We start from the raw sequence: 1,153,433 nt of genomic DNA, 5'->3' as shown, positions 1-1,153,433 counted from the left end.
CAGCGCGTAGCGTTGCGCAGTTGGAGGTGAGCCGCCAGCAGTGGTGGATGTGGGGAGAGAGATGGCGGAGTTTTGAGAGCGGATGATCTGGACGTGTGTCCATCAGAGACAGTAAATTTTTTTATATATATATATATATATATATATATATGTGTGTGTGTGTGTGTGTGTGTGTATATATCAGTTCATGACATCTCTGATGGACACACGTCCAGATCATCCGCTTTCTTTTGTAGAGATTATTGAAAGTCAGATTGCGTTGCGCTAAAAATATTATGTGTCAGTTTAGCGTTGATCAGAATAAGTAAAGAGAGAAATGTCTGAGTACGTTCAGTTCTGCTCAGCTGTTTGAAAAACAAGTAACGTAAGAGGTTTTCCAGCACTGTCATTTTTAAATTTTTCTAAGGGGACGTTTCATATGGCGACCCTTAGCCGAGGATACCCCACTGGAATCTTCCAATTTTTTCTTGTAGTTTGTGTAATTAGTGTAGCTATTGTTTATTGCTAGGCGTAATTGTATAAAGAATTTCCTTTGTAGTTGTAGTTTTTCATTGTTGTACAGTAAAACAGTTGTGGCATGCATATAGATTTGCACCAAGTATTTCGCAGCTGCGCTTGCAATTAAGTAGATACTATTTTCAGTGCTATGTTAATGTGTTTTCTTATTTTTGCTCTTCAAATTGTGCTTTTCTTGTTATCGTGTAAAATACGTGATAATTATGGCGTGAGAAAAACGTAACACTAGGCTCCAAAGTAAATTGAGAAATGATAGTGACAACGAGCGTAGTTTATCACAGCACCACCGTGTAATGAACTAACAGACATTCAAAGTAGTAATTTGGTAATTGTGCATAGGGAAATGGAGTGGGCAGCAAATAATGGTGTGGACAGTGAAACAATTAGTGAACAGGGAAGCATTATCGATCGATCGGTCGGCAATAGCTCGCCTCAGGAATCCGAAATGACAGGATACAATCTTGCAAATACTGTAGATTCAGGTTTTGCGACCTCACCGTTTTCTTAAATAAGTCAAGATACATTTTCTGCTTTTCAAAATGCGAATATTGCCGGTTCAAATACACTGTCGAATAGCACTGAGGAACATGTTTCAGACACCAGTGAATTGTTATTACAGTTAATGCAACAAATGGGACAGAGGCTACAAAAGTTAGACACAACGCTTGAACAAAATCAGAAATAAATGGGACAAAAGCTTCAAAAGTTAGACACAATGGAACAACACCAGAGACAAACACAGCAACAGTTAGACGCAATGGAACAAAATCAAAAGCAGTCACAGCAACAAATGGAACAAAATCAGAAACAAATTAAAGAAACACTTCAACAAACACGTGAAGATTTAACTACTGAGTTACATAACATCGAATCGAAATGTCAAAAAGTCTGTAATGACGTAAAAACACAAATTTGTGAGCATTTTCAACCTATTTTTTCGAGGCATGAAAATGTGTTACAGAATCACGAAGCAGCCTTAAAAGAACTGCAAACTATTGTTCATGAAAATCACGAGACCTTGCGGGCTAAAATTGACTCAGTTGCATCTACCGATTCGGTTACGCAACTTGCAAAAATTCAGGAAAAGTTAAAGGACACAGTAATACTCTGAAAATTGATTCAGAAAGACGCATGGAGAAAGTAGTCGAACTTTCGGATCAGCTAAATCTACAAAGGTAGATGATAATCTGAATCACACAAGACCGGTAGTCTTTAATGGCACAGAAGAGTACGAACAAATTAGGAAATTCAAACAAAATCAGAATCAAATTAATACGCAACACCAAAGAGAAATCCGGGATGTACCAGATCAGTTGGCACAAGTAATACAAAAATTACATATTTCAGAGGAGACTCGCGCTGCAACACGGGAAGAGGGTCTTAGAAATACGGAAAAGCCACAAAATAATAACAGGACATTCCGGAAATTATCAAAGAAATTGGCAAGGTGCACCGAATTTTGAGATGGAACCGCGACACGACGTAACAATGACGGATATGTGACTCGCCGACACGATGACTGACTATAAGGTGTTCATTACTACACTTATATTGAAAACATGTAAGAATTCTGGCAACGACATTCATCCACAAGCGTAGCTTCATCAATTCTCTCATTGTTTTCCTCCCAACTGGTCATTAAAGCACAAATTAGAATTTATGTGTGGCTACTTAGAGAATGAACCAGCTGTAAGAATGCGATCGGTCATTCACGAATGTCACAGTGAAGGAGAAATTTATCATGCCTTCCTCTCAGCATATTGGTCTCAAGCTACACAAGACCGAGTAAAACATAGCATCATAATGATGAAACATTTCGAACAATCTGAATTTTCCAGTCTTGTAAAATATTTTGAAGACATGTTGCATAAGAATCAGTATGTGTCAAACCCATACAGCCCCTCAGAACTCATCCGCATTTGCTTAATCAAATTTCCTGAACATTTACGACATTATTTTGGCAGGACGTTGCAAAGACGACATTGAAGCTTTTCAGGGACTCTTACAAGAATTAGAAATTGACGCTGACAATCACGGGATGCGAAAACTGGAACACAACAATTACAGGTCACATGCGTCACAATTCCGTGACGACAGAAATAATAACTGGACATGACAAGGCTATTCTTACAATGCAAATCGTGACCAAAACAGACACCACACGTATGACAACCGTTGGCAGAGTAAAAATAATTACAGAGAAAGATCGCATTTACATAGTAATGAATATGACAGAGACAATCAGAGAAACAGACAATATGGGAACCAAAATAATTATTATCAAGGGAGACAGAAAAACTTCAGACGCAACGGTCCACCGTGCAGTTACGACTCATGGAGAAATTCTCCACCACGTAACCTACAGGAAACTACCGACATGACGACAGACGATATAATCGTAGCGACAGACCTGAATTTCATCAGAACTGGCGGGATTCAAACAGGGCAGGGCCCTCTCGACAAGGTGTACTTGTAGAAGTTAGGTCTGCTAATCCTAATAACGACGCGTGCCAACAAAGAGACAGACAATAACTCGCACAGCAGGCAGCTACGTGCGCCAGCTGGCTCAGAGAAAAATAGCATAGGCGCTAACCTTGAGAAAAATTTTAGCAGCTCTTACCGACGTATACAACATTATAATTGCTTTGAAGTTGAAACTCTGCGCACTAGAAAGCGTAAAAGATTGCACCACATTTCACATGTAAAACCGTTTATTGAGAGATAACTGCTTTTTAACTTAGTCTTTGCCATAAAGTTTTTCACTTCACATTACTTGTATGCTTTGTCACACTTAGAAACTGTTAACATGCAACAATCTTTTGAAATTAACTATCCAGTCTAGAACCTAGGGAACATATTTAGACAGTAATTACGAATGCATTGTTATAGTGAACAGATGACACAGTGTTATTGTATGTGTACATTCTTGCTTGTTAGTTGCACGATTAAGTAACGACTATACAGCTCACATACTTAGAACATATACTGGTACTGCTAATGAGATTTTAATGGAACATTGTGGTTTACATGAAAATACATTCTGGATATAAAGTACTTTCTGAGAGATACCAGATGACACAGTGGTTAGTTTATTTGACAGCTACATGATTATATCATGTCGCTACTAATGTGTGACACAATTTACATTGTTGCTTTTGCGGTGTATCTGTTTTATATCTGCACAGTTTTTCTGAATTCTTCTGGAAAGGAAAACATGTTTTAGTAGTAACTTTTGTAGTATAGCTACAATGAGACAGCCGTTTTCGTAGCACAACAATACATTACAGTATAGTACTTTCTTGATCACGGTAATGTACATAACAACTACGATATCTATACGCATAGCATTTCACTTTGTTTATTATGAGGTAAGTACATTGACTTCTACGGAACTTTGCTTACGGACGACGATAATTACGACACTTGGCACATATGTTACCCTTAAGTAATGACAGAGATTATCTTAGAACAAGACGCACAGTTTATCACTGCAGTACACGTATTTGAGTGATTAATTTTGTACTTAAAACATTTATTTTTAAAGATTTTTGAATTACAAAGCTACAAAGGTTTTCCGTGATACATTTCATTCCATTGCTGTAATCTGTAACATCTGAGGGTATAATTACATTAATCCTCAGGGGGGTACACACTTTGTGTACTAAGCATAGCGAACGCTAGGAGCCCTAGCTAATATGGTATTTGCTTATACAACTGTACACATCGGTTCCATACTTCTGTAACACAGAATTACACAGCTATCTGACTATTTAACAGAGAAAGAACCTTTTTCTACTACATCAGTGACAGATGTTTACGTAATTACACAGTTGGATAACTTCACACTTACGAAATTGTATTTTGTCTGTACTTTGTGAACTGTTCATATTTTTTCAGAACCATTGTGATACTATGAGAGCTTTGAATGATGTATTTGGTATGGGATCATGATTTTTAAAGTACGTTTGAGGTAGATGTCTTTATTGAAGGTTTTGAAATTACTGAAAGAAGCTGCGACGATTTTGAGATGTGATTGATCTGTTATGATGTTATTACTACGATGATGATGTGTATTATGCTGTTGAGGTATGTTTATAATCAGTAAGCTGATGCTGTATGAGGAATTTGATTATGCTACATATTTATTATGATGAAATATTGAAGAAGAGTCGACGAATATGTATATGTGTAATAAGGTAAGGAATAATGAGTAGTGGTTAGGGACTCTGATTTGTGAAAAAGGATGTTGGAAACCAAGAATCGTACTTTAAGAGTTATGAAATGTGTGTACATGTGTGAATGTATTAGAATGCCGGCAAAAATTTTTTGGACACTCTTAAATTTATTGGATTTTGTTTCTACACATTTGTAATGCAAATTCTCGACCTGTGAAATTTTTTTATATGAGATTGTCACTGTAGCGAAAACTGTTGTTGTAAATATTTCGTTAAGAAAGCTAAGTGACCTTGACGTAATGCATTGTGGGCGCCCAGCTGGGCAAGTCGGCTGGAGAAAAAGCCATTAGGTGGGAAAAAAGAGGCCATTAACCTCGCTATTGACATTTCTTTGTAGAAAGCATTTCAAATAAGACACGCTCATACTTGAAACATATGATTACAGTTTTGAGCTCATACTTTCTGATATTTACTGTAATGCCTAATGAAATGATGAGAAATATTTTATGTCTGTACACCTGATTATGACTACTGTCTTTCTAGTTGAGAGATTTTTTTATTGTCTTAGGAGATGCCATATGGCAAGTGAATGATGTTTCATGCCTTGCTTTATGTATATATTTGCCTATTTTGTTTAATATCTAGTTTCTAGTTGCACTGCGGCATTGGTTAAAATAAAATGTAATAGATCTACTAATATTAGTATTTTATGCCTAAATATCCATTAAACAATAATTATATGATCTACATTCTTTAAAAAAAGGGAGGAGCACAAATAGACATTTCCCTTCACAGGAATTGCATACATAATTTTTCAACGATTTGGTAACATTTTCGTCAGAGTACGTTTTGTGATGCATCACTCTAGTGTTAAGATGTGACATAGGTATTAGACATTTCCTATCTTTACTGTAATAATTTTTCTGCTTGAGCTTTGTCATGTTTAGGTATAAATTATTGCATTTGCTGCTGCTGTTTGTCAGGCATTGTCGTACTGAATTTTACCTTGTGTTAAGCCAGTTTTACTACTGGTTTATTTTTCTTGTTGTGGGTTGGCAGGAGAGCCAGCACCGGGTACTAGAGGAAGCGGAAAGGCATGCGTTTTAGCTCACACAGGCTGGCGTGAGGTCTGGAACAAGGCAAGGAAATTAGACTTTAGAAAAACGGACGTAGCTGGTGGAATACTTAACTTTAATCCATTAATGATGAGCGTCGCTCTTGATGGTACATGATTACAGTATCAATAATAACTGGTAATGGCGCCTTGCTAGGTCATAGCAAATGACGTAGCTGAAGGCTATGCTAACAATCGTCTCGGCAAATGAGAGCGTATTTTGTCAGTGAACCATCGCTAGCAAAGTCGGTTGTACAACTGAGGCGAGTGCTGGGAAGTCTCTCGAGACCTGCTGTGTGGCGGCGCTCGGTCTGCAATCACTGATAGTGGCGACACGTGGGTCCGACGTATACTAATGGACTGCGGCCGATTTAAAGGCTACCACCTAGCAAGTGTGGTGTCTGGTGATGACACCACATCTTGTTGCTGCACATTGGCTCACATTAATTGTAACGTTGCATTTGCTTTGCTGATTTATATTTATTGCTGCTAGCTTTTCCAGTTAGCATTTTTTTGTCATTGATGTTTGTGTTAATTGTTTTGTGCTGCTGCATTCCCTCGTCCCTTAGTTTATGAATCTGAGCTCAGTAGATTTAAGTTAGCTTAAAATGGGGTAGACTATATAAGAGAATGAGTTGTGATGAATTGTAAGAAATCCATTGAGAAGCTATAAGAAAATCGTTTGGCCAAAAAAGTAGTGTACAGTGGAGAACAATTATTTTGAAAGAGGATATGAACAAAAAAGTAGGATTTAGGGACAACAGGCTTAGGTAGAATTTTCTTGGAAATAAATGATGGGGTAAGATAATGGAAAGTAAATAATGAGGTAAGAAATGTGTAAAAATATAAATACAGAAAACATGCTTGGATAGGACTTTTTGTGGGAACAAATGTTGAAATAAGAGGTAAGATCTATGGAATGGACTTTTGGGTTGGACTGCAGTACCAAATATTACACTGAAAACAAACCCAGTCCTTTTCTTTTGTGTTATTCCACTGTGTTTGTGTACCCTTGTGTATTTGTGTTCTTCCTGTCTTTAGTGTTTATCTGATAAGAGTTATGTTGTTGAATTTTTCTAATAATGTTATTTTCTTTGTAAAGATGTTTAGACATTATTTATTCTGTTCTGTTTTAATGCTCATGTGTGAAATTAATGTTTCAAAAACTATTCTCATTATTTTATTTATTTACTTATGTCATAATTCCTGTAACACTGATGTATATGTTTATTTCCATTCTTTTGTAATGCCTGCGTTACTACAAATGTTATCTGTATTATTATCTTCTTTAATGATGTATTTTGTAATTTTGTAATTTTGTAATTGTATACTTATGTCATAAATTTATAATTGTATAGACACCAGTTCTTCAGATTAAGTTTCATTTCACTGCACACGTTTCTGTTGGTCATAGTATATGCACAATATGTGAAGAAAATGGACTGTTAGTGCTCTCACGTGTGTTGATAATTCAGCAAGGGACTGGTTAATTGCTGGTTCTGAGGAGATACCAAAAAATTTGTGAGTGCACAAGTGGTGGTTTATAGCCTTGCTATATTGTCTGCAACTCTTTAATGGTGATTGTGCACCTGCACGGTCGCAACAGATGGCTGCTGGCCGTCTCTACAAGTACTAGAGTGGGTCTACACCTTTAATGGCCCACTAATACCATTATTTCTACAAGGACTGCAGTGGGTCTACACCTTTGATGGCCCACCAATACCATTATTTCTACAAGGACTGCAGTGGGTCTGCAGCTCTGGTGGCACACCAATACCATAATCTCTACCATGGCTACAGTGGGTCTGCTCTGTGATGACCTACCTACCAATATTCTTCAAAACTTCGACTGACTGCTGTGGGTTTGCTCTGTTGTAGCCCATTGCCTGTCTGCATGTCAAGAGTCGACATTGTCTTTCCATTGGAAGGACAACACTACTTCTTCAAGACAGCATGGAAATCCACTACTTCCATGTGCATTTTCTTTTTCTGATCAGGCTTTGTACAATGCAATTACTACTACGATGAATGTTCAGGACTGTCTTTATGAGAACAATTTTTGCTTTTGACCAACAGTGTATCAATAAGTGTGTGCATTTGATATCTTTCTTATTTTAATTATGAAAAATTTTATCAAATCCTTATTGGCCACTGCCCAAACCAATTTGTAAATTTTTTTTGGGGAGCATGGGGGCTATGTAAGTAAGCTGTTTAGGTTTTTATGTTTGTAACGTCACGTAGCGCTCTGTATGAAAATCACTGGCTGTGCTGTGTGCAGTCGGTGGCTGGTTGGCATTGTTGGAATATTCGCTATTGTAGTGTTGGGCAGTTGGATGTGAACAGCGTGTAGTGTTGCGCAGTTGGAGGTAGTTGGACGCGAAAAGCGCGTAGCATTGCGCAGTTGGAGGTGAGCCGCCAGCAGTGGTGGATGTAGGGAGAGGGATGGTGGAGTCTTGAGAGTGGGTGATCTGGATGTGTGTGCATCAGAGACAGTAAATTTGTAAGACTGGATGTCATGAAATATATATATATATATATATATATATATATATATATATATATATATATATATATATATAAATGACTTTTGAACACTATTAAGGTAAATACATTGTTTGTTCTCTATCAAAATCTTTCATTTTTCCGTTCAGTAGTTAAAATCTTTTATTTAGCTGGCAGTATTGGCGCTCGCTGTATTGCAGTAGTTCGAGTAACGAAGATTTTTGTGAGGTAAGTGAGTCATGAAAGGTATAGGTTATTGTTATTCAGGGCCATTCTTTTGTAGAGATTATTGAAAGTCAGACTGCGTTGCGCTAAAAATATTGTGCGTCAGTTTAGTGTTGGTGAGAATAAGTAAAGAGAGAAATGTCTGAGTACGTTCAGTTCTGCTCAGCTGTTTGAAAAACAAATAACGTAAGAGGATTCCCAGCACTGCCATTTTTTAATTTTTCTAAGGGGACGTTTCAACGTCACCTGCCACCTTGTGTAGCGCCAAAAGCAAAATTCGGAGGCGGTGGTGTTATGGTATGGCGGTGTTTTTCATGTAGAGCTCTTGCATCTCTTGTTGGGTTTGCCTGGCACTATCACAGCACAGGCCTATATCGCTGTTTAAAGCACCTTCTTGCTTCCGACTCTTGAAGAGCAATTTGGGGATGGCGACTGCATTTTTCAACACGATCGAGCACCTGTTCATAATGCACGGCGTGTGGCGGAGTGGTTACATGACAATAACGTCTCTGTAATGGACTGGCCTGCACAGAATCCTATAGAACGCCTTTGGGGTGTTTTGGAACGCCGACTTCATGCCAGGCCTCACAGACCGACATCGATACCCTGTTCTCAGTGTAGTACTCCGTGAAGAATAGGCTGCCATTCCCCAAGAAACCTTCCAGCACCTGACTGAACGTATGCCTGCGAGAGTGGAAGCTGTCATCAAGGCTAAGGGTGGGCCAACACCATATTTAATTCCAACATTACCGATGGAGGGCGCCATGAAGTTGTAAGTAATTTTCAGCCAACTGTCCTGATACTTTTGATCACATAGTGTATACGTAGTACACACAAAGACGAAAACGCAAGAAATAAAAAGGTGGTGTATGTGTAAGTGATTTTAGAAATTGTACAGATGAATATAATGAAAGTTTTTATACATCGTCCAGTCACATTAATGCGAACACCTGCAAAAAATGATAAATAACAACCATTTGCTGCGCGGACCGACTTCAGACGTGCAGGAAGAGAGAGTGAGGTTGTGAAAGGTACCGACAAGGACGTGGAGCCATCTAGATACCAATTCCGCCGTCAGCTGCGTTAGGTTTGTCGTCTGAGGAGCCATGGCGCGAACAGTCCGATCGTTGTGGTCCCGAAGATTCTCGACTGGATTTTAATCCGTCGAGTCTGGTGGGCCGGGGAGTACGATAAACTCATCCCGGTGCACACTAAAAAACCAAGCACGTGGTCTACAAACTGTGTGACACGTTGCACTGTCCGGTAGATGCCATCGCACACAGGGAAAACAAATTGCATGTAAGGACGAACTTGATTTCCAGGGATAGATGCATTCTTGCGGTGATTCATTGTGCCTTCCAGAATGACGAGATACCCAGGTAATATCACAAAAACATTTCCTGTACCATATCGCTTCCTCCTTGTTTGATTTCAGAACTGCAGATGTTTCACGCCACACGCGCCAACGGGCATAAAATGTGATTCGCCTGAAAAGGCCACCAGTCGCCAGTCAATGGACATCCTGTTGCGGCACTGGCGTACAACTTCCAGCCTTCGTCGCCGATTAACAGCAGTCAGCGTTGGTGCACGACCCAAGCTCATGCTGCCCTTGCACATACGCAGCAACATTCGCTGTAAGATCGTTAAGGAGACGCCATTGGTACCCCTTCTTTCATCTGGGCGGTAATTTACTCTACAGTTGCACATCTGTTCCCTGGGGACATCTCCCCACCCGTCGTTTACCCCTGTCATCTACGTCCCATGGTGCATCACAGTTGCCTCAGCACCAGTTTTTGATAGCGCCATTTTCACATACGCGGATACTTTAACCTCAGCGACAAGCGTGTTTACAGACTTAACCGTTTCCGCAATGCTTCCACTCTTGGGCAGAAAACCAATGATCGTGCCCTTTTGGACGTCAGATAAATCGCTCCGTTCATGCATTGCCACAACGGCTGCACTGTTCTCCGCGCCCTTCCCCCTCCACCCGACGTGCTTTGCCGTGTGTGAGTGGTTATTGCACGTTGACGTCGAACATACACGATAATCATGTTAATCTGACTGGACCGTGTATAAAAGATACCTCACTTTCATCCTCGCTAAGTATGAAACAGGAAATGAAAGGCGAAACAAACGCAGTGCAAATACATTTAAAATGTTTAAAATACAATCTACAAATGTTGACCCTAAAAAGGAAGCGCTACGCTGTCACAGAACTTGAAGGACCTGCCACAGGAAAAATTATTTGTTGCTGGAGAGAAAAAAGCTGAGGTTTCAGTACGACAGAAGTGTGTGAGTATAAGTACGGAGGACTGGTGAGTAGTATTGGAGAAATAATGGATGTACTGACTGCACGTGGCAAACGCCAGTAAACATCGGTATACACCTGTAACCGACGCTAGCGGTTCACGGAGAGCAGTAGGGCATTCGCAAACATCGTTTCCGTAACTATTACAAGTGATCTAAGCGCAGTTGATAGAGAGACAACTCGCTATGGCATGAATTTCTTTACCTACGTGACAGATATCACAGATTTCAACTTCTTCGAAAATGTTTCATTACCTCACCATTTTTAGCCACGTGCAATTATTGTGAAAAGCTACATGTAGATTCAAACGAATGCGTCGCCACCGTATAGTCATTATTCTCTTTATTTCTCATATGCTCTTAAATCAAAACGAGATGAAGAAAAAAACTAATCGCATTGCGGATTCAGCAGTGACAATGACTTTCTGCCTTCTATGGTTATAGGAATGTGCAACAGGAAAATGAATACCAATCAGAGTCTTATTAATAGAGAAATTACATTCATTAAAGAAGAGAGGGGGAAAACAAATAGAGATTTGTGTCCTTACCGTAACTAGGTAGTATATGCAGTAGAACTGCACTAGTATTTTAAGTGTATTGAGACAGGAACTTGCTTTCGAACCGAAAATAATTGGCAAGGCATTACGAGGTATAAAAGTGCGAAAAGTGAACCACATAGTAAATCAAGAGTGTATAGAGTTAACTGCAAGACGTTTAATGAGGTAAATAGGCCTGGAGCATGAAAGAAGACATCAAGAAGTGCGAGGAAGGTAACAGTCTTGAAAATAAATATAGTTTAAAGATGGTTACGCGGAAGTTTATGGCTGGATAGAATCAGCTAACTGTGTTAGACACAGACTGAGGCCGAAATAGGTATAAGAGAGGAATACTCGAATATATTGAGAATTTTTATAGTAACCTGCATAGTAAAGCCATATCTGATATCTTAAACGAATTGGATACCCCTGTTTTCCGAATCCAAGAAATACTCATCTCAGTAGTCAAATATACTGTAGTCAAGTTAAAAAAAGGAACTCCTCCTGGTGGTGAAGACCTGTCAGTCGATATTTTACAGCCGATCGACGTGGAATCTATAAACAATTTATCTAAAATATGTTCAAGTTATTTGCACTGTGGAAAACTACCAAGAGATTAAAATAAAGTCCAAATTACCCTGATAGATAAGAAAGCTAGCACTAAATATATAAAAAGAACTATCGCCCTACCAGCCTCCTGTCCATACCATACAAAGTTTTACTCTAATTTTGACTGCTAGATTGAGCACTATACTTGACCTGGCTCGACCCATTGAGCAAGTTGGGTCCCGCACACGGTTTAATACAATTCATCATATCCTCAGTATACCCGGAGCAGTTAGTAGATCAAATGAGTTCCATCCATCGCTTTGCCTTTCCTTTATAGATTTTGAAAAGGCTTGGATTCGATCTGTCACCAGCTGTGTCTGACGTCCTAACAGAACTAGGAATAGAATAGGCCCATATTGAAGTCTCATGCAATCATACACAAAATATTCACATCGTTTTTGAATGTTGTTTAAGAGAACAGTGAATTTCACATTGAAAAGGGTGTAAAGTGATTCTATATCCACAAAATTATTTTCAGCCGTCCTATAAAAAGCAATGCATGTATTGGATTGGAAGACATATAGAAAAGTCTGGGAAAGAGATTAAATAACCTGAGGTTTGCTCATGATATTGTTCTATTTGGAAATAGTACAGAAGAACTTCAAATACTGGTTAGTGAACTTGCATTAGTCTTCTCTGAAATTGGTCTAAAAATGAACTATGATGAAACCAAGATCATGATGAATGAATGAAGACTGGAGGGAAATACTCGTCCATCTGTTGGAAGTAAGCAACTGCAAAGCCTCACAGAATATGTCTGTCTGGATCAACTTGTAAATATGAGACCTAAAGCCAGAAATGATTCGACGTATTAAATTAGGCTTGCAGGCTTATGGAAGATAGTCTTCAGTTTTTATGTCTAAGATGTGGACAGAGCTGAAAAAAGTTTTTGACCAATGTATACTAACCATAATAACTTACGACTGTGAGGCATGGACATTATTTCTAGAAAATTAATATTAGCCCAAAAAGGAATGAAAAGATCAATGTCGGGCTACAGAGAGAAAGCAGTTGATACGAAGCAGACAACAAGAGTCAGTGACATAATGGAAAGAGTGAATGCCTTGAAATGGTAGTGGGCTGGTTTTGTGCCGCGCAGGATTAGCCGAGCGGTCTCCGGCGCTGCAGTCATGGACTGTGCGGCTGGTCCCGGCGGAGGTTCGAGTCCTCCCTCGGGCATGGGTGTGTGTGTGTTTGTCCTTAGGATAATTTAGGTTAAGTAGCGCGTAAGCTTAGGGACTGACCTTAGCAGTTAAGTCCCATAGGATTTCACACACATTTGAACATTTTTTGCTGGTTTTGTTGCCAGAAAAAAAGACGGCAGGTGGTCAAAACAAGTATAAGATTGGAGACCAATTTTCCAGGAAAGACCAAGGGGAAGGCCATTGGACAGATGGGACAGAGACTTAAAGAAGACAGCAGGACTGAACTGTCAATGGGAGTTCAAGATCGGCAGAAAAGGAAGAATCTGGAGGGATCCTGTGTTGCACGCCGACTCAAAGAGGCCGAATCACGAAGTGATCGAATTGTTAATCTTGTTGTTGTTGTTGTTGATGATGATGATGATGATGATGATGATGATGATGATGATGATGACATAGGACAGACAGGACACGCGTTCACTATTAGGTGTAAAGAGCCTGCTGGAAATACGGAAATAGTGACTCTATGGTGATGTCACATTTGCATCAGTCTGGACAAGTTTCAGTAAATCCAGCTTCTTCATAACAAATACAGGACGAAGTGAAGAAAGGTAATGTAATGAATATTTTGGAGGAGCTCGCGAAGATATTGTAAATGATGAAACTGATCTATACCACAGGAGGTTCGTGGAAATCTTCACACACATCTTACGTGAAGCAATACTTTGCATGCTAAGCTATCACGCCGACACGAAAATAATGTCAATAATTATTTTTAAATAAGACTTTATTCACTTAATTTTAGCTTTAGTCTTAATTTTTTTCAATTTATTGGCTTTTTGGCTGTGACTATTCAGCTATCTCAATAGTAATGTCGGTTATGACGATATGACATAAGACTACATCCAACCCCCGAGAGGAGAAAATTGCGATCCGACCAGGAATCGAACCTGGGCCTTCTCGTTTAGTTACCGAGGCGGACCTTAACGGTTGATACGTTATTCACAGTGTACTATGTAAATTAGTACTGAATATCACAGCGTAGCAATCTCTTTGTAGCCTCTCTGCATAGATCACACGTGATCTCGATGGATGTGATCTCTGCCAACGCCCTTCTGCTCTTCTTTGTGATCCGTTAGTCGTCGGTCAGCTGTGAAAAAGACGTGTATATATCGGTGTTTGCGAGCGTTTACCGTGTGCAGTAAGTGCCTGACGTTAATCATTCCTTTAAGCTCTTCCTATGATCTACCAAATTGCTTCAAAGTTTCTCTCTGCATAAGTAGTTCTGCATGCGGTGTACGAGTCACTAGTATTACAAAATGACGCAGACATGGGCAGCAACGGAGAAGACACGTTTTTTCACATATTCTATTAAGTCTTATGTGTTGGATTGTGTTTCCTATGACTACAGAGAGGTTCTTCTCTTGTCTTTCCCGCTTTTATACGTGTTTACTCTTTGATGTACACTACATATACGTATTTTTCTTTGTATTGAATTGCAGTTGCCACTTCATACCAGAAGGACTGCAACTGCCTTACAAACGGCTTGTTTGCGAACGTGTTTTTCTTTCTATTAGGGCTACAGCATACATTCACCCGTGTCAGTTTTCACCATATATATATATATATTACCTGAAAAGAAAATGAAGCACCCACAAGGACAGTAGGAAACGAAGTGGAAGTTCATGGTTGAGAGGGAACGTGATATTATTTCACCGATTACAAAATTAAGTCAAATTTGCAGAGAACGTAGCAATATGAGCCAACATGTCAGTAGACGTTGCACCCCATGTGGCCGGGATGCTTGCACTGATTGGATAGGGAAGGTGTCGCAAAGCCGCTTTATCCTCTCCTGAGGCACGCTGGCCCACAACCGTTGTAACAGAACCTTGACATCCTGGATACTGACAATGGGACGGAGTTGACGTCCGACCTGGTCCCGCAGAGATTCTCTTGTGGCAGATTTGGGAACCTAGCTGAACACGAGAGTACTAGAGGCACAGTATCTAGAGGCATGTGTGGAGGAGCTTTGTCCTGTTGAAAAATGGCACAAAATGTCGCCTGAGGAGGGACACATGAGGACACATGATGTCGATAATGGATCGTTGTACCGTCAGAATTCCCTCCATCAATACCAGCCGTGATCTGAAGTCATAACCGATGGTTCCTCACACTGTGCCAGTAGTAGCTCTACTGCACCACTCAAAACATTGGAAGAATGGAATCCTCTCCTCAAGCATCCACCGTACTTGCTGAAAATGGTCATCCGTGTTAGTGAAGAGCATGATTCGTGGCTGAACGCAGTGTGACCCCAGTCGTCAGTAGTCCATGCTTCCTGGTCTCTACACCACACCAAACGCAGCCGTTTGTGTACGCATGGGATGGTAGTTCCCTCGTCCTGCTGCTGCTGCTAGTCTTCGACCACAGCCGTGGGATGACACAATTTGTTGCAGGGAGTCCATCGATTGTTTTTGGATTGCAGCGCAGGTGTGAAGGAATTATGATGTGCTTGGATCACAATACGGTTATCTTCCATTGCGGTGATCGGACGTAAACGACCCAACATTGATGAAGAATGTACCTGCTCTCGCTTTCCCTTGTAGTCCAATTTCGGGCCACTACCACGTCTGAATGTCCCCCAGATCCGGGTATTGCGCGATGCGATCAGGCGGTCAAACGCAAACGTACAAGGAAGTCCCGTCCAAATTCAGTCAGGTGCTGATAATGCTGTCTTACATGAGTTCGCGACATCTCTGTGTCCTTAATAGTGATCACTCAGCAACCGGCGCTATTCACGCTCTTCATAAATCATACCAACTCTGGTAACAACACTTAACACAAACAACACTAATGCACCACGGTGGCCGTTCTACCTGTCACAGAGAATTGTGACGTACCCTCTTATGTTGAACACGTATATGAAGTTTCATTGACATATCTTCTGGGTATTTCATCATTCTTGTCAGGCAATATACGTTTCTTATATGTACTAGTAATATGTTAGAATTCTTGCAGGTAGGACAGTAAGCTGGATCGTTATTTGATCAGTCATGAGAAAGCACACGATGTTACAGGACCTCACCGACTAATATTTTTAAGGAACATAAACCTTTTTGTCAGCTGTTTACGACTTACGCAAGTGGTGATGATGCGTACCACTACCGAGTGGCCTGCTGTGCAGATTCCAGTGAGGTTATTGCTCTGTGGAGTCGTACCAGTCCTGTCATTCAGCTTATGTGGCTGTAAGACTGTGAAGGTTCTCCGTAAAAATGTGGGCGGGATTTGTGGATAATCATCTTCTAGAACTTGGCAACTATGTTAAATGAAACACATTACTTAACAATTCCTGCAGACCACACTTCAGGAACAACTGGACGGTGTACCGGTTACTGTTCGAAGAGGCCTCTGCTCCCAGCACACATCAGTGCTGAAGCGCCGAACACGGCTAACTGATGATTTGCGAGGACAATGGATAGGATGAGGAGGACCTTTAGCGTGGCGTACGCTTTCTTCTAACTAGATGCCCCTTTAGGGACATGTCAACGGTATGGTTTACGTTACTCCAATCGCCACTAGAGCTGAGCTGATAGTCCGAATCACTGATGCTTTGCACCAATTCCGCCACAATCCCGGCGTGCACTGCAAAGTTATACGGGCAATGATACGAAGGAGTGCAGCACGTATTAACGTACAGGTCAAATTGTTTGAACCATGCATGTACGAGTAAACTGTCAGAATACGCCTAATGATGATAAACGACAAATTTTGTGCAATTGTCGTTATACATCATCAGAACCGTAAGGGTGCGTTTATGTTCCTTAATTTTAAAAATTAAATAAAAATAAAAAATAAAATATTAGCCAAGTGTGAGTAGGACCCGCTCACGGAGGGTTCCGTTCAAACTTGATTATGTGCACAGACATTTCATCCATTCCGGGAATCGAGGACCTCGAAGATTTTTTCCTGTTATTGGCATTGGTACCGGTAAGATATCGGTTCCAGGAATTCCAAGACTTCCGAGAATGTTTTAATTTCAAGTTTGAAGTCGTATAACAAATCAAAAAACAAATATTTTTCTTATGATATAATTAAACATTAACAGTTTTCTGATTTTTTCCTTTACTTGTAACGTGAAGCCCTTATTCTTACCGAATTTCATAGTTCTACGTCAATGGGAAGTACCCTATAAGTTTTAATGACTGAGTTTGCGAGTGTCAAAGTATGTGACATAAACGGCCCACTCTTCTGGTTGCACTGACTTAGAAGCTTAACATTTTTACTGCACCAAAGGACTGTAGACCTCACTGTGTAACATAAATTACAATTCGTACATCTGCCCGTTCCTGAGAGAAAGGGACTTAGCAAACGGACAGATAGACAAACCGTCTGATAACAAACGACAGAAATTTTTTTCGTATGATAAAATGACAAAGTAACAATTTTCGGATTTTTTTCCTTTGGATCTACTGTGAAACCTTGCTTCTTGCCAAATTTCATGACACTAGACTAAAGCGAAGTTCCCTTTAGGTTTTGATGAATGAATTTGCGGTACTCAAAATATGTTACATAGATGGCCGTATCTTTTGATTGCACTGACTTAGAAGCTTCAGTTGTTCACGGTGTCTGACTGAGGTACATAACCGTAAAAATTATAATCTTCATGTGCCCATTCGTCAAATATTGTCGGTGAGTTCATGAAACACCGTCTTTTTTATCGAGGCCTTTACAGTTTCATCTGGCACAGAGAGAGAGAGAGTGGTTCAATAAATTTTATGAATAGAACTCTGTCAACAGTTTATATTCCAGTTATATATGTACCTACCCATATTTCGGAGCCAAAGATCATTTTTAGAATTTATTAGTTTGAATCGCACCTTGTTATTAGGGCTGGGTGAAGCAGCTACACTTGAATTTTTTGAAATTCTCCTTCGCTAATAGACCACTTTGAAATTGCTCTACGTTGTGTGAACTTTATTACACCCGTATCTCCACAATAAATTGTTATGGAAAGCATTATGTGGTCATTATTTTCGCACATCATTGTTGTGTGGTCTTGTGAGTGTAACAACGTTCACACAATGTACCGGTAGAACTGATTGCCCTGTAATCAGGAAATGGGCGCTGGGGTTAGATGGAGAAATCTGGCACTGCCGTTCAAGGCAAAGTCATTGTGGAGATCGTCTGCCGTTGGCTTTCTCTAACATGTTATGGTGGGGTATTGTGATGGGCGAGGAGACGGGAGACAGCAAAACGTGATGTTGACACGCAGTCTACTTCCCTTGAATAACACCAAGAAGCAATTGAGCTTAACGTTCTACGGGTGAATAATAAATTACCCTCAATTCACGAGACACTCCGGAGAGATTTGGAATTTAATGCTGTACATCGGTGCAAAATCTGATGATCAAGAATTGGCGCCATCACCTATAATCCATTGGTGGCGAAAATTTCTCGCATGACCAACATTCGAAGCGGCTAATTGTGAGTCGAGTGCAACTATAGCCTAACAGCACTCATATGCGACCTCGGCAACGGATGCCACAAACAAGTTTAGGTCTCTCTGGAAATTGAAATGTATCGCCAGAATAGCACTGTAGTCTCCAGGCGTGCACCCAAGGGAGAGAAAGGGGAGAGCGGTTATGTGTGTTCTTGACATCCTCCCCTCCCCCTCCCCCCGCCTCCAAAGTAATTATACAAGTTTATATACTTTTACGTAATTTAATTGCTAAATTTCGCAACTTACTTTTGGAGAATAAAGTAGCATTGAAAAAAAAAAAAAAACCGTCTCGAAAATTGCTAGCTGCGTTTAACACAACGTACTTCTCAGTCTGTTGCTTGCGGGCGCGCCCACATGTATGGGTTTGCGGCTCGACCACTAGCTTTCCATTGAGGGACAGCTGCGTATGATCAGCCTGACCTAGCTGCTGTCAACAACAAACCTGACAACGTTTGTAAATGTATAGCGCAGGTTTTAGCTGGAGTCAGGTTCGGGATGAGGGTTTTGACGACGTGGAAATCAATTTAACAGTTATTTTATTTGACATCAGCAGAACAGAAATACATTTTAACCAAAAAACTGTTTCTGTAACACATGACTGTCCTTAAGTAGCGATTCACACAGTCAGTACAAAAATTAAATGAAAAAAGAAAACCCACCCTTTGCCCTAATATTCTGGGCAACAACATTAACAATTTACGATGCATGGTCCTCGGTCATAACAATTCATCATATCTGACAAGGGGACCATACAAGCAAGGGGATTTTTGTAATTTTTATATTTATGGTATCGGGATGCCTTCCATTAGGAACGTTGTTGCACTCAGAAACTGTGATATGACTATCAAATAATAGAGCACAGCAAACAGTCGTCCTTTTCTTGGCTGTTTTATTCGCAAATCTAGATTTCGGCTAGTGCCTAGCCATTCTCAATGTACCATTTTATTGTATCAATATATGTTCTAATACCTCAGTCCCCTGATTTTCGGGCTTCTGTCACATTTCTTTCAAGACTACTTGAAAGAAATGTGACAGAAGCACGAACGACAGGAGACTGACGTATTAGAACATGTATTGATACTATAAAATGGTGAATTGATAATGGCTACGCACTAACCGAAATCTAGATTTGTCGAATAAAACCGACAAGAAAAGGACGACTGACTGCTGTGCTCTACATTAGAAAGAAAATGTTTATGGTACGTTAGGTGCAGAAACCAAATATCAGTCCGCCAAAGGAGATCAATGCAACTCTGAAAAATTTTGGAGGTAATCGACTTCGAACTTTTCCGACTATGTTTAATATGCTAAAATAAGGTAGATCTCGAAAAACGTGAAGCTGAGGTAGAGAGCATGCTGGGGGCCTTGGTTTGACTCCTAGCGCAATCAAATTTTTAAGCACAGGTGCGTATTCTACGAGCTCTGCTTGAAGCATAGAGTACACAAAAATGGAAAAAAATGGGTAACGCTCGAGACTGGTAGTCGCTGGACCGAGTCTCGTTTGATCATTAGTTTGTTTGTTTTTTGCTGTTCAGTTCGAATATCAACGTTATTTAAATATAAAGTTCATGAAATATATGATAATTAAGACACCAAGTTGACATTTTTATGAGAAATGCTCATCTTATTATTTCTAATTACATAAGCACACAAAAATCCAATTTCCACTGCGAACTGTTCTTAAATACTGTCTTTTATAAAAGGTTATTTATTGTTAGTGTTTGAATTCAAAAATAATATTAGAAATCGAAGTTTTTCCATCGTATGTATTTTAAAATTCACGGAAATGCTCAAATAACATGCACCTTTGTTTAAAAATTTTATTCCACAGTAAATCAAAACCCAGGTCTCACATGGGTCAGGCAGACACTCTCCCTCAAAACCACGCTGCTTGTTGTAAAGAAATAGAACTTACTTTATCATTATAAGCATCGTCGGGAGACATCAAAGTAGATTTTCTCGAGAATTTTTGAGAATTGTGTCGAACTGCTTTGGTGGATTGGTATTTTGAGTTCTGAAATTCGCCTACCGTAAATGTAAAAGATTACAACGATCCGTGTGGTTCCCCGTCAGACTAATCGAGCAGTAAAATATCAGATGGCAAAACAACTTTTAAACTAGGATCATAACATACAACTACACGTTGGTGTACTCCTATTACTAGCGACTACCGCCACCAGATAACTACCATAACAGGCCACATACAACTCTTTACCTTACTCCCTGTGCGTGTATCACAGTGTTCCCTTTCAGCAACGCAGTCATGTGATTATTCACGTAGGACAAGGAACACGATGAATTCTCAGCAGCCAGGCTCACAGCAAAGTTTAAACAAAACACTTCGTTATTAAGACAAGTAAACAAACTCAAATCGTGTACTTAACAAGAAGGACTGTTCTCGCTCACAGTACACACACACCCGCACTTCCGTGTACCGTCAATAAACATTGAAAATTTGTCACTCGATAACCACATACTTCAGTGTAGAAGCCTCCACGCGGCACTCAGATAAAATGAATCTCTGGAGAAAGGAAAAACGCGCCGTTCGGCCAGTCACAAATCCACCGACAGAATCAGCAAATGACAAGGAGATGAGTAAGTGAAGACAGAAAGGGAAAGTTCCTGCTCTAAGAAGAAACAAATACAGAAAAGCTGACCTCCATAGCGCAGCTTAAAACGACTGAAAAAGAGAGCATTCTACATCTACATATATACTCCCTCAGCGCTATTTACCACTACTAATCGTTTGCCGGCCGGAGTGGGAGTGCGGTTCTAGGCGCTACAGTCTGGAACCGAGCGACCGTTACGGTCGCAGGTTCGAATCCTACCTCGGGCATGGATGTGTGTGATGTCCTTAGGCTAGTTAGGTTTAATTAGTTCTAAGTTCTAGGCGACTGATGACCTCAGAAGTTAAGTCGCATAGTGCTCAGAGCCATTTGAACCATTTGAACTAATCGTTTCCTTTCCACTCACAAAGTGAACGAGGGAAAAAAACGATTGCCTTCAGGTCTCATAACGAGTCCTAATTTCTCTCATCTTACCTTTGTGTTCCTTACGGGAAACACATATTGGCGGCGGCAGAATCGTTCTGCACTCCGCCTCAAACTTCGGTTCTCAAAAAACGGTGTCTCGCGAAAAGAGCTTCGTCTTCCCTCCAGGGATTCCATTTGAATTCAAGAAGAATCTCCGTGATACTTACATGCTGGTAGAACTTATCGGTAACAAATCTAGCAGCTCGCCTCTGGATTGCTTCGATTTCTTCCTTTCGTCTGATGTGGTGGCTATCCCAAATACTCGAGCAATATTCAAGACAGGGTGGCACTAGCGTTTATACGCCTTCTCCTTTACAGATGCGCTTCACTTTCTTCCCTCACTTACACGCCGTAGTTTGCAGTCCTTTATTCACAATAGTTGTGCATGGTGAAATATGGATAATAGTGAGAGCCCATTTCGATTTTATATTACGCAAATTATGATGCTGTCAAAGCTGTGAGAGCTTTTCATTATTACCGTTATTAAATTAACTGAGTTGTAAGCTTACCACTACGTGTTTCTGTGTGAAATTTAGCCCAAATTTACCTCTCACAAGTCTACGTATTTCCAAAGCTGTGTACCAACAAACTGTTATCCAACTTACGCTGGTATGCTAACCTTTTACTAACAGAACCTAATTTGCATTGAGCTGTAACTGGTCTGAATACAAGTTGTTTTTTTATTAAATGCACATCTGAAATAAAACAATTATCTCGCCCTAATCAAAATTTCCGCTTACCTCACGTCTTGACAACATTGTTACAGATTTCTTGAAAGCACATCAGCTAGCAGACAGCGGCTAAGCTATATTTTTATTTCTAAATGAAATTTCCAAACAGTTCAAATGGTTCTAAGCACTACGCGACTTAACATCTGAGGTCATCTGTCCCATAGACTTAGAACTACTTAAATCTAAGGACATCACACACATCCATGCCCGGGGCAGGATTCGAACCTGCGACCTTATCAGGCGCGCGGCTCCGGACTGACGCGCCTAGAACCGCTCGGCCACATCAGCCGGCTTCAAATGGTTCAAATGGCTCTGAGCACTATGGGACTTAACAGCTGTGGTCATCAGTCCCCTAGAACTTAGAACTACTTAAACCTAACTAACCTAAGGACACCACACACATCCATGCCCGAGGCAGGATTCGAACCTGCGACCGTAGCAGTCGCGCGGTTCCGGACTGCGCGCCTAGAACCGCGAGCGGCCGGCTTCCAAACAGTATCCATACTGTTGCATACCCCATGGTGCAATGTGGCAATGCATAATGATAAACCTTCTTTTAACAGTGGGATGGGGACAGTAAATATTTCTGTGAAATGATACACCAAGACAACGATTTTAGAATGAAGTGCGTGTTCAAAAAGACAAACTTCGGATGACCTTAACACAGTTAACATTGGTCTGAACAATATTAAGCTTAACAAAGTCACAATGATTTAAAAAGGATACAATGTTAACTGAGAATTTCTACAAAAAAACAGAGTTTAATCAGTTGATGTGTTAATGCGTGATTCAGGGAAGTGGGGTTGTCTTTTTCTGAGCACTCAACAAATACACAAAGTTGACGATCTGACAAACTGGTTGCGCAGTGCTGCAGTCCTATTACAGACTTCTTCTCTTCAAGAAAATAACATTAATCAAAATTTATACTCTTTTCACCTTTCAATGTCCGCCCCCGGTAGCTCAGTGGTCAGCGCGACAGACTGTCAATCGTAAGGGCCCGGGTTCGATTCCCGGCAAGGTCGGAGGTTTTCTCCGCTCAGGGACTGGATGTTGTCTTAAGCATCATCATTTCCTCCCCATTGACGCGCAAGTCACCGAAGTGGCGTCAAATCGAAAGACTTGCACCAGGCGAGCGGTCTACCCAACGGAAGGCCCTCGTCACACGCCTTTATTATTACTATTACCTTTCAATATATACATCATATTCATTCTTCCTGTACTCTACGATAAATTTTTCTTCATCTAATAGATGGAATCACAAGTCAACACAGCACTGCTGAATACGACCATCACCTACCGCACTTCAACTAAGAACGTATCAGACTGCGCGGAGGGGTAGGCCACAAGAAACGATTTTTTAACAGTAACGTAACTTGTTCTCTCTCTCGTGTGTACATCGGTAACTTACAAAAATCGAAGTGACACGCACACGTGACAGACTGACACATTTTTAGATGTATAGTTTTCTATAGGTATCTGTATCTTTCTGAATTGTCATTTTTGGACATTATGAAAAAACAATGCATTATTCACTATTATTAACAAATTATTATTATTACTACATTACAATATTTTAGGTTAATTAAACATTTTATTATTACTATATAAAAACATTTTCATTTATTTTATTGTTATAATTCTTGAAATCGTACACAATTGCCACGCTGGGGGCCTTGGTTTGATTCCTAGCGCAGCCACATTTTTAACCAAAGGTGGGTGTTCTACGAGCTTTACTTGAAGTGTAGATTACACAAAACTGGAAAAAAAATCTGTAGCACTCGAGACTGGTAATCACTCGATGGAATCTCGTTTTGTGCATTATTTTGTCTGTTTTTTCTGTTAAGTTCGAATATCTACGTCATTTAAAAATAATTTTATAGTTCGTTAAACGTGTCCTTAACAGCAAGCTATATCTGGGCACCTGGCGACCTCCTTGTATCCTGATTAAATCAGGTTTGTATTACATGCCTCTGAGCGTGTTTCTTGCGTGATTGATACATACTACTGGGCGGTTAGGTTTCTTGCCTAACACTGAACAGATGTGCTATGGTGAGCGTGCTTCTTGCATGACTGATACACACTGTGGGCCGGTTAGGTTTAATGCCTAACACTGAACAGATGTGCTATGGGGAGCGTGCTTCTTGCATGACTGATACACACTGTGGGCCGGTTAGGTTTAATGCCTAACACTGAACAGATGTGCTAAGGCGAGCATTTGTGCTTCTGCTTTATTTAGCACCCCTGAGGCAACTTATTTGTGGGATTGAAGAATCTTGGCGGGTTTCTAGGTTTATAACTTCTACTACGGTCCCGGTTGTTTGCTTGGACCGACTTTGTGTGCTACTGGTAGAGAACTCTCACTTGCCAGTTGTATTGGGCACGGTGGGATCGCCTTTTCGCCCACTCCGAGCTCAGGACTTGGGGCATCCGTATCTTCTCTCTCTACGTTGGTTCAGCTGCTTTACCATCTTGTCCTTCCCGTCCTGACGTACTCGCCTATGAGGGCCCTTGTAGGTCCCACCGCGTTGTTGCCTACTCTTCAATGTGTTGCGGTTGTGAAGCGTCGGTGGCAGTGAGATGAAAGCATTAAAGTTCCTGCAGCACTCCCTGTGCAGAATGTGTGTCCAAAGCATTTTACTAGCGATTTTTAAGTGCGAGAATTAATAACAAGTAACATTTTTCATAAGTCTACTCATGATACAGTGGTTGCCATGATTTATTGCGACTATTCTTATTAGTTACTTACAGCTCGTGGTCTTGCGGTAGCGTTCTCGCTTCCCGCGCACGGGGTCCCGGGTTCGATTCCCGTCGGGGTCAGGGATTTTTCCTGCCTCGTGATGACTGGCTCTTGTTGTGTCGTCTTCATCATCATCATTCATCCCCATTACGGTCGGAGGAAGGCAATGGCAAACCACCTCTACTAGGACCTTGCCTAGTACAACGGTGCGGGTCTCCCGCATCGTCCCCTACGCTCCTCCGGGTATGGTACCCCATCATCATCGTTATACAGAGTCGTCAGAAACAGTCTGATAAACTTTTTAAGGGTGTTGCATTGCAGACTGTGCTGAGAAATTGAAATTTTTCCTCGTTTCCGAGTTAATTTGCATTGAAGTTAGCCAATGAGGCCACTGCACGCGCAAATTCAAGCGGCCCGCCAGAGACGGTGTCGCCAAACCTGTTCTCCATTCGGTTTGCCAAAACCAATTAAGAGAGCGATAAAAAAAATTGCACACAGATCCGTAGCAAGGGTCTAAACCAAGCCCATGGCTGAGCAGTCTCGTGGGCTATTATCTACGCTACGAGAACAACTGACACCAAATATGTCTGGGGGGCACTTGAATTTGCGCGCCCAACGGTCTGATTAGCTAACTTCAATGCTAATTAACGTAGAAACGACTCAATGTATAGAATTTTTTTTCTTAGCAATTATATCTCAGCACAGATTACCCTGCTACAATCTTAAAAACTTTTCAGACTGTTTCTGACCACCGGGTACATGCGCTGACGTCTGCGTATTTTTCCTTTGGTGTAGAATTCCCATCCTCCACTTGCCCGCCGTGGACACTGTGTTCAGAAATACTTCGTGCATCTTGCAAGAACAACTTCTCCATTAAACTATGGCTTAGTACGTAGGTAGACGTGATCACTTTTCACTTTAATGAGACAGCGTCAATAAGAATATCATACTCTAAAGCGCCTACATTGTTATCACGCGAATCTATCTTCTCGAATAACCACTCATCAGCATCATTAATTCTCTGAATTTCGTGACCATGAGGAAGACGAAAGCTCATCATATTACTTCTTGTGGCTGTTTCCATTTACTGAGCAACAGTTGAACATAATAGCACACTGCTGGGCATTAAAAATGCAACACTATGAATGCAGCATGCAGAAGACGTTAAGTTGGTATGAAGTGTGCTACATGCTTGAACAGACATTTTAGTACAGTCACAGTTTTGGAGTAATGCTATCTACATTCTGTACATAAGGAAATATTATGCAAAGAATTTATCGGTCAGAAACTGCATTTCAGTGTTGGTTGATCGTGAGAAGATCGTGTTACGGCTCATGTAAAAACGGTAACCGGGTAGTAACATGACTGTCGGAATTCGACAATGGCGAGATCGTGGCCCATTGTGATTTAGGTTGGTCTGGTTCCCATGCTTGTCTTGCGAATATTGCATCAATGGTTTTAGAACTACCATATTCGACGTTCTAACACCTCCATTCCCTCTGTCCAATAATCAAAAAGATGATTAACTCAACACAAAATTAATTTCTGGACGTTTCTGTCGGCATTAAGAGACATACAAATGTGCAGCACTGCAATTCAGGAATCAGACTTGTAGATGGGCGACACCAGTGTTATTTGTTGCAATAAAGGAAAAAGCAAAAAAATATACTCTTGATTCTTCTGAGCCCCTGGTCTTGACTTCAGAGTAGAACAGTAGCCTGGTAACGATGATTCGTGGTAATGAATTCCTGAAATCAACACGTCGGTAATGAGAGGTTGTTCAGTTACATAAAATGTGACCGGATAAAATTGTAGGCTTTTGAAATAAACACTTTTCAAGATCGACTTTTGTATATTTGACCACAACCAGTTGTGGAACAATTCTTGAATAAAAACATATTTCCTCATAGACGAATATCATCTAACACAAATGACTGATAGAATTCACGGAAGTTAGTTGGACGCCAGATGAAATATTATTGTTGGTTGTCTAAGCAATGAAAAGATTAAACAAAGTCATACATAGGTCAAACAACACGCACCGTTCACGAGAGATCTGTTGAGCATCGAAGATACACACGCTTATCGCAGCCTGACAAGTCAGCTGTCGCCGAGCATTGTATTGATACAGGGCATGCCATGAATTATAGTGATGTGAAGATTTTAACATCCATCTCTTCCTTTTCGGAATCTGTCGTCAGGGAAGCTGTAGAGATTAGATTAGCTAATAATTTAATAAATAGAGATAATGGTTTAATTTGGACAAATCATGGAATTCGGCTCTTGGTGTAATTAAATTGCAGAGAAATCGTCGTGGTATCACCGCCGACGAACATACATCGATAAGCAACTCGAATGTCTGTACGCCATCGCCACAGGCGGCGTATGTGTAAGCGTATTTCTTTGCCGCCGACCAGCATCTGTGACCCGCATGCGCAGTACCGCCGCAGTGGAGCACATAAGGCCGCGCTTGGCATCTTGTCGTCAGTCTTGTGACCCTCTCTGAGGATGGCCGGACGATACAAGGTCGAAATATCAGTAGAGGAAATTTTACTTCCGCGGCTGCATGCCCGAAATTTAATGGACTATTCTTAAAGCCGCGAGCAGCTGAAAATGCACAAGAAATACTTTTTCCTTTCGCCAACATTTGTCACGAAAACATGGCGGGATTGCATCGCTACTGCATCGAAGTACCCTACCACTGTAGTTTGTTGGCTCCGCTGTGCGAAGCCGCGGCTGCGACGTGTTATCCAGCAACGTAGTCGCGAAGTCGCACACCGGAAACGAAGCACATTAGACTTCTATCAACAATGTCTAAACGATGCACTAACCCTTCCTGCTGACAGGTATGACCAGCTACGCATGCGCCTCAACAAAATTAAAGCGACAATCCTTCGCTTCTCTCGGGAGAAGGCCGAGGGGATGGTGGTGAGATGCCGCTCCACATCCCTGATTGAGGGCGAGAGGCCATCCATCTATCACCTTGCCTCTGAAAGGAATCATACAAAGAAGAACACCATTCTACGTCTTAAAACAGACGATGGTACGCGCCTCACAGACCATCGTGAAGTCCTTAAACACCTAACAGACCATTATACCCACCTCTTCCAGGATTTTGCGGTAGACGTCGTCGCCCAACGAGCACTTATCGGTGGGGTCCCAACTTCATTGGATCGTCAAGATCGCGACTGTTTAACCGAGCCACTCACACTCGCTGACCTCACATCTGTCCTCCGTGCCTGTCCGGGACAAAAATCACCTGGCCCCGACGGTCTCCCTTATGAATTCTACCAACAATTTTGGGACCTGTTAGGAGAACGCTTCTGCAAAATGTGCGAGGAGATTTTTGCTGGTTGCGAACTACCCGCCGAATTTCTAGCTGGAAGTATTGCCCTTATTCCAAAGGTCACAGGTCACTGTCGAGCTAAAGACCTACTTCCTATCACCGTTCTTAACACTGATTATAAGTTGGTAGCACGAAGCGTGGCTTCTCGTCTTAAACAGGTAATGAATAAGGTACTTTGCCCCACTCAATCATGTGGCGTTTCGAATCGAACCATCTTCACCGCCGCTTCTATATACCGAGATGCTGTCTTACTCACCGCCGACACTCGAACCCCGGCTGCAATTCTCTCCCTAGATTTCGCCGGTGCCTTTGACAGGGTCTCCCACCCTTACCTGCTGGCCGTTATGTCGCGGATTGGTTTTGGGGAGCGTTTCATAAGAATCATCCGGCACTTCTTGGATGGAGCAAATTCCACAATCGTTGTGAACGGCTGCCGATCACGACCTATTCCCATCAGACGATCAGTTCAACAAGGGTGTCCCCTGTCAATGTATTTGTTCGGTTTAGCGCTGGACCCCATGCTGCGTGACATCGGACGGATGGTCGATGGTGTCGCTCTCCTAGGCGTCACCTTCCGCAGTGCGGCACATGCGGATGATGTCGGTGTGTTCGTCGCAAACGCCAGGGACATCGATTCCGTTCGCCGAGATCTCAACGTTTATGAACGAGCATCCGGTGCCATGTTAAATTCCAACAAAACGGTGCTTATCCCGCTAGGACCACGATCGTTGACCATCGAACGCCCATGGTACCGAGTTGTGGGGGAACAACGTATCTTGGGCCTTGAGGTGACTGTCTGTTCGCAGCGCATGTTAACACTCACGTGGAGGAGGCTTCTCACGCGCATCAGAGGACTTTGCGTGAGTCACGCTGATGGACGACTCGACCTCCATCAACGAATCCAACTGATTAATACTTACATCCTATCACGGGCATGGTATGTAGCACAACTCCTTACGCTACCGAAACAAACCGGCAGAGCCATCTCACAAACAGTATATTGGCTCTTGTGGCGGCATGCACTGTTCAAAGTTGATGTGCAGACTTGTACACTGCCAAAGGTCGATGGTGGCCTTGGACTCATTGACTTTCCCCGCAAATGTGCGGCCCTCCTGATTCACCGTATCGCCACCTTGCGTGAAACTGACCCAGGTGGGACAACAGCGGTTCTTTTCGACCGTTATCGCCCACGATCGGCGCGTGCACCAGTATGTTTGACACATATTCCGTTCCGGATGATGACAGTCAAGGACTATTACCTCAATCAAAGTTACGTTCTAACAGTGGCCACTGACAAGGCACGCACGTCGAAGCGCCTTTACCAGGCCCTTCGAGGCCAGCCCGCACCCCATAAATTAGAGGACAGACGACCGTCGGTCATCTGGCACCAAGCTTGGGCTAATATCAACAACCCAGCCCTTCCCACGGAAGTTTCAGCGCTATGGTATCGTGTCGTACACAATTTAATACCCACTAATCATCGCCTGGCGGCCATCCGCCTACGGCCCTCGGCTGCTTGCGGCCGGTGTGGTGACGTAGACACCAGAGAGCATCGTCTCTTATGCCCTCACGTCTAAGAAGTGTGGGACCTTGCACGTGTGCTATTAGCGCTGATCGGTGGTACGACCCCAGACAATGTGTCAATCGACTGGTTCCTTACCCCTGCTATTCAGACCAACCCCCGAACACGACGTAACGCAATGGTGTGGCTATTCGGCCACACCATTTTCACGATCTATGACCTTTCCCTCACCGATGCTGTCTCTTTCATGGACTACCTGTGGAGCCAGCATCGCCTGGCGGAATCTGACCGGAAATATACCATTACTTTTGCAAGATTTCTGAAAGTTGCAATGGTTCATGGTTATCAAAAGGTGTTCCGGGTTGAGTAAGACAACCGGTCCAGGAATTGCCTGAGTTTACCCATGGATCCTTGTCACTCTGACTTTAAAACTACCCTTGACTTGCCTATACCCAAGATTTGACATTGGCCTTCTGGGCATCACTAGAGTAGACGTTTCTCTGCTACTGATAATATGGCAATTGGTAACATGGGAATTGTGTGAACCTTGTATGAAAAAATTATTGGAAAATTAGAAAACACGTAATCTATCTTAGAGGATTATTACTTCGTTAATTCTATGGGCGATGGGATTATCTCGCAAAAAAAGAAAAAAAAACCTAATTCAGAGCCACTGCCATTACCAAACACCACAGCGCCAAACCATCAAAAATTTTAGCCAAGGACATACTCATACCCACAACTATCCATAAGGCATTCAGTAGCCAAGGACACACTCATGCCCACAACTATCCATTAAGGCACTCAGCATCCTTCGTGGTGATACTCAGGTCAGTTCAATCAACTGCTAAGCTCTATTAGAGTCACTGCCGCCACCAGACACGACAGCTCCGTCAGCCACCAGCCACACCCCTCATACCGCCAAATTACCCCAAAATTCTACCATGGATCGGCCCCACCCCATGGATTACCCACAATAATCAATCGAGTCACTTGCTATCCTTCCTGGTGAGGCCACAGTAATAGTCAGCAGCGCAACAGCACTTCATGCTCACCAGCACTATTGGATTGCTGACCGCGCTGCCCCCCTCCCCCTCCCGGCCACAACAACAGCGCACGCCCCCACTCCATGGTCGCCATAGCCAGACTACTTCCTACAGTGATCAGTGATGGGTAATTGACTGAGTGCATTATGTAATAAATAACTAATATGACTGGGTTTGAGTACCTTAAATTCATTACCTCAGTGAATAACACAATCTATAGGTGAGTTACAGGAATTGTTACGCCTATAAGTTCTCCATTAAAAGGTATGTGGTCTTTCCCTAGATCGAAATATTCTGTGAATGTTCGACGCTGTATTAGGGCTCCTGCACTCCCAGTCTTCGCTGTACTGGACAATATGCATTAATACAGTTTCTTGCTGTTTAAAATGCATACTCTGGCATTCCCAGTACTTCATGACTACAAATACAGGAGACCTTTCAACACGATACCGGAAATATTATGCACACCTATATGTTATCGCCCCCGCGCGGAACCTCCTGTTTCTCGCAGTGAAGATGCCGAGCACACTTAAGGGTGAGGTGTGTAGTCAGCATGCAGCCTTACCGGTGGTAAGCGGGAATCTCCACCATGACTTTTAATTACTGTTGCCATTTAATCAGAAGCGCGGGCGCAGAATTAAAAGTTAACTGGTCGTTCCAAAGCGGCGGCTGGCGAGCAAACTGCTGACCAGCTCCGCTTTGATTGGCGCGACACGCAACAGAAGCGCCGTAAACCGGCGACAGAACTAATTGGAAACCGGAGCGGCTACAGTTGGAACGGTGTTGACTAATTGGGTGAAGTGTCAGTATTACGTTGTCCCGCTGTAAGGTACAGTGACGTTTCATGCGACAGGGAAGGGGAAAAGTTCAGTTCTTTTTCACTCCCATCAAGCTGTGTCATAACTTCAAGCCATCTCTGGTTGATGCATTGGGTCTCTGGTTGATGCGTTGACATTTATCCTAGTCAAAGAAGAATGTCTGTTTCTAACTGATGTAAAAACTTTTCCCGCACTAGTGCGAGGATAAAGTATGGTGTGATGTACATTTATATTCACATGACTGCATTTTATAATTAAATGCCTGGCAGAATCACTCTCACAGTACTTGTCTACAGTTCCACTCACAAATGGCTCACCAGAAATGCTAACACTTAAATATTTCCGTGCGAGCTTTGATTTTTCTTAATTTATTATAATAATCTTTTCTCCCCCTTTAGGCGGGCGTCTACAAAATATTTTCGATTCGGAGGAGAAACTCGCAGGGCGAAATTACGTGAAAAGATCTCGCCACAACGAAAAATGGCTTTGTTTTAATGAAGAAATCCTCTTTGAAATGTTGAACAAAATCTATTTTTTTTTGCTTAAAATGGTCTCTGGAACGTCTAATTTACTCTAGTGTTTATCTACAGTTCGCCGGAAATACAGTTACCAGGTGATTTGTGAAGCACTGTCTCCGAAAGCCATTCACAGAGAGAAAAAATAGTTTACATCGCGGCCAATATGGCAACATGTAATTTCAACGACAGCCTAACTGGCTTTGTGGAAATTATGAAAATGCTTTAACTCGAGACCAGACCAGACTGGTACAACTTCTGCACAAGAGCGAACGAAGAGCGTATCGAGCGAGCGGGGCAGCGGATGACATAAGCGCCAAACAGACCCACAGGACCAGCACGATCACAAAGAATATGAAGAAAGACCTCCTTTCGGATCTGAAGGATTTCTGTACGGTACACGGCTCGCTGACTGGACGTATGTTTAGCTCCACAACAAAAAATGTGACCCAAAACTTTAAATGCGTTTTTCTCGAAACAGTATTTTTCAAATTGGCGGGAAACATAACATTAAAACGGTATATATGATTTTGATCAGAATTTGATGCTGGATTTATAAAAGCAATTCTCTATCAGCATACGTAGCCATTTCACTATATCTTCAAATGTCTTTTTCGGTGCACGCTTTTGTCCCAGTTTTTTTGGGGAAAATGTCACCATTTTGTCAGAACTTAATCTTTCTCAGTTATCCTATATATGGTCACAGAAAAATATTGAAAATAACTTACATAAAATCATTTTGTTTAGGATCGAATAGGATGACCAACATCCTGGCTGCAAGGAATCCTTCCACCTGGTGTAGCGGTTACAGGGAACGTACGATATGGTCACAAAAATGATGTTTTTTTGCAGACAAAGATGTAACGAGCAAAAGTACGTCATCAAATTGTAAGTAGGCTGTTTATGTTTTCTTATTGGCAACGTTACGTAGCGCTCTGTATAAAAATCACTGGCTGTGCTGTGTGCGGTTATTTCATTTGATTTCTGGTTTCCAGCTGTCTTGCAGCATTGGTTTCATAAAATAAAATTAAATGCATTTGCTAATGTGAAAACTTTCTGTCAACAGATCTATTAAATAATTATTTTATGATCCACGTTCTTCGAAAAAGGAGCTCTTGGAATGGAAAGAACAATAAGAAGGGACTAATAACAGTAACTGCATACATAATTTTCTTTTCAAGCACTTGGTAATTTTTTGTAGAATTAGTTTTTGTGGTGCACCAATTTAATTACATAGACATTACGATGTGAATATACATTTCCCTTGTCTGCATTGTTGTCTTTAATGTAATATTTTTTCTGCTTGAGCTATGTCATGTTTGGATATAGGTTATTTCATTTGCTGCTGCTGTTTGCCAGGCATAGTGCTACTGAATTTCACGTTGTATTACTCTGTTAAGCCAGTTTTACTACTGATTTATTTTTCTTACTTGCTGCACACTGCCTTATATTAGTTGTAGTGTTGCATTTGCTCTGCTAATTTAGATTTGCTGTTGCTAGCTTTGCCAATTTGCATTTTTTGTCATTGCTGTTTGCGTTAATCGTTTTGTGCTGCTGCATTGCCTCGTCCCTTAGTTTAGCCTGAGCTCAGTAGATTTAAGTTAGCTTAAGAGGGGGTAGACTATATAAGACAATGAGTTGCGATGAATTGGAAGAAATGCATTGAGAAGTTATACGAAAAAAGTACAGAAAGCAGGTATAGATAGGACTTTTTGGAAATAATGAAGAACGAAGGGAGATCTCCGAAAAGTAAAGAAAGTTTTGTTTGCAAAATACTGCAGTAAAACAAACCCTGTCCTTTCCTTGTGTTAACACACTATGTGTTTGTGTACCCTTGGGTATTTGTGTTCTTCCTGTCTTTATGTGTTTATCTGATGAGAGTTACATTGTAGAATTTTTCTGATAATGTTATTTACTTTGTAAAGATGTTTAGACATTATTTATTCTGTTTTGTTGCTCATATGTGAAGTCGATGTTTCAAAAGTTATTCTGATCTTTATGCATGTACTTATGTCATAATTCTTGTAACACTGATGTATATGTTTATTTCTATTCTTTTGTAAAGCCTGTTTTACTAGAAATGTTATCTGTGTTATGTTCTTTAATGATGTATTTTGTACCTTTGTTATTTTATTCTTATGTTATAAAATTGTAATTGACGCCAGTTCATCAAATTAAGTAACTTGTAAGTTACATTTCACTGCACACGTTTCTGTTGGTCATAGTATATGGACAATATGTGAGAAGTAGGGACTGATAGTGTTTGCACGTGTATTAATAATTCAGCAAGGGACTGGTTAACAGCATTGCAGGTTCTAAGGACAATTAAAGAAAAACTTCGTGAGTGCACAAGTGGTGGTTTATGGACTTGCTATATTGTCCGCAAGACTCTTCGATGGAGATTGTGCACCTGCACAGTTGCAACAGATGGCTGCTGGCCGTCTCTACAAAGACTGCAGTGGGTCTGCATCTTTGATGGCTCACCATTACCATTATTTCTACAAGGACTGCAGTGGGTCTGCACCTCTGGTGGCCCACCAATACCGTAATCTCTACCAGGACTACAGTGGGTCTACTCTGTGATGACCTACGTACCAATATTCTTCAAAACTTCGACTGACTCTGCGGTGGGTTTGCTCTGTTGTGGCCCATTACCTGTCTGCATGTCAAGAGTCAGCACTGTCTTTTCGTTGGAAGGACAACACTACTTCTTCAAGACTGCATGGAAATCCACTACTTCCGTGTGCATTTTCTTCTACTGCTCAGTCTTTGAGAAAAACACTGCTATTTTACTGTGATGAACGATCAGGACTGTCTGTATGGACTGTGAGAAAATTTTAGGTTTTGACCAACATTGTATCAATAAGTGTGTGCATTTGATTTCTTTGTTATTGTAATTATGAAAAATTTTATCAAATCATTATTGGCCACTGCCCAAAACAATTTGTAAAATTTTTTGTGGGGATCATGGGGGCTTTTTAAGTAGGCTGTTTATGTTTTCTTATTGGCAACGTTACGTAGCGCTCTGTATGAAAATCACTGACTGTGCTGTGTGCGGTCTGTGGCTGGTTTGCATTGTTGTCCGCTATTGTAGTGTTGGGCAGTTGGATATGAACAGCGCGTAGCGTTGCGCAGTTGGAGGTGAGCCGCCAGCAGTGGTGGATGTGGGGAGAGAAATGGCGGAGTTTTGATATTTGTAAGAATGGATGTTATGAACTCCTATATATATTATGACTTTTGATGACTATTAAGGTAAATACATTGTTTGTTCTCTATCAAAATCTTTCATTTGCTAACTATGCCTATCAGTAGTTAGTGCCTTCCGTAGTTTGAATCTTTTATTTAGCTGGCAGCAGTGGCGCTCGCTGTATTGCAGTAGTTCGAGTAACCAAGATTTTTGTGAGGTAAGCGATTTGTGAAACGCGTAGGTTAATGTTAGTCAGGGCCATTTTTTTTGTAAGGATTTTTGAAAGTCAGATTACGTTGCGCTAAAAATATTGTGTCAGTTTAAGCACAGTCGTATATAAATTTGTAAAAATGGGACGTTTCAAGATTTAGCATTACCTTTCATTTAAATTAAAAAATCACGAAAAACACGTATTCCCCTATTTCTCATGCCTTCAAAGAGGACTGCCCTTTTAATGACTGGCACCCTAACTCGCTTATCATATTCATGAAACTCTCTCCCCTATTCCACGATAATACAAACAACCTGCCCTTCTTTGAACTTTCACGACTATCTGGTAAGGATCCCATACAGCACAGCAATACTCGGTAGGCAGTCCCTTTGGTAGATATGCTGCACGTTCTAGGCATTCTGCCAATGGAACACAACCGTCGGTTCACCTTCCCTACAAAATTATTATCTATCATCGTTACAGTTTAAGTTGTTCGTAATTGTAATCTCTAGGTGTTTAGTAGCATTGACAGCCTTTAGATTTGTGAAGTTTATCGTGTAACCGGAATTTAACGGATTCCTTCTACTGCTCGCGTGAATGTGCGTCTGGAACCCGCGACCTGAGAAAACCAAAGGCCCGATAACAGCTTTATGCTACAGAAACAGAAGCAATACCCTCGTGCACCTTCACATCTGTGCCTTGTCGCATATCGGATACATGTACAAACACTGTGTACGGCGTGTAAAACAACATCAGGAGGGACTAGAAGAGCACCAAGGTTGCAACCGTATTCCCAACCCAAAGTAAACAATGCCAAGTCAACAAATCACTGTTTTTATTAATGCCTCTTTGTTAACCAAAAATTACATTTCCGTATCTAACTTTACTTGAGCTACTGCGCGATAGAATTTAAGAGTTAATTTTTCGAAACACACATCGTCTCGCATTGTGACGTAGAAGTTCGAAATTTGGTTCATAGGTGCCTACAAGATTCCTCTGTAAAAGTGCAAAAGCGTGGCGCCCTGCCATGTCACCCTAAGTCGTGGCGACGCTTCAAACAGCAAGTTGTCGACTCATGCGAAAAAAGAGAAGAGATCAGATGTTCATGTGACGTGTAAGGCGGATTAATAATGTCACATTGCCACCAAACGCCACAACGATTCTGCCCAACGCATTCCTGGGCGAGTCACACTATGGGAAGGTCGTAAATCCCCTCCTATCCGTATTTCACGCCTCTGCGATGGAAGTAAGAACCTCGACGTACAGCACTGAAATCACGCTGTTTTGTTATGAGTGGCAGAGGAAAACACACAGGTGCTCAGAATCGGCACAAAAGGGCCTCAGGGGGTTGCATATGAATCATCCACTTTTCCTTGGAACATTGTTTCCCACACAATTCGCGGTCGAAAACGACAGTTCGCTGTGTGGTGAGCAACAAGACGACTTTCTTCACAACCTTCGACATGGCTGACACCTCTTGGACGATTCAACCTTTCTCTAAGACACCATGTGCCAGCAACCCCATCAAACGTGATCGCTTCACTTTCAAGAGCAGTACGACCGCAATTCTTGTTCTGATGTACGGGGTGGAAGCACTAGGGACTGATCAAAACCACTAGATAAGATTTGAACTGCCTCGAAGCAGAAAAGTGTGTCTATGCTTTTACAGTCATCCTGTTCCACGGCCTCCTGTGGCGTGACCATGGACAGTTGGCCAGGGAGGTGCGTCATTGGCACATGTAAGAATAGAATGGTAAAGTGTCCCAAGACGATCCAGTTTGACAACATTCTCGGTGCCGCCTGTCCACCTTTGTCGAGCACTCTAAAAATGTACTTGTACAGAGGCAACCAGTGACAGAGACCTAGGCGCCTGCTGGCAGGCTACACTGTTCATCTAGCCCCTGCGAGGAGGCGTGTGGGATCAGGGGGATATCATGGGGCTAGCTGCTGGCAAGCACCTGAGACTCCATCAGAGATTGTCTGTGTAGATGTATGGTTTTGATGTGGTGACCTAAGATGCGTGGGTGACACTGAGGGTGTTGCTGAACTGGGGGATGTTAGAGGACTCCATTGCCATTTTATTCATGCATGTGTCGCTGTTCTGTCCTTCTGTGATCACGCCACAGGAGAATGCGCAACAGGAAGGCTGAAAAAGGATAAGCACCCTTTGCTGCTTCGGATCGGTTTCAGATTTCGTCGAGTAGTTTTGAACGGTCACTAGAGATTCCACCCCTGTACACCAGAACAAAAATCGCAGTCACACTACACTCGAATGTGGTGCAATCAAACGCAGTGTGATTGCTGGCCCAAAATGCCCTTACATAAGGGTGGAATCGTACAGAGGATGTCAGCAGTGTCATATGTTGTCAAGAACGTCGTACTGTTGCTCGCCGGCCGCTGGTGGCCGGGCGGTTCTAGGCGCTTCAGTCTGGGACCGCGCGACCGCTACGGTCGCAGGTTCGAATCCTGCCATGGGCATGGATGTGTGTGATGTCCTTAGGTTAGTTAGGTTTAAGTAGTTCTAGGGGACTGATGACCTGAGATGTTAAGTCCCATAGTGCTCAGAACCATTTTTTGTACTGTTGCTCATGCCAATTGTCATCTTCGATTGCAAATAGTGTGGGAATCAATACCCCAAGGAAAGGACTGGTTTCATTGACGTCCTATATGCCAATCCCTAAGACCTTTCCATGTCGATTTGGTGCGGCGGTGTGTCTGAAGTGTTTCTCATGGCCACTCATATGAAAACCATGTGATTTCAACGCTGGGCGTCCAGTTTCTGACATCCATGGCAGAGGTGTCAAAACAAGGGGTGAAATGTGGACAAGAGAAAGTGTGACGACTTTCTGATCATGTAACACGTCCACGATGGCTTTGAGTTGAATTTTGGTGAAATTTGGTGCTAATGTGGCATCATTAACACACCTGACACCTCACATGAGTTTCTGTGCTCTTTTTTTGGCATGTGTCGACACCTTGCTGTTTGAAGCGATTCGGTGCCCGCAGGTGATGTCGCGGGTGCCACGCTTTTGCATAATTAGAGAGGAAGGAAGTAGGAATCCTTGAGTTAAATTTCAAACTTAAGCGTTCCAATGACACTCAGTTACAGAGTTTCAAAAAAGTGACCCTTCAATTGTGAGGCTTAAAAATGGCCCAAATGACTCTGAGCACTATGGCACTTAACATCTGAGGTCATCAGACCTCTAGAACTTAGAACTACTTAAACCTAACTAACCTAAGGACATCACACACATCCATGCCCGAGGCAGGATTCGCACCTGCGGCCGTAGCTGACGCGCGGTTCCAGACTGAAGCGCCTAGAAGCGATCGGTCACTCCGGTCGGCTGTGAGGCTTAATGTATGTTCCTGTCTTAATGTAATATGTTATACACTTAAACTGTCAGACTACAAATGTGTATCAGGCGGGAAGACTAAAGCAGCAAGACCTCGAAAAACGAAATATCTCACCAATTGTTATAAACTATCAGGGTCCGCCGCCGCAAGTCTTAGTGAACACAGGGCCGCGTTGAGGTGTAGACCACTTAGGCTGCAGTCTAAGCCAAAATTTAAGATCAGAAAATATCCTTTCAGTCATATTGTGGTGTGGACCCTCTTATAATTGCAAAATACGCAGACTCGCGGTCTGTAATCGCCGAGCCAGAGAATGTGATGGGAGCTTAATTCTCGTTGTTGGCGAAGAAGGAAGAACGAAGGAAGATTGGGGTTTAACATCAGGTCGACATCGAGGTCTTTACATCCGGAGCACAAGCTCGGACTGTCTCAAGAATTGGGAAGGAAATAGGTCGTAGGGACCATCCCGGCACTTTCCTGGAGCAATTGAAGGAAATCACGAAAAACTTAATCCTGTAGGGCCGGATGCGGATTTGAACCTTCGTCCTTCCGAATGCGAGAGCAGTGTGCTGACCAATGTACCACCTACACGAGACCTGTTTAACAGTAGAAACACTAGGCTTCGGGATCTCTGTGTGACTTTCGAGTAGACTGAGAAGAACCTACTTGTTTAGTGTCTTGAACATCTCGGGTACCAACAAATCAGTATTTGTGGGAAGTGTTATTCTTCTGCTTTCCTCCTAAGAAATCTGCTGCAGCAAGTCGTCGTTAGCCAGCAGAAGCCTACGGAGCACATGCTCTGTTGGAAACAACGTGCGAAGATTGGTTTAGACAAGTCAAAGACAACGATTTTCAGGTGAGTGACTCAATACGGTGTAGTGTACCATGAGCTGCTGCAACCTCGTCAGATGGTGAATGCTGAACGCGACAAAGCACAGCTTCTCAATCTGCTGAGTCTGCATTTCAAGACACATGTCCGCAATATGCTCAGAGACATGAGAAAGCCAATCTGCTGCATGACAATGCCGAGCCATACGTTGCAAACCAACTGCAGGAGATCTTGAAAGGACTTCGATGCGATGTCTTATCCCACCTGCCATATTCACCAAACATCGTTCCTTCCTACAATCATTTTTTCCGGCCCATACAGCATGGTCTTTCTGAGCAACACTTCACATCCTTAAACGATCACGAAAACAATCTCTTGAGTGGATCACCTCAAAAGAACCTAAATTTTTTTTCATCGTGTAATCCTTTTGCTATCCGAAGAGTGGGAAAATGTTGCATCGATTGAAGGACACTATCTTCAGTAAATTATCTTATACTATTCTGTTAAAATAAACATGTGTTTTCTGTCCAACGAACAGCAAGATTTAAGTACCCAACACAAGCCGTTTTACCAGTCGTTTAACATGTTAAAATATATATTTTTTATGTGACTACGTAGAGAATTTTTCTGTTTTTGTGCGACGGCTGATCACGGGGAAAATGTATGGCGCCTTTGAAGACGTGCCGTGCTGGCGAATATATGGTTGCAAGCTGTAACGCGTCGAAGGCTATCGTCACTCAAAGCAACGATCTCATATTCTCCCTGTGTGTTACGTGGGAGCGTGAGAGTTTTATTGGCATTTGTAGCTTCATGTTCATGGATCTGGTATAAATGGAGTTCATTTTATCAGACGGGCGTGTTCATTCTAATGTACAAAGCGTATAACACCAAAAAATGTTTATTCAACACTTAAAAGAAATATTGTTGTTTCTCTGGATTTTGATATATTTAATTTTGTGAAAGTGACAGAAATTCGTTTCATCAGAAAAACATATAGTATTTTTTATTATACGCTGGAGCCTGGAGAGATGTTTTTTGGTCGTAAAATAGAAGTTTAATGAAATATTACACCTACTGACGTAATTTTGTGAGAGAATAAAATGGTTTATTATTTTTGATCCATCCGTAGGGGTTCTGTGCCAATCAGGACGATTTCGTGAATTCTATTGACGACAAATAGTTTCCAAATTTTTCTAGCCGTTATGCCTGCTCTACGTATTCTGTTATCTTTTCCATCTCACACTGTACAGAGCAGAATCTACCAAGCTAAAAATAGAAATTAATATTATCAGTCAACGAGAAATTTTCGTACTGTGCAGAGAACACAGACCTTTGATGGATATCTTTGCTAACTGAATTGATGTGTTCAACAGACACGGAGAAAAAAAATTTAGTAAGCAAAGACTAAGACATGACGATGTCACCACAAGAAGTAATTACTTTGTACAGGCTTATTCGGCTACATTTTTCAGTGGTGAGTAAAATTAGCACGTCGCCCAACGACAAATGGCTGGTGGCGCTCAACCAAGGAGTGACACTTTAGTTCACAAAATCGCTGTGACTTTTAAAGGACCAGTTAATGGAATGTTGGCAGTACGAAGTGGATCTGCTGTAGCTAAACGTCAATTTATTGCTCAGATAATTTTATCCAAACAGGGACCAGATTTTTACCCACTAAACGCCTGGGGAAAGCATTTTCACATAACTTTACTCTTTAAGGAGATATTTGCGGTAACGTACAAGATGTCGTAAGATCCATGGGGTCTGGCAGTTCGTTTGCTGACTTGTGACGTCATAGCATAGTAAAGCGATCTCCGTTGGCGTTTTAGCGGAGAAAATTCTGATTTCGCTCAGTACTGAATGAGTTATTTTAAGATCTGAAGATATTATAAGTACCCTCAGTAGTAAAAATAGTAGCCACAAACCAATTAGGTAGTAAGATAGTTTGAAACTTTCATTGTAAGACTAATTGTTTCGGGAATTACTGCATTTGGATGAAATAAGTAAAATTAGTTTGTTTGTTACATTAAGCTTGTGTCGTGTATTTGCCAAACTAACATGTTTGCTTATGGTTACACTACGTTATTTTTAGAAATGAAATCTTGATTTTGAATGGACATGAATCTCGGCCTTAGGTTTTTATTTTTTTTTAATACAACTGTTCACAGCATTGTTAATAACTCGAGCTGAATACCTTAATGAGTTCAGTTCTTTCCCTTTTTATGATTATGTACCTCCGTCAGTAGAAACGGAACCATTATACGAGCGTCGTCCTTCCGCATGTTTGGCTTTGTCCGACTGTTAAGACCACTTTTTCTTAGGTATGCTTCATGGTATCACGCTGAAACTTATGTCACATTTTAAGGTCTACTGTCTCTTAGTAGTGTGAAAAATGTAAGCTTCTATATCAATGCAGTCAAAAGACACCACTATTTACGTCACATATTTCGATACTCGCAAGCTGACTCATCAAAACCTATAGGGTACTTCCTATTGACGTAGAAATATGAAAATTGACAAGGAACAAGGTTTCACATTACAAGTAAAGGAAAAATATTAATTTGTAATTACGTCTGTACTGGTAGATAGGACAGCTTGGCTGTGGAAGTGGAAGGGTAGCCCACAGCATAGACAACAGTATTCACAATTACAAGCACCCAAGCTTTAATGATCTTCCAGCAATAAAGGCTCTTAACAAATCTCAATTAAGCAAGGACATAAACTTGGTTACAAACATATGTTAACCTTCAACCAGTGAATAACCCCAATAAAGAATTACCAATCAATAAAATGTAGATAAAGGACTGCTTTGCAAGAATGCTTAAATGAAGTAAAACCATTAAAGCTAAGTTACAAATTTTATGTTAAGCTTCAACAGGTGAATAACCTCAATAGAGTATTGTCATTTAAATAAAACGTAGATAGGAAAATGCCTTACCAAAATGCTTGAATTGTGTAAAGTCATGAAAAGCTGAGTTACAACTTTTCTCACAAACTACTTAGGAATTTACAGCAAATAAACAAGTCTGATCTGTTTAACCAGAAAGTAACTGCCAAGTCCAAGCGACCGAAGCCACTCAGAGCGGACGACCGCCCCAACGCTGGTCATCAACCGACATCGTCACGGCCCAGTGGCCACCGTGCTAAAACAGACTAACGTTTCGGTAAGCGACCGACAGCAACACAGGAGGAACAGTGACAAAGTCGGCGTACGCCTTACGAATCACGGCACACCCTGAAGCGGGAGCAGGCACAGCTGACTAGCGGTCATACAACCGCGAGCAAACAAATCTCACGCCGCCAGTGCTAACGCGGGAAATGATAGCGAGCGACAAGACGCCACGCGCAGAGCAGCAACCGTGCCTACCTCTCGACCACAGAATGTGCCCTGCCTCCTTGTTTTTTTTTTTTTCTTTATTGTTATTTTAAAGCCTGTACAGCAGGCAGGCTGTCAGCAGCATACTACGCTGCTCTTCAGCCATAGAAGATACAATCAGCAAAAACAGGAGAAAAACATAAAAGTTACAAAATGGTGGGCAATAAAACAGGAGACACAGAGAAACAAACACGGAGCCGTCCACACTCGACGATAAGCCACACTGCAAACTGTTGAGACGACGCACAAACACTGAAGGAGACGATGGCACTGGTGAACGATGGAGTGTGACGGTGAACACTGAACACTAAACACGACGGCACACACAAGACACTGATGGCGGTGATCTCCGGAGTGCGAAAGTCCACGTAGCGTGTGCGAGTCCGGGGACCTGCCAAGAGGGGAACAGGGGTGAGGTGGGGGAGAGGGGAGAAAAGGATGCCAATGGCGGAGGAGACGGGGGCAGGAAGGAGAGGGACAGGGGAGGGGAGGCCTGGGGGAGGAGGGGAGAGAAAAGGAGGAGGGAGGGAAAAAGGGAGAGGGGGGAGGGAGGGTGCCCTGAGGAGCAAGCACAGGAGGAGGGCGGGAGGATCATAGTTGGTAGGAGGGGTAGATGGAGGGGAGGAGGGCATCATCAGGGAGGGGGAGCTGGCGGAAGCCACCTTGGGAGAGGGTAAGGAGGGTGGAGAGATGGAGACCGGGTGGGACATGGGAGTACAGGCGCGGCAGCGGGCGGGGGTGGGAGAGGATCGGGGAGACGAGCGGGTGAGGTGGATCGAGTTTACGGGAGGTGTATAGGATTCGTATCCTTTCGAGGAAGAGGAGGAGGTGGGGGAAGGGGATAAGGTCATACAGGATCCGCGTGGGGGAAGGGAGACGCATGCGATAGGCAAGGCGGAGAGCATGACGTTCAAGGATTTGGAGGGATTTATAAAAGGAAGGGGGGGCGGAGATCCAGGCTGGATGGGCGTAACAGAGGATAGGGCGGATAAGGGACTTATAGGTGTGGAGGATGGTGGAGGGGTCCAGACCCCACGTTCGGCCGGAAAGGAGCTTGAGGAGACGGAGTCGGGAGCGTGCCTTGGCTTGGATTGTCTGGAGATGGGGAGTCCAGGAGAGGCGACGGTCGAGGGTGACGCCAAGGTACTTAAGGGTGGGGGTGAGAGCGATGGGACGGCCATAAACGGTGAGATAGAAATCAAGGAGGCGGAAGGAGGGAGTGGTTTTGCCTACAATGATCGCCTGGGTTTTGGAAGGATTGGCCTTGAGCAACCACTGGTTGCACCAAGCGGTGAACCGGTCAAGATGGGATTGGAGAAGGTGTTGGGAGCGTTGCAGGGTGGGGGCAAGGGCAAGGAAGGCGGTGTCATCGGCAAACTGGAGAAGGTGGACGGGGGGGTGACGGCGGCGGCATGTCCGCCGTGTACAACAAGTACAGAAGGGAGGAGAGGACGGAGCCTTGGGGCACACCGGCGGAGGGGAAAAAGGTGTAGGAATAGGTGTTATGGATGGTGACATGGGAAGGACGGCGGGAGAGAAAGGAACCGATCAGACGAACGTAGTTAATGGGAAGGGCGAAGGTTTGGAGCTTGAAGAGGAGACCGGAATGCCATACGCGGTCATATGCGCGTTCGAGGTCAAGAGAGAGGAAGATTGCGGAGCGACGGGAATTGAGCTGTTCGGAAAGGAGATGAGTGAGGTGAAGGAGAAGATCGTCGGAAGAGAAGGACGGCCGAAAGCCACACTGGGTAACGGGGAGGAGGCGGTGCTGGCGGAGGTGCTGGTGGATGCGGCGGGTGAGGATAGATTCCAGGACCTTGCTGAAGACCGAGGTAAGGCTGATGGGACGGTAGGAGGAGACGGCGGACGGCGGTTTGCCAGGTTTGAGGAACATGAGGATACGGGAGGTTTTCCACAGGTCGGGGTAGTAACCGGTGGACAGGACTACATTGTAGAGCCTGGCCAGGGTGGAGAGAAAAGAGACAGGAGCTTCACGAAGGTGACGGTAGGTGACACGACCGTGACCAGGAGCGGTGTTGCGTTTGGTGCGGAGTGTATTGATGAGATCCTGTGTGGTGATGGGGGCATTAAGGTCCGTGTGTGGAATGTTGTCCAAGTACTGGAAACCAGGAGCGAGGGGAGGGACAGAGGTGTCAGTTCGATCGCGGATATCTGGGAAGAGGGAGTAATCGAACTGGGGATCATCAGGGATGGAAAACACATCGGACAGGTAGGAGGCAAAGTGATTGGCCTTACTAAGGGCGTCAGGGAAGGGGTGATCATCGTGGAGAAGAGGATAGTAGGGGGAGGGTTTAGTTCCGGTAAGGCGACGGAAGGCGGTCCAGAACTTGGACGAGTTTATAGGGAGGGTAGCATTTAAACGGGTGCATGTCTGTCGCCAGTCCCGGCGTTTCTTGGCCGCGAGCAAATTTCGAATGTGTCGCTGTAGTTGCCGGTGGCGTCGTAGGGTGTCCGGGTCACGCGTGCGGAGGAACTGCCTCCTTGTCTATGGTAATACAATTTATAGCACACAAGAAACGATTTAATAATGGCATTAGTTCAACGCAAGATCAGTTAACAGTTAGGTCCAATAAAGATTTACCAACGGATTTACCTTCAAACCAACTTCCGGACCACAGGCGGAAATTAGTAAACTTGGCATAAGTTTTCACCAGACCGATAAACAAGAAATCAAATTAAACAGTTGCCAAAAATGCAGTCACGATACGCAAGCCCTTCAAGACCTTGCTATCTTACTCACAGTTATCATTAACGGCGAAACATACACAAATGAATGACAAGAAATTCACCATTGAAAGCAAAAAACAACACACCACAAAGGTTAAATTAATTAATTCCAGAAGATTAGGACTAACCTCACTCGGCAGCAATACATTTGTGTGCGTGATGACTAGGTTGCCCAAACAAGACTCCAAAACCCAAAACAACAGGTCACACGTTAGCTGTCTTGTTCTCCGATACTAGGCACCACAGAGCTAAGAGAATCGCGACAAAAAAAAAAAAAAAAAAAAAAAAAAAAAAAAAAAAAAAAAAAAAAAAAAAAAAAAAAAAAATCCTCTGAAATTACAGCTGCCTGCAACAAAACAAATGAGTCAGGGTGCATGAACGTAAATCCCAAGCCACTGTTCCAGTCGGAGCGTAATCTTTTCAATGCACATACGGACAGAACAACACACGTCCACAAACCGGAGCACTGCTCCCGGAGCTGGTGTCTGCTCGCTGGACTGCCGCAACTCTCTGTTCCCCGGAAAGCGATGCTGACTGCCGCCTTGCTCAACGCTCCCTTCTCGGCCGTGCACAATAACTCTTCTCTTGTCGCCTCAGAGTGCGGCCGCAATGTCCGTTCTCCCCTGCTGTCCGCCCCAGACTCCCGTACTCGCACTCACTCCCTCGTTAGGACCCGCTCCGACAGGAGGCGCTCGCGATCGCACATAGTGCCAGCCTCAACCAGAGGAGTCATCGATAGCGTCTTGCGCCCGAGAGCCGCGCCACGGCTCAACGTCACATAAAAAACACAGTTTCTGCAATTTGTTGTTCGTCTGTCCGCCTATACATCTATTAAAGTTCCCTTTCTCTCCGGAACGGTTAAAGGTAACAAGTTCAATTTGGCGGTTTAAATTGTTATCGCTCTGAGTCAATGCGGTCACCACAAAAAAAAGGCTCTGAGCACTATGGGAATTAACTTCTGAGGTCATCAGTCCCCTAGAACTTAGAACTACTTAAACCTAACTAACCTAAGGACATCACACAGCCGGCCGCGGTGACCGTGCGGTTCTAGGCGCTCCAGTCCGGAGCCGCGCTGCTGCTACGGTCGCAGGTTCGAATCCTGCCTCGGGCATGGGTGTGTGTGTAATGTCCTTAGGTTAGTTAGGTCTAATTAGTTCTAAGTTCTAGGGGACTGATGACCACAGCAGTTGAGTCCCCTAGTGATCAGAACCATTTGACATCACACACACCCATGCCCGAGGCAGGATTCGAACCTGCGAACGTAGCGTTCGCGCAGTCAACACATGTCCCCTATTTTGCTACTTGGAAACTTAGTAGTCAGAACCTATTGATGAGCAATCTGTGCACAAGTCGGGCTTGGGGGATTAACAGTGGAGTGCTGGCCTGGAAATCAAGAAGTCGCGCAATGAATCTCGGTCAGACCACTGATTTTTCAGTCTTCGTGTTAACCTAGCCTTCACCTCTTAACAATGTGGGGCGCCTTCAGAAACAACACGTGATTCGGATTCCGCGTTAAAGCGTAGGTCTGCTTTCACTGGTTGGATCACTGGGGTAGGTTAGCGACACGCGACTAGCAGAAGTGGCGTCCAATAGAAACACTTGCACCAGGCCATTTGCCGTGCTCACCCTAACACTCCGATTCTTTCTCACTCGCGATAAATTTGCTTAATGGGTACGGACTCGTAATGATACCTTAACTGCATAATTTATGACCGTGTTGCTAACAACTGCAAGTGGACCTAAAACACCGGAATACGTGCTTTCGCTGCAAATAGGCAATCCTCCTTCGCTTCGTACTCATATCTTCCTCAAATTAGTGGGCTACAGCTCCTTTTTGAGAACCAAAAGCAATAAGAAAAAGTCCTGGACGTAAAATGCGTGTTAAAACCCGTGGATTGCAGTTGCAAATATTTTGAAAAACATCAGGATTTATTGTTATCGGTTGTAGCCTCTCTGTTAATATCCCTGGTTCCTTCAACACGTAAATTAACTTCCATTTAAGGTCATCGTCCCAGTTCAATCAGTTAATTACTCACCAGCGCACCCCTTTAGACCTAAAGTGAAGCAAACGCCTGCCTTAACAATCCTCAAAGTCACTTCAAAATGTATTCATAGAGCACAGCTAGCCAACGATTATGTTGTGAGTCACAAATACACTGACGACTTTCTCCACAAATAGTTACTAATACTCTTCAAAGTTCTTCGTATTATTTAGCTGCGAATAGTTACTAGGATTTAGGAAATCGGGAGGCTATTAGCAGTATCTTTTACTGAATTCTCATCAAAGTAGTAACATTATAACTACGATTACCGATTTCGTAACTTTGTATGTTATTACTTGACAACACATATGAAATCCTCTGATACAGTCACTGGCGGTGAATCATTATTCCCCTGACACATCACCGAAACCTATCATGATCATACAAATCTCCAGTACCAAGTAACTAGTTACATAGGTTACACAACAGCATAATTCGCTCAAGTTAGAGATATACGCTCGTAATAGTTCGCGTCTAAAAATGTTCGTATTTCATGTAAATGGTCAATATGAGAAACTAAACTTAAAACTTCAGACTGTCCGTGGATCTTGTGAAAATTAGCTCGTGAAATCTTTTGAAAGTACAATGATTTTTCTAGGCGCTTCAGTCTGGAACCACGAGACCGCAACGGTCGCAGGTTCGAATCGTGCCTCGGGTATGGAAGTGTGTGATGTCCTTAGGTTAGTTAGGTTTAAGTAGTTCTAAGTTATAGGGGACTGATGACCTTTGATGTTAAGTCCCATAGTGGTCAGAGCCAATTGAACCATTTGAATAATTTTTCTCACTATATCTGCTCAGTGGTTCGAATCTCCACAGTATGTCTCTTCATAACCATCTCCAATCACTCCTAGTCATGCGACGAAGATATTTTTTCTAGAGAGAACAGCTTTTAAATGATCTTTTCACTAGCTCAGATATAACACTATTGACAAAATTTTTATGTTTCATTTTATTTTAGTTTTAATCAAAGGAATAGCACGACAAAGTCGTCAAACTTGGTAGGAGCCCGATGGCCGTAGGACGGATAGCAATATCGCCCCACAACCTCCGACAAGCGACGCCCATAGCCGGCTGGAACACCTTGCTGACTCTCATGATGGACATGAAACAGATAAATCGTATATACAGAATCAATACAACAATTGCAGTAACATTAACAACGTAATCACACAAACATGCAGGTTATTCGGAAATTCCGTTTGCAAACTTCTAGAACATGTAGAGGGGAGTGAGTATACAATATTTTGAACAGGAATCCATGTCTGGAAACGTTATCTAACGACGCTACAGAGTGTCGAAGCTATAGGTACTGCCGATTGTAAATGTCTGTAAATACAGAGTGAGTCCGTGATGATGCTACAAAGTTTCTAGTATAGAAGTATCAAGTATGTAGTATATAAGTATCAATTTGAGGTAACGAAATGAACGAGTCGAACGGTTTCTTTTGTCCTTTTTGCCAACACCTGCCTGAGAACTCGTCGCAGCATATCGCCTGTAGGAAAGCCGAGCAGAAAAAAAATTATTCTGTGCCCTCTGACAGTGGAATACGTATACTGCTACTATTGTTGCTAATACTGTACGGTATGGAAGTTTCAGAGATAGTGGTGTGGACCAAAACAAGAAAAAATATCTAGTAAATTTGGGCTGTAAAATGCACATCTGAGGAGCTATGAGTGCTTGTTCATCTTCGATAATGTGAAACACATCTCCTCTATTGGACAGCTGCATTTTAGAGCCCAAGTTTGCCAGACATTTCTTCTTGCTTTGGTCCACACTATCACCTCAGAAAATTGCCCATCCTACAATCTCAGCAACAACACTGCCGGTAAGTATATTCCACTGTCAGAGCTATCAAAACGGTTTTCACTTACAACTTTCGACTCGTTCGTTTCCGGTACAGAGATCCTTACCTCAAATTGATACATTTATCCTCCTGCATCATCCTTGAAAGTTTGTAACATCATTACGGAATCACAGTTTATATAGGGTGTTTCCGTAAGAGCGTGCAAAAATCTAACAGGACATTGAGGATGCTCCACTGTCCACTGAACAATTTGAGGTAGTAAACCTGGGGTCGAAGAAGCCAGCTTAAGGAGATAATAGGAATAAAAACACATTACTGTGTACTTTTTTATTTACATTAGTTACAGTTAACTGAAATACCCTCACTGACACAATGGTCATACCATTTGTACTGTCTCTTACAAAATGTGCTGAAACTGACCTCAGCGCAAGCATTACTTCGGCGAAGAAGATTCAGACGCACCCTGACAAATATCCCTGATGTGTTTCGAATCACACCACAGGCAGCTACAATTCTGGCAACTGATTCCATTTCCGTATCAACTGTGGTCTCATACACAGGTGACTTCAGATACTCCCTTAGGAAATAATAAAGGGGGTTCAGGTCAGATGACCTTGCAGGCCATGGAGTAGCATCTCCCCTCCGAATTCAGCGACTAGGAAATACAGCATTGAGATGGTTGCGGAAATCCACTGTGAAGAGAGGCGGTGCACCGTTATGTTATACCCACATCCTCTCTCGACGAGCCAGGGGCACGTTCTCCGTCAACTCAGGCGGAACTCTTTGCACGAAGCTCAAGTACAGATGGCCAGGTAGACTTCCTAGTAATTACGCTCGTCCTCCTTGCTTCCTTGCAGGAAATAAACAAGGTACATGTAAATAAACAGCACAGTACGTGTAAACACGTGCGCATGATAGTTGTGAAATAGCTGGTAAACAGTAATGCTAGACAAAGTGGTAGACAAGTTTACTTCCATATCTCATCAAGCTAGCTTCTCTGAGCTCAGGTTCCCTACCTCAATTTGTTCAGTAGAGCATTCTCTATGTCCTGTTACATTTTTTCACGCTCTTACGGAAACACTTTGCATATATACATTTACAGGCGCCAGCACATATAACTTCGACTCACTGTAGCGTTGCTCGATGACTTTTCTGGACATGGGTTCCTACTCAAAATATTATGTACTTACTCCCGTCAACAAATTCCTTGAAGTTTGTAACGGGGATTTCCGAACACCCTATATATCAGAAATTAACTGGCATCGCTCAGCGGAAATTTTATGCTTAATGTCCTATGAATGTTTCATTTGTAAATATTACAATCTGAGCCACATGAAATTGTTATTTTTACCTACATACATAATTACGTTCCTACGGAACACTCAGAGCACCAGTCCTACTCCAACTTGCCCGTTTTTTCATAAGAAAGCCATAACATAACATGTTTTGATTAGTTACTGAGCCATGCACAGCTTGTGTTCATGTCATTTATTCATTGTCATCTTCTATTACGGTAATGTCACCTCGTTTTCTTATTCCATTTACTGGGGTCACTAACTTCCTGCCTCACTTGCCCGTGAGCGGCAGCAGCAGCGCGTATCGATAAGTGCACTGTCGTACCATCGCTAGAGCGACTGATAATATTTCCGGGTCGTCGTGTGTCTGGCAAACAGTTCGGGATGGACCAACAGTGCAGTCAGGACGCAGCAGCGGTGAAGTCGGGTTACGGAGCGGAGCTTCGAGTCCTCCCTCTGGCATAGGTTCGGTGTGTTTGTCCTTACGATCATTTAGGTTAAGTAGTGTGTAAGCTTAGGGACTCATAACCTTAGCAGTTAAGTCCTATAAGATTTCACACACATTTGAACATTTGGACGGAGCGCCGGTGAAGCGCTGACAGCCAGTGCTCGCCGATCACTGGCGACACACATCAACTGTCTGACGGAGGGAGATTGGAGCAGGACAACCGTTGGTTGGTCGTTCGGTTGGTCCTCTCATTGGCCGACGTATACTTGGCCCTTTCACCGTTTCCGGGCCTGGGGAGTTGGTCGGCTGGTGTGGAGCAGCGAGGAAATCTCCACGGCCCATGGTTTGGCCGGGCCTTCTGGCGGCCTCTATGCAGTGTCGGAGTGTGTGATGCTGTTCCCATTGCTACGAGGTTCGTGGCTCACCGATTCTGTGCATGAAAGTTGAGTTTTGACTGAATCTACCAGCGGGTCACGACTGTTCACATTGTGTCGTTTGGAGTTCGTTGTCGGCTGTTGGAATATTCCCGCGAGCAACAATGTGTGTTTTCAAGTTGGCAAATTTTAGCCGCCCTCCAGTGGAGTGTAACTGTACCTGGTTATTTGAACTGAAGTGCACCAGCGGAATATTCTGCGTTGTGGCCATTAACGTTGCGGTTACCTGCCTTGGCCGTTGACGTAAATTCAGGCAGTGTATTTTCCTCATCGTGTTGTCGCTGTCCAGCACGGTGTGTAGTTTGACAGCTCAATGGATCATTGGTTGTGGGCGCCAATACCTTCCACATTGTTCCATTGACCCCCTGTTATGTGCTGGTCGGGTCAGGCGGAGGTTATCTTCTTTATGGGTCCGTTGACTGTCTGTCGGTTGTGTTGTCGTCGGATCGACAATGGTTGGGCCGACTGCCTGTCTCACCTAAGCGAGCGTTAGTGTTTGAATTCCAGGCCGACCCTCGGAACTTCTGAGCGCCCTTGGGTGTTCTGCCTTTTCTTGTTTGTTCTTGTTGTTAGTACTTGTGTGGTTTCTAGCCGATTTTTAGATTAAGGTTGTTTTGCCCTTAAGGCGTCAGATGGTTTGGGCCTTCAGCCTAATTTAAGAACTGTTTTACCCAAAGCCTTTGGCATTTTTTTAAATTAATGCTATTGAGTCTTAAGTGTTGGGCCTTCAGATGATTTTGAATTTAAGTTGTTTGCTCTTAAAGTGTCAGATTCTTTGGGCCTTCAGCCTAATTAAGGAACTGTTTTAATATAAGGCTTTGCTTTTTAATTTTCTGATTTTGTTTGAGCTTTAAGTTATTGGCTTTCAGCTGTTTTTAAATTAAAGTGGTCTTGCCCTTAGGGCACGAGATTGTACTGCGCACTCATCCGCTAATTAAGTTCCAAAACTAAAGCTGTGTGTTTTTTTAAATTTTTTCTTGGTTCTTGTAATGTTTGATCAAATAAAAGGTTGTATGTTCGAGTGTAACAGACAGCCGCTTGTTTTGGTCACTTTCCACAACTTAAACTACCTGTCCTGTCCTGCTGGTTCAGCAGGACGTCTCGGATACAATATTTCAATTATCACCGTATTAAATTACGATTAAAATAATACAAGAAAGCGAAATGTCAAGTATAAATTACTATAAAAATGCAAAACAAAGGAAAAAAATTAAAATATTCACTCACTTAAAAGTTTTGTATTTTCTTTTACTTTTTGCCTTTGTCGCTGATAATTTATCTTAACACCTCTCAATCCGTAATTAAAATTAATTATGGAACTGATAACGGCACCTGCCGAAACGTCGTAATAAATGAAAACATATTAAGCGATCTCTACGCATTTATTCTCAGAAATCGACTATGATAACAGATCTATTCACGGGATCTACTGTTTTTCAAAAATTACTTGCAGCAAATAAGCAAATCACTACTTTTCTTTAGCCATCCCCATTAAGAGAATTCAAGTATCAAATCCAGCACCCTGTAGACCTAAAAACTGATATGATATTTGTGCCAACACATTTTATAATTCGTTCAGCTTTTAGACAAGCTGTACAGTTTAACCAGTTGTTCACATGCCTTCTGCGTGAGCAATGACTGTTAGTTGAGAGTGTTGCCTATTCAAACCGGTGTTCTAGGATTTTTAGTGAGTGGGTCACTGTTTACGCGTATGGAAAGCTTTTATCAGCAGAGAAAAATACGGCGAGTAATTGCTGGTCTGAAATGCGTAAATGAATCAGAAGCGTATGACAGCTATCCGACAGATGGAGGTTAAACCCGGATTACGTGGGTGCGGAGCTCTGGCGTCAGTGTACACTGATTACCGGTATCTGTACTTGTCAAGTGGCGAACCTGCCGCCCGTGATGTATCAGACAGGATTGCCATGCCACAGCAGCCAATATTTCCAAGAGTTTTCTTTCGCTGGCTCACCTAAATTGCTTAATAAACAAGCAATTGATGTTAAACAAGAAGTTTTGTTGTTGTAGCTGTTCAACGTAAACGTTGTCGCAGTTACATTAGTTATCCCGTGTCTGATAGCTTTACAAATGAGTTAATGTGTTCGATATTTGACATCAAGCAAGTAAAACTTTTATAGCTTAATACGGGAAATCCTAATTATGCTGACCTTATTAGTTTCGGATTTTTCACCGATAGGCTAATGAAAAAGTTAAAACCAACAGCGAAACAGTAGTAAGCGATAAACTTCTTTCGCTTTATCATTTTGTTGGATGTTTCAGTGAGAAAAATATTTGGAAAGGTTTGAAATTATATCTAGTTTGTTGAAAGTCACTAGATGTTCTTCTCCTCAAATACTGGGTGAATATAGTCTGGTTAATTTGCACGCTGTGAGTTTTCTGTGTCAAGACATATACAGGATAATTATAAAGTCCATGAAATCTTTAGGAAAAATCTGTACCGATAAATGGGGAAGAACAATGTAACAAATGATGCACTATTTGAGAGACAGATTCTAAAATATTTTTCACAATGTTAATGAAAGCTCTACATGTCCAATGTTCGTCACACGTCACACATCTAATTGGTAGTCTAATTCTATTCATACCACACCTTGCAGATTAGGAGACATGGTGAGAACACGTGATGCGATGCGTTGTCACATGTCTTGAAGGTTTTGTGATATGTATGGAACGCTATTCTTGATGTAACGCAACAAGGAAAATTCGCAAGCCACCATTTTCAGAAACAACGATTAGTGGCGCCACTGCCGGCCGTTTTACGAATTACCTTTTTGACATTACCTTAAAAAGTTTGTATTTCAGATACTGCATGATTTTTTACGATACCGTTAGTCCTTTACCTCCACCAAGCATTTAAAATGTTTTGTGCACTTTGTAATTAATCCATATACAGTTTCTAACTTTAATACTGACTTGCTATGTTAAAACATTAACTTCAGGTTATGCCTCTAAATGGGCAGATTGTGACAACATTTTAAATTTTTAAATTTGGTAAGTAATTACACGAAATATATAAAATCAAATTCTTGTCGCCGCTAGGAGACGTTGCAGATGTAGCGTTGAACTGGAATCAGGCGACTGTAGTAGGGCCTATCCGTTTAATAATTTAGATTTATTAAATTTCTTCTGAAGTACATGGCTCCAGCTTTGTATAAAACAACGTATTTTGTAATTTTCTGACGCCATTATTTGGGTAAAACGGACATTCCGGGATGACAGTGGCTAGATTATCTTTTGACAGCGTCTTGTACGTGTTACAAGTCATCGTACAACAGGAATCAAAACGGATTTCACAAACAATGATCGTGTTAATCCCAATTCTGTTTGTCCACGAGAGACAGAAGGCAGTAGCTACTGGTGCTTAGGTTGATTTCCGGAGAGCGTTCGATGGAGTTCCACAGTGTCGCCTAATGAACAACATACGAGGATGGACGCTTGGTGCAGGGATGAGCACTTTTACTACATCTCCATCTATATTCCCAAACAGTTTGCACAAGTCCCTGTATGGTGCGTGGCGCAGGGTAGTTTGTACCACTACTCGTCATTCTCTTTCCTGTTCCACTCGCAAATATAGCTAGGGAAAAACGACTGTCTGTATACCTCCGTACGAGCCCTGATTTATCTTAGGTTATGTTCGTTATCCTTACGCGGAACGTTACGTTGGCGGCAGTAGGATAGCTCTGCAGTCAGCTTCAAATGCTGGTTCTCTAAATTTTCCTCGAAAGGAAAGTTTCCTTTCCTCCTCGGACCCTTTTCTAGTTCCTGAAGCATCTCCATAATACGTGCGTGTTCCCTTCTTTGGTATACATGCAGTAGAATATTTTTGCATTTTCTTTGGAAACTTTGAGATAAAAGCCTTTTTAGCCTGTTTCTGTGCTCTTGTTGATACTAATATTTCCTGTGGAGCTAGTTGTGGTTTCAGTAACGATTTGAATATAGCAATCTCTGATGGTGCTGCTCCCTTCTACGGGGTAATCTCTTATCCTTTTCACTGCGTCCGCGCCATCTTTCTCGTTCTCTTTGTCGTATTGATCGCACCCTCTTACTCGAAATTCTCCGTCCGTTCAGTTTGAAACAAGGATGGTCTCCGAAATGTCTGTTCCATGGGAAACGTTATCACCTCTTCCAGTATGCCTGATAATTCTCTATCTTGATGTCGCTCCATATTCGAAATTTCTATTAACTTAAGTGACTCCTAGTCCTCATTCAAACACTTGTTCAAAACACCTCACGTACAGGTAGATAAAGATGTGATTCTTCAATTTCTCCAGGCGTATTTTATGATGAAATAAATCTCGGGTGAACAGCCTGGTATGCGTGTGCATAGGACACAATATTTCGGCAATCGACCACGTTGCCATCATCAGGTGCGCTGATGTACTGAGCGGCGGTGGTTTTTTTTTTTTTTTTTTTTTTTTTTTTTTTTTTTTTTTTTTTTTTTTTTTTTTACAAGAGGTGGAGCCCCTCCACGCCCACACCGGCATTATGGCCAACACAATAGGTCTACTGCCATCTCTGAATAAGGGTTAGTTTTCATTAAATTGAGGTGTCGCAGGATGTGGGTACTGCGATGTTTGCGTACGTCTGGTTAGGGTTAACCATTAATACGCGCTCATCTGGAGATAGATTGGGTCGAAAGTCGTACGAAGGGTAGCGGTTTGAAGGGCAGAGCAAAAAAAGTGCCAAGGCAAGAGCCGAGGGAAAAAAAAACCTCTGCGATAGTTAGGTCGGGTGGTAAGAGCAGTAGCGGTTGTCTTGCTGGCTGCGATAGGTCGTGCAAGGATAGGCTTTGTTAGTAGTGGGTATCATGCATGTCGATACCTTGACGTTGTGCGGTTGTACTGCTCGGCGGCTGGCGCTGGGTGCTATAGACCGGCGGTGAAATAGAGATGGGGCCCCTCCACGCCCGCACCAACGTGGTGACCAAGCCAAAAGTTCTACTGTCACCTCCGTAAACATGTTAGTTATCTAGTAAGTGGATCACAGGATGCTGGGCTGTGATGTTGTCCGTGCGTCTGGGTAAGACTACGCATTAACACGGTCCATCAGGTGATAGATAGTGGACGAAACGTGAGTGAGGGTAGCGATTTGAAGAGCAGAGGGAAAAAAGTGCCATGGCTCGTGCCGTGGCAAAAAGAACCTCTGCGACAGTGGGATGGGTAGTAAGAGCAGTAGTGACTTACTAGCTGCGATAGTTCATGCAAGGTTGGATTTGTTAGTATAGGTATCATGCATCATTACCGTGGCAAGCGATGGCGATGTGTCCCAGTTGCTGCAGCTGCTACATTCCTGGAACAATCAAGATTGTTATACAGTAGTGGGAGATCGGCCATAGATCATCTCACTGTGTGGGGGATGTGTGGAGCTTGTCTGCATGCAGTGTACGGTACGGCTTCCCTGTGTGGTGCCAGTTATTCGGCAGTGTATTCCAGCTGGATATCCAGTAATGGCATCTGATTAACAGGGGCCCGCCTGTACCGTTATGTTTGCGTATGCTTGGCCATAGATGTTAGGTCCTTACAAGTATGTCTTTTGGTCTTTTATGTTTCCATCTATGGTTGTGGTCGTAGTTCCCCAGATTCAGAATAAACGGGTTCTGCGAGTGTCTGGAGTTTCTGTATAGTGAGTTTGTGGATTACCTCCGTGAGAGTCTCAAGTCGGTATTCCCGGTGAAGGTCCGCGATGCGTGTGTATCGTAGAGCATTGCTTATGATTTTGAGTACTTTGTTTTGTATGAGCTGCAGACGGCGCAGGCGTGTAGGCGCAGCGTATCCCCAGACAGGAGCTGCGTACGTCATCAGGGGTCGGATAAGTGTCATGTACATGGACCTCGACACCCTTCTGTTCAGTGTGCTACGCCTGTTGAGCATAGGATAGAGCTGTTTGAGCCTCGCGCTAGCTCGGTTGGTCATGTGTTGTATGTGGTCCCCCAGAGTAATTTCCAGTCCAGCCAGACACCGAGGTATTTGACTTTCTCGCGGAAACGTATTGGACGTGCATGTAGAGTTATTGGTCTGCAGTGGCGGTGTTTGCGCAGTTGCTTCGGTCTTCTAGTGAACAGAACGGCTTCTCACTTGTCGACGTTTACTCTAACACGCCATTTCTCCAACCAAGGCTCAGCCACTCTGAGTGCAGTGTGTAGGCGTGACGTAATGTTTGATGGTTTCCAATCTTGCGCAAGGATGGCTGTGTCATCCGCGTAGACTGCCATCGTTGTGTTGTGTGTGGTTGGGAGATCGTTTATGTAGAGGTTAAACAGTAGGGGCCCTAGGATGCTTCCCTGGGGTACTCCCGCGTGTATACCGTGTCGTGTTGATTGTTTTCCCTGCACGTCAGTGTTGAAACTCCTGTCTGTGAGGTATGAGTGTATTAGACGCAGCCCGTCGGGGAATCCCGCGTCGCTGAGTTTGCGGATGAGGCCGTTGTGCTATAGACGGTCGAAAGCCTTTTCAATGTCCAGGAACACCGCCCCTGTAGCTTTGTTTATGTTGAAGCCATAGGTTATATGTTCAACGACCCGTGGGAGTTGTTGTGTTGTGGAGTGGTGATTCCTGAAGCCGAATTGCTCCGGTCTCAGGATGTCATTTGTTATGCAGTGCCTAGTGATGCGCCGGCGCCATGTATATGTAGGACACCCCCCTCCCGCTCCTCCCTCAGGCGCTTCCTATGAGTCGGTGCGGTCCGCGCCCCGCGCGCGGTCCAGGTGCAGCGTCCGTTCTCCCGCCGTCTGGGCGCTGCGTCCTAGGTCTTCTCGTTCAGGAGGATCTGCCAGCACCGCTCTCGTTATTCTTCCCTCCTCCCACGAAGTCGGTACACTCTGGGAAATATCCGTTTGGCCTGATGGCAACGTGGTCGAGTGCCGAAATATTGTGTCCTATGCACACTAATACCAGGCTGTTCAGCCGAGATTTATTTCGTCAGGTAGATAAAGTATTATTAAACCCATCCAAAATATTTTCGACGCTGTACCAATGCTGATAGATCGGTAGGACGTGGAGCAAATTCCACAAAACCACAGAATGCTGAAATATCACATACATGAATTATTTAATTCGCACTGGTTTAAAAACTGTGGCTAACGCGTATCTATGTCTCTAGATATGTGATTTTAAACCAATCTAATTTTAATAGTCAGAAATTTACTTCTTTGTTTGCTCTATGAGCATTACGTTAGGCAAAATGTTTTAAAAATATTCCTGAAAATTTATATATGCAATTTTTTGTTCCTGGCTACATCAAAAGGTCTCCAATCACTGTCATGATCCTGGCACGGGTGCACTGAAAAGGAACTACGCGGCTCCCTTAACCTGTGTCAGTGTGTAGATCTCCAAACAAGATGTAAACTATCATTTGTTATGCAAGGATGTTTTTATTAACGCTTAATTATTGTCCTACAAACTTCAAAAGGATGGTGGAATAGTGACACTGTAATTTATATAGGTAATGAAAGTCAAAGTTACCATAAATTCCGATGTTCACTATAAATGCTCATACGAAACGAGTGCAGTAGTTGCACTGAAGTATAGCAGGAACGTGTTTAATAACATCCTATTCACTGACAAATTGTCACAAGAACATGAAGCTGTTACGAGTAACTAACTTTGGCGGAGATTCAAGACAAGGAACTCATAGGTACGTTACTGCACACTGATCCGTTTCCACGATCTGATGACAGTCATCGCCAGAATTTGATTTCGTAAAAATATGCATGCCAAAGGGGGCCTTCCTCCTACTCATTAACACTCGCTTACAGAGTACATTGCGACCTATACACGTTCAAGCCGGTTGCAGACCTTACCCTTTTTTTTAGCAGCGTCGTTGTGTTGTGCGCCAGTGCTGCTGTTAGTGACCGCTGTGTCGGACGATGCCTGTGAATCCCAAAAAAGCTACCACACGTAAACTTTACATCCTACGCCAATTGGCGCTGCAAAGCGAAATGACTATGAAGTGATTGTGTCACTAGCAGCGGATAAATTGTCACTTTAGCTGCTCCTGTCTTCTCTCGTAGCATTCACCCCTTATTCAACAGCCGATCCTAGCCTCTCATGAGCAGTCATCCAACGACAAGAATCAATTCTCCTGTTCTCCCAAAATTCAATAAGTTTTCAGAAGTTCTACGTAAGACCAGGATGACCAATGAAATTACCGCGTTTTCGTGCCCAGTGTCCTACAGCTAAAGAAAGGAATTTGTTTTGCCTTGTAACCTCCCCACAAAATTTAAAATTGAAATTAAAAATAATTATTATGGATAGCGACTCTTATTTTTGCGTGACCTCAGAACAAAATTGGTTCCCATTTATAATCTCCGTGCACAAATGCATTCACATTTAATGTACCCACAAAATTCTTTTCTCATTTAATATAAGCTCGAAACAGAAAAATTCTTAAACCTCATAATAAAAAAAATAAATTCAGTAACCTGGTAAAATTTGGACGACAGCAGTGCTGCGTCGTGGCCCTGTAAGATCATTCTGAATAAAAAAGCAAAAATTCTTACCTCAATATAAACGGCGAATATATCTGCTCTTACTTAACATTTTTCCGGCAGAGCTCCTTGCAATGCTGGCCTATACATTTGTGATTTGTGAAAGGAAGCAACAGATTTTTTTTTGAAATGAATGCTTTTTTTTAAAAAAAATTACTTTATATTACCAAAATTATTATTAGGACATTTTTAAAACATTTGGATGACAGTTCAGATACATTACTAGATATGCGCGACGCTGCTTCTTTACCTTATACAAAAATACTCCATCTCCAGATTCCCGACCAGAGCAGACTGCAGACAAGAGCAGACAACCTCAGACAAGCGACTAGCAACAACTAACTGCCACAGTTACACAGTTCGTACTGCAGTCAACACTGCTCTCTGGTCAGCGATTCTCATATTGCAGACAGCGCATACCTCTTACGTAACCCTCCACTGGGGGGGGGGGGGGGGGGCAAAAATTTGGCAGCGATGGTGAGTCAACTGGACTTGCCATGAGCAACAAATTTTTCTTCATTAACTAAGTTTACAGTCACAGAATATATACATATATATAAGTGCAGAACATGAAATAAAATATAGTGCATATACACTGGGTACAGAACATATCAAGCAATGACAAAATGTATACGCAATGAGTACAAAACATATTAACAAATGATATAAAGTGCACACGCACTGTAGTACAGAACATATTAAGAAATCACAAAATGTATACGCAATGAGTACAAAACATATTAGCAAATGACATAAAGTGCATACGCACTGTAGTATTTTTTTTTACCATTTCCAAGAACTAGGATAGGAAAAGGAAGGATTGCATCATGGTTGTAGCACAGTAGGTTGCACGTAGCTGCACTGAAAGTCCATATCTTTCTACAGAAGCACAACACCAAGTGAGACAATCTGAAGTTCTCTTCCCTGAAGTATTAATCAGTGTAGCTAAGACACTGAAATGTCGTATTAATATTCAATGTTATCATTTTGGTAGTACATTAGGTACACCAAACAGTGGGACCATAATAACATCTCCATCGCTCAAGGTGGTGGACAGCATGTCGTGTCAACACCACGTTCTTGTAAGGTACACCAACGTAGAATTAGTGCAAAACCCAAATATAGTGCTCCATGATCATGAGGATAAACAGGACAAACGGATATTGCAGCAATTCCTAGTAATTAGGTCAGAAGGTGAAGGACATTAAGTCTTATGCCAGTCATTATTGAGAATTACACTAGTCTATCAACTGATTTGAGTAATTGGTGCCACTCATCGCCTAGTTACTGAACATTTCTGTACTGTGTATGAAGTATTACAGAATAATGTTCATAAGTCATCTGATTATAGTGAACATTGGCACTCATTGCCCAGTTACAAACCATTTTATGCATTATTCAAAAGTGATCATTCAACAAGAGTTAATTAATGGCATACTATTTACATAATTCAGCTAGTTATTGTAATCATTGGCACTCATTGGCCAGTTACAAACCATCAGAAGTCATCCTTCAAAACAGGAGCTAATGAGTTTAGCATCAAGCTACTAGTATTCATATACATAACATGCAAGTGACATAATACAAATATAAGAAACAGTGGCATTCATTGGCCAGTTACTAAACATATAGCAAGTATTGAATATTACAAAACATTTTTCATCATTCAAGTGATATACGACATATTTAAAATAATTATTGGCACTCATTGGCCAGTTACAAAACATCAGAAGTCATCCTTCAAAACAGGAGTTAAAGAGTGTAGAGCATATATGCATTATTACAAAATATCATTCACTATTACTCAGAACTCATCATTCAAGTGACACATGACATATTTAAAATGTAACACACTGTAACTATTACTCAAGGTCTGTGATTAGAAAAACATCATTCAGTATTACTCAGAACTCTCTTAAACTGGTAGCATTATTTGGGACTGTTAATACATTTTTTTTATATTAGCAAGGCATTGCCTTGGGATCGATAATTAATTGCTGGGGCATAACAATATTTACTCTTGACTTATTGCTGCAAATGAGGATAGGTAACGTCATTCGTCATGAGTCAGCTGTAGCAAGGTTATGAAACAAATAAAGTATATGTGATCACATTCATGAATGACACACACAAATGGGTAAAAAAATGGAAGTACTAGAACAAGGTTTAATGACCAACCGCTTATAGCACATTAATTTCATGAATAGCTTCTCCTGGAAAAGAAATACAAAATGGACTATTAAGCTGAAAGAAGAAACGCATATTATGCTGAAAAGTAGTGAACTTGGAATTAACAGGTAATGAAATGTGTATTAAATATATATGTTCTCTAGCTCTCCTTTCCAAAACCTTCAGTCATCATGCCATGCGACATAAGACATACTGTCAAAACGAACTGCAACAAATACTTAAATAACTACATAGCATAAATACATAAACTTCATCATTATCCTCATCTGCAAAGAAAAACTTAAAAGCGGTGCGTTTAGTGGCCACATAGAGTTTATCACTATCAACACCTGTCATTATTCATATCACCATAACTCCATTATTATCATCGCCTGTAAAGAAAAACTTCATTATTCATATTACTATATTCTTCACTATTCATCACCATTCATTATCATCTGCAAAAAGACACTTCATCATACAACTATTCATAGTATGGAGTTCCTTATTTCTAGCATATTTCATCACTAAAACTAAGATGTGTAGTTCTGTCTGACAGCCTGCATCAATCGCCACGTATTCTGAAAGAAAAAATTACACTGCTGGCCACCGTAAATGCAACATCAAGAAAGACAAGAGGTAGCACAACAAAATTTATTTTGTAGATAACATGTTGACCAAGTATCAAATGATTACGTTTACAGACGGCTGTGAAATGTGGTTCCTGCCAGAATCAGTAGCCAGAGTAGCCGCCATTGTTGGAGATCACCGCTGCCACACGTCTCGGCATTGAGTCAAAGAGACATTGGATGTGGCCCTGGGGTACAGCAGCCCAAGCAGCTTCCACACGTTGCCAAAGATCATCTGGTGTGGCAGCTGGGGATGTAATCTGGGTCACTCGTTGAGCAACCATGGACCACATGTTTTCTATCGGCGAAAGATCCGGAGAGCGAGCCGGCCAGGGAAGCAATTCAATCTGGTTATTGACGAAGAACCTTTGGACAATGCGTGCCACGTGTGGTCGCGCATTATCCTGTTGAAATATGGCTGTGGCCGATCCCTGAAGGTAAGGAAGGACAACTGGCTCCAGCACCTCGGATATGTAGCGCCGGCTATTTAAAGTACCGGCAATGCGTACTAGAGGCGTGCGATAGTAATATCCAATACCGCCCCATACCATAATACCCGGTGCAAGACCAGTGTGGCGGTGCATAATGCAGCTGTCCAGCATCCTCTCTCCACGGTGTCGCCACACTCGAATCTGACCATCGTGGTGCTGCAGACAGAAGCGTGCCTCGTCAGTAAAGACAACGTCATTCCATTCTGCCGTCCACACCCGTCTGTCATCACACCATTGGCGATGGAGACGTCTGTGGTTCTGTGTCAATGGTAGACGAAGCAATGGATGTCTTGCGGACAGACCACTCTGCTGTAAACGGCGTCGAATGGTACGCGCAGAGACTGGATGATGCGTTACAGACGCAATGTGCTGTGCTATGGTTCGGGATGTCACTGAGCGATCCGTCACTGCCATGCGCACAATTTGCCTATCAGCACGTGCAGTGGTGCACCGAGGTGAATGCGATCGACCACGTCGGTCCGTCGTACCCTCCTGCATCCAACGGTCACATATCCGCATTACAGTTGTTTGGTTTCGTCCAACACGACTAGCGATTTCTCTGTATGATAATCCAAAATCTCGGTAAGCCACTATCCTTCCTCTGTCGAACTCGGATACTTGATCAAACGGTGTTCGCTGTTGTCTACGAGGCATAACTGATTGTCTTGTGAAACAACCACAAGGTAAACACACGTGCCGAACGTACACTCGTCGAAATCGCCAAGCCTTAAATGGCGCTATGAGGTGGCGCCACAGGCGCGTGTGATGTGCGTCTGCGCTGAAATTCTAATCAGTTACATATCTCATCGCTGCAAACCGATGGTGTAAATTTCACTTGATTTGGATGCTTCCTTCAGGGTGTTGCATTTACGGTGGCCAGCAGTGTAGTTAAGACCGCTATCATACGATGTGTATAGTATATTCTTGTTAATGCTTGTTAATTCTGATCCATTTACTCTTCGTGACGAGGTATTGCATCTTCTTTCGTTCATTCCGAAGGAGAAATTCCCATTTCATAGTAATCCACTGAGGTTTGTTGAATTTATTTCTTTGACACGTTATTGCTTTCTGAAAATGATGAATAATGATTAATGTCTTGCATTTAAATCATATACCCATTAAATAAATACTGGTTTCTAGTGATATAATTGAGCATACAGCATAGCATGACAGAAAACGTAATATGTCACAAACATAGACAGTGTGCAGGTGCAAAAAATGTACCCAGAGTATCACAATGTAGCAGCAAAAAAAAAAAAAAAAAAAAAAAAAAAAAAAAAAAAAAAAAAAAATTGTAAAATAGACACGATGTTGAGATATCATAAGGCAAAATGTCAAAGTCAACTGGTGTTTGTTATATCTTAAAGATTTCATAGTGCATACAAGCAAAACAGGAAAACAATCATACATACATGAAGAATGGAAAATGTGCACGGTCTGATGTGTAACGATAAGAAAAGCGACCTGCTAACATTACCTTGCCGGGCACTTGCCAAGAAAAAAATTCGATAATCATCAGTAAGTAGTCACATAAATATAATTGCATCATTGGTCATATAAAAATCAGGAAATGGCATTACAGTGTGATAAATCATAAGGTATATTCATTTAATAAAGGGTTTAATATTGGAGACACGGTGATTGCCTTTACTTTTTCTGGTTCTCAAAGTTTCGATGTGTACTACATTGGGGTGAGGAATGCTACGAATTCGATATGGACCTGTGTATAGAAGCTCAAATTTACTACACCTATTCTTACCTCTGTTGGAAAAATAATGTGTGCGTACTAATATCTTCTGTCCAATGTGAAAGTCACGGCATGTACAAACCTTTTTTTGCTGTCTTCTCCGGCGCTCTGCGGCACGTTTGATGTTGTTCAGCGCAATGTTAATTATTTTATGGTGTCGTAGTCGACGAGATGTAAGAAAGGTTACTAATTCTTTAATTTTGTTAGGTGGTTCAACATTTTTCAGTATAACAGTCGGAGATAGCATAGTATATTCATTTGGTATGGAATTAATTACATCTTGGAATGAGAGTATGTGTGTGTCCCAATCAATATGTTTTTTATGGCAGTATATTCTACACAGTTTACCAATTTCTTTCATTAATCGTTCACAAGGGTTCGAAGAAGCATGGTACCTGGATATATAGATCGGAGAAATGTTTCTACCTCGTAACATACGTGTCCATATAGCAGATCGAAACTGTGATCCATTTTCGGAAATTACTTTCAATACATGCCCTACATGGAATAGAAAATGTTTTACAAATGCTTTCGAAACAGTTTTAGCAGTAGCTTTGCGTAACGGAGTGAAGGTAACAAATTTTGAAGTGAGTTCAACAGTGACAAAGATGTAGCAAAAACTCTATTAGTTCTGGGAATCGGACCAAAAATATCTACAGCAGCCATGTGTCTCAATTTAACAGGTACAGTGGGATGTAACGGAGGAATATGTGAAGTCGTATCTGACTTAGCTTTCTGGCAGATTTTACATGACGCTAAAACTCGTCGAATACGTTTCTCCATGTTGGTAAAATAACAGTTCTGTCTCAGTATAGGAAAACATTTTCTGGCTCCGTAATGTGCGTAACTTAAATGAGTATACCAAATTAATTTGTTAACAAGCTCGTCATCGTCAGGAATACATAATAACCAACTGTTGCTGTCAGGGTGAGACCGGCGAAACAGAATATTATTCCGTACAATGTAATGGTTTCTAATGGTAACATTATTCCTATCTTGCCAAAGGTGTTTAATTTCTTTCCATACGTTGTCTTTACTCTGCTCTTGTGCTATGTCTTGTAATGACGACGAAATGAAATTTTCAAATGCGACTTGTTGAATGTACATGACGCTGAAATTTGCTTTGCAGAAGTTGGTTGCGATATCTTGCTGATTGTTGCCGAGAGAACGGGACATTGCGTCTGCTACAATATTTTGTGTGCCGGGAATGTGAATAATTGTAAAATTAAATTCCTGTAAATAAAGTTTCCATCTGCTTAATCTGTCGTGTGTAAATTTAGCGGAAAGTAAAAACTGTAGAGCTGTATGATATGTGTAAACGGTAGTGTGTCTTCCATAAAGAAAATGCCGAAATCTCGTAAATGCCCAAACAACACATAATGTTTCAAGTTCTGTAAAAGAATAATTGCGTTCAGCAGGTGACAGAATGCGACTTGCAAAGGCGATGTTTTTAATTACTGAAGTGCCATCTTCTTCAATTTCCTGAAAAATGTGTACGCCTAAAGCGGTGTTAGAACTGTCGGTGGCAATGGAAAAATTTCTAGTAAGATCTGGATGTGATAAAAGTGGTGCATTCAACAAAGCTTCTTTCAGGTTCATAAATTCAGAATGTGCTTGCCCATCCCAGGACCAAATAGTGTTTTTACCCGTCAATTGACATAATCTAGGGGTGTTTAAAGCAGAGTAATGAATAAATTTACGAAAAAAGTTAATTAAACCCAAAAAGCTGCGTAGTTGTTTCTTCGTCGTAGGAACAGTAATGTCACGTAAAGCTTGAAGTTTTTCCAGGTCAGGCGCAATGCCTCCTGCTGAAATTACATGTCCAAGAAATTTTATAGAAGTTTTGCCAAAATGCGATTTACTGAGATTAACTGTGACTTCTTGTGCACGAAATGTTTGTAACAGTTGTTGAAGATTCAGATTGTGTTCAGACCAGTTAGCTTCTGCAATAAGAATGTCGTCTACGTACGTTGTGATTCTGTCTTTAAGTTCTGTCGGAAGTATAGTGTTCAAACCGCGAATAAATGCTGCTGAAGAAATAGTTAAACCGAACGGTAATTTACAAAATTGATAACAAGTCACCAAAACAGAGAAAACCCGTGTACTTTCTGCAGTTCGAATGGAGTTGAATCCCGATTTCAAATCTAATGTGGAATAAATAGCAGTACCATGAAATTTCTGTAGAAGGTCATCTAGTGTCTGTGGGCGATCTGTTTCATTAATAATAATGTCGTTGATGTGACGCGAATCAAGTACGAGGCGAAGTGAACCATCCTTTTTCTTAACAATATGGAGCGGGTTTATGTACGGACTAACTGCCAGTTCAATAATTCCTTGGTCAAGCATAGCTTGCAATTCCTTCTTAACTTGTTCTCTGTGAATATACGGAATGGGATAATGTTTGGCTTTAAATGTGTCATGCTGTTTAACTTGAAATTCATACATAAAACCGGACATAGTACCAGGAACGTTGTCAAAAACTGGAGCTTGCTGTAAAAGAATTTTGCTTAGTTGTGTGCGTTCGTCGTCTGTATTTGCACTGCTCTGTTTAACTTTATCAGAAATCATTTGCATAACGTCATAGTCAGCTTCGTCTGGAGTATTATAGTTGTGTACGTACGTATCTGTGAACAATGTGGAATGACAGTCTATGTCACGTGATCCGGAAATGACCTCTGTACGATTAATTGTTTGTTCTTCTGCAGATAAAGAGTGCTGAAATTCTAAAGCCAGTTGTACATTTTCATCCTTTAACATGAAATAGGAGTTTTGAAAGTCAATAATTGCATCGTGTTGTACCAGAAAATTCGTACCTAAAATAACGTCTGTCGTCAATAACGGAACAATTCAAAAATTTGAGTGAAATGTTTGACCTGCAATACAAAATGATAAATGTGTCTTTAATTTTACATCTACTCCTTTACCAGATACTGCTCCTTTTACTTTAGTTTTGCCTAATGGTAACGTAGGATAGGTATTCTCTTTATTACATTCGTTGAAAGTTTCCTCATTTATAACTGACATAGGTGATCCAGAATCGATTACTGCTGAAAATTTGGATGATCCAATCTTTACTTCAATGACAGGGTGTGAAATGGTTTTTTGAATAACCGGTCTTTCCTGCAAAAGAGTGTCTCGGATGTCGCCAAAAGTAATAACATTTTCATGAACAAGATTCTGCGTGTCAAAAGCATTGCTTGCATTGCTGGAAGATGCAACCTGTACTGTATCTAGTCAAATTCTATCTGACGTGCTATTATTTTCGGGAGGATGCTGTGGCATTTCCACTATTTGTACTGTTCTGTTATTTCTTCCTGACGTATTACGTTCGGGATGATATCTACTGTCTGGTTCATTCATGATAATTTGTTGTTGCGGATGATTTTGCTGCTGGTAAGACCGACTATTATTAAACATACGCTGAAAATTGTGCTCATTACTTTTACGTCTGTCATGATAGTCATTTCTATACGGTGCATTGCGATAGGGATTGAAATGGTGTGTTTTCTGTACGTACTGATTTCCTTGTTGCTGTGCGTTACTATTTGTTGGAGCTGACTCTATACATGTAGGCGGCGAAACATTAAAGCTTGGTTGACCTTGTACATTACATTGTTGGTTAGGTATGCTAACCGGCTGGCTTTGATGCTGTTGCAGTGAAAAGCGTCTATTGTTACCAAAATGTGGTTGCGACTGCTGAAAATTTTGTACATACTGATGATTAAAATTTTGTTTGTTATTAAAATTACGGCGGTTATTTCTTTTCATTCCAGGAGTGTCTAATGAAAATTGTCACTTTTGGTAAAATTTGTCATATCAGGTTTTCTTTACTCATTCCTAATTCTAGGTAGATCGATTGTTGTAGAGCTGTTCTAATAGATATAAAGGATAGTAAAAGAGAAGACAGCAGTGCAGAAAACTAAAGATGAAATAGCACTACTACTGCTCGGGGCCCTGTGCACGCTACAGCACATATTCATCGAAGCGTGATGAATCACCTTAGGTCTATTACGCGCTGCAAATAAATTTTAGTTTCTGCGTTACAGGCAATGCTGGTGAAAATTTAAATGCAAATTGTCGTATCCAGATCAATTATAGTTTCTGCATTACAGGCAGTGCTTATGAAAATAGAAAAGCAAGTTGTCGTATCCAGTCCAAAGCGTGTATCTGTGCTCTGTCATTTTTAAATACCTTAAATTTTCTCACGGATAGAAAGTGTTTGTAATAAAAATTATCGTCTCTGTATGTTTTAGCAGGTTCAGGATTGCGTGATAATCTATTTGTCTGTGTCTCTTCGCATTCTAAGTCGCGTGGTCTCTGTAAATTACCTAAGTTACACTGGCTGTGTGAGTGTGACAAATGTTCGGAATGTGGCGTTTGCTGTGCCGTGTTAGAGGCTAAAACATTTTTCATTTCTGTGGTGGTGGTGGTGGTGGTTAGTGCTTAACGTCCCGTCGACAACGAGGTCGTTAGAGACGGAGCGCAAGCTCGGGTTATGGAAGGACTGGGAAGGAAATCGGCCGTGTCCTTTCAAAGGAACCATCCCGGCATTTGCCTGAAACGATTTAGGGAAATCACGGAAAACCTAAATCAGGATGGCTGGAGACGGGATTGAACCGTCGTCCTCGCGAATGCGAGTCCAGTGTGCTTTTCATTTCTGTTACTTTAATACGTTCGTCAATTTGGCTGATCTGTTGTTCAAATTTCTTATCGACTTCCGTATCCAGAGTGCGTGAAAGTTCTGGTGACTAAATTAAACTCGTCGCGTATCTGTGTTGCGTTTTCTGAACATTGTTCAGTGACTGCACTACTTTCATCTCTAAGTGATTCTGTTGTGACTGCATGTGTATTACTTAATTCTTGTGCAACAGATCTAATTTCTTCACTACTGTTACTAGCACAAGCCTTAATTTCCTCACGTAATTGTTCTTTAGTATCGTGACATTGCACGGCAACGGCTGTAATCTGTTCACTAAGTTGTTTGTGCTGTTCATTAAGGTTGTCGTGTTTTCGTTCGACTGTTTGAAACTTTCATTAAATTGTTTGCACGATTCATTAAGTTGTTTATAATTATTGTCTAGTTTTTCATTAAGTTGTTTGCAATGGTTGTCGATATTTTCATTACGTTGTTTGTACGATTCATTAAATTTGTCGTATTTTTCATTGAGTTGTTTGCACGATTCATTAAGTTGTTTAAAATGGTTGTCGTGTTTTTCATTCAACTGTTTGGAATTGTTGTCTTGTTTTTCATTAAGTTGTTTGAAATTGTTGTTTAGTTTTTCATTCCACTGTTTGAGATTTTCATTACGTTGTTTGTACGATTCATTAATCCGTTTGAGATTTTCATTAAGTTGTTTGTGCTCATTGTCTAGTTTTTCATTCATTTGTCGTAATAATGCCATAACTTGATCCCAACCAAAATTATCAGCTCTATTCTCTGTACTGTGTGATGTCGTATCTGCATGTGTCACGTTTTGTGTAACCATTTGGTTATTCTGTGATTCACAAAAAGATTTGCCCATCGGATGTGCGCCGTTGGTCACTACACCGGAATCAAATAAATCTGACGTATTCTGACTACACTGTTCATTTTCGTTAGAAAAATTTGTCTGTTCGTTACGTAAATTTTGCAAACCGGGTGTGTCAAACTGGGCAGCGTTAATTGTAATGGAACGTGCCGCGTCATCAATTGTTAAATTAACAGAGGACACAATTGAAATTGTTTGTTCATCATTCGGATCAAAATCAATATTAGTGGTCGGTACGCACTGATTATTATTATTATTACACAGAGTGACGCAAGTATTATCGGTCAAATTGTTCGAGTCGGCTATTTCACTCATTGCACAACGCGATGTACTGTTAACAGTTTTTCGCGGCATTTTTCACAGATCAAAATTAAGCATAAATGAAACAAAGACGCCGGCCGAAGTGGCCGTGCGGTTAAAGGCGCTGCAGCCTGGAACCGCAAGACCGCTACGGTCGCAGGTTCGAATCCTGCCTCGGGCATGGATGTTTGTGATGTCCTTAGGTTAGTTAGGTTTAACTAGTTCTAAGTTCTAGGGGACTAATGACCTCAGCAGTTGAGTCCCGTAGTGCTCAGAGCCTTTTGAACCATTTTTTGAAACAAAGACAAAGCAAAAATGGAACAAACACATTTACAACAAAGAGCAATATATTGCCGATGATCTGTGATAGGAAGAGTGACAAATTAGTAAATGCGTTGCGCCAGATGCAAACTGCATTTAAGTAAATAAGAGCAGATATATCACTACTTCTCAGAGATTCACAAAGAAATACGATCCTGGCCGGATGTCGCCAAGTGTAACCTCCCCACAAAATTTAAAATTGAAATTAAAATAATTATTATGGATAGCGACTCTTATTTTTGCGTGACCTCAGAACAAAATTGGTTCCCATTTATAATCTCCGTGCACAAATGCATTCACATTTAATGTACCCACAAAATTCTTTTCTCATTTAATATAAGCTCGAAACAGAAAAATTCTTAAACCTCACAATAAAAAAAATAAATTCAGTAACCTGGTAAAATTTGGACGACAGCAGTGCTGCGTCGTGGCCCTGTAAGATCATTCTGAATAAAAAAGCAAAAATTCTTACCTCAATATAAACGGCGAATATATCTGCTCTTACTTAACATTTTTCCGGCAGAGCTCCGTGCAATGCTGGCCTATACATTTGTGATTTGTGAAAGGAAGCAAATGATTTTTTTAAATGAAAGCTTTTTTTAAAAAAAAATTACTTTACATTACCAAAATTATTATTAGGACATTTTTAAAACATTTGGATGACAGTTCAGATACATTACTAGATATGCGCGACGCTGCTTCTTTACCTAATACAAAAATACTCCATCTCCAGATTCCCGACCAGAGCAGACTGCAGACAAGCGCAGACACAGACAACCTCAGACAAGCGACTAGCAACAACTAACTGCTACAGTGACACAGTTCGTACTGCAGTCAACACTGCTCTCTGGTCAGCGATTCTCATATCGCAGACAGCGCATACCTCTTACAGTCTCTGTCCTATCTGTGTCTTAAAGGAGCACGTTATTGTGTTACAGCATGTTGTTTCCTATGATCCTCGTGTGTGCTATTTGTATGTGAGGGGCTAGCTACAGGTCTATTTGAGAAGAAAAAGATGCAGTCTAGTTATTGTTGTTGTTGTGGTCTTCAGTCCAAAGACTGGTTCGATGCAGCTCTGCATGCTACTGTATTCATGCCTTGGTCCCCTCTACGATATTTGCCCCCCACGCTTCCATCCAATACTAAACTGGTGATCCCTAGATGCCTCAGAACATGTCCTACCAACTGATCCCTTCTTTTAGTCAGGTTGAACCACAAATTTCTCTTCTCCCCAATGCTATTCAGTACCTTCATAAAAAAATAAAAAAACGTACCTTCATGTAATCTAATCATTTAATCTTCAGCATTCTTCTGTAGCACCACATTTCAAAAGTTTCTATTCTTTTCTGGTCTAAACTGTTTATCGGCCATGTTTCACTTCCATACAAATACTTTCAGGAAGGACTTCCTGACACTTAAATCTATACTCCATGTTAACACATTTCTCTTCTTCAGAAAAGATTTTCTTGCCATTGCCAGTCTACATTTTATATCTTTCCTACTTCGACCATCATCAACTATTTTGTTGTACAAATAGTAAAACTCATTTACTACTTTAAGTGTCTCAATTCCTATTCTAATCCCCTCAGCATCAACTTATTTAATTCGACTACATTCCATTATCCCCGTTTTGCTTTTGTTGATGTTCATCTTATATCCTCCTTTCAAGATACTGTCCATTCCGTTGAACTGTTCTTCCAAGTCCTTTGCTGTCTCTGACAGAATTACAACGTCATCGGTGTTACGGCGTAAAGTCAAGCGGCGGCACGCCAGTCGGGAAAGAGACAGAAGAGATGGCTGTGAGAAGACGTCAGCCAAGCGCACGGTGACCGACCCCTCTCCAGGACGACAACGCGACAGCAGCGGCCCCTATGGGAAGAGGAAGTAAGCGCCCCGTCCGACTGGTCGCGGCCCAGTTGTATAATAGCTTCAAAATTAGGCACTTGTATAGCAACGACTTGGGACCGTCTGTAATGAAGAAAATTGCTTATTTTGCCTGTCACCCTTTTCCTGCAACACTTCTATGTAACTATAAAAGTTAAGGATTGTCTCTTTTCATTTTGTAATAAAACTCATTAATACGGTTTGTTTGAATTGTTTTGTGTAGCGAACCGATATGACAGGCTTCTTAGACCCCACATTTGAGCCGGCAGGGGTGGCCGAGCGGTTCTAGGCGCTACAGTCTGGAACCGCGCGACCGCTACGGTCGCAGGTTCGAATCCTGCCTCGGGCATGGATGTGTGTGATGTCCTTAAGTTAGTTAGGTTTAAGTAGTTCTAAGTCTAGGGGACTGATGACCTCAGACGTTAAGTCCCATAGTGCTCAGAGCCATTTGAACCATTTTGAACCCATATTTGACGGCGAGCATCGAGACATAATTATCGACAAACCTCAGAGTTTTTATTTCTTCTCCCTAGACTTCAATTCCTACTCCAAATTTTTCTTTTGTTTCCTTTACTGCTTGCTCAATATACATATTGAATAACATCGGGAATAGGCTACAACGTTCTCTCACTCCTTTCTCAACCACTGCTTCCCTTTCGTGCCCCTCGTCTTATAACTGCCATCTAGTTTCTGTACAAACTGTAAATATCCTTCCGCTCCCTGTATTTCAGTTCTGCCACCTTTAGAATTTGAAAGAGAGTATTGGCAAAAGCTTTCTCTAAGTCTGCAGATTCTGTAAACGTAGGTTTACTTCTCCTTAACCCGTCTTCTATGAGAATTCGTAGCTTTAGTATTGCCTCGCGCGTTCCTACCTTTCTCCGGAATCCATACTGATCTTCCCCAATGTTGTCTTCTACCAGCTTCTCCATTCTACTGTAAAAGATTCGTGTTAGTAGTTTCCATTCGTGACTTATTAACCTGATAGTTCGGTAATTTTCACACCTGTCAGCACCTGATTCCTTTGGAAGTGAGATGATCGTGTTCTTCTTGAAGTCTGAGGTATTTCGCCTGTCTTCTACATCTAACTCACCAGATGGAAGAATTTTGTCATGACTGGCTCTCCCAAGGCTATCAGTAGCTCCAACGGAATGTTGTCTACTTCCAGGGCCTTGTTTTGACTTAAGTATTTCAGTGCTTTATCAAATTCTTCACGCAGTATCATATCTCCCTTCTCATCTTCATCTACGTCCTCTTCCATTTCCACAACATTGCCTGGAAGTACATTACCTTTGCATAGCCCATCTATATACTCATTTAACCTGTAATATTATTGGATTTCAGATACTTTCCATATGAGGTATTGGTCATAAAAGAAAAGGACAGCCAAAGAAATGTAGTTAGTAAAAATGCTAAGCATCACAGCGCGAGAGTAAAGAGAAGAAATATTTTTTTTAATGTGCGCCTATACCAAGACGCGCGTCCAGCGTTTAAATACTTTAAATAAACACTATGACCCGCTGGGTGTAGAAATTTAAAATCATTGCCACAGCTTTTGATAGCAAGAAGCTGCGAAACAGAAGAAAGAACAATCTATGTTTTGTTAAGAAATATTCTAGAGTCTTAATTATAGTTTGTACTTTTTGTCGCCGACATGTTAAGACGTACTACATAACACTGCTACAAGTTGCATTTTTATTTTGTGTAAAAATTATGTGAAACGACGAACAAACGTTTCGGTAACTCGGGTGAAGATATAATGTACTTACGCTCACGCAAGTACATTTCATTTTAAGAAGGAACGGACTGACAAAGCAGCGATTATTGGACTGCGCCATGTACAGAAGAAAATGTAAGTCATGTATTCATTGTATATTTATCAATGTCTAGAAGTTTAAAGCCATTTTGTTCAAAATATATTAATATTTTACGATGCAGTAATTTTCTTCTTATTCTTTTCTTTTAGTAACCAAAAATGATGTTCAAATGCATATGAGCTTTGTTATAAGTTCGCTTTTTATCGCGGTTTCTCGATTGTATTTGGGAGATCACTAATGTGTTCAACTTCCGATCTGTTAATCTTTTTCTTACGAAATTCCAGTAATTTGCTTTCATTTCCATTTTCATATTCAAATAGGTCCCTTAGGTATATTCATCGAAGATTCTGATTGCGTGAAGGCAACCTGGGTCAAAAGGTCAATTAAGAAAACCCCTTCTCGTAATCAGTCCGTACGTCTCCTGAACACAATCGAGAACCGACGCATCGGTGATCAGTTAATAATCTCTCTCTCTTTTCAAGTTGTACAGAAAAACGGCCACACAGGATAGCCGTAAGTACACAATGTGGTGTTAGGTTGCATTTTGCCAGTAAATATTACCAACCAACAGTGACAGCATCACTATTATTATTTGCTACTATTTCTTATACAGAATAAGTAAGTTCCTACGCCAGAAACCTTTCTGCTTTCGCTTCATTACTTAGGACTTGTTTTCCATCTGAATCATCACAGCTCGCCTGCCCTGTTCTACCAAAAGCATAAACCCACAAATAGCTATAGCTTTCACAGAGCCCGCATAGTGTCCACCGGTACATTGCTCTCGTATTGACAGACTGGCATCGTCTTCTACGCATTCTACACCCAAGAGCCATTATTGCCCACCTTCTGAGAACTCTATTGTACTTTACAACACCCTCAGAACAGAAAAAACGCTTTGGGAACGTGGGACCAGCGGTCATCTCACGCAGGATTACGACTCCTCTGTGGCTGTCCAGACGTCGACGGCATTAAATGCCGTTTGCATTGTGTCGGCTTGCAACGGGCATCCTCTCATCCTGTCCTCTACACTCAACAGCAATTAGTGAACTCTGACCTATTTGGCATCAGCTTCACCTTTTACAACGTGCGTTAAATTAATAGATCCCTTCGTCCTATTTTGATCTGCTGTCTGTTTGTGAAACTGCCAGCCCAGGCAAACATAATTCTCAAGAAGTAAAACACCTACAAGTATATTACGTATTTGCAGTCACTGTTGAATAATAGTTAACAAAAATAAAGGCATACGTTATTTTCAAATCAAATTAATTCAATCTACCTATCACTCTATATAATTTGTTTCTGAAACCATTAAGTGACTCTTACGTAGGCTCTTGATAGAACAACTTCATAACTATGAATATTGTGTAAGTTCTACAGCATTAATTTAGTTTGTCAACCATTTTTCGTCTCACAAGGCTGTTATTATACTGTGTGCCGAGCACCTTCATTGCATTCACACACTGCTCCACATTTTGACAGAGTGCATTCAATTGACGCCCCAAAGCAATCAACTGGTGATTGTGAAATATAATACCAATAAAACTATTGAATGAGAGGGTCAGCACTTGTCTTCATCACCTAGAAACAAATGAAAGGAACTTCAGAAATTTTCAAGTCAAAGTCGGAACAGTTAATCTACACAACTGCATGTTATGTAGGTGGTCGTCCCGTGTGAGATAAAAAAACATTTGTTACCAGCGAAAAAATTGCTTTTTTAATACTTTAAGAGCTCAAAATATCAAAGAAAGTTTTCTGATACAATTATCCTAACACATTTACACTTGCCCATATGCCCTCCGATAACCAAACATTTACACTGGCAAAAATGTCCTATAAATAATTTACATGCTAACAGACCTAAAATATTATGGAATACATCAAGAGCAGCAGAATCAAATATTGAATAAAACATCAAACAACTAAGCCTCGTTACTTGCTATTGCACAGACGTATGTAACTTTTCTGTTCTTAAAGTTTTCTTAGAATTTATACCAATGCTAGTAAGTGTAGCTTTTATGCTCTAATTTTTCTGTTGAAACAGTATAACTTTTATGCTCGAAACTTTTCTACCTGTGTGACCGTCTATACAGTGTAACAATATGCTCATTAGTAACTGTCTGTAACCATTAATTGTACTGCATATGAAGCATCTGTGTTCAGAATAAGTGCATGCATGATTACGTACATCACATGCAATCCTTATGAGCACGGTTCATTAGACGTACTGCATTTCAATATTATGTTACTGTAAATTTTTTTATAAATAATCTCCTACGCACAACACCTACACAACCCCAGATACGAAGTAGTGTGTACTTATACAACCACTGAACTAAATAGTATTAGAATGCATGTGAGACCAATTATGATTTCACTGAACGTAATTTCATAGATACTCACTGTTCCCTAACTGAACACAATAATGTTTAATGCTGGCCCTAATAACTACTTGGCTTACCTGTGTGACAATGGCTACTGCAATGTGAAGGCATTTCTCTGAAACAACCTGAAAGAAATCAAGCTGCTTTTGCTATTACTAAAATACACTGAACACAAATTTCGTTATATTAAAATTTTAAATAAAATTTCGGTTACAATAGTTACTTTGAAAGAAAAGGGAATAAGAGTGATATGGTTCTTTCCTGAGATCATGCGTATTGCACATTACTTGAAACATCAATACAAAATAGTGAGACAATGGGAGTTACGAAAATTTACAAACCAAGAGTGAAGAGTTCCGTTAACATAACATCGCACTTTCTGCAATGCTAGCACTCATTGATAATCGGATCTCACATGTGAGTCTGAATTGCTACGTTTTAAAATTTTTTAAGTAACAAGTGGGATGTGGAGACTTTATATCGAATAATTTAAAGAGTAATTGAACTTCAATTTTCTATTCATTAGCAGATTAGAGAATATGAACAACAATATATTATTCATCTTTGTTGTGAATATTTGCAATAACTTCGAACACTGAACATAAATTTCGTTGTATAAAAATTAAAGAAAATTTTTTCACAGTGATTACTTTGAAACAAAAAGAGTTCAGAGTGATGTGGTTGTCTCCTGAGCTCATGCATCTTCAGCATTATGCGAAATAACAGTACCAAAATTTCAAACAATGTGAGTAACGAGAAGTTACAAACCAAACGGAAAATGTTCCCTAAATATGAGATTCCACTTTCTGCAACGCCACGTATTATCTTATGTAATATACACCAAGCTGCAACAACAGCATTCTGAAATCAGCACTCCACGTCAATACAAACACCTACTTCAACAAAAGCGAGTTACCAAAGGTTTGCCCAGACGAACTGATTACCCGCCAACAATGTAAATTTCACAATCCAGAGAGTCTCCTTTGTAGATGTACCAAATACCACAAACAAAACTGCCATTTCTCATTATATAACAACCTTTCATCACTCCCACCATACCAAACAAAAAAAATCAAGAGATTGTTTCTTGCTAAAAAATATTGAAAGGAATATTCAAGAAATTTTTCACAGTAACATAAAGAAGAAAAAAGGAGTACTGATGTATGAATATGTAAGAAAAGAGCCAAAAGTACATGAAGCAATGCAAAGAACGATTACAAAACAGAATATAAAAATCATTGTGTATTAAAGCAGTAAGTGTGTGAAATGTAGTTAATAAGTGTGAGTAGCGCTAATGTAATGTAGACAATCAAATATCAATAATGTCTCTAGAAATTGAAAAGAGAACTAAGAATGCTATGAGCTGGCTGGCAGATTAAAACTGGTGATGGAATCAGACTAGAACTTGGGACCTTTGCCTTAAAACTGTGTGGTGGACAGAGATTCGAAATCTAGACCTTTGCCTTTCGAGTCTCTGTCCATTACACAGTTTTAATCTGCCAAGAAGTTTCATATCAACACACAATCTGCTGCAGAATGAAAGTTTCATTCAAGGATGTTGTGTTTATGAGCAGTTTAAGAAGGCATCCTCCAAAAGAGAATAACCTATATAAACTTGTGAAGTACATACATTATCGTAAGTGCAAAATAATGACATAATAAATGAAAAAATAATAAAAAATTGTACATCTTGAGCAGAGAAATAAGCTGAATAACATACAGATGTTGACAATATGTTCACAGAAAAAAATTAAATGTCTTAAAAATTTGTAAACTCTCTTGCTAAAATGAAGGAGAAAATACAATAACACAAACCACACTTCATTTTATGAAGGACACATTATCAGTTCATTTACGTAATCACATCTGAACGGAAAGATACATGTTTGTGGACTGAGGACAGACTCAGTAAATTTTGATCAGTTTCTCCACTTACAACAGAATTATCATATTTATTTATTTATTTAAACGTCGAGTTCCGTAGGACTAAATTGAGGAGCAAATCTCCAAGGTCATGGAACGTGTCAGCACATGAAATTAGAACATAAAAGTAATAACAGATAAAAATAAAATGTTTATGAACTTGGAAAAAGTCAAGCCAAAAGTTTAAGTAAATGCAATCAACAATAAAACAAGAATCAGCTCAATTTTTCAAGGAACTCCTCGACTGAAGAGAAGGCGTGACTCATAAGGAAACTCTTCAGTTTCAATCGGAAAGCACATGGATTACTGCTAAGATTTTAGAATTCTTGTGGTAGCTTATTGAAAATGGATGTAGCAGTATACTGCACACCTTTCTGCACAAGAGTTAAGAAAGTCCGATCCAAATGCAGGTTTTGTTTCTGTTGAGTATTAACTGAGTGAAAGCTGCTTATTCTTCGGAATAATTTAATATTGTTAACAGGAAACGACAGAAAGGAGTATATTAATTGAGAGGCCATTGTCAAAATACCCAGAATCGTGAACAGGGGTCGACAAGAAGTTCGTGAACTTACACCACTTATTGCCCGAACCGTCCTTTTCTAAGCAAAAAATATCGTTTTAGCATGGGAAGAGTTACCCCAAAATATAATACCATATGACATAAGCGAATGAAAATAAGCAAAACAAACTAATTTTCGTGTCGAATGATCACATACTTCAGATACCGTTCGTATAGTAAAAATGGCAGCATTAAGTCTTTGAACAAGATCCTGTACTTGGGCTTTCCATGACAGTTTACTATCTATCTGAACAACCAGAAGTTTGGACTGTTCAGTTTCACTAATCAGATGCCAATTCTGTGAAACTGAAACGTCAGGTTTTGTTGAATTGTGTGCCAGAAACTGTAAAAACTGAGTCTTACTGTGATTTAGCGTCAGTTTATTTTCTACAAGCCATGTACTTATGTCATGAACTGCACTATTTGAAACCAAGTCAATGTTCCACACAACATTCTTTGCTACCAAGCTAGTGTCATGAACAAAAAAAAAAGTTTTAGGGTTACCCATAATACTTGAGTGCATATCATTTATACAGTGTGGTCCATTGATAGTGACCCGGCCAAATATCTCACGAAATAAGCATCAAACGAAAAAAACTACAAAACGAAACTCGTCTACCTTGAAGGGGGAAATGAGATGGCGCTATCGTTGGCCCGCTAGATGGCGCTGCCATAGATCAAACTGATATCAACTGCGTTTTTTTAAATAGGAACCCCCATGTATTATTATATATTCGTGTAGTATGTAAAGAAATATGCATGTTTTAGATGGACCACCTTTTTCAATTTGTAATAGATGGCGCTGTAATACTCACAAACGTATAAGTACGTGGAATCACGTAACTTTCCGCCAGTACGGACGGTATTTGCTTCGTGATACATTACCCGTGTTAAAATGGAGCGTTTACCAATTGCGGGAAAGGTCGATATCGTGTTGATGTATGGATATTGTGATCCAAATGCCCAACGGGCGTGTGCTATGTATGCTGCTCGGTATCCTGGACGACATCATCCACGTGTCCCGACCGTTCGCCGGATAGTTACGTTATTTAAGGAAACAAGAAGTGTTCAGCCACATGTGAAACTTCACCGCGACCTGCAACAAATGATGCCCAAGTAGGTGTTTTAGCTGCTGTGGCAGCTAATCCGCACATCAGTAGCAGACAAATTGCCGAGAATCGGGAATCTCAAAAACGTCGGTGTTGACAATGCTACACCAACATCGATTGCATTCGTACCATATTTCTATGCACCAGGAATTGCATGGCGATGACTTTGAACATCGTGTACAGCTCTGCCACTGGGCACAAGAGAAATTACTGGACGATGACAGATTTTTGCACGCGTTCTATTTAGTGACGAAGCGTCATTCACCAACAGCGGTAACGTAAACAGGTATAATATGCACCATTGGCCAACGGAAAATCCACAATGGCTGCGACAAGTGGAACATCAGTGACCTTGGCTGGTTAATGTATGTTGTGGCATTATGGGAGGAAGGATAATTGGCCCCCATTTTATCGATGGCAATCTAAATTGTGCAATGTATGCTGATTTCCTACGTAATGTCCTACCGATGTTACTACAAGATTTTTCACTGCATGACAGAACGGCGATGAACTTCCAACATGATGGATGTCCGGCACATAGCTCGCGTGCGGTTCAAGCGGTATTGAATAGCATATTTCATGACAGGTGAATTGGTCGTCGAAGTACCATACCATGGCCCGCACGTTCACCGGATCTGACGTCCCCGGATTTCTTTCTGTGGGGAAAGTTGAAGGATATTTGCTATCGTGATGCACCGACAACGCCTGACAACATGCGTCGGTGCATTGTCAATGCATGTGCGAACATTCCGGAAGGCGAACTACTCGCTGTTGAGAGATATGTCGTTACACGTATTGCCAAATGCATTGAGGTTGACGGACATCATTTTGAGCATTTATTGCATCAATGTGGTATTTACAGGTAATCTCGCCTTAACAGCATGAGTTCTCAGAAATGGTAAGTTTACAAAGTTACATGTATCACATTGGAACAACCGAAATAAAATGTTCAAACGTATCTACGTTCTGTATTTTAATTTAAAAAACCTACCTGTTACCAAGTTTTCGTCTAAAATTGTGAGCCATATGTTTGTGACTATCACAGCGCCATCTATCACAAAGCGAAAAAAGTGGTCCAACTAAAACATTCATATTTCTTTACGTACTGTGGGGCGGCGAGTAAGTTACTTCACTGATTTAAAGTTTTGATGCCGTCTTTAATCACGTGAGCCTGGCAACTAATTTGGTGGTCAGCCAGAAAGCGAAAGGAAACGCACTGACCTTAGTTTCCAGTCTGCACGGCCACATTCCGGTCCAGTCCACTGAAAGAAAAGTGTCTACTTACCATTTCTTTGCGGGATCAGGACTATGACTTCAGTAAAAGTTTAAAGCTCCAACCAAGATTTAATTTAATTATAGTTTCTCACAAACAACACTTAAAATTGCGTTATGTTCAATTGAAAACAAGTCTTTCTAATCTAACAGCACCTTTAGCAGTTCAGAGGCGATCTCTACGGTAACTTCCTACCTGATTGTTTTTGCCCTGACTAACATCACTCAATTGAAAGTTCGCAATAAATGTTCAAAAATTAATGCTCGCTATAAAACTGGAAATAAATTCACCACTTGCCACGCGGAATTGAATTTCACACGGATGGCACACTAACAGTTATTTTACCGAATTCTAAACGATCCAGGACGGTGTACAGTCCTCGCGAGTTCACTATCCGTTTTCACTGCCAAATACGCGCTTGTCACAGCTCGGCTCTGGCGTCATCCGAGGCAGGGCGCGACCGGACGTTTAACTGGCGTGGACCTCACAGTGTCTGAGAGCGAAGTGAACCTTCCTACTGCTTCAGGGGCTGTATTTATAAGGTGCCGGTGCGGACTGCCGAGAAAACATCCGTTGTCTCTATTTTCATACGGCGGCAGTCTACAAACGACCGCTATCTCGGGCACATAGTCTTTAATAATATAGTTACCAATTACTTCAGAAACTTATTAATTTTTGCTGGTATGCAGATAAGATTTTGAAAGCACGTAGAAAATTTCAGCTCGCTAAAATGAAAACTTTGCTTAATAGAATTTATTTACTGGAACTAACAGTAGATTGTTACCTCTGAACCATACCTTTGCTAAGACTTATATCATTTGCTATTTATGTTACAAGTCTTAAACTTGGTGTAGCTCTATTATTTGATATATTTGATCATCTGGTTTAACCAAATTCCTTCCAACATTCTGCGTGGTGACTGTTTGTTCTAAATCGTGTCTCCCTACCACTTTCACGCAACGACGCTCTGAGCGTGTTTTTTAGGGAATTGACTAGTTTGAACCTGGGACCTGTTGCTGGTAAGGAGACGCCAGACCACACATGACATGTAGAGTTCAGAAGAGTTCAGTGAGACTAGCGATAATATAACCAAATACTTAATGATTTCAGCATCACCTCCACTGCACTCCCTGTAAAAGAATCTTATACTAACTAAATTTAGTGGAAGGGGTTCAAGGCTTTCCTATTTTTAGTTAGCTGGTAAAATAACGTCGAAAAGCAGCTAAGTTTACCATTGGAAATTTTATTCTACTCACAAAACATTCTTTATAAATTGCACTATTGATAAAAGGAAATATTTTAATACAGGATGATAAAAACCAACTGCGTTCAACAAAAATGTGAATGAATATTCCCTGAATGGGTTTCCAAGTTTTACAATGGATCTAAGGATGACCTATGCCATATCACATCTATAATCTAGGTTTAAATTAAGTTTCACAAAAGAGAAAACTATCAAAATATTCTACAGTGACCCTCAATTATCTTTAATTACTTATCTAACTTGTCGTAAATTACAGTGGCTGATGTGGCTTCTCAATAATTATATAACAGAAAAATCATCGTGTTTCAGATTTTTACTTCAAGTAGCAAATGTGAACACCATGAGATTTAATTGACGATCCGCACTAGTATTACGTAAAAAGGGGGTGTAACAGATGACACTTCTGCAGTTCTGAGTGAAGCTTTATGCGCTGTTATGTGGCATCGCGTGCGTTCATTACCTTGTCGTTGGTTAGGCAGTGTCAGGGGGTGGTGGGCGGCGCAGCTCCATACAGCTCGCCATCTCGAAAGCAACTCTCTCCTAACTTCTCTTTACTACAATTTACTGAAGTTGGTTTAAAAAAAGCTATCTCACTGTGTTTTCAACTGACCAATCAGGTTCTCAATGTCAGCCTTAAGCTCCGCCTACAAAATTCTGTCTATCCAATGAGAAACGTTATACTTTTCGTGGTGGGGCAATGTTTTTAACGTTTGCAATGTAACAGAGACCAGAAAAAGTGTCACGCTAAAACTTACAGCTGGTGTGGCCCTTTTAGTGTTATTGTAAGATCTATACTGTTCCTCTGGAGGGCTCTATCTTTTAACATGGGCTGGGGGGTGATCCTGGCGGTTGGCTGGCGACGTGGGTGTCCGTCCCTTATCGTAGGGCCTTCTAGCTTAACACGGTTCTGCTCTCGGCTTCTGTTCTCAGTTCTCCCCTCAGAACTGCATCTGTTTCACAGTGGGAAGGTAAGACATGCATTTAGGCATTCTTGTGTTTGTCTGTGGTTTTCCACATGCTCACTCGTTCATCGTATAGCTTTGGTTAATTCAATGTCACGATTTATTCGGAGCTATGTGACATACTGCTGGATTTGCTTATCATGTCAGGGTTTTCATGGAAGGTGTTGGATTTGCCTGACACCTTACAAATCACCACCCTTCGAATTTAATTTTTGCACTGAAGTGAGGCAATGATTGAATCGTTGTTTTCATGCACAGAAGTTAGGCAATGATTGAATCGTTGTCTAAGTCAGTCAAAAATTATTCCCTTATCTAAATTTTGTTGCCTTCTGTTCAGCCACGTTATTCTAGTTCTATGCTAGTTTATATTACTAATTTATATTTTTATATTCTTCTACATTATTCCCAAAAATATGTTTATATTGACAAGAGAAGAATATTTTTATGCTATTATCATTATTAGTTTTTAATTTTTTCTTTCTTTATTTAAGTGTGAAGTTTGTTTTTTAAGAAGTTTGTCATCGAAAGTGAGGAGTCTTTCGCATCGATTTTCTTAGAAATATTTTTTTTTATAAATGTAGTAATTAAGTAAAATGTATTCCTAACACATTTTCTAAATATCATGTACAAGTAAAATGTTTTTGTTTCTAGACACTCATTTCAACATTGTTACACTAACAAATAAGAATTATTTCCAAGAATTGCTTTAACAAAGAAATATACATACGCATGTATTGACATATTATCCTAACAAATGGTACAAATGTTAAATAAAGGGAAAACTTCCAACAAGATAATTTTTTATTCTTGGTTTTTATAGGGAGAAAATAAGTAAAACACGAAGGTGATGAACTTGAGCGAGATGGATGTGGACAAGTATTTGATGTACAGCTTCGTTCGTCGTTCCTTGTTGGCTTTGCAACTGTGTGTTGCTGTTGTGGAGGTCCCATAATGGAACGGAGCTGTGAGTGCAGAATTTCGTGGTTTACTGGCTTTGTATGTGTGCAAGTCATCGTTATGTGTCGCTGAAAGCGCTCGTTTTTCATTTAAATACTTTGCAGACGACTAGTTTACAATAGGATAGGGATTTGGGAAGGTATGTCGTCTGTTCTTCACCCATCTTCTTTCTTGGTCTCAATCTTGCGAATCTTCAACTTCTGTTCTTCCTGCTTTTTCTCTGCTTCTTACTTGATTCTTGGTTCTTCTCTGTGCAGGATATGGGAATATTTATTGATTACTAGTCTCTTTGAAGTTCTCCTCTTAGTAACAGTTTGATAAATTGTTTGGACGTGTCATTTTTACTTTGTGGAAGTTTTCTTCAGTTTCATGCATCAGCGTGCTGTTTAATAGCAGTAGTGTGACTTTTACACATATTTTTTTGCCAGTGGTGGCTTGCCCAAGTGGTCTTCTCGTCGGGTCGTTTTTTGCTCACTCCGCTGAGTCGCGCATCCCGAGGTTTACGAGCGGTGAAAGTCTGGTGTTTGCTTGTCTGTCCCTGCACTGGTCCCTTCAGCAGTAGATTTACAAGTGCCCTTTGTTGGTCTCACTGTCGTTTCCCTTCTCTCGATGCTTCTGCCTCGTAGGAATCATGTCTTGCTAATTACGTCCTTTCCTTTCTTGATACTTCTCTGGTTGCATCTTGTGGGTCGTTGCATCTGGTTTTTTGCTGGAGTTTTTTACAATGATTCTTACAAAAAGTTTTACTTATATTCATCTAACATATGTCTAGTACCTACATAGTTTTACGCCATCTTAAAAAGCTTTACAAATTTCGGTGCCCTTTCCATGTTACAATTCTAAGATATTTTGAGACTTAAGTTCTACAAGAATCCTCAAATACGTTTTTTATTTTTATGTAGTGTCGTGGTGTATAGCATTTTAGTTTTTCATGCTGTTAGACTATCTACGCTTTATCCCTTCACCTTAATCTATGCTACTGTTGGTATTATTTTTGTCTTTGTTTTTATTGAAACTACTTTCTTTTTCCCACCCTCCTCTCTCTTCATTCATATTTCTGCTGACGATCTTATCTGCAACATAAAAGTTAAATATTGTGCTGATTATTTACCTGAACTTCTTGCAATTTTTCATCACTTTCTTTATCGACTACTAACATGAGTTGAGGCGATTCCCCCTTTTGTGCATACCATTCTAATTCTTCATCCTCTTTATCTCGCATCATCCTTAATTGTTTGCTTATAACTGGTATTTCTTCTGATTTTAGCTTTTGCTCAAAGAGAAGTGTGACATTCCCGAATGTTACGCTACCTTTCCCCATATCTATTATCGCTCGTCTCTCATTTAAAAAATGTGCACCTATAATCAAATCTAAAGTTAGTTTAGGTATAATCACGAAGTTGGCTTCGATATTTTGACCTTGGCACGAAAGAGGTAACCTTGTTTGTCTCGTAACTTCCGCAGCATTGTTTCTAATAGGACCTCTTACTTTAATCTTACATGTTTTCAGAACTGGCAATTCCTCATTGGCATTACACTGCATGAATGAATTTTCTGAGATCGCTGTCAGTTCACTTCCACTATCAATTACAACATTGACTGGGATATGCTTTACCATGACTTTTACAATTGGTTGAATTTGAAAGGGTTGGTTCTGTTCTTCTTCTTTTTGCATCAACAAATCCTCCACTGAATCATACGTGAGTCTTTTCAGGAATTTCCCTTGTGAATTCGAACTTTCTATAGGATAAGCTTCGACTGCTACTTCTCTCTCTTTTATTTCCTCTTTTCTATTTCTTCCTTCATTTATGCTTTCTTCAACATCCCTTACTTTTTCCTCATCCTCGTCTATCTTCTCCTTCTTCGTCGCTACTTCCACATAATCGCATCTAAATGCTTTAATTATTGCTTCATAACATGCTTCATTATATACGTTGGGTTGTGTGCCCACTCGTAAGTTTTTTCAACTTCTGTCCACTGCGCATTATCCTCATTGAATTCGCTTTCTCTGGTTTCCATCTCAAATAGCTCTGCAATACCCATTACTTCGTCCTTTCCTCTTATATTCGTTGTGCATGCCTCTGGTAATTCATCTTCCTCGTCAGTATTCTCCCAATTAATTTCGTCCCAACACGATATTGTTATTTTCCTGTCTTCGTTTTCATCTGGTCCCTACGGATTTGTTTCTCCCTTCTTCTCTTCTCGTGATAAGGTATTTACTTCTCAGTTCAAGGTGCTGCAATTGTCCTGGGTCGGTGCGTCATTCTCTTTGGCTTGGGTGCTTAGCTGTCAATTCGACCGTTTTTCGGGGTTTGATGTTCTTACCTCCACCTCTTCTATCTGTATTCTCTTTTCTTGCTCCGCTTGTTGATATTGGTTTCTTTGTTGATAATTTGTCGGTCTATTGGTTCTCCAATACCCATTCCAGTTGTCATTGTTCTCTCTGTAATAGTTGTTGCCGTTCCTGGGTGAATTATAGTTATTGACGTATTCTCTTCTAAATCTATAACCGTTTCTTTGTTGAAATCTGTTGTCGTTTCTTGGTGCGAAGTTATGACGTGGTTCGTAATTATTGTTTCTTCGTACTGTGTCTTGTGGATTCCACTGCTTTTTGCTTTCGTTTTCACGTGCGCTTCGTCTTTTTCTTGCGTCATCTTCCGAAAATATAAACTCTAGTTCCCTTAGAATACCTTTAAATGCTTCGACGTCATTGCCTCCGCGACCTACTAATGATTGCTGGTATTTCAGTGGTAACTTCATCGCGCATAACTTAATCAACTCTTCGTCACTGTATGGTACATCTAAGCATTGACTTTTCTTTGCCATTACTTCGAAAAACTTCACGGGACTCTTCTCTCCTGAATTTTCAAAATATGGGTTCTGTAATAATTCGTACTTCACTCTGTTCTGTGCTTTGCTGGACCAATATCGTGAGAGAAACTTCTCTCTGAAATCTTCGTACGATCGGCACGTCGCTGCAACATTCTGCATGGTTTCTGCGACTGTTCCTGACATGTGTGCACATATAAAGTCTAATTTGTGTGCTAGCGTCCAGTGTTCTGGTAATCCTACTCGTAATTGATCAATAAAAGTTCGTGGATGTAATGAGTTTCCTTCTCGAAAGTGTTGAAATTTTCTGACTGTGAGGAAATGATCGTTGTCGTACTTCGTCATAGTTCCATATGAAATTCGCGATTCTTCTCCTGTCGTTCTTTCCAGTTGTGGTAGATCCATTGGATATTATCCACTGCAACTTTCGCGTACCCTTGCGTAGTATCGTTGGAGTGGTACGCAATAATATTCTTCCATCGGTTGTGAACGTGTAGCTGAATGCATTGCACTGTACTCTTCGCGACCTGGCTTTCCATTGCCAGGTATTGGTTCGGTATCTTGTCTCGCTAAACTTGCCGCTTCACTGCACGATCCAGACTGTCTTGAAACATACATTTGTGGTTCCGCATGTGTTTGTGGTGCCGTTTGTTCATCAAGAATTTCGAAACGTGTTTGTTGCTGTGCAGGCTGTCTGATTTCGTGTATGTTACTTTCCGCCTGTGATTGGAATCGCAAATGCGTAATATCTTCGTTAATTGCTTGTTTTTCCGGTGCTGTTACAGATACGGATGTGGTTACAGACTCAGCGCTTGTTCGATCCTGTTCACTACGCTCTTCAATAGTTTGCAACAACTCTGTTCGCAATTTCTGAAATTGTCGCTTCGTTTGCGCTTCTATTTTGACTATGCGGTTATCATATCTTTTCAGCGCTGCTTTTGTGATATGTTTGTGTAACACACTGTTTTCAACAATTTCACGCGCTGTACCTGCTGCTTGTCTAGTAATTACGTTTACCTGTTTCTCTAGTTTCTTGACTTCTCTCTGGGTGTTGTTACGTAATGTTTTGATCTCGTTCTGAGTGCCATTACGCAATATTTGTACGTCCGCTTGTACTTTGTCAGTGTCTGTTCTCAATTGATTGTGATCTGTTATTAAGTTTCCTATCACTTCTCTAGATTCTTTTGCCTCGTTTTCAATATGACTTAGGTGTAACTGAATTTTTTTGTTTTGTTCTTCAATCTCACGCATTTGTCTCGTGGTTTCTGCATTCTGAATTTGAATTTGGTTCGATATTTCTTTATTTTGCCTTGTCATGTTTTCCGTAATTTGTTCTAATATTTCTGCCAGATTGGTGGGTCCTATTGCGTTTTCTTCCGACGACCTACGCTCTGTGTTTTCGCCCAAGTATTGGTTCGCAACCTATTGCATTGAACTGTGTGGTGACACGTTTCTGGTCGAATTCCTTGTACTCTGTGGTAAGGGTGCTCTGATTACTTGTACTATGGGTTCTACGTATTGAAGATGCAAGTTATACTCCTCATCGACTGTCTCTCTACTTTCCTGCTCCTCTGTCGTATGCTGACTTACGTTTTCTATGCCTTGACGTACATTATTCTCGTTATGGTGCGTTATCTGTCCTATTTCTCGCGATACTGCATCGTCTGTTGTACTGTCCTCTATTCTCTGTCCATGTTCATGCTGGGTCTCTACCTCAATTCGGTCAAGGTCTCGATCTGCCATTGCTAATCTTTCTGAATCCCTTATTTTCTGTTTTAAAAGCAATTCACGCGCCCTACTTCGAGTCAACATGCGCTCAGACGATCTCACGCGTTTCATAAACTTTTTGTTCACACGACTTGACACATATTATACCCAAGACTGACAATCCGTTCACTTACTTGTTGGGTCAGAACCAGACACTAGTATTACGCAAAAAGGGGGTGTAACAGATGAGACTTCTGCAGTTCTGAGTGAAGCTTTATGCGCTGTTATGCGGCATCGTGTGCGTTCATTACCTTGTCGTTGGTTAGGCAGTGTCAGGGGGTGGCGGGCGGCGCAGCTCCATACAGCTCGCCGTCTCGAAAGCAACTCTCTCCTAACTTCTCCTTACCACAATTTACTGAAGTTGGTTTAAAAAAAGCTATCTGGCTGTGTTTTCAACTGACCAATCAGGGTCTCAATGTTAACCGTAAGCTCCGCCTACAAAATTCTGTCTATCCAATGAGAAACGTTATACCTTTTGTGGTGGGGCAATGTTTTTAACGTTTGCAACGTAACAGAATCACGAAAAAGTCTCGCGCTAAAGCTTGCAGCTGGTGTGGTCCTTTCAGTGTTATCGTAAGATCTATACTGCTCCTCTGGAGGGCTCTATCTTTTAATATGGGCTGGGGGGTGATCCTGGCGTTTGGCTGGCGACATGCGTGTGTCCGTACCTTATCGTAGGGCCTTCTAGCTTAACACGTTTCTGCTCTCGGCTTCTGTTCTCGTTTCTCCCCTTGGAACTGCGTCTGTTTCACGGTGGGAAGGTATGACATGCATTTAGGCATTCTTGTGTTTGTCTGTGGTATTCCATTTGCTCACTCGTTGACCGTATTACTTTGGTTAATTTAATGTTATGATTTATTCGGAGCTATGTGACATACTGCTGGATTTGCTTATCATGTCAGGGTTTTCATGGAAGGTGTTGGATTTGCCTGAGACCTAACATCGTCTATCATTAAAATTTCAAGTACTTAATCTACAACACTTAGGTACATTTTAGTTACAAAATCAGTTTTTATTTAATTACTCAAAAACTATAAGAGGTAGATTAACGTGGACTCTCTGTTATTATTTTTGGGGTGTACTGAAGCATAAAACAAATTTTCAAGTTTCTAAGTCCATTATTTAGCGCCTCTGATTTTTCTGGAAAATGTGGATTCTGGCATTAATTTTTGTATTATGGTTTCCGAAACCAGCATCACTTATTTGTAACTTCTAACTGCACCTTCTGACCAAATTCTGACTTCTTAGCGTCATTATTTAGCGCCTCTGATTTTTCTCTTAAAACGGCGTTTTTCGGTAAACTATTGAGTTTAGAACATCAAGACTTGGTATTTAAAACATTATTACACTAAACTATAATTTAACAAAGTTTTAAACAGAAATTTTGATTTTTAATTTCATACTAAATTGTGGTGCAATACTTGTGCGCTACATGCAGACGCATTAAGGTGACGTGGCGCTACTACCAATGAACTGCGTTAAGTCCCGGCGCACTCGCTCGCCTCTGTATCTCACACATGATACAGCGCTTGGTTTGCTTCAGTAGTACACGAATATGAAATAACAATGGGGGTTCCTGTTTCTAAAAAAACGCAGTTGATATCCGTTTGACCTATGGCAGCGCCATCTAGCAGGCCAACCAAAGCGCCATCTGGTTTCCCCCTTCAAGCTAGACAAGTTTCATTCTTTGTAGTTTTTTCGTTTGACGCTTATTTCGTGAGATATTTGGCCTGGTCACGATCAATGGACCACCCTGTACAAATAAGGAAGACGAATGGACCCACCACTGATCCCTGGGGCACCCTCCATTTGACTGTACCCCACTCAGACCCCACATCACAGCCATTCTAAACAATGTGAATAATGACCTTCTGCTGTCTGTTTAGAGGTGAACCAATTGTGAGCTACTCTCTGTATTCTGTAATGGTCCAACTTCTGGAGCAATATTTTGCGATCAACACAATCAAACACCTTAGTTAAATAAAAAAATATGCCTAGCGTTCGAAACCTTTCGTTTAACCTATCCAGTACCTTACAGAGAAAAGAGAATATAGCATTTGCAGACTTAAGGAGGACGAACGAGTTAAGTCAGTTCCTCCACTGACAATGGTGTCACAGCAGTGTTAGATCTTTCATCATTTATTGTCACTTGTAGTTGATGTCGTTCATTTTCTCTGAAAAGACAGGCACTGAGGCAGAGTGATGGGCCAGAAATGTGAGAATGGCCACCTAGAGGTCTCTGATTTTCGATGAAATGATGCAGAAATGAAATTTAGACTTCAATGATTATAATGTCCATACAAGAACTCCTGTCAAGGTAGTGTATGCATGTGCATCCCTACAGTGGTGAGTACCCACCATGCATGTCCAAAATAAATGAAACATAACCTACTGGAAAGTAGACACTATGTTAAATACGTATATAATCCACACTGGAACAGAATATTTGTTGAAGAAATATGTTTTGATTTATATACAGAGAGTCGTTTTTGAAACAAAAATACGTAATCTTATAATACTCTAAGTATCTTGTACAGTGAAATCATGAGTGCTGTACATATATTGCTCAATGAAGGTGTGTAATGACATGAACATTAAATGTGTATAATAAAATACATGTTATTGTACTTTCTGTATCCATCTCAACATAATTTGTTGGATTTCCAATTATTATCATGAACAGCCACAACGAAAATTATTGTATTATAATTACGTTATAAATACTTTGAGGGTAACCTTCTACCCACTATATCTAACTACACAGTTGTAACAGACTGCAACAGATATGCAGCTCAAGCTTGGGGAAAATGGAATAGGGATCACTATGGTGTTGGTAGCTATAAAATGTGCACACCATTAGTACAAATATCATCATTGCAGAGAAAAGTCAGACATATGTTAGTCACATGCATGTTACTTATCCTAATGTATTACTATCTCAATGCTTTGGCAATGTCCAGTTGCCATAGCAAAGAAAGTAGTCTGCATATTACCAAATATTTCAAAATAGTCTTCATTATAAATGCCAGGACATCCATTTTGCTTGCTACAGTCACCATATCTGAAATAACCACTCAACATTAATTTCTCATCAAAATTCACAAAGTGGTTTATATAATTAGAAATAAAGAATACTGTACTCCAAGCTTCATTCTTATCAATGGTTCAAATGGCTCTGAGCACTATGGGACTTAACATCTGTGGTCATCAGTCCCCTAGAGCTTAGAACTACTTAAACCTAACTAACCTAAGGACATCACACACATCCATGCCCGAGGCAGGATTCGAACCTGCGACCGTAGCGGTCACGCGGTTCCAGACTGAAGCGCCTATAACCGCACGGCCACACTGGCCGGCTCTTATTAATGTTTTCCATACAAAATAACAACAATAATATGTAACTCTACAAGTCTTTAACGTATAATTTTATTTCTTTTCCCCAATTCACAACATATACCTGATAAACTCTCATATTCATGCCAAATATGTCATTGCATGACCACAGATCTCTAGATTAAAACTTGTTACTACAGTATATGTAGTATATTTCCAGTTCCTTCTTCTCAAACAGTATACAGTAATTTAGCAAAAATGCCTAAACTCAAATCTCATCCAAAACAGGTTAGAAAATTACATTATCTACTGTCATGCAGAATTATGATTAATATGGGACTTAGAAATTACAGAAATTCTACACAGATAGCAAATATTGTTATAAGAAGTACCGCAGCAAGAATGTGCTATACAAACACTACAAAATAATGAACAAAGATCACAAATATCCTAACACTATCAGAGAATAACTGCAGTTTCACCACTGCAGACGCATTCTCAAATGAGTTCAGAAGGGTCAACTCCCAGTAGAAGAGATTACCAAACTAACTCACAACTTTCTTTATTGCGATTTTTGCAAAAAATGGAACAGAGGAATGACGGATTGACAAAGAAAAAGACGTAACTAGGGAGGAGAGAAAGGAAAAATGGGACATTTTGAGCGAAAATTTGAAAACTGTTAAAGGATTAGTGACAGCAGCAAAGAATGAGGTTAAGGAAGCCAAAACACAGCGCTATCAGGTAAACAGTTGGCAGAAGACGTAGAGGAAGTACGGGAAGGAATAAATACGCAATTACAACCTGGAAAAGTAGTTGGACAAAGTAAGCAGGAGGCAGAAAGAACAAGAGCACCGAATGGTATAAATCAGAAGACGAGTGGGCAATATTGATGCTGATATTGTCACGAAATCAGATGAAGCCACGGTAATGTTATGATTGCGCAGAGAGAAATTAATGCCGGCCATGGTGGCCAAGTGCTCAGTCCGGAATCACGTGATGCTACGGTCGCAGATTCGAATCCTGCCTAGGGCACAGATGTGTGTGATGTCCCTAGGTTAGTTAGGTTTAAGTATTTGTCAGTTCTATGGGACTGATGACCACAGATATTATGTCCCATAGTGCTCAGAGCCAATTGAACCATTTGAGAAATTGAAACTTCCTGGCAGATTAAAACTGTGTGCCCGACCGAGACTCGAACTCGGGACCTTTGCCTTTCGCGGGCGAGTGCTCTACCATCTGAGCTACCGAAGCACGACTCACGCCCGGTACTCACAGCTTTACTTCTGCCAGTATCTCGTCTCCTACCTTCCAAACTTTACAGAAGCTCTCCTGCGAACCTTGCAGGAATGTAGGAGACGAGATACTGGCAGAAGTAAAGCTGTGAGTACCGGGCGTGAGTCGTGCTTCGGTAGCTCAGATGGTAGAGCACTCGCCCGCGAAGGCAAAGGTCCCGAGTTCGAGTATCGGTCGGGCACACAGTTTTAATCTGCCAGGAAGTTTCATATCAGCGCACACTCCGCTGCAGAGTGAAAATCTAATTCTGGAAACATCCCCCAGGCTGTGGCTAAGCCATGTCTCCGCAGTATCCTTTCTTTCAGGAGTGCTAGTTCTGCAAGGTTCGCAGGAGAGCTTCTGTAAAGTTTGGAATGTAGGAGACGAGATACTGGCAGAAGTAAAACTGTGAGTACCGGGAAATTCGAATATAGCTTCAGCCAGGGAAAAAGAGAAAAATCGATCATTGGTGCAGTCGAGTACAACACAGGAAAGAAGAATTCGTAACGAGAATGGTTTTCGGGAGCCAACAGCTTGATGTTCATGAGGGAATTCAACCCACAAAATAATTGTACTTGGGGATCCATGCAGCGGACGTGAACGAGTTTGTCGCAAGGGAATGTAGAAGTAGTGATTCAACAATGTACAGGGGACCTGCAGTATACAGAGACACACAAACAGTCGACAGGACATGTACTCGTTATGAAGAAGCATTTGATTTTAAGCACTTTTTTGCCACATAGAAGTTCCAAACATACATGGACAACAGCAAATTATTCATGCCAAGGTGCGGATACCTGAGTTCAGTTTATCACTGTCACCATCATGACCACTGCAATACAAGTTAGACTTCTTGTGTGGGCATTAAGAAGGAGACCCAGTTGTCCAAAAGAGTGATCTTGCACAAACACATGTACGCACATATGTTTCCAATTACTCCTAAGAAATTAAAGTAGCTCATGGTCTGTGGTCTTCTAGGGCCCCTGTCCAGATCCAAACAAGGTTTTTTGTTATGTTTTTGTTGTTGCAGAATTAACTTCAAAGTACGTTACATTCACATCATTGTGCAAAGCAACAGCAGTGACGGATCTGAAAGCATTTGAGAAGAATTTCTTGACACAGGTAGGTCGCATGGAAAGGGTTATTTTCGACTACAGTCCACAGCATCGATCCCAGCGATGAGTGGAAATGTGAAAAAGGCATAAGATTAGACCTATTTTCATTTCATACTACTGACCTGCATGAAACCCTGCTGCACACATTATTTGTGATTTTATTTGTAGAATTTAAATGCAAACAGGTGTTAATTTGATTTCATAATGGAGCAAATGTCGATGTTCCATTTTCTTTTTCAAGTATTATTTAGCTCATGTGGAAATTATTTGGTAAGATAAATAGATAAATTATTCCAGTGTTAAAGGACACATTATAACTCAGAGGATTAGTGATTGTTAAATTATACTTTTGTGATGTTTTTTTCTGTCATGGTTGCTATTTATGCAGTGGTTAAAATAGTCACTGCCGCTAAATAATGCTAGAGTTATAATATCTGTCGTGACATTGTAAAAGAGGTGAACCGTTACTGCATAAGGCCAGTAATATGGTTTTATTTAAGGAACAATAACAGAGTTTACACGACGAATGTGAAGATCGGAGAGGTAAGTAGATGACAATAGAAAGGGGAAAGAGTGGCTTCTGTTTAGTGAAAACTGGGTATAACTTGGGCAAGGTTTAGGCTACTGAAAGTATTGAGAGCGACTATGTGGCTGATGTTTCATAGGGCTGTTCTTAGAATGGAGGGAAGTAGTATTGATGTGTGTGGTATTAAGATCCACGACGACGATGCGTTTGGACACAGATTAATAGAGTGGAAAGACTAGGAGGGGGACGCAAAGGATCTTTTGCATCCGAATATAGGGTAGGGAAGGAGCGAAGAGTTACGTAGGACGCGCCAAATTGCGTTTATGCTGAATATTGAAGGAATTCGGGAGTAAACAAGTTTTTTTTCTTTGTTTAAGAGAACGTGGATGCTGGAAGAAGTGGATGTTAAGAACAGCTAGAAACAGAGGCTCTATGATGTGGATCGACAGAAGCTGGACCATGCACCAGCCAAGAATTTTGCAATAAACATGTGTATATCAATTTAAACAAACGATGACTTATGTTTTAATGAATTTATTTTCTTAGATAGTTGACTACAGCGCCACTGACGTAAGAGCGAAAAGGAGGAATAAGATGGGAAGGAAATACCCGTTGACTGTATATCAAAAGGCATAAGAGGAACGTGTCACGGGAGATGGAGGTTTACCAAAGGAAACATAAAGAGGCACAGAGAAATTGTCTCTATATTTTAAATTTATAATTACAATTATTTGCCTATCGTTTGTTCCATGCGACATTTGAATAAGTCAGAGACAAGAATTTTTTTGTGTTTCTATTTTCCTTGTTGTAAGTTTGTTTAAGGCAAAATATACACTCAGTCCGAGAAAAGGACGAGGTGAGGAGTTATAGGGGGAAGGTACCATAGAAAAAGTCGATCGACAGGTAGTTAGATGGAGTAGATAAATGCATAAAGAAAGGAAGTAGTTTCATCCAGTGTCTTGCTGACAGCTGTAGAATTCCAGGTCTTGAATAGAAGCAAATTTAAAGATTCGATGCATCCATGATATCTTCTCCTTCCCCATCACCTAGATGATGGTATCCGTGTGATCGAATAATTTAAGTGCAGTCACCATATCTTTACAGGGTATGGCAGGATCATCCCAGCGAATTCCATGGTAGAAATGTGTTGACCACTTTGCACTCTTCCGTGTCTTAGCACACCTCACGTGCTTGAAAGACATTGGTGATGCAATATTTGCTGAGAATGTCTCTATTATTCCAGTATCCTGTGTGTACGCTACAAGTGCAACATCTTTAAATACGAACTGTCTACGCTCGCTCTCATAGAAACCCTGAGCGCCTGCAATGATGCTCGCACCTTGAGACGTCATTGTGAAATGCTCTAGGTATGGTGCAGCACCTATTCATTTGTACAGCTCGCTGCAGAACATCTGTGAGTGGGCAGTAGTTGATCACACGATCATGTAGAACTAGAGCATACACGGCAGTGTGTTGCGGGAAATTTGTCGATGATTCAAATTCAATTTGCACATCTATAGGTCCAGACTTAATTATCTCATTCTGTTTCGAGCAGTCTATTCCGATGATCAGTGAATGCTCTTTGAACTTAACATGGACTGAGTAGACACCCTCCTCCCTCTCCTTTTGCAATTTCATAGTAAGAAGCACGAAACCTTCCATACATGTCACATGCTAAACTGTATACATGTTGATTCCACTGCAGATGTAGGTGGTCATATGGGTAGAATTCTGAATTAAAAGGTAGACTTTGGCATTAGTTAACTTGCAGTTGTCGAAAACGGTGGAATCATTTGTTATATTAGCTCATCTATCAGTCTGAAACGCAAGTATGATGAATCTAGGTGTCTCTAGATGAGAGGACGTTTTAATTGCCCATGTTTGTCTGCTCACAGTCGGTAACACTAAGTACTCGAAAATCTCCCACGAGCGAAATGTCAGTGACAGAAATACACCTGAATTGAGGACTTTTAAAAGTTTCAAACGCTTCTCATCTGATACACTGATGTGAAGCATTTTCCATATTATCTTGCTGATTGTGATCATATTCTTCTCTTGAGCTGCTTCAATGTATGAGTTATTGTCCGTCGCACTCTGTACCAGAATGAGTTCCTGTTTAGCATTCATAATAATCGGTCGAATGTCCTCAAAGTACCCCATAAGCATTTTTAGAGGTATGCAGGCAGTAAATCGCTTGTACTCTGCAACTACTCTGGCCTCTGGATCGTCTATGAAACATTCTGCATTTTCTAAAGTATGCAAATCTGCTAGTGATGCCGAGACGTATGTTTTAAGGGTTGATGTTACGCCGACATTGCGTGTACGGTCCATCTCAAACCCCCTGAGTTCATAGCTATCCCTTGGAACAGGAATGCTAAAGCGTTATGTGTCAGCTTGGATCCCACTGTATCACTGCCGTCGGTTTTCTCGAACAACACCTCTAGATATATGAAACTCTTGCATGGAAGCGTGAGTGCATCTTGGTGCTGGATGACAATCTTGATTTCATCGTTCTTGTTAAACGTGGTTGAAGCGTAAGATTTATGAGAGAAGTATTCCTGTTGCATAATTCTCTCATACTATGCTGGATTGGTTATATTGAGTGAGGACGTCATTCCGCGGCTTTAGGTCAACTGATTTAAAAAACTAATAGTTCGCACCTGTTATCACTTTGCTGTTCGGTAGCGAAGTGGCATGCTGTGGATTGCGTGAACTTGTTTTATACCCTACGCCCGTCCTGCCTTAGATGTAATTATACAGTGATTTCCTCACCACGAAAGTCAGCCGGCAAGTTGATTATTCTGGTCCACAATACGCAGCACAAAATAGTCCAACGTCTGAGCTGTCACTAGAAGGTATACTGCATTAGTAGGGGTCTGAACAGTCTTATATCCCGTTGCAACTGAGGGAAAGAATCCATAATAATGTGAATCAGACTATCGTTGAGACAGGAGTTCGTTGCAATGTTACACTCGACACGGATTGTGCTGACGGGGAGTATGTCCACAGTCTCATCTGATTTGTAAAATTTACTTTGATCCTTCTTCAAAACCTGCCCTATTGAACCTTTCTGGTTAAAGTCAGTCATTGCATTTACAGTCCTTATTTCCGATTTAAGTGTATTGATGTTTGCACGTAGTTCAATATCTTTTACCAGAATGTTTTAAGACTTTGTTTAAATCGTTGATATCGCATGCACCCGTTTCTATTTCCACAATATCTTTTTCACCATTAACATTCAGATGCAGTTTATTGTTAGTCTCAATGATGTTTGGGATGCTGTTGTACGCCTCCAGTTCAATCAATGCAATACTCCATGCACCAGTGCTCAAATCAATTGGCGGGAAGTAATTTGCACGCAATACAAATGATCGTCCTTTCAACGTCAAAGTGTACGACATTGCATCCGAACCTCAACTGATGAAAGTATGTTTACAGCCCTTCCTTATATATAATGCTTCTTCTTCTGTGCAAACGTCAAGAGAAACATGGTGCATAGATGTCCACAGAGGTATGTATAAAGCCTTGATGCGCTGATTGTAGAACACACCTCTTCCGTGAGTGAAGTATCGTTGTAATTCTTCTGGTGGTTGCAGGTCACCAAATGAGTCGAAATAGTAGACTGTATCCGCATTTTTCATAACATATTATACCCAATGGGTGCCGGGGGATCCAGCAACATCTAAATTCACAATACCGCATTCACTAGTTTTCCACATAGTCTTCGGTAATGTATTCCACGTTAACACACCACGGGATATAGGTATCTTGATTTGGTTCTAACAAACTTAAGAAGATCTGTATTTGTGAGTGGTCGATTTGGTAGGACCGCTAATGGGCTTTTTTATTTATTTATGAATAGACCAAGCCCTTTCCTGTACGGTTTCAAGTACAGTCCTTTTCCAATGGCTGCGGCTTCCATCATGCGGTTATGTCTTCTTATCTCTTCTAACTGCGCTTGGGAGTTTTGCGCGTTCTTGGCCGTTCGAGCAATAGCTGCAGCACCACCAGCGAGGGAACCTACCGCCAAGAGCGCGGAGAGGGCCGGAATGAGAAATGGAATGAAACCGCCAGATGTCTTGGGTATTGGTAGAACTTGAGGTGCTTTAACCGATCTTCTTCTTCTTCTTCTGCCCGCATCTTTCTGCTTCAGTGCGTTTTTAGCTGCATACATCGCTGTCAGGATACAGTTCTTCAAACAGCTCTACTTCCCACCCTTGTCCTTCTTCTTGTTTAGTGCACAACGTGCAGCATTGAGAACTCGCTTGAAATTCATCACTGCTAAACCCAACTTAATTTTTCCACGCATGGTTTTATCAACTGCAAATGCTGCGATGCGTTGACCTATAACAATATCCTTTCTTCTTCGTATCGCCTTATCCTTATCAGCTAAAATCATATCTGCAATGTGACGACTTGATAAATCTTTATTTGCAGCGTATGCAATGTCGTGTTCCATACACGCTTCGTCGAGCAGATTAACCCCTTTATCACCTCGCGCCAAACATTTCTGAAGCTTTGTCCCAGGTCCACGTAGTTATACCCAGGGATGTGTCTAGAGTACCACCACCTCCTGTAATGGGTCTCCTAGCATGCATATTATGCTACTGTGGTGGTTGTGGACTATGCACACCCATTATGTAGCAAATCGTCGGCACCAATCCAGCTGTTTTGTGTAGCAGGAAAACCAAGCCATTTGACTAGTGATTTATTTCCCCGACGTCTTACGACTCTCTCCAAGAGAAAAATATCCGGTTCTGAGCTTTTCTGCAACTCCTCGGTGTAGAAGCAGCCTGCAATTTCTTCACCTTGACTATCCTTCAATATATAAGTTCTAGGATTCGTTCGTTGCACAATTGAAACTCTAAATATCTCAGTTGACCAGTTTGGTAGGTATGATGTCTCAAACGCCGTCTTGTGTTTTGAGATACGCACCAAATCACCTACATTAAATTTCTGTTTGCGTGGATCCAGCATCTTAATGCGATAGTACACTGTATCCATGAGTCCATTATCACGAACATCGATTGGTCTAATTTTTATTGTGCTATGTTTTGTTCGTTTATACTGAGCAATTATTTCTGGGAGGATATCTGTCCATTTATAAGAGCCGCGAAGGTTAAAACGCATCCACATTCGACCTTTTACTGTTCTGTTCAGACGCTCCACGATACTTGCCTTCACGTGAGTGAATGTTGACTAATGATGTATTCCGTACCGCTGAATCACGGTCTTGAAATACTTATTGTAGAACTCCACACCGTGATCGGTTTGGAGGTTGTCTGGGCATCGATTCGTCCCTGTCTGTAGCAAACGCTCAAAAATATCGGCGACATTTCTATCCGTTTTTATTTTGACAGCTAATGATCACGCAAATTTGGAGTATGTATCAATAACTATTAAAATAAATTTGAATCCAATATTCTCATGTGAATATTCCCTCATATCTACAAGATCAGCTTGCCACAAGTCATCCAACCCTTTAATCATAACAGGCCTACGAGGGTATGTTTTGCGTGCTGGTTTGTGCAGTTCTCGAACTTCTGTCTCCATACTTATTCGATGATATCTCTTTCTCTAAGCTCCGAGATTATTGAAACAACCTCATTCGAATGAGCTGTATTACCTGCAGCAGCTGATGCCATGGGCAGCCGTAGTCGATCCATTAGCTCGCTGGGGTGGTCATAATATATATACTGCGGGATTCGAACGTTCACTGCTTTATGCACAATGTCAACACCATCACCGCTGCTGCTGCTGCTGTTGGTGTTGTTTTCGCCTTAAAGTACTGGTTTTATAATGGTTTTATATTTCTTGTTGCTCAGGCTTTTCGTTATCTTGTGTACACCAGTCACGTGCAGTATTTCTCGGTATGTTTCCCTATCAGTAACTGAATAATTCATAGGTTTTTTGGTAGGTCTTAGGGTAATAAGATTCATTAAGCCGGGTGTTCTCTCAAACCGTCTTTCACCAATCTGTATTGTGTCATCAGTTACAGTTATTGGATGCGTACCCAACATGTACGGTCTTCCCCTGCTAACGCCGAATGTTCTATCTGACGGGGGGTGTGACGGATAATGAATTTCTCAATGGCAACACCCTCGTTATCCTGTGTTTTTGTTTTCGTTGAGCGCTGTCGGAGAGATTCAGTAACCGGCTTAAAGGTCTCTCTTAGTGTTTGCTGTCGATCCATATGGCCTAACCTCAGCAACCGCAATTTCTCACGAACTGCTTTCCGCGCTTGAATCACTTTCTGCTTCGTCGACATCTCGGTGTATATTAATCAGTCATCTCCGCAGCGCGAGGCTTTATACATCTGGTCATTTTCTTCTTCCTTTCACCATGTACCTGCTCCCCCTTCTCAACAACAAGGAACTCTACATCTATTTCCACTCAATAGCCTCGACCTTTTCAGTTAAGTCGGCTACTTTGTTACTGATTTCATTAACTAACTCATTTAACGCATTCACGAATCTCAAAAGAGTCTGGTAATATGTCTTTAGCTCCCTGCGCATACCTCCAAATTTGTGCACAATAGCTTGAATTTCCGCATCCATGTACAAACAAATGATCTGCCCGTGTACACCCATTCTCTCGGGTTGAGAGCTAGAAATTCGGGCGAATTCGTGCATGGTGCAGCGTATACTGATGTACTTACCTCTCTTACCGTGCTATACATGCAAAAACTCTTGAAAGTTTTGCCTGTACCTACCATAATTCAGTTTTCTTGTTTTGTCAATAACGAGAAACCCATACTGTGAATAATTCCAGCAATCTGCACATATCTTCACAAAATCACTGAAAGACATGTCAGTTCCGTCATGTGCCTGGTAAATGTGTTTTAAATTCAGGTTGTCTTGTTTGAAGGCTATAATGAGGTTTGAGTTATCCCTAACCAACTGTTTGGGAATTCTGGAATATGTTTGGCTTAGATAAAATACATCAGCATCCACATGACGCCCGAGAAAGAAATATTTTGGTATTTGGTCTTGGTTTTCCACAGAAACATCGTCAAATATGAAGACGGTGTTTGGCTTTGCTTTTTCAGGTGGAGGGATATCACCGCTTTCACTGAATGTCGTGTATGTAACACCATCTACACCTCGCAATATCTCCTGTGGTAGCTGATATTTCGGTTGAAACAATGTTTTTGAGAATACACAAACATGTTCCAATCGGACTCCATCTACATGTGGTATCAGAGTCATGAGGACGTTAGTTTTCCCACAATTGGATGGACCTAAAATAACTGATCGAATATTATCAGGAAGGAGAATTCCGTTTTTCTTCTTCTTCTTCTTCTGCTTCTACAGGTCTTCTTTTGCTTCTTCACAGAACCAGTCACCGACGACAAAGTCCTTGTGATGAGGTTGTTTCGCCCACCCTATGATACTAACTACGCCAGGCACAGACAAGTAGTTGACATATATAGTAAAATACACTGGAACAGATAATAATAGTATGTGTAGCCACTATAGTTCCATCACTTAATCGACTGAGCTATATCGACTACACAAAGAAAACAGCTATATATTTTACCCATGAAGAATAACTTGATCAATCATCATCTCAATAACTCGTATAGCGTTGAAAAAAATTAATAATCGTAATACTTTGATTATAATGGGAGAGGTATGAAACAAAACGCAAACACAGTTTGAGATTATATATACATAAATTATTTATTTAAATATCATACATGTGGTCTAATATTTCAGGAATATCATTACAATCTGTATGTATCTTCTTCTTCTTCGCACCTGAACAGTATTTACCAAATAAAGCTTTCTGACATGCAATAAATTCAGTGCGTATCTCCCTCAAGCCAATAGATGCCTCACAGTACTCAGGTTTTTCACACAAGCATTTAATCTGTTTCTCTTTAGTTTCAGCGTTCATGTGCGAACAAAGGTGCTGCTTAAGATCGTCAACATGTACAATATGCACACGTAGGGAGTTTACATCATTGTATGCAGCGTCTATGCTAGGCAACCATTGGATCAGTCTGTGCAATGCAAGACGTATGGCAGTTTCCAGATCGTATAACTTCATAACTGAGGCATGTCTTATATAAACACAGTTGTCAGCCAATTTCACACATAATGCACATACACCGTTGTAATAGAAACTGTAACACCAGTAAGGCGAATGTCTGGGGGGGGGGGGAGGACTTGGATAATACTCTGTAGTCATCTGCTGATTGATGCAGCACTCTGCACGACATACTTCATCCCATTCGAACTCGGAAATTGGCACTTTATCACACTTTGATACATTTTCTATCTCCATTCTCGCATGAAACCCATAGACATGATGCGCTTCTATAGCAATGTTCACACGCTTCGATCCACTCGCAGTTAAATTGTTATGTGGACGTGAAAAGCATAGGTGCACTCGACATCTTCTTATCCATAGTATCTTCACTCTGTGGTTGCAGTATCACAGGGATGTTCTGCTGGGATGGGTCATATATTGGTGACCAGTACTGACCTCCATCTTGTTGTTTAACACCACCAGCGACAGCATTCGATGTGTTGGAGGCAGATCGTGTGTCCTCATCACATAAATCGATGAGTGGGACAGACAACAGCAACTCCTTGTCCTGCTCCGTTAAGTGGGCTATGTGTGCTACCATATCCCACGTGGCCGCTACTGGTTCAGACGCACTGGAGGCTGTTGCTGCAGGTCTGGACAAGATGATAGCCAAGGTTGCTACAGGTCCGGACGTGGCAGCAGAGCTTGGCATGTTGGCCCTCGACCCTGTTGAACAAACACGAGGAAGCATTAGACGTAGATCAAGACACGAAAACTTTGAGTAATAATAGTAATAATAATACCAAGGCTAACAAGAGACAAAGATGTGATATGGGATACTTACTTTTCTTTTTAATCCTGTTCTGCATGACTGTGCTGGAGTGCAACTGCTGTTGGTGCTTCATGGTGCTTCTTAATCTGCTGCTGCTGACTGACTGACTGGACAAGACTGAGGTCCCTAAGCTGCTGAGCCTCACCTATATCTCCTACTAGATGAAGTCAAGCATCTGACTGGATTAAGGGCTCCTATTGGTTCCTGGCATTTCCCCCACTCCAGAACGCCATCTTGGATTACATCATGGATACAATAGCGCCCTCTGGTGGTGGTACGGTGTACTAGACCACTTGGGCCTCGTGGTGAACACACTGTTTCCCACCATCTTGGATAACGGTACTTGCATCATTAGCTTACATCATGTCCATCATCTTGGATGACAACACCTTCTGCTGGTGGTAGTGTGTACCAGGTTAGTTGGAGACCGGACCTCGTGGTGAACACATTGGATGGCTTTACTACATGAAATTGTTTAAATAAAGACTGGTGCATGCAAAATAAAGACTTAAGTCCAGCTCTGGTGAAGTCCTTTTCCCACGAATTCTTAGGAGGAGGTGGCAGTCAGGTGACTTACGTTAGTGGAGGTAGTCCAAGTGTCCTTTCTTTCGCGCCATTTTCTTAGCTTAGTAGAGATACACCCTCAACACTTAGGCGTCAGTGGGTGTGCATATGGAAGGGTATGTGATCAGCACACCGCTCTCCCGGCCATTGTCAGTTTTCGTGACCAGTGTCGCTACGTCTCAGTCAAATAACTCTTCAATTGGCCTCACAAGGGTTGAGTTCAAGCCCGCTTGCCAACGGCACTTAGCAGATCCGAAAGATGACCATCCAAGTGCTAGCCAAACCCAACATCACTTAACTTCGGTGGTCTGACGGGAACTGGTGTTACTAATGCGTCAAGGCCGTTGGCGCTATATAACTTACAATCTATAAAAACATACGTTTAGTGTGTTTGTGTTTGTTTGTGTGTGTGTGTGTGTGTGTGTGTGTGTGTGTGTTTGTGTAGAGGGAGTGATGAGCAAAATTGATTGTAAACATACTGTATTAGTGTCGACTACATAGTTTTTTTGGTGTTGCTACAAAGACTGCCGACAGTCCCGGTATTGGGGGAAGTAGCGGAGTTGTATGACGGGGTGAAACGTAAAACATTTCTCGAACGCTTGGAGCAGTTTTATCCAAACGTGATACACACATCACTTACTATTTAGAAAAAAACCTCTTGAATATTGAAACTGTTTACCGGACCTGGAATCGTCCTGGGACTATGCTTTTCGCGAAAAAGTGCGCTTGGGCATGAAATCTTTCTTTAATATGTCTGAAACCTAAGCTATTCTTGGTTAATCGAAAAAAAATCATAGAGTCACCTACTATGATGATGAAAGAAATGTATATATGAAATACAGGGTGCTTATAAACTAGTTAGTATACAAAAGTAACCTTTAATTGTAAGAATGGTAGATAATGTACAGAAATGGTTGATACAGCACTGAATGCAGTATATCTTCAAGGTTTAATTACAAATGTTCAGTGTGGCTACCTTTTGTAATATGACGAATGTCCAATCTGCAATCTGTTTCTTGCCATGTGCTATGAAGCAAGTCTTAATGTATGGTGGCAGCTGTTTGTGTTATCTGTTGTCACGGCTCGTCGACGTTACCCGGAAATGAAGGAAGAAACACTGTGTCTTTAATATGGCCCCATACACAGAAGTCCATTCGGGTTAGACGGGTGATCGTGGTGGTATTGACATTATTCCACTACTGCCAACGGAAGTCAGCACATTCCTACTGAGATATGCGACAAGTTTACGATGGTAACATGCTGGAGCGCCATCCTGTTGTAATTGAGGCATGAGATAATGTTCAAGCATGTCCAGCTACGTTATACCAGTTACTCTTGTTCAATTACTGCGCCAGAGGCTGCAGGAGGACCCGACCCGGCGTCCCGTATGACACAAAGCCAGTTTCGGTAAAACGATTGTACCAATTAATAATAGTTTGTCTACGAGGTGGTGGCGATATTTAGTCTTGGATTGTCTTTGAAATGTACTAACGGATTTTGGTTTATGAAGCCATAAACAACACTCCTATATGACTCCATAATGACTGTAGGAATAACTCATTCGCGCATCCCACCTACCGGGAACGTCGGGAACTAAGGCTGTTAGGCGGGAATAAAACTTGAAGATTGCATTTAACGCTGTATGGAACATTTGTTTAAGTTCACAATTAAAGGTTAGTTTTTACGGTGGCGGTTCGTAATTATACATTCTGCATGTTCACAGATTTTTAAATTCACATAAATGCGAGAGTGTCAAATTAATAGTATCTACTGTATAGCAGTTATGCTTATCAACATACTTATACGAGTTCAGCCGCTGTCAATACTAATAATAATTATTATTATAACAGTAATAATTATTATTATAACAGTAATAATAATGATTATTATTATAACAGTAACAATAGTAATAATAATAAGAGAAATATTAATAATAATAGTATGGATCAATAGTTTGACAAAAAAAAGAATACTTTTTGCCGAATTTGTTGTTACGCACATAATTAACTGCAGTTTATAGCAAGAACGAAATAATATTTAAGCTTTTACTACTTTCCGTTTGGCACTTTTGAATATCAGTAGTTCTCGCGCCTTTTATTTTGTCGGACAAATGTACAGTATCCCGAAATACATGTATTAGTTAAGAATTAGCATCCAGGTTGAAAATCAGACAGTCTTACAGTGCACCCACACAACTTACGCTTATTTATACACTTCCTTGTTAAGTGTTCGTTTCTATCATGCTTATTTAATTTCGTCACACTCTCAGACAACGGATCTGGTCTGGGAGGTCTTAGTTCCTTAGCCGCTAATTTTTCCAGATATTTTTCTTTGCTGTTAGCTCAAAACAGATTCAACAATGTTCATGTTGACACTGCACAGCAAAGATGATTCCTGCACAGTAAACGAGCAACTACCAAAACAAACTGCAGCTTGCGGAAATGATTAAGTAGTACTGTCTATCAACAAGGTCACTTGACTAGAATACAAATGTGGCGCTGAGAACCATAAAGGCCAAAAGCATACCGTCTTCGGCCCCACATTTAAGCGAATATCAGAAAAATTTACGAGACAGCTCTTCGTGAATGTTGATATAAACGTACAATGTGGGCCTACAGTACAGATAAACCTGACCCACCATAAGATCGACACATGTCAGAAGCAAGGGTAAATGCAACAGTCTCACAATCGACGGTGATGTACTTTATGATCCTCAGCGCCTCAAATGGATTACTGTATTATAAAATCTAAAACTTAATATACTATGTCTCATTCAGAATCCCACAAAATAGATTTTTCTGTCAGTATAATTATATCATGTACTGATGTCCGATTCAATTTTACTGCATAATGAATGAACCGGCATAGCTGAGGAATGTGTTACCGTCTAGTGGGATTTATGCCAAGCGAAGTCTGCTGCAGTGTGCTACCACCTAGTGGCCAAGACTTAAACACGTAGTTGACTAGTAGGGGATAACAGTGCACTTCATGAACAGTGCACATTGTTTATCAAATCCGTATGTATTTGGTCCGTAAGGCAATTAAGTTACGCAAGTTGCGCATGCGCAAAAGTTCCTTAAAACGAACATAATTGATGGTCTGCTCGTGACCCTGTCACCAAGTTTCACCGAGGCTAGAGGAGCAATGTGGCATAGTGCGGTAGATTTAGTGCCGTATATTTCAGATTACCACATCTAAGTTACGTTTAGGAGCATTCAAAGAAAAATTATCAATAAATTTGCGAGATGTCAGAATTTTGGGTGTTCACGTGCTCTTTAGCTCTTACACCACAGCCGCCACTGATTTTGTATAGCTAATTTATAAACACCCTGTACTTTATTGACGATGCAAATTACAGAAAAAGTAACATAAACAACAGACTTCAACTTGCCTTTGTTACATTGACTAGTATCGTATTTCGCTTAGTCGTCAGAGTGCCTTCCACGATGTTGTCAACTTGCGTCCTTCTAGTATAAGCAATATGATCCTTCTTCTTCTAACGTCTTTGTCCCGCATCGGCGTGGAATCGGCGTTTTCACTAATATAGTTACTTCTTTGTGTTTTAAAATTCTTTTATTGTCTTTAAGTGGTTGTGACACAAGGACTGCCCAACTCCCTCCTCCTGGTTCTAGAACAATGCCCTCTCAAGAAATACAATAAAGTTCTTTGTAGTTTCAGATTTTAAACATGGCTGAAACAGCAACTGTTGAAATTCCTCACGGTAAATGATGACAGCCAAAACATTTGCGGGATAAAGATTTATTAAAATTCTTGACCACGGTTTTCGTATATATAAATATACCTTCATCAGAAGTAAAATACCTAAAATTACATCCTGTAATGGAAATTAATAAAACAATTGTGCCAAATTTGTCGTCAGTAGTTAAAACATCATCTCCATTTATACAACACGATATGGTAGTTGTCTCCGGTGTGTCTCCTGAGGTTCCAGTGCTTGCTGAAGCCGCACGATTTCCCGATATTCCTCTCCTACATTCCAAACTTGAAGCCGTATTCAAAGACGTTCGGGGTCAGCGACTTATTGGTGCCAGTCTCGTTGACGTTTCACCCCTTACTGGCTAGTTTGGGGTGGATATGGAATGACGTGAAAGTAAGTAACAAGGCAACACCGGGTAATCACCTGGTAAATAAGAAATCATTCCGCTAAAAGTTTTGTCTATTACGAATGGGGATCACTAAGACTTTGATGCATAAATGTTTCCCCAAATCACTGCAACCAGTCACCTTTTGTTTTATTCTTATGTTTTTACTTTCCATTACTTGTGACTCATCGTCAGATGGTGGATATTTATTGCATGTTTGCAGCATTGTAGGGGTCGTGTAGCTGAGGCAAAATGTATAGATGAAACATGTCAGCACTGAATGTGGCGAGAATTTTTAACATTATGAGATTGATTGATTGTATTACTTATAGTTGTCAGTACCTGCTGATTTGTTCTTGGTGCACACATTGTTTTGAAAAACATAACGTATGTATTTTCAGCGACATTAATTTTACACCACTTCACAATTCTATCCACAGGTAATAACTTCTACGCGCTTTACAAAATGTAAACAAACGAAAGAGCAGGATTAAAGTTATGTTCTAAGAGTTTGTGGTGGAGAAGAGAGTTTCTTTTTTCGGCACTTCCATTGCACATCGACGACAGTAAATGTGAATCTGTAGTATATTCATTAGTGCAAAAATAACATTTATTTATATTACAAACTTGACACGTGCTATTTACGAAATATATTAAGCAATGAATCTGGATTTTATTTCGTCTACAATTTTAATGCTGAATTTAAGTTTCATATTTATCTTTATGTGTAATGAACATTGATCATTACTAATGAAATAAACATTAGATCTTTGTGTTTTGTGTGTGTGTGTGTGTGTGTGTGTGTGTGTGTGTGTGTGTGTGTGTGTGTGTGTGTGAGAGAGAGAGAGAGAGAGAGAGAGAGAGAGAGAGAGAGAGAGGGAGGGAGAGCGAGAGAGAGAGAGAGAGAGAGAGAGAGGGAGGGAGAGCGAGAGAGAGAGAGAGAGAGAGAGAGAGAGAGATAAAGGTTTCTTTTTTCTTCCTGGGTTGGTTAGTTTTTCAAGTTTAAAGATTTTTTGACAGTTTCAAAACGTGTTTTCTGCTAAGTCAGTTTGTGCGTTTAAGATAGTGTGGGGTGGTTTATTGTTATGGGTGAAAATCTTGAACTGTTCTAGGAGATCCATCTTTATTCCATTGTTTAAAATGTGCAGAATATGTAGGTTCGTTTTGATGTCTGTAATTGAATGACATTTTTGTGCTAGGTGGGTCGCAAAACTTAACTCATTTAAATTTTTTGAACAGTGCGTCTGTGTGCTCTTTGGTTTGAATTGCGTAGTTTCTTCCTGTTTACCCCAGGTAGTTGCAGGAGCAGCTGTTACACGTTAATTTACATAGACCAGATTTACGAAAAGGTACGTTGGCTGTTCCATTGTTATGAACTATTTTGTTTTGTATTTTGTTGTTTGTGTGGAAACTTATTTTGACTCTGTGGTGTTTAAAGAGCTTTGTAAGTTGATACGAGATGTTACAGAGGAAATGCATGGAGATATATTTAGCTTCTTCTGGTAATGAGAACTGTGTTGTGAATGCTGTTCGGTTGGTTTTTATAATGAAATCCCATGTGGTGGATTTCCTACAGATTTGGAATATTTGTTTGTTACGGTTAGGTATAATGTTCAACTGTAAAAAGCTTCGCGACCTCCACAATACTGCAAACATGCAGCCGGCCGGAGTGGCCGAGCGGTTCTAGGCGCTACAGTCTGGAACTGCGCGACCGCTTCGGTCGCAGGTTCGAATCCTGCCTCGGGCATGGATGTGTGTGATGTCCTTAGGTTAGTTAGGTTTAAGTAGTTCTAAGTTCTAGGGGACTGATGACCTAAGATGTTAAGTCCCATAGTGCTCAGAGCTATTTTTTTGCAAACACGCAAAAAACATGTACCATCTGATGATGAATTCTTAGGTGATTTTAAACCGGTAATCGAAAATAAACATGGAAGAATAAAACAAAAGGCGAATGGTTGCTGTAATTTTCGGAAACATGCCACTGTTCTGAGAGTGCATCGTAACCCGCTCCACGAGGCACCCGTTTGGTTTCAGCGTCGCTGGGTAGCCCCTCTCTTTTTAAGAGAGGCAGCGACTAGGAAGCGTGAGAGAGAGAGAGAGAGAGAGGGAGAGAGAGAGAGACGCTCGCGTTTGTTTCGCCAGACAGCTTAAGCCACGGCAGTAAGCAGTTACGGCTGCTTTAACGAGGCCAGGCCAGCGCGCTGCCTTCTTCCAGGTAACGCGGCTGTAATTGTATAGCGCAATTTTCCGCTTTGTCGTGGGCAAGATCTCATAATGCGGCGTGGGAAGGTAGCATGTGGAGCAGGAGGCAGCTCTGCCCCTGTTGCGTCACGCTCACGGCGGCGAGTGAACCGCTCTTATGACTCCTAAGCGAGCCAGATTAATTTCTCCCCCGTAGTGGTGAAAAATTTGTGACTTCGTGGCTGTCATCACAGCCGCCAACAAAGGAAATGAGTGCCATGAAAGATGTGGGTTAACAGCTGACAAATTTCACTTCGTGACTTAAGTTATAATAAAGCTTCAATTTAGCTACGAAAGAAATTGCTTACAGAAACTTAGGGCATTTTTTAGGTAAATACCGTTTTTCTATTACGTACATAAGAAGGTCGGTTCTGGTTTCAAGGAAATGCAGGACCTATGAAGGAACTGTAGAAATATCCTGTCGTATCATTGCTGGTCTCTACAGCAGCAACGATATATATTTTTTTGAGTCGATTTAATTTTTAATGTAACTGAGACACTGAAAACCATAAAGGTCCAAAACACACAAAGAAAGTTATAAGAAAAGTAGCAGTTTCTGAAAACCAAATTTATAGACAGGCCTCCACTCTCATAACTTTCAATTATTTTTAACCAAGTCTCTATGTCATACACTTCCTACGAAAAAATAATGTTCCCACTTCATGTTACGAAATATTAATTACCACTTAAGATTATACACTAATGTGACATATGTTTTCTGAAAATCAAATTTATAGACAGACCACCACTCTCATAACTTTGAATTATTTTTAACCAAGTCTCTATGTCATACACTTCCTACGAAAAAATAATGTACCCACTTCATGTTACGAAATATTAATTACCACTTAAGATTATACACTAATGTGACGTATGAGTCATGGGATATCTATATGCACATATACAGATGCCAATAGTATTGCGTGACCGCGCGTGATTGGCCGTCATGGACTGTGCGGCTGGTCCCGGCGGAGATTCGAGTCCTCCTTCGGCATGGGTGTGTGTGTTTGCCCTTAGGATAATTTAGGTTAAGTACTGTGTAAGCTTTGGGACTGATGACCTTAGCAGTTAAGTCCCATAAGATTTATCTCTCTCTCTCTCTCTCTCTCTCTCTCACACACACACACACACACATAGATCCACAGTGTCAAGAGCATGCCGAGAATACCAAATTTCAGGCATCACCTTTCACCACGGGCAACTCAATGGCATACGAACTTCAGTGACCGAGAGCAGTGGCGTTTGCGTAGGGGTGTCAGTGCTAAAGAAAAGTAACACTACGTGAAATAACCGCAAAAACTAATGCGGCACTTAAGACGAACGTATCCGTATGACGGCGGGCGAAATTTGGCGTTAACGGGCTATGACAGCAGACGATCGACGCGAGTGCCTTTGCTGACCGCACGACTTCGCCTGCAGCGCCTCTCCTGGGTTCGTGACCATATCGGGTGGACCCCAGACGACTGGGAAGCCGTGTATGGTCAGATGAGTCCCTATTTCAGTTGATAAGAGCTGATAATAGGGTTCGAGTGTGGCGCAGACCCCACGAAGCCATTGGCCCAAGTTGTCAACAAGCCACTGTGCAAGCTGGTAGTGGCTCCATAATGGTGCAGGCTGTGTCTACAAGGAATAGACTTGGTCCTTTCGTCTAGCTGAACCGATCACTAACTGGAAATGGTTATGTTCGACTACTTGGAGACCATCTGCAGCCATTCATGGACTCCATGTTCCCAAACAACGATGGATTTTTTTTATGGATGAAAATGCGCCATGTCACTGGGCCACATTTGTTCGTCACTGATTTGAAGAATATTCTGGACAATTAGAGGAAATGATTTGGCAACCCCGATCGTCCGACAGGAATCCCATCGAGCATTTGTGGGACGTAATCGAGGGCTCAGTTCATGCACAAAATCCTACACCGCCGAAATTTTCGTAATTATGGATGGGTGTAGAGGCAGCGTGGCTCAATATTTCTGCAAGGAACTTCCAACGAATTGTTGATCCGATGCCATATCGAGTTCCTGCACTACGCAGGACAAACAGGGGGCCCATACGATATTATGAGGTATCCCATGACTTTTGTCACCTCAGCGTATCTAGTATTAACGTTAATCCATTAAATTCCCGTATAGGGGCTAGTGACAATAGTGTCTTGACAGTCGTAACGTTTGTAATTAATGTGAAACTAGAATCAGAACATAAAGAACAATTACTAAGTGCACCGAACACACAGTTATGACCTAATGCTTCATGATCGCCATTAGCATCATTTTCATTAAGCACGTTTCGTGGCTCGAGGTTCAGATAAAACTGCCAATTCACCGCCAGTTATGAAGAATTACTACTCTGTACATGATGTAAGTCATTAAATTATGTTCTCAACCATCGAAAACAATTGAGAGCGCAGAGTAAAAAAACTATGCTTTGTACCTTGGGCCCATATGGAGATGAATATCAGAGAAATGGGTGAGTCAACTTTTCGTGAATGTTCATATATACAGAGTGGGGCTACAGATACACCCACATCTATCTACATCTACATGGATACTCTGCAAATCACATTTAAGTGCCTCACAATTCTCTATTGTTCTAATCTCGTATAGCGCGCGGAAAGAACGAACATCTATATCTTTCCGTACGAGCTCTGATTTCCCTTATTTTATCTTGGTGATCGTTTCTCCCTATGTAGGTCGGTGCCAACAAAATATTTTCCCATTCGGAGGAGAACGTTGGTGATTGGAATTTCGTGAGAAGATTCCGTCGGAACGAAAAACGCCTTTCTTTTAATGATTTCCATCCTATATCCTGTATCATTTCTGTGACACTCTCTCCCCTATTTCGCGATAATACAAAACGTGCTGCCTTTCTCTGAACTTTTTCGATGTACTCCGTCAGTCCTACCTGGTAAGGATCCCACACCGCGCAGCAGTATTCTAAAAGAGGACGGACAAGCGTAGTGTAGGCAGTCTCCTTAGTAGGTCTGTTACACTTTCTAAGTATCCTGCCAAGAAAACGCAGTCTTAGGTTAGCCTTCCCCACAACATTTTCTATGTGTTCCTTCGAATTTAAGTTGTTCGTAATTGTAATATCTAGGTATTTAGTCGGATTTACGGCTTTTTGATTAGACTGATTTATCGTGTAACCGAAGTTTAACGAATTCCTTTTACCACTCATGTGGATGACCTCATATTTTTTGTTATTTAGGGTCAACTGCCAATTTTTGCACCGTTCAGATATCTTTTTCTAAATCGTTTTACAGTTTGTTTTTATTTTCTGATGACTTTATTAGCCGATGAACGACAGCATCATCTGCAAACAACCTAAGACGGCAGCTCAGATTGTCTCCCCAATCGTGTACATAGATAAGGAACAGCAAAGGGCCTATAACTCTACCTTGGGGAACGCCAGGAATCACTTCTGTTTCACTCGATGACTTTCCGTCAGTTACTACGAACTGTGACCTCTCTGACAGAAATCACAAATCCTGTCACATAACTGAGACGATATTCCATAAGCACGCAATTTCACTACAAGCCGCTTGTGTGGTACAGTGTCAAAAGCCTTCCGGAAATCCAGAAATACGGAATAGATCTGAAATCCCTTGTCAATAGCACTCAACACTTAATGTGAATAAGGAGCTAGTGGTGTTTCACAGGAACGATGTTTTCTAAACCCATGTTGACTGTTTTCTTCGAAGTAATTCATAATGTTTGAATACAATATATGTTCCAAAATCCTGCTGCATATCGACGTTAACGATATGGGCCTGTAATTTAGTGGATTACTCCTACTACCTTTCTTGAATACTGGTGTGACCTGAGCAACTTTCCAGTCTTTGGGTACGGATCTTTCGTCGAGCGAACAGTTGTATATGATTGTTAAGTACGGAGCTAATGTATCAGCATACTCCGAAAGGAACCTAATTGGTATACAGTCTGGACCAGAAGACTTGCTTTTATTAAGTGATTTAAGTTGGTTCACTACTCCAAGGCTATTTACTTCTACGTTACTCATGTTGACAGCCGTTCTCGATTCGAATTCTGGAATATTTACTTCGTGTTTTTGTGAAAGCATTTCGGAAGGCTGTGTTTAGTAACTCTGCTTTGGCAGCACTGTCTTCGATGTTATCTCCATTTCTATCGCGCAGAGAAGGCATTGATTGTCTCTTGCCGCTAACATACTTCACATACGACCAGAATCTCTTTGGATTTTCTGCCAGGTTTCGAGAGAAAGTTTCGTTGTGCAAACTGTTATTAGCATCTCACATTGAACTCCGCGCTAAATTTCGAGCTTCTGTAAAAGATCACCAACCTTGGGGATATGCGTGTGTTTAAATTTGGCATGTTTGTTTCGTTGTTTCTACAACAGTGTGCTAACCCGCTTTGTGTACCCAGGACGATCAGCTCTGTCGTTTGTTAATTTATTTGGTATAAATCTCTCAATTGCTGCCGATACTATTTCTTTGAATTCAAGCCACATCTGGTCTACACTTACATTATTAATTTGTATATAGACAAAGCTGGTTCACCATAGGATCAACAGATGTCAGGAGCATGCATAATACTACAATCTCAAAATCTATGATTGTGTGCTTTAGACGCGTATTGTTCTCAGTGCCTCAATTATAACCTACGATTTCACGTTGATGCATTTTGTATTGTTTGCGTGTAACAGCAATAGGTGTTCATATACTACATTTCACGAGTGGCACAACATGAAATTTGCGGGACGGTAATCTTTGTAGCCGCTCGCGCGGGATTAGCCGAGCGGTCTTAGGCGCTGCAATCATGGACTGTGCGGCTGGTCCCGGCGGAGGTTCGAGTCCTCCCTCGGGCATGGGTGTATGTGTTTGTCTCTAGGATAGCTAAGGTTAAGTAGTGTGTAAGCTTAGGGACTGGTGACCTTAGCAGTTAAGTCCCATAAGATTTCACACACATTTGAACATTTGGTAGTCTCTATATCCGAGAGAACTGTTAACGCCACCGAACATCCTCGCCATCAAGTTGGCGACCAGAGGAATGACGAAAATACCGAGAGCCTCAAGTTCTTGCTATGTCCTTTCCTGTTAACAATGGGTAAAGAAAAAAGACATAATTTCTTTTGAGAAACTTTCAGTGTCTTGATATCTTCCGAAAGGTCAAGAGCAATGATCCGAACACGTTCTTAAATTATTACGTTGCACGACGCTGTATGCATATTTTTCCAATATACGTTTTGTGAAGCTGTTTGAATTAATTTAAGATTTATTTTATTTGAAGAGTATCTTTGAAGAAGTGCCATTTTAGGAAAATACATCCTTAAAGACGAGATTGAAACTGACGCTGGAGAAAAAGTAAAATTTCTCTTTGGTTTATATAATCTTAGAAAAGTGATCAAATGGACTTTATTAATATGACTGATGGCAGGAAATCAGTTCCAAATGTTAACTGATACTGAAATATTCTTTAGTTAGAACTCTCTAAAGAGCGCAGTGAAGTGAGTGCAGAAATTTAAAAGCCGATTTGCATTTAATACGTTTGTTTCCTTGGCCTCCTTCCGTAGCAGCCGTTAAGATCAGTCATTATCAGTTTTTCCGTAGTGAGCTTAAGGCAATTTGATTAAAGATAATTTTACGCCAGACGCATTTTGCCATTATTTGTAAGGCATCTTCCGTGGTTATTCTGCAAACTAGTTATGTATGTTTGTGCATTTTTGGTTGTTTTAGATTAAATAGCGTTTTACTTACAGTGTTTCTTTACATATTTTCCAAATCACTGTTGCTTCCCTCCTATCTAGCGGCGATTGACGTAGGAAGACTTCGTTTCACATACACACTTAGCAGTTTTTGCCATTCTGCATTATTACTTGTGCTGTATTTAGATTACTTAAACTTCGCTTCCGTAAATCGAACAGAAGTAATGTGAAAAATGGTTCAAATGGCTCTGAGCACTATGGGACTTAACTACTGAGGTCATCAGTCCCCTAGAACTTAGAACTACTTAAACCTAACTAACCTAAGGACATCACACACATCCATGCCCGAGGTAGGATTCGAACCTGCGACTGTAGTGGTCACGCGGTTCCAAACTGACGCGCTTAGAACCGCACGGCCACACCGGCCGGCTAAGTTATGTGAGTTTCTCACTCTGCACTGTAGTGTTTCCGTCTGCTGGTTTGTTTTCGTGCAGGCTGTGAGCATTTCCAACCTGTGAAACTACACTTTTGTCCGCGCGCGGGTCTGTGTGTGTGTGAGAGAGAGAGACAGAGAGAGAGAGAGAGAGAGAGAGAGAGAGAGAGGGGGGGGGGGATGGGTTGGGTGATTTTCCATTGTTTCTCGTTTTTGAGGGGGGAAGGCCTGGATGGTGATATGGAGGCTATGGTTATATATGTATACTTGAAGTTATATTTAGCGGTCAATCAGTTTAAAGAGAGTGTGGATTGCCAGGTTGGTCTGATCATTTGTGAGCTGTTTCTTTTCTGTTACGGTTTTTTGAATGTGAGAAGGTGGTTTTTGTTGTTGTTTATCCCTATGATTTCCATGTCTGTGTATCTGATGGTAATTTTGTGTTGGTGTTGGTGTAAGTGTTCTGCAAAAGTTGAATCATTGGTCGTATACTTACATGCTCTTACCTGTTTCTTTAATCTGGTGTCAAATGGCCTCCCGATTTGACTTTCGTATCTTCCACCACATGTATTGCATATCAGTTGGTATATTCCTTATTTCTGATATAGATCAATTTTACTATTGTTTTTGGGAAGTATTTTTGGGGAGAAAAGAAATTCATGGCACAACTTGAATAAAAGAAAGCTAATGGCGGTGGTTTGGTGTCAGTGGAATGAACGCAACATGGCGTCTGGCTCGGAGCTCTCCTCGAAGCAACCGATTTGTAGCAGTTCGTTGTGTCACTGTGGTGCCGGTTGCTGCTCATATTGCTGCCGCAGATGCATTACGATGCGCCAGAGCCAACGCCGAACGAGATGACGTAATGCCATGTGGCCATCTGAGACCAGTGTTCTTCTGAGCATGCATTTTCGTGACCACCGTTTCCAGCAATCATGTACAGTGGCTAAATTGCTACCAAGTCTTTCAGCAATGTCGCAGAAGGAGCACCTAAATTCTCGTAGCCCTATTACACTACCACGTTCACTCAGTGAGACGTTGATAATGGCCTCCTTGTCGCCTCAAAGGCATTCTTGACTATCAACTCACCATGTCCTATCTCAAAGGTAATTAAAGCTCACGACTGTTCAGCGTGTATTTAAAGCAAACCTGATCTGCATCCTTATAGTGGCGCTGCTAGCGCCACCCATATGTGGCTGGTGCGAAATTTGAATAGATGTAGAAACACGCGCACCAAGTGTCGCTTATGTTGTGCAACTCCTTCTTGGTGTTGCGATATTTTTTTTTTGTTTGCCTTCAGTGAAGATACAGGTTGCCATAGTTACTCAGAGACGAACAGGCCTGCACAGGATAGGGTAGCATGAAGAGCTGCATGAAACCAGTCTTTAGACTGTAGATCACACCAACAGAAAGGGAATTTGGCTTCCGTTTCTCATCACTGTTGTCTCCTGATGACTAAAGGATACTTTCCTTACGCAGTAACGATCGCTGTTACTCTTCCCTGCTGTCAACAAAGAAAGATAAACTCAGAGTGAAAGAGGTACACAATACGTTCGTTTTTCGGTATCAGATGATGCAGTTAATTCTCTGTAACAATCTGAACCTGTAAGCTACAGTTCCGAACATCGGTGGACTACCTCTTGAGGTATGGGACAATGTGTGATCTACGTTTCCTTAATGTTATTTTCTTTTGGAGATTCTCGCAGCAGTTTCAAATTCACTGGCCATTAAGTAAAAATATGTACTGCTACCTTTCCATGGGTTTCACAACAATGTAGTATATCGTAGCAATACGTTGGAAACAAGCGGGTTATATAATTGAACAGCTGCATGTAAAATCACATTGTCAGTATGAGGTTAATGCTAGGAGTACTTTGCAAGGCTAGGGTTGTGGTGGATACATTATAAAAATGACTCTGTGCATTCAATATCTATTTTAAGCACGGTTTAGTTTATCTTGATGAAAGGAAAATGAGACTAGAATTGGAGACTGTAGGCAATATTGTGCGTGTTTCTGATTGGTAATAAACAGATACCGTTCCTGTTATTATTTATCGATGACGTATAGCATTTCTGGGAGTAATAAGGCTATATTTATGTGACTTAGTCATATTGACTGCATTTGACATAAGTCGTTAATTAGGAACTTTTTATGACTAAGTATGCAAATCTTCGATTTATTTAGTATTTTCTCTTGGCATTTTCAAAAGAATCCCCCTTTCCCTCCATGTTCATCTCCACACTCCGCAACACATGTATCTTCAACGTCTCGAATAATCACGGTGTTTTCAGTGCAGGAGAAAGACGACGATACATCTAAATCCATCCATAATAATATTATAAATGCAGAAGTGTGTTCGTCTGTTACCGTTCCAGGGCAAAACCACTGAACGCATTTTGATACAATTTGGTATGGAGATAGCATGAACGCTGAAGAAGAACAAAAGCTGCTTTAAAAATTGTGCAGTAGTACATATTTGTTGATTTGAAGAATATAACGCAAGCTAGGGGAAAATATTTACAATTTGAAAAGCTATTTACGCTTTGATTTTTTAACTTTATCATATTTCTGAAAATTCTATTATTGGTATATATTTTCTGTGTAACATGATTCAACGTGATAAATACAATGATTATACAATCACACTTCCATACTAATATTATTAAATGCGGAAATACGTTTATACAACCTAACCGCTGAACCGATTTCAGTGGCATTTGTTAACGAAATAGCCAGAAGTCTGAGGAAGAACATAGACTACTTTAGAAAGTATAATAATAATGATAATAACAATAAAATATCGACCCATAACAGGGTGAGGTCGGAATGGAACATATTTTTTTACACCAATAAATACAAACCAAATTAAAAAATTATAAAATTTGTTGCATAGTGTATAGCTACCTGAGTAGCACGGTAAACAGATGTGCCCTCCTCTGCCCACACCCCTCCGTACGCACATCTCCGCATGGGGCACTTGATGAGGGGGAAAGGGGGGGGGGAGCTGCACACGACAGTGCTATGCTTACCCAAACAGGCAGACATGTGTGGGTAGCTGACATTATTACACATATAATAGCTTACATATACACTACTATCCTTCGTAAGAAAACTACCAATATGCGAACGCAGCTGGGGATAACAGCTAGTATTCCTTAAGTCACGTTATGGTGTATGGCGGAGGAAACTCTAGTATCGCTATCATTTCTCAGTTTCCTGTTAAATACGCAAATGGTGAGTGGGAAGATCGACTGGCAGTAAGCCACTCCGTGAGCTCCAGTTCCTCTGCCGGCCGAAGTGGCCGAGCGGTTCTAGGCGCTACAGTCTGTAGCCGCGCTAACACTACGGTCGCAGGTTCGAATCCTGCCTCGGGCATGGATGTGTGTGATGTCCTTAAGTTAGTTAGGTTTAAGTAGTTCTAAGTTCTAGGGGACTGATGACCTCAGAAATTAAGGCCCATAGTGCTCAGAGCCATTTGAACCAATTCCTCTGACTATCTACATGTGGCAATTATACGAGATACATAAAAAGTAGGGATATCTATGGAGCCAGCATAGTGTACTGCTCATGTCAGCAACATCAAACCTCCATTCTCATGTGTCACTGGTATCACGCTGTTGCTTACATTTTGCACAAACATTGAAATTTTTTAAAGTAGTCACAATAGGAAGCTATGCTACTACTATGTATGATGTGGAGAACGATTACATGTCAGTAATGTTTTAGTTTCATTAAGACTGAAAACATGGAACCATAGATTAAAAAGGTAAGAATTAGGTCTCTAAAAATATATCCAGGTGCAATAAATAACTAATTTGCTGCATGTCATGGTTCCACATTTGTTGTTTTTCAGGGCATTTTCATTTTGACGTACTAGAAGCAGTTTTGCGCTGCTATCGTGGTTAAATTTCTTAAAATAGAATTTCGGCAATAAGGTCGAGTGAATTACTAAATCTAGAAATACTGGTGGCTACCGGTATCTCTTCCAATGCATGGTCTGCTACTAGGAATGGTCAATAATTAGAACTATGATAGGAACGATCATTCGAAGCAAAAATGTCTAGTGAACATGGACATGCATGCCTTAACAGCTATGACGGCCTCTTCATCTTCGATACCGTGAAACAAATTTTTTCTACTGTAAGCTCTTTGATTTCCATACTTTGAGATGCGGTAGTGTGGACCAAAACAAGAAAAAAGTCTCCAGTAAACATGAGCTTTAAAGTGCATACCTTATTAACAGCTATGAGCACTTGCTCAGTAGAAGAAATGTGTTTCACAATAGCGAAAATGAACAATCGCTCATACCTTTTGAGGCATGCATTTTAAAACCCATGTTTGTAGCCGCTATGTAGCGACATTGAAAATCTGCAGAGGGCTTAAGAGTACAGGTATAGCTTACGCCACAGTACAGTCGTGTGACTTTTGTGACAAAAATTTCATGCTGCGTATATGACTGCTCATTATATAGATACTGTCACTCTGTGGATGACATAGGAGGAAATAATGCGTTGCTCGATTTTTCTCGGAATGTGTGCTAAAAGAATTATGTCTGTTAATTTCTCCGCGATGAACAACGCCTCCCTTTCGGTGAAGTTTGACGATAATTACCGCGGCGCATCGGTCTGCACTTCTTTGGATCGTCTTCATACCCTGTAATAATCCTCCCTAATAACGGACTCAGTGTGAAGGGCAATACTCAAGAGTCATTAGAGCTATAATTTTATAAGCTGCTTCTTTCATGGATGAATTACATTTTTACGGGTCTCTTAATGAATTGGAAGTGCACTATGATTTTTAATCTTGGCAGTGTTTTATCGTGAATAGTGTAATCGAATAGCAGTGGAACTCTCCGCCTATGTATGCGCAATGCTTTGAATCTATTTTATATTTGACACATTATTACGTTCCCCCATGAACCATACACCTTGCCGTTGGTGGGGAGGCTTGCGTGCCTCAGCGATACAGATAGCCGTACCGTAGGTGCAACCACAACAGAGAGGTATCTGTTGAGAGGCCAGACAAACCTATTGTTCCTGAAGAGAGGCAGCAGCCTTTTCAGTAGTTGCAGGGGCAACAGTCTGGATGATTGACTAATCTGGCCTTGTAACACTAACCAAAACGGCCTTGCTGTGATGGTACTGCGAACGGCTGAAAGCAAGGGGAAACTACGGCCATAATTTTTCCCGAGGGCATGCAGCTTTACTGTATGGCATGGAGAGCTGCATCAAATCAGTCTCAGGACTGAAGACAACAACAACAACAACAACATTATTACGATATTTAGGTTAGTCACGACCACTTACCGCTTTATCTGTCTAGTGCCACACACGCGTTATATACACAGGAATAAGCGAAAGTTACGCACAATTCTATGCTAATGGTGTGGCCGAGCGATTCTAGGCGCTTCTGTCTGGCACCGCTCGACCGCTACGGTCGCAGGTTCGAATCCTGCCTCGGGCATGGATGTGTGTGCTGTCCTTAGGTTAGTTGGGTTTAAGTAGTTCTAGGGGACTGTTGACCTCAGATGTTAAGTCCCATAGTGCTCAGAGCCATTTGAATCATCTATGCTAATAAGAAAGTGATTTTTTTTTTGCTTTTATGTAGCCTTTATTTTAGACGCGCTGTTGTCGGTTGTGCAGAGAGCGTTCATTTTGACGCAAAATATTCCGACGATTGAACTAATTGGTTCCTCGGATCCTGGGAGGGATGGTCGTAAATACAGAAAGGTGCTGGGAACTGAATCTATATCTACATGATTACTCTGCATTTCACAGTTAAGTGATACATAGAAGTTCCATAGATGTACACTTTCTTTTTATCGGAATTCAAAAAAATGTGGCACTCGCATTACACAAAAGTTTCTTAGAGGAACTTCTTCTCATAAAGTATGGAATATTATTATTATCATTCTCATTATTTTGAGATCGTTCAGCACCATATTGCGTATTTTCTCAGTGCCTTAACCTACATTTAAGGTTTTGGAGTTTCCTGCTTCTGGATCTGTCTGTCGGACATTCAGGAACCCTTTTTCCTAGGAACTGGAAGACGTATCAAGTTCAAATTTGTGACACATATTAAAGTCTATAGTCCCTTGGCGGTCTAAAAACTGGTAAGCTTCTAAGTCCCTTCAACCAGAAAATACGTCCATTTATATTACATATTTTGATACTCGAAATCTCACTCATCCAAACGTGCAGGGTACTTCCCGTAGACCTAGAACCATGAAATTCGGGAACAAGCAAGGTTTCACATACAAGTGAAGTACAAAATCTGAAACTTGTTAAATTGTTGTTATATCACATAAAAATATCTTTTGCCATTTGAACATACATTGCATTCAACATCCTTCAAAAGCATATAGAAGAATATTACTGCACGTAAAAAAAATGTAAGTTTTAGTTATGTCTTAGTAAGTAAATAAAAAATGAGTAACTCTTCCATATCTACATACACTATGTGTTCAAAAGTATCCGGACACCCCCAAAATCATACGTTTTTCATATTAGGTGTGTTGTGCTCCCACATACTGTAGGTACTCCGTATCAACGACCTCAGTAGTCATTAGATATGAATGGGGCGCTCTGCGAAACTAACAGACTTCGAACGTGGTCAGGTGATTGGGTGTCACTTGTGTCATTCGTCTGTACGCGAAATTTCCACGCTCCTAAACGTCCTTAGGTCCACTGCTTCCAGTGTGATAGTGAAGTGGAAATGTCAAGGGACACGAACAGCACAAAAGCGTACGGGCCGACCTCGTCTGTTGGCTGACAGAGACCGCCGTCAGAAGAGGGTTGTAGTGTGTAATAGGCAGACATCTATCCAGACCATCACACGGGAATTCCTAACTGCATCAGGATCCACTGCAAGTAGTATGACAGTTAGGGGGGGAAGTGAGAAAACTTGGATATCATGGTCGAGCGGCTGCTTATAAGCCACACATCACGCCGGAAAATGCCTAATGACGCCTCGCTTGGTGTAAGGAGCGTAGACATTGGACGGTTCAACAATGGAAAAACGTTGAATGGAGTGACGAATCACGGTACACAATGTGGCGATCCGATGGCAGGGTGTGGGTATGGCGAATGCCCCGTGAACGTCATCTGCCAGCGTGTGTAGGCCAACAGTAAAATTCGGAGGCGTTGGTGTTGTGGTGTGGTCGTGTTTTTCATGAAGGGGCCTTGTATCCCTTGTTGTTTTGCGCGACACTATCACAGCACAGGCCTACATTGATGTTTTAAGCACCTTGTTGTTTCCCATTGTTGAAGAGCAATTCGAGGATGGCGATTTCATTTTTCAACACGATTGAGCACCTGTTCATAATGCACGGCCTGTGGCGGAGTGGTTACACGACAATAACATCCCTGTAATGGACTGGCCTACACAGACTCCAGACCTGAATCCTATAAAACACTTCTGGGATGACTTTGTGCCATGCCTCATCGACCGACATCGATACCTCTCCTCACTGCAGCACTCCGTGAAGAATGGGCTGCCATTCCCCAAGAAACCTTCCAGCACATGATTGAACGTATGCCTGCAAGAGCAGAAGCTATCATCAAGGCTGAGGATGGGCGAACACCATATTGATTTCCATCATTATCGATAGAGGGCGCTACGAACTTGGAAGTCATTTTCAGCCAAGTGTCCGGATACTTTTGATCACATAGTGTAGATGAAATGAAGACCCTTCCTCGCTTATTTTTGTATGTCCGGGCTAATTTGAGGAACTACTGTAGAGATTTTAATACGATCCTCCAATTCCCGGGACCAATATCCTGCCAGTACCAATATCGATCCCCGATTCCCAGAATGGAGTAACTATATAAACACATAATTGTATATACATTGTACTGAATCTTCAGCGCGCGCCTCCTACTCGCACTTGGTCAATTTATGTAATTCATTTATTAACTCTTGAAATGGCTTTTTGATGGATATTCCATATGTACGAATTTTATGTTTAGTCGACATTTCAGACTATCCATTCCAACGATACACGACATCTACTTTCGGAAATGGTATAAGCAGAGCTACTTCGCAGCTCAAATGCGCACACTTCCTTTGCGTAGACGATAAGGTGAATAAAGGCAGGTAAGTTAGTTCTTGGTTATAACTGATTTATTGGTGCCATTGAGCCGTGCGCTGCTCCCGGTGATGCCGTTTAGTGCTCGTCATCTTGTTTTTGTGGTTCTGTTGCCTCATTTTTTTTTTTTTAATTCGATTTACTGGCGTCACTAGGTTGCTGGTTTGCTTGCCCGTGAGTGGCACTAGTTGCGCTTATCGATAAGAGCACTGTCGTACCATCTCTGGAGCAACTGCTAGTATTTCTAGGTCATCGTCAGTCGAGAATTGAGTCCGGAAGCAGCAGCAGTGAAGATAGGGACGGAGTGCCAGTGAAGTGCGGGCAGCCAGTGCTCGCCGATCGCTGGCGATGGAAGGAAATTGGAGCGGGAACGACCGGCAGTTGGTCGTTCGGTTGGTCGTCTCATTGGGCGACGTGTATTTGGTCTTTTGCCCGTTTCTGGGCCTCGTCAGTTGGTCATCTTGCCGGGCGTGGTTCGGTTCCTTCCTTGTGCAGAGATGTCGTGGCCAATAGGCAAGAGCTACCTCTGCATGGTTGGGTCCGAGCCAGCGTGCCCGGGTCACCGTGTCTCCGAGATCCGAACGGACATCGAGTTGAGTCGCGTTGGATCTGCAGTGAGCTTCGGACAGCCAAGACTCGCCCGGCCGTTGCCGACACACGTAACTAGAGCGGAAACGACCTGGGTTGGCGTTCGGTCGGTCGTCTCATCGGACGACGTGTATTCGGTCGCCGACCGCTTGTGGAAACTCTCTGTGTGTCGAATTGATTCGTCGTTGTTGTTCCACAGTGAGTGCTTTTACGATTGTTCGAGTTCTCGTACAAGTGATTTTCTTGAGCAGATAAATGATAAATGCTGTCTGTGTACTGGAGCAGGCAGTTGGTCGGTTGCGACGGAAGGAATTGATTAGGTTGTGGGTTGGTTCTTCAGCCGTCCCTAGGTCGTGTTGCAACCCGATTGTTGAGTGTTACGCTTGGCTGCCTGTCTCACATAAACTGTTGTTACAATTTCCTCCCCAGGCCGACCATTGGAACACTTCTGAGTACCACTGTTTGTTGTTTGCGATTGTCATTTTATTTGGTCGCAGGTACTGTGCCAGGCCTTCAGCCGTGTATTAATATTGTCTGTTTCATGTTTAGTCCGTTTTGTTTTGAAAAAATCCCAAGAAGAAAGGAACTGATTATCATGGGAGATCTGAATGGAAGGGTAGGAATTAGAGAATCGTGTAGAATAGTAGGAAAACATGGAGAGGACGAATATAATGACAATGGGGAACGATTGATTGTAATTTGTGAACAATTTGATCTAAAAATTACCAACACATTTTTCAAACATAAGGACATTCATAAATATACTTGGCAACAGAACACCAAAGAACTTCGTTCTATAATAGATTATATTATCATTAGGCAAACAAGTAGTTTCAAAGCAGTAGACGTCAGATCTTATAGAGGAGTCCAGTGTGGATCAGACCACTATCTAGTTAAAATGAAGTCTTTCTGGCCATGGAAGAATGCAAGGAGTGATACAAGTAACATCAATAAAACGAACCAGACTGAGAAAGATGAAAATTTACCTTTTAATTGCCGGCCGAAGTGGCCGTGCGGTTAAAGGCGCTGCAGTCTGGAACTGCAAGACCGCTACGGTCGCAGATTCGAATCCTGCTTCGGGCATGGATGTTTGTGATGTCCTTAGGTTAGTTAGGTTTAACTAGTTCTAAGTTCTAGGGGACTAATGACCTCAGCAGTTGAGTCCCATAGTGCTCAGAGCCATTTGAACCATTTTTGAACCTTTTAATATTGACAGCCTACAAGAAGAAAGTATCAGAACACTCTTTGCGGCCAGGATGGAAAGGAAATTGGTTGAATCATTTGAAGGAAGTACAGAGGAGGTATATGACTATATAAAAGCTAATGTGAAAATCATAGCAACGGAGGTGTTGGGTAAAAAAGATAGCAACCACAACCGTGCAGCAGAGTGGTGGTCAGAGGAACTAGAGGTCCTCGTTAGAGAAAAACGAAATGCGTTCCTTCAGTGGTTGAATGATAAATCAGAAGAAACAAGATCAATATACAAGGAAAAGAAGAATGAAGTGATGAAAAAAATAAGGATGGCAAAAAATGAAGCATGGGAAAGAACATGTGCCAAGGTGAATAGCAAATTAGGATTTGGGAGAGCAAAAGAAGCATGGTCAATATTGAAAGGGCTTCGACAGGATACAAAAAGCAAAACAATTCTCCAACTGGTAACACAAAAGGAATGGGAAGAGTATTTCCAAAAATTATTAAATGAGGACAGAGAAGAACATCTAGAAGAAGGAACAGGGGAAGATAAAGGACATGAAGATGATGAGATCCAGATTTTAGAAAGTGAAGTACTTCAGGCGTTGAGAACAGGAAAGAATGGTAAATCACCAGGACCAGGCAATATCAATCTGGAGTGTCTGAAATATGGTGGTGACAAAATTGTGAAACTGATAACACAGCTCTTCAACAAAATGATACATGGAGATTCAATACCCAACGAGATGAAGCTAGGTTACATTAATACAATGTTTAAGAAAGGGGATCGCAAAATTTGTTCAAACTATCGCGGAATTTGTGTTACAAACACATTAATGAGAATTTTTGCGAAAGTAATTAAAAACAAGCTGGAAAAAAATTTTAGAACCCAAGAATAACAATGTGGATTCACGGCTGGGAGATCATGTGTAGACCATATTTTCACATTACGACAGATTTTGGAGAAACATAGGGAAAAAAATCCAAAAATATAGGATTAATTTTCATAGATATAGAAGATGATACTGTTCCAAGAAAATTACTTTGGAGAGCACTACATATGGCAAACATAAACCCTTTCTTGATTAAAATAATACAACAGATGTATAAAGATAACATTTGCCAAGTGAAAGTTTGTAATAAACTTTCACAGAAATTTAGAACAAGCAAAGGCCTTTTACAAGGCTGTCCCATGTCACCATCATTATTTAAAATCTATATAGATATTAGCCTTAGAACATGGTCTCGTAAATGTAATAGTATGGGATTAGAAATAAGAGATGGAGTTTACCCACATCATTTATTATTTGCTGATGATCAAGTAGTCGTAGCACAAGATGGGGAGGATGTAACTATATGTGCAATCAACTAGCAGTAGCATACAAAACTTGGGGTTTGAAGATTAATTACCAAAAAACAGAATACTTGACTAATGATTCAGATGAGCTATACATTGAAGGAAAGAAAATCAAAAAGATAAACACTTTCTGTTATTTGGGATCCATTTTAGAAATCGAGGGATAATCAGAGTCAGAAATCAATAAAAGAATTAGTAGCGGACGGAGGGTCATTGGGATGCTTAACTCAGTCTTATGGAGCAGGAATGTAATGAGCAGAACTAAAAAATTAATATACAAATCCATATTAGAGAGTGTGGTTTTGTATGGAACGGAGACCTGGACAATTAACATGAAGCACATTAAAAAATTACAAGCTCTAGAGATGGACTTTTGGAGAAGATCGGCAAGAATCTCCAGGAAAGAAAAGATAAGGAACACCGAAGTAATAAGGAGAATGGAAATAAAAGAAAGAATATATGACGTAATGGATAGGAAGAAATTACAGTGGTACGGGCATGTACGACGAATGGAGAAAACCAGAATACCAAAATTGATACTGGAGTGGGAACCGGAGGGGAGAAGAAGAAGAGGACGACCTATGACAACCTGGCTCCAAAATGTACAGCACATAATGAGGAGAATGGGCGCAGAGGAAGAGGACACACAAGATCGAAACACCTGGAGAAATATTTTGAGATTATAGTTTAAGAACGTTTATTGTTTGTATTGTAATTTCCAAGTAAATTATTATGTTGGAGATAAGCCTCTGTAACGAGGAAAAGCTCAAAATAATAATAATTCATGTTTAGTATATGGCCTCCTGCCGAACTTCATGTCAACTATTTTAAGATTAGGCCTTCAGCCGTGTTTCATTTAAAATTCTTGTTGCTCTGTATTTAGGCATTCAGCCGCGTTTGTTAATGAATCTGGGGCTTTAATATGTAAATCCTTGTCTGAAGGTTTCTCTTCAATTATCTTGGATTCTTGAAACGGCCTTCAGCCATGATCTGTAAATGTTTATCTTAAGGTTGTCATAATTATTCTTGAGTAATTGTTTGAGCCTTCAGCCGACTAGATACTTCAAGTTTTCTTAAGATGATTTTCTGTGGTACTGTGTTAAAGCTTATGTTTAAAGCCTCTCTTTTATTATGCCAAGAAAATTTTTTTATTGGGCTTTCAGCAGAAAAATTAGCTTGAATTTTCCTTAATATGGAATTTAGCTGGAATTTGTAAATGCTTGGCTTTAAAGAAATCTGATTTGAAATATTATTTCGGCCTTTAGCCGGGAAGATATTGTAATTTCACTTAAGTAAGACCTTCAGCCGTTACTCTAAATCCTGGTGTTTTAAAAGCAACCATTTAAACTGATTCTGGAGAAGTTACTTGGGTCACGAGCCGTGAATTGATCTTTGTTGCTTTAAAGAGAAAACAGTGCATTGGTTTGAGGAATAAAGTTGTGTGTGTTCTTGTATAACTTCCCACAACCTGATCTGCTCTGTCCTACGAAAGCAGATTTCAGCCACTATATGTGCAATGACTTTTGCTGATAGCTCGAAGAGAGAAAATAATTACTAGTAGATGGGTTAGGAGCTATAAGTGCTGAAAGTTCTGCTTTACTGCAAAGAAATTGGGAGAGACAACTGGATCGTTATAAGGAGCTGCTAAGCGAGCCAGTCTGAGACGGAAACCAGTCGTGGTGCTTGTGATGTGTCATTTTTTTGCTGTTGTACGGCTGTGCTGTCAAATTTATCCCAACCGTTGTCTTGTCACAAGCTCCTTGGTTTTGCTCTCCAAAACAAACCTGTCGCGAGTATTTTTTTTTATGTCGACGAATTGTGAAGGGCTGCAAAGACTACATTTCATGAATGAAGATAGGATGTAAGAGGTCCATGACTAAGGAATTTATTGCTAGCGCACTCGAGCAGATGTAATTTCGATGGATTGCTCACGCGCTGCCTGCGATATGTAAGCTATAAGACAATCTCAGACCAGAGAACAGTGTTGGCTGCAGTAGGAGTAAGTAGTAGCGAGGAGTCTGGTGTATCGAGTTGGCTGGGCCAGTCGTGGGGAGCGATGGCGGAGCCTGAGCGATATAATATAAGGTAAAAGCAGCCATGGGTATATGTACTATTGTTATATCAAGTCCCATGTAAATGTTTTTAAAAAAATCTCTTGATAATAATCTTTCTTACAAAAATTTACTTTTGACAGTCATTCATCTCAATTTAAAGAATTTACTAATTTCTCCAATCCATGGTCATCCTGATTATTGTAAAGAAAAGTCAGTTGTTTCTTTTTATAGATGACAAATCTATCGGCCAGCATTACCCTGGGCTGTGCCAGAAAAATTTCTTATGGGAGCAGATATATATATATATATATATATATATATATATATATATATATATATATATATATATATATGCGTTATCCGGCGACCTTATTGAGGTAAGAATTTTCAATTTATTCAGTATGGTCTTCAGGGCTGTGACGCAGCACTTCTGACGTCCAAATTTATCAGTTTAGATTCACAGTCAGTTAATTATTGAAAGGTAATATATCAGGCACATTTTTTATTAGGAGGTTAGTCACATTGTGTTATTGGTAGGTTACGGAATAATAAACTATTGCGAGGTTACAGAATGTTATATAAATTTTTTCTGTGGGGAAGTTACACTGAATGTGAATGATATACATAAATATTTTTTTACTGTTGGGAGGTTACAAGGAACTTGACCGAATTTTAATCGAGACTTCGGTTTACCAAGTTTTCATTTTCAAAAGACCTCTCCAATTGTATAAAAGTATAACATTTACATGTTAACATGTACAACCTTGGAGAACTAAGGTCAACTGACAAAAAATTCGTCACCACTAGAGAAATCATTACAAGAATCGCGTAATACCGTATATTTCCGACCCTGTCCTTGAACCGCTTGGATTCGGTTAGGAGTGAGTCGACTAGGTTCTGAAGGCTCGTCGCATCCAGGTTAAATCACTTGCTAAGGATATGATCGCGCAATTCCACCAAATTGCGGGGAACCTGGTGTCGGCGTTTCACCCGCTGTTCTAATATATTCCACAGGCTTACTGTGGCGTTCAAATCACGTGATTTTGCAAGTCTATCGAGAGGTAATAGGGTGGGTGAATGTTCAGAAAAGGAATGAGGTATCGCTCCAGCTAGATGAACTTCGCTATTTTCGTCTTTATGTGTTTATGTGAGCAGTGGTCTCTTGCGAGCTGAACGACTCAAAACGCTAATTGCATACAGTTCTCGTCGCAATATTCTCTCGCTGACAGATTGATCCGGACCTTCATTCACTGCCTGCAGCAATTACTGTCAGGTTTGGAAGCGATTTTGATTCATAAGACGTGAAGCGCTTCTCCGGTTCCTCTAAGCCACGATCTTTTTCCGACCACAATTCTGACGTCGTGTTTTGTGGACACGTTTGTTATACTACTGCTTGTAGACACGTTCAACAGTTTGCCGCGAAACACCAACAAATCCAGCAACTTCACACACTGTATGGCCATGGGCACGGCCAAACACGATTGTTCTCTTTTCCACTGTGCCACATTCTTACATTTATCCATGTTTATGTTCAATGCCCACTTGCCTTTGCTCACGTAGAAGCAGCGCGCACGCTGTTGGGCACATGACTCGATTTCTGAGCCATCTGTAAAGGCTTAAACGATTAGTCTGTGTGTGCGCGCTGGAGTGACAAATTTTTTGCCCAGTTAGCTCATTTCGAATTACATACAAGATAAATGCTTTCAATTATTTTTCACGAAGGTCCAATGTATCCTCCACTGGACACCACAAACATTCGGACGATAGTAAACTCGTCTCATACTTTTGTGGGCATATTTAGCGTCCCTGAATTCATTCTATTTGCCATGCTGCGTCCCAGTTTATCCAAAGTTTTTTCAAGGACAATCAGATAACTGGAGTCTTTCGCAGACGCCATAAAAAGCATATCTGGAGATCTAAGGCCAATGGTGCCTCCCTTACGGTTGAAACATCGCTGAGACCACTATTAAAGAAATGATCTGACGTGCAGGTGGCAGTGCGGTGGTACTCCGTCCAGTAGGCAAATGAAATTTGTGGAATATTAATGTACGATATAAGAATATATATGTTCTGGAAACATTCTCCAGGCTGTGGCTAAGCCATGTCTCCGCAATATCCTTCCTTCCGGGAGTTTGGAAAGTAGGAGACGAGTTACTGGCGGAAGTAAAGCTGTGAGGAGTGGGCCTGAGTCGTGCTTAGGTAGCTCAGGTGGTAGAGCGCTTGCCCGCGAAAGGCAAAGGTCCCGAGTTCGAGTCTCGGCCCGGCACACAGTTTTAATCTGCCAGGAAGTTTCATGTACGTTATGTTTGCAACCGTCATTTTCGCAAAAAAAGAAGAGGTCCTAAATCTTTTCTAGGGAAATAGCATAAAACACATGTTCTTTGGAGAGTCTCTCTCGTGCTTGACTATGATATGCTGCTACTACTTTCCCCAAATGGTTCAAATGGCTCTGAGCACTATGGGACTTAACTGCTGCGGTCATCAGTCCCCTAGAACTTAGAACTACTTAAACCTAAGTAACTTAAGGATGTCACACACATCCATGCCCTAGGCAGGATTCGAACCTGCGACCGTAGCGGTCGCGCGGTTCCAGACTGTAGCGCCTAGAACTTCTCGGTACTTCTCGGTATAGCTTCATCATTGAGCACTAAACGTGGAAGGAAATTTTTATCTTTCATCACCATGCTCAGGATGAATTCATAAAATTTTTCTCGTTATCACCATGGCGAACAGCTTCATTCAGCTGAACCCTGAGTGGTCTGAAAAACACGCCAGACAGACAGACGAGAAATGGCTAAAGCAGTTGACACATGGACATTGCTTTCGAACACCGACAGTACGGATGCCGAGTTCAACGTGCAGCTGAACACTCAGAAAATATGCGACTTGTGTTTACGGTACGTGTGCCTCAACTTGGTACACACGATCGCAGCGCTTTACAGCGGAAGTTGTCGGCTGTATCTGGCTCTCAATCACACAGCTCACAAAATAGATTGAAATTCCTACGTTACCTCTATTCAAACGCACGTTCATCCCATATCGTTCTCTCGCTAGCTTACAGAAGTAAAAACTTCAATATTCATGAGCATCTTATAAGGCAAACCGGAAAGTATCATGTCCAGTCAATATGGAATCGGATTATAAAAGTTCCATTAGAAATAGTGAGATAAAAATTTCGTGTAAGATAAAAATTATTTCATTGTTCTCATTTTATAGTAAAACTCCAAGATGTTTCTTACTTCCTCACAGTTCTTTTCCAGCAGTAAAATCTTTACAATATGTGAAATACAAAACTTGAAACAAAGTGCAAAAAATCTTTCTGCAATTAGTGCAAGCTGTCTTGTGGATAAAGCCAGTCGAACAAATTCACTCGTCAGAAAGGGCGAACTGATACTTGCACAACAGTGAATATTATAGGATATCCTGCTATCAAACTAATAAAAAGTATCAGAACTTATTAGAAAACGCTAAGGTTAGTAAAATAAATACCTCGATCTAGTGAGATGCGAAGCAGCAACACCTCAATTTCTTACCTTACAATTAAACATACATCAAAAAAAGTTTTATGTCACCTTGGTTCAGAGAGTTCCAGAATCTTTACAGAATATTGGAATAGAGATCAACATAAACATCATTTCCGGCCTTTTTATTGCTCATGAAAAACACACATTTCATGTTGTACCATCATACAGCGAGACCTTCAGAGGTGGTGGTCCAGACTGCTGTACACACCGGTACCTCGAATACCCAGTAGCACTTCCTCCTGCATTGATGCATGCCAATTTTCGTCGTGGCATACTATCCACAAGTTCATCAAGGCACTGTTGGTCCAGATTGCCCTATTCCTCAACGGCGATTCGGCATAGATCTCTCAGAGTGGTTGGTAGGCCACGTCTTCCAGAAACACCCTTTTCAATATATCCCAGGCATGTTCGATAAGGTTGATGTCTGGAGAACATGGTGGCCACTCTAGTCGAGCGATGTCGTTATCCTGAAGGAAGTCATTCACAAGATGTGCACGATTGGAGCGCGAATTGTCGTCCATAAAGACAAATGCCTCGCCAATACGCTGTCGATATGGTTGCACTATCCATCGGAGGATAGCATTCACGTATCGTACAGCCGTTACGGCGCCTTCCATGACCATCAGCGGCGTACGTCGGCCCCACATAATCCCACCCCAAAACAGCAGCTAACCTCCACCTTGCTGCACTCGCTGGACAGTGTCTCTAAGGCGTTTAACCTGACCAGGTTGCCTCCAAACACGTCTTCGACGATTGTCTGGTTGAAATCATATGCGACACTCATCGGTGGAGAGAACGTGATGCCAATCCTCAGCGGTCCATTCGGCATGTTGTTGGGCCTATCTATACCGTGCTGCATGGTGTCGTGGCTGGACCTCGCCATGGACGTCGGGAGTGAAGTTCCGCACCATACATCCTATTGCGCACAGTTTGAGTCGTAACACGACGTCCTGAGGCTGCACATTGTGACGTTGCTGTCAGGGTTCCTCCTAGCCATAATCCGTAAGTAGCTGTCATCCAATGCAATAGTAGCCCTTGGGCTTGCCTGAGCGAGCATCTCATCGACAGTTCCTGCCTCTCTGTATCGCCTCCACGTCTGAACAACATCGTTTTGGTTCACTCCGAGATGCCTGGACACTTCCCTTGTTGAGAGCCCCTCCTGGCACAAAGTAACAATGCGGACGCGATCGAAACCGCGGTATTGACAGTCTAAGCATGGTTGAACCGCAGACAACACGAGCCGTGTACCTCCTTCCTGGTGGAATGATGGAACTGATCGGCTATCGGACCCCCTCCGTCTAATAGGTGCTGCTCATGCATGGTTGTTTACATCTTTGGACGGGTTTGGTGACATCTCTGAACAGTCAAAGGGACTGTGTCTGTGATACAATATCCATAGTCAATGAAAGTCCCTTCGGGTTTGCTGCCGGATCCTAAACTCAGCTAGACTCGAGTTGACTCAACTTGAATCAACTTAAGTCAAGTTGATTTTAGGATCCGGCAGCAAACCCGAAGAGATTTTCAAGACTTATTACGCCAGGAAAGCCTACGTAGTCACATTCATAGTCAACGTCTGCCGTCAGGAGTTCTAGGAACTGTGATGATGCAAAACTTTTTTCGATGTGTGTACATCTCCATTCACTACGTTAGACTGACATGAATGATACACCACCCTACTCTGCATCTTACCATCTCCTAAAAGCTTTAATCGTAGATATCTTCGTAACACTTAATTATAATAAAATGCAGCAAGAACAATGCATTTGTGATGAATCTTCAAGTGCTTTTGTCCTGAAACGGCACTGAGTCGTGCAGGGCTCGCGTTTATCCCATTTATTGTTTGTCATCTTCTATTACGGTACTGCCGCCTTGTTTTCTTATTTCATTTACTGGCGTCACTAACTTCCTGCCTTACTTGCCCATGAGCGGCAGCTGCAGCGCGTATCGATAAGTGCACTGTCGTATCATCCCTGAAGCGAGCGATAGTATTTCTGGGTCGTCGTGTGTCTGGCAGTCAGTTCGGGACGGACCAGCAGTGCAGTCGGGACGCAGCGCCGGTAAGGCGCCGACAACCAGCGCTCGCCGACCGCTGGCGACACACATGAACTGTCCGTTGGAGGGAGATTGGAGCGGGACGACCATTGGTTTGTCGTTCGTTGGTCGTCTCATCGGCCGGCGTATATTTGGCCCTTTCGCCGTTTCCGGGCCTGGGAGCTGGTCGGTTTGCGTAGAGCAGCGAGGAAATCTCCGCGGTGTGTCGTTTGGCCAGGCCAGCTGGCGGCCTCTATGTGGTGTCAGAGTGTGTGGAGCTGTTCCCATTGCTACGAGGTTCGTGGCTCACCGATCCTGGATATGAAAGTTGAGTTTTGACTTAATATACCAGAAGTCACGACTGTTCACATTGTGTCGTTTGAAGTTCTTTGTCAGCTGTTGGGATAATCCCGCGAGCAACAATGTATGTTTTCAAGTTGGTAAATTTTAGCCACCCTCCGATGGAGTTAAATGTACTTGGTTGTTTTGATTTGAAGTGCACCAGCGGAATTTTCTGCCTCGTGGCCGTTAACGTTCTAGTTACCTGCCCTCGCCGTTGAAGTAAATTCAGGCAGTGTATTTTCCTCATCGTGTTGTCGCTTTCCAGCACGGTGTGTAGTTTGACACCCCAATGGATAATTGGTTGTGGGCGCCAATACCATCTACGTTGTTCCATTGAACTCCCTGTTGTGCCCTGGTCGGGTGAAGTGGAGGTTATCTTGTCAGTGGGTCCGTTGACTGCCTGTCGGGTGGGTTGTCGTCGGATCAGGAATGGTTGGGCCGACTGCTTGTCTCACCTAAGCGAGCGTTAGTGTTTGAATTCCAGGCCGACCCTCGGAACTTCTGAGCGCCCTTGGAAGTACTGCCTTTTCTGGTTTGTTCTTGTTTGTATTTGTGTGACTTCTAGTCGATTCTTAGATTAAGGTTGTTTTGCCCGTAAGGCGTCAGATGGTTTGGGCCTTCAGCCTAATTTAAGGACTGTTTTACGTAAAGCCTTTGGCATTTTTTTAAAAATTTATCGAGTCTTATGTGTTGGGCTTTCAGATGATTTTGAATTTAAGTTGTTTGCTCTTAAAGTGTCAGATTATTTGGGCCTTCAGCCTAATTAAGGAACTGTTTTAAGATAAGGCTTTGCTTTTTAAAATTTCTGATTTTGGTTGAGCTTTAAGTTATTGGTTTTCAGCCGTTTTTAAATTAAAGTGGTCTTGCCCTTAAGGCATGAGATTGTACGGCGCATTCAGCCGCTAATTGAGTTCCAAAACTGAAGCTGTTTTTTTTATAAATAGTTTTTTCTTGGTTCTTGTAATGTTTGATCAGATAAAAGGTATGTTCGGGTGTTACTGACAGCCGCTTATTTTGGCCCCTTTCCACAACTTGAACTACCTGTCCTGTCCTGCTGGTTTAGCGGGGCGTCTTAGGCACATTTTCATAATAATCTTTAACCACCACTATAACGTTTCCATTCGTTTCATTTCAACAAATCGTGCTATTAACGGCTGGTTTTCGAGAGATTATCAATTCGTTGGTGCTTAGAAAAGACGAGTAACAGAACTGTTGCCATGAAAGGTGCTAACACTGCAACCATAAACACAAATGGATATGAAAAATGCACTCACTATTGTCCTTTCATGTTGTGCTGGCGGTACTAAACTTAATGCAATGATCATTTTGAAGCGCAAAGCAATGGCAAAACCTTCTGAAATGCCGCCAGGTTTTGTTCACGTAGGCTGCATGATGGTCGGATGGTCGAGAGTGGTATGAAATTATGGATTAACAGAGTGTGGGAGAGAGGGAAAGGTGTTTCTTATACTTGATCAATTAGCAACCATTTGAAAAATTGTGTGAAAGGAAAACTGAGACGGGGGAATACAGAGGTTTCTGTTATTCCGAGAAAACTTATTTCACAATGCTACCTCTTGATGTCTCGATAAACAAACCGTTTAAAGTGTATGTGAGAGAATAATGGAACAAAAGGATGATGGATGAAACTCAACATGAATTGACGCCGAAAGGAGCTTTAAAACGACCAACAGTCAAACAAGTGTGTCAGTGGGTGGAACAGCCGTGGTCTACAATGAGAGAAGACGTTATTGTCAAATCTTCAAATGGTTCAAATGGCTCTGAGCACTATGGGACTTAACATCTGTGGTCATCAGTCCCCTAGAACTTAGAACTACTTAAACCTAACTAACCTAAGGACATCACACACATCCATGCCCGAGGCAGGATTCGAACCTGCAACCGTAGCAGTCGCGCGGTTCCGGACTGCGCGCCTAGAGTCAAATCTTCCAAGTAGCGCGACGTAAGTAACGCTCTCGATGACAGTGAAGACCAGCTTATATATGAAGAGGACAAAGATGACGTCTAAGAGGAAGAAGAAAAAGAAGGAAGATCAGATAACGATTTTCAGGGATTTTAAAGGTGACATCGGTTTTATAAAATAAGATTTTTTTGTCTGGTTTTGCAGTCTAATAATAAAAATGGTAAAAATTTTATTTCTTTAAAAAATGCTTAAAAATTAAGGTGTTTCTTTTAGTCCGTAGCGTCTCACAGTCCGTAAAACACTGTAAAACTCTGCTGCATGCTCTGTACGCCCTGAACAAGCACACGAGGACGTGTAGATTTCCTCTTAAATAAACAACCAGTGCGTTGAAAACGCTGGTGCCATCATCGAACGCTTTGAGTGGCATGAGGTGTACTGCCGTATCCGCTACGAAAATCATGCCGCACAGCTGTAGCTCAACTGTACCTTTTGAAACGGAGAACGATAAATGCGTTTGGTTGTCGTTTTATCGTCATCTCCACCTGACGCACGTTGCGTGACGCACGAACAAGAGAGAGAGAGACAGCTAAGGGAAATTACTATTGCCAAAGACATAAACCGTCAAGATATAACTAGCGTCAAGGTAAACGTTCAGTTTCAATGTGTAACTTCAAATTCGCTCCAAGTCTCCATCTTTACTCAGTAGAAGGTATAGCCATGTGAAACCAGATGTTTCTTTTTGAAACAGCCTGTATTTCGACCTATTAACTGGCCTTCCTAAAATTCGAGTTTCTACTTGAAGGAAAAAATGAGTATGAAGAATTTTTGAGGCCGAACGAAGCGACTTTTGACCGCAGCTGGCCGAAAAACTAGAGAAAGTTAAGTACACTGTTCACGATTACGGTATTTTCTAGTTACTAGCATCTGCTAGAAAGCATGTTTTGTTGATGTATTCTGCTGGTGTTTGTAGGTGTCTTACCCAGTTTTTTGAAAGGTTTTTCTGCTTCAGTTGCTGAGAATCAAAAAGCTGCCCATTATGTCTGATCATATCAAGTAAGACTAAAATAATATTAAAAATGCGAAAGTAACTCTGTCGGATACGTTTTCACGACTAAACCGCTGATCTAATTTTGATGAAAATTGGTATGGAAATACGAGGCTTGAGCGCTGAGGAAGAACATAGGCCACATTAGAAAGTGTGTACTATAACATGTTTATTGATTAGAAGAATATAACAGGAAATATAGAGCATTGATTACTCTTTGAAAAGCTATTTACTCTTTGACGTATGAACTTTATCATATTTGTGAAAATGCTTTTATTGTTTCATATAATTTACGTAATATTATTCAATGTAATCCATACAATACTTACAAAATTCTCAGCTTGTTTAATCCATGTACCCCTACTAATACCAAAATTTTTAAATTTGAAATTAGCTCTGTGTGTTACGTTTTCATGACCCTACCGCTGAACCGTTTACGATCAAATTTAGTATAGATATAATTTGAAACCTAAAGAAGATCACAGGCTACTTTAGAAAGTTGTATTATGTTTCTGAGTATTATTAACATTCTTAAATATGGTGTACGCGAGCGGGATGCAAACGACGCTGGCGCGATTGCCGACAACTCCTTGTGTTTATAGCTTATTCCGTGACGTTTAGTATCTAACGTTATTGTGAGCGCAGTTTATGGTACTGATGTACTGCACCCCCTGCATACCAGAAGAGTTTTTTTGGAGATACAACCATTTCATTGTGATCCATTAACTAGGTTAATCATCGATTAATGATCTTAGGGGGAATGTATCAAAAATATAGTCATTGTCATATCTACATCTACATCTACATGATTACTCTGCAATTCACATTTAAGTGCTTGGCAGAGGGTTCATCGAACCACAATCATACTATCTCCCCACCATTCCACTACCGAACAGCGCGCGGGAAAAACAAACACCTAAACCTTTCTGTTCGAGCTCTGATTTCTCTTATTTTATTTTGATGATCATTCCTACCTATGTAGGTTGGGTTCAACAAAATATTTTCGCATTCGGAAGAGAAAGTTGGTGGCTGAAATTTCGTAAATAGATCTCGCCGCGACGAAAAACGTCTTTGCTTTAATGACTTCCATCCCAACTTGCGTATCATATCTGCCACACCCTCTCCCCTATTACGCGATAATACAAAACGAGCTGCCCTTTTTTGCACTCTTTCGATGTCCTCGGTCAATCCCACTTGGCAAGGATCCCACACCGCGCAGCAATATTCTAACAGAGGACGAACGAGTGTAGTGTAAGCCGTCTCTTTAGTGGACTTGTTGCATCTTCTAAGTGTCCTGCCAATGAAACGCAACCTTTGGCTCGCCTTCCCCACAATATTATCTATGTGGTCTTTCCAACTGAAGTTGTTCGTAATTTTTACACCCAGGTACTTAGTTGAATTGACAGCTTTGAGAATTGTACTATTTATCGAGTAATCGAATTCCAACGGATTTATTTTGGAACTCATGTGGATCACCTCACACTTTTCGTTATTTAGCGTCAACTGCCACCTGCCACACCATACAGCAATCTTTTCTAAATCGCTCTGCAACTGATACTGGTCTTCGGATGACCTTACTAGACGGTAAATTACAGCATCATCTGCGAACAACCTAAGAGAACTGCTCAGATTGTCACCCAGGTCACTTATACAGATCAGGAACAGCAGAGGTCCCAGGACGCTTCCCTGGAGAACACCTGATATCACTTCAGTTTTACTCGATGACTTGCCGTCTATTACTACGAACTGCGACCTTCCTGACAGGAAATCACGAATCCAGTCGCACAACGGAGACGATACCCCATAGGCCCGCAGCTTGATTAGAAGTCGCTTATGAGAAACGGTGTCAAAAGCTTTCCGGAAATCTAGAAATACGGAATCAACTTGAGATCCCCTGTCGATAGCGGCCATTACTTCGTGCGAATAAAGAGCTAGCTGCGTTGCACAAGACCGATGTTTCCTGAAACCATGCTGATTACGTATCAATAGATCGTTCCCCTCGAGATGATTCATTATGTTTGAATATAGTATATGCTACAAAACCCTACTGCAAACCGACGTCAATGATATAGGTCTGTAGTTCGATGGATTACTCCTACTACCCTTCTTAAACACTGGTGCGACCTGCGCAATTTTCCAATCTGTAGGTATCTATCGGTGAGCGAGCGGTTGTATATGATTGCTACATAGGGAGCTATTGTGTCAGCGTAATCTGAAAGAAACCTAATCGGTATACAATCTGTACCCGAAGACTTGCCCGTATCAAGCGATTTGAGTTGCTTCGCAACCCCTAAGGTATCTACTTCTAAGAAACTCATGCTAGCAGCTGTTCGTGTTTCAAATTCTGGAATATTCCATTCGTCTTCCCTGGTGAAGGAATTTCGGAAAACTGCGTTCAATAACTCCGCTTTAACGGCACTGCCATCGGCACTGCGCAGCGAAGGTATTGACTGCGTCTTGCCGCTTGTGTACTTTACATGCGACCAGAATTTCTTCGGATTTTCTACCAAATTTCGAGACAATGTTTCGTTGTGGAACCTATTAAAGGCATCTCGCATTGAAGTCCGTGCCAAATTCCGCGCGTCTGTAAATTTTAGCCAATCTTCGGGATTTCGCGTTCTTCTGAACTTCGCATGCTTTTTCCGTTGCCTCTGCAACAGCGTTCGGACCTGTTTTGTGTACCATGGGGGATCAGTTCCATCTCTTACCAATTTATGAGGTATGAATCTCTCAATTGCTGTTGCTACTATATCTTTGAATTTGAGCCACATCTCGTCTACATTTGCACAGTCAGTTCGGAAGGAATGGAGATTCTCTCTTAGGGAAGCTTCTAGTGACACTTTATCCGCTTTTTTAAATAAAATTATTTTGCGTTTGTTTCTGGTGGATTTGGAAGAAACGGTATTGAGCCTAGCTACAACGACCTTGTGATCACTAATCCCTGTATCAGTCATGATGCTCTCTATTAGCTCTGGATTGTTTGTGGCTAAGAGATCAAGTGTGTTTTCGCAACCATTTACAATTCGCGTGGGTTCGTGGACTAACTGCTCGAAATAATTTTCGGAAAAAGCATTTAGGACAATCTCGGAAGATGTTTTCTGCCTACCACCTGTTTTGAACAAGTATTTTTGCCAACATATCGAGGGAAGGTTGAAGTCCCCATCAACTATAACCGTATGAGTGGGGTATTTATTTGTTACGAGACTCAAATTTTCTCTGAACTGTACAGCAACTATATCATCGGAGTCTGGGGGTCGGTAGAAGGATCCAATTATTAACTTAGTTCGGCTGTTAAGTATAACCTCCACCCACACCAATTCGCACGGAGTATCTACTTCGACTTCACTACAAGATAAACCACTACTGACAGACAGAAACACTCCACCACCAATTCTGCCTAATCTATCTTTCCTGAACACCGTCTGACACTTCGTAAAAATTTCTGCAGAACTTATTTCAGGCTTTAGCCAGCTTTCTATTGAAAGGAAGAAACGGTTGCTATCCAATGCTCTGGTGGAAAAATCTCACTTTCAGTACTAGATAGTCTAGTAGAACCCCTATAAACTCTACGTCTGTACGAACGTAATGAATTGAGGCGTTTTTTAACATAATTAGAAAATATAATGCATGTTCTCAGATGACCTCAACTGGTATGGATGCAGAGCTCAAATTGCTAGATTTTTCGACAGCTTTTACGATATAAGTTCAGATTTACAATAGACTTGGTTCTTTACTTCAACCATACACGGGGTGTAAATTTTAAGTTGACAAACAAGAATAACGCTTCTTCTCTCCCCGTAGGATGGGGTTTGAGAGAGAGGAATTAGAGTTTTAGTTTTAGCGAATCAAAATTTACGAAATAAAAATTTTTATTTATCCGTAACCATTTTCCACGCATAAATGAGAACATGGATTTTCTTGAATTATGGCGCCAACCACCAAGAATAAAAACAAATGTTTAAGACAAAATGTACGTAGTTTTCTATGCAGAATCTGATTCTGCAATAAATATGGGGGTTCCCATTTGAAATTTTAAAGTGGCCTCCCACCCCACCCCCAGGGGGCAGGGGTGGCAGGCTAATTTTAGCACCAGCAGATATCCCCCTTTGGATTCTACACATTTTTTCGTGTGGAGCTAATTTTTCGAATTATCTGGTTTGTCAACTTAAAATTTACAGCCTGTATAGTCATCACAAACGAAGTAGACTGTGTGATAACAGCCAAGGCGTATAAAAAGAGATGGTTTCGGATATTCAGCTAATCATTTATTATGTACCTATATACAAGCACCAGAAATGTATATTCTTACTCACGTACTTATCTATAGTATTAGATAAACGGATATTTATAAATTACTAGCATATTTTCTCACCATCACTCATCATTACAATGCTATTGACATGCGAGAGCAGCCGCGGGTAACAGCTAATACTAATATTAAAAAATGCGAAAATAGCTCTTACGTTTTTACGAATAACCGTTTTGGTTAAAATTTGGTATGGATACGGCTTGAACATCGAAGAAAAACATAGACTACTTTAGAAAGTGTGTAGTACAACATGTCTTTTGGTTTGAGGAATATAACGTTAAATACGGAACAATAATTACTCTTTGAAAAAGCTTTTTACCCTTTTTGCCTTTTTAACTTTCATTGTTTCATATACTCCACATATGGCGATTCAGTGTAATGAACACTGATTTGCAATCCTTCAATTCACATTTCCATCATAATATCAGTAACAAGCCCGTCGCATTTTAGCCGCTGAGCGTCATTTGCCTCTTATAATTTCTGTGTTGCTCTCCATTCTGCGAGAACAGCTCGTGGTCATGTGTGTAGCTTTGCTGAGTCTCGATCACGAATTCTGTAGTTATTTCCCGCAGTGTTGCTCGTCTGTTAGCATTGACAACTCTACGCAAGCCGGCCGCGGTGGTCTCGCGGTTCTAGGCGCACCGTCCGGAACCGCGCGACTGCTACGGTCGCAGGTTCGAATCCTGCCTCGGGCATGGATGTGTGTGATGTCCTTAGGTTAGTTAGGTTTAAGTAGTTCTAAGTTCTAGGGGACTGATGACCACAGCTGTTAAGTCCCATAGTGTTCAGAGCCATTTGAACCATTTGAACCTCTACGCAAGCACCGCTGCTTTTGGTCGTTAAGTGAAATACGGATGTCCATAGTGAGAGGTAATCCCTGATATTTGATATTAATCTATATTAGCATCATATTCCGATAGCCACTTAATGGTGTGTGGTGAAGGGTACTTTCGGTACCACAATCTGATCCCTCCAGCCCTGTTCCACTCACGAATAGTGCTTAGGAAGAATGATAGTCGGTAAGCCTCTGTATTGGTTCTAATTTCTCGAATTTTCTCCTCGTGGTCAATACACGAGATGTATGTGAGGGGAAGTAATATTTTGTCCGACTCCTGAAAAACGCTGTCCCGAAATTTCAGTTGTAAATCTCTCCGTGGTGTACAACGCCTCTCTTGTAACGTGTGCCAGTGGAGTCTGTTTAGCATCTCCGTATCGCTCTCTCTCCAGCTAAACGAATCCGTGACGAAGCGCCTCGCTCTTCATTGGATTTTCTCTCTCTCATCTATCAGTTCTACGTGATAGGGATCACAGATGGATGAACAATACTCAAGAATCGGGGGTACAAGCGTCTTATAAGCCACTTCTTTCGTGGATGAGTTACATTTCCTTAAGATTCTTCCCATTAATATGAGTCTGGCTGTCTTCTTCCCACTATGTTTTATTTAGTCATTTCACTTAAGGTCACTCTGGATACACTACTGGCCATTAAAGTTACTACACCACGAAGATGACGTGCTACAGACGGGAAATTTAACCGACAGGGAGAAGATGCTGTAATATGCACATGATTAGCTTTTCAGAGCATTCAAACAAGGTTGGCGCCGGTGGCGACACCTACAACGTGCTAAATGAGGAAAGTTTCCAACCGATTTCTCATACACAAACAGCAATTGACCGGCATTTCCTGGTGAAACGTTGTTGTGATGCCTCGTGTAAGGAGGAGAAATGCGTACCATCACGTTTCCGACTTTGATAAAGGTCGGATTGTAGCGTATCGCGATTGTGGTTTATCATATCGCGACAATGCTGCTCGCGTTGGTCGAGATACAATGACTGTTAGCAGAATATGGAATCAGTGGGTTCATGAGGGTATTACGGATCGCCGTGCTGGATCCCAACGGCCTCGTATCGCTAGCAGTCGAGATGACAGGCATCTTATCCGTATGGCTGTAACGGATCGTGCAGCCACGTCTCGATCCCTGAGTCAACAGATGGGGACGTTTGCAAGACAACAACCATCGGCACGAACTGTTGGACGACGTTTGCAGCGGCATGGACTATCAGCTCGGATACCACGGCTGCGGTTACCCTTCACGCTGCATCACAGACAGGAGCGCCTGCGATGGTGCACTCAACGACGAACCAGGGTGCACGAATGGCAAAACATCATTTTTTCGGATGAATCCAGGTTCTGTTTACAGCATCATGATGGTCGCATCCGTGTTTGGCGACATCGCGGTGAACGCACATCGGAAGCGTGTATTCGTCATCGCCATACTGGCGTATCACCCGGCGTGATGGTATGGGGTGCCATTGGTTACACGTCTCGGTCACCTCTTGTTCGCATTGACGGCACTTTGAACAGTGGACGTTACATTTCAGATGTGTTACGACCCGTGGCTCTACCCTTGATTCGATCACTGCGAGACCCTACATTTCAGCAGGATAATGCACGACCGCATGTTGCAGGTCCTGTACGGGCCTTTCTGGATACAGAACATGTTCGACTGTTGCCCTGGCCAGCACGTTCTCCAGATCTCTCACCAATTGAAAACGTCTGGTCAATGGTGGCCGAGCAACTGGCTCGTCACAATACGCCAGCCATTACTCTTGATGAACTGTGGTATCGTGTTGAAGCTGCTTGCGCAGCTGTACCTGTACACGCCATCCAAGCTCTGTTTGACTCATTGCCCAGGCGTATCAAGACCGTTATTACGGCCGGAGGTGGTTGTTCTGGGCACTGATTTCTCAGGATCAATGCACCCAAATTGCGTGAAAATGTAATCTCATGTCAGTTCTAGTATAATATATTTGTCGAATGAATGCCCGTTTATCACCTGCATCTCTTCTTGGTGTAGCTATTTTAATGGCCAGTAGTGTAGTTAGACCTAGATATTTTACGGCAGACGCTGTCTCCAGCTGTTCGTGATCAATAGTGTAGCTGTACAGCGGTGGATTTCTTTTCCTATATATGCGCAATGTGTGTCAATGTGCCACATTTATTCTCGTTACACTCTTGACGCTGTGAATCTCGGAATACTCAATCCGCTAACGATTTCCGAAATGCAGTGTCCCACGCGTCTAGTCCAATTATCACTCCTCGTTCAAAGTCTATTAATTCCTGTCGTGCGGCCGTAATCACGTCGGTAGCCTTTTCACGTGATTCAACTTAGTACGAATGACAGCTCCGCCAAGGCACTGCTCTTTTATACCTTGCGTACGCGGTACTACTGCCGTCTGTATATAAGCATATCGCTATCCCACGAGTTCTGTCACCTCAGTTTAATGGCTGCGTATCGGCCCTCTGGTCGCCTGGGCAGAGCACGCCTGGTGCGCGGCGGTGCGGGAAGTTCGCGGCAGTGGCTGCGCGGACACCTGAGCGCCCGCTATCGGCAGCCGTAATCTGGCGGCGGCGAGATAAGCGGCGCCTGGGACCCGCCGCCCCGTGTCGCCTCGCCACGGCACGCTCCTGCCCGGACCAGTCGCTAACCTTTGCAGAGGTGCGACCGGCGCCGTTTCTGCCGCTGTTTATCTGGCGCGCCTCTAATGTCAAGGCCGCGAGAGCTTAGTGAAACCTGTTTCCTGCGCCAGGTAGCCGCTGCAGCTTCCACTTCTAGGTTCTGCTGCAGTTTAGCGCAATTAAAGCCGCCACTTTAGCAGCGATTTGCTGCTGGGTCTGGTGAACCTCGAGATTGCTTTATGCTTCTCTCTGTCTGGTGTCTTAAAGGCTCTTACATTAGCTGATTCAGATGAATCTGTAACGAAAATACCGAAAGAAAGATCCCTTATCATTTAGCTACAATGTAGCAGGTCAGCAACTGGAAGCAGTTAATTCCATGAATTATCTGGGAGTAGGCATTAGGAGTGATTTAAAATGGAATGACCATATAAAATTAATCGTCGGTACAGCAGATGCCAGTCTGAGATTCATTGGAAGAACCCTAAGGAAATGCTGTCCGAAAACTAAGGAAGTAGGTTACAGTACGCTTGTTCGCCCACTGCTTCAATACTGCTCACCGGTGTGGGATCCGTACCAGATAGGGTTGATAGAAGAGTTAGAGAAGATCCAACGGATCATTTAGTAAACGCGAAAACGTTACGGAGATGATAGATAAACTCCAGTGGAAGACTCTGTAAGAGAGACGCTCAGTAGCTCAGTATGGGCTTTTGTTGAAGTTTCGAGAACATACCTTCACCGAGGAGTCAAGCAGTATATTGCTCCCTCCTACATTTATCTCGCGAAGAGACCATTAGGATAAAATCAGAGAGTTTAGAGTCCACACAGAGGCATACGGTAAACCTTTCTTTCCACGAACAATAAGAGACTGGAATAGAAAGGAGAACCGATAGAGGTACTCGAGGTACCCTCCGCCACACACCGTCAGGTGTCTTGCGGAGTATGGATGCAGACGTAGATGTAGAAAACTGCATAAGTCAAGAGATATGTCACAATGCAACTGACACATAAAGAATAAACTCACACATTCCGATAATGATTCCGCATCAGCCTGTTTCAGAAAAAAATGAAATTTTGTTCCGGAGACGCAAACCCCGATTTCTCGCTTGTCGTGAGCGTCCGCCTTGAACACTGGAACTATCCAGCACGCTTCCAGGAGGGGTCCAAATCTCAATTTGTCTCCCTTGTAGACACCAGGTCAAATGGACATTTGGGCCGCTGCTGGAAGTATGCTCACATAGCCAAATGTCAAGGCGACGTTCGCGACAACCGGGAAATACTGGTTCGAATCGCGGTCTGGCATAAATTTTCATCCTTTCTGAAGTGCGAAGTCATCCACACGGCTACTAAAGTAAATCCGATAAACTTTAGATATACGATAAATCGCACAAATCTAAGGGCTGTCAGTTCGACTAAATACCTTGGAATTACAATTACGAGCAACTTAAATTAGAGAGACCACATAGATAATATTGTGGGGAAGGCGAAACAAAGACTGCGCTTTGTTGGCAGAACACTTAGAAGATGCGCAAACCCACTGAAGAGACTGCCTACATTACACTTGCCCGTCCTCTGCTGGAATATTATGCGCGGTGTGGGATCCTTACCAGGTAGGATTGACGGAGGACATCCAAAAAGTGCAAAGAAGGGCAGCTCGTTTCCTGTTATCGCGCAATAGGGCTGAGAGTGTCACTGATACGATACGCGAGTTGGGGTGTCAGTCACTGAAACAAAGGCTGTCTTCTTTGCGGCGAAATCAATTTACGAAATTTCAATCACCAACATTGCCTTCCGAATGCGAAAATATTTTGTTGACACCCACCTACGTAGGGAGAAATGATCATCATAATAAAATAAGAGAAATCAGAGCTCGGACGGAAAGATTTAGGTGTTCCTTTTTCCCACGCGCCATTAGAGAGTGGAATGGTAGAGAAGTAGTATGAAAATGGGTCGATGAACCCTCTGCCAGGCACTTAAGTGTGAATTGCAGAGTAACCATGCAGATGCAGATGTAGATGAAGTGTTCTACAGCTGAAGTGTAACCATAATCGCAGTTTACTGGTTCGTTACTGATCGAATGAGCCTGTTGATCGTCAACGCAATGTCTCAGACACTACCCTGCAGTATGAAGTAAAGACTGTGGTGCAGACCCGTGATCGGGCTGTTAGCTTACCGTACCACTAGGGAGAGAGGGCGGTGAGCCCATAGCCCCAGCCACTTTCTACCCGCAAGAAAGAATCCCAGCACTCATTTGTCAGCAGACTGAGAGGGGTTGCGGCCGTCCTGGAGGCACCGGATGAGCAAAAGTCCCCGTTCCCGCTCGGGATTGAACCCAGTTTCTTCTACCCTCTAATCCAATGTTTCACAAACTTTTTCCTCTGAGATCGCCTTCACGAGGAAAAATAGTATCAGCCCCCCTGACTACTTTACTAATCAAAATAGCAACTTTTGTAAATATTATCTTTGCGTTATTATCTGTTTTACCAAATTCAATTTAGAAAGAATTTACACAACAGGTACCAAAGGATATGAATTATTACAATGAAAGCTTGGAAGAAATTGTTTGCCTTTATCACATTTTCATTCATTCAAAAACTATGAAATTAACAATATTTGAAAATTCAGCAAACGAGGATTACAAGAGAATTAGATATTTAAATTATCAAGGTTAAAGTGATGGATGCGCTTGCTTTTGAGAAGAAAATTTATCAAGACTTTGTGTAACAGCAGAGACAGGCACTCAAAGTTCTTTGCTTACATTTAGCTTTGAACGGTAGTTCAACGTCATAGCAGTCTAAGCTGGAAAATCAGACTTCTAGTGTTGAAAGATGATGAAAAAGGCAAGCTTTTATCTCCATTGGAACAACTGGATTACCTATGTCCTCTAACAGTGAAATGGTTCAAATGGCTCTAAGCACTCTGGGACTTAACGTCTGAGGTCATCAGTCCCCTAGACTTGGAACTACTTAAACCTGACTAACCTAAAGACATCACACACATACATGCCCGAGGCAGGATTCGAACCTGCGACCGTAACAGCAGCGCGGTTCCGTATTGAGGCGCCTAGAACCGCTCTGCCACAGCGGCCGGCCTCTAACAGTGACACTAGAGTAATGAACATATCTACCATGCCACTTTCTATTCGGTTTTGCTTCACTTCTAATTTCCTTATGAATGCCTTCAATTATCTTCATGTAAAGTGTTAAAGATAAAGTGTTAAAGACTATATAGTTTCTCAGAAATGTCAGTGAGGTGATCCATTTTGAATAGAAAATCTCCGTTACTGACTGTCCCACCATTTTCGATAAAAAATCTCCGTTACTGAGTCTCCCAGAGAGTAACGTTTCTGCTTTATGAAACAAAATACCCCATTCCTCATGTAATTCTTTTTAGTACCTTACCCCTGAAAGGAATCCAGGGCGAGCTCCATTTGAGCATACTCCACTATACCTGTTACATGATATTCAGTTTTGATTTAAAAAATATTGATCGTGTCAAAAAGGCTTTAGGGCCGTACCTGTTTTCAGTATCGGCGCACAGAAAAGGAATTCCTTTCCAATGTTAAACTCATCAAATAAACGATAGTAAACACTCGAACGAGCATCTTAATGAATGTCAGTCGCTTCGTCCGCATGAAGTGCGAACAAATGTGACGCAATTTATCGATTAACGGTTTGAGGGAATTGTCAGAAATGACTTAAATTCTTCCAAACACTGTGCCACTAGAAATGGGAATACTTTTCAGCTGTTGAACAAATGATTCACCACACATTGCCGATACTATATCAAAACTAGAGTTTTTTCGGAAACCGTGTGTGTTTCTCGCACCTAGCAATTCTATGCGAAATCTGGCAAGGGGCTAAAAGGCTCTTAGAAGTCACATTCGTCGTTTTAGAAAAGTTCTTCAGGGTAGAGAATAACACCTTCAGTTTCCTGCCAAACATTATTTTGTTTTTCCCGTTAATTCAGGCTGTTTGGTTTCAAGATGACTTTTCCAATTGGTGGGCTTTATGCTGTAAGTAGCTAAAATGGTTAAGAGAATTACATACTGTAAACGTTATTCGACAATTGTTGCAGTTTTCGCGAGGCCTAACAATAAATAGTTCCCATCATCCTTCTCGTTCTCGCATTTGGAGTATCTCCCTCTTTTCTGCCAATTGATGGGTCACTGATGTCTTCATGTCCCTTATTTACCAGGAATTGCTTCATGCTGAAGTCAGGTTATAACACTATCGTCTGCTACTGCTGTACCATAACCATAAAGTTGGAGGCAGGTTGTGAAATAAAGCATTTATGGTATAACGCAACAGAGCAGTGTTACCCTCTGAGAGGAATTTTGTTATGTTGACCATGTTGTACCTAACGGAGGTGGCTTATCGGAAATAAAAGTCAGACTTACGTAAATATTCGAACAGTAACAACCAATATTTCTGCCTATCTCCACTGTGTAAAGAATAAAGAAAACGGTCGCCAGCCTAATTAGGCAAGAGAATGATTAACATTCTTGTTTAAGAAAATAGGTATGAGTAACTTCAACAGACAAACACAACTATATTTTTCCACACGCGACTGCAATGAACTCTGACACCTGCATATGTTCACGGTTAAGATTAGAAGCTGACAGAGCAGAACAGACTATTTGCATAAATATGACAGATAACATTACACACTATTACATTTCACACATTTTCCTAGCTGACATAAAATCGTAAATGAAGTTCACTGAAAAATTATGAACTGATTACAGGTTAAGTCTCTCTTAGCTAAATACTATTTTATTTAGAATGAAAGTTCATTGGAATTCACTAACAGGTTACTTCTCACTGTCTTTTGAATAAGGACATTATTGTTTTAATAAATAGTGGTCTTTCTATTTAATTGTTATTTATCAGGAGCATAAAGGATAATCTGTGGATTCTATTACACTATTAATATGCACTTTCATTACCCAAAGGAAACAAGTACTTAGGAAACATGAGTATATAACTTTCCACTATTGCAGTTTTCCACTTTTACTACAGTGAGACACAATGTTGACAAAATTTGCAAGAAACTGACTCACCTTCTAAAATTTACTACAGGCAGCACTATGATCATTAACTAAGCAAAACTTTATAAGCCTCAGTTTTAAGAACTTTTAATCTTTAAAAGAAACAGCAAATTGCCTTTGTTACCACAGTCTTCTACTTTCAAGTAAATGGTTAAATAGGTGACTTTGAAACACCACAAAACTTTAAATTGGACTGTTTCCATCACTGGGAGGCTTTCACAAAGCTACATTTACTACCTCCCACAATTTCACTAAATCCACAGTAAATCTGAATACTCCCTTCTTACCAAAGATCAAACGACATTATTTAATTAACTATTTGGCTTTGTGGCTTTCATTTTTTCCACAAACTAGGACACTCGGTAATCATAGTTCAAATGGAGAGGAACCTGAGAGGTGTTGTGATAGGGAAAAAATCAAGGTAGGTACATGAATTCAGTTATAAGTTACCTTGTATTTGTGCACACTAAAACATCCAATGATCTGGTCCTTCATTACTATAGTGCTCCGTTATAGTGACTGCGCAATGTGGTAGCGATTGCATGTTGGTAGGTGGAATTGCAGGTAGAATTGCTGGACTCTGTCATTTCTTGGTGGCGATAATAGATACCAATTCCAGAATAGTTCCAGCTATTTATCCATCGGAGGCATTGGAAAGCGGCAGGAAAAGCCTCTCTCGGAACCAGCACAATATACAACTCTTACATGGGCCAGTGCACAGATTGGTAGCTCGTCCCCGACTGACTCCTGTTTTCACCTTTTCTACCTAGGCCAACCACAATTTGCGCGCGATACACAGTTCCGTTCCCGAGGGGAACCACAACACCTTTTACATAAATTTTAGCTACGAACCCTAAGTGAAGGTCAGCAGTTTACATAACAGAGAACAAACACTTTAAATAAAACAGAACCTTTGCACATATTCACATTTCTAAAAAAAATTATTTAAGCAAATTCCAAATATATACAGTAAGTTTTGTCTCCCTCCAATTGGGACAAAGAATTTAAATGACAGATACACTACATTGCATAGAATCAAATCGTGACATCATAGTTTTTACAAAGAAAATCAAACACATTTACAGAAGCTCAACGATGTAACATTAAATAAAACAAAAGGCAAAATGAATCCGTACAGCATTAGAGCTATCGTGTTACAAGGTCTTCCTCAAGAACTCTGAGAGACTGTAAGGAGGCGTCGAGGTAGACAAGCCAAAGCTTACAATGCGCGCGATAGTTACGGATACAACCACAGTGCAGCCGACAACGGGCAATTCTGCCGACGGCAGGCCGACGTCATCCAGCTCGCCCAAACGTTTCATACGATGCAACAAATAAAAGGTATTCATTGTCGTCGATCACGTCTGGAGTAACAACGAAGTCCGGCGAAATTCAGTCCAGGTCAACGCCATCTTCTTCTTTCGACGGAAATGATAAACGTAATTGTTTATTACTAAGAACTTATTTTTTAGTATGCCGCATCTCTCTTGCACGCCATTCGCAACCTCCCCTCTCCTCCTTCCTCGTGGGGGTCACTCCCCCCCCCCCCCCCCCCCCCACCAGTATGAGAACCACACCACTGCTTTAGACCACCACAGCCACTCACATTGCAACTAAGAAACATAATCTTACCTAAATTATAGTAGCTAAAAAAAACATATATTTTTTTATTTAAACACCCAGGCACATTTCACCTTTATAGCATGGTGTCCTCAATGAGACGCCTGGAATTTTTATTTATAATGCGAACTATTTAAAATCCAAAAATAAATATGTCAAACCAAAAAGTTATTTAATATTCCAGGCGTCTCATTGAGGACACCATGCTATAAAGGTGAAATGTGCCTGGGTGTTTAAATAAAAAAAATTGTTTCTTTTAGCTACTATAATTTAGGTAAGATTATGTTTCTTAGTTGCAATGTGAGTGGCTAGGGGACTGATGACCTCAGATGTTAAGTCCCATAGTGCTCAGAGCCATTTGTGTAGTGGGTGTTATTGCAGCCATGGACGATTTGCATTTGAAAAATATAAAGGAAAAAACTCGCGCTCTTACGGTTCCGCACTAACGTAATTATGTAGAAAGATAATTAATGTAGAGCTTTCGATGAACGAGTTTGCGAGTGTGAAATTAAGTGACATAAACGGCCGTACCATTTGATTTCACTGACTTAGAAGCTAAAAGGTTTTACAACACCAAGAGCTCGTAGGCCACAGTATTTAACACAAATTTCAACTTGATACGTGTATCCGTTCTTGAGAAAAACGGATCTTAACAGATGGAAAGACAAACGGACGATGAAGTGATCCTACAGTGGTACAATTTTCACCGCCATTTTTTAGGATTAAGTACCTCAGCCGTTAAAAACAGAAACCTTACAGGATCAGTCTCTTGTCCGTCTGTCTGCTCGACTGTTAAGACCCATTTCTCAGGCACGGATACAGATATCAACGTTTATGTCACATAGTACGGTCTACGGTCTCTTGGTGATTTAATAATTTAAGCATCTAAGACAAATCGGTCAAAAGATATGGCCATATGTGTCACATATTTTCATACTCCCAATCCAAACCTGTAGATTAACCGTTGACACATACACTGTTCAGCCGGAACATTATGACCACCTACCTAATAGTCGGTACGTCGACGTTTTGCACGGATAACAGCGGCAATACGTCGTGGCGTAGAAGGAATGAGGCCTTGGTAGGTCGCTGGAGAGAGTTGGCACCAAATCTGCACCCACAAGCCATCTACTTTCCGTAAATTCCGAGGAGGGGGCGATGAACTCTGACGCCACATTCAATCTGATCCCAGACGTGTTCGATCGGGTTCACATCTGGCGAGTTGCGGAGCCAGCACATCAACTGGAACTCGCCAAAGCGTTCCTCGAACGACTCCATCACACTCCTGGCCTCGTGACATGGCCGCACTATCTTGTTGAAAAATGTCACTGCCGTTGGCGGACATGATAGTCTGAAGAGGTGTAGGTGGTCTGCAACGGTGTCCGGACAGTTGCCACGCCGGACATTTGCCACGCCGGACATTTGCCACGATTTTACCTGCTCCGAAGTCCTCACCCACCCGCCCAGTTTGCTTTCGAAGTTCGTAAAGTGAACATCAGTATGGAAGTAATTACAACGAACAAGGGCGGGCCTACTGCTCATTACAAAGGTTGGTATCTTAAACAGAGGGAATCTAAAGATGGTGTTGTTACATGGATGTGCTTACGCCGAAAAGCGGATCATTGCAAAGGAAAGCTGCTTTCGAGGAACGGAGAAGTGTTGAACGTACTAGAACATCGCTGTGGACCACCTGACGATGCGGCTCTGAAAGTGAGAAAGCAAGTGGAAATGGCGAAAAGAAGGTCTCGAGAAGAAACTACACAGTTATCGGAGATATACGCTGATGAAATGGGAAATCTACATAATAAAGTTTATGACTTTGTTACAGTGATGCCTAATTCAGAATCTATGAAGAGAACCATGCGTCGTCGATGGAGTCAAGAGCGGGTGAACCAACAAGAGCCTAAGAACTCTTACGAAATTGATCTTCATGAAGATCTAATAAAAATGGGAGATGGCAGTAGTTTTCTTCTGAAAGACGATAGATTAGAGGTGGGAATAATGATTTTTAGTGGAAGCAAAGGAAAATAAAGTTTAAAAACATGTTTCCTTTTTTTTATGGATGGAACATTTACGAGATGCAGCAAGCAGTTTGCACAGATCTACACTATACACGTAAACTTCGGAGGCCCGAGTAAAGAAACAAATATTCTCCCTACTGTACTTGCACTGCTCCCTGATAAGAAGAAAAACACATATGTTTGTCTGTTTCGTCTGATAAAGCAGGCAGTCTCTGAGTGGTGTCCTAAACAAGTAAAGGTAGACTTAGAGGCAGCTGCGATATCGGCCATTCGTCAAGTTTTTCCCACAATTGAAATAAATGGAGTCTGTTTCCATATGAAGAAGAGTTTATGGAAAAGAATTCGAGTTCTCGGTACCGAGGAGTACCGCTAGAACGAGGATTTAAGACTTCACGTCAGCATGTGTGCAGCGCTGGCAGTTGTAAAACCGGAGGACGTAAGCAGTGGATGGATTGAGATTCATGCAGAAGCTCCTGATAACCGGAGGTTCTCTCAATCTTTTGACTACTTTCGATAACTGGCTAGAGAATGGGGATATCGCAATAGAAATGTGGGACTGTTACGGAAGAGGTACCGAACGACGAATGCTGTTGAAGGGTGGCACAACAAAATAAATAGTATTATTGGAAACCCTCACCCTAGAATCAACTATTTGGTGGAGTGCTTGAAAAAGGAAGCAGAGCTCACAAACTGCATGTACATGAAATTGGAAATGAATCTTGAAGGTAAGAAGAGGAAGAAGAAGTACTTGAAGCTGGACGACAGGATAGAGAGAATCATAAAGAATTATGAAGAGACTGGCAACATTAGGCCTTGCTTGAAAGCCATTGCCCATATTCAGAAACTGGACTAAAATACGTTAAAAATAATCTATTAAAAATCTATGAAGACCACTGAGTCCTCGCAGATTACTGAGATAAAATTATTAAAACATTGAAGCAGCATCATTATTGGAGCTAATATTAAGTTGTAATTGTAAATAGAGTGTACATTAGTTCAGCGTGTTTAGGCTGATTTTTCACACGCCAGAATGGTAAATGGTCATTTATCATTTTGACGGTCCAAAGCCTGTGCAAAGTGTGATGCGAATCAGCCTTTAATGTAAAAATTAAAAAGTGTTTCAAGCCTCAAAAAAGTATCCCTATTGTTGTCACGTTATTATAACTTTTTTCTACCTTCCAATATTATGGCCATACTATTAAATAATTGTGAGTTCTAAAATTATTTTCTGAAGCTTCAGAATCGCAACTATCACCTACAATATCATGGTTTGTTAAACTGATAGTATACCCTTTTGTAAAAGAAAATGGGAACTGAACCTTTGAATTGCACCTAAATTGACATCCCAAAACTGATCTGGTTCTAAGGTTGACAATTTTGGCACCTCAAATATTTTTTATTTAAGTTTAGCTGCAAACATTTATAGCAGATGTAAATCTACTTAAGTACATTTAGATACAGTCCTTTAAAAATTAAAATTTCTTTCTAAATTGTTGATTATCTTTAAACAGGTCAGTAAAAGCAAGGAGCTTACTACTGAAAATTAATTGTTACTAAAGAACATCAGAAACAAATGTATTAGACCTACTTTTCGTATACATTAGAGACTTTTTGAAAAGATATTTGGTCATTTCCTCTGTCACTGACAGTGTAATTTCAGTTGCTTTGCAACACCAGGGATATCTACTTCAAAATTATGTTTGCAGCTGTTCTCATTTCGAATTCTGGAATATTTACTTCGTATTCTTTGGTGAAGGAATTTCGGAAAATGCGGTTACTAACTCCACTTTAGTGGCACTGTCATAAGTAACATTATCGTCGCTGCCGCGCAGTAAAGGTACTTTCTGAGCCTTTCCGCTGGTTTACTTAACATGGAACCAGTATCTCTTTGAATTTTCCGCCACATTTCTAGAGCGAGTTTCGTTGTGGAAACTATTAAATGCATCTCGCATTGGAATCCGCACCAAATTTCGAGCCTCAGTAAAACTTCACCAATCTTGGAGATTTTGCGTTCGTTTAAATTATAAGTGCATTTTGCGGTGCTCCTGCAACAGCTTCCTGTCGTGTTTTGTGTACCATGGGGGATCAGTTCCGTCTGTTATTAATTTATTTGGTATGAATTTCTCGAGCGCTGTTGATACTATTTCTTTGAACTTAAGCCACATATGGTCTTCAGTTACATAGTTTGGAAGGATTGGAGACTGTCTCTTAGAAAGACGTCACCTGAATTTTTAGCTGCTTTTATAAATGTATATATTTCGCGTTTAGTTTTAGTGAATTTCTTTGTTACGGAAGTGAGCCTCGCTACGACTGCTTGCTCACTAATCGCTCTATCCGTCGTGATACTCAGGATTATTTGTGGCTAAGAGGTCAAGTGTGTTTTCGTAACCATTTACAATTTGAATGGCTTCGTCAACTAATTGTTGCAAATAATTTTAAAAAAAAGCATTTAGAACAATTACGGAAGTTGTTTTCCATTTACAATAGGGTATGAAAATGCATTTTTGTCAACATGCGGAAGGTAGATTGAAGTCACTGCCAACTATAATTGTATGCGTAGGGTACCTATTTGTGATGAGACTCAAGTTTTCTTTGAACTGTTCAGCAACTGTTTCATCTGAGACAGGGGGTCGGTAAAAGGAGCCAGTTATTAATTTATTCCGGTTGTCGAATATAACCTCTGTTCATACTAAGTCACAGGAACTATCTGCTTCAAAGTCGGTTGTGAGCTTACATTATTTTTCCTGAAGTTGTCCTTCTTGTTTCTGTTTTAGTGCAGATAATTACAATTACGGCTTTTCCCTCCAGAACCTAAGATGCTTTCTCCGTGACCCTGTAAATACCAGAGCTAAACAATGTAGAACAACAACATACGTTACAAGCGTAGCATTCTGTATTACCTCATTTCCTTATTTCTAACATTTTAAAATTGTAAGTCGACTTTAGATGACATGTCAATCATAAATGTTCTTATCTCTATTTAGTGAACGTATTTCAGTTATGTTTTGAACATAGTTCCGCTACACTTTATTAACTAATGTTTTAAGAGAGTAAATTAATATGGAGTATGCCGTTCTTCTTTTCAAACATTCACATACCCATTTATTCTTTCCCTATTGTCTTTTGGGTATGCAGTTGAGTTGTAGTAATTAAAGTAGGCACAATTGCGGTGGTCAAAAAGAAATGATTAGCGTACATTCGCATTCTCGTTACATCGTTCTTTTCTTGTTGCTCCCATGTCGATGGACTGTTTCTGTCGCAATCAGTAAGCGTGGAAGGAAGCTACCGTACAGACAGAGGAATCTATATTTATACTTGGCAGAACTAATTACATACTGACATAATCGTCGCTATTGTTTTCGTTTCCCAAAAGTTATAATTATTTCGATTTCGGAAAAGAAGATCTGTATTTGGCCAAGATGTCGAAGAAGAAGGTCCCTTACGTACTGGTTGTATCGAGTAAGATGTGGAGACGGCGGTTTGAAAGCGGGGAGAGGTAGTACGAGGAAGGGCGTCCTTTACCCGAGGGATTGCTACTTAAGCTACCTGGCGAAGGGGCAAGTGTGGCAAATGTCCGGCGTGGCAAATGTCCGGCACTCGTCTGCAACCAGTCATGGTACATTGTACGAACTCCACTGGACCCATGGATTCCCGCGTGAATGTTCCCCAGAGTGTAATGGAACCGCCGCCAGCCCGTCTCCGACCGCAGTACAAGTCTCAAGGAGCTGTTCCCCTGGAAGACGATGGATTCGCGCCCTCCCATCGGCATGATGAAAATGATGTCGGCAAGGTCTTGCCACTACGCCAACGTCCAGTACCGATGGCCACGTGCCCATTTCATTCGTAGTTGTCGATGTCGTGGTATGGGTCATCGCCTGCGGAGGCCCATTATTTGGAGATTTCTGTGCACTGTGTGTTTAGAGACTCTTATACTCTGCTCAGCATTAAAGTCTGATGTTAGTTCCAGCTCAGTCCGCACCTGTCCTACTGTACCAGTCTGGCCAGTCTACGACGTCGGCCATCTGTGATGAGGGGTGGCAGCTCACCTCCACAAAGTCTGGACGTGGTTTCACCTCGGTTTCGCCACGTGTTGAAGACCACAGCACTCCTCGAACACCCGACAAGTCGTGCAGTTTCCGAAATGCTCGTGCCGATCCTCCACCACAGTGTGCCGTCGGTCAAACTCCGATACATCGCGTACCTTCCCCACTACACACGGACAGTACGCTCAGTGATACTACAGCACCGGCCGTGCGTCTGGCTAGCAGTAATTCCTTTCCAGATGACGCTGCTATCGCCTGCACGGGTTTATATCGATAGTAGTTCGCAGGTCATAATTTTCTGGCTGATTGGTGTACGTAGGGCCTGGTGGTATAGCGACGAAGAGCGCCCCTGGAAACCGCTGGATCGCGGCATCGAAACTCGGTCGGACCACGGATTTATCAGGTTTCGTTTTAATCTGGTCTTCACCTCTCGATGATTTGAGGAATCGCTGGAAACGACACGCTATTCGGATTCCACGTTACACTGCAAATCCTCCTTTCCCATATGATAACTAGGGTAGATTAGGGACACACAAGTCGCCGAAGTTGGCGTCCGATATAAATACTAGCGTCAGGTCACTGAGCCCACGAAAGTATGATTATTATCTATATACATAATTAAGTGTGTACGGAATCCTCAAAGGACAAGTTTTACTCGGACTGGTCTGATTTTACTTAAAGCACGATGCATTTCGATTCCTGAATTCTTACCGTCAGATTCTTAAGAGAGGAATTCGAGACTCTTTGGCTATGGTAATTCCCACTGGACCCATCAAAGAAATAAATGTTAGTCAATTCATGAAGCAAATGCAGCCGGCCGCTGTGGCCGAACGCTTCTAGGCGCTTCAGTCCGGAACCGCGCTGTTGCTACGGTCGTAGGTTCGAATCCCGCCTCGGGTATGGATGTGCGTGATATCCCTAGGTTAGTTAGGTTTAAGTAGTTCTAAGTCTAGGGGACTGATGACCTCAGATGTTAAGTCCCATAGTGCTTAGACCCATTCGATCCATTCGAAGCAGAAGCATGTGAACTGTAAACAGTTGTTAACAAATTACTTACTGTCTACTTAATCACATTTGTAAATTGCAAAAATAGAGATTTTTCAAAATAAAATGGTTTTTCTTTTAATGCAACTTTTTTAACACCTGTGAACATTACAAAATTATAAACATATCAAAGGATGACTATACAGAGCAATTTTGCCCAATGAGAATAATCTGCACGAAGGAGTAAGAAAGTTCATGTGAGCGTAAGGTAGGAAATGCGTTCCAAGGGAGGTTATAACCCACTTGAAAGTGGAGATAAGAGATATTTGACAGTGTAGATTTAAGTGATTGAAAGCACACATAATCACCGACCAAGCATGTGGGAATGTTCTGTCTGTGCTACTGTTCTCACTCCACAAACAAGACGGTAGTAACGTTATCCATGACGGCGGTGAACTCACACATCGGAACCTGTGGGCATTATCTTCACTGCTGTTGCCGACTCAAGTCACGTGTCGATGTGTATCGTGTAGGGCAGCGCTGAGAGACGTGGGTCTATAGTTGTAGAACTACCGTAGGCTACCGAAGACTATCAGAAGTAAACACAGACTACGTCAGTTTTCGTAGTAGCCTTGGTCAATTAGGACCGTAACCGCGTTAACTGTATAGCTGTGTTGCGTGTGTATCTGGCGTGACCTCAATTCGATCACTTTGTTTGTGTATGCGATCAGAGCCTTATTATGCGGCCAGTATGTCGTAACAGTTTGAGGTGGGCAGTGTTTTGAACTATGGTTGGAAGATGCCGGCAGAAGTTGGGCCTGAACTATCACTGCCAACCGCAGCAAACAGCTGCGGTGCAGCCTCTACCAAATGCTTTGTGTACATCAATTTGCTTAGTGTTGTTGATCGTTTGTTTTCTTATTTTGAAATGAGTCTAGAGACCAATCCTAGTACGTAAAAGGATTCGAATGCGACTCTCACCACAACAAAAGGAATCAGCGGTCTCTGTGACTGTTAGGTCAGTTCTGGTTTCGTGGAAGCACAGAATGTGGACGTAGGGTGGTGGCCCTTCGAGGTAGAGACGGTGCTTACGCCCCCGCACCGCTCCCCTCCCCTAGGACAGTCCAAGTTTCCGTTTGTTTACAGTCCTGGTCGACTGCCACGATACACTGTCCGCATAATACTAGACTCCCCTAGAAAATGGAGGCGGCGAACCATCTAGAAAAAATGGTTCAAATGGCTCTGAGCACTATGGGACTTAACGTCTGAGGTCATCAGTCCCCTAGACTTAGAACTACTTAAACCTAACTAACCTAAGGACATCACACACATCCATGCCCGAGGCAGGATTCGAACCTGCGACAGTAGCGGTCGCGCGGTTCCAGACTGCAGCGCTTAGAACCGCTCGGCCACCCCGGCCGGCTAACCATCTAGAAACTAAGTGAGTATATGTAAAAGGTCACGTAACATACAGAACATTTTTGTTCCACATAGTTAGCCTCCTGTTTGTTACTTAGAAATAAACAGTATTTATTCTGGTTTTATTCGAAAATTTTTGATTTATTTTGTGAAACAGAGGGATGTTCTGTTAAAATAAAAAACAATACAGATTTACCATACGCTGCTAGAAAACAACAATTTCCGAAAAAAGTAAAATTAGAAAACAAAAAAATGTAAAACAAAAACATACCAGTTTGGCTTCAACAATGTTGTTCGTCAATATAGCTAGGTCATCTGCAAAGCCCAGGTTATTTCAAGGTGACTTTTTTCCATTTTGCTTTCTCTTTACCAACTTTGGATACCTTTGACGAGGTTTCCACATTCTCTTATTATTTTTTGCATTACGACGTTCAACAGGAGAGGCGATAAACCGTCTACTTCTCGGACTCCTCTTTGAATTTCGAATGAATTTGACGTTTCAACCTCGGATTTCACTTTTTAGGTGGTTTCTCACGAAGTTTCCTGGGTGGTGGATCTGTCTTTCTATCGATTCCCAGTTCTCTTAGGCTGTTAAACAGCATTTGTCTGTCAAGTGAATCGTAAGCTTTTTTGAAATTCACAGAAGCGAACACTGTGTTCCGGCACCGTCTGACGTGCAGTATGGTTTTGAGGCTTCCCTGAAACTCGCCTGACACTCACCAATCTGTTGCTCTGCTTGCGGCTCAAGTCGGATCAACCAAGCTTTAGAGAGAATTTTATAAGTTTCTGGAAGAAGTGAAACTCCTCTGTAATTGTTCGGATCTGTTTTGTCTTTTCTTTGTTTAATGGGTACATGAAGGCGCTCTTCCATTCTTTTAGGATTTTCTCTGTTTTCCAGACTTCTTGTTCTATTCTGTGAATTTTTGGTGCTATGTTTTTGTGACCCAGTTTTCATAATTCCGCGATAAATCCATCTTCGCCGTGTGATCTAGTTGTTTTTCACTATATCATCGTGTCAGGGTGAAAATCAATCGGTATTGGTTTTGCACATCGGAGTTCTTTATACGGATCTTCGCAGTCGAGAAGTGTACTGAAATATTTGGTTAGAATTTCACAATTATTCTTTGTATTGTAATGTCCCCTTAGAAAAATTAATGAATTACTGTGCTGATAAACCTCTTACATTATTTGATTTTCAAACAGCTGAGCAAAACTGAACGTACTCAGACATTTCTCTCTTTACTTATTCTGATCAACACTAAACTGACACACAATATTTTTAGCGCAACGCAGTCTGACTTTCAATAATCCCTACAAAAGAATGGCCCTGACTAACAATAACCTATACCTTTCACAAATCACTTACCTCACAAAAATCTTTGTTACTCAAATTACTGCAATACAGCGAGCGCCAATACTGCCAGCTAAATAAAAGATTCTAACTACTGAAGGCACTAACTACTGATAGGCATAGTTAGCAAATGAAAGATTTTGATAGAGAACAAACAATGTATTTACCTTAATAATGTTCAAAAGTCATAATATATACAGCAGTTCATGACATCCAGTCTTACAAATTTACTGTCTCTGATGGACACACGTCCAGATCATCCGCTCTCAAAACTCCGCCATTTCTCTCCCCACATGCACCTCTACTGGCTGATCACCTCCGAGCGAAATGTCTGAGTACGTTCAGTTCTGCTCAGCTGTTTGAAAATCAAATAATGTAAGAGGTTTATCAGAACAGTAATTCATTAATTTTTCTAAGGGGACGTTACAGTATTAATTTTTAGGGATGCATCAGATCATTGGAAGCGTCAGTTAGTAGGTTGGCAACCAGATAAATTTTCTCTGACAGTCTTGTAAAAATTGCGGGAGTTGCGCTTGGTATGATCTTCTTGTGTTTCCTTCAACCTCATATTATCGTATTTGCGATTTTCTCATGGAATAATTTTAGAGATGTTTCCCCCGTACCTCTATTTTCGGTTGTTTTATGAATATTGAAATTACTCCACTCTTTAATTCAGTATTCAACAGCTTGGTCGCATGTGATGTTCCATCACTTATGTTTTCTCCTTCTCGGGGGTTGAGCTAATTCTATTGTTTGCTCCTCTTTCCCGCGAGGCTAGACCAGTTTTTGGTATCAACCCTACAGATTTCTTCAATGATTTTCTTCTTGTTGAGTTATAGGTATTCAGTATCAGTCCGGAAACTACGGGTTACTCTTGTCCATTTTCTGTTGGGCTGAAACTGAAGTAAGTGGTGGTCAGACTCGAAGAGTACCCTTCTGGTTTTCAGACTGAGGAATTCTCTGGTTTTTCCCTGGAGATATCAATGTGGTCAATCTGGAACTATCCAAGAGTATTACTGGGGGATTTCCATCCCTTTAGTTTTTGTGAGGGTTTGTTGAATTTCACTGATATAATTTTGAGATTGGAATTTTGGCAGAAGCTTATGAAGTGTTCACCATTTGTTGTGGACGGTGCACAGTCTTGTGGTTCTGCTGTGTTCCTTTTCATTTCTAACGGCTCACTGAAGTCACATAGTAGAATCTCAATGCGATGTTTAGGAATTTTTCCGTGTTTTCCTCCAGAAGTTCCTCAAAGTCTTAATCGGTGTGTATGTCTCGTTTCCTGATTTTATTGACTGCGTTGAGTCTTTAGAAGAGGTCGTAAAGTCAGTGACTGATGGACTACGGAACAGAAAAACCCGTGTCAAATTGTTTTGGTGCTGCGTTGATGTGCACTACAGGTGTTCCTTATCAGAACCTATAATACTCAAAATCGAACTGGATTTTTATCTGGAAAAGGGGTTTCTTTAAATGACGTAATTCATAAGCTGAGTCTGTCCTGCGTATTCCTAAGTGTTTCAGTTTCCCTGGTATCAGTAAAGTGTTTACATTCAGTGAATCTATGCAAAACGGTTTTGGTTTGTTCGAGGAGTTTTTGAGAAGCTCCAATCCTTTTCTACATGGCATGTCTGGCCCCCCGGAACCCTATGACCTGCAAGGGAATTCAATCTATTGACTGGAGCCTAGGACAGTGAAATTATTTCGTGTTGTTCTACCATGGTTATTTAAATGGAAGATCGTTCTTTTTTTTTAAATTTCCGATGGAGATCACGAAATTGTAACACTTTATTGCTGAGATCAAACCATACGTCTAACGGCCACACCATCTAGGTGTCCTAACGATGAAAAACAGCCGCTGGATACAAGATCAGATGCTGATGGGTTTGGTGATTGTATTTGGTCCATCGTGGTTATTTCATTTCTCAGTACCAACCATATGTGGGAGGTATGTGGCCTGTAGGTGGCAGCATAGTGCAGATGCACACATACCGTCGCAGTATCAGTATAAAGGTGGCCGCCTCACTTGCGACTTGCACCAGGGAAAACAACGTTCTGTTACTCGGTTTTTGCGTAGTGAAGGTGTGAAACCTATTGAAATTCATCGACGAATGAAGGTTCAGTACGGTATTGCATGTTTGTCACAGCAGCAAGTCTACGAATGGAGTAGGAAGGCCGGCCGGTGTGGCCGTGCGGTTCTAGGTACTTCAGTCTGGAACCGCGTGACCGCTACGGTCGCAGGTTCGAATCCTGCCTCGGGCATGGATGTGTGTGATGTCCTTAGGTTAGTTAGGTTTAAGTAGTTCTAAGTTCTAGGGGACTGATGACCATAGATGTTAAGTCCCATAGTGCTCAGAGCCATTTGAACATTTTTGGAGTAGGAAGATCGCAAATGGTGTGACTTCAGTGGAAGATGCTCCTCGCCCAGGTCAGACACAACGAGTTGTGACTCCACAGGACATCGCAGCAGTTGAAGCCATAGTGAAGGAAAACCGCCGAGTGACACCGAATGACATTGCAGCATGTTTACAGATTCGTCATGGGTCAGCACACCACATTGTGCATGATATGCTCCAGTTTGGCCCGTCGTTGTGGCCGAGCGGTTCTAGGCGCTTCAGTATGGAACCGCGCTACCACTATGGTCGCAGGTTCCAATCCTGCCTCCAGCATGGATGTGTGTGATGTCCTTAGGTTTCTTAGGTTTAAGTAGTGCTAAGTTCTAGAGGACTGATGACCTCAGATATTAAGTCCCATAGTGCTCAGAGCCATTTGAACCATTTTTTTGCTCCAGTTTCAGAAAGTGTCTGCAGGTTGGGTGCCACAGCAGCTGACTCTTGAAATGAGAGAACGACGTTTTGATGCCTGTGAAGAACATCTTCGGCGCTTTGAGCGAGAAGGGTGATGTCTCCTTGCAAGAATCGTTACTGGGGACGAAATCTGGGTTAACCTCCACCAACCGGAAACGAAGAGAGAGAGCAAGGAATGGCGCCATTCCTCGTCACCAAAACCAAAGAATTTTCTAACAGAACCATTGATTGGGAAGGTTATGCTGACTCTCTTTTGGGACGAAAAAGGCGTCATTTTGGAACATTATATGCCTAGAGGGACCACTGTCACCAGTGCTTCATACACAGACCTCCTAAAAAATCATTTGCGGCCTGCAATCAAATCAAAGCGACGTGAATTGCTATCAGCAGGTGTCCTTTTGCAACACTGGTAGCAGTTACTTCAGTAAAATATCTGGGAGTATGCGTACGGAACGATTTGAAGTGGAATGATCATATAAAACTAATTGTTGGTAAGGCGGGTACCAGGTTGAGATTCATTGGGAGAGTGCTTAGAAAATGTAGTCCATCAACAAAGGAGGTGGCTTACAAAACACTCGTTCGACCTATACTTGAGTATTGCTCATCAGTGTGGGATCCGTACCAGGTCGGGTTGACGGAGGAGATAGAGAAGATCCAAAGAAGAGCGGCGCGTTTCGTCACTGGGTTATTTGGTAACCGTGATAACGTTACGGAGATGTTTAATAAACTCAAGTGGCAGACTCTGCAAGAGAGGCGCTCTGCATCGCGGTGTAGCTTGCTCGCCAGGTTTCGAGAGGATGCGTTTCTGGATGAGGTATCGAATATATTGCTTCCCCCTACTTATACTTCCCGAGGAGATCACGAATGTAAAATTAGAGAGATTAGAGCGCGCACGGAGGCTTTCAGACAGTCGTTCTTCCCGCGAACCATACGCGACTGGAACAGGAAAGGGAGGTAATGACAGTGGCACGTAAGGTGCCCTCCGCCACACACCGTTGGGTGGCTTGCGGAGTATCAATGTAGATGTAGATGTAGATGACAATGCAAGGCCCCACACTGCCAGTAAAACAGTTGCAACAATCACAGACCTGAATTTAGAGTGTCTTCCTCATCCACCGTACTCACCAGACCTTGCCCCAAGTGATTTCCATATGTTTGGACCAATCAAAGACGCAATGGGAGGAAAGAAGTTCCGCTCTGATGAAGAGGTACGCCACGCGGTGCACTAGTGTTTGCGCGGACTACCAAAATAATTTTTTTTCTAAAGGAATTAATGTACTTTGTAAGCGCTGGAGGACTTGCATTGAGCATGGGGGAGATTATGTACCACTTCTGCACAATAAAAAGTATTTAGAAAAATATTTAAGGTTTTCATTTGACTCATCCTATTATGAATGTTACTGTTGTTTTCGACATGGGATTGACTGTTGACAATGGTCTTGGTAAGAAAAATGTATACGAAGGCGTGCTGAAAAGTAACGCCTCTGAATTATATTATGTGAAAAATATTAATCCTTTTTAAATAATATAAACTTGGTAACGTTTTACATCTTTATTCTTCATGATTACTTATTTATTTCGCAACATAGTCATAATGGCGACGAACACATTTCTTCCAATGAGAGGCCAGTTTGTTTACTCTGTCACTGCTGAATTTTTAGCTTTGTTGACGGAACCACAACCTCACCTCAACTTACATCGTGTTGTCAGTGTCAAAGTGAAGTCCTGAAAGGCGTTCTTTAAGTTTTGGAAACAGATGAAATTCGGATGGGGTCAAGTTGAGACTGTATGTATATGATAGATGACAGTGAATCCAAGGGGTCGAACTGTTGCAGATATCGCAGTGCTCTTGTGTGAACTGGTTTAGTAATGCTGAAGGAGAGGGTTTTCCAAATGTGGATGAACTCTTCGAATTCGTGCTTTCAGTTTTCTGTAGGTCTCTCTGTAGCTTGCAGATTTTATGATGATGCCTTTAGACTTGGATTCCAAATGCACCACATCTTGAATATCCCAGAACATTGTGAGCATAGCTTCGCCTGCTGATGGCATGGTCTTGAACCATTTTGGCGTCGGTGATCCTTTGTGGCGGATCTCCATTGATGGTCTGTTTTCAAGTCACAATGGTTAACCCATCTTTCATCACCTGTCACAATGTTGTTAATGAGACCACCATCCTCAAGTTCCAAAAGAAAAAGAAATACTTGACAGATGTCCAGTTTCTTCTGTTTCATATCAGGAATGATCATTCCACGCACCAGCATTCAGCCTTCTGTATCGCAGTTCTGCTATGATGGCCTGCGCACGCTCTCGTGAGCAACTTGCCTAAGAAGTGTGTCGGCGTTATCCGAGGATTTTCTGTGATTTCATCAACCCGATTCCGATGGGTCTCGACTGTTGCCGTACGCCGTTGTCCACTCGCTCGTTGAGGATAGTGTCACCTTTTCCTTCATCACGGTCACCGTATCCTTCATCACAAGCACCGGACAACTCGATGTTGCATATTACTAATGTCTATACAATCATTACTGTACACAGTTTTAATAGTCCTATGTATTTGGAGGCACGTTTTCTGTGGTGAGGAACTCGATTACAGCACTTTGTTTCTCACGCAACGTCTTTGTTACGTTAGACACCGCCACGTTGCACATGACAACTCTGAGCCCTCTGGCGGCAGAAGGTTGCACTTGCGTCAGCGAGGCGGAAAGACGACAGAGTAATATGCATGACATGTAAAACCTCAAGCGATATTGAAAACAGAACAAAAGGGTTGGAGGCATTACTTTTCAGCACACTCTCGTATTGTAAGACCGTTTTCTTTGTACTAAACTGTTTAAAGAACTTGACTACATGAGGTTGCAGAGGCCGTCACGTACACTGTGTGATCAAAAGTATCCGGACCCCCCCCCCCCCCCCAAAACCTACATTTTTCATATTAGGTGCATTGTGCTGTCACTAACTGCCAGGTACTCCATATCAGTGACCTCAGTAATCATTAGACATTGTGAGAAAGCGCAATGTGGTGCCCCCCAGAACTCACGGACTTCAAAGGAGGTCAGATGACTGGGAGTCACTTGTGTCACACGTCTGTACGCGAGATTTCCACACTCCTTAACATCCCTAGGTCTTCTGTTTCCGATGTAATAGTGAAGTGTGAACGTGAAGTGACACGTACACCACAAGAGACTACAGGCCGACCTCGTCCGTATCCAGACCATGACACAGGAATTCCAATCTGCATCAGGATCCACAGCAGCCGGCCGAAGTGGCCGTGCGGTTCTAGTCGCTGCAGTCTGGAACCGCAAGACCGCTACTGTCGCAGGTTCGAATCCCGCCTCGGACGGCGGCCGCGGTGGTCTAGCAGTTCTAGGCGCTCAGTCCGGAACCGCGCGACTGCTACGGTCGCAGGTTCGAATCCTGCCTCGGGCATGGATGTGTGTGGTGTCCTTAGGTTAGTTAGGTTTAAGTAGTTCTAAGTTCTAGGGGACTGATGACCTCAGATGTTAAGTCCCATAGTGCTCAGAGCCATTTTTGAACCTGCCTCGGGCATGGACGCGTGTGATGTCCTAATGTTAGTTACGTTTAACTAGTTCTAAGTTCTAGGGGACTAATGACCTCAGACATTGAGTCCCATAGTGCTCAGAGCCATTTGAACCATTTTTTGATCCACAGCAAATACTATGACAGTTAGGCGGCAGGTGAGAAAACTTGGATTTCATGGTCGAACGGCAGTTCATAAGTCACACATCATGCTGGTAAATGCCAAACGACTCCTCGCTTGGTGTAAGGAGCTTAAACATTGGACGATTGAACAGTGGAAAAACGAGTGAAGAATCAAGGTACACAATGTAGCGATCCGATGGCAGGGTGTAGGTATGGTGAATGCCCGATGAACGTCATCTGCCAGCGTGTGTAGTGCCAACAGTAAAATTCGGAGGCGGTGTTGTGGTGTGGTCGTGTTTTTCATGGAGAGGGGCTTGCACTCCTGATTGTTTTGCGTGCACTATGACAGCACAGGCCTAAATTGATGTTTTAAGAACCTTGTTGCTTCCCTCTGTTGAAGAGCAATTCGGGGATGGCGATTGCATCTTTCAGTACGATCTAGCACCTGTTCATAATGCACGGCCTGTGGTGGAGTGGTTAAACGACAATAACATCCCTGTAATGGGCTGGCCTGCACAGAGTCCTGACTGAATCCTATAGAACACCTTTGGGATGTTTTGGAACGCCGACTTCGTACCAGGTCTCACCGACTGACTTCGATACCTCTCCTCAGTACAGCACTCCGTGAAGAATGGGCTGCCATTCCCTAAGAAACCTGCTAGCACCTGTTTGAACGTATGCCTGCGAGAGTGGAAGCTGTCATCAAGGCTAAGGATGGGCCAACACCATATTGAATTCCAGTATTACCGATGGAGGGCACCATGAACTTGTAAGTAATTTTCAGCCAGGTGTCCGGATACTTTTGATCATATAGTGTAGTTGCAGTCTAAATGTTTGTCTCTTCTATCCGATAACTGATGAAAACGGAATATAATTTTTTTAGTAAGTTATAATAATCTTTGGAAAACTGTAGCGATGATGCAGATTTGTTAATATAATTAAAAGAATAATTAATGGATGATTACTATTAAAAACAGTCTTGACCACAATTTATTTTAACAAGGTGACCGGTTTCGACCACTACTGTGGTCATCTTCAGACCATTGAGTAGGAACCTCTTTGTTGGAGAATCACACAGTAGTGATTCTTCAACAAAGATGTTCCTACTCAATGGTCTGAAGATGACCACAGTAGTGGTCGAAACCGGTCACCTTGTTAAAATAAATTGTGGTCAAGACTGTTTTTAATAGTAATTATTTATAAGACATTGATCACTGCTGTTCCCATAATGCATTCAAAAGTAATTAATGGATGAGCTTTGATAATCTCGGTTAGTTTTATCGCCATGTAAAAATAACTGTTACACTTACTGATACCTGTAATGCCTACTATGAAACATAGAAAATTATGTCCTCATTATTAGGATGAATCAGGTTAATGAAATAATAAAATCATAATTCGTTTACCCAGCTGAGCAACAAGATGAATATATTTTGGGGTCCTGTACGTTACAATATAGTGTATATTGGAGTCAGTTGCGTATAAGCTCCACTATTTTTCTCTGTAACGCAAATATTCCTGTTCCTCTTTGCAACTTCGTCTACTTCATTTGCCCACGCTAGAAACACTCTTACCACAAATTCAACGTTCGTTCTTCTGAGGTTTACTATTCAAACCGACTGTGAGGAAGAAAGCAAAACAGTACAGAGATGTGTATACAGTTTTTGTTTATAATAGTAAACGGAGAAACAATATGCCATATGGGAAAATCAATTTGTCTCATGGTTTAAATGACCTGCTATCATAGTTGAAACAGAAAGAAAAAAACGACACAGCATTCTTTTCTTGCAGTCAATTTTCACAGGAAACATGTACATTATTGTTCAAAAAATAAATAGCCCACGTCAGTCCAAGTGTTTATTAGAGTATCGTGTAAAAGTCTGAAGTAAATCGGTCAAAAACTTCTCAAGAGTTCATATTTTAAGTGTGGATAATGGATCGCGGGAAAAAAGAAGGCCGGCAGAGATTGAAAATTCGTGCATGAAACTTCTTTTTCAAAGATTATCGCTATCGCAGGCTTCCAAAACATGGAGGTAAAAAAGGCAGGGAGGCGTCATTACGTCACAAACTTTAAGCCGATGTCCGCAATTTTAATTAGCCTAAAATATTTTGCTCACTGCATTCGTACCTTCACGGTTCACCGCGGTGATACTACCCCATGACGTCATCCTGAAGTGTCCGTGCCCAGTTTCGACAGTGCTGAGTGCTTTGGTTGTGTGGAGATGTAATTGTTTCAACCAAAACGTCAGCTTGTGTTGTTTACGGATGTACTAGTGGATTCGATCATAATCTAAAGTTTAAGGGAATCGAATTTCATTCATAAGTGGAGACGTTCAATCAATATTTCCTTTAGCGTACACGAATTATTGTTGCACTGTTTACTTATATCGTAGTGGTTTTGACTTTTAAATTTACCATCCTTCACTCAGTGTCCGTTCTTTCTCCTCTTGCATGTGTTTTTCATTGGCTTCCAAGTCGCAGACGCTCCGACATCCGAGTCACACAGTGTCAGTGGTGGATACAGAAAATCCTCAAGAAGGGGGCGCTAAAGATATCTTGAGCCACCTTTGCTTTTACCCTAATAAAAAATAGTCGCCACATTAAAGGTTTAAGGAAGTTGAAATAAAACTGATTATACACATATATAAGGCAGTGCCAACTAATGATATAAGTAATGTTACAGTTGTGGTTCTCTTCCTTAAATGATGAATTCTATGCGCCCATTTTTCCTGGAAAATTGGTTAACTACATCGTCAATAGGACAATCAATGTCAGGGTGAGTGTTCAACAGAGCTACGCCATTAAGTCGATCGTCCTTCACTGTCGACCTCAGCCATGTCTTTGTACGCCGCAATGTTGAAAAACTTCTTTCTATTGTAGCAATAGATGCAAGTGGACAAGTAAATATTATGTACAACGTGTACAAAGTAAGATAGTCAGATCCAGGACAAACAGACAACGCTTGCATAGCAGAATCACGATCATTAAAGGCTTTTATGCTCGTTTGCTTGTATTGAAGAATCTGTCCCATTAGTCTCTTTTTAATCACAAAGAGTGATTCTTCTTCAAAGAACGGTAGTTCAGTTAAGCACTGATTCAATTTATGTGTCAAATCATTTCCGTCATGTTTCAGTAGTTGTGAGGGCAAAAGTATGTTGAATTTTAAATGATAAATATTTTCTTCAGCAAAAGGTTCTCTTGTGTCAGTCGTAACATGGTCCAGTGATGGAATAAAAACAGTTCTTTCCAATATGTCATAGCATCATCATTATGATCGCAGTTTTCCCTGTGTCTTTGTCTGCGTGTAAGACGAGGAACACTCATCTCCACGTCTCACTTTTCCATAACTTACGAGTCTCGTAACAATATTTTTACTGAGAAATTACTATGAGTTACTATTATTAATATTTCACAATCAACTGATCACTCTGACTCTTGACTAATTCTTCACATTACAACTAGGACTTTTTATTTATTCATTCTTCAGTCTTAATATTTCTTCTTCTGAAAGCAAACTAGCTCCCTATTCGGCGAATAGTCCGTATTTTCTCTGTACAACAAAACAAAAAAATATTCGTGACTTTTCTCGAACAAATGGGAGACAGAATAACGTATCGAGATCAGTAGAATGGCCGCGACTTTTCTCGTAGGTATGTGTTAGCTATCTATGTGCCAGACAGAAACGTATAAAATACGATGACGCGGACGCGCGTGCTACGTAGGAAAGTATAACTACTCGATAACTCATTTCAGTCGGCATCGACTGGCGAAAGAAACGAACGAATAGCGTGCGGGCTGACAGGCGGGGGCAGCGCGGGTGGCCGTATGTATCCGCCACTGCACCGTATCAACCCTCTCGACCTCTCTACACACGGCTACGTAACCGCACTGATTGTTGGGACAGCATCTCATGCTCTAAATCTTTCTGGGGGATAATGGTTATATATTGTTCACGTTTCGTCCCTCTTTAAAGATTTCTGGCTAGAACAGCCGTAGACAGCGGCCATGTGTCATGCAGTTCTGTGTGTGTGACCGTATGAACGCGTATGTGTGCTTTGCTTCCTTTCCTTTGTCTGAAAATTTATGTGAACACCTTTTTCGTCGTGCCTGTCTTGTGCTCGACGCGTATCAATCTATCAGTTTCACAGTATAGTTATTCCCTCTTAATTTTGCTGTAAATAATGCACTGCAATGATGTACATAATTACACTACAAAAAGAAAAATGGCATTCATTGCGCCACATTAATGTTGTCTGTAGCACAAGCAGTGGTTCACAATGCAGCAATCAAAAGTTTTGATCACTTACCCATTGATATAAAATGCCTGACACACAGCAAAGTAAAATTTCGGACTAAACTGAAAACGTTTTTCTTTGACAACCTCTCCTTTTCCCCGAAAGATTATGTGTTACTGTAATGTGTAAGTGGTGATAGTTGACTAACATGTGTCTGTCTTTAATTTAAAAACGTACAAACCAATAAATGATCAGCATGGAACAACTGATGTCAATATATAACGATTCGTTTCGTATCATTACAATTTATCGTGCAAATCGCACATGGAACATGGAACTTACTAACAAGGGAACCTCCCCATCGCACCCCCTTCAGATTTAGTTTTAAGTTGGCACAGTGGATAGGCCTGGAAAAACTGAACACAGATCAATCGAGAAAACAGGAAGAAGTTTTGTGGAACTATGAAAAAAATGAGCAAAATGTACAAACTGAGTAGTCCATGCACAAGATAGGGAACATCAAGGAGAACGTCAGCTCAGGAGCGCCGTGGTCCCGTGGTTAGCGTGAGTAGCTGCAGAACAAGAGACATTTATTTTTGTTGTGGTATAAAGTAAAACCACATTAAGAAGTATTAAAAACAGAAAATAAAAATAAATAATAATTCCCACAAAAGATTTCCCCTTCCCATCCCTGATTCCTTCACGGACGAGGGGGACACTGCGACCAGGCCTCGGGTTACGACCCCTGATCGCTCTGCCTTCCCTGCCCTCCCCCACCTACTTAAAAAAAAAAACAAAAAAAAAGTCTTACCTCGACTGAAAATTTTACTTTCTTTATTTTCGCAAAGTTATGATCTGTCCGTTCGTTCAATGACGTCCCTGTTCACTGTAATAAGTTTTGTGTCTGTGTTTTGCGACCGCACCGCAAAACCGTGCGATTAGTAGACGAAAGGACGTGCCTCTCCAATGGGAACCGAAAACATTTGATCGCAAGGTCATAGGTCAACTGATTCCTCCACAGGAAAACACGTCTGATATATTCTATACGACACTGGTGACAGCATGTGCGTCACATGACAGGTATATGTAGTCGACCCACCTAACTTGTACACTTAGCGAATGGGTAAAAAGATTCTTCTACCTTGCCCGATTTAGGTCTCCTTGTGGATGTGATAATCACTCCCAAAAAAGTGATGAAAACATAAGAGTTTGTCACATAAACTGAAAATAAAAAATTAAACTTTTTACTCGAGGGAAGACTTGAACTTTTTTTTTATAAAAACTTTATTAAAAAAATAATGTTACACATTGCAAATACATACTAAGTTATACATACACGAAGTTATTTAAACAAAGCGGTTTGATCATTTCAATTGCGCTGACATTAAGGAAAGACAACAGAAGATTGTGTTACTGACTAAATCACCAGAAAGAATTAAATTAAACATAAATACTTGAGAATGGCGGAAAGGAGATAAATAATAAAGTTGACTAGCCTTCCAACTACACTTTCTGGACATTAATTGAATCGAAGTATTTGAAGTGATCAGATCTATATAATCAGTCTTTCACTGCAAAAATGAACAGGGCAATGTGCCAGCCATTGAATATTACATTTATCGGATAGTATCTTATGGTTTTAACCAATCGATAAGGAGATTTCTATAAAAACTGTCTATTTCCAAATTTCTAGTATAAGCCAATAATGCACCTTTCATGATTTGTGTTTGGCACTATTAGACACACAATCTCAATGTCACATAAGTTCTGTACATTAGATTACAAATTTCAAAAAACTACTCTCTGAAGTAGAGAAAGCACACATCATAAATATACTGTAAAACCTTAAATAGTATCCTTAAGGTAACTACAATACATCACTGTCAACACAGTCTTCTTTTTTATATTAACCAATGCCCATTCTTTCAAATACAATTTTTAGCATATTACCGAACTTTTTCTTGTGATTCGAATAGCTTCTAATTTTGTGGAACTCACACAGCATGTGTACCTTGAACTCTATGATGCTATCGGATCCTAATTTGTTAAGGACGTAGTTAACAAAATTTCCCAGCAACCAGTACACAGCGTTATTTTTTGCTTCTGGGAAATAGCGTGCTTCAGGCCTGTGTATCAATGACAGCGATATATACTCAGGGGATGTTCTTGTAATCAGAGCTATTTGCTCCCGGATCCACTTCCAACTATTCATGTGACCACTGCAAGTATATCGATGAATTACTGTGTCAACTAGATGACATTGTTGACATAAATTTGTTTCACAGAGTCCGATTGCGTGCAGTCTTTCATTGGTGCTAACTATGTTGTTAACTGTCTTGTACCATGACGTTTTTATATTAGACGTGAGCACATTAGAACTAATGTTTTTCCAAATCTCAGTCCACTCAATGTTTGGAAACTGACGTTCTATTTTGTTTCTTCCTTCGCTTTTCTTTCGTTCCCGCATTATGGCTCTCGATGTTAAGTGTCGGGACTGCCTGAGTTCGACACTGACATAACTAAACTCAACATAGAAAATCCTCACGTGCTGTATGCGACTGTTGATATTCTGCACGTCAATCGGGGGAAGCAGGCTTGGAGGTTTAATGATGTCGAAAAGTTGGCTGGTTACGCTTTCTCGCGAGTCTCTTATTAAATTAACTTGCCTTTTGATAAAAAGAGCAGAGGCTTTATCCGTTATATCAGTTAATCCTAGTCCACCATTTTTAGGATCTAAAGTGGCTACTTTAGCAGGTACTCTGAACACTTCACCTCTCCACAAAAATTTTGTGATTTTGGACATTACTCTCCTCGCTATCATTCTCGGTATTGGAAACAGCTGGGCAGTATAATAAGCCTTAGCAAGGATGCATGAGTTGATATACTGTGTTCTTTGAACTTGGTTCATATATCGAGTTAAAGTCTCTACAATGGCTCCTTGCACTTTATCTGCTGCAACTTTCCAATTTAAAGCCGTCATTTTCATAGGGCATGCTGTCAGAGTGATCCCAAGTGTTTTATGTTGTCGGACTAAGTTTGCCCACTCGACGTTGATATTATCAAAACCTCTGAGATTTAACATCTTACTTTTTTTTCCGTTTGCATTGGCTCCAGATGCTCTACAGTACGAATCAATCACTGTTGCTAGCGTGGTTACCTCGTCATTATTCCTTATAATGACCCCTATATCGTCAGCATAGGCTCTTATAACTGTTTTGTTTCCTGATAATGTTAAGCCTTTTAATGTAGCATGGACATGTCGGAGGAAAGGTTCCAGCGAAATTGCGAAGAGCGACATGGACAGAGGACTTCCTTGAGGAACACCTCGTTGTATTTGCATCGGCCTGGATTGTTGACAATTCACCGCTATTTTAGCATTTATTCCAGTTGCTATGTTCTTAATCAACTGTATAACCCTATCGTTGAAACCTATTTTCTTCAATGTCTGTAGAAGATATTCATGGTTTACTACATCGAACGCCTTATAAAAATCTAAAAACAATAAAGCACACTTTATGTTTGTTACAGAAGTTATTGCAATGATATCCCTGAATTCCGCTAGATTTTGAAAAATGGTTCTGCCTTGTGCACAGTTCTGATGTTGACTAATAATTTTATCTGTAAGGCATGAAATTCTCTTGTTTATTATTCTAGCTATTAATTTATAATCAGAATTCAGCAGTGAAATTGGACGAAAATTATTTAAATCTTTGTTTCCATTATTTTTTGGCACCAGAACAATTTTACTCTCCTTAAACTCAGCCGGAATCATTTTACCCTGAATAACCTCATTTACAATGTCCGTGATTTTCGCACCCACTATTGGCCAGTAACGGATGTAAAATTCTGCTGGCAGACCATCCGGTCCTGGGGATTTTTTTGGTGGCGAGGCGCACAGAGTCTCATACACGTCTTCTTCACTGACAACCTCGAGAAAATTTTCGTTGTCATCTTCTGTCAGCTGTGGGGCTAGGATGTCAAGGAATTCTTCCAAGGAAGCATCACTACTTTGATGTACAGAATATAGCTCGCAATAATAGCGATAAATCTCGTCCATGATATCCTGCTGGGTTCTGAGAATCGTGCCGTGTTTTGTTCGAATTTCTTCAATAAAAGTCCTTCTCCCGTTTTTCGTATGCTTCACTAAATGATATAGGGAATTAGTTTCATCTGCTGACACCGAATTTGCCTTCGATTTTATTTTCAACCCTTCCATTTGACTTCTCTTGATATTAAGTAACTTGGCTTTGACTTTTTTGATGTCTGCTATCCGAAGTGAGGAACCTGCTGAGACTTGATCATATAGATCTCTCAAAACGGAATAGTAATACTCTATAGTGCATTTCATTCCCTTGCGCTCTGGGCACTGTATTGAATAAGAACTTTCCTCAACTTTGGCTTTGCCATTTTAACCCACCAGTCAATAGCAGTGGCATATCTACTACGGGCTCGCAGGCATATTGTCCATGTTTCTTTAATCAGATCTTCTAAATCATGATTAACTAACAAGGAAGTGTTCAAATTCCACTGATTCTTGAATCGGCGAACCGGCTGTCTTGTTAGATTTATGCAAGCTAAGACACTTGAATGGTCTGAAAAGTACATAGGAATGGTTTCTACTTTTGTCACGGAAGTTACAAGATTTTTAGAAATATATAGTCTACCAATCCTGCTACGTGATGTTGCCGTGACATAAGTGAACTCAACAATGGAGGGGTATTTGACTTCCCATATATCCTTTAATTCTAAACCAGTAACTAATTGTTTTAGTTCACTTGAGAAATTAAAATTAGGTAACTGATCTTTTCGATTTAAAACACAATTAAAATCACCTCCAAGTAATAACTGTCTTGGTGATTTCCTTAACAAGTATATCAAGTCGTCTTTGAAGAAACGTGCCCTGTCAGCTCGATGAGAACTTCCTGAAGGGGCGTACAAGTTAATGATAGTCACATCATAGATATTTAGTCCTATTCCCCTTCCGGATTCCAGTCGTTCCACCTCGCTTACTGTAATCCCTTCCCTTACCAAAATAGCTGTTCCAACACTTGTTTCGGGAGACACATTTATGTAACTGACAAAACCGGGAATTACCAAATCCGAAATTAGAACTTCTTGTAACAGGGCAATATCAGTCGCGGATTCGTACAAAAATTCCTTAAGGGCCAATAATTTCAAACCGGTCGTGATTTTATTTATGTTTATAGTGGTGACAGAATAAGATTGCGTCATTGTGCTGTCACTATGTAGTTGTTTTGTTGAACTAATTTAGTTTACTGTGGTTCAGGGTTCAGTTAAGTTGTAACAGTGTTCTCGGAAGGCTGAACATGGAACAACACTTCAATCAGTTTGTTAGTTACTGTCCCGTTTTTTTTCTACTTCTGATGTTTTCTCTTGTACTGCAAGCAGACTGATTTCCTGGTAAACTTCCTGATTTTTCCTCCAGTGATTCGTGTACGACCGTTTCGGACTGAACATTCTTTGGGCTTGGGTCGCCCCTACTGGATTTTCCCTTCCCTTGGTTACGAGCTACATTCTCATTTGGTTGCGTCGGTATTTTACTTCGCGGCTTATCTGGAGCAGCAGCAGACGCTTTAGCAATTTCGGTTGCCGGCGCCTGCCCTGAGGTGTTGACCGTGATTTCAGTTTGGCCACCACTTCCTCGTACTTTATTAATTTCACTCACTTTCTGATCGAGGGAAACAAATGGAGACTGCAGTTTTGCATCCTCTCCCTGAATTTGTTTATTAACAGATAGATTCTGATCTTTGCAATCGGCTACTGCACCTGTTGTTTCTTGCAAATTAATGCTGCTTACACTCCTTTCATTTTCTGGTACCGTATGTGTATTATCTTTCTGTTCATTAGTTTCCATTCGCATTTTGCCTTCAGCTTCCTCTGCCTTCTCATCGCACTGTTTTTGCTTGCGAAGTGAGGGAGTGGGACAAGACAGCTCGTCCTCTGAACAACTATCAGTTATCTCCAGAGGTCGTTTTTTCGGTTGCATTTCAGTTTCACGAGTAGTGGCAACGGGGTTTCCTTTTGTTGTTAACGGGGGAAATTGACTGTTATCGTGAAGGGAGACATCAGCTTGTCCCGCTGCGTTAACATCCTCAACCAGTTGTTCCGGGCTATTCTTTGGTAACAGATCATTTAAGGTAAGCTTCTGACGCTGTATCAAATTACTTTTAAGCACAACAGTTCGCCGCGGACATTCCTGTCTGAAGTGGCCGGTTTCGTTACATATATGACATGTAGCTTCCTGACTTGTATAAACAATTTGTGCCTTATACCCACAAACAGTTATGTGAGACGGAATATTCGTCTTAACGTCCATCTCTACACAGCGGATCCCGTTAAAACACTGCAGTTTAAAGCGAGACGACCATCTTTCATTTGCAATTGATTTAACGTCTCCGTAGTTTAAAAGAGCTTCCTTAATCTTATCATTTTCAATTTCAATGGGGAGATTCAAGACACGAACGGTTTTGTAATGAATGTCCGCTCTATAGATGGAAACCTTACTTTTATAACCATTTCTATGCACAAAATCTACTTCATAGCCCCACTTTCGTAACACTTTATCAACAGTCGAAGCACTGATTAACTTGACAAAAACACAGTATTTTTCCTGATCCAGTTGCCAGGTATGAACGGTTTCAGAATTTAGACCAATTACCTGTGTAATCCAGTTATCTATTTCCAGGGATGTCGGCTGAACAGGACGGGATTCTTTGTCAAAAGCAAATACCAGAGTATTCTTCCTGAGTTTTGTAGCCATGGTTAATCCAGCGAAGCAATTTCGGTTAAACAACCGAAATTCCAAGTAGCAGCAGCAAGACCAGAAAGAGCGATCAGATCACAAGGAACAGGAACGAACACGGAGATTAACGGACGGACGGCACTCGGCGAAGCACAAGTACAGCGATGTAAACACTGAAGTGCAGCGCAACAGTTAACAGCGGCCACTCGCGAGCGCGGCTGAAACGGAACTGAACATACGAGGTGTGGCTAGAAAAAAACCGGACTAGTACTGGTGAAACAATAAAACGAATGCAATAAGGCTGAAAGTCGCGTGGCCTGTCACGTGACTCTCGCTCCGCCTACTGCTCGAGTTTCATCTGCCTCCTGCACTCAGTCTGCCCGTGGCGTCTGTTTTAAGTAGTTGACGTTTTGTCTGTGCGTCGGAAAATGTTGAGTGTACAGAAAGAACAGCGTGTTAACATCAAATTTTGTTTCAAACTAGGAAAATCTGCAAGTGAAACGTTTGTAATGTTACAACAAGTCTACGGCGATGATTGTTTATCGCGAACGGAAGTGTTTGAGTTGTTTAAACGATTTAAAGATGGCCGCGAAGACACCAGTGATGACACTCGCACTGGCAGACCATTGTCAGCAAAAACTGATGCAAACATTGAAAAAATCGGTAAACTTGTTCGACAAGATCGCCGTTTAACAATCAGAGCAGTGTCTGAGTTAACAGGAGTTGACAAGGAAAGTGTTAGGCAGATTCTTCATGAAAGTTTCAACATGAACAAAGTGTGTTCAAAAATGGTTCCAAAGTGTCTCACAATTGAACAGAAGGAACGCCGAAGAATGATTTGTTCTGACATCCTGGAAAACATTGAAAGTGATCCCACCTTCTTACAAAATGTTATTACTTGCGATAAATCGTGGTTTTTTGCTTACGATCCCGAAACCAAACACCAATCGATGCATTGGAAAACTCCTGGTTCTCCACGACAAAGAAAAGCACGAATGTCAAAATCGAAATTCAAGGCAATGATGATTGCTTTTTTGACATCAAAGGGATTGTGCACATTGATTGGGTACCAGAGGGACAAACAGTGAATCAGCATTACTACATTAGCGTCCTGGCTACCCTACGTGATCGAGTACGGAGAAAACGGAACGATTTGTGGAGAAAAAAGTCATGGATCCTTCACCAAGACAATGCCCCAGCTCACAGTGCGCTGTCAGTGAAGACGTTTTTGGCAAAACACAACATTCCCATCTTAGATCATCCACCCTACTCACCTGATTTGGCCCCCTGTGACTTTTTTCTTTTCCCTAAAGTCAAGTCAGCTTTGAAAGGAACTAGATTTGAGACTGATGAAGTAGTAAAAGAAAAAGCGACGGAAGTAATGTATGGACTTACCGAAAATGATCTGCAGCATTGCTATGAACAGTGGAAAATTCGTATGGAGCGGTGTAGAGACCGAGGAGGAGAGTACATTGAAGGAGATAACATGAAATTGTAAATAATTGTAAATAAATGTTTTTTCCAGCATCAGTCCGATTTTTTTCTAGCCGCACCTCGTAGGACCTCGTGTTCCGTAGCTGCTCACGCTAACCACGGGACCACGGCGCTCCTAAACTGCCAGTGTCCTTGATGTTGCCTATATTCGCATGGATTACTAAGTTTGTATATTTTACTTATTTTTTTCATAGTTGCATACAACTTCTTCCTGTTTTCGCGATCTATCTGTGTTCAGTTTTTCAAGGCCTATCCACTGTGCCAACTTATAACTAAATCTGAGGGGGGTGCGATGGGGAGGTTCCCTTGTAAGTAACTATTAGTATGTCACAAAGCTTATATAGGCTTACATACTTTGAAAATATTAAAATGAAATTAAAAAGTAAAATGAAGCAGATGATCAAAGTAGACGTACGTTCTAATTGTGATCATTTTGGTTATGCACGAAAAACTAACAGAGTTACTCGCGAAGAATATTCCGGGAAAGGAAGTAAATAGCCAACTGTTGGAGAGGTAGGCCTACATCTTATACAGGTTACGCTGTCATTACTAAAAAGTTACTTACATGCATGTTAAAGCACACTATCCATTTTATGGGGATTATGCGTATGAGACTATTCCCTTAATCACATTTGTTGCATTCCACAGTGCTGGAAGGAATTTAAAAAATTATATCGTTTTTTTACGCTGTAAATTGTTGTTACTAGCCACACACTGAACGACGCATCCTAGGTAAGATTTCAGAATGAGAAGATGGGTAAACTACAGTGAGACTAATGGACTAACTATCCTGTGAAACAAGAACTCTATTCTGCATGGAGGCATACCCCTACGCAGTTGTGTTTCTTCGACATTCGATAATCATTCAGCTTTTTGACATGCACAAGATACGATAGCATGCCTTGCTGCTTTAATCATTGCACACATTTATGGACCAGCAAAGAACACGTAGGTAATTTTTTTGCAAACGCGAATACTACAAATGTTGTGGATGTGAACTGAAAGTTGAATATGTAACGAACAAGAAGCAAGACCGATACCAGTGAACAAACAAGCACTGATTTCAGAGTTCCAGTTTCATTTGCTGTCGATACAAATACAGTAAAAGTAGAATTAAATGGATTATGAAAGCATGCTTTCCACGTCACTTCCTTCTCTTTCTGGTTGTCCAAAATGCAGCAGCAAAAATCACTTTACGTTAACGAGGTCAAATGTGCCATATTACTAGAGCAAATACGCATTCAAGAACAGGAAAACATTCGAAACTGCCTCGCAGACACTAAGTTATTCATGTAAGCAATATAATTTATGGTATTTAAAACATATGTTGAGTGCCCACGATACAAATAAAGAACAAGGTGCAATCATAAACAGTAGTCTGCTAATGTTTTGGGCTAGTTAAGATGGCGGCAGACCTAATACATTGTGGCTACAAACAGTCATAGTGTTCTGGCTGATCAGTGTACTTACAAATGCTGACTATTCCGACATGTTGTTTGTGTGCGGGTTTTGTTATGGACACGCTAGTGCTTCTCTTAGACAATACTGCAGACAATTTCCTGACCACGGAATTTTCTGACCACAGAAAAGTGAGAGCCTGGTACAGTGCTTAGCACACATATCTTATCTGAACGTGCAAATCAACAGACTGTATAAGAAGTACGAGACGTTATTCAGTTGATTGAATGTAGTTCTTCAACGAGGACATGCAGAATTTCGCAAAATGCTTCAAATGGCTCTGAGCACTATGGGACTTAACATCTGAGGTCATCAGTTCATATGGCTCTGAGCACTATGAGACTCAACTTCTGAGGTCATTAGTCCCCTAGAACTTAGAACTACTTAAACCTAACTAACCTAAGGACATCACACACATCCATGCCCGAGGCAGGATTCGAACCTGCGACCGTAGCGGTCACGCGGTTCCAGACTGTAGTGCCTAGAACCGCTCGGCCACATCGGCCGGCGCAGAATTTCTATGCTTATTTGTATTTCACATAGAAGAATATGGAGACATCATGTATGAAAACCTCTTTCCTTACTATTTGCTGCGGATACAAGAACCCCAAGGAAGAGATGAAGATAGACAATTCGAATTTGGTCGTTGGCCAATTCCAAATGGCCGAGTAATCAGAATAATACTGTTTGCTGATGAAATCAATTTCACTCGTGACGGCGTTAATAATACTCGTGGCTCACAATGGTAGTCCGACGAATGCTCACACGCGTTTATGGACCAAGGGCATAGAAAGAAGGGGGAGTGGAAACCCCCACCCTCAAGCCATGAAGGTTTTTCTTTTTTTGGGGGCTTGAAGTCGCTCTAGTTCAGCTATGGCAGTTATCAGTTGTAACGATATGAAATTAACTTTAAAATGACTGCAGTTTAGGAGCAGTGAGATGTGGCACAGATCTATAAGTTCTCGATGCTAAATTGATCTTCTTCTCCGCACTTGTAATGCGTGCAAGTCGGTACACTTCGTGTCGACTGTCTTATGTTTACGACTGCAGCCAACTTCAGTGATCTAACAGCTGCAGCACAAGAGCAACGCAGCGAACTCGTGTTGCGTGTGTCAACTGAAAAATAAGTAGCGCAACGAGTTCGTTTGAACACGAATAACCGTATGATGTGCTGTCACATAGCCTCGTTACTTCCCTGTTTAATTTACACCATAGCTGTTGATGTCTCCCCTTACGCACGCCTACAGCATCATCATTGTGTAGTCGGCAGATAAGTTAACATTCTTTCTCTCACGCCTCCTCGACAAAGTTCCCCATTCCTGCTCTCTGCGCACCTCACGATCCAGTAATGTGGGAGTTTAACCTAGCACTGACAACTTCCAGATTACATTATCAGTTGGGGTGGATCACTTAGTGCAAAAATTCTGAACAAACTCCGTACAACTCGGTGGATTGCAAGATTTGATGCTGTCACCGTTTTTTTGTAGCTGCTGGAGCCTTTGACTGAAGCGTTGAGTGCTATATCGGGTTGGCCAAATGATTCCTTAGACACAGCTATAGAGGCAAACTCTTTAATTTGTTCTATTCTGTAGTGTGAACTTGTCACCCTTCTCGAAGTGATAGGCAAGATGCCTGAATTTGGTTGTACATTTAGCAAAATTATTCAGAAAGAAGCCAGGAAAGTAGCTGAATACACTAGGTAAGAGTTAGAAACTCTGATGTTACAAAGGCTTTCAGGCCTGATCTTGAGAGACCAACTGATATTTGTCAAAACAGCTGGATGTCTCAATTTTGATCTCCCACGTGGTTAAGATTAAAAAAAAAAAACAGGCCCAGCTATTCGATGCATGATGCTGATTAATGGCATGCGAGAATATCGTTATCTGTCCATAAAAACTGTTATTACATTCCTAGAGTTTACATTTTCTTGTCATTTACCTTATTTCTGTTGTCCATTATGTGCACTATTCCCTCAATAAATTGTTTTCCTACCATTAAAATTTTTTTAAAACATCAAATTTTACTTTTATTTATTTATTTATTTTGCAAAATGTGGCTATGATGTTATGTGCTCAAGCAGTGAATGTACTTAAATTAACAGTTCAGGAAAGAAACATGACACAAGACTCAACTCATAAACGGTCAAAAGTGCTTTCATTGCAGTGAAAGTTTTGTCGAACGTACCTAACAACAACGTTCTTCAGTTACAAGGGCTTCAATAAGTAATGCAGCACATTTTTTTTTCTGGGACAATTTCGGTTGAAAAAAGGTGAAATTTGTTGTTGGACACTGTGGTGGAACATTCCCCCTTCAACCCCTATAGTTTCATTAGTTTCATGTAATTCCGATAGGTGGCAGCGCTACACGTTTCCTTCAAAATGGTGACTGTAAAGGAGGTGCCTTCTAACCAAATAGCTGTCATTTAGTTTCCTTTAGCGGAAAACCAGAGCATCGCTTATATTCATAGGCGATTGCAGAATATCTACGGAGATAAGGAGACCTGGTAGTGAACAAAAGCACGGTGAGTCACTGGGTGCGGGGTCTGTCATCATCACAACGAGGTCGCACAAACCTGTGCGATCTCCCAAGTGCTTGCCGGCCGCACACGACTGCGATTCCTGCAATGTTGGAACGTGCGGACACTCACACTGCAGGTGATCGAAGGATCGCAATCAAACACCTCGTTGCTCGACTGGGCGTCTCTGTTGGCAGTGCTGACACACTCGTCCACCAGATGGTGTGCCAGCTCGGCTCGTCGCCCCCTAACACAAGACCATAAAGAGCAACGATGGACCATCTGTGCGGAATTTTTAGGTGTTACAAAGCTGATCGTGAGAGCTTTTTGCCGAACATCGTCACACGCGATGAAAAATGGTTCATCACTTCGAACTGTAAACAAAGCAGTAGTTTATGGAGTGGCACCAAACTACGTCTCCTTCGAAGAAAAAGTTCAAACCTTATCCTCAGCTGGAAAGTCGTGGCGATGGTGTTTTGCAATTCTGTAGGGGTTATTGTGTTTGATGTGTATTGTGATACCCTCATGAATTTGGAAGAACGACTTCACTGAATTCGTCGCCACAAAAATGCAAACGAGCATCTCCTTGGTGATTAAAATTCTTCTCGGTATTATGCCACGTCATTGCTAAAAACTAACTACAATAATAAACTAAAACCGACGTTTCGGCCGAATTGTAACGGCCTTCTTCAGGATACGACTGGTTTTACATGGGGATAGGTGCTTCTATTTATTACACTATCGATGTTTGACGTCACTGTTGTAAACTTTTAATTGGCTCTCTGATATGATTCGCTAGTCATGACGTAAGGGAAGATGGATGGAAAGAGGCTATTCGTGGATGTCCATGTCTCAACGATTGGTAGCTCTCCGCCAATCAGTGTTCGGCTTCTGGTGGGCAAGTTTTCCTCCTGGTGTGCGCGGAAGTGGACTGACAGTCGCTCTACAGCTGTTTGTGTAGATACGTCCCTGTCCCGTGAAGCTTTTGCCCCACGACCGCTCGCCGCCCGTTGGACTGGAATGGCCGGCAGCCAGGACGCCGGGAGTTTGTAGCCATCTTCTCTGTTGACGTTGTCAAGCTGCTTAATAATTTCGATCGCCTCCCGTATTTTGCGTTCTAGCATCCACGATTCCTTCGCCAGTACTCGGGCTTCCTGGAACCTGATAGGCTGTCGACAGTCACGGTGGTGTACCGCTATCGCCATTATGTTGTTGTAATCGTACATAGCGCTCGTGTTCTGCTACTCGTAAGCCGACAGGTCTCCCTGTTTCTCCTATGTAGGTAGCTCCGCACTCACACCGTTGTTCGTAAACACCTGCAGCGTTAAGATTGTTGACCACACCCTTGGTGGAACGTATCATTTCGTGGATGCTGTGACTGCTTCGAAAAATCGGTTTGAAACCTCGTCGGCGGAGGACGTTGCCTAGCCATTCACTGACGCCTTTTACATATGGTAAGTGTACCAGTGGAAGCTTCTCTTCTTTGCCATCTTCTCGTGTTCTGCTCCCTTTGGTTTTAGCTACCTTTCTTATGACGTTGTCATCATAGCCGTTGGCACGAAACGTGTGTTGTAGCTCCTTTAATTCTACTTTGATGTTATTTTCAGCCGCGCGGGATTAGCCGAGCGGTCTGAGGCGCTGCAGTCATGGACTGTGCGGCTGATCCCGGCGGAGGTTCGAGTCCTCCCTCTGGCATGGGTGTGTGTGTTTGTCCTTAGGATAATTTAGGTTAAGTAGTGTGTAAGCTTAGGGACTGATGACCTTAGCGGTTAAGTCCCATAAGATTTCACACACATTTGAACATTTTATTATTTTCATCGCTTAACCGGTAGGCCTGGGCAGTTAACGTATGTAGAACAGAATACTTTTGAGCTGGGTGGTGGTGGTTCTCCGAGTGCAGGTACCGATTAGTGTGCGTCGGTTTCCGGTATACTTTGTGTCCCAGTTTACCTTCGGCAGCTCTGTATACTTCCACATCCAGAAATAGCAAGGTACCATTGTTTTCAGTCTCATGTGTGAATTTTATATTTTTGTGCAGGCTATTTAAGTGCTGGAGGAAGTTTCCCAATTCCGCTTCACCATGAGGCCAGATAACGAATGTGTCATCCAGATATCGTAGCCAGCAACTGGAACGTAACGGAGCAGAAGCTAGGGCCGTTTTTTTTTTAAAAAAAAGATTCTTTATTATTAAACCATTGTAATTTACACAAATCAACCCACTTCCTTAATTCATTAGTGGGTCCTAACAGTTATACATTTATATAAATTTTGCAGCTAGTTTAGTGTTAGTATGTGAGCTACACTTATTAACATAACAATGGGCATCTACTATCTACATATACTGTTTATACCTAAATCGTACAACTAATTTAATTTATGTATGTAATCTGCAGCGTGACATGTGTGCCAGTGAGGATATAAACCTACTTCCATATGCCTTGCTCTTCGAGCTAACCCCGAAGAGCATGCCCCTGGCACTGGGCAGGCCTCGACGTTAAAATTCGCTGCAGTCCCTATCTTAATTTCCTATATCTAAGTCCTACGAACTAACTTAACCTACGTCATGTTTGGTGTGTCGCAATCGGTGGTTGTTCCCTACTCCCCCTAGTCCTGCTCGTGGCGAATTCCAACTTAGATGTAGTCGGCCAGTCCACGCACAGGCGGCATGGGAATAGGGCTTTTAGACGCAATCGGTGGTTATTGTCATTATTTAGTGTATCTCGCCTAAGTAGTCAAATAGAACTTTTCGACATACCTCGTTTGCCAAGGTGTTTAAAGTCTGAAAGGTTTCCTCTCGTCTGAGTAGTTGGTATGTGTCTCGGTTGGGTAGTCTGTCTCGTAGTGTGTTTGCGATATCATTGAAGAGGGGCATTCGTAAACAACATGCTCGGGTGTACCCTCCGGATCGCCACAGTCGCACGCTGGTGTTGCCCTCTTCCCAAATCGATATAGATAAGTCGGGTAGGGTCCATGGCCAGTGAGAAAGTGAATCAGACCTCTTGTGGGCTCAAAGTACTTCAGTACAAGTCGTTCCCTCACATCAGGTAGAAACTGGAAGGTTCTTCGTCCAGCCTCTTCTACTTCCCAAGTCTCCTGCCAGAGCTCCTCCCCTCTTTTCCTTATCTCTCTTTTGTCCCCCACCCTAATACCCATAATATCCACAATCTTCTCATAATTTCCCTTCTTGACCCAATACCAAGCCGCCTGTTCTCTTATTTTTATGTCCAGAGGGCAGAGCCCCATTATGACTAATAGGGCCCCCCCAGGAGATGTTCTATAGGCTCCCACAGCTCTTAATACCATGCTTCTCTGGACCCTTCTCACTGCCATGGCGGGCACAACCCTCGTGAGCCTGTGCGCCCAGACCCCCGAGCCATAGCCCACAACTGAGGTTAGGATACTGTTGTGATATAGTCTAATTAGGTGTGGGGGAAGATGGAATCTTTTGTGGCCTATTGAAATGAGGTTATTTAATATCTGAAGGGCTCTCTGGGTGACAGTATCAAATGTTTTCCGAAACTCCACCACTCATCAATGAAAACTCCCAAGTAGCGTGTCTCACGTCATCGGAGAACTGGTGAACTGTCTATTCTGACAGTCGGATTTCTAATGAGATGTCCTTTTAGTAATAGGTAGGTGGATTTACTGGGCGATATCGTCATTTTAGTCGTGTGGCACCACTGTTGGAGTTTGTCTAATGCTGTCTCTATTTTCGGTTCAATATCTTCGCGGCTACGGCCACCAACCAACAGGAGGAGGTCATCCGCGTAGGCTATCACCTCTAGCACCTCATCACTTTGTTGTAATCTATCTAATAAAGGCTCCATATGGATGTCCCAGAAGAGGAGTCCTAAGACGGAACCTTGGGGACATCCTTTGGTAATGATCTTTCCAACTCTTTCGCTAGATGATGATAACCAGACCTCCCGATCCTTGCAATAGCTCCTCAAGCAACCGAATAGCGGCCCTGGACACTCTTTCTCCCGCAAGCAGGAGAAGACCGAAGGCCACCACAGGTTGTCGAAGGCGCCACTGATATCAACCATGATGCCAAGTACGTATTTGTGCGGGGTCGAGCCACAGACCTCGGCCGCCAGGGCGATTGCATCAGATGCCGACCGCCCCGGCCTGAACCCGTACTGCCTGTCGCTCGCCCCGCACAACACTCGGTGTGCTGTCAATCTGTCAGCCAGCAGTTTCTCCAGTATTTTGCCAAATACATCCAGCAGGCAAATCGGCCTGTAAGATTTCACTTCTGCTGGGTCCTTGTCTGGTCCTTTCTTTATAATTATTACATTTGCCATTTTCCATCTCTTAGAGAATTTTCCCTGTCTGAGGCATTCGTTGTATAGATGTGTTAGTGGCGCAGTCAGCTGAGGCGCCAGAAACTGCACCACCTCCGCCACAATGCCGTCTGGCCCAGGTGCTTTCCCTTTTTTCAATGATCTTATGTGGGTTGCCACCTCCTCCTCTGAGAAGGGGTAGACAGCCGTCTCATTAACGTATACTTCTTGACCTTCATCTCTGAGTTGCTTCTGCCCCTCTGTCTCCCCATCCGCATTGTCGTCAGGCAACAGGGACCGGAGGAGGACCCCTGCAGTCTCCTGCCAGGACTCCGTCATCCTGTCCCCGCACCTGACTGTTGATAGCTCCAGAGGAGAGCGGATTTTTTCTCTCACTAACTTATACGGAAGCCCCCATGGATCCGTGACTAGCTGGTTGAGCACGAAGTTTTCCCAGCTTCTCATCCTAACTTCGCGCAGTTCCTTTTGGAACTTCCGCTTTTCCTCTCTATATAGCATCTGCCACCTTTGTCTTTCCTGCCAGACGACACTGTGCTGGTAGTGCCTCCTCAGCCTTCTGACAGATTGACGCAGTTCTCCTAGTTCAGCAGACCATGGTGACGGAGAAGCCGCCATGGCCTTCCTCCTTGTAGGTACGGCTGCCAACCTCTCGCCGGCAGGGATATAAGAGGCGCAGTGAGAGCTTTCTCATTACAGTTGATGCTAGTAGTGTTGGTGGAAAACAGCACTTTGTTGAAACTATTCTTGCTATTTGGAGTATTGTTGATTATTGTGTTTCTGAGGAACCGTTTGCTAAAGGTAATGCTACCCATTTGAATGAAATTCGTACTGGGCTTGAGTTTATGTTCGGTAGTATAAACGGTGTTTTTGACATTCAGAATTGTCGTAGTCGAAAATAGGCTCTTATTTACATTACCAAGTATGATTCAGTTCCTATCTCTAATTGTAACGATTCAGCTTTGTCGTTTAATGTGCGTCTACGTAGGTGGGCCTCCATCTGGACCACTCAAATTCCTCAAAAACAATTACATTATGTACGCGAGAATCGTATCCACCAAAACCGAATTCGGAACAAAATGGCAGGTATACATGCTGCTTGCGTGACAATATTTTCTCAATTAATGAGGACTTGCCTATATTTGTATCTCTGTACAGATATAACTGCTTTTCCGTACCTCCGTGGACCGAAAGGCCTTATTGTACCACCGTACAACGCGGCCCGCCCAGCCATTGTAATTCAGATGACACTCGGTGAGGCACCTAACAACCAAACGATTCGCCTGGAATGAATCAAAATATTTCTGAATAAATCGAATACGCGACCAATTATTTACTAAAAATGCCTATTCCATTAGGCATAAACACAAACTCTCTATATGCTTGAAACGTCCCCTTTTTGAAGAATTATACATGACTGTGCTTAAACTGACACACAATATTTTTAGCGCAACGCAATCTGACTTACAAAAATCCCTACAAAAGAATGGCCCTAACTAACATTAACCTATACGTTTCACAAATCACTTACCTCACGAAAATCTTGGTTACTCGAGCTACTGCAATAAAGCGAGCGCCACTACTGCCAGCTAAATAAAAGATTCAAACTACAGAAGGCACTAACTACTGATAGGCATAGTTAGCAAATGAAAGAATTTAATACAGAACAAACACTGTATTTACCTTAATAGTCATAATATGCGTAGCAGTTCATGACAAATTTCAAAACTCCGCCATCTCTCTCCCCACATCCACCACTGCTGGCGGCTCACCTCCAACTGCGCAACGCTACGCGCTGTTAACAGCCAGCTGCCGCTGCCCAACACTACAATGGCAGACAACAATGCAAACTAGCCACAGACTGCACACAGCACAGCCACTGATTTTCATACAGAGAGCGCTATGTGGCGGCGGCGTTACCAATATAAGAACCTAAACAGCCTACTTACATGCTTCCCTGAATTGTCGTATTAAACAATCAAGATTTGGCTTATAATACCACACTTCTTCAAGTACAATTACAGCAGCTGAATAATTTATTTTGTTGCCCTAGAATGTTATGGCTAATTCATCAATCCTTTCTTGATTGGTAGGAACAAGGAAGGCGAGGCGTAGGTTGTCTGGATAATTTCTGATATGGTCCCAGTTGCCATAAAAAAAAACGCCAACGCAGACATTAGCTGTAAATAACAATCTTTATTCAGAACGTTACTGTAACCTTGCGTTTACAAAAAGTCATGTACACTATATTTCTAACAACAAACGTTACATATTTAACTTCACTTTGCACTACATCGTTCTTAGCAGGTTCATCACCAGCAATTTGCAACCCAATATAAAAAGGATTAACACCTTGAAATAGCTTATTTTTGGCTCGACATTGTGTCTCCAAATCTGTCCATGATTTTACTTTTGATATGTCAGCACTTGTCTCGGGCTTGGAATAAGTTACAAACTTGAATCGATTCTTTCTCGTGTACTTACGCCAAGGAACCCCAGATGAACGCTCAGGTCTAAGACTAAATGGACCTATTTTATTGCTACGGGCTATACGAACTTTTTCCAAAGCACCTTGGTCTTTAAATATTTTCTTATTTGCTCTATCATCCAATGTTAAACGTTCCACTCTTACATTAATTCTATATACATACGTAACAACTTTATTAATTATTACTGATGCATACTTGTTTTCGAAAAACTTAAACTCATCTGTTACGTCATAATGTTTTAATGTAGTGAAATTAATAGCATTCTCAATAAATCGAATACGCGACCAATTATTTACTAAAAATGCCTAGCTAGGGCCGTTTGCTCAAAGGCTTCCATGCAGATATCTACAGCTACAGGGGAGGGCGGGGAACCCATTGCCACTCCATCTAACTGTTCGTGCCGGCCGCGGTGGTCTAGCGGTTCTAGGGAGCTCAGTCCGGAACCGCGCGACTGCTATGGTCGCAGGTTTGAATCCTGCTTCGGGCATTGATGTGTGTGATGTCCTTAGGTTAGTTAGGTTTAAGTAGTTCTAGGGGACTGATGACCACATAGTGCTCAGAGCCATTTTTTTCTAACTGTTCGTAATATTCTCCCCGCCAGGTGATGTGCGTAGATGACAGGCATAAGCGTACCAGATCGGAGATATCTGGTGGGATCTGATCCTGTAGAACGCGGTTTTAGTTTATTATTGTTGTTAGTTTTTAGCAGTGACGCGGCAAAATACCCAGAAGAATTTGAATCACTATGACACTGGCCGCGGAAGCCTACGTTCTTAGAACTTCTCCTTCTCCATGAGAATGTAAAGCCTCAGACAAACATGGGCATCCGATAGGAGCTCATAAAACTGTATTGGACTGGTATTTTTTATCCGCCTTACGCTCCGGATCTCGCACGTTCCTACTTCCATCCGTCTGGCCCAATGAACGACGCACTCCGCGAGAAGCAGTACGTGGATGATGTGAAGATTATTTATGCAGCAAGATGTTAGCTCTGGCGTGGATCAATAGTGTGTTACCATGCGGGCATACAGGCGCTCTCAATAAGGCAGCGTAAGGCGATCGCATTGAAAGGAGATTATGTTTAAAAGTGATGTCGCCCCTTTTGGAGCATGCTTGTTACAAGTGGTTCTAGGGTGCTTAGGACAAGACAGAGAAGCTGCAAGTGCTAGACAACATTGCCTTGCAGCGAGCGTTACGCGGCTGTTACAACATTAGAGTTGTTGAATCACCCACGATGCAGGTGTGCCGACTTGGTTCCACAGACAGAAGATGCTGGCAACCAATTTTTATCTTCTTTGTGGTACGTCTCGAAGCCGGCATAAGCGAAACCTCGGAAAGTGTGACAGCAACAAACCCGGAAACTCAAGCGGGCCTTCGTTTGCTACGGGGTTGAGATCACTCGTTTGCAAGTCATTATCATTTTAAAATTGCAACTCACCTGTGTTGAATATTATAGAATTTCTATTGGGAGGCTATGAAGAGGTTGCTTATTTTTGCTAGCAGGAATTTCTTTTATTCTTTTTGTTCCGGCCTGCTGTGACAGAACATCTTGGGCACGTTCTTATTTTTGGCGACGTAACCTTCTCTGATTATTTTGCCCGTTATTTGATTAAGGTTTAGGCCCACATAAGTTTTCACAACAATCTTTATACTGTTCTCATTAGAAAATGAGAGTGTTTTAGATATATAATCGTCTTCTTTAATAATAACAAGGGTATTTCCTTTATCGGCCTTCACTACAATTGCTTTTTCTGCTAGTAATTTACTATTGATATTTTTAAGTGTTTTATCTTCAGTTTTTCTATGCGGTTTATTTTTCTCTTTTAGAATTAAATCTTTGGTTTTTAGGGCTATCTTACATGTTTCGGGTTTATTTATTTTCGATATTTTGCTTGTAGCTATAACATCAGCAATTATGTGTTTAACATTCGTATTATTTAGTGGGGGAGTTAGGTTATATTTTAAGCCTTTGTCAAGTAGCGACATTTCGGACTTCATACTGATTGAATTTATTATTTCCGGGTGTTCCTGTTCACCTACGGATATTATAAGGTAGCAACGGATAACGCAAAAATATTTTTGGGGACAGTCAGAGAAAACTATGTGCTGTGAACTAATCTTGTGCCAAGAACTTTAGATATGGGGAGCGTATTCATCAAATGCTACTAATATGACACTCTTTTTCCGGCATGTTGAGAAATAAATTAGCGATAACAGAAATTGGCTTCAAATGACAAAATGTTTATTTTCGACTAATCTTTTCCATTTTTAACAGTAATCTTTTTGCATTTAACAGGTGGACAAACATTCATGATATTTCTATAAGGGACCCTATATCTTTCTCACTTGAGAATTACGAGCCGCGTTTGCTTTAATCTGCATAGCCCTGTGGGGATCGGAAGATCTGGGCAGCACGTGGTCACTGCTCTATTTTAAAACACCGACATTCACATGCAACAAATCCACACGGGCTAGCGAGTGTCGACAGCATTTTTACTCAGAAGAATTGTATACATCTCGTGGCTGGCATCGAGCAGGCATATTTTCAGCGTGAAGCTCCTGGACACCAGTCGACTCTGAACACTCGATACAGTTTCTCTTGATAATTTAATAATGTTCACCACAAATAAAAATAAGAAGACAAGCTATAACTTTTAAGGTCTGGGTCGAGATCTGAATTTACAGACAACGTGGTCGCGCCTAACGGAAACCACATTATTCTGCACCCGATTAATTGAACTAAAAATTATAACCGATACCTAAATGATCATTGCAAAAATAGCTACGAGAAAAATTGTTGAGTTTCACAAGTAACATATTCAAATACCTTTTCTCCCGTGTTCGACGCAGCCGTTCTGAGGGAACGTCTGGTCGCTTACCTGTCTTCAAACACATTCTTGACTAACAGTCGCGCGGAGCTCTCTCCGAGCAGCCCGGGATGGTGGGGGAGACCCATGACCAACCTCTGCTAGGAAAACGTTTAGCTTTACACGTCTTTGGCCAAACCCTCCTGTTCATGCTCTCTGCCTTCCACCGTCACCGTTTAGGTTGGTAGAAGATTACGAAACCCACCACTTCTCTTGTTCGTGTGCTACTACATTCAAATTAATCACACATGACCATACACTTTAAGGAAGGGCGAAAAATAACGGAAATAAGGACACAGGACGTGCATATAAAAATGAAAAAGAAAATACGTCGACCCACATTGTTTCTACAGGCATGCGGTTGTTGGGGCTGAGATTTTTTCACAGTTAATTAGTTACATAAAAGATAGATTTAATTCTTACTTTTGAATGCATTGTGGGAACAGCAGTGATCAATGTCTTATAAATAATTACTATTAAAACAGTCTTGACCACAATTTATTTAATAAGGTGACCGGTTTCGACCACTACTGTGGTTATCTTCAGACCATTGAGTAGGAACCTCTTTGTTGGAGAATCACTAGTGATTCTCCAACAAAGAGGTTCCTACTCAATGGTCTGAAGATAACCACAGTAGTGGTCGAAACCGGTCACCTTATTAAATAAATTGTGGTCAAGACTGTTTTTAATAGTAATTAAAGATTTAATTCTGATTTTGTACAGCAGATAGTATGAGGATTTGTTTTCGCACTAATTTTGATCATGTAACGACGCCTATTGTGACGTTACATCAGATTTGTTTTAGCACTAATTTTAATCATATTATGACGTTACAAACAATCACATCCAAGCCATTATTATCTCGATAATCATCATCCAATAACTATCATCATGCCAAATAGATCAGTGTGTGATTAGTTAACGCCATAGCTTGGAGTGCAATTTTGAAGTAAGTGCCAACTGACAGTAGCCATTTGAGATTTATGAAGATGTGCGAACCTAGTGACGTGGGAACTAGAAGGGTGACTTTTGTTTCCTAGGAAGGAAACATATTCGAAACGCAGCTGTCACATGAATACGCCTCTTCTTAGGTGGGGAGGGTTAGGACTATGTACGCATGTAGTAGTATTGTCATTCAGTCGACTGGCATCTGCATCAATCTTTCTTCCTTTATGAGCTACGCGTAGATTAAAAGTAATAAAATCACAAATATTCTTGTTATAGGAATGCAAATTTAATTTTTATGTTTTCGTAATATAGGCACCGTATTGTATTTAATTTTTCAAAGATGATGTCTTTTTAAGGTTTCACTTCAATTTTTTCTTGTTGTAGTTTAACGTCCACTTATGACGTAATCCATTCTTTTATTGTTGGCAAGAACAAAACATGCACGTGCCTCTGGGAAAAACTCAACAATGTTGGTCAAGGCTATGTTTGCTTATATGTCGAAGATACGCCAGTGTGCCAAACTTAAGAATGAAAGTAACTTTCGCATGATGTGTCACTGCTAATTAACATAGCTCGATGAAACTTGGACCATAAATAGAAATAGTACAGTACAGAAGGTAACTGCAAGAAATACACAATGAATCCGCAGCTCGTGGTATCGCGGTCGCGTACTTGCTTCCCGAGCACGGGGTTCCGGGTTCGATTTCCTGCGGGGTCAGGGATTTTCACCTGCCTCGAGATGACTGGGTGTTTGTATTGTCCTCATCATTTCATCATCATTCATGAAAGTGGCGACATTGGACTGAGCAAAGGTTGAGAATTTGTACAGGAGCTGATAACCGCGCAGTTGAGCGCCCCACAAACCAAACATCATCATCATCATCAATACTCTATGAGATGAACAGAAATGACACTATTATTTAAAGACAATAATTACACTGAAGTCACCGCGGTTCATGATGGTCCCTTGGACATTGGAAAAGGCGGGACATGGTTCTTAGTGGGATTTGTGATCAACACGGATGGTACTGGATGGTCTGAGATGTGGTCCATTCTGGCCACAAAGTATGTAATGAGTCCTTGTGGTAGGGAGTTCCGTTCCTGCACCAGAGAGGTTTACTACTGCTGCATAGTCGTTGGTGTCTGTGGTAAGTCTTCCCGATCCATCCCACGCGTGCTCAACGCTAATTGAATGGGGTAGCCAGCAGGCCAGTCCATTCCCTGAATACACTCTCACGTTATTCGGTGTGGTCGCACATTGCCATCCACAAAAATGGAGTCAGGGCCAAATGCAACCTTGGAAAGACGAATGTGGGGAAGAAGTACAGTTGTTTCAGAAATTTTACAAGATTTTGTAACTACTAGCATGTGTTGGCAGACAACAGACATTTCCTCACTTTCGAGAATGTCTAGATGTTGACTGTCATACAATGCAATGGCTCTACGATGGCTATACAATAATTTTCGTACGAAAATTATTGCGATGTTAAATTAATTATACTTTTGCAGTTTGAGTTATAGCCTCTTATACGATTTTTCATTACTCTAGTTCATTATATAACTCACTTTAAATATATTTTACATCGTTGTTACGTCACTTAATCGGTATTTTACGGGCATTTTAGTGATAATTTTCAAGATATTTTAGGTTATTGAAATCTGGGCCCTGCAGTTACAGGTTTTTTTATAGTCGTAATCTGAGCGGATTCTGCCCAGCCCTTTCTCTCTGGGCGCCCCTGTGCTGAAGAGTAATACTGAGTGGCGGGCTTTATCCTGTTTTTAGACAGTCTTGTAACAGAATTAAAGTTTACAGAACGTAAGAAGTGCTGTCTGGATTTTCTTCAGTGTTCCCAGTTTCAGTCAGTAAAGTACTCTTAAATAGTGAGGAATGACAAGATCTCAAGACCTTAGTTGAATTCTGCATTCAATATATGAAATTTGGAGTTGAAGGTGTTGTTGCTGAATTACATTTATAGAGAAGATAATCTGTTAAAGAGCGTTCCTGGCCTTCATTTGCCATGGAAGCATTGCAAGTATGGAACAAAGACTGAAGATAATGACCACACTCCTTACAACTACAGCTACGGCACATTCTCCACTTGAAAGAGAATCAAGACCAGCAAAATCCAACAGTGCAGGAAAGGTTGGAGGTTTATTGTATCACGTTAAGTCGTTTAACGGTGGTTTGAGAAGTTCTCGGAATCACTACGAGAGGTCAGCGCTAGGGCAACGAGTTGTTCACGTGATATTCATTGGACTGTTGCCTGTAAACACGTGCCACGTCAGTGCTCGTGGAAGAGAGCTGTGGCTGTGACGTGGCTCTTTTGTTGTTCCCACGTAGTGATTTGCGAAGATGGAACAAATCGATATTCGAGAAGTGATTAAGTACTTCGTAAAGAAAGCTATGAAAGCAAAGGACATTCATGCCGATTTCCAGAATGCACTGGGAAACTCTGCTCCTTCATATTCAACTCCTGCCAAGTGGACAAATGGATTTAAAGTTGGTCGGGAGAGCTTAGATGATGATCCGCGCAGTGGTCGGACAACATGTGTCACTACTCCAGAAATCACTGCAAAAGTGCACAAAACAGTCATGGAGGATCACCGATTGAAAATGCGTGAAATTGCTCACACTTGAGAGACGTCATCTGAAAGGGTATATCACACTTTAACTGAAGAGTTATGAATGAAAAAGTTGTCTGCAAGATGGGTGCCGCGACTTGTCGCTGGATCAAAAACGCGCGAGAATGGACATATCGGAACAATGTTTGGCCCGTTTTAGGAGAAACGAACAAGTTTTTTTGTGCCGCTTTGTGACCACAGATGAAACTTGTGTGCACTACTATACCCCAGAGACAAAACAACAGTAAAAGCAGTGGAAACTTGCTGATTCTCCGCCATCAAAGAAGTCAAAGACAATTCCTTCGGCGTTAGAAGTCATGGCATCAGTGTTCTGGGATGCAAAGGGGATTCTGTTTGTAGATTATCTTCCTTTTGGGCAAACAGTTACTGGAGAATATTGTGCTAATCTCCTGGACAAATTGTAACAAAAGATACGCGAAAAAAGGCCAGGTTTAGCAAGGAAGAAAGTCATCTTCCATGTGCCGTCGCTAGGGCAAAATTAGACGAATTAATGTATGAATTGTTGCCACACCCGCCTTATTCACCTGAAAAGGCTCCATCAGACTCCCATCTCTTCCCAAAACAGAAACTTTTTCTTGGTGGACGAAGATTCACTTTAAATGAAGAATTGATAGCCAGGGTTGACAACTATTTTGAAGGCCTGGAGAAAACTCATTTTCAAGATGGGATCAAGGCACTGGAACAACGCTGGACCGAGTGCATTGATCTACAAGGAGACTACATTGAAAATAAAAGGAGTTTCGGTGTTGTAAGTACTTTTTTTCTATTCCGTTCTTAGAACTTTTCAAACCACCCTAGTAGAGTATCAATTATTAATATTTACAAGTTCTAAAATTAACTAAAGTATGCTGTTGTACCAGTTCAGTAAGGTTGATAATTGTGTTTTATCCTCTCAGAGGATATTAAATATGTTAGCCGTAATGTCCATTCACCGTTCAGTATCTATTACACCACTGGAGATGATAAACTGCATCTGGAAGAGAAAAAAGAAACTGGAAATGTCATTATAGGGAAGGTGCTGATTGTTTGCTGGTACCTTTGTTTTACTTTCTATTACTTTAAGACATCCTTATTGTTTTATACATCTATAGAGCAATATAGTTGGCGTGGATGTCATTAATACTTCTTATAATGCCTCTTTATACTACTATGATAAATACTTTCCGGAAACGCTGATCTTCAGGCGACTTGCCCCTTTAATCAAGTGCGTGCCTTGTTTTATAAAGTGCTTTCTTTCCAGATCAACTTCGCTGAGAAGGAAATCATTTGAAGTGGACTGTCGCAAGGTACGCAGTTTTTTAGACACCAAATACTCCCAGATTACGGAGCCATTTACATCAATATCAATACGCTTCGCAATTTTTCTACTAAACCGCTTTCATGTCAATTTTTTTGTATCAGAACTTTCTTTCTTCGTGTTGCTGCTTTTACTATGTGGCAGTTCTCTACTATTCCAAATTTATAGTACACATTATTGCTTTCTCTGAGGATCTTCAGAAGAGTTTCGATATTACATGCAATCTTAGTTCCAATTCTAAACACTGAAGCAGTTTATGAGAGTTCAGCTGCGGATATTTTGAAATACTGATCTGAATTAACATCTTGTACTTGAACGGAATTGAAACACTGACAGAAGGAAAAAAAAACCATATCTACGCCTCTGTTAGGCAGACGCATTTTGGAGAACGCTTCTCTGTAAATGTATAGTGTGATATGATAGACAGTCAGTTGATTTGGACTGTTGTGTTAACGCATCGTCTTACGGGGCACAGTTATAAACAATTTCTTGAAAACGATCTTTCATTATAACCCGTGCATAATTTAGTCAAGTGGCACATCAACTACAAGGGGCGTTCAATAAACAATCAAGACTATTTTTTCTTGGTCTGTTTGGATTTAGAAAAATGAAGAATTTGTTGTTGGACATCCTGGAACATTCCCGCTTCAGCCCCTATAGTTTCATGAAGTGCCGATAGCTGGCGGCGCTCTACGTAGTCTTCAAAATGGCGTCTGTAATGGAGGTGCGTACCATGCAGACAATTGTCATCGACTTTCTTCTGGAAGAAAACCAGAGCATCGCAGATATTCATAGGGACTTGCAAAATGTCTACGGATACCCGGCAGCGAACAAAAGCACGGTGAGTCGTTGAGCTAGGCGTCTGTCATCGTCGCAACAACGTCGCACAGACCTGTCCGGTCTCCCTCATGCTGACCGGCAGTACACAGCTGTGTTCCCTGCAGTGTGTTTGTCGCCTCAAAAATGCAAACGAACTTCTCCTTCTCCATGACAACGCAATGCCTCACACAAGTCTGCGTACTTGAGAGCTCGCAAAATTTAAATGGTCTGTTCAGCCTCATCCGCCCTACAGCCCGGATCTCGCACTCTTCGGCTTCCATGTGTTTGGTCCAATGAAGATGCACTCCGCGGGAAGCAGTACATGAATGATGCGGAGGTTACTGATACAGCGAGGCACTGGCTTCGAGTCGCTGAGTAGCGTGGTACCATGGGGACACACAAGCCTTCCCAGAAATGTGGCGTAAGGCTTTCACGTTGAACGGAGATTATGTTGGCAAACAGGGTTTTGTAAGCAAAAGAGTGAGGAATAACATGGTGGTTTGCAGTCCTGAATAAATGTTGCATTGCTTATTGAACGCTCCTCGTAAATCTAACGTTCCACGGAAGATGGATAGGCAGAAATGATATGGTTTATTGGATACCAAGGTCTTTGGACATTACGCCTTTACATTCTTACATATGGATGGATCTAAAAAGGAAGTGTACAAATGAAAAGTGAACACGAGAGACGAGTAGAATGTTCGGATTATGAATAGGACTGCCCTCACGAAAGAATGCTAAGACGACCTCAGAAGAGCTACACATGGTGTTGTCAAGAGAATTCCGAATGTGTACTGAAGTCTGAGATGGAATTTACGAAAATCAACTCTGAACTTAGTCGTTTGCCTTTGCTTATCGTATACTACAAGGTGTACAACGTTGCTTCCGCCGTTTTTCCCCAACATTTGAGCCTTTAATGAAACAAACTGGTTACACATGTATCATTCAGAGTATTTTCATCGTTGGCCACTACTTTCTGCCATCTTTCTGGCAGTGTACCAATCCCACGTCGAAAAAACTGTTCATCTTTTGAAGCGATCCACGAATCAGTCCAATTTGTGACTTCTTCATGAGATCGGAAGTGTTGGTCAGCCAGGTCATGCGCCATTGATCCAAACAGGTGATGCAATGTCTGCAGAATACGGCGGGTGGGGTAGGACTTCCCATTTTAACGGTTACAAGTACGTTTTGACCTCTTTTGCAACGTGAGGTCGAGAGCTGTCATGCTGCAAAATCAATTTATAGTGCCTCTCGCTATATTGCGGTCGTTTGTCTTTTAATGCTCTGCTCAAACACATTAATTGCGTTCTATAACGAGCACCTGTGATTGTTTCACTTGGTTTTAACACCTCATAATACACAACGCCGAGCTGGTCCCACCAAATGATCTTAGAGCCGTGAATATTCGGTTTGGCCGTCGACGTGGAAGCATGGCCGGGACATCCCCATGATTTTTTGCTTTTATGGTTATCGTAATGAACCCATTTTTCGTCTCCGGTCACAATGCGATGCAGAAATCCCTTCCGTTTTTGCCTCTGAAGCAACTGTTCACACACAGACAATCGCTGTTCAATGTCTCTTGGTTTCAGCTCACACGGGACCCAATTTCCTGCTTTCTGAATCATGCCCATAGCGTTGAGACGTTTTGAAATGGCTTGCTGTGTCACTCCCACTAATCGTGCCAATTATTCTTGAGTCTTCACTCAGCAATGTCTCCAATTCTGCATCTTCGAAAACATTCTCTCTTCCACCACTATGCCGAGCTACGACGTTAACATCACCGTTCTTGAAGCGTTGAAACCACTCACGATATGTTCATTCACTAATAGCGTCCTTACCATATGTACCTGAGAGCATTCGATGAGACTCAGCCGCTGTTTTCTTCATATTGAAACGAAACAGTAACACATCCCGCAAATGACGAGAACTAGGCTCGTAAACTGACAGTTTCAATCAAGAACAACTTTATGATGTAGACACAAATCGACTAATGTTTGAATGAGGTTATGTCGACCAAGGTCCAAGCTAACAGCATGACGTCTGTGATCTGTGTCTTTCGAGGGCTACTTACCGTTGTCTCCACCTATCGGCAAAAGGCGGAAGCAAAGTTGTACACCATGTATAAATACTTGTCAGAGTTACATACCGAAAGATGTACCTCTGTGGCCAATACAAATTGGACACATGTTATATGAATGTTTTATTCGAATCAGTACGTACTACCGTCTCCTAAAATGTTAATCCTCAGCCTCCGAAACCCTGTGTAACAACAACAAGCGCAGACTGCGAGACTGTGTGTAATAGAATATTATGAACTGCACAATAAAACGCTTTTCACAAGTCATATTAAAATACCGGTTTGGAACATTTCGTGATTTAGTTTTATGATTTCATCTCGACTGGATACGCACATGAGCAAATAAATTACAGCTAACTAGAGAACTGAACAGACATACCCCCTCTAGAATTAGAAAAGAGGATGGTTCTGCTTGTAATTGTATGTGTCCAAAGCGTTTTATGATTCTGGACTGTTGTCCTGCCTTCTACAGAACAGAGAAATCGGTGGTCTTGCAGAGTGTTATCGATAGCTGTTTTACCACGCATCATCCGCTAGTGAAAAAGTGGAGGGGATAAGGGATAGTGGTGCTCATAGTACCCTCCGCCAATACCATCCAGTAACTTACGGATTATATTTATGGAGGGGCAGGGTCCAAAGATACCCTATTCGAGTTAAACGCTGAAATATCACACCATCTTGACGTCGCTATCCGCCGGAATACCCGACAACAATGGAATTGTAAGTAGTATGTTCTTAGCGTCATGGTCGTTTTGCGAGATGCACTTCCTGTGTAAGGCAATACACTTCACTCGCAGTTTCTGTCGCTGGAGTTGGGTGAGCATGTCATTACCGCTAACAAGCGACGTGGTGTTGCAGTTAGCGCACTGGACTCGTATTCGGCAGGACAACGGTTCAAACCCGCGTCCGGCCGTCCTGACTTAGGCTTTCCGTGATTTTCGTAAAATCGCTTCAGGCTAATGCCAGGATTGTTCCCTTGAAAGGGCACGGCCGACTTCCTTCCCGGTCCTTACCTAATCCGATGGGACTTCGCTGTTTTGTCCCACTTCCGCAGATCAACCAACCAATCATTTCCTCTATCGCCCTCACTATACCAGCCCCTGATGTAATATGCTGTCTTTCTTTGGCTTTTCTCGGGCTTTTCTGTAGTCATAGCAGGTAAGGATCGAACACTTACGAGAAATTATCGGTAATAGGGCGAACGAATATCATGTGCGGTATTTCATTCATGAGAGAACTGAATTCCCTTAGAGTCCCAATGAATTTGAGTTAAATCGGTAAGGAAACGCACACTGTCTGGTGATAAATATCCGTACAGCTATTAATAGACAGTAATAGGGGTGAGTTCCTGCTTCACCTTTATGAATTCTGATGGAGACACTTCCAGCGAGTGACTAAACGTCTGTGGGGCAATGGCAGCCCACGCTTCCTCAGGAACCAAAAACAGAGAAGGTAGTGATGTTGGATGCAGGCGTCTGGAGTGAAGTCAACGTTCTGACTCATTCTAAAGGTTTTCAACTATGTCCTGGACGAGACTCTGGGTATGCCAACAGGTATTAGGAATGTTATTGTCTACAAACTGTTGCCTCACAGACGCTGCTTTATGACAGAGTGCAATGTATGCTGATACCGACAGGCGTCGTCTCCGCAGTGATCCGCAGTGATCGTTTAGTGTACGCAGTACAACATATTCTAAAATTTGTTCATATCTTTCTGCATTTAGCGTTTTCTTGAGCCCAGTAAGGAGACCACACCCTAACCGTAAAAACACCACCAAACCATAACACCAGGTCCTCGGTGCTTCGCTGTTGGCACTACACATTATAGCAGGTAACGTACTCTAGGGATTCGGCAAACTTAAACCCTTCCACAGCGATGTCACAGGATGTTGCTTGATTCGTCGCTCCAGCTCACTCGTTTCCAGTGATACATTTGCTAGTGGTGTCGCTCTTTACACCATCTCAAGCAACGCTTTCTGTTGACTTCATAAATGTGTGGTTTATGAGGAAATGTTCTACCATCGCACCCCATTACATTGAACTCTCTCCTTGTGGTGTAAAATAACTTGGGGCAAATACTCGGGATAAATGCCTGGGAAGCTAAGCAAAATTCGTAAATACCAAGATATTTATGCATGTTGAAGATTAATTTATAAGCGGCGTTTATAAAAATGTTTAAGCTAAGATTTGTATTGGAAAACGTGTTTTACAACATTGCTTTTTTAGTGGTCGGGTACTCAAGTTGATAAAGTTGCTTGAGAGTTACGGAAGAGCTATTACGGAAAATAAATTGGACCGTAAACATAACTTTTTACATCTTTAACGAGGTCAATTCTTGGGATAGTGCATTAAAAATAAAGAAAACAACCCTTAAGTTTAAAAGTAATTTTTGAAATAAAAGTTTAGTTTATATTAGGTAGCTAGCCTATAGGTGGTAATTTTACATTATTATATTACTGCAAAAACTTTGAAAAAATGTCAGTCAGTTTCTCGATCTTCATAACTTGAAGAAGAAGCATGGAGTTCCGACACTGAATCGGATTCACCTGAATCTGATTCCTCGCTGACCACTGTGTTCCTTTCCATATTGTTTTTGACTGGACTGTTCAATATGGGGTTTTCCTTGGGATCAACAGACTTATCTCGTGTTCCTGCTCCATTCATCAACTTCCAGTTGTACGAGAGGTAGGTTAGTTTCGCAGCTCTCCGATGTGAGTCTAACATTTTTTTTTTTTTTTTTCGATCCATCCAAACGTGCTCCCTTCTTTTATTTATTTTATTTATTTATTTATTTATTTTTACAGTGGTTCCATCCAAACGCGCTCGAGGAGCGCTCTTTAGCAGCAGATGTAATTGATGTGCCCAGAATTTTTATGGCACTTCCGTCATTGCACAAGTTTCTCTTCAACCTCGCCAACACAATAAAGGATTTACGCGAATATTTTTTATCATCCTGAGGGTGAGGACTCACTCCTGCAGACGTAAATTGTCTGGATCAAATTCCTCGTTTGTCCCTATAATCAGTCAAGTTCTCTCTAACTTGAATGACGTTTAGTTCAATTTTCTTTGATGTGCCACAAACAAAGCTTATTGCATCAAGCATCTTGATAGGCTTCGGGTTACTACCTTGCACTGCTGGATCAAGAAAATTAGCTGCAAGTTTGGCATCGATTCTTTGTTATTAAATATGTGTTGGCGTTCTCATTTTTTCTTCATAGGAGTGCAGTCATACGACAGTAAAGAAAGGAAGGAGTAGAATAGAAAACTACAATGTTTCTTAAATGTCGATACAATTGATAATAAAGAATTATTTTGTTTTTGCAATGAAAGCTGTTTAACATTTAAGAATAAATTTCCCATCGAGAAACACATGTCAGTTGTTTAATACATTCAGTAATAATTTTGTTATCAGTAATCATTCTTCAATATTATTCAGAGATTTAGCGTGGATTATAAAGTGCGTTACATTACAAAGCGATGACTTAAGGACGATGTATTTTTCCACCAGTTTGTCACTACGCTGCTGTTCAATGCGGGGTGTGTGTCTGATTGTGTGTGTGTGTGTGTGTGTGTGTGTGTGTGCGACATAGACAAGCCGAGAGACCAAGAGCAAAGAGAAGAACTGGTAACATTATAAATGAATAGCAGTCATTAGCAACACGCGCACTTCCTTGGTACAGCAAGTTGGAATGCCAGGAAAAAAAGCTTGCCTCTCCTTTCCTTTTGTTCTTAGTGATAAAGCCAATGAATGTGTAGTCAGGTTTAAGTGAAAACATTTAATAAGTTTCAATATCAGGGATATCATCCCATTCCTTACTTTCATTGGTAAATTATACATTCTGGCAGTAAAAACTTTAAAAAGTACTTTTTCTTATAAATGCCCAGATTTTGTGTATTTAAAACTGCTTTGAGCGATTTCCCCATACACAGATGTCCTGCCCACCGGGCATTTTCGCGACCCACATCACTTCTTCCTACGCACAGTCATTGTGGTCGCTCAACTGCTCGTAGCCCTTTGGAACTCACGAATGATTCCTTTCGGTGATTTCATAGGATTTCCACGGTCTCTGTGTACCAGTACATCAGGCCTGTCTGGTCTTGGTTTAGCTATGATTGTTCCTTCGCGTTTCCATTTTACAGTAACATCACCCTCAGTGGACTTGTGCGGCTTCATAAGGATTGAATTGTCCCTAAAGGATTTGCTACTCAAGTAACATCCAATGAATGGTACAAGTTCGTAACCACTGAGTTCTCATCACCGACCCATTCCGCTGATAATGTTTCTCTACTGACGATAACGTCCACGCCCCTCTCCTCCCATTTTATTCTAGCGGGTCCGCCCCGCGTGACATCTAGTGTTCAATTCCCCATTACGTGGCAGTGTCGAGATGCTTTTGATCAGATAGTGTACTTACAGATGTTTTACTGCCGTTAGCGCTTGCGGTGGTTAATTGCGAATCGTTGAATTGAACTAAATGGCTCTGAGCACTGTGGGACTTAACTGCTGTGGTCATCAGTCCCCTAGACCTTAGAACTACTTAAACCTAACTAACCTAAGGACATCACACACATCCATGCCCGAGGCAGGATTCGAACCTGCGACCGTAGCAGTCCCGCGGTTCCGTACTGCGCGCCTAGAACCACTAGACCACCGCGGCCGGCTGAATTGAACTGCAATGGATCTTCCCGCGTGGTTATACGTAAAATTCTAGAACTGCTAATGTTGGGCATCAACGGCCAGTCCCTAAATCATGCGTTGATTCTCTAGTCTTCCTACATTTCGCAACAATTTTCTGGAGTTACGACTGTCCTGTAGGCTCATGGTGGTCACAACATTTTTCAACTCGACTTTCACATCTGGTGTGTCCTCTCCAAACATCAGCGAGTAGGCAAAACCATGCTCACCGATATAAATGCAATATGCTTTCCTACATTTCGTTAGTTTAAGGCAATTCCAGCATTATTTTAGACTTAGAATGTTTCATTTAACGTACGTAATGTGCATGTTGAGCCACTTGGATTTTATATGTTTATATTTTGAATAGTACTACCATTCTAGTGACGTCTTAAATTAACTATAGCCATGAAAATTTTTACGGTATTTTTACTTCTTTCTACATGTCGTAATGTGAAGAAATTGGAACATATCGGATAAAAGTTTAAGAAATTTTCTCTCAGGGTGGAAAGGGTAATAGAAAGACACTTTGTCAAAGAAAACACAGTATACCCCACATCCTCGATGAACCAAAGACACATACTTCGCAACCCTTTGGCCTCCTCCCGCCTCTCCCTCCCCCCCTCCCCGCCCTCTCTCTCTCTCTCTCTCTCTCTCTCTCTCTCTCACACACACACACACACACACAGCCTCTCGGTGGCTACAAAACAAATAGGTTTCTGTACCAACAAACAACCCTTCAAAAACCCGCAACAAATATTCAACATTTACACCACATTGAACAAAACCAAAACGAGGAACAAGTGAGAGGCGACAAAACCATAGCGTCTGTCGAAGAGTATGGCGACGTAAATTTATTCTCAAATCTGGAACGTAAAAAGCGTGAAGAACGGTGTATACAATTATAAACAAAAAGAAAACACACCAAAGATACCCAACACAATGAAAAATTAAGTACAGGACATACACCACTACTGCTCTCGGGAAAAATATTTCAACATTAATAACTCTGTACCCAAATTCTGTCATCTTCGCAGATAATAAATACTGTCAAATCACAAAGAGGCATAACTGCAGACCTACCTGTGCAGTTCCTCTTTCAAATTAATAGAATTTCAGATGAGCAATCGAAACAAGGTAAATATACCACACATGTTATAATTTTTATGCTTAAAACAGAAAAACATCTCTCAGCTTTGTATAATATTTTTACAGGATTAAGTCGAGAGCCACAGAAGATGAAGCATATGCGTCGAATAGAGACGAATCCTGGTGAGGAGGCACTAAGAATGGTCATGGGGTCCAAGAATTATTCACTTGCTAAAATAAGAAAAAATGAAGAAGAAGAAGACTCTTTGTAATATAGCTTTTAGACTTCACAGTCTCTCGCCATCGTAACTGACACTATAATATTAGATTGGTGCATAAGTTCGTAGCGTTTCTCCATAAGTTGTAATGAACACAACACACACATATAACAAATTTTAGTCATTAATAGTAAAATGTTCAAATGTGTGTGAATTCTCAAGGGACCAAACTGCTGAGGTCATTGGTCCCTAAGCCTACACACTACTTAACCTAACTTAAAGTACCGTTCGCTAAGGACAACACACACACCCATGCCTGAGGGAGGACTCGAACCTCCGACGGGGGGAACCACCCCGACCGTGACAAGACTCCCAAGACAGCGCGGCTACCCCGCACGGCGATTAATAGCACAATCTGCTTCACTGTTTACAACTGTCTGCCAACGTAGGGATAATTTTTCGATCCCGCGACTGTAGAAATCACTGTGAAGAATTCGTCCAGCCATGTTAGGAGTGCATTTTCATTCGAAAAGTAAGTTCCTTGAACGTTGTTTGATAGAGAGCCTAAAAAGGTGAAAATCGGAGGGCACAAAGTCAGGTGAATGACGTGTGTGTGGAATGACTTCCCAATACAACTCATGCATAATGTTTTTTTGCAGTGTATCGTGGAGAAGGGCCTCTTCACGCATTCTTCGTCGTTGTTCTTGAACTGCGTTTGCAAGACGTCTCAGTTGTTGACAGTAAATGTCAGCGGTGACGGTTGCACCTCGGGGAAACAATTCGTAGTACATCACACTGTCGCTGTTCCACCAGTTGCATAATGTTACCTTTTGTGGAAGCACGCAGGTCATTGTGCGTGCAGCTGCTGCTTTGTTAGAGCTCAACCATTCCTTTCTTGTACTTAAGTTAGCATAAAGATATCACTTCTCGTCACCAGTAACGATACAGGATACGTATGGTCGGTGTTGTTCACTAGCCAATTGATAACGAGGAAACCAGCTTCAGATTTTTGTAATTTTGGCTTATAGTATGCGATACCCAACCTTCCCCACAGCATGCATATCTCGCACGATGGCGGAATCATCACAGTTCATCGCATTTGTCAGTTCTCGAGTGCTCTGACTTGTATCATTGTGGATTATTGCCTTTTAACGATCTTCATCAAACGCTGAAGGTCTTCCCAAACGTGCAGAGTCACTAATGTCAAAACGATCTTCCTTAAAACGAGAAAACCATTTTCTCGGCTTGCTCTGTACAGTGGCATTATCCGTCACTATCCTGACACAAGGCGCAAATGTTTCTAGCTGCCTCCGTTGCTGGTTCCCCTCTACCGAACTCAATCAGAAGAATATGTGGTTAATGTTCCGATTTCTTCACGTGGAACTCCATTTTATAGCGTCCACAGCTCCACTCACTATCTCCAAATAACGAAATCACCATATGTAAACTGAAACAGCAACAGTGAACCACAATTTAAAAAATAGCTATCGATAAATAAACCCACAGTAACGGAAATGTAAACACGGAAAACTAAAACGGTGCGAACTTATGTGCCAGCCTAATAAATTAAGAAAACGCTTTTGTTTACTCTAGAGAATTTGGAGACGGCAGGTTGATACGAACTAAATTTGCATGAGTGAAGCCACACCGTCGGCCCGACACACATACCATAATCCTGGATTCAATTGCGGTCTTGAAACATATCTGGATAGATATAAGAAAGAAAGAAACTGTGTTCTGCAGAAGGCGAAGTGTAAAAAATGGAAGTTGGAAGGACTTGGACGAATCTCTGCAAGCAGGTGTAACAGGAAAATCCTGGTAGTACAGTAGATGACGTAGATGGTGGTTAAGTAAATGGGCGAAGCATCTTGGTTCAAATGGCTCCAAGCACTATGGAACTTATCGTCTGAGATCATCAGTCCCCCAGACTTAGAAATACTTAAACCTAACTAACCTAAGGACGTCACACACATCAATGCCCAAGGCAGGATTCGAACTTGCGACCGTAGCAGCAGCGCGGTTCCGGACTAAAGCGCCTAGAACCGCTTGGCCACAGCGGCCGGCTGAGAAGCAACTTGACGCATTTCAAGTTTCTTTAGGTGGGATCTGGAAATGACAACAGGTCAGTTGGAAAGATGGTGTCAAGAACGGCGACAAGGATCAGAGAGGGTGCGGAAGTGTTGGCACCCCGGAGGATACGGACGTTGCGTGCCTGCGGCAGACAGCTGCTCCGGCAGCAGCCGTCCTTGCAGGCGCCCACCGGCTGTCCACAAGGATAGCTGGCGCTGCGCTGCACGGGGCGACCCAGTGGCGGCGGCGGCTACAGCCGTCTGGCTGGTCACATGACCGCGCCGAGCGCTCTCTCCAGCAGGCGGTAGCGGCGGCGGCAACCGCAGCCACAGCAGTCGCCAGTTACTGGGTGGCCGCCTCGCTGCGACCAAGCCTCCGAGCCGCCTGCGCCGGCACTGCTCGCCACCAGGTTCGCTGACCCCGTCTCCGCGGGTGCTCTCCTCTGGAAACTGCTCTGGCGTCTCTCTCGAGAGAAGTGAACAGTCTCCACCAGCAGCAGCAGCTCATTTGTGATCGTGTGCTCACACCTGTTCTCGCTGAAAACGCGCAGCGGCCGGTGTGAAAGTGCTCGAGTTTCAAAGTCAGTGAAACTGTGGTAATCGGAAAAGGCCAGTGTCGTTTGGGCCAGACAGTCTCTCGTTTGTGGAATGTCTGTAGGCAAAGTGTGCTCCTGACATTGAGCAGTTTCCTCCTCTCAACAGTGCGCAGAAACGCAAAAGATCTTTACAATGGAAGAAGTAGTGGCTAGATCCAGCAGCATCCCTCCACCACTGCCTCCCAAGACACGCAACAGGACGCAGCAGCTGTCCAATTCGTCCAACAGCAGCAGCAGCAGCGGCGAGATCCTCACCACGTTCACTTTCCCCGAAATGCGCAGCGTGAACCTGGTCTCCACCGCCCAACAGCAGCAACAGCAACAGATACAAGAGCAACAGCAACCGCAGGGGCACGTCGTGAAAATACGCATCAATCCGGAGCAGGAGTCTGTGGACTACACGCCTACGGACGGCTGCATAAGGATCAGTGTCAACGGGACCAGCTCGCACCACCACCACGAGACAGTCATAGACACATCGGTCGGCGGCGGCGACGACGCGATACTGCGCCGCAGCACCGGCGAGAAATCGTCCGCGACAGTGGTGACTACGTCGACGCCCGACCGCGGGCCCGGGGCGCCGTACTACTTTTACAACTCGTTCCCGTCGGCCAGCATGGTGATATCGAGCGGCCAGTCTTCTCCCAGCGACACGCTGGACAGCGGCACCTGCAGCGACCTGGACGGCAGCACGCCGCCACCGCTCCCCAAGAAGACGTCCGGATCGTCGCCGCCACCCCCGAGACCGGTCGCCGCCGTCGTCAATACTTCCTCAGCTCCGGGGGGCTCCACCGTGGTCGGGAACACAGTTACCGTCACGGTGAACGGAGGTGTCAGCGCCAGCACTTCTGCGCTCACCGCCTTCCACCAGCGCAACGGCAGCCTCACCAGCAGCGGCGCCGAGGTGGACTCCGAGGACGAAGAAGTGGACGACGACCGCATCAGCTGCGACTCACTCAACAGCCGCGAGCTGTCGTCACTCTCCGTCATCTCCACGACCGCCACCAACGATAGCGGCATTGTGCTCTCGCTGGGGGCTTCCGTCGATAAGATAACAGTGAACGCGCAGGATTGCAGCCCGTCTCTGACAGATAGCGGCATCGAACGCGACGCGCCTCCGCCGCCAGTCGCCAGCATGCCCGTGACCACGTCGCCGCCGCCTCCACCGCCGCCTCCAGTGGCAGAGGTCTCTCCGGCCACTCCGACGCCCCCTGCCAAGAGGCAGCGTCCGGAAGGCGGCTGCATCTTGCCACAGAGCTTGCTCAACGATATCCGCGAGCGCTCTGCCAAGCTCAACAGCGTGACCAACGGCAGCGGCATCGCCAACCATGGCAGTGGCTCTCTCAAGAAAAAGGTCACCAGGACCTGGAAGGACGCGACGCCAGCCTCTTCGCCCTCCACTGGGGAGGAAAAGGCGACGGTACAGCCGAAGCTCAAGCCGCTGAGCATCGTCCCGATCTACGACGACTCGACGCCAGTGAAGAAGCCGGCACTGGGAGCCACGCCAGAGACTGAGGAATCCGAGACCGACGGGACACCCCAACAAGTGGTACAACCTCAGCAGCAACCGCCTCCGCCAGTGCCGAAGAAGCCGACGCCGAGTCACGCCCAACAGAACGGCGTCGACCAGAAGGCAGCACCCCTTACGAAGAATGTGGTGATAGTGGAACGTAATTCGCCAACATCGGATAAGAAGATAAACTGCGTGGTCCAGGAACGCACGTACGAAGACCGCAAGAAAGAGTGGGAAGAGAAGCAGCAGCAACTGGCGCGTCAACAACAGCTCGCGGCAATTCGAGGGTCCTTCAAATACGAGGCTGACCGGTTCTACAATTTCCACCTGAACGAGCACGCGCCCGACGACAGTGTCATCGTCCCCACGTCGCCCACCACACCAACGGGCAGACGCGACTCCATCAGCTCCAACTGCTCCTCCGTTTTGTTGCAAGACGATGGCCTGCCCGACGCCGAAGAGACGTTCGCCGGCCTGAAGAACATCAGCGCCTCGTCGACCATTCGCAGCGCAAAGGGCACGGTGCGTGGAGTGAAGAACCGGGTGCGCGCCGGCATCGCCACCTTCCTCCAGATACAAGACACCAAGGTGAGTCGATGCGCCCTGCTGTGCTGCCTAACGCCCTCAGGGTAACACCTACCACACCGCTGCCTGCCGTGTCTGCAGTCCCTTTCTCAAAAGTGTGCCATTGCTTACAAGTGCGCGACTTGTTTTACTCGTGACAATCTGCGTAAGTGTTGTGTCGTTGTCGACTCGTGTTGCACAAATCAAAAAGTACAGTGTTCGATCTTTGTCGTGAGGGTATTTTTTTTTCCAGACCTTACAGGGTGGCTGGAAATGGTTTGTGTGAATGTGAGAAGTGCGAAGTTGAGTCATGGTTTAGATAGCGCACACGTATATCGATTCCAAAGTGACGTCATATTCTCCTTATTTGACTTCAATAATTGACAAAAGTCCATACGACCAACACAATCACGTGATTTCGATCTCAATGGCCAATGAAGTGATAAATACCTACACATTTCTCAAAACAACGCAAGCCGTAAAGTCCAAATTACATCTGTCTCCACAAACAAATTTACTAGCAACCTGCACATATTTTACAACTGATTCATAAGTCACCGTCGTTATCATGTTAGCAGGCCATTTGCGTCTCCATTTCAGGCGGTCCTTCGCTTCTTTCTCAATGCTCCCGTGGGTGCTGCCGTCCAGCCCACCATCCAGGATTTGAAATATCTTCCTATGTCGCCTCCTCTCCGCTTCCCCGTACCCTTCTAACATTGTTTTTTTATAAATCCGCCCGCCTTACTTAATACACGTCCTATCCAATTCTTTTCCTTCTTTTTATTACATTTAGTAATTGTCTCTTCTCTCCCTGTCTCCTGAGCATCTCTTCAATTTCACCCTTCCCATCCAACTTATTTTCTCCACTCTTCATCACGTCCACATCTTGAAAACCTCCGGTCTATCTGTGTCTTCTTTCCTCACTGTTTGCGTTTCAGCTCCTTAGAGGAGGGCACTTCATGCAAAACATTTTGCGGCCTTTCCGTCAAATCTTTGTCCATACTGCTGCATGAAACTATCTTTTTCTACAAAGTATTTCTTTTATCACTGCTATCCCGATTTTAATTTCTGTGCTACAAGTCAAGTCGCTTTCTCTTCTACTCCTGGGTATTTGAAGCTCTGCACAGGTTCTAATATTTTTCGTACACGAATATCTTTACCTTTTAATTTCGTCATACTACCGTTACTTTTGTTTTCTTTGCATACATTAATTCCATTCTTTAGGTGTAATCACCTCCAACATTCCCTGGCACAGTTGTTCATCCGTTGCTGGAAAATAAACGTGTCTAAAAAACACCACGTTATTCTTCCTATTCATGTCTGTCTCCCCCCCCCCCCCCCCCCCGAAAATGTTAGGGGACAGGCAAGTCTTGTCTTACTCTTTTTCCTAATTCAGTCCAATTGGATTAAGCAGTAAACAGTATATTTCCATAGACAATCTCTTTCACGCCCAGATTTTTTATTTATTTATAAATAAGTAAATGTACACACGTGCAAAAAAATTTCTATTTTACGTGAATTTTTCTGTGTTATGTGTGCCTAGTGATCACATGATAATGACCACGGTGGCCGAAATTAGATAACTGCGTTGGATGTATAGACTTTTACTTGATTAATACGGCCACATAAAAAGAAAAGTGGCTTTACTTGATAATTTTGTACAGGTCGTTTAGCCCAGTTTAAAGAAATTATTAAAAATAATTCCTCCTTAACTAAAGGGGTTGGGCTGTTTATAGTTCTTAGCAAGGCGAAGGTGTATGCCTCCCCGCACAAGCAAATATATGAATTGGTGATTGCTTCACTTCCGTGTGCAGTGTCTATTAAAAGCTTTTTACTTCTGTTTATAAATGGTTCAGAATTAGTACAGTTCATTTCACCGTGGATATTGCAGTTTTAAATAGTACTGCAGTAAACAAAGTTCTATCTGTGTTGCAAGTTCCTCTTAAGACGTAGTTTCAGAAGTTTAAACTTCCATCATCAGGCGTTCCACGTTGACAATGAAAGCCAAAACGGCTATGCTAGTGGTATATTCTTTGCCGTGTGGCTGTAGTTGTCCACGTTAATATAGCTGAAAATCGAGAGTTAATCCCCGAAACTGGTTTCATTATTAATAAAAGACTTTGTGGCAAAGATGGAATTGAATTTAATGTAGTTAACAACTGCCAAAGACAAGTGACACCTTCGATAAGCTTGAACAGTGTTATTACAATCTCTTTGTTACTCGGGAGGACGGCGATTCAAACCAGCGTACGGGCATCCGGATTTAGATTTTCCCTGATTTCCCTAAATAGTTCCAGGAAAATGCCGGAACCCTTTGAAAGGGCAAGACCGATTTCCTTCACCATCCTTGACACCATCCGAGCTTACGCTCCGTCTCTAATGACCTCGATGTCGACGGAACGTTAAACCCAGTCTTCCTTCCGTTCTTCCTGTGTTACGTGAACGTTGCCTTCTGTTACAATAAACAATAAAGAGGATTATAAAATCCTATGGGACTGTTGGCTGGGAGATGAAGAAGTTAGCCACGTAACTTTTCTTCCTTCCACACACTGACAACAACCCACCGTGTTTGTGTGTGTTATGTGAGTTCCGTGAAGATGTGTGGATCGTGGCTCTGTGTTGGTAAAGACAGCGATAGACCTTGAAACCCAGTGTTGGCATGTACCCCGCTTCTCTCGAATTGCAACAACGGGAGCGCCTAGCTAATCCTCCCAAATCCGACTGACGGAAGGAAGGAATATTAGGATTTAACGTACGTCGTCGACGATTTAATTAGAGACGAAGCACAATCTCGAATTGGAAGAACAGTGGAAACAGAAATCAGCAATTTTCATTTGAAAGGAGTTATACTGACATTTCCATTAATCGAGGTCGGGAATCCGGAGAATCTAAATACGCGCAGCTGGACAAGAAATTCGAACCGTTCTCCTTCTGAATGCGAGTCCAGTCACCTCGCGCGAGAGTCGAGGGAGAAAGTTGTCGTTAAACAGAAATAATGGTTTACAACGTCGAAAAAAATCGTAGGTTTCTCTTCCTTGTGGTCATTCTGCACATACTTGAAGTTTATTGTGCTGTTACCGTAGATAAATTATACCACGTTGCATCTCACGCTATGCGGCACTCACTGTAAGCAATGTTGTTTGCCCGAACATGGAAGGAATAAGTTTAGTTCAAATGAAATGTGTATCCGCGAATGTTATCTCTCATTGTAAACAGCGCAGGTGGGGTGATAATGAAGCTCCATCGCAACATTATTCCAGTAGAGTATAAACGATATTCCGTAAACCGTAGTCTGTTTGGTCAGTACTTCTGTGTAACTATGCTCGGACGTAGTGAAAACGATTTCTAATCTTGAAGGATTGTCATTCGTTACTATTCACACGCGTTAAACATGAGTAAATGAGTCAGTAAGCGATTTAAGAGCCCGTATTGTTTTACCGTGTATGATGAGAAGAACGTACACGGTTAGTGCAGGATCTCAACCACTGTGCGGTTAACAATTTGCACGTTCAGTATAAGTGCTAGAAGTGAAGTACAAGTTCATTACGGGAAGAAATTTTAAAACTGCCGAGAATCGATTTTGTTTCCTTCGAATTAAGAGCGTGTCCCCGAAATCCAATTAGCGAACCACTGAAACACGATGGATAATAGTGAGGAAAATGAATTACATTCGTGGTATTTCACTGACATTGACCCAGTATTTCGAGTTCAGAGAAGTCTTACGAAGTAAGAGTGATTTCAGGTGTGCCGCAGGGGAGTGTCGTAGGACCAATGCTATTCACAATATACATAAATGACCTTGTGGATGATATGGGAAGTTCACTGAGGTTTTTTGTGGATGATGCTGTGGTATATCGAGAGGTTGTGACAGTGGAAAATTGTACTGAACTGCAGGAGGATCTGCAGCGAATTGACGCATGGTGCAGGGAATGGCAATTGACTCTCAATGTAGACAAGTGTAATGCGCTGCGAGTACATAGAAAGAAAGATCCCTTATCATTTAGCTACAATATACCAGGTCAGCAACTGGAAGCAGTTAATTCCATAAATTATCTGGGAGTACGCATTAGGAGTGATTTAAAATGGAATGATCATATAAAGTTGATCGTCGGTAAAGCAGATGCCAGACTGAGATTCATTGGAAGAATCCTAAGGAAACGCAGTCCGGAAACAAAGGAAGTAGGTTACAGGACGCTTGTTCGCCCACTGGTTGAATACTGCTCAGCAGTGTGGGATCCATACCAGATAGGGTTGATAGAAGAGATAGAGAAGATCCAACGGAGAGCAGCCCGCTTCGTTACAGGATCATTTAGTAATCGCGAAAGCGTTACGAAGATGATAGATAAACTCCAGTGGAAGACTCTGCAGGAGAGACGCTCAGTAGCTCGGTACGGGCTTTTGTTGAAGTTTCGAGAGCATACATTCACCGAGGAGTCAAGCAGTATATTGCTCCCTCCTTTGTATATCTCGTGAAGAGACCATGAGGATAAAATAAGAGAGATTAGAGCCCACACAGAGGCATAGCAACAATCCTTGTTTCCACGAACAATACGAGACTGGAATAGAAGGAGAACCGATGGAGGTACTCAAGGTACCCTCCGCCACACAACGTCAGGTGGTTTGAGGAGTATAGATGTAGATGTAGAACTGTACACATACGAACTCGAACATCTTTGACGCGATCTGAAATCTGTTCGAATACTTTGGCTGCAACATACATTGCTTCAGGATCCAATTAGCAGGCGATTTAAGGGGAGGAAAGACTACTTTTAATCTTTTACTCTAGCAACAATGGGCGAGTTTGTGGCCGGATGCTTAAATGTTATCCTGACTTGTTGGCAGCGGTGCCGTGCGCAGTGACAGTGTCGAATTCGCTCGCTGTGTTGCCACCACCTGCTGCTGCCACGTAGGAACTTCCGAAACCGGAGACTTTCCACTGGCCTCGATTAGCGAGCCGAGCGTGACTGCGCGACACTCTCCGATGTAAGCTGGACCGCTGTACTTCTGTGGTTGCTTTTGAATGACCGTGGCGCTTGTTATCGTAAGGGATTTCTGCTTATTCTATGTCTTCTTCGGTTTCGACAGGCAGACATACTAAACCCGTATTGCAGCACTGCGAATCTGGAGCTAGCAGAATTGGAGGGAAATATTAAAATATTCCCATGAAACAACGTAGGTGATCGATAAGAACTTATCTAACACGTTTTTTCATTTGCCGCTTGACAGTTATTCAAGTTCTGCAAAGGTTTTGGAAATCTTGCCAGTCTCAATGTAACGAAACAGAGAGTGACTTAATTTATACCCCGACATCTTCTTTCTCTTTGTGATTACAAATGATACTGAATCGGAATCAGAGATATAAATGCTCAGGTCAGCGCAAAATCAGCAGCAAAATACGCCAGAACGTAAAAAAATAAAAATCTTACTGTAAATCAGGACACTAAACTGGCCAGTTTACGTTACAGCTAGGAGAGATGTCATATGGGACCGCGCCACCGATTTTTCATGTATTCTCACCAGTAAATATCAGTACCGTATGACATTCTTGGCTGGGATATCCCACTTGGTGGGTGCAGCCACCTAGCGGAAAGTGTGTTTTTCCTCCGTGCACACAGAGTCCTTTCCTTACGGATATGTGTGAGTTGTGTCGTATGTGTACTTGTTAGAGTGCAGGTGAGTGTAGTGGATGCGTCTACAGTGCAGTGTTACGTTCGTGCTGTAGTATGATGCTGAGAGAAACGAGAGGGTGAAACAGCTGCCAGCACATAGCCTGCTCCTCTCGAATAGCACCAAGGGATGCCGAGCTTAAAGTTTCCATCCGACGGGCGGATCACCATCAACAGTGTCGCATGCCCTCATTTCTTGAGGCACTGTGAAGGCGTCCGGAATTTTATCCAGTACATTGGCGCAAAGACTGGTGGTAAGGAACTTTACGCCACCTACCAGCCAAGTACTGACACTGAATATTTCATCCACCACTGGGAATCGAACCGGCTTACCTGCGAGTCCAGAGCCACAGTACATGTGTGCGTTAGCGACTTTAGCTCCGAAACGAGTCCATCTAAACTGTTCGTGTCACAGAACTTATCAATAACTTAATATAATATAACTCAATCGCCACAGTTCCGACAGAAGCCGGATTTCCAATTTCCATTCTTTCCGCACCTAATTGCTCACTGTTTGACTCACATACCGCTAACAGATATCTGCATGGCTGACAGACACGAGTCGTTGTGAAAGCTATTGAGCTGTATTCGTGAGTTAAGTTTTGAAGCCTCGACTCTTAAAGACAGTTTTCATCAGACGTGGTAACGATGTCACATGCATTCAGACTGTTTGTCCACGTGTTTCTAACGAAATTTCCTATATATTAATTAAAGTACAAGATGCAGAAAGAACATATCTAACAAAAATTAAAATGTTCAGCAGACGCGATAAACGTCATAGTTTGAAACACAAAGTTTGCACATGAAAAATTTCCGCAGCTTTGCAATAATGTTTAATCACAATATTGAAAGGAAAACTACTCTGACATGTGTCATATCAGACTATTATTGTGCATTTTTATTGTACATGTGCCCTTTTAAATCCGAATGAATTTTAAAAATTGTAATGAAGTAACCAATAAACTACGACAAAAAGATTTTCTAGTATTATTTCACATGATGGAATTAGGAATTGAGTGAAACTAAAAAGAGCCTTCAGAAAAACTTATGAATATAGTAATTACGTGAAGTTTTTCATCTCATTCATTGTCCTCTCCTTTTGTGTATGTTGTGGGACATTTGAAAAGTGTCTCATAAAATTCTTAGCACCCAGCAGGAATATGGTGTACACGTTTTTACAGATCCTTCATTTTTATCAGCTACCAGTGATGTATGCTTTCTAGTGAGGAGGCTCGGAGGTTGTTGTAGTATATAAGAGAAAATGTGTGCTTTTCTAATAATAATAATAATAAAAAAAAGCTTCGCTCCTGCTGTCTCATCTGATCGCCTCTGTTTTATAATGCGTGGACCAACGTGCCTTGAAATCTAATATACCCTCTGAATTCACCTCTTTTATGAAGAAACTGTAGCCCTGTGGCACCTCCACAACAAACTCTTCTCAGCATTGTGACATAAGCGGCAAATGTGCTACGTAGTTGAACTGCCAGATGCAGAAAGAATATCTTACTTTGCAGAAAGGAAACAATCGTGCTAGATATGTCGGTTCTGCATCTTCTGTTATAATCAACAGCCAGCGGAATGATGTTCCAGTAGGTATATGTGTGATCTTTCTGCACAACGCATGGCGTTAAACACCAGCTAACGGTTGATTTTAAAAAAAATGAAAATTTAATATTTTGTTGGATAACCCGTTTCTGCATCTTGTAGTTTAATTGGTTTGGCAACTCCTCTCATATTATCGTGTTTACTCGTGTTCAGTACCAAAAGAAGCACTTCTTCCGTTAAGATTAGGCCGTTTATTCTCTAGTCACATGTCACCCTCCATCAGTTCATGTGCTATGAAGACATGATTTCGACCTTCGATTACAATCAAAATTTCACTGCTGAATTACTTGTCGAATCAGTTCATGTTTGTTCATGTGTTCTAAGACACAAATACTTTTGGTCGTTCACAAAGTTTTCCTAGTTTGAATGCACTCCGCCTGCGATACACATTGTAATTTGTGTAAAGCGGTTATAAGAAAACACGAGAAATAATTTATCCACAATAACATCCATTCCGTCTCTCTGTCCGAACAGGACTCAAAAGGCCCAACGGTACCGACAACCACCGTCTCACTCTCAGCCGATAGACGTCACTAGGATAACATCCATTAGCGTCCACTTAATCATAAACGCTGCACAAATCTCGATCGGCGAAGGGAAAGAGCAAGCATTGATGTGAAACATTGTTCCATTGTCACTGAACCTTGCACTGCGCTTTTGTAAGGTAAGCTGTAGTCAGTCCATTACACTACTTCTTGACAATATCAGCATGCATTCGTCACAAATATGTGACTCTGTCCTCTAAAGACGGGATGTTATTAGTGAAAAGGAAATTTCCTCATAGAAAGTAGGACAGCTGCAGCCTTACTTTTTCAACTGCTTCACATTCGGAGGTAAGGGAGATACGTAAATTAATTCAGCTATTACATCTAAATCCCATAAACTAGAAAATGGTGATTTGGTGCAAGAATTGCGTCAGACTGGCTTTCTTGGAATGAATACAAAGTAGCTATGTTGTATTCTGAAATATCTTTCTGTTTATCACTACAGAACATTTGCAACTAATGAACTAACGAATTTTCGACAGAACTCTGAGGAATATGTTTTTCGCCCGATGTGTTTAAATAAGTATAAATCCTTGTCGGCATTTAGGAAATTTGTCAGTTGGTTTGAAATTCTAACAATCGGTTTCCCATAGCCGACTGCCCAATTTCTATCTTTAAGTGTGCATGTGTCAAGCGCATCATGTTTGTGATCCATGATAAGCGCATCTCTGTCCAAAGCTGACAGCTGCCACGTTTCTGGTGTTAGGGCCATGAAACCTCCGAGGAGATTAAGCCAAATAACGCAATCAATCAATATCTTGTCTTACTTTACTTGCAACTAACATCTGAAACATGTTCCTTGTATTTTAGTAGTGGTAACTGTGATCACTTCGATTACTTTCTCTCCGATGTTTGGCGTCCCAATTCCCTCCGCTCGATTTCACAGACGTCTGCTTCACAAATCTGCAGTTCTTTCGGCATACTACACAGCACCTTTTCTTGCTCGGTTTTCCTTGATCTTAGGACAGAAAATTGGCAAGTCTTACGTGATATAGTGCTGTGATTTTTTTTCTCACGTGTTTGTTTACTGACGTCAAGGAATGTCGGTTCTAACGCAAGGAAAGACGTTGTAATCTATTGTGCAGCGGCAAGCCTTTTGTGACGAGGATATCCATACATTTAAACCACTCAACACTCCAACTCAGGGCACAATACAAATGGCTATTTTCAGAGTCAACCATAGCATATGCGAAGAAGTACACCGCCTTGCCGCATCCAGAGTAATACGTGGAACAGCTAACGTAAAAGGTACTGACATGGAACTCAAAACTCTCTCACGCTCGATCGTTGTACACTACAGCAGCTTAGACCACACACTCGTCTTTTTGTCAAATTATGCGTTATTCCGCTCTTCTCTCCCGATAATGTTTTCGGTCATTAACCGTTTTCTGCGGGACAAGTTCTTGTCTTGAAACCAAAATCGTCTCTGGAAGCCTGGTCTTCTTCAAACGGGTTATGGGAGAGATTGCTGGCGGAGATAGACTAGCATGGAGAGTTGCAGCAAACCAGTCTTAGGGCTGATGACCGCAACAACAGCAGTTTTATGATGCATAAAAGAAAGTGTGAATCGTAATGAAGAATATATAGAGGACACCTTACTAAATAAAATACTTGTTCTTGCCAGCGACTGCCCTCCCGGCGCAAACTTGATGGGTTTAAACGAAAAACTTTCTGGGAGGACTGTGGGTTTAATAGTTGATGGTAAAAGAAGGATAACTGAAACTCTGGAAGACAAAAAAAAAAAAATATGAAATTACCTGAAAACCATCACACTTTTACGTCACATGAAATGATACGCAAGTAGTACCCCAAGGAGTCCCGATACTTGCATTGGAGTCAGTTCATGATTCGGCGGAACATATAGACGAATCTCAGATATCTTGTTGGCAATGGTTAGCGAATGATCTACGTATCAGGCCGACCACAGGCAGCTGTTATGCCTGATCTTAAGGAAACGTCGCAAATTCGGCTTTAAAACATCTGTTTTTTTCAGTTTTATGTGGTACTGTTCGGTTTGTTACCCTCAGTTTTTCCCTCGTTTCATACCATACCTATGTGCTATCGACTCATTAACTTAAAAGTGGCCGCAAAGTTGACTCGAATGTTCTGTCTTTCCTTCTTCTTGAAAACTTTCTGTACTTACATCACATCAGATAGAGTGCACGAATGTTCGAGACTTCTCGTTGTGCACTGTCGCAATCCATGGATCAGTAGTGGAACGGAACGTTTTTGACTAGCAGGTGGGACGGATAATACAGAGGGCATTATGAACATGTATCGTCGATTATTCATGAATGTCCTTGCCAAATGAGGTAATGCGAAGCCCTCTGATAGCGCATCATCTTTTCATATTCTTCGTGGGCACTTCTTGTTTTAATAAACGTATTACTTACATCTTACATGTGTCGCCGTTATACGTGTTCGTTCTGGCCCTGGTATTGACTTCTGAGTAGCACAAGCGATTTCTGCAACGTAGCACATAAGACCATATCGCTTTATTATCTCGATCTGTAAAGAGGTATTCAGGCGTGTTATATTTCTGTAAATAGTGGGTTGCGAGAAGCACCCTGACAAGGTCGTATGGTCTACACCGTTCATGTTTGATGTACCGAAGTGTTATTCATGTTGATTGAGACAAATTACTGTTTGGGATGATCTTGCGTCAACGAGGATCATATCATCCGTCATTTCCTTAAACTGCCCATACTACTTGCTATCTCGGGCGGTTCGTGCTGGTGCGAGATTCGCTGTGGTTAAGACGCTGGATTCACATCTTGGAGAAAGTGGATTGAAACACCAGGCTACTATCGTGATTTCGCTACACCGCTTCAGGTGGAGTTCTAGCTCACGCTTTCAACAAAGCGATAACTTCCTTCCCCTCTCTATGCCAGGCTAGAGCTGCTGCTCTGCTCCGTCTCCATTATCAGCGTTGACAGGGCGCTGATATTTAAACTTCATTCGTTCGGCTAATTTTCCTCTCGGCAATCGTTACATACGTTGGAGACGAGGACATTAGAAACGGAGCATTGGTGAGGTAGGGAGACGGAAATTGGACGTGCCCTTTCAAAGTGTTTGACTTAAAAAATTTTCGGGACTCAGGGAACGTAAATATATGTGGCCTAGGGCGGTTTTAACCGTCGTCCTCCCAAATGCGCATCTTGCGCCTACCACTGCGTCGCCTCACAAATCCACTCAAGAATCAAGTGCTGCTTTCGCCGTGCGCTAAGCCCTGATGTTACTGACATAAGTATCGACGCTTTTGTTTCGGTAGCTATGGTATCGTCATGATTACCAATAATTAGATAATTTCATACTTCACTAAAAATATCAGTGTGTGGGTACCGGTAGCACCTAAGAAAACATAGTGTAATTTTCATGTTTCACCTTTTAGCCCATGTAAGTCATGTTGTGTTAAAGAAAAGCTTCAAAATGCGTCAGTAATCAATACCTTGCGATACTTCGATATCGATACTCTTTTCCCATTATCATCGAAGAATCGAAACAATGTTAGGTATATTTCGGTCATGCATTACTAAGGTAGCCGTGCAATTTTACGTTATGGTATCAATACTTTCTGTACTGTATTACCGATGTATCGATACAATTATTGACAGTTATATCGATACCAAATTTCGTATAGAAGTTTGTATTGGAACTTTGTTGTTGTTAGTACCTGCAACCTGCCAGTGAAAGTCATTTCACTCGGGTCGAGCGGCAGCAGCGTCACAGCCGCGGTGTAGGCACGGATCGAAAGTGAGCGAGTCGATTCGCCGCCGCGAAAAAGCGCGACCAGCCAGCGGCGCGGCTCCGCTCAGTTCTGTCCTGTTCTGTCTCACGGGCCAGGCGGCTCTCTCCGAATCCGCTTAGTGGACCGAATCGGCTTCCACGCGGCATTCAGTGTGGGCTGCAGGCTGCCTTTCCAGCGGCAATTATGCAGTTAATCCAGGAGAAAGCTTCCGCGCTGCCCCTTACCTGGGCACCCGTGAAATGCAATTACGGAACCGTTAATCCGACGTGCGCGCCTTTTACGATGCCATATTGCGAGAGACGCGCCCCTTGTCGTTCGTTACGGCTAAAGGCGACGAAAGGTTTAATTTTTCGGAGGAGCATGCCTGCGGTTTTTCGTCAACTCTGTTAAGCCCGATAGTTTTTAATTAAATCGCTCGTATTCATCGTCACCCTTTGATGCTTGCGCTAGTGTCTCTGCCTCGGCACGCCGTTTCTTGAAGTGAATTTCTTCTGGACCTCACCATGTTTGCTTCAACAACAGCTGTTATTTTGAGGGTTAGAGTTTCTTGTTCTTCCGTATTTTTCATTCACGTCTCAGCAATGTTATGCCACCATCAGCCAATTTCCCTTTACTTTATTGTAAAACATATTTAAAATTGGATAAAAATACTTATAGCTTGAGGTCGCGGACAAAATTCACAAAATTGTTTGTGTACAAAACATGCATTATCAGGACATTTGGTTCCTCGTGTTGCTGTTTGACACCTGCAACTGATAACGATTTTTTTTATTTAGCTTGTAATCTGTTATTGTGATTTGGTAAAAATATTAGCAAGGAAATAACTGCGTCTAGTAAATAACCATAATAAAGCTAGAAAATAGTTTAGACAATAGGTCCCACTTTGAATTTAAACTTTCTTTTCGTAGGAAGTGTACCAAGTTAAAAGTATCCTTAATAGTTGCACACGACGAACTGTGTAACATTACCACCTGTGTTAGGCAACACATACAGCGTCATAAACATCCAAATATACTGATGATGCGTCTATGTTAATGCAAAGATAGTTTAATCAGTTTTATAAGCATAAGTTCACTCTTTATGTATTTCTGTATAATATTTCTTATGATTCACTGCAAAATAAAGAAAAAACCCATCACCAAAACATCTGCGGGAAATAGTGAATAACAAGAAACTGTACTTTTCTTGAGAGGGAATTCTCAAAATATATTTACTCGATTTTTCTTAGCTACAATCCCATTTCAAGTAAAAAAACCGATACAACATCTCTTTGTGAGATGTTTAGTGCCAATTGACGTGGAGCATGAGGTTAGGCTTGCAGAAGAATGTGGTGCTGTTCCATTTATTTTTCCATCACTCCGTCAGCCGAGAGTCTTGTAACGGAATTATAATCACAATGTGGACGTCGATTATGAATATACTTTATTTTGAGAGCTTGACAGAGTTTGATTTTCAGGTATAATAATAGTTTTGGTGTAAATATAAAATCTCACCGTATGAGGTTACAAACTGTATTTACTTTAACTCCTCGTCTTGAGGAGAATATCTGTATTTTTGTGCTGACATTAGCTTCTTAATAATACTGGTGGCATGCTGGTGTAGACTGAGCTACTAGTTACCTCCTAACGACTCCTGTTAGTCACTATTTTTTCTTACTGTTTCACTGTTCCTTCCCTAGTGTGAAGTCGCGCGTGGTAACTTTCGTGACCTTGCCGCAACCTTGAGTTGCTACAGATGCGTAAGCTATACGCATGAACAGCCTAGCAAAGTGACGCTACTGAATGTTACTTTTGATGAAACTATTACTTATTTAACAATTAATTTAATTACTTCACTGTTAAAAAGGTTAACCGTATTCTGAGTTCTGACCAAGCTATCGCAATGGCTATCGCGATTTACCGAAGCGTCCAGTGAGGCCCTTGTCAAAACAAGTTTCACAAACACTTCACCACTTACCCGAGTTATCTCTCAGATAACTGTGGGCTATCCGCTAAACAACAAAACCAGTATTCACAACTGGGGCGAGAACCAGTGAAACCTTACCTTACAAAGCTCCTTTTGTGAAAATATGAATTAATGAAGAAATAGTCGCTCGTCCTGAAGGAACAAATGGAAAATATTTTTGGATCTCGACTGAAAACTCATTGGCTGTACCTGGAAAGAGAGTTGACACGTTTGCTTTGGTGCACGTTTGTTTCGGCGCATGTTTATGTTGATGAGAACCAAGATGATTCAAGCAAATACAATTTCAACACTTTTTTCTGTCCCATAACGAGCAAATGTAAACCTTAATCGTTTCAAGCTACTTTTCCAAGACAATAAGAGCCAATGACCATGAAAATGTAACACAGTGGCCATCCTTTGTAAGGAGAGCAGTTGTAGCTTTTTCAGTTATTTTACTGTGTTAATAGAATAGTAATATGCACTAGAAGATCAACAAGACTTATTTACTTAGTACATAGCTCAATCAATTAATATTTATGATGTACAACAATTACTTTACTCTTCAGATATTACGCAACAAGTAAAGTACTTTTAAAGAAACACTTGATTATTGAAAATGAAGATTAAAGAAAATGATCAGTACACAAAAATTTACACTGAGAATGGCACACATTTTACAAAACAAAGATGTTGCACAAAACTGATTATAAGCTATAACTGATGTTCCTGTCGCATTTCTACAGAAATGAAAAAGTTATTAATTGTTAATGATGCTCAGACTTATGAACAGTAATTAGTAAACACATTACAGTATCTACACGTCTCTTACCACAAAGATAGCTCCATCTCGCCATACTGATTTTCCATTAACTATCATGTTTATTGAAAGTGTAGCGAGCAACACAGCTTTTTAGAGCCTCAGAATCATGGATCCGATGCAACAATACAAAAGAGACGATCTCTATAGCAATTAACCACATGTGAATCCTTCTTTGAACTCTGTTCGCTCCACAACACCTCCGCTCGCTACGGGTATCTACGTACAAATTTCTTCACAAACGTCTGGCCACGATTGACGCACATTTGTCCAGTGACACTGCTGGCCAAGGCCAGAAAAGGCGCTAAAGTAAAATGCGTTGTACTTTCCGTAATTGGGTGATGTAAGATCACATTCAGAAATAGTAGGCCTAGTCGTATTATGATCCCTCATTACAGTTTGAAATTCTGAAAAAGTTACATATTTTCTTTATAATAACGGAAACATAGCTTGACAAAACCAATATCATACACACTTGACACGTACTCGTACAACACCAGTTAAACAGGTGTGGTACAGAAAGGGTTTACATAAGACGTAATCGATGAGCCAATACAACGACACAAATATGAAGCAACATATAAATCACTCTTTTGCTACTTTGCTGTCTTCACACCCGTGAATAATTTCCAAATGTACGTCGTCTGTAAGGTAATCTCACTTTACAAACACCGCTGTAGTCCACTGATATCGTGCAGTTCAGTAACGATTAAGAGCCTCTATGAAACTGACGTTGGACACAAATACAACCTCTATCAAAGTGTCCAAGCCTCATTTGTTTCGTGTCAGTAAATTAAAGAAATAGGACCCTAGTGCAAGAAACGCCTCGTAAATACCTACAAATTTTTTAGCGTTTACGGAGTGTCTTGCCTCTCATAAATTTACTTGATGAGTTGCTCCTGTAGATCTGTCGCTACCAATAGATGTCAGGTTTGCCGTATAATGTTGTATTGATATAAACTTGCTTAGAATTCCTTTTCTCTGAACTTGTTACAGAACGCATGGGTAATATGTATACATTTCTGAACTGCATTCAAAGCTCAGTGTTGTATTATCTGAGTCTTCCTCAATCTCAAAGTGCTCAGAAATTCAGAAGTTTCTTGAGCCTAGCGCCGGACGTTGTAAGTATGCGACATTGTAGTCGAGAACCCTAAAATAACAGATTTGTGTTCAAGCTATGTACGAACACTCTATCAAAACAAATTCCGTTTGCCCCTTAGTGGTACTTAGTTAACCGGATGTAGTTTAATCTATCTACAATGATGAGTATAGACTGATAGCAAGAGAGAAGGAGCTGCGGCGTTGGGGGTGATGGATGGGGGAAAGCGGGGCGAGGGACACTAAACTGAAGGTGAGGAGAATTCATTTTTGTTTTAGTTTGTGCACGTACGTCGCCGTGGGTTTTCGTGCTCGCGTCGCATGTATATTTGTATGCGCAGCTGACGTGATTTTCTTTGTCTGTGATACCGCCTTGCGTCACTTCCCTATACTGTAAAACGGTGTTGACACTGCCGCCGTCCTCATTCGATAATAGGCTATAGGTAAGTAATGTCTGCGAAAACGACAGCGACTCTTCTCCCTGCAACGTGCTTTCAACGACCAGCGCTCTTATGTGAACTTTTTTCTGCTCTTACTTCGCCAGTTAATCCCATTCTGAGTTATTTCCTTCACCACAGAACTGGCGGCACTTGGATGTAGGCTGGTCATACGAACTTGAACTCTTCCCACACTTAAAGCTATTGATTCAGTAACACATGGGCGCCAGTGAAAGAAAGTACGTTCGTACTGGGTATATGAACAGTTTTAACCATTGATTACTAAGTCTACTTAAAATATACGTTTGCAGTTGGCAGTAATTCGCGGTTCCCGCCCATCTGGTATTGTCAGTATAGCGTGTAAAACAGGACATTTTGTACTTACTTTGCATGTGACATATCGTTGGAGACCTTATTAACCAGTCCATCAAATATAATTTATGATCTCCTTTGAATAAAATATGGAGTAGTAAGATTTACTGTGGTTTAGTAACCATGTAACGTCCCTCCTCCTTTAGCGTTCTAGGGTTAATTAAACAGTTTCCGACAAGGAAGACTCAGCACGATGTTGTGGAAGATTCTGGAGTATTTCGTTAGAAATGTTTGTTCTTTTCGATTTTGCCATTTTGTTTTAGTTACGAGCGTTTTATCTGAAAGAACATGTAATCTTCAGTACTAAACCACTAAAGCAGTCGCCCAATACCAATTTCAGGTTGCTTAACTACTGGCTTCCAGGAGCAACAAAAATGGCACTTCCAGTACTTCACCTAATTATTGATCGAATTTAATAATTTAAAATGCTGTCATAATCTACTCATTAAGCAGTATAACCTTAGGTCAGAGGTTTAACACAATAAGTCAAGCATTAAATTTAGAAACTGTTTATATCTGTTGCGGCAGAGGAACTCACCGCACGCAAATTACACAGACTACATTCATTCAGTATTTGAGAATGGGAGGACGTGGTGACTTCTAACAAGCCTTACACACAATTTCAAACCGTTTTGAAACTTTTCCTCGCTGACACTTCTCCAAAATAATATGAAGGGAAAGAAGGTGATCACTTACTATTTTTTTGTAGTAAAACTTCGCTGTCAGCCATGACGTTTAATCTATTACTTACCAGCTGTGTTCCTGGCGTTGTCCGGTACGTATTCCAGTCCTGTTAGTCCATTTCCTCCTTCCTGCTCTGTCAGTCTTTTCACCGCCCCCCTCCCCTTTCACTGTCCATATCCTTCTCCCCACTATCTCTGTCTCCATCGCCCCGTTCCTCCTCTCTCCGTACATCTCATCCTCCTTCCTTTCTCTGTCAGTTTCCTCCTCCCACTATCTGTGTATCTCCTCCTCTCTCTATTTGAGACTACGTCTTTTGGATACTGTCTGCGAAATTTGTTGCTAATAGTGTTAGTACTAAAGACGTAATAACTTAAAATTCACATACTATGCGGAATTTTTCCATGCATCTCAGTGTTTATGACTTCATATCTCCGGAAGTACGCGTGATAGCATGATATAATTTTGTAGGTGCATTTAGCGGATGTGTGGATATTGCCGGCGGAATTTATTGCGAATACTCTAAGTCACACAAAAGCAATAAATTTAAACGTGAGGCATGATGCAGCCGTTTCCCTCGCATCTCATTGGTTATGACGTCATACCTCGTGAACTATGACAGTTAGGTGTTTCTTACCCTCCACAGCAATTGTTGACTGACAGGGATATGTTCTCCGTGTTTGGCTGAAATCAGTATAGTATTTTAGGGGGAGATGAGGAACATACATACATACATATGGACATTTTTATAATATGTAGGGATGGATTTACTACCAACATTTTACGGACAATATTCATATATATCATTCAGAATACCTGCAAAATGTATCATTGTACGAGACATCACTCAAGAAATATGATGTCATAAACACTGAGTTCCGTGAAATCCATTTTTTCTTAAAACGATTAGCGAGTTACCCAGAGTATACTCATCCAGTGTTTGATAATGTTTCATACATGGGAGTTAGATTATTTAAATAATTGTAGGTGGTGGGGTGTTAATGGTACATTCTCAACAACTAGGTGGGTTGCACGACCGTTGGTAACGATGACGAGAAGTTTTGGTCCTTGACTTATGTACCTTCCTAATTAGGAAAAAAAATGGTTAGCGTGTTTGTATTCACCAGCATGTGCGTCAGTCTTCCTAAACGTTAGCGGATTCAGTTGCAACCAGCGGTGTCATATCCTTCTCTTCAGTTACTATTAATATTTAAAATTAAGAAAGGGCACGAGGTCGACGGACAACGTTAGTAAATTACATACCGGACCCTCTCTTAGAACTACCAATGATGACGCAACAAAAAAAATTAAGGTAAGTCAGCGGTACGAATAACTTATGCCTCTGCTCAACTATTGTTCGAATGCCGGCCGCGGTGGTCTAGCGGTTCTAGGCGCGCAGTCCGGAACCGCGTGACTGCTACGGTCGCAGGTTCGAATCCTGCCTCGGGCATGGATGTGTGTGATGTCCTTAGGTAGGTTAGGTTTAAGTAGTTCTAAGTTCTAGGGGACTGATGACCTCAGATGTTAAGTCCCATAGTGCTCAGAGCCATTTGAACTATTGTTCGAATAACCGTTTCTTCTTTCGTTGGTGAGGAACCGAATCTCACGTCCATCAGATAATATAGCCGTGTCCAAAATACAGTTAATTCATTCCTGGGGTACTTAAAATTATCAGCAGTGATTCGGTACGACTGCAGAAACGTTTTTGGTGTTTCACAACTTTATCAGTGTCATGTAAAACGCGCTTACCACTTTTAGTTGCTTCTCGTTTATTTTTCTCAAATATCTTTTACGTAATCAGTAATCATTTTATATTCGTGCTCGTACGTACTCTGCCTTAAAATCTTTTGATGTTTAACACACTCGTTCTGGAATGTACCTGTTTACAGAGATTCTTATTTTTAGCGTTCCGTGCGTCAGTCGGATCTCTTCTAGGGTCCCTTTGTTGTCCGTCTGGCTGTCTGTCTGTCTGTACGACTGTTAAAAACCCTGTTTCTCACGAACGGCTACACATATCGAGTTGAAATTTGCCACATACTAACGCCTACGGTCCCCTTTCGGTGTATAAAACTGAAGCATCTGAGTCAGTGCAATCAAAAGATAACGGCCATTTATATTATGTTAGGTATTTTGATACTAACAACTCATCCATCAAAACCTATAGGGTACTTCCCGCTGAAATTTGGCATGACGCAAATAAAAGCAAGTCAAAGCACAGGGAAAAACAGCAAAATTGTTGATTTATAGTTATATCACACGAAAATAATATTTACTTTTGACTCTCGCAAGTTTTGGAATACGCCGGACCGATACAAACGGGGTACCACTATCTCGAGTCGATGCCATTTGTGAAGACGGAGCAGTATCTTAGATTACACAAAAATAAAAAATGAGATACAAAGACCAACGGAAACCTCAGTTGTGAGTTATTCGATCAGTGACCGAGTGGTTCTAGGCGCTTCAGTCTGGAACCGCCCGACCACTACGGTAGAAGGTTCGAATCCTGCCTCGGGATAAATGTGTGTGATGTCCTTAGGTTAGTTAGGTTTAAGTAGTTCTAAGTTCTAGGGGACTTACGACCTCACATGTTAAGTCCCATAGTGCTCAGAGCCATTTGAACCATTTTATTCGGTTAGTGCTTAGAGATAACTCCATTGGAGGTATCTCGATTGTTGAGCGATTTCCAGCATTGATGAACTACCTATGCATAATTAAGTTAGTACGGAACACTCGGTTCGCTAGTCCTCTTCGCACTTATAAGGATTGTTTTGGTGTTCCTATTAGTTGTCACTGCCAGACTTTCGAGACTGTTCAAAAATGGCTCTGAGCACTATGGGGCTCAACTTCTGAGGTCATTAGTCCCCTAGAACTTAGAACTAGTTAAACCTAACTAACCTAAAGACATCACAAACATCCAAGCCCGAGGCAGGATTCGAACCTGCGACCGTAGCGGTCTTGCGGTTCCAGACTGCAGCGCCATTAACCGCACGGCCACTTCGGCCGGCTCGAGACTGTTGGTGGGCTTAATTTTTCCTAATAATTCTAGGGTTATAATTCATAATTCTATGCTTAGCACTTGGGAAAACACAGATATTCCATTTTATAATGTATTACGTTTTTACTACCCTACTATTTGTTGTGATTACCGGTCCGAAAGTTGTTTTGACGGTACAGTTCCCCACGCTAGTCTATTCTGTGCAAGCCTCTTCCTGTCTGAGTAATCGCTGCATCCCACATCTATTTGAACCTGCTTATTGTAGTCAATATCTGGTCTACCACTCCCAGATTTTAGTACCCCTAAGGTAGAGAGAGCTAATTATTTTACCTTATCTGCGATACTTTCCTTTCCTGCTCTTTTGTTAACTCCAGTCTTCTGTTTATCTTCTGCAAGTCATAACTGAGGATTGCGTTGTTCTTTAAGCTGCTAATTTTTAATTTTTATGTAATCTGAGATACCGCACCTTCATCACAAACGGCGACGACCAGAGATAGTGGTTCCCCGTTTGCGCCTCTCTAGCACCGACTATATTAGATTAGTGACTGGAGATAACTGCACAGGAGATATCTTGGTTGTTGTTATCTACTGTGCTTTCTTTTCCTGTTTTCTGTTAACTCTCGTCCTAAACTTATTTTCTGGAAGTCGTAGAGCGCGGATGCCGTTGTTCTTTGTGCTGCTCGTTTTTAATTTTTGTCTAATCTGAGATACCGCACCTTCTTCACAATTCGAGATAACGGTTCCCCGTTTACGCCTCTCTAGCATGGACTATATTCGATTAGTGACTGGAGATAACTTCATTGGAGGTATCTCGATTGTTGAGAGATTTAGATCGCATTAAAAATGGGTTGTGTCATTCCCACACCAGATTCCTTACAATACTCAACACTGTAGAGGTAGAAACTGTTGAATCAGTGTCGTGCCTCGACCTTGAACGAAATTAGTGTTCTGGTTACATAGTGCGCAGTTTGTTACCGTATTTCTCTTCCAGTTAAAGAGTTACTAAATACCTTAAATTTGATGAAGACATGCCTTTGTCCGCTGTATCAGTATTTCTATCTATTTATAAATTCGGTGTTAAGTGCATTCACATGTACCACTTCGGTTAATCCTCCAACAGTACCGACGTAATGTGTTTTCGTCGAATAAAGTTATCATGGAGGTGATACGCTTGAGATGTCAGCATCTCAAACTACACTCGCGTTTATGCTTTGTCTGATAACACTGTTAACTACTATCCAGTTCTTTCGCAAAAAAATAAAATGAAATAAAAAAATTATTTTAAGAGGGACATTAAAGGGCCGGGGAGACGTCAGTACTGATAACATCGAGTTACAACACAGCTCGCACATTTTAGGGAGAGGAAGATGTCAGTACTGACAATGTCGAATTACAACGCAACTCGCTGTCTGCACATACAGGCGCACTGCTCGGATCCGCCTCTTTACGTTTCTGTAAGGTATTTTTGTGCCATGTTACACATAAAACGCATAACGAAGATACGACAACAGAAAGTATTTTCTTAAGTATGTGACTGGCTTTGTAATGGTTTGTGTGCCATGTTACACATTCAACCCATAACGAAGACACGGCAACAGAAAATATTTTCTTAAGTATGTGACTGGCTCAAAGATATCTTAACTAGCAATTGTGCTTTCGGTCATCAGCTCTACCGTTGGTTTCAGGCAGTTTTCCATAATTGTCGGGTACCTGCGTCTACGTCTATACCCTGCAAGCCATCTTGCGGTGTGTAGCGGAGGGTACTTTGTGTCATTTCCCCCCTTCCCCATCCCAGTCGCGTATGGTTCGCGGGAAGAACAATTGCCGGTACGACACCGTGCTACTCGAATCTCTCTAATTACATCTTGATACCCTTTACGCAAGATATACGTAGGTGGAAGAAAAATATTTGTTGAATCTTGACACTCTCGGATCCTTTAACAGTAAAGCACACAGTGATGCAGAATGCCTCTCTTGCACCATGTGCTACTGGAGCTGGTTGATCACCCCTACGAGGCTTTAGTATTTCCTAAATGAACCTGTAATGAAACGCACTGCTCTTCTTTGGATCTTCTCTGTTTCCTCTATCAGTTCTATATGGTACGGATTCCTTACTGACGACCAATATTCAGCTATTGGTCAAACGAGCGTTTTGTAAGATACCTGCTTTGTTGGCGGATTACATTTCCTCAGGATTTTCCCATTGGACCTCAATCTAACGTATACCTTTCCCACGATTAATTATATGTAGTGATTTCACTTTAAATCGCTCCGTACACATACTCCTAGATATTTTATAGAAATAGCTGCTTCCAGTGGTTGTTCTGCAGTCGCGTAATCACACAGTAGTGCATCTTTATGCCTGCGTGGTTGCAATATGTTACATTTGTTTGTGTTCTAGTCAACTGACACTCCTTGCTCCAAATGTCAGTCCCCTGCAGGCCTTGCTGCAGGTATACTCCTTATTTCAGCGTAATTAGTGCGTTCCACAACATCAACGATCTGCGATAGGTGCTTACTCCTACGCCTGTCCTCGAAGTTGTTTTCTTCCACTATCGACCCGTCTACATGTTTCAGCAATGAATCGTGTCGTAAAACGTACCCAAACGTTGTATCTCTTCGATACACAATTAAACGAGGGTTGCCCAGAAAATAATGCACTGCATTTTTTTTCAACAATTCTTTATTTGATATAATGAAAGAATGGTGTTTTTTCTACACATCCTATTTTTTCACATAATCTCCATCCCGTTCTATGGCCTTCCTCCAGCGCGAAACAAAGGCGTGTTTGCTCGGTCGGTACCAATTTTTGTCCTGGTGGTGGAGCCCATGCTTTACTGTGCGAATTTGCTTTGCTGTTTGACAGATGCAGCGCCAACTGCCGTGTCGTAATGCGTCTGTCCTCGTGAATGACAAAATCAGCTCGCTGCAACATGTCACGTGTGACAGCTGTGGATTGTCACCCTCCGTGTCCAGCGACTAACTATACTTCTGTCGACAGCAGATGCTCCATAGGTTTCTTTCTCTTCAGTGAGAAATTCAATGACGGCACGTTGCTTGTGAAGTACATCACTTACAGGTGCCATTTTGAAACTGGCCTGCAGCTACGCTATCTGTCGGAAGCGACAAAACTTGGCGCGTTCTCTCTGGAGACTTCAGATAATACAAACGTACCGTTTCGCATTCGTAGCATCGTTTTCGGCTGAGGAAAAAAAAAATTATATACGGTGCATTACTTTCTGGGCAACCGTTGTAGTTCTGAGTCGCTGGCCGTGTTGTATGATTATAGAACATTTTTGTCCTCGCGGATTATAACAGATCACAAATCAAGATGGATGCCGCAAGCAGAGATCTTGCGAACTCAGCTCACACTGTTCATTCAAGAAGTCCAGGGCACCTTAGGCGTGTTCCTCGACTGCCAGAAGGTATTCCGTAGAAAATGGTTCAAATGGCTCTGAGCACTATGCGACTTAACGTCTGAGGTCATCAGTCGCCTAGAACTTAGAACTAATTAAACCTAACTAACCTAAGGACATCACACACATCCATGCCCAAGGCAGGATTCGAACCTGCGACTGTAGCGGTCGCTTGTAGCGCCTAGAACCGCACGGCCACTCCGGCCGGCTATTCTGTAGACTTCCGCACTGTCACTTAAGCGTCTGCTTAGAATCGGACCAGCTTTATGACCGGACACAAGACTTCCCTGCAGATGGACTAAACACGCCGTTAAGGAACAAAACTGACAAGAAGAGGGGATGTGGTTTTGTAAAGTTCCCGATCACCAGACTGTGTGCCAGTGCGATGAACTAAATTCCAAACCAGCCCAAGGCGTCTCATGTACTGAGGTTATGTGGCACTGTCGATGGTTACCCTTTCGTCGTTTTCGGATCCGCAGACCAACGGTCTCCTTCATGCTACTGTGGATGAGTAGACAACGTGAAGGCACCGGCTCTCGCCCTCTTCCTCCCGTCATCACTATACAACACAAATATGACACCACACTAAACACATACCCATTACAATCGCCTACGCTCATCAGATGGACTTAAGACCCAACTATCGTTTACTGCGTGGAAAACGGACATTGTGTACAGAGGAAGAAAACCGATCCGAGTTAGGAAACTGAGCTACTCCTGGGGGTCTCCCAACGAACAATGGTATTCGACTCTTTTTTTATCATGCCACAGCATGGGCACAGATAATTTTTTCAGAAACAAGCAAAATCGTCCATTTGCTTCTTGTCAAAAGCGCTAGATAACTTGGTGTAGGGGAGAGTTGCATATATTTTACCACTATTGAAATTTTATTCATTATAGCCTAAATCGAGTTATAAACTATTTAAACAATGCTATCGTCAAAAGCAGGATGTTGTTATCATGGAATTCTGAAGAAAATAAACACACTATACTGATTTTCTAAACATCTGCAAGTGGTACATGTTACGTACGACTTCTCACACAACAGTTAAGAGAGGTGGACTGCAGAGTGGTGCGGCTTCTGTCGTCGTAGGAAAGCTGAACAGGACCAGAAATGATTAGTGAACAAGTTAGCTCGTTAGACAGAAGATTTACGTGACTTGTATTTCTCCAAGCGAATTAAGACTCATTACAATCAATGAAGGAAGAAGCAGAGTCCATCTTTCGATATAACGTGGAAGAAGCACGAATGGAGGTGTCATAGCGTACCACCTTTGTAAACTATGTCCCTCAGCTTAAAGATACGTACAAGTCCAAGTTTGAGGAGGTGTTTAATATATTAGTTTCTACATCGCCTTTTGCAGGCATCCCAGTGTTAAATATTTTACTCCTTTCCCAAACCTATACATTTTTCCTGAATCCGCATTTTGCATTTCATGCGCCTGATCATTTTTTTTCTCATTCTATCTTCCGCGTACAGGTCGCAATACCATTCTTTTGTTTTAAGTATGAGTTTCTGTGTTGGCCTCCCCCACATAGTCTCCAAAACAATCCTTTCTAAGAGGTGAAGCTGTGGTTTCAGATTTGTCCTCATTTGCTTCGGCTAACTTTTTTTCCACATAGAATGCTCATCAGTTCACATTTTCTTGGGCTAGGCCTTGAAGTTTTACTTCTAACTTCCATCATTTCCCTCAGTTTCCGTGATATTTCTTGTATGGACAAATTTAGCCCACTTTTTGCCTGCCATGGTTTCTTCCGCATTGAAATTATAGGGCAATCGGTTTCTGTCACCTTTGTCGAAAGCAAGATTTCTTAAGTCCTACATGCATAAACCGAACATCATCTGTTCAGATTTAGGAATATGCTCTTCCAATCCATTTTTAACTTCTTTGGAAAATACTTTTTCTGCAACCAAACATTTTCATATCTCCGTTTGCATTTTTATTTTCAGTGTGCCTCAGTGTGTTAGAGTTCATCGGTGCTCCACTTTTCAAAACGTCCTTGTTGTGCCATGTTGTAATACAAAAAGCCATTTAATTAATAACATAGGATAAATAACGCATTAAAAATTCATCACATCCTTTCTAAACATTGTCGCACTGATAACGCCAACTGTATTTGTTATAAAGCCCACTACACGAGCAAGTTTTTTCAATTGCATACAATATTGGAAACTTACAGCGGTACTTTACATGCAAAACCGCCATTTTCTGTGTGCCAATTTGCTACAAACGATTTCCAACGAAAACAGTGTCCTCGCTATCTGAAAAGTAACGTTATTTCGTTTATATTCACTCACAAGTGTAACATTACGTTGCCACTTACTTTAGAACATTAATTCTCTTCGCTATGAACACAAAATGTTAGATGAAAACTACGACTAAATCAACGCTGTCTTCAGACGATCTGTTAATCACCATGCAGAAATCATAGCTGATAATATGTCTCCAAGAAGTACGAAGTTCACGCTGAGTCCTCCAAATGTCGGAGACTACAAGAGGTACGAATTTTATAGTAGTAGTACAAACTGAGCCGGTACAATACAGTCACCTCTTCACTGAGTATCGTTTCCTATCACAATGTTTTCTAAAATATCATTACATCTCCAGTTTTATAGTTTAGTCGAACTTTACGCGTCATTAGAGAGTTCGCTACATCTCCTGTTCTTTATCGTATTTTGTGTAAATGAATGTGCCGAATAGAAGAGAAATTTGAGTTTTTTTATGTAACTCGCCGTAGTTACTAATTATCAAGCAGTATTTATATATTTTTTTGTAAATTTGAGCGTTTCGTATATTGAAGCCCTGCCTTGAAGGTAATCATACAGTGTTGTAAAAGTGAGATGTGATCTATCAACAATAATTAAAGATATTTTTCCTTTATTGTTCTCACTAGCGAAAGTAGCTTTCATCGGTAATCCTTATTCAAGGAATTCGTTGATGTATGTCCAGATGCTTAACACCACATCCACTGCTAAAGGCTTTCGATCGTTGCTGCCGAAAAGGTTATAACCCGCGTTGAGATTGTAATCACCATAAGTTACTACGCCTGTCTTGAGAATCCACTAACGACGCCGGTAGAAGCTGGGTATCACTTCATTACGATGCCATCGTCATCATCATCGATTACACGGCGCGGTCCGCGCAGCAGCTGTATTGCTGCTCATTAAAAATCTTCTTTGCGCGGTGCCACCTGCGTCCTTTCACTTTCAGCCGCCTTTGTGAATCATGCTCTGCTGTCGGTTCCGCGGAATTTTTTGCTAATACTCACTTTGTACCTTTGTACGTTGCTGTCCTATTGTTGTATTACTTGTTGACGCTAAGAACATTACATTCCTCACGCATTCTATCATTACCACGGTGAAAGGACAATTCTGTGACTTCCTTAAAGGACAATCATAGCCTAGCTTGTGCTTAAGCTTGGCACTATCTATCAATTACATCGCGGACATGATGCAGGTAGTTTGCTATATCTGTAACTACGCAAGAGTTTTCAAGGTTACGTAACGCCTTCTGTCTAGCTGGTCCTCAGTAACATTTGAACTGTATTTTCCATTATACTGGCCATTTGTCATGACAACTAAATTTCATGCAAATGACAGAGGGCTGCTTCCTTCGGCTACATACTGAATTCGTAGTGGTTGCCTTAACTCATCAGTTCGACATGGTTTTAACTGCGAACATGGAAATAATACAAGCGCTGAAAATCCAAAAGGTGAAAATATTTTGCATTATTCTTGATTACAAACGGAACTATATTTCATCCGTACTCTTCACACTTCTTGCAGACTGTTGTGTAAATCCATAAATATTCTAAAGTGTTACGTTTGGTTCTTAAACGTCTTACCTCATCAGTATTCTCCTGCGTATCCTACACTCAAACCATCTTCCGCTTCACGTTTCCTGCTATTACGAAACCTACCGAAAAGTATGATCAGCTCACTGGTCATTTGTGATGACAGCTAAATTTAATGCAAATGGCTGAGGGTTGCTTCCTTCAGCGGCATACTGAATTCGTAGTGAAACTTATATGAACGGGGTACGCTGTATGCATTGTGAGAAAACAGCTTGACTTGACTCATCTGTTCGACAGGAGTGAATAATGGGATTCATTGTTGTAGTATCACAATTGCCTGTAGAACGTGTACATTGGTTTCTGTGAGGCTTCACGTATTGTGGGAAAGAGTTTACAACATTTTAAAAAATGATTCCCTGACACTGGATATTCTTTACAGATAAGTCGTCCTCTCACAGCTACCAAAATGTGAATTGGCCGAGTGAAATTATCAAGACAAATAGGCGTTTTGTTGTTGGTAAAATTTGCCAAAGATCCGCTGCGCAATAAGGTATAATGGTACATGAAGAAATTCGACTGTTTCTCAGTGTGTTTATGCTCGTCTCCATGTACCTCATTCTGACTACTACGTTTACCTTCAACAAATATGGCAGCGTAACAGCAAGGTATTAATCAAAAGGTGGAATATGAATTTTGCAGAAGAGATATTTTCAAATACTCGTTCATGAATGAAAATTTTGTTCAGTAATTAGGACACGTACTTTTAGTGGTGTGTATGTTTCTTATTCTCCTCCCATTTAACGGAAAAAATATGGAACAGGACATTTCGTACAACTTGAGGCTTTACTTTTCCATACTGTGATCTCGTTATTAAGTTTTCAGTGCTTCTCGCACTGGCATACTAATTAGACATAGTTTGCCATATCTTAGAGCGCTTCTGCGATCACTAATAAGTTACTTCAGCCGTTTACTTTCCTGTCCGTGATCCAGTTGGCTGACAGAAGTGTCAACTTTCATTAAAATTCAGCATCTCTTGCGCAGTTTCATATCATAAGCGCCTTGTTTGTTACGGACCAGTTGAACAAAGAGGCTTCCGCAGAGATATGTGTAATGCTTACTTTTCTCTAGTGGAAAAAAATTCCTTTTCTTGTCCTTCAATAATAACAGTTTCACCAGCATGTTAGAAGTGACCGATAACTAAAATCAAATAGTTCCTTAGTTGAACGAAAGCTCTGCCAGTCACAATTAACAATTATCGTGACTACTTGTTTTTGTTAAATTAAGTCATAATCTACTTTGAATTTTAGTAATTAATTTCAAGACGGAATTATAACTTTTACTTATATGTAATGGGGTGGAAGATTAGTTCAAGTTACTTACTCTCTATGCCACTTCCACCAGGAGATGTACTCAAAACTTTGTAGAGTGGCTGTTACCTGTAGCAAATAATAATGTTAAGAAATTGGGCCTACTGCAAGCAGCCTTGAAGTACTGTATAGGCAAGTAAATGCCAATTTGATGAGTACACAATTATCAGCCAGTAGATCATGTGTTGGCGTAACTGAGGAAAATTTATAGCATTCGACATTAATGTGTTTGTAGACAACTTATGTAGGGTTTGTCGTGTTAAAGTGTGTTAAACGCAGTTAGTATTAACTTGAATATATTCGTATTTTTGAATACATATTCTTCTTTCTGTGATTGTGACTTTGCACTCTGAAAATATTTGTTATTAGTCTATTTTATACTTGACATTGGACTACTGAATTTTTGTTGTAATCGATATTACTTGACTGGCTAGCTGCGTTTGTTTAATTTCCTCGTTATTTTTTGTTTTTATTACTGATATGGAGTACCTTTCACTGGCTGTAAGTTCGAAGGAGAGCACGTTGGCTTGGGTTGATCTCGAATCCCATGCCTGCTTGGTCTGTGTAACAAAAGTTTTCGCTTGTGCTTTAAGCACCTAACTTCTTGTAGAAGGACCTATAAATTTTCTGATTATAATTGGGTGCTTTCTGTAGTTGATCCTAATAGCTTCTCATTGATATTTTTTCTATTATCGCTGTTCTATATTCGCAGGACGATATTTTTCTTAGTATTTTTTGTAGTATTTCCTCATTTTTCTTCGAATTTTTTTTGTAATTTGTTAGTTTTCTCCACAGCAGTTTACCTGTACTTTGCTGTGTAATATATTTACATCTGTTCCTGAAGTTGTAAGTTATTGTTATTTTATTTTATTCCGTTTTTAGTGATGTTTCATTTAACGTAACGTTATTTGCTGTTTCCAAAAGTCCCATTGTCTTACAGAAGACAACATTGTATTATGTACCAATATGAGGAAACCTTATTACAACGAATAGATAACATTTATCATACTTCGATAAGATAAATTAACATCTTGGAATGAAAAGAAGGAATTGTGGGAGTTCTACAATAACTTATTTTGATTTATTCATTGTTTCACGATGGTGTAGCTGTAGTGAAACATACTCTAAACTAAAACAGATTATAGTAGATCTGTCGAAGGTGCTTGTCATAGCTAAATATTTTGTAATTACGATTTTTTAGTCTGTGAAGCGTTGACTGTAAATACCAGTTCGTCATTGTGTTTAGTATCCAGTTTCGTTCTAATCGCTGAGTTTCTAACTTACTATTTTCAGTTGCCCAACGTGTTTACTACTGGTTATGTCAAAATTTACTTCTTTCATTATTAAAAAAAAATATTTTGTGGGTAGATATGTTTAAAATCAGACATTATTATCATGGCTAGTAGTTCCTCATTTACGTTCTTAATGTGTTTGCCGTTTTATGACATGCTACGGCGTACAGGATTTCTGATGGCGTTGCAAAATGGCCAACTGTATCTCAGTCGTCATATGGACAGGAGGATGATAATCATTTCTAGAATTCCAAGAATCTAAATACCACTCCTTGTCTATAAAAATTGTTCCCAATTACTACCAATCATACAGTACTAGCTCCTTTGTCACATTAACTGCAGCTACATAGGTAGTAACAAACGCTGAATATAAGATTTGTATTACAATGTGTTTTCCCAGGAATCGATTTACCGGAAAACAGGTTACCTTTAACTAAGCAATTGGTGTTTCACTGTCTGCTTTGAAATCTGGTTTATTGAATAATTAGTCCTATCATATTTCATGTTAAATGAGGCTTATTAATTATGATCGACATACAGTGTTGTGAATTCACCATACATAAAGTGGAAAGCCAAGTAATTTTAGGAGTAGCAAGAAAGAGGCAACAACTGAAGCATGTCAGAAGATAGGAGATGAAGAAAACAAGCTGTTATAACGGTAAAGGAATGGCAAGAAAGGAAATAATGGGCTGTTTCGGAGGTTGTTCTTTGAGACGCCATTTTACTGTTGCATCAGCTGTCGCGAGCTGGACTTTCATTCTCAGATAACTCAAACACCGTGATCACACGGCAATTCAGTTTCTTACGAGCAGGCGGAAGAAAGTTTCTTTGGAGTGCTCTAGCTGAACGCGACAAAGACTTGAGTCACGGTTCTGTGCAATCCAGACTCAGAAAATTGGTTTGGCTTTTTGTGTATGGTACAGTAAACGCATGACTTGCAATGTAATATAAATGTAAACCAACTAAACGACGAAGCGCTTCATCGTCATTGTCATTCAGTATTTTAGCCTTCTGGCTTGTCTGCTTCTGTAGCAAATACCCTCCAAAAATAACTGCTATCAGAACTCATGTCTCGAAGTTCTCTTCAGCGGGCTATATATGTCTGCCGAGAGCCCCCTTTATATTTTCCCTTTCATCCTGTCTTCCACAGCTCCACGCAGAAAACCCGCTCCCCTTCCAGCACTCTCGTTCTCCTGCTGCATGCCACAGTGTATGCCAAATTCAGGAAAGATTTCCTCCATGCAGTTCTCTCCGAAGTATTATTTTCTTTCCAACTCTATGGAGACCTTCCGTATTTCTTGTTCATTTCTTGTTCTGTTCGTCGTTAATGCCTTCAGTGATCGCCTTAACGTCATACACTGAAGCGCCAAAGAAACTGGTACAGGCTTGCGTATTCAAATGCAGAGATATGTAAACAGGCAGAATACGGTACTGCTGTCGGCAGCGCCTCTATAAGACAACAAGTGTCTGGCTCAGATCGGTTACTGCTACCATAATGGTATGTCATCAAGATGCAAATGAGTTTGAACGTGGTGTTACAGCCGGCGCGCGAGCGATGCGACACAGCATCTCCAAGGTGGCGATTAAATGGGTATTTTCCCGTTGACCCTTTCTCGAGTGTACCGTGTATATCAGGAATCCGGTGAATCATCATATCTCCGCCGTCGCTGCGGCCGGAAAAAGATCCTGCAAGAAAGGGACCAACGACGACTAAAGAGAATCGTTAAACGGACGGAAATGCAACCCTTCCGTAGATTGTTGCAGATTTCAGTGCTGAGTCATCCACAAGTGTCAGTGCGCGAACCATTCAACGAATGCCCCATTCGTGTACCCTTGATGACTGCACTACACAAAGCTCTACGTCTCACCTTAGCCCGTCAACACCGACAATGGACTGTTGATGACTGGAAACATGGTGTCTGGTCGGAAGAGTCTCGCTTCAAATTCTATCGAGCGGATGGACGTGTACGGATATGGAGACAACCTCATGAATCCATGGACCCTGCATGTCAGCAGGGGACTGTTCAAACTGGTGGAGGCTTTTTAATGGTCTGGGGCGTGTGCAGTTGGAGTGATACGAGACAACTGATACGTCTACAGACTAGTCTGACAGGTGACACCCATGTAAGCATCCTGTCTGATCACCTTCATCCATTCATATCCATTGTGCCTTCTGAGTTTAAACAGTTCCGCTGACCACAAAACTCCCCAGACCTGAACACTGTTGAGCATGTGTGGGATCCCTTGCAACGTGCTGTTCAAAAGAGATCTCCACGCCGTCGTACTCTTACGGATTTATGACAAGCGTGCCGAATTCATGGTGTCATTTCCCTCCAGCATTACTTCAGACATTAGTCGAGTCCATGCCACGTCGTGTTGAGCGACTTCTGTGTGCTGACGGGGCTCCTACACGATATTAGGCAGGTGTACCAGTTTCTTTGGCTCGTCAGTGTATTTTAGACTGTCACATGTTGTGTTTGAAGCTCAAAATCGATGTCCATATTTCATTATATCGCAAATTGTTTATCGAAAAACTTTCGTAAAAAAGGTCGTAACAGTCCCAGTTACATATACCTAGGAGGGGCTTGACACATTCGGCATTTTCCTTACAAGAGAGGGAAATTTACTGAAAATCTTGCTCAGAAGCAGGGACCGGGAACTATTTTTAATATAATTCTGGGACAATTCACTGCAGAAAAACAGCAGCAAAGCCTTGGATATGTATAAGCGTGTATCTGATCGAAGGTACCGGTACAACTATATGTACTGTGGAATCGAGCACTAGATGCCGCAAGAGACGCACATTCCAGCATAAAAGGAGGCGGGGAGAACTGTGTTGTCAGTAGAGAAACAGCACAAGCAGAATGGGCCGGGCAGGAGAGCTCATTGATTTCGAACGTGGACTAGTCATTGGAAGTCACTTGAGTACCAGATTCAACAGCGATATTTCAGCCCTTCTACAGCCATACAAGTCGACTGCTGGTGATGTGACTGTGAAGTGGGAACACGAAGGAATAACCGCAGCTAAATCTAGACAAAGTACTGATGGTCAGAGATTGTCGTCGAGCGTTGCGGAGGACTGTAAAAAAATCGCATAAAATCGGAAGAAGGAATCGTCCGTGAGTTCTAAAGAGCTACCAGCAGTCCAACTAGCATAGCAATTGTCCGTACAGAATTAAAAAAAAGGGGTACAATGGTCGAGCAGGTCCTCATAAACCACTCGTTTCTCTAGTCAGTACTAAGCGACAGGTGATGTGGTGCTGAACGTGACGTCAGTGGACAGTGCATAATTGGAAACGAGTAATTCTGAATGATAATCACGCTATATCCTTTGTCAATACGACTGAAGGGTTTGGGTTTGGCAAATGCCTGGAGAAAGTTACCTGCAGGTATGTGTAGTGCCAGCAGTTATGTACGGAGAAGGTGGTCAGGATGTTTTATCATTATTGTACTTAAAAGCCGCTATATGTGGAAGTATATGGACACATTTTAGGCCATTGTGCACTTCGTACAGTTGAGGAACATTCAGACGATGCTGACTGCTTCTATCAGCATGACTGTGCACCCCTTCTAAAGCCAGGATCTTTGGTTCAAATTGGTTCAAGTGGCTCTGAGCACTATGGGACTTGACATCTGAGGTCATCAGTCGCCTAGAACTTAGAACTACTCAAACCTATCTAACCTAAGGACATCACACACATCCTTGCCCGAGGTAGGATTCGAACCTGCGATTGTAGCGGTCGTGCGGTTCCAGATTGAAGCGCCTAGAACCGCTCGGCCACCACGGCCGTCAGGATCTGTGAATCATTGGTTTGTGGACAGTAACTTTCTTGTGATTGCAAGCTTCGTCGGCGTATTCCAGTGATGAACTCTTCTCGGGTGACCAGCCGAGTGGTGGCGTCTTCTCGTCGCAACGTTTCGATGGGTTTCGTACCCATCATCCTCAAGCGAGCTTCAACTACCATTCCACGATCAAAGTCTGTAAATTTCCGTCTTGGGGCCATAAATACGTCGGGAACCATTTCACATGAATCGCCTGAATACGAATGAGAGCGTCACCAAAGCACCGTCCTTTTATATCCTGTGTATGCTATCTCCCGCCATTTGTATATGTGCCTGTCGCTATCTTATAACTTCTGTCACCCCAGCGCATTTCCATACTTGTTCCATTACAAGAAATTTTAAAGCGAAAGAAAGATCAAATTTAATTTACACATAATACAGACTGTTTTTATGGGGTGAAATTTCCTTTGTGCAATGAGCGTGTCCACCTTTTATGTAATATTTTCTCATTTTTTTTAAGGTGAATGACTTTAGGTCCTCAACATTAATGACATTTACAGGCAGGAACACAGTACTTTGTGTCGCCACAATTCAGCAGGTATACGTGCTATTGTTACTGATAACAGCAGCAGCTGTAGGACAAGTGCTGAGGGGTCCATGTTGTGCATTGCTGAACAGATATTAATGACAGTTTTAAAAACTGTTCCAAAAGACAAATTTAGCTGACATCGAAAATCGGTATTCCAGCACGTTCCTAAAGTGACGCAGAGTATCACTTAACGAATCTCATCATGTAATTCCTGTATCACTGATATATGGAAATTATCAGTACAAGTCACTCAATCGCGACCAAAACCCTCCAACAGTTACATGATTTTCTTCTCCAAACTACAGGTGACTCTAAAAGGACTTTACTACTTTACTTATATACCGAATTTTATTGAGAAGCCTTATAAATGTAGTAGAGCTGTCATCTCTTAGGAAAACACCGCAAGTTTCATGCCATACATTGACCTTCACTTTAAATTACACTTTTACTTTGCCTGGATGGTCATACAGCAAACGTCCATCACCCTCAAGCGAGGATGTTGGGTACGAAGCTATAGTGGTCTGCCAAGTGTCCCGACCGGAATCCATTGGAACACCTATGGGATAAGTTATCACATCTACTTCGCTCCATGATCCAGCGTCCATCACTACACTCTCTGGTTTCGTATTTGGTGGAAGAACGGGCTGCCATTCGTCCAGAAACGTTCCGGTACCTCAGTGAAAGTGTCCCAGCACTGTCAAATGTGTCGTAAAGGCGAATGGTGGTCACATTCCATATTAATGCCCTCTAGCAGGTGTCCAGATACGTTTGCCATATACAAGGGTAGGACAAAAATATCGAAATACTCCGAGAAATTTCCAGAATGAGATTTTCATTCTGCAGCGGAATGTTCGCTGATACGAAACTTCCTGGCAGATTAAAACTGTGTGCTGGACCGAGACTCGAACTCGGGACCTTTGCCTTTCACGAGCAAGTGCTCTAACAACTGAGCTACCCAAGCACGACTCACGCCCCGTCCTCACAGCTTTACTTGGCCGCGAAAGGCAAAGGTCCCGATTTCGAGTCTCGGTCCAGCACACAGTTTTAATCTGCCAAGAAATACTCAGAGAAATGCCTGCTCGAGCATAAATTCAGATGCTAGCGAAAACTTCATACTGCGCTGTTATATTTGACCACGAACTGCACTTGTGCACTGTCCTCAATCGTTGCAGTGTCAGTCGCTGCCAGAACGGTGTTATGTGAAGTTGTCAGTGCATTATGTTGGAACTAAGTGAATTCGAAAGTGGGCAGGTTGTCGATGCTCCTATCATAGATGCTTTCGTAACCAAAGTAGCCGAAGTGTTCGGTCTTTCAAGAGGCACCATATCTAAGACAAATGTAGGAAAGCGCAAAAACATCATCCGTTAAGTCACAATGTCGACGAAAGTGTATGTTGAGTGATCGGGACAGAGGATCATTGAAAAGGACTGTGACGAAAAACAGCTGCAAAAATCACCGTAGAACTGAACTTCGCACTCGCGATATCTGTCAGCACCAACATATCACAAATGGAGCTCAATAAACTGGGAACTGCGCGGTGAGCTGGCGTTCAAAAACCACACATCACTGATGCAGGTGTCCGTAACAGGAAATCTTGGGGCCGAAGCCGTAAAACCAGGACTATGGAGAAATGTAAGAAAGCCATTTGCTCTGATGAGTCTTCTTTCACACTATTTCCAGCTTCTGTTCGAGTTTACGTCCCGAGAGTGAAACATGGCGGGGCTCGGTTATGGTTTATCAGTCATATCGTGCTATTCTAGGGGCCGCATGGTTACTCTGCAAGGTACCATTACTATAAAGGATTATGTGACCTTAATGGCTGCCGGCCGGCGTGGCCAAGCGGTTGTAGGCGCTTCAGTCTGGAACCGAGCGACCGCTACGGTCGCAGGTTCGAATCCTGCCTCGGGCATGGATGTGTGTGATGTCCTTAAGTTAGTTAGGTTTAAGTAGTTCTAAGTTCTAGGGGACTGATGACATCAGATGTTAAGTCCAATAGCGCTCAGAGCCATTTTTGAACCTTAATGGCTGATCACGTCCATCCCATGGTACAATGTATGTTTTTTCCTCGGTGCTGACGCTGTGTCCCTCGTCCAGGACGGGATTTGTTACCACGAGAATGAATTGTCGCGTCTCTTCTGGCCATCGCAGTCACCAGATCTCCATGTTATCGAGCCTTTGTGGTCTACTTTGGAGAGAAGGCTGCGTAACTGCTATACTCCTCCTCCACTGTTGTCTGATGTTGCCACTATTTTGCAGGTATCCCCTTAAAAACCATACGTAGCCTGTATTTATCCATTCCGAAACAACTAGAAGCTGCTTAGAATACTAATGGGTTTTCCAAATCGTATTAAGCTTGGTAATGCGTTGTGTTTTTGGTGATTGCACTTTTGTCCAATCCCTGTAATGTATGTGTATACACAGTGAATTTGATCATTTGGCCGATATGTGTGGTATACCTATTCCGATGCCCGCTTCCAGCCTTCCTGATTCAGGTTTTCCGTGATTTCCCTAAATCGCTCCAGGCAAATGCCGGGATGGCTCCTTTGAAAGGGCACGGCCAACTTCCCTCCCCATCCTTCCCTAAACCGATGAGACCGATGACCCAACCAACCTATTCCGCTGCCAATATAAGACACAGTATCACGGTCTGATTGGGTGGTGTCCTAATTCCGTGCTTTTTGACTCTGAGAGGGAGTTTAAAACAATGCTATTTTCGCAGACATATTGAAACTAGAAAGGATTTACTTTCGTACTTTTCAGAAGGCGCTAAGAGCTGAGAAAGACGTGTGTTGCTGAAAATTATGCGTTAGAATTTTAGTGGACACGTAGTTGCCGTCCTCTACCGACAGGTGCAAAAAAAATTGTAAGATAACATTACTGTTTTTTCTCTTTCTGCCTTTCCGGATCCTTTCTGTTAGCGGCCTTGCTGCCGGTCGTCACCTCCCGGTGACAGAGCGTCTTTCCGCAGCGGTCGCGCTTCGCCAGATGACGCTTCTGAACCGAAACGCTGCACCAGTGAAGGTCGATCTCTCACGGAGTTAGCTGCTAAGTGAGAAGCACGCGTATCCCGACACGTCAGCTTTCACAGCGCCTCACTCCAACTTGTTCACGTGGAGGGCAATTTGCATCTAAAGTTTCCACCATCGCGCTTGTATATTGAGTCGCTGTTGCTCTCTCATATATACATACACTACTGGCCATTAAAATTGCTACACCAAGAAGAAATGCAGATGATAAACGGGTATTCATAGGACAAATATATTATACTAGAACTGACATGTGATTACATTTTTTGCCCGCATCTCGTGGTCGTGCGGTAGCGTTCTCGCTTCCCACGCCCGGGTTCCCGGGTTCGATTCCCGGCGGGGTCAGGGATTTTCTCTGCCTCGTGATGGCTGGGTGTTGTGTGCTGTCCTTAGGTTAGTTAGGTTTAAGTAGTTCTAAGTTCTAGGGGACTGATGACCATAGATGTTAAGTCCCATCGTGCTCAGAGCCATTACATTTTCACGCAATTTGGGTGCATAGATCCTGAGAAATCAGTACCCAGAACAACCACCTCTGGCCGTAATAACGGCCTTGATACGCCTGGGCATTGATTCAAACAAAGTTTGGATGGCGTGTACAGGTACAACTGCCCACGCATCTTAAACACGATACCACAATTCATCAAGAGTAGTGACTGGCGTATTGTGACGAGCCAGTTGCTCGGCCACCATTGACCAGACGTTTTCAATTGGTGAGAGATCTGTAGAATGTGCTGGTCAGGGCAGCAGTCGAATATTTTCTGTACCCAGAAAGGCCCGTACAGGACCTGTAGCATGCGGTCGTGCATTATCCTACTGAAATGTAGGGTTTCGCAGGGATCGAATGAAGGGTAGAGACACGGTTCGTAACACATCTGAAATGTAACGTCCACTGTTCAAAGTGCCGCCAATGCGAGCAAGAGGTGACCGAGACGTGTAACCAGTGGTACTACATACCATAACGTCGGTTGATACTCCAGTATGGCGACGACGAATACATGCTTCCAATGTGCGTTTACCGCGATGTCGCCAAACACGGATGCGACCATCATGATACTGTAAACAGAACGTGGATTCATCCGAAAAAATGACGTTTTGCCATTCGTGCACCCAGGTTCGTCGTTGAGTACACCATCGCAGGCGCTCCTGTCTGTGATGCAGTGTCAAGGGTAACCGCAGCCATGGTCTCGGAGCTGATAGTCCATGCTGCATCGCGTAGATGGTTGTTGTCTTGCAAACGTCCCCATCTGTTGACTCAGGGATCGAGACGTGGCTGCACGATCCGTTACAGCCATGCGGATAAGATGCCTGTCATCTCGACTGCTAGTGATACGAGACCGTTGGGATCCAGCACGGCATTACGTATTACCCTCCTGAATCCATCGATTCCATATTCTGCTAACAGTCATTGGATCTCGACCAACGCGAGCAGCAATGTTGCGATACGATAAACCGCAATCGCGATAGGCTACAATCCGATCTTTATCAAAGTCGGAACCGTCATGGTACCCATTTATCCTCCTAACACAAGGCATTACAACAACGTTTCACCAGGCAACGCCGGTCAACTGCTGTTTGTGTATGAGAAATCGGTTGGTAACTTTCCTCATGCCAGAATGTTATAGGTGTCGCCACCGGCGTCAACCTTGTGTGAATGCTCTGAAAAGCTAGTCATTTGCATATCTCAGCATCTTGTTCCTGTCGGTTAAATTTCGCGTCTGTAGCACGTCATCTTCGTGGTGTAGCAATTTTATAGAGAGAAAGAGAGAGAGAGAGAGAGAGAGAGAGAGAGAGAGAGAGAGAGAGAGAGCAGCGACTCAAAATACAAGCGTGATGCAAATTAAAAAATTAGATGCAAATTGCGTCCACGCGAACAAGTGGAGGGCAATAAGACTTTTGAATCTCTCTCTCTTTGTCTCTCTCTCTCTCTCTCTTTCTCTCTCTCTCTTTCTTTCTCGTGATTCAGAAGTCATATCCGATAGAACTAGCCGTGGCTCGGAGGCCTAAGGCGTATTCAGGGATATGAAAGCAACGATCATTCGAAACAAAAAAGTCAATTTAACATGGGCTCGAAAATGCATATCTTAGGAGCTAAGACCACTTACTTATCTTCGATACTGTAAAACGAATTTCTTGTACTGCAAGCTCTGCTTTCCATGTTTTGCGAGGAGGTAGTGTGGACCAAAACAAGAAAAAACTGTCTTGTAACATGGGCTTCAAAACGCACGCCTTAAGCGCTATGAGCATTTGTTCAATATAACGGATATGTGTGTCATTAGCGAAGGTGGCCAAGTGCTCCTAGCTCTTAACGTAAGCACTTTAGAGCCGATGTGTGCTACACATTGCTACGAATCGTATTAGTCTAGCATTAGCTCCCATAACATTTGTCGGGAAATATTTTACTTTTTCTTTGCGGAGTTTTATAGTTAGAACACTTGGTGTGTACCCATGTCTATGAAATCTTAAGAAATTGTTCTACTGTATTCTTCGGCTTCGGATCAAACATGGTGTGTGAGAAGGTGTATCTCATAATTTATTTTCCATTTGAATGTTTTTAATCTTATACTTGCGATTTAAAAAGTTCCCAATTTTATACTCTTACGTAGTTACCTGTAGCGTTCAGTTACACAAATAAAAGCACAGATATGCTTAAACTCTGAGTGCTTCTCCTGGCCTTTTCAGTTGTATTTTTACGAGTTGCTCTGAACGTATTCAGCGTGTAGTCGTGTGTAGACGATAGTTTGATTTTGTAGCTAAGTTCCCCAGAACTTTAGTTTCTCAGTTTTAAACGGTTTGTTTCACTATTACATTTTCAAGCAGACTATCTCGTGCTGGCTTTCTAAGAAGTCGAAACAGGTAATGAAACATATGTGTGACTTCAGGCTGAAATTTGTGACAGACTGTCGCTGCGAGACGATCACTGTGTTACCCTGAGACAGTCTAGTCTCTGTCCACAGGAAGAATCTGAGTTGGTAATTTTGTTGCCAGAGATTGTTAATATAGAGTTCTTTCCAGTGATCGTAGGGATGATAAATTAATTGTTTTGTCCGCGACTGATCTGTGACGTTTTAACATTAAGCAACTGTCACGACTGGCGTCGATTAATGTATGACTAGACTTAGGTGTTTAACTTCGGATAGTGCACCTACGTTGCAAATTCCGCATATACTTTGCACACGCATTTTGTAGCGAAACAAAAGGCAAAACTGCGTCTCCCTAAACGCTAGATACAAAAAATAAAAAAATAAAAAATTGCTGGAAACAAAAAACTGATTATAATAGGGTAGTTGGTAAGTTAGACCATAAAGGAACCTATGTAGACTAGCTTCTCTGCAGAATGAACGGAAATTAACTAATAGCTCTTAACGGATCTAACGGTTTCCTAAGTAGGCGCCCGTGATCTTGAGTACTTTCCGTGGGCATTAGCAGCCAATTAACACTGCGCTGTCAGAAAGGAAAGCGGAACCCGTGATGCCCCAGCCGTCATCACATCAAGTCTTAACCTAATGCTGTGTGTATTAATGTCCAGTGGAGATCATGAGCTTGCCTTGTATTTTTCTTGATCTTTAACGACTTCATTCGGTTGAAGCACGGAAGAGGACACCGTAGGCACACGCGGCCTGGAGTACATCTAATTTAATGTCAGAGTAGGGCGATAGTGAAACACCTAATGCAATCAAAATCAGATCTCAGCAGTGCAAATAAAATCAATGTAACGTGGCTTCTTAATTGCAAAGTCTCATTCATGTGCCAACAAAGAGTGTTTCCGAAAGGGAAGAAGTTTACACGAAGTCATCTGCTGTTTCTTGTCTAAGTTAATAATTTATTTGATGCACATGAAGCAGCTTTAGCTCCTTTCGCAGATAATAACACAAATATTATAATCAATACCAACAGACACGCTGTAACAATAGAAATTATAAATAAAGTGTTTAGAAGAATTGTTGAGTGGTTGTCTGCAAATTCTCTCTCTCTTAATATTAAGAGAACGCAGCATATTAAATTCTGCACATTAAACGATACGTTGATACAATATCAGTCATAAATTTAAAACGTAGGCAGAAGTTGAAAAACAGACCACACTGTTCAGAATTTTGGGCATACATATTGATGAGAATTTAAATTGAAAAAAGAGGAAAAAAGAAAACACATTTGACAGTTTTTTAAATAACTCAGTTAAGCACTTCGAGACCTTATGTTATTGCAAAACTTGGAGATAGACAAATCAGCAAGTTAAAGTACTCTGATTATTTTTATTCAATAATATATATTCTGGGGTAACTTATCCTGAAGCAATAAAATTTGAATTTCACAGAAGCTTAGTATAATAATAATACAAGGGTTGCCCAAAAATTAAAGCACTACATTTTTTTCGTCAACAATTCTTTATTGAAAATAATGAGACTTACACAAACAAAAGAATGGTGTTTTATCTGCACACATAATCTCCATCCTGTCCTATGGCCTTCCTCCAGTGCAAAACAAGGGGATGTATGCCATTCGGTACCAATCGTTGTCCTGATGGCGCAGCCAGTGCTCCAGTGTGTGGATCATCTCTTCATCATCCTCAAAATATCCTCCACGAATGGCATCCTTTAACAGCCCAAACAAGTAGAAGTCCGAGGGGGCTAGGTCAGGGCTGTAGGGTGGATTGGGTAACACAGTCCTGTCCTGTTTTGTGATGTGTTCAGCAGTCCTCAGACTTGTGTGGGGCCGAACGTTATCGTGTTGCAGCAAAACATCTCCTGGGTTGCTGTGGCACCGAAGTCGCCGGAATCGCGTAGTGAGTTTTGTTGATGTGTTACGACATGCTTCTGAGTTAATGGTACCGCCTCTTGACATCACATCAATGAGAATCACACCTTCTCAGTCCCAGAAAGTGGTGATCACGACCTTACTGGCGGAAGCAGTTGCTTTGAATTTTTTCTTCTGTGAGGACTGGGAATGGCGCCATTCCATCGACTGTCATTTTGTTTCGGGCTCAAAGCAGTGAATCAAGGTTTCGTCACCTGTCACATCCCGACACAAAAAGGACTCCACTTTAGCTTGAAAACTGTGCAACAAATCATTGCAAACGTTTTCTCTGTGTGATTTGTGATATACCTTTAGAACGCCGCAGAACCCATCTTGCACATACTTTTGAAGATCCAAGAGTGCGGATAATTGCATCCAAACTTCCTTTGCTGATTTACAGATGCAGCGCCAACTGCCGACCCGTAATGCGTCTGTCCTCGCGAATGACATCATCAGCCCACTGCAGCATGTAGGGTGTGACAGCTGTGGTTGGTCTCCCCGACCGCTGCAAATCGCGGAACTCCGCCTAACTGCCTTCTGATGATCTCATCCGTCGTGTCCAGCGACTAACTGTACTCTGTCGACAGCATACGCTCCATAGACTTTGTACAATCGTTTATGAATATTCCCCAGTTTCTTTCTCTGCAGTGAGAAATTCAATGACGACATGTTTCTTGTAACGTACGTCACCTACAGACGCCATTTTGAAACAGTCCTGCAGCTACGCTATTGTCGTAAGTGACGGAAGCTTGCCGCGCCCACTCCGGAGACTTCAAATAATACATCCGTAACATGCAATTTGAAGGTGGAGGGGGGAGAGAATGAAAGGAAATTGAGGGGATTACTGACGTCAGCTGCATCGGGACATTACGCGGAATAAGGGCGACGAGTGAAAATGAATGTGTACCTTACCGTAATTCGAACCCTGAATCTTTTGATTACTAGGCGGGTGTGTTAACCACTCCGGTATCCGGGGCACAATGTCATCTCAACCGCGCGGACTATCTCGGCACGACCCACATTCCCACCGAGCATCACTTATCCGCCATTCCTGCCCATTTCCTCTGTGTAATCCTCATTCAGACGTAGTTTAGTTCATAAAGGGATCAAGCTGTTTTTTCGTTAATATTTCCTGCACGATCTTTACATGCACGTAGATGTCAGAAGAACATTAACGGATTCTGCCGTGGAAGAGGGTCTTAGAAATTTCGAAAGCAATTTACTGTGTGATGTCTGACTTTTTCCATCTAGCTTCTGCCAGATAAGATTTTTTAGAGCTTCCGTCACTCTTTCTTACCTAGGCCAGTCACCGTTCCCATTGCCGTTCTTTATACAACGTCTTTCAAAGTCTTTTCATCAAACGTCTAGGGGTGGTTTATCACGTCATGGGGAACAACTAAAACTTTTGTTGGGGACAATATGTTCGCTAGCGTTTCCCACCGACGCTGGTGGTCCTGCAGTATTCGCCCGTCCTGGGACGCCAAGATTTCACCGAACTGGCAATTAGGTGTGCATCATACTACATCATTTTCAACAAGGAAACCTCAGGGATGATTGTCTCTAACGGAAGAAAGATGTTTTGCTACTAGAAGCGAATCATAACTTTAATTTTGTGACCTTTCAGGCTTTCTCGGCGTGACTGATTAATAATGTGCAAATTCTTCCGGGTTGTTTCCTTTTCCAATTTCATCCATAAGATAGAAAGAACAACTCGGCAGACACCCAAAAGCACACTGTTAATTTTAATTTTGCTAGGCCTACTCCCTTCCACACGGAACTGATGACTGGATAATAGACAACACATAAGGCATATTCATGCCGCAGTGTACCTATGCCCTGCCGCCTCTAAGGAGCACGACCAATACAAAAGGACGCGTAATGTCCCGGGGGCGTTTAAACGAACATTTCGTCTCTAACAAAAGTTGTTCCCAGCGGCTTGATCTATCGTCCCTAGACATTTGATGCAAAGACTTTGAAACACATTGTACGCAGTCGATGCCCCCTGTTAGACCGATGTGATATTGGTCTCACACAATGTAGGTGTGTTCATGTTTGGGCTCTGTCACTTTCGCTAGACAAACTGCAGTTTCCTAGTATTCGAGCAACATCTTAACCTACCATTGGCTTTACTTACACCTGAGTGTACGTAGCCATTTCACTTCATATCTCAACGCATTGTTAATCAAAAATATTTTTGTTTGCATCGGTAGTCGTGGAATCAACATGGTTGAATGCCAACTGAAGGAGCTCGGGTCCGATTCCCGGCTGGATCGGAGGTTTCCTCCGCTCGAGGACTGGGTGTCGTGTTGTCATCATCATCATTACACCATCACCGACGCGCAAATCGAATAAACGGCGTCGTATAAAGAAGACATGCACTCGACGGCGAGCCGCCACGGGACAGAAAGAAAGAGAATGAATTAGAGTGCGTTCTGAAAAATAGTATCTCCGAATTTTTGCGTGACAAGACTTAAAGGTTTTGAAACAAAACAAACGTTATTAACATTCGACTCCTTATTCGTCATTCGATCAGTTCGTCCACACATGTAGCTCCCTTAACTATAGCACGCCAATGCGAGGCAACACACAAGCGCTACAACTGCCACAACCCGACGCCTTGTTCACTGTCATCGATCATCCTCCACACAGTCCCGATTTGGTCACATCCGATTTTTGTATGTTTCCAAAACTTAAAGAATATCTTGGATGACTTAACTCTGATAGTGACGAAACAGTGCAAGCAGAGCGGTGGTAGTGGATCCGTCAACAAGGTCAAGCATTCCACAGTGACGGTATCAAAAAACTGGTCTTTGGTTGGGAGAAACGAGTTCGTCGCCAGAGTGACTATGTTTAGAAATAAATTTGTAAACACGAATAATAAAGATTTAGAATAGTAATAACGTTTGTTTTATTTAAAAATCTTAAAGAGTATTCATACAAAAAATTCGGAGTCATTACTTTTCATGTTTGTGACTAATAATTAAGTAGCAGAAGATACTCCACTCTCCTCTTTTACGGATTGCTAACGGCAGTTCTTTAAATTTTCGCCGGCCGGAGTGGCCGAGCGGTTCTAGGCGCTACAGTCTGGAACCGCGCGACCGCTACGGGCGCAGGTTCGAATCCTGCCTCGGGCATGGATGTGTGTGATGTCCTTATGTTAGTTAGGTTTAAGTAGTTCTAAGTTCTAGGGGACTGATGACCTCAGCAGTTAAGTCCCATAGTGCTCAGAGCCATTTGAACCATTTTTTAAATATCTCTTCGAGAGGACGTTGGTGTCAGTCTGATGTCTTGTCAAGATGTAGCTAGATATAACTGCAAATGCGCCGGCCGCAGTGGCCGTGCGGTTCTAGGCACTTCAGTCCGGAACCGCGTGACTGCTACGGTTGCAGGTTCGAATCCTGCCTCGGGCATGGATGTGTGTGATGTTCTTAGGTTAGTTAGGTTCAATTAGTTCTAAGTTCTAGGGGACTGATGAGCTTAGATGTTGAGTCCCATAGTGCTCACAGCCATTTGAACCATTTTTTATAACTGCAAATATAGGCAGGGAATATTTCTTCATGGGTGACTGCAGCACTTAGGAAGAGCCTGAGACTGCAGGTAGTATCATCCACCAAGTTGTTAATATATAAGATGAGCAGCAACACTCCACTGCGGTGCACCAGATATTACTCGCACTTCAGTGTCTTCAGACGCCTCCATCCAGGATGAAGTGCTGCGTCCTGCGTGTCAGCAAGATTGGCGACTTACATCAGATATTCATAAAAAAATCAATTGTTTGCACTCCACAAAACGAAAAATCAATGAATGCTTTGACTACAGATGGAATCAGATAATTTCGTGAACACCTGCGTGTAGCAATTTGTGGGGATATGAAATGAAACTGTCACATAGGCACAATCGTGTGCAAAACCATTTGCAGGTTACACTTGAATTGTAGGCTACTGGTAGAATCCAGTCTTTCTGTAAATGAGATTGCTTACGAAACACCGATGCTACCCACCTTGGAATATGCGAGGGGATTTTATAAACTAAGTTACACCTTATCATGGCAGGCCAAATATCTTTTGTTGAATGCTACACTACTGTTCAACATTGCCTGCAAGACTCTGTAAACAACGGTCGGAGCGCCGTACTAATCGTTCAGTTCCCCGAGGATAGAAATCCGCTCTTTCGTCACGAAGGTCTACGAGAACCGCTGTGTGTACGTCCGCATCGTCGGAAAATCTGCGATTACTGCGAATGAATTCCTCGACTGCCTGGACATTATCGTCTCTGGTCGATGTCGTTAACCTACCTTCCTAATCAGTATACTCCTTTCTGTACGGCCTCGGTCAGATAGTTGACACCATTTCATTATGGCTAGGTGCAACATTGCATTTGGTTCATACACTGTGAATCTGTGTCCAGTTTAGACGTTTTGCCCACGTGAGTCGTATCGTTCCGCGCACTTCAACTAAATCTACATCTACATCAATGTTCCGCAAGAGGTGGAGGGAACATCTGGAGCTATTAACTGATCTCCGTTTCCCTGTTCTTCTCGATAATGGCACATGGGAAGAATGATTGTCGTTAAGCATCTGTATCAGCTGTAATCTCTCGAATTTATCATCGTTAGCATTTCGTGAAATGTATGTGGAAGTAATATGTTGCCCAGAATCAGATTTTCACTCTGAAGCGTAGTGTGCGCTGATATGAAACTTCCTGGCAGATTAAAACTGTGTGCCTGACCGAGACTCGAACTCGGGACCTTTCCCAGTTCGCGGGCAAGTGCTCCGCCGTCTGAGTTACCCAAGCACGACTCGCGCTCCTTCCTCACAGCTTAACTTCTGCCAGTGCCTCGTCTCCTACCTTCCGAACTTCACAGAAGCTCTACTGCGGACCTTGGAGAACTAGCACTCATGGAAAGAAGGATATAGCGGAGACGTGGCTTAGCCACAGCCTGTGGAATGTTTCCAGAATGAGATTTTCACTCTACAGCGGAGTGTGCACTGATATGAAAAGTTTTAATTTGCCAGGAAGTTTCAATATGTTGTCCAGCTCTTCCCGTACAGTACTCTCCTGAAATTTCAATGATAAACCTCTCCGTGATGCACAACGCCTCTCTTTTAGCGTCTGCCAGTGGTGTTTGTTGAGCCCCCTCTAACATTCTCACGCCGCATGAAAGATCCCATCACGAAATGCGCTGCTCTCGGTGTTTACGGGCGCTCTACAGTTCTCTATCTCTTCTACGTGGTAAGGATCCCAGACTGATGAACAGTACTCAAAAATCGGTCTAAGAAGCGCGTTGTAAGCCACTTGTTTCGCCGATGAGGTACATTTCCTTAAGATTCTTCTTACGATTGTCAGTCTCTCATCTGCTTTTCGTATTAGTTGTTATATGTGGTCATTCCACATAAGGTCTCTCTTGATAGTTACTCCTAGATATTTTGGGTATATACTGTTTCCAGCAATTCCTCATCGGGCAGGCCGTTGCGGCTGAGCCGTTCTAGGCGCTTCAATCTGGAACCGAGCGACCGCTACGGTCGCATGTTCGAATCCTGTCTCGGGCATGGATGTGTGTGATGTCCTCAGGTTGGTTAGGTTCAAGTAGTTCTAAGTTCTAGGGGACTGATGACCTCAGATGTTAAGTCCCATAGTGCACAGAGTTATTTGAACCATTTTGAAATTCCTCATCGCCAGCATAGTTTTACAGTAGTGGATTTCTTTTCCTATGTCTGCGCAATAAACTACATTTACTTACGTTCATGGTCAACTGCCAGAGATTGCACCATTCGTCTCGTTTCTGTAGGTCATTTTGTAAATCGATAAATTTTCTGGCATTGCTACTTTCTTGTAGACAGCCACATCATCTGCGAACAGTCATAAATGGGTAATGACTCTTTCTGCTAGTCCATTTATACACATTATAAACAATAACTGTCCTATCACACTTCCTTTGGGTACTCCGGCAATTACCTTTACATTTGTAGATTTTGTTCTGTTAAGACGACATATTGAGTTCTGTCTGTAAGAAGTAATGAATCTAGTCGCAGTCTGGCGGTAGTACGTTTGTAGTTATCCTGTACTGTATTTCAATCCCTCACTATCATGCGCCTGTAATCCGTACCGTAGAGGAACATTATACTCGCTTCTGGCAATGCGCCACTCTTGATTCGCAATCGTCTTAGCATGGGACGACATGCATTACTTACTTCTTGAAGTCCCCTCCTAGTTCAAGAGTGTTGGCCTCATAATAAATGGGACTAACAGGTGTTACTGAACGTATTCAAAGAAGGACAGTACATGTAGCCATAAGTGTGTTTCAGTCATGAGGGTGCGTCACGTAAATGCTGTAATACTTGAAATACTAGACACTTCAATGTAGACATATAGTTATCCCGTGAAAGAGCACTTATAAACGTTCAAGTACCAGAATTAAATGAGAACAGTAATAGTTTAGTGCAGACTCCTACGTATCGCTCCCATAAACAAGATTCGACTAATTAGAGTGCACGCAGAGGTCTTTAAACACGTATTCTTTTTGAGCTCACTACGTTAACCGGTGGTACAATAGGAAGTATCTCCGCTACACACTTTATGGTGGATTCCAGCATATGGGTGTACATAATTGTTAGGTGTCCATATTGATGAGAATTTAAACTGGAAAAAGTACATTTTGGAACTCCTAAAACAGCTTAGAGCAGCCACATTTGCACTTAGAATCACTGCAAATCTTGGAGAGACACGAATCGGTAAGTTGATATACGGTCGCAGGTTCGAAACATGCCTCGGGCATCGATGTGTGTGATGACCTTAGGTTAGTTAGATTTAAGTAGTTCTAAGTCTAGGGGACTGATGACCTCAGATGTTAAGTCTCGTAGTGCTTAGAGCCATTTGAACCATTTTGTAGACATCTTTTTAAGTAGTTGGGCATTCTCACTACTGCTTGAAAGTGTATTTATTTCCTGAAGAAGTTTCTTGTAAGTAATACACTACAGTTCAAACGGTACAATGATAAACGTAATTACAACACTAGAAGACAAAATGTGTGTGTGTTAAATCTTGTGGGACGTAACTGCTAAGGTCATCAGTCCTTAAGCTTACACACTACTTAACCCAAATTATCGTAAGGACGAACACACACACCCATGCCCGAGGGAGGACTCGAACCTCCGCCGGGACCAGCCGCATAGTCCGTAACTGCAGTGCCTCAGACCGCTCGGCTAATCCCGCACGGCAGAAGACAAAATGGTATTCATTATTCGACTTTCAGGCTGTCTTTAACATAAAAAGGGATGCCCAATGGTGCAAAAAAATTTTTGATAACTTATCCAGTGATATAAAATGTCTGAAAGACAGCGAAGTAAAATCTGAAAGCAAATTGAGAAAGTTTCTCCTTGACAGCTCCTTCTACTCCGTAGAAGAATTTCTATTATTGTAACGTATGATAGTTGCTGGGTTGGATTTACTAACTCACATCTATTGTATCTTTTGGTGTATAATAAAATCGACAAACTGCAGGGTCGGTTTCCTGGCTGAAAATGCACGAAAAATGTTCTATGAACATATGTACAGAAGCGCGTCGCTGCCACGATATATGGCGCTGACGAATGATAGCTCCTCTGACCGCGTCCCTTGCGTGCTGCAGTCTGCGTGGTTGACGCAGCGTACTATAAGCACCAGAATGGTCAGATATTCATGTCGGGAACAAATCGAGTGGTGTTTGTGTACGGCTAAGCAGATAGAAAAGGTCGAGAGGCAGCACGGCTACACCAAAACAAGTACCCTCGCAGAGACCAATCACATCTCACAAGATTTCAAGCCCGTTTTGGGCGTTTGTGTGATCATGGGTCCTTTCAGTCAGACGGAGGCGGTGGACTGTGTGTTCGCCAGATATGGAGGACCGGGCTCTACATGATATTAGGACGGACCCTAGTACAAGCACCCGTCAGGTGGTCCGCCAACATATGTAAGCCAGACTACGCTTGCGTGTATCCTGCTTGACAGCCGCTACTATCACCTGCAGTCCCATGGAGGTCACTTTCAATACATGTTATGACGTGGATGCGTTCAGCTCTCTCCTGTGTTCCCGAATGATTTACTGTCGTTGCACGCACACCGTCCTTTTCCAGAGTTTTTCCTCCATTACCAGTCAGGAATCAGTCCCTGCAGTTTGCCGGTTTCAGTAAAGTTCGCTTTCATATATGTGTATAAACTGAGAAACGTTCTACATCTACATCTACATTTATGCTCCGCAAGCCACCCAACGGTGTGTGGTAGAGTGCACTTTACGTGCCGCTGTCATTACCTCCCTTTCCTGTTCCAGTCGCGTATGGTTCGCGGGAAGAACGACTGCCGGAAAGCCTCCGTGCGCGCTCTAATCTCTCTAATTTTACATTCGTGATCTTCTCTGGAGGTATAAATAGGGAGAAGGAATATATTCGATACCTCATCCAGAAACGCACCCTCTCGAAACCTGGACAGCACGCTACACCACGATGCAGAGCGCCTCTCTTGCAGAGTCTGCTACTTGAGTATGCTAAATATCTCCGTAACGCTATCACGCTTACCAAATAACCGTGTGACGAAACGCGCCGCTCTTCTTTGGATCTTCTCTATTTCCTCCGTCAACCCGATCTGGTACGGATCCCACACTGATGAGCAACAGTCAAGTATACGTGGAACGAGTGTTTTGTAAGCTACCTCCGTTGTTGATGGACTTACATTTTCTAAGGACTCTCCCAATGAATCTCAACCTGGTACCCGACTTACCAACAATTAATTTTATGTGATCATTCCACTTCAAATCGTTCCGCACGCATACTCCCAGATATTTTACAGAAGTAACTGCTACCATTGTTTGTTGTGCTATCATATAATCATAGAATAAAGAATCCTTCTTTCTATGCATTCGCAATACATTACATTTGTCTATGTTAAGGGTCAGTTGCCACTCCCTCCACCAAGTGCCTGTCCGCTGCAGATCTTCCTGCATTTCGCTGTAATTTTCTAATGCTGCAACTTCTCTGTATAGTACAGCATCATCCGCGAAAAGCCGCATGGAACTTCCGACACTATCTACTAGGTCATTTATATATATTGTGAAAAGCAATGGTCCCATAACACTTCCCTGTGCCACGCCAGAGGTTACTTTAACGTCTGTGGACGTCTCTCCATTGAGAAAAATATGCTGTGTTCTGTTTGCTAAAAACTTTTTAATCCAGCCACACAGCTGGTCTGATATTCCATAGGCTCTTACTTTGTTTATCAGGCGACAGTGCAGTACGTTCAGAATGTAATGTACAAATGACTTTGCACCACATCATTACCTATATCGTGGAAAATGATCCGTGGAACAAGCAGCTAACCAACTAATTGACACACAGACCACTCACATATATTTGCTAGCCAATACATGCTGACGTCATCAGGCATTCACACCGCATTCGTTGATGGCTAACCGAGTCTCTCTGTCTTCCCGTGCCGCGTGCCTTAGTCTGACTCAGGGGAAGACGCTACTGCTGCAGGATGATGGCGAAGCTTCTGCGAAGCGCGTGACGCGCCAGAGAGCGGACTCTGGGCACCGTTAGCGCCGTGGGCGCCCGCAAGGTTCCGAGGAGGTCGGGCCGGCAACGGCTTTCACTGCCTGGCTGGCTGCTGCGCGCGGGCCCCACAAATGCCACACCGACAGCGCCGCAGCACCTGCTGGCCGGGCCGGCTGTGCGCACCCAGACTGTGTGGAGCAGCGGAGGTGACAAGGGACGGCAACGGGCAGTCAGCGCGGGGACTTTGTTCTCTTCCTCTCATTGGCTTCTAGATTTGGACCACACAGCCAACTAACAATAGCGGCGTTAGTTTATCCAATGCTTGATTTATAGCAGTATACATCGGTGCACTGTAATGAAAAAAAAAATCAGAACCATAGATTCTGAGATAGGTACGATACCAACACATTTAAAATGCCCAGAAAAGTGTTAAACTGCACGGTTGGCCGCAGCACAAGATGGGAATTAGTATGCGCATGCGTGGTTTGGTTTAGCGATGAAGGCCACTTTCGTTTGAATGGGTTCGTCAATAAGCAAAATTGGTCCATTTAAGGGACTGAGAATCCGCATTTCGCGATCGAGAAGTCTCTTCACCTTCAAAGGGCGACTGTGTGGTGTGCAATGTCCAGTCACGGAATAATCGGTGCGATACTCCTTGATAGCACTGTTATTACCGAACGATACGTGAAGGTTTTGGAAGATGATTTCATACCCATTATCCAAAGTGACCCTGATTTTGACAAGATGTGGTTCGTGCAAGACGAAGCTCGATCCCACCGAAGCAGGAGAGTGTTTGATGTCTTGGAGGAGCACTTTGGTGGCCACATTCTGGCTCTGCGATACTCAGAGACCACTGGCATGAGCCTCGATTGGCTGCCATATTCTCCGAACCTGAACATATCGGTATCCTTTTTGTGGCGCTCTATGAAATACAAGGTCTGCATCAATAACCCCAAAACCATTACTGAGCTGAAAGCAGACATTCAGGCGGTTATCGACAGCAATGATGTTCCGACACTTCAGCGGATCATGCAGAATTTCGCTATTCGTCTGCGCCACATCATCATCAATGATGGCAGGCATATCGATCATATCATAACCTAAATCCGAGAGACTGTAGTGACATTTACATGTTGAATATAGTGTGTGTACGCCGTAGTTTGTAACTAATTTACGCTCTTTTTCATATACACTCCTGGAAATTGAAATAAGAACACCGTGAATTCATTGTCCCAGGAAGGGGAAACTTTATTGACACATTCCTGGGGTCAGATACATCACATGATCACACTGACAGAACCACAGGCACGTAGACACAGGCAACAGAGCATGCACAATGTCGGCACTAGTACAGTTTATATTCACCTTTCGCAGCAATGCAGGCTGCTATTCTCCCATGGAGACGATCGTAGAGACGCTGGATGCAGTCCTGTGGAACGGCTTGCCATGCCATTTCCACCTGGCGCCTCAGTTGGACCAGCGTTCGTGCTGGACGTGCAGACCGCGTGAGACGACGCTTCATCCAGTCCCAAACATGCTCAATGGGGGACAGATCCGGAGATCTTGCTGGCCAGGGTAGTTGACTTACACCTTCTAGAGCACGTTGGGTGGCACGGGATACATGCGGACGTGCATTGTCCTGCTGGAACAGCAAGTTCCCTTGCCGGTCTAGGAATGGTAGAACGATGGGTTCGATGACGGTTTGGATGTACCGTGCACTATTCAGTGTCCCCTCGACGATCACCAGTGGTGTACGGCCAGTGTAGGAGATCGCTCCCCACACCATGATGCCGGGTGTTGGCCCTGTGTGCCTCGGTCGTATGCAGTCCTGATTGTGGCGCTCACCTGCACGGCGCCAAACACGCATACGACCATCATTGGCACCAAGGCAGAAGCGACTCTCATCGCTGAAGACGACACGTCTCCATTCGTCCCTCCATTCACGTCTGTCGCGACACCACTGGAGGCGGGCTGCACGATGTTGGGGCGTGAGCGGAAGACGGCCTAACGGTGTGCGGGACCGTAGCCCAGCTTCATGGAGACGGTTGCGAATGGTCCTCGCCGATACCCCAGGAGCAACAGTGTCCCTAATTTGCTGGGAAGTGGCGGTGCGGTCCCCTACGGCACTGCGTAGGATCCTACGGTCTTGGCGTGCATCCGTGCGTCGCTGCGGTCCGGTCCCAGGTCGACGGACACGTGCACCTTCCGCCGACCACTAGCGACAACATCGATGTACTGTGGAGACCTCACGCCCCACGTGTTGAGCAATTCGGCGGTACGTCCACCCGGCCTCCCGCATGCCCACTATACGCCCTCGCTCAAAGTCCGTCAACTGCACATACGGTTCACGTCCACGCTGTCGCGGCATGCTACCAGTGTTAAAGACTGCGATGGAGCTCCGTATGCCACGGCAAACTGGCTGACACTGACGGCGGCGGTGCACAATTGCTGCGCAGCTAGCGCCATTCGACGGCCAACACCGCGGTTCCTGGTGTGACCGCTGTGCCGTGCGTGTGATCATTGCTTGTACAGCCCTCTCGCAGTGTCCGGAGCAAGTATGGTGGGTCTGACACACCGGTGTCAATGTGTTCTTTTTTCCATTTCCAGGAGTGTAGTTCAGTAATTGTCACCCTGTATGTTTCCGTAATTCGTCAACTTATCTCAAAAACTAGGTACTAAGACTTAAGATATATGATGTTTGTAAGGATTTTAGTGTGCATCAGTTAGTGTAGAATAAGAGCGAATTAATGTGGCGAAGCTGCTCAGTCGACGTCATTAAAAATAGAAACGATATGAAGTCTACGCATAATTGAGCAGTAGTAAACTACACTACTTGCCATTAAAATTGCTACACCAAGAAGAAATGCAGATGATAATTGGGTATTCATTGGACAAATATATTATACTAGAAGTGACACGTGATTACATTTTCACGCAATTTAGGTGCATAGATTCTGAGAAATCTGTACCCAGAACAACCACCTCTGGCCGTAATAACGGCCTTAATACGCCTGGGCATTGAGTGAAACAGAGCTTGGATGGCGTGTACAGGTACAGCTGTCCATGCAGCTTCAACACGATACCACAGTTCATTGAGATTATGACTGGCGTATTGTGACGAGCCAGTTGCTCGGCCACCATTGACCGGACGTTTTAAATTGGTGAGAGATCTGGAGAATGTGCTGGCCAGGGCAGCAGTCGAATATTTTCTGTATCCAGAAAGGCACGTACAGGGCTCTCAACATGCGGTCGTGCATTATCGTGCTGAAATGTGGGGTTTCGCAGGGATCGAATGAAGGGTAGAGCTACGGGTCGTAACACATCTTAAATGTAACGTCCACTGTTCAAAGTGCCGTCAATGCGAACAAGAGGTGACCGAGACGTGTAACCAATGGCACCCCATACCATCACACCGGGGCATACCCCAGTACGGCGATGACGAATACACGCTTCCAATGTGCGTTCACCGCGATGTCGCCAAACACGGATGCGACCATCATGATAATGTAAACAGAACCTGGATTCATCCGAAAAAATGACGATTTGCCATTCGTGCACCCAGGTTCGTCGTTGAGTACACCATCGCAGGCGCTCCTGTCTGTGATGCAGCGTCAAGGGTAACCGCAGCCATGGTCTCCGAGCTGATAATCCATGCTGCTGCAAACGTCGTCGAACTGTTGGTGCACATGGCTGTTGTCTTGTAAACGTCTCCATCTGTTGACTCAGGGATCGAGACGTGGCTGCAGGAGCCGTTACAGCCATGCGGATAAGATGCCTGTCATCTCAGCTGCTAGTGATACGAGGCCGTTGGGATCCTACACGGCGTTCCGTATTACCCTCCTGAACCCACCGATTCCATATTCTGCTAACAGTTATTGGATCTCGAGCAATGCGAGCAGCAATGTCGCGGTCCGATAAACCGCAATCGCGATAGGCTACAATCCGACCTTTATCAAAGTTGGAAACGTGATGGTACGCATTTCCCCTCCTTACACGAGGCATCACAACAACGTTTCACCAGGCAACGCCGGTCAAGTGCAGTTTGTGTATGAGAAATCGGTTGGAAACTTTCCTTATGTCAGTACGTTGTAGGTGTCGCCACCGGCGCCAACGTTTTGTGAATGCTCTGAAAAGCTAATCATCTGCATATCACAGCATATTCATCCTGTCGGTTAAATTTCGCGTCGGTAGCACGTCATCTTCTTGGTGTAGCAATTTTAATGGCCAGTAGTGTCGTAGATGAAATAGTAGGGCAACTTGTTGCACGTAGCAGCAGACTGAAAACAAGCACCGAGATGGTAATCATCTGGATACGGATAGTGAGCGACGTCATTAGTGTTACGATGCACTGGGCATGACGTCAGGGCGAGCTCCTAGGCGTAGCGCGGTGCGTCCAGTTACGGAACCCGTGTAACTGTAAGCGCTCACCCACGGCGCTACAGCAAGGGGGCTGACGCCTGACACACAAAGCTCGGCTCTCGCTTTCTACTTCGGAATTTGAATATAATGACTCGGCGACTGGGCGGTGCATACTTGTAAGGAAAACTGGCCGCTATTGTGGACGGTACGAAAAACACGCCGGCCGCCACTCCCTTTCCTTGTCCACTTGTGAGAGCAAGCGCGAGCGAACCTTTATGACTCCTTTGTATCTGCGGCAAGCCAATGCTGTGTGCGTCACAGTGCAAACGTGAAAGTCTGCAAAAGAAAAATAATGTTTTAATAAATAGACACGAGAATTGATTAGGATTTCAGAAGCAAGTGTCCATGAGAGAAGGAGATATGATACTTGATAAGTTCAAAACCGACGAGACTTAAGCTGAGAAGCAAAAATCTGAGAAGCTAGCAGACTTAAACAAACAGGAGGTAATTCAGAAAAGTGATACCGATCTCAGATTTAGAATACACCAATGGGACAAAGGAATTACATACAAAATGGCTTGTATGCCCTGAGACACATGATAAAAACGTAGAGTCCAAAGTCTGGAGAGAACGAGTCAGCTCTGGAGAAGAAAGAGATAGGATGAACGTGGAAGTCCGCGACATTCAGTTTGTGACTGATTCTCAGTCAAATTGTCCCAGTAGAGTATATGCAAATTCTTTAAGTGGATTTAAACTTTTATCTGCAGCCAGGGGATCAAGCGCCTAAAATTGGAGAAAAATTATGAAATGCTAGAGGAAAGGGAATGGCTAATGTGCTATCTAATCAAGCAGTAATAAATTGTTAATCGGTGGAGCTGAAATTCCTCTGGCGGAATTCTGTACAGCAAAGTATGTAATACCAACATCAAAATGAATACACGAACAGGAGTCAGTAAACAGGGTCAACTCTTTAAATGTTGAAGTATACATATTGTTGAAAATATGAATTGGGAGAAACGTGTGACTGCGCTTCACGTAACTGCTAGTTAGGAAAATAAACAAATCAACATAATTACATGTTTTGCGCATTTCCACTCACTACTGTCTGAGGTAACTTATCACTAACGGAGAAAATAATGATTGCACAGAGCGAGCAGTAAGAATGATGCTTGCTGTTTGCAATTAGTCTTCTTGTAGGCGTCTCTTCAAGCAACTAGATAGTGTAACGGCGCTTTCACATTATACATGTTCAACAATGAAACTTTTCGTAAATAATCTATTGCACATTGAAAAGAATGGTAATCTCTAAAATTAATACAAAAGAGGGATAATTTACAGGAATTTCATAATGGTTAATCAGTTGCATTGCAGGATTCATTTCAAATTCATTATGTTGGACGGGCGTTGGACTTCATGCCCGTCTTCAGCGGCACAGTGGTTAAAAATAAGGATTTTAATACATTCAGTGCGTAATGGAACACATTTTTCAGCACTACGTTAGGCATGTATATAGTATCGACCACGTCACTTTTGCAGAGGACGAGGGTGAAATGAACTACATGGCTGGAAAGTTGCACAGACAATATCAGAAATGGGGTTTACCCATTAATTTAGAGAAAATGGAGTATTTGGCTACCGATGGAGTGGATGAAGACTTGGCATTAGATTTTGGGGATAGTGAAGTTTGTGGATTCTTATAAACATTTGGGAATTATTATTAACAAAGATGGATGCAATAAAAGTAAAAATAAGAATCCCATAGGCTAAGGTAGACAATCAACCAAATCATGGAAAGGAGTTTTATGGAACACACACATGAGATCAGATTAGGATGTTTAAATCTATTGTAGAAAGTATAGCAACGTGTGAAGCAGAAATGTGGGATATAATTTAAAGAATGAAGAGGAACTTATTGGTAGCAGAGATGTTGGAGATATTGCTGTATGATTTACATTATGTGTTAAAATTGAAAATGAAGACATACGTAAGAGAACGAAAAAATGACTCTGAGCACTATGGGACTTAACATCTGAGGTAATCAGTCCCCTACAACTTAGAACTACTTAAACCTAACTAACTTAAGGACAAAGGACATCACACACATCCATGTCCCACGCAGGATTCGAACCTGCGGCCGTAGCGGTCGCGCGGTTCCAGACTGTAGCGCCTAGAACCGCAGGGCCACTCCGGCCGGCTAAGAGAATGAACCTGGACACCGCTGCAATGGATAAACAGAAGCAAAACGACTGACATGATATGGGTATGTGTTCCGATTGGGTGAGGACGGGTGGCTTAAGAAAATACTGGAACGGATTCTAATTAATAGAAGATGAAGGCGACGCGCAAAAAACAACATTGTCAAAGACGAATTTTCAAGTGGAAGATTGGGAAGATAGGAGACTGGATGCTGGAATATGAGAAACAACTATAATGCTGTGTTATTTATGCTACTGTAGTCACCTCTGCCAGTTTCCGCCCGCAGGTGGACGAGGTTATTTGTTCACCTAAAGTTGATGGGGCGGGCTCTACTATCGTCTTACGTGGTGGTAGTCAGAACAGGAAATGGCCATTGAGAATGCCTACTTTCTGCTGCTGCTCCTGTTCGGCTGGAAGCTCAATACGTTAATCAATTCGTTGACAGGTTTGGAGCTCGCGAAGCCGAGGAATCGAATGGAAATTCTCGTGGAGCTGAAGTGTCAAATCATGAGCTCTCTGGGGATTAATTGATACTTTAATGCGGTTATCATTTCGCAGCTCGGTAATCAGTGATCCTCCGTGATCAACGTGATTACTTTTCCGATACGGAAAGCTTACAGAGCATTTGAAAGTGCGTCCCGGGGCTTTGGCACTTGTCTGTTTTTCTCAGCGAGTGTTCATAAATTAGTGAGCGTGGACTTGTTTGGTCAAACGAGGCGTCAGAGCAGAACATGGAGCAGTCATCTAGCTGGAGGAGTGGTGGTTGGTTGCAATAAAAGTAAAAAATAATAATCGCATTTTCTAAGGTATACAAGCAACCAAAAAATTGAATGGAGTTTTAAGGAGCATACACGTAAAATCTGATTGTTGTCATTGTTGTGGTCTTCAGTCCTGAGACTAGTTTGATGCAGCTCTTCATGCTACTCTATCCTGTGCAAGATTCTTCATCTCCCAGTACTTACTGCAACCTACATCCTTCTGAATCTGCTTAGTGTATTCATCTCTTGGTCTCCCTCTACGATTTTTACCCTCCACGCTGCCCTCCAATGCTAAATTTGTGATCCCTTGATGCCTCAGAACATGTCCTACCAACCGGTCCCTTCTTCTTGTCAAGTTGTGCCACAAACTCCTCTTCTCCCCAATTCTATTCAATACCACCTCATTAGTTATGTGATCTACCCATCTAATCTTCAGCATTCTTCTGTAGCACCACATTTCGAAAGCTTCTATTCTCTTCTTGTCCAAACTATGTATTGTCCATGTTTCACTTCCATACATGGCTACACTCCAGAAACGACTTCCTGACACTTAAATCTTTACACGATGTTGACAAATTTCTCTTCCTCAAAAACGCTTTCCTTGCCATTGCCAGTCTACATTTTATATCCTCTCTACGTCGACCATCATCAGTTATTTTGCTCCCCAAATAGCAAAACTCCTTTATTACTTTAAGTGTCTCATTTCCTAATCTAATTCCCTCAGTCTCCCCCTACTTAATTCGACTACATTCCATTATCCTCGTTCTGCTTTTGTTGATGTTCATCTTATATCCTCCTTTCAAGACACTATCCATTCCGTTCAACTGCTCTTCCAAGTCCTTTGCTGTCTCTGACAGAATTACAATGTCAACGGGGAACCTCAATGTTTTTATTTCTTCTCCATGGATTTTAATACCTACTCCAAATTTTTCTTTTGTTTCATTTACTGCTTGCTCAATATACAGATTGAATAACATCGGGGAGAGGCTACAACCCTGTCTCACTCCCTTCCCAACCACTGCTTCCCTTTCACGCCCCTCGACTCTTTTAACTGCCATCTGGTTTCTATACAAACTGTAAATAGCCTTTCGCTCCCTGCCACCTTTAGAATTTGAAAAGAGAGTATTCCAGTCAACATTGTCAAAAGCTTTCTCTAAGTCTACAAATGCTAGGAACGTAGGTTTGCCTTTCCTTAATCTTTCTTCTAAGATAAGTCGTAAGGTCAGTATTGCCTCACGTGTTCCAGTGTTTCTACGGAATTCAAACTGATCTTCCCCGAGGTCGGCTTCTACCAGTCTTTCCATTTGTCTATAAAATGAAATTAGGATGTTGAAAACTACTGTAGAAAGTATAGGAATGTATGAAGCAGAATGTCAGGCTTTGCTATGGTTCAGTGTTAGCAATAAATTCAATTTGTTTCGGTGCAAATTTAATCGTGGTGTTTTTGATTGACCTGCTCCATGTTGTTCATGTTTTGTTGTTGTGATTATCGGCGGGATTTGGCAGAAACAAGTTGGAGGTGCTGTAAAGAACTGTTAGCTGTTAACATGTTCCAGTCTGGCTGTCGGATCTCGGAATCTTAACTGAAGCTACATTCCACAACAAAATTAAAGGACCAGTTAATCGAAACCCTTTAATTGTCGTCCGCAGCTCGTGGTCGTGCGGTAGCGTTCTCGCTTCCCGCGCCCGAGTTCCCGGGTTCGATTCCCGGCGGGGTCGGGGATTTTGCCTGCCCCGTGATGACTGGGTGTTGTGTGATGTCCTTAGGTTAGTTAGGTTTAAGTGGTTCTAAGTTCTAGGGGACTGATGACCATAGATGTTAAGTCCCATAGTGCTCAGAGGCATTTTGAACCTTAATTGTCACCCAATGGAACGCAGAAGTTTACAATTTGGCCCTAAGGTCCCTACAACCTTAGACTGTAGTGGTGCAAAAACATGTCGTCATGCGACGTCCCCTTCCTTCTCAGCGACGCTTCAAATAGCAAGGTGTCGACATGTGCGAAAATACGGCCAGATCTCAGAAGTGACGTGGGTTAATGTAGTCACATTGACACCAAATTTCACAACAAATTTGCTCAACGCCACTGTGGACAACCGCGACGGTCGCAGGTTCGAATCCTGCCTCGGGCATGGATGTGTGTGATGACCTTAGGTTTGTTAGGTTTAAGTAGTTCTAAGTTTTAGGGAACTGATGACCTCAGAAGTTAAGTGTCATAGTACTCAGAGCCATTTGAACCATTTTTTGCTCAGAGCAGTTTGAACCATTTGTACTGTGGACGTGCCACACGATGAGAAAATCGACACTCCCATTTATACCGACATTCACCCTTTCTTGAGACACTTCTGCGGTGGAGATGAGAATCGCGAGGTCCAGCTTTGAAATCACGATGTTTTCTTATGCGTGGCCGAGGAAAACATTTCAGGCACACCTCCGTTTAGAGTCGACACTAGAAGACCTAAGAAGGTGGCGTCAAAGGGTGTGAAAGAAACTACCCTTTTCCTTTGGGTGGTGTTCCCCACAAATCTCGCAGCCGAAAACGGAAGTTCGTAGAAGGACGTTTTTGACTCTGAACCATTTACCAGGATCAAACCGCTTTGGAGTGCAGTACGACCGAAATTTGGCTCTCGTGTTGTGGTGTTTTTTTAAAAATTATATTTTGATCAAATTATTATTCTCTTGTGAAGATTCAGAAATCTGTTGTGAGTTTTCACCACTTCTTGGCGGAAAGAGCAAAGACTTTTCAAAAAACTTAAGTACTGTAAGTTATAGTTTATCTATATTTCAACTGAAATCGTTTGCAGAATGCGTAGCGTTCTCAAGATTAAGAACAGAGTTCGCACTGACACTTAATTTACTTGTGTCGTGATCATGTTCGATCACGGCCGGATATGAGACATAGCAACTACGAACAGAGAAACCTAAGGGACCGGACAGAGCTGGAAATTTTCTTTGCTATACTACACCACACATTAAAAGAAGTTGGATTTAAATCACAAACCAGGTAAATACCAATGCGCCTTCTGCCTTAACTATGACGTTTGCCGACATGCAGTCGGTCCCTGGTAGGTGTATGAAAACTATAGAAACACTGTGATTTCTGTTGCCAATAATAGGAGATGGATAGTATAGAAATACTTTAAGTAATAAGCAGGCACTACAGCATTTGAGAGCACAGTTACCAGTTTAATTAGCTTAATCAGTATTTCTAACAATAGGCTCCGTACAGTTCAATTTTATTCCTTGCTGGCTGTTTCTTTAAATAAAGTCCTTTAACAGTTTCGACATTTCATCTTAGCTGCACACACAAATTCTTACACAGCACTGCACAATAGTAATATTTTATAGTAACTAATTAGTGATTGCGGACCACACAATATAGGCGTTCGCCGTCTTTAAAAAATATCACGACTGTGTTAACAGAAGAGGATTACAATTCTTCAGCTGTCAAAAAATAATAAACACAAAATATCTCTATCGGTACAAATTATGAACAATTCGTGTTCCGCGCCGTGGCGAGTAAGGTATTCTTTGAAATATCAGGTTGTCACTGCTCAGCGCCGATTTAAGAAATTTTTTTCACAGTTGCGTTTTTTGAACCTACATTGCTAGATTATCGTATGTAAGTTTATTTAAGCTATCGAAACAGATACTAATATTGCAGTGTACAGGGTGAACCCACTACGGACAGTTCAAAACCATTAGATGAAATTTAAACGTGATCCGTAGGAGGTAAATGCCCTTATGTTTTGTCACCCTCCTGCTTCGCTCCCTCCAGTGTCGTGATCACATTGGTACAAGGTCGCTCTAAGACCACTCAGTTTGACTACGCCCTCTGTGCCACCTGCCCACCTTCGTTGAGCGCTTTTGAAATGTACCTGTGCAAAGAACGCCAGCGACGTAGACCCAGGCGCAGGCGGGCTACGCTGCTGCTGTAGCGCCTGCTAGCAGGCGTGTGGAATTGATGACGTGTCTGGGATTTGCCTGCCTGCAGGCGCCTAGGAACCCCCATGCCCCCCCCCCCCTTCCCCTCCGTCATGGGTTGTTTCTATGCAGGTACATTTTTAAATCTCTCAATAAGTGTGCTGGATGACACTGAGAGTGTTGCCATCACATAGGCGACAAAAGAAGGGGTGAAATGCGGGTAAGAGCGGGTGTGATGACCACATTGTGTGAAACGTCCATAATGGCTTTGTCCACTATTGTGGTGGTTTCGTATGTGACGACACCTCGTTGTTTGAAGTGTTGCCAAGCTTGAGTGTGACCTAACAGCGCGCCACGCTTTTGCACCATTACAGAGATACGTTGTAAACACTTTTGAGCCAAATTTAAAACAGCTGCGTCACAACGGGAGACAATTACGGGGTTTCGAAAAAAAGACTCTTTAATTGTGTTGCGCATTGTAGTTAGGTAGCAACGGGACTTTTATTGGCTCTGAGCACAATGGGACTTAACTTCTGAGCTCATCAGTCCCCCAGAACGTAGAACTACTTAAACCTAACTAACCTAATGACATCACACGCATCCATGCCCGAGGCGGGATTCGAACCTGAGACCGTAGCGGTCGCACGGTTCCAGACTGTAGCGCCTAGAACCGCTCGGCCACTCCAGCCGGCGGACTGTTATTATTGACTTTCTAATTGTTTGAAGTTTAACGCCATCTCGCGGGCCAAATCAAAGTTGGCGACCCTAATTTAGACTGACTTACACGTGTAGCAGTGCGGGTAACTAATCCGGGTTTGCCAACAAACCTTTCCAATAAAATCTACTGGGCAATATGTCGCCTAATTCGTCTCGCTCGCACCAGACTGCCACAGTCACGAATGTGATATCGCGCGACGCCACACAGCGGACGAAAGTATCGTTTCAGTTCCACTGAAATCGGCATTTTCACCAAGGCACCTGGCGACTTACGTTGCGCTGTATCCGTACTGTCACGCCGTATCATACAGAAGCAGGAGCGCCGGTGGAGGAGCTACGCCGAGCGACACAAGTCCGTAATTAGGGTGCACGCTGCTGGCAGAGGGGCCGCCCCGTCCTTGGCGAGGTGCTGAGGTGTGGGCGGCGCCGGCCCAGCGTGGGGCGACGAGCCGAGGACGCTGCCGCAGCGTGGGCGGCGGGCGTGGCGCAGCTACCCGGCAGCCTTAGCGGGAACGCCTCGCTCGTTGTGTGCAGACGCCGTAAATCGCAACCTCAGGCGTCGGGACACACCTCTCACGGTGTTAGCACCACTTGGTTAGCACACTGGGACCCCATTCGGAAGGATACCGGTAATGATTTAGCTTTTACTTGGTTTCTACATCTACATCTACATCCATACTCCGCTAGCCACCTGACGGTGTGTGGCGGAGGGTACTTTGAGTACCTCTATCGGTTCTCCCTTCTATTCCAGTGACGTATTGTACGTGGAAAGACAGATTGTCGGTATGCCTCTGTGTCGGCCCTAATCTCTCTGATTTTATCCTCATGGTCTCTTCGCGAGATTTACGAGGTTTGTCCGGAAAATACGTATAAAAGTTCAATAATTACTTTATTTTACAATTATTCGGGTATTACAATATGGTCTCCTTCAAAGTACTCGCCCTGAGACGCGATACACTTCTGCCAACGCCGTTTCCACTGTTGTTAACATTGCTGAAAGTCTTCAGATGTGATGTTGTTCAGTTGCCGTGTCGTTTCCGCCTTGATGGCTTCCACATCTCCCAAGTGCCGCCCCCGAAGCACCATTTTGCATTTCGGGAACATGAAGAAGTCACACAGGGCTAAATCGGGTGAATAAGGCGGGTGGTCTGTCACGGTGATTGAGCTTCGGGCCAAAAACTCGCGCACAACGAGCGACGTGTGAGCGGGCGCATTGTCGTGATGAAGGATCCACCTGCCCCCTTTTGCCAACTCCGGTCGAACTCGGGCCACACGAGCTCTGAGACGTGTCAGAACTTCAGCGTAAAAATTTCCGTTCACTCTCTGGCCGGGAGGGACAAATTTCTTGTGAACAATGCCCTTAGAATCAAAGAAAACAATCAACATTGTCTTCACATTGGACCTTGATTTTCGCGACTTTTTTGTTCTCGGTTCTCCTGCTAGTTTCCATTCCTTGCTTTGAGATTTGAGCTCCACATTAAATTCGTAAAACCAGGACTCGACCCCAGTGATGACTCGGTTGAGAAAGTCCCCTCGTTCCTCTGCTTCCAACCAATCCTCACAGCACTCAACCCTCTTTGCTCTCTGTTCTGGCGTCAAGAGCTTCGGTACGATTTTCGCACACAATTTCTTCATTTCAAGTTTTTGTGTCAGGATTTCGTGAACGATTGTTTTGGGGATTAACAGCTCGTCAGCAATCATTCTGACTGTCAATCTACGATCTTTAAGAACACAAGCCCGAATTCGTTCAGCATTTGCATCGGAACTCGATGTCGACGGGCGTCCCGGGCGAGGGCCATCGTTCACTTCTTCTCGGCCATCCCGGAACCTTTTTAGCCACTTGTTCACGGTTGGTTCCTTCAGAGAATTCTCTCCGTAAACCTGTTTCAAACACTCAAAAATCTCACGGCCATTCTTGCCTAGCTTTGCAAGAAACTTGATGTTGACGCGCTGTTCCTCAATCAAAGAGAGCTCCATGCCGGCGGCTGGTGAAAAAGGGTAACTGTCAACAAGCTGCCTCACACTCCCACCTTCACGCAGAGTCTCTGACTCGAACTGACCGTTGATGGGATTGATTACAGCAGTAATCCCACCTGGCGGTGACTGCAACTTGTAACATAATGACATTATTCAACTTTTATACATATTTTCCAGCAAACCTCGTACGTAGGAGGGAGCAATATACTGCTTGACTCCTCGGTGAAGGTATGTCCTCGAAACTTCAACAAAAGCCCGTACCGAGCTACTGAGCATCTCTCCTGCAGAGTCTTCCACTGGAGTTTATCTATCATCTCCGTAACGCTTTCGCGATTACTAAATGATCCTGTAACGAAGCGCGCTGCTCTCCGTTGGATGTTCTCTATCTCTTCTATCAACCCTATCTGGTACGGATCCCACACCGGTGAGCAATATTGAAAAAGTGGGCGAACAAGTGTACTGTAACCTACTTCCTTTGTTTTCGAATTGCATTTCCTTACGATTCTTCCAATGAATCTCAGTCTGGCATACGCTTTACCGACAATCAACTTTATATGATCATTCCATTTTAAATCACTCCTAATGCCTACTTCCAGATATTTCATGGAATTACTTGCTTCCAGTTACTGACCTGCTATATTGTAGCTAAATGATAAAGGATCTTTCTTTCTATGTATTGGCAACACATTACACTTGTCTACATTGAGATTCAGTTGCCATTCCCTGCACCATGCTTCAATTCGTTGCAGATCCTCCTGCATTTCAGTACAATTTTCCATTGTTACAGCCTCTCGATATACCACAGCATCATCTGCAAAAAGCCTTAGTGGACTTCCGATGTCATCCAAAAGGTCATTTATGTATATTGTGAATAGCAACGGTCCTACGACACTCCCCTGCAGCACACCTGAAATCACTCTTACTTCGGAAGACTGCTCTCCATTGAGAATGGCATGCTGCGTTCTGTTATCTAGGAACTCTTCAATCCAATGACGCAATTGGTCTGATAGTCCATATGTTCTTACTTTGTTCATTAAACGACTGTGGGGAACTGTATCGAACGCCTTGCGGAAGTCAAGAAATACAGCATCTACCTGGGAAGTTTCCCTCCACTGCTTACCACTGAGAGATGCCAGGCTGAACAGAAGTTGGAAATACGCGAGAAATACATGCTTCAACATAAATGAGGATACTAGCCACACCTCCAGGTTGTGCTGTTGTATTTGACGACGAACGGCTCTTGTACAATGTCTTCTATACGATGGAAGAGTCAGTCGTGGTGAGAACAGTGTTCTGCGAAGCTGTGTGTGTATTACATCGGAGCAAAGTGAATTCGAACGCGGGAAAATTGTTGGTTTTCATAACACAGAGGCTTCCGTAACCAAGATAGCCGAAGTGTTCGGTCTTTCAAGAGCCACCATTTCGAGACACATACAGAAAAAGCGGGAAAAAGTCTTCTGCTAAGTGGCAACGCGGACGAAAGTATTTGTCGAGCGATTCTGACAGATGGTCCTTAAACAGGATTGTGACGAAAGATAAGATGACGACAACTGCTAGAGTCACTGCAGAACTGAAGGTCGCACTCGCGAACCCTGCGTGCACCTAAATAACACGAAGGAAGTTCCAGAAGCAGCGGACTCATCGTGACCTGCAATCCAAAACCAATCACAGTGATACAAATGTCCGTAACATCAGAACGTGGTGTCGAATCAGTTAGGCTATGGAGCAAGATAAGAAAATCATTTGGCCGGATGGGTATTGTTTGACACCGTTTCCGACTTCTGGCCGAGTTTACGCAGTATGAATCAAACATGGCGGAGGTTTGGTGATCGTTTGGACAGACTTATCATCTACATCTGCATCTACATGGATACCTTGCAAATCACACCTAAGTGCCTGGCAGACGGTTCATCGAATCACCTTCACAATAGTTCTCTATTATTCCAATCTTGAACAGCACTCGGGAGAAACGAACACCTATATCTTTCCGTAAGAGATCTGATTTACCTTATTTTATGATGATGATTGTTTCTACCTATGTAGGGGGAAAGTTGGTGACTGAAATTTCGTGAGAAGATTCCGCCGCAACGAAAAACGCCTTTGTTTTAATGACATCCACCCCAAATCCTGTATCATTTCAGTGACACTCTCTTCCCTATTTCGCGATAATACAAAACGTGCTGCCCTTCTTTGAACTTTCTCGATGTACTCCGTGAGTCCTATCTGATAAGGAACCCGCACCGTGGAGCAGTAGTCTGAAAGAGGACATACAAGCATAGTGTAGGCAGTCTCCTTAGTAGATCTGTTGAATTTATAAAGTGTCCTGTCAATAAAATACAGTCTTTGGCTTGCCTTTCCCACAATATTTTCTACGTGTTCAGTTGTTCGTAATTGTAATTCCTAGGTATTTAGCTGAATTTACGGCCTTTAGATTTAACTACTTTATCGTGTAACCGAAGTATAAGGGATTCCGTTTTTGCCAGTTTTTGCATCGTACAGATATCTTTCCTAAATCGTTGTACAATTTCTTTTGATCTTCTGATGACTTTACTAGACGATAAACGACAGCATCATCTGCAAACAACCTAACACGGCTGTCAGATTGTCTCCTAAATGTTTTGTACTGATAAGGGACAGCAAAGGGCCTATAAAACTACCTTGGGGAACGCCAGAAATCACTTCTGCATTATTCGATGTCTTTACGTCAGTTACTACGAACTGTGATCTCTCTGACAGGGGCCGGCCGCGGTGGCCGAGCGGTTCTAGGCGCTACAGTCTGGAACCGCGCGACCGCTACGATCGCAGGTTCGAATCCTGCCTCGGGCATGAATGTGTGTGATGTCCTTATGTTAGTTAGGTTTAAGTAGTTCTAAGTTCTAGCGGACTGATGACCTCAGCAGTTCAGTCCCATAGTGCTCAGAGCCTCTCTGACAGGAAATCACGAATCCAGTCGCTCCACTGAGATAACATTCTATAAACACGCAGTTTCACTACAAGCCGCTTGTGTGGTACAGCATCAAAAGCCTTCTGGAAATCTAGAAATACAGAATCAACTCGATGTACCTTGTCGATAGCACTCAACACTTCGTGTGAATAAAGAGCTGGTTGTGTTTCACAAGAACGATGTTTTTCTAAATTCCTGTTGACTATGCGTCAAGACAGTTCTCTTCGAGGTAATTCATAATGTTCGAACACAATACATGTTCCCGAATCCTGTTGTATAACGACATTAGTGATATGGGCCTGTAATTTAGCGGATTACTCCTACTACCGTTCTTGAATACTGGTGTGACCTGTGCAACCTTCCAGTCTTTGTGTACGGATCTTCCGTCGAGAGAACGGTTGTATATTCTTAACATCGGTTTGTTGCAGGATTCTCGAACATATTCTAAGTTCGAATATAATGAATTTCCTTGAGACAGAGAAGTTGCTGTCCATGCATCAGCACGGCTTTAGAAAGCATCGCTCCTGCGAAACTCAACACGCCCTTTTTTCATATGATGTCTTGCGAACCATGGATGCGGGGTATCAGACGGATGCCATATTCCTTGACTTCCGGAAAGCGTTTGACTCGGTGCCCCACTGCAGACTCCTAACTAAGGTACGAGCATATGGGATTGGTTCCCAAATATGTGAGTGGCTCGAAGACTTCTTAAGTAATATAACGCAGTACGATGTAATCGATGGTGAGTGTTCATCGGAGGTGAGGGTATCATCTGGAGTGCCCCAGAGAAGTGTGGTAGGTCCCGTGTTGTTTTCTATCTACATAAATGATCTTTTGGAAGGGGTGGATAGCAATGTGGTGAGTGTTCATCGGGGTAAGGGTATCATCTGGAGTGCCCCAGGGAAGTGTGGTAGGTCCGCTGTTGTTTTCTATCTACATAAATGATCTTTTGGATGGGGTGGATAGCAATGTGCGGCTGTTTGCTGATGATGCTCTGGTGTACGGGAAGGTGTCGTCGTTGAGTGACTGTAGGAGTATACAAGATGACTTGGACACGATTTGTGATTGGTGTAAAGAATGGCAGCTAACTCTAAATATAGATAAATGTAAATTAATGCAGATGAATAGGAAAAAGAATTCCGTAATGTTTGAATATTCCATTAGTAGTGTAGCGTTTGACACAGTCACGTCGATTAAATATTTGGGCGTAACACTGCAGAGCGATATGAAGTGGGACAAGCATGTAATGCCAGTTGTGGGGAAGGCGTATAGTCGTCTCCGGTTCATTGGTAGAATTTTGGGAAGATGTGGTTCATCTGTAAAGGAGACCGCTTATAAAACACTAATGCGACCTATTCTTGAGTACTGCTCGAGCGTTTGGGATCCCTATCAGGTCGGATTGAGGGAGGACATAGAAGCAATTCAGAGGCGGGCTGCTAGATTTGTTACTGGTAGGTTTGACCGTCACGCGAGTGTTACGGAAATGCTTTAGGAACTCGGGTGGGAGTCTCTAGAGGAAAGGAGGCGTTCTTTTCGTGAATCGCTACTGAGGAAATTTAGAGAACCAGCATTTGAGGCTGACTGCAGTACAGTTTTACTGCTGCCAACTTACATTTCGCGGAAAGACCACAAAGATAAGATAAGAGGGATTAGGGCTCGTACAGAGGCATATAGGCGGTCATTTTTCCCTCGTTCTGTTTTGGAGTGGAACAGGGAGAGAAGATGCTAGTTGTGGTACGAGGTACCATCCGCCACACACCGTATGGTGGATTGCGGAGTATGTATGTAGATGTAGATGTATATGATTGTTAAGTATGGAGCTATCGTATCAGCATACTCTGAAAAGAACCCAACTGGTATACAGTCTGGGCCGGAAGACTTAATTTTGGGAAGTGATTTAAGTTGCTTCACTACCCCGAGGATATCTACTTCTACGTTACTCATGTTGGCACTGCCGTAGTATTGCATGGGTCCAGTGGTTACTCTGCAAGCTCCCATTACTGGCAAGAATTATGTGACCATTTTCGCTGATCAGGGCCATCCCATGGTACAATGTTTGTTCCTCAGTGGTTCAAAATGGTTCAAATGGCTCTGAGCACTATAGGACTTCGGAGGTCATCAGTCCCCTAGAACTTAGAACTACTTAAACCTAACTAAGCTAAGGAAATCACACACATCCATGCCCGAGGCAGGATTCGAACCTGCAACCGTAGCGGTCGCGCGGTTCCAGACTGTTAGGCCTAGAACCGCTCGGCCACCCGGGCCGGCGTCCTCAGTGGTAATAGTGCGGTCTGTGACGTAAGGGGCCCTAGTCACAGAGCTCGCATCGTCCAGGACTGGTTTTGTGCGCACGAAGATGAACTGTTGCATCTCCCCTGGTCACCACAGTCAAAAGAACTCACTATCCACGTCCCTCATCGTGACCTGAACTTGCTACTGTCTTGCAGGAGTAATGGTACGAGTATAACATTCTCTAGAAAACCACACATGACCTGTATTTTATCCATTCCGACAAGATTAGAAGCTGTTTTGAATGCCAACGGTTTTCTAACACCGTGTCAGACATGGCAGAGCGTTGTGTTTTTCTTGTTTACATATTTTATCCTCCCTCTGTATGTATGCCACGAAAGCTTATCAGAAAACCGGTCGGAATTCGCTGCATGTTATTACCACACATTCATGGTCTGCTGGTAAAGAGAATCCCGCTACTGGTTTGCACAATTATTATAATTACAGTTTGCACATGTAGACAAGCAACTCAGTCAACACAGTTGCAAAGCAGGCGGTTGTAGCGACTTCCACGGAAAATTCGTGTGAATGAACTGCCCACACGTATTGACGTCCGCCGCGTCCAAAGGGTGCCCATATTGAGCACCTGCAGAGTGAGATATAAACGTGGAGATGAGCTTTGTCCGCTGATGTATGTATGTTTTCTGTGTGTCATGTACTGTTTTGGCAGTCATTTTCCGAAACCGCGGTGGTATTTCTGAATAACTCTTTCTGAGCTTTCTCCTACGCCTGATAGGAGGATATTCTTTTCATATAGTAACATTTGACAATGATATTAAGTTAAATAACCGGTCATTATTGTCTTTCGCTTCGAAAAATTTGGTAGTGAAAGTGTTATGGGAAATGTTTTCATATGGAAATGACGCGTACCAATTCCTTAGCCATCCTTCCTCATTCCGATATTCGGTTTTCACTTGAGATCCCGTCGTCGACGAGACCTCAAAACATAATCATTCATTTTTTTAATGAACACACCGCCATTTGACTATGTAGTTGTTTGTTTAATTATGATCCATGTTTCGGTCTTTAATGCCATTTTCAAGTGATTGAGTTTATATCAGGTTTCGGCCTTTTATGTCATGCCTCGACAAACCCTGGGCAGTAATTAAATAAACAGCTATACAGTCAAATGGCGGTGTGTTCAGTTAAAAATTACTGTATGACTGTTGCTCAACAACATCAAAACATGATCTTTCTTTTCTCAAAAAAATCACATACAGAGGCGCAACTAGGGTATGGTTGCTGGAGCGCGAACGCTGGGCCCCGTTTCCGTCGACCTGCAAAAAATTGTTAAAATGGCTCTGAGCACTATGGGACTTAACACCTCAGGTCATCAGTCCCCTAGAACTTAGAACTACTTAAACCAAACTAACCTAAGGACATCACACACACCCATGCCCGAGGCAGTATTCGAACCTGCGACCGTAGCAGTCGTGCGGTTCCAGACTGAAGTGCCTAGAACCTCTCGGCCAGAGCGGCCGACGTCGACCTGGAGGGCGCTGAGCAAAGTTCCGTAACACCTCTCCTCTCCCTGGTATGGAGACGCTTGTTTTATATTTTCGGCTACTGGATGAACCCAGTTTCAGTATGCTAAATGAAATGACGGGACTGAACAGGTTAATTCTTACAATGAAATAGAAACAGCAACCAGTTATTGCTATTAGCGCTACTTATTCGAACAAACGTCGACATTACCGATTTCCCAGAGATGGGATCATGATTTTTAACATTTAAAAATGCATGCAGCTTATGCTGTATGTGCGATTTTGTCCGATTTTCGTTGCGGTGAATGTTCCTTAAAGTGGTGGTAACACATAGGAAATCAGCCAACGTCACACGTACAGTATAAACCACATGCTATTTCCAACGTGAAATGCTTTCTAATAATGAACCTAATACTGAGGGCACTATCTTTCTGGATTTATATTTTAAAAAAAATCACTGTACATTCGTAGTTTATGTGTGTCTTTACTTACCCACGTTCCACACCTCCTCACAAACCATTGGATCGATTTCTGTCAAACTTGGTACACATAACGCGTATTGTTGGGGTAAGAACCACCTACCTCCCATAGGAGTGGGTGTGAGAAGCGCGTGACATATAAGCACAACTCAGGAAAGTCTAGACCAACTTCAACCAAATTTTCAGCAGCCGGCCGAAGTGGCCGAGCGGCTCTAGGCGCTACAGTCTGGAACCGCGCGACCGCTACGGTCGCAGGTTCGAATCCTGCCTCGGGCATGGATGTGTGTGATGTCCTTAGGTTAGTTAGGTTCAAGTAGTTATACGTTCTAGGGAACTGATGACCTCAGATGTTAAGTCCCATAGTGCACAGAGCCATTTGAGCCATCTGTGAATGCACGACTCATTTTTGTTTTATATGTATAAAAATACTACTGTGGGGGCAAAATATCCCTACCACTTATAGCGTGCTGATAATCAGTCGTGACATGTAGAAATATTTCATAACAACCAGTCATGAATGACGTGTTATCGCCGGCCGAAGTGGCCGTGCGGTTCAAGGCGCTGCAGTCTGGAACCGCAAGACCGCTACGGTCGCAGGTTCGAATCCTGCCTCGGGCATGGATGTTTGTGGTGTCCTTAGGTTAGTTAGGTTTAACTAGTTCAAAGTTCTAGGGGACTAATGACCTCAGCAGTTGAGTCCCATAGTGCTCAGAGCCATTTTTGACGTGTTATCTGGAAAAAGTTAATGTGACAGAATGGAATCAATATGGCTGACGATGGGAATGAAAAGGAGTGACACAGAAACATAACTCAAGAACTTCTGGAACTATTTCAACTAAATTTGATATATACGTGAACCAATACTTATATTAAAATACTGTGGGAGTAAGATAACCCTGGGTGGCGGGGGGGAAGGGAAACCCTGTTGGTAGTTTTTTACTGTACGTATGCTGGGTTCTAAGTGCAGATATTTTGATCATTGGTACCTTAATATGTACCCACTTCAGTGTGTTAGTTGTTTTTTGTGTGCGTCCAACAGTCTTCCCGCAAACACGTCACACAGTTTATTGTTTGATGTTTTCTGTACGGTCGTAACTGCACCACTAAGTGGGCCATGCCAGTCAGTACAGACTACCAGTTTTGCGTCAACATGTACATACTTCAACACCTGACTGTGTGTCAATTTCAACCAAATTTTGTTAATGTACGGACTCGCTTTTGGATTCTTTGTATAAAAATATTATGTGGACAGTATAGCGCTACCACTCATAGGGAAGGGAAGAGCAGTCATGACATAAAAATATTTGATAACAGCCAAACATGCATCATATGCTACGTGGAAAAAATATTTGTGTGTGTGTATGTGTGTGTTTCTGTGCGAGGGGTAGGGAGTGGGGGAAGGGCACAACCACAAAGACGAAATATGCCCGGGCACCTGATCATATAATTTATATTTTTAATCTTTTGCACAAAATCACCTTAAAGTATAATAGCTTCTACCGAAACCGCGCCGACCTGAGTGGCCAAGCGGTTAAAGGCGCTACAGTCTGGAACCACGCGACCGCTACGGTCGCAGGTTCGAATCCTGCCTCGGGCATGGATGTGTGTGATGTCTTTAGGTTAGTTAGGTTTAACTAGTTCAAAGTTCTAGGGGACTAATGACCTCAGCAGTTGAGTCCCATAGTGCTCAGAGCCATTTTTGGCGTATTATCTGGAAAAAGTTAATGTGACAGAATGGAATCAATATGGCTGACGATGGGAATGAAAAGGAGTGACACAGAAACATAACTCAAGAATTTCTGGAACTATTTCAACTACATTTGATATATACGTGAACCAATACTTACACTCCTGGAAATTGAAATAAGAACACCGTGAATTCATTGTCCCAGGAAGGGGAAACTTTATTGACACATTCCTGGGGTCAGATACATCACATGATCACACTGACAGAACCACAGGCACATAGACACAGGCAACAGAGCATGCACAATGTCGGCACTAGTACAGTGTATATCCACCTTTCGCAGCAATGCAGGCTGCTATTCTCCCATGGAGACGATCGTAGAGATGCTGGATGTAGTCCTGTGGAACGGCTTGCCATGGCATTTCCACCTGGCGCCTCAGTTGGACCAGCGTTCGTGCTGGACGTGCAGACCGCGTGAGACGACGCTTCATCCAGTCCCAAACATGCTCAGTGGGGGGACAGATCCGGAGATCTTGCTGGCCAGGGTAGTTGACTTACACCTTCTAGAGCACGTTGGGTGGCACGGGATACATGCGGACGTGCATTGTCCTTTTGGAACAGCAAGTTCCCTTGCCGGTCTAGGAATGGTAGAACGATGGGTTCGATGACGGTTTGGATGTACCGTGCACTATTCAGTGTCCCCTCGACGATCACCAGTGGTGTACGGCCAGTGTAGGAGATCGCTCCCCACACCATGATGCCGGATGTTGGCCCTGTGTGCCTCGGTCGTATGCAGTCCTGATTGTGGCGCTCACCTGCACGGCGCCAAACACGCATACGACCATCGTTGGCACCAAGGTAGAAGCGACTCTCATCGCTGAAGACGACACGTCTCCATTCGTCCCTCCATTCACGCCTGTCGCGACACCACTGGAGGCGGGCTGCACGATGTTGGGGCGTGAGCGGAAGACGGCCTAACGGTGTGCGGGACCGTAGCCCAGCTTCATGGAGACGGTTGCGAATGGTCCTCGCCGATACCCCAGGAGCAACAGTGTCCCTAATTTGCTGGGAAGTGGCGGTGCGGTCCCCTACGGCACTGCGTAGGATCCTACGGTCTTGGCGTGCATCCGTGCGTCGCTGCGGTCCGGTCCCAGGTCGACGGGCACGTGCACCTTCCGCCGACCACGGGCGACAACATCGATGTACTGTGGAGACCTCACGCCCCACGTGTTGATCAATTCGGCGGTACGTCCACCCGGCCTCCCGCATGCCCACTATACGCCCTCGCTCAAAGTCCGTCAACTGCACATACGGTTCACGTCCACGCTGTCGCGGCATGCTACCAGTGTTAAAGACTGCGATGGAGCTCCGTATGCCACGGCAAACTGGCTGACACTGACGGCGGCGGTGCACAAATGCTGCGCAGCTAGCACCATTCGACGGCCAACACCGCGGTTCCTGGTGTGTCCGCTGTGCCGATCGTGTGATCATTGCTTGTACAGCCCTCTCGCAGTGTCCGGAGCAAGTATGGTGGGTCTGACACACCGGTGTCAATGTGTTCTTTTTTCCATTTCCAGGAGTGTATATTAAAATACTGTGGGAGTAAGATAACCCTGGGTTGTGGGGGGGAAGGGAAACGCTGTTGGTAGTTTTTTACTGTACGTATGCTGGGTTCTAAGTGCAGATATTTTGATCATTGGTACCTTAATATGTACCCACTTCAGTGTGTTAGTTGTTTTTTGTGTGCGTCCAACAGTCTTCCCGCAAACACGTCACACAGTTTATTGTTTGATGTTTTCTGTACGGTCGTAACTGCACCACTAAGTGGGCCGTGCCAGTCAGTACAGACTACCCGTTTTGCGTAAACATATACATACTTCAACACCTGACTGTGTGTCAATTTCAACCAAATTTTGTTAATGTACGGACTCGCTTTTGCATTCTTTGTATAAAAATATTATGTGGACAGTATAGCGCTACCACTCATAGGGAAGGGAAGAGCAGTCATGACATAAAAATATTTGATAACAACCAAACATGCATCATATGCTACCTGGAAAAAATATTTGTGTGTGTGTATGTGTGTGTTTCTGTGCGAGAGGTAGGGAGTGGGGGAAGTGCACAACCACAAAGACGAAATATGCCCGGGCACCTGATCATATAATTTATATTTTTAATCTTTTGCACAAAATCACCTTAAAGTATAATAGCTTCTACCGAAACCGCGCCGGCCGGAGTGGCCAAGCGGTTAAAGGCGCTACAGTCTGGAACCGCGCGACCGCTACGGTCGCAGGTTCGAATCCTGCCTCGGGCATGGATGTGTGTGATGTCCTTAGGTTAGTTAGGTTTAAGTAGTTCTAAGTTCTAGGGGACTGATGACCTTAGAAGTTAAGTCCCATAGTGCTCAGAGCCATTTGAACCGAAACCGCTTTTAAGGGAGAAGTGCAGTATGGAAAACGATATTGATACTGAAGAATGAAAACAATTGTAATCTTTATTATGATTTGGTCCACAACTCCATTAAAACATCTTGAGACAGATTACTTTTTCTGCGCAAAGCTATTTTTTTTCTGAAATAGACTCTTCATTTCGTTTCATTGGCGATTCGTTTGGTTTCGTCCCCCTCGCCATCACTCACTTCAAGTGATATGCTGACCTCATTAGGTGCTTAGTGTATGCTGGTACTGTAACTAAACCCGCATGTCGATTGTACTTTCTTTTTTTCTACGTTCGGGACCTCATATCTGTGACTGTTGGCCCGTATCTACTATCGTTGGCTTGCATACTTATTGAGGACTCCATTATGTGTTTTTCTCTCCACGCTGTTGTGTCTGTTACGGTTTGCTGTAAGGATGTAACACGTTTTTTGCTTGATGATGTTCGAGGGGGCAAAATTAGTTAACAGCAAACGATATGGAATAAAGTGTTTATAAGAAACAAGTGAGAAAATGACTTCGATGAACAAAGCCATGCCTTGCAACATTTTAAGTCATTAGTTTATTCAATCGCTGCAGTCAGTTTTTCAGGTCACAAATAACGTTCATGCTAATCGATGTTATGTAAGTCCTTTAAGGGTCGTTCACACGGTAAAACGAATGATTTCACTGTGTCGTTTGGTCCTTTAATTTTCCCTTTGCTTCACGAGTTGAGAGCGAAGCAGTGGACATATGAAAGAGAGAAACAGAGAGGAAAGAGAGAGAGACAGTGTGTGTGTGTGTGTGTGTGTGTGTGTGTGTGTGTGTGTGTGTGTGTGTGTGAGAGAGAGAGAGAGAGAGAGAGAGAGGAGAGAGAGAGAGGGGGGGGGGTGACATGGGTGAGATGGCGTGTAGGAACACAGAAACCGGCTTTCGGTACTTAAAGGACAACTTCTCCTGACGGTCTAGACTTTACGTTCTAGACCGACAGCAACGTAAGCGTGTGGTACTTCCCTCACGAATGCACGGTGATAAAATTTGATATTTAACATAGGACCTTGACGCACAAATACCTTCTGGGCAAACACGAGGCAATGTGACGCTATCGATTGAAGGGGAATCGTAACGAAGCAGAATAATCGGGAGTTTCTCTCGAGCATTTACGCTGAAACATTTCAGAAGTACTTTTGATATGGAAACACATCGGCTCCCAGCAGTTTCAATGGCGGCAGTAGCAATTCTATATGAAATATTTTTATACCTACCAATAAATTTATATGAAGCTTACATAACAGCATGTTTACTGAAATCATTTATTGTGGGGGGTATTTGTTTATATACAGTGTCGGATGATTTCATTATTTGCTGTGGACATATTTGTTCTGGACGTCAAACAAGGTGTTGTCCTACAGGGGTTCTAAGAACATTTTATAATTTTTACGTAAAGCACTAGAAATTAAGCACAGGAAACTTAAGGAAACTCGATGAATTCTCTGACAGGCCCTTAAATGTGAATTACAGAATAATCATGTAGATCATGTAACTCGTCTATCGATTATGGTTCAAATGGCTCTGAGCACTATGGGACTCAACTGCTGAGGTCATTAGTCCCCTAGAACTTAGAACTAGTTAAACCTAACTAACCTAAGGACATCAAAAACATCCATGCCCAAGGCAGGATTCGAATCTGCGACCGTAGCGGTCTTGCGGTTCCAGACTGCAGCGCCTTTAACCGCACGGCCACTTCGGCCGGCTATCGATTATGTTCTTACAGTATATTCGAGACTATAACACACAGAAACAGTAAACGAAGCATTCAGTCGGATAGCTGTAGCTATGGATAGAACACGTTTGAACGAAGGAATAATAAGGGCGTGTTCTATCACTGTAAGAGTACATTAATTAACACAATGAGGATTATGGTAAGCTGACAATAATAAAATGTATTTTAATATTTAATTATTTTCTTTCTCTCTGGGTGGAGTTTAGCGCCTAGTTGAGTCCAGGTTATTAAAGACTAAATGTACCCTCTGACAGCATCTGCAACTGAGCTGTCAGTGTGTATGACTGCCATGCAGATGACCCAGGTCAATAACCTGTTTGGTGGCCCCATGCCTCTCCTCCCCCCCCCCCCCCCTCCAACTGCATTCAAGGACGCATTAGGCACAGGACGACATGGTGGCCGGTCAACATCGCGCTTTCCTCAGGGTCTGATGGCCCAGTAAATAACCTCTGATAGGATAAAGTTGGGGACGTTCGTTGGTCATGGCCTTGTTTAAAGAATCATCCCAGTTTTCATATAAAGTCATTTAGGGAAACCACACACAACCTAAATGAGGATGGCCCTACGGGAATTTCGACCTTCTCCTTCCCGACAAGAGCCCACTCCCTTAATTTGCACGCCATCTCACTGGGTGTAAATGCTTCAAGATATTAAAACTACATATTCTTCAGCAACTGATAGAATGCTCATGGAGACGGTTTTTTACGATACAGATGACTATCGTTACTTTCCTATACAATAAAATGTAACTAATAATAACGGAAGTACGACAACAGTATGACACAACACAACGATGACAACGTTTGCCTAATATTTTTTCCACAAAAGAGACGAGATTGTGCTAATTAACAAGATCTAGGATACCTGCTCAGCGGAACTTTTGCCCTGTTGTGATGTTTAACAATCTTAAACCAGCGTCCTGTCGACAAATATTAACAATATAAAATAGTTGAAAGGTTCGTTGAGATCCAAAGCACAGGAAAAAGATGGAAGTTCACTGAATCGAGAACCATGATTTACATTTAAAATACCGTCAGTCGGAATCAGACGGCCAAGTTATGAAGCTGTTTTGTCAGGAATTGACATTTTGAGGCTCCCGTGGTTGTGTTATAAACTACAGTATAAAAACAGCTACCAACCACTAATTAAAAAAAAATTTTTTTTTAAACACATTTTATTTTTCAATGCCATTACCGGATTCGAACTTTGGTTCTTCGTCAGGTGGCTGAATTATAAGATGAGCTGTTAATCGGACTTTGTTTTGTTTGCGATGGCGCCTTGTCGTGAAATTATGGTAAAGAGGAAATGTAAATAAATGAAATTTAGAAATTACATAATGCCTGTTTAGCACCAGTACTTATCGTGAACGTCTCTTGGTAGCCTTGAAGGCTTGTGTCGCTGTTTAACGATGCGGGACAGTAGTGAGTGTGTGCGACTTCATCTTGCGTTGTAAATGGGGAGAGACGATTCTTCAGTACGTGGGAAGAGGTGAGACTTTGATGGTGGCAATTACAAATAAAGCAAGAACAGAGGAAAAGCGGTTAAAGTCTTCATTGTTGTCGTTTCCGAAGCTACCATATAGACTACACAAGCTTGCGGTCCACAGCTCTTCAAACTTGTGACGCGTCTGGAAAGAACGCTGCCTCACGTCGTCAGCCGCGCATGAGGAAGTGACCTCAGGGCAAGATAGCAAACACTTTTCCAGGGTCTTGCACACTTAACTCTCCAACGGATTTCTCAAGGTACTGTCGGCACGTACTCGCCTGACTTATTTCTTTGAGCGTTACTATCTCATCCTGTATTGCTTCAGTCATTGCTATCCTGTTGTGGCTTACTTCTCTTAATTATTGCTATCCGTCACTGTACTAGTTACTTTCTACTCAAAGAGTTTTCTCGACTAATGGTTTACCTCTCCCCCTCTCTCTCTCTTTTCCGCCCCCCTCTCTCTCATTGTGTGTGTGTGTGTGTGTGCGTATGTGTGTGTGTGTGTGTGTGTGTGTGTGTGGGGCCGGCCGGAGTGGTCGAGCGGTTCTAGGCGCTACAGTCTGGAACCGCGCGACCGCTACGGTCGCAGGTTCGAATCCTGCCTCGGGCATGGATGTGTGTGATGTCCTTAGGTTAGTTAGGTTTAATTAGTTCTAAGTTCTAGGGGACTGATGACCTCAGCAGTTAAGTCCCATAGTGCTCAAAGCCATTTGAACCATTTGTGTGTGTGTGTGTGTGTGTGTGTGTTTTGCTTGGCCTGCATCTCCTTCACACTTACATTTATTTAGTATATTTAGAAATCTGGAGTCCGCTTACTATCGAGAGCTGTTCTGATATATGATTCGGAAAATGCAAATGTTTGGTCACTAAATAAATTACTTTTGACAGGTTAGTAACGAACCAGAAATAAGTGCAAGGAAAAGCTATAGCAACATGACACACACACACACACACACACACACACACACATACACACACACGTACATACATACATACACACACTCGCTCACACTAACGACCTATTTGTCGTTAAGTATTGGAGTGTGACGGTATCTCGACAGTGAATTGTGTCCCACTGCTGTGATAAGTCTCGTCAAAATCAATCACCTTAGTGAAGTGGTTCCAGACTTGGGGTAATTATTTCGTGAGGGATAAAATGTAATTTTATGAGGGGTTAAAACAAAGGCTTCGGCTGTGTCTCACCCACTAAACTGAATTGTTTTTAAAAGATGTTTACTATTTTACTATTTTGTAAGACTGTAAAACTGATTACATAAGTTACCAAAAAGAAGATTTTTTTGTTTCAAATAATAGCAGTAAAGTGTGACACAACGTGGTGGAGGTTACAGCTTGGAGACGAATGTATGAACGTCTTCGTAATCCAACAGCCCACCCACTACACACATAATTTGTATCACGTATTTATGAATGTAAACTTGGTAAACTTGTGACATGTACTTCTCGTATATCACATACTAAAATGCCTTCTCCGAGTTGTAGGTAGCTCCCGCAGTAAACCAGGAACTGATTCGTTATTTAATGATCTCCCCTTTACTATGGACCACAGTCATATACAAAATTTTGAAAGAAATTTCCACCATCAGACTGTTAATTGTTCATTTATTGTACAAAATCCTGATTTCGGCTTCGTAGCCATTATCAACTGCATGTTGAAATATTAAAATATGTCTGACGTGTCGACAATGACATATCACACATACTTTAAAATTTCAACATGCAGTTGAGAATGGCTACGAAGCCGAAATAAATTAAATGCTTCATTATTCACTTCGCAATGCATAAACGCAATAATTGAGAGCAAATTACAACAGAAACTATGCAATGGCAGTTAAATTGCAGAAGGGTATCCAAACTGAAAGAGACTGGAGAAGAAGAAGAAGAAGCAGAGATCTGTGTATGAAGCCGAATTGCGGAGCTGACAAAAATTTACGTGTACTGAGGTACTGTACTGAGATGTGTTATCACTGTGCTTATCATTCATATAAACATTAGAAAAGTAATTGTAATTGAAACAGACCTTACGTTTTGTGAAAATGTTTCGTAAACATATCAGGGCGACACAGAATCTATTGGAAATTGTTGTTATTGTTGTGGCCTTCAGTCCGAAGACTGGTTTGATGCAGCTCTCCGTGCTACTCTATTCTGTGCAAACCTCTTCGTCTCCTAATAACCACTGCAACCTACATCCTTCTGAATGTGCTTAGTGTATTCTTCTCTTGGTTTCCCTCTACGATTTTTGCGCCCCACAGTTCACTCCAGTAATAAGTTGGTGATCCCTTGACGTCTCAGAACGTGTCCTATCAACCGAGCGTTCTTGTAGTCACGTTGTGCCACAAACTTCTTTTCTCCCCAGTTCTGCTGAGTGCCTCCTCGTTAGTTCCGTAACCTACCTATCTAATCTTCAGCATTCTTCTGTATTACCGCATTCAGGAGCTTCTATTCTCTTCTTGTGTGGACTTTTTAGCATCCACTTTTCACATCTATAAATAGCTACACTCCAAACAAATAATTTCAGAAACGACTTCCTGAGACTCAGCTCTACAGGCTGTTAAAAAAAAAGTGTCGAATATATTGCGAGATAGTAATACTCTAACGAAACAAGAAAAATAAATTAAATAAACGTCGGTCCGTAAATGCATACTTTCTAAGTCCTATAAACGTGGGTCCAGGAACGAAAACTTTCTGCGATAAACACGTCTTTGCAGGAGGTGTTCAACATGGCGTCCATTCAAGACAGTGCACCCCCCTGACCTCCGGCGTAAGGAATTACGCACTTTTTGAAGTACACCCGGCTGTTGTTCTAACAGTTAGCACGCGTCGAAGATCCCACACTGTAGTGTAGTTGATTAGCATGGCGTAGATCAGTTCCTCCAAGTGTCCCCATAACCAAAAGTCTAGGGGTATGAAGATGGTATCTGTTCCCGAAAGAACAAATACCATTGATGACTGTGCAGTTTCTCTAGAATAAAATGATAATTAAATCGAAACCTTTAGCTGCCGACAGGTGTTGTTGATATACATCAATGAGGACAGTTGCAAATGTGTGCCCCGACCAGGACTCGAACCCGGGATCTCCTGCTTACATGGCAGACGCTCTATCCATCTGAGCGACCGACGGGACAGAGGATAGTGCGACTGCAGGGACTTACCCTTGCACGCCTCCCGCGAGGGCCACATTCCCAACTGTCCACAACCTACATATCTATTAGTAGTACTACGAATGTAGGTTGTGGGTAGGTGGGAATGTGGGTCTTGCGTGAGGCGTGCAAGGGATAAGTCCCTGCAGTCGCACTATCTTCGGTGCCCTCGGTGGCTCACATAGATAAAGCGTCCGCCATGTAAGCAGGAGATCCTGGGTTCGAGTCCTGGTCGGGGCACACATTTTCAGCTGTCCCCGTTGATGTATATCAACAACTCCTGTCGGCAGCTAAGGGTTTCGATTTAATTATCATAGAGTCTAGGGGATTGAGGTCGGGGGAACACAGGCCAAGATGTGCCCCTCCCCCCCCCCCCCTCCTCCTCCTCCGACCAATCCAGCAGTTCTGAAACGTCGGCGTTAGATGTTCATGCACATTGTGACGAAAGTGTGCTGGTGCGCCATAATGCAAGAACCACAGTTGTATCCGTAGTTACAATGGCACAGCCTCCATCAAGGTAAGCAATAAATTAATGAGAAAGTCCAGGTAATGCGCTCCAGTTAATGCTGGTTGCGGAAACAGCTAATACCATCTCTTGTGAAACCTGCATCATCGGTAAATAAAATCTTCAATGGGAACAGTGGATCTGCGGCACACTTCTGCAATAGTCATTGATAGAATCGCAGAACGGCCGTCTGCCATGATGATCCTGTGGCCTTAGGGCCTGAACGCGCTTTAGATGATATGGGTACAGCAATTGTTCATGAAGACCCTCCCCCTCCTAGATAAGATAGTGAGTCAGGCCTTCTGTTGCTGTTAATCGTCGCGCACTGATTCCAGGGGTTTCTTCCACTGAGCATGGAATACGCTCCTCCATGTCAGGCTTGCGGACTGTGGGGGGCCTTCCACCATCAGTCTTCCGAGATGAAAGGATATCTGTGTCGCTCAGATGGAAAAATCTGCCGAACAGCTTACCAGAGGGCATTCTGTGCTGTGTATATTTTACAGCTTTGAGGGCTCGCAGGCTACATCCACTGCTAAACTATAGCAGAGTATTATATCCGCCATTTCACTTGTCAAATGTATACTTTCATTGTGAACAAGTGGTGCAGCAGAGAAAATATAAATGTCCTACACCATTTGTACTTACAAATAGCGCAATAACAGTGAACAAAATAAGTGATTCCGCGTTTGGAGGAAGGTAAAACACCACGATGTTTACCCAGAACTGACGGCACTATACAATCAGGCACACAAACACGACGAAAACTAACGTAGCCTATAGCACGACTCGAACCACACAACTGACTGCAGACCACCTAATGGTTCGTAGAGTACTGTGAGTAAGACATCGTAACACCCTGCCGACACATTTGACGGAGCGCCAATGCAATGCCTGTGCTAATATCTGCAACCAAGCGTCGCGCAACCCTCCCTATAGACTCGTGTTTATCTCGGAAAGTATGCGTTCCCGGAACCATCTTTATTGGACTTATTTTTCTTGTTTTCATGAGTACTACCACCTCTCAAAGTATTCGACACTTTTTGGACACCCTGTATATTCGATGTCAACAAATATCTCTTCTTCAGAAACGCGTTGTTGTCATTGCCAGTGCACATTTTATATCATCTCTACTTCGGCCATCAGTTATTTTGCTGCCCAAATAGGAAAATGCATCTACTATTTTAAGTGTCTCGTTTCCCAGTTTAATTCCTCAGCATCACTTGATTTAAATCAACTACATTCCGTTATCATTGTTTTGATTTTGTTGATATTCATCTTATATATTCCTTTCAAGGTACTATCCAATCGGTTCAGCTACTCACCCAAGCCCTTTTCTGTCACTGACAGAATAACAACGTCATCGACAAACCTCAAAACTTTGATTTCATCTCCCTGAACTTTAATTCCTACTCAGAATTTTTCTTTGGTTTCCCTTACCGCTTGCTCAATGTACAGATTGAACAACATCAGGGATAGGCTACAACCATGTCTCACTCCCATCCCACCCACTGTTCCCCTTCCATGCTTCTCGGTTCTTCTAACTGCTGCCTGGTTCCTATGCAAGTTGTAAAAGCCTTTCCCTCCTTTTATTTCTACCTCTGCTACCTTCAGAATTTCAAAGAGAGCATTCCAGTCAACAATTTCAAAAGCTTTCTCTAAGTGTACAAACTCTATAAACTTGAGTTTTCCTGTAATGAGGTACAGGGCGAGAATTATTGAACTGTATGAAATTAAATCGTCATAACATCTGAACAGTTGGCTGCGGCACACGATGGGAATTAGTATGCGCATGCATGGTTTCGTTGAGCGACGAAGTCCACTTTGATTTGGATGGGTTCGCCAATAAGCAAAACTGGAACATTTGGAGGACTGAGAATCCGCATTTCGCGATCGAGAAGTCTCTTCACCCTCACCGGGTGACTGTGAGGTGTGCAATGTCCAGTCACGGAATAATCGGTGTGATATTCCTTGATGGCACGGTAACTACCGAACGGCACGTGAAGGTTTTGGAAGATGATTTCATCCTCATTATCCAAAGTGACCCTGATTTCAAAAAGATTTGCTTCATGCAAGACGAAGCTCGACCCCATCGAAGCAGGAGAGTGTTCGATGTCCTGGAGGAGCACTTTGGGGACCACATTCTGGCACTGCAGTACTCAGAGGCCACTAGCATGGGCCTCGATTGGCCGCCCTATTCTCTGGATCTGAACACTTGCGACTCCTTTTTGTGGGACTATACTAAAGACAAGGTGTTTAGTAATAACACCAAAACCACAGCTGAGCTGAAAACATTCAGGGGGTCATCGAAAACATGCGTGTTCCGACACTTCAGCAGGTCATGCAGAATTTCTCTATTCACCTCCGCCACCTCATCGCTAATGATGGCAGGCATATCGAATATGTCATAACCTGAATCTGCAAATCTGTAGTGACGTTTACATGTTGAATAAAGTGTGTGCACGCCGTAGTTTTTAACTAATTTACTCTTTTTTCATATAGTTCAGTAACTGTCACGCTATGAAAATCCAGCCGTAGCTTCGTCAAGCGGTGGAATCAGGTAATCTGCAGGTGGGGGTGATCACGCTAGGACTCGAGCACAAGTCGGCAGCCATTAATTTGCGTTAGGTGACCAGCAGTCGGTGTGACGCAGCGGCGGTCGTTGCTCCGCTAGCGGCCGCGGTCATGCCGTCTAACTGTACGCGAAGGGCGCCCACTGCTCGAATGGAATCCGTCGCCAGTGGCAGGTCCCCGGTGTTACTTCCGTTCGGTGACGATACTCGTCTCTGTTAGGGACTTCCGACCACATCTCAACGGCTTGAGAAATGCAGCGAGTGCAGAAATAAAACTGCGTGGTATACAGAGTGTCTTATTTATTTACATTATGGCCTTCATTGGACCACTCTAGCCAACTTTATACAAAGAATTTTCCAGTTTTCTGTCAGCCCAGTACTTCTTCATTCTCTCGGATCTTACCCTTCTTTCTTCATCGGAAATCACTGTTCCTATTGTCTGTTTGTTGATTCTCGTTTGCAGTCTGGTTTGTTTGTCTGTGAGTTTCCTGGTGTTGTCAGTTTAGTTTCTTAGGTCCTCCAATGTAATCTGTAGCTCATTCATATCTTCTTTGATTTCTGTAATCCACTTAATGTTGTACTTACTATTCCATAATTTTTCAATTATTCTCCTGATGATCCTCTTCTCTGGTGTTCTGATTAGATGTCCGAAAAATGAAATGCGTTTCTTCCTGATTGTACTCACTATCGGTTCTATTTCCCTGTAGACTGTTTCAGTTTTAGCTCCTCTCCAGTGTCCATCTTTCTGGCACGATTTGTTGATGCACGTTCTGATGTTTCTTCTCTCTATTCTGAGCATTTTGTCTACTGGTGCAATGTTCGTTCTTTTGAAGGTATTTTCACTTGCGTATGTTATTTCTGGTCGAGTGATTGTTTTGTAGTGTTTTAATTTTGATGCTATTGCCAGGCTGTTTTTGTTGTAGGTGTTCTTGGTGATATATTATGCTCTAGTCAATTTGTTTGTTCTGTTATGCCATGTTGGCTTTTCATTGAGGTTATATGTTATGATTTCTCCCAGACATTTAAATTTATCTACAATTTTGATTTCATGGTTTCCTATGGCTATTTTGTTTATGAGTGGTGGGTCAGTTAACGTGATGACTGTTTTTTCAAAGGATATTAAAAGGCCGGCCGGTGTGGCCGGCGGTTCTTAGGCGCTTCAGTCTGGAAACGCGCGACTGCTACGGTCGCAGGATCGAATCCTGCCTCGGGCATGGATGTCTGTGATGTCCTCAGGTTAGTTAGGATTAAGTAGTTCTAAGTTCTAGGGGACTGATGACTTCAGATGTTAAGTCCCATACTGCTCAGAGCCATTTGATCCATTTGGATATTCCAAGACGAATTTTCTGTGCTATTTCCTGCAGTGATATAACTTGTTGTTTGGTTTCCTGAATACTGTTGGACAAGAGAGCAAGGTCATCAGCAAGTCCTAGACAATTTAAACTTATTTTGTCAATGGGTATTCCGATTTGGATGTTCTTTTGGTTAATCTTGTACCATTCCCTCATGACGTATTCTAAAGCACAGTTGAACAGCAGGGGTGCCACACAATCTCCTTGTCTTAAACCTGTTTTTATGATGAATGGCTCAGAGATTTCCCCCCTGAACTTGACTTTTGACACAGTGTTGGTTAAGGCGAGTTCTATCAATTTGATTAATTTTGCATGGAACCCGAAATTTCTTAAGATTATTAACATTGAAGGTGTATGGATATAGTTAAATGCTTTTTTTAGGTCCACGAAGGTTATTACAAGAGGTTTATTTAGTTTCTTGTAATAATCTACGGCTAATTTTAAAGTGATGGTCTGTTCCTCACAGCTTCTCCAAGGTCTGAAGCCCCCTTGGTATTCACCTCATTCTATAGAGTGGCTGCATTAACGTCCCAGTTTCAAAATGGTATAAAAATAGAACTACAGCTCAGAATGATGTGGGAAACCTCATGGGAAAAAAAGGTCTCCGTAATCGTCGTAACGGATGTACATCACCCGTACTGTTCAATGAGCATGGCAGCCCAAGTTCGGCAGTCAACAGTTGTGGCACTGTTAGTTACGTAAACCGATACACCACGACAAGGTCGTGCTACATCGGATGGGAAAAATCGGTTTCTAATTGTTCTGAAGCCAAACAACACATAAAAAGCAAAATGACATCGGTATTAAATGTTCTGGGGTCACAAACCGCATAATAGCAGAACGACGTCTGTTACAATTGTCCTGCGGACAAAGACCGCATAAAAGCCTTAATGACACCGGTTTCTAACTGTCGTGAGACTGGCGCAAGTAACCGATTTGCAACAGTTTGTGCACAGTGGTGTCGATTGCTGCTCAAATTGCTGCTGCAGATGCAGTGCGATACGCCAGAGCCATACGCAGAACACGATGATCTTCTCTCACGATAGGGACGGGTGGCCGTCCAGAGTCCGGTCATCTTGCAAGCAAACATTTTCGTGACCACCGCCGCCAGCAGTCAGCACAGAGGCTACATTCCTGCCACGTATTTCCTGCACTACAGCAGAGAGACCATCCAACTTCTCGTCTCCCTATTACACGACCTCATTAATACTCAGTGAGGTGTTGATAACAGCACCCTTGTCGCCTTAAAGCCATCCTTGACTAACGACAGCTCACTACGTCAAATCTCAAAGGTAACTAACGGTCACGACCGTTACGGCGTGTATTTAAAGCAAACGTGATCTGCATCCTCATAGAGGCGCTGTTAGCGCCACTCTTACGCTACTGGTGGTAATCTGAATAGACGTCGTCTACCAAGTTCCGTTTATGTCGCACAACTCCTTCTCGGTGTTGCGGTTTCTTTCTCTCAGTTTGCATAAAATGAGAATTTAAATAAATCAGTGTCTCAGAACCGTACAAAACATGATTGTGCGGCAACGTAATATCTTGGCTACTTGAGATGATTGTGCGTCACTGAATGGATTTCGAGGGGCGCCTTTCTGCAGTTCCCGCAGCATTTTACAGACATACGAATTCAAATGGCCGTTATGCCAGCAATGGGCGTTATGCCCGTCCTTCCCGTATACTTCCTCCAACGTATATCTTACGAAATGACTATGTTGTTAAAATTAAATGAATTCGGTATCATACAGAAGAAGACCCATATATTTTCTTGCAGTGTACCATCCGCGAATCAGTGGCGTAGGGAGACAGGCACTGGAACACAATATGACCTGTGCCATACAGCATCCGGTGCATTGCGAAATACGCATGTATGTCTAGAAAAGTAAATTAGAAAGCGTAATCCAAAAAGAAGTTTTTTCCCCTCACGGTCAACGTGCCCCACAGGAATTACGTGATCCGCACTGTACTCAGCCACTGAGGTCTGATCACGTGTCTATAAAAGTTAGGAATGGGTGAGAAGAAACTGCAGTCTGAAAAGTAGTTTGATTTTAAGTGCACGGTTAATTACTTTAGCTCTAAAAGTTTTCAGTTTCTTATACGGAACGGTCTGTATTAAGCAAGCAAAACACTTACAGTTTCAAGTGGAAGATAACAAAGACTGACTGTGCTTTAGATACGGGTACTTTATTAGCGTTGACGGAAGCACTCGTTGCGTTATTGGCTGATCGATACGTACTTTATATTATTGATTTGTTCATCTTTGTTCAAAGTACATCACGACTGTGGCGAATTTTTCCTCTCTAGTTAACAACTTTAGAGCTGTCGTTTGCGACAGGTAGTTCTTTTTAGGAATTATCACATCGAATGTATGCGATGAAGACAAAGCGAAGCAGCTTGTTCATATAACATTTTTTGTCCCGACGACAATTTTTTGCAAACTGAGGTAAACAGTAGTTTTGTATTTAAACACTACAGTATCAGAAATGAGGCCATTGTTGCTTCAATAGCTGTATGGAGAACGCATTAGAATTCCGTAGAGACGTAGTATGTTACCTGCCCAGAAATGTCATCTAACGACGCTAGAGGGCGTCTAAGAGGCTCCGCGCCAGTTACTGGGCTATCCTTTCGGCAGCAAGCATCGTACGCTGACGGACGAAGGCAGAACCTTTCGCAGTGCTGTTTGTTATTCACCGACAGCGACAGACTGCCACGATCTCCATTGGACAAGACAGAGAAAGCTGCTGCTTAGAAAGGCCTTGTCTCCTACGACTGCGATGCTCTTTTGCCTAGGTGGATGATAGTTTCTGACACGGATTTCCATCTGCAGTTTTTTCTCGTGTAAATTGAAAAAAAAAATGGAAATTTTAGACGGGTCCAGAAGAAAAATGAACTATGATTGGAAATCCTTGTCCGAAATCGTCATCCACTGAAGCAACAGAGCATCGCTTTCATACGAGACAAGACCTTTTAAAGCCGCAGTTAGCTCCTCGACACACCCTTCAAGCCCCTCGAAGTTTATCGGTATCTTTTTGTCACTTGTCTGGGACAATGGATGACACTGTTCCAGAAATAAATTAAACATAAGTCCTGTCCCCCAGTTGAGATCAAGGTTTTCGGAAGTTCCCCCTTCATCATCAGGCGAATGTTGGAACTGTAAATCCGGTCCCACACATTCCAATTTGGGAATGACTGCCAAGGAGGAGAAGGAAGCCATTGTGCATTCCGTGTGCATACCGGGGGGAAGTCATTCCGGATGTGGAAAGGGTGCTTCCGGATGCCATGAAAAGTACAGGATGCAGCCAACGGCAGGTGGTGACTCATGTCTGTACCAATGACGTGTGTCGCTTTGGATCGGAGGATATTCTCTCTGCTTTCGGGCGGTTAGCGGAAGTGGTAAAGACTGTCAGTCTTACTTGCGAGATTAAGGTGGAGCTCACCATCTGCAGCATCGTCGGTAGAACCTACTGAGGTCCTTTGGTGCAGAGCCGAGTGGAGGGTCTGAGCCGGTCACGGTGGCCGTGCGGTTCTAGGCGCTGCAGTCCAGAACCGCGGGACTGCTACGGTAGCACGTTCGAATCCTGCCTCGGGCATGGATGTATGTGATGTTCTTAGGTTGATTAGGTTTAAGTAGTTCTAGGGGACTGATGACCTATGATGTTAAGTCCCTGAATCAGAGGCTCAGGCGGTTCTGTGACCCTGTAGGCTGCAGATTCCTTGAATTGCGCCGTTCGTTGGATTTCCGGGTTCCGCTTAATAGGTCAGGAGTCCACTACTCACAGGAGGCGGCTACACGGGTAGCGGGGGCTGGGTGGAAGGGACTGGGCGGTTTTTTAGGTTAGAAGGTCTCAGGTATCCATAGAAAGGACGTCCGTCTAAAAGTGGGCAGGTAAAACACAGTAAGGTAGTTGTAGAAACGATCGGTATTGTAGTTGCAAACTGTCGTGACTGTGTTAGGAAAGAACCAGAGCTCCAAGCCCTAATAGAAAGCACTGAAGCTCAATTGGTTATAGGTACAGAAAGCTGGCTAAAGCCGGAAATAAGTTCAGCCGAATTTTTTTCAAACGATCTAACAGTATTTAGAAAGGAATGATTAAATGTAGTTGGGGCTGGTTTATTTATTGCTGTCATAAGTAGTTTGCCTTGTAGTGAAATTGAAGTAGATAGTTCCTGCGAAATAGTATGGGTAGTTATACCTGACAATTGGACTAAACTATTAATTGGATCGTTTTACCGGCTCCCCGACTCATAAGATATAGTTGTTGAAAAGTTCAAAGAAAACTTGTGTCTCATTTCAAATAGGTACCCCACCCATACAATTACAGTTGGTGGTGACTTTTACCCTCGATATGCTGGAACAATTATACGTTTAAAGCCGGTGGCAGACATAAACCGTCATCCGAAATTGTACTGAATGCTTTCTGAGAAAATTATTTTCAACAATTAGTTCATAAGCCCACTCGAGGCGTAAATGGTTGCGAGAGCATACTTGACCTCTTAGCAACAAATAATCCTGGTCAAATAGGGAGTATCATGACGAGTACAGGGATTAGCGACCACAAGGCAGTTGCAGCTAGGTTGAATACAGTAACACGTACAAGCATCAAAAAGAAACGCAAAGTACATCTATTTAAAAAAGCTGAAAGAAATGCTCTTAACGCCCTTTTAAGAGACAGTCTTCACTCCTTCCGATCTGATCACGTAAGCGTAGAAAAGACGTGGAATGATTTCAGAGATAGTATCAACGGCAATTCAGAGATAAATACCACATAAATTAATAAATGATGGCGTTGATCCTCCGTAGTACACAAAACGGGCCAGATTTTCACCTTCTCCGTTCCCTATCGAACAACCTTCAGCGAAATTCCTTTCCGGATGAAAATGCGTTCCGAACATGGCACGACGAGTTCTTCGCCGCAAAACCAGGTGATTTCTGCTGTCGCGCAATCGATAGGTTACAATAGCGTTAGCAGACTATTGTAAATAGTGAAGGAGAGCATATTACTGGTGACTAAAGTCTCTGTGGTGTGTATCTGTTGTGTATATTAAACTTACGGAAAAATGGTGCGAACTTATGCGCCAACCCAGTGCACCATCTACAGCGCTGCAGTGGGACCAGTCTGCTCTTCTGAAGGAGTGACCAATGTGTCCAGTGAGATTACTAGCATAGATTGTCTCGAGCGCCGCTCATCATCACCAGGAGCGGATGGATTCCGTTTCTTTCTTTTTTCCCCAACCCCAGATGGAGGAAGGCAGGCACGTAAATAACTTAGGGTTCTTTGGTGGCTTATATTATTAACTTAATTTATGCTGTTGGGATACCTTTCGCCGGCCGGTGTGGCTGAGTGGTTCTAGGAGCTTCAGCCTGGAACCCCGCGACCGCTACGGTCGCAGGTTCGAATCCTGCCTCGGGCATGGATGTGTGTGATGTCCTTATCGTTAGTTAGGTTTAAGTAGTTCTAAGTTGTAGGGGACTGATGACCTCAGCTGTTAAGTCCCATAGTGCTCAGAGCCATTTGAACCATTTTTGATACCTTTCATTTATTCTGTGGGTATAGTTCTTTCTCTTATTTTCTATTTTATTGCTAATTTTTCTGGATTGCACTATATCTGAGTTCCTGACTCGCTCACGCGAATTGTAAGTTGTTCGTGGAAGAATGATATGAACCTGAGATTCACCTGAGTGCTAGAGGGAAACCGCTTTAAACCTCAACAAGGGTCTGCAGATTTACGTTTCTTTGTGTGTTGGTTTGATTTTTCTGAAAAAAAAAAAATCAAATGGCTCTGAGCACTATGGGACTTAACTTCTTAGGTCATCAGTCCCCTAGAACTTAGAACTACCTAAACCTAACTAACCTTAGGACACAACACACACATCCATGCCCAAGGCAGGATTCGAACCTGCGACCGTAGCGGTCGTGCGGTTCCAGACTGTAGCGGCTAGAACCGCTCGGCCACTCCGCCCGGCTTGATTTTTCTAGTCGTCGTCTTCTTGTGCTGTTGCTCTTCTGTTTTCGTCAACTGTGAATGTTCTTGTTTTACGTATTGTTAAGTTTTCATCTACGTCCGCTTCATTTGTATTTGCTGTACTTGGTCTTGCTGCGGATACGCGCCAAACTCTATGTGACTCAGCGAACGGCGAAGAAACGAACGTTTATAGTTCCGCGCGTCTTTATGAGATGTTGCATGGACTTCGCGCAGCTGCCTTGCATTCTTGTGTCAAAACATTAGTGCTCTGGTGTAACAAAAGGCCTGGCGAAGCGCGGCGTCTGCAGTGGTAAGTACCTGTGCTTACACAGGCTATAGCGTGCCATTTTTACTACGTGTGCAATAAAGTTTTCTCGTGGGACGTCTTGGTAACTTGCAATTCTCAGTCGCCCGCGTGCAGGAGATATGGGCCACTCTATGTGGTGTAGCAAGGACATCGTTCTGTAAGCAAGTCAGCTGGCTGTCTCCGTCGGAGAGGAAAGGTCAGTGGTTTGGCAGGCGCGCGGCAGACAAAGCAGTCGCCACCGCCACCCACGCGCGCGCTGAGATGGCGGCCGATAGCTGCTGCACTCGGGCCGCTTACGGCAACTCCGGCCGTTACGACAGCACCGGGCTATTCTCTCTGGAGCACACTGCGCCACAGCGGGCGAGCAGCAGACGTGCCGCTCTGGCCGCTATCCACGGGACGTGGCGTTCAACGCGCACGGCGCCGAACGCTCGGCTACGACACGGCTTGCCCCTACGGCACGCGCACCGCTACGTCATCATATGCGACCGCAGCGCGCTCCAACAATTTGTGTCGTAATCAAGCTCCAAACGAACCACAAAGCCCCTGGCGCTGATCAAATCCGCACCCCACTCTTAAACCATCTTCCGCTTCCTACAATAACAACCTAGCAAGTGTTTATAATACTACCCTCAAATTAACATACTTTCCCTCAATGTGAAAATCTGCGTCATCACACGTCATAAGAGTAATAAAGACCTGCTTCTTCCTGATAGCTACAGACCCATTTCCTTGCTAACGGGCCTCAGCAAAATCGTCGAACTAATAATCCTAGAGCCCCCTCGGCAGTTGCTAACCGACGACAATTGCCCCCCCCCCCCTCCATGTCTGAGCAGTTTGGCTTCTGCGCTGATCACTCCACCATCCATTGTTCCTCACGCTTGGTTGAGCACAGACGTCTGGTCAGGGCGAAGAGGTAGTCAACGGGAACAGTTTTCATGGGTGTTGAAAAAGCGTTTGACCGCGTCTGGCACGATGGCCTTATCTACAAATTTTATCAGTTCGATTTTGACCGTAACACTAAATCTGGATCATTGATTCGTTTCTTGCGAGACGTCAGTTTCTCATAAGAAACGGAACGCGATCCAGTTGCCGCCGGAGTTCCGCAAGGTTCAGTCTTAGGTCCCGTCCTATACACCATTTACACCAACGATACACCCAAAGAAGTCGGCGGTGAAGTAGCCTTATACTCTGATGACATTGCCATCTGCATGAGCAGCCGCGTCTCACACACCGCAGACTACGGGAACATCTCCACAAAATCACATAATGGTGTAATGTTTTGAAGGAAAAAATTAGTCCTACCAAATGCCGGGCTTTTTATTTTACGACAAAAATTAAGCTTCCCGACCGTCATCTCTCGACTGACGGACGAGGCCTCGCCCTGGCGTGACTCGATCTCGTACCTGGACCTCGACATCTGCAGGCGCCATAGATGGCGCAAGCACATAATCCAAACAACGAATAAAGATTTGGCTCTCCTGTACCGTTTGCATCCTCTCTTGAAGGGTGCTGGTCGTGCAGTGCGGACTACTCCTCTCGCATCAGCTCATACTTCTGTTCATACTGCACGGCTCGGAAGTGTCGTTTCTTCACCACGATACCTGTTGGGAGAACATTTTTTTAATGTTTCGTGAATGGCAATTTTTCTGACGAAGTTGATTTTTATGACATTCATAGAAACGTCGTGATACCTCTGCACTGCAACCCAGCTGGAAACTCGAGAGCTTTTCATCAAATTCTGTGAGAGTTCCTTTGAAAACGGAGGTGGCTGATCTCCTGAATCACTCTTGTCTAAAGAGAGCTTGAGGTTCGGCTCTTATCTCGTCTGCAGAACGTTAAACCCTGATTTTCTTTTCTTTCCCACGGACATGGTAATATCCGGAACGGGCGGCATGTATCGTCGCGTCAACAGACTTCTACGTTTTTGCGTATGAAAGCTTAAATGTGTAAATCTATAAATCTGCATCTTCGATATTTATTTGCATCAATATGCTGCGACAGTGGGATGATTTTGTCCAAGACTCAAGACCACGTAGTTGTTTTATCTTAAAGAAAATGATGATTCTATCTGCAACAGCAAAAAAATTTAGCGTGTTAGCTCTCAGTTCGACCGCCTTATGTGATTCCGAAGGAGCACGTTTGAGGTGCATTCTGCTTACTAGTTGGCATTCCTACCTAGTTAGAACCTTGTTCCAGTGTAGTGATCTTTACAAAGGAAGCGCTATGGACCTTCTACGGAACCCGTACAGACCACTAGTAACAGACTTTCATATCGAAATTGTAATATAATCATTTTGTACAGTACATATAGTTTGTAATTTCGAACATAAGTAGTTTGTTGGGAATTCTCGTATCACGTTTTAAATAATGTTTCACTAATGTTCACTAAAAACATGTTTCACTAATGACTAAATTTTATAACATATTGCCTGCATCTTTTGCCGACGCTACTATAATGATTTTTCTGACGTTTCACCAGCATGAGTGGCTGAGATTGTCAATGATTCACTCTCCATTGTCGGTGAATGGTTTGCATAAATTAATAGGCTCTCATAATATATATGACTTTTCCCTTTTTTGTGGAAACCAGTTTAGTATGCTTGCGAATTAAGGACCACGAGAGGTCGTCTTTCTGAACAGACGGTGATTTCTCGCTTCCTGTTATAGCAGTGTGTGTCATCGTAAAAGTCCAACAAAATTCATATATGTATTGTCCGTCAAATGTTGCAGTTAAGGAACTAACGTTTTTGCGTCGGTAAAACATAGTTTCCTAAACTGGTCTGTACCAAATCATGTGCCATTAGTTTGATTTAATTTGATTGCTCTGCTTTGGTATTCTTCATTTATTTTGGTTTAAAACCAAAATACTGAATTCCAGTTGAAGACAGACAAAATGGCAAGTTTGAAGTTCCGCCTGTAGTATGAAGACAGTTTCGTTACTAACAAGAATCCAGAAATCTCTGAAAGTTCTTTGAGATACTCGACAAAAAACCCCGGAAATACTGAGTTCTTTCGACTCAGAAACGCTGATGGCGGTGGTCAGTCAGTAAAACTGTTTTGCATGTATGTATGTATATCGTATTGTCTGATATTAAACGACTGAACGAAACGTAGCAGCGTTGGAGAAGTAGAGCGTGAGGGATGTCATCCAAAACAAGGAAAAAACTAATGGTAACGGCCAAGAGGTTCATAGTCCGAAACAGATTTGAATCTCTGTTAAAGATAAAGACGGACAATTGCAATGATGGGAAATTAGCGCCTAATCTTTCGGCGAGATCTGGAGGCCTTTCCTTGACTAGTGTTTATCAGTTTACATACGGAGGAGGAAAATCGCATTGCTCTTGTTAGCTATTTTTTCCGGCCAAAAAACTGATGACTGATGAGATAGCATTATAATTTATTGGACACTCCAATACATATCGAGATGTTGTTTGATCTGAGCCGTGGCTAGGTAGCTAATTAGACTGCGATTAGTTTTCAACTATTCTTACGGAAGATCTTCGCTCAGTTTGCTCTGTAACGCCTGGTATAGAAATACCCCAGGAACACGAGTCTTCTCCTGTTGCACAGCTGCTGACGTTCTGCAAAGGAACTGAAACTGTAGGGCGTTCCACAGCGTGACTTAACTATTATTGACCTATTAGTGTCTCAGGGCAGCGAAGTGTCGCAACAGATGCCGGAGTACACTTCCAGTAAGCGAACTATCCGACTAGTAATATCATCTCTGCGTGTAAACACATCACATGTTAGATATGATAACTTCCGTCGGCACCAATAGGCCGAAACGTGAACGTTATGTGAAACTCCTGCTGCATACAATGTATCAAACTTTTAGGCTACGGGATTTTAGATACAAATGACGAGACAGCTACGATTTTATTTTAATTGGTCAAGTTATTGGTAATTTGAGCTTAGAAGGCGCGATACTAGGGCAGTTGTCATCTGTGGGCAAAGAAACATACCTAAATTACTTAAAACATATGCTGTTTGAGTCTTTTCCGACTAATGACTCTTTTTAAGGTTCACGGACGTTGCTTCGAATGGTATTGTGGAAACAGAACAGAATTTGTGCGACGCAGCTGCTTCCGTCGACCAGCATGAAGCAAACGATTCTGTGTTCCGTATAAGACGACCTAGCTCTAAGGAGATCATGAATATACAAGATACCGTACCTGTGTGGGAAACCATAAATTGTCCACAAATGTCGCACTGTTAAAGATAGATGAGTGTTGTCATACCAGACTAGGTCAGTCAGAATGATCTGCTATTTCTGACCATTGTATTGATACGGCAAATTATATAAACTGCGGAGAGACCAGATAAAAAGTGGAAATGTCAAACGTTCTATGTGCCTTCCGTTTTTTACAAAAAGCGCTTTCAGTGCTATTGTGTTGTCGGTACTCTGTTGCATATCCATACCATTGCTCCAACAGTCAAATCACGGAGAAAATGTTTCCAGAGTTCATTACTAGGTGACGCAAGCTGTAGCCCCGCCCCCTGGCACCTGTACTTTTGTAGCGAACCAACTTTTGAATTGGAGGGACACAACAGCCAGGGACAAAAACGCCTGAAGATGAAGAGCAGCTGCTTCGATGAAATATTGTGCAGTTCCCATGGCAGTATTCGACCCATCGTGCGAGAACCTTTCAAGCACTTAAAAACAACCTTGAAATGTTAACTATGAGAGCAACCCATTAAGTATTTGCGGAGATACTTCAGCGACTCGTAATATTGTCGTCCCGTATTGTGTAGACTGAACGAATACTGGAGAAATGTTCAAGGAAGACAATACGCCACCCTAACAATACATGAAAACTTCTGTGATCTAAAACAATACCAGATTCACAGTGCACGAAAAACCTTTGATTTCCCATTCGGTTGCTGCTCATCTGATATATATGTAGAGTGAGTCACGTAATACGTAACATCCCTCTCCTTTTGCGAACGGTTACGCATATCGAAATGCGGTTTTCGGCAAATGTTAGAACGTGAAGGGGAACGTATTTTCTTGTTTGGGTAATCAACGGAGACAGTGAACCAAGTACGTTTTTTTTTTAAATGGAACAATATCTTTTTATAACTGCAATCGATAGCTCTTGAGAAAATAATTACAGTGATATAGCGTTTCTTAACGTTGACTTTCAAACCTGCCGTAAAAAATTGCAGAAATGTCGTAGAATTTGAAAGCACCACATTCATTGCGTGTAGACATGTACACAATGAGGAGAAGTTGGATACACTACTTTTATATGGTGAATGTAAAAGAAATGCCATGAACACAGTACACCGGTATAAGGCTATATATCCGGATCACCAGTGTCCAACGCGCCAGGCAACTGCACGAATAATTAGGCCGCTAGAGCGGACAGGCTGTTTGAAGTCAAAACGAGGACAAGAAAGAAGACTGCAACTGACAAAGAGCCGAAGAAACTCTTCTGGCTACGACTCTAATGAATCCGCACAGTGGGACAAGACATACTGCCAATGAATGTGGAATCACTCAGACGAGTGTCATTCGTATCGCGCATCGAGGGAATTTTCACGTGCACTACATCAGGCACTCGACGACCTGAATTCTAACCGTCGTACAGAATTTTGTCGGTTTGCTTTTCAGCAAATGACAAACGACCTACTTTCTTCCAACGTGTGCTCTCTACCGATGAAGCAACATTTACTAACCACGCTAATGTAAATTCATATAATATGCGGTACTGGGCAGCCGAAAATCTACACTGGTTTCTTCAGGTGCAACATCAACGGGCGTGGAGCGTAAATCTATAGTGCGGTATCATAGGGAATTGCATTGTGGGATCTTACTTCATCTGAGACGTTCTAAGTGAATATTCTTATTCACACTTTCTGACGAACATTTTGCCAGTTCTTCTAGAAAAGATGCCACTAGATATTCGACAGTGTGTGTGGCTGCAACACGACGTTTGTCCAGATCACTCGTCCCGTGTTGAAACGCAAATATTGAATGAGAAATGTTCTGGACAGATGGGAAGAAAGTCTTTTTTCAAATGGCCTGTGAGGTCCCCCGATTTGACACTCTGTTTTCTTTCTTTGGGGAACACTCAAAGATGCAGTGTATGAAGAAGCCACAACTACGCCAGACCATATGTGTCATCGAATCGCCAGAGGATGTTCTGCCATATCACACACTGTAGTTACACATACTCATCGTTCTTTCAAACGGCAATTGCAAATGTACCTTTCATTCGATGGTCAACAGTCTGAACACATACTTAAATAAAGGATAAAGTAATTTTTTTGGAAGACAAAATTTATGGTATGTGGTTTGGGTGGCTACCGAATCATTGTTAGTAAATTGTTTATATCTTTTATACGTGTACGAAATTACACTGCAGTGTCAAATAACTCGACATCGTGTATTGCATTTAGCTTGTAACACAGTCATAACACGCTTACGCTCAGCATGATACGAAGTTTCGTTCAAAAGAATATTTATTTTGCGGTTTACAGGTGGTCACCAAAATTCTTTTAAAACAAAATGTTTACTTCAAAGAATGTACCCCATATGATATAATTTAGAGCAGGGTCGGTAGAGACAGTTGTCAGACAGCACGTATTTTACTTCTAAGAAGCAAACAGCCTCGCACAAAAAAAGTAAGTCAAGTCTTCTTTCTAACATTTAGATATTGAATACAGTAGTTGTTTTTTGCGAGCGCATAAGATCTGTTTAAGTCTTTAATAGTTAAGAATGAACAGTTCATTTCCGTGTTTCAGCTAATGAAAATATGGGAGGATACACAAAATATGTGAAATAAATTTCATAAATCATTTATGATGCGCTAGATTCTAGCCTATGTCGTTATTTCCATATACAACATTTATAGGTGAACTTGCATCTAGGTCGTAAATTGGTTCAAGGGGAAATAAAGCTTTATTCTCGTAGCGCAGGCCTATCTTACGGTATAGAAATACACAGCGTTGTGCGAGACGCCTGCCTGGCAATGTTTGCACCGCAAATGACGTTCCCGGCCACCGTGCTTTCACTTTCTAGGGCGTTTCACGAATATTTTTACGACAGGTTTCAACGTCATTACCAAACGGTGTGTCACAGTAATTGTCTTCTCAAGATCTATGGAATGCAGCTATAAAAAGTATACGGTTCCGCTTAAGAAAACTTACTTGCAAACATACTTGCTTCTGTATCTCCGTTGATACCAACGCCGAAATCATTAACGAAACAAAAACATACGTGCCCCTCAACGCCCTAACATTTGCCGAAAACCGCGTTTTGATTTGTGTGACCGTTCCGGAAATAAAAGGGTTGTTCCGTATTACGTGACTCACCTTGCATATGCCTGAACGTCAAAAGGAATAAAACTAACAGCCAGAACTATTATGGAATGGAGTTAATGGTTTCCAATTTACAATTTAATCATGCCAGTCACGTTGAAGAACAGCGCAACTCCTGCAAGCTATTTCACTTTAACAGTTGTTGCTTTCCAACATTAAGAAAATAGCGCACAATAACCATAATAACCATATTAATAATTACACCGAAGAGCCAAAAAAACTGGTGCCTCACCCTAATATCGTGTAGGGCCCCCGTGAGCTCGCAGAAGTGTCGCAACACGACGTGGCATGGACTCGACTAAGTTCAATAATGTTCATGTCTGGGGAGTTTGGTGGCCAGCGGAAGCGTTAAAACTCCGAAGAACGTTCTTGGAGAAAGTCTGGACGTGTCGCATTGTCCTGCTCGAATTGTCCCAGTCCGTCGAAATGCACAATAGGCAAGGAATGGATGCAGGTGATCAGACAGGATACTTACGTTCGTGTCACCTGTCAGAATCGTATCTAGACATATCAGGGGTCTCATATCACTCCAACTGCATATCCCCCACACCATTAAAGAGCCTCCAACAGCTTGAACAGACCCCTGCAGATATGAAGGGTTCATGGATTCACGATGTTGTCTCCACACCCGTATACGCCTATCCGTTCGTTACAATTTGAAACGAGGCTCATCCGACCAGACAACATGTCTCCAGTCATCAACAGTCCAGTGTCGGTGTTGACGGGCCGAGGCGAGTCGTAAAGCTATATGTCGTGCAGTCATCAATGGTACACGGGTGGTCCTTCGGCTCCGAAAGCCCATATCGATCATGTTGCGTTGAATGGTTCGCACGCTGGCACTTGTTGGTGGCCCAGCATTGAAATCTGCAGTCATTTGCGGAAGGGTTCCAATTCTGCCCCGTTGAACGATTCTCTTCAGTCGTCGTAGGTCCTGTTCTTGCAGCATCTTTTTCCGGCCGCAGCGATGTAGAAGATCTGATGTTTTGCCGGATGCCTGATATTCACGGTACACTCGTGGAATAGTCATACAGGAAAATCCTCACTTCATCGCTCCCTCGGAGATGATGTGTCCTATCGCTAGTGCGTCGACTATAGCACTGCGTTAAATCTTGACAACATGCCATTGTAGCGGCAGTAACCTATCTAACAACTGTGCCACACACTTGTTGTCTTATTTAGGCATTGATGACAGCAGTTTGTTAACATATCGCTATGTTTGAATACGCAGGCCTATACCAGTTTCTTTGGCTATACAACGTAAATAGCGCTACACTAATTTACACTGTATTTGTGAATCGCAACATAAAGTGTTCAAAGCGAACAGATCTGTAACACTTACTACAGTTCAGAAACCGCGCACTTTTACACCCACGAACAAAGCACTATGGCTTGTTTGTTCACCAACTTTGTACTCACCGCGCCGTACAGGCTCAAATGGTTCTCAGCACTATGTGACTAAACTTCTGAGGTCATCAGCGCCCTAGAACTTAGAACTACTTAAACCTAACTAACCTAAGGACATCACACACATCCATGCCCGAGGCAGGATTCGAACCTGCGACCGTAGCAGTCGCGCGGTTCCGGACTGAGCGCCTAGAACCGCTAGACCACCGCGGCCGGCCTACAACGACACATCCGCAACCTGCTTACTGCGAATAAACGCTGTACCTGGCGCTAGACATGTACACAACTCAACACCACGCTCCCCATAAACTCTTCCAAGTATTGGTCTGCTTTCCACCGCCTTACTGGGAACAGCCCCACCCCCCAGTATCCTCTCCTCCTTAATGACCGTCCCTTTCCTGACAACCTCAGTAAGGCCAACCACTTTGCCTCTCACCTCTCCGATGTTTTTTCCATCCCAGATGATCCCCACTTTGATTATTCCCTCTTCCCTGATGTCATGAACCATATGAATAACTCTGTTCCCCCCTTGCTCCTAGCTTCCAGTACTTGGGCCACATACCACCATCTGAACTTAACACTCCCATCACTACACAGGTCATCAGCCTCACACTCCACACTAAACGCAACACTGCCCCCGGCCACTACTGCATTACCTACCGCCACCTCAAACACTGCCCTCCCTCCTTCCTTTCAGTCCTTGCCACCCTCTACAACATCATCCTTGCCACTGGCTTCTATCCCAACCTGTGGAAAACCTCCCGTATCCTGATGTTCTCCAAACCCAACAAGCCTCCATCTGATGCCTCTTCCTATCGTCCTATCTGTCTCACATCGGTGTTCAGCAAACACTTGGAATCCATCCTTTCCCGGCGCATCCATCACCACCTGCGCCAAAACCACCTCCTCCCCAACACCCAATGTGGCTTTCGACCTTCCTTCTCTGCCGATGGCCAACTCCTCCGCCTTACTCATCTCCTCTCCCTCCAGCTTAACTCCCGTCGCTCTGCCATTTTTGTCTCCCTTGACCTCGAAAAGGCCTACGACCCTGTCTGGCATCCCGGTCTCCTGTTTAAACTCCAAACCTACGCCCTTCCTATCAACTACATCCGTCTGCAGGCCTCCTTCCTCTCCCACCGCCCCTCCTATGTTACCATCCATAATGGCAATTCCCACACCTTCTACCCCTCTGCAGGCGTGCCCCAGGGCTCTGTCCTCTTCTCTCTCCTCTACCTCCTGTACACTGCAGATATGCCCCAACCCCCCCCCCCCTCCTCCAGTACACCTCTTGCAATATGCTGATGACACTGCATTCCTCACCCTCGCTCCTACCTTCCAATGGTCCCAACCCCTTCTCCAGAATCATCTTGACCTTTTTGCTGCATGGTGTAACCAGTGGCTCCTGAAACTCAACCCTTCCAAGACCCAGGCAATCATCGTAGGTTGTACCACTCGCTCCTTCCGGCTCCTGGATTTCTCCCTTACTGTCTGCGCCTGTCCTGTCCGCCCTACCTGCACCCTCACCTACCTTGGCCTCACCATTAACCGTCACCTCACCTGGATCCCTCATCTCTGCTCCATCCAATCCAAAGCCCACAACCGCCTCCAACTCCTCAAACTCCTCTCTGGCCGGACATGGGGGTTACACCCCTCTACCGTCCTCCACACTTACAAATCATTAATCCGTACCATCCTCTGTTATGCCACTCCTGCCTGGATATCTGCCCCCCCCCCAAATTCTATAAGTCCCTCCAGATCCTTGAGCGTCATGCACTCTGCCTCGCCTTCTGTATACACCTCCCGTCCCCCATGCAGATCCTCTATGATCTCATTCCTTTCCCCCATCTGCTCCTATTCCTCGAACATATCCGCATCCACTACACCTCCCGCCGTCTTGAACCCCCTCACCCCCTGGTTGCTCCTCTCCTCTCCCATCCCCGCCACCTGCCACGTCTTCACCGTTGTGTCCCCCCTACCCTCCATCTCTACACCTTACATCTCCTTTCCCAAGGTGGCTTCCATCAACTCCCCCTCCTGGATGATGACCTCTCTCCCTCCATTTATCCCTCCTATCAACTCTGATCCTCACTCCCCCTCCTTTCCTCTGTCCTTTTCCCGGGCTCCCTCTCCCCCCTTCCATCCTCTTTCCTCCCCACCTCCCCTCTCTTTGCCCCCTTCTCTCCCCCGAGTCCTTTCACATTTCCCTCCTATGCCTCCTCTCGCTTCTGCCCTTCTCCCCCTTTATTAGTCCTCTCCCTCCTTGGTTCCCCCCCCCCTTTTCGTTTTTTCCTCTCCTCCCTCCTTGTTTTTTCCCCCTCCTCCAGGTCCCCCCCCCCCTATCTGCCTTTGGCTCGGGAGTGCCATATTTGTGCCGCCATTTTCGTGCAATGTTTTACAGTGTGTGCTTTTCCAGTGAGTGTTCCGTGTTGTGTCTTTTGGGAAGTGTAGCGAACAGCCATCATACTGTCGATGGGTGTGATTTTTTATCGCTTGCAAACAGAAACCAGACTGTCGCCCTGTTTTTAAATTGTGTGTCTACTATGTTACTGTCTGATTCCTGTGTATTTTATCAACATTGCCAACCCCCTTTTGCTTTCTGTTTTAACTTTCCGAATTTTTACGCCGCTTTACACTTTAAGTCACCATTTTATCGCCTGTTTTTCCTTGTTTCTTTCGTCTTCCTTTATTTTAAAAAAAGTCTGTAGGTTGCAGAGCAGCGTACTAAGCTGCTGCCAGCCCGCCCCCTTCGGGGGGAATTGAAAATCAATAAAGGAAAAAAAAAATCTTGCAAAGAAGGAACAGGAAAGAATGATATAACTCATCTGAATGAACTGAGTATGGTCCTGTCTAGAAATGACGCCAGCCTGGAGCAAGTGGCACGGCTGGGTTGTAAACACGACAAAATACGACGACGACCGCAAAAAAACGCTGACGTAAAAACAGGCTCGGCCACGACAGACTGCAACACTGATCCTGTGGTTTAGCAGCTAACAGAACTAAAACTAAGTGGTAGGGGGTTTCCATACTCGGTTAATACCGATTTATGAAAGCGAACTGCTGTTGCAGACCGCATGAGAAAACTAGAAGCACCTTCGGTGATAAGTGAAATTCACAGCAACGGACCCTTCCACTTGCAGTAAACATGCATAAATTTCTCTTGTTACCAATACTTTTTTTCTCGCGGAGAAACATCATCAGTTCGATTTCATATTTTAAGGAGAAAAAAGCGCACTTGCAGGATATCAGCTCTAGCGAGCGATCCCGCTTGAAACTTGGGCCATAATTCTGAATGTGCTGGTCTCAAACTTCGCTTGCACTGGCTCTTCTTCATTACAGGCTCCACCCCACTAACGTCCGAGCCTGAAGAACTGTACGGCGCAGCCGGCCGGTGTGGCCGTGCGCTTTAGACGCTTCAGTCTGGAACCGCGTGACCGCTACGGTCGCAGGTTCGAATCCTGCCTCGGGCATGGATGTGTGTGATGTCCTTAGGTTAGTTAGGTTTAATTAGTTCTAAGTTCTAGGGCGCTGATGACCTCAGAAGTTTAGTCGCGTAGTGCTGAGAACCATTTGAGCCTGTACGGCGCGGTGAGTACAAAGTTGGTGAACAAACAAGCCATAGTGCTTTGTTCGTTGGTGTAAAAGTGCGCGGTTTCTGAACTGTAGTAAGTGTTACAGATCTGTTCGCTTTGAACACTTTATGTTGCGATTCACAAATACAGTGTAAATTAGTGTAGCGCTATTTACGTTGTATAGCCAAAGAAACTGGTATAGGCCTGCGTATTCAAACATAGCGATATGTTAACAAACTGCTGTCATCAATGCCTAAATAAGGTTCAGGAGGGTAATACGGAACGCCGTGCTGGATTCCAACGGCCTCGTTTCACTAGCAGCCGAGATGACAGGCATCTTGTCCTCATGGCTGTAAGGGATCGTGCAGCCACGTCTCGATCCCTGAGTCAACAGGCGGGGACGTTTGCAAGACAACAACCATCTCCACGAACAGTTCGACGACGTTTGCAGCAGCATGGAGTATCAGCTCGGAGACCATGCCTGCGGTTACCCTTGACGCTGCATCACAGACAGGAGCGCCTACGATGATGTACCCAACGACGGACCTGGGTGCACGAATGGCAAAACGTCATTTTTTCCGATGAATCCAAGTTCTGTTTACAGCATCATGATGGTCGCATCCGTGTTTGGCGACATCGTGGTGAACACACATTGGAAGCGTGTACTCGTCATCGCCATACTGGCGTATCACCCGGCGTGATGGTATGGGGTGCCATTGGTTACACGTCTCGGTCACCTCTTGTTCGCATTGCCGGCACTTTGAACAGTGGACGTTACATTTCAGATGTGTTACGACCCGTCGCTCTACCCTTCATTCGATGCCTGCGAAACCCTACGTTTCAGAAGGATAATGCACGACCGCATGTTGCAGGTCCTGTACGGGTCTTTCTGGGTACAGAAAATGTTCGACTGCTGCCCTGGCCAGCACATTCTTCAGATCTCTCACGAATTGAAAACGTCTGGTCAATGTTGGCCGAGCAACTGGCTCGTCACAATACGCCAGTCACTACTCCTGATGAACTGTGGTATCGTGTTGAAGCTGCATGGGCAGCTGTACCTGTACACGACATCCGAGCTCTGTTTGACTCAATGCCCAGGCGTATCAAGGCCGTTATTACGGCCAGAGGTGGTTGTTGTGGGTACTGATTTCTCAGGATCTATACACCCAAATTGCGTGAAAATGTAATCACATGTCAGTAGTATAATAGATTTGTAGTAGTATAATATATTTGTCCAACGAATACCCGTTTATCATCTGCATTTCTTCTTGGAGTAGCAATTTTAATGGCCAGTAGTGTACTTAGGGATTTCAACTACGAATGACGTCAGTTGGAACGATCACATAGATAATGTTGTGGGTAAAGAAAACCAAAGAAAGCGATTTATTGGCGCCACACTTAGAAAATTGTGTTATCTCATTTTTGGTTTATTCCGGGCGTCCACTGTCGGCTAGCATGAGGGCAGCCTATGGAGACGTCCCATTTTTCCACTGTTTTGGAGGGGCACAGCGGTGTTACTCCTAGCGTTGTGGTGTGGGGAGCCGTCGGATATGATTTAGTCACAGCTGCTAGTAACTGAGGAATGCTGATGTCTTAACACTATGTCACGCACATCCTGCGTTGTTGTGTGTTACTTCTGTAACACATTATCGCGGTGCCATTTTACAGCAAGGGAACTGTCGCCCGCACATGACATTTGTCTCAATAAACTACCAACGTGATGTTGAGATACTCCCCTGGCAAGCAAGATATTCAGGTCTATCCCCGATGCAACATGTGTGGAGTCAGCTCAGACGCCAACTCTATCCCAGTGCCAGTATACTGAATATCAGAATGCTACAGGAAAGAACACAGTGACTTTATGATACTCTCGAGATGTGGTGCTACAGACGAATGTTGAAAATTAGGTCGACTGGTAGGGTAAGGAACTAGGAGGTTCTGTGCAGTATCGGAGAGGAAAATGATATGTGAAAATGCTGACAAGCAGAAGGGACAGGATGATGGGACATCTGTTAAGACGTAAGGGAATGAATTCTATGGTACTAGAGGGAGCTGTAGAGGGCAAAAACCTAGAAGAAGACAGATGTTGGAATACATCCAGCGAATAATGGATGACGTAGGTTGCAAGTGCTACTCCGGGATGAAGAGGTTAGCAGAGGAGGGGAATTCGTGGCGGGCCGCATCAAACCAGTCAGAAGACGGATGACTTAAAAAAGAAAAAAGACTTATCAATAGAAGTAGTGCGCGTATGTGTGCATCTAGGCCGCAGAGAGTGTAACGTCATACTGATAAGTCGAGTGATACTAGCAAGTTCTTTATAAATTTGACGCGATGTTGGAAACATCGAAATAACGTCACATGCCCTCTCATTCCATAAAGTTTCATTTCGTTTCCTCTTACTCTTTTGGGTGCTTCGTCACCTTTGTCATATTTTGTAGTTACTCTATCTCATTTTTAAAACTGAAATACAGTTTTTTTGTAAGATCATTGATCTCAACTTGTTTTAGTCCTTTCTTTTTAATAAAATATTGTCGTTCACAGTAATGTTAATAATTCGTGTTAAACACCTTAATGAATGAATTTACTTTTTTTGTCTCATGACTACATAAATCATATAACTGTGTACAAAAATTTTATAGAGCTAAATAATAAACCTTAATGCTACGCTATTGGCACTGAACTCGAAACCTGATCTGAATTGCTATATTTGCGGGTTGCGTACCACAACATTTCCCCAGGCGGGGCTCGTTCCACAAACACAGCCCAGGGTGAATACATTATTAATACAGCCCCGACAGAACATTTAAGTTCTCGTATATCGGCTTCTCGACGTAATACATATTCCTCTTCATCGAGGTTGTAGAAAAGTAGGGCAGGCCTTTACCTGTGAACCAGTCACCAGTTAGTGGAAGGAAAGCTGTCGTACCTTGCCAGGTCATTTCTCCGCCGCGTCGCTTCGATGCTTCTTGGCAAGAGGTGAGCAGGATCTCCTGCCGATGAAGGACACAGATACGTCCATTCTTCTTTTTGCGTCTGCGGAATGCTAATATTAAGAGTGCCTTTCAAGTTGTACAAAGACTAAATATGGAAAACTGTTTTATTTCAACCACTCAGTATTTCAACCACTCAGTATTTCAACCACTCAGTAGTAAATCAAATAAATATTTTTTTTATATAATGATCTCAAGAACGATAGTTATTTGTTTTCGAACTTACCAATGTAGTATTTCAGTTTTGTAGCGTTGTAATTTTTCACGAGTCAGCAGAAGACGCCAGTACTTGACAATGTCTTATTCATTACAAAGTACGAACTTGAGGGACCTACCCACCAGTTTGATGCAGGTGCTAAGCGAAGCAGTTATGCCGTTTAATTATTCGTTGAGTTCTCACTGTTTCCTTTTGCAGATATTTTCTGTAATGTAGCATGTCATAACACGTCTTTTTTTCTATGTAAATTTTATTAATTCTGCACGATATTTGTGAAAATTTTAACGTAGTAGCTTTCCGTGCCGAGCAGTATACGAACTAAGCGGAATTGTGGATGTGGGTGATTTGTGTGCCTAGACGATACAGATTGCCTTACCGCAAGTGCAGCCCCGTGGGAGGGATATCTGTGGAGAGGGGCACTCCTGGAGAGGAGTAGCAGACTTTTCAGTTGTTGCAACAATGTGGATAATTGCCTGAACTTGCCTTGCAACATCAATTAACGTGGTCTTGCTGGGCTGGTACTGCGAACAGCAAGGGGAATCTGCAGCGCTTATTTTTCCCGAGGGCATGCAACTTTGCTGTAGAGCTTATTGATGATGGCGTCCTCTTGGGATAAATATTGCGGAGGTAAAATTGTCCCTTATGCGGATCTCTGGGCGGGGACTATTCAGGAGGATGTTGTCGTCAGGAAAAACAAAACTAGCGTTCTGTGGGTCGTGGAATATTAGATCACTTAATCGGGTCGGGAGGTGAGAGACTATGAACGTGGTAATGGATAGTTTGAAGTCAGATGTAGTGGCAACTGGTGAATTTCGGTACCAGGAAGAATAGGAAATCCGGCTAGGTAAATATAATGCAACCGTTACAAAATTTAATTGGTGGAAATAGTTACTTTTAATGACGGGTATCTTACTGTCAGTCTAAGCAGTTCTGAGATGAATATCAAAAACCGTTTAATACATTTCTCAGTACTGCCGTTAGTGTGCGCCGGTTCCGTTCAGTTCACTGGAAGAAAGGAGACTGTAGCCGCGGTTCACCGCATTGAGAGAAAGCGTGCGGTGCTTACTTCGGGTTTTCCCGTTGTGTCACACATTACGGACAAATCTGTTACAAAGGATTTCTTTCAAACAGCGTTTTAAAGGTTAGGGTCGTGTTGCATCAGAAATACAGTGTGACAGATCGGTATGGTCCTACTCCAAAGCTAGTAAACCACAAAGATATGACATGCCGCCTCTCGTTGTCGGCGTAGTACCCTGCACTCAACTTGACAGGCTACGTATGTAGACACAGTCCCCGACAATACACAGCCTTCATCGTGTAAAGGCTGCGTCATAGCTCTACGGCCTGTATAAAGACGGAGTTTTGTCGCTGTGTAACCCTGACCTTCCGCTTGACGGGAAGCGCAGAATCCGTTGTCAGTGCATCATATCCCGATTGCCGGATTATTCACAGTTCCCATACTCCAAACAGCGCGAAGAGCACGGCGCATATGATACCGAGAGCAAAAAGAAAAGTTGCAGTATTGAATGAGTGTCGCAGATGAACAAATACTGTTTCAGTTATTGCAGAGTACTGGCAAAAATATATTTGGCAACGTCGTCTCCTAAAATACTTAACCGAAACGATTCGTAATATGTGTTTCAGCACTGGTTGTGATACAAATACTATCATTATCCGTTTCGACTTCTTAACAAGTCCTCATTAAACGATCTTTTTAAAATGATAGAAAATGGGGGATAGTAAAGTACACTGAATGGCCAAGGAACTGGTATAGGCATGTGTATTCAAACACAGAGATATGTAAACAGGCAGAATACGGTCGGCAACGTCTATATAAGACAACAAGTGTGTGGCGCAGATCTTAGATCGGTTACTGCTGCTACGATGGCAGGTTTTCAAGATTTAAGTGAGTCTGAACGTGGTGTTATAGTCGGTGCACGAGCGACGGGTCACGATGAAGTGGGGATCTTTCCGTATTACCATTTCACTAGTGTACCGTGAATATCAGGAATTCGGCAAAACATCAAATCTCCGACATCGCTGCGGCCGGTGAAATACCCGGTAAAACATAAATCTCTGACATCACTGCGCTGGAAAAAGATCCTCCAAGAATGGGACCAAAGTCGACTGAAGAGAATCGTTCAACGTGACAGAAGTGCAACCTTTCCGCAAATTGCTGCAGATTTCAGTGCTGGGCCATCAACAAGTGTCAGCGTGACTCTGCAGGCATAGAATTTGATTATAATCTGGATGTTTGTAGAAGTCCGGCGGAGGACATATTATGGGACTTTCATGTAGCTTTGTGGTATTTCTGAGACTGATGTTTTTCAAGAAACGTATGTTACCTGCAAGGCATGGTGCCCGGGAACATTTCATTACGGAAAAAGCACAAGGTGGTGAGAAAATCGTTATAATCCGGGGAAACATATTTTCTCGGATCGTAAAAAAACTTGAATTTTTGACTTCTCATTATTTTTGTGACACTACAAGTCTGCATTTTAAAAAATTTTGTCAGATATTTTCTCAGAAATAAGTGTCCTAGAATCATTACTTTCATTTTGTTCCGTCACATCAAGATTTTTCACAAGATATCGTATTTAAAGCGTATAAGTAGTCGACGCACAAATATTAAAATAAAATTTCAGACAATGTCTATATTTCTATAATTATTGTTTTCTTGTTACTCGTATACTAAAATTGCTGAAAACAGTTGTCTTAACGACTTTATGCCTACTATGCTGTTTTAATGTTAACATTTTCCCATTTTTATTTCTTCGGAGAATCTGTAACTTTAGTGTCGTTCTTCAACCTCCAATAACACTCGCCGTCAAACTTTCACTCCTTCATGCCTGAGACCTCGATTTTCTTAGCGTGTAGATGCAAGCGTTGTCCTTGCTCGTCTCTATAACGCCCCAGATTTTATGTTAAGTTGTCAACATGTAGCTGTAGGAAGTGAACTTTTACACTCATGTTACAACTGAATTTCTTGTAATTTTCCAACGTGTTTTTGATGATGTTCTTGTAATTTTGGGTTTTTATTCTCTGAGCAGTTCTTTTTTGTGATCTGTAAACTGTTATTGTAAGATTTTTTTAGTCCCAGGCACAAAATGACTACAAATTAGACAAATATTTACACTCCAGTGCTTGTGCTTTGCGTGGATACCCCAATTACACAAAAAGCAGGGCATTTCCTTGTACTAAGTTTGTTTTCCTAATAAAATTCCTAATATTAAAAATAAAATTTACATGTTTTGAAAAGAGACACTAGATGACCAATTAAAGTCACCTAAAATTTTAAAAAACGACGTATTTCAACATCAAGGAAACAGAAAACTTTTAATATGTGAAGTATAAAAAGTACAAAAGTATAAAAAGTGAAAAAGAGGCAGTTGAAATCAGAACTGAAAAAAATGGAAAAAGCATACATGAAACTGAGAAATCAGTACATTAAAAACGTTTTTCTAAAGGTATTACAATAAGGAGTTACAATTAAAAGGTAAAACCAGAAGTCATCTATGCGTTGGAAACACTACTTTTACCTAGTTGCAAAATGGCATTAGAAGATTTAGGAAATAAACAGAGAAGAATATCACAAAAATAGTAGGTCCAATCAAGAACAAAGATAGCAATTCAGTTTTGAGACCAAATATGGAAATACGAGTTTCTCACTCTGCCATAAAAAAACAGGTGGGATCGGAAGAGACCTGTTGTGCTCTTTGGACGTCTACAGAGAACAAAGGAAGACAGACTAACGAAGAAGATTCACACATTCCTCCAAAACAGAAAGACAGGCAAAGAAAATGGGTGTGTAGGGAAGACAAAAAAGGGCTAAGAAGAAATGCAGATTGAACAAGAAATCCTACTCAACAGAAAAAAATCCCGACTGGAAGCCAAGAAATTCGAAGATTGTCAGGAAGATAAAAGAAACAGAAAAACAACTGGAGTCAAATGATCAGATGAGACGAAAATTGTTACCTTAATGTAGTCCGTAGCTGGCCTGGAACAAAATTTCATCATCGCTATTTATTGCACGTAAACAGGCTGTTCATGTCAATGGAAGAAGAGAAAATATCATACATAAACATAAAACATAACGAAATAATCAACACATCCAGTCCACGAATCATGACTAAACAGAACTGTAATATCTCAAAAATTGACTACATATGTGCTGGCTGCTAGATCTGCTTCTTACAGGGTCACTAAGCTTCGTCTTTCCACCTCGTTTGCGGACGACCTCTTGGACGTCCAGCAGTTGGTTGATATGCTAATATACCTCTGTTCGGAAAACATGTCCTTCCCACTGCAGTCGTCTTCTTGCAATAACTGTCCCAATATCAGCTTACTTCAGTCGTCGATACAGATCTTCATTGTGCCTTGTTTCCCATTTTCTAGTTTCTGTAATGAATACCGCACCATAAATGCATGGATGCGCTCTTCCATTGTCTCTGTACTTGGACATGTCTCACAACCATACAATATAACCAGTCGCGCTACTGACATGCACAGTCGTATCTTGCTTTCATGGAATACTGTGCATGATGTGTACAGGTGGTTTAAGCTGTAGTACACCTGGCTCGCATTTATTATTCTTCGTGGAGTTCCCTCCTCTATCTCACTTTCATTCTGCAATATTGATCCCCAGCTACCTGAATGTATCGAGTCTTTCAAATTGTGACAGTCAGTAGTGATGGTGTCTATATCATTTTCAAAACAAAACGAAATTTAAAAATAAATGAATGAAACTGAAGCTAGTATAAGAATAAACAAAATGGACAGAGCATATGTCTTGACAAAGAATATTTACAACAAAAAATGCATGTACAGAAAAACAAAATTAAAACACTACAGCATGGTGGATGACCAGAACTTTTACATGTATGTGAATGTCTTATAATGAACTATAATCTAGACACAACAGAGGTACTTGAACGACGGATTGTTACAAAAATAATGGGTGCCCTACAAATTATAAATTCTTATAATATGAGGAGTAATAAGACCTAAAAAAATAATAAGTAAATATCAGAAGTAATAGTTAAAAGGAGATTCTTCTCTTTTGGACATCTCTGCCGAATGAATGAATAAAACAAATATTCATGTGTTCCTGGAAGAAGAAATCGTCAATAGCATGGATTACAGAAATAAGTGAAGAACTAGACACAAACAACATCAAAGAACCGGAAATAACGAAAAGAATCCTTTCTTAAGAATAAAATATTAAATTTAGAAGGCTTTCAAAGCAGAAGACATAAGAAATCTGGCACAACATGGACAGAAGAAAGGAGAAGAAAACGTGAGGATAGGATGAAGGTGTACTGGAAAAATAGGAAAGAACAAGGGAAGACAATTTGGAGATCTTATGTGATCTTGGCTGGTCAATACGGAGATAGAATAAATAAATAAGCAAAATAAAAAGTAACTATTAAAATCAGGTGGCCTTAACACTATAAAAGAGTTCACTCAACTAATAGGACATATCTGGCAAACGGAGAAAATACCTGAGTATTGGAAACCTGCCCTAGTTCATCCATTTCATAAAAAAGGGATAGAACAGATGTTAATAATTACCGAGAAATCTCTCTTCTCCCGGTCACAAACAAAATTCTATCGCAACGTTTTCTCGATCGAGCCTAAGAACAGTTAGAACCTAAAATTGGTGAATACCAAGCAGGCTTTCGACCAAGCAGGTCCTGTCAGGAACAAATTCTTATTTTAAAACTAATCCTTAGGCACCAAAGGATGTCTAGTAACAAAATTGTATGTACATTTGTGGATTTTAAAAAGGCCCGCGACTCAGTTGACCGAGCATCTATTTCCCAAATTTTAAAGGAACAAGGGTTAGATAATAAAACTCTAAACACTGATTACGGAAACGAAATGGTTCAAATGGATCTGAGCACTATGGGACTCAACTGCTGAGGTCATTAGTCCCCTAGAACTTAGAACTAGTTAAACCTAACTAACCTAAGTACATCACAAACATCCATGCCCGAGGCAGGATTCGAACCTGCGACCGTAGCGGTCTTGCGGTTCCAGCCTGCAGCGCCTTTAACCGCACGGCCACTTCGGCCGGCGATTACGGAAACGCTAACCGACACTGGCTCTAAAGTTAAATTCAAAGGAGAAATTTCTGAACCATTTGATATAAAGACTGATGTTAGACAGGGATATGGACTCTTTCCGTCAATTTTTAAGCGTGTTTTCGAAAAGGTAATTACAGAATGGCAAGAGCAAAAGTCGAGTCAAAATATAGATCAACCAGTCAAGTTAGTTAGAAGTAATATTAGAGCAGACTGCCTCGCCTTTTCAGATGGTGTGACAATTTTAACTAGGGATATTGCCACAGCTCAAAGACAAATAGAAATTGTTAATAATCACTTTCTAAATCCAGTAATCTTAGGCATTACAGCACTGTAATCAAACCTGAATCTCTTTATGCAGCAGAATCTTTAATTTTAAATAGAAAGAGGGAAATTAAAGAAATTCAAAAGAAAGAAAGAAAGATTATTAGGAAAATTTTAGGCCCCAAAATTACTGAAGGCGAAAGTTACGGGCTGAGAAATAATAAGGAAACAGAAGAATACACAGACATACTTAGTGATATGAGAAATCGAAGACTTAAATTTTATGGGCACATTAAAGGAGTGGCAGTCACTAGGTTGACAATAGTAGAATTCAACGATAACAGAAGTAAGGTCAAAACCGCCGGCCGAGGTGGCCGAGCGGTTCTAAGCGCTACAGTCTGGAACCGCGCGACCGCTACGGTCGCAGGTTTGAATCCTGCCTCGGGCATGGATGTGTGTGATGTCCTTAAGTTAGTTAGGTTTAAGTAGTTCTAAGTTCTAGGGGACTGATGACCTCAGTAGCTAAATCCCATGGTGCTCAGAGCTATTTGAACCATTTGAAGGTCAAAACCGAGCCAATAAATGAATTTCTGGGATTAAGGAAGATCTGAAAAAAGTAACCCGTACACCTCAGACAGACGTTACAGATAGAGGAACATCCAGATAAAAGATATTTGATTGGAAAGTTGTCATAGGGAAATTAGAAAACGAACTGGAACACCGTAGCCTGAGGAAAAAAAAAAAAAAAAAGAAAAAAAAAGAGACTTCATTCTGAAAGAATGAAACAAATTTGGATATAAAGGAAGGCCAGCCATCAAAAGCGACACTGCTTGATGGTACCTCGCATGGACCTATTGGGTCCATACGTGAATAATAATAAAATAAAAAATAAAATGCCTTTATCCCCTTAAGAATAAACTATACGCGATAGAAGGAAACAGTTTTGGAATAAGCATGAAAAACTTATTTAAATACAAATTTATTTTCGAACAACTGCTGTAATCTTTAATTTAACCAGGTGAATGTAGTTCCGCGTGCCTGAGTCGGGTGACGTTTCGTGAACTAACCCCGCCTCAAAGAGGAGTAAGCCAGCATGCGGTTCAGACCGGGCGCCTCCGCAGTGGCGGAGACACACTGGCGCCAAAACGCTGGCGTTTGCAGCGGCCCGGCGCGCAAGCCAGCCGCGTATTGACTGGCCGCAACAAAGCGTGGCGGTGCTCTGTAGAGGCAGCGAGTAATCAGCGCGGCGCGCCCACAATGTGAGAGGAGCGGGCGAGCGAGCGCTCCTTCTGCACTGCCGCTGTTGTGCCCCTCCCAAACGCTCCGCCACCCATCTCGCGGGCAATGGCTCAGCTCGGCAGCACGGGAACGCAGGACGAGTCGGCAGCCGTGTTCGACTCTGTCCGAGTCCGACTCTGTGACTGAGTTTGTACTAGAAATGTGCCCTTGTCACTACCGCTCCTTGTGTGGCTTATCTGGGAAACGAATTCCGAGCAGTTTTTAGATAATCGTTCTGAACTCTATAAAGCAGGCCTGGCCAATAACCGCTCCGGCCGCCCTCTAGGAATGCCGGTTTTCGTTTATATCGGTTCTTTCCCACGCCATTCTACGCTCGATTTAAAAAAAAAAAGTTCAAATGTGTGTCAAATCTTATGGTATTTAACTGCTAAGGGCATCAGTCCCTAAGCTTACACACTACCTAACCTAAATTATCCTTAGGACAAACACACACACACCCATGCCCGAGGGACGACTCGAACCTCAGCCGGGATCAGCCGCACAGTCCATCACTGCAGCGCCTTAGACCGCTAGACTATGGGACTCAACTTCTGAGGTCATCAGTCCCCTAGAACTTAGAACTACTTAAACGTAACTAACCTAAGGACATCACACACATCCATGCCCAAGGCAGGATTCGAACCTGCGACCGTAGCGGTCGCGCGGTTCCAGGCTGTAGCCCCTAGAACCACTCGGCCACCCCAGCCGGCAACCTGTTTATGAAATAACCGATTTTCGGTATTTTATTCCTATTATTTTCTGTAATAATAGTAGAAATTAAACAGAGACTGATAAACTTTTACTGATTTCAAGGTACATAGAATAAGGATATTAAATCAATCGGCCTAATAAAAGACAACTTAGTACCCCCGCAGTTCGCTGCTGTTCTCGAAAAGTGATAAGTGGCTGAATACTACGGAAAGTTTCCAATATTCTCGTGCTGATTTTAATTTTTTGAAACCCTGTCAAAAATCACGTTGTAATCGTGAATGATATCACTGTTGTGGGTTTTACGAATAGTCAGTGCTAAAGGGCGAAAACCGAGGTTGAACGACTCTGTTTATCGTGTTAATTTGTCTGCTACCGAGGGCTATAAGCACATAAAAGCATATTATGTGGACACAGGTAGCAAATCAGCTACTTTTTATTTTTATTCCATACTGCGAAAGAATCGTTGTTAAGTTTTTAATTTACTATTGTTAACGTAACTTTCTTGCTCTTTTATTATTTCAAAGAGATCTTTTAAAGCATATGAAGCATTTTACTTCACTGCTACGATACTTCGTGAAAATATTTGCAGACTAAGGCTGGTGCCCTGCAGTATAACGGGCGTCCTACGACGACAGCGAAACACTGCTGTATAGAGTAGATGGTTGGATGTTGGTTGGTTGATTTTCGGGGGGGGGACCAAACAGCGAGGTCATCGGTGCCATTGGATTAAGAAAGGATGGGGAAGGAAGTCAGCCGTGCCTTTCCAAAGGAACCATTCCAGCATTTGCCTGAAGCGATTTAGGGAAATCACGGAAAACCTATCGGGATAGCCGGACGTCGGATTGAACCGTCGTCTTCCCGAATGGGAGTCAAGTGTGCTAACCATTGCGCCACCTCGCTAGGTAGACCAGCTGGGGGCAAGTACACGCATACCTCAAGCCACAACACATGGCAACAAATACTCTCAGCAGTGCTGTACCAGTTCTTATGTCATCTATTTGTTGCTCGTTTCTGTCGGCATTGTTATTAAAGTAGCACTGATTTCTTTTCCCAATTTCTATAATGACGCTGAAACACCTATTACAACCGAGAACAAACAAATACCGAAAAATACCGGTTATTCAGAACTAAAATATCAGTATCGGTTTTAAACGGTCGGTTTTTCCCTTCCCTACCTCGCTCGTGCCTGGCGCTCCGGGCCCATTGGTGGAGGAGTGAGGAGCAGGAGGAAAATGATGGGTGCAGACGGACGCAAAGCAGTCGCCTTGTCACACGCCAAGCAGTTTGATGACATTACTACTTATTTTAAATTAGGTTCACGGAGTCTATGCAGTTGTCCAAAAAGGAAAAAGTGAAAAAAACCACGCCGTTAAATTTCGGATGGGAAATGACTTAGTTTACGTATCGTTTAAAAGCCATGCAAAGTGCTTGATATGCCATTGCACTATTATTAGCTGAGAAATGTTTTCGAACGTCATTACAGCACCACAAAGAGAGTATGATGCACTCATTTTCTGAAGAACCACAGTGAATGCTGGCTGATCTGAAGGCGATCTTTAAGGAGAAAACTGAGTTATGAGTATGTAGAGTGGTGTCAAAATCTTTTATGCTTGATGTCACCAATGATTTGAATTCATTGATTACCTTTATGGAAGGGGTAATCATTTGGTAACAGATATGGCGGACGAGATTGATGCTATCAAACAAAAAGTAATCCTACGGAAAAATCAGCTACAAGCTCATGGCTTGGAATATTTCTCGTAACTCCAGGCTGTCATTTGAGGACTAGACATGACTGACTACGTCTCACTGACTGAAATATTTCATAATGAACTTTCAAAGAGGTTCTAAGACATTGCACGACTGGAGACGGATTTAGATTTCTCAGATCTTTCTCGCTTTTGGCTGCTAATGTATATACCCCATTACTTCCAACTTGAGCTGATAGACATAGCATCATCCAGTTCAACGACCTGTTAGTCCAATCCAGAAATTTACAAAACTTTTATAAAATGTTATCTCAAGATCAATAGCCGCGGCTGCTCTGACAAGCCGCTGAAGTTTCTTCAACGTTTGGTTAAACACATGTGTGCGAACGCTGTTTTTTTCTTGTTGTGGAACTGACAACGTCCCGTCAACGTTCATGTTTAACAGATTTTAATCTGCGTAAATCCATGTGTTTGCCTGTATCACGAAGCCATAGGACCATATAATCATATATTCTAAAATCGAAATGTGAATAAATTTAAAAACATCCCAATTTAATGTTAAATGACTGTATGTAAATCTTCCTTCGTTCCTGTCACCGTGCTGGCACTAATCAGGCAAGAAAAGTTATTGCTTTGGCACAAAAATAAAAAGTTGTAGACCAACACACGTGATAAACATCTCCTCGTAGAAGTTTATTCGCCTCTTAGGAGCAGCTGCGCTCTGTCGAAACCAGATCTTCCGTAAGTTTCCGGCGTGTGCAGCCTGCGGCATATAGCCGTCTCACTCACAAACCTGCTCGAAATAGTGCAGTGATGGGGACGCAGACTCTACTGCGCTCTCGTATCTTGCGCAGCACTGCTGTAAAGTTTCGTGCCTTGTGTGAGGAAAAAACCTTCTTGCATCTGAATATATTTAGGTTGGCTCCTATACGGCCGACTCGCCACGAGAGGAAAAAAATGGCTCTGAGCACTATGGGACTTAACAGCTGTGGTTATCAGTCCCCTAGAACTTAGAACTACTTAAAACTAACTAACCTAAGGACATCACACACATCCATGCCCGAGGCAGGAATCGAACCTGCGACCGTAGCAGTCAAAAAAATGGTTCAAATGGCTCTGAGCACTATGGGACTTAACTTCTAAGGTCATCAGTCCCCTGGAACTTAGAACTACTTAAACCTAACTAACCTAAGGACATCACAAACATCCATGCCCGAAGCAGGATTCGAACCTGCGACCGTAGCGGTCGCGCGGTTCCAGACTGTAGCGCCTTTAACCGCTTGGCCACCACGGCCAGCCCCGTAGCAGTCACCCGGTTCCGGACTGCGCGCCTAGAACCGCGAGACCACCGCGGCCGGCACCACGAGAGGAAGTTGGCCGAAAATACAATTACATCAAAATCTGTATTACGACCGGGACGCCTGGAATACGAGCACATTAGTACAGAAGCGTATGACTTACAGTGCGAAGTCTGATATACTTTCGTAATACGATCAGACATACAAGCAAAACACGTGTATTCAACGCGTCAGATCGGGGAGGTACGATTATATGAATAAAAAATGGAACCTCTCGTAACTACAGTGGAACACACAGGACTTACAACTACAGTAATGGTTTGTCATTAATCTGTAATGACCAGCAGTAAATCAACATATATACAACTGTGTAATACGTAACTGAATACTTTGAATGAAACACTTTCAAAATACAGGCAAACGTGTGTGTAATTTACGGAACGTTATTTAGCACGCTCTCAACCTTTGCAGTAGCAGCAAATTGTAAACCACCTGTCTTCATGAATCCTTTCTTTCACGGCTTTGACCAAATCTTCTGAGATGTTTGGTGGACGAGCTGACTGCGGTTCATCGTGGACATTGTTTCGCCCATCCTTGAAAGCTAGCACCCACCTGCGCACTTTGCTGTCACTCATTCCACTGGTGCAGTACGCCATACAACTCACCTAACTGTCGATTCACCGACCGTATTTCACAGTCACCGCGATGATCAGTTGTTTTAAACATTTTGAACTGGCGCTGTAAACAGCACACTGCGACAAAACCGATGCAAATGGCGTCGTTTGACGAGCAGGTTAGCCGAGCGGTCTGAGGCGCTGCAGTCATGGACTGTGGTCCCGGCGGAGGTTCGAGTCCTCCCTCGGGTATGTATGTGTGTGTGTGTGTCCTTAGGATAATTTAGGTTAAGTAGTGTGTAAGCTTAGGGACTGATGACAGCAGTTAAGCCCCATAAGATTTCACACACGTTTGATATCTTTTTTTACGAGCAGGACTTTCCGGGAGTCGGTGCGTATGCGCGTTTCAATGTTCGCGCGACATTCGATTAGCTATGGCGATTCAGACCTCACTTTCCGAATAACCCTTGTACTCGATCATTTTAGAAGTGACTAGGCGTTATACGACGATTCAGACATTTGGCGTCCCGCGCAAGGCTTATGCGGGACGAATCATAATAATAATGATCTTGTTCTTCTTCTTCTTCATCTTCTCCTTGCTTGCCTTTTCCCGTGTCTCTACGTGGTCTCCATTGTTATACGGGTTTTGGCAGTTCTACTGACACTTAGTGGGTGGGAACCACCACTCCCCAGAAGACGGAACATGTGTACCCCACCTATCTGCCTCTAGAGTAAATTTCATACGCTGGAGCGACGACTTTTTCTAAATGTTTGCCCAATGTGTGTCTGAAATGGGAAGAGAGTACAAAACTGGTATTCACCTAGTTGGATATGGGAAACTCCACATCCACTGTGGCTGGCTCACCTGCCCCTGTCGAATTCCATCCGACGTCGGCTCGCCTCCCCGAATCCCGGAAGCTGCGCGTTAAGGCGATCGACCGTCCGGGCGGGTTTATGCGAGATGTTCATGAAACCTCTAAAAACCGGGACATCCCGCGAGAATTGGGACATCGGGTGATACTATTCCTCAACGATGAAGACAACGACGACAGTTTTGTAGGATCGACTACCTACAGACGTCCGTTCACGGGTGTCGGATCGCGTCTGCGCGGGCATTCCATCGGCGAGAGATGAGTCGCGCCTGCGACCTTGGGCGGCGATGCGTGGCCCGGATAGCAGGCGTTCACCCTGGCTGCCGGCTGGGAGGCTGCGGCGCGATGTGCCGCAGGTGCGCCGGAGAGAGAAAGCGGGTCACTCACTCCTCGCGGGAAGCTCCGCCGTCTTCCCGCGTCCGCTTTCGCTTCTTCTCGCCGGGCAGGGCCGACCGCCCTCTCGCCGTGCCTCATTTCGCCCACAGTCTGGAGTGAGTGTACTTGTAGGAGCAGGGAGGATCGCACCTCGCAGACACCCTTGGCGCCCGTAAGCGCAGCGACAGCTTTGCTTTTCCCACCTTAAATCATGGCTTCAGACTACATTGAGGTATCTCCTAACATCGTGCCGGACCTCTTTTTCCTCGGCCTAGGGGAACAACTCGATGTGGGACGGACTCGACAAGTGATTGGAAACACCCGTAGAAAAATTAAGCCTTGCTGCTTCTATAGCTTCATAAATGCGAAAGTGTTGCCGGTACAGGATTTTGTGCACGAACTGCCCTGTCGAGTATGTCCCAAAAATGTTCTATGGGACTGTTGCCGGGCTATCTGGGTGTCCAAATCATTGGCTCGAATTCTCCAGAATGTTCTGGACAATTATGTCCCCGTGAAATGGCACACTGTCATCCATAAAAGGGAAGTCCATGAATGTCTGCAAATGGTCTCAAGTAGCCGAACGTAACTATTTTGAGTCAAGATTGGTTCAGTTGGATCTGAGGACCCAGTTCATTCCATGTCAACATAGCAGTTATGAAGCCACCATCAGCTTACACAATGCCTTGTTGACAACTTGATTCCATGACTTTGTGGGGTCTGCTCCACGCTCCAAACCTACCATCAGCTCTTAACAACTGAAACTGGGACTCATATGACCAAACCACGGTTTTCCAGTCGTCTAGGGTCCATCTGATATGGTCATGAGCCTAGGAGAGACGCTTCTTCTGCTGCCATAGACCATTAACACCACTGTCGTAATTGATACTTTCGTCGTACGTCCCACATTGATTTCTGCGGTTATTTCCAGCAGTGTTGCTTGTCTCTTAGCACTGACAATTCAACACAGTCGGCCACTGCGTTGTCAGTGGTGAGAACTAAAGCCTGAAACTTGGTGTTCTTGGCACCCTCTTGATCTCGGAATATTGAATTACCTAACGCTTTTCGAAATGGGACGTCCCATGGGCCTAACTCCAACTACCATTCGGCATTCAAAGTCTGTCAGCTCCCATCGTGGGGTCATATTCACGTCGGAAACCTTTTTAAATGATTCACCCGAGTCAAAATGACACCTCCACCAATGCATTACTCGTTTATACCTTATGTACGTGATGCTATCGCTATTTGTGTATGTACACATCACTGTCCCATGACTTTGTTACCTCAACGTAACAGGGATTATGCTTAATAGTTACGAATCCATCACCTTAATTACGGCGTTCCGGGAATGAGACTATAAATGAACGAAAATAGACATTTTTCAACCAGGTTTTTGTAAAAAATTCGGAAAAGGTACTGTTTATATTTCGCTGATCATGTGCTACTAAAATTTTTTTATAGAGTGTAATAATTTCCTTTCACCACGAATTCCTAAAGGCACGTTTACACTGAGTTCGAAACATATTCTGCAACATTGTCCGTGGCTAGTACTGGACTACCGATGTAGGCGACATATTGTCATCATCTTGACTACACAACACCAGTGTTCCACCGCTATGTCGTTAAAAATGGTTCAAATGGCTCTGAGCACTATGCGACTTAACGTCTGAGGTCATCAGTCGCCTAGAACTTAGACCTAATTAAACCTATCTAACCTAAGGACATCGCACACATCCATGCCCGAGACAGGATTCGAACCTGCGACCGTAGCGGTCGCTCGGTTCCAGACTGTAGCGCCTAGAACCGCACGGCCACTATGTCGTTAAAGATCAGAGGAGCATTGTTCCTAGCCTGCTACCATTAAGTGCCGCTACGCAGCGCTAGTGTTGGTTTCAGCTCTGTAGTAAGAGAATAGAAGCTTTCGAAATGTGATACTACAGAAGAATGCTGAAGATTAGATGGGTAGATCACATAACTAATAAGGAGGTATTGAATAGAATTGGGGAGAAGAGGAATCTGTGGTACAACTTGACAAGAAAAAGGGACCGGTTGGTAGGACATGTTCTGAGGCATCAAGGGATCACAAATTTAGCATTGGAGGGCAGCGTGGAGGGTAAAAATCGTAGAGGGAGACGAAGAGATGAATACACTAAGCAGATTCAGAAGGATGTAGGTTGCAGTATGTACTGGGAGATGAAGAAGCTTGCACAGGATAGAGTAGCATGGAGAGCTGCATCAAACCAGTCTCAGGACTGAAGACCACAACACAACAACAGTGTTGGGTGTTGCGTTTACATATGTTGCTTTACGAATTGGAGCGGACAAGCAAAATTTACGAATTTGTCAACCATAACTACAAGAGGATTCATTAGCTGACTTAACAAAAATTGGTCATCAGCAAGTTTGTCACCATACGAAACAGCGGTGGAACAAAAAATAAAATAAAACAAAATAAAATAAGAAGCAGAAATGAATGTATGTACCGTACGAGGTACACCGTCACATTCATTAGAGATGTGAGTGACACTGAGGCTGAAGAAGTTTTCTTTGTTGAAAAACATATTTTGGATTAATTTTAATATGAAAATAAATATATGATCAATTAAACATATCTTATTCATTTAGGGCAAGAAAATGTCTGAAAGATAGCGTTTGATGTGCCCTAAATCAGGCTTCTGCTTTTTAAAAGTTTCTGTTGTGCGTCGGGTGGGAGGGGTGGGGGAATTGGACGGGCCCCCCTCCAAATTTGGCATGCCATTACTCACAGCCTTTTCTCAAGGTTCCCAGCAATGTTAAAGCTTGCCGGACTAAATATTAGCCACCCTTGTGAAAATCATCAGAAATTTGGGCACGAACTCCGCACCTGGACTGGACTACATGACCAATGTACGCTCCTGACGAGTGAAAACAATGTGACCATCGCACACCGCGTGACCGAACGCCACCTGGTGGCGTTAGCATATGTGACACTGTAAGCAATGTGAACAAGCAACCACTGGAGCAAAGACGAGCAGAGATCCATACTCACTGTAAATAGGGGAATCCACTGACATAATCGACTTTCACAAAGGGAATTATTGTTATGGTTCGTCGCCTGGGCACGACTATTTCAAACACAGCGAAGTCGGTCGACTGTTGGCGTGCTACTGTCGTGAGAATTCGTGGAAAGTATTTCAAGGACGCTGGAACCACGAGTAGGCGATAACATTTGGGATATCCATGCGTTATCACAAGACGTGTAGGCATGCCCGCCCTTTAAAGCAGGATAGTCGAATATGACGACAGAATAGGGGGCTGGTGCAGACACAAGTATTTCACATTGAACTGTTCAACGCACCTAGTAGAATATGGAGCTCTGGAGTAAGCGACCACTACGTGTTCCCATATTGACCAAATGATGTGGTACGATATAACTGCAGTGGCCACAGGATCATCGGGGGACTGAACTGTGTATCAATGGAAAGTACGGTCGAATGAATCACGTTTACTGTTACACCAATCCGATGATCGTGTCCGGATACTCCGCCGTCCAGGCGAATGGCTGCTTGAAACGTGCACCATGCCATGGACACAGAGAAACGGATATAGTGTTACGTCATTTTCTTTATTTTACACGTCTGATTCCATAGGACCAAATTTAGGAACATGAAATTACAGCAGAAAAGTAATAATAGATAAAACAGAATGTTTACGAATCCTAAAAAGACGACAAGCTATAAATTTACATAAACTCTATCAAAAATGTAACAAATGAATTAGCTTCATTTTTCGAGGAACTTTCTATCAGCATTGTAGGAGTGACATGTGAGCAAACTCTTAAGATTAGATTTGAAAGCGCGTGGATTACGGCTACGATTTTTGAATTCTTGTGTTAGCTTATCGAAAATGGATGCAGCAGAATACCGCACGCCTCTCTGCACAAGAGTCAAGGAGGTGCGATCCAAATGCAGACTGGATTTCTGTTTGGTATTTACTGAGTGAAAGATGCTAATTCCTGGGAATAAGCTGATATTGTTAACAAGAAACGACATTAATATACTGAGAGGCCACTCTCAGGATACCAAGACTAATGAACATTGGTCGACAAGAGGTTCCCGAACTTTTACCGCCCGTTTATGAGCCAAAAATACCCTTTGAGAATGGGAAGAACGACCATAAAATATAATATCATACGTCATAAGCGAATGAAAATAAGCAAATTAGAGTATTTTTCGTGTCGAATTATCACTTACTTCAGATAGTGTTCTCATAGTAAAAATGGCAGCATTAAGTCTTTCAACAAGATTCTGAACATGGAGTTTTCACGACAATTTACTATCGATCTGAACACCTAGAAATTTCAACTCCTCGGTCTTAATAATCATATGCCCAATCTGTGTAATAGAAATGTCCGTTTTTGTTGAATTGTGAGTTCGAAACTGTGAAAACTGAGTAGGAGGTGATTTAACGCTAGTTTATTTTCTACGAGCCTTGAAATTATGTCTTGGACTGCACTATTTGAAACAGTGCCAGCGCTGCACATCCTTTACTACCAATCTAGTGTCGTCAGCAAACAGAAAAATTTTAGAATTACCTGTAGTACTAGAAGGCACATATCATTTATATAAATAACGAACAGGAGTGCTCCGAGCACTGAACCCTACGACACCTCCATTTAACCGTGCTCCAACTCGGACCCCACGTCATAGCCATTCACAATACTGTATAAAATGACCTTTTGCTGTCTGTTCTTAAAGTAAGAGGTGCAGTAATTATAAGTTACTCCCCGTATTTCACAATGGTCCAACTTCTGGAGCAATATTTTGTGATCAACACAATCAAATGCTTTTGTTAAATCAAAAAGTATGCCTAGGGTTCGAAACCATTTGTTTAAAATTAGCTCACAGAGAAAAGAAACTATAGCATTTTCAGTTGTTGAACCACTTCTGAAACCAAACTATGCATCTGACAGCGAATTATGTGAAACAAAAAGATCAATTATCATTACAAATGCAGCCTTTTCAATAACTTTATCAAACACTGATGGCATAGAAATAGGTCTAAAATTGTATACATTATCCCTTTCTCCCTTTTTACAAAGCTGCTTTAGTACCGAGTTCTTTAATCGTTCAGGAAACTGACGATTACTAAAGGAAAAGTTGCAAATGTGTCTAAGTACAGGGCTAACACGTGCAGCACAGTACTTTAGTGTTCTGACAGCTACGCCATACTATCCACGAGAGCCCTTTGTCTTGAGTGATTTAATTATTAACTCAATGTCCCTCTTGTCAGTATCACGGAGGGGCATTTCAGATATCTGCTCGGAAAGCCATTTTCCAAAATAGTTGTATGATTCCCTGTAGAGACTAAGTTTTTATTTAATTCACCAGCTATGTTCAGAAAGTGATTAAAAATACTTTATATGTATCTGACGTATCAGTAACAGAAACATTTTTACTACGTACTGACTTCATAAACTCGACCTTCTGCTGCTGACATGAAATCCTTATCCCACTAGTCAGCGACCAAGACTGCCTTTTACTGCTATTACCCTGTTTTGAACTTTCTAATGGAAAGCAACTTTAAAAGATCATCAGAAATGTTTTAGACAAGTATTATATTTGTCATCTATGTTCTCAGCACTACGAACATCCTGCTACTCTTGTACCTATATGAGGTTTAAGAAACTATCTATTGCCGTTGGATTAGCTTTCTGCATAGTTTGTAATTATACATAACACGCGTTTCAGTACAAAAACCTTTTAGTATCAAAATTTATGCGTCATGGTCTGAAAGGTCATTCACCCTTTTACTAATAGAATGGCCAACAAACAATAAAGAATGAATAAAAATATTGTCTATTGTAGTCGTACAGTTGTAGCGCGAGTAGTTGAAAAAAATACAGACTGCATCAGATCATATTACTTTAGGAGATCTTTCAACATACTTTTTATTGCACAGTCACACACAAAATTAATAATGAATTCACCATATAGAACTAATTTTAGGTACTTCCTATAAAGTGAACCAAGAAACCTTTCTAGCTTGACCAGAAATGCTCTAAAGTCACAATTAGGGGATCTATAAGAAACTATAATTAACAGTTTAGTTTCACTAAATTCAACTGCCCCTGCACAACTTTCAAATACCCGTTCAGAGCAGTGCTTTGACACAACTACGGACGCAAATGGAATACTGTTTCTCGTACATGGCCACTCCTCCAGTCCGCAAAGAACTCCTTGAAAAACAGCCAAATAATCTGTATACTGATAAAGGAAGCCTCTGCATTGTCATATTATTTAAGTGGTGCTCTGATATACGAATAATGTCAGAGTCCACATCTATAAGCAGTTCACTAACTTTATCTCTAATACCTCTTACATTTGTATTAAATATGCTAATTCCTTCACTAATTTGATTCTTGATTTGCTTTGAAGGTGGTTCCTTTGTTAGAGAGACTTCGTTTAACACCAACTATTATAGGAATTTTCTCATGAGTGATCCCACCACCGCCCACTACAGTCACCTACAAGATTTGCCAATGTCCCTTTCTGACATCTATTGAGGTGCAGCCCATACTAATGAAACCCGACCTATTGACAGATTCACCTGGCACCACTGCAATGTGAATCATGCCCTCTGCCATCAGTGCCTTCTCAAGCTCCATGTTAACATGCTTAACAGCAGCATTAATATGAAGTGTATCATGATGCTGGAACTGTTGCACGAAGTGCACATATGTGCCACCAGTTTGAGTAGCTACCTTTTCCATGTCACCACCTTCATCATACTCTCCATTCCTATCGAGGCTGTTCCCAGTTCCACCCACAATCACTACCCGATCCTCGTCCGTAAAATTCCTACATAACTCCCCTAAGTCAACAGTTACCTTAGCCAACCCTGCACTAGATTTCACAATGCTGGTGACCTGGTACTCAATCCACTGCTGGACTACACTTCTGCCATGTGAACAACCTAACAACAGAACCTTCTTCTTTCTATTTGAAACTGTAACTGTCGTAGGGTCTTTAACTACTGAGGTCTGGCTCATGTTCTCCACACCTACACCTACAACAGGCTCCTCTCCACTAAACTCTGACAGCTGATTATAGGCAATGTATAATTGTCTGAATATCTCCTCCTCCTAGAAGCCTTACCAACTGCCAGTTCCCATTCCCCAGCGCCTTTATTCCTCCTCATCCTATCTAGCTCCTCCTTCGCGCTTTATAACTGCACCTGAAGGGCAAAGATCTTACGCTCTTGCTACTCTGTTAACTTATTTCTGTTACAAATTCTGCATTTCCAGGAGGGAATCTCGCTAGAATGCCCACTGACTTCTCCACTGCATCCCTCCCCCCCCCCCAATTAAAATAATTTCAACAAATCTCATACAGTAACCCACGACTCAAAACATTCGAGAAAGCCCACACTTCTCGCTCATGGTAAAATGTTAACAATTACTGAAAGAAACTAAATATGTACTTTACCTAAGTTCAGTCACTACAGTAGAACGATTTAAAACACTAACAACAGTGATCTCGAATTTTGCTCTTTACTAAAAGCACCTAGTTCTATGAATACTACTAAATCACAACTAATACCAGTACTGAGGAAACTTCACACAATATCTTGTCTAAAATCAAAAAGTCAAGCGACCACTGGAACAATCAACGAAACTAAACACAGCGGGCGAAAGGGTTTACTGAAATGCTCCACTAGAGACAGCAAGAATCACCGGTTGACAATCAACGTGCTAAATTTAATTGATGACTACGACGCACAAACAACTTCATAAAACACAGTGAAATAAAGTTTTCGAAAGTTTATTCAACAGTTATTTCGCCGGAAACAGCACGAGACATCGTTGAAAACTACTAAATTTCATAACCAAATACAGTGCACAGACAACTTTGCCAGTACTTTAGAACCGCGACAGCTGCAACTGCTCGCCGCAAAATGTAAACACACTGCTGAGACTTTGAACGACGTAAGCACACTCACGAATAACAGGCCACTCGAAACAATAACACAACAAGAAAGATTGACATGAATGAAAATCCACTAATACATTACTTTTACATTAAATATTGTCACAAATAATCGTTAAAATAGGTATCTGAAACCTAAAACTTTAGAAAATATTGGTGAGCGATTTTAACAGCAGTCCAACAATTGTGACGTCACGCCAAAGAATGAGAGGCATTCAGTAGGGTTTCTGCGGGACTGGCAGGAGTAATCGAAGACACCAGGACAGCTGTTGCCTATGTGAACATCATTGTGTACCACCTGCTTCCATCTGTGTTTATTGCCTGCTGGGCCTGCTGCAGTCTTCCAGCAGAATAACATACGTGTCACAAGGCCAGAATAGTGCTACAGTAGACTGATAAGTACGATAGTGAAATCATGGAGATGTACTGGGCAACAAATCCGTCTGTACTGAACTCTATACAACACATCTGGGGCACTATTGGGTGCCAAATCCGCGCCCACAAACCATCTTACGGTAAGCTAATTCTCTACATTGTCGCCAGTCAGACTTAGACGCTTGTCGTACATTGCTACCAACTTTTGAATACCCTCGTCATAGAACCCAACTGCTCTCCGCCAGTTTCCTATGCTGGTCTGCAGCTCGCTGTCTGTGCGAAAATACTGTCGTTGCAGACGGCGGTTCATGTGAACAAAGAGATAAAAGTTAGAGGAAATCAAATCCGGGCTGTATAGTAGGTGAATAAACACTTTCCACCAAAAACGCTGCAGGAGTGTCATTGTTGTACCTGCAGTGTGGGGCCGAGTACTGTCATAAAGCAGGAAATGGATGACTGTTACGTTACGAGGGTTGCATCAAATCAGGCGCAATCCCTCACCAGGCAATTCACGTTTGGCACAAGACACTATTGTTCTAGCACATTTACGTCATGACGGTGCACTTAGATCTGAAATGTGCGATGGACAGGCGTATTAAAAACCCTGGGTAACACGACTCCGCAGAACTACATCGAATTTTCACCATTTTTTAGTATCGTCACCGACCGGAGGCTGAAAAAACAATATCCTAGTATTTGCTTCATCAAGTTTCCTCGTCGCTCTGACACATTGAACATTATGGGACTGTGTCTCAGTTCCTGCATCTGAGTCAAAACAACCATGTGATCGACACCGAAGAGTAGTTGAACATGAAAGAGGGTTAGGTTGTCGGTTTGCCGTTAGGCGCTGTGCAGTTGCGTGCTTGGGCAACAGATATTTCCTTCTGCAGTGACTACAACTAACACAGTCCCTGTTAATGTGCAGCACAGTTCGCTTTACAGGGTCCTTAGAGCTTTATTACTCTTTTGCGCAATTTCGCTGACAGCCTCCCACGATCTTCAACATAAAATAAACGGCCGGCACAGGGAAACAAAGCACACGTAAAATAATAAATGGACAGTTATATTATCGCCACCTGAGTCAGCAGAGTGGCATGGCAAAGGTGAACAGAACAGATACTGCGACCGAACACATTCGGTGATCGTCTGTTGCCTAACCAACTAACTAACATTACTTCGTTATTCTGGTGCAGGTACAATAACTTGCCTGTGTGCACGTCACAAATAATACAGTTATGGCTTGAGTGAGTCGCCCATCAAAAAGGGGCGTAACATATAAAATCCCCAATAATACCCAAAGGATAATTATTTTAAGTCTTCTTGAGGCCCTAAATATTGCGTGATCGTTACAATGGTTATAGGTCAATTTACGAGAGTAATAGCACTTGAAAGCACTTAAAAGTTCTGGCCCATAGTTAATGAAGCCAACTTGTAGTAATACAAGACGAATGATTGCAATTCTCGTTGTCGTCATAAGATAACATGCAAAACCAAATAGTATTGATGCAAGAGGAGCAAGTGAACGCCCGTTGCTTTCACAAAATAATACACAAATTATCCTTGATATTGCCCACTACACACAATGACAACCCTGACCCAGTGAAGTGAACCAGTTGAGAATACATCGGTTTTTTTATTTTTTTTAATAGATCTGACCAGGGCTAGTTGTAGGACAAGTAAAAGGAGCTTGCAGTCTAAGTCAAGATTAAGGTTGAAATTTAGTTACTTGCTCTAATGATTAACGTAAGTCACAATGACGTGAACAGAGATCAAAGTTCTATACAATTCGAATCAAATTACAAAATGACGTTAACAGAGTAGAGTGATTCCAAAAAGTGTGGAAGACTGTATGCAGTACGCGCAACAAGATCTGCTTATCGGGCAGCTCGTGAAATCTAAGTTATCCTTACAACAGGATCCACAAATTATAATCAAACTAAGCAATTCAAGTTGCGTGGAAAAGTAAGCAAGCAACGAGCTGCACAGAATATGTATCACACTACCACAGTTGCGACACATACATTCCCCAAGACAGTTAACGTGCCGGTTAACACTAGACGGCGGCCAGATAGACTCCCCTCTCTTCGGCAGCATGGTGTAGGATGCCCAAAACCATAATTCACAGCCCTGGAATTTCTAGTTTCAAAATACTCTACATGGAAGGGCGACTATATGCTGTTGCCAGTCTGACAGGTGAAATTTGTCGCTAAATTCATGAAAAATCAGGGGAAGGCACCTTCCCTCCCTCTGCATAAAAGTTGCACATCTTCGAGCGCGAAGTTGGTACTAGTACTATGCCGAAGCAGTGTCGTCACCATTGAGCAACCTTGTACGCAAAGAAGACTGTGTAGAGTGATTCAATACTATAGGCTAAACCAAATTTTTAGAGAAAATACGACTGACTGTCCCATGCTGGATGGATGGAGAAGTGGCGTCTGGGCCTTTGAAGTACGCACAGAAAGATAAAAATGTCTTGCTCAATTATTTTATGGGGGTAGCGGCGTGGCCGCGGTATTCACTGACACAGGAGGTGCAGGGTATCTGTCCTTTATTCAACAGCTGGGGAGGCGCCACTTATGGATTTTCGCGAAACTGACTTATCCATAGAGGAGACCCTCCTGAACTAATGAAATTCACAGACTGCTTTCTGCCGACAAAAGAAGCCGTGGAGACGTTTCTAGTATCACACCAGTCTGGTGTGGCGAGTGCATGGGTGCCTTTCCAAACACATCGCTTTAGTATACTCACTAAAATAACCACGAAAAAGCAGCAGAAAATGAATTAATATCACTTAGTGACATGTGACAGTAACGTCACATTGTGGCAGTAATGTCACAAACTGCTTCTCACTAATTCACGTAATACTCATCAGATCAAAAGCTAACGTGTGCTATACCCTAGTGGAATCAAAAATCGATACACTCGCACCTTCTCAAAATATCAAGAATTTATGAATGTCCATTTTAGAACTACTGCACCTAGGAAAGACTGAGTAATTTTCATTTTAAAAAAAACAGGATTAAGTTCGTTTTTCCTCTGTTCAATCGTCCGATGTTTACGCTCCTTACACCATGCGAGGCGTCGTTTGGCATTGACCGGCGTGATGTGTGGCTTACGAGCAGCTGCTCAATCGTGAAATCCAAGTTTTATCATCTCCCGCCTAACTGTCATAGTACTTGCAGCGGATCCTGATGCAATTTGGAATTACTGTGTGATGGTCTGAATAGATGTCTGCCTATTACACATTACGATCCTCTTCAACTGTCGACGGTCTCTGTTAGTCAACAGACGAGGTTGGCCTGTACGATTTTGTGCTGTACGTGTCCCTTCACTTTTCCTCTTCACTATAACATCGGAAACTGTGGACCTAGGGATGTTTAGGAGTGTGCGCCCCATTCTGATCTCTCACAATGTATAATGACTGCTGAGGTCGCTGATATGGAGTACATGGCAGTAGGTGCCAGAAAAATGCACCTAATATGAAAAATGTATGTTTTTGCGGGTGTCCAGATACTTTTGATTACATAGTGTATTCCCATATTGACCTAACAGCATCGTCAGTTACAACTGAATTGGATACGAGATCATCGAGGATGGACTGTGTATCAATAAAAACGTGTCTTGTCGTCGGATGAATCACATTGCTTATTCGATCATGATGATGGTCGTATCCGGAAATGTCATCATCCAAGCTAATGTCTGCTCGAAATATGCTCCGGGCCGTAACACAGGCTGGTGTAGACAAAATTATGTTATGGTGCACACGGAGTTGGGCATCCATGGGACCTGTCGCAGATAGTTATCTAAGGCACCATGTGAGCTGTGGACGTGAACATCATTGCGCCTATCTTGCTTGATTTCTTCCCCGACTAGGATTTCTTCTAGCAAAATTTCTAAAGCTACCACAAGGCCAGTATCTCGTAACAGTTGTTTTAGGCGCATGAGAGTGAACTTTATGACTTGGCCAAAAATTTTCGTCTGCTCTGAAGCTGATGAAATACATTAGGGACGCTATCGCGTGCCAGATTTTCCCACAAACGACAGAGGCATAAAATTACAGGTCACAAAACGCATGTTCATTTTGTAGGTAAGCTAGAGAGAAGTAATAATGAGGTCACTTTCTTTTTCTCACACTCATTTCTCTTTCTCTTCTTTTATATTTTTTTATTGAAGACAGATGGTGATAGTGGTTTCCCACGCACCTAGACAAAACGGGTTCACTTTATTGAAAAAAAAAATGCCAATACAGTTCTTGTTGTATGAATGCATTGTGTCACGGCGTTATGAAGTAACAATATCACCTCGGGCTTCCAGCCGTATTAGGTTGTTAAAAGTAAACACATGCATTGGTATCTGCACGCTCTCAGTCACCACCATCCGGCACAAAACTTGGAGTTCTGAACACCCTCGTCCATCGTGCTAAAGTCGTCTCAGACGCTGAAAATCAGTCACTAGAACTAAGCCACCGTCGAAAAGTATTCTAGGAAAATGACTACAATCATCGCTAGGTATCACGGGCTATTTCTGATGAGTCGCGCAGGAGAAAATCCACTGAAGAAGAGAGGAAAAAACTTGCGTTTTTGCCCTTCTGTGGCACAGTGTTGGGAAAGATTAGCAGGCTCCTGAAGAGCAAATACTCCCTCAGTGTTCAGGCTCCCAGAAAAAATACTACTGCTCATGAGGCCTGTGAAGGACAATCTAGGGCTTGTAACGCCTGGAGTGTAGAAAATACCATAAGTGCGGCTGCTACTACAGTACTCACTGTGGAGCAACGCTAGACGTAACATGAAAGGTGCTTACGCTTACGCTATCCTGAAAAATCAGCCATGGCAAGACGTGCTTTAGAAAATCGATACCTAATTCTATTCCATCAAAAATCTGTTATTATGTGCGCCTGCTTAGCTGGGTAGTAACGTGCTCGCCTCCCATGCAAGCGGGCCCGGGTTCGTTCCCGGCAGGGTTGAAGATTCTCTCCGCTCGGGAACCGAGTGTTGTAATGTCCTCATCATCAATTCATCCTCATCAACGGCTCGCAAGTCGCCAAATGTAGCATCGAATGAAATAAGACTTGCATTTGGGGGCCGAACTTCCCCGAACAGGGGCCTACCGGCCAACGATGCCATACTTTCGTTTCCATTTCTGTCATTATGAGAACGAAGGGATTTTAGGACAGCGTTATAAAAGAAGAAATAGAAATAAAAATATGTGAAAACACTATCAATAAGGCTGGCGGGTAGCAGCTGAGCACAGTCCGGGGACGGTTTGAAGTGGGCGAGACGGACGTGGTAAGAGATTTTGGCACTTTTGGCTACAAGCTATTTTTACACTGTTTTCAGTATTACTATAGTACCTGTGTAGCAGCATATTTTTCGTAGATTACTTTCTCGGCTCTAATTCACAGCTACTTTGATCGTCTCTACTGTGAGTTAGAAGCTACCTGAGGCAAAGGTGACGTTGCTCAACGCACCTGTTTGACGGAAAACTTACTCCTTTACCTGAAGGGGTAATAGTGGACCGTTCCTCGATCTTTTCTGAATTCTGGAATGGGTGTCTACCCGGACAAGGACACCTTCCGCTGGCCGCTGTGGCCGAGCGGTTCTAGGCGCTTTAAAAATGGTTCAAATGGCTCTAAGCACTATGGGACTTAACGTCTGAGGTCATCAGTCCCCTATACTTAGAACTACTTAAACCTAACTAACCTAAGGACATAACACACATCCATGCCCGAGGCAGGATTCGAACCTGCGACCGTAGCAGCAGCGGGGTTCCGGACTGAAGCGGGGTCGCAGGTTCGAATCCTGCCTCGGCCATGGATGTGTGATGTCCTTAGGTTGGTTAGGTTTAAGTAGTTCTAAGTCTAGGGGACTGATGACCTCAGATGTTAAGTCTCATAGTGCTTAGAGCCATTTGAACCATTTTTGACACCTTCCACTCTGAATCTGGGGCCTACAAGAGCCGACGAAATGAGCCTAGGAGCGCAACCAGGAATGAGATCTATGTATTTGAGTGGTGTTTTTTCTGATGGGTAGCAGACAGAACAGACACCACTCAAATGTCTCATTTCTATAAAAGCGCGACAGCTCCTTGACGTTTGTTTCAGTGTGGATGCACTGGTATCCACCCAACTCCTACGGGAATCAATAATTTGCAAGTATGGGTATTACTGGGTGAGAGACGCTGCTTGCAGCGTGGGATAACCTGCAAATTTGAGTCGTGCAGTGACCGTATCTGGATGGCAGGACCGGTTAAGGCAACCGTTCATCAGTAGCGGTAAAACATGTTTCGAGTCCCAGTCCAGCAGAAATTTTCAGCTTTCGCCTTTGCATTGTAAGAGGTCCATGATTAAGGAATTTGTTGCTAGCGCACTCGAGCAGATGTAATTTCGATGGATTGTTCACGCGCTGCCTGCGATATGTAAGCTATAAGAGAATCTCAGACCAAAGAGCAGTGTTGTATGCAGTAAGAGCAGTGTCTGTAGCAGCAGCAACAGCAGCAGCAGTAGTAATAGTAGTAGTAGTAGTAGCTAGCAGTCGCGTGTATGAAGTTGGCTGGGCCGGTCGTGGGGAGAGATGGCTGAGCCTGAGCGATATAATATAAGGTAAAAGGAGCCTCGCGCATATGTAGAGTTGTTATATCAAGTCCCATGTAAATGTTTAAAAAAACTCTTAATAATAATCTTTTTTATAAAAATTATCTTTTGACAATCATTCATCTCAATTTAAAGAATTTACTAATTTCTCCAATCCATGGTCATCCCGATTCTTGTAAAGAAAAATCAGTTGTTACCTTTTATACATGACAAATCTATCGGCCAGCGTTGCATTGGACTATGCCAGAAAAATTTATTATAGGAGCAGATATATACGTGTTATCCGGCGACTTAATTGAGGGAAGAAATTTCAATTTATTAAGTATGATCTTTCAGGGCCATGACGCAGCACTGCTCACGTCCAAAATTTACCAGTTTAAATTCACAGTCAATTATTGAAAGGTTATCTATGAGTCACATTTTTTTTATTAGGAGATTAGTCACATTTTATTGTTCGAAGGTTACGGAATTTATCTGTGCGAGGTTACGCTGAATGTGAATTATATATACTTATATTTTTACTGTTGGGAGGTTTCGGAATTTTTTTGTTGGGAGGTTACAGCATTACCACAAAGTTCTGTGTGACGTAGTCACAAACTACCACCCATCCTTTCCCTTTCTTTCCCTATTCTCTATTTCACATACACGAGTTACATATTACACCTCGAAGCTCATACTGTCGACATTACGGCAAATAATCCAGCTGTTATTACAGACGTTTCTGAGGCTAGCATGAAGGATGGGCCATGCTTCATTCTGCGAATCCTACAATGGCCGCAGCACTCGGTCCAGCTCGTGGAGCAGCGCGGGTGCGCTCTTGGGACAGAGCGGGATGATGGCGTGCTAAGTGGCCGCCAGCGATCGCCATTTTCCTTCCCTTCCCGCTCCCTGGTACGCAGCGAAACGTGCACACCGAGCGGGCCGCCTCGCCAGCCGGACGGGTTGTTGCGTAGTCGCCAGATTAAGCCCGCTACTCCTGCTCTCGCCCGCCCGACTTTCTCGCTGCCGGGCCGACGGATCGCGGGGCGGAAGCGACGCCACTGCACTTCCGAACAAGTTGTCATTACCACTTCGGCAACAATAAGGATACGCAGTACAATTTTGTTTGTTTGTTTGTTTGTTTGTTTGCAGATACGCGTTTTCAGTTTTGGTTCACATTGAAATCCCTACACCATAACACCCTAGCACGACGATAGAGAAAGCAAAACTAAAGCACGTACCCCGACTCCCCTTTAATTTTGGCTGCTCTACCGGCTACGGTACTATTGCTTAGAGCAAAAATTAAGTATGGGAGAGTATTATTTCGGGATCATCTACATCTACAAGCATCTGCGCATGATTACCCTGCAATTCGCAAATAAGTTCCAGGCAGAGGGTTCATCGAACCACCTTCAAGCTATTTCTCTACCGTTCCACTCTCGAACGGCGCACAGGAGAAACGTGCTCATAATTAAACCTGAAAAGTACATCTACATCTAGATCTACATATATACTCCGCTAGCCACCAAGCGGTGTGTGACACAGGGCACAATTCGTGCCCAAGTCATATTCCCCCCCAACCAACCCCCACCCACCCATCCACCCACTGTTCCACTCGAGGATCGCGCGAGGGAAAAACGACTGTTTGAACGCCTCAGTATGAGCTCTTATTTCCCTTATCTTTGAATGGTGATCATTGCGCGATTTGAAAGTTGGTGGTAATAATATATGCTCTACATCCTCGGTGAAGATCGGATTTAGAAATTTAGTGAGCAACCCCTTCTGTTTAGCGCGCCGTGTATCTGCAAGTGTGTCCCACTCCGAACTTTCTATGAGATCTGTAACCCTCTCGCGATGGCTAAATGTACCAGTCACGAATCTTGCCGCTCTTCTTTGGACCGCCGGGCGCTTCTATGTGCTTCAGTTCGAAACCGCGTGACCGCTACGGTCGCAGGTTCGAATCCTGCCTTGGGCATGGATGTGTATGATGTCCTTAGGTTAGTTAGGTTTACGTAGTTCTAAGTTCGAGGGGACTGATGACTTCAGACGTTAAGTCCCATAGTGCTCAGAGCCATTTGAAGCATTCTTTTTCTTTGGACCTTCTCAAGCTCTTGAATCAGACCCAACTGGTAAGGGTCCCATACAGACGAACGATACTCCAAGATTGGACGAACTAACGTATTGTAAGCCATTTCCTTTGTTGAAGGACTGCATCGCTTCAGGATTCTACCAATAAACCGAAATCTAGAGTTCGCCTTACCCGTTACTTGTGTAATCTGATCGTTCCATTTGAGCTCACTTCGAATAGTCACATCCAGGTACTTGACGGATGTTACCGCTTCCAAAGACTGGGCACTTATTTTGTACTCGTACATTAATGGGAATTTTCTCATTTTTATACGCAATAGGTTACTCTTACTAATATTGAGAGATAACTGCCTGTAATTACACCATGCATTTATTTTCTGCATATCCTCATTGATTTGTTCACAACTTTCGTGTGATACTACTTTCTTGCAGACTACAGCATCATCGGCAAACAGTCTAATGCCGCTGTCAATACCATCAACCAGATCGTTTATGTTAATCTTAAAAAGCAGCGGACCTATTACGCTAACCTGGGGCACACCTGAAGTTAACGCTTGTATCTGTTGAAGCCACTCCATTCAAGACGATATACTGCTCCCTGTCTGTTAGAAAACTTTCTGTCAACCCGCATATGTCATCGGATAGACCGTAAGCTCGCATTTTTGGAGCAAGCCACAGTGCGGAACTGAGTCGAACGCCTTTCGAAAGTCGAGAAATATGGCATCAACCGGGGAGCCAGTATCTAGAGCCTGTTGTGTATCATGCACAAAGAGGGCCAGCTGTGTCTCGCATGACCGCTGTTTCCTAAAACCGTGCTGGTTTCTTCAGATGAGCTTCTCAGAGTCTAGAAGGGTCATTATGTCTGAACATAAAATATGTTACATGATTCTACAACAAATCGATGTCAGTGAAATTGGCCGGTAATTATGTGTATCCGATTGCTATGACCTGGGTCTTCTTCCAGTTCCGTGGAACTTTCCGCTGTTCCAATGATCTCTTACAGATGATGGATAAGAATGGTGCTATATTTGTAGCATAGTCAACATAAAATCTTACGAGGATACCGACTGGGCCAGATGTCTTCCTGGCGTCTGAGGATCTTAACTGTTTTACAATCGCAGATACACTAAACACTATGTCAGCCATCCTTTCGTTTGTTCGATAATTGAAAGGGGGAATGGTGCTGCAGTCCTCTACCGTAAACGAGTTTTTGGAGTATGTACCAGGACTGCAGACATGTGCCCGCAGCCAAATAAAACACTCAATAAAATCTTCTCAGTTTACAAGCCGTGTCATTTAGAATAAAACACTCGAGCTTTTTGAAATCACTGTGCTGGGGCTGGCACGGTTTCTCTTCATATAGATGCAATGGCGGCAGTGTCTGGAACCTCCCAGAGAGGGCCGGAGTGATCCATGCGCGGAAGGGAAGCCGGGCAGCTCCTAGCGGCTGCGTCCCGCCACAGGAGCGAGTGACGTAACACGGCGCGAGCCGTTACCGCCATATTTCAAATTGGCGTTCCAGCGTCCCAACAAGCGTCAAACCTTTCGCTCAATGTTGTGCCAGCTCCGGCAACAGTGATTTCCACTCCTGAAGACGATGGCGAAGGCAGCTATAGAAAGCTCCGGTGTTTTATTCGAATTGACGCGGCTTGTAAACTGGGACGTTTTATTGTAGCATGCCACTGCAAAAGATTCCAAGGACAAACAAAACATTAATTATGCGACTTCAGTTTTTCGATGTGACAGTTAAAACCTTATTACAGCCCGGCGTAGTGTGCATCCTGGCATGCCATGGCTATGTAATATTCTTGTAAGTGTCCTACCACCTTTCCTAAAATAAAACTTGACAGTCCAGCACTTACATATTTTAGTAGACGGTTGTTGACAGCTGTAAAATAGCATTTGAATATTATGACTGTGTCACTCAGCTGTTCAGAAGAAATAATCTAAATTATGTAACTGGTTTCAGTTTTTAATATCGTGTGTCATTAAGTTACTTGTATCAAAATATCCGTACAAATTAAAAGAAGCAACAGCGCAAATGGATAATATGAAATACCAAAAGCTATTCAACAATGGTTCCAAGCTAAGTGCGACTGCACTGCAACTAAATAAAAAATATTACCTTCATTCCTCTTGATATGCTTTTCTAGTCTCATTACATCTCATTTCATTCTAAATCACTAATTGAATCTTTCTCCTCTGTTTCACAATATTCAAACACAAATTATTTTATGAGATGGACTCATCATAAATTTACATAAATATCTGTCGTACTTAACTGATCTCTACGGATTTAATGGCGTTTTTAGTAAGAGTTGGAATGTCAGAAGAATTTATCTATAAAAATATCTAATATGAACTAAACATTCCAAGCATTAACGTAAACAAAAATATTAAAGAGATAGGTCTAGATGACCAGTCTATAATTATTTTAAACTTCATCGTGAAAGTTTCCTTTAAAAATTATTTTCGTTTGATTTTAAACTCGTTCTAGCTTGCTCGGTTGTAACCTTGCTGTTGTTTAACTCTGGGTGATTTTGTGCATTTTCAACTGTGAGGGAAACCAAATATATCTGCCTGCGAGAATACAACGTGAGAACGTGAGTTTGGCCCTGTTTTATAATCTTTTTAAAAAGGTGGAAACTGATTAAATCCTGAACTTTGTTATTAATCTCTCTAATTAAACAAAGTGGTTCCTGTCTGTTAATGATCTGCTGTTCATGAAATGGTCCCTGTGCGTTGATAATTTTCGTAGCAAAGTGATCCTGAAATGGAAATATCTTACCTCGTAATGTAGTTGCTTGGAAACGTCGTGCTTGCTGTTCCCAGTACGCCAGCTGCAAATTTCTAACTACAACTGCTGAGAGCTTAGTGCAGTCTCCAGACAACAAGTAAACTTTTCTGTACACATAATTGAGACACTCTTTAAATAAAAATAACTTGAATCAGGGATGTGAACAATGTTCTTACCTGAAATATTTCCTTAACAAACTGTTTTTAAATGACCTCCTATATTATTTCTTGTATGAAATTCATGATACAACACTCATTAACATTGAGAAATATCAACTTGTTGTCAAACTATTACTGTCACAAAGTCAGACAAATAATTAATAAAAATGAAAAATACCTTACAGTGAAAACTACTCAGTCTTTAATGAAAAATCTGAAGTTCTCTGACATCTACGTCTCATTCAGCAATGGTTCCAAGCTACGCGCGACTGCAATGCAACTAAATAAAAAATATTTCCTTCATTCCTCTTAATATGCTTTTCTGGTCATATTACATCTCATTTCATTCTTAATCACTAACTGAATCTTTCTCCTCTGTTTCACAATATTGAAACACCAATCATTTTACTTAAACACAGATGCACTCAACTTTACGTCTACGTTGTCACGATTCCCCGAAGGATAGAACTCCCGCGCTCCTCGCTGCCAAGCAGCGGTGACAAACAAGCACATTTTCCTGCGACACAGCTACGACGACCAAAGGCTGCGAGCGAATAATAAGCAATTCAAAGTTTTCTTAGAGTGTCTGAAACTTCTAAAGTATGTAGAGATCACAGAAATACAGATAACAGACTCCCAACAGAGCTGTTTCAATAGCTCTTACCAAGTGTATGAGTGGCAATAACAACTTAATTAACAGTGATTGATGTAGAAGACGCTGTAAACTGCACAGAGGGCTATTGAACAAAAAACTTCAAATCAGTTTCATAACAACTCAGAGATACACATGTATTAAAGATTACAAATATAACAAAGGATTTAAGTGAAAATAATAGACATTAAATAGGAATAAAACAATCATACTATAAGACTTCCACCGAAAATCTAAAAATAGCACAACCTTTCTTAAGAAGAACAGTGGAAAAATGAGATCATAAAAATAAACCCAGTCCATGTGGATTGACAGGAAATATAGTGAACATCTACCATACTGTATAGTGTACGTATGGTCTCCATACTTTTTGCTACATGACAACATATATTCCATATAATTTCGCTTATGCAGTTTTTTTACTTCTTATTATCCATGTACTCTTTTCCATATTTTAAGTTTGATAATACGAGTAGTAATTTTGTGATGGTCGGTTTAATTGTGGTGCAGATGTATATTAAAAATAGGTTCACCTGATAAAATCATTTTATTAAAAAGAAAGTAAAATAGTTCTTGTAACTGATCCACCATATAAACAAACTACTCTGTCACTTTTATCTGTCTGCTGGACATATCATATATTATGTAGTATTTTTACGTATACTACTTTCGTGGAAGTATGGTTTTGCGATTATTACGCAATGGAGAACCGTCAACACTGGAAACCATAAACAGATTTTTTCTGAAAGTGAATAACTGGTTCCCTACAACTATAACGTCACTGAACTTAGTTAAACCACAATCCAAGCAATGCTGTACCGCGAAAGTACTGACTGCACAATTACAAATAATGCATGAGGAAAAACTAATGAATGGAACAGAGTATCCTAAATTTTTAGGAATTTGCAACGACAAGAACGTGAACCGGAAGTCATGTGTTACAGATATTATTTAACGACTAAGCTATAAAATTTCTGCGTTACGGATTATTGTGCGTTTTCGAGATGAAAATGCCAGATAGTTTACTTACTTTTCCTGTTATGTCTTATGGCATCATATTCTGGGACAAGTCTTCGGTAAGTGCTAGTGGTACAGAAGCACGTAATTAGGATAATATGTCCACTCAAGAACATTTTGTTAATAGCTCCATAAACAGTTACACATACTGACAATAGCCTCACAGTGCATTTTTTTCATGTGAAGGTTCACCAGAATCTTTATACAAGATAGAGGAACTTAAGTTTTTTCAGTAAAAAGTAGTTAATTCCAGTCTTTCATTTTCTTGATTGTAACGACCATGACGCAAGTGTCTAGCAAATCCATACTAACTCCTTGAGTGCTGTTAAATGTGGCCGTGGTCTAACACAGTGTGTGGCCGTTGTATTTCTCCATCGCACTCGCTATAACCGGTTCTTGAAAGCAGCCTTACTATGACAATAGCCCGTCATCCATCATTTTACTCTGAAACTCGCGTAACAGGGCCTGACAGCTGTGTATTGCAGTGTCGAAATAACAAAGAAAGATTTTTTTCTGCTACGTTTCTCATTTACGAAGAGAGAGACATACTTTTGCTTATTGTTGCTTCTGTGTATTTATTACGTGAAATAACACTGCTTTCTTTTTTGTTACAGGTAAGCAGCTGTTATAAGGCTTCGAACTGCGGTGAGAGGTAACGTACTAATATTCTAGGGGAGAAATAAGCTTTCCCCCGCAATGATGATTTGTTCGCTTTTACAAATCTTCTTTTCTGTTAGAGCCCCACTATATGTTTTCAGCAGACCAGAAGCTGGTACACGAGAAGTACCATTTGATATTACGTATTTCCTCGTTCCGAAACACGACAATACTTATTTAATGCAAAGCAATACTAAGAAATTTTACTGGTTCACAAAGAGATGCCAATATATATTTCATATAAGGATGTTTTCATCCCACGATAAATTTGTGATATAAAACATATCCAAGCCTAATTTTCGATATTGCACATTCTTGGCATGTCTCAATTCTTCTTTTAATTTATGTTGATATAATACTATTGTTGCTTCTTTTGTGTTATTGTGCAACTTCTGAATCAGTATTGTTCAGTATACTCTTTGATTTCTGCATCTCAAAATTATAATGGTCTCCGAGTCAAAAATATCTTTCTCTCCTGCAAGTAATTTACCACTGTTCGATTTCAAATTTGTATTGCGATATAACACGAACTACAAATAGCTTGCTCTTAACCGTGTTTGCTTCAGGCGCTTTGGAGTCAGTCGTTAAACGTTAGCGAGGATTGCACTACAGTTATTAAGAGTTCACAAGTTAATGCTCCGACAAAATTTTCAGTTTTTACACAAAATGTGTACGATAACAAACGACTACCCTACACTTTTGCTTTTCGTAACTACCTAATGACGCCACCCAACATCGTTAAACTGCATTCTGTAGTTAGTTTTGCCTCCTGTCATCTACAGACTAATGTTGAATACTAGTATTGAGTTGCAAAAAACTTCAACCTGTATTGCCCTTATCATTCGCATATTAACTCCACCTATCCTTTTTTTTACATGAACTTGCCCAGTATTATCTTGCAATGTTCACATTTCGACAGATTGTTGCCCATAATTAAGTGAATCATGAAGGAAGCAAAGTAAGACATGTGACACCAAACAATTATATTTGACAACCAATAAAAATCTGAGAAATATGACGTCGAGGATTTTATGACATAATTAGAAATGCAATACCCTGAAGCTCACCATCGTAAGAAAGGGCGCATTAATACGGACGAAACGACGGCTATTTTAGTGTTTTACCATTTTACGTATTTTATAAGGCGACTTTGCAGTACGCAAAGATGGATTTTGATGAATTTGAAAATAATATCGCAGGGACAGTTGATGCATACCTATACTTGTACAGTAGAAAAAAGTTTATAGTGCAGTAAAAGTAGACCAACGTGATCTTCGTAAATTAAATAGGAGTTTCCATATTCAAGCTTCTGACATGTCTGAAAGCGTAACTTTAGAGTCGGCCCCAGTTACTACTTCGGCTTTATAGCAGTGACACATGAATTTTTAATGTGAAAACCATTCAAAAAAATGAGCTGCTTGTTGTTCATTCGAGCTATGCATGGGAGTTATGAGGAGAAAGAGGAAAGTAAATAAATGGCTCTGAGCACTATGGGACTTAACATCTATGGTCATCAGTCCCCTAGAACTTAGAACTACTTAAACCTAACTAACCTAAGGACATCACACAACACCCAGCCATCACGAGGCAGAGAAAATCCCTGACCCCCCCGGGAATCGAACCCGGGAACCGGGGCATGGGAAGCGAGAACGCTACCGCACGACCACGAGATGCGGGCAGTAAATAAATATATTAGATAATAAACAGGAGTGAAATGAATCATTATGACGGTAATGATATGGGAAGCGGGCGAAATATATAGCGAATATGTCACACAATGTAGAAATACCTGCGGAGATCGACACTTGATGCAAGTATTAGATGTTGACCCCCAATATAAAAAAAAAAGAAAAAATGTAACGCATTGATCTTAAAGAGGTACAAAGATTATGATACGATTACACAACTGCAGAACAGTCAAGGGAAGCAGTCGACAGTCGAGGGGAGAAGTCACATATATAAGGGAAAACTACATAAAACTAATATAAGGAAAGGCAGAACCCAGACAGATCTTCAGAAAGTGTGTTTCACCCTGAATGGAGATACGGTAAAAAACCGTCCATCGACTAATATTTGAATGTTGCTCTTTAGTCTAGGATGAGTGCCAGGTAAGATTTAAAGAAGAAATAGAGAAGATCCGAATAAGAGCAGCGCGTTTTGTTACAGATTCGTTTAGTAAGCGAGAAAGTGTCACGGAGATGCCCATCCAACTCAGTGGGCAGGTGCTACAAGAGAGGCGTTCTGAATCACGGTTTAATTTACTGTTCAGATTTCAAGAGCGTACGTTCATAGAAGAGTTAATCAGTATATTGCTTCCTCCTACGCATATCTCGCAAAAAGACCATTAAGGTAGAATTAGAAATATTCGACCTCACACAGAGGCTTGCCAGCAATCCTCCTTACCGCGGACCATTCGCTGGAACAGGAAAGGGGCGGGGGTGATAGTGATGCACAAAGTACTCTCTGTCACACACTATAAGGCTTACGGAGCTACGTGCGAGGACTATTCGGAAAGTCAGGCCCGGGTGAAAAACTGATGAAATTTTGCATAGATGTGTTTAGCAGTATCTCTAGTATGCCCGTCAATCGCGTCACTCGCTCTTCTAAGTTCTGAGCCCACAGTGAGCACATAAAGATGTCAAGAACAATAGCGTCTCCCGCCAAGTATGAGGACCTGTAAGAGATTTCCCCTGACTTCATGCAGCCCACACAACGCTGTCATAGATTTCCTTCTTCATGACAATTCTCGGCTGCACGCTGCAGAGCCAATGAGGAGGCTCTTGCAACTTTTTCGATGTCACGTGTTTGATCACCCGCCGTACAGCCAGGACTTGGCTCCCTCTGATGTAGAAAGCACAGGTTGCTGCCTTCTGTGACGAGAAGCCGGCCGGAGTGGCCGAGCGGTTAAAGGCGCTACTGTCTGGAACCGCACGACCGCTACGGTCGCAGGTTCGAATCCTGCCTCGGGCATGGATGTGTGTGATGTCCTTAGGTTAGTTAGGTTTAAGTAGTTCTAAGTTCTAGGGGACTTACGGCCACAGCAGTTGAGTCCCATAGTGCTCAGAGCCATTTGAACCATTTGTGATGAGAAATTTGGTACAAAGCTACGACAAATGTCTCTGTCGGATAGGTAACTATGTAGAGAAGTAGCTAACTGTTGCAACTACACCGTTTCTGGTTTTCACTGTTGTTTGCATTTCGCGACCGATCAGACCTTACTTTCCGAATAGCCCTCGTGTATGTAGACGCAGTATGAATTCAACACAATGGTCTCGAGCAAGTAAGTCGCTCGTGATTTGAACAGTGGAGCGAGAGGAATATCCTGTTCCTCGACCACCACATTTGCTTACATTTGATATCTTTTTCTGCTAGAACTCCGTAAAAAGTATTATTCTTTCAGAGAGAGAAGAAAATCTCTTACTTTAGCCAGTGGTTCTGCTCAGACGGTGGTGTGGTCAGTGGAACGGTAGCAGCGAAAATTTTAAGACTAGTTGTTGGCTATTGTAAAGAATTTTATCACTTGACTTTCGACTGGGGGTCCTAATGTCATTTTGGTAATGCCACATATCCGTCGTTCGTCGGTCCTTAAATCCGGAAAAGTTGTTAAATCGAAAAGGAAACATCACGTATTTACGAGGATACTTGCTGAATTATGTGACCATACCTTATTTTATTGCGTCGATCCGCATCATTCATTTAACGATGACGGGTCAGTATCTTTCCCCGGGAAAATAACATCGAATTCTTTGAGAACTGTTCGCATCTGCGACTACAATTATAATGAGGTGTTGTGCTTTAACACACGAACATTTACAGGAAAATGTAATACTTCCTTCAGCACTTCTCTGCTACATCACCTTCAGTCATAAAACAGATAAACAGCTCAGTGTGCTTTATTTTTTAATAAAAATATCCTACAATTTATGCACAAGGGCATGTATCTTTAGTTGTAACTGGTGTGGGCTAGACAGATGGGCGTCTGCTCTAGGACCGAGGGTGTTGACTGTTTGTAGCAGGTAAGAACGAACAGTTTACCTTGTTCTTACTATTACCAGAGCTTAGCGTCTGGCAGAAGTTGTGGCAAAGAGATTAGTGTCTGCTAGCAGTATTGCAAGCTCAGGTGCCAAAGCTTCCTTTTTGTGACGTGGGCGTTCGTTCTGTAATCCTAAGACTATCTGGTATCACAGGAACATAAGATCCTGTTACTTGGTGATTAACTGTTAAGTTCGTAAGCTGTGCCCACATTAGTAATAACCTAGTTGCTTACAATAAATCAGAATATTAAAACAGTTCATTCGTCTCATATTGGCAGAAAATGAAGTTCATCTGTAAGAAAGAAGATACAGGAATAAGCATTATGTTCACACTCCGACCGTGACCATACCTGAGAGAAATTGTACTACTCTTACAATGTGAAAAGTGTAACCTGATACAACAGAGATTCGGAGAATCAAGATGGACATACAGGTGTATAGCGAAGAGGATTATTTGTATCTCAAGGAGTGGTAGTATAATTAAGGGAACGGTATTTAAATTTGCTAAACCTCTGTATCTTCGTTACTTACTTATTTTCAGTGTGGCCCATTCCTTAACACAATCCTCTTCATTGGATCATTTCAGTGGCCAGCGTGTCCGCCATATTACATGGGTAACTGTATAATGTAGGCGATTGGCATGAGGGCTAAGTGATGTGCGATGTTGCCTTGTGCTGAAGATAGGAGCAAAGAAGTCGATAAAACCCAGTGAAAAATCCACTTGAATGTCATCGAGGGAGCCGCTCACTTTAAAGTCCACATACAACAACAAGACCGCCAACAAATGCCATATATCCTCCCTCCGTGACACAATGCGGAAAGGAGTGGGATTTAATATACGATCTATATGATATCGGTAACCAGGAACTACGAATATATACCACAACATTATCTTCTCTTGCCCGGCAGAACACAGGCAATGAGGATTACTTTTTCGTCACTCATTCACCATTTAATACAATGTTACATATGTAAATTTCGCCTTGTATTTTAGCAAACTCTTCCTGGCATTAGCTTAATAGTGTTTCTCCAGGACACAAATGAACATCCTTCGAAAATGATTTTTTCCACTTGAAACTACAATTGCACAGTTACGTTAATAAAAAATTTCTGTTGTGAAAGTAAAAATTTTTTGCTCTTGCCGGAAAATACATTTTCACAGACACAACGAATCTGTTCTCACCAGTACTTGTATTCCTTACTATCGAAAGTGCAAATCTCCTATCCTGGAAATTAAATTAAAAATTCCTAGCCGCACGGGGTAGCAGTGCGGTCCAGGGCGTCTTCTCAGGGTCCGTGCGGCTCCTCCCGTCGTAGGTTCGAGTCCTCCCTCGGGCATGGGTGTGTGTGTTTTGTCCTTAGGATAATTTAAGTTAAGTAGTGTGTAAGCTTAGGGACTGATGACCTTAGCAATTAAGTCCCATAAGATTTCAGACACATTTCAACATTTTTGTATGGATGTTATCATGCAATTTTTACCTGTTATTTGGTAGAAAATGAAGCCACAGCGGTGAAATTTCGCCAGAATATGTACAGCTGAATGTGAAGAATACTGTATTTGTTCAAGGCAGAATCCTTTTCGAGACGTACGTACTTGAAAGGAAGCGCGGAATAATAGGAGCTTGAACCTCAAGATGAATAGACACATGGTGCCGCAGTCTCTACCTACTCTATCACCAAAGACGTAAACACTGGGCGCGAAAGTCCCCATTTCACGAAGTTCCGCAGAGACTGGTTCAAATGGTTCAATTGGCTCTGAGCACTATGGGACTTAACTTCTGAGGTCATCAGTCCCCTAGAACTTAGAACTACTTAAACCTAACTAACCTAAGGACACAACACACATCCATGCCCGAGGCTGGATTCGAACCTGCGACCGTAGCGGTCGCGCGGTTCCAGACTGTAGCGCCTTGAACCGTTCGGCCACACCGGCCGGCTCCGCAGAGACTGTGTTAGATATTTGGTGCAGCTGCACGGAATACATCTGCGCTGCCCCGCGGCCGCCGGTAATTCAGGTACCTCACAGCAGCGGTTGGCGGCCAGTGCCGAGGGGGTTCGTGTGTGTGAGGCGGCGAGTCCGCCTGCCGCCTGAATTATTCATGCCGGCTGGCGGCTGGCATTCTGCGCGTTGCGCCGCCTCCTCGCGCCGATCACAAGTGTCGCGAAGCTGGCCCATGTGTCGCACGCACAGCCGTACCACACGAGCCCTCTCCAGCCCCCAGCCGCCGTGTTAGGTTCCTCTCGCCAGCTCTCACTCGGCGGGCCCAGGGCGCTCCGCACCTCTCTACAAACTGACGGCGCCCTCCATGACGTCACTCGCTTTTATTTACCTTTTTACAAGGAGGTGACAAAAAAAGTCATGGAATAGCGATACGCACATATACAGATGACGGCAGTATTCTTCTTCTTTCGCTTAGCCATAGTCCCGCAGCGATCGCAGGGTCGGCGTGGTTAGAACGGATTTGGCAGGTTAGTGTTAGGGGTGGCCGGATGCCCTTCCTGCCGCCACCCCGTACCCCCAGGGATGGAATCAGTGTACCCCAGCTGTCTGCATCTAGTGTAAATCGTGAAATAGTGTGAATGTGTTTCAAATGTCTGCGACGCGTGTAACTGAGGCGGAACGTGGGGACGAGCCCGGTATTCACCTAGCAGGATGTGAAAAACCGCCTAAAACCACATCCAGGCTGGCCGGCACACCGGCTCTCGTCGTTAATCCGCCGGGCGGATTCGATCCGGGGCCGGCACGCCTACCCGAGTCCAGGAAGCAGCGCGTTAGCGCTCTAGGCTACCCTGGTGGTTCACAGATGACGGCAGCATATCATACACAAGGTGTAAATGGGCAGTGCACTGGGGAAGCTATCTTTTGTACTCAGAAGCTTCACGTGATAGGTTTCCAAGATGTTTTATGACCACACGACGGAAATTAACAGACTTTGAACGCGGAATGGTAGTTGGAGCTAGACGCATGGGACATTCCATTTAGGAAACTGTTAAGGAATTCAGTATTCCGAAATCCACAATGTCAACATTGAGCCGAGAGCACCGAATTTTGGGCGTTACCTCTCACCACGGGCAACGCAGTGGTCGACGGCCTTCACTTAACGACAGAGAGCGACGGCGTTTGGAGAGATATGTCAGTGTTGACAGACAAGCAGCTCTGCGTGAAGTGACCTCAGGAATCAATGTAGGACGTACGACGAACGTATCCGTTATACCAGCACGGCGAAATCTGGCGTTAGTGGGCTGTGGCAGCAAGCGACTGACGCGCGCACCTTTGCTGACAGTGCGACGTAGCGTGCAACTCCTCTCGTGGGCTCGTGACCACATCAGTTGGATCCTGACTGAAAAACCGTGGCCTGATCAGATGAGTCCCGATTTCAGTTGCTATGAGCTGGTGGTAGGGCTCATATGCGGTGCAGACCCCACGAAGGTCTTTGCAAGCTGCTTGTGGCTCCATAATGGTGTGGACCGTGTTTACATGGAATGGACTGGGTCCTGGTAATATTCTGATACTTGGAGACCATTAGCAACTATTCAAGGACTTCATGTTTCCAAATAACAATGGAATTTTTATGGATGAAAATGCGCCACTTCACCGTGTCACAGTTGTTCGCAGTTCGGCGCGTCACAGTTTCTGTAAAGTGTTTTCATAGCGCAGTGCACTGATTGTGGTTCAACGTTCGAGGAACCCGACGAGCAAAGGGCCCCTATAATCGGAGGAGAAGGTCATCATGACCTTACTGGAACTTGTGTAAACAGCTCTGGATTTCTTTGGCGGAGAGAGATTCATCCTGTTGCATGATAACACTCGCCCCCACAGTTCCAATCAGACAAATGCTACGATTCAGCGATTTGGTTAGGAAATACTGCAACATACTCTGCACAGCCCGGATAATTCACTGGGTGATTTTCATATCTTTGGCGACCTGAAGAAAAACATGAGTTGACGTCGGTTTCTGTCGGACGAGGACATGCAAGTGTGGGTGTGGTTGTGGATTGGTCAGCGACCGACTCCGTCCTACGAAACAGGATTTGATTGCCTCGTCTCTCAGTGGGATAAATGTCTTAACGCACGTCGTGATTACTTTTGAAGGAACTAGTCCATTGTCCCGTTGTGGTGGGTGTTTGGTTTTCATTTGACTGCGCCTCATACCTAAAGATCTTCAAGTTCAGCTTGAAAGGTGTCTGGTTTAATTAGCCACGCTTCGTATGTTCCATTTATTTATATGTGGGTTACTGGCACGCACTTACGCTTTCGTGTCGATAACACATTGATTGATTTTCGCATTTTCTCTGCTACATCACTTAGGTCTTCGCCTGTGGCGTCTGGAGTGAGTTTTGGCTCTGCCTCCGTTGGGCAGACTAGGCATCCAAATAAGGAAGTGGCAGTTGGAGAGGACCAGGTAAGAGGAGTGTGTTGCTGTCGTTGCGAGCAGGCAGATATAGTACTGGTCAGGAAGTGCCGTCTAGAAGCTGTATATGATGCTCAGAGAGTTGTCTCATTATTCTGTTTTGGCACTGCTGTGGATAGAAGGCCTGGCTTTGGTATCTAGTGGTAATGAGCGTCGTTACAATAAGATCAACTTAAAGCGAATGCAATAATGACTTCATATTAAAGATCTGAGGACAACAACCAATTCTCGAGTGCCGTAAGATTTTTTTGCGTGTTTAGCGGGTGAAAACAGCGTAGTTTACCCGACGGGTAGCGATAAAATACGCTGTCAGTCGGACAGATATCGCTTCCAAATAAAATGGTGATGAATGATCTGCGTTGTTAAATTATAGCTTATTGCTTAAATGAAAGTATGACAAAACCGCGGGGGAATAGAACACGAAGATGGTTATGTTCAGTTGGTTGCCGTGCTGTCATATTCCAGACGCTAAAGACATTTTCTCGATGCAGCCTGACAATACGAATGGTTTTTCTCTATGTTGTTGCTGTGCATGCTTTTCCATCTTGGATGGTTCTTGTTGAATTCTGCAGCTGTTAAGGATTGTTGGTGAAGAGCGCAACCAGCCACGAATAATTTCACTTTGTATTTTATCCAATACAGGCACTTTAAAACGTTCTTGTTACCCACACGACACACGCTAATCGATCAAAAGCATCAGGGCTGCTATTACGCGACATTAATACGGGTTGTGTCAACCCTTCGCCTTTCTGACGGCTTGAACTGCTGCAGACACTTTCAGTGAGGTATGTGAGTGTCTGTGAAGGGACGGCAGCCCATTATTCCTCAAGAGCCGAAATCAGAGAACGTTGTGCTGCTGGACCGTAAGGTCTGAAGCGAATTAGACTTCTTAAATAATCCTAAAGGTGTTCCAATGGGTTCAGGTCGAGACCTGGAGAAGCCAGTCGATTTTAGGAATGTCGTTGTCCACAAACCATTGCCCTAAAGGTACTGCTTTGTGATAGGGTACATTGTTATGCTGATACAGTCACCGCCTCCGCAGCATTATTCTATTGTACACGTTACAAAATGCTGTAAAATTTGTTAATATCCTTCCACATTTAGCGTTTACTTAAACGCGATAGGTGGACCACACCCCGCCTCCTCTTCCCCGTAATACCATTTACTCCTTACTAAACACGTTGACAGGTGATCCTCTCCAGCCATTCACCAAACCCGAACCGTTCCATTGGTTTGCGACTCCACACTTCTCATTTCCAATCATCCACTACCCAGTGGCGTCGCTATTCACACAACCTCAAGCGTCACTTATTATTGACTACAGGAATTTGTGGCTTATGAGAAGCTGGTAGCCCACTGAACACCGTTTTGTAAACTTCCGACACATTAATTGTGCTAGCCGGACCGCTGGGTAGGATTCTGAAACTCACGATCAATTTCTTCCTCTGCTTTCATACAATCATTTACAACCGCCCTCGGTTATATTCGACGGTCCCTAGTCCGTCAGTACTCGAGGTCTTGCTGGTACTGGTTCAGCTATGCTTGTTCCTTCGCGTTTCCACATCTCAATCACATTTCCAACAGTCGATATGGGCAGCTTTGGAAAGGTATGCCCCCGATGGATATGTTCCTCATGTGACATCCAATGACTAATCCACGTTCGAAGCCACTGACATCTCCTGACTGATCCACATTCCTCTAATTGCTTCTCTACCGACAACATAATACTTCCCGCCTCCTTTTGCATTGCTATCACATTTCCAACAGTCGATATGGGCAGCTTTGGAAAGGTATGCCCCCGATGGATATGTTCCTCATGTGACATCCAATGACTAATCCACGTTCGAAGCCACTGACATCTCCTGACTGATCCACATTCCTCTAATTGCTTCTCTACCGACAACATAATACTTCCCGCCTCCTTTTGCATTGCTGGGTCTGCATCTCGTGACATCTAGTGGTCAATTCTGCATCACATAGGGATGTCAGTATAGTTTTGACCAAACAGTATATAAATGAATGCTAAAAACTCAAATATTCTTAGGCAGTGCATGCTGCTGATGCGTAGACTGCTTTAATTACACTGAAGAGCCAAAGAAACTGGTACACCTGCCTAATATCGTGTAGGGGCCCCGCGAGCACGCAGAAGTGCCGCAGCACGGCGTGTCATGGACTCGAGTAATTTCTGAAGTAGTGCTGGAGAGAATTGACACCATGAATCCTGCACGGCTGTCATAAATCCGCAATAGTACGAGGGGGTGGAGATCTCTTCTGAACAGCACGTTGCAAGGCATCCCAGATATGTTCAATAATGTTCATGTCTGGGGACTTGTGTGGCCAGCAGAAGTGTTTAAACTCCGAAGAGTGTTCCTGGAGCAATTCTGGAGATGTCACATTGTCCTGCTGGAATTACCCAAGTCCCTCGGAATCCATAATGAACAGAATGGATGCAGGTGATCAGACAGGATGCTTACGTAGGTGTCACCTGTCAGAATCGTATCTAGACGTATCAGGGGTCCCATATCACTCCGCCCCACACCATTACAGTGCCTCCACCAGCTTTAAGGTTTCCTGCTGTCATGCAGAGTCCATGGATTCATGAGGTTGTCTCCATACCTGTACACACCCATCCGTTAGATACAATTTGAAACGAGACTCATCCGACCAGGCAACATGTTTCCAGCCATCAACAGTCCAATATCGTTGTTGACAGGCCCAGGCGAGACGTAAAGCTTTGTGTCGTGGGCTTTAGACTCCGACAGCCCATATCGATAATGTTGCGTTGAATAGTTCGTACGCTGACACTTGTCGATGGTCCAGCACTGAAATCTACAGCAATTTGGGGAAGGGTTACATTTCTGTCACGTTGAACGATGATGTTCAGTCATCGTTGGTCCCGTTCTTGCAGGATCTTTTTCCGGCTTCAGCGATGTCGGAGATTTCGGAGATTTGATGTTTCACCGGATTTCTGATATTCTCGGTGCACTCTTGTAATGGTCGTACGGGAAAATCCGCACTTCATCGCTACCTCGGAGATAGTGTGTCCCATCGCTCGTGCGCCGACTGTAACACTACGTTCAACCTCACTTAAACCTCGATAGCCTTCCATTGTAGCAGAAATAATCGATCTAACAACTGCGTCAGACCCTTGTTGTCTTATAGAGGCGTTGCTGACCGCAGCGCCGTATTCTGCCTATTTACGTATCTCTGTATTTGAATACGCATGCCTATACCAGTTTCTTTGGCGCTTCAGTACATGATCGTACTTAACCATCTGAATGTAGACGAGATAGCTCGGTCCGAAGCCTAATGCCATTAAAATTAAGCTTTTTAGAAGTATTTATGTCTGACTGCGTTTTCCACCAACAGTGAATGCTTTTGGCTACACGGTGCGAGGTGAGGCAGTCGTTAGCAGTACCCCACTGGAATTGCATTCTGGAGGACGACGGTTCATAGCCGCGTCCGGCCTTCCAGATTTACGTTTTCCGTGATTTCCTCATATCGCTCTAGGCAAATGCCTGGATGGTTCTTTCGAAAGGACACGGTCGATCTCCTTCCGCAACCTAGACTCGAGCTGAACCTGTACTCCGTCTCTAAATGACCTTGATGTCGACGGGACGTTAAACCTAATCTTCCTTCCCTTTCCTTCCTTTTGGTTACCCTGAATAATAGATAGTTTAATGAATATGTTTATTTTGCTGTTGTTAATGCTACGATTTCGTATAGACTAGCATTTGCATGCTATCGTGCTAAAAATGGCATAAGCTGTTGCATCGATAAGTGAATAAATAGGTGACCGTTATACCGCTGCTCTTTCATTCGGCGAACGTACCAATAACCGTCAGTTTTGCCTTCATCCTATGCAGCTGAGTTGCCCTGTTGTTCACACAGCAAGTCTGTTGGGAGAAGGATGCATCACCAACGTCAGTGCTAAAGTTAATTCATCTATATATTTCCCATTTTGCTGTCTCAAAAATGAAAAAAAAAGAAACAGTGCTCCGTCATTAAGGGAGCAGGAGGTAGGCTATTGTTCGGAACAAAATTCGATCCGCGTGTCGCTATGAGCGACATTGGTGGCGGCACGCCACAGGTTGAACTGCTACGTACGTCTATCGCGTGCCTCTTGCTTCAGACTTCTCGTGTCACGCGAGCTGTCGTAACAGACTTCCACGGAAATATGCTTAACGATCGCGTGACATCCTCACTGGGGCGACGCGCTAACTTCTATGGTATGTCCAATAGAGGTGCGAGGCGGAAACAGGGAATGCCACACCTCGGCTGGAGATTATCGACACCTAATAGCTCCTGCCCGATGTAAATTCAAGTACAGAGAAAAACGATTATAGTGGAACAGAGAGGCCCGAAACACCTTTCATGTTAAAAAGAACATAGTGTTAAACAATACATGCAAAAAACTGTATATTTTTAATCGTGTCGAATTTTATTACAGTACAGTAATGCAATCCCCTCCTAAAATTTACTCATGTAGGTACGTACTCTATGTTGAAAGGCTATGTACTGTTTATTATGGTCTTTAGGAGAAAAAAATCTCTTACTATATTGTATAGGGCATTTTTCAGCCTCAGATGCACGGCAAATTTATCGTTCTGCACCGATCACCATTTTGTTCATTTTGCCATTCGAATGCGCATCGAAATACTTGTGCAGATTTTCATGATGTTCCGATTTTCTATAGTAGTGGGCATAAGAATTACAGTGTTGATTTCATTGTCAAATTATGTTGTAACCTGCTATTCGTCAAACATCATCATGTCGCATTTATGATTTGTTGAATCTGGAATTTGATGGTACTTCAGCAGCAGCTTTCGCTGTATTTGGCAAAACATGGATATTTACAAAGAGCCTGACGTCATGTATGAAACTGCACAAACGCTCTAAAATTATGGAAATATTTGAGTCTGAGGATTATGGTTGCAAATAATGTACTCGAATTTGCAGCATTGGTTAAATAAATATTCGCCCCAACTTTGCACGGGTAGCACTACTAATCTAAGGTGGACCACTTCTCTATCATATGTAGTGATACGCGCAAACGAGACAACCATATTAAAAGTCCTACGGTAGAAAAACGTGGCGAGGGACTTCACTTTATAATATGTGCACAAAAATGGTTCAAATGGCTGTGAGCGCTATGGGACTTAACATTTGAGGTCATCAATCCCCTAAACTTAGCACTACTTGAACCTAACTAACCAAAGGACGTCACACACATCCATGCCCAAGGCAGGATTCAAATGTGCGACCGCAGCGGACGCTCGGTTCCAGACTGTAGCGCCTAGAACCGCTCTGCCACACCGGTCGGCAATATGTGTACAGGATGTCACGAAAAACAACGATAAATTTTAGGGATAAGTTCCTTATACAGAAATAAGTGAAAAATGGGTAGTAAACATGGGCTGCAAAATGCCTAAATGAAGATCTGTGAGCACTTGTTCATCTTCGCTACTGTAAACTACAACTGCTCATGGCTCAAGGTACGTATTTGGGAACCCATGTTTACTAGGTATATTTTTCTTGGTTTAATCCGTACCACGTCTTCCCAAAATGTGAAAAGCGAAGAGCTTGCAGTACAAGAGATGTGTTCCGTAGTGTGGAAGAAGAACAAGTGCTCATATTTATTTACTAGGCATTTTTTTCGTTTTGGTGTAAGGGACCTCTCCTGTTTGTCGGCATTGTTTTGGGACACCCAGTACATTTCGGTCAAGCTACGCTCTCTCTGCTGCTGCAGCTGTTTCCTGCTTTCCCGATAGACAGCGCCTCCGCCGAAGCAGACCAGCCCGAGATGTCACTCCAAACGCCAACTGAATATGCAACAGATAACAATACATATATTACAGCCGAACGGGGTAGCCGCGCGGTCTGTGGCGTGTTGGCACGGTCCGCGCAGCTCCCTCCGTCGGAGGTACGAGTCCTTCCTCGGACATGGGTGTGTGTGTCGTCATTAGTGTTAAGTTAGTTTAAGTTAGATTAAATAGTGTGTAAGCTTAGGGACCGATTACCTCAGCAGTTTGGTCCCATGAGACCCTACCACAATTTTACAATTTCCATGTATTACAAATTCATCGTTATTATAAACAATGTTTTATATTTACCTTCCTTCAACGTGAGTGACGTGAGTGCAAGAATGTGGCTGCAGGAGAACGTCCGAGTCAACAGTTGACTGTAATTAGCAAAACATTGCCCCACCTATAGCGAGTAGGCGATGCCTGAGAGGTATGTGAGGCGATTATGTGACGCCTACCTAAGCGTCTTTTCTTATGCTGATTGCATTCAAATTTTATGTGGCTCGCCTTTGCATTCTCCTGCGCCAGCGCCTTTGCAAACTCTGAAAGTTCCTACAGTACGGGCCGCATGCAACCCTCTGCTTCGTTTGACTACGAAGGCGCCCTGAAAGGTAATGTCTCTGATTTTTTTGTGTGAAAACTCTTAATACTTTTTAAATAAAACAAACGTTATTACACTGAAGCGCCAAAGAAACTGATGTAGGCGTGCGTATTCAAATACAGAGATATGTAAACAGGCAGAATACGGCTATGCAACGCCTATATAAGACAACAAGTGTCTGGCGCATTTGATAGATCGGTTACTATTGCTACAATGGCAGGTTATCAAGATTTAAGTGAGTCTGAATGTGGTGCTATAGTCGGCGGACGAGCAATGGACCACAACATCTCCGAGGTATCGATGAAGTGGGGATTTTCCCGTACGACCACTTCAAGAGTGTACCGAGAATATCAGGAATGCGGTAAAACATCAGATCTCCGACATCGCAGCGGCTGGAAAAAGACCCTGCATGAACGGGACCAACGACGACTGAAGAGCATCGTTCAACGTGACAGAGGTGTAACCCTTCCGCAGATTGCTGCAGATTTCAATACTGGGCCATCAATAAATGTTAGCGTGCGAACCATTTAACGAAACATCATCGATATGGGCTTTCGGAGCCGAAGACTCACTCGTATACCCTTGGTGACTGCACTACACAAATTTTTACCCCTCCCCTGGGTCCGTGAACACCGATATTGGGCTGTTGATAAGTAGAATCATGTTGCCAGGTTGGACGAGTATCGTTTCAAATTGTATCGATCGGATGGGCGTGTACGGGTATGGAGACAACCTGAGACAACCTCGTGAATCCGTGGACCCTGCATGTCAGCAGGGGATTCTTCAAGCTGGTGGAGGCTCTGTAATGGCGTGGGGCCTGTTGCAATTGGAGTGATATGGGACGCCTGATACGATTCTGACCGGTGACACGTACGTAAACATCCTGTCTGATCACCTGCATCCATTCATGTTCATTATGCATTCCGACGGACTTGAGCAATTCCAGCAGGACATTCCGACACCACACACGTCTAGAATTACTACAGAGTGGCTCCAGGAACTCTCTTCTAAGTTTCAACACTTCCGCTGGCCACCAAACTCCTCAGACATAAATATTATTGAGCTTACCTGGGATGCCTTGCAACGTGCTGTTCAGAAGAGGCCTCCATACCATAGTACTCTTACGGATTTATGGTCAGCCCAGCAGGATTCATGGTGTCAATTCCCTCAAGCACTGCTTCAGACATTAGTCGGGTCCATGCCACGTCGTGTTGCGGCACTTCTACGTGCTCGCGGGCCCCTACACGATATTAGGCAGGTGTACCAGTTTCTTTGGCACTTGAGTGTAAGATTCTACATCTTTATTTTTATTTATGCATAGTTTCAGCTCTCTGCCGCTAGAGGACTCCGAATTGCACTACATACCATGGCGGTGTGTAGCATGAGTACATCGGTGCGTGAGAAACAGCGTGCTGTAATAGAGTTTCGAATTCGTATAGTTCGTCCACACACTGAGCTCCGTTTCCTTCAGCATGAATGTGCCAGAAAACACCTGAGTTCTGCGACATCTATCCTACAACAGTCCAAAGCCTTGGGTTTACTGTTATCGACCATCTTTTACATTCCAGGCTTGGCACCATCCGATTTTCGTCTGTTTCAGAAGCTTAAAGAACACCTTCATGAATTTCGCTTTGATAGTGATGAAGCGTGCAAGCAGCGGTGAGGCTGTGACTCCGCGAACAACGTCAAACATTGTAAGTGACGGTATCAGGAAACTCGTCTCTCGTAGGGAGAAATGTGTTCGTTTGCTGGGAGGCTATGTTGAGAAATAAAAATGTAGATAGGGAGAATAAAGATGTAGAATATTAATAATGTTCGTTTTATTTAAAAAGCATTAAGAGTTATCACACAAAAAATTCGGAGGCATTGTTTTACAGCAAGTCCTTCTATCTTGCTGCTGCTTTGAGAACCTCTTAGTCTTACCCTTCAGAAGATATGAATTCCAAATGATATGTATTCTCATGTAACATTTAGTTGCTGTTTACTGAGTATGGTGAACCGTCACTGAAACGTATGTGGATTTCATCCAGCAGTAGTTTTTCTTGCTTGTGTAAAATCAGGCGGATTCCTTCTAGAGCCACGGTCGTCAAACGTCAAATTGTTTTGCTCAAAACCCAAAACCGACGTTATGGGGTGGCATCTCTGGTCGTATATGTGCCAATCTTTTTATTAATAGATATCCTACATAAATCAGTATGTTATGCGCCCCCCACCTCAGTATACTTCGTACAATAAGGGCGCGATAAGCTGGTCGCTGCCCCCTAAGTACTGGTGGTTAAAAGTTGTCATCATTCGCAACACTTCGTGTCGACTGTTCTATAGTGATCATCCCAAAGTTGTGACATTATTGTTGCCGGATGCAGTGTTGTCGTGTTGTTTGTGTGAATGGATGACTGATTAATAACAGTAACTATACTTAACTGCATTATGGAGTATGAAACACGATCATAAATGTGTACGAAATGTTTTAAAAGTCTTTTTTCTACTCATCCCTTAATTTCATTTCATATTCGTTGCTGCAAATATGTACCGCAGGTGGCCTACTCTGTAATTGATATTCACGAATCCCTTACTTCCGTGGAAAATTTTTTACATTAGCAACTGATCGGTACGAGCCAACCAAGACTGTGAGCTGTCGGCACTGAAAGACAAGCAATAAAACATTTCGCCTCTCACATCCTCTAACACAGCAATGGCCACGATACTTACTCCTCTGCACCTGACGTGAGGTCACGGCCGAATTAACCAACGTCAATTAAAATTAAGCACGTCTTAGGATATTACTGTCTCAGTAAGTATTTTTGGTTATTATTGAGCAGGAAAATTACACTCTTAAGAAGCTCTTAATATCACACTAAGCCGACAGAAGTCGTGAAGTAACTCCTAATATCATTACGTATGTTTTTGGATAGGATCCGCCTTTAGCAAAACACTATTTTGTTTTTTAGGCCAAACATGTTTCACTGCAGTTGCAGCATCTTTAGTGGGCTTTTATGTTTCATCTTTTTACTACATGGTGTGGTTTTTCTGATGTGTCGGGCCTTGTTTTGCCTGGCGTAGTGCAGTAACTCGACGTAGCACGGACTCAAGAAGTCGTTGGAAGTCCTCTGGAGAAATATGAGCCATGCTCCCTCTTTATCCGCCCATAAACGCGGAAGTGCCGCCGGTGCAGGATTTTATGCATGGACTGAGCTCTCGATTATGTCCCATAAATGTTCGATGGGATTCATATTGGGCGATACGGTTGGCCAAATCGTTCACTCGAATTGTCCAGAATGTTCTGCAAACCAAACGCGAACAATTGAGGCCTGGTAACATGTTTGGAATCATGAAGTCTATGAATGGCTGCAAATGGTGTCCAAGTAGCCGTAAATAATCATTTCCTGTCAATGATTGGTTCATTTGGAGCAGAGGATCCAGTTGATTCCATGTAAACACAGCCCACACCATTGTGGAGCCACCGCCAGCTTGCACAGTGCCTTTTTGATAACTTGGGCCCATGGTTTCGGGAGGTCTGCGCCACACTCGAACACTATCATCAGCTCTTACAACTGAAATCTAGACTTATACGAGCAGGCCACGGTTTCCAGTCTTCTAGGGTCCAACCGATATGGTGACGAGTCTCGCAGAGGCGCTGTAAGCGATGTCGTGCTATCAGCAAGGTACTCACTATGGTCGTTTGCTGCCATAGCCCATTAACGCCAAACTTCACCGCACTGCCCTAACGGATACGTTCGTCGTACGTCCCACACTGATTTCTGTGGTTATTTCACGCAGTGTTGCTTGTCTGTTAGCGCTGACAGCTCTACGCAAACAGCCGGCCGCTGTGGCCGAGCGGTTCTAGGCGCTTCAGTCCGGAACCGCGCTGCTGCTGCTGTAGCAGGTTCGAATCCTGCCTCGGTGTGATGCCCTTAGGTTAGTTAGGTTTATATAGTTCTAAGTCTAGGGGACTGACGACCTCGGATGTTAAATTCCCATAGTCTTTAGAGCCATTTGAACCATTTCTACGCAAACGCTGCTGCTCCCGGTCGTTAATCAGAAGGCCATCGTGCACCGTGTTGTCCGTGGTGAGATATAACGACTGAAATTTGGTATTCCCGGCAGGCTGTTGACACTACGGATCTCGCAATACTGTATTCCGGAACGATTTCCGAAATGGAGTGTCCCGTGCGTCTAGCTCCAACTTCAGTTCCTCACTGGAAGTCTGTTGATTCCCATCGTGCCGTCATAATAACGTCGCATACTTTTTCACTCGAATCATTAACTCAGGTGACAGCTCTGGCAATTTACTGCCTTTGTACACTCCTGGAAATTGAAATAAGAACACCGTGAATTCATTGTCCCAGGAAGGGGAAACTTTATTGACACATTCCTGGGGTCAGATACATCACATGATCACGCTGACAGAACCACAGGCACATAGACACAGGCAACAGAGCATGCATAATGTCGGCACTAGTACAGTGTATATCCACCTTTCGCAGCAATGCAGGCTGCTATTCTCCCATGGAGACGATCGTAGAGATGCTGGATGTAGTCCTGTGGAACGGCTTGCCATGCCATTTCCACCTGGCGCCTCAGTTGGACCAGCGTTCGTGCTGGTCGTGCAGACCGCGTGAGACGACGCTTCATCCAGTCTCAAACATGCTCAATGGGGGACAGATCCGGAGATCTTGCTGGCCAGGGTAGTTGACTTACACCTTCTAGAGCACGTTGGGTGGCACGGGATACATGCGGACGTGCATTGTCCTGTTGGAACAGCAAGTTCCCTTGCCGGTCTAGGAATGGTAGAACGATGGGTTCGATGACGGTTTGGATGTACCGTGCACTATTCAGTGCCCCCTCGACGATCACCAGTGGTGTACGGCCAGTGTAGGAGATCGCTCCCCACACCATGATGCCGGGTGTTGGCCCTGTGTGCCTCGGTCGTATGCAGCCCTGATTGTGGCGCTCACCTGCACGGCGCCAAACACGCATACGACCATCACTGGCACCAAGGCAGAAGCGACTCTCATCGCTGTAGACGACACGTCTCCATTCGTCCCTCCATTCACGCCTGTCGCGACACCACTGGAGGCGGGCTGCACGATGTTGGGGCGTGAGCGGAAGACGGCCTAACGGTGTGCGGGACCGTAGCCCAGCTTCATGGAGACGGTTGGGAATGGTCCTCGCCGATACCCCAGGAGCAACAGTGTCCCTAATTTGCTGGGAAGTGGCGGTGCGGTCCCCTACGGCACTGCGTAGGATCGTACGGTCTTGGCGTGCATCCGTGCGTCGCTGCGGTCCGGTCCCAGGTCGACGGGCACGTGCACCTTCCGCCGACCACTGGCGACAACATCGATGTACTGTGGAGACCTCACGCCCCACGTGTTGAGCAATTCGGCGGTACGTCCACCCGGCCTCCCGCATGCCCACTATACGCCCTCGCTCAAAGTCCGTCAACTGCACATACGGTTCACGTCCACGCTGTCGCGGCATGCTACCAGTGTTAAAGACTGCGATGGAGCTCCGTATGCCACGGCAAACTGGCTGACACTGACGGCGACGGTGCACAAATGCTGCGCAGCTAGCGCCATTCGACGGCGTGTGATCATTGCCTGTACAGCCCTCTCGCAGTGTCCGGAGCAAGTATGGTGGGTCTGACACACCGGTGTCAATGTGTTCTTTTTTCCATTTCCAGGAGTGTATATACTGCTTACGCAGTACTATCGCCATCTGTATATGCACATACATAGTATATCGCTACCCCATATACAGAACTGGCCATTAAAATTGCTACACCACGAAGATGAAGTGCTACAGACGCGAAATGTAACCGACAGGAAGAAGACGCTGTGATATGCAAATGATTAGCTTTACAGAGGATTCACACAAGGTTGGCGCCGGTGGCGACGCCTAGAAGTGCTGACATGAGGAAAGTTTCCAACCGATTTCTCATACACAAACAGCAGTTGACCGGCGTTTCCTGGTGAAACGTTGTTGTGATGCCTCGTGTAAGGCGGAGAAATGAGTACCATCACGTTTCCGAATTTGATAACGGTCGGATTGTAGCCTATCGCGATTGCGGTTTACCGTATCGCGACGTTGCTCTTTGCGTTGGTCGAGATCCAATGACTTTTAGCAGAATATGGAATCGGTGAGTTCAGGAGGGTGATACGGAACGCTGTGCTGGATCCCAACGGCCTCGTATCACTAGCAGTCGAGATGACAGGCATCTTATCCGCATGGCTGTAACGGATCGGGCAGCCACATCTCGATCCCTGAGTCAACAGATGGGGACGTTTGCAAGACAACCACCATCTGCACCAACAGTTCGACCACGTTTGTAGCAGCATGGACTATCAGCTCGGAGACCACGGCTGCGGTTACCATTGACGATGTATCACTGATAGGAGCGCCTGCGATGATGTACTCGACGACGAACCTGGGTGCACGAATGACAAAACGTCATTTTTTCGGATGAATCCAGGTTCTGTTTACAGCATCATGATGGTCGCATCCGTGTTTGGCGAGATCGCGGTGAATGCACATTGGAAGCGTGTATTCGTCATCGTCATGCTGGCGTATCACCCGGCGTGATGGTATGGGGTACCATTGGTTACACGTCTCGCTCACCTCTTGTTCGCATTGGCGGCACTTTGAACAGTGGACGTTACATTTCAGATGTGTTACGACCCGTGGCTCTACCCTTCATTCGATCCCTGCGAAACCCTACAGTTCAGCAGGATAATGCACGACTGCATGATGCATGTCCTGTACGGCCCTTTCTGGATACAGAAAACGCTCGACTGCTGCCCTGACCAACACATTCTCCAGATCTCTCACCAACTGAAAACGTCTGGTCATTGGTGGTCGAGCAACTGGCTTGTCACAATACGCCAGTCACTTGATGAACTGTGGTATCGTGTTGAAGCTGCAGGGGCAACTGTACCTGTACACGTCATCCAAGCTCTGTTTGACTCAATGCCCAGGCGTATCAAGGCCGTTATTACTGCCAGAGGTTGTTGTTTTGGGTACTGATTTGTCAGGAACTATGCACCCAAATTACGTGAAAATGTAATTACATGGCCGGCAGCTGGTGGCCGAGTGGTTTTAGGCCCTTGAGTCTGGAACCGCGCGACTGCTACGGTTGTAGGTTCGAATACTGCCTCGGGCGTGGATGTGTCTGATGTTCTTAGGTGAGTTAAGTTTAAGTAGCTCTAAGCTCTAGGGGACTGATGATCCCAGATGTTAAGTCCCATAGTGCACAGAGCCATTTCAACTATTTTGTAATTACATGTCAGTTCTAGTATAATATATTTGTCCAATGAATACCCGTTTATCACCTGCATTTCTTCTTGGTGTAGCAATTTTAATGGCCAGTAGTGTATTTCTTTACCTGAGTGCAGTTGACTTTTTGGGTGCGTCTATCAGTTGCTTGATTGCTTATTATAACATGCGGCTGAGAACCGCGGGGTGCATCGCGGCCTGAGGGTACGGATGGACGACCGGTATCCTAGAGGGAGAGTCAGGTACAGCATTTATTGACAATTGTTGCGGCAGCACAGTGGAAGGCGAGCGCTACCCACCAGCCGTAAGGCAGAGAAGACCGGATGCACTGCACGCCTCCGGTGTGCGGAGAATACTCAACTGCAGCAGCCGCCGAGGCCTTACCGGAAGCTGCGGCCGGCTGCTGTCTGGAAGGGAGCGGCGCATAATCCCACAGCGCCCACTTCCCGCAACACCCACTGACCGGTCTCTACGTTTATACTGGGCTCCCAAATACTGTTCTTGTGAAGGGATGTTCCAATACAATTTCTGGCTGGTGATGGGAGCTACCAAAGAGCGAGTTTCGAAACGCTGATTTGACTTTCAAGTTTCAGCTTCCAGAAACCGGTTCCGTTCCATGTAAACGCGCCACGACTACCGCGTTAACGCGGGAATGAGGTTCGACAAAGTGATTTCTTGTGCAATCAAGGAAAAGAAGTTTTCAACGGAAAAGTTACTCGTTTCATTCCTTTGTTCAAATGATGAAAAGAAGCTCATTTTTAGGTTTTTGTACCTGAGTCGGTAAAACGGAACCCTTGTAGGATCACTTTATTGCCCGTGTGTCTGTCCCACTGTTAAAAACCCTTTTTCTCATAAACGCATTGATGTATCGTACTCAGATCCACAGTAGTTTGGCGGTTAAAAAACTCAAGCGTCCGGTTCAGTGCAATCAAAAGATACGGCCGTTTATGTCACGTATTTTGATACTCGAAAACTCACTCATCAGAACCGTTGACCCAGATTAATGAAATTTGGCAAGAAGCAAGGTTTCACAGTACAACCAAAGGAAAAAACCTGAAAATTGTAATCACATAAAAACATTTTTTGGTCTCATGGTAATTAATTGAAACCCTCAGCTGACGACAGGTGTTGTTGACATACCTCGATGGGGACAGCCGAAAATGTGTGCCCCGACTGGAACTCAAACTCGGGAAACTCGGGATCTCCTGCTTACATGACAGACGCTCTATCCATCTTTTTTTTTTTTTTTTTTTTTTTTTTTTTTACTCTCATTTTGATCGCTTTCTTTCGTTGCATCTGCTCGGGGCGAACGTCGTATGACACCCGTTTAAGTTCGTTGTTGATCGATTAACTCAGTTTGTTTATTACAGAGGGCAGCTAAGCCTCTGATCTAACACGCTGAGCAACCGTGCCGGCAAATCCATCTGAGCCACTGAGAACACAGATGAATAGCTCGACTGCAGGGACTTATGCCTTGCACGTTTCCCGTGAGACCCACATTCCCAACTGTCCACAATTCTACATATGTAATGTACCTAATAGATATTTGCCCATCCACTCATTACTCGAGCACACTTTGGCGATTACCGTAAGAGTTCGGGCAACCTGTGCACATACGCACAGACGAAGGTCAATGGCTGGGTAGCCTTTAACTATATATATGAAGACAGTAACTGTTCTCGAATGAACAGATACTATTGATGACCGTGCAGCTTTCTCTAGAATAAATGATAATTAATTGAAACCCTCAGCTGCCGACAGGTGTTGTTGACATACCTCGATGGCGATCATTTATTCCATAGAAAGCTGCACGGGTCCGCAGCTTGCGGTCGTGCGGTAGCGTTCTCGCTTCCCGCGCCCGGGTTCCCGGGTTCGATTCCCGGCGCGGTCAGGGATTTTCTCTGCCTCGTGATGACTGGGTGTTGTGTGCTCTCCTTAGGTTAGTTAGGTTTAAGTAGTTCTAAGTTCTAGGGGACTGATGACCATAGATGTTAAGTCCCAGAGTGCTCAGAGCCATTTGAATCATTTTGAAAGCTGCACGGTCATCAATAGTATCTGTTCTTTCGAGAACAGTTAATGTCTTCAAATATTTTTTTGTGTCACTTGTTATCAGACTGACTGTCCGTACGTTCGTCTGTTAGGACCCCTTTTTCTCAGGAACTGTTGGATGTATCAAATTGAAATTCACGTCTTGTACTAAGGTCTACACTCATTTGAGGGTGTAACAAATGTAAGCTTGTAAGTCAGTGCAACCAAAAGACACATGCTTGGTGACCCGCCAACTCACAGATCAAACCCTGTAGGGTACTTCCCGTTGGACTAGAATCAGGAAATTTGTCAAGAAACAAGGTTTCACTGTATAAGTGAGGAAAAAAAAATCCGAAAATTGTGAACTTGTAATTATATCTCACGAAAAAAATTGTCATTAATTATCTGTCTGTCCGTCAGTCTGTTAGCGCCCCCCCTCCCCCCCTCCCTTTTTACTCAGGAACCGTAGACATATCAAGTTGAAATTTATGTCGCATACTGAGGGTGTGTAAAATGGTAACCTTCTAAATCAATGCGATCACAAGATACGGCTGTGTATGTCACATATTTTGATACTCGCAAACTCACTCATCAAATCCTATCGGGTACTTATGGTTGATGTAGAATCATGAAATTTGGGAAGAAGCAAGATTTCAAAATATAAGTAAAAGGAAAGATCAGAAAATTGTTAATTTGCAATTATATCACACGATAAAATAATCTTTTGTCATTTGTTATCAGTCGTCAAACTTGAAGTCAAAACATTCTCAAAAGCGTTGAAACTCCTGGGACCGATATCTTGCCAGTATCAATATGGATTACAGGAAAAAATAGTTGACACTCTCGATTCTCGGAATGTATAAACTGTCTATATACGTAATTAACGTTATTACGGAATTCATTCTCCGAATCGCAATCGCATCTGGCCATGTTTTTATTTACGATACAGAAAAGGATACAAAAATGCTGATATATTTACTGATGTAGCCGATGTTATGCAATCTGTTCATTGAACAAACAATAAAGGAAAGAAATGATGGATCGGCAAAGGGAATTAAAATTTATGGAGAAGAAATGAAAGATTTGAGGTTTCACGATGACGTTGCAATATTCGTAAGTAACAAAGGACTTTCAAGAGCAGTTAAACGGAATGGAGAGTGTGTTAATAAGAGGTTATAGAGTGAACTTCAGCAAAAGTAGAACAAGTGTAATGGATTGTAGTCAAATTGAAATAAGCAACGCTGAAGGAATTACCTTAGGAAATGAGACACTAAAAGATGAGTTTTGCTATTTAGGCAGCAAAATAACTGGTGTGGACTGAAGTAGGGAGACTGTAAAATACAAACTGACAATTGCAAGAAGAGCGTTTCTCAAGAAGAGAAATGTGTTAACATGTAACGTCATTTTAAGAGTTGGGAAGTCTTTCCTAAAGGTGTTTATCTGCAGTTTAGTCTTGTGCGGAAGTGGAACGTGGACAAGAAAACTATTCAGACAAGAAGAGCTTAAAAGCTTTTGAATGGAGCAACCATGCACGCAGGAAATGGCCGCTGAGCTTGTAGAGTACGTGTGCAGTGAACATGTGGACTTTTCAGGACGGAGAAATCCCTCCAAGGGCCCGATAAGATACGTTTTGATTACTGACAGACAAGAATATTATCCCCATTAACTAAAACCAAAGGACGAAAGTGGGTTTCTTGTGTGTTTGTGTGTGTGTTGGGGGGGGGGGGGGTGCTTATGGTAATTGATCCTCCTTCCCAGTCCCACTCGCAAATGACGGGATGGAAGAATGACTGTCGGTAGTGCTCTGTATTAGCTCTAATTTCTCGAATTGCCAGTAAACCTCTCTGTAATGCAGAACGCCTCTAATTTAAAAACTGTCACTGGAGATTGTGGAGCATCTCTGTAACGCCCTCGCACCGCCTAAACGAGCCAGTGACGAAACGCGCTGCTCTTCGTTGTCTCTGTCTCTTTTATTAGTCCTACTTGGTAATGATCTCAGGTTGATGAAAAATACTAAATAATCAGTCGAACAAACATCTTGAGAACCACTTCTTTCGCTGATGATATATATTTCCTTAAGGTTCTTCTTATTATTCTCAATCTTGCATCTGATATTACTACTATTTGTTTTATGTGGTCATTCCACTTAAGGACGTACTGGATAGTCAGGCCCATCCAAAAATATTTTACTGTAGATACTTCTTCCAATAGTTTATCAATAGTGTAGTCGTACAGTAGTGAATTTTTGCCTATGTATGCGTAATATGTTACACTTGCTTACGTTCAGGGTTAACAGCCACAGGCTGTACCTTTCAACAGTCCTCTGTAGGTCATTATACAAATCGATACTGTCTTCTCGCATTGCTACTTTCTTATAGACAACCGTATCATCTGCGAACATTCTTAGTAGCTTACTTTCTACTAGATCATTATGCTGAGATGATAAGAGTCATGGGTTACCGTTATGTCCGTGTGCAGATGGTGGTAGTATCGAGTACACGAAGCACACAAGGGCAGTGAATTGGTGGAGCTGTCATTTGTACTCAGATGATTCATGAGAAATGGTTTCCGACATCATTATGGCCAGACAACGGGAATCAACAGGCTAAAAAAGCGGAATAATAGTTTGAGCTAAGAGCATGGGACAATCCATTTCGTAAATCGTTAAGGGTTTCACTATTCCGAGAGCCACGGTGTCAGGAGTGAGCCGAGAATATCGAAGTTCGGGCATTACGTCACACCAAGGACAACGCAATCGTCAACGGCCTTCACTTAACAACCGAGATCAGCGACGTTTGCGTAGAGTTGTCAGTGCTAACAGACAAGCAACACTGCATGAAATAACTGCAGAAATCAATGTGGGAAGTGAGACGAACGTATACATTAGGACAGTGCGACGAAATGTGGAGTTAATGAACTATGGCAGCAAACGACCGTGCTAAGAGTACGACAACGCCTGCAGCGCCTATCCTGGAGTAGTGACAATATTGGTTGGACCATAGACGACTGTAAAACCGTGACCTGGTCAAATGAGTTCCGATTTCAAAAATGGCTCTGAGCACTATGGGACTTTACTTCTGAGGTCATCAGTCCCTTAGAAGTTAGAACTACTTAAACCTAACTAACCTAAGAACATCACACACATCCATGCCCGAGATAGGATTCGTACCTGCGACCGTAGCGGTCGCTCGGCTCCAGACTGTAGCGCCTAGAACCGCACGGCAGTTCCGATTTCAGTTGGTAAGAGCTGATACTACGGTTTGAGTGTGGAACAGACTCCACGGAGCTTGGACCCTAATTGTCAATAAGATTCTGTGCAAGCTCGTAGTGGCTCCATAATGTTGTGGGCTTTGTTTACATGGAGTAGAATGGGTCCTCTGCTCCAACTAAACCGATCATTGACTGGAAATAGTTATGTTCGGCTACTTGGAAACCACATGCAACCATTGGAAGACTTCATGTTCCCAAACAACAATGGAATTTTTATGAAGACAATACTCCATGTTACTGGGCCGCAGTTGTTCGTGATTGGTCTGAAGAACATTCTGGGCAATTTGAGAGAATGATTTGGCTACCCAGATCGCCCGAGAGGAACGCTATCGAAATTTACGGGACATAAGCGGCAGATCTGCTCGTGCATAAAATCCTGCACCAGCAATACTTTCGTATTTATGTACGGCTATAGAAACAGCATGACTCAGTATTTTTGCAGGGACTTCCAACAACTTGTTGAGCCCACGCCACGTCGAGTTGCTACACGGCGATGCGAAAAGGAGGTCCTACACGATACTGGAAGGTATCCCATGACTTTTGTCACCAAAGTGTATGTCTTGCGGAATGATAAGCTGCAGTTTCGATAGATCACTATCCGGCCACTATCGATTTTCTTCGGTGCTGCTGCACGTTTCTTCTTCTTCCACGAGACGTAAGATGATCTCCACACAGAAAAATAAGATTCAAGTGCGACATTTTAATGCCGGAACCGCTGCGTAATGTTGCAATATATACAGAATCTTGATGTTTTTACTCTCACCTGATATGCTAATCATTTGTATATCAGAGCACGTAGTAAATTTCATGCCAATTTAACGTATGTTGCTTACCGTCTCCAAGAAGTTATAGTTATAATGATGGATGGATGAAGAAAGATACTATTTAATTTTAGGTTATGGTTTAATCACAGGAGACACTAAATTGAACAATGTACGAAAATGCATCTGTGGTTAACAACATTGTGGTTATGAGATGTTGTACAAGTGTGTACTTTAAACATTAAAATTAATCTATTTATTGTAATTAGAGAAATATAACTACTGATATCAGTAAAAATCACTTATGCTGTCTGTAAGACTTCCGATAGCAAGTTTGTTGCTTGCATCTGTTTTACTAGTTCGTATCCCACATTTCCTTTGAAACTATTTTAAGGTTTTTCCCAAATATGTACATTCGAACGTTCACACTAAGAACAATAATAAAACAGCCATTTCAGTTGTTATGTCTAGAAATGTCTTGCTACAGCTACTTAAGAAACATGTAATGTTTTGCTGTTTTTACTTAGCAAATTTTCTCCATTTCTTTTACTTCATTGATAATGCAAATATTATGATTTTAATGCAAGCATGGAGAACAATAAACGTTATTTCCCAAGATTTTTTCTAAAACTGGAAGAATAATCTATTAATAATCGACTGTTATTTTGTTGTTAATTAATCTCTTTTCTTATATTCAAGGATGCAGAAGAAAAATTTAGATTTTTTTAGATAGGTTGATGATCTCCTTTACCTTTTGTCAGCGAACTTAAAAGGACGGATAAGGAAGTGAACTGCCGGCCGAAGTGGCCGTGCGGTTAAAGGCGCTGCAGTCTGGAACCGCAAGACCGCTACGGTCGCAGGTTCGAATCCTGCCTCGGGCATGGTTGTTTGTAATGTCCTTAGGTTAGTTAGGTTTAACTAGTTCTAAGTTCTAGGGGACTAATGACCTCAGCAGTTGAGTCCCATAGTGCTCAGAGCCAAGGAAGTGAACTACTGTGACAAACTCGAAGAAAGACAAAGAAAAAAATTACCACATTTTCATGGATAAACAACAAATGGCAGACGTGCATCGCTTATTAACGGCATCGATGCGGAACATCTGGCTCATATAAATTACCAATATTAACCCTAGAGACAAAAGCTTCTTTACATGAATGATTACCACATCCGAATCCGACTATGTCACACTGCGATAATTCATTCTGTTTGACAGAGGTACGTTTCAAAAGCTTGTCTCTGGAAATCCATATTAATAATACAGTAGTCGCAATGTCGCTTATTGCTGTGAAGCACATATTTAATTCCGGGACAGACAATACAACGTTTCAGTTTCGCCATTGAACCAGCAATAATTTTCGAAATATATTGTTAATAATATGTCTTTCGTAGAGAATGTGCTTTGGGGAAGGGGACAGGGATGGGATTGGCACCTCACTATTCACTTTCGCTTGTGAATTTATATGATCGCTTTACCTTTTAACGTCGGGGTTACAGCAGATCATATGTATGCCATACTGCAGTAGCAAGAGAAGATAACTATGCTTTATATGAGAAACAACAATTGCTAATAGCTTTAAAGTAAAGAAATTTGATACTGAGAATGAAGAGAGCTTTTCAGGAGCAATGCTGAAGACAGAAATGTGGGAACGACTATTCACAGGACTAAGAGAAAAGACTTGTTACTGGCCACTTAGGCTCGTATTCAGAATAAATTTGTTTTCGCATTCAGAACAAATTGGTTTCTGTTCGAGATTTGTTCTTGTGTATCATTTTGCTCCTCAGAATTCTTGGAGCTGGGGTTCGAAGTGGAAAACAAACAAGGAATCGGGGTTTACCAATAACTTTAGTTTGCGACAAGTGAAATCGATGACAATATTGTCACTTAAACAAGGCACCATAGCGCTCAAGTTACACATATTTATGTTTTTATTTAACGACAGACATGATCTGCTTCGCTTTATTAGGAGCTCTCGAGCTACCTCTGACATTAACAAATTGTGTGTTGTATGTTCACACATACCTTGGAGAGTTCAGGAACAGTACTGTATTAAATGTAGACGAGCGAGAAGCAACCTGCCTTTACCACTCAGAGCGAGGACTGGGAATGGCAGTTGTTAACGGGCAATCATGAAGTCTCCGTCCGAAGACAGTGCAGTCCAGAATCGGTATGCCAAATAGGCAAAATCGCCCTGAATATTGTAGCAAGCATCCTACGGACGCAGTAAGCCTGAAGATACCCGTTTGGTAAAATGCGGTGTCGCGCTGCGTGGAGGAGGCCGTGTCTGATGTGTATCCTCGTCCGATAGGAAACTGCAAAATGGTTCTGAGCCCTATGCGACTTAACTTCTGAGGTCATCAGTCGCCTAGAACTTAGAACTAATTAAACCTAACTAACCTAAGAACATCACACACATCCATGTCCGAGGCAGGGTTCGAACCTGCGACCGTAGCGGTCGCTCGGCTCCAGACTGCAGCGCCTAGAACCGCACGGCCACTCCGGCCGGCTAGGAAACTGCATCTCCTTCTGTCGTCTGTAACTGGCAGATATTTCAGTATTTAACATTATTTAAATACGAAAAGGACATTAGACAATTATTTCCGAAACTATTTAATTGAATTACGTATTACTATAAAATTTGTTTATATCGTGGCTATTAATTTTCGGTAAAAGTAAAATGGAATTTTCTGTAAATATTCAACACTGTTTCATTGTACCATCGTTTCGTGCTGTATTTGTTTTCTACGAGTTATGAGGAGTATTTTATGTGTGCTGAGAGAGGACAGATGTGGTGTGGCATAGCTGGAACTGCGTTCTATTTAAGGTGGAGCATAATTATTATCTTGTATACTGAATTCTGTCAAGTTTGTGTGAAATCAAAACGTTAATTTTTGTAAATCTGTAATTTTGAGACAGAACACAATTTTTTCAAGTTGGAAGCCAGAGCTTATTTTGAAATTAATCAATTTCATTCAGATTGTTATATCATAATAATACGAGTAACTACGACTTTTATTTACTGACAACTAAGTGTCTTCACGGAAACGCATCAGACCTGAGCCTCTCGTGATTCGTCCCCTAGCAGATTACTGGACGGCGAGTGAGCCAGCGATTCTCTAGAAAGTCACGACAAGTATTTACAATGGTTGAAACTTTACATAACGACATTTTAAATTAAGTCTACAGTGCCGTTTCCCATCAAATGCTATCACACATTTCTGCGTCGGACTGGACCTATAGGAAAATATGTGAGAACTAGAACTTTATGAATTTCATTATCTGACTGTTTATTAGTTGAAGGGGACTGGCAATTTAGAAGCTCAGCATACTGATCTAGTAGAAAGTAAGCTACTAAGAATGTTCGCAGATGATACGGTTGTCTATAAGAAAGTAGCAATGCGAGAAGACAGTATCGATTTGTATAATGACCTACAGAGGACTGTTGAAAGGTACAGCCTGTGGCTGTTAACCCTGAACGTAAGCAAGTGTAACATATTACGCATACATAGGCAAAAATTCACTACTGTACGACTACACTATTGATAAACTATTGGAAGAAGTATCTACAGTAAAATATTTTTGGATGGGCCTGACTATCCAGTACGTCCTTAAGTGGAATGACCACATAAAACAAATAGTAGTAATATCAGATGCAAGATTGAGATTAATAAGAAGAATCTTAAGTAAATATATATCATCAGCGAAAGAAGTGGTTCTCAAGATGTTTGTTCGACTGATTATTTAGTATTTTTCATCAACCTGAGATCATTACCAAGTAGGACTAATAAAAGAGACAGAGACAACGAAGAGCAGCGCGTTTCGCCACTGGCTCGTTTAGGCGGTGCGAGGGCGTTACAGAGATGCTCCACAATCTCCAGTGACAGATTTTAAATTAGAGGCGTTCTGCATTACAGAGAGGTTTACTGGCAATTCGAGAAATTAGAGCTAATACAGAGCACTACCGACAGTCATTCTTCTCTCCCGTCATTTGCGAGCGGGACTGGGAAGGAGGATCAGTTACCATAAGCACCCCCCCTCCCCAACAAACACACAAACACACAAGAAACCCACTTTCGTCCTTTGGTTTTAGTTAATTGGGATAATATTCTTGTCTGTCAGTAATCAAAACGTATCTTATCGGGCCCTTGGAGGAATTTCTCCGTCCTGAAAAGTCCACATGTTCACTGCACACGTACTCTACAACCTCAGCGGCCATTTCTTGCGTGCATGGTTGCTCCATTTAGTGGTTCCTACAATTCTCCATGTGATATCGGAGGTCGAGAAAGCCGCGTCCAAGATACAGAATAGTCTGTGCGTCTGGTTAAGCCTTCCACTTGGCTCTGAAACAGTCTTGCGATCGGTTCTGGGTACGATGCTGCAGAACGCCAGTTCCAATTTCACGCCGCGAGCGAGGTCAGCTGTCTTCACCAAAGCAGCCGGACGTCCGTAGGAACCGAGTACGGCTTCTGAACCCATGCAGCAGGCGTGGCATCATTCTTGGAAACATGAGCCACAATTTGCAGCCAGTTCGCACAGTCGCTGCCGGCAATTCTTTCTCCACATTTTGGACATGACTGGTGGCCCCTGTCAAGCAAACAGGTTGGCTTTCCTTCCCAGCCTGCCCTCTATTTCGCTAAGGGAACTTCATCACGTGCCTAACGCTGGGGCTCGCAGTGACAAGCAATCCCACCATCTGCGCTTGTACGAACATTTAAAGAAAATCGGCCACGATCCCAACAGACGAGACTGCTGACTCAGATGTAATTTAGATAATGGCCAGTACCTCAAACCTGGTTTCAAAGCTTAAAGAAGCAACCGTGGGGCAGTATCCACTTTCGTCTTCCGCCCAGAAATTCGCGAATCCCCCATTGTTCGCTATTTGGCGTCAAGTATGTGAGACCAGCCAGAACGTGCGAATCGGAAGGAGCTGCGACATTAAACATCGCTGGCAGAGTGTCAAAGCATTTGTCTCATGTGCCCCAGCGCCACCACAGCTAAGGGCATAGGCCTACAGACGGCGACAGAGGTCAGATCAGCTCCCTACTGTTTACGGACCTTGGTCAGTTCCCTATGTATTTGTACACAATAGACGCAGTCCCTATACAGCTTTAATCAGTGTATATACCACAAATAATATAACACTAAACCAAATAATGGTTATACGCGAAGACCGCTGATTCGCTACTTATGGTTTTTACTGTCCCCTAAAGTCAGTTCACACAATGCAGACTCACTAACATCTACACAAACGCTTAGGATAAGTTAGTATACATTAGTCAACGTAGTAAAATACACAGATTCAATTCAGTTCTTCGCAGAAGCCCTTGAGAAGAAAAAATAAACCAAATACTGAGTACAAACAGAAACTGCTACTGCTGGTGCAGTAGACCGGCCGCGGTGGCCCAGCGGTTCTAGGCGCTTCAGTCCGGAACCGCGCGACTGCTACGGTCGCAGGTTCGAATCCTGCTTCGGGCATGGATGTGCGTGATGTCCTTAGGTTAGTTAGGTTTAAGTAGTTCAAAGTTCTAGGGGACTTATGACCTAAGATGTTAAGTCCCATAGTGCTCAGAGCCATTTGAAAAAATTTTGCTGGTGCAGCGTGTCCGCTGGACTTCGCGGCTGTAGCTAGAAATTTATCCAGATTGCTGGATGTTACCCGACAGCCAGACGTGTTCAACATTGAAAAAATTGATCCCCAGAAAATCATAGTTCGGTATACAAGACAAAAGTGGCAGGCGAGCACTACTTTCATACACCAATAAAAGCTCAATAAATTGAGTGCTGGGGTTTCCAGATGCTGTCGCAATAAGGTTAAGTAGGGTTACTCTGAAGACGACACCTGTGAATCCAGACTTTGAAAAATTTTCTGCTCTGCCCACTCTAGGCGAAGCTGCGAATGAACAAGATCAAATTTTGTCAAAAGACAATCCCAAAAAAATCTGCAGAGTATCGTTGACTGTAGAGTTGGAAAGCGTAGTAGCTACCATAATGTTTTATTTGACAAATTCTCGAGCCATGTTCCAGGCAGTTTAGTAGACCGTCTATGTTGTAGCAGGCTTTCACGTGCCTTTACATCCAACGGCGAAGTCTTTGCTTATACATTTTTGTACTCTTTGGGTAATAACGCGGTGACCTGGATGGCGGAAGTGGGTATCAGTTGTTCTGAGTGGATGGCCAGAGACTGACGCAGTGTAATCTTATCTTACGTACTGTGCCGTATGTCACTTCCTATCACACGCACAGTGTATCAAGTAACGTATTCAACGCCGATGTCGCAGTTTTACACCACCAAAATCATCCCATCGCCACATCGCCAGAAATGCTTCGTACGTCATCTTCAGAACCTGCTTCCGTTGCTTGTAATACCAGATAGCAAACCAGCTCTGGATATTTCAATTCAGTGCAGTCACTTTCTGTGCTACATCTACACGCTGGTTTGATAAACAATAAATTTACCATGGTCATATAGCCTAACAGTGTCACATCTGCTTCCGAGAGTCATGGAGAATATAATATTGAAACACGTTTTGCCTTTGCAGAACATATGTTAGCTTTTTGCAAAATAAACCGCAGTAAACTATATAAATACGAGAGCATGGTCAAATGCCACAACAAATCACATCGAATATTTACAATATGTACATGAAACCCTAATCGCAGTTCGAAACGAGAACAAATTATGAGATTCGAACATATTTTTTACAGGAATCAGACTACGACGTAGACTATCTTCCCTTATCTTCAACATGCATATGAGTACTACATATAATAAGAGGTTTCTTCGCTATAAAACCGGGTTGTATCCCTATCAACAGAAAGATACACCTAGGCGCACTGATTTTTGTAGACGATTTAATCTTAGTAGCAATTATAGAAAACCATGTGCAAAAAGTTATGCAGAACCTAAAAAATCTTTCAGCTTTCCAAAATGAGATTTTCACTCTGCAGCGGAGTGTGCGCTGATATGAAACTTCCTGGCAGATTAAAACTGTGTGCCCGACCGAGACTCGAACTCGGGACCTTTGCCTTTCGCGGGCAAGTGCTCTACCATCTTTTTTTTTTTTTTTTTTTTTTTTTTAATTCACTGAGCTACCGAAGCACGACTCACGCCCGGTACTCACAGCTTTACTTCTGTCAGTATCTTGTCTCCTACCTTCCAAACTTTACAGAAGCTCTCCTGCGAACCTATCCTTTCTTTCAGGAGTGCTAGTTCTGCATGGTGTTATGTGGCTTCCTTGGTGCACGCTGAATGAAGGACTATTAAGATAAAGCAGTAAAATACGTTGCGTGTAGTTGTTAGACGACAGCAGTAACAGAAAATCAGAATAGAGCAGGTGCTACTTAACTAAAGAGGCAATATATCCTTTCACTTACCAAGCACGAAAAGATGAAAACAAGTACAGGAAGTGTCATGTTCGTGGCTTTGAGCAAAAACTGACATAGCGTGCTAATTGAACAGGTTGGAGTTTATATACGATGTCATGTTTCGGTGCTTAATTTTTTTTCCCTAACAGGAGCAGCAGAACTTTGTCAGGGTGACATGGCATCTCACAACATCGACCGACCGCGGAGCTATGTTCCTGGACGTATTATAACGGGTCTTGGAGCACAGAAATTTAATATTACGTAGCGTGGAAAATTCGCAAGTAATAACTTGCCACGAACGGGACGTCGCTACCTTGCCGATAGTTCAGGTAAACCTAACAAGGGTGACGCTCGCTCGGTTATTGATTTCCGTCGGAAGCTGCTTACCAAAGTTTTCTTTCTGACAAGAAATGCACTGGTCCATCTGGATGATACCACTTGCTGCTGCGATGAAAAGTTGTTAACTTACAAGTTTTAACAAGAACCGATCATAATGACGAACTCTCTGACGAGACATTTTCATTTCCAGTCATGCACGAAGGAGGCTATTGATACAAATGATTTCGCCGGCATCGACGTTTTTCTAATTCCATTAGCAAATTCTTCGCGGTTTAGTTTTCGGCATACTGTATCTACTACTCCATGTAACTTATTCGAGTTTACGAAGTTCACACGCAGTCAACAGAAAAAAAAAGTTGACGTGTTATTTAGCTGGCATCATTCCACCTTACAGTGCCCTTTTGTTAACCGCACTTTGAGCAAGTTGCTGTCCAGCTTAGGGAGCAATTTTAAGTTAATTACATTTACTAATTAGAAACAGACCACCTGACTGTGACGAATAACAATTTTTTCTGGTGGTATTTCATTTTATGTTGCCGCACCGTCAGCAAATGATTCAGAGAATACTGTTGTCTTCCAGGTTATCAGTACCCAGTATCTACAGTAAGTGTCTTAACACAGTTCACCGGGCCACGTTTGAAGTTATTTCTACTTCTGTCAATGAACACCTCTGAGAAAACATGCTGCGTCCTGTCTACCAAGGAATCCTAAACCCCATCTCAAATACGTTTGATAGCCAGTATGATGTTATAATGGAGCAATCAAAACGTTTTCGCTTGAGGACTTTGTTGTTGCGTATATGCCACCCAGCCCGACTCCGATGAGGGTATATAAGCATCGACATGTGGGCATAGTATGGCTTTCGAAGGAAAACTTTTTCATCGCCCCAATGCTTTTGTTATTAAGTGTTAGTCTGGTACCGGGTCAAATGCTACTGTGGGTAGACGTTAAAAGTTCCCTTTTCACTGATAAACGTATTTCATCTAGTACCCATATGTCTATCGCCCTGTATTTTCTTTTGGGTGTATCGAACAGTTGTCGCTGTCCCTTGAGACGTTTCTTTATTGCGTCGCTATACTCAGAGAGTCCTATCACGAACTGTCTAGTGTTCTTCTTTCAAGAAAGTCGTTTAAAAGCTGGAATGGCGCAGGTTTTTAACAGGGTAGGAACCGCAACATTTTACGGCTACTTACAAGTTGTTATTCGTCTTCCGAAATGTTAAAAATGCTCCATATCCCCAGCTTTAGCTCCCCTCCCCAACCCAAAAACTACCGTAGGGACGGCCTTGTATATCCATCCACTGATTGGTCAACTATTGTTCTAAACTTGAGCCATAGTTTCTCTACAATCTCTTGTCAGGAGCTGAATGTTTGAAGTTCCCTCTCGAGGCACGACGCTTCTGATTCTTAACCTGGTTTACTAAACAGGTTCAGCTTTCTAGGTGTTTTAGCTGGTGATTATCACTCCTACAACAGCCACGTGGACACTGGTCCCGTGTCAGTAAAATACGACGCATGCAAGTCCAAAGTAACAGCCACTGCAGCCATCAAGAAGTATTGGAAATGTTTTCGGAATTAATTGCAAATATGAACTACCATCGTCTGTGTGGTGGCGTTGTGGCACGACGACGCACCGGGACTCGAACCGGAATTTCCCGCATCCTGCAAGCGGTCACCTCAACCGCTTTTTTTGTTGATCTCATTATGTTCGTTAATGGGCGTTGTATTTGATCGGGGCGGTCGTCCCATGACGCTTGTTCAAGTTCATCGTTGATCCACTAACTCAGTTTTTTTTTTTTTTTTTTTTTTTTTTTTTTTTTTTCGCTGAGCTACCTTGCCGGCATCGCTTCGGCTATCCATTCATGATTCACAACCAGATCCAAACTTCATACGTCGTCGCCTCTGTCACAATCCGTAATATTTCTGTCCAGGAAGGATATAAGGGGTGACAATTATTGAATTATATGACATAATATCGGCATAACTTCTGAACGGTTTGCTTTAAGAAGTTCAAACTGGACGGTTGGCGCGGAGGATATTGGCAATTGTTGATGTGAATGTGGTTTGGTTCAGCGACGACGCACACTTTCATTTGGATGGGTTCGTCAATAAGAAAGATTGGCGCATTTGGGGGACTGTGTGGGTGACTGCGTGGTGTGCAATGTCCAATCACGGAATAATTGGTGCGATATTCCTTGACGGCACGGTAACTACAGAGCGGTACGTAAAGGTTTTGACAAGATGTGGTTCATGCAAGACGAAGCTCGATCCCACCGAAGCAGGAGTGTTTGATGTCTTGCAGGAGCACTTTGGGGAACGCATCCTGTATCCGGGATACCCAGAGGTCACTGGCATGAGCCTCGATTGGGCGCCATATTCTCCGGATGTGAACACATGCGACTACTTTTTGTGGGGCAAGGTGCACAGCAAAAACAGAAAAACCACAGCTGAGCTGAAAACAGCCATACAGCATCAATGCTTCGGCACTTCAGCGGGTTATGCAGAATTCTGCTATTCGTCTGCGCCACATCATCGCCAATGATGGCAGGCATATCGAACATGTCATAACCTAAAACCGAATATATGAGGTGACGTTTACATGTTGAGTGAAATGTGTGCACGCCGTAGTTTGTAACTAATTTAAGTTTTTTTTATACAGTTCATTAATTGTCACCCTGCATTTTATTGAGTGTCGGGGTCTGGTCATTGGCGAATGAAGCCGGAACAGCAGTGCCTATGTTACTGCGAAGAACGCTGTAAAGTTCTTTCGGACATGCATGCCTGCGCGAGTGCAGCCTGTGACACATGGACGACGACATGTGTGAGAGAGGGAGAGAGAGAGAGGGACAGACAGACAGAAACAGAGAGAGAAAGTTTTAATTAATTACTTAGCGTGGTTATGTTTTACATTTATCTTTTTCCTTGTTTTAGTGGCTCTCTCTCAGCTCTCAAACTACTTTTGACAGGTGAGTGACGAACCAGAAATAAGTGTAAGGGAAAGCTATAGCTACATGAAGATACACACACACACACACACACACACACACACAAAAGACGAAAGAACACAATGGTTCAAATGGCTCTGAGCACTATGGGACTTAACTACTGAGGTCATCAGTCCCCTAGAACTTAGAACTACTTAAACCTAACTAACCTAAGGACATCACACACATCCATGCCCGAGGCAGGATTCAAACCTGCGACCGTAGCGGTCACGCGGTTCCAAAACTGACGCGCTTAGAACCGCACGGCCACACCGGCCGGCTAAACACACAATGACAGTTGGCAATACTACTCATTGTAAACACAGACACGTTCAACACACAGTGAAAAGTTGAAGTGTTGTAACAAATGTGCTCGAAAAAACGTCGAAAATTGGTCATCTGGAATACGGAGACCGAGTAAACACACCTACACGATTACACTCATGAACTAACAACATTTGAAATCGTAACACCAAGCGATAATTTAACCTTACGGGACATGTGCTACAATAATTGTTCCTAGCCTGAGATAAAAAGAGAATGACAAGAGAAAACATAGCAAATTAACTAACTTGCAACTACAACATGATGCATTTATCATATGTGTAGAAACAAACATGTATTACACAACTGAAGATTATTCGTAAATAAAAGAAGCGAAATGCGTATGGCAAAAACCAAACTGCCTTTCATTTAATTGCAATGCTTTGATAGAAGATGATTAGTCTGTCTACCTGAAATGACTGGCTTGGAACAGAAACGCGCTCCCAATATATTAACTTTCGAGGACGGGGGGTAGGGGTATAAATCTAGGTATCATTTCCGAAGCAGCCAGCAGGAAATGCAATGAAAGTGCAATCATTCCGGAGGGAACGAGATTGCTAGCGGAGAGGCTGAGGCGGTGCCCGTGCATTCGAGAGTGCCCTGGGGCGACACGTGCGGACGCGAAGAGCGCCGAGGTGAAGGCCAGACACGTGGCCTCCTCCCCCCCTCCCTCAGTCACGCCCTCGCACAGGATCGCTCTGATGGGCTTAAGAGGACGTCGTCGGTCCCGGGGGTGGTCCTATGGGGCGCCGGAACAGCGCGTGCAAACACCGGACCGGGCGGCTTAGTACTCCCGATAACGGACAGTGAATACGCGCGGCCGCCTGCACGCTGCTCGCCGCCTTTGCTCGGTGCATTCAGGGAATGCTGATCCGCTCTGTGCGCACTTGACGGGCTCTGGTCTCTTCCGCGGCCCAAACAGCAGCGCGCATTTGTTCTCCAGTACTTAGGGTGCGCGTGAGCTGGTGGCTGAAGTGCAGTTCCTCACTTCCTCCCGTAATCTCGGAAAGTTTCTGACACAGTTCCGCACTGGCGCATAATGAACAAAATACGAGCATGTGGAATATCAGACAAATTCTGTGACTACACTGAAGAGTTGGAAAAAAAAATCGTTCTCAACAGAGAGAAATCTTCAGACGTAAAAGCAACTTGGGGCGTACTGCAAGAGAGTGTTATACCGTTATTCTTTCCATAATATACAGGGTGTCTCTCATCAGAGTCGTTCGTTAGGCACATTTTCTTTGGTGTTTCGGAAGAAATTTCCAATTTGGTTTTTGCAACGTCTAGCTGGACTGAGCCCAAAGAAATGCTCCTCATCGCGTCTTACATGATACCCCTGCATCGATGGAAAGCGCCGGTTTGTTTCCCGTTACAAACAAAATGATTTTTAAAGTGGAATTTTACGTGCCCATTCGACAGTGCGGTCCCAAATTAGTCTGCGCGAGGTCCCGGGTTCGATTCCCGGCGGGGTCGGAGATTTTCACCTGCCTCGAGATGACTGGGTGTTTCTGTTGTCCTCATTATTTCATTATCATTCATGAAAGTGGCGAGTTTGGCCTGAGCAAGGTTGGGAATTTGTACGGGCGCTGATAACCGCGCAGTTGTGCGCCCCACAAACCAAACATCATTATCATCGTCATCAACAAATTAGTCTATCGCGATATTAGTTTTATTCATATGTATTAACAGGGACAGTAAAACACGTGGATAACGAGTACTGCAACGGCGACGGTATCACCTTGGCCCTCTCTGACTGCTACCACCATGCAGAAGCGCGCTGCTCAATCGCTGCTGGAGTACTCATTATTCTGAGTGTTTTACTGTTCCTGTTAAAACATATCGGCAAAACGAATATGGCACTAGACTAATCTGGCAGCGCTCTCTCGAATAAATTTTGTTTGAAATGGGAAATAAACCGAAACATTCAGCCGTCGTTGGGCGTCATATGAAAGAGTGATGAGGAGAACTTGTCTGGCTTGCTACAAGCTGTGAAAACGAAACTGCAGATATCTGCTGCAACACCAGAGCAAATGGGCCTGACGACTAGAACTATTGATATTTAAAAAAAAAAATATATCGATATTTAAAATGCCGTTGTCGGCCCTCGATACGTCGAGAAAGCTTATCGATATATCGACGGCAGAATATCGATATACAGGACAAAAAAAATAGCGGCTGAACATTGTAATAAACTGCTAGTTTTAGAGCTGTATATTTAAGTACTGATATATTATCAGATATTCTGTACATCAACTAGCTAGCACCCTACTTATCCCTCTTGGAGCAATGAAGACGATGCACGATCACACTTGGCGATATCCACTTTGCTGACAATGGTAATAGCAGGTAAGCGGCACAATAAAATGTGCCCGATGGTTCCGTTGTTCGGTTACATCACATATCCGATTCATCCGGAACACTTCATATTGACTTCTGCCTGATGGACATACACGTAGCATTTCCAGCCTGGAACCACGTGACCGCTACGGTCGCAGGTTCGAATCCTGCCTCGGACATGGATGTGTGTGATGTCCTTAGGTTGGTTAGGTTTAATTAGTTCTAAGTTCTAGGCGACTGATGACCTCCGAAGTTAAGTCCCATAGTGCTCAGAGCCATTTGAACCATATTTGAAGTTCGCCGATGGCATAGTAATTCTGTCAGAGACAGAAAAGGACTTGGAAGAGCAGTTGAACGAAATGGACAGTGTCTTGAAAGGAGGATATAAGATGAACATCAACAAAAGCAAAACGGGGATAATGGAATGTAGTCGAATTAAGTCTGGTGATGCTGAGGGAATTAGATTAGGAAATGATACACTTAAAGTAGTAACGGAGTTTTGCTATTTGGGGAGCAAAATAACTGATGATGGTCGAAGTAGAGGGGATATAAAATGTAGACTGGCAATGGCAAGGAAAGCGTTTCTAAAGAAGAGGAATTTGTTAACATCGAGTATAGATTTAAGTGTCAGGAAGTCGTTTCTGAAAGTATTGATATGGAGTGTAGCCTTGTATGGAAGTGAAACGTGGACGCTAGTTTGGACAAGAAGAGAATAGAAGCATTCAAAATGTGGTGCTACAGAAGAATGCTGAAGATTAGATGGGTAGATCACATAACTAATAAGGAGGTATTGAATAGGACTGGGGAGAAGAGGAGTTTGTGGCACAACTCGACGAGAAGAAGGGATCAGGTGGTAGGACATGTTCTAAGGCATCAAGGGATCACCAATTTAGTATTGGAGGGCAGCGTGGAGAGTAAAAATCGTAGAGGGAGACCAAGAGATGAATGCATTAAGCAAATTCAGAAGGATGTAGGTTGCAGTAGGTACTGAGAGGTGAAGAAGCTTGCACAGGATAGCGTAGCATGGAGAGCTGCATCAAACCAGTCTCAGGACTGAAGACCACAATAACATCGATGTATAGATATTTTATAAACAGCCCTACTGACTACACATAGGGGAGACACCTGGTATAAGGGATATTCAAATGAAAATGAGACACATGAGAAAAAAGGAAGCAAACTGTTTATTATTTCAAAAGTAATCGCCATAACCTTTAATAAATTTGTCCCGTGGTGAGACAAGACTGTCAATGCCTTTGCGTAAAAATGTTTGCGGTTGCTTACCAAACCATTATTGTATCTACATACGTGTACCTCTTCGTAAATCGGCGGCCACGAATGTCGTCTTTCAGGGCTCCGAAAATATGGAAGTCGCATGGTCAAAAGGTCGGAACAGTACAGAGATTGCGTAAAGGGTTCCCAGCGAAACTTTTGCAGCATAATCGAAACTACCTTCGCAACATGTGGGCGGGCGTCATCTTGCAGCATAGTAATGCCGTCCAGCTTCGTCTGTGGATTTCACTCGTTTGTCACTTTTGTTTCTTTCAGATTTTATAGGTTTCGAGTCATGTCTATACGAGTGAATTCTGGTATTGTGTAATTGTTGAAATGGTAATGAAAACCAGCTTTCCTTTGTGTGATTAGTTCGGAACCGTGTGCCCTAGTACATTGAGATATGTAGTTGTGATAAGTAGCTAGACTACTGATAACTTCGTGTTGGACTTCAGACAAATTGTAGTTGCTCGCATGAAGTTGTCCATCCTGTAATTAATCCTTCTGAGTCCGCCTACTAAGTTGGATGCCGGCGTGGTAGTTCAGCGTGTACGGTCAGAGGGCTAGCTGGTCTCTGTAACAAAAAACTGAGTGGCTGAATCAAAAATGAACTTGAAAACTAAAAAGAAGTGGTAACGTGTTTGCCTACCATGCAGCGGGCCCGGCGTCGATTCCCGACCGGGTTGGAGATTTTCTCCGCTCGCGGAGTGAGTGTTGTGTTGTCATCATCACTATTTCATCATCACCAGCACGCAATTGACCCACTGTGTCGGCATCTGCAGTTAGACTTACACCCGGCTGCCGAACTTCTCCGGCTGGATCATTTCATTTCAATCCTTCTGAATATTAGAATATCTTCTTACCAAAATTTGCGTTCGTCTTTTCATTGTACCACACTCCCACGTGACTTACTTCTTACTAACGTTTAAAAACCTCGGAGGTGACGAAGATGATACTAAGACAAGTAATTTAACGTAAGACACACGGGTTCGCAAATGTCGGGAAATAACAAAATGGTTCAAATGGCTCTGAGCACAATGGGACTTAACTACTGTGGTCATCAGTCCCCTAGAACTTAGAACTACTTAAACCTAACTAACCTAAGGACATCACACACATCCATGCCCGAGGCAGGATTCGAACCTGCGACCGTAGCACGGGAAATAACACAAAAGTGATTTGACAAATACTGGACATGTGACGTCACCACATGGCGTACCTCGCCGCACTTGTAGCAGTTGAGCCTATCGATCTGTGGCAACTGATCATACCACCCAAGTGTTCACCTAAGTGCGGCCCCGGGCCTACGTACGCTACTTCAGCGCATGGAGCTGAGGGTTCGAGTCTTGCGTTTGGCAGGCAGTAATTTTTACATTGCGTGATACAGTTATGTGTTTACATTGAAGTAAGATATATTATTCTATTTGCCGGTCTGGCGGTATCGGGTGGTTTATTGTAAAGTACATTACAACAAAAATCATACAGTATTGTGTCACAAGTAAATGAGTATAAGACTAAAACAGTAAACGACCTACATTTTCTTAACTAAATACTGTCTGTAAATAGAAAAAAGGGACAAATAGGAAGAAATACACAAGAAGAATAGTTTTATCTTGGTTACAGCAAGAACGATAATTTTGTAATTTCTATATTTCCAACAGATTACATTTATAAAAGATGTTTGAAATTTGCCCTGTTGGTCGAATACAAGCATTGCATCGCTCAATCATTCCTTCACACCCAAGCCCAACCACTGCGCGAGGTGCATCTTCTGGTGACGCGACATGTCCAGCATTTCTCATCTATGTTTGGGACATTTCCCGACATTTACGACCCCGTATGTCTTACATTAAATTACTTGTCTCAGAGTCATCTACGTCGCTTCGAGGTTTTTTGAACGTTAATAAGAATTTAAAAAAAACACCGTCCGAACAGGCCTTTAAAGGCCCAACGGCACCGACCGGCCGCCGTGTCCTCCCCAGCGTCACCGAAGGCGGATAGGGAGGGGTATGAGGTCAGCACGCTGCTCTCCCGGCCGTTGTCAGTTTTCGTGACCGGTGCCGCTACTCCTCAATCAAGTAACTCCTCACAAGGGCTGAGTGCAGCCCGCTTGCCAACAGCACTCGGCAACCCCGGATGGTGGCCCATCCAAGTGCAAGCCAAGCCCGGCAATGGTTAACTTCGCTGATCTGACAGGAACCGGTGTTACTAATGCGGCAAGGCCGCCGACTATTAAGAATAATCACCCAGTACAAATATTCACAATCACTGAGTTTTCTTCTCAAATGGTTCAAATGGCTCTGAGCACTATGGGACTCAACTGCTGAGGTCATTAGTCCCCTAGAACTTAGAACTAGTTAAACCTAACTAACCTAAGGACATCACACCTAAGGACATCCTGCCCGAGGCAGGATTCGAACCTGCGACCGTAGCAGTCTCGCGGTTCCAGACTGCAGCACCAGAACCGCGCGGCCACTTCGGCCGGCGTTTTCTCCTCGTATGGGTTCCCATTTACAGGTTCTATTTCAATAAGAAATGCACTTTCCTTGCTTCGTCTTCTCCATTCTGTAATACAGCAATCAGTCAAGTCACAGCGTTACTGATGCACGCAGTTCGGAGCAATGACATCTTCAGCTCAGTCTCGTAACATAAATTTTGTCACTGTTTGTTTGTATTTAAAAATTCTTGCCACGGGTTCTTAGTTTCGGATTGAACAGGTGGCAAATAAATTTGTCTTGCACAAGTAACATCTACAAAAATGGTTCAAATGGCTCTAAGCACTATGTGACTTAACATCTTAGGTCATCAGTCCCCTAGAACTTAGAACTACTTAAACCTGACTAACCTAAGGACATCACACACAACCATGCCCGAGGCAGGATTCGAACCTGCGACCGTAGCAGTTCCGCGGTTCCGGACTGCAGCGCCTAGAACCGCACGGCCACCGCGGCCGGCTGAGGTCATCAGTCCCCTAGACTTAGAACTACTTAAACCTAACTAACCTAAGGACATCACACACGAGACAGGATTCGAAACTACGAGCGTAGCAGTCGCGTGGTTCCGGACTGAAGCGCCTAGAACGGCTCGGCCACAGCGGCCGGTTAACATCTACAAGATGCCTCGTTACTCATCTTTTCATTAGTGGAACAGTACTATTGGCTAAGATTTATCAGTATGTTTTCTTCGAAACCTTTTCAATGCAACTCCCACTGCGCTTACGAAATCGCTACCACTGCCATTAAAATTTCGGAGTCAGGTGGTGTTACGAGAAAATCATTCCTGAAAATTGACTTAAGATCAGAGTAAAGTCTGTTTCAGACTTTTAATGGAATATTAACCTAATTTTTCTAGACGACTAGGATTTCTCCGCAAATAATTAATACTGTCTTAGCAGCTTGCATCCGTATTTTGGTTCTGCATCAAGATGTTGGTAGTAGTACAACGTCATGATGCGAATTTCAACTTTGGCTTTAGTATATCCTGTGAAAAACATGAGCTCCCAATGTGGACGCAGTTCTTTTACTGCGCAAGCCACACCTTCCTCCTAAATGCCGATCTCTGCGGTGTGCCACTGGTCTCCGTTTTCCCAGAAAACGACTTCACGTTTCGTGCGCGTCGAAACGGCGGCAATGGCGTAAGTGTATGAACGGGCACTCGCAGCGCGTTTCCGGCCAACTCTTTGGCACTGGTAGACAAAGCGGTTACTGCGAGCAGGCAGAATGCAGGGCCCTTCGCAGGCGCCGTGACTGCGGCCGGTGCAAGAAACCGCCCGCGCGCCCGGTGGGTTTCTTGCACCGTGCGCAGTGGTCGCTCCTTTGTCAGTCGCCGGCTCCGCCCGGAACGTTCTCCAGCCCCGCGATCCAGCGCGCTGACGTGGTTCTAGTTCTGTGCTTCCAGAAAAAGCACAGATCTTTAGAGATCCGCCTCATCCCTGCAGTTCCTAAGAAATCGCCAGTAACTACCTGCTTCTTCTATTCCTAACCGACCGGTGCCACGAAACCACTTGCGTAACACGGTCCACGACCAAGCATGGATCCATGGAGTAGACTGCCGATAACACTTTAGAACTCACGAACGATTCCTTCGGCTGACTTCATACGATTTTTTATAACCACTCTCCGAAGTGCTGGTCTCCGTTCAGCTATGTCTGTTTGTAACCTCCCCCTTACTAATCGGCCTATCCTGCTTGCGGTATAAAATATGACCGTGGATCGCGTGTATACCTAATGGAATTTTTCTAATTGGATAAGGCTATCTTTCCCGAAGAAGTAATACCGATAAGTAGGGGGAAAGTGTACAAGCGATCTTGCTGATACAAAGTATACTAAAAATAAAAAAGGTAATTAACCCGAACAGGGCTACAATTTGGAAAAATGAAAGTTATTTTGTGCATTCACTCACGAACAACACTGGACGGAAAAGTGGTACCACTGATCATGAATCCAAATGTTACACTAATGAACGAAAAGGAAATAATTACGGTCGACGGCCCACTAGGACGATTTACATCCAAAATCCTGTACAAGATGATGGGAAAGAAAAACATTTATTATTAAACACAGGCGTGGAAACTGAAGGTTGTCACGTTTTTCGACACTAATTTTAAGTGAGTATGTAACGATAAAGAAAGCTGAGAAGTCGCTTTTACGTTAAGTTTGTCGTTAAGTTTTGAAAAAAAGACAATAGAGTAATGATTTGAAAATATCCGCTTAAACTGTATGTTAGTATTGAACTTCGTTACGTGAACAATGACTTTCAGAGACCTCAACATAACGTCATCAAAGAAATTTAGGGAAAGGCAAGCACTTTTTACTATGCAGTTACTTAATTTTCAAATTGGATTTCATATTATTGTCTGAACAACTGAGCCATTTTTACTAGCTTGAACAGAATTAAATACTAGAATATGCACCAAACCAAACAGCCACGTGCCCCAAGCTATATGAAAAATAAATAAAATTTCCGCACTCTTAATTTGTGCATTTTCTTTAGATTTGGATTTTTTCCAGTGATAGATTCTCAAACTTTGGTTGCATATAAGGAAAAAAGGGAACAAGGACCCTGCTTGTTAACAATGTCTGGGGGCAATGAGGACATAATCGCCCTGAATTTAAGTGATTCTTATTTAAATAAAGTTCATTAATCAAATCACATTCAGTTGTGCTGCTGGGTTAGCCGTTAATATTTTCTACCAATGAACGGTCTTACTTCAGTGCTGTGCGTACAACGAAACTCGGAGCCGATGACAAATCTGTGTTGCTGGAACTGCTGCTGTTGTTGAAGACGGTAGCATCTTGTGGGGCCACAGCTAATTACAGGAACGGGAATTCGTAATTAATACAGCCTCTTCCGCCCGTCCACTGTCCTTCCTCCTGCTTCTAGTCATCTGGCCGGCGCGCGTACATGATGCCGCCGAAATGGTACTCTCTACTGCGAGAGCGTGAACACCACACTTCCGCGCACTACAAGCGCTGTAACCCGTCTCCCGCTCTCTCCGCGCGCTCTGCGCAACAACCCCTACCCAAAGATTTTACAACGCAAAAGCATTGCTATTATCTTTGATAGTCGATGCAGATAACACTTCCTTTGGCTTTTTCCCAGAGCTTATAAGTTTCACAGTAAAACACATATAAATACAATGAAACATCAACAGACCTCTACCTAAATGTATGCATACAGTGAAGCGATGTCCTTACTTATTAAAATAAAGCATTTAAATTACAAATATTTACATACAATTATAAAAATTATGTATCGGTAGCAGGTGCCATGCATCCTGCATTTTCGGTGTTACATGTTCCTTCGCGTTTCCGCTTCACAATCACGTCAACAGCAATCGATTTCGGCAGCTTTACAAGGTTTCAAATATCCCTTACGGACCTGTTACGCAGTTTAATCCAGTGTTTAATTCACGTTCTAAGTCGCTGAGGACTCCCAACTGATCCATTCTGTTCTCTACTGACAGCGCAATAATCCATGCCCCTTTTAGGCTGGGGGATACTCCTCTTGTGGCACTTAGTGGGCAACTCCGCATTACAGAGGTGTGCCCGGATACCTTTAATCAAGTTTTCGATCATACTGACACAACAGAGCCATCTTATGGACAAGCAAAGTAAACAAAACCTGTTTCATGACTTCCTCATAATCAGGCTCGTCACAGTACTTGTACTCATGTTAGTTGTAAATAAGCTGGAAAACAGTAACGTTAGACAAAGCGATAGGCTAGTTTATTTTCATATTTCCTTAAGATGGCATCTCCGACCCGAGGTTTCCTACCTCAAATTGTTCTGTGGAGCATCCTCTATGGCCTTGCGGAAACACCCTGTATACATAAGGAGCGACCAAAACTTTCCGTTCGAAGGCCGCACTAATGCTTTGCCTACATATCGGTGTTTATATACCCGCATCGGAATCGCGCTGGGTTGCATATACCCTACACCAAGTCGCTTGTCCAGTATCGGCAGATAAATACGATATTGCAGAGGCTGTGTTATACTGATTACGATGCAAATTTCCTTTGGGCATGCATCGATGCTCGTGAGTTGTGCACGGATAGCCAAATGGTAAGGCGATCGATCGCGATTAGCGGGAAATCCGGGTTCGAGTCCCGGTCAGACACAAATTTTCGTTGTCGTCATTCCATTCGACAGCTGATGGTAGTCCTTATTGGCAACTGCGAATTCATTTGATGTGTTCTGTAACGGCTGTAGTCGCCACAGTGTGTCGTAATCAGATTAACACAAGCGCTGCAATATCATATTTATTTAGAGTCGAGGGCTTGGTGTTGGCGAATAAATGCGAAATAGCATTGTCTGCGTTATTGAAAAGTACTATACAATGTCAATAACGCACTTCCTAATAACACAGATACTGCTATTTCGTATTTATTCGCAAAACCAGACCCTCGACTCACAATAAACATGTCGTTCCTGGACAAGAATATACGTAATGTACGAGTGCAGCTTGTGACACATAGAAGACGACATATGGAAGTTTGGGTCGGGCGGTGATCCTTGCATGGGTAACTGAAGCAGTTAAGGCGACCGTTTGCGCAAAGCGAGAAGTGCGGATTCGAGTCTCGGTCCGACATAAATTTTCATCGTCGTCATTCCAATTCACAACCGATAATGATTCATATTCCCAACTGCGAATACATTTGGTGTTTGTCGCCCTGGTCCCGATAGACTTGTATTCACCCTTCGCGAGGCTCCACAACGCGAACCTCAGAGCAACTCTCGAAATTTGTTGAAGGTGAGAGTCCATTCAGCTAGTCGGGACGGGATCTGTAGAATGATTGGCTGGTTTCTCACTTGTGGGCATTGTCACTAGATGAGCTTTCTCTGTAGATAATAATCTTCTAATCAATGTCGCCGTTTCCAGGTTGAGGAGTAACTTCTGTATCACTGTCTTGCACAAGTATGCAGAAGGAAGGAACGAAAGAAGATAGTGGTTTAACTTGCGCCAGCGGCGATGTCATTAGAGAGGGGCACAAGCTCGAATTAAGAAAGGTTGGGAAATGAATCTACAGCGTGCTTGTCGGCCGGAGTGGCCGAGTGGTTCTAGGCGCTACAGTCTGGAACCGCACGACCTCTACGGTCGCAGGTTCGAATCCTACCTCAGGCATGGATGTGTGTGATGCCTTTAGATTAGTTAGGTTTAAGTCATTTTAAGTTCTAGGGGACTGATGACCTCAGAAGTTAGGTCCCATAGTGCTCAGAACCATACAGTGTGCTTTTGCCAGGAACAATCCCTGTATTTGCCTCTGGCGATTTTGAAAACCACGTGAAATCGAACTCCCGGCCGTAGGAGGATATGAATCGTTCTCCCTGTTGAGAGTCCATTGTCCTAAACAGCACCTAGATTGTTAATAATATTGCGCAGTATTATGAACCGTCTATAGGTAAGTTTGGAAGTTGTTCAATATATTGACGGATATACTGTAATTAGATGATACTGAGCAAACTGCTTACAAATTGTCCCTGTCTAACATCATATATCTTTGTCAGCTCACATTCGTCTGCTAAACTGTTCATTTTGCGCGATTTGTTATGTTGTGAAGTGGAAATGGGTTAGAAATCAGCTGAACAGACGTTCATTTGAGAATTATTGGAAGTATTTAGGAGTTTTCCAGGATTATGGTGAGTTAAATGAAATGAATATAGTAATTGGATCTAAATAAATATTATTACGCAGATATAAATACAATTTTAGCTGTAACCATTTGCAAAAGTACATCTAAAGAGTGAGTGTCCGTCCTCATAAAGGTCCGATAATCAATAAGCTCGCTTATACTCAAGTCACTTAGTAAATTTTCATGTGTCAGTCTTCCTCTCTTCTTATACCCCTTGTTCATCCACTTTAGCTTCCTCTTTTCCTCTTACGTGAGCGCAAAGCCAGCCCAAGAGCCAAATAACACGTGGCGTCCCATCCACTTAACATCATCAGTCCCCTAGAACTTAGAACTACTTAAACCTAACTAACCTAAGGACATCACACACATCCATGCCCGAGGCAGGATTCGAACCTGCGACCGTAGCGGTCACGCGGTTCCAGACTGTGGCGCCTAGAACCGCTCGGGCACCCCGGCCGGCAATATATTCTCGCACTTTGATTTATTTCCAATGAGTGGTTAATATGTGATGTTACGTCATCTGTCTCGTCCTTCAGTTTTGCAGACCAATGCATAATGGGCACGACGGACAGCAAAATGGTTCAAATGGCTCGAAGAACTATGGGACTTAACATCTGAGGTCATCAGTCCCCTAGACTGAAGCACCTAGAACTACTCGCTCACAGCGGCCTGCACGGACAGCAAATACCATATTTTAAGGAAATCATTGTCGCCTTAAATTTTAAAATTATTTTATTTGGAGAATAAACGGTTGCTCTTTCTTTCATAAACCCTAGTCGCCAGTTTTGTAAAGGTCTCGTCGGTACTGCTGTGGAGGCCGAGTTGCTACTGTTGTTACCACAGGCCGAGTGTGTGAGTTCGTGAAACGGTGCAGTACACCGCTAAGACAATTTCTCACTGCCACTACTACACAGCTATGTCCAGGGTCGCATAACAGGTTCTACAACACTCCAATAAATTAGTAACAAAGTCACACAAATGAGTTAAAAAGGTTTGCTTATCTTTGTGAGTTGTTGAATAATGAAGTCTGCAACACTGCTCGTAATATAACACAAAAAGACCCTCAATGGCTAAGTGCAAATAATAGTAGGTGAACTTCACAGTACAAAGCAAATGAAATTTACAAAAACTGTCTGTTCACTTGTAAGAGATCACTAAACGACGTTCCCTGTCCAAGCCAGCCCTGGTCGATGATCTGTAACCAAGTGGGCGAGAGCTGCTCTTCTGTCTTCCGAGTAGGCTTCAGTCAGTGGTCGTCCAGTCATTGGCGGATTGTACTCGGCCGGCGATTGGCCGAGGCGAAGTATCTGTCTTCATCCTCAGTGACGCCCGTGGCGGTGGTGGAACTCATGCAAGTGGTGGTGGTTGTTGGGATGTTTAAGGGGGACTAAACAGCTCATGCAAGTGGCGAGTCTCTATGTCACTGGCACCAGCTCGCATCTTTGCGCCTGTGGTGCTTTTGCCCTGGCTGCGTCTTGTTCGGACGACACAGCAGTTTGAACCTTTATGCCATTTATAAACGCATCGTTTTCGTAAGTTATGAGCTTTTAAAATTTTAAAAAAGCTATCATCCAAATTATTATAAGAGGATGACGATTTTCGCAGCGTTATCAGTCTCGGGTTTCCTGCAGCGTCAGTTCGTCACTTCTGAGAAGACGGAAGGATAGATTATTGCTTGCGATAGGCTGCGTACGCACTGCAAAACGCCGCTCCAAGAAACCTAAGAAGGTTTTACTTGGAATGTGTTGTATGTCATTGTCACATAGATCATCTCCAGTAACTATCTGTACTATAATATTTCGAACTCCTTCGTATAAAAAACAGTAAACCACTGCACGTATTCTTCGCTTGACTGGCATCAGTTGCTTTCAGAGTAAATGGAAGTGGACTATGTGACGATGAAATTTACTACATTGTCTTATTGTTTCTGAATTTTGACGTGCGCTAAAGCTCGAAACTGTTTTGGTCGAAAATGGACCGATGCGAGATGGCGCAGAGGTCAGCATACTGGACTTACATTCAGGAGGGCGGTTCAGTCCCTGTGCGGTCATCCACATTTAGATCTCCCGTGACTGTTCTAAATCGCTCCAGGCAAATGCCGGGATGATTCATTTGGAAAGGGCACGGCCGATTTCTCACCCTTCCGACATCCGCTTGTGCTCCGTCTCTAATGACAGCACTGTCGACGGGACGTTAAACTCTGGTCTCCCTTCTCCTACTTCTTGAGCATGGCCCAAAGACTGAAACTGCAAGCCGGCCGCGGTGGTCTCGCGGTTCTAGGCGCTCAGTCCGGAGCTGCGCGACTGCTACGGTCGCAGGTTCGAATCCTGCCTCGGGCATGGATGTGTGTGATGTCTTTAGGTTAGTTAGGTTTAAGTATTTCTAAGTTCTAGGGGGCTGATGTCCACTGATGTTAAGTCCCATAGTGCTCAGAACCATTTGGAACTGCAATCGTCATATTCGTCGATAAAGTACTTTTAAGATTCAAAGGCAACAATGGCGTCGTTCAAGAAATTTTGTGTGGCTGTGAACCGCACTCAGCGAAAGTGAATGTTTTATTATTGTGGTAGTGGTAGTTCTAGTCGTCATGTAGCATTATGTAAATAGAGAATGTTAGGATTAATAATCATTGTCTTTCTACCCGACAACTCACACAAAAAATTATAGGTATTTCACTGAACGTATTTTGACGGATTGCAGCTTTTGCCAGAGAGTTCTTCAACCTCCACCAAATCTGCTCCCCCTGTGGAGGAACTGCAGGAGGTAGTTAAAGAGTGAATAGCTGTGTTGCGTATCCATGGCAAATGGCACTAGACCATCCGGAGAGAAATAGGTGGTGTGCCCAGGATTAGCTGTGAAGTTACAAACAATGAGCGTTAAAGAAAGTCACGTTGATAACGCTGTTCAAATGGTTCAAATGGCTCTGAGAACTATGGGACTTAACATCTGAGGTCATCAGTCACTTAGAACGACTTAAACCTAACTAACCTAAGGACATCACACAACACCCAGTCATCACGAGGCAGATAAAATCCCTGACCCCGCCGGGAATCGAACCCGGGAACCCGGGCGTCGGATAACGCTGTTATCTGCAGAGATGAACCACTTCATTTTGCTGACAGTTATTATATTCAGGCGTCTGAGTGGTATAGTCAAAACAGACTTAACTAACGCTAGCTTCTTACAGCAGGAAATAACGTTATTGAAGAATGAATCAAACGGGATTTACTAGAAATAAACGTAACGAGATTTCGTCCTTGTACTCTGCATGCGTGTTTTCCAAGACTTATCTAAATGACTTCAGGCAAATGCTGGGATAATGCCACAGCCAACTAGCTGTCTCACCTTTAACAAACTACATCTGTATCAAATGCCTGTACATATTAATCATGAGCGACCACTACGGTCGCTGGCTCGAATCCTGCCTCGGGCATGGATGTGTGTGATGTCCTTAGGTTAGTTAGGTTAGTCGCATGGTGCTCAGAGCCATTTGAACCAATATTAATCATTTCTTGGTCTGTAATACCGTCATGTGTACAATAATCTCGTAAAATTGACCCCACAGATGGATGAAACTACAACTGTTGTAACATATCATACGTGACATCGCCATGGGCTGTTTTCTTGGTAGGTGGTACAACCCCAGAGCCGTCGGTCTTACCATAGTCCATCTATAGTAGTGGTCGTGAAACTGCGCAAGTGTGTGTGCGGTCTGCGGTTCTCAGCCATATTTTATAATAATATGCTTCTAGCAACAGCAGAATCCAGACGCGTCGGCTAACGTCAGGAGATTCTTAAGAGCGTACTTTTCTTGCTCCGAAACAAACAAAAATACTAACAGGGACAGCAGTATTATAAGATGCGCTTAGTATTAATTGGCAATGGTGAATTCGGTCGTGTGCTAAGTAAAGTTGGCTGCTTATGTCAGGAGCGGAGTTAATAGGAGTGAGTAGAGGAATATTTTATTGTTTGCCTTCCAACACTCACAGCTCACGAGCGTTTGCAATGGGAACCGTCAGCTGCTATGATATAAATGTCAAAGGGAAGTAACATGGATCTGTGAGTGCGCATTATAGAGACGATCATCTTCTGATGTGGTACACGTTTGTAGCAAGTCATATGAAATCAGATTAAGGCTGTTTGTGGTACACCGCACTGAGTAAAGGAAAATTAACATTCAAAAGTTTAGTGAACATTTGTGATCGTGTCTCACATTTATGATAGTATTATTAATTAACATAACGTACTAAGTACATAACGTACTATAACGTAAGTAACATAACGTAAGGTGGCTGGGGTAAAATACAGGGAGCGAAAGGCTATTTACAATTTGTACAGAAACCAGATGGCATTTATATGAGTCGACGGACACGAAAGGGAAGCATTGGTTGGGAAGGGAGTGAGATAGGGTTGTAGCCGCTCCCCGATGTTATTCAATCTGTATATTGAGCAAGCAGTGAAGGAAACAAAAGAAAAATTCGGAGTAGGAATTGAAATCCATGGAGAAGAAATACAAACTTTGAGGTTCGCCGATGACATTGTAATTCTGTCAGAGACAGCAACGGACTTGGAAGAGCAGTTGAACGGAATGGATAGTATCTTGAAAGGAGGATATAAGATGAACATCAACAAAAGCAAAACGAGGATAATGGAATGTAGTCTAATTAAGTCGGGTGATGCTCAGTGAATTAGATTAGGAAATGAGACACTTAAAGGAGTGAAGGAGTTTTGCTATTTGGGGAGCAAAATAACTGATGATGGTCGAAGTAGAGAGGATATAAAATGTAGACTGGCAATGGCAAGGAAGGCATTTCTGAAGAAGAGAAATTTGTTAACATCATGTATAGATTTCAGTGTCAGGAAGTCGTTTCTGAAAGTATTTGTATGGAGTGTATGGAGTGTATGGAAGTGAAACATGGACGACAAATAATTTGGACAAGAAGAGAATAGAAGCTTTTGAGATGTGGTGCTACAGAAGAATGCCGAAGATTAAATGGGTAGATCACGTAACTAATGAGGAGGTACTGATTAGGATTGGGGAGGAGTTTGTGGCACAACTTGACTAGAAGAAGGGAGATCGGTTGTTAGGACATGTTCTGAGGCATCAAGGGATCACTAATTTGGTACTGGAGGGCAGCGTGGAGGGTAAAAATCGTAGAGGGAGACCAAGAGATGAATACACTAAGCAGATTCAGAAGGATGTAGGTTGCAGTAGTTACTGGGAGATGAAGAAGCTTGCACAGGATAGAGTAGCATGGAGAGCTGCATCAAACCAGTCTCAGGACTGAAGACCACAACAACAACAACGTACTAATTTATCTAAGGTACCAGTTAATAGTAAGATCGGTAGGGGAAGGTGTGACAAAGTGGCCAGGACAGCAAAAGTGGCCACTACATAATTTTTGCAGCCCTATGCGAATCGTGCGGAACGGGCTTGGTTTTGACTCTAACGTTTTGGGACAGCCTGCTGGAAGGTTGTGGTACCGCACGTGACTGCTGCAGGCTGCACTCGGATCACGCCGAGACTTGAGTCAGAGCGGACACGCCAGCAGACGGAGGTCAGCGTTCTGCAGACTGCGGCGTGGCGGTGTACTGCCGCGTTTCGCAAGGGCCGCGCCGCGCCAAAGGTTGGCCCCCAGCGACCGGCGACCGCGCCCACGGCGGCCAGCCGCTGCCAGGCGGTCGCCCGTGACGTCACGCACCCGACTCGCGCGCTTCGCCCGCCGATAGAGCTACTAAGATGAGGAAGCCACAACCGCGTCCCTGTGGCATTCAGACACGTGACGCTCCTCGCTCGCTGTCTGGTGCGACCCTTGTCTAGACGGCCAAATTTACGAAAGCTTTGTTAACGATTTGATAGCAGCTAAATATTTGTGACAACTAAGACTATAAATGTGATTGCTCCTCGTTTTCACTCACAACAAATGGAGGCCTAAGAGAAAGACAGGCTACGGCGCGTACGTCTCAGCACCTAACACTGCAGATCTAGAGTGCCAGCAACCCTCTCCTGCGGCGAGCGAGTAATTATTTAAGACGAATTTAAAAATGTTTGACTGTGCGTGTAACTGAATGGGAGCTGTCGACAGCACACGTCAAAGTTAAGACCTTTAGTGGGTACCTAGTGGTTGATTTCCTGTGGGCCCTGCACGGAGCCGAGCATCCGCGAAGTGTGGCCTAAAAGCCGTCTTGTGTTACGTAACAAGTTCGTTGCGTGGCCCACATTTTTCGCTGGCTCCACAACAGTTTTGAGCTGTGCTCTAGATTCCTGCCAATCCACACTCGGAACGCGCCATATTCGTAATAAACAGCCTAATATTTGTGACAGACAGGAATATAAATGTCATTGCTGGTTGTTTCACTCGCCGAAATTTCGTCTTTGGTCACGAAATCGAAGGAACTATTCCTGAGCCGGCCGAAGTGGCAGAGCGGTTCTAGGCGCTACAAAAAAAATGGTTCAAATGGCTCTGAGCACTATGGGACTTAACATCTATGGTCATCAGTCCCCTAGAACTTAGAACTACTTAAACCTAACTAACCTAAGGACATCACACAACACCCAGTCATCACGAGGCAGTTAAAATCCCTGACCTCGCCGGGAATCGAACCCGGGAACCCGAGCGCGGGAAGCGAGAACGCTATCGCACGACCACGAGCTGCGGACTGTGGGCGCTACAGTCTGGAACCGCGTGACCGCTACGGTCGCAGGTTCGAATCCTGCCTCGGGCATGGATGTGTGTAATGTCCTTAGGTTAGTTGGGTTTAAGTAGTTCTAAGTTCTAGGGGACTGATGATCTCAGATGTTAAGTCCCATAGTGCTCAGAGCCATTTGAACCATTTGAACTATTCCTGAGAGATTACGCTCTGACATGTAAATAACATCGAATAATGCAGATCATATTTCTGTTACATCAATTTAAAAAGTCCCAGGATGTGTTACAAATACGACGATGATAAAAAAACAGTGTGTGCCAGCAAACGCAAATAATTTCTAATATTACTATCGTTGATCTCAAAATTTACTAAGCACTTTTCGAGCTGACGGGCTAGCAACTGACTATTATAACCTAGAGCAGGGTTTCCCCAACTGAGTTCGTGGAACACTGATGTTCTGCGGGAAGTGAATAAGTGTTGCGTGAAAACTATTAACTGCATGGTGTTTCTTTCTGACATTTTTGTTATTTTTCTTCAATTTTATTTTGATTTCTATGTCGTTAGTTATGATTTAAAATTGAAATAACCACTGAATAAAACCAGTGTTTTTTCTGTTTAAAAATTTAACCTTTCAAAATAAGAAAGGTATTCCATCAAAGTTTATTTATTTATTTATTCAGTAAAGACCTGCTGCCTGTTATTATATAGCAGGTCGTACATTGTGTGATTTTCCGTGTTATACAAGTTCAGTTTTACTACTAGCACATTTTTTATGTTGAACATTTTACAAAAGGACAAATAAAAAAAAAATAACAGAAAAAACGTGTGTATAATAAGTACAAATGCATATAAACAATTCTGCTTAAACTTGTTGCTAATTTAGATAATGATAATAACATACATAATAGATTGTGCATGTATTTTAAATTTATTGAAAGTGTATTTAATGCAAGAAACAAGAGATGGCTGTTTGAGTTAGATATGATGCGACAGTTTTCCCTTTACACCTCCTGCGTGTATGGTTACGTATGTTGTCTTGACAGTGGTAACACTTAATGTAATGAATAGTACCAACATTCTGAGAGTGTTCCATCAGAGGAGAAGTTTGGGAACCACTGACCTAGAGTGACGTGTGTGTGTGATAAATCTTCTATGCGCCGTTGCCCTGAAACGACATACAGTCGTGACACGCAAGTTCTAATATGGAAAGAACAAAATATGACGAACACAATATGGCGTCTCAAAAGTAGCGAGCAATGGACTTCACGTGATTGATTTCTGATTTGAGCTGAACGCGATTGTGGATTCCTCATTATGTTAATTGAAGGTGGAAGGAGGGAACAGAAAAATAAGGAAAGGAACTAATGATATCAGCTGCATCAGGACTTTATGTGGAATCAGCTGCGATGAATGAAAATGTGTGCTGGATCGGGACTCGAACCCAGTATCTCCCGTTTACTAGGCCGGTGTCTTAACCACTGCACCACCTGGACACAGTGTTAGCTGAAAATGCGCGGACTATCTCGGCACGCTGCTGAGCCGACCCTCACTTGGACATAGTGCCACTGCTTATCCGCAGTCTCCGTCCATCCCCTCCGTGCTCGCTGATTTTGATTCCTCCTGGAGGTCGAACGTAAACGTGCATCATACTTAAAAAAGTAGACACCACTGGTTTAACGGCCTCTATTAGTAAAGTATTTCTGGTGTCTGGAAGGGCGTGTCAGAGTCTGAATACTGCAAAGCCAGTAACGCCTTCAGTTCTGTAAAAGTTTCCACTGATACATGTGCCACTACCAGGTCCATACATCCTCCGGCACTGAAGATGCCTCCACGAGTCGGTGAGTACGAATGCTACAACAACGGCAAGTGTCCGCAGTATAACTGTGTAGTTTGGTTGTTGTGCAGCAAAACGCCGTGGGAAGTGCCTGCAGACAGCCTGTCCTTACTAGTAGTTCAAAATTGTTCAAATGGCTCTGAGCGCTATGGGACTTAACATCTGAGGTCATCAGTCCCCTAGAACTTAGAACTACTTAAACCTAACTAACCTCCCGAGGCAGGATTGGAGCCTGCGGCCGTAGCAGCAGCCCGGTTCCAGACTGAAGCGCCTAGAACCGTCCGGCCACACCGGCCGGCGTTACCAGTAGTATACAAGGAGTAAACGATTACTGTTTTACTGTTAAAGATGCAGAGTAACACTAATCGAACAATTTGAGATAGGACGCTTGCGGTCTGTCAAGTCGGCAAACTACCCCAAGTTGGGCTAGAAAATCCGTCTAAGCTACATAGCAAGCGTGTCGCGCGAGATTTTCAATATTCTTTCGCTCTCTTCGCGCTAAATATTAGTACTAGATAAAAATGAACATGAGATTTTTTGTAGGATATTTAATGCACCGTTAATTCAATTTTGTACTGTGATATGTTTGCGCTGGAGACAGCGATTTTAGAGTAATTCAAGAAAAACGTACAGAAGTGACTTTTAAACGAATTCCCTCCCCCTCCCTCCCCCGTCCGTACACACTTCCACTTCTCCTCCCCCTGGCTCTGAGCACTATGGGACTTAACCGCTGAGGTCTTCAGTCCCCTAGAACTTAGAACTACTTAAACCTAACCAACCTAAGGACATCACACACATCCATGCCCGAGGCAGGATTCGAACCTACGACCGTAGCGGTCGCGCGGCTCCAGACTGTAGCGCCTAGAACCGCTCGGCCACTGCGGCCGGCCCTCCTCCCCCTTCCCTTGCCACCGACAGGTTAGGATTTTTAGTACTCATATGTTGTCCTTGGCATTCCTGCATCCCACTGTACAAGTAATCGGGACCGCACGAATTATTTCCCATATTCGGTCTCTTTTGGTCTTCACTATTATGTTACTGGCGTACACGGCTATTTCGTTAATATTATTTATTTAAACTTTCCCATGAGGATAATGAAATAAAAAAGACTTTCGGAAATGTTATGCAATAATTAACTATGTTTACAATTCGATTTAAAATTAACCCTTTACAAGTACAGCAGTTTCGTAGTAAGAAAGCTAACCAAACAGATTTGTTGTTAATTTTATGCTGCTAGAATTCCACAAAATTTTGAGGTAAAGTATACTCAAACATCAGTTTTACATCTTGATGCAGAAGCTCTGTCAGTGTTTGCTTATAAATAGAATGGTTTTGGAGAGGGCCTACTTTGAGCAAAACGCTAGTAAAAATTGCGTTTTTCTGAATGTGTACCCTCTGCAAAACCAAATCTATCAGTTTTACAACTGCAAGAGTGCGACTAAGCCGGTGGCGTAACAGCCCAATCAATGAATGCTACAAAAGGTCGAATATGGGAAATAATTCGATTAGTAGCAGATTTGTGTACAGTGACAGGAGAGAATGCCGTGAACAATATCCTACAAATCGTGACCGATCGGGGATGAGTGTGGTGATGAGTTCGTTTGAATGGCAAATGGTTCAAATGGCTCTGAGCACTATGGGACTTAACACCTAAGGTCATCAGTCCCCTATAACGTAGACCTACTTAAACCTAACTAACCTAAGAACATCACACACATCCACGCCCGAGGCACGATTAGAACCTGCGACCGTAGCGGTCGCGAGGCTCCAGACTAGCGCCTAGAGCCACTCGTCCACTCCGGCCGGCCGTTTGAAGGTCAGTTTTGTATCTTTTTTTAATAGCTCGAAATCACGGCCTGTAGGGAAAACGTATTCCAGTATAAAATTAAACTACGTTAAATAAGCTGCAAAAAAATGCCCTATTTCATTTTTTCTCTGGGACCTGTACTTGTTGTACACCACTGAAGTACTTTGCGAACAATTATCGTTCACTGCTGGTACAGCGGGGCTGTCATCCACAGACGCAGACACAGACGGAGACTGCGCCACAAGGCCACTGTGCCCCCTGCTGCCGACCGCCCACATAACGGTGTCCGGAACAGCCTTCAGCCTTCAGTCCGCCCGACACCTCTGGCACCAGGCCGGTAGACCGGTCCGCCAGCCGTCGCTTTCCAACATAACAGTATGCCAGGTCCGTGACGTGCGCCAGAGTGGACCAAGGCCGCGTGCGTGACCAGTGAAAACCAAACTCACTCCACTACATTACAGCCATTACCGTTCCTCGGGGACCGCCGAAGCACCACCCTCTCGTTGGCCATAGTTACCTCTCGCGTTATAAAATCAAATATTCCGTATACGATTCTTTCAAGAAGTTCTTCGTTTATCGTACGAACAATTTAGCAGTTGGCTCCAAAATCCCGGCAAAGAATTACTAGTGCACCGGTTTTTTTTTTTTTTTTTTTTTTGTAATTCGCCGAGTTGCTGTTTTTGAGATCTTAGGCCGACGGTTGATTTGCGATTTTCCGACGTTTCGCCAAAACGGTTGACTACCATCGTCAAAGATTCACCATCCAGTGCTGGAGACAGTCTGGAGTCGAGATCGTAGTAATATGTTGTAAGCTCACCCGCCAAAACGTTATTCATCCCCTTAAAAGGGCTCAGAGCTCGTTTTGGAGCCCTCCAGCGCTGACGTAATTTACGGCACTGAGGTCGAGTGTACGTGCCAGTCGAGTGTATGGAATTATCGCAGCGGTATGGGTTAGCATGGACACTTAGCACAATTGCGACAAGGAGCATCGTATGTGGACGTGTGCGTGCCCACACACTGGAGTGAGTTTTCTCATTTCCCGATCAGCGCGGACAGTGCAACCTGTCTGCAAGGAATAATGCACCACCCCGGCCGGCCGGGGTGGCCGAGCGGCTCTAGGTGCTACAGTCTGGAACCGCGCGACCGCTACGGTCGCAGGTTCGAATCCTGCCTCGGGCATGGATGTGTGTGATGTCCTTAGGTTAGTTAGGTTTAAGTAGTTCTAAGTTCTAGGGGACTGATGACCTCAGAAGTTAAGTCCCATAGTGCTCAGAGCCATTTTTTTTAACCACCCGGGACATGTTACTCGATTTAAGAACAATGGACGTAAAAATATCCCGACCGACAAGGTGTAAGGTACCCCCCTGTTCAAGCTACATTTTATTTCCTCATTTTCAGTTTTTTATTATTAGATTTCCTACTTTCTCTAGAAAATAGAAAGTAAGACGCGACGAAATAATAAACAGAATGGAAGTAAGAGAAAGAATACATCACCTGATGGATAGAAGGAAGTTACAGTGGTACGGGCATTTAAGAAGAATAGAGGAAGCCAGTATTCCGGAAATGATTCTGGAATGGGAACCAGAGGGAGAGAAGAGAAGAGAAGAGAAGAGAAGAGAAGAGAAGAGAAGAGAAGAGAAGAGAAGAGAAGAGAAGAGGACGCCCTATGACCACCTGGCTTCAAAATGTACGGTTAACAATGAGAAGACTTGGCTCAGAGGAAGAAGATATACAAGATCGAAACACGTGGAGGGATATCCTGAAGAGATAAATTATGATCTTACGTAAAAGATGTAATAATTTCCGGGTATTTGTTATGTTGGAGAAAAACCTTTGTATAGATGAAAATCTCAGTAAATAAAATAAAAAAATAATTTTCAGTTTTACAATTTTGTGTCGTGTCTGCATATATTACGTAGAATTCAGTGAGTAAAGCGGTACCGCACAACGCACACACTCGGGAGTACGATTTCAGTTCCCACGCTGACAGCAGGAGCCGGTGGATAATATGGCGTTGCCAGAAGACGGTGGTGCGAGGCGCTGTGGCTAGACATGAGAGAACGCCCGTTACGTTAGCACCGAGATACGTAGGGAAAGCACAGTTACTCTGGCGCGGAGCAAGTAATCATGCCTAAGAAATATTTGCTAATAAGAGTAGCCTTTTCCAGCGCAGATTTTGGAGAAGCCCACAGGTCATAAGAACTTTTCTCACAACAACATTATTACGCCAGAAATCGATCATCTTAATAAATAAATGAATAATCTTTAAGCTAACGAAAATGTACGAACGGTTACGAAATATCACGATTGTAAATACGAGGTACAGGCTGTCGTCAGTCGCCGACACAATGCCTACCGAACTAGTTCTGTCGTCAGACCAGTTCTCAGAATATGGTTACTTTTCAGTTAATCATTATTAACTGTGCCGATATTATCAGTTTATGCAGGTTAGTGCACATATACGTCATAACAGCATCCGTTTTGAACATTATTCCGGATTATATAGCTTTCCATTTTATCACTTAGAATCACAGGAAGTAGAACTGCATTTTGCAGAAAAACCGACGGCGCTGATACAGTTTCTGCGAGGGACAAAAACATCGAGAGCTTCTTGCAAAGAGATAGAAAGGATCCTACACGACGACTCACTAAGGTAGTCCAAGAACGTATTATTATAATCCCTGAAAAACTCGGATGGAAAAGCACGGCTAGTGATACTGTATGCCTCTTACACCATCTGCTACGGACTTACTGGCTAATCTGAGACATTTCTGGAGGTTTAGTACAAGTGGTGGGGGGAGTGGTTCTTGCAACGGACATCAGACAACTGTCGCGCCTTGCCACTGACAGTTTCAAATCTGACAGAAACTGCTTTTATCGCTGGAATCTGGTCGATCTTAATAAGTTCCCGAGTGAACATTGCCATGTGAACTGAATTCAATGGACATTTGGAGTCGTGTACCCCGAAAACGTCGTGTTATACAGCTGCACGTGGTACAGTATTCCTTCTAGACACACTGTGTAGCCCCTTTGACACACCAACAAATCACCCAAATTCTTTTGCGCTGTTGTCATGGGTTGTCATTTGCGGCATTCTGTCACGTCTCCACGTCGACATATTTTTACAGCACTGTTTCCGTAAGTCGTCGATGAGGTTGGATTCAAAGATGTAAAGACTTTTAAAGCCAATGGATGATGATTATGTGACCACTCGAAAGCGTAAACAATTATAAATAAAATTTACTGATGTAGTACATCAATTCTACATTTTAAATATGATCTTACAAACTCGCAGCACTTCACAAAAAGTCCTATGTGGGCAGACTATTTGATTAACGACATATTGTTGTAAACCATGAGCTCCACTTCAAAAGTATTTATTTGCCAGGGCGGTATTTGGGAATGTAGCTTATCGTCAGTGGCATCTGATACAGAGGAGAAAGGAACAGGTGTATGCATATCGATGTCGATAACACAGCAACATTTCGTAGACACTAAAATTGAAAGATAAACATTCTTGCAAAAGTGCTTCAAATGGCTCTGAGCACTATGGGACTTAACTTCTGAGGTCATCAGTCCCCTACAACTTAGAACTACTTAAACCTAACTAACCTAAGGACATCACACACATCCATGCCCGAGGCAGGATTCGAACCTGCGACCGTAGCGGTCGCGCGGTTCCAGACTGTAGCGCCTAGTACCTCTCGGCCACTCCGGCCGGCAAACATTCTTGCATACCGTGCATATCTACATCAAACGGCATATTTGTTAAGTATAATATCTTTAGGACGGTAAAAAAATACTGAGTGTCTAGATGGGTTCCATTATGTCTCTTGCCTCTGCGGTAAACAGCTGGACGTCTGTACATATTATAAATGCAAAACGGTAAATGGCCACACTTCCAGGACTTATCGGGCACTACTGCCACAGCAAGTAAACATGGAACTAGCGGCCAGGACAGACGATCGTATAGCACAGGTCTCTTTTTACCTCTGAGACCATACCTCGGTTGACACGTGGCATAGACTGCCTGTTTCCACCGAATACAGCTTTTGGACAAATAGCACACCGTATGTCCCTCCCAAGAATGTTCATGTACATATTCTCTGGTGTTTCAGCAGGTATTTACCATTTCATTTTTGCAATATCTAACTGGAGTCAACCCAAAGAAAAAAATACTGCTCCTCACGTCTCTCATGTGACGCACCAGTGTCGATGGAAAGCGTCCGCTTGTTTCCCGTCGCAAACAAAATGATCTTTAAAGCAGTATTTTACGTGCAGTTCGATAGGGTGGTCTCACATTAGTCTACCACGCTAACCATTTTGTCGACATGTGTTAACAGGGACAGTGAGAAACGAAGAATCCCAGTTGTGACCGAACAGCGTTGCAAATACCTGCTGAAACACCAGAGAAAATGCTCCTGACAGCTCTTAGGAGGGACACCCGGCGTACTATCGTATTTGTCCAAAAGCGGTATTCAGTACAAACAGCTCTCTTGGCACAGCTCTTATCTACGTATGTTCGCAGAGGTAACAAGCGATCTGTATTATAAAACTCTTTGTCTTTAACACCAGTTCCGAGTTTTATTACTGTGACGATAATGTGAGATACGATATGGAAGCTTGGCCGTTTACCTTTTTACAGATATAACATGAACACAACACGATCTGTATACTGCAGAGGTAAGATACATACTGAGTCCCATCTAGATACTCTTCATTTTTTTTACCTCATGAAGATTTTATACAGATACGCCGATTGCAGTAGCCACGCCCAGTATGTAAATCGTCGTATGCTTCTTGTTTAGCGTCTACTGAATGTTCTTGTGTTATCGGTATCGACATGATTCTCCTCTGTATCAGGTGCCACTGATGATGGGCTATATGCCCGAATACCAGTCTGGCAAATACTTATGAAGTGCAACGCATGGTGTGCAACAAGACGTCCTTTGTCAATTACATTTAAACTGTGGAACACCAAATATACAAGAAGGAGTGTTTCTTTGCAAGTAATACCTACACTTTCTTCTTGGACTATGCGCCCTTTTAATCTAACAAGAAAACCATTAGACAATCAGAGTTATGTAATTTTTATGCCTATGGTACACAAAATTCAGAACTCAACTATCTATCAACCAAAGCAGTTCGGTGCAACACTCAAAAATTCTCGACAAAATTGGTCGAATTCTTGCCAAGAACTGTGGCTCTGTGTTAGAGTACTTGCTTACGACGTAGGTGGCGTGGCTTTGATTCCTGGTCTATGCAAATTTTGAAACAGAGGTACATGCCTGCGAGAATTTCCGTGAAGCGTAAAATGCATGAAGATGGAAAAATATTCTGTAGCTCTTGAGACTGGTAATCGATGAATAGCTGGTTCGAGTTTCGTTTTGGTCATAACTTTTTCGTTTTGTTCCGTTCAGTTCGAATATCTGCAGCATTTAAATATGAAATTCATCAAATATGGGGTGTATTAAAAAGGTCTTTACAACTTGAAAACTCATACTGATTTATTCATTTAAGCTACAGACGTGGTTTTGGCGTCATTTTATAGCAAAATACATAACTTTTCTTACCCCATATACCTAAATAGTTTTCCACTTTGCAGCGGAGCGTGCGCTGATATGGAATTTTCCGGCAGTGTAAAACTGTGCCGAACCGAGGGCAAGTGCTCTTGCACTAGTCCGCGAAAGGCAAAGGCCCCGAGTTCGAGTCTCGGTCCGGCGAGCTCTGGTAGAGATGCTCGTTACGGAGGAAGAAACAAGGTACTATTGATAACTCCGCAAAAGGAAAATTCAAGAGGTGTCATGTCCAGTGAAGGTGGAGGCTACGCAGTTGGTGCACCTCGGCCCATTCACGTACGTAGAAAGCGAAAAATTTAGCAAATCCTGGGCGTCTTACCAAACAGTCAAAACTTGATTTATTTTCCTTCAAGATGACATCTAGACTAAGTGAGTGGTATTAACAAGTTTTTACCAATTCTCAAAGTTGTAGTCCTGTACATTAACAAATACCTGTCATATTTATGAAAAATGCAACTTTTCTTATTTCTGATTACATATCGTACACAAAAAACACGTTTTCATTGAAAATATAAGGTGTTAATCGCCAGTCTCTTAGGAAAGATTGTTAATGCATACCATGTAAATTTTAAAAAAGATTCGAAAATAGTTTTTTTACACCTTTATTTATTTTACTCTTCATAGAAATGCTCGTAGAACATGCACCGTTATTAAAAACATTGCCACAGTCGGGTCAGGAACCGGGCCGTCCACATGGAAAACAAGTAATCTAAGAATGAGCCTCATGGCAGATGAAAACAAAAATTACGACATTCCAATACCTATGTTGTTAAGAAGAACGGTGCAGTATTCCTTTTGAGAGAAATGCGTTTCCAAAGATACACTGCATAAGCCTTTTAAACAACTCAGGCACTGCAATGTCATATTTATCTGCCGATACCGCGTAGCGATTTTCAGTTAAAATGTCCTCCCCTGTACGGCAATTACACAGTGCGTCTACGAATACAGATTCTTTCCGCAGGAGCGCCGACATACGGAAGTATGGCTGTGACCCTGAGTCGTTATGGACAGCCAAAAAGGTTAAGGAGACCTCTTGCGTAAAGAATGAAATCACGGTTCGAGCCCTGGTCCGGTACAAATTTCCACTGTCCTCACTCCATTACACAGATGACGATTGCTCTTATTCACAACTGCGAATATATTTTTAAAAAATAACGTTGTTACAGGGCATTAAAGATGTTTGGAAATCTTCAAAGTCGATTTCTTCGAGAACTTTTGAGAGTTGTGTCGAAGCGCTCTTGCGATTGATACTTGAGTCCTGAACTTCACGTACCACAAATGTAAAAAAAAAACACTAAATTCGTCTAAAAGTGACATGGTGAGACCGTGGCTGTGTACAATTAATGTAGGTTAATTCTTACAAAGAATAAAACAGCAACCAGCCACTATTAATGCTGCTATTTATTTAGGTAAATAGCGCCGTTACCGGTTTCGAACTGGCAAGTTTATCATCAGACGGCTGTTCACATGATTTTCAAGATACACTTCACATTATCGCCGGCCGGTGTGGCCGAGCGGTTCTAGGCGCTTCAGTCTGGAACCGCGCGACCGCTGCGGTCGCAGGTTCGAATCCTGCCTCGGGCATGGATGTGTGTGATGTCCTTAGGTTAGTTAGGTTTAAGTAGTTCTAAGTTCTAGGGGACTGATGAACTCAGATGTTAAGTCCCATAGTGCTCAGAGCCATTTGAACCATTTTATGGCCGGCCGAAGTGGCCGTGCAGTTATAGGCGCTGCAGTCTGGAACCGCGAGACCACTACGGTCGCAGGTTCGAATCCTGCCTCGGGCATGGATGTGTGTGACGTCCTTAGGTTACTTAGGTTTAACTAGTTCTAAGTTCTAGGGGACGAATGACCTCAGAAGTTGAGTCCCATAGTGCTCCGAGCCATTTTTTTCACATTATCGTCCGTTTCCGATTTTTATTATTCCACTGTGGCGAAGTATTTTTGCGGCAACAACACACCGAAAATACTTCGCCACAGTGGAATAATAAAAATCGGAAACGGACGATAACGTGAAGTGTATCTTGAAAATCATGTGAACAGCCGTCTGATGATGAACTTGCCAGTTCGAAACCGGTAACTGCGCTATTTACCTAAATAAATAGCAGTATTAATAGTGGCTGGTTGCTGTTTTCTTCTTTGTAAGAATTAACGTACATTCACTAAATTCGACTGCAGTGTAGTGTCCTCGTGAATCGCTTACTTCTCGCTGCAGTGTCGCTACAGCACGCCCGGCTGCAGCTACCCACAGCTCTGCTAGGCACGCCGTGGCTGCAGATTCCACCGCGCAGCCACGAGTGGTTACCGAGCAGAGCCCTCGCCGCTGCCGCCGCCACCTCTGCTTTAGAATTCCCCCACCGCGCCTCTCGCTCACGCCACTGTGTCGCGACTCGTTAGCGCCTGCTGTCCCGCGTCCCGGCCTGAATATAAAGGCAATCGAAACACCCTTACGTTCGCACGTGCCTTTCGCGTAAGGCGCGCCCGGCGGCATCTGTGCAGCGGTATATGCACCGCGGCTGCAGAAAGGAGCCCGGCGAAGCTTTTGCAGAACTGTGGAGCTCTAGTTACAGGTGTCTGGACACCTGCAGGAGAACCCAACTTGTTAAGGCAGAATGAATAAAATTTCTTTTGATGATGATCAAGCGTGACCGATCTGGAAACGACGTGTAGAAAGCGATGGTAATCAAATGAAACCATTCGTGAGGTGTCTGCTGTCAGATGGCTATCATTGTACACAATGGCCCAAATTCCATTAAGCCAGCAGATACATACAGTGGATAGCCAAAATAATGTGAACACCTGTACTTATTTCCGAATGGTTTACACTATTGACCACTAAAATTGCTACACCACGATGATGACGTGCTGCAGACGTGAAATTTAACCGACAGGAAGATGCTGTGATATGCAAATGATTAGCTTTTCAGAACATTCACACACGGCTGGCGCCGGTGGCGACACCTACAACGTGCTGACATGAGGAAAGTTTCCAACCGATTTCTCATACACAAACAGCAGTTGATCGGCGTTGCCTGATGAAACGTTGTTGTGGTGCCTCGAGTAAGGAGGAGAAATGCGTACCATCATGTTTCCGACTTTGATAAAGGTCGGATTGTAGCCTATCGCGATTGCGGTTTATCGTATCGCGACATCGCTCCTCTCGTTGGTCGAGAACCAATGACTGTTAGCAGAATATGGAATCGGTGGATTCAGGGTGGTAATACGGAACGCCGTGCTGGATCCCAACGGATTCGTATCACTAGCAGTCGAGATGAGAGGCATCTCATCCGTATGGATGTAACGGATCGTGGAGCCACGTCTCGATCCCTAATTTAGATTAAGTAGTGTTTAAGCTTAGGGACTGATGACCTTCGTAGTTAAGTCCCATAAGATAGCACAAATATTTTTTTGAAGATCTCGATCCCAGAGTCAACAGATGGGGACGTTTGCAAGACAACAACCATCTGCACGAACAGTTCGACGACGTTTGCAGCAGCATGGACTATCAGCTCGGAGACCATGGCTGCGGTTACCCTTGACGCTGCATCACAGACAGGAGCGCCTGCGATGGTGTACTCAACGACGAACCTGGGTACACGAATGGCAAAACGTCATTTTTTCGGATGAATCCAGGTTCTGTTTACAGCATCCGTGTTTGGCGACATCGCGGCGAACGCAAATTGGAAGCGTGTATTCGTCATCGCCATACTGGCGTATCACCCGGCGTGATGGTATGGGGTGCCATTGGTTACACGTCTCGGTCACCTCTTGTTCGCATTGACGGCACTTGGACGTTACATTTCAGATGTGTTACGTCCCATGGCTCTACGCTTCATTCTATCCTTACGGAACCATACATTTCAACAGGATAATGCACGACCGCATGTTCAGGTCCTGTACGGGCCTTTCTGGATACAGAAAATGTTCGATTGCTGCCCTGGCCAGCACATTCTCCAGATCTCTCACCAATTGAAAACGTCTGGTCAATGGTGGCCGAGCAACTGGCTCGTCACAATACGCCAGTCACTACTCTTGATGAACTATGGTATCGTGTTGAAGCTGTATGGGCAGCTGTATCTGTACACGCCATCCAAGCTCTGTTTGACTTAACGCCCAGGCGTATCAAGGCCGTTATTACGGCCAGAGGTGGTTGTTCTGGGTACTGATTTCTCAGGATCTATGCACCCAAGTTGCGTGAAAATGTAATCACATATCAGTTCTAGTATGATATAATTGTCCAATGAATACCCGTTTATAATCTGCATTTCTTCTTGGTGTAGCAATTTTAATGGCCAGTAGTGCATTAATAAGAGTTTGGACCCCCATTTGCCCACAATACAGCTGTGATTCTTCTTGGAATACTAGCATATAACGATTGTATAGTCTCCAGTTTAATGTTATGCCGCTCTTCGATCAGAACCTCTTCTAACTCCTGTAATGACGAGGGAGGCGGAAATCTGCTCCGGAGTCTGCGTTCCAATACAGCCCACAAGGGTTTTATAGTCTTCAAGTCCGGAGGCTGTGCTGGCCAGGGAAGGTGCTGCAGTTCAGTTGCATGCTCCTCATACCACGATTGTACTGTCCTAGATGTGTAAATAAGTACATTATCATCCTGAAATATGGCATCATTATTGGGGATCAATATTTGAATCCTGGAGTGCACCTGATCACCTAAAAATGTTCATATAATCATCGGCTATAACACGGCCTTTGAGAATAATGATGAGATCTGCAGAATACCATAATATGTCTGCCCACACCATCGCACTTCCACCTCTATGCTTAACCGCTGGAATCAAGCAATCAGGATTGTAGGCTTCTTTTGGCGTACTCCAGACGTAAACCTGGCCCGATGTTGGAAATAACGAAAACGTTGACTCGTCAAACCATATGACGTGTTCCCACTGATCAACCGTCCAGGATGTATGTTCTTGACACCATGTCTTATGCTTCTTTGCGTTGGCTGTCGTCACTAATGGTTTCGGTATAGCAGCTCGTCCATGAATATTCGTTTTATGGAGTTGTCGGCGGACAGTGTCGATAGATACGGGGCTGGAAGATGGCTATTGAACTGTGCAGTCACTTTATCCGCCGTAGCTTTGTGTTGTTGTGACACAGTTCGTGTTAGCTTACGACGATCTCTGTCATTTAGTTTTCATATGTGGCCACTATTACGTTTACACGATGTTGTTTTTCCATATTTTGTGTAGGCTTTTATGACTGTTGAAACAGTTGCGTTTGAAACATTCAATAAGCTGGCTGTCTTGACTACTGGTATTCCAACTAATCGGGCCCCCACAATCTGTTCTCTCTGGAACTCTGTTAAGTCTTTCATTGCACGTCGACCTCTGCCTCTGAATGCAAATACAAAGTATGCACTACTCGTAAACAACCTGCACTGATGCCTAGTCCGTACTGAAAACACACAGCCCAGCACGACACGTGCCTTACCTGTGTTGTTGACCGTCAAACACAGCCATCCCATTTCTACCACTGTTCACATTATTTTTTCTGTCCCCTGTAGTTGTTGTTGTTGTGGTCTACAGACTGATTTGATGCAGTTCTCCGCGCTAATCTATCCTGTACGAGCCTCGTCATCACTGCATGACTGCTCAAACTTACATCTATTTGGATCTGCTATATGTAATCAAGCCCAAATCTCATTCTTCTCTCACCCCTCCTCCCCACCCCCTCTCACATCCATTCCTTCCATTGCAAAACTCACGATTCTATGATATCTTCGGATGCGTCCTATCAACCTATCCCTACTTTTAGTCAAGTTGTGCCGTCAATTTATTTTTTCGCCATTTCGACTTCCGTTAACACTGATAAGATTATTTTCCTGTGAGGGTAATGAAAAGAACAGACTTATTCTTTACAATCACATTTATCTAGTAGTAAGAAGACCAGAGAAACACTACAATTTAATCTATAATTTTACGCCGTTACAGTTTACAAAATTGTGGGGTAAAATTTATACAAATTTATTTTTACACTTCGTAAGTGCAAGAAATTTTTCACAGAGGATTTCAACTGAAATATCGTGCTCCGCGCACGTGCTGTAGCTTAACTGGCTTACACAGGGCAATTTGAGGTTGTTTCTCTGATTGATAGACCACAAATGTGTTGCATCAAATCGCTCATCTCGATTTCACTTATACCACTGTGGAATGTTATAAACTGCTACCGTTTACACCCTGTATATGAGGTGCGATAATAAAGTAATGAGACTGATTTTCTTTGCAAGATGTGGCAACCCTGCAGCCTTGCGTAAGCACAATATCTTTGACCTTGGTCTATTAGCTGCTTCTATTCCAAGCAGCACATCGATGCAACTGCTCAGTCGTGAGTTATGCTTTAATAAGTTAACACGTGTTTGTGTCTCTCGTTACGGAAATGGAACCACATAATATTACGCAAAGGTATGCCATTTCTTTTTGCGTTAAATTGGGTGAAAACGCGACGACAACTTACGGGTAAGCTTCAGAAGGCTTTTGGGGAGGAAGTTATGTCAAGAGCTCAACTTTTTCGTTGGCATAAAATGTTTAGTAAAGGCAGAACGAATGTTGAAGATGAGGACCGCAGTGGACGACCATCAGCCTCACGGACGGAAGTCAACTTGGCCAGGGTGCGTGGATTCGTACGATCTGATCGAAGATTATCTGTGAAAATGAGTCCAGAAGAACTGAACATCAGTCGAGAAAGAGTTTGTCTAATAATAACTGGAGAGCTTGGTATGAGAAAGATTTGTGCAGGTAATGCGCCAACCCGTGCTGCTCTGCCATTACAGCAATTTTTAACCTCAAAACAAACTTCAGTACTACCACAGCCACCTTATTCACCAGATATCGCTCCGTGCGACTTTCTTCTAATTCCAAGAGTCAAAACCGCGGTCAAGTGACACCATTTTCAAAAAACACAAGATGTCCAAAAAGCTGTGACGAGGATCTTGGAGGATATTACAGATGATGAGTTCCAGAAACGTTACCATCAATGGCAGAAGCGCTGGAAAATGTGTGTGCAATCAGAAGGGAACTACTTTGAAGGAGACAACACTAAACTTGACAAAAACGGTAAGCAACATTTTTTTCACATCAGTCTCATTATTTTATTTTCGCACCTCGTAATATGAAATGAAAACAAATATCGTGTCAGTCATTTACAGATCTTTTCTGTAAAAATTACTAACTATATCAATTAAAGAATTCTTCTATGATATGGAAGGAGTTGTTAAGGAGCTGCACCTATAATCTACACTCGAAAACAATTCTCTGTCTTTCAAGCCTTTTACTTCTATGGATAATTGTCAATGAATTTTATACAGGGGTTAGACAAAAAATGATAGCCAACCGTGCTGGTTATGCTGTTGTATCTGACAAGAACGCCACCCGTGCAATATCCTCAGTAGGCTGCAAATGTCAGTCGTAAAAACATGATTCTGTGTAGTCGCGAGTGCATTATGTCGGAGCCGAGTCAATTCAAAAGTTGGCAAATTGTTGGTGCTCGTATTGTGGGTGCTTCAGTAACCAAGGTAGTGGCAGTGTTTGGTGCCTGAAGAGGCACAGTATCGAAGATTTATACCGCATAAAGGGAAAACGGAGGAAACATCGTCCTATAACTCGAAACGGGGACGAAAGTGTGGGTTGAGTAATTCTCACGCGCTATAATTAAAGGGGATTTTGACGAAAAATAAGGACGGCAGCTGCAAAAGTCACTTCAGAACTGCCTGCCGCACTCGCGAATCATGCCAACACCAAATCCATGAGAAGGGAGCTCCATAAACTGGGAATGGTAGCCGTTGATCAGTAAGGCAAATACCTGTAGGAGGAAGACGTTTTGCCGAAGCCATAAATCCTAGACTATGGAACAATGAAAAAAAAGGCTTTTCGTCGGATGAGTCTTGTTTCACAATGTTTCCAACTTCTGGCTGATTTTACGCCCCAAGAGTGATACATAGCAGGAGATTCGATGACGTTTTGGGCAGCCATATTGTGTTATTTCATAGGCCCCTCTGCAAGGATGCATTAGTCCCAAGTATTATGGGACCATTTTCATTAATCAGGTCCATCCTATCATACAATGTTTGTTCTCCCAAGGTTATGCTGTGTTCTAAGACAACAGGGCCCCTTTCACACAGCTCGCATCGACCACGGCTGGTTTTGTAAGCACGGGGGTGAATTATAGCGTCCCCCAGGCTACCATAGCCATCATATTTCGATGTTATTGAGCTTTGTGTTCTACTTTGGAGAGAAGAGTGCGCTATCCACCTCCATCATCGTTACTTGAACTTGCTGTTATTTTGCAGGAAGAATGACATACGATTATCTTGAAAACCATACAGGAACTGTATTTATCCATTTAGAGGCGACTGGAGGCTGTTTTGAAAGCCAACGGTTTTCCTGCACCCTATTAGACTTTGTAATTTGTTGCGTTTGTGGTGTTTCCGTATTTTCATCCATCCTCCGTACCTGCAATGCACCCTTCTTCTCTGCCAAAGTTACACTCATTAATGGGTAATGCAGATAATTTTTTCTTCTACAGTTGTACTTATGAATGTCTCTGTCACTCTAAAACATGAATTATTTATAATAAATTTCATAAGCTAATAAGTGTGTTTTGAGGCTGTGGTTAGTATTTGGAGTTGCTTAAAGAGATGCCTGCAAGATGTACGCGTGTGGCCTCCACTCCTGATTGCAATTACTCTGTTTTGTGCAATGAATACATTTTGTCCAAAGTAGGAATTCCTCGGGATGCTATACTGTACAACATCAGTGAAAGAAATTATGCAAAATATTTAACTTACTAACTTATGTATGATCAAAACAGGCAGTTATTTTTATGTGAAAAGTAACCGAATCTAAAAGTTTTAGTCAGTGTACCATATGATTCGTAAGTTTTCACCGATATGCTCACCTAAGAACCAAAAATTGCTATCCTGTTTAAAATTTCATGTTCCTGTACTAGTTTTTTTTTTAAATTCTGGGGGCAAAAGGGGTAAAATATAGGGAATGAATGTTTATATACAAAGAGTGCAACCTTTCTTCTCCACGGGACTAGGATGTGGAGGGAAGCGCGCCCCTCGTCTCATTCGCTTTTACCCCTAGCAGACATCCCCTGCACTCATTTGATAGCAGAATCAAGGGAACTGTGGCCGTCCTGGGGGAACTGAAATGAGGAAATACCCCCACCTCTATCCAGAAGTGAACTCGGGTCCTCCGGAGCCGGAGTCTAGTACTCTACCTGCTAGGCCACTACAGCCACTTTAGCAAAGTATGTTGTTGTTGTTGTTGTTGTCGTTGTCGTAGTCTTCAGTGTGAAGACTCGTTTGATGCACCGTGCAACTCTAGCTTATGCAAGCATATTCATCTTTGAATAGTCACTGCCACACACACCCATTCGAACCTGCTTACGGCACTCGTCTCTTTGCCACCATCTGCAATTTTTAATCCCAGCACCTACCTCCAGTGCTAAATTGGCGATCCCTTGATGTCCTAGAATGTGTCCTATCAACCGGTCCTTTCTTTTAGCCGAGTTGTTCCACAAATTTCTTGCCCCCCCCCCCCCCACCCCACTCCTCAACATACGAGGGGCATTCGGAAACTTAAGTTCCGATCGGTCGCGAAATGAAAACCACTGTGAAAATCAAAACTATTTTATTTGCAGCAGTTAGCTACACCTTCCAGCTACTTCTCTGCGTAATCACCACTCCGGCTTAGACATCTGTCTTAATGTCATATCAAATTTACAACATCCTGGTCATAGAAGATAGCTGTCTGTGCTTTCCGCCAGTTCTCTACGCTGGTCTACAGGTCGTTGTCTGCGCCAAAACGTTGTCTTCATAGTCAGCGGTTCATGTGAGCAGAGATGAAGCTCTGGGGAAGCCAACTATGGGCTGTATTGTGGGTGATCAAACGCTTCCCATCGAAAACACTGCAGCAGTATCTTCCTCGCCCCTGCAGAGTGTAGCCGAAAACTGCCACGAAGAAGGGAACGTATGACAATTACGTCATGTGGGTTGCATAAAATCAGGCAAAACACATCCCCAGGACTTTGCACTTGGTGGGAGACATTTTCAGTACAGCTTTACGTGTTCACTGTGCGCTTAGTGCTGAAACGAGCGACGTGACGCAATCGACAGGCATACTAGAGACACTTCCCAACACATCTGTGCAAAGCGTCAGCGGATTTTCACTGTCGCTTCCATTCCGCGCCCGATCGCACCTTACTTTCCGAATAGACCTGTACAGAAACCAGACGGTAGTTGTAAGAGTCGAATGGCATGAAAGGGAAACGGTGATTGAGGAGTGAGTGAGACAGGATTGAAGTGTATTCCCGATGTTATTCAATATATACATTGAGCAAGTAGTAAAGGAAGCCAGAGAAAAAATTGGGGAAGGAATTGAAGTCCAAGAAGAAGAAATATAAACTTCGGGTTTGCCAATGACATTGTAATTCTGTCAGAGACAGCAAAGGATCTTGAAGAGCAGCTGAAAAGGGGAAGTAAGATGAACATCAGTAAAACCAAGACAACGGTAACGGAACACAGTCAAATTAAATCAGATGACGTTGAGGGAACTAGGAAATGAGGCACTAAAAGTAGTAGATGAGTTTTGCTTTTGGGCAGTAAAATAAGTCATGATCGCCGAAATACAGAAGATATAAAATGTAGACTGGGAATGGCCAGGAAAGCGTTTCTGAAGAAGAGATATTTATTAACATCGAATGTAAATGTTTTAGGAAATCTTATCCAAAGTATCTGTCTCGAGTGTAGCCTTATACGGAAGTGGAATATGGACGATAAGCAATTCGGATAAGAAAAGAATATAAGCTGTTGAAGTATGGTACTACAGAAGAATGCTGAAGATTAGATGGGTAGATTGTGTAGCAAATGAGGAGGTACTGAATACAAATGAGGAGGCCAGGAATTTGTAGCACACCTTGTTTGAAAGAAAGGACCGGCTGATACGACACTCTAAGACATCAAGGGATCACTAATTTAGCAGTGTAAGGAAGTGCTGGGGATGAAAATTGCAGAGGGAGGCGCGTACAGTAAGCAGGTTCAAATGGGTGCGTGTGGCAGTAGCTATTCGGAGATGAAAAGGCTTGCATAGGATAGAGTTGCGCGGCGAGTTGGATCAAACGAGTCTTCGCGCTGAAGACCGCGACGACGACGACAACAACAATAACAACAACAACACACTGTGCTAATGTGGCTGTGGTGGCCTAGCGGGTGGAGTATTAGATTTCGGCTGTGGAGGACCCGAGTTCACTTCTGGATAGGGGTAGGGGTATTTCCTCGTTCCAATCCCTCCTGGACGTCTGCAGCTGCCTTTATTCTGCTATCAAATGAATATAGGGGATATTTCATGGGGGTAAGAGAGGATGAGGTGAAGAGCGCGCTTCCCTCCTAATCCTAGTCCCACGGCGAAGAAACGTTGCACTCTTCGTATATACAGTCATGTCAGTAGCGTGGCCACAGGGTGTGCGCCGCAGACGCTAACGTTATCTTTTCTGTATTATGAGCGGCTGTCAAATGAAAACCGAACACCCGCGATAACTGGACCATGGAATGGTTCCATTCCAAAAGTAACGACTACGGGCGTGACGATCACTCGGCGGAAGATCTGGGCTGTACGGAGGAGGTTGCACCGTTTCTCGCCCAAATCGCGGAAGCGGTAACTTCGTCCGAATATCAGTAAGGGGGCGGGTGTTATCGTGCTGCAGGATGAGTCCGTCCGACAGCGTTCCTGGTCGTTTTGACTTAATGGCGCGTCGCAGTTTCGGCAAAGTGTCTTCTTAACACTGACAGCTTTGGACTTCTTTTCTTGGCGAGATGTTGATGTGGGGTGTTTCCACTATTGGCAATGCTTTTTACCTTTGGGCTGTCCGGAATCTGTCGGACAGAATCATCCTGTTGCGCGACAACCCCTGTCCGCTCACCACCAATCGTATGAAGCCTACGCCTCAGAGATTTGGTTGGAAACTGCGCTGAACCGCCGATCCTGTCACAGCAACTCAGCAACAATGACTGCAGCAGGGGAAAGAAAGGCAATCTGCAAACCAACAGGCTTCACAACAGCCTAACCGTGTACCCAATATCGACGGTCCGCCGCAGATCAAATTATAAGTTCTTTTCCCAGTTACTTGAAAAATCTATAAAGAAAAACATTAAGCTGTAGCAGATTCAACCTAGAAGATAAGGATAGACGAAGCAAAATTCACCAGTCCCTGTAGTAGAAAAGTTTCATAGTAAAGCAATTTTTGACAGCCCAACCAAGTGACAGAGTTTCTATATATTCGTTGTGCGGTCTGACTCTCCTTGATATCTTTGCCAGAATAAATTGAAATTCTCCTGATTTTCCGTAAATAGTTAATTAATGTCACTAAAGAATGAATACTGTTCTCATTCAACGAAATAGTCCACTTTAAAACCGATCCTCCCGATCACAATCGCCGATAAAGTTTCAAAACAGAATCATGACATACTTCACAGTATCGATTATTTTCAAAATATCAATACGTGTCGACCTCTCACCAATAAAACTTCAAACCTGTCAACCATTGAAGATCGTCCACACTCTCGACAAAACCCTGCCAGACCCTCTTCAAGAAGTCTGAATTTTAATAAAACTTGCAAATCTCACACATACGTAATATTTACGACGCATGTCGTAACAACACAGTCAACTGACTGTTCCAACTTCCAACTCGAAGTTTATTTAACAGTTGATAACCAAATGACATCCAATTACAAACTTTATCCTTCCACCTTCAACATTGAACACCCTTTCCTTTTATAAAAAAAACAACATAAAACATATTTTAATAATTGTGGTGTGCGTACTGTAATACCTTCGGTACACACACCATCAGATTATTTGACTTGTCGCTCTAACGAAGTAGGCGAGTGTCAGCAATATGTCTCGTGGTCTTATCGAGGCGTGTTTATCTTCTGCCCTTAGGTCAGACGATAGAAATGCCACTTGCACACTTAGAGTAGCAGATTGACGGTGACCAACTTTAAACAGAACTTGATTAATTTTCACACACATTTATTAAAATAATAAAAAGCATAAAATTACTTAACTTGATTCTGGATGCTATTTACAATTGACTATCTGAAGTTCCTTTGGTCTTGTTACGTTAATTTTATTCTCACATATCTCTGATACTTGACAAAGTTTCTATACATTTATCTTCATGGCTATGTACAGGAATATGGTAATCTTATTAGGCGCAGACTGAAACTTGACTATAGACTGGTGCAGACTAATGCAGAGTAATGCAGACTGACTAATCGGAGGTCTGTACACACGTTATAATACCTGGAGCGTTCAGGTATCACTGCGCGAGTGTGATCCGCGAGGAGAAAAGGTTCTACGTTAGCAGCAATCTCATTGGCTGCGTTACATATTAATACGCGGATCGGCGGAAGCAGAATTTGGTCCGTCTCTAAGATAGCGGCATCTCGTAGTGCGGAGACGGACGAGCGCTGTGCCTGCGCTGTTGTGCTTAGCGGTGGGCGCTCTAGTGGGAAAGTTGTGTACGCGCTGACTACGCGGAACTATGTACACAACAATAATGGTCGGCATGATGTTCAAACGGTTCTTCCAGCGCCGGCCGTCGACTACGATGCATTAGTGGTTAGCTCTCGTCGTCCGCCGTGTCTGGAGTCCCTACTGGATCATCTTGGCCGGCCGAAGTGGCCGTGCGGTTAAAGGCGCTGCAGTCTGGAACCGCAAGACCGCTACGGTCGCAGGTTCGAATCCTGCCTCGGGCATGGATGTTTGTGATGTCCTTAGGTTAGTTAGGTTTAACTAGTTCTAAGTTCTAGGGGACTAATGACCTCAGCAGTTGAGTCCCATAGTGCTCAGAGCCATTTTTTTGATTATCTTGCTGCCACGCTCGACATGAAAGAAAAGAAACAAAATATTTTTAAATAACAAGTCTCCACTTAACATACTACAAATGAATAAATATATATATATATATATATATATATATATATATATATTTTATCATTTGTTACCTGGCGTCGCTCGAGCGGCGAAGAGACGCGATGTTTCCTGGTTAGACTTTTCAAACACCACAAAACACCGCAACATCCTCGCATAGTTGGGACCTTTCACTGTGTGATATTGGAATCTTTGGCGACCTGAAGTAAGACATTCGTGGGCGTCGGTTGCAGTCGGACGAGGAACTCCACGAGTGGATGGAGTTGTGGAGCGGTCAGCGACCGACTGTGTTCTACGAAACAGGAACTTAGTGCCTCCCCGTGAAATAAACATCTTAACACGTGTGGTGATTATTTTTGAATGTAAGTATTCCATGGACCTGATGCGGTTGCAGTTCGGCTTTCATATGACTGCCTCTTGAAGGTTAATAGGAGGCGGAATATTTTTGACGGAACGAAACTGAATGAGTTGAAATTAGTCTGATAGTGTTATATAGTGCAGCGATTAGCAAAATAAACAACGGGTAAAATGAATCTTGATGAGATTTGGCGTGACAGCTTTTATTTGTAGCTGACGAATGTGGCACAGCGGCTGGAGCGGAGACAGTGGCGCAGCAGCTGGTCAGGCGTCCAGGGCGGAGCAGCAGGGCAGGTGATGGCGGCTGTCGGTCGCTGGCCGCGGATCCCGCGACCTTGGCAGGCGCCGCGCCGCGCCGAACCAAACCGGATCCTGGAGACTTTTCCCGAGAAAGCGAGCGCCGGCTCGGCCGACGCCGGCCCCTGCGCAGGCTCTGCTGCTGCTCGCGGCCGCGCCGGGACGGGCCCCACTTGGAACGACGGCAAAAGTGCGGAGAAATCCCGCGGAACCACAACCGCGCCGCTCGCACGCCGCCGGAATCCGGACGCCCGATTCTGTCCCTCTGTGGCGGCCGAGGAGCCGCCTCTGCTTACCACGTGTGGCGAGCTGCTGCTAGGGCCTGTTTAACTAGGAGAGCCTTAGACCCAAACAGGCAGAACACCACAGAGAGGCAACACCGCAATGACGGTTATGCAAGTTGAAACAATCCTCTGTCGAGTTTTATGCCGTAGTGTAAGATAATGGTACGTGTTACGTCAAGTAGCTCTGAGTTAACTCCAAACTATTGATGCTCATAATGTACAGCCAAATGTCCCCTGATTATGACGGCCGAACACTTGGCACACGTCTATTAGCAGTTACCGTAACATGTTGTAAGTAGGATGTTTAGGTTTTTATGTTGGTAACGTCACGTAGCGCTCTGTATGAAAATCTCTGGCTGTGCTGTGTGCAGTCTGTGGCTGGTTGGCATTGTTTAAATATTCGCTATTATAATGTTGGGCAGTTGGATGTGAACAGCGCATAGCATTGCGCAGTTGGAGGTGAGCCGCCAGCAGTGGTGGATGTGGGGAGTGAGACGGCGGAGTTTTGAGAGCGGATGATCTGGACGTATGTCCATCAGAGAGAGTAAATTTGTAGGACTGGATAACTGGATGTCATGAACATATATATATATATATATATATATATATATATATATATATATATATATATATATATATATAATGACTTTTGAACACTGTTAAGGTAAATACATTGTTTGTTGTCTATCAAAATCTTTCATTTGCTAACTATGCCTGTCAGTAGTTAGTGCCTTCACTAGTTACAATCTTTTATTTAGCTGGCAGTGTTGGCGCTCGCTGTATTGCAGTAGTTCGAGCAACGAAGGTTTTTGTGAGGTAAGTGATTCATGAAAGGTCTATGTTATTGTTAGTCAGGGCCATTCTTTTGTAGAGATTATTGAAAGTCAGATTGCGTTGCGCTAAAAATATTGTGTGTCAGTTTAGTGTTGATCAGAATAAGTAACGAGCGACATGTCTGAGTACGTTCGGTTCTGCTCAGCTGTTTGAAAATCAAATAACTTAAGGGGTTTATCAGCACAGTAATTCACTGATTTTTCTAAGGGGACGTTTCAATGCACATATAAATATTCTAGAATCAGACGAAATAGTGCGTGACATCCGAAATAAGAAGACGCGAACAGGAAAATTCAGTTCAGACTCAGTCTTCCTCTGGTTTAATACACCACTGACTCAACGTAAGATACCTCCAATACAGAAAAACTCCGAAATCAGTTGGAGACATCTGCAACTCATAAGTCTCGGAGAATAGAGTAAAGAGCGAAACTTCCTAGAAGAAGGTCATGTAAATGGATACTATAAAGCGTCAGTACACCCGTGTACTGTTCAGTCAACAAATACGGAGGGAGAAACGGAAGAACCCAAAAAAAAGACGTGTTTCATGGTTTTTGGAAATTCAGTCCCTGTGGGATGGGGATGAAGTAGGGCATGAAGTATTTCGTTATGCAAACGTTTTTGAAGGTAAATCAACGAAAAATTGTATTTCGCTTCTACATCTATATCTACATTTATACTCAGCAAGCCACGCAACGGTGTGTGGCGGAGGGCACTTTACGTGCCACTGTCATTACCTCTCTTTCCTGATCCAGTCGCGTATGGTTCGCAGGAAGAACGACTGCCGAAAAGCCTCCGTGCGCGCTCGAATCTACCTAATTTTACATTCGTGATCTCCTCTGGAGGTATAAGTAGGGGGAAGCAATATATTCGATACCTCTCGAAACCTGGACAGCAAGCTACACCGCGATGCAGAGCGCCTCTCTTGCAGAGTCTGCCACTTGAGTTTGCTAAACATCTCCGTAACGCTATCACGTTTACCAAATAACCCTGTGACGAAACGCACCGCTCTTCTTTGGATCTTCTCTATCTCCTCTGTCAACCCGGCCTGTTACGGATCCCACACTGATGAGCAATACTCAAGTATAGGTGTTTTGTAAGCCACCTCCTTTGTTGGTGGACTACATTTTCTGAGGGCTCTCCCAATGAATCTCAACCTGGCACCCGCCTTACCAAAAATTAATTTTATATGATCATTCCACTTCAAATCGTTCCGCACGCTTACTCCCAGATATTTTACAGAAATAACTGCTACCAGTGGTTGCTCCGCTATCATATAATCATACAATAAAGGATCCTTCTTTCTATGTATTCGCAATACATTACATTTGTCTCTGTTAAGGGTCAGTTGCCACTCCCCGCACCAAGTGCCTATCCGCTGCAGATCTTCCTGCATTTCGCTGCAATTTTCTAATGCTGCAATTTCTCTGTATACCACAGCGTCAGCGAAAAGCCGCATGGAACTTCCGACACTATCTACTAGCTGTGAGTTAACTCCCAACTATTGATGCTCATAATGCACAGCCAAATGCGAAATTTCGCCTGATTGTGACGGCCTAACACTTGACTCACTCATTTCAGAAGTTACCGTGACATGTACGTATACATATTCTAGAATCACACGAAGTACTGCGTGACATACGAAATAAAAAGACCCGAACTGGAAAATTCAGTTCAGACTCAATCTTTCTCTGGTTTAATATACCAGTGACTGAACGTAAGATACCTCCAATACTGAAAAACTCCGAAATCAGTCGGAGACATCTGCAACCCACAAGTCTCGGAGAGTAGAGTGAAGACAGAAACTTCCTAGAAGATGGTCATGTAGATGGACGCTATAAACCGGCAGTACACCCGTGGACTGTTCAATCAACAAATACGCCGGGAGAAACGCAAGAACCACAAAAAAGTGTTTCATGGTTTTTGGAAATCCAGCACCTGTGGGGGTGAAGTAGGGCACGAAATATTTCGCTATGCAAACATTTTTAAGGTAAATCTACGAAAAATTGTATTTCGCTTCCCTGTTAGAAATAAAAAATACGCGTTTCACTGGTTTTGGATTCAGCCCTTAATGGGTCGAAATAGGAGCTGAAATGTTTTATGAAAATATTTCGTTGTGAAAGGACTACTAAGGCTAAATATATGAAAATTGGTATCTGCCTTCTCGCTTAGAAAGGAAAAAGAAAACGTGTTTGACTGTTTTTGGAGATTCAACTCCTATGATGATGAAAACTTTTAAGAAAATATTTCGTTGTATTAAAAAAAATTGAAGATAAATCTATGGAAATTGGTATTTCTCTTCTCGGTAAGATATAACAAAATATGTGTTATGGGATGTGAGTTTCTATGGGAATTTCACGACAAGAACGCAAAAGCCATGACTAACAAAAACCTTGGACACGAGCTATCAGCATCGTTTGTTGCTCAGAAGTACATTCGGAGAAGACCGAGCGTCGACGGTCTTAATTATCGTGAAAAGCTTAGAAGCTGTTGCAATTTGTGATCAACAGAAAAATTCGATTAAAAAAATCTGTGCAGACCATACAGTGCACGCCAGCGAAGCAGCGGGCGCTAGGCTAGTTTGTGAATAAATTGTTTTTCTAACTCAGCCACAGAAGTATTTTCGGAAGTTTACGTCAGTGAAACAATGAAGTGCCGCAATATTATCTTTACGAATTCGAACTAACATTGAATTTACTTGGCTGGGATCTACGGATTTAGTAATTTCCCTTTGCGTATTAAAAACTTACCGCCACTGTTTTGCTTCTTTTGATAGATTTCTTTTATCTGTTTTCCGTCTTTCCTTTAGTTGCTCTGAATTCGTGGAGGTATGTAGCGCATATGCAACCGAATGAAGGCACTTTGTTGATTGTCATACGAGTTTCGCTTCTTTTATTGGGGATCAACATATGTTGATCACCAAATGGAAAGTGAAACATGCGATGTGACAAATGTGGATGAAAGTACGCCTGAAATCGGAGAGCTGCATTATGAAAACTAACAAATACATCTCCAGGACCACACACATGCAGCGCTGGAAATCACCACTGATGATGCGTCCCAAATAAAAGAAGCGAAGCACATGTGGCAGTAAACAAACTGCCTTCATTCAGTTGCGTAGACGGTTCAGACCTCCACGGTTTCATATATATTTGACTTCTTGGCTAGGAAAACTAATTTATTGACGAAGTGTTCCTTGAGGGTACCGGTTACACAGGCTGAGATAGGGAACCTTTAAAAGCAAAGTTATACAAAGACCCATCTCCACCTTCCGTTGAGAAACTCGGGCTTATAGGTGCTCTAGTATGTTATAAGGTGAACATCGACGAAATTACAACAAGGATAATGAAATACATTCGAAGTACGTCAGTCAATGCTGAGGGAAGTAGACACTAAAAGCAGTGAATGCGTTTTGCTATTTGGGCAGCAAAGTAACTGATGGTCGAAGTAGAGAACATATGGAGACTGATATTAGTCAAAAACCGATTGTGTGTGAGAGAAATTTGCTAACATCGAGTATCAGGTCGAGTGCTGGGAATTCTTTTGTGAAGGTATTTGTGTGAAGTGAAGTGAAATGAAACGCGGACGACAAGCAATTCAGATAAGAAGACAATAGCAACTTTAGAATGCTACAAAAGAATGCTGAAGATCAGATGGTAGATCGAATAACAAATGAGCAGGTACTGAATGGAAATCGGGAGAAAAGAAATTTGTGCACAGCTCGACTCAAGGATTCTTTAACAAGTCACATCCTTAGGCATCAACCAATGATATAACGGAAGGAAGTATGGGGTGAAAAATTGTAGGCAGACCAGGGGTTGACTGCAGTAAGTAGTCTTAAGCGGATGCACGAACTTGCAGTACTTAAGCAGAGATAAAGAGTCTTGTTCGTGACAAGACTAGCTTGGAGAGCTGAAACAAAACGGGAAAAACCGGCCGATTAAAACCTGTACCGGTATTTTAGTTCTGATTGACCGTGTTTTTCGGTATTTGTTTGGTCTAGGTTATAGTAGATGTTTTTTTTATTTTTTGCTGATAGCCGACTAAAAAAATATCAATTCGCCACATCAGCAGTGTCAAATTTTTCATTTTTAAATAAACATTTTTTCAAATGGAGTAATTTTTGTTTGTAAGGAGTAATGTTTGTTGTTTGTTGTTTGGCTTCAAATGTGGCCTTATTATAGAGAATGGGAAAAGCGATCGGTTCTGTTTTAATAACAATGCCGACAGAAACCAGGAACAAACACGTTCAGCATTGCCGATACAATAACGTCCCTCTTTCTGTGTGTCGTGGCTGAAGGTACGCCTATACGTGCAGTGTGCAGGACTTGCCTCCAACTGGTCTACATGGTAGTTTCTCGCTGTCGTCGCCGGACATCCATTGTGTTGCAGAATGGCACCAACCCTAGTCTGGACATATTTTTACGAAGTGATGTAGCAGTGAAGCGCAATGCTTCCTTTACTTTAAAAGATTTGCCTGCCATGTCTGCGACAAGGTAAAAGTGGAAGGAAACTATGGCAACAATAATAAATTAAAAACTTAGGAATGCATTTAAAGTATACAATAAAAATAGAAAGCAGCTGATTTGCTGCCCATGTCTACATAATATGCCTTCATCTGCGTTTAGTCGTTGAAAACGGGACAAATTAACACTAAAAGAGTTCTTCAACGTTGATTTTCACGTTTTAGCACTGCCTAACAGTAATGTCCAATTAGTGGTATGATCCTCGATTACAACATGATTTATGAGGAGAGTTTCAAAACATTAGAACTGGTAGAGGAATACTAGGGAATTTTTTTTCTTTTTTTGTTTTTGCGTTCACCCTCTTATGCCTTTTCGAGAAAAGCAGTGAACTGTGGGCGGACTAAGTTTTCTTTCGTTTGCCTATTTAATTTGATTTTTTGATTCTACGTACCTTGAAACTGAGAGTCAAAATTATTCAGTGTTTGTTTGATTTCTAAGTTTATTACAGGAAATAATAGGAATAAAAAACCTAAAATCGGTTATACTGGGCGGTTCTAATAGTCAGGTAAAAAGACCTGTAAAAAAAAAAAAACGATGTAACTGAAAACCGAAAAGTTCAGTGATAACCTCCATCCCTACAAACAAACCATTCTTCGGACTAAAGACCACAACAACAACATATAACTGTACTATTCAACAACTTTCGAAGCCATTAAGGAACTGTTTCATTCCATTAGAAAAATAACAATACTTGCTTCAGTTTGTCGCTTGTTAAAAGACTTCAGAGGATTAACAGTGCAACAGAATTATGTAGCTCTTTGCGTACCGTCACTTGCCGAAACTTGTCTCGGTGGTTTGAAGCGTTCACGAAAGGAAACGGGTATTACCTTTCACGCTACTCACCATGTGTACTGTGCTCAGTAACTACCCTACAATACTCCTTGCCACACCTCAGAAGCTACTTTTTCATCCAGTGATTTGTTCCCTTTGAGAATGACATACTGAATTATATCTGTTAAGAAGTCCTGAGCACAAAGTGTATACATAAAATAACTGAACCGGTGCTGTCACACTCTATGTACGCACGCGCCAAAGATGAACGACCAATAGTTGTGAAGCGTGAACCCTTCTCAGTCGAATGCGGCATCTCTGGTGTCTGTAGACAAATCAGGGCGGCCATGTCCTTCGTTTCTGTAAAAGATTTTGTCTTGTTTTGCCGGAAAAATGACAAATGTAAAAACAGAGCAACGAACTGTCGTGAAGTTTCACGTGTTATTGTTGTTGTTGTTGCGGTCTTCAGTCCTGAGACTGGTTTGATGCAGCTCTCCATGCTACTCTATCCTGTGCAAGCTTCTTCATCTCCCAGTACCTACTGCAGCCTACATCCTTCTGAATCTGCTCAGTGTATTCATCTCTTGGTCTCCCTCTTCGATTTTTACCCTCCATGCCGCCCTCCAATACTAAATTGGTGATCCCTCGATGTCTCAGAACACGTCCTACCAACTGATCCCTTCTTCTAGTCAAGTTGTGCCACAAGCTCCTCTTCTCCCCAATTCTATTCAATACCTCCTCATTAGTTATGTGATCTACCCATCTAATCTTCAGCATTCTTCTGTAGCACCACATTTCGAAAGCTTCTATTCTCTTCTTGTCTAAACTATTTATCGTCCACGTTTCACTCCCATACATGGCTACACTCCATACAAATACTTTCAGAAACGACTTCCTGACATTTAAATCTATACTCGATGTTAACAAATTTTTCTTCTTCAGAAACGCTTACCTTGCCATTGACAGTCTACATTTTATATCCTCTCTACTTCGACGATCATCAGTTATTTTGCTCCCCAAATAGCAAAACTCCTTTACTACTTTAAGTGTCTCATTTCCGAATCTAATTCCCCTCAGCATCACCCGAGGTAACACGACTACATTCCATTATCCTCGTTTTGCTTTTGTTGATGTACATCTTATACCCTCCTTTCAAGACACTGTCCATTCCGTTCAACTGCTCTTCTAACTTTGCTGTCTCTGACAGAATTACGTGTACCTTGAATAAACTACTATGGAATACTACCAGTCACCAAAAGAAATGTGCGGGGAAGGCTGTTTATCACGACTCGAGTTTCTGAGCGGTTCAAGCATTTAGAAGGTGGCCGAGAATACGTTGAAGATGACTCGCGCCCGGGACGCCATTCAGCATCAGAAACGGATAAAAATATAGAAAAAGTGGGTAACCTGATTCGATCTCACCGTCGGTTGAGTATTAGATCGATTGCTGAAACTGCAGGAATTGACAAAGAACGCGTAATGCAAATTTTACATAACAAACATAACATGAAAGAAGTGTGTGCGAAACTGGTGCCGACAATTCTCACGATAGAACAAACAGAAACTCGTGAAAATGTTTGTTCTGACAATTGGAATACCAATGCAAATGATTCTGTCCTCCTGGAAAGAGTTATAACGTGTGACGAAAGTTGGTTTTTCACTAATGATCCAGAAACTAAGCGCCACTCCATTCGCTGGGAGGAACCAACTTCGGCGAGTGGAAAAAAGCTCGAACGACCACATCAAGATCCGAAGCGATGATGACAGCTGCTTCGATATTGTTGGAATTGCGTGTCTTCGCTGGATTCCTGAAGGTCAAACTATTAGTCAGCATTACTACCTTGAGGTTTATACTGAACTCTTCTAGAAAATAAGAAAGAAGCCACCCAAATTGTGGAACAGCAAGTCATAGATTCTCACAGCACTATTTCCATCAAGGGAAAATTCGCAGGGAGAGTTGTAGGGATATACTAGGGGAGTAGGGGAGTATACTGAGCGTGACATTAACTAAATGTACGAGGCGTGTTTTTTTAAGTAAGTACCGTTTTGAAATTTAAAAAAGACGTGCTAAGCTACATCAATAATTTTAATTTTACATGAAAGCCTGTACCTTAATCTACTTTTCTACATATTTTTCGTCAATACTGAGGCACTTGTCATAACGTTGTACCAGTTTTTGAATACTCTCCTCATAGAAATCTGCCGCCTGATACTGCATCACCACTGTTTTGACTTCGTCATCGAAGCGAAGACGCTGACCGCCCAGGTGTTTCTTCAAGTGCAGGAACGGATGGTAGTTACTGGGCCCAAGATCGGGGCTGTACGGAGGATGATCTAGAGTTTCCCATCGAAAAGATGTGATAAGATCTTTGGTCTGATTCGCCAATGCGGACGGGCATTGTCTTGCAGCAAAACGATGCCCTTGCTCAACTTCCATGGACTGTTGCTTTGATTCTGGTGTGACGTAAGCCACCCATGTTTCATCGCCCGTAACAATTTGGCTTAAGAAATCATCACCGTCGTTGTGGTACCGCTCAAGGGAAGTCAATGCACTGTCTAAACGTTTGGTTTTGTGCACATCCGTCAACATTTTCGGTACCCGACGTGCGCACAATTTTCGGTAATTCAAGTGCTCGGTTACAATGCCACACAAAACACTACGAGAAACATTAGGAAAGTCATCTCGCAAGCAGGAAATCGAAAAGTGTCTGTTTTCTCTCACCTTATTGTCCACTTCCTGCACCAAACGTTCATCAACGACCGAAGGACGCCCACTCCGTTGTTCATCATGTACATTTGTGCGGCCATCTTTAAATGCTCTCACCCACTTTCTTACCATTCCATCACTCATAATGTTTTCTCCGTAAAATGCACAGATCTCACGATGAATATTGTTCGCTTTTAGGCCTTTAGCACTAAGAAATGTTATAACAGCCCGTACTTCACAGTCGGCGGGACTCACGATTATCGGAGGCATCTTAAACGCTCAGTACATAACGTAAACAAGGAAGAATCAGACTATAATGGCGTCAGTGCGTAGATTAAGGTACAGGCTTTCATGTAAAAATAAAATTATTGAGATACCTTAGCACGTCTTTTTTTAATTTCAAAACGGTAGTTACTTAAAAAACACGCATCATATATGTTTTTGAAATGGGTCACTGTCCGGGTCTGCCGAGTGCTGTTGGCAAGTGAGCTGCACTCAGCCCTTGTGGGGACATTTGAGCAGCTACTTGAGTGAGAAGTAGCGGCTCCGGTCAAGAAAACTGGCAACGGCCGGGAGCACGGTGTGCTCACCATGTGCCCCTTCGTATCCGCATCCCGTAACGCTGAGGATGACACTGCGGCCAGTCAGTACGGTTAGACCTTCAAGGCCTGTTCCGGAGGGTGCTTTTTTATATGTTTTTGAAATAAAATGTTTTACGGCAATACTTCCGTCATTTTATAGGCACACCTCCTACAGTCACAACGCCATTCTAATGTGAGCTATGGTACTCAGTTTCTTCCTGACAGCCTTCAATAAATCTTTGTGTCCTAGGTGACAGTAATGATGAGTTTCATCTACATTTACATCTACATGATTACTCTGCAATTCACATTTATGTGCTTGGCAGAGGATTCATCGAATCACAATCATACTATCTCCCTACCATTTCACTCCCGAACAGCGCGCGGGAAAAACGAACACCTAAACCTTTCTGTTCCAGCTCTGATTTCTCTTATTTTATTTTGATGATCATTCCTACCTATGTAGGTTGGGCTCAACAAAATATTTTCGCATTAGGAAGAGAAAGTTGGTGACTGAAATTTCGGAAATAGATCTCGCAGCGACGAAAAACGTCTTTGCTTTCATGACTTCCATCCCAACTCGCTTATCATATCTGCCACACTCTCTCCCCTATTACGTAATAATACAAAACGAGCTGCCCTTTTATGCACCCTTTCCATGTCCTCCGTCAATCCCACCTGGTAGGGATCCCACACCGCGCAGCAATATTCTAACAGAGGACGAACGAGTGTAGTGTAAGCTGTCTCTTTAGTGGACTTGTTGCATCTTCTAAGTGTCCTGCCAATGAAACGCAACCTTTGGCTCGCCTTCCCCACAATATTATCCATGTGGTCTTTCCAACTAAAGTTGTTAGTAATTTTAACACCCAGGTACTTAGTTGAATTGACGGCCTAGAGAATTGTACTATTTATCGAGTAATCGAATTCCAACGGATTTCTTTTGGAACTCATGTGGATAACCTCACACTTTTCGTTATTTAGCGTCAACTGCCACCTGCCACACCATACAGCAATCTTTTCTAAATCGCTTTGCAACTGATACTGGTCTTCCGATGACCTTACTAGACGGTAAAATACAGCATCATCTGCCGACAACCTAAGAGAACTGCTCAGATTGTCACTCAGGTCATTTATATAGATCAGGAACAGCAGAGGTCCCAGGACGCTTCCCTGGGGAACACCTGATATCACTTCAGTAAGTAACCGTTACTATATCACTGTGTGAAGGCTGTTAAGCCGTAACCTAGACTGTGATTCGCGCGGTGCCACCAAAAGTAAAAGTCTCGCAGTGCATCTGCGAAGCTCGAGAAGCGCCGTCATGACGTACGGTGCAGTGGAAGAGCGCCGTCGTGATGTGGCGCGATGAATCGCTGGCTGCACGCGGCACACGATCCAGTGGACGTGTAGGTCAGAGGTAAAACACAGAGCCGTGCCACCCTGCGGCCAGCTGGCGGGAACAAAAAGCCGCTGCCATGTACAGCCGAAAGTCGGACACAGTGTCACGCGAGTTAATTACATAGAGCCACCACAACATATCGCTGCAATTTGCATATATTCGCTGACATGTGATTTTCAAAAGAGGTATTTGATACTGAGGCGAAAAATAAATGCGCGCTACGTTTTTCACAGTTCTACATGTTTCGTCATATTCAGCGCTTAAGAGTTACTCCTCGCTGATCGTACACGAGGACTAACTGCCAGAGCGTTAGGTGGCGTCTCTCGTTGCCACTGTCAGATGTCACTCTAAGATTTCGGGCATTTACATTCTGTGTGTGTGTGTGTGTGTGTGTGTGTGTGTGTGAGAGAGAGAGAGAGAGAGAGAGAGAGAGAGAGAGAGAGAGGTGGTCCCCGTTGGTGGTCTACGTAAGTGTACAGCTCAAGAGACGAATCAAAATCACAGAGAATTAAAAGAGAGAATACTAATACCATAGAAGTAATACCAAATGAGGAAAGTAAGCCCATTCAAATTATGTAATAAGGAGAGGCACCAGATGACAGTTTTTAATGTAAAGTGGATAAAACTTGGGGCAAAGTTGCACATTAAACACTAGCAAGACTTGTAGAAGTATTAACAGAATAGGATGACATTACCTCATAATCTGGACAAAGCTGTAGTTATTCTGCTTCACTGAACAAGAGGTAGACACGTTATAAAAATTAATCTTCTTAGTAATATACAAGATTTGTGCTAGTTTTATCGCCAACCATATAGCAACAAAAAATTGAAATAAAAAAGGGAAGGATATAGTGAAAGGTGGCTAATCTGAGTCACAGCGCCAGAGATTGCGCCAAAGATTATTATTCCGCCACCTCCATTGGTGCTGTAGTAGTTCAGAGGATGTCGAGGGCAGTTGTTGTTTTGTTGGGCGAGAGAGCAGATGCTGTTCGGTTGGTGTGATGTATAGATGGAAGAAGTTGCAACTGTCAGAATATATTTGAGAAAGGAGATGGACACTTGATTTATGATGCTGGTGTAATGGAAAATTTTCGTCAATATATAATGAGGAAAAAAGGTATTACTGTTTTTTTAATGACAATGCCTCTTGCTTACAGGTATAGTCAACAAGGCATCTGGCTCGTGTTCATTTATTAGACTTGTAATTCTGGTTTCTATGTGCAATTACAGTATTTCTGGTTTTTCAATTAGTTCATTGTAAATGGTGTTTAAAATACTTTGTCGTATTGAGAAAGAACCGATCCAGATACATGTACATTGAGTCACACTACCACACACAGAACAGTTACACTTGTGCTTTGTTGTTTCGTAGCTTTTGTAGTTGCAGGGGACTTAATTAATCAATTTTGTTAATGGATATTCCTTGTCATTCTTTATTTTTATTTTATGCAGTCAGATTGCGTGCTAATAATAGTCAGGGCCAACCGGTTACGAGACTTCGTAACCGGTCACACAGCTACTAAAATTATTGCATTTATTCATTAATATTAGTCTTTTCTTTTTAATTAAGCCCCCATGTAATAGCTTTAGTGCCGAATACAACACTATTGACCACTAGTAAATAGCGAATAAAAGTATGGAATGGATAACTGAATATGAACTATCATAGTCTACAGGTTACTGAGGATCCTGTGCAGGTAAAACGAAGCGGAACGCATATGATATACTGAAGAGCCAGAGAAACAGCTTTACTTGCCTAATACCATGTAGGACCCCCGCGAGCATGTAGAAGTGCCGCAACACAACGAGGCATGGACTCGATTAACGTCTGAAGTAGTGCTGGAGGGAATTGACGCCATGAACCCTACAGGGCTGTCATAAATCCGTAAGAGTGTAAGAGGATGGAGATCTCTTCTGAACAGCACGTTGCAAGGCATCCCAGATATGCTCAATAATGTTCCCGTTTGGGCAGTTAGTGGCCAGCGGAAGTGTTGAAACTCAGAAGAGTGTCCCTGGAGCCACTCTGTAGCAATTATGTACGTGTGGGGTGTCGCTTTGTCCTGCTGGAATTGCCCAAGTCCGTCGGAATGCACAATGGACATGAAACGATGCAGGTGGTCAGACAGGATGCTTTCGTACGTCTCACCTCTCGGAGTCTTATCTAGAAGTATCAGGGGTCCCATATCACTGCACACGCCCCACACCATTATAGAACCTCCTCCCGTTTGAACAGTCCTCTGCTGTCATGCAGGGTCCTTGGATTCATTAGATTGCCTCCATACCCGTACACGTCAGTCCTCTCGATATAATTTGAAACGAGACTAGAGAAACCAGATAACATGTTTCTAGTGACGGACCCAGACGAGGCGTAAAGCTTTGTGTCGTGCAGTCATCAAGGGTACACGACTGCGCCTTCGGCTCCGAAAGACCATATCGATGATGTTTCGTTGAATGGTTCGCACGCTGACACTTTCTGATGGCTCAACATTGAATGATTCTCTTCAGTCGTCCTTGGTACCGTTCTTGCAGGATCTTTTTCCAGTCGCGCCGACGTCTGAGATTTTCACGGTACACTCGTGAAATGGTCGTACGGGAAATTCTCCACTTCATCGCTCGTGCTCCGACTATAGCAGCCCGTATAAACTCATTTAAATCCTGATAACCTGCCATTGTGGCAGCAGTAACAGATCTAACAGCTGCACAGACACTTGTTGTCATATTTAGGTGTTGACGACCGCAGCGCCGTATTCAGCCCGTTTACGTATCTCTGTATTTGAATACACATGGCTATACCAGTTTCTTTCGCGTTTCAGTGTATAAAAATAAACAGCCATTTGTTTAGTTCCATAGACGTACCACATCATAATAGTAATAGTAATAACAGTACAGAAGCAACCAAGGAACAACGAAAAAAATTATATAAGGAAATCACTGCTGATTGACAATGAAGTAAAAGAAACCATTTGCTCAATTTTTTTGTTTAACACGCTTGAAAACAACAACTGGATCGGTAGGAAAAGAAATAATCAGATAACTAACGACGTGCCGGTGTGCTTTGGAAACAACATAGAGCTTTAAAAACTAAACTTTCGACGTGTTTCAAAAGGAAAGTTTATATTATCAGTTTTGATGTATGCCAGTTAGACTCGGGGTTTTACTGCGAAAGCAACTGAAAACTTGAGAGATGCTCGTCCAGCAATGGAGAGATGCATACTGAAAATTAACGGAAAGGCCGGAAAATAATCAAGTTCATCAGGGGCCTGGCTGGAATCGATTACATAGCTGTAACTGTAACTGAAATGGAGATGGGCGGAACTTGTAGCCCACTATATGGATGGGAGGCGGGCCGAGGAAGTTGTTTGTCGGAATCCAACTGATAAGAAGACCGAGAAGACGACTTAATGGACGGAGGAAAGACGACATTAGAAAACATTCAGGGGCAAGATGAATGTGTCCAGCAGCACACAAGTCTGCCGGAGGGCTTTATACGGCAGGGAATCTAATGACAGATGACTTAGTCGTGTGTATTATCTGCTCGAAATTACTGGACACCTATTAGTGGACATTAATATGTGGTGTGTCCACCATGAGGCTTTATGTCGGCTTGAGCTCTGCTGGGGTTACTTTCAACGGTGTGTCTGGATGTTTGTGGAGGAACGGCAGCCCACTCTTCGTCAAGAGCCGAAACCATTACAGTTGTAAGGCGCCACTGGGCTATGGCTAAAAATAAACAGCGGCTTTGACCTGAATCGAATGAAACCTCTCGATATGCAGATCACTCCCTTCCGAGTCAGATGTATTTGATAAATAGCGTACAATGGAATCGGATTGAAAGGTAGCGGCTCTCAGAAGTGAGTCGTGTGTATGGTCCTTGTAAAATTAATATCACGGTCTAACATATACAATCGCGACACTCATTAGTGTGGAAACTGTTACCGTCTGACAGTTGGTGCGACACCCGCGCCAAGCGGCGAGAAAGAAGCCATTCAATTAAAGTTTTTTAAAATTATTTTTCTAGTTAGTTAGCGAAATACATTTTTGCTTTCAAAGCATTGTAAATTACCAACAGACCTCCCTGATTCAGTAACATAAAATATAACTTAGTGATATAGAAATACTTTCGAATATATGTATAACTGCACCTTGCTACTCTATAAACAAGAGAATATAAACACATACTTCATGTGTGAGAAGAATATATTACTCTTGTTGTCTGTTCTTATTACGACAGGCACTTCTCTTAACACGCTACAACTTTCTAGGAAGCTAATGTTTCGCAGTCGTACACTTCACTCGACTTTGTAATACATAAATGTTTTTGTGAATGTAATTACTTTTGCTTCAAAAGCGAATGTGTTGACGATTCGTGCCATTCGTGTTTCAAATTCAGCAAGAATTGTGAAATTGGTTGCTTTTGTAATGAGAAACAGTTTTACTGCTTCGTTCTTTTATTCATCTATAGTTGTGGTAACTTATCTGCTGCGTTAAATAATGTACGTATTGCATTCTATACACGTTTCCCATGTTCTACATTCACTGGTTCGACTGGAAGTGTAGCGAATAAATTTCATTTGTTTTGGTACACATACGACGCATCTCTGCAGAAGGTCAGGTCTTCTGCTGTTTACCAGCATTTTTTTTTTTTTTGTGTTCTTAGAGAACACGATATTCTCCAGTAAATATCTGTAGGTTACGCCAAAATCATAAATAAACTGTTCTGTAATAGGAACCTAAAAGAAGACAAATGTGGTGTCTTCTTCTTATTGTTGCTGCAATTTATAGCACTACAGACGTTCCCAGTTGTAAAAACCACTCTAAGGACCAATATAAACAACTGCGATTCGCTTTCGCTTCTTAGAGAACACGACATTCTCCAGTAAATATCTGTAGGTTACGCCAAAATCATAAATAAGCTGTTCTGTAATAGGAACCTAAAAGAAGACAAATGTGGTGTCTTCTTCTTATTGTTGCTGCAATTTATAGCACTACAGACGTTCCCAGTTGTAAAAACCACTCTAAGGACCAATATAAACAACTACGATTCGCTTTCGCTTCCACAAGATCTCGCCGCACTCAACAGTGTAAGTTCCTGGCCGCTCGGCTCGCTGCTGTCGCAGTGGGTAGCAAAAGTGGGACGGATTGTCGCGACTGTTACGTTAGACTAGTGATAACTGGGACACAGGGGTTCATCTCTAAATACTGAATGGAGAGATCGATTACGTTGTAAGGCTTCCAGCTTATTTTTGGCATTCAAGTAAAGTGATGTAGGCTCTATTTTCATTCGATGTGTCACATTCCATTTCTGTATATCTGATATTTTTCAAACATAAGTTTTCAATAATTGATACGTTATGCCACAGATGTTATGAGTACAAGCAATGTGATCTGTGGTTGCTAGTAGCGTTGTCGTTGCTGTGGTATTTTAAGAGAAGGTAATGACCAGGCCCCCACAACCGCACTAGTGATCGACTGTGAAGAGCGGACAAATTGAATAGCTGGCCGGCGGCCATTAGAGTGGTAAACTGACGCGCGGATTTCGAATGTTTATACATCGCTTTTGGTTATAAAACGCCTTCCCTAGAGTTAGGTCACCAATATAATGCCTCATTTAAATACGTTACTACAATATAGTTTTTAATTTATGAACAAACAGCAACTAGCCACTGTTTATGAATTTATATTACGTAGTACATGGAATCAGCCGTAGCTAAAAGTTATGCACTGGACCCCTAGCATTTTTCGTAGTTCATTTACGATAGATGTACGCAAAATGCATCAAAATACTCGAAGATTTGCCCACTATGTCAATAGATATTTTCTGACTCTACCTTGCTTTAGATTTTATGACGAAAAGTGCGTTATATATGGCGTAGTGCTTTGGCAACTCACGACCAAATTATCAAGTTTCAACCTAACCTAGACCATGAAAACACTACCGATCAGACAGCTACAACAAACAAGACTTCAGGCAGGCATCCAGTATCGCATTAGTCACAGTATTTACTTTCGAAGATGTACACTTCAGTTTATATTTGTGGTTTTTCATATAATAAATAAAACTCAAACAACTGTTCCATCAAGAGAAGTTGTGAAATCAGATTACAATTACACACATTCAGTTGCATTTTATAACGATAAAAAACCTCCTAACTCAAATTTCGTGTTGCTTGCAACTCAACTTTTATAGTTAAAATAAAATGTGGTTCACAAAGAAAAATTTATCTTCTGCTGTATATGGTCTGGAAAACGAAAGATGGATGGAACAGCATCATCTTTCAGCTTTCTGCGATTTACGTAATTTTCAAGGAAACAACTTTCTTCAAAATGATCGGAACATATAAAATGGTATTCTGTCGGTCGGAAATCTTGCCTCCTGACAGCGTGTAACCATTTTTGTAACAGCTGTGGTTTTGAGAAAGGAAACCTGCAAATATATGCACAGACATTATGCTAATACCGTGTTACAAAAACATTTACTAAACAAGTGCACTGACATACAAAACAACTTAAAATACCCACATACCTGTGAAATGTAATATTCGTTCCTTTCTCGAATTTATTTGTACAATTAATCGCTGCACAACTCTTCACCACTGTACTTCTTTTGATTGGAACGTACAGACAGTAGAATTACGAGTAACAAATACTGTACGTACGCCCCAACAAATATACAACGTTGAATCAGGGTCTTCATAAACAACAGTACTACACAACACATCAGACTACCACCACTATAATGGCGTCCAGCCGAAGGTTCAAATTATCCCGCGACTGCAGCGCCATCAGTGAGTCTAGTTATTTTTTACAAGGTCTTTGGTAATGACTGAGTCGGTTGTTGGTCTTGTTACTGAGCAGTCTGGTAATAGCTTGCAGAGCATAGAGATAAAATACAGAAGATGATGAATTTTGGAAAATATTATTTGGTAAAGATTAATCTGAGAAGTGAAGGTTTCCAGGTGATGTTGCTGCAGCATTGCTTGCTTGGGCATAATTTATGTGTTTGGAAAATAGAAAGTTAGTGGATTTTTTCTTTATGGGTTCAGATTAGTTAGTTTTGTTCTTCAAACTAATTAAGTAGTTATCTATTCACATGGCTTGCACTCAGATGTTATTGATTTACTACTCATTTACCATTTCAACAATTAATTTCACGGCAGACAAGTTTTAAATAATAGGTAATTTTTGTAAATCTGATTGTAATAGTCAGATAATGAGTTTTATTTTTCACAATTTAGTTTCCTAAAGATTAGTATCTTTTCAGTGATTTAGAAAGTTTGAATTCCTCCACCGTCTCCTCAAGAAAATTTGGATTTTTATTTACGTTTCATCACACTGCACTGAGCGGAACACAGTTTCTTAAAAGTGAAGCATGATCTACTTAGAGTAGTTGCATGTCCTTGCGTTGCACTTAGCTTATTTTCTGCTGCGTTGCATTTTTATGTCCATCACTTCGCACGGTACCGTGTTTTCGTTACCACAGTTAAGCCATGAAAATTTTTAAGGGCCAGTCTTAAACTGCTATGACAGTAAGATCATTCGCAATTAGATTTGATTTTTAAAACTGATATCAGGTTCAGTTTAGGTAAAATAGTTTATGCAGACAGTTTTATTTCCGCGGTACAGTGTTACATTTGTGTGTATACAAGGAGTGGCTGGGATTTTATTTAGTCAGTTTTGCGAACGTAGAATCACAGAGCATTTTTATAGAAACGTTTTGGTTATTTATTTGTTCAAATTTCGGTTTCTAATTTTATGTAGAATTTCTGTTGTTAATTTTGTGTGTTAGAATTACAAATCACCTACTGTGATGTCTTCTATTGTAGCACTGTTAACTGTACTGCATAGTACACAGTTTCACAGGACAATTTCTTTAGCATACAGCGTTAGGTTTTATGATTATTTTGGTAAAAGTTAAATAAAATACAGTTATACAGTTTCAGACAGTATTGGCGACTCATATTTTACCATACAGCGTTTTCGTAATACACCACTTGCATTGTTCAGGATTATAATACAGACACACGAAGCTTAAGATAGGAAACCAGTCCACGTTTAGTTTACAACAAATAAACATTTATATTCACAAAAGTTACAACGTAGATCGCTTTCCAAAAACCTTGTACCTATTTTTTTGAACATTCATGAGATATTAGTTGTGCTATCGTTAAGTGGAACACCTTGTGAGCGGTAGTGCCTGATTAGGATAAAGCATTCTTTATTTAGTTTCTCTGAGGCCTTCCTAAATAACACATTGAGTATGCTGCAATTTTCACCAGCATTGCTGTCAGATTGAGCTAGATAACTGCCTCTAACAACCTAGAAATAACAAGTATGAAATAAATATATCACCATCTGCGCAAACCGGCGAAACGATTCCATATTGCCTTACTATGCAGTCGGCCTTCAGATCTGGAAGACGGCACAGTCTAAAATTGACAAGGATTTCTTTCCGGAGAGATTTCAAGTGGAACGAACACACACAGGTTGAATCAGAACTCCACAGGTAAATTTGCTGAGGTGGTAGTAAGGAACAAAACAAGAAAAAGAGGTATAGTAAACATGTCTCGAAAAATGCATATTTTAAGAGCTATGAGCACTTGTTCAGTAGAAGATACGTGTTTCACAGTGGAGAAGACGAATAAGTGCTCGTAGCTGTTAAGACATGCTTTTTAGAGCCTCATTTTTTTCATGTTTTGGTCAATACTACCGCCTCTGAAAGTCTGTCAGAGGAGTTCTGGTTCACTCTGTAGAACTGTCCGCGGGGAAATCAGATCCAGACTCTGATTTACCCATAGTATCCTAAAGAAATGTAATTCACCACGGAAGAGCCGACTAACAAAACCCTGGATCGATCAATTTTCGTATACTGATCCTCACCAAATTGGACTAGTTGAAGGAACAGAAAATACTCAAGGAAGAGTTGCACGCTGCGTCACCGCTCTGTTTAGTCGGAGTGTGAGAGTCACAAAAATTCTGACAAACTTGACTGACAATCGATACCAAAAATGGGAGTATTGCGCAGTGCCTTACTCAAAATTTCCTAGAGCCCACTTTCCTAAATGATTCAGTAAACACACTACTTCCTCCTGCGTATATCTTTCGTAATACCACAGCGCTCAAACGAGAAAAAAATCGTCCTCATATTGTCGGAGGAGAAAAAGAGCCAGATGATATTGTGGAGTCGAGCCAAAGTTTACAAATAACCAAACGTAGGAAACGCACTATTGTGTTGCTGTGACCTTGAAACGGCAGCCAATCACCGAGAACGCGCAAAGGTTGGTCAGGTAAGCGAACTTGTTTGGGTGTATTTGGCTGTTTCAATCGTACGTTTTCGATAGAGTACGCGAAACGGTTCATGAACGATATTAACTTTCTTAGAAATGTTGGAAGCAGGAATTTCGAGTATTCGCTGTAAAAATGTGATCTGAGAAAGGGAAGGATGTTTAAAATTTAATTTCTTTTTTTCGTTTTCATCATTGCCTTAGTTCACACTTATTGATCTGTTGTACTTGCTAGGATGAAAACTCATTCATGCTCCCTGGACTTTATCAAAAATTGAAACGTGTGCCCTTTAGATTCCATTATTAATAATGTGGTGCCACCGCCAGACACCACACTTGCTAGGTGGTAGCCTTTAAATCGGCCGCGGTCCGGTAGTATACGTCGGACCCGCGTGTCGCCACTGTCAGTGACTGCAGACCGAGCGCCGCCACACGGCAGGTCTAGAGAGACGTCCTAGCACTCGCCCCAGTTGTACAGCAGACTTTGCTAGCGATGCTACACTGACAAATACGCTCTCATTAGCCGAGACGATAGTTAGCATAGCCTTCAGCTACGTCATTTGCTACGACCTAGCAATGCGCCATTACCAGTTAATATTGAGATTATAAAACATGTACCGTCAAGAGAGATGTACACCAATTATGGATTGAAGTTAAGTATTCCGAGAACTACGTTCTTTTCTTATTAGACTCACTCCTTTAATTGTTCCAGACCTCACGCCAGTCTGCGCGAGCTTAAACGCGTGCCTTTCGGCATCCTCGCATAGTGACTTGGCTGTCTTGCCAGGTCACAACAAATAACATTACCCTTATGTACCACACGCTGGTTATGATACTGCAGTGCTATTTCTCCAAAACAGATTATTATTAATGGTGTAAGGGTAGTTTGAGAGTAGATAATTAAATAGTCGAACTTTATTAAGTAAATATCGTAGAAATTTCCCGTCTAACGTTACCATCCATGGAGAGGAATATAAGGTTTGATTAACTTTGGCTGCTTAACTGAGACAATTATCTTCAGCTACTTTAATTAGGAACAGCGGTCTTTGGCATAACAGGTATTAGCTGTCGCTAAGGCACGTTAATTTCTCGCGGCACGCTTTTTTAAACGAACTCAATGAGGATAGTAACTCGAGCTGTAGAGTTGAAGGCTTTATAATTTGCCTCGGATGAGCCGCCTTTGTTAGGGGCCCATAACAAAAATCCTCTCGAAATACTGATTTGCCTGCATAGAAAGCCCTATGGGTCTGACTTACGTTTACAATTTTCCGCCATTCCTGAGGAGCTAAACTGCAAAGAGTATTAAACGCCAAGGCTAAGAATAACCAAGTTTTTAAATTCCATATAGTTATTAATAAAAGCCGTACACTCTGCAAGTTGCTTGAAAATAAAATAATCTTCCATTAACTCGGGTTAATTTTGTAAGGGGAATGACTGACTAGTCAATTAACAACAAATAATATGTTTTTTTAAATAAAATTACAGAGATTTGCAACTCGTCGGAGTAACTTCTTGCAGTCTATAAAACAGTTACAGTAACAACTATAGTAGCTCTATCCCGGCGCAGATAAAAATACGTCAGTATGGAATGGATACAAATCAAAGACTGAGTCGTACATCTAAAGTTTCTTGTTTCCACACAGCAACATCGGGCTGTGTACTCCGTCCTGCTCGTTCCATTGCCCTGCGCCTACATCGCATGCCTACGTTCTCCCGTCTTCTGTGTACTGCATTCCCTGGAACTGGAAGCTAGGTGGCGGTTTCGAAGTTCTTAGCATGAAACAGATTTCATTCCAGAAATATTAACAAAAGGGCTTTTCCTCACTTGTTGCCCTTCTCCTTACGATTTGAAATTAATATCTCCTAACTTATGTTTGAAATTAATATTTCACTGGGGAATGAAAAAACGTATATAACTGTGCATTTACAAGCTTAACTGCAAGCACTTCCGCGCGCTAATTTTTGATTTTCTGTCGTTTTATTATCCTAGCTGCACAGCGATAGATTTTCTGCCTGTGGTTATTTGGAAACTGTTCTTACATTCGAATTTCACATACTCTGCTCTGACGTTATCATTATCAGTTTCCTTTTCTCAATAATGCGTAGGACTACCGAAAGGCTATGCCATCCGCAAATGCAGTAAGAAGCGGCGAAAATACTTTTGTGCCCATTGTACCCTCAGCCACAAACCGTACACAATCCAGATATAAACCTTCATGTCAACGGGACATTAAACTAAAATCAGCCCTTCCCCTAAATTCGACCACCGCCCCCTTCCTTCATTCTCTGTTCTACATTAGCTACTAAGTCAAACTGTTAAAAGAAATGTCAGAAAACACATTAATGTCAGCGAAGTAGATCGTGAATTCTGATGAGTTTGTGCCCAAGGTGACCGACCCGTCCGGTAAAAACAGGACGCAGCATAACAACTAAAATAACGGACCTAGGGAAGCGTTACACAGAAGGAAGTCGTGTTTACTCGTCAAAGTGCTTCATAGATGGCATTTCGTAACAGAAAGAGACGGGTGTTTATTGCCAGCCGAGGTGACCTCAAATCCCGGGATGAGTGGCAGATGCTTCCTTGTTTACGACCGGGAAAGAGAAGGGGGTAAGACATGGCTCACGGTCTGGTGCTCTCCGAAGCAGAACGATATTTCGAGCTGAGCACCTCGTAACACAGGATACAGGTTGAACTCAAACTCAGGAGTTAAATTTCGAGCGTTGTTCAGGGATATTTTATGAGTAATTTGGTATTCAGGTACCTGTGGTCTCTGCTGCCTCGTTAAAGAATAAATGCACCTAATTTGATTTCTTTTCATGAGAAGGTGTCCCACAGTTCCTAAATATATGAAGAACGACATGATGACCACCAAGAGCTGTTTACAAAACTTGTTTATTTCACAACCAGACTCGGTTCGCGGACCATCATCAGTTTCGTGAAAGCATTTACATCATATTAGGCGATATAACATCATTGACGTCAGATTATAAAATCCATGATTCGTCGCTGTTTTAACATTGTAACGTAAATTATATCGTCAACCATAAACTGTGTACAATGACGCCTTGCTGATCTGTTCGCGCAGCGGTGGCAACCACATCGCAGGGCTTTCCTATTGCCGGAGTACTATTGCATTGCTCTATGTTTGTGTTGTACGGTTTGGCCGCGTCACTGTTGTGAAGGCAGTACGCAGATAGTTCCATTTTTTTACAGAGTTTGACGTGTTCAGTAGGAAAGTCATCCAGGTATTGTATACGTCCTTAGTGAATACCTATTACTCGCCTCAGGAATCTGTCAGAAGTGACTGTACTTTAACATTAAATTACGCAAGCATAATATCAGCTTGAGATCAGTAAAGGAGGGTAGCAACTGGAAAACACCACCAGTGGGAACAAAGGATCGTGTGAAGTATTCCACGGTTAACTGACGCGGAACGAAGAGTTAGTATCTGGCTACTACTGGCCATTAAAATTGCTACACCAAGAAGAAATGCAGATTATAAACGGGTATTCATTGGACAAATATATCATACTAGAACTGAAATGTGATTACTTTTTCACGCAATTTGAGTGCAATAGATCGTGAGACATCAGTACCCAGAACAACACCCTCTGGCCGTAATAACGGCCTTGATACGCCTGGGCATTGAGTCAAACAGAGCTTGGATGGCGTGTACAGGTACAGCTGCCCATGCAGCTTCAACACGATACCACAGTTCATCAAGAGTAGTGACTGGCGTATTGTGAAGAGCCAGTTGATCGGCCACCGTTGACTAGACATTTTCAATTGGTGAGAGATCTAGGGAACGTGCTGGCCAGGGCAGCAGTCGAACATTTTCTGTATCCAGAAAGGCCCGTACAGGACCTGCAACACGCGGTCGTGCATTATCCTGCTGAAATGTAGGGTTTGGCAGGGATCGAATGGGGGGGGGGGGGGGGTAGAGCCACGGGTCGTAACACATCTGAAATGTAGCGTCCACTGTTCAAAGTGCCGTCAATGCGAACTAGCGGTGACCGAGACGTGTAACCAATGGCACCGCATACCATCACGCCGGGTGATACGCCAGTATGGCGATGATGAATACACGCTTCCAACGTGCGTTCACCGCGATTTCGCCAAACACGGAAGCGACCATCATGATGCTGTAAACAGAACCTGGATTCATCCGAAGAAATGACGTTTTGCCATTCGTGTACCCAGGTTCGTCGTTGAGTACACCATCGCAGACGCTCCTGCCTGTGATGCAGCGTCAAGGGTAACCGCAGCCATGGTCTCCGAGCTGATAGTCCATGCTGCTGCAAACGTCGTCGAACTGTTCGTGCAGATGGTTATTGTCTTGCAAACGTCGCCATCTGTTGACTCAGGGATCGAGACGTGGCTGCACCATCCGTTACAGCCATGCGGATAAGATGCCTGTCATCTCGACTGCTAGTGACACGAGGCCGTTGGGATCCAGCACGGCGTTCCGTATTACCCTCCTGAACCCACCGATTCCATATTCTGCTAACAGTCATTGGATCTCGACCAACGCGAGCAGCAATGTCGCGATACGACAAACCGCAATCGCGATAGGCTACAGTCCGACCTTCATCAAAGTCGGAAACATGATGGTACGCATTTCTCGTCCTTACACGAGGCCTCATAACAACGTTTCACCAGGCAATGCCGGTCAACTGCTGTTTGTGTATGAGAAATCGGTTGGAAACTTTCCTCATGTCAGGACGTTGTAGGTGTCGCCACCGGCGCCAACCTTGTGCGAATGCTCTGAAAAGCTAATCATTTGCATATCACAGCATCTTCATTCTGTCGGTTAAATTTCGCGTCTGTAGCACGTCATCTTCGTGGTGTAGCAATTTTAATGGCCAATAATGTTTGTGTGTGTGTGTGTATGAATTAAAACTGGCCTTAACCCGAAGGTTTGAACACCACAGCTGCTTACTTGGAATGGAGCTGCTGGGATAGTTATGTCATTGTGCCTTCTTCCTATCGTTGAGGTGATTTACCCATCGGGGAACCCACAGTTTAATGTGGACACCAAACAACGGCAACCTGAAATTTGTCACATTAACAAATGATTGCTCGACTTAAAATGAGCAAGGAGTAAATCCTTGTGTTTATTACAGGTAGAAACTTGCGTATTTGGATTTGTAGTCAGATTAATACGCACTGAGCCAACGCGTCACTTCCCCAACAAAATCTTCTTCTTCCTCCTCCTGAAACGTTTCTGCTTATGCAGGTCGTTCACAGAACCTCTTTCAGACTTCTATTTCCTTCCGTCCTCTATCACTCAACATGTCCTCACATTGCAGTCCTCTTTGGTTCACGTCATCCTTTACCTGGTATTTCCATCTTGGTCTTGGTATTTGCATTGGTCTCGTCCAGATACTGTCCATTCTAGGACTCTTCTGGGAAGTCATTCTGGTCCCATTAGGGTCTTGATCCGCAGGGTGTTCCGTATGTTTCTTTCCTTATCCTGTCCCTTATTGTCTTACCCAGAATCTATAGCAGAAAGCGCATCTCTGTCGCTTGTATTCTGCTCAGATCTTTCTTTGTCTAGGTCTAACATCCTATCCGTAGGTCAAAAGTGGTAGATAATAAGGGAGGTCTTTCTTTGTCCAAAAAGTGGTTCAAATGGCTCTGAGCACTATGGGACTTAACTACTGAGGTCATCAGTCCCCTAGAACTTAGAACTACTTAAACCTAACTAACCTAAGGACATCAGTTCTTGGCGACTGATGCCCGAGGCAGGATTTGAACCTGCGACCGTAGCGGTCACGCGGTTCCAAACTGACGCGCTTAGAACCGCACGGCCACACCGGCCGGCTTTCTTTGTCCACGCCCAGCATTCTGATTCCTAGGTCGAAATTGGCAGATGACATGACTTGTATATCATGATCTTTGGTTTGGCAGATGTTTTCCAATTTCTATTGTATCTGATACATAGTAATAAAATTTCGAACAATTTTTTACTCTGTTTGAAATTTCGTCCTTGATGTATCCCTTCTTTGTTAATTTACTTCCCAAGTACTTGAAGGTACCTACTTCTTTACTAATTTTTCGGTTGCAACTTACATCCTTGTTTTTTTTTCATTTTTCGCTTTGATTTTCATTATTTCACTTCCTGTTAAGCTTTTTTCCATGTCTGCGTCTTCAATTAATCGCTGCCAGGTGTTTAGCTGGTCTTCTAATTTCTGCTCGAAATCCTAATTACAAGTTCTGTAGCAAGTAAGAGGACGAAAATTTACTGGGGCCGGTTAAAAGGCAATGGAGCTGGCATTTAGGTGGGGTTGTCATAGAATATTAATTGTCATCTAGAAAAAATTTAGCTGTGGGTCTAAAATCTGGTGGTGGTGTTAGTCCTTCTCTATGTTTTCACCATTCAGTGCGATACGGTTTTCCCAGCGATGGATGACCTGGCGAAGTATACGGTCGTAGAAGTCTGCATTTAGGCTGTTCAGTCTGTCGAGTGTAGTTCTAGGAAGATCTGCTAATGATATTTTCATGGATATTAATAAATGGATTAAAGCCAACTCACTGACATTAAACTTCGAAAAGACTCACTATATGCAATTCAGAACCTGTAAGAGGTTTCCACCCAGCATATGGATAAAGTATGAAGAAGAGCAGATAGAAGAGGTTGACAGTCTTAAATTCCTGGGATTACAACTTGATAATAAATTCAGTTGGGAGGAGCACACCACAGAACTGCAGAAACGTCTTAACAAATCTGTATTTGCAATTCGAGTGTTAGCAGACATAGGCGACATAAAAATGAAAAAGCTTGCATACTTTGCCTACTTTCATTCCATAATGTCATATGGTATAATATTTTGGGGTAACGCTTCAAGTCAAACAAAAGTTTTCAGAGTCCGAAAGCGTGTAATACGTATTATTTGTGGAGTAAATTCACGGACGTCCTGTAGAAACCTCTTCAAAGAACTGGATATACTAACAACTGCCTCTCAGTATATTTACTCCTTAATGAAATTAGTCCTAAATAATATATCTCTTTTTCCAACAAACAGCTCAGTTCACACATACAATACCAGGAACAAAAATGATCTGCACAAGGACTTAAAAGCACTTACTTTAGTTCAAAAAGGGGTCCACCACTCAGGAACACTCATCTTCATTAATTTTCCAGCAAAGATAAAAAGTTAGTTACAAATAAAGATCAGTTAAAAACAAGCCTGAAAGACTTACTAGTGGCCAACTCCTTCCACTCCATTGACGAATTTTTTAATAGAAACAAATGATGTATTGTTTATACTCATACTATTAGTATTGTTATGTCAGCTTAAAAAAAAGGTGACATGTTCCACATCCACGAGGATATCCTCAGTACGGATCTATGGAACGAAAAACTAATCTAATCTAATCAGTAAACGCCCCACGTCGAAAATCAGCTCCTCGTGTTTCTAGAAACGCCTGCCACGGAATATTTCTTCATCCGCGAGAGGAGGAAGTCACTGGGTGCTGTGACTCGGGAATACACCTGGTGGGGCAGCCAAAATTCGATTGCCCAAAGGAGCATTGGGTGCAGAATGAGTTGTATCGAGGAATTCACCCGACGACCGGATGCCGGATGCGGCCTCCTACGTGAGGTTAGGATAGACGAGCGGAGGTAACGTGGTGGAGTGCTGCGGAGCGCCGGCTCGCTAATGACACATCATTCAATTAACAGACATTTATTTCCCAGAGTTCTACAATGTAACTTCAAATTTTCGAGGTGATAATTTAAGCTTTGAGTATCTCTGGAGAATGATGCGGTGGGAAGTACCCTCTGTCGTGAAGTTTGCAGAGTGTGTAAGCAGACGTGGGTGCAGACACGCGCGCTGGCACGAAGCAGCGATTACGCCCCCACCCGTCCCTGTGAAGCACGTGGACAGGCTGGAGGCCGCGCCATGCGGAACTTACGGGTTGACCCGCCTGTGCGCTGTGCGCATGCGTGGGTCAGACGAGCGGAGCCGCTCCGGGGTCGCCGAGCCGACAGAGGGGAAAGTGTTGCCGGCCTCAATGGGGCCTCCTGCCGCTGCCGGGCCATTCATGCCGCAAAATCACGCCGCCTGCCTCTTCACCCACGCCTTGCAGACCGGCGCCTTCTCTCAATCTGGACGAAAGGGATTTGCGACGCACAGTCGATGTCGTGAGCTGAAAGAGGGCGACCTAAATTTGAAAGGCGGGAAGGAAATAAGGAAAGGATTCTGCACGGAGGTGCTACCCGTCAGTAGAGCTGGCCGGGGTGGCCGAGCGGTTCTAGGCGCTACAGTCTTGAACCGCGCGACCGCTACGCTCGCAGGTTCCAATCCTGCCTCGGTCATGGATGTGTGTCATGTCCTTAGGTTAGTTAGGTTTAAGTAGTCCTAAGTTCTAGGGGACTGATGACCTCAGAAGTTAAGTCCCGTAGAGCTCAGAGCCATTTTTCAACCCTCAGTAGAATTCGCACGTGAATCGAACTTTGTAGGCTGAAATTGAAGCTAGACGGTTGGAGACTTCGATGTTTGCCAGAGTAGCTTTCTATAATTACAGGGTTTGGGCAAAAATATGGATTCACCAAAGCTACAACACATTACCGTGTCTAATATGGCGTAGGGAATCGGTTGGTACCGGCCGCAGTGGCCGTACGGTTCTACGCGCTACAGTCTGGAGCCGAGCGACCGCTACAGTCGAAGGTTCGAATCCTGCTTCGGGCATGGACGTGTGTGATGTCCTTAGGTTAGTTAGGTTTAATTAGTTCTAAGTTCTTGGCGACTGATGACCTCAGAAGTTTAGTCGCATAGTGCTCAGAGCCATTTGAACCATTTTTGAATCGGTTGGTATTCAAAATAGCTTCCAAACGTCTCTAAATGAATAAATACTGGCCCTGCACGATTTTGATCGGAATGTTATATCATTCTTCCTGCAAAATAGTGGGAAGTTAAGGTAACAATGATGGAGATATCTCCAAAGAGATGGGATAATACTGAGATCTGGCAACTGTGGTGTCCAGGAGAGATACGACATTTCATATTCGTGCTCACAAAACAGGTCCTGGTGGATGCGATCTGCATCAGCAGTGTACCTGTAGTTTTAGAACACAACAACAGCATCTGGGAACGAACACTGTACCTTGGAATGGACCTGATCAGACAAAACAGTCGCGTTACCCTTGGCAGGAATTCCAACCTTGAAGAGTAGCCACCGGTCTGTGGAATTCCACCACGATATGACTGTCCAGATCATCATCAAATACCGCTATGTTTCACTTTTGGTACCTAAACACTGTCAGAAGTTGGAAATAGTGTGAAACAAGACTCGTCCAACGAAATGATATTCTTCCATTACTCCACTCTCCAGGTTTCGTGACTTCGGCACCACGTTTCCCGGTTGCATCTATCTGCATCACTGATGAATGGTTTTGGGATTCCACCTAGCCCTGAAATTCGCTGCTTGTAGAGCTCCCTTCGTATCACTTCGGTGCCACATTCACCTCTTGTCCTATTATATTTTGTCAGAATCCCCTTCAGTGACCATCTTTCACGAGCAGTCAACAAACGATTTCGTCCACGTTGTCACTTATGAGATGATGTTTCTCTGTCTGTCCTATACGCGATGTAAATCCCGGATATTGTGCCTCCTGAAAGATCAAATACATCGGCTCCCTTGGTTACAGAATTACCCACGATATGAGCAGCAAGGTAGGAGGGGTAAAATACAGGGAGCGAAAGGCTATTTACAGTTTGTATTCGATTCCCGGCGGGGTCAGGGATTTTCTCTGCCTCGTGATGACTGGGTGTTGTGTGATGTCCTTAGGTTAGTTAGATTTAAGTAGTTCTACGTTCTAGGGGACTGATGACCATAGATGTTTTGTCCCATAGTGCTCAGAGCCATTTGAACCATACAATTTGTACAGAAAGCAGATGGCAGTTATACGAGTCGAGGGACTTGAAAGGGAAGCAGTGGTTGCGAAGGGAGTGAGACAGGGTTGTAGCCTATCCCAGATCTTATTCAATCTGTAGATTGAGCAAGCAGTAAAGGGAAAAAAAAGAAAAATTCGGGGTAGGAATTAAAATCCATGGAGAAGAAATAAAAACTTTGAGGTTCGCCGATGACATTGTAATTGTCTCAGAGACAGCAAAGGACTTGGAAGAGCAGTTGAAAGGAATGGACAGTGCCTTGAAAGGAGGATATTAGATGAACATCAACAAAAGCAAAACAAGGATAATGAAATGTAGTCGAATTAAGTCGGGTGATGCTCAGGGAATTAGATTAGGAAATGAGACACTTAAAGTTGTAAAGGAGTTTTGCTATTTGGGGAGCAAAATAACTGATGATGGCCGAAGTAGAGAGGATATAAAATGTAGTCTGGCAATGGCAAGGAAAGCATTTCTGAAGAAGAGAAATTTGTTAACTTCGAGTATAGATTTCAGTGTCAGGAAATCGTTTCTGAAAGTATTTGTATGCAGTGTAGCCATGTATGGAAGTGAAACTTGGACGATAAATAGTTTGGACAGGAAGAGAATAGAAGCTTTCGAAATGTGGTGCTACAGAAGAATGCTGAAGATTAGATGGTTAGATCACATAACTAATGAGGAGGTACTCAATAGAATTGGGGAGAAGAGGAGTTTGTGGTACAATTTGACTAGAAGAAGGGATCAGTAGGTAAGACATGTTCTGAGGCATCAAGGGATGACCAATCTAATACTGGAGGGCAGCGTGGAGGGTAAAGACCAATAGATGAATACACTAAGCAGATTCAAAAGGATGTAGATTGCAGTAGGCAGATGAAGAAGCTTGCAGAGGATAGAGTAGCATGGAAAGCTGAATCAAACCAGTCTCAGGACTGAAAACCACAACAACAACATGAGCGGCAACAGTTTCACCACGTTCGCATTCCGTTAGATCCGACATATTACACTCACAACTACTCAGAACACTGCTCTGACTTTGTGTTGAGGACATTGCACAGTTACTGTTCTAGATCAAATACACAGTCCAACCACACTAGTGTGACCACTCCCTATGTTCGACGACAACGTGAAATAATCAAACACAGACGACAGGTGGCAGAACTAGCACTGGGCAGCATATAAAGCGTATATGGGGGGGGGGGGGGGGGCGGAGGACGAAGCAAACGGGGCCATCGTTGTCGTAATGTGGAAACGGAGCGATTTATCAGTCGTCGAAAAGGGCGTGATCACTGGCTTCCGAGCCAAGGGCGGAAGCATTTCCGAAATGGCGAAGTTCTTAAATTACTTGCTTCCCCCTATGGTTAAGGTACACCGGACGTGGCACAGCGGCGCTATCCAAAACAGATTCCGAGGCAGCTCTGAAGTTTCACCGACCACAGATGACAGGCGTGAACGACGGCAGCGGAGGTGTTTACGGGAGAATACACTACTGGCCATTAAAATTGCTACACCACGAAGATGACGTGCTACAGTCGTGAAATTTAACCGACAGGTAGAAGATGCTGTGATATGCAAAGGTTGACGCCGGTGGCGATACCTAAAACATGCTGACATGAGGAAAGTTTCCAACCGATTTCTCATACACAAACAGCAGTTGACCGGCGTTGCCTGGTGAAACGTTGTTGTGAAGCCTCGTGTAAGGAGGAGAAATGTGTACCATCACGTTTCCGAGTTTGATAAAGGTCGGATTGTAGCCAATCGCGATTGCGGTTTATCGTATCGCGACATTGCTGCTCGCGTTGGTCGAGATCCAATGACTGTTAGCAGGATATGGAATCGGTGGGTTCAGGAGGGTATTACGGAACGCCGTGCTGGATCCCAACAGCCTCGTATCACTAGTAGTCGAGATGACAGGCATCTTAACGGCAAGGCTGTAACGGATCGTGCAACCACGTCTCGATCCCTGAGTCAACAGATGGGGACGTTTGCAAGACAATAACCATCTGCACGAACAGTTCGACGACGTTTTGCAGCAGCATGGACTATTAGGTCGGAGACCATGGCTGCGGTTACCCTTGACGCTGCATCGCAGACAGGAGCGCCTGTGATGGTGTACTCAACGACGAACCTGGGTACACGAATGACAAAACGTCATTTTTTCGAATGAATCCAGTTTCTGTTTACAGCATCGCATTCGTGTTCGGCGAAATCGCGGTGAAAGCACATTGGAAGCGTGTATTCGTCATCGTCATACTGGCGTATCACCCGGCGTGATGGTATGGGGTGCCATAAGTTACACTTCTCGGTCACCTGTAGTTTGTATTGACGGCACTTTGAACAGTGGACGTTACATTTCAGATGTGTTACGACCCGTGGCTCTACCTTTCGCCGGCCGCGGTGGTCTAGCGGTTCTAGGCGCTCAGTCCGGAACCGCGCGACTGCTACGGTCGCAGGTTCGAATCCTGCCTCGGGCATGGATGTGTGTGATGTCTTTAGGTTAGTTAGGTTTAAGTAGTTCTAAGTTCTAGGGGACTGATGACTACAGATGTTAAGTCCCGTAGTGCTCAGAGCCATTTGAACAAGCTCAACCCTTCATTCGATCCTTGCGAAACCCTACATTTCAGCAGGATAATGCACGACCGCATTTTGCAGGTCGTGTACGGGCCTTTCTGGATACAGAAAATGTTCGACTGCTGCCCTGGCCAGCACATTCTCCAGATCTCTCACCAATTGAAAACGTCTGGTCAATGGTGGTCGAGCAACTGGCTCGTCACAATATGCCAGCCACTACTCTTAATGGATTGTGGTTTCGTGTTTAAGCTGCATGGGCAGCTGTACCTGTACACGCCATCCAAGCTCCGTTTGACTCATTGCCTAGGCGTATCAAGGCTATTATTACGGGCAGAGGTGGTTGTTCTGGGTACTGATTTCTCAGGATCTATGCGCCCAAATTGCGTGAAAATGTAATCACATTTCAGTTCTAGTATAATATATTTGCCCAATGAATACCCGTTTATCATCTGCATTTCTTCTTGGTGTAGCAATTTTAATGGCCAGTAGTGTAGATGCACAGCTGTTGAGCAACTGCTGGCCAGTGTGGCCGAGCGGTTCTTGGTGCTTGAATCTGGAACAGCACCACGGCTACAGTCGCAGGTTTAAATCCTACCTCGGGCATGAATGTGTGTGATGTCCTGAGGTTAGTTAGTTCTAATTTCTTGGGCACTGATGACCTCAGATGTTAAGTCTCATAAGGCTCAGAGCTACTTGAACCCATTTGTTGAGCAACTGACCGTCCAGATGAACAAAGGGGTCACCAACAGTGCCTCCTCAACGACCATTCAGCGAACGTTGCTGCGTATAGCCCCAGCAGCAGGCACCTGTTTCATGAACCCACCCTGGCTGCTGTTCAAAGGCGAAGAACGGAGCTGGTCGTCCCCTGAGTGGCGACAGGTGGCCTTCTCAGGTTAATCAAGTTTTATGCTTCATCGGACAGATGGCTGTTGTCGTGTAATGCACTGAAAACAACCGTTGGAAGCACCCAGGCCAGAAGAGGGAGCGTTATGGTTTGGGGAATGTTTTCGTGGCATTCTGGAAGGTACGGTGGATCAACACAAGTATGCATCTATTCTTAGAGACCCTATCCACCCCTACATGCAGTTTGTTTTCTCAGCATAATGGCGTGTACCAGCAGGACAACGTAACGTGTCACAAAGCTAGCAGTGTACGTGTGTCGTTCGAAGAGAACCTCCCAGGATATAAACCTAACCGAGAATCTATGGGACCACCTCAACCGGCCACGGCACTGGAGTCTACATGGCTCCACATCCATGTAAGTCCTTCCAGAACCCCGCTGTCTCTATTCCAATATGTCCGACCTGTAAAACAGGCTTCACACAGGTGGTCACATTAATGTGACTGGATTGTGTATGCTAGACCCTATTCTTGAATGCACCTAAGAGAATATTATTCGTAAGTAACCCCTGCGGTTTTAGAAAACGACTACAAATGGCTCTGTTGTGAAGGCATTACACAGAAATATAAGTAACTGGGGTAACAAGTCTAATAAATCATGATTAAGCTGTACCGAGCTACATGGGACCACGGGCCTCTAATACAGAAATACTCAGAAAATATCCCTAAATGGTCTGAGATATTTTGTCGGTTGAGTCGGGGTTCGACCTGGAGATTTGCGGGCTCTCCTTGTCTGCTGTAGCAAAACTAATTTCGGCGATAATTTCGCCAACATGAGGGGCCTATTATGCTACATAAAAATGGCTCTGAGCACTATGGGACTTAACATCTGAGGTCATCAGTCCCCTAGAACTTAGAACTATTTAAACCTAACTAACCTAAGGACATCACACACATCAATGCCCGAGGCGGGATTCGAGCCTGCGAGCGTAGCCGTCGAGTGGTTCCAGACTGGGCGCGTAGAACCGCTCGGCCACACCGCCCGGCAAAACGACCACATGAAAACAGTAAGATACACAAAAAAAATGACACACATCAGTGGATAAAGCATCTTTCGAAAGTTCTTAACTCACGTTACAGGTGTTCAGTTTCGACACCATTTGTGACGCAGTTAACGCCAGTACGGGGCGGAGGAGAACACGTATGCAGTTAATTGAAGTCAATGCTGCTGCTACGACAGCAGACCGCTTTGGAAATTTGTTAATTGGGTTTCCTCTATGCTGGCTTGAAGTAATTCGATGCGACAATACACGGCGTATCACGTGTCTACACGTTGTAATACCCCTGCCTCCTTGTGGTGTGCCGTGCAACTATGCCACCTTGCGTATTGCGAATCGAAACTTAGAGAGCTGTTCATCGACTAATGTGTGTCATTATTCTGTGTGTCTTGCAGTTTTCACACAGTTGTGTTCTGAAACAGCGGAAGTGCTTTCGAATAACCCTGTATTATCAACCACCTGTCACTATTGGTAATGTTTGTTGTTGTCGTTTTAATGACACCGAGTGATACATTGGACGTGGATTCGGGAGCGACAGTGGTATTGCGTTTTGCCTTTCATGACGTTCTTGTCTTTGGTAGGTAAAATAGTAACCGTTCTTCCTTTTTGTCTCACTGATGTTGTGTTCATCAAATAAGTTTGGCGCGCAACACAGGAGGTAGCAGGAAGCGAGTCCCCTACAACAGAAAAATAGCTGCTGCACGCTTGCAGCTAATCTCGTCACGGCTCTATTGTAACTAAGTCACACATGACGTTGGCAACATCATAAGTAACAATTGCCAATCAACATTTTGAAAAACATAGCCCTCAGTCGCGAACACAATTAATTTGTGACTTAGGTTTCGGTGTCACAAGGGACACCTTCGGACAAAATTAAAACTAAATGTTACAGTGTAACGTACCAAAAAATACGAAAGCTGCTGTCATGCCTGACAGCGTCAGATAGTCAGAATTAAAATAAAATGCAACAGAGGTGCAAGCCACTAAGGGCTGCCATGTGTCCTCTACTACAGTCAACACAAAACTGAAGCATCATGTGACTTGTGCGCCACGGCAACTTCAAGACAATACCGTCATCTGATGGCTAATTGGTAAAACAGTCTATTTTGTAAACGTCTCTCGTAACTGCAGAGAGGGAAATAAACGAACACCTGAACGGTGTACATGAAGTAATTTCAATAGCGGGATACTGCATGATATAAAATACAGTTAATTAATGACTGGCTGTAGTACAAAAATTCCAAATAAATGCATAAAGAAGACATATACGAAATAATCCATTAAATTAAATTACTGCTTGCTATAATAGATACGTTATAAAAACCAAAAATTACCAATTATTTATTAAAATTATGTACGAGATACTCACATCTAGTTCGATGTGAACGCTCGTGGCACAGTAGTAAAAGATATGAATACTGATCTAAAGCTAACTCAGTGATAATTGATAACTAACTGAAGTAACGGTTATTCAGTCTGGGTCCCAGTAATCAGTTTGTAGGGCAGGCTTGAATAACTGATAAACACTTCGACAGTCGGCGTTAACAGTCCTATGATCATTCGTTGATGGCCGCTGGGCTGTTACTGCAGGGGCTGGTCGGTAACTGGTTGATAACTGGCTGGCAGCTACTTGGTAACTGTGTAGAAATTGATTGATAACTGGCCAGTAACTACTCGGTAACTGGTAGGTAACTTGTATGTAACTGGCAGAGTTAAGGTGTGCGGTCGCCTTCATCAGACGTAGGAGAGAGAATCGTAATCTGCGCTCTATTTGGCAGATTTAGGATGTAGTCCCTGGTTTCAGCGCGTTCTATGGTGTCAGCCGTAATTATCAGCGGGTAGATAGAATAATTTTAGTGTCCTGTGCGAAAGCATAATAAGGTTCCTGCTATGTGCGCCTTGCGTGTGGGGAATGATCCTTGCTTGTGGCACAGCGTTTGGGAATGCCTGGTGTGTAGCGCACTGTGTGATTATAGCTTTGTGCCGTGTGTGGTGGTGGACACGGCAAATAATAATAACTGCTGACAACTCAGTAGCAGCGATGAAGGAAAGAGTGCAGTACGTGGGGAACTGCAGGGCGTAACAACACAGTTGTCGTAACGCGAGTTCGGAACTTTATAAATCATATGCAAAAGTATAATATTCAAAGATATTTGCTGGTCTTGGTTTGTTGCTTGATTTGGGGGAAGAAGATCAAACACCGAGGTCATCGGTCCCATCGGATTAGGTGAGGATGGGGAAAGAAGTCGGCCATGCCCTTTCAAAGGAACCATCCCGGCATTTGCGTGAAGCGATTTAGCGAAATCAAGGAAAAACTAAATCAGGATGGCTGGACGCGGGATTGAACCGTCGTCCTCCAGAATGCCAGTCCGGTGTGTTAAGCACTGCGCACCCTCACTCGGTTTGTTGCCCTTGTACTCCATGTTCTGTGTTCAGCATAAAGTAATCGCGATGTTGAACAGAGCGAAGTCGTATAGTATACACTTATGATAACATCTATTTGTAAAAATTAATAGACAGCTCCAAATCCACTTTGGTAACAGATTATTTCACCACAATAAGCAGCCAAAATATCTAGAGGCTACATTGGACCCTACAGTAAGATGAAGAAGCTTGAACAGGATAGAATAGAATGGAGAGCTGCATCAAACCAGTCTATGGACTGAAGACCACAACAACAACAACACATTGGACCGGACACTGTCCTACAAGAAGCACTTGGAAAACACCGCAGTAAAGAAACGACCTACGGACATCTTACTTAAGCTGTGCGGAAAAACCTGTGTCTCCGCTGCTGAAACTCTGTGGAGTTCAGCACTTGAACTACTACGTTACTCTAATAAGGCATACGGTACTCCTGTATGGTTCCATAGCGCACATACACAACTGCTCGACACACAGCTGAACAAGACAATGAGAAATGTCAGTGGTACAATAAGATTAACCGCCGTCGAATGGCTGCACGTACTGAATCACATTCTGCTCTCTGGCTTCCGAAGATAAGAAGCTGTTCTTCGTGAGTTAAGCGCATACAAGCAACCCCCAACTGCCTACCCTTCAAGATGCGGTTGTCCTAGACAGAAACCGGATCCAGTCTAGGAAACCATCAATCATCGATGGGATGAAGCTCCATATTTAAAATTCGGCTGTGTAGTAGCCAAGCAAACCGTTCGGCACATTGCTGCCGAATGCCTCAATAGGGTGTATACTGGAAATTTCGATGATTTCCTGATGGAAAAGCCGCGCGGGGTAGCCGTGCGGTCCATCCGCCTTGCCACGGTTCGCGCGGTTCCCCCGTCGGAGGTTCGAGTCCTCTCTTGGGTATGAGTGTGTGTGTTGTCCTTAGTGTAAGTTAGTTTAAGTTAGTTTAAGAATGTGTAAGCCTAGGGACCGATGACCTCAGCAGTTTGGTCCCATAGAACTTACCACAAATTCCCAAATTTCCTGATGGAAATAAACGACGCAATTGACTACATTACAATTTTAAATATATCTCTGTAAATTACTTATGTTGTTGTTAGTGTTTTATTTATTATTGTTGTTAACAAACCATAAAATACAAGTAGATAAATAAATAAATAAAATCCAATAGATGTGTGCAGTACTTAATTATAAAAAGCCTAGAGGAATTTGAATGATAAACTTCTCGAAAGGATATTAGATGCCAATGAATTTCCTTATGCACTTACCATATTTCTGGTTCCATGTAAATTACACATAATAAACTTATCTGCCTAGAAATGGTGAAACGACGACGACTGTGGGAGCCTGAGAATAAGTAATGATAAAAGGAAAATTCAACCTCCGCCACTGTGAGTTTATTTATTCACCACACTGCATATTTAAAAAGGCTAGCTGCCATCACATAAATAATTAAACCATTCCCGTAAATCTATAAGCAAGTCAGATCAACTCTGACAACATTTTGTTCTAAACTGGTGAATAATTTAACTATCCCCATGAATCCATAACCAATATGGTTCGCTGATGATCTTCCTCAGTTACAGATTTATGGGAATAGTTTAATTATTCACTTTACACAATGTGTTGGTCGAAGCTAGCCTTCTGAAATTTAGCATATGAATAAGTTCATTCACAGTGGCAGACGCTAACGATATCTTTTGTCACTGCTTAAAATACCTCTACCGCTCTTACAGAAAATGCGTGAAATAAATTGCAATTGTCTCACGTTTTTAGCGTTGCAGGAGCAGTAGTGACGTGGTAGATGACATCTTGTTAATGTTTTGTGAGAAAGCAGTCGAGAGTCTGTGAAGGTGTTTATCTTGACGTTTCGGGCGAAGCTATCTCGGAACATGAGCTGTGCATTACCTACGAGTGGAGCAGTGACCAGCTACGAGCCGTATCTTTAGAATAACATTTCTGTGGACCGTCCTTTCATTGTTGTGAGGGTCTCACAGGCTGTGACGCAAAGCCCGTACTTTCCGAGGAATTCCGCAGAGGCATTAAGGCATTCGACCGGGCTTCTGCAGACAAAGGGCGAGCTGCTGCCGATATGATTTCTCAGGGGAACACTTGTTCTCTCTCTCGCGTTGTTGCGACGGAAGTACAGTCGCAGCAAGAAGGCAGCGCTCAGCACGAACGCGGCGCTGGACCGCAACATTGCAGAACTGTGAAACAATGTTTACGCAGCGGCGTGCTTTCCTCTGCAGTACCATTGACACTGCCCTTTTCCTATTTAACAGTGGACTTTTCGGTCTCTAGCATTTATTAGCTGGAATGTTTATTAAGTAAGGGAGGTACCTTGTCTTAACGTAAAGTTTATGCCCTTCAAGATACAACTTGCTTCATATTTAACTGAGAGCATTAAGGATCGTGTCAGATAACTCACCCACAATTCTTGATGAATCTTCTTTCGAATGGATAAAATGACGTTCCATAGGGTTCAATTCTGTTGCCACTCTCGTTGGCGATAAATATTAAAGACATTTTGTCTTACACTGATAAAGCAAAAATATTCCTTTTGAATTATAATACAAGTATCATTACCAAGACCAAAGGAGCTACAATAACAGGAGGACAAACTGGTAACTTCTGGTGCTTAGGATCCACAGTCAAAGAGATTTTTTTGAAGAACATTACCAATCTGCCATTGACTGCATTTCAGAATTACGAAGTAATTCCTCAAAGCATAAAACGCACAATTATAATTTCGGCACTTAGGCCATTGGCTAGTGCTTAAAACAGTGCCTTAGTAAGATCAAAAATATCTGCCGTTATAGAAACATAGTGACATTTTTGACAATGGTCTTTAGTATATTGATGTTTGTCTGGACACTTTTGACTTCCGCCGAAGCACTGTTTTAAGCACCTGGTGATACTATAAGTACCAAAATTTCCACAAATATCAAAACAGCGTGTTGAAAAATAAAGCATTACAGTCAATGCAGGTAAGATGACGTAGTTCAAAAAGTGAATGAAATAATGAAAAGTCACCGTACACGGTCGATCACATCAACTGCGATGGCAGCGACTTTTGTATAATGCAAATATCGAATAAATAATCAGTTTTACTCTGTAAACGCATAAGCAAATTTCATACACATATAAAATGAAGAGCCAAAGAAACTGGTACACCTGCCTAATATCGTGTAGGGCCCCCGCGAGCACGCAGAAGTGCCGCAACACGACGTGGCAGGGACTCGACTTATGTCTGAAGTTGTGCTGGAGGGAACTGATACCATGAATCATCCAGGGCTGTCCACAAATCTGTAAAAGTACGAGGGGGTAGAGATTTCTTCTGAACAGCACGTTGCAAGGCATCCCATATATGCTCAATAATGTTCATGTCTGGGGATTTTGGTAGCCAGCGGAAGTGTTTAAACTCGGAAGCGTGTTTCTGTGGCCACTCTGTAACAATTTTCGACGTGTGGGGTGTCGCATCGTCCTGCTGGAATTTCCCAAGGCCGTCGGAATGCACAATGGACATGATTGGATATAGGTGATCAGACAGGATACTTACGAACGTGTCACCTGTCACTTCTGGACGTATCAGGGGTCCCTTATCACTCCAACTGCACACGCCCCACGCCATTACAGAGCCTCCACCCGTTGACATGCAGTGTCCATGGATTCACGAGGTTGTTTCCATACTCGTGGACGTCCATCCACTCGATACGATTTGAAACTCGTCCGACCAGGCAACATGTTTTCAGTCATCAACAGTCCAATGTCGGTGTAGACGAGCCCAAGCGACGCATAAAGCTTTGTGTCGTACAGTCATCAAGGGGACACGAGTAGGCCTTCGACCCCGAAAGCCCATATTGATGGTGTTTCGTTGAATGGTTCGCACGCTGACCCTTGTTAATGGCTCAGCACTGAAATCTGCAGAAATTTTCGGAAGGGTTCCACTTCTGTCACGTTGAACATTCTCTACAGTCGTCGTTGGTCCCGTTCTCGCAGGATCTTTCTCTGGCCGCATCAAAGGCGGTTCAAATGGTTCAAATGGCTCTGAGCACTATGCGACTTAACTTCTGAGGTCATCAGTCGCCTAGAAATTAGAACTAATTAAACCTAACTAACCTAAGGACATCACACACATCCATGCCCGAGGCAGGATTCGAACCTGCGACCGTAGCGGTCACGCGGTTCCAGACTGAAGCGCCTTTAACCGCACGGCCACACCGGCCGGCTATCAAAGGCGGAAATTTGATGTTTTACCGAATTCCTTATATTCAACGTACACTCGTGAAATGGTCGTACGGCAAAAAACCCACTTCATCGCTACCTCGGAAATGCTGTGTCCCATCGCTCGTGGCTGACTGTAACAACACGTTCAAACTCACTTAAATCTCGATAACCTACCATTGTAGCAGCAGTTACCGACCTAACAACTGCACCAGATACTTGTTGCCTTATGTAGGCGTTGCCGACCGCAGGGCTGTATTCTGTCTGTTTATGTATCTACATATTTAAATACGCATGTCTATACCAGTTTCTTTGGCGCTTCAATGTGCAATAGCATTCCATATGTTTGATCTGGGCGTATTGTTCTAGAATTGAACTGAAAGAGCTTCCGTCCTCAATTCTGCTCAAGGTATCCATGAAACATTGCATGAACTATTCCTGCATCCATCAGTGAAAGAAGGTCATAGAGTGGGGAGTGACGACAGAATGAATTCTAGGCAGGACTGAGCACGAAGCCGTATTCAAAATGCAAGAGTACTCATTCAGGTTGTTGATAAAGTGGAAGATGCCACAGAGTACCTCTGAAAGTCAAATTTGTGATATCTCACAGCTCTGGAAGGGCTTCTGGAGGAGACCGCTATACAGGAAAACTGGGGGAGAGGAAGTCATTGCGTCTCAACTGCTACACCCTATGACTCCAGCCTGTTGAGTTCTGGGTGGAAGTGTTCATGTTGGAGGAAAACTAACCTGCTAGTTCACATACATACTTCACAAAGCCGCCCCGCGCCTCCCCTCCCATCCCCCCCCCCCCCCATATGTATCCGCCACTGAAAGTATATCAGTATTTGTTTAAAGAATGATTTGGCTTCAGTTAACCATAGACCCCACTTACTTCAATGGAACTCTAGTCTGCTTTTATATTACAATTGCAAACGCTAAAACACACACTGTGGTGTCAAATGTCATGGGGTATCTCCTAATATCGTGCAGGAAGTCGTTGGAATTTCCCCGCAAAAACATTGAACCATGCTGCCTCTATAGCTGTCCAGAACTGCAGAAAGTGTTGCCAGTGCAGGATTTGATGCAGGAGCTGACCTCTAGGCTATGTCTTACGTATGTTTGACGGGATTGATGTCGGGCCATCTAGGTGGCGAAATCATGCCATCGGATTGTCCAGAATGTTCTTCAGACCAGTTGCGAAAAATTCTGACCTGGTGACATGGCGCAGTGTCATTCATAAAAATTCGCATTGTCATTCATTAAAATTCCATCTTTGTTTGGGAACAGAAATCGATGAATGACAATAAATGGCCTCTAAGAAGCGGAACATAACCATTTCCCGTCAATGATCGGTTCAGTTGGACCAGAGGGCGCAGTCCATTCCACGTAAACACAGACCACAGAATTACAGAGTCACCACCCGCTTGCACGGTGCCTTTCTGACAACTTAGATCCATGGCTTCGTGGGGTCTGCGCCACACTCGAGCCCTATCATCAGCTCCTACCAACTGAAATCGGGACTCATTTGACAACGCCAAAGCTTTCCAGTCGTCTAGCGTCCAACCGGCATGGTCACGAACCCAGGAGAGGCGCTGCATGCGATGTCGTACTGTTAGCAAATGCACTCGCGTCGTTCGTCTTCTGCCACAGCCCATTAACGCCAAATTTCACCGCCTGTCCTAGCGGATACGTTCATCGTTCGTCCTACATTGGTTTCTACTGGAGTTCCACGCAGTGTTCCTTCTCTGTTAGGGCTGGAAACTCTAGGCAAACGCCGCTCTGTTAGCTCTCGCAACTCTACGCAAACGCCGCTGCTCACGGTCGTTAAGTGAAGGCCGTTGCACTGCGTTGTCCATGGTAAGAGGTAATGCCTGTAATTTGGTATTCTCAGCTCGCTCTTGACACTGTGGAGCCCGGAATATTGAATTTCCTAACGATTTCCGAAATTGAGTGTCCCATGCGTCTAGCTCCAGCTACCAGTCCGCGTTCAAAGTCTGTTAATTCTCGTCGTGCGGGCATAATCATGTCGGAAACGTTTTCTCATGAAGCACCTGAGTACAAATGACAGTTCCACCAACGCATTGCCTTTTTATACCTGGTGTGTGCGATACTACCGCCATCTGTACATGTGCGTATCGCTGTCCCATGACTTTCGTCACCTCTGTGTACTGGCTAATACATGTACAGTTAAAGGAAGATGGAAATTGAGCTTTAAGAAAATGGTTCAAATGGCTCTGAGCACTATGGGACTTAACGTCTGACGTCATCAGTCCCCTAGAACTTAGAACTACTTAAACCCAACTAACCTAGGGACATCACACACATCCAAGCCCGAGGCAGGATTCGAACCTGCGACAGTAGCGGTCGCGCGGTTCCAGACTGAAGCGCCTAGAACCGCTCAGCCACACCGGCCGGCAATTGAACTTTAATTTCAGTGATTATACTCATAAATTAACTAAGTATACCTTATAATTTACTTGGATAAGCGAAGCATGAATGAAATTACTCGGAATTTCTCGGACTAACTTGTAATGGTAGGACATTCCGTGGAAAATATTCGCGTAACTAAGTGGTAAAGCATCAGTCCTAAATGAAAGGCTTGGTAAAAAGATTCTTCCACTGTTTATATCTTGACGCCAACGTTACACTCTACCATCAAGTCACGAAAGAAAGTTTGGAGGTAAATAATCACCACCTCTTATTTTCATTAAGCAGTTCCGCGAAAGTGGTCCATGGAAACTTCCGACCAGTCGACTGCTGCTGTCCAAAAAAACTTAATAACTACGTGTGGTTACCAAGAATATGAAAAAAAGAAGAGACGAGAAACTAAGGACGCTCGGGAACTGAGTCGACTGGTCGACTTTCTTCGCGAACTGGCGGTTTGCGATACTTAAAAAAACCGTGAGGCCAATACTCAGTTCCCTTATCATCCTGCAGCTATTTTGGAGATGTACTGATGAGTAATCGCGTTCATCCAACCTTCTCAACAGTCTGAAGGATTGTTTGGAAATTGCAACAACATGCTTGTGATTTACATACGAATTATGACAGGTAAAGAAGAGCAGGTGCGAACTGAACGTCTGGCACGAACTGCCCTTAGTGCAGTCGGCACGCACAACATCTACATTCATACTGCCTAGTGAACCACCCTTTAAAACTCAGAAGATAATTCGATCTTTCATTACTTCTCCCACTTCGTGTTCCATTTTCAAATTGCGAACTCGTTTATAGATTCCCTCCTAACTCGGTTCTGTGAGCCGTATGCGGAAAGCGCCGTGGTGACAGTAGAAGAATTATGGCGCACGTGAGATACTGATAGTCTGTAGGACCCAAGCCTCTTTTCACCAGATGTCGAATTATTGCGTTTCCCGGTTTTAAGTTTTTTTCACCCATGGAAGTTGTTTGTTAATAGGCAAAATACCAAGTCTCGCCACGCTTCGGAAGCCACGTTAAGCTGTAGCGTCCCTCGTAAGTGGCTGAGTAAGTCTTTTCAAAGATCCGAGGTGTACCACCTCCAATAAGACAAAAGCTAGGTTTTTACCAAACTTCAACACCAGTTTATGGCTGTTGGTTCATGATAGAATATTTTATGTACAATGAATGAAAGACGCACGTCACTTGTGTAATGTTTATTACTTGCTGTACCCAGTAAGGCTTGCTGACACTGAGTCTGCATAAATGGAAAACGAAAGAAAAGAGAAAGCACAAGTTTCTAATACGTATGGGAATGGGATATACGTCCTAATCTCCTTCTCTCCCCTATCTCCGTCCATCTATCCCTCCACTTTGCATTGTCCATCTCCTCCTCCTTCCCCGTCTCTCTGCCCATCAGTTTCTTCCCCTCTCTCTGTCCACCTTTTCCTCTCCCCCTCTCTCTCTCCATCTCCGCCTGCACCATCTCCCTCCCACTCTCTGTCCTTCACCTCCCCCCCTTTATCTGTCCATCTTCTCCTCCCCCTCGCTCCATCTCCTCCTGTCCTCTCACGCTAACCACCTCCTCCTTCACGTTTTCTATATCCATTTCCTCCCACCTCTCTGCCCATCTCCTCTTCGACGCCCTCCCCCTTCTGACTTTGAATCTTGTGTACTATTATTTGCATGGGGGCTTAATTAAATATAATGCAAATATTTTTAATTTTAGTCGCTGTCTGTCCGGTTACGCAGTCTCGTAACCGGTTGGCCCTGACTAGTATTACTCCGCAATCTGACTGCATAGAATAACAACAAAGAATGAAAGAAAACTTCCGTTAACACAATTAATTAATTAAGTCCACAGCAACTATAGAACCTACGAAACAACAAAACACAAATGTAACTGTTCTGTGTGTGGAAGTGTGATTCAACGTACACATCTGGCAAGGTTCTTCCTCAATAAGACAAGATATTTTAAATACCATTTACACTGAATTAATTAAATAGAACTGAAATACTATAATTGCACATAGAAATCCGAATTACAGTCTAATACATGAACACAAGCCAGATGCTTTGTTGACTGAACCTGTGACCAAGAGGCATTGTTGGTTAGGAAATAAAAAAAATAAAAAAAATGTTTTTTTACCTTCATATATATTGACCTAAAACCCACTCTGATCATTACAACATCTCCATTCGAACAACATCTGCTGTCTAGCCCATCAAAACAACTGCACACGACTTGGCCTCAAAAAGTACAGCTATCAACATCCTCTCAGCAAAGCACTAACCACCACCACTTCTGAACAAGCACTGCCCACTACGACTTCTTGACAAGAACTGCCAGTGGAGGCGGCTGAATAATACTCTTTGGCGCAATCTCTGGCGCTGTGACTCAGTGTAGCCACCTTTCATATGCCCCTCCTCCACGGGCTAGGATTTGATGGTATTTTTGCCAGCATTGGTTGTGAAAATACCACCAAATTCGTCCAAAAAATACAGACAAACATTAAAAAGTAATATTAATAAGTAAAATCACATAACTAAATAAATTTTGGCTTTGCACTGACCCTTTAATAACCTAATATATAAAATACAGTAAGGAATACAAATGCTTGCATACATATGATTTTACATAATAGTTTACACAAGTATCATTCAATCAGTGGCACCAGAAATGACGAACAGGAGCAGGTAAGAGTCTCATAACATTTCATAAACAGTAAACACACAAAAAATCCTTTCAATAGTTCAATAAACAAGTAGAACTCCTCAGAGTAGTTGACAGTTCCAACATTAGCACCCAGCAATGATCAACAGGTGCAAATAGCAGTCTCATAACATTTCATCAGCAGTATTTAAACAACTTCAACAGTGGCACCCAAAAATGGCGAGCAGGCGCAGACACCAACAAGTGACATTATCTCAGTAGAAGTAGTCCATTAGTGGCACCCAGTAATGTTGAACAGGTGCAGACACCAACAAGTGACATCGTTTCAGCAGAAGCAGTCCATCAGTGGCAGCTAGCAATGTTGAACAGGTGCAGACACCAACAAGTGACATCATTTCAGTAGAAGCAGTCCATCAGTGGCACCCAGCAATGTTGAACAGGTGCAGACACCAGCAAGTGACATCATTTCAGTAGAAGTAGTTCCACCAGTGGCACCCAGCAATGTTGAGCAGGTGCAGACACCAACAAGTGACATCATTTCAGTAGAAGCAGTTCCATTAGTGGCACCCAGCAATGTTGAACAGGTGCAGACACCAACAAGTGACATCATTTCAGTAGAAGCAGTCCATCAGTGGCACCCAGTAATGTTGAGCAGGTGCAGACACCAACAAGTGACATTATTTCAGTAGAAGCAATTCCATCAGTGGCACCCAGCAATGTTAAACAGGTGCAGACACCAAAAAGTGACGTCATTTCAGTAGAAGCAGTCCATCAGTGGCACCTAGCAATGTTGAACAGGTGTAGACAGCAACAAGTGACCTCATCAGTAGTAGCAGTTCCATCAGTGGCACCCAGCAACGTTGAGCAGGTGCAGACACCAACAAGTGACATCATTTCAGTAGAAGCAGTTCCATCAGTGGCACCCAGCAATGTTGAGCAGGTGCAGACAGCAACAAGTGACATTATTTCAGTAGAAACAGTTCCATCAGTGGCACCCAGCAATGTTGAACAGGTGTATGTAACAGTCCATAATATTCACTATCACTAATCAGACAGTTCATCAGAGTTTATCAGCAGAAATTAAACATTTCCAAGTGGCACCCATCATGTTGAACAAGTGCAGGTAACAGTCCATAATATTCACTATCACTAATCAGACAGTTCATCAGAGTTCATCAGCAGAAATTAAACATTTCTAAGTGGCACCTATTAATGTTGAACAGGTGCAGGCATGAACAACAGTTTGAATGCGCACACAATTGCTTTTACAAAATTATTCTCAATGCTCTTACACTAAACATACAAATTATAATAAACACACAAATGATATCAGATAATTGTCATATTAAATATTACAAATACACAAATATCAATAAGCCCACAATACCTATGGGCGTCAGTGCAAGCCACAACAAACAAGCAAAATAATATTTAGGAGATAGGTCGGTACCAATTACTTGGGATTAGGAAGGGGAAACACACAAAACACACTCACTCATCTTTCATCCACATTAAGTACTACTGTGTAATTGAATAGTGTTAACTGTGTAAATGCAATTCTGTCCAAAATTATATGTTCAACTTGTGTATCAAGTAGTAGTGGCAGCAATGTATAACAGTCAATAATAGTTAGTCAATGTCGCAGCCATCATGTCAAGACCAATGTTTGCCAAGCCAAATCAAATGTACGGTTGCTGAACAACTGTCAGTGTGCCAAGATATGCAAATACTTCCTCTCTCCAAAAAAAAAGTATATACTGCTTATTGATTTAACAAAGTGTGTGTGTAGACAATCTTCTTTCCACTTGAGTGTTCTAGTCTGCCATCTTCATCCTCCTTGTTCTATATAAACAAAAAAAAAAAAAAAATATGCTGCTCACTTACTTTACCTCTTATCCACCAAAACTCCAATAATCATCAGCATCACATAATCTTAATACTTCAATAATACCTCTTACGTGGATACATATAAACCTTATCACCAATATCATTTCACTTCCATAACAACTCTTTCCTCTAGTCAGTCTCCTCGAACAAGTACAGATAAAATCCCATGCAATCCGAAGACACAATGTCCACACACAACCTCTGTGTAGTCCACCTGAGCCAAATCTTCTACTCATTATGAATTATAAAATACATTTTGGTTACCTTGTCCATCATAAAATAAAAGAAATGCATACATGACCTCTAACAGCCTTTAGTTCGAATAACTTTCAGTAAGTAAGTACGAAAATGGCTCTGAGCACTATGGGACTCAACATCTTAGGTCATAAGTCCCCTAGAACTTAGAACTACTTAAACCTAACTAACCTAAGGACATCACACACACCCATGCCCGAGGCAGGATTCGAACCTGCGACCGTAGCAGTCCCGCGGTTCCGGACTGCAGCGCCAGAACCGCACGGCCACCGCGGCCGGCAAGTAAGTACGAGTACGGAGTTTTAATGATCGTAATATTTCACAGTATGTACACCACTTCAAGAATCATGGCAAAACAGAAGCAAACATGAAGTATTTCTTGCGTCAGTGTCACTTGCTATTTCAATTGCTCACGAAGAATGCAGTGTAATAATTGTTAATGGTCTAAACCTAGTATTGGTATGTCATGTCGTTAGCTTCCTTCCTATTAGCATAAATTTATACAGCTCCCATAAAACCTCCAGCTCATATGACTTTTATGAAGTTTCTTGTACTAATGTCGTTCGTAGAATTATAGCAGTTCAGTCTCTTATCTTAAAATATAAAGCACTGAGCGTAAGCAAAACATGCAATAGCGAGTAAATATACCAGTAGAGAACAGAATGTCAACAAGTGGATGCAGCACAAGTCCTACAACGAGGCTCTGCCAAGCGAACAATCTATAATTAATACCATAGTGTGACCTAAACTCTATGTTTGTACACAGTATATCAGCATTTCTATATACCAAATTAAAGAGTAGTTATGACAACAAACAGAAATGCGTAAATATGCAATCGATACGCAAAGCAGCAAATATGTATCTTACATAATGAACAGGTCATTAGCATCATATCAGTATAAGCAAATAAGTGTTCATATGTAATCTTAATAAGTAAACACGAAGGCGCAAGCAGATTAATCACAAAGTACAGGGCTACTACAAATGATTGAAGCGATTTCATAAATTCACTGTAGCTCCATTCGTTGACATATGGTCACGACACACTACAGATACGTAGAAAAACTCATAAAGTTTTGTTCGGCTGAAGCCGCACTTCAGGTTTCTGCCGCCAGAGCGCTCGAGAGCGTAGTGAGACAAAATGGCGACAGGAGCCAAGAAAGCGTATGTCGCGCTTGAAATGCACTCACATCAGTCAGTCATAACAGTGCAACGACACTTCAGGACGATGTTCAACAAAGATCCACCAACTGCTAACTCGATTCGGCGATGGTATGCGCAGTTTAAAGCTTCTGGATGCCTCACGGTTTAAAGTTTACGGCCCCTTTTTCTTCTGCGAAAAAAACGTTACAGGACACGTGTATCTGGACATGCTGGAAAATTGGCGCATGCCACAACTGGAGACCGACAGCGCCGACTTCATCTTTCAACAGGATGATGCTCCACCGCACTTCCGTCATGATGTTCGGCATTTCTTAAACAGGAGATTGGAAAACCGATGGATCGGTCGTGGTGGAGATCATGATCAGCAATTCATGTCATGGCCTCCACGCTCTCCCGTCTTAACCCCATGCGATTCTTTTTGTGGGGTTATGTGAAAGATTCAGTGTTTAAACCTCCTCTACCAAGAAACGTACCAGAACTGCGAGCTCGCATCAACGATGCTTTCGAACTCATTGATGGGGACATGCTGCGCCGAGTGTGGGAGGAACTTGATTATCGGCTTCATGTCTGCCGAATCACTAAAGGGGCACATATCGAACATTTGTGAATGCCTAAAAAAACTTTTTGAGTTTTTGTATGTGTGTGCAAAGCATTGTGAAAATATCTCAAATAATAAAGTTATTGTAGAGCTGTGAAACCGCTTCAATCATTTGTAATAACCCTGTATAACCTACATACATAACCATATCAGCACAATTAATCATGTGACAATTATAATTTAAATAGATAAGCACAGCAGGCACATAAAAAAATAATGTGACATCAGTGAAAAAGCATAGCAGCCAAGCGATGCAAATATACACAAGTAATAACCCTGTTCATTAATAAAACATTGTCAAAATCAGCAAATGTACGCAAGCACGTCGCTTCACAAGTAAATTCATAGAACATAAAATTTAGCACAAAGTATAAATCACGTAATCGCGAGCAGCAAATTACGTCTAAAGTACGTACCTAAGCGGAAATATGTTTCCTGAAAAATAAACTCAATTAATAGTTACCTTTTTAGTTTATAGTTTCTTCTTCGAAATTACATTCTTCCTGAAATTTTCTCGATAGCAAGTCCTCTTAACGTGGGACACACACAGAATTAACCTGAAGTTCTTAAATATTTTATACAACTGTATCCTGAAAAATACTGAACGTTAATAACGTAATTTATCAAGACACTATAGCTTTATACTGAATTTATTCGGAGAAATTACACTGTGTATTTGTTTACGGCTCTCAGTGCATTCGCACTGAGCGCTCGATCAGCTGTAGGTACGCGTGACGTAGGAAGTAATTGTTTGCGGTCAACGACTGCCTTGTGCGGCGCGCAGACTTGACTGTTGCTTTGAGTGTGTGCCGCCGCCGAAACACGGCGCGGTATCCTTGTACTTTCCGTGTGTTTACGTGTAACTGTCAGTTTCTCAAAAGTATGTCATTCCACAAAAATTTTAACGTTCGATATATGATGTATTCCCTTAGAGCGCCGAGATTTAAGAGTTTCTACTTCGACAGTGTTATCATGAATAATTTTGCGAATCCTATATGGACCGATATAAAGCAGAAAAAAATTTGCGACACAAGCCTTTTCCTTTGTGAGACAAACGATAAGACTTAATTAATACCTTTTGACCAACTGACAAGATTTTTAAACGACCAGGACGTTTAGCTGATTTCTCTCTTCTAGCAGCCGCAGATGCAATATTTTGTAGAGCCAGATTGACAACTTCAGAATGCCGCAGTTTCCGTGTAGGCGGAAAAGGAACGATTTCAGAAATGCGATTTGTCGGTGCTTCATTTTTTAATATCAATATAGGCGGTAAGGAAGTTGAATCATTAGGTAGTTCATTCAGAATGTTTTGAAAAATATGAAGATACGGATCCCACGTTCTGTGATTTTTATGACAGTAAAGACGACACAATTTATTGATTTCCTTCATCCATCTCTCTGAAGCGTTAGACTGACGGTGAAAAAGTGAAATGAAAATTGGTTTAATCTTACAACGCCGTAGAGTACGAAGCCAAATTTTAGAGCAAAACTGTAATCCATTATCTGATATAACCTTATCAACATGACCCACTTCTTTAAGAAAATGTTTGATGAAAGCATTAGATACTGAACGAGCTGTTGCTTTGCGTAAAGGTGTAAAACACACATATTTTGATATCAATTCCACTGCTACCAAAATGTATGCAAAACCATTAGTAGAACGAACCACTGGACCGAACAAATCGACTGCAGCCATGTCCTTTAATTTCGCTGGAATGATGGGAAACAACGGTGCTCTGTGAGAAATAGTTGGCAGCTTAGCCTTTTGACATAATTTGCATTTGGCAAGAACAGATCGGCAATAGTTTTCTGCACTACAACGCCGTTATCTTCTATCTCTTGAAATAAGTGTGCACCTAGGCCTTTGTATAATGAGTCCGTCTCCAAAAAAAATCTTTAGATAAATCCAGATGTGAAAGAAGTGGAGCAGCAACTAAAGCATCACGAAGTTGTTCAAATTCTGATTGAGCTTCCTCATCCCAACACCAATTAGAATTCTTTCCAGATAGTTCACATAAACGAGGTGTGGCCAAATCGTCCAATTTAACAAAGCGTCTAAGAAAATTACAGACACCAAGGAAACTACGAACATCACGTTTTGTGGTAGGAACAGCATAATTACGAATAGCGTCTAGTTTTTCTGGATCAGGAAGAATACCTTCTGTAGAAATAATATGACCAAGAAATTTCACCTGAGAACGACCAAATTCAGATTTTTTCAAGTTCACTGTAATGCCAACTCTTGCAAAAATACGTAATAATGAATCCAAAATTTTGTTATGCTCACTCCAAGAACGTTTAGCAATAAGAATATCGTCAACATATGAAGTAATATTGTCACGAAATAAACAGGTAAAATTTCATTTAAACTACGAATGAATGCTGCTGAAGATACAGTAAGTCCAAACGGTAATTTCCGAAATCACTTTTGTGGAAAATAGTCATATCTGGTTATTCTTTACCGACTCTCTAGATAGATTGATAGTTGAAGAGCTGTTTTGATAGATACAGAGAATAGTAAAAGAGTAGGCAGCGGTGCAGAAAACTAAAAGGGAAATAGCACCACTACAACTCGGGGCCCTGTGCACGCTACGGCACATATTCACTTAGTGTAGCGAATCCCCTGAGGACTTAAATAGCCGCACATAAATTCCAGTTTGTGACTTAGTGGCCAAGGTGGAATTGCGTACATAAATTGATCTAACCACGAACATGGACGTTTGTCATTCTTAGAATTGCGAAAGATCTTAAATTTCCGCACAGTTAAAAAGTGTTTATAGTCAAAGTTTTCGCCTCGTGGCGACAAAGACCTACCGCGTCTGTCCCAGTCCGAATGTCGATTACTGTCAAGTTAGCGTGCCTGGCGCTCTCTTGTTGCATCTCGTAAATGAAACAAATTATTTTCTTCAAAACCCGCTGCTATCGGTGATTCCCAATTTCTTCTACCGTCTTTTCCTACGATGTCGCTTTCAATTTGTTTGACTTGCTTTCGTAACGCCTCAAATTCCCTTTTAACGCGTTCATTAAATTTTCCCTGATTTTCAACATGTTTATTTATGTTCTGGTACTCTTCTGTTTCTGCAAATGGCGATGGAGCTGTATCATCTGAATCTCTGTCCCCATTTAAACTAAGACTTGTCAATATATCTGCAATCTCTTCAACTCTTTCCGATAAGTCACCTATTTGTTCTTTCTGTTTATTTACGTCTTCCGTAAGTGTCGCGACTCGGGTTTCAGTATTGACACATTTAGTAGTTAATTGTTCATACTGTTGTGTTAGGTTATTTATTCTGTCATTTGGTATGGATTCCTCAATTCTTTCAAATATTTCTTCCTTATCGTGTGCACGTTGTAAATTTAACTCTGAAAATTTTTGTACTATCGCGCGATCTCTTTCTTCCTGTTCTCTATCCTGTTCCTTTTGTCTGATTTCTATTGAAATTAATCTGTTATTGTGAGCATTCAAAATCGGTTGTACTTCTTCTCTAATTTCTTTTTTTAATTCATCTTTCATGTTTTTGAAACATGTCCCTATCCGTGAGTCTAACTGTGTTTCCATTGTCTCCCTCTCGGTTTTAATTGTTCCTATTTGTGAGCCTAACTGTGTTGCCATTGCTTTCATCTTGGTTTTAATTGTTCCTATTTCTGTTTTAATTGTTCCTATTTGTGATCCCACTGTTTTTAATTCAGATCCCAAATTTAATATTGCACTCATTAACTGCTCCATATTAACTGGTTCGAAATTCTTTTCGCCCCTAACATTTCCCGCAAAACCAGATTCCTTCGTCATCGCTATAAAGCTATCTGTGTTCGATACAATTCCAGAATCTTCTGTCGTTAATCTCGTATTCTGAAAATTTTTTGATTGTGAAAAGTTTTGAAATGGTTCCAGACTATTTTCCCGACTTATTAAATTGTTTTCCACTTCATTATTCATCATTCTGTTCCCCTGTGTTGGCGAGTTCGCCATGTCAACAATTTCGTCATTCTGACTATCCATCATTGTTGCCTTTTTCATCGATCGCGTAATCATTTACAAAACATACAAAACTCGTCACTGTTCGAAAATTACACACAATATGACACTTTATCACCAACAATACCATTCACACGAAATGCTTCCCTCAAACACGATTAACGAACAATTGAAATCTTCATAATTGCACAAAATTGTCAAACGCGTATACAAGACATCAAAAAATAAATTCTGCAAAAATACCATTAGAAGAAAGACAAGACAACTACAAATGTTCATTACCAAATCTACACATGCAATATAGGCTGCAATTACTAAACTACAAATTACTACAACAATACTACTGTCTGCTATTTCTACTATCAAAAGAATTCCAAGGGACGATCCGAAGCAGCGGTCGCTACGTGCATGGGGGCTTAATTAAATATAATGCAAATATTTTTAATTTTAGTCGCTGTCTGTCCAGTTACGCAGTCTCGTAACCGGTTGGCCCTGACTAGTATTACTCCGCAATCTAACTGCATAGAATAACAACAAAGAATGAAAGAAAACTTCCGTTAACACAATTAATTAATTAAGCCCACAGCAACTATAAAACCAACGAAACAACAAAACACAAATGTAACTGTTCTGTGTGTGGAAGTGTGATTCAACGTACACATCTGGCACGGTTCTTCCTCAATAAGACAAGATATTTTAAATACCATTTACACTGAATTAATTAAATAAAACTGAAATACTATAATTGCACATAGAAACCCAAATTACAGTCTAATACATGAACACAAGCCAGATGCTTTGTTGACTGATCCTGTGACCAAGAGGCATTGTTAGTTAGGAAATAAAAAAAAATAAAAAAAATGTTTTTTGTACCTTCATATACATTGACTAAAAATCCACTCTGATCATTACAACATCTCCATTCGAACAACATCTGCTGTCTAGCCCATCAAAATAACTGCACACGACATGGCCTCAAAAAGTAGAGCTATCAACATCCTCTCAGCAAAGCACTAACCACCACCACTTCTGAACAAGCACTGCCCACTACGACTTCTCGACAAGAACTGCCAGTGGAGGCGGCCGAATAACACTCTTTGGCGCAATCTCTGGTGCTATGACTCAGTGGAGCCGCCTTTCATATTGAAATTTTGTAGTAGTGTTCTAATCGTAAACCAATAAGCCATAAATTCAAATTCCTTGTTTGCTAAAAACATTTCACTGTTGTATATTTCATATACAGTGTGATGCATTTTAACCCTTAATGTCGAATAACTCGGTTTAGAGATGAGATACAGCAAAATGTTTTAGATAAAATTTGTAAGTTCCAAAGAGAGTCACGCATTGCTACTAGTGGTAGTGATCTTAAACATGATGTTTCAAGATGATTTGGAGGTGAAAGTGATTTTTTTCAAGGGAACTCTACTGTTTGATTTAAAATTTGAAAAGAATCGTAAATTTTACATTGTTCAAGATCATGAAAAGGTTCAGTGAAGGACAAGTAAGCAAATATGTTATTAGTTATAGAGATTAACTTGGAATAGAGGAGAGATGCAACAAAATACAATGTTAGATACAAATTGGAAGGAGCATAAGAGATCACGTATCTTTACCAATAACCAAGATCTTAAAGATAATTATCAAAGATCATTCGAAGGTTAAGTTTAGTTTCATGGCAACCCATTTATGTGACGTCGAATTTGTAAAGGCCGAAAACAGATTTGAACTTTAAATATAAATTAACTTGTTTATTGCCAAAAATAAATACATCACAACGTATAAATGTTACTTTGACATTTGCAGGGCTCAAAAACATTACAAAATGTAGATCACTAATTTATAAGTCGTTGAATGAGTCCCCTCTCCTCTTATTCCTCGGAATGCCGCTTCCAATTTGTAACTAACTTTGTATTTTCCTGTATCCCTCCTGCATTTCCAGTTAATCTCTTTTACAACTATACAGATATTTGCTTATTTGACCTTCATTGAATCTGGCCTTGACCTTGAATAGTTTATCATTTTGCTGCTCTTTTCTAACCTTAAATCAAATATTACGGTCTCATTCTTTTTTAAGTGACTTTAACCTCCAAATCACCTTGAAAATCACGTTTGAGGGGAAGGCTGTTTGCAGCAGTTCTAGATCCTTATTTTCACCTACAACTTTTATCTACAACACTTTGCTGTGTCTCATTTCTATCCTGTATTATTCGCCATTATGGGCTAAAATGATCCACACTACATATATTTATATATTAAAAAGTATCTAATCTATACATGTCTAAAAGTTTATTGCAATAACATGTAAAAAACTGAAGTAAATCGGAAGGAACATTTTGGGATTTTTGGTAACAAAGCTTTCCCATTATATATGACATACTAATTTATATATTATATGCATTAAAAACATTAATGTATTTAAGAATTGGGTACCTGGAAACAAGCCAATTTTAGAATGCAGGGTTGTGTCAAAATTTCAAAGCAAACAAACATTCACATTTTTATTTATGTAGATTTAACTAACAGGTGTTTGGCTTTTAGGCCATCACCATGTACAAAGGTATGTACTGCTGTGAATTTTATGATAACAGAGACTTTAAACTATATGCATCCAAAGAGCCTCCCTGTTGTCAGTAAAAGACGACAATTATAGACGTTCGATAAAAAACTAAAGGGAGAAGAATAATTTAGAGAAGCATGTGAAGTAAAGGTTTTTAGCTTTGATGAAATATATGACACACTGAGTTAATGAACTGTATGGCAAATTTGAAAAGTATTTCAGAAAAGAAAAATAAACTGAGTAAAGTGTCGTAAACTTTGATGACATTTTTAAAGAGTATAACTGAACAAAGTAATATCGTCTTAAACAAGTGTAATATTACAAGCAGGGCACATGATGAGATTAAACCGGTAATTGAAAATCCTGTAATAACATAAAATAAAATATAGGACAAATGAAATAAAGTATAATATGGCAATTTATACTTTACTACGTATAGCTGATGAGGAATAACAGGCGAAAACTGGTTAGTTATGCAATAAATATTGCAGAAATGCGGTGTGCTTTACGTTTTCATATTGACTCGATTGGTCAACTGCAACCTTAGCAAGAAGTACTCGATTTTCTTAAATTGCATTCTTCAGGATGAGATCTAGAGCATTTCGGACGTTCAAGTAGTACTGAACAGCAGGTCCATGAGAGCATTATATGCCTTTTCTTTCCGAGATACGGTACAGTGACACGTAAAGGAATGATAATAGTATAAAATTGTTAAGGCTTTCGTGGCCACTTGTTGACAAACTGCCTATTGGCTTCTGTCTCGGGTTCTTCGGCCGACGTTCATCTAATGATTTCTCTGATGTTTCGGCAGCACGAGTGGCTGGCATTGTCAAAGCTTCAACTGGAGCCGAGCTCGCGGCCTGTGTTGCTGCCAGAGATGGTTACACCCCACACTGAGTGCATTAACCACTTGTCGGAATGCCTGGGTAAATCAATTAAGTTGCAAAAAACGAAGAACATTTTTGTATGCCGTTATGCGTGTTGCAGTTATTTACGTTCTGTATTCTTCGCTTCCCGCGCCCGGGTTCCCGGGTTCGATTCCCGGCGGGGTCAGGAATTTTCTCTGCCTCGTGATGACTGGGTGTTGTGTGCTGTCCTTAGGTTAGTTACGTTTCAGTAGTTCTAATTTCTGGGGATTGATGTTTAAGTCCCATAGTGCTCAGAGCCATTTGAACTATTTGAAGGCAATGGCAAACCACCTCCGCTAGGACCTTGCCTAGTAAGGCGGTGCGGTTCCCCCGCATCGTCCCCCTCGCTCCTCGGAGTATGGGACCCCATCATCATCATCATTCTTTATATCGTTTCTACTTTACTATCACGTGGCCGAGCGGTTCTAGTAAACAATTATGATTGTGTCTCATACTCCATAATGCATTTAAGTCTAAGTATAGTTGCCGGCCGCGGTGGCCGTGCGGTTCTAGCGCTGCAGTCCGGAACCGCGGGGCTGCTGCGGTCGCAGGTTCGAATCCTGCCTCGGGCATGGATGTGTGTGATGTCCTTAGGTTAGTTAGGTTTAAGTAGTTCTAAGTTCTAGGGGACTGATGACCTAAGATGTTAAGTCCCATAGTGCTCAGAGCCATCTAAGTATAGTTACTGCTATTAATCAGTCATCCATTCACACAACACTTCATCCCGCAACAATACTGTCACAACTCTGGGATGGTCGCTGTGGAACAGTCGACATGGCCGGCCGCTGTGGCCGAGCGGTTCTAGGCGCTTCAGTCCGGAACCGCGCTGCTGCTACGGTCGCAGGTTCGAATCCTGCCTCGGGCATGGATGTGCGTGATGTCCTTAAGTTAGTTACGTTTAAGTAGTTCTAAGTCTAGGGGACCTTAGATGTTAAGTCCCATAGGGCTTAGAGCCATTTGAACCACATTTACTGTCACCCGATTATACTATTTTGACGCAAAATAAACGCAACTTGGCAAAATTTCGGTTTGTTACTTTAATTTTAGACACCAGTGTGGTTGTCTCGACTCGTAGTTAACTTGTAGGACAGGCGGAGAGCAAAATGTACGGCCTGAGCGTCAAGAGCAGCTCACGCAGTAGGCTCTAGAAACGAGATGTTGGTACCAGGATGGCAGTATTATCTTGCCCCGGCCGTATAAGTGATGAAGCGCCCGGCGCGCCGCTTTCACAGTGAACAGGCAGTGGAACGGGGCACTCGCGGAAGTGTCATTGTCGCTGGAGCGGCGGCGGAGACGAGACGAGCTCCCGATCCGCGCTCTCCAGAGTCGCCAGCGGCCGCGAAAGCCGGCGCGGCCAGCGGCTCCTCAAAGGCGACCCACATCCCACATCCCACATGCGGACACCGCGGAGAAACTCGCCGCTCCTGCGGCCGACGCGCTGGGAGCGGCCCGCACCGCCAGCCGGGCCGCGAGCTCTTTGGGGAGCCACTCGAAAGGGCTTTGCAGTACCCTGGTGCTCTCCTGGACGCTGTTGACCATCCCGACCGGGGAAACGACCAGTAGCCGACCCATCTTGACGGCTCTTTGCAACAGGCACCGGAGCGCACTCTTACACATACGCACACAAGCAAACACACTACACACACACACACACACACACACACACACACACGTAACTGAAGAGCCAGAACATTATGACCACCTGCTTACTAGGGTGTTGGTCCACATCAGGAGTGGAATACATCAGCAGTCGCACGTGGCATGGATTGATCAAGTCCTAGACAGCTTTCCGGAGGAATATGACTGCAGATGTTTAACCACAGGTCACGCTTTTCCTTTAAATTACAGTTCAGGGGTTTGTGGCTGTTGAGCTGGCGCCCGATATGGTCCCAGCTGCGTTCCATCGGGTTCGTTGTTGAAACTTCCTGGCAGATTAAATCTGTGTGCCGGACCGAGACTCGAACTCGGGACCTTTGCCTTTCGCGGGCAAGTACTCTACTAACTGAGCTACCCAAACACGACTCACGTCCAGTCCTCACAGCTTTACTTCTGCCAGTACCTCGTCTCAGCACTTGCCCGCGAAAGGCGAAGGTCCCGAGTTCGAGTCTCGGTCCGGCACACAGTTTTAATCTGCCAGGAAGTTTCATATCAGCGTACACTCCGCTGCAGAGTGAAAATCTCATTCTGGGTTCATTGTTATTTGTTGTTGTTGTCTTCAGTCCTGAGACTGGTTTGATGCAGCTCCCCATGCTACTCTATCCCGTGCAAGCTTCTTCATCTCCCAGTACCTAGTGCAACCTACATCCTTCTGAATCTGCTTACTGTATTCATCTCTTGCTCTCCCTCTACGATTTTTACCCTCCATGCTGCCCTCCAATACTAAATTGGTGATCCCTTGATCCCTCAGAACATGTCCTACCAACCGATCCCTTCTTCTGGTCAAGTGGTGCCACAAGCGCCTCTTCTCCCCAATTCTGTTCAATACCTCATCATTAGTTATGTGACCCACCTATCTAATCTACAGCATTCTTCTGTAGCACCACATTTCGAAAGCTTCTACTCTCTTCTTGCCCAAACTATTCATCGTCCATGTTTCACTTCCATACATGGCTACACTCTATACAAATACTTTCAGAACCGACTTGCTGACACTTAAATCTATACCCGATGTTAACAAATTTCTCTTCTTCAGAAACGCTTTCCTTGCCATTGCCAGTCTACGTTTTATATCCTCCATACTTCGACCATTGTAAGTTATTTTTCTCGCAAAATAGCAAAACTCCTTACAAGTCTCCTCCTCAGGAATAGGAGCGCCCTGGAACTGGGGGAAGTACAGAGCTGAGTATGCAAGAGCTCTGCCCAGTCTAAGAATTCTGCTACTGCAGTCAGCATCCATTGTATATGACCAACATGATAGTTTAAAGTTTCTGATCTACTTGTTCGTTTAAATGTGAAACATTGTACTGCAAGATAACAATTTGTTAATCTGTGCGTCAAGTGCTGGTTTAACAATCAATATCACTTCTAACTCATCAAGCAGTCCTGTGGCAAAGATCTGTATCGAAGTTAAGTACATAGTTTTTATTCATTTATGCTATAAAGTGAACTAATATTTCATGTGTTCTAGTTTATTGTGCCACTTAAGCAGACAATCAAAGCACCCACAGCTGTAGCCGGACGATTGTATTTCGACTGATCACCATACTCCTCAAACCACTGTAGCGTGATTATGACCAATTGCTGCAAGATACTATCGCTTTCGGGGAAGACATCTGGCATAAAGAATTGAAGTGGTCTGCAGTAATGTTCAAATAGTGCACAGCTGTTGTTGTAGCTTTGGTTGTTAGCATCGGTTCCATGTAAACCGAGGGCAGCTGCCCCCGCAACATAATGCTGTTCCAAGTGGCGTACGTCTGTGAGCAATGCATCTTTCGGTCAGCCGTTCACCTGGAGGGTGGTGTGTCTGGACACGATCGTCGACCACCTGTAACAAGAAACGTGATTCACTCGACCACACCACACGTTTCCAATTATCCATGGTCTAATGTAGCTCATCACGTGCTCCATGCAACCGTAGTTGAATATATTGTTCCGTACACTCGAAAATACGTAGGCGTCGACTGCAACAGAGCTTCATATTAAACAATTTGCTCTGAACATTGCTCCGAAACACGTATATCTGCATCAGCATTGTACGCGGACGTCAAATCTGCCACAAATCGCTCCGCAGCGTGCTTTACAGAGCAGGGTAGCCTCCGACCTCCATGTCCTATTATGAGGCTTATATATCCAGCACCTAATCCCCTACCCGTGGTTTCACCGCCATTCAGCCATTTCGTAGATGCTGATGACAGTATCATGTGAACAGTCGAACAGCTTCCCGGTTTCCGACATGCTTCCGCCATCCATAACAATGCATCCTTTCACAAGCTGCGACATTGTCGCGAATAAAACAGTGACCCGTATATGCAGTAAGTTTCCTTTACTTTACGTCTATGGTCACAAACTTTTTGTTAACAGATTACCGGTTTCGGTCTATAATGACGGTAGCAAAAATGGGAAAGACATAAATACACTCGCAGATTGTCTACAGCTTAAAAACAATACATAGACCATAATGAAAAGTACTACTGACAACATATGCATGTGTGCGCTTTAAGTATGAAGAGGCATACCTGTTTCATAAAAACAAAGTCCTAATGTACTGCAGCCATAGTGGCATCGTCAAATGTTAAATGCAGAATCGACACAAGCATCGTCAGATATATATAAATAACATCATATGCACGAGTCATGTCAGTAGCACTCTGTTGAAAACAAGCTGCCGTACAGTAGCCACAAGATGTTTGTGTTGTAAGTTCACCAGATGTCGCTAATGTCGGCATACACTAGTTTTCAATAATTAATTGAACAGCGAAAACAAAGGGGATATACAATAGTTGAAGTGTGTAATGAGCTTATAAGGTAAAAAAGCCATTACAGTAATAAAAAGCAATAAAAAAACAAGATAAAAGTAAGATTGTTAAAAAGAGGAAGAATTAAGAACTAGCAGTTGACATATGCTCTAGTACCAATATTCTAGATAATGACATAAATATTAAACATCTTTGATAGTGCACCGGATAATATTAAACAACCATAAAACAAATCGCTAAAGAAGCCACAAATGAAACAAACCATAGGGCTGCTCAAATCAGCGCCCTCTGTTAGCGCTAACGCCAGAATTCCGCATAGGCGGGAAGTGGTTGGAGGAACGTGACCGGCAGAGGGCCCTTCGTATCGTACGGCACTCCGTTGCAATAAAAAATGATAAAATTCCGTAACAGTGGATGACCCACATTATCTGGTTAATGCAGTTTATGAAATGATCGGAGAAGGAACAAGAACGTACTACAGTATTGTTTTTAAGCTGTAGACAATCTGCGAATGTATTTATGTTTTTCCCATTTTTGATGCAAATCTGGTGATGGTCATTATAGACCGAAACCGGTAATCTGTTAACAAAACGTTTGTGACCATAGACATAAAGTAAAGGAAACTTAATGTATCCTTTGTCAAAGTCGCTTATGTCAGTGGATTTCTGTATCTCCTCTTGAATGTCTCCCCATACGTCTCCGATCCGCGTGTATTCTTTCCTTGCGGCGCCTAGTGCCCGCAACGCCACCACGCAGCAAGCACTTTCCCTGTGGGTAGTGTGCATATTGTTTTGGCCCGTCATTATTTATAGGGTGAACATTAATGAAACCAAAAGAGTGCACGGACGGATTCCTGACTGGAAATGGAGGAAAAAAGGTCCTATGAACATGTGTCTAGCAATGGACGAAGTGCGTTCAACGAGAACAAATCGTCCCGGAACACAGTACAGAGCTGCATCGCATCCACATCATAGCAGATGCTTAAAGTGGCCTGCATGAGATGCAATCCATGCGTTCACATGTCGCATCGTGGATTGCCGTCATCTTTCACACGTTCCGGCCTCTCTCTGAATAGTGTCTGCACATGAGGAACTGGTTTAGCATATACAACGCTTTTCAGATGCTCCCAGAGGTAAAAATCTAGGAACGTCCTGCGAAGATATTGTTGAGGTTCGCCAGAACTGTGATTCCGAAGTAGTGTGGTGCTCCGTCGTGCAGAAGTCACATAATCTGTCATATTGCCAAATACGCATTCTCAGGCAGCCCAGGCAGAGTATTCCGCAGGAAGTGTAGGTACGTTCTTCCATCTAGGCGTTGTGAAATAATAACCGGTCCAAGTAACTGGTCGCCAAGAATCCCTGCCCACACATGGATGCTGAACCAATGCTGATGAGATGCCTCAACCATCCGCCGAGTATTGTCTTCAGCCCACAGATGATGATTGTGCAGACTGATGATACCAGGTCTGGTAAAGATTAATTCGTCGGTAAAGAGGACTGATGACAGACATCCCGCAATTGTGATGGTCTGGTGCAAAAACTATCTACTGAATACTTCCCGTAAAAGGAAATCCGCTGCTGATAATCCTTGTACTCGTTGAAACTGACAGGAATAATAGCGGTTGTCATTCAGGATACACAAGATAGTACTTTGGCTTACAATATGTTGGCGTGCCTCTTGCCTGGTGCTTGTACTAGGATTCATTTCAGTATCCTGTATAACCGGGTCCTCCAGATTTGGTGTACGCACAGTCCGCCACCTCCCTGCACGTTCGTCTGTCTGAAAGGACCCATGAATACACAAAAGTCCAAAAGGGGCTTGAAATGTCGCGTGATGTGGTCGCTGTCTGTGAGGGTACCTTGTTTTGGTATATCCGTGCGTCGCCACTGGACGCTATATGGCTGAAAACGAGTGATTTGGGCTGATGAAACATGCCTTACTCTGTTGGAATCTGATGGAAGGGCTTGGGTTTGGAAAATGTGTTTTTAGTTATTAGCTCCTAAAATAACGCTAAATGCTGAAGGATATGAACACCTGTTACAATACTGTGTACTGCGTACAGCAGAGGAACAGTTCAGAAACGATGAATGTGGCACCATGACAACGCACCATGTCATAAAGAAGCATCTGTGAGGCAATTGTTTGGGGACAATACTGTTCCTGCAATGGACTGGCGTACCCGAAGTCCTGACCTGAACCCAATGGAAAATCTCTGGGATGACTTAGAAAGTTGACTTCACTTGAGATCCTAGCGTCCAATACCACCGTCTTCTCTGGTTTCGATTCTTGAGAACGAATGGGCTCCCATTCCTCCATACACACACACACACACACACACACACACACACACACATGCAGACACGTCACCCAAAGTGTCCCCAGCAGAATTCAAGCTGTCATTAAGGCACTTAATAAACACTCGCCATATTAATGTTCCCTAATAGATGTCCGGATAATTTTGATCAGATAATGTATACACAGTGCATGCAGCAAATTTCCGCGATGAAAGTATGAATTACCATAGATGATGGGAAACGGCAAATGTACTAATCTGATATCAGGAACCGATGTCATAAAGCATCCAAACCGAAAATTAATGAGCGAAACGCATTGTGCGAAAACTTTCTCCTAGAAATGTAGGAAGCTACACATTATTGTTTGTACAGTATATTGATTTTTTATGTAACAGTCGCTATCACTATCACTGTATGATAGGGGCAATACAGCGAGGAAAACATACGGAAATAATAGCTACTAAGTCTTCCTTTATTTCGCGTTTGCTTTCGACCAGCATCTATTATATGTGGCACCTCACTGGCATAAGGCTTTATCGCAGCTCATTCTTTACGAAAAACGCACCCTTTTCTACCTTTTGGTATGCCCATGGCGTCAGCTCTTAAGTAAATCGTTTATCACCAACCATCCAGAGCAGTTTCTAGATTGTTTTGTCTGTTGTTTCAGTTTTGGGATATCTTTCACATTAATCTTCTTCAAATGATGTACGGCCACATTTGAAAAAAGCTGGATTTTTCTGTGCTCTTGAAACGACCTTCACCAGCTATTAGTAAATTAACTTTAGAGACAATCCATAGAAAAAATGGTTCAAATGGCTCTGAGCACTATGGGACTTAACATCTGAGGTCATCAGTCCCATAGAACTTAGAACTACTTAAACCTAACTAACCTAAGGACATCACACACATCCATGCCCGAGGCAGGATTCGAACCTGCGACCTTAGCGGTCGTGCGGTTCCAGACTGAAGCGCCTAGAACCGCTCACAATCCATAGAAAAGTAGATTTGTGACAGAGTAGTATTTAAGTTCATCTATTTCAACTGTATTCACACGAGTGCTTTAAATAGTTCCATAAACAAAACTGTTGTGACTTTTCACACTGCAGCTGAGTAACAGCTTATGACATGTTCTTAGAAAACTATTTTGTACATTAATGATACTGCCTATGTGCATACTGAATTAAAATCGTAATTATAAGTATACAGTATGAGGTGTCGCTTGAGCTGCTAGCACACCCTTAAGATGGTAAGACTCCAATCGTCAATCACCTAAATGGAGGGACCTACCCGGGATTCGATCCCACAGCCTTAGCCACACGTCCTGCCATTGGTCTACAACACCAAATGCGAATTAATTCCCGTTTCCGACGTTCTCAAGCCACTGCTGCTGTCTCGAGTATTGGTAGTTGTTTGCTAGGTGAGAATGACATCGTTTTCACAAATTTACTTCAAATCATCATAATTCAGACAAAATGTACGAATTATTTACAAATTATATGCAAAAAACTTTTGCGTGAACTAGTGTACTTATTACTCGACACCGGGTCAAACTCGCCACAGCAGCTCCTGAGATTAGGTTGCATACAGAGACGGACCATAAATTATATACAGAGAAGAGAAGAGTAGAGGTGAGGAGACAATGTGAGCAGCCCTTTTAGAATGTTTGCAGATGACGCCACCGTTTACCGTCTAATTAAGTTATCAGAACATCAAGACTAATCGCAAAATAAATTAGACAAGGTACCCGTACGGCACGAAAAGCGGCAGTTGACCATAAATAATGAAAACTGTGGAGTCTTCCTTATGAGTACCAAAAAAAAAAAAAAAAAACAAAAAAACGATACATTTCGACTACACGTTAATTCTAACAAATTGAAAGGCTATGTATTCAACTCAGTACAAGCCCGCGTGGCTAAAATTACGAACAATTTAACCCTGTTGTGTGCCGCCTCTACTGCAGTCGGCAGTTGTTAATGGTCGTTGCTTTGGCATTTTCAATCAGCCCTGAGGCTGCTAATGGGCACAGAGCATTGCCGTCGGCACTCACTGCTTTTGCTGTGCAGTGCGTGCATTTGAGGCTTCAGCACTGATTTAAAATGCCAAAGAAGCGACAGTTAACAACCGTCCACTGCTGCGGACGCAGTGCACCACAGAGTAAATTGAATTATCACACAGAAAATATTGTGGGGAAGGCGAATCAAAGATTCTGTTTTATAGGTAGAACACTTAGAAGATGTAACAAATCTATTAAAAAGGCTGCCTACACTACGCTTGCCCGTCCTCTTCGGGACTTTTGCTGCGCGATGTGCGATCCTTGCCAGTTAGGTTTGACAGAGCACATCGAAAAAGTTCAAAGAAGGGCATCTCGTTTTGAGTTACCAAAATGTGGCACAGAGTGTCACGGCTGTGATAAGCGATTCGGGGTGACAATCATTAAACAATACGGTTTTCATTGCGGCGAAATCTTTTCACGTTACTTCAATTAGCAACTTTCTCCTCTGAATGGCACTGAATTGACTCCAACCTACATAGAGTGTCGTAATAAAACAACAAACAAGAACCAACAACCTATCGTAAGACCCAAATGGCTCAGTTCCGCCTGAGGCCCTCCGCCGGAAATTTTTCTCTATTCTCACCGAGTTCCAGAGCTCAGAAATATTTTACGCCAATGGATCGATGGTCGGCGATCTTGATGGTTTCTCTTACGTTCACGTTGGACATACTGAACAGCGCTCCTTGCCGACTGGCTGCAGTCTTTTCACTGCAGAGTTGGTAGCCAACTATCGCGCTCTTGATCATATCCACTCCTGCGCCGGGGAGTCCTCCGTCACGTATAGTGAACCCTTAAGCAAGCTACAAGCTCTCGACCGGTGCTTCCCTCGCCATCCTTTGGTACTGACTATCCAGGAGTCTCTTTATGCCCTCGGCAACACTGGATGCTGAGTAGCCTTCACTTGGATCTCAGGACATGTGGGGATCCCGGGCAATAAATTTGCTGACTACCTGGCCAAACCAACTCTGGAGAATGAGCTGCCAGAGACTGGATCCCACATGACTGTCGTCCACATCTTGTCTGAATGCCCAATTTTAGCCGTTGTGCGGACTTTTAACCTTCCCAGCACCCCGTCCCAGGTGTTCGGCTACAGTGCCTTAATGGCTGGTGCTGTTTCACGTTTTATTTGTAAGGTTTTTTTTTCACACAATTTAAGGATGGGCGTCTGGCCTTCTCTCCCTGGCCTTCACCATCCCTCCATTTTAACTCTTCCTCACTCTTTCTTTGCCGTTTGTCTGCCTTTTAGGCTGGAGATTATAGTGTGCTGCAGAGTGGCTGGATCATCCTTTTTTATTCTTGTGATCAGCCAGCTTCGGCCATCTGCTATATTATTTTAATACCTTCTACTACTTTTCCATTTAGTGTACGTTTCCCCCTTTTGGTTACCTTCTTTCGTTTTTCCTTTCTGTGTCGTTCCCTGTCAGTTTTCCGCCATTTTCCTTTCCCCAACTCCTGTTTTAACTTGAGCCTTGTTTGCACGAGGAAAAAGGATCAGATGACCCTGTAGTTTGGTTCCTTTATACCCCAAACCGACCAACCAATCGAAAGTCAGAGGTCGCACGGAAAAGATTTAGCTGTTCATTTTTCTCACGTGCTAGTGGAGAGTGGAGCAGTCACGCAATAGCCTAAAAGTGGGTGTATGAACCCTGTGCCAGACACTTAAGTGTGAACTGGAGATGAGATGCAGATGTTGTGAGTCGACCAGTGTGTGGAAGCCGCATTGACCCTTTCTCGACTGGAGATACAGCGCAGTATAGTGTGTTGCACTGAAAATAACTGTTTACTTCAACCTCCACTACGTGGGTGGTTTTACTTAACGTTTTACTGTGATCCACAGAGTATGGAGAAAGAGGGTGGTGCAAAATACTTTTTGGGGAGATAATATCCCAGTAACAGCACCCACCAGGGTAGCCGAGACCACTAACGCGCTTCTTCAGACTGAGGTAGGAGCGGCAGCCCTGAATCGAATCCGCCCGGCGGACTACCGACGAGGATCGGTGTGCTGGCCAGCCTGGATGTGGTTTTTAGGCGGTTTTCCACATGCCACCAGGTGAATACCTGGCTGGTCCCCACGTTCCGCCTCAATTACACGAATCGCAGACATTTGCACTATTCCATGGATTGCACTAGACACAGACAATTGTCGTACACACATTACGGCCCGTGTGTGTACGGGGTGGCGACGGGAAGGGCATCTGGCCACCCCTTAAAATTAACACGCCAAATCCGGTTAATCATAACAGCAGACCCCGCACGTCGGGATTAATGCTAGGAAAGAGAGAGAGAATATCCCAATAACAGCGCATATTAAGGCGGCCATTGCTGTCTGCTCCTGCGGTGGATGCGGCGGTCAGGTGTAAGGCGAAGTCGCAGAGCGGCAGTTGCGTAGTCGCGACGTGTCCGCCGAGGTCAGTGACCGCGCAGCAGACAGTCCAGTCGGTGGCAAGGCGTCCGCTTCCGGTCGCGAGCCGACTGTTCCGGAGGCGTGCCGGCACACTGGCACACTTACCGCCCCTAGCTGCCAGCATAGCACACGCCGCAGCTCAACACCTCGCGTGACGTCAGAGCCGCCTCTGCCCCTCCAGCTGCGCTGTGTGCAGTCAGGAAACCCTGATTTCGAAATTAAATACCTCGAAAACTAAGCTCGACAGACAAGTGCAACAAACGGCACGCTTATTGTGAAAGATGTAAGTGTTTTATACAGATGTCATAGAGAAATTTCGATGTAGTTCTAAAAGCTGATTCCAGATGGCACGGTAATCGCAGCATGTAGTGCCTATAAATAATGTGCCGCAGCTCAGAGCGATCAGTCCCACCGTTGAACTGTGAAAAGAGTTCAGCGTACTGAAGCAAGAGGTTGCAGTAATGTTTTCCAGTGAAATGGCAACGCTTGGCCATCTGGAGCTCCCAACTGTGTCACTTCCGTTTCTGGCCAAGCCCTGCCTATTCCATAAATGTGGACGAAATCGGTGGTGACGAGTAGGCACTGGCCCCTTGTAAGACAGAAATGATTCTACTCTTTTAAAAACCTATTTTGTCTTTAAACGTTTACTCTGTTCTCTTCGACACACTGCTTCCTTATTGCTTTTTAGTCCATTGATATGCAGGCGCTGATAACATAATTAAATTATTACAACTAGCATTTCTTATGGAATATAGTACGAGGTTGGTTTGATAAGTCTGGTGCGGCTGGTCCCGGCGGAGGTTCGAGGTTTGTCCTTAGGATAATTTAGGTTAAGTAGTGTGTCAGCTTAGGGGCTGATAACCTTAGCAGTTGAACTTTTTTTTTATAAGTCTGGTAAATTTCCATGAAAGAATGGAACTTTTTTGCTGTGCCTTCATGGTTATAAGCTTGATTACTCCAAGGATTGTACAAAGAATTCGAACAATGTACAGCGAACACAATAGTGTTGACAGCTGGTTGGACTATCGAATTCGATGACGTTCATGGCGACTCTGCACCATAACTTAAGACCATTTACTTTTGGATTAATTAATTTAAACGTGGTCGGGAAAGCGCCGAAGACGAAGCACGCTCCAGCTATCCAACTGAGGTCACCACAAAGGAAACTACAGACAAAAATCCGTAAAGTAAGACAGCCAAACAAAAATTCTTGAGATTGCTGAGACTGTAGGCGCCTCAGCTGATCGAGTCCATAATATCCTGCACGGAGGGTTGGCTAGGAAGAAGCTGTGAGTGACGTGGGTCTCGGGATTACCACAGTCGACCAAAAGCGTGTCCGGCACAACATTTCAGCACAATGACTGACGATGTTTAATCGCACTCCGTAAGACATTTTTCACCGATTTGTGACTGTTGATGAAACCTGGATCCATTATCACAAACCAGAGTCTGAACGGCGGTCAAAATAATGGGGAAAGGCCTATTGAAAGTGCACCGAACAAGACTAAAGACCATTTTGTCAGCTGATAAGGTGATGGCGACTGTGTTTTCGGATTCTGAAAAATTAATCCTCATAGTTTACTTGGAAAAATACAGGACAATAACTAAACCCTATTATGTGCTTCATTGTTGGAAAACTTGCGTTGGCTGCAGAAAACGAAGTTTGGCGCGAAATGCACCATCCCACACATCAGCGATAACAATGGCGAAAGTGCATGAACTGTCCTTTGAACCGGTCCCTCATCCACCCTATTCACCAGAAATAGCCCCAAGTGACTTCTTGCTGTTCCCTAACTTGAAACTTTGGCTTGCTGGGAAGAAAATTTCGTCAAATGAGAAAACGATAGTTGCAGTCAACGAGTACCTTGCGGAGTCTGACAGAACATATTTTTCAGGTGGGATGAAAAAGGTGAAGGATCGCTTCAAAGAATACTGTCGAGAAGAGTTGTTTACAAAACTCAGATTTTTTCTTGCTTTTTTGTAAGACTTATCAAAATACCGTCGCATGTATATTTAATATATCGAGATTGGCAGCGTTTGTATCTATCTCTGTCCTATGGCTGATATTTTATTTTTAACTGGTTATTACTATTCATGAATATTTGCGACGTGTCTCATCAATAACTGTGTTACATTGAACGTCAAAGGAAAACCACTGTTGAGGATACGTATCGTTTAAGGAACAGTGTATACTACAGCGGTACTCGACATTTCAGAACGTAAGGAAGCTATTATACCAGAACATTTAACTGAAATCTTAAACCAGAGTATTCAAAGGAAAAACACAAGCCACAGCATCAATTGGGCAGAAGAGCTACACAGTATTCAATGAATTATCGTACATGTGGCTACATGTAGCCAAATTACCTTTCTTTGACATTCAGTTTCTTGAGAAATGTACGGTATGAAATTTTATCACAGACATTTTTGTACAGATAGTACGATAGGTACTCATTGTGACGCCCGTGTGGGCAAAGTTTGATTCATCTTGTTTAATTACCGCCTTATTCTCAGTGCTGCCGGAAACACCAGGTCTGGAAACCACCTTTCACCAGCAGCGGTGCCATCGTTTCATTTTCACGTCTCGCGGGATTTATCAACCAAAGCAGCAGCCATCTTCCGCGTCGTTCGCATTTTGTAGCAGTCAACGTCGCAAATAGCAAGCAGAGCGTCGCGTTTTGTTCCCTAATGAGTCTCATTCCAACTGCAGATGGCAGTGCAGTAATGAGGCTCTATTTCATAGACACTGCGGCTTTCTGACACCGCGAAACACTGTGAACGCTCTCTTCTCTAGGATGCCCTGCGAAACCAAACATTTTCTCCGTTACTACAAGTGGAAAGGGGACTTGCTTGGGGAACCGTCACGGAATCCTGCCAGGTTCCCATGGAATACCTAAATCAGAAAAGCCGACACAGCGAGATGGTCTAGTGTTTAGCCAGTGGACTCGAATTCGGGAGGACGGCGGTTCGAATCCTCGTCCAGACAAGCAGCCTTAGATTTTCCGTGATTTCCCTAAATCACTTAACCAAAAGCCGGTACAGTCCCTATGAAAAGAACATGGCCGCTTTCCTCTCCAGTCCTGTCACCAATCAGAGCTCCGGCTCCGTCTTTAATGATTTCGTCGTCGACGGTACATTAAACCGTGCTCTTCTTTCCTGCTTTCTTTCCGAAATGTTGAAGGGGAAATTGAAATCCACTACTTCCGAATACAAGTCCATTGAATAACCACAGCACAAATTCCGTCAATAACGTCATGACTCCATTCTTTCTACCACCGCCCTTGAGCTGTGTTGGAAGCATCTGACTAACGACAGTTCTCCTAGAAATGCAGCAAGACTGAGGCGTTGTCATAGTGACGTAAACAACATCGCGTTACGTGACTGGTAGTTGGATTGTTTAGGGGAAGAGACCAAACAGCGAGGCCATCGGTCTCATCGGATTAGGGAAGGATGGGGAAGGCAGTCGGCCGTGCCCTTTCAAAGGAACCATCCCAGCATTTGCCTGAAGCGATTTAGGGAAATCACGGAAAACCTAAATCAGGATGGCAGGACGCGGGATTGAACCATCGTCCTCCCGAATGCGAGTCCAGTGTGCTACCACTGCGCCACCTCACTCTGTGACTGGTCGTGGTAGACATGGAAAGCAGCCGTACAAAGCCCACTTTATGTGTCATGGATCTTCTCTGGTCATACGTATCGTATGCAGGTGGTTCAAAAATTCAGTACCCGAACTGACAGATATGACGGAGTCCGTCAAGCACGCGTTAAAACGCTGCATGCTGTTTACCTTCTCAATGCTAACGTCAGGACGTCACTATGCTACGTACTTCAGCTTTGGCTTAAAGTAGTTCGAAGAAGGTACTTTTTTGCCACCTTCGCGTACTCACGCATGCTTAGTTGCCACTCAGTTGCTTAACGAAATACACTTCCGGAAACAAATTAGCACGCGCCTCTACAGGCTACCATTTTACTCAGCATTTATTGATGCAGCAGTGCATATGGAGAACATGAAATGATTACAGTTACAAATCAATCACAAGTGGTTCTGAGATACCAGGTATTGCCCATCCTGCAACTTCCATATTAGTACGTGGTGTAGCCAACACGAGCGGCAATGTAGGCACTGACTCTGGCATTCGTTCGATCGTTCAAATGATGAATATTGACCTCGGATACATTATTTCACGTCTGCCCGACCTGTTCACTAGTTGTTGGTTGACGAGTCGCATGATTCGCTTCTCGTCCCATCATATCATATACGTGCTCGTTTTGGAGACAAGTCTGGAGATCGTCCTTGTCAGGGAAGCTGCTGCACGTTTTGCAGGCCACGTTGACTTTCACGGGCAGCGTGTGAGCGAGCATTATCCTGCTGGAACAACACATCACTTCCCTGTTGCAAGGACGGCAAAAGAATGGGCCCAACAACATTCTGCACTTACCGAGCGTCCCCTCCAGAAACACTAAAGACGGAGGAGAGTTGTAGCTTATGGCACTGCCGAACATAAGGCCTGGGGTGGGACCAGCGTATCTTCGACAAATGCACCCTATGGGTCAACTCACACCAGGTCTACATAATAAGCTCAAACTACTATAACTTGTGTGCAGGCAGAGTCTGCTTTCATCGCTGAAGATCATATCTCGTCATTCCATCTTCCAAGAGTTCCTCTGAGGGCATCACTGCTGCCTTTGCAATACAAAAATCCTGGCAGGAGTCTGTGCTGCGTGAATGTCCAGCACCTCGTCTACAGGTGTGAGAATGTTCACGTAACCACTCATAACAGCATCGTTGCACAACTGATACAGCACATCCAACTTGTGTGGCAGTTCTGCGGAAGGCCACAATTCGACCCCTTTCAAACTCAGTCATTCGGCTGTAGGAGGCACGAGTGGTTCTCTGTGGCATGATTATATGCTTTCTTCACACCTTCACTCTCACTGAGCCTTCTGGCTGTGAGTATTCCCTATTAAAAGGTAGACACATTTGGCGGATACCTAAAAAAAAATAAAAAAAATATAAAAAAATAAAAAATTATAAAAAATAAGATAAACCATCCAGCCAATGTCATTTTAAATCATTTAAAAGCAGATAAAAACAAGACAACCAAAAATCTATTGTTTTATTGTCAATTTTTATTATTGAAGGCGTAGCCGCATGGCTTGAACTTCTATTTTCAGACTGGGCAATCCTAGATGCCCCAATATATTCTGCAGCGGCGGATATCTACTAACCCCCAGGTGGCATATTTCGTTATCGGATCAAAATCGACCTCGTCTTTCCAGATGTACTAGTTTTTTCCGGCAGTGTATGTTTGTTTTGGGTTTCGTCGTAATACCTGTTAGTTTGGACACTGCATTTTTGAACATCCTGTTTAGAATATGTGACGATTTTCTAGACAACATTTCTGATGTATGGTATGTTCTTGGAACTTTTCATAGAAACGTTTCTTCATTGGTTGCAAGTACACTGTAGTTTGAAACTAATACAATTTTATCAATTTCTGTTCATTTTGCACTTAAAAAGTACTATTTAATGCTCTTTTCCGTTTTTTTACAGGTAAGTCAGTACTCGTCATGATGTCTGTGTGCGGTGAGTCTTTGTTTTGGCATCTTATGTTAGCGTATGGCTGGTAATGCACTTTCGTTTATCGCCTCTGCGTAACACGGACAACAGCAAGTACTAACAATGTCAGTAGAGCGATGGTGTTCCGGCTAAAAATTAATGTGGCTGACGGCACGTGTAGAAAACAGTTTGATTTGTTTTCCTTTGGAAGTGAATTTCCCATTTATGCATCAGTTACATAACCATTAAAATGGGAAAAGGACAATATTCCATCTAGCAAGAATTTACTGCGTTTTCCAAATGATTCACTTGTTGTGCTGTTTGTCTAAATAAATCCATAATTTGTACACTCTAAAGAGGGACCATTTCAAGCCTTGCCTTCCTAAATCTGCATTTACATATAAAATTCGTTTGGAATTAACTTCACTAGAGAATTATCTTTTCCAGTTTCTTTTATACCTTTCTTGCTTTGGCTAGCTCTTGGGATTTGTTCCACTCATAAACGTAATTCTCACAAAGTTTACCTTTCTCTTTCCCAGTATTGCTACGTAGCATGTAATTATTTTTGTTTCTCATTATATCTGTTGATAAATTTGCACAATGTCCGCCTGTATTCGTAAGTGGGTCATTTTTTATTTTCCTTTCTGTGTTTCTTCATAAAGACTTTCTATATAAAACAAAACAAAACTCGATTTGCTTAGTTTTCCTGGTTTACTTTTAATATTGTTAGGAAATGCTCTTTGTCTGCGTTGATTACCCGTTTAACGCATAAAGTGTGCGTGGGACGTGAGCATTTCTGTTGTATCTGCTTCCCAGCATTTTTGTTTTTTTATTACACTTATCTTCTTAATTTCTAATGTTTTGGGGTGTCTTAACTTAATTATGTGATACATATGTCAGTCAGTTACTGAATCTTTGCAATATTTGATTCCTCTTCACAGTGTCTCAAGGAAATAATTTCTAGGGATCCAGATCCTTGCTAGGATGCAGTACTGGTTGTAAAGAACTCAAACACATTTCGGCATTTGCTATCCTAAGCTCAAGCAGGTACGAATTTGTGGCAACGGCATTAAAAATTCGTATGCGTATATTAACATAAAAGTAAATTTTATCTCTTGTCAGAAATGACAGAGTATGGTAATATGAGGTGTCACATATGTGACGCAGCTGTTTAATGTTATCAGTTTCAGCCCTGTGTGAGTAAAGCGAGTGTCATTTCCAAATTAAGAATGAGGGGCCGATGTCTGGATAACTATTCATGTGTTAAGTTCACAGACTATATTGGTTCCTATACATGTCTCCCGCCCCCTCTCCCAAAAAAATAGGCACACCACGTGGGAATTATCCGAATGTGACGGAAATCGGTAGATGTGATGTACATGCACAGCAACTCAATAACGAGGTGGTCCATATCTGGCCCTTATTCAAGCAGTTATTGGTTTGGTATTGACTGATAGAGTTGTTCGATGTCCTCCTGCGGGATATCGTGCCAAATTCTGTCCAATTCGCTCGTCAGACCGTCAAAATCCCGATATGACTTGAGGGCCCTGTCCATAATGCTCTAAACGTTCTAAATTGGGGAGGGGTCTGGCGATCTTCCTGGCTAAGGTAATGTTTGGCAGGCACGAAGACGAGCAGCAGGGACTCTCGCTGTGTGCGGGTGGGCGTTATCTTGCTGAAATGTAAGCGCAGGATGGCTTGCTATGAAGGGCAACAAAACGGGGCGTAGAATATCACCTACGTCCCGCTATGCTTTAAGGGTGCTGCGAATGACAAGCAAAGGGGTCCTATTATGGAAAGAATGCTCCCCAGACCATCACTCCTGGCTATCGGGCGGCAGTCAGGTTGGTAACCCACCGCAGTCTGGGGTGTCTCTAGACATGTCACCGGCCGCTGTGGCCGAGCGATTCTAGGTGCTTCAGTCCGGAACCGCGCGACTGCTACCGTCGCAGGTTCGAATCCTGCCTCGGGCATGGATGTGTGTTATGTCCTTAGGTTAGTTAGGTTTACGTAGTTCTAAGTCTAGGGGAGTGACGACCTCAGATGTTAAGTCCCACAGTGCTTAGAGCCATTTGAACCAGACACGTCTTTGGCCTTGCATCTTATTGAATGAAGTGGATTCTCTTCGGTGACGACAAGCGAAGACGTGCCTCTAGACGCCCCGGACTGTCGCCCGCCATACGGCCCAACAACCAGGAGTGATGATCTTGGGTCTCATTTTTTTCATAGTAGAACCCCTTCGGTTGTGATCCGGACACCTGTACAGCACAGTTGGATGTCGACGATGTTCTACGCCTCGCTGTGTTGCCCTTCCTGGCTAGCCAGTCTGGGATTACATTTCAACAAGATAACGACCTCCCGCACACGGCTAGAGTTTCTGCTGCTTGTCCTCGTGCTTGCCAAACCCTACCTTGGCCAGCCACGGTCGACGGATCTCTGCCCAATTGAGAACGTTTGGAGCGTTGTGGGAGGGCTGTTTAAGCAGCTCCGGATTTTGACAATCTAACGCGACAGTTCGACAGAATTTGACACGAGGAGTACATCCAACAACACTGTCAATCAATGGCAAGCCGAATAACTGATTGCATAAGGGCCAGAGGTGGACCAACGCGTTATTGATTTGTTCAACTTGTGAAGTTCTTTCTCTTGAATATATCTTCCAATTTGTTTGAAACTGAAATCATTTGTCTGTACGTGCACAAGACATCTAGTGATTTCCATCCTATTCAGATAATTCCTTCGTGGTGCCTCGTTTTTTTCGTCTTAGAGATTTCGTTAATTGTTGTTTAATTAATGCGAAAAGATAAACCCAGTTTATCGTCACGTCTACGACGAGGTCATTAGCGTTCAATCACATGTTCGGATTGAAAATAATTGGGAAGGAAACGGACGGTGTGCTTTTTTGTAAGGAACGGTCTTGGCTTCTGACTTAAGCGATTTGGAGAAATCTCGAGAAACGTAAGTCTGAAAGTCCAGATGGTAATCTGAACTCTGTTTCCCCTGATTACTGATCGAATGCGTCAGCCATTGCTAGCTGATAAGTTAATTTTGTTTCTTCTTTTCCTTTGGCCTTAGTTCCGTAAGCATACAGGGTCAGCCTGTTAATACGGATTTGGTAATGTTAGTGGTATACTGCGACCGACCAGCCCGGTTTTCACCTAGTGGGATGTGGGAAACCACCCCTTCCAGGCTGGCCGGGCACCGGCTTTCGTCGTCAGTCCGGCGTCCTAACGTACCTAGCTGGTTCGGAGGGTGCAGGTGATAGGTAATACGTGTAAGACACATTATTTTGAAAATTCGTTGCTAAAGGTGCAGTATGGGACTACTTCTGGCCACTTGTACCTTCATCAATTGGGCTCTCTGTTATTGTGGGGTAGTATGCTGATGGCGTTGGGGATGATGTGAATTTGACGCCTATGGTACTGAGAAACGTTGGCAAGTTGTCGCTGCCCGTCTGCATCAGTTTGAATTTCTTTCAGAAGTGTTGCTGTTTATTTGCTAAACGTTCTTTATATTCAACAGCTCGCTTGTCCCCCTTGAATCAAAAGCGTACCGTTTAATCGTCTGCCGATACTGCTCACCAAATATGAAGACATTTTTTATTTTCATTTCACTTCACATACAGGCATCGCAGGATATCACCCAAGTAAAATTAGTACATAATGAATGCTTCCAATGGCCGTTGTAGAATTCCAAACCACGCTCTTGCGTTATTGCTAGTTCTACTCAGCAAGACTGGATGATCAGCAAATCAGGCTGGATTCCATTCACACCTTCACAGAATTTTGTTTCTTAGAATATCCTGCAGCCTCAGGTCTTTCTCAGTCTATACATAAAAGAAAAAAAAGTTACGGTTTCAGTGTACTCGAGATTGCTTGTACTGTTGAAGCTAACGGCTATTTCATCTCATACTTCACCGTAAGGAATTCTGAAGACCTTAGAAATTATGATGACTGATCTTGTCCCTATGATATAAGCATACAGTGTACACTGCGGTAAAAGTTGCGGGTGTGGTCGTTGTCTTTCTTTAGTTGTGATATGTTGATGGTGGGCTAGACAACTGCACCGCTCGTAAATCCTGACATAATTTGTCAAGTAAGTGGTGGAGGCCAGAGTGCAAAGACAGACCGAGATAGTGTTCGTTGTCTACTGCTTGGTACGATGCTGCGTCTGTGTGGCTCAAAAGATTACGTCATGACATTAAGCAGCCTGGCATTTTCTGCATATCCGTAATTACTGAAAACTACATTCTTAACGGAAACTACATGTAATGAGGTGACAAAAGTCGTGGGATAGCGGTATGCAGATATACAGATGACGGTAGTACTGCGTACGCAAGGTATGAAAGGGCAGTACATTGTCAGAGGCGTCATTTGTACTCAGTTGATTTGTATGGAAAGGTTCCGACATGATTATGGCTTCACGACGGGTATTAACAGACTCTTAACGCAGAATAGTTCCTGGAGCTAGAAGCATGGGACGTTCCATTTCGGAAATCGTTAAGGAGTTCGGTATTCTGAGAACCAGAGTGTCAAGAGCGTGCCGAGATTACAAAATTACAGGCATTACCTCGCACCACGGACAACGTATTGTCTGAAGACCTTCACTTAATGACAGAGAGAAGCAACGTTTTCGTAGAGTTGTACCAAGCGATGTGGCATGTTGGCACACTGGACTCGCATTCGCGAGGATGACGCTTCAAACCCGTGTCCGGCCAACCTGATTTAAATTTTCCGTGATTTCTCTAAAATCGATTCAGGCAAATGCCCGGATGGTTCCTTGGAAAGGGCACGGCCCACTTCCTTCCTCATCCCTACCTCATCCGATGGGGCCTGCTTACAGTAATCGAGCACTGGTCTAGAATTTTTACCCGCCACGCTTCCCGCCGTTGTCAGATCGATGATTTTTTGATACACCAGGATGTGCACTATCAAACGAACCCCTCTTTTGGTCTGGTTGTACCACAAATTAATTTTTTCCCCACTTGGGTTCACGACCTCCTTATGAGTTGTTCTATCTAACAATCTAGTGTATATTATTCTTCCGCAGCACCACCTTTCAATAACCTTTCTTCACTTCTTCTATGAACTGTTTATTGTCGACGTTCAGCTTCCAGACAAGTTTACACTCCACACAAATACCTTCAAAAAGGACTTCCTTGCATTTTAATTCATATTCTATGTTAACAAATTTCTCTTTTTCCGAAATGATTTTCTTGCTAGTAATAGTCTATATTTTTTATCCGACTTGATAGTGTGTTTATAGTGTTGGAAGAAAAGATAAATAACATCATGTTGTGTACAGCAGGATTATTAGGAGTGTGGCGAAGAAACGAAGAGCAAACAGAATCAAAATTACGTCACATATTTTATTGCGGAGGGAAAGAGCATGGAGGAGTGTGCTTCATTGTCAAAAAGAAAGCGAAAAAAAAAGGTTTCAAATAATGAAAACATCTCAGATAGAGTAGTTAAAAATGAGCAAATAATATTGCATGAAAATTATGTAACTCTGTCCGCGAAAATGCTCTCGTTGCTTACCTGTAAGATGTTTGATTTTCAGTCTAATATAATGATCCTACTTCTTCCTAGACTTATGCTTGAGTGGTTGCTTCCAAGAAAAGCTGTTGTGATGTTCGTAGCGCTGCAGGCGGAATATCTTAAGATATTTCAAGAGCTTCAAGTGTAGAACACTGCTCACATTCCTAGTCAAGTTAATCACGGGAGTTGTTAGCCTTCTTGGTAGCATTAGAACCGGCCTGCGAAGAAGAACTGTTAGAGCGTCAGCTACGACGCGGTCGTCATTCTCACTCGTAATAACTTCATGGAAAAGAATCTCTCGTCACCGTGGTTACTGCTAAATCATTTTCATTAACTACCGCACACATGCAGTTTATTCTAATGAGCAGTTAAGCAGTGTGACTACGACACCGTAATACTCGTTCCACTTTGGTACCAGGTCACATTAATTTCTTAGCGCTTCCTGCTCTGAGAGAGCTGTCCTATAGCAAAGAATGAAGGAAATTGAGGGTGCCAACCATGAATCGTAATTGAAGTGACTCATTAAACAGCTGCGGTTGACGTCGTTCCATAAATATTTTGGCAAGTTCTGTATTGTTCACGAAGTTCTGCTTTACTAGCTGTATACACAGCTGTTTATAGCGGTAATATTCTGAGGAGAGAAATGCTACAGTTGGCTTACTCTATTTTATTTACACGACACGTTTGTAGTTTTTCTTTTCCCAGCATTTAACCTCTAATAATTTGTTGCCTGGGACGATTTGGTATTGTGTATTAACTTTCTATTCAAAATATTGGATGCGGAATCACGGTATTTACGTGAACTGTGCGTAATCACCAGACTGACGTATGAATTTGTAATCAGGATGGGATGGGGTAACCACCAGAGTGCTCCTGCTGTCATACGAAATCGCACCCCAGGCCGTAACCCCAGGTGTAGGTCCAGTGTGTCCAGCACAAAGACAGGTTGGTTGCAGGCCCTCAGCTGACTTCCTTCTACCCAACACACGACCATCACTGGCACCGAGACAGAACCAGCTTTCATCAGAAAACCTCGCCGTTTAGTTCCATAAATCGCATCAGTGAGTCAGTCAGTCAGGAAACACAACAGATCTTCACTCCGTCCACCAATTAGATCTCGCTGGACACCACTGAAGTCGCAAGTGACGGCAGTTTGGGGTCAGTGGAATACACGCTACAGGGCGTCTGGCTCGGAGCTTTAAGTAACCGATTTGTAACAGTTTGTCGCGTCAGTGCGGTGCCAACTGCTGCACAGATTGGGTGCTGCAGATGCAGTACGATGCTGCAAGGCCATACACCAAAGACGATGACCTTCCCTCTCGTTAGTGCCATGTGGCCTTCCGGAGTCTGGTCATCTTGCGACTGTACGTTTTCGTGACCAAGGCTGCCAGCAAACATGTACATTCCTGTAAATAAGTTATACACAACTGCAACCAGTCACTTTTTCAATAATAATGCTTTATTACATGAACCGGTTTTCTAACCCTTTCGGGTTCATCTTCAGATGATTTCGGGACGATCCGGGAAGTTACATCATTACTGGTAGTAGCATAACGCTGGGTGCTGGTTTGCGACTGTATAGGCGGCTTTTTTCGTATCTGTCTACCTCCATTTTGATGTCCAGAACACTTTCACACGAACTATATTAGTTTACACTTTGACAGTGACAACAGCTGTAAAGCGCATGCTGGATGCTGGTAACGTGTCGTGTCGAAACGTGTTCTCCAGCATTATGAATAAGGCCAAGCGCACACGCATCGATTTTTATCGTACGTAAAAATATTGTACGATTAAATTATTTTACAGGAACAAAGGAGAGTTTAGGAACTTCTTTGTTCCGCTAAAAGAATTTGATCGTATGATATATTTCCGTACGATAAAAATCTATGCATGTGCGCTAGGCCTAAATGTCGGTTTGGCGAATGACGCGTGCTACCTAGTTAAACTTCTCGGTCTAGTTACGTCGATTCAAAGAGGAATTTTGGAGTCGTTGCTTTTGGTACATTTTCTTCAATTACCTATCTCTAAAATAGTGAAAGACTACCACCGGTAGACACCTGGCGGGGATAACTGATCAAGTGATAATTGATCAGTTATCGACCGGGGTTGAAAATTATTAAATTAGTAAAATCGCTATTAAAATAGGGGTTGGTGGTAGTAGGGTCAAAATTTAGGGTTGCATGTTTTGTAATGCCACATCATAAAAAAATAAAAATAAAATGTTCTGTCCGAAAAATAAGAAAAACATTTTGGGGGTGGACCACCCTTATGACTTAGGGGTATGAAAAATAGATTACGACCGATTCTCAGACCTACCGAGTATACATGTAAAATTTCATCGGAATCGATCGAGCCGTTTCGGAGGAGTATGGCAAATAACACTGTGACACGAGAATTTTATGTATAAGGATTATACAACATTACCCCAAAGTTGAAATTGCTTTTTCCGTTGGACAGACAAGACTGATGCAGGTGTCTCTAAGTCATCTCGTTTCCTCACATTAGTAGTTTAAGCTTCAGAAAGACGTGAGACAAGTAATCTTGGGCTGTTGGCTGACCTAAATTTCCACCAAATATCTGCCAACTACTGCGAATGAGTATCATGACCTTAACTTAAACGTATTTGATTGGTTTTACGTATATCATTTGATTGCGTAATATGATTTACTACAAATTCTTAATGACAATCTGAACCGTTTCCAAGGCTCCTCATAATTTTACTGGCGGAAGGAGACAATACGGGGAAAACGTAGGTATGTATCATCCATAAGTTTTTCGAATTTGTTGGTAGCAGTATGCTTTCGTGGGAGCACTTAATGCTACTGTGGCAAGAAGTGGAGGAGTAAGTAAAGTGAGAATGCCAGTTGAAAGAAAGAAACTGTACATCGTTCGTAAATACGAGAGGAATGCTGACTTAAGCAATACGCTCATCTACGTGTCAAAAGACCAGGCCTTGAAACGTGCCTTAGGGGGAGGGGGGAGGGGGGGGGGGGAGCTGTTACGCAACTTACGTCCGCTGTAGCACATACTGTGGCGTATTAGGGCTGCATACCACAGGTATAGTCAGACTGATTCGGTACTATAGTGATGGCACCCCGAGGTGCAGAAAGGATGTAGTGGATGGGGACTGGTGCGTGGCTCATAGCAGCAACGCCTGTCTTTCGATCCGAGTATTCTTAACGCAGAGATCATCTGTCGTACGATCTTGGCCTTTGTATTCATTTGACGACATTTTAGTGTAGCCCGCTACCCTTGGAAGAAAAGGCATTTCCTATTTTGTGACGCAGGTTTCAGCAATTTCAGCGAGGAGTTATGGACGATGCGATGATACATGTCCAGTTTACAGTAGCCGATATCAGGGAAGGAGCAGTATTTTCCGGATGCAGAGAAAGATCAAAACCTAAATTTTGACCGCGGGAGGGGGAGCATGTGAACCGGCCTCCTCCGGAATACGACTCCAGTGTGTTTCCTATGTGCCTCCTTGTTTGTCGGGAACAAGACCGAGCACTGCTGGTCGCTACCGTTTTGGGATACAAGACGCCGGCGAACTCGGCTGACAGAGAGTCCGAATAATAACCAAAGACTAGTTCCGGCTTTTGTTTAGAGTTCCTGCAGCACTCTGAGAACGGAACTGTTCTGTAAAGTCGTTTGTCAAGGCAGACCGTCAGAGATACAGGGTGAGATTTTCGCAGCCAACCGTTATAAGGATTGAGGCGATAAATTTTCCACAGTCTACTGTGTTCCTCCTATCGCCTCTGTGGTCCCTATTTGCAATCTAAGACGTTAATCACGACGATGCTCAAAAATACCCAGGAAGAAACATTGTTTTTCGCTGTTTCTCGTGGTTGCTTGGGTTTTCACCCGGCAATTAGGAAAACTGAACAGTGTGAGTCTCGTAACAACTGCGTCTCCCTTTTGATTCATACTCTCCAACACATCTTACGTTATGTGGCGGAACATACTTTGTGCACCACTATTAGGCGTCATTTACTTCGCGAGCTGTTCAGGATAATCGAAACGTGGTTTTCGGAAAACAATAGTGCAAAGATGTTACTTAAGTTTCTTAAATGTTATATGACACTCTTGCGTGAAGCGAGATATAGAAGCAATAAAGTTTTTTTTAACTGCAAAAAACATACTTTTTGATTGGTGTTCGAAATCTCTTCAACAGACCAGTAATTTGTTATATACATTCTTCGAATTGTTCAGATGGCTCTAAGCACTATGGGATTTAACAACTGAGGTCATCGTCCGCAGCTCGTGGTCGTGCGGTAGCGTTCTCGCTTCCCGCGCCCAGGTTCCCGGGTTCAATTCCCGGCGGGGTCAGGGATTTTCTCTGCCTCGTGATGACTGGGTGTTGTGTGATGTCCTTAGGTTAGTTAGGTTTAAGTAGTTCTAAGTTCTAGGGGACTGATGGCCAAAGATGTTAAGTCCCATAGTGCTCAGAGCCATTTGAACCATTTGAACTAAGGTCATCAGTCCCCTAGACTTAGAACTACTTAAACCTAACCAACCTAAGGACATCACACACATCCACGCCCGAGGCAGGATTCGAACCTGCGACCGTAGCAGCAGCGCGGTTCGGGACTGAAGCGCCTAGACTTGTGCCGGCCGAAGTGGCCGTGCGGTTAAAGGCGCTGCAGTCTGGAACCGCAAGACCGCTACGGTCACAGGTTCGAATCCTGCCTCGGGCATGGATGTTTGTGATGTCCTTAGGTTAGTTAGGTTTAACTAGTTCTAAGTTCTAGGGGACTAATGACCTCAGCAGTTGAGTCCCATAGTGCTCAGAGCCATTTGAACCATTTGAAGCGCCTAGAACCGCTCGGCCACACACATTCTTAACGCTGGTGTTGAAACGGGTTGTGTCACTCACGTCGCGCCTGCATCATAATGCAGTCAGCTTAGTTTCATAGTTTTAAAAGTTGTGTTTTATACACTGCCTGATAGAAGCACCCAGATGATATGCTCGTATGTCATTGTAACTTCGTGCACTTACATACCATTTGCAGCTCTGTAAATGGTTAAAGTTACAGACGTACCTGAATTCAGTACTTGGATAAGCCACTTCATATAGAGTATGTGTGTGGGGGGAGGGGGGGGGGGGGGGGTTGGTGGGTGTGTGCGCATGAGCTGAGAAACCTGGCATTGCTCGAGTATCCGTTTCTTCAATTTGCTATTACAGACAAAACCTTATATGCACACCTGCAGTAGAGTCAGTGACAGATGATCCCCAGTGGTTTCTGTACGCTGGTCGCAGTTGCTTTGCGGGCCTGTAACACGATTTTGTGAACTCAATGTCAACGCCTCTTGATAGCTCTATAACGGCTACTTTTTCCGTCTCTAGCTGTTTTCGTTTCTCAGTTCAAAGCTGTCAAAAGCGCTGCCAGATGTCAGGTATTTTCTCAAGTCGACACGAGTGTAGGACTGTCATAGTAGTAAAGAACAGATGTATTAAAATTTCATACATGATAAGACATTTTTTTACGTCTCTCAGTATCAGTGACGTCACTTCTTTAACTATGTTTCGTATTATGCTAGATCTGTGTGGGTACATTTAGCGGCTTTAGGAGATACTGTCTGCGAAATTTATTGCGAATAGGGCGTGTATCTTAGAAGTAATAAATTTAAATGTCATGCATGATGCAGCAGACTTTACGCACCTCAGTGTTTATGATGTCCTATTTTCTGAACTATGATATGTAGGTGATTCTTACTCGCATAGCGATTGTTGCCTGACAGTAAGGGATAAATGTACCAAGTTCTGTTGAAATCGGTCCAGTGGTTTAGGAGGAGATGTGGAACATACACTCACACACACACACACACACACACACACACACACACATTTTTATAATACGTACAGGTTTACAAGTATAATTACATAGTCCATTTGAAAAAAGCTTCCTGAACATAACAAAACATATGATACAGTACGTGCCGGCCGCTGTAGCCGAGTGGTTCTAGGCGCTTCAGTCCGAAACCGCGCTGCTGCTACGGTCACAGGTTAGAATCCTGCCTCGGGCATAGATGTGTGTGATGCCCTTAGGTTAGTTAGGTTTAAGTAGTTCTAAGTCTAGGGGACTGATGACCTCAGATGTTAAGTCCCATAGTGCTTAGAGCCATTTGAAACAATTCTTTTTTGATACAGTATGTGAAAGGGGAACTCTCTCTCTCTCTCTCTCCCTCTCTCTTATTCTTCCCGCTCCCCCTATATTAGTTTGCAAAACTGTCAGTAAGGGCATCACCGACCGTAGTTGCTAAAAATGCCGACGAACCAGGCAGCGTATGTGTTTTATGTGCTAGAATTTGTCCGTTGCCAATCGGCAGTGTGTGTGGAAAGTGCTTTCCGTGAGAGGTTTCACAAAACACTACCGGTTTGCAACGGCGTTGTGAAGTGGTACAAGAAATTAGGGCAGGATTGCTGTTAGTGTGAGGCTATACTTCAGGCCGACTGGGTGTTTCAGAACAGGCAGCGGACCGTGCGAGGGACGTGATTTTGCGAAGCCCCACAAAGTCTACCTATCGACCTGGTCCAGAATTCCACAACTGTGTACGAGATTACCTGAAAAGGGACGTTGGCACGTCTCTTGCTACACCTCTGACACAGAATCTCAGAGAGTTGCGACAACGCATCGCAGCAGAAGTTCTCACTGATACCTCTCATACGTTGGGTCGGTTATGGGCACAGGAGGACCTCCGATTATAAGTGAGCCACGTGACATAGGTTGGCCACAAATCACATTTACGAACATTGTGAAAAGCATTGAGAGTTCGCCTTTCACGTACAGCACCATTTGTTACTTTGTTCCTGGCCCGTTATCTGCAACGGTTTTCTGAACTGTTTTACAGAGTTTATAATTAACCCGCGTATTTACACATTTATCAGAGAGAGAGAGAGAGAGAGGGAGAGAGAGAGATACGCAGCAGCAGTGTATGCGAATGTAGATATTATTCTACGGGAAATGATGGAGAATGGACGGAATATTATTTGAAAAAATATTTTGTTTTCTCTTCCAGCGACGTAAAACTCACGGAATACTACTACGCCAGTAAGAGTACAGTAGTAACATCACACAAAATCACTGAAGTTAAACAAAGTGTAATTCAATTTTCGTGTGACTGAGAGTGTATTTTCACGTGTGTTGTCACTATGTACGCTGTTCGTTCAAATGACAATACGATGTTCATGAACATGTAAATACAGGAAGACTGGGTTTTAAGTCCCGTCTACCGCAAGCTCATCAAAGAAGGAGCACTAGGTCACTTGATGCAGATCGGTTTGGAAAACGATCGTGTTCTATAAAAAGCAGCCATCCTGGAATTCGTCACAAGCGATTTAAGAAAACCACAGAATGTCTAAACCTGGATGCCCAGGCGGGAGGAACTTGAACTGTGTTTCTCCCGAGTGCGAGTCCAGTAATCACATACAGACGTAGATGGATCACTTTACGGAAAACAAATACGAGTGAGCTACTTGCCAATCAGCTCAATGCACAGTCTAATGACTAACACTAAATGTAGTTTGGAGACAATTAAATGACGACATTGTCTGGAGACAAGAGGTCATTGCTGTCAAATGATCAGTACGCCATCAAGCCGTGATGATCCGAGATTTTGAGATCTAGAAACTGTTGTGGACATAACTCTGCATGGGATTACCACTGTCCGCGTACGTCGCCAATCTCTTTGGGCCCTGCCAAGCTAGTTAGTACTGTTAGTAGGAACGTCCGACGTCCCGTTGGCACATACGAATTCCTGGGAAGTCGTCATCCCGGTCTGGATAGAAAGAATATTGGGAGTACCGGACTGAGGGAGTTTGAGGAATAACGTCAGGACATGGGGAACGATCTGCTACTTTTGCACCAGCACCTTACGACACGACTTTGAGGAAAGCAGACAATAATACAGACCTTAAGCACGCCATCGCTCATACCATTTTTAATTTAGGCTCAATAAGTTACATAACTTCAGGCTACGATGACAGGAAACTGAAGTTGTGAGAAGACGTAAATAACGCTGTATGATGTATATTAGGTTATGCAAAGCGCGGAAAAAAGAACCAAATAGAATTAAAATCGGAATGTCTGTTTAAGTACAGAGGAACATAGCAAGGCGAAAATTCAAGGGTATGGTTCAAATGGCTCTGAGCACTATGGGACTTAACTTCTAAGGTCATCAGCCCCCTAGAACTTAGAACTGCTTAAACCTAACTAACCTAAGGATATCACACACATCCATGCCCGAGGCAGGATTCGAACCTGCGACCGCAGCGGTCGCGCGGTTCCACACTGTTGCGCCTAGAACCACTCTGCCACTGCGGCTGGAAAGGGTATGACAAACAAGAAAATTAAATATAATATTACACGTATTCGAGGAATCTCAGTAAAAAGTACCAAAGAAGTCATAAAAGTACTTGGCAATATTTTGTAGTTGGAGCAGTTGGAGACGAAGACTTACCTTCAGTATTTCTGGTAAACTAAGTAGGTTTTCAGAGCTCTCGATGTTTTGGAAGTTGTAAGTTTGTTTTCAGTGTGTGTGATGCCTGGACTGCAATTATACATGGGCTCATAACGTGAAAGTTATTAGAAAACAAGGAATAGCTTATCGGAGAAATAGACTATTGGAGAAATGCATGTTTTACTTGGCAGCATCGGAAAAAGTTTCCGAGAAGTGAGGGAACTGGAAAATGTAAGTATGGCTGCACTGTAGATGTAAAACCAAGCGTTCTTAGTGACAGGAAAAAGCGCAGTTCATTCCTGTTTCCAAGAACGATTGTCGAACTGACACGAAACTATATGCCTATATTGCTGACTTACAGTATGTTGTAAGGTTCGGGAACACGTTTCATATTTGGGTATTAGGATATTTCTGGACACTGAAAAGTCTCCTCTGTAGGAATCAACATGGATTCTGCAAACAATAATGGTGTGAATGTCAGATCGCTCTCTTCGCCCAAAAGACTCAAAATGCAACAGATAACGGAGACCGGTAGATTCCGTGTTCTTTGACGCTCAGAAATAGTTCGATATAGTTCCACAATGCCGCCCAGTGAACAAAGTACGAGCGTACGGAATATCAGGCCAGCTGTGTGACTAGACTGTACAGTTCCTAGCAAACAGACCAGAGTACGTCATTCTTAACGTAGGGAAATCCTTATACGTAAAAGTAACTTGCGTCATCTAAGCACACGAGTCTTGCGACGTGATCCATTTCAGACTCTCCACAGGATCGCGATACAAGAGAGATTGCATTGATCTCCACAGAAAGAAAGCAAGGCTCGAGAAATCGGGCGAGTTTGGGGGCCAGAGAACCACTCCACATCACTAAATACATGTTCAAATGCCTACAAGCAGCCAGTCCAAAATGATCAGGCGCCCCATCGTGTTGGAACCACATCCTGCCCTTCGCATTTGCTGAACCATCTTCAAGCAAGCCAAGAAGAACCTTTTCCAGAAAGGTCCGATATTTCGCGGCGTTCAAGCGAGATGGTAAAAGGTACGGCCTGACTAAATAATCGCCGACCAAACCACTGACACATTAACTGTGAAGCAATGCCTGTGCTGTGTGGTGCCACTCGCGGTGAGGGTTTTCTGGCGTCCACAAATGCCCCTTGTGGAGATGAATACACCGTCCATAGGTGAACGACTCCTGATCAATGAACAACATGGGAAATGCACGCCTCGTCCACTTTGTCGCTGAAACCACTGTGCGAACTGCATATATCTTCAGGATGGTTATCGGAGTGCAATAACTGCACACTTCTGAGATGAAAGGCGTGTAATGACTCGGTGTTCAAAAGAAACTGGGCACCGCTAGCAGACATTCTTCAGCCAGAGGCAACGGCACATATGCTGCTGCTCGGGTTAGTCTCCACTGCATCCAACATAGTTTCCTCGCTAACGACCGAATGCGCCGATCGTGGCCTGCGCTAACTAACCCTGCCACCTTTCAATGACCCGTAGTCACACAAATTTCGATGTAGAAGTGCAAAAAAAAAAAAAAAAAAAAAAAAAAGTTGGGGTTTATGTTTGTCGGGGAAGCGTCCTTGATAAATGCGTCCACCGGGTCATCCATCGCTCTCAACTATTCCCTACATTAAGTACATGCCTGCGCTAACGGCGTTACCGTAGTGGTAACACGGTTCACGTCAGATCATCGAAGTTAGGCACTGTCGAGCTTGGCTGTAGTAGTAGTAGCTTTATTCATCCGTAGATCTCTTTTTACAATGATATAGGACATGTCAAAGTATTTACAAGTTTGGACCAATTTAAAATAAGCTAATTCATATACACATACATTTACCGACTTCTAGTTACAGACAGTCATTAGATTTACTCCTGATATACAATACTTTTTTTACAAATAATTATTACATAATGTATTGCCACATTGGTCACTCATATGTCACTATCAGTCACTGTACATACTATATACGCATTGTTTCATAACATTTACTGCCGGCCGAAGTGGCCGTGCGGTTAAAGGCGCTCCAGTCTGGAACCGCAAGACCGCTACGGTCGCAGGTTCGAATCCTGCCTCGGGCATGGATGTTTGTGATGTCCTTAGGTTAGTTAGGTTGAACTAGTTTTAAGTTCTAGGGGACTAATGACCTCAGCAGTTGAGTCCCATAGTGCTCAGAGCCATTTGAACCATAACATTTACTCACTACACACACACACACACACACACACACACACACACACACACACACGCACACACACTGGTGATCTCTGGGCCATTTTCTTTACCACAACTTCCCATTTGTTATCCTGGAAAACTGAGTCAGCATCCCTATATAATGAGTGAGACGTTGAGCTGGCATGTGGATAGATGACCGTGCGTGTCTGCCAAGCGCTGTTGGCAAGCGGGGTGCACTCAGCCCTTGTAAGGACAACTGAGGAGCTACTTGATTGAGAAGTAGCGGCTGCGGTCATGAAAACTGACAATGGCCGGTGGAGTGATGTGCTGACCATAAGCCTCTCCATATCCGCATCTAATGACGTCTATTGGCTGAGGGTGACACGGCGGTCGGTCGGTACTACTGGGCTTTCCGAGGCCTGTTTGGACGGAGTTTAAGGGCGTTTCCGCAGCCTCACCCGTCTTATGCTGCTGCCTGCTCCTCGTCTGCTGGCTAGCGATCGAATGAGGGAATCCTCAAAAAAATGGTTCCAATGGCTCTGAGCACTATGCGACTCAACTTCTGAGGTCATCAGTCGCCTAGAACTTAGAACTAATTAAACCTAACTAACCTAAGGACATCACACATATCCATGCCCGAGGCAGGATTCGGACCTGCGACCGTAGCCGTCTCTTGGTTCCAGACTGTAGCGCCTAGAACCGCATAGCCACTCCGGCCGGCTGAGGGAATCCTCCCCTCCCGTACTCTTGTGTATAGCACCATTTGGTACTCTTGTGTACAGCACCACCTAGCGGCGTACGACGACGTTTGCGCGCATGGGTTGCTATGCAATTCTTGATTCTTACGATGTACCCCACTTCCACTAGAAGTCTGTCATGACATTTCTGTGACGCCCTGTAAATGCGTATATTCAGTGTCCCTCGTAAGACTTGTCAGGCGCATCTGGTCTAGAGTTTCGGCAGATATTTGCAATTTGGTTTTTATACAGGTTGCTACTTGCAGAGAAGATGAAAACAGCCATCCATATTTTAAAAAGCTGTTTATTTACATAAATAGCGCCGTTACCGATTTCGAACCGATAAGTTCATCATCAGACGGCTAATGTTGAACCTGTCTGCTCGAAACCGGTAACGGCGCTATTTATGTAAATAAACGGCATTATAAAAAGTGGCTGGTTGCTGTTATCTTCTCTGCGATAGTCAAGCTGTATTTTGTTCACATCCACTAGCTCAATATGTCAGTTTTCGACAAAATAGAGTTTGATTTTTGTTGTATATAGGAACAGTCGACCAAAATAAACACTACTGTCCTTGTTAACACTGTATGGAGTCTTTTTTGAAGTGGAATGTTGTGCTTTCATTCGATCGATCTGTCTTAAAGTGGTTTAATCGGATATTCCGTTCAATTACACCTGTTAGCAGTCACAACAAAGCAGAGAGACCACACAAAAAAAGGGAATGGGACTGCAATGAATGTTTATGTTTTGATTATGCTCTTCACTGTATATTACTAAGTGTAATTGACAGTCACAGAAATGATCCGCTAAAACGACATGCTGTTATTTGTATTCCGGGTTACTCATGAAGTGCATTGCTAACGTAAAACACAGTAGCATTTACACAAAACTTCGCGCTTGAGCATCAGTCGTGCTACGTGTAGGCCGAGGTTGCCTCGTTGCTTTCGGGCCTGTGCAGAAGAGATCACGTTTGTGGCGCTCCATCAGTGTGAGCGACTAATAGTGCAGAGACCTGTACGGCTTCATTTCTCGCAGCGGACCATTGGCTGCTGTTACAGTGACGCTCACTCGCGAGGAAGAACAGCAGAAAGACAATGTTACCGCTGCCGGTCGCTCCTACAAGCAGCATCATACTTAATAGCCACAAAAATTCCGACCATTTAAACATTTTGCATCGGGTAATATAGTGTTTCTCTTAAATAAACTGCCACTACTACTTTTAAAATTATTTACGTGTTCGGTATTGTCAGTTGCCGAGAAAGACAGTATTAACAGTTGTCTATCGATTGGCTAAATATCGTTCCTAGAACAGAACGTATCTGATCACTAAAAAATTGAAAATGTTACGTAAAACGGCTGTATGTGATTTCAAATCTGTGGAATTTTTCTATGAAATGATGTGGGTGACAAAGGGGAAGGCAGACGTACAGTCTTTAATCATCATATTGAGTGCTAATATCCAGTGAGAGAAGGCGTATGTTGATAGTGATTTTCGTTGGAGAGGGACGCTAAACTCCGAATACCAAGAGGAGGGGTTCATCTTAATCTCTCGGTCACTCCCACAGGCAGCCATTACAGCTCAAGCACAACTCAATATTTCGATCAAAATAACGAAATGATTGGACCGTGGAAGGATGAGATGGTGGTTGTTCCCACTGAACAGCGCGCACAGTATTGCTGTAGCAGCAACAGCTGTCTGTTTCCGCCCCTGTCATACACAATACACGGTCTTCCCCGTTGACGAATAGCAGTGCGTTCGCTCAGAGGGAGGCCAATAGCCTTATCACTTTTCTGCGCACTTCCGCTACTTTTGCAGATATCTTGTCATGTAAAACAACCAGACCGCACAGAGAAACAATGCAGATAACGGAACCGATTGGTGCCGCTCCAGTTTACACGAAACCTTCTATGCTTTGCATGCTAGTGTGCTGCATGTTATGCTTGATGAGCAGGTTACTTTTTTAGAATTTTACAAAGCAAAAACATAGTTTTATAATATTTCTTAAATCTCTCAGCTTTTTATCGAAGGTATAGCGATTGGAGAAAATAAACCAAGTTCTTAAGAACGATATTGTTAGGCGTTTAGGTGTATACATCCTTAGCCATTTACGAAAGCACTTACTTTAGTTGTGATTATCTCAAGAGTCAAAAATAACTGTGCAATATTGACATATTTCCACACTAGTTAATGTCCGCTATATTTGCAAAGCACAGTGTATATGTGTATGTCTGGGCTCTCCTACCAAACTCCTAGATTAATTTGAACCAAATTTCCCAAAGAAACAGCAGGCCTAAAGGATATGACTATTGTGGGGATTATATTCCCCTAGGAGTGGGGATGTGAGAAAAAAACGTGTTTTCCCAGCCTCTGGCATATAGAATGCCCTGCACAGTAGCTATGTTGTGTAGGAATAATATTGGCCTGCCACATCAACCTACTTTGCAGGGCAGCCTACATGTCAGGGATAACAAACGGTTTGGAGGTCCCAACATAACATGTAGGCTGCCCTGCAGGACAAGCATGTTGTGTCAGTATTACTAACCTGCTTTATTGAAGTGTATTGTGGGGGTACATGTGCCAATGAGCATGGGTGAATCAGATTATTGGAGGGGGTGACAGAGTGAGAAGAGGAGGAAGTAGACAGAGGGGTGAGAGGTGGGGGGAGTTACATGAGGCAGGTAGAAGTTGTAGAGAGGCAAGTGGGCAGGTGGAAAAGGTAGAGGAGGGGATGGAGATGGAGAGAGAGGGGGGTAGGAAGATATGGTCCAAGAGAGGAAAGGAGGATATGGACAGAGGGAGGGTATAGGAAGATTTCGTCAGGGAAAGGAGGTGAAAGAAGTGGACAAAGCGAGGGGAGGTGGACATGAAAAGACAGAGAGAGTTGGGAGAAGAAGATTGACAGTGAGGTGTGAGGAACGGGTGGACACAGAGAGGTGGAAGAGAAGGTGTGTTTAATATATGTGTCGAACGCATACATAGGCGAAGCAGTGGGAAAAAGGCTAGTTAAATGAAATAAAACAGTGTGTATTGGACATGTATGCCATCACCAAGCGTTTGTAAGTGGTGCCTGGTAATGGGGTTGGTACCTTACTATTCCACTGCTTTATACACATATTGACTTGTTGGGCTCTGAACGAAAAATGGCCACTATAACAAATTGTGCGCATTTTCGCGTTTGAAATTTGCTTCACAGCCAAAGCTGTTCAGTAATGGAATTAGAAATAAAATATATAGCACAATTCATTTCGCTTAGTAACGTCTAGCGCGGAAAATATAATTTATACGGCTCAATACACTTTAATACTCAGAGAATATTTCGCGATACACTGTAATACAAGACACTGAAGAAATAGTACTAGTGATGTAAGACTTAATTGGAAGCCATGATCATGTTGTTGATGTTGTAGTTCTTACTTCCGTGCCTGCTACTGAAAAAAAAAATGTAGAGCAATTCTGCCTTATGCGAGACACCGTCCTTTTAGTATTTCTGTCACAAGTTTCAGTACTTACGTGCTATCTTCAGCTGTTAAAAGTAATAAGTGGGTTAACACGACACAAGCAAGGGGGAAACACAACTCTAAAAACTGTAAGTAACCCAATACACACCGATTCCCAGTCGGAGAGGAGTAATAAACGGAAAAAAAGTTTTGTTGTTTGAAAATGACATGTTGTAGAGTGTATAGCAGATGTAGAACTACCACTGTACAAAACTAATAGCTTCATGTGAGGTATGTTAAGAAATGTATACATCCACATTATTCACAAAATTACTACGAAACCAAATCTTTATACACATCGTAAATGAACAATATATAAGGCTTCAGTTCAGCGATAAGTCTCATTTGCGTAATGTACGCAAACTAATACAAAATATTTGACACATAATAATCGCTCCTTCGGCAAATGTACATTTTGATAGATAAGACGGTAGTTGATGAATAAAAAGGGACGAAAATAGGGGCGTCTTATACGACAGATACAAAACATAGACTGAAAATTATATAAATTAAAACCATTATAAAGTAAATCACTCATCATGCATTTAAATTCTGCAAAATCCTCACAACCGTCATCTAAGGAAAGCATCTCCTCAAGTACATCCTCATTCTCGTTCTTGAGAAGCAGGTTCCCGGGTTCGATTCCCGGGGGGTCAGAGATTTTCTCTGCCTCGTGATGACTGGGTGTTGTGTGATGTCCTTAGGTTAGTTAGGTTTAAGTAGTTCTAAGTTCTAAGGGACTGATGACCATAGATGTTAAGTCCCATAGTGCTCAGAGCCATTTGAACCATTTTTGTTGTTGTTGAGAAGCTCCCTGTGTGGGTCCCATTCTGCATCTTGTGATTCAGTTTCCCCTTTGTCATCAGTATCCCATAACAAATCGTCCTCAGTGTCATCTATGGCACTGGAAATGCCGCACTTCTTGAAGGATCTGTTCACTATTTTAATTTTCACTTTTTTCCAAGATTTGATCATGAAATCACATAAAACTTCAAGTGAATCAGCCCGCAAAGCTTCACCTTTCGTTTACGACTTTCCGCCACCCGTCATCCAATTGTTGTTCACGCATGTGGTCTTTGATTGGTTTATTCAGAGAGATGTCTAAAAGTTGTAGCGTCGAAGCCAAACCACCCAGTAAAACAGGAATTTTTGTTTTGCTTCCTGCTGTGTGATTTTTGGTATTCTCGATTTATGTGGCTGCAAAATATAACCCACACCAGAAAACTTGATTGATTTCGGAGAGTACCTGGTTGCCTCTGCCACACATTTTCCATCCACAATGATACACCATTCTCGTCCATCTATCCCTTTTCGTGAAAATGTAAAAAATACCTGGTGGAAATTTTATTTTAGGAATGGTTTTCCGCTTGAAAATCAAAATATGTCATGCACCTTAATACTACTGTAAACCTGGTCTTTTCGTGGCTTGTATTCTGAAAGAGGATGGACAAGCGTAGTGTAGGCAATCTTTTTAATATATCTGTTACATTTTCTAAGTGTCCTGCCACTAAAACGCAGTCTTTGTTTAGCCTTCCCCACAACACTTTCTATGTGTTCCATCCAATTTAATTTCTTTGTCTTACACACTTTACATTTTTTTACGCTGATTACTCTAACAGTACAAACTGTTTGAACACACGAAGCAATCTACAGGCAGAAAGGTGTGCAACCGTACCAATTGTTTAGTAATAGAGAACGGGTACGTTCACAAAATTGAATAGCCAATACGACGCTTGTATAAACGCTCAAGGGCATGACGCAAATCACATTATTATCCAGATGATCACTGTTCTAAAGTAAATTTACGGTTCGTTGATAGTTTGGGGATGGTTTTATTGCACGGGAGTATGGTAAAACTATATATCTTTGACGAAAATTCATACCTCGACTTACCTGAAAGTCGTCTTATCAGCCGAAATGTATGGTACTTTTGTACCAAAAGTCCGTGTAACGCACATAAGAAGTTTACGTGTAACTACTTTTTAGAAAGAACATAAACTAACAAACTCACTGAAGATACCACAACGAGTGCTGAAACATACCTGGATGTTAACAAAACCAAAAAACAGTGTCTTTCATAAGGCGTAATTCCTGGACAGTTGTAATTGGAAATCACCATTTAAATCGTTGCATGGAACACTACACCTCGCAGGAGGCGGTTCCAGAGACTCGCGAGCTCCATGCAAAGCAATGAAAGTTAGTAGCGAGGTATACGAGCTTGATGTGAACCCTGTAAGCCGGCTCTTAAGCTACCTAGGCATAAAATGGTGCATACACGGGCTGTATGGGCATTAGCCAGGCGTCAACAGGCTTAACGCGATTTGGTCGCTCGCCGAGCAGCCGGTGTCCGCTGCAGCCTGGAGCCGTAAACACGTTGTTAGCTGCTTGCTGCACGGGTCGTTCGAAGGATAGATGAGAATTTCATCCAATCGTTTTATTTTCCTGCCTCATATGTCCAATTATCGGTAAATAGATAAAAAAACAGGAAATCGCTGACATAAAACGCTAGTGGATGTCTGACGTGTAATGCCATAACTCGAACGCCGACGGAACATAGTTTGCTTCAGACAGTCTGCAGAAAACACAAAGCGTGCACAGCCATAACTAAAACCACAGGGTGAACCAGAATTCCACCGATAAGATTTCGGAGGTTGTTCAGGGATATTGTCGTAGTATTTTGTTATAAGGGGCTGGTTGTCTGGTTTATCAGGGAGTAATAACGTTCAAAAATTGGTCAAATGGCTCTGAGCACTATGGGACTTAACTGCTGAGGTCATCAGTCCCCTACAACTTAGAACTACTTAAACCTAACTAACCTAAGGACATCACACACATCCATGCCCGAGGCAGGATTCGAACCTGCGACCGTAGCGATCGCGCTGTTCCAGACTGTAGCGCCTAGAGCCGCTCGGCCACTCCGGCCGGCAGTAATAATGTTATTATGATGGATTTGGTTTGTTACCGCAGTTATCTTCGTTTCTCTGAAAATACCTTCACAATAGAAAATGCAGAGTAATCGAACAACCGTCAGACAAAACACGTGTACTTATCACCCCTTGTGTGGCAACAGCTCATCGTAGAGTGGTTGTGCCGCTCTAATTGCATTCAGTGGAAACACACAGCGGTGCATATCGGCTAACTCTGCGTCAGTAAACTTATCCATACCCCTATGTATCACTGATAACATACAGCTACCACAGCCGGAAATCAAACGCGGGACGCATCAGAGAACAACTGAATGCTAATTTGAGGGCGAAGGGTAAAGTGAGCATTATTTTGTCGATAGCAAGTGCGGTGGGCAAACGCGAGAAGTGTGTTTCCGAACAAGACACGCGGCGCATACGTTGACATTTGTAAAGTTGTGCAGATATTTTCGGTGTAATACGTAGCAAGATTCAAAATAAAGTTTATAAAACAGGTTAAACAAACGAACAACTGCGCTGTAGGAAGAGCATTCGATGTACCAGAGAATTGGCGAAAGAATAAAGATGCTATTAAACAAATGCCAATGAAAACATGTTCTATGAGGAGAAGAATAGTCTGCAGGCCAGATTTAGAAAATAGTGTTGGAGAATGGGTAGAACAACAGCGGCAAAATTGTTCTGTTGTTACAAGAAATATGATTAAGGCTTATACAATTTACATACAGGTGATCTTAAATTGATTCTGTATTTCTAGACCTCTAGAAGGCTTTTGATACTGTTCCGCACGAGCAGCTTCTAATCAAATAGTGTGCGCGCGGGTTCGTGATTTCCTGTTAGGAAGGTCACAGTTCGTTCAAAAATGGCTCTGAGCATTATGGGACTTAACATCTGAGGTCATCAGTCCCCTAGAACTTAGAACTATTTAAACGTAACTAACCTAAGGACACACACACATCCATGCCCAAGGCAGGATTCGAACCTGCGACCATAGCGGTCACGCGGCTGCAGACCGAAGCGCCTAGAACCGCTCGGCTACACCAGCCGGCTCACAGTTCGTAATAATTGACGGAAAATCAATTTGTATGACAAATATCAGCCCAGCTTTCATAAACACAGTAGCAGATACAGTTCTATAGTAATTACTAAATGTTTTACAATACGTTTTACTGTAATTTATATCATGCTTATCATAATAGGTGGAATGCAAAATGTGTAGAATACCTGGTTACATGTCTACATCAACATCTACATTTATACTCCGCAAGCCACCCAACGGTGTGTGGCGGAGGGCACTTTACGTGCCACTGTCATTACCTCCCTTTCCTGTTCCAGTCGCGTATGGTTCGCGGGAAGAACGACTGTCTGAAAGCCTCCGTGCGCGCTCTAATCTCTCTAATTTTACATTCGTGATCTCCTCGGGAGGTATAAGTAGGGGGAAGCAATGTGTTCGATACCTCATCCAGAAACGCACCCTCTCGAAACCTGGCGAGCAAGCTACACCGCGATGCAGAGCGCCTCTCTTGCAGAGTCTGCCACTTGAGTTTATTAAACATCTCCGTAACGCTATCACGGTTACCAAATAACCCTGTGACGAAACGCGCCGCTCTTTTTTGGATCTTCTCTATCTCCTCCGTCAAACCGATCTGGTACGGATTCCACACTGATGAGCAATACTCAAGTATAGGTCGAACGAGTGTTTTGTAAGCCACCTCCTTTGTTGATGGACTACATTTTCTAAGCACTCTCCCAATGAATCTCAACCTGGTACCCGCCTTACCAACAATTAATTTTATATGATCATTCCGTTTCAAATCGTTCCGCATGCATACTCCCAGATATTTTACAGAAGTAACTGCTACCAGTGTTTGTTCCGCTATCATATAATCATACAATAAAGGATCCTTCTTTCTATGTATTCGCAATACGTTACATTTGTCTATGTTAATGGTCAGTTGCCACTCCCTGCACCAAGTGCCTATCCGCTGCAGATCTTCCTGCATTTCGCTACAATTTTCTAATGCTGCAACTTCTCTGTATACTACAGCATCATCCGCGAAAAGCCGCATGGAACTTCCGACACTATCTACTAGGTCATTTATATATATTGTGAAAAGCAATGGTCCTATAACACTCCCCTGTGGCACGCCAGAGGTTACTTTAACGTCTGTAGACGTCTCTCCATTGATAACAACATGCTGTGTTCTGTTTGCTAAAAACTCTTCAATCCAGCCACACAGCTGGTCTGATATTCCGTAGGCTCTTACTTTGTTTATCAGGCGACAGTGCGGAACTGTATCGAACGCCTTCCGGAAATCAAGAAAAATAGCATCTACCTGGGAGCCTGTATCTAATATTTTCTGGGTCTCATGAACAAATAAAGCGAGTTGGGTTTCACACGATCGCTGTTTCCGGAATCCATGTTGATTCCTACATAGTAGATTCTGGGTTTCCAAAAACGACATGATACTCGAGCAAAAAACATGTTCTAAAATTCTACAACAGATCGACGTCAGAGATATAGGTCTATAGTTTTGCGCATCTGCTCGACGACCCTTCTTGAAGACTGGGACTATCTGTGCTCTTTTCCAATCATTTGGAACCGTCCGCTCCTCTAGAGACTTGCGGTACACGGCTGTTAGAAGGGGGGCAAGTTCTTTCGCGTACTCTGTGTAGAATCGAATTGGTATCCCGTCAGGTCCAGTGGACTTTCCTCTATTGAGTGATTCCAGTTGCTTTTCTATTCCTTGGACACTTATTTCGATGTCAGCCATTTTTTCGTTTGTGCGAGGATTTAGAGGAGGAACTGCAGTGCGGTCTTCCTCTGTGAAACAGCTTTGGAAAAAGGTGTTTAGTATTTCAGCTTTACGCGTGTCATCCTCTGTTTCAATGCCATCATCATCCCGTAGTGTCTGGATATGCTGTTTCGAGCCACTTACTGATTTAACGTAAGACCAGAACTTCCTAGGATTTTCTGTCAAGTCGGTACATAGAATTTTACTTTCAAATTCACTGAACGCTTCACGCATAGCCCTCCTTACGCTAACTTTGACATCGTTTAGCTTCTGTTTGTCTGAGAGGTTTTGGCTGCGTTTAAACTTGGTGTGGAGCTCTCTTTGCTTTCGCAGGAAGTATAGCCACCATGATCTTGCTAGATTAAATACATAAATAAAAAAGTTACAGCGGCCCGCCGGATTGGCCGAGCGGTTCTAGGCACTTCAGTCTGGAACCGCGCGATCGCTACGGTCGCAGGTTCGAATCCTGCCTTGGGCGTGGATGTGTGTGATGTCTTTAGGTTAGTTATGTTTAAGTAGTTCTAAGTTCTAGGGGACTGATGACCTCAGATGTTAAGTCCCATAGTGCTCAGAGCCATTTGAACCATTTTTGAACCAAAAGTTACAGTCAGTTGTACCTAGCGATGCCAACAGTCTTCCCCACCACTGGAAAGCACCTTTCGACTGCTCCCTGGTGGTTGTACTTCGAAACACCTTCGTTTCATCCTTGGAAGAGTTAGTGTAGTAGACTATTCAATTTCAACGTTTCTTTCATTATACTTTACCGCAACTGAGCGTTCACTGAGTGACGACAGGTGACCTTTTCAGCTGAATCACGTATTGTACTACATCGCGTTCAGCACTGCAACGATCGTTGAGAGTCCAGGCAGGAGTAGGGAGTGTTATGGTCTCGGGAATGTTTTCGTGGCATTCCCTACGTGATCTCGTCATTCTGGAAGGCACAGTGAATTAACAGAAGTATGCACCTATCCTTTGGGACCAATTTCTTCCTTGGCACGATGGCGTCTAACAGTAGGACAATGCAACGTGTCCCACAGCTTTCAGTGCACCTGTGTGGCCTCCTCTGCTAACAAACTCCCCAGTTTAAAATAAACTGAGTTGTTATGGGACCACCTCGATAGCGCTGTTTGCACCATGGATCCTCCACCGAGAAACCTAGCGCAGCTGGCCGTATCACTGGAGTTAAGATGGCTTCACATCCCTGTCAACACCTTTCAGAACCTCACTGACTCACTTCCTTCACGTCCATGCTGCAAAAGGCGGTTATTTAGACTACTGACTGACGGCCACATTAATATGATTGGAACTTGCATTTTCTGATCCAACATTTTGCTGTGTTAGCTGAAGAGCTAACACCGTTTTACTAGTGGAGGCCGAAATGCACGCGTTTTAGCTCACGCAGGCTGGCGTGAGGAGGGAAGAACGTAAGGTCTGGAACATGACAAGGAATTAGAATTCAGAAAGCGGACGTAATTAGTTTGATACTTAACTTTAATCCATTAATGATGTACGTCGCTCTTGACGGTACATGAGCCACAACATTATCTGTTCAGAAGACATAGTAACTGAATATGGCGCCTTGCTAGGTCGTAGCAAATGACGTAGCTGAAGTCTATGCTAAACTGTCGTCTCTGCAAATGAGAGCGTATGTAGGCACTGAACCATCGCTAGCAAAGTCGGCGGTACAACTGGGGCGAGTGCTAGGGAGTCTCTATAGACTAGACCTGCCGTGTGGCGGCGCTCGGTCTGCAATCACTGATAGTGGCGACACGCGGGTCCGACGTATACTAACGGACCGCGGCCGATTTAAAGGCTACCACCTAGCAAGTGTGGTGTCTGGCGGTGACACCACACATTTACATTTTCCTTACCTCGTGTTCAGCTCTTGCCCTAATGCAGTTAACCGCGCTTTAACATTAATATCCACCCGAATTAGCTGATGTCATATTCAAAACAAAATTTGTGGCGTCCTGTGCGATCTATATCTGCTGATTGCCGTGTAGTATGCCACGAGCAGTGGCGCCATTTTAGTTGCGTGCGTGAACGCGGCTGAACGCCAGCTGGACCGTCAAGCGCGAGCGGCGCAGCACAGCAAGGCACGGCGGCGTGCCGACGTAGGATCCTGTTTGCCGCATTCCTGGCGAGTGAAGGGGCGGCCGAAGGACTCCGACAGCGAAAGTGAGCCGCCGCTGGTGCTACAGCCGCCTGGCTCCGGCCCTCTACACAGAGCCGCAGCAGCGTGCAGGGCGGTAGATGGCGCCTAGCGTGGCGACATTGTAGAGGTGTTACAATGACTTCAACCAGCCACGTCTGGCCGACGGACTTGATCTGTTTAAGGAGTGACTGCCTTCGAGCATTTCCTGCTCATCTACACATGGTACATACCCATTATGGTGCGTTACTTGTGCAATCCAACTCCCGATCTGACATTTTTAATTTGATACTCTCAGCGTGGCCGAGAGACTGAAGTCATATTTATTTTATTATAATTCCAGTCACGGATCATACGTGTTTATTCACTGAAGAGCAAAAGGAACTGGTACAACTGCTTAACATTTTGTATGGCCCCCGCGAGCAAGCAGAAGTGCCGCAACACGACGTGGCATGGACTCGACTAATGTCTGAAGTAGTGCGGAGGGAATTGACACCAAAAATCCTACCGGGCTGTCCCTAAATCCATAACATTACGAGGGGGTGGAGATCTCTTCGGAACAGCACGTTGCAAGGTATCCCAGATATGCTCGACAATGTTCATGTCTGGGGAGTTTGGTGGCCAGCGAAGTGTTTAAACTCATAACAGTGTTCCTGGAGCCACTCTGCAGCAGTTCTGGACCAGTGGGGTGTCGCATTGTCCAGTTGCAATTGCCCGAGTCCGTCGGCGTACACAATGGACATGAATGGATGCAGGTCATTAGACAGAATGCTTACGTACGTGTCACCTGTCAGAGTCGTATCTAGACGTATCAGGGGTCCCTTATCATTCCAACTGCATACACCCCACACTATTACCGTTCCTCCACTACCCTGAAGAGTACCCTCCTGACATACAGGGTCCATGGGATTCATGAGGTTGTCTCCCTACCCGTACACGTCCATCGGTTCGATGCAATTTGAAACGATACTCGTGCGACCAGGCAACATGTTTCCAGTCATAAACAGTCCAATGTCTGTGCTCACGGGGCCAGGCGAGGAGTAAAGCTTTGTGTTGGTGCAGCCATAAAGGGTACATGAGTGAGCCTTCGGCTCCAAAATGCCGTATCGATGACGTTTCGTTGAATAGTTTCTGACACTTGTTGATGGTTCAGCATTGAAATCTGCTGCAATTTACGGAAAAGTTGCATCTTCGTCACGTTGAAAGAGTCTCTTCAGTCGTCGTTGGTCCCGTTCTTCAAATGGTTCAAATGGCACTGAGCTCTATAGGACTTAACATCTGAGGTCATCAGTCCCCTAGAACTTAGAAGTGCTTAAACCTAACTAACCTAAAGACATCATACACATCCATGCCCGAGGCAGGATTCGAACTTGTGACCATAGCGGTCGTGCGGTTCCAGACTAAAGCACCTAGAACCGCTCCGCCTCAGCGGCCGGCGGTCCCGTTCTTGCAGAATCTTTTTCCGAAGTCGGAGGTTTGATGTTTTACCTGATTCCTGATATTCACGGTACACTCGTGAAATAGTCGTACGGGAATATCCTCACTTCATTGCTACTTTGGATATGCTGTGTCCCATCGCTCGTGCGGCGACTGTAATACTACATTAAAACTCATCTAAGTCTTGATAACGCAGGACACTTGTTATCGCCAGCCGCAGTGGCCTAGCGATTCTAGGCACTGCAGCTCGGAACCGTGCGACCGCTACGGTCGCAAGTTCGGATCCTGCTTCGGGCAGGGATGTGTGTGATGTCCTTAGGTTAGTTAGGTTCAAGTAGTTCTAGGGGACTGATGACCTCAGATGTTAAGTCCCATAGTGCTCAGAGCCATTTGAACCATTTGAACCACTTGTTATCTTATATAGGCGTTGCCGACTGCAGTGCTATTTTCTACCTGTTTGCATATCTCCGTATTTGAATACGGATGGCTATACCAGTTTCTTTCGCGCTTCAGTGTATATTGTAAACAGTAATGGCCCTATGACACTCCCTTGGGGCACTCCCAAAATTGTCGCGCGGGATTAGCCAAGTGTTCAAATGTTCAAATGTGTTTGAAATCTTATGGGACTTAACTGCTAAGGTCATCAGTCCCTAAGCTTACACACTACTTAACCTAAATTAGCCTAAGGACAAACACAAACACCCATGCCCAAGGGAGGACTCGAACCTCCGCCGGGACCAGCCGCACAGTCCATGACTGCAGCGCCATAGACCGCTCGGCTAATCCTGCGCGGCATTAGCCAAGTGGTTTGGGGCGCTGCAGTCATGTACTGTGCGGCTGGTCCCGGCGGAGGTTCGAGTCCTCCCTCGGGCATGGGTGTGTGTGTTTGTCCTTAGGATAATTTAGGTTAAGTAGTGTGTAAGCTTAGGGTCTTATGACCTTAGCAGTTAAGTCCCATAAGATTTCACACATTAAAAAAAAAAAAAAAAAGAAACACTTCCAAAATTACCTTCACATGTGTCGATTTCGTCCTGTTATAAGCAATGTCGTGAAGAAAGTCATGAATGCAGTCGCAATTCTGTCCCGATTCTCGATTAGTTCATATTTTGTTCCTGACCAGAAACAGCCCACTAGTACCGAAAATGACCTCAATCTGAGGAATCCAACTAAATGTATAGAAATTATAATTACGAACAACTGAAATGGGAACCATCACATTAGGAAATGTTTTGGGGGAGACAAAAGAAAGGCCGTGTTTAATTTGCAGAAAACTTAGAAGATGCAATAGATCTACATAAGCGGCTCATATCTTGGCGAAATTTAATCTGCAATTTTCTGTAAACTACGCTTTAGGCAGGACTCCTTGCCAGATGTGAGTGTTGACACTTAAGGTAAGGCTTACTGTTCAGATTGACTGATCGTAAACAGAGCGCGCTGTGTCTGGTATCATGTTTTACGCTATAGCTGATGTACGGGTGAAATAAAAGAGCGGAAAGGGGGGAGGTGGGTGGTAGGGCGAGCTAGGAACACTATGACAATGCATACCTTGCTCATTCCGGTTAAGACCAAAGTGACAGCCAGCCTTAACGACGGACTGCCGGCAGTAGCAAGAAGTTAAGTCATGTCGTTATTTTGTGGCCTTGAAGATGAGGATACCACGTGCCGATACATACTTTCGCTCTCATCTTGCTTTAATTTCCGTCTCCATTCATATCAAAAACAGAACAATGTGCATCAAGAGCATACATGAAAGCCAAATACGCTGGACATTTGAATACGTGTATATGCATACATATACGTGGAAAAAGTGATAGCAGGCAGTGAGGGAAAATAAGAAACTGTTTTCGGAATATTAATCTACAAGATGCGTTTCGTAGGCTGAAATCTTTCTTCCGCTGATGGTAGGAAGTCTGACAAAAGAGAAATCCGACTTCGCGCATGACTAGGAAACTATTTGTCGTGCCGTCTTAGTGCGTAACGGTTATTAGACCTTGAACTGCTCCTGGCGGTGCAGTAAATTCTCTTCCAACAGATAAAGTCAATTCCGGTGAACGAGCAGCTTCCTGTGGGCGCGTTCTTGCTCTCCACACTAGCAGCATACTGGCTTCTTAAAACGGTGAAGAGACGAAGAGCGTACTATGATAGCAAGAGAAACTAACAGATCTACAACTATACCAACACTGTGGTGCTCAGTTAGAGTATTTATTCTTTCCCGTTCGCCCTTTACCCCTTCAACCGTCCCGAACTCAGAGGTCTGCTAGTCTCTGACTGTCTGTCTACCTCTGTCCGCGCTATTTTATCTTGAATCTGAGACTCTCTGTGTTAGTACCATAGCGACCCTTGTACATTCTAATTCATTATTAAAATCAGCTGTGAATAAAAGTTTTCAGATTTTTTAAAATGAGATTTTTTACGTGAAATGCGATGATTTTCTTATCGTATTTACAAGTGGAGTTCACAGGGAATATCTCTCCTCTCGCGTCTATCATATCTGAAACACGCACAACTTAATAAGAATTATAGTTAGCCGTACCGTTTTATTAGATCCACTACTACTGAACTCTGCAGCACGTATATAGTTTCTTGTGCAGCACAGAGAAGTTTTAAAAAGTTATAATATTAACAGTGGACGAATGCATCGGTCTGGATCATACACAAGTATTTTTTCGCCAAATTATGCGAGTATATTAACTAACTTTAGGACAATGTCCCGTACGAAAAATCAACTAACAAATCTCTCCCATATGTTTACTGAGTTTTAGTCTTTTTTTGTCTTATAGCATCAAACAATTAAGTAGCTCAAAGCGAGGCTCCAGTTCGAAACCTTTTGAGAGTTACCTGTGATAGAATTTTAAAGAATTGATAAGGCTGGAAGGAACTGGTGTCCACCTTCTCTAGAAATCCTGTGTTTCTAAAGAAATGTATCAAACAACAACAGACCGGCGCTTTTTACACCCGCTATATAAATCAGACAGTCGTACTGTACCTAGTTTTAACGGTTACGACGACTTATGGATAACTTATGTAAAAGAGATGTGAAGCAGCTTCTGAAATATCCATATTAATGGTGCTGTAATCGTAGGAAGTTGCTCATTTAAACTGTTTGGGTATAACAGACTCGATACAAGATGATATGATACAGTAAACTTATTGGGCCCTTAGTTTTGCCTGTTACTGTGAATATGAATCCGGCATCAGAAATCGAATTACTCTTTCTACATGCCCATGACATAACTGCGGGAGATTGTAAGAGAAACGAACAGACATAAAGAGATTGTAAACGGTACGACAACAACTGGACAAGAACAGCATTACTGTTGTGTCGAAACAACATACAGTTCTAAAGCTGAAAGTGCAAGAAAGTACCAGGGACGCATGAAACACACAAATACAAAATTACATTTCTACTCATGCATTCTCTAAAGAAAGACGGGTGCGAGAGAGAGGGACTCGAAGAGATGGAAAGCGTGAAGGGTCCAGGAACCAAAGTAGCAATAAAATCGAGAAAATTACTGCTTTCCGCCACGCATTAAGTAACCACCTCTAGTGGCTTGTGTGTAACTACGTTGTAACAGGTTCAGGTGCAACGGTGTTCTTCGTTTGTATTGTGCCGTGACGAAAGTCCTCGTAACCTTCAGCGGTTCCGGTTGACGTCATTTATTCGACTCATCCTCGGATACCTCCACAGGAAATTTTCATCCTATATATTAAGACGTCATGACTGCAAAATACTAACACGAACTCCTTACAGAAAAATAACATAACTGGTAAAAGCTGACCTCAGAGAAGATCAGTTTGCATTCCGGTGAAATGTACGAATAAGCAAAGCATTACTAACCCAACGAGTTCTCTTAGAAAATAGGTAAGGAACAGCAGACCAAAGTTTATAGCATTTTTAAACTTAGGGAAAGCAGTGTTGTCTGGAATACTGTCTTTGAAGTTCTGAAGCATGGGTAAAATGCAGGGGGCGAAAGACTGTTGGCTATTTACAACTTGTGTAGAAATTAGACGACAGTTAGAGGAGTCGAGAGGCTTGAAGGGGAAGCAGTGGTTGAGATGCGAGTGAGTCAGGATTATAGCCTATTCGCGATGTTATTCAGTCTGTATCTTGAGCAAGCAGTTAAGGAAACCAAAGAAAAATATCGAGTAACCATTAAAGTTCAGAGAGAAGAAATAAAAACTCTGAGGATTGCTGTCGACGACAGTGTAGTTCTGTCGGAGACAGCAAGGGACTTGGAAGAGCAGTTGAATGGAATGAACGTTGTCTTGAAAGGAGACTATAAGAGAAACATCAGCAATAGCAAAGCAACGATAATGGAATGGATAACGGAAGTAGAGAGGATATAAAACATAGACTGTCAATGGCAATAAAAGTGCTTCTGAATAAGAGAAATTTGTGATATCGAATATATATTTAAGTGTTAGGAAATCTTTTCTGAAGGTATTGGTACGGAGCGTAGTCATATGTGAAAGTGACAGATGGACTATAAACAGTTTAGACAAGAAGAGAATAGAAACTTTGGAAATGTGGTGCTACTGAGGAATGCTGAAGATGAAGTGAGTAAATCGCATAATTAATGGGAAGTGAGGGGGAAAAGAAATTTATGACACAACTTCAGTAAAAGAAGGGCTGAACTCACAGCTTTATTTCCACCATCACTTCTTTTCCAGCTACGAAACTTCATAACAGTTCTCCTTTACCGATTGAGGGACTGGCGTTAACTGAATAGAGAACATTGCACAGAAATGCCTAGGTAAAAGTTCGACGTTCGAGACTCAGTCTAGCAAACGGTTTTAATCTGCCAGGAAGTTTCAAATGGACACACTCCTCTCTGCAGATTGAAAATATATTGAGAAAATTGTTGGAAGTTGTAATAAGTTAAATATTCAGTTTCTTCTGGGCTTAATTCTGCGTTTCTTCTGCTTCTCGATTACCTACCTTTATTTCCAGAAGTACACTCTGCAAGAGAAAAAGTCTTATGGACAAATAGTGTTCCCTTCTGCAACTCTGTCGAAGTGCATGCGAGAAACATAATTAGGAGAAGGCGGTGCTGCATCCTTAGCGCGGCATCTCAGCTTGGAGCGCGGGTTTTGATCGGCCGTCACCATCTCTGCACAATAACAAAGGGCGGGTATTGTAGCGTAGTGGAGTTGGGGGCAACAGACGCGGCGCAGTTATTAGTTAATTACTTCGTAATGGCAGGCGGCGGACGGTGGCCTAGTGTCGGGGATTAATTATGTGGCCAGCCGGCGGGCGGCGAGTTTTAGCTAATGAAGTCTCTGCCGCGGCGGTGTCGATAATTCAGCTCGTGTTGTCTGCATCTACTGCTGGAACGTACAAGTAGGCTACAATGCATCGCCAGACCACAAACCACAGCTGTTCGTTCTCAGGTCGCCAGAACTTGTAAGTAATAGCGAGAAGGGCCTCCGTTTGTTGCTGTTACAGCGTGAAATCTTCGGCGATTGCTTGTCGCTATTTCTGTTAAGACGGCGGCGGCACGACTTTCCCACACTTTCTGGAGCTTGTGAACTTTAGAATTCCTTTAGCCCCCACGCAGGCTTTCGAACAGTTTCGATAAATATTCAAATTCCAATATCCCAAGAAGAATCCTGAAGGGAGGATGGAGTTTCCAAGCGCCTATAAGCAAATGAGCGTAAGAAACCAGACTCAGGAATCTTACTTCGCCGCTCTTAGCAACGTCTTAGTGGAGGTCGATTGCCGCTGCTTTCTTCCGACCTGTTATGAAATGTCAAGTGTGTATCTGTGTCGCGTTCATGACTGATGGGTACCAGCAGACTGTACTGTTGGCTTGGAGTTGTTATGGATGAAGGGAATAGGACGAAGTGGGCTGCCGAGTTAACGTCCTCATCCGACGAACGGATTGCAATCAACAGTGTCACATGCCCTCGCTTCATGAGACGCTTGAGACCCTTGTATTGTACTGTATTGTATGGAACCGGGGACCTAGAAACGACGGAGAGGCTTCGTCTCCGCCGTAGCCCTCAGTGGTACACAACCCTACAACAGGCTACAACAGTCCACTCACCCCACCGCCGCCCCCACTTAGAACCCAGGGTTATTGTGCTGTTCGGCCCCCAGTGGACCCACCCGGCTACGCCTCACACGAGAGGAGTGTAACCTCAATGACTACGTGGTTGAGTAATTATGGTGTACGCGTAAGTCGAGAAAGTGTTTGCTCAGGTGGAATAAGGGGAACCACCTCACATTCGCCTAGGATGATGGAAAGCCGCCTTGAAAACCATCCACAGGCTGGCCGGCACACCTGACCTCGACACTAATCCGCCGGGCGGATTCGCGCCGGGTACCGGCACGCCTTCGCGCCCGGAAAGCAGTGCGTTAGATCGCACGGCTAACCGGGCGGGCCAAGGACCCTTACACGAACTCCTTTCCTCCTCTGGTCGGTCAAGTACTAGCAATGAAATTTTTCACCATCAATATTCGAACCGGTTTACCACAGAATCGAGCGCCACGGAACAGGCGTGAGTTTGCTGTAAGGACTGCCGTCCACTCCTCTAGCCCCACCTTACGCCTACCATAAAAAAAACGCCTCACTCAGATTATGTTTGTTATTCATTAAGATATTTTCCTCGCGGAACTTGACCTCAGGTACTAAAAAAAAAAGAAAAAAAAAGGTTCAAATGCCTCTAAGCACTATGGCACTTAACATCTGAGGTCATCAGTCCCCTAGACTTAGAACTGCTTAAACCTAACTAACGTAAGGACACCACACACATCACTGCCCGAGGCAGGATTCAAACCTCCGACCGTAGCAGCAGCGCGGTTCCGGACTGAAGCGCCTAGAACCGCACGGCCACAGCGGCCGGCAAGGTATTTTTCGATCGCTTTAAATAAATCGTCTCCGTGGAAGGTGAGCTTCTTCATGAAACATAACGAAAAAACTTCTTCATATAAACGAATAAAACAGTCTCTTCGTGGAAATAAAAATAAGTATTTATCCTCTTGGAGAACAAATTTCATCATGTGAGGAAAAGAAGTTGTAACAAATTACTCTGGAAGGCAATAACAATGAGAACTCTTTTAAAAAGACCAATAGCAACTCTTCTTGAAAAAAAAAACAATTAAAACATCTCGGAAAGAAACAGTAAGTGGAAATATTCATGACGATAAGTAATGAAACTTTTCTTGAGATAAAACAAGACTCTTTTCGAAGAGTAAAAGAAAAAAATCCAGGCTGTAAGATAAATGTATGGCCAAACTTCCATAAACATTCCTCACATGTAGAGGAAGGCTCTGAGCACTATCGGACTTAACTTCTGATGTAATCAGTCCCCTAGACTTAGAACTGCTTAAACCTAACTAACCTGAGGACATCACACACATCCATGCCCGAGGCAGGATTCGAATCTGCGACCGTAGTGGTCGCTCGGTTGCAGACTGCAGCGTCTAGAACCGCTCGGCCACCGCGGCCGGCCGTAGAGGAAGAAAATATATTACATGGGTCCCAAAACGCTTTATTTCCGTGTTAGAGCTCATTTTCTCCTCTCTGCATTACATGAAACGGTTTCCACATGAAACGTTCCTCAGTGAGCCCTCGACGCCCTGAGAACTAAAGGAAGGAAGAAAAGAAGGAAGAAAGGAAGATTAGAATTCAACGTCCCATCCACAGGGAGGTCATTAGAGGTGGAGCACGAGTTCTGGTTAAGAAAGGATGGGAGAATGAATTCGGGTGTGCTCATTTCAGAGGAACCAGCGGGGCATTCGCCTGAAGCGATTTAAAGAAACCGCGGAAAGCCTAGCTCTGGATGGCCAGACGTGGATTTGAACCATCGTCCTCCAGATCCCGTGGCCTCTACAGTCTCCGGACCTAACCTCAATAGACTTTTCTTTTATGGGTGGTTGAAATCTCTTGTTTACGGAATCTCTGTACAAGATGTGCAGAGTCTTCCCGTCCGAAATGTCGAAGTCTGTGAAGCAATACGCATTTTTCCAGGGATACATCAGCGCCAAGGGATTCAGTGCGACAGCGGGTTGAGGCACGTTTCCATGATAACTGAAAGCATTTCGAACGTTATATGTAGGAAAGTGCTTCATTCTGTAGTGATGCGTTCTTTGCCTGTGTGATGAAGCGGTGTAGAAGCTGAGCTCTGACATGGATGTAAAGCATTTCCGAACCTCAAGTCCATATAATATACTTTCTTCCTCTACGTGTGAGCAACGTTTACCGAGGTTTGGCTATGCCTTTCTGTTACACTTGAACGGATACCTCACCCTATTTCACTAAGAGATACTTACAGAAAATTGCAGGAAAATTGTTTATATTTCTGTTGCAACTTTTTCTTGTCTAGCCAATCTTGCCGAATTAGTCCCTGTTGCCCATTGACCCCAATGTTCAAGTCGTGAGCAGGGACTTGGGCTACGGAGATGGGTGATAATGTGTAAGCTCACTTACAATGTTTTAGGAAACAGCATTACGTGAGGAATATATTACAGATCCATACGTATCACTCCCTTGAGACACCGCGAAAACAAGATTAGATTAAGTACAGCGTGCAGATGCAATTAAGCAATCGTTATCCACGTGTCCCATATAGGAATGGAACCGGAAGAAACTGGCACATTGGGAAGGTCCTCTGGAATTCGCTTTACAGTGGTTTGCAAAGTGTGTGTGTAGATGTAGATGTAGACGAGTAGCATGTGGCACCGCTCCGCCTGTTAGAGTACTGGTGTATACAATATTTAACTGCATGATATACAGAATGCTCTTTACGTATAACTAACGATAATAACGATCACAGTATTAGTTTTATATTCATGTTCACGCACGTTGTATCACACATGTTGTATCCTGTTGGCAAAAGGTGACAGGCAAGGGGGCGGGGCTTCTGCTATTTAACTCCATGACACCGCCACATAATCGCAGTCGACAACAATGGGTGGTATTCACATCGCCTACCCGGTGCCCACTTCATCACTGGATACGGATACAACATCGAATAATTTATTTTAACTCGGTGTTGATATAATACATCTTTCCTTCTATTTTGTTGTATTCTGAATTACAGAGCAAGGCCCGAAGTGATCCACAAGGAGTCGAAAACGGTCACCACTTATGCATAAAAGTGTTTTATGCGGTCAGGATTGTTCTATATAATATTTTATCTTCGAGTTATGTCTCTTTGTGATAAAGCGGTGGCAGCGCTTATACCTCTGGCAAACTTCACACGCCTGCAGCCAATGAGAGAGCATGGCGGTTAGAATGGCCATGCTTCCGAGTGACTTACACGCACAGTTGCTTTCGGAATGTCGAGACGAGGTGTTGTCGCAGTTCTGAGATGCCGGTCGCAGTTTGGAAATGTCGTGATATGGTTTCATTTATCTGCAGTACTTATTAAGGGGAGACTTTTCCATTCAGTTCCAATGTGCCGTATTCGTATTCGCACCGTTGTTTAGCAGCCATTTCGCATACTGAACTTGTAATGAATAGCGAACGTGGTCTGGTATTTAGGCACACAAAATACTGCAAAAGGTCAGGTGCTGTCTGTTTTTCGTAAGTTGGAAGCTGATTACACAACCGTGTCATAGCCGTTCAGTACGGAGTATAAGACATTGAAATTCGTCAGTCCCTCCTGCCCTGCAGATTGTTCAATGCGTTACTGAAAATCGTGTATGGAAGTCTTATGCTTATGAGATTGCTAGACTTTCGACTCACGTTTCATGTGTACTGAGAATCCCACGTGGTTTTTGTTCACTGTTTGATTACTTTAAAATTAATATAGAGTATCAGTTCAAATTTCCTGTTACTCTTTTCTGTCTTCTTAAACTTTTTGTTGAACTCTACCTATGTAATTGTGAAGCATTTTGTGTGTGTCCGCAGCTCGCGGTCGTGCGGTAGCGTACTCGCTTCCCACGCCCGGGTTCCCGGGTTCGATTCCCGGCGGGGTCAGGGATTTTCTCTGCCTCGTGATGACTGGGTGTGGTGTGCTGTCCTTAGGTTGGTTAGGTTTAAGTAGTTCTAAGTTCTAGGGGACTGATGACCATAGATGTTAAGTCCCATGGTGCTCAGAGCCATTTCAACCATTTTTTTTTTGTGTGTGTGTAGCGTCACCGTGTTCACACCTGTTATGAGCAGTCTCTTTCTCTAGCTGTTGATTGCCATGTAAAAGGCAATCAAATAAGTGAGTTCGTATACAATATTTGGAAATTTTTTAGAAATTTGTGGTAAGTCTCTATGGGACTAAACTGGTGAGGTCATCGGTCCCTATGCTTACATACTGCTTAATCTAACTTAAACTATCTTACGCTAAGGACATACGCACACTCATGCCCGAGGGAGCACTCGAAACTCCGACGGGGGCAGCCGAGCGAACCGTGGCAAGGCGCCTCAGACCACGCGGCTAAAATTTTTGCACAGCAATAGAAACCAACGTCTCGTTCTCTTGTAAGCGCAATTTTCGAGTTGTGGAAGGTACGTTTTGTCACTTGTTCCAGAAGTGCAGGATTGCTATTGCAGACTTTCTGCAGTGTGTATCTGCTCATGTCTCCATGAAATAATTTGTACCAACCATGGAATTAATGCCATCACCAGTTTTTATTAGTACAAGTAGAGTTTATCTTTCGAACCGCATCGCTTTGGTGAGGTATTAATAATAATTAACCGTTTTCTGATTGAGATATTGTGAGTAAAGTCTAGGGAAATCACCCAATTTCACAAAGTTCCATAGTGCTTAGAGCCATTTTGAACAGACTTTGTTATCATATTGATTACTGGGTCCTGTAGGAAGGAAGAGGGCATAGTTTCAGTTAATCAAGGGCTAGTCTAGGTTGGTATAACTACTTATCATAGCAGACCAGTTCTCAACACATGAGGTCACTTGCAGTTGTTAATTGAAAAATTAAGCCGAATAAGCCCATTCAGAATAAATGCTAATACGCCTTTTACGGTTATGATGGGGCCCACACCACATCCCATATGACAGTCCATAATGTCATATGGGATTATTCTTTGGGGTAATTCATCAAGTCAAGCTAAAGTTTTCTGGGCACAAAAATGTGCAGTAAGAGTTATATGTGGTGTGAACTCAAGAACATCCTGTAGAAGCCTGTTTAGGGAACTAGGGATACTAACTACTGCTTCCCAATGTATTTATTCCTTAATGAAATTTGTCATTAAAAATATATCACTTTTTCAAACCAACAGCTCAATTCATGGAATCAATACTAGAAATAAGAATAATATTCACGAGGATTTAAAGTCACTTAGTCTTGTACAAAAAGGTGTGCATTATTCAGGAACACACATTTTCAATAACTTGCCAGCAGCCATAAAAAGCTTAACAACCAATGAAATTCAGTTTAAGAGAAGCCTAAAGGATTTATTGGTGGCCAACCCTTTCTACTCCATTGATGAATTTCACAGTAAAACCAACTAATTTGTGTATATATAAAAGTACAATATAACTTCTGCACAATTTCAGTGCAGTAATGTATTCATTGTAAATGTGTGTGTGTGTAAGTACAATCTAACTTCTGCACCATTTCAGTGCAGTAATGTGTTCATTGTAAATAAGTATTATAGTAGTTGTATTACATGTTTATTACCTTATAAACAAATTAAAAACTTTTTTATTTTAAATTCAGTGCATTAGTATTTGTAAAATGACTCTTTCATATAGTGTTCATTAAAAAATGATGAACATTCCACTTGGGACCTGTGGAATGGTACATTAGCTTATTTGTTTTAGTTGTAAATATTTGTCATGTATTGTTGTTTTTCTGACATGTTCCACATCCTGGAGGACCTCCTCACTACGGATCAATTGGAATGAAAGTAAATCTAATCTAACAGTATTAAAACAAAGACCTCTTAGTTTAACTATTTGTGTTGCGCGCCTTTGAACGGTAGTCTAGACAGCCTGCCCTAAGTGCGGACCTGGAAACCAATGTAAAGGTGCGGACAACACGAGGCGCATAGTGTGTTATTATGTGTTTGTGACCGGCCCTTGTTGCTCTGCCGGACATTAGAGGGCGAAGCGCCAGCTGCCGCACTACAGGGTAGTGGCGCGTCATGTCGGCCACCGCAGGATTAATTACCTGGGCAGGCGGCAGAGGGGCGGAGGGGAGGGGGGCGGCGGCGGCAGGGGGATGCCGGAGCACAGCAGAATGCGGTCGCCATGATTGATGGGCGCCGATCCAGCATTCTTCTGGCGCGCGCGCGGCCCCAAATTCCTGCCTATTAATTTTCTCCGTCCGCTTCGCTTTCGCAGTCGGGTCTTCGCAATGCAGTGCTGGATGGTGGAATGTTGTCCGGATCACGCCGCAGTATCAGCTATCTGGGGAACTGGTATCAGAACATATTTGTTGATTTCAAAAATTACTTCTCCAGTATTCCGAAGAGCAAATTTTCATAGTAATAAAACTATTTCTCATATTTCGCATTTACCCACACACGCGTGTGTAAAAATTCCAGCAGTTAATAGTTTTTGTTTTTACTTTATTTTGCGCTCACAACCGATTACTCTTACCGAAAATTCCGCATGCAGATGTATAAACACTGATAAGTCAGAACATTATGACCACTTCCAGAATGAGATTTTCACTCTGCAGCGGAGTGTGCGCTGATATGAAACTTCCTGGCAGATTAAAACTGTGTGCCCGACCGAGACTCGAACTCGGGACCTTTGCCTTTCGCGGGCAAGTGCTCTACCATCTGAGCTACCGAAGCACGACTCACGCCCGGTACTCACAGCTTTACTTCGAAGAAAAAGGGACCAAAAACTTTATTGGCTGAAATGGCACAGAAAACGTTCACCTTAGGCGAGTCACGTTCATACTGAGTTGTTTCCCGCGGATTCTCAGTGCCCCATGTACAGACATTGTGACGGTTGACTTTCCCGTTAGTGTGGAAAGTTGCTTCATCACTAAACACAATCTTTGAAACGAAAGATTCATCTGTTTCCATTTGAGCAAGGATAAAATCACAGAAATCGATTCTTTTAATCTTATCAGCTGCAGACAGTGCTTGAACCAATTTCAGACGATAAGGTTTCATAACTAACCTTCTTCGTAGGACTCTCCATACAGTTGATTGTGGAATTTGCAGCTCTCTGCTAGCTCTGCGAGTCGATTTTCCTGGGCTGCGAACAAATGCTTGCTGGATGCGTGCTACATTTTCATCACTCGTTCTCGGCCGTCCAGAACTTTTCCCTTTGCACAAACACCTATTCTCTGTAAACTGTTTATACCAACGTTTAATACACCACCTATCAGGAGGTTTAGCACCATACTTCGTTCGAAATGCACGCTGAACAACTGTCGTCGATTCACTTCTGCCATACTCAATAACACAAAAAGCTTTCTGTTGAGCGGTCGCCATCTTAGCATCAACTCACGCTGACGCCTAGTCAACAGCGCCTCAAGCGAAGAAATGTACAACTAAATGAAACTTTATAGCTCCCTTAATTCGCCGACAGATAGTGCTTAGCTCTGCCTTTTGTCGTTGCAGAGTTTTAAATTCCTAAAGTTGTGGTATTCTTTTTGAATCACCCTGTATATTGTTGGCGCTCACGTGCATCATCACAATAAACTAGAAGAAATCAGAACTCGCACGTGAAGATTGAAGTGTTTCTTTCTACCCCGCGAAGCTCGAGAGGAGAATGATAGAGAAATAGCTTGAAGGTGGTCCGGAAAGCCCTGTATCAGGCACAGATGTAGACGCAGATATTTCGGAGAAATTCTTACACCTCGTTTCGCATTAGATCCATAATGTCTGTTAACATACGAGGGCTATTCGGAAAGCAAGATCCGATTGGGTGCGAAATGGAAACCACAGGGAAAATGCGATGAAACTTTGCACAGACTTGTTGGGTAGTGCCTCTAGTACTGCCGTAGATCACGTCACGTCACTCTTTTCAGTTATGAGCGCACAGTAAGCACGTAAAGATGCCTAGAATAATAGTGTCCAGCCAGTTATGAGAGCCTGGTGAGATACGAGGGCTGTTCGGAAAGTAAGGAACGATAGGTTGCGAAATGGAAACCACAGTTAAAATCAAAACTGTTTTATTTGCAACGGTTAGCTACACCTTCCAGCTACTTCTCCACACATTCGACGCTCAGACTTAGACATCTGTCGTAGCGTTGTACCAACTTTTCAATTCCCTCGTTATAGAAGACAGCCGCCAGTGCTTTTCGACAATTTTCTACTCTGGACTGCAGCTCGTTGTCTTTGTCAAAATGTTGTCTTAATAGCCAGCGGTTCATTTGAGCAGAGATGAACCTCAGGGGTAGCCAATTACGGGCTGTATTGTGGGTGACCAAGCACTTCCCATCGAAAACGCTTCATTTCCCCTGCAGAGTGTGGCCGAGAATTGTCATGTAGAACGAACCACATGACAGTTACGTTATGTAGATTGCATAGCTTCAGGCGAAATCTTTCGCCAGGCCCTCATACTTGGCGGGAGACGCTAATTTCTAGCCATCTTTACCTTCTCACTGTGAGCTCAGAACTGAAAAGAGCGATATGATGCGGTCGTTAGGCGTCCTAGACACAGTGCCCAACGCATCTGCGCAAAGCTTCATCAGATTGTCACTGTATTTTCCATTTTGTGACCGATCGTCCCTTACTTTCCGAATAACCCTCGTATTTCGCCTCTTGTTATGTAGCCCACATAACATAACTGTCATGCGTGTCCATCATGACGATTCGCTGCCGCACACTGCAGAGGCAATCTAAATACTGCTGCAGCGTTTTCGATGGAAACTGTTCGATCACTCACTACACAGTTGTCTCCCCCTGTGTTTCATCTTTATACACACGAACCGCTGGCTATGAAGATAACATTCTGGTACACACAACGAGCTGCAGACAAGAGTAGAGAAGTGGCGGAAAGCACAGCCGGCTGCTTTCTATGACGAGGGTATTGAAAGTTGGTGCAACGCTACGACAAATGTCTAAAGTCGAAGCGATGACTATGTAGAGAAGTTGCTGGAAGGTGTAACTGACAATCGCAAATAAAGCATTTTACATTTTCATAATGGTTTCCATTTCGAGAAAGATCGGACCTTCGTTTGCGAATAGCTTTCGCAATTAATTGGATTATCTGCTTTGCTAGTTTTCAGGCTCCCAATCGTGGTTGGCGAGTAGATAAATTTGGTGATAGCGGACCGCGTTCGTATTAAATTCAGTGCGACTAATAATTTAGTATTACGTTGAATAACATAACTCGGACATCGTATAATAAATTTAGATCGCAAAGGTCTACTTCTCTGTGATGTACAAATCACGACGTAATGTACGTGTTTGGCTCTCAGATTGACATGTCACCAAACTGCTCTCCTTCCAACTTGGATTACACTGAACTTCTTATATAATTATTGATAAAAGGTAACAACAGTGATCTGCAAATGAAAGATGGACAAAAACAGTGATTACTGTTACTATTATGAAACTTATTACCTGTAATGTCAAGGATGCTTACATGCTAAGCTGCTGCAGAGAGAGAACCAGAAGAGAAATGACAAAAAAATACAAGGCGAATTGTTTCTTTCTTATTTGCAAAAGAACATTATAATTCACATCAGCGATTGCTATAGGCATATAAAGCAGTAGTTTAGGTCAAACTATATCGAAATATTTGCTTGTAGTTTGAAGACCACGCTAACTCCTTCCCTATATATGTTGATTTATATACACTGAAGAGCCAAAGAAACTGATACACCTACCCAATATCGTGTAGGGTCCCCGAGAGCACGCAAAAGTGTTAGAACACGATGTGGCATGGACTCGACTAATGTCTGTAGTGTTGGAGGAAACTGACACCATGAATCCTGCAGGCCTGTCGACAAACTCGTAAGAGAACGAGGAGTAGAGATCTCTTCTGAACAGCACATTGCAAGGCATCTCAGATATGCTCAACAATGTTCATGTCTAGGGAGTTTGGTGGCTAGCGGAAGTGTTTAAACTCAGAAGAGTGTTCCTGGAGTCACTTTGTAGCAATTCTGGACGTGTGGGGTGTCGCACTGTACTGCTGGAATTGCCCAAGTTCGTCAGAATGGACAATGGACATGAACTGATGCAGGTGATCAGACAGGATGCTTACGTACGTGTCACCTGTCAAAATCGTATCTAGACGTATCAGGGGACCCATATGGAACTGCACACGCCTCACACCATTACAGAGCGTCCACCAGCTTGAGCAGTCCCCTGATGATATGCAGGATCCAGGGATTAGAATGGCTCTGAGCACTATGGGACTTAACATCTGAGGTCATCAGTCCCCTAGAACTAAGAACTACTTAAACCTAACTAACCTAAGGACATCACACACATTCATGCCCGAGGCAGGATTCGAATCTGCGACCGTAGCGGTCTCGCGGTTCCAGACTGGCGCGCCTAGAACCGCTCGGCCACACCGGCCGGCCCAGGGATTAGAGGTTGTCTCTATACCCGTACATGTCCATCCACTCTACACAATTTGAAACGAGACTCGTCCGACCAGGCAATATGTTCCCAGTCATCAACAGTCCAATGTCGGTGCTGAAGGGCCCAGGCGAGGCGTAAAGCTTTGTGTCGTTCAGTCATCATTGGTAAACGAGTGGCCATTCGGCACCGAAAACCCTTACCGATGATGTTTCGTTGAACGCTTCGCTCGCTGGTTGTTGCTGATGGCCCAGCATTGAAATCTGGAGCCATTTTCAAATGGGTTGCACTTCTGTCATGTTGAACGACTCTCTTGTGTAGTCATTGGTTCAATTCTTGTAGGATTTTTTTCCGGCCACATGTTGTTGTTGTTGTGGTCTTCAGTCCTGAGACTGGTTTGATGCAGCTCTCCATGCTACTCTATCCTGTGCAAGCTTCTTCATCTCCCAGTACCTACTGCAACCTACATCCTTCTGAATCTGCTTAGTGTATTGATCTCTTGGTCTCCCTCTACGATTTTTACCCTCCACGCTGCCCTCCAATGCTAAATTTGTGATCCCTTGATGCCTCAAAACATGTCCTACCAACCGATCCCTTCTTCTAGTCAAGTTGTGCCACAAACTTCTCTTCTCCCCAATCCTATTCAATACCTCCTCATTAGTTACGTGATCTACCCACCTTATCTTCAGCATTCTTCTGTAGCACCACATTTCGAAAGCTTCTATTTTCTTCTTGTCCAAACTGGTTATCGTCCATGTTTCACTTCCATACATGGCTACACTCCATACAAATACTTTCAGAAACGACTTCCTGACACTTAAATCTATACTCGATGTTAACAAATTTCTCTTCTTCAGAAATGATTTCCTTGCCATTGCCAGTCTACATTTTATATCCTCTCTACTTCGACCATCATCAGTTATTTTACTCCCTAAATAGCAAAACTCCTTTACTACTTTAAGTGTCTCATTTCCTAATCTAATCCCCTCAGCATCACCCGATTTAATTTGACTACATTCCATTATCCTCGTTTTGCTTTTGTTGATGTGCATCTTATATCCTCCTTTCAAGGCACTGTCCATTCCGTTCAACTGCTCTTCCAAGTCCTTTGCTGTCTCTGACAGAATTACAATGTCATCGGCGAACCTCAAAGTTTTTACTTCTTCTCCATGAATTTTAATACCTACTCCGAATTTTTGTTTTGTTTCCTTTACTGCTTGCTCAATATACAGATTGAATAACATCGGGGAGAGGCTACAACCCTGTCTCACTCCTTTCCAAACCACTGCTTCCCTTTCATGCCCCTCGACTCTTATAACTGCCATCTGGTTTCTGTACAAATTGTAAATAGCCTTTCGCTCCCTGTATTTTACCCCTGCCACCTTCAGAATTTGAAAGAGAGTATTCCAGTTAACGTTGTCTAAAGCTTTCTCTAAGTCTACAAATGCTAGAAACGTAGGTTTGCCTTTTCTTAATCTTTCTTCTAAGATAAGTCGTAAGGTTAGTATTGCCTCACGTGTTCCAACATTTCTACGGAATCCAAACTGATCTTCCCCGAGGTCCGCTTCCACCAGTTTTTCCATTCGTCTATAAAGAATTCGCGTTAGTATTTTGCAGCTGTGACTTATTAAACTGATAGTTCGGCAATTTTCACATCTGTCAACACCTGCTTTCTTTGGTATTGGAATTATTATATTCTTATTGAAGTCTGTGGGTATTTCGCCTGTCTCATACATCTTGCTCACCAGATGGTACAGTTTTGTCATGACTGGCTCTCCCAAGGCCATCAGTAGTTCTAATGGAATGTTGTCTACTCCCGGGGCCTTGTTTCGACTCAGGTCTTTCAGTGCTCTGTCAAACTCGTCACGCAGTATCGTATCTCTCATTTCATCTTCATCTACATCCTCTTCCATTTCCATAATATTGTCCTCAAGTACATCGCCCTTGTATAAACCCTCTATATACTCCTTCCACCTTTCTGCCTTCCCTTCTTTGCTTAGAACTGGGTTGCCATCTGAGCTCTTGATATTCATACAAGTGGTTCTCTTCTCTCCAAAGGTCTCTTTAATTTTCCTGTAGGCAGTATCTATCTTACCCCTAGTGAGACAAGCCTCTACATCCTTGCATTTGTCCTCTAGCCATCCCTGCTTAGCCATTTTGCACTTTCTGTCGATCTCATTTTTGAGACGTTTGTATTCCCTTTTGCCTGCTTCATTTACTGCATTTTTAAATTTTCTCCTTTCATCAATTAAATTCAATATTTCTTCTGTTACCCAAGGATTTCTATTAGCCCTCGTCTTTTTACCTATTTGATCCTCTGCTGCCTTCACTACTTCATCCCTCAGAGCTACCCATTCTTCTTCTACTGTTTTTCTTTCCCCCATTCCTGTCAATTGTTCCCTTATGCTCTCCCTGAAACTCTCTACAACCTCTGGTTCTTTCAGTTTATCCAAGTCCCATCTCCTTAAATTCCCACCTTTTTGCAGTTTCTTCAGTTTCAATCTGCAGTTCATAACCAATAGATTGTGGTCAGAATCCACATCTGCCCCTGGAAATGTCTTACAATTTAAAACCTGGTTCCTAAATCTCTGTCTTACCATTATATAATCTATCTGATACCTATTAGTATCTCCAGGATTCTTCCAGGTATACAACCTTCTTTTATGATTCTTGAACCAAGTGTTAGCTATGATTAAGTTATGCTCTGTGCAAAATTCTACAAGGCGGCTTCCTCTTTCATTTCTTCCCCCCAATCCATATTCACCTACTATGTTTCCTTCTCTCCCTTTTCCTACTGACGAATTCCAGTCACCCATGACTATTAAATTTCGTCTCCCTTCACTACCTGAATAATTTCTTTTATCTCGTCATACATTTCATCAATTTCTTCATCATCTGCAGAGCTAGTTGGCATATAAACTTGTACTACTGTAGTAGGCATGGGCTTTGTGTCTATCTTGGCCACAATAATGCGTTCACTATGCTGTTTGTAGTAGCTAACCCGCACTCCTATTTTTTTATTCATTATTAAACCTACTCCTGCATTACCCCTATTTGATTTTGTATTTATAACCCTGTAATCACCTGACCAAAAGTCTTGTTCCTCCTGCCACCGAACTTCACTAATTCCCACTATATCTAACTTTAACCTATCCATTTCTCTTTTTAAATTTTCTAACCGACCTGCCCGATTAAGGGATCTGACATTCCACGCCCCGATCCGTAGAATGCCAGTTTTCTTTCTCCTGATGTCGAAAATTTGTTCTTTAGCCCGATTACTGATATTCACGGTACACTCGTGAAATGGTGGCACGGGGAAGTCCCCACATCATTGCCACCTCGGAGATTCCTGTGTGGCGTCGCTCATGCGCCGACTATAACACCACGTTCAACCTCACTTAAATTTTGATAATTTACCGTTGTAGCAGCAGTAAACAATCTAACAACTGCGCCAGACACTTGTTGTCTTATATAGGCTGCCTACCGCAGCGCAATATTCTGCCAGTTTGCATATCTCTGTATTTGAATACGCATGCCCATACCAGTTCTTTGGCGCTTCAGAGTATATCCCCATAGAAGTTGCGCTGGGTTGCATATACGCTCCAGCAGTATTCTCACATGGAAATTTTTTGTATCGCCTTTTATATTTTTGCCCGAACTACTACTACTGTTTTGCCTACTAAACTAATAGGAAAAACCGACATTGTTCCAATCTCGAAAGACCGGCGAGGGTACACGAGCGAATTTTTCCGCGCAACGAGTTGCGCAGCGTACGCTGGCGGTACAGGGGACTAAACGCAGGTTCAGCCGCAACAGTGCGCTGTTCCATTTATTCTGCTGTCCTGCCGGCCCTGCGCGCCGGATCTCATAACGCCCAGCCGCGGAGAGACCCACCGTGTGCGCTGTGTACAAACGAGTCTCGTTTCTAATGAAATTATAAGTAATGCCGCGCGCCCCTGTGAGTTTCCCCCGGCGGGGGATGATATTTTTTTCTTCCTCGGCGCCCGGCTGCGGACAATATTTGCACGTCGAGGCCTCCAGTGCTTCAGCAGCTTAGTGAGCAAATTCCCAAGACTCGTTGCCGGCTGAAGTGCTCAGCATAATTTATATCTTTTAGCCACCCCAACTCGGCTGCTCATGAAGAAATAACAGGAGATTGCCGCAAGCTCTGACATTGTGAGGACTAACGGTTCGTTTGAAACAGGGAAGGAAGATTAGGATGTAACGCCTGTCAACGATGCGGGCGGCAGAGAGATAAAATGCTCGGAGGGGATATCTGTCAGACCCTTTCAAAGGGAACAGTTCGGCATTCGCCTTAATCCTCTTACTAACACGCGTTTTTTTATGTGAAAGGCATTAATGTACGGTTATTTCGATTAATGTCGTAGTCAGAAGCAGCAATACGAGAAAAAAATATTTCACGCCAGCGAAGAGGTGTAAAACATATAGTGCTATTCATAAATATCTGCGCAGAAAGTATTAGGCTGGTGTATAGATTCGTAGCATCTTTACTTCGCATGTTGCTATTCCGGTCGTTATGGGTTTATTTATCTATCGTCATTTCTCATTTGTAGTTCACTGTTGATCTGAGCTTACATATTGTCATCTCGTCTTCTGGAGGTAGTGAATGGAGTTGTGGAAGCTAGAAAATGCAGTGCCATATGGAGAAATCGAAACATATCCGACATGTTCTTCTCTTTGAGTACTGTACAGTAGAGGGCTGACAGCAGCGGAGGTAGCCAGAAACATTTGCGCCGCGTGTAGGGATAGTGTTATTGGACAGAGCACAGAAAGGAACAAGATTTCTCGTTTTAAGAACGATAGTTTTGACATTAGCGACTATCCACGTTCAGGGAGATCTTCGAGGGATTGATAAAGTTTGTTTAAACGCATTAATCCACAATGATCCTCGTCAGTGTAGTCGAGAACTGGCATATATGGGGAAACGCGTTCATTCCACCATCGTTCGACATTTGCATGCAATGAGGAAGGTTTAAAAATCGGGTGCATAAGTACCGCGTCCTCTAAGCCAAAATCACAAAAATCAGAAGCTGGCAGCACGTGCATCTCTGGTAGCTCGTCACCAATTGGCTGGTAACAACACCGACCATTCCTGACCGCTTACATTACTGGTGTCAAGAAATAGGTCTTTAAGTTACGTAAGGAAAAAAAGGAATGGTTGAGCCCAAAGAAAGCAGCAACTCCACGTACAAAGACCTCGGCGCATTCACAAACGATAGTGTTAAAACACACAATTTCTGCCGTTGCGGAATGGAAAAGTTACCTCAGCGTTGGCAGACTGTTGTAAATAGTGAAGGAGAATATGTTATTGATTACTAAACCCTCTGTTATGTTTACCTGTTGTCTTTGTTAGACTTGTAGTAAAACGCTACGACTTATGCACCAGCCCAATGCAATAAAGTTCAAAAGGCAAAGAGTAAACAGCGTTTTCAAAAAGTAAATATTTTTCCCAAATTCGCGTAATATTCTTCAGTTCAATAAGTATTTGTACTTCGCGCTTTCTAAAGTAGCCTACGTTGTTCCTCAAGTTTCCACCTACCTCCTTACCAAATTTCGTCGAAATCGCTTCTACGGGTTGGAAATGATAAATTAAAAAGTGATACCTGATACTGCAGTTTTTCAGGCATACGTCCTGATCTGTATGTCGTACAATGATATTGTTCTGCAGGTACTTTGCCTAGTACGAGTATAATGAACACTGTCATCAGAATGTGTCGCGAATATGGTAAGTGATGAAGAAATAATAAATTTTGACGTCATGCCTAATGTGAAAATCAGCAGCTAAAATGTAATAAGCAATTCATCATTTTGTGGGGAATCTAAGCTAGAAAGTTTTTTAAAGATTTGAAATCACGAGTGAAGATCGTTGCAATTCACTGGGTGCTCTCGTTCTCAAATAACGGATGAATAATATCTGGCTATCGGCTCGTCGTGGCCTAAATTCCGTTTTCAGTGTCAGGTAGATGTTTCTTGATAGGTAGATGCTTCATACGTCCAAAGCGACTCTTTCCAGACAGTAAGTGATATGTGCACCAAGTTTAGTTGAAAGCGGTTCGGTGATTTCGAAGGAGATGTGGGGCATACATGAATACATACAGTTTGGTAATATGTAAGAATATCTTTTTTTCAGGTTCCGATTTTGATGAACTAAGGACTATACGGTGCCCCAAGCTACGCTCAAATTACCAGTGAAAATTCCATGAAAATTCCTGTAATAGTTTTCGAGAAGCGTACTGAAACAGATAACCAGACACGGCACTTTCACAAATTTGTCATAGATATAGATTACAAATATTGGACATTTAGGTTGATTATTCCAAATCATAAAGCTTTTTATCATGACATGCAAATCTGTTTACCTCATATGACAGTCACATTGATCGTCTTGCATGTGATACGGTGTGTAACAGTTTTTGCGTAAAGCAATGTAACTCGTGGTACATATGCTTTCGTTCTAGCCGGCCAGAGTGGCCGAGCGGATCTAGGTGCTACAGTCTGGAACCGCGTGACCGCTACGGTCGCAGGTTCGAATCCTGCCTCGGGCTTGGATGTGTGTGATGTCCTTAGGTTAGTTAGGTTTAAGTAGTTCTAAGTTCTAGGGGACTGATGACCACAGCAGTTAAGTCCCATAGTGCTCAGAGCCATTTGAACCATTTTCGTTCCAATTTCCTTATTTGTTGTTTCACATCCTATGCCCGTCTTTATTGTTTCACCTGCAGTTGGCAGATGGTCCCCAACATTCACCATAGATCAGCACGCAGCACTTGGGTTTCCACCAGCTCTCATTCTTATGACGGTCACATCTTTCTTTCCCAGAGCAATCATATCCTCTGTAAGTGGCACAGGAAAACCAGTCAGCATCATTTTTTTATAATGGTACGTCTAGTGAGCAGAACTAAAAATACTTAAAGACAGTGAACCTACAGATCGGTTCCGTATTAACGTATTAGCGTTACTACCAAGTTTCATTGGCGTATGGTAATTGCAGTTTACACAGGATCTCCTTTGGTAACTGCACCTTAATTATAACCACCCCGTACACCAGCAACGGTATGCGACAAAATCCTATTACTTGTCGGATAACATGGGACACAAGCTTCCCAATGGTAGTGAAAGAGTTAATCGATCTAGGAAATCACGGAAAACGTAAATGTGGGTGGCCAGACTGGCATTTGAGTCGTCATCCCCCCAAAACGAATCGACTGTCCTACAACTGCGCCACCTCGCTCGGTGAATGGTTCATTTGCACACTGTAGACATGATATGGGGAGACTTGTGACCTGAACAGTGCAATCACTGCGACGCTTTGTATTGTCACTTAATGCAAAACCCCAGCTAGTTACGTTCTACGGACATTTGGCCACGGTCTAATGCAATGTTTCTTAAGCGGAGTTCCTCAGAACCCAGCGTTTTCACAATACTTACGTGGCTTTTCCCACAGCTTTGCAGAGAAAATCCTAAAAAGTAACGTATCCACAGAATTAGAAAACAAGACGAGGTGCGTCCTGTACGTTTTACAAAAAAACGTTACACACAATTTATCATGCTGAAACAATTTTATTGACATTGTACGATATTTCTGTTATATTTCTACATAACCGCCATGTTTTCCAACCATTTCGGTAACGTGACAAATTTTTCCAGACCAGTGGTGTACGAGATCGTGTCCGTGTAGTTAAGACCGTGCAGAATACATGAAGTAGTAGATTATGTGATGTGTTTGCGTGAAGACTATTAGATGCAGAGAGAAAACAACCAACACCCTGAAGCTGCTATATGTTAACTGTCACAATATCCGTAACATCCTGTATAATGGTAGGTGTCTTTATGTTTCTATTAGAAATCTATAGTTTTATCCTTGCCTTTATAAAACTTATATACATGATTCCTCCACCACCACCCCTCCCCCCCTCACCCCCAGAAAAGAGGAAGGTAATTGTTTACATAAAATTTGACGTTTCTTGCTTGCCAACTTCATGGCGTCGTAATTTTAATGCCAAACACAGTACTTGGAGGTTTGCAAATAAAAAATACACTGAAGTGCCAAAGAAACTGGTATAGGCATGCGTATTCAAATACAGAGATACGTAACAGGAAGAATACTGCGCTGCGGTTGGCAACGCCTATAAAAGTCAACAAGTGTGTAGTGCCGCTGTTAGATCGGTTACTGCTAGTACAATGGCAGGTTATAAAGATTTAGGTGAGTTCGAACGTGGTGTTACAGTCAGCGCACGAACGATGGGACATAGCATCTCCGAGGTAGCGATGAAGTGAGGATTTTCCCGTACGACCATTTCACGAGTGTACCGTGAATATCGGGAATACGGTAAAACATCAAATCTCCGACATCTCTGCGGCCGGGAAAAGGTCCGTCACGAACAGGACCAACGACGACTGAAGAGTATCGTTCAACGTGACAGAAGTGCAATCCTTCAGCAGATTGCTGCAGATTTCTATGCTGGGCGATCAACAAGTGTCAGCGTGCTAACCATTCAACGTGACATCATCGATATAGGCTTTCGGAGACGCAAGCCCACTCGTGTATCCTTGATGACAGCACGACACAAGGCTTTACGCCTCGCCTGGGCCCGTCAGCACCGACGTCAGACTGTTGAGGACTGGAAACGTATTGTCTGGTCGGACGAGTTTCGTTTCAAATTCTGTCAAGCTGATGGACATGTACGGGTATGGAGTCAACTTCATGATTCCATGAACCCTGCATGTGAGCAGGGGACTGTTCAAGCTGGTGGAGGCACTGTAATGGTATGGGGCATCTACATTTATAGTGATATGGGACTCCTGATACAACTCTGGTTCAAAACTGGCTCTGAGCACTATGGGACTTAACTTCTGAGATATCAGTCCCCTAGAACTTAGAACTGCTTACACCTAACTAACCTAAGGACATCACACACATCCATGCCCGAGGCAGGATTGATACGACTCTGACAGGTGACACGTACGTAAGCATCCTGTCTGCTGACCCGCATCAATTCATGTCCATTGTGCATTCTGACGAACTTGGAAATTACAACATGACAATGCGACACCCCACACGTCGAGAATTGCTACAGAATGACTCTAGGAACACTTATCTGTGTTTAAACACTTCCGCTGGCTACCAAACTCCCTAGACATGAACGTTATTGAGCATATCTGGGTTGCCTTGCAACGTGCTGTTCAGAAGAGATCTCCACCCTTTCGTACTCTTACGGATTTATGGACAGCCCTGGACGATTCATGGTGTCAATTCCTTCCTGCACTACTTCAGACATTAGTCGAGTCCATGCACTTCTTCGTGCTAGCGCGGGCCCTACACGATATTAGGCGGATGTACCAGTTTCTTTGGCTCTTCAGTTTAAATAGTAATGTTGATGGATAGGTCCCCGACCAAACTGTACGAGGTTCCGTGCCATATCGCGCATGGAGATCGCTTCTAGAGCAGACGGTACCTGCTGACATGAACCGCGCACCGTTCCACGTGACTCTTTCGTCTCGCTATATGGCTGCATGACGGTTGGTTGTTCGCGGAACGACAGGCCGCGGTGCTCCTAGCGGTATACACACTGCTGGAGGCGGCCTCCGCCCCCGCAACGCAGCGCGGCGACCCGCATTCCGGAGACCTGCCATTAGGCCAGGGAGTCGGCGCCGTCACGGAGAAGAACCGCACAGTACTGCGCGGTCACTGGAGCGGCCGTCCCGTTCCTCCGGATTGCTCGCACCAGTACAGTGCTGTCTCCACTGTCGTCTGAAACTTGGTCTTCACGGGGACGCTGCTCCACTAGTCTCGGTACCATTTATAGTAAGAACAAATCCCTAAACGTCTTAGAGGAAGTACGTACTTCACTGTTTTTCAAAATTTTATTTACCAGTTATTTACGTTACCCTTATGCGAGTCGGGTTTGCTGTGGCCAAATGGCTAGTCTTCACCGATTACATTATAAAATTTTACAGTTTTAATAAAAAACTTTAAAAGGTAAAATGGATCATCTACACAGTTCAGTCACATTAATGTGACCACCGCATATGTTGGACGTCAGCATGCAATAGCCACTCATAGACGGCAGGTGGCAGCATTAGCAGTGGAGATTACATGAAACGTGTGGTGGAACACGATATCTTTCTTTCTTTTTTTCTTGGGCCTTTTCCCGCACCAACGCGGGATCGGCCTTGTTACTGCGGATTTGGCAGTGGTAGTTGAAGAGGGTGACCGGACGCCCTTCCTGCCGCCACCCCAACTCCCCCCCCCCCCCCCCCCCCCCCCTCCCCAGGACGTAAGTAGCGTACCCCAGCTGTCTGCATCTAGTGTAATCCATGAAATAGTGCTTATGTGTTCAAATGTCTGTGAGTCGTGTAACTGAGGCGGAACGTGGGGACCAGCCCGGTATCCACCTTGTGGGATGTTGAAAACCGCCTAAAAACAACATCCAGGCTGGCTGGCATACCGGCCTTTGTCGTTAATCCGCCGGGCGGATTCGATTCGGGGCCGGCGCGCCTACCTGAGTCCAGGAAGCAGCTCATTAGCGCTTTCGGCTACCCTGGCGGGTCGGGGGGAACACGATATATCTCATGTCCAAAACAGCATGCTTATTGGCTTTAGGGTCAAGGGTGGAAGCATTTCCGAAACGACTAAGTCTGTACATTGTTTGCGTGCGCCGTGGTTAAAGTACACCCTGCATAGCAAAATGGTGCTCTCCAAAACCGTCACCCACGCAACTGTGCTATACCACTGACGGCTGCGAAGATATGGACGGGCGAATAGACGTGAAACTGTTGAGCAGCTGACCACTCAGATGAACCTAGAAGCTACCAACAGTGTCCCGTCAACGACCTTTCAAATGGTTCAAATGACTCTGAGCACTACGGGACTTAACATCTGAGGTCATCAGTCCCCTAGACTTAGAACTACTTTAACCTAACTAGGGACATTACACACATCCATTCCCGAGGCAGGATTCGAACCTGCGACCATAGCAGAAGCGTGGTTCTGGACTGAAGCCCCTAGAACCGCTCGGTCACAGCTTCCGGCAACGACCTTTCAGTGAACGTCCATGCACCCAGTTGGCATTTAAGGCCCTGCAACACTCGTCAGAAGGGTCCAGACCGGAGGAGGGATCTTTATAGTCTGAGGAATATTTTCGTAGCATTCCCACGATGATATCGGCGTTCTGAAAGGCACAATGGATCAACAAAAATATGCATTTATCCTTTCACACTGTGTCCACCCTACATGCAGTTTGCTTTTTTCTTCGACAAGATGGCATCTACCAGCAGGTTAATGCAACGTGCCACAAGGCTTGCAGTGTATGTATCTATGTAGTTCGAAGAGCACTGAGATGAGTTTACCGTACTCCCCTGGCCATCAAACTCCCTGGATTTAAACCCAGTCGAGTATCTGTGGGACCTCTCCGATCGGGCTTTTCGCGCCATGGATCCACAGCACCACACCACGGCACTAGAGCCGGTCTGATTCCACATCCTTGTTGGTACTTTCCAGAATTTCGTTGATTCTCCTCCCACAGCTCTCGCAGCACCCGGCGCTGCAAAAGTTGATTATCTGGCTTTTGTAAGGTTGTGACATTAGTGTGGTTAGATAATGTATAAGACAATATGATAAAGATTTGATGGAGACCTACAGTCACTTTATAATGTGCAGGATATCATGGGGACTCCTGTTGGCAGGCATTGGAACGTGGCAAGTATTGAAGAAAATGGTGGAAAATCATGTGAGAAGAGTATATGGAAAGGAAATGATAGACAGGTTGTACATGTTGCGAAATGAGCGAGATGCCTACTGGGAGGGAAGGGTGCGAGTAGGCCTTCATTCGGGGTGGGATCGAATGGAATGGGTAAGGTAGGTTGTGATTGAAAGAATGGGTAGATTTCAGGAATGACGTCATGGTCTGGGAAGGGAAGGCTACTGAAAGTGGGGAGGTATGGCGTGTTTGAGGGAAGGTGGTATGTGTTGATAAAGGCACAGGTAGCGCAAGCAGGGTTTTCAAGGATGAGGAAGGCTGTATAGTGTTGGAAATAGAGTTTATGGAGGAGGAAGGAGAGGCGAAGGTGTTCTAGGTGCTTGAGGAGCTACGGAAACTTCCATTTGGTTCAGGATACGAGTGGGAGAAGGTAGTCAGAAACGGAAAGCGGTGAGGAATGGATGCTTTTTCGGAACTTCGAGGGAGCGATAAAACAATGGAGGAGCGGAGGTCCATGCTATATTAAGATAGGTTATGTCCAGACAGATGAGGGTTTCATGTGTGTGCATGATGGTTGTGAGATTTCATTCGTGTGTTTGGCAAGTCATCAGTTCTAGCAGTATGTATGTTGTGAGGTGTATTTCGGATCGTTGGCAGGTTGGTGTTCGATGCTAATTTTCGATCTAGTCTTAGTCAGAGGTATTTTGGTGATTTAATTAGGTTGGACGGTAGTGAATTTGTGGACTGTCAGGTAAAAGCCTCTGGGACGAAGCGCTCAAGTAGTTTTTCTATAATGATTGCCTGGATATCTGTAGACTGGTGAAAAGGTTTCATTGATTGCAACAGCAGGTGAAGTTGTCGAGACACAGTTGCAGAGTTCGTTGTGATGATGTGAGGGTAAGGGGGACTACAAGGGAGGCGATGTCGTCAGCATACTGGAGTAAGTAGACTACACTGGAGTAAAAAACGTAGCTTCCGCTTCACAAAATATATGTTCGCATATCTGTGTAAACACCAAATTTTGAAAACTTTAAAGCAAAAGTCCTCAAATCAAAGTAACTGTTAGCAAAACGATTTTTACCGAAGCATTAGTGTAAGCTTTTCTCTTCTGATCTTTCGTTGCTCAGTGCGATACTCGCAGGTTAATGGCGTGCGTCAGAATTTAACAAAATTCTGTGACAATACCATGCTCTTTAGTATTGTCAACGAATGGCGTGGAAATTATTATAATTCCAATTGGAAGAAAAACTCGCATGATCTATTTTGAGAATAGCAGATTCTTTGATTCATGGGTACCCTCAGTCACAAGGGGTGACTAATAATAACTGCCTACATGCATTATATGTTGAGTACGGTGTACTCATTTCTGAACATTCATAAAAATCAAGTATTTATAAACAACGATAGCATTCTATAAAGACTGTTTTCTCTATGCTTATCGTGCATTTTATATTCAAGCTCTCTGTTAGATTTTCAGTCAGCCGTTAGGCGCTGTGAATTCAGCGCATTTTTTCCTGAATATCACGAAAGTTTCCTTGGGGTATCAGTTCTCTACATAGAGCATGGGACATAGTTTAATAAACCGTGTACGTGTATTCTGACGGTCAGCTTCCAATAATACATCGATAAACCGCACCTGTCACAATGTTTTTTCAGACTGTGACATTCTTACTCGTTTTTTCAGTATAAAGCTAGTAAATGTCACAGTAACAAAATGTCAATCTGCAAAATAGTTGTAAATACTTCTCACTGTCATCGTTTGCTTAGCCTACAGCTGCAGGCTGACAAGTTCTCTGTTTGTGATTTTCGGTCTGATGGGGGATAACTCGTTAATTAATGTAAACACAGTGAAAAAAGAAATACACACGTCGCTACTGTCTACATTTCGGTTAAACCAACATATCGTCAAACTAAAATTGCACAAATAAATTCTGACAGACAGGAATAAACGACACACGTTTTCTTCAAAGAAATTTCAATACATGCTAACATTTCATACGAAGATTCAAATGGTTCAAATGGCTCTGAGCACTATGGGACTTAACATCTATAGTCATCAGTCCCCTAGAACTTAGAACTACTTAAACCTAACTAACCTAAGGACATCACACAACACCCAGTCATCACGAGGCAAAGAAAATCACTGACCCCGCCGGGAATCGAACCCGGGAACCCGGTCGTACGAAGAGGTCACACTTAATCATCCAGTAACTCCATCGTAATTTACAAGTTATAGGACAGTTAACTAATTTTATAGTTCGATGGAGACCAGATTCAAAGACAAATAAACTTAATACAGTCGTAAGTGGTAATGCCAGCGATTCCAGTTACTTTGGTATGAAATCAATATTTGTGAACTAGTTTTGACATACGGCATGTAAAATTAATGCTAACTGGTATAATCTTAGAAAATAAAATTTTCAAAATAATTTGTAGAAGCATACACTGAGGTGACAAGTCATAGCATACCCCCTAATACCGCGTCGGACCTCCCTCTGCAGCAGCTAGACGTGGCATGGGTCAAGAAGTTGTTGGAATGCACCTGCAGAAATATTGAGCCGTCCTGCCTCTGCAGCTGTATAAAATTGCGGAAATGTTGCCCGTGTAGAATTTTGAGCACGAACAAACCTCTCGATTATGCCCCATAAATGTTCGATGGGTTTCATGTCGTGCGATATGGGTGGGCAATTCATTCGCTCGAATTGTCCAGAATGTTCTTCGTACAATTGTGGTCCGGTGAATAGCGCATTGTCATCCATACAAATTCCATTGTCGTTTGGCAACATGAAGTCCATGAAAGGTTGCTAATTGTCTCCAAGTAGCCGAAGATAACCCAGTCAATGGTCGGTTCAGTTGGAGCAGAGGACTCAGTTCATTCTATGTGAACACAGCCCACACCTTTATGGAGCCACCAACCCTTGCATAGTACCTTGCTGACAACTTGGGTCCATGGCTTCAAGGAGCCTGCGCCACACTCTAACCCTACCATCAGCCCTTACGAACTGAAATTGGGACTTATCTGACCAGGCCACGGTCTCCCACTCGTCTAGGGTCCCACCGATATAGTCAAGAGGCCAGGAGAGGCACTGCAGGCAATGTCGTGCTGTTACCAAAGGCATTTGAGTTGGTCGTTTGCTTCCGTAGCTCATTAACGCCACATTTCGACTCAATTTCCCAAAGGTTCCGTTCGTCATACGTCCCACAATTATTTTTGCTGTTATTTCACGTAGTTTTGCTCGTCTATTAGCAATAGCAACTCTACGGAAACGCCGGCCGCTGTGGCCGAGAGGCTCTAGGCGCTTCAGTCTGGAACCATGCGACCGCTACGGTCGCAGGTTCGAATCCTGCCTCGAGCATGGGTGTGTGTGCTGTCCTTTGGTTAGTTAGGTTTAAGTAGTTCTAAGTTCTAGGGGACTGATGACCTCAGATGTAAAGTCCCATAGTGCTCAGAGCTTTCGGTCGTTACGTGAAGGCCGTCGGCCAATGCATTGTTCGTAATTAGAGGTAATGGAAGAAATTTGGTATTCTCGACACACTCCTGACAGTGTGGATCTCAGAATAATTGATTTCCCTAACGATTTCCGAATTGGAATGTCCCATACGTCTATCTACAACTAACATTTCGCGTTCAAAATCTCTTAATTTCCGTGATGTGGCCATAATCACGTCGGAAACCTTTTCAGATAAACTATGATTTTACTGATAGTTCGGCATTATTCCCACTTGTCAGCACTTGCTTTCTTTGAAACTGGAATTGTTACATTTTTTTGAAGTACGAAGACATTTCGCCTATCTCATTCATCCTGCAGCCCAAATGGATAGGTTCTGTCGTGGCCGGCTCTCCCAAGGCTCTCGCTACTTCTGACGGAATGACATCTACTGCTGGGGCCTTGTTTCGACTGAGTTCTTTCAGGCTCTGTCAAATTCGAGTCGCAGGATCATATCTCTCATCTCGTGTTCATCTGCGTGCTTTTCCCTTTCTATAACATTGCCTTCAAGTTTTGAGTGTCGAAATGCTATAATTGTGTCTTTCATCGGTGTTCTAAAGCAAGCTGTAGAGTCAGTGCTGCTCCGCGTGTTTCTACACATTTCCCCCAAATTGACTTCTACCAGTCGTTCCGTTGTTTTGTAGATAATTTATGTTATTCTCTCGTGACTAACTCATTTTTAAACTGATAGTTCGATAATAAACTACTCATACGTGCCAGGACTTGCCTTGTTTGGAGTTGGAATTATTAAATTATGACTGAAGTCTGAGCGTATTTCGCCTGTGTCATATATCCCGCGTGAGATGGTAGTGAGACAAAACAGCATTACTTTCACTGGGCATACACGACTTTAACGTCGCTGTGAGTGTATCGCACAATGTCAGCTCCTTGTGAAGCCACGTAGAGGCGCTGTACTGTAGGATAAAACTCTCTCGCCGGCAGTGGATTGTAGCACGAGCGGCCAGATCGCCTCAGGAAAGTGAGGCGGAGTGCTGAGGCGCTTACAGCCCGAAGGGCGCGGGTTCATTGCCTGGGCGCGGCGTTGCCAGACGGTCGCCCTCTCATCACGGCTTACTTGGCAGCTGCCATCAGCTGATCTCACTTTTCTTGGCGTCGTGTTGCTGCCATCAACTGATCTCACTTTTCTTGGCGTCGTGTTCTTCCTAAGTATGATTCCATGAGCTTAATTCGCAACTGACCTGTAAACCATGGAGTGCCGACTAAGGCGAGGGCGTCGGAGATAGAATGATTAAAAGTTTCCAGCCCAGTACAGTGTTAGGGTTGATATCTATCACATTTTGTTTCCGTTAGGCTGGTGGAGGTAGCAATACACCGTATGTGAATTCTCAATTTGCTGCTCAGTTGTCACAAGCAATTTTAGTGTAGTATTATTACGTACGTTTCGTTTAAGAGGCGAATCTAGATCGCTGCATTTCTAAAAAATTCATAGTTCTGAATTCATACAAAAGTCATGGAGGTAAGAAATTGGTGAGTCTATGCAAACATGGTCGTACTTTCTGTTTGAATTATCGGCGTGAACGATGTCCCGAACTTGCAATCGCAAATGATAACATCGTGAAATTTCGCAACATGGTGTAAGCCGATCGATGATAAAGCTTATACGAGACGGATGACGCCATAGACGCATCATAAGAAACAGAGCAGGGAATTTGAAGAGATGAGATGATTACGACAAAACTTCCTGCGGTATTAGTGTTGCAATTTGTTGATAGTTGACCAGAAGCAAACTGGGAAACGAATTTTTCAGAAACGCTTACACTACTGTAAAAAGAGCTTACAACAGATTTTTGAGCCCAGTTTGCTAATGTGGGTGAGACCAGGCTCACCACGGCCAGAACGAAATAGCAATCGCAGCAGTGACTGGCCCTGCACAACTCAGGCCAAGTAATCTCATATTTCGATAAAGTGAAGGCTAGAGTTTTATAGAACGTAAAAGCGAATTTCCTATAGATCTCTTGCAGAGGGTAAAACTACCGAATACTAGGCTAGTCTTCTGGACTAACTTAGTGAAGAAGTGACAAGGGACCTACAATAAAGTAAATAAATAAATACGTAAATAAATTGTCTATTGATAGGGCAATGCAGCTGGCTACACAAATGCTTTGGCGGTGGGATACATTATAAGATTATAAGGTCTGAATCGTCACATTTGTGAAAATCCACCCTCTTCCCAAATTTGTGGCACGCTCTGCTTTTTACATATTCAAACGTGAAAGGAAATTCGTAATTGGTAAATACTTGCATTCCGAGGAAAATTGTTTGGCAGCCATAGATGACTTTTTCCTCGTGTCATAGTACAACATACGCTCAGTGAGGTGATTTGAAAATGTTCAAATGTGTGTGAATGCTTAAGCGGCCAAACTGCTTAGGTCATCGGTCCCTAGACTTACACACTACTTAAACTAACTTACGTTAAGAACAACACACACACCCATGCCCGAGGGAGGACTCGAAACTCCGGATGCAGTGGTGGCGCAGTCCGTGACATGACGCCTGAAACCGCGGCAAGGGATTTGAGAATATGTTTTAAATTAAGAGGATTAAGTTAAAAAATGTGCATTTTTGAAAGACACTCTCTTCCAGAATGAGGTGGTGAGATTTTCGCTTCGGTCCGTGTTGTACGTGACATCGATGAAATCTGTGCCTTGAACCAATTATTCTGCCCAACAACCTTGTGACAAATGTTCATCAGCTGCCACTCTGCAACCTTACATCAGCATACCTGCTCACATCAGAGGAACGTTGTGTTGTTGTTGTTGTTGCCTACAGTCCAACGACTGGTTTAACGCAGCTTCCCATGCAACTCTATGCTGTGCAAGCTTCTTCATCTCTGAGTAGCTACTGAAACTTGCATCCTTCTGAATCTGCTTACTGTATTCATCTCATTCTCTCCCTCTACGATTTTTACCTCCCACGCTTCCCTCCAGTGCTAAACTGGTGATCCCTCGATGCCTGAGAATGTGTCCTACCAACCGATCCCTTCTTCTAGCTACGTTGTGCCACAAATTTCTCTTTTCCCCAATTCTATTCAGTACCTCCTCATTAATTACGTGATCTACCCCTCTAATCTTCTGCATTATTCTGTAGCACCACATTTCAAAAGCTTCTATTCTCTTCTTGTCTAAACTGTTCATCGTCCATGTTTCATTTCCATACATGACTACACTCCATACAAATACTTTCAGAAAGGACTCCCTGAGACTTAAATCTGTACTCGATGTTAACAAATTTCTCTTCTTCAGAAACGCTTTCCTTGCCGTTTCCAGTCTACATTTTATATTATCCTTACTTTGAACATCATCAGTTACTTTGCTTCCCAAATCGCAAAACTCATCTACTACTGTAAATGTCTTGTTTCCTAACCTAAGTCTGCCAGCATCCCCTGATTTAATTCGACTACATTCCAGTATCCTCGTTTTGCTTTTGTTGATTTTCATCTTGTATCGTTCTTTCAATATTCTGTCCACTCCGTTCGACTGCACTTCCAAGTCCTTTGCTGTTTCTGGTAGAATTACGATGTCATCGGCAAACCTAAGATTTCATATTTCTTCTCCCTGGACTTACACCACATTTTTCTTTTGTTTTCTTTACTGCTTACTCAGTATACAGATTGAATAATATAGGGGTAGGCTACAACCCTTTCTCACTCCCTTCTCAACCACTGCTTCTCTTTCGTGCCCCTCGACTCTTATAATTGCCATCTGGTTTCTGTACAAATTGTAAATAGCCTTTCGCTCCCTGTATTTTACATCTGACACCTTTAGATTTTGAAAGAGATTATTCCAGTGAACATTGTCAAAAGCTTCCTCTAAGTCTACGAATACGATAAACGCAGGTTTGCTTTCCCTTAACCTATATCCTAGGAGGAGTCGTAAGGAGTCGTAAGGTCAGTGTTACCTCACGTGTTCCTTGATTTCTCCGGAATCCTATCTGGTCTTCAAATCAAATGGTTCAAATGGCTCTGAACACTATTGGACTTGACATCTGAGGTCATCAGTCCCCTAGAACTTAGAACTACTTAAACCTAACTAACCTAAGGACATCACACACATCCACGCCCGAGACAGGATTCGAACCTGCGACCGTAGCGATGGCGCGGTTCGAGACTGAAGCGCCTAGAACCGCTCGGTCACACCGGCCGGCAACTGGTCTTCCCTGAGGTCGGCTGCTACCAGTTTTTACATTCTTTTGAAAGGGAGTCGTGTTAGTAATTCGCAACTGTGACTTATTAAACTGATAGTTCGGTAATTTTCACGTAACCTCCTACAAAGTGGGTCAGCCTGGAGTGTTGGCTTATGATTTTTGTAGTGTTATGTCCTTCAGAATGCAGGCCGATAGCTGCTTAATTGTTAATATTTGTTTTCTGGCCATAAAACAAGTATCAGCAATTACATCTTTTGTCTGCTGGAGCAGCAGCTCGGGCAGGCTTGGCATGAATTTATTGACTTTGCAATTATTTTAGAATATTTGCTGACATATAGTTATAGAGTGTGGGACTAATCTGGAATCTTATGCCAATGGTGAGAACATTACAGGACACAGGTGCTGTGGATGCACATTATGTACCTCTAATTCAATGGTTTCCATCTTTATTGTAAGTGTCTGGGAAAGTCGAGTAACCATTTTTTGTTGACGTTGATTAGACGATACACATCTAGCAGATGCTTGATGACGGGATCATATGGACGCAAAATCGACACACCTTGAAATTAACAGGATAAAGAATACAGCAGTGATGAAATTTGTTTCTCAGGGAAATGACGATCATGGAAAACGTCCTACGATGCATTCATTCCTCTTTTCAGCATAAGCTCTTGTCTTTAGCCACTCTTACACAACACACCTATCGTTTACCAGTCCGCATCACCTCTCCAAGCTTACGACTCTGGAATTGCGAACTCGTTAGTTAGGTCTGTTACAAGAAACACAACGTGTAAGTCTGCACCAGCGCCCCTAGGATACTTATTCGGAACTGCAGGCTTGTTTTCATTGCTGAGTGTGAAATTTTATAATTTTATAAAGCTGCGATTTAGTCGCATTGATACTTCTGAGAGTCCTAGGATCGTATTTATTGAGCAGTATTTGTTATATTCTGCAGCCAGAATGAAATTACGATGTGATTATACAGTATTGGGAGCTAAAGTGTCCTTTTTATATCATGATGTTGCAAGTATATGATAAGTTTACTTTTACACCCTTTTGGACGTGAAGAACGTAATTATCTATGCAGCAGTTCCCGTGACAGTGGCCGCCTTAGTCGCTGGGAGAAGAGCAGAGCGACAACGTAATGCCGGCCGCGGTGGTCTCGCGGTTCTAGGCGCTCAGTCCGGAAACGCGCGACTGCTACGGTCGCAGGTTCGAATCCTGCCTCGGGCATGGATGTGTGTGATGTCCTTAAGTTAGTTAGGTTTAAGTAGTTCTAAGTTCTAGGGGACTGATGAACACAGATGTTAAGTCCCATAGTGCTCAGAGCCATTTGAACCATTTTTGACAACGTAATGCCAGGAGTAGGACCTGCGTTCGACCCTGGCTGGCAGGGCGGGATGAAGGCAGGGACATGTACCCCTATTAATGAAAGAGCTGAGACTCTAAAATCCACAGCAATCTGGGAGCTTCGCCATAATAGATGTGTCTTGTTTTGACGAGCTGCTGTTGATTTACATGGCGGGATCCTTGCAAATAACGCAGTAACGAGGAAAGCGTCACAAACCAGGTTTATGCACTTTTATCGTGCCTGTGCTATGGCATTTGTTGCTCTTCTCTCAATACTATCTTTCCTGGAATACTGAAATAATACAAAATGTGAAGTCAAATCAAAGTACTTTCAGTAATGAAAGCGATATGTAGACGCAATGAATGTAAAATTATATACAAATTTACGTATAAACATATAAACTCAGAATTAAACTTTTGTAGACGTAACTGTCCATGGTACAGTGTATCTTGTGGATCACAACGCTTATACTTTCGGCGTTCCTTTCGTAATTTTCCGTAAGAAGTTATCATTAGATACATGATCTTTCCCAACAGCAACAAAAACAGTTTTCATTTGTTTTATTACATTATTTATAATAAAATTACACACTGAAAAATGTGTAATATACAACATGTGATCAAAAGTATCCGGACACCTGGCTGTAAATGACTTGCAAATTCATGGCACCCTCCATAGGTAATGCTGGAATTCAGTATGGTGTTGGCCCTCCTTTAGCCTTGATGACAGCTTCCACTCTCGCAGGCATACGTACAATCAGGTGCTGGAAGATTTCTTGGGGAATGGCACCCCATTTTTCACGGTGTGCTCCTCTGAGGAGAGGTATCGATGTCGGTCGATGAGGCCTGGCGCGAAGTCGGCGTTCCAAAACGTCCCAAAGGCGTTCTATAGGATTCAGGTCAGGACTCTGTGCAGGCTCGTCCATTACAGGGATGTTACTGTCGTGTAACAACTCCGCTACAGGCCGTGCATTATGAACAGGTGCTCCATCGTGTTTAAAGATTCGATCATCATCCCCCAATTGCTCTTCAACAGTGGGAAGCAAGAAGGTGCTTAAAACATCAATGTAGGCATGTGGTGTGATAGTGTCACGCAAAACAGCAAGGGGTTCAAGCCCCTCCGTGACAAACACGACCACGTACCGTGATTCGTCATTCCACACTGTTCAATTGTCCAATGTTGACGCTCCTTACACCAAGGGAGGCGTCGTTTGGCATTTACCGGCGTGATGTGTGGCTTAGAGCAGCCGCTCGACCGTGAAATCCAAGTTTTCTCACCTCCTGCCTAAGTGTCATAGTACTTGGAGTGGATCCTGATGCAGTTTGGAACTCCTGTGCGATGGTCTGGGTAGGTGTCTGCCTATTACACATTACGACCCGGTTCAACTGTAGGTGGTCTCTGTCAATCAACAGACGAGGTCCGCCTGTACGTTTTTGTGCTGTACGTGTCCCTTCACGTTTCCACTTCACATCACATCGGAAAACGGATGTTTAGGAGTATGGAAATGTCGCGTACAGACGCATGAGACAAGTGACACGCAATCACCTGACCCCGTTTGAAATCCGTGAGTTCCGCGGAGCGCCCCATTCTTCTCTCTGACAATGTGTAATGACTACTGAGGTCGCTGATATGGAGTACCTGGCAGTAGGTGGCAGCACAATGCACCTAATAAGAAAATGGTATGTTTTTGGGGGTGTCCAGATACTTTTGATCATATCGTGTATGTCGTGCAATAGCCAAAAGAGTCTTCAAGAGAGCACGTACATCTAGTCTGCTGACCACGTGTGAAAACAATGAGAAGCAGAAAAGTCCGGTCGAAACACTGCGTTCTGCGCATGCGCGGATCCACTGCAGAATAGAACGGCTCCTGTTTCTCTCCGGTGGATAGACGTGCTGCTAAAATCGTAGCTTCACCCTTCTCCCGCTAGATGGCAGGCCGTCTACACCTGACTTGTACACGTTAGGTTTGTCGTGTAACACCGGCCTTATTTCGGACTATAAACGTGAGAGGTGATCAGTTTGAGTGCGCTTTGCCTGAGCAGGCGTGCGCGACATTTATGTCTTGTAGTTGCAGTTCAGCATCGCTACCTCCCTGCGTGTAAGTAGATATCCTACGCTGCAGGCGGGCCGTTTACGCGTTACCACAACTGGGTTAAGCGGCCGTCAACCGAGACAGCTGTGTCCCGTTGTAGATCCCTTCCAGGCTCTCACGGAATAGCCAGGGCGACAGCCAAGCGGTGTGCCTGGGTGTAGAACAGTCGGTAACAGCTGCAAGTAAGCTGTAATCTCAGCAAAAGCGCCATGGTCGTCGGTATTCCTCTCTTCTTCCTCCCATTCCTGCTTCCTCTTGAATTAATTTCACTGTGGTGTATGGAAACTCAATACAATGTCGTGCGTCATTTAAGCCGTAGCTTGAAATTACCGAGTTTTATCTTGGACTTATGGACAAACGTAGTCATTTCTGTAATATAGAAGACATTTGCGGTTTCTCTTGAATGTACACCTAGATGAGAAAACTCATTGGTTACCTCCTAATATAGTGTCGGACCTCCTTTTGCCGGTGTAGTGCAGCTTCTCGACGTGGCATGGACTCGACAAGTTGTTGGAAGTACCCTGTATAAATACTGAGCCATACTGACTTCATAACAGTCCATAATCGCGAAAATATTGCTGTCCCATAAATGTTCGAGGGGATTCATATCGGGCGATATGAGTGCGCAAATCAATCGCTCGAATTGTCCAGAATGTTCTTCAAACCAGCTGTGGCCCTGTGACATATTTGGGAAGATGACGTCCATGAATGTCTGCAAACGGTCTCCAAGTAGCGGAACATAACCATTTCCAGTCAATGATCTTCTCGATAATGTCCCCTAAATGTTCGAGGGGATTCATATCGAGCGATATGGGTGCGCAAATCATTCGCTCGAATTGTCCGGAATGTTCTTCAAACCAGTCGCGAACAACTTCGCCCGGGTGACATATTTGGGACGATGAGGTCCATGAATGTCTGCAAACGGTCTCCAAGTAGCCGAACATAACCATGTCCAGTCAATGATCGGTACAGTTGGACCAGAGGACCCAGTCCATTCCATGTAAACACAACCTACGCCTTTATGGAGCCACCAACAGTTTCCGAAGTGCCTTGTTCGCAACTCTGGGTGCATGGCTTTGTGGGGTCTGCACCACACTCGAACCCTACCATCAGCTCTTACCAACTCAAATCGGGTCTCATCCGACCAGGCTACGGTTTTCTAGTCAGAAATTGAACGTGATATGACCATGAACTCAGGAGATGCGCTGCAGGCCTTGTCGTGCTGTTAGCAAAGGCACTCGCGTCGGTCGTCTGCTGACACAGCCCATTGAAGGCCAGTTTTGCTGCACTGTCTAAACGGATACGATAGTCGTACGTCTCACATTAATTTCTGTGGTTAATGTCTTTCAGTACTGACAACTCTACGCAAAGGCCGCTACTCTTGGTAGTTACGTGTAGGTCGTGGGCCACTGCGTTTTCCGTGGTGAGAGGTAATGCCTCAGATTTGGTATTCTCGGTACACTATTGACACTATGGATCTCGGAATACTGAATTATGATTTCCGAAATGGAATGTCCGACGCGTCTAGCTCCAACTAATATTTGGCGTTCAAAGTCTGTTATTTCCTGTGGTGTGGCAATAATCACGTGGGAAACCTTTTCACGTGAGTCACCAGTGTACAAGTGATAGTTCTAATGTACTGGCCTTTTACACCTTGTGTACACCATACTGCCGCCATCTGTATATGTGCATATCTGTATCCTACGACTTTTGCAACCTCAGTGCATTTGAGTGGGATATATCGGGACTGACTACAATGTGGAACGTTGTTTAAGCCGTAACTTGAAAGCACATTGCGCAGTTAGGGGCTTTCTGGCGTCTGCACATAAGTTAAAAGTGTATACCCATCATCCTGAATTCTGCGATCTAGGAAATACTTACTAAAATTGTCATTAATTACACAGGAAGAATCCGCCTTTACAAGTGAATAGGCTTTTTGACCAAAAGTACTAAAACATCTCTATGTGAAGCAGAATGAAATACTATATGTCACGAGTAGCGGACTCGACAGCATAAATGGAGCCACGAATATTGTGTTATCTGTAAAGAAACAGTAACAGCAGAATGAGTTGGTCTGCAGAGTTTCGAACGTGGATTAGTCATTTACTGCAATCTGAGTAAGAAACCCATCAGGAACATTTCACACTTCTATACCTGCCGAAGTTGACTGTTAGAGACTCGATAATAAAGTGGAAGCGCCAGGGAACAGCCACAGTTAAGGCAAATCAGGAAGACTTCGTCTACTGACGGATAGCGACCGCCGAGCGCTGCGGAGGGTGGTTGTAAAAAATCTTACGAAATCAGCAGAAGAAATCACTTGTCAGTTCCTAATTGCTACCAGCAGTTCAGGTAGCACGATGACAGTGCGTAGGCAGTTAAGAAGAATGCGGTACAAAGGTAAAGCAGTTCCTCATAAGCCTTTTCTGTAGACAGGCCGACAGAGATAGCTCGAGTAGCTCCAGTACTCACGATGGTACTACTGACAGTGGCATGAATATATGATTTGAAATGAAGACCTCGGCTGTAAACAATGATTGGATGTTTTGAGAAATTGCACAGTAAAGTTTCAATAAAATCTAAAATATATTTCAAGCACATGCAATGCGGTTTTTTCATTCAGGTAAGTCGATGTTTTCAAAATGTAACGACGTATTTTTAAAATGGTAATTCCTACCCAATAGTTTATTCTTAAAAATTTGTCTATGGTTACTTTACATGGTTACTTTACATGGAACTACTGACGGCCGTGGGAGAGCCAGTCCTGACAAAACTCTACCATCTGGTGAGCAAGATGTATGAAACAGGCGAAATACCCTCAGACTTCAAGAAGAATATAATAATTCCAATCCCAAAGAAAGCAGGTGTTGACAGATGTGAAAATTACCGAACTATCAGTTTAATAAGTCACAGCTGCAAAATACTAACACAAATTCTTTACAGACGAATGGAAAAACTAGTAGAAGCCAACCTCGGGGAAGATCAGTTTGGATTCCGTAGAAACACTGGAACACGTGAGGCAATACTGACCTTACGACTTATCTTAGAAGAAAGATTAAGGAAAGGCAAACCTACGTTCCTAGCATTTGTAGACTTAGAGAAAGCTTTAGACAATGTTGACTGGAATACTCTCTTTCAAATTCTAAAGGTGGCAGGGGTAAAATACAGGGAGCGAAAGGCTATTTACAATTTGTACAGAAACCAGATGGCAGTTATAAGAGTCGAGGGACATGAAAGGGAAGCAGTGGTTGGGAAGGGAGTAAGACAGGGTTGTAGCCTCTCCCCGACGTTGTTCAATCTGTATATTGAGCAAGCAGTAAAGGAAACAAAAGAAAAATTCGGAGTAGGTATTAAAATTCATGGAGAAGAAATAAAAACTTTGAGGTTCGCCGATGACATTGTAATTCTGTGAGAGACAGCAAAGGACTTGGAAGAGCAGTTGAACGGAATGGACAGTGTCTTGAAAGGAGGATATAAGGTGAACATCAACAAAAGCAAAACAAGGATAATGGAATGTAGTCTAATTAAGTCGGGTGATGGTGAGGGAATTAGATTAGGAAATGAGGCACTTAAAGTAGTAAAGGAGTCTTGCTATTTGGGGAGCAAAATAACTGATGATGGTCGAAGTAGAGAGGATATAAAATGTAGACTGGCAATGGCAAGGAAAGAGTTTCTGAAGAAGAGAAATTTGTTAACATCTAGTATTGATTTAAGTGTCAGGAAGTCATTTCTGAAAGTATTCGTATGGAGTGTAGCCATGTATGGAAGTGAAACATGGACGATAAATAGTTTGGACAAGAAGAGAATAGAAGCTTTCGAAATGTGGTGCTACAGAAGAATGCTGAAGATTAGATGGGTAGTTCACATAACTAATGAGGAAGTATTGAATAGGATTGGGGAGAAGAGAAGTTTGTGGCACAACTTGACCAGAAGAAGGGATCGGTTGGTAGGACATGTTCTGAGGCATCAAGGGATCACCAATTTAGTATTGGAGGGCAGCGTGGAGGGTAAAAATCGTAGAGGGAGACCAAGAGATGAATACACTAAGCAGATTCAGAAGGATGTAGGTTGCAGTAGGGACTGGGAGATGAAAAAGCTTGCACAGGATAGAGTAGCATGGAGAGCTGCATCAAACCAGTCTCAGGACTGAATACCACAACAACAACAACAACTTTACATCGTTTACCTGCAAACTGAATGCAGTTAACATCCGTTAGAATTGACTTCCCACTGTTTACTTGCTGGGACAATTGACGGAAAATCACCTCAAAACCTATCAGAAATACAAATTTTAAATGTACTAATTGTTTCAATTTTCGATACTAAGAGAAGTATTAGCAATTTTGGCAATAATAAAGTACAACAAGCTCAAAAATTAATCTACGGTTCAGCAGAATATAAAATCAATTTTAGTGTGCACTACAGCAGATGAACAATGTTGAGGATGGCCCTCAACAGTTCTACCATCACCGTGACACGCAAATTAACATTGTTTACTTCCCTGAATAAGTATTCATATTTATTGGATTAGCAACAACTGTTGACGCAAATCTGCGTTCAGAAACATATTCAGGATCTTTATCTGAGTTACAGTTGTCCACATCATTCTCAGATTTGTTCAAATCATCCCTGAAAAACTATTTTCCTGACACGGACACCATACACGTTACTACTACTTACACGCACGTTTTTCCACTTTTTTTTTACGTGCGCGCAGCTTGATCATGTCTCCATTAGAGAGAATCTGAAATTAGATGATGATTTTTGGTTTCTGGGGCGCTCAACTGCGTGGTTATCAGTGCCCGTACAAATTCCCAACCTTTGCTCAGTCCAAACTCGCCACATTCATGAATGATGATGAAATGATGAGGACAACACAAACACCCAGTCATCTCGAGGCAGGTGAAAATCCCTGACACCGTCGGGAATAGAAACCGGGACCCCGTGCTCGGGAAGCGAGAACGCGGCCGCAAGACCAGTAGCTACGAACAATCTGAAATTAGAGCTAGATCTGCCATTTTTAGAATGATCGTGGAACTAACAACTAACATAAATAAAGCATCGTGGAAATACCAACTAATATAAATAAAGCACACCACTTGCCAAGTTTTATACGTAATCGTTGTTTCTCATCGACTATCCCACACTACTGCTTTCGGCCGAGATCTTAAAATGTGTCCGCCGGCTTCTGTGGCTGAGCGGTTCTAGGCGCTGCAGTCCGGAACCGCGCGACTGCTACGGTCGCAGGTTCGAATCCTGCCGCGGGCATGGATGTGTGTGATGTCCTTAGGTTAGTTAGGTTTAAGTAGTTCTAAGTTCTAGGGGACTGATGACCTCAGAAGTTAAGTCCCATAGTGCTCAGAGCCATTTTTTTGTTAAGTCCCGTAGTGCTCTGAGCCATTTGAATTTAAAATGTGTCCGCCAGTAAACATGTTTCGATGTATGGCAGGTGGAAGACACGAAGTGAGACATATGAACAGGCGTTCTGGAGTGGTTTGTGGTCCCAGTCCCGTTGACTGACAGAAGACATTAGCATGTATGTTCAGTGCATTGATGACGCCCAGCAGCAGTTCTTCTCTAGTCCAAACTCTTCATCTCAGAGCAGCACTTATAACCAACGTCCTCAATTATTTGTTAGATATATTCCAGTCTCTGTTTTTCCCTATACTTCTTACCCTCTGCATCTCGCTCAAGTAACATGCAAGTTATTGCTTGATATCTTAAGATATGTCCTATCATCCTGCCCCTTCTTCTTCTCAGTGTTTTTCACATGTTCCTCTGTTCTTCGATTCTGCTAAGAATCTTCTCATTTCTTAGCTTATCAACCCACCATCCTTCTATAACAACACATCTGAAACACTTTGATTCTCTTCTTGTCAAGTTTTCTCACAGCACATGCTTAACTTTCGTACAATGCTGTGCTTCAAAAGGACATTTTCAGGTATTTTTTCCTCACATTAAGGCCGATGTTTGGTGCTTGTGGACTTCTTTTTGCAAGGATATCCTCTTTACCTTTCCTAGGCAACTTTTTATGTCCTCCTTGCTTCGCCCGTTATGTGTTACTTTACTTCCAGCGTAGCGGAATCCCTCTTCTCTTCTTCTATTTCGTAAGTCCCAATTTCGATATAAGGTGTGTTGCTAATCTAATTTTTGCTACTCATTATATTCGTGTTACTGTTGCTTTAGTCTCAGTCTCTAGTGTTTGGTTGCTACCGATTGAGAAGAAAAGCAATGCCAAGAAATGTAAGGATTTTATAACCGTAAGTTTGATTTCTCACGCAGCAAAATTGCTACTAAGAGTGACAAACAGAAGACTTCCTGGAAGACTGGAAAAAATAATATTGCAGAGGAACAGTCTGGATTTAGAAGAGCGAAAGCTCCAAGAGATGCAGTTCAACTGTTGATAATTGTAGGTGGGAGATATGTTGAAAGAGGAAGAGAAGTTTATATTGTTTTCAGTGACTTGGAGAAATCCCTTGTCAGAGCAATAGAATAAATTAATGGATCATTCTAAGAAAAATTGTGGTCGGCTAGAGGGACAGAAGGCTAAGGAAGTATAGCTACAACAAAAGATACGAGTTGAGATTGGGAATGAGATGATAGAGGAAAGCAGAACTAGAAGGGAAGTGAGGTAAGGTTGCTGTCTCTTCCCAATACTGCTTAACATATATTTGGAGCATATTATTCAGATATGTTTGAAACCAAAAAGAGGAGTGCGGGTTGGTGGCCGGAGGATAGAATGTATTCAAATTGCGGATGATATAGTGTTATTGGCAGAGAGCGAAAGAACTATGATTGAAATGTTAAAAGAATTAAAGGAGGCCTATGAGGAGATCGGGATGAGAATTAATAAGAAAAAGACAAAATGTATGGTGGTAAGTGCATAGGACAGGAAGATGTGGAACAAGTTAGTGGTTTCAAATATCACGGAAGCATAATCACAGAAGACATTACATGCAAGATAAGCAGGCGAGAACGCTTATAGCAATTTCCAAGAAGGTATTTAATATGAGGAGGCTACTGGGTGGTTACATGGACAGGTGTCTGAGGAAGAGACTGGCTAAGTGCTCTATACTAAGCATGGCATTACAAGGATGTGAGACGGACACTGAAGACAGAGGAAGAAAGAAGATTAGAAGCATTTGAGATCTGGATTTGGAGGAGGATGGAAGGAATAAAATGGGTTGACGAAGTGAGAAATGAGGTGTTGAGACAACAGGGGGAAGAGAAGTAATCAGCAAGAGGAAACACACCTGGCTTGAAGAGATTGTTTACTGATGAGCGTTGTGGAAGTAATGGTAAATGGAAGAAGAAGAACAAGGCGCAGAAGATAACTGATGGTGGATAGTATAGGAACAGAAAAGAATTATGAGATAACAAAGAGGGTAGCAAATAACAGGCGTGCGCGGAGAGTTAGATGAGAAGACCTGCGCTAGGGAAGGAGTCTGATGATGATGTGGGTGTTGAATTCACGATTTAGGAATTCGTTTACTAAAACGGGGACCGTTCGCCTCTGTGGCCGTGAGATGTGCTCTTACATCCTGACTGCACGGCCGTGAAGATGGGCGCCGTGACCTTGCCTTGGAATGAAAGTTTTTATCTTTGGTCAATTACGGGACCTCTGGCAGGTCGAGAGTAGGTGTGTGTGTGTGTGTGTGTGTGTGTGTGTGTACGCTGTTAACTAGCGCGGCAGGGATGACAGATAGCAGGCTGTTACCACGCTGGGCCCCTGTCTTACGGCAACAGAGTCGTGGCTGGGTGGCCACACTTGGAGTGTCTTACCGTGTCGTCATGCGACGGAGCCCCGGCTGCTGCACGCAAGAGCCAGAGACCGCTAAACTGTACACGGTTACGCAACGGTGCCTCTGACAGACAACTGCACATTGTGGGCCTGCGCACATTAATCCTTTCACTACCACTGGGACGTATGTGGTACACGATAAGTTATCAGAAAGCAGTGGTACTGCAGGTTATTACCAACAGAAATTGAGGGGTGGGGGGGAGCTCGGAATCGGTGAGGGTACGTGGAATTACTTTGTAAGCCGGCCGGTGTGGCCATGCGGTTCTAGGCGCTACAGTCTGGAACCGCGCGGTCGCTACGGTCGCAGGTTCGAATCCTGCCTCGGGCATGGATGTGTGTGATGTCCTTAGGTTAATTAGGTTTAAGTAGTTCTAAGTTCTAGGGGACTGATGACCTAAGATGTTGAGTCCCATAGTGCTCAGAGCCATTTGAGCCAATTACTTTGTAACTAACAACCCTGCTGAAACCTTTTATTTATTTATTTATTTATTTACGCGTCAAGTTCCGTAGGATCAAATTGAAGGGCAAATCTCCAAGGTCGTGGAACATGTCAGTACATGAAATTACAAGATAAAAGTGATACCAGACAAAAATAAAATGTTTGTGAGTCCGAAAAAAAGGCAATCCAAAACTTTAAGTAGGCAAAATCAACAATACAACACTAATAAGATTAATTTTTCAAGGAACTCCTCGACAGAATAGAAGGACTGACCTATGTGGAAACACTTCAGTTTCGATTTGAAAGCGCGTGGATTACTGCTGAGATTTTTGAGGATTACTGTTAAGATTTTTGAATTCGAGTGGTAGCTAATTGATAATGGATGCAGCAGTATACCTCACACCCTTATGCACAAGAGTTAAGGAAGTCCGATCCAAATGCAGGTTTGATTTTTGCCGAGTATTAATCGAGTGAAAGCTGCTTATTCTTGGGAATAAGCTAATATTGTTAACAAGAAATGACAGTAAGGAATATATATATATTGAGAGGCCAATGTCAAAATACCTAGACTCATGAACAGGAGTCGACGAGAGGTTTGTGAACTTACATCACTTATTGCCCGAGCCAAAAATATCCTTCTGGAATGGGAAGAGTTGCCCCAAAATATAATACCATACGATATAACCGAATGAAAATAAGCAAAGTAGACTTATTTTAGTGTCGAACGATCAATACTTCAGATACCGTTCGAATAGTAAAAATGACAGCATTAAGTCTTTGAACAAGATCCTGAACGTGGGCTTTCCACGACAGTTTACTATCTATCTGAACACCTATAAATTCGAACTGTTCAGTTTAACTAATCATATGCCCGTTCTGTGAGATTAAAACGTCAGGTTTTGTTGAATTGTGTGTTAGAAACTGTAAAAACGGAGTGTTACTGTGATTTAACGTTAGTTTATTTTCTACAAGCCATGACCGTAGGTCATGACTGCACTATCTGAAACCGGGCCAATGTTGCACGCAACATCCTTTACTAACTAGCTAGTGTCATTAGCAAACTGAAATATTTTAGAGTTACCTGTGATACTAGAGGGAATATCATTTATATAAATAAATAAGGAACAAGAGTGGCCCCAACTCTGATCCCTGGGGCACCCCCCCCCCCCCCCCCTTTGATTGTACCCCACTCAGACACCACATCACAGCCATTCTCAACACTGTGAATAATTACCTTTTACTGTCTGTTGTTAAAGTAAGAGGCGAACCAATTGTGAGCTACTCCCCGTATTCCATAATGGTCCAACTTCTTGAGCAATATTTTGTGATCAACACAATGAAACGCCTTAGTTAAATTAAAAAATATGCCTAGCGCTCGAAACCTTTTGTTTACCCCATCCAGTACCTCACAGAGAAAAGAGAATATAACACTTTCATTTCTTAAACCACTTCTAAAGCCGAACTGTACATTTGATAGCAAATTGTGTGATACAAAATGATCAATTATCATGGGAGCGGGATAGCTTGGATAAAGTGGTTCTTGAGGGGAAAGCCACTGGACGCTACATTTTCAAAACATTTACTAACATATTTGAAGGAACACACATTGCAGCCTTCAACACAACTCTATTCACCACTGTGTGTCTATTTTCTGTCTGTCTTGTAGTTTTTACGCAGTCCTTTTATGAAACCCAGGAGATGCTTGTGGATAACCCTCTACGGCCCATCCCTTCACGTGTTGCAGAACGAAATGGCGGGTAATTTTTTTTTGTTACTTCTAACTATGACATTAATTAAGATAACCTTACATTAATGTCTTTCACTTTGCAAAACGTCAAACCTCACTGTCAAGTACCAAGCCACAGCAGGAATCAGCAGCATTAAAACAACAAGCTCATCAGGAACTGTCACTGGTTTCCCCTCTAATTCTCAATCATCAGACAGTTACTTTGGTTATCATTCCAGGACATGTAAGGAAGGAAGGTTAGGGTTTAAGATCCCATCGACGATGAAACCATTAGATTCTGAGCACGATGTTTGGAATGAATAAGGATACGGAAAAGAACTATCCTCATTTTCACTGCAACCGATTTTGGGAGGTCACACGAAACCTAAATGTTACAAGGTGGATTCAAATTCGAACATCGCCCTCCATCACACACAAACCTGACTCTACCAGCAGGAGATTAAAAAACATTGTCGCTTAAGTTCCCAGCACCAGCGCAGACGACGGTGGAGCAACCGCTTATTTCCAACCTTCTGCGACATCATTTCATTGGCATATTGACGACAGCAAATTCATTTCCATTGTCATTACTTTTTTCTTTAAATAATGCAGCCCGCAGAATAACGAGGCTGACCCGCATTGTCACTGGCATGAGTTGGCTAGATTGACCGTTAATTCTGTTTTAGCACTGTTGGATGTAAAAAATAATCCTATTTGGTATAGAAAGCTAATTGTATATAGCTTGAGTATATTTTGCCATTTCGATCTATCGTATTATAGCAAAAAAAAAAAAAAAAATACTTCGTATTTCCTATGCTCTGCTTCTGCCTTTAGTGAGGGTTTACTGAAATTCACGTTGTTTTGTCCCCGCTGAAGCTAGAGCAGTGGTACTTGTATCCACTTCTAAATATGAAATTTGTGATACCAATACTCACAGCATGTTCCATGGTGAAATGGTGCATTTCAGCTTTGCAAGTATCAGAATGCTTATTGAAAGATTATTGGTAAAGGATTTTTGTTGTAAACATACCTTCAGAATAGAGAGGTGTCATTGAGAACAGTCCCCAGACCAACTGTCAATTTTACGGAGTAAGGAAGAATGATCCCAGAGCACCGGTACAAGTGTGGTAAGTTTGTCGTGGCAAATTTCCTTCCTGCCTTGCTATAAGTATCAGAACTTTATATCAACATTAATTATTACACGTAGTGGCGAAATCAGATATATTGTAATCATAATTAATGATTTTATGTCGCTGTCGTTGCTACTGACGATGGATATTTTAGATTTCTTCTCACAGGATATGTATCCAAACGGACCTACAGTATAAATAATTACAAACTCTTACTAAAGATTTTGTATCGGAAACAAGTGATTAGCAGTAATCATATGCATTGTTTCAGTATTGGTACCTATAAATATTTTTAACTGTTCCTCTTAATGTAATTGATACTAATAGTCGTTCTGTATCTTTTGTTTCAGGTAAGGGCACCATTCGAGTCTTATCACTCAATCAAGGTAAACAAAAACAATCCCATGTTTTCATGTACTAGCTCAATTATTGACTGAATGTAGCTGTATTTGTAGTGCAGTGTTGTTACAGGAAAGTTGGAAACAAAATCTACTTCGTTTTATCAAATAATACAGTCAACTATTTTTTGGCGTTCTCTGTATGTTCAAAGTTGAAGTGCATTAATTCTTTTCGCGCAATAACTCAGTTAAATTACTATAAAAGATCAAGTAAATATCCTCATTTTTCATTAACTGCTTACTCTTACCTGAAGCTCCTATAAGCGTATTAACCATTTCACGAGATCTCTATTCCGATAACAAAAGGCACCACCCCCTTTAAGAAACCATAGTTGTTTAAGAGTCTAAAAAGGTGAACAAGTTATCGCTACACATACATAAAAATGTCTTGGGTTTTATCACCTGTGTAAAACCTTGTTTCCGTGTCAACAGTTTATGACTAAATTAAGAGGGTGTATATGTTGCAGAGAAGTACTAAATTAAAACCTATTGTAGTCAAGAAATAACTAAACCAAGAACGAATGTGATTCAATGAGTGCTGCTCAGGTAGTATGGTCAGAAATATTCGTTGTCTATGAAGGCAACCCCTGCCATCACGTAAGCGTAGAACGCATGTATTTAAACGTCAATGCTCAAATAATTAAAAAAATTTGGTGCATAAATATTAATATTTAATGTAGCAGTAGCAAACTTCTTCTTTTAAATGCAAATATTTTATGTTAGACAGTACTGTGACTGTTATGATTATCAGTTGAAACTAAAAGTTACTGTAACTAGTCAAAATTTATATTTATTGCCACTTCACGCTTCGGAGTGCTAAACTTCTACCATCATGTGGATTTATGTCAATTAAAAAGGCACATTGGTATTGTGTGTGTGGTTTTTGGGTAGCCTATGACACAGTCACCAGTGGTCAAAGTCTCATTATTCTGCGGAGTTTACATCAAATAATTTTTGTACACGGTAACTTGTAGTTCAGTGACACCTTCACTCCGAAATGTATAAGACATCTGCTGTTGAATTATGGCAGTAAAATGTAGACTTTTAACACGGACACCATATAACAAAGTGAGGATTGTTCAGCGACTTGCGGAATCAGGAAAACAAACAAATATTTCAGTGAGCTAATTAGAGAGGAAGAAGAAATACTTTCTGATGCTAAAATGGTATGGTGGGGCAACAAGAGGCCAGGTGAAGTAGGGTAGAGGGACAAAGTAATTTGTTTGTGGTTGTCCCTGCTGCTACATCTTAGATTCCTTCTTTTGTCTGATTTATAATTTTCTTGTCAGCAATAAAACTTCCTACTTAACGTCTTGTTTGCTCTTTACTGAAAGATAGGGGCGTGAGCACAACTTTCTATGGCTTTCTATGGTCATCTGTCTTTGGCCATTCCCCTGATACTACTATGGTAAAAATAGTTCAAATGGCTCTGAGCACTATGGGATTTAACATCTGAAGTCATCAGTCCCCTAGAACTTAGAACTACTTAAACGTAACTAACCTAAGGACATCACACATATCCATGCCGGAGGCAGAATTCGAACCTGCGACCGTAGCAGTCGCGCAGTTCCGGACTGAAGCGCCTAGAACCACTCGGTCACAGCGGCCGGCTAGCTGCGTAAAGGTTTGGAAATTAATCCAGGTCACATTTCAGACGCTCTGTCCATCTGAGCCACCGAGGGCACAGAGTATAGAGCAGTTGCAGGGATTTATCCCTTGCACGCTCCCCGTGAGACCCACATTTCCAAGTTAATGTCCACACACTACATTCGTAGTGCCCCTGCCCATTACACTCATTACTCGCGGTAGACAATCTTACCGAGTCCCGTAAGAGTTCGGGCAATGCGTGTGCATCCAGCACAGAAGAAGAAGGCCAATGGCCGGTTAGCCACATGTCCGAAACAACAGATACGATCTTTATATAGTTATGGCTAACCTGCCATTGACCTTCTTTTTATGTACTGGATGCACACGCATTGCCTAAACTCTTACGGGTCTCGGTAAGATTGTCTGGCGCGAGTAATGAATGTAATGGGCAGGGGCACTACGAATGTAGTGTGTGGACATTAAGTTTGGAATGTGGGTCTCGCGGGGAGCGTGCAAGGGATAAATCCCTGCAGTACCACTATCCTCTGTGCCCTTTATGGCTTAGCTGGATAGAGAGTCTGCCACGTAAGCAGGAAATCCCGGGTTCGAGTCCCGGTCGGGGTACACATTTTCCACTGTCCCCGTTGATGTATATCAACGCCTGTCGACAGCTTAGGGTGTTGATTTAATCACCATTCCATTCTACGAGGGCTCCATGGTCACCGATGGAAAACGTTCTTTCGGACAAGTCCGAAAGAAATGATACCGTCTTCATATCGTCGTATTTAGATCCGTTGGCGTGAACTCAGGTAGCTCTTGGCCATTGTCGGAGAAGGCATTCTCGAGGACAGTGGTGGACGCGCCATTGGGCCGTGAGCTGTGACGCAGCCGTCGTCCGTGAGACACGGAAGCAGAGGCGAGGTTCGCCGTTCGCGATCGTCTTTTTGCGCCGAATACAGTGAAAGTGCGCCGCCGGGCTCGGCCGGTCAGCGAACGCGCGGGTAGCGTTCTCGTAGCCCTGGGACGGATCCGTTTCTCTCTGAGGCGAGCCGCCACCTGTGTCGCAGGCTTTCTCGACGGACAGACATCTTCACGAGGTCTATAAACACTTCTGTGTTTCACTGTTTACTCTCAGTTATCAGTGTCTGTTCGGTCTATTTTCTTATTAAGCCTACATAACTAGCTCAATACCCGGCGGCGTCGGGGTATGCATTTATACACTGAATAGCCAAAGCAACTGGTACACCTGCCTAATATCGTGTAGGGCCCACGCGAGTACGCAGAAGTGCTGCAACGTGATGTGGCATGTACCCGACTAATTTCTGAAGTAGTGCTGGAGAAAACTGACGCCATGAATCCTCCAGGGCTGCCCACAAATCCGTGAGAATACAAAGGGGTGGAGATCTCTTCTAAATAGCATGTTGCAAGGCATCCCAGATATGCTCAATAACGTTCATGTCTAGTGAGTTTGGCGGACAGCGGAAGTGTTCAAAATCAGAAGAGTGTTCCTGGGGTAATTCTGTAGCAATTGGCTCTGAGCACTATGGGAATTAACATCTGAGGTTATCAGTCCCCTAGAACTTAGAACTACTTAAACCTAACTAACCTAAGGACATAACACACATCCATGCCCGAGGCAGGATTTGAACCTGTGACCATAGCAGTCGCGCGGTTCCTGACTGAAGAGCCTAGAACCGCTCGGCCACCGCGGCCGACTTCTGTAGCAATTCGGGACGCGTGGAGTGTCGCATTGTCCTAGTGGAATTTCCCAAGTCCGTCGGAATGCATAATGGACGTGAATGGATGCAGGTGATCAGACAGGATGCTTATGTATGTGTCACCTGTCACACTCGTATATAGACAGATCAGGGGTCTCATATAACTCCAACTGCACACGCCACACACCATTATAGAGCGTCCACCAACTTGAACAATCGCCTGCTGACATGTAGTGTCCGTGGATTCATGAGGTTGTCTCCATATCCGTACACATCCATCCGGTCGATACACTCTGAAACGAGACTGGTCCCTCCCTCCAGGCAACATGTTTACAGTCATCAACAGTCCAATGTCGGTGTTGACGGTCCAAGACGAGGTGGAAACCTTTGTGTCAGTCATCAAGGGTACACGAGTGGGCCTTCAGCTTCGAACGCCCATACTGACGATGTTTCGTTGAATGGTTCGCACGCTGACACTTTTTAATAACCCAGCATTGAAATCTGTAGCAGTTTGCGGACGGGTTGCATTTCTGTCACGCTGGATCTTTTTCCGGTCGCAGCGATATCGGAGATTTGATGTTTAACCGTATTCCTTATATTCAAGACAAGTTCGTGAAATTGTAGGACAGGAAAATCCCCACTTTGTAGCTACCTCAGAGGGCCTGTGACCCATCGCTCGTGCGCCGACTATAACACCACGCTCAAACTCATTTAAATCTCGATAACATGCCATTTTAGCAGCAGTAACCGATCTAAGGCCGTGTCCTACGTGAGCGCCTGAAGCGAACGACAGCGCGCGACAGCTTCAAGCGACAAGACACAACCGCAAATGTATTTATGGAAGTGTCCTATGTGAGTGACACCTGTGTCGCTGCCTGTCTCCTGCTGCAACTGGCGACGTTTGAACTCAGACGTGTTTGAAACTTGTCGCTGCGGCACGCGCGACACAGAGTGACAGCCACGTGTCTTCTTGGCAAAGCAGTGGAGCGGACGCGATGCCTGGTATGAATTACTTAATATCCGATTTTAAGAAAACTATTCGGTGAAAAAAATTTTATTCTTCTGCAACCTATAGCTTGATATCCTTAAATGATAAAGCTCAGAATTTATTTTCGTTATTCGTCATCGTTACTGTGCTGCATGAAATTGAGTACATGGCTCCGTACAGTTCATTTAATGCCATACATTATTGCGTATGAAATGTAACCAATATATCTAAATTATATTTAAAGTTGAGACACTTTTCATTCTTGAGATATTGGTTGTTATATCCGCGGACGGGTCGCTCGAGGCGCGTCCGAATCTTTCCTGTGCTTCGGGAATCAAGTGGTCGTAAAAATCGTCGTATCTCATGAAAGGTTCAAGATATCGAAAGCCGTGCGGGATTAGCCGAGCGGTCTAAGACGCTGCAGTCATGGACTGTGCGGCTGGTCTCGGCGGAGGTTCGAGTCCTCCCTCGGGCATGGGTGTGTGTGTTTGCCCTTAGGATAATTTAGGTTTTGTAGTGTGTAAGCTTAGGGACTGATGACCTTAGCAGTTAAGTCCCATAATATTTCACACACATTAATTAAAAAAAAGATATCGAAACGACGAATTTTGGAAATGACAGCATGCAGAAAGGACTATTTTATCATATGATTAACACTCGATACGTTTTTCTAAACGTGTGAGCAGAGCGGAAACAAGACTCCCTATGCCTTACACAATGAGGTTTTGTCCAGATTTTCATAACCAAAGAAAGGAAAAGAGACAGGTAAATGGGGTATAAAAGTGACCAGCATGAGGTCTAGTTTGGCATGAAAATATTTAACTGCTTGAAAGTAATCAGGGTAATGAACGAAAACTTAATTAATAAGCTGAGGAAAAGTTTAAATATTTTACGAAAAGCTACTGTAAATGAAGTGTCAAAAATGTCATCTGTTAAAGACCTAGCTATTTTGCACATAAAAAGATACATTGGTGCGGTATTTAAATGTCAAAAAGGCTTCCTTCGAATCAAGTACGTTAGGAAGCCAAACGAGGAGTCAGTAAAATCATGCTTTCTGAATAAAATTTGAAATTCAAAAATGGAAGAAATCAGTCAAATATTTTATGAAACAATTTGTGTAAAAGAAATAAGTAGATGAGAGAAACGTTCTACATGCCTTTGAGGGATGCTCGAAATCATGAACAGAAAATGTGGTGCACTAAACGTTTCCCTTATATTTTTTATTTCATACTTTTAGACAAATCATTACACAAAACGTTTGACTTTCTATTCAAAAATTTTATAAGCTTTACTTTTACAGACTATTTAGAGTAATTGAAACACCTGACCGTAACGCTGACTGCTGATGAATTGCGTTCGCAACATCAAATATCTGTGAAATTTCATTTTTCGTTGTAATTTATTAGAAATTAAGTATGTGTGATATACTGGGATAGGTGTTAAGATTAAGTTCTTTGGCAAGACCTTAAAAATGTAATTAGCGATGCAGTGTAAACAGTATACATAAAACTTAGTATACAGAATCGTAACTGTGTAAGTATTTATAAGAATGGCCAGGAATCGAACCCAGGACCTCTTCATCACACGTAATTATGAACTGTATACGCTATTCCTACACCACAGCTAGCTATTGTTTACTAGAATCAATCTGTGTGTTTATTTTTGTATTTAGTGTATTTAGTCATATAATAATCATTCCTCCACATTTATTAGCTGTTAAAAGTTATTGATCATGTAAAAACACATTTGTATTTAAGTTATTGATGAGATAGTCGAATGCTCCTCTGCTCATTTACGTGTATTCGAAGAACTTGTCTGGTGATCTTCGTAGTTGACGATACTTATGAAATTCTTCATGGAGATTCCTCCCTTTGTAAATTTCATGCACAGCATTCCTCTACGCTTTATTTTCTTAAGTAAACCTAATTCTGTAGCCTTACTCTCCAGCTACAGTATTCTACAGGTTAAGGACGCCGTTTTATTGAAACAGCTGGTTGGCTCTAAGCTTGTAGCACGACATGGTCGCTCGTAAGAAGGACACCCAAGGTTTTCCGGTTCTAGGCGCTACAGTCTGAACCCGCGCTACCTCTACAGTCGCAGGTTCGAATCCTGCCTCGGGCATGGATGTGTGTGATGTCCTTAGGTTAGTCAGGTTTAAGTAGTTCTAAGTTCTTGGGGACTGATGACCTCAGAAGTTAAGTCCCAGTGCTCAGAGCCATTTGAACCATTTTGAACCCAAGGTTTTCGCCCGATGTTGTTGCTTGTCGCTTGAGTGTCGCGTACACAGAAGTCCCTCGCTGTCGCTCGCTTCTGTCGCTCATGTAGGACCCGAACCAACGACTGCGTCAGACACTTGTTGTTCTATATAGGGGTTGGGGACTGCAGCGCCGTATTCTGCCTGATCACATATCTCTGTATTTGAACATGCATGCCAATACCAATGTCTCTGACGCTTCAGTGTATGTTCGGGGTTATCGAATCTTTGTCCGGGGTCGGTAGTTTCAAAGATGGCAGGTGTCGCGAAGAGTCCATGAACGCAAAATTAGACACATTCGAGCTCAAGCAGAAGTTCACCACTGGACGCTTTTCTCGCGCACCACTCGCGACTGGGACAGGGTAGACTGGATGGGGTGGAGGGATGGGAGGCTGATAGTAGTACCCGTAATACTCTTCGTCTTGCACCGTTACAGGTCTTCCGGAATACGAGAGGTAATCAGTTAAGTTTAAGTATCACTTTGAAACATTAAAGTCAGAATAATAGTTCTTTTAATGTTCGCAGGTGTACGCCTTCAGTCCCAGTACTTTCTAAAACCCGTGCATCACAATTCCGTAGCACTCCAGTAGGGGGGCAGTAGATAATGGCGCAGCCCACCTACATTAGACCGTGCATGAGTATAGTCGAGCATGACGTCATAACATTGAAACCAACAACTCCATTAGCTGAGTAGTGGCGCCATCCATTTGCAGCCTGGTCAGCTTATTATTATGTTACCTACGTTATTTTCAGAAAGATTTCTTCATTACAAAGGGGAAATGTTATGCAGCGTTGGTTGCACAGAAAGATGTATGAAGGCAGATAATATTTCGTTCCACAGGTGATGAAAGCTCTATGAATGACGAGCATTTCGAGACAATAGAATGTTAACATCTAACTCACTGCGAGAGACGTCTCTATAATCAGTACTTTTATTATATTTTGCTTTTATATCGATATTGTTTCTGTGTGTGTACTGCATTGAACAAAAGTCATATAATAAAATGCTTATTTCGCGTAAGGGACGGAAATTACGGACGGAAGTGGAAGTCATTTCTTGTAAAAACACAGTAAAACGTATCGCATGTATTTTTGAGGAATCGTCAGAAAACTAAATGCTTGCTGCTACATTGATATTTCGTGTTTCGTGCCCTTGTGGAGAAAAAACGATAAGCATCACATTAGTATTGAGAGTTTCGAAGTAATTAGGTCAGCTGTGCTGCTTCAAGTTATTTACCGTAAAGACGCCACGTTGAGTTGCAGACAGGCACAGTGAAAAGACACTTAGATATTAGCTTTCGGCCAAAGCCTTCGTCAGAAAAGGAAAAACACACACACACACACATACACACACACACACACACACACACACACACACACACACATACTTATTCACGCAAGCAAGAACACCAAACGTCCACATGACTGCCATCTCCGGCAGCTCGGACAGGAAATGGCAGTCAAGTGTGCGTGAGCTGTGCTTGCTTGTATCAACGAATGTGTGTGTGTTTTCTTCCCGGCACAGGCTTTGGCCGGAAGCTAACGAATGGTTCAAATGGCTCTGAGCACTATGCGACTTAACTTCTGAGGTCATCAGTCCCCGAGAACTCAGAACTACTTAAATCCAACTAACCCAAGGACATCACATACATCCATGCCCGAGGCAGGATTCGAACCTGCGACAGTAGCGGTCGCGCGGTTCCAGACTGTAGTGCCTGGAACTGCTCGGCCACTCTGGCCGGCCCGGAAGCTAACGTGTAAGTGTCTTTTCGTTGTGCCTGTTTGCAACTCGACGTGCCATCTTTACGGTAAACATCAGTCTATCCTTTTCTTATATTCTTGATTTTCCCAACCTGGAGTTTCCATTGTTTGACTGTGCTACTACATGTATAATACTAATACAAGAAGCCTCTCATTTGTTAAAATACGTGATAGATTTAAGCTATAGTGAGCAATGACAGGAATTCGATTCGTCGCACTCCGTGACGTGGCTCAAATGTTGATTGCAAAACTAGACACAGCAGAGTTGGGGGCATGCGCAGTCTCTCTGGATCTATGGCCTAAGGTATCTACTCTTGATCAGTGGTGTGCACCATTTTTTTTTTGTCGCTCCCCTGGCAGCGTGCTACGGTACTGCGACTTCGATGTGTGTCAGGACAGTAGACGTGTATGTCGAAAGAAACAAAAAAAAAAATTTATTATACGCCTTTATTGTTTCGAGGTGGTGATGAAAACTTAATGAGTAATCCTAGTGTAGATGTAGACGTAGATTGCAGTGACACTGAATGACCCCATTAAATGTGAAATACGAGCCTGCACGGAGACAGAAAGAGCGGGTAAAGGTGGAATACGATCCTGGTAACGACTATAAAAAAATACATATAGGGTGTAACTAAAGTCCCTTTATAGACTTTAAGGATAGATTCCTTTCACCAAAACAAGAAAAAAATGTTCAATAAATGTGGTCTCTGAAAGGCATACCTTACGAGCTACAAGCACTTGCTCATCTTCGATACTGTGAAATGCGTCTCTTCTATTCAAAACTCTTTGCTTTCAAACTTTTGGAAATAAGTAGTTCTAGGCGCTCAGTCCGGGACCGCGCGACTGCTACGGTCGCAGGTTCGAATCCTGCTTCGGGCATGGATGTGTGTGATGTCCATAAGTCAGTTAGGTTTAAGTAGTTCTAAGTTCTAGGGGACTGATGACCTAAGATGTTAAGTCCCATACTGCTCAGAGCCATTTGAACCATTTTTGAAATAAGTAGTATGAACCAAAACAAGGAAAACGTTCGCTAAGCATGTGTTATGAAACAAACACCTTAAGAGATATGAGCACTTGTTCAGTAGAGGAGAATATGAGCAGGTGCTTATAGCTCTTAAAGTATGCGTTTCAGAATGTGTACTGGCCATTTTTTATTATTTTGGTCCATAATACCCCGTCCTCGAATATGGAAAGCAAAGAGCTTGCGGCAGAAACAATGCATTTCACAGTATCGAAGAACAACAAGTGCTTAAACTGAGGTGACAAAAGCTATGGGATAGCGATATGCACACATACAGATGGCGGTAGTATCGCGTACACGAGGTATAAAAGGGCTGTGCATTGATGGAACTGTCGTTTGTACTCAGGTGATTCATGTGAAAAGGTCTCCGACATGATTACGGTCACACGACGGCAATTAACAGTCTCTGAGCGCGGAATGGTAGTTGAAGCTAGACGCATGGGACATTTGAAGTCGGAAATCGTTAGCGAATTCCGTATTCCGAGATCCACAGTGTCAAAGACTGTGCCGAGAATACCAAATTTCAGGTATTACCTCTGACCACGGACAACACAGTTGCTGACGGCTTTCACTTAAGGAACGAGAGCAGCGGCGTTTGGATAAAGTCGTCAGTGCCAACCATCAAGCCACATTGCGTGCAATAACTGCAAAAATCAATTTGAGATGTACGAGGAACGTATGCGTTAGGACAGCGTGGCGAAATTTGGTGTTAATGGGCTATGGCAGCAGACGACCGACGCGAGTGCCTTTGCTAACAGCACGACATCGCTTGCAGCATCCCCGTTGGGCTCGTGACCATTTCGGTTGGACGCTAGAATACTGGCAAATTGTTGTCTGGTCAGATGAGTCCCTATTTCAGTTGGTAAGGGCTCATGGTAGTGTTCGAATATGACGCAGACCCCAGGAAGCCATGGATTCAAGTTGTCAGCAAGACACTGTGCAAGCTCGTGGTGGCTTCATAACAGTGTGGACTGTATTTACGTGGAGTGGAGCCAATCATTGACTGGAAATGATTATGTTCGGCTACTTAGAGACTACACTAGTGGCCATTAAAATTGCTACACCAAAAATAAATGCAGATAATAAACGGGTATTCGTTGGACAAATATATGATACCAGAGCGGACTTGTGATTACATTTTCAAGCAATTTGGGTGCATAGATCCTGAGAAATCTGTACCCAGAACAACCACCTCTGGCCGTAATAACGGCCTTGATACGCCTGGGTATTGAATCAAATAGAACTTGGATGGCGTGTACAGGTACAGCTGCACATGCAGCTTCAACACGATACCACAGTTGATCAAGTGACTGGCGTATTGTGACTAGCTAGTTGCTCGGCCACCATTGACCAGACGTTTTCAGTTGGTGAGAGATCTGGATAATGTGCTGGCCAGGGCAGCAGTTGAACATTTTCTGAATCCAGAGAGACCCGTACAGGACCTGCAACATGCGGTCGTGCGTTATCCTGTTGAAATGTAGTGTTTCGCAGGGATCGAATGAAGGGTAGAGCCACGGGTCGTAACACATCTGAAATGTAGCGTCCACTGTTCAAAGTGCCGTCAGTGCGAATAAGAGGTGACCGAGACGTGTAACCAATGGCACCCCATACCATGACGTCGGCTGATAAGCCAGTATGGCGTAGACGAATACGCACTTCCAATGTGTGTTCACCGCGATGTCGCCAAACACGGATGCGACCATCACGATGCTGTAAACAGCACCTGGATTCATCCGAAAAAATGACGTTTTGCCATTCGTGCACCCAGGTTCGTTGTTGAGTACACCATGGCAGGCGCTCCTGTCTGTGATGCAGCGCCAAGGGTAACCGCATCCACGTTCTCCGAGCTGATAGTCCATGCTGCTGCAAATGTCGCCGAAATGTTCGTGCAGATGGTTGTTGTCTTACAAACGTCCCCATCTGTTGACTCAGGGATCGAGACGTGGCTGCACGATCCGTTACAGCCATGCGGATAAGATGCCTGTCATCTCGACTGCTAGTGATACGAGGCCGTTGGGATCCAGCACGGCGTTCCGTATTACCCTCCTGAACCCACGGATTCCATATTCTGCTAACAGTCATTGGATCTCGACCAACTCGAGCAGCAATGTCGCGATACGATAAACCGCAATCGCGATAGGCTACAATCCGACCTTTATCAAAGTCGGAAACGTGATGGTACGCATTTCTCCTCCTTACACGAGGCATCACAACAACGTTTCACGAGACAACGCCGGTCAACTGCTGTTTGTGTATGAGAAATCGGTTGGAAACTTTCCTCATGTGAGCACGTTTTAGGTGTCGCTACCGGCGCCAACCTTGTGTGAATGTTCTGAAAAGCTAATCATTTGCATATCACAGCATCTTCTTCCTGTCGGTTAAATTTCGCGTCTGTAGCACGTCATCTTCGTGGCGTAGCAATTTTAATGGCCAGTAGTGTATTTGCAGCCATTCATGGACGTCATACTCCCAAACATCTATGGAAGATTTATGGACGACAATGTGCCATAACAGCGAGCCATAACTGTTCGCGATTGCTTTGAACAACGTTGTCGACAATTCGAGCGAATGATTTGGTCACCATATCGTCCCAGATGAATCTCATCGAACGATTTTGCACATAATAGAGAAGCTTACTCGTTCACAGCATCCTCCACTGGTAATACTTTCACAATTATGGACGGTTATAGAGGCAGCGGGGCTCAATGTTCCCGCATGGGACTTCTTCCATCGATCTGTTGAGTCCATGGCACGTCGAGATGCTGGACTACGCTGGGCTGAGAGGGGTCCGACACCATATTAGGATGAACCACGGATTTCCTCACCTCAGTGTATAGCCCTTAAGGTATGCCTTTTAGAGCCCACGTTTACTAGAGATTTTTTTCTTGTTTTGGTGTAACGAACCTCTCCTCGAAGTCTGTAACAGGAGTTTAGTTAACAACCTGTGTAATGCAGTGCCGATACCAGAACTCTATACAAGATGGAAGCATGCGGCGTCCTCGTCTGCTGCGGAAGGGCAACATTTCTCGCGGTGGGCGCCGTCCTTGTGAGTGAGCGCGGCTCAGCTCCCAGCGGACAGCCAGCCGGTGGCGGCGCGCAGAGAAAGCCACGCCAGGTCGGGCAGAGCTTACTTCGCGGTGCTCGTTTTGTGCGATTATCCACTCGCGCCGCTGACACGAAGAAAGCGCCGCCCCTGAGCCGCGGGAAGAAGGTTGAAGTCGCCGCACTCGCCCACTTTGTGACTTAGCGCTACTCTAAAAGGCAAGATCAGCCCGAATGAAGATGACTACGGATGACACAAGAGGGCACTGTAGCATCTCCTATACATCGAACTTAATAATAACGCACTGATTGGATAAACTTATCGGCCAAAGTAACTTCCTCATGATGCGTCACTGCCGAGTAACGTAGCTCGATGACACTTAGACCACACATAGAAAGAATTGGCTACAGTATAATATAGTTTAGTAATGTAACAGCTGCATTTGAGCCGCTACATGGTTCTGTGAATGTGCCGAGGCAGTTTAGCAAACCTTTGTACAATAATGGCCATTAAAATTGCTACGCCACGAAAATGACGTGCTACAGACACGAAATGTAACCGACAGGAAGAAGATGCTGTGATATGCAACTCATTAGCTTTTCAGAGCATTCACACAAGGTTCGCCACGGTGGCGACATCTACAACGTGCTGAGATGAGGAAAGCTTCCAACCAATTTCTCATACAAAAACAGCAGTTGACCGCCATGGCCGGGTGAAACGTTGTTGTGATGCCTCGTGTAAGGAGGAAAAATGCGTACCATCACCTTTCCGACTTTGATAAAGGTCGGATTGTAGCCTATCGCGGTGCGGTCTATCTTATCGCGACATTGCTGCTCGCGTTGGTCGAGATCCAATGACTGTTAGCAGAATATGAAATCGGTGGGTTCAGGAGGGTAATACGGAACGCCGTGCTGGATCCCAACGGCCTCGTATCACTAGCAGTCGAGGTGACAGGCATCTTATCCGCATGGCTGTAACGGATCGTGCAGGCACGTCTCTATCCCTGAGTCAACAGATGGGGACTTTTACATGACAACAACCATCTGCACGAACAGTTCGACGACGTTTGCAGCAGCATGGACTATCAGCTCGGAGACCGTGTCTGCGGTTACCCTTGACGCTGCATCACAGACAGGAGCGCCTGCCATGGTGTATTCAACAACGAACCTGGGTGCACGAATGGCAAAACGTCATTTTTTCGGATGAATCCAGGTTTTGTTTACAGCATCATGATGGTCGCATCCGTGTTTGGCGACATCGCGGTGAACGCACATTGGAAGCGTGTATTCGTCGTTCCCATACAGGTGTATTACCTGGCGTGATGGTATAGGGTGCCATTGGTTACACGTCTCGGTCACCTCTTGTTCGCATTGACGGCACTTTGAGCAATGGACGCTACATTTCAGATGTGTTACGACCCGTGGCTGTACTCTTCATTCGATCCCTTGCGAAACCGTACATTTCAGCAGGATAATGCACGACCGCATGTTGCAGGTCCTGTACGGGCCTTTCTGGATACAGAAAATGTTCGACTGCTGCCCTGGCCAGCACATTCTCCAGATCTCTCTCCCACTGAAATCGTCTGGTCAATGGCAGCCGAGCAACTGGCTCGTCACAATACGCCAGTCACCACTCTTGATGAACTGTGGTATCGTGTTGAAGCTGTATGGGCAGCTGTATCTGTACACGCCATCGAAGCTCTGTTTGACTCAATGTTCTGGGTACTGATTTCTCAGGATCTATGAACCCAAGTTGCTTGGAAATGTAATCACATGTCAGTTCCAGTATAATATATTTGTCCAATGAGTACCCGCGTATCATCTGCATTCTTCTTGGTGTAGCAATTTTAATGACTTGTTGTTGTTGTGGTCTTCGGTCCTGAGACTGGTTTGATGCAACTCTCCATGCTACTCTATCCTGTGCAAGCTTCTTCATCTCCCAATACGTACTGCAGCCTACATCCTTCTGAATACGTTTAGTGTATTCATCTCTTGGTCTCCCTCTAATTACTAGTAGCGTGGTATAGTGTAGCATTGTAACGGCTCCATTTCTATGAAGGTGCACTGGCAGTTTAGCAAACCTTTTCTATTAAGTACAGTGCGACTGCACTGGACCAGAGAGACATAAGTTCCCCGCAGGTCCCGTTAGGTTGGCAAATAGCCGCTGTGCGGACTCTCTGTGTTCTTCCGGCCACCGTGTGTGGACCCCGGACGAGGAGAGACGATGTTATCCTCTTCTCAGGACGCCGGTGAGTACGGGTGCTCTGAGTAGCGTCTCTGAGTGTTGAGATGGAATGTGCGAGAGCTTTTCTTATGACTCCGGTAGTCATTCTGGTGCGTGGTATTTATAATCATACCGCACCATCTATTTCAATCAGGGATCGGCGTTAATTTCAGTAGTATTTAGTTCATTCGATGAGATATTTTGTGCAACTTTAGCTTGGCGTGGACGAGAGGTGCCACCACGTGATGTATAGCGTTAGTCAGTTTAGCGTATTATGTACGAATGTGACGTGTGCTTTGTGGAATGCTTGTGTTAAATTTTATTTAATTTGCCGTACAATCTGTGTTTCATTCACACGGACATAGTAGCCCGTACTCTGTTGCACCACGTGTGTTTCTTTGTACGCCATGATGCTCCAGTTAGACGTCAACACGTCTCGTGTTCGAATTGAAGGTTGAGTTTGATGACGGAGTAGACGTGTTTTTGTTTGATACACTTATTTACAAAAATACTGATTTCTACGAAATTTTGGAAGTGGACTTTGTTCTCTGAAATTGACTGTTAAATGCCATCGCGCTATGACTCAGTGAGCTTACATATACAATAGGGAAGCTCTTTTCTAAATTCTGTCTTTCGTTGTGTGAGCAATTAATGTGAACGTGGAGTGTGTGAACTTGATAAATCGTATCCAGTAATTTAGCAATCTTGCCCCTCGTGTGTCGCCCAAGATGCTTCGCTGTATAATATACCATGTGTCCATATTCACGCGCTAGCATTTCAAGTAACTGTATTTTAACTTCTGTGTGTGTGTCAATGTTAATGAGGAAATAAATGTGAACTATTGCTAAATTATTTATTATTACATCTCATATGGCCATTCCGCTCCCTAGTCAGGATCCTTAAAAATCAGTCAGTTTGCACCTCCTCTTAGCAATGTTACAATAAAATTTATCATGATTATTTTATATACAGTATATGGCTTGGTATGTTATTATATCATCAAATGATTTGAGGGATGGCGCCTTTTTATCAGTTTACTTAATTAATATTTAAATAAAATTGGCTCATTAATTAGAAATTCTGTCTTTGGTACTTGTTGCAGACAAGTAAACATAGCCTCTACTTGCAGAGTCAATCTTTGGATTTAGGAAATCAGAAAAGAGGTATTTTTGCGTAGCTGATCTTACCAGTACCTTGGAGTAATAAAAGACGAGAGGTATCATTCAGTATATTATTATATAGAACATAACTGAAAGATACACGTCATGAGACGAGCAGAAATGACACTTTTATTCAAAAACAGTAATTACAATGAAGCCATAACGGTAAGGTAAAGATATTGGTAACAGCAAAAACAAGCAAAAATGTGGAATCAGCTCACTTATGACGTCGATATTAGCACTCTGCGTAAAGGCAGCTTTTCATGTGATATCTCTCCATGCCCTCCTGTGTCTTGCCACCCTCTTCAGGCCCACGCGATTTCCGCTTTCCTTTATGTCTTCTGTCATTTTGTATTTCCTCCTTCCTCTCAGTCCCCTCTCACAAACTAGACCTTCCAAAGGGTCTGTTAGCTTCCACTGCCGCCTCAACCAATGTCCCATCCAATATCTCCTCCTTTCACTTATAACCGCAGCAGTCAGATGAAGAGGATAAAAATTATCTTTGTATTCACTATTTGAAACAATACAAGCAATTAAAAGGAAATCAAGAATGAGTCCAGTGCCTTAGATGGAGAAGATGGGCTCACATCGATTGTGCCACACGAAACACATTTTTTACTATACATAAAAAAACTCGGACAACGACGATGAATAGACCTGTAATTAACATCCAAATTTCTATGTAGGCCATATTATCCTAAGAGATGGAAGGTCGCCAGACTATTTGTTTACTGCCAGTAAAATTTTGTATTTTACCGTATTAATTGGTGTAAGTAAGGGTTTAATTTTCTTTATTGCCAATAAAAAGTATTTTGGAAATTTTTAGTAATTTATGTTGTACACTCACTATTTCGTGCTATGAGATGCGTAACCGTGCCCCCATGGGTGCGTAAACTTGACCATTACCCGTCGCACGTTTTGCACTCGACTTGATGCTATGTAAAAATATTTTACACTCTTTATTTACTGTTGAGTTAGAATTATATATACCAAGTTATACTTTAATAACCATGTTACATGTCTAAATAATTTTGAACACGATAAATCTAACCAAACAAATTAAATAATTGCGAAAAATATCAGGGTAAATGTGTTCCTTTTTCCCCTACCGTACCATACATATCATGTAGGCGGCAAAGTTCTCTGTGATACGGCACAATTTCAGGACCACTATAGTTGATACAGCGGCACACACACACCCCACACACACACACACACACACACACACACACTACTTGATTGATATGACTTAAGAAGTCAGCAGAGGAGTTTCATATGACTGACGGGTACCAGTATCATCCACAGTTGTCAAAAGCAACCAGTCTGATCTTTAGAGGGGAGACCAAAATTTTGACCGGTGACCTTATGAGGTTATACTGGCACTCATTAATCCAATATGACGTGGAATCCATAATTAGTAGATCTCTTTCCTATTTTATTCGCGCGTGACTGTATAGGAAAGCCTTAATTTTACAAACAGTAGTCATAGCGCAATGTTTGTCACAGTCACTAACCAGATCAACTGGTCCTTCGTACAGCCCTGGGAGTCACAAGTTCGGAATCCTGCTACAGTGCCTTGAGGTGCGTGATTGCGCACTAACGTTGCTGTTTTGGTGACGAAATAAACCTGATCAAAACCCGACGGAAGACGTCAAGCGAAATGGCACAGTGGTTAGCACGCTGGGTTCGCGTTCGAAAGGATGGCCGTTCAGATCTGCTTTCAGCCATCGGCTTTAGGTTTATCGTCACTACCATCACAATTTCCTCCCATCGAGCCAGGTAGGAACCTTATGAACAATATTCTTCCATTGATTTCTGTCGTGGTATAGTTTTTCCCTCTCCATTGCATCCCACGTTACTACCATTCTCATGAAATCTTCATTAACCTGGTCTGTTCATGTCTTCCTAGGCCACCCAATCGGTCTTTTTCCTGTAGCTACATCCGCAAATACTAACGCAGAGTTCGAGTCTGGTGCATTCGCTTCATGTGACATAACCACTTCATTCTCGAAGCACTTATTCTTTCCTTCATGCTCAAGCTCATCTGCAAGTCTCTTCTTACGTATTCGTTCCTGACTGTCTCTCCTGGGTTTTGTCGAGCTGACCTAAGGAACTTACGTCACTTGCATGTATTTGAGTCTATTCTTTCTTATTTATGACACAGTTTTCCAGGCTATATGTCATCATTAGCAGCAGATAGGTGTTATACTTGGTCTGTTTAGCTCTTAGAAGGACTGCCTTGTCCCATATTAGGTTTCATACCTGGTGGGAGAAGTTGGGTGCTTTTCCTACTCTGTTTAAAATTTTTAGTATGGCAGTTGCTTAATTTGACATAACACTACTCTGATAACTGGAAATTTTCAGACATTCAGCCTACTCTCCTTCCAATATGATGTTATAAGGGATGAATGTCCTACTCATCTTCATTGCCATTGTATCGCTCTTACCCACACTCAATCTGAATTCTTTAAATTTCCGTGATTTCCCTAAATCTCTCCAGGCAAATGCAAGCATGGTTCCTCTGAAGGGGCGCGGCCGATTTGCTTCCCCACTCTTGAAAAAATCTGACCTCGCGCTCTGTCTCCAATGACCTCGATGTCAACGAAACATTTTCTTCCGACGGAACACAACTGGGACGCTATCGAGGACCATCACCGCGCCGGCAAACAACCGGCCAGTATTTTGCGGAAATAACTTGACCTGTGCGCTGATATCTTACGCCACATACTTCCGGCAACCTACCAAGGACTACTGGAATGCCAGGTTGAATCGCACCTGTACTGAGGTCCGGAGGTGGAGCAACACCTTACGAAGCAGGTGGTCATAACGTTTTGACCGATCAGTGCAGGTTCGAATCCTGCCTCGGGCATGGATGTATGTGATGTCCTTAGGTTAGTTAGGTTTAAGTAGTTCTAAGTTCTATGGGACTGATGACCTCATCAGTTAAGTCCCATAGTGCTCAGAGCCATTTGAACCATTTTGAACCGATCAGTGTAGATGCTGTTCAACTTTTCTTTCAAGGCAACTTCTAGAGCAACGAGAGATTTTGAACGTGGAGTCACCTTTCAGTTTTCCCAAGAACAGTTATTTCAGCCTTCTCCACAGGCAGTTTTATCCTTAGAGTCCAACAATATGAAAACAAACCTAATTTTAAATTTTTTGGCAAAAGCTACCGTTGTTATCAGAGTAAGCAACGAATACAAGGAGAAATTGGCAAAAAGTAAACAGTCAGTTGTTTTGAGGAGGTGGTTTTGAAGAGTTACAAGCCAGTTAGTGAAAAGGCATCTCACACTGCTTGTGTAGACAAGGAAAGGTGATCGTGACAGAATAATATTAAGCATGCAGTAGGTCGCGGAACATACACTGTGCGCCGGTGTTTGCTTTCGTATGTGCAGACACTAAGTGGGAGATGTGGAATACGAGAAAACGTCAAGGGTGGACGACAAATAAACGGCTTCACCTGCTGTGGGCGGCGCTTTTTGCGTTTTGGTGTCGCTGCTCGGCGGTGGCTTGACCGTCAAAGAGCAACCATACTCTCCGGGAGTGAAAACAAAAGAGAAGATGGTTTTATGACAAATAAAATGTATTGTAATCATGTTGAGCCATCGAGACGTATGTGGTACGAAAAGTTGTGTACTACTCTTAATTCGCGAGTCACTCTAATGATCTGTACACCCATTCAAGGAAATATCCGTTTGTGAAAGGGAAGTGGTGGACGGGCTTTCTCGTGATATAAGTAGAAATTATCTTCTTTTGCTCCAGTAATAGCTGCAGAACGTGAAGATGTCAAGCCTTTGCTGGACTACAAACGGGATTTCAGAGCCACTCATTAGCTGGACCTCTACTTCAAGAGAATCAATGTGACAGATGTCATGAAGTGTTCTCAGTTAGCTGCAGCTACAAAGAGCTAGCCAGCAGCTACATAAAACTTTAAACCTACAATAAAAACTCTTCATTTTCACTACAGATTCGGCATGACACACTGTTTTCAACCACCCATCATTTCATGTAACGCATTTGAAAGCAAATTTCCAAATCTCTAAACTTTCATAATGCTTGTAACAGGTTATAGTCCTAAATAACGAGCAAAAAGGTTGCTAACATTTAAGAAGTTTTGTATCAAAACTACATATTGCACCAGTAGTTTAATTTTGAAATCACTCATAAAAGCAGTAGTTCAAATTTACGTTAGGTTAAATTTAAATATATTTTCTTTGACTTTCAATGATCTTTTCAACACGGCCATTACAGAAAATATCCCATGTCAGTATCTCTTATAATCACGTAGAACCATCTCCACGCCGACTGTTGCAAAAAAATGTGTGTGAAATCTTATGAGGCATAACTGCTAAAGTCATCAGTCCCTAAGCTTACACACTACTGATCCTAAATTATCCTAGGGACAAACACACACATCCATGCCCGAGGGAGGACTGGAACCTCCGCCGGGACCAGCCGCACAATCCATGACTGCAGCGCCTTAGACCGCTCGAGTAATCCCGCGCGGCCCGACTGTTGCTTTGGACGCTATGTGGTTGCTACAATGCACTGCATTCGTGGAAGTATCTCAGCGTACAATCAGATGTCTTTGTCTTTCAAAACATTGATGGTCTCATGTTGAAGACACTGGTACTACAAAAAATGTTGGTAAAATGGTGGTCTCAGGCAAACCATAGTGTTAATGGAGCAGCGGAAATCGTACATTTGGTTAGCCGGAGCGAGATTCGTACGCATGCCCTACCTAAGTGTGTGTCCATTGCCTAGAATGGAATTCGGACCATCTGGTTAGGAGGCGAATGCTGCACAGGCAGTAGCAGCAGGTTCAGCGCGGACCGCTGATCGGTAGCCGGCGGGTGCTTACCCGGCCGGCTGGCTTTCACTTTGGTTACATAAAGCGCGGTGCCAGTCTCGTGCCGGCCTTGCCAACCCACTTGTGGTGCGGCGCGCCGGGGAGTCTGTGGAAAACAGCGGCCGAAACGCGGAAAAACAACCGGAACGCCCTACCAGACGCCGCACGGCGCGTTTCACGGATCACTGTGCAGGGAAACTTCACCTGCACGGAGTGCCATCTACAACCATACAGCGGTTTTCTTAACTTCTATTATGGAGCTGCAAAAGTTACGACTAAATTTTGTACCATACACTAATTGACCAAAAGCATGCGCCCACGCCTATGTAATGCGGAATTGACCACTAGATGTCACAAGACGCGAACCAGCCGGTGTAAGACGAGACGGGGAGTATTGCCATGTCAGTGAAAAAGCAGTAACAGCAGAATGTATCCGTTGCCTAAATAACCCTTCTAAATCTGCCCTACTCGACTGCTGGCTATGTCACTGTGAATCGGAAATACGAAGAAACAAGAACAGCTAAACAAAGACCAGGAAGACCTCACGAATGATGGACAGGGACTGACGAGAATTGCGAAGGGTGAAAACTCGCATGAACTCAGTGGAAGGAATCACTCGTGAGTTTCAAAGTGCTGACAGAAGTCCAGCTAGTACAAAGACAGTGCGTAGTGAGTTAAAAAGATAGGATTCAGCTTCTCATAAGCCCAACATTTCAGTAGTAAATGCTAAGCGCCGTTTAAAGTGGTGTGAAAGTGACGCTCCTGGACAGCGCATCACTGGAAACGACTCATTTGGAGTGACGAATCAGGGTATATCCTGTGGCAATCTGACGGAAGCGTTTGGGTTTGACGAATGCCTATAGGACGCAAACAGTCATCATGTGTAGTGCAGGAGGTGACGTTATGGTACGAGGATGTTCTTCGTGGTTAGGCTGTGGTTTCCTTGTTGCGCTTAAGAAAAACACTAAATGCTGACGAATATGTACATATTTCGAAATTTAGAGCGGACTTCAATGCGAGATGCTTATAATAGTTTCCACAACGAAAGTTTCTCTCGAAAATTCAAAGAGATTCTCGTCGTATGTGAAGTATGTTAGCGGTAAGAAACAATCAATGCCTTCTCTGCGCGATAGCAACGAAGATACTATCGAAGACAGTGCTGTCAAAGAAGAGTTACTAAACACAGCCCTCCGAAATCGCTTCACAAAAGAAGACGAAGTAAATATTTCAGAATTCGAATAGAGAACAGCTGCCAACATGAGGAACGTAGAAGCAAATATCGTCGGAGTAGTGAAGTAACTTAAATCACTTAATAAAATAAAGTCTTCTGGTCTAGACTGTATACCAATTAGGTTCCTTTCGGAGTATGCTGATGCATTAGCTCCATACTTAATAATCATATACAACCGTTCGCTCGACGAATGATCCATACCCAAAGACTGGAATGCTGCACAGGTCACACCGATATTCAAGAAAGGTAGTAGGAGTAATCCACTAAATTACAGGCCCATGTCATTAACGTCGATATGCAGCAGGATTTTGGAACATATACTGTGTTCAAACATTATTACCTCGAAGAAAACGGTCTATTGACACACAGTCATCATGGGTTCCTGTGAAACACAACTAGCTCTTTATTCACGTGAAGGGTTGAGTGCCATTGACAAGGGATTTCAGATCGATTCCGTATTTCTAGATTTTCGGAAGGCTTTTGACACTGTACCACACAAGCGGCTTGTAGTGAAATTGCGTGCTTATGGAATATCGTCTCAGTTATGTGACTGGATTTGCCATTTCCTGTCAGAGAGGTCATAGTTCGTAGCAATCGACGGAAAGTCATCGAATAAAACAGAAGTGATTTTTGGCGTTCCCCAAGGTAGTGCTATAGGCACTTTGCTGTTCCTTATGTATATAAACGGTCTGGGAAACAACCTGTGCAGCCGTCTTCGGATGTTTGCAGATGACGCTGTCGTTTATCGACTAATAAAGTCATCAGAATACGAAAACAATCTGCCAAACGATATAGAAAAGATATCTGAATGGTTCGAAAATTGCCAGTTGACCCTAAATAACGAAAAGTGTGAGATCATCCACAGGAGTGCTAAAACGAATTCGTTAAACTTCAGTTACACCATAAATCAGTCTAATCTAAAAGCCGTAAATCCAACTAAATACCTAGGTATTACAATTGCGAACAACTTAAATTGGAAGGAACACATAGAAAATATTGCAGGGAAGGCTAACCAAAGACTGCGTTTTATTGGCAGGTCACTTAGAAAATGAAACAGAGCTACTGAGGAGACTACCTACACTGCGCTTGTCCGTTCTCTTTTAGAATACTGCTGCGCGGTGTGAGATCCTTGCCAGATAGGACTGACGGAGTACATCGAAAAAGTTCAAAGAAAGGCAGCACGTTTTGTATTATCGCGAAATATCGGAGAGAGTGCCACAGAAATGATACAGGATTTGGGCCGGACATCATTAAAAGAAAGGCGTTTTTCGTTGCGACGGAATCTTCTCACGAAATTCCAATCACCAACTCTCTCCTGCGAATGCGAAAATATTTTGTTGACACCGAGCTACATAGGGAGGAACGATCACCACGACAAAATAAGGGAAATCAGAGCTCGTACGGAAAGATATAGGTGCTCATTCTTTCCGCGCGCTGTACGAGATTGAAATAATAGAGAATTTTGAAGGTGGTTCGATGATCCCTCTGCCAGGCACTTAAATGTAATTTGCAGAGTATCCATGTAGATGAATATGTAGATATATTTTACAGCATTGTGTACTGGGCACAGTAGAGGAAGAGTTTAAAGACGATAAACGTTTATATTAGCATGATAACGTACTCGGTCATAAAACAACAACTATGAGACAATGGGTTGTGGACAATAATAATCCTGAAATGAATTGACCTGCCCATAGGTTCGACCTAAACCGCAACGATTCAACATTGGAATGAGTTACCACTTCAGCTTCGCCACAGACTCCAACGTCCAACATCACTAACTTCTCGGGTTTTGTACCTTGAAGAAGAATGGGCTATCATTCTTTCATAGTCATTTAGACAACTCATCGAAAGTGTCTCCTGAAGAGATGAACCCATCATAAAGGCGAAAGATAAACACATCCCATATTAATGTCCACAAATAAGTGTCCGGACACTTTTGATTAGGTACAGTATTGCCACGAAAAATAACCGTTACAACGTATTCATACCTGGTTTGAGGCGCCATGTCACGGAATCCGCGGCCCCTACCGTCGCAGGTTCGAGTCCTCCCTCGGGCATGCGTGTGTGTGTTGTTCTTAGCGTAAGTTAGTTTAAGTAGTGTGTAGGTCTAGCGACCGATGACCTCAGCAGTTTGGTCCCTTAGGAATTCACACACATTTCAACATTTGAACTGCCGTTACTGAAATTTGTTACTGATGTAGCCATTACTTACAAATACTTTTTCGTTATCCTATCTAGTTACGGGTATAAGCGTGATTGTCAATTCACCACTTGAGTGCGATCTCTTTCCTGAATGGATTCATCTTTTCTGAAAGTATATGCTTATGAAGAGTCACCATGACTATACTGGCTTTAACGAAAACAGCTGATTTTGAAAGAGTTGAGATTCTTGTCATATCAGAATAATTACTGATTATATCTCCACTTCATTTCCTCACGTACGCCGCTTAGTGCAGATATGGAAATTCTCCCGTACGGCGGGCAGCCCCTGCGATGGCAACGCACTGCTACGAACTGCACTATAAGGTCGTCAGACAGCAGAAGGTTTGCTCCAGCCACGTGCCGTACAAAGAGAATATTTCCATTTAACGCAGTGAGCTATCGTAAAGCTGACGGCTTGCCATATGGCAAAAGATGTAGCTTCTATAAAGAAGCAACAGGAGTCGGACACGAATCGCGTATGCGAAAAGAAAACTTGGCGAGTAACGAAGTGTGTTCGGTACTCCATGTCAGCAACAACATGCGTCGCCGAAAATAATAAATTGGAAGTATATGAAAATTGCGTCATCGGCACGAACAACCGCGAAGGTGAACAGGTTACCAATGAAAGCTTTCCGTTACTACAACTCCGCTGTTGTTGTGGTCTTCAGTCCAAAGATTGATTTGATGCAGCTCCCTATGCTTCTCATTCCGGTGCAAGCCCCTTCATTACCGAATACGTACCTTTTAACAAGCTTACCGTATTCATGTCTTGGTGTCCCTCTACGGTTTTTACCGCAAACCTCATTAAATTGATCATCCCTTCATGTCTCAGAAATTGTACTATCAAACGATTCCTTCTTTTAGTGAAGTTGTAGCAAAAATTTCTTTTCTCTCCTGGTCTCTTCAGCGCCTCCCCATTTGTTACGTGATAGACCCATCTTTCACTTCCAGACAAGACTACATTACAAAGAAATACCTTCGGAAAAGGCTTCCTAATACTCATATCTATGTTCGATGTTAACAAATTTCTCTTCTTCAGAAACGAGTCTCTTGCCATTGCCAGTGTCAATTTTATATCCTACCTACTCCAGCCTTTATCAGTTAATTTAGTGCACAAATAAGAAAACTCGTCTACTACATTGAGTTTCTCGTTTTCTCATCTAATACCTTCGGCATCGTATGATTTAATTGGACTACATTCCATTGCTCTTGTTTTGCTTTCAAGACACTGTCCATCCCACTCAGATCCTTTTCCAAGTCCTTTGCTAGCTCTGGCGGAATTAGAATGTCATTGGCAAATCTCAAAGTCTTTTTTTCCCTGAACTTTAATTCTCACTCCAAATTTTCCTCTCGTTTCCTTTACAGCTTGCTCAATGTAGCGACTGAATAACATTGGGGACAGGCAACAACCCTGTCTCTATTCTCTCCCTGTATTTTACCTCTACCACATGCAGAATTTCAATGAGAGTATTCCAGTCAACACTGTCTAAAGCTTTCTCTAAGTGGGCAAGTGCTATTAACGTGGCTTTGTGTTCCCTCGAAGAGAAGTCGTAGGGTTGGTATTGCCTCGCGTGTTCCTACATTTCTCTGGAATCCAAACTGAACTTTCCTGAGGTTGGCTTTTACCAGTTTTCTCATTCTTCTACAAATACTTTATGTCAGTATTTTGCAGCCATAACTTATGAAACTGATAGTTCGGTTACGTTCACACCTGTCAGCATATGCTTCCTTTGAAGATGGAATTATTACATTTCTCTTGAAGTATAAGGGTATTTCGCCTGTCTCATACATCTTGCACACCAGGTGGAATAGTTCTTTCATTACTGGCTCTCCCAAAGATGTCAGTAGTTTTGATCGATAGCCGCCTGCTCTTAGAGGCTTATTTCAACTCAGGTCTTTCAGTGCACTGTCAAATTCTTCTCTTAATATCAGATCCTCCATCTCATCTTCATCTACATCTCCTTCCTTTTCCATAATATTGCTATGAAGTTCATTTCCATCGCATAAATCATCTATACAATCCTTCCACTTACCAGGTTTTCCTTCCTTACTTGTTAGTAGCTTTCAGTCTGAGCGCTGATATTCACACAGCTGTTTCTCTTTTCTCCGACAGCCTCTTAAATATTACTGTCCTGTAGGCGTTGTCCATCTTTCCCGTAGTGACACATGCTTCTGTATCCTTGCGTTTCTTCTCTAAACATTCCTGCTCAGAGCGACGAATTGCAAAAATTTGTGAACTACCGACATGGTCCGAATGTGGTACGAATTTAGATAGGGGAAGAAAACATGCTAGTAATGAAACTTTTCAGGCAGTAACGAAACTGTACTTTGATATTCGTGAGATATACTTTACTCAGTAACGAATATGTACGATATGCAACAATTCTATTGATTTATTTTATCAAGCGAGGTGCCTTGGGGGTCATGGTACGGCTTCGTATTTGTGTGACTCACATGTATGTATCCATGTATCCTAGCACAACACTACCCGCACGAACGTTCACATACGTGCGCCGCCCCCCCCCCCCCACACACACACACACACATACACCAATACGAAAATGTACGTAAAACCACTGCACTGATGATGTAGACAGTCCTTGTAACATACAAAAAACCAAATGAACATGCGAAAATACGGTGCTGAATCCAAAACAAGCAACGCCGCAGTTAAATTTGTATGAAAGCAACTGGTGCGAAGTCTTAGAAAAGTACAGAGAACGACGCGAGAAACAAATACAGCAAAAGAAAAGCAGGTTCCAAAAAGTGGCAAACACGCGAATACTGAGGGTGAACCCAAGCTGATTTCGACTACAGCCTATATTAAAAACTAGGATACACCTGTTGCCTTGAAGCCCGACGGAGTGGCCGAGCGGTTCTACGCGCTACAGTCTGGGACCGCGCAACCGCTACGGTCGCAGGTTCGAATCTTGCCTCGGGCATGAATGTGTATGATGTCCTTAGGTTAGTTAGGTGTAAGTAGTTCTAAGTTCTAGGGGGCTGATGACCTCAGAAGTTAAGTCCCATAGTGCTCAGAGCCATTTGAACCATTTTTTTGTTGCCTTGAAAATATGTAAATGAAGCTAATAAGCACCGTAAGTAACGTGTACATCATATTCATAAGCGTAACTGTTTAAGTGCTTACCAGAATCCCTTCTCCTTTCCCTCATATTTCCAATGTTTTAAAGAATCGAACTCCCGTGTATAAAACGTCATATCTCCGGAACTAAGTGCCGTAAAATTTTGCAGGTGCAATCAATGGCATATGTGGGTACTGTCTACAAAACTTGCTGTGAATAGAGTTACTTGTAAAGAAGTAATATACATTATTGGGTTACACATGTCCGCTGCAGTGGACAGCTGTTAATGTCGCTTTTTTTGGCGTTTTCAGTCAGTCCTGAGGCAGCAGATGCGCGCAATCCAATTCAGTGGACACTCTCTACTGATGCTATGCCCTGAGTGTATTTGCAACCTCACGACTGACTAAAAACGCCAAAAAATCGACCATCAATAGCTGTCCATTGCAGTGGACGTGTGTACCACAGGGCTAAAATGTCATGCCTTACGGGATTTTATTGTATGAACAGCGAAAATGTAGTTAGCGGCAAACATTCTTCTTTTAATCATTTGTGTGTGTGTGTGTGTGTGTGTGTGTGTGTGTGTGTGGGGCGGGGGGGGGGGGGGGGAGTGTCAGCTAGTAAAAGGCCTGAAATTAATTACATGTAAGTTTGTTGAAAAAGTCACTAAGTATTATCATTCTCAAATAGCGGATGAATATATTGTGGGTAGTTGTTACACTGCCGCAAAAAATATACATAGTCTCTCACTTTAATACTTGACGTTCTGTATTGAACTTATACCATAAGATTACACATTTTAATGAGTAAATTCACAGAATATTAAAGTTTTAAAATTCGGTGAATAGTTGTATGAAATACTGAACGTCAAATTTTCCTTGCGCCTAGAAGCCGTCAGGCAAGCAACATGTAACTGGGATTGGGACACCAGTTAGGCAATTAGTAATACAGGTAAGTCACCAAAACTGTAAGAGCTTGTAATTTTTACCAGTTTACAGAACCAGTACTAATGATACCTTGTCAGTAGAAGCGAAACACGTGTGATCTAACAATGTTACATCAGAGTTCACTTAAGACAGAAAAAAAAACATAATTGTTACCTGATAGGTTTTCTTGTTAACAGCGTTGTCTTTCATCCCAAGCATATGATCTCTTTGGCATTACTTTTACTACTGTAACGCTACAGGCTGTGGGTTTATATGCATACACTAATTATGAAATGTGAAGTTCAGGCTGAGTGACGTGTAGCTGATGAACGAGATGGCTACAACACTGCAACCGATTCCAGGAAATCCTGCACCGTCAAATACACCGCGTGGCTACCCGATAGCAGAGGGAATGCTAATATGACGAGAGTCTGAATGTGTCTACAGTTGAATTGTGCATGCACTATAGAGATACTAGTTATGTTATTGAAGTTTAGACATGATGTCTGTAATAAAATTACCTGCGAGTACATAGCCTTAACCAAATAAAAAATGTCGTAATATAAAGGTTGTGCTACGGCAAAGAGTACGCCACAGTTACATTTAAGGATTAGCCTCTGCATAAATAGTTATTGTTATCTTTATTGTTTATATGTATTAGTAAGACATTTTAGTAAAATAACTTTGTGCAATTATCATTTGACTATGGCAGCAACCTACGAGCATAAAGAATTAAGCTTCGAATTTGACTAGTGTCGCGCAATTCCGATTCATAGTGTGAAAACTAGTATGCAGGGTGATTCAAAATTAGCTGTACATAATTTTTGGATGTAATGTAGATGTCATAACAAGACTGAAACGTTAAATAATGTTTTTGTCTGAAATTTCTTTATTTCTCAGTTACTCAGTAGAGTAGATATCACAAATGCAGCACAAACAACACAAAATTAATCCTTCTCAGAAAGCAATGATACGAAGAGACCCGAAATTCAACACAGCTACGTGCTGCATGTTTACTTCAGGACATGTTCAAAATCATGTACATGTAGACGAAGACAGTGACGTACTCGACGTCTTAGCGCTCTCGGAATGTTGCAGGCTCTGCTCAGCTCATTCTGGACAACGGACCACACTGAAGTCAATTAACTAAAGGCGTTTCGTGCCAGAATCAATTGAGCAGTGTGGAGGTGTATACAAAGCAACATAAGTCAATAAGCAGGCGAACACTACACGCCAAAAGCCTGTACTGGCCCATGATATAACGCCTATCGCAAACGATATTATGCCTCGTAGCTCGGAAATAAAGCAGTTTCAGACAAATTTATCATTTTACTATTATTTTGATCCATACGTTAAACACACGAAGTGTATACAGTTACTTCTGAGTCACCCTGCATAAAAGACAGTTACAGATGGCTATAGAATTATTCTGTTAATCTGTATAATAATGAAATGCAGAAGTAGCGTAGGACTCTATCTTATGTGTTTAATGTAAATTATTTTTTAAAAACCGTAAATAATTTCAGTTGGTGATCTCGGAGTTAAACACTGATATGACTCAAATTGTGTAGGGAGAAAGCATGCATTTTCGCGAGCTTTTGTCGGCGTTCGTAGTAAGGATAAGAACTGTGGGTGGTATGAGACGCTGGTGTTAGCGTGTGATAATGTAGTCGGCAGTTTGGACTTATTCAATATTGATGCAATAGTTTGCAATTGTGAAAATGCGTTTATTCCTTTAGTTAGCTCGAACAAATGTTGCTGACCTTTCCACTAGACTGGGTGAACCCGAAAGCTGCGAGGAATTAATCGAGCTTAGCATGCCTTTGCAAGAGTGAAACACTATCTGTGTACGAAATGTTTGCTTGCATTGCTTACAAAAAATCATTTATTAATTGTGAACATTAGCCTCTGTATGGCCATCAACTGAGAGAACGTGTTTTGATTAAATAAAACTGAACTTCAATCTGAACCTTCGTCAGGATACATTATTGTACAGATGGACCATTCCCAGATTACTTCATAGATTCGTTGTCAAACATGCTTTAAATTATTCCTTGACTGTTCATAGGCTGGCGTATTACGGTACTGGCCATTAAAATTGCTACACCACGAAGATGAAGTGCTACAGAAGCGAAATTTAACCGACAGGAAGAAGATGCTGTGATATGCAAATGATCAGCTTTTCAGAGCATTCACACAAGGCTGGCGCCGGTGGCGACACCTACAACGTGCTCACATGAGGAAAGTTTCCAACCGATTTCTCATACACAAACAGCAGTTGACTGGCGTTGCCTAGCGAAATGTTGTTCTGATGCCTCGTGTAAGGAGGAGAAATGCGTACCTTCACGTTACCGACTTTGATGAAGGTCGGATTGTAGCCTATCGCGATTGCGGTTTATCGTATCGCGACATTGCTGCTCGCATTGGTCGAGATCCAATGACTGTTAGCAGAATATGGAATAGGTGGGTTCAGGAGGGTAATACGGAACGCCGTGCTGGATCCCAACGGCCTCGTATCACTAGCAGTCGAGATGACAGACATCTTATCCGCATGGCTGGAACGGATCGTGCAGCCACGTCTCGATCCCTGAGTCAACAGATGGGGACGTTTGCAAGACAACAACCATCTGCACGACAGTTCGACGACGTTTGTTGCAGCACGGACTATCAGCTCGGAGACCATGGCTGCGGTTACCCTTGACGCTGCATCACAGACAGGAGCGCCTACGATGGTGTACTCAACGACGAACCTGGGTGCACGAATGGCAAAACTTCATTTTTTCGGATGAATCCAGGTTCTGTTTACACCATCATGATGGTCGCATCCGTGTTTGGCGACATCGCGGTGAACGCACATTGGAAGCGTGTGTTCGTCGTTCCCATACTGGCGTATTACCTGGCGTGATGGTATGTGGTGCCATTGGTTACACGTCTCGGTCACCTCTTGTTCGCATTGACGGCACTTTGAGCAATGGACGCTACGTTTCAGATGTGTTACGACCCGTGGCTGTACTCTTCACTCGATCCCTGCGAAACCGTACATTTCAGCAGGATAATGCACGACCGCATGTTGCAGGTCCTGTACGGGCCTTTCTAGATACAGAAAATGTTCGACTGCTGCCCTGGCCAGCACATTCTCCAGATCTCTCATCAATTGAAAACGTCTGGTCAATGGTGGCCGAGCGACTGGCTCGTCACAATACGCCAGACACTACTCGTGATGAACTGTGGTATCGTCTTGAAGCTCCATGGGCAGCTGTACCTGTACACGCCATCCAAGCTTTGTTTGACTCAATGCCCAGGCGTATGAAGGCCGTTATTACGGCCCGAGGTGGTTGTTTTGGGTACTGATTTCTCAGTATCTATGCACCCAAATTGCGTGAAAATGTAATCACATGCCAGTTCTAGTATAATATATTTGTCGAATGAATACCCGTTTATCATCTGCATTTCTTCTTGATGTAGGAATTTTATTTGCCAGAAGTGTATTTATTGAATGAGAATAGGGTTCAAAGCAGCGGTGTACGACCACACTTGTGAGAAGGCGGGACATCTAACACGTTGTGCACTCGCCTTCAGGTAACGCTGCACTGCAACTCACATTTCGGTTTAGTAATTTCTGTAAGTCACTGGGAGATTGTAATCCTAGTAGCGTAGACGGCCTTTATTTTTCAGAGCAAATTAGTTGTGATGAATGTACGCCGTTGCAAGTTGGCTACCATCTTTCGTTCAGAAGAGTCATTATTGAAGAATGGATCTGTAACGTCGAGTCGTGTATTCAAAATTGAGGAGCTGGTTACAAAACCGCTGTACTGCGTAAGCACGAAATTGAGTTTGCGCCAGTGGTTCTTCTGTTTCGGAGCCATTAAGTAGCAACCGGCGGGCGCTGTTTCTGTAATTAGTTGCACGGTTTCTCATTTCGGAAGTCGCGGCCGACAATTGGCGGGAGATCTGCAATACGAGAGGCGCGTCTGCTGCAAGAGCAGGCCGCCTCGGAATCCTTCTTCGCGAGGGAGGCGCGCTTTGCGCAGCTCCGTCTCAGGACGATGGCGGCGAGTGTTCCGCCACAAAAGAGCGCCCTTGCCCCGTGGGCGAGAAATAACGGTTAGCGAGCGAAAGCTTACCGTCGTCCTTCCAGTTCATCGTAGAGATGTGGAAAGCCGTGAGGAAGTACTTGGCGAAGCACCGTTCTTTACAGGTCAGTGTTCTGTAAAGGGTTGCCATAAAATGCCGCTAATCGCTTTAGAATATCATAACTCAGAAACTGTTAGAGAGCGAAAATCGTGGTTTGTCGTAAAATGTTTAGCAGCTCTCAAAACTCTTTTTACCCTTTGTCCTTTTCTGAAGTTTTGTTCAAAATTGTTCAAATGGCTCTAAGCACTTTGGGACTTAACATCTGAGGTCATCAGTCCCTTAGACTTAGAACTACTTAAACTTAACTAACCTAAGGACATCACACATCCATACCCGAGGCAGGATTCGAACCTGCGAACGTAGCAGCAGCGTGGTTCCGTACTGAAGCGCCTCGAACCGCTCGGCCACAGCGGCCGGCAGGAGTTTCGTTGACTGATGTTGTGTTATGAATGACGCAATCACGCAGTAAGTAGTTTAATGGCGTGGCATCAGGATTCGATGTGACAGTGAGTTGAAGCACGTGTGAGTGATAGCATAGAGTATTTTGAATATTTCCTGTAACAAACTGTTTCGTGTGGTATACTAGTCCTTTCGGTTCCTATATGTTTCTCACGAATACTGTACCAATAAGAGTTGTAGAAAATAATTATAACATAGAAACGAAGTGTTTATGGATTCGTCAGCTTATAACATGGGGACTACACTACTTGATGAAATATTTCTGGACATACTTATGTAATACAAAATTGACCATTAGATGTGACGAGTGAAGGACCCACCAGTGTACCAGGAGGGGCGTAGTCTTTTGTTGTGAGAAGCAGTAGCAGCAGAATGGATCGGACAGGTGAGCTCAGTGACTTCGAACGTGGACTAATCTTTGGATGTCACCTGGGTGACAGATGCGTCTGTGACAATTCAGCCGTTCTGCAAATGGAAGCGTAGGGTTCCGGGGCCGTTGTCGCTGTCATTAAAATTCTTGTGGACTTGTGGGCTATATATGAATGTGCCAACGGCCATACCATGTTGAATACACCGGTTGTCGTCCGATCACCGAAGTTAAGCAACATCGGGCCCGGTTAGTACTTGGATGGGTGACTGCCTGGGAACACCGGGTGCTGTTGGCTCCCCCTCGCCCCCCCCCTCGCCCCCCCCCCCTCCCCATGAACCATGGACCTTGTCGTTGGTGGGGACGCTTGCGTGCCTCAGCGATACAGATAGCCGTACCGTAGGTGCAACCACAACGGAGGGGTATCTGTTGAGAGGCCAGACAAACGCGTGGTTCCTGAAGAGGGGCAGCAGCCTTTTCAGTATTTGCAGGGTCAACAGTCTGGATGATTGACTGATCTGGCCTTGTAACACTAACCAAAACGGCCATGCTGTGCTGGTACTACAAACGGTTGAAAGCAAGGGGAAACTACAGCCGTAATTTTTCCCGAGGGCATGCAGCTTTACTGTATAGTTAATGATGATGGCGTCCTCTTGGGTAAAATATTCCGGAGGTAATATAGTCCCTCATTCGGATCTCCGGACGAGGACTACTCAAGAGGACGTCGTTATCAGGAGAAAGAAAACTGGCGTTCTACGGATCGGAGCGTGGAATGTCAGATCCCTTAATCGGGCAGGTAGGTTAGAAAATTTAAAAAGGGAAATGGATAGGTTAAAGTTAGATATAGTGGGAATTAGTGAAGTTCGGTGGCAGGACGAACAAGACTTTTGGTCAGGCGAATACAGGGTTATAAATACAAATTCAGATAGGGGTAATGCAGGAGTAGGTTTAATAATGAATAAAAAAATAGGAATGCGGGTAAGCTACTACAAACAGCATAGTGAACGCATTATTGTAGCCAAGATAGACACGAAGCCCACGCCTACTACAGTAGTACAAGTTTATATACCAACTAGCTCTGCAGATGACGAAGAAATTGAAGAAATGTATGATGAAATAAAAGAAATTATTCAGATAGTGAAGGGAGATGAAAATTTAATAGTCATGGGTGACTGGAATTCGGTAGTAGGAAAAGGGAGAGAAGGAAACGTAGTAGGTGAATATGGATTGGGGGTAAGAAATGAAAGAGGAAGCCGCCTGGTATAATGTTGCACAGAGCACAACTTAATCATTGATAACACTTGGTTCAAGAATCATAAAAGAAAGTTTTATACATGGAAGAAGCCTGGAGATACTGGCAGATTTCAGATAGATTATATAATGGTAAGACAGAGATTTAGGAACCAGGTTTTAAATTGTAAGACATTTCCAGGGGCAGATGTGGACTCTGACCACAATCTATTGGTTATGAACTGTAGATTGAAACTGAAGAATCTGCAAAAAGGTGGGAATTTAAGGAGATGGGACCTGGATAAACTGAAAGAACCAGAGGTTGTAGAGAGTTTCAGCGAGAGCGCAAGGGAACAAATGGCAGGAATGGGGGAAAGAAATACAGTAGAAGAAGAATGGGTAGCTTTAAAGGATGAAGTAGTGAAGGCAGCCAAGGATCAAGTAGGTAAAAAGACGAGGGCTAGTAGAAATCCTTGGGTAACAGAGGAAATATTGAGTTTAATTTATGAAAGGAGAAAATATAAAAATGCAGTAAATAAAGCAGGCAAAAAGGAATACAAACGTCTCAAAAATGAGATCGACAGGAAGTGCAAAATGGCTAAGCAGGGATGGCTAGAGGACAAATGTAAGGATGTAGAGGCTTATCTCACTAGGGGTAAGATAGATACTGCCTACAGGAAAATTAAAGAGACCTTTGGCGAAAAGAGAACCACTTATATGAATATCAAGAGCTCAGATGGAAACCCAGTTCTAAGCAAAGAAGGGAAAGCAGAAAGGTGGAAGGAATATACAGAGGGTCTATACAAGGGCGATGTACTTGAGGACAATATTATGGAAATGGAAGAGGAGGTAGATGAAGATGAAACGGGAGATACGATACTGCGTGAAGAGTTTGACAGAGCACTGAAAGACCTAAGTCGAAACAAGGCCCCGGGAGTAGACAACATTCCATTAGAGCTACTGACGGCCTTGGGACAGCCAGTCCTGACAAAACTCTACCATCTGGTGAGCAAGATGTATGAGACAGGCGAAATACCCTCAGACTTCAAGAAGAATATAATAATTCCAATCCCAAAGAAAGCAGGTGTTGTCAGATGTGAAATTACCGAACTATCACTTTAATAAGTCACGGCTGCAAAATACTAACACGAATTCTTTACAGACGAATGGAAAAACTAGTAGAAGCCGACCTTGGGGAAGATCAGTTTGGATTCCGTAGAAATGTTGGAACACGTGAGGCAATACTGACCCTACGGCTTATCTTAGAAGATAGATTAAGGAAAGGCAAACCTACTTTTCTAGCATTTGTAGACATAGAGAAAGCTTTTGACAATGTTGACTGGAATACTCTCTTTCAAATTCTGAAGGTGGCAGGGGTAAAATATAGGGAGCGAACGGCTATTTACAATTTGTATAGAAGCCAAATGGCAGTTATAAGAGTTGAAGGGCATGAAAGGGAAGCAGTGGTTGGGAAGGGAGTGAGTCAGGGTTGTAGCCTCTCCTCGATGTTACTCAATCTGTATATTGAGCAAGCAGTGAAGGAAACAAAAGAAAATTTCGGAGTAGGTATTAAAATCAATGGAGAAGAAATAAAAACTTTGAGGTTCGCCGATGACATTGTAATTCTGTCAGAGACAGCAAAGGACTTGGAAGAGCAGTTGAACGGAATGGATAGTGTCTTGAAAGGAGGATACAAGATGAGCATCAACAAAAGCAAAACGAGGATAATGGAACGTAGTCGAATTAAGTCGTGTGATGTTGAGGGTATTAGGTTAGGAAATGAGACACATAAAGTAGTAAAGGAGTTTTGCTATTTGGGGAGCAAAATAACTGATGATGGTCGTAGTAGAGAGGATATAAAATGTAGACTGGCAATGGGGAGGAAAGCGTTTCTGAAGAAGAGAACTTTGTTAACATCGAGTATAGATTTAAGTGTCAGGAAGTCGTTTCTGAAAGTATTTGTATGGAGTGTAGCCATGTATGGAAGTGAAGCATGGACGATAAATAGTTTAGACAAGAAGAAAATAGAAGCTTTCGAAATGTGGTGCTACAGAAGAATGCTGAAGATTAGATGGGTAGATCACATAACTAATGAGGAGGTATTGAATAGAATTGGGAGGAAGAGGAGCTTGTGGCACAACTTGACTAGAAGAAGGGATCGGTTGGTAGGACATGTTCTGAGGCATCAAGGAATCACCAATTTAGTATTGGAGGGCAGCGTGGAGGGTAAAAATCGTAGAGGGAGACCAATAGATGAATACACTAAGCTGAATCAGAAGGATGTATGTTGCAGTAGGTACTGGGTGATGAAGAGGCTTGCACAGGATAGAGTAGCATGGAGAGCTGCATCAAACCAATCTCAGGACTGAAGACCACAACATCAACATATATGAATGTACACTACTGGACATTAAAATTGCTACACCACGAAGATGACGTGCTACAGAAGCGAAATTTAACCGACAGGAAGAAGATGTTGTGATATACAAATGATTAGCTTTACAGAGCATTCACACGAGATTGGCACCGGTGGCGACACCTAAAATGTGCTGACATGAGGAAAGTTTGCAGCCGATTTATCATACACAAATCCCGGGTTCGATTCCCGGCGGGGTCAGGGATTTTCTCTGCCTCGTGATGACTGGGTGTTCTGTGATGTCCTTAGGTTAGTTAGGTTTAAGAAGTTCTAAGTTCTAGGGGACTGATGACCATAGATGTTCAGTCCCATAGTGCTCAAAGCCATTTGAACCATTTGAACCATCTCATACACAAACAGCAGTTGGCCGGCGTCGCCTTGTGAAACATTGTTGTGATGCCTCATGTAAGGAGGTGAAATGCTTGCCTTCACGTTTCCGAATTTTTTAAAGGCCGGATTGTAGCCTATCGCGATTGCGGTTTATCGTATAGCGACATTACTGCTCGCGTTGGTCGAGATCCAATGACTTTTAGCAGAATATGGAATCGGTGTGTTCAGGAGGGTAATACGGAGCGCCGTGATGGATCCCAACGGCCTCGTATCACTAGCAGTCGAGATGACAGGCATCTTATCTGCATGACTGTAACGGATCGTGCTGTCACGTCTCGGTCCCTGAGTCAACAGTTGGGGACGTTTGCAAAACAACAACCATCTGCACGAACAGTTCGACGACGATTGTAGCAGCATGGACTATCAGCTCGGAGACCATGGCTGCGGTTACCCTTGACGCTGCATCACAGACAGGAGCGCCTGCGATGTTGTATTCAACGATGAATCTGGGTGCACGAATGACAAAACGTCATTTTTTCGGATGAATCAAGGTTCTGTTTACAGCATCGCATTCGTGTTTGGCAACATCGCAGTGAAAGCACATTGGAAGCGTGTATTCATCGTTCCCATACTGGCGTATCACCTGGCGTGATGGTACGGGGTGCCATTGGTTACGCGTCTCGGTCACCTCTTGTTCGCATTAACGGCACTTTGAGCAATGGACGCTGCATTTCAGATGTGTTACGACCCGTGGCTCTACCCTTCATTCGATCCCTGCGAAACCGTACATTTCAGCAGGATAATGAACGACTGCATGTTGCAGGTCCTGTATGCGCCTTTCTGGATACAGAAAATGTTCGACTGCTGCCCTGGCCAGCACATTCTCCAGATCTCTCATCAATTGAAACCGTCTGGTCCATGGTGGCCGAGCGACTGGCTCGTCACAATACGCCAGTCACTACTCGTGATGAACTGTGGTATCGTCTTGAAGCTCCATGGGCAGCTGTACCTGTACACGCCATCCAAGCTCTGTTTGACTTAATGCCCAGGCGTATCAAGGCAGTTATTACGGCCCGAGGTGGTTGTTCTGGGTACTGATTTCTCAGTATCTATGCACCCAGATTGCGTGAACATGTACTCACATGTCAGTTCTGGTAAAATATATTTGTCCAATGAATAACCGTTTATCATCCGCATTTCTTCTTGGTGTAGCAATTTTAATGGCCATTAGTGTAGTATCTGTTCCCGAAAGAACAGATAGCATTGATGAGTGTGCAGCTTCTCTAGAATGAAATGATAATTAAATCGACACCCTAGCAGCAAACAGGCGTTGATATACATTATTGGGGACATGTTTAAAATGTGTGCCCCTACAGGGAATCGAATCTGGGATCTCCTGCTCACATGGCAGACGCTCATACGGGACTTGGTAGCTTAATATGCCACGAGTAATGAGTGTGATGGGGAAGCATCTATTAGGCACACTACGAATGTATTGATGTAGACATGTTGGGAAATTGGGTCTCACGGGGAGGGTGCAGGAGATATGTCCTTGCAGGCGCGCTATCCTCTGTGCCCTCGGTGGCTCAGATGGATACAGCGTCTGCCGCTTAAGCAGGAGGTCGCGGGTTCGAGTCCCGGTCGGGACACACATTTCCAAAATGACCCCAGTGATGTATATCAACGCCTCTTTGCAGCTATGATGTCGATTTAATTATCATTTTCTTCTGGGCTGTTGAACGCATTAACAGTATATAAAATTGACCGACGTATCGGCCACTATTGCAAGTGGCCATCCTCAGGGCTTTGGGCCGAACTCAGCACAGGAGAATTTATTGGCATTCTATAGTTGTCCAAGTCAACTGCTGGTGATATGATTGCGAAGCGGAACGCGAAGGGACAACCTCAGCTAAACCAAGACCAAAACCAAGATCTCACTTACTGACAGGCATGTACCGTCGAGTGTTACGCGGCACAACATAAGCCACACATTTCTGTACTCAGTGGTAAGCGCCGGCCGCTGTGGCAGAGCGGTTCTAGGCGCTTCAGTCCGGAACCGCGCTGCTGCTACGGTCGCAGGTTCGAATCCTGCATCGGGCATGGATGTGTGTGATGTCCTTAGGTAGTTAGGTTTAAGTAGTTCTAAGTTCTAGGGAACTGATGACCTCAGAAGGTAAGTCCCATAGTGCTCAGAGCCAGTGCGAAGTTGCGGTTGATGTGGCGCAAAGAGTGACGCTCCTGGAAACGAGTGACTTGGACTGACCAATCATGCTAGCACTGGGGCAATCCGATGGACGTGTTTAGGCCTAGCGGGTACCTGCAGAATTTACCTGGCATGATTTGTGTGCAACAGTGAGGTATGAAGGAGGCAGTGTTACAGTAGAGGCGTGTTATTCGGGGATGGGTTGTGGTCCCATTACTGCGCTTAAGAAAACGCTATATACGGAAGGATGTGAACACATTTTGCATTATCGTGTACTGCGTACAGTAAAGGAACAGTCCAGAGACGACGACTGTAGTAGCGTAATAATGCACTCTGTGATAGGGCAGTATCCGTGAGGCAACGATTTGTGGCTAACAACATGCCTGAAACGGACTTGTCTGTCCGGATTCCCGACCTGAGCCTATTGGATCAGCTTTGGGATGAGTTAGAAAGTTGACCTCGCATCCAGACCCCTGCGTCCAACATGACTACCTTCCCTGCTTTCGGTTCTTGAAGAATAATCGACTGCACTTCCTCCGCAGACACTCAAATATCTCCTTGAAAGTGTTTCCAGCAGAGCTCGAACCGCCATGAAGGCGAACGGCGGACGCGCCCAATATTAATGTCCACTATTAGCTCTTTTGATCAGATTGTCTACATCAGCACAATCTGGATTCCGTGCGATGGTGGGTTCTTGCGTGTATCACTGCTAACGGACGGCATTTTGAATATGTCATGTAGGTAAGAGTTTCATATCGCTTGCTGTTACTTTCTTTTCTTACGTGCCTTTACAAGAGCTGTACAAATTTGGTTCTAAGATGGAAATAAAGTGATTTCGGATCAATGTGCTGATAGTAGTATTTCTGCTCTGATATGTGAGTAATTTTCCCTGTAATTTCTTCAGTATCTATATATTATTTTCGAGTACAGATTTTTGGTGCATTTATTGACCCAAACAATTAAGATTTCAACATCTCAGCGTCAGTATGGAATCGATGAGTTGAACACTGAACTCGTATTCTGCATCATTGGTAGGTTAGTATTCAAATCCCTATTCCATCGACGCAAGGGATGTTTCTGCAATTTACCTAGTCCCTTCAGGTGAATGCACGACAGATTCCCTTCAATTATAATCCTTCTTTTTTATGTAGTCTGATTCTAACTACTTAGTGCTCCATCTAAGATGATGTAGATATCGACAAGATGTTCAACGCTAGGCTCTCTTACCTTATTCAGTTTACTTCTGAGTGGCATACACAACATTTCTGAGATCGCTTAGTATTCTTAAACTGGGGCAGTAATGTCAACAGTGTGTACGAAAATTTTACCCGTTTTTTTCTTTTTTTTTGTAGGGAAGACAAATGAGGTTATAACCAGCGGCAATGGTAATGAACAGTCATTTGGGAAATGACAGTTTCAGTACGCATGTGACCTCACAGCTAGTCTGTGTGGGACAGCTTGTGTTGTTGAAACAATATTCCTACGCGTGGGAGGATGTGCAAGTGGCACATTAACGCTATGAAAGCACCTGATTAGCTGTCGATTTTTCTGTAATGCGCTATAATGATTTTCATTAAAGGGAGTTTATGGTTGTCTTCTATTGAGGCTTACGCAATTAAGCTTTGTATGTTATTGCTGAAGAAGTGGGACATAAAGGAATATTAGTGTAATCATGACTATAATAGTACAGTCTGCTCACAAGAAGTCATTTAGCAAACAACCGTAATAATCGTGCAGAGGGAGCGTTTAATTTGGGTGATTAAAACTTGAATGTTCCCCCGAAGAGTAGCACGCGTCGTTACCGAAGTTTTAATGCTGTTAAATCGAAACTAGCTCCAACAATTAACGGTATTACCAGAATTCCTCAGGCATTAGCAAATTACCCACCGATAAAGTCCCAATACGCGTGTCTAAGTGCGGATCGTCCATCTAGTCTCTCACGTCATAAATATACGTGCCAGATTTAGACTACGGGAGCTCTGTACATACACAAAACAAAACGTGTTCTTACGAGTAGCTTCAGTGACAATTTTCATATCTCTTTCTCTTCAAAATTTCACCGATCCTGCAAAAACGTCTCAGAAATTATCACCGGAAACGTGCAGCGAAATGAGTGAAGCAATAGTGAGAAACACAGGCTGTAAGCATGTCGCACACGGATTTCGCAGTTGTGGTATTTTATGTATATTCCTGAGGACACGGTCTATTGTAAGCGTGTCTAGCTATTCCCTCATCGGCATCTGTGATAGGAGTAAGTGCGACTGAGTGCTTGTGAAATATGACGAAGAGGAGGAGGTAGATGGAGAGTATAAAATCCGGCGTTGAGACGTAGCCTTGTGAAATTGAGAGGCTGTCGTTACTGTAGTTCGATCGGTATGATATTTATCACCTCTTTTGTGAGGTACTACAAAGCGCAATTAAATAGCTCTGGGCTCAAAAATAAGTTTTTACGATTATTTATTTCTGAGCGATCGCCAACACGGCTATCTATAAAGAGGAGTCTACAAAAAATGGTTCAAATGGCTCTGAGCACTATGCGACTTAACTTCTGAGGTTATCAGTCGCCTAGAACTTAGAACTAATTAAACCTAACTAACCTAAGGACATCATACACATCCATGCCCGAGCAGGATTCGAACCTGCGACCGTAGCGGTCGCTCGGCTCCAGACTGTAGCGCCTAGAACCGCACGGCCACTCCGGCCGGCTAGGAGTCTACAGGTGTGGTCGGTAATGAATACTTGGTCCAAATAAGTAGTTGAAAGTTACCCAGTTAGTGAACTGAATTTTTTGGTCGCATGTCCGCAGCTTGTGGTCGTGCGGTAGCGTTCTCGCTTCCCACGCCCGGGTTCCCGGGTTCGATTCCCGGCGGGGTCAGGGATTTTCTCTGCCTCGTGATGACTGGGTGTTGTGTGCTGTCTTAGGTTAGTTAGGTTTAAGTAGTTCTAAGTTCTAGGGGACTCATGACCATAGATGTTAAGTCCCATAGTGCTCAGAGCCATTTGAACCATTTTTATGGTCGCATGCCGGAAGAATGTTGAACAGTAATTCGTAAGCAGTGAATGTCGTCCAAGATTGAAGCATTCATAACGGTTAAATTTTTATTCGAATCTCGTGTCACGATTTTGTTACTATAATGCAGTAATAGCTATCGATAAAGCATACAATAAACTAAAATAAAATGAAACTCTGAGTTTTTTCCCTCAGGACTGGAACAATATAGAAACATGCAGTTTGTTTCAAAATACGTGTGCACTGGTTTTAAGTGCGTGACAGAGATGGCAGCACTATAGAGCACACAGAACTCTAGCAGCAGTGACGGAAAAGAGGACTGGTTATGATATTTAAAAAAAAGCGTGTAATCATTCGTTTTACCCATTTGCGTTTTGTGACACCGATTGAAATTCATCGCCAGCTGAGTGTGACCTGTGGTGATGGTGGGATAGATATGTCTAATGTGTTTTCATGGGTGCGACAGTTCGAGGAAGGTAGAGACAACAAACCAAGACTGTTTTGCTCCGCACCAGCTGGTTTGACGACACAATTTGGCGAATGTAGAAAGCTGTTTTGCAGGATCGCTGAATGAGTGTGGAACATCTCGTCTTCAGAATTGGCATTTCCATGGGATCTGTGCGCACACTCCTGATTGAAGGCCTGAATATGTGAAAAGTGTCCTCCAGGTGAGTGCCACGAACGCAGGCGGACGGCCATAAGGCTGCTCCCGTGGCATTTTGCTAGGCAATGCTGATGCGTGATGATGGCATGAAAGGGACTTCCTTTTCGTCGATTGTGACAATTTACGAGACATGAGTGCCGTGTTTCCTTCCTAAAACGAAGCGCCAATCAGTTCAATGGAAGCACTTACACTGAATCGGTAACGAAAAAATTTCGTTTAACTGCTGGTGGCCGTGATCTGGGACAGCGATAGCGTAATTCGTACTCATTGCGTTCCAAAGCGTACTACGGTGACAGGTTCATCCTATCGAGATGTTTTGGAAAACAATATCCTTCCAGAATCGCACGAAAAACGGCCGTAAAAGGCTGTACGTGTGCCATTTCACCAAGACAGTGCACCAGAGCATAGGGCTAAAGCGACGCCGCAGTTTCATCGTGACAACAACTTTGACGCGATTTCTCATGATTCCTACTCACGTGACTTGGCTCCTAGCGAGTCCTAGCTGTTTACAAAGGTGAGAGACATTCTCTGTGGTCGCACATTTTTGCATTAGCGGTTTTCCAGTGGTCAAACCAGACTCCTAAAAAAGCCTTCGCAGAGGCCACGATCATGGTATCGACACAGTGAAAACTGTCTAGTACTGCAGGGAGATTACGCCTAGAAGTGACACAAGTTTCACAGTTTTCGTGTGATTAGTTGGTGAGAAAAAGAAGTCAGTGGTACTATAATTTTAATACACGTCGTAGTGATATCCCGATCAGTCCATAACCAGGAAGGAAATGAGTAATTATCAATGGAGTGTCCAAGCGATTCAATCGTCATCAATTCGAATGCCCCGAGGTGATCGTCGACTTTAAGAACCCCATTCGAAAGGCGGGAAGATCATCAACAGCGTAAAATGCCCTTTCCTCTAAAAAAATGAGTCGAGTTTCATGATGTGATGATTCCCCTCCTTCTCCTCCATTCCCCATCGTCCACCTCTCTCCCTCCAGGCCCTTACCATCACCTACTGGAGGTGAAATTTTTCTTCTACAGCACTACACAAAGAGGCTACCTCCGAGAAGGAGGTACCCGTCAAATGAAAATATTCTGATAATCTCACCTACTTAGGCGACAAGCTTACCCTACTCTCGTCCAGTCTATGCACAAATCTTTACTTCTTGCATATTTTTTTTTTCCTTCTGTGATTTGAAAGGAAGGAAGATGGAGGTTAAACGTCTAGTCGACGATTCAGTTATTATAAACTCTGCACAGGGACGGTTGGATGAAAGAAAGCAATCTTGTTCTTCACGAACATGCAATAACGACATTTGCGTCAAACAATTTAGGGGACCCATGCACCGCCGGAGGTGGACTGAAACTAGTCACCTCAATGCGGGGCCAGTATCATTCCATTCCGCCACCTTGCTCAGTTTTTTCGGTGAAGTCGAAGAAGTGACGTAACGGTTATCCAATTACGGCCTCATGTACATGATCAACAGACCGTTGGAATACATGCAGAGAAGCACTCACACAGATGACACGAAATATACGGTCCAGTCACATTGTTATAACAATCTGTCAAAAACCTGAATAACCAACTTTTGCTGCAAGGGAGAGAGCCAGTGACGATCTGGAAAGTACCGACAGGGATGTAGAGCCATGCCGACTACAGAGCTGTGGTTAGGTTTATCGGTTGAGTATCCATGTCGCGAACAGCCCGATAGAGCTGGGCCCACAGATTGTCGATTGGGTTAAAGTCCAAGGAGTTTGGTGGCCAGGGGAGACTAGTAAACGCACCATGGTGCTCTTCGAACCATGCACGTACATAGCGAGCAGTGGTGGCACATTGCACTGTCCTGCTGGTAGATGCCATCGTGCTGAGGAGAAAACAAGCTGCATGCAGGGGTGGACAAGGTCCAAGGATAGATGCATGCTTATGTTGATTCACTGTGCCTTCCAGAATGACTAGATCATCCAGATCATCCTGACCGTAACGCTCCCTCCTCCAGCATGGACCCTTCCGACGTTTGTTGCAGGACCATACGCGCCCTCGGCCATCTGTCTGATGGGGCATAAAATGTTAGTAATTTGAAAAGACCATCTGTAGCCACTCAGTAGATATCCAGTTTTGGTATTCGCGTTCAAGTTCCAACCTTTGTCGCCAATGTACAGCAACCAGTACGGATGCATGAACCAGGCGCCTGATGCTGAGGCACATACGCCACAACGTTCGCTGAACGGTCATGACGGAGACGTTGTTGGTTGCCCCTTGGTTCATCTGGGCAGTCAGGTGGTCAACAGTGGTACGTCTATTTACCCGCACACATCTCCGCAGTCGTTGTTCATCCCTGCCATCTATGGCTTGTGGTGCACCACAATTGCCTCGGTGGCTGTTTTGGATAGCATCATTTTACCTTGTACTATATACTTTAACCACGGTGGCACGCGAACAATTTACAGACTTAGTCGTTTCGGTCCAGCGTCCTTCCTTGCTCAGAAAGCCAGTGATCGTAACTTTCTGGACGTCAGATAAATCACTCCGTTTCCGCAATACAACAACAACTGCACTGTTTCTCCGCGTCTACCACACAGCTTTCCACAACCTCAACCGCCAGTCCTACTACCTGCTGTCTGTGAGTTGTTATTGCACGTTGACGTCGAACGTATGCGATGACTGGACCGTGTATTATGACCACAGCTCTCCACAAGATTGAATTGCGTCTGATAGTGTTGCGGCCACGTCAGGCGATGAGGGAAGTATGCACGTATGCTAAGCAGAGAATGGGAAATCATTATACCGACGACAGGGGCCGCAAATATGGTAATTCACTGATATAAGCGACTTTGACAAAGAACACGTTGTTCCTGCCCGGCGCCTGGAAACTAGCATCTCACAAACGGCGTAGTAGGTCTTCTGTTAGCGTGGTACTGTTGTGAGCATCTGTGGAAAGTGGTTGAAGGACACTGAAATCACGTGTTGAAGGTAAGGTGTTGGACGTCAAAGCCTGTCACAGAATGTGGGAGCTGCAGGTTTAACCACTCTATGACGCAGGGTAGGCGGCGCTCTTCGACACCTTTGAAGTGAGAATACAGTTCTGGCGCAGGAATAAAGGTACATTGTTCCATTCCTTCTTTATTTTTCAACTAATCGTTTGTTTGCACGTAAGGTTCAAAAAATGGTTCAAATGGCTCTGAGCACTATGGGACTCAACTGCTGTGGTCATCAGTCCCCTAGAACTTAGAACTACTTAAACCTAACTAACCTAAGGACATCACACACATCCATGCCCGAGGCAGGATTCGAACCTGCGACCGTAGCGGTCACACGGTTCCTGACTGCGCGCCTAGAACCGCGAGACCACCGCGGCCGGCTGCACGTAAAGAAAGGCATTATGATGCATAAAGTCATTCTGGTCTAATGACTATGTTGTGGTACGGGAGCTTTATATTTACGGATAAAAATTATCGTTGCACTAGTTTCTTGTTAATTGAAAAGCCACTTCAATTTTCTTGCTGTTTGTACGTTAGCTTATTTGTCCAAAGTATTCGGTTGCATTATTTCTCCTAGGTATTTAAATTTTGTAGTCTTTTTTTACAGTTGCATAACATATTTTGATACCTCTTTCCCGCCTATCATATTCTCCTTTTTTTTCAAAAGATGCGCAAAGTCCTGCTTTTGAGGCTGTCTCTTGCGGGAGATTGATCTGCATCGTTGTAGTTTCTATAGGTACAATGACGATGGTAAATTCCTCTGAAAAAGTCAAACAATCAATTTAATACATTATATGTTACATATTCTATTCCCGTTATTATACGGTGGGGGTCCGGGTGGGAGGGAATAAAGTGAGATCTTGGATCGCACCCCCGCCACCCCCCAACCCTCCACAGAATACAAGCGTGGATCCATATCTCACCTGCATATCTGTGAAAGTGTATAATTCAACTTATAGGGGAACAGAGAACGAAACGATAAGGCTTAGCAATAAAAAGTTTACTTTAAAATAAGGACATGATAGTAGTGCAATAAATAATACTTATGCATCCAAGCGTGATTCGGATCTCCCACCTAGCACGGACGTGGTCATGGTGGGTTGGTTGATTTGGGGGAGGAGACCAAGCACCGAGCTCCTCGGGCCCATTGGATTAGGGAAATATGGGGAAGGAAGTCAGCCGTGCCCTTTCAAAAAAACCATCTCGGAATTTGACTGAAGCGATTTAGGGGAATCACGAAAAACCAAAATAAGGATGGCCGGACCTGGTTGTGAATCGTCGTCCTCCCGAAAGCGGGTCCAGTGTGGCAACCACTGCGCCACCTCGTGAGGTTGTTGGTCTTACGAGTGCCGGCAGCCGTCTCCGGCGGGGAGAAGTAACTGTTTCAGACGAGTTTAATAATTCTTGACTGCGCTTTTAAACGTATGAAAGTTGTCGATGGCACACGACGAAATTCAGGCCTTTAGCGGTTAGGTTTTCAATTAAATGTTGATTTCCCGAGGGCCTTGCACGGAACCAAGCGTTCGCGAAGTGGGGGACAAGGCGACTGGTGTGACGTTACAAGTTCTTTGCAGGGCCGCGTATATTATCTCGTTGGCCCCGTAAGGCTGTGAGCGGAGGCTGTGGGCCATTGTCGTAAGGGGAGCCACCGTCAAGCCATGCCCGTCATATGGCGCGACACGGTGGCGACTGTTTGACGCTGAGCCTGTGGTCCGGGCTCGCAGCACTGCTAGTTGCTTGCTGTAGGCCTACTTTCTAACTGTCCATATGACGCCACTGCAGAGCCAAGTTGACTGAGTTTGTTTGCCGGTCTGGAGTGGTTACTGATTTGGAACTTTTGCATTACTACGCCGACTTCGCTACCTCCAGCACCTGTTAATGATTTTTTCGCTTCGTGAACTCAGTCTGATGCGGACCTGTAGGAACGTATGTTCGTTTCCTTGTGGTTTGGTGTACACACTGGAGCAAGTATTCGTTACCTTTTGGTTTGGTGTACACACTGGAGCAAGTGACTGTAACACGCCCGGGGGGACAAATGGGTGGGGGAACTCTTTAACTTGTTGTCGCTTCTCGTTTCGTGACCGCGCGTCCTGTCCACACCACGTACCTGATAATCCCGCGGCGGTCGTGCAAGCGGGTTTAGGGGAGCCACTCAACGTTAAGCACAACACTGTCCTACGTCTGGTATGAACATATTCTGAGACGATAAGAAATCCCAGGTTGCACTGTTTACATTATAAGTCATAACTGCTTATCCCAATTAACATTCTTTATGATTACCTGTCCACAACATCACTTGCACGAGCGTAAGCGTAATCGTCGCGGTGTGGCTGATTGTTGATGATGCGGAGCGCGATGACCGAACGCACGTTCTCACGCTCACTACAAGACACTGGCACTTGAATGATCTCTTTCGTGGTAAACTATGTTGCTGATCGACATTAGTTCATTCTGAGAGGCCGAACACGGCGCGGATGATTGATGTACGGTGCGACACGCAACGAGAGGATACACAAATACGTTATCGGCGGCACTGCTCATTTTTAATTACATCATTACGCACTTTCCTCTGAATCACTTCCATATTTCATCACTTTACTATAATAGCACTTGTAGCAACACTTGAACTTCCATAATAACAGTGCCTCTCACATGCAGTGCTACCCACAACACAATGTAACAATTCCGTGTCCCGTGCTCGACTCTGCAAACGCGTTGCCCGCAAAGATACTCCGCAACTAAGCCAGCGACATGACAGTACGCTTACATGACGATAAACAGTCTACCTACGCGTATGGGGAGAGTTCTTGCTACGAGGGATTGGAAGCTTCATTTCATCTAAGCATGCTGAATCACGTATATGTCAGGCTATACCTCAGCCCATCCAATTTCGTTGTCTTCTGCATCCGGAAGGGAAGTGTTCACGAGCTGGCCACGAAGTGGCAGTCAAATATAGTCTTAAAAGACGAAACCATGCTCGAAATGTTGACTATAGGGCAGGATCTCGTCTCGATGCTGCGCAAACTAAAGATTACCTACGATATCTATTAAAGGTTTCCAACATCTGTTCATGATACTGGCCCAAATCGTGACTAACACACCATTCTACAGAACTAGAGATGGGCAAACTCGTTCATCCTTGGGAACTAGTTCACTGCTGATCGTTCTTTTTTGGGAACCGTTCATTTTTAGTCGTTCACCGTTCATTTGTGCTTGGTATATGGTTCTTATGAAAAACTGAAAACTAGTAGTGTAGGTGACCGAAGGATGGAGGGCACCAAGAGGAGGCACTTGCCTCCCCCCTGGAGTATAGAGTTTTTATTCATTACAGAATTCTTACACACTTTTAGAAGTCATTTCTGTGATTCTGCAGAACCTCTCGTTTAGCCAAAGGTAGCCTTGTGTGGCTGATCGCAGGGAAATAATATAGGGTGGCGCACGGAAAACCGGCCACGAGTGCAGACTGCTCGCCAATTACGAACGATGTGTTGCCCGTTACGAGCAGATACAACAAACAGACAAGAACATGAAAATCTCACGCGACGCTCATGGGCTATAGCTCATGTAGTCTTGTAAACCTGTTGGTGGCTGTTTCCCAACTTAATAGACCACAAGGGTCTTGTATAAAATTCTTCGTTTCGACTTCCACTACATAGCTATGGTACGTTGTAAACAATAATCGTTTACACTCTATATATACTTCACGTTGTCTCTGAGTTCGTAGGCGAAGAAGAGACTTTATGGAAGGATAATATAAAATGTCGTTTTCTCATACTTGCGTCACACGCTTAGTAAAAATTGGGTTTTTATGTTTCATTATTAAAGTTAATGCACCAATAATAATAATAATAAAGTTCGCAGTAACAAAGTTTTTGGTTTGAAAGCTCCTTCTGAACAAATGTTTTTGAGATAATAAGTAAATACGATTTTATGGCAATCTATGTCTTTCCAAATGGAGAGGCACCGCTTCTTCTACTGAGCCAAAATTACCCACAACGCACTTTTTTTTTTCAAAGAAACCAAGCTAGCAGCTAATGCAAATTGGAAACAACCAAACTTAAAAATAATTAGAGCCTTCCTAAATGTAATGTTTTGTGTATGAAAGATACACGAAAATCGTTTTATATGAATTTTCTTACACTAAAAATTTAGCAAATTATTGAAAGTTAGCTGCTAATTCAAGTCGATGATACCAAAAAATGTATGAATAACAAAAAAACTTGCCTTGTTACAAGTATGTCTTCTGCTGTTCATCTATATAATGAAGTGAGCTGATACGCCCTTTTGTTACCTGAAACGACGTACCTATTATATACAACGTAATTTTTATGTAATTTACGTAACTATAAAATACTTTTTGATTACCGGTCGTGGACGCTGAATAGCCAGAACCAAGTGCAAGAACAGTTTGGAACACATGTAAAATAGGCGAGCGCAGTGAACGAAACGAACAACTGGATGCTGAACTAACTAGGAGCAGCCGGCTGTGGAACTGAGACAGGTGGTCATGCGAACAACGACGAGTGCGGCCGAGGGAGACCGAGACTGAGATGAGCACGCGACCGAGGCTGGATACGAGAACTGCCGAAGTAACCGCCGCGACCGAAGTGAACTAGTGAACTATGACCAATCGTTCCTCGTTCCCGGGAACTATAAGTAGACCGCCGCGACCGAAGTGAACTATGAACCGATCGTTCCTCGTTCCCGGGAACTATAAGTAGACCGCCGCGACCGAAGTGAACTATGAACCGATCGTTCCTTGGAATTCGTTCCTCGGTCCTGTCGTTCATCTTGGTGAAACGTTCTTTTGCACCCGTTCGTTCGCGAACTACCCATCTCTATACAGAACCCGTCGAACAACATGTCGGAGGCGTGCAGTGGTGTCTGGCCCTCCTCGTCACACTTCTTGACGATAATCATGCGCTTTAGGTGTTCTGTTGCCCGCATTTTTCGCCCAACACTGTATTGGGTGTTAATACTCTAGTTTGCGATGGTCGTCTACAGGCGAATCGACTGTGTTCAGCCTGCACCGTACTATGCAATCGACAGAGACCTCCCAGTTGATCGAAAAAGGTTGCGTGCTTTTCCACTGAATTGTTCTCGAGGTACCTACGAGCCCGTAATTTGTAGGAAACGCCAGATGATAGTTTTTACCGCTGGCGACAAGAAGGCAAATCTTCAAAGTTTTGATCACGACGACATTGGCTGAATCTGCGGATGAGGCTGCTGTAGAGGTACGCTAGTTCGGATGTGCTGATAAAACTGATAACGGAAATGTGACAGTACGTGATGGAATAAGCTTGATATTGTGCGTCTCGGAATTATGGCAGGCTGCAAAATGCAGATTGGATTTTATACACAGTGCACTTTTCTGTAATGCACTGAGAATGCCGCCTTACGTTTACCTGCAGCACACAGGCGTGAAACTATTTTCTTTGCTGAAAAAGAGCGTTGAAAAACTGGTTGGCCATTAAAAAATGCTCTGCTTGTCATACCTTTTGGGAAAAACCAATTTCGAGCAGTTTCGGTAGTCATACGTGATGAAGATGTCTCACAGAGGTCTCAGATAACTTTTTTTAGTTTCTGGTAAAAACATAGCTTCTGTCATGCACTGAACAATGTTTTTTGGAGTATACTGGATGATGTAGCTGCCCCTACCCATGGATTTTATGCAACTTGTAACACCTTCAAAAACCATGTGCATGATTTTCGCATTCTCCCGCGAAGTATACAGGACCGTTTTGTATGAAATTTAATGTTGTTAAATTATGTATCAGGATACATTTTCGATCGAGGCTGCAGTTTTCGAATCATTCGAGAAAAACTCGTCTGAAGTTGACATTTGTGCAGTTTTCTTGAATAACTCGAAAACTACAGCCTCTAGCTAAAATGTATCCCAATACAAAAACTAGCAACACAAAATTTCCCACAAAAACGTCCTGTTCACTTTTTCTGTTGGACTAATAGTTTCCGCGTAACGAGGAAGAGAATATGAAAATCTTGCTTGTGGTATTTGGAGGTGTTGTGGATTGGATAAAATCCATAGGTATGGGCAGATGAATCACTCTATATGTGAAGTGAGGAAATGTCAAACACTCCAAGTGCTGTATCTCTTAACTGTCAAGAGAATTATGAAAAAGAGGTATCTCTTTTTGTACATAACTTGTTTATGTCCTAAAAATTGAGAAGGTGCTCTGATACCACAGAATAATACTGATCACCTCATCAATGCAAAATAAATAATGTATTGAGAACGTTCTTTAGTGCCATATCAGGAAACCGAATGAGGCGCTGCGTTTTATTTGTGATAAGTTAAGTACAGAAATACAGTAGCAATGTTTTAACTAATGGAACTGTGGTTAACAAAAGCCATATCTCTTTTTTTAAAATTTTTACAAGATAATAACAAAATTAAAATCAATAAAAATGTTTCAATATTGAAGGCTCTTTCTTACAAAATTCGTCCGCAGCTCGCGGTCGTGCGGTAGCGATCTCGCTTCCCCCGCCCGGGTTCCCGGGTTCGATTCCCGGCGGGGTCAGGGATTCTTCTCTGCCTCGTGATGACTGGGTGTTGTGTGATGTCCTTAGGTTAGTTAGGTTTAAGTAGTTCTAAGTTCTAGGGGACTGATGACCATAGCTGTTAAGTCCCATAGTGCTCAGAGCCATTTGAACCATTTGAGCCCTCTTACAAAATTCCATTCTTGGCATGTGATGTTGCCAAGTTTACTGTAGAACTCCCTGTGCCATTGAGGAAAAATGGCAGCATCTTCAAAACGTCTTTCTGTTTTGCATCGATAAGGGGGTCGCTGGTCTTTCACGTGAATTACGACAGCTCTTGCCTCTTTTGAAAACATAGAAATTTTTCCATTCTTTATTTCAGAGTAAATTTAATAGCTGTTTGAGATGGATGAGTATTAAACACTTCGCTCACACTGCATCTGAAGATCTTACATTCCTACATTAACAACAATGCTTCATCAGCACATTAAAATCAGTTTCATGGATTGCAGTTACACTCAATGGGATCGAAGTTTTATCTGACTCGACTGTCTTGTGTAAATCTTGCAGAACAAAGGCATTGGTCACATTTTTCCTACCATGTGTCATATAGTAATGAATATTTAATACATTTTCTCCGTGACTTGGCACTTGGGATGGTAACACTCATCTTCACAAGACTTTCCGCTTAACGTGACGTCATTTTGACGTCACACGCTATATATATAAATAAATAAATAAATAAATAAATATATATATATATATATATATATATATATATATATATGTGTGTGTGTGTGTGTGTGTGTGTGTATAAGCGTTGGTGAGAGATTCTGGAATTTTCTTATAAATGTAATACAAGTATGTTCTCCTGCAATATTCTCTATTATTTGCATTTTTGACTGATTAGAGATAAAAGGATAACATAAATATTTGGCGATTTCCAAGTGTGGTTAGGGAGGAACCTAAGAGGACAGCTTAAAATGCTGCGAGTGAAACGAGGATGAATAACATTCATATTCTTCCTTGTCACAAAATCGACAGCAACTCCTGCGGTTGTTGGTGTTCCATGTGACGTCAGAATGAAGTCACTTTATAGAATGTCTTGTAAGGTGTTATTGCACTTGGAACCGGTCTAGGGTATACTACAGAATACTGAGAACACAATTGTGAAATCCGGCCGGAGTGGCCGAGTGGTTCTAGGTGCTACAGTCTGGAACTGCGCGACCGCTACGGTCGCATGTTCGAATCCTGCCTCAGGCATGGATGTGTGTGTTGTCCTTAGGTTAGTTAGGTTTAAGTAGATATAAGTTCTAGGGGACTGATGACCTCAGAACCATTTGATGACCATTTGAACCATTTGAACCACAATTGTGAAAAAATAACACTTTGTAGTTCGACACTTCCACTCTTCATATGTAAATTTGTATATAGATCCGTTGATGCAAAGGTAAAGAAATATTCCTAACAGCGCTTCACATGGTTACAGGACAGTATGAACTCAAGAAATCTACTAGGGAACAGGAACAACGATATATGGAAGGTAACGAAAAATGAAGTACAAGAGAAATTTTGATCATTTAGTGCTAGATGAATTGAAATTGTTGAACTTAAGTATACTTCATTATGACAACTTCAGTGCAATTTCTACCGCTACTCTTTGTGCAACTATTAACTATGACTGTTATCGATATTTAGAAATATCATTTAAGTTTTAGAAGCTCGAAGGGCTTTTCATCTGTTTGTAAATACTGTTCTGACACGGCGATTGCATATAATCGGCACCTCCTGTGGTGATGAGTTTGCGTCAATTACTGGCATAAAGCACAGAATAAATATTGCTGCTGAAGATAATTACTTTCACGGGTGACGTCTTTGCCGATTTCGCGTATTATCTTTGACGACAAAGGAATGAAACTTTGCCGCGGAACAAAGCAGCGTGGCACAAAAAAATGCCTTTGAAGTATTAGTTTTGCCGTATAGAAATTTATGTAAGTACCACATGGCTGAAGCTGTACAAGTGCAAAACAATTCATACAGACAATGAGGATAGTAAGTACGAACCGCTGTCAGTACCTGATTCAGGAGGATTCTTTGAAAACGACGATCGTTAGAACAGGAGGGCGTTGATTTACAGCCGGAGCTGTACAAAGCAACACCGATGAGCACGCGCCAGGCCAACAAAGCGCTATGCGGTGACCGTTTCCGAGCCTTGAGAAGAGCTGAAAGAGCCGATGACGTCAGGCGTTCGTCATTTCGCCGAGCCAAACAGACTCATAGGGACCGAAAGGTTAGCACGACTGTCATTTTTCCTGTTATTATAAAGAAATATTTAACTCGACGTAGTTAAAATAATATGTCATACATGTACTTTGCTTTGTTAACGTCGGTAATACGGTTGCGACGGTAGCTGTAATGTACTTATGATTGGTGTTGCCACCATATAAAAAGCATCTGAATATCCATTACATCCAAGGATAATTTCTCTTAGAGGTTACAAGAAAACATCAAAAGAAGGATAGTAAATTTGAGTATGGAAATACGGGATTTACTTGAGTAAACACTGCTTGCACTGTGCGGCTGGTACCGGCGGGGGTTCGAGTCCTCCCTCGGGCATGGGTGTGTGTGTTTGTCCTTAGGATAATTTAGGTTAAGTTGTGTGTAAGCCTAGGGACTGATGACCTTCGCAGTTAAGTCCCATAAGATTTCACACACATTTGAACATTTTTGAACTGCTTGCATAGACGATAACTGAAAGACTATCAGTTGAATCATTCCTCGTATTTCGTGATTCTGTCCAGAACGATAACCATTAGTAAGGTGAAACAACTCAAGGTATAAATTAACAAAACGGGGATCGAGGGCTATTCGCTTATAAATAACACGTCTTTTGGTACGGTATGTTATACTAAAGTGGCAGGAAGCGCTATAAAAGGTTTATAAAACCTCTACTATATATATTTATATTCGTACCGTGTACCAGGGTCTCTCCTACTGCTGTTGAGCTGTTTTTACAGTTGTCGGCTATTTTTAAAAAATGCTAGGTGTAGAAGTATGAAACCGGAATTTGGTTGCAATAATTCCACGTCTGTCGTCTGAAACTGATCAACAATACTTTATTCAAAATAATATCCATTGCTATTTATACGTTTCTCCCACCTCTCCGGCATGCTATGAATGCCATACCAAAAAGCAGTTCTGCTTTTGAAGTGAACAAGTTAGCGACTCATTTTTTTTACACTTTCATACGAATTGGATCGTTGTTCAGCGAGAGCGTGTCCCAGTGATGCAGATGGATGATACCCGGGCAGAGTCAAGCCTGGAGAAAAAGCTACGTGCCCTAGTATTTCGCAAATGAACGATTCGATCGTTTCCTTGACTCATTTTGCTGTGTGTGATGGGGCGTTGTCATGGAGAAATATGACTCTGTGTTGCCTTTTTCCATACTCCGGCCGTTTTTAACGTGATGCTCGATTTAAATTGATCATTTGCTGTTGGTAGCGATCAGTGGTAACGGTTTCACCAGGTTTTAGCTGCTCATATAGATGTCACCCCTCTGATCCCACCAAACACAGAGTTTTGTCTTCTTTCCAAAGCGATTTGGGCTTGCAGTGGATCTCGATGGTTTGCCTGAATTCGCTCATGATTTACGACCCTTAGAATTCTCAAAATATATCCATTTTTCATCACCTGTCACTGTTAGACGGAGAAAGGCTTTCTTTTGTACCTGGCGAGCAGCAATCCACAAGTGGTCGTTGATTTGCTTGCTGTCTTTCATTCAATTCTTTCCGAACCCATTTTCCCACTTTCTGCGTCTTTCCTATAGCTTTCAACCGAAGAGAAATAGCTTTCTGCGTTACATTCAATTGTTCCGCGAGGTCCTGTTGAGTTTGAGTATCATCTTCATGCAATAAGGTCTGCAATTCGTTGTCTTCGAACTTTTTCAGTGCTTTCCCGCGCCCGCCGTTTCTCACGTCAAAATCACCACTTCTGAATTTTGTCAACCACTAGAGTCACTGCGTTTTCCCAAGAGCACTTTTGTCGAAAGCTTCGACAAGCATTCGACGCGATTCTGCAGCAGTTTTCTTCTAATGATAACAGAAAACCAATGTTGTAGTTCGTAGGCACAAAACTCTACATGTTTACGGGGTTGAAACAGATACCGATGTATGGAAGTTGGGTTACTGTGTGCTGACATACGTCGTCAGGCGTTAAAAGAAGCAGATGGCGGTGCAGACTCGATCTCACGGGCCCTACACTGACGGCTAGTACCATCTTTAGGGAAATTGCGGTTTCATACTTCTGCACCTGGTATTTCTCTTATTAATCCGTGATTGACTATAGTAGTTGTGCATCGAAATCTTTGTTTTATCCATCCAGTAAACTCTCGTAATGAAAACTGACTGTTCTATTTTGTTTCGAAATATGATAAAGGATGTGAGGATGTGACGTCACTGGTCAAAGTCGACAACTATGATTGGAGTTTGCAAATTATCCTAAAAGGAAAGTAACTCTTAGAAACTTAATCTATAAAATCTGTTAGCAATATACTATCAACAAATAGCATATATTATCTGTACTTTCGCAAGCTAAAACCTAATAATTTAGCACGAAAGCCTCTACTATATTTTACTGTTTCTTCAGTTACAATCAGTACCAGCTGTTCAGCTTCTGATGGTAGTTTAACATTTGCATGAGGGCGTAGGCATTTTTGAAGAATATAATTACCTACATCTTTTAAAAACGAGCAAGAATGAAACATGTTATCTTAGTTTGTCACAAATATTTGATTGTTTTCGGTAATATATCGTGATTTCTGAGGAGGTGGTTAGGGTGGGATCTAGCAGCTCTCACTTTAGAGAACTGCGATTCAACGAAACTACAGGCGATTACCGGTTCATTTCTTGAAAAGTTTCGATGCGGTGACTAATAGGAATAGCTGTTTGAAATCGTCTCGGTCGGTGCTGACAACTTTTTCAGTGAAGATACTCTTCGGCGCATTATTGAAAGCAAAGGTTGCTAACGACCAGAAACAAGTATACATCGGTCTGAAGTTCATTCATTTCCATGTTCGGTCAGCATTTCCAAGAAGACATATATATTCTACAAAATCACTTACTATCATTATTTTCTCTTCAAGAACATTCTACAGTTTAAAATATACACATTCCTTTGTGACTACGCAGTGTGGATACTTCATAGAAATTAAGCCTAACTTCAATTGTGGTGTTGTGGTTGATTTATCTCTCCATGCTAATCTGTCCTGTGCTAGTTGCATCTCCGGACGGCTGCGGCACGCTACATCCATTTGAATCTGGTTACTGTACTCATTCCTTGGTCTCCTTCTCCAATTTTACGCCCCCCCCCCCTCCGTCATCGCCATAATTTCCATCATTACCAAAAACGATTGTTTGATGCTTTATGAAGTGTCCTATGAACCGAACCTGATGATTATAACAGTATACTGCAGAAGCTATTCTGTGGACTGAAAGAGGCAATACATTACAATTTGCATTAAACGTTTACTCAGAGAGATATGTGCGCTTTAGATTATACAAAACTACCCAATTATTGGATTTCGGCCTATGCCTAAGAATACCTTGAATATTTGTCTTGAAGCTCTACTTTAGGTAATTTCTGTATGGCAAATATGGAATATGGCTTCAAGTGAAAACTTCGTTGCTGTGTATGATTAACGGAACCTCTCCTCAGTTTTAAAGCTTTGTTCTACCAACATCGGAAAAATACGGTGTAATTTGTTCATCTTATTGATTTATACAAATCGCAAAAACCATGACTTGATAATTTTCCCGTGCTTTGGTAACCTATTTATGTTTCGGGTGCTTGATAATAATTCTATGGAACTTTTGTATCAGAACTTGCGTAACGGAATACTGATAGCTGTGTTTATGACAGATGCATTTCGCTCTTTTATTTCGCGTAGCGCGTAGGCTCGTAATTATATCATTCTTTTAAACAACTGTATTGGTAATTTAGTTAGCTTTCTGGGTTGGAAACTGCTCTCAGGCCATTTTAATCTGTTAGAGTATGTGGATGAATATTAGCGGGACCGAAAGGTAATTTATTTTTACATTAAATTCAAACAAATACATGGTTAACAAGTTTCTATTTTTAATCAGTGATTTAATCACCCTCGTTATCAACAATCTTTTTGCCATCTAGTATGGAAATTATCAGTGCTGAATCAATAAAAATCAATTAAGTTTTGAGCAAAGTATCTAGAGATGGCATTTTGGACGTCATGCATATTTTCACATTTTTTCACACTAAAAAATGTTGTAGCGATCAGAACAAATGGAAATCTGATGGCGCACTATCGGGTGAGTGTGATGACTGAGGCAGTCCCATCCCAGTTAATTTTTTCCAGTGTTCGTCTTGCACAGTGCGGTCCTTTGCACTATCGTGAAGGAGAATAACACCTTTCCTGTTGATAACCGTTCGGCACTTTTCAATTACAGACTTATTTACTCGAGCCAATTATTCACAATAAAGGTATGCATTCTCAGTTTGTCCAGGTGTCAGCACTTCAAAATGAACGACCGCGCGAATGTTCCATTAAACATTCATTCGGAGAGAGCCACTGCGTCTTGCATTTTTGATTGCTGTGGTGACTCATTTCTTATGTCCAGTAATAAAGCGATCAAAAAACGCTTCTGCATTGTGCCGCTGAAGCATTAAGTTGCAAGTGGTGGATCGGTTAGCTTTGTTTCTCATCACCGATGTTCTGCAAATGTTCGTGGATGGTCGACAAAGAAGGTTTATAGCTGTTTGACAATTCCTTGAATGTCTGACACGGATTTTCTCCACACTTCCGCCCTTAACATGTCATTGTCTTAAGTTGTTGGGCATCCTGATCGATATGATTCGGAAAGATCAAAATTAACGGATTTAAACTCAGAAAATTACCTTTGGTGGTTTCGAATGTCTAATGCACTTGGATAAATATCGCAAATGTTTTTGGTAGCAAATGAAACTCAAATGCATACAATTCCGGCGGCATATATACATCCTCTGGTATCTGGCTGGTCATTTCACGATAAACTGAAAAAAGACTTAATTATCTACAAGTAAACAACACACTCTTACTTTAAAATGTCCTTAGCTGAACTTCAAGTATGCAGTGACAAACGAATTTCGGCATGCGCAGTAACGACATTACTTTCCGGTCCTTCTAATACTTTCCATCCCAATCCGTGTTGATTCTATCATTGAACTGTTCATCACATATTACTGACTCGATGAATTGGTTCACATTTGGAGAAAATGAAATACACACTTCTTTTAAGAGGACCATTTCGAATAAAGTCTGATGATGTTCCAAGTAAAGCCATGGTTGGTTAACTTACTATCTTCGCCGAACACGAGGTCAAGAAGTGCATTTAGCTGCCTAAAAAGAGGGGTCGAGATTTACGCACGGTTATCTTCTCTGCACGTACCAACTGAGTGTGGTGGCAGTGGAGGTTTCAGTAATTCGGCTGGTAACGAAGATTTACTGTAGTGTTTACGAGGTGAATCAGCTCTAATTTAGGTACTACTCTGAAGGTAGTAATAGGCACCGAAATCCGTCCAGACGGATAACGACGCGAAAGGCGGCAAGTTGCGGGATGGCTTCATTAGGGAGCGAGGTGTTTGTTTACTTGCTGGCGGCGCAAAACTGCGTGCCAACTCCGCCGTCATGCGGGGCGCAGCGACGAGTTTCACTTACACAACAGGATAATTAATTGCGTGGATATAACGCGCAAGTTCGGGCTGAACCGTCCCGAGCCTCGGAAGTTATAAGTGAAACAGCGTACGCGGCGGAGAAATATCGTGAAGTTATTAGTTGTGATTATCTGAGGCCTTTGGTGATCAAGTAAGCCTAGTGTGCCTCCTTTTTCATTTACTTTTAATAGATTACTCGCTTTTGTAACTTTGCTTTGAGTACCGTAATTTCCCATAACTACTTACACTGTTTCATGATCCAGTATTAAGTGAGGACTCGCGGAATATAATAAAGCCCTACATACATCGCTCGGGCACGGATCGGAAAGGCAAGATTATATTAACAAAATACGAATGTATGGAATACCTGACGAACTGTGTGACACGGTTGAAAAATTTCTAGCAAATAGTACGCAGCATGCCATTCTGAATGGAGGGAAGTCTTCAGATGTAAAAGTAACTTCGAACGCGTCAGAGGGGAGTGTTATAGGTCCATTACTTTACACAATATGTAGAGTGTTAAAAATTGTTGAATACTTTGAGAACTGATAATACTCATCGAAACAAGAAAAGTAAGTCCAATAAACATGGGTTCGGAAATGCCTTCTTTCCGAGATAAACATGTGCTTATAGAAAGGTCTGCGCGACGCTTGGTTGCAGATATTAGCACATCAGTTGCATTGACGTTCCATCAAATGTGTCGGCAGGGTAATATGATGTCTTACTCACAGTACTCTGTCTATTAGGTGGTCTGCAGTCAGTTGTGTAGTTCGAGTCGTGTTGTAGGCTTCATTACTCTTCGTCGTGTTTATGTACCTTATTGCACAGTGTTGTCGACCCTGGGTACGTATCATGTTGTTTTACCTTCTTCCAAACGCGTATTCACTTGTGTATTTACTGTTATTGCGCTGTCTGTACGTACAAATGGAAATTGGAAATTTGTGGTAAGGACTATGGGACCACACTGCTGAGCACATCGCTCCCTAGACTTACGCACTACTTAATCCAACTTAAACTAACTTAAAGACACACACACATCCATGCCCGAGGGAGGACTCGAACCTTCGGCGGGGTGAGCCCCACGCACCGTGACAAGACGCCTCAGACCGCACGGCTATACCGCACGGCCGTACAAATGGTGTACTACATTTACACTTTCTCTCTTCCACCACTTGTTAGCAAATGAAGCCCGCTACTCGACAAGTGAAATGGCGGATATGATATTCTACTATGGTTTAGCAAATGGACGTATCCTGCCAGTCCATGCCCTCTACGTTGAAAAATATCCACAGCGCAGGGTGCCCTCTGAAGATCTGTTTGGCAGACTTTTCCAGCGTCTGAGGAAGACAGGTACCCTTGCACCTAGGAAGACTGACGGTAGTAGGACCCGCAAAGTCTGCACTCCAAAGGTTAACTAGGTTGCATTACTTTCCCATTAACGTATTTCATACATTGCGGGAGGCTGTGCCATTGCAGCAACGAATACAAATATGGTTCATGTGTGATGGCGCACCAGCACTCATACATTACAGTGTGCGCGAACATCTGACACAGGCATTTGAGGACTCCTGGATTGGTCGGCGTGGGGCTGGGGGGGGGGGGGGGGGGATGGAAATGGGGGGAGGGGTGGCCCTCACCTTGGCCTGCTCGTTGCCAATCCCCTAGACTTTTGGTTATGGGCACACTTAAAGGAATTGGTGTTCGCCACACCAATCAACGATGTGCGGACACTACAGGGTCGTGTCTTCAGTGCGTGCCAGCAGGTACAACAACAACCGGGTATACTTCAAAGGATGCGTCTTTTTTACGCCGGAGGGCATAGAGGTGCATTGTCACTAATGGACGCCAAGTTGAACACCTCTCGTGCCAGGCGCTGTGACCGAGCGGTTCTAGGCGCTTCAGTCCGGAACCGCACTGCTAGTACAGTCGCAGGTTCGAATCCCGCTTCGGGCATGGATGTGTGTGATGTCCTTAGGTTAGTTAGGTTTAAGTAGTTCTAAGTCTAGGGGCCTGATGACCTCAGATGTTAAGTACCATAGTGGTTAGAACCATTTGAACCATTTTTAACATCTCTCGTAAACACGAGTTTATCGCAGAGAGTATGCATTTCCGGATCCACATTTATTGGACTTATTTTTCTTTTTTCGATGAGCACTAACACCCCTCAAAGTATTCGACACCTTTTTTGAACACCCTGTGTATAAATAACCTACCAGATAATGTCGGAAGATCCATGAGACTTTTCGCAGAAGATGCTGTCGCATATACAGAAGTCCCGCCGCTAGAAAATGCAGTAACACTTGCAGAGCATCGACACTTAGTGCAGGTAGTGGCAACTGACGCTCAATATAAACAGATGTAAGGTATCGCAACTACATATACAGAAGAGCCCACCACGGTATGTTAAAAAAATTGCAGAACAGTCAAATGGTTCAAACGGCTCTGAGCACATCTGTAGTCATCAGTCCCCTAGAACTTAGAACTACTTAAACCTAACTAACCTAAGGACATCACACACATCCATGACCGAGGCAGGATTCGAACCTGCGACCGTAGCGATCACGCGTTGCCAGACTGAAGCGCCTAGAACCGCACGGCCACACCGGCCGGCGCAGAACAGTCACTTTAAGCAGTTACTTCCACAAAATTTAGGAGCATGTGTTATGGAGCAGTGTGAAGTGGAACAACCACATAAAATTAACCGCGAGTAAGGCGGTTGCCATACTAAGATTCATTAGAAGAATCCTTAGGAAATGTACGAGTAATCGTTCGACAACGGATGTACCTAGCAAAACTCGCGTTCGACAAATATCTGAATACTGATCGTCAGCACGGGATCCGTACCAGAGAGGACTGATAGAGGGAACAGAGAAGATCCCGAGAAGAGCGGTGTGTGTCACATTTAGTAAGCTCGAAAGCGTCACTATTCCAATGGCAGGCGCTGCAAGAGAGGCGTTCTGCGTCGAGGTGTGGATCGTTGTTGAAGTAACGAGGGCGTATGTTCCTGCATGATCGACAAACATATTGCTTCCTCTTACGTGTATCACGCGCAAAGACTATGAAGATAAAATTAGAGGCATTCGAGCCACGTGGAGGCTTACCAGCAATCATTCTTCCCACGACTTATACGCTACTGGAACAGGAAAAGTGTAGAGTGACGCTCATGCTCAAAATACCCTCGGCCACTCAGCATAAGGTGGCTTGTGGGGTATAGTTATAGATACAGATGTAGAATAACAGCCGACACAGAGGTATTCAAGCACAATTTTTTCAGGCTGTCCATTCGGGGGTGGAACGGGAAGAAAGCCCAATAAGTGGTGTAATTGGAAATACTCTCTGCCATGGACTTCACAGTGTTTGGCAAAGTGTAGATGTAAATGTATGTGAGAGCTCTCAATCAGTATCTACTGAAGCGCTTCCTTTCCTTTTCTGCTTTAATATTTTTTATTACTTTTCACTGCCTATCTCAAAGGTAGAGTGGGCTGTTAAACTAATTGCCCATTAAACTATTAAAACGTCGGGGACTTTTCAGCTAAATACCAGGCGAGTTGGTAGCGACATACAGGGAATCTTTTTTTGGGGGTGGGGGTGGGGGTGGGAATGGATGGTTGTTGTAAACTTCGTTCTGTTCTGTTAATTGACCGAGCAGTCAGGAGTTCGGAGGAGACTTCAGCGCTCGACATTCACCTAATAACTCGCGGAAACGTTGGTCGGAGCAGGGGCACTGGAACTATTTTCATTAATTTCTAGAACTATTGCCCCAATCAATATTGTGTGTGTGCTGAGCATGAATTCTAATTTGTTCGAGCAGCGTCTTTCATATCTCTTCTGTTTACGCTATTTGCCTGTGAATGACTTCGTGCTAACAGCGTTCATCGGCCATAGATATCTGAGGAGTGACTGCAAACGATTTAAATCCACATTTCGAGTTCCTTACGAAGATTGTATATATAAAAACAGATAATTGTGTGCATGTCAATTTCAAATGGCTCTGAGCACTATGGGACTTAACATCTGTGGTCATCAGTCCTCTAGAACTTAGAACTACTTAAACCTAACTAATCTAAGGACATCACACACATCCATTCCCAAGGCAGGATTCGAACCTGCGACCGTAGCAGTCGCGCGGTTCCGGACTGAGCGCCTAGAACCGCTAGACCACCGCGGCCGGCCTGTCAATTTCATCTAAACTTGGGAATCGTATGACTTATAGGGAGAAGATAGTTACGTGGGTGTAAGACGCTCCTAGCATACGTAGTTCTGGGGACTGGGGTTGGCTCCAGACCTGCTGATGAGAGGCAGAACGAAATGAGATACGTGATCAAACTACCTGAAAGACTAAAATACTTACTAAAACCGTGGCATCTGAGACAACCAGAACGTTATAGAAAACAAGTAGTTTGATAGGAGAAATTAATAATTTTCCTAATTTTGTATTTCTGAAAATATATTTGGCCAATAAGGCCACTGTAACAGTGTACAGTACTACATTTGTAGGTCGCCATGAAAAACGAGGCAATGTGCTGGGTTATTTTGTAGAATCCTTTTGTGGCTTGGTTGTTGTCAGAGTAAATAAATCCTTCGCTTTGGGGTTTATCACTGGCGTGTGACCCTTAGTCGACCCCTTGGCGGACAACATACTTTTGTTGGGTGGTTCGTTTCCAAAGTTGCTGTCACTGCTCTACTTCTGTATCTGGCAAATGCCGACCCCTTTGAGTTCGGTGCTGCTGTGTCTACACTCGGTAGTAAAACACACACACACACACACACACACACACACACACACAAACACACACACACAGAGAGAGAGAGAGAGAGAGAGAGAGAGAGAGAGAGAGAAGCGACGCCTGGCCTGCCTTTGCCGCAACGGCGTCCTGTTCGCTGACGACAGCTGCGCACGCGCGCTGTGTACCACGCGACGCGTCCGTGTCTGCAAATCGAGCTTCCCAATTAGCGACGGCAGGCTAGCTATTCATCTGTTTGCTGATGCGTTACCGTCTGACAGGCGCCTAACAGCACGTCGAAGGAACAACGATCAAGCCACAACTTTTATAACTTTCGGGTCAGGTGCCTTTTATGTAGGAATTCCACGTAGCTTAGCTTAATTTGAAGCCTTATTCTTCTCATAGGTCTGTAACCCAGTAGTTCAAATGGCTCTAAGCACTGTGGGACTTAACATCTGAGGTCATCAGTCCCCTAGACGTAGAATACTTAAACCTAACTAACCTAAGGACATCACACACAGCCGGCCAAAGAGTCCGAGCGGGGCTAGGTGCTACAGTCTGGAACCGCGCGACCGCTACGGTCGCAGGTTCGAATCCTGCCTCGGGCATGGATGTGTGTGACATCCTTAGGTTAGTTACGTTTAAGTAGTTCTAAGTTCTAGGGGACTGATGACCTCAGAAGTTAAGTCTCATAGTGCTCAGAGCCATTTGAACCATTTTGAACATCACACACATCCATGCCCGAGGCAGGTTTCGAGCCTGCGACCATAGCAGTAGCGCGGTTCCGGACTGTAGCCCCTATAACCGCTAGACCACCGCGGCCGGCTCGGGGGGACAGGCTCGTGATGTGTGCCTACCCACCCGTCACTCGCTCAACCGAACGACAAGGGCAGCACCGAGCAGTACGTGGGGCGTGGCACGAGAGTTCTTGTATGCGTCGTGGTATTGACGTAGCTGTACATCATGCAACAAATTAAATAATTTTTGACATACTTTCCAAAGGAGCGCTACGCCAGGGTTCAAGATATCTCCATACCGAGTTTCATAGAATTCGGTTCAGCTGTTAGTTGTGTAAACATAGCAGACAGTTACTTTCGCACATTCGTATGGTTTTTATGGCATGTGAAAATTTGTGCAAACTTGAGATGGGAGAACAAACTGACGCTTTTCATAGCCGTCCGCTGTGGCCGAGTGGTTCTAGGCACTTCAGTCCGGAACAGCGCTGCTACTACGGTCGCAGGTTCGAATCCTGCCTGGGGCATGGCTGTGTGTGATGTCCTTAGGTTAGTTAGGTTTAAGTGGTTCTAAGTCTAGGGACTGATGACCTCAGATGTTAAGTCCCATAGTGCTTAGAGCCATTTGAACCATTTGAGATACGAGACCAGATCGCGCGGAGGTAAGTTGAACCAACGGGGACGTACGAACACATCCCCAGAATTACGCTAATATTTAATGTCACTCAGAAATTTCAGAGGATCTAATTCAGTCCATGTACTTCACTACGTCATAGTAAGCTGCCTTCTTCCATCATATCCTCTTCTCTGTTCATGCTGTTTTCAAAGACATAATGGGGGACTGGTGACCTTCGCTGTTTAGTCCCCCTTAAACATACCAACAACCACCACCAAAGACATAATCTCCAGTTGGTTGTTAAAAAATGTGGTAAAACAGAAGTAACATTGAACATCTGGGCCGGTCCTCGTAGAGCACTTGATTGGTCTGATTGCTTAAAGCGACTGCTCGCGATTAGCACCACGTCTGGGTTCGAATTCTGGTTATGGACAAAATTAGCTTGTTACAACACATTCTTTTAACATTGACACGGTTCTATTCCATTGATATCGACTTCTAGAGGAGGTAGTAATACATGCAGTTCCCGTCTCTGGCAATCGTATTGTGGAGGTCGACGGTTCAAATACCCTTTTAGACATCCAGATGTAGGTTTTCAGTAATATTACTAAATCGCTCAAGGCAAATATCGGGATGGTTCTTTTGAACAGAGCATCTACATCTACATCTACATCTACATCTACATCCATACTCCGCAAGCCACCTGACGGTGTGTGGCGGAGGGTACCTTGAGTACCTCTATCGGTTCTCCCTTCTATTCCAGTCTCGTATTGTTCGTGGAAAGAAGGATTGCCGGTATGCTTCTGTGTGGGCTCTAATCTCTCTGATTTTATCCTCATGGTCTCTTCGCGAGATATACGTAGGAGGGAGCAATATACTGCTTGACTCTTCGCTGAAGGTATGTTCTCGAAACTTTAACAAAAGCCCGTACCGAGCTACTGAGCGTCTCTCCTGCAGAGTCTTCTACTGGAGTTTATCTATCATCTCCGTAACGCTTTCGCGATTACTAAATGATCCTGTAACGAAGCGCGCTGCTCTCCGTTGGATCTTCTCTATCTCTTCTGTCAACCCTATCTGGTACGGATCCCACACTGCTGAGAAGTATTCAAGCAGTGGGCGAACAAGCGTACTGTAACCTACTTCCTTTGTTTTCGGATTGCATTTACTTAGGGTTCTTCCAATGAATCTCAGTCTGGCATCTGCTTTACCGACGATCAACTTTATATGATCATTCCATTTTAAATCACTCCTAATGCGTACTCCCAGATAATTTATTGAAATTAACTGCTTCCAGTTGCTGACCTGCTATTTTGTAGCTAAATGATAAGGGATCTATCTTCCTATGTATTCGCAGCACATTACACTTGTCTACATTGAGATTCAATTGCCATTCCCTGCACCATGGATCAATTCGCTGCAGATCCTCCTGCATTTCAGTACAATTTTCCATTGTTATAACCTCTCGATGTACCACAGCATCATCTGTAAAACGCCTCAGTGAACTTCCGACGTCATCCACAAGGTCATTTATGTATATTGTGAATAGCAACGGTCCTATTACACTCCCCTGCGACACACCTGAAATCACTCTTACTTCGGAAGACTTCTCTCCATTGAGAATGACATGCTGCGTTCTGTTATCTAGGAACTCTTCAATCCAATCACACAATTGTTCTGATAGCCCATATGCTCTTACTTTGTTCATTAAACGACTGTGCGGAACTGTATCGAATGCCTTGCGGAAGTCAAGAAACACGGCATCTACCTGTGAACCCGTGTCTATGGCCCTCTGAGTCTCGTGGACGAATAGCGCGAGCTGGGTTTCACACGATCGTCTTTTTCGAAACCCATGCTGATTCCTACAGAGTAGATTTCTAGTCTCCAGAAAAGTCATTATACTCGAACATAATACTTGTTCCTAAATTCTACAACTGATCGACGTTAGAGATATAGGTCTATAGTTCTGCACATCTGTTCGACGTCCCTTCTTGAAAACGGGGATGACCTGTGCTCTTTTCCAATCCTTTGGAACGTTACGCTCTTCTAGAGACCTACGGTACACCGCTGCAAGAAGTGGACAAGTTCCTTCGCGTACTCTGTATAAAATCGAACTGGTATCCCATCAGGTCCAGCGACCTTTCCTCTTTTGAGCGATTTTAATTGTTTCTCTATCCCTCTGTCGTCTATTTCGATATCTACCATTTTGTCGTCTGTACGACAATCTAGAGAAGGAACTACAGTGCAGTCTTCCTCTGTGAAACAGCTTTGGAAAAAGACATTTAGTATTTCGGCCTTTAGCCTGTCGTCCTCTGTTTCAGTACCATTTTGGTCACAGAGTGTCTGGACATTTTGTTTTGATCCACCTACCGCTTTGACATATGACCAAAATTTCTTAGGATTTTCTGCCAAGTCAGTTCATAGATCTTTACTTTCAAATTCATTGAACGCCTCTCGCATAGCCCTCATCACACTCCATTTCGCTTCGCGTAATTTTTGTTTGTCTGCAAGGCGTTGGCTATGTTTATGTTTGCTGGGACGTTCCCTTTGCTTCCGCAGCAGTTTTATAACTTCGTTTGTTGTACCACGGTGGCTCTTTTCCATCTCTTACGACCTTACTTGGCACATACTCATCTAACGCATATTGTACGATGGTCCTGAACTTTGTCCACTGATCCTCAACACTATCTGTACTTGAGGCAAAACTTTTGTGTTGAGCCGTCAGGTACTCTGTAATCTGCTTTTTGTCACTTTTGCTGAACAGAAAAATCTTCCTACCTTTTTTAATATTTCTATTTACGGCTGAAATCATCGATGCAGTAACCGCTTTATGATCGCTGATTCCCTGTTCTGTGTTAAGTGTTTCAAATAGTTCGGGTCTGTTTGTCACCAGAAGGTCTAGTATGTTATCACCACGAGTCGGCTCTCTGTTTAACTGCTCAAGGTAGTTTTCAGATAAAGCACTTAAAAAATTTCACTGGATTCTTTGTCCCTGCCACCCGTTATGAACGTTTGAGTCTCCCAGTCTATATCCGGCAAATTAAAATCTCCACCCAGAACTATAACATGGTGGGGAAATCTACTCGAAATATTTTCCAAATTATCCTTCAGGTGCTCATCCACAGCAGCTGCTGAGCCAGGGGGCCTATAGAGACATCCAATTACCATGTCTGAGCCTGCTTTAACCGTGACCTTCACCCAAATTATTTCACATTTCGGATCTCCGTCAATTTCCTTCGATACTATTGCACTTCTTATCGCTATAAACACGCCTCCCCCTTCACTGTCCAGCCTGTCTCTGCGGTATACATTCCAATCTGAGTTTAGGATTTCATTACTGGTTACGTCTGGTTTCAGCTAACTGCCGGCCGGAGTGGCCGAGCGGTTAAAGGCGCTACAGTCTGGAACCGCACGACCACTACGGTCGCAGGTTCGAATCCTGCCTCGGGCATGGATGTGTGTGATGTCCTTAGGTTAGTTAGGTTTAAGTAGTTCTAAGTTCTAGGGGACTTATGACCACAGCAGTTGAGTCCCATAGTGCTCAGAGCCATTTGAACCATTTTTTCAGCCAACTTTCTGTCCCTAGTACTATATGGGCATTGTGACCGTTTATTAATGAGAGTAGTTCTGGGACCTTTCTATAGACGCTCCTGCAGTTTACTATTAGCACATTAATATTGTTATTCCCTGTAGCATTTTGCCTACTCCTACCTTGCCGCGTCTCAGGAGGCGTCTTGTCGGACCTAGGGAGGGAATTCTCTAACCCAAAAAACCGACATGTGCACTCCACACGTACTCCGCTACCCTTGTAGCCGCTTCCGGCGTGTGGTGCATCATCGACTTCCTTCCCATCGTTTCGTAATCCGAGCTTGTGCACTATCTCTTATGACAGTATCGGAGACAGAATGTTAATACTCTTATCTTTCTTCCTTCAGATTCGATAGTGCCCGCCTTAGATGCAGTCTGTTTCAATACTTATGGTCATTAGCCGAAATTTCAGAAGAAGAGATATTGCTGTCATGGATGCACGCCCGAAAGATGATGGAGTGTTCTACCAGCGACGAAATTTTCAAGAAACACACCACATCTTGCATTCTCAACGAAAGATCGGGTTCAGTACCCCCACGTGAGTTTTGATTCAATACCACATCAATGCAATGCAATGCAGCTGAGCGTGCAGTGTACTATGCATCCCTAATGGCTCAGAACTGTAGTTTGTTTGTCCGTCGTATTCCCCAGGAAAGTAGATTCGCGGCCCTGGGGGCGGGCACGAGCACTGAGGGCAATGTGTGGGCACATCTGGGGGCAGCGCGGCCCAGCTCCTTGGGCTGGACTCCATCAGGGGGCTGAGCGCTGCCGGCCATCAGCCCCACTCTTCCTTTTTTTGCGGTGGCCGGCTCCCGTATCGATCCCCGTGGGCGGCGGTCAGCGGCGACCCGGCGCTGCGGCCTTGACACGGGTCATGCACGTGCTGACGTCACCTGTCCTGCCGACACCATACCTTGGAAGCCGCACGCACATCAACAGCTCGCCACCGTAAACTGTTTACTACCGGTGCGATCACAGTGGCGGCCAGCTGTCAATACGGCCGCTGGTCTTCTCTGCATCCGCATAAATACACCGCAAACTAGGGTAGAGTGCGTGAGCGGAGGTACCAAGTACCCCCTCCACTTCCTGTCCCACTCTCGAACGGAGATTCTGTACTGCACTAATCTACGTCATATTGTTCGTGGGATATACGGCGGAGACAGTTGCATCACATTACAGTTTGTTGCATATACTGGTACTTTAAAAGGAAACAATAGCATTTAGTGAGGAGGATGTCTTTCTCCTAACTTTTGGCTTTCCAAACAGCAACGCTTGTTATTTCTGGAGCACTGAACTGGTCTGTTAGAAATCTAAGATTTCGAATTCTTATGGCGAAAAGGAGGACAGCGGGAAAGGAGAGATGAAGGTGCACGAGAAACGAGGGATGGAGGTAGAGAGAGAAAGAGAGAGAGAGGAACGAAAAAACTAGAAAGTGAGGGAGGGAGGAGGGATGGAGGTAAGAACAGAGAGAGGAGAGGTGGAGGGAAAGAGAGGAGGATGCTGGGAGGGAGGAATGGTGAGAGGGAAAGAGGAAAGGAAGAAGGAAAAAAGGTAGGGGTGTAGGGAGGGAGGAAGGAAGGGGTGGGGGAGAGGGAGGGAGGAAGAGAGAGAAGAAAGGAACGGAAGAGTGAGGCAGGATGGGAGAGGGTTAAGGAAGGATAAATTCAGAGAGGAAGGAAATGAGACAGGGATGTAGGGAGGAAGGGAGAGAGAGAAAGAAGGATAGGTGGAGGGAGGAAGGGAGAGAGGAAATGAACGAAAGAGGGTGGCAGGATGGGAGAGAGGTAAGTAAGGACAGATGAAGGGAGGGACGAAAGGAAGGACAGAGAAATGCACAGTGGGAGGTAGGGGTGAAAGGAGAGAGAAAGAACGAGAAAAAGAGAGAGAGAGAGAGAGAGGAGGAGGAGGGGTTGTGGGTGGAGGGAGGTGCTGGGGGGGGGGGAGAAGAGAAGAAGGATACAAGAATGTAGGAGACACAACATGGAATAATCCGTGCTATTACCAAAATACTGCTGTAACCATTGTTGTTACTGGTAAAAGCATAGAGCTCCTGCATATTTTTTTTTAAATCCACGTGGGTGAGTATATATAGTGTTAAGTGATAAAAGGTAGATGAAAAAATACGTGAATAGTTTAATATTTCGAAAGTAATCACTGTAACTGTTAACACATTTATCTCATTGTGAGACAAAACGGTCAGTGCCCTCATCGGAAAATGTTTGCGGTTGCCAACGGAATCATGATTGTAACTGGGCATGCATCTCTTCGTCAGAAGCAAATCGACGGCAATGAATGTCTTTCTTCAGGGCTCCAAAAATATGGAAATCGCAAGGGCAGTGTTCGGGACTGAATGGAGGATGTGTAAGGGCTTCCCAGCGAAACGCCTGCAGCGTAGTCGGAACAGACTCGACAGCCTCAGGGCCCTTCCGGAACCTCCACACAGCCCCGAACTCTTCCCATGCGATTTTCATACTCTGTGGCCCTGAAGAATCGTGGCCATCGATTTGCTTCGGACGAAGAGGTGCACACCTGGGTAAAATCGTGCTCCCAAAGTCAACAGCAAACATTTTTTCTTGAGGGCATTCACCGTCTTGTTTCACAGCGGGAAAAATTTTCAAACAGTTACGGCTGTCACTTTTGAAATAATAAACAGTTTACTTACTTTATTTCCGTTTGTCTCTTTTTCATTTGACTTCTCCTTATTTGTATACGTGTGTGTATGTAGAAGAGACGGGAAAGACCGGTCTCTCACTCGAGAGAAGCCTCCCATGCTAATTAGATTTACCATCTTTTTTCTTAAACAACGGTCGTTGGCGCATGGATGCCTCTAATATCGTGCGGGCCAGCAACAGGTAGCTTAGCCTTACGCGTCTCTCTTGTTAGGTTTGGTGGGTGCAATATGTACCTGGTTTGTCTCCGTGTGTAAATGTCAGAACTACAGGTGTGATTGGTTAAAGTTCGATTTCCGGTCGGTGCTGTAGTCTTTTAGAAACACTTGACTTCAGTTTTTTCTAGATTAATGCTATATGTATACGTGACAAGTAACAGCTTGTATTTTACATCGAATTCCTAATTACAGTGTAGATTTCATTATTAAATGGCAGCGTGAGGTGGTTTTCTGGTAGTAGGAACAGAAAGAAGTAATGCCATGCGCACAATGTAATTTCATGTACAAACAAAACTTCGGCTTTATGATTGCTCCAAATTCTTAGTATTACACGACCGATGTGGGTCTACAGACTCTTCGGAATGCTTTAACTGAGTACGACAGTCGTCCTTCAAATCTTTAGATTTGACGAAAGTGTGATAGCTTGCTTGTCTGTTCCGTAACTAGTTTACTCGAGTGTCTCGGTATTCAACCTTCCGAAGCTGGGTGGAACCTAATTCTGACATTCCCAAATTATGAGACTGTCACTGGTTATCAAAACCGGGAACTTTGCTTAATTAGTCAGAGACGCTAAGCACCTGACTACAATTTTCTCTCATGTGTTTTCAATTGCTTATATTACCAATAGCAATGCAATGATTATCAGTTGCAATGACTCGATAATTACTGACGAAAATAATTCTACACTCTTTCTCGGGACCTTCTTGAGCTAACATTTCAGGAAGACAACACATGCGCTCTCCTTGTCGAGCTTGTCGAAATTTCATTTTGCATGACTGGAATCGTTTCTTCGCTGGATTTTCAGGAGCATTGACATATTACCCTTTAGAAAAAGACCGGATAACTGTAACGTAAATTGGAAATCGTAACCAATGTTCTACAAACTCTGCTCCGTACAGCGATGCAGGAAATAAATTTGTTACATCGGACTCTCCACTGAATTGCCATATTATATTTAGAAGGTTGCATTGAAGCGTTTTAGTTGTAGTGTAGTTATATCCATCAAAAAGCTTTTTCTTATGTGTAGTACTAATTTTATGCTCATGCTTCTTTTAGTATTAGTTCTGAACGGGCAGTTTTACAGGTTTTTACGTGAATTGCTAAATATAGTTATTACGCTACAATAAACGTTTAAAATATCACACTATTACAGAAATTTATGAAATATAAGATTTGTGTATTTATTAAGAATGTGTCTGTCACATTTATTATAGCCCGTGCGTTCTGATTATTTCATGTGACTTAGATTACCTTTAGCCTTTAATGTTATGTGACCAAAACGATATCTTGTAACTGCCAGTTACTTCATGAAACAATATCCTGCTGAAATTTAGAGTTTCGCTGGGATGGAATGAAGGGTAGAGCCACGGGTCGTAACACATCTGAAATGTAACGTCCACTGTTCAAAATGCCGTCAATGTGAACAAGAGGTGACCGACATGTGTAACCAATGGCACCCCATACCATCACGCCGGCTGATACGCCAGTATGGCGATGACGAATACACGCTTCCAATGTGCGTTCACCGCGATCTCGCCAAACACGGATGCGACCATCATGATGCTGTAAACAGAACCTGGATTCATCCAAAAAAATGACGTTTTGCCATTCGTGCACCCAGGTTCGTCGTTGATTACACCATCGCACGCGTTCCTGTCTGTGATGCAGCGTCAAGGGTAGCCGCAACCATGGTCTCCTAGTTGGTAGTCCATGCTGTTGCGAACGTCGTCGAACTGTTCGTGCAGATGTTTGTTGTCTTGCAAATGTCCCCATCTGTTGACTCAGGGATCGAGACGTGCCTGCACGATCCGTTACATCCATGCGGATAAGATGGCTGTCATCTCGACTGCTAGTGATACGAGGCCGTTGGGATCCAGCACGGCGTTCCGTATTACCCTCCTGAACCCACCGATTCCATATTATGCTAACAGTCATTGGATCTCGACCAACGCAAGCATCATTGCCGCGATACGATAAACCGCAATCGCTATAGGCTACAATCCGACTTTTATCATAGTCGGAAACGTGATGGTACGCATTTCTCCTCCTTACACGAGGCATCAGAACAACGTTTCGCTAGGCAACGCCAGTCAACTGCTGTTTGTGTATGAGAAATCGGTTGGAAAATTTCCTCATGTGAGCACGTTGTAGGTGTCGCCACCGGCGCCAGCCTTGCGTGAATGCTCTGAAAAGCTAATCATTTGCATATCACAGCATCTTCTTCCTGTCGGTTAAATTTCGCGTCTGTAGCACGTCATCTTCGTGGTGTAGCAAATTTAATGGCCAGTAGTTTATGTATTATTTTTGGGCATTAAAAGTGGAGAAATAGTTTTCATTAAATGGAAACCAAAATCGTCTGGAAATAGTGCATAAAATCTCACGTGGATAAATTTGAGTGACAGTATTCTCCGGAGATGGGACGATAATTAGGGAACTGTAAGATTTTATAGCAGTTGTCTCAAATGGCTAATGTTACGGCAAACATCCGAAACGTTTTAAAATGACACAAAATGAGTGCTACAGCGGCGTTGCAGATATAACAGAAAATTCTCACTCACCGTGGCACTGATTTCGTGTTAACGTCTCGATGGAAAAACCGAGTCTTACGCTTCCAGATCCTATTTTCGCTTTCGTCCATGGCCTTCTCTCTGATATAATCTTTCATAGTTAGCTAATGGTCCCCTAAGCGCGTTTTCAAAGTACCTCGGGACAGTGGTGCGCGCAGTTACATTCCTGCTGAAAGCATTTTGGTGTTTCCACCGACTGATGCCACCAGTTACGTTGTTAGCAAAAAGACTCTGTGTACTAGGGTAGGTTCTTTTCACTTTCATTCGCATCTTACTGTACAGAAAGTAAACTGAAGAATGATATGTCAGGTGTGTCCGATATACAGTACGTGTGCAAAGCTGGTGGATTAAACCGTTTTGAATGCTTCAAGAGACCCAGTGCATAAAAAAACTATTTTTAAGTTGATAACTCTGTAAAATTGAAAATACAACTAACACAACTTTTGGGGCAGAGCTAATGTATTTACTTAGCAGTTTCGTTACTTGACCGAAATAGTCATTTGGTTATGATAATAGTTTAACTTGTTTCATGCTTATGGGAAAATTATTCCAGTGGTCTTCATCAGTCGCTGATACATTGAATGAAATTACATAGTCTGCGAGTTGATAATTTTGTTAGTTTTCTGTATTACAGTGGACGTATTACCGAAAGGTATTTTCTAAAGTCTGGATAATAAAATGTTATGTAAAAGGGTTTGAGCTTCATGTCGTGTTGATACAACAACCTTTGTGTAGAACGTGATGCAAAAAACAGCCTTTGCTGCAGAATTGATTTAATTGCTTAATTTTCTCATAACGCGATTTTCGCCTAATACAAGTCATCTTCAGACTGATCGGTGTAGTATTGAGCCTCACTATAGTATATCAGACCATAGAAGGAAGCCCGGTACATAGTCCGTGTGGCAGGCTACGTACAGGCGCGATCCTGCCGATCCTGGTCTACGCTACACAGGCCTGCAAGGCTATCGGGAGCTACGCTTTTAACGTATGACGTGAGCATATGTTCTTAAATTTAAATTTCGTACTCATTCTTTTGTTCACAGCTCGTGGTCTTGCGGTAGCTTTCTCGCTTCCCGCGCACGGGATCCAAGGTTCGATTCCCGGTGGGGTCAGGAATTTATCCTGCCTCGAGGTGACTGGGTATTGTTGTGTCGTCTTCATCATCATCATTCATCCCCATTACTATCGGAGGAAGGCAATGGCAAAGCACCTCCACTAGGACTTTGCCTAAAACCGCGGTGCGGGTCTGCCGCATCGTCCCCTACGCTCCTCAGAGTATGGGACCTCACCATCATCACCATCACTCATTCTTCTATGTAAATTGTAAATACAATCACAGAGTTATATTAGCATATTAATTGATAATTACCACTGTCACGTAGCAGTTTCTCGAAGCATCATTCTGCCCGATTCCATCTCATAAGCTGAAATTGTGCTCTGTGACGTCGACGAAGCACATGTGGGTGCTGTTATTTTCTCTTTTCCATCCTGTCTGACAGCTTACACTGACGAGCCAAAACGTTAGCGCCGTTCGCTTGATAGCGTATTGTTCTGCCTTTGTAACGCAGGACACCGGCGATTCTGCGTGGTATGTATTCGATATACGGGGAGGTCCACCCCCAGTTTACGTAATTCTTGCAATTTACGTGCCTGTGGTCTGTGAACGAAAAGCTGACTTCTGGTGCCGACCAAGATGATTTTCATCGGTTTCAGGTCAGGCAAATGTGGTACCCAAGATAACAGTGTCAGTTCACTATTACGCTCCACAAATCACTGTAGCGCCATTCTGTTCTTGTGACAGCCTGCTGGATTATGCCAGAGCCATCAGGGAAGACATAAGGCACGAAGAGGTGCAGGTGGACCCATCTCCCCCCCCCCCCCCACCCACACACACACACACACGACTGCGTCCGAGGCGCGATGCACGTTTCGAGCAGTCTTTCAGCTGGACGACGGCGTATGCGGTCACGATCATCGACAGGCGTAACGAGAAACGTCATTCATCCGACCAGGCTACTCATTTCCGTTGATGCAAGGTCCATTCTGGAGTCTGGATGGTAACATGCCACTGCAACAATAGCTGATGATGTAACTTGGTCTACATGCAGAGTTCGACGTTCGACAATGGGCACTGAATCACGTGCTATGAAACACTTGTACCTGCTCCTGCTCTGCACTCTGTCGTCACACGGGCCAAATATCACCGCCTGACCAGCTTCAGAGAGCGGCGAAGCCTCCGGGCATATTCTGTGTTGAAACGTGGACGCCCAACACATTGCCGCCCAGTCTTCGTATCGCCGTCTGCCAAACACGCTCCACAGACGATCACGACAGTAGTACGCGAGCAGATGACTAGCTTCGCCGTTTCCGAGAAGCTCCATTCCACGCGCCAGGCTGTAACAGTCTGCCCTCAGTCAAAATCGCTTATGTCATTGCATTGCTCCATTTTCGGCATGCTGGGAGTGTAATGCAGACATGCACATGCTCTTCATTGACTTACAAAAAGCCTATGAGAGCGTACTCACGGGTACTATAATCAGAGTACTAAAAGAATTTCAGTTTCCATCTAAAATAATTCGCTTGGTGGCAATGTGTCTAGAACAAATACTCTGTAAAGTGCAGACAAGTACCGTTCTATCAGAACAGTTCGAAGTTCGAACCGGCCTCACACAGGGAGACGCCCTCTCCCCCAAATTATTCAACCCTGTGCTAGAAAAAATATACCGGGAATTTATGAAAACTGACCCCATTGGAATACCCCTAGACAACATACCAATGACTCAATGCACGGTTGATATAATCCTAATAAGCGGTAGTAGAAAAGAGCTCAGAAGAATGGCAGACTCGTACTGCACGATTGCCAGTAGGGCAGGCCTGCAAGTCAGTGAAGATAAGACAGAATATACGGTGCTGAGCAAGTCAGCGAGAGATGGGGACCCGCGCACGGTGGACAGTCTCCAATTCGGAATGTCAAATATTTTCGAATACCTTGGTAGTTTTTGCAGTGATCAGAACCACTGTGAAATTGAAATAAATGCAGGAATTGTTGGAGGCAACAGAGCATACTTTGGCCTTCTGGATCTGCTGAAGAAAAGATCCCTGTCAAGAAGTTTTAAGATCAGGCTGTACCAAAGTATGATTATGCCAGTGGTTATGCACAGTTGTGAAAGCCTCACCTTTAGGAGAACAGACGAAGAGAAGCTACATATTTTCGAATGAAAAATCCTCAGAAAAATATATGGTTCTGTGATAGTCACAAACAGGGGAATGGAGAATTCGAAAAAAAAGAAACAAGAATTAAAAGAGCTTTGCGCACAGCCTGATATTATAAGATGAAGAAGGTTGGCCTGGGCTGAACATGTAGCAAGGATGAATGAAGGGAGGATACCCCATGATGTGTTTTTGGGAGCTGTAGCTGGAAGGAGATACCGAGGACCACCGCGGACAAGATGGAAGGCCAATATTGACAAGGACACCGAGGACATGGGACTAGGAGCGGGCGAGTGGTGACAGGAGGCTCGCAATCTGGAACGATGTAGGAGGAGTGCTGAGCAGGTATATGGTCACTAAGGCCCAAGCCATGGATAAGTTAGTAAGTAAATGGTCGTTATAGTGATTCTCCATTCGATACACTCTACTTATACACAGATAAGCCAAAGCTATATCACCACTTCCCACCGAGACGGTTGATGCCCCCTGCTGCCACTGCTGTCACGTGATGTGGTAACAAAAGTAAGCGGAGTCGACACAGACGGGGGACCACCCCAGCGAAGTTATGGGCTGAAAATGGGGTAACCGATTGAGATAAGCGACTTCGACGAAGGGCAGAGCCTGTGAACGAATGTCTTGAAAACGGCGAAGCTGGTCAAATATTCTCGAGATATTGTCGTGAGCGTCTACGGAAAGAGAACGACAGTGAAACTACCAGTAGGCGCTAAATGGTTGAACGTCCACGACTCTTCACACGACGTGGGGTTCGGAGGCTCGTCTGCTCTGTAAGGTTGGACAGATGGTAATCTGTGGCATCTCTGCCTAAAGAGCACAATGCTGGTGCACGGACAAGTGTTTCGGAGCACACCGTTCATCGTACATTGTTGAACATGGAGCTCCGCAGCACACCGTACCTACGTGTTGGAAATGAAATGAGCATTTGGCGTCATTGGCCGGGAGGCCCCTTGCGGGGCAGGTCAGGCCGCCTTGGAGCAGGTCTTATTACATTCCTCGCCAATTTGGGCGACCTGCGGGCCGGATGGGGATGAAATGATGATGAAGACAACACAACACCCAGTCCCTGAGCGGAGAAAATTCCCGACCCAGTCGGGAATCGAACCCCGGCCCATAGGACGGCAATCCGTCACGCTGACCACTCAGCTATCGGGACAGGCTGTTCAAGTGTTGATACAACGACATTGTCAATTACGACTGCAGTGGGCACGAGGCCATCGGGATTCGAGGGTCGACCAATGAAAACGAGTCGACTCTTCGGGTGGACCACATTCTTGCTACACCGCTGATCGTCTCCACAAACGCCATCATCGAGGTGAACGGTGGTTCAAAATGTGCAGCGCGCCATGGACGCAAGCTTGTGGAGGCAGCATGATGCTATGGGAGATATTATCCAGCGCTTGCATGGGACCTGTGGTAGTAATAGAAGGCACACTGAAAGCCTCCTGCGTCCCTTCATGCTTGATGTCTTCTCCGACTGCGATGTCATCTTTCAGCATTACTACTGCCCGTGTCTCGGAGCCAGAACCGTGCTACAGTGATTTGAGGAGCGTTACAGCGAATCACGGCGAGCAAATTCGCCTGATGTAAATGCTATGGAAGCCATCCGGGTCACTATCGGGTGGCATCACCGTGTAAGGAAATCAACGGCCCGTTATTTACGGGAATTACATGATCTATGCATAGGAATCTAATACCTCCAGAAACCTACCAATAAACTTACGGATCCCTGGTACGCAGAATCAGTGATGTATTTCGATCCAAAGACTGACAAACAATATGTTAACCATGCCTGTAGCGCCACCTGCGGGCATTCAGTTTCGCACTGGACATTGGTCATAATGTTGTGGCATGTCACTTATTTACATTTCTATCTACGAGGGCCGTTCTTCTTCTTCTTGTTTCGAATGGGCCAGCTAAGAACCACGATATTCAACTTTTCAGTCTGGAGAGGGACTTGATATTTGCCCAGTCATCCCGCATTCTCTGGCTATGATTGTTCTTTCTATCCTTTTTCCAAAGGGCGCCGATCTTTTTACGGGGTGATCTGTCCTGAAACCTCTTTTCTTTTAGTATCCTTCTGAGAAGTGCTCGGTTTCTAATGTCACTTTCAGTTGTGTTCAGTTCCTAGATGTCTTTCTTGACTTCTTTCAGCCATGGTGTCACGGTCTTCCTGCTCTTCCAGTAGTTGAGAAGTCGGTTGTTCAGTCTTGTTTGGTCCATTCTCGTGATATGTCCGTAGAAAGCGAGACGTCTCTTCCTGGCTACATCTGTGATTTTCTCAGTGTGATTGTATAGCTCCTGGTTTGATTGTCTTCTGTACTTACCATCTGTTTTGACCGGTCCCAGTATTTTTCTCAGGATCTACCTCTCCTGAATCTCTAGTTTATCTGTCAAGCCTTCCCTGTTCAGATTCAAGCATTGTGAGGCATACAGCGCTTCAATGTTTGGTAGTGTTTTAGTTTTGAATTGCAAGATAGGCATTTCTTATTACAGATGTTCTTGGCTAATCGATATGCAAATTTTAACTTATTAAGCCCAGTTGTTAGTCCTGTTCCTTCTGAGAGATTAGGTTCGAACCGTTCTCCTAGATACCTGAATCTGTCAACTTTCTGAATTTGACCTTGTTCCAGCTGTAGTTCACTGGGAGTATCACTGATGTTGGTGAGGTATTTTGTCTTTCCTAGTAACAACTGAAGTCCTTCCTTGTCAGCCTGGAGTTTGAGCATACGGAGCTGCTTTACTGCTACTTCCACTGAGGTTGCTATTAAGTGCAGACCATCTGCGAAAGCTAAACAGTCTACTATTAGTCCCTTCCGTTTGTGTTTTGTACTTCGATTTCTTGTCGCCACTCTCTGATCAGCTTGTCCTGTGCACAGCTGAAGGGGCGTTCTATAAGTAATGCAGCACATTTTTACTCTGAAAGCAGGCTCGTTTTATTCAGAATTCCAATACACCATATTATTTCCAACTCTCTTGGCCACAAAACCCTGTTTTTCAACATAATCTCCGTTTAGTGCGACAACCTTACGCCACATTACTGGAAAGGACTGTACGTCGTCGTGGTACCTCTCTACTGATCGACGTCGGAGCCAACGTCTTGCTGCAGCAGTAACTTTGCCATTATCCGCATACTCCTTCCCAGGGAATACATCCTCCATTGGGCCAAGCTGGTGAAAGTCGATAGGCCCGAGACCCATACTGTATGATGGATGAGGACGAACAGTTCAGTGAAGTTTTTTTTGTTTATTTATAGACAAAATCACATGTTTATGACACAATCATAACCGGTTTCGGCCATACAATGATTCTAAAACAATAGAAAAGAAAATTTATATTAAAACCTGGAATAAGTGCAATATTTAACCAGGCCTTTAGTAATCTAACTGAATTTATGAGAAATACAAATTCTACATGAAGTTACAAAAAGTAAACGGTTAGACATTTTAGAACAACTGGAGATTTATGTTACGAGACGAAGAGAACCTCACAAACTCCTCAATGAACGGAATGAATTTACAACAGACGCATATTTCAACATTTACAACGATCTGTTCATATGAACGAATCGTTTTTACTACAAACGTGCTTCAGCTGAGGATGGAGCCATCCGGTGGTTGAGTATTGCACTGCCTAGTGCGGGCTGCAGCAGATGTCAACAGCCTCTAAGGCGGAGGAGCGTGCCATCCACGTGCAGCAGAGCACTACACTCGTCGTCCTGCCCGTGTCGTCCCTGTCGTACCAATGGACAACGGAATAAACAAGCAATAGCCGGAAATACAGCGCCATCTGGCTTCAGAAATACGCTCTACAAGTGCTACTAATATTTTGACTATAGCAATGTTTTCTCCTTGTTCTGAAATGTTATTTTACTGATCTAACGATCTGTTCTGTACTCTTAAATTTTATGTACATTTTACCTAAATATTAATAGTAATTTGCATATTTTAGGCTTTTGAAAAAATTAAGACTATCCTATAGAGGACGCGCGCATCTAACGCAAAGAGGGTGAACAGAATCTAACGGGGTTGGGTTCTTTAGGGAAGAACACCAGACAGCCAGGTCATCGGTCTCATTGGATTAGGGAAGTACGGGGATGGAAGTCGGCCGTGCCCTTTCAAAATCCAGCGAAATTTTTATATCTATATAAGATCGGTGTTTTGCATTTTATATCTAATTTGAAAACGCATGAACTAGTGTTCAGTGTATGCCGCCTTTAGGTATGAAATATATGTATTTTGCATAAATTCAGTTAGATTACTAATAAGCGTGGTTAAATATTGCACTTATTTTAGGTTTTAATATAAATTTCCTTTTATATTGTTTTAGAATCTGAAGATCGTCATTGTAAGGCCGAAACCGTTTATGAGTGTGTCATATACATGTGATTGCGTCTATAAATAAACAAAAAATTTTTACAAAAGAATCAATCACGCACTCCATAGACAAAATGTCGTTTTTCTAAAGTTCAGTGAAGTTTTATGAGTTCCCCACGGGTGGACAGATGTGTGTGAGGCCTTGCGTTGTCATGGAGGAGAAGTTCGGTTGCATTTTTGTGGCGACGATCACGCTGAAGTTGTTTCATAAGTTTCCTGAGCGTAGCACGATAGACTACAGACTTAATCGCTGCACCACGAGGAAGGACATCGAACAGAATAGCCCCTTCTAGTACCAGAAAACTGTCGGCATGACTTTACCAGCTGAGGGTGCTGCTTTGAACTTTTTCTTCCAAGGAGAGATGGTGTGGCGCCACACCATGGATTGCCGTTTTTTTTTCCGGTTCGAGGTGATGAACCCATATTTCAACGGCTGTGACGATGTTCGCCAAAAATGGTCGCGATTAGCCCCGTAACATACGGCGCCACCGATTGGAACTTCATGAAACTACAGAGTATGAAGGGGGAATATTACACGATGCAACAAATTCCGGATTTTTTTCTACGGCAATTGTTCGAGAAAAAAAAAGTGTTTCAGTACTTGTTGAACCCCACGAATACCACTGTGAAGGGTGTGCTGAAGAGTGCACTTGTAGCAGCGTGTGTTAAAACGTTGCTTCTCACTTCATTCACAGATGAAGCCTGGGAAGAACTATTGCTTGTACGTCGTTGTCTGAACTGTTATTTGCTTATTTAGGTCTGTACACCGTCTACGAGGTCGATACACAGTGGACCGTATAATGCACTTAGTTTCTGAGGGAAACTAGTTTATAGCGAGATGTTCGGCATCTTTCACCGAGTGTCTGTCAATTAAGATATTTCAACATTTATGTTACTGTTTCTCGCCAGTGAAACAAGCCTTAGTTTTGTACATACTCGACGCCTCCCGTTAGTTCGATTTCATATGCATCTCATACTGCTGATAATTATGGGCTGTAGCAATGTTTTGGAGACAAACTGGAGTTTTCCAGCATCGTACCAATGAATCGTAGGCTGTCATTTGCCTTACATACAACTGAGCCTATACGTCGTTTCAGTTTATATCTCTGTACACTGCGATTTCCTAATATTTGGATCACACGACTTGTCTATAGTAAGGCCTCATTGCTCTCATAGTAGTTGCCTCGTCGATTACACCGTTCCATCAGATTACCGATGTTACGCGACGTCAGAGTTGGCCAGTACGTGGACACATAACCACTTGGGTACGCAGCGCGTTATTGGCAACTTTCCCTTCGCCTTTCCGGCAAAGGGGAGGAGAACTCCTCATCATACACTGCAACTATGAAACTACAATACCCACACACAGCCATTACAGTCGCTTGCAGTTATCAGACACACTTAAACACACAACCCTCACACTTAGCGAAGAAAACGGGCCGCTGAGCGCGAAGGAAATGAAAAACCTTTCTAATTAGGCGGCTGATCCTGCCCTTTGGAGGTCTTGCAGCCAATGATGCCATACGACTTAACGTTTTTCACAGTGAAATATTTTACAGTGACGGTATGAACAAACTGGTCTCACGTTGGCAGAAATGTGTTGAGAAATAAATATGTAGACACTGTGTTTTGGTGAAGTGAAAAGTGCTTTTACGGCCTTATTTGTGGAATATACGTGTTATGTTTACGTGTGCATCACGACACCTCAACATGATGCGGAGAATAAAAGGGCTTGCCACACGAAAACACGACAAGCTACCGGTAGTAAATAATACACAAGTGATCCGGAAAAATCATGCACACCAAGTGTAAAGAATAAATAAAACGGAAACCCACTGATTATGGCATAATGGTGCTGAAACATGTTTGGGTACTGAGAGAAAACTGTGTTTTCCATAACTGACGGACCTGACATTATACAATTTTAACTGAAAACACGGTCAACACAAGGAGCTGCAACTCCAAATGATGAATACCTGTGTTTTAACTCGCGTAATACATGGAAATTTCGAGCTACATCAGTGAGAAGAACTGTTATCTGTATTAAGGATTACCTGAAATAAATTACGAAGAAAGACAATTTAATTAATATTCCATACGTTTTCACATGTGCTTTTATGAAACTGGTATACAATTTGGTATCTTTGAAGCAGCCTGACCTATGGAACGAAATTACGCTTTCTTCCACATGTAGTCCGTGTAACCAGTCGCTGTATGTGGTTTCACCACTATAATAAAAAAAAACTTTACTTTTAACATTACAACAAAGAAAAATTAAATTTTTGCTCCAAGAGCCGCCTGCCAGCAATATCAACTCATCGGCTCATGGAGAAGTAGGTGTCCATCTCTTCATGTACTGCCCACTTGTAATGGTACTTGAATTACGGAACCATTACGGCACTTCAACTCAACCTCTCGATACCAGCAATATTCTACTGTGTTTCTGTAAAGTAGTTGACATATTTCTGAGACAACATTCAGATTTGATTTCATTAATGTAGAGGTACTTTGATACATCGATATGTTTGTATTGAAATGATATTATTCTTATGTATATTCTTTCTTTTGTCACTATGATCCTTGACGTACTTGTAACTCTGATTTTTGGGCGCGTAAGCGATTATTAGTTAGTTGTTAGAGAGTCGGACCTTAAAAAAGTCAAATCTTGGACGTCATGTTGGAAAGACGCATATTGTAGTTAGCTTATAAAATGTGAGGAAGATGTTTTCAAGTATGTTTTGTATTGTGAAGTGACGTTTTGTGTGTTACGTGGTTTTGCAACAAAAGCAATAAAAAGGAAGTGTAACTTAAATTCGGAGTGCTGATTACTTTTTTACATCACCATTGTCCTGCAAAAGTGTAATCTTCAAGAATGGTTTGTGAAACACATTTACAAAACTTTTGAATATAGCAGAATAAAACCTAGGCCTCTTTGCATCCGAGCTTGGAATCATCACCACCTAGATTTTCAACGATTGAGCCATGATTTTACAACGAGACCAGCGTTGGAAACACGAAGAGATGAGTGCCTAGTTTATTCATTATTACGTGAAATGACTTTATTAACTGTGCTCTAATGACACCTGCCACATAATAACTTAGTTGTTGCCCGAAAATGCAGTATTTAGCAGCGTGAGCAACACCACAATCATTAAATTTTGACCTTTGTTGTGGTAGGGTTGTTAGACACTTCATCTATGGTTTAAATATGAAACCGTTCTCGCATTTATGAGTACTTGTGCAGTTTGAAAGGTGAATGAATGTTCAGAAAATCTGACCGCTGCTCGCCTCAAAACGCCGGGCATGAGTAAATTTCGCATCCATTTAGATGGGTACTGTGTTACGCGCAGGTTTCATCTGAGCTGCTGTGTTCACGACGATATATAACACTATTTACGTGTTAACAAAGCTTAAAGTTTTGAACAGCGCCCAACAGCGGCCACTATCTTTCTTCATTAGGCAAGGCCAGGTTAATCCGTCTGCGGCACGCTAGCGGTCGATCAGGCTCGCGTTATCACCCTTCCCTTCTGTGCTGCCTCCTCCCGCTACCACGCGGCAAGTACATGAAAAATGGTGCTCGTTTTAAACTTCCAGCTGGCCCATCAGCGTTTGGTAATAAACCTCACGTTGGGTGTGCCGATGTGCGGTCTTTACGATGGTGTTACTAAACACATTAATATTCCATAACAGAAGTTTAGCTGAACGTCTTTTGCGAATTACAGATAAATATGAATGGCTGTGTCTGCCATGGGACTGCTGTGACGTCACAAACTGGAAGCCGATGTCCGTCATGCTAGTTGCCCCAAACATTAGGTTCTGGTGGAAGCATCGATAATGTCAGACTGCGTCATTTACGCGTGTACTAATTATTCTGATTAAAGTCTAAGGGATTTGCTATTCATTCGTAAGAGAACTGAAGCAAGTGGTATTTTGTGTTCTATACAAGAATTTTAGTTGAACTGTTTACTTTCGCTGCTGAGGTTTTGTTTGCCATTTGACAGGTTTTCTATCAGACGAACTCGAAAATTGGCTGGGTGAACGTCGTGAGCAACAAAAATTGGGAACAGACGAAACATAGCAAATTTGTTCTGACCATTTTCGGGAAGAGAATATCAATCGAACATCAGCTTCATCAGTCTGTATTAAGGAAAATTCAGAATTACGATAGTAGCGTTTCCACAGATCCGCAGATCGTTCAGAGTGGTTGGTAGAAGCGCTCCGTCTTTAGGCCACAAGTGGCCCATCGGGACCATCCGACCGCCGTGTCATTTTCAACTGTGGATGCGGATAGGAGGGGCGTCTGGTCAGCACACCGCTCTCCCGGTCGTTATGATGGTTTTCTTTGACCGGAGCCGCTACTGTTCGGTCGAGTAGCTCCTCAATTGGCATCACGAGGCTCAGTGCAGCCCGAAAAATGGCAACTCCACATGGCGGCTGGATGGCCACCCATCCAAGTGCCGGCCACGCCCGACAGCGCTTAACTTCAGTGATCTCACAGGAACCGGTGTATCCACTGTGGCAAAGCCGTTGCCAGTGGGTGAAAGGCGGGACGTAAACAGCTTCCTTCACATAACCCCATAAGAAATAGTCGCAGGGTGTGTGATCAGGAGATCTCGGTGACCAGAAGTGCAGAGCCAGGTCCGCAAACCCCTGCGACTGATCCAGCACTGAGGAAGGGAGTCATCCGAAAAGCCTCTTACAACACGGTGGCAATGGCTCGGAGTTCCAGCCCTTTGTAAAATGAAGTCCTGCGAATCTTCCATAACTTGAGGGAACAGTCGTATGTGATTTCCGTTACAGTTCTTTCCGCAAAGAAAAATATTCCATAAACCTTTGTACGGGATATGGCACAGAACATGTTGAATTTCGGTGAGTCTCTTTCGCGTTGCAGTGGTGAATGTAGATCTTCCAAACCTTATATGCAAGCATTGTGTCTGTCTGACTTTCCCAAAATGGCTCTGAGCACTATGCGACTTAACTTCTGCGGTCATCAGTCGCCTAGAACTGAGAACTAATTAAACCTAACTAACCTAAGGACATCACACACATCCATCCGGTCGCTCGGTTCCACACTTTAGCGCCTAGAACCGCACGGCCACTCCAGCCGGCTGACTTTTCCACTAATGTGGAACGTCGTTTCATCGTTAAAAATCACACGCTGCAGAAATGCGTCATCCTCCACCTTTTATAGCACATAATCACAAAATGCGAGACGCTTCTCTTTGTCGTTGGGGTTGAAAGCCTGCACAAGTAGTAATCGGTAGAGCTTGTATAGTAAACGCCGTCTCAGAACTTTCCATGCAGTTGGTTGGTGTATTCCAAGTTTTTGACTGGCTCTATTGGTAGACTTGCTGGAACTGTGCACAAAACTTCCTTGAATCTGTCGGACATCACCGTCTGACACACGCGGTCGGCCTGTGCTTTTTCCTTTGCACACTTTCCCACTCTGTTTAAACCGCTCAAAATAACGGCCAATGCTTTTGCGAGTTAGTGGTTGAATACCGAATTAGGTACGAAATGCCCGCTGCACTGCAATGTGCGACTCACTTTTCGCGAACTCAAGAACGCAGAAAACCTTGTGCTCCACAGTCGCCATCTCACTCACAACTGACAGTGAAATGGAATGACGGCCCTATTGCCATGCGAACTCTACCGGGCGTTTCTGAAACCATCACCGCCCACCCGCCACCGCCCGCCAAAATCTTTGAAACTTCCTCTTTTCATTGGCATGAACCTTGTTCATTTTGGATTTGTACTTGAATACATACGAGCTTTTGAAAATGGGTCCATCTTTTAGACTAGCCCTGTATAATTGAATCTGAAATCACGGAATTTATGGGCGTTTTAGACATTTTAAACAGTTTGTTGTCTATCATCTGAAGCTGGCAGCGACCGAAAAGCAGCAGCCAGCACCCTCCAATGAGAAACGATTGATACCTATTGACCAACACCTATCAGCTTCAGTGCTGCTTGTCTCCCTACAGTGCGCGTGTAGTACAGTAGCCGCGACAGTCGTGTGTTGTTTCCATACAACCCTGATCAAAAAATGCCGAAGACTGCCACAGTTTTCTTTTAGGACGGAGAAGTGCATTGTAAAAGTCTTCATTTGCCTATGAAGGAGTGCATGAAACGGAAATCGCACGAGAGAGTAAAACCGCTCAGCTGGTACTCGCTTGATTCTAGGTGTCGGGCACGCATCATCTCCATCCGTTCAGAAACAGCTCCACTCCATCTGCCGGGTAATATATCACTGTGGAATTGCAAGATGGAAATGCGGACGGCTGAAAGCTCCGACGAGAGCCCAGATGAAGGAGAAGGAAGAGCATTGGAAGAGCTGTCGGGGTGCAAGTAATGGCTGGATTTCCCGGGACGCTGCTAAGTGGAGATTCGATTCATTTCGGGGGGCGAACGAATAAACATCCGGACCAGCACCACTGAGGGCTGCACGTCGTGAGATAGTTATGGGGAATACTTCAGTAAAATACCGCTAGCTGTTAAAAATTTCGAAGTTCATTTTCATTGCGTTCTCTGAATCGTTTATGACAACATCAGTTTTGATTCATTACACAAGAAAACAAACCTTTTGACTTATATACCACAATTTTTTGATGACCTACGTTTTGGGTTCATATCCCACTTTTAGTATTACTGTTGCCAAGATATTGCTCGTGTCTTACAGTACAGCAAGGTCTTCAGTCGGAAAACTGCTTTCATGCAGCACAGCATGCTAGTCATTCGTGTGCAAGCTCCTTCATCTATACTAATAATATAAATTATAAAACCATAGTGTCTGTCTGTTTGGACACGCTAATCTTCCAAACTTGTAGACGAATTTTATGAGGTTTTGACAGGTAACTTGAGCGTGGCTTGGGGAAACATGAAGGCTTAATTTAATCATAACCGGAGCACAGAAAGAAAGTACCGTATCTTTTTATTTAAAACCGTCTGCTCAGCTTAGTAGTTCGGATGTTTGCCTTGGCGACAAGATTATCACGGCGTAGTACACCAGAGAATCAATATATGGCTATGTTAGTTTCATAGTGCACCAAGAACCAATAGACGCCGATCTTAGTTTTGTTTTTTAACTCAGTAACAAATGTGTATTCGGAAGATTAAGTGCCGCAGTCTTTTGTTTTACGAGCACATACTAACAACGAATTTACTTGGTTAGGATATACGGGTTTACTGATTTTGCTTTTTATGTTAAAAGCTTAATGACATTGCTTTGCTTATTTCGATAGGTTTTATTTGTATTTGACTTTTTTTAATTTTACCTACTGACTCCAATATTTTCGGAAGTTTACGTCAGTCTCATAAGAATTGAGCCCCGCATTCTTATCTTTACGAATTCGTTCTTTACGAATACAAACAAACACTGAAATTACTTGGTTAGGACAAGCGGGTTCACTGATTTCGCTTTGTATATTAAAAACTTAACGACATTGCTTTGCTTCTCTCCATAGGTTATATTTATGTTCCTTGCTAGGAAAAACGAATATATTTAGTATTTTTTGTGGTGTGTGTGACTATTAATTACATTTTTATTTCGTTTTGTTTACGCATAAAAATGCCTAGCAAAGTGTACCGTCTTTCTGAACAGACCAGAATTGCTAAAAAACTGAGGACTTTGTGATCTCAAGAATTCAATGAAGATCTTGAGGCGAGATTTGCTGTGGCTGGGGAATATTAGGTTTTACTCGCTCTTTGGAAATTCCTGAAAGCGAGGCACGGCGTACCTCTGATCAGGAGGTTTATGCATTATATTGTTCCTCATTGCGTATTATGAACAAGTCATCTGGCCACAGACACTTAGTGCTACATGCGTGAAGCCGTTCAACTTACTTCTATTTGAATCTGCTAACAGTGTTCATGCCTTTGTCCCCCTACACAATTCTAACGTACCACATTACACTCAGTTACCAATCTAGTGATTCCTTCACGTCTCAGGATGTGTCCTGTCAGTCGATTCGTTCTTTAAGTCAAGTTGTGTAACGAATTTCTTCGTTATTTCCTTCAGCTCAGCATCTCCTAATTAGCTATTCGATTTAGCCATGTCATTTCTAACGTTTTTCTCCAGTATCACATTTTAAATGCCTTTTCTTGTCTCAACAGATTTGCGTCAACGCAGACTCCCATAGAAGGGTACACTCCATGCAAATATGTTCGAAAAATACCTCTTAACACCTAATTTTATATTCAAAATTAACAAATTCCTTTCCATCAGAAATACTTTTCTTGCTATTGGCAGCCTGCGTTTTATTTCCTCTCTACTTCGGCCATCGTCAGCTAGTTTTCTGCTAAAATAACAAATCTCGCCCACTACTATTCGCGTCTCATTTCCTAATTTAATTCCTTCAACATCGCCTCATTTCACTGACTACGTTTCAGTACCCTTGTTCACTTTTGTAGATGTTCATTTTATTATCTCGTGTCAAGACAGTATCTATTTTATTCACCTCGCCTCGCAGCTCCCTCAATTACAATGTCGTCGGCAAACCACAAAGCTCTTATATCTTTTCCGAATTCCCTTTCTAAATTTATCCTTGGTTTTCTTTACTGGTTGTTCAACGTCCAGAATAACCCCGGCAGTTCTACTACTCTTACCGTACAACTTCCGTCTGCTTTCTGTACAAGAATCTTTAACTCATTGCATTTTACACCTGCTAGCTTCAGAGATTCAAAGAGCATAGCTCAGTCACAACTTTTCCTTAAACCTATAAATGCTACAGATGTAGGTGCGCCTCATTTTATCCAGTCTTCTAAGTTACGTTGTAGGGTCAGTATCGCCTCGCATGTTTATGCATTTCGCCGGAACCCAAACTGAGCTTCTCAGAGATCGTCTTTTATCGTATTGTTCAGTCAGCTTTAAATAGTTCGTGTCAATATTTTGCGGTGATGACGTCTTAAACTTATCAGATTAACACTCACACCTGTAATCCTGTAATACCTGCTTCGTTTGGATTAGGGATTCTTTTTCTTGAAGTGCGATGGTATTTCGGTTATCTCATATATTTTACGAAGTGGAATAGTTCTATCATCGCTGGCTCTACCAATGAGAAAAATATCGACATATCATAGTACACAAAGAGGACACTGATTAGTTGTTGATTGCTGTAACATCTAAGTCCTAGATTACCAGTTAGATTTGTTATTAGCTTCTCGCTATATCGTATCGTCGATGAGGTAATAACAGCTACACAACAGTTCGTTTTGGTAATTTTCACAGCATTAACTAAAAGTGTATAGCGTTTGTGAATGTGAACAACCATCAGCTATATAAGGGAACGACGACAGTGAAACTTTGTGCGGGGTCGGTATTGGAAGCCGGATTTCCCACTTTACTAGAGCGGTCGCCTTAACAGCTTTTGCCCTCTTTGCACAACTCACAGCCAAACCTAAACTTCATATGTCGTCGTTCCTGCGTACTCGTACACACATTATGTAATTCCCATACAGGGGAGGAATTTTAATGGAAAGTCGCTGCCTGGTATTGGTGGATAAATACGGTATGCATGGATGTCCGAAGAAACATTGCATCGTTCAAAAATGGCTCTGAACACTATGGGACTTAACATCGGGGCCATCAGTCCCGTAGAACTTATAACAACTTAAACCTAACCAACCTAAGGACATCACACACATCCATGCCCGAGGCAGGATTCGAACCTGCGACCGTAGCAGTCTCGCGGTTCCGGACTGATATTGCATAGTTCCTCTCAACAACACACGCTTTGCAATATCGTGTTTATGGTACAAATTATACAAATAAGACGCATAGGAGTGAAGGGGAGGGGGAGATGAGGTTGGTTTTCTTGAATCTGTCCTGGAAGTATCCAAAAGGGTTGATTAACCGGAGTCCGTTTGGTCCTTCAACACGAATTCTTGATGGCCCTTTTGCTGCATGTTTCTTTTTTTGTTAATTTCTAATATTTACAGCCATGGAAGAATTTGCCGCCTCAGTGTTGAATATACTTTATCGATAGTTGTGGAATGTCAATAGTTGATTGTGAAAGAACATTTCGTAAAAGTGGAGTGTCGTGTCTGCAACTAAGGCGTCTATGACGTTGCTTTAGTATGGCACAGACTGATACCTCACCGTTTCGTAAGTGTCGTAGATTTTGATAAAGTTTTGACCCAGTTTCAATAAAACTGGTATGAACCACTCCTTGGATATTAGGCATTGTTCCATCTACGTTCTAGTAGTCGTCATTACGCAGTTAATACCTACGGCTTCCATCCGAAATCGTCAGGATTGTGAGAAGAGTCAAATAAGCTATTTTTATCAGCCTTAGAGGCACTTTCCAGATTCCTTAACTAAGGGAAACGAAGAAGGAATACTTTTTAATGGACACCATCTGAACCATATTCGTTTTACTGATAACTATGTACTGATCGCTTTTGCTGCATACAAAGTTTGAAAAAGAGTGGAGGAATTTATAGAGCGTACGGTCTAAGCCTGAAATATCCCTTCGAGACTGGTTGAGAGACAGAACACTGTACACAAGCCACACTCAACCCGTTCTCGATTGGAAAAACACCGCGCGCTATTGAAGTGCCCTGGGTATGCAGGTTTATTTTTACTTCTAGTACACACATGACTGTACACAGCGATTTACTGTGGCAAAGGGAGTATTGAGAAAGAAGCGTCCGATCAAAAAACAAAAACTGCGCAAATCGTGAGAGCGACCCCAAAACGTTTTCGAGTAGTCTATTTTCAAACACATCTTGAAATACATCACCGTGACTGTTTTATCGCTTATACGAACTATGATGTTTCGTACAGTTTACATATGCTTCCGAACTCAGATTTATTTAAAGGTTTTAGAGCTCTTCTCTGGTAACTGAAGGAAACTTCGCAAGCCAAGATCGCTAAAAAAGCATTACGTTGGATGACCAGTTTCGAAACAGGTACGCGATCATCATCGGATGTAATGCCTTTGCTTTTTTACAGCATAAGAGCCGATGATGACAGCTGAGCTCTGTCGAAACCGGTCATCCAATAAACTGTTTTTTCAGTGATCTCGGATTATGAAGTTTTCTTCAGTTACTGTATACTGCAGATCGCCCCCAGACTGAAGTTGTCAGGAATAAATGTCTTAGAACTGCGTTGAAATATCAGCCGTACGACTCAAGTCCTATAATATTCGTATCTACCAAAAGATACTCACAAGAGAATGGTCCAATCCTACCTGTGGAAACCTACGCTGAAGTATTCGTCACAGGAAGAGTACACTGAAAGAAATGCACTGTCAGAATTTTAGCTGCTAAAGCGCATTGCAATTTTTTTTAAATGGCTAAGTTACATTTGCCGTACGAAGAGCCGCTTGTAACAGCGATTTGTGCAGACCGTTCTGCCGAGCGCGCGAATCGGCGACTAAGCAGACGCAGCCGTGACAAGACAACTTAGTGCTGTGTAGCGCGAAGTCCACAGTGCGCACACGCGAATTTTAACCACTTAAAGCATGACAAAAAAGCCTCAGAATCACTGACCTTTTAAATAACTTGCAGTCTATATCGACAGCAGAACTTTTGCAGATGTATTTGTTACACAAGTGACTAGCAGAGAAAAGATAACCACGGCAGTGCACGTTGTTGCACAACAGACGTCTTCCATCAATCGGGACTTTCATTTGTACACATGAAATATTTATTACAATTCCTGTGGCACCGTTATTATAATTTTTAAATAATGTATATTTTTGTAGCAATGAAACAATCTCTTGTTTATTCACTTGTAGTCATCACAGAAATGCGAACTGTCTCTCGAACGACAAAAACAAACATTTTCCTTATACCAGCCACACCTAAATAAAAGAATAATTGATGCATTCAGGCACATCACGGTAGTTAATAGTTTTATTTAGACAAAGTTGGGATGGAGGAAGAAATGGTCGTGGCCGTTGCTCTGCATATAATGCTGCGTACGAGGTATACGTGATCAAATTCGTAAGACGTGGTGATGCAAACTGACAATGCACAGATGTCTGAAATTTAACAATATCGGTCCGCTGATAAACCTGAAGGGACGAAGAGTTCTCAGAAATCATATTGTGCAACTATTTTCTGAAAAAATGCATTTCACTGTAGAAAAATTTCTATATCGGGCGGCTGGATCATCCTATTAGTTCAGTGTGGAAACCGAATTATACTAGTAATAACAGTGCTTTCGTTGCCCTCTTAGAGATAGAAGTATTGTTATTTCCTGGCAAAGAATCCAACAAAGGCAGTGAATTAATTTCTGCAACCGGTAGGAAGACGTATCGGATGCAATTCTGACACTCATTGTCTTCCATTTTTGCATATTTTCCTACATTGATTAAAAAGTTTTCGCAACCAAACAGTCGTTCTTTAAATTTTTCGTTCTTATTTACGCTGAGGTTCCTGAAGAAAGTTATGAAGCCGCGGAAAAAGAAACCCACAGGTACATATCAGTGAAATTGTTACACACGACTGTGTCATAGCATTAATCGACTGCGAAGTGACTCTGTCTATCTCTCTCGAAATGGTAAAGTGTGCTTTGCTCACAATTCTTGCACGAAACCTGACTGATATGCCATATACACAGTATTTTAGGGGATAACAAGATTTGTCTTGGATCAGTTACGAATTTCCCTACAGTATTATCCATTAATGATATATCCTCTGTACAATACTTGAAATAAACTCTGTAATTTTGCGGCTTCCTTATCTGTATAATTTCGTGAATCTGTTTAACTTGGCCGAAGAAACCTGGAAATCAGTAATGTCCATCTCACTTGCAATTCAGAGGGTCCGTCTCATACGTCTCCCCAGTAACGACTCATTGACTCTCACGAGAAGTTTTAGATCATTCTTTAACCAAAAAGTTTTAGGCCTTTATTTTGGTTACTTAAAACTATTACTTTAATGTTTTCTATGGGTTAGGATGGTTTCGTGTTTTTGTTCTGGACTTTGACTAGCACAGTAATCAGAAGTATTCCCTATTTGTTCTAATGTCTCCACATTTTCTAACGAAAAATCGACGCCATTAGAAAATATGTCCGAGAAATTAATTACTAACTAACACATACGTATGTCCATAACTGTTAACGATGCAGATGCTAATTATTATGGATATTAAATGAGCTCGAAATTCCAGTGAACAGTAATTGTGAACAATGGTGCCACAGAAACTATCAACAGAAACTGAAATTCACTTTACAAATTACAGTCACTTTATTTCATGTTACCTGTTTACCGATGCTTTGTCAACCAAGGCCACATACCTGCCGTGTTGCGCGTGCACTGTTACTACGGCTACGGTAGGTGTCACATTCCTTCAGCCACTGGGCGAGCTGGGAATTTGACAGGTTTCACATTTTTTTAGAAAATACTTGCAGTGTTTCTTAGAAGCTAAAATGCTGATAGACATCGCGTTTCTTTTGGTGTATTCTTGGTGTATAAAAAAACAGGGCGGTTTCGACATGTCGGATTGGACCGTTCCCTTGTCAATGTTCCAAATATTAGTCTTAACTGAGTAATCCAGGATACATATTTTCTTTGTTTCTGCGTGATACCAAAAGTTGATATAAACTGATATTTTGCAACGAACACAAGACGATGTGACTCTTGCTGCATTTTTCGAAGTGCTACGACGGACTTGGGCTTTATTCAGTGACGTGCAGTATTTCCCAGTATTCATTATTCGAGTAAGGGCAGTTGGGCAGAAGACTGTGTTTTGCGCCAAACTCTCAACTTTTACCGAATTTATAACTAGCGTTTCTTTCTCTTTTTTCACAAATACGTGGCACGGAGGCATTATTCCAACAGTACAAAAAATAATATCCCTAAAATACTTCATAGCAGCCTTCCAGGGCTACCAAAAACGCGAGAAACACGTAAAACTCGTCCTTTGGATTCCTGAAAACTGCTCATTCTTTGGGCCTTTCTAGAAATATTTATGAGAAGATAGAGGTTCTCGAGAGAATAGCTGTGCTATTATCCACGGGTTTGTTCAATAAGCGTGAGACTAATTAACATTTTTACCCTTACCCGTGCATCTTTTTTTGAGTAATCATACCTCAAAATAACCGTTTTTACACAATTTTCTTTTGAGCCCTCCATATAACACTCCGAGGAATACAAGACGTTAACTATTCTTATCCTTCACAATAGCTGATGACGGAAGAACAGCTGAACAGCTTTTAATGAATCCTCTGAGATAATGGGTTCTACTCCCATCTTCAACACTTTGATCACATCGGATCAAGGCTGGCGCCGATGTGGGATGGGCGCCTCGTGACTCATGCTGAGTCCTGGGGGCCTGTCGACATCCACCTACCTGCCTCGTTACTTCTGTCGCCTTGTTTCGTAACTGTTTTCAACGACCGAGTCCGCTTCTAGAGAAGCAACAACGGACATACGAGTTCGCCTCTGTAGCACAAAAATAACGAATGTCTTAAGTGCCTACATTCTTCATGAAATACGCTGATTAGAGTGAAACTATTTTTAATGCGTCCAAGCTAGGTTCGCATCCTCACAAACCGTATGCTGTTCGTAAAGCACAGTAATGAGCTCTCTTACAGAGCGGACGTACAAAGGAAAGTCCGCCACCACTCAGACGGCCCTCTGCTCCTCAAAGCGGCCAAACGCAGCCGCCAACGCTTTCCCTGGTCTCACAAATAAACGGCTGGCCACTTTTTCCTAACCGCCCGATGGTGAGCGGCGAACTTTCGCTGACATATTACTGTGCAGCGCAGCGCTGGCTTGAAATACCACACGTTACAGACTAATCGATACTCACCGTCTCCAAGGTGTTTCTAAAATGTCATTTCGCAAAAACCTGTTACGATACGTAGAAACCAAAAGAAACCACCTGAAAGGATGCATCTGTCACTAACTTAAGCAGTCTGTTCCCGGAAATCACGGATATCTGTTGCATCTACTTCTCCACCTACACTCCGCAAGACACAGTGGTTGGTGGGCTGTAATTCTCGTAACAGTGTAATTTCCCTCTCTCTCGTTCCACTGGCGAATAGTGCATGAGAAAAACGAATGTCGGTAAGCCTCCAGATGAGCTGTAACGTCTCTGATTTTGCACCCGTGGTCAATTTGCGATATGCTTGTAGGAGAAATTAATGTGTTGCCTAACTCTTCCTGGAACGCACACTTTCGCAATTTGAACGGTAAACCTCTCCGTGTTGTACAGCACCTCTCCGTGATACACAACGCTCCACCTATAGCGTCTGCAACTGCAGATGAGCTTCATCGTTAGACTCTCGCGCTTACTGAAAGAACCGGTGAATAAAGGCGCATCTCTTCTCTGCTCTATCTCCTCTTAACAATTCCTAGTAAGGACCCAAGACAGACGAACAGTTCTGAGAAGTCCATCTAAAGGGTTTTACGTGTTTCTAGCACTGGTAGCCCTGGAAGGCTGCTACGAGATATTTTATTGTTATTACTTTTTGAACTATTGGAACAGTTCCTCAGTTCCCCGTACCTGAAAAGAAAACGTTGAGAGCTTAGTGCATAAAGCAGTCTTCTGCCCGACTCCAGTTACACAAATGATGAGCACTAGAAAAAAACTGCAAGTTACTGAATAAAGTCCAAATCCGTTGTACTATTTCTAAAGATGTAGCAAGATTCACATGTATAAGGTTTGATCGAAAAGTAACGGAAATTTTGCAGTTTCGCGGCCTTCATACATACTGTTTTCAAATTTTATTTTTTATCCTGCTGGTACACATGTCCCTGATGTAGTTTTGCATTTTCAGGTGTTTTGAATAGTTAGTTTATTGTTGACAATCGCAAAGATTATACGTGCTTTCGAGTGCTCTGGGATTTTTTTCTTTCGAAAAAGACGTATCAAAATTTTTGCAGTAAATTGTGCTTGGAAGACGGAATAAAGTGCAACGTTGCATTCGAAATGTTGACTGTGGCTTTTGGTGAATCTACTATGAGTGAGAGAAGAGTTTACGAGTGGTATAAATGTTTCAAAGAGGATCGTGAAAACGTTGAAGACGACCGCCCTGGACGACCTAGCACATCAAGTACTGACTACAGTGCGGAAGAAGTACAGAAAATGGTTTTCGACAATCGACGAATCACCATCTGAGAGATTGCTGATGAGGTCAGTTTATCCTTTGGTTCATGCCGAGCAATTTTTTTGGTCATTTGGGGCATGAATCGTGTAGCAGCAAAGTTTGTTCCGTATGTGTTGAATTTCAGACAAAGATGACATGGAGTAGACATCGCTCAGAAATTTCTGAATGAGGTCGACAACAATCCAGAACTGCTTGAAGAGCGAAGACAGAAAAAAAAAATCGACAAGGTCGATCACATGTAAAGGTTCTTCTCATTCTTTTCTTCGATTACACTGGGGTAGCGCACCATCAGTTTCTGCCATATGGTCGTAGGGTCTATAAGGAATACCACTTGGAAGTGAGGCGCCGTTTACGTGAAACAGTCCGAAGAAAAATCCAAAATTGTGGGAAAACCACTCGTAGAAATTTCATAACAATAATGCTCCCGCTCAAACCTCAATGCTTGTTCATGATTTTTTGGCAAAAACAAAACCGTTATGTTGTCCTAGGCACCGTATTCGCCGGAAATCACCCCCTACGACTTCTTTCTACTCCAGAGACCGAAGAGAACCGTGAAAGGAAGTCGTTTTGCCACCACTGATGAGATCAAAACAGAATAGCTGAAGGATCTGAACGAAATTGAGTTCCAGAGATGCTTCCAAGGTTGGGAAAAGCCCTGGCATAGGTGTATTATACCTGATGGGGGCTATTGTGAAGGGGTCAAAATTAATGTTGATGAATAAATCGAGATTATTTAAGAAAAACAAAAATCCCCGTTGCTTTTTGATCACACATTGTACTCTATCTGATGAGAAGTATCCTGACACATCTGGATAAAGTGGAACTCACACCTTGATACCGAGAGAGGTGGAGCAGTGGTCAGGTCACCGGACTCGCATTTAGGAGAAAGACGGTTCAAACTCGCATCCGGCCATCCTGATTTAGGTTTCCCATTATTTTCCTAAATCAGTTCAGGCGTATGCCAGATGCCAGGATGGTTCCTTTGAAAGAGCACGGCCGCCTTCCTTCCCCATTCTTCCCTAATCCAATTCGGGCACAAATTAAGCCTATGGGAATCTTTCGTTCGAATTGATCCATGCACTCAGCTTCTAAGATATTTACAAATTCTCTTCAGATACTGTTTGTGAGAGTCGCTTTAGAGATGATATTCAGCCGATCCTCGTTCCGTAGAGCAGAATCTTGAATCAGGAGTACAGTTCGCTTTAACTACGACGACGTCAGTTTGAGTGAAGACATAAATTAACCACCAATTGTGGAAACAGCGAGTTAAACGTTTGAAGTGTCATAGTTTACTGTGACACAAGGATGAATTATCAAACGATTATTAAATATTAATATATGACGAGGTAACTGTTTGTATCGGTGACGAACCACAGTATTTATGGCGCCATAGCTAGACGTTCTGAAGACAACTACAAATACACGGTCCAGCCACATTAATGTGACGGCCGCGTATGTTCGACGTCGACGTAAAATAACCATTCACAGACGGCAGGTGGCACCAGTAGCAGTGTAAGACGTATGAAACGTGTCTGGAGGACGCGGGAAAAGTGCAGTTGCTGTTGTAATGCGAAAACGGATCGATTTATCTCACGCCGAAAGGGCTTGGTCACTGGCTTTCGGACCATTTCCGAAGCTGCTAAGTTTGTAAACCATTCGCATGCTGCTGTGTTTAGAGTATGCCGTGCAAGGCAAAGTGACTCTATCCAAAACCGAGGCCGGGGCAGCTGCTGTGCATCACGGGCATTACGTGGCAGAGCTGAACGAAGACAGTAGAGATGTGTACGGGCGAATAGACATGCATCTCCTGAGCAACTGACCGGCCTGATGAACCAAGGGGCTGCCAGTAGTGTCCCCTCAACGACTGTTCAGAGAACGTTGCTGCGAATGGCGCTGTGGCATCAGGCACCTGGTTCATCGGAGAGGAAGGCTGGAATTTGCACGCCAGTATCGCAAGTAGACGTGCACAGACTGGCGACAGGTGGTCTTTTCATGTGAATAACGTTCTGTGCTCCATCGGACGTGAAAGGGCTAAAAGCAAGCACCCTTTATGAAACGTGGAAAGGGTCCAGGCCGGAGGAGGAAGCCCTGGGGAATGTTTTCGTGGCCTACCCTGGGCGATCTCGTCATTCTGGAAGGCACAGTGGATCAACACAAGCATGCATCTATCCTTTGGGGTCATGTCCACCCTCACATGCAGGTTGTTTTTCCCTCAGAATGATGACATCTAGCAGCTGGACAATGCAGTGTACGTGCGTGGTTTGAAGAGCACCAGGATGAGTTTAGCATACTCCCCTGGCCACTAAACTCACCGGATTTAAGCCCAATAGAGAATCAGTGGGCCACCCCGATCGGGGTCTTCGCGCCATAGGTCTTCAAACTAAGAAACCTGGCATAGCTGGCCGTGACAGTGGAGCTGGCGTGGCTCCACGTCCCTGTCAGTACCTTCCAGAGCCTCACTAACTCTCTTCCTACACGATTCACGATGCAAAAATTGGTTATTCAGTCTTTTGACAGATAGTCACACTTATGTTACTACAGATTATGTATTTCTGGGGAATTGCCGCCGCAATTTCGCGTATCAGAACGGACAATGGTCAAACCATGGTATGTGTATGTTTATGTCCAGTAAGGAAGCTGATGATCATGTTGTTGAGCGTCGCAAATTCAGCATGAACGACATCCTCATGGAAACCTGTCAACGAGCAGATGATTCGTAATGTACTTTTCCAAAGGGGAAATATTGTTTTAATGAGACGGTGCAGCAGTGTGATATCCTGTCCTATACTGCGGCATCTGGTACTGCCGTCCCGACTCTGCCAGGATGCTGCGTGCTGACCAAGTACTCGCGGCTCAGCAAAAGTAGGGGGCGCGGGAAGCGTACCGCCAGCGAAACTGGACACGCCTTACACCAGCGTACCTGCGCGTCTAGTCTCCCAGCACCAGAGAGGACTGCGCTAGCTGCTCGCTGGGCTGCGCAGTCACTACTCAGCTCCACACTGTTTCCTCCTTTTCTCATTGTTTCGCATACCGAAGCACTCCTGTGCAACCCACCGTCCACCGTACAGCCTTAGAGCGCCTTCGTACTGTAGTGCTGCATCATGTTGGGAATTTTGTATGATTGAAAGATGACTAAATATGTGTCAGACATAAGACTTGCAGCTGAGTATCTGTCTGTATTATAAAACAGTAAATAAACTTTCGTCTAAGAATGGAAGCGATAATTTAATTTTACTGTCTTCACCCATGGAAGTGTCGCCCAAGACGGTGAAACAGCCGCCTTTGCTATATTTCAGTTTTCCAGGCACTTGCGTGACTAGACAGTTTGTGTAAGAATTTACAGCCTCAAATGCGGTCTGATGGTCTAATGGTAAAACGCTTGTCAGGAAACCGAAAGATCACGTGGTCTAAGCTTGTTCGATCAACTGAATATTTCAGTCTGGCTTTAACCTCGTCTTTACAGTGATGATTCGCCAGGAACGAAACGTGGCTCACATTATATTTTGAGCTGTAGGTCCCCTTTCCCTGGTACGATTATTGTTGCTCGTTAGGGACTAGCAGGTTTATTAACTGGCGTCTAATTCGCACAACACCTAATTATTATATTATGATTACACATTTTTGCCCCGAAGACAGTGATTAACTTCAATTTAACATATTTTCCTTGTCTCCTTCTTCTTTACGCTTCTCTAAACCTCTTCAATGTTTAGCTGCGTTCTCGTTACCTTTGCTCTGTCCCTATTTTGTCTGTTCAAATGGCTCTGAGCACTATGGGACTTAACAGCCGAGGTCATCAATCCCCTAGAACTTAGAACTACCTAAACCTAACTAACCTAAGGACATCACACACATCCATGCCCGAGGCAGGATTCGAACCTGCGACCGTAGCAGTCGCGTGGTTCCGGACTGAAGCATCTAGAACCGCTCGACCACAACGGCCGGCATTTTGTCTGTTTTCTTCCTTTCTTTTACTTCAAATTTCGTGTTCACAATTTTGTTTCAGAATTTCTCTCTATCATTTATCATTTTCTACAGATCCCTGCTTGTTTTAGGTTTTATTCTAGATCTTGAAAGCAATTTTTTAAATGAAGTGTTTACTACATCAAAAATCCAATTTGTGAGTCCATTGTTGGTCGTTCTATGTTAGTCTCCATAGACCGTTAGTTGGCGTTTCTTTATCGTATCAGTGAGTTCGTCTGTGCGTTCATATAATTCTTTGGTTGGTCTCTTCATCCATGTACTGTCTCTCTGTACCGCTCCAAAAAATTTTCTGAAGACTTTAGATTCTATTTTTTCTGTCTCTGTAAAGCCTGATGCTCCGATTGTTGTCGTTTCTGATCCGTACAGTGCTTCTGGTATTACAACTGTATTGTAGTGCCTGAGTTTCACAACTTTTGAAGCGTCCTTTTATTATAGCGCGTCGATGTCAATTTGTACGCTTTCTGAAGTTTTTCTGTTCGTTCCATGTAGGATGCCTTGTTTGATCCTCCTGTTTGTATATCTTCCACAAGGTACTTTTCCACTCTGTGATCCTTTCCGTATTTGGTATTTGGTATGTATGGCTTGTTTGTCGTTGTTCTGTCTTTCCATGCATTGCGTTTTCTCACATGATATCTGTTGATCTGTTCTGATTATTATTATTATTATTATTATTATTATTATTATTACAGCCTCAGTCCAGTAAATTTTCTTTAAATGAAGTATTCATTGTCAACATCATCATTATAATCATCAGTCTTTTGACAATCACGGTAATATATGCTACAGTGGTTTAGAACAATAGCAGATGATAAGAATGTAGTGCTTAGTATGCAGTATTTTCATATTATAATTTATTGACAATTAGTTTCGGCCGACGAACATCTGTTATCAAGTTTGAAATAGTGATGAAGCTACCACTCTGTGATAAAAATTCCGTCCGAACTCCGCCATCAATAAATTGTAACGTGCATTGAGATATTATGCTGAACCTGCACTCCTGGAAATAGAAAAAAGAACACATTGACACCGGTGTGTCAGACCCACCATACTTGCTCCGGACACTGCGAGAGGGCTGTACAAGCAATGATCACACGCACGGCACAGCGGACACACCAGGAACCGCGGTGTTGGCCGTCGAATGGCGCTAGCTGCGCAGCATTTGTGCACCGCCGCCGTCAGTGTCAGCCAGTTTGCCGTGGCATACGGAGCTCCATCGCAGTCTTTAACACTGGTAGCATGCCGCGACAGCGTGGACCTGAACCGTATGTGCAGTTGACGGACTTTGAGCGAGGGCGTATAGTGGGCATGCGGGAGGCCGGGTGGACGTACCGCCGAATTGCTCAACACGTGGGGCGTGAGGTCTCCACAGTACATCGATGTTGTCGCCAGTGGTCGGCGGAAGGTGCACGTGCCCGTCGACCTGGGACCGGACCGCAGCGACGCACGGATGCACGCCAAGACCGTAGGATCCTACGCAGTGTCGTAGGGGACCGCACCGCCACTACCCAGCAAATTAGGGACACTGTTGCTCCTGGGGTATCGGCGAGGACCATTCGCAACCGTCTCCATGAAGCTGGGCTACGGTCCCGCACACCGTTAGGCCGTCTTCCGCTCACGCCCCAACATCGTGCAGCCCGCCTCCAGTGGTGTCGCGACAGGCGTGAATGGAGGGACGAATGGAGACGTGTCGTCTTCAGCGATGAGAGTCGCTTCTGCCTTGGTGCCAATGATGGTCGTATGCGTGTTTGGCGCCTTGCAGGTGAGCGCCACAATCAGGACTGCATACGACCGAGGCACACAGGGCCTACACCCGGCATCATGGTGTGGGGAGCGATCTCCTACACTGGCCGTACACCACTGGTGATCGTCGAGGGGACACTGAATAGTGCACGGTACATCCAAACCGTCATCGAACCCATCGTTCTACCATTCCTAGACCGGCAGGGGAACTTGCTGTTCCAACAGGACAATGCACGTCCGAATGTATCCCGTGCCACCCAACGTGCTCTAGAAGGTGTACGTCAACTACCCTGGCCAGCAAGATCTCCGGATCTGTCCCCCATTGAGCATGTTTGGGACTGGATGAAGCGTCGTCTCACGCGGTCTGCACGTCCAGCACGAACGCTGGTCCAACTGAGGCGCCAGGTGGAAATGGCATGGCAAGCCGTTCCACAGGACTACATCCAGCATCTCTACGATCGTCTCCATGGGAGAATAGCAGCCTGCATTGCTGCGAAAGGTGGATATACACTGTACTAGTGCCGACATTGTGCATGCTCTGTTGCCTGTGTCTATGTGCCTGTGGTTCTGTCAGTGTGATCATGTGATGTATCTGACCCCAGGAATGTGTCAATAAAGTTTCCCCTTCCTGGGACAATGAATTCACGGTGTTCTTATTTCAATTTCCAGGAGTGTATTTTCTAGTTCAATCTGAAACTGACGTTGTAAATGCAACTAAGCGTGCACAAAATGTAAATTAATATTTATGTTATTTACTTAACAGGAATGTGGGAGTTCGAATATGAAAAAAGCATTACGTTTATACATGTACAGTATAAGAGCACAAAAAAGAGAAAAAGGTTACATTGTGCTGTGGGGTAGAACTGAGAAATAAAATAAAAGTCGGATGGATTTAAAAGTGATGTATGCACTAACATGGTAGGAAATATTGGCGTGTCATGATTATAAAAGCAGTACATTTTCATAAATTAAAAGTGTTGAGTTAATGCGTTAGCATTAAAATGAATAATATTTTGACATATTAGAAATTTTAAATTGTTTGCTTTACCAATGAAACGCTATAACTTAGTTTTTTTTTACCTTTAATGTAAATCTAAAATAGTTTCACCCGACGGTTTGCGCTGGTCTAGCGTAAAATTACGTCCTGGTATATGAACGAAAAACAGTTAGAACACAGAGGGCGCAGCCGTGTAATGGTCGGTCAGAGAATTGTTAACAACACGTGAACTCAGCTACGAATTTGCAGAGTACCCTGAAAGGAAGGTATCGATAACAGTTCGGCATACAAGTAAGTGTGTAAAATTAAAACTAAGAATTTTTCTGCAGCTTTAGAGGTAAGACACTGTTGGTTAAGATACCCCGCGGGGTGGATTCAGCCGTATGTTGTAAAGGGTGTTCTTCCGCCGCGCATGTTGACCCCTATCCGTGCGGATATGTGAGAGGCATGTCATATGTATATTTGTAGTGTGTAGGTGAGTGCTATGGATTCATGTATAGTGTCGTTTTACGTTTGTGTTGTAAGATGATGAGAAAAGGGAGAGGTTCAAACTCGGTGCCGGGACATAGCCTAAACATCTCGAGGCCGCCGAGTTTAACGTCCCCATTAAACGGACGGATGGATTTCCATGTAACAGAGTCTCATGCCCTCACTTCTTCAGCCAAGGGGGAGAGAACTGGAATTTAATCCAGGACATTTTCGCAAAGAACCGCGATCAGTAAGTCTAAGCCACCACCTTTCCTCCTCTTGTCGGTGAGACATTGCCAGTGAAAGTTTCATCCACCACTTGGATTCGAAGCGGCTTACCTCCGTGCCAGGGGTCACCGCTCATGTTTGTGTTAGCGACCTCGTTTACGGAGGTAGGTATTTGACGGGATATTCACCAATGTCTTCATTGCGCGCTCGACGAACCTCAGTTTTTGATCATTTGGGCATTATATTTACATGTTTCACAGCCATAAGTTAATGACAGTGCACACCGATAGGAAACATTCCTTTTCATGCACTTCATAAATCATTCTTGGTTTACGAAAAGCACTCCATTTCGTCTATATGTTTATTTTCGCTTGTACTCTTTTCAAAATTGAAATAGAAAAGTCGGAGAAGTATCACTGAAAAATTTCGCCCTGGTCCAAGACGAAGTTCCTGAACTTTAAACTGGGAAGACGAAGAAACGATACGTATTAATTGAATGTATCTGAACAATCTTCGTATTGATGGTGCTATACTGTATGTCTCTAGTGCTGATACACTACAATAACGAATGGACGACCGATCCAAATAGAGTGTGTCTGGAAGTAGACCTCTAAACCAAATACTTTAGTAATGGCAACTATTTATTTACAGCTCGTACAATATATATACGCTTTTCAAAGTTTCACTGACCTTCAGAGTAGTTACCAGCATTATGTATAACCCCTTTGCCAGCGATGTGGAAGTCGTAGGATACTCTTAGCAGTGCTAGTTGTGTTGACAGTTCGAGCGGTGCTGTCTGTTGCCCGAAGAATTTGTAGCAGTTCTGAAGCGAGTGCCGTGAAGTGTTTCCTTCAGTTTATAAATCGAGCTGAACTCAAGAGGGCTTAAGTCAGGGGAGTGCAGTAGGTGGTATAGCACTTAGCACTTCCATCAGTCAAGCAAATCAGTAACAGCTTGCACTGTACGTGCTTGAGCATTGTCCTGCAAAATGGTGGTCAGGTCCTGCAGAAAGTGTCATCACTTCTGTCTCTAAGCTGGTCGTAGGTTATGTTAAAAAATAAACTTCTGTCTCTAAGCTGTTCATTTTTGGAAACGTAATTGTTTCTTTATGTATAATACAACTTATATTAGCATTTATATACGATAATAATTCATATTTTAAATACGTCTTTTAAACCGCGGTTAAAAAGGAATATGTTAGGGTTGTTTCTGCAACCCAGAAGCTAGTCCTTATATGAAAGTTACCTGTGTACCCCAAAATAACATAAAAAGAGCAATTATCTTATTCCGACATACATAATTTATGGATTTGGTACCACTGTCAAAATTGTTGTAGCATTCGTAGCACTTTTTTCCTTTGATTCTAAAATTTATTTTGTGCTTTGTGACCCTCATCATATGTACACTCACATGTTCGGATGTATTTGTGACGTTGCAATAACGCCACTCAACTTGATGTCATCTACGTGTAACATTTAGTTCTGCAGTCGATAGCAAATCGTTTGCAATCACTGCAGCCTCTGGAGAGCGACGTGTTCAAATAGAGCAATCACATTAACGCCTGTTTTATCCGACCGAGATAATACGCTGGTTCCAACTGAAAAGTACGCTTCCGTTTAACGTTGCAGTTGATTACAAAATTACATTTGTCATCCTCTTTTTTTTGCGTTATCAACGCATAGTAGCAATGTGCTGTTCGGCACTGAATATACACCACGGCCTGTAATCCAGCGGATGGTGTGATTTGTAGCAGGATTTAAACAGCTCGTATTAAGTATGGTCGTAAGTTTTGACGTTCATAACAAATATTCCATCAACAATACACTAAAATTCAACAGACACTGTTTTCCTCCGGAAGGTGCTGAAACAGTTTTGTAATGTTCGTCACAGAGGAAAAGATGGTCACAAGACTGAAAGAGTATGCCCGTTTATTACATGGTTGTTATGGAGTACTCGTGGTGATTAGGAAACTCTTACTAGGGTTGAAGGTTGAAATTAGTGTGCGGAATAGGACTGGTGTCGTAAGTAAACACCAGTTTCAAAACTTCTTTACATTTGTAAAAAGCGTAATAACGACTGTGACAAGGAATCGCGGACTCGCCTCAAAACACTAAAGAGTTCTGTCTGTACTGTTCTACTGTCCTCTTCTGCAATTTCAATTAACTGTCCGAAATGTTCACCTATACTTCCGCACAAGGACCCATAGCTTCCAGCATTTTTCAAAGAAGCCGTCGCACGATGGTATTGCCACTTTCTCGATACCTCTATGCTGCGACCTCACATTATTAGTTAACAAGTGAGCATGTTCTATACTTCATTCAGAGATTCAGGTCATGGATTAGTTTAGAATCCTATTTAACAAACGACATAGTGGCACTGAAAGTGACACTCGTTGGAAGCATAATATTCACCGAGTAATCCTACTTTACTGTTCGCCGAGTTGGAGATCGACGGAAGTCCGTAGTTTCCAACGAGGAACAAAATTTAGTGATGGAACACGAATCTTTTGCGATGCAACCATTCACTAACTTTGTTTATTGTTTACTTAGATCATGCCTCACAATCGTGGGAAAACTGTTTAAAACCAAACGAGTAAACAATGGCGACAGCTTGACACTACCCATTGTTCTTCCTGTAATGATCGTTTGGATGTACAAGTCATTTCGTTATTTATAAACCAATCTCGATCTGTTGTGACTGCAGTTTACTTATCTCAGAAAAAAACAACGGTACTGACAGTCTTAATAATACAAGCATATTGTTACAAATAAATATTCATAAAAACGCAGTCGAACAAGCTTATCATTTTAGATATTTAGGTTGCGGTATTAGACAACAGTAAAGAAATAAAAGTAAACACAACAATCTAAATAGATTCCAAGATACATTTCGTGCAATTAAAGGTAATCTCGTAGAGAAAAGCAGAATAGAAACTCGCCAAAAATTTTGTAAAGTAACTTCTTTGGCAGTACTCCTCTACCATGTTGAGGAGCTAGGGATTAAGCTCATTAATTTGAATATAGCGTATGAAATGTGTGTTAAAAAGTTTCTGAAATTTTTTGTTTCAGGAAAAAGTTTTACGTAGTCATCTAGATCAACGGTATAGCCTTCAAAATTGTTCCCATTACATGTCGTACACTTACACCATCGGTTTTTCCGAATCATGGAAACACTCTAGAGTTCGAACTATGGGATACCTTTTAGCTCTATTAGCGATGTGTTTTAATATTACATACTCTTGTAAAACGACATCCTTTTAAAGTCTTATTTATTTTTGAGAACAGCAAAAGAATCACATGGGGTCATGTTGGCGAGTATGGAAGCTCGGGCTTCATTACTGAATTGTTTTTGACTAAAAATTCGCGAACAAGCCACTAAGTGCAGGTGCATTATCATGATACAAAAGCCATGAGTTGCTTCGCAACAAGTCAGGTAATGTTTTCGTGTTTCTTGAAGCAAACGCCCTTGAATTTGTAAGTAGTACTCCTAATTGGTCAATCAATCGAGTGCTAGTAACTAATGGTACACTTATTGTTGTTGTGGTCTTCAGTCCTGAGACTGGTTTGATGCAACTCTCCATGCTATTCTATCCTGTGCAAGCTGCTTTATCTCCAAGTACGTACTGCAGCCTACATCCTTCTGAATCTGCTTAGTGTATTCATCTCTTGGTCTCCCTCTACGATTTTTACCCTCCACGCTGCCCTCCAGTACCAAATTGGTGATCCCTTGATGCCTCAGAACATGTCCTACCAACCGATCCCTTCTTCTAGTCAAGTTGTGCCACAAACTCCTCTTTTCCCCAATTCTATTCTATACCTCCTCATTAGTTATGTGATCTACCCATCTAATCTTCAGTATTCTTATGTAGCACCACATTTCGAAAGCTTCTATTCTCTTCTTGTCCAAACTATTTATCGTCCATTTTTCGCTTCCATACATGGCTACACTCCATACAAATATTTTCAGAAACGACTTCCTGACACTTGAATCTGTACTCGATGTTAACAAATTTCTCTTCTTCAGAAACGCTTTCCTTGCCATTGCCAGTCGATATTCTATATCCTCTCTACTTCGATCGTCATCAGTTATTTTGCTCCCCAAATAGCAAAACTCCTTTACTACTTTAAGTGTCTCATTTCCTAATCTATTTCCCTCAGCATCACCCGACTTAATTCGACTACATTCCATTATCCTCGTTTTGCTTTTGTTGATGTTCATCTTATATCCTCCTTTCAAGACACTGTCCATTCCGTTCAACTGCTCTTCCAAGTCCTTTGCTGTCTCTGACAGAATTACAATGTCATCGGCGCACCTCAAAGTTATGGATCTTAATACCTACTCCGAATTTTTCTTTTGTTTCTTTCAATGCTTGCTCAATATACAGATTGAATAACATCGGGGATAGGCTACAACCCTGTCTCACTCCCTTCCCAACCACTGGCACACTATGCCGTTAAAAACGAAGAACACAATGAGCCTAGCCTTCACAGTGACCGCACTTGTCGAGCTCTTTCCTGTCTTGGTGATCTAGAATGCTTCGGCCTTAGTTTCGACGCCATATCGCTAAAACAATGTTTTATCAGCTGCTATGAAATATTTCAGTGATTCTGCGTCGTTGTTGAGTTGTTGAGTTCATTAGTAACTCTTGCGAAACATCCATTTGCCCCTGTTTCTGTTCTAAATTCAACAATTTTGGGAAAATTTTTTCTCTCTAACGTGTCGTAGCAAGACTATTCGAAAAAATTAATAGCGTGAGCTAATTCATATGCCAACCATGCCAACATCATCAAGAACTTCTGTGACTTTGATTTGTCGATCGTTCATAGTTATTTCCTTCACTTGTTCAACGATTTCTTCGGTTCGTCAAGGGCACCCTTCAGGTTCAACATTTTCACGGGCTCTTTAGAAACTCTTATACCATTCATAAAGCCTTCATTTACTCATAACATGCCCACCAAAAGCACTATTTTTATATTTCTAAAATTTTTCTACAGTTTATTCTGTTCTTATAAAATATGTCATACATGTTCCCTGAACCTTTGTTATACAAAATAAATAATCGTAAACGCTACCATAACGCAAGTAACCTATCCACAAGCTGACAACATATTAAATAAGCAGTATGGCTGACACTGTGCAGATACTGTTCAGACATGTTTACAAACACAACAACGAGTAAATCGCGCGATTCGAACTAATACGTCGCGCAAAATTATAAAATTTCTGTTACTTTTCGAACACAGCTTGTACATTACACTATACTATAAGAAAGAGAAGAGCTTAAAGGTTTCAACACCAATGACAAAATAAAATTTGGGGAAGTTAGTAGAAGTAACATAAACAGGTTGGAAGATAGCAAAGTACTGAAAATATTTCACGACTAAATGCTAATCTCCCGTCTTGAGTATGGATGTTGTACAGAGTGATGGGAATCCGGGGAACGACGTAAGTCATATAACCTAATATTCCACGAAGGGAAAGAAAGATGATAGGAAAAAGAAGTAGAAGGTGAAAACGAAGAAGAAGAAGAAGTTCATGATAATAACGAAAGATGAGGAGAAGGAAGAAAAGGAGATAGAGAAGAAATGGAGGTGGAGAAGAAGATGCAACAAGAATTTTTGTGCTGGTTGGTTAGTGTACTTTTAAATACCAGAAATTTGTCCGCGATACTCATTTGTGCTAGAAGACTACACGTAAACATGTCTGTCAAATTAATATATCGAGGCAAATCAATATTTATGTCACATCGGTATTCCAACTTGGATGCTCTTCTTAGCATGTGTAGTCGACGTAATCACTTAGACCACTCTTGCGCACCTCCTCGACCGATTGAAATGTTTCATTTCACTGAATCGTCCATCCTGTTACTTCCGGGTATTATATCATAAATTGACCACGAAATGAGAACAGCACCAATGCAGGAACGGATTTGAATTAACGTGATTTACCTGTAGTAACGCCTCTTTTAAAGTCGTCACTATTTCGAATGCTTTCCTGCTGTTTATTTAATTTAGAGATGCGTAATGTTGTCAAATAACTGACGCTGTTTTCAATTTCACCATCGACGTCTAAACAATGACGGCTGATAATATAGACCACAAACCAGAAATGTTTATAAAATCGATGGTAAACCATGAAATTATTGTATAGCATCTAAAGCAATTAAGAAATACATCTAATATCATATTTGTTAAGTAATAAATTCAGCAATAATAAACAAATTTTTATCTATAGACTGTAAATTACCATTTTTGAGAAATAGATCCTCTCCATTATACTGCGTTGTTAAGAGCGAGATTTTTAGAACAGACTTTCAGAACCTGACGATGTGGCAATATATTTTACATAATTAAATACAATTATTTTAGCTTTGCATTAGCAGTAGCGATGATGTGATTCCTTTATTCTAATTAATCTTGTTTAACATCCAGATGGCGACCTTGAAGATAATAACCAGTGTGATGTGGCAATATAAGAGAGCGAAAGGAAAGTTGAAGGTTTACATTTCGCATTTAAGGGATCGTTCACACAGGAGGATCGTACAGACATAGCATTGTTTGACTGTCGCACAGACTCAGGTATGGAGGAAAGAGTAACGGGTAACCATGGCATAGAGAAACACCTGAAAGAGTTGAAAAAAAAAATAAGTCGCCAGGTCCGGATGGAATCCCAGTTCGGTTTTACAGAGAATACTCTATGGTACTGACCCTTTCTTAGCTCGCATTTGTCTAGAATGTCTCGCCCATCGCAGAGTCACAAGCGATAGAAAAAGTGCAGGCGACTCCTGTACAGAAGAAGACTAAAAGAAGTGATTCCCAAAATTATAGAGCAATATCCTTGATATCTGTCCGCTGCAGAATCCGTGAACGTATTCTCAGTTCGAGTACAATAAATAAAGCGCTCTGCGATGGAAAGCTCCTGCCCATATCAGCACGGTTTTAGAAAGCATCACACGTGAAAAACGTAGCTTGCCCATGATATCCTGCGAACAATGGATGAAGGGCAATAGGCAGATTCCATGTTTATAGATTTCCGAAAAGTGTTTGACACGGTGACACTGTGTCCTACTGTAGACTGTCAACGAAGGTGAGAGCAAACGGAATAAGTCCGCAGATGTGTTAGTGGCTCGAAGACTTCTTACGTAGTAGGAGATAATCCGTTGTCATCGGCGGCGAGAGTTCATCAGGGACAAGGGTATCGTCAGGAGTGCCCCATGGAAGTGTTATAGAACTTTTCTAGTTTGTTTGACGAATGCCAGCTAGTTCCAAGTGTAGAAAAATGTAAGTTAATACAGATGACCAGGAAAAACAAAATTGTAATGTTCGAATACATCATTAATAGTGTGCTACAAGACGTAGCCACATCGTTTAAATATCAGGGCGTAACGTTGCAAATCGATATGAATGGAATGAGCGTGTGAGGATTGCGGCAGGAAAGACGAGTGGTTGACTTTGGTATACTGGGAGAATTTTGTGAGAGTGTGGTTCATCTGTAAAGGAGACCGCTTAGAAAACACAAATGCGACCACTTTCTCGAGTACTGCTCGAGTGTTTGGGATCCTCACGATGTCGGTTTAAAGGAAGACATCGAAGCAATTCAGGACGGGCTTCTAGATTTGTTCCCGATAGGTTCGATTAAGATGCAAGTATTACGGAGATGTTTCGGGACCTCAAATGGTAATCCATGGAGGGAAGGCAACGTTCTTTTCGAGAAGCGTTATTGCGAAAATGTAGAGAACCAGCTTTAGAAGATGACTATAGAACTGCCGCCAATGCACATTTCGCGTAAGGACACGAAGATAAGGTACAAGAAATTAGGGCTCGTACCAAGGCATATTGACAGTTGTTTTACCTTGCTCTATTACACTCCAGGAAATGGAAAAAAGAACACATTGACACCGGTGTGTCAGACCCACCATACTTGCTCCGGACACTGCGGGAGGGCTGTACAAGCAATGATCACACGCACGGCACAGCGGACACACCAGGAACCGCGGTGTTGGCCGTCGCATGGCGCTAGCTGCGCAGCATTTGTGCATCGCCGCCGTCAGTGTCAGCCAGTTTGCGCCAGTTTGCCGTGGCATACGGAGCTCCATCGCAGTCTTTAACACTGGTAGCATGCCGCGACAGCTTGGACGTGAACCGTATGTGCAGTTGACGGACTTTGAGCGAGGGCGTATAGTGGGCATGCGGGAGGCCGGGTGGACGTACCGCCGAATTGCTCAACACGTGGGGCGTGAGGTCTCCACAGTACATCGATGTTGTCGCCAGTGGTCGGCGGAAGGTGCACGTGCCCGTCGACCTGGGACCGGACCGCAGCGACGCACGGATGCACGCCAAGACCGTAGGATCCTACGCAGTGCCGTAGGGGACCGCACCGCCACTTCCCAGCAAATTAGGGACACTGTTGCTCCTGGGGTATCGGCGAGGACCATTCGCAACCGTCTCCATGAAGCTGGGCTACGGTCCCGCACACCGTTAGGCCGTCTTCCGCTCACGCCCCAACATCGTGCAGCCCGCCTCCAGTGGTGTCGCGACAGGCGTGAATGGAGGGACGAATGGAGACGTGTCGTCTTCAGCGATGAGAGTCGCTTCTGCCTTGGTGCCAATGATGGTCGTATGCGTGTTTGGCGCCGTGCAGGTGAGCGCCACAATCAGGACTGCATACGACCGAGGCACACAGGGCCAACACCCGGCATCATGGTGTGGGGAGCGATCTCCTACACTGGCCGTACACCACTGGTGATCGTCGAGGGGACACTGAATAGTGCACGGTACATCCAAACCGTCATCGAACCCATCGTTCTACCATTCCTAGACCGGCAAGGAAACTTGCTGTTCCAACAGGACAATGCACGTCCGCATGTATCCCGTGCCACCCAACGTGCTCTAGAAGTTGTAAGTCAACTACCCTGGCCAGCAAGATCTCCGGATCTGTCCCCCATTGAGCATGTTTGGGACTGGATGAAGCGTCGTCTCACGCGGTCTGAACGTCCAGCACGAACGCTGGTCCAACTGAGGCGCCAGGTGGAAATGGCATGGCAAGCCGTTCCACAGGACTACACCCAGCATCTCTACGATCGTCTCCATGGGAGAATAGCAGCCTGCATTGCTGCGAAAGGTGGATATACACTGTACTAGTGCCGACATTGTGCATGCTCTGTTGCCTGTGTCTATGTGCCTGTGGTTCTGTCAGTGTGATCATGTGATGTATCTGACCCCAGGAATGTGTCAATAAAGTTTCCCCTTCCTGGGACAATGAATTCACGGTGTTCTTATTTCAATTTCCAGGAGTGTATTTGCGAGTGGAAGAGGAAGGAAAGTAACTAGCAACGGTACAGCGTACCCTTCGCCACGCATCGTACTGTAGTTTGCAAATTGTGCATGTAGATGTAATTGTAGCTGAGCTGTAACTATAGGTTCGTTTCTATTCTTGTTTGTAAATTATTTTGCTGTTCACTCCATAAAGCACATTTCGTTTCTCTGTTTCTCCCGTAATGTGTCAACGTATTCTCCACAATGTACAATAAAAGGCACTAGTCAACGCTTTCCTACGACAGTATCCAATCTTCCTTCAAAATTGCTATGCCCATCTCACACCCCCAACCACATGGCAACGTTTGATAAGTCGCAAATGTGCTGAACTATTGCCGTTACATAAGGTATGATCAGAAAAATATTCGTTTAAATGACAGGAAAAAGTACTGACAATGGTAACAAGTAGCCTTTTTTTTCCATCGTCGAATGTCGATATTTTCTCTTTACCATTAATATTGATATTACGATTTATCAAAGACTTCAGTATGGATATTGAAGATTTATCAAAGACTTCAGTATGGATATTGAAATATCTAAGTTTTTAGTTTACGTTCTGTAAATATCGTTAATCAGCGAACACTCCTATATTAATATTATGGCTGAGAAAGGTCGTAAGTTTGGCAAAGATAAAATTAATGACTGCATATTCGCGTCCTAAACAGTATCCAAGGTGCTGAGAACGAAAGAAGCTACCTTGCTTAATCTAGTGCAGTCTTCTACGGCAAGTAAACACCTCACTTAGCTCTACGTAAACGGAGAAGCCGCAAGAAGTCCTTATGGCTACCAGAGAGGCAATAAATCACGAGTAACGGGAGTGCAGCCTTCTGTGCAAAGAGCAGCACGCTCAGTGTTGGGGCAGTACTGGAGAACCAATGTGCAAGTACCTCAGTTTCGTGTCCTAGTTGTGCTAATTATAGTGATGCAATTCCAGGGATATAAATCGCATTGGACTTATGATTATTTTAGAAAAAGCACGTTGTACTTTCGATCGAATTACGTCAGTGTAATCAGTACCAGAAATTCAGCCAGTGATTTTCCATTGTCATTAGTTCTGAAGTAGAGTAACAGCCATTTACGTCGTTGATATGGAGCGGTTTTGACTGTTAACTTCCATTTTGACAGTTACTGTGATGGTTTAACTCCTTCATTTAACTCATGGCATGATCTACCTCCTCGGCTCTTCTGCTCCGTGGATACTTTAATGTGATCACTTATTTCATATCTTGTAAATGGAATAAACATCAAACAAGTAATCAGCTTTAAGTAGCTAAGCGTCAGAATGAGTCGATGATTGTAGAATCTGCCTGGAGAAAAAAATGTAGAATTGCGCGCGATAAATCAGCATTCAATAAAAATAACAGACTACTAAAATCGGAATGTTAGATGATCATGGATGAGAAGCAAGGTGGAAGAGCCCTATAGAAAGCCTATATAAGGGATACGAGGGGCTAGAAATACACGCAATAGAAGCCTCAAAGAAAGTTACCCAAATAAAATTCATTTTAGGGGAAAATGACACTTTTTGTTTGGATGTATGCAATAAAGACGCTGAGGCATAGAAATGTGTTACAATATACTGAGTGAGCAAATATAAATTTATAGCCTTACACACCTACGTAGGAAGAAAACAGTGGACTGAAGACGGTGTGGAGGTTTCTCCTGTCGAGAGGTGATCAAGAGTATTTTTAAAACTATTTGTTCACACACTACAGTTAGTGGGCACTTCTGCTGTTATTAAAGTCTTTGGCTCAGGTAATTGTAGCGCATATTACATCCCCAGTACATGTGCGGCGGTTTATTATACTTAAATGTTAATACTTTTTATTCGCTATCAATGGCAGGCTCGGTAGAGCCTAACCAAAAGTGTTCACTTAAAAAAAATGAATTGAAAATTATTTTTCAAACCAGTGATCACAGTTCCATATTGTCATACAACTAGTTTAAGACTGCCAACAAGAACCAGATACAAGCTATAATGCATTATGCGCCAGACACTTGATGTCTCATACAGCCGTTGCCGATCGCAGCGCCGTATTCTGACTGTTTACATATCTCTGTATTGAAATATGCATGCCTATACCAGTTTCTTTGACACTTCGGTATATTTCACAACCTCCTATCTTTATATTTATATGATGAATAAAATTCAAGTCCTACCGGTTGTCATAGGCTAATCTATACAGCGGGAATTGTAGGAAAGTCAATCATAGATACAGCACAGTCACAACATAGTTCGTCTGAGAATATACGGCACGTTGAAATTTTATGTATTTCGTTAATTATAGAAATTATTAGATTGATCATACATAAAAAGGGATGGAAGAGACAGATTAACTTCTCACAGGAAAATGACACTAGCAGATTCGCTGGTGTTCGTGCCAACTGCTGTTGTTCGTGACATTTTACAAAACCCTAGCGAACGACTACAAAGGTCAAGCTTGTGTACGCAGGTGAACCTCGCAGGACGAGTTTAACGTTGGCACGAGTTCAAGTTGCCTCTGACAAGACAAATGGTGTGAATCGATTAAAGTCGGTCTCGGTCCTCAGAGACATCAGGAACATAGAATTTTGTAGCCTTTTTTTATTGCAATTTCTCAGAAATTTAAATTGAAAATAAATATTTCCACCGCGACTAGTTTTATAATATTCCCCTGTATTTTTTAATACAGTTCCCTCATTGCCTTCACTGCAGCTATGGCTGGCTATAACATGACCTTTCTTTTCAATCCGACATCAGTTCAACGCCAGTTTTGATTCTTAATCGCTTCTCTCTAGACTAAAAGAATCTAAGATAAAACATCACGAAGACATTAGCTGAATGGGACGGAAATAGACAGATGTTATGTACATGTACAGACAAAGAAATAACAACAGTTTCAGAAAAAATTGGAAGACTTATTCAGGAGACAGAGCTTCACAAACTGAGGAAGCCAATAACATATTAGGTACCCTGTGACCCTTATGCAAGCAGTTGTTCGGCTTTGCATTGTTCGATAGAGTGGTTGGACGTCCTCCTGAGGGATATTGTGCCAATCTGGGTCCAATTGCCGCGTTAGATCTCAAAATCCCGAGCTTGTTGAAGGGCGCTGCTCATAGTGCTGCAAACTTTCTGAAGTTGTATTCAAGTTACATGTGAGAACGCTATGACAATTCGTCTTGTTCTTTTGGAGATTAGCTTGTTCAGAGACACAGGCGAGACGGTTTTAATAAAACTCTCAACTACGTTATTTTTTCCGTCATCCGACTTTGATAAACTATATTTACACTACTGGCCATTCAAATTGCTGCACCAAGAAGAAATGCAGATGATAAACGGGCGTTCATTGGAATATTATATTATATTAGAACTGACATGTGATTACATTTTCACGCAATTTGGGTGCATAGATCCTCAGAAATCATTACCCAGAACAACCACCTCTGGCCTTGATACGCATGAGCATTGAGTCAAACAGAGCTTGGATGGTGTGTACAGGTACAGCTGCCCATACAGCTTCAACACGATACCACAGTTCATCAAGTGTAGTGACTGGCTTATTGTGACGAGCCAGTTGCTCGGCCACCATTGACCAGATGTTTTCAATTGGTGAGAGATCTAGAGTATGTGCTGGCCAGGGTAGCAGTCGAACATTTTCTGTATCCAGAAAGGCCTGTACGGCTCCTGCAACACGCGGTCGTGCATTATCCTGCTGAAATGTAGGGTTTCGCAGGGATCGAATGAAGGGTATAACCACGGGTCGTAACACATCTGAAATCTAACGTCCAAAGTGCTGTCAATGCGAACAAGAGGTGACCGAGACGTGTAACCAATGGCAACCCATACCATCATGCCGGGTGATTCGCCAGTATGGCGATGACGAATAAACGCTTCAAATGTGCGTTCACCGCGATGTCGCCAAACACGGATGTGACTATCATGATGCTGTAAACAGTACCTTGATTCATCCGAAAAAATGACGTTTTGCCATTCGTGCATCCAGGTTCGTCGTTGAGTGCACCATTGTAGGCGTTCCTGTCTATGGTGCAGCGTCAAGGGTAACCGCAGCCATGGTCTCCGAGCAGAGAGTCCATGCTGCTGCAAACGTCGTCGAACTGTTCATGCAGATCGTTGTTGTCTTGCAAACGTCCCCATCTGTTGACTCAGGGACCGAAACATGGCTGCACGGTCCGTTACAGCCGTGCGGATAAGATGCCTGTCATCTCGACTGCTAGTGATACGAGGCCGTTGGGATCCAGCACAGCGTTCCGTATTACCCTCCTGAACGCACCGATTCCATATTCTGCTAACAGTCATTGGATCTCGACCAACGCGAGCAGCAATGTCGCGATACGATAAACCGCAATCGTCATAGGCGACAATCCGACCTTTATCAAAGTCGGAAACGTGATGGTACGCATTTCTCCTCCTTAAACGCGGCATCACAACAACGTTTCACCAGGCAACGCCGGTCAACTGCTGTTTGTGTATGAGAAATCGGTTGGAAAGTTTCCTCATGTCAGCACGTTGTAGGTGTCGCCACCGGCGCCAACCTTGTGTGAATGCTCTGAAAAGCTAATCATTTGCATATCAGAGCATCTTCTTCCTGTCAGTTAAATTTCGCGTCTGTAGCACGTCATCTTCGTGGTGTAGCAATTTTATTGGCCAGTAGTGTATAAAGTGCCCCAAACTATGTCAAGTTACCTGCGAAAATCCCATGAAAATTCGTCTAGTAGTTTTGGAGAAGAGTGTTGAAAAACGGAGACAGACACGACAGTTTTTCAAATTTGCTGTCGGTATAGACGTTTTTTGAGCTTGCTTTTGAGGGAGAAGAATTAAAATTTTTTGCTGTACCCGCGCCGATAGTAATGAGATTTTTTTCGCCTTGTGTTGCAGAACTACAAGGAGAAAGAGGCCGGCAAGGTGGTGGTGTACACGACGACGATGGGTGTGGTACGCGAGACGTACCAGGCGTGCCTCAAGGTGCGGAACATCCTGCGCACGCTGCTGGTGCGCTGCGAGGAGCGCGACGTCTTCATGAGCCGCGAGGTGCAGACCGAGCTGCGGGAGCGCATGCGAAGCGCCAGCGTCGTCGTGCCGCAGGTCTTCGTCGACGGCCAGCACCTGGGGGTAGGTACAGGCGCACCTGGACGGCTCCCGCCGTACACTGGATTTCCACGAACTAACTGTTTTTTATTTCTCGATTTTTTTCGCGCTCAGACTATAGTGCTTCAGGGTATCTGCAGCTGCAATAATTAATTGGAAGCAAATTACACCGCCAGTTCCTGAAAATTGCAACTGTTGCTGTAGTTTGTTTTCAGTTGTTCGTGAATTATCATTAGAAATTATGATTTTAATAACTTTACAACTATACTAGATAAAGCAACGACTGGAAGTTCATTTTTCGGAGACTAATTTCCTGAAAGAGTACGGCACCAGCCTCAAAAAACTCGAAAAAAAATCTTCGTCATTGAAGATTAGATTTCCGAAGACTGGTAATCACAAATCATTTGTATTAAATTAACGTTACCGTCAATAACTGAGCATGTTACGTGAAAATCAGGTAATTGTGTTGTCACTGGTTCAAAACTCACTAGCAGCAGCATTATTTTAAATATTTATTTATATTCGATATTTACTGATAAACATGAATGTTAATTAACAAATACTGGACATGAAAAAAAGTATTTTTCCTTTTCTTTACTGGTGCTGACATCCGAAATGACTTATAGTTATAATTAAACGAAAAATGTACATCAATAATAGCATTCAATCTCTATAAATAAAAAAGACTTTATTTTCCATTTGACATTTGTATATTTACACCAAATTTTAATTTACTGTTAACACTAACAGTCGTGTGGAATCAGTAATTAAAATTCAAAATGTGACATTTTATTGAAAATTATGATTCGGTATTTGTTGATAAATATGGAACATAAATATAAGTCAAAAAGTGTTGCTAAAAACATATTTGAACCAGTGACTTTAAGATTATAAAACTTTGATGCTGATGATCTACTGAAAACTATGTTAATGGTTTACAAGTTTTTAATACCTGATATCTAAATTTCAGATGCCTTCTTTCGAGTTTCTTTTTTTCTGAAAATTGCGTCGTATTGGTTTAGGAAACTGATGTCCAAACACTGAGCTTCACGTTTTCTAATTATGAAGAATATTGAAGATGGACGGTCTCTATTGTCCCCCTATAAGACAAAACTGTAGCAAATGCCGGGTTAGAAAACCCACAGTGCTTATAGTTGACGTGGTGAAGTAGTAACATGGATGTTAGGCGTTGGAATGCCGGACAGCAAAGACTCAGAACAGTAATTACTGTGAGAGCGTAGACGTGAAATGGATTGCCGAAATGGAAGCCCAAGTCTCGCTTGACGAAGTTGTCTGCCAATTTTATTTTTCACGGCTTTCTTGACTATTGAATTCTATTAGAGTGAAACTGTCCCCAATGTCTTGGCCATTCTTTGAATTACGAGATAGACGAGATTATGACCACAGCCAAACAGAACACTAGCAGGTAGACAGTTATAGATGGTTTGTGCTTTATTTCAGTTACCGTGTAGGGTGAGTCGGGAGGAAAGGTACATGCATTGAGGGGTGATAGTATTACTGATTCTGCACAAAAAAAGGTACATAAACCTAGGTTCAAACAGTTTCCGAGGAAACTAATAATAACAATAGGAAACAGGACAAATACAGGTGGCAGTACACGAAATGGTGTGATCTGTTTTGTGTTCATTTCTTCACGAAAGATGCTCAGAAACTACAATCTTTTCTGCAGCTCTTGTAGATAGCTGCTGTGTTGCTGATCTGAGCTCAGTCGTATGGTCCTTTACTTGAACACACGCTTGTAAAACACTAGCTAGGAGTTCCTTCCCAAGCCAATACCGCAAAAAATAATGTAATGGAGTAAGATCGGGTTACCTCGGTGGCCAAGAAAAGACTCCACGGCGACAGATTAAAGGACCAAGATACGTTTCAGTGAGGTATTGTGTTACTGACAGTACGGAATATGCAAGAACTCCATCGTGCTGAAAGTGCTTTACATCGTGTTGCCAAGATATATCTTCCAGGTATTCTGTTAACACATTTTGTAGGAAATCAATATATCATACTCCATTAAGACGGTTACCTGAAACAGCTCGATCTATGAGTTGTTAGCCGGCCGGGGTGGCCGAGCGGTTCTAGGCGCTTCAGCCTGGAACTGCACGACCGCTACGGTCGCAGGTTCGAATACTGCCTCGGGCATGGATGTGTGTGATGTCCTTAGGTTAGTTAGGTTTAAGTAGTTCTAAGTTCTAGGGGACTGATGACCTCCGAAGTTAAGTCCCATAGTGCTCAGAGCCATTTGAACCATTTATGAGTTGTTACCAATAACATATCATCACATGTACATTGAGAAACATCGTTGAAAATTTCTCCCCAGCAGATTTCCATCTGCTCACACGTTTGAGTTGCAAGTGTTATTGATGCCGTTGCTGATACATATTGACTCATCAGTGAACAGAATATGTGGGATACAGCGTCCTTTATCCGTTATCCACTGACAGAATTGCTTTCCTCTGGTATCACCTCATACTTGCACATATGACGCACTCTGCCGTAGTACGAATGCAGATCCCGCCCATATACTGTGCGAATCACTCGTTTATCACCAAGCTGTGCAGCAATTCTTCTACAGCTGGTAGTTCTGCTGCGTTCTATCATTTAAGAAATGTTTTCAGTTCCACTTAGATCTTGTCGGATGGGACGTCCAGATAAACATATACGCTGGGAGCGTACCAAGCTCACGCAGTCGGTCAAACACCATGATAAATACACTGAATCCGGGACTCTGCGCTTAGGAAACCGTCGTTCGTATTCGTGAACAGCGACTCTCGAATTCCCTTTGCAAAAAGCTTGTAGACAAAGATCATGTTAACATACCGCTCATGTGTGAAGACCTGTGACATTTTCATTATACCGATCCTCACAGATTTGCCTGTACATGTAACGACACTGTAATATAGTGGCTGCTGGTGCAACCACTGTAGTTCTGAGAGGTGAGATAAACAACGTGTACGCTTGCTGGACTCGTCGCTCAACCATGCGGAAGAGAAGTGCGAATTGAAATGGTCTGAGAATGTCTTTACACACAACGTAGACTAACGTCGCCCTGATTGTTTTGCATGTGAATGCTGCTGAAGAACGACATGCGACTGACACCAGTGATATTCAAACAGATATATGTCGGATGCTGTCAAGAAAAGGACATGTTTATTTGAAGCTTTTAGTTCAGAATCACCAATGCTGTCACTTCTCAAAGCACGCACCTTTCCTTCGCACTCACCCTGTATGTTTAGCGGCGAGCTGCTGCTTTGTGAGTCTCGTGTGGAGTGTGTGTGTCGGTAGCATTAACATTCCCAGGCAGACAGTTGCTCCTGGTTACAGCCAAGTTTGAGCTCGACCTCTAGTGCTGGAAGCAGTGGCTGCGACAGCTATTGCGCTCAGAAGCACAGTCATGGACAGTTCCCCAGCATATACGGAACTGCTTTACTTAAAGCCTACCTGACCGAACTAAAACACAAAAGAATAGATGGGCAAAGAAGACTTTAAAGTTGGAGATCAGGATTTGTTTCAACAAAGGAAAGAAGGGAAGAGAAGCAATTCTGAGATTTTGATAAGTAATAGAAGGCACACCGAAGAAAAATATTTTGCCAGCATTTATTGGCATACAGCAAGTCTTCGATAATTTGATATAGAATAAGACACCTTACAATCCTTAGAAGATTGCCCTGAAGTACAGATACAGAAGAACAATCTACAATACATACAAAACTCTAGTAACAGTACTAAAAGTGAAAAAGTAAGGGAGATGAGATTGTAGCAAGGAGGGTGTAAGGCAGGGTTCAAGCTTATCGCTACTGTTTAACAATTATTATGTTGCAGAAGCAATGAAAAGAGCGAGAGAAAATTTCGGAACAGGAGTAAAAGAGCAAGGAGAAGAGGTTCCAATACTATTATTTACAAACGACGTACCCTTAGCACTTCCGTTCGCAGTTGAAGAAGACTTAGAAGATATTCTGAAATTAACTGATATCATAGAAACTACGGGTCATAGCTTAAGAATAAACAAAGAAAAGTTTAAAGTATAGCTATCTGCTGAAACACCAGTAAAATATTTAATAAAGAAAATTACAGTATACAAATGCTGTAAAGCTGGTTAGTTATCACAACTACATTGAAAGACTTACCATATGAAAATGAATGAAAGTCTCAAAGTAGGCAGGAAACCCATTTCAGGAATGTTACTGTCCACAAACGTCTGCTTCACAGATGCTGTGTTATGACAGGGTGCATTGTGGTGCTGACACAGTCAATTGTTCGGCTACTGTACCTTCCGCATTGAGCGGTTTTTTAAGTTCAACAAGAGGACCACACCCTAACAACGAAAGACGCCCTCTTCCCTAACACTATCTCCTCCCTACTTCACTGTCGTCACTACGCATGACGGCAGGTAAAGTTTTCCAGGCATTCGCCAAATTCAAAACATTCCATCGCATTTACACACGGTATAGCGTGATTTATCACTCCAAATCACTTGTTTCCATTCATCCACTATGCAGATACATCACTCTTTACCCTGAACATCACTTAGCATTGACTACAGAAACATGTGGCCCATGAGAAGTTGCTCGACCATTGTACGGCATTCTTCTTACCTCCCTACGCACAGTCATTTTGCTATCTTGACTGCTCGTAACACTTTGGAATCTTAGGACTGGTCCGTTCCGCTCATTTGCTCGACAGTCCCTGTCCGTCAGTACGTGAGGTCTGTATGTAGCGTCATTGGATGACGTTTCCGGACGCGGGTTTCTGTCCTCGATTTGTTCCTCAAAACACACTCTACAACCCCTTGAAGTTTGCCGCAGCAGTTTTGGGACATCCTGTGTGTACCTCTGAAGTGAGCTGAAGAAAGATTACGAGGCTGCTGTATTTGCCTCAGGGTAAAGAGGTTATGGTTCGAGTAGGTTTGGTACTTCACTCACGTTCCGGCAGGTCGTCGCGTTGAGCGGTCCGGTGATGCGTCGCCAGGCGATCTGCTCGTGACTAATTGAGCGGACTGCAGTAAACTCGGCGGTGAGCAGGGCTGCAATTCCTGGGAGACCGCTCGCCGTGTTCTCGACCGCCGCCGTGGGCCAGCAGTGAATAATGCAGACGCGTGGAGACGGCCAAGTCCTAACCGACGCTCCCGCCGTCTGCGTCGCAACCAGGCAGACGGGAGGTTAAGGCTTGGAGGAACAGACGACCGGAGCTCCACTGGAGACTCGGAACATACACTGCCCAACCAGAATATTGTGGCCACCGACCTGGTATCGACATAAACCCGTCCAGGCGATAGCAGCTTCACGTAGCGAGGAATGACTGCTAGTCAGACACACGCACGGTGCGTTTAGTATCAGTGAGCGTGCTGTCTGCGTGTAGAACGGGGAAGGCGCGCGATCTGTCTATGACTGAGAGCAGATTGCGATGGCCCGGAGGTCCGGCACGAGCATTTCGAAAACTGCTCGACTTGTCGGATGTTCGAGGAGTGCTGTGGTGAGTGTCTTCAACACGTGGGAAAACCAAGATATAACCACGTCCAGACATCGTGAGTTTGGGCGGCCAACCCTAATTGCAGATGTTGGACGTCGTAGGAGGGCAGACTAGTAAAACAGGACAGGCGGCAGACAGTGACTGAACTAACAGCAGACATATGCTCGGCAGAATACAAGTGTGTCTGAACACACTGGGCATCGAATACTCCTAACGATGAGCCTGCGCAGCCGACGCCCCTTGCACGTCCCAATGTAAACACCATAGCGTCAGTGTTAACTCGACGACATCGGCAACTGTGACTGAAATGGGCACGTGACTATCGGCACTGGACGTTGTCACAGTGGAAGAGCATTGCAAGGTCTGTTGAATCCCGATACCTTCTTGATCATGTCGATGGGAGGGCGCGAATCCGTCGTCTCTCAGGGGAACAGCTCCTTGACACCTGTACTGCTGGACGGAGACAACCTGATGGCATCGTACACTGGTTGCAGACCCTTCGTAACGATCGTATTTCCCGACGGCCGTGCCATTTTTCAACAAGACAATGCTCCATGTCACAAGCCAGAAGTGTGATAGGTGGTTCGAGGAACCGAGTGGCGAGTTCAAATTGATGTGCTGCCCCCCCCCCCCTCCAACTTGCCAGACCTGAACCCGATCGAACACATCTGGGATGTGACTGAACGTGGCCTCAGGTCTCATCACCCCCTCCACGAAATTTACGTGAAATAGGTGACTTGTGTGTGCAGCTCCCTCCAGCGACCTACCAAGGCCTCATTGCTTCCATGGCACATCGGGTCGCCGCTGTTATCCGTGCCAAAGGTGGACATACCGTCTATTAGGTAGGCGGTCATAATTTCCTGGCTGATCAGTGTAAAACGAGCGTATACGTTACGGAGAAGTGCAAAATCAAGTGATTGTAATTATTCTCAACACTTCGCTCATCCACGACGTTTAGAATGCAGCTCGATACAGCTCCGCACTTTTGCCTAGTGAACAAATATTGAACGAATTTTCCGACTGGTTTGAGGACATCATACCAAATAGGACTCAATATTTATTTCTGAACAAGGAGAAATTGTCAAATGTGAAAGTAATATTCAGGTGTGTCCAAAGTAGTTGCTCACTCCCATACTTCACAAATTCTCTGTGCATGTTCTTCGTATAAAAGACGCTAAACGATTGAACTTCATTGTCTGTTGAGAAATAATTGCTGACAGAGAGGCGTACAAGTAGTTATTCTTTCGACTTTGCATCGGTGAACGAAACGAGAAGAAAGTTGAATATAGCAACTGACCAAAAAGTGAAGCATCCACATAGCAAGCAGGTAACGATATGAAGCTTCACGGGGTGAGAGAGTACGTGGAGTATGTGACGTTACTTGAGTGATATCAAAATTGAGTCAAATTCACGAATAACTTGCAAGTATGAGTCCACTTATCAATATGATGTTGCGTCCCCTCTGTCCTGGATTTTGGCCCTCGAGTTCAATCGTTTTTTAACCATTAAAAAACATTCTGAAGACTTCTAAAACGTCGTTCTTTATGCCTCCGATGAATCCATTTTTCTGTAGCATATAGGGCCACACTCCTCTCGAAACGGTTTTCAGCCTCTTTCCTTGGCGGCTTATCTAAGGATCAACAGAAAAGTTTCGCTTATCTGCAAGTTTGCTATCGCTCTTCTTTCATTTACTTCTTCGCATCGCTGATCGCTGCTTATTCAGAACCCCAAGTTTTTGCTGAAAAGTGACACAGTTCCACGGAAGAGAGCAGCGATTCAATGTTCGAATATTTATAAATCTTTCGTGATTCTAGGCATAGAAATTTACTTTTTTATACTGTCTTATTAATACAGATCGACCTGAAAAATAATCATAATTGATAAAAACTAATAATCTAATTTTTAAAATCCCTGGACTCAAAGACGGTTCAAATTTCACAAATCTAATTGTTGTAAACTGTCTTCCTCCTTTGTTGTTTTCTACCAGTGATCGTATTTGTCTTCCTTTCTCCCATGACAATCACCATTGTCTTTGTCCTTCTGCCGTGTGTCTTTATGCCACTTGGTTCACAAATGTACTTCTATTTCTTCAAAATGCTGCTGTTTGATCTTCCAGGTTTTCTAGGCTAAACTGGCTGTTTACATATTTTTGGTTTTGGAGCCGAACTGTCATTTCCTTTAAGCGATGTTTCCACAACTTCTCTACTTGTCTTTTTAAGACGTCGAGCACAGACCTGGATTTCAATCAAACTGTTAGTAGGAAAAAACGTTGGAGGGGCAGTCGATGAGAACTAGAGTACGTAATCCAATCCTGTTTTTCCTCCCTCCCTCTCTCCCTCCCCTATTTCTCTCAATGTTTCGTAGCGGCTCCGGTTTTTTTGTTTATTATTATTATTATTATTATTCATTAGTTTTCTGACTTGTTTGATGCAGCCTGCCACAAATTCCTTCTCCTCACCTACCTCTTCATCTTACAGTATCGCTTGCACCCTATATCCTCAGTTATTTGTTGGATGTTTCAGATTTCTCAAATATTTGTCTTCCCATACAGTTTTACCCTCCACAGTTCGCTCTAGTACCATGGAGGTTATTCCCTGACGCCTCATGTCCTATAATCTTGTCGCTTCTTCTTGCCAGTGTTTTCCGTATGTTTCTTCCTTCGCCGATACTGCGGAGCATTCCTCACTTCTTATCTTATTAGTCCACCTGATTGGCAACATTATTTTGTAGAATCACATCTCAAACGCTTCGATGCTCTTCCGTTCCACTCTTCCCACTATTTGTGCTTCGCTACCATGCAATGTTTTGCTTCAAACATACATTATAAAATACGTCTTCCTCAAATTAAGGCCAATGTTTGATACAAGTTGACTTGTCTTGACCAGGAGTACCCTCTTTGTCTGTTGTAGTCTGCTTTTTATGTCCTTCTTGCTGCACCCGTCAGTATAATTTTGCTCCCAAGGTAGCAGAATTCTTTAACTTCGTCTACATCGTGATCACCAGTTATGATGTTAAGATTCTAGCTTTTCTCATTTCTGCTGCATATCATCACCTTTGTCTTTTTCCGGTTTATTCTTTATCCCGTGTTCTGTAACTCACTAGACTGTTCATTCCATTGCATAGCTTCCGTAATTCTTCCCATGCATTCACTGAGGATAGAAATTTCAGCAGCGAAACTGATCATAGATATCCTTTCAACATGAATTTTAATTCCACTCTTGAGCCTTTCTTTTATTTCCGCCATTGCTTCTTCGATGTCTCGGTTCAAATGGCTCTGAGCACTATGGGACTCAACATCTGAGGCCATCAGTCCCCTAGAACTTAGAACTACTTAAACCTAACTAACCTAAGGACACCACACACATCCATGCCCGAGGCAGGATTCGGACCTGCGACCGTAGCGGTCGCGTGGTGCCGGACTGAAGCGCCTAGAACCGCTCGGCCACACTGGCCGGTTTCGATGTCTCGATTGAACAGTATAGGAGAAATACTGCAGACCTATCTCACCCCCGTTTTAGTCTGAACACTTCATTCTTTGTCTCGAGTCTTAGTGTCCCATCTCGGTTTTTGTACATATTGTATATAAACCGTCTTTCCCTGTAGCTGACCCCAGTTTTTCTCAGAATCTCGAACATCTTGCACTATTTTTCATTGTTGAACGCATTCTAAAGGTCGACGAAAGTTATGAGCGTATCTTGACTTTTCATCACCCTTGCATCCATTACCAAGCGGGAACGTGAGAACTGCCTGTCTGGTGCCTTTACGTTTCCTAAAGCCAAACAGTTCGTCATGTAGCAGAGCGTTTTCTTTTTCATACGTAGATACACATACATTTACCTGCTGTAAATCATCCTCGTTTCTCTCACACCTTTTCATGGTCGTCACTGGAAAGAAGTTAGTAATTGGAAGCAAATGTTTCGGGCTGTGGCGGGATAGATTACTCCGAGAGCCTCAGCGTTCATCTCTGCAGTGGACTGAAGAAACCGCCGGCTCTGCAATCGTACAGTGAAAGCGGTGGGCGAGGCAAAGAGGAGAGCGTGGAGAGGTCCCGCAAAAAGCAAAAGGAGGAGTGAGAAGGCGAGGCGAGTCCCCTTCCTTCGTGGAGCACCCTGGGCGCCCAGTTTCCCTTGCAGCCGGGCCTCTCGCTGTACGCGACCACCTGGTACTTCTGCAGGAGGGAAGAACGATCTGTAACTTTGTTAGTTTATTGTCCAACTTACTTGGCTGAAAACCTACTATCTTACAGTGAACGTCAAAGCTATACAGGGTGTTCAGCTGCACCTACCGACATCCTTTTACACAACCAGCCTGGCCTTCAAAAACCACGCAAGAGATTTCCATATTCTCTGTTTCGCAAAAAATTAGTCCTACAATAAAAATGAATACGACCTTTTTGTAGGTAATTTAATGTAATTAAGTTTTGCTCTGGAATTCGTTTTCGAGTCATTCAAGGAAAACGTACAAAAGCGACTTTCAAACGCACCGCTACTCCCACATTCAGCCCCACCGGTCAGGTTTCTACTGTGTTGTTTACGGCACTCCTTGCACGTATTTGCGACTCCACGAATTATTACTCGCATTCTACTTTTTTTTTGTCTTCATTGACTAGCCATAGTACGTCACAGGCTTAGTCGAGCACTTAAAAACTGTAAGTGCTCGTAACAATTCCGTGAATTTTAACAGCATGAAACAAACAGCTGCATCATTCTACTGGTGAGGCCTTCTGACTACGAAACTAATGTACTTTTAATGGTTAGCGTAACTTTTACTAAAGTGGTTTTTCTTTCATTGCCCTCATGAGCACATTTAAATTAATAATATGAGCGAGGTAGCCGACTACGCTGGTGACATAATAACCCAAACAATAATGATAAATAGGGGTCAAATATCGGGAATAGTTCGTGTAATCTAAAATATTTCTACAGTGGTAAGACGGAGTGTCACGAGCAACATACTACACTACTGGCCATTAAAATTGCTACACCAAGAAGAAATGCAGATGATAAACAGGTATTCATTGGAAAAATATATTGTACTAGAGCTGACATGTGATTACATTTTACGCAATTTGGGTGCACAGATCCTGAGAAATCAGTACCACCTCTGGCCATAATAACGGCCTTGATACGCTTGGGCATTGAGTCAAACAGAGCTTGGATGGCGTGTACAGGTACAACTGCCCATGCAGCTTCAACACGATACCACAGTTCATCAAGAGTAGTGACTGGCATATGGTGACGAGCCAGTTGCTGGGCCACCACTGATCAGACATTTTCAATTGGTGAGAGATCTGGTGAATGTGCTGGCCAGGACAGCAGTCGAATACTTTCTGTATTCAGAAATGCCAGTACAGGACCTGCAACACGCGGTCGTGCATTATCCTGCTGAAATGTTGGGTTTCTCAGGGATCGAATTAAGCATAGAACCACGGGTCGTAACACATGTGAAATGTAACGTCCACTGTTCAAAGTGCCGTCAATGCGAACAAGAAGTGACCGACAAGTGTAACCAATGGCACCCCATACCATCACGCCAGGTGATACGCCAGTATGGCGATGACGAATACACGCTTCCAATGTGCGTTCACCGCGATGTCGCCAAACACGGATGCGACCATCATGATGCTGTAAACAGAACCTGGTTTCATTCGAAAAAATGACGTTTTGCCATTCGTGCACCCAGGTTCGTCGCTGAGTACACCATCGCAGGCGCTCCTGTCTGTGATGCAGCGTCAAGGGTAACCGCAGCCATGGTCTCCGAGCTGATAGTCCATGCTGCTGCAACGTCGTCGAATTGTTCGTGCAGATGGTTGTTGTCATGTAAAAGTCCCCATCTGTTGACTCATGGATCGAGACGTGGCTGCACGATCCGTTACAGCCATGCGGATAAGATGCCTGTCATCTCGACTCCTAGTGATACGAGGCCGTTGGGATCCAACACGGCGTTCCGTATTACCCTCCTGAATCCACCGATTCTATATTCAGCTAACAGTCATTGGATCTCGACCAACGCGAGCAGCATGTCGCGATATGATAAACCGCAATAACGATAGGCTAGAATGTGACCTTTATCAAAGTCGGAAACGTGATGGTACGCATTTCTCCTCCTTACACGAGGCATCACAACAACGTTGCACCAGGCAACGCCGGTCAACTACTGTTTGTGTATGAGAAATCGGTTGGAAAGTTTCCTCATGTCAGCACGCTATAGGTGTCGCCACCTTGTGTGAATGCTCTAAAAAGCTAATTATTTTCATATGAGAGCCTCTACTTTCTGCCAATTAAATTTCGCGTCTGTGGAATGTCATCTTCGTGGTGTAGCAATTTTAATGGCCAGTAGTGTATTTCTCTCCTCAGGCAAGTTGTAACAGCAATACTTTCTAAATTAGGATTTGGTTTACCTCTGTACTAGATTTTGCTTAATTTCTTGTACGTTCAGCAGTTTTCAACATTTTGTATTTTGTTATAATTGTTCTTTAAGCATAAATATATCTTTTTCTATGAGTTAATGTACAATGACTGTTGTGCCGTAAATACCGCGTTCTCGGTAGTCTCCCCATATAATAGAAGAATTAAACTGAATAACTCTGATCACAGACAGCCAAATCAGTTCCAACCGACCACCGGGTCTTGCTGTGTCATATGGCAGCATTCTAGCGCGATATGGCGGGACGTTTTGTCAACACATCGCTCTCCAGGCCGTTGTTGGCTTTGCAGATCTTGGAGTCGTTACTTCTCATTCAAGTACCACTCAATTGGCATCACGAGGCTGAGTGGAACCTGTTCCAGTTTTTACAGCAGGGTAATATCCCGGTGACAATACACTGGATAGCGATACGCACATATACAGATGGCGGTAGTCTCGCGTACACAAGGTACAAAAGAGCGGTGCCTTGGCTTGTACTAGATGGCTCACGTGAAAATGGCAGTTGGAGCTAGACGTATGGGACATTCCATTTCGGAAATCGTTAGCTAGTTCAATATTGCGAGATCTACAGTGTTAACAGCGTGCCGAGAAAACCAAATTACAGGCATTATCTCTCACCACAGACAACGCAGAGCGTGATGTCTCTCACTTAACGACCGAGAGCAGCGGCGATTGCTTAGATGTGTCAGTGGTAACAGACAAGCAACACTGCGTGAAATAAATGCAGAAATCAATGTGGGACGTACGACTGATGTATCCATTAGGGCAGTGCTGCGAAATATTCCATAATGGGCTATGGCAGCAGACGAGCAATGCAAGTGCCTTTGCTAACTGCACGACATCGCCTGCAGCACCTCTCCTGGGTGCGTGACCATATCGATTGGACGCTAGGCGATTGTAAATCCATGGCCCAGTCAGATGAGTCCTGGTTTCAGCTGATACAGTAAGAGCTGATAGTAGGGTTCGAGTGTATGTGTGTGTGTGTGTGTGTGTGTGTGTGTGTGTCAGACTGTATGGACCCAAATTGTCAACAAGGCACTGTGCAAGATGGTGGTGACTCTATAATGGTCTGGGTTGTGTTTACATGGAACAGAGTGGGTTCTCTGACCCATCTAAGCAGATCATTGACTGAAAACGGTTTGGTTCGGCTATTCGGAGACCATTTGCAACCATTCGTGTAATTCATGTACCCAAACAACGATCGAATTTTTGTGGCTGACAATGCACCATGTAACTGATCCAAAATTGTTCGCGATTGGTTTGAAGAACACGCTGGTCAGTTCGAGCGAATGATTTGGCCACCCAGATCGCCCGATGTGAGTCCCATCGAACATTTATGGAACATAATCTAAATGTCAGTTCGTGCACAAAATCCTGCACCAGCAGCACTTTTTCAATTATGGAAGGCTGTAGAGGTAGCATGGCTTATTGCTTTGCAGGGGAGTTACAACTATTTGTTGAGTCCATGCCACATGGAGTTGCTACTCTCGCTGAGCAAAAGGGGGTGCAACACGATACTGGGAGGTATCCCGTGACTTTTGTCAGCTCAGTATACATGACGTTAAACCCCATTCTACAAAATGTCAAACGCGAGCTAAACGTCAGCGCCTGATAAACATAATTTAACTATTACTTAGATGATCTAATACGACATTAACTACCACTAAATTTTGTAAAGTTCTGATGTGCAGTTTGCGTTCCCTACATTATGCAGACTGGGAGTGAACGTTACGTCGTTGCACACTATACCAACCAACGGCATTGGAAAATTGCACAGATTGCACCAGTGTTTAAAAAGGGTAGTAGGAGTAATCCATCGAACTACAGACCTATATCATTGACGTCGGTTTGCAGTAGGGTTTTGGAGCATATACTGTATTCAAACATTATGAATCACCTCGAAGGGAACGATCTATTGATACGTAATCAGCATGGTTTCAGAAAACATCGTTCTTGTGCAACTCAGCTATCTCTTTATTCGCACGAAGTAATGGCCGCTATCGACAGGGGATCTCAAGTTGATTCCGTATTTCTAGATTTCCGGAAAGCTTTTGTCACCGATCCTTGCAAGCGACTCCTAATCAAGCTGACTCCTAATCAAGCTGCGGGCCTATGTTGTATCGTGTCAGTTGTGCGACTGGATTCGTGATTTCCTGTCAGGAAAGTCGCAGTTCGTAGTAACAGACGGCAAATCATCGAGTAAAAAGTGATATCAGGTGTTCCCCAGGGAAGCGTCCTGGGACCTCTGCTGTTCCTGATCTATATAAATGACCTGTGTGACAATCTGAGCAATTCTCTTAGGTTGTTCGCAGATGATGCTGTAATTTACCGTCTAGTAAGGTCATCCGAAGACCAGTATCAGTTGCAAAGCGATTTAGAAAAGATTGCTGTATGGTGTGGCAGGTGGCAGTTGACGCTAAATAACGAAAAGTGTGAGGTGATCCACATGAGTTCCAAAAGAAATCCGGTGGAATTCGATTACTCGATAAATAGTACAATTCTCAAAGCTGTCAATTCAACTAAGTACCTGGGTGTTAAAATTACGAACAACTTCAGTTGGAAAGACCACATAGATAATATTGTGGGGAAGGATAGCCAAAGGTTGCGTTTCATTGGCAGGACGCTTAGAAGATGCGACAGGTCCACTAAAGAGACAGCTTACACTACACTCGTCCGTCCTCTGTTAGACTATTGCTGCGCGTTGTGGGATCCTTACCAGGTGTGATTGACGGAGGACATCGAAAGGGTACAAAAAAGGGCAGCTCGTTTTGTATTATCACGTAATATGGGAGAGAGTGTGGCAGATATGATACGCGAGTTGGGATGGAAGTCATTAAAGCAAAGACGTTTTTCGTCGCGACGAGATCTATTTACGAAATTTCAGTCACCAACTTTCTCTTCCTAATGCGAAAATATTTTGTTGAGCCCAACCTACATTGGTAGGAATAATCATCAAAATAAAATAAGAGAAATCAGAGCTCTAACAGAAAGATTTAGGTGTTCGTTTTTCCCGCGCGTTGTTCGGGAGTGGAATGGTAGAGAGAGAGTATGATTGTGGTTCGATGAACCCTCTGCCAAGCACTTAAATGTGAATTGCAGAGTAATCATGTAGATGTAGAATGTGTAACCAAGGGAAGCTTTTACTGTAATCCAAAAAAATCTGTATTACAGTCGTCTTTTCTTAATTTAATTTTCAGTTTTTATCCTGTCACACAACAACCAATGTTTGTTTCATTTTTGTGTTTTACTGACATTACTTACTGCTACAGAGCTGAAACTGTGAAGTACTGGAGGAACTAAAATGAAGGGATGTTTTAGTCCAGTAATGCAGCTTGTTGTCACTGTGTATGTTAGTCGGTAGCGGTTTTTTAAACCCAGTGTTCCAAATGCCATATCCCACCTCCCAGCCCAGCAATCCCAACCTTCTGTATTGCCGACACTGTCGCAAGGTAGCTGCCTCGCCGTCAAGGCCGGAGGTGGTGTCCGCAGCTGTTGCGATCGATGTGAGAGTAGCTGCCCCCCGCAGTCGGTGCTCTCGGGTTCGGCGGAGTCTGCCGTTGGCTACTCTTTCTGTTACCCTGACCCCTGGCAGTGCTAATGGGCCGGCCGCTTGGGGTGGCTCTGCTAAATGGCTTCCAGCCTTCCCACCTACCTCGCCAGCTCCTCCGTCCGTCCGCTGTTAAGACTGCATTCGGACTTAACGACTTAACTGTAGCTTCCGGGGAAGTATCGAGAGAGGAAGCCCCACTTTTTCAGTTAAGGCAACGCGACTCGGAAACCGAACGAACGCGTCTGGTCAAACCTGAGAGAAGGTAAGAAGATTAGGGTTTAAGTAGTGTCGACGACGAGGGCATTACAGGCGGAGCACGAATTTGGACTAGGGGAGGTTGTTGTTATTGTAATTGTTGTGCTGTTCACTCCGAACAGCAGTTCGATGTCGACGCTAGTCCACCTTGTGCAAGCCGCTTCATCTCTACGTAACTAATGCTGCCTTCATCCCTTTGCACCTGTTTACTGTAGGTAAGCCTAGATCTCCATCTACAATCCCCCCCCCCCCCATCCCCGATTTACATTCATTCCCAAATTCCACTTGCTTGATGCCTAAGGACGTGCCCTATCAACGGATCTCTACTTTTATAGGAGTGATCCTACGATTTTTTTTCCTCATTTCGATTCAGGATCTCCTCATTAGTTACCCGTTATAGCCATCTAATTTCTAACATTCTTGTGTAACTGTCTCAACTTTTTCTCGTTATTTTTTACCTCCATACGAGGCTCCACCACCTTTAGCAAATTTCTCTTCTCTTCTCTTCCTTCTGATAGTATGTATTACGTGTCCTTCCTGCTTCGGACATCGTCCGTTATTTGGCTTCCGCAATACCAAAAATCGGCTATCATTAATAATGGCTAATCTCGTAATCTAATTATCACAGGATCGCAAGCTTTAATTCGACTAAACTCCAAAATTCTTGTTTTAGCTTTGTAGACGTTATCTTACAACCCGTTTTTCAAGACACTATCCAGTTTGTTCCACTGCTTTTCCAAGTTCTTTGTAGTTCCTGACGGTGTTGCCATGTCATTGGCAAATCTCAGAGTCCTTATTTGTTGTTCCGGCTAGTTTAATTCCTGTTACAAATTTTTCGTAACTTTCATTCACCGCTTGTTCAGTGTAAAAACTGAATGGTTATGGGATGAATTACAACGTTGTCTCAGTCCCTTCTCAACTATTTCTTCCCTTTGATGGCTTTTGACTCTTGCAACAGCGTTCTTTTTTCTGCACGATTTGTACACAACCCTGTGTTATATCTTCACTTCTTAGAATTTCATAGAGTGTATTTCAGTGAATATTGTGAGTAGGATGGGGGAGAATTGAAAAAGAAATAAGCTTGTTCCCTTTCAAAGGAACCAGCCTGGATTTACGTTAAGCGATTTATGACAATTACAGAAAATCTGATCTGGATGACTGGACGGTGGATGAGAACCATCGCCCCTCCGAGTGCAAGTCGTCTGTCTACGTCATCTCGCGCAACGTCAAGCTGGAGTCATCTGATCAACTAATGGATTATTTGTTCCCGTCATGCCTATCGGTAGTTCCCCTTCATTCTTAACTCACTATATAAATGGAACAGAGCTGCTGAGTATGATTGAAAATGCAACGGGAGCGTGGAAATATCTCACCGTGTCGCAGAACTGCCACTCTACATTAATGATCCTGCAAAAAAGTAGGTCACTTTTAGAGACGAGTTCTGTGTTAACTCTACGTTTGCCTTGTGTTGCCGTGCGTTACCTGGTTGTTCCTAACAGCCAACTGCCTCCCAGCAGGCGTATCCTTGCGTGCATGGTTTCCTCCATTACACATGGGAACCTGTCTAGCAGCCGCTCAGTTCTGGCGAAGTGTAATAATATGAATTGCGAGGAGCTGCAACAACATTAAAAGTATTCAAAAATACTTCTGCACACAACCAACAGCACGATTTAATTTTTGTCTCTCCCATCCCTCCCTCTCTTGTCTCGGGAACACATAGAAGACTTCGTTGTTGTACACATTCGTTAATTACTCATTCTACTAACAAAACTATCACACTTGAATTCGAGTAACAAGAGACCACGCGGCAAACGGATTTTTGTAACTTTTTATATTTATGGTACGTTAAGTTCTGAACTCATATGAATCTACCGTAGTAGTCGAGGGCAACTCTGAAAAATTCTCGATAAAATCGTGTTTGGAGCTCTTAGAGGATCCTTAATGTCCTAAAAAAATTGTCTTTTCCTCGGTAGGCAGCATGGCTCTTTGGTAGAGTGCTTATCTGCCACGTGGTTTTGATTCCTAACTGATGCAAACCTTCAAACAAAGGTGCACGTCCTAGTAGTGCGAACGTAAAATACTTGAAGATGAGGCACGTCGGAAGCATTCGGGAAAGGTGGCTACTGGTTCTAATCTAGTTTCAGTCATTATTTTTTCCTCTTTTCCCGATCAGTTCGAATACCTACGTCATCGAAATATAAAATTCATTAAATATATGCTAATTAACAAACGGTGTAGCTCAGACACGGACCATAGACGACACGATTGTAGCAGTACTAGTTTGTCTAACTCACAGTAATTTAGCTGTTGTTTCTCACGTACTTCCACGAGGAAGTGAATTGTACCTGTGTGTTTTACTGTGTAGACTAATGCTTGCTAACCCACTGTAAGTTTCTTTTTTGTGTAAATTTTAGTGCATATCTTTAAGTGAGGAAACTTTATTGAGTAATTTCCTCTCGTCAAAAACGCCACGTCACGCTACTCCGTTTAAATCTCGTGCTAGTGCACAGCGGATAGTTCAGATCAGTTCAAATGGCTCTGAGCACTATGGGACTTAACATCTGAGGTCATCAGTCCCCTAGAACTTAGAACTACTTAAACCTAACTAACCTAAGGATATCACACACATCCATGCCCGAGGAAGGATTCGAACCTGCGACCGTAGCGGTCGTGCGGTTCCAGACTATAGCTCCTAGAACCGTTCGGCCACAACGGCCAGCTTCAAATCAGTGCTTTAGAGTTAGCGTATTTATTTCCTGCAGTACCTTTTGTGTAAGCAGAGTTTCTAGTAAAAAGTAACTGTTGACACATCCATTTTCAGTGTAGAGAAATTTATTTCTGTTTTCTAGAGCTGGTGGATCTCGGTATCTTAAGGTAGAATGAAAACTCTCTCCTCGTTTATATTTTGTGTACATTCCAACCTCAGTAACGCCACATTCGGGTAATTTTCTCTTTTGCAGAGGTCTGTTTGCTCTTTCTCGGTTGCTTCTCACTGTTGTATTTGTATTTTTTGAGATCTTATTCAGTTTTTTACACAGTACGATATGGATAGGGATTGTTCTCGTTGTAAGCGGACACATGGAGAATTGCGTGCTGCCCGTAAGCAGCTGGAAATTACGTTTTTCACGGTTGACGGGCTTCTGGCTGTTGCTTAAAGCTGTAACTACATCAGGGTTCCGTTGGAATCCCCTCGTGATCTGGTTGTCGCAGTGTCCTCCTATACTCAACATCTGACCGATTCGTTTTCACTCGATAGTGAGTGGCGGGTAGTGGTTGGTTCGTGCGTTACTGGGCGGAAGGCGAAAGACGGAATGGGCCGCACCGCTCTGCTCCGTAAGGAGACGATCGTACCTTAGCAGCAGGTACGAGCTGCTGCTATCCACTGTTGTCAATACTTCACAGCCAGCACGAGACGTCTCTCCTGTTGGACCAGCGACCGGTTTTCCTGCCCGGTCCGGAAAATTGCAGACGGCTGGTATGTTAGTCATTGGGAGCTCCAATGGCACGGATAATGGAACCTATCGGGGAAATAGAAGGCAGAGCGGGAAAGATCGTCATTGTGCATTCGGTATGTTCGCCGGGTGGGTCATTTCCGAAACGTGAAGGAGGCTTTTCCGGCGGCTATCGACCGCACTGCGTGCAACCAACTGAAAATAGTGGCATATGTCAGCACGAATGATGCCTGCCGCTTGGGTTCTGAGACCATCTTCGGTTCCTTTCGGCGAATGACTGATCTGATGGAGGCAACCAGCGCCGCAGACGGGACGCAGGCAAAGTTTACTGCTTGCAGTGTCGGACTCATGGTAGATGACGGTCCTCTGGTTTGCAGCAAAGTGGAAGGTATAAACTAGAGGCTCAGACTATTCGGCGACGGTACCGTATGCGAATTTCTCGACCTCAGCTATCGGGTGGATAATTGAGGGATTCCCCTTAATAGGTCAGGCGTGCACTACATGCAGGAGCCGGCAGCTAGGATAGTGAAGTACGTGTGGCTTGCATATGGTCTTTTTTTTAGGTTAGAGAAACCGTCCTCCCCCTTAGGATCAGAGACGAATTCCTGCCAGAATCGGAGATACATCAGCCGCAGTGTTCTCAGAAAATGCTCGTCCTTACAGGTCGGATGTAGAAAATGTTAATATGATACCAGCAATCCGCAGGAACATCCAAGATAAGGTCCAAAAATTAGTATCACTTATTGAAGGTTATGATTACCAGATAGTATTAGGAGCAGAATGTTGGTGTAAACCGAAAGTGAATAGCAACGAAATCCTATGTTCAGATTGGAATATTTATCGGAAGGATAGGTTAGTCGCCAATGGCGGAGCATTTATAGCAGTAAATAATTCGATAATATCTAGGAAGATTATCACGAATACCGAATGTGAATTAATGTGGGTGAAGTTAAACAAAAAAGGCCGGTCAAAAATGGTAATTGGACGTTTTTATATACCACCTGGGTCAGGAGCTGTAGTGGTAGAGTGCTTGGGGGAAATTGCAGAGCAACGTTAATAATTTTCTTGATCACGCCGTCGTGTAGGCGTGACTTCAAATTGCCATTTACAGACTGGGGTAGTGCCATCAAAACTGGTGCTAGAGATAGGGATTCGCGTGAAATTGTCCTGAATGTCTTGTCCTAAAATTACTTCGAGTTGATAATTATAGAGCAAACTCGAGAAGGTAACGTCTTAGAGTTCCTAACAACAAACAGACCTGAACTTATCTAATCAGTTAACGTAGAGGAGGGTGTCAGTGAACATAGGAGTGTGGTAACAAGTGTAACTACTGTAGTTTTATAAGGAATGCTAAGAAAGTTAGGAAAAAATTTTTGATTAGCAAGAGTGACAGATAACAAATCAGAGAGCATCTGAATAATCTGCATCAAATATTCAGTGCTGATGGGGAAGATGTGCAGCTCAAATGGAAAAAATTGAAAAGCGTCGTTCAGTATGCCTTAGACAAGTATATTCCTAGAAAGTTCTTAAGGGATGGAAAAGACGCACCGTGGCTTAATAGCCATATCATAAAACTGCTAGGTAAATCAAGAGAGCTTTATCATAGACTCAAGAGAAGTCAAAATGATCAAAGTGCAGCGAAAGTGAGTATAAGGGGAACAATGAGATAAGCGTTCAATGACTTTGAGAGTAAAATTTTGTCAACCGATATGAGTAAAACCTTAAGATATTTTGTTCTTATGTAAAATCAGTAAACCGTTTCAAATCTCTAATAATTCACTCATTGACCATTCTGCTACCGAAACGGGTGATAACGGAGAGGAGGCCGAAATACTACACTCGGTCTTCCGAAATTGATTCACCTCGGAAGATCGTAACACTGTCCCTCCTTTCAGTCATCGAACGAATGTCGAACCGTTCGCGGAGTAGGAAAGCAACTACAATCGCTTAATTAGTGGAAAGGCATCAGGATCAGATGAGATATCTATAAGATTCTACAAAGATTGTGCGAAAGAGGTTGTTCCCCTACTAGCAGCAGTTTGTGGTAGATAACTGGAGCAACGAAGGGTACTTAGGGACTTGAAAAAAGCGCAGGTAATGCCCAATTTCTTAGGACAGATGGACGTAGTATAGGCCTATGTCTTTGACGTCAGTCTGTTGTAGAATTGTGGAACATGTTTCATACTCAAGGATTACGAGGTTTTTGGAGAACGAAAATCTCCTCTATAAAAATCAATATGGATTCCGTGAACGGAAGTCTTGCGAAACTCGGATCTCTCTGTTCCTCCATGAGATCTACAGCGCTGTAGATAAAGCAGTTGGGGAAGATGCTGCATTCATTGACTTCAGGAAGGCATTTAACACTGTCTCGTACTGCTGTTCACTGAAAAAAGTACGAGCTTATCGCGTATCGGACCAGATTTGCGACTGGATTCGAGACTTACATGCAGGTAGAACTCGACACGTCGGTCTTAACGGGACAAAATCGATAGTTATAAAGGTAATTTCTGGAGTACCTCAAAGAAGTGTGATAGGACCGATACTATTTACAATGGATGTAAATGATCTAGTTGAAAGCGTCGGAAGCTCTTTAAGCCTGTTCGCATCTGATGCGATTGTCTATAAGAAAGTAGCAACGCCAGAAGACAGTATCGATTTTTAGAACGACCTTCAGAGGAACGATGAATTGTGCAGGCACTGGCAGTTGACCGAGAACGTAAAGTAAATTATAGCCCATACTTCGGAAAAGAAATCAGTTATTGTGCAACTACACTATTGATGACAAATTACTGCAAACAGCATCTACTGCAAACTTAAGAGTAAGTATCCAGAGTGACCGTAAGTGGGAAGACAACATAACACAAAGAGTAGGAGAAGCAGATGCAAGACTGAGGTACACAGCTAGAATCTTCGGGAAATGTAACTCATCCACCAAAGCAGAGGCGTACAGGGTGCTTGTTCTACCGATTCTTGAGTATTGTTCGCCAGTCTGGCATCCTTACCAGCAGGCCTGATAGAAGAGGTAGGGGAGATTCAACGCAGAGTGGTGCGTTCCGTCAAGGGGTCTTTTAGTCGGCGTGAGAGCGACAGAAGTGGTCAGCAAACTCCAGTGGCAGTAATTTTTGGGAACATTTCTCTTGGATAACTGCGGTTTTTTATTGCTTAAAAATGAACACGAAGAGTCACAATAGCTTTTTTAGGCCATTTTCAGATCTGCCACTATGATGGTAGACGGTGGCGCTGAACGGAGCAGGAACTACGATTTCACGAACGCTAGCTGCTTGTCGTAACTTAGTGTAGCGTGGAATCGTAGCGCCCGCTCCATTTAGCGCCACCGTCCACCATCATGATGGCAGGTCTGAAGATGGCCTAAAAACCGGTAACCTCATTAAAAAGGAGTTTCTTGCGGTTGTTACAGTTCATGTCCATTTTTCCTGTGGCAGACGCTACAAGAGAGACGTTGTGCATCACGGAGAGGTTTACTGTTAAAATTTCGAGTGAACACTTTCCGGGAGAGTCGGACACGTGGCAACGCCGTTGGCCCCGGTGCAGATTAACTACACGGATTACGAAAAATGCTAGGGAATTCACTGCGTAACTTTATAACGCGGTTTGCTGTATTCTTCGCTTTATTTTGGCTTCGCTTATATGAGCTCATACTACAAGTTTGTGGTAATCGATAACGGTTTCCACTACGCGATTCAGAGGTTGCAAACCTCTAACATCAGACACATTCGTGTCGAGACAAGTACTTTGTTACCTCGTTCCACATAGAAGTCATGAACTAACCACGACGAGAAAACTTGAGAAATTAGAGGCAATACTGAGGCCTTCCAGCAATCATTATTCCCACGCGTCGTTTGTGTATGGAACGGGGAAGGGGCGATCAGTTGCTGGTATCAGAAATACCCTCTGCTACGCACCGTTAGGTGGCTTGCGGAGAATGATGTATATATAAATGTAGATGAAACATTGTTCAATCTACGTGTTTGTTGTAGACATCGATGAAGATGTGTTCCTCAGAGAACCAGGTTACTCTCGAAGTGTCTGCGTGCCTTTGGAATATCGCCTCAGTTGTGCGACTGGATTTATGATTTCCTGTCAGAAAGGTCACAGTTCGTAGTAATAGACGGTAAGTCATCGAGTAAAACAGAAGTTATATCCGGCGTTCCCCAAAGAACTGTTATAGGACCTCTATTGGTTCCTGATCTATATTACCGACATAGGAGACAGTCTGAACAGCCATCTTAGATTATTTGCAGATGATGCTGTCATTGACCGTTTTGTAATGTCATCAGATGACCAAAACGAATTGCAAAATGATTTGGATAAGATATCTGTATGGTGCGAAAAGTGGCCGTTGACCCTGAATAAAGAAAAGTGTGGAGTTATTCACATGAGTACTAAAAGAAATACCCTAAGTTTCGATTACGCGATAAGTAACACAAATCTGAAGGCTGCAAATTCAACTAAATACTTCGGGATTACAATTACAAATAACCTAAATTGGGACGATCACATAGATAATGTTATGGGTAGAGCAAACCAAAGACAGCGATTCATTGGCATAAAACTTAAAAGGTTCTACAGGTCTACTAAAGAGACTGCTTTCACCAAGCTTGTCCCACCCTATTCTGGAGTATTGCTGTGCGGTGTGAGATCCGCATCAGGTGCGACTGACGGATGACATCGAAAAGTTCAAAAAAGGGCAGCTCGTTCTGTATTATCGAGAAATAGAGGAGATACTGCCACAGACATGATACGTGATTTGGAGTGGCGATAATTAAAACAAAGGCGTTTTTCATTGCGACGGGATCTTCTCATGAAATTTCAATCGTCAGTTTTCTCCTCCGATTGCGAAAACATCCTGTTGGCACCCACCTATATAAGGAGAAATGATCATCACGATAACGTAAGAGAAATGAGGGCTCGCACAGAAAAATTTAAGTGCATGTTTTTCCCGCGCGCCGTCCAACAGTGGAACGGGAGAGAGACAGCTTGGAGGCGGTTCACTGAACCCTCTGTCAGGCACTTCATTGTGAATAGCACAGTAATCACGTAGATGTAGATGCAAATCTAGATCTAGATGTGTAATTGTAATACCAGTTATCACCATGTCATGAGTCTCGCCTTTAGGAGGCACATGGCAGCATCTCGCTGTTCAGAGAATGGCATCCTTGACCACTGTGAGGTGATGTCAGCCCCTGTTTGTCGTGTGCCGTCTTCCTGTGAGGTCGGATCGGGACGGGCGAAAACACGCACAGTCACAGCCAGAGCGCTGCAATTCCATTAGCGGCTTTTCAGACCTTCCCGAAACAAAAGGGACCAGCCGACCGCTACAAAACCGGGCTCCACACACAGCACGCCTGAGAGTTAATTCTTTAATGGGATACGAGGATCCGTCCTGTGCACTGTGCGATACATCTCCATCTACACCATCTGACCGACAGTATCCGGACGTTGCTAGGTAACGTGGAACTGGCCGCTAGAAGTCACGAGAGGCGGACCGACAAGTATGAAAGGAGGTGGAGAGTATTAGGTTGTCAGTAATAAAGCACTGAGAGCAGTATGGGTCCGTCAAGACAGCCTGCCTTCGGACGTAGAATGGGATGTCACACGAGTAACAAATCCATTTGGAACACATAAACCCTTCTGGAGGCTCCAAAGTCGACTATTGGTGGCGTGACTGAGAAGTGGAAACGTGAAAGGTCAACCACAGCTAAATCAAAACGACGAAGACTTCATTTACCGACTGGACAAGGACAAGCGAGCACTGCAGAGAGTGGCTGCAAAAATCGCATATAATCAGGGGAAGGAATCACTCGTGAGTTCCAAAGTGCTACCAGCAGTCCTCCTAGCACCATCACTGTGCGTAAGGCTTTAAAAAGATTGGGACGAACAGCTCCTCAAAAGCCTCACATTTCTATAGCCAATGCTAAGCGACGCTTGAGACGGTGTTAAGAGGACGCAACTGGACCGTGGACGACTGGAAACAAGTGACTTTGAGTGATGAACCACGCTGTGCCGTGTGTCAATCCGGTAAAAGGGTCTGGGTTTGGAGAATGCCATCGTATGCAATGCCAACAGTATACTACAGAGCAGGTGATGTTACGCTATGGGAGTGTTTCTGGTGTGTAGTGTGTGGTACCCATATTACACTTTCGAAGTCCGCCTGCTTAGCTGGGTGGTAACGTGCTCGCCTCCCATAGAAGCGGGTCCGGGTTCGATTCCCGGCCGTGTTGGAGATTTTTGCCGCTCGGGGACTGGGTGTTGTGATGTCCTCATTATCATTTCATCGCGCCCAACGTGGCGTCGACTGAAATAAGACTTGCACTTGGCGGCCGAACTTCCCCGAATAGCGGCCTCCCGGCCAATGACGCCATACGCCAATTTCTATTTTTACATTTGTGAAAACGCAGACTGTGGAAGGACATGAACATATTTTACAACACTGTGTAGAGCAACAGTTCACAGACGATGATTGTTAAAACAGCATAACAATGCACCCTGCCATAAAGCGGCGTACGTGAGCAATGGTTTGTCGATAATAACAATCCTGAAATTGACTGGCCTAGGAATATTTCTGACCTGAACCCAATGGTACACCTTAGGGATGAATTACACCGTCGACTTCGCTGCAGACCCCAACGTCCAACAACATGCACAACAAAAAATCGCTACGGAACTGTCAGAATGAGAACTAAACTGAATGTAATTCGTATGAATATCAAAAGAGATTGTATTTGATCCATTGATTACAAAACTGGACGTGGATTTTCCAGGGCACAATATTTCGTAAATTATCTATGCATCTGTATCGATATTTTGATTAAAACATCGTCGATTGGTTGAGACAAGTTACCTGTACTGTGGCATATCGATCTTCCACATCGACTGTGATACCTAAAATACTTCAGAAAATTCTTCAGAGAAAGTATCAGAAAGTAGGTTGAGCAGTGCTGTCATACAAAGCCTTGTTCATGGAAGCTGTCGCTGTGAATGAGAGGTGCTTCCGAAATATAATGTAAGTAATGTTAAGGATAATTTCGTAACAGGAAACAAAACGCGAAAATTTGAGTAATATGGCTAGAGTTGATACAGCAAATGTAAATAAAATGACGCATAATGACGGATAATTGCCAAGAATTCTGTGTAATAGGTGAAAGCGTCTGCTGTGATACATCATAACTAACTTGTTCGCGCAAAAATTTAGGTTATGATGAACAAAGGATCTTTCTTCAGAAGCAGTTGATTTGCTTAGGTAGAGTGTTCTCATGGCACACTTGATTTACGGAAACCGCAGAGAATTCAAGAAAATTTCGTCACACTGTGAGAAAATGTGCTGCTCTTATTTGGATTTTCTCTATTTGCTCTCTGTCATTCCTACGTGGTTAGAGTTCCAGATTGAGGACTCTAATATCGGTTGAACGAGGGTTTTGCAAGATCTCCTTCGCGGGTAGCCTACACTTCCTGAGGCTGCTACCAACGAATCTGAGTCGGGCGTCTGCCGTAGCTGAGATTAGTTTCACGTTGCCGTTCCACTTTAAATCGCGCCGTACGCATGCTCCTAGATGTTTTATGGACATTACTGCCTCCATTGATTGTTCTTCTATCGTGTAATGAGGCAATAATGGGTGTTTCTCCCTATGTATGCGCATTACGCTACATTAGTTTATGTTGAAACTCAACTGCCAGTCCCTACGCTAACTGTCGAATCTCTGCTGGTCTTCCTCCATTTCACTACAATTTTCTAGCTTTGTGACTTCTTTATATGCAACAGAAGTATCCGCGAACAGCCAGACGTTATCTGTAAGGTCATGTCATTACAGCGCGGGAACGCTGTAGCACATACGTATGTTTGAGAAAGCCGCGCAGCAGAATCGAGGGTTGATTGGGGGTGGGATGGCGGTGGGGGAGGAGGGGAGAGGGGGAGGTCTTGGTACTCGGTTTCTGTTTGAGCTAGGAACTTGGAGTAAAATTTGTGCGAATCTATTAATTCATTCTGTAAAAAATGTTAATTGGGCTGAAATTAATGCTCAGCTAATGGTACCATTTGTATGTGCACTCTTCAGATTTTACTTGCAAATATGTGCAGAAACACGTTTTTTGTGATTTTTCGAAGCACGATACTTCTACGCTTTAAACTTGTACGTATCTGTTCAAACTTTGCACTAAGGTAGATACGTGATAAACTCAAAACAATATTTTTTTCCGATAATCTACATCAGTTATCGAGATACAATAGTTTAAATTTGAGCTAAATGTAGTACGCAGAATTCATTCTTACGTGAATCAAATTGGCGGAACGAGTTTAAACTGATTCAGATGAATAGGTAATGCTTTCTTAAGATAAAATTGAAAACTCGATTTCAAAAATATAGCTTCGTTCGAATTTTACGCACAAAAAACGTATTTTTTTGAGTTTTTTCACGCGCGCTACTTATATTTTTCAGATTTGTGCGAATCGGTTCGTATTTTGGAAGAAGGTAGAAAAATACGTGTAATTAATGGTCGTCCTGTTGTTTTGTGTAAGATTTATCCGTTACCACGATATATGCAACGTGCTTAGAAAGACAATAAAAAACCTACACCGTATCATTTGTCCCCACAGTCAACAAAACTCTACACCGGTTGCCAAGCTGTGGTGGTCTAATGTCAAAATTATGGCAAAGTAAAAGTTTGGAACCAGAATGAAAAATGTTCCTAAAATAGCATGAAAAATGAGATATATCCAGGGCAGAGTTACGGATGTAAAAGAAAGGAACGCAGTGAGCTTTCTTAGCTGCAAGGTATACTCACACCTACAGCTTTCAATTTATAGGCTAAAGTCCCTTATCCTGTGCCCAGAAAAGGTTTGACAGCCATTGTACTCGTAAGGAATGTGTAATATCTTATGACTGAAGAGCATACATGTAATAGCTAAAAAGGTTTTTCAGGCATATAAAATTTCTGGGGTGGATCAGAAGCGCGAATATGTGAAGATGTTGTATGTAAATCAATATGTCTTGATTTATATGTTCTTGAAGCCACCAGATAATTCGAAAAACTAGTTCAAATGGTTCAAATGGCTCTGAGCACTATGGGACTCAACTGCTGAGGTCATTAGTCCCCTAGAACTTAGAACTAGTTAAACCTAACTAACCTAAGGACATCACAAACATCCATGCCCGAGGCAGGATTCGAACCTGCGACCGCAGCGGTCTTGCGGTTCCAGACTGCAGCGCCTTTAACCGCACGGCCACTTCGGCCGGCGAAAAACTAGTTCCCTTCTTTTACATTCCTACTTCTTTCCAGGACAAATTGGCCTTCTTTGTGCTACAGTATGACCATTTTACATTCTGGTATAGCATTGACCCTCGACACCCTTTTGGCTTACGTCCTAAGATAATTTTTCTGCTGATGATATCTTTCTGCTAGTCAGAATGAACGTATCATATATATGACCTTCATGTTAGTTCTCCTTTTTCTGCTCTCCAGCACAGCTGCGAATGAACTTCCTTATGATTCGTTTACATCCTCATGTTACGCTAGCTTCTGTGGCTATTGTTTACAGATGCAAGCGCTGCAGCTTTGTCGTCGTGTTTTCTCGGACTTCTGTCACAAGTTGCCATTGTGTTCAGATATACTGATGTAATAGGTTTTTTGTGTGCTCTTATCGAGTTTCTGCGTCTACATGGGTGATAAGGCTGTCATGAATCTATGAACTCGGTTCTCATACAAGGATCGTGGTTTAGAAAACACATGACTTTTAAGTACTTCTTACTGATGATACGAAAGGGAACAATACATTGCTCATTCAATGCGCTTTCACATTGTACTTCATTTCAGGACGCCTCCGTTGCTAACTAGTTACTACCTTTCGAGTCTATCATTGACTTTAGCAGGAGATCTTTTCCTGCTTATTAATGAAAGGGAATTTTTGACACGCCACTGTATATCTCAAATTTTCTAGTTATTTAATCGAGTCTGACACTGAGGCGGTAAGACAAAGTATTTTACTTGACTCGGAGATGTCTTCACAACAGATTCACAATTACATTTTTAGTTCTATGGTACTGACATGTCGAACTTCGTACTATCTTGCAGCAATGGCTAAGTGCGCCATCTCCTTAATTAATTTTTATGCGTTAGAAATCAGACGTAATTCAGAAGAACCTGTAATTACATCTGCGGGTGCGTTGTAGCATTGCCTCAGAATTAATTACATCTAGTCGCTGTAGAGAGAAGCTGCCGTGCAGCTTTGACGTCCATATCAGAAGGCTCTATAATTCTTCTAATAATAAATATGTGGAGACTGAAACTGAACGTGAACATGACTTTAGACTCTGTGAATATTTTGTGTGTGTCAAAGGAACCCGACAAGCACAGTACAGTAGTTCCGATCTTATATTCTAGTTATCACTTTGTGTGAGATGGCGTTTGGTTTAGTACTCTAGTAATAACAGCCACCATTTCATCCAGTACTCCATTAAACAACGTAGTTTTGCTATGTGCTCAACAACTGTCAACGACAGTAATGATACTATCATTCTTTCTTGGTTTGTGCTCAGGAATCGAACTCTAGACAGACATGCCGCTAAGTGGGACTAATATTTGCGGATACTGTCAAGATTCCTAAGGAATTACACGCCATGCCTGCCGTGTTTCCAGTCCCAGGTAAATTACACACATCAAAAAAAAGTTTTGCATCGCCTCGACTCCGAGGGTTCCGGAACTTGTACAGAAAATTGGAATAGAGAACAACATAAACATCATTTCCGGCATTTTTACTGTTCATGAAAATCACACCACCATATAGCGAGACCTTCAGAGATGGTGGTCCAGATTGCTGTACATACCGGTACCTTTACTATCCAGTAACACGACCTCTTGCATTGATGCATGCCTGTATTCGTCGTGGCATACTATCCACAAGTTCTTCAAGGCACTGTTGGTCCAGATTGTCCCATTCCTCAACGGCGGTTCGGCGTAGATCCCTCAGAGTGGTTGGTGGATCACGTCTTCCATAAACCGCCCTTTTCAATCTATCTCAGGCATTTTCGATAGGGTTCATGTCTGGAGAACATGCTGGCCACTCTAGTCGAGCGATGTAGTTATCCTGAAGGAAGTCATTCACAAGATGTGCACGATGGGGTCGCGAATTGTCCTCCATGAAGACGAATGCCTCGCCAGTATGTTGCCGATTTGGATGCACTATCGGTCGGAGGACGGCATTCACGTATCGTACAGCCGTTGTGGCGGCTTCCATGACCACCAGCGGCGTACGTCGGCCCCACATAATGCCACCCCGAAACAGCAGAGAACCTTGCTGCACTTGCTGGACAGTGTGTCTCCAAACACGTCTCCAACGATTGTCTGGTTGAAGGCATATGCGACACTCATCGGTGAAGAGAACGTAATGCCAATCCTGAGCGGTCCATTCGACATATTGTTGGGCCCATCTGTACCGTGCTGCATGGTGTCGTGGTTGCAAAGGTGGACCTCGCCATGGACATCGGGAGTGAAGTTCCGCATCATGCAGCCTGTTGTGCACAGTTTGAGCCGTAGCTCGACGTCAGGTGGCTGCACGAAAAGCATTATTCAACATGGTGTCGTTGCTGTCAGGGTTCCTCCGAGCCGTAATCCGTAGGTAGTGGTCATCCCCTGCAGTAGTAGCCCTTGAGCAGTCTGAGCGAGGCATGTTATCGAGAGTTCCTGTCTCTCTGTATCTCCTCCATGTCCGAACAACATCGCTTTGTTTCACTCCAAGACGCCTGGACACTTCTTTTGTTGAGAGCCCTTCCTGGCACAAAGTAACAATGCGGACGCGATCGAACCGCGGTATTGACCGTCTAGGCATGGTTGAACTACAGAAAAAACGAGCGGTGTACGTCCTTCCTGGTGGAATGACTGGAACTGATCTGCTGTTTGACCCCCTCCGTCTAATAGGCGCTGCTCATACATGGTTGTTTACATCTTTGTGCGGGTTTAGTGACATCTCTGAATAGTCAAAGGGACTGTGTCTGTGATACAATATCCACAGGCAATATCTATCTTCAGCAGCTTTGGGAACCGGGTTGATGCAAAACTGTTTTTGATGTGTGTAATTCTAAAGCTGTCTTGGACCTCGAAACAAGTTGAGCACCTTTTAAAGTGTTGTGTACATAGTTCCGCGTAGTCAGCGCGTACACAACTTTCCCACTAGAGCGCGCACCGCTAAGCACAACAGCGCAGGCAGGATTTGTCCCTTCTACAACTCTATTTCCTTTTTAAATGCTTCCCTTTCAGATCGGAAACGAGTTGTTTCGCACTTTGCAGTGCTTTACTGTGGGCTGTCTACAGTCAAGATCACTTAAAATGAGAGCTATACAATCCATTCTGGAGGCTGCAATTTCCTTTGCCTTCACTAGATTTTCCTCCATAAATTCAAAACTAGTGGGATTTAAATCGAAAAATCACTCCAGGCATGCCCTTTGGCTTAACCAAACTTGCCAATATAAAGTGTCCATACTCTTCGTTCATTTACATCGAAAACTATTGCAACTGACAGTGAAATAATGCGTTTAACTTTAGAAATATTACTTTTGGGACCACTAAATCCTACATATCCTCCACGTCCCCAAACTTAGCACAAAGTGCTTCTTGATGTACAGAGCTATAAATCCTGTCCAGCAATCATTGTAATTATTTGCTCTTTCATTGTGCACTAAATCTTTAGAGACTTTCTGCATGGTTCTGCAATGTCGTTTCATAGCAAATTTACAGTAGCCGTCAGTTATGCGACTGTATAACAAATATTGAGAATTCGTCCTTCAGAGCACGAACAAATAGTGAAGGTTAAGCAGCGCTGACACCACGATTCTGCCGAACTGAAGACATCTGTGCCGACAGAAAAATGCCGCACCACAATACTAAATGAAATGTCGCGCAGCACCGGGTACTTCCGAGACGGACCGAGCAAAGCCGAAATACGCCGAGCGTTGGTCCGCACGCGGCCCGCACGTTCGGCCCGCATGCGTTTTGGCACGCCATGGCCTTTTACCATGCGGTAAGTTCAACAGAACTGTCGGGCCGTGGATAACACAGCAGCTTGCCAATTTTTCACGCCATGTTCGAAACCCGAGTATTGTTATTTTCTTTTTTTCCCCTTTCATTTATCTGCCGATATCCGTAGAAAGTAACCACAAGAATGATTCTTATCAACTAATGGGATATAAGGGTGTTATATGAATTGTAAAATTACAAATGGGTTTCACAGAACGTGTTATACGTTTATTATAAAATATATGTCTGCATAGTCCATTGCTGTCTGTTCACTTTGAGGACTAATTACTGATTCCGTCAAGAGGAGAAAACCAGCTGGGCAGGTCAGGATCGATTGAATATAAGACCCTCCTTGCAGGCTTCGGGAGTAAACGGGTCGCTGGCCGACAGAAACCCACTTCTCGGGAACAAGTATGCTACACCATCAATGACAAGACACACAAGAGGAATTCCACTGAAAACAATTTCAGTTTATTTACTGATTTATTGTTTTACTCATTTTTGTAGTAATCTTCTACGGATATGGGTAGGGGAAAAAAATCTGTTATCGAACAAGGAGCACAAAATTGTGAAACCGTGACGCTAGTCACTGTGCCACAACTTCGGCTCAATCAGTTACGTGCTAAAAGTTGCGTGAAATATACGAAACCTTTGACCGTCATTGTCTCAGAAATGGTCGATTATCTACAGATAATCTAAGACACTCACATAGCTACCGAGTGATGTGGCGCAGTGGTTAGCTCACTGGACTCGCATTCGGGAGGACATTCCGATTTAGGTTTCGAGTGATTTCATTAAATCGCTTCAGGCAAATGCCGGTATGGTTCTTTCCCCATCCTTCCCTAATCCTATGGGACCGGTTACTTCGCTGTTTGGTCCCTGACCCAAAAACAAACCAACCAACCAAATTATTTAATAATTTCGACCCACTTCCACTGAGCAAATTATCTGGGAAATCGGGTTATAGCACTTGCCCGTGTTCCACTCGTTAGATGCTTCTCTGTGCGTCGTAATCAATCCAATCTTGTCTTCGCAGTCTTTAAGGGAGCGATACGTAGGTGGTTGTAGTGTATTTTTAGAGAACTCACTTAGTTCTGGTTCTTGATACCTTTCAAGTAGGCTATTGGCGTCTATCTTCAAGAGTTTTTTCAGCATCATCGTGACACGTTCCTGTGGATCAAATAGTCCTATAACAATTCCTGCTGACCTTCTCTATGTACGTTCAGTATTCCCTGTTGTTCCTATCTGACATGGGTCCCACAAACGTGAGCAATATTTTAGGATGGTTAGCAGGAGTGTTTTGTAGTCAATCTCCATTGCAGACTGACTTCACTTTACGAGTATCCTTCCAGTGAACTGAAGTCTGCAACCTGCTTTGCCTGCTATTGAGCCCATGTGATTATTTCATTTCATCTTCCCACAAATTGCTACACCTGGGCATTGATATGATTTCACTGATTCCGGTTGTATCTCACTGATATTGTAGCCATAGGATAAAACTTTTTTTCGTTTGTTAGACAATTTCACATTTCTGAACATTTAAGACGAGTTGCCAGTCTTTGCAGCAACTTGAAATTTCATCAAGATCAGACAGATGTAACTCATGTTCTTAAAAGCAGTTCTCTAGCCTAATGCTGCGTAATAGAGAAAATGAGTGTGGAAGAATCCATTTAATTCGTGACTTTTTAAAGCACTAATAATAGTAATAACGCCTTACTTCCACAAAAAAGTGGATTACATACGTGACCGTGAAAAATATTGTCTTGATAAAAGTAAGAATCGCACAAGAGAGCGTAGGATAAAATATTGGTCAATAATAAAGGGTGCAGAATTTAATTGGCAAATCTCGTGGTATTCAGGGAAATAAGCAAACGTGGATCATCAGTCTCAATTTGAAAAACTTCTTAGCCCATTATCAGTCTCGTCAAATCCCTTTGCTTTAAGTAACATTCGTGTCTACGGCAAATTACACGTTTCTGAATTTTGCGCAGTGATTAATGTTCTCGCTCACATAATATTCTATAACTGACCGCAATATCAGCGTTTGGAGTACGTGTTTTGTTTCTAAATTCCTTCCTTTTACCCTGCCTATTTCGCTGGAATTAGAGGAATGAATGCAAATGCACGAGGAACTGCTGCTGGAATTTTAAACCCGTGGGTAACGTAAATCACCAGATTTTGGCGAGATGGGCTGAAGGTGCGGAGGGGGGAGGACGGATTCGCCGTAATACACGAAATAAAAACTTGCATACTCCTGGTGTGTAGTGTTCAGTGATAAATAACACTTCAGTAAGCGAAACGTAGGCGATAAACTGGAGGCAGTTTTCACTCGTAACTGGAGATAATTTCATGTCCACTTTGTACATATTTTCCATAACAGTTTCCACGAAGCATATCCTACTTCCACAGCAAAGTGTTTTACTAATTGTGATAGTACGTAAAACATTCAAACTGCCTTATTTCTTCGTTATTCTCTAGTACTTGACTAATACGTGCCAACTGATAAACAACTGGTTGAGCTTATGAACATCAGAAATGCGACTGCTATGTAATGAAGAGGAATGATAAGTATTCTTGTGAAGACATTGATATACCATCCATGACGAATTTTTCATTGAATTCCGCTCGAAAGCGCGTGTGTGTATTTGGAGCTTACGGACGTTTAATGCCGAGGTTACCAGTGCTCCTTTCGAAAGCGTCATATTGACGATCTTACAGATATTAGTCAGCTATCGCTGTGTTTCGGAAGCCAGTATTACTTGTACTCTTCAGAGGTTTTTTAATCTTGAAATTCGTATGTCTTCTGTTTATTCAGTTACAATGAGACAAACATTTGGAACAGCACTGACCTCGTCTTTTCGTACGCGACTAATACTAGTTTTCATCTTGCCATTTACTTGTATTGGGTGAAAGTGGCATATCACGCCGTGTTGACACGAGAGTCGCAGAGAATACTAGTATTTACCCGTGGCAGGGCACAAAGGCCCTTGTCTTATTAAAGAACGTTTCGGCACGAGCTGGTGCACGATCGGAAGTCGGAAAATGGAATTTTCTTTTTTTATATGGTAAACTCATTGCCTTATTATCTAAAACTGATTCCAATAAACATTATGATTTTGAAAAGTTCTCATTATACAAACTGTTTCATGTTTTAGATGATTTTAGAGCTCCAAGTACTTAAACACGTACTGTTAACGTAGCATATTAGAAAAAAACTAATGAACTTCATTTGAAGAAAATGAACAAACTTATGAATAGAACAAAAAAGAATCTACAAACCGCAAGCTATGTGAGTGACATACAGAATAAATCTCCAGGTCTGCTGACACGGCACATTTACTGTTAGTACATAAACGTTTTACATCACCAGTGTATTACGCAAAATTGTGTAATCCCTGAATTATTTCTAAGGCATTGTACGACTCCGAATGACACATAATCTACGTTACTCATATTTTTTAAAGAAACGAAGACGTTATAACAGAAAACTAATGAGTTAACAAGTTCACTGCTTAAACTCTGATTAGCATTAGGTTACGCGTGTAGCTGCCACTACACTACACTGACTGTGGTTGTTAAAATCAAGAGTGGCCCTATGAATATGCAAAGTGGAACTCCAGAACTTTCTACGGAAAGGTATCGAGAGTGAGACTGTATTGGTTTGTACACTACTGGCCATTAAAATTGCTGCACCATGAAGATGACTTACTACAGACGCGAAATTTAACCGACAGGAAGAAGATGCTGTGATATGCAAATGATTAGCTTTTCAGAGCATTCACACAAGATTGGCGCCGGTGGCGACACCTACAACGTGCTGACATGAGGAAACTTTCCAACCGATTTTTCATACACAAACAGCACTTGACCGGCGTTGCCAGGTGAAACGTTGTTGTGATGCCTCGTGTAAGGAGGAGAAACGCGTACCATCACGTTTCCGACTCTGATAAAGGTCGAATTGTAGCCTATCGCGATTGCGGTTTATCGTAACGCGACATTGCTGCTCGCGTTGATCGAGATCCAATGACTGTTAGCAGAATATAGAATCGGTGTGGCCCGCATCTCGTGGTCGTGCGGTAGCGTTCTCGCTTCCCACGCCCGGGTTCCCGGGTTCGATTCCCGGCGGGGTCAGGGATTTTCTCTGCCTCGTGACGGCTAGGTGTTGTGTGATGTCCTTAGATTAGTTAGGTTTAAGTAGTTCTAAGTTCTAGGGGACTGATGACCATAGATGTTAAGTCCCATAGTGCTCAGAGCCATTTGAACCATTTTGAATCGGTGGGTTCAGGAGGGTAAAACAGAACGCCGTGTTGGATCCCAACGGCCTCGTATCACTAACAGTCGAGATGACAGGCATCTTATCCGCATGGCTGTAACGGATCGTGCTGCCACGTCTCGATCCCTGAGTCAACAGATAGGGACGTTTGCAAGACAAGAACCATCTGCACGAACAGTTCGTCGACGTTTGCAGTGGTATGGACTATCAGCTGGGAGACAGTGGCTGCGGTTACCCTTGACGCTGCATCACAGACAGGAGTGCCTGCGATGGTGTACTCAACGACGAACCTGGGTGCACGAAGGGCAAAACGACATTTTTTTGGGTGAATCCAGGTTTTGTTTACAGCATCATGATGGTCGCATCCGTGTTTGGCGACATCGCAGTGAACGCACATTGGAAGCGTGTATTCGTCATCGCCATTCTGGCGCATCACCCGGCGTGATGGTATGGGGAACCATTGGTTACACGTCTTGGTCACCTCTTGTTCGCATTGACGGCACTTTGAACAGTGGACGTTACATTTCAGATGTGTTACGACCCGTGGCTCTACCCTTCATTCGATCCCCTCGAAACCCTACATTTCAGTAGGATAATGCACGACCGCATGTTGTAGGTCCTGTACGGGCCTCTCTGGATACAGAAAATGTTCGACTGCTGCCCTGGCCAGCACATTCTCCAGATCTCTCACCAATTGAAAACGGCTGGTCAATGGTGACCGAGTAAGTCGCTCGTCACAATACGCCAGTCACTACTCTTGATGAACTGTGGTATCGTGTTGAAGCTGCTTGGGCAGCTGTACCTATACACGCCATCCAAGCTCTATTTGATTCATGCCCGTTATTACGGCCAGAGGTGGTTGTTCAGGGTACTGATTTCTCAGGATCTATACACTCAAATTGCGTGGAAATGTAATCACATGTCAGTTCTAGTATAATATATTTGTCCAATGAATACCGGTTTATCATCTGCGTTTCTTCTTGGTGTAGCAATTTTAATGGCCAGTAGTGTATTTAGATGAGGATTGGGGATGATTTACCTCCAAGCACCCCTCTCCCCTGTCCGCCTCCACTCCATCCCTCAGAGTGAAGCGGATGTACTGTATCTTCGTCAGGCTGCCCTGGCAGCGACAGCCTGACGCTTGGAGGGTACGCTGTCGGTAGCGTGACGGAGGCGTGGAGCATGGCGCCTCCCAGAGATCGCGCAGTCGGCAGCTTATTTGTATCGACTGCCGAGAGGCCGCGGCTACATCACAGGCGGCCGAGATGGATGAGGCTTTTAAAGCTAGTGGCGCACTGTCTTCTCGCCCGGCGGCTTAAAGCAGATGGCCAACTTTTCCTCGCTCAACTTCTGCCAGTTACTTCCCGTTCCCCGCCATTTGTTTCGATTAAACGCAGCAGTTTTCGTTTCTTCCCTCTCCTCGTGTCATAACTCGTTCATCACACCTTTCCTTGAGCCCCTCCCGAAGCAGTTTCTTTCTTGCTGTTATACACTGATGATCCAAACTTTATGACCACCTGCTTAATAGATTGTTTTTCCTTCTTTGTAAAGAAATATGTCACAGATTCAACGTATCAGGAATCCGACTGTTTGTTGGTATGTTTGCTGAGGTACGTGGCATTAGATGTCGACCCACAAGACATGTAAATCTACATCTACATGATTACTCTGCAATTCACACTTAAGCGCCTGGCAGAGGGTTCATCGAACCATTTTCATACTACTTCTCTACCATTCCACTCTCGAATGGCGCGTGGGAAAAACGAAGGCCTAAATCTTTCCGTTCGAGCTCCGATTTCTCTTATTTTATTATGATGATCGCTTCTCCTTACCTAGGTGGGTGTCAACAAAATATTTACGCATTCGGAAGAGAAAGTTGGTGATTGAAATTTCGTAAATAGATCTCACTGCAAAGAAAACCGCCTTTGTTTCAGTGACTGCCACCCCAACTTGTGTATCATATCAGTGGCACTCTCACCCCTGTTGCGCGATAACACGAAACGAGCTGCTCTGCTTTGCACTTTTTCGATGTCCTCCGTCAACCCTACCTGGTAGGAATCCCACACCGCGCAGCAATATTCCAGCAGAGGAAGAACAAGTATAATGTAGGCTGTCTATTTAGTGGGTTTGTCGTATCTTCTATGTGTTTTGCCAACAAAGCTCAGTCTTTGTTTCGCCTTCCCCACAATATTTTCTACGTGGTCTTTCCAATTTAAGTTGCTCGTAATTGTAATTCCTAGGCATTTAGTCGAATTGACAGCCCTTAGATTTGTGCGTTTTATCGTATAACCAAAATTTATCGGATCTTTTAGTACCCATGTGGATGACCTTGCACTTTTCTTTGTTCTTGTAACTCTCGTAAATAACAGGCCGCTGGTTTGCGTACGCGGTGGAAGCGCCGGATAGCGACCCTGGTGGGTGCCATACGATTTACATCGGGCGAATTTGGTCGCTGAGACATAAAATTTAATTCACTATAATGCCTCTCAGACCACTGTAGCACTGTTCTGGCTCTGAGACACGGACAATGATAGTGCTGAAAGATGACATCTCCGTCGGGGAAGACATCAGTCACGAAGAAGGCAGGTTGTTGCTAGCTATCACCGTGCCTTCGATTACTACCACAGGACAAATGCAAGCACAGGAGAATGTCTCCAATAGCATAATATTGCTCCCACCAGCCTACGTCCGTGGCTTGCTGCACGTTTCGAGCCGCAGTTCACGTCGATGACGGCGTTTGTGAAGACGACCATCGACCTAATGTAGCGAAAATGTAATTCACCCGAAGAGCCGAGTCGTTTCCATTGATCGACGGTTCAAATGCCAATAGTTCTGTGTCCACTGCAGTAGTAACTGACGATGTCGAAGAGTCAACATGTAAACACGTAGGGGTTGTCTGCCGCGGAACTCCGTATTCAACAATGTACGATGATCGGCGTGCCCCAAACACTTGTGCTGCACCAGCATTGTGGGTATAATTGCTTCATTTGAAGACGTGATAGCAACTCGAAGAAGAAACTGAATAACGATATCTAGCGATTTACGGCACTATACGACAAGTTCGTTTATTTGGATAGATGCTTATGGGGCCTGAAGATGGCATTCACAGTAAAACAAAATAATACCTTAAAATACACGGCTGTTGGTGAATTTTATTGACACTGACAACTCCAGACAAATAGCTTTAAACTTTTCAGTTTCAGTATTTGTCAATGTCATAATTACGTGTATTATGTTAGACGACTGATTGTTTTCAGATTGCTTCAAAATGACATGTTGAAATTGCAGTCGCAATAAATAATTTTTAACAGTCAAAAGCGGAAGTCATTTCATTTAAAAATTACGACAGTGACCCGTGCATCACGGGAGAAAGTCCGTCCTGACTACAAATAGTCCGCTGTCGAATCAATACGACAGCAAGCAACAGATTAAAAGTCATACTGCGCAAAGGGACAGTTTATACAATAGTCAAACGATTGGCCAACTTACAAGATTAAGAACCAAAATCACTTGTAGATACATCGAAAGTGAATTTTTGAAGCATCAGAATGTGAACTAGATGGTAAATAATTCGGTTTTCAGTACTGTAGACTTTCGCAAAAGAGTTCGTTCTTTTTCTCCTTCCCTGTTTCCCCGAGTATCACTTGCAGATCTGGCGTGCAAGTAATGCACTTCACCTCTGAGAGCGTTTGCAGATGGGGGAGTCCTCCGTCAGCCGGGTGACTTTGAAGTGCTAATGACGATATTTCAACGGCACTCTCTGCTCACTTTGTAGTGGTTGTTGCGAACACTGAGGACCGCCGTGAAGCTGTCGTGTGTTGACTGACTAATGTGAGCTGAAATATCCTGAAACCGTAATAACCGCTGCCTCTTTCTGCTTACGTACCTTACCATTCGCTCGCTTTCATTTCGCATCGTTGAACATAAGAATATGCTTCCTACTGAAGTCGTTGAGGTTTTAGTGGACGATTCGTATATTGCCTGTTGGGCTCTTCGGAAACAGCCAAAACGTACCCTGCAAATCCATGAATATATGAAACTGAGCACCTCGGATGTGGCTAGTGGCATTTTGACTGTGTTCCGGGAAACGCTAGCTACTTCATCAAAGGTATCACAAGTTTCTCCGACTCCAACGTCTGTCTGAAGTAACAGGCACACGAAGTGTTAGGACAGGATTTTCTGCTAAATGCACCTTCATATACATTGATATCCTGGGAATCGCTGAGAAACGCATGGTAGAGTGTCCTTTCTGAGTTCGTCTGATGATTTAACTAGACAGTAAATTACAGCGTAATCTGCGTACAATCTAAGGGGGATGCTCAGATTATCACCTAGATCAGGAACAGCAGAGGGCCTATGACACTACCTTGCGAAACGCCAGATATCACTTCTGTTCTACTCGATCATTTACCGTCTATCCTGCGACCTAAAGATGAAAGGCGTTGGTAGATTCCATTTTCCTTGATTTGCGAAAAGGCTTAGGTACGGTGCCCCACTGCAGAGTGTTAACGAAGCTAAGAGCATATGGCGTAGGTCTCCAGATATGAAAATTGCTCGAAGACTTCTCAAGTACAGACCAATACTTTGCCATCAACGGCGAGTGTTCATCAGAGGCGAGTGTACCGTCAGGAGTGCCTCAGGGAAGTGTGATAGGACCTCTGTTATTATCTATATACATAAATGATGTGGTGGACAGGGGGGCGGGGGTGCAGCTTTCTGCGGTTGTTTGATGATGAAACTGTGGTGTACGGTAAGGTGTCGTTGAGGACTGTAGGAGGATGCAAGTCAACTTAAACAAAATTTCTAGTTGCTGTGATGAATAGCAGCTAGCTCTAAATGTAGAAAAATGTAGGTTAGTGCAGATGAGTAGGAAATATAAATCTGTAATGTTCGAATACATCGTTAGTGGTGTGCTACTTGACGCCCGCATCTCGTGGTCGTGCGGTAGCGTTCTCTCTTCCCATGCCCGGGTTCGATTCCCGGCGGGGTCAGGGATTTTCTCTACCTCGTGATGGCTGGGTATTGTGTGCTGTCCTTAGGTTAGTTAGGTTTAAGTAGTTCTAAGTTCTAGGGGACTGATGACCATAGATGTTAAGTCCCATAGTGCTCAGAGCCATTTGAACCATTTTTTGCTACTTGACACAGTCAAGTAGTTTAAATATCTGGACGTAACAATGCAAAGCGCTATGAAATGGAACGAGCATTTAAGGGCTGTAATAGGGGAGGTGAATGGTCGACATCGGTTTATTGGGAGACTTTTAGGGAAGAGTGGTGTCACTAGTGCGACCTATTCGTGAGTACTGCTCGAGCGTCTGGAATCCGCACGCCAGGTCAGATTAAAGAAAGACATCGAAGCAGTTCCGAGGCTGGCTGAACCGGTAGGTTCGAACAACATGCAAGTATTGCGGAGATGCTTCATAAACTCAAATTGGGATCTCTGAAGGGAAGTCGGCGCTCTATTCGACGAACACTAGTGAAAAAAAAATTAGAGAATCGGCTGACTACTGAACGATTCTACTGCTGCCAACATATTTCGCGTAAGGACTGCTAAGTTAAGACAAAAGAAGTTGTGACGTCTCGTTTTGTCTCGGCTCGATGGTGATGGTTGTCCCAGTCGAGATGACGTGGAACGGCGACCGTCAATCTCGACAACGCCAATCTGTAACTGTTATAAAAACAAACTCCTCACACGGTTTGGTTATTTTTCAGATACTGTCTCTCAAAACTGATATCAACGTCTCGATGGAGCAGCACGCGCCGCACTTGCTTGTAATTAAAGCAATGGTGTTCGATGTCTATCGATCTTCTCCACTTATAATCGTAACGACTGCACCACTCGATAACGCGATGACTCCCTTGATCTGAAATGATAACCAAAAGTCCTTTGGGTGTTCGCGTCAGACTTTTCAGTTTACGCGAACTTACTGACTGTAGTTCTTAGGCCCGGTTTGAGAATGGGTATTCAAACGTTGAAAATATAATATCCTGAATCATCAATGCATCACCCAAGCCGATGTCACATCATGATTTTTGCGAGGATATTGAGTTGTTAATTATTATTCCGTAGTCGAGGCGGCGCTACGTCGCGTATTCAACAACTACACGACGTAATTCCAGAGATAACATACCCTTGAGCAATGTTCAGAATGCGTCGTATTTCGGTGTAAACTTATTGCTGTTTACAGTTAAATTGTGACTAAATCACTTTTCACTTTTATGTTATACGAAGAATCAGTTAATTCCACAAATTCACTTTTAATGTCCATTAAATGATGTATGCAACACGAAGAATTAAAGTTCAATTAAAGTTTATTGTTCTTCGTAATTATTTTTCCCTACACTGAACACACACACCGATTTTTCATTCAGGGATTTGCGTCTGTTACCATCAGCAATTCTGACTTTGACGATAGCTTCTGACAACACGGCGCAATTGTGAGTTCTTCGTGATTGCGTTTATCTGTTGCCTACTGAAGTCTAATAATTAAGTTTATGTCGGCGGTCAGTCTCTTTCTGTGTCCTTTGGTGTTCGTGACTATTAAGTATCACGGAGGCTAAGTCCCATCACAAATCAGCAATCACACGAGCTATTTTTCTGTCACATATATCATATCCCGATATCTGTCTAAACCGTAAAGATGATTTTAATTCAGTCCGACTTCTGACTAATACTTCTAGCCGTAAAACTTTTAAACTTCAGATCGGTTTTAAAACAATCTAGTAGCGCTTAACATGTGTACTACTATTGCAAGAGAACAAGAGTGAAGTGAAGTTAATATCTCCATTGACGAGTTATATTGCAGTCACAGCGAACTTACAGCTCGATGCGGTTGCAACTCTCTTCTAGGATAAACGTTATCTTTGCTCAATTTATGATCTGGGCTTTAACTTCCGTAAATAGTAACTTTTTGAATTCTTTCTTTAAAGATTCTCTTTCGTATCATAATGCATTATTTCATTCAGTCCTTTCTTTATGATAAGAATTAGCATGTACATAACATTCTTGTTAGTCAAACTGTCAAGAGCGTAAATTTTGTTGTCAGTGGCTGTCATCACTTTCAGGATGAATGATTTTTCTATTTCTTTTGCAACAAAAGGGTGTTCATTATGTGTTCTACAATTGGAGTGTCACTAAATTAGGGCTGATATGGAGGTCTATAGACAGTCCTTTTTTCTTCGCAATGTTCGAGAGTGGAACAGGAGTGGAAAGGACAAGTACGGGTACAGCGACCACCGTACGGTGGCTTACGGAGCATGTATGTAGATGGAGATGTAGAAGGATTTTCCCATTCTAATCAAGGATGGAGCGTGGAAAGAATGGCTCCATTTATTATTCCGTATCAACTGCTACATTCCAAACCTTTCTTTCTTTATGCTCCATCTCCACGGCGTAAATACATAAGAGAGGGTATTCGTACTTTCTTTCGTGAGGAATGATCTCAAAGGTTCGTAAGGAGGTTCTCGAGAAATGTACGCCGTCTTACTTAGAGTACCCTATTTTTTTAACATTTTTGTTATACTATCTCGTCAGTCAAAGAAACCTACGACGATTCGTACCGCCCTTCTTTTTGTACGCTGGATGCCTCTTACTGGTCCTGTCTGCTATGAGGCCCACACAATAGAGTGTTATTCCAGTATGAAACTCTAGAGTGTTTTGTATCTAATATGTTTTACACACGGCGATTTTGGTAAATGAGATACAAATTGCAGGAAACTTGTGCCTGAGAGGATAAGGCGCAAGAAAGGTAATAAGAACTTATAGCCGAAAATGTGTTCCAAGGAAGGTACAACCACATGAGGATAGAGATAATAGATCTCTTACAGTGACCCAAGTATCAGCTCCAGTGCCCGCCAGGATGATGGTGTAAACAACTCTGTAGAACATTGTGACTCCTGCCATTATCCGTATCACTTACAATGCTTGGAGGCCTTGTTGCCAACGGACTTGCCTCTACGACGACAGTTTTGTCTCTGATTCGTCGCACAGGCCTCTACGGTGCTGATAACTCTGTCAGTTGAGGCTGCCCTTACGAGGGCTGGTATTGTCAAGCTTCGTAACACCCATCTGTGGCCTACAGAGAATCCCCACAGTATTATGGCAGCCAAGCATCAACTCCTGTTCAGTCTTAGTGTGTGAGTGGGGCATTATTGGCGACAGCCTCGAGGGACCAGTCACCCTTCCACAACCGCTCGCAGGCGAGGCATATCCGCACTTCATGCGCGTGACTCTACCTTTCTTGCTGAAAGACGTGCCTTTGGTGGTGCGAAGGGACTGTGGCTACTACATGAATGTGCCGTTGTTCACTGCGCTTTTGAGAGTGGAGCTAAAACACTAGTACAGATAAAACATTCCTTCTTGCCTGATGCTTTCGATCACTGAAACATACACTGTCAAAGATCTTTCATCCCTACCTTCAAGTGGGTGTGACTCTTTTGCAACGCATTCCCGGCCAGAGGTCCATAGGACCTTTTCTCCTGCGTATCATCTCAGGGATCATTTCCTGCAGGGTGTCCCCATTTAGCAAAGTCACCCTGAAGACAAACTGCACTTCCCTAGTATACCACCAGTGAACTGTAACGCTGCATCATCTACAGCTTATTTTGTGTAGTTAAAGCACTTCATACAACGTATACAAGCAGTTTTTCTCCCAACGCTCTATCTGCGAGTGAAACAGGAAGAAGTCTTAACAAATTATACGATAAAAAGTATCCTTCATAGGGGCGTAATTAGAATATAAAACCTGGGGCTCGTGCCCTGCGCGTCGTTTCCGTGGAGGCGCATTTTCTGACAGGAAAAAAAGACCGTAAGGAGGCGCAAAAGAAAAAGGAAATATGGAGTGGAAGTAGGCTTGTCATACGATGAGAGGAGTCAGGAGAAGAAAGAAGACCAAGAAGAGGTAGAAGAAGAAAAAGATGACAATGAAAGACGGAAGGAATGGAGGACATGAACAATGGGAAGGTGGTGGCCATGTGTCAGAGGAAATGACGAAAAGATTCTACCGAATGATACTCAACCACAGTTTTATAAGTATTGGCTGTTGCAGATACGGAGACACTTATGTAAGTCTGCAGGCTTTCGTGGCCGTTGTCACTGAAGTTAAAATCTTCTGGGTTATTAGGCCGCGTCATGTTTCTTCTAACATGTTCGACGTTTCGACCCCTCTGCTGGGATCTTCCTCAGGATCGTTTGGTGTCCACTACTGCTAGTACTGGACAGCAAAAGATCATGAGGAAGATCCCAGCAGAGGGGTCGAAACGTCGAACATTTTAGAAGAAAAATGACACGGCCTAATAACCTAGAAGATTTTAACTTGACGGAGACACTTGTTTCTTGTTTTTGGTAACTAGATGAAGCCGTTCTCGTCACGCCAAGTGAGACAAGGTAACGAGAATGTAAAGAGTATATGATGTATTTGTTGTTTTGTTCGGTACAGCTTTGTATTGGTCGAAATTAAACAATGAATAAGGAATAGCTTTATTGTTACAAGAAATAAAGACTCTGGGCTATGTGTTCTCCATGTTTTGTTTCTCCTGGGCGCCACTCATCCCAATTACTTCAATGACACTCTGCCGAGCCACAGGCTGTAGAATTAGACGTAGACCACGAGCCTGGTGGAGTCCTTGGAGCAGAGGGCGGTGTCTCCGTGTGTCCTAACGGTGCCTGGCTGCTCTGGGGCCGTTCCGGACGGCCGCACGCAGCGTCGGCCTCGCCAAACCGCAGCAACACACAACAGACAGGAAGACACGGTGGCGGGGCCATTCCCTGATTATACCTGTAGAGCGACGGGCCGTGGCCCTTGTGTTTCATCTTTTGTTCGCTTCCACTCCCTCTCCTAGCGTAGAGGGCGTGAGATTAGAGATCTCAGTCAATTGTAAAGCTCGGATCAGATCTGGAGATGGTAACTTCTTCCTTTGCTTTTGCCTTTGCCCCGCATCGGTGCATTGTAGGCATGGTTATTAACGGACTTGACGAGGTTATGTTGTTTCCGCATGCACAACCTGTCACGACCCTGTTACCCCCCAGGACGGAGTATGTGTATCCGAACTGCGTGCGAATAGTGTTATTCAGGCGGAAATGAGCGAAAGTTTCCGAAATGTTTGCGAATAGTGTACTGAGGTGTTACTTGGGTAACAACCCGGTATTCACTAGTGGGATGTGGGAAACCGCCTAAAAACCATATCCACGTTTTCTGGCACACCTCCCCTCGTCGTTAATTCACCAGGCGGGGTCCGGCGCAATTTCCCGCCCCGGAAACGGCGCATTAACACTCACGGCTGCTGGGCGAGTGGATATAGAGATCGCAATGATGCATAAAACATCACCGAGCGAGGTGGTGCAGTGGTTAGCACACTGGACTGGCAGTCAGCTGAACGACGGTTCAAACCCGCATCCGGCAATCCTTATTTAGATTTTCTGTGATTTCTCTAACTCGCTCCAGGCAAATGCCGTGATGGTTCTTTGAAAGGCCACAGCTGACTTCCTTCCCCAACGTTCCTTAATCCGATGGGACTCATGACCTCACTTTTTGGTCCCTTCCCAAAAAATCAACGAACCAACCATAAAATTTCGAAAATGTCGATATTATGAACAACAAATATAGACGTTTATACATCGATAATCAAGCACCGATATTGTAATGAAGATATAGAGGATGCGACGAAATGTTTGGTCTACAGTTCAGGGAAAATTCCTTACACGTAGATGAAGAAAATGTATTACGTCGACATTGGGTTTGGAATCGCTGTATTTTTATGGTAGAGCTCAGTTTCTATTTCCCTTCATAATCACATTAATGATGGTAAACAAACAGGTAAAGTACGTATCACCAGATCATAAATCAGTTTTGTACATGAAATGTTCAAAATGCCCTCCCTTAGCGAGGATACAACCATCAATCCCTGTTGGGCTGATGTGAACTGCGTATTGTATCACAGCGTTCGCAATAGGAACACGAAGACTGTACATCTTGTACCGGGGTTCCGTACACAAGAGCTTTCAAATACCCCCACAAATAAAAGTCTAGTGGTCTTAGGACCGTAGAACGTGGAGCGCAAGGGACTGGTCCACCCCTACCTACCTACCTGTCACGGGAGTTTTGACAACTTACTGTACATTCTAACCATACGTAACTAGGAGTGTATTTTGAACATTACATGTAAGATAACGTTTCATGTAATGCTTGTAGGTTTGGTTGCTAAGTGTTTCTCATGATTAATGTGATTATAAACAAAAGTAAAAAATGATATCCAACATGGGGATACAGTTTCCAGACCCATGTCTATAACACACATTTACTTACTCTGTGTGAAGAATGTTTGCGCAAAATTTGACCACACATTACTATCACAAAACTGCATTGAATGCCTGTTGTGTGTAGCCTCTTTGCAATTTTTAAGCTAGGGGGCAGGAAGTACAGGCAGCGAAAGATTATCCATAATCTTTACGGATATCTGATTGCAGTTATAAGACATGACAGGAAAATAATAGTTGAGATGGGAATGAGACAGAGATGTAGTCTGTCCCCGGTGTTATTCAATCTGAACAGTGTGCAAGCAGTAAAAGAAACCGTGTAGAACTTTGGAAAAGGCATTAGAGTTTTGGGAGAAGCACTTAAAATTTTGAGCTTTGTCGACAGGTGTAAATGTTTTTATTGAGCCATTGGAATTTGTACCATTTTTACGCCATAATGTAACTTCAAGTTTGATGCTTCACAAAAGCTCAAAAGCTGAAATTGCAATAGCGCATTAGAACAGTTACAACTAAAAGTGGAAATTACGTCTTTGAAAAGATTCTTCGATTTTTCTTTTCTGATGGTGCCACACTACTCTAGCCAAATTGCTCTCGACATATCGATCTTATTCATATGCGACATTGTACCCTAGATTATCGAAGTGTGATATTTGTTGGACACAAGTGCCGTCTAACCATAATTCTTTCAACTTGTAATGTCGTTTCCCTTAGAGGCCGTAACTTTTTCTTATACTTTTAGATTTCGCCATAGCATGTTTTGACTATGTTATCTACATCTACACCTACGATCCGCAAGACGCATCAGGGTATGAAACGGCGGGTACTTCTGACATCACAGACGTTTCGCCCCCTTCTCTTTTCCATTCGCAAATTGGCCGTCCTGAGAACGACTGTCAGTGAACTCCTCCACATGAGCTATAACTTCTTTAATTCCCTATTCATGTTTCTTTGCGGTCGGGGTGGTCGAGCGGTTCTAGGCGCTACAGTCGGGAACCGCGCGACCGCTACGTTCGCAGGTTCGAATCCTGCCTCGGGCATGGATGTGTGTGATGTCCTTAGGTTAGTTACGTTTAAGTAATTCTAAGTTCTAGGGGACTGAAGACCTTAGAAGTTAAGTCGCATACTGCTCAGAGCCATTTGAATCATGTTTCTTTCACGAGACTTAATTTGGAGTAAGAAAGAAGTTGTACTACTCTTTGTGGAACGTGAGATAGCGGAACTGCGACAGTAAACCTCTCCGTGATGCAAAAGGCCTCTCTTGTAGCATCTGACACTGAAGTTCATTGTACGACTCCGAAACGCTCTCCCGCTTCCTAAACAATCCAGTGACGAAACGTGTCACGCTTCCTGTCACCTTCTCTATCTTTACGTTAGCCTACCCTGGAGATTCTCCGACTTATTAGCAATATTTAACAATCTGTCAAATGAGTGTTTTGTAAGCCACTTCCTTCGTAAGCGATCCATATTTTCTTAAAATTTTCACACTGAATCTCACTCTGGCTGCTGATTTCCCTACAATTTATTTTATGTGATCATTCCACTTTAGATTGTCCCGGGAAATTACTTTTGTGTATTTTATTGTTTGCAATGATTTATTGCGAATAGTGTAATCTGATGTGTCTCTTCGCTCATTTATACAGCGTACATGACGTTTATTTACGTTCAGGATCGACTGACACACCTGCACTCGTCACCAATCTTCTGCAGGTCTTGCTACTCTCATGACGTTGTAATACTTCTGTAGATAGCAGTTTCGTCACCGAACAGCCTCAATACTCTTCGAACGTCATCTGCCATGTCACTAACATGAACGAGTATTATAAAATATGACCATCTGTAAAAGGAGACATTCGCTCAAGCCTCTTTGCATGTAATACCATTGGCTGAATGTGTTTACCGAGACATGGTTGAACGCCTTGCGGAAGTCAAGAAACACGGCATCTACCTGGGAACCCGTTTCTATGGCCCTCTGAGTCTCGTGGACGAATAGCGCGAGCTGAGTTTCACACGATCACCATTTTTGAAACCCATACTGCTCCCTACAGAGTAGATTTCTAGTCTCCAAAGCTCTAATAATTTTTGTGGAAATTAGTAATCCTTGTGTAGGGTAAGTAGTGGCTTTGGGTGTTTATTATTGAGATGAAATGTCACTTGTTACGCGGAGCTTGCTCACACGGGTACCGAACGAGTGGAGAAAAAGCGCAGGCCACTCCAGTTCCTAAGTAAGATCGTGGCATGGATGCACATAATTATCGACTTTGAGGGGACAGCCGGGCAAAGTGGCCAATAGGGTTCCGCGAGCTACAATGTGTCGGCAACGCACAGCAAATGCCTCAACTTATTCTCTCTGGACGGTCCAGTCACCCTGCGAAGCCTCGCCTGTTTGCTGTGCCACTCCTCAAAGCTCTAATAATTTTTGTAGATTTTAGTAATCCTTGTGTACGGTAAGTAGTGGCTTTGTGTGTTTATTATTGAGATGAAATATCACTTATGTCTATTTAATGAAATTATGTTGAAAGTGTCATATATTGACTCTATAATCCTACTTCAGCTATCGAAAGTTCTGTCATGCTGTTAGATGGTAAACAGCTTTGAGTAAAGGCCTCAATGCAAGAAAAGTGGCCATCTCGGCGATGGCATCTGGCCACTTTGTGTAGAGGAAAAAAGTAAAATCAGGGGCCGAAATAGTATCTGTTACATGAGCGGAGTTAACGGTTTCGCAGCAATTTACTCATTTCTGGAGAGTTGTTTATGCTGTTGGTTGCGTGATTCCTCCCAATCAGATTGTAGAGCTATGATCTAATTTCTTTGCGCAGAAGGGGAGAATGACTCAAAGTATGTCGTAAGATGAAAGAGGTGTACAGAGAGCAGTGTCTCGTACGTTGATTAATATTCCGGTGGTAGCAGCCTTATGTCGAGGGTCGTCTGGCCAAGACGACCCTCCAGCTCTTCAAACATTTCGATGGGAGGTCCTAGAACACTGTCCTTGCAGACCCGATATCTCCTCATGTGACTTGCGCGCCTTGGGCCCCTTAAAACAAACTCTGAAAGGCCAGAGATTCAACTGTGACAAGGAAATGGAGGGCACAGTTGAAACCTGGGTACGTCAGCATCCACTCCCTTCCTACGCATTCATCTCGCTCTTTCAGAGATAATGGCTGTTGTGTACAGTTGCACTGTTCGACTTGAAGTGTAATTATAATACTCTTATTAATTTTGTTTTTTACATATAACTGTTGTCTCCTTCTCATGGCACACCTAATGTAAAAGTAATGGACTTACAGCATTCCGTTGGGATACCTCAGAAATTAGCTTAACATCCGTCGACTTCATCCTGTTAAGAACGACGTGTTGAGTATTCTCTGCAAGGAATACCTGAATCATTCCCAAAGTGGCCCGATAACCGGTAAGCTCAAATTTTTACACAGCTATCCGGAACTGTATGGAATATCTTTCGGAAATCAGGAACGTGGTGTCAAGCTGAATGCAGTTCTCCATGGGCCTGTGGATCTCATGGACGAACAGAGTGGGTCATGTTTCCCAGGTTTATGGAATCCATATTGTTTTTGATAGAGGAGATTCAAAAAATGGTTCAAAAATGGTTCAAATGGCTCTGAGCACTATGGGACTTAACATCTGAGGTCATCAGTCCCCTAGAACTTAGAACTACTTAAACCTAACTAACCTAAGGACATCACACACATTCATGCCCGAGGCAGGATTCGAACTTGCGACCGTAGCGGTCGCGCGGTTACAGACAGAAGCGCCTAGAACCGCTCGGCCACTCCGGACGGCAGATAGAGGAGAATTTCATTCTCCAACAAAAATGTCATAGTGGATGAGCGTGAAAAATGTTCCATATTTCTACACAAATTAGCTTCAGCAATAGGTGAAAGCCAGGCTAAGTGGCCAGGCTAAAGTATTCCATTTTTGTAAGCTGAGTATAAATGGGCAGAAATGTATAGAAACCAGTAATTAAGTACTGTAGACAATTCACGAAGTGGAAAAAATTAAAAAATGAGGGATAAAAACTATTTAACAAAGAACTAAACATATTTTATTGTGAAACATGATACAAATCACACGTTTCACGTAGAAATCGAATTGTGTAGCTCAACCCCTGTACAGAGTTCATGAACCCAGAGGGAGCACAATTGGTATTTAATCCATTGCTCGTCTGGCCTTGAATCTGAACTTTTTTTTGCCGTACATGTACACTATGTTCTTATCCAAGTTGTCAGAAATTCTCTATTTCATTTTTGCTGCTTGCTTATCTTCGACTGATTTCAGTTTTTCCTCCTTTTCAATTTCTTTTTCTTCTCTTTCTTTATTTGCTGCTACTAGGCCACTATTATTTCGGCCCCTGGTTTTACGTTTTCCCCCTACTCAAAGTGGCCAGATGCCATCGCCGAGATGGCCACCTTTCCTGCATTGAGGCCTTTACTGAAAAGCTGCTTACCATCTAATAGCATGAACGAACTTTCGATAACTAAAGTAGGATTATGGAGTCAATGTATGACACTTTAAACATAATTTCATTAAAAAGACGTGACATTTCATCTCAATAATAGACACCCAAAGCCACTATTTACCCTACACGACGATTACTAAAATCTACAAAAATTATTAGAGCTTTGAGGAGCGGCACAGCAAACAGGCGAGGCTTCACGAGGTGACTGTACCTTCCAGGCAGAATAAGTCGAGGCATGTGCTGCGCGTTGCCGACACATTGTAGCTCACGGGACCCCATTGGCCACTTTGCTCGGCTCTCCCCTCCAAGTCGCTAATTATCTGCATCCATGCCACGACCCTACTTAGGAACGGGAGTGGCCTGCGCTTTTTCTCTAATAGTTAGGTACCCGCGTGAGCAAGCTCATTCACGTAACAAGTGACATTTCATCTCAATAATAAACACCCAAAGCCACTACTTACCCTACACGAGGATTACTAATTTCCACAAAAATTATTAGAGCTTTGGAGACTAGAAATCTACTCTGTAGGAAGCAGCATGGGTTTCAAAAACGACGATCGTGTGAAACCCAGCACGCGCTATTCGTCCACGAGACTCAGAGGGCCATAGAAACGGGTTCCCAAGTTTCCGTGTTTCTTGACTTCCGCAAGGCGTTCGATATAGTTCCCCACAGTCGTTTAATGAACAAAGTGAGAGCATATGGACTATCAGACCAATTGTGTGATTGGAAAGAAGTCTTCGAAGTAAGAGTGATTTCAGGTGTGGCGCACGGGAGTGTCATAGGTCCGTTGCTATTCACAATATACATAAATGACCTTGTGGATGACATCGGAAGTTCACTGAGGCTTTTTGCGTATGATGCTGTGGTATATCGAGAGGAATGTGAAAATTGTACTGAAATGCAGGAGGATCTGCAGCGAATTGACGCATGGTACAGGGAATGGCGATTGAATATCAGTGTAGAGGAGTGATTTAAAATGGAATGATCATATAAAGTTGATCGTCGGTAAAGCAGATGCCAGACTGAGATCCATTGGAAGAATCCTAAGTAAATGCTATCCGAAACCAAAGGAAGTGTGTTACAGTACGCCTGTTCGCCCACTGCTTGAATACTGCTAAGCAGTGTGGGATCCATACCAGATAGGGTTGATAGAAGAGATAGAAAAGATCCAACGGAGAGCAGCGCGCTTCGTTACAGGATCATTTAGTAATCGCGAAAGCGTTACGGAGATGATAGATAAACTCCAGTGGAAGACTCTGCAGGGGAGACGCTCAGTAGCTCGGTACGGGCTTTCGTTGAAGTTTCGAGAACATACCTTCACCGAGGAGTCAAGCAGTATATTGCTCCCTCCTACGTATATCTCGCGAAGAGACCATGAAGATAAAATCAGAGAGATTAGAGCCCACACAGAGGCATACCGACAATCCTTCTGTCCACGAACAATACGAGACAGGAATAGAAGGGAGAACGATAGAGGTACTCAAGGTATGGCTTGCGGAGTATGGATGTAGACGTAGATGTAGATGTAGAATAACTGTAGAGCAACAACATATGTTCCGCATTCGGTAAGTCATTTTCACAAGAGGCCATAACAGGCGAGTCATCGTCAAAGAATAATGTCCTAAAAGATTTATTGCTCTATTATTTTAGTACTTCTATGCTTGTTGATTTTCGTTGCTTCAAGCCGATCGTCTAAGTATAGGATGTGTAAGAATGGTGACAGACCTTGTCTATCGCTGTAATTCTTTATTTTGCAAGTTTGCTGATCTGGTGATGATGATCGTTATTGTTCTGCTTTAGAACTCGGGAATTGGTTGACCAGTGCCCACGCGCATTGTTTTGCAAGGTAATAGCCTCCTGCCCTGCACCTACTTCTACTCATTCCGCGCTGTCTTGTTGCAGGACGCCGAGACGATCATCTAAGTATAGGATGTGTAAGAATGGTGACAGACCTTGTCTATCGCTGTAATTCTTTATTTTGTTAGTTTGCTGTTCTGGTGATGATGATCGTTATTGTTCTGCTTTAGAACCCGGGAATTGGTTCACCAGTGCCCACGCGCGTTGTTTTGCAAGGTAATAGCCTCCCTCCCTGCACCTACTTCTACTCACTCCGCGCTGTCTTGTTGCAGGACGCCGAGACGATCGAGAGGCTGAACGAGAGCGGGGAGCTGCGCAGAATAATGAAGCCGTTCAAGGTGAGCACAGCTGCTACCGCTGGCGGCGCGCGGCGTCACACTGCGCATGCGCATACGATGCCAGTACCAGGCTTGTGTTATTCCCGCTGCTGTCTCTGGGATGCTGCGCGCGGTACACCAGCTGCTTCGTCGGCCACCACGGAAACACACACAAACACACACACACACACACACAAGATATGTACCACACACTCACAAACTGCGTAGTCGTACGTCTGTACGTCACTTTTGTATTCGTTTTTTAGCATTTCTTGCCTCAATCGGTGAATAAGGAACGCTTAGATGATCACTTTGCTCTCTGTTTACCTGTCCGACCAGTTAAGGCCAGTTTTTCTCAGGAACAGGTAGAGGTATCAAGTTGAAATTCATGTCACACATTTCGGTGTGAAAAAATTTAACATTTTAAGTCAATTAAATCAAAAGATACGGCCGTTTATTACATATTTCGATATTCCCAAACTCACTCGTGAAAACCTGTAGGGTATTGACCATGAGTCATGAAGTTCGAAAAGGAACAAGGTTTCAAAGTGCAAACAAAGGAAAGAATCTAAAAATTGTTGACTTGTAATTACACTCTCGGGACAAAAATGAGACGCACCTCGAAGGAATTATCCGAATGGGACGACAGTTGGTAGATGTGATGTACATGTAAAGTAAAAACAAATTATAACAATTTAAGAAATATTGGATGACTTATTCAGGAGAAAGAGCTTCACAAATTGTGCAAGCCAGCGACGCGTTGGCCCACTTGTGATCCTTATGCAAGCATTTATTGAGCCTGGCACTGATTGATAGATTTGTTGGATGTCCTCTTGAGGAATATTGTGATAAATTACGTCCAACTGGGGCGATGGATCGTCAAATCCCGAGCTATTGGAGGGCCCTGCCAACAGTTCTCCAAACTTTTCAATTGGGGGAGATTCGGCGACCTTACTGGGCGATGTAGGCTATGGCAAGCACGGAGACAGCCAGGTTGGTATCCCACCACTGTCCGGGGCGTCTCTTGACACGTCTTCGGCCCGGAATCTCATTTGCTGCAGTAGAATTATCTTCAGTCTGGCTTCAAATTAAGTCCCGATGAGTAGCGAAGACATGTCTGGAGACACACCAGACAGCGGTGGGATGCCAAGCTGACTGTCGCCGCTATACGGCCCGACAACCAGGAGTGATGGTCTGTGATGACATTTCTTTTCAAAGCAGGACCCCTTTGGTTGTCATCTGCACCACCCTTACAGCACAGCAGTACGACGACGATACTCTATGTCCCGTTTTGTTGCTCTTCATGGCAAGCCATCCACTTCTTACATTTCAACAAGATAATACCCACCCGCACACGGCGAGAGTTTCTACTGCCTGTCTTCATGCTTGCCGTGACCTACCTTGGCCAGAAAGGTCGCCGGATCTGTCCACAGTTGAAAACGTTTGGCGCCTTGTTGGCAGGGCCCTCCAACTACAGCTATCTCGGGATTTTAGCGATGTAACACGCCAATTGGACATAATTTTGCGTGATGTACCTTGGAGGACATCCAATAACTCTGTCAGCCACTTCTAAGTTGGCTAACTGCTTGCTTAAGAGCTAGAGGTGGTCTAACGCGTTATTGATTCGCACAATTTGTGAAGCTCTTTCTCTTGAATAAATCATCCAATTTTTATGCAACTGTAATCACTTGTTTCTCTGTACATGTTCGTCACATCTACCAATTTCCGTCCCATTGGTATAATTCTTTCTTGGTCCCACGTTTCTTTATATTAAAGTGTATATTACATTAAAATATTTTTTTCCCATTTGTTGCCAATCTGTCTGCGTCTGCGGCTATTAAGACACCTTTTTCTCACGAACGGGTGGAGGTTGAAGTTAAGATTTATGTCAAAGTCTAAGCTGTACGGTTCCTTGGCGGCTTGAAACATTTAAGCTTCTAACTGAGTACAATCAAAAGATACGCCCTTATGTGCCGCATATTTTGATATCACATACTCGTATTTTGATACTCGCGAACTCAATCAACTATCTCTATAAATGTCGGTCCTGGTGTTCTAACGGTAAACCGCGTGTTTGGAAGGTGATAAGTCGTGGAATCAAATCTCGGTCGGGACACCGATTTTTCAGTTTTCGTTTGCACTTAGCCTTCATCTCTAAACGATTTGAAGAGTCGCCAGAAACGACACGTGGTTCGGATTTCATCGCAAACGGTAAGTCCCCTTTCCACAGTTGGATAATTGGCGTGGCTTAAGGACATAGAAGTGCCAAGGACACTTGCACTAGCCCATTGAACCACACCAAATTATTATGATTATTATGGGGATGTATATAGATAATCACGTTCATAAGGAATCCTGACAGAGCCAGTCCTACTCGCATTTATTCGTTTTTTTCCCAACTTGACAACGTCTTCTTCTTGACGCAGTATAAGGATTATTTACGAATGTGTTGATTCGTTTCGCATTTCATACTAAAACCATCTTTACAGGGTGTTTTAGTTTCTCATTTGTCTTGCTAACATCTGCTCTTCCTCCCATCTGGTCACACCGTAGAGGACGGACTTCCACTACGTCCATCAAAAGGCGACATGTATTCATGCCGGGAGTTTTTTCGCAACACAGGTTGCTCGCTAGACCTAGTGGTGAAACATCATTCACTGCTCTCTTGGGACGAATGTGAAAGTCCCTTCAGATGTGCAGTGAAGCGTTTTACGTCATTTAGCTTGTGCTAAAAAGCTACAAGTGCGTTTCAGTGGCGAGGAAGATGAGCTATTAGTCGACACACTATCAAAAACTTACTGTCGACTATTTTTCTGCGCTTGGCGTGTCGGGAGCAAATAGCCCTCTTTTTCACCGTCCGTTGTATGATTAGCTAACAGCAAACCCAGGAGATTCCTTTTCTTTTCTCTCACGCAATCCATAAATACTGTACAGTAAGTAACACTTTCTTTAAAGCAACAACACTTCCACAGACAGCAGGTGTGGACTGAGTGGTTACCGCGCTTGCGGTTTCTTTTTCTGGGAAAACACAAATTCGCAACATAGTTAAGTTTTGCATACCTGCCGATACAAAACACCCTCTTCTTTTCGCACGGATCAAAAGTCCTGCACCTAGAAAAATCAGGTGTAAGGAACGAAATGCGAAATGTTAAGTATGAAGGGTAGCCGGGGTGTGATTAATGCTGTATGGCAATAAATAGGACTTAACTTCTTTTAAATTATCATCATCTTAATGGTTTGACGAGAACCGCCTCGATTGCATGTCCTGTAGTAATATCTCCATGCCAGAGATGCACTACGTCCTCAATTATATTTTTTCCTTCTATGTTTCCCTGTAGTTTCACGGAAGCTATTCTAATGTCGCTCAGCTCATTTCGTATCACTGTGATGCTTTCTTATAGTTGACTTGTAGAACAAGTTCATTTCTCTGTCGATTCTGCTGAGGGCTACATCACTTCTAATCTTATCGTTCTTTTTTCAACATTCCCCTATACAGCCACATCTCAACGACTTCGATACGCTTCTTTCCTGGTGTTCCCAGAGTCGTTGTTACACACTGCCACTCTATTCTGAGAAATTTTCTTCTCAAATTAACACTTACGTTTGATACTAGCAAATTTATGTTGACAAGGAATGTTCTTTTTTCCTGTACTTCGTGCGTCATACCTTATTTTTACCAAGGTAGTAGAATTCCTTCACATTGTCCACTATACTGTCAACAATTTTGGTTATAAGTTTGTTGCTGAAGTAACTTCTACTAGTCTAAAATTTACTGCACTGAAATGAACAGAGACGACCAAAAATGTTCAGTGCTTGACATCGAAAGGTGTGAAGACAAGGTAGAAGAGCTGGGAGCTCAAAGCATCACTGACGTAATGAAATACTGCAACTGGTCACAAAGCATGCCTGGATCTAGGCATGGGCGATACAGATCAGTCGGCGAAGGCAGATATGTCCCTGGAAAAGATGCCAGGACAAACAAGGAGCCGTAACAGCCTAAAAGATCGAGCCGTGATGCTGCTGCTGCTGCTGCTGGTGTCTCGTAGCTGATCGTATACGTTGGTATCAGACTGCAAAGAAGTACAGATATGAAACAGTGAGATGGTTCCTGGAGCCACTACAGATTGACTTACTTCATCATGAAACTGAATATATGCTAGCTGGAGTGTTGCGCTGGTTTTTAACTTACTTTTTCTTTAAATTTTAATCAGTACTCTTAGTGTTCCTTGCTTGACTAGCGAACTGGGTATTCCTCTGTCGTTCTTTCCGCTTGTATAGACACTCCTGTTGCGTGGTGAGAGAGAAAACGGGAACTGAAAATTCTTTTTGTCCAGTCGGAGAATTAATGTGCTGACAGCGAGCGAAAGGCCCGCTTCGGCGCCTGCCTCTGGAATGTTCGGTGCCTGCCATGCGACGGAAGCCACGCCGCTCTGATTAATGGTGGCGCCTGCCGTACTCGGTATTGGCAACCCGCCTTTCAGTACTGCATAGAGGGAATGCATAGCTCGGTCCGTGCAGGCGGGGTCGCAGAGGTAGACTAAAGGAACGCGCCTGCAATAGACGGATTTGAAACTAAATGTTAAAACCTAAATTAAAGCGATTTAATTTGAAACTTTTCATGAATATCATTACGCTATTGGCTAATTTTATTGTGTAATACAAGTACCACTCTGAACTTTGTCTTCCTACTGTGTATTTTTTACACCATTCACTCGAGATTTTGACGTTCATTAGTTGCAAAATTTCGGGAATTAGTGATGTAAAAATAGCAAATAAGAAAATAACCAATGATGTAGAAAGTAACATTGGAACTCACCTATTACTTACTGGATGAAACTAGACCAACTTCTATTTAGAACGAAACGTGAATTGCCTCATCTTCTGTATACCACTTGGTTTCTAGACGAAACTGATAATCCCTCTGGATTATAATCAACAATTTATTCAGTATTAGAATAAGAAGTCGTAAAGCAGACGTCTGAATAGATTATTGCACTAACTGACTTAAAGCATTGATCTGAATTACAATGTTATAACATTTATGTGCATCGTATATAACAAAAGTAACTAGATAACAAATGATGTTTTGTCCAGACAATCCTTTCGAATTTACGTTTTTACAGCCATATTTTGACTGGCGTGTTCACGATAGATGCTTATTTTTACACTCTACGAATGACTTACGATATTAAGCGAGTATGAGAAATGACAGTTCTATGCTAGAAACCAAAGCAAATTGTCACACTTTCTGCATAAATGAGTCAACAAATAGCATTTTGCGAAAATATCAAGTACGTAGTTTAAGAAAATCCCAATTTCATATTTATGCAAATAACTTGATATTGCTGTAGTTCCCCCCCCACCTCCCCTCCACTTAACCCATTAGTATATTACGATGATTTTTACATTTAGTTTTAAAATAAGTTAGCAAATTTCACAGAAATTTCTGAGCTGAGAAATGAAGCACGAGTATTGAATATAATTTCACTGAGAATATGAATTGACAAAAAATATCTCACTTATTAAAATCTTAACTATTGCATTAATTTGACAGTTGAACAGATTACATCATACCAGAATTGTATTTGAGTGTCATTATGTAATTAACTGATTGATTAGAGGAATCATATGACAAGTGCCTGGAGCAACATTATACCTTAAACGTCAGGTGACAGCTACTTTATGTCATCTTGTACTTGGATACATAATGTTCGTTACTTCAATCGTACTGCTACAGTTTCACCGTTCCATTTTGATAATAAAAGAGAAAAGACCACCCTCGTGTCTGAAACATTCATTCACTATCTTCTCAAATTGTAATTGTTCTGTTCATAATCATCGCATTTCAGTCAATTACGTGTCCCTTCGAACATATTTGAGAAAATGCATAAACGGATAGTTCCAGTTGTCGTCGGCTTCTCAGTTTGGGCCATGTGATAGTGCTGAGGCCTCTGCAGCTCCAGATCGGCTCCTTTTGCGGTCTCGCGTCGTCACAACGCCTCTACGACTCGCTTTAATAATTTCATTTCCAAAGCAAATACACTGCAATGAACCACGTTTCTCCCTCTAAACTCTTACGTCAAGTGTCGACGACGTGGTTGTGATGCCAGTAGAGGGACTTACCTAATGAATTAGTTAATTAGTCGCTCCTCCTAGGAAACCAGAGAGCGGGTTCCCTCCTCGCATCTGGCAATACGTCTTTTGCCGATGAAGCTTCAGAGTCACACTGGGTTTCACAAAACCTTTACGGTCAAAATAACACCCACAGCACACGAGCCTAAAATTGTTTTTTTACCATACAGCTACCCCTGACAGCATTCAGTGTTTAAAATTAGATCTTTTAAATTTGATCATTAGCTTGTGTACTATTATCAGATTTGACTAAGCAGCAATTACCAAGTGTTTCTTCAAATATCCAATGCAGTGAGGAAGAGCAATGGTATTGCACCGGTAGTGACAAAAAAACAAGCACAAATTCTGAAAGACTGCGCCGTCAAAAGACGTCAGTTTTTTATTACTGCTTACAAAAATTGTTGCTCAGTTTACAGTTCACGGTCACTGCAATAACATGAGAGTGTAAATAACAGTTTTATTTACAAGAGCTTTGTTTACATTTCACGTGATATCAATGGCTGCGCCACCATCGGTTGGAATATAACTGAAATGGTCCAATCTTCTATTTCCAAGTAACAATATCGATTCCCTGACTTAATATAACTTTAATTAACTGCTGTATATTTGCTTGCTGTGTGGGTGAATACAAGGTTACACTTATTAGGTCCTCTAGGACTATTAACTGTATCTAGAGTTTGTTTTGAGTTTCATCTCTTACGTTTGTAAAAAATGATAAGATGGACCACGCACAAGTTTTTACACGATAACAAATCGTTTGGTGGTAGGTTCTCAGGTCGAAGGCTGGTAAATAAATCAGCTGCGAAACTCTGTTTAATGAGTGCCGTATTAATTACACCTCATGTTAATGACGTTTTTAGTTATCTTTTGAGTAACATCCATTTTTCTGGGATAGCGTTCAGTCATCAGTTCGTTACCTGTTTGCGTCTGTTTTATTTCACGGCGACAGATTACATGTATTTTATATGTTAGTCAACAGATGGGTAATCATTAGTTCAGTGACTATATTGGAACACACACACACACACACACACACACACACACACACACACACAGTAGCGCCCAAGATAATGTCCAAGAAGTTATAATTTAACTTCAAATCAGAGAATTTTCTTAAAAATTCCAACGAATGTTTAAATTGTATCTCAGCACCGCTATGTGATTTTGTGCTCGAGAAATCACGTTTCCTTTTCAGTATCCCCATAAAAATTAATTGCAAACAGGAATACTTGAGTTCCTCATTTGTTCATGTAACATTTCACCCGCGCGGATTGAGGCGTCATGACACGGACTGCACGACCCCTACCGCCGGAGGTTCGAGTCCTCCCTCGGGCACGGGCGTATGTGTTGTTCTTAGCATAAGTTAGTTTATGTAGTGTGTAAGTCTAGGGACCGATGACCTAACCAGTTTGGTCCCATAGGAATTCACGCACATTTGAACATTTTGAAACATTCCACGAGTCTCTTTAAATGAACCAGTACATATATAGGCTTCGACTCACAGAAGATATCATACTTTATATGAATAGATCAGAGAACGACGAAGAGACGCTCACAGCACTTTACAGCAACAAGCAGCGACTGAAGTAGCGAGCCACGCCCATAACGTGACCAAACGACTGGGGAGCTGGGAACAGTAAAATCACATCGTGCTCTAGAAAGGGCGAGACAGTTTTCATCTTGAACGTTTGTACAGCTCTGGTCGTTAAGACCGCAAAACCAGGAGAGATATCAAATAACGAAATTTTACGTAGAGTACCTTGCACAGCTTAGTACGAATAAAAGAGAAACAAATTTGTAGACAACGTGATTCCACCTCATCAGTACTTTTGTCGACAAGCGGAGAGAAAGTCTTCATATCTCTAACCTGAAAAACCAGTTAATGGAACACATCTGAATCGTCTTCGTTTTTCATAAACGATAAAATTGCTACCAGTGCGACTGTAATGAAAGAAAACTCCGCCTGGATCACTGTATTTAGTTCTGAGTTCCAGTTTTGATAGTGTGAAGAGATAGTATAAAGACTGCGCCATGTAAAACGCAATTTGCCAGAATGGGTGCCAAGCGTGAAATTGTAGCTTTAAACTTTACTTTCGTTTTGCTGATAATACTACAGTGTTTATCAGTGGTGTAGATAAACTTAAATCATTCACTAAATAGGCGATGTTTGAAAGTATGCTTGAAAACCAGCTATAATAATATTAAAATAATCTAAGATTAATGCAAAAAAAATGTTCAAGTTACCAATGAAATTATTGAACTACACTGTCCGTTCACATTAATGCGACCAACTGTCAAAAGCCTGAATAACCTCCTTTTCCAGCACGGACTGCTGCGACACGTGCAGGAAGAGAGTCAGTGAGGTTCTGGAAATTACCGACAGGGATGTGGGATCTTGACGACTCCAGTACTGAAGCCAGCTGCGCTGGGTTTGCTGGGTCAGGATCCACTATCCAGCTTGATAGAGGTGGTCCCACAGATTATCGATTGGGATTAAATCCGGCGAGTTTAGTGGCTAGAGGAGTACGATAGACTCATCCTAGTGGTCTTCGAACCACGTACGTGTACTGCGAGCTTTTTGACACGTTGCATTGTCCTGCTGGTAGATGCCGGATCCTCTATCCAGCTTGATAGAGATGGTCCCACAGATTATCTATTCGGATTAAATCCGGCGAGTTTAGTGGCTGGAGGGGTATAGTAGACTCATCTTGGTGGTCTTCGAACCACGTACGTATACTGCGAGCCTTTTGACACATTGCGTTGTCCTGGTGGTAGATGCCATCGTACCGAGGGGAAACAAACTGCGTGTTGGGGTGCGTATGGTCCACAAGGATAGATGCATACTCGTGTTGATTCATTGTGCATTCCAAAATGGCGAGATAATCCGTGAAATGTGACCAAAACATTCCCCGGACCATAAAGCTGCCTCCTCCTTTGCTTTCAGAAGTTTCACGTTGAGCTTGCAATTTTCTGAAACCAACGCTACAAAAATCATGAATCATGCACCACTTCATAACTGCAGGGAATACACTTCCTTTTAAATGAAACATAAATATAACCCGTTTTGTCATATTTAATAATAAATTAAAGTAATTCTACTACAGAGAGGCCGACATAAAATACGTCTGCTCAGTTCGATGTAGACGAGAGAAAAGAGTACAGTTTACTGTAAGGAGCTTCGCTCCTCGCTTGCATTTCGTTATAAAACATTTGAAAACACAATCCGTTCGCTTCGTTTCAGCCACCGGTTGATTCCTCTTATATCTTCTATCTGAACTCATACTTTATACAATTTTTATTACATTTTTCGTAGGCAGCATGAAATATTTCTTTAAGGGAGGAGCGCACATTCACGCAACGAAATCACTTTGAAATATATTTTAAATTTAAGAAAGAGACGAGTTTTTTCAAGTAATGCTTCAGTGTGCATGGCCTCGTACTGCCATATGCGTGTGAAACCCTACCAAGCACTTGTCGAATACGTGCCACACAGAATCGCTACTGTATTGCTTTGGGAAGGTGGATCTAAACGTTATTGACCAGGTGGTCATAATGTTTTGGCTCAACAGTGTACGGAAATGTTAACAGCAAGAGAAATCCAGATGAGTGGATCAGGGAATAGACTGGAGCGAAAGACATACTGTGATAACAATGAAACTGGCGCAAGGTGTAGCCAGGCAAATGGGTGATACATAGAGCAAGCATGTTCTCTGGCGGATTCCAACAGACGTGAAGACACAGTTTTGACGACCTAAATGAAGGTGGATAGAAAATAGTGAATCTGCAGTAGGAACATATATACGTATAGCTGGTTTGAAATACATTCACAAGGCGGAGTCGAGTGGCTGATGATGTTGAAGTTAATGACACTGGTGTGTGAAAGCGGAATTGTACTGCAAAGAAAAGACAGTACCGAGAACCAGTGTTGATGCAAAAAGGAGAGTTGGCTTTTCAGCAGACTTCTGCTAGTCATATGAGGGAGTGAGGACGGTACAGTTTCTCTCTCTCTCTCTCTCTCTCTCTCTCTCTCTCTCTCTCGCTCTCTCTCTCGCTCCACTTCCTCTGAATCAGCCAGGGCAGGCTACATACTAGCAGCAGCGGCGGATCCCGAGAGAGTAAATCCGTGGCGTGCCGGTCTCGTGAGGTCCATTTCACGCTGACGCCGCACCCGGCTAAGCCTGCGGCGTCCGTGAACGATGTGCGAGCCGTGGCGGCCATAGCCACCAGCTTACATCCCGGACAGATGGACTGCGAAAGGCGCCACCCGACTGCTTACGCATGCAAGCGTGTGACACCCTGTAGTTTCCGCGCCATGGGTCCGCCTGCGCGAACCGAGGCCAGCGCTTCTGCAGCTATGCCCACAGTTCGATAGAACTTAACGTAGTGCGCCATATATGTGGCTAGCATGATGGCTTACGGAGGGAGTCGTTATGGGCTGGGTGCGTCATAGTAGGATGCGGACGTCACCATCTACACTATTGCCCATTAAAATTGTAACACCACAAAGGTAGCATGCGACAAACGTTATACTGGCAAGAAGTGTAATACACTGGGTATGGAAACAGCCTCTCAGCACAACCGCACGAAGTAGATAGTTGTAAGAACATTTGCATTCTGCACGTAAGAGTAGAGTACTTAGCAGATTCCTCATTCAGAATCGCATTTGAATGTTGTTTGTTTGTGAGAAGATTATGTTATGCCTCACCTAGGGAGGAGAGTCGTCTGCCAGCGTATGCTGCAATTCCACAGCGTTAGGATCGTGGACGGTCGAAACTCGACTTCATCGTTACGTGGTATTGCCGGTCGTATTGTCAGGATTTCACGACTGTAATGACAATATGGAGTCGATGGTTTCCAGAGAGCCATTCTCAATGCAATACTGCCAGCCCCGCACGCAGGTTGGTTGGGGGGTGGGGGGCAATGGGTGGAGTGAAGGCAGGGGCGCGTGACACCCCCTCCCCCCCGCCCGAAATACTAGACGCAATGGAAATTTTGTAGTACCAAAATGCTTCCTTCATATTGTCCATTTTTGATTATGATTGAAAGTCGAGTGAAAGGAGTTTCCGGTGAAAAGAAGTTGATGATAAACAGCAGAGGAAGATTCACGAAATCATATGAGGCTCCAACTCTCCTGAAGCAGAGTACATGGTGAACAGTTTCGTAACATTACTGAATCTGTATTTGCATGAAGATTTCCATGTAGTTGAAAATGGATCATCCAAGAACAGGTTTGAGCTAATTCTCTTAGTTTGTCTCCAGTCTCAGTGTCATACGTAATCACACATGGAAAAATTTAGATGCAACATTGCTGTGTTTGCGCTGTTTCGGAACAGAACAGAACAGACTCAAGGTTAGTATCTTCGTTCGACAACTTGTGTAAAGTAAATAGATACTTTCCACGTAGGGAAAAAAGCGAATAATTTTGAGTTTCCTTTGTAATCTTCTGCTAGTTTCTTTGTTATTTATCGAGGTATTTGCTTTTCTACTGAATAGTATGAGAGATTGATACTTCAGTAACACTGCTGTAAAGTAAATAAATATTTGTTTAGTAATTTTGCGGAAATTTGAGCTGTTAAGCAAGTTTATGGATATTTAAGACGAATGAAAACAGCAAACCACTTTTTGTTCTGTCTGACCTATTAAAAGGTGTAATCGAATTAAATTTATAATATAAAAAGTCTTAGTAGGTAAAATTAGCTTTCCAAATCCCCCTCATACCTCGGAAAGTAATTCCGTGTTTGGGCCTGCGTACAGCATTCGCATGACTGAGAGGCTAGACATTGTTTACTTTACCATGCAGGACCCTACAGCCACCTCACTTACTTCGCATCAGAAATGAGGACGTCTGAAGGAAAACAAATATCCACGCAGACCGTACTGTGACGCCTGGATCAGCACGGATTGTCAACGCGGCGACCAGTGTAACGGCCTCAGTTCACGCGGAAGAAAGAAGACGCTCGCCGACAGCGATGACCCGAACGACAACACTGGACACATGATCACACCACGCCGTCTCTTCACACGACACACGATTCTGCGTACATCACAATACGGGGTGTCGTACGAGGATTGGTCAGTAATCAGGGATATCGCAGGAGCGATAGTTCGAAACAAAAAAGCCTAGTAAACACGGATCTAAAATGCGTACTTTAAGGGCTTTGAGCACTTCTTCATCTTCGATAGTGTGAAAAAAAAATCTGTTCTACTCCAAGCTCTTTGCTTTCCACATTTTGAGAAGTGATAGTTTGGACCTAAACATAAAGAAATGTCCATTACGCTTGGGCTCTACATCGCATAGCTTAAGAGCTGTGAGTACTCGTTCATCTACTGTGAAACATGTCTCTTGTACTAAACAGTTCCTCGCAGCCCTTAATGTATGCAGTTTAGAGTCCATGGTTACTAGACTTTTTTTATTCGAATGGTCGTTCTTTTCATATAACTTATTATTGACCATACCTCCTGGGACACCCTGTATATCCATCACGTGTAGAAGCTACAAGGACCAGATTGCATTGGTCATCGTCATTTATGGGCTCAATAACAGGAGGACTATCATTCTGTATGCAACAGTATCGCCTCTGGTAATCTTAACCGGTAACTTTCACAGCAGCCGTCAAGTGTTTGATGCATGAAATATAGCTGTGCCCTTTCTTCGATGTCCCTGTAACGTAAACTTTCAACAAGAAAACGTAAACCCGTATATCAGCCACGCTGACCAAACCTAACTCGACACAGAGGAATGAAACTATACGGTTCCAGAGAACTTTTCGAGTCTCAAACATCTCTTATTTATACATGCAAACTAATTAAAGCACCTATGTCTGCGTTACAGGCGGGATCCCTCGTTTCATTTGATGCTGAAGCGCTACTCGAATACAGTTGGAGAGCCTGTGCAATGCTGTTCGAGCTTAGGGGAATACTAATTGGGATGGGGCGTGAATGGGAGTTTGGACCGAGTAGGCAGGCGTGCTAAAGTAGTCCGTGCAGTTGTGGAAAGCCACTGTGCCAGGGCGGCACAACGGTTAGCGCATCTGCCTTGTGAGTAGAAGGGTTCGAATCGCGACCTTGGTACAAGTTTCCGTACCTTCATCCTGCATATATACATCGATACACAGGGTTGTCGAGAGGTCGGCAGATCACCAATATCTAGCCACTACGACTGAGGAACTCTTGCGTGGGAGTGGAGCAGGATGGACTGGTGTTCCTGTATCCGTCATTCAGACTCAGTTTGAGTCGACGCCTGGCCGAGATGCTGCTGCCAGAGGCGCTTGCTCTGCGTAATAAACTCAGCAACCTATGTACCCTCAAGTAACCTTTATCTTTAATCGTGTATTCCAATTATTATACTGTGCTCACACAATAAGCAAAATTTCATTATTTGCTATTCTTCCTGGTATATCAGTTTTTACAACCAGCAGTAAATGTCAGTTGTTCCACACTCGACCTAAACCACTTGAGCAGTTTTCAACCAAACGTGGTAAAAATGTCTGGAAAGAATCACTGTAGGATAAGAGCCACCCACATATTAAAGATGCGGAGTGGGGGGTGGAAAAGAGAGTGTAGACCACGACGGGCGACTGTCCATACTTTATTCATCCAGTTTTTGACAATAAGAGCATTTAGTGACTTGCGACAAGGTTTACACTTAATATGAGACCTTTACGAAAGCTTTTCTTCCTGACTGCTCCCACAAAATGATGAAATGAAAAAAAATTATCGAGTAAAGCTACCGCATCAAGCATGACGTTTTAATTTATTACTTCTTCACTGATAACTGTATTCGCGAAGCACCTTGCGGACAGTATTGATATGTACCATAGAATGTGCCTGCAAAATTATATCATTGTGCGACGCATAGTTCAGAAGATGTGGCATCATAAATACTGAGACACATAAAAAATTACAGCAACATGCATGATCTTAAAATTTATTACTTCTTTTCTACTACTTCTATTCACAACACATTTCGCAAACAGTATCGACATATGCCGCTCAATGAATATACAAAGTTATGTCATTGTACAACATTTAGTTCAGGAGATATGTCATAAATATTGAGCTGCGTGAAAACGAAACTGCAGGGTGAAATCCGCTAGAAATACAGGTGAAATATGTGTAGAAATATGTGTGAAATGTGTTACATATATGTTAAATATAAGTGACAAATGCGGATACGGGCAAAGGCGCGATTAAAAAGTTCCTCCTCTACCTCCGCATAGATTTGAACCAACCTAGGCACTATCTGGAAAGAGAAATAATGTGGGAGAACCATCGACGTCCTATACGAGTGGGTGTGATAACGTAGCGAGAGAAGGAAGGGGGAGGAGGAGGAGGAGGAAGAGTAGGAGGGGGAAGAGGAGGAGGAGACCGACAGACAGAGGAGGAAGGAGAAGGACTAATAGAATTGGAATAACTAGGAAGAGGAGGAGGAGGAGGAGGAAGAGGTGGAGGGGGAAGAGGAGGAGGAGATGGATAGAGAGGGAGGCGGAGGAGACCGACAGACAGAGGAGGAAGGAGAAGGACTAATAGAATTGGAATAACTAGGAAGTGGAGAAGGAGGAGGAGGAAGAGGAGGAGGGGGAAAAGGAGGAGGAGATGGATAGAGAGGGAGGCGGAGGAGACCGACAGACAGAGGAGGAAGGAGAAGGACTAATAGAATTGGAATAAATACATACCCGAGCAGCACCGAGTACTCGGCTAGTAACCTACAATCTGGAATAAACTAAAATAAGATTATAGATCTATAGCAAATCTGACTTGTGGATTCGACAGGGTTGTTTACGTTGTAAGTCTATGTTTCACTGCCGTAGCTCAGAACTGCTAATACACACTGACTCTCAAAAAAATGGTTCAAATGGCTCTGAGCACTATGGGACTCAACTGCTGTGGTCATAAGTCCCCTAGAACTTAGAACTACTTAAACCTAACTAACCTAAGGACATCACACACATCCATGCCCGAGGCAGGATTCGAACCTGCGACCGTAGCGGCCATGCGGTTCCAGACTGTAGCGCCTTTAACCGCTCGGCCACTCCGGCCGGCCACTGACTTCACACTTCCTTTCCAGATAATATTTAGTTTACCGAAAACACTCTAGGCCATATGCACTCCGTTTTCTATTTCTAACATTGAGTCATTATCATAAACGACCATAAATGCAAAAGGTTCTGATCTAGTTGTATGAGTTAACTGATAACTTGTACAGTTTTATTTGCGTTAATATCAAACTGTTTTAGTTTGTTGTAGTTGATTTTCAAGCCAACGTTCTAATTTCCTATTTTTAGTTCTAGTTCAATTTATCTACACCAATTATAAACACTGCAGTATAATCAACAAAAAGGAAATTGAGTTTAAAGTTACTCACGCTTGACACCCATTTGGACAATTTGCGTTTTTCAGAACACGGCCTTTATATTATCTCTTCACAGGATCAAAACCAGAAATCAAATCTAAATATAGTGACATCAAACGGTGTTTTCTTTCATTACAGTCGCAGTGCTCACGCTTTTCCCAACACTGCATGGCACCATTTATGAAAAACGAAGATTATTCAGATGTGTTCCATTAACTCGTTTCTCATGATAAGAGATATGAAGACTTCCTCTCGCCTTGTCGAGAACGGTATTGTTAAGATGGATTCGCTTTGTCCGGCTCTGATCGATTTGATACCCATACGGCTTAGAGCCACTATTCCTGCCAGAGTTTGTAGCTTTCCGACCTAAATTTTCGCACCCAAATCACATATAAATTTATTTATGCATTATTCGTACTAAGCCGTATAAGCGCAAGAAGTAAAATTTCGTTATTTGCTTTCTCTCCTAGTTTTGTAGTGTTAATGACCAGCACTGTACAAATGCTGTAAATGTTCAAGATAAAAGCAGCCCCGCCGTGCAAACAACACGCTGTTATTTTACTGTTGCCCGCTCGCCAGTATTCTGGTCACGTCAAGGGCGTGGTTCGCTATCACAGCATCTGTCATTGCTTGTTGCTTTAACGCACTGTGAGTGTATCTTCGTCGTTCCCTGAGTTATTCAATGATATATCACGTGTTGTGTCAGTTGAGGCCTGCATCCGCACTGGTCCATTGAAGGACACTCGTGGAACGTTTCGTGAATAATTCACGAACTCCACTATTCGTTGTCTGCTTGTGATTTTTATCTGTGGGCATATTTAAAAGGAGAAGTGTACGAAAATAATTTTAAATCGTCAGTTCAACAGAGGGAAAACAGATGCTGGGATATCGAAACAATCGATGTTTTACTTATGCGTCAAGTGAGTTTGAATGTAATTCCACGAGCACAAAAAAGTCATAGCGGTGCAGGATTCCCGTTGAAACGTTGGTTGTAATTTTGAAATGTAAATTCTAATTTCATGTAAAATGATGTTTCCTATGACTGATTGTCCTTGTTATTGACGAGAGCTCTCTGTTGTCTTGGACATACGGACATAATGTGGACACTGGAAAATGGATGTATGTGTGTGCACCACTCTTGATATGCAACGTGATTTCTTAGCGTAGGGCGACGTCTCTACCTTATGCCTCGTAAACCCTTCTAAAATCATAATTTTTTAATATTTATATGCAATTTTTAGCATTAGTTTTACCAGATAGCATATGGTTTTGTATCTAAACAATGGTTTTGGAATTTGCGGTTTTACAATCATATTTGACTTACCTCGTGCTCATGACACATACAACAACTTACAGTTTACGAATTTCTGAAAATATTAACCTAGTACGGAAAATCACAAATCGATTCTACAAATCACGACGAAACTGTCGCAGTTTAAACGTACGTGACGGAATAAGTACTATTTTTCCAAAGCTGTCAAATCTATAGTTTAATAAACCCGAATTTCGTATTGAAGATACCTGTTTCTAACAACATTCACATGTAATTATGCAAATAAATTGATAATTCTGCTGTCTCCGTACAAAACCCGTAACTGTATTACAGGGATTATTAATTCCATAATGTTAGCGACTTTAACTGAAATATCCGTGATAAAAATAAAGTATGCGTTTTGAATATCATTTCGTCGAGACTTGAATTGACAATTAAATACCTTTCTGAACCAATTTTTAATTATCTGATTAGTTTTGCTGCTGAACTCTAACAACAGTGTATTTGATTACTTTTTTATAATTAACTGGTTGTTTAGGACAATAACATCAGACATCAGAAACTACTATTACAAATGTTCAGATGTATGTGAATTCATAATGGACCAAACTGCTGATGTCATCGGTCCCTAGACTTCACACTACTTAAAGTAACTTATGCTAAGAACAACACACACATCCATGCCCGAGGGAGCACTCGAACCTCCGGCGGGAGGGGCCGCGCAATCCGTGACGTGGCGTCAAAGACCACGCGGCCACTCCACGCGGCAAATGTAACAACTTTGGACCTAGAAATACAGATTCCAGCTAATTTGTATCAGTCAACACTTTGATGGAACAATGTTTATCGCGTCTATTGCAGTGCTAAAATGTCACGCGGTCATAGTCACCTATCCAACCGCGGTATGTGCGAGTAACATATGGATTACAAAGAACGTAGTCAGCGAAGTTTGTAGCAAGTTGCTCAAATACATAAAAAAGTATTTTCCTCTTCCAGAAAAAAATCTTCACCTATAAAGAATATTTCTCATAAAACACCAGTGTGACCCACCCTATAATATTTCTCAAGTGTGTGGAACGTGTACCAAATAGTATCACAGTCGATATTGAACTATTCAAAGAACAGTACTACTAATGATCTCAAGTTTGACTTATGGGAGAGCATCGCGGCGGTGCTGAAAATTCTTTAAATAGCAGGCACTTGACACAACCTATCATATGAAAATCAGAAAGTTTCAAGAACCAGCCTCAAATAAGGACTCGAGGAGTGTACTAACTACTCGTATATATCGCGACGTAGGGATCTCGTACGCAATATTAGACTAATTACAGCATGCATAGATGCGTTTAAGTAATCATTGTTCCTGCACTCCATACGTGATTGGTAGGGGCAGAATCCCTGATAACACTGTGCAACAAACTTTCATTGTATATTTGTAAATTACTTTATTTAGCGTTTTTACATTTATTTAAATATAATACGATGAAAAATAACCAATAATAGAAATATGTATTTCCAGCCAGTACGTGACCTGTTTTATATCATCATTAGAGATATTTATTTAAGTAGCAATATACCCTAGAGATTTTAAATAAGTGAGAATATTGTTCATAATTGTGAATCCATGGAATGAAAAATCAACTGAACAATGTGACACTCTTGCAGTGACAAAGTTCAGTAAACATCAATTCTTAAAGTTAGAAAGAGTAAGCCAAATAAAAACTGAAGAATTTCCTACGAACCACTTTGTAGTTCCGTATGAAAACTAGCAAACATACACAAATAATTCTTTAATTTATAATGCAGAACGAAAATAACTGTAGGTACCGTTAGAGTTCATAACATTCAGTACTATAGATGCCTTTACCATAGTTAATGTTCTCACATAACATTTTGACGAGTTTCTAATCAAACTGAAAGTCGGCTACACTACGCGGTTTTGCTTGAATTATTTCTTGTAAGTTACATCTCGAGCATCGGCAGCAGTACCCCAGCAGTAGCTTGCCAAAACATCAGGAGACCACTTCCCTGAATACCTCTTCTTCATGGTTGCAATATCCTGATGAAATTCCTCGATATATTCATCAGAAACTGCACCAGATGGGCATGAAGGAAGCTTATTTCAGAGACATGGTGCACTCAGACTTTTCATAACATGACAACAATTCACCTGCATACTCCTTATAATTTTCTACTCTCTTATTTCCTAAGAAACTGAAACAAACAGTAACAGACATTTTCAAAATTTATTCAAGTCTCCTCCTTATCACCATTTAACATTTCACCGAATTTCTTGTGTTTCAAAATCTCTGACTTCTGTTGGTGAACGATGATATCTACTTTTATTTTTGGTTCACTCAATCGTGGGAATTTTTCTCTTACTTGCTTTTAGGCCTTGCCATATTTATTTATTTTCTTAACAAAATGTTTCGTGAATTACATGAACATTTTCTAGAACGAACTAAAGCAACTACTACCTACAATAGCAACTGAGGTAAGGTACTGGAATGGTATGACTTCAGTGTTGAACAATATTTTTATCGTAGTGTTTTATTTTTGTCGTTTTATACACACTGTGGCAATACATTTCCTCTATTTTGCTTTATGAACTAATACCACAGCTATATGTAATTTTTCTTTGTGATATTCGTTTTCAGCACGGTAGAAGACAAGAATTAGCTTGTTTTATACATTTTATATTTTCACTATTACTTGCTGTAATTGTTACAATCGGAAGTACCCTCTGTCTTGCACTTAACAGTTATTTTTAGAGTATACAGCGTGTAAACGGTAACTGTTTACAACATTCTACTGTTGTATAGGTGAAATCGAGACGAAAAATTCATGTAAGACACTCGGGGTCTATCAAGTTGGGAAACATTGTGAAACTGGCCTACAAATGGTATTTAAGCTTTGGTGCATGCGTCTGGCCCGAGATTTGGATTAAAACTATCCTTGAATATTGAAAACGTAAAATTGACATCTCTGTACATTTTACCTCAAAGTGTTTTGAATTGGAAAGAATCGTTTCTTTGGTCTGGCCTTCGTATTACGAAACTACTACTCTTGTGAGGGTTAAGTTTAGCTCGAACTGCAAACTTAATTAGTTTTTACACAGAGCTTACAAAAGTCACTTTCGTTTCAATACCCACACGGAAAAGTTTAAGTTAATAATGTTAACGAAATAGCCGACTGGTTTAAAGAATGGGAGAGGCTACTGAAAATCTCACGCTGCGCACGTGCCCTGTAACTTAGGTAGTTTTCGTAGGCTAATTTGAGGCTGTTATCCGGCGTGATTCACCGCAAGCCTCCTACATCAAACTGGTCGTCTCGACTTCCTCTTCACCAGTGTGGTACGCTGCAAACATCATCGATGATTACAATGCCTTTGTTTATACGGACTCTATATCTTCACAATAAAATGTTCTTCAGATATGCAAGCACGTCTGAAGGAACGGACACTATCATTGACGATTACAGTTGTATTAAAAATTACGGAACAGATTCGCATTCTGCGACTGTGCGTTGATATGAGCTGTTTGTGACACATGAAAATTTTTGCCGGGTCGAGACTCGAAGCCGGATTTCCCACTTATCGCGATATCGCGAGCGGTCAACTTAATCACGCCTTCAGAACCGACCCAATGTTCCATAAGTCACGTAGGCCGAATCCTTATGGTCGCACAGTTCATGATTCTCGCCCAGGAAGACAAACATATCATCATTTTAGCCTATCGAGGCATGGTTACATCACTGTTAGTTATAATGTCTGTGTTTATAAAGTATCTGAATCTCCACAGTGCAGTGTTCTCCAGACTGCGTGGCACATGTAGGTTTCTGTAAATTCATCTTTTTAGAGATGGCTGCGGCACTCGGCTGCTCGATAGAGGATGTCAAATTAAACACCTTTCAGCCGTCTAGTTTCCAATCTTATTTGATTTGGCAACCAGTTTCAGTGTTTTACTACGCCATCTTCAGGCCCCTGAACGGCGTGTCGAAAGAATCTACCTCGGTAGTGATGAAAACAGGAGCCAGGAATACTGGTATTAGTAGATTGTTGCTATAGTGATCACTTCAAGCACGGTTGAAGATTTTTCCTATAGTGATCACTATAGCAAAAATCTTCAGCCGTGGTTGAAGTGATCACTATAGCAAAAATGTACTAATAACAGTATTGCTGACCCTGTTTTGATCGCAATCGAGGCAGATTCTTCCTACACGTCGGCCAGGGGACTGAATATAGCGTAGTAAAACGCTGAAACAGGCTGGCAAATAAAATAAGGTTAGAAAATAGCGACTGAAAGGTGTTTAATTTGACATCCTCTACATGCAAGTTTGGATCGTTTCTGGAGGCGTGCTTGGATAACCGAAGTGGTCGGTGACCACTCACGATAAGTGAGAAATCCGGGTTCGATTCCCGGTCCGGTACAAAGTTTCATGTGCCGCAAACGGGGCCCACGGGAAATACGGGGCCGACGGGATGGACGCGCCCCACAACTAACCTCTGACGTAACACTAGTTGCCGGGCCCGACGTACATCTCGAGCCCTCGACTATTTGTGGAACCAGGTGGGAAGTCTTTATGTCAAAGAAAAGGCACCCACTTTTTTTTCATTTAGTGAATTTCAAATCCCCCCAAAGGGGGCGGGCTGGCAGCAGCTTCGTACGCCGCTCTTCAGCCGACAGATTTTGTGACAAAGAGCAAGAGAACAAATAATAAAAACAACAGGCGATAAAATCGGAGACTTAGAGAGTAACAAGGCGAAAAGAAATCGTGGAACTTAAAACAACAACACAGGGATGATGACGCTAGTAAAAATACATACGAAGTAGACAGGGAAAACAATAGACAATTAAAAAACACAGCGACAGTCTGGATTCTGTTCGCAAAGGAAATAAAATTCACACCGAGCGACAGCATGGTTTCTGTTCGCAACACGAGAAAGACAAACAACACTGAATAGTCACTGGAACACTGCACTAAAAAGTTGGCAAATGTGACACCACAGTCGAGAGCAGGTGGGGGGAAACTGGACAGAAGATGGGAAAACGAAAAAGGGGGGGAAAGGAGAGTAAAAGCGAAGGGGGGAGCCGGGAAAGGAGCTGAAGGAGGATGAGGACCCATAAGAGGGGTGGGGGGGCAGACGCGACAGGGAGTGGGGTAGGCAGAGGAGGGGAATACAAAAGGACTGGGGGGGAGAAGGGAGGTAGGGAGAGGTTTAGTGGGGGGAAAAACAAAAGGCACCCACTGAAGTCCTTAACTTTGTAGTACCTTACCGAGAGGGTGAGTCTATCTAAACGCGCAGCTACGAAGTATTAAAGTAGTCTCACGGACTAACTCGCTCCACCATGTAGATGGCCGCTGCAACTTGTAAGATCTACAGGGTGGTCCATTGATGGTGACCGAGTCAAATATCTCACGAAATAAGCATCAAACGAAAGAAAACTACAAAGAACGAAACTCGTCTAGCTTGAAGGGGGAAACCAGATGGCGCTATGGTTGGCCCGCTAGATGGCGCTGCATTAGGTCAAACGTATATCGACTGCGTTTTTGTAAATAGGAACCCCCCAGTTTTTATTACATATTCATGTAGTACGTAAAGAAATATGAATGTTTTAGTTGGACCACTTTTTTCGCTTTGTGATAGATGGCGCTGTAATAGTCACAAACGTATAAGTACGTGGTATCACGTAACATTCCGCCAGTGCGGACAGTATTTGCATCGTGATACATTACCCGTGTTAAAATTGACCGTTTACCAATTGCGGGCATGTGCTGTGTATGCTGCTCAGTATCCTGGACGACATCATCCAAGTGTCCGGACCGTTCGCTGGATAGTTGCGTTATTTAAGGAAACAGGAAGTGTTCAGCCACATGTGAAACGTCAGCCACGACCTGCAACAAATGATGATGCCCAAGTAGGTGTTTAAGCTGCTGTTGCGGCTAATCCGCACATCAGTAGCAGACAAATTGGTCGAGAATTGGGAATATAAAAAACGCCGGTGTTGAGAATGCTACATCAACATCGATTGCACCCGTACGATATTTCTATGCGCCAGGAATTGCATGGCGACGACTTTGAATGTCGTGTGCAGTTCTGCCACAGGGCACAAGAGAAATTACGGGGCGATGACAGATTTTTTGCACACGTTCTATTTAGCGACGAAGTGTCATTCACAATCAGCGATAACGTAAACCGGCATAATATGCACTATTGAGCAAAGGAAAATCCACGATAGCTGCGACAAGTAGAATATCAGCGACTTTGGCGGGTTTATGTATGGTGCGGCATTATGGGAGGAAGGATATTCGGCCCCCATTTTATCGATGGCAGTCTAAATGGTGCAATGTATGCTGATTTCCTACGTAATGTTCTACCTGTGTTACTACAAGATGTTTCACTGTATGATAGAATGGCGATGTACTTCCAACATGATGAATGTCCGGCACATAGCTCCGTGCGGTTGAATAGCATATTTCATGACAGGTGGATTGGTCGTCGAAGCACCATACCATGGCCCGCACGTTCACCGGATCTGACATCCCCGGATTTCTCTCAGTGGGGAAAGTTGAAGGATATTTGCTATCGTGATCCACCGACAACGGCTGACAGCATGCGTCAGCGCATTGTCAATGCATGTGCGAACATTACGCTGTTGAGAGGAATGTCGTTACACGTATTGCCAAATGCATTGAGGCTGACGGACATAATTTTGAGCATTTATTGCATTAATGTTGTATTTACAGATACTCACGGTGTTCTCAGAAATGACAAGTTCACAGAGGTACATGTATCACATTGGAACAACCGAAATAAAATGTTCAGACGTACCTACGTTCTGTATTTTAATTTAAATAACCTACCTGTTGCCAACTGTTCGCCTGAAATTGTGACCCATATGTTTGTGACTATTACAGAGCCATCTATCGCAAAGCGAAAAATGAGGTCCAACTAAAGCATTCGTATTTCTTTACGTACTACACGAATATGTTATAAAAATGAGGGTTCCTATTTAAAAAAAAGCGCTGTTGATATCCGTTTGATTTACGGCAGCGCCATCTAACGGGCCAACCATAGCGCCATCTGGTTTTCCCCTTCAGTCTAGAAAAGTTTCGTTCTTTGTAGGTTTTTCGTTTGACGCTTGTTTCGTGAGATATTTGGCCCGTTCACGATCAATGGACCACCCAGTATAATGTCATTTGCTGTGACATACGCCACAGAGCCCATATATGTCCTTGGCCCCGTTTGCAAACAGCTGACGTCAATGCGGACGTATTTAGTGATGTCGTAAACAGTTAGCGTTTGCATGCTGCAGATGTAAATGTTGATTTTTCTAGATCTTACCAAATGAATATGCAATTATTCTGTTTTGATAGGATGGGAGACTGCTACAAGACTTGTGTGTGTTTTGCAGGACCCCACAGTATGCCACACGTGCCAGGTGTGCGGCGGCTTCCGGCTGCTGCCCTGCTCCGTCTGCAACGGCTCCAAGAAGTCGATGCATCGCAACCACTTCACCTCCGAGTTCGTCGCGCTGAAGTGCATGCACTGTGACGAGGTGGGCCTGGTGCGCTGCTACGCCTGCTCGTAAGCTGCGGCCCAACAAGACCACAGGCATTCACGAGCGAGGGACTGGAACGCATCGACCACCTGACACGTGGGTGCATTCTACACGTGCTGCCCGATATCGACTAACTGCGCGACGGGACACACTTCCACGGAGTCATCCATAGGGGCCATCGCTCCCAACACCTACTGCTTGTTGCTGTGCGGAATTATCTCTGTTCTGGATCTGGAACCGTTGTTTCGGTCCCTCAAAGGCGGAGGTGTGCGTCGTACACGACTGGTTGTAATACCTACCGCTCACTTCCAGATGACTGGGTAAATGCCCCACTGTGAATCCGTCTCACTTGCGAAGAGTTTCTGCCTCACGACTGAATTTTTCTACTGCTGAGTCCCATCAGAGAATAACCGAGAACTCATTTTGCTGCCCACAGCAAGCCGTGACTCACTGAATTCACTTGCTTCGGAAAAGTCCGCGATTTTCTAAGTAGTTGGGATACATATTGTCAGAACTCTCAACTACTGATAGATGTTCGCGACTTGTGTGGTATGGTCGCGTTAGTTTATGGAGAAAATTAAGCTCAATATAACGGATACTTCCTGTTTCTTACATTAATCCTGTTTTCATCATTGGGCAGTGCTACATCCTGCAGTATTTACATGCGAGAGAAGCTGCATGGTGTACAAGGAAAATGTGAAACTGAAACATTTTCATTCCAGATTAATATATTGAATGTGTCGTAAATGCTGTTATTTCTATTTTTAAGCAAATTTTGTTGGATGTGGTTCTGTTGTCGGCCACTATGTATCAGTTGTTCTTAAAGACACTAAGATCGATATTTCGTTAAACAACAAGGGAGGTGAATATTCATCACGAAGAAGAATCAGATATGATCCTATAATTCAGTAGTTAAGACTTTAATAAGGGTTTTATGGGGATCTGAGAGTCATTTAGAGGTTGTTTTAGTATTTTAAGTTCCCGTAAAGACATTCCTACGTGGTTTTTGTTGCTGGAGATTGAATGAAGGACACCAGTCAAGTACTTTTGGATTCTTTGATAACATAGGAGTAAACTGTCAGGGGCCACTTGTAAGGACTGCGCCAAAAATTGCAAAAATTGTAGTTATTATGTCACATCTTTCATTTTTAGGCCTAATCAACCTTCTCAACCGAGCATCGAATATGTATCACATGGAGAAAACTGATACAGAAGTACCTCGTGAGTACTTCGAAAGTTGCGAATTGTGTCAGATATTCTCTGAAGTACTGTATGAAAAAAGAAGCTTACTGCAATGTCACCTTGAAGAATAACCCTGAAGAATAACTTGGCTGAATGATGATTTTCACCGTCATCCAATTCTCTAAATTCCGAAGTGCTTACTCAATACACTCCACCACTCTAGTATCACTTATTCTTTCCAATCTACTTGCCAAGTTTTTAATGGACGCTGTTTTAATAGTATTACTTTTATCAGGACTGAAGCCATGCGCCTGGTGGTGAGATCTCATTTTCTATTTACGGGAAATGATTTCGGGATTTTTGAAGGTGATCAACACTTCTGCGTAACAGCTTTTCACTAAAATTTGTCATCACTGGAGTCGATGTGTATTCCTATAGCAATTGTGCCTTCTGTTTTTGCAAAAGGTTGCACTCCACCAGAACCTCGTCGGATCACACTCAATTCTTGTTCCCATTGCTTTTGGGACTCTCCAGAACAGAAATCCTTTTAAGGCACTTTTGACGAAATAGAGATGTAAAGAAAAAATTAAATGAGTGAAGAATGATGACTGATGCATTACTATGATTGTTTGGATTACTTAATCTGTTCTGGCTGTAGTGCTCAAAATTGTTTCACTTAGGTAACCAGGAAATATTCCATTCATGAAAATTTGAAATACACTCTAAGGGAATACAGTTCATTATGTCTCATACTGTAACGAGGACATCAAAACTACCGAAATTTCGTAGTGAGAAGCTGTAAAGTTTTATTTGAACGAGCTACCGGAGGTAATGAAAATCATGAATGTATTTTACTAATACATTATACATGTAATTGGTGTGAACAGAGGCGACTATTTTGATTAGAAACGAGAATATTTGCTCAAGAACTGAACATTGTACAATTTGTGCAGAGACGAATGTAGAACTTAGTAGAAAAGGATATTCACATATGTACTTACATTGTAATTATGTAATAACGCTATGAATAATGGTGCTCTAAATTATAATTTAGTTTAGAATTTAGGCATAACGCACTGGCGCTAGAGAGTGAAGGTGCTTATTTCTACGCAGCAGCGAGGCATGTAACTCATGGTGTTATTTTGTTGTGTTATTTTTCCTTTCCTTCTGATATAGATAAGCAGTTTATTTTCTTTGTTGAACTGCAAAACTTCATCCTAATATATAAGCAAGATTTACGACAGTGTTTCCAGACTCTATGAGTCTGATTAAGAAAGCATCCTGTTAGCTCGAAACGATGTTAAGCCCAACAGAACTGATATGAATAGCAATTGATATGCACAGATGTGTTTCACCAGAGACTTTATTTTACTAGACCAAGAGCCTCGGACTATTTTGTAACTCCATCATCAAGAAGAATCAATCAATGTAGATTTGCTCGAGTACGATTTGTGGATGAACTATCTGGATTAGGAAACGAGGACTATCTGGTTACAATATGTGTCAATCGTAAATTATGCAGTGTTGCGAGAATCCCAACAGCACAGTTGGACAGCTTTTGGTTGTCAGTGGCTGCTTCCCAAAATCGTACACTCTGTTCAATATTACCTATAAACATTTGTGTCTTTCCATCAATATCACCTCTTCTCTTTCTACCTCTCACTCTATCTCTGTATTCGTTATGACACATGTAAACGCATAGCTAAAGAGTTGCCAACTGAAAGTGATAACCCACATATTTTGTAAATATGATGTCACAGATACATTATGATTTGGGAATATTTCCCTTCCAGCTGGAGAAACTTAATGTCTGTGTAGTTCTTTCCACTCGTGCCACAGGTGGCAGGAGAGTTCAGAAGTATGGAGTTGCGGTACTTGGTGATAATAGATAGATTCCATCATAATTAACAGCAACAACAGACTCGGCTGAAAATATACCATAATAGAAGCAAAAACATTCCAGTAAACACATGTCTGCAAACTAGATGTTTGTTTAGATCGTTGTTGAAATTTGGTATACAGCCACCGCAGACTTCAGTATGAAATATATTCTAGTTAGTAGAAATACAAGGTGATACAGCTGCCCCTATCTATGGCTTTTATGCAACTCGCATCATCTTGGAAAACTACGCACGAGATTTTCATATTGTCTCGCTCACTGCGTGTGAACTATTAGTCCTAAAAAAAGATGAAAAGCACGTTTTTCTAAGAAATTTAATGTAGTTAAGAAATTTAATGTAGTTAAATTTTGTACTGTGATGACTTTTGGGTGGAAGTCACGATTTTCGAATTATTCAAGAAAAACGGGTGAAAGTCATCTTCAAACGCGTTTTTCCTGATTAAGTGAAAAACTGTGGCCTCCAGCGATAACGTATTCCAGTACAAAATTCAGCTACATTAAATTTCCTACAAAAAAATCCCGTTCATTTTTCCTATAGGACTGGTAGTTTGCGACTAGCAGGTGAGAGAAGATAAGAATCTTGCGTGTGGTTTTTGAAGAGGTTTTGGGCTGCATAAAACCTCTGAGTGTGGGCAGCTACGTCACCTGTATGTTTGAAATGCAGAGTTTCCGATTAAGTCCTGATATAAGTGAGCTTGTATTTCACCCGTGGGATATCCTAACAAGACATACAATATTACTTCATCATGTTCGATGGTACAATGTACTGTAAACTTCTTGTACATACTGAAGCAGGTGTTCTAGGTATCGCGCTTGCGTTTGGAAGCAATACGATACAAGTGTCCGCAATGAGCTACAGTCGCCAGCAGATTATCTCGTACAGTGCACGATTGGCTGCTCCAGTTCTCCACTGTGCACTTCAATTGTCTGCTGACCGTAAAAAAAAAAAGGTGATCACGGAGGCCAAAGTATAGTACAGGTACTGCTTGACCTCTACATCTTGGACAAGTGTGGAGTGTTAGAGTCATTGGCAGCAAAACTTTCTTCTAGTGCATGCATGTACCATATTTCCTAACCATAGGCCACGGTTGTAATTTGAGCCAAATTTGGTGGTTACTTAATCGAAAATTTTACAATCAAAGCACATTTATACTACAAAGCACAATATTTCATACTGAACTCATAGGCAGCTGGTGACCACTATTCGTAGTTACCTCATAAAGGCTCGCCTGCGGATCTAAGATTGCTGGAACGTTTTGCTTCTATTGTCGTGTGGTTGCACATGTGACAGTTTTCACAATTAATTTGAATACCTTTTGTATGCATGTTTTGTTTTTCTGCACTCTTATCCTCTCCCTCATTTTTTTTGTTCCCCTTTAAGAGCTGCCTGTATACTTAGCTTCGAGCGCCGTCAATGACACCAAACTATATCTATAGTTGCTCTGCAAGATATGGAAATGGTATGTCCCTTAAAACTACAAAAGACGCTCCTGGATGGAATGCCTTGGCTAATAAAGATTTCAGCTTCGGGATACGGCCCTCAGCAAAGCAGCAGACGTTTCATGGCCCTACTCTTGCAGCTGATTGCTTAAGCTGGCTACGGTAACTCCAGCAGAGCCGCTTCTGCGCCTGCGCGTCAGAATGCCAGCCGGCAGCTCACCGGTCCGGAGATTACGGAAATCTTGTTACTCAGGTGGAACGCATTACGCGGCTAAAAGGAAATTACGTGCGAATAAAGTGGCCGTTGTGAAACAAGAGACCCACGACCTGAAACCGTATCAGCGGCGCTCCGACCAGCGAGTAACTGCCAACTGCTGTGTTTTCTGCTCTGTTTCTGCTCTTCTGTAATTTGTTTAATGACTAAAGCTGATGTATAATGAATTATGTAAATAAAGAGATGTTTACTTTAGCATAGCATTTGCATTCTTTATACTTTTTCCTCGTCTTCGATACAGGCTTTGGCCGTCGTACCAGGTGAGTCTCCTCTATCAAGTTCAGCGAACTCAATGAAATTACGGCGTCAAACTTGATCTCCTGTATGTACTGAGCAGTTATAAAAAAGGAAAGCACAGAATCAAGTAAAATTTGTAAATGAGTCAGTTTTCAAAATCGAGTCACTAGACCACTAACGCATGCATAATATTATAAATCTTTAGGTTAAAAACTATTATAAATAGATTTTTCAGTGGATGATGATCTTGTAAGAAGATCAGATGATGAGGTTCAAGGAGTGGTAAATAAATAAGATTATGTCGCCACCCATGAAGTTTAATAGCTACAGGAGCGTATACAAGCGATCAGACAAAATATGGAGGTACAAGGAACACAACACATCATCATGCCTAATACAATGTAGGAAAACCGTTGGAATTCAAAACAACTACCAATCGTCTCAGAATGGATAAATGCGGGTCCTGTATGGTTTTCAGAGGGTTCTTACACTATAATTCCTGCAGAATAGTTGAAAGTTCAGGTAACGACGATGGAGGTGCATACAGATCACGCACCCTTTTCTCGAAAGTATACCACAGAGGCTCTACTGAGATTTGGTGACTGTCCTGGTCAGGGGAGACGCGATAATTAGTTCTGGGCTCACAACGTCAGACCTGGACGATGTGAGCTGTGCGAACAGGGGCACTGTCGTCTTCGAATACAGTTTCGCCATTGAGAAACAAACAATGTACTATGTGATGGACCTGATCAGGCAAAATGCCTGCATAATCCTCGTCAGTAATGGGATCTTCCATTGTAGCCGTGGGGTCCATGGAATACCACGACACAGCTAACAAAATCATCACCGAACCCCCACAATACTTCACTCTTGGGTTGTTAATTTGGCTATAAGTTAGAGATTGTATGAAACGAGACTCATGCGACCAAGTCCAGTTTTTATGCTTTTGGCCCCACGTTTCCCTGTTACGGACGTTTGCATTACTATTGAGTGGTTTTGGAATTCTAGCTCGTCTTGAATTATCTGCTTTGGAGTTCCCTACGTGATGTTTTGGTGCTGACACGTCTTGCGAGTGCGACATTCAGTTCTGCAGTGACTTTTCCAGCTGTCGTCCTCCTATTTTTCGTCACAGTTCTCTTCGGCGACAGTCCGTCACGATCATTCAACACAGTGTTTCATCTGCGATGTCACTTATCGGATGTTTTTCAGCTTTACCTGTATGCGGTATAAATCTTCGATATGGTGCCTCTTGGAACACTTTACATTTCAGCTACAGTGCCGGCCGGAGTGGCCGTGCGCTTCTAGGCGCTACAGTCTGGAGCCGAGCGACCGCTACGGTCGCAGGTTCGAATCCTGCCTCTGGCATGGATGTGTGTGATGCCCTTAGGTTAGTTAGGTTAAGTTAGTTCTAAGTTCTAGGCGACTGATGACCACTGAAGTTAAGTCGCATAGTGCTCAGAGCCATTTGAACCATTTTTTTTTTCAGCTAGAGTACCCACCACAGGAACACCAACAATTTACTACTCTCGAATTCGCTTATCTCCGACATGATGCACTCACAACTACACAGAACAACGTTCTTACCGCTACTGATACTTGCAACTTATTGAGGACACCGCGAAGTCGCCATCCGTGGTCAAATACAACAGCGCAATCTGCAGGGCTCTCTAGCGTCTGATTCTATGTTCAAATAGGCATCTCTCCCGGTGTTTTCATGTTTTTGTCCAATCCCTGAAAGTAGCATCAGTACTTTTTTAATCAATATAATAGTTGGATAAAAGTTGAAGAGGCATTAAAAGACAACATGCTCTCACTAAGAATGTCTGTTATTTGAGCGCAATGTTTCACTTGTTACTGTTGGGCAATATCGACCACATGATCAAGCCTTATTAAATGTAGCAGTGACATAAATGGAAACATGAAAAATGTGTACGCACAAAGCGACATACAACACAGTTATACAGTGAAATGTGTAAAACACGAAATAAATCAAATGATTATATAGTAGTTTTCTTTTGTGCCATCACTGCTCTGGTTTCGTGCGACCCGCCACAAATGACTCTCCTGTGCTAACCTTTTGATCTAAAAGCAGCACTCACACCAAACGTCCTCAATTATTTGTTGGGTATATTCCAGTCTCTGTCGCCTTCTACAGTGTCATCCTCTACCGTCCCTCTATTACCATGGAGCTTATTTCGCGGTATCTTAACTCATGTCCTCTCAACCTGTCCCTTCTTCTTGTCAATATCTGTTACTACAGGATATCCGTCTTCAGCTGGGCGCAATCTAATTGAAAAGAATTACAGCAGACGCGTTTCTCTTTTATTTATAAAGCATCTTCCGTGGTTATTCTGTAAATTGGATATATACGTCTGTACATTTTTGATTGTTTAAAGTTAAAAATAGTGTTTTCTTTATAAATATGGTCTGCAAGCTATTTATGGTGTTTCTGTACATAATCTGCTCTTTCCCTCCTTGCTAGCAGCGGTTGGTGTCGAAAGGCTTCATTTCACGTCTGCATTTGGTAGTTGGCATTCTGCAGTATTTCCTGCGCTGCACTGTTTACAGCTGACTTTCCTAAAATGTTTCTCATTGTGCACTGCCACAGTGCTTATGCCTGTTCGTTTGTTGTCGTTCACGTTGTGAGTGTGCCAACCTGCGAAACGTATTCTTGTCAATGATTTGCAACGTACTTCTGTCCCCACCGATTTTGCGGAGCACCTCTTCTTATCTTGTCAGCCCACCTAATTTTCACAATCCTTCTATAGCACCACACCTCAAGTGCTTCGATTCTTTTCTTCGTCTGTTCCGCTACACAGTTCATGATTTACTTCCATGCAATACTGTCTTCCAGACTTACAGCGTCAGAAATTTCTCCCTCGTATTAAGACTAACGTTTCTCTTGACCAGGAATGGCCTTTTTCCCAGAGGTAGTTTGCTTTTTATATCCTCCTTGCTTCGTCCGTCGCACATATATATATCTATACTCTGCGGGCCACTTTGTGGTGTGTGGCAGAGGGTACTTCGTATACTGTTGTCGCTTGCCCTCGCTGTCCATCTCCACCCTCTTCCTTGTATAGTCGCGAATAGTTCATGGAAAGATCGATTGCCGGTAGTCTGGAATCCCTCTAATTTTATATTCATGGTCTTTTCGCAACATATACATAGGAGGAAGCTTAATATTTGTTGACTCTTCCAGGAAAGTACGCTCTCGGAATTTCAAACCGTAATGCAGGATACCTCTCTTACGGCGTCTACCATTGGAGTTTGCTGGTCATCTGCGTGATCCTTTTGTGCTTATTAAATAAACCTGTAACGAAACGTGCTGCTCTTCTATTTTTCCTCTGTCAATTCTATCAAGTAAGGATCCCATACTGACGGGCAGTATTCAGTGATTAGTCGAACGAGGATTTTGTAAGCTAACCCTTTGCTAATGCACTACATTTCCCGACGATTCTTCCAGTGAATATGTCTGGCATCTGCCTTTCTTTGGGCTATATTTACGTGGTCGTTCCAGTTTCAATCGTCTTAAGCATACTTCTAGACAGTTTGTCGAAGTAACTGCTTCGTCTCATTGCTCTGCAATCGTTTAATCATGCAATAACGGATCTTTCTGTCCGTCTATACGTAATATCTCACATTTGTCTATGACGACGGTCACTTTCTACATCCTGGACCAAGTGTCGGTTCTCTGCAGGGCTTTCTCCATTCCGCTACAGTTTTGTAGCGTTGCGACTTCAATGTATAAGATAGCGTCATCCACGAAAAGCCTCAAGGAGCTTACGATGTTGTCCACTATGTCATTTGTGAAAAGTAATGGAGCTATAACACTCCCTTGGGTTACGCCCGAAGCCACTTTTACGTCTGAAGACGTCTCTCGATTAAGAATGAGATACTGTGTTCTGTTTGCCAGAAATTCTTCAGTCCAGTCACACAGTTTGTCTGATATTCCATAAGCTCTTATTTCCTCATTAGGTGGCACTGCAGAGCTGAATCGGACGCAATATAGAGGTCAAGAAACACTGGATATACCTGGGCACCGGTATCTACCGCCTTATGGGTCTCGTAGACGAACAGAGCAGCTTGGTTGCAAACGATGGTTGCTCTCGAAACTCAAGTCGATTCCTACAGAGGAGATTTCAGTCCCCAGAAATATCATAATGCACAGGCATAAAACGTTCCAAAATTCTACAGCTTCCCGACGTCATAGAAATGGGTCTATAGTTTTGTACGTCTGTTGGCCGACCCTTCTTGAAAACGAGCATGACCCGTGCTCTTTTCCAGTCATCAGGAACATTTTGCTCCTTCAAACACCTACGGTACACTGTTGCTAGGGAAGGGGAAACTTCTTTCCCTTACTCTGTGTAGAATCGTACTGGTACCCCGTTCTTTCCAGTGACCTTCCCTCTGCTGAGCGATTTCAGAAGCTTCTCTATCCCACGGTCACTTATTTTGGTGTCAGACATTTTTTCGTTGTGACGATATTAAGGACGCACTACAGTGCCATCGTCCTCTATGACACAAATTTGGAAAAATTGCTTCGACCCGTTTACTGATTTAAGATCAGACAAAACTTTTCAGGATTTTTTGTCAAGTCCGTAGACAGAATAATACTTTAGAATTGCTGAACACTTCACGCATGGCTCTTCTTACTCCAATTTGGCTTCGTTCGATATTTGTTGTTTGTGCCGTATTGGCTACATTTAAATTTACCATGAAGCACTCTTTGCTTTCGTGGCAGCTTCCTATCAAGGCTGACAAACCACAGCGGATCTCTTTCGTCCCTCACAACGTTTCTCGGCACATACACGTCTAAAGCGCATTGTACAATGTCCCTGAACTTTGTCCATTGATACTCAATATTGTCAATGCTGGAGATGAAATTTTCGTGCTGACCTATCAGGTAATCTGAAGTCTGTGTCTTGTCGCTTCTGCTAAACAGGAAGAGCTTCACATGTTTCTTTGTATTCCTATATACAGCCTTATTCAGTTATAGTGTAACACCATTAAGATCACTGAGTCCTTGTTCTACTTTATAAGTTCGCATCTGTCTGTCACCAACCGATCTAACACGTTGTCATCAAGAGACGGTTCACTGATTAACAGTTCAAGTCAACTTTTTGATAAGGCATTTAAAACAATTTTACAGGATTCCTTGTCTCTGCTACCCGCATGTTCGCTTGATTCCCTCAGTCTGTAGCTGGTAAGTTGAGGTCTCCACTTAACACTTCAGAACGACCGGGCAAAAATACGTGAAAAATTCTCCAAGTTTTCCTTCAAATGTTGTATCCCTACTGTTCCTTATGCAGGGGGCCTGTAAAACCCAAATTATTTCGCACTCGGAATGCGTAATAATAATAGATATTATCGTATTTCTTTTTGCTATAAAGACGCATCCATCACCAGCGTTCACCCTATCTTCCCAATATACATTCCAGTCAGAATGTAGAATTTCGTTGCTACTGACGTCTGGATTCAGCCAGCTTTCTGTCCCTAGTACTATGTGGGGATTGTTTCCGTTTATAAGTGTGACTTGTTCCTGGATCTTTCCACAGAGGCTCCTGTAGTTAATTCATACCATGTTAAAATTTTATTCCTCCAAAATTCTGTGACGAATACTACTCTGCCTGGAAGTAGAACACATCTTATCGGGCCTGTGGATGAATTTCTTTAACTAAAAAGTCCACATGTGCACGCCATTCAGACTGTACTAGTCTAGTAACCACTTCCTACGTGTAGAGCACGCCAAACTATAAAGGGAACCTTACATTTTTTCACCCGACTGCGGAGATCGAGAAATTTACATCCGATACAATCGCAGAACCGTCCGAGCCTCTGCTTTAGACCTGCCACTCTGCTCCGAACCAGAGGTCACAATCGCTCCTGGGAACGACGCTGAGAAACGATAGCTCTGCCTCCAGCCTGCAAACAAGCTAGCAATCTACACCAGATCAGCCAGCCAAGTGTACGAACAGACTATGCCCTCTGAAGTCAGGTGGCAGCGGTCATTCATGTCGACATGCGCCACGATCTGCACCCGGAAGCACGCAGTGTGTCAATTGCTGCCGGCAGAGCCTCCTCCACGTGTCGGACGAGACCGTGTGGTGGACATGGGCCTTCCCTTCCAGTCTGCTCTCTATCTTCCTGAACGGCTCCATCACCGGCTTAACATTGGAGCTTCCAGTGTCAAGTAATCGTGGCCGAGCGGTTCGAATCCTGCCTCGGACATGGATGTGTGTGATGTCCTTAGGTTAGTTAGGTTTAAATAGTTCTTAGTTCTAGGTGACTGATGACCTTAGAAGTTAAGTCCCATAGTGCTCAGAGCCATTTGAACCATTTTTTGTCAAGTAATCCCCAAAATGCAAGGCGTGAAATGCTCATCAGATGTACTTTCAGCAAAAGGCGACACCTCATTCCTGTTTTTAAGACACAATGTGACAGCTGCGTGGCCTGTATCTACTTTCATCTTCCGCACATAGATTCGGGACACGGTCACTGTTCACCAATCATCGTCAGGTAAGTATCGATCCGCCAGGAGGAGCAAATTGGAGGACGCAGCGTCATCAAGGATCCCAGGTGACGCTACAGGCTCCTCAGGAGCCATGGAATCCGTCTCAGATGGCCCAACGCTACCACAGTGCAGGGCAACCGCCTGAAGCCTGTCGATCGTGGCCAGCACTGCTTCCAGGTGATTATGGCAGCGGCCTATTCCCCTGCATCCGTGGACAACAGGCGCAGTTCCTAATCACCTTCAGTCAGTAATTGTCTGAACCACAGATAATGTAACACTAATCCAAGTACCGAACTCACTCAACACAATCAATAGAAAAACATGCAAACTCTTACAACAAAAATAAATATCACTGCTAAAAACAGCTGAATAGTCAGCTACTGGTCACTTCTACTCTGAAATAAGTGAGAATCTCAGTAAAAAAGACGATATATACTGAGACGTGGTAATTACTGGTACTGAGGAAAACGTGGAGGGGAAGACCCACCAATGTAACTTTCTTTTCACACAGACTGTTTATTTAACAATACATATAATCATAAAATTGTTTCCCTTACAAATTAACAAATTCGTGAAATGAATAAACTTTTACAAGAGAAATCAAAACAAGAACAACATGACAAAAATTACAAGGGCCCGGACCTGCAGCCCGCCGGTTATCGGGTGAAACAGCGGTGTTTACTACCACGGTGGACACAGTTTCTCCTATTAAATGCCCTGCTGCAACACATGAAAACATACACGTAACATTTATGACAAGAGTGTTTCAATTACTCAACAAATGACGTGAAGATTTATTTTTATTTGGAAACTGCATCTCGAAAGGTTTGGGGTTGAGATGCGTACCTATGCTTAAAGGTTATACAAATTAGGAAACAATTATGACAATGATAAGGCTTACTTCAGAGCGAGTAGCCGATTCATTTCAATCAGCAAGAAGGAGCGACTGGATGCCAAGCCGTCCATTTTGACAATCTTATTTTGACTAAAGTCCTAGTGACAGTTGGCTGTTAATACGTCAAAAGTTAAATTGCTTCTCAGTTATGAAGGCCGGTCTGAAGGAACATTTTAAAACATTGCGTATGAGCACTTATTACAAGAGAACTCACTCGGCGGAACCACAAGATCCAGATAAAAATACACCAGTAATGACTTGATTTTTCAAAGACAGGTACGCACAGCTTAGTACAACAGGTAGTTCAGATTAACTCAAATACAATTACAATCAACGTATTGAACCACCTAACATCTAATCTGACCACAAGACCCCTGTTTGTTTAACGGCAACCTGTCCCTTGGTACAATTGTTCCAACTGTATTCATTAAAACATTAATCATCGGGTATGAACCAGAAAGGAAGGTCAATATAATATCGGAACAAATTTTCAAACGACAACTTGTGTCTAGTACAATACTACGGTCTGTATTTACGACCAAAGAGCCATCCGAGTAAAACTCTGCAGGTCCTGTACAAACCAGGAAATAATAAAGAAAGGCAATATAGCAACGGGGCAATTTTTTAAACGATAACCAGTGTCTTAGTACAATACTATGGCTTATATTTACGACCAAAGAACCGACCGAGTAAAACTTTGAGGGTCGGGTTCAAACCAGAAAATAATTGGGAGGTCGGGTAGACAATGATACCAATCACCACGAGGATTACAGAATGTTACTCCCTTTTATCATCAAGCAGCTGCATGGATCCATGGATCCACGGTGAGTCGCGGCGGATACTGAGACAGCCAGGTAGAAGTGGACAGCCAGGCCACGAGCGGTCGTCCGACACAGATGTTGCCAACCAACCGACGGGATGTCGGCCTGCTGCTTGTAGTCGACGCTGACCCCGGTGAAGTACTCTGGTATCCTCCTTCCGCACAGGCCCCCCTTGCGTAACTCGTGGTTTCGCCTGCTCGGACCTCGTGACTGCCTCTTGTTGCGACGCTACCCCCAATCCCCAAACTTCGTGTCTGCTTTCTAATTTTCTTTTCTTTATTGTATTTTTCCTTTATACAAAGGTGGGCCGGCAGAGGGATACAGATGCCACTCTGCGGCCAACAGAAAAAAAACATATAGCAAACATGGAGACATAGAAGCAGAAACACATGAATGTTAAAAATGAAAGACACACACAAGAATAGTGATAAAAGTGTTCGTCGGAAGGCACTGGTTTCAGAAACAAGGTATGCAGTGTGCACAAACTGAGGTAATCAGTTTTACATTCGAACAAAGAAGCACACCGAAGATAACACTGACACACTGAAATGAAGAAACACCATTGCACTAAATACTGGTGACGATCTTTGGCACAGAAAAAACCAAACACACTTGATGAGATGAGAGGATTGCCACTGGGTGTAGGGGACAGGCAGGAGGGGGGGGGAGGAGGGGGGAAGAAGACAATGGAAGAAAAGAAGGGAAAGGGGAGGGGAGAGGGTTGGGTGTGGTGTGGAAGCAGGGGCGTCGGGGGAGGAAGTGGGAAAAATGGGAGAGGGGAGGAAGAAAGGATGGTGAGAAAGAAGAGAGAGGGAGCCCTGGAGGAAAGGGTGGAAGGGAGAGAGGAAGGGGAGGATTAGATCTGGTAGGAGGGGTATATGGAAGGAACGAGGACATCAGCAGGGAGGGGGAGTTGGCGGAAGCCACCTTGGGCAGGGGTATGGAGTGTGTGAAGATGGAGAGCAGATGGGATGCAGTGGTACAGGAGTGGCAGTGGGGTGGGGTGGGAGAGGATGGAAGAGACAAGCAGATGGGAGGAATCAAGCTTGCGGGAGGTATAAAGAATCTGAATCTATTCGAGGAAAAGGAGGAGGTGCGGGAAGGAAATCAAGTCGTATAGGATCCGTGTGGGATAGGCGAGGCGGAACGCATGGCATTCCAGGATTTGGAGGGACTTGTAGTAGGTGGGAGCGGCGGAAATCCAGGCGGGACGGGCATAGCAAAGGATGGAGTGGATGAAGGATTTATAACTGTAGAGGATGGTGGAGGGCTCCAGACCCCATGTACGGCCAGACAGGAGTTTAAGGAGGCGGAGTCGGATGTGTGCCTTGGCTTGGACTGGTCACAGACGGGGGGTCCGGGAAAGGCGGCGGTCGAGGGTGACCTTTCTCAGTCCAGCGAAACCGTATATAAATCGGCAAGCAAAGAGTTTCTGAAGACACAATCCACAGATACCAACTCTTCCTCATAGATACTGGCAACGGGTCCGCAGGAGGGATAGTCGATACTACCCTTGAGCTAGCGGCGCCAGACAGAACAAGCTGCTAACTTAATGGCTTACGGCTCCTATACAATCTGTGTACAAATCATAACCTGCTACTGCTCTGAGGCTGCAGCTCCAAGCAAGTAAGTAAACACAAGTCAGCACACTAAATTACACAGGCGCAATTCACTTACTCGCAGAAGAACGTTTGACAACAAAAACAAAATTATTGTCTTACTTCTACAAACGTCCTCTCAGCTTCGCGTCAGCTGGTTCGCAGACTGCACAGGCGCTATACCCAATGTTCATGATATTAAATCTGAGTCACGTGACGTGGCACTTCTACCGGCGGAAAAGTACATGAGAAAATCGCCTGATGTGCTAGAATTTACACAAAAATCTTTAGAATAAGTTATCAAACACTAGTCAGCAAACTAAAATACACACCCACAGTACACCTTTTCCGAGAATTACGTTTGGAAACAGAAAATAAATTATCGTCCATCAAACTGTTACAGCTGAAGATGTATGCTATAGGCCCTGCGACACCCGCTATGACATTTTGCTTCGGAGAAAGCAGAATTCCTTCACATCGTCCGATTTGTGGTTTCCAATTTTGGCGTTAAGATTATCATTAATCTTTACCGTTACTCCTCATTACTTTCGCCTTTATTCGATTTACTATCACTCAGATCCTGTGCCCAGTAGACTATTCTTTCCGTTGAGTATGTCCTGCAATTCTTCCTCTCATTCACTGAAAATCGCAATGTCACCAGAGAATCTTATCGTTGATATTCTTTCACCCTGAATTTGATTTACAACACGTGAACCGTTAGTGTCCGTCATTGTTTCTTCTGTGTACAGACTGAACAGTATGGGAGAAAGAATGCATCCTTGGTTACACCATTTTTAATGAGAACACTTCATTTTTGGTCTTCCAGTGTTATTTTTCTTCGTGGTTCTTAAATATCTTGTATTTTACTTGTCTTTCTCTGTAGTTTACATTTATTTTTCCGAGAATTTAACACATGTTGCACCATTGTACATTGTCGAACGCTTTTTTTAGGTCGACAAATCGTATGAACGTTTCTTAATTTTTCTGGTACCTTTACTATTCCGAAAAACAAAATGATCGTCATCTAACAGATCCTCAATTTTCTTTTCCGGTCTTACGTGTATTACTCTTGTCAACAGCTTGAATGCATGAGACGTTAAGCTGATTAACCGATAATTATTACATTTATCTTTTCTTATTTCTTAGAGATTTTATTGATGATATTTTTGGCGAGTTTCTGATGGTATGGATCCTGTGTCATAGATTCTACACAACGTGACTAGTCGTTTGACTGCCATTTGCCCATACGATTTTTCGAAATTAGGAAGGAATGTTATCTGTCGCTTCTGCCTTGTTTGATGGCAAGTCTTCCAAAGATCTGTCACAGTTTGACTGCAATACTGGATCCCGTATGTCTTCCAAATCGACTTCTATTTCTTATTCAGTCACATCAGCAGACAGTTCCTACCCCTGGTAGAATCCTTCAGTGTACTCCTTTCACTACCTGCTATCTCCTTTCCATTTGAGAGTTGAATTTCTTCTGCATCTTAATTCCGAAGCTTTTTCTTTTAATGTCACAGACTGTTATACTGACTTTCCTGCAGTATATTATGAGCCTATCCTTTATACGATCGCTTCCTTTTTGATTTCTTCACATTTTTCGTGCAGCCATTTCGCCTTAGCTTCCCTGGACAACTTTAGTATATGTAGACTGAGCCTTTGATTTCCATTTTCAAATTTTCTAACTTCCCTACCATGTTCAAACTTCTGACATTCTACGCCCCGACTCGTAGAACGTTATCCTTTCGTTGGTTATTAAGTCTTTTTCTCATAATCGTCTCGCCCCTGGCTGTCCCCTCCCGGAGATCTGAATGGAGGACTAGTCCGTAATCCCTTGCCATAGAGAAATCGTCATGACCCTGTTTCAATTACAGACCACGTGTCCTGTGGATACATATTATGTATCTTGACTGCAGCTTCTATTGCCTTCTGTATACTCATGCCTTTGATAGTTGGTGATTCTTCCGCCCCATGTCCAATGCCAAGAGGGTGCCGTGATCCTCCTTCTTCCCCTACGCCTTCTTTCATAATGCCTTTGGAAAGAGGATGACTCCATATGACGGAAATCGTTGGCCGACAATTCTGATGATTCTTATTCTTCATTTAAGCAGTGTCTGAGATTTTACCTGGGGCTAAGGATGTTTTGTTTACTAGTTATGACGGTGACCACAGACCGTAAATGCTATCATAAATAGAAACAAAATTTGACGGAATGTCCAAATGCAATATCGACCTTGTGTAGAACATATGACAGACGAATATAAAGACAAGTACGCAACGTACAAAAGCTAATCTGTGACACAGACCTCCACTTTTCATCATAGATCACAGTGTGTAACGTAACGACATGTTATTTTCATACATATATTGCAGCACATTTTGCTTTACCCGTGTAGGCCCAAGTGGGGGAGTCGTTAGTCCATGATTAGCACTGGGATAGACCAAAATATTACAGTTGTGAGGGAGGTTTACCGAAAGTGTCGCTACAAATCGTAAACTTATCGATAAATCGAGATATAAAGACATGCAATACGTATCCTGTGAATATCGACGAGAGTAGCTAAATTACAAAAGACACAAAGTTAGTAGGTGAGTTTAAGTTAGTACAATTCACATACATCCAGTTTCACATAAGTATACAATGCAGCAAGAGATATCATGTAACCTTCAGGTAATGGTTATGGAAATTTACACCACCATGATCATGACTGCAATTAGGCCATGCAGTACTGTCTGGTGTGCTCATAAGCCTCATGCATACACCATACGTTATAATACAAGCAGTAACAGTAGCGTGCTACACATCCAACATGAGTATGGGTGTACGCCCTAAGACCTCCTCAGAACAAAAAGAAATATTTTAGCTATCCACAGTAGGTGGAAAATATTGCAGACAAAGAAACTTTCATGGGAAGAAACAAAGCAATGTTGGTCACAAAATAAGAAGAGGAATACACGTTTTTCGCAGGTGGTGTCCTACAGCTTGTAAGTATTTAAAAAAGGTCATAATACAGAATTTTCAAGATCTGATTATAAATAAATCTTTGGAATACAGAAGTAAAAACTCCAACAGCCAATGTTGCTAATTATAACTTTATTTATGATGACTGGCCTAGGACCTATAAAGCATATAGATCGAACTTTATAAGCATAATCAAATCAGATAAAATAAGGTGTGTATACATTTACACAAATGGATGTGAACAACATACGTTATTCAAATACACCTGAATAAATCTCCATATTATGTGCAAAATATAGTGTCAAGTGGTAACACATCATTCCAGGTACGTGAAGAAAGTGATCCATGAGCATGTCAATAATAAAACTAGATTTACATAAAATATCATGCATGTTGCATCGACTGCACAAGTTCATATTCACTTAACAGACAAAAGTAGACTGAGAATTGAGATATCACAAACTACCAGCAGGTGGCAATTTATACATATAGATATATAATCGTAACGTACCTGTATAAAGCCTAAGGAAGGAGTTACATCCAACTAGTACATAAAACAATGCGGCATATACATTTCTATATGTAATTATGGAAAAGAAGTAATCTGAATCAGAATATGTTGAAATAACAAGATTCCTTTTCTTTAAAATAATTATTTAAATTAAAAGATGTTGGAATTAAAAAAACGTAAAAACAAAAGAAAGTGTTGTATATTAATTGTATCAACTTACTGTATGTGAAGGGCTTATTTCAATAGTGGTACAAGTCCACTATTGTTCATTTTGAAATACAGAGTCCTAAAGTTAAATGAGCGCTGAAAAATCTGCTGTTGAGATACTAGAAATATTCAAGCATATGGCTTCTTGCTAGAGATGAAACTTTCTTTCTGTTTGTTTGGACCATCAACGTCAGAAGCATTACAGATAGAAAAGTGGAGGTAATGGACTTGTACCACTATTGAAATAAGCCTTTCATGTATAGTCAAACAGGTATAAGGCAAGTACAATGTTGAAAACCACATTTTCACTGTATATGGTTAAAAGTAATTTGGTGATTCAGAATGGATTAAAAGTTTAAGAAACTCATATTGTTCCTTTATACTACCTAATATGTCCCAAAAAGAAGAAATACATTTTATATTACACCATCATATAGCTGCACATGAAAGAGAAACGTTTTATTAGAGTGAAAAAGATAAATACCAACAACATTAATGGTATTATGAACTTGAGGTTCTGGACAGGGTTTAGGTACGTTGAGATATACTTTTACAACTAGTTATTAACTGCTACAGCTTATTAAGGAGATCTCCTTTACCGAATTTCCAGAAGTAATTGAAAATAATAGGAAACCATAATTTGAAGAATCTAAACCACAAATGACTTCCTTGGTCCTTAAAATCTGTATTATTTAGCCAAAAAATAAGAAGAATCCTTGTGGAGTAAACAAATACAGTAACAATCAGCAGCAGAAGTCAGTAAAAAATTAAACACATTTCAACACCCAATCAAAATTCAGTGGTGTAAAGGTCGAATCGAAATTGAGCTATCAACAAGTGTCGATCCTTTTGATGAAAAACATAATGTTTATCCACTGAAACTTACATACCACAAGAAATGTAAGCACAGCAGTATTTTATACTTAAACATGGTGAAAATTCACATTAGTGTTGAATTATAAATCAGTCAAATGTTCTATCTTGCCGTTTCACAAATTAAAATGATTAAATTCTTATTTGTGATACTTATTTATGGTAGCCATAGATATCATAAAATGTATTTATGTATGCACATATGTTTGTATATGCGTACATTCCACATTTCCTCCTAAACCACTGTACCGATTTCAATAAAACTTGTATCACATATCCGTACTGTCAGGCAACAATTGCTGTGTTGGTAATAGCCACGTAACTATCATAGTTAAGGAGACAAGACGTCATAAGCAACGAGAAGCGTAAAAAAAACTGCTGCATCAAGCAGACATTTAAATTGATTACCGTTGTGATGCTAACTCCATCCACAATAAACTTCGAAGACAGGATCCAGGTATGCCGTTAAATACACCTGCCAAATTATATTATGGTACCACACATAATTAAAAGGTGTGATTTCATAAACACTGAATGTGTGAGAAACTGCTACATCGTGCATCATGTTTAAATTTAGTAGTTGTTTGTTACTAACTCTATTCACAACACATTTTGCAAACACTGCCCAAATATGCACCTGAGTATACTACAAAATTATATCACTATATGACACATAGATCGTGTGAACGACCTCATAAATACTAAGATCCTTGAAAAAATGCCGAATTATACATGAAGCTTTAATACATTTATTCTCTTCTACTAAGACACTCCTACAGTCGAGTTAGTTTAAGGATATCTCTAACACAAATCTCTAACACCTTGCAGCACTTTTGACAGCTTTCAGCTGCAAAGCACAAATGGCTTTAGATGAAAAAAAAAATCCATCTATAGAGCTACAAAGAAGTTTTACCATAAAGACCTTTACAAAATCTTGTTATAGACATGCAAAGAGGGTGCACCCAGTTGCCTGGCTATGTAACTACAAATATTGTTTACAATCAAGTTCTGAGTTAAGTAAATGTTATGGAGAATTAGTATTTTGAAAATCATCTTTGTTAATCTTGGTATTGTATTAATACATTTGTACAATACAGATATTTATTTGTACAACTGTTTCGTAATTTGAAAGGTTTCAATGAATACATGGAAATGAAATATACTCATATTACACTAAAATACAGATAACTTTTTATTTCTAACAGAAAATTGGCAAAATATATATGTGGGCAACATCAGGTTTGTCAGTTAGTCATACTAATAAAAAAAGGATGTCCAAATAACATGTTTGTAAGAGTGCAATCACAACAAAAAGCAAAGTAAAGTAATTGCAGAATTATCAGTAAGAAATAAAAGTATCACTCACTATGGAAGCTGGCTTTGTAAGTATATTAAAACCAATAGGTTCATATCAACCACATCCAGGAAAATCTTGTATAAGTAAATATACAAAATATGAAAAGTTCAGATTCTACTATTATGTGAATTATGTTCATGGGCATTATAAATATGACACAGTGCTCACAGTAAAAAATGTAGCTAAGAAACTTACAGAAATGGTTAAAGCAAAAAGACAAAAGTTGAAAAATATTCTCATAATAAAAGTCAATGGAAACATTCAAATGAAGATAATAATTTCTAAAACTAAAGTTGGTCTTATTTGTGAAGGACATTTGAATTACTGAAGTGATTCCTTATCAGACTTGAGTATAATTTGGAACACAATATAAAATAATTAAAAATTTATGACAAAGTTTGTGGGGATTGAGAAAATTTTGAAGCAAAATGGAGAAGATTCACAAATATTTTCAAACAATGACTTGCAACAAAGTATCCAAAATCTTGAAGTATTCAGCAAATAGTCAGCAGATTTAAAAACAGTGTGAAAGAAAATAATAAAGAGTAGATAAAAGTTACACAGTATAGAAAATATGAATGAAAAGTTTGGCATTATCATCACCTAGCTTGTGAATTTAGAGATGCAACATGTAGGTATTGTAATTTGAAGTATCAGTTGCCAAACTATGTATCCACATACCAATGTATTCTTTCAGGATTATATGCATGTCTCTTTGTTAAAATATTTGGATATGATATGGAAAAATTGATAATTTCAAATGATTATACAAGCTCTGGAAAGAAATAAAAGAAATTAAAAATAAGGTTTATAGTCATTTAGATGTTTATGACTTTATCATTTGAGAAATTAGGTCTAATTTGAATAAAGATAAGTTGAAGAATGACCAAAAATTATTCCAGGAGATGAAAGAGATCTAGTTGTAAGAAGAAGCTTTCTATTGTTAAATAAACATATTAATTAGAAATGAAAGATTATTTATAAAGTAAATCAAATGTATGATACAGATCATGATAATGAATAATTAGCATGGAAAGAAACCTTGGAGAATACGCTAACTCCTGAGGTACAGTGAAAAAGTACTCATAATTTTGTAATTTTGCTTGTCATATTAGTTTGATCCATGCAGTTTTTTTAGTTAGTAAATATTTGTCAAAAATATCCATACAGTATTAAGCGTATTAGATGTTTAGTGTCTGCGAAAGAGGATACATGTTTTAGTTGTATCAGTGATTGTAATGTTTAATGAGTAATGGAATTGTCAAGCACATCCAGCCAGCATGGCTTTCTCATTCACCTGATCCTTGCTACCTTCAACTATCATCTGCTGCACCACGAAATCCCAAGGATCCATTCAGCATGAGGAATTCCTCTTTCTTCTTGAAGCTATTGTCATGTTTGTGGACTGTATAATATGCCTTAACAGACGAACGAGGTAGCTCATTTACACAACAAGAAATTTCTTGTCTCCTTTTATTGCGTGATCAATCGACTCCTCACATTCACCTTGTGTCCAACCATTCGATTGCACTCGGCACAGAACAGCGCGCCAGAGTTGTCAATCGACTTTGTTCCTTTCTCAACAGATGATCGTCTGAGTCATGATCCTCACACATACTCAGCTGACACCCTCTACTGCCAGACTTTTAGCTTTGCTGCACTCTTTAAACTGTTGTTTTATCTGCGCACTTTTTAAGTTTATAATTGTGTTTATGTTAATTTTAAAGTTTCACTGTAGTTTTATACAGTTTATTAAATTATGATTAAGATGTTTAAAGGATTGTGAAAGATTTAAATTTGCTAAAAATCAGGAAAGTAAACATATATACATAATCGAAAAGAAACTAAGTATTCTGCAAAGACTTTAAAAAGGTGAGTCAGTTTTTTGTGGGGTGACTGTCATTAAAGACTGGAAAAATAATAAAAAAAAATTTGAAGCTTTTCTGGTAAATGGTGAAACTACTTTAAAAACTAGAAACGCATTGAAATAAAAAAAAATGTTCTTTTGGATGACGCTGTGTGGTTTCGGTTTTGTCAGGAAAGACTTTAATGTTACCCACTCTGAGGCTGTATCGTAAAAGATGATTGCACCAATAACTGGGTATGAGGTTTGGGGTAGATGAAGAAGATGATTTCCATGCAAGTAAACGTTGGCTTCACCGTTGGAAAATTTATCACGGTCTTAGGCAATTTGCTACTTCACTTGAAAGACTTTCTGCTGATAATGCAGGAAGGGAGTCTGTTGAAAAAGTTCTAAAAGATAATCTCAAGAAAGAAACTGTGAGCTGATCTGTTATGCAACATTGACGAGACTGGGCTGAACTATAAAATGATCCCTCAAAAGACCTTTGTCTTAATGAATGAAAGAGTCACAAGAATGAAATTAGTAGAGGACAGTCTCACTTTTGCAGCATGCAGTAAAACAATTAGTGACCATAAACGGCTGCTGTCTGTAATCGGCAAAGCTAAGAAACCAAGAACCATTAAAAACATGGGCATATCAGCACTTCCAGTTTATTACAAAGCTCTGAAACTGCTTGGATGAATGGTAATTTGCTTAAAGAATGGTTCTTGATGGGTTTATTCAGGATGTTAAAAAATACTTAAAATCAATAAATGTACCGCAGTGTGCAGTTGTGTTGGTAGACAACTCCCCAAGTTATGAACAGCAACCCAAGGGTTGTTTTTGAACAGGATAACGCTCGCCCACACACCGCTGTAATAACCCAACATACTCTACAGAGCGTAGGCAGGTTGCCTTGGTCTTTTCGATCACCAAACCTGTCTCCATCGAACACATCGACGACGACAACTCCAGCTTCATCCACATAAGCATTAACCATCCTAATATGGACGAAATAAGTTAAAACAGACACGGAGCTCAATCCCACAAACTGTCATCCAGCACATGTACAACACAATGCACGCACGTTTGTATGCTTGCATTCAACATTCTGGTGATTACACTGGTTATTAATGTACCAGTATTTCACATACTCAATGGATTATCTCTCCCTTATGTTAACCTATGATCTTGCAATGTTAATCATCTTCTTTCGTCTTCGTCCTTGACAGTATTAAACCAGCTGACCTGAAGAGTCACCTTGCCTAATACCCCTATTGTCTGCTATGCAGGCAGTTAACCTGGAACCAAATTTCGCCTGGATTTAGTTGTTGGAATAAATGTCTTCAATTTTTTCTATTATGTTGGAAGGAATCCTCTCCTGTAGAGCAGATTTAAAACAACTCTTAACCGAATCCTATCTAAAAACTTCTGTAGAGCAATGAAACAAAGATAAGCTGGTCTGTGGTACTCAATGGACTTCTCTAAAACCCGCATCTGTGTACGACCTACTGTATCTAAAACCATACTGCTCCTCTGTAAGCGTAGTAGTGCTTCCCACTTCATTTCCTATTATTTTTGTTGTCGGCTTAAGAACTGAACTTAGTAGATTTATCTGCCTGCAGCTTTTCTCTTCTTTTTTGAACATGAGACTTGTAATACTAGTTCACCAGCCATTTGGAACTTTGTTACCAGTTATAACATTGTTATTCAAACTGGTTAATTGTTCAGGTAGTGGATATCCTCTATACATCAGTAATTCGTTGGGAATCTATCTTTCCCTGGAGACTTCCTATGTTTTAACAGACTCACAATTCTTCCATCTATGTATGTGAAATATTTACATCATTATTTACTTGGTTATTATTCTCTGATCTCTCATCGTTTTATAGTGTTCTTTTACCTTTATACAACTCAGTTAAATATTTAACCTATGTTTCCTCATTTATGTCGCTCACTTTCAAAATTCCATTTAATATTTTCTCTACTATACAAGCTGTAGTGGTGTGAGAGCTTTGGGAACCATTTTTGCACAAATCTTTCTCATACCAAGATCTTCAGTTTTATTAGATGAACAGTTTCTCGATCGATATTCAGTTATTCTGTAATCATTTCCACGGATTATCTTCGATCAGATTGTACAAGTCTACGCATCCTGGCCAAGTTGACTTCCGTCCATGAGATTAATGGTCGTCCACTGTAGTCTCCACCTTCAACATTCGTTCTGCCTTCACTAAACATTTTATGCCAATGAAAAACTTGAGTTCTTGACATAACCTCCTCTCCAAAATCCTTCTGAAGCTTACTGTAAGTTGTCGTCTCGTTTTCAACCAATTTAACGCAAAAATGAATGGCATACCATTGCGCAATATTCTGCGGTTCCATAAACATGACGAGAGACACAAACACATGTTAACTTATTACAGCACAACTCATGACTGAGCAGTTGCATCGATGTGCCGCTTGGATTAGAAGCAGCTTATAGACCAAGGTCAAAGATATTGTACCTACGCAGGCCTGCAGGGTTGCCACATCTTGGAAAGAAAATCAGTCTCATTTCTTTTATTGTCGCACCTCATAGTGTCAGTCTCGAAACTTGTTTCTGCTATCCATAGAAGTCATGTCCTAAATTTGGAAAAATGATTTCCCAATGTCCCAGTTTAAAACGGTTCACTCTTCTCTTTTGACTGATATATATTTCAAGTAGCCACATCACTTTCTTTTACACATTTCCTTAACCTCTTTGCGGAACCATGTTACGTTTTTTTCCCCCTCTCTTGCTTTATAACTCGTGTACCTAATGCTTCTTGATCTGCCACTTCAATACGTTTTTTGATTTTATCCCAGACCTGAACTGCATTATCCTCTGCATAAATTGGTTCCTCTTTTATTTTCTCTGCTAATTGTTTCCGTTGTAGAATTTTTGTAGATTCATTCCTTAATGACTACGTTAAATTTACTCTTTTTAAGATTGGTTCTTTAGCAGTCTTGTTCCTTCCTACATGCTATCGATTTTTGCCACGAGCAGACTGTAATCACTCCTTATGATGACAAGGTCTAAAAATCTGACACTAGGTGTGAGGATGGATATTCCTGTTTATGACAGTATAATCTATTTGTAGATTTATGACCTCTCGTGTTCTTCAAAGTGTGTTTGTGGTCATAGAAGGTATTATTTTTTCCTTCTTCGTTGCTTGAGCATAAGTTGATCATAATATCACTATTATCACTTACAAAGTGTTTGTTAAATCGTTGTTTAACTTCAGAGTTGAGATTACTTCTATCTGAGCATTAAAATCCCTCATTATGATTGTAAGTTCGTTTGAAGTTATCAGACTGATCATTTCTTGTAATTGCTCGTAGGAGGCCTCTCTTTCTGTTCTCGGTTTACAGAACTCTGGGGTGTACAGAGAGATAATGTTCAATTAGTGATGATTCATTTGATTTCTAATATAATTATTTTGTCAGAGATGTACTTTCGTTCTTCAGTAAGATATTTGTATGTCTTGCAGATAAGTATCCTAAGTCCTGCTTTAGTTCTTGTCTCCTTCTCGACCCCACTATAAATGCGTAGGTACTGGTCATATTCCTTTTGCCCTTTGCCTTCCTTTTTTGTCTCTTGGATACTACATATTGAGATTTCATGATGTTTCAATTCTTCCATAAGTTCTTTATCTCTACTATTAACGGATTTTATATTCTCTGTTCCAATTCTCAGAAAATTTTTATTTCTCCATATCTGAGACCTGTACGTATTCTACATATTTGCAGTCCGTCCTTTCCGAGGCACAGTACTGGTACTCTGAGCAGTGTAATTACACCTCCATTAGGTCGCTGGCCTCACTCTCAGTGGGTTTGTTTTCAAGATTTTCCTATCCCTAGGTTGGCTGCTTTCACCATGGCATAGGAGCCCAACCTGCCCCACCAGCCTTTATCTTGGTTTTCTGACATCTCCTAGCGCTTGGTGTTCCCATACCATTAATCCTGCAGGGCAACAAGATGCGCTTATGTATCCTTCAGGGTTTTCTTCCTTTATGGTTTAGTGATCCAATACCTTATTCCTCAATGCAGCAGCTTCGAAGTTCAGATTAAGGACAGAAATAGAAAGACTCCCTCAGGGCTCGAAATCTAATACCGTTGGCCGAGAGAGGTTGACAGGAAAGGAAATAGAAAGAGTTTGACATCAGTAAGTGGAAGTAATGTCAAAATCAGCTGACAGTTTGTGCAATATCAGTACTTGTCAGTTTTCGAAACACGGTGTGACCCAGGTTCTCCACATCCCCCGTAAACAGCGCAGTTAGAAAGAATGGCAGTTGATCCTTTTCTGCACATAGAAAATTTTATGTTGTCATGGGCACTGTGAAAACGTCTTAGAAGGTAGCAAGACTGTTCCTTATCATGACTCCACATAACGAAAATGCTGTTGACGTACCTACCCCACTATTTCGGTTTAGAAGGTGCCGAGTCGAGCACCTGTGTTTCGAAATATTTCAGGAAGAATTTGGCCGCCAATGGACTAAATGGGCTACACATGGAGATGCCTTCCGACTGTTTGCAGAAATCGCCATTCCACTCAAAATAGCTCGGGCTAAGCCAGACATGAAAGAGTATTGTTTTGTCATGGACCGAGTGAAAGAGAGGCACTTCGGTAGACACAGAAACAGCGTCATAGCTGACCAGATGAGTTTGGTCCAAGATTTTCTTGAGCTTCTCAATGCAATGGTCCGAGTGCTTTATGCGTGTGTCAGTCTGCCACGTGTAACTAGCGCAGAAGGACAAGTGTTTCACAAGCTTATATGTTGAGGAGCCAGGAGCGCTCACGATTGGTCTCAGTGGAACATCATCCTTAATGGTTTTTGGTAACACATTCAGACGTAATGGTAGAGCTTCTCTGTTGTACGGTTCCGCCAAAAGAGAAGAAGCCTTAATTCACCGATCAGTATTGGACGTGATGTAATGGGTCGGATTTTAACTAACAGGCCCAGAATCTTCTCATCAAATAATTCTGTCTTCAATACTAGAGTCAGCAAACGGTACCAATATACATTGAAGAGCCAAAGAAACTATTATATGCATGTGAATTCAAATACAGAAATACGTAGACAGGCAGAATACGGCACTGCGGTCGGCAACGCCTATATAAGACAAGAAATGTTGTTAGATCGGTTTCTGCTGCTGCAATGGTACGTTATCAAGATTTAAGTGAGATTGAACGTTGTGTTATAGTCGGCGCACGAGCGATGAAACACAGCATCTCCGAGGTAGCGATGAAGTGGAGATTTTCCCGTACGGCCATTTCACGAGCGTACCGTGAATATCAGGAATTCTGCAAAACATCAAATCTCCGACATAGCTCCGGCCGGAAAAGATGCTGCAGGAGCAAGACCAACGATGACTGAAGAGAATCGTTCAACTGGAGTGAAGTGCAAACCTTCCGCAAACTACTGCAGATTTCAATGCTAGGGCATCAACAAGCGTCAGCGTGCGAACCATTCTACGAAACATCATTGATATGCGCTTTCAGGGGCGAGAGCCACTCGTGTACCGTTGATGACCGCGCGACATAAAGCTTTACACCTCGCCTGGGGTCGTTAACACCGACATTGAACTGTTGATGACTGGAAAAATGTTGCCTGGTCGGTCGAATCTTGTTTCAGCTTATGTCGAGAGGATGGACGTGTACGACTATGGAGACAACCTCATGAATCCTTGGACCCTAAATATCAGCAGGGGACTATTCAAGCTGGTGGAGGCTCTGTAATGATGTGGGGCGTGTGTAGTTAGAGTGGCATGCGACCCCTAATACGTCTAGATACAATCCTGTAATGTGACACATCAGCATCTTGTCTGATCATCTACATCCATTTACGTACATTGTGCAGTCCGATCCACTTGGGCAATTCCAACACGACAATGCAACACTCCACACGCCCAGAATTGCTACAGAGTGGTTCTAGGAACACTCTTATGAATTTAAACACTTTCGCCGGCCACCAAACTCCCCAGTCATGAACATTACTGAGCATATCTGTGATGCCTTGCAACGTGCTGTTCAGAAGCGATCTCAACTCCCTCGTGCTGTTATGGATTGATGAGCAGTCCTGCAGTATTCGTGGTACCGCTCCCTCCAACACTACTTCAGTCATTAGTCAAGACCATGCCACGTCGTGTTGCGGCACCTCTGCATGCTCGCGGGGGCCCTACACGTTATTAGGCAGGTGTACCGGTTTCTTCATCTCTTCAGTGTATCGTTGACGGCGTTAAGGCTTTTAGTAGCTTTTAACTCGTCTTTCGTCAGGTTGCTAGCTGGTAGTTTTGTTCCACGCAGTGTCCTTGCAGTCTCAGTCAGCATTTTTCTGCTCATTCACAACGAAAGATCCGAATTCCCGCCTCAGTGTTAGCTATGCTCCTCAAGTGCAATTCTAGGGCGATAGCGAAATTCCCTCTGACATCTCTCTCAGCTTTGCCTACGACGCCGGCAACCCGCAACGCATCTGTGCTTATCGAGTTATCGTCAGCACAACTCCTACATCCAGGCTTCTTTCCGCGGTACCCGGCTCTGGCCTCTCGGCTGCCAGCCAGAGGTCACAGAAGATAGGGACAGGACTCGCCTCAGACTGGGACCTTTTGCTGCATGCATCGCAACTTCGATAGCCAATAGGAAAACCGTAACCCTCAGCTGCTTAGTATTTCTGCCTGCGCGGGGTCGGCTAGAGCTGCTTCCGTCTTCGCCAGCCATCGAGTGATGTAGCATTACCGTTCGATACCGCATCGGATCGGACGTCGCCTTCGCCATCCGGACGGCTGCTTTCCCACGACCTGTGCTCCGAACCTCGTTGTTCTGCGCCGTGGGCAAGTTGTGCTGCTCGTGAGATACAACTTTGAATACGTAATTTGTTATGAAGATAGACTTTTCATTGGTTATGAGAACGTAATCTACACCCAAGAATCTGTTAATGTATTGTCGAAAACAGTTGTTTCTGACGAATTTTTTCGTTGCATTACTAAGAAGAATTTCTGGTGGACGTTCATTTTATTTTTTGTACTGCATCAGAAACAGCGGTCTGTTTGTGTTCTAAGTTTACTTATTCAAATAAACAAAGTTTAATTACATCTAGTTGCGATCTCATGGAAGTATTCCGACTGAGGAATACTTCATCTTTCTTTCACGGGAACAGTCTGTGCGATGTAGGGGATTGCACTGAGTACGAATCGGTTAATCAAGGGATATTCTCAATCGACGGATGTACAGAGGAAAAAATGGTTCAAATGGCTCTGAGCACTATGGGACTTAACTTCTGAGGTCATCAGTCCCCTAGAACTTAGAACTATTGAAACCTAACTAACCTAAGGACATCACACACAGCCATGCCCGAGGCAGGATTCGAACCTGCGACCGTAGCGGTCGCGCGGTTCCAGATTGTAGCGCCTAGAACAGCTCGGCCGCATCGGGCGGCCGATTTACAGAGGAAGCTACGTTACGCTGAAGCCCTACCACAGCCACTATATGAATTATCTTAAATCCGTAAGGATGACGTTCCACTAATACTATCGTAAGCAATTCTTGCTTATTCACGAATAAACTGGCGGAACATTTGTCCTCTCTGCTGCACGTGGGATAGACAGACACGTACATAAAAACCTCAGGACATTTCATTGAGAAGATGAAGAAACTAAAACTTTGACCAGACAACATCATGATCAGCTTTGAAGTCGTTTCTTTGTTTCCGAAAGTGTCAATCAGTGATTCTCTGGTGTACATCGGTTCCATTTTCCCACATGACATAATGAAACTCTTTCATGCATATCTCACCAAGAGCTATTTCTTGTGGAATGGCACAGCTGTAAGGCATCACCATGGGAGATCCACTTAGTTCAGTAGTGGCCAACTTCTTTCTGGATCATTTTGAAACACAGGTGCTGGAGTTGGCCCCTTGTAAATCTATGGTGCAGCGAAGTCGACGACACCTCCGTTGTGTGAAGCTATGGTGAATCACAGCTCGGAGAATTTCTAAGACATCTGTACAATGTCCATGCCAACATAAAATTTACCACGGAGGTAAAAAAGGACCAACAGCTACCCTTTCTAGATGTCTTGTTTACGAAAGATGGTGAGAACCTGGGACACAGCATGTACCGAAAACTGATACACAATGTCCAATACCAGCACAAAATATCACATAAGCAGCCTAGAGAGGAAAGAGGAACAACTATTACGCTCGTAATGCGCTCAAGACGAATATGTGAGCCAGAGCACCCTTGAGGCAAGATGGAAGATGTAGAAAGCGTTCTGGGGAGCAACTGGAACACCACCAATTACGTAAGAAGTTTCACAAAATCTAACGTCTGGTGGAGCGACACATTGGAAGAACAAATGTGAGGTACGGCATTTCTTCGTGAGGCTGACCGATAAAATTGGCGCCATGATGTGGTAGCAGGGCGTGAAGGGTATTTATAAACTGACAAAGAAGATCAAAGATCGTCTCAGATCGGTAAAGGACAAAACGGCAGCACTTGTTATGTCGAGACTATTTCGTCTACCATTTAAATATAGAAAAGTCTATGTTGGAATGACTGAACAATCAATCATCACCAGGATCACCGAATATGAACAGCATTGCAGGTTGTGAATAGTGAAGAAATCGGCTATGGTGGAGCACGGTCTGCGTCAAACCAACCACGTAATAAAAGTCGACTACAAGGAAATTCTTGCTGTGGAGAAGAGCTATCACACTCGCTTGTTCATAGAAGCAATCAGAATACACAGACATGAGAATACCTTCAATAAGAAAGAATAAATCCTCAAGGTAAACGGGTCTTGGGTTTTCGTGCTGCAGCAAACGACCATTGCAAGTAGCAAATGGAGAACTACACGGTTCTAACAACCACGAGAAAATGCTCTGACGTTTATGCGACAGGTATATATAATCTACAGCAGCGAGCTCGATTCCAGTCCGCCACCAGCAGTGGAGGGCGAAGGTTAGGAAATATCAGCCACTCGTGCTGGGGAAAGGTCAGAAACATCATCAAACGTCAACCGAAGAACCCGAGACAGAAGCTAATATGCAGTTTGTCAATAAGTGACCACGAAAGCCTTAACGAAGAGGTTCATGTTCACGGAAACTTGAATGAATAGGCACAAGTAATGGTACGAAAAGCATACCCAAAACACCAAACAACCTTCTTTGGCGTGAAATACACTACTGGCCATTAAAATTGCTACACCACGAAGATGACGTGCTACAGACGCGAAATTTAACCGACGGGAAGACGATGCTATTATATGCAAATGATTGGCTTTCCAGAGCATTCACACAAGGTTGGCGCCGGTGGCGACACCTACAACGTGCTGACATGAGGAGTTTCCAACCGATTTCTCATACACAAACAGCAGTTGACCGGCGTTGCCTGGTGAAACGTTGTGGTGATGCCTCGTGTAAGGAGGAAAAATGCTTACCATTACGTTTCCAACTTTGACAAACGTCGGATTGTAGCCTATCGCGATTCCAGTCTATCGTATCGCAACATTCCCGCTCGCGTTGGTCGAGATCCAATTACTCTTAGCAGAATATGGAATCGGTGGGTTCTGGAGGGTAATACAGAACGCCGTGCTGGATCCCAACGGCCTCGTATCACTAGCAGTCGAGATGACAGGCATCTTATCCGCATGGCTGTAACGGATTGTGCAGCCACGTCTCGATCGCTGAGTCAACAGACGGGGACGTTTGCAAGACAGCAACCATCTGCACGAACAGTTCGACAACGTTTGCAGCAGCATGAACTATCAGCTCGGAGACCATGGCTGGGGCTACCCTTGACACTGCATCACAGACAGGAGCGCCTGTGATGGTGTACTCAATGACGAACCTGGGTGAACGAACGGCAAAATGTCATTTTTTCGGATGAATCCAGGTTCTGTTTACAGCATCATGATGGTCGCATCCGTGTTTGGTGACATCGCGATGAACGCACATTGGAGGCGTGTATTCGTCATCGCCATACTGGCGTATCACCCGGCGAGATGGTATGGGGTGCCATTGGTTACACGTCTCGGTCACCCCTTGTTCGCATTGCCGGCACTTTGAACAGTGGACGTTACATTTCTGATGTGTTATGACCCGTGGATCTACCCTTCATTCGATCCCTGCGAAACACTACATTTCAGCAGGATAATGCACGACCGCATGTTGCAGGTCCTGTACAGGCCTATCTGGATACAGAAAATGTTCGACTGCTGCCCTGGCCAGCACATTCTCAAGATCTCTCACCAACTGAAAACGTCTGGTCAATGGTGGCCGAGCAACTGGCTCGTTACAATACGCCAGCAACTACTCTTGATGAACTGTGGTATCGTGTTGAAGCTGCGTGGGCAGCTGTACCTGTACACGCCATCCAAGTTCTGTTTGACTCAATGCCCAGGCGTATCAAGGCAGTTATTACGGCCAGAGGTGGTTGTTCTGGGTACTGATTTCTCAGGATCTATGCACCCAAATTGCGTGAAAATGTAATCACATGCCAGTTCTAGTATAATATATTTGTCCAATGAATACCCGTTTATCATGAGCATTTCTTCTTGGTGTAGCAATTTTAATTGCCAGTAGTGTATATTGTCTTCAGGCTGCGGGTTGAACAATCCCATTGAGTCGTCGATCGCGTAGATGCCTCTCATAATTTGGTAAGTGACAAACACTGGATTAATCGGACCGTACTACATTTTACTACCCACCATCAAAGAAATACTGTTTTGGTTGTTTGGTCTGTTGAAGATGTGCAGCTGATGTACTGCTTAAGCAAACTCCAAACTGCATGCATTTGTCTTCGCGATGTTCTCTTTAAAGTGAATGAGATGGGTCCGCAATCACTGACAGCAGACTTCCTGTTGGATTTGAAACTATGTCACTGAAAAGGTGTGACATTTGTCTCTGGTGCCCGCCAACTGAGATTTTTTTGGAACCATTACTATTATGCCGTTTTACTTGGTTATGAGTAGATCAACTGGAAAGTTCAAGTTGGTACAGTAACAAACTGAGCAACATTATTTACGACACAGTGCTGGGCAATTCCAAACACTATAGCACCTCTCTGTCAATGTGCTACGTTTCCACACTGACTCATCTACGTGGGGCATTCAGTAAGTAATGAAACACTTTCGTAGGCGCCTACAGAATGTTTACGGAGACCTGGCAGTGAACAAAGGACGGTGAGTCTTTGGGCGAGGCGTCTGTCATCGTAACAAGGTCGTGCAAACACATCCGATCTCCAGTGTGCTGGCCGTCTGCAAACAACTGTGGCTTTTGCAGTATTAGAACTCGCGGACACTGCCAGTCAACGTGATTGACGGATCACACCTCTCTGTCCAGAACTGAATGGGCGTTACGAGGCTGATCGTACTAATTCTTTGTCGAACATCGTCACAGATAATAAAACATAGGCTCATTGCTTCGAACCGGAAACAAAACAGCAATCCATGGAGTGGCTCCACACCACCTCTCTTCCGAGGAAAAAGTTCAAAGCCGCACTCTCAGCTAGAAATGTCATATCGATGGTTTTCTGGGACTCTCACGGGTTATTTATTAGTTGTTCTCCCTCGCGGTGAAACGATTAACTATGAAGCGTATTAGGATTCCATCAGGAAGTTGAAAAAACGAATTCAACGTGTTCATCGACACAAAAACGCAAGCGAGCTTCTCCTTCTCCATGAAAACGCAAGGTGTCACACAAGTCTGCGCACGGGACAGAAGAGCACAAAACTTGACAGGCCTGTTCTTCTTCATCTACGTTACAGCCTGGATCTCACACCTTCCGACTTCCATCCGTTTGACTCATTGAAGGATGCCCTTCGCGGGGAGCAGTACGTGGATAATGTGGAAATTGCTGATGTAGCAAGATGTTGGCTCCGACGTCGACCGATAGAGTGGTAGCATGCGGGCATGGTGAGGTGGCGTAAAGCTGTCGCACTGAGCGGAGATTATGTTGAAATACAGGATATTGTAGCTCAAAGAGTGGGAATAAGATGGTGTATGGAAATCCTTAGTGAAACTAACCTGCTTTCAGAAAAAAAAATGTTACCCCTTGTAACTGACGTGATTGCACACAATTGATTGTCTCACGTACATCACTTCATTTACGTCAGCAGTGGAGGGTCACATGACAGCCTGGTACAAGTGATGTACTATCTACTACTCTGTAAAGCTACCAGCGTTCTCTTTCCCCGTCCAGTTTACGAGTTTTTGACTAGTTTAAAACATTAATATTTCCTGTAAGAGGACACTGTCTGATCAAATGTATCCGGACACACCTATGTAACGCGGAATTGGCCACCAGATGTCACGAGAAGCGGACTCACCAGTACAGGAAAGAAAAGGATGTGGACTACTGTGCTGTCAGAAGAGCAGCAGTAACAGCAGAATGAGTCGGCCAGGAGTGCTAAGTGACTTCCAACGTGGTCTAGACATTATATGTCACATGAATAACAAATCCATCGGGGACTCTTCAACCCTTGGAAAGTTGACCAAATCGACTGGTAGTTATGTGACTGTGAAGTGGAAACGTGAAAAAAATAACCACAGCTAAACGAAAACCAGCGACACCTCATGTACTCACGGACAGGGACCGTCGAGTATTAAGGAGAGTGGGTGTAAAAAATCGCGTGATATTAGCGGAAGAAATGACTCGTGAGTTCGAAAGCGCAGCTAGCAATCCAGACTGTACAATGGCAGTACCACAAGGAGAGTGCGTAGGGATTTAAAAATAATGGGGTACAACCGTCGATCAGCTGCTCATAATTATATATGTTTGTAGTCATTGCTAAGCTTTACCTGAGATGGTGTAAAGAGGGACGCCACTGGACAGTGGAAGATTGGAAACGGATGATTTGGATTGATGAATCACGATATATCTTGTGTGACACCGATGGAAGGCTTTGGTTTGGCGAATAGCTGAAAAATATTACCTGCCATCATGTGTAGTGACAACAGTGAAGTTAACTATTCCTACAGATAGAGTGTAGCAGCTAGAGCGTCACAGCGCGCCGTATAACTGTTGAGGAGCTCTTCTCTGGGCTCATACAAGACTTATTATCAGTCCTGGAACCACTTATGTTTAGTTAATTTTGATGATTTCTACTGGTAAAATATTCCAGGTTGAGTGGCTCGGTCTATGAAAACGTTATCGAGATACGTGGTTATTTCAGGAACTATGGAATTGGTCAGATCAGTAAAATATAAGGAAACGCAACATCAAAGCGGTTTTTAAAGTAACGAGGTAAATACATCAAGCAGTCATTTCAATGAAATATAAACACCCTCGTCAGTCGACAAGAGATTGTGTAAAATTCTTTATATCGATGCTAATTAATGCCTACATTGGAACTACAAAGAGTAGCGTGAATACACATCTGAAGGGAAACGTCATCTTAAGTCAGAAAGCCATGAAGTGAACTTTTCTGAACTCAAAATTTACTGATGAAAAGCACTGCATTGTTTTCACCGATGAACAGCACTTCCACATTACACCAGATGGCCATCATTCGTGAGTGTGGCGGCAATCATGGAAGAGAATCTATTCTTCGAATATTTTGGAGAGACACAGCAGTTTACTCCTGTCGTCGTCGTGTGGGGAGCCATCAGATACGACGTCAGGTCATGGCTGATAGTGGTTGATGGCAATATGAGAGCGCAATAATACATCATGGACTTTTGCGTTCTCATGAGTTGCCTCTCATTCGATATTATTATGGTGTAATTTTCAACAGGACAATGTTCAATCACACATTCAAGTATCTTTATGAACTGTATGTATGATTTAGATGCACTGCCACGAACAGTAAGACGCCCAGATCTGTTCCCACAGGATCATGTGTGGGACAACGTCAGGCCAAGGATTATGAGGAGCAGCTGTAGTAGTTGTGGACCAGCTTGCCTCGGGAAGGTATAAAACGGCTTTATGACACATTAGTAGTGATGGTGTCACGGAATGGGGATATTTTTCGTGGTTAGGGTGTGGTCCACTCGTTGCTTATAGGAAGCACCAAGTATGTAAAGATGTAAACACATTTTACAGCTTTGAGTACTAGGTGCCTTTAGTAGTTTGACAATGCATCCTGTTATAAAATATTATCTGTGTGCTATTAGTCTGAGGAGAAAAAGATTCATAAAATGGTCTGGTCTGCCGAGAGTCCGGACAAGGTGTGTCAATTGAAGGTGGTATGGAACTTTTACAGAGAGTCTCATACAGATTTGTTGTCTCAATGTGCAGGAAGGCGATCTGGTAAGGTGCTCAGCTGTGTACTCCTTACTGATATGTACTCGCATGTTCTTGATCCAGTTAACGAGGATGCAGCTTTATTCCACTTTCAAAAGACGCTGCTGCTAAAAGACACGTATCAATGTCCAAAGTACCAAGGCGGGGAATTAATATTGCTTCGAAAGCTCACTTCTGGCTTGTGATAGAAATTACTAAAGAATGCATGTATATATATGAAACAACTAACGTCAGCAAGCATTATAACTTTAAAAAGACATCTCATTCCTCATTACAATTTCAGGCACACCAAAATTCGAGAAACAGAACATTGGTTCACATTTTTCGGTCTACAAGACTCTAAAAAGATGAAAATAAAAAGAAGAGAGATAGAGAGAGAGAGAGAGAGAGAGAGATCCAATGAATTTTTCGGTCTACAAGACTCTAAAATAATGAAAATAAAAAAAAAAGAGAGATAGAGAGAGAGAGAGAGAGAGAAGAGAGAGAGAGAGAGAGAGAGAGAGAGAGGGGCAAGGAAATGTAAGGAAATGTGAAGCACAAAGTAGCTGGATCCCCTCTACTTTTCTAAAGTTGGTGGTCGACGTCTGAAACATGCACATTTACTGCTATTCTCCAAAGGTGAGTACCATCACTATGTTTGGATCAAGAATGTGTCCTACTGACTTTCCTCGCAACTGAACAAACATGAACACAAGCGGCATTTTCGTCACAGATACCTCAAATTTTCCACTAAGTGTGAGTATTTAGAAAGGCATCTAATTGACTGACTAATCCAGGAACTGGTGTATCTGGAAATGCCCACTGAGAATAAAAAGCACTTAAAGTTTAAGAATGCCCACCAGCAGGAATTTTGTCCCATCATTGTATATGCTGACTTTGAATGCCTGCTAGTTTCTGTAGCACATTGTGAAGGTGACCCCACAGCACCTCATACCACTTTCACAGAAGGACATGTGCCATATGCTGCAATGTATCTGGTTGTATGCTATTATGACTGGAGTCTCAACAAATTCGAATCATATTTGTTGGCTGCCATTGGATACAAAAGCAGAAATTCCACATACAGACAATTGTCATCTGATGGGGAAATTATGTGGTAGGCCTCACAATGCACAACTTGAAGTACCAATGCCATGACTTGTATCTATCTTCTTCCATAATTTGAGAGGGTATGTTACTCACTTTCTTCTTGATCACTTGAGTGACTTTGGGTTGAAGAATAATAAGGCCGGTGTCATGCCTGACAATATAGAAAAATACATTTCATTCTCCAAGTGTACTACGAGAAGAGCAGCAATCTCCTTCCTGGATTGGATCAGACTCATGCACACAGCCCTGCAGAAACTTGCTGAAACTATGCATCAGGATGATATACGTATCACCAGAGCCACATATCTTGATGATTCAAAGTTTCAGCTTGTTACAAAGAAGTGGATGTTCCTATATAAATACCTGGATTCAGTAGAGAGACTGTATGAAACCTCACTGCCTGACACAATGAATTCACCAGCAAACTCTCAGGCATTGTCATAATGGATGTGGCGTATAGGAATGTGTAAATGTTCGGCAGGCGTTCAACTTCTCTAATTTAGAAGGCTATGCTAAATTGTGCTTGAAGACAGATGCACGCTTGATCACAGATGTTTTTCAGAGATTCCAGGGTATATGCCTGGGAATATACACTGTAGATTCTACATTCTATTACCCCATACCAGGGCTTTCGTGGATCTCAATGTCAAAAAACACACATATCATCATCTAACAGTTGATCGATGTTGATATGTTGCTTTGTTTTCGAGCACAGGATGCATACGGGGATTTGTCAGCGCATCCATAGGGACATCAAGGCAAATAAGAGGCAAATGACTGAGGAGGAGTACAGGCTATCTGGCGACTTAAGTTACATCCTTTACTTGAATACAAACAATCTGTACAGGCACACCATACAACAAACTGTGTCTGTAGTGTTACAGTGGGTGTCCAAATAGAACATAATCAGGCTCAAAAAAAAAAGTGTCACCCCACTTCTCATGACCCGCATAGAAACTTGCTGCCGTTTCCGGAGCACCTAGTCCTGTGAAATGGTTATGTCACCAAGCTGATGACAATGCTGGGTAACAAGAAGGGATAAATTCTACACTATGGAAACCGCCAGCAGTATCTCACGTTGGGGAAGAGAATTATTTGAATTACCGTTGGCATCTCCTTCAATGAACATCAATGGTTGAAGGAGTACATTGATGTTAATACCGATATGAGGACTCTGTGAATATGTGATTTTGAAAACGATTTTTATGAACTAACGAATATTTCTGTTTTTGGAAAAACCATGCAGAATTTTAGAAACCATCGCGAAAATTATTTAGTTTACCATTGGAATGGGCTTTTTGGCGCCAGAGATTACACTGCCAGGCCAAAATTAGGTATGCCACAATCTTTAATGAATGACTAGTCACTGTGGAAATGACTATGGTGCGGAGCCTGTTTATAGTGGTACGTGTATTCTGAGCCTATCCAAACTCCTCATGTAGTACCGATTTCGCTATGAGTTTGCAACACCAAATTTCGTTGATGTCAAGTTGCTTTGTATGGATACAGATAGATTCATCTACACTTTGGAAGGCTACAATCCATGTGAAGTGTTTAGGTACAACCCCAAGAAATTCGACAGGTCCAGATATGCAGCTGACAATCCTTGCAGCTTAACACCTCAGAACAAGAAGGTTATAGCCTGATGAAAGACTAAACGAATGGCTCACAGATTGTGGAGTTTGTGGGGCTCAGAGCCAAAATACACTCCTGGAAATTGAAATAAGAACACCGTGAATTCATTGTCCCAGGAAGGGGAAACTTTATTGACACATTCCTGGGGTCAGATACATCACATGATCACACTGACAAAACCACGGGCACATAGACACAGGCAACAGAGCATGCACAATGTCGGCACTAGTACAGTGTATATCCACCTTTCGCAGCAATGCAGGCTGCTATTCTCCCATGGAGACGATCGTAGAGATGCTGGATGTAGTCCTGTGGAACGGCTTGCCATGCCATTTCCACCTGGCGCCTCAGTTGGACCAGCGTTCGTGCTAGACGTGCAGACCGCGTGAGACGACGCTTCATCCAGTCCCAAACATGCTCAATGGGGGACAGATCCGGAGATCTTGCTGGCCAGGGTAGTTGACTTACACCTTCTAGAGCACGTTGGGTGGCACGGGATACATGCGGACGTGCATTGTCCTGTTGGAACAGCAAGTTCCCTTGCCGGTCTAGGAATGGTAGAACGATGGGTTCGATGACGGTTTGGATGTACCGTGCACTATTCAGTGTCCCCTCGACGATCACCAGTGGTGTACGGCCAGTGTAGGAGATCGCTTCCCACACCATGATGCCGGGTGTTGGCCCTGTGTGCCTCGGTCGTATACAGTCCTGATTGTGGCGCTCACCTGCACGGCGCCAAACACGCATACGACCATCATTGGCACCAAGGCAGAAGCGACTCTCATCGCTGAAGACGACACGTCTCCATTCGTCCCTCCATTCACGCCTGTCGCGACACCACTGGAGGCGGGCTGCACGATGTTGGGGCGTGAGCGGAAGACGGCCTAACGGTGTGCGGGACCGTAGCCCAGCTTCATGGAGACGGTTGCGAATGGTCCTCGCCGATACCCCAGGAGCAACAGTGTCCCTAATTTGCTGGGAAGTGGCGGTGCGGTCCCCTACGGCACTGCGTAGGATCCTACGGTCTTGGCGTGCATCCGTGCGCCGCTGCGGTCCGGTCCCAGGTCGACGGGCACGTGCACCTTCCGCCGTGGTTCCTGGTGTGTCCGCTGTGCCGTGCGTGTGATCATTGCTTGTACAGCCCTCTCGCAGTGTCCGGAGCAAGTATGGTGGGTCTGACACACCGGTGTCAATGTGTTCTTTTTTCCATGTCCATGAGTGTATATGCATCACGTACAGATGCAGTTGCCAAGCAAAGGGGACTGATGACCTCAGATGTTAAGTCCCTAAGTGCTTAGAGCCAAATAAGCCAAGCAAAGATGGTGCGCACCATGTGATCGCACAGGTTCTTATGATCGAAAAGACTACAACGTGATGCATCTCCACAAATGGGGCACCAAGTAGTCTACTGGTCGCAAGCGCAAGAAGTGCAGACTTACCTGGAAGTCAAAGTCAGTCTGTCGTGCCATGGCAACAAGTGCTTCATTTAAACAGATGCGTTCATGACACTTCCATTCTCATTCTGTTCACTCGAGACTGACTGAGTGTGTGTGTGTGTTTGCATACATGTGTGTATGTGGGAGAGATGTATGAAACTTTTTTAACAGTTTTGTGTATGTTGGAATACATATGAATGACTGCACACTATGTGTGCCTGCGAAATGTGCATATTATTACAATGTGTACAATGTTCACTTCTTTGTACACTATGTGTACTTGTATAAACTATATGTATATGTCTTTGTATGAAGACTGGTTCTTTCTTCCTCATCGGCAAATGTTAGTCCCCATACAATGTAATTACTGCATATAAAAATACGTAGGAATAGTATTAGTACAATGTATCACAACATACAAGCATTAGTTGTTCTTGTGTAAGTATTATGCATAAAATCATTCTCCTCCTCTCTTAGAATTGTTATATCTTCGCATATAAGCAATCACATGCTGCTAGTCATGCTTAAAAACGACTAAATATATTTGTATGACATATTTCTGTGTGCAAGCAATCAGATGCTACTAGTCAAGTATAAAATAATGAGTTGTATTAGCGTCACGTATCTTTTTTGGAGAAAAAAGAAAACTTATTTTAAAAATTGTAAATAACATGGAGAAATGTTTTGTTAATGATAATAAACCATAATTTGATACCTTACATCAGTGATATCATTTACTTGGAGCATGATTTTGGGGTGTTTTTGTTTTACATGTTTGTATTGTAACTACTATGGGTTTAGTTACGGATCTTCATTACTTGTTCGTACTTCATTGTTGCTATTTGAGTTTACATATTGTTATGTTGTCATTTCGAGATAATGAGTGGAGTTGTGGACGCTAGAAAATAGAGTTACAAGTGGAGAAATCGGAACATTTCCGACGTATTCTTTTGCTTGAGTTCAATAGGGAAATAACAACAGTGGAGGCAGTCATAAACGTTTATGTCGTGTATGGGGAAAATGTCACTCAACAGAGCACAGAAAGGAAATGGTTTACTCGTATTAAGGAGGATATTTTTGACTTAAGTGTCTCTCCACATTCAGGAAGACCTTCAGAGTTTGATGAAGATCGTTTGCACGTAACACCATCCTGCAATGAGGAAGGTTCAAAAATACGGTGTGTATGTACCGTGTACTCTACGCAAAAAACACAAAAATCAGTTCGTGCCCATATGTGCATCACTGCTTGCTCGTCATCAATTGGCTTGTGAGCGGCACCAAACATTCATGTTCTATATCTTTATTAGTGACGAGAAATGATGTATTTAAGGTAACATAAGGAAAATAAAGATGTGTTAGGCCTAAACAAAGCAGAAATTCTCATACAAAGACCACTACACAGCCATAAAAGGTAATGTTGTGCATCACCCCACCGTTGGCAGACTGTTGTAAGTAGTGAGACAGTATATATTGTTGATGAATAAAGGCTCTTTGTTATCTGTTGTGTTTATTAAACTTATGGATAAACGCTACGAACTTATGCAGCAACATAATTGGTAAATGGTAGTATTCTGCAAGCACTTAGTTGAGTTTTAAGTTCTGGCTGTGGCTACGCTACGACATAGTCGAATGACACCAGGTCTAAAAGCCCAGGAAGACATCCTGTGAGCAGTGGCTGCTGTTGCTATGGTGCTTGAGGTAAAACTATCTGCGGATCCTTGTCTGTAACTATAATAAAGTTTTAATTTTAACCAAACAAACACACACAACCTAATATTTATAAAAGGCCCCAATCCCTTCAATATGAATGTTACTGTAATACTGAAACAATAATAATAATAATAATAATAATAATAGAACACGAAGTGACACACACAATAGATATGGAAGAAAAATTTCAGCTTACATATATAGAATACAAACACACAAATACAGACATTAGACCATTCTTGCATAGACCACCAAATAACCCACAAGTCGAAACAACAATAACAACTATCAACACAATCATACACAAGAAAGTAAATGAAAATAAAACTATGGAAGAATTACAACTACTGGTTTATATAGGAGCGCTCACTACACTAAATATACACACTAGGCAGAGATCAGAACCAACCAACACACAGAAGAAACCCGCACCGCAAAACCAGCATGGCAACACAGGCTACAGATCAGAATAGAAAAACTGAGAAAAGATATCGGACAGCTAACACAATTTATAAGAAATGAAATATCAGAAAAAAACGAAAAAGGTTAGGTGAAATCTCACAACAAGAAGAGATAGAGCAATTAGATGAAAAGAAGCAGAAATTACAAGCATTGGCCAAACGACTTAGAAGATACAAAAAAAGTGAAAATAGAAGGAAACAAAACCAAACATTCAACACAAACCAAAAGAAATTTTACCAGACAATAGATAACACACACATTAAAATAGACAATCCACCAAACATAACAGACATGGAACACTTCTGGAGCAACATATGGTCAGACCCGGTACAACATAACAGACACGCACACTGGATACATGCAGAAACAGACACATACAAGATGATACCACAAATGCCTGAAGTGATAATTTTGCAACATGAAGTCACCTGAGCGATTAATTCTACACACAACTGGAAAGCCGCTGGAAAAGATAAAATACCAAATTTCTGGCTAAAGGAGTTCAACTCAACACATTCACATCTAACTAAATTATTTAACAGTTACATTGCAGACCCATACTCATTCCCTGATACACTTACGTATGGAATAACTTATCTGAAACCTAAAGATCAAGCAGACACAGCAAACCCAGCAAAATATCGCCCCATAACATGCCTACCAACAATATACAAAATATTAACTTCAGTCATTACACATAAATTAATGACACATACAACACAGAACAAAATTATAAATGAAGAACAAAAAGGCTGCTGCAAAGGAGCATGAGGATGTAAAGAGCAACTGTTAATAGATGCAGAGGTGACATATCAAGCTAAAACTAAACAAAGGTTGCTACATTACACATACATTGATTACCAAAAAGCTTTTGATAGTGTACCCCACTCATGGTTACTACAAATATTGGAAGTATACAAAGTAGTTCTTAAATTGATACAGTTCCTAAACATAGTAGTGAAAAACTGGAAAACCACACTTAATATCCAAGCAAATTCAAATAATATCACATCACAGCCAATACAGATTAAGCGTGGAATATACGAAGGAGACTCATGATGTCCTTTCTGGTTCTTCCTTGCTCTGAATCCACTATCCAACATGCTAAATAATACAAATTATGGATATAATATTACTGGGAGATACCAACACAAAATCACACATTTGCTATACATGGATGATCTAAAACTACTGGCAGCAACAAATCAACAACTCAGCCTATTACTAAAGATAACAGAAGTATTCAGCAATGATATAAATATGGCTTTCGAAACAGACAAATGTAAGAAAAATAGCATAGTGAAGGGAAAACACACTAAACAAGAAGATTACAAACTGGATATCCACAGAGACTGCATAGAAGCGATGGAAAAAACAGATGCATATAAATATCTAGGATAGAGACAAAAAATAGGAATAGATAATACAAATATTAAAGAAGAACTAAAAGAAAAATATAGACAAAGACTAACATAAATACTGAAAACAGAATTGACAGCAAGAAACAAGACAAAAGCTATAAATACACTCCTGGAAATTGAAATAAGAACACCGTGAATTCATTGTCCCAGGAAGGGGAAACTTTATTGACACATTCCTGGGATCAGATACATCACATGATCACACTGACAGAACCACAGGCACATAGACACAGGCAACAGAGCATGCACAATGTCGGTACTGGTACAGTGTATATCCACCTTTCGCAGCAATGCAGGCTGCTATTCTCCCATGGAGACGATCGTAGAGATGCTGGATGTAGTCCTGTGGAACGGCTTGCCATGCCATTTCCACCTGGCGCCTCAGTTGGACCAGCGTTCGTGCTGGACGTGCAGACCACGTGAGACGACGCTTCATCCAGTCCCAAACATCCTCAATGGGGGACAGATCCGGAGACCTTGCTGGCCAGGGTAGTTGACTTACACCTTCTAGAGCACGTTGGGTGGCACGGGATACATGCGGACGTGCATTGTCCTGTTGGAATAGCAAGTTCCCTTGCCGGTCTAGGAATGGTAGAACGATGGGTTCGATGACGGTTTGGATGTACCGTGCACTATTCAGTGTCCCCTCGACGATCACCAGTGGTGTACGGCCAGTGTAGGAGATCGCTCCCCACACCAAGATGTCGGGTGTTGGCCCTGTGTGCCTCGGTCGTATGCAGTCCTGATTGTGGCGCTCACCTGCACGGCGCCAAACACGCATACGACCATCATTGGCACCAAGGCAGAAGCGACTCTCATCGCTGAAGACGACCCGTCTCCATTCGTCCCTCCATTCACGCCTGTCGCGACACCACTGGAGGCGGGCTGCACGATGTTGGGGCGTGAGCGGAAGACGGCCTAACGGTGTGCGGGACCGTAGCCCAGCTTCATGGAGACGGTTGCGAATGGTCCTCGCCGATACCCCAGGAGCAACAGTGTCCCTAATTTGCTGGGAAGTGGCGGTGCGATCCCCTACGGCACTGCGTAGGATCCTACGGTCTTGGCGTGCATCCGTGCGTCGCTGCGGTCCGGTCCCAGGTCGACGGGCACGTGCACCTTCCGCCGACCACTGGCGACAACATCGATGTACTGTGGAGACCTCACGCCCCACGTGTTGAGCAATTCGACGGTACGTCCACCCGGCCTCCCGCATGCCCACTATACGCCCTCGCTCAAAGTCCGTCAACTGCACATACGGTTCACGTCCACGCTGTCGCGGCATGCTACCAGTGTTAAAGACTGCGATGGAGCTCCGTATGCCACGGCAAACTGGCTGACACTGACGGCGGCGGTGCACAAATGCTGCGCAGCTAGCGCCATTCGACGGCCAACACCGCGGTTCCTGGTGTGTCCGCTGTGCCGTGCGTGTGATCATTGCTTGTACAGTCCTCTCGCAGTGTCCGGAGCAAGTATGGTGGGTCTGACACACCGGTGTCAATGTGTTCTTTTTTCCATTTCCAGGAGTGTACTTATGCTATACCAACACACTTACACGATCACAATGTCACAAATATAGAATACATCACATACATTCAGCAACAGAAAGATTCACATTAAGTAGAAAGGAAGGACGAAGGGGATTTATCGACATAAAAAACCTACATTATGGACAGGTAGAAAATTTAAGAAAATTCTTTATAGAATGAGCAGAAACTAGCAAAATATACAAAGCAATCACTCATATAAATACATCGGCTACATCATTGCAATTTCATAACCACTTCTACAATCCTTTAGATCACATAACATCATCAGATGCAAAGAAAGTAAATTGGAAAAAGAAAACACTACATGGCAAGCACCCGTGTCATCTAACACAGCCACACGTTGATCAAGACGCATCCAACACATGGCTAAGAAAAGGCAATATATACAGTGAGACAGAATGATTCATGATTGCAATACAGGTCAAACAATATACACCAGATATTACAGCAAGCATATTATTAAAGATCCCAATACCACAACAGATAAATGCAGACTTTGCAAACAACAAATAGAAACAGTAGATCACATCACAAGCGGATGTACAATACTAGCATATACAGAATACACCAGAAGACATGACAATGTAGCAAAAATAATACATCATCAACTTGCCATACAACATAAACTAATAAAACAACACGTTCCCACATACAAGTATGCACCACAAAATGTACTGGAGAATGATGAATACAAATTATACTGGAACAGGACCATTATGACTGATAAAGCAACACCACATAACAAACCTGGCATCATACTCACCAATAAAAAGAAGAAATTAACACAACTAATCGAAATATCCATACCCAATACAACAAATATACAGAAGAAAACAGGAGAAAAAATTGAAAAATACTTCCAACTGGCTGAGGAAGTCAAGGACATGTGGCATCAGGATAAAGTTGACATTATACCAATTGTACTATCAACTACAGGAGTCATACCACACAATATCCACCAGTACATCAACGCAATACAGCTACATCCAAACGTATATAAACACCTACAGAAATCTGTAATTATTGGCACATGTTCAATAACCCGAAAGTTCCTAAATGCAATGCAACATATACCGTACAGTTAAAAGGAAGTCACGCTTGATCAAGGTCCGCCTCACTTTCCATTTTTAACCAGACATAGCGTCTGAGAAAGGAAAGATAACAATAATAATAATAATTAGAAATGGATGGACAAAATACTGTCAGACGTCTTCTCTTTGGCTGATCATTGCTGCTGTTTGCGGCACTTCATAGTCAACAAAGTGCAGACAACAAATGTTTATTATAAAAGCTAAAGTTTCTCGAAGGATGGCGACCAAGCTTGCATTCCACAAGCATACAGCCGGATCACGTCAGATGCGAATCCTGTGGCGTGGGGCTGCAGACGCTTGCAAGTGCATGGATGCTGGACATGGGGATTGGAGTAGGAAGAGTGGGTGGGGAATTGTGTGGGGTGATGGGCGTTTGGGGGCAGCGGGGCGGGATGGGAATGGCAAACACAAGGAAGTATCTTGATGATGTCATGACCTTAGTGCAGTTGTACAGTTGCGATGACGCCATCAACACCTGGAAGGCTGACAAAAAAACGTGATGATGTCAGCATTTCCGGCCAGAACCACCAGAGACAACAATTGGTGTTTTTATAAATCCTTCCTCCTTTCTTAAGACACACCGACTGAAAGAAAAGATCAGTACATTTGGAAAGACGAAGTCCATTTTGATCTGATGATGGCATATGCCATTTCGGGTATAGTAGATGTACTGATAGCGTTTTCAACGTCGTCCGCCAAAAGACAGGGTAGTGGCGTAGCTACCAGGGCAGAGCCAAAAGGGTCAGTGTGGAGCAAACGTGTGAAGCGAGCAGGCAACCGTGCCACAGAGATGCACCCGTGCTTGCTACACCCAAATGAGCGAGTTTGAAATGGCTGGCCTTCCGAGTAATGATCTGGTCATTTCGGAGACTTTCCACACAAATTGGACGTGCTGCATCAGTTGTGCAACGATAATGATGGTTTTCAGCAATGAAAGCAGATTTTGCATGCATCCAAGTGATGGTAGTTTGTTCATACGACATAGACCTGTTGAGTGCTGTCTCGTAGAGTGCATTCATCAGAGACAGACTGAGCGCTACCCTGGTCTAATTGTCCGGTGTGCGATAAGTTGCAACTTTGTCATCTTTGGCGTTTCTGGAGGGGACGCTAATCAGCCTTCGGTACGTACAGAATGTTATTATCTTGTTCTTTTGCCAGTCTTTAAACTGGGTAATACTCACCACACACTGTTTCTGGAACTCACGATACTCTGCAAAACGTGCAGCAACTTTCCTGTCCAGCGCTATCTCCGGACTTGTCTCCAATGCTTATGTGTAGGATATGATGGGACGAGAAGCAACTTGTGTGACTCGTCAACCAACAACTCGGGAACAAGTCGAGCAGGCATGGAATAAAATATCACACGTCAGTATTCGCCATTTGTAGGATCGAGCAGATGACGGAGTAAGCGCCTGCATTGCCGCCCATGGGGGTTACACCTCATAGCAATATGGGCGTTTCAGCATGGCTCGATATCTGTTACCTCAGAACCGTTTGCAATATTGATCTGTAAATGTAATCATTTCAGGTACTCCATATCCATTGTTGCAACCATGCTACAAATTAGTCGGGCAATAGCCCGCGCCGCTCGAGCTGTCAACACAACTGGCACTGCTAAGAGCATCCTACGACTTCCACATCGCTGGCAACGGGTTGTGCACAATGCTGCTGACTACTTTGAAGGTTAGTAAAACTTTGAAACATATCTATTTTGTACAAGCTGTAAATAAATAGTTGCCACTATTAAAGTTCCAACCCTCGTATACAGAAAGTGCAGGGGAGTTAATGCTGCACGAGAAATGTGGAGAAGTCTAAAAATAAATATCTGAAGCTTGAAACACGTATGTATTTAGTACAGCGATGGCGAGGCATGACAGAATCTCTGACCAGAGAGTTATTTATCGTTGCTAGTCTGCGCTTGACGGCGCGAGAGTTCAGTTGCATGTAGGGAGTCAGTAGTGGTAGTTGCTAGCAGCATGCGCGAGACAGTCGGAGTTGTGTGTGAGGAGTCGGCGGGCGTTGACATGGGGCTCTGGTCAAGATTCAGAATTAATTTGTTCAAGAATCGCCCCAATAATAATTTTGTTTTCAAAGCAAATTTTTAAGAAAACAATCATTTGAATTGAAAGAAAGTTTCCCATGCATTTCCTTAAAGTAAAGTTTCACTTAAATTCAAAGTTGCACAGGGCCTAAGATCGACATTTCGGTCTATTTGCGTTTTCATTGTCACTGAGATTTCATTTTTATTGAATTGACTTTCATTTTTGTGGGGAGCTTACACATAGCTCAGGTTGCTAGTTCTCACATTTATTGTCATTGACTAACATTTTTTGCTGGGAGGTTACACTTAGCACGATTTTCATTGTCATTTAAATATTGTCATTCGAAATTTTGGGGGGAGGTTACATTTGGCGCCCCTGCCAGGATCGTATTTCGTTGAGAATCTTCCGAAACGTAGCCAGATATCTGCTGTTATTTACTAAAATATAATTAGCTTTTGGCGCAATGCTTTTACTAATTTTGTGACTTTCTTTCCTCAGATCATAGGCAATTCGTTGCTCTGTTGTATTTGTGTTTGTTGCTTTTTGCATTGTGCTTATTTTATTTGTGAATAATTGTGACTATAGTAAAAATGCCGCGAAAGACTGTGAATAGTGTATTGCGAGGTATTATGAACGAAATTACCGACTTAAACAACTTTACTGATAGTACTTGTGATACGCAGTGTAATGATGACAATTCTACGTTCACTGACAATCAGTGCGTTCCAACCACTGATGATGATTATTATCTTACTGATGAACAAACGAACTCGATTGTCTCCTCTGTTAATTTGACGACAATTGATGACGCGGGACGCCCTATTGTAATTAGCGCTGCCCAGCCTAACACAACCGGTTTACTAAATTCACGTGATGAACACACAAATTTGTCTAATGAAAATGGACAGTGTACTGAAAGTACGACAGATTTATTTAATTCCGAAATAGTGTCTGACAGTGTACATCCGACTGATAAACCTTTTTGTAAATCTCAGAATAACCAAATGGTTACAGAAAGCGAGACAATTCCAGATCCACCATTAAACAGCACAGAGAATAGAAATGTTAATTTTGTGTCGGATCCAATTAGGGCATTATTGCTACAAATTCTTGAATCAAACAAACAACAGAGTGAAGATCTCAAACAACACTTTAATAAAAAACTAGACACTAATAATGAAGATCTTAAACAGCTTAATGAAAAATTAGACAATAATAATGAAGATATAATACAACTTAGTGAACAGGTCAAACAACAGAACGAAAAACAAGACAAGCTTAATGAAAAATTAGACAACAATTCCAGGCAGCTTAGTGAACAAATTAGAGCCGTTGCCGCGCAGTGCCATGACACTAAGGAACAGTTACGCGAGGGAATTGAGGCTTGTTCAAAGAAAAGTAGAGAAGAAATTAGATCTGTTGCGCAAGAATTAAGGGATATGCAAATAGCTGCAACAGAAACACTTAGAGAGGAAATTAGCAGAGTCGCTAAACAATGCTCTGAAAAGGCTACACAATTGCGCGACGAATTTAAATTAATGACGGCAGAACTTTCGCGCACAATGGATGCAAAGATAGATGCGAAATTCGACCAACAGAATACTCAGATTGACGAACGTTTTAATCATCACATACAAAACAGTGATACGCGTTTCCGCAAATTTATTCAGGATCAAAATAAAGTAAAACGTCAAGTCATGGAAACAATCACTGCACAGAGACAAGAAGACAAACGTAAATTATTCGCGAAAGCAAAGACATACGTAGCCAACAATATTGCTACAGTGTCGGACAAAATTAATACCATCGAACAGTTGAATACCGAATTACGTGACGAAATTTCTGATCTTAAATCAAAAACAGATACACACACAGTAGATATTCAAACAGTGACCGACAGACTCGAACAATTAGAATTAACACAGGATTCCGATGTCGTCAAAGCTGACGTTAAGAAACTGAACGAAACTGCACGTAAATTGCAGAAACAGATTAATGCCACTGACACCAAAAACCGATGATCAGGTAAAAATACTGACTGAAAAATATGACGAATTGGCCAGTCGTATTGACGTTATTGAAAGTAATAATGTCAGCAAATCAGACGATACTTCACCAGTTTCATTTAATCAAACACCTGAATTTCAAAATCTACAACAGACAATTAATGAGATCGATTCATCTAATAACACATTGCATAGAAAATTGTCAAGTTTACAGCAAGAGGTAACAGAGATAAAAAATATTTCAGTTAATAACATATCACAGCAGTCGCCACTTTGTGAACAATTGTCAGACTCACGCAGCGCGTATAATATGGGTAATCTACAGAGAGTATGGGATTTAGATTCAGAACAGACACAAACAAATAGATTCTCTTACAATGCAGAACCTGTTCCGTCATACAGAGACGATAATTTTGATTACAAACATTTTCTGTCAGTGAGAAAATTTAAAGTGTTTAAAAATGACAGAACACAGATTCACCCACTGGATTGGATACAACAGTTTAGCTTTGCTTTTCCACTGACTTGGCCTGTAACACACAAACTTGAATTTATTTGCAGTTTTTTGGAAGGCGAACCGGCAACTCGTATGAGACCGATCGCGAGGCAATGTTATTCAGTAGAAGAATTTCAGAATGCTTTTCTGTCAGCGTATTGGTCGAAGACGACATAGTGCGGAATTAAAGATCAGTTAATTAGCTTACCAAATTATTAAAACACCAATTTTCCCAGTGTGACGCCATTTTTTGAGCATATGGTCCAACAAAACCAGTATTTAAGTGAACCTTATAGTGAATCTGCACTTATACAATTATGCATCTCTAAATTACCACGGTCATTAAGAGTTTCACTTCTAACGGGTCAACAAAAAGAAAATATTTCTGCATTCAGAGATCTGTTACAGCTCTTGGAAGTACAACAATCTGATTATTCTTTTGTAAACAAAAATTTTTCGTATAATAATCATGGCCAACAAACTTACAGTAATTACGATCAGTCACGTAATTTCAATAGTAAAAGTAACAGAAGCTTAAGGAATGACAACTACCAAAACTTCAATAACAGACAAAATTCCAATTATCAAAATCGTCAAAATTGTCAGCAACAGGAACCACATTTTAGTAACAATAGACGTTTTCCACCGCAACAGCATGAAAGTCAACCTGTTGGAATACCTAACCAACAATGTAATGCACAAGGTCAACCTAACTTTAATGTTTCGCCGCGTGCACGTATAGTCCCAGATCCAACAAATAGTAACGCACGGCAGCAAAGGAACAACTACGTACAGAAAACACAGTATTTCAGTTCCTATCGCAATGCACCGTATAGGAATGACTATCACTACAGACGTAAAAACGATGAGCACAATTATCAGCGTACATATAATAACAGTCGGTCTTACCAACAGCAGAATCATCCGCAAGAACATATTCTCATGAATGAACCCGACAGTAGGTATCATCCAGAGCTTAACACGTTTGGAAGAAATAACAGAACAGTTCAAATAGTCGAAATGCCTCAGAATCGTCCTAACAATAATAACACGTCAGATAGAATTTGACTAGATACAGTACAGATCGCATCTTCCAGTAACACAAGCACTACTTTTGACACGCAAAATGTTGTTCACGAAAATGTTATTACTTTTGACGATATCAGAGACACTCTTTTACAAGAAAGACCAGTTATTCAGAAAACCATTTCACAGCTGTTATCGAAACTAAAATTGGTTCATCGAAATTTTCAGCAGTAATCGATTCCGGATCACCTATGTCAGTTATAAATGAAGAAACTTTTAACGAGTGTAACAAAGAGAATACCTATCATACATTACCTTTAGGCAAAACGAAAGTAAAAGGAGCAGTATCGAGTAAAGGTGTAGACGTTAAATTACAGACGCATTTATCATTTTGTGTTGCAGGTCACACATTTCACTCAAATTTTTGGATTGTTCCTTTGTTGACAACAGACGTTATTTTAGGTACTAATTTTCTCGTACAACACGACGCAGTGGTTGATTTTCAAAATTCCTATTTAATGTTGAAGGACGAAAATGTGCAATTGGCTTTGGAGTTTCAGCATTCTTTATCTGCGGAAGAACAAACAATTAATCGTACAGAGGTCATTTCTGCGTCACGTAACATAGACTGTAATTCCACATTGTTCACAGATACGTACGTACATAACTATAACACTCCAGACGAAGCTGACTACGACGTAATACAGATGATTTCTGATAAAGTTAAACAAAGCAATGCAAATACAGACGACGAACGCACGCAACTACGCAAAATTCTTTTACAGCAAGCTCCAGTTTTTGACAACATTCCTGGTACTATGTCCGGATTTATGTATGAATTTCAAGTCAAACAGCACGACACATTTAAAGCCAAACATTATCCCATTCCGTATATTCATAGAGAACAAGTTAAGAAAGAATTGCAGGATATGCTTGACCAAGGAATTATAGAACCAGCAGTTAGTCCGTACATAAACCCGCTACATATTGTTAAGAAAAAAGATGGCTCACTTCGCCTCGTACTTGATTCACGTCACATTAATGACATTATTATTAATGAAACAGATCGACCACAGACATTAGAGGAACTTCTACAGAAATTTCACGGTACAGCTATTTATTCCACACTAGATTTGAAATCGGGATTTTGGCAAATTCAGCTTCATCCGAATTGCAGAAAGTATACAGCTTTTCTCTGTTTTGGCGACTGTTATCAATTTTGTAAATTACCATTCGGTTTAACTATTTCTTCTGCAGCTTTTATTCGCGGTTTGAATACTATACTTCCGACAAAACTTAAAGACAGAATCACGATGTACGTAGACGACATTCTTATCGCAGAAGCTAACTGGTCTGAACACAATATGATTCTAGAACAACTGTTGCAAACTTTTCATGCTCAAGGACTCACAGTTAATCTCAGTAAATCGCACTTTGGCAAAACTTCTATAAAATTTCTTGGACACGTAATTTCAGCAGAAGGCATTTTCGCCTGATCCGGAAAAACTTCAAGCTCTACGTGACATTACTGTTCCTAGAACGAAGAAGCAATTACGCTGTTTTTGGGCTTAATTAACTTTTTTCGTAAATTTATTCATCACTCTGCCTTAGACACACCTAGATTATGCCAATTAACAGGTAAAAACACTATTTGGTCATGGGATAAGCAAGCACATTCTGAATTTATGAACCTGAAACATGCTTTGTTGAATGCACCACTTTTATCGCACCCAGATCTTACCAAAAATTTTTCCATTGCCACCGACAGTTCTAACACCGCTTTAGGCGTACATATTTTCCAGGAAATTGAAGAAGATGGCTCTACAGTAATTAAAAACATCGCCTTTGCAAGTCGCATTCTGTCACCTGCTGAACGAAATTATTCCGTTACAGAACTGGAAACATTATGTGTTGTATGGGCTTTTACGAGATTTCGGCACTTTCTTTATGGCAGACATACCACCGTTTTCACAGACCATAGAGCTATACAATTCTTACTTTCGGCTAAATTCACTCACGACAGATTAAGCGGATGGAAACTTTATTTACAGGAATTTAATTTTACAATAGTTCACATTCCCGGCACACAAAATGTTATAGCAGACGCACTATCTCGTTCTCTCAGCAAAAATCAGCAAGACGTCGCAACCAACTTCTGCAAAGCAAATTTCAGCGTTATGTACATTCAGCAAGTTGCATTTGAAAATTTTATATCGTCGTCATTACAGGACATAGCAAAAGAGCAAAGTAAAGACAATGTGTTGAAAGAAATTAAACACCTCTGGCACAATAAGAATAATGTTACGATTAGAAACCATTACACTGTACGCAATGACATTCTATTTCGCCGCTCTCATCCTGACAGCAACAACTGGTTGTTATGCATTCCTGACGAACTGGTTAACAAATTAATCTGGTATACTTATTTAAGTTATGCACGTTACGGAGCCAGAAAATGTTTTCTTATACCGAGACAGAACTGTTATTTTACCAACATGGAAAAACGTATACGACGAGTTTTAGCGTCATGTAAAATTTGCCAGAAAGCTAAGTCAGACACCACTTCACATATTCCTCCATTATATCCCATTGTACCTGTTAAATTAAGACATATGGCCGCAATAGACATTTTTGGTCCAATTCCGAGAACTAACAGAGGTTTTTGCTACATCTTTGTCGCTGTTGAACTCACTTCAAAATTTGTTACTTTCACTCCGTTACGCAAAGCTACCGCTAAAACTATTTCGAAAGCATTTGTGAAACATTTTCTATTTCATGTAGGGCATGTGATGAGAGTAATTTCCGATAATGGATCACAATTTCGTTCTGCTATATGGACACGCATGTTACGAGCTAGAAACATTTCTCCGATCTATATATCCAGGTACCATGCTTCTTCGAACCCTTGTGAACGATTAATGAAAGAAATTGGTAAACTGTGTAGAATATACTGCCACAAAAGACATATTGATTGGGATACACACATATTCTCCTTCCAAGATGTAATTAATTCCATACCAAATGAATCTACTATGCTAACTCCGTCTGTTATACTGAAAAATGCTGAACCACCTAACAAAATTAAAGAATTAGTAACCTTACCTACATCTCGTCGATTACGACACCACGAAATAATTAACATTGCGCTAAACAACATCAAACGTGCCGCAGAGCGCCGGAGAAGACAGCAAAAACAGGTTTGTACACGCCATGACTTTCACATTGGACAGAAGATATTAGTACATACACACTATTTATCCAGCAGAATAAAAGGTAAGTGCGGTAAATTTGAACTTCTATACGCAGGTCCATATCGGATTCGCAGCATTCCTCACCCCAATGTTGTACACGTCGAAACTTTGAGAACCAGGAAAAGTAAGGGCAACCACCATGTGTCGAACATTAAACCCTTTATTGAATGAAACCACTTTATGATTTAACGTGCTATGATGCCACTGATGACCACTTATACAATTATATTCACGTGATTAATTATTGATGACTATCGTATTTTTCTTGGCAAGTGCCCGGCAAGGTAAGGTTAGCAGGTCGCTCTTCTTGTCGTTACACATCAGACCATGCATATTTTTCCAGACAAACTTATGTATTTTACGAATAATTATGCAATTCTATGTAGTGACGTATTAATTTTATCAAATTCTCTCTCCATTAAAGTCTTTAATTCTCGTCTCTATTAACTACAATACATACAAGCTGAACACAACGATCGTCACATTTTGTCTTTCTTACGTATGTACGATTGTTTTCATGTTTTGTTTGTATGCACTGTGAAATAGTTAAGGTATAACACACACCAGTTGTCTTTGACATTTTTTTGCCCTATGATATCTCAACATCGTGACTGTTTTACATTTTTCTTTTTTTGCTGCTGCATTGTGATAATCTCTGTACATTTTTGCCTTTGAACACTGTCTATGCTTTTGACATATTACGTTTTATGTCATGTTATGCTGTATGCTTAATTATGTCACCATAAACCAGTCATTATTTAGTGAGTATATGATTTAAATGCAAGACATTAATCTTCATTCATCAATTTCAGAAAGAAATGATGCGTAAAGGAAATAAATTAAACAGAAATGGGAATTTCAACTACGGAATAGACGAAAGAAGATACAAAATCCTTATGAGGAAGAGTAAATGGATCAGAATTAACAAGCATTAACAAGAATATACTATACACACCGTAGAATAGCAGTCTTAACTAATTTTTTCTTTCAGAATACAAGGCGATTGATGCAGGCTGTCAGACAGAAATACACATCTTAGTTTTAGTGATGAAATATGCTAGAGGTAAGGAATAGTTTTGTAATGAGTAATGAAGTGATTTTTTTTTGCAGATGATAATGAATGCTGATGAAGAGTAATGATGAAGAATATGCTACTACGAATAATGAAGTTTTTCTTTACAGATGATGATAATAATGAAGTTATGATAATATGGATAATGAAGTTTTTTCTTTACAGATGAGGATGATGTTGAAGTTTATGTATTTATGCTATGTAGTTATTTAAGTATTTGTTGCAGTTTGTTTTGACAGTATGTTTTATATCGTATGGTATGATGACTGAAGGTTTTGGAAAGGACAGCTATGGAACACATTTTTTATACACATTTCATTACCTGTTAATTCTAAGTTCACTACTTTTCAGCATAGTATGCGTTTCTTCTTTCAGTTCAATAATCCATTTTGTATTTTTTCCAGGAGAAGTCTTTAATGATACTTACTAAACTTATTACTTATTAAACCTATACTAGTACTTGCATTTTTTTTACCCAGTTGTGTCACAACCTTGCTACAGCTGACCCATGACGAATGACGTTACATATTTTTCACTTACAGGAACAACCTAGAAGCAAATTTTTTTCTTTTTGTGTTCTTGCTTTCCCTTATAATTACACAAAGCAATGCATTGCTAACCAAAAAAAAGTGTGTATCACCAGTTCCAAATAATGCTACCCATTTAAGAGAGTATTGAATAATACTGAATGATGAACAATGTTTTGTACTATTCAATACTTGCTGGCCACTGAGTAACAATAATTAGTGTAACTAAATGAATTATGTTAATACTATGCCATTCATTAGCTCCTGTTTTCAATGATGACTTTTGATGTTTTGTAACAGCCCAATGACTGCCAATAATTAAAAATGTTGTACTCTTCAATACTTGCTGGCCAATGAGTGCCAATAATTAGTATAACTAAATGAATTATGTTAATGCTATGCCAATAATTGACTCTCCTTTTCAATGATGACTTCTGATGGTTTATAATTGGCCAGTAAGTGCCAATGTTCACTATAATCAGTTAATTTTATGAACATTATTCTGTCATACTAAATATGCTTTGTAACTGGCCAAGGACTGCCACTGTTTATGGTAATACGATTACCCATGATGCCAATAATTGCTATAATCAGTTAATTTTATGAACATTATTCTGTAATACTAAATACATGGTACAGAAATGTTCAATAACTGGGCTATGAATGCCGCAAACTACTACTGTAATTCTCAATGAAGACTACTATGTGACTTAATGTCCTTCACCTTCTGAGCTAACTACCCTGAATTACTGCAATATCCATTTGTCCTCTCCATCCTCATGATCATGGAGCACTATATTTGGTTTTTGCACTAATTCTATGTTGGGGTGCCTTGTAAGAGCGTGGTGTTGACACGACATGCTGTCCACCACCGTCAGCGATGAAGACGTTATTATGGTCCCACTGTTTGGTGTACCTGATGTACTGCCAAAATGATAACAGGGAATATTACTACGACATTTCAGTGTCTTGGATACGCTGATAAATACTTCTGGGAAAAGAACTGCAAATTGTTTCACTCGGTGTTGTATTTCTGTGGAAAGATATGGACTTTCAGTGCAGCTGCGTGCAACCTAAGTGCTACAACCATGACGCAATCCTACCTATTCCTTCCCTAATTCTTGTAAAATGAAAAAGCCATATACAGTGCGTGTGCACTTCCTTTCATTTGTTAATAAGATCAGTTATCCTGAAATTACTAAAGTCTTCTATAGTGCATGTGCACTTTATTACACTCCTTGATTTGTTTGTTTGTTGTAGAAAAATACTAAAGAGTACTACAGTGCGTGTGCATTTTTGTCATTTGTCAATATGATTTGTACTCATTAGGTTTATTTGTCGTAAAGATATTAGAGAGTTTTTCAGTGCGTGTGCACTTCACGCCATTTGTACTCATTACGTATATATTTTGTGGTTTTCTGATATGTTCTGTACTACAGTGCGTGTGCACTTCTGCCATTTATTAATACATTTTGTGATTTGCTGATATATTCTCAACTGCAGTGCAAGTGCACTTATGTCACCTGTCAACATGATTTTTTACCATTGCGTTTATTTGTTATGAAAATGCTAAAGAGTTTTTCAGTGCATGTACACTTATGTCATGTGTTAATACGTTTTGTGCTGAACGACAGTAACTATGCACTTATGTCATATGTTCTGTACTCATTGTCATTGTCTGAAATGTTTTGTACTCGGTGCATGTGCACCACATTTAATTCATGTACTACATCTGAGTATTCTGTAAATTGTAAAAGTTAATTAATTAAGAAAAAATTTGTTGCTCATGGCAAGTCCAAATGACTCACCATCGCTGCCAAATTTTTGCCCCCCCAGTGGAGGGTTATGAAACGCGTATGTATTTAGTACAGCGATGGCGAGGCATGACAGAATCTCTGATCAGAGTGTTATTTATCGTTGCTAGTCTGCGCTTGACCGCGCGAGAGTTCAGTTGCATGTAGGGAGTCAGTAGTGGTAGTTGCTTGTTGCACTCTGCTAGTAGCATGCGCGAGACAGTCGGAGTTGTGTGTGAGGAGTCGGCGGGCGTCGACATGGGGCTCTGGTCAAGATTCAGGACGAGGTATATTTTTTTAAATAAGGTAATGAAGCAGCATTGCGCTCATCTGATAATGTAATGTATTTTAACTGTAATTAATTTGTTCAAGAATCGCCCCAATAATAATTTTGTTTTCAAAGCAAATTTTTAAGAAAACAATCATTTGAATTGAAAGAAAGTTTCCCATGCATTTCCTTAAAGAAAAGTTTCACTTAAATTCAAAGTTGTACAGGGCCTAAGATCGACATTTCTGTCTATTTGCGTTTTCATTGTCACTGAGATTTCATTTTTATTGAATTGACTTTCATTTTTGTGGGGAGCTTACACATAGCTCAGGTTGCTAGTTCTCACATTTATTGTCATTGACTAACATTTTTTGCTGGGAGGTTACACTTAGCACGATTTTCATTGTCATTTAAATATTGTCATTCGAAATTTTGCGTGGAGGTTACAAGCTTGCATTTAGTGCTCCTCAGGTTAGTTTTTCCAACAGTGGTAGCAGCGCGTTATCAGTGAGACACAGGAGTATGGACAGGTTTACTGATGTAGAAATGGTCGATAGGCACCACGTGTAGGAATGCAATCGAATAGAAGCACACCGACCCTCTGCAGAGCTGTTCCCTTAGTGACAACAACAACGACAGGGTACGTTTACATCTGTATCTAGGCACCCACGAGACACCCGATCCTCGATGTTACGGCGCTGGCGTATTACAGGCGTCTTCTGTGTTGTTATTTCACAAAAAAAAACCAAGAAATTGGGATTACAAACCAGGAAAATCATAATTACGTTTTTACATTGTAATGAGCCACTGGTGATCACGGATCCCTTATACCAAAATAATCAGAAAATGTCCATGAACAGCCTTCTAAATGTTCGTAGAGTTCGAGTTCCCCACGAATATACCTGAGCACAAATCACTTTCCTTCATTTACTGTAGACCGTATTTGATACTACTAATTCCTAGAGATAGCCTGTAGCAACAAGCACGTCACTGCACACCGTAAATATCTTGAAGAATTTTGCACTTCTCTGGTACGAGACTTGTCAGTCACAGCATGATTTATACGTATTGAGTTTCTATCACGGCTGCTGGCAGAATCTTCTAAGTTGAATGGTCGTGGTCCACGAAGCTTTTTTGTTTCTGATGCTTTTAAGAAAAATGGCTATTTCGTAAGATACGTAATAGGTCAAATCCGTAAGATTTAAGGAAACGTAGAATCAAAACGATTTTAAACCAACAAACTCTAGAGTGATAAATAGTCCTCTCTGTCGACAATAGGTTGTATAAAAAGTTCAGTGTACCTGTGGTAAAGTCTACACTGGGACTAGAAACATAAGTATGAATACACTTCCAAAGGAACACATGTCTTTACAGACTGTTGTTGTTGTTGTGGTCTTCAGTCTTGAAACTGGTTTGATGCAGCTCTCCATGCTACTCTATCCCATGCAAGCTTCTTCATCTCCCAGTACCTACTGCAGCCTACATCCTTCTGAATCTGCTTAGTGAATTCATCTCTTGGTCTCCCTCTACAATTTTTACCCTCCACGATGCCCTCCAGTACCAAATTGGTGATCCCTTCATGCCTCAGAACATGTCCTACCAACCAATCCCTTCTTCTAGTCAAGTTGTGCACAAACTCCTCTTCTCCCCAATTCTATTCAATACCTCCTCAATAGTTATGTGATCTACCCATCTAATCTTCAGCATTCTTCTGTAGCACCACATTTCGAAAGCTTCTATTCTCTTCTTGTCTAAACTATTTATCGACCATGTTTCACTTCCATACATGGCTACACTCCATACAAATACTTCCAGAAACGACTTCCTGACACTTAAATCAAAACTCGATGATAACAAATTTCTCTTCTTCAGAAACGCTTTCCTTGCCATTGCCAGTCTACATTTTATATCCTCTCTACTTCGACCATCATCAGTTGTTTTGCTCCCTAAATGGCAAAACTCCTTTACCACTTTAAGTGCCTCATTTCCTAATCTAATTCCCTCAGCATCACCCAATTTAATTCGACTACATTCCATTATCCTCGTTTTGCTTTTGTTGACGTTAATCTTACCCCTCCTTTCAAGACACTGTCCATTCCGCTCAACTGCTCTTCCAAGTCTTTTGCTGTCTCTGACAGAATTACAATGACATCGGCAAACCTCAAAGTTTTTATTTCTTCTCCATGGATTTTAATACCTACTCCGAACTTTTCTTTTGTTTCCTTTACTGCTCACTCAATATACAGATTGAATAGCATCGGGGAGAGGCTACAACCCTGTCTCACTCCCTTCCCATCCACTACTTCCCTTTCATGTCCCTCGACTCTTATAACTGCCATCTGCTTTCCGTACGAATTGTAAATAGCCTCTAGCTCCCTGTATTTTACCCCTGCCACCTTCAGAATTTGAAAGAGAGTATTCCAGTCAACATTGTCAAAAGCTTTCTCTATGTCTACACATGCTAGAAACGTAGGTTTGCCTTTCCTTAATCTTTCTTCTAAGATAAGTCTTAGGGTCAGTATTGCCTCACGTGTTCCAACATTTCTACGGAATCCAAACTGATCTTCCCCGAGGTCAGCTTCTACCAGTTTTTCCATTCGTCTGTAAAGATTTTGGGTTAGTATTTTGCAGCTGTGACTTATTAAACTGATAGTTCGGTAATTTTCACATCTGTCAACACCTTCTTTCTTTGGGATTGGAATTACTATATTCTTCTTGAAGTCTGAGGGAAATTCGCCTGTCTCATACATCTTGCTCACCAGATGGTAGAGTTTTGTTAGGCCTGGCTCTCCCAAGGCTGTCAGTAGTTCTAATGGAATGTTGTCTAGTTCCGGGGCCTTATTTCGACTTAGGTCTTTCAGTGCTCTGTCAAACTCTTCACGCAGTATCATATCTCCCATTTCATCATCATCTACCTCCTCTTCCATTTCCATAATACTGTCCTCAAGAACATCGCCTCTGTATAGGCCCTCTATATACTCCTTCCACCTTTCTGCTTTCCCTTCTTTGCTTAGAACTGGGTTTCCATCTGAGCTCTTGATATTCATGCAAGTGGTTCTCTTTTCTCCAAAGGTCTCTTTAATTTTCCTGAAGGCAGTATCTATCTTCCCCCTTGTGAGATATGCCTCTACATCCTTACATTTCTCCTCTAGCCATCTGTACTTAGCCATTTTGCACTTCCTGTCGATCTCATTTTTGAGGCGTTTGTATTCCTTTATGCCTTCTTCACTTACTGCATTTTTGTACTTTCTCCTTTCATCAATTAAATTCAGTATCTCTTCTGTTACCCAAGGATTTCTACTAGCCCTCGTCTTTTTACCTACATGATCCTCTGCTGCCTTCATTATTTCATTCCTCAAAGCAACCCATTCTTCTTCTACTGTATTTCTTTGCCCCATTCCTGTCAATTGTTCCCTTATGCTCTCCCTGAAACTCTGTACAATCTCTGGCTCTTTCAGTTTATCCAGATCTCATCTCCTTAAATTCCCACCTTTTTGCAGTTTCTTCAGTTTTAATCTACAGTTCGTAACTAATAGATTGTGGTCAGAGTCCACATCTGCCCCTGGGAATGTCTTACAATTTAATACCTGGTTCCTAAATCTCTGTCTTACCATTATATAATCTATCTGAAACCTTTTAGTATCTCCAGGGTTCTTCCATGTATACATCCTTCTTTCATGATTCTTGAACCAAGCGTTAGCAATGATTAAATTATCCTCTGTGCAAAATTCTACCAGGTGGCTTCCTCTTTCATTTCTTAGCCCCAATCCATATTCACCTACTACGTTTCCTTCTCTTTCTTTTCCTACTATCGAATTCCGGTCACCCATGACTATTAAATTTTCGTCTCCCTTCACTACCTGAATAATTTCTTTTATCTCATCATACATTTCATCAATTTCTTCATCTGCAGAGCTAGTTGGCATATAAACTTGTACTACTGTAGTAGGCGTGGGCTTTGTGTCTATCTTGGCCACAATAATGTGTTCACTATGCTGTTTGTAGTAGCTTACCCGCACTCCTATTTTTTTATTCATTATTAAACCTACCCCCGCATTACCTCTATTTGATTTTGTATTTATAACTCTGTATTCACCTGACCAAAAGTCTTGTTCCTCCTGCCACCGAACTTGACTAATTCTCACTATATCCAACTTTAACCTATCCATTTCCCTTTTTAAATTTTCTAACCTACCTGCCCGATTAAGGGATCTGACATTCCACGCTCCGATCCGCAGAACGCCAGTTTTCTTTTTCTTGATAACGACGTCCTCTTGAGTAGTCCCCGCCCTGAGATCCGAATGGGGACTGTTTTACCTCCGGAATATTTTACCCAAGAGGACGCTATCATCATTTAATCATACAGTAAAGCTGCATGCCCTCGGGAAAAATTACAGCAGTAGTTTCCTCTTGCTTTCAGCCGTTCGCAGTACCACAACAGGAAGGCCGTTTTGGTTAGTGTTACAGGGCCAGATCAATCAATCATCCAGACTGTTGCCCCTGCAATTACTGAAAAGGCTGCTGCCCCTCTTCAGGAACCACACGTTTGTCTGCCCTCTCAACAGATACCCCTCCATTGTGGTTGCATCTACGGTACGGCTATCTGTATCGTTGAGGCACGCAAGCCTCCCCACCAACGTCAAGGTCCATGGTTCATGGGGGGGGGGGGGGGGGGGCTTTACAGGCTAGGGTAGTGGAATAATCGGCTGGAGCAGAGATAACTCTTCCATCGTCATATCATTTAATGAACTTCTCCGAACTCAAAATTTTATCTACAGTGACGAACGATTATCCAAGTCCATATAGGAAAGTCGTCAAAATTGGCTTCCTGATAAAAATTTGAAGCAAACGTAATATATGGTTGAATGTCAATTTAACTCCATACATGTACACAGCATTGACTGACATGTAAATTATTATAGTTGCAATTCTCTGCGACACTTAGAACGGCCACCAGAGTGCATTAGTCTTCTTTGTGATTATTGTTGTCAGTAAAGATCAGCACACTGAGTATGGCGAAAGAAGCGCTGAATTATTTTAGAGATACAGTAGCGAGCGAGTGTCCTTGGGCTTACCCCAGTTCACTGCTACTAGCTTACAGGGTATTGCGCCATAACCTAAGAATGAAGTTAAAAATTAAAGTAGCTTATCCAAACTTTGTCATCATATGATTCAGTATATAAATGTTAAAACTGTTAAATCTCAGAATGATCGAATGAATATGTTTCTCTAAATACATTATTTAAAAAAAATCAAGTTGCGCTAAATAGTAATGCTAGAAAGCCAAAAATTGTTCAGGATGAGCAAGTGTAAGTCAAAATAAACTGTTACAAGTCTCAAATTGATCGGAACAATAATTTGGTCAAAATGGGTGTTTTTACTAAAAATTGAAGCCGCTGAATATTAGACATATAAATGTGAAAATTGGTATGAAGCATCGGTTTGATGTAAAAACCTTAACTATGTGACCCCATGAAACTACCTCTAACAGTTTTCAAGTAATTGACAAAAACTAAATTTGGAACAAAAACGTCCCTATTTGTAGTAGATTAAGTATCAGTTATATTAATGATAGACACTTCTCATTACAGCACTTGAATATACCCATAAAATAATAAAGCTATAACAAGTTTGAAGACTTTGATGTTAATACCAATCAATACAAGTTCTCTTAAAGAAGTAGTTCAGAGGTCATGCTCTACTGTCGGTTCCGTTATAAAAATTATAGCTGTCAAAAATTAAATGGAGTTGAGCTAAAAAAATTTCTCTAATTAAAGCAATATTAACTCTATTCATATAATAATTATGGAGATCGTAAATTGGTTAATGACGGAATTATTAAAATATATCTGTTCGAGAAAGCGGCCACTTAGAGGCTGCTATCTGGGCATACGGCAGATGATGGCGGATGTTCCCTTCGTTCGGCCGCTGCGCGCGTATATAAATACGGCCTGAGAGGCAGCGGCACACACTTCGGACCCAGCTATCATACGGTCCGCGTCAGTCAAACGCCGGCTTACGCGCTGCCGCAGATGACGTCACAGCCAAGATGCTGCTAAATGCATGTTTTCGGTAGAAATCAGAAGTGAACTTGCGAGGACTGTACACCATCCTGGATCGCTTAGATTTCACTGAAGTAACTGTTTGTGTGACCTCCTTAATGGTAACAATACCGCATGGCAAGTGGTGATATTATTTTTCACTTTTGTGGCGTGCAATTAACTTTGATGCTCAGAAGTCAAAGCGAAAAACCTTTTTCATGGGAACTTACCGTAGAGATCGACTCTGAACTGTTCGTAGTGATCTTTAGGATAGAGACTTCATTATTATTATTATCAGGAATATTACTGTGTATGTGCGAACTTTTACTAAATACATTAATGCGTTAGAACTCAAAAATTTCTTTTGTAGTCATAGTGCTTGATTCCGCTGAGTAAATAGAGAGTAGAAACATTTATTTCAGTGAGTAAAACAAGAATGTGGACTTGTAGACTGGAAACTGTGGTCCGTATGTTTTCCATCGCTTTCTGGCTGACCGCAAAAATAGCTTTCAGGCTCTAGTAAAAGACGGCGAGCAGCAATTTATACTATCCACCCACCGCCCCACATATAGAGCCTGAAAGGGACCTCATTGGGAATCTCTATTTGACCAGCTGAGTTACTCATCCGATATCTGTATATATAGGGTATTCGTATGTGACAGAGGCCGGAAGATAGAGTGCGTAGGAATGTGAGGGCAAGCATACTCATCGTCAAGTTTCTGGTCAATCACGTCATGGGGAGATCGCCATGTTGGTATCTTGACTGAGAAGCGTGAGCTGCTGATGAATAGGGTCGCATTGTGTTGAGCACTGAATAGCGGTTCTTCACTACACCATCGTTCATGATGAGTATGGCGGCGTCCAAGGGACAGGTCCCATTCCGCGGATGTTTCCGAGAGGCACAGCTGTTTACCCTTTCTGTTACGGAGAGGGCAGCCATCAGATATGATTTCAGGTCAATGCTGATAGTAATTGATGGAACTCGCACGGCACAGCGGTACCCTGCGTTCTCATGTGTTACTTTTCAACAGCATCGTGGTGCAATTTTTCTATAGGACAATGACACATGCAAATTGTCTTTGTCTCTATGAACTATCTGTGTGATTTTTGGGCACTCTTGTTGCCTGGAAGATCCCCTGATCTGTACCCACTAGAACATATGTGGGATGAGCTTAGATAACGACTCAGTTTCAGTGCAAGCATCCAGGATTTCGAGGACCGATGTTGCCGCAGTTGCAGAACAGACAGGACGCCTGTATCTACACCAGTCTGTCTGATAGACAGTAGTTCAGTTTAGTTTATTTTTCTCACGTATTTCGGCGACGAAGTGACTTGTGTGTATTTTACTGTGGGGACTAGGATTTACTAACTTACACTAAGATTTTCTGCTTTAATCTTTGGGCGTATCAATGTCAGGCGACCACCGGCTGAAGAGCCACGTCACGTGACTCCGTCTAAATCTCATGTTAGTACACAGCATATAGATTAGATCAGTGCTTTAGAGTTAGCGTTTTATTTCTTGTGACTTGTGTAAGCTGAGTTTCTAGTGGAAAATAGCTCGAAGAGCTTAAAAAAAAATCAGCCAGTCAGTTGCCAACCAGAGGTTTATTTAGCCCTTGACTAAGGTCTCGATACTTCCAAAAATATCTTCTTCAGAAGGAGCATGCCTTGTTACAACACGTAGTAGTAAACTAATAAGCTGAAGCCGAGCGGCTCTTGTCATGTAAAAAAAAAAGATATAAAAACCAGAAACATTACATGCCATGGCTTAAGAAAGCAGCCAGCTTACATTCAGCCTATGTCAGAATAAATGCACAAATGTATTCGACCACTGGTAAAGGCTACCATGCCAAAGACCTTAGTCTTTCACGTGGTGATTACTTACGTTGTGCAAATATTTTATTCTTTGGACTCCTGTTATAATTTTATGTTGACAAAGGCCTTTACCAGTGGGCGAGTACAGTTGTGCATTTATTCTGACGTACTGGTACGCTGAATGCTTAAGGTAATGCCATGTGATGTTTCTGGTTTATATATCACTTTTAGATATGGCAAGAGCAGCTCGGCCTCAGCTAACGTAATTTACCACCATGTGATGGAACAAGCCCACTCCTTCTGATGAAGCTATTTTTAGAAATATCGAAACCTTAGTCAAGGGCTAAATAAACCTTTGGTTGGCAACTGGTTGGCTGATTTTTTCAACCCATTCAGATTTATGCAGTTGCCAATTCGGACCAATTTTCAAGAATTTAAAAAGTAACTGTTGCTACAACGATTTTCAGAAGAGAAATTTGTTTATGTTTTAAGAGCTAGCGGATTTTGTGAACTTAGGCTGTAGTGTGAATATTATTTGTTTATTCTTCTCGTTTATATTTTACATACATTCCAACATCAGCAGCGCCACTGTCGTGTAATTTTCTCTTGTGCAGGGATGTGTTTGTTCTTACTCAGTCCTCACTCCTTTCTTTACATTTTTCAGACTTTATTCAGTTTTTTTCTTTTTTTTTCATTCACAGTACGATAGGTATAGCGACTGCGATTCTTGGGAGCGGACATGAGGAGAACTGGTTGCTGTCCATAAACAGCTGGGGGCTGCGCTGACCCAGGTCAGCAGGCTTCTAGTTACTGGTCAACGCTGCGGCGGCATGAGGGTGCCGGTCGCGAGACCTGTGACACCCTTGACGCCATTGCAATACTCATGTGACCAGGTTTTCGTTGCGTCTTCTGAAACACAATATCTGGCCGGTTCGCCTTCACTCGAGAGTGAGTGGTGGCCAGTGGTGGGTTCGTGTGTCACTGGGCGGATGCACTGCCGGCTCCTTATGCCTTCGCGCCCGGTACACTATGTGATCAAAAGTATCCGGACACCTTGTTGAAAATGACAAGTTCGTAGCGCCATCCATCGGTAACGCTCGAATTCAATATGGTCTTTGCCCACCATTGCCTTGATGACAGTTTCCATTCTTGCAGGCAGACGATCAGTCAGGAGCTGGAAGGTTTCTTGGGGAATGGCAGTTCACTCTTCAATGAGTGTTGCACTGAGGAGAGGTGTAGATGACGGTCGGTGAGGTCTCACACGAAGTCGGCGGTCCAAAACATCACGAAAATGTTCTATACGATTCTGGTCAGGACTCTGCGCAGGCCAGTCCACTACAGGGATGTTATTGTCGTGTAACCACTCCGCCACATGTCGTGCATTGTGAAGAGGTGTTCGATCGTGTTCAAAGATGCAATCGCTGTCCCCGAATTGCTCTTTAATAGTGGGAAGCAAGAAGGTGCTTAAAACATGAATGTAGGCCTGTGCTGTGATAGTGCCACGCAAAATAACGATGGGTGCAAGCCCCCTCAACGATAAACACAACCACACCATAAAACCACCACCTCCGAATTTTACTGTTGGCGCTAAACACGCCGGCAGATGACGTTCAGCCGGCCAGTGTGACCGAGCGGTTCTAGGCGCTTCAGTGTGGAACCGCGCGACCGCTAAAGTCGCAGGTTCGAATCCTGCCTCGGGCATGGATGTGTGTGATGTCCTTAGGTTAGGTTTAAGAAGTTCTAAGTTCTAAGGGACTGATGACCTGAGATGTTCAGTCCCATAGTGCTCAGAGCCATTTTAACCATATGATAATTTTCGCCGGGCGTTCGCCATACTCACACCCTGCCATAGGATCGCCACATTGTGTACCGTGATTCGCCACTCCACATAACGTTTGTCCGATGTTCAATCTTCCAATGTTTACGCTCCTTACACCAAGCGAGGCGCCGTTTGGCATTTACCGGCGTGATGTGTGGCTTATGAGCAGCAGCTCGACCATGAAATCCAAGTTTTCTCATCTCCCGCCTAACTATCACAATACTTGCAGATGTCTGCCTATTACACATTATGACCCTCTTCAACTGTCGGCGGTCTCTGTCAGTGAACAGACGAGGGCGGCCTGTACGCTTTTGTGCTCTACCTGTCCCTTCACGTTTCCACTGCACTATCACATCGGAAACAGTGGACCTAGGGATGTTTAGGAGTGTGGAAATCACGCGTATGACGCAAGTGACACCCAATTACGTGACCACGGTCGAAATGCGTGAGTTCCGCGGAGCGCCCCATTCTGCTCTCTCACGACGTCTAACGATTACTGAGGTCGCTGATATGGAGTACCTGGCAGTAGGCGGCAGCACAATGCACCTTATATGAAAAATGTATTTTCTTGGTGGGTTGTCTCGATAGATTTGATCACATAGTGTATGATGTGCTACCCAATGTTGATAACACATCTGAGCCAGCATGAGATGCCTCTTCCGTTGGACCAGTTGTCGACTTTTCTCCCAGTCCAGACAGGTGCAAAGGGCTGGTACACCAGTCATTGGGAGATCCAACGAGGGGTGAGTAGTGGAGCCCTTTAGGAAAATAGCAATCAGGGTGGGAAAGAATGCCATTTTGCTCTAGGTATGTTTACCGGGCTGCTCACGCCCGAGACGTGGAGAAGGCTCTGCCGGCGGTTATTGAGAGCAGTGGATGCAACCGGCTACAAACAGTGGCACGAATGACGCCTGCTGCTTCTGTTCTGAGGCCGTCCTCGGTACTTTCCTGCGGATTGCTGGATTGCCACCAATTTCGCTGGGATGACTCCCAAATCCGTACCTGGCAACTTGAAGTCACCTGCTATTACTAAGGCATGACCGAGAAAATTACTAACGACTGTGTAAGTTCTCTGTGAAGCGCTGTGCTACTACAGATTCTGACCCAGGTTGTCTGTAAAAGCGTCCGATTACCATGTTTGGCCGACGTTTAATGGTTAAGTTAACCAAGATTAGCGTAATTCACATTCGGAATCCGTGACAACCTCTCTAGACCGTACCGAATTCTTTACTGCAATAAATACGCCGCCACCATTGCCGCTTATCCTAACCTAACGATAAATATTGCAACCCGTAAGCAGGATTTCGATGCTATTCATTTCTGGTTTCATTCACCTTTCTATTTCTAATACTTTCGGTATTATAACCTTCAGTAAGCGATACTAACTGTGGGATATTTCCTTGGATGCTCCTGCAGCTTACTAATATGATAGTAAAATTCTCTATATCCGATCTGCGAGGACGAGCATTCTCTGAGTACATTGTGGATGATTTAATTTAGATTTTCGCAGGCAATTCATCTCTGATCCTAAGGGCCGGGGGGGGGGGGGGGTGTTTCTCTGACTTTGCATATGTCGAATTTGTCCTGTTAAGACCAAGGAGTTGACTTCCGTCTGCAAGGAAGTCTTGAATGCACTCGCTAATCAGGTCAGATACTCGGAAAGCTCGTATTTTTTTCACTAAACGGCAGTGCTCGGCCTTCTGAAGTCAAGGAATACGGCGTCAACCTATCTGCGGAATCCATGTTGATTTTTATGGAGTATATTTTCATTCTCCAAACACGTAATAGTTCTTTAGCATAAAACATGTTCCTTAATTCTATTACAGATTGACGTCAAGGATATAGGCCTATAAACACGTGGAACTGTCCAACGACCCTTCTTGGAAACGGGGATGACCTGCGCTGTTTTCCAGTGGCTGAGTACTCTCAGTTGCTCTAGCAATATATAATAAACTGCTGCTAGAAGGGGAGCAAGTTCTCTCACATAATCTTTGTAAAATCTTCTAGGTGTCTCATTTGAGGCACTCACTGATTTTACGTAAGAACGAAACCTCTTTTCTCAGATTTGTTGATAAAATTTTACTTACGCTCCTTTTCGTTTCGTTCAGCTTTTGACTGTCGTCTAAGTTTCACCTTCTCTTGAGTCTGTGATCAAGCTCTCATTGTTTACGGAACAGTTTTCTGATACGACTATTAAGCCATGCGTGTCTTCCCCATCCCTTAAAACCTTTCTTGGAGCATACTTGTCTAAGTCATATTGAACGATGCTTATGAATTTTTTCCATTTGTGCTTCACATCTTCGTCCACATCATTAAATATTTAATGATGACTACTCAGATACCATGCGATTTGTGTCTTATCACTCCTGTTATGAAAAAATATTTTCCTACCTTTCTTAAAATTCCTTCTAACACCATAGTCATACGCGTTACCACAGATTTATGATAACCGATATCTTCCTCTACGTTAACTGTTTGTTGCTAGGAGAATTAAGACGTTACCTTCACGAGTTGGTTCTCTAATTATCTGCTCGAAGTAATATTCCGACAAGATGTTCAGAATAATGTATGAATCGCTTAGTGGTGGAAAAGTATTAGAACAAGGTGAGATAACTGTAAGATTCTACAAAGACTATGTGAAAGAACTTGCTCCGCTTCCAGCAGCAGGTTACCGTAAATTGATAGAGCAATTTCCCGATTTCAAGAGGGATCGTTGGATCGTAGTACATAATTTGACCTCACTCTGTTGTAGAATTATTGATCATGTTTCATACTCAATAATTATCAAATGTGTGGAGAATGAAAATCTCCTCTCTAAAATCAACATGGATTTCGCAAACAGAGATAATGTAAACTCAATTCGCTCTGTTCCTCCACAACGTGCCTGGTGCTGTAGATAGTGACGCTCAAGTTGATGCCGTATCACTTGACTTCAGAGGCCCATCACTGCCGTTTAGCGAGAGAGAGAGAGAGAGAGAGAGAGAGAGAGAGAGAGAGAGAGAACATACCCAGTATCAGACCAGATTTACGGCTGGATTCAAGACATCCTTGCAGACAGAATTTAACACTTCACTCTTACTGGGACAAAATCGATAAATGGAAAGGTAATTTCGGTGGTACCAAAAGAAGTGTTAGAGGACGGTTTTTGTTTACAGTGTACATAAATTATCTAGTAGGAGGCGTGCGAAACTGTTTAAGACTCTTCGCAGAAGATGCGATTGTCTATAAGAAAGTAGCAACGGTAGAAGACTGTATCGATTTGCAAAATGCCCTACAGACGATTGGCGAATGGTGCAGTATGTGTCAGTCGATCCTGAACATAAATAAATGCAACATAATGTGCATTCATAGAAAAAGAAATCCGCTACTGTACAACTACACTGTTGATGACAAATTCCTGGAAACAGTATGTACCTTAAAAGATCTAGGAATAACTGTAAGCGATACCTTAAGTTAAATGATAAGATAAAACAAATAGTAGGAAAAGCTTATTCATAGATAGAATCTTACGGAAATGTAGCAAATCAACGAAAGAAGTGGCTTACAAGGTGCATGTTCGACAGATTCTTGAGCCTTGTTCATGTATCTGGGATCATTATCGGGTAGGCCTGATAGAAGAGACACAGAAGAGCCAAACAAAAGCGGCGAGTTTCGTTAGGGGGTCGTTAAGTCGGCGCGAGAGCGTAACAGAGATGCTCAACAATGTCTAGTGGCAGGCGTTGCAAGAGATGGATGGTTCAGATGTCTCTGAGCACTATGGGACTTAACTGCTGAGGTTATCAGTCCCCTAGAACTTAGAACTACTTAAACCTAACTAACCTAAGGACATCACACACATCCATGCCCGATGCAGGATTCGAACCTGCGACCGTAGCGGTCGCGCAGTTCCAGACTGTAGCGCCTAGAACCGCTCGGCCACTCCGGCCGGCTAGTTGCAAGAGAGGTGTTGTACATCACGGAGTGGTTTACTATCGAAATTTCGAGAAAGTACTTTCCGGGAAGGTTAGGACAACATTTCACTTCCTCCCACATACATCGCGTGAAGTGAATACGATGAAAAAATTCGAGAAATTGGAGCTAATGCTGAGGCTGACCGACATTAATTCTTCCCAAGTGTTATTCACGAGTAGAATATGGATGGGTGGGGGAGAGGGGGCACCAGACGCACCCTCCGCCACACTCTCTTTCGTGGCTAGTAGGGTATGAACTATATCTAGATGGCACAACAATTGTGGCCCAACTTGCCTCGGGAGGGTACACAACGACTTAATGATACATTTCCCAAATAAATCAGCACATAATTCCATGCCTGAGCGTGTGCAACGTCATCCTGATAATTGGGCTCATACTACCATCGTCAATGTAAATTTCACTTGATTTTGTAATCACTGAAATAGTGTCACCTACCCTCTGAGCTCGTTGTAGGGCACCACCGTTTAGGATAGGAAAAGTTAGTTTTGTGCGATATTCGGAGCACGAGTTACAGCCAGGTGCAAGCAGGATTGCAGTAAGTTGTCGGCCAGTGTGGCCGAGCGGTTCTAGGCGCTTCAGTCTGGAACCGCGCGACCGCTACAGACGCAGATTCGAATCCTGCCTCGGGCATGGATGTGTGTGATGTCCATAGGTTAGTTAGGTTTAAGTAGTTCTAAGTTCTAGGGGACTGATGACCTCAGGTGTTAAGTCTCATAGTGCTCAGAGCCATTTGAACCATTTTTTTTTTTTTTTTTTGCAGTAACTTATGCTGACCAGCGGTTGCGAAGTGGAATGGAGGCCACAGGGCCGTCGAACCGCTGAGAAGAGTAAACGCAGCAGTTTGCATGGCGCAAGCTGTAGGCAGAAGGGGCCCACTGGCACAACTGGGGTGTGATGCATACGTGACGCGAAGCGACGCGTTAGCGAAACAGAGGCGCACAGCCGAGTATAAATAGTTGTTGTTTTCTAAAGACATTTATTCAAGTGTGGCAGCTCTCCTGGACGGCAGGGCACGTCACTCCGCCAGGCTGCACGTAGCAATAGATGGAGCGACAGCATCCCAGTCCATGGCGGTTCGTTGGTTCGACCCTCTGAGGCCAACGCAGGGTCTGCAGCCAGATAAGGCGGGCCACTGTTCGGCTCACTACAGCGGGAAGTCTTCTCGGCTCCCGACACACGCCTGAGATTTTCGAGGCGAGAGGCTGCAGATTCGGACGCTGGATTGTGGGCGGTCGTTGCTGCCACATTCCTAGCTACGCCAGCCGAGGAAGAAGCGGCAGTGGGGCCGGCCTACGGCTCCCGGCGGAGCAGCACGGAGTCAACGGGAATGGTGGCCGCTGAGTACGAGGCTGGTGCAGCAATCCTCACGTATTTGGAACTCTACAGCTGGCGAACAAGGCCAGCACGACACAGCATTGTGTTGCACAGGTCGCTAGGGCTGTGGCCTCAGCATTGCAGGGCCTGTGACACAGACCGAGGTGAAAGGAGCTCTGTAGAGGAAACGAATAAATCATTCGGAAAGTTCTCGCCGAGCTTTAATACAGCACCTCCTGGCGCCCACCAACTACATTTGGTGCCAATGCGCAGCATTTGACGCCAGATACCACAACGTAGCGAAATTTCGTTCCGTTTCCTCCTCCCCTTCTGAGTGCACCACATTTTTTGTCAAGCAGCTTGCGAAAATATGGGAATAATGTTAACAGAGAAGAAGAAGCCACGAAATTTAGTGGCTCTGGCTCTGAGTACTATGGGACTTAACATCTATGGTCATCAGTCCCCTAGAACTTAGAACTACTTAAACCTAACTAACCTAAGGACATCACACAACACCCAGTCATCACGAGTCATCACGAGGCAGAGAAAATCCCTGACCCCGCCGGGAATCGAACCCGGGAACCCGGGCGTGGGGAGCGAGAACGCTACCGCACGACCACGAGCTGCGGACGAAATTTAGTGACAGGTCAACAGTAGCTCTACAGAATCAATTGACAAGTTTTATGGAAAGGTAATATCGGTAGTGCCCAAGGAAGTGACAAAATGTAACCCTGCTGATCACATGTAAATTTCCATCATGCCCCTTTCCTGAGTATTTACGGTGTTCTCCAACGTCCGATCCGCCTACTGACAGGATTCATCGGAATCAGGAGTGCCTACGGGGATGACCAATCCAGCTCTGGACGAAACGTGAGCAACAAAAAAAATTCACACACCCCGGCCGTACAAGGTGGAAGACAAGAAAACAGCTATGACAACAGGTTGTGAAAGCTGTTATCCATAGTGCTGCAAGGACTAGTGAATACAGACTGAACGCGCTCCGTAGACCTCGGGGAGCGGGACACTGTGTTGGAGGCATCCCCAGGGCGACGCTACGTAAGCTGTCGCGGGCGGGGCCGCGCCTGATGGAATTAGGGCGCTGGCTGCGAGCTGCAGGCGGCTGCATAGCCGCAATCGAGTTAGCGGCCGGCCACGGCCCGCCGCCTGCGCCGCGGCCCACAATAGCCTTAGCCGACCCCAGCCGGACACCAGCCGCAGCCCCACGCGGCAGCAAAGCTCACGCCCCGTGCAACAAGTAGTGGTCCCCACCGGCACACTGAAAAGCACACTGACCAGGCTGTCCCGCCACGTACATGAGGATAACGCATACGTTAGTTCACTCTACCATCTGGTGAGCAAGATATATGAGACAGGCGAAATACCCTCAGACTTCAAAAAGAACCTAATAATAATTCCAATCACAAAGAAAGCAGGTGTTGACAGATGTGAAAATTACCGAACTATCGGTTTAATAAGTCACGGCTGCAAAATACTAACGCGAATTCTTTACAGACGAATGGAAAAACTAGTAGAAGCCGACCTCGGGGAAGATCAGTTTGGATTCCGTAGAAATACTGGAACACGTGAGGCAATACCGACTCCACGACTTATCTTAGAAGCTAGATTAAGGAAAGGCAAACCTACGTTTCTAGTATTTGTAGACTTAGAGAAAGCTTTTGACAATGTTGACTGGAATACTCTCATTCAGATTCTGAAGGTGGCAGGAGTTAAATACAGGGAACGAAAGGCTATTTACAATTTGTATAGAAGCCAAATGGCAGTTATAAGTGTTGAGGGGCATGAAAGGGAAGCAGTGGTTGGGAAGGGAGTGAGACAGGGTTGTAGCCTGTCTCCGATGTTATTCAATCTGTATATTGAGCAAGCAGTGAAGGAAACGAAAGAAAAATTCGGAGTAGGTATTAAAACCCATGGAGAAGAAAAAAACTTTGAGGTTTGCCGATGACATTGTAATTCTGTCAGAGACAGCAAAGGACTTGGAAGAGCAGTTGAACGGAATGGATAGTGTCTTGAAAGGAGGATATAAGATTAACACCAACAAAAGCAAAACGAGGATAATGGAATGTCGGGTGATGCTGAGGGAATTAGATTAGGGAATGAGACACTGAAAGTAGTAAGGGAGTTTTGCTATTTGGGGAGCAAAATAACTGTTGATGGTCGAAGTAGAGAGGATATCAAATGTAGACTGGCAATGGCGAGGTACGCGTTTCTGAAGAAGATAAATTTGTTAACATCGAGTATAGATTTAAGTGTCAGGAAGTCGTTTCTGAAAGTATTTGTATGGAGTGTAGCCATGTATGGAAGTGTAACATGGACGATAAATAGTTTGGGCAAGAAGAGAATAGAAGCTTTCGAAATGTGGTGCTACAGAAGAATGCTGAAGATTAGATGGGTAGATCACATAACTAATGAGGAGGTATTGAATAGGATTGGGGAGAAGAGAAATTTGTGGCACAACTTGACTAGAAGAAGGGATCGGTTGGTAGGACATGTTCTGAGGCATTAAGGGATCACCAATTTACTATTGGAGGGCAGCGTGGAGGGTAAAAATCGTAGAGGGAGACCAAGAGATGAATTCACTAAGCAGTCTCAGAAGGATGTAGGTTGCAGTAGGTACTGGGAGACGAGGAAGCTTGCACAGGATAGAGTAGCACGGAGAGCTGCATCAAACCAGTCTCAGGACTGAAGACCACAACAACAACAACAGTTCACACGGGAGTGACAAAAACTCAAGGAATAGCGATATGAACACGTATACACGGTGACAGTATCGCAGGTACAGCTATAAAAGGACAGTGTATTGGCAGAGTTGTCATTTACACTCGCGTGATTCATATGAAAAGGCGTCCATTGTGATTACGGTCGCACGACAGGAATTAACAGGCTTTGAATGAGGAATGGAAGTTGGAGCTAGACGCATGTGACATACTATTTTGGAAAATGTTAAATAATTCAATATTCCGATATCCACTGTGCAGAGAATACCAAATTTCGGGCAATACCTCTCACCACGGACACGCAGTGTCCGATAGCCGTCATTTAACGACCGAGAGCAGCAGCGATTGCGTGGAGTTGTCAGCGCTATCAGACAGGCAACACTGCGTGAAATATTCGCATAAATCAATATGGGACGTACGACAAACGCCTCTGTTAAGATAATGCGGGGAGATCGGCCGTGGATGCGGTATGGCTGCAGATGACCGAAGCGAGTGGCTTTCCTAAGAGCACGATATCGCCTGCAGCCCCTCTCCTGGGCTCGTGATCATATCGGTTGGACACTAGACGAATTGAAAACCGTGTCAGATGAGTCCCGATTACAGTTGGTAAGAGTTGATGATAGGGTTCGAGAGTGCGTGCAGACCCCCCAAGACCATCGACCCAGTTTGTCAACAAGGCATTGTACGAGCTGGTGGTGGCTCTGTAGTGGTGTGGGCTGTGTTTACGTGGAATCGACTAGGTCGTCTGATCCAACTGAAGCGATCATTGCCTGTAAATTGATGTGTTCAACTACTTGGAGGTCATTTGCAGTATTAGTGGACTTCATGTTCCCCAACATGTCACTGGGCCACAGTTGTTCACCATAGGTTTGAAGAATATTCTGTACAGTTAGAGCGAATAGTTTTGTCACCAAAATGGTTCAAACGGCTCAAAGCACTATGAGACTTAACATCTGAGGGCATCATTCCCCTAGACCTAGAACTACTTAAACCTAACTAAAGACATCACACACCCATGCTTGAGGCAGGATTCGAACCTGCGACCGTAGCAGCAGCGCGGTTCCGGACTGTAGCGCCTAGAACCGCCTGGCCACAGCGGCCGGCGTTTGGTCGTCCAGATCGCCCCACATGAATCTCATCCAACATTGATGGGACATAAGCGAGAGACTAGTTCGTGCACAAAATCCTGCACTGACAACACTTTCGCAATTATGGACTGCTCTAGAGGCGTCATGGCTCAGTACTTCTGCAGCGAACTTCCAACGACTTGTTGAGTACACGCCACGTGGAGTGGCTGCACTACGCCGGGAAAAATGGGGCCCCACACGATAATAGGAGTTATCTCATGAATTATTTCCCATCAGTCTGGTAATGGTCTGAAGTAGAGAAGATAAGTGATGTCACTCGACGAATTATTACTCATTAATTTTAAAAAAAGCACACTGTTGGGTTTGGAACGCTGTAGACGGTGTTGATCTAATATCAGGTGGTCATGTGACTCTCCACCACTCAGTACAGTGAAGTGGTGTGTATGAGCCAATCTGTTGTACACTGCCTTATAGAAAGTGTCGGGACAACTATCAGTGGATGTGCCCACGTTTAATTTTTATGTCGACTTCAACTCAGCTGAGGACACTTTCAATTAGATGTGTCAATGATTGCGGAATCGCAGTTCATTCTTCCTCAAAAGCCGAGACCAGAGAAGGTACTGCACGTCTCCTACCAGGTGCTACAGCAGCAGTGTATCCATCCAGTGGTTACCTGCATGCAAGCATCTAAAGCTAGGATAGCTGCTACTATCTGTACCCGTTCTTTTTTAATGCGCTCAGCAAAAGCGCATGGATGTCACCGAGGGTGTTGCCGAACTGGTAGTCTTTGAGGGATCGCGAAATATGTGTAAAAGAACGCGTCACGAGAAGAGGTGGTTTCACTGATGCCTTTTAGGCCACTTCCTGGGGCCTTATCGTGTCGATTCTGTCCGTCAGTGTGTCTGAAATGTTTCCCTCTGTCACTCGTAAGGAAACCTGGGAGATCAGTGTTGGGCATCGCGGTCCTCACCACGGCAGAGGCAACAAAAGGAGGGGTGAAATATGGGTAAGAAGGGCTGTGACGACCTTCCCATTGCGTGACACGCTCACCGTGGCGTTGTGCAGAGTTGTCCAGTAGGTGACAGTGTGACATCATTAACCGAATTTATTCCTCACATGAATTTTTGAGCTCTGGTCTTTATTTCACATGTGACGACTCATTGTCGTCTGAAGCGTCGCATAGCCCGATGATGTCGTCGCGGGGACCATTTTTCTGTACCACTACGGATATAGATTGTAGGCATATTTGAGTCAAATTTACAACTTCTGTGTTGCAATGGTAGACAATTTTGATTTCAAAAAAGTGATCCTTTAATTTTTTCCGCAGTGTAAGATCGGGTGCTCATGTGACTTTCAACCGTTCAGGGCGATGAAGTGGTGCAGGTGAGCCAGTCACTTGTACACGATCTAACCACTAGTATTTGGACACCTATTAGTGGGCATTAATGTGCGGTATTCCCATTCTTCGCCCTTGTGACGGCTTCAGATCTGCTGGAGACATTTTAAATTAGATTCATGAATGTCTGTGCAATGGCAGTCCATTATTCCTCACAAGCGAAAACCAGAGAAGTTAGTGATGTTAGACGCTGAGGTCTGGAACAGAGTCGACGTTCTAAAAGCGTTTCTTCAGGTGATGCCGTGATATAACGTCTTCCTCCAAATTTCGACAATTATTTTCTTTGCAGCTTTACTGCCTTCCTTGTGGGGTACCTCACCTCTTAGCACAGAGCTGCCTTTGAGCTGATGATCGGATATTGCAGGTCATTAATGATTTCAGGGAACTTCCTTTCCACTGCTGTTTGGCAAGTACGAAGGAAAGTAACTGGATATTGTATCGGCGTTATCAGTGTGTAATTTGCAAGATCCTATCCCTGAAAGCACCAGCAAGCACAGAGTAGTAAATTGTAGCTGTGCGATTTACTTGGTGTTCCTTAACAAGACGGGCTGTGGGGCTGCTATTGCAAGACGTGGGACTACAGCCAGATGGGCCCAGATGAGATGATAATGACCAACTGTGATGCGATGCAGACGGTCCCAGTCGTCGAGAACAGGACAGCGAAAGCATACACATGTGTGTCGTCCGTGGCCGCATCACGATGGTTCTGGCAGCAGTGTTGTTGGCACTGATGCTGCTCATGACGGTCAGACCCATCGTAGTTGAGATGCAGCAAGCCAGCAGAAGGTGATAGTTTGAGATCGTCAAACAATTCTGAAACACACACATCACAAAAATATACAATTATCGTGTGGTATTATGCACACACATACAAAGACAAGCAAGTATAACAAAACTCTACCAGAATCGTATCACTCATTTCATCACAGGGCCCATTAAGGGTGGTGGAGGTGATGTAGATGGTACCTCGTATTTGTTAAACAGTCCTGAAACAATGTGGCAGCTTGTAAGTATCAAAAATTTATGCAGACTGTCAAGTAAGGAAAAATAGATACTTACCTAAGAATTGTGTATCATCACCAGTCTCAGATGTATGGCTGGCGTGCATCTATGTACCAAAATAAGAGCGCATATGCCACTGCTTCATCTGGCTCACTAGAACAAACAAGGGCGCTGGTTAAGTACACATGGAACAACAACAGCACTCAGCATGCACATGTGAATGCACACACACAACACACATACACACCACACACACAAAAACACACACACATACACATACACACACACATACACACACACAGACACTCACACACACACACACACTCACTCACACACACACACACACACACACACACACACACACACACTATATATTGTTATCACTGGTGGATATCTGGGATGGCGTGGCTTACATCTCAATAAACGAACGTTTACCTACATCTCATCCCCCTGATTCTTTCATAGGCGGTGGAGGATCATAAGCAACGGATTCTGAAATAGTGGTTCTATGCGTTACAGTCTGGAACCGCGCGACCGCTACGGTCGCAGGTTCGAATCCTGCCTCGGGCATGGATGTTTTTGATGTCCTTAGGTTTGTTAGGTTTAAGTAGTTCTATGTTCTAGGGGACTGATGACCTCAGAAGTTAAGTCCCATAGTGCTCAGAGCGATTTGAACCATTTTGATTCTGAAATGGCGAGGAAAAGAGTACCGGCTTAGTAGGGCAAAAATACAAACACTCACACATGTTTATAGAATATGTTACATACGAGGAACAGTTACATCAGGCTTCCGACTCATATTTTTTGGGACTGGTCAAACAATTATCAGCCAAACCTAAAAGCAACAGAAGGGCCAATAAGTATCGAAAAAAATTTATACAGACACACAAAATAACTATTACTAACTCTATCTTAATCCTGAATTAACTCTGCACATAATGTTTCGTCGAGAAGGAGTCTCACCATCACCAACCCCTCCTTGGAGTGGGAGACCTTACTTACTCCGTCATCACCAGCATGTACTGAATAACATTTCATGACTGACGTTTAGACGCTGATCAGACTGAAATGGATAGGAGCTGTTCACTGCTAATTATGCAGGGCGTCTCTACTAAGCGCATTTTCTCTGGTGTCTGGCAGACTTTCGCAATTTGGTTTTTTTCGCTGTGTAGCTGGAATCAACGCAGACAAATACTGCCCACTGCGTCTTCATGCGACAATCAGTGTAGTAGGAAAGCACCGGTTTGTTTTCCTTTCCAAACATAATGATTTTTAAAGCGGACATTTACGTGGTTATTGGATAGCGTGGACCCACGTTAGTCTAGCGCGATTTTTTATGAACATACATTAAAGACACAGTAAAACACGAAGAGTAACGAGTACTCCAGCAGCTACAGCACTGCCCTGGCCCATGCTGATTGATACCCCTATGCAGCAGTGCTGCTCAGTCGCTTCTAGAGTACTCGTTATTTCTCGTGTTTTACTTTCGCTGTTAATACATTATCATAAAAAAAATATCACACTGGGCTAATGTGGGTCCACTGTATCCGATGAACACGTAAAATTGATTCCCTTCGTAAAGGTAAATAAACTGACGCTTTTCGACGGTACTGGGAGTCGTATAAAAGAGGTCCACATTGAATAAACGAATTTGCGGAAAGACCAGAGAAAATGCGGCTTATGACTCTTAGAAGACATATCCGGAGTATGTTCGGCGGTTAGGGTGCGCGTGCATCCGGCGTGGGTACACGTGTACAAAGAGAAACCATTTCTGCAGAAATCATCAGGCGGGCTGCCATTTCCCTCAAATAGTCTATTCGTCAAAAATGATTTTACCGTCCACATGCAGAGTATTTCAGTGAAAATTACTACGCGATGCCTCTGGTAAATGTTGCATCAGATTTTTTTTCGCACACATGGCGCCGATTCCGGCACGCATTTCCGCAACTGTCGACGTGTACCCATGTTGCTGATTCTGGTGTGATCAAAATGAAAGACGTGCATTTCATTTATCATTCAATCATTCAGTGCTTGTGATTCATATTTCTAATTTATTTGACAATGTTTACAGTTTGTCTCACACTGATGTGTGAGAGGAGCTTGGAGCCAGGAATTTTCTTTATTTATGGGCGAGGGCAGCAGTCATCCTAGCAGCCATGATGTCTTCCCGTTTCCCATCCTTTTTCCGGTCGTCCGGGTAGCACGTGGTGTAGTTTGAACGCTCAGTAGTGGCCATCGTTTCTCCTGTTCTCAGTTCCCCAACCTGCCTTACCAACCTTGTAACCACTATTTCTGCTCGATTTTAACGTAGAGAGGGCGCCTCCTTGTGAGATTCCGGCCCTTTGATTGGCCAGTTCAGGTGCACGCCCGTTTTTCGAAGTTGGGCGCCAACCACTCTCCGTGGGTGGATAGTGGACAAAGGGGCAGTAATTCAGTTCTAGTGTGACCGTGCCTGCGACTGGAGGTGCTGCTTCCAGGAGATGAAGTTTCAGTAAGCATGAGCGCCGACGTGCACTGTAGCTGCGCCGCTGCCCAGAGGGAACCTTATAGGTAATTTTTACTGAAGTGCGTTCCTTAAATTACGGTTTACGCAATTTTTTGAGGGTTATAGGACTGTAGGTTTTTCTTGTATAGTTGGGCATAATGGGCGCGATATGTTGGTTAGTCACAGTAGCTTGGAGTTCGGCACTAAAGTGTATACTTTCATTCTCACTTTGCCGCTTCATCTGGCAGTAGCTCTTTCAGTTCTCCCGTGCAAGATTTGACTCAGAACTTAGGTCTTCCTAGCTTGAAAACTTGTGCCCTTTGTCCTACGCCATGTGGTGAGTGTCTGGCGCCCCTTCATGTTTCGTTAACGTAGTCGGACCGCGAGCCAAAGTTATCTAGTATCGCCTGTATGAATAGTTTCGCGTCTTGCTGGTTTTATTCCTTTAGTACAGGAAGCTACCTAGCGATTCACCCCCAGTAGCATCTTTCTTAGACTTTGGTTGATTCATGGTGGTAGTTGTTGCATGCCTGCAACCCCTTCCTTTAGTAAATTGAACTCCATTTGATAATACGGAGATCGTTCCTAAAATTCCTTTTCTCCTGCTATCGTGGCTTATTACGAACGTAAGTTGGGGCAGGTTGCTGAACTCAATTCTTTCCTCCCCTACCTCCATTTGATTGTATAATTGTTCAATATTCAAATATTAAATAAATGAGTCGTTTAATCTTCACATTATCCCTTTCATTACGTGCAATCACCCTTAGTATCCCAGTATAATAATGCAGAACTATAACGGGTGCTCTAAGGTCGTGCAGGTCTCGCGCCTTTAATGATAGGATAAAGATTCAATATGGCGCGCCTCACACGATCATTGCAGGCATGGTACCGATAATAGTAATAATAATTTTCAGTTACACCCATTGATAAACAGGGATGTGTTCACGGCTCAGTGTGAGTACGTGAGCACTAAATCCACTTGATGTGTTGGAAGTAGCGGCCTCTGTTTTACCTTGTTTGTCTAGAAAAAATATAAAAATTGCAGCCCCTACAGCAAAGGAAAGTAATCTGTAAAATAAAACGAGCCACCGCTTTTAAAAAGCGACATGTATATCAAGTTCGCGTGCCCACGTGTGGAAAGCGTTTCTGCTAAAACATTTCCGCGATCGCTTCCACTTCTGTGGAAAGCAGTTCTGATGAAACAATGCTGCCATGCATTTCCAAAAGCGTGTACAGCAAATTATACGGTCCTGTGGTATGGGTGTTTACTGTATACGTGCCGTCGATTCTGGTAAAACAATCATACCACACATTTCCGCGTACCGAAAACATCACAAGAGCTCTTGCTGCAATACGACTCGAATGCAGTCATCTGCGGGCTTTATTGATACTCCCTGGAGCATCTGATACTGGATGGCATTACGTCATCGGACTACTGCAGTCACTGCCACTCCATGCGTGCTTGAGCTTGCTTGCACCAGAATGGAGGCTAGAAGGAGAGCTCACCTTGCAGATGACGTGTATACATTAGTTCACGTATTGTATGACTGCAGTTTTCCCGTATACAGAGAGGCCTGCACTAGAACATTGCAGCAGGCTGCCGCGTACCGCTTCTGCTTCCAGTGTCGTACACAGGGTGTTTGGAAATTTCCGTTATAAACTTCTAGGACTCGTAGAGGGGAGTACTACAGCTATTTGAAAACGTGTGTGGGTAGTTAGAGTTGGGGGTGTTTGCATCGGATTGGCTGATCTCACTTTACATCTGTCTTGCCTCTCTAACCTGGTTCGAACCTCATTCCCGTGTCTACCAGTGTTTGAGCAACATGACTGAGTACACGTTCGTAGAATGCACCGATATGATCCTTCTGAAAGATGAAGGTCATGTTAACGGAAGAGCTGCTCGTTGACTTCATCAGATCGTTCTCCAATATGGACGACTCCATCGCATACCCTTCTTGCCACAATTGCGCAACGGCTCCGAGAAAGGGTGCATTTACCGTCAGCTGGCGTCATTGTGGCGCTCCAAGGAGATGCTGCACACTCCAATTGGTAGAGGCTGTACTGCAGCACGTTGAAGATAATATTTCAACGAGTACACGAGCAATTCCTTTGGCTATTAATGAGTGGAAATGTAACAAGTGATGTACCGGGTCACGCCTAATCAATTACTTGTAAAGTGGCCGCATTACCAACATATTTTCAAATGGCTGTGGAATGGAAATGGTACGTTTTCGCACACGGGTTTTAGTTCAAAATATTGTCTACTCACTCCCGTCTACATGTCCTATAAGTCTCTAACGGGAATCTATGAACGCTCTAGTTTCTAAATTTATTTGTGGTATTGCTTCCTCTGTCTTTGTAAAGCATTATCCAGTAATTTTTTTTTCTCAGTGTATTGCTTTCTAATATGGAACGCTAATTTTTTTCTCTCAGTAGCGTTTATTAATTTCGTTCTTGATGTGGCAGTTACCTGTTTCTCTTCTTTCCTCCACTCTCTACGTACTCGGTGATGGTCAGCCTAGCATGTGAAGCGCACGCTTACGAGTTTCGCCAGTTCTCCTTCTATGATTTAAAGTGGGGAGTAGCTCTTTTTAGTTCGATGGAAAGCTGCATCACAGCCAGTTTATGAACTTCAAAGCAAAGGTCAGACACTTCAGTATCAATTTATATCAAGTCAGTGCAGGATGCCTAGCCGCAGGCAGAACCTATAGACCCACAGTGTGACAGGCAGTTGACTGATAAGTTGTATTATAAGTCTTGCAGACTGAAGTTTTACAACTTCACAAGTTGAAGGTACGATGATGTCAAAGCTTAGACCTACATATTTGTGTGGGTAACATTTCTCCCCAATGAAGAAGACGAAATCCACCCGAATAATCTCACTGACAGATTTCAATTTAAAAGATTATCTTGGTGTTTCCAGTGCTCCTAAAATGGAACCAGCCATTGATGCTTGTGAAAAGCAAAATAGCAAGCATTCACTTACATGCGGTGTTTCTATGTTTAAAAAGAGAATAAAATGGTAACGCAATATATGTTATCAATTTAAACTTCGCCTGCAAACGATATTCATCATAAAACTGCATCAAAGAAAACAAATATCACGGTTCGTACTTTGCTGCCTCCGTTGTTTGCCTCATCAATTGAAAGAAATATAAGTTTCATTTCATTGTCATTTCACATCAACGCAACAGCTTTAAGAAATAAATTAGTCACGGAAGGCATTAATTAGTAATCGTGAAGAACTACATCTCTGTAGAATTACGATAGGTGTTCAATAAGTAATGCAGCACACTTTTTTCTCTCTCGTCAATTTCGATTGAAATAACGCGGAATTTGTTGTAGGACATTGTGGTATATCACCGCTCCAGCCCCTAAAGTTTCAGGAAGTTCGGATTGGTGACAGCGCTATACGTATTCTTCAAAATTGCGTCTAGAACGGAGGTGCGTTCTATGCAGACAGTTATCATTAAATTACTTCTGGCAGAAAACCAGAGCATCGCAGATATACATAGGCTCGTGTAGAGTGTCTACAGTGACTTGGCATCAACGATGAGTCGTTGGGCGAGGCGTCATGTCATCATACCAAAAAAGTCGCGCAAACCTGTCCAATCTCCCGTGTTCCGGCTGGCCGCACACAGCTGTGACTTCTGTATGCTGGAACGTGTGTACTCTCATTGGAGGTGATAGATGGACCACAATGAAACACCTCGCTGTACAAATGGATGTCTCTGTTGGCAGTGCTGACACACTCTTTCACCAGTTGGGGTGCTGAAAGATGTGTGCACACTAGGTTACTCGCCACCTAACAGAAGACCACAAAGAGCAACGAAGGACCACCCGTGCGGAATTGATTGCGCGGTACGAGGCTGATGGTGAAAATGTTTCGTAAAACATAATCGCAAGCGATGAAAACATGGGCTCACCACTTTGAACAGGAAAGAAAACCGCAATACACGGAGTGGCGCCATACTATCTCCACTCTGAAAAAAAAAAGTTCAGAGCCGCACCCTTACCCAAAAAGTCGTGGCAATAATCCTCTGGGATTCTGAAGGGGTTATTCTGTTTCATTCATTTATTTATTCTTCATAATTACAGCCTATTATCTAAAAAGCTAAAATATGCCATTCAAATCACATTTCCATGACAGTTATAAATTGTGTAGTAAGTATTTATTAATTAATCAAAAACAGATTAAAAAACAAACTACAAGAACAACAACTACTACTAAAAAGCTATATTAAAAGCCTTAAGCAGTTACCCAGTACTGCAAGCACTACGGATCCAACAGCGGGAATATTCATGTACAGGTTAAATGCGCGGAAATAAATGAACAAACAGAAAACAAATCCTCTAGTGTTAGGGTTGATGTACTTCCTCATGGTGCAACGATCAACTATGAAGTTTACTGTGCTACCCTCAGTATTCTGAAAAGTAACTTCAGCGTATGGAAACGGACTTCTCTTTCTTCGTTGTAAAGCAAGGCCTAACACCAGTCGGCACATCCGAGAGCAGCTGATAAAACTTCATTGGGCTGCCCTTTCCCATCCCTACTACAACACGGATCTCGTACCTCCCGACTTCCATCTCTTCAACCCAATGAACGTTGCCCACCGCAGGAAGCAGTACGTGGGTGACGGGGCGGTTATTGATACATCACGACGTCGACTCCGACGTCGACCATACAGCGGTACCAAGTAGCATACAGATCCTCCAAGTAATCTGGCATAAGGCTGTCGCACTGAACGCAGCTTCTGTAGCCAAAAGAGTGGGTAACAATATCGTGTACTGTAGTACTGAATAAATCCAACGTTCTTTTTTTTTTTTTAAAAAAAAAAACAAGATTCATTACTTGCTGAATGCCCCTTGTATTAGACGCCGTAAAATAGATTCGTTGACAACAGTTTCTCGTGGCGAGTTGCCTTGGTCCGGTTCGTCCTTCCCTTCCCTCCTCTTCCTCTGCATAACTCGTCTTGAGCCGGCCGGATGTTGACTGCTGAGCTGTGAACGCGGATCAGCTCACACTAGCGGCGCTATTAACACGCCTAGGCTAGAGAATGGCACAGTAGCAGAACTGGCTTCAGTAAGGTCCGTTATAGTCACTACAGTGTACTTTAAGATATTCGTTTGTGGCGGGATCAATAATTCGGTCTGAACATCATGTAAATTATTGTACTCTTTAAAATTGTTCTACAGATGGTAGCATTTTTTATGTCAATGCTGTCACATCTTATACAGAGCCACCTCCTGATCTCATTTTTCGGTATATACGGGAAAACTAAAATGAATTTCTTGAATACAGTTTTAAAGAATCAGCGAAATTTGACATTATTAATGGGAAGAACGAACAAACCCGAAAGAATAGAATAATAACGAGCAGCAAAACAAAATTTCCTGTTTCTATAACGGTAATCGGAGCTTCTTGATTGTTACGTAATGTGCAAAACAGATCTTGGTACAGTGAGCGCGCGTATTCCCTCAACGTCATATACGTAATTAAGAATAATCGATTAGTTGCGAAAAGGACGTCACGTGACAAAAATTCTTTTGCTCCAATCACACAAGAGAAGCCGCCCATTGTTCTGACTAATGCCGCTTGCAAATTTGTGCCCTCGGAATCTTTCGCGACGTCATGCTAGAATAAAACATTCTCGGTTTTCAAGCCGCCTTGATTCGAATTAAGATCCTCGAGCTTTCGATAATCATCTCCGCCATCGTCGTCATGAGTTCACTGACTGCCGGAGCTGCTACGGTTTCTCGCTTATATAGGCATGATGACGTCATCACCAGACAATCAGATAGACCCAATGTGACGCGAGCGTAAGTCGCGAAGGCAGGAGGCCAGCTTGGCCACTCAGTGTACCGGAAACCAACACACACTGATTGGTACTTGAACGCCAGTAGTTTACCCCACCCTGTACACAAGAAAGCGGTCCTGAACACGTTGGTTCATAGAGCCAACATTATCTCTGACGACGACCACCTACAGTCTGAATTGCATAACTTAAAACGTGATTCCGGGGAAAATGGATACAGCAAAAGAGACATCGCATGCGCTTTCAAGAGCCGATGACGAAAGGCAACTGGTGAATCAGTAGAAGAGGCCAAAAGGACTGCATTCCTGCCATTTGTGGAGCAACTAGCAGCAGGTTAGGACGTCTGCTGTAGAAACATGGGCTAAGACCCGTGTTCTGGTCTGCCCCCACGATACGAGGTGGGCCCCTGTTGTGCGATGGAGTCCAAGCGGGAGAGCTATGCCTCCAAGGTGGCCGAGTGGTCGTACGTTGTCCTGACTTCATGATGATGTCGTTGGACGGTGTCTTCTGGACGCATGTGCGACTTATTGGTCGCGAAGCAGGTGGGGCCATCTGGTTGCATTAAGTCGTTGCGCCCGGTAACCCAGTGCTCGGAGGAGCGGATTTGTGGACTGAGCGGACTATTCATAGAAGAGCCGTGCGGCCTGGCGGAACCTATCACGGACAGTAGGTATGTTTGAGACCCAGTTGAGGTCGGTTGACCGGAAGTCCCGAGGCAGGTGAAGCGCTAGCCGCAGGGTCCGGTTCTGGAGCCGTTGTAGTCGTCCGACATGGGTCGCTGCAGTATTGCCCCAAACCACAGTGGCGTAGTCGATGAGCGGTCGTATAAGAGTGATGTAAAGTGCAACACCCAATTCAGGTGGTAGTGCAGTCGACGGATTGAGGAAGGGGTACAGTTGTTTCAATCTACCCCTGACCTTTCTGACAAAATTATCAACATTCTGTCGCCATGTGAGTCCTCTGTCCAGCGTCACACCCAGGTACTTATCTGTAGGGCCCCAAGGTACGGCGGTTCCCCGGATGGTGATCTGCGAGAGGTCGGCTGGGACGTGCTTCTTTGTAATGAGTAGAATTTGCGTCTTAGCCCCATTGAAGCTAAGGCGCCACCTTCTCGCCCAAGGACTAAATGTGTCAGCTGCTGCCTGCATACATCGCTAGAGCAGAGCTGCAGTCATACTCCATGTGTTGAGCGCCGTATCATCTGCGTAGAGTGCGAGGTGGAGCCTGTCCATTTGGGACATGTCTGCAGTGTAGTGGATGTAGAGTAGGGGGCCAAGAACAGAGCCTTGGGGAACTGCGGCCCTGACCAGACGGCACGTACATGGAAGCTTTTGTCGGCGAGGTAGGATTTCAAGAGACGGACATGCGGCAGGGGCACGCCGAGATTAATTTAAACAACAACAATTTCAAAAGAGTCCTGTGGTACATACTCAGCAGGGCATGGGGGCGGGCGTTGGACATCGAAAGAAAGGAAATACATATGCGCGACGCGGGAGTTGCAGTTTCAAACGTGGTGCCTGCCCTTGGCGCCACCTGACGTCACCGGTGCGGCCACGGGCAATATCTCCGCTACCTGCCCGGATCGGCTTAACGCGCGCGCGCCACATTGGGTCTATCTGATTGGCTGCTGATGATGTCATCACGCCTATATAAGTGAGAAACAGTAGTAGCCGCGGCAGTCAGTGAACTCCTGACGACAATGGCGGAGATGGTCATCGGAAGCTCGAGGATTTTATTCGAATTGACGCGGCTTTCAAACTGAGAACGGTTTATTCCGCTCGCAAATTTTCAACTGTTAGTATACGACCACAGCGCAAAGTAATCACGAAATCGCCTTCGCCTAATCGGTTGCACGTTACAGTAAACACTTTGATCATCGTTAATCATTGTGCTCCTCTCATTTGTAATTATCCAGTTCAGTTGTTACTTTCCACGTGATTACAGTCACCCCACGAATTACAAACCGCTTACAGCCACGAATCCGTGCCAGACGGCCTTTATCGATTGTTCATTCTCGAGTCTTGAACAAGTTCTCATAACAAAGATTACCTACCCATGCATCGATAGTCTCTGATGTAACAGATTAAACTACAAATAATAATTAACGACATTACTGACGACTATGGTAAAGTCAGATACAGAAAAATAAAGTAGAAATACTCCCATACGTTCTTCATAGCTTTGTCGACCAGTACGGCCGTTACAACCCTGACATCTGAAAAGCAGACCACTCCGTGACGCATATCGGTTATTTTTTAACGTCTGCCACTGGAGTTGGATGTGCATCTGCCTGACGTTTTTAGTCTTACCAAAAAAACCCGTGACGAAACGTGCTGCTTTTCATTGGATCTTCTTTATTTCGTCTATTAACCCTACCAGTTAAGGATGTCAGACGATGGACCAGTACTCAAGTAGCGGTCGAATGAGTGGTCTGTGAGCTACGTCTTTCGTGACTGGATTACCCTTCCTCTGGCTCCCAGTCTGTGATCTGTCCTTCCTGCGAATAGTTCTCTGTTGTCACTCCATTCCCATGCAGTGGAGAAACTGTTAGACCATTTTTATCCACATGGAACTTAGCGTTAGTTAAGCATTTTCAGGGCTAACGAGTTACTCATTGCAATAACTAATTGTCATCCACTGACTAAAATTCAACCAAGTTTCCGATGCGATTTACACCCTTGACTACCTTATCTAAAGGTGTTGCACAGTCAAGTTGTTTTTTGGGTTGATTCGAATTTATTTCCAGAGAAGGGAGTGCAATGCTTCTTCATTTTTAATATGATGTAAGCGTGTTTGGAAACTTCAGCAGCGTCGCGGTTTCTTTCATACTCGTACTGCACGTTGCTTCTTCGTCGAATCAAGGTCATCGATTCTGTGTTACGTGTACGAGGTGCTTCGATTACCTGTCTGCCTAAGGAAACGTCCTGCTTCAATTTGTTTCGAAAGTGGTTTCTAGGTTACTGACTAAGACAGCAAAACAAAGACCCCTTTCCTGAAACGTCCATAGCTACATTTAGAAATTGCATACACATTGTGAATCAACTGCAGTAAAATATCAAGGCCTTTCTTAATCAGTCAACTCACGCTAGAAGAAGAACCATAAGCAGCTACTGTGGTATGCTCAGAAACTTGTGAACAACTGTTGGTAGCCCTTGGTGAGACATCCAATGTCTTTTATTTTACTTTTATGGTATTTTCATGTGATACATGGAGAAGGAAGCAATATGTCGGTTGACTCTTCTACGAACGTGCTGTAACAAAGTGCATTTGGTCGATTTAATTCTAAAAGCAGAATTGATTGTGCGTATAACCTAAGTTCATTTTGTGAAAATGTTTCTGTTTCAATATGTCTCTAAAATGAAAAAAAAGAAGAGGAAAACGAAACTGTGTGACGGTTCTAGCTCTATGTGCCTGCACTTATTCACACAGCCAAAATTGTTCGTTACTCATCAAAAACACAGAAAAAAATGTTTCCAGATTATTCTTAAATAGTATTAAATTTAGTTACTTCCAAGAGATTTAACATAAATGTTAATCGGTAAAATGATATCATGAACTCCCTAGTGAGCTGGTCTACAAGGCTGGCTTGTGGTTTGAGGGGAGAGGACCAAACAATGAGGTCATCGGTCCCATGGGATAGGAGAAGGATGGGGAAGGATGTCGGCCGTTCTCTTTCAAAGGAACCATCCCTGCATTTCCCTGAAGTGATTTAGGGAAATAACAGAAAATCTAAATGAGAATGATCGGACGCGGGTTTGAACCCTCGTCTTCCCGAACGCGAGTCCAGTGTGCCAACCACTGCGCCACCCCGCACGGTGGCCTACGAAGAAACAATGCCTATGTAAAACAACGCAAGTAAGATTTAGACGTAAACAGCGAAACACGTGTTCATCAGCTGCCAAACTTGGTCACAGAGCCTGCTACAGCTCTCATATAATTACAAACGAGTCACAGATCTTGGTAGTGTCTGAGACGTTTAATGGTGGTCAGCATATCTGCTCATTACCTTAAAATCACTGATTTTAATCCAATTAAATTCAATAGTAACGGAACACAGGAGCAAACAATATCTGATGATTTGTAAACAAAAACTAATAGTATTATCAACGAAACCTTTACACATAAATGAGTGAGATAACAATGAGGCAGTAAGATAAAAAAAGGACAATTTGTCCTTGCGTTGTTAAAATTTCTTCCACTATAGAAATTAATTCTTACTAACGTTTAAAAGTCTTCAAAGCGACATAGATGAGCCTGAGACAAGTAATTTTATATAAGACATATGTGACCCCAAAAGTGTTTGACCCCAAAAGTGGTTAACAAATATTGAACATGTGACATCACCAGGTCTAGTATTTCGCCGCTCTTGCTAATGTTGCGCTTGTCAATCCTGCTTTCGCTGGTAGGGGCAGTGCTGCACATCACTCCACTAGGCTACTGTTTTCTTGCAAATATAAAGCGATTCATCGTAGTCTTATATTACCACTACCACGATTCCTATCATATAACATCTAATAATGCTAGAATGGGAACAGAGTAGCCTAGAAAAGCGAGGGTGGGATCGACAGGCCCATCTACTGCACATGATGTGAGATACGTCATCTGGTGACACGTTCTTAATTTGTCATCCTCTTTTGGGGTATTTATCTACATTTGCCGCTCCAATCGTCATATATTAAATTACTTGTCTCAGCATTATCTACATCTATTCGGGATTTTTTAAGCGTTAATGAGAATCACCATGTATAATGGGTATCTTTCATAAGAGTCGTCAGATGTATTTTCTCTCCAGCTTCGGCAGATATTTACAGTTTGACTTCTGCAATGTGTCGATGGAATCTTTCCGAACAACAAACAATATTTGTTCGGGCTGAGTCCACTTACACATACCGAAAACGAAATTGCAACCATTTGCCGAAAATCAGAGGAAATGTGTCTGATGGCCTCGCATGGGACAACCGACATATATGGATTAATTGATGGGTGCGTTTGTTTCAGCTCTGCAAAATCTGAAGCGTTTTCAATTTGTCTTGGTATTCGTATGAGTTATTATAACAAAGAAAAGAAATTCTGTGTGGTGGGATACCACTGTTTCACTTCGTATCCTTGTCACTACATGTACAAAAATTTGGGGCTGAGAAACATTTAGTTAGGTGAAGCGGTTACACCTGGTGTAGCTGCGTTTTTCAGAGCTTCCAGAAGTAAAGTTCAAGAATGGAAATCACTCAATGGAAAAACGCTAATCATAACGCACTGAGCAACAAGCGAACTATTTTGGAATACATCAACACTTTCTCGACCTAAAAATCACTGTCTTTAACTGCTGATATAGGTTAACAGAGTGTGAAGAGTGAACAGCAGTGCTGCAATAGCTACGAAGATATGAGTGAGAATTGGTTGTAATAATGTACTGCGTACTGAACAACGACGACACAAACGTATCCCTGTGTAAGTGCCCACGCTCTTTCTCTTCACACGTGACACGTGAGGTGACAGGTTAAAGACAGAGGGAAATTCTTCCGTGTGTTTGTCTCCTTCAAACCTAATTTGCCACCCCATCACTCACCTCCTGCGACACCGTGTTCCACACAAACGGCAGTTTTCTGCCTCCGCCACTGGTATGAGAAGAGAACTCCGCAAGTTCGACCCTTTTTATCTGAAGTGTGCTTCAGATGAAAGCGCAGCAGGACGAGGTGGGACCGGCAGAAAATGAGAAAATTCCTTCCTTGGAAAGGCAACGTCTACTCATGGACTCCAAACACACCTACTGTTCACAAACCATCGAAAATGGAGCCTCAAGGAGAGACACACACAACGAAAACAAGTAACTCCGCGCAAAAATCTTTCTGTCCCCACACCATCGCATGGCAGCCTTTTCTGAGATATTTACGGCATCACACACAAGTCTAAGGAATATTCTGCTTCAGAACATCAAAGAAATGAATAGCATCTGTAACTTCAAACAACAATGCGAGAGATGGTCAAAAAGTTTTAACACCTCTAAACAGTAAAGTTACGTAATTATTCTTGCAACTTTCACAAAAAATTGCTACTTGTTAGCTTAAATAGGTTTCTGGGCTAAGAAGAAATGGAATATCCTTGTGAAGAGCCAAAACGAGTTCTGTGGCCCTCAGTGGGCCAAAACGAAAAGGAGAAGGAGTTTAAAATGCATGAGTATTCACAAAACCACAGCATATAAAGTACTCAAAAATCAATGACAAATATAATATCACCTCCCCGGCTAAGACCTTGTCCTGCTGGTATTTCCCAGGTGATGTCAACACTTGTGTACTGCTGGTATGGAGTGTCTATTGGAATTTTCGTCTTGGCAGCTTCGCTGTCCTGTTGTATTTGTGTCAACAGTTTCTTGCCGAGCAACCTCTTTTGGTTTTTCTCGATTCAGCCTGTAGTGCTTAAAAACATACTCACTTGCCCTGTTCTCAAATTCAGTTGATGGCTGCTCAAAACTATCAGTGCCATTGGGTAGCCTAGGAAATTGATCAGGCACAACTTTAACGTCCACTTCAGCTGTTACATTTGTTTTCCCACGCAGCATGTCTTTGGAGATATTGTGTCCATTAGGAAAGGCATAGACGGAAATACTACGGAGGGAACCACCAGCAGCAGACAACCAGACAGAAACTCCGATGACAGGACTTTTATACTATTACTTATTTTTTTCCTCTGTTGTTCTTCCTTTTTTCCACCTCGTATTTTGATTCGTCCAATGTTAACAAGGGTAAGGCTTCAGACACTGGCACCCAATTCCGCTCATATTTGTCAGGTCGCTCGTGTACATCTAAAATGAGGGACTCTAAGATATTTTGGCCAAAAACCCTCCGTTTTTGAGAAAACCACCCCTAAATATCATGCCGCACAATAGATTCAGAATTGAAGGGAACGATAGGTAATTGAAAACTGAGCATTTTTCAGCGTCATATACGCTGTCCGCAAACGCAATGAAGGAAAGAAACATTTCGTCTGCCCTTTACTTGTCCATAAGGCACCCGCTGGTAAACGAAAGTGTCGTTGGCTTTTCGAACATGGTGTTTGGATGGAGAGCGTAGAACCCGTGTTCGATTTCTAAATGAATTCGAAATTGGCAGGAACAGGAGAGTTAATAAGGTAACTAAATCCGTAAGAAGTAATATAAAATGGCTCAGAGCACTATGGGACTTAACATCTGAGGTCATCAGTCCCCTAGAACTTCGAACTACTTAAACCTAACTAACCTAAGGACATCATACACATCCATGCCCGAGGCAGGATTCGAACCTGCGGTCGCGCGGTTCCAGACTGAAGCGCCTAGAACCGCTCGGCCTCTAGTGAAGAATTACAATTTTAAGCCTCATCGTATGAAAAAAATTCCAAGTTTGACTGCTGTGAATTTGTCAAGAGAGACCACAGGCGGTCAACCTCGCGATGCCTGTTTACAGTCAGGTAACGGTCGGAATTTTACTTTGAGGCTTCGGAATTCTGATGCTTCTCTGGAAAACTTGCGGGAATTTCCCAACCACACGAATATCATAACGACTCACAGCATAGTTTATATTCAACTGTCAGCACTAATTTTGCAGGCGATGTTGTGGTATGTCTGGCACGCATCAAAATTAATTTCCGGAAAACAAATATTTTAAATGCAAGCCAATTCTGTTTTTCTCGAATTTTCGGAAGGAACAATACAGTTGCGTGAATATAGTTTTCATTAGACGCTGTTGAAGCCAGGAGCGTATTTGGTTCTACCGTTTATATGCCACATACCATCCATGTAGTTGTTCGAAAGAAAGTTAAGACATGTAACACAGAGAGTGAGAGAAGCGTTGTAAGGCGAGCAGGATTATAATGTAGTAAATGAAACAGGTTTGAGAAATTTATTTGCCTAGCTCGTTATTATTTGTTATTGTTTTTCGTACCCAGTTCCTACCAAATTGGATACGGAAAAACTACAGTTAAAAGAAAAAACAGCGGAATTCGACGAAGAATTGGAAACGGTTTCTTCGCTATTCAGTCAAATACTTTGGTCGCTACGCCAAAGGCGCTTTTGCTTACAGCGTGTGCCTTATGAACATGTAAGTGGCAGTCGTAACAGATTCTTTCCTTAATTTCTACGAAAATATCGTATCGATCCTGTCAATTCTGAGTCGACTGCCAATCGTGAAATTTAGGTGTGGTTTTCCCGAATACGGAAGATGTTGAGAAAAAGTATCTTAGAGTCTGTCATTTTAGCTTACATACAAGCGACCTGCCAAAATGAGGCAAATCTTTGGCAGTGTCTGAAGCCCTCTACTTGTAAGAAATAGTATGCATAATTTTACGTCTTTCGTTAGTAGTAAGTTCTACGCTAGACATGATCGCACTTTCTGGTCGTCAGTTAAATGTCATAGCAACCCTGTGCGTGTATTTTTCTCGGTTGTAAAACAATAGCTTTAGTCTGGTTGTTGCACCGATGCCTGTGAGATGTGCTGTATTGCTACTATGGGAATGAAAGCCAGATTGTTTCCACATCATTTACATACCACATGTCTCTAACCCTGCTGCATATTGTTGTCGGATTTCTTTAGCTCGAAACCGCTACTAACCGATCAAGTCTTTATCTTGGAACCGCCACTGAACCGTCAAGTGCCTCCCCAGTTGGCCACTCGAGGCTGAGAGCATTCCCATTAAGTGGAGTACACTGCGATTATTTGTTTTCTGCATTTCATTCGAATCAATGCTGCAACAATCCATGCTGAGTTACTGGATGCGTGCAGCAGCAACGCACCGTCATCTGAAACAGTGGTTAGTTGGCGCAAACGCTCCGAGTTTGGTCAAACAAGTTTAAATTACGAAGAATGAGAAGTGGAGGCTCCGGTGCTCTGAGACCGACGTATCCCAATCGAAGCAACAGTGGAAACAGTGACAGTAAGTTACGAATGGGACTTCAGCACATTACACGACATTCTGAACACGACTGAGGTCGCTCACCACAGTCGAGTTCTAAGTAAGAAGGTGAAGCGAAACAAGTAGTGGGAACATGTCGAGAAAGGCCAAGACCCAACAATCATTGGGATAGGTGAAACTGAGTGAGGTTTGAAAAAGCGTAACAGAAATATACTACCGAAATCTTCTGATAAGGTTACGGGACGCTATCAAGGATGAGTGTCACGGGAACCTGTCAACGGGGATGTTTTTGCTCCAAGTGTTACGAGAACCTGTCAAAGGGGAAGTCTTTGTCCCAGGGACGTGGAAATCTGTCAAAGGCTTTGCTCCAAGTGCACCAGGAGCCTATGTAAGGGGATATTTTTGCTACAAGCATGGCGAGATATCTGTCAAAGGTGATGTTCCTGCCCAAAGCGTCGCAGGAACTTGTCAAAGGGAATATTTTTTCCCCAAGAGTTGCGGGAACCTGTCAAGGGGAATGTTTTTGCTACAAGCATAACGGGAAGATATTAAAGTGGATGCTTCTGCCCCACGTGTTGTGGTAACCTGTCAAATGGAGTGTTTCTGCCATGCAACGATGCCATAGTTCATTCTGCACAGGAAAATGCCACACGTACTCCTTCTTTGTGGTATCAGATTTTATCTTACTTTGCATGTTCTCCTGGCTTGGAACCCATGGTCCCCAGATGAAGAAACTATTGCGTTTTAGGGATTTACAGAATGACACGAGAAGATTTACGAGGTGGATCGTTTCCTGTACGACCAAAATGATGATTTACACACCAATATCTTCACCAAGAGTTCCATTGTTGGCAAAAATGTCCACCTGAATCTCTTTCACATCGAAATCGTATTGCCTAGGTATCTCACTTTTGTACACGTGCATGCGAAGTGTCCGTGCTAGAGGAACACACAAAAAAAAATAACGAAAGAACTTGACATTCAATACAGACACTCTCCAAGGTGTGATCCTCATCATTTAATGAACTTGGCGGAGTCATATGGCTCATGAGCACATTTGCTTACTGAGCAACAGGCGGACGTATTCCTGACAGTTAACATTTATACGCCACAACGAAACGTGCACTGTGTGCCATGGCCAGCAAATTTATAATCTACAATACGTATTCAGAGGCGAGCAAGAAGAGATTGGATGTGGATGCTGGAAAATATCCTAAATCATATGCGAATGAATAGCCCGAGGCACGTGTGAGCGAAGCATTCCCTAGGAGGCCACGTGAATCCATTAGACAAGTTAGGTGGGGGGTTACCATTGCCTGGCCACCTCGGTCTCTCTATCTGACTCCCCTAGATCTCAGTGCCTGGAAGTTTATCAAAGACATTGTTTACGCAACAATGGTTCGAAATATGATAGATATGAGACAAGGGGTCTACGCTGCGGTAGAGGCCATAACACCTGTCATGTTTATGAAGATGTGGTAGGAAGTGGAGTATCGTTTCGATATCTGTCAAGCTACAATCTGTGTCCACACTAAACTGTACCAACGTGCATAAAAATGTTTCAGCTCCTGTTTATAATTTTGGACAAAGAAAGTTATAGATCTTATTAGGTAGTGAAATAGAAACAAGTGTTTTTGTATGCCTCTAGTTGGGACACCTCGTATGTTTGTATTTTCTGCTATTATTATTGTTATTATTATTGTTATACACTTGATGTGAGATTTTCTCAGACGCCACACTCCTTTTATTTTTTTACTACGCATTTCTGTCATGAATTTATTGATCTCCTGGGTTACTTTCCATATGACTACTTTGTGGTTGATTGTTCGTCTACCTCGTATATCCGAGTCTGTTGTGCCATCATTCTCAGGTCTTTTCTGACTTCGGTGATCCACTTCCAGTTGTTAATGCTTTCTGTGTATTGAAAATGCTATTGAGTTTGTCAGATGTCCGGCATTCTCTTAACATGCCCCTGAAATTTCAGTTAAAATTTCTTCATGCCGTGAGCTATGTTAGACATCTGTTCGGTCTCTTGTCCTCAGTCTCCGGTCTTTTTCTGTCTCACTGGAAAATAAGATTTTTCTGAAGATTCTTCTTTTTAGTTACTTGATATTTTCTAGTGCATCCATCCGATGAATGACAAATGTTTCTGATGCGTCTGAGGTTTCTGGTTTGATGCAAGTGTTGTAATGTCACACTTTTATGTTACGTGATAGGCATGATTCATTGTACAGTGTTTCTAGTCTTCCAGAACGCTTTAGTAAGCTTTTTATTTCTCTGTCCGAGCGCTTCTTTCTGTATAACATCTGCCTGTATCATACTTAATCTGTAAACTCCCTTTATCTCACCATATTTTACCATTATCTCTTTTGGTGCATCTTTTTGGTTTGACAAGCATTCTGTTTTCTCGAAGGACATCTATAGTTCGACCTTTTCAGCCTTCTCTTCCAGGACCTCGATATCCTTCACAGCAGTTCCTGTGCTATCTGTTGGTACCGCCAAATTATTAGCGAATGCCAAACAGCTAATATCAAGTCCCTCGGTTTTCCTTCATAGCGTGATTGGCTTATAAATCTTCTGTTTTATCCCCGGTAGCTGACAACATTGTCTAATAGTAAATTGAACAATAGTGACAAAATTTTATCACTCTGTCTCTCTCCTAATCTCAAAGGGCTCGGATAATTCTCCTATGAATTTAATTTAGAATTTGGTGTTTGTTAGTGTTTGTTTAATAATGTTCACTGTCTTCTCGTTGAGCCCCTCGCTTCCTGTTCTTGGATGAGTGGTGGTGTATGTGTAGAGTCGTATGCCTCTTTCAAATCTACAAAAGTGCATACCGTCTCTCTGCTTCTCATCAGTTGGTATCTCAAGACTGTCTTTAAACTGAGTATCAGTTCAGTACATGATCTTCCCGGACTGAAGGCTGCTTGGAATTATCCTGTTTCGTTTTCCAGCTGGAACTGCGTCCTATTTCTTATACAGATCTGTGACATAATTTTGTATGTGATAGAAATTTATGCTATCCCGCTGAAGTTGTTAAGATCGGCCCTATAACCTTTGTTATGTAGAGGGTATATAACTGCGCACTTCCAGTCATCTGTTATTACTTCGATCTCCCATACGTTGTGTATGACGTTTGTTATTTCCCTGATGGTACTGGGCCTAGCCCTCTTTAGCAGTTCAGCTACACTGTCATCTTCTCCTGCTATTCTACCGTTTTTGTATTTAATTACTTATTTCTTGGCCTTAAACTTAAGACCTCGGCTGCAGACAATGGTAAGCGATACTTGTTGGCAAACTGAAGTATTGCATGGAAAACTTAGTAAAAAACACGCTTCAGAGCTATTAGTTGATAGTTCCACGATAGTCCGACGGATAGCAACACTCTCTGTAAATTCAGATTCTAGATAGTAGCGACTTCGGCAGGAGGTGCGCTTTCAGATGATAGTAAATGTCACAAACATGGCTGCTGTAGTCGTAACGCGTGCGGTATTCGTCCCAAATAAATGTTTTCCAGGAAGGAGTACGAATCGGAGGATCATGTGCACTCCGATATAGATCCTGTATAAGTTCCTGAAGGGAAGTGCCCATCACAAAGGGTTACCAAACAGGTTAATATGCGCTTTTTTTAAGCAAATAAAGTATGCTGAATCTCGTCACTCACCATTATCCATTTACATTTACGTGACAGTGCGATGGTAGGCATGTTAAATGCCACCTTTAAGGTTGTTGGCACGCTTTAGTATGATTCTTGGTTTGTTTTCTTACAGTAAATTATTTTCAGCTAGATCTATATCTTAAACACCATACGAAAATACTCAATTATGTATTTAACTGCTTACGCAAATTATTATTGCATTTATGTTCTCTGAAGAGCCAAAGAAACTGGTACACCTGCTTAATATCGAGAACCGCCCCAGCGCTCCCTCGAGCATGCAGAAGTGCCGCATCATGACGCCGCATGGACTCGACTAATGTCTGAAGTAATGCTGGAGGGAACTGACACCGTGAATTCTGCAGGGCTGTTCATAAATCTCTAAGAGTACGACTTTCATGTCTGGGGAGTTTGGTGGCCAGCGGAAGTGTTTAAACTAAAAAGATTGGCCCTAGAGCAACTCTGTAGCATTGTCGCATTGTTTTGCTCCAGCTGCCCATGTCCGTCGGAATGCACAACGGACATGAATGGAATCAGGTGATCAGACAGGTTGCTTAGATATCACTCCAACACACCACACCATTAAAGAGCCTCCATCAGCTTGAAAACTCCCTGCTGACGTACAGGGTCCATGGATTCACGAGGTTGTCTCCATACCTGTACACGTCCGTCTGTTCAATACAATTTTAAAAGAGACTGATCCGACCAGGCAACATTTTTCCAGTCATCAACAGTCCAATGTAGGTGTTGATGGGCTGAGGCAGGTGTAAAGCTTCGTATCGTTCAGTCATCAGTTGTACACGAGCAGGCCTTCGGCTCAGAAAGCCCATATCGGTGATTGTTTCGTTGAATGGTGTAACCTCCCCACAATAATTTAAAATGACAGAAATATTATATTATGAATGCTAATGGACATTGCGCTAAGTGTAACCTCTCCACTGAAATTTTAAAAACAGAAATAATAAATGAATGGGAGCCAAGAATAACCTCCCTAGCAATTAAATTTAATGACAATAAAAATGAGAATCGCAATCTGACTCAAATATAAATTCCTCACAAAAAATTTTAAAGTGAATTCAGTGATAAGAAAAACTCAGTGATAATGATAATTCAATTACACCGAAATATCGGTCTTTGGCCCTTGTGCAAAAATCAGAATTAATTTCTTACCTCATTGTAACTGCTAATCAAATTTCTGCTCTTATTCTTGCGCACGGCTTGGAGGAACTGCATTGCAAATAATAATATTCCCTTTTTTTTGTGATTTTACTGAAATTTTTCTTTAAGGGAAGTGGAACGAAATGGGAAGTGGAACGAAATAGTTAATTCAATTAAATAAAAATTTTTTTTGTAAAAAACTGCTTTGAAATCAAAATTATTATTGGGGCACTTGTTGAAAATTAATTACAATAAATAAACTTTACATTATCTGATGATTACCTTAATTAACAATATACCTTATTCAGCATCTTGACCAGTATTGCCGACAGACTACATCACACAACCGCACTGGGCTGCTACTACCGACCGACCGCTCTGCATGACGACTACTAGCGTACTCGACGTAACTGAACAGAGCTACTGCTCGCAACGACTACTGACAGAGTACTGCACGCAACTAAACAGAGCTACTGACTGAGAACCGCTCGCAACACTCGCGCGGTCAAGCGCCTACTCTCTGGTCAGAGACGCTGCAATGCCTCGCCATCGCTGCTACGTTACATACGTGTTTCATAACCCTCCACTGGGGGGGGGGGGGGGCAAAAATTTGGCAGCGATGGTGAGTCATTTGGACTTGCCAAGCGCGGCAAAATTTTTCTTTAATTAATAAACTTCTACAATTTACAGAATATTTAGATGTAGTACATGAATTAAATGTTGTGCACACGCACTAAGTACAAAATATATCAGACAAAGACAAAATGTGAGTACAAAACATAGTAGCAATTCAGAAAAATGTATATACAAATTATTTGACAGAAAACAAAGTGCACAGGCACTGAAAAAATTCTTAACAAATGACATAAGTGCATACGCACAGAATTAAACATACAGAATGAGTACAAATCATATTGAAAAATGAGAAAAGTGCACAGGCACTGAAGTTCAGTACAAAACATATTAACACATAATATAAGTGCACATGCACTGTAGTTCAGAACATATCATTAAAATAAAAATGTATATACAATATAAGAGACAAGAGTGTACATATACCGTACTTCAGAACAAATCGAAGAAATGTCTTTAGCATTTTCGCAATAAATAAACATAATGGCTAAACATCATGTCGACCAGTGACATAAGTGTACTCGCACTGGAGTTCAGCGAATTGAAAAAAAGTGTATAGCCATGAACATAAATAATGTTAGCAAAAAATGATTTTCACTATGTGACAAGAATTAGGATAGGAAAGGGAAGGATTGCATCATGGTTGTAGCACTTTAGATTGCACACAGCTGTTCTGAAAGTCCATATCTTTCCACAGAAGTACAACACCAAGTGACACAACTTGAAGTTCTTTTCCCATCAGAATTTATCAGCGTAGCCAAGACACTGAATTGTCGTAGTAATATTCCATGTTTTCATTTTGTCAGTACATTAGGTACACCAAACAGTGGGACCATAATAACGTCTTCATCGCTCACGGTGGTGGACAGCATGTCGTGTCAACACCACGCTCTTACAAGGCACACCAACGTAGAATTAGTGCAAAACCAAATATAGTGCTCCATGATCACTGGGATAAACAGGACAAATGGACATTGCAGTAATTCAGGGTAGTTAACTCATGAGGTGAAGGACATTAAGTCACATAATATTGACAATTACAGTCTTCATTAGTAGTTTGTGGCATTCATAGCCCAGTTATAGAACATTTCTGTACCAAGTATGTAGTATTACAGAAAAATGTTCATTAATTGTTTTACATAGAATCAGTAGCCTTCTTTTCCTAGTTACAAAGCATTATGAAATAATCGCATTCTTTTCCAGTTACAAAGCATACCATAATTAATTAATCATTTGTCATTCCAATATAGTAAGAATCATTAGCCTTCTCCTAATTACAAAGTATTATTAAACAGTCACATTCTTTTCCAGTTACAAAGTATGGCATAGTTAATTAATTATTTGTCATTCCAATAGTAATAATCATTAGCCTTTTCCTAATTACAAAGCATTATTAAACAGTCACATTCTTTTCCAGTTACAAAGTATGGCATAGTTAATTAATTATTTCTCATTCCAACAGTAATAATCATTAGCCTTTTCCTAATCACAAAGCATTATTAAACAGTCACATTCTTTTCCAGTTACAAAGTATGGCATAGTTAATTAATTATTTGTCATTCCAATATAGTAATAATCATTAGCCTTTTCCTAATTACAAAGCATTATGAAACAATCGCATTCTTTTCTAGGTACAAAGCATAATTAAGAATCATTAGCCTTCTTCTAATTACAAAGTATTATTAAACAATCACATTCTTTTCCAATTACAAAGCATAATTAATCATTTGTCATTTCAATATGGTAAGAATCATTAGCCATCTCCTAATTACAAAGCATTATTAAACAGTCACATTCTTTTCCAGGTACAAAGCATAATTAAGAATCATTAGCCTTCTTCTAATTACAAAGCATAGCATCATTTGTCATTTCAATATAGTAAGAATCACATTCTTTTCCAGTTACAAAACATAATTAAGAATCATTAGCCTTCTTCTAATTACAAAGCATAGCATAATTAATTAATCATTTGCCATTCCAATAGTAATAATCATTAGCTAGCATCATGGGTAATCGTATTACAATAAACAGTGGCAGTCCTTGGCCAGTTACAAAGTATATTTAGTATGACAGAATAATGTTCATCAGAAGTCTTAATTGAAAAGGAGAGTCAATTATTGGCCTAGCATTAACATAATACATTGAGTGATACAAATTATTGGCACTCATTGGCCATTAACCAAAACATGAAAACTCAACATCGAAAACAAGAGCTAATTAATGGCATAATTAATAACATAATTCATTGACTGACATTTATTATTGGCACTCAGTGGCCAGCACGTATTGAATAGAATAAAACATAGTTCATCATTCAGTATTATTCAGATCATTACGAAGTCATTATTAAAAATCAGCTAATTACAGTCATAGCATTAATAATCATGGGCATTATAAGTAGTCTCATTACAATAAACAGTGGCAGTTATTAGCCAGTTACAAAGCATTATTTTATATATATATATATATTTTTTGTATCATTAAGAAGTCATTACTGAAGTGACATGCTATTCAGAGCTAATCAGTATTATTCAGAATTTTCTCAAACTGGTATCACTATTTGGGACTGGTAATACATTTTTTTTTGTTAGCAATGCATTGCGTTGGGATCGATAATTAATTGCTGAGGCATAACACTATTTGTTTTTGACCTATTGCTGCAAATGAGGATAGGTAACGTCATTCGTCATGAGTCAGCTGTAGCAAGGTTATGCAACAAGGCAGTATATGTGATCACATTCATAAATGATAAACACAAATGGGTAAAAAATAAAAATGCAAGTACTAGAACAGGTATAATAAGTAACAGGTTTAGTAAGTATCATGAAAAGCTTCTCCTGGAAAAAATACAAAATGGATTATTGACCTGAAAGAAGAAACGCACACTATGCTGAAAAGTAGTAAACTTCGAATTAACAGGTAGTGAAATGTGTATAAAATGTGTTCCATAGCTGTCCTTTCCAAAACTTTCTGTCATCCTACTATTCAATGTAACACCTGCTGTCAAAGCAAACTGCAACAAATACTTAAATAACTACATAGTCTAAATATAACTTCAACATTATCCTCGTCTGTAAAGAAAATAACTTCATTATCCATCACTTCATTATCTATATTATCATAACTTCATTATTATCATCACCTGTAAAGAAAAACTTCATTCTTCATAATAGCATATTCTTCAACATTATTCATCAGCATTCATTATCATCTGCAAAAAATCACTTCATTACTCATTACACAACTAATCCTTATCTCTAGCATATTTCATCACTAAAACTAAGATGTGTAGTTCTGTCTGACAGCCTGCATCAATCACCTTGTATTCTGAAAGAAAAAATTAGTTAAGACTGCTATTCTATGATGAGTACAGTATATTCTTGTTAATGCTTGTTAATCCTGATCCATTTACTCTTCCTCATAAAGTTATTGCATCTTCTTTCGTTTATTCCGTAGGTGAAATTCCCATTTATGTTAAATTCATTTCTTAGAATCATCATTTCTTTCTGAAATTGATGAACAAAGATTAATGTCCTGCATTTAAATCATATACCCACTAAATAATGACTGGTTTATGGTGACACAATTAAGCATACAGCATAACACGACAGAAAACGTAATATGTCAAAGACATTGACAGTGTTCAGATGCAAAAAATGTACACAGAATAATACAATGCAGCAGCAAAAAATGTAAAACAGTCACGATGTTGAGATGTCATAAGGCAAAAAATGTCAAAGTCAACTGGTGTGTGTTATATCTTAACTATTTCACAGTGCATATAAACAAAACTGGAATACAATCATACATAAAAAAAAGTGGAAAATGTGCACGGTCTGATGTGTAACGACAAGAAAAGCGACCTGCTAACCTTACCTTGCCGGGCACTTGCCAAGAAAAAATACGATAATCATCAGTAATTAGTCAGGTGAATATAATTGCATTAGTAAATGGCATCATAGTGTGTTGAATCATACAGTGGTTTCACTCAATAAACGGTTTAATGTTTGAGATATGGTGATTGCCTTTCGATTTTCTGGTTCTCAAAGTTTCGACGTGTACAACATTGGGGTGAGGGATGCTGCGAATCCGATATGGACCTGCGTATAGAAGTTCAAATTTACTGCACTTACCTTTTAATTTACTGGATAAATAGTGTGTACGTACTAATATCTTCTGTCCAACGTGAAAGTCGCGGCGTCTACAAACCTGTTTTTGCTGTCTTCTCCGGCGCTCTGCGGCACGTTTGATGTTGTTCAGCGCAATGTCAATTATTTCGTGGTGTCTTAGTCGACGACATTTAGGGAAGTTTACTAATTCTTTAATTTTGTTTGGTGGTTCAACGTTTTTCAGTATAACAGACGGAGATAGCATAGTGGATTCATTTGGAATGGAATTAATTACATCTTGGAATGAGAGTATGTGTGTATCCCAATCAATATGTCTTTTGTGGCAGTATATTCGGCACAGCTTACCAATTTCTTTCATTAATCTTTCACAGGGGTTCGAAGAAGCATGGTACTTGGATATATAGATCGGAGAAATGTTTCTGGCTCGTAACATGCGCGTCCATACGCTACTACGAAATTGAGATCCGTTGTCAGAAATTACTTTCATCACATGCCCTACATGAAATAGAAAATGTTTTACAAATGCTTTCGAAACAGTTTTAGCAGTAGCTTTGCGTAATGGAGTGAAAGTAACAAATTTTGAAGTGAGCTCAACAGCGACAAAGATGTAGCAAAAACCTCTGTTAGTTCTCGGAATCGGACCAAAAATATCTACAGCGGCCTTGTGTCTTAATTTAACAGGTACAATAGGATATAAAGGAGGAATATGTGAAGTGGTGTCAGATTTAGCTTTCTGGCAAATTTTACAAGACGCTAAAACTCGTCGTATACGTTTCTCCATGTTGCTAAAATAACAGTTCTGTCTCAGTATAAGAAAACATTTTCGTGCTCCGTAATGTGCGTAACTTAAATGAGTATACCAAATTAATTTGTTGACCAGTTCGTCAGGTATGCATAATAACCAATTGTTGCTGTCAGGATGAGAGCGGCGAAACAGAATGTCATTGCGTACAGTGTAATGGTTTCTAATCGTAACATTATTCCTATCTTGCCAAAGGTGTTTAATTTCTTTCCACACGTTCTCTTTATTTTGTTCTTGTGCTATGTCCTGTAATGACGATGAAGTAAAGTTTTCAAATGCAACTTTCTGAATGTACATGACACTGAAATTTGTTTTGCAGAAGTTGGTTGCTACGTCTTGCTGATTGTTGCCGAGAGAACGCGATAGTGCGTCTGCTATAACATTTTGTGTGCCGGGAATGTGAACTATTGTAAAATTAAATTCCTGTAAATAAAGTTTCCATCTGCTTAATCTGTCGTGAGTGAATTTAGCCGAAATTAAAAATTGTATCGCTCTATGGTCTGTGTAAACGGTAGTATGTCTGCCATAAAGAAAGTGCCTAAACCTCGTGAAAGCCCATACAACACATAATGTTTCAAGTTCTGTAACAGAATAATTTCGTTCAGCAGGCGACAAAATGCGACTTGCAAATGCGATGTTTTTAATTACTGTTGAACCATCTTTTTCAATTTCCTGGAAAATGTGTACGCCTAAAGCGGTGTTGGAACTGTCGGTGGCAATGGAAAAATTTCTAGTAAGATCTGGGTGCGATAAAAGTGGTGCATTCAACAAAGCATGTTTCAGGTTCATGAATTCAGAATGTGCTTGCTTATCCCATGACCAAATAGTGTTTTTACCTGTTAACTGGCATAACCTCGGTGTGTCTAAAGCAGAATGATGAATAAATTTACGAAAAAAGTTAATTAAGCCCAAAAAACTGCGTAGTTGTTTCTTCGTCGTAGGAACAGTAATGTCACGTAGAGCTTGAAGTTTTTCCGGATCAGGTGCAATGCCTTCTGCTGAAATTACGTGTCCAAGAAATTTTATAGACGTTTTGCCAAAATGCGATTTACTGAGGTTAACTGTGACTCCTTGTGCATGAAAAGTTTGTAACAGTTGTTCAAGAATCAGATTGTGTTCAGACCAGTTAGCTTCTGCGATAAGAATGTCGTCTACATACGTCGTGATTCTGTCCTTAAGTTCTGTCGGAAGTATTGTGTTCAAACCGCGAATAAAAGCTGCAGAAGAAATAGTTAAGCCGAACGGTAATTTGCAAAATTGATAACAGTCGTCGAAACAGAGAAAAGCTGTATATTTTCTGCAATTTGGATGAAGTTGAATTTGCCAAAATCCCGATTGCAAATCTAGTGTAGAATAAATAGCTGTACCGTGAAATTTCTGTAGAAGTTCCTCTAATGTCTGTGGTCGATCTGTTTCATTAATAATAATGTCATTAATGTGACGTGAATCAAGTACAAGGCGAAGTGAGCCATCTTTCTTCTTAACAATATGTAGCCGGTTTATGTACGGACTAATTGCCGGTTCTATAATTCCTTGATCAAGCATATCCTGCAATTCTTTTTTAACCTGTTCTCTATGAATATACGGAATGGGATAATGCTTTGCTTTAAATGTGTCGTGCTGTTTGAATTGAAATTCATACATAAATCCGGACATAGTACCAGGAATGTTGTCAAAAACTGGAGCTTGCTGTAAAAGAATTTTGTGTAAGTGCGTTCGTTCGTCGTCTGTAGTTGCACTGCTCTCTTTAACCTTATCAGAAATCAATTGCATTACGTCGTAGTCAGCTTCGTCTGGAGTATTATAGTTGTGTACGTACGTATCCGTGAACAATGTGGGATTACAGTCTATGTTACGTGTTGCGGAAATGACCTCTGTGCGGTTAACTGTTTGTTCTTCCGCAGATAAAGAGTGCTGAAATTCTAAAGCCAATTGTACATTTTCATCCTTCAACATTAAATAAGCATTCTGAAAATCAATGACTGCGTCGTGTTGTACCAGAAAATTCGTACCTAAAATAACGTCTGTTGTCAATAAAGGAACAATCCAAAAATTAGAGTGGAAAGTATGACCTCCAATACAAAATGATAAATGCGTCTGTAATTTAACGTCTACTCCTTTACTCGATACTGCTCCCTTCACTTTTGTTTTGCCTAAAGGTAATGTCGGATAGGTATTCTCTTTGTTGCACTCATTAAAAGTCTCCTCATTTATTACTGATATAGGTGATCCGGAATCGATTACTGCTGAAAATTTCGATGAACCAATTTTAATTTCGATAACAGGATGCGAAATAGTTTTCTGAACAACTGGTCTTTCCTGTAAAAGAGTGTCTCGTATGTCGTCAAAAGTAATTACATTTTCACGAACAACATTTTGCGTGTCAAAGGTAGTGCTTGTATTATTGGAAGATGCGTCCTGTGCAGTATTTAGTCAGATTCTATCTGACGTGTTATTATTATTAGGAGGATTCTGTGGCATTTCTACTATTTGAACTGTTCTATTACTTCTTCCAGACGTGTTACGCTCTGGATGGTACCTACTGTCGGGTTCATTCATGAGAATAGGTTCTCGGGGATAATTTTGCTGTTGGTATGACCGACTGTTGTTAGATGCACGCTGAAAATTGTTCTCATTAGTTTTACGTCTGTCGTAATAGTCATTCCTATACGGTGTATTGCGATGGGAATTGAAATACTGTCTTCTTTGTACATAGTTGTTTCCTTGCTCCCGTGCGTTACTATTTGTTGGATCTTGAACTATACGTGCACGCGACGGAACATTAAAGCCTGGTTGACCTTGTGCATTCCATTGTTGGTTAGGTATGCCAACCGGCTGGTTTTGATGTTGTTGTTGTGAAACACCTCTATTGTTACTAAAGTGTGATTCCTGTTGCTGAAAATTTTGACGATATTGATAATTAGAATTTTGTCTGTTACCAAAGTTCTGGTAGTTGTCGTTTCTAAAGCGTCTGTTATCTTTTCTATTGAAATTACGTGTCTGATCATAATTGCTGTACTTTTGTTGATCTTGGTTGTTACACGAAAAGTTTTTGTTTACAAAAGAATAATCAGATTGCTGTACTTCCAAGAGCTGTGAAAGATCTCTGAATGCTGAAATGTTTTCTTTTTGCTGGCCCGTTAGAAGTGACACTCGTAATGACCGTGGTAATTTAGAGATGCATAATTGTATAAGTGCGGATTCACTGTACGGTTCACTTAGGTACTGGTTTTGTTGCACCATGTGCTCAAAAAATTGCATGACACTCGGAAAATTGGAGTTCTCATAATTTGGCAAACTAATTAGTTGATCTTTAATTCCGCGCTGTGTCGTCTTCGACCAGTACGCTGATAGAAAAGCATTCTGAAATTGCTCTACCGAGTAACACTGTCTCGCGATCGGTCTCATACGAGTTGCCGGTTCGCCTTCCAAAAAACTGCAAATAAATTCAAGTTTGTGTGTTACAGGCCAAGTCGGTGGAAGAGCAAAGCTAAATTGTTGAATCCAATCCAGTGGGTGAATCTGCGTTCTATCGTTTTTAAAAACTTTAAACTTTCTCACTGACAGAAAATGTTTGTAATCGAAATTATCATCTCTGTGTGATGGAACAGGTTCAGGATCGTAAGAGAATCTATTGAACTGTGGTTGATCGGAATCTAACTCCCGTACTCTCTGTAGATTACCCAAATTATACGCGCTGCGTGAGTCTGACAAATGTTCATAAAGTGGCGTCTGTTGTGGTATGTTATTAACTGAAATGTTTTTCATCTCTGTTACTTCTTGTTGTAAATTTGACAACTTCCTACGTAACGTATTGTTAGATGAATCGATCTCATTAATTGTCTGCTGTAAATTTTGAAATTCAGGTGTTTGGTTAAATGAAATCGGTGCAGTATCGTCTGATTTATTATCATTATTACTTTCAATAGCATCAATACGACTGGCTAATTCATCATATTTTTCAGTCAGTATTTTTGCCTGATCATCGGTTTTAGAATCGGACGCATTAATCTGTTTTTGCAACTTACGCGTAGTTTCACTCAGTTTTTTAACATCAGCTTTGATGACATCGCATTCTTGTGTTAGCTCTAATTGTTCGAATCTGTCTGTCACTGTTTGAATATTTACTGTGTGTGTATCTGTTTTTGATTTAAGATCAGAAATTTCATCCCGTAATTCCGCGTTCAACTGTTCTATGGTATTAATTTTGTCGGACACTGTAGTAATATTATTGTCTACATACGTTTTTGCCTTCGCAAACATTTTACGTTTGTCTTCTTGTCTTTGAGCAGTGATTGTTTCCATGACTTGACGTTTGACTTTATTTTGATCCTGAATAAATTTGCGGAAACGCGTATCACTGTTTTGTATGTGAAGATTAAAGCGCTCGTCAATCTGAGTGTTCTGCTGTTCGAATTTCGCGTCTATCTTTGCGTCCATTGTGCGCGAAAGTTTTACCGTCATTGCTTTAAACTCGTCCCGTAATTGTGTAGCTTTTTCAGAGCATTGTTTAGCGACTCCGCTAATTTCGTCTCTGAGTGTTTCTGTTGCGGCTGTTTGCATTTCCCTTAATTCTTGCGCAACAGACTTAATTTCTTCGCTATTTTTTCGTGAACAAGCCTCAATTTCCACGCGCAACTGTTCCTTAGTGTCATGGCACTGCGCGGCAACGGCTCTAATTTGTTCACTAAGCTGTCTGGAATTGTCGTCTAATTTTTCATTCTGTTGTCTGAAATTGTTGTCTGTTTTCTCACTCTGTTGTTTGATATCTGCACCAAGTTGTTGTTTGAGATCCTCACTCTGTTGTTTGAAATTTACGGTAAGGTAGTTCTTAAACTGTAGCATTATTGCCATAAATTGATTCAAATCAAAGGTAGCAGTTGCATTCTCAGTGCTCTGTGATGGAGTACATTTAATTGTCACGTTCTGTGTGACCATTTGGTCATTCCGTAATGTACAAAAAGGATTATCAGTCGGACCTACACTGTCACTCACTATTTCGGAATTAAATAAATCCGTCGTACTTTGTGTATCCTGTTCATTTTCATTAGACAAATTTGTCTGTACGTTACTTGAGTTTTCCAAATCGGTTGTGTTAGGCTCGGCAGCGCTCATTACAATAGAGCGTCTCGCGTCATCAATTGTCGTCAAATTAACAGACGAGACAATTGAGTTCGTTTGTTCATCATTAAGATAAAAGTCATCATTAGTGGTTGTAATGCACTGATTGTTAGTGAACGCAGGATTGTCATCATTACACTGCGTGTCACATGTCCTATCGGTAAAGTCGTTTGAGCCGGTAATTTCGTTCGTAATACCTCGCGATACACTATTCACAGTCTTTCGCGGCATTTTTACAATAGTCACAAATATTCACAAAACAAAGAAGCACAATGCAAAAACAACACACAAATACAACAGAGCAACGAATTGCCGTTGACCTGTAGAAAGAAAGTCACAATATTAGTAAAAGCGTAGCGCCAAATCCTAATTATACTTAAGCAAATAAGAGCAGATATCTGACTGTTTTTCAAAAGACTCTCAACGAAATACGATCCTGGACTGGGTGTCGCCAAGGGTAACCTCCCCACAATAATTTAAAATGACAGAAATATTATATTATGAATGCTAATGGACATTGCGCTAAGTGTAACCTCTCCACTGAAATTTTAAAAACAGAAATAATAAATGAATGGGAGCTAAGAATAACCTCCCTAGCAATTAAATTTAATGACAATAAAAATGAGAATCGCAATCTGACTCAAATATAAATTCCTCACAAAAAATTTTAAAGTGAATTCAGTGATAAGAAAAACTCAGTGATAATGATAATTCAATTACACCGAAATATCGGTCTTTGGCCCTTGTGCAAAAATAAGAATTAATTTCTTACCTCATTGTAACTGCTAATCAAATTTCTGCTCTTATTCTTGCGCACGGCTTGGAGGAACTGCATTGCAAATAATAATATTCCCTTTTTTTTGTGATTTTACTGAAATTTTTCTTTAAGGGAAGTGGAACGAAATGGGAAGTGGAACGAAATAGTTAATTCAATTAAATAAAAAATTTTTTGTAAAAAACTGCTTTGAAATCAAAATTATTATTGGGGCACTTGTTGAAAATTAATTACAATAAATAAACTTTACATTATCTGATGATTACCTTAATTAACAATATACCTTATTCGGCATCTTGACCAGTATTGCCGACAGACTACATCACACAACCGCACTGGGCTGCTACTACCGACCGACCGCTCTGCATGACGACTACTAGCGTACTCGACGTAACTGAACAGAGCTACTGCTCGCAACGACTACTGACAGAGTACTACACGCAACTAAACAGAGCTACTGACTGAGAACCGCTCGGAACACTCGCGCGGTCAAGCGCCTACTCTCTGGTCAGAGACGCTGCAATGCCTCGCCATCGCTGCTACGTTACATACGTGTTTCAATGGTTCGCACTCTGACACTTGTTGATGGCCCAGCATTGAAATCAGCAATTTTTGGAAGCGTCGCGCTTCTGTTACGTTGAACTATTCTGTTTAGTCGTCGTGGGTCCCGTTCTTTCAGGATTTTTTACGGGCCACAGCGATGTCGGAGATTTGATATTTTACCGGATTCCTGACATTTTCCGTACACTGTGAAATCGTAGTACGGGAAAATCTCCACTTCATCGTTACCTCGGCAATGCTGTGTTCTATCGCTAGTGCGCCGACAGAAACACCACGTTCAAACTCATTTATACGTTGATAACCTGCCATTGTAGCAGCAGTAAGCAATCTAACAATTGCGCCAGACACTTGTTGTCTTACACAGGCGTTGCCGACTGCAGTGTCGTATTCTGTCTGCCTGTTTATATATCTCTGTATTTGAATACGCTTGGGTATAGCAGTTTCTTTGGTGATTCAGTGTATCTTTTAAGTTCTGTGTTGCGTCTAGACTTATATTTGGCGTATGTATGAGGGTATTAATGTGTGCCTGCTACAAACTGTCGATGGATGTATTTTACTTTTGTGCGTCAAATTATTCTAAGATATGTGGAGGATGTTAATCTTAAAGCGCTGATTTTTTTTTTAGGTTCAGGGAAACATCACAGACATACACCCTGCCGAATATGCACCAGTTTCTGACACTCTACAGGCAGATACGGTTGATGCAAATGATCAGGAGAGCCGACAGAGAAGTTCAAAGCGGGTAAAACATGGAGACACCCAAGCAAAAAATGAAGAAAAAGGGTTGTTTGGTTGGCTGATTCGGGGGAGCGGACCAAACAGCGAAATCATCGGTCCCACCGGACGAGGGAAGGATGGGGAAGGAAGTCGACAGTGTTATATCAATGGAACCATCCCGGTACTTGCCGGAAGCGATTTAGGGAAATCACTGAAAACTTAAATCAGGTTGTCCGGACGCGGGTTCGACAAAAAAAGGGTAATGAAGAAAAGAGATATAGAACATACACAGCAAGGCTGGTGGCCTTGTATGAAAATACACAGGTCCTAAAAAGAGTTTCGAGTGTATAAACGGAGATGACAAGCTACACATATTCAGGAAGTTCTGTCAGTTGAATTGTTATTAAACGCTAAACGCGTACATACATGGTTGCTTACGGTCAAAAAGTGTTATCTGTAAAAAGAATTTTTAAATTTGTATTTTGGAGAGGTTTCGCAGTAATGTGTCGTTAACACGCAAAAAGACTAAACAGTCATTGTCAGTCAATGTCAAAGGTAACTGATGTGAATTACACTCGGTTAGCAAGTAAAGAATATTAAATACCCAGTGACAAAATTTTAGGAATATGATTGTGAATACAATTTATCATTTGAAAAATATGTCTTTGCAATAGATGAACGTGAAAAAAATGAGGTGTCTGGATAAAAAAGACACATTTGGAAATACTTGCGATATCTTACTCACGAGAAGCTATTGAAACTTTACTGCGCTGTTTCCCAAAACAACTGAGGCACCGCTTATCACTGTTTACAGCCGAGATCTTCAGTTCTTCTTGAGTTTTGATTTACCATTTCTCTTGGTCTCTTGGCTTCTTGGGAATCACTCAACGGGTCCAGGACAATTCCATAGTTCACTAAAGTTCTTCGACAGCGTCAGACAGTTCAGTAGTTTGCTGAAGTACTTCGCCAGCGTCTCGTAGTTCTCTTTCTTGTTCGATACCAATTCTCCATCCTTTTTTATCAGACATAAATTTTGTGATTGGTACACCATGATTCTGGTCTTTAATGTCATATGGAAGTCACTTTGTGTGGTATAAACCAGAATTTGATTCCGGTGAGATAATATTAGGAGTCCATGCTTGCCCACCTTCTGATTTGTGATTTCGCTACAGCTCTTGTGCGTCATTGCTATGTGGCTGATTTCGTATTTTGCTAAGAATTTGGCGAGGGATTTACAACACTTGGATAAGTTATTTATTATCATTATTATTACTTATTCATTAACTCATTTTACATGCTACTGATTTAATGACAATGATTGAAATAAAACATATTAGTAATTTAGTTATGTTCTTCAAGAATGTGACGAACTGTTCTTCAGGTTTTCATCATATCTGTCTTTTACAGTTGCTGACGTCTTGTAGATGCTTCGCACTGCTATGCATAGATTTCTAATTCTAAATCGCTTTTACCTAAACTGTCGGAGTGCTATAGTTAATCAACTTCTGATAGCAGGTGATTTGCAAAAAAACTAAGCATTGCTGTGTTGTAAGGTGGCTGTATGTTCACAGCTTTTTATCAGTCTAACACATGCCTTATAATAAAAGATTGGGCGCTTCTGTACGAATACATCGTTACTCCTACGATTAAGACGCATTATTGTGCACGTTTAGGCAGATTTCTGCTTTTTCCTCTGTCGAAGCAGGAATGTCTTTGAGTCGAGGCGAAGGAAGTATTTCCATTGTCTTATGAATGTTCTCGGAGTCACTTTGTAAGTCATCAGCTGGTTGTGACGTCAGAGTAACGAGGCAGATATACGCTTCTGTGTATAAGACACACACACTTGGTGCTGTGATATCGAGGATGGGGGACTGCATACCTCGTCTGGTCATCTGTGGTCACCAGCTGCCGCCTCCACCCTGTCACTGGAATCTTGTAAAACTCTGTACTATTACGAGAATCACTGAACGGCCCTTAGCGCTGTCTTGTTTTAGCGGACGAATACGACTCATTTTAATATTGTAGTGCAGCCAGCGGCTCTCAGTCCCAGCTGCTTCTCGTCGAGAGCGTTTGTTATTTCGAAAAGCGAGTCATGGTTTTGGGGTGCCCCTACTTCTCGCATGTAAGCAGCTCTGTTTTGCCAATCATTAAGCGGAATTACAGTTGTAGTTTTAGCGGTTAAATACCAGCCACGTGCTATTCACTCGCAATGAAATTCAAGTAACAGTTAACATGAAGTTTCATTTGAATGAAAACGTCCTGAATACAAGCTTCATATACCTTTTCGATACGTTTGAAATTGTTTAGTGTCAGTTTTCACATATTCGCGGTAGATCTTGAGCGAATACTTAGTTCAAGTTGTTAACCACATATCGCTAAAGCAACACGTTGTTACTTATGTGATTGAGAGCCTTTAGCTGTTGATCATCTGTGTTAAAAGAAATGCTGTATGTTGGACCACAGTTATCATTTCTTTCTGTAATATACGATGGAATTACCAAGTGTAATGTTCCTCGCTTCCCGTCTGCTGCCCCTAAATGGGCCACAGAAATTTTATTCTAGGTGCAGAGTTCGACATTGAGAGGCAGACAGAGTATGATTATGAACTATAACTTCCTTTCTCATACAGTTAATCATTTTGTTTTATAGAGTTCACAATTCAGATAGGAATTAAATTCACTGTTACACCAATTCTCAAACATTATTTCTAATAGATGCATGCATGTTCGCATTTCGACTTCCAAGATACATTTCGCGGCAGGAAGAATCTAAGTATCGCGAAGCTGGTCTACAGTGGACTGTGTTAGGATGATCATTGCTACGGACAGATTAATCGTGTTGATTTAGTTCAATGGTTGATGCGCTGCGGATGATTTTTATAGAAATAATATTGTATAATGAAATTTTCATATTTTTGAGACATTTGAATTACACTTAGCTCTTTGGTAGAGATAGAATGTATTTTAAGTGAGATGGCTGTATTAACGTCACAATAGTTTCTCCTGCGATTATCAAGCTTTGTAACAGAGTGAACACATGCCCATTGCACTGGAGAAGTAAAGTCCATACACAAATGAAAGCTCATGTTTTGTTCATTTCCCGCAACAGTGAGAATCGTAGCTACAGTACCAAGGAAAACCATTCATTAACTTGCACTTCTAAAAAAACTAAACTAAACTTCACCCAAACGGGCGATGAAAGCCATACGGTATCGACGGGCCACCTTGTCATTCTCATCCGACAGGCATCTCTGGATGCGGATACGGAGGGGCATGTGATCAGTACACCGCTCTTCCAGCCGTATGTCAGTTTACGTGACCGGAGCCGCTACTTTTTAGTCAAGTAGCTCCTCAGTTGGCCTAGCAAGGGCGAAGTGCATCCCACTTGCCAATAGCACTCGGCAGACAGGATGGTCACCCATCCAGGTGCTAGCCTTGCCCAACAGAAGACAGTCGCTAACCTCGGTAATCTGATGGAGACCGGTGTTACCACTGCAGCAAGGCCGTTGGTAACTTATACTTCCGGTCATGAAATATTTTGGCACTCTCATCATGCTGTTTCAGATAGTCTTTGGGTGGCAGCGTTTTACATCCATATGTATTGTGCGATATTTTCCTTCTGATCTCAATGCTTCTTGCAGCTATCTTACATTTTTTGCTCTTTCAGGATATAATTCCTGTAGTCGCTGGAGTCCATGACCCGATCTTGTATTACTGTCACATAGCCCTCAGTTTCTGCATACAAATCTAGGCGCGGTTACTATCTGTTCAGTGCAAATCGACATAATTCTATCTGAGTTCATTCACATACCTCTCGTGCAGCTCTTTTCTAATTTACGTTACCATATTGATGTCATTTGTTTCTACCTTATACCTTCTGACTATTACAGATAATTTTACCAAATTAAATGCCTTTAATTTCTGTTGTTGCCTCATGGACTGATAATCTGCCGTTGGGGAAATACTTCAGATTTCAAAGTCGCTTTACTCGCACTTCCTTTAGTCTCCTATTCTCTTTCTGACATGTGATGGTCAGTCAATCAACAGCCGATTTAAAATGATGGACATCATACTTCGTGATTATTTACCATGTATAAATGATACTGAAGATTTTTCCTTTTTTCACCGAGTTTCGTCAGGAAATTATACTGGTATTTATGGCGTGGACAGAAATATGGAAACACAAAAAACACATCACTAAAATGCCTTATACGGGATAGGAAACACGTTGGCATTCCAAATAGCTTCTAGTCATCTCGGTATAGATACATGCAGGACATGTATGGTTTTCAAGGGAATCTTGTACCATTGTTCCTGCAAAATAGAAGCGAGTTCAGCTAACGATAATAGAGGCGGTCACGCACCCGGTGACTATGGAGGTCAATGTAGATGCGACAAGTCATCCTGGTGCTCACAAACGCAGTCCTGGACGATGTCATCTTAGAACATAGCGATTGTGGAACAAACAGTGTACCACGAGATGCATCTGAGAAGCTAAAATAGTCAGATAAGCCTTGGAAGTAACGCAACCTTGGAAAGTAACAATGGGACCCTTGGAATATTATTATCGAAACTTCGCCGTTTATCACTCTTGGGACGTAAACCCGGCCAGAGGTAGGAAGGAGTGTGAAAAGAGAGTCATCCGACCAAATTCCTCCTCCATTGTTCCATACTTCAGGTTTTATGACTTCGGCCACACGTTTTCCTGTTACGACCTTCTGCATCATTGCCGAGTGATTATGGAATTCCTGAAATTCAGTGCTTGTGAAGCTCCCTTGGTGCTGTTTTGGTGCTGACAGTGTTCGCGGGCACGACATTCGGTTCTGCAGTGATTTTATTATCTGTTGTCCCCTTACTTTTCATCAAAATCCTCTTCAGTGACCGTCTGTCACGATCACTCGACACACACTTTCGTCTGCGTTGTGACTTAGCGGATGCCTTTTTTCCGCTATCCCTGTGTGTGGTATAAATCTTGTTGTCCAACTCATTGTTTTATGGGTTTCTACACCGACCGTGCTCTCTGAAAGATTTTTGTAGTTGTATACATTCAAAACTTTAAAATATTTTTCCATTACTCACTTTAAACCCAGAACCTTGTATCTTAACCTCCTTTGCGTTCACTTTCGTGGATTTATCCAGTCCAAATGACATGCTTACATTTTTAGAAACCATTTACACTGGTTGTAGACAGGGTTCACATGTTTTTATGTTGAGACATATAGTTTAATTTTATCCGTAAACACTACCTGAACAAAGGTATTTGGACGCTAGTTAGTGGACATTAATATCGGATGTGTCCACCTTTCACCATTACGGCAGCTTGAACTCATTTTCAGACACTCTCAATGAGATGTGTGAGTGTTTGTCAAAGAATGGTGGTCCATTCTTCCTCAAGATACGAAACCAGAGAAAGTAATGATGTTCGCCACTGGGGTCTGGAGCGAAGTCAACGTTCTACCTCAACCAGAAGATATTCCATTGGTTTCAGGTCAGGATTCTATCCAGGCCAGTCCGTTTCAGGATTGCTGTTGTCCACAAACCATTGCCTCACAGACACTGCTTCATGAGACGGTGCAATGTCATGCTGATACAAACAATTATCGTCTCCGAACTGTTGCTGTACTTGGTGGATTACACAACGTTGTAAAATGTGTTCATAAGCGCAATAATGGTACTACAGCCTACGCACGAAAAACACTCACATAGTGTAACATCACCTCCTATGTACTACAGAGTTGGTGGTGGTAAGTTCCTATGGGACCAAACTGCTAAGGTCATCGGTCCCTGGCTTACCCACTACTTAATCAAAAATGTTAAATGTGTGTGATATCTTATGGGACTTAACTGCCAAGGTCATCAGTCCCTAAGCTTACACACTACTTAACCTAAATTATCCTAAGGACAAATACCCACACCCATGCCCGAGGGGGGACTCGAACCTCCGTCGGGACCAGCCGCACAGTCTGTGACTGCAGCGCCGCAGACCGCTCGACTAATCCCGCACGCCTCTACTTAATCCAACTTAAACTAACTTACTAAGGACAACACACACACCATTGCTCGAGGGAGGACAAGAACCTCCGACGGGGACAGCCTACAGAGTTGGCAGTGCACATGACGGCAGGTAAGATTCTCGAGGCATTCGGCAACTCAAACCCTTAGCGCGATTCATCACTCCAGTCACTCGCGTCCAGTCACCCACTGTCCAGCAGTGTGGCTCTTTAAACCAATCGTCGAGCACTGATTGCAGAAACGTATGACATAAGGAGCTGCTCGACCATAGTACTTCAGTGTTTATAACTCGCCACGCACAGCCATTGAGCTAACTGGATTTCTAATAACACTTTCCAACTCACGATTGATTCTTCCCTCAGATTTCATGCAAGGTTTTACAGTCACCCTCTCCAGTGCTCGACACTTTTTGCCAATCAGTGCATGTGGTCTTGCTGGTCTTGTTTTAGGTGTGGTTATTCCTTTCCTTTCCACTTCACAATCACGACACCAACAGTTGTCTTCGGCAGCTTTAGAGTGGTTGAAACATTTCTTATACATTTGTTAACTATGTGTTACTTACCGAGTGAAGTGGCGCAGTTCTTAGCAATCTGGACTACGAATTCGGGAGGACGGCGGTTCAAACTCGCGTCCGGCCATCCTGATTTAGGTTTTTCGTGATTTCCCTTAATCACTTAAGGCAAATTCCGCGATGGTTCCTTTGAAAGGGCAAGGCCGACTTTCTTTCCCGTCCCTCCCTAACCCGATGGGACCGATGACGTCGCTGTTTGGTCCCTTCCCCAAAATCAACCGACCAACCAACTATGTGTTACGGCACACAGCAGTAAAGGGTTAATTAGAAAATTTTACTAAAAGTCATTCTTCTTGCTACAATCAAAGTGCAGTCGTACCAAAGGCAGAGACAGAACAGGGAACTAAGCGGTACGTCTCAAGTAGGTCAGGCCTCGGCACGTTACAACACCGCGCCAAGAGAGAGAGGACGAGATGAGCAGAAAATAGCACGGGACAGAAAACCAACGGAACTGTGACATGCAGATTCGTTAGCTCGTAAGGGATGTCGAAATAAACTGTACCTATTTCATAAGAACAAACATCAGAGAACCTACAAAGCCCTTAAGACCCTGTTAAGCGAGTATAGTAGAATAAGAAGTACACATGCGGTCTCTGCTAACCGAGCATCGTGTCATAGCCTCACTTTAGTTCCCGTTAAATAGCCGAGTTCTCCAGCTCTCAAGGAGTTGATCACTGGGATCGACGGCGTTCACAGAAACAGCACTTGATTCCGTGATTACGATACTGCAGAGAATCTACAGGGTGTTTCAAAAATGACCGGTATATTTGAAACGGCAATAAAAACTAAACGAGCAGCGATAGAAATACACCGTTTGTTGCAATATGCTTGGGACAACAGTACATTTTCAGGCGGACAAACTTTCGAAATTACAGTAGTTACAATTTTCAACAACAGATGGCGCTGCAAGTGATGTGAAAGATATAGAAGACAACGCAGTCTGTGGGTGCGCCATTCTGTACGTCGTCTTTCTGCTGTATGCGTGTGCTGTTCACAATGTGCAAGTGTGCTGTGGACAACATGGTTTATTCCTTAGAACAGAGGATTTTTATGGTGTTGGAATTCCACTGCCTAGAACACAGTGTTGTTGCAACAAGACGAAGTTTTCAACGGAGGTTTAATGTAACCAAAGGACCGAAAAGCGATACAATAAAGGATCTGTTTGAAAAATTTCAACGGACTGGGAACGTGACGGATGAACGTGCTGGAAAGGTAGGGCGACCGCATACGGCAACCACAGAGGGCAACGTGCAGCTAGTGCAGCAGGTGATCCAACAGCGGCCTCGGGTTTCCGTTCGCCGTGTTGCAGCTGCGGTCCAAATGACGCCAACGTCCACGTATCGTCTCATGCGCCAGAGTTTACACCTCTATCCATACAAAATTCAAACGCGGCAACCCCTCAGCGCTGCTACCATTGCTGCTCGAGAGACATTCGCTAACGATATAGTGCACAGGATTGATGACGGCGATATGCATGTGGGCAGCATTTGGTTTACTGACGAAGCTTATTTTTACCTGGACGGCTTCGTCAATAAACAGAACTGGCGCATATGGGGAACCGAAAAGCCCCATGTTGCAGTCCCATCGTCCCTGCATCCTCAAAAAGTACAGGTCTGGGCCGCCATTTCTTCCAAAGGAATCATTGGCCCATTTTTCAGATCCGAAACGATTACTGCATCACGCTATCTGGACATTCTTCGTGAATTTATGGCGGTACAAACTGCCTTTGACGACACTGCGAACACCTCGTGGTTTATGAAAGATGGTGCCTGGCCACATCGCAAGGCCGACGTCTTTAATTTCCTAAATGAATATTTCGATGATCGTGTGATTGCTTTGGGCTATCCGAAACATACAGGAGGCGGCGTGGATTGGCCTCCCTATTCGCCAGACATGAACCCCTGTGACTTCTTTCTGTGGGGACACTTGAAAGACCAGGTGTACCGCCAGAATCCAGAAACAATTGAACAGCTGAAGCAGTACATCTCATCTGCATGTGAAGCCATTCCGCCAGACACGTTGTCAAAGGTTTCCGGTAATTTCATTCAGAGACTACGCCATATTATTGCTACGCATGGTGGATATGTGGAAAATATCGTACTATAGAGTTTCCCAGACCGCAGCGCCATCTGTTGTTGACAATTGTAACTACTGTAATTTCGAAAGTTTGTCTGCCTGAAAATGTACTGTTGTCCCAAGCATATTGCAACAAACGGTGTATTTCTATCGCTGCTCGTTTAGTTTGTATTGCCGTTTCAATTTTTGAAACACCCTGTATGTCCTAGAAACTCCAGAACAGTCTACTAACCAGCCGGAGATGTACGTGACGTGATGGTCTTTGCCTGATCATACCATTCACCGCCTACCACATCTACATCTACATGGATACTCTGTAAATTACATTTAAGTTCCTGGCAGAGGGTTCATCGTACCATCTTCACAATTCTCTATTATTCCAATCTCGTATAGCGCGCGGAAAGAACGAACACCTATATCTTACCGTACGAGCTCTGATTTCCCTTATTTTCTCATGATGATCGTTCCTCCCTGTATAAGTCGGTGTGAACAAAATATTTTCGCATTCGGAGGAGAAATTTATTGATTGTAATTTCGTGAGAAGATTCCGTCGCAACGAAAAACGCCTTTCTTTTAATGATGTCCAGCCCAAATCCTGTATCATTTCAGTGACACTCTCTCCCATGTTTCGCGATAATACAAAAGGAGCTGCCTTTCTTTGAACTTTTTCGATGTACTCCCTCAGTCCTATCTGGTAAGGATCCCACATCGCGCAGCAGTATTCTAAACGAGGACGGACAAGCGTAGTGTAGGCAGTCTCCTTAGTAGAACTGTTACATTTTCCAAGTGTCCTGCTAATAAAACGCAGTCTTTGGTTAGCCTTCCCCGCAACATTTTCTATGTGTTCCGATTTAAGTTGTTCGTAATTGTAATACCTGGGTGTTTAGTTGAATTTACGGATTTTAGAATAGACTGATTTATCGTGTAACGGAAGTTTAACGAGTTCCTTTTAGCACTCATGTGGATGACCTCACACTTTTCGTTATTATGGGTCAACTGTCACTTTTCGCACCATTCAGATATTTTTTCTAAATCGTTTTGCAGTTTGTTTTGATCTTCTGATGACTTTATTAGTCGATAAACGACAGCGTCATCTGCAAACAACCGAAGACGGTTGTTCAGATTGTCTCCCAAATCGTTTATTTAGATAAGAAATAGCAAAGAGCCTATAACACTACCTTGGGGAACGCCAGAAATCACTTCTGTTTTACTCGATGACCTTCCTTTAATTACTACGAACTGTGACCTCTCTGACAGGAAATCACAAATCCAGTCACATAACTGAGACGATATTCCATAAGCACGCAATTTCACTACGAGCCGCTTGTGTGGTACAGTCTCAAAAGCCATTGCTGATGGTGAAGCTGACTGTCTTCCGACAACACCACACTGCGGAGCGCTGACAGCACCGAACTTCAGAGCAGAAACCGGCAGCAGGGCCTCGTGGGTTCCACGTTCCTGTTCAACACCTAGGCGCCTCCTGGTGTTGAAACCTATCCGGCAGGCATTAAGGAGATCGACCAACCATACGAATTCCGACAACAGCACATATCGGATGGGTCATCAAGTGTCAACATAGAATTCGGAGTGGGATCGAGCACACTCCAGCAGTTAGTACGAGATCATTTGTGCTGGACTGTAGCCTCCCTGGCAACATTCAGCGGCGCGAGGTCACTATTTTTCGCCTGGGCCTGCAGACGAGGAGCTGAATCCAACACGCAGCTGAATGAGGTATCAGCTGCAAGGCTGTAAAGATGGTTAATAAATAATTGAACTCGAAAATGATTTACTAGCTTCAGAGATGCTTCACAGGTACCGAATTGCTATCACGACTTCATGCAGAGGTGCTTCCGCTCGGCTGCTCTATGCATTTGACATCTAATGACTAATCCATGGTCGAAGACACTCAACTCTCCTGCCCGAACCACTGCTTGTCTTCCGACAACACAATTCGCCCTCTTTTGCTCTCGTAGTTTCGCCTCTCGTTACATCTAGTGGTCAATTCCGCAATAGGTAGCGGTGTCCGAATACTTTCAATATGACAGTGTAGAGAAGACACTTTAACTCGCGCATTGTAAGCAATTCTTTCAATACGTTCTTTTCCATTAGATGGTTGGTTGAATTAACTGCCCCCTGGAGCACTATACACTATGTGCACCTAACAAAAAGGCACGGTCAGATTTTCAGTACTTACTCCTCACACACACCTATTCACACTGCATTAATAATGACAAACATAGCAGAACTGGAAGTAGTAACAGACCACATGCCCCCGTATAACCTTTTCTTCTTATAAATGTGAGAAATATTAGCTGAAAGTTTAACCATTCCTTTCTGACATACCCTACATAAGGACTAGCTGTAGAAAATACTAATTATTTTTTCTTTTCGGTCTCACATCCGGTGTAACTTTCACACAGTTAGCGAAGGCCTACGTATTCGCCTTTACCGCATGCAGCCTACGTCAGTGATCTATGAGTGAAGTCGCATTTAGTTATTTACTTATTCTGATATTGTTGATAATATTGCGTGGACGTTACACGATTTTATACTGGAATTCCTTATGCAATTTCTGGTGGAAATATTCACATAACAATTTATGACGTGACATCATCCGCAATGAACTGTGCTCTACACTTCTGTGGGATTGTCATTTCCAAAAGATCTTTTTTTATGAACAGAGGCCGATGCGAAGCTTCTTTTGTCGGCCACTGTGGCCGAGCGGTTCTAGGCGCTTCAGTCCGGAACCGTGCGACTGCTACGGTCGCAGGTTCGAATCCTGTCTCGGGCATGGATGTGTGTGATGTCCTTAGGTTAGTTAGGTTTAAGTAGTTCTAAGTTCTAGGGGACTGATGACCTCAGATGTTACGTCCCATAATGCTCAGAGCCATTTGAACCATGTTTGAAGCTGTATTTCCTGTCAGGGAGCTGTTGAATAAACAGCTGCGAACGTCCTGAAATCTCTCTGTCGATGGGATACTAATGCCTGTCGTGCAGGAGTTTGTGAAGTGAGGTGTGATTGAGGCATTGTACATACCGGTGGAAAAATGCCCGTATCGGAGCACAAAATAGACTAATAGGCTCCTATTTTAAAAGACTCTTACAGAAAAGTAGGGCACCAGCTGCCTCATTCTACCTTCCTTAGCAGTTTTAAAAATTTTCCCAAAGTTTTTGACACGCGAACATAATCGCGCTAATTTTAACCTGCAATTCACGTCTCATTCCCACAAACTCCCCTAACCGTAACTTGCTTACATCCACTAGTCCGGCGTCGTTATCGCTCATACCCATCCACTCCTACATTCCTTTTTCCACTCTCGCATGCAGCTCAACTCATTGTCATTATCGCTTTGTGTTTCGCTGTCACTCTCCCTTCTTACAGCCACAGTCTCGTTCGTTCTGTCCTACAACTACTGTCTCCTCTCACTGTCGATACCTCCCTTGTGCTCTCTCTTACTGCTACTATCTCATTCGTTCCTTCCCGCCGCTTCTGTCTCTTCTCACTTGTACCTATCTCTTTCTTCCTCTTTGTCACCGTCATAGACTCTGCCTCTCATTATCACTGGCTCTTAACCAGTCCCGTTTCTCCTTCCCTTTATTCCCCTCCCACTGGCACTGTCTCCTTCAATGTTTTTCTAGCGCTATCCTGTCGCTGTGAACTATTTTCCACTGCCACTGTGTCTCTCTCTCTCTCTCATACTACCACTGTCTCCCACGCTACCTACACCACAACCACTGTCTACAGTCACCCACTGTCTACTGTCTTCAAGTATTTACTAGATTTTCGTCTCTTCCCCAAAGCCACTGTACCACTCTCTCACCATAAAAAGGCCCGAATATGTTCGCATCGAAAAATTTTAGGAACAGTTTTAAAGGAGCTGAGGAAGGTAGACTGAGGCAACTGGTACTGCTCTGTTAGTCTTTTTAAACAGGGGTACATTCGCGTTTTCTGTGCTCTGATTGGAGCAGTTTTTCGCTGGTTTCCTTTTTTCCATATTAGAGCAGGGCATATCACTCAAATGAAAAGAAAGCTGTGGATCAGTAAAATTTTAGTAGTTTACTTAAGTCGAATTGAAATAACATAAAACTAATTTTGCACCTCAGACTGGCTCTTAAATGCACAAAAATTTTTCATGTCCTTCAGTATTATAACATGAGATTCTCAGAATCTTTTTATGACAATGCAGGCACTTTACAGCATATTTCTCGGTGCTACGTCACTTAGAAAACTACGTTTTGGCCTTACACAGGATATCACATGCATATTTTTTGTGTGTGCAGGCGGAGTAACTTTGAACCTCTGTGTCTCGGAAACGGGTAAATATATCAAGAAAATTTTCAGAGTCATTCGAGATCAGAATTTTAGGACTATACCGTAAAAATTTTAGCTATTTCTTATGCATCTCGGATTTCGTGCCCAAAAACTTTATTTTTCCGATTTTTTTCAGGAACCACATATGAAATATTTGGTCGGATTTGGTACCCAAAACTTTGTTTTTCTGCTTTTTTTTCAGAAACTACATATCAACTATATGGTGCTCCCAAAAAGCTCTTAAAGCACATCATAGACTACATATAATGCAAGATGAATCAACCTATTTGCTCCATTTGCCTAAGACGGGGGGAATGTGTAATATTTGAACTTTAACCCTATGCTGTACGATATTTACAGTAATAAGATCCCACTATTGGGTATACAAACGGCCCCTAGCCCAACGGCTATCGAGATCATTTGGTCCAATCTTTCAGTCACCAATGGAACCAGAAGTGAGAGCCCCGGAAAAGACTCCTTTTTTATGCTTCACATTTTCGAACGTATTAAGTAGAGTATGCTATCGCATGCGTGCCGATAGTTGGAACTGGAAGGACAATAAACAATGGGTTAAAGAGCATGTACGCCATACATATATAAGACAAAATATATACTGTTTATGAGGCAATAGCGAAATAAATTCGTTACTCTCACAGTGTCCTATGAGTCAATTTGCTGAATGTGTACACACTTCGAACAATTTTTCACCAGCAGCTATGATTTACATATGGCAGTCTGAGTCAAGCGGCAGTGTGCTTTCTGGAACACACCCCATGCGACTAATGCCTGAGAGGAGTCACGTTGGTTGTCTACATACAGGGAAAAATCTTGTTAGCGACGTAATCTATCATGTGACAAGCCACGTCCCCCCCCCCCCCCCCCCCGGCCTGCCCCATGGTCTCTCTTCTCCAGCCTGTGTCAGTTAGAATTTAAAAGAAACACCCAATCTTAATCCAAGGTGGACGAACTAAAACAAGTACATTGGGTCACGGAATAAGGGGAAACGGAATTTGTCATCATTTAAAGAAACGTTGTGGCTTACTGTTTAAGGAAATGGAACGGCTCACTATTTAAGAAAATATTTTGGTTTGCTGTTTACAAAACGGAACAGATCAACAACATTGCCTCCGAGTTACAGCAAATATGTAACAAGCTGCCCCAAACCTGCAAAAGATTTATCCAAAATTGTATCAAGTTGTCCGAAAACTGTAATAAATTGTCCTGAAACTGTATTAACTCGCTCCCAAATGTAGCCACTTACTCCCAAACTGTATCACCTTACCTCCTCCCTCAACCCCATCCCACAACTGAAACAAATTTCCCAAAAATCATGATAAATTACTCCAAAACAATAACAGTTCATCTGGCGATTTTGTAACAAATTCCCTTTGTACTGTCTTCTCATATAAATGTCATTGCACAAAATATATTTTTTTCCTTACCTCATATTCGTCTGTGTTTGCACAATATATTTGTATGATTCATAGACCACACATTAAATTTCCCAAATTTCCATCCCTGCCTCATCATTAAATCACATGGATATGGCCACACAACGTTGAAAAATACCTCAACTTTCTATGCCATGGCCGGAAAAAGTATAAATGCTCGAGTTTTATCGTTAATAACACACACACACACACACACACACACACACACACACACACACACACACGCACGCACACACCAGTGGACATTCGTGCTGTCATTTTCTAAGGGAGGCACACCTTTTGGAGGCCTGTGTGGCCCTCTTTTATCTCTTCCCTCCGTTCTTGCCTCATGCGTGTGACGTCAGGCGTTGTATAAGCCTGAAAAGTAGTTGAAACTGGGTGGCTGAAGGCACAACAACTCTCATTTCATACCTATATAATGCAATGTTATCATTCATTTAGCCCTAAAAGCAACTTTCAAATGTTACTGCCTTGACTACTGAGCACATTATTTTCGTGTAATTTGTTTTAACTGTTATCAAACAATAAAGCAGGCTGTTCAGATATGGAAGAATTTAATATGTGGGTTCATGTCTTGCACCAGGTGTGGCACAAGATCAAACTTTGCTCACTGCCAATTGCAGCTTAACCCGTAACTTAAATCAGGAGTATGTGTATTCCGATAAATAATATAAACAATTTAGATACAGGAAAATTTAATTATGCTTTGTACTGGAAAATGCGTTATTATAAACTGCACACGAATGGTGGTGGGCTGTTGCAGCGTAGCAACCATCCCCCATGAAATTGTAACAGACTCTCCCATACATCACTTCATGCCTCTTTGAATCTCCATGACCGACAGAATATCCGCCTACATCATGAACTACACAGATTATGTTATGTGATAGCTTTCAGAGAGTAAACGTTTAAGGACTCTTCTGCGGAGTCAGCAGGATCTCGTCCAGATTCGACAGACCTATGGTCCTGCTGAAGCCACGTATGTTTCTGCGAAACCAGACAATTCAAGACTTGACAAAGCTGTGGTTTTGCTAACATACCACTGCTCTCCTCGCCTCAAGTTGTAGCAGATTTTGACAATCATGTGCAGACGTCACATAATCTGACAGAAGACCGCAAACGGTAACCAACTGATTCTTCCCGTAAGTTTCGCCACTAAGCAGACGAAAAGGACAACTTCTTGGAGTTAGTTGTCACGGTTGTCGAAAGCTGGGAATTCCAATTTGCACCTAAGAAGAAACAACAGTCACGTAAGTGGCGGCATCCCTCTTCTCCCAAACAGTGAAAATTCAAACAAACACATTCTGTAATAAAGTAATGGGAACTGTTTTTTGGGACAGTGTCGAATGTGCTCCGAGAATGTCACTACCTCTCACCACGGACAAGCGGTGGCCGACGGCCTTCACTTAACGAGCGAGAGCAGCGACATTTGCGTAGAGTTGTCAGTGCTAACACAGAAGCAATACTACGTGATATAACCGCAGAAATCAATGCAGGACGTACGACGAACATATCCGCTAGGATAGTGTGGCGAAATTTGGCGTTAATGGGCTATGACAGCAGACGACCGAATCGGGTGCCTTTGTTGACAGCACGACACAGCCTCCAGCGCGTCTCCTGTGCTCAAGACCATATCGTTTGCGCCCTAGACAACGAGAAAATTGTGGCCTGATCAGATGAGTCCCGATTTTAGTTGGTAAGAGATGTTAGTAAGGTTCGAGTGTGGTACAGACCCCACGAAGCCATGGACCCAAGTTGTCGACAAGGCATTGTGCAAGCTGGTGGTGGTTCCATAATGGTGTTGACTGGATCCTCTGGCCCAACTGAACTGATCATTAACTGGAAATGGTTATGTTCGACTACTTGGAGACCAGCTGCAGCAATTCATGGACTTCATGTTCCCATACAACGATGGAATTTTTATGGATTTCATTGCACTACGTCATCGGCTCGTAATTGTTCGCGATTCGTTTGAAGAACCTTGTGGACAGCTTGAGCGAATGGTTTGGCCACCCAGGTGGTCCGACATGGCTCCCATCGAATACTTATGGAACATAATGGAGAAATCAATTCTTGCACAAAATCGTGCACCGGCAACACCTTCGCAAGTATGGACGGCTATAGAGGCAGCATGGCTCAATATTTATGCAGTGGACTTTCAACGACTTGTTAAGACCATGTCACGTCGAGTTGCTGTACTACACTGGACAGAGGAGTTCCGACAGGATATTAGGTGTTATCTCATGATCTGTATCACCTCAGTATACAGTCTGGACAGAGAGATTACGACCTATTCCGTAAGTCGAAGGAACATTTGTCTGGAAAGCGGTTCTGCAACGACTATAAGATGAAATTTAAGGTTCAACGCTTCCTGAAGGACATAGCAGCGAGCTGGTATGACACAGACGTTGTAAAACTGCCATTGCATCTACAAAATTGCATCGAAGTAAATAGCGATTACGTAAAAAATCATACATCCTTCTACTTTTAACATAATATAACTGATACGAAAAATAAACGGTTGTTTGTATGTCTAAAAATATACGAGTCTTTACTTTTGGGATTTCCCTTATAATTGCCTGTTTTGTTTATTCAGTTCAGGTCCTGCAGATTCCTTTGATCATTGCACTAATAGAAGAAGATTTTGCTCTGAGGCTAAATTTTGATTGCCTGTTGCGTTTATGGGATTGAGGTTGTTCAGATGCTTTTGTGCACGAAGCTAATGGAGCAGAATGGCAGTTCTGGGGCTGCATATTGATAAGCTATCAAAATACTGGGCTGTGATTGGGCGTTTAGTTTTAATAACTGGCAAAATACTGGGTTGTGATTCGAAGAGTGGAGGGAAAAGGGGATGGGGAAGTAGGTTGAGACATGAAGACATCACGCCTTCAACGTCGATAACCACACTTTAAGCTCATTTTTGGTCACGAAGCGCAATTACATTACTACTAGTATGAGTGATTATCCACAAATTACGCAGATCTTCGCAACGCTGTGCTTATTTTTGATCTAGTCATAGCAGGAAACTGCAGCATTACTACCTATAACGAAGAGAGTGAGTATGCACGAGTAACATTTTAGTTGCTCTAAGACTGAATGAACATTACTCATAAGCCTTGAGACGTGTGAAAAACTGCCGCACTGTACAACATGTTTAAATTTATTACTTCTTTCGGGGTTAATTATATTCGCAACACATTTCGTTATCTGTACCCACGTATGTGGCTGAATGTACGAACGAAAATACATCGTTGTAAAACACGGAAGTCAATTAATATGACGTCAGAAAAACTGAGAAACGTGAAAAGTGCCGTATGATGCAAGAGGTTTTAATACGTTTATTCTTTACTATTAAGCTGCTCCTACAGTCGAGTCAACTTAAGGAAATCCCTGACACCTGGTAGCGCTTTTGACAGCTTTCAACTGCGAAGAGAAAACGGCTGTAGGTGAACGCAATAGCCCTCTACAGAGTCACGAAGGCGCGTTGCCATACAGATGTTTACAAAATCGCGTTGTAGACACGCAAAACAACTGGGCCCAGCTCACAGAAAATATCCTGGACCACGTACCTTAATTTGGATACTGTATTTATACATTCATACATTATGCATATTTCTTTGCATGACTATTTCATAATTTCAAAGATGTTGTCACGAATACATGGCAATGGCATTTTTTCGATACTTCAGTACAAACACAATACTTTTTTTTGTTTTCGTTTCTAATAGAAAATTGGCAATATGAATATCCGGACAGCACTGTTTTTGTCAGTTAGAAATTTATTGGAACAGCAATGCGAATAGAAGCAATGCAAAAAACTAAAAAATGGCGGTGGTTATCCTATATTTTTCTGTAATAAAGAAACACACGCCACAAATAAGCGAAATGCTACTGCATATCCAAATTTTTAAACCAAGCTAATTACACACGTCGACTGCAAACTGTTAAAATGGCTATGAAGCGCCTGTAGAAAATCCGCGATACTAGTGAACGGTATCTGTCTCTACTAGCTACGAAGCGACATTGTAAATGTGCAGAGCGCTTATGGGGAATATTTACGCTGTAGCGTAGCCACGTGACTGGAAGGGGGGAGAAATTATGCCAGTGATGCCGGATGCTTACTAACGTACGCTTACCGTACAATTCCTTTTGCAGTTAGGCTAATGCACTGTGTCCTTTTCGTCGAGACAAGAGCTTCACATAGGAAAATTGATGGGTTTAATTTGAGATATCCTCTTATTAGTTTCGTTACAGAGATTCTATGGCTCTCGACCACTCTGAGGAGGTAGCGGGGCGAAATATAGTGCCAATTAACAATACATAGCTGGTAACCCGAGAAGTTTTATTAGCGAGAGGATTTTAATTTACTTTCGTTTCCCATTTTGAAACGATCTTCCCCGTGACTGGATGAATAATACTTTCTGGTACATTAGTTGGACACTGCATGTGGCGTAAGAGAGAAAGTCCGCAGACAAACTGTAGTTTAATTTTAAACCTTTAAAACAGAAGGCAATAGAATTAACTGGAATCACAAAGCTCACGTAGTGAAAGAATAATATCAAAGGACGAGTCCCTGCTTTCGTCACATTTCACCGAGCATCAGCAATTATCTTAACGAATCTAATTAAAAATATCTCTTCTCGCATCTAAATAATCGGTAATGGACTACAGAACACGTGAGAGAAGCAGCCCTTGGACGCCTGCGCGCGTTAACAGAGGAACCGCAGTCACGAGTTGCTACGAACCCCTTGTTAAACGGTCAGACGCCGCCGTTACTATGTAAGAGACGTGCAGGCCAGCTACTGTTCGATCTGCACTAATAGCTGCACCCGCTTGCCGAACCCTTTTCACCAGCTGGTCTGCTCCTCCCGAAAAAAAGAAGAAGAGAAAGATTACCCTTCTCTGCCTGGCAATTAATTAAAACACCCGAATTCAGGGAGCAATAAATATCCCAGCCTAATATCAGCCCGTGTCAGGTCACTGCACATCAGGCAAAATGGTCTGCTTAATCGGGATTTATTCGGGCCGACCCCCGCCGTCAGACGAGCTAATTTAGTCATCCAATTAACTGAGAGCGGCGTTCGTAGTGCTCGTTTGGCCTCCCCAGTCAACGATGCGAGACTTCTGTTTGACAAGTATTCGACAAAAAACACCTAAATAAACAAAAGAAAGTGCTCTCTAAATTACCGACAAACGGAATGACAGAAGTATTACTCCAGATTTACGCACTACACTACTACCTACAGCATCCAGCGGCATAGGATCGTTGGCTGAAATATCAGAGTGCGTACGGTTCGGGAAGCAGTTGCTGTTTTTGTGCCATTCGAAACAAAAGCACTGAAATCGTCCAGAAGCTCTGTATATGAAACTTGCGAACGTATCAACACTGTAAAATCTTAGTGAAACTCAGTAACAGAGGAGAGATCTTGCTTTGTATGTCGACATGTATAGTTAATACCAAATCAAATAGTTTTAGCAACTATATTTTGATGCAATTGTAAATCTTATTTTATAACAAATGGGAAAAACGATATTTCTCCTTATTTGTATTTCTTGCGTAGCACTTCCAGTTTCATTGCCCTGTATCTACACTTAACTTCACAGGATTTAACTATCTGATAAATCTTGTGTGAATCAAGATTTGTTCAACAAGTTAATTTTTTGATTAACTTCATTCTTTCTAGGTTATTTGTAGTCATTTAAAAAACAACTTAGTCAGGAGAGAATTTCTTACAATTACTGCCTCACTGATCCCTTCCTAGTACTACAGTCTGGTTAGTTAGGTTTAAGTAGTTCTAAGTTCTAGGGGACTGATGACCTCAGAAGTTAAGTCCCATAGTGCTCAGGGCCTTCCTAGTAGTTCTGCCGTGAACAGCTGGAACAGTTTATCACCCTGTGATTACATCACTGTTAATTTATTACCCTTATTCACACAGAGTTCATACATGGACATTAGTGATTACAGTGACCAGTACTTTTGGTACACTTTCTGTTAGTTCTTACTACACACATCAAAGAAAGTTTTGCATCACCTCTCGTTCCGCGAGTTCCGGAACCTGTACAGAAAATTGGAATATATGATAACATAAATATCATTTCCGACCTTTTTATTGCTCATGAGAAACACACATTGCATGTTGTACCAGCACACAGCGAGACCTTCAGAGGTGGTGGTCCAGACTGCTGTACACACCGGTACTTCTAATACCCAGTAGCACGTCATCTTGCGTAGATGCATGCGTGTATTCGTCGTGGCAAACTATCCACAAGTTCATCATGGCACTATTGGTCCAGATCGTCCTACTCCTCTACGGGAATTCGGCATGGATCCCTCAGAGTGGTTGGTGGGTCACGTCGTCCAAAAACAGCTCTTTTTAACCTATCCCAGGCATGTTAGATAGGGTTCATGTATGGAGAAACTGCTGGCACTCCAGTCGACCGATGTCGTTATCCTGAAGAAACTAGTTCACAACGGTGGGGGTACCAAAACAGCACTGAACCTCCACCTTGCTGCACTCGCTGAGCGGTGTGTCTAAGGGTTGCCTTCAAAAACGTCTCCGACGATTGTCTGGTTGATGGCATATAAGACACTCATCGGCGAAGAGAACGTGATGCCAATCCTGAGCGGTCCATTCGGCATGTTTTTGGGCCCATCTGTACCGCGCTGCATGGTGATGTGGTTGCAAAGAAGGACCTCGCCATGGACGTCGAGAGTGAAGTTGCGCATCATGCAGCCTATTGCGCAGAGTTTGAGTCGTATCACGACGTCCTTTGGCTGCACGAAAAGCATTATTTACCACAGTGGCGTTGCTGTCAGGGTCCCTCCGAGCCATAATCCTCAGCAACGCGGTCATCCACTGAAGCGGTAGCCCTTGGGTGGCCCGAGCGAGGCATGTCTTCTACAGTTCCTGTCTCTCTGTATCTCCTCCATGTCCAAACAACATCGCTTTGGTTTACTCCGAGACGCCTGGACACTTGCCTTGTTGGGAGCTCTTCCTCGCACACAGTAACAATGCGGACGCGATCGAACAGCGGCATTGACCGTCTAGGCATGGTTGAACTACAGACAACACTAGCCGTGTATCCTTCCTGATGGAATGACTGCAACTGATCGGCTGTCGGACCCCCTCCGTCTAGTAGGCGCTGCTCATGAATGGTTGTTTACATTTTTGGGAGGGTATAGTGACCTCTCTGAACAGTCAAAAGGACTGTGTATGTGACACAATATCGACAGTCAACGTTTATCTTCAGGAGTTCCGGGCTGATGAAAAACTTTTTTTTAATGTGTGTATTACCAGTTTTCACAATGGTCTTAGCTATTGTACATCCACATTGCTATTCTCACAATGGCCTTACCGCTACCTACTAGTTATTCTTAGCCACCACTGCATTCGACTCGACCTATGTGCACCTTTTATGCAAAAAATTCTCGTGGAACTCATTAATATACTTAATTTTAAAAACAATCAACTATGTTGTAGTTTAACACAGGTAATTATTTAATACGAAATACATTTCATATTTAGTTAGTTAAAAGTATCTGCATCTGCAGAGCCATTTATACTCAGTAATAAAAAAATATATTTTGCACCAAGCATCTCGCACCGAGTTAAAAAAGGAAAATAAAAGAAAAAAAGAAAATGGACTCGTGCTACGTAAAAGTAGAAAGTGAGAATATTCTGTTTGAGCGAATTAGTCAATAGTAAACAGTTATCAAGCGTGCTGCCATGTATGGACCCAAAACATAGAATATGTTGTGCAGAGCACACCAGAGACGAATCTATCCCAATACCACAGTGCAAAACTATTCGTATGGTCCTTAGTAAAGATATTAATTGTGTATTGAATGGGACCGATCAAAAATCAGATTAATAATATTCTGTGGAGCTGAACACCTTGGTACACGATCTACATTTGACAGATATTTGGACTTCGAACATTTATGGCGCCCCAGGGACTCAGTAAGCGGATTGGAAGCGACTAAACGCTTCGAGAAGCAAATGTTAAGTTCTAAGACCTTGCATGTAAGTTTTCCTGACCATGTAGCATACGAGACGGAAGTAAGCCTTCGGAAATGGAAAATATTCAGTAGAAAAAGACTCTAGAGATAATATACAGCGTATCTCATTAATGTGAAGTTTGAACAAATAGTAGTAGCAAAGTTTTCTCCATCTGTGGATCACTTTTAAAGGAGAATTGACGTGTCATGACATTAATTTTTCAGAACTAAAGAAACATAACTCATTTTTACGGGAGTCAAAATACGTACATATACGGTTTCACAAGAGTATTTAATGGTTATCATACGCGGGTAGAAGTAATTTTTCGTAATATTTACTAATTTTGTGGAATGCGTCGTCAAGGATCCGAAAATAGACGACTTAATAGGTTTTTCATCGCGACCAAGACTCAGGAAGGCGAGCGTCCTCAACAACAAGCAACAAACCTGTCACTGGTGGAGGCGTCGTGAGGAAAGTTCAAGTACTTATTTGTAGAGAACAATGTTGAATTTAAGACAGGGGAATGGTAGATATCAGTCACAGGTCGTAAATACACTGAGAAACTGGTACACCTGCTTAATACAGCGTGGGGCCCCCGCGAGCACGCAGAAGTGCAGCGGCACGACGTGGCGTGGACGCGACTAATGTCTGAAGTAGTGTTGGAGGGAATTGACACCTTGAATCCTGCAGACCTGTCCATAAATCCGTAAGAGTATGACGGAGTGAAGATCTCTTCTGAACAGCACGTTGCAAGGCATCCCAGATATGCTCAATAATGTTCATGTCTGGAAGTTTGGTGGCCAGCGGAAGTGTTTCAACTCAGAAGAGTGTTCCTGGAACCACACTGTAGCATTTCTGGATGTGAGGGATGTCGAATTGTTGTGCTGGAATTACCCACGTCTGTCGGAATGATCACTGCAGATAATGGATGTAGGTGATCAGACAGGATGCATACGTACGCCTCACCTGTCAGAGTCGTATGTAGATGTATTATGGGTCCCATATCACTCCAATTGCACACGACCCCCACCATCACAGAGCCGCCACTTGCTGACATGCAGGGTCCATGGATTCATGAGGATATCTCCATACCCGTCCGTACACGTTCATCCGCTCAATATAATTTGAAACGAGACTCGTCCGACTAGGCAACATGTTTCCATCAAGAGTCATGACTTCATCAAGAGTCCAGTGTCGGTACTGACGGGTTCAGGCGAGGCGTTAAGCTTTGTGTCGTGCAGTCATCAACGGTACACGAGTAGAGCTTCGTCTCCGAAAGCCCATATCGATGATTTTTCATGGAATGGTTCGCATGCAGACACTTGTTGATGGCCCAGCACTGAAATCTGCAGCAATATTCTCAGGTTGAACGATTCTCTTCAGTCATCGTTGGTGCCATTCTTGCAGGATCTTTTTCCGGCCGTAACGATGTCGGAGGTTTGATGTTTTACCGGATTCCTCATTTTCACGGCACGCTCAGGAAAATCCCCACTTCATCGCTACCTCGGAGATACTTGTCCAATCTCTCGTGAGCCGACTATAACACAACGTTCAAACTCATAAATTCAACAATAGCGAGTTTTAAATCGGAAAATGGGGACACTTGAAGAAATGCACGCCTATACCAGTTTCTTTGGCGCTTCATTGTATTAGCTGTACGTAATTTTCGGAACCAACCAAGGCTTAAAAAGGTTAATGTAACAAGGAGGCTGAAAACCAAGCAATGAGAGGGTCCTTTGTTGGGGGAATGCGTGCGGTCGTTGCTAATGAGGGAGACGCAGGTCGAAGGTTACCTGAGACCAGGGTCATTGTTACCAGGGTCGGACGCGGCCTGCGAGTCTTCACACGTGCATGGTGTGCGAGCCCTGCGCTGGAAAACACCCGGCGTGTCTTGGGTTTGCTCTTTATCTTTCCGAAAGTAGCCGGTACAGCGCGACATTTCATTTAGCATTGCGGTGTGGCATTTTTAGGTCGGCACAACTCTTTAGTCCGGCTTAACGATTCTTAAGCATTCAACTCGCTGTAACCTCAATCTTTATATATTATGTTCTTTATATTATTTTAAAAAAGAATTAACAATTGTATGCCAGTGAGATTGTAACAATGAGAAGTCTTTGCAATTTGATTCAGAAGCATCCCACCCACCTTACATTTCAAGGCTGTGGGTTACTCTCTACTGTTAGTGAAATGAAATAAATAAATACTCTTCAGTTCCGCGCAATGGCAGTGTCTCACTTTTTGTTCCTGGCGTGAAGGAAGTACACAGGTCAAGTTGGTGTTTGCACAAAATGAGGCACTCTAGCGATTTTTTTATGAACGGGAGAGACGGAAGAGAGGGATAAGAATTCTCGGTATATAGTATGCAGTCACATAAGCGACGGGTACTCCAGATTTGCTAAGAAACGACGTTACAATACCGCGCAGAATGAATTTAATGATTTGATTGGCAATGAGAGAGCAAAAAATTACAACGGTCGACAAACGGCATTCATTTTCCTATACTCCAGGAAGCACTTTGTGCTAAATTTGCAGGAATGGAGCACGTGAATAAATTGTTGAGACGAGCAGGAAAATTTTTCAAGTCGCACGCATTATTCCACAGTCAGTTGTAACAGTTTTCGATGAAAGTGTGAAAGTGAAGGAAGAATATGGGAACTTTAAACTGGGTGTAAAAAAATTGTCAAATACTTTGAAAGATGGCAGTACTCGTCGAAACAAGAAAAATATGGTTCAAATGGCTCTAAGCACTATGGGACTTAACTTCTGAGGTCTTCTAGAACCTAGAACTACTTAAACCTAACTGACCTAAGGATACCACACACATCCATGCCCGAGGCAGGATTCGAACCTGAGACCGTAGCAGCAACTCGGTTCCGGACTGAAGCGCCTAGAACAGGCCACAGCGGCCGGCCAAGAAAAATAAGTCCAATAGACATGGGTTCGGAAACGCATATTTACTGCCATAAACGCGTATTTACAGGAGGTGTTCAACTTGGCGTCCATTCATGAGAACGCACACCTGTGCACTCTGGCGTGAGCAGTGATGCACCCTTTGAAATACACCCGGTTGTTGTTGTACCTGCTGGCACGCATTGACGACTGAGTCTGCAGTGTCCTCATATTGTTGATTGGCGTGGCGTATACCAATTTCTTCAAGTATCCCCATAACCAAAAGTCTAGGTATTTGATGTGTGGGTAACAAGCAGGCCAATGTATGCCCCCCCCTCCCATTCCACCCCTCCCCCCTCCCATCCCCCCCCCCCCCCCCCGAATAACGCAGACGTCCTGAAATGTCTGCGTAACATGTTCGTGCACATTGAGACGAAAGTGTACTGGTGCGCCATCGTGCTTGAACCACTTTTTATTCTTTGCTGCAATGGCACAGCCCCCAGCGAGGTAGGCAATACATTAATGACAAAGTCCAGATGATGCTCCCCAATTAACCTTTGTGGTAGCACATATGGCCCAATTAGTCTATCGCCAATTACACCTGCGCATACGTTGATTGATAATCGGTGTTGACGCCCTCTTTCCTGAAATGGTTGGGGATTTACACTTGCCTATATATGCTGCTTAAGAAAATTCACAACATCATCTCTTGTGAACAAAGCATCGAGCAGCCCTTCCTATAAATGCATGTTTATCTCGGACAGTATGCGTTTCTGGAGCCATATTTATTCGACTTATTTTTCTTGTTTCGATGCGTACTACCACTTCTCAAAGTATATACAGCAAAGTACGTTGGTCAAGTCAAGGGCCATGCATGGGACGGAAATCTGTAGTAATGTCTTACGGGACCAAACTAATGAGGTCATCAGTCCCTAAGCCTACAAGCTTCTTAATCTAACTTACACTATAGGCAACAGACACACCCATGCCTGAGGGTGGATTTGAACCTCCGTGGGGGGGGGGGGGGGGCGCACGGACCGTGACAAGGCACCCCAGCCTGCACGTCTACCCCAAGCGGCCATGCATAGGACGATTTTTCGTTTTAAAACTCGCTATTGTTGAATTTATGAAGGAAACAAGAGAGCAGGAACAAATATTAGAACAGTCGGAATGGATTGCAGATCTCACATTTCATGTGGACTTTGCAGCGCACTGCCAACAGTAAGACATTGCAAGGTTAGAAACAACTTTCTTCTGATTTGATGTGGATGCACTGAAAATGGAAATCGCGTTATAAAAGGGACACATTTCACAGATACATTCTAGTTCTCCAATGTCACTGACGTGAGAGAAAATGGGAAGTCTGAAGAATTAATTGAGGCCTTGAAAGAATTACAAGGATACTTTCCTCATCGTTTTGAGGACAATGCGATTCCTACGTCTGTTCTCCAGCTGCTTTCGAGACCGTTTAGTGTTTCAGTTGAAACCGCCCCTAAGAAGGTGCAAATCTAACTGATTGATCTGCAAGGTAATTCCCGTTTTAAAGACAAATCCTTTTAACGTTGAAACTGTCCAAGACATGTGCATTGCTCTCCTCAAGTAGTTTCCACGTCTCTGCAACGAGGTCGCAAAAGCGTTACAGTATTTCGGTCAACATATGCGTGTGAAAGACGTTTTTCCGATTATGAAACTAAATAAGCCACGATTACATGGCAACCGGTGTGCGCAGCTCTCTGAAATTGATTGCGTCTTTCCATATACAGACGGTTTTTATTGGAAAAAGGCTTTATTAGGGCTTCAGTGCGTCAAAAGCAATTCAATAATACTTAGAATTTGTTTTGTTTTTCCGGCCGGTGTGGTCGAGCGGTTCTAGGCGCTACAGTCTGGAACCACGCGACCGCTACCGTCGCAGGTTCGAATCCTGCCTCGGGCATGGATGTTTGCGATGTCCTTAGGTTAGCTAGGTTTAAGTAGTTCTAAGTTCTAGGGGACTGATGACCTCATAAGTTAAGTCCCATAGTGCGCAGAGCCATTTGAACCATTTTTGTTTTGTTTTTGGTCTGTGTTGTTGAGAAACGTGAAATACAAAACCAAGTCGTACGCATTATGACTACATTGCCATTTATATGTGACGCTTTAGCAGTTTCCCCATCCTCGCACTCAGATAGTGTGGCGCAGTAGTGGGGGAAGTGCGCCAACCAGGGTGAGCGCTGTAGCAGTCGGACCAGGCATGATCTATGAGCCGAATTCTTGGCCATCCCTGCACGAAAAGGTGTCATGGTACGAAAGAAGCGACCTGCTGCAGTGGCAGACACTTAAGTAGGCTGCTACATCATGTTTCGTCATCTAACAACAGGGTCCACCACATCATCTCCAGCAGCTATTATCTGTTTGACTTCAGACGCTGATTTGGGAGACTCCAGCCATAAACATCAGATTAATCGGCTCGTGATGTCTAGGCTGTATATGTTAGGGTTACAATCATAAATTTCATGGGAAATGAATGTGACTTAGCTACCATGTTGGGAAAAAGACAGTAACTGCATAGGGTTAAAGGGTCACCATCTAATAGCGGCCATTAACGATGTAACGCAGCATTAGAACTGCTTTTGATGGGTTAAGGAAATATAGTACGTGTAAAATATGGAATGATATTGTTGCCCAAAGAGCTACATCCTGAAGACGTAAGTATGTGGACGTTCCTGGTATGGCTTGTTGCTAGATCCACCATTACTCTCAACAGCAGTAACTGGAGTGGGAAATTCATTAAAGGCTATTATTAATTTTCGTCATTGTTATATACAATTGGGCTTGATTTCAAGGTCTCATTTTCTCCACTGCTGTTCTGTCATCTGCGCTCATAGTAAGAGTTGAAAGGGAGAGTGCCTGTATTGTACATAAAATTTTATACAGTAAATTTTGTAGCCATGTCTGGACGCATCGTGTATTGTCCTGGTGGAAAGAAAAAATCGCCCGCCTGATTGACTTCCAGCCCACTGTGGGCTGGCTAGCCTTTTCTGTATGCTTTACAACCCCGGGTGTGGCGACGAGGGAAGGCCAGGTGGTGTTTTAAAGTGCATCTGCTGGGACACACAGTACTGATGAGGAACACACAAGTGTAGGAATCATGATACTTGCCAGGGGCAGAGACTAATGCAATATTTGATAGTCTTACTATGATTGCAGCTGTAGCGGCCCTACTGTTTGGGATAGGAAAAGCCAGATTTGGTCCAATATTATTGAGCGCAGAAGTTACAGCCAGGTGTGGGCCTGTTTACAGTGAGTTACGCTCATAAACAGTTGCAAAGTAAAACAAAGGCCACAGGGGCGCAGAACAGCCCGAAAAAGTACACACAATGGTTTGCATGGCGCAAGTCACAGACAGAAGGAACCCACTGGCCAACCTAAGTGTTATGAGTATGTGACGCCGAGCAGCGTGTTTAGCAAAACAGAGGCGCACAACCACATATAAATAGGTCCGGTTCACTAACAAAACATTCAAGTGTGGCAGCTGTCCTAGACGGCGGGGCTTGTCACACCGCCGGCTAAACACAGCAGCAGATGGAGCGCCAGCATACCAGTCCACAGTGGGTCGCTGGTTCGAGCCTCTGAGGCCGACACAGGGTCCGTAGCCAGCCAGCGGTGGGCCACTCCATGGCTTGCTACCACGAGCAGTCATCTTGGCTCCCAATACGGACTGGAGACATCCAGGGCGAGGGCCGCAGATTCAACTGCTGGATTGCGGACGCTTGTTGTCGCCGTGACTAAAGCCATGCCGGCAGGGACGCACGACGTGAGTCACCTTGCAATTGCCAATGGGTGGAGCTGAGGCAGCGCAGGATGAAGGCTTCTAAGTCTGCTGCCAGCACAGCTCTGACGCTGTCATATCACTGCGGCCGTACGAAGCTGACACATTAGCAGAGTGCTTGATGGGTCGCTGGGGTGGCGTCCTCAGCATTGTGGGACCGTGTGATGCAGACCAAGGGGAACACAGCACTGTAGTTGGAGACAATAAACCACTTGCAACGCTTGGACAAGTCTTAATATGGTGCCTTTTACCTCTTCCCACTACACAGCCAGTGGAAAACGTGAGAAGGTCGTTTGCGCCACTTATTATTTGGTGCAGTAGAGTGGGGCACTGAAGCAACGTCAAACAATGGGAAGCATCGCCAGTAGTGAATACAAGTGCATGCTGAGTATATGAAAACATTCAGAGTTAGAACAAAGTCATGTAGAGAAACTAATAAGATTGTTATTGATGCGCCATCGAGACTTTAAGGCATATTGAGAAAAAAAGCAAAATTTCAGTGGACAAGGTGATGGAACCTTACCTCAACTAACGTTAAATAAACAAAGTAATGAAGTTCAGTGCTAAGATAGAAAGCTGCGGGCCCATCACAAGTGATGTCCTACACAACAGGATAAATTATTACCTGTAAGGAGAACAGTCAGCAATGGGATTTTTGTATTTTTTTTTTTTGTATTTATGGTACATGAAGTTTAGAATTCAAATCTCAATTTACCAAAGCAATTCAACATTTTCCAGAAAATCAACTTTGAAGTTTTCTAAGGCATTTAAGGAAATTTCATGCTAAAAATGAGAGCCAATTATCATCAAAGACCAAATATTTACATATAAATTTCAACTTAAGACACATCTAAAAATCACTTTCGCCGTAAATGCGCCGCTTCCAGTTTATATTTATGTAACATACGCAAAATCTCAGATATCATTGCAAATAACTTAACTATAGTTATTTTATAAAAGATTGTTAGTTAATTTATGATCTTTATTAATTTGAACAATATTTATTGGCAATATTTTGTATAACACCAACAACTAAGAATGTAAACTTGCCATAAACTTTGGAATTATGAGTAAGATATGTAATTAGAAACAATAAGAAGATCATTTTTCATAAAAAATAATGACTAGATATGTGTCATTTGTTGAATTTTATTTCAAATGATGCAGGTATTCGGGATGAACGAAGAAATAAAATGAAAGAAGAAGACGATAGGAGGATTGGAAAAAGCATTTCTTTGATGACCCAATCACCATGCTACAATTTGTGAAAGGGAACCTTTCACAAATATATACACTCCTGGAAATTGAAATAAGAACACCGTGAATTCATTGTCCCAGGAAGGGGAAACTTTATTGACACATTCCTGGGGTCAGATACATCACATGATCACACTGACAGAACCACAGGCACAGAGGATGCGCAATGTCGGCACTAGTACAGTGTATATCCACCTTTCGCAGCAATGCAGGCTGCTATTCTCCCATGGAGACGATCGTAGAGATGCTGGATGTAGTCCTGTGGAACGGCTTGCCATGCCATTTCCACCTGGCGCCTCAGTTAGACCAGCGTTCGTGCTGAACGTGCAGACCGCGTGAGACGATGCTTCATCCAGTCCCAAACATGCTCAATGGGGGACAGATCCGGAGATCTTGCTGGCCAGGGTAGTTCACTTACACCTTCTAGAGCACGTTGGGTGGCACGGGATACATGCGGACGTGCATTGTCCTGTTGGAACAGCAAGTTCCCTTGCCGGTCTAGGAATGGTAGAACGATGGGTTCGAGGACGGTTTGGATGTACCGTGCACTATTCAGTGTCCCCTCGACGATCACCAGTAGTGTACGGCCAGTGTAGGAGATCGCTCCCCACACCATGATGCCGGGTGTTGGCCCTGTGTGCCTCGGTCGTATGCAGTCCTGATTGTGGCGCTCACCTGCACGGCGCCAAGCACGCATACGACCATCATTGGCACCAAGGCAGAAGCGACTCTCATCGCTGAAGACGACACGTCTCCATTCGTCCCTCCATTCACGCCTGTCGCGACACCACTGGAGGCGGGCTGCGCGATGTTGGGGCGTGAGCGGAAGACAGCCTAACGGTGTGCGGGACCGTAGCCCAGCTTCATGGAGACGGTTGCGAATGGTCCTCGCCGATACCCCAGGAGCAACAGTGTCCCTAATTTGCTGGGAAGTGGCGGTGCGGTCCCCTACGGCACTGCGTAGGATCCTACGGTCTTGGCGTGCATCCGTGCGTCGCTGCGGTCCGGTCCCAGGTCGACGGGCACGTGCACCTTCCGCCGACCACTGGCGGCAACATCGATGTACTGTGGAGACCTCACGCCCCACGTGTTGAGCAATTCGGCGGTACGTCCACCCGGCCTCCCGCATGCCCACTATACGCCCTCGCTCAAAGTCCGTCAACTGCACATACGGTTCACGTCCACGCTGTCGCGGCATGCTACCAGTGTTAAAGACTGCGATGGAGCTCCGTATGCCACGGCAAACTGGCTGACACTGACGGCGGCGGTGCACAAATGCTGCGCAGCTAGCGCCATTCGACGGCCAACACCGCGGTTCCTGGTGTGTCCGCTGTGCCGTGCGTGTAATCATTGCTTGTACAGCCCTCTCGCAGTGTCCGGAGCAAGTATGGTGGGTCTGACACACCGGTGTCAATGTGTTCTTTTTTCCATTTCCAGGAGTGTATGTATATAGGGTGGTCCATTGATCGTGACCAGGCCAAATATCTCACGAAATAAGCGTCAAACGAAAAAACTGCAAAGAACAAAACTTGTCTAACTTGAAAGGGGAAACTAGATGGCGCTATGGTTCGCCCACTAGATGGCGCTGCCATAGGTCAAACGGATATCAACTGCGTTTTTTTTTTAAATAGGAACCCTAATTTCTATTACATATGCTTGTAGTATGTAAAGAAATATGAATGTTTTAGTTGTACTACTTTCTTCGCTTTCTGATAGATGGCGCTGTAATAGTCACAAACATATGGCTCACAATTTTAGACGAACAGTTGGTAACAGGAAGGTTTTTTAAATTAAAATACAGAACGTAGGTACGTTTGAATATTTGATTTCCGTTGTTCCAATATGATACATGTACCTTTGTGAACTTATCATTTCTGAGAACACATCCTGTTACAGCGTGATTACCTGTAAATACCACATTAATGCAATAAATGCTCAAAATGATGTCCGTCAATCTCAATGCGTTTGGTAATACGTGTAACGACATTCCTCTCAACAGCGAGTAGTTCGCCTTCCGTAATGTTCGCACATGCATTGACAATGCGTTGACGCATGTTGTCAGGCGTTGTCGGTGGATCACGATAGCAAATATCCTTCAACTTTCCCCACAGAAAGAAATGCGGGGACGTCAGATTCGGTGAACGTGTGGGCCATTGTATGGTGCTTCGACGACCAATCCACCTGTCATGAAATATGCTATTCAGTACCGCTTCAACCACACGCGAGCTATATGCCGGACATCCATCATGTTGGAAGTACATTGCCATTCTGTCATGCAGTGAAACATCTTGTAGTAAGATCGGTAGAACATTACATAGGAAATCAGCATACATTGCACCATTTAGATTGCCATCGATAAAATGAGGGCCAATTATCCTTCCTCCAGCCAGCCGCGGTGGCCGGGCGGTTCTAGGCGCTTCAGTCTGGAACACCGAGACTGCTACGGTCGCAGGTTCGAATCCTGCCTTGGGCATGAATGTGTGTGATGTCCTTATGTTAGTTAGGTTTAAGTAGTTCTAAGTTCTAGGGGACCGATGACCTTAGATGTTAAGTCCCATAGTGCTCAGAGCCATTTGAACCATGTCCTTCCTCCCATAATGCCGCACCATACATTAACCCGCCATGGTCGCTGATGTTCCACTTGTCTCAGCCATTGTGGATTTTCCGTTGCCCAATAGCGCATATTATGCTGGTTTGCGTTACCGCTGTTGGTGAATGACGCTTGGTCGCTAAACAGAACGCGGACAAAAAATCTGTCATCGCCCCGTAATTTCTCTTGTGCTCAGTGGCAGAACTGTACATGACGTTCAAAGTCGTCGCCATGCAATTCCTGATGCACAGATATATATTATGGGTGCAGTCGATGTTCATGTAGCATTCTCAACACCTACGTCTTTGAGATTCCCGATTCTCGCGCAATTTGTCTGCTACTGATGTACGGATTAGCCGCGACAGCAGCTAAAACACCTACTTGGGCATCATCATTTGTTGCAGGTCGTGGTTGATGTTTCACATGTGGCTCAACACTTAAATAACGTAACTATCCGGCGATCGGTCCGGACACTTGGATGATGTCGTCCTGGATACCGAGGAGCATACATAGCACACGCTCCTTGGGCATTTTGATCACAAAAGCCATACATCAACACGATATCGACCTTTTCCGCAATTGGTTAACGGTCCATTTTAACACGGGTAATGTATCACGAAGCAAATACCGTCCGCACTGGCGGCATGTTACGTGACACCATGTACTTATACGTTTGGGACTATTACAGCGCCATCTATCACAAAGCGAAAAAAGTGGTCCAACTAAAACATTCGTATTTCTTTACGTACTATACGAATATGTAATAAAAAATGGGGGTTCCTATTCAAAAAACGCAGTTGATATCCGTTTGACCTATGGCAGCGCCATGTAGCGGGCTAACCATAGCGCCATCTGGTTTCCCCATTCAAGCAAGACGAGTTTCGTCCTTTGTAGTTTTTTCGTTTGATGCTTATTTCGTGAGATATCTGGCCCGGTCACGATCAATGGACCACCCTGTTTATATATATATATATATATATATATATATATATATGTGTGTGTGTGTGTGTGTGTGTGTGTGTGTGTGTGTGTTATTTTTATATTTAATCCTTTTGTAAAATTCTCAAATAAATGTGCTACTAATAAAACGGAATTTGTATGACATAACTTGTAAAATCACACAGTTTACAGCCTACTGCATAACAACAGATAGCAGGTCTTTACTTGAGAAATAAATATAGGTGCTCGAAGGTGCATAAATGAATCGGGTGTCGTGTGCCGTGACCGCTAATCCACGAGCGGAGGGGAGATACGTGATGTCAGTGGCTTGGATATGGTCTCGCACTAAAATCCCCATGCTGGTGTCTGCGGGACCATCAAGTGTCACCTACGTTGCGTAACCATAGATGTCAGGGAGTGTGTTCCTTCCCACTTCTTGGAGGAATGTGAAGTCGACTCCTTTGACTCGTATTATATCGTTGGATCTTGCAGAAATTCGTTGTGACCACGAAGTAAGCCCGGCGGCGCGGTAGTTGTGCATCGTGATCCATGGTCATGGAGAGAAGCGGACGTCACACCCCGGCGAAAACTGCCCTCCCAGTGTTATGCAGATCTCGGCGTCCCCCTGATCGGGGACCTTTCCGATCACGAAGTCTTCGTGCCACAACGCGGGAGTGGAAGTCTGTTCAAGTTTCGTAAGATCGTAGTGGCTGATAGGAACGGACAGAGCGTCTTCACAGCCTGCAATGGAACATTCCTGCTTACCAATGTTCGCCACAGAGGATGCAGGGAGGAGCCAGTATCAATGGCGTGAGCCACATGATTGGTGTCCTTTGGGATCAGTTCCTCTTCCTCCTGCGAGTGGGAGCTGCCGTGTTCCGACATGATCCTGTGGCGCCGCTTTTGTCGTTTCTGTGAACACTGTTTTCGTTGTGGACGATAGCATTGACTCACGTCTCAGCGGCACAAGGCTTCGGTTGGTACGATAAGTGAGTCGATTGTCACCTTGCTGTATGTGGTAGTGATGGAGCTGGACGGAGTTCTCCGACGCTGGAAGCGCATGTACCGTAGGGGCAACATTCCTTGCCGCATCTAGGAAACGTTAGAGGCTGGAAATCATAAATAATTATGGCTCGGCAGCCTCCTATCTGGAAATAGGAGGGTACGAGTTGTCGGCACTTGGCGTACTCCGCTGAGGACTGGGTGCGTTTTAAACTGCGCACACTTTTATGCGACGTGTTCTTGTACCGTGCCGTTGGGGCTAACCGTAGACAAGACATCTGACGCAGAGAGTTCGAATATGCGTATAGTCCAGAGTCCCAGTCCACGGTGCTCAACCTCGACGTTGCCAACTTTTCTGTCTGCATGACAGAAGCGGAGTCCTTGTTTCATCTCTCGAAGAACTTTGTCACATGTAGCGTCGTTGATAAGTTTCTCACAGACCATAATACTCAGATCAAAAGTTGGGTGCGGACGATCTTGGCAGCCGGGATGTTGGCCTCTTCCTCTAAAAAGCGCTCGACTTCGAGTGCTGTTGGTCTGGCAAAGTCTTTTAGAAGTCTGAATTACAACGTTGGTTTCCTCTATTGACTCGCCATGACCTTGTAGTTCCACGGCGTAGCCTTAGTGTCGGCCGGAGAAAGTAAATAAAGCTAGCGTGCTCGCGCTGCAAGCGGAAACACACAGCACGTCCGCTCTGTCCGGCTGCTAAGGCTGGACTTCCGACTGGATTGCCGGGCGTCTCATAAAAATCGCCTTTATTTTACAGAATTACAGTTCCTCAAGTTCCTTTAATAATTTACAAGCCATTTTTCCCTAGAATTTTTTAGACTTGCATGGAACACCATTGCATGAATCATAATTGAGTTCTGAACTTCATCTAACGAAAATCCAAAAAAATTACAAAACTCCAAATGCTATGTGGTCTCCTTGTTCGACTGCTAGTCCGCCTCATCAAAATTTTCGGATGACAGCACATAGGTCAAAGTGGAAACGAAAGAGCAGGCACTTGTTAACCAGGCGAAGAACAGAGAGTGAAGATGAACCGGATTATTTAGATGAAAGGTGGGCTGACGTACCTAGGCGCTCAGATTCGTTATTTTATTGCAACAAACGGTGTACTACCCCATCAGCTACGCCTTCCGGTAATTAACCTGTATGAGGGTGTAGATGTCCAATGATGACTACAAACTGTCATTTGTTACGTAAGGATTGTCTGATAACGGTAAATTATGGCCCTACAGACATCAAAAAGGTGATGGAATAATTACAGTGTAATTTAATTTTGAGACCAGGTGAGATGCGAATGTAATGAAAGCCGTAGTTTCCATAAGTTCTATTGTTTACTATAAATCCTCACACAAAAGTATGACTCGAAAATGTTTAATAACATCCTATTCACGGACGGATTGTCATAGGAACATCAAACAGTTACAAGTAACTAAGATTGGCGGATATTCAAGACAAGGAACCGATAGCAACCCTACTAAGTGATTGACACACTGGTCCGTTTCCGCGCTCTGAGAACAGTGATTGCCAAAATCTGAGTTCGTAAAATTATGGTCAGAAGGGCGTCTTCCTCCTACTCATTACCACTCTAACGCTTACTGAGTACATTGCGACCTATACACGCCTAAGTCGATTGGAGATCGTACGATTTTTTTTAAAGCGCCGTTGTGTTGTCCGCCAGTGCTGCTTTCAACGATCACTGTGTCGGACTGTGGCTGCCAATCCCTAAAAGCTACCTAACGCAAACTTTACATAATGCTCCAGTTGCAGCTGCAAAGTGAAACGAATACTTCTCACAATGAATTCTGTGAGCAGAATTCCAAATGATTCTCTCACTAGCAGCGCACGAAGTGCCACCTCAATTCCTCCTGTCTTCCCTCGTAACATTCGCCCCGTTTTCGAGAACCAGTCGTAGCCTCTCACGAACAGTCATCCTATTACAAGACTCAGTTCTCGTGGAGTGTCCTCCTACTTCACAATAATTTGCCAAAACTATTACATCAGACACGGATGACCTTTGAAACTCCCGCATTTTCGCACCCAGGGGCCTACAGCTAAAGAAAGGTATGTGTTTTGGCTCTGTCCTGTCGTAGCGTTAAAGGAGCGCGTTAACATGTTGTTTCCTACGACCCTCCAGGGTTTCCTATAAGCTTTACATGTATATAAGGGCCCAGCTGCAGGTATTTTTGGGACGAGAAAGTTTCAGTGTCACTCTTATGGAATCCTCATATCTCGCCTGTCGTGTTCTGCCAGAAGCATAAACCCATAAATACTTGTAGCTTTCACAGATCCGGATGCCCTCACCTCATGAAATCGCGTCAGGAACGTGGGAGCGGCGTCCATCTCGTGCAGAATTCCAACGACGGCATTATCTGCTGTCAGCATTGTTTCAATTCGCGACAGCGTCCCCTCCCCTTCCCCAATGCACACAGCAGCCTTTGTCGAAGGCTGTCCTACCTGGCGTCGGCGTCACCTTTACAACCTGCGTTAATTTAATGGTGCCTATCGGCGCACTTCGATCTGCTGTCTGTCTGTGAAATTGGCAGCCCAGCCAAACGTAACTGTCAAGAAGTAAAACACTTACAAGTACTTCATGTATTGGCAGTCACTATCGGATAATCTTTAATAAAAATAAAGGAATATGCAATTTTCAAATCAAAAATAATTGGATCTACATATCACTCTGTATAATTTGCATCTCAAATATCGACAACGTTTCGCCGTCTTTCAATCTTAGCAGTGCTGCAAAGCAATACAATGTTTTCAAAATCATCAAGCAGTCTATATGTTCATTAGAAGAAAGAGTGAAGGGAGAAATGCAAGCAAACTTCGAATCTTTGGGGTCACAAATAGGTGTGTTTGAATCGACAATGGTAACAGAAATTCAAGGGAACTCAGAAACTCTGAGAAAAGAAATGAGAGCAGATAATGAAACCTTGATAGTAGGGACGGTGAAGGCTATGAATACAGACTTAGACGCCATTAAGAAGGAATTGACTACTATGAAAATTGATTTCGGAGTGAAACTCGAGTTAATAGAGAAAGAAGCCGAATCAGTTAAAAATGAGTTTAATGAGCGAATGGGAACGACTCATATCAGTTTAATGGGACAGGTTAGCGATGTAAATGGAACTATAACCATCTAAATCGACAATTTTGGGGAAGAAACAAAAGGTAGTCTAGAAAAAGGGATTTCAAAACCTCATTCGAGGATAACAGGGAAAGTACGAGGGCTATTTAGAAAGTAAAATCCGATCGGTCGCGAAATGGAAACCGCTGTGAAAATAAAAAATGTTTTATATGCAACATGAGCTACAGCTTCTAGTTGTTTCTCTACATAGTCGCTGCTCCGACTTGGACACTTATCGTAGCATTGTACCAACCTTCCAATTCCCTCGTCATAGAAGGCTGCCGCCTGTGCTTTCTGCAAAGTATCTACGCTGGTCTATACCTCGTTGCCTGTGATAAAATGTTGTCTTCACAGCCAGCGGTTCAAGTGAGCAGAGATGAAACTCAGGGGGGTCAACTGCGGTCTGTATTGTGGGTGATCAAACACTTCCCATTGAAAACTCTGTAGGAGGATCTTCATTGCCCCTGCAGAGTGCAGCTGAGAATTATCATGAAGAAGGAACGGCGTGACAGTTGTGTTACGTGGGCTGCATTTCATCAAGCGAAATTTATCACTTGACCCTCATACTTGGCGGGAAACACACTTTCCGAAACATCTTTACGTGCTCACTGTACACTCGTAACTGAAACGAGCGACGTGATGCGATCGATGAGCGTACTGGAGACGCTGGCCAACACATCTGGCCAAAACTTCATTGGATTTTGACAGTGGTTTCCATTTCACGACGGATTGGAACTTACTTTCCGAATAGCCCTCGTACATAAAATAAAAGAATAGGCTAATATTCTAGAGGGAACAGTCTGACAGAAAGTTTGGGAAACAGTTAACGCAACTAGAATCAAGATAAAACTAGAGTTACTAGAGAAAAGTACTAAGGTGCAGGGCCTCTCTGAGTATTATTATGAGTACAACTAATTGGTGTCGTTGTGGTCGGTAGTCATGACAGGAATTTTCATTCAAAAGGTCATGTACACCCTATGGCATTCATAAATAACTGAATTTCTGTTACCGAGTAATCATACAGAGGCGGACAAAATTGCTTGGTGTATCAGTGTCTCGCTAGAAGCGCTAGAGCAGGGCCAGCAGCGGCGTGTCGAAATTCATAGGCACCAGCTGTGTGGGCAGGTTGCCGGCCATCGCTCAGCCTTTCTCGGCTTCGTTCGTTCTCTCCCGGAGGTACTCGGTACAGTGCCACATTTCAGTTAATATTGCGGCGTGGAATTTTTCAGACGGCACAATTCCTTTGATTTCAGAGGAGTGATGGTGTTCAAATGACTCAAATGGCTCTGAGCACTATAGGACTTAACATCTGAGGTCATCAGTCTCCTAGACTTAGAGCTAATGAAACCTAGCTAACCTAAGGACTTCACACACATCAATGCCCGAGGCAGGATTCGAACCTGCGACCGTAGCAGCAGCGCGGTTCCGGACTGAAGCCCCTAGAACCGCTCGGTCACAGCGGCCGGACGGAGTGATGGTGTCAGTGCTGTTTACCATTCGCTATTTTTCGTAGTGCTAAAGGCCCTGCCGCAGTATTAACACCAGTTCCCGTCATATCACCGAAGTTAAGTGCTATCGGCTTGGCTAGCATTTAGATAGGTGTGACTGAATATGATATGGTGTACATGGAAGGAGAAAGGATGGAGAATATCTAAAAATTGGAGAAAGAGAGTAATGTAGGAGAAAAAAAGTGAATATGGTTCAATGAGCAAGTTTTCGAGGAGAAAGCGGACGATGGTTTGAGGGAAGATAGCCAGGAAAAATGGTGGGGCGTAGACAACGAAATAGTTACAATATCACTGCAAGCAGTGAAAGGGAAGATAAGGAAACTGATGCATTTAGATACAGTTCAAAAGGACGAAGAAATTAAAAAAATTGTTATAATGAAGGAAGGAGTTGTGGATATCAAGGAGAACAAAGACGAGGAGCTAAAACGAAAGTTGTTTGAAAATTACTGAACAGATGAGAGAAGCCAGGTAGGTATTGAAGAGCTAAGGAGGAAAAAACCACTGGACAAAAGATTGTTCCAGGAGGATGAGAAAGACCTGAGACACTTAGTAGTCCATGTGAGTGATGAAAGAAAATCAGTAGGGCAGAGGAAGTTGAAGGATTTCAATACGAAATGTTACATAAACACATGCTAGAAGAAGAAATTTTGGAAGAAGAGTTGAATGTATCTCAGCCTATAACTAAAATAAAAGCATATGCCAAGAAAGAGCACGCAATTATCGATTTCGGTGTTGAAAATAACCTATATGAAGGCCATAACGTTGTCAGGCGAATTAAGTAAATCCACTGGGAAACAGGTACTTCTTGAACCTGGTGTAGGAGGATTGACTTTGGAAAATGATGTCTAAGCAGCTCCTGAGCCGAAGATTATTGCCGTTTTAGGAATGGAATGGCTGCTGAGGTACTAAATAAAAATTACTTGTGATAAATGGTATTAACAAGTTAAAGAGGAATAAGGGTAACTGTGGTATATTTGAGGAAATGATAATAAATCATGGGAAGGAGAAAGGAGTGCTGTCTCTAAAATTTTTGTTCATAGTTGGAGAAACGAAAGTGAGCTGTAATTAGAATGTATTAGAAGTGAAACAGTGTTCATAGATTGTGAAGTGACAGATACTGGTAATCGGAATGTGGTGGAATTCAAATGGTACAATAGTAGGATGAAATATATGCTACGCAGAAAGAATAGACACCACCCCAAATCAATGCTGACACCAGAGCAACGTAAATGATGGATAACGATGTTGGTTCTAAGGAAGCATTGACTGGTTCTAAACCTGGAAAGGAGTGTCAAGGTCCTCTGTAACTATGCGTAACAGATGTGGGGTAATTAGAATATCCAGTAGAGACTGTTGTTATGGTAGTCAAACCGCTGACTGATGGCTGCAAAACGACCATGATTATCCACTGTGGGGTTCTTAACCACGAATGAAGGAGAGATTCTTAATTTTTAATTCACACTGTATTCTTTAGCTGGGCCAAAAACTGATTGCTCTGTCTATAGAATTTAAGATCTAGGATTCGTTTCAGTTGTAACTGAAAGTACAAATGAATGTAGACGATCCAGCAACGAAGCAGCATGGGATCCTGCTGTTAACTGAAGACATATGTCCAGTTACATGACTGTGGAAGTATTTTTCACACTGTGAAGATGTGTCGGGTGTAGGAAATGAAATTGATTATGAAAGTATTAACACATTGTGATAGAGGGAAACAATATTAATGTGTAAGTGGTTGACATTTAGGAACTAACAACATTAAGGAACTCAAAATGTTGTACATTAATTGTTATGAGTCACTCCAAATTAAGAGGAGTAAGTTTTTCCTTTACTTTTTTGTGTTCAATAGTTCGAGAGTTTAATTAATGCTAGGTGTCCTTTTCTATTTTTTTGAGTCTAATTAATAACCAATCGTTTCTGAGGTTTATTACTGCCCACTTTTAACATCACTTTTCAGGTACTTTTTCTTTAATCAGTTGATAAACATTTAAAAATTGTAATCATTCCAATTTAGACTTATATTTACTTGTAAAATGTCTCATTCATGTTTACTCATGTTTTCCATTATTTGGATTGCTTTGTTCTATCTTCCATAAATATAAAACTCTATTTCATTCACATATCGATCCCAACTTTCCCATTTTATTTTTCGTATTATTAGGTGTTGACAAGGTTTTTAGAAACACCACCTTTACCCGTTTGCTAATATGTTAGTTCAAAATCGTCAACCCTTTAAAATATTTCTTTCTCTTCATACCAGTGCTCTAGCACCTGCACACGTTACAATTTATATACAAATACTCTATTCTCCATTTAAAGTGTCACTTACTGGTTTCATTTAGTTTCTTTTGATATGATAGTTTGATGCTACGTATATTGCAGGAGAGCTGAGCGGACAGGGCTCTGTGTCAGGGCAGGATGACTGCTGGGAATCTGTGAAGCATCTTCAACAGTAGTAAAACATTATTAAAATCCAATCATCTACTGTCTGTGTATACAATCCGTTGCTCTCCCACACCATCCTCAACTGATGCTTCATTCAGGTGCATGTTGGATTTCAGCTGATCTCTGTTTAGTCAGTTCGGCTTCTGCATGCCCAGGCGATAGTGTGACTGACTTCGGAACCATGGTGTGTTGCTGGATGGCAGGTGGTGGACATGCCCAGTCAACGTTTGGTTTCATGCTGGTTGTTGCAGTGTCCTCAATCTTACTACAAACTCTATGATGGCGTTAGTCAACCCATTGGTGATGTACCTGGTATCGGTGGTGGTTTTGTCAGTTGATCTTCACCCTGCTGGCCTGGTAAGTTTTCGCACGCGGAGTTACCTGGGTGCTGAACAGGATCATGGACTCCAAGAGGCCTTATTGCTGGCTTCTCTGTTGAAGTTCACTGCTGGTAGCACTCGGTAATGTGTTATTGTTGGAAGACAGCTTCTCCATCAGTAGATGGTAGACGGCAAGCAGTGCGAAGATCATAATCCCAAGTATAATTCTGACTAGTTCATAGACTGTGTTGTGACATCTAAAATATAGATTCACTAAAATATCGTAATCATAGACGCGAGTGTTATTACTACACTCCTGGAAATGGAAAAAAGAACACATTGACACCGGTGTGTCAGACCCACCATACTTGCTCCGGACACTGCGAGAGGGCTGTACAAGCAATGATCACACGCACGGCACAGCGGACACACCAGGAACCGCGGTGTTGGCCGTCGAATGGCGCTAGCTGCGCAGCATTTGTGCACCGCCGCCGTCAGTGTCAGCCAGTTTGCCGTGGCATACGGAGCTCCATCGCAGTCTTTAACACTGGTAGCATGCCGCGACAGCGTGGACGTGAACCGTATGTGCAGTTGACGGACTTTGAGCGGGGGCGTGTAGTGGGCATGCGGGAGGCCGGGTGGACGTACCGCCGAATTGCTCAACACGTGGGGCGTGAGGTCTCCACAGTACATCGATGTTGTCGACAGAGGTCGGCGGAAGGTGCACGTGCCCGTCGACCTGGGACCGGACCGCAGCGACGCACGGATGCACGCCAAGACCGTAGGATCCTACGCAGTGCCGTAGGGGACCGCACCGCCACTTCCCAGCAAATTAGGGACACTGTTGCTCCTGGGGTATCGGCGAGGACCATTCGCAACCGTCTCCATGAAGCTGGGCTACGGTCCCGCACACCGTTAGGCCGTCTTCCGCTCACGCCCCAACATCGTGCAGCCCGCCTCCAGTGGTGTCGCGACAGGCGTGAATGGAGGGACGAATGGAGACGTGTCGTCTTCAGCGATGAGAGTCGCTTCTGCCTTGGTGCCAATGATGGTCGTATGCGTGTTTGGCGCCGTGCAGGTGAGCGCCACAATCAGGACTGCATACGACCGAGGCACACAGGGCCAACACCCGGCATCATGGTGTGGGGAGCGATCTCCTACACCGGCCGTACACCACTGGTGATCGTCGAGGGGACACTGAATAGTGCACGGTACATCCAAACCGTCATCGAACCCATCGTTCTACCATTCCTAGACCGGCAAGGGAACTTGCTGTTCCAACAGGACAATGCACGTCCGCATGTATCCCGTGCCACCCAACGTGCTCTAGAAGGTGTAAGTCAACTACCCTGGCCAGCAAGATCTCCGGATCTGTCCCCCATTGAGCATGTTTGGGACTGGATGAAGCGTCGTCTCACGCGGTCTGCACGTCCAGCACGAACGCTGGTCCAACTGAGGCGCCAGGTGGAAATGGCATGGCAAGCCGTTCCACAGGACTACATCCAGCATCTCTACGATCGTCTCCATGGGAGAATAGCAGCCTGCATTGCTGCGAAAGGTGGATATACACAGTACTAGTGCCGACATTGTGCATGCTCTGTTGCCTGTGTCTATGTGCCTGTGGTTCTGTCAGTGTGATCATGTGATGTATCTGACCCCAGGAATGTGTCAATAAAGTTTCCCCTTCCTGGGACAATGAATTCACGGTGTTCTTATTTCAATTTCCAGGAGTGTATTTATACTGCCGATCCTAGTGACCAGCTGATGAGAACCGGGAAATTGGAGTATTCAAAGGGAGTTAGCGGGAGGCTATCACATGAGATTAAATTTGTAATGACTGCATGCGTCATCATTATTCTGCCACATTCGCTTAACAAGCTATTCACTGCTTTATCAGGTCCTCACCACATGCGCACGAGTAAGAGACAGAGTTTCTTGTGCCATGTCTTATTAGCTAACGAATATGCTTGTCTCTCTTCCTTTGGTTTTCTGTTGCAGTCTTCGTTTTGCTGAATGTGTATTTTCAGTTGGCAGATGGTGTCATAAAATATTGAAGGTCTGCCCTAGTTGCTGTATACTGGTACCCTTCCTGCGCAACCTGTGTATCTGGCTCTACCTGATACTGCCTGTGGCAATGTGAATGAGTTTTAATTACAATTTGTGACTTCCTACCCCTTAATATTCTGTGCCATTGTAACATTGTTGGCGTAGGGCACGATATAAGATTGTAACAACTATGTCGATCATTAATTACGTAACATCTATATTTCGTAACCTCTTTGACTTCAGACGAATGCAAATAATTTTTCTCACTTTATAATTTGATGCAATCTGGAAATGTTTCGTAAATTTCCTTACTGAAGCTATGTCATTTTATGTATTGAATTGTAAATACAAGTATGTAACCGGTCCATACTCAGGGAATGTAGAATTGTATATGACAGAAAAGCTGGAGGCAAGTGCCTTCCAACGAAAAGGTTTAGTCAGAATTTAAAAGCTGAAGTGGCATGAAAAGTCATTGTGGCTAAAAAGACAGTGGCTAGCTCTCAATGAATCAACATCCCGAATGGTCAATGAGGCAAAGATTTCTGGAAAGGTGGAATAATGATGCCTTGGATGGACTGTTATTGGCCAATGTACCGTGGAATTTTTTTGAATGCTCTAAAATATGTATTTATGACACCAAGAAGACGTTTTACACAGTGAATTGCATCAATACCTGTGATTGCACCGTATGACTTTGTTCTGCCGCCACAGAGGATCGCCACTGCACCCACCCTCAGGCAAAGTCATATTTCAAATTGGAAATATGTGCAATGACCAGTGTTTGCTGGAGTATTCAAATAATAAGTGATTAAGTCCAACTTTGTTTCACGAACTGTGTTTCATCCTAAGTCACTCACTTTGTTAGATACTATTACTTTTACGAGAATTTTCCGAGTTTTACTTTTATGAAGAAGTGAATATTCAATTACAGGAATTCAAAGAATTGGTAAATTTTGTGAAGCATGAATTTTTGTTCTTCAAATAGTATTTGTATGAAATGCTCCACATGGTACTCTAAGTCCTTAAATTCAGTCTATAATAAAAGCAAAATTTCATCTTGAAGTAAAACTTCGAAAGATTATTAAAATCATTTCTCAGAATACAAAACTTACTACGAAACAGAGATTACAAAAGCAAAATCTGTTTAATAACAGTCTGAAGGACTAAAACAGTCATATTAGTTACAACAGGTTTGTTAATAGCGATTGTGTGTGTATATTTCTTTATACGTATGTTTTTACCATCATTTGTTATCGAAAATGTGTTGTGAGACAGAATAATTTTATGTCCCTCTCGCCAAGTTATAGTTGGTTAATTAGTAAGCCTTATTGAAAGTTCATGCAAAAATAAATTAAGTCTTACTGAGCTATCTTTGCTACTAAAATCATGAGCTGCGCTATCTTAGTTAGTTTATAACAGTCTGAGAGACCCCATGTAGAGCTCGTGCTATTTACTAAACAAAAGTTACGGTATATCAAAACTATATCTATTAATGTTAGTTAAAATAACAGCTTGATAACTATATCAAAATTACTGTCATTCAGTAGTGGAGCTTTACGGCCTCCTCACGTCCTAATTATTAGTACATTCCCCCTATTGAGTGGTGCATTGTTATTAGCATCATTCTTTACCCACTAAGGGCAGCAGTGTACATTAGTGTGAAGTAGTTGTTGCCTCTAAGTAGAAACATATAGTAGCTCTGCTTAGGACTGGTCACTTTGCTACTCATGCTAGGACCCGTCTCCTCAGGCAGGTCGTTGTACACACGGGAGAGAACACAAAGTAACAATACAAGCTTCTAAGACATACAAACAGATCGTGTTACTTCAACATGCCCCATGTTCATACGTGCTTCAGGGAATACAGGCCAGACAATAATGACAATTTAAACTACCATCTGGAAAACTTCAAGCAACCAATTGATCCAGTAAATAAAATAAAAAAATATTTAACCACACTTGATAAACCACCAAAACACGGGCATTTCACTACTAAGGAAATCGTTCAGGACTGGCAGTTGGCAATACCCATAGCACAGATCAAAGTAACTGACGAGAATTTAAAATGAGGCAACAAGAGGCAGCAATACATTAAACCACGTTATTACCACAGTTAATGGTCTGAAATTTTGCTAACACCCCCCCCCCCCCAAAAAAAAAAAACTATCTATCGTTCCAATGTCGTCGTGAGCAGAAACAAGGCTGTCCATTCGTAGTCCCGTCAACCAATGAACGTCAGAATCACCAACGCCAGCACCAACAGTCTCAGTTCTACGCGTTGCCAGCTCATACTGCCGCCCAGCTTGCTTCCAAACACAGTACATGTGCGACTCACGACTCCTAGCGGCTCCGCATCCACTCTCTCTTCACGTGCCTCGCCTCAGGCGGGCGCTATGTAGGCAAACTTTACGCCAGACGGGATCGATAACCGCTAGGTTGATGTGCACACATCACTGTTGTTTTCATGTGTAATTGCCAAACAGACCTTCCCATGGAAGTGAAATTCAATGTAGCAATTGGTTTACTTTGTTTACTACATGTTTTCTTGAAATTACTTCTGTCTGATTAGGCTGATAATACGGCCGGTGTGGCCGTGCGGTTGTAGACGCTTCAGTCTGGAGCCGCGTGACCGCTACGGTCGCAGGTTCGAATCCTGCCTCGGGCATGGATGTGTGTGGTGTCCTTAGGTTAGTTAGGTTTAAGTAGTTCTAAGTTCTGGGGGACTGATGACCACAGATGTTAAGTCCCATAGTGCTCAGAGCCATTTGAACCACTTTTTTTAATTAGGCTGATGATCGTTTTTACTTCTGTGATCCCACGTTTTACTTTTCAGACAACATACCACAGGTTCGATTCCCGCTCAAACAACGTTACATCTTTTCAGTACATAACCATTCGGAGACGAATGATAGTGTGTTTACCTTTCATTCTTATACTCGATCACCGTCAAACGTTCAATCACGGTCAAAGTGTAGCAGTGGACTTGCTTTTGTAGTAACGCATTAGTGTGTTCTAAGTTGTCACATCCGGCTGTGTGTTTGTGGTTTCTTCCATCTTTTTAAAAAAATTGTGTGGAGACCACGAGTGAATGACCTTTATCCTCGGTGGGGTTGCAGAGGATGAGACGTATATGTCTGTCTGTTGTCTGAAGTATCATGATGAAAACGTCTTTGTTAAACATTCATATTGTTGTTTAGTAATTTACAACTGATGCGATGGTACTCAGAGAAGCCATCGCCCCAAAGCGAAGGCTGTACTCGACTGGCCACAAGGTGCGGAGGCATGCAAGTGGCCTGTTGCCAACCACAGTATGCAGCATCGTCGGCTGGCAAAATGATGAAGACAGCGAGTTGGCAAGGGCACAGAAGCTGGGAGCGTATGCCACCCTCTTCAGCATCCGCAACGACTAGACGCGGCCAAGCGATTTGGGGCAGGGCGAGGCAGAGCATGCGGAATCACTACAGGGACCCAGTGTGCTTGTGACAGTTCACAGCAACAGCGCTTACCCACGTAGGTGGACACGGGCAGCGACACAGTTTGCCTGCACCGGCAAAGGTGACTGAACATCTGCAAGACCATGCATGCGCTTGAACTCTAGCCTGCTATGGTAACAGACTGGCATCAACTGGAAGTAGGCCCGCTGGTAGCCCACTACTTGAAGGGCGCTAACTCAGCAGGATAAGGAAAATGACGTGCGACTGCGCCCTCCCGTCGGGTAGACAGTTCGCCGGGTGTAAGTCTTTCAATTTGACGCCACTTCGGCGACTTGCGCATCGATGGGGATGAAATGATGATGATTAGGACAACACAACACCGAGTCCCTGGGCGGAGATAATCTCCGACCCAGCCGGGTATCGAAACCAGACCCTTAGGATTGATATTCTGTCGCGCTGACCACTCAGCTACCGGGGGCGGACAGCAGGATAAGACTTAGCGTGAATCGTAGGCCAGCAATTAGCAGAGGCAAAGTCAGTTTGAGGCAACTTGTTGACTCACGTGGACTCGAAGACCTGCATAGACTTCTCCCAAGGTTGTCAGCTCCCAGACTTTCCCCACCTGTCTATAAATATGTAGGATTCATACGGGCTTGGCTCGTCCCGGTTTTGCCAAGACATCAGTTTGCATCACGTGAGCCACTGCGCAGTCATGAAGGAGTAAGGTCACCAATGCCATAGTGTGTCTGCTACTTTGGCTGTGTCAACGGTATTATGACTCTGGTCCCGCCGCTGGGCTGTGATATGCGATAAGTGCCCCTACTCCACAGATGTTGTACTTACTGGATCGGCAGGAGACCTGTGATGTAACAGCGCCTGACCATTCTCAGCCTGACCTGCTGTTTCAATGGCCCTCTTGCTTTAACCATGGACGCCGTACTTTTTAGGGCTCTGTATCTTAAACAGTAGATCGGAACACTTATAGAATCACTTTGTTGTCCCTGTGTGTGTGCGCGCGCGTGTGTGTGTGTGTGTGTGTGTGTGTGTGTGTGTGTGTGTGTGTACCTGTCTATGTCCGACGATTAAGAATCCTTGTTCTCATGAAAAGTAGACTATCAAGATGAAATTTATACTATATACTTAGACCTACGGTTGTTAATTTGTAATTATATCACATGAGCAAATACTTTTTTCTCTAAATTGTTATCCGACTCTATCTGTCCTCTTTTTCTCAGGAACGGGTAGACGTATCGCTTGAAATGTATGTCACATACTAACATAAACGTCCCTTTGGCGGTGTAAGACATTTAGCCATGTAAGTCAAAATAATCAAAGGATGCCGCCATTTATGTCACATATTTTGATAGTCGCTAGCTCACTCATCGGAACCTATAGAGCACTTACCGTTCATATAAAATCATGAAATTTGCAAGGTTTCCCGGCACAACTATGGGAAAAATTGGAAAGCAGTCAACTTGTAATTTTATACAGGAAAGAATTATTTACTGTCTTTTGTTATCTAATTGTCTGCCCATCTGTTAAGACTCTCTTCTCTAACGAACTGCAATAGGAAATATGAAATTACACAACAATTTATAATTTAAAATTAAAACGTTCTCGAAAGTCTTGGAATTCCCGGAATCGATATCTTGCCAGTATCGACATCGTCGCGGGATTCTCGATTCACAGGTTGGATGAATCACACCCTTAGGGTTCTATACAAACGTAATTTCGATAACGCGCAAAAGTCGTCGCGATATTCTCGATTGACGGGTTGGATGAATATATAATTACGTTTGTATAGAACCCTCAGGGTGTGATTCCTACTCCCATTTGGCCAAATTTTTATTCAGCCAAGCCAAGTAAGATACATGTGTTGCAACACGCCTCTCGTCTTCAGAAGGTCCGGGTCACCCTATCGTAGGCACTGATGGTACACACGTTCAAGTTGACAATTACGAGCAGTTGATTCAGCTTTTCCATTAAACTTTTTCACCTTGAACCGCATGGTGAATTGGCTGTATTCTTAACCTAAATGGTATTTACTGTGGTTAACCAACCAAACGTCTCTCGTTTCCTCACATTGACACGACAACTCCTGATAACCACTTGTGAACTAGTAAAATAACGTTACCAAATACTCTCTTATTGACAAATTCCTTAACAATTATGTAACAGCATATGGTGCTAATAAGTTAATTCCTCATTCTCGGTAGCTCTTTGTTTATACGCGAGCGTCTCGACTAATTCTTACTTGGATAATCATTGATTACTATGTGTAAAACAGTCCGCTGGTTTGTCATCGAAAATAGATGTAGGCTGCACGAAGTTATTCAGACTGTGTGAAGATGGCTCTCATGGTACTGGTGCACATTCTGGAGCACCTCTGGGCTGGGAGTAATTCGAGCGGTTTATCTGGCCAGTACAACGAAGGCTGTGTCACATGCACAATGGTGGTCCTAGTAAGGGAAGTTGGAAGGGAAGAAGTTATTCCCATGATGTCGCAAGTTGTACCATTGATCAACAAACCATTATCATATATTTCTAGTCGTATCAGGCACCTAGGTCTTCTTTGCTCATAGAAAGTTGCAACAATTACTTCGGAAGTATACATGGAATGATTCGCTGTACGACTGCCTTTTGGAAATAGGGCTGCGGTGAAAAGATGTCCAACAGGCTTTACGTAAAAGCAATCGAGCTTCTTACGCGTCTGAGATCGTCTGAATCACCAGGATGGGCATATAGTGACCCGCTCCCTTTGGCAACGATGGATTTCATACACTGACATGAATGCATACTCTCCCCCATCCTCGGAAATCAGGATAACCTTTTCCATATGTATCTGCATCTATTTTCCCAGAGCTTCCTATTTCACTGGGTAAGGATGGGCAGTGAAAGCTCTTTCCGTGCATTGGTACTTGTCACCGGGAAATGTACGAGCACGTAAGGTCGTGCTTGGTCGTTTGTGATTACTGCTGTTGCGATGTGATTATATAGTGACGGAGCTGCGAGTACCAACTCAGCTGGTAATTCTTTCTTAACCTGATGCAGGCTAGCCAGGAATTTCTCTGGAGGCAGCAGTGTATGGCTTAACTGCCCATGCTGGCCTCTTGCAATGCCTATTCATGTCCATTGCTGTCAGCTACTGACCCTCGCTACGGCCGCCCTTGTATCTTGTAAATCTAACCGTCTGTATAATAGACAGGTCACGGTTCACCATGCCAACAACCATTTTCACATATCTCGTTAATTCCACCGTTCGATCCCGCTATTTACGTGTGTTATTCAGTATATCCCGCTCCAGATTTACCAGCTGCGTAGTATGCCGTTCCGTTGCAGCTTCGTTATTCTTTGCCATTTACCTTATTCGCCTCAGACCTAGGATATCGCCGGCATCTGTGCTCCCGTATACCGTGTTTAGCAGTTTCTCCCTGCATTCAACCAGCTGCAAAGTAAGTGGCACCGGATTTACTGGCTCGTACGTTCGCCAGTTATGTCATTTCAATAACTTGGTATGGTTACTAGAATCAGGTGATGAACTTCTTTGTCTTACAATCTGCTTATATTCATTTGTGAACATCATCCACTGTCCTACTCGACATTCTGATAATTTACCTGTACACTTCACTTTCTCTCCTGACGTCTCAGAACCTTGGAATTCGTCTTTCTCAGATATTTCCTCATGTCCTTCAATGTCCTCGCGAAGTCCCTTACCGATCCCTTCTTGCCTTCGATTTTCCGTTTGAGTGCATCAAACGGCGAAGGAATTTTTCTATCACATACCACACCTTACTGTGGAGGATCAATGCTACGATGCATTTTCGAAGTGGTGAGTAGTTACGGGGGTTATTGACATAGCAGCTAAATATCTTAGCTATATGAGGAATGCGTTCTGTATTCCCATTGGCTCTTGGATGCAATGGGTTAATCCTTAGTTCACAAATCGTTAACAAGTGACACAACTGTTTCATTTGATCTGGCATGAAGTTGTTACCCTAGTCTGAAATGATCGTCTCAGCGGCATAAATTAACTGAGCGATTAATTAATTACCACTGCATTTGCTACCATATGCACCTGTTGATTTGGGATGGTGATCATCGTAATGTATCGTGAGAAATGATAAGTTCTAGTCGTAACAAAGTGCTTCAAAGATGACTTCTGTCTGAAATATGCATTCCAGTCATCTCAGATGGTTTGGGTGCATCTGGCATCGTCTGTAACAGTACTTGCTCATGAGTTAGATTTGCATGTTTCACACACATATTGATCCACGGCGTATTTCCTCGTCCTCGACAATAACGTATGTCCACTCTCCGATCTGTTGTCCTATGCCCTCTGTGCCCAAATAACACATGGTCAAGTGCTTCCTTCAGCACCACTTCCTGCAGCTAACGTGCATGGCCGCAGCCTAGTTACCCTCCATAACAGTCCGCCCTGAGCAATGAACTACAGCTGTGTTGCGAATAGCTTGTAGTCTGTGGTACCACCCTGCACCTTCTGCCACTACGCGAGGCTGTGACTCAGTGCTTGTATTACCCTCACCTGCCTGCTAAGCCCGTCCATGTCACCACTTCTCCTGACCTTGCACATCAAACTCACAAAGTATGACGCCCATCGTCTGTGTCTGATTGCAGGATACTTTTTCCTCAACAGCTATTTTAATGATTCATCATCCGTTAACTCTTCTAACTTCTTGGCATAATAACATTGGGAATAAGTGACACCATAATATCAAACTCAACATTTCTATTTCCACAGTAGGGTAATTCTTTTCTACTTTGTTTTGTTGGCATGAAACGTACGCCACCAGATTATTCTCACCTTGTAGTTCTCGACTCGAAATACGCCCTACTGCCGGGTTGAAAGCATCACACGGCACGATAAACTCTGTTTCGTATCAGGAACAATCAACACAGGACTTGTTGTTAACGCTGCTTTCACTTTTTCAAATTTGGCGTTACGTTCTGCTACCCATTTGAATTTCGAAGCTTTCTATAGCAAACGCGTAAGTGGTCGTGTATTATCCGCAAATCCCTTCAAAAATTCTCTGTGGCAATTAGACAATTCTACAAACGACTGCAACTCCTTACTTGTCTCTAGTGTTGGAAAACGCCGTACTGAATGGACGAACGTAGTATCTGTATTCACAAACTACAGGATAATTACAAATTCAAAGTAATTCGTTTGCTCCATGGGAAAATCGCACTTCTCGACATTTCAGGCCAAGTTTGCGGATCTCCAAAACGTTATCTCAGCCATTGCACGTGCTCCCCCCACCCCCCAAATCCTTGAAATTACAATAAAATTATCGAGGCATAACATGCTCTATCACGGCTTCAAACCCCTGAACAATCCGTCCAGCATCCTATGAAATGTGACTGGTGCATTTTAAAGCCAGATATCTCTCGGAAATAGTGGTAATGGCCCAAAAGAACTGTAAATGCAGTTTTTAATCGGTCCTCTGGAACGGAGGGAACAACTTTTTAGCTCTGTTGTGAAAAAGTACTTATACTCCCCTAAGTTCTCCTGAGTTTCTGTAAAGTTGGGTATAGAATTTGCATCTGTTACCGTTCTACTGGTTAAAAAGTAATAATTGCAACAGAATCTATACTTTTTTCCACATGATGATTTCTTTAGTACGGTGATGACCAGTGCTCCGTAGGAACTCGTACTTTTCTCTAGTATGCAATCGTTCAATTGCTGGTTTATTCCTCCATAATCGATTCTAACTGATGGGATACTCTACATGGGTTTCGGTACGCACATGTTTTGGAATCCCGTGTTGCGTTACGGGTGTTGCCAGCAACACACTATGTGGAATAAACAGGTCCTCGAGTTCTAACAGCTTCTCCATAGCTACTCTCACTGCTCCCTATAAATGCTCTACTTTTGCACGTAATGCAGCTTGCTCACGGATACAGCCCACACTTGACCTGTCTAGATCATTTTTGTTTAGAACGCCTAAATTAGCAACTAAGAACACCTTCACCCGGCTAGCCGTGCGGTCGAACGCATTACTTCCCGAGCGGGGAGGCATGCCGGTCCCCGGCATGAATCCGCCCGGCGGATTAGAGTCGAGGTCCGGAGTGCCGGCCAGCCTATGGGCGGTTTTTAAGGTGTTTTTCCATCTACCTCGGCGAATGCGGGCCACTATGTCGGTGATTGCTGCTCAAACACTGTCTCCACATATGCGTACACAATAATTACTCTACAACGCAAACATTGGGGTTACGCTCGTCTGGAATGAAACATTCCCGGGAGGTCCACTTGGGACCGAACCGCACAATAACCCTGGGTTCGGTGTGCGGTGGCGGTTGGGTGAGTGGACTGCTATAGCCTGTTGTGGGGTTGTGAACCACTGAGGGATACTGCAGGGAAGAAGCCTCTCTGTCGTTTCTAGGTCCCCAGTTCAATACACACATACAAGAACACCTTGGTCACACTTCCTGATGTGTTCTACGTGGTAGCACACACTCAGTAACTGCTAGTGGCAGGTCACAGTTAATTATTATTTATTTTCATCCCATATAAATTGCAGAAATTCAAAGTAACTTGTTCACCATTAATGTAGTGTTGATCACAAATTGATTATTGATAAACATTGAAGATTATTTAGAAAGATTAAAAGCTCCACAGAAGGACTCACGATCACAGGATTCAGTGAAATAGTTTGTGATAGGGATAATAAGTATTAAGTTCAAATAGCACTAGCCTCTAGTCAGGCACCGTGACAAAGCTAATGTCCATTCGGTAGTAAAGTGATGACAGCTACCGAGCACAGTTAACTGTCAAAATCCCACACAAGAATACTATTCCTGGTACACCGCATCCACGAGAGAGCAAGATGGAGGAGGCGAAGCATCCTAGGTGGCTGGTCATAGTGGGTACGGTGCGATATCCTATATATAGGGCTGCATCCGGAACAGTTTGGTGTAGATCTTGGTTGTTGCTCTGCTTCGGAATTGCTTTCAATGGCTTAAGGGATTGAAGTGTCAGAGGGAGACCGAGTGCTGTCCAAAATACAAGCCGGGCAGAGTAATATCTGCACAGTGATTGGATGGCGTGTCATACATGGAGGCAAAGTAGTGTTTCCGAATGTGGTGCTGTTGTCCAGGACGCACGCACCGCTGGTCCCGACACTGGTGTCTCTTGTTCCGAAGCTAGCGCCTCATGTTTCTTTGGTGCTACCTGGAGTTCGACTTCAAAACAGAACGGCGTATTTTGGACACACTCCAGGTTATTAAGGTTGATAGATATACCGAGCCTGCCATACTGATGCAAGTCTGGGTCAACCAACAGAATGTCTTCCGTGGAGAAGCCGGCCACGGTGGCCGAGTGGTTCTAGGCACTTCAGTCCGGAACCGTGCGACTGCTACGGTCGCAGGTTCGAATCGTGCCTCGGGCATGGATGTGTGTGGTGTCTTTAGGTTAGTTAGGTTTAATTAGTTCTAAGTTCTAGGGGACTGATGACCTCAGATATTAAGTCCCATAGTGCTCAGAGCCATTTTTTCTTCTGTGGAGCCAGAGCATGGGCAACTTGCAGACCATTCCTGTAACGCAGAAAGCTGTGGTCGCGAGCGCCCCCCACATAAACACACAGTGGAAAGATCGCGGAGCCATACTGACGTTAGATAGATATCTTTGGCCCCTCACGAACTGAGGTCCTGGTGTCGATGGGGCGTCCGAGATGCCTTGATGACATTGTTGCAGTCTGCGGATGTTGGCGCCTTTGGAGGCTGAGTCCGCGTCTTTAGACATGTTCCCTGAGGACTTGAAGAACCTCCTGGACACCGGTACGGACCGATCAAATGTGGCTAGGGGTGTGGATGGGGCTCATATGAGAACTACCTGGAGTGTATCTGTGAAGAGACAGAACATAGTGTCTTCGTCTTGGAGAGGCTGTTCGCTGTCGATTATGGGTTAGTGACTATCGTGTTGCGTCTAGATTCCCAGGAGAGATAACCATCGAGCCAGGGAATTCTCACTGCAGGCTGATGACCTGCACGTTGCAGAGTCTTCTTGCTGAAAGTATTGGAATCACATGAGACAAAATTAATTGAAAACGGGGTGACTGTATCCAGTAGAAGAACATCAGTGTTCCTGAAGTGGCCGTGACTGGAAGGGAATATTAATTACACAACACACTACGACGGCCAATACCAAAGTCCACACTTGTTCCTGGTGCAGAGATCTAGTAACAGCGAAGTCTGGTGACGGCGCTGGTGGCTCCAAACAGCGACGCTCGCTGGATGATGTATAGCTTAGAAGATCCTGAAGGTTCCCGAGCGAGTTTCTATTTGATGAATAGTATCTGCGGTCGACAATTGGTCCAGAGAGATAGCTTTTTTGCACAGGAATTCGTCGGCGGAAGCCAGACCTGAAGCATGAGGGGGGGGATTTCGGTAGAAGGGCGCGCCAAACCCAATGTTAATTCGGAGGCACAATGTCCTTTACTCCTCTGGTGCGCGCGCAAATGACTGAGCAAGAGAAAATAGGGGTCTTGCCCTGACGCCGTCGCGGTAGGGCTGGTTACCAATCAAAAATTTTCCAGCAAACTGCAGACTTACGGGATGCAGAAATTAGTAGCAAAACTCGAGCATCTCTACGAGAATCTGTAACAGTGATACTACTTGACACACTAATTGACTGGCTGCTAGGGGTGTCAGTGCATAGTGGGGCAATGGTCCTATAGAACAGGGTGGATGCAGATACGGTGCTTGCATGTCGTGAAGTTGTTGTTGTTGTTGTGGTCTTCAGTCCTGAACTGGTTTGATGCAGCTCTCCATGCTACTCTATCCTGTGCAAGCTTCTTCATCTCCCAGTACTTACTGCAACCTACGTCATTCTGTATTTGTTTAGTGTATGCATCTCTTGGTCTCCCTCTACGGTTTTTACCCTCCATGCTGCCCTCCAATTGGTGATCCCTTGATGCCTCAGAACATGTCCTACCAACCGATCCCTTCTTCTAGTCAAGTTGTGCCACAAACTTCTCTTCTCCCCAATCCTAATCAATACCTCCTCATTAGTTATATGATCTACCCATCTAATCTTCAGCATTCTTCTGTAGCACCACATTTCGAAAGCTTCTATTCTCTTCTTGTCCAAGCTATTTATCGTCCATGTTTCACTTCCATACAAATACTTTCAGAAACGACTCCCTGACACTTAATTCTATACTCGATGTTAACAAATTTCTCGTCTTCAGAAACGCGTACCTCGCCATTGCCAGTCTACATTTTATATCCTCTCTATTTTGACAGTCATCAGTTATTTTGCTCCCCAAATAGCAAAACTGCTTTACTACTTTAAGTGTCTCATTTCCTAATCTAATTCCCTCAGCATCATCCGACTTAATTCGACTACATTCCATTATCCTCGTTTTGCTTTTGTTGATGATCATTTTACATCATCCTTTCAAGACACTATCCATTCCGATTAACTGCTTTTCTAAGTCCTTTGCTGTCTCTGACAGAATTACAATGTCATCGGCGAACCTCAACGTTTTTATTTCTTCTCTATGGATTTTAATACCTACTCCGAATTTTTCTTTTGTTTCCTTCACTGCTTGCTCAATATACAGATTGAATAACATCGGGGAGAGGCTACAACCCTGTCTCATTCCCTTCCCAACCACTGCTTCCCTTTCATGTCCCTCGACTCTTATAACTGCCATCTGGATTCTGTACAAACTGTAAATACCCTTTCGCTCCCTGTATTTTACCCCTGCCACCTTTAGAATTTGAAAGAGAGTATTCCAGTCAACATTGTCAAAAGCTTTCTCTAAGTCTACAAATGCTAGAAACGTAGGTTTGCCTTTCCTTAATCTAGCTTCTAAGATAAGTCGTAGGGTTAGTATTGCCTCACGTGTTCCAATATTTCTACGGAATGCAAACTGATCCACCCCGAGGTCGGCTTCTACCAGTTTTTCCATTTATCTGTAAAGAATTCGCGTTAGTATTTTGCATCCGTGACTTATTAAACTGATTGTTTGGTAATTTTCACATCTGTCAACGCCTGCTTTCTTTGGGATTGGAATTTTTATATTCTTCTTGAAGTCTGAGGGAATTTCGCCTGTCTCATATATCTTGCTCACCAGATGGTCGAGTTTTGTCAGGACTGACTCTTTCTTCCAAGGCCGTTAGTAGTTCTAATGGAATGTTGTCTACTCCTGGTGCCTTGTTTCGACTCAGGTCTTTCAGTGCTTTGTCAAACTCTTCAGGCAGTAACGTATCTCCCATTTCATTTTCATCTACATCCTCTTCCGTTTCCATAATATTATCCTCAAGTACATCGCCCTTGTATAGACCCTCTATTTACTCCTTCCACCTTTCTGCTTTCCCTTCTTTGCTTAGAACTGGGTTTCCATCTGAGCTCTTGATATTCATACAAGTGGTTCTCTTTTCTCCAAAGGTCTCTTTAATTTTCCTGTAGGCAGTGTCTATCTTACCCCTAGTGAAATAAGCATCTACATCCTTACATTTGTCCTCTAGCCATCGCTGCTTAGCCATTTTGCACTTCCTGTCGATCTAATTTTTGGGACGTTTGTATTCCTTTTTGCCTCCTCCATTTACTGAATTTTTATATTTTCTCCTTTCATTAATTAAATTCAATATTTCTTCTGTTACCCAAGGATTTCTACTAGCCCTCGTCTTTTTACCTACTTCATCCTCTGCTGTCTTCACTACTTCATCTCTCAAAGCTACCCATTCTTTTTCTACTGTATTTCTTTCCCCCAATCCTGTCAATTGTTCGCTTATGCTCTCCCTGAATCTCTCTACAACCTCAGGTTTAGTCAGTTGATCCAGGTCCCATCTCCTTAAATTCCCATCTTTTTGCAGTTTCTTCTGTTTTAATCTACAGTTAATAACCAACAGATTGTGGTCGGAGTCCACATCCGCCCCTGGAAATGTCTTATAATTTAAAACCTGGTTCCTAAATCTCTGTCTTACCATTATATAATCTATCTGAAACCTTTCTGTTTCTCCAGGCTTCTTCCATGTATACAACCTCCTTTTATGATTCTTGAACCAAGTTTTAGCTACGATTAAGTTATGCACTTGTGAAAAATTATACCAGGCGGCTTCCTCTTTCATTTCTTAGCCCCAGTCCATATTCACCTACTACGTTTCCTTTCCATTCTCCTACTCTCGAATTCCAGTCACCCATGGCTATTAAAGTACAGGAAGCAAAACAGGAATGGAAACTATCTGCAGATTAAATAGCATGTCCAGCAAAGGACTGAGTGCCGGAAGTGGCGACGCGTAGGACAAAATTTGAAGGAAGTACCACGAGAACTTCTTGGAGCGGATGTTCGAAAATTTGTTGTATCCAGAGGGTTTCTGGCAGTGTGAAAGCGCCTTGAAATGAATGGCAGAAAACGTATTGCTCTCGGAGGGCGTATGTTGGTGCTGTCCTGGCTGAAGCGCTGGGGGTTCCCAGTGCGTTTATAATGGGTAAGGACGGGCCGGGAGGCTTAGGAGTATCACGACTAACGTCACGGAAAGTGGAGCCTGCGGACGAGTGCTAGAATTTGAGAAGAAGACAAGACCGGCATTGAACCCTGTTGCGTTGTGGAGAACGACTTGGAATTTTTAATGATATGTGAGGAATGAGGACTGGCAGGGACTTCTGATGTGTCGTTGAAGACGGTTTGGAATTTGTATTGTGCGTGTGAGTACTGATGTCTGGCAAAGAGTGCTGTTGCATCGTGGGAAAGGATGTAGAATTGCGATTGTAAGCAAGAGCACTGATGTCAGACAGGGGGTCAAGTTGCGTCGTGGAAGGCGACCTGGGAAGTGTAGTGTATGTATGTGCACAAAAATTATCGCATAAAGTGTAATATGCATTAAGTTTGAATTTTAACCGAACGTAAAGTAATATGTGTGGACCTACAACAGCATTAAATGGTCAAGAACCTGATAGGCGAGGCATTGAGAATGAGTAACACAAAAATAAATTGTCTTGTGTCATCTTCACTGCGGAGGCTACGACGGGTTGATCCAACACTGTGATGAAGGTAGGCCATGGCTCAATCTTCTCATCTACTTCTTGAAACGACCCAGTCCAGCATCTGCAGCAGAAGCCTCTGTCGGTGTTAAAGTTGCTGTAAAGCCTTGGGTAGGTCAGTGCCCAGGTGGGCCACAGTTTGAATAAAGATGTTCTGTTTCTGCTGAAGTCGCTGTAAGTCATGCAATAGGTGGGTCAACTCGTCTTGTTTCTGCATTTCCACGCTCTAACGAAAAATCTGCTTACTACGTTGGAACTTGTGTAGCGAAACGACACTGAAGTTCGAAAAAAGTCCATGGGTGCACTGACGACACCTCGAGCGTAAACAGTGGCTCGATAGACGTTGTTACCATTGAGAAAGCGTGAAAATAAATTACACTCGTCGCCCACTGGTCGAACTAAACTTGAAAACATGAATCCTCGTTGTCAGAATTGATGGGACGAAACAACTGAAACCGTCAGCAGTCGTTATATGTACTGTGTGACTGGAGGCACAATGAAAATACAGTCAAAGTTATCAATGTAGAACGCGCTTATGAGAAATCACCTGTAGTAAAATCTCCTCTTTTGGGTAAGTTTGTGTCCGATGGACCAGCGTCAGAGAAGCTGTAATGGAAAGTAAAAGACAGTTCGCTCAAAACTAGGAAGTAAGAATAAAGAAAATAACCATCCTCCTGGGACAAAGCATACGCATGGAAAATTGAATTAAGAAAAAAAAAGAAAAAAAATCGTACTCGCCAATATCTGGGAGTCCTAAGTGACTCAGTAACTGACTGCCCCATTCTAATATGTGTGAGACTGGTTCTGATCTATCTTCCTATCACAGTAGTGCAAGGACACTCTGAGTGTTTTAGGAATTGGTGTTTAATCTATGGCCTGCAAGATAGAAAGATACCATCTCACTCGTGCTGAGTTCAGAAGAGTGCAGTAGTATGGACAGTGACATAATCAGATAATGATCTCATGTGCCGTTCTACTACATTCCCTGTAAAGGAAACGTTATCGCTAACAGAAGTTAGTGTACGGGTTCATGCGTAACTGTATATTAGAAAAAATGAAAATCTTTGATTTCCGTTAGTAAGTAAGTATGACTTCAGAATCATAATTATAATACGTACAGGATGGTAAAATATTGATATTGGGTGTTCACAACTGTGAAGCGAAATTCCTAACTACTGTGCAGTTTTAATCTGCCAGGGAGTTCCATATCAGCGCACACTCCGCTGCAGAGTGAAAATCTCATTCTGGAAATAACCCCCAGGCTGTGGCAAAGCCATGTCTCTGCAATATGCTAGTTCTGCAAGGTTCGCAGGAGAGCTTCTGTGAAGTTTGGAAGGTAGGAGACGAGATACTGGCAGAAGTAAAGCTGTGAGGACGGGGCGTGAGTCGTGCTTGGGTAGCTCAGTTGGTAGAGCACTTGCCCGAGAAAGGCAAAGGTCCCGAGTTCGAGCCTCGGTCCGACACACAGTTTTGATCTGCCAGGAAGTTTCATCTCACCGCACACTCCGCTGCAGAGTGAAAATCTTATTCTAAGGTTCTTTAATAGTAAGATTGTTGATGACCATGTCTGGGGATAGATAAAATACAAACAAATTAAATACAACTAAGGCCAGAAATATCAGTTGAGCTAAATATTCACAATGAAAATAAGCAATTAATGGATGGTGGTCGGTAAAGATCAATCAAAAAGAAACACACAGCTAAAACAATTCAGTAACCTTAGAGTATAAAGCTATCTACACTGACAGATCAATTCTTTTCGTTATCACGGATATCTCATGTTTCTGCTTCAGTAGAGCACAAAAATCGTGAATATGCTTAACTACCGGTAATAGTTGAAGGTACGAAACAAATAGGAGAGACGGAGACGACCGCAGTTGTGAGTGTCAATTGAATATCACTTACTGGCGTAGCGCGAGCGCACGAGATTACCTGTCGTCGGCGGCCGCAGTGGTTGCTGTCGGCTGGAGCTGTGTACCTGAGAATCTATTCTAAATCTCTCTCGACTGTTGAACGCCAGTTGATACATTTCCTACATTTCTTCGGTGAAGCAGAGACTCCTAGTTTTCGATAGCTAAGTTAATTGGCATGGTACACGCTACTTGGTTGAAATAGCACTTCTGTCGTTGCCATCAAATCGCACGCAAGCGTTAACTGTCAGTGCTCGGTGCAATTCTCCTAACCAGGAAACTTTGTAGTTTAACTCCTTACTAGTTAAGACGAGCCTGTGAACAAGTGTTCACATAATTACTCTCGCAATCGTCCTGCAAGGCGCGAGTCCCCTTGCTCATAACTCGACGATTTGCTGCCACAGAAATAGCGAATTTCTCTGTCTGCAGTTTGCCTGTATCAAAGCTGGTGGCCACGCGTTTTCTTTCTGGCCAATCAGAACATTCGTATTTGTTATAATTCCACCCACTAGAGTTTGTGTAGCCGATCAGAAGCGTCATTTCTTTCGTAGGGCAGAGTTCTGCTACGTAATACTGAGATAAACAGCTTCTTTCCATGAGCGTTTCTACGCAAGTGGCCGCAGTGAGTCATCGGTCTTTTGAGTTGGATTTCTCTGGACGTTTATCTGCCATCTCCAGCGATGTTCCTGGAGAAAGGATTTCCAAAAAATCGTTGTTAAAAGCAGGGACAAGGGCGGCTTTTGCCGACGGTCTGCGCAGTGGCTTCGGCGTCTCATTGTGTCCGCTGGAAGTCCCACTGTGAAGATTTCGGCCTACATGGGTCGGGCATTGCCATTGTAAAATTCTTCTTCTCTCAGAAATGTGTCTCGTACCTCGGGTCTGGGAAATTACTTGCGTGAAATTACTAGTGTGAGTGTTAGTGGTTTATATTCATGAAGCCGGCCGCAGTGGCCGAGCGGTTCTAGGCGCTTCAGTCCGGAGCCGCGCGACTGCTACGGTCACAGGTTCGAATCCTGTCTCGGGCATGGATGTGTTTGATGTCCTTAGGTTAGTTAGGTTTAAGTAGTTCTAAGTTCTAGGGGACTCATGACCTTCAATGTTAAGTCCCATAGTGCTCAGAGCCATTTGAACCATTTTTTTATATTCATGAGATGTCGGTTTGCTTATTCAGTTTACCTATCAATAAAATTCGTACATTTTCACGTAACTAGGTTGCGTGACAAATCGATTTAAACAGAATTGTTTCATGAATTTAATGTAAGGTGTGTTATTTGTCTGACACCTTACACCATGTCGTAGTCAGTTAGCATTTATTTTCATTCCACATAAAAATGCACAAATATTTGTTTAGCATTCATTTAGTGAGCCAACTACACATAATCATAAATTAATGATTGATGAAGTATAAACATTATGAAATTGACAGATTTCAAGTTCCACGCCAGGAGTCATGATGACACAAGTCACCGAACTACTTGGTGATAGGGATAATAGATCTTATAGTGAGTGAATTAACACTGGCCTCTATTAACCAAGTCCATTCGGTAGTATAGTGATGGCATGTATTGAGCACAGTTGACTGTCTAAGTTCGACACAAGAATACCAATCTTGCAGCATTGAGTCCACATTATGCCATGTCGGAGAAGACGAAATTCCCTGAACCATGTCTGGCTGCTCATAGTAGCTGCAGTGCGATATTCTCCACATCGGCCTGTTGCTGAAATCATTTTATATACATTCTGATGGTTTCCCTGCTTTGGAACTTCTTTCAGTGGCTGAGCAAACTGAACTGTTGAAGAGCGGTCGTGCTCGATTCTAAATATACCTCCGGCAGAGCGATATCTGCTTAATGCTTTGATGGCACGTGATTCACGGAGATAATGCAGTGCTTCCGATCGTACACGGTTGTCTAGGATGTGCTTGCCGCTGGTCTCGACGCTGGTGCCTCTCATGGCGAAACTCGCACCCGAGGTTTCTATGACGCTGGTTAAAATTCCTCTTCAAAACAGACCGGCTGTTTTGGACATAACTCAGTTTGTTATGACTGATACACCATGCCTGTCATACTTTGTCATCCGTATCTGCCAAGGGATTGTCTCCTGCAGAGCCACAGCGCTGACAACTTGCAGACCATCCCTGTAATTCGGGTAGCTGATGCTGCAGGCTACATCACTTACGTCATCAGCGCCGAAGTTGTCCACACTGATAGTAACTGCTGTCTCACTGTCTGTTTCCTGTATGTCTATGACACTTCTACGTATAAAACACCGTGATGCATCCAACATACAATTATTCTCCAATTGTTCTGACATACAGAACATGTTAACAGGAAGTTATTTCCCACACTTATCCAAAGCAATTTTCCTGTTTCTTGCAGCTCTTTATCTTGCGAGTTGAGCTTTAGTGGTTATGCGTGCAGATTAATTTGTTTGTCATTCGTGACAGGCTAAGCCTGCAACCATTATATCACTGGCGACAGTTTCCCCCAACTGGAACAATAATTCCCCGAGTTTCACTGTGTGTCACTAAAGACCATACTTAGCATGATGATTAAAAAGAAAATCCAAAACTAGGATTTCATAGTAGGCTTCACCTCACCGTAGCATATGCCTAAAATTTCGTGCGTGTTTGCGTTTAAGAAGTGTAAGCGCGCATCCTGTAAGTATTAATTCGGTCAGTCTGTAGCGCAGTTTTCATTTTTGTTCTGAAGAGCCAGCTAGTAGCTCATTGAGGCACCAGTGTCCATTGGTGGCACATCAGGAGTGTAGCAAGTGGCGTATATAAGATTCTGTCTGCTTTCATTGTTTACTTCTTTAGTCAGTCTTGCTAGGATGGGTAGGATGTGTGCATGCTCCGCGCGGACACAGGAGGAGCTGGCCACAGTTCGCGAACAGCTGACTGTGCTTTTGGCTATGTTCAGTTACCTTCACGCTACTGCTTCGGGGTGTAATCGTTGCGAAGATTCTGGCGTGTCGCATGGAACACTTCATGTGTTACTTAATTCGTCTAAGGGCTTTGCTAGCGAGGCATCTCCTAGTGTACTCAACATTGTGGATCCACTCTCACAGTAGAGTGAGTGGCTGTTGTAACATGTTGTCGTTGCTGGAGGTGGGGGGCAAATGTGGGTAGTGATCGTCTGGCCTCGTTACTCATTCTGTGAGTGGACAGGAACCGCTCCTTCAGCAGGGTCCGTGCAGGCACGCGGGGGGAGGGATTTACTAGGTACTGGTAGCTCCAACGTCAAGCTCATTATGAAGCCTCTTATTCAGATAGCTTTCAGGGCTGGATAGAAAGCCAATGTGCACTCTATATGTCTGCTGGTCGGCCTCATCGTAGATGAGGAGGTGGCCTTGCCTACGGCTTTCGAGCAGTCGTCTTCAACTTGTGGTTCAAGTCGGCACTAACGACGCCTGGCACATCGGTTCTGAGGCCATACTCAGTTCATACAGGCGGCTGGCTGAAGTGGTGAAGGTCGCTGACCTCACGTGAGGGGTGCAAGCAGAACTCGTGATTTGCAGCATTGTTTCCAGAGCTGATCGGGGTCCTTTGGAGACGAGTGGAGGGTCTCAATAAAGGTTTCGTCGACTCAGTTATAGTCTCGGCTGCAGATATCTAGACCTGCGTTATCAGTTTTATAGGACTCCCCTTGACAGATCAGGGGTGTGCTACACAAAGGAAGCAGTTAGTCGGGTAGCATACTTGTGCAGCCCACATCAGGGTCTTTTGGGTTAGGCGGTACATTGAGGTACTCTGATGAACACTCGCCGGTCGATACGCAGCAGGAGAAGTCAGACCGCATTCATAGTAAAGATACTTCTATTGTCAAAATTTTATCAGTAAATTGTCGAAGTATTCGTAACAAAGTTCTTGAATTTATTGTCCTCCAGGGCCGACAGCTGGCTGCAGCTCAAGGTGGAAACTTCGGAGATATTTAGCGAGTCATGGAACGTATATCGGGAAGATGGTTTAGAAACCATAGGAACGGGAATGTTCATTGCAGTTGACAAAAATATTGCCTCTATTGAGATGGAACTTGAGTGCGGTAATGAAATTATCTGGTCGTGTATAACAGATCGAGGTGACACCAAGTTTTCAGTTAGCTGATTCTACCGGCCACTTGGCGCTGTAACAATTCCAGAGTCATTTAAAGAATGTCTATTGTCAGTAGTGCGTAAATACCCAGATCATGCATTACTAGTTGAAGGCGACTTTAATCTACCTAGTGTAACGTGGAAAGTCTATGGACTCATTGCAAGGGGTACAGACAGACAGTCATGCGAAGTGCTTTTGAACAGCTTTTGTGAAAACTGTCTTGAGCAGCTTATTCGGCACACACAATGGAAATATCTTAGACCTTGTGGCTACAAGTAGGTTGGGCCTTATCGAGAACGTCAGTATAAAAACGGGGATTAGCGATCATGATCATTATAGCAGCTACGGTTAATAAATCAGTGAAGGAGGCTATGAGAGTGTTTCTGCTAGAAAGAGCAGATAAGCAGTTGTTAGCGTCTCACTTACAGTGAACTGACATCGCTTATTTCCTTGCAGGGTGGGCGGAAAGGAATTCTGGGCAAAGTTTAAGAAAATTGTAAACCGTGATCTGGAGAATTAAGGGCGGAAAAGATCCACCATGGTTTAATAATTAGATTCGGAAAATGCTGAGGAAGCAGAGGCTGTTGCACTTTCGATTGAAAAGAGAATGCAGAAATGGCGATAAGCAATGGTTAAAAGATATTCGTGAACCTGTGAAAAGATCTATGCGGGAAGCCTGCAATATCTTAGCAGAAGATGTGGCAGGGAACCCGATAAAATTCTGATCCTACGTAATATGAGCAAGTGGTTCTAAGGCTTCCATCCAGTCGCTTGTTGACAAGTCTGGTGTGACAGCTGAAGATATTAGAACGAAAGCCGAAGTTTTAAATTTTCATTTTCAAGAAATCTTTCACCCAGGAGACTCTTACAAACATATTGTCGTTTGATCATCGAACAGACCCTTATATGGACGATAGAGTAACTCCCTGGAGTATAGATTCAACTGAAGAAGTTGAAAATAAATAAGTCACCACGTCGGACTGAATCCCGATTCGGTTTTTCAAGGAGTACTCTACGGAATTGGTCCCTTACATAACTTTCATTTTTCGCGAATCTCTCGCCCAGCGCAAACTCCCAAGTGACTGGAAAAAAGCGCAGGAGACTCCTGTGTATAAAAAGGTCGAAATGACGAATCCGCAAATTATAGACCAATATTCCTCACATAGGTTCGTTGCAGAATCCTTGAAAATGTTCTCGTTGGAATATCATAAATTTTCTTGAGAACGAGAAGCTTATGTCCAGTAACCTGCGTTGTTTTAGAAAGCATCGCTCGTGCGAAACTCGGCCTGCGCTTCTCTCACATGATGTGAGAAATGTGGATGAAGGGCAACAGCCAGAACACGTATTTCTAGATGGAGCTGTGTAGCTAGCCTTATGGGAGAAACCAGGTTCCTAGGGGTCCTGCCCGTTTCTTCTCGACATACTGTCACAGTCTCCTTAGAGAAGCCTTTAATGCCCCATGTTCCGCCTCCTAGAGAATAGTTTTATTTGCCTCGTCACTCTCGGTCAACTCATAAGGATAAGCATTTATTTTGTTTAGCCTATCGACACAACTTTCTACTGAGTCGTTCTACCGCTGTGGCACCCCACACAGCTGTTCATGAAAGAATCCTGAAACATTTCTCTTCTTGCAGTGCTGTATGAGCTGTAAAAGCATTCCTAAAACCTCAGCTGCAAGAAGAATTCGGTCATGTGTAATAACTGTTCATCTGTCCAGAAACCGAGCCTATTGGCTGCCACTAAGATACCTACAGATGTCAATATATTCTCCTCTAATTTACCCTAAAAAGAGCGTAACCCAACTGACGACAGTTTAATGTGATGAAGGACTAGTCATACTGAACGAGACTGTTCTTTCCTGTAGCAATAGCTGCCTATGTAACTCTGTGTTATTTGTCTTTTACTGCTTACTCGATTCACCGAAAATTTAATCACGTCTTACTCGCATGTACCCTGTGTCTGAGACTTTGGTGCAAATATTGTCGGAACTCATAACAACAACAAAAGAAAAGAAAGCAAAAAAGCAGACTACAATAACAATATCGACAACTGTAACACTAAAACATTAATTCTAAATTTTGCACCTAATCATAAGAATATTTCGACTCAGTAGATTGTTTAACAAAATTTCGATAGTGCCGGCACGTGTGATACTTAGCTACTGCTGACTTGGCAGGTTGCACTGATTGCGCGTCACCCACTGGGTGTATGCCCGTTTAATCCACCCTAGTATTTCCACGGAATTGTAACAATATGGATGGTTCTCTCCACTTCACAAACTCGCTCTTCAAGTCTCTGTGGCAGTTCTTCGTCATCAAGGAAAAAAGTGCGACACGCCACGAAGGAGTTATCAGAATGTGACGGAAATCGGTAGATACACGTACAGACAAATAGACGTTAACCAACGCGTTATTGACTTATTCAGTATGCAAAGCTCTTTTGAATCATCCAATTTTTCTAAAATTGTTCCGATTTGTTTGTTTGTAAATATACATCACATCTACATATTGTCGTCCCATTTTGATAATTCGTGGTGCGTCATTTTTCCTTTTTTGTCTTAGAGTGTATTTTCCAAATATTCCCCTCGCGCAGTACACAGGAGACAGAAAAAACAATGAGTCCACTATCAACACTCGGTACTTGATGCCGTTAGTTGCAGCTGGAGAAGTGGCTGTGGCTTCACATGCAGAGGCCAGGAATGGATGACCTCTATGAGGCCGATGGAACTGGGTTGCCACTTTTTGGGAAGCCAGTAATTCACCACCATAGGTGGTGTTGCTGTCCGGCATATCATCTGGAAAACATGACTGTTAAACATTCAGTTTACAGCTTATTAAAGTATATGATTCACCGTGGCGCTCGGAGGCGTCAAGTCCCAAATGTGTAGGTTGTGTTCAGTTGGCGAGCAGGTGCTGAAGTAGTCAAGCAGGCTTTTACCACTAGCAGTGTGCAGTGTCTCACAGTCCAGGAAGTGATGAATTCAGCGTGACGTCAAGGACTCTGACACGGCGAGGAGTGTGGGCAGAGGGGGGGGGGGGGGGGAGCAGTGGGAGGGGGCTTGCAGCGGACTAGGCACGGCTCTACAGCTCGGAGTAGGGCGCACCAGGGCGTCAGGGATCACTCTGAGGACACAGTGCGGATGAGAAGGCAGACAACAATGAAGTCCCCTGCATAGGGGAAGGTGACTGAGCAACTGCACGGCTTCAGTCTAGATCCATAGCTGACCAGGGAAAGAAGCTGTCGGCGACTGAAAGTAGGCCCGCTGGTGGCCCATCAGCTGGAAGGCGATAGGTCAGCAGCATCAGACTTAGCTAGGACGGCAGGTTCACAGCTAGCAGAGGCAAAGACCAGTGGTGGCAGCTTGAAGACTCACATCGATTCGAAGACCGGCATCAACTTCTCCTCGAAGCTGACAGTTGTCAGACTGCCTCCATCTTTCTAGAAATGAGTAGCAATTATACGTGCTGAGTTTGTCCTTGTTTTTCCAAGGAAGTGATTCCCATCGGGTAAATCACAACAGAGCTACGGCTCGGTCGTATAGCAATCAGATCATGATTGCCTGGTCCGACCAACTTCCACAGCCCTCTTCTCTAACCGAGGGAGTCATCTGCTTTCTATTCAGCCATGCCAAGTAAAATGGCTGCTGAGCAATAATTATGTCACTTCTTACTAAAAAGTGATCAGATGGTGCATCTAAGCAGAAGACTCTTGTGTCTCTTATTCTTACCCATGTCTTTTTTTTTTTTTTTTTTTTTTTTTTTTTTTGCAAGAATATAACCTATTACTGAAGGTGTACTTCAAGCTGTCCATTAAAGTTTACGGCTAACGCGGTTTTTAATAAAGGTGTTTCTTAATAAAACATGTGTGGGAAACTCTGTTAACTTCTTTCCATTTTTAAACAGTGTGTTTTCACCCTCTGCAATCCTATACCTTTAATAGGCCTCTTACCCAGTTCAGCGTTAAGTCTCTTATGACATCTGTATAATCATTTTTATATATTTCTCTTATAGAATTCTGCAACAGGTCATAAAATACATTAGTATTTTGAGTTCTTAATTCCTCCAACAATGCCAGTGATTCTGTAGATCTCATGAAATGAAAGAGCTGCAAATAGTGATCCAAAAAGCGAAAAACAAAAATATGCCGGGCACTACTAATACAAATCATGGACTTAGCTAGATGTGCATCCGGCTAAGTAAATTTAAATGTTATTAATATGTTTTGGCTGAGTGAACATGTGCAGAATAATGGAATGAAGCTTTTCTATTCACAAGAAAGTAGATAAATCACTGTGCGCGGATTATGTAAGTATATAAAAGCAAATGTCCTGAGCGATTGTCTCAGCATCGTCCAGTCTAAAACGCTAAGGACAGAAACTTGAGGGACCGATGACCGTAGCAGTATGGTCCCTTTAATCCCACCAACCAACCAACCAACAGAAACTTGAAATTTGGAGAGGGTATTGATCTTATAATGTAGGGACACCCTAAGAGGGTGAAATAGGGGCTGAAAAGTTTTTCGAGAATATGTCGCTATTAAGGTAATTTTGTATCTAGAACTACGAAAATTGGTATTTGATTCCTCGATCAGAAATAAGAAAAAAACATTTTCACCACTGTTAAAAATTCAACCTCTAGAGGGGTGAAGTAGTGGCTAATTTTTTAAAAAAATAAAGCAGTATGAAAAAAATAAAGATATATAAAGTCTACATCCACAGGAATTGGCATTTTGCTTCTCGGTTAGAAATTACAATAACAAATATTTCATTGTATTTGTAAATTCAAACCCAAAGAGTGGTAAAATGAAAGATGAAAAGTTTTATGAAAGTATTTCATTATGAAAGTATTTCTAAAGCTAAATGTATGAAAGTTTGTATTTGGTTTCTTGGTTAGAAATAAATGGTTCCAATGGCTCTGAGCACTATGGGACTTAACAACTGAGGTCATCAGTCCCCTAGAACTTAAAACTACTTAAACCTAACTAACCTAAGGACATCACACACATCCATATCCGAGGCAGGATTCGAACCTGCGACCGTATAGGTCCCGCGGTTCCAGACTGAAGCGCCTAGAACCTCACGGCCACACTGGCCGGCGGTTAGAAATAAAAAAATATCTTTCAGGCTTTTTGGAAAATTAGGTGATGAAAATTCTTATGAAAATATGAAGCATTTTTTAAGCTGAATCTATAAAAATTGATATTTGATTTCTCGCTTAGAAATAAAGAAATATGGGTTTGAGGTGAAAGACTCAATGAAAACGTCAGTGTAAGAATTTAAAAGGCATGATTAACGAAAACCTCCAACTGTAGCTAGCTACTAGCAGAGCTCATTGGTTCGCAGTACATTCGGAAAATATCATGTTTCTATGGTCTTAATTAGCATAGTAAGTTTATAAGGTGTTACAATTAGTGAAATACATCAAAGAAAGCTATTTAATAGTCAGCACGAAAAATCAGCTTTGTCTGAATTCCTTAGAAATATATTAATTTTTCAGTAGGCATAATACACTGAGATGACAAACGTCATTGGATAGCGTTAGGCACGTATACAGGTGGAGATAGTCTCACGGGTACAAAGTAAAAGTGCATTGACGGAGCTGGCCGTTGTACTCAGGTGCTTCCAGTGACCACGTAATGGCCGACGGCCTTCACTCAGAGACCGAATGCTGCGACGTTTGCGTACAACCAACCCTATGTGAAATAACCACGGCAGTCAATGTGGGACGTACGACGAATGTACTCTTTAGGACAGTTCGTTGGAATTTGGTGTTAATGGCGTATAGCAGCAGACGACCGAAGCGAGTGTGTTTGCCGTTAACACGATATCACCTGCAGGCTCTCTTCTGGGCTCGTGACCACAGACGTCTGGAAAATTGTGGTCTGGTCAGATGAGTCCCGATTTCAGGTGCTAAGGGCTGATGGTAGGGTTCGAGCGTGGCGCAGACCCCACGAAGCCATGAACCCAGACGTCAACAAGGCACTGTTCAAGCTGGTGGTGGCTCCATAACTAAGTGAGCTGTGTTTACACGGAATGAATTGGTACTCTAGTCCAACTGCAACGATCATTGACACTACCTGGAGACCGTATGCAGCTGTTCATGGACTTCATGTTTGTGAATGACAATGTGCCATGTCATAAGCCCACAATTGTTCGCGATTGGTTTGAAGGACATTCTGGACAATTCAAGAGAATGATTTGGCCATTCAGATCCCCCGACATGAATCCCATCGAATATTTACGGGACGTAATCGAGAGATCAGTTCGTGCACGAAATCCCGCACTGGAAACACCTTCACACTTATGGACGACTAAGAAGGCAGCATGACTCAATATTTCTCCAGGGGTCTTCCAACGACTTGTTTAGTGTATACCACGTTGAGTTGTTTCAATACGCCGGGCAAAAGGAGGTCCGACACGTTATTAGGAAGTATCCCATAACTTTTATCACCTCAGAGTATACGTTTATAAAATCATTTTTGTTGTAATTACTGTTCAAACTAGTGATTACAGATGACAACATAAATGTCACACTTAATTGCGATTCCATGTACTGGAATGTCCGTTTGAGATGACCAGGCGCACTGTTTCTAGACTATTATTTGTGCATGAACAATGTGCGCAGAAATATATAAATTCAATTAAATTTTTAAAAGATGTGCCTGAACTCTCAAACGACATATGTAGAATTCTGGGTGTTAATTGTCGAAGTCGAAGCTCGAACATGCGATGGGAACTAAGAGTACCCTCTCGCTGTGGTGATTTTCTTGAGAAGACCGCATCCAATACTATGATTGCTAAACCGCCCTTGCGAACGTTTTCCCAAAAGCTGTGAGTAAAAGTGTGTTCGTTTCTTAAGTGCAATAGCTGGAATGGTATACAATGACTTCTAATTTCCGGTGCCACCAATCATTGCCAACTAACCCAGCTATAGCGGATCCGAAGCGAAACAAATTATTTGCAGTTTCAAAAAACCATCTCAAACAAGTTTTTACTGGAAACCAGGTCGGTATAGTGGAAGCCTTAAGATGTTATCGTGTGGAACAGTCGTTCAGAAACAACCAATAACTTGGCTATTCTTTAAAGAATCGAACTACCACGTATAAGACAGTCTCAGGCATCAGATTATGAATGAGTTGAAGTGTTGAATATTTGCATTAAGCATGTAAGCGAGATACAGTTTGGAATAGGTTGAAATAATGCTTAAAGTTTGTTGAAAGTCGCCTTCTGTTTTTATTATGAAACACTGGATGAATATAGTGGGAATAATTTGAGCTCCATTTTAAGCAAAAGATTGTTTTCAAGCATCTCAATGACCATGACAATGACGAAACTTTTCACGTGCGTTCAGTGACATATGCGCATGCTGTCTACAAAGTGTGTTGCAAAAATAGTCTCTAATAAAGAAGTAATAAATTAAAACGCTATATCTGATGGTGGAGTTTTACTGTATGAACAGGGAAAATGTAGTAAGTGATAACCTTTTTTTCCTTTTATCATTTTGTAAGTGTGTGTCTGTTAGGGGAGGGGGGCAAGGGGTCAGGAAGAAAAAATTCTTTAAGATTTTAAATTATGTGTAAAGTTTATTGGAAGTCGCTAAGTGCTCCCATTCTCAGATACCGGATAAATAACTTTGGATACTTGCCCGCAGTCTGCTACGCTGTCTAAAAACTAACACACAGTTTCTATCTGTAACACTTGTCTTCCTGAGTTCAATTTTTAACTTATGAGTATGTCTCTTAATGAGCGGCTTATGTCAGCATTTTCAATTTTTAAATTCGGTTAACAGCTACGCGGAATGTAGAACATAAAATTTTTATTGCCCCTGGAAACCGATAGGCTTGGATCAAATGGCTTTGAGCACTATACGACCTCTGAGGTCATCAGTCGCCTAGAACTTAGAACTAATTAAACCTAACTAACCTAAAGACATTACACACATCCATCCCCGAGGCAGGATTCGAACCTGCGACCGTAGCGGTCGCTCGGCTCCAGACTGTAACGCCTAGAAATACCGATAGGTAGGCAACTTGCAACTAGATATCGGGTCTGGTACAGTAGCGTACAAGGAGAATCAGAGGTATGTCGCCACAGTCGGAAATAAAGGGACACCTATTTCGGCTTGGATGTCAACAGATAATGGTTTTATAAACAAGTGTCAAAGTTTGTATCTGATTTCTTCAGTCACTTGCACATTGAAAAACCCAGTGAACTTGCAGTATAATTGAAGCATTTCAAATCCAATTAAAAATAAATAGCTTTCCAATATTTCAATTTTTGCTTTATATTTTATTTTAGCCTTCGTGACAATCAATGCACCCATAAAAATATTCCAAGTATACAAATCTCGATCACCATCTCCAACGCGCGAAGGAGCACATGTAACAGTTACACGTTTTGTTTGAACGTCATCAAGAGAAAAACCTCGCGATCTGGCGATGGTTTTGCGGTAAACCATGCGTACCGAAGCAGTTTCTCGAAAGCTGGAGCCTGCAGTTGATTATGGATCGAGATGTGTGTTTTGACTGCTACGCTTCTGCTTCTAATCTCCCTTTGCTCTGCGATGAGAGCAGAGCACTTCTGAAATCGGCGAATGTAACTCTCCACCGTCGGCGAACACACGCACACTTCGGTGAAATTACTTTTAACGAACATGTCGGTGTAGCGATTTAATCGATAATCAGCCCGTCACAAAAGGAGGGATTGTTTTGTTCACCCCATAAGTCAATAATGTAAGTTAACGGCTTCATTTTTACGTGGAATTTGTACAGAAACTGGTGATAGGTTTCTTTTGAGAGGTCTCTAGCGTTTGCAGCTGTTGATTGAACATTATTGTATCGTTCCTTTAATTGGTTTACATCTCGATGGATTCGAAGACTGAAGTCACTAACTGCATGGAGACAAACAAAAACTATTGATAGCAGTTTTCCGGAAGGTGTTAATCCGTGTCAATTGGGGTGGTAAAATCTATTTTTAATAAGAGTTGAAATCTTTATTTCTTTTGGAATTGATGCTATTGTGTTTCACTATATCATCAACAAAACAAAATAAAAAACGTATGATTGAATTTGAACACACGATGCAGAATTACGGAACTGCACTACGACCACCGAGTGAGCAGCCCGATGAAGTCACTCGTCGTTTTCTCAGAAACTTGTGTGTTGGCACCTAAGCCAAACTGGTGCCCCTTTACTGTCATCCTCCTATCACGGTGCCAAGTTTCGACTGCATCAGGGAGCGATCTACGGCGGCCTCCTCTTGTCTGTAAGGTATACATTTCCACGGCGCTGTGCCTTGCTGTTCAGCTATTCGGGATGAATAGTTATCTTGTTGACGCCTCTTACGACACGTATGCACATGGAAGTCAAGTACGGCAAATATTACAGGCCTGTTGGCGGAGACTACAGAGGTGAAGCTACGGATATGCTGTGGACCACCGTTGTGCTCTCTTAGCTAGACTGCCCATTGTGAGCAAGGCAAGCGTAACGTTGTAGGTTGCTCGACTCACGATAACACGGTCTTTAAACGGCGGGCGCTGGTGCGCGGTACAAGTCGGCCGCATGCATATTCAGGAGAAATACCAGAAGGACTGCGCTGCAGGCGTCCTCTACCAGACATGCCAACGCAGCTCCGCTCACATGTTGATACCGGAGCCACTCAAGGCTACTTGCAGCTCGAGCCAGCAGCAGCTTTCTGTAATCTCCAGGGGAGCGCTGTTACTAGCTGTAGCTTTGGATGAGAAAATCCCCTCTTCGCCCGTCATCCAGTCATCTCTTCAGACAATCATACAAGGAAGCGGCTGTTCACAAAATAAAGTCTGGATACTATGTTTTTATGTTCTGCGCTGCTGAAAACAACGTAGGGTAAATCGAAGCTAAGGCATAACAAGATTTCATTCTTGAGATAAAAGGTGCTGCGGACTACCACAGCAAATATTTATAATTTCTTGTTCTGACATCGTGTTACACCTTCATACATTTTGTAGAACACGCCAGATAGATAATAATCTGAACAAATGTTGGCGTCTGGAAATGAAATACTTTCACTCTACAGGAAAAAACATGAACGTAATGTGTTCTACTCTCCCGTGTCTGTTGGATGAGCAAGAATAATTTACTGTACCAAATAATTATGATATTTATTCCTCTGGCATTGTAGTTAGAGTTGTTGTGATTTTCAGCCCAAAGACTAGTTTGATGCTGTTCTCTACGCTGTTCTGTAGTAAGCAAGGCTATTCGTCTTAGCATAGCAACTTCAAATTCCATCCATTTGAACCTGCTTATATTCAAGCCGTGGTTTCCCTCTACAAGCCGGCCGCGGTGGTCGAGCGGTTCTAGGCGCTTCAGTCCGGAACCACGCGATTGCTATGTTCGCAGGTTCGAATCCTGCCTCAGGAATGGATGTGTGTGATGTCCTTAGGTTGGTACTGTTTAAGTAGTTCTAAGTTCTAGGGGACTCATGACTTCAGATGTTAAGTCACATAGTGCTCTGAGCCATTTGAACCATTTGAACCCTCTACAATTTTTCCTCCAGACTTCCTTCTGATACCAAACAGAAATTTGGAAATTTGTAGTAAGTTCCTATGGGACCAAACTGTTGAGGTCATCGGTCCCTACGATTACAGGCTACTTAATCAAACTTGAACTAACTTACTCTAAGGACAACACACAGACGCACACCCATTCCCGAAGGAGAACTCGAACCTCCGACGGGGGCAGCCGCGCGAACCGAGGCAAAGCGCCCCCAGACCGCGTGTCTAACCCGCGCGGCACTACCAAATTGACTATTCGTTAATGTATTTGGGTGCCTCTTAGTCTAACTGTTCCAATTTTTTTTTGTTTTCTAATTCTACTCAGTACTCCGTCATTAGTTATTTCATCTAAACATCTGATTTTCACCATTCTTCGTTAGCACCACATTACGAAGACTTCTGTTCTCTTCTTGTCTGACCTGTTTGTTGTCCCCGATTCACTTCCGCACAACGTATGCTCCATACAAATACCTTCAGAAAATAATCCCTAACACTAAAATTTATACACATCGTTGCTTAATTCCTCTGCTTCAAAATCGCTTTTCATTATATTGCCATCCTGGATGTTTTATCATCTCTACTTTCGCCATCGGCAGTTGTTTCGTTGCCAAAAAAAGAAAATTCATCGACTACTTTTAGTATCTCACTTCTTCCTCTAACGCCCTCAGCATCATCTATCTGAATTTGACTACATTTCTTTACCCTTTTCTTACTTGTGCAGATTTTCATTTTGTAACACCTTTTCAAGAGCCGGCCGGAGTGGCCGCGCGGTTCTATCCGCTACAGTCTGGAGGATGTGTGTGATGACCTTAGGTTAGTTAGATTTAATTTACTTCTAAGTTCTAGGCGACTGATAACCACAGAAGTTAAGTGGCAAAGTGCTCAGAGCCATTTTTGAACCTTTTCGAGACAATATACATTCAATTCAACTGCTCTTCCAAGTCATTTACTATTTCTGACACAACTTCAATGACCTCTGCAAAACTTAAAGTTTTTTATTTATTTCCCCTGAGCTTTAATTCCCCTTCCAAATTTCTTCTTGGCTCCTTTTATTGTTTGCTCAATATACAGACTGAATACCATTGGTGACAGGCTAAAAGCTCGTCTCACTCCCATTTGAATCCTCCCTCCCTTCTTTTATATCCATCGACGCTAACAACTTCTCTCTGGTTTCTTTAAAAATACTGGATAACATTTCGCTTCGTGCATTTTATTCCTGCTACTTCCAGAATTTCAAAGAAGGTATTCCAGTCAACATTGACAAATGCTCTCTCCAAGTGTACAAATGCTCTATCCGTATTGTGGTCTGTCTTTAAACTATCTTCAAAGATAAGATGTAGGGTCAGCAATGCATCAAGTGTTCCTGCTCTTCTCGGGAACTGAAGCCGATCTTTCGTGAGATCGGCTTCTACAAGTTTTTACATTCTTCTGCAAAGAATTTGTGTCAGTGTTTTGCAACTATGACATTAAACAGTTGGTTCACCAATATTCACACCTTTCAGGTTCTTCCTTTTTTTAATAACAATTACTGCATTATTCTTGAAATCTGAGGATATGTCGTCCGCCTCATACATCTTGCATATCAGGTGGAATAGTTTTATTATAGATGGCTCTTGCAAGGAACTTAATACTTCTAAGGGAATGCCTAGTTTCGACTTACGACTTCCGTTCTCTGTCAAATTCGTCTTGTGTCTTCAATCTCTTCTTCATTTAACTTCCCTTATTTTTCTGTAACATCGTATTAAAATTCGTTTCTTTTTTACCGACCCTCTGTATACTTATTAGATTTTCCAGTATTCTCTTGTTTGCTTAGTATGGATGTGTCATTTGAGCTTTTGATAGTTATACAGGTACTTCTCCATTCTCCAACGGTCTCTTTAATTTTCCTATAGACAGCATCCATCTTTGACCTAGTCATGCTTGCTTCTGCAGCCTTGGATTTCGCTTCCAGTCGTTCCTACTTTTCTATTTTGAGCTTCCTTATATTTCTGTATTCTCTTTTATAACATTTCCTTTTTCCTGCTTCATAACGATACTGTTAAAGTGATAAAAGTACCACTCATTACGCAGAAACGAGGGTGCAATATTCACACGCAAAATTGCATACTCGCTGAGTACTGACATCGTAAGTAAAGGTATTGCAGAACACACAGGTTGCTGGAATGGTAGGAGTAATCCACACTGAGGATACAAAATGTATTTTAAAATTTATTTTTAAACTCACAGCACTGAACAAATACACTGGCGACCTGATGTATAAATTTCATTAAGATACATTTATTATAACCGGTACTTACTCAAGGATCGTGCCCTCAAAAACTTTAACAGTATGATAAACATATAAAAAATTTATAATATGACAAAATGTTGGGTAGATGGTGCAAGGAATGTTAACCAAATCTTTTACAAATGAAGCATAGACTCAAGTTAATTGCAGAAAGTTAATCAGTAAGCAAATCTATGTTTTAATTTGAAGAACCGGACAGAAGAGCCATCACTCACTTACATGCTTCAAATATATTAACAAGGGAGAGAAACGTATCACCAGAATTTACTTCAGCTTAATAAATCACCAAGTTAAATTTAATTTGCTCAGAGAACACTTCATTTAGAATTTTATCTGTTGCACCCAATTCGGCTTAAAGGTTCAGAAAAATAATTAATAATTTCTATGAGAAACCAACACTATGTCTTTACAATTATTAAAAAATCACTAATAAAACAGCAAAAATTTTGGTGTTGCACGCCTCACAGTGAGCCTTCCAATAGCAAGGAGACCCTCACAATTATTCCGGTGCGAACAACATCAGCCACAGTATCATACACATACAGACGAAATTGGATATAATCTATGACATAAACAATAGAATTTAACTAGAAGCCAAACTAGATGACACTGTTCAGCCGTTACGGTTAAGAATGGAAAGGAAATAATATGACGCCGCATTAGGTAGGTGGAATGCTACTTTAGCTATTTAACAGTGAATGTTAGTGTAACTGATTGCATGACCATACAAGCAAGGCTACCTTGAACTTCCAAGCCAGTAACTATTCGCGATATTAAAAAAGTGTAACTTAGTTCATACATGAAAAATAGTGGTTCTGCAAATCTAAATGTATACATGCATTTATCTGCAACTTACTGCAACGCAGAACAGACGGCGCGATATTAGAATTCGTAATCTGCCACTCAGAACTTTAATTTCATTAGAAATAAAATTTAATATTCAGAAGTGAAGTTATTAAGTTCCTTAAAACACTTTCAATAAAAATGTGCCTCTTTCTCGGCTAACAGAATAATCCTAAAGGAACACAATTCGTACCAACGGAGTGACAACAGAATGAGCGTTCGAGTTTGAACACACCTGAGCCAAATGACACTCAGGTTGCAAAGACTGACACCGTGAATCAGCAGTGACCGAAATGTAACACAGTTCTGCAGTGTTAGGGTTGCACTACAAGTTCGATATTCTCATTCACCGCATGGTCGCAACTGCCGCGGCCGTTACAATGGCGTCAGTCACGGTGTACGGTTGTAAGCGACGTACCGGCTCCTACCACAGCCACTGATAAATCCAGTTCCGTAATAACAGGCAGACCTTTTACGACCGCCGTCCAAAGAGGTGGGCTCCAGGCTACACTGCGGCGAGCGTGTCGCAACTGTTCGACTTGACAGCGCTGCTCATCATCCGACTTCGCAACCCGGTCGCAGCGACACACCCCTCACGTGGATAGCACCGGCACACTCTCCGTCACGTGATTTTCCCCGAAACTTCACTTTCCGTAAGAGGCAACTTCCCCCTTAAGGAGCAAGTATCCGCCGATCGCGAGTCATGAAACATGGCATAGCCGGAAAGAGCGGTCACACAGCCGGCGCCAACGATTTTCTCTGGCACCACGGCTCAGAATTTTCTAGTCCATAAAACCAACCGTTCTCCCTGTACCCATGCCCTGCAGATATCATTTCATTTCTTCCCACTTCCAACTGCAGAACTCCTAGGTTATAGGGAAAAGGTTCATTATGGCAGAAAAAGCGGACTTGGGCTTTTTAAAATCCCAAGAGTGTGGAAGACACCTACTAGCGAAAAAAAGGGCGAAATTTAAAATTCGGTGGGTAACGTAATAATTCCATTAACAGTTAAAATGAAGGGAGCTCTTAAACTACACTCCTGGAAATGGAAAAAAGAACACATTGGCACCGGTGTGTCAGACCCACCATACTTGCTCCGGACACTGCGAGAGGGCTGTGGAAGCAATGATCACACGCACGGCACAGCGCACACACCAGGAACCGCGGTGTTGGCCGTCGAATGGCGCTAGCTGCGCAGCATTTGTGCACCGCCGCCGTCAGTGTCAGCCAGTTTGCCGTGGCATACGGAGCTCCATCGCAGTCTTTAACACTGGTAGCATGCCGCGACAGCGTGGACGTGAACCGTATGTGCAGCTGACGGACTTTGAGCGAGGGCGTATTGTGGGCATGCGGGAGGCCGGGTGGACGTACCGCCGAATTGCTCAACACGTGGGGCGTGAGGTCTCCACAGTACATCGATGTTGTCGCCAGTGGTCGGCGGAGGTGCACGTGCCCGTCGACCTGGGACCGGACCGCAGCGACGCACGGATGCACGCCAAGACCGTAGGATCCTACGCAGTGCCGTAGGGGACCGCACCACCACTTCCCAGCAAATTAGGGACGCTGTTGCTCCTGGGGTATCGGCGAGGACCATTCGCAACCGTCTCCATGAAGCTGGGCTACGGTCCCGCACACCGTTAGGCCGTTTTCCGCTCACGCCCCAACGTCGTGCAGCCCGCCTCCAGTGGTGTCGCGACAGGCGTGAATGGAGGGACGAATGGAGACGTGTCGTCTTCAGCGATGAGAGTCGCTTCTGCCTTGGTGCCAATGATGGTCGTATGCGTGTTTGGCGCCGTGCAGGTGAGCGCCACAATCAGGACTGCACACGACCGAGGCACACAGGGCCAACACCCGGCATCATGGTGTGGGGAGCGATCTCCTACACTGGCCGTACACCACTGGTGATCGTCGAGGGGACACTGAATAGTGCACGGTACATCCAAACCGTCATCGAACCCATCGTTCTACCATTCCTAGACCGGCAAGGGAACTTGCTGTTCCAACAGGACAATGCACGTCCGCATGTATCCCGTGCCACCCAACGTGCTCTAGAAGGTGTAAGTCAACTACCCTGGCCAGCAATATCTCCGGATCTGTCCCCCATTGAGCATGTTTGGGACTGGATGAAGCATCGTCTCACGCGGTCTGCACGTCCAGCACGAACGCTGGTCCAACTGAGGCGCCAGGTGGAAATGGCATGGCAAGCCGTTCCACAGGACTACATCCAGCATCTCTACGATCGTCTCCATGGGAGAATAGCAGCCTGCATTGCTGCGAAAGGTGGATATACACTGTACTAGTGCCGACATTGTGCATGCTCTGTTGCCTGTGTCTATGTGCCTGTGGTTCTGTCAGTGTGATCATGTGATGTATCTGACCCCAGGAATGTGTCAATAAAGTTTCCCCTTCCTGGGACAATGAATTCACGGTGTTCTTATTTCAATTTCCAGGAGTGTAGATATGGCAAGTTGCGAGATGGGAAATTCCTTATTCGACTATTTCTCCAAATTTTCACACACACCAGGTGCGTTTCGTAATTGGAAACATCCTCTTGACACGACATTGGAATGATCCCGTTTTCCTCAACATGTTGCAGTTGAATCCTATAAATACGAAGGTTTTCTAAACCCACGTATGTATAAAAGCTGATGTAGAAGGTACAGTAAGATGAAAGCGAGTGAAGTAGAAAAAAAAGCAAGTTGACTTTATTATTTTAAAATTAATCGCCACAACGTTTAATACATTTATCCTACTGTCGAACAAGACGGACAGTGCCTTCACAGAAAAATGTCTCAGGATGCCTACGGAGCCATGATTGTACCCAGTCGTGTACCTCTTCATCCGCAGCAAATCGAAGGCCACGAATGTCTTTCTTCAGGGCTCCAGAATACGTAAATTGCACGGGGAGAGGTGGGGGCTGTATGGTGAATGTGTAAGGCTTCCTAGCAAAACTTCTGCAGGGTACTCGAAACTAACCTGCCAACATGTGGGCACACCTTTACCAAACAATGATGTGAGGAATCGCCAGAAACAAGGCGACGTTCGGATTTCAGGTTGAACTGTAGGTCACCGGACTTCACTTTGACTTGAACGATATCGAGTTCCAGTCACTAATGCGTGAAGTTTTGGAATACTATTTGTTTTATTAAATTAGACTTTCGTCATAATGTTACCATGGCAGCTTGTTATTCTTGTCTGCTGTGTGCCTAGATTCATGATCCTGCAGTTGTTAACCAATCACCGCCTTGTAACTTTCAACCAGCCGGGACGTGTGCATAGGGAAGCGCAGTGCCATAGTGGGTCCCAGACGGCGTTATGGGCTCCAGAGGTGTCAAGATATTCGTTTTAGGTGCCGCAGCGCCGCCATAGCCCATGGCGGAAGCCTGAAGTCTGTCGACCATTTCCAGCACAGCTGTTTGCTAACAGAGGCTATTTCCCACAGCATCCATACACAACAGGCGCAGTCCCTATTCGTCTTTAATCAACAAACAAGAAAACAGATACTAGATGGCGCTAAAGGTGATATTAATAATCCGTGTTACGATATGAAAAAAAAATTACGAGCTGCTATATGAACACTTATCCATGGAGAAGAAATAAAAACTATAAGGTTCACGGATGACATTGTAATTCTGTCAGAGACAGCAAAGGACTTGGAAGAGCAGTTGAACGGAATGGACAGTGTCTTGAAAGGAGGATATAAGATGAACATCAACAAAAGCAAAACGAGGATAATGGAATGTAGTCGAATTAAGTCGGGTGATGCTGAGGGAATTAGATTATGAAATGAGACACTTGATGTAGTAAAGGAGTTTTGTTATTTGGGGAGCAAAATAACAGATGATGGTCGAAGTAGAGAGGATATAAAATGTAGACTGGCAATGGCAAGGAAAGCGTTTCTGAAGAAGAAAATTTTGTTAACATCGAGTATAGATTTAAATGTCAGGAAGTCGTTTCTGAAAGTATTTATATGGAGTGTAGCCATGTATGGAAGTGAAACGTGGATGATAAATAGTTTAGACAATAAGAGAATAGAAGCTTCATAATGCGGTGCTACAGAAGAATGCTGAAGATTAGATGGGTAGATCACATAACTAATGAGGAGGTATTGAATAGAATTGGGGAGAAGAGGAGCTTGTGGCACAGCTTGACTAGTAGAAGAGATCGGTTGGTGAGACATGTTCTGAGACATCGAGGGATCACCAATTTGGTATTAGAGGGCAGCGTGGAGGGTAAAAATCGAAGAGGGAGACCAAGAGATGAATACACTAAGCATATTCAGAAGGATGTAGGCTGCAGTAGGTACTGGGAGATGAAGAAGCTTGCACAGGATAGAGTAGCATGGAGAGTTGCATCAAACCAGTCTCAGGACTGAAGACCACAACAGCAACAACATATGAATACTAGTCCACTGGACATAAGTGCGCGGCACACAGGCAGACAACGAACTGAGGACTAATACCGTATTTCTTGATATATGTGTTACCGTGGTATTAATTTGCATCTCGACTGATATGTTGAGAGCACAGTGTTCTATAATGGTCACTTGTAGTAACCATTTTGTGTAATCAGACGCCTGTACTGAAAAGAAATTAGAGGGTTGTGGGTTATTTGGAGGAAGAGACCAAACTGCGGGGTCATGGGACTCATTGGATTAGGGAAGGACGGGGAAGGAGGTCGGCTGTGCCCTTTCAAAGGAACCATCCTGGCATTTGCCTGGAGCAATTTAGTAAAATCACTGAAAACCTAAATCAGGACGGTCGGACTCGGGATTGAACCGTTGTCCTCCCAATACGCGTCAGTGTGCTAACAACGGCGCCACCTCGCTCGGTAAAGAAATCAGAGGGCCTGCGGTAAAGTTGCATCATTTAGGTTGCTTAGATATCAGGGAGGACACAATTCATGATGTTCGTGTCCTTTTAAGCATGACAGTACATGCATCTCAGTAGAATTTTATGTTTTTCTATTCACATTAGAAACACGATAAAAATGACGTACGATGGATGGCCCAAATATTGTGTAAGCTATTTTTATTTTTGTTTTTTCTCCCACCTGTGGTAACGAGCGAAGCTCGAAAATCAATAAACGTTGAAAATAACTATCCTGATTGGTCTGACCAAAAATCACACACCAACAGGCTCTTCGCATCATCAAGTACGTGTCCACCACGAACGGTAGTTAGAAAACATGTCATATATTCTCTCTACATTTTCCTACTTTTGCTTGCCTCCACATGAAAGCTTCGTTGACATTTTTCTTTGAAATATTTAAGCAAATGGTGCTCTGCGTCTCCTAAAATCAGAGCTTGTTAGCTCGTCATTTATAAAGCCGCATCATACGCACAGCCGTGTGTAGAACTTGCATAGACTGCGACACACAAATTATAGTTTTGTCTCCTCTATGAGATGGTAATGATTATGAGGACATTTCATGATTAAACTGACTTTGGGCACTATTTTAAATATTTTCTTTGCACACAATCCAGTCCTTTGTTTATTTGTTCACTCCCTCCGCAAACCATTATACCCTCTAACAAATATTATGATCTTGTAGTCCTTACGCGCGACAGCGCGGCGAACGTAGTAATATGGCAAGAAGAAATTCCATATTCAGCTTTAAGTTAGTTGATCAAAGAAATGGAAACTGTGTCAGTGTCCTGAATAACCTCATTAGACTATTCTAGGACACACATTTGCAGATACCAAAAGTGAACAGCAGATCCACAGGCTCTTGTGAAACTGTGACATTCCATATTCCTTTAAAGTTTTCAACTGCGATAGTCGGTATCGCCTTTTACGATATATTGCAATTTGATATACACTGAAGAGCCGAAGAAACCGATACACCAGCCTAGTGTTATGTAGGGCCCCCGCGAACACGCAGAAGTGCCACAACACGACGTGGCATGGACTAGATTAATGTCTGAAGTAGTGCCGGAGGGAATTGACACCATGAATCCTGCAGGGCTGTCCATAAATCCGTAAGAGTACGAAGGAGTAGAGATCTCTTCTGAACAGCATGTTACAAGGCACCCCAGGTAGGCCCGGTAATGTTGGTGACTGGGGAGTTTGGTGGCCAGCGGAAGTGTATAACTCAAAAGAGTGTTCCTGGGGCCACTCTGTGGTAGATCGGGATGTGTGGGATGTCGTATTGTCCCGCTGGAATTGTCCAAGTCCATAGGAATGCACAATGGACATGAATAGATGCAGGTGAGCAGACAGGATTTTTACGTACGTGTCACCTGTTAGAGTCGTTTCTGGACGTATCAAGGGGTCCCACACCAGTCCAGCTGCACACGTCTCACACCATTACAGAGCTTCCACCAGGCTGAAGAGTCCCCTGCTGTCATGAAGGATCTATCGATTCATGAGGTTGTCTCCATGCCCGTACACGTCGATCCGTGTGGTACAATTTGAAACGATACTTGTCCGACAAGGCAACATGTTTCCAGTCATCAACAGTCCAATGTCGGTGGTGACGGACTGACGGACACAGGCGAGGCGTAAAGCTTTGTGTCGTGCAGTCATCAGGGGTACACGAGTGGGCCTTCGGGTCCTAAAGCCCATATCGATGATGTTTCGTTGAACTGTTTACTCGCACATTGTTGATGTCCCCGCATTGAAATCTGCAGCAATTTGCGAAATAATTGCTCTTCTGTGGCGTTGAACGATTTTCTTCAGTCGTCGTTGGTCCCGTTCTTGTAGGATCTTTTTCCGGTCGCTGCGATCTCGGCGATTTGATGTTTTACCGGATTCCTGACACTCACGGTATACCCGTGAAATGGTCTAACAGGAAAATCCCCATTTCATCGCTAACTCGCAGATGCTATGTCCCATCGCTCGTGCGCCGACTATAACGCCATGTTGAAACCCACTTACTTCTTGATAACCTGCCATTGTAGCACCAGTAACCGATCTACTAACACCGCCAGACGCTTGTCTTATATAGGCGTTGCTGACCGCATCGACGTTTTCTGTCTGTTTACGTATCTCTGTATCTGAGTACGCACGCCTAGAGCAGTTTCTTTGGCGCTACTGTGAACTTGGAATACACAATACTTACAGCGCCTGTTAGATTTTCTTAAGCAGCTGAAGCCACAACAACGACAGTCTTCATAAATGTTCTCCGGTTTGTCGTCATCAGTATCTTACAATATACACTCATCATCATCATCATCAGTTATCTGCTATATTAGCAGGTCCTTTGCCTCTCCATTTTCTGCGATCCATTGCTTCCTTCTTAAGGTTGCTGTATGTTGTACCGTCCATCATGTCATCCAGTATCTGGAATCTCTTCCTTCCTCGCTTCCTTTTCCCTTCTACATAACCTTCTAAAACTGTTTTTATCAGTCCGTCATTCTTTCTTAATATATGCCCAATCCAATTTCTTTTTCTTCTCTTTATTACATCTAGTAACTGCCTTTTCTCTCCCACTCTTCTCAGTACCTCTTCATTTTTTACTCTGTCCATCCAACTTATTCCTTCCATCTTCCGCCATGTCCAGATCTCAAAAGCCTCCAGCCTTTCTCTGTCTTTTTTCCTCATAGTCCATGTTTCAGCGCCATATAGAAGAACACTCCATACAAGACATTTTATGAGTCTCTTTCTGAGTTCTCTGTCCATACCGCTGCAGAAGATTCTCCTTTTCTTATAAAACGCCTCTTTTGCCATTGCTATCCTTGTTTTAATTTCTGTGGTGCACTTCCAGTCGGTGTCTATCCTGCTTCCAAGATACTTAAAATTTTGCACCTGTTCTAGTTTTTCTCCATTCAGCACAATTTTTAGTTCCTTATTTCCTCCTATTGCCAATACTTTTGTTTTATTTGTGTTAATTTTCATTCCATATTTTTTTCCGTTAGTTGCAATGGTGTCCACCAAATCCTGTAATTCTTTTTCCCCTGTGGCTAGAAGGACCATGTCATCAGCAAATCTCAAGCACCCTACTCTTCTTCCTCCAATTTCTACTCCTTTGTCATCTAATGAGCATTGGTCAATCATATTTTCCAAGTACAGGTTGAAAAGAGTAGGTGATAAACAGCATCCTTGTCTTACTCCTTTCCCTAGTCTGATCCAGTTTGTACTTTCTCCTCTCACTTTAACTGAAACTTTTTGATTAAGGTACAATGAGTTTATAAGTCTTCTGGTTTTCCAGTCCACTCTCTTTTCCCTCATAATAGTCGCCAGCTTGTCCCAAACCACATTGTCAAATGCCTTTTCTAAATCGATGAAGCACATATATAGGTCTCTTCCTTTTTCAATAAACCTTTCTCCTAAAATTCGTAGGAGCCCTATTGCATCTCTGGTGCCCGTATTCCGTCTAAAGCCAAACTGCTCCTCGCCGAGATTCTCCTCTATTACTTTTTCAAGTCTTTTATTAATTATTCTTAACATCACTTTGGCTGCATGTGAAATGAGGCTGATTGTCCTGTGCTCGCTGCATTTCTTGGTTCCTTGTTTTTTCGGCAACGGAATCATTACTGTTGTCAAAAAGTCCTCAGGCCATTCACCACTGTCATATATTTTATTACATAACCTCAATATTTCTCTTATTCCATTGTGGTTCAAGCATTTTAGTATTTCTCCCGGTATTGTATCTGTACCTACTGCTTTGCCATTTTTCATTGCAGCAATAGCAGACTTTACTTCTTCCATTATGATGGTCGGTCCTTTCTCTTCATCACTTACACTGTTGTGTGATTCAAGTTCCAGAGTTTCTGGTTTGCTATTTGTGTCATATAGCTCTTTTATATATTCTTCCCATCTCTGGAGGACATCGTCACGATCTTTATACACTACCTCTTCGTCTTTACTCAAAATTTCCATAGTAGCACTTCCTGCTCTGTTTTGTTCCCATGTCATAGTCTTTACTCTGTTGTATAGTAAGTCGTATCTTCCTTTCCTGTCCAGTTCTTCAATTTCATCACATTCCTCTTTTAGCCATTTTTTCCTAGCCTGCTCTGTTTCTCTTCGCAGTTCGTTATTTAACCTTCGGTATATCTTTCTTGCATCTTCAGTGTTCTTGTTTTTCAATTTTCTTCTCTCCTCCATCTTGGAAATCATTTCTTGTGTGACCCATGGTTTTTTTGACCTTTTCCCTTTTACATATCCTATATTTTGCTGTCCTGCTTTAATGATTCCTTCTTTCAGCATATACACTACTGGCCATTAAAATTGCTACACTTCGAACATGACGTGCTACAGACGCGAAATTTAACCGACAGGAAGAAGATGCTGTGATATACAAATGATTAGCTTTTCAGAGCATTCACACAAGGATGGCGCCGGTGGCGACACCTACAACGTGTGGACATGAGGAAAGTTTCCAACCGATTTCTCATACACAAACAGCAGTTGAGCGGCGTTGCCTGGTGAAACGTTGTTGTGATGCCTCGTGTAAGGAGGAGAAATGACTACCATCATGTTTCCGACTTTGATAAAGGTCGGATGGTAGCCTATCGCGATTGCGGTTTATCGTATCGCGACATTGCTGCTCGCGTTGGTCGAGATCCAATGATTGTTAGCAGAATATGGAATCAGGGGGTTCAGGAGGGTAATACGGAACGCCGTGCTGGATCCCAACGGCCTCGTATCACTAGCAATCGAGATGACAGGCATCTTATCTGCATGGCTGTAACAGATCGTCCAGCCACGTCGCGATCCCCGAGTCAACAGATAGGGACGTTTGCGAGACAACAAACAACTGCACGAACAGTTCGACGACGTTTGCAGCAGCATGGACTATCAGTTCGGAGACCATTGCTGCGGTTACCCTTGACGCTGCATCACAGACAGGAGCGCCTGCAATGGTGTACTCAACGACGAACCTGGGTGCACGAATGGCAAAACGTCAATTTTCCGGACGAATCCAGGTTCTGTTACAGCATCATGATGGTCAAATCCGTGTTTGTCGACATCGCGGTGAACGCACATTGGAAGCGTGTATTCGTCATCGCCATACTGGCGTATCACCCGGCGTGATGGTATGGGGTGCCATTGGTTACACGTCTCGGTCACCTCTTGTTCGCATTGACGGCACTTTGAACAGTGGACGTTACAATTCAGATGTGTTACGACCCTTGGCTCTACCCTTCATTCGATCCCTGCGAAACCCTACATTTCAGCAGGATAATGCACGACCGCATGTTGCAGGTCCTGTATGGGCCTTTCTGGATATATTCGACTGCTGCCTTGGCCAGCACATTCTCCAGATCTCTCACAAATTGAAAACGTGTGGTCAATGGTGGCCGAGCAACTGGCTCCTCACAATACGCCAGTCACTACTCTTGTTGAACCGTGGTATCGTGTTGAAGCTGCATGGGCAGCTGTACCTGTACACGCCATCCAAGCTCTGTTTTACTCAATGCACAGGTGTATCAAGGCCGTTATTACGGCCAGAGGTGGTTATTCTAGGTACTGATTTGTCAGGACCTATGCACCCAAATTGCGTGAAAATGTTATCACTTGTCAGTTCTAGTATAATATATTTGCCCAATGAATACCCGTTTATCATCTGCAGTTCTTCTTGATGTAGCAATCTTAATGGCCAGTAGTGTACTAGTGTCTGCTAGAGATAATTCGCTGTGGAGGTGTAACTCTTATACTGCGGGCGAGGCAACTTCAAGTACAGGCTCCTCCTGCAATTTAATCCCATTTGTGATTTATTTTGCAATGTAATACATTGGCGAACTCCATATCCTCAATTTTGGCTAAATTGCCTTATTCAGCACGTCGCAACTTTGCACCAACCATTTTGACAACATTCATGTGCTTAATTAGTCTCATATACCGATGTACGAAAGCAGAATAAGTACTAGGGCGTGCTAAAAAATAATGCCTCCGAATTTTTTGTTGGAAAACTCTTACGGCTTTTTAAATAAAACAATATTTATGAACATTCTCCCAAACGAGGGACCAGTTAGTAGATATCGTCTCTGTAGATTGTCTTGACTTTTTTGACGGAGTCACAACCTCACCTCTGTTTGTACCACTTCGTCACTATCAAAATGAAGTCCTCTAACAAAATACATGGAAATCGCATGCGTCCAGTTGGGAATGTATGGGGGATGATGCATGACAGTGAAGCCAAGATGTCAGGTTGCTGCAGGAATCGCAGCGCTCGTGGAGATCTGATAGTACCATACTGAAGGAACTCTTTGAATTATTGTTTTCAGCGTTGAGGGTTTCTCACGTATCGACATAGTTACGTTGCACGCCGCCATGTTATGCGATACATTTCGGAGGTCTCTAGCAGTAGAGGGCTACAACTTTCTTCGGTGAAACGGGAAAGTCGACCCAGTAATATGCACGACATGAAATACCTTAACAGATATTCAGAACGGAACAAAAAATTCCGATGTATTTCTTTTGAGCACGCCCTGGTACTGGTTTGAGCAAATGCAACATGCTCTTGTCGGATGGTCCTAGCAGACAACAGTTTAGTTTTGCATGAGAATGACTCATGTCACTGTTTTTTTTTGTGATTAGTGATTTATACTCTGAGAACATTTCAGTGCTATTTAGTGCTTTCGAGGCCATGATTTTCTCTTGCTGGCCACTAGCGAAACAAACACACACACACACACACACACACACACACACACACACACACACACACAGCAATCAGTGCCCGGGTTGTCTCTGGAATCGTCGCAACAATACTGACGCACATGTCAATACAAAAGAGACGAATTGCATTTTATTTTATTTTATTTTATTTTTTTGCCTGCTTAAGTGGCCGAGCGGTTATAGGCGCTTCAGTCTGGAACTGCGCTACCGCTACCGTCGCAGGTTCGAATCCTGCCTCGGGCATGGATGTGTGTGATGTCCTTAGGTTAGTTAGGTTTAAGTAGTTCCAAGTTCTAGGGGGCTGATGACCTCAGATGTTAAGTCCCATAGTGCTCAGAGCCATTTTGTAATTTTTTTTTGTAGCAGAAGAATGTTGTTTTCCCATCATACATTTAAAATCGTAAAATACTTAACATCAGCACTCCACTTTCACTTCCACTGCAATTCAGCGTTTTGATTTGTATGAACACTTAAGTTATAAGCTTGAAATACAATTCTGGACGTCTTTGGTTCCATCCGATAGATGTGAAGTGGCGATCAAATAGTTTTCGTTCGAAGGCCGTACAGTCCGGAATTATATGTCAATCAGGTAAAATCGCCGTGGTCGTTAAAACGATGATCCCAGTGACGCACCTTTGGTTCATGATACTCGTTTAGTAAAACATCATGTCCTGCTTCGTGAAGAAGCCCATAACTGCCTGCTGCACATCCTCGTCTTGAGAGAAATCTTAGACCCTTCAAATAACCGAAGGCGAGATAATCGCATAGGGAGAGATCATGACTATGGACGGGTGCTCGTGTGTCTCCAACTTGAGTTGGCTTAACTTCTGCTTTACGACATATGCCAAATGTTAAGAGGTGGGTTATCCCGAAGCAGAGGCCCGGAACTTGACCGCACCATTTCACGACAGCAGTGTTCGACAGATCTACTGCCCTATACAAATTCTCCATTCTCCGGTGGATGTCTGCTGGTGTTTCTCGTTCGGTAGCCAACAAAAGAATAACAGCACGTTGGTCCTATCCGGACACATATGGTAGGAAGATCGCCATAGTTCACGTTTCTGCATTTACCGCACGCACTTCGACAAGACATGCCTGCCACACTAATTCTTTGCATACATGTCGATGCTTATATACCTGTATTGGAGTCACCTACGTTGCATTTACGCTGCATCATCGCAAACAGAAACTTTCTGATCGCCCTCATATCACTGCAAGATAATCTGCGGCTGCGTTATTTCGTCATCATTATTAATCAACAGAAACATGCCAACCAAATGCTCAAAATCACTTTGTTTTAATGCCAGTCATATAGAATAAATCGTCCATTTCACACTGACTACAAAAATGTAGAAACTATGCTAAATACAGCTACGGGATTTGTTGCAAATATGTGCACGTAAAGTTTCTGACGGATACAATTCTACATGTACTCCGCTTGTTACCCGTACAAGGTCATGGCTGTGCTCAATTTCTCTCTATTACTTTGTCAAAATCTCTTCCGTCTTCGCTTCTACAGCATTTTGTATTTGTGCCGTACGAATTTCAGGAACTGATGAAGTGAATACGTTATCTCCACCACAGAAAAGTCAAAAGGCGCTTAGCCTGGCGAACGGCATGGCCATGATGTTGGACCATCTCTACCGATGTATCTTCCTGGAAAGGTTTCATCCAAGGAATAGCGAACAAATAATCCCCATTGTGACATGCAGCATCTTATTGAAACGTTACCCATGGCTGAAATTCATGTTCTGAGCGGTAGCGTAAAGTTGCAACAAGCCCAGGAAAGCTGTTTCTGTAATGGTATGCTCAGTGAAAAAATATGGCCCAGTAAATACGTTGCGCCTTACAACGCTTTCCGAGCTGTCCTTTACCTACTGTTGCACGATATGTGGGATCTCCTAATTCCAGATCGGGATGTTATGACTGTTTACTTTCCTGGAGGCATGAAAAGTCGCTTCACCGAAAAAAAAAAATTCGTTTGTCATTGCCTGCATCGATTCGTTTCAGCATGCTCCTAGCAACCTCAGCACATCTGAGTATGTCCTCTGGCTACAAAGCTTGCAGGAATTGCACTTGCAAGCACGGAAATAAAGCATTTGTGTGAAATCTTCATCACAGTGCTCTGAAGTTGCCTGGAAACACGATGCGTCAAATTCCTCTGTCTATGTTGAAATGCTGTACATACAGTATCAACCGTGTCAATACTCACAAAGGTCTACGGCCTATTACCCTATCACTAGCACTGCGTCTGTCTTTAATCATTTGAATCTCAAACATACATTTAAAAATTTTTCGTACAGTTAAACTTTATTATTATAGTAAGCCATGAATACAAGAAAACATAGCCAAAAAGTAAACCCTCAATTGTTTTAAATGCCTGATTTCACTTTGGAATAAAGCGAAAACTTTTCACAAGCTTGACCTTTATTATCATAGTGGGCTACGTGTATAAGAAGAAAGTAGCAAAATGTAAACAATCAGTTCTTTTAAGAAGGTGATTTCTCTTTGGAACCACTAGGACACACACAGTTCTCAACCACACATCATTTCATATGATAGATTTGAAAGTAAATTTGCATTTTTCATAGAATCAATCCCATATCTCCAAAGTTCCACGAACTCATCATGCTCAAAACAAATTGTAGCCCTCAGTAACAAGCCAAACGGGACCTAAAATTTGATGAATTTTGTATCAAAACTACATACTACCCAACAGACTTCATTTCGAAACCTCTCATGGCTGAGAAATACGAACTGATCTTTAAGTTACAATAACTTTAGACATACTTAATATAACTGTCAATAATATCCTGAACATGGCCATTAAAAAACGGAATAGTTACACTACTGGCCATTAAAATTGCTACACTACGAAGATGACGTGCTACAGACGCGAAATTTAACCGACAGGAAAAAGATGCTGTGATATACAAATGATTAGCTTTTCAGAGCATTCACACAAGGTTGGCGCCGGTGGCGACACCTACAACGTGCTGACACGAGGAACGTTTCCAACCGATTTCTCATACACAAACAGCAGTTGACCGGCGTTGCTTGGTGAAACGTTGTTGTGATGCCTCGTGTAAGGACGAGAAATACGTACCATCACGTTTCCAACTTTGATAAAGGTCGGATTGTAGCCTATCGCGATTGCGGTTTATCGTATCGCGACATTGCTGCTCGCGTTTGTCGAGATCGAATAACTGTTAGCTGAATATGGAATCGGTGGGTTCAGGAGGGTAATACGGAACGCCGTGCTGGATCCCAACGGCCTCGTATCACTAGCATGCGAGAAGACAGGATTCTTATCGGCATGGCTGTAGCGGATCGTGCAGCCACGTCTCGATCCCTGAGTCAACAGATGGGGACGTTTGAAAGACAATAACCATCTGCAAGAACAATTCGACGACGTTTGCAGCAGCATGGACTATCAGCTCGGGGACCATGTCTGCGGTTACCCTTGACGCTGCATCAGAGACAGGAGCGTCTGCGATGGTGTACTCAACGACGAATCTCGATGCACGAATGGCAAAACGTCATTGTTTCTAATGAATCCAGGTTCTGTTTACAGCATCATGATGGTCGCATCCGTGTTTGGTGACATCGCGGTGAACACACGTTGGAAGCGTGTATTCGTCATCGCCATACTGGCGTATCACCCGGCGTGGTGGTATGGGGTGCCATTGGTAACAGGTGTCAGTCACCTCTCGTCCGCATTGACGGCACTTTGAACAGTGGACGTTACATTTCAGATGTGTTACGACCCTTGGCTCTACCCTTCATTCGATCCCTGCGAAACCCTACATTTCAGCAGGATAATGCACGACCGCATGTTGCAGGTCCTGTACGGGCCTTTCCGGATACAGAAAATGTTCGATTGCTGCCCTGGCCAGCACATTCTCCAGATCTCTCACCAATTGAAAACGTCTCGTCAATGGTGGCCGATCAACTGGCTCGTCACAATACGCCAGTCACTAGTCATGATGAACTGTGCTATCGCGATGAAGCTGCATGGACAGCTCTACCTGTACTCGCCACCCAAGCTTTGTCTGACTAAATGTCCAGGCGTATCAAGGCTGTTATTACGGCCAGAGGTGGTTGTTCTGGGTACTGATTTCTCAGGATCTATGCACCCAAATTGCGTGAAAATGTAATCACATGTCAGTTCTAGTATAATATATTTGTCCAATGAATACCCGTTCATCATCTGCATTTCTTCTTGGTATAGCAATTTTAATGGCCAGTTGTGTAAAAAAATTATGAAATATTGGTTTCAGGCAGAAACAACTGGTACTCAAAGGGTTAAAGCTTTCATATCATCCTCTGAAGCACTTCACATGTGGATGATGTCGACCATAGACATTTCGAAACTGTCTCTGAATTGCAACAGGCATCTGTGTTTCATGAAATTACAAAACACGTCGCAGTCACTCCTGCACTGAACCCCTTCTGAGAGTAACACACCTAAGTGACGCTACCTGTAACAAGAGAAAGAGAAAAAAAATCGAACGCTAGCAGAGAAAATCTAGAAGTGCATCCATAAAAACACCTCGAGCTAAGCTGCATGGACAGCTGTACCTGTGCACGCCACCCAAGCTTTGTCTGACTAAATGTCCAGGCGTATCAAGACTGTTATTACGGCCAGAGGTGGTTGTTCTGGGTACTGATTTCTCAGGATCTATGCACCCAAATTGCGTGAAAATGTAATCACATGTCAGTTCTAGTATAATATATTTGTCCCGTTCATCATCTGCATTTCTTGTTGTAGACATTTGAAAGTGTGTCCTTAAACAATTGTATTAGTTAAACTATCATCTACCACTTCAGCCAAACCGTAGAGGTGGATCTAGGGTAGTCCCTTAAAAATGTATTTCACGTAGCTGTTTCTTTAGTTAGTGACACTTTACTTTGCAACGACAAATTAGGAAAGTTTTGGAAGGCGATTTCGCTTTATTCTTAATCCATCCCTAATGCATCACTGGTGGTTTTAACAAAAGCTTATTTCCACTGCTGTTGTTCGCTCTTTTCGTCTTTTAGGAAAGCACGAGGTTACTGGTTATTTGTTTTAATTTCAGGACTAGCTGTATTTGTTACCTTCCTGCACGTTGTACTATCCGCGCTGCAGACCAGGTCTTTCAAGACAGCAGTTGAGGTTTCAGAGATCTTTTAAGTCTTGAAAGACCTGCAGCGTGTTATGACAACACGTAGTAGCGTACCAAATGTGGTTAGTCCCGAAATAAATTTCTCACTGTTTATGGCAGACATCTGACCTCAATACGAGACTGTCCAGTTTATTTATGTCGTTGTATACGCATCCCGAGTGAAGCCTGCAGTGCTGCAAGAGTCTCTGAGCAACTCCTAATGACATGAATAATAAATCAGAAGAACGGAACGTAATTCGAGATGTAGGAAGAAAAAACCGCAGAAATAATTTTAGGATCAAGATCATATAATGTTCTTAGAAACACGAGAGGGACAAAGCAAAAGTGGACGGTTGTAACCTCATCTCAATAAAGGGAGGTTTCATATGTGCGGCGGATATCAGAAATAGTTCATAAATTTTGGGGGGTGGTCTCCTCACAACAGAATTATTAATAAAAGTTCACTTCCAGCTCGTTTCGAGGTAAAATCCAATAACTGAAGTTTATAACCGATATTTAAAATTAATTTTGTTGTATGAACGAGTGATGTTATCGGCATGAGGCGATAGTGTACACATTGTAATTTTGACACTAATATGTTACTTTAGGGACATTTACCGTAACATTTACATTTATTTGACATTTGTGTACAGTTGAGGCTAGACTGTCCTGAACAATTCAGATATGCAGTAGAAACTAGTTACGTAATAAATGTCGTCTGTCCTCGGAAGTATTTTAATTTCGAAAGCAGAAGGAATGCACTTTTATGTACGATCTCGCGAATGTTATTCGACACGAGGCTGCGCCACTTAATCGAAAGGCGTTTTCAGATAGAAGGCAGACGGGTCATTAAAACATGGCTACAGCTCATCGTCGCCTTGCTGAGACACAGTCCTGTCGAACTGCGTTCTAGTTTGCAATCAGGTCCCGCCGCATTGCAGTAGGAATAAACATGTAAATGGAATCGGGTGCAAACTCCCGCCGTGCGCTTACTCCGTCGGTTCGGAGTAGTCCTGATTTACAGACAATTTTTCTGTAAGCTTTACTCGTAGCTGTATATGGAAAAAATGGAAATTAGCGTTTGGCTTCATTGGCCGGGAGGTCCCTTGTGGGGCAGGTCCGGCCGCCGTGGTGGAGGTCTTATTGCATTCGACGCCACATTGGGCGACCTACGCGCCGCATGGGGATGAAATAGTGATAAAGACAACACAATACCCAGTACCTGAGTGGAGAAAATTCCCGACCCAGCCGGGAATTGAACTCGGGCCTGTAGGACGGCAATCCCTCAAGCTGACCACTTTTTTTCTTTTTTTATTGTTTTTCTTTTTTTTTTAGGGCCTCCCATCTCCTCTTCTAGCCCTTCCACTCGCGCTCCTTCATGCGCCTTCTTCGGCGAGATCCAATGCCACTTTTTTTTTTTTTTTTTTTTTTGATGGGTTATGAAACTGAATTGCATCTTGAAGACAATGTTAGAAAGTTGTAATCCGAATAGATTACCGCGAAAATAAATCTCTCTATAATGCTGTTGACTGACACACTCAGCTATCGGGGCGGATGTAGCTGCATATGAAACCCCTTCTCATCATCCATAGTCACAGATTTCGCTTGAACTTTCGTAGAATTAAGCTAATGGGAGGAATAAATTTCTTGTCTTTAAAACTATTATTTTCGTCATGCTGGATTTCTGTAGCTGTGGAAACGCATAAAGATTCCCTAACTTGGCTGCTCGAAAGACATTCCATACATCATATTCTGCTGCAGTCATAGAACAGCCATGGAGGGGAGTTCCACTGTGACGCCCGGCATGTTAGTTCCCACAAACATCAGTCACTGGTAGAAATGTTTTGATCAGAAATACCAGCCTCGTCATTTATGGATGTAATAATCATCCCGATTCTAGTCTAAAATGTAAAGGACTTACATTTAATTCGTACGTCGACTCGTTCAAGCTATATTTCTTTTTAGAATCATGAATATGGTAGTGCTCTTTACTTTTACTGTAGTGGTTGTCTTTTGAGTTTAGATTCGCTATCACCTCAATTCGAAAAACCATCTGGGTTAACGCTGTCGGAAGGACAGATTGTAAACCGGCCAAACATTGCAAAACATGCTCTCAGTATTTTCACAAAGAGAACATATACCGACCATCAGTTTCGCCAGTTGCCATTAAGTAAAATGCTGGATTAAGAAAGTAGCCTTTTCCCGTCTTATACTTCTCTTCTTGGTTATTCGAAACATATGACAAAAACAAAGTTTCAATAATGAGCTGAAACTTGCCATGTTACTGGATAAAATATACGTTAAGAGCAGAAAACATCTGAAAATGCCTTCATGGCACCGTATTATTCACGAAAGCCCTGTCACATGTTCTGTTTAAACCATCAAATGGCTCTGAGTACTAAGGGACTTAACATCTGAGGTCATCAGTCACCTAGAACTTAGAACTACTTAAACGAAACTAAGGACATCACACACATCCATGCCCGAGGCAGGATTCGAACCTGCGACCGTCGCGCGGTTCCAGACTGAAGCGCCTAGAACCGCTCGGCTACGCCGGCTTTAAACCATCAGTCGCGCCTGCACGAAGTATATTAATTACAAGAATCAATTGTAAACAGCAGTCTGCTAATGCACTGAAGAGCCAAAGAAACTGGTACACCTGCCTAATGTTGTGTAGGGCCCCCGCGAGCACGCAGAAGTGCCACAACAAGACGTGGTAAGGGCTCATGTATGAAGTAGTCCTGGAGGGAACTGACACCATGACTCCTGCAGGGTTGTCCATAAATCCGCAAGAGTACGAGGGGGTAGAGGTTATTTCTGAACAGCACGTTGCAAGGCACCCCAGGCATGCTCAGTAATGTTCATGTCTGGGGAGTTTGGTGGCCAGCGGAAGTATTCAAACTCACAAGAGTGTTCCTCGGGCAACTCTGTGGCAGTTCGGGATGTGTGGGGTGTCGCATTGACCCGCTGGAATTGTAAAAGTCCGTCAGAATGCAGAATGGACATGAATGGATGCAGGTGAGCAGACCGGATGCTTACGTACGTGTCACCTGTTAGAGTCGTTTCTAGACGTATCAAGGGGTCCCACACCACTCCAACTGCACACGCCCCACACCATTACAGATCCTCTACCAGGCTGAACAGTCCCCTGCTATCATTCAGGATCTATGGATTCATTAGGTTGTCTCCATGCCCGTACACGTCGATCCGATTGGTACAATTTGAAACGAGACTGGTCCGACAAGGCAACATGTTTCCAGTCATCAACAGTCCAATGTCGGTATTGACGGACTGACTGACACAGGCGAGCCGTAAAGCTTTGTGTCATGCAGTCATATAGGGTACACGAGTTGTCTGTCGGCTCATAAAACCAATATCTATGATGTTTCGTTGCAGCAACTTGCGAAAGAGTTGCACTTCTGTCACGTTGAACGATTCTCTTCAGTCGTCGTTGGTCCCGTTCTTCTAGCTTCTTCTTTCGGCCGCAGTGATTTCGGAGATTTGATGTTTTACCAGATTCCTGATATTCACGGTACGCCCGTAAAGTGGTCGTACTGTAAAATGCCCATCTCGTCACTACCTGGGAGATGCTGTGTCCCATGGCTCGTGCGCCGCAGTTCTGCTCGGTTATGACTCTGTTTTTCTTGTTTCTCCCACCAGTGTTAGTTGTGGGTTAAAAGCGTTACACAGCGGTAAGGGTAGGTTTACCGATCAAGAGTTTTTAAAGTAATGTGATGCAGTTGGGCCGTCGTCGTGGGTACAGCTCGGTAAAGCGTTGTTGCGTCGCTCTTTAGTTACACTCAGTCAGTCCATACACGAGTTGCACATTGGCCAACTCCGCATCAGCAGAACTCTTCGATGCTGGTGTATATCACTGAACATACATCTAACATCGCTGGTCAAACAAACTCGAGATACAAACGCTCAAAACTGCAAAGAGTGATCGGTCATTACTGCTGCCAATAGCAGATATCGTGGGTGAATGGAACCATTTTGTTCCCGAAAAAGACACACGTTGCATACCGTCGACATTTGCACAGTTATGCAGATATGTTCAGTACAATATAGATGCAAGTACAAATGGAGTGTAATTCAAACGAAAGGCGACGTCTCTGTAATGAACCACCAGAGAGCACGGTCAGCTGATACCAAAATGCTCTGAAATTTACTTTCACCCTCTAGAGGGGCACTACATGGTGTCTATTGTGACTGTCATGACATATGGAAGATGAAGCAGACCAGACCTGTAAGCTGAGCGTTGCCCCTACTTCAGACCTTAGCAGTATTGTCTTTATAATTAATTGAAACCCTCAGCTGCCGACAGGTGTTGTCGATATACCTCGATGAGGACAGTTGAAAATGTGTGCTCTGACTGGGACTCGAACCCGGGATCTCTTGCTTACATGGCAGACGCTCTATCCATCTGAGCCGCCGAGGACACATGAATAGTGCGACTGCAGGGAGTGTCTGCCATGTAAGTAGGAGATCCCCAGTTCGAGTCTCGGTCGGGGCGGACAATTTAAACTGTCCACATCGAGGTATGTCAACAACATCTGTCGGCAGCTGAGGGTTTCAATTAATTATCATTTATTCTAGAAAAGCTCCACAGTCATCAATATTATCTGTTCCTTTGAGAACAGTTACTATCTTCATATGCAGGGTGTTACAAAAAGGTACGGCCAAACTTTCAGGAAACATTCCTCCACACATATAAAGAAAAGATGTTATGTGGACATGTGTCCGGAAACGCTTAATTTCCATGTTAGAGCTCATTTTAGTTTCGTCCACCTACGCTCAACGGAGCACGTTATCATGATTTCATACGGGATACTCTACCTGTGCTGCTACAACATGTGCCTTTACAAGTACGACACAACATGTGGTTCATGCACGATGGAGCTCCTGCAAATTTCAGTCGAAGTGTTCGTACGCTTCTCAACAACAGATTCGGTGACCGATGGATTGGTAGAGGCGGACCAATTCCATGGCCTCCACGCTCTCCTGACGTCAACCCTCTTGACTTTCATTTATGGGGGCATTTGAAAGCTCTTGTCTACGCACCCCTGGTACCAAATATAGAGACTCTTCGTGCTCGTATTGTCGACGGCTGTGATACAATACGCCACTCACCAGGGCTGCATCAGCGCATCAGGGATTCCATGCGACGGAGGGTGGATGCATGTATCCTCGCTAGCGGAAGACATTTTGAACATTTCCTGTAACAAAGTGTTTGAAGTCACGCTGGTACGTTCTGTTGCTGTGTGTTTCCATTCCATGATTAATGTGATTTGAAGAGAAGTAATAAAATGAGCTCTAACATGGAGAGTAAGAGTTTCCGGACACATGTCCACATAACATATTTTCTTTCTTTGTGTGTGAGGAATGTTTCCTGAAAGTTTGGCCGTACCTTTTTGTAACACCCTGTATAGTATTGTCTTTGATACAATAAATACTGCAGCACCTGTGTTATTCCAAATTACGGTGTAAGGTTCCTTCGGACATGTATGCATTTCCGAAGGAAAAGGCACTGCGATGGCTGCAGCCATCATGAAATACATGAAATGTATTCGCAGTTTCGAAAATGGACTACCATCAACTGTAGAATCGAATGGTGACAGTTAAAATTTGTGATTCACCGGGACTCGAACCCAGATTTCTCACTTATCGCGAGCGGTCGCTGTACCATTTTTTTAATAAGTATACTTTTTCAATATCTGTTTTTTTTCAGATCATTATCATACCAAACATTCTTTTTATTTTTGTTTTGTTTTTTTGTTTTGTTTAGATCACATAGGACGCCCACCAGACGAAAAATAAGAATGTGTAACTAGTATCAATAACAAACAACACATAAAGGAAATTTAAAAAAAATAAATAAGTCAAAAATAAAAACATAAAAATTAAAAAATTAGGAAAGAACGCGCTCCTGGCAGAACAAACAAAATGACATCCGTGCCCCTTCATCTTCTGGGTAGACGCACTCTGAATCTCAAGGCAGTCAGGCATGTTCCAGGAACGTCTTCGCGAAGAATATTCAATTTTTCCGGTACATTGGACCGAATCTGGTATTACACTATCACACTGAAATCTCTTTCTCATACCCGGGACACCCCAGCTGCAGGGGGGATCGAAGAAGACACTACCCAAGAAGTTGGCACAGTATTGACGGTATCGCACATGGTGCATGAGAAAACATCCAAAAATCAAGATCCTTCTTATCGCCTTCATGGATCAAATAAGAGATGGAGAGGCCTTTTATCCAGTTCACCGCGTTGTTCTTAGTACTGGATAATAAGTCGCATCTGGGAACAGAAGTGATTTCGGTGTAATGGTATGGGGTACCGTACGTAGAAGAAAGACAAGCATCTTCTTAATCAGCTGCCACACCTCTGCAGAGGATGCACACATAAGTCGATGTCCGGCTGCATCAAGCTTGTGACAACGAGGGCATAGCGGCGAATCTGTCATTTTCATGGCATGTAGACGAAGTTGTGTCATGTATTTTCCATTAACGATCAGATACCAGGTCGCACGAGCGCTCGCGTTGGGGAGGACACGGTGCACAGAACGCCAAACCACAGGTCATGCGATCGTAGGGTATCGGCTTTACACATTCCGAGTACGATGTCTCATCATTAGGCGGTAAATATGACGTGCCGCAGGGTTCCTGCTACTAGGCAGGTCGGCATGGACATAACTGTATTCGATCAAAAGGTCCTGTCATGTGTGAGAGATGAATAAATATGGGCTACTGCAACTGGTGCCACTCGAGAGAGTGGGGTCAGTTCGTCAATCAGGCTTCCCGATAATCCGTTTCGGCGGCGGGTCCACGATTTAACCATCGTACTTACATAAAGGGCAGTTGCTCTCGCTTGGACGTTGAGAAGGCCAAGGCTGTCATCTCTAGGGGGACGTGTGAGCGTGTCGTAGCGGACTTTGAAGATAAGAGCCGCTCTTAAAAAGTAGCCGAACACCGCCTGCAGTCTGTGTAACATTGCCTTTGGCATTGATAAAACCTGTTCCAAATGGTGTAGTCGCGAGTCCAGATGAGTGTTAACAAAATCCACCCGTTGTAACATGTCCAATGGTCTCAGGAGGTTGTCACGAACGTTCGTGCGGATGGCTTGGAGCAGGCGTTTATTGTTATATGAGATCGTGCGCTGTATATCACGCGTGAAGGTGATCTCCAAATATTTGAGCTTTTCCACTAATGGCAATGAAGCCACACTCCCTGCTGGAAGACCTCTACCAACGAACATAGCACTAGATTTCGTCAGGTTCATACGGCTGCTCGCAGCAGTCTTGTACTGGTTGATCCATTTCAATGCCCCTCGCACTTCATTCTCCCATAGAACCAAGAACACCACCTCATCTGCACACGTCTGGCATATGAAAGCATGCCCTCTCATTGCTACCCCTGTGAACCGGCTCCTTATACCGCGGAACAGTGTCTCACGGGCGATGGCGAAAAGGAGTACCGACAGAGGACATTCTTGACGGACCGACCGCATGGTAGTAATAGTGCCCGCCACACCGCCATTGACCAGCACTCGCGACGTGGCACCTCGGAGGAGTCTCAAGACGATGTTTACAAATCTGCGGGGGAAGGTCATCCTTCGGAGTACGTTTTGTAGAAAGTCATGACCCACTCTATCGAAGGCGCGGTCGAAGTCCACTCTCACTAGGGCACCGCGACTGCGGCAGGTCGTGGCCAGGGCTATGACGTCGCGGTAATCGCTGAGTGCCGTCTGAATGTTACTGTCACCACCATAACACGTTTGATGCAGAGAGATGACTTGAGGAATGACGCGCCGAAGGCGAGCAGGAGGCATCCTGGTAAAAATCTTGAAGTCATAATTTAACATGGTCAACGGCCGATAATGTCCAACTCCTCCCGACCTTCCGACGGCTTGGGGACCGGGTTAAGCAAGCCTTCTACGAATTTCGGTGGTAGGGCAAGGTCAGGGTTCATCAGTTTTTCATGCATCGCAGTTCAGTGTGAAGTCAAGATGTCGTGGAATGTGCGGTAAATATCCAGCGGAAACCTATCGGGGCCGGGGGCTTTGTTCGCCGCACCCAATGAAGAGTATCAGCAACGTCATCAACCGTGAGAATCTCCTACAGCTGCCCCGTCAAGAATACCTCTCAACGAACGGAAGACATTAGTCGTTACCGCCATGTTCTGGTCCTCTACTGCATAGAACTGTTTGTAGTAATCCTTAAAGGCGTTTCCAATATCATTCTGGGACGTCAATCGGCGACCATCTGGCATACCATCTGGCTTTCTTCGACACCGCTGTTTCTCTCTGACAATATGGTGCATGGACGGGGATTCTCCTAGTACACAATGGTGATATCTTGCGCGTACTATTGTTCCTTCAAGGCGGTGACGCGTAAGAGAAATTATCTTCGCTTTAATCCGTTGAATTTCAATCTGTCGTTGAACAGAGGGGCCATGGCTTGAGAGTTCGCGGAGCATTGTGAAATTAGTATTCCAATGTATGTCGCTGAACAGCATTTTGTCGATGTGATCGAACGAGGTAAAGCAGGCTTGGTGCAGTCCAGCCACGATGGGAGTGTTGAAAGATACGCTGGAAGGCGTCTCACACAGTTGTTCCACGTTGTCTCTACGGTCTGCCTGCATTCCGGATCCTTGAGACGGGCGACATTCAGCTTCCATAGGCCTCGACCGCGCCACACCTTCTGTCTCAGGAGCGAAATAGTGCAAATGTGGGCGATATGGTCGGAGAAGGCCGTAGGCCATAACTCAGCGTCAAGCGTGGCAGTTACTATTCCTCGGGAAACGTAGACACGGTCAAGGTGACTTGCTGAATGGCTAGTGATGTACGTACATCCAAGTCTATCACCACGCACGCGGTCTCAAGTATCGGTGAGGTTCAGTTCATGCACAAGCAGCTTGTGTTCCTGGCATATGGTGAAATGGGGATACTGGCCTTTCCGGGATAACACACAATTGAAGTCGCCGCCAAGAACAATACAGTCGTAGCGGCCTACAAACAAAGAACTGACCTGTTCTGAATAGAATCTAAACCGTTCCGTCGCTTGGCCGTGCCCGAGGGAGCGTAAACATTGATGATTCGGACACATCGTGGAAAGTCACATCAAGACCCCTAGCCGATGGTAGGTAAATCAGGTCGTCTACCTCAATGCCTTCCTCTAAAAGACATGGCGTCAGGTAAAAAACACAGCTGCAGATATTAAGAAACGTCGCTAGGCTAACTTTCTGCAGAAGTGGAACATCGCGGTCCGATGCTCTCGTCATTTCGCAGAGCAATTGTAGTTTGACACGGGTGGCAATGGTGTTGACATTCATGGAGCCAATTCTGTAGGTCTGTCGCCGAACTGGGACTACTGGGACGCTCATGGAGACACGAAGAGCAGCAGTGAACAGGAATGTTGCCCCAGCAGGCTGCACAGCCCCAGCCAGTAACCCTGTCGATTAGCAGTCGTGGGTTGGAGCAGCAGCATTCGCTACAGTAATGACGGTTATTTCGTCGTCTACATCATCAGACCACGCAAAGGTACGAGGATGGTGTGAGCCCAATGGAGTACCTCTGGAGTCCGAAGGCAGCGTCACGTCGGGGGTGGAAGAGTGGTACTAGCTCAACTGCTGTTCAGCGTCCATAGGTACAGCGCCTGGTGCATGCGAAGATGATTGTACCTCCGACGGGGGCAGGTTGGTGCTTCAACCACGAAATCGTCCATCGGGGGAACATCTTGAGAGTCGTGATCCTCATCGTCGTGAGATTGCACCCTGCAGGTGTCAGATGGAGCGATCCGCCGTTTCCGACGTCCCTTCTGCGATCGTTGCTTGCGCACGTGATCTTCAGTGTCCGAAGACGCCTTGGGATCCCGATGGCCGGGCACAAAAGCATCGGTAGGCACAGCCATGGAGTCAAGACCCATCCCCTGCACTAGAGATTGCTCACCACTGCACATGACGAGAGGAGGAGGTAAGTGCGTCGGTCCGTCCGCAACAGCCTGAGTCACCACCGGAACCGACGATGTGTCAGAAGTAGGAGCTAATAGTGATCGCGGTCGGGGGTCGTTACGGAGATCTTCAACAAACGTCAGCGGGAGCGTCGTCGGACCGGTCGTGGCCTGCAAGGCCCCAGGCAGTAACTGAATGATTCTGCCTAGCAGAAAACTGGAACGGAGGTGTCCCTTTCCCATCCCGAGCACGTCTTCGACAGGCCATCATTAATTATAATTGCATGACTGCTAGCAATATACAGGGTGGCCATGGATAGTGACTGGACCAAATATCTCACGAAATAAGCATCAAACGAAAAAACTACAAGGAACGAAACTCGTCTAGCTTGAAGGGGCAAACCAGATGGCGCTATGGTTGGCCCGCTAGAGGGCGCCTCCATAGCTCAAAGGGATATAAACTGCGTTTTTTTTATAAAAACCCCCATTTTTATTACATACTCGTGTAGTACGTAGAGAAATATGAATGTTTTAGTTAGACCACTTTTTTCTCTTTGTGATAGATGGCGCTGTAATAGTCACACACGTATAAGTACGTGGTATCACGTAACATTCCGCCAGTGTGGACAGTATTTGCTTCATGATACATTATCCGTGTTAAAATGGAACGTTTAGCAATTGCGGAAAAGGTCGATATCGTGTTGATGTATGGCTTTTGGGATCAAAATGCCCAACGAGCATGTGCTATGTATGCTGCTCGGTATCCTGGACGACATCATCCAAGTGTCCGGACCGTTCGCTGGATAGTTACGTTACTGCAGGAAACAGGAAGTGTTCAGCCACACGTGAAACGTCGACCACGACCTGCAACAAATGATGATGCCTAAGTAGGTGTTTTAGCTGCTGTCGCGGCTAATCCGCACATCAGTAGCAGACAAATTGCGTGAGAATCGGGAATCTCAAAAACGTCGGTGTTGAGAATGTTACATCAACATCGACTGCACCCGTACCATATTTCTGTTGTTGTTGTTGTGGTCTTCAGTCCTGAGACTGGTTTGATGCAGCTCTCCATGCTACTCTATCCTGTGCAAGCTTTTTCATCTCCCAGTACCTACTGCAACCTACATCCTTCTGAATCTGCTTAGTGTATTCATCTCTTGGTCTCCCTCTACGATTTTTACCCTCCACGCTGCCCTCCAATACTAAATTGGTGATCCCTTGATGCCTCAGAACATGTCCTACCAACCGATCCCTTCTTCTGGTCAAGTTGTGCCACAAACTTCTCTTCTCCCCAATCCTATTCAATACTTCCTCATTAGTTATGTGATCTACCCATCTAATCTTCAGCATTCTTCTGTAGCACCACATTTCGAAAGCCTCTATTCTCTTCTTGTCCAAACTATTTATCGTCCATGTTTCACTTCCATACATGGCTACACTCCATACGAATACTTTCAGAAATGACTTCCTGACACTTAAATCAATACTGGATGTTAACAAATTTCTCTTCTTCAGAAACGCTTTCCTTGCCATTGCCAGCCTACATTTTATATCCTCTCTACTTCGACCATCATCAGTTATTTTGCTCCCCAAATAGCAAAACTCCTTTACTACTTTAAGTGCCTCATTTCCTAATCTAATTCCCTCAGCATCAACCGACTTAATTAGACTACATTCCATTATCCTTGTTTTGCTTTTGTTGATGTTCATCTTATATCCTCCTTTCAAGACACTGTCCATTCCATTCAACTGCTCTTCCAAGTCCTTTGCTGTCTCTGACAGAATTACAATGTCATCGGCGAACCTCAAAGTTTTTATTTCTTCTCCATGAATTTTAATACCTACTCCGAATTTTTCTTTTGTTTCCTTTACTGCTTGCTCAATATACAGATTGAACAACATCGGGGAGAGGCTACAACCCTGTCTTACTCCCTTCCCAACCACTGCTTCCCTTTCATGTCCCTCGACTCTTATAACTGCCATCTGGTTTCTGTACAAATTGTAAATAGCTTCTCGCTCCCTGTATTTTACCCCTGCCACCTTTAGAATTTGAAAGAGAGTATTCCAGTCAACATTGTCAAAAGCTTTCTCTAAGTCTACAAATGCTAGAAACGTAGGTTTGCCTTTCCTTAATCTTTCTTCTAAGATAAGTCGTAAGGTCAGTATTGCCTCACGTGTTCCAGTGTTTCTACGGAATCCAAACTGATCTTCCCCGAGGTTGGCTTCTACTAGTTTTTCCATTCGTCTGTAAAGAATTCGTGTTAGTATTTTGCAGCTGTGACTTATTAAGCTGATAGTTCGGTAATTTTCACATCTGTCAACACCTGCTTTCTTTGGGATTGGAATTATTATATTCTTCTTGAAGTCTGAGGGTATTTCGCCTGTTTCATACATCTTGCTCACCAGATGGTAGAGTTTTGTCAGGACTGGCTCTCCCACGGCCGTCAGTAGTTCCAATGGAATATTGTCTACTCCGGGGGCCTTGTTTCGACTCAGGTCTTTCAGTGCTCTGTCAAACTCTTCACGCAGTATCATATCTCCCATTTCATCTTCATCTACATCCTCTTCCATTTCCATAATATTGTCCTCAAGTACATCGCCCTTGTATAGACCCTCTATATACTCCTTCCACCTTTCTGCTTTCCCTTCTTTGCTTAGAACTGGGGTTCCATCTGAGCTCTTGATATTCATACAAGTCGTTCTCTTATCTCCAAAGGTCTCTTTAATTTTCCTGTAGGCGGTATCTATCTTACCCCTAGTGAGATAGGCCTCTACATCCTTACATTTGTCCTCTAGCCATCCCTGCTTAGCCATTTTGCACTTCCTGACGATCTCATTTTTGAGACGTTTGTATTCCTTTTTGCCTGTTTCACTTACTGCATTTTTATATTTTCTCCTTTCATCAATTAAATTCAATATTTCTTCTGTTACCCAAGGATTTCTACTAGCCCGCGTCTTTTTACCTACTTGATCCTCTGCTGCCTTCACTACTTCATCCCTCAAAGCTATCCATTCTTCTTCTACTGTATTTATTTCCCCCATTCCTGTCAATTGCTCCCTTATGCTCTCCCTGAATCTCTGTACAACCTCTGGTTCTTTTAGTTTATCCAGGTCCCATCTCCTTAAATTCCCACCTTTTTGCAGTTTCTTCAGTTTTAATCTACAGGTCATAACCAATAGATTGTGGTCAGAGTCCACATCTGCCCCTGGAAATGTCTTACAATTTAAAACCTGGTTCCTAAATCTCTGTCTTACCATTATATAATCTATCTGATACCTTTTAGTATCTCCAGGGTTCTTCCATGTATACAACCTTCTTTCATGATTCTTAAACCAAGTGTTAGTTATGATTATGTTGTGCTCTGTGCAAAATTCGACGAGGCGGCTTCCTCTTTCATTTCTGTCCCCCAATCCATATTCACCTACTATGTTTCCTTCTCTCCCTTTTCCTACACTCGAATTCCAGTCACCCATGACTATTAAATTTTCGTCTCCCTTCACAATCTGAATAATTTCTTTTATTTCATCATACATTTCTTCAATTTCTTCGTCATCTGCAGAGCTAGTTGGCATATAAACTTCTACTACTGTAGTAGGCGTGGGCTTCGTATCTATCTTGGCCACAATAATGCGTTCACTATGCTGTTTGTAGTAGCTTACCCGCATTCCTATTTTCCTATTCATTATTAAACCTACTCCTGCATTACCCCTATTTGATTTTGTGTTTATAACCCTGTAGTCACCTGACCAGAAGTCTTGTTCCTCCTGCCACCGAACTTCACTAATTCCCACTATATCTAACTTCAACCTATCCATTTCCCTTTTTAAATTTTCTAACCTACCTGCCCGATTAAGGGATCTGACATTCCACGCTCCGATCCGTAGAACGCCAGTTTTCTTTCTCCTGATAACGACATCCTCTTGAGTAGTCCCCGCCCGGAGATCCGAATGGGGGACTATTTTACCTCCGGAATATTTTACCCAAGAGGACGCCATCATCATGTAATCATACAGTAAAGCTGCATGCCCTCGGGAAAAATTACGGCTGTAGTTTCCCCTTGCTTTCAGCCGTTCGCAGTACCAGCACAGCAAGTCCGTTTTGGTTATTGTTACAAGGCCAGATCAGTCAATCATCCAGACTGTTGCCCTTGCAACTACTGAAAAGGCTGCTGCCCCTCTTCAGGAACCACACGTTTGTCTGGCCTCTCAACAGATACCCCTCCGTTGTGGTTGCACCTACGGTACGGCTATCTGTATCGCTGAGGCACGCAAGCCTCCCCACCAACGGCAAGGTCCATGGTTCATGGGGGGGGGGACCATATTTCTATGCACCAGGAATTGCATGGCGACGACTTTGAACGTCGTGTACAGTTCTGCCACTGGGCACAAAAGAAATTACGGGACGATGACAGATTTTTTGCACATGCTCTATTTAGCGACGAAGCGTCATTCACCAAGAGCGGTAACCTAAACCGGCATAATATGCTCTATTGGGCAACGGAAAATCCACGGTGGCTGCGACAAGTGGAACATCGGCGACCCTGGCGGGTTAATGTATGGTGCGGCATTATGGGAGGAAAGATAATTGGCCCCCATTTTACGGTGGCAATCTAAATGGTGCAATGTATGCTGATCTCATACGTAACGTTCTACCGATGTTACCACAAGATGCTTCACTGCATGACAGAATGGCGATGTACTTCCAAGGTGATCGATGTCCGGCACATAGCTCTCGGGCGGCTGAAGCGCGTTTGAATAGCATATTTCATGACAGGTGGATTGGTCGTCGAAGCAGCATACGATGGCCCGCACACCCACCGGATCTGACGTCCCCGGATTTCTTTCTGTGGGGAAAGTTGAAGGATATTTGCTATCATGATCCACCGACAACGCCTGACAACATGCGTCAGTGCATTGTCAATTCATGTGCGAACATTACGGAAGGCGAACTACTCGCTGTTGAGAGGAATGTCGTTACACGTATTCCCAAATGCATTGAGGTTTACGGACATCATTATTGCATTAATGTGGTATTTACAGGTAATCACGCTCTCACAGCATGCGTTCTCAGAAATGTTAAGTTCACAAAGGTACATGTAATACATTGGAACAACCGAAATAAAATGTTCAAACGTACCTACGTTCCTTATTTTAATTTTAAAAACCTACGTGTTACCAACTGTTCGTCTAAAATTGTGAGCCATATGTTTGTGACTATTACAGCGCCATCTATCAAAAAGCGTAAAAGTGGTCCAACTAAAACATTCATATTTCTTTACTTACTACACGAATATGTAATAAAAATCGGGGTTCCTATTTTAAAAAAACGCAGTTGATATCCGTTTGACCTATGGCAGCGGCATCTAGCGGACCAACCATAGCGCTATCTGGTTTCCCCCTTCAAGCTAGACAATTTTCGTTCTTTGTAATATTTTCGTTTGATGCTTATTTCGAGAGATATTTGGCCCGGTCACGATCAATGGACCACCCTGTATAAGTAGGACGGCACATGTTTGGGTAGCTCTATGCGGATCTATGGTACTCCATTGAGAACCGGGCATGTGGTGAACTAAACCTGCTTTCCAGCTGTATGACTAATCACCTTTCCATATGGGCGAAATGCAGAGATACCACTACCTCTCAGGGCACCTCGAAACGGAATTCCAGTGTTCCACAGTTACGTCACCGATGTGTCCGTCAGAGTGACGGAACTTCAGACCACTTCGAGTTGCACTTCGAAGTTTGTCACATATTTATTCGTTAATCAGTTTCACGTATACCACACTGCTCACTATAGACAGGTGGATGCCGACAAGATCGTTGCAATCGATCTTGACTTCTTCTCTGATAAATTGTTCGGTTTCCAGTGATTTTGGTCGGGCATGTTCAGGTGAAAAGCTAATCTTCAGTGTCGATTTTCTGTAAGCACGAGCCATTCTCTTTCGAAGGTAGTATAGGGCACTAAGACGGCAGAATCACGTAAACAACTCCGCCAGCCGAGCTGCGCGGCGAGGACGTAAACAAAACGTCCGTGCCGCTAGCGTGCCTAAAGGAGACCGCCATTTGGCTATCCGAGTGCGACTCAGAGCCACACCTAAACCTCCATATGTCATGCACGATGCGTCTACATCCTGTATTCGTACATCTATTATGTATATTCCCCGTAGAGGGGAGACATTTTACTTGAAAGTAGTTTGCTGCTGGGTTGTTGCCCATATTCGCAACTTCTTGTATTTCATAACGGCTCTAGTATGCATATCCGGAGGGACTTGACTTCGTAATTTAAATAACACAGGCACTGCAATATCTTATTTATCCGCCAACAGCGGGCAAGCGATTTTCAAGTAAAATGTCTCCCTTGTACGGGGATATTCAAAATGGATGTAAGAGTACAGAATGTAGACACATGGTATACTACATGTGGAAGTTTGGTTCTAGCTGTAAGTCCGGCTCGGATAGCCAAAAAGAAGGCAACCGCCCACGGTAAGTGGGAAATCCGGGTTCGAGTCCTGTTTAGGCAAAAATTATCACTGTCTTCATTCCATTACGAAACTGATGGTAGTCCATATCCGTAACTGCGAATACAATTAATTTACCGTCTTTTGGGCCATAAAAATAGAATACATTACACAGCACACTTTCCTGTGCGGAAACGCTTGACTGAGTATCGTGGGAGACAGGGAAACCGCGCGGTTCCTAGCGGCGATATTTTGTAGGGTGTAACAACCCATTATCCGACAGGTCAACGTGTTTATAAAAGTGAGAGGTGAGTAAATCGTTTTCCGAGGACACACAGTTATTAAAACTGCGCTGACAGGAAAACATGAAAAAGTTAAATAAGCCCACAAAACGTGGCAGAGGCGGAGATACTGCATCAGATATACTTGTAAATAATCAGTGAGATTAAAACAAAGGCATACACCTGCAAAAAAAGCTGTGATCAATCAGGTAGAAAAAAGCACGGTAGTCATTACCACTAAAACATAAAGTCAATAACTGATTTTGTAAGTATATAAATATATATATCTCTCTATCTGTTCGTATGTGTGTGTGTGTGTGTGTGTGTGTGTGTGTGTGTGTGTGTGTGTGTGTGTCTCAAAAATAGAAATACATTCTCGTTTCTGCCAATATCTATTTATGCACCTCTGTCAAAGTTATAACGGTCTGTCTTGTTTTAATATGTAATTATTCAATAACACTAACCCACAGCGAAAATGTAAATGTGATGAAATAAATGTTTGTTAACTATCTCAACGACCTGAGAATGAAAATGAAAAACTAAAATTAGCTCCCGTTTTCAAGTTAAATGACGGTGCATTTAATTATGTTTATTGTTTATTAGCATTCATTGTCAATCCCTTCCTATATAGCCATCAAATTGCCGCTGATGGTAGACAGGGTGATGACATTTCAGATATCAATAGTTGTATGTATTTTTTCGCTGCTTTCAGCGGAAACAGTGCTGACAACTTTTGCTACATTTGCGGACAGTCTACGTGGAAATCGCCAAGGAGACCAATAACGCCATATATTATGAAGGCGTACAGACTGTACTTTGACTGTGAAATCGGGGACCAGGACAAGCCATGGGCTTCTGATGTATGTTGCATATCTTGTGATTTTTTGTGTCTCGAGTCATCATTCGTGATTTACTCGTAAAATACCTTCCAAGGGCTTTGCTACAACTATGATCTGGCGAAAACCATCAAACCTTGTGAATGTTTGTTACTTCTGTATGATAACTCTATTAGCACAAGGCATTTTCAAGAAGAAAAAGTTTTCCTTGACGTATCCCAACATATCGTAGGCCATACGACCAGTGCCTCATGGAATTGGACTGCCTGTTCCTGTCCCACCTGACTGTGATAGTAATGAGGACGGTAGTGAAACTATTGTAGCACCGTCACCTTGAAAATCATGTTCTTCGAAAAAACCTAATTTTGTTTGTAACAATGAGAGTACAGAGATTCAAGAAATAGCACAGTGTAAACTTCTATCTACATCTACATCTACATTTATACTCCGCAAGCCACCCAACGGTGTGTGGCGGAGGGCACTTTACGTGCCACTGTCATTACCTCCCTTTCATGCTCCAGTCAGTCGCGTATGGTTCGCGGGGAGAACGACTGCCGGAAAGCCTCCGTGCGCGCTCGAATCTCTCGAATTTTACATTCGTGATCTCATCGGGAGGTATAAGTAGGGGGAAGCAATATATTCGATACCTCATCCAGAAACGCACCCTCTCGAAACCTGGACAGCAAGCTACACCGCGATGCAGAGCGCCTCTCTTGCAGAGTCTGCCACTTGAGTTTACTAAACATCTCCGTAACGCCATCACGCTTACCAAATACCCCAGTGACGAAACGCGCCGCTCTTCTTTGGATTTTCTCTATCTCCTCTGTCAACCAGACCTGGTACGGATCCAACACTAATGAGCAATACTCAAGTATAGGTCGAACGAGTTTTTTGTAAGCCACCTCCTTTGTTGATGGACTACATTTTCTAAGGACTCTCCCAATGAATCAGATGTCATCAGTACAGAATGAGCATCATGAGTGAGCCACTGATCGTCAATACTGTCATTATACCTGTTCAGATGACAGGTCATGAAAAAATAAGTATATTTCATTTAAAGAAGAATTCATGGTAACAACAAGAGTACTGCTGGGTTACAGTTCTAGGGTTGTGTTGATGGAAGGATGGTACTTTTAAGCCTGGGTGTCCAGATTGTCAGACCGAGCATTCATTCTGTATGTTGTTGGATAGCTCCTGATAGCATTAAATTTGACAGTGCCTCACATCCTCTCAGTTAATGTAATCCAAACTGGTGTTAGACACAGGAAATGATTGCATCACAGACTGAGATGCCATGGTATGGGCTAATGAGCTCATTGCAGAATGAGTCAGTTTTTTTAAGGAAGTCACACAATTGAAAATCCAGGATGGAATGTAATAATATTTGAAAAGAAAGTTGCTACTCATCATATAGCAAAGACGCTGAAGGAAGGAAAGAAGGTAGTCACCCAGGATACAGTTTGACCACTAGTCATTAAAAACTGAGCACCAGATGCATTGAACAAAGAGGGTAGAGTGAAACAAAACTGGCCATGGCTTTTTTTTTAAGGAATGATTCTGGTATTCATCATAACCCTCCAGCGAGCACTCTGATTTTTGTAACACAAGCGAGCGTGCAGTGCATTTTGTACACCTTTATAGAATAGCTGTCTTCTTGTTACCAGGGTAAACTTGACTGAGCAAAATCACAGTTTAATCTTAGTTTAATTAAACAATGATAAAATAAACATACATTATATGAGCTAAATCACAGTTCAATTAGAAAATAATAAAATAAACTTTCATTATGTCACCACGATGCTACGTACAGATCTTACCCTACAGTAATGACACACATGAAGCATTAAACAGTGACTTTGCATGAGATCACAGCCAACCATTTGTTAAATTGATAATTATCTCATATACAACTGCCTGATTGTGGGATTGTTCCACTAGCTCAGAATGTGGAACATTTTCTTGCACAGATCATACATTTTTTCTTGCCTATTACACAGTTTATTTTATGCTACTGTTGCCCATTTGGATGTATGACGGTACAACTCAGGACTAGGTTAGCTGAAGCAATAATGAAGGAATAGGTTTGGACATACAGTTGTAAAGCAACTATGAAACGGTACAAGACAATATTATTTGTGACTGACACACTTTATACAAAGGCACACCCACTTCAGGATTAACTGATCTAGAAAAAGCACAGAAATTCTAAATCTTGATGGCCATGTTGTAATCGGAAACCTGCTTCTCATGAACATAAGTTAGTATCTTAACTAACACAGTGAGTTATCACTAGTTTGGCACTCCCCTGTTTCTTCCAACTGATGGTATGCATAGTGAGTAAGTGACATGGGGAAAGGAAATGTAAGATGGAACAGTATTAGTGGTAATGGAATTTTAATTTTGCTTGTCTTTTCTTTAAGTCTGTTACAAAGAATAAGAAAAACCAATAGCAATAAAAATATGAATACCACTTTATATCTCAGTTAATGCAAATGAGTACAATAAAAGCATGAGACCTGAAAATAACACAGAAATCCAACACATGAAAGTTCATAGGATTATTTAATATGATGATTATGTTTTGTACTGCAGAATTTGATTCTATGCAGAAAGAATTGTTGAACAGTATTCATTACGTCTGTCTTCCTACATGTAAGGTCAATGGCATATTGTGTTCTCTGACAGAGGCTGAAGATGTCAGGAATCTCTGATTCATGAATTAGGAAAATCAAATGGCCTCATAAAAAGAAATAAAGTAGAATTAAGTCTGTCAGTCTACCTGACTGTGCTAGAAGACTCCATGACCAACTCATTTTCCAGGAAAGGGGCAGTGTAGTCAATGTTGCATTATATCACACAGGTAAGTGGGAACTCCGTTATACATGGACCTATGATCTTCCCTGACCACTAAATTCTACATGTTACATGCACCATACTCCCTCAAGGATCCATCTACTAAGGAAAATATTAGTGCTAATGGAAGGTACTTGTTGGGAAATTTTTCTTGTAACAATTTTGTTTCAGTTCCTCCTATTCAACGTGGAACCACAGTTATTTTACAAATAAAGGTTGAAAAAATATATAGCCCTACATGAATGTTACTGTCTAGTGTGATGGAGTTGTGGAGGTCCATTGTCTTACCTCCACAACTGGCAGGGACAGACACTACTAAATACAAGCATGCAACTGCTTTCACACTCACAGTCTGACACAGTACTCCTCCCTATAGTTTTGTTTTCCCTGGCAACAGGAAACAAATTGCTGATAATTGAAATCTTGAAGCACAAGTGGGCATGAGGCTTTTAGTGCAAAAAATGCTGTGGCTGTGGAAAACTGGTAAGCAGAATGAAAGGCAGTACATGGGAAGAAGATTTCACGAACTGACATAATAATTAGCCACACATATGAAAAAAATGGTGTTATTTTCTTCAGTCAAAAGGATTTGAAAACATAACAAGAACACTGCCAGATACAGTACCATTACTATACAAGCAGGTACTGCTCTCTACTGATGCATGGTAAACATTACCAAAACCAGAATACTTGCAAATGTAAATTAGGGTTCATCCCTACCACAAGCAGTGTAGTCAGTTTTGTAATCATTGTTACTGACCATAGTTAATCTAAGAAATGAAAAATAAACTTGGATACAATGGATTCCGCTTTCCTAAAAGCTGAAACTTATTGAATTTGTTGAAAAGAGTATAGGTAATCCCAAAAAGGATGACAATTGGCATGAAGATGTAACTCCAATTATCACTGCATTGCCTGGGTTGGACAAAATCTTCAGAATGCAGATAGCATCATCTTTTGAGTTGCAGCGAATTCAGCAGCAGAGTATCAACTAATAAAGTCTCAGCTTACTTTGTAGCAACAGTGTTCTCAAATCAAGCAGGGAGGAATACAATGAACAATGCTTGATTACCTGTGCTAGCTAACACTTTCTGGATCTGTGCACTGGTCTGCATCAACAAACAGACCAAGACAGACACCCTGAGCTAATGGTTTCTCTTCCACCATTTGATGACTTGTCTCCACAATGATATATCTCATATGAACCACAAATGGAGTGAGATCTAGATGGGTTGGACTCATAGTTTTGTCAGCTAGGAAGACTTCAGACTATTGCATGTTACCAGTCCTGCAACACTGATAGCCCTCACTCCTCCAGCTGCACATTGGGCTGGGTAGCGACCGCTGTAGCCATCTCTGGTTGGCACCAACTGTGAGTGGGGGTGGGAAGTCACAACAAAAGAGTCACATTTAAATTGCAGTGGTTGCTTCTAATTAACTGCCATCTTGCACAAATTAATTAATTAAGTGGTGACCAATGGCCCAGATAAAAAACTTTGAAATCAGGAACTCTTGTACTTGGGGGTGATTCTGTTAGTTTCTTGTTTAGTCCAACAAGATTAAGTAAGTGAAATTTGGCTATGAAGTTCATTGCATCTAAAACAATTTGCATATTCTAATTTAAAGTATATCCCCAACTTCATTTAATTTTTCTCAGTTAATTAGTACTATTATTAATAGATTTAATTATTAAGCTCTCAATATTTGATGTTCTGCAGTTCCAGGATGCCAAAGAAACAAGAGCTACTTGAGTATGGAACAAGTTGCTATACGATTTCAGAAATTTTGGCTAAATAATTAGAAGTATAATAGTAATACTCACAAATAGGTAACTTCATTAAAAGATTCAAAGAATGTTTTAATGAAATCTGATGACTGGAAGACAGCAATCATAGTTCCATTACACAAAACAAGAAATATGATACGCTGAAACAAGAATCATTACTATACGTGCTGGGAAAAAGGCAAAAAAGGGAATCTGTTGAAAAATTTTCGAAATTCAGTTAGTAAATCAGTTTGGCTTGCTGTCTGAAGTATTGGAGGAAGGGCTTCATCCAGACGCTGAATGTAAGTTGAAGCAGAATATTAGCTTAAAGAAAAAAGACAGGTCGGGGTCAAATCAGAATAGGAAAAGAAGAATTCGGCTTCTAGGTAGCAGTCATGGGGAGGAGGGGCGGGGGGGGGGGGGGACAGACTAGTAGCTTCAGGAGAAGACCGACTTCTAACCTTAGTCAGGTGACAGGAAACTTGGGACAGCTATGCATCGACTTTGAGAAGGAAGATCAGGTAATCATAGTTGAGAGAGCAGGAAAAAGCGTCGCTATGAATTCAAGATAGAAGTATTAGGAGTCACCTCGATAAAATAGGGGCAGAAACTGGACACACAAATGTGGCGTTTGTGGAGGTCTTTCAGCGACATGCTCGGCCCTGGGTAAACACTGCTGTAAGGCAAATTAACACTGAGCTGAACAGGATGCTGCAAACACCAGAAAAATCTCACTGGAATGTTGTTCCAGTTGATGGTATTGGTAGATGGGATTACACTACACATGGCCTGCACCTAAATGGGAAGTGGAAACATAGCTTCTCTATTAGCAGATATTGTAAGGGGGCCACAGTCACACAAAGGGGTTAATGAGACCAGGCAGGCAGATCTTTAAGGTTAAAATCAAAGTTGAGACAGACAACAATCAAGAATAATAGAATAAAAGAGGCTTTATGAACAGTAAGTGGGAATAAAGCTAAGGGTAGTGTCAATTTACTTCATGAGAATATTGAGGGAATAAAAAATAAAGTAGATGAGCTGTTAGTGTGGTTAGACGATCTCAAAAATAATGATAAGATTGATATTTTCTGTTTGAACACTGTTTAACTCTGGAGATGTAAAGTGTCAGTATAAATGGAAACGATTTAGACTCTTACACTTGAAGATCTAGCATTGATAAAGGAGGTGCTGCCATTTACACAAATGAAGGGTATAACTACAAAACTGCAGAAGTAAGAAAATTTTGTGTCAATCAGCACTTTGAAGTTTGTATGTGTGAAGTGTAGCTAGATAATGTAGTTTTGATATTATTAACAGCGTACAACTCCCTATTAGGAAATTGGGAGCTATTCATAAATATCTTTGACTCCCCATTATGCTGTCTGTCAAACAAAAAGAAGAAGTTATTAATCTGTTGTGATTTCAATGTAAACTTTCTAAGCAGTTATGATAGGAAAAATCATCTAGAAGTGTTATTAATGACATATAACTTAGAATCAGTGATCATTTTCCCTACACACGTAGCTCAAGACAGCAGCACTTTAATAGATGATGTACTTGTACAGCAAGAGGATGTAAGACTAACACATACTTCCCTGTGATAAATGGATTATCAGACTATGCTGCACAATTGATTAACTTACAGAACCCAGCAAGGTGTACAGTTCAGAACTATTAAGTAAAAGTGTAAGGCTGCTCAAACTGGTATCTATAGAGCACTTCAGAGAAAGGTTAAGAAATGTTAATTGGGGAGATGTATGTAATGAGCGAAATGCTAATGATAAATGCGACATATTTCTTGATAAATTTATATCCCTTTTAGAACATTGTTACCCAAAAAATTCACTAAATGTAATACCAAACAGTTTTCAAAGAAAGCTTGGATTACTACAGGTATTAAAGCATCTTCAGAAAGAAAAAGAAAGCTGTATGAGACAGCAGAAATAAGTGAAGACCCAGAAGTAATTTTACACTATAAAAATTATTCTAACATACTGACAAAAATTGTCAGAAAATCAAGAAGTATGTGTATTATACACAAAATTAGCAACTCAAACAATAAAATCAAGTCAGTATGGAATGTTCTGAGGCATCAAAGGATCACAGATCCTTGGAGGGCAGTGTGGAGGGTAAAACTCGTAGAGGGAGACGAATAGATGAATACACTAAGCAGATTCAGAAGGATGTATGTTGCAGTAGGTACTGGGAGATGAAGAAGCTCAGCGAACGAGCAATTTGGAAAAGGTGAAGCCAGATTGCAGTTCATGTGATACTGTCTTTGGCATCTATGTAAAGTGGTTGAAGAACGGTGAAACTGCGAGTAGACGAATAGTGCTCACAGAACGTGGATTTCGGTGGCTTTCCACTGCGTGGAGCAGAACAGGTGGCTGTCTATGGCGGAACTGATGAGTGAGTGTAATGCTGATCCAGGCGCTCCGTTCACCGCACACTGTTTCAGAAGTAGGACCATCATCGTAGTGGTCATGGTCGTTGTCATTGTTTTACACTGTTTTCTCCTCGGATACATCAGTAAGTCTGGTATTCACTACACAGCACTAATAACAAAATTTATACATGGTGTTTGGAAATTCCTGTTTCAAACTTCTAGGACTTCTAAAGAGGACTGAGTAAAAAATATTTGGAAAAGGAACCCATGTCCGTAAACGTACCGCTTCCGTTCTACGGCGGTATCAGTTGAGATGTGTCACGCATCCACGTCTTCTAGGGAAAGAGATAAGTCTCAGAGTTGCTAGGTCTGCTATGCAATAGCAAAAACCGGTGACATAATGTGGTGTGCAAAGTTCAGTGTATGAGACTCCCGTAGAGGCAGAGGAAGATCTGCTGGCAGGAGGTCTGGCCGCTACACTAGAAACTGAAGAGTCACCAGGTGGGATGGTGAGTGTGTCCAAGAATATGCTTCGTAGGTACAATGTCTGTAACAACGTTGGTGGTCGCCACATCAAACCGCTGCTGTAACGCATCAGTACTGTTCTGTAGGTGCAGTATCCTTGGTTCTTTTTTTTTTAGAATAATGTAAACACTTAATGTTTAATTTCGTTAACTTAAACAAATATGCTTAAGTGATAAATAGATGTTTCGTTATGTTTCTTTTCAAATCGTTACCTTGTAATTGTATCCGTAACGTCTAATTCCATTCCTGAAGCAGAACTGGATGAGTGAAACACCTGAACTGAAACCGCTATAGAACGGAAACTTTGCTTTTCCGATCATGGCTTCCTATTCAAAATATTACCCACTCACTCCCTTCCGAAAGTCCTAGAAGTCTGTAACGTGAGTTTCCGAACACCTTGCATTTTGCTTGCCAGTTATCTGTTGTAATTCAAGAAATCAGACGTTCTTCCGCTTCCATGTTGAAGAATTTGGAACATCTGATTAAGGGTGAAAGCTCAACACACACTGAAAGACTGTTGCCACTGGAGAAAGTAGAGAGACACAAAATGTTGAAGATGAACAAGAATACATATTACATTCATATGTTTCTACTGTGTAACAACGTAAGATGACAATTTTTGCTACAAGACAAAGTAAACTGAGCTTCGGAGTACGTAGAAAAAAGAAAAAAACTTTAAATGCGACTTGTATCTGATTTATTGTGTTAATGTATAAAAAATTAAAAGAAAATTTACATCTAGAGTATTTTTATTCTTTCCTGCTCATACCTCTCTGTACTGTCACTTTGGTACCTCATTAAAGTAAGCATCACAGAGAGAGAAAGAGAGATAACTTCAAAGAAACATCTTTTTGTTAACGAAGTAAAAATCTTTCTAACGCCAATATCGCATAAATACTATCTTATTTATAAACAACCTGTATCGACAGACTTTTGCTGTCTCGTCTTTAGGTTTTGCAAAGTCTGTCGAAACCTGTTGTTTATAAATAAAGTCATATTTGTGCGATCTAGATTTTAGAAGTTTTATACGGAGTTAAACTGATCTCTCCTTATTACTCGGCATGAGAAAATCCCAAGAAAGAAAGACAATATACATACAGAGAGGTGAAATTTACTGACTAAATAGAATTTTAGGTGATTCCATATCTCTGGTGTTGGAAATAATGTTAGAAACAACACCTTTGAATGTGATGTAAAATTCATGTGTGTACGTGTGTGTGTGTGTGTGTGTGTGTGTGTATGTGTGTGTGTGTGTGTGGGTCATGAAATGTTTACTGAATATCAGTTTCCACTAGTCAGGTAAAGCATACACAATTTTGGAAACTATAAAATTGGTATTACTTTTTGTAAATCACACCATTTTACATAATTCAGGTAAATCTTAGGAATTATTTTTGTTTTTGAATCATAGTAATCGTTCTGTTTGGACATGGAAGATACTTACTGATTGCCTGTTCCAACTTCCTTTTTTCTGTTTCCGATCAACGCGGCACTATTGAAAAAAGTTCCGTGGGTTGTGATGTCATGATTATGGTGTCACCGGTAAGGGTTGATGAAGTCATTGAAAACAGAAGGCATGGTGGCGTGGTTGCATGGTTTTTGAAGTCATACATTCAAGGTCATTTACGTGTAAAATGGCAATATGACATCAGTGGTATCGCAAGGTTGAAAACCACAACGTGGTCCAGAAGTACCCTAGGCATACTACTGTCGTAGGTCAGTGGAAACATATCACCAAATGGAATGAATCACATTTCTTGTTACACCAGGTCGATGGTAGTGTACAGATATGCTGTCATATATACGCTCGGCATTTCGTATCATGCACTATGCCTCGGATGCAGGCAAATAGAGACAACAATGCGTCGTGAGGGATATTCATTTAGGCTGCCATTAAACCTGTGGTAGTAATCAAAGGCACCATGACAGCTCTGAACTACATCAAAATTATTCGAGACAACCTGGATACCTTCATGTCTGATGTGTTCCCCGACAGCGGCAGTATCTTCTAGAAAGATAGCAGTCCGTGTTACAAGGCCAGAAGCATACTGCAGTCGCATAAGGAGCATGAGAATGAGCTTACATTGATGTATTGGGCACCAAATGTGTTTCATTTGAATCCGACGGAAGACATCTGAGGCCAGCTGGAGCCAGCTGACGACCGCCCGAAAATTTACTGGAACTGCGTGACGTGAGTGCTAACACTTGGTGTCACATACTTCCGGAAATCTACCCAAGGACTTGCTGAATCCACTCCAGGCAGTATCGCTTCTGTATCGCGGTTAGAAGGTGGACCCGCACGCTATTAAGCGGGTGGGCATACTATTTTCTCTGATCGGTGGGTGTTGATCTAAACGTGGATGCGGACTGGCTAGGCCAGTGTCGTATACATAGGCGTGGTTCGTAGAATACGGAATTCCACGTTTATGATTTTTCTGATGGTTGAAGTTTCAGCAGCCAACGGCATATTTCCTTTCTTTTGGAACTTGCCTTACAGCCACTTGTTGATTAACTTGACTGGTGGTTCGCAGCACATATAATGTACTGGACGGCAACTTTTAGTCTCTGCTTTAGCGTGTAACCAGTTTTTTCCTCAACTGAGCACAGATCATACTACAAAATAGAAGAAATTTTTTGCTAGAAGATTATAAAATTTATGCTAGTTTTTAAATAAGGAATACCTGTGAAAGTAAGTCCGGATAGTCCCTAAACTAAAAAGCGTGTGCAGTTAAGCACAATGTTTATACCCATGAATCAAATTAGTAACTATGTCGGTGCAAACAATTTGTAGGAAATTACTTTATTGCGTAACTGTTTAGAGTGGGCATAGACAAAGGAAAATTAATTTGAGCTGCAGTAAATATATGTCCAAGCATAAAGATCTACATCTACATGGATACTCTCCAAATTACATTTAAGTGCCTGGCAGAGTGTTCATTGAACCACCTTCCAATCTCGGATCGCGCGCGGAGAAACGAACACCTATATCTTTCCGTATGACCTCTGATACCCCTTATTTTATCGTGCTGATCGTTTCTCTCTGTGTAGGTCGGTATCAACAAAATATTTTCGAATTCAGAGGAGAAAGTTGGTGATTGGAATTTCGTGAAAAGATTCCGTCGCAACGAAAAACGCCTTTTTTCAGTGATGTCCAGCCCGAATCCTCCATTTCTGTGACACTCTCCCATATTTCGCGATAATACAAAACGTGCTGCCTTTCTTTGAACTTTTTCGATGTACTCCGTCCATCCAATCTGTTAAGGATCCCACACTCGCAGCAGTATTCTAAACGGGGACGGACAAGCGTAGTGTAGGCAGTCTCCCTAATAGGTCTGTTACATTTTCTAAGTGTCCTGTCAATAAAACGCAGTCTTTGGTAAGCCTTCCCCACAACATTTTCTATGTGTTCCTTCCAATTTAAGTTGTTCGTATTTGTTATACCTAGGTATTTAGTTGAATTTACGGCTTTCAGATTAGACTGATTTATCGTGTAACCGACGTTTAACGAATTCCTTTTAGCACTCATGTGGATGACATCACACTTTTCGTTATTTAGGGTCAACTGCCAATTTTTGCACCATTCAGATATATTTTCTGAATCGTTTTGCAATTTGTTTTGATCTTTTGGTGACTATTAGTCAAATGGCTCTGAGCACTATGGGACTCAACTGCTGAGGTCATTAGTCCCCTAGAACTTAGAACTAGTTAAACCTAACTAACCTAAGGACATCACAAACATCCATGCCCGAGGCAGGATTCGAACCTGCGACCGTAGCGGTCTTGCGGTTCCAGACTGCAGCGCCTTTAACCGCACGGCCACTTCGGCCGGCCTTTATTAGTCGATAAACGACAGTGTCATCTGCAAACAACCTAAGACGGTTGCTCAGATTGTCTCCCAAATCGTTTATATAGCTAAGGAACAGCAGAGGGCCAATAACACTACAGGGTATGCCAGAAATTGCTTCTGTTTTACTCAATGACTTTCCGTCAGTTACTACGAACTGTGACCCCTCTGACAGGAAATCACAAATCCAGTCACATAACTGGGACGATGTTCCATTAGCACGCAATTTCACTACAAGCCCCTTGTGTGGTACGTGTCAAAAGCCTTCTGGAAATCCAGAAATTCGGAATCGATCTGAAATCCCTTGTCAATAGCAGTCAACAGTTGATGCGAATAAAGAGCTATTTGTGTTTCACAGGAACGATGTTTTCTAAAAACATGTTGACTGTGTGTCAATAGACAGTTTTGTTGGACGTAATTCATAATGTTTGAACACAGAATATGTCTAAAGCAACGCGGCTTCTAGCACTGTGCAGTGAAGCGGGCATGTGGACATGATCTGTTAAAGTAATCACAGATACAAGGCATCAAGTAAGCAAATTTTCCCACAGAATAAGGCATTTTCTCCGCCAGCTGCGTCAAGACCAACACCCACCTTTTCCGATGAATAACGTGCAAGGGAACTGTAAATATAATCTTAATTATGGATTCTCCCGTCACTTCATGGTAGACAGTTACATATTTAATGTTGCAAAAGAAGTAAATTGTTTTGGTTCTACTGTTTGTTGTTTATTTCTAACTAGATCTTTGCTTACTGCGTCAGCTTTAGGAAACTGACAAACGTCCGCAAGGAACACTAGTAGTTAGATAACCAAACACTATAAGTAAAGATATAGTCCACTTGCACAGAATGTTGTGCACCAAACTTTTAACGTTGCAGTTGCAATTTTAATTTACAACATTAGAAACACAGTTTAGTGCACAACATTCTGTGTAAGTGATTGTATCTTTGCTTACAAGTTTGGTCACGCTAGTTAGTTGTCTCCCTGAAGATGCGCGAAAAACAGAAAACAAGTCAAGAATAAACAATAAACAGTAGAACAAAAACAGTTTATTTGTTATTTAGCTCTGAAAATGAGTAATACGATATTAGTAGTGAATCATATTTCTTGTCAATAAGTGCAGTCACAAATCCCTCAAGGTTCTATAAATTTTGTCGAGACAAATAACACGTTTCGCATGAAGTTATCGTATTCTAACCCCTGAGTGCAAATCGTCATAATTCGTCCAAGCCGGCCTGTGTGGCCGTGCGGTTCTAGGCGCTTCAGTCTGGAACCGCGTGACCGCTACGGTCGCAGATTCGAATGTGTGTGATGTCCTTAGGTCAGTTAGGTTTAATTAGTTCTAAGTTCTAGGCGACTGATGACCTCAGAAGTTAAGTCGCATAGTGCCATTAGCCATTAGACCCAATTTGTCCAAAGAGGAAAATAAATTGGCAAGAAAAATTGATTTGACAGAGCATTTGAAACTAAATAGCTCGGATTATACGTGTAGTATAAATGCTCAGGGAACACGTGGTATACAGAGCTGTTAGACGTAAGTAAACCAAAGAGAGTACAGTACTCACAAATCGCGAAGTATTGATAAATGTTCATTGATGCAAATTGTGAAAATTGACTGTACGACTATTCGGATCAATTAAGAGGAAGCAGGTTCCGTTCCGAGCTCAGAAAAATACTATCCTCACACAGACACAAAGACCGAACCTCTATATGTAAGATATAATTCAAACCCATGTAAGTAACCGGCAATTTCGCGATGCGAATCAAGAAGATAGTTACGTATGAACCACGTGTTCACTGTGAATGATTGTTTTTTTCGTATTGCAGGTGTGCTCAGAGTGCACAGCTCACCGCACTGCAAAACAGCAACCAGCGGCTTAGGTCTCCGAAACACCACCTTCCTCTAACACGAAATGATAGAAGAGTGACTTGTCCAAACCGTGACCCGGCGTTCTCTGAGAGATAGACAACGAATTAATTGGTCGGGACAGCCAGTACTTAAAGAATACTTCCTGCTTACTTGTATGTCTCAGACTGACCCAAGGAATCGATACTATGTACAGAATTGCATCTTTGCAGCAAGCCTGCGGTAACTAGCACACGTAATAACAGAACTTTAAAAATAGCAAATTACATATTGAAAGTCGTCATACAAAAGCCAGCGTGCAAGGTTTGATCGCTTTCTGGACATCCTCTAGTTCTCTGTACCTACCTGGCGGCTTACACGGACCCGGCGATGTTTGTTGGTCGCCCGCTCGCGCTGCGCGTTCTGATACGCTTTGCAACGCCTCACCGTGGCTGACACCTTGATGGATGGCTGTCCGGTATTAGAAAAGCTGGCGACCCACCGGCTGCGGCTGTTGCTGCAGGCAGCCGTGTTATTCGCAGGTGCCTCTATCATCAATCTCAATACGCGTTCACCAGCCTCCGTTGCGGATTTTCTCATAATGGGGTTAACACCTTTCGCAGAGAATTGGTTTTGGCATCTTATTTTTAAGTAGTACGAGACTATAATTTTCCGGTTAGAGTCGAGACTAAGCTACCTAGTACCTAGCGTATCATCAACCCACAATGGAGCGAGAATAACTATATATGAATTGTCACATAGATGCTCCAGATGAAAACGATATACTTCCTTCAGCGACGTTAACAAGTATTATGAGCACAATGAGAAAAAATGCAATGCCGCTACTTCTCTACGGTGGCAGGTTCGAATCCTACCTCTGGCAAGGATGTGTGTGTGGTCCTTAGGTTAGTTAGGTTTAAGTTGTTCTAAGTTCTAGGGGACTGATGGCAGCTGTTAAGTGCCATAGTGCTCAGAGCCATTTGAACCATTTGAACCGCTAGTTCCCAGGAGCAGTCTTGATCTTTATGCGTACTGAGGTGAACAATTACAACTGCATGGAAAGAAGCAGTGGGTGACATTTAAGACAGACGTTATGTTTCGCGGAGAACCGGACCCAACATTTCGAGAGTCCACTTGCAAGGATAAAGAAACAATTATTGAATACATCTCAGGTAACGACGATAATCGTAAAATATGAGGAACCAGATCTTTAACACAAAGACGTAGTTAGTATTTCTTGCCGCTTTGCATCCACAAATTGAATAGAAAAGGGAGAGAATGAGTCTTTTGCAAAACATACCACCTGTCACGCACCGTACAATGCATTTCGAAACACAGATGCACAAGTGAAACTACCTGATAATGTAGGATTAATCCTATAAAACCGAGAAAATATATATCAAGTGGAAACATTCCACTGCCTATCACAGCTTTGAATGTCGCCTGGCCCCGTTGCGGAAATGCTATGGGGAAACCAAAGTATATAGAGTATTTGTTTCAACTTGAGACAAACATTTCGAAATAGACGTATCATACGAAAAACGATGTTCAAGGTGAAAAGTCAATGTTAGATAAATGGGGGCATCTCTATCCTAAAAGTGACGACCTGCTAACTACCCCTCTTTCAAATGTTCCGGATTCTACACCAAAAAATATGTACGGTTTTCTGAAATCATTTTTTCTCATTCATGGTAGATACTGCTGTAATCTACAAATATCAAGTGTGTATGTTTTTGCAATTAAGAACCGACGCATTTGATTCTACATTTCATTTACACTGTTAATGTAAGCCTCCGTGTTCTAATGGTTGATTTTTTAAGTTCGAAATTTATTTACCTGTTGCAAATTTGATTGGCCAGTTCAGTATGGTTAGCCACTTAACGGTCTGGTGAGAAACTACGCTTAGCGTGACACGGGAACAACGGTCGAGACATAATATGGGGGCTATACACAAAGTAAGGTCCACTACGTCGCGAAATGGAAAAGACTGTGGAAATCCGATGAAGTCTTCCACAGATGTTTTGGGCAGTGTCCGTAATATACCTGTCGATCGTGTCACATCGCTGTTTCCAGTACTGAGCACAGAGAGCACATAAAGATGCCTAGAACAGTAGCGTCACCTGCCAAGTATAAGTGCCCTCTGCAAGGTTGCGCCTGATTCCATGCAGCCCGACATAACGTAGCTGCCATGTATTTCCTTCGACAGTTCTCGGCTGCATACTCTAGAGGCAATGAGGACACCCCTGCAGTATTTACGAAGGGAAGCGTTTGAACACTCAGCACACAGCCTAGAATTGACTCCCACTGATGTTCGTCTCTGTTCACATCAATTGCTGGCCTCGAAGACACCATTTTGGCACAGACAACAGAGTGCAGACCAGCGTAGAGAATCGGCGGAAAGCGTAGGAGGCTGGTTTCTAGTACGAGGGTATTGGAAAGTTGGTACAACGCTACGACAAACGTCTAAGTCAGAGCGGCAATTATGTAGAGAAGTAGCTGGAAGGTGTAGCAAACTTCCAAATAAGACAGATTTCTCCATATACATGACATAATTAATATAGTCATCATCAAAACCTGACATTGTCATTAATCCTCTCTTCTCACAACATATTCTCCTTGTCTTATTATTCACTACCAAAGTCCACCAACACCAATAAACTTTACGTACAGAAACATCTTCAGTGTAGTTCAACATTCACTTCCTCATCACCATATTACAGATAACAATTCTAGCAACATCATCATTATGTTCAATATCAACCATTTCACATAAATCAGGACAAGAGCATGTTGACTTCTCATAAAGATGTTCTGCAATGACTGACAATTACTTCCATCTGTAAGTGGAATGACTAAAAACAGCTGATACTTTAACAATTCTGTTCCAGTCTCTGGTCTCAGAATAATCACTAACAACTTTTGAACTATTTCAGTCATCAGCATGCCAGTAGAAACCAAAACTATCTCCTTTCGTTTCCAGTGAGCAACACAGCTCTGTAGATTATTCCAGAGTAGCTTCTACTTTTGTATATGAGCCACTACATGCATTCATTTGGAAGTTACACACATAGCAAAATAAAACAGAAAACATGAAATATTCCAACTCCTAAAACACTAATTACCTTCAAAAGGAAACAGTAATAAGCCATCACATGGTATTTAGCAAAATCATCATTTTACAATGCATATCCTATCCTTACCTACATCATAGTAAAAAAATTCAAAGTCCACATTACCCACGTTTTTCAAATGTAGCTAGGATACAAAACAGTTGCTATGTTCCGAATAAGAGACAAAATATTGTTATATGACTTTTGTTTTATGTACCACTTAACTTTCCAGAAGGTCTGCATCGCCTCTCATGTGGCATAATTATTGTAAATTTTCCTCTTTCAAGTCAAATTCAAAAATTATTTTTCATCACACTTTCCATATGGATACAAAAAGTTTCTCTGACTCCTTACATTCACTTTTTCTTTTAAGTCTATTTGTAAACCAAAACTGTTTATTTTGGTCACTAAAATGATTTTAGTTTTAAAGACTGACATTCTTTCCTACAATGTAGCTAAAAGATTAATATTTTTTATTTGCACCAGAATTAACCGTCTGTCTATGCACATTGATTATAGAATTGGTATCATCACTATATTGCTTCAGAATGATTCTGCAAATTTTTCGATCAGACATTAAAATTTGGAAGTTGAAAGTACAAGGTTTTGCATCAAATTCAGCTGCTGTTGTTAATATTTCATTACTTGCAACACTACTACAAACATGTATCCTGCTGACAATAAAATTCATCTTGATGCACTGATCACCAGTCAATCGGTAACACACTACAAAGTCGTAAAATCTTTTGAGAAAAAGATATGTTTTTGAAAATTTCAGACACTTCTCTTCAGCCTAACTGTTTCCAAATTACATATTCCAAAAGTCTTTGGATACTAAATTTAAATGTATATTTTCATGAAACATTTCAGGTAAAGTTTCGCCTTGTGTGTCATATTTCGTTTGGTCATCAACGAATTCTACTTCAAGATTGTACTTTAACTAAATCTTTATTTTCAACATGCACACTCTCGTTGTAAATAATTCGTAAATTTGTTAAATCGCCTTCAAAACAAGCGCTGCATTCTACAGCTATGGCTGTTTGCTCTACAATTATAGTTTTGTTCGTAATTTCCTGGATATCAACAACTATTGTTTTTGTTCGTTCATAAAGATCAGCGGCCTGTTTCGTATTTGGTTCTGAACGCTGAGTTTTGTTTTTAAAACATTGCTCATTTTTCGATTATGGATCTAAAAATTCTCAAATAGCTCTTTCATCTTGACTAATAAATTCCTATATTCTGCAAGCTTCTTTCCATTCAATCAGACTGTTTTCTTGGTTTAATTGTTTTGGTGCCGTTCCTCAAGTCTATTAAATTCTCACACGCGCCCATTTCTACTTTAGATCTTTGTTCACCACTCGTCATTGTTTCTATACTTCCCCACGAAAAATTGAAAAACAAAAATAATAAGAAAAACATTGTACTCATGTATCCACATATACACTTTCTGCAGCGGTGAGACTTAGTGGATGATGTTTTTCAGCTTTCCCTGTATGTGATATAAATCTTCTTCGACACGATGCATCTTAGAACACCAGCCACTTCGGCTACCTTGCTTACGGAGGAACCTGCCTTACGAGCACCAACAATTTCTCCACGTTCGAATTCTGCTGGCACCGACATAATGCACTCAACTACACAGAACAATGTTCTTATCACAGCTGACACTAGCAACGTATTGAGATCGTAGCACAGGTGCCATTCGTGTTCAAATTTAACAGCACCAACAGCACGCTTGGCTAGTTTCTGCATTTACGTTGAGACATGAACTTCTCGCACCATTTCCATATTTTTGTCAAGTTCCCGTATATTATGTTGCGGTTAAATATGTAGAACTCGTAAGATTTGCAAACGTTTCACAGGACAACCACCTGTTCACATTTCCGGAAACAGTAGAAAATTCCGGAAACAGGTTATGGCGCTCTAGAACGCATTCTTTCATGTGATTCTAAAATTGGTTACTATATTTGACACAAAAACCAGGTAACGTCATGTATTCCTAGGTACATTATGTTCCAGGTACAACACACTCACCTGTAACACAAATTAATAGATTGGTTTGTTGGTTTAAAAGAGGGGGGAGGGACCAAACTGCGAGGTCATCAGTCCCTTGTTCCCGATAAAATAATTACACAAGGGAAAGGACAAAAGAAAGGAGACGTACAGCACAATAACAGCAGAAACGAAAAAAGCAGAAGAACGACAGAAGGGCAACCAATACTACTATAGACAGAACAGGAAAAGAAAACGATAAAGAGAAGCAAGAAACAGAAGGGGTAAAAACAAGAGAGCAGATGATCGTGGCTGGCCGACTGCGAGAATTAAAAGGAAAAGCCAGCCACTCTGCGACATATCAAAACATTCACCCTAAAAGCATTAGAGTGGAGAACACAAAGGGACAAGGGACATGCGCTAAATCTTATATAGAATGATAAAACCCACCGTCACGTATAAAACGTAAAACTAAATTAGCCGATGAGGCGTTGTCCGCTACAATTAATGGCAACGAGTCCAGTAACTGAAGAGTCCGTCGCAGGGCAGCCAAAGAAGGACAGCTCACCAAGATATGGGCCACTATCAGCCGGGCGCCGTACCGACACTGTGGTGGGTCATCAGGGTGCAGGAGGCAGCCGTGTGTCACCCAAGGGGGGCCAATGCAGAGCCGCAAAACCTTTCGACGTAGTACTGAACGCAGGTCAGTTGCAGAGAAGCCGATCTCCGTAAGCGGTTTCCGCGCAGCCTGTTTGGCCAGCCTGTTGGAAAGTTCGTTGCCTGGGATTCCGACGTGACCTGCGGTCCAGATAAACACCACTGAACGACCGGACCGTTCCAGGGCATAGACGGACTCCTGGATGGTCGCTACCAAAGGGTGACGAGGGTAGCATTGGTCGATAGCGTGTAAGCTGCTCAAGGAGTCAGTACACAGAAAAAACGTCTCCCCAGGGCGTGAACGGATGTGTTCAAGAGTCACCAGCTTGGCAGTGAAAATAGTGCAGCCATCGGGCAAGGAATGCTGCTCAATATGTTCTCCATGGACATACGGGAAGCCGACGTGAATCGAGCGCTCGGTGTAAACCACTTCATCGCTTTGGTACATTTCAAGAATAGACACAAAGTGGCAGCAGAGGGCCGCGATGTTAACTGAGTCCTTAGGACCATGCGAAATGTCCAGGCGGAGCTGCGGCCTAGGTGTACACCATGGAGGGGTAAGTGAATGGACCTCAGTATAGTTGGTAAAGGCAAGGACTTCAGTTCGGAGAAGAGGCATCGGACACGAACTGCAATTGGAAGCCCTGACCTGGGCCGCCGATGCGGGAGATGAACCGCTGTGGGTGGGAAAAGGAGACGGTGATTCGGATGCGCAGGCGAACTACGAATGTGGGTGACATAACTGGCCAGCAGTTGTGCACGCCTAACCTGCAATGTAGGGACTCCGGCATCCACAAGGACGCTGGTCACCAGACTCGTCCTAAAAACTCATGTCGCTAGGTGAACGCCACAGTGGTGCACTGGTTCGAGTAAATGCAATGCTGAGAGAGCCGCCGAACCATAAACCGAACTCCCATAGTCAAAGCAGGACTCAGCATGGGCTCTGTAGACCTGCTCTGTAGAGCTGCACCCCAGTTGGTGTTGCTCAAGCAGTGGAGGGCATTGAGGTGCTGCCAGCACTTCCGCTTAAGCTGACGAAGGTGAGGAAACCAAGTTCAAATGGCTCTGAGCACTATGGGACTCAACATCTTAGGTCATAAATCCCCTAGAACTTAGAACTACTTAGACCTAACTAACCTAAGGACATCACAAACACCCATGCCCGAGGCAGGATTCGAACCTGCGACCGTAGCAGCCTCGCGGTTCCGGACAGGAAGCCAAGTCAATTGGGCATCGAAAACCAGTCCTAAGAATCTATGTTTCCACTACAGTGAGTGGATCGTCATGAAGGTAAAGTTCTGGTTCTGGATGAACGGTACGACGCCGACAGAAGTGCGACTTTGCGGCCGAAAACTGGAAAACGTGGGTTAGAGCTCATTACTGCACCTTGTGGATGGCTCCTTATAGGCGCCGCTCAGCAACACCAGTACTGGTGGAGCAGTACGAAATGTAGAAGTCGTTTGCATACAGAGAATGTGAGACAGACGGCCCTACAGCTGCTGCTAGACCGTTAATGGCCACTAAAAATAGAGATACACTCAATACATAGCTCTGCAGGACCCCATTCTCCTGGATATGGGGGGAACTATGGGAGGCACCAACTTTGACACGGAAACTACGAAGCAAATTTTGGATAAAAATCGGGAGCAGGCCTCTGAGACCCCACTCATATAATGTGGCAAGGATGTGATGTCGCCAGGTCGTGTCATACGCTTTTCGTAAATCAAAAAAGACCGTTGGCGTCTGGAAAAGGCTGTTCGGATGGCATACTCGATGGACACGAGATTATCAGTGGTAGAGAGACCCTGGTGGAAGCCGCTCTGTCATGGAGACAGTAGGATACGTGACTACTGCTTAGGCCTAATTTTTCGAGTGTGCATATTTAGCGTTATACCGCAATTGCAAGTGCATTTGCTATAGTTTAACTGATTCATTAGGGTGCTTTTCAAGCTCACCATCAATGGTTTTTCTTTTATTTGCGTATTGTTCCAGTAATCATTTTATGAAAATGAATTCATTACACGTATTTTACAAGGAAAGATTAAAAAATTCCAAATATCTTTTAGTGTGTCTGGAGCTGTGTTGCAGGAGCATCACCTTTATATGCCATATAGCGACAATCACTTAACACGGCAGCACTCTATTTTCCACAGCACCTTTACTCCAGCAGTGAAATATTCAGGTAAAATCCCTCAACATTTTCACCACTACCAACACCCCAATTCGATGGAAAAAATCCAGATGTAATTGCAAGAAAGCGCATAATCAAAAATATGTTAAATTGCAGTTCTTAAAAGAACTTGGCATCATTCCTCACTTCTCTGTAATGTTCTTCTTTAAAGTTTCACATAAAACTATTCCGATTATTCTTAAAGGATAGCCATGCTGTTTTCTTCTTGTCCTAGTTAGAGTATTGTGAAAATGTTTTCTGTACTATGAATCCTATGAACACACCTGGTTTTAATTTATCGAAACTGAGCCTGGGAAACCCTTGATGTAAGTAAATGATTGCTGAGTGTTATATGGTTACAACATTTACAAAACTCTTCAGTAGTCCCAATTTTGTAGGCATACCAGAATCAAAATTTTGCATGGCGCTATAGATAGTTCATGCACAGTGCTTTTCATTCCTAGAGTTAACGACAAATCTTTGGTGCACTTTTTTGCGAACAGTTTTTGCCCTTTTCTTGGTTATTCCATTTGCGCAGCGAACAACAGGGTATGAATGGATTGCATTCCTAATGATAAGGCAGTGAACATCCCATTGGTATCTCGCACATTTTCCTATTGAATGTTCCTCACACTTGATTTATTTACTTATTTCATTGATATCACGGGAATAGAAGGAAACTCTTGAGCTTTATATACAAATACTACTTTAAGAATTGTCTTCGAAGCATCATTGAACGGTCCTAATTGATTAAAACTGTGCATCCCTCAGACTATTTGTTCTTTGCAGTATGGGACATCATCTTCAGTTTCAAGGAACTGCTACGATTCTTGAGTTCTGTTGCGTAATGCCGACGTTGTTAGCGAGTTGTGTACATAATTCGACCGTTTCAGATGGAATGTTAAAAGTTCTGCCATATTTTCAGGAAGTTATAGACCACTAATGCTGTCATTAAGCTCCTCTTGAGACATATTGAGAATGGAGACAGATCTGCATCTCTATACTGTACGTTTTCTTTTTTTATCTTTAGTTGATATTTCAGAAAAAGGTGCTAGAATTCTTTTCTTGATATCCAGGAACAGGAAGATCTCTCTCACGATTAGAGGGTGAATTGCGGAGTGCGTGTTACGGTATAAACTCTTGATTTTGTCCTCATGGAAGCTCCTATATTTAAAGACGGAACTACCCAGAAATAACACTCATCAGTGTAACTGGCAGGATTGTTTCATATCATAGGCAGTCGTATAGGAAGTTGTTTCAAATTTCTCACGCATTATCCACACGCAGTACAGAACGCATTTGGTCTCCTATCTTACGCTCATAAATAATATGTCCTTTTTAGAGGGCGTAATTGCCCGCAATCTCAAAATTAATGCCAGTAAACGGCAAATATCGGAGCCAGTATCTTCATATCTTCATATTTAACATATTTAAGAGGAATTGTTGTGTGTGCCTGTTACTGAAACATAATCAGCTGGAATTATATCACGGGAAAGTACTTGCAAATACGTCAAACAACCACTTTCTTACAATTATGGAGAACTGAACATCTTTACCGTGCCACAAAGGTACATGCCATGAGAGGAACACGTCCAGAGGAATTACCAGTTTATGTGACGGGACAGTGCTGCGATAAATAGGACTTACTCGAGCACTGATGCCAAATGCTGATGCAAGATGACCGACATTAGTTGCAAAATGTGTAACTGCAAGAAATGAATGTAGTTCTACATCTATAGATAATATGCTAGTTTTCGCAACAGTTTAGACCTCAGTGGTACCAAAGTAAAAAATTTTGCTTATTCCATTTCCATAAAATTTTGTGTGTTTTACGAGGGACGTTCGGTAACTGATGCAACACTTTTTCTCTCTGTCAGTCATTTTTAAAGCAAATGCGGAATTTTTTGATGGACATCGTGGAATATTCCCGCTTTAGCCACTGTAGTTTCAAAAGTTTCCGATAGATGCAGTGCTATATGTAGCCATCAAAGTGATGTCTGAAACGGAGGTGCGTTCCAAGCAGACAGCTATCATTGACTTTCTTTTGGTATTGCAGCATGAGATATTCATAGGCACTTGCAGAATGTCTGCCGATATCTGGCAGTGAACATCAAAGATAAATCGTTAGGCGAGGCGTCTGTCATCATCGCAACAAGGTCGTAAAAGTAAGTCTGATCTCCCACGGGTTGGCTAGCCGCATAAAGCCTTGACTCTTGCAATATTGGAACGTGTGAACACACTCCTTCGAGGTAATCGACTGATCACAATCAAAGGCATCGCTGCATAGTGGGACGTCTCTGTTGGTATTGCTGACTGACACACTCGTCCATCAGAGGTGTGTTCTGCTACGGTTCCTCGCTGCCTAGCAGAAGACCATAAAGAGCAACGGAGGACCACCTGTGCGGAATTGCTTGACGGTACGAGGCTGATCGTGACTGTTTTTGTTGAGCATCGTCACAGGCGATGAAACATGGGTACATGACGTCGAACCGGAAACAAACCGCCAATCCATGGAGTGACGCCACACCGTTTCTCCTCCGAAAAAATAGTACAAAGACACACCCTCAACCGGTAAACTCTGAGGGGGTTATTCTATTTTACGCCCTCCCTAATGTTGCAACGACCAACTCTGAAGTGTACTTTGCTTCACTCGGGAATCTGAAGAAAAGATATCAGCGTGTTCGTCGCCACAAAAACGCAAAGGAAATTCTTTCTTCACGCCACTACAAGGCCTCATGAAAGTTTGCACACACGAGAGGAATCCACAAAATTTAATAGGCGTGTTCTTTCTCATCCACCCTACAACCCGGATCTCGCACCTTTCGACTTCCACCTGTTTGGCCCAATGTAGGATGGAATCCACAGGGAGCAGGGCGTGGATGGAGGGGAGGTTATTGATCCAGAACTACGCTGGATCTCATGTCGACCAGTGGAGTGGTACCATGCAGGCATACAGACCCTCCCAGTATGGTGGCGTAAGGCTGTCGCATTGAACGGAGGCAATATTGAAAAGTAAGGTTTTGTAGCTAAAATAATGGGGAATAATATGGGGTACTGGAATACCTAATAAAACCAATCTATTTTCAGGAAAAATGTTACATTAATTATTGAATGCCCGCGTTCTACACTTTTAATGTATGGGAGACAAAGGAGCTGGTTCCTTGGGAATCGATCGTTGAGAAGTGTAACCTAGGTCGTGTGGATGTTCTATGCAAGGGTCTCCTCCTATGAGAATGTTACAAAGGCACTGTCAAACTGGCAAGAGGGTGAGCGGATATTTCATCCGGTTTACTGTAGGGGCTTAGCGAGTTTTGGGAGCTCTAACATGTAACACGTAATCGGAATAACAGTTATTATAGGATGTGCATTTTCCCGTCACTGCTTAAATTCACTGTCGGGAGGAGCTAATGAAGAGAGCGGCTAGATCGTGGCACAAGCCCGATATCTTTAAATTTTGTGCAGCGGAGAGCGTATGCGGCAACCCTAGGAGGTTGTTCACAGTTCCGAGAAAGCCAGTCTGGTGATTTCAATGTAGGGAATGACAAGCAGGTGATATTTCGGTTGAAGTATTGGAAGATGAGACAGTGTCGGACTGGAGAGAGTGAGTGACAATGACCTAGCGTGTTCGCTGGTGCTGAGAGTACAGAGAAGGTCCCTAAGAAGTGGAGATCGAATGCACGTTTGGACAGCAACCAGCCGTCCGTCCTAAGCAAAGGTAAGATATAAATCATTTCACCGTTATCACACGAGCGTGACTGGGTGAAAATCAGGTGACGCTGGACGAATTAGATTAGGGTACTAAAAGTACTGGAGGAGTTTTGCTATTTGCTCAGTAAAATAAATGATGACTGAAGTAGAGAGGATATAAAATTTAGCCTGGCAACACCAAGAAAAAGAGTTCTTGAAGAAGAGATTTGTTATCATCGAGTATAGTATATAAGCGTTAGGAAATCTTTTCTGAAGACATTCGTCTGGGTTGTGGTCTTGTGTGGAAGTGAAAAGTGGGCGATGAGCATTTCAGACAAGAAGAGGGAAAGGTGGGTAGATCACGTATCTAATGAGTAAAGAAACAGAACTGGGAAGAACTAAACTTTCTGGCATAACTGGACTAAAAGCTGCGATAGGTTGATATGACACATTCTGAGATGTCAAGGGGATCACTAATTTAATATTGGAGGGAAGTGTGTGTGTATGTGTGTGTGTGGTGGGGGGTGGGGGGGAGGGTAAAATATTGAGAGACCAAGGAAGGGTGGTGATACCCGGAGGCAGGAGGTTCATCCACCCCCCTTCCCCCTAACACTCATGGGAAGAAAAAATTTTAGCGTAGTGGGGTGTTTTTCATTAAAAAACATTACAAAATATTTTTTATATGTGAAATTTCATCATTTTTTCAATTGGCATTGGCTGCATTTGTTGCTCTAGGTACACTTTTCTTCATAAGTAAGAGAGGTACTTCGATGAATTTTGCACAGCGTACAAACCATACTTATAGGTGTATGAAACTCTAGAATTTCCCAAATCTGTTAAAAACTGTGGTAAAAATTGAGATAATTAACTATTTCGAGTTTTCTCTAAACACGAAGTTTAAAACGTAACAGCCCATTCATTTTTCCATAGATTAAATAAATTTCATACAGCTGTAAGTATGGTTTGTAGGCTGTGCAAAATTCATCGAAGAATCTCTCTTATTTATGAAGAAAAGTGTACCTATAGCAACAAATGCAGCCAACAGTAAGTGAAAAATATCATGAAATTTCACATTTTAAAAATATTATTTTTTCGTGTTTTTGAACTTCCACTGCTATGAGTGTGAATCCAGAATCCTTCCTGGTCAAGCTGACAAAGTTTTATGAATTTATTTGTAAAAGTATAGACAGTGCAAATTAAAATGTCCTGTGGTGCCTCTCCTTCTCGAAGTCGGCCCGTTTGACGTCCTACCCCCCTTAAGTGAGATATTCAAACGAGTGTCCATTTTCCTGAATGCACAACTCAATATGTCTTCTAAACTACCTGCAGACGAGCTAAAGAGTTGCTGGTGACACGCAGGAACAAGCTTTATTTGTGCGCCGTTTGGCGTCATCTGAGGTTGTGGGCTCAGTGACGAAGAGACGATTCTTTAGTTAAGCACCATAAAAATAGGTCTACTAGTGTTAAATCTGCAACTGTGACAGCCACTCCTGAGAACCACGGCATCCTAACGACCTTCCACCAAATCTGTCGTTCAGTGTTTGAAAGCAATCACTCTCACAATGGCCTGGGTGACAATGGCGCTGCATCCACATACCGCCTCTAATATCTCGACACACCGACAGAGCACCTAAACTGTTCACGGTAAAAGCTCGATGCATTATCACCCCTCAGAGTACCTGCAAAGTTGTGTGCACCAACGGTCTCATCTCCAAAAATTCCACACAACACATTAATAGATCATCTCCTTTGACTCGCTACCTGACGTACCCATCTAGGATTTTATGTTACCCACTAATGGATCTTATGACTACCACAGTAAAACTAGCAAACATGGATTCGTTCAGAGAACATAACACTTTGTAAGAAATCGAAAGCGAAATAATTCACTGTCTATTCGCAGAAAGTAATTGATTTACTTCACTCGCGTGCAGCGGCTGTGTAAGTTGTAGGTGACCAGGGGCGAAACTTGTGACTGTGTTCCGTCTGCTAGACAAATGCAAAGATGATATCCGAGAGTGCAGCAACTTCTGTTAAACTGATATGAGTACTGTGGTGTACTGCAGCTATGAGAAATGGTTCCCTATCTTCACTCATGCAGGTCTTCATCTGTTACCAGCCATGCCTTCTCAAACTACTTGATTTTCGAAGGTGTTGAGCGCTTTAAAACGTAATGGCTGGTGGAACTCTCCGATCAGGAAATCTCTCGGAATAAGCCATGACTGCTTCATAAACATTGGTATTCAACGAACATCAGCACATCTCAGCATACTAGTTAGATGTTTATACCTCAGCAATATCCGTAGTAGATCGTATCTGGTTTGTGTATTCCGACCTGCTTGGATAAGCAGCGCGAATACACATTCCACAATCTAACGGAACACGGCTCCAAACATCACATCGAGGAATCTTGTCACTCCCTGAACCAACAAGTTTCCATCTCTTCCGAAGCTTTGAGTTCCAGATTCAGGAAAATGGGCACTCTTTTGAACACCTCACTAAAATGGACACACTACTACCAGAGCATCCATCTCAACAAAGCTAGTTATAGCAGATTTCTTCCATCGGCAACATTTTGAATGTTCTAGCTTCCTAACTGAAACTGACAGAAGTTTGATTTAAATTGGTTTTTGCGCTGTTAGTTTAAAAACATTAGCTACATGATAGAAAAAATAATGTTCTACTCAAAAAATCCTGTAAATTAATATTTCTTAGACTTTATTTGTTAGTTACGGAGGAAAAAATTTTTCTGGGTGAAATACCTTGTGTATTGCTAAATAGAGAAGGATCCAGGTAATTCAAAGAATAATTTGCACTTCATAGTTTGTATGGGTACAGTTTCTTCTCAGTAACTATTTCATCCCTTTGATTACATTAAGCGGTTTTATATGAAGACCATGGTGGAGTAAAGAGCTAAGTTCACTTTTCTGTCAAAATTATTTCATACTGTATTCGTGTAAGTTCAGTCCTGTATGTTACAGTGAACAAATGCATTAGGAGAGAAAGTTTTGTCCAAGTGCTATTGCCCGCTTTAATATCCATGAACAAGGGAGAGAGAGGCAAGTCTAGCGCTTGGTGGGGTAACTTCATCACAATAAGAGTTGAACTGTTTTTAGCTTTTGACTAAGCTGATCAACAAATAGTTAAAAAGATAGTTGTTGTACCTCCACCTCTGTTCTGAACTTAAACCTAATGCTCAGTTTTGTGCTCCTTATGGTTTTTGGATCATGTGTTCCTTGAGGTAGTTTGGAATCCAAGAGTCTTGGTGAGAGACTTTTCTTTTATTTCTTTGTTCCGGTAAGGTGTTGGAGAACGGCAGTATATCTTCAAACGGCGAAAATGTTAACATACCTTCATCTGTAAATGGCACTAAAGAATGAGAGTTACATGGAAGGTTAAAAGACGCAAACAAGAGGTTCAGACTGTCGTCTTGTAGCTGCAGACGTCTTTTGACAATATTCGGGCACCATAGTGGTTAAAGATAATTAAAGATGATGATACTTTGGCTCCTCCGAAGTTAAAGATTACTCCTCTTCACTACCACAAGAGTGATGTTTTTACTGCTTTCCGAATATTAGATAATGGTAAGTGGTGTGTGACACAGAAAGTCGCGATGAGGGGCACACTTAGCATGGAAGGTCAAGGCCCCTACAATGTCACTCCTTAACACAACAACTAGCAAATTACTTATTAACAATTTATTCAAAACAAGCTTTTGTAAAACAGATTAGAGGCAATCAACAAGTGGCCGTTCTTAAGCCAATATCAAATACACGGTTACAACAACTTACTTAAAAGATGAGACATGGATATTTCAAGACTTGAGACAAATTACAATCTGAAGATGATTTTAAGGTGGCACAGGTAGTTTCCTCTTTTTTTTCTTAAGACAATAATCTACAATATGGAAGTGATTTAACAACACACACCAGTACGTTACTAACCAAAATAACACAAGCAGCACAAAAAGTTAATTAATACAACTGATTCCCAAGCAAATTAAAAAACCCCCTCTTTTTACATACACATAAAATAAGTTCAATAACTACCAAACGGGCTGTGCCGCCAGGCTGTCCTGGGCAAAAGGTGACTTAGCTTAAAATGCCGGAAGCAGCAGACCAGCTGTCCAAAACAACACCTAAACTGCAGGGCCCAACCGGGAGTCACTTCCCATTAGACGACACGTCACAGCTTCTGTGCACCGAAGCAGAACGAGGCGCCGCTCCCACACATTGCAACTCGCAGAAAACAGTAACACAAACAGACCGCAGAAAACACGGGAACACCAAGAAAACATCAATTAATGTAAGTTCAGAGATCAATAAACAATATAAGTGAAGAACCCATAAATGCCTTCAATAAAATTGTGTGACATTGTTCAGCAGTATCAATGCTGTAAAACTTTTAAACTAAGAACTGTACACAATTTCAATGCTGAAAATATAGTATCAGACCTTTACACTCTCGAACAAAATTTGCACATATGACTAAGGCCAACAATGTGTACAAAGATGAAATGGAAATAATTCCAAGATAATATGACGTCAGTCAAATGTACAACTTCACAAGGATACTAGGTTGTGCACTTTAATTTCGCTGCATAGATCTGCGATGTAGCTGCCAATTGTGTAAGCTTGGCGTGCAGAAAATTACAACTAGACTATCTTGAATACTTTACAGTTACTACATCTTTTGGGAACACTGATATTTTAAAGAAGGTAGTGACTGCTGGTCTCCATATGGTGACACACCTTGTCGGCTGCTCTTACTTCAGCAACACGTACATTACGGCAACGAACACACAAGTACACTCGGTGCAACGCAAATAGTTCAACGAAACGAAGGCACCAAAACCACTTACACCTTCGATGGAGAGGGTTGTTCGAGAAGGTCTCGAGGGATGGGTCTCTGCGAGAAAACAGGCACCGAAGCAATGCGACGAGCACCGCCCGGAGTTGACACCAGGCAAGTCCCCCACAACGCTCCCCTCTTGCAAGGCAGACCGGCCGTACCGCTGGTGACCGAGTCCGCGTGTTTTCCTCTTTTGTCCCCGCGAGCACGTCGTTCCCCCTCGTAGCGAGTCCACGCCCCAACTCTCCGACCGCCGAAACAGCCGCCAGATCACAAGAAGGGCAAAGATCGTAGTACAGCCGGGTAATCGATAGTCGCGTGCCAAAGAGCTAGTGTGCCAGAAAAGGCGCACCACGGCTCGTGGTGTACAGTAAGCAAGTGTGCTATAGCCCTTGATACGGTACCAAAAGGATACCGGATAAGTGTGAAATGGCTGGGGCCCAATTACATATCGTCTATTCATTCAATTAGTAGAATTTTAACAACCTGAGACGACAACTCATTCACTCAGATGTGCAAGCTTGCATTAAGGTAAAGAAGCAACCTTTAAACAGTAAACACAATGAAAAAACTAATTAAAAGTCAATAGTAGAACTTCCAGAACAACGGGGGGGGATAGGACTAGCAAATAAACTTAAGAAAAGTTCTTGTTTAAATGGTTTTACCACGTGGAGAGTAAAACGAACTTCATATCGTCATCCAGAACAGATACAGAATAATTACTGAAACCCAACTTGTTTGTCGGCCGGAGCGACCGAGCGGTTCTAGGTGCTACAGTCTGGAAACGCGCGGCCGTTACGGTCTGAGGTTCGAATCCTGCCTCGGGCATGGATGTGTGATGTCCTTAGGTTAGTTAGGTTTAAGTAGTTCTAAATTCTAGGGGACTGATGAACTCAGAAGCTAAGTCCCATAGTGCTCAGAGCCATTTATGAACCCAACTTGTTTCAGGTCAAAAGAGCAAAACTTGAGTGAATAATTCAGTTCATCCTGACAATGAAATAACAAGGAAGCACAATCAATTACGATAAGTTACCAGCTTAAGCTTGGAGGGGGGGGGGGGGGCGCAATATGGAAACAGTTACGCAGTCTTTTAAGGACATAAGCATAAAACATTCTCGCTTAAAATCCCGGTTTGCTCTGACGGCAGTTACATGAGTGCTCAGAGAAGAGATACTCCCCGTCAGTGAATTGACTTAAATATGTATCGTACCCCAAAATAACTTAAGAATCACCAGTTTAGGCTGGAATAAGGCAAAAAATTTAGGTATCTCGGCAGAGACACAGGAAAGGATTCTGGAATCAAACTGCCATACTGGCGGTTAACACGCGCCACAGCCATGCCGCAGCGAGTCATCACAAGCTGCAATTCACTATCGGTCGATCCCGGCGCCCGCCTCACGGAAGTACACAACAGCCAGCACCGCCACAGTAGACAGGTAGCCACAATGAGTTGCGTCTGAAGAATAAATATAAATGTCAAAGGTACATAAGTGAAATCACTCGATCTAAGAATATCGACATTCAATAACAGGAGAGTGAGATCCAAATAACCTAATGAAAGGCCCATGATTATTCCTCTCCAACCCCTAAAAGTGTTAAATTACCAGAGCTTCTATAGGGAAATTCAATACATAGCCAAAATGACCTTTTAAACGTACATAAAGATATGCCGGAAAGTACTGAATTCAAATAAGAATACTTAAAAAGAAAAGCGTAAGGACAGTGGCGTGGGTATTAAGTCCACACCATGGTGCTTACCTTAAATACAACTACAGTAACCTTACTGACACGTGAACAAATGTGCATAGCTGGCGCACACCAGGACATCTAAAACATAGTTCAATAACATATTTGGTTCAAAACAATTATGGATCATAATAAATACATAATTTAAAAAAGGTAACCTTCCAAACGCATCTAGAAGAGCAGTTTAAACTCGTAAGACATTTAAACCAATACATAACACGAGCAAGCCCTTCCACAACACATCCAGAAAGCTAGGCTGCGCTCAAAATCCTTTTACAAATGTCGAGTACACATTAATGAGACACCACAGTAAGCCGTTAACAAGGAAGTAAGCCAGCTCATAGCAATGTAGGCAGGAGGAACACACCATTATGTAGAGACAGTTAGGCCCACAGGACCAACAGCGCTAAGGCTTACCCACCAAAGTTATGCATCGCCAATACAAGCAAGCCAACAAGAACAGGTCACACAAGAACAGCATGAATATCCCTCGAAATGCGCGAAGCCGATTAACTCACCAACTGCCCTAAACAGTAAGACACAGAAAGCAACCAATATGAGTAGACCGCCAGCCACGCTCCGACTCTGGTCCAAAAGGCTGCCCAACTTCAACTCGTTTCTCTCCCTACCGCTACGACTGTTCGTCAAGACCCGAAGTTCGCTCCAGCAGGTCGAAAGAGGAATCGAGGCGAGCCAGCACGGCTCAAAGTGAGTGAATTCTTTTAATGTGTTTGTTAACATTTAAAACCTGGTATTTGCTCAATTATCCTCAGCAAACTCGTTTCATACTTGATGCCTGTGCGTTTTTTAGTTATAATAAAATTTTTCGTATGACTGTTACGGTATTTACAGTTATTCCTATTAGAATGAACTATCAAAAATAAAGGAAGATTTTAGCAACAGGTTATTGTTATTACTATTATCATTTGCGTCGAGACGCTGCATGACCACGCTAAGTATTCTGCCTCATTTAAGAATTCTTTCTGATCTTTCACTATTCTTTCAGCTTTTCCTTTTGGAGTCTTTTTCTATCGTGAGTCCACTTTGTACCATCACTTTGTCCCGAGATTCTTTGGAACTTCATTTTCTGACCTAACATTACAGTTGTGTATACTGCCTCCGGACCTGTCTTCAGTTTCTATTCAATCGATTTGCGCTTTTTCTAGGACAAGTTTGGCTTGTGTTATCTATGTAATTTTTGATTTAACGTCTATTATTCTGTTAGTGAATCTTGTTGGTGGTAGCTTGCTGATATTCCCGCATAACTTGTCCTTCTTTTCTTGACATTTGATGCCCTTAGACGTCACTAGATGCCGTTACAGAGGGGCCTGTGGTTAGCACACGACTGTCTCGCCCATTGTCCATTTCAACGACTGTTGCCGCTATTCCTCTATCAAGTAGCTCCTCAATTGGCCTCACAACGGCTGAATGCAGCCCTCTCGCCAAAAGCGCTACCAGTCCCAGACAATGATCCATCCAAGTGCTAGCCAAGTCCGACAGCTCTTGACTTCGGTGATCGGACGGGAACCGGCATTACCACTGTGGTAAGGACGATGGCGTTCCTCCTAAATACGGCTCACGAAATGACCATGCAAAAAAAAAAAAAAAAATCCGAGAAATTAGAGTTAATATGGAGGCTAACTGCCAAACATTCTTCCTATGCATCATTTGTGAATGGAACAGTGATTGGGCTTAAATGATGGATGTATAAAAGGGGAGCAAGTTCGCTCAAGCGCACTGCTCTAGTACATTTTGTAATTAGACTTATATTTTCTTAATAATTGTAAACCGTTTTCGAAAGAAACGCTTTCATCACCTCTGACAAGTAGCTCGTGACGACACATGTGAGAGGGAGCACTGGCAGGGGTGTCGGCTCGCACAGCTGAAGCTGTGGGTGATAGACACCTTTCTGAACTTCACTCACGCCTACCGGCCTCCTTCCTTGTGTGGCATATTAGCTCCAGGTGACATGCCAACGGATGCAGAGCCTATGGCCATGGCATATGGAGCAGAGTGAGGCAATGTGCGGTATGGTTCATGTTCTGTTGAGGACGCCAGTGTGAGTGACAACATTCGAACACATAAGAAAAACGCAAGTGCATACCTTTCCCATTTCCTGTTATATCCTACATGAACAAGAGGCTATCAATAAGTAATGCAACACACCTTTTTTTCTGAAAACAGTTTGGATTTATTCAAGCTTTCAATGCACCATATTGTTCCCCAAACTTTTGTCTACAAAACTCTGTTTTTCAGCAGAATTTCTATTCAGTGTGACGGCCCTACGCCTTCTTATTGGGAGGTCTTGCAAACCTGCACGGTTCCAATCTACTGGTCAACGTCGCAGCACGCGGTTTGCTCCATCAATAACCTCCCTGTCATCCATGTACTACGTCCTGTTGAATTCATTCTTCATTGGGCCAAGTTAGTTAGATAGTTTGTTAGTTACGTGTTCCACTGATCAATCTCACGGTAATCATCATGAAGTGGAATGTGTCAAGTGCATAGGAAATGCATACATGAATCAAGGTCTTTTCTTTTTATCGCAAAATTTTTATTGCCTACCCCATTCCCCTAAACGGCATAAACTGCATATATTATACCTACAGATTTATTTACTCCCATTCAAGAATTCATCTATGGTATAGAATGAGTTGTCAAGGAGATATGATTTCAATGTATTTTTGAAATTATTACTGCTGTGTGTCAGACTTTTATTCCCATTTGGTAATTTACAGAAAAGTTTTACAGCAACATATTTCGCCTCTTTCTGTGCCAAAGATAGGTTAAGTAGAGGAGAGCGTAAGTGTTTTTAAGCTGGATCATGTTGTTGGGAACAAATTTCATTGTTGAGTAAATGCATCGTGAGACTGTTGTAAGAATTCCTAACCTTTTAAATTAATGCCTACAAGAGGTGCGACTATGAGCCTCACACATTATTCTAACCACTTTCTTTTGAGCAGTGAATACTTTTTGCCTAAGTGTTGAGTTACCCCAAAATATTATTTCGTATCACATCAGAGAGTGAAAGTACGAGCAAAGTATGTTAGCTTACTAATTTTTGTATCCTCAAAATTGGCAGTTATTCTGATTGCAAAAATTGCTGATCCTAGTCGCTTTTCTAATTAAGACTCTCATGTAGATCTACACCCAAAATCTTATAATGCTCTACCCTGGCTACTGACTTCTGTTGATCTGTTATATTTATTTAAGGAACTGTACTCCTTGCAGTAGAAAATTGGATGTACTGAGGTTTTTTTCCAAGGTTCAGAGCAAGCCTATCTTCAGAAAACCAATTAATAACTTTTCCAAAGACATTATTTGTGTCTTTTCTATTGGAGTTTCTTTTAGTGGGTTAATAATGATGCTTGTATCAACAGCAAACAGTGTCAGTTTAGCTTTTTTTTTTTCAGATTAGAAGGGAGGTCATTCACATACATTAAGAACAGAAGGGGACCCATGCCGAACCCTGTGGAACATCTAATGTAATTTCAGTCCAATTAGATGCAGCGGGAAACATCCTTAAATAACTTAAAACATATAAAGAAACTTTTTGCTTCTTGTTTTGTAGATATGACTTATTATTATTATTATTATTATTATTAGCGTATGGCATTACATATGAACAGCGACTAGCAATTGTAGATTACATAGTTTTATAAAATTTTGCAAAAATGTATTAATTTCATAATTTATAATTTCAAAAATAAGTCTATATATTAACATCTAATCTGTCGATCCATTCAAGGGCTGCCTCTGTCACTTCAAAGAAATCTTCCAAGTTCTCATAGTAGGCTCTTCTGCTAAAACTTGTTACAATGTGATGGATCGTCTGGTGTTCATTTCCACAGTCACACTGAGAAGATAAAGCCCTTCCCCATTGGTAGAGGTTTTTAGCACAGATGGCTTGGCCTGTGCAGATCCGATTAATTGTTTTCCAGGCATGTCGCGTTAGTTCCATACCGGCTAGTCTTGTGTCAGGTCTTTGGAGGGTATGTTGTTGCTCATGGGCAACAGTGTTCCAAATTTCTGTCCACTTTTTGTTGACGCTGAAAGTAGCTGTATGTAGCGATTCTGCCAGTAGGACAGATGGCTCCCTAGATTTTAATCGTTTCATTCAGAGTGCAGGAAGTCAGAGTGCATTGGAAGCCCGGGGATTTTAAGTCATTTTTGGTATTCCTTGAGGAGGGCATTCTGTCTTCGGAGGCTGGTGGCGCAATGTTGCTTAGAGGTGGTAACCAGTATAGAGGAGTAGATTTGATGAAGCCTGTTATTGTCCTCATTGCTGCATTTAGCTCCACATCAATTTTTCTCACATGTGTGCTGTTGAACCACACTGGGGCACAGTATTCTGCAACAGAATAGACCAGCCCTAAGGCATTGCATCGCAGTGTCGTAACTCCTGCGCCCCATAAGGTACCACTCAACTTCTGTATGATGTTATTGCATGATATCAGCTTTGTTGTGGTGTTTTCTATGTGCTTCCTGTAAGAGAGCGTTCTATCAAGAGTCACTCCTAGATATTTTGGAGAGTCTTGGTGGTGAAGGACCTGACAATTAAAGGTGACATTCAACTTGCATTTGCCATTCTGCTGTTAAGGTGGAAGCAGCTGACATCAGTCTTCGTTGGATTTGGTATCAGTTTCCACTTTTTGAAGTATTCATCTATTGTGCTTAGATCTTCGGATAGGATCTGCTCACCAACTTCAATAGCTCTCTGCTGGGTGGTAAAGGCCAATCGTCTCCATAGATGAACTTCCTTGACTCTGTTTCAGGGAGGTCTGATGTATAAAAGTTGAACAGGATTGGCGCCAAAACTGAGCCTTGAGGAAGATCATCATTAAGTTTCTTCTGTCTGCTTAGTTGGTTGCCAAGAACTACTTGGTAGTATCTGTCAGACTGCATGTTGTTTATGAGCCTGATTGTGGTTTGGGAGTGTATGACACTGGCGAGTTTGTAGAAGAGTCCTTGTCTCCATACTGTATCATAGGCAGTTGTAAGATCAATAAAAGCCACTGATGTGTTAAGGCGATGTTGGAATCCAGCTTCTATGTGTGCAGTTAAGCTGAGAACTTGGTCTGCGCAGCTTCTGTTTGGTCTGAATACTGCCTGTTCGATGGGAATAGTTTCATGGACCTTGGACCGATTCGGTTGAGGATGACTCTTTCCATAAGGTTGTAGGAGCAGCTGAGGAGGGCGATTGGGTGATAGCTAGCAGATTTGTTCGCTGGTTTACCCGGCTTTAGCATTGCTATGATTTTTTATATTCGTCAGAGCAGTTCTAACAACAGCACAAAAATACATGCCTAGTGAATTCCGGAGATAATATATCCAAGGCTGGAGTAATGACTGCGAAGAACTGTATCAGTCCCATTTAACCACCAATGACAGCTGAACTGCTGCAGAGCTCCTAAAACACCTTGATAAATCTCGTAAAGAATGCTGTGAGTGAAAAAAAAGAAAGTCTGGATTTTAAGAGGTCAAGCAGAGAGGCGTGGAACCTCTTGGGAAAACTGGGAGGAAGTCGACCACCCACCTGAAAAGATCCTGAAGTAACACCAGACCAGATTGCGAACAGAATAACTCTCCAAAGCACGCCCACATAAGCCACACACAAGAATGGTTGAGAAAAAGCTTAGAAACCTGAAGCAGAAGGCATCCAACAAGTCAGAGTACTCCAGAGACTTCATTGCAGATGAGATATCTGCAGCAATCAAAGAAATGAAAAAAGGCAAAGCTCTAGGATTTGATGGGATACGCCCAGATTTCCTCATCAGTTGTAGATATGACGTAAACCACTCATATGCTGTTCCACTTGTACCACAGAATTGTAATTTCTCTAACATAATGTCGTGGTTCTCACAATCAAATACTTTGGATAAGTCACAGAAAATCCCTGTTGATAACATTTTCCAATTAAAGACTGCATTTTGCCAGTAGTGAAATTGTATATTGCTATCTCAATGAAATAGGGTGTTTGAAATCCGAATTGTGATTTACTAACTATCCTGTTATTAATGAGATGGCTAACCACTCTTGAGTACATTACTTTCTTGGTGAATTTTGAAAATGATGTAAGCAAGGACACTGACCGGTAATTATTGACGTCTGTGGTGGCCTTTTTTTATAGAGAGGCTTGACAGTGGCATATTTTAACCTGCCTGGGTAAATACCTTGAGTTAGTGATGCATTACATATGTGACACAGAACATCAGCTGTAACTGCTCCATATTGTTTTAATATCTTGTTAGAGATGTCTTCTACTCCAACAGTACATTTTTTCAAAGTTTAAATTACTTTCCTTATTTCACAAGCGGTTGTTATTTTAGAATTAATCTGACTAAGATTTCTCAAGACTGAGGCTTCCATGTATTGCTTGGCTTTTTCTTTTGGACTATTTTCACCAATTTTTTTACCTATACTTAACAAATGGATATTAAATACATTAGCTATTTGTGTACTGTTGCTTAAGACTACCTTCCCCAGTGGGTTACTTTTCCTGTCTCCCTTCTAACAACATTCCATTGTTTTTGTTGTCTTCAGTCCTGAGACTGGTTTGATGCAGCTCTCCATGCTACTCTATCCTGTGCAAGCTTCTTCATCTCCCAGTACCTACTGCAACATACATCCTTCTGAATCTGAATCACCTCTCAGTCTCCCTCTACCAGTTTTACCCTTGATGCCTCAGAACATTCCATACTGACTTGTTTTTATTGTTTGAGTTGCTAATTTTATGTATAATACACATACTTCTTGATTTTCTGACAATTTTTCTCAGTATGTTAGAATAATTTTTACAGTGTAAAATTACTTCTGGGTCTTCACTTATTTCTGCTGTCTCATACAGTTTTCTTTTTCTTTCTGAAGACGCTTTAATACCTGTAGTAATCCAAGCTTTCTTTGAAAACTGTTTGGTATTACATTTAGTGAATTTTTTGGGAAACAATGTTCTAAAAGGGATGTAAATTTATCAAGAAATATGTCGCATTTATCATTAGCATTTGGCTCATTACACACATCTCCCCAATTAACATTTCTTAAACTTTCTCTGAAGTGCTCTATAGATACCAGGTTGAGCAGCCTTACACTTTTACTTAATGGTTTCTGAACTCAACACCCTACTGGGTTTTGTAAGTTAATCAATTGTGCAGCATAGTCTGATAATCCATTTATCACAGGGAAATATGTGTTAGTCTTACATCCTCTTGCTGTACAAATACATCATCTATTAGAGTGCTGCTGTCTTGAGCTATATGTGTAGGGAAAATGATCACTGATTCTAAGTTATATGTCATTAATAACACTTCTAGATGATTTTTCCAATCATAACTGCTTAGAAAGTTTACATTGAAATCACAACAGATTAATAACTTCTTCTTTTTGTTTGACAGACACCATAATAGGGAGTCAAGGTTTTTATGAATAGCTCCAAATTTCCTAATAGGGAGTTGTACGCTATTAATAATATCAACACTACATTATCTAGCTACACTTCACACACACAAACTTCAAAGTGCTGATTGACACAAAATTTTCTTACTTCTGCAGTTTTGTAGTTATACCCTTCTTTTGTGTAAATGGCAACACCTCCTTTATCAATGCTAGATCTCCAAGTGTAAGAGTCTAAATCGTTTCCATTTATACTGACACTTTACATCTCCAGAGTTAAACAGTGTTCAAACAGAAAATATCAATCTTATTATTATTTTTGAGATCATCTAACCACACTAACAGCTCATATACCTTATTTTTTATTCCCTCAATATTTTCATAAAAGAAGGTTGTATACCTGGAAGAATCCTGGAGATACTAAAAGATATCAGATAGATTATATAATAGTAAGACAGAGATTTAGGAATCAGGTTTTAAATTGTAAGACATTTCCTGGGGCAGATGTGGATTCTGACCACAATCTATTGGTTATGAACTGCAGATTGAAATTGAAGAAACTGCAAAAAGGTGGAAATTTAAGGAGATGGGACCTGGATAAACTGAAAGAACCAGAGGTTGTAGAGAGTTTCAGGGAGAGGATAAGGGAACAATTGACAGGAATGGGGGAAAGAAATACAGTAGAAGAAGAATGGGTAGCTCTGAGGGATGAAGTAGTGAAAGCAGCAGAGGATAAAGTAGTAAAAAGACGAGGGCTAATAGAAATCTTTGGGTAACAGAAGAAATATTGAATTTAATTGATGAAAGGAGAAAATATAAAAATGCAGTAAATGAAGCAGGCAAAAAGGAATGCAAACGTCTCAAAAATGAGATCGACAGGAAGTGCAAAATGGCTAAGCAGGGATGGCTTGAGGACAAATGTAAGGATGTAGAGGCTTGTCTCACTAGGGGTAAAATAGATACTGCCTACAGGAAAATTAAAGAGACCTTTGGAGAAAAGAGAACCACTTGCAAGAATATCAAGAGCTCAGATGGCAATCCAGCTCTAAGCAAAGAAGGGAAGGCAGAAAGGTGGAAGGAGTATATAGAGGGTTTATACAAGGGTGATGTATTTGAGGACAATATTATGGAAATGGAAGAGGATGTAGATGAAGACGAAATGGGAGATAAGATACTGCGTGAAGAGTTTGACAGAGCACTCAAAGACCTATGTCGAAACAAGGCACCAGGAGTAGACAACATTCCATTAGAACTACTGATGGCCTCGGGAGAGCCAGTCATGACTAAACTCTACCATCTGGTGAGCACGATGTATGAGACAGGCGAAATACCCTCAGACTTCAAGAAGAATATAATAATTCCAATCCCAAAGAAAGCAGGTGTTGACAGATGTGAAAATTACCGAACTATCAGTTTAATAAGTCACAGCTGCAAAATACTAACGCGAATTCTTTACAGACGAATGGACAAACTGGTAGAAGCGGACCTCGGGGAAGATCAGTTTGGATTCCGTAGAAATGTTGGAACACGTGAGGCAATACTGACCTTACGACTTATCTTAGAAGAAAGATTAAGAAAAGGCAAACCTACGTTTCTAGCTTTTGTAGACTTAGAGAAAGCTTTTGACAATGTTAATTGGAATATTCTCTTTCAAATTCTGAAGGTGGCAGGGGTAAAATACAGGGAGCGAAAGGCTATTTACAACTTGTACAGAAACCAGATGGCAGTTATAAGAGTCGAGGGGCATGAAAGGGAAGCAGTGGTTGGGAAGGGAGTGAGACAGGTTTGTAGCCTCTCCCCGATGTTATTCAATCTGTATATTGAGCAAGCAGTGAAGGACACAAAAGAAAAATTCGGAGTAGGTATTAAAATTCATGGAGAAGAAGTAAAAACTTTGAGGTTCACCGATGACATTGTAATTCTGTCAGAGACAGCAAAGGACTTGGAAGAGCAGTTGAACGGAATGGACAGTGTCTTGAAAGGAGGATATAAAATGAACATCAACAAAAGCAAAACGAGGATAATGGAATGTAGTCAAATTAAGTCGGGTGATGCTGAGGGAATTAGATTAGGAAATGAGACACTTAGAGTAGTAAAGGAGTTTTGCTATTTAGGGAGTAAAATAACCGATGATGGTCGAAGTAGAGAGGATATAAAATGTAGACTGGCAATGGCAAGGAAAGCGTTTCTCAAGAAGAGAAACTTGTTAACATCGAGTATAGATTTAAGTGTCAGGAAGTCGTTTCTGAAAGTATTTGTATGGAGTGTAGCCATGTATAGAAGTGAAACATGGACGATAACTAGTTTGGACAAGAAGAGAATAGAAGCTTTCGAAACGTGGTGCTACAGAAGAATGCTGAAGATAAGGTGGGTAGATCACGTAACTAATGAGGAGGTATTGAGTAGGATTGGGGAGAAGAGGAGTTTGAGGCACAAGTTGACTATAAGAATGCATCGGTTGGTAGGACATGTTTTGAGGCATCGAGGGATCACAGATTTAGCATTGGAGGGCACCGTGGAGGGTAAAAATCGTAGAGGGAGACCAAGAGATGAATACACTAAGCAGATTCAGAAGGATGTAGGTTGCAGTAGGTACTGGGAAATGAAGAAGCTTGCACAGGATAGAGTAGCATGGAGAGCTGCATCAAACCAGTCTCAAGACTGAAGAGCACAACAACAACAACAATATTTTCATAAAGTAAATTGACACTACCCTTAGCTTTATTCCCACTTACTGTTCATGAAGCCTCTTTTATTCTATTTTTCTTGATTGTTGATGGTCTCATTAACCCCTTTGTGTGACTGTGGCTCCCCTTACAGTATCTGCTAATAGAGAAGCTATCTTTCCACTTCCCATTTAGGTGCAGGCCATGTGTAGTGTAATCCCATCTACCAATACCATCAACTGGAACAACATTTCAGTGAGATTTTTCCGGTGTCTGCAACATCCTGTTCAGCTCAGTGTTAACATGACTTACAGCAGTGATTACCCAGGGCCGCTCATGTCGCTGAAAGACCTCCACAAACGCCACATTTGTGTGTCCAGTTTCTGCCCCTATTTTATCGAGATGACTCCTAATACTTCTAACTTGAATTCATAGGGAGGCTTTTTCCTGCTCTCCCAACTGTGATTACCTGATCTTCCTTCTCAAAGTCCCTGCATAGCTGTCCCAAGTTTTCTGTCACCTGACTAAGGTTAGAAGTAGGTCTTCTCCTCAAGCTGCTAACCTGTCCTCCCCCCCCCCCCCGCCCCTCCTCCCCATGACTGCTACCTAGAAGCCGAATTCTTCTTTTCCTATTCTGATTTGACCCCGACCTGTCTTTTTTCTTTAAGCTAATATTCTGCTTCAACCTACATTCAACGTCTGGATGAGGCCCTTCCTCCAATGCTTCAGACAGCAAGCCAAACTGATTTACTAACTGAATTTCGAAAATTTTTCAACAGATTCCCTTTTTTGCCTTTTTCCCAGCACCCCGTCTCTTTTTTCCACCCTTAGCATACATAATTCCAAATTCGCGTTTTCTACTTCTGCTTTAAGGGCACAAATTTCTGCCTCCTGTTCAGCAAAGTTTCTGTCCTTTCTATATAACCTATATTGCCGTGGAACATTCTCATTGTCTACCCCCGTTTCCTCACCCCTTCATTCGCGCAAGTGAAACCAGAACCTACAGTCTTCACATAACACCCCCTCCTTCATATTTCTACGGCAATAACCACATTTGTCACACATGGTTTGACAGAAAAATTTAAACAAAAGCAGAGAATAACTTGGCACAAGAGCACTGAAGTTTCGCAGCCTGTGCTAATACTTAACTAAATTAAGGGGAAGTTGGAAGGTGTCAGATCCTGGCTGTAAGGTGGATGAGGAAGAGCAGTCCAAAGAAGTTTTGTGAGCCCTTCTTAAGTGCGCAGACTTGTGTGAGGTTTATCGTTACGATGGGGAAGGAGGAGTTCGTTTGCATTTTTATGGGGCCGAACATGCTGCAATCTGTAGCACAATACATTTCATAGCTGATCATTCCAACAAGAGGGAGGAGAAGCAGTATAACCCCTTCAGATTCTCAGAAGAATATCGCATGAATTTACTGAGTGCCGGTGGTGGCTTTCAATTTTTTCTGCCAGAAGAGTTGGTGTGGCACCGCTCCGTGGATTGCCGTTTTGTTTCCGGTTTGAAGTGATGAACTTTTATTTCATCGCCTGTGACGATGTTCGACAAAAAAACCTAGCGATCAGCCCTGTAATGTGCAAGCAATTCCGTACAGATGGTTCTTTGTTGTTCATAATGGTATTTTGTTAGGCGGCAAGGAACCCAGTGGGCACGTAACACTGAGTCACCCAACTGGACGAGTGTGTCAGCACGACCAGCAGAGACATTCAGATGATCAGCGAGGTGTCTGATTGTGGTCCGTCGATCATCTCAAACGAGAGTGTTAATACGTTCCAACACAGCAAGTGTCACATCTGTGTGCGTCGAGCCGGCAAGCGGGAGATCAGACAGGTTTGTACGATCTTGTTGTGATGACGACAGACGCCTCACCCAATGACTCACAATGCTATTGTTCACTGCCACGTCTCTGTAGACATTCTGCAAGCGTCTATGCTCTGGAATGAGATTTTAACTCTGCAGCGTTTCGCGTTTTTTAATAACGCATATACGAAAAGAGCCGCGAAATATCTGTTAGTAATGCCGTGCTTTGAATTTCTTTATCATCATTACCTTTTAACATAGCAAAACATATATATTGAGATCTTATTGTTCTGTATCTGGCCTACAATTAAAGGAACGTTTTTTCGTGACTGTAACTCATTCTAAAAATCAACATATCTTCCCTACTTTATAGTTATTGAAAATTGAAATTACTTGGTTATGAACACTGATGTTACAGTTCGTATGATCGTTCAACAACAAATTTTTGCAGTGGATTTTGTTTCTCGGTAAAACACCATTCAATGCCACGACTAGCACAAGAACATGAGACTCTTATTAAAAAAATACGTTTTCACTATAAAGTTTGCCAGACCAGAACGGAGCACAGCAAGATTCCTATTAGATTTTGACGGTACATTAACTTATTTGTACTGTGAGTTATATACTATCAGCAGCCCGCGTCAACCTGCAACACATCATAAAATCTGCTGATCTGCACTGCAAGTCTGGGAGCTAAAAGAAATAATATTATTTTACTGTTACTTTACCGCTTCCTTGCGGTATGATAGACTATATTGGAAGTCGTTTGAATACGCCGCGGCAGCGGCTCTTTCGTTCGCCACGCAGCTCAGCACCACATATAATATTTATATAACTGAAAAATGTCTCAACAGGATGGGATAATAGGCAAGCAAGCTTTAACAATTAATAATGCAAGTTTTCATTTACATAACTCTATTAAAACATTTAAATATTTCAATTGTTACACACCTTTATGAATTCACACGTAATGGCGTACATCTCTTAGTCTCGACAAAAGAATGCTACACTAGCGTTCGCTACTACGACACAGGATATCTTACTCGCTCGACTCCCAGATGAAGAAGGCAAAGAAATTGATATTCGTCACGTATTATATACTAGTTACTTATTTTAATCTTTGTTCGACATTTATCGTCTGTGGCGGTTTCATTACTCGCCGACGCAGATATTCTCAAAAATAAATAATAAAAAAATACATAATTTTATACAATAACACAATATGATACATATAATTTTCTCGTTACTACACAATATGTTGTTTTTGTTTCTTTCTAGACGTTACAAGCGGAATGTGCGCTGATATGAAACTTCTTGACAGATTAAAACTGTGTGCTGGACCGAGACTCTGGACCTTTGCCTTACACGGGCAAGTGCTCTTCCATCTGAGCTACCGAAGCACGACTCACGCCCCGTTTTCACAGCTTTACTTCTGCCAGTACCTCGTCTCCTACCTTCTAAACTTCACACATGCTGCCACTAACGTGTTTGGTTATTGTCTGTTACCTTGGTTGGGACATTCACTTTAAACTTCTTAGTTCTTTTACACTGTAGGTTTAATTACACATTTTATACTGTTCTTACACTTTGCGAGGTGACCATAAACCTAGTCCCAGGGTCATTACATTTATCTGGCTCCCCCATTCGGGCTACGTGCGATCAGAAAAACTGGGAAAAATGCGCCGGAGCCATAGTCATCTCGCCTGGTTTGTTTTAATACCCAGTTTGATCACAAAAAGTTCAGACTCTATCCAATGTTCACAGATAACAAAGGCTATTTATGACAACATGTTAAACTTTTAGTCTCTTTGTTACCAATATACCTTCTACCCTTTTTCACATTTGTGTTCTGTATTGCAATGAAAGTCACGCATTAAACCGGTTTACAGTGATATAATGAATCGTCTCTGCACTTACTCACGACAATTGTTTTAAAATGTTCTAGCATTCGTGCAAGTTTACTTCATTAACATGACGAAAACATATTATATCTATACATCGCTGAACCGATGAATAAATTCTTTGAGTCTGCATCGAGTAACTAAAGAAAAACACAATGTTTGTCACGTCATTTCGTGTCCAATATACCGTTTTCATATTAGTGCATTAACCACATAGTTGATAGTTCATTTGCCGGCCTAAGTGGCCGTGCGGTTAAAGGCGCTGCAGTCTGGAACCGCAAGACCGCTACGGTCGCAGGTTCGAATCCTGCCTCGGGCATGGATGTTTGTGATGTCCTTAGGTTAGTTAGGTTTAACTAGTTCTAAGTTCTAGGGGACTAATGACCTCAGCAGTTGAATCCCATAGTGCTCAGAGCCATTTGAACCATTTTTTTGATAGTTCATTTGAATGACAACAATGTTGTACGGAGCGGGCGGCGCGAAGCAATTGTTGAGTCGCGTCGTTTGGAACGCCGCGTGCCTACGGCCGCTGGGTTCGACGACCGGCTCTCAGTAACAGCGACGTCGTGCTGACGTGGCGCAAGCCGTCGCGAACCGCGCCGAACCATTCGCCGATGTCGGCGAGTTGCCGTGGTTTACCGCGACCGGCCGGCTGGCGGCAAGGCACTTGTCTCTGCTTCTCCGCATGGCTCCCCGTCGTAGTGCATGAAACAAACATTCCACAACGGTGTACTGTCTCTAAGGACACAGATTACTAGCTGTGGAAGAAAATGCAACTTGTTTAAAAGTGTTTATTGTTCATTACGCCGTCGCTTCGCTGGTATGCACAGGATGTTTTGGCATGAACACAGGTTTCTTGTAGCATTGTGACACTGGTATTCAGGGTTCGTCACACGCACATTGTACTACACACTTTCACTTGTTCTCACGGTTGATACACTGCCAGAGCGTCTTTCAACACGCGAAAATATTTCGGTACACACATACTAAATGTCTCCGTCGAGCGATGTTTGTTTGAATCGACTCCGAACGGATCACTAACTACCGTTTTTACTCACAGTGTACTACTGTTCGTTGAGCACTGCACTATGACAGTTAGTCACTCAACACTTAACTTATACCGACGTATATATTGGTGCAGATACAACAGTCATTTTCTGTCCCTACTACACACAATATTCCGTCCTTTCCTAGGTTGTTTATGCACACAGTTTATTTTTAATGCATAACAACTGTTCTTAGCATAATCACTCTCATCTACATTGAGTCCATTGTGTTACCTTCTCATTACACACTTTTAATACTATTACTAGGCATATATTGCTTTTTTGTAATTATTTAAAGGTGTGTAATTTTTTTTTGTACATAGCTTTCCTTTCCTCTTTTAGTGTAGCTTGCCAGGTTATCACCCATCTAGCTAACAGATTTTACCATGTGCATGGCAGCTTGACTTGGGCATATTGTTCAATAAATACTTCATTTAGTACTAGTATTATTTTTAACGGTCCGTCCTACAGGACTACAGTGTAGTTTCCGCGTAACTTGATTCGCGTACCGCGTAATTAATATTCAAGAACGTGTGCCAAGTACACAGGCTTCAATTGAAGCATTAATACATACAAAGCATAGGTTAACGGAATGGTTTTGTTTTTTATTGGATTCTGCTCCAGTGTCGTTCTCAGATCACTATTGGCAGTAAACATTACATCACATAATTATTTCGTACTACAAAGTCAATTTTTGGCTAGTATAGACTCTTTCTCAGGGTTCCTAGATTCTAACACAATTACATCTGCTACATATTTATATGAGATTTCATCATTAATTGTACTTACTTACTACAAAATGATTCAAGAAATTAATCCTTATTTTATCAACAAAAGATTATTCATTGCTTGAAGAGCATGTAGTATTTTAATGACACTAATTGTCTGTAAACCAAGTCTTCCATTTGCATATTATTGCGCAGTTTACTGATTCTACTTCCTCAAAATTGTAACTATACATAAGTTCTTTCTTAAAGGTGACATACTTATACTCTAAAACACAACTGAAATCTTCTTACCACTACTATTTACATCAGACATGTCACTGAATAAATAACTTTACATCTTTACGTGGATACAGTCCTTTTATTTTCCCCGTCTGGGGATGTGCTAACAAATACACTCCTGGAAATTGAAATAAGAACACCGTGAATTCATTGTCCCAGGAAGGGGAAACTTTATTGACACATTCCTGGGGTCAGATGCATCACATGATCACACTGACAGAACCACAGGCACATAGACACAGGCAACAGAGCATGCACAATGTCGGCACTAGTACAGTGTATATCCACCTTTCGCAGCAATGCAGGCTGCTATTCTACCATGGAGACGATCGTAGAGATGCTGGATGTAGTCCTGTGGAACGGCTTGCCATGCCATTTCCACCTGGCGCCTCAGTTGGACCAGCGTTCGTGCTGGACGTGCAGACCGCGTGAGACGACGCTTCATCCAGTCCCAAACATGCTCAATGGGGGACAGATCCGGAGATCTTGCTGGCCAGGTTAGTTGACTTACACCTTCTAGAGCACGTTGGGTGGCACGGGATACAAGCGGACATGCATTGTCCTGTTGGAACAGCAAGTTCCCTTGCCGGTCTAGGAATGGTAGAACGATGGGTTCGATGACGGTTTGGATGTACCGTGCACTATTCAGTGTCCCCTCGACGATCACCAGTGGTGTACGGCCAGTGTAGGAGATCGCTCCCCACACCATGATGCCGGGTGTTGGCCCTGTGTGCCTCGGTCGTATGCAGTCCTGATTGTGGCGCTCACCTGCACGGCGCCAAACACGCATACGACCATCATTGGCACCAAGGCAGAAGCGACTCTCATCGCTGAAGACGACACGTCTCCATCCGTCCTTCCATTCACGCCTGTCGCGACACCACTGGAGGCGGGCTGCACGATGTTGGGGCGTGAGCGGAAGACGGCCTAACGGTGTGCGGGACCGTAGCCCAGCTTCATGGAGACGGTTGCTCTCCTGCGAACTGGAAGAAGTAAAGCTGTGAGGACGGAGCGTGAGTCGTGCTTGGTAACTCAGATGGTAAAGCACTTGCCCGCGAAAGGCAAAGGTCCAGAGTTAGAGTCTCGGTCCGGCACACAGTTTTAATGTGCCAAGAAGTGATAGCTCTCTGCTTGGAACGCACCTCCGTTACAGACGCTATTTTGAAGTCTACGTATAGCACCGTCACCTATGGAACTTCATGCAACCATAGGGGTGAGTCACGAATATTCCACGATGTCTCACAACAAATTCCGCATTTTTACAGCCGAAACTGGCTGAGAAAAAAAGGTTTTGGATTAATTATTGAACTCCCCTCGTGTATTGCTGTGGGAGTAATTTCAGAGACATAGAGGTAGCACCTATGAGGTACTAAATTTTAATCTGAGGTAAATTAGTGTAGGTCAATTACACAGGTTGCATCAGAGAGCTCCCCACCTTTCAAACCTGTCGTTAGGGGATTTTATTTCAATTTGCCATGGAAATGAAATGGAAATGAGCGTTTGGAGACATCGGCCGGGAGGCCCCTTAGGGGGCAGGTCCGTCCGCCGTGGTGCAAGTCTTATTACAGTCGACGCCACATTGGGTGACCTGCGCGCCGGATGGGTGTGAAGTGATGAAGACAACACAACCCCCAGTTCCTGAGAGGAGAAAATCCCCGACCCAGACGAGAATCGAACCCGGGCCCCTTAGGACGGCAGTCCATCCCGCTGAGCATTCAGCTATTGGGGCGGACAATTTCCCATTATTTCTGTGCATTCACTGTAGTGTCATACTGTTGCACTTTGGCAGCAAAGCTTGATAGTGACGTTATAGCGGGCCTTCTCAAATTAATTAATCTAACTGGGTCATAAGTTGCAGTGACAAAATCGCAAATGGTTTAGAAGGGTGAGGCAGAAAATTACATAAGTCATTGGTACATTATGCCTCATTCAATAGAACAGCCCGCCATTTATATGTAAGGTAACTGAGCTAGACTGACGTTGGAGGCGGGATGCAGTAACCTTGAAAGTGATTGGAGGAGGGGGTTATAAATAATTGGTTTCGTATGCCTCAGCGAATAGGAGACCAGTGCGCCATCTATACGTCAGGTGAATGGCGTAAAATGGAGGTGGGGGGAAGAAGGTGTTGGGTGTGACTTTGCAAGTGACATATGGGGGGGGGGGGTCATAAATCATCCTGAGCTCTGGTGATACAGACGGAGAAAGGGTGAATTTTGGCCAATAATCCGCTTTGTCACAATTCTGCTTTCTGCTCTAGTATCTATCGATCACACTTGATAAAGATTGTGACGAACTGGGGTACGTTCTTGAGAAGGTTTCACAATACTTCAGTTATGAAGAAGATCTTTTGTGATTGGGTATTAATATTAGCTAATGAACTGAAATCTTAGTCCAACGTAATTCGAGTGGAACCAGTGAGCGTGGGTGGGATCAGTTTGTCACTGACAGATCGCAGCAATGTATGAATGAAAAGCTTTTGTCCCCGTTTTCTGCGGCAACACTGTAGTTGGGCAAGTTTAAGTTAGTGCCTCCTGTATGCGTTTAGGAGAGCCTCAGACGACAGAAAGATGCTTGACTAATCAGCTAGTGGGTGATAACGGATCAAACGATGCAATTGGGAGGGTGGTAATGCAAATAAGCAGGTCTAAAGTGCCTGTAGACTTGCAAAAATACTAATTTTCTGCTTAATTTTGTTTTGCGCAGAAATTAAAATCGTATAAAAATTTTTCACGAGTTTTCGGTGTTGCGATCGGTGAAAATTGTAAAACTGGTATCAATCCAAGCCAGCCAAAGATTTCATTTTCACTACCTCCACTTCATATTCGTCACTATTTAGTGAACTGTTTATGCAGGGATCACTACAGTGACTTCTGTTATGGGAAAGAAAGTGCGTGGCCGAATGTATGCAGGATAGAGTGCGATCGCGTTCGTCATTATCGGGCTGTGTGCCGCTAACAAGAGCAGGATTTGTAATGTGAACGAGGCCGTTGTGTGCTTGTAAAATCGATTCGAATAATAAAAAAGCAAAAACTGATGTTCTGCCCTGGAAAGCTCAGTTTAGCCTGGCAGGCACGTACGGGCTGGTTCATGAGTGCAGTGCGGCATAAATCCAGTGCGATGCGTTACTGCAGCCACTGGGTTGCCGTTTCCACTCTGCCTCTTTCACATCATGCCTCTACCGTTGCCATGTAAATGCTCCACAACTTATTAATAGCAAACCTTAAGAACAGGCTAGGGATTTGGGAATTTATACTCGGTGGCCTGAAGTTTTTAGTTCGTCTTAGTTTAACTCAGCAGCAGTAGTGTACTTTTTTGGCAACAAAAACTTAAATCGTTTTGAGCAGTTGTCTTTGAGTTCCTTAATCTTTCTATTTATTTGATCTACTACTACTATTGTAATGTAAATCAAAGGATGTAAAACGTAAAGGCGTAACTACTTTGTAAGATATAGTGCAAACGAGATAAACGAGAGACAAAGACGAAAAAATTAGCTGCTGCAAAAGGGGAGAGAGAGAGCGAGTTATCAAAGGCTGTCTGGAGGAGCAATCGTGTGCAAGTCAGCAATATTCTGCATTACATATTACGTATGTGTTCTGAAGTACACATGCGCACTTACACAACGGTATCAACTAATTCACATTTCGTGCCACGTGCCACAGTTTGTTAACGACAAGTACTCTCGTAGACGAAAGACCAGCTAATGTGGTTGATGCACGCATTTCTACAACGCGTTCGCTTCAAGAGGATAATCAGAGGGTGCGGCTACTCCCTTCAACATACATTTCGTGTAAAGAATACTGTACTACAATTACAGAATTCTGGCTTATTAGAGGGCAGTTTTCTTTAGTACTCAAGAACGAAATAGCAAAACGAGAAAAAGGTATCCACCGCACACCGTAAGACGGGCTTCAAAATGCAGATGTAGTTATAAATGTCCATGTAGATTTTTTTCCTATCTTTACTGGCGTTTGGCCATCGTCCCACAGACATCCAACACATCCACATAGAGTCATTCTTAAATACTGTTGTACTAAGAAATTTGTGGCGTAAATTCACGTTTTTTCTCATATATAAGACGTACAGATGACAACAGTACTATATTGCTGATTGCTTCCTGATCTCACTGATATTATACAGTTCTTCAGAAATCGTATTTTTGAATTCCTATATGAAGTCTATACTTTCTACTTTGGAACCACTTCATTACATGGTCCCATATTTTGCTACCATTAACTGAAGACCCATAGTAACTTAAAACCGTACTAGAATAGTAGGTTCCATTAGGGACCGACTCATTTGACTAATTCCAACTTTGCATTACTTAAGAAATACAGAGGCTGTTGCGTAAGATACAACTACAGGTCAGAGACTGTTTTGAAAAGTAACATTTATTCAGCAGGTGAGGGAGGACGGAATATCATGCGTATACCTAAAACTATAAGCCTAATGCATCAGTTGAATTAGTATTACTGCAATATAAATCATAGTATTCAATTTTCCATAACCTCATTAATGTTGCAGACTCGTAAAATGTAGCACCATTTTTGAAAATATCACCAAAATTACTTTACGATGAGATACTTTGCACATAAATTCTTAGCAGTTTCAAATTTGTTAAGGTCGTACACAGGTTTGTGGAAATAATAATGGACTTAAGTATTGTTTCTACCACATTAATTTACAGGATGGTCGTAATTAAAACTTTAGCAACTTTGAGGGACCCAATGAAAAACGAGTGATTGTGGGACAATGAAAGTTTGTGGAATCATTTGCAATGATATTCGGAAGAGAAATAACGAATAAACCACTGAAAGAAACACATTTTAATGTTGAAAATATAACATTTGTTAATTGGATACCATATTTACGTTCCAGGTAGCAAACATTGGTTACTGTGACGGCCATCTGCTTCCACGACAGCCTGGAACCGAACTAGAGCTACTATTTCACATCTGTTCGAAGTATTTTTCGAACAGTGGACCACGAGAATGTTCAGCTCTCGTGACACAGTTCGTACACTGCTTCAAGATCGCAAATAGCGGCCAGCATTCTCAGACATAATGTCTACAACAATTTGTGGTGCAATACCTCAGGAGCAATACACAAATCGCCAGTTTATTTGAAATTGTGACTCATGTTCTTGAACCCTGTTGCGAAAATCTGAGCGCTCCGTATTTCTTTAACGCGCCGATATTCACGAAGAGCAGCAGCATTATTGCTGTTGGTTTGATATAATGAGTAAAGCCCTCCTCACGTTTTCCAGATTATCTGCAGTGACGTCCTCAAAGTACAAATTTAAACTTTTGCCCGCACTAGTTGTTTCTCATTCGCCCCGACACTCTACAGCTGCCAAGTGTCTTAGTTCGAAGGGCCAGTCAAATTAAAAGAAGACAGGTAAACCCCATAACAGTTCGCCGTAAATCAATACGGTCAGTGCTTTCATAGAAAAATATTTAAATTTGTCCATGGAACCATAGTTGTGCCCAAGCGTGTACCTGTTCATATGAAGGCTGAAAATATTTATACTCGGGGCTCCAAAAGTATGAAGATCGTAGGGGGGGAGAGGTCGGAATTGTATGGACGATGTGTGAGGTTCCCCAGAGAAAGGCCTGCGGCTTAGTAGAAACAACTTCGCAACATGTGGGCGGGCATTCTCCTGCATAGAAATGATGCTTTTGAACTTGATAGCGCGCTTCAATTTTTGTCAAGTGTCCACGTACCTCTGTGCCCTACTTGTGGCAGCGTGTTCCAGAATGTCAATGAAAAGTGAATCATTATAGTCAAAGAAAAATGTCATCATGACTTTTCTGAAGCTGGTACCGCGGTTGTTTCGATTACGTCAATGAAACAGCCCCTTATTGTGTCACAATAGGATAAATCTATTAGAAGTTACGGGGATTACTTTCGAAATAATAAAGAGTTTACTTACTTTCCTCGTTTGTATTTGACTGACCCTTATAATATACGGTGGAGAGAGTAAGAGGTATATGGATTATTGTTTTTTGTGATAGTACACGTTTAATGGATGGCAGTTGTCTTTCAGATCTCACACTGAACAAGACGTCGTTCAGAGAGGTTATCTTTGGTCTAAATGGCATAATATGTTGGTAAGATTACCAACAAAAATCAAGAACTCGGCTCAACTACACTCCTTGTTTTTGGAAGGTAATTCCAATTCTTTACGCCAATATTGTTTCAGATGACCGTAGTTCAGTTTCATGAGCAGAATTGTTATGTAAGACACTTTTATCGTTTTTTACAGAATGGATTCCATGTTGGTGTTGTTGTGGTCTTCAGTCCAGAGACTGGTTTGATGCAGCTCTCCATGCTACTCTATCCTGTGCAAGCTTCTTCATCTCCCAGTACCTACTGCAACCTACATCCTTCTGAATCAGTTTAGTGTATTCCTCTCTTGGTCTCCCTCTACGATTTTTATCATCCGCGCTGCCCTCCAATACTAAATTGGTGATCCCTTGATGCCTCAGAATATGCCCAACCAACCGATCCCTTCTTCTAGTCAAGTTGTGCCACAAACTACCTCCCCAATTCTATTCAGTACCTCCTCATTAGTTATGTGATCTATCCATCTAATCTTCAGCATTCTTCTGTAGCTTCTTTCGAAAGCTTCTATTCTCTTCTTGTCTAAACTATTTATCGTCCACGTTTCTCTTCCATACATGGCTACACTCTATTCAAATACTTTCAGAAAAGTCTTCCTGACACTTAAATCTATACTCGATGTTAACAAATTTCTCTTCTTCAGAAACGCTTTTCTTGCCAGTCTACATTTTATATCCTCTCTACTTCGACCGTCACCAGTTATTTTGCTCCCCAAGTAGCAAAACCCATTTACTACTTTAAGCGTCTCATTTCCTAATCTAATTCCCTCAGCATCACCCGATTTAATTCGACAACATTCCATTAATCTCGTTTTGCTTTTGTTGATGTTCATCTTATATCCTCGTTTCAACACAGCTATTCTTCCAGGTCGTTTGCTGTCTCTGACAGTATTTCAATGTCATCGGCGAACCTCAAAGTTTTTATTTCTTCTCCATGGATTTTAATTCCATCTCCGAATTTTTCTTTTGTTTCCTTTGCTACTTGCTCAATACACAGATTGAACAACATCGGGGATAGGCTACAACTCTGTCTCACTCCCTTCCCAACCACTGCTTCCCTTTCGTGCCCCTCGACTCGTATAACTGCCAGCTGGTTTCTGTACAAATTATAAATAGCCCTGCATATTACCCCTGCCACTTTCAGAATTTGAAAGAGAGTATTCCAGTCATCACTGTCAAAAGCTTTCTCTAAGTCTACAAATGCTAGAAACGTAGGTTTGCCTTTCCTTAATCTAAGATAAGTCGTAGGGTCAGTATTGCCTCACGTGTTCCAACATTTCTACGGAATCCAAACTGATCTTTCCCGAGGTCAGCTTCTACCAGTTTTTCCATTCATCTGTAAAGATTCGTGTTAGTATTTTGCAGCCATAGCTTATTAATCTGATAGTTCGGTAATTTTCACATCTGTTAACACCTGCTTTCTTTGGGATTGGAATTATTATATTCTTCTTGAAGTCTGAGAGTATTTCCCCTGTCTCATACATGTTGCTCACTACATGGTAGAGTTTTGTTAGGCGTGGCTTTCCCAAGGCTGTCAGTAGTGTAAGTAGGCTGTTTAGTTTTTTATATTGGTAACGCCACGTAGCGCCCTGTATGAAAATCATTGGCTGTGCTGTGTGCAGTCTGTGGCTGGTTAGCATTGTTGTAATACTCGCGATTGTGGTGTTGGGCAGTTGGCTGTTAACAGCGCGTAGCGTTGCGCAGTTGGAGGTGAGCCGCCAGCAGTGGTGGATGTGGGGAGAGAAATGGCGGAGTTTTGAAATGTGTAAGACTGGATGTCATGAACTGCTATATATATTATGACTTTTGAACACTATTAAGGTAAATACATTGTTTGTTCTCTATCAAAATCTTTCGTTTGCTAACTATGCCTATCAGTAGTTAGTGCCTTCAGTAGTTTGAATCTTTTATTTAGCTGGCAGTAGTGGCGCTCGCTGTATTGCAGTAGTTCGAGTAACGAAGATTTTTGGTGAAGTAAGTGATTTGTGAAAGGTATAGGTTAATGTTAGCCAGGGCCCTTCTTTTGTAGGGATTTTTGAAAGTCAGATTGCGTAGCGCTAAAAACATTGTGTGTCAGTTTAGTGTTGATCAGAATAGGTAAAGAGCGAAATGTCTGAGAGCGTTCAGTTCTGCTCAGCTGTTTGAAAACCAAGTAATGTAAGAGGTTTATCAGCACTATAAGTAAATAATTTTTCTAAGGGGACGTTTCATATGTTGACCCTTAGCCGAGGATACCCCACTGGAATCTTCTGATTTTTTCTTGTAGTTTGTGCAGTTATTGCAGCCATTGTTTATTGCTAGCGCGTAATTGTAGAGAGAATTTCCTTTGTAGTTGTAGTTTTTCATTCTTGTACAGTAAATCAGTTGTGGCATGCATGTAGATTCGCACCAAGTATTTCGCAGCTGCGCTTGTAATTAACGAGATATTATTTTCAATGCTATGTTAATGTGTTTTCTTATTTTGCTCTTCAAATTGTGCTTTTCTGTGTTGTCGTGTGAAATATTGTGACAATAATGGCGTGTGAAAAACGTAATACTAGGCTCCAAAGTAAACTGAGAAATGACAGTGAAGACGAAAGCAGTGTGTTAGCGCCACCGTGTAATGAATTAACTAATGTTCAAAGTAGTAATTTGGTAATTTTACATAGGGAAATGGAGCGGGCTGCAAATAATGGTGTAGGCAGTGAAACAATTAAACAGGGAAGCATTATCGATCGATTAGTCGGCAACAGCTTGCCTCAGGAATCGGAAATGACAGGACACAATCTTGCTAATACTGTAGATTCAGGTTTTGCGTCCTCGCCGTTTTCTCAAATAAGTCAAGACAAATTTTCTGCTTTTCAAAATGCGAATATTGCCAGTTCAAATGCATTGCCGAATAGCACTGAGGAACATGTTTCAGACACCAGCGCAATGTTATTACAATTAATGCAACAAATGGGACAAAAGCTTCCAAAGTTAGACACAATGGACCAAAATCTTCAAAAGTTAGACACAATGGAACAACACCAGAGAAAAACACAGCAACAGTTAGACACAATGGAACAAAATCAGAGACAAACACAGCAAAAGCTTCAAAAGTTAGACGCCACACTTGAACAAACACGTGAAGATTTAACTACTGAGTTACATAACATTGAATCGAAATGTCAAAAAGTCTGTAATGACGTAAAAACACAAATTTGTGAGCATTTTCAACCTATTTCTTCGCGGCATGAGAATGCATTACAGAATCACGAAGCAGACATAAAAGAACTGCAAACCATTGTTCATGAAAATCATGAGACCTTGTGGGCTAAAATTGACTCAGTTGCATCTACCGATTCGGTTACGCTACTTGCAAAAACTCAGGAAAACTTAAAGGAGACAGTAGATACGATTTCAACACAAATGGACACTCTGAAACTTGGTTCAGAAAAACACACTGAGGAAATAAGTACACTATCGGAGAAAGTAGCCGAACTTTCGGATCAGTTCACTAACTTATCTGCAAAGGTAGATAATGATCTGAATGACACAACACCTGTAGCCATCACTTACACAGAAGAGTACGAACAAATTAAGAAATTCAAACAAAATCATAATCAAATTCATACGCAACACAAAAGAGAAATCCGGGAAGTACATGATCAGTTGGCACAAATTACATATTTCAGAGGACACTCGCGCTCCAACACGGGAAGAGGGACTTAGAAATACGGAAAAGCCACAAAATAATAACACAGGGCATTTCGGAAATTATGAAAGAAATTGGCAAGGTGCACCGAATTTTGAGATGGAACCGCCGACACGACTTAACAATGACCGATATGCTACTCGCCGACACGATGATTTACACTATACGCTGTTCATTACTACACGTAAATTCAAAACATTTAAGAATTCTGGCAACGATATTCATCCACAAGCGTGGCTCCATCAGTTCTCTCATTTTTTCCGCCCAACTGGTCATTAGAGCACAGATTAGAATTTATGTGTGGCTGCTTAGAGAATGAACCAGCTGAAAGTATGCGATCGGTCATTCACGATTGTCACAGTGAAGGAGAATTTTATCATGCCTTGTTCTCAGCATATTGGTCTCATGCTACACAAGACCGAGTAAAACATAGCATCATAATGATTAAACATTTCGAACAATCTGAATTTTCTAGTCTTGTGAAATATTTTGAAGACATGTTGCACAAGAATCAGTACCTGTCAAACCGATACAGCCCCTCAGAACTCATCCGCATTTGCTTAATCACACTACCTGAACATTTACGACATATTATTTTGGCAGGACGTTGCAAAGACGACATTGAAGCTTTTCGGGGACTATTAACGAGAATTGGAAATTGACACTGACAATCGCGGAACGCGAAAACAGGAGCACAACAATTACAGGTCACATCCGTCACAATTCCGCGATGACAGAAATAATAAATGGACACGACAAGGCTATTCTTATAACGCAAATCGTGAACAAAACAGACACCATCCATATGACAACCACTGGCAGAGTAATAGTTACAGAGAAAGATAGCATTTCTGTAGTAATGAATATGACAGAGACTATCATAGAAACAGACAATATGGCAAACAGAACTATTATTATCACGGAAGACAGAATAACTTCAGACGCAATGGTCCACCGTGCAGTGGTAATTCAGGGAGAAAGTCTCCACTACTTAACCGACAAGAAAGAAACTACAGGAACTACAGACATGACGACAGACGATATGATCGTAACGACAGACCTGAATTGCATCAGAACTGGCGGGATTCAAACAGGGCGGGGCTCTCTCGACAAGGTGAATTTGTAGAAGGTAGGTCTCCAAATCCCAATAACGACGCGCGCCAACAAAGGGACAATAGGCAATGACTCATACCGCTGGCAGCCACAAGACGTACTTCTGAAACTGACGACGCAGCTGCCGTAGCTAGTAATTACCTAAAAATGGAAGACATTAGGGACATCTTACTCCAGGAACACGACGTAAAACATAACAACATTGCATATCCTGTGATTCACATTACAGTAAATGACGTAAAATTTACGGCAGTACTTTACTCTGGCAGTCCCATTTCAGTGATTAGTGAAACAGCCTTTAGCAAATGCAACAAATCGAACGATTGCCCCACACTTCCGTTACGTAAAATTGAATTACAAGGTGCAATCGTTGGAAAAAGTATAGATGTACGCCAACAAACCAACTTAGAATTCTTTTGTGAAGGCCACAGCTTCTCTATGAATTTTCTTATTGTTCCATTATTGTCGACGGAAATTATATTGGGAAGTAAGCTGAAATAAGTTTAGAGCAAGAAGGTAAGTCAATAGCTTTGAAATTTGAAGATTGGCTCTCAAATCATGACGAAGAAATTAATCGGCTTTACCTCCTGTTAGACAATAGTTCGGAATTTTCGACGGAAGTTGACACTAACAATGTCTGCAAGTACTGACAGGGATAATATCGACGGCGCATTTGATACTAATGAGTTAATTCAGAATAAAATTCAAACAATTGAGAATTGTAATGACACTGATAGGCAAGACCTTTTTGAGATTTTACAAGCACATTCCACAGTTTTTACTCACAAAACAGGAACAATCAAGGGATTTCAATACCAATTTCGTGTTCGTGAGCATGCTAAATTTTGTGTTAGACCATATGTAATTCCGGCGCATTATAGGGACCGTGTTAGAACAGAAATACAATCTATGCTTGGCGAGGGCATTATTGAACCTGCAGTAAGCTCACACAACAATCCATTACATGTTGTTGAGAAGAAAAATGGATCGATCAGGCTTGTCTTAGATTCGAGACAAACCAATACTATCATCATTCCTGAAACAGGCCGCAAACGTTAGAAGAACTTCTTCAAAATTTTAATGGTGTAAAAGTGTTGTCTTCTATTGATCTCAGATCCAGCTTTTATCAGATCGAACTTCATCCAGAACGTAGAAAACACACAGCTTTCCTTTGTTTCGGCGTTAGTTATCAGTTTCGGAAACTTCCTTTTGCTTTGAACATTTCTTCGGCAGCATTCATTCGCAGGCTAAATTCCATATTACCTGAGTTCTTAAAACGTCACATCACCTTATATGTGGACGATATTCTGATAGCAGAAGCCTCGTGGGAACAACACAATCTCATCCTCAACAGCGTGTTACATATTTTTGCAGAATCTGGAATTACAGTTAACTTGGAAAAGTCAGAATTCGGTAGGACAAAGGTGAAGTTTTTGGGACACATTATTTCTTCTGAAGGCATTCAGCCGGATCCTGAAAAGTTAGAAGCAATCAGAGCCATTCCAGTTCCATCCAGAAAAAAACAAGTCCGCAGTTTTCTAGGTCTCGTAAATTTTTACCGTCGTTTTCTGAATATGCAAATTCTAGTTACACCAAAACTTTGTTCTCTCACTGGAAAAAATACTATTTGGTACTGGGACGAACAAGCACTGTTGGAATTCAATTCTTTGAAAGAATCGCTACTTAAACTTTGTTCTCTCACTGGAAAAAATACTATTTGGAACTGGGACGAACAGGCACAGTTGGAATTCAATTCTTTGAAACAATCGCTACTTAACGCGCCAATACTAGCTCATCCAGACCTGTCACAAGATTTCTGCCTTAGCACGGATTCTTCTAAAGTCGGTCTTAGTGCCCATTTATTTCAAGAAGCCACAGAAAATGACACTACTGTTCAGAAAACCATAGCTTTTGCTAGCCGAGTGCTAACAAAATCTGAAAAAAATTATTCCGTTACTGAATTAGAAGCTTTAACTATCGTTTGGGCATTTAACAAATTCCGTTTCTTTCTTTCTGGTAAGCACGTAAAAGTATACAGTGATCATCGTGCATTACAATTTCTTATGTCTTCAAAATTAAATCAGGACAGGTTAAAACGTTGGGCATTGTTTCTGCGAGAATTCCACTTCACAATAGTCTACATTCCCGGCAAGGAGAACATTGTTGCGGACGCACTGTCATGCGCACCGGCTGGGCTTGAGAAAAATAACTCAGAAGGCAACCTCGAGAAAAATTTCAGTATTCTTTACATTCAGAAAGTCACCTTTGAAAACGTCATCTCCACATCTTTAAAGGACATTGCTCATGAACAAGATAAATATCTGATTTGGAAAGACATCAAAAGCAAATGGCATGAAAAGTCACACACACAGATTCGGCATTATTATCTGATTAGAAACAACATACTGTTCAAACGCTGCACTGTTGATGACAAGCTATGGGAACTTTGCATTCCTGACGAGTTTGTTAAGAAGCTAATTTGGTATATTCATTTCAGCTATGCACATTTTGGCCCATGTAAATGTTATCATATTCTTCGGACGACTTGTTATTTTGACAATATGGAAAAGAGAATTTGAAGAGTCTTGTCTATTTGTAAACTTTGTTAAAAGGCGAAACCATCTACTATCTCACATCGTGCTCCGTTGTTTCCTATCATTCCTTCAAAATTAAAAGAATTTTTTGCTGTTGATCTCTTGGGACCCCTTGTCAGAACATCGAATGGATTTTCGTACGTTCTAGTCGCTGTTGAACTTACTTCAAAATTTGTTTCTTTCACTTCGTTACGTAACGCCACTGGACGGTCTGTATCCAACGCCTTTGTTAAAAATTTCTTACGTGAAGTTGGCCACGTTGCTAAAGTCGTTTCAGATAACGGACCGCAATTCAGATCTGCTGTTTGGTCACGCATGCTTCGGAATCATAAACTCAAACCTGTCTTTATTTCATTGTACTCACCACATTGTAACCCCTCCGAACAGATTATGAAAGAAATCAATAAGCTTTGCAGACTTTATTGTCACAGAAAACATCAGCATTGGGACAGATATTTACACTTATTTCAAAACGTGCTGAATGAAATGCCTCATGACTCCACTGCTTTACCATCTACTCTTGTACTGAAGAATGAAGAACCACCGAACAGAATCAGAGAGCTTGTACCTTTCCCGAATACATGTAAACTTCGACACAAAGACATAACTGATTTGGCTATTAAAAATATAAAATCTGCAGCAGACAAAAGGAGAAAACTACATGGTAAAAAATGCAAATAAATTATATATTGGTCAGAAAGTTCTCATTAAAGCTCATTCATTGTCATATAAGAAGAAACACTCGAGTCACAAATTCTTTCTAGTTTACAATGGACCTTACAGAATCCGACGTATACCACATGATAACTGCGTTGAATTTGAAACTCTGCGTACTAGGAAGAGTAAAGGTTTACACCACATTTCACATGTAAAACCGTTTATTGGAAGATAATCTGCTTTTTAACTTTGTCTTTGCCATATAACTTTTCACTTTACATTACTAGTATGCTTTGTCAGACTTAGAATCTGTTAACATGCAACAATGTTTGAAGTTAAGTATCCAGTCAAGAACCAAGAGAACTTATTTAAACAGAAATTACGAATGCATTGTTATTGTGAACAGACGACACAGTGTTATTGTGTGTGTACATTCTTGCTTGTTAGTTGCACGATTACGTAACGACTATAAGGCTCACATACTTAGAACATTTACCAGTACTGCTAATGAGATTTTAATGCAACATTTTGGTTTACTTGAAAATACATTCTGGATTTAAAGTACTTTCTGTGAGATACCAGATGACACAGTGGTTAGTTTATGTGACAGCTACACGATTTTATCACGACGCTACTAATGAGTGACAATTTACAATGTTGCTTTTGCGGTGTTTCTGTTTTATATCTGCACAGTTTTTCTGAATTATTCTGGAAAGTAAAACATGTTTTAGTAGTAATTTTTGTGGTATAGCTACAATGAGACAGCCTTTTCTGTAGCACAACAATACGTTACTGCACAGTACTTTCTTCATCACGGCAACAAGCGTAATAACTAAGATATCTGTACGCAAAGCATTTCACTTTTGTTTATCATGAGGTAAGTACATTGACTTCTGCAGAACTTAGCTTTCGGAGGACGATAACTACGACAATTCCACAGAGATTATCTTACAACAAGACACACAGTTTAGCACTACAGTACACGTATTTGAGTGATTAATTTTGTACTTAAAACATTTATTTTTAAAGATATTTGAAGTACAATGATACAAAGGTTTTCCATGATACATTTCATTCCATTGCTGTAATCTTTAACACCTGAGGGTATAATTACATTAATCCTCAGGGGGATACACGCTTACTTTGTGTATCATGTGTTTGGCAAGCACAAGGAGCCCTAGCTAATATGGTATTTGCTTATACAACTTTACACATCGGTACCATATTTCTCTAACACATAAATTACACAGCTATCTGATCATTTAACTGAAAGAAACAAACTTTTTTTGACTACATCAGCGACAAATGTTTATGCAATTACACCGTTGAATAACTTCACACTTAAGAAATTGTATTTTGTCTGTACTTTACAAACTTTTCATATTTTTTGGAACCATTGTGATACTATGAGAGCTTTGAATGATGTATTTGGTAAGGGATCATGATTTTTGAAGTACGTTTGGGGTAGATGACTTTATGGAAGGTCTTGAAATTATTGAAAGAAGCTGCGACGATTCTGAGATGTGGTTGATCTGTTATGATGTTATTATTACGATGACGATGTGTATCATACTGTTGAGGTATGTTTATGATCAATAAGCTGAGAATCGTACTTTAAGAGTTATGAAATATGTGTAAATGCGTGAATGTGTCACAATGCAGGCGAAAATTTTTTGCACATTGTTATATTCATAGGATTTTGTTTCTACACATTTGCAACGCAATTTCTCAACCTGTGAAATTTTTTTATATGAGACTGCCCCTGTAGCAGAAACTGCTGTCGTAAATATTTCGGTAAGAAAGTTAGGTGCCCTTCACGTAATGCGTCGTGGGCACCCAGCTGCACGACAGTCGCCTGAAAAAAAGTCATTAGTGTGTGCCTTTCAGAGGCACAGGTGGAGAAAAAAGGAGGCCATTATCCTCGCTACTGACATTTCTTTGTAGCAAGCATCGCAAATACAACATGCTCAAACTTGAAAACATATGATTATACTGTGGAGCTCTTAATTTATGATATTTACTAACATACCAAATGAAATGATGAGAAACATTTTACATCTATTGTCTTGCTAGTTGAGAGATTTTTTTACTGACTTATGAAATTCCACATGGCTATTGAATAATGTTTTTATGCTTTGTACATAGTTGCTTATTACATTTGATATCTGGTTTCCAGCTGTGTTGCAGCATTGGTTCTATAAAATAAATTTAAATGCATTTGCTAATGTGAACACTTTCTGTCAACAGATCTATTAAGTAATAATTTTATGATCCATATTCTTCAAAAAAGGAGCACTTGGAAAGGAAAGAACAATAAGAAGGGACTAATAACAGTAACTGAATACATAATTTTCTTTTCAAGTACTTGGTAATTTCATTTGTAGAATAAATTGTGGTGCACCACTATAATTAGATAGACATTAAGATGTGATTGACATTTCCCTTAACTACATTGTTGTCTTTAGTGTACTATTTTTTTTGCTTGTGGGTTTGTCATGATTAGATATAAGCTATTGCATTTGCTGCTGCTGTTTGCCAGGCATAGTGTTACTGAATTTCACTTTGTATTACTCTGTTAAGCCAATTTTACTACTGATTTATTTTTCTTTTTTGCTGCACAGTGCTTTATATTACTTGTAATATTGCAATTGCTTTGCTAAATCATATTCATTGCAGCTAGCTTTGCCAATTTTCATTTTTTGTCATTGCTGTTTGTGTTAATTGTTTTGTGCTGCTGCATTGCCTCGTCCAGTAGCTTAGCATCTGAGCTCAGTAGATTTAAGTTAGCTTAAGAGGGGTAGACTATATAAGAGAATGAGTTGCGATGAATTGGAAGAAATGCACTGAGAATTTTTACGAAAAAAAGTACAGAAAGCAGGTATAGATAGCACTTTTTGAAATAATGAAGAACGAATGGAGATCTCCAAGAAGTAAAGAAAGTTTTGTTTGCAAGATACTGCAGTAAAACAATCCCTGTCCTTTCCCTTTCTGTTATTCCATTATGTGTTTGTGTACTCTTGTATATTTGTGTTCTTCCTGTCTTTATGTGTTTAGCTAATACGATTTATGTTGTAGAATTTTTCTAGTCCTAAGGTACATTCACTATGATGAGGAACACTGTTATCCTCAAATATAATTTGCATTAATAATATGTTATTCACTTTGTAAAGATGTTTCACCTTATTAATTCTGTTCTGTTTCAATTCTCATAGGTGAAATTAATGTTTCAAAAACTATTCTCATTATTTTATATATTTACTTATGTCATAATTCCTGTAACACTGATGTATATGTTGTTTCGATTCTTTTGTAAAGCCCATATTACCATCAATGTTATCTGTATTGTTATGTTCTTTAATGATGTATTTTGTACCTTTGTGATTGATTTCTCATGTTATAAAATTGTAATTGACACCAGTGTACCAAATTAAGTTACATTTCACTGCACACATTTCTGTTGGTCATAGTATATGCACAATATGTGAAAAAAAGAGGGCTGTTAGTGTTTGCACATGTGTTAATAATTCAGCAAGGGACTGGATAACAGCATTTCTGGTTCTAAGGACATTTCAAAAAAAAATTTTGTGAGTGCACAAGTGGTGGTTCATTGACTTGCTACATTCTCCGCAAGACTCTTCAATGGTGATTGTGCACCTGCACAGTCGCAACAGATGGCTGCTGGCCGTCTCTACAAGCACTACAGTGGGTCTGAAACTTTGATGGCCCACCAGTACCATTATCTCTACAAGGACTGCAGTGGGTCTGCACCTCTGGTGGCCCACCAATACCGTAATCTCTAACAAGACTACAGTGGTCTGCTCTGTGATGACCTACCTACCAATATCCTTGAACTTCGATTGACTCTGCTGTGGGTTTGCTCTGTTGTGGCCCATTACCTGTCTGCATGCCAAGAGTCAGCACTGTCTTTCCATTGGAAGGACAACACTACTTCTTCAAGACTGCATAGAAATCCACTACTTCTGTGTGCATTCTCTTTTACTGCTCAGAGTTTGAGAGAAAAAAAAATAAACACTGCAATTTTACTGTGATGAATGATCAGGGCTGTCTTTATGGACTGTGAGAAAATTTTAGCTTTTGACCAACATTGTATCAATATGTGTGTGCATTTGATTTCTTTGTTATTGTAACTACGAAACTTTTTTTCGAATCTGTGTTGGCCACTGGCCAAAACAATTTGTAAATATTTTTGTGGGGAGCATGGGGGCTATGTAAGTAGGCTGTTTAGGTTTTTATATTCTTAACGCCACATAGCGCTCTGTATGAAAATCACTGGCTGTGCTGTGTGCAGTCTGTGACTGGTTGGCATTGTTGTAATACTCGCCATTGTAGTGTTGGGCAGTTGGCTGTAAACAGCGCGTAGCGTTGCGCAGTTGGAGGTGAGCCGCCAGCAGTGGTGGATGTGGGGAGAGAAATAGCGGAGTTTTGAAATTTGTGAGACTGGATGTCATGAACTGCTATGTATATTATGACTTTTGAACACTATTAAGGTAAATACATTGTTTGTTCTCTATCATAATCTTTCGTTTGCTAACTATGCCTATCAGTAGTTAATGCCTTCAGTAGTTTGAATCTTTTATTTAGCTGGCAGTAGTGGCGCTCGCTGTATTGCAGTAGTTCGAGTAACGAAGATTTTTGGTGAAGTAAGTGATTTGTGAAAGGTATAGGTTAATGTTAGCCAGGGCCATTCTTTTGTAGGGATTTTTGAAAGTCAGACTGCGTAGCGCTAAAAATATTATGTGTCAGTTTAGTGTTGATCAGAATAGGAAAGAGCGAAATGTCTGAGTGCGTTCAGTTCTGCTCAGATGTTTGAAAATTAAATAATGTAAGAGGTTTATCAGCACAGTAATTCAATAATTTTTCTAAGGGGACGTTTCAGTAGTTCTAATGGAATGTTGTCTACTCCTGAAAGACCCAGTCGAAACAAGGCCCCAGGAGATTGATTCCATATTACGTGTTAATAGCAGAAGAAAATCATCTAAAGTCAGCACAAGTGATCAGAATTTTGAATCAACAACTCCTGAATGGCTTCAATGTGACACTCGCAGGAAGGTGACGGTGATTCAGACACTGATGTTCCCTAAGATAATGAACTCACATCTTCCAGCATTCTAAGTGAAGACAGACTGAAGAGGAGCTGATTTTATTGGTTTTGATGAAACCCAATGGAGTAAAACACCACTGCCATCCAGTAAAATTCACGTACACAGTGTTATAAAAATTCCACCTGAACTACTAGTAGGTAGTGTAATTCTCACTATAAGCGTTCATAGGACTGTTTTATCTCCCAAAGAATGTTAGAGTAGATCGCGCATCAAAAAAAATGGTTCAAATGGCTCTGAGCACTATGGGACTCAACTGCTGAGGTCATTAGTCCCCTAGAACTTAGAACTAGTTAAACCTAACTAACCTAAGGACATCACAAACATCCATGCCCGAGGCAGGATTCGAACCTGCGATCGTAGCGGTCTTGCGGTTCCAGACTGCAGCGCCTTTAACCGCACGGCCACTTCGGCCGGCGATCGCGCATCGCAATAATATGGAAGGTGCGCACATAGCTAACAACAAAAGAAAAAAATTCAGAATATTGCGTACGAGGAGCTGAATGAACGTTTTATACCCTCATCAATTAAACAAACCAATGTTGCTATCACTACGGTAGAGACACATGCAAAGACATTGGGAGGAACCTCACTGGAAGATTTTTTCGCAAGTGTTCCGTTATTTGCATTACCGTTTCAGGAAAAGATTACAGCAATGGGAAATTCGAGAACAAACAACAAGTAAATTCCACCTTGAAGGCTTCCAAGCATAGAGAAGCTTGAGCTTCGTTATATAGTTCTGAAAACAATTTGAGTTATGAGCCCAAAATGAACAAAAGTGTGAAACTGCTCAGTTCTAATCACAACAGAGATTCTAGGAATTTATCACATAACAAAGCTAAGTCAGGAGCTGATTCTCTTCGCCAAAAGTCAACTACATAAATTGCAAGAGACAGTCAAGGCTTGCGGATGAATGTAGTGGATGGTCACATTCACACCAACTTGCTTAGTACCAGGAAGACAGATTTGATAGAAGGATAATTTTCGTCAGAGATTTACGAGAAGGAAATTATACGTCCCCATATGGAGAAGAGTTTCAACAACAACCAGGAAGAGGGAGGAGATTACTGCTTAACGTTTCGTCGACAATGAGGTCATTAGAGACGTACCACAAAGTCGGATTAGGGAAAGATAGAAAAGGAAAGCGGCCGTGCCCTATCGAAGGAACCATCGTAGAATTTGCTTGAAGCGATTTAGGAAAATCACGGAAAATCTCAACCAGGATGCCCTCACGCTGGTTTGAACTTTCGACCTCCCGAATACGAACCCAGTGTGCTAATCAATGCTCTACCCCGCTCGGTAACAACAACCAGATCTAAAAGAATATGATACGTTGTAAATTAGGTAATTTTTATGAGCAGAACTTCTCGTGTAAGCCCAGAAAAAATGAACAGTTTTTGTATTACCTCAAAAGAATTAATACTTAATTTATAATCCTGTATTAGAAGCACTAATAAGGTCACAATACGATAGCAAGTAATTTAATATTCATTCTATTTAAGGAAAGCCATTATAATTCAATAATACTGCTTTAGTGAATAGCATTTTTTCTGCGGTAAGAGGTATTACAGAGCCCTCTTAAGCATTTTCCGAGTCCGGCTACCCATCCATCATGACTTAAAGAAGTAGCGCAGCAGTGTTAACGATTAACAGCGCTCTTTGTGCGTCATATTCTCTGTATTTTAAAGCTGACACTTAAGTACGCTCGCAGGAGATGCGCCATTTTTAACATGATCGAAATGATTGAACTGGAAACCAGAATCATTAACTTAATTTCATAATAATTCTTTAGTTTACTCACTTCGATTTTGAGGTGTATCCATTGCTGCAGAATATCAGTAAAAGAATGTTATTAAAATAAAGACTGTATAAGTGCGTGACGTTGACACGTTAGGTACCAGTATTACCTACTATTTTTCGCTTAGAATAAAGTATGTTATCGAAGAAATAGACATCTCAAAAAAGGGCAATGTCAGATATTCGAAAGAAGCACACAGGTACAAGGAAACTAACTGCGAAGGAACCATGGGTAATAGAAGAAATACTTCTGTTGATAAACGGTAGAAGGAAGAACAAAAATATTCAGTGAAACTCAGTAATACAAAACTACAAGACATTTAGGAATGAAATAAACAAGAAGTGCAGGGAAGCTAAGCTAAAATAGCTGCACGAAAGATGTGAAGAAATCGAAGAAGAAATAATTGTTGCCAGGACTGACTCAGAATACAGGAAGTCAAAAAAACCTTCAGTGATATTAAAAGAAAGGGCAGTAACATCACGAGTGCAATGCGAATTTCGTTGGTAAAAGCAAAAGAGAGAACGGATAGTAGGAAATAGTACTTTTAAGGGGGGGGATTATTTGTCTGATGATATGACGGAAAAAGAAACAAGAGACGATAGCGAAGAGATATAGGATCCAGTTTTAGAAACAGAACTCGAAAAAGCTTTGGCAGACATAACATCAAAGAAGGCAGAAGGCACTGACAACATTCCACAGTGCCGGCCCGAGTGGTCGCACGGTTCTAGGCGCTGCAGTCTGGAGCAGAGCGACCGCTACGGTCGCAGGTTCGAATACTGGCTCGGGCATGGATGTCTGTGATGTCCTTAGGTTAGTTAGGTTTAAGTAGTTCTAAGTTCTAGGCGACTGATGACCTCAGAAGTTAAGTCGCATAGTGCTCAGAGCCATTTGAACATTCCACAGTAATATCTAAAATCATTTAGGAAAGTGGTAACAATACGATTATTCACTTTGCTGTGTAGAATGTATGGCGATATACCATCAGACTTTCGGAAAAACATCATGCACACAATTCAGAAGATAGCCAGAGCCGACAAGTGCGAGAATTATCGCACAATCAAGTTAACAGCTCACGCCTCCACGTTGCTGGAAAGAACAGTATACTGAAGAATGGAAAAGAAAATTGCGGATCTGTTAGATGACGATCAGTTTCGCCTTGAGGAGAGATAAAGGCACCAGAGAGGCAGTTTTAATGTTGTGATTGATAACGGAAGTAAAACTCAAGAAAAATCAAGGCACGTTCGTAGGATTCGTCGACCTAGAAAGAGCGTTCGGCAACGTTAAATGGTTCAAGCGGTTAGAAATTCTGAGAAAAATATGCGTAAGGTATAGGGAAAGACGTGTAATACACAATTTGTAGAAGAAGTAAGCAGGAGCAATAAGAAAGGAAGACCCACAACGAATTGCTCGGATTAAAAAGGCTGTAAGACAAGGATGTAACCCTTCGCTCCTACTGTTCAATCTACACATCGAAGAAGCAATGACGGAAATGAAAAACAAGGTTCAAAAGTGGAATTAAAATTCAGAGTGAAAGAATATCAGTGATAAGATTCGCTGATGACATTGCTATCCGCTGCGAAAATGAAGAATTTATTGAATGGAATGAAAGGTCTAATGAGTACAGAATATGAACTGAGAGTAATTAATCGAAGAACGACGAAAGTAATGAGAACAGCGAGTAACGTAACATCAGATTTGGTGATCATGAAGTTAATGAAGTTAAGAAATTATGCTGCTTAGGCAGCAAAATAATGAATGAAGGACGGAGAAAGGACTTTCTGCGTGTCTTAATGTCGCCCAGCCTTTACTTCCATAAGTAAGGGTCGGTCCTACTATTATTTTAGATTTCTTTCCTGGATTCATTCTGCAAACTTTTTACGATCGTCCACGTCTTGTCTATGTTCGTAAGTGATGTCGTACCGTTGACATTTAAAAAGTTTAACTTGCTCCATGACTTTGTTAGTCAAGACTATTTTATTATTTAGTCGTTGTCTGCCATGTGGTCTAGATCGATTTGCTGTGATTAAAATACTCCCATCTGAATGTCATTTCTTTCTCTGTACTCAGTGTAATAAAATTAGGTTTAGTCTAGAGTCACAGTCTTAAAATATTCCTTTTATGTTCAAGGTTTTCTCTTCACTGATAACTTCTTTTATGTACATAGATTGAAGAGGTGAGAGAAACACGGTATACTTATGGTATCGCATTGTTTGTGTTCGTTGTCTTTGTGACTATATGTCCCATATCTGTAACGATTTCACTGTAGACACCCTTAATAGCGTTCATGAGGTGAGCTGATTAATCACGCGAAGTCATTATATTCCATAACATTCTTTCTGTTATTTTTGTCACCACTTTCATAGACACGTGTCACTTTGGTTTTTAGTCAGTCTCTTCACTACATACTTATTTTTCCATCACTGATTAAAGAAGTGAAGTCTTGGATGTAAGAATAATCCTCAGTGTTTACATAGTTTTATATTAATACCATCTAAATCAGGTATGAGGAAGTATTGATGAATACGAGACAGTAAAACCTATCCTGACTTTGTAGATTTAGAACTTCCCTCAGTTCCCTCATGACAGTATGGTCAAGGTCTTTTACGTTATTCAGTTCATGTAATGTCTGAGTTGTAATACCACCGTACCATAATTTTTTATAATGAGTTATCTATTCGTTCTATCCTATATTATTGACACATATACGATCTTGTCTGTTGAGTAATTTCATCTCTTTATAAGCGGTAGTTTGCCATGCAAAACATCCTCTTTATTACCTATAAGGCCATGATTCCACATGACCTTTCCGAGTTACGTATTTCGCATTATTTTTTTTTTTTTTATTTTCTGATCATTATAGATTTTATTTGTAGGACTATTTATGTAGGTCTTGAAAGGATCTTGATTTCTTTAATTGCTGTTTTCATATCTTTTGATTAAATTCCTACTCCTCTAAGTTTTCTGAATTTCCTTTTTACCCCAGAACCTCGTTAGCTATGTCTGATAAAGCTGTTTTTAAGTTTTTCCATTTTTCCACTAAATATGCTATAAAAATTAGTATCATATGCAATCTCTTAAATACTGCACCTCTAGCTGTGGAAACATACGAAAATTATTCCTGTCCAACACGCATTTAATAATAAATTACACATTTGGCGTTACTCTTATTTTTCACAAAAGAAAGAAATTACAACAAACTGTGAAATGACGCCAAATTAAATGAGCGTATAGCATTATTTGGGCAACGGCCTTGCCCCAGTGCATACACCTGTTCCCGTGAGATCACCGAATTTAAGCGCTGTCGGGCGTGGTCGACACTTGGATGGGTGACCATCCAGGCCGCCATGCGCTGTTGCCATTTTTCTGGGCGCACTCAGGCTCGTGGTGCCAGTTGAGGAGCTACTCGACCGTATCGTAGCGGCTTCAGTCAAGAATACCATCTTACGAGTGGGAGAGCGGTGTGCTGACCCCACGCCCCTCCTACCCGCATCCTCCATGAGGATGACAAGGCGGTCGGATGGTCCCGGTAGGCCACTCGTGGCCTGAAGACGGAATGTTAGTGTATAGCGATATTTGCCCAGAGACTCTCGTCCAGGGTACTTACTATTTGGCCACGTTGGCGACTTGCGGATCGGTGATTATGAGATGAAATCATAAGAACAACAAAAATAATTAGTACCTGAGCGGAGCAAATTACAGATCTGGCTGGGAATCAAACCTGGGGGTGCAGAAGATAAAAGTAGTGGAGCACGGGCTGGGAGCACAACAAACAATGAAAAAACATGAATATATTGCTGAACGACTTCACGGCAACTGATTACTTCAGCACATCGAGGAAATTGTATCGACAACCACTGGAGTGCAGCATCCTTCAGCAGATTACTGTTTTATAAAATGAATTGAACAACGATCCGTCAATCCATAGGTCCACCAAGTTTCACTTTTTATTTTCTATACAAAAGAAAGCGGCCGTGCCATATGGGTTCAGATCCGTTGCACAGAAATATAAAAGTTCTCAGAACGAGATTTTCACTCTGCAGCGGAGTGGAACTTCCTCACAGATTAAAACTGAGACACGAACTCGGGACCTTGCCTTTCGAGGGCAAGTGTTCTACCACCTGAGCTACCAAAGCACGACTCACGACTCGTCCTCACAGCTTCATGTCTGTCAGTACCTCGACTCCTACCTTCCAAACTTCACAGAAGCTCTTCCGCAAACCATAATATACACTACGGGCCATTAAAATTGCTACACCAAGAAAAATTGGTTCAAATGGCTCTGAGCACTATGGGACTTAACATCTGAGGTCATCAGTCCCCTGGAACTTAGAACTACTTAAACCTAACTAACCTAAGGACATCACGCACACCCATGTCCGAGGCAGGATTCGAACCTGCGACCGTAGCAGTCACGCGGTTCCGGACTGAAGCGCCTAGAACCGCATGGCCGGCTGCTACACCAAGAAGATGTGCTACAGACGCGAAATTTAACCGACTGGAACAAGATGCTGTGATATGCAAATGATTAGCTTTTCAGAGCATTCACGCAAGGTTGGCGCCGGTGGTGACACCTACAACGTGCTGACATGAGGAAAGTTTCCAAACGATTTCTCATACACAGACAGCAGTTGACCGGCGTTGCCTGGTAAAACGTTGTTGTGATGCCTCGTGGAAGGAGCAGAAATGCGTACCATCACGTTCCCGACTTTGATAAAGGTCGGCTTGTAGCCTATCGCAATTGCGGTTTATCGTATCGCGACATTGCTGCTCGCGTTGGTCGAGATCCAATGACTGTTAGCAGAATATGGAATCGGTGGGTTCAGGAGCGTAAAACGGAACGCCGTGCAGGATCCCAACGGCCTCGTATCACTAGCAGTAGGGATGACAGCCATCTTATCCGCATGGCTGTAACGGATCGTGCAGCCACGTCTCGATCCCTGAGTCAACAAATGGGGACGTTTGCAAGACAACAACCATCTGCGCGAACAGTTCGACGACGTTTGCAGCAGCATGGACTATCAGCTCGAAGACCATGGCTGCAGTTACCCTTGACGCTGCATCACAGATAGGAGCGCCTGCGATGGCGCATTCAACGACGAACCTGGGTGCACGAATGGCAAAACGTCATTTTTTCGGATGAATCCAGGTTCTGTTTACAGCATCATGATAGTGGCATCAGTGTTTGGCGACATCGCGGTGAACGCACATTGGAAGCGTGTATTCGTCATCGCCATACTGGCGTATCACCCGGTGTGATGGTATGGGGTGCCATTGGTTACACGTCTCGGTGACCTCTTGTTCGCATTGACGGCACTTTGAACAGTGGACCTTACATTCCAGATGTGTTACGACCCGTGGCTCTACCCTTCATTCGATCCCAGCAAAACCGTACATTTCAGCAGGATAGTGCGCGACCGCATGTTGCAGATCCTTTACGGGGCTTTCTGGATACAGAAAATGTTCGACTGCTGACCTGGCCAGCACATTCTCCAGATCTCTCACCAACTGAAAATGTCTGGTCAATGTTGGCCGATCAACTCGCTCGTCACAATACGCCAGTCACTACTCTTGATGAACTGTGGTATCGTGTTGAAGCTGCATGGGCAGCTGTACCTGTACACACCATCCAAGCTCTGTTTGACTCAATGCCCAGGCGTATCAAGGCCGTTATTACGGCCAGAGGTAGTTGTCCTGGGTACTGACATCTCAAGATCTATGAACCCAAATTGCGTGAAAATGTAATCGCATGTCAGTTCTAGTACTATATATTTGTCCAATAAATACCCGTTTATCATCTGCATTTCTTCTTTGTGTAGCAATTTTAATGGCCAGTAGTGTAAAAGTTAATTTGTGTCCTAGCTCATTAGCTCATGATACAAACAAGTAAGATATTTATGTACCTCACTCACACCTACGGGTCATTACACTGAGGTGAGGAAAGTCGTGGGATAGCGATATGCGCGTACACAGATGACAGTAGTGTTGTGATTCAAGTGATCTTTGGGGACCTGAAGTCTATGCATGGCTGCATGTGGTCTCCAAGGAGCCTAACTTAAACATTTCCGGGTAATGATGGGTTCCGTTGGACCAGAGGACCCGGTGTATTCCCTGTAAATACAGCCCACACCATTATGGAGCCACAATTGATGACAACTTGGGCCATGGCTTCGCCGTGTCTGCACCATACTCGAACCCTATCGTCAGCTCTTACCAACTACGGTTTTCCAATCGTCTAGGGTCCAACTGATATGCTCGCGAGGCCAGGAGAGGCGCTGCAGGTGATGTCGTTGTGTTAGTGAAGGTCGTCTGCTGCCATAGGCCGTTAACTCCATATTTCGCCGCCCTGTCATAACGGTTACATTAGTCGTACAATACGTTCCACATTGATTTCTGTTGTTGTTGTTGTTGTTTCACGCAGTGTTGCTTGTCTGTGAGCATCGACAACCCTACGCAAATGCAGAAGCTCCCAGTCGTTAAGTGAAGGCCGCCGGCCACTGCGTTGCCAGTGATGAGAGGCATTACCTGAAATTTGGTATTCTCTGCACACTCATGACACTGTGGGTCACTGAATATTGAGTTCCCTAAGGATTTCTGAGAAATAAAAACTTTGAGGTTCGTCGATGACATTGTAATTCTGACAGAGACAGCAAAGGACTTGGAAGAGCAGTTGAACGGAATGGACAGTGTCTTGAAAGGAGGACATAAGATGAACATCAACAAAAGCAAAACGAGGATAATGGAATCTAGTCGAATTAAGTCGGGTGATGATGAGGGAATTAGATTAGGAAATGAGACACTTAAATTAGTAAAGGAGTTTTTCTATTTGGGGAGCAAAATAACTGATGATGGTCGAAGTAGAGAGGATATAAAATGTAGACTGACAATGGCAAGGAAAGCGCTTCTGAAGAAGAGAAATTTGTTTACACCGAGTATAGATTTAAGTGTCAGGAAGCCGTTTCTGAAAGTATTTGTATGGAGTGTAGCCATGTATGGAAGTGAAAAATGGACAAGAAGAGAATAGAAGCTTGCGTAATGTGGTGCTACAGAAGAATCCTGAAGATTAGATGGGTAGATCACATAACTAAAGATGAGGTACTGAATAGAATTGGGCAGAAGAGGAGTTTGTGGCACAAGTTGACTAGAAGAATGCATCGGTTGGTAGGACATGTTCTAAGGCATCTAGGGATCACCAATTTAGTATTGGAGGGCAGCGTGGAGGGTAAAAATCGTAGAGGGAGACCAAGAGATGAACAGACTAAGCAGATTCAGAAGGATGTAGGTTGCAGTAGGTACTGGGAGATGAAGAAGCTTGCACAGAATAGAGTAGCATGGAGAGCTGCATCAAACCAGTCTCAGGACTGAAGACCACAACAACAACAACGATTTCTGAAATAGAATGTCCCATGCGTCTAGGTCCAACTGTCAATCCGCGTTCAAAGTCAGTTAATTCCCGTCGTGTGGCCATAATCACGTCGGAAACGCCGCTCGGGATTAGCCAAGCGGTCTTAGGCGCTGCAGTCATGGACTGTGCGGCTGGTCCCGGCGGAGATTCAAGTTCTCCCTCGGGCATGGGTGTGTGTGTGTTTGTCCTTAGGATAATGTAGGTTAAATAGTGTGAAAGCTTAGAAACTAATGACCTTAGCAGTTAAGTTCCATAAGATTTCACATACACGACGCAAACCTGAATATAAATGACAGCTCCGTCAATGCACTGCCCTTGTATACCTCATGTACGCAATCCGACCGTCATCTGTATATGTGCATTTCACTGTAGCGTGACTTTTTTCACCTCAGTGCACTTTTTCTCGATTTTCTCTACAATTTGGTCAATTAATGATTAATAAATGATTGACCCTTTAAGTCCACTGCGAACGGAAATATTCATGTGAACAGAAGGACACGTGTTTGACTTCTGCAAAGAGCTGCGAAAATTACTCGCAAACTTCTGACAACAGTTACTGGAAGTGCGAGTAGCTGCTGCTGGCAGCCACGGCCGCGGATTCGGAGTCGCAAACTTTGCAGAAGTCGTGCCGCCGATTCGTCGTCAAAGGGCTGCCATATAAAGCTCCCAGGAAAGGAGTTACGGGGCACAACTGGCAACGTTAGACTGCGCGGCACGTGTCGGAGAATGGCACAGAAGCACGCGAATGCTCATTCGTGTATAAGTGCCGTAGAAAGAGCGACTGCTGAGGCACTGCTTCGCAGGTCCGTTTTCCAGCATTCGCAATTAATTGGAGAAAATTTTGTTTGTGACCAGATTCATGAGTTTTCTTATTGCTATGGAGGCATGAAGTACACTTATTGTACAGAAAATATGTGAAGTAATTATAGGACATCGTAGGAGGCTGTGTTGAAAAGTAATGCCTCCAAATTTTATATATGAAAACTCCTACACATTTTTGTAAATGAAACAAACGGTATTAACATTCCACATCTTTATTCTTCATGTGTGGATACATTGAGGTGAAAGTGTTCAAATGGTTCAAATGGCTCTGAGCACTATGGGACTCAACTTCTGAGGTCATCAGTCTCCTAGAACTTGGAACTACTTAAACCTAACTAACCTAAGGACATCACAAACATCCATGGCCGAGGCAGGATTCGAACCTGCTACCGTAACGGTCGCGCGGTTCCAGACTGTAGCGCCTAGAACCGCTCGGCCACATGACCGGCAGGTGAAAGAGTCAGCCGGCCGGAGCGGCATAGCGGTTCTAGGCGCTTCAGTCTGTTATCTCGGCTGCTAGTAATACGAGGCCGTTGGGATCCAGCACGGCGTCCCGTATTATCCTCCTGAACCTACCGATTGCATATTTTTATAACAGTCATTGGATCTCGAGTAACGGGAGCAGCAATGTCGCGATACGATAAACCGACCTTTACCAAAGTCGGAATCGTGATGGTACGCATTTCTCCTCCTTACAGGAGGCATCACAACAACGTTTCACCAGGCAACGTGGTCCTCAGCTGTTTGTGTATGAGAAATCAGTTGGAAACTTTCCTCATGTCGGCACGTTGTAGGTGAAGCCACTGGCGCCAACCTTGTGTGAATGCTCTAAAAAGCTAATCATTTGCATATCACAGCACCTTCTTCCTGTCGGTTAAATTTCGCGTCTGTAGCACGTCATCTTCGTGGTGTAGCAATTTTAATGGCCAGTGGTGCATTTGGTGGAATTCAAGTCGGGCGATCTGGGTGATAAAGGCTTTCGCCCGAATTGTCCAGAATATTCTTCAAACCAGTGATCATAAATTATTTTAGCACCATAAAAACGCCAAAATTTTGGTACATGAAATCCATGAATGGCTACAAATGGTCTCAAGTAGCTGAACATAACTATTTCCAGTCAGTGACCGGTTCTGTTCCACGTAAACATAGCCATCTCCAGACTGGAATGGCTCTGAGCACTTCGGGACTTAACATCTGAGGTCATCAGTCCCCTAGAACTTAGAACTACTTAAACCTAACTAATCTAAGGACATCACACACATCCATGCCCGAGGCAGGATTCTAACCTGAAACCGTAGCGGTCGCGCGGTTCCAGACTGAAGCGCCTAGAACCACTTGGCCGCTAGCGGCCAGCCCTCTCCAGATTGCACAGTGCCTTGTTGAAAACAGGGTCCTCGGCTTGAACTCTGCCATCACCTCTTACTAACTGAAATCGGAACTTATCTGACCGAGCCACGGTTTTCCAGTAGGCTCCAACCGATAAGGCCATGGGTCCAGGAAAGGCACTGCCGCACGGTCTAACAGATACGTTCGTCGCACGTTCCGCACTGATTGTTGCGGTTATTTGGCACAGAGATGCTTGTCTGTTAGCACTGACAACTCCACGCAAACGCGCTACTCTCAGTCGTTAAGTGAAGGCCCTCGGCCGCTATCTTGTCCATGGTAATACCTGACACTGTGGATCTTGGAATACTGAATCCTCTAACGATATCAGAAATAGAATGTCCGATGCGTCTAGTTACGACAATCACTCCGCATTCAAAGTCTGTTAATTCCCGTTTGCGGTTATAGTCATGTCAGAAACCTTTTCACATGAATCACCTGAGTACAAATCACACCTCGACCAATGAACTACCCTTTTATACTTTGTGTACGCGATAATACTAACACTGTAGGGTGTAACATGACGGTGTATGAGGAAGGTATGTCGGTGCGTGAGAAAAAGCGCACTGCAATCAGGTTTCGAATTCTAAGAGCTTGTTCACACATGGAGCACCCTCTCGTTCAATATTACAATGTCAGAGCACACATGAGCACCTAGAACTCACAGTCATCTCTCATGTTACATGAAGTCACGACTTGACCTCATCCGATTTTCATCCGGTTCCAAACCTTGAAGAAAACCTTCGAGGACTTCACTTTGAAAGTGATGAAGGTATGTAATCAGAGGCGAGTTTTTGCCTGCGTCCACAATGTCAAATACTCTGTAGTGACGGTATCAGCAAACTGGTCGCTCGTTGGGAGATATGTTTTCGTCGTCAGGGTGACTATGCCTAGAAGAAAATATGTAGACGTGAAGAATAACGGTTTAGAATGTTAACAATGTTTGTTTATTTAAAAAGCTTGAGAGTTTTCACATAAAAACACGGAGGGTTTACTTTTCAGCACGTCCTCGTACTTTTTCCCACTAAATGTACGCGAAAACTATATGACTCGTTCGGTACGTTTTGCTACTTGCAGAGAAATGTATATGTATTTGTTAAATTTAAACGAGTAAGGCTGGATGTTGTACCTAAAGGATAGTGTAGTAAGGAACACTCGTCCTTCTTTTTCGCTAATTCAGTCTACTGACTGATTTTAAAATCACACGAAGGAAGGTTTACTACAGACCGTCACAAGTAGTTTCCGCCATTTTCTGCAGTTTATGTTGTTGTTATACATGAAGTTGTGTTTTGTGCAGGATTTTTAAATACTGTACGTCACAATGATTTCTGTGTGGCTGTCTCAATTCACGTTTTATTTCGGCGGACGAAAATCCGTTCTTCATTAGTGCATTGTGGAGATGTTCCATCTCAGCGTCGAGAAACTCAGGTTCACAAATATTTCTTGTTATATCCGCTAACGTCTTGATAACACCCCGCTTCTGTTGTGGGTGGTGATTCGAACCCCGGTGCAAATAACGGTCCGAATGCGTGGGTTTGCGGTATACTGAGTGGCCAAAACTACCATGTTCGTTTCTAAAAACAAGCACATCGAGGAAATGTAATTTGCCGTCTACCTCCTCCTCCATTGTAAACTGAATTCTCGAGTTTTTACTATTGCGGAGACATGGCTTAGCCACAGCCTGAGTCTCGGTCCGGCACACAGTTTTAATCTGCCAGGAAGTTTCATATCAGCGCACACTCCGCTACAGAGTGAAAATCTCATTCTGGAAACATCCCCCAGGTTGTGGCTATCAATTTTGTCCCAGTCACCGCTGCACAGTTTATTACTGATAGTAATAAACTGACGAAGCGGAATATTACCGTAATTTACAACCCCACCAAGAAGATACAAGAATACCTTAAGCCTGCCATGGACGCTCGCAAACCATTGGAAAAAACTGGAGTGTATAGGATCCCATGCAGCTGTGGAGATGTTTATGTGGGTACCACTAAAAGAACTGTTTCAAAAAGTTTGGAAGAGCACAAGGGCAATTTTAGAAGAGGAGAAACGGAACAATCAGGTGTTGCGGAGCATGCTTTCCAGCCAGGGAACCACCATATTCGTTTCGAGGAGACGCAAGTACTAGCGGCCACAAGCGCATATTACGAAAGGCTCTACAGGGAGGCAATCGAAAACGCCAAACACTCTAATAATTTCATTCGAAAGCAGGAGGGCGTAAAATTAAACGGTATATGGAAGCCGGTGTTAAAGAAGATGGGTACCACCCGTCCGCTACTGGGTGATGGCAACGGCGATCGACGGCAACGGACAGCGGCCAGTTGCACTGACGTTTTCAAAACACGTGACGTCATGCTTTGGCGCAGGAGCGCGCGGACACGGAATTTAGCGGCAGTCAGTAGCGAGCCAGTGGGTGTGTTGGACCTCGAGCTACAGACCCCCTTGAAGATGTCTCCCGCAGACTGGGACGAAACGTTGGGAATTGACACAGAATTCATCAACCGACCACGGCATAACAGCCCGGATAATTATAATGGACATGACATTTTCGGCTGTAAAAGTCTTCATTTTAGTATCAGTTTCAGAAAAAGACTGCAATACACAAAAAGTGAATGCCACCAATTAAAAATTGGCCACTTGCAAATAAACCTCGAGTTCTTAGGGTCTTTTTTATGTACATAGACAGTTCATTAATCCCAGGAACTATCGACGATTTTGTGGTATTATCGACACTGACAACTGGCAAGATATCGGTTCCAGAAATTTCAAGACTTTCGAGATTGTTTTAACTTTAAGTTTGAAGTCGGATAACAAATAAGAAAGGAAATACTTTTTCGTTTGATATAACCACAAAGTAACAATTTTGTGATTTTTTTCCTTCAGTTGTACTGCGAAACATTGCTTCTTGACAAATTTCTCGATTCTATGTCAACGGGACGTACACTTTATGTTTTAATAAACTAGTTCGCTAGTGAAACTTCCTGGCAGATTAAAACTTGTGCCGGACCGAGATTCGAACTCTGGACCTTTGCCTTTCGCTGGCAAGTGCTCTACCATTCTCATTCTAGTTTGCTAGTATTAAAATATATGAGGTAAATAGCCGTATCTTTGAATCGCTTTGACTTAGAAACTTACATTTACTCCATCGTCTAGGGATTAAAGATCTTGATATGAAACATAATTTTCAACTTGATATGCCTCCCTTTTCTTGAGGAAAAAGGTTTTTAACGGTCAAGCAGACATAAAAAATCATGCTTTGGTCGTGAAACATGGCGTTCGAGTCATTCCTTCTCTGTATATCCATTCTACAATGTGACAAATTTTTAGCAACTTCATAGGTAAACTGGCGAAGACCTCGGTTGCATAAACCTGCATTATGTCTGTTGAGGAAATGTTCTACCTCAAAATCCTGAAAATAACTGTCACATGTCGGATTCTTCTTTTGAGGAAAGAAGAAATAGTTTCTGGGCGCTATATCAGGAGACTACGGTGGCGGAGAGGCAGAATTTCAAAGCCCAGAGAAGAATCATGTGTGACTGCGTCCTCTGCAGAGTGACATGTTGCTTCGTCGTTTTGCACAAATCTCAGCAACGCTTCATCTTCTCAGCCCCCCGTAACCTCGTTACGAGACCTGCACTGAAAACAAACAACACATTAATTACGTAACTTCAGTTTTCCGACGTGGTGATCAAAACATTATAAATACGTCTAGCATTATTGTGACACACTGACCTGATGAGTTGAAAAAAACGTGTTTTCCACTCAGGTTGGTTTTGAAAAAGAGGAAAGGGAATTTAGCGCTATGCGAGGACTGGTTTGCTTTATATTATTCTGAAGACAATTATTGACGAACACGGGCGTTCGTTGTTTGGTGTGGAGCAAAGCAGCACCTTGCAACTAGCATTTTCCCATTTTTATTTTGTACTAGCTAAGAAAGACCCACTTCGCATTGGTTTTCATTTTAGTTTGTTTTTTGTGAACGTACCAGATCTCTCGCGAACATAGTATAACTGAACATTTAAAAAGTCGTAAGAAAGTTAGTACACCATGCTAAACATTATGCTCAAAAGCACTCTCCAGTACTCTTAAATACATTGAAATATTCAGCAATACCCTAGTATGGAATAGAGTAAACAGTCAACCACTTCCTTATAAAAAACTGAGAATATTCGAAAACATTCAAGAACGTCAAAAAATTCATGGACTCTCTTGAACTGTGTAATATCTAGAACATTCGGCCATATTTTAGATAGCTCGAAACGTTTGTTAACATTCAAAAATATTCATAAAAGCTCGACAACGTAGACAATTCTCGAAGTTTTTCTGTCAAAATATTCATTGATGTGGAAGAGACGGAAGACGTCCTGGTGACCACCAAAATGTGATAGCGATCACTTAAAACACTCTCCAGAAATACGTAAGGTACCACCACACAACCACTACAGTATACCACAGGGGAACCAGAGGTAGCACCTGACACGATACAGAAATTGTAAAGCTATACTAAGTCAGCATATTCTCATAGCAGCTTTATCTAGTGTAATGAAAGAGAACTTTGCTCTGTTTTCATCCTATTTCAATCTTAATTAACTTAATCTGTCACAATACTTGTCTCTGAACTACATCTGTCGTTTTGTTACCTGGTGAGCAGATACATAAATTCTTTGGGTTTCCAATTCCCACAGCAACTGACAGTGAGAAAAGCACCATTCTTTCAAATTAATACCATAATATCTTAACGATTCTCTTTGTGCGTTACTTATAGCGACAATAAATGCTAATGTTCCTGGAAATTGTAGTCTTTTCAATTGAAGTTGTAGTTTCGTATATGTTGCTGTTGAAAAGTTGCTACTACAAGGACTCCTTACCAAAATTGTGGCCAGTATGGGGGCACGCTGCAAAGGATGCTTTGCCGTTCGTGAAATACTCACTCTATTAAGAACCGTGTCCTGACTTTTCTAATGTCTAGGGGTACATCACTAAACGTGCTGACTTCAGTGTAATTACTGTCCCTGAATAAAAGTTCCATTTCAGCTCCTCTCATTGCGGATTTATTTCAGATGCCTTCTTTCTGAACTGTAGCAGTTCTTTCTGTCTATGGTCCAGGTTTCATACAGCAGTGTTACGTGGCAGTGACACAACTTACGAAAATCACACTCATTCTTAAATTTTTCCACACCTTTAAATTTCTTCCTTTTCCCCATCTGTTTGTTTTAGAAGATTGGACTACAGTATACACTATAGATTCTTTCCAGTATTTAAATATTTAAATACTGAACCCAAACAATCAGCAGTACACACTTCCGCCGCTAGGCGCTTGTACTTTTGTCGGTCAGCTGTCAGTCTACCACATGACGTAATTTTCTGTGCACCGCTGTGAAAATTGTTGCTGATTTCTTTACACTGTGCTCTGCTGTGTATGATGATTTCGAAATATCTGACTTGAAAGAACAAAAGCTCTGCGTTAAGTTTTGTTTTAAGCTGCGAAAAACTGCAGCTGAAGCCCACTGCATGCTACGGCAGGCATTTGGTGAGCAAGCTTTGAGCCAAGCGAGAATATTTGAGGAACCCTCGGACGCACGTCGTCACGACCAACACCGGAAACGATAATGTCCGAAGTGATACACAAGGAGAGACGGCATGCAAGCCATCATGTTCGTGAAATCGTTGGAATTTCGTGTCTACGTGTTAAGCATTGCTGCTGATGGGGCAAACTGCAGCGAAGTTTGAGCGCTGACTAACGATTTTCCAAAAAAATTAAATTGTAGTGGAAAGTTTGGCATTTTTCACACCGTTGAAGAGATCCTTCTGGGATCGCAACTGTGGACACCAATGAGCCAACTGATTTCCATTACTGTTTTCAACAATGGGAACATCGGTGAAAGTGTGTTACTGTTGTATACATCAATTACAACAGCAAAACTGTTAATATTTAACCAAAAAATACACATGTGTTCCTGTTTACACAGTATAAACACTGAATGGCCCAGACTACACACAATTACAGAAGACTCACTCTACTGAAGCGCCTTGTCGAATGCTCCATATAGACTTTTGATACCACCAGAGAACCGTGTCCTAGGACACTAATTTTCAATACGGCTCATTGTCTGAATATCACACGTACTGTCAGTGCGAAGGCCCCATTTGTGCATGTTATATCTGAATCTACTTTCTCCACTCCTGAGTCTATTAAACTGTGCCCATACTTCCCTAGGATGATGAAAGCGTGCAAATTTAATAACTGATTGTCAGAAGTTCTTGGTGCCTTGTTTCCTTCGCTTGCCGCTAATGTTTTGATTCAACATTCCGACTGAAACCAGTATAGAGCTTTTGATTTGCTCCATATGCTGATCTTCTGTATTTGTGGCGTTTGACGGGTAGTGAGAGTAGATCTTCACGAAGAGAGTTTGAGTCATTTTTAGAAGCTTGATTGTAAAGATTGTTGAGAACAGCTATTAGACGAAGGTGAACTCGACAGGTGTTCAGTAGTATTAGTAGTCAGCATGTGGGTGTAGATTTGACTGTCCAACTAATGGTTCTCGGGGCTGCACTTAAATTAACGACAATGTACTTCACATACGCATTTCCGGGCCAACTGGCCAACAATATTCTGCTGCAGAATATACGGATCCCAGCAATGCTCCGGAGAACTGATGTATTTGCTCCTATGTAGCACACGCCATCTTACTCACCATGTTTAGTTGTGTTTGTACCTTCCTAGATGCGATGGAAAGATATTTATGGTAGACGACCATTCTGCCTCATGTTACACCAATATATTTTTGCTGATCACTGCATTTAACTATACCAATAGGGCGAAACTGTAGGCTGGTCTTTTCTGATGCTAGATAATTAGAGACGTGGGAAAGACATACATTTGTTCTAGAAACATTAGGTCTAACATGCCCAGTTTGAGTTGTGTGACTGTGGGAAATGAAAAGACAGATGGGTTCCAGTAAACGAATGGTGCGAGAGTGGTCTAGGATGAGATAATCACTATGGAGGCAGAAAAAAATCTGGAGAAGATAAGGTGAAAGCAGTTGTGTTCATGTATGACTTGATGATCTGGTTCAAATGTAAAAAGGGGAGCACTGTGGGACTTAACATCTGACGTCATCAGTCCCCTAGAACTTAGAACTACTTAAACCTAACTAACCTAAGGACACCACACACATCCATGTCCGAGGCAGGATTCGAACCTGCGACCGTAGCGGTCGAACGGCTACAGACTGAAGCGCCTAGAACCGGTCGACCACCCCGGACGGCTCGTGATCTGGGGAAACAGGAAAAGGAGATATATAAACATATAGATGCTTGCGAAGAAACTGTGAGACAATATGGAATGAAATTTAATGCAAACAAATGTTCGAGCCTGATCACAACTAGACAGAAGTTACACCAACTTGCGGAATAAGGACTGGAAGTGAATAACTGAAGAAGGTGAAGAGTGTCAACTACTTGGGAAGTGTGATAGTGGCAAAGGGAAGAAATGAGATAGAGAGCAATGAATGGTGTAGACAGGCAGAAGCATTCCTGCGAAGTATTGTGAACATGGTTTGGTACAAAGACGTACCACAATAAAGTAGAGAAATAATATGTAGAAGTTACTACATCCCAACCTACGCATCTGAAACATGAGTAATGAAGAAAGAAAAATGGTTCAAATGGTTCTAAGCACTATAGGACTTAACATCTGAGGTCATCAGTGCCCTAGACGTAGAACTACCTAAACCTAACTATCCCAAGGATATCACACACATCCATGCCCGAGGCAGGATTCGAACCTGCGACCGGAGCAGCAGCGCGGTTCCAGACTGAAGCGCCTAGAACCGCTCGGAATGAAGAAGTAAGCAGATTACAGGCATGTGAACTGAAGTTCCTCAGAAGTAGGATAGGAGTAAGAAGGTGAGATAAGATGCGGATTTAAATGGTAAGAGATATAGTGAAAGAGGAACCCTTGCTAGCAGGACAGAAACATCAAGGGTAAAGTGGTATGGACGCTTAGAAAGAGTGGAAAACAAGAGGATTCCCAAGGAGATACTCGAAATGGAGATGAAAAGGAAACGACCAAGGAAGATCAAAGGATAGATTGCTGAATAGTGTGGAGGAGTGTGCTGAAAAGAGAGGCGAGGACTGCACCGCGGGAACACAGGAAGATGGTGAGGAAACGGGATTAGATGGCGAGGCCTATGTTGCAGACAGACCCAGATTATGTTGGAGACTACTCAAGATGATGATAGGGTCTAAATTGCCGTGTTTTCAAATGTACAAAAAAAAAAAAAAAAAAATGGTTCAAATGGCTCTGAGCACTATGGGACATAACTTCTGAGGTCATCAGTCCCCTAGAACTTAGAACTACTTAAACCTAACTAACCTAAGGACATCACACACGCCCATGCCCGAGGCAGGATTCGAACCTACGACCGTAGCGGTCGCGCTGTTCCAGACTGTAGCGCCTGGAACGGCTCAGCCACCCCGGCCGGCTTAAAATGTACAAAAAGTTTAGTGAAGCTGGTTCTTAGTTGTTCTTTACATTCAGAAATATCTTCACTCTGATCTGTAATTGCAAGAGCAGCTCCATACTGAAATTTCTGGCAGTCATGTTCGGAAGATGTGCTGTGTACAGATTGAATAACGCTGGAGCATGAACAGAGGCTTGAGGAAAACCACGCTGAAAACATCCCATCTGCTCTTCTTTTCACCTTGGTGTAGGTTAAATCGTCTATTACTCTACATGTGACGATGTAAATTTAGATGTAAGACCAAGTTTTATGATTTTTATATCGATATTTTCGTCAATTTGGCGCATTACTTCCTACTGTTTGCTAGCTAGTGGAACAGGGACTTCTCAGATTTAAATTAACGAGGTCGATGGTGAGGGAGGAAGGCGGCGACGGCTGGGCCGGAGGCAGCGGGAGCAGCAAAGCGGAGGCTGCCGGGGGCGGCGGAGGCAGCGGCAGCAGGTAGGCCCCGGGGGCCGGAGCGGATCGATCGCCCGCAGCAGAGCGCGGCGCGCGGAGGCCCAGCCCACCTGCGGCTTGTGGCCCAGCGCGACACGTGCTGCGCGCCGCCGCTGGAGGGGGGAGTCTTTGGCGTTTGCCTACCCCTTCCTTCATTCCTGCGCTAAATTCCACCACCTCAAGACAGGACAAGTACGAGAGGCGTTCAATAAGCAATGCAACACACTTTTTTTTCTGAAAGAAGGTTTGTTTTGTTAAGGATTCCAATACACTGTATTATTCTCCACCCTTTTGGCACCAAAATCCTGTTTTTCAACATAATCTCCGTTCAATTTTACGCCACCATACTGTGAGGTAATGTAGGCCCGCATGTTTCCACTCCACTGGTCAAAGTCTGAGACAACGACTTGCTGCATCAGTAACCAGCCCCTTATCAGCGTATTGCTTCCAGTGGAGTGCTTCATTTGTTGGGCCAAAGAGATAGAAGTCGTTAGGTGCGAGATACGAGCTGTATGGTGGATGTCGGAGAACAGTCCAATGAAGTACTGTGAGACCCCATCTGGTGCGCTGACTTGATTGAGTCCTTGCACTGCCGTGGAGAAGTTCGTTTGCATTTTTGTGGCGACGAACAAGCTGAAGTCGTATCTTCAGTGTCGTGAGGTTAGCACGATACACTTCAGAGTTGATCGTTGCAGAATGAACACTGGCACCAAACAAAATGAGTCTTTCAAAGTCTCGGAAGGCTGAGGGTGCGGCTTTCAACCTTTTCTTCGGAGGAGACGTGCTGTGGCGCACTCCACGGATCGCCCTTTTGTTTCCGGTTGGAAGCGATGAACCCATGCGCCATCACCAGTGTCCATTTTCGGCAAATAACTGTCACGATCAGCGTGGTAAGGTGCAAGTAACTTTGTTCAGACGTTCCTTCGTTGCTCTTTATGATATTCTGTTAGGCGGCGAGAAACTCAGTAGGCACACGCCTTTCAGTACCCTAACTGATTGACGGGCAAGTCAGCACTACCAAGAGAGACGTCCAGTTGTGCAATGAAGCTTCTGATTAAGATAAGCCGATCACCTCGAATGAAAGTGTCCACACGTTCCAACATTGTACGAAAGGCTTTGTGCAGCCGACCGACACGCAAGATATTGGACAGCTCGTGAGACCTCGATACGATGATGACAGACGTCTCGCCGAACGATTCACCGTGCGAATCTCTGTAAACATTTTGTAAGCGCCTATGAATATTAGCGATGCTCTGGTTTTTCCGCCAAAAGAAATAAAGTGACACCCCTCCACCGAGGATGACACGGTGGTCGGATGGTCCCGGTAGGCCACTTGTGGCCTGAAGACGGAGTACGGAGTGCTCTCTTCTTTGAAAGCCTCTCCGTTAAAGGGCCCATTTCCGAGGCCACTTATCGGAACTTATTGAAGTTATAGGTGCTGAAACGGCAATATTCCACGATCCCCCACAACAGCTTCCATATCTTTTTCAACGGAAAATAGCCGAGAAAAATGTGTAAAGTAGCCGAGAAAAGTTCGTTGCCTTACTTATTGAACATCGCTCTGCTTATTCAGCCCCTTATACAGGTACAATGGCCGCTGCAAAGAGCTATAGATGGAGTAAAACTGGCACAAGGAGGTCAAGTAACTCTCCACCATTGGAGTGTGTGATAGTAGTGAAGGCGTTAGTGCCAGGACGAATCCGAAAGCCTTTGCTGCTAGTTTTTACTGGCTGAAATAAGCTACATACAGATGACGACAACTATATGTTTCATTCTATACACCTTACACTATTTTTTTACATAGTCTTCACTCTAGTTCAGACATTTGGAAGATATTATTTTATGTTTTTATTTCCATGAGCTTGAATTTCTCATTGTGGTAACCGTGAACATGAACTAGGATGTTTATTTCAGCACTAGCTGAGGATCTGGCGTTGCCTGGGCATGTATTTATTCTAATCTTCTACAAGCCATCTCCTCCTTTCCTCTCTGTCTGTCCATCTCCAAATTCCCTCACTCTCTTTGAGTTTCCTCCAGCCCCTCTGTCCACCTCCTCCAAACACCAATCTCTGTTCATCTGCTGTTCCTCTCTCTGTGCATCTCCACTTATCCCGCCGACTATTGTGGCCGAGCGGTTCTAGGCGCCTCAGCCTGGAACCGCGCGACCGCTACGGTCCCAGGTTCGAATCCTGTCTCGGGCATGGATGTGTGTGATGTCCTTAGGTTAGTTAGGTTTAAGTAGTTCTAAGTCTAGGGGACTGATTACCTCAGATTTTAAGTCCCATACTGCTCAGAGCCATTTGAACAATTTTTCCTCGTATCCCTCTCTCTGTCCATCTGCTCTTCCCCCTCTGTCCATCTCCTCCTTTATCTCCTCCTCTTCCCTTTAATTTCATGTCCTCCTCACTCCCTCTCTGTCATGTGATCCTCTATGTCCATCTTCTCCTCTATTTCTTGCTGTTCATCTCCTCCTCCCTCCTCTGTCCATCTTTTCCAGTTTCCTTTTTCTAACTATATCCTTCTCTCCCCTCTCTCTGTTCATCTCCAACTTTTTCCTTTCTCTGTCCATGTCCTACTCTTTCTATCTCTGTTCATCTCCCCCTCTCCCTCTCTGCCCACCTCTTCTTCCTCCTTGTCTCTCTTCATCTCCTCCTCTTTCATTTCGCTGTCCATCTCCACCATCCCCCTCAGTGCCTGTCCATGTCCTCTTTTCGCCTCATCTCTCCACACTATCACCCCCACCACAGCAGGAGGCTGGTGATCTTACCAACACATTATTTCTTTCCACATTGTAACTAATTTGTGTACCAAATTTGATTTAAATCGTTCCAGGCGTTTAGTATTAGCATTTTACCTGAGGCTTTACCTTCGTAAATCTATGTAAACTATGTTTCACATGTATTTAAAATATTTCACATGCATTTTTACATATGCATTACCTGTATCTCTATCCAGTTTCATCCTGCAATGTTTATGACATCGAGCCTCCTGAACTTTGCATCGTACAATAATAAAATTTATTATATACATCCAGTGGTATTTGTTTCTGTTCTCTGTTAAATGTATTGTGAATGGAGTTAGAAGTAGAGAAGTAATAAATTAAAACACTGTGTATCATTCGAGAATTTTTTCACGACTATTCTTTATGGCGTCATATATCCTGAACTATATGATATAATTTTGGATGGCACATTCAATGGTGTATGTGAATACTTTCTTCGAAATTTGTTACGAATACAGTTTGTAATAAGGAAGTAATAAAGTAAAACGTCATGCTTCATGTGTAATTTTATTGCATGAACAGCGAAAATGTAGTAAGCAATGAATCTTATTCCTTTCATCATTTTGTGAGTTGTCAGCGAGAGAAAGTTTCTTAAATGTTCGAAATTATGTGTAATGTTTGTTGCAGGTCCCTTCGTGCTCTCAGTCTCAAATTATGTATGAATAAAGTACGGGTATTCAAGCGTCATGGACTACACTGTTTATTAACTCCACCCCAGGTCTTTGATAAGTAGATGGTTCTTACCCTACAGTGACTCTTTGGGAACAGTAAGTGTATGTGAGCCAAGTTCGGTTGAAAACGGTCCGTGGTTCAGCAGTAAATTTGGAACACACATACATACATTATATATATATATATATATATATATATATATATATATATATATATATAAACATATGTACATCAATTTTTATAATATTTATGGATTTCTGGGATCAAGAGTTGCCCTCCCTTCTTCGTGTTATTGATCAACGTGATGTGGATTGTCACATCTTCCGAGATGACGAAAGTCATCTTTAAAGTGCATACGTTACTAGTCTGACCAATACTCAGTCACCCTGTCAGTAGCATATGTATGGCGACTCTAGCCCACATTTGTTACAGCGTCAAACGTTTTAATTTGCTTAGGACACAGGGTCCTGATCATTGGCCTACTCATGATGTCACAATCGAAGTTATTGGCAGCCACGCCCCCTCGTTTATGATCTGACTTGCCATGCCTCAATGATCTATCACACAATAAGCTATGCTCCTTCCCTCTTCCCTTTCCGCCCCACTCCCCCTCCACTTCTCTGGCCAATCAAAATCCAAGGAGATGAAACCAACACACTTGTGCTAGAGGGAAATTAAAAACTCCAAGAGCTCTTAAAGGTGCCTTAAAACCCATTCTCTCCCTACCCAGTCAATATCAGCACACTATTAAAACAACCTGTCAGAATGTAGCTGTGAAATTACATGTGCTGGAATAAATTTCTTTTATTTCTGCCTATGATCACAAAAGTTTTTGATTCTTAGAGTACTAGTTTAGGTCAGTGATGACTACCTTCAGATCTGAAGCAAAACGTGAGCAAATTAAATACAACTAGGCGACAGTGTGCACCTTAAAAGAGTAAAACCTGCCATAATGAAAAGTATAATTTTCATACATATGGAAACCATGCACTTAAAATGTGACGACGGATATCTGTTTTATAACTTGTCCTAACATAACACAGACATAGGTACATAATAAAAAAAAGTAAACATGAAAAAGTCCTATCATCGTCTTCCATATTTAAAATATGGTGTAAACTTGGCCACAGCGCTAGCAGTCATTCTGTCAACAGCACTACTGCCATATCAAACTATCAACGTAACGTTTATAATAAATAGTTTTGTCTTTTAATTGTGAAAACTTAGCAAAAAATTTTCTTTCTAATTCGTTAACAAAAATATCCGCTAAAGTATTACCCAGTCTGTTACACACCGCAAAACCATCTTTTTGATAATACACTGATGCCAAAACGACAATAACTTTAGCATAACCTGTCACTGCCACATACCATAACTCAGCTGATGGGCATGTGGTCAGCACACTGCTGTCCCAGCCATTGTCACTTCATGACGAGAACGGTTACTTTTCAATCAAGTATCTCCTCAATTTTCCTCGCAAGGGCTGAGTGAAACCTGCTTGCCTACAGTGCCCAGCAGACCCAGACTGTCACCCATCCAAGTGCTAGTCAAGCCCGACAGCACTAAACTTCAATGATCTGAGAGGAGCTGTGGCTACTGCAATGGCAATGCCGTTGGCAAAACATTACCGTAATGTATTAAAATTCAGAATATTTTCAACACAGCTTCATCTCGCAAATTTTATTTAAGTAAGCTTATGTAAATGTTTTTACATCTCAATGATTGATATGCGTATCAACATGTAGTATATAAAATGTGGAAAATACAAAAAACCACCATTAAAGGAATTATACTACAAAAACTGGCTGCTAACCATAAATTTTCGTAGTCCATATCAAAATTATTTTTGAGTACCCATTTTCAACATCAGTATGAATATGCAATTGCAATTTACAGTTGTGTGCAGTCTGTAAGGCGGATTCTTTAATACTCTTTTCACTTGCAAAACCATTTGACTGCTAAAAATAACCCTGTGCCTTAAATAAGCCATTTGCATTAATATCACTATTTTCTCTTTTTGGTGTAGATGACTCTTCAAAGTATCCTTCATCTTCAGTATCCAATTTTTCTATTTTAATGCAGTAATTATTTGCATGACCTGGAACTAGTATTACAAACTTTAGTAAAAATGTAAGGATGCATTGACACATTTTTACAAAACATATAGAAAAGGGATCATATTTCTTAATAAACTCACAATATTTAAAAAAAATTCTTTACCTCTCTGTTTCCATCAGTTTTGTTTTAAGCAGTTGTTTTTCTACTTTAGGTTGATATGCTATTAGATAATTATTTCACATACTTAGTTTTCTCCAGGCTTTGAGTAAATCATATTGTCATCGTTTGTGAGATGAGTTCCTTGAATTTTTGAGTGTCCACTGTACACGTAGCTGAATTTGAAATTTCGTAACTGATTTCACTAGATTTCTTCTTTGTTTTTACGTAGATGAGGTATGCTGTATTAAACTATTCAGCCTTAAGATTTTTGTCAGGACATTTGAGACTTGTTTACACTTTCTTTAACATTATTTTCTTAGCAACTCCGTATCTCAGTGGCCAAAAAAGGAACTCTTACAGGATCGTTTTGTTGTCTGGCTACTGTCTGTCTGTCTGTCTGTCTGCCCGACTGTTCAAAACCTTTTTTCTCATTAATGGTGACTGTATGAATTTGAAATACATGTAACATATTAAGGTCTATAGTCTCTTGTCGATGACAATAAAAAGATATGGCCATTCGTTTCATATGTTTTGATACTCGCAAACTCAGACATAAAAACTTACAGGGTACTTCCCGTTGATCTACAATGACGAAATTTGACAAGAAGCAAGGTTTCACGCTACGACCAAAGGAAAAATCCGACAAGTGTTAATTTCTAATTACATCAAACAGAGAAATTTTTGTCATCTGTTATCTGACTGTCTGTCAGTATGTCTGTCTCTTAAGACTCCTTTATCTCAGGAATGAGCAGAACGTATGAAGTGGAAATTTATGTCACGTATTTAAGGCTATGGTTCCTTTGCGTTTTAGTAAATGTAATCATAAGATACGGCCATTTACGTCACATATTTTGATAGTCAGAAACTCACTCATTAAAACCAATATAATCCTTTGCTTGGCATAGAAACATTAAAACTGTCAATTAAAACAATCAAGAAGAAAGAGTGTACTATATAATTAAAGGAAAAACAGAATATGATAATTTGTAAATACATCACACGAAAAAAATAATTCTTTTGCCTTTATTTATCCGACTTCTAGATATTAAAACATACTTGAAAGTGTTTAACTTACTGGCCCGGTATTTTGCCAATATAAATGTGTATAATAGGCGAAAACAGTCGAGATCCTCGGTTGCCAGAACTGATTGTGTATCGTATATCCTTAGGAGGAAATTGGGGACCAGCCCAGCATTGGATAAACCAGCTTGAAAAATCGCCTAAAACTACGTTCAGGCTGGGCAGTGCAACAGCTATGGTCGTTAATCCACTGTGCAGGTTTTGTCGTTATCTGGATACCCTTGTGTCTCGAAGTTAGCACACTGCATGCTACGATATATGAACAGATGATGTAGCATATGGGAAAATCGAAGAGATACTGATTTAAAGTGTATAGTGGGGAGAAGATTGTAATCTGCAAGTAGAGATATTTATTTGAGACTGTTGCAATTCATGGAAGCTGTTACAGTTCATACGCAGAAGAACCCAATCAATCCTAGATCTACAGATCTACGATATTTCCGAACCGGAGCAATAACGTGACAGTGCCCCCCCCCCCCCCCCCCCCCTCTTCACCAGCGTTGGATATGGGATGTCATCTTTCTGAAGAAATTCACATTTAAAACCTACACAGCATGTTCGAGGAAATGTAGGACATGTTATTTGGTGTCAAGTGTGCCGAAGTGCAGTGAGCACCTCTTCACACAGCATTATTCTATCGCACGTCACTGTATTTCGCTCTGAGAAATTCAAAAGTGTATATTTTGTAATGGAAGCCATCAAATTTATATTCAGGACAGTGACAATTAAAATGTCCTCAGGTGCCTCTCCCGCTCCCAGTCGGCCTGTTTGACATCCTACCCCCTTAAAAAAAAAAAAACTCACAATTAATGCTGTGTGGGAGTGTTTGTGACCGGGAGAATAAGAATTCTTCAGAAAATTTGAGGTCGTAATTGCCTATTAGCTAATACCTTTCTCTTTTGTGTGTCATAAAATAAAGTATAGGAAACATAAAACCAGTAAAGACAAGAGGCAAGCAAGACAATACACATTTCTTCAGTCCTTAGGTCCTGGTTTTTTTTCTCTTTAATCTTGTCACAGCTTTACACGGCTAGCTTTCCTTTCTGCAAAAGAATCTGTTACCTCATCAAAGTTCGTCCAACGTTTTGGTACGTGAATAATCAAAACGTCCTGTAACATTGAACAAACTGTTAATACGAGTGGTACCCAAGACAGGTGTGGTTTCTCGATTTGACTACATCTATTTTGTCAGTGTCTGCTAGATAAAGCGAAGTAATCCTTTCTAACATTGCAGCAATTTTAATATATATGCCAAATAAGCGAAACTGTTTTTGCACAAATGGTCATTTTTATCTATCTCATTTACATAAATAACACGACAGAATATAATTCACTGAGTACCAATATCATAAAATCGAAAGGTAGTAGTAGGGAAAGTTTTATTTAAATTTGGAATCATCACATTCTTCCATATAATTTGTGTAATGTCCCCGTTTCTTCTCCATCCTCGTTTTAACAAATGATCTTGTCATTACTAATTCTGTAACTACTCCTGCCACTGTCAAAACTTTTTCCCCGGTAAACTTCACTAACCCTGCCAGAATCACCGACCGGTTATCCCTTTTATTCTCCGGTTAGGCATTATTACGTGTTCGTATAACACGTTTTCCGCGCTATTCCGAGAATAGAACTTAAACACCTGCTAACCGGAGACTGTACAACTGACCATTACTAGTGCAGCGTTGTGGCAAAAATTTTCTATCAAAATTTCATTTTCTCGGGTACACCGAGAAGATACTATGTAATGTTTCTTACATGTTAGTCCTGTTAGTCGTTTATTTCCACGCTGGTAGTCTGAATCTATGGATTTCGCTAATGGTTATGACACCACTCGCACACCCAATCAACCACATAAACAAACAGCCATTGGGATTACCCGTTCGAGTTTATTAGGCTCAGTTAGTATAGCCCCGTCCCCTTTTGTCTGCAAGAAAGTTCTTTGTTTATAGGTTCTCGTGGAGAGACATTGCGTACACTATGCACGCATTCAAAAACCAACTTATGACTCAAAATATCCACGGGTGTACTGCTGGTCTACAGTGTCCAACGGGCACAATATTTCGGCGATCATACATGTCGCCATCATCAGGTGAACTGACAGACTGAGCTCCTGTGAACGTGCCAGCACGGAGATCCGTACACTATGGCTGCTCAGGGGGAACTGGGTTCGGTCGCGGCGGCGGCAGATTTAAATACCCTCCGCCCGCGGCGCGCTCACTCCGCCGTCCGCGCCCCGCGCCACGGTCGCGCGGTGGAACAGATTGCGACGGCATCTGAGATGACGTCAGTGTGATGGCTCTGTCCGCCGTGGTCGTCACAACTATACATTTGCTCGATTTACTCTTGATTAACCCAATCGCTGGTTCCCAAGCCTTGCTAAGATTATAGCCACAGTCAGGGTTTATGAGGTCGTCATTGGTGCGAATTTCGATGGCCTCTCTAACAACATTGTCCCATTATCTCGACGTCTGTACCAGAATCCTCGTGCGTTCATACTCCATAGCGTGATTTTCCGACAAACAATGTTCAGCGACCGCCGACTTGCTCGGATACATCAGTCGAGTGTGCCTCTGGTGTTCACGGCATCGATCCTCGACGGTACGCATCGTCTGACCAATATGCGACTTGCCACATTGACACGGACTCTGGTACACGCCGGCCTTCCTCAAACCGAGGTCATCTTTGGCGCTCCCCACCAGTGCACGAGTTTTATTCGGAGGACAAAACACAGTTCCGACCCGGTGTTTCTTCAAAATGGGGGCGATTTTCCCCGAGAGTGCGCCTGTATATGGGATAAACGCAGTGCCTACCTCCTCCCTCGTGATTTCATCCATCTCCACAGGTTGTGCTGTAGTGGTTGGGCGGAGAGCACGTTGAATCTGCCACTCTGAGTACCCATTTTTTCGAAATACAGTTCTCAGATGTTCCAATTCCTGGGGTAGACTCTCTGCGTCAGAGATAGTGCGCGCCCTATGTACTAGAGTTTCAAGTACCCCATTCCTCTGTGAAGGGTGATGGCAGCTGTCTGCGTGCAAATACAGATCAGTGTGCGTTGTCTTCCGATACACCCCATGGCCTTCTGTTGACCAAGACGTCAAGGAAAGGTAGTTTACCCTCCGTTTCAGTCACCATAGTGAATTTGATATTGGGGTGTATGGAGTTTAGATGTGTAAGGAAGTCAAGGAGTTTATCCATACCATGTGGCCAGATGACGAACGTGACGTCCACGTAACGGAAAAAGCAAGTAGTTTTCCATTCGGATGACGACAGGGCTTCCTCCTCGAAGTTCTCCATGTACAAATTCGCTACCACCGGTGAGAGTGGGCTACCCATGGCGACTCCCTCCGTTTGTTCGTAGCATTCTCCATTAAAAAGAAAATACGCGGAAGTCAAGACATGCCTAAAAAGTTCAGTGGTCTTTTCGTCAAACTTCTGACTAATCAATTCTAGTGACTCTCGCAGGGGTACCCTCGTGAACAAGGAAACGACGTCAAAACTCACCATGATATCTGACTCACCCAACGTGGAGCTATCAAGGCGTTTAACAAAATCCACGGAATTACGGATGTGATGAGGGCATTTACAAACGTAAGGACTTAATATTCCGCCCATAAGAAGGCAACGGGACGGTAAACAGCTAAGTTCTCACGTCTCCTTGACAAACTATCTCTGCAGGTTCCGGGCAAGACTGTCATCAATTTGAGTGGCATGGTGTTAAGTGATGCTGCGGTCTCTGTTTTGCAGAAATGTCTCAACTTCGCTCCCACCCCCAAGTTCACTCCGGTCGCAGAAATTGTTAGTGCTGTTGAACAGGTTGCAGCTCGACTCCCGCCTGAATCAGCTGAGGAAATACGTCGTGAAACTTGTGCGTTGACGAAATCCAAGCCGATGAAGTCAAGTATCACTAGTAAAGAGAGGGCGGCCATTCGTGATCTGAGGGAGCGCTCTGAAATTGTTGTCTTACCGGCTGACAAAGGCAATGCTGCAGTTGTTGTCTCCCATAATGGCTACACTGATAAGATGCACAGCATGCTAAATGACGATTCCTACCGGAAGATCAGCGTTGACCCTACAATGAAGGTGGACAACAAGACGAGGTCGCTTCTTAAGGACGCAGATTTACCGGAGGGTGACGCTAAGAAATTGTTACCCCAAGGTCCGGTACCGCCTAGACTATATGGACTCCCGAAGGTTCACAAAGAGGGGGTTCCATTACGCCCCATTGTCAGCAACATCAGGGCACCTACATATTTGTTGGCCAAATACCTGACGGGAATATTAAGTCCTTATGTGGGTAAATGCCCTCATCACATCCGTAATTCCGTGGATTTTGTTAAACGCCTTGATAGCTTCGCGTTGGGTGAGTCAGATATCATGGTGAGTTTTGACGTCGTTTCCTTGTTCACGAGGGTACCCCTGCGAGAGTCACTAGAATTGATTAGTCAGAAGTTTGACAAGAAGACCACTGAACTTTTTAGGCATGTGTTGACTTCCGCGTATTTTCTTTTTAATGGAGAATACTACGAACAAACGGAGGGAGTCGCTATGGGTAGCCCACTCTCACCGGTGGTAGCGAATTTGTACATGGAGAACTTCGAGGAGGAAGCCCTGTCGTCATCCGAATGGAAACCTACTTGCTTTTTGCGTTACGTGGACGACACGTTCGTCATCTGGCCAAATGTATGGATAAACTCCTTGACTTCCTTACACTTCTAAACTCTATACACCCCAACATCAAATTCACTACGGAGACTGAAACGGAGGGTAAACTACCTTTCCTTGACGTCTTGGTCAAGAGAAGGCCTGACGGCACCCTAGGCCATGGAGTGTATCGGAAGACAACGCACACTGATCTGTATTTGCACGCAGACAGCTGCCATCACCCTTCACAGAGGAATGGGGTGCTTAAAACTCTAGTACATAGGGCGCGCACTATCTCTGACGCAGAGAGTCTACCCCAGGAATTGGAACATCTGAGAACTGTATTTCGAAAAAATGGGTACTCAGAGTGGCAGATTCAACGTGCTCTCCGCCCAACCACTACAGCACAACCTGTTGAGATGGATGAAATCACGAGGGAGGAGGTAGGCACTGCGTTTATCCCATATACAGGCGCACTCTCGGGGAAAATCGCCCGCATTTTGAAGAAACACCGGGTCGGAACTGTGTTTTGTCCTCCGAATAAAACTCGTGCACTGGTGGGGAGCGCCAAAGATGACCTCGGTTTGAGGAAGGCCGGCGTGTACCAGAGTCCGTGTCAATGTGGCAAGTCGCATATTGGTCAGACGATGCGTACCGTCGAGGATCGATGCCGTGAACACCAGAGGCACACTCGACTGATGTATCCGAGCAAGTCGGCGGTCGCTGAACATTGTTTGTCGGAAAATCACGCTATGGAGTATGAACGCACGAGGATTCTGGTACAGACGTCAAGATACTGGGACAGCGTTGTTAGAGAGGCCATCGAAATTCGCACCAATGACGACCTCATAAACCCTGACTGTGGCTATAATCTTAGCAAGGCTTGGGAACTAGCGATTGGGTTAATCCAGAGTAAATCGAGCAAATGTATAGTTGTGACGACCACGGCGGTCAGAGCCATCATACTGACGTCATCTGAGATGCCGTCGCAATCTGTTCCACCGCGCGACCGTGGCGCGGGGCGCGGACGACGGAGTGAGCGCCCGCGGGCGGAGGGTATTTAAATCTGCCACCGCCGCGACCGAACCCAGTTCCCCCTGAGCAGCCATAGTGTACGGATCTCCGTGCCGGCACGTTCACAGGAGCTCAGTCTGTCAGTTCACCTGATGATGGCGACATGTATGATCGCCGAAATATTGTGCTCGTTGGACACTGTAGACCGGCAGTACACCCGTGGATATTTTTATTATCAAATACGCCGGGAGAAACTCAAGAAGCACAACTTATGACTCGTTCAAAACTGTTCAAAAACCAACAGGGACGCGTTTCAAAATCATATCAATAATCGATAGACCAACGTGCGCTGTATGGTAGGCGCTTTGTGAAACAAGGTAATTCTCTTCAAGAATATTATTTTGGCGCCTCCTGAAATTGCCGCCTGGGACAGATACCCCGGATAGCCCCCACCCTTCAGCCATCCTTGATGCGGGCCTGATTCTAACAAGTTTTCAGCTCTCTCTGACTTTAGATCGTCTCTTATTTTAATAAACAGACTGCTTTTTGTATTGAAAATTCCATGGGAATATTTTGTGGTTGTTGGTCAGAAGGCCGGTTTTTGATGCAACTCGATTTACTAGTCTGTTCTGTGAAAATCTCTTCATACATCCATTACTACTACAACGTACATTCAGTCTGAACCAGTTTCTTGTAGCTAAGCGTTTGTCTCCTCTACAGTATTTAACTCCAACTCCTCTCCATCATTCTCCTCCCTGCTTGCTGCCCCCCCTCCCCCGCCCCCAACTTCCCTGCATTACCGAATTGTGGATTCCTTCACGCCTCGTGATGCTTCCTATCAACTGATCCTTCCTTTAGATAAGTTGTGCCACAAATTTGTTCTCCACAGCTCGATTCAGTACATCGTCAAGAGTCATACAGTCCACCCATGTAGCCTTCGGCGTCCTCCATTGTCATCTTCGATAGAATTACAAAGCCGTCAGGAAACCTCTCCCAGTACCTTCATATCCCTTTCCTAATTTTACCTTCATTCCTTTAAAAAACTTGCTCACCATAAAGATTGAATAAAATCTGTGTCCTGCCCATAGACATCTTAACACTCTACAGCTGCAGAGCTGCAGTATACACTCTATGTCTTAAACGTGTGGTACACATGCGATGTACTGTGTTATTTTAACGTCACCGGGGAAGTTCATAATACCAACCCAAAGACGATGGCAATCAGTTCTAACCTAAGGAAGGCTACCCTTTGTAAAGTACGAGATAATATTTTTGCAAGTCGACGTAAAACTGATTTTTGTCAGTGTTTAGCCACCTGCACTTATGCTCCACCATGCGTTGTGTTCTGAGTAGATGTAACTACATTCGTGTAGCCATAACGTAGGGTTCTTTTATTGCTCTGGGAGAAGGCTCAACAAACTAGAACACATTAAATATTCGTTCACATACGTCAATTAAACATTTACTATGACACAGTTCTTTGTTACAAGCTATTTTATAATTTACAGTTTCAATTGTTTATGAAAGCATCAATTGATGTACAGATTAACGAACTGTTCTCTTTCAGTACAAAATGCAACGAAAGTGCATTTCATCATGAATTTTAACTGTCACTGTCCCACACCATGACGCTGACTGCTGTCGCTGAGGCTACGAAGTGCGGCAAAATTCTTGCGTGCTCAACACTACATTGACTTCATATTGAGTACAGTGCTATATTGAGAGGGAGGCGTTATCCTCTGGAGTGCCTCCCATTGGTTGTTGCGGATTTCAGTGAGCCCTCGATAATGTCTCTGGTATCGATACGCGCTCTCGACTTTGGTGTGACACGAGGATCTCTGGACGATACCACACATTGCACTGTGCCTGGTGGAATGTACATCGTACCAGTAGTATGTATTTTTTCCTATTGCATTCGTGCACTGACAAGGAAACATTCTCAACTGTCAATAAACGATCTTGATGAAACTTGGTGGGTGTGTAGAGGGGGCGAAGTAATGTAACATGTATCTCTTTCTTTGTGCCCAATTTCACATTTAAGTGCTAAAACACACAACGAAAGCTAATTTTGCATCTTAGATTTAGAGGGAATATCTTATAACCGATAATATATAAAAAAGGTTTTTTATTTAAAAGTTGATATGCAATTAATGTTCTTGAAAACTGTATAATCAAATTTTTTAATAAGTAAAATTTTGCAAATTATACCACTATTATTAACTAATTCTGAAAAATGAAAACTTTTTTCCAACATAAATTAAAGAAGCTTTCAAGCGACAAACAGCCCTGTGTAATAAAGTTGGTTCTTGAAGTACCATTTTCGGAAAATGAGCTGGACACAATATGCTGTCAGAGTATTTTCAACATATGAAATTAAAATATGTAAACATTCATTTCTGCTACAATTGTTTATTTTCTTATACTTGTATTATTTTTTGAATTGTTATTTTACGCTTTAGATTCACGGCAATTTTTTGTTTTTAACTTTAACGTTTCAAATACATGCATTTTGTTAACTGAGACTAATAAGTAACTCATTAGTACGATGGAAAATAGTTACAATAATGATAATCTGCAATATAACGGTTAAAACATAACTGTTTTTACAGCACACACATAAAAATACAAAATATCTTTGCATAATATTCATGACGGAGAAGTCAGTATAGAATAAAATTCAGCAGGAGATCAAACTGTCCTCGTGTACGACGCTCAAAACGCAATTTTTCACACTGACCATCTGCTTCTTCATAGTATTAAAAGAAACTAATGGTGAATTTGGACCCAGCGTTCGAGTATCTCTTTCTGAAGCCCCAAATTTCATTGTGACAGCATCGAAATCATCTGGTAAACAAACGTCCTACCAGGTGAAAAGATATTTGAAAAATGTTTTCTTTCCCAGTGAGGGAGAAATATTGTAAGGTGTCAGGCAAATCCAACACCTTCCATGAAAACCCTGACATGATAGCAAATCCGACAGTATGTCACATAGTTCCGAATAAATCCTGACATTAAATTAACCAAAGTAATATGATCAACGAGTGAGCAAATGGAATACCACAGACTAACACAAGAACGCCTAAATGCATGTCATACCTTCCCACCGTGAAACAGACGCAGTTCTGAGGGGAGAAACGAGAACAGAAGCCGAGAGCAGAATTGTGTAGGCTAGGAGGCCTTACGATAAGGGATGGACACCCACGTCGCCAGCAGACCGCCAAAACCGCCCCCAGCCCATGTTAAAAGCTAGAGCCCTCCAGAAGAACAGTATAGATCTTACGATAACACTAAAAGGGCCACACCAGCTACAAGTTTTAGCGTGAGACTTTTTCACGTCTCTGTGACGTAGAAAACATTAAAATCATTGCCCCACCACAAAAAGCATAACGTTTCTCATTGGATAGAAAGAAGTTTTGTAGGCGGAGCTTAAGGTTAACATTGAGACCCCGATTGGTCAGTTGGAAACACAGCCAGATACCTTTCTTTCTAAAACCAACTTCGGTAAATTGTAATAAGGAGAAGTTAGGGAGGAGTTGCTTCCGAGACGGCGAGGTGCGTGGATCTGTGCCGTCCGCCGCCCCCTGACAATGCCTAACACCGACAAGGTAATGAACGGGTGAGGATGAGGGAATTGGATTAGGAAATGAGGCACTTAAAGTAGTAAAGGAGTTTTGCTATTTGGGGAGCAAAATAACTGATGATGGTCGAAGTAGAGAGGATATAAAATGTAGGCTGGCAATGGCAAGGAAAGCGTTTCTGAATAAGAGAAATTTGTTAACATCCAGTATTGATTTAAGTGTCAGGAAGTCATTTCTGAAAGTATTCGTATGGAGTGTAGCCATGTATGGAAGTGAAACATGGACGATAAATAGTTGGGACAAGAAGAGAATAGAAGCTTTCGAAATGTGGTGCTACAGAAGAATGCTGAAGATTAGATGGGTAGATCACATAACTAATGAGGAAGTATTGAATAGGATTGGGGAGAAGTTCGTGGCACAACTTGACCAGAAGAAGGGATCGGTTGGTAGGACATGTTCTGAGGCATCAAGGGATCACCAATTTAGTATTGGAGGGCAGCGTGGAGGGTAAAAATCGTAGGGGGAGACCAAGAGATGAATACAATAAGCAGATTCAGAAGGATGTAGGTTGCAGTAGGTACTGGGAGATGAAAAAGCTTGCACAGGATAGAGTAGCATGGAGAGCTGCATCAAACCAGTCTCAGGACTGAAGACCACAACAACAACAAGGTTTCACTCAGAACTGCAGAAGTCTCATCTGTTACATCCCCTTTTTACGTAATATTAGTGTCGATCGTCAATTAAATCTCATGGTGTTCACATTTACTACTTGAAGTAAAAATCTGAAACGCGATGATTTTTCTGTTATATAATTATTGAGAAGCCACATCAGCCACTGTAATTTACGACAAGTTAGATAAGTAATTAAAGATAATTGAGGGCCACTGTAGACCATTTTGACACTTTTCTCTTTTATGAAATTTAACTTAAATCTAGATTATAGATGTGATATGGCATAGGTCATCCTTCGATCGATTGTGGAACTTGGAAACCCATTCAGGGAATATTCGTTCACATTTTTGTTGAACGCAGTTGGTTTTTATCATCCTGTATTAAAATATTTCCTTTTATCAATAGTGCAATTTATAAACAATGTTTTGTGAGTAGAATAAAATTTCCAATAGTAAACATACCTGCTTTTTCGACGTTATTTTGCCAGCTAACTAAAAATAGGAAAGCCTAGAACCCCTTCCACTAAATTTAGTTAGTATTAAGATTCTTTTACAGGGAGTGCAGTGGAGCTGACGCTGAAATCACTAAGTATTTGATTATATCATCGCTAGTCTCACTGAACTCTTCTGAACTCTACATGTCTTGTGTGGTGTGGCGTCGCCTTACCAGCAACAGGTCCCAGGTTCAAACTAGTCAATTCCCTAAAAAACACGCTCAGAGCGTCGTTGCGCGAAAGTGGTAGGGAGACACGATATAGAACAAACAGACACCAAGCAGAATGTTAGAATATCTGTATTATTGTTAGATTCTTGCGGTATTCACTGTGATAGAATCGCTTAGAGCATTGTACCTGAAGAAGAGGAAGTTGTTCATCTGGTGGCTCGACGGCGCAGATACGAATGTGGGATTTACAACTATACAGCTTTCGATGTTGGAAGAACTTTTGTGAGAAGACTTTCAGATCTAGTTCTGTTGAATGATTATGTTGTCCCTTCTCCACTTGAGAAACAATACAATGAAACTGCAGCCACTAGTACATAATCAATTCTCTTCGCCAACGCTTACAAATGTACTGAAATATGTTTGAAGCAAATAAGGGTATTTAGAGGATCACCCGTGACACTTTGAAATCGTGATGAATTTTTTCGCTTCCCCGTCGTGTATATTGCGTGGATAGATGTCGTTCATTTCATGTGCATGGGATAAAAAACTACTTTATCATTATTGTAATTATTTTCTATCATAATAATGAGTTACACATTACTATCAATTAACAAAATGCACCTATGTAAAAAACAGAAGAAAACCAATGATGAAATAAGGGAAATAGCAATTTAAAACATAACACAAAAATAAGCATAATAAATAATTATAACAGTAATGAACATTTGGATGTTTTAATTAGGTATGCTAAAAATGCGCTGACAGCACATTGTGCGCAGCTAATTTTCTAAAACTGATACTACAGAAAGCAGCTTTATTACACATGGATGTAAGAACAATAATTACATATCAACTTTTAAATGATAAACAAGTTTTATATGTCATCCTTTCGAAGATATTCCCTCTAAACCTAAAATGCCAGATTACCTTTCGAGCTGTGTTTGATCCGCTGAAAGTGAAACTGGACACAAACAAAAAGTGTGTATTGCATTAAAATGCCCCCTCTACACACACGCTAAGTTTCATCAAGATAGATTATTGACACTTCGGAATGTTCCATTGTGAGTGAGTGCAAAATGACTGTCTGTTCATCTCCGTAATCGTTGTAATACCTCTTATTTTCTTGATCCCTACAGGATAGTAATGTAATGTAATGTAATGGTCCCACAGTCGTCTTCCGATACTGGTCCTGTAACTTTACCCTGTAGCACTTCGCAGGAACTACGTCGCATTTTTTCAGGGATACCCATTTCAGTTCCCCGAGCACTTCTGTCACACTTCCGGATCGGCTACACCGAGCTGTTACAACCCTGGCCGCGTGTCTCCCAATTTGGCTCTGAGCCCTATGGGACTCAACTTCTGTGGTCATAAGTCCCCTAGAACTTAGAACTAGTTGAACCTAACTAACCTAAGGACATCACACACATCCATGCCCGAGGCAGGATTCGAACCTGCAACCGTAGCGGTCTCGCGGTTCCAGACTGCAGCGCCTAGAACCGCACGGCCACTTCGGCCGGCTGTCTCCCAATTTATTCGATGTCTGTTGTCGTGGCTACTCGATGACTCCGAACACTGGAACAACACTCTAGAATTGATCACACTATAGCGTTTTCCTTTGCAGCTGATTCCATTTTCCCGGAACCCTTCCAACATATCTAAGATGTCCACTGGCCGTCCCTAATACTGGTTCTAGGAAATCGTCTCATTTTATATTGTTTCTTAGTATTACCCCTAAAACACGGTGTGACATGCACAAGACATTCACCATTAATCTTGTAATCAGATATTATCAGGTTCTTTCTCTTTTTTGTAGAACACCATAGGAAACCTGAGGAAAATCCTAGCAGAACTGTGGAAACATGTTTTGGAGAGGTTTTAAGAGTATTTCTGTGTGATTCATTTCCATGGATGAAACCTTAGCTGTGTCAAGTTGTATTTCATTAATACACCTTTACTGCATAATCCACTCAGCTCTTTTATTGTTGGTAATTTGATCCACACGACTGATTTGAGAATTATACTATTTCATCTTCGACGTAGTTGTGGCTTTTCCAATCAACGGAGACACTGAAGTGAGCCAAGTGACCCCTGACTTAACCTCATCATAAACCATTAGTGCTACTGTAAGTATTATGCTTGCCAGTTTCTAGTACTCCGGCCCTAGCCAAGTTCGTCCCCTGTCGGCACGCATACATGTGTGTTCCCACAATGCCACTAAGAATGAGCCTCCCAGTGGTAATATTCCATACGTTCACTACCTGGTCAAAAATGTCCGAACACCTATTGGTGGAGATTATTGTTAAATACCCTCAGTGTTCGCCTTTAGGACGGCTCTAACTCTCCTGAGGACACTTCGATGAGGTGTCAGAATGTCTGTGAAGGAATGGCAGTCCATTCTTCCTCAAGAGCCAAAAGCAGAGAGTGTAATGATGCTGGATGGTTGAAATGGCTCTAAGCACTATGGGACTTAACATCTGTCATCAGTCCCCTAGCCTTAGAACTAATTGAACATAACTAACCTAAGGCAATCACACACAATCATGCCCGAGGCAGGATTCGAACCTGCGCCCGGAGCAGCAGCGCGGTTTTGGACTGAAGCCCCTAGAACCGCTCGGACACAGCGGCCGGCTACTAATGTTGGACCCTGGGATTTGGAGCGAAGGTGGCGTTCTAAGTAAAATGTGTGCAACTGGAGTCAGGTCGGGACTCTGGACTGCCATGTTATTTTTGGAATGCTGTTGCCCACAAACAACTGGCTCACAGGTGTACTGTCATGCTGAAACAAACAGTTATCGTCTCCGAACTGTTCCTCTCCTATACGAAATACACAGTTTTGCAAAATGTGTTCATATCCTTCCACATTTAGCGTCTTCTAAAGTACAAAAGGGGACCACACCCTAACTACGAGAACATCCTCATACTGTAACATCACCTCTTCTGTACTTCACTGTTAGAACTAAACGCGATGATACGTGACATTCTTCAGGCATTCGACAAAACCAAACCCTTCCTTCGGATTGAAACGGGGGTATAGCGTGATTCATCACTCAAAATTACTCGTTTCCGATCATCCACTCTCCAGTGAAGTCACGTTACATTTTCCTGTTCACAGCGTCGAGCAGCAGACAGTAATGTCATTCGCGTTTAGGCATCATTGTTATCGCTTAGCGTGCGAGATTACTTCACGCTCTTGCCGTGAGTTGACATCTTCCGCCATGTCACAAGAAGTCACCGCAACCACTCCATCTCCATCGTTATCTGATGCTGCCAGCTCTCTCTCTCTGTCTGGCATGTTAGGATTTCCTCATACATTCAACTCGTTCCCACACTCAATAGCACAGACGGCGTTACAGTCACTTTATTACTTTGTATGTTGATTCGCGTATTCATTAGCTTATCTCTCCCGGTGTCTACTTGGTGTGTAAGTAGCAGTAAAGTGTCAGTGAAGGCTACTCTCGTCTCATTGTTTGAGGATTCTGATAGAATACACCCATTCGTACAACGTTTGAGGATATGCATTGCTGTTGGCGACAGGTACAACGTTCTACGCAAGACGCTAAAACGACGATGTGGGGCTGGAAGTTACAGGCAGCGCCGCTACCGAATGGATATACTAGAATAGTATGACGGTATCTACGGTGTATAAAGCTTGGATCAGGCGACTAAACCATGTCTAAAGTGGTCATGTATGAAGAAATATAGGTAATGTACTGGCTGAGGGCTGACATTCACGCGAACAACTGGATGTGGTTTTGGCAGCGATCAGTCGCCATCAGGCTGTCGCCTCGAGTTGTAGCGTTGGCGGAGATACTGGAGCCTCACATGGAACCTCAGGTGTAGCTTGCTTCGCCAAAGGACTTCACTGCCGAGGCATCTTCTAGTGTACCCGACGCAGTGGACCCGCAGGGTGAGTGGCTGGTAGTAACGCGTTCGCGTCGCTCGAAACGGAGCACCAATGCAGAGGCTCCTTCAGCTGGGTCCGAGCAGGCACACGGGATGAGGGGTTTACTAGTTATCGGGAGCTCCAAGCGCGTTATAGAGCTCCTTAGGAAGGTAAAGTTCAGGGCTCGGAAAAAAACCAATGTGCACTCAGAATGTCTGCCATGGGGCCTAATCCGAGATGTGGAGGCGGCTTTGCCTGCGACTGTCGACCGGAAAGGGGTGCAGTTGTATGCAATTTGTCGCTCACGTTGGCACCAACGACACCGGTCACACGGGTTCTGAAGCCATCCTCAGTTCTTGCAGCTGCTAGTGGAGGTGGTGAAGATTGCTAAACGCGCGCACGAGGTGCAAGCAGAGCTCGCAATTTGCGTCATCGTTTCCAGAGACGATCAGGGTGCTTTGGTTTGGAACCGAGTGATGGGTCTTAACCATGGCTTCGTCATCTCTGTGACTGTCGTGGCTGCAGATTCCTGGACCTGCGTTATCGGGTGGTAATCTGCAGGACTCCCCTTGATAGGTCAGGGATGACCCACAGAAAGGAAGCAGCTACTTGGGTAGCAGAGTACTTGTGTAGTGCACATGGAAGCTTTTTAGTCTAGGTACTCTCATGAACACTCGACAGTCTATACACATAAAGGGAAATCAGACCACGTTCAGAGCAAAGACAGTCCGACTTCAAAAATTTTATCAGTAAATTGTCGAAGTATTCGTAACAAAGTTCCCGAATTTGCTGCCCTCCAGAAAAGTTCTCAACGTCGCATTATTGTTGGGACTGAGAGGAGACTAAAACTCGAAGTTAAAAGCTCTCAGATATTTAGCGAGTCTTGAAATGTCATCGGAATGACTGATTAGATGCCACAGGAGGGGGATTGTTCACTGCAGTCGACAAAAATATTGTCTCTACTCAGGTTGAAATTGAGTATGATTATGAAATTGTCTGGTCGCACATAATAGGTCTAGATGAAAGCAAGGTAATTGTTGGATGTTTTTACCAACCACTCGACTCCACTGTGACAGTTCCAAAGTCATTCATAGGAAGTCTAATTGATTGCAGTGCTAATTGGTCGTGACTTTTGTATACAGACTGGGACGTGTGTGGATTCATTGCACGGGATGCAGACAGTCTTGTGAAGTTCTCTGAATACGTTTTCCGAAAACTGTCATGAGCAGCTAATTCGGCAGCCAACACGCAATGGAAGTATCTTACACCTTGTAGCTACAAATAGACCGCACCTTATCGATAGCGTCGGTATAGAGACGGGAATTAGTGATCATGATGTCTTCCTAGTGGTTTCGGTTACGAAAGTTAATAAATCGGTCGAGAGGGCTAGGAGAGTGTTTCTGCTAGAAAGGGCAGATAACCAGTTGTTAGCATCTCATTTAGACAATCAATTGCAATCATTTAGTTATAGAACGATGGCCATAAAGGAATTATGGGCAAAATTTAAACAGATTGTAAATCGTAATCTGGACAAGCAGGGACCTAGTAAATACATTAAGGATGGAAAAGACCAACCATGATTTAATAACGAAATTCGGAAAATGCTGAGGAAGCAAAGGCTCTTGTCTTCTCGGTTCAAAAAGACGCACAAATAACGTGGGGAAAAGATTAGTAGAGATTCGTGCGTCCGTAAATTTGGAAATTTGTGGTAAGTTCCTATGGGACCAAACTGCTGAGGTCATCAGTCCCTAGGCTTACACACTACTTATTCTAACTTAAACTAACTTCCCAAAGAAGGAAGCGAACCTCCGAAGGGGCGAGCTGCGCAAACCATGGCAATGCTCCCTTGACCACGCTGCTATCCTGCGAGAGAAGATTTATGTGTGAAGCATACAACAGCTACTACCGTCAAACCTTGGCTAAAGATATGGTGGAGAACTCGAAAAAATTCTGGTCCTATGTAATATTGCCAAGCGTGTCTAAGGCTTCCTAGTCCTTCGTTGACCACTCTGGTTTGGCATTAGAGAATACTTATGGAAGGCCGAATTTTTAATTCCAAGTTTAAGAAATCGTTCACACAGGATAACTGTGCAAACGTACCGTCGTTTGCCCATCGCACAGAGTCCCGTGTGGATGACATAGCAATCAAATCAGCATCGCCAGCGTAGAGAAACAACTAAAAATAATGGAAAGGTCGTGTGACTGGCGCCTCCCGTCGGGTAGACCGTTCGCCAGGTGCAAGTCTTTCGATTTGACGCCACTTCGGCGACTTGCGCGTCGATGGGGATGAAATGATGATGATTAGGACAACGCAACTCCCAGTCCGTGACCGGAGACAATTTCCGACCCAGCCGGGAATGGAACCCGGTCCCTTAGGATTGACATTCTGGACCACTCAACTACCGAGGGCGGACAGAGAAACAACTGAAAGATTGAAAACAAATAAATCTTCAGGTCGGGATGGAATCCCAATTCAGTTTTACAGAGGACTCTACGTCATTGGCCCCTTATTTAGTTTGCATTTATCGTGAATCTCTCGACCAGCGCAAAGTGCGAAGCAAATGGAAAAAAGCGCAGGCGACTCCTGTATATAAGAAGGGTAAAAGAACGGAACATCAAGATTACAAGCGAATATCTTTAACATAAGTTTGCTGCAGAATTGCAGAGCATATTATGAGTTAGAATAAGACAAATTTGCTACAGTCAGATAAACTTATGTCCATGAATCAGCAATGCTCTAGAAAGCATCGCTCGTGCGAAACTCTGCTTGCTCTTTTCTCACATGATATACTGCGAACTATAGATGAAGGGCAACAGGCTGATTCAATAGTTCTAGTTTTCCGAAAACCATTCAACACGCTACCCCACTGCAGATTGTTACGTGCACGCGGAATAATTTCCCAGATACGTGACTGGCTCGAAGACTTCTTAAGTAATAGAAACCAGAATGTTGTCCTCGACGGCCTGTGTTCATCGGAGACAGGAGTAATATCAAGAGTGCCCCAAAGATGTGTGATAGGATCATTGCTATTTTTTATATACATAAATGATCAGGCAGACAGGATGGGCAGAAATCTACGGTTGTTAACTAATGATGCTGTGGTTCACAGGAAGGTGTCGAAGATTAGTGACTTTAGGATGATACAAGATGATATAGGTAAAATTTCTAGCTGATATGATGAGTGGCAGCTGGCTCTTACTGTAGAAAAATGCAAGTTAATGCCGATGAGTAGGAAAAAGAAACCTGTAACGTTCGGTTACAGTACTACGTATACTATGCTTGACATTGTCACGTCATTTAAATAGCTGGGCATAATGTTGCGAAGCGGTATGAAATGGAACGAGCTTGTGTGAACTGTGATACGGAATGCGAATGGTCGACTTCGGTTTATTGGGAGAATTTAAGGAAAGAGTGGTTCATCTTTAAAGGAGACCGCGTATAGGACGCTACTGCGACCTACTGTTGAGTACTGCTCGAGTGTTTGGGATCAGCACAAGGTCCGAATGAAAGAAGACATCGAAGCATTTCAGAGGCGAGCTGCTAGATTTGTTACCGGTAATTTCGATCAGCCTGCAAGTATTACGGATACGCTGCAGGAGCTCAAGTGGGAACCCCTGGAACCCCTGGAGGAGCTCAAGTGGGAGTTCAGAGAACAGACATTTGAACTGACTGCAGAACGATCCTACTGCCACCAACATACATTTCGCGTAGGGACCACGAAGATAACATCGAGAAATTATTGGCTGATACACAGGCATATACATAGTCGTTTTCCCTTGCTCTGTCTGCGAGTGGAACTGGAAAGGAAACGACTAGTTGTGATACAGGGTACCCTACGCCATGCATCGTATGGTGAATTGCGGAGTATATGTGTAGGTATATATGTATGATGAATTTAAAACATATTGGTTTTGTTTCACAGCTCTATGGATGTGTTACATAACTCCGAAAACACTCTGCCATTGTGCTGCAAAACTACCTACTTATTCATAGAGAAAATTAAAAAAAAATAGTTGAAAATATTATTTTTTCTCATCTTGGTAATATGACTCAGAAAAAATGTTATATTGCCAAAAAGCTATTTTCATCTGTTCCTCTATAATTTAGTGCCAAAAGGACCTTTTTATGTTAATTCTGTGGGTGTTTGTATCCGTTTAAAAATTACTCCAGAATTTATTAGGAAGCCATATTTGTGACGTCATAATCCCGATATCACAGCCCGGAGCTTCGGGACATCAAACTGAAACTATTGCAAAAGGTTTCATCTCTCCCTAGTTTTTTCCTGCTCATTACCTAAAAGCCCTGGACTAAGAAGCGATACAAAAGCTGTAAGGCAGTATTGCAGAAACATTTATTAATTATGGTATAGACTAAGACGAATTTCATTTGGAGTTAATTAATGACAAATCCTTTTCATTAAATTTTCAAAAATTACGACAGTGAAATTTTCTTGTGTGGCCACTTACAGTTAACTATACACTCCAGACATGCAGCTGAATCCGCCTGTGCTTCATTTTCGTGGTTATAGTGGAAAAAACTCCATTGACAACTGCTTGAAAAGCCACTGCACTTATTTAATAAAATAATGACTTCCTCCAACAAATTTTTCCAAAACAACTTCATTTTGCCCTGCTGTAGTCTGTTTTGGGCCCTCTCATCAGGAGTTTATGGACTCTGGAATGGTGGTATTAAATGGTGCAATACCATCCACTTCGTCTGCTAAAATTGAGTCACTAAACTGGTTCTCTCTTAGTATTTTGGATATATCAGAGTTTTTTCATATCCTAGCATCAAGTACAGGACTAGGCCGTGGAGAATCGACAATACTGTACATTTAAAGTTGTATCTCGCTTCACAGGCCAGGATTCGAACACACAGGAACGGTAAAGACAGTTTACAAGATAAAATATAATTATACGTAGCTCAGTCTGCCACAACAAGAAGGAAGTATGATTTAAAGTTGCCACCTGCGGTTAGCGTTTGGTTTAAGCGGTAAAGTGGGCAGGGGGGAGGCGTATGAAGGGTTGGGGTTGGGTGGGCTTACACCCTGTGGTTTTCACCCAATATGAAAGACAAACGTACGTAACTGATGCTTAATACCTGCCCAAGAAAACTGAAGTCAGTTTATGAACCACTTTATCTTTAATGTGTCGGTTTCGTTGAAGTTCCCCTCCCCGCCGGAGGTTCGGGTCCTCCCTCGGGCATTCGTATGTGTTTTGTTCTTAGCATATGTTAGTTTAATTTAGTTTAAGTACTGTGTAGGGCTAGGGACCAATGACCTCAGCAGTTTGGTCCCTCAGAATTTCACACACATTTGAACATTTGTTGAAGTTCCACGAGCGAGTGCAAAATCGATTATATGAATTCAGTGCTAAATATAATACGGGTGATCTGATTAACAAATAACAACGTGTTAATCTACGAGGGTTGCCCAGAAAATAACGAACCACTCAGTCGAAAACAATGCTACGTATGCGAAACGCTACGGGTGTATTATTTGAAGTCTCCTGAGTGAGCACGCCTAGTTTCCGTCACTTCCGACAGATAGCGTAGCTGCAGGACAGTTTCAGAATGGTGTCTGTAGGTGAGTACGTTACATGCAGCGTCAGTCATTGAATTTCTCACTGCAGAGAAAGAAAAACTGTGGGGAACATTCACAAACGCTTGTACAAAACTCTATGGAGCATCTGCTGTCGACAGAAGTACTGTTAGTCGCTGGGCACGGAGGGTGAGCTCATCAGAAGGCGGTTCGGCGGAGCTCCACGATATGCGTGTCACACCTGACATGTTGCAGCGAGTTGATATTGTCATTCGAGAGGACAGACGCATTACGATTCGGCAGTTGGCGCTGCATCTGTCAATAAGCAATGGAAGTGTGGATGCAATTATCCGTATTCTTGGATATTCAAAAGCGTGTGCAAGATGGGTCCCGTGGTGTCTAACGGTGGATCACAAATTGCACAGAAAAAATATTCTTCTTGATTTGTTGCAACGTTTTGAAGCTGAGGGGGAGGCCTTTTTGTCCCGGATTGTGACAGAAAATGAAACCTGGGTTCACCATTTTGAGCCCGAATCAAAACGACAGTTGATGGAATGGCGCCATTCCCACTCTCCACAGAAGAAAAAATTAAAAGCAACTGCTTCCGCCGGCAAGGTCATGATCACCGCTTTCTGGGACTGAGAAGATGTGATTCTCACTGATGTGATGCCAAGAAGTGTACCATAAATTCAGAAGCATATTTCAACACATTAACAAAACTGAAGACAAGCTTCCGGCGACCTCGGCACCACAGCAACTAAGGATATGTTTTGCTGAAACACGATAACGCTCGGCCCCATACAACTCTGAGGACTGCTGGGCACAAAGCAAAACAGGGTTGGACGCTGTTACCCCATCCACCCTACAGCCCTGACCAAGCCCCCTCGGATTTCCACTTGTTTGGGACAGGAAAGGATGCCATTTGTGGAAGACATTTTGAGGACGACGAAGAAGTGATTCACAAAATGAAGCACTGGCTGCGCCACCAGAGTACGGATTGGTAGCGAAAGGCATACACTCCCTAGTTTCGCGCTAGAGGAAGGACATAGAACAGGATGGAGATTACGTGAAAAAATAGGGAGTGTAGATAAAACACCATTCTCTCACCTGTGTAGTCAGCATCTCATGGTCTCGCGGTCGCGTTCTCGCTTCCCGAGCACGCGGTCCTGGGTTCGATTCCCGGCGAGGTCAAGGATTTTCGCCTGCCTCGATATGACTGGGTGTTTGTGTTTTCCTCATCATTCCATCATCATTCATGAAAGTGGCGAGATTGGACTGAGCAAAGGTTGGGACTTTGTACGGGCGCTGATAACCGCACAGTTGAGCGCCCCACAGACCAAACATCATCATCATCATAGTGTGTGTGATTCACATGACGTTCGATAAAGAATTGTTGAAGGAAAAATGCGGTGCATTACTTTCTGGACAGCCCCCGTAGTTTTAAGAGCAGTATGCCTTAGCCGAATCGCCTAGAAGGTTTTCGTTCAATGATAATAACCACGAAAGCCTAGAAACTCGAGAGAAACTATCGGTTGAGAGAACATCGCGTCCACGGACATAAAGCTGCAGGTATGGTAACATAGGGTAAGGCACCGACTTCACAGCGCAGCACCCCTGCGATAAAAAGGCTACTCGAGACGCTGGCGCCCCTCGTGACTGTGGGGAGATGTTGATTAGCGTCTGGGTCGGTGGCGGGAGAGGCGGCGGACCAAAGGCATTCCGCGCGGCGCACGCCGCGCTACACGACGCGAAACACCGGCCCTCGGCTACTCAATTAGGCTGATGAAGGCAGCAGACCGTAAGGCGATTACACGCGCTGGCCGCTTCTGCCCGCACGCCGCGGGGCTTCGGAGTTCCGGAACAGCCACAAAGAGTCCAGTCTGGCCAACACCTACCTACAGTTCTGCGGCACTCCGCCAACGAGCTTTATTGCGAGTGAAGAGATTATCCACGTTACCCTGTTATTTAAGCTTGCTGCTTTCCACGAAATCCAGTAGTTCAGCGATAAAGGATATTACTGCGTCTCTTTAATTTAAAATCAGAGTACATTAAAACGGAATGTACCTATTTCACAGAGCACATTCTCAGCTTATCTAGAAAGCTGAAATAGTAGGTGAACTGTAGGTTCAGAAGTATCGGGGCACTCCTAAGCAATGCGGAATTCACTACTGGATACCACAAGAGGCGGGCCCGCAGTGCAGAAGAAGAAAGGGAGTAGCGTGTTGTCAGTAGAGAAACAGGAACGCCCGAATTGGCTGGTCAGGACAGCTCACTTTCTTCGAACGTAGAAATATTAAAAAATTAGGAAGATTTTTCTGTTTAGCAAAAGTGACAAAAAGCGGATTTCAGAGTTCTTGACGACTGAACACAAAAGTTTTATCTCAAGTACAGATAGTGTTGAGGACCAGTGGACAAAGTTCAAAACCATCGTACAATATGCATTAGATGAGTACGTCCCAAACAAGATAGAAAGAGATGGAAAAGAGCCAACGTGGTACAAGAACCGAGTTAGAAAGCTGCTACGGAAGTAAAGGGAACTTCACAGCAAACATAAACATATCCAAAGCCTTGCAGACAAACAAAAATTACACGAAGCGAAATGTCATGTGAGGAGGGCTATGCGATAGGAGTTCAACGAATTCGAAAGTAAAGTTCTTTGTACTGACTTGGCAGAAAATCCTAAGAAATTTTGGTCTTATGTCAAAGTGGTTAGTGGGTCAAAACAAAATGTCCAGACACTCTGTGACCAAAATGGTAATGAAACAGAGGATGACAGACTGAAGGCCGAAATACTAAATGTCTTTTTCCAAAGCTGTTTCACAGAGAAAGAATGCACTATAGTTCCTTCTCTAAATTGTCACACAGATGACAAAATGGTAGATATCGAAAAAGATGACAGACGGATAGAAAAACCATTAAAATCGCTCAAAAGAGGAAAGGCCGCTGGACCTGATGGGATACCAGTTCGATTTTACACAGAGTACGCGAAGGAACTTGCCCCCCTTCTTGCAGCGGTGTACCATAGTTCGTTAGAAGAGCGTAGCGTTCCAACAGATTGGAAAAGGGCACAGGTCAACCCCATTTTCAGGAAGGGACGTCGAACAGATGTGCAGAGCTATAGACCTATATCTCTAACGTTGATCAGTTGTAGAATTTTGGAACACGTATTATGTTCGAGTATAATGACTTTTCTGGAGACTAGCAATCTACTCTGTAGGAATCAGCATGGGTTTCGAGAAAGACGAGCTTGTGAAACCCAGCTCGCGCTATTCGTCCACCAGACTCAGAGGGCCATAGACACGGGATCCCAGGTAGATGCCGTGTTTCTTGACTTCCGCAAGGCGTTTGATACAGCTCCCCACAGTCGTTTAATGAACAAAGTTAGAGTATATGGACTATCAGACCAATTGTGTGATTGGACTGAAGAGTTCCTAGATAACAGATCGCAGCATGTCATTCTCAATGGAGAGAAGTCTTCCGAAGTAAGAGTGATTTCAGGTGTGCCGCAGGGGAATGTCGTAGGACCTTTGCTATTTACAATATATATAAATGACCTTGAGGATAACATCGGAAGTTCACTGAGGCTTTTCGCGGATGATGCTGTAGTATATCGAGAGGTTGTAACAATGGAAAATTGTACTGAAATGCAGGAGGATCTGCAACGAATTGACGCATGGTGCAGGGAATGGCAATTGAATCTCAATGTAGACAAGTGTAATGTGCTGCGAATACATAGAAAGAAAGATCTTTTGTCATTTAGCTACAATATAGCAGGTCAGCAACTGGAAGCAGTTAATTCCATAAATTATCTGCGAGTAGGCATCATTATTATTATTATCGTGTGCATCAATTACAGTAATACACATTTAGCAAAACAAAGAAATATATATAAAAATGAACATGTGAAATTATATGTAGTACGCAAGTTTTAAAACGGCTCAGACTACACTCGGATGTTGATGGACTCGATCCAGCGGAGTGCCTCGTGGGATACTTGATGGAGCTTCTCAACGGCACCAGGGAAGTGTCTGATTGGACAGTCATTCACAATGTGGCTCATTGTTTGGGTGTCACCACAGTCACACACAAAGTCACTTGAAAAACCCCACTTGTGCATGTTGTATTTGCACCTACCCTCTTCGGTCCGATATCTATTTAACTGCACCCACACCTCCCTTGGTTGGTGGAAGCCTGGAACTGGCACTGTTGGATTGTCTACAAGTTCGTGGTTTCGGGTTCTTGTAGCTTGCCACTCACGTTTCCACTCTGCGTCATGGTCGAATCCTGTGGATAGCATTTGGACTCGCATTTCATATGCTGGTCTTCTAGAAGGATTTGAGGCGTTTCCTGCGCAGTGATAGCAAATCGTCATGAAGAGGGATCGAGTTGTTTTCAGAACCTTGCTGACAGAGGTTGTAAAGAGCAGCTTTTCGACGGAGGTCTGGTGGACAGATGTTTGAAAGCTCTGGTAGCCAGCAAGTAGGTGTAGACCGAACTGTACTACTAATTACTCTCGTAATTGAGTTCAGTTGGACGTCTATTTTCGCTACATGGGTGCTTCGGAGCCAAACTGGTCCACAGTATTCTGGTGCAGAGTATACCAGTGCAAGGGATGCTCCTCGGAGAACTTACGTGGTTGCTCCCCATGTACTGCGTGCCAGGTTTCTCACAAGGTTCACTCGTGTTTGCATCTTCTTGGCCAAGTTGGAAAGGAGTTTTTTGTATGTTAACGTTCTGTCCAGAGTGACTCCCAGGTATTTTGGCCTAAAGATAATTCCAACGGCGATTACGAAATTAACAACAATATGAAACCCCATACAAACGGCACTGTTCAGAGCCAACCTGGGAGTACGTATTAGGAGTGATTTAAAATGGAATGATGATATAAAATTATTCGTCGGTAAAGCAGATGCCAGACTGAGATTCATTGGAAGAATCCTAAGGAAATGCTGTCCGAAAAGAAAGGAAGTAGGTTACAGTACACTTATTCGCCGACTGCTTGAATATTGCTCACCAGTGTGGGATCCGTACCAGATAGGGTTGATAGAAGAGATAGAGAAGATCTAACGGGGAGCAACGCGCTTCGTTGCATGATCATTTAGTAATCGCCAAAGAGTTACAGAGATGACAGATAAACTCCAGTGGAAGACTCTGCAAGAGAGACGCTCAGTAGCTAGGTACGGGCTATTGTTGAAGTTTCGAGAACATAACTTCACCAAGGAGTCAAGTAGTATATTGCTCCCTTCTACGTATATCTCGCGAATAGACCATGAGGATAAAATCAGAGAGATTAGAGCAGACACAGAGGCATACCGACAATCTTTCTTTCCACGAACAATACGAGACTGGAATAGAAGGGAGAATCGATAGAGGTACTCAAGGTACCCTCCGCTACACACCGTCAGGTGGCTTGCGGAGTATGGACGTAGATGTAGATGTAGTCGTAGGACGACACCTGACTGAGAAATCCATCAGGACAATTTCAACCCTTCTAAAGCTTCCCAAGTCGACTGTTGGTAGAGAGACTGTTATTGAGTACGACTTTGTATGGAACGGCAAGGAGAGGTGGGCAACAGAGAGGTGCGGCAACTGTCGTCGAAGGAAGGTTGGATAAGAGCTGAAATGATCAGCTAACGATTAAACACAGTAACTAGAAGGTTTACACCTATTTCTCCAATTGTACGAAGACTCATTACAAATAATGCATCAGGAAATATTAAAATGTCAACAAAGATGGGGCGCACTGAACTAAACCACAAACGATGAATTTGGAGCCGCGATCAGGCGGCGTCTGTGTAGTGTCACGTGGCATCTAGCGAAGAGGCTCCAAGTGCGAGTTGGGGGAGTGGCTGGCACCGGCCGTCCTATATCGCGACGGCAGAGGTCGTTCACAGTCGAGAGCCACTAGAGGCATGGCTCAATGGACGTGCACCATTGGGTCCACTGAATACCACACGATCGCTGACGACATGTGAAGGTAACTTGGAAGTCCGTTGGCAACTTTGACGCACATGGAGTGATACTTATACGTGATACCAGAATTGTGAAGTGTAACTACAAAGACACAACCAAACATAAACCAAATCAGGCAAACGTCTTGTAGTAACGGACACGAAATGTCAAATATTGCGGACGGTGCTTGTAAACAATCGTGTGTAATCACTAGAAGGAAACAGTCTTGGCTTCCAAAGTGCTACCAGAATTCAAACTAGCTCAATGACTGTGTGTAATGAGTTAAAAATAATGGCATACAATGGTCAACCAGCTTCCCGTAAGCCACATGTACATTATGTGATCAAAAGTGTCCGTACACAGCCAAAAACATACGTTTTTCATATTAGGTGCCTTGTGCTGCTACCTACTGCCTCAGTAGTCATTATACATCGTGAGACAGCAGAACGGAGCTCTCCGCGGAACTCGCGGACTTCGAACAGGATCAGGTGATTGGGTGACACTTGTGTCATACGTCAGTTCGCCAGATTTCCATACTCCTAACCATCCCTAGGTCCACTGTTTCCGATGTGATAGTGAAGTGGAAACGTGATGGGACACGTACAGCACAAAAACGTACAGGCCGACCTCGTGTGTTGACTGACAAAGACCGCAGACAGTTGAAAAAGGTCTAATGTGTGATAGGCAGATATCTATCCAGACCGTTACACAGGAATTCCAAACTGCATCAGGATCCACTGCAAGTACTAGGACAGTTAGGCGGGAGGTGATAAAACTTGGATTTCATGGTCGAGCGGCTGCTCATAAGCCACACATCACGCCGGTAAATGCCAAACGACTCCTCGCTTGGGGTAAGGAGCGTAAACATTGGACAATTGAACGGTGGAAAAACGTTGTGTGGAGTGACGAATCACGGTACACAAACTGGTGATTCGATGGCAGGGTATGGGTATGGCGAATGCCCAATGAATGTCATCTGACCGAGTGTGTGTAGTGCCAACAGTAAAATTCCGAGGCGGTCGTGCTTTTCATGGAGGTTTACCCCACCCCTTGTTGTTTTGCGTGGCACTATCACAGCATAAGCCTACACTGATGTTTTAAGCACCTTCTTGCTTCCCACAGTTGAAGAGCATTTCGGGGATGGCGATTACATCTTTCAACACGATCGAGCACCTGTTCATCAAGCACGGTCTGTGGCGGAGTTGTTACACGACAATAACATCCCTGTAATGGACTGTCTTGCACAGAGTCCTGAACTAAATCCTATAGAACACCTTTGGGACGTTTTGGAAAGCCGACTTCGTGTCAGGCCTCACCGACCGACGTCGTTACCTCTCCTCAGTGCAGCACTCCGTGAATAATGGGCTGCAATTCTCCAAAAAACCTTCCAGCACCTGACTGAACGTATGCCTGCGAAAGTGGAAGCTGTCATCAAGGCTAAGGGTGGTCCAACACTATATTGAATTCCAGCGTTACCGATGGAGGGCACCACGAACTTTTAAGGCATTTTCATCCATGTGTCTGGATACTTTTGATCACTTAGTCTATCTATTGTCAGCGCTAAGTGTCAAATGAAGTTGTGTAAACAGCGACGCCACTGGACATTGGATGACTGGAAATGAGTGATTTGGAGTGATAAATCACTTTCAACCCTCCAGCAGGCCGATGGAAGTTTCTGAGTTAGGCGAATGCCTGGAGAACATTACATGCTATCATATGTAGTGCCAAGAGTGAAGTAGGAAGGAAGTGATGTTACTGTATGCAGGGGAGCTTCTGCAAAGTTTGGAAGGTAGGAGACGAGGTACTGGCAGAAGTAAGGCTGTGAGGACGAGGCGTGAGTCGTGCTTGGGTAGCTCAGATGGTAGAGCACTTGCCCGCGGAAGGCAAAGGTCCCGAGTTCAAGTCTCGGTCCGGCACACAGTTTTAATCTGCCAGTAAGTTTCATGTGGTCTCCTTATTGTTCTTAAGAAAACGGAAACTCAGGAGGAATATGAACAATTTTAGAGAATTGTGTATTGCTAATAGCAGAGAAACAGAATGAAGAAGACGATTATTGGTATCTGTATTGGAAATGCATACTGTCATAAAACAGCAGCTGTGAGGCACGGTTTGTGGACAGTAGCGTTACTGAAAGACACTGGCCTCTCCTGAGTCTCGATCTGAATCCAACAGAATTGCTTTGCGCTAAGTTAGAACATCGACTACGCTCCACACCCCAGCGTCACAACATTCTCTGGGTTCTCGCTCTTGAGTAAGAATGGGCTGACATTCCTCCGTAGACATTCAGAGACCTCATTGCAAGTGACCTCAGTAGAGTTCAATCCGTCACAAAGGCAAAAGATGCAGAATTCCATAATCACTCAAATGTATCCAGATACTTTAATCAGAAACTGTATTTTGTTTATTTCTGTCAGTGTTGCTTGATTTCCTGTAACGTACTTGTGTGGAGAAACAAGAGAACATGAATAGTATAAAAACAACATAGAAAAGTAAAGTAGATAAAACAAAGAAAGAATATATTAACTTGACAAAATCGGATTTCTATACCACCTGAAATAATTATTCCAGCACATGTATTCAACACCTCAAAACTTAGATCTCCAAAGTCCTTTAAGACTTATTCTGTAATAATTTTGTTACTGTGTATATTCTTTGTACTTTGTGATAATATTTCTCTTCTGCTATATTATCCTTGCACCTCATAGCTTCCAAACGCCATATTTGTTTACAAAATATGGCAGTATACATATGATGCGTTACGACACTGAAGGGAACCTGTGACCACTGAAGGTACTCTACCAGTATTTTACTTTTTTTTCCGTTAGATATACGTTTAGGTTTTATCGAAAGAAATCCAAAACCACGTTCTGAAATAGTGTTTTGTTTCTCTACTAGACAGTGCCATAAATTCCTCCAAAAACTGTCACACAACACACACACACACACACACACACACACACACACAAACACACACACACAAACACAAACACGCGCGTGCGCACTCGCCTGTCATTGTAACAAATGTAAATCCACCTGATGATGTAGGTTTAAACCTTTGGAACGCGTCGTGGAGGTAAACAGTGACTGGTAGCAGTAAACTTGTTATTTCATTTAATAAAATTACGAAATTTCTATAAAAAGTCAAATGTTTTGAGAAATGGTTCAAATGGCTCTGAGCACTATGGGACTTAACATCTATGGTCATCAGTCCCCTAGAACTTAGAACTACTTAAACCTAACTAACCTAAGGACATCACACAACACCCAGTCATCACGAGGCAGAGAAAATCCCTGACCCCGCCGGGAATCGAACCCGGGAACCCGGGCGTGGGAAGCAAGAACGCTACCGCACGACCACGAGCTGCAGACGTTTTGAGCAATAAATTTCCTAAAAAGTAGAAATAAAAGAGAGATTAGATGCACCTCATTTGCTATTCATGATATCGAGAATCATTTGCAGGTGCCTCAAATGTTTCCCTAGTCTATTTCATTTCGTTCTTTTAGAAAAATTATATCATAAAACATTTCTGCTCATTATGTTCAGCCTTTCAAAGTTTAATATTTGGTCCTAAGTAAACCTTTTTGACAGTTAAATGTTACACCAAAGTAACTTTTTATGCAAAAAACAGCTAGTTCTTGGAGACATAGACTTCTTGGCACTTCATTTACATACATGCAGCAGCTTTTATTGAATTACTTCCATTTCACTCAAATCACCAATGAAGTTTTTGTTAACTACCGCAATTACTTTGAAGCAATTAATTTTTTTTCAATACGCACCGGTTAATTTGATTCTACACTGTATCTTCCCTAATGTTCGTTTGACGGTCGGCTATAAATATTCGCACAACAAATTTTCTGTCAAGACTTTAAGTTTTTCTTAATTATTCTGATCAGCTGCTAGAACTGTAAATTCTTTTTTTGTGTAAACCTAGATCTTACGCTGATCACTTTGATACCCCGTTTGCCAATTTCGTCCTCTTCGTTTGACATTGAAAATTCGGACAAAAACCCACTGTTTAATTGATAGGAAGTCTTGTTCTCTTTCTGCTCAAATATTTGACCAAAGGAGAAACAAAACACAGAAAAAGGCGTCAGTAGCGAAAACTGACACACACAACGCTGTACGATGGTAAAAGTGAAAACTTTCGAGTACACGCGGTTCCGCAAAGTAGCCAATTGCGGCAAATTTCGAATGTACGGTTACGATCAAGTGCTGATTTCAGTAGAAATTGTCCCGATTGCTATAAATCTACAGTCTTCAATGAACTCCCCATAAAATATTGCTAAAATTCTCCTATGGCCTATGTTTGGCCTTGTGGGGTCATTGGCGCCTTCTGGTGCTGATGGGCACTAACACATTCTGCGCTGACACAACATGACATCTTATGCCCAACTTTGGCTGGATCCAGTAGGGCCTGTACGTTTGGCTCCATCGTCTCCTGACAATCCTCTGTATTTTTCTGGTTTCATTTCTTTAGTGCTGTATACAGTAATATCGTTGATACGGTTGAAGAAATGGATCAACGAACTATATAGTCTTGTCAAACGTTACAAGATGATCTGTGGGAGTTCAACAGAATTCGTAACACACTGAAGAGGCGAGTACATTATTCTGTCTAAATGCGAGGTTAATACCTTGAAACTTCCCCTCAGAATAAATAATGAATTACTCTGCTGATAAACCTCTTACGTTATTTGATTTTCAAACAGCTGAGCAAAACTGAACGTACTCAGACATTTCTCTCTTTACTTATTCTGATCATCACTAAACTGACACACAATATTTTTTAGCGCAACGCAATCTGACTTTCAATAAACCCTACAAAAATGGCCCTGACTAACAATAACCTATACCTTTCATGAATCACTTACCTCACAAAAATCTTCGTTACTCGAACTACTGCAATACAGCGAGCGCCAATACTGCCAGCTAAATAAAAGATTCTAACTTCTGAAGGCAGTAACTACTGAATGGCATACTTAGCAATTGAAAGATTTTTATAGAGAACAAACGATGTATTTACCTTAAAAGTGTTCAAAAGTCATTATATATCAGTTCATGACATCCAGTCTTACAAATTTACTCTTTCTGATGGACACACGTCCAGATCACCCGCTCTCAAAACTCCGCCATCTCTCTCCCCACGCCGGCCGCTGTGGCCGAGCGGTTCTAGGCGCTACAGTCTGGAACCGCGAGACCGCTACGGTTGCAGGTTCGAATCCTGCCTCGGGCACGGATGTGTGTGACGTCCTTAGGTTAGTTAAGTTTAAGTAGTTCTAAGTTCTAGGGGACTGATGACCTCAGAAGTTAAGTCCCATAGTGCTCAGAGCCATTTGAACCATTTTCTCTTTCCACATCCACCACTGCTGGAGACTCACCTCCAACTGCGCAACGCTATGCGCTGTTCACATCCAACTGCCCAACACTACAATAGCAAATATTCCAACAATGCAAATCAGTCACAGACTGCACATAGCACAGTCAATGATTTTCATACAGAGCGCTACGTGGCGTTACCAACATAAAAACCTAAACAGCCTCTTTACAACCTCTTTCAAATGATACGAGTGTACAGTAACGTGTAATATGTAAAGTGTTAAGTACATCGCTGTGTACAAGTGAAGGACGAAAGTAACTTTCGTGTGATGTGTCACTTCCAAGTACGATAGATCGATGAAACTTACGTCATATATCACTAGTGCTCAAAATAAAATAACAAACGGAAATTTTACAAGGTTGTGTTTACTTTCCACAAAACAGTATAAACAGGTGATAGTAAAGTAGAAACAATATACAGAATAGAGCATGTAAACTACTGCAATATGTATACTGGTGTACAAAAACGTTCTTCACTTTTTCCAAATTAACGGATTTGCTCACACATTGCGACAACTGGTTAATATGCCCAGTCTAGGGTGTGACCACATTGGCAGTAATTCAGGCCTGATAACGATGGGGCCTGCTGTGAATGATATCATTAATCTCATGTTGAGACAATAACACCCATTCTTCCTGCAGAGCTGCTCGCAAGTATTGGGGGAATGATTGGTGGATGCTGATAAAGTCGGGACCCGCACAACCTCTCAAAAACGGCAATAGAGGTCCAAAGATCTCGTCACGATACACGACAGAAGTTAAGCCTTGCTGATCAGCCAAATACAATTTCATTAAGAGGTGTTCGTGTGGTCAACATAATCCCTGCCCACAACATTAGCTATCCTCCTCGACATCGGTCTCTTTCCATAAGGTTTGGGTCCCGAAATCGTCTTCCAAATTCCTTCCAGATGCGAAGATCGCCCATTTTTCATTATATGATAGGCCGTTGTAGGTCTTACATATGCTGTGGTAGCTGTATTCTCCACTGGCCTTGTATGCTCACGTTTCCTTGTCTTGGATTCGGTGAGTCTCCCCTGTCCGCAGTCTTTTTATCGTATTGTGACATGCTTCGAATTCGCTTAACTGCGCACTGTATACGTCACAGACAACAATTAGAAACTAGTTTTTTTTATTTTCAGTGGAATGTCATTATAACAATTTTGTTTGCGCTTTAGAACCTTTATTGACTGTGTTTCTAATTCCGTCCGTTTAGGAATTGACGCCTCGCACTCCGTTTCTTAGATCCGTTCTTGGTATACTCGCTGTGCCTGTTACTTTATTCTCTTTTGACATGCTCCTGTAAATTAACTTTAGTGTACTGCGTATTTGACACACACTTATTTGCAGCTACCGTTTTTAATTTGAACTAATATTTCTCTCTGGGGCCATTTTAAAACTCTAGGTCTTTCTTCATTTTAATGTAGCCAGTTTCATTTAATACAGAACATCTAAGATCATTATTCTTAGTTTCACGCCTTTGCAAAGTGCCATCGGCCAGCGACAGACCACGCCCCCTCAGCTGTTCGCGCGTAGCTGTAATCACAGTGCGCTAGTGATGTCTCGACATTACAGGTGTTGAGTGTTAACCGTTTGTCATGATACTACTCCATATGACGATGTCATTTGTGGCCATATGTTTTATTTCCTTATTCTTTTAACTTTATGAACACAGGTACAATTGCTAATCTTACAGACTATGAATATTATGATACTGCTTGTAATAGTTGATAGCCTACTGTTACGTTCGCTTTTCCATGAATATACACATTTTCTCGTTCTGCATCAGCCCGAAGATGTCAGAATCATTGAGACCTTTGACTAAATTAACAAATACACTGACGGAAAAAAATGTCTAGGTATCATTATGAAGCGATTAACATTGCAAGATCACAAATTAATGTAAGCGGAAGATTACATTGCCGATGTGAAAATCTGGTATGTTAATAACGATTGTGACCGGACAAAGTATTGAATTCAAGGATGGAAACGTGCATGCATTTGTTGTACGGGTGCCGGACGGCACTTTGTGGGATTAAGTTATATGCCTGTGGCTCGATTGGAGACAGATCTGGTGATCGAGTAGGCCAAGGCAACATGTTGGTACTCATAGTGGCTCTCTTATTGCCACTTTTAAACGCCTGACGCGAAAGTTGAACAGACAGCATCTTTCACATGTAGAAACACGCCTAACAGTTTCCCTTTATGTCGCACAACTCCTTCTTGGTGTTCTGATCTTTTTTCCGTCAGGTGTATCTGCTATCAGAAACTGTTGTGGTATTTACAAAGTTTCACAACCAATGTCGGTTTCGAGAACCCCATCGGAGGCGTCATAGATGTCTGCTGATTTCCTAAGATTGATTTTAATCTCCTCTGTAGTGTAGTACTAACAACATTAAATCAATCGACAGCAGCTCTATCTGTCAATTCGCCATCCACAACAGTTGAAACTGTGGTGTCACCGCCAGACACCACACTTGCTAG

General features: G+C 42.7%; 1 protein-coding gene and 2 non-coding genes across 3 annotated transcripts; all 3 read left to right on the top strand.

The window, feature by feature from the left end:
• The first annotated feature begins 213,830 nt into the window (after window positions 1-213,830).
• On the top strand, window positions 213,831-801,619 carry LOC124709123 (flocculation protein FLO11-like). Its single transcript, XM_047240781.1, has 4 exons — window positions 213,831-216,142; window positions 717,740-717,973; window positions 772,265-772,330; window positions 796,482-801,619. The coding sequence occupies exons 1-4, from the start codon at window positions 214,175-214,177 to the stop codon at window positions 796,656-796,658; spliced, it is 2,445 nt and encodes an 814-aa protein (XP_047096737.1). The 5' UTR covers window positions 213,831-214,174; the 3' UTR covers window positions 796,659-801,619.
• Window positions 630,494-630,612, top strand: LOC124709148. Its single transcript, XR_007005394.1, has one exon. It is a non-coding gene; the product is annotated as a 5S ribosomal RNA (ribosomal RNA).
• A 171,860-nt stretch (window positions 801,620-973,479) lies between the features above and the next one.
• On the top strand, window positions 973,480-973,554 carry Trnas-aga. Its single transcript has one exon. It is a non-coding gene; the product is annotated as a tRNA-Ser (tRNA).
• The last annotated feature ends 179,879 nt before the right edge of the window (window positions 973,555-1,153,433 follow it).

This window comes from Schistocerca piceifrons, chromosome 7 (genome assembly GCF_021461385.2).
Source record: "Schistocerca piceifrons isolate TAMUIC-IGC-003096 chromosome 7, iqSchPice1.1, whole genome shotgun sequence".
In the NCBI taxonomy this organism is placed as follows: Eukaryota; Metazoa; Arthropoda; class Insecta; order Orthoptera; family Acrididae; genus Schistocerca; species Schistocerca piceifrons.
Note: the sequence above shows the minus strand (reverse complement) of the source record. Positions and strands in the feature narration are given on the sequence as shown.

Excerpts from the sequence above, each read along its gene's own strand:
- LOC124709123 (XM_047240781.1), top strand. The coding sequence starts at position 214,175 with ATGGAAGAAGTAGTGGCTAGATCCAGCAGCATCCCTCCACCACTGCCT. Across the intron at positions 717,974-772,264 it reads TCGACGGCCAGCACCTGGGG|GACGCCGAGACGATCGAGAG; the intron begins GTAGGTACAGGC and ends GTCTTGTTGCAG. Across the intron at positions 772,331-796,481 it reads GAATAATGAAGCCGTTCAAG|GACCCCACAGTATGCCACAC; the intron begins GTGAGCACAGCT and ends TGTGTTTTGCAG.